Raw genomic sequence first — 1,104,078 nt, 5'->3', positions numbered from 1 at the left:
ACTCCTACTCTGCTCTAAAAGACAGAGCAGAACCCGGAGCCGGTCCCATTGATCAGCTGTGTGGTCTAAACAGATCACACGCTGATACACTGCAAAAAAAACAATAGTCAAAACAAAAATTTACTTACCTGACTCCAAGGACTGGTGGTCGGGGCTCCGGTGAGGACTCCCCTCCGGTCAGCTGGTCTCCCATGCTGTCATCAGGTGATTGGGTCCCAGTGCAGTATGGGATATCAGCTGACCGGAGGCATGGAAGACATCTCCGGAGCACCGATGACTGCAGGTAATTGCTATTAAAGGAGGGGGGTCGCGGGAGGGGGTCCGCGATCGCGGGGAGCGGGGCTTAGTGTTGGGGGCTGGGCTTAGTCCAGGGGGGTAGCAGCGGCGGCCAGTCGGCACATGCGCGGGGCATTAGTCACGGTATTTTTTTGCAAAAATATTGTGACTAGAGTGCGGAGGGGATTCGCAGGGACAGCGCTTTCTCGCAAGCTCTGTCCCTGCAAGGGATTTGTAGTAAATCCCTGTGATAGTGCCTAATAATATCACACTACAATCTGCATTACAAATGTGGATTGTAGTAAATAGAGCCCTAAATGACTTAGTGAACTGCAATGACAACTACCTGCCCTACCTACAAAAGGAAGTCCCTGGGAGTACTGGCTCCATTACCTTAATCCAGCGTTCCTGTGTATACCTCGTTACTTGTTCCTGACCTTGGCTTTGTTTGGGACTTCAATTTCGTCTGACCCCTGGTACTGCGTTTGGTAATCTGGTTCTGACCTTGGCTATCTTCTGTGACCTGCATACATCTGCCCCCTGGTACCGTCTTGTCCGTTTGGTTCTGACCCGACTGGTCGACTACGCTGAAAGTCTTCTCTGCTCTACCCAGAGTTCACCAGCACCCGTATAGGGAAACCTATTCTGAGGGTATGGATTTAGCTGCGCCCGACACACAGGTCATGGCGCAGCTAAATCCATACCTTCTTGCGAGGGTGAACACCGCCGGCACATTAGACTATGCGCCTCAGACATAGGTCACGCCAATCCCCAAATACGGGTTGCATCCATTATCTACCCGAGGGTTGATGTGGCAATGCTTTTTTTGCATTTGCTCAGGTCTTCCGTCACTTCTTCCTTCTTCTATAGTCTTCAGAAGCTCTTCACTCGTCACTGTCCTGTCTCCGCTGCTGAACTCCCTCCTGCTACCTCACGATGGCTAATATAAGTCAGCACCTGGGGGAGGGGTGATGACACAGCGAGCCGCAATTGGCCCCCCCATGGCCATCTTGGATTTGCAGTGAACGGCTCACTCATTGCTCCTTCTTAAAACTGCGGCTTTGTGATTGGCAGGGCCTGAATCATTTCAGAGTTGAGCCCGCCATTGGCCTCTTGAGACGATGTCAGAGAACCGTCGCCAATGAGCCCACGGCCACCGCCAAAACCCGTCAGTTCATCTGAGTCCATCCCAGCATGCCCTGCCACAGTTTTACCATCCCCTAATCAAAAAAATTGGGGCAGTGCATGCTGGGATTTGTAGTTCCACAACAGCTGAAGTGCCACATGTTGTCTACCCCTGCTTTAGATTGTTCATTATTTTCACAGCAGTAAATGCCATATTCTTGGTTGGCAAATCTCCGTGCTTTCTTGTGAAAACGGATACATCTACTCTATGCAAAAGTAGGTGCATGATGTGAAATTTGCATTGTGCCTTTGTACATTTGCATTTCGGTCAATGACCTTTACCCTCATTCTCCTGCCCCTTATGATGAATATTTAACTGATCCCGAATGTTTAAAGTCTTCTCTAGGCACATGAGCTTATTATTTTAATTTCAGAGCACACTGTTTTTCAGTAAACTACCTCCTGCCAATAGATTTAAATAACTAAACTTGCATTAAGTATAATTTACATAACAAATCTGGATTTTAGCCAGAGTAAACCATTTCTGCAAATAATGCAGATTAAAAGAAAGAAGTGTCTTAGAGTAGATGTTGGTTATACTCAAAATATAGTCATATAAAGAAAGAAATGACAAAAATATAGCACAAGAAGCATAAAAATAAAAAAGTTAAATAAATAAATAAATAAATAAATAAAAAGGAAATAAGAATAAAAAAATAAGAAAAAAGTTTATAGAAACAAGTACTCAATGTGTAACTCAATCTGTAAATAAAACATAGTTATTGTAATAATAAGCTGTTGTCCAGTAACTGAAGAAGCACAAGTCTCATGATTCCATGCCAGGCTACACTGGGCTGCTCTTGCTGGGACTTAGGGCCTGATTCAGACCTGGTCGCTAAGCCGCGATCGCACGCTATGGCCGATAATCGCCTGTCTGCGCATGCGTTGCAGTGCACGTGCGCGAGCCAGTCACTGCGATCGTGAATCGTGTACTTGTAGTACAAAGACTGAACGCTACTTTCAGTGACAGATAGCGCCGTTTGTGGGTGGTACCAGGAGAAGGTCCTGGAAAATGGGGGAGTTGATGCGTGAACGCAGGCGTGTCTGAGCGTCAAAACACCGTTCTTTGGGCGTGCATAATTAGCATGGAAGCGTCATTGTACACGTCACTTGGTTGTATTTCAGGCTGCAGTGATCGCAGTGCTTGCGGCGGGGTAGGATCTACCTCAAGGGCTGCGAGCAGTTCCGGTGGCTCTCGATGTTACTGATTAATCATACACTTCCTGGAGATGACGTGTGCTAAGAAAGAAGAGTGGGCGTCATTACATCGGCGTACGATCACTCTGCCGTCTCTCTCTAAGACATAGAGGGCATCCTTATGCCTGGCCGTGTGATCGCGGAATTTGCATACTCGGCCCCTGGCGGTTGCGAAAGTGCGCTGCGTTGCCTCCGGGTCTGAATCGGGCCCTTAGTTCCCCTCTGAGCACTATTTGGCTTATCCCTGCAAAATTACATTGGTTGCAGGGTAAAAGGAGGAGGCGGGTGGTGCAAAAAAACAGGGTCTTTTTAAAGGGTGGGGGGGTTGGTTTATAAAACAGGGATTTTTTTCTACTATGGGGGTGTAGGAGGGTACTGTTATTAGGATTTATGACCACTGGGGGGGTCTATTACAAATAGGAAGTGGTAAGTTATTTTATAATGGGGGAATGGGGGGGTACAAAACACCCCTTAGATATATGTTTATTTATATTATTTGACATAATTTTTATTGAAAATAAATATTATCTTTTAAGGATACAGAAAAAAGGAAAGGGAGAGGTAAACAGTGGCAAACGCAGGATTTCTAGAGAGGAGTTTCCAAATGTTTGATTTTAGAGTGAGTGTGGCCAGTCCATGAAGAGGGCATAATTATCACTTAACAAGCTTTAATATGCGTCACACAAAGTATATTGTGTGTCATAATTCCAGAATACACAGGACCAGCGATCATAATAAGCCATTAAATGCGGCAGTAGGGCCATCCTGCCTGAGCTGAATGTTTTTATTTTAGATGTGGTCACCATTCCAGAGTATTAAAGCAAGTCCAGGAGTCTGGGAGCAACCTAGCACTGCCCTGGACATATATGTACATATTGGGCTCTGTAGCAGCACATCCCTAACAGTAACAGTGAATGTTTTCCAGATCTCCTAGTTGATGCACAGGTTATTTATTACTAGCTGATACATGTTAAAATATCCACAGGTAGTGCTAATTATTTCATTTGTGATAGTGAGAATAACATGCAGCACTTGTAAAATTCTATTATATTACCATTTCTATTGTAGTCATGGTGTGGGCTGGGGAGGGGGTTTCCAGGCAGACGGAAACCCCCCCTGCATTTGCCTATGGTCATAGACATACAAAAAAAAAGTGTTTTGGAGGGTAACATGGCTTTTTACACTTAATAACCGTATTATATCATTTTATACATTCAAAATTCACAATATTTTACAAATTTCACATTATGGCCTCTGATAGCTATAAATCTGCCATCATTACCATTTCTTTATCAAGATATTCATACTTATATGACTATACATTTTCTCCATCAATTAACTATAACTTATTTTATTTATTATCAATGATACTGGAGGTGATATATCTTGTTTCTAATATTGTGCTATAGCATAGTTTTGGTAGCAATAAATATACAATTAAGACTGTATCTATGAGATATAGGTATATCTGATGGGTACAGTATATATTAGGGCCGTAGCTAGGGTAGTGCGGCCAGTGCCATGGCACAGGGCACCACAGGTTAGGGGGCGCTGTTTGGGCCTGTCAAATTTCTGTTTATTATCATTCTTGCTTGTAGCTTCCTCTTATTTCATCCCCAGCATCTCCTGTCCTCCCCTATCTCTTCCCTGGCCCTTCCCCATGAGGCCATGGCCCTTTTTTGGGTGCATTATGTCCCTTTGAAAAATGAGGGGGGCGCCAATGCTCTTTCTGGCACAGGGCACCAAAAAGTCTAGTTACGGCTCTGGTATATATGTAAGAGGGCCGTTTGCGGGGTTATATCTACCCTAATGCTAAGACCTGATATATTAAACTCTCTACCTCTTGCTACAAGATCAAATCCTTAAACATTGCCAATAAATATGTAAGATGTCTCCTTTTGCCACCTGAACATCTCCAAGAAATATCAATCTGGCATGGCCACATCCTGTGTATCCTATCTGAATTTAAATACCTACGAAAGAACATTGTTACATACAGATGTGTCCTCTTACACCTTTGCCGATCACGCTACAAATGAGCGCACACATCGCGCCATGCGATTACCCGCAGCAGTGTACACTACGGTACGCTATGGCACGCACTGCGATCGCACCATGCAAATCTATGGAGTCGCGGGTGCGAACGTAGTGTGCGTATCCGCTCGCGGGCGCAAGCCTCGCCCCATGCGTGGTGCGATATGTCGCGTACGCAGCAAAGGTGCAAGAGGACACATCTGTACTTCTCTATATTTCATGTTCATCTTGAGATATATTTTTTTTACATAAAATGTTTAAATGTATAATTAATAATACTTTTTAAACATTATTAAATCATTTTTTTGAAAAAACTATTTCTGATCAGTTTTGTGGGGAAGAAAATAGTCAGTTAAGTGGTTATGGGCTTGGAGAAGGTTTTTTTTAAGAAAACCGCCCCCAAACCCCTTCAATACCTTTAAGTGATGCTAAAATAATGTGAAAAGTTTGTGAAAACATCTGCGCCTGTGATCAGCCTTGTGTATCTAAATAGACCACAGGCTGATCACTGTAAAAAAATATATATATTTAAAGATAAAAATAAACACCTACCTGTACCCAGGGAGCGGTGATCGGTGATCCAGTGAGTTCCTGCTCTGTGACCCCGGTAAGCTGCTCTGTGTTGTAAACGTTGCGATGTATTCAAATATCACATTGCAATTTGGGGCAAAGCTATCACATCCCATCCAAATCTGAGCTGTGGATTGTGATAAATATGCGCCTATGTCACATTCTCATTCATGTAGTCCTACAGTACATCCAAATGTTATGCAAAATACTCTGCGCCTGATTCAGCATGGATCGCTATTGCGATTGCAGCTGCGATTACGTACGCAGGTCTGCTGCAAAAATAGGCTAATAGCTGCAATCGCAAAGCCATTACAAAGACACCCAAAGGTAGCATATAGAGAAGCCCACTACCGCATTCGCACATCCGTAATACCTTGCAATCCTGCGTATACATCGGGAACATTGAGTAACATCGGCCCCTCATGCACAATTACAACAGGTCTGACCTTACTCAGAAATTACTAACCTCGTCGCATACAGTGAGCACTCAAGCTGCGTATGCCGTAGCAGTTGCTAATTTATGTACGCCCATGTAACAGCGTTCAAACGGAAAGGCACGCCTGCGTTTCTCCGACCACTCCCCCGTCACCACCCCCAAACGCTGACGTCCCATCCCTCCATCTGCAATGGCTTTGTATCTGCATGAGTGATCGCAATGCTACAGTAAGTCACGCAGTAGGCAAAATTGGCTGTCTGCGTATGTTATCGCAATAGCGATCCCTGCTGAATCAGGCCCTCTATCCACTGATAAGGGTCCATTCCGCTAATGGGTTAATGTCTGCCTGTCAGAAACTTTCTCTATGAGAAATAGTACTCTAGCCCCACGTATGCCAGTTTAGTGCACGGAGGCCTTGGGAGCTCACATGCACACACATCCTGATGTACCGGCTTGCTTTATATGCAGAGATGATTTGTTGCAGCTCTTAATAAATCTGCACATCACTTCACCAAATTTCATGCCCGATTTGGAAAGCTCTAACCGTTTTGTTTATTTTAAAATCAATTCAACAAAATCAGAAGCACTCAACATCCCATCAACCTCTGTGATTCTAGCTACAACCAAAGGTAATTTCTCTTTTAAATGGCAATCACAAACTTTCAAGTAGGTGTTTTTATGCAAAAAGGAAATTCTCCACCATAATTACCTTAAACAACCTCCACCTGCAACTGTAGATAAGGTCTTGTGGGAGTTTGCAAATTGGAAGTTACTGCACATGAACCTCAAATGAATCTTTTTTTTTTTTTTTTTTTTTTTTTTTTTAATCTCATCAAAACCTTCCCCATACATGTGACTAGGTAACACCTAATGCTGTGGCAGAACATTATGATTGATTATTACTGATGTTGCTTAGCTTGACAAGAAAGGTTAAATTACTCTATAGTCTATACCCACATTACCTATATCATAAGGGGACAAGCAAGCACCTGACACATCAGTTCTCATATTAGCAGAATGTTAGAATGCATCATATAACAGCTCACCTTGAACAGAAGCTTCAGACAGACCCTGTTGAACCTTGACAGACTTGACCAAATGTGCTATACAGTCACCCAACCATAGAATACACTTTTTACATCTAGCCCATGTTTCCAGCAGATGATTCTCTGGTCCATGCACCCGTTGGTCAGCAGTTACTCAGCATCCAAAGACGTCCAGTATTTAAATGGGGCCCAGAGATCTAGACTATCCAGAGTCTAGAATGTTCGGAGGCAGGATGGCTGTGGAGTCAGTCAGCACAGCAGGAACATTGTTCACCCGGTGATGTAGTACGGATCCAAACCGTGGAAATGCAGATGGTCACAATACCAACAGCGGCATCCTGATGGTCACAATCCCTACAGATCCTGATGGTAAGTATTAGGGTCAGGGCTAGGCACTAGGGAGATGGTTGGGGTTAGGCATTAGGGGAGGGTTGGGGTTAGGCTGCAGGACGGGATGAATAGGGTTAGGCTGCAGTAGGGGTGGGTTAGAGTTAGGGGGAGGGTTGGGATAAGGGTAAAAATACTTTCCAAAAATCTGTCAAGATTTTGACCGTCGGAATGCTGCTTTCGGCATTCTGATCATTGCATTGTAACTGTCGGGATCCCTTACCCAACCCTGTGCATCTACATCATAGTGTCCTCGAGTGCAGAGTTGGCAGTGCCCACAGTAGTAACCCTGCATAAATTGCTACAAGGGATACATTCAGAATCCTGACAGCGGGGACTCTGGCATTCAGATTGCCGATGCCAGAATCCTGACACTTATCAGAATACCGGCACCGGCATCCCAACCAAAGGTAAGTAGCAGGAATTAAGGGGGGGTTAGGGGTTATGCACTAGGGGGAGGGTTATGGTTAGGAACTAGGAGGAGGGTTATGGTTATGAACTAGGGGGAGAATTATGGTTAGGAACTAGAGGGAGGGTTATGGTTAGGAACTAGGGGGAGGGTTATGGTTAGGAACTAAGGGGGGAGGGTGAGGTTAGGTTTAGGCGCTAGGGTGGGAGGTTAGGTTTATGCACCAGGGGGGGAGGGTTAGGGGTAGGTTTAGGGGTTAGGTTAGGGTTACTTACCTAGAGCTGTTAGGATTGTAACCTTGTCGGGATGCCGGCGTTGTGATTCTGACCGCCGGGATCCCGAGCGCTGGCATCCCGTACCCATCCCTGCTACAAAACATTGTCTTGCTCTTGTCAACAAGTGGACGGCATTTCTATCCATTTTCTACACTGAGAGTGTCAACTGTTATTGTAACCAGAGACCGTTCTTTTGGGATCACCCCGGGGATCCCTCCCAGCTGAGAGGCTCCACACACAACCAGAGATGTTGGATCAGGACTGTAAATCACTAACATACAAGGTTCATTAGGAATTGCTCCATACAGAATACTGAAGCACTCAGCACTTCCTGTCACATACCGCCACATCAGTACAGCTGCATCAGTCCCGGCGGCTGTTTTCTCCTTTAGAAGCTGGAACTTCTTCTTTTCTCGGCTGGGTCTGCGTTATACATCAGCCACTGCCAGTAGATACTGAAGGAAGATTGGGAAACAAGTGCACAGGTCCTGTCTGGACTTGGATCCTGTCCCCAGCTCTATAGAACGGAGTTCACACCAAGCAGTCTGGTATGATTTCAGAGTTTACAAAAACCAAATGCAGATCCCAGAAGTAGATGAAGGTGCATAAATGGCTTATTATATGAGTACAAAGCACACATGGAGACAGGGTATGCAGAACCCTTGAAGGCTGGAGAGTGAACCAATAAATGCAAAAACACAGTCAATGGCATGCAGGCAGAGAAATTCCAGAACTATATACTGACATGACTCAGCAGTAGGAAGACATATAAACAAATATCCCATTTACCAGCATACTGCACGGACAGGCTGCAGATAAATTGGTTCCAGAGCTCAGGCAGACAGCAACAGCAGACACAGGCAAACACAGGCACATCAGACAGGAAACTATCCAGGAACATTACAGAGAATACCTACTGGGAGTTCACAGCATACTTGCCTATCCTCCCGATTTGGTCGGGAGCCTCCCGAAAATCGGGTGCCGCTCCCGGGAAGGCAGGCAAACCTCCCGCAAGCTGCAACCCCTTCTGGCCCCCGCGTCATTTTGGCCCCACCCCCTGCTTCACAATGCTAGGAATATCGGCATTGTGTAGCAGGGGCAGGGACAAAAATTACGCGAACACTTGGTCACGCCCCCACTCCGCCCACACCTGCCGGCCATGCCCCGACGATTTTGCCGAACTGGAAGGGGCAGCCAGAATGTCGGCATCTCTTTTTTCACAGTTACTTGGAAAATGCAGGGCTTCAGAAAACACTTGGCAAATACCCTAGAAATATGCATACCCCGTTGTCCAGCTGTCCCTACCCTGTGCCCATCTATTAAAGTCAAGCCTTCCCTGCCCTGTGCCACCCCCCGCCATATCTTGCTATCCCTGTGCCCCCAACAGGTCCAGCCCTTCCTGTCCTGCACTTACCCTTAGTCTATCCTTCCCTGCCCTGTGCCATGCCCCATGTCTAGCCATCCCTGTGCCCCCAATGGGTTCAGCACTCCCTGTCCTGCACTTCCCCTTAGTCTAACCCTCCCTGCCCTATGCCCACCGTTTAAGGTCTAGCCCTCCCTACCCAGGTCCTGCCCTCCCTGCCTTGTGCCTCCCAATAAAGTCCAGCCTTCCCAGCTCTGTGCCCCCCCAGGTCCAGCCTTCCCAGACCTATGCCACCCTCCACCATGTCTATTCCTGTGCCCCCAATAGGTCCAGCACTCCCTGTACTGTACTTCCCCTTAGTCTATCTCTCCCTGCTCTGTGCCTCCCCTCCCATTAAGGTACGGCCTTCCCTGCTCTGTGCCACCCCCCATGTCTAGCCATCCCTGTGCCCCCAATGGGTTCAGCACTCCCTGTCCTGCACTTCCCCTTAGTCTAACCCTCCCTGCTATCAGCGCGCCAGGTATAGTCCTCCTGTCACGACCAAGGTTTCTTGGCATGGTGGTCGATGGGTATTACCTGTGAGGTCACTGTGGCGGGGGGCATCTGGCGGTGGTGCTGGTGTGTGGTGAGGGGCATTGGCTGTGCGTGGTTCTGTGATGGCATGCTGTCACATTGGGCTTGTGAGGCCTGGCCGTGCTTCCGTTCCGTTTGGCATGGGCGCCCCCATCTTGCCTTTGGCCATGTGATTTGCTCGCCCAATCCTGGTTTGTCACATGCTCTCTCTGGCCAGTCACGGCACAGCACTTAGGGAGGTTCAGAGCCTCACTTCATTGCCAGTGCAACGTGTTTCTCAGCATAGCTGAGAGTGTTCCCTGTGCTCACCACCTGTTACCTGTGAAACGCTACCTGCCTGCCTGCTCGTCTGCTCCAACCCCGCTGGACTACCCTGCATCCACCATTACCTTCCCCTTGCCTGAGTACCTGAGTCCTGCTGTTCACCCTGCACCTTGCCTCCACTGACACTTTGCTGGATATTTCTTCCTCAGTCTGCATTTCCATTAATCAGTCACCATCTGGACAGTTCCCCTTGTCTGCCACTACCTGGACATTTTCTATTTAACCAGTCACTACCTGGACATTTTCCATTGCCTGTCACTAACTGGACTTTTTCCTGTTTGCCTCACTACAGCTCCCAAGTGCACTTTAGTGCTATACCCTGACTTTCTGTTTTACCACATTCATGTCTGTTAAGCCACTCATTAAAAACTCCACATTTACTTTTAAACCTGCTTCAGTGTCTGCTCCTATTACCACCCCGGGTCCACAACAAAACCAGAACCTCACAGTTTGCACTGGCCCCATGGACCCGGCCGTGGAACAGGAGTCTGGAGTAGATTTATTTTGGTGCATTGCTGGCCGTCTGGAAAACCTGGAAACCATGCAGCACCAAATGGCTCAGTTTCTGCAAGAAATGTCTAAATGACAGGATAATCTGCAAACCTCCTTATCCACCTCTGGGGTACCAGCAACTACACCTGCTTCTATGTCCGGGAATACAGGAAGCAGGGCATCTCCCCGCTTACATCTCCCTATGCCAAGCAAGTTCGATGGCAACCCTAAGCTCTGTCGCGGATTCCGGAATCAGTGTGATATACATTTCACCCTACAGCATGACAATTTTCCCACTGTAAGAACCAAAGTGGCTTACATTGTCTCCCTGTTGTCCGGCTCGGCCTTGGATTGGGCTTCCCCACTCTGGGAGCATTCAGATCCTCTGGTGGATAACTATGCAGGCTTTGTGTCATCATTCAGGAGGATTTTTGACGAACCTGGACGTACTGTATCATGACTCTGAGACAAGGAATCCGTCCCGTCAGCCAATATGCTGTACAGTTTCAAATTTTGGCATCAGAGCTCAAGTGGAACGAGGAAGCCCTCACCTCAGCCTTTTGCCATGGACTTTCGGACCGACTAAAAGATGATCTGGTCAACCGTGAGCTCCCTACTAACCTAAATGACATGATTTCGCTAAGTAACAAGATCGAACAACGCTTCAGAGAACGTCAGGCTGAAAAGCATCGGTCTGACAGGAAAAGGTCATCTACCCTTCCCTTGCCTACCTGTCCAGCCCCTCCTCCTACAGACGAAGAGCCTATGCAGGTGAACCATACCCATCTCTCCAAAAAGGAACGTCAGAGAAGGATATTAAAAACCTCTGCCTATACTGTGGAGATTCGGATCACCTGGTGGCCTCCTGTTTCCGCAAGTCGGGAAACGCCCGTTCCGAACTGACACTGGGGACATCAAGTTAGGAGTAATGAGTCCGTCCTCAAATAATAAAGATGTCATCATAACTTTAGCTATAGATATCAAGCCTAAACCTGCCTTTGTTACTGCTCTGCTATATTCTGGAGCAGCCGGAAATTTTATAACCTCCAGCTTAGTGGACAAACTACAGATTTCTTGTTCATCCCTCCATCATGCGATTTCCTTGACTGCCGTAGATGGTCGGCCTCTGGCTAATAGAGTCGGCACCAAAGAGACTCAACCAGTACTAGTCAGTATCGGAGCACTCCATTCTGAGTCTTTAAAGTTCTTAGTGATACCTGAGGCGTCTCAAGGCATCATTTTAGGACTACCCTGGTCACGCCTGCACAATCCTAGGATAGACTTGTGTTCTATGCAAATTCTTTCGTGGGGAGCTGACTGTCAGAAATCCTGTCTTCCCAAGATACGACCTGTAAGGAAAACAGCTTCAGTAATATCTCCATCAATTCCTAAGGAGTATCAAATGTTTACTGATGTCTTCTCTGAACAACAAGTGTCTTACCTCCTCATAGAGAGTGGGATTGTCCAATTAATCTATTGCCAGACAAGATGCCGCCTTGTGGTCGCACCTATCCTCTGTCCTTACCAGAGACCAAAGCTATGTCTGAATACATTCAGGAGAATTTGGAGAAAGGATTTATTCGCCCCCTCGCCTCTCCTGCCGAAGCTGGGTTCTTCTTCATTGCCAAAAAGGACGGTAGCTTAAGACCTTGTATAGACTAATGAGGCTTGAATGATATAACGGTCAAGAATCGATATCCGCTTCCACTAATCACAGGCAGGCGGACAAGCTCAGGAACTCTCTCTCAGCTTGCGCTTAGAAACACGTTGCACTGGCAATGCAAGGGAGCTCTGAACTCCCTTAAATTCCCAGTGCTCAGCCGTGACTGATCAGAGAGGAGCATGTGACACACCAGGATAGGGCAACTAGGTCACATGACCGAAGGTAAGATGGCGGCACCCATGCCAGAGCGGAACGGAAGCACCACCAGGCCTAACCAGACCAGAGTGACAGTATGCCTGCACAGGACTACTCACAGCCAATGCACCCCACCAGGCACCAGCGCCACCACCAGACGCCCCTCGCCATAGCATCCTCACAGGTATCACCCGCCGACTGCCATGCCGAGAAAGCCTGGTCGTGACAGGCTCCCATTATGGCCCTACCCGTAAAGGTGCCAATCCTGCCCTATGGTCACCCAAAGCAGAGACAGCCTTCCAGCTTCTGAAACAAGCCATTATCACAGCTCCTGTCCTGAGACAACCGGACCTGGATAGACCTTTCTTATTAGAGGTGGATGCCTCATCAGAAGCAGTGGGAGCAGTTTTAACTCAGCGTTATGAAGACAACCGAGTTCATCCCTGTGGGTTTTTCTCCAAAAAGTTCTCTCCTGCCGAGAGGAACTATGCCATAGGTAAAAAAGAACTCTTGGCAGTGAAGTTGGCACTGAAGGAGTGGAGATACTTACTGGAAGGGGCCAAGTTTCCCTTCACTGTCTTCACTGACCATCGGAACCTCCTCTTTCTCAAAAATATCCAGTGTGTGAGTCCTCGTCTGGCCCGATAGGCCATCTTCTTTGCTCGTTTCCAGTTCACCCTGACCTTCCGATCTGGAGCTCTTAATCAAAGAGCGGATGCTCTGTCTAGATCTCTCCTCTGTAACGACAATTCGGAGACCCCATGTAGTGCCCCTGTGCTGGAGTCAAGAGTGTTTGCCACCGTACAAATACAACCCCCTACTGGGAAGACTTTTGTGGCCCCGGAGTTAAGGAAGCAGCTCCTCACCTGGGCTCATTCCTCTCGCTTTGAAGGTCACTCAGGTACTCGGAAGACTCTGGAACTTTTAAAAAGAAGTTACTGGTGGCCTTTCATGGAGGCTGATGTGCTGGAGTTTATTTCCTCATGTGCTCAGCATAAATCTTCGCATCAAGCCCCAGCTGGTGAATTGTTGCCCCTGCCAATTCCATCACGTCCATGGACGCATCTCTCCATGGACTTTGTAACGGATTTACCGAACTCTCAGGGTTACACCACTATCTGGGTTGTGGTAGACTGATTTTCGAAGATGGTCCATTATGTACCTCTAAAGAAACTGCCTACTGCTCCTGACTTGGCTCATCTGTTTATCCAGCACATATTCCGCCTCCATGGACTTCCTACCAAAATAATTTCTGATCATGGTACGCAATTTGTGGCAAAATTCTGGAGAGCCCTATGTTCTGTTCTACAAGTAAAGTTGAACTTTTCCATGGCATATCACCCTCAAAGCAATGGATCCACAGAGAGGGTCAATCAAGACCTTGAGACCTTCCTAAGGATCTTTATGTCACCATCCCAAGACAATTGGTCTGAGTTGCTACCATGGGCGGAATTTGCACATAATGCCTCCTACCATTCCTCTACTAATCAAACCCCATTTCTGATCATCTACGGTCTTCATCCTCGGATTCCTGAATTCCGAAGCCTGTCTGTCTTTGATGTGCCAGCCGTGGAGGATACCATACGAAGATTTGCATCTAATTGGTCACAAGTACGTATTGATTGGGGGAAGGCGTCCTCTCACTACAAACTTCAGATAGGAGACGTAGGAAGGTACCTTGCATGCAAGTTGGAGACCAAGTCTGGTTGTCCACCCGGAATCTCCGCCTTAGAGTACCTTTGATGAAATTTGCTCTCCGGTTCATCAGACCCTTCTCCATCACAGAAATCATCAACCCTATGGCGTATCGCCTTCAGTTGCCCGCTTACCTAAAAATTCCTAACTCATTCCACATCTCCTTCCTGAAGAAACCCCTAATCTTGAACAAATTTTGCAAGGTCCTTCCTGTGCCCACCCGCATCCAGACTGAGAGAGGCATGGAGTACGTGGCCTCCCAGGTCCTGGATTCTCGTATCCACAGGGGACGACTACAGTATCTTCTAGATTGGAGGGGTTACGGCCCAGAGGAGCGCTGTTGGACAGATGCCCGAGACATCCGTGCTCCCGCACTAGTCAGGAAATTCCACTCGGCTCATCCTGGAAGACCTGGTGAGTGTCCTGAGGCCACCCATAAGGGGGGGTACTGTCACGACCAGGTTTTCTCGGCATGGTGGTCGACAGGTATTACCTGTGAGGTCACTGTGGCGAGGGGCATTGGCTGTGCGTGGTTCTGTGATGGCATGCTGTCACGTTGGGCTGGTGAGGCCTGGCAGTGCTTCCGTTCCGTTTGGCATGGGCGCCGCCATCTTGCCTCCGGCCATGTGATTTGCTCGCCCAATCCTGGTTTGTCACATGCTCTCTCTGGCCAGTTACGGCACAGCACTTGGTATTTTGGGAGGTTCAGAGCCTCACTTCATTGCCAGTGCAACGTGTTTCTCAGCATAGCTGAGAGAGAGTGTTCCCTGTGCTCACCACCTGTTACCTGTGAAACGCTACCTGCCTGCCTGCTCGTCTGCTCCAACCCCGCTGGACTACCCTGCATCCACCATTACCTTCCCCTTGCCTGAGTACCTGAGTCCTGCTGTTCACCCTGCACCTTGCCTCCACTGACACTCTGCTGGATATTTCTTCCTCAGTCTGCATTTTCCATTAATCAGTCACCATCTGGACAGTTCCCCTTGTCTGCCACTACCTGGACATTTTCTATTTAACCAGTCACTACCTGGACATTTTCCATCGCCTGTCACTAACTGGACGTTCTCCTATTTGCCTCACTACAGCTCCCAAGTGCACTTTAGTGCTATACCCTGACTTTCTGATTTACCACATTCATGTCTGTTAAGCCACTCATTAAAAACTCCACATTTACTTTTAAACCTGCTTCAGTGTCTGCTCCTATTACCACCCCGGGTCCACAACAAAACCAGAACCTAACACCTCCCTGCTTTGCATCCCCTCTTGATCTAGCCCCCCTTCCCTTGGTCTAGCCATCCCTCCCTTGCATCCCCTCTTGGTCCAACCCTCCCTGCCCTGCATCCTCCAGGTCCAGTCTTCCCTGTCCTGTGACCCTCCAGTTACAGTTCTCCCATATCTAAACACCACTGGTCTCCCATATATTGCCCCACCACCTACCTATCCCCTGTGCCCTCACAACCCAACTATCCCCTGTGCCCCCACCACCCACCTTTCCCTTGTGCCTTTGACACACCACATTTCCTCTTGCCCTGCCCCTTATCCGACCACCCCCTTTCATCTTCCACTTCCCCATCTTCATCTCTTACCATCATCTTCCTCTTCTGCTGAATGAGTAGAAGCGATGTGGAGGAATCTGAGCATAGCAGATAAGCACAATCTCCTGATTCAATATTTTTTTCCCTCTAACACTGCTATTGCTGGCAAAAACGGTGATGGCAGTAAAATTTGCCAGTTTTTGCCAGTGAAAACTTCCCCATATGAACTGCACAAGTGTTAGGGTGATGCTTTATGTGGATCTGGCTTTTTCAATATTTTTTTATGTGGATCAGACTTTTTCAATATTTTTTAATTTAGATCTGGCTTTTTCAATATTGTTTTTTGTGAATCTGGCTTTTTATGTGGATCTTGCTTTTTCATTGGGTATATATACTGTATAGAAGGCTTGAGAAAGGGGGTCACACCCTGAAACTTTGCCTCTACTGAATACATTGTTATATAGATTCAAGTCTCTGTGTGCCGTTCTCCGAATGGATGAGTGGTTATCATGATATGAGCACTGGAGCACATTCCTTGCATTATGAAGTGCTGACAGAATAACAACTTATATACAGTATATATAGAGAGAGAGAGAGAGAGAGAGAGAGAGAGAGAGAGAGAGAGAGAGAGAGAATGCATGAATCAGCACCGATCTTCGATTCGTTTGGCATTCAAATCGGGGACTTCCGATAAACCTGTGGCGACTCATTTTCCTCCTTAAGAAGGACCACCAGATCTCCACTATGCGAAGTAGGGTCATCGATTGGATTCCACCGCCACGAAGAGGGGCTGACCGTGGTGCCATGCTCCTCAAGAAAAAGGCGATGTGGATTCATAAGTTAGACACTGTATCCCCAAAGGGGCTTAATGAATACAACTCCATCAGTATCTTTTTGCATTGAGGAATTAATAGCAGTGTGGTGGATTGATCAATTCTCGTTTATAAGTCTGTTCAACCTATGTCAAATAGGTGATTTTTTCTTTTTCGGATGTTTTTGACCTTTATTGTTTCGTGTATGTTTCTTTTGTGAGTGTTTTGATGTTCTTTGTATGAGTACCATATAATATCTGAGTGTTCCATGTGGTTACACCTACCCTACATACTAATATTGTCTTTTTGTTTTATGCATAGTTTTTATTTTAAATTTATTTAAATTGACTCATACTGTATATTTTCATTTATTCATTTTTTCAGTATTAATGTTTAGATGTGTAATTTTTCCTTTTATGTGTATACTCCTATTGGTGAAGGGTGCACAATATAGCTATATACTTGCCAGTGTCAATCCAACATGGGTTGGTCTTAGTAAAAAAAAAAATTTTGGTCTTGTTATGTCAGTATTTTGATTAATTGGATCTGGACTAGTAGTAGGACGGAACCTCCACTCAAAGATTTTTGTAGCTATTTATTTTTCCCCTATTTATGCTGTTATTTTTGCAAAAATGTTGCCATATTTTTTGTAAACCATGGCACCTATTTATTGCCATGACGATGTGATGCTGATTAACTATGGTCAGGAAGTGGTATGTGCACTGCTGAGTCAGATTGCTGCTCACCTGGTCACCATGATTCCTTCAAGGCCAGCTGGCCCTGATTGCTTGTTAGCTTTGTTGCCTTGGTGACAGATTCAGGTTTCCTACATTGCCAGACACGAGAGCATGTAAACAGGAAGTGACGCTATGGAGATGTTTAAGCAGTGGAACATTGAGACAGACTTGTGATGATGTCACTTCCTATGCAATCAGCTGTGGGTACTTCTGGCAAGTGGTTAGGGTATATATAGCAGTGGATTGTCACTGTGGTGGTTATACAGTCAGTGGACAGGTTGTCTTTGCCTGAAGAAGGTCTTTTCTAGACCAAAACGTTGCATCTTCATAAATCCCACCTTTTCTTTTTACAAGCTCTGGTGAGTGCGCTCTTCGGCATGCAGGTGGTCTGGAAACCAATGCTCCTATTACCGGCGCCGAAATCCCTACGCCGGTCAGAAGCCCGGCACCGTCATCCCGACCGCCGGGATACCCCAATACCTAAGTATTGGGGTGCTAGGTTTAGGGTGCAGGGTTAGGCACTAGGGGGGGGTTAGGGTTAGGCACTAAGGAGGGAGGGTTAGGGTTAGACACCGGGAAGGTGGAGGTTAGGTTCAGGCACAAAGGGGGGGCATCTAAGGTTAGGCACCAAAGAGGGGGGGTTAGGGAAGGGAGAGGGGAAGGGTTAGCATACTGACCAACAAGTGTCGGTATGTTAACCCTTTCTAGATACCGGCATTGGGATTCTAACAGCCGGGATGCCCATATATATAGAAATCACAGGGGCTCTGCACTCACCATAATAACTAACAATAATAATAATAAAGATAATAAACAATGGGGTTTTGGTTCATGAATTGATCAATGCATTTAAGCTTGCAGCCCCCGTCACGGGACCCCACTTTACTGCAAGTCCCTACTCTATTGCTCAGAATTATAACATGGACATAGCCATCACATTAGTGTTAAACTCAGGGTATGCTATCAAGGTTTAAAGCCCACAGCAACTTTGCTTTTCAACGTGAGACAGTTACCAAGCACACCTGATGCAAAGCACCTAGGAAAACAGCTGAACAGCATGAACCAAAACCCCATTGTTTATTATCTTTATTATTATTATTAGTATTGTTAGTTATTATGGTGAGTGCAGAGCCCCTGTGATTTCTATTTAAACAATGTGGTCACATACCATGTTGCACCCCAAATCTAGGAATGGTGAGTGCTGTGGATTAGTGCTTTTTGTTTATTTTAATTAATTTTTATATTTAATAATTTTTGTGATCACATTTTCTCATGCACCCCTTTTAACTGGTTTAATCTAACTTGTGTCAGCTGTTTTCCTAGGTGCTTTGCAACAGGTGTGCTTGGTAACTGTCTCACGTTTAAAAGCAAAGTTGCTGTGAGCTTTAAACCTTGATAGCATACCCTGAGTTTAACACTAATGTGATGGCTATGTCCATGTTATAATTCTGAGCAATAGAGTAGGGACTTGCAGTAAAGTGGGGTCCCGTGACAATGGGCTGCAAGCTTAAATGCATTGATCAATTCATGAAACAAAACCCCACTGTTTACCATTGTTGTTATTATGGTGAGTGCAGACCCCTGTGATTTCTATTTAAACAATGTGGTCACATACCATGTTGCACCCCAAATCTAGGAATGGTGAGTGCCGTGGATTAGTGCTTTATATATACTGTGTATATATCTATATATATATATATATATATATGTGTGTATATATATATATATATATATGTATATATATACACACACCAAGGTTGTAGCCTGGGATCACCATTGCTCCTTTGATGCAGATTTTATGTGGATCTGGCTTTTTCAATATTTTTATGTGGATATGGCTTTTTTAATATTATTTTAGATGGATCTGGCTTTTTATGTAGATCTGGCTTTTTCAATGTTTTTTTTTATGTGGCTCTCGCTTTTTTTAATATTTTTTTTTTTAATGTGGATCTGGATTTTGATTACATTTTTTTATATGGATCTGGCTTTTTCAGTTTATTATTATTATTAATATTATTATTCACCACAAAAGTTCTGCAGCGCCTTACAAAGTACATAAACAAGTTGTAGACAAGCGACTTACAGAACAAAACAATACAGGACCAGGACATGGATAATATATATTGCTACATTAGTGACCATAACACCCAGATAAGCAACAGAGCATAAGCAACCAAGTGTTAGGTGCCCTAGTGGTGAGTAAGAAGTAGATGAACCTAAAGTCGGGAAAAGCACAAGAGGGTAGAGGGCCCTGCTCGTAAGAGCTTACATTGTAAAAGGGAGGCGAAGACAAACAGGGGTGACACAGATGGGGTATATGGGGAGGAAGGAGCATGTAACAGGGAGTTAGAATGATAGCTGGAAGGCTTTGATGAAGTAGTGGGTCTTGAGAGCCCGTTTGAAGGATTGCAAAGAGGTGGAGAGTCTGATGGGGAGAGGGAGAGAGTTCCAGAGGTGGGGAGCAGTGCGGGCAAAATCTTGGAGGCGGGAGTGGGAGGAAGTAATAAGATCTGGCTTTTTCAATGTATTTTATGTGGATCTGGCTATTTCAATGTATTTTATGTGGATCCAGCCTATATATATATATATTAGGGATGTGCAGGCTCGGTTCTACTCGGTTCCGTTCGGTTCTTTTTACCGAATCTTATTGGCTATCCAAAACTCGTGACAGCTGAAACCCAATAAGATCCGGTAAAAAGAACCGAACGGAACCGAGTAGAACCGAGCCTGCACATCCCTAATATATATATGATAGAAGCACTGGTAAAGTGGTCAATGGCAGGTACATTTGTACTAGGTTTTTGGCCTATGTGTTCTAAAAACCCTTTCAAAGAATGATGGATAGGATTCTAAGACCCCATAGACAGTATGCTGCTGCTTATCTGGATGATGTGGTCATTCATAGTCCTGATTGGCAGTCTCACTTGCCCAGAGTACAAGCAGTGTTGGACTCCATCTATAAGGCAGGTTTGACAGCCAACCCAAAAAAGTATTGTCTGGGGATGGAAGAAGTAAAATATCTTGGGTACACCATTGGCAGAGGTTTGATAAAGCCACAGCTCAATAAGATTGAGGCAATCCAAAACTGGCCACGACCCCTGAATAAGAAGCAGGTGAGAGCCTTCTTAGGTATAACTGGGTATTATAGGAGGTTTATACCCAATTTTGCCACCATTGCAGTCCTACTGACTGACCTTACCAAAAGACAAACAGAAAGCCATGGTGGAATGGGGTCCTGATGCAGAGAAGGCTTTCCAGGATTTATAAATAGCGTTATGTACCCAAACAGTTCTGATGACCCCTGATTTTGACAGAGTTTGTTGTACAAACCGATGTGTCAGATGTAGGCATCGGAGCGGTCCTGTCTCAAAGCAAAGAGGGTGAAGAACACCCGATTTTTTTTTTCTTAAGCCGGAAATTAAATGTACATGAAAGAAATTATGTTACGGTTGAGAAAGAAGCATTGGCCATAAAGTGGGCGTTAGACTCTCATGTACTACTTGGTGGGAAGAAAGTTCAGATTGATCACTGACCATGCCCCTCTGAAATGGATGTCAGAAAACAAGGACAGTAATGCGAGAATAATGAGATGGTTCTTGGCATTACAAACCTTTAAATTTACGGTAGAACACAGGCCAGGAAGCCAGCTGGCCAATGCAGATGCTTTGTCATGTGTCCATTGTTTGGGGGCTGCGGTTGTTCCGCCCCACAGGTCGAAACAAAGGGGGCGGATATGTGATAGAAGCACTGGTAAAGTGGTCAATGGCAGGTACATTTTCCTAGGATTTTGGCATATGTGTTCTAAAACCCCCCAGGCGAAGTCTGTTTTGTAAGCAGACCAGAGTATCGGCTTTTGGAAAAGCCGGTTTGGGTCCTAGGGGTATGGTGAGGAGAGGGAGGGCTCCATCCACAGGCCACTACAGGTTTTGGGCCTTTCAGCTTGGTAGCAGGCTGGAACTGGCTGATATAAGCTGTGTTCAGTTGTAGCTGTGTGTCTCACACCTGGGGAAGTAGGCATGCAGGCTAGCATGTCCAGAGACACTGTTATGACAACCCTGTAAGTTCTGTGCACGTGCTGTTGTTGACGGTGTGGGCAGTAGGCCCTACCGTCCTGGTAGTGAGGTTACCTACTGTTTAGTTATTGCGCAGACGGACTAGGATTTTGGTTTATGATTTGTTATATTCATTTGGCACAATAAAGTCTGGCGCCGACCAGTTTGTACGAGAACCCCTGACTTGTGTCCTGTTTCTACAGCTGCTGTGTGTAAAGAGGGAGTCCATCTACCCCAGGAGAGGGACCCCTATCCCGACTGTGTCAATATATATATATAATTATACACACACCAAGGTTGTAGTCTGGTATCACCATCACGATCATTGCTCCTTTGGCCAGGCTGTTGAAGCTTAAGTGTACCGCATCCTGGCCAGTTCCTGGTCCTATGCGAGTTCCTGCGTCCACCGACGGAGACCCTGGCCTCGTCCCTCCCGGAAAATGTTGGGTGACAGGCCCCCATTTCTGGGTACGGTGACCAGACCCCGCTCCCTTCCCCAAACGCTGCAGCATTGGAGATGTACACTACATCTCTGATTGAATAAGGGAGACACTATGGGCAAAATTTACTAAGTGGCAGTTTCTATTCTATTCTAAACCCAGTCGGTTTGGTGGCGGTTTCTATTCTATTCTAAACCCCGGGGGTTTGGTGGTGGTTTTGCAGTGGTTTCTAAATGACAGACCTGTTCTATTCTATTCTAAAATATGTTGTGATGGCAGTTTTGCAGCAGTTTTGGCCTTAGTAAACTGCAGAAAGCAAAACTGCCGCCAAACCACAGTCAAAACACATTTTAGAATAGAATAGGACAGGGTTGTCATTTAGAAACCACTGCAAAACCACTAGAAAACCCCCGGGGATTAGAATAGAATAGAAACCGCCACCAAACCGCCGGGGTTTAGAATAGAATAGAATCCGCAGTCAAACCGCCGCTTAGTAAATTTTGCCCTATGACTGTTTGTATTACGTGTGTGTATGTGTATGTGTTTGTGCTTGTGTGTGGCAAGTACAACATGGAGGTGCAGAATGGGTCCCAATAACACTATTGGAAGCAATCTGAGGCCTCCCTACCCTGGTGCAAAATCTATTTATAGAATTTGAATTCACACAGCATGGAAAGAACTTGTACATTTTCCATCTCTTTATCTAAGTTTTTATTGATCTTATTAAAATCTTCTCTTTGCAATGCTCATTAAAACAAGGTGCAGTGGAGCGCCTGCTCTGTGCCTTCCGTCAGCCTGCGGAATCCAAGGACTCTGCACCTCGCAATTACTAAACTCACCACTGTAACTGAGCATTCTGGGCTATTGTAGCTCCATGTTACATTCCCCTATATCTTTTATTTGCTTTTGCAACATTACAGTTCTTGGTGACACTGTCAGTGTTTTTGTGACAAAGGCCGCTGTTGTGCGCACTTCATAGATACTTGTGTTTATTCAAACCCAAATGGGTGCATTGAGTGTTACTCACTGGACCATATTTGGAACTTTCTTTCTGGTCAGGGTAATAGAACAATACTGTGTGGGGGGTATCCAATTAGCCCCGGTAAATTACTGCGGCTAATTACCTCGACCGGGGCTATCCAATTAGCCCTGAAGCCGGAACTTATCAGAAATTTTGTTTCGCCTGGCCCAGGCAGGCGGAACCAAATCCCCGATAAGGTGTTTTTCTCCCGATTGCGGCAGAGAAAACACATAGGTTCGTGACTTTTCGCGGATCCTATGTATTTTTTCTCCGTCATAAACTGGGTTTAACTGGACAGCATGATAAAAAAAAAAAAAATCGGCGAAAAATACCCACATCAGCGAAAAAAATAATTTTTCTACGGGCGAAAATTTTTCGGTGCTAATTGGATACCCCCCTGTGTTTGTTATGCAAGATGACCAGTACATGACTTGTGTAGATGTCTCTAGTGACCATAATGTTAGATTGGGCAGCACATACAGTGTAATGGTTAGCATTACTGCCTCACAGCACTGAGGTCATGGGTTCGATACCCACTATGGCCCTATCCGTGTGGAGTTTGTATATTCTCCCTGTGCTTACGTGGGTTTCCTCCAGATACTCCGGTTTCCTCATACACTCCAAAAATATACTGGTAGGCTAATTGGCTCCCAACAAAATTTTCCCTAGTGTGTATGTGTGTGTGTGAATGTGATAGGGAATGTAGATTGTAAGATCCACTGGGGCAGGGACGGATGTGAATGGCTAAATATTCTCTGTAAAGCGCTGCGGAATATGTGTGCGCTATACAAATAACTGGTAATAATATTAATAATTTATGTTGTCTACTAGAGACTAGACAGTGCCCAAGGACTTACTTTAAAAAAAAAAAAGAACAAGATATTTTGAGAGCTAGAATAGTTGTTGGAATATTGACCAGTACCTCCAAGAATCCTGCTCTGCATGAGAACTGACTGGAATCATCGGGTAATATAAAGTAGACTTAAGCTCACACTCCCACATTGGAGGCATGTAGCGGCAGATTTAGAAGCACAGTCTTGTAACCTGACCTAGGCGTCTTCGGAATCTCTCCTCAGCTGGTCTCCAACTGTCACTACTGTCCTAGGATGACTCTCGCCCAATGCTAATCTGGCACTGTCTAACCTGCAAGCTATGTGCCTTGGAATCTTCCCAGTCACCAGTGGCTTACTGAACCCATGACATAGCCCTACATGTGACATCTTGTCAGACAAAAGCAACTTTAGTACGAGCGGTCATGGGATACCACACAAATACCTAGCGCATCAGGTAAGTTAGGTGATCCAGACATTGTCATGAACACATCTTTTAATAAGGACTGTCCTCAGAATTCAATTCAATTTAATTACTTAAGTAACTAAAGTATATATAATAATGAATACTCTGTAAAGGTCCCCATACACGGTGCTATATGCACCATGCGGCGCGACGGCCGATCCGACGGCCAGTCCCCACACATGGAGTGATCCGCTGCCCGACATGCTGGCATCTTCCTCCCCCTGCATAGCGCTGCATGGGATCGTACATCGCATCGCCAGATCTTATGTGCAGCATGTAATATCTGGAGGAGCAATTTACGATCCCACAGGAGAGCGCACTGGCCAATATCATGCCCGCTCACGGTACAATATAGCAGCAATATCGTACCAGTCCCTTGGATCGGCTGCTATATCACACCATGGGCCATGTTCAATTTGTTGCGAAAAGTCCATTGACGTCATTTTCGCCATTTTCACTTATCCCCATATTAAATTTCAAAGACTTTTTCGCAGGTGCGAAAAGTCTTTGTAAAAAAACGGGGATAAGTTTTCACCACTGGAGAGGTGGCGAAAAAAAGTGCAGAATTGGGGTTTTGGGGTTGTAGAATTAAAAAATGTAGCCTGCAGCCTGTGTAATGTCCCCTTAAATTAATCTGTGTCAAAACAAATTGAAAAATAAGCATTGTACACCCCAAAAAAAGTGGTTTCATTTTGGGGGGCAAAAAAAAAAAGTTGGGGGACAAACTTAAAAACTAGCGAACTTGACTCAGGGTCCCCAAGTATGCGGCAGGTGTTTTCTAGAATGCGGGTGGTTGCGGCATCTGGATTTTTGAAGAATTTTTAAAAGTCACTTTAGGGACTTAAAAATATGCTTGCACCTATTTTCATGTACCCGAAATTTGAGGGGACTAGTTATTTTTTCCATAAAAAAACCTAAGTGCTCTTCTTCACCACTTCTTCAAAGATGCATTTATGCACCTGCCGCGGCTGTTTAAAAACCCCAATTACCTTCAGCAGGCCAAATCGGGGGTACCCATAGTGATCCCCCATGTCAGACCATCTTTGGAGGGGAGACAGGCCGATTTTCCCAAAATTGACAGGACTTTCGATACTTACCTTTCCGTCGGGTCCCGTTTTCAAAGATTCCTAACTGAATAGGGGGATAAGCGGGCACGCGCCCGATACTTTATCCCAGAAATAAACGGCGATGATGGCGAAAAGTCTGACCTCTGATTTTTTGCCTCAAATGGAATATGGCCCCAAGTATGGGGGCCTTAGACTTGTAAATTATTGGATTTTTAGTCATACCAAAATTGTTATTTAAAGGGTCAAAAATTTTATTTAAAGGGTCATTAAATTCAAATATTTGCTTTTTCACATATGAATGATGAAGGTAAAATATATTTTTCACAAGAGAAGTAGGTAACATGTATTTAGGCGCTAATCAATTCAAATTTTGTTACTAATAGCAGCAGCCAACTAGTGAGTTGTGTAAACTCACTATAATCTCAAAAAGAGAAAAAAACTAAAAAACAGAAATTTGGTTGCACTTATCAATCCTTGTAATGGCAGAAAATAACCTCAAAACGCCATGAATATAATAATAAAGATACTTTATATCAAACAAATAAAACACTATAGTATATATATAGAATTAACAATGAACAATACAGAACAATGTAATTGATTTTCAGCCTTTGCGCCTATTATAAAACCCGTATTGCACACGCGCAGCGATTAGTTTGCGCTCGCACACAGGATTCAATCGCAAAGTGATTGACAGGTAGTGATTTGTGCCTAGATAAACACAGAGAGAAATTAGAATGTTCCTGCAAATAAAATGTTATTGTGGAACAGGCCATTTTGTTGGAGTGCAAGGTTTGCAGACAATCTTCAAGTTAACAGCCTCTAGTGCCTATTTCACTCTATTTGACCATTGGAATTTCACTGAATGTACTGTATGATCTATAGAGTTAGGAAAACAACCAGTGGCGTCCCTCCCTGCGGTGTCATCTGGTGCGGGGAGGGACATTGTGAGCGCGGCGCGGCCCGGAAATGGGGCGTGGCCTCGTACGAAGAGGCGTGGCCTCACATGATGGGGGAGTGGCCTCGTGGCACGATCCCTCTCATCCCGTTTTTTTAATATTGTTGGGAGGGGGTTCAGGGGGTGCTGACTGTATTGTGTTGCAGCGCCGGCTCCCTCACAGTGTCAGGAGCCGGGTGCTGCACCTAATACTACAGTGCAGCACCCGGCTCCTGTCACTGTGGGGGAGTGTCAGTCTGCACCTTGGTGTCACCCCTCGGCGTGTGACACCCGGGTGCGGCCCGCACCCCACTTGTGACGCCACTGACAACAACAGTCACTTCTTTCAACCCTGTGGTGTGGATGATGTAGTAGAAGCGATGGGGATAGCACAGGAGTACACCCAGGGGCAGGAGCCTGTGCGACACACACCGACCCCCTGCTCACCCTGCACCCATAGACTACACATATCATTCTACAGACACTACAGAAATCACTGGGAAATGACACAGGCACCATTTTCTCTGAGATATGCGCATGGGCAGCAGAGAAATCACCAGCAAAATGTCACCAATGCCATTTGTCTTGAGATATTCACATACACAATGCTAGAATCTACGTGGCACATGCACTGTAGCAAGAGGGGGAGGTCCGCATGGAGAATGCACATGGCGCCCTCTTTTCTTAAAGCACCTATGGATGCACTTTTAAAACATAATGGGGAAAGACACAAATACATGTGAGGGAGAACCGAGTGGGTTAGGTATGAAAGCCCGGCTGTCGGTATGCCGCTGGTCAGAATACAGATAGCGGCATCCCAACAGCCAGAATTCGGACACCCATAGAGAACAGCGGTAAGTGTTCATCTAACCCCTACCCTAACCATCCCTCCCCGGTGCCTAAACCTAACCTCCCCCCCTAGTGCCTAAACTTAACCTCCCTCTCCCCCTCCCCACACCCTAATCCTAACACTACCTCCCTGGTGCCAACCCTAATGGGACGATCGTCAACGATAACGATATTGTTGAACGATCTCCAGGGTGTGCTTGATGATTGATATCGATCAGCCAGCACACCACCAACCCACCAACGATGGCCAACAACCTGTGATCAACGATTGCGGGTCCCTATAGTAACCTGGTCGATTTCAACCAGGTTGGTCTGCATGCACGGGCGATGGACGATATTGTTATCGTCCATAAGTTCCCGCGCATCGCAGGTCATTGGTGGGTTGGAGGCACCGAAAAATGCACGATATGAACAATAACGATATGATCATATCGTGCATTTTAATCGAACCGTGTGTACGCACCATAACCCTTCCCCAAATACCTAACCCTAACCCCCCCTAACACAACAATACTTACCTTCGGGATGCCGCTGGTCGGCATACTGGTGCCTAAATCCTGACCTGTCAGGATTTCGGCGCCAGTCTTCTGACTGTCAGCATCCCGCACGCCGGAATGCCGACTACATCCCAAATCGAGTGTCACAGCAATAGAAACAGAGGGGTATATTTACTAAAGTGCAGGTTTTTAGAAGTGGAGTTGTTGCCCATAGCAACCAATCAGATTCTACTTCTCATTTATCTAGCACCTTCTAGAAGATAATAGCTAGAATCTGATTGGTTGCTATGGGCAACATCTCCACCTCTAAAAACCCGCACTTTAGTAAATCTACCCCAGAGTAGTAATTATTATGATGCCGTTAAGAAAGCCTGTTTAAAGCTTCAGAAGATAATGTTAGAAAATGTCATTAATTATTGGCTAAGTGCCAAGGCGCTGCATGTTACTTACACTATGCAGCACTGGACAATGGGACTCTGGAAGCCTTGTGCTGGAGCCACGTGCAATGCTCTTAAAAACAACATAAGATATCTTTCAAAAAAGAAAACCGGAAACAAGAAAACACATTCACAAAGAGAAGTCCATCTGCAGTAAATCAATAACAAAGTCATCTTTTTAATGGCACATTCTTTAAAGAAAGTCACCTTTTGTGTTCCTTCCACAGATTAAATTCAGAAGCATCAATGGAATTGTATGGCTGCATTTTTTTCCCCACGAAAATCGATAAAAATGTCCAGTGTATAAGCTTTGTCTGATAATTCATACTATGGATGCTTTCTATACCTAAGCATAAAAAGGGCAAAGTTTCACTTTATTTTCATAGACAGGACCATAGCTATGGACAGTATCCTCCCCCTCCCCTCACATTCTTTACATTGTGATTTGTTACACCTGGGAACAAAATTGTTTTTTCTCAGGAATTCTATGACTGAGTCAAAGTTGTCTATAATGTCACAGAAATGTGGCTGTAAAGGTTTATTTTTTATTAATTCATTAAAACGTGCATCTGGCGATGACGATAGTGAATCAGGTTCCTTTGTAATTCTGTCCCCATTTCCATGGCTTATTAATCTAATTTATCCTACCCAGAATGCAACACTTCAGGTAAGGCACAATTGACACCGCACCTGCAATAGTTTACAGTGAAGGTCTGCCCCAGATGAGATTCAATAAGCTTTAGATAGTCTTCTGTGGCTTCATGAATTTAAAAAAAAAGCAATCCACAGCTATGAAATTAAATATACTGTGCTGCTGACTATTAGATGCAAGAGAGAATATGCAGAAGGATTTTGGAAGTAGTTGGAACAAAAGGTTATGGGAAAGTAACAAAAACTATCACAAAGGAGGAATGGACAATTACAAAGGTGCATACACACGTAAAGATTTTCTGTCCAACCATCCAACTAGTTGATTGGTTGGAATGAAAATCTGGTAATGTATGAAAGCAAATGACAATCAGCAATTTGCTCCCAAATGCCAGAAGATGGACAAAAACTGTTGTTTGAACAAATTGTTTAGATCAAACATTCTAACAAACTTGTCTGACGACCATTTTCATCTGTTTCTGGCATGTAGGAGTAAATTGCTGATCATCAGTAAAGGCCCCCATACATCAGCAATCTGAAAACAACAATTGAACAATTTGAAGATTTATTGCCCGATCTTAGGATTTCCCAATCTAGCAATCTGCGCCCATACACTACAGATCTTTTTCAGTGATTTGCAGATCGATTGCAGCAAACACAGATCTGGCAATCTTGAAAGGCCCATCATTTTGCTAGAAACGGTCTGCAAATCTGCTGATCATGTCCATACACTAGCAATCTACAGCCCCAATCGATCTGTGAAATCCAACATGTTGAACAATCTGATGAAACAATTCCAATCACTTTTTGGTTGCAAACTGCGATCTGTGAAGCCCATACATTGCAGATTTTTATACACAATCGATTGCAAATTGCACGATTGCTGCAATCCATCTCTGATGTATGGGGACCTTTACTCCCATACGTTACCAGATTTTCATTCCAACCAATCAACTAGTTGGATGGTTGGACAGAAAATCTTTAGGTGTGTACCCAGCTTTAGAGATGTAACCCCCAACACAACCTTATAATGTGTGATACTCCGCTTACGATGATGATACAGATGATGTGGAGCAAGTTTGAGTTACCTCTCTGATAGATCCACTTCTGGCTCCTTTGTTTGGTGGCAACTTCCATCTCAGACCATGCTCCAGCAGAGAGGAAAGGGTTCTTCCCCCAGACACAGTAATTGCACAACCAGACTAGCATGGGCTAGAATGGAATATTTTACTGACCCCAGCTGAGAACTGGAATGGGGCAGTGATATAGTTGTAATAAATGAAAGGAGATTTACATGTACAGTTCATTAAGCTTACAATAAATTAAATGCAGTCTTACAATTACTGGTACCTATTCACTATTGACAGTGAATGAAAAATAAGCTGCAATAGTTATGGTCTATAAACCTATTAAATATCTCACAAAATATTACTATAATAAAAATAGACTGTTTCTTTAAGTTCTATAAACGTACACATAAACTATTCACATAAACCTAACATAATATGCATTCTGCTAGCACTCTACAAATGTCACTTTAAGTAATGGAGGGTCCTTTAACACAAACACCAATGTCCAGAACACTATGAAATCTGATTAAGACTATAAATGATGTGAATGCTAGTAATTAAGGACACATCTGAGCCTTTGTGTGCACATTGGAACCATTAAAGTGTGTACCACGGCAGATAAAAGACGCCATCCTACCGCCAGGCTGCGCCCCTAGTGGGTGCCATCCTGGTCAAAGGGTAAATACGCCCCTACATAATGGATCATCTGCAAAATAATTTGCATATATGCAAACTATTTTTCAGATTAACCATTATGATTGTAAATGATCTACTGTTTGCACTGTCTGCCTCTTGTTTTTTTTAATCAACTTTGTTTAAAATGGCACAGGCCTCCATGCCCTTTTCCTAAAGGAACTAATTTGAGTAGGATCTCACTGGCCACGAAATGGCTGTTGTCAGAATAACCTGTAAAGTAATAGTTATGATACCTCGCAGCTGCAGGGTATCACAATGTTCTGATGAATATGACACCCACATCCCAAACAGGAAATTAAACCTGCGGTGGCATGTATGTGCTAACTTGCAGTGACATACTAGTATCACCAAACCCATTATGAACTCTTCAAAGGTCGCAGGTGACAACTGTATCAGAGTGAAAAGTAAGACTAACAATGTACCGTAAATGGAGACTAATGTCAGCTAATGTGATTCTCAATCAGAAGAAGTTACAGTCTTGAGTTACAGGAACAGCAGGTTAAGACAGAAGCAACTTATAGAGTGTTTAATGAAGAAAAACAAGATGTGCCGCAGGCTGGTACATGTACAAATGCCAGTACAGAACAAAGTGTTGCACATCTGGATCCTGCACACTTTCAGACAACATTTATGGCACAAGCCATCATAATCTTAAGCGTGTACATAGCATTGTGCTTTGGTCAATCCATGGCAAGAGAAATTGCCTTGACTCCTACAGAGGTGCCCTCGTACATCTTTCCTTGGCACGACTTTGCCATGAGTATCGATTCCTGGACTTTCATGCTTTTTCCTGGTGTCTGATTTGCATTGTAGCCGCTTACAAAGTCACTTCCAGCGCCCTTGGGCACTTAGGATTAGTATTTTTGTTGCAAAACGATTTGGTATGAAGTCGCAGGTGAAGTACAATGATGCGTCACTCATGTCGGTCCACAGCCTTTTGCCTTTGTGCCCAGGTCAGTGTCTTAGTCACACACAGCAGTTGCATGCATGCAATGCTAGCACCAGTATCTTCACGCATTGTAATAGTGATGATGCATATTTTGTGAAAGAGTATGTTGCAGCACCCATGGCGCAGCTTAGTCACAAAATCCGTGGTGCACCAAATGGGGCTACTTGCCATGATGCGACAGTAGGTGTATGAGGACACATCTGGACTACCACTTACCATGCCTCGTAGGCCCTGTGTTTTCCATACTGTCGGGTGGTCCAGTGTCAACACATGGACACTGATGCCTTTGCCCACTACAGTGATTGGTAGGTAAGAGACGCACTTTAATTGTGGTACGGCAAGAGAGGTGCTGACTCTTATGTTGTTGGAGACAGATAAGCCTGGTGTCACGCTCTGGCTAAGATGATTCTCCGCCACGAGATTAGAAGACATGGACCCTGGTTGAGAAGGGAACAGGAGGCCAGGGGCCTGGAGTAGTGTCTTCCTCATCCACCAGTACCGAATGTTGGTGAGACCTGACCAAAGGCGCGGAGTCTAACCTACTGGGGAGGGGGTGACCTTTCCAAGCGGAATTTGGGTTTAAGCTGCACCCAGTAGGCAGGTTGCGGCCCTCTGGTCTGGTATCCGGCACAAGTGGGAAAAAAATGGAAGAACACTACCATAGGGCAAGCACAGGAGAAAGATATTGGAGGATTGTACTGAAGTGATGTACAGAGAACACACTTAGTGGTTTCAGTCGCAATGCTGGCACAGGAGATGGTATAATGAGTGGGTACTTGGATGATGTACTAAGCACACACACTGTGGCCTCAGACGCAGCACAGGAGAATGGAAATCATGACATGGTACTTGAATGATGAACTCAGTACATACATATGCTGAGGATTCAGCTGCGGTGCTAGCACAGAAGATGACTCTTAATAAATTGTACTCAGAAGACGTCCAGAGTACACACACTGTGGAAAACACTGGCAACAAGTCACTAGAAGGAACAGAACCTGGAACGCTGCAACAGCAAGGTAACACTGGAAGTAACGACGTTGTACAGGCAACTTCCTGTTGTCCAGAGCCCGGTTATATACCCTAAGGTAGCAGTCCATTGGAGCACACCGTCAGCTGACCGCAACCAACGCTACCATTGGGTAAAGGGTTAGTCAGGTGAAAACAGACTGTCATGTAACCGCAGAAACCACATCACGGAGTGAGCACATGGGTGTCCTAGCAGACTCCAGGTATAATCCGCAGAGCATCACTCACCACCGCACCTGGCGTCTGACCACTCTAGAGTTTAGGGGACGCCAGCGCTGAGGTGAGTAACGGATGATCCTAGGCCGCAACCTGACACCTGGCCTACCCGAGTATATTTGGTAGTCCTGTGCTTGGGAAAACTTCATAAGTACAAGCTTTCATTACAGCATTTGGGTTACACCATGGCTCATCAATAAGATCAATATGACACTTTTTCCAATGAAAAACAAAGGTTGTAGCTGTCGTATTACAGTTACTGTATCAAATGTCCTTTAGTTTCCATGGAAAGTTTGAAGTTTTAACAATCAGCTCTCTTTTTCAGAAGCCTCCCCAATGGTGGCAGAAACAGTGGGCCCTTTGGGTCTGGTGGACCACTGGCTGCAGGTAAGAAATATTCTGCATTTATATTTAGCCTATCAATCTCTAATACCCAATTTTGGCTGGTTACCCTGTAAGTGGCAAAACATTATAGCATTATTACATTGGATTACATTGTCAATATTTATAGACCTTTGAATCATTATCACGCTTATCTCATATTGCATGTAGGATTCTTATACAGTACAAGTGACTATTACAGAGCACGGCTGCAAGGTAATGCTTTGTAGATATGAGTCATATAAGCAGGTCAAATATAAACAAAAGCAAAGAAAAAAAGAGCAATTATAACAGTAAAATAATATTTGAAACCTGTGGGAATTAGCAAATAAGAAGGATACACTGGAAACAGCTGGACTTTAATCTTCAAAACATCAATTTCCTGAACAGCTGGAATCAAATATGTCTAAACAGGATCTGAAATGATACAACTCCTGGGGTACAAGGTGGTTCAGCCTACGTTGCTTGGAGAGCAGGATTATAGGACATAAATGATGGGGGAAAGAGTGACATCCAATGCAAATATTGATACAGTGAAGGTTATTTCTACTTTTCTCCACGGTACCGCACAAGAGAGAACTGTGTATTTAAAGGATTAGTCTAGTTTAAGAAAATACATTGTTAAGCCATATATTAGGATAATTCTCAACTAAAAGTCCCAGTTACACAGATGTTGAGTTCGTATTGGCGCTCGCTCTCTCTCTCTTCTCAGTGGCCAGGGTTATTTGGGGGGGAAATGGACATTTGCCCCAGGTCCATTAGGGCAGGGGTACCCTTCATTTGGAGTTATCTGTCTCTAAAAAAAAACATTAAGGGGCATGATTATCAAACAATATTTGCAGATCCTCAGGTTGTATGTACATATACTCTCATTATCAATCATAAAAGCAGATCCCTGAGGTTTCTATGGGGGCAGTTAAAATGCTGAATTTACCAAGCTCCGGGAATGCGAAGCATTTTTGATCTTTGCCACTGGTAGTTGGCACCTTCTTTCATTTTTCAAACACAGCCTGTGACATGGCAGTTAGGAGCTGATTGGCTGGTACTTTATCTCCATTCATTTTATCTCCATCCAAGGCTTAGTAAATAGACCCCAAAGTTTTCTGTGGGGCCAATGTGTTTTTGTTCTGTGAGGGGAATGTGTGTTTTTTTTCCTGTAAGGGCACCATCTGTTTTTTTTTTTACCTGTGAGGGGACAATGGCCCTGATTCAGAGCCAGACGCTCTGACAGAGCGCTCGCTCTGAATCAGGGCCGTCCCTCTGGATTTTTTTGAGCGGCCTCCAGGCCGCTCGCATAGCTGTGCATGACCACCCACAGCTATAGCGATCAGCCAAAAAGATGGTCGCGATGGTCTTAACCATCGCGACCATCGGGCTCATGATGAGACCCTTGTGGTAGGGTCTCATTGCCGCAAGCCCTGGAGTGCTTTCGGCTCTATCAGACTCACCATCGACAGCATGCCCCCTTTGTAGCGAGACCCATAGCGACGGCTTGGCGGGTCTCGCGCATGCACACGATGGAGCCGGCTCCCCCGTGCACATGCGCACTTGGCCAACATCGACCCGCTTGCGAGCGGGTCTGAATTAGGCCCAATTTTTTTTTGTTTTCTGTGTGTGTATTTTTTCCTGTGAGGGGCCAATGTGGGTTTTGTTTTCCTGTGGGGGACATTGTGTGGTTTTTTTCCTATGGGGAGCCAATGTGTTCTTTTTCCCTTGTTGGGGGGCCCATGTGTGTCTTTTTTTCTGTGGGGGTATATTTTCTTTGTCTGATAGAATTCATTATGAACATAGTTGGATTGGGAGGGGCGCTCCAAAAATTCTCAGGATGCGAGTAGAGAGTAGACCTGAAGCCGGGCCTGCACATGCAGTACGTACACAGAAGTACACACACACACAAACTTATACACAGATAAAAGGGGTCTATTCATTATGTTGATTATCAGCGCAGAGACATTCTGCAAATGTGTTTCGCTGGTTACCACACGGAGGCACAGAACGAATTTGGAGGCAAAAGCTGTGGGTTTCCCTGGGAAATAACAGGTGGTCTCCAATCAGATGCCTGCGTGTCGCTGACAGTGGCTGCGTTTAAAGACACAGTAGCTCTGACACAGGACGCCATGTTCAGACAGAGAAACTGCTCCTGCCATGGGCCTGGTGTAAGCTTCGATGGTGCAACCAATGGTGCGTTTATAGACACACCGAGATGATAATCGGCGCTGCAAGTGGGTGTCTCAGTATGATCAGAACCGGCTGCTGCATTAGCGCAAAGACGCAGATACGGCGGCGGTTGAGTCCACCCCGAAATCAGGTCCAATGTGCAGATGTGTCCTCAAACAGCTATCCTCAATATGCCACACAGCGTGACTTACCTGCCCTCAGGGGCATAGAGCCCGGCCGGGCCCAGGTGAAGGGGGCGTGGTCTAGTCGAGGAAGATGTGGCCACGCCCCCTTGAGCAAAAAAAAAACCCTTTTGCAGCGTTGGAGGGAGGTTTTGCAGCGCTACGGAGGGAGGTGCTGTAAGGCCCTCAGCCCGGTGAAAAACCAGGGGGGGGAGCAATCAGTGTGATCGCTCCCCCTCCCACAGGCATAGGAGGTTGCTGCGGCCGCCTGCAGTCCAGCACACGCTGTGTGCTGGTCTGCTGTGAGGGAGGGAGGAGGAGGCGGCACCGGGCCTCTCTAGCAAGCCCGGGCCCAGGTAAATAGTACCCGCTCACCCCCCTCTCGGCGCCCCTGTCTGGCCTGAGTGAGCCGCCAGGTCCCGCAGTACTCTGCTAGCCTCGGGCGTCTTTGTATGCCAAAAGTGTTGCCTATCAAATGAATCAGCATTTGAGTCAGATAACATTTTCCCCTCCCAAAAAACAGAAGCCCAGCGCTAGCACAGTCTCGCAGGACCTGGTGTGCCGAAAGGGGCTTTTTAGCGTGACTGCGGCAAAGATGTATAAGGACACCTCTGTACATAACTACAGGGATTAACATTTCTTTCGCAATTGCTTCTCATTTTATTTATCTATTTATAATATGTCACCTCTCTGGTCTCTCTTCCTCTCTGGGAGAACAGACTCAGGAGATCCTGTACAAATACTTTTTATAGATTCAGAATTGTTGTTAAGGTCCAAATAACATGGTTTAGAAACCATCTCTTCAAGCCAAACCCTGGATCACAAGGAAGGGGTTCAAAAATATTGAATGAATTATTGTTACAATTCATAAAACAATGAAATAACACAAGAAATAAAGGCAGCGATGCAGTTGGTAACCAGCCCCATTTATTAATTAATCTTGGTGATTAGAACTAATTGCTCTGTTTACGTTACTTGGTGAAGAGTGACCAAGCAGGGAATTACGTTATGAGGCTTAGACAGTGGAACATTTTCCTTGTCGTGTTCAGCTGTCCCTTAGAAAGCACATGTAATGCGACAAGTCATTCTCACCATGTATTTCTTGGATACATTCCCAGTAACTAATGTTGCAAACTTCTGCTGAAACCTATGAAGGGACACATTTTTGCACGCCTATAAAAATCCCTCTTTGGAAATACGTACTGGAATAACTTCTGATTTTCTTTTGACATTTAATAAAGTCTCTACCCTCAACTGAACATCACTGGAATATTATGTCTCTTTCTAACGCTTACTTAAATTTAACAGTCTTGTAATCCAGATTGTTGAGCGAGGAATTTAACACATTCGGTCGTTGCAAGCATGGAAATAATGAAAAAAAAAATCTGGCTGTCGTTTTTTTGACGGAACAATTTTGTGTCGTTGCTGTTATCCTCAGCTGGTTGCTGGATAAAGTCTTGCTTGGTCCCGTTTGGGTTATCTTACAAGTGATCTGGAAAAGCTTTTAGCTACTCCACTGTTGACTAACTTGGATCTCTCAACTTATAGATAGAGTTGCGGCTTTTAAAAACACAGGATGTCAACGGAAACATCAATCAAAAGTCAGACATGGAAATCCCATTTGGCTCCTCTGCCTTAAATTCCATACATTGAATATCGACAGAACCTTATAGACGGTTTCTATAGATAAAAATATTCTCCTCAGGAAAAAATGAAAGATTTTTTTATGTCAAAATATAAGTAACTATAATCAATGGTGTATCTACAATAGGGGCAGACCCTGCACTGGGCAGACCCTACCATGTCTTCTTAAACGATTAATCTCATGAGATTTAATCATCGACACTAAAAATCACCTGTGTATCCCTAGCCATACTATTATTGTTATTATTTTTATTACTTTTTTATTTATTTATAAAGCGATTACATATTATGCATCAGTGTATATTGAGGGGATCATGACATAAATAAAATATATACATTGACATGAAAGTCTAGGTAAAGACAAAGCTGCCCAAAGGAGCTTACAGTCTAAGAGGTGTGGGAAACACTTGATGCATTGACTGGAGAATTATTTGTGTCTACTGTGAGACAGTATTATTATTAGCCAATAATAAAAAAAATCATCAATACGAGACACTAGAAATAGAACTAAATCGCATTCACTAAGGGGCAGCTCAAAAGTCGCAGTAGTCGGGATGGGACATTTTTATTTTATTCCACTATACACAAATATATCTCGGGACACAGTCATGCAGATGGTCATGCAAAGAGTTTGCTTGAGGACAATTGTCCAAAGATGTAAGTGTACTGTGGGGTCTATTTACTAAGCCTTGGATGGAGATAAAGTGAACAGGTATAAAGTACCAACCAACCAACTGCTAAATGTCATTTTTCAAACACAGCCTGTGACATGTCAGTTAGGAGTTGACTGGCTGGTACTTTATCTCCGCGGCTTTATAACTAGAGCCCTGTATCTTTATATTCATGTATTGGCTGTCTAGGGTGCAGAGAGAGGGAGGGTGGGTATTAAATACCCAGGCCTCTTGGATGGACCCAGCGGGGGGGCCAAATCAGCTGCTGAGAAGGTAAATATCCCCCTTTGCATCATGTGGCCACTTTCGGTATTACACATATCATTTTCCTTTATTTGTTTCCAGAAGGGGCATGGCCATATGTACCGGGTTGTGGTCACGTTACCTTCAGTACCAGGACACCCGCGGCTGTCTCAGGTTCCATGTCTACAAACTTCCTAAATAGGGGTCATAGTGACAAGATTAGCCAAAGATGGGTGATCCACTGTAGACTCACAATGACTTTCACATGAAGACCACGGCACATGCAGAGGAGGACAGGCAGAGATGTAGGTTTATTTTAGGGATGTGCAGGCTCGGTTCTACTCGGTTCCGTTCGGTTTTTTTTCCCGAATCTTATTGGGTTTCAGCTGTCACGAGTTTTGGATAGCCAATAAGATTCGGTAAAAAAAACCGAACGGAACCGAGTAGAACCGAGCCTGCACATCCCTAGTTTATTTATTTTGTATATTTAATTAAAATAAAAATAGCATTTAGTACATTTTTCTATTATCCGTCTCCTTTCATCTTCCAGTTTCCACCTAAAGTCGGCGGCTTTCTTGCGTCAGATTCAGGAGGCGTTCTAGTGGTGTAATAAAGATGGTGCTTGTGAATTGGAGAGGGGAATTGCACAGTAAATATTTATAGTTTATAGCCATCATAACAAAACATTATTTATTTGATACATCGGACATTTATGTTAAGGTGAGAAGTCCATTTCAGTACTGCATTCTAATTTCTAATATACGAGGCTTATTGACATAAATATTGATGTACTGGAAAATAAATGTGTATGTATGTGTGTTTTCATATATGAATTTATTGTGTATAGCTGAAGTTTAACTGGTAGCAAACAAATGGTCCATCTGATTTATAATGTATATTAAGCAGTAAACATGTAACAGTGCAGCCTTACTTATGTTAAACAATATAATCAACAGTACTTACAGTAACAGTGAGTGTCATTGGGGAGCTGTATCAACCTTATGAAAATGACAAGTGGTAGTAACCATTCAGATTCTACATATAATTTTATCTATATAAATATTAATTTGTCCTTTATGCATGGCCAGAGTTTTGGACCTAGCTCCTCCAAATTTGGCATGGTGGTGTAGTTTGATCAGGATTATGTTTATGCCTAGGTTTGAACGTCGTCAGAGCCACACACTGTCACAGAATCGCTTAAAAATGGGGACACTCTTAAATTATACAGGTATCAGGGCTGGCTCCAGTGGAAATTGGCAGTCTGCCAAAAACCTTTGACAAAGCTACATAAGTATTGTTTTACCTTCAGTCTAAGCAAACTTGATGACTCATGCAAGTTCTTATTAAATCCAGAGCCTCTATGTTTGCATGCAAGGGATTAACTAGAACTTTGTGGGCCACATAGCGAGATCTTATAAGGGCCCCCCAGAGGTAAAAAAAAAAACCACATACATTTGCCCCCACACAGAGCCCATTCATGTTATGCCACACAGACCCCATTCAGGTTATGCCACACAATAGTACCCTTTATACCATGCAGTAGTAATGCCCCTAATACATTATGCCTCACAGTAATGCCCTTTACACATTAACCCACACAGTAATGCCCCTTATAGATTATGCCACATACTGTAGTAGTGCCCCATATAACACATTATTCCACACAGTAGTAGTGCCCCATACACAATATACTCACAGCAACTCACCTCCCTGTGTCCCTCCAGTAGCATCTCGCCTCCCCCTGTGTGCCATCAGCAGCCAGCAGGTGTGAATTGGGGCTGCGCTGCCAGCTAATTACAGTTGGCGCACCAGCAGGCAATGGCAGACATGGACAGATAGAGCGGGCACAATTTGAATTTGGCCATGGTCTCAGGCCAAAGGGAGCTCTCAGACCATCAACCAATTAGGAGCCACCACTGCTGATTGGCAGCCGGTCTGCGAGCTCTGATTGCCTCGCGACCGGCGCCACTGTCTCTCAATGACTGCCTGCCAGTGCAACAGCTGTAATTAGCTGGCGGGGTGGCACTAAGTCAACATTGCCGACACCCGGGCTACCCTCGACAGCTCTGACTGGACCGGCCACCTTGTGTGCATGACTGGGTGCAGGGGGAGCGGCGGGCATAGAGGCAGCTCGTGCACTATAGCAACTGCACCCCATGCACCCATAGTAGTTGTGCCACTGTTTGCAAGCATGTTAGCAAACAGGGTCCAGTCTTCAACCTAGGCAACACTGGGTATCCCAGCTAGTAGAACATAATGGATACATGATAGCTGGAAACTGATTAGTTGTTAGGACAAGTGTAGAATTTGCACATGTCCTATTTAGAAGGTTTGAATCATTTAGTAATTAGAGACTGGAGAATCAACTTGGCTGCTCCTGAAATGAGGCCAATCAGAGTGCATGGAATGTAAAGAAGCCAATCAGCAGCAACGCACAAATGTCACTGTCCCTCAGCCATATAAAAGGAGTTTAAAGCCTCTTGGACAGTCATTCAATTGTTGACAGTCAAAATGTCAACAGAGTCATTTTAACCATACAATGCGACATTTTAGTAATGTTATTGGAAGCATTTTGACTGTGTCGGCATTATAACTTTAAACATGATGCTTTACTATCATGTTTATAGCTATAATGCAGACAAGGTGAAAATTCTTTCAATGACATTACTGTTGTGTCGGCATTGTACAGTCGACATCACACTGTCACCATTTTGACTGTCAACAGCATAACTGTTGACTACCGCCCATACTAGAAAGAGTTTTTGATGCCTAATCATGAATGCGTATTTTGTAAACAAAATTATTGGTGAAAAACACGGGTTTAAATCTGTGTTACGTATATCTTGCATCCCACATGCACATATCCTGCACACATATTGCTCCTGTCATGCAATGCCTCAGCATTTGGGCGTAAATATGCTATTTTTATGTGTGGCTTTAATGATCCTAAATTATGCCCAATTTGTGACTATCAGCTCCTAGGAGCATGTGGGGTACCCAAAGCCAGATTTAGAGGGGGTACACAGGGCAAGTTACCCCAGGCCCCCCTCTTTCAGGTAGCCCCCAATCCTTTAATCAGCTGCAGTGCAGCGTAAGACTGCACTGGCATCTTTAGAAAAGGAGGGAGGTGGAGTCTGAGCAGGGGGCGGGGATACATTGCACAGTACATTCAGTGTCACCAGCAGCATTGCAGATGCGATCATTCATAAATTGGCCCCTATGTAAGTATGCATAACTATGTATGTATGCAGGTGCAAATGCAGGATTTTAAAGATGCAGTTTCTAATATATATATATATATACACACACACACACACACACTACTGTTCAAAAGTTTGGGGTCACTTAGAACTTTCCTTATTTTTGAAAGAAAAGCACTGTTTTTTTCAATGAAGATAACATTAAATTAATCAGAAATACACTCTATACATTGTTAATGTGGTAAATGACTATACTATCTGCAAACGTCTGTTTTTTAAAGGAATATCTACATAGGTGTATAGACGCCCATTTCCAGCAACCATCACTCCAGTGTTCTAATGGTACATTGTGTTTGCTAAGCGCTTTAGAAGACTAATGGATGATTAGAAAACCCTTGTGCAATTATGTTAGCACAGCTGAAAATGGGTTTGCTCTTTAGAGAAGCTATAAAACTGGCCTTCCTTTGAGCTAGTTGAGTATCTGGAGCATGACATTTGTGGGTTCGATTATACTCTCCAAATGGCCAGAAAAAGTGAACTTTCATGTGAAACTCGACAGTCTATTCTTATTCATAGAAATGAAGACTATTTCATGTGAGAAACTGCCAAGAAACTGAACATTTCCTACAACGGTGTGTACTACTCCCTTCAGGGAACAGCACAAACAAGCTCTAACCAGAGTAGAAAGAGAAGTGGGAGGCCCCTGTGCACAACTGTGCAAGAAGACAAGTACATTAGAGTCTCTAGTTTGAGAAATAGACGCCTCACAAGTCCTCAACTGGCAGCTTCATTAAATGGTACCCGCAAAACTTCAGTGTCAACGTCTACAGTGAAGAGGCGACTCCGGGATGCTGGCCTTCTAGGCAGAGTGGCAAAGAAAAAGCCATATCTGAGACTGGCCAATAAAAGGAAAAGATTAATATGGGCAAAAGAACACAGACATTGGACAGAAGAAGATTGGAAAAAAGTGCTATGGACAAATTAATCGAAGTTTGAGATGTTTGGATCACACAGAAGAACATTTGTGAGACGCAGAACAAGTGAAAAGATTCCGGAAGAGTGCCTGACGCCATCTGTCAAGCATGGTGTAGGTAATGTGATGGTCTGGGGCTGCTTTGGTGCTGGTAAAGTGGGAGATTTGTACAAGGTAAAAGGGATTTTGAATAAGGAAAGCTATCACTCCATTTTGCAATGTCATGCCATACCCTGTGGACAGCGCTTAATTAGAGCCAATTTTCACCTCCAACAGGACAATGACACTAAGCACACCTCCAAATTATGCAAGAACTATTTAGAGAAGAAGCAGGCAGCTGGTATTCTGTCTGTAATGGAGTGGCCAGCACAGTCACCAGATCTCAACCCCATTGAGCTGTTGTGGGAGCAGCTTGACCGTATGGTACGCAAGAAGGGCCCATCAAGCCAATCCAACTTGTGGGAGGTGCTTGAGGAAGCGTGGGGTGAAATTTCTTCAGGTTACCTCAACAAATTAACAGCTAGAATGCCAAAGGTCTGCAATGCTGTAATTGCTGCAAAAGGAGCATTCTATGACAAAAGCAAAGTTTGAAGGACAAAATTAATTTTTTCTAACCTTGCCAATGTCTTGACTATGGGTGGTATTCATTTAGGCTGCGAAAAGTCGGAATCGGCGATAATTTATCACCGATGACGTCATTTTCGCCTATTTCAATTATCCCCATATTCAGTTTCAAAGACTTTTCACAGGTTCATAAAGTCTTTGCAAAAAAGCGGGGATTACTTTTCACCATGTTTTACATCGCAAAAAAAAGTGCAGAATTGGGGTTTAGGGGTGCAAACTTAAAAAAATATCCTGCACCCCTGGGAATAGCCCCTAAAAACAAGCTGTGTCAATCCATGCACCAAAACCCCATTATTTATTTATACATTATTGTGAGTGATTTAACATGGTGAGTGCTGAGTATTCTGATTTTATTTATTTAAGCAATGTGGTCACAAGCCACTTGCACCCCATGCCTGGGAATGGCGAGTGCAGGTCTGCGCCCCAAATCTGGGACTGGCGAGTGCAGTGGATTTCTGACACATATATATATATATTATATATATATATATATATATATATATTATATATAGTGCTATTTTTCAGCAGGAATTCAGTTCCTGAACATGCATGCATATATAAATATACAGTACACACGCATGCATATATATATATGACAAGAATCACATAGACCGGGTAAAATCCATCAGTAACTTTTATTGCTCACCACAGGCAGGTACACAGGATATGGCAGTTTCGCAGGCAAGATGTCTTACAAAGTCTTCCAGTACAGCAATATTTCTTCAGTGGACTGGCGGATCCAGGAACCCTAACACTCAGTGGCGTAACTACAGCCCCCGCAGACCCCGCGGTGGCGTGGGGGCTCGGAGGCTTGTGGGCTGCAGATTCCATGCGGACTAGCTGTCCGCATGAAATTCTGCTGAAAACGGGCCCTCCAAAAATGGCCGCCGCATAGGAGACATACACTAGAGGTCCTACTGGACCTCTAGTGTCTGTTACTGTTAGACACCCAGTGGCTCCCCGCTGTACTGTGATGAGGAGACAGAGAGGTACAGACAGGCAGGGACAGACTGGATTCCGCAGCGCAACCTCCCTACCGGCAAACTGTCCGCTACTCCGCCTCCTTGCGACGCTGTCCTCAGCATCACCTCCCTCCAGTCAGTTTCCTCAGCTCCGCCTCCCTGCTGTCACTGTGTGTGTGCATGCATGCTCGGGGAAAGGAACGTTGAGGCAGCTCTGGCGTGTGCTCATGAGGACACCGCATGGGTACCATCCTCAGAAGCCAGCTCATAGTTTAAGCTGCCACTGTAGTCTGCCTTATTCACTATCCCAGCACTGAAGATGTATGCATGTGTTCCTGCTGGGCGCTGAGCCGCCGCGGAGAGCCCACTGCCTGCCTTGAGAGGGGGAGGAGAAGCAGCCAGTCTCAGGCAGCGCTGATCAAAGAAGTGCCCTGTTTGGTGCCGAGCCACCCACGGAGAGCGTTGGGGATGGGAAGGAGGAGATGCAGCCGGTCTCTGTCAGCAAAGGGGGACTGAGAGATACTGTAACTGGGACAAAGTAGTGTGAGCACTGTGAGGTGTAGGGAGTAGGATAGGGAAGAAGGTAGTGTAAAGCGCAGGGGGTGGGGGGAAGCAGGTAGTGTGAGGAGCAGGGGGTGGGGGGAAGCAAGTAGTGTGAGGCACAGGGGGTGGGGGGAAGCAGGTAGTGTGAGGTGCAGGGGGTGGGTGAGAGAAGCAGGTAGTTAAGGCACAGGGGTGTGGAATAATATGTAAGGGGCATTACAGTGTGTGGAATAATATGTAAGGGGCATTACTATAAGGAGGAAAAATATTGTAAACTGTCTAGGGGGGGTGGCGGCAAATTTTTAAACTTTTGCATTGGGAGCCGTATTGCGTATAAATGTCCCTGTAATTATTTTTGACAAAAAGCCATGGGGGGGGGGGGGGGCGTCTGAAACTTTTTTGGCAGGGGGGAGCAAAATTTATAGTTACGCCACTGCTAACACTAGTCACCCACAGACCTCTAAGCTGGGCGACTATTTCACCATCAGGCTCAGTTTCCCCAGTGTCTCTGCAGTTCTTAAACCAGCTTCTCTCAGGTGTCTGTAATCAGCTGCCTTTCCAGGCACTGATTGAGGCAACACCTGAACTGGACATTTACACAATCCTAATGCCTTTGCTCTGCCAAACCTGGGAGATCTGGATATTCCCCATTTACTTCATGTGGAATTATGCTGACCCTGTCTCAATCCTCCCCCCTTAACTTCAACCACCCTGGTGAAGCTAAAACACTTTAAGGCAAGCTGTCTGCCTCGCCCACATCTATTTGTGCCATCCGTCCGGGTACACTTCTCTCTGCCCTTTTCCACAGTTCGCCTTCCTCCTCCTCCTCTAGCTTTACCATAGGGTTGCTTGAAGGATCGGGCCCAACAAACTTCCTGGAGAGGGCATTAGCACTGAGGCGCTGTTTCCCCGGACGATGCTGCACCTCAAATTTAAATGGCTGCAAAGACAAAAACCAGCGGGTTACACCAGCATTCACTTCTTTGTTCGTGTGCATCCATTGTAAAGGGGCATGATCTGTAACCAACACAAACTCTTGCCCCAACAAATAATATTTTAACGGGTCTACTGCCCACTTGATTGCCAAGCACGCTTGCTCCACAGTGGAGTACTTGAGCTCCCTGGGCAGCAATTTCCGGCTAAGGTAGAGGATGGGTTTCTCTTCTCATTCTACCACTTGGGAAAGGACTGCCCCCAATCCCGTACCTGAGGCATCTGTCTGCAATATAAACTGCTTTTTAAAGGTAGGAGCCTGTAGAACAGGTTCTGCACACAAGGCGCACCTTAAATCCTGTCATGCAGCTTCTGCTGTTCTAGACCATAGTATCTTGTCTCCTGGTTTAAAAGGCCGATTAACCACGGTCACGTCATAGCGACGTTTTTGCCGCTGTAGTGCCCTATCCATGTGCTCGTTCACGAGTGGCGCAATTTTCCTTAAACGGCCATATAATTGGGTCACAAACTGAACGATGTTAGGCTCTTGGCATGAATGTTGTTCCCACCCTTCGTTCAACAGATCTAAAATCAGTCTAGATTGCCTCCCATAGAGGAGTTCAAAGGGACTCAATGATTGGGGTACCTCTGACATTGCAAACATTAAATAGGGTAGGAGTAAGTCCCAATCTCGCTTTTCCTCAGACACCGCCCTTTTTATCATTTGTTTAAGGGTCTGGTTAAAGTGTTCAACAAGCCCATCTGTTTGCGGGTGGTAAACTGAGGTAGTAATCCTATCCACCTTTAACAGTCGGCACATATCTTTCATTAGTTTAGAGACAAAAGGGGTACCTTGGTCCATAAAGACCTCCTTTGGTATTCCCAAGCGGGTATATACCATCAACAATTCCGGGCAATAGTGCTAGATTTCATGTTACGTAGCGTGATGGCCTCCGGGTACCTTGTGTCATAATCTACCACCACTAATATGTATTGATGCCCACAATGAAATTTTTCCACCGGCCCTATCAGATCCATAGCAATTCTCTGAAAAGGTACAGAAATGACAGGCGGGGACCCAAGGGTGCCCGAAACCCTGGCCGGGGTGCTGTCTTCTGACACCCTGGACATTCCTGACAATACTTTTTTCTGCTGCATGAATGCCAGGCCAGAAGAATCTTAACTGAATACGCTGCAGAGTTTTCTAATCCCCCAAATGACCACCCCACAGGTGTGCATGAGCCGCCCTTAACACCAACTGCTCGTGTTTACGGGGAACCAACAATTGGTTTATTCTCTTACCCTGCAAATAGGTTATACGATATAACAAATCATTTTTCAATGCAAAGTATGGTAAACCTTCTGCTGGTAAAACCATGATTACTCTACCATTTATCTCTACAACATTTTCAAATGCATTTATCTCGTTCCCATCATTCTGTTGATCCTGGCCAAAGTCCTGCAAGGACACTTCTAAGACAATGGGAACCCACTGTGTCTCGGTCTCACTCCCTTCCGGCTGTTCACTGGCCAAGGAGGGCGTTACAGCCACCAAACTTTGGGAAACAGCAGAGCTTGGCACCTGGGACACCTCAGATGTGAACCTTCTGCTGTCATCATGCCACATAACCACCTCTTGTAACAACGCAAAGTCCCAACCTAGGATCAATGGGTAGGGTGGCCTGGCGGCTACTGCAGATACCACCTTCAAGGACTGTGACAGTCCTGATGAATAGGTCGTAAGACCTTGAAACGTCGACCAGACGTTTTGTATATTTGATGACTTCAATATAATATTATTCTACAAAATCCAGGAGTGCCGCCTTTTCCTTTTTGTGTGTGGTTGCTACACCACACTATAGGAATGAACTTTATATACGTTTTAGGTGGGCACCCGGTGGTACTCCCTTTGTCCTGAGTGCCGAGCGACAAGTTGCATATATATATATATATATATATATATATATATATATATATATTCTGCTTTTGTGTGTGTGTGAATTTACAGCCATTTTTAAACTGGTTTATGCACCAATTGATGTCCCACCCCCCGGTGTAGCTCCGCCCACCTCTGTCCCATCTCCCAGGGGGGCCCTGCCTATGTTGTCAGTACTGGGCCCCACAATTTCTGATGGCAGCCCTGCCTGCACCTACAGTATGGCTTGGTGTGTCCTGGTGTAGACCAAATCAGTCACACCAAACCATAGGTGGGGTGGGGCTTAACTGACCAGGGGGGGTAATTTCCGGGTGACCGGGGAGGTGTAGCAAGACCAGGGGTCCAATAGCTCCCACACTGGTGACAGTGATGTATGACTGGGGGGCGGAGCTTACCACGATTAGTGAGCAGATCTTTGCGTGACAAAGGGGCTTCTACACTGGGGAACACAGTTTTGGATGGCCGGGAGCGGAGCTTAAGGCAACCAAGAGGCTGAGTTTATCATAATCAGGGTTCTCCATCTTCCACACTGGTGACAATGGCTTAAGGGGTTGGAGCTTCAGATGGCCTCGGTGGACAGTGCGGGGGGGCCGTAATGGATTTGGTTGGTGTTGAGTGGACGATGCTTCGGCCGCTCAGGAGGCTAATGGGCTGGCCTGTTGGTCGTGACAGTATTTTTTTATTTTTCCTGTCAACACTGTCACTGTGCACTGCAGGAGGTCCTGTGGGCCTATTTTCATGGGAGGCCTGGAGCTGGAGCTCCATCCGCCCCATTGTTAATCCGGCCCTGTCTACTCCCCTGGTAGTGATATGTGATCACGCTCCCTTTACATGTACACGCCAAGGGTTGCACACGAGAACCCATTTCCTGCGTCCCAAATTTCACTTTTAGGGCCCCCCCCCCCAGTCTTAAGTGCTACGGGCCCCCCCAAAGCCTTAATCCGGCTCTGGGGGTACCAAACCAACACAATGAATCTATGGCGTGAAATGGAACCATTTTTCAGCAAAAACATTGAAACTTGTGCCAGGTTACCAAATTTTTAATCCCCCATAACTCTGAAAATGACTTTAAAAAATCAGGTATGATTTGGTTGTCTTGTCTCTATTGACACCCAAAAATGTAAATGACTGTGAATGTCAATATAATTAATGTAAGATAATGCCTGGTGCTTGGTGTTCATGTGTGCATTAAGCTGTATTTTATATTTTATGATGTAGTTATGCTGTCATTTTGTAATTTGTATTGTGTCCTTAAGCTAGCCAAGGCTAAAGCATGTTTATTGGGAGAAGAAGATTTGTGCTAATTGTAAAGGGGAAACTCTGACTTCAGAGAAGTCTGCCTTCCAGCAGATTACTTACTATTATACTTACTATTATACTTACTATTATACTTACTATTGCTGCTTATAGATACAATCATTGCTGTGGCCATAATTATACTTCCCCTATTCAGAGTCGTCTCTAGCTGGATCTAACAATCAGAGGTATGTACTAAGCCTTGGACAGAGATAAAGTGGACAAACCACTCAACCAATGAGCTCCTAACTGTAAAGTGACAGTTAGGAGCTGATTGGTTGGTACTTTGGGGTCCATTTACTAAGCTGTGTTAGGAGATAAAGTGAATGGTGATAAGGTACCAGACAATCAGCTCAGATTTAGGATGGTGCCCCCTACAGGGGCAGAACTATGGGAGACAATGGAGACACTGCGGGGCTCCAGCTCTGAAGGGGCACCTCCTCATTTGTCCACAACATATTCACCCCACTTAGGGCTGTAATTATATACCCAGAGTGTACCGTCACAGCCACCCAATACATGGCACCCCTTCCCGGCACCTGAGAAGCCACCATACACTAGTGGAGAGCTCCATGTCAGACCATCAGCTGTTGCCTGTCAGCATGCGAATTGCTACATTACAGTGTCAGCGGCTGTGATGGAGGGGCACCAAATTATAACTTTCCTCCGGGCGTCTGGGATGAACTTACGCCACTGGCCCCCTAGCAGGTAATCCCACCATTAATACATATATACAATATATATAAGAAATCTAGCAATGCTCTGCCCAGGGCTACCATGCCTCTCCATTCCAGCAGTAGTACAGTCAGCACCCAGTCATTCCAGTAACATGGCACCCATGGCCAGCTGACTGTGGCCTCTATGCATGGTGAGTGCACCCCTTTCCCAATCCCAGGCCAACAGTGCACAGTCACTCAGCAGCATCCCAACACCACCTTTTAGACTCAGTTAAAGTCAGATCCATCCAACAGGCAGCACCCCTCTGTGCCCAGTGCCAATGCCCATCAGCACCCCAGGCAGCCAGCACCTCTCAGAGTCAGACTCAGATCTCATCCAGCAAGCAGCACCACCCATCTGCCCAGTGCCCGTCCCTCTCCCAGCTGAGCTAACTTACTAATACTGCTTTTACACCAAAGTCTCGGGTCTGACCCAGGATTTGGAACACGTTTCCAACCCGGATCAGACCTGGGACAGACCTCCTTTTACACTGTGATGCTGACCCGGGCAATTCCCTTGTCGGCACCGTTCACACCGGAGCCGAACCAGCACTGACCCGGCTCTCTTGTGCAGGTGAGCAGTGCTTCTTCCCCTCCCTCCCCCTCCACGACCCACTTACCTCTCTCCGCAGCAGTCCGGAGGCAGGGAGGGTGGGTGGGGTGCGCTGATCCGTTAAGTCAGTGTAAAAGGGTTATTAGAGACAGGGTGACTCTGGTCTACCTACCGTCTGTCTACCTGTCTTCTTCTGCCAGACCTGAAGGAGTGGGACCATCCCTGCTGTAGTGTAGTCGCTTCTCCTGGATGATGGACGTTGGACGGCGGTAGCTAATGGAGATGGAGCCATAAGTTGTCACTCCCAGCTCAGCTCCACAAAGACCTAGGGGAGGAATGGCCGTGGCTGGTTCATGTGCAGCATGCCCTCCCATGGCTATCTTACTAGGTAGCAAGAATGAGCTCCGATCGTGGTAGCGGCAGGTGGGGAGCCGATAGTCACTGTGCCAGGCTGGCAGTGCCATCATTATGGCGCAGACGCAGAGACGTGGGATGTGCTTAAGGTACTGGTTCTCAAACTCAGTCCTCAAGACCCCACACAGGTCATGTTTTGCAGGTCACCCAGCAGGTGCACAGGTGTATTCATTACTCACATATCCATTTGACATATTTTAAAAGATCCACAGGTGGAGCTGATTATTTCTCTTGTGATTCTGTGAGGAGACCTGGAAAACATGCACTGTTTGGGGTCCTAAGGATCAAGTTTGAGAACCTGTGCCTTAAGGCATTCCAGATGCCCTAGGCCAGTGGTTCTCAAACTTGGTCCTCAGGACCCCAAACAGTTCTTGTTTTCCAAATTACTCAACAGGTGCACAGGTGTATTCATTACTCACTGACACATTTGAAAATATCCACAGGTGGAGCTAATTATTTAATTTGTGAATCTGTGAGGAGACCTGGAAAACTGTTTGGGGGTTCTGAGGACCGAGTTTGAGAACCTGTGCCCTAGGCATTAGCTTAGAATGTCTATGCCTAGGGTCGGCTCTGCATTCATTACAGTTTAGTCTTGTTATTCATTTGTCCATTTCCACGCTGTTTTTACATTGTACATTGACATATTCCTCCTATTGGTGGACTTTTTGCACTTGGGGGGGTGGAGTTCTACTTCCCATGTGCTAATTAGTCTCCCTCCCAAATTGGATGGTAGTCTGTTGTTAGATCGAGCTACACAATTGATTGCTCTAAATAGGGGAAGTTTAATTATGGGCACCCTATGTATATACACGTGTATCCAATACACAGCCTTATACTTACCAGCCTTTATGTCCAAAGCAAGGGAACAATAATAAAACTAACCAGGATTTCTGTGATTCCCCTTTAATGTCCCTCTTTAACCATTTGAAATGTTAAAAGAGGCATTAAAATGAAGGGAACAGCTTGAAAACTGAGGCATTATAGCAACTTTTTCTTATTGTAAAAGTCCTAAACTTTTGCATAAGAACAAGCTGTATTCTTACTGTTCCTTTAATGAAAGCTACATGATACTTTTGCAAATGTGTTTGTCTTAGCTACAAGGACCCTCAAGAAACAAAAGGATTATTTGTAGGCATCCAAGTAAAATACAGTTTTGCCTCTTAAATAATACAGTTCTTTTTTTTTTTTTTTCCTCCTTCACATTGAACATGGCAATGCATTCACTTCACCACCGGCTGACACAACAGCTGAAAAGGAAACAAACAAGTATATATTACAGAGTGGGTGGAGATGTATATATAATGGCTGATGCAAGACTCACATGTATTATGAGCCCGATGAAGCGGGGGATTTACTTCTGGTCTACCATCGTCCCGATGACAAGGTGTTTGCTTGCAGAAGGTTTTCTCATTTACAATATGTCTACAGGTCAGGCTATTACAGTACAGTACAGAACCACTGTTTCTTGCAGCTAAAAAAAAAAACAGAGAGAACACTGAGGGGGCGATTCAGACCCGCTCGCTAGGCTGCGTTCACTCACAGCTGGCCGATCTTCGCTAACTGTGCGTACGTATGCATCGCAGTCGCCTGCGTGAACCAGTCACTGCGATCGGGAAAAGATCGCACGCAAGCCTTAATCTGCTCTTTAGTTTCAGTGACAGATAGCGCCGTTTGTGGGTGACGACAGGGGCTGGTCTTTGAAAACGGGGGAGTGGATGTGCGAACGCAGACGTGCCTGTGCGTTCTAATGGCATTTTATGGGCGTACATAATTAACATGGAAGCATCATTGTACACCTCGTTGTATTTCACAATGCAGTGATCGCAGTGCTTGCCGCGGGGTAGGGTCGACCTCAAGGGCTGCGAGCAGCTCCGATGGGTCTCAATGTTACTGATAAAGCATACACTTCCTGGAGATGATGTGTGCTGCGAAGGGAAAGGGGCATCTTTAGACTGGCGTGCGTTCACTCTGCCGTCTCTCGCTAAGACATAGTGGGCGTCCTCTTGCCTGGCCGTGCGATCGCTTCCTAGGCATATATTAGCAGCTGAGCGGCTGCGTGCGAACGCATCTAGCGTGCGGGTCTGAATTGGGCCCTGAGTTTCCAGTACAGATGGGCAAAGTTGCAGCAAAGTTTCACCCGCTTTCAATTCTGCGGAGGAAGAGGCTGTTTCGCTGACATGCAAAGTTACAGCAATACAAACTTCAATTTACTACTTTTTTTCTTTCACTACTCCAGGGAATGACAATCCCACAATGATTTTTTTTTTTGCATCCAGATTTTGTATAATTGTTAGCCTTTAGATGCAGCTGGGTAGACGATTGCCCATTTATTGTAGTCTGCTCTGTAACAGGGATCGGTATAAAATACCGCTGGACCTATGTCCCGACGCTGGAAAGACCAGCAGCAGTGAATATCCCAACAGCTCAAAAGGTAAGTACTTACTAACCCTACTCCCCCTCCCCTAACCCTCTTTTAGGGGTGCCTAACCCTAACCTCCCTCCCTAGTACCTAACCCTAACCTCCCTCCCTAGTACCTAACCCTAACCTCCCTGCCTAGTACCTAACCCTAACCTCCCTGCCTAGTACCTAACCCTAACCACCCTCTAAGTGCCTAAACCTAACCCTCTTTCCCCGCTCCCTAAACCTAAGTCTCCCGGGGGGGTGCCTATCCCTAACCTCCCCGCGGGGGTGCCTAACCCTAACCCCCCCTTCCCCTAGCCTAAACCTAACCCTCCGGGGGGGTGCCTAACCCTAAGTCCCCCCCGGGAGCCCTAAAACCTAACCCTCCCCCCCGCGCGGCTGTCCGCACCTTTTGTTCGGTATATGCCGGGCATCGGGCTCCTGCCGTAGGTTTAATGACAGGCATCAGGATTTCAACGGGACAGTCGGGAAGCCAGCGGTAGGCATTTCGACCATCAACTTCCTGACTGTATCCCCTGTGACATGATTAGGGAAGTAGATCACAGCAAAACATTGCAAGAGTATTACATGGCTTCCAGTCAAACGATAGACATTAAATATGTTGACAATGTCTAGGTACAGTAGACAAAAGATGTTAGCAGTGGCGGAACTCCCGGAGACAATGGAGTCATTTGCCGCCGGGCTCCAGCCCTTAAGGGGGCACCTGGCTCCATTGTCCCCCGGGCCGTTCCAGGCACTGCTATGGAGATGGAGTGCCGCTGATCGGCGCTCCACCTCCAGCGGTGTCAATGCCGGGCGCCCGCTGAGTGTGTTACCAGAAGCCCTGAGCTCCGCTTCCGGGTCCCGCAATGCGCTATGGGAGTGACGTCATGACGTCACTCCCATATTTCCGAGGACCGGGCACCGGGGACGGAAGGCAGCAGCACTGGAGCGGGGTTTCAGGTAAGTATTGTTTTTTGGGGGGGTTTTGTATGTGTGTGCGCTCACGGGGGGGCTCACTACAGGGGGCATTGTTGGGGGCTCACTGCGGTGGGCATTACTGGGGGCTCACTACAGGAGGCATTACTGGGGGCTCACTACAGCGGGCATTACTGAGGGCTTACTACAGGGGGCATTACTGAGGGCTTACTACAGGGGGCATTACTGGGGGCTTTCTACAGGGGGCTTACTACTGGAGGCACTACAGGTGCCCTTACTTCTGGGGCACTGCAAAGGGGGACCACTACTGGAGGTACTGCATAGGGGGACCATTACTGGGGGGCACTACATAGGCGGCACTGCATAGGGGAACCTCTACAGAAGGCACTGCATAGGGGGACCACTACTGGGGGAACTGCATACGGGGACGGCAGCTGGGTCTGGCATAGGTGCTGGGGGGGTGGTATATTTTAATTTGGGGGGGCACCAACATTTATCTTGCCTCTGGGCACCTGGGATGAAGTTACGCCACTGGATGTTAGACAGGCAATAGGTCGACTAGGATAAAAGATCGGCACAGAAAATGGCGACACGGGTGAAGGTCGACATGTACCAAAGGTTGGCAGGGTCAAAAGGTTGACACAATCATGGTTGACGCATTTTTTATATTTTTTTTTTAGGGTTAGCGTTAGGTTTAGGCACTAGAAGGGACGCTTAAGGTTAGACACTTAACAGTTAGGGTTAGACACCAGGAGGAAGAATTTGGGTTAGGCACCAAGGGGAGGTTTAGGGTTATAGTTACATTAGGGCTAGAAAAAAAAATGTTGATAATTTTGTGTCAACCATTTTTATGTTGACCTTTTGACCATCTCGACATTTTGTACCTGTCAACTTTCATCCATGGTGACCTATTCTGTGTTGACCTTTTGTATCTGTCGACCTATTGCCTGTCTAACATCTGTTGTGTACATTGGCCCTCATTCAGAGCCGCTCGTTAGCGGCAGTACGCTCGTTCCGAGCGATGTTTGCACATCTGCGCATGCGTACGGTTTTTAGTACGCATGCGCGAACCAGTCAGTGCGGCCGAAAATCGTTGGTACGCAATATAGCGAGGGCCTGCTATTTTGAGTGACAGAATGAGGCTTATGTGGGTGGTAACAGGGGAAGGAGCTTGAAAATGGGGAGTGGAGATCCGAACGCAGGCGTGCTTAAAGGTCAAAACGGGCGTTTTATGGGTGTGTATATTTAAAACAGCAGCGTCATTGACCACGTCACTGGGTTATTTTATAGCCAGAACTGCTCGCAAATTTGTGGTAGCAAACACCAACCACAAGAATAGCGAGCAGTTCATACGCTGGTCGATGTACTCGATTAATCTAATAAATAGCGGACATGACGTATGGTGCGAGCGGCCAGGGGGCGTTTTTAACAAATAAACGAGCGTATGTTTTGCTCGCTCGTTCAGACTTAGAGGTGTGAACAGACTGCAATGTGCGTACGGATCATTTGAATAGCCACCCCTTGTTTTTAAACGAACGACCACAAATAGCGAACGGCTCTGAATCAGGCCCATTGTCTATCTTGTTCTTGTCTTATCTTTTATACCAAACCCGTATTAGATACAGTAACCAAAATTCATACAATTCATCCTTCATGATCTGGTGTAAAAGAGCAATTATTGCTGGTTAATCATTTTTGCCCGCTGGCTAGCGGTGGCTATCATGGTTACTGTGATAATTCTTCTGTAAGGTAACAGTGACTCTATTTAATTGTTTTCACCAAATGTATAGAAGGTTATCTGTGATCAGTCGCACTGGTCAAACTCACTGTCCGCTCAGCATTCAGCAATTTAGTACTGCCAGTCCGTCCTGGACAGCAAGGGTACAGCTGCAGTCTGCAGAACAACCACACGGCACCTACAATTCATACAAGTGATCTGGATGAGTTGTGTGTTGGGGTATCACTGTTGTAGCACAATTAATAGTATTGCTAGTAATTATTTTTTGTCCCCCGACTAGTCGTAGATAAAAAGTCTATGGATCGATGTGACAACTGATCTCGTCTCTGGGCCTGGTTCAGTATGGCAATTGCACGCAATGCAGCTACGGAAATATGCTAATGCCTGCCAGCGCTCAGCCAGCATAGAGACGCCCACTGCTGCTTTCTCACATCCGTACTAAATCGCACTCCTGCGTATATATCGTTACCATCGAAGCACATCGGCCCGACACGCACAATTACAGCAGATCTGACCCGTCACAGAAATTGCACACAGGCCCTGATTCAGAGCCGTGACCACCCACAGCTTTTGCGAGCGGCCAGGTGATGGTCGCGACCATCAGGCTTGCGACGAGACCCTTGTGGTAGGGTCTTGTCCATCGCAAGCCCCAATAGAGCCGGAAGCTCACTACTGAGGCCGCCCCCAATCGGCAGGCGTTCCTTTGGGAATGCCTCCGTTTGGCCAGCCACCCCCCCTGCCCACCTCCAAAACAGGGCGAGCTGTCAATCAAAATCGACAGCCGCCCCCTTTTGGTGCGAGACCCGTAGTGAAGGAGCGCCTGTCGCTGGCCGGGTCTCACGCATGCGCAGTGAGGGACCATCGACCCGCTCGCGAACGGGTCTGAATCAGGCCCACAGCGAGTACTCAATCTACCTATGCAATCGCAGTGGCTAATTTATGCACGCCCCGGAAAACATTGGTCAAACGCACACATAACTTCATTTCTTCAACCACTCCCCCGTCAGCACCCCCAAATGCTTATGGCCTGTCACTCACTCTGCGATGGATTCACATGTGCGTGTGTAATCGCAGTGTGGTGCATATGCATGTGCACTGCTGAACGATCGGCCGATCTGAGTGCGTAGTTGCAATTGTGTAGGCTGCTGAATCAGGCCCTCTGTTGCATTTAGGCTGTATCTTTCCCAAACATAGAAAGGGAGTCAGTCTTACATACAAGTCATCAACACTGCTCCAGAGGGCACACTGCACATTCCTGCCGTACAGTATTACATCATGTTGCACATTTTTGTGTATCTCCGCCCCGGAGGGATCTGTGCCGGATGTGTATTTCTGCGAAATGGGCGTTTCTGGGTGGGATCTGGGATAGGACAATGCAATCGCACAGAGCTGTTGGTGATGTGGGAGTGTCATGGGCGTGTATAGCGTTAGCTCCATGCTATTCTGAGCTGTGTGTATGCAGACGTGGAGCCAATGTCAGGCGGATCTTCTCTTGCACCGAGCATGGGGCTGGTGCACGTACAGATATTACTGACGACGGCCGCGGATGGGAAAACATGGGCGGAGCGACTTCCCACTTGAAGCTGCACAGAATCTTGCATTAGCTCCTACAGTATTCATATTAGCGTAAAGTAGTAACTCTGGCTCCCGTGGCGTTGCACCAAAAAAGTCACTTGGCGCCCGGCTCGAAATCATCCCCTCTATTTTTACCATTCCTCTCTTCTCTCTCAGCCATCAGTAACAATTCCTAAAAAGCTCTCTAATTTAAAAAAATTGTTTTTGCTTAAAGGTACCTAGCACAAAAAAAAAATCTATGAGCTAGTTATAGAATGAAATGACCTCTTTATAAAGACATAGCAAACTCAGGGAGTTCTTGTATCCCACTTATTTGCCTGTTCCCTCATTTTCAGTCCAATCTGAAATTGACCGCACCCCTGATGATGTCATGCCACACCCCCGCAAACACGACAAGGCAGCCAAGCTTAGAGAAAAATAACAGTACAGTAGGGATGAATATCGGAAGCCCAGCATTCAATGGTTGCCGGGCTTCCTACTAGCCAACCATCACAATCATTTGATGGCATGCACACTTTAGCTGAGCTGCATACATCACTTCCGATGTCCACAGCTGAAAAAAAACAGCCAGACATTTTTTTTTGTGCTGTCCCATCTGCCAGAAGTCAGCCCTGCAGAGGTGACCACAAACTGAAAGCTGAGCTAACTGAGGGAGGGCACGCCGCATGGGGGAGAGACCTGACTCAGGGAGATTCCGGAAATCCCACTCAGGAGCATCAATAACTGGGATCCTACAGAGGAAGTGAGTAAGTTTTAGTTTTGTATGTGATCTATCTCTCTCTGGGGGGGGGGGGGGATTTCCAACAAGGTCCTTTGGACCTTGTTGGATGCGGCCATACTGTTGCTGGTTGCAAAGGGGCACCCATTACAGTTCAAGCTCAGGGCCCCAAACATGTAGATCCGCTACTGCCCATAGCAACCAATCAGATTCTAGCTATTATCTCAATAAGCGGCCGCCCAGCTCTTATAGAACTACGCGTAAAAAGAAGAAAAGGTGGTCCAAGCCCTGGATTTAATTATTGATAACAGTCGGGTTCGTGACCCCAATAAACAGAATAGCGTAGATTGTACACAAAACAAAAGGTGCTCCCAGAAGCAAAATTTTATTAGATAGAGAGGAGACAAGAAAGTACTTCTATATGGGGCACACTTTCTATGAAATTATCTTGGAGGTTTTGGCCAAAGGGGCAATTATCAACTTTTATAGTTGGACTCACTTATACAATACTTACACAAAAGAACATGTACTAGGATGGCGGAACTAAAGAGAATGAATAATTCTAATATTGGTTCCTTCTAATCCATATTCCCATTAATACGTGTTAATAAAAAACATATACACTGGACTTTTTAGAAAAGGCGAAAATATGTGAAATACATGAGGGTATTGAAAAAGACAACATATAAAGATTAAGACAATATATTGATAATTGCCCTTTTGGCCAAAACCTCAAAGATAATTTAATACTAAGGGCTCTATTTAGTAACATTATTTTTACTAAAATAAAGTGAAAAAGGGTGTTTTCACACCCTTTTCACATTATTTTAGTATCACCTATAGTTATTACAGGGCAATTGGAGTAGAATTCGTAAAATTCTACTCCAACCCCTAAGTATAATTTATTTTTAGTAAAGCAGATCGCATTTCCCGTAATTGTAATGGGAAATGTGATCCGACCAGAGTTACTAAAAATAAAATGTGAAAAAATATCGGGGAAAGCCCTGTGATAATAACGCCACCTGGAGGTGGCGTTATCCAGGGTCTCCCCCGGTTACCGGGCTCCTACTCTGCTCTAACCGGGAGAGCAGAGCCGGGAGTCGGTCACAGCAATCAGCTGTGTGGTCTAAACAGACCACATGCTGATTACTGTAAAAAAAAAGAAGAAAAAATAGGGGGCGGGGCTTAGCACAGGGGGGTAGCAGCGGCGAGCGGTCAGCACATGCGCGGGTATTTAATCAAGGTATTTGTTGCAAAAATACCGTGATAAGGCTCCGAAGGGGATTCGCAGGGACCGAGCTTTATCGCAAGCTGTGTCCCTGCAAGGGATTTGTAGTAAATCCCTGTGATATTACCTGAATTCGCAATGCGAATTCAGGGCCTGATTCAGACCCACTCGCGAGCGGCTGTCCGCTCGCAAGTGGGTCGATGGTGTGCACTGCGCATGCGCATGACGGAGGGAGCTCCATCGTGCGCATGCGCGAGACGCGACGAGCGAAGGACTTTCCTTCGCTTGTTGTGTCTGATCAAAGGGGGCGTGCTGTCGATGTTGATTGACAGCACGCCCCCTTTGGTGGGCGTGCCGGGGGCGTGCCTGCCAGACGGAGACGTTCCCAAGGGAACGCCTACCGTCAGAAGCCGGCCCCACTGACATCACTAGTGATGTCAGTGGGAGTGATTTTGGCTCTGATAGAGCCAAAATCACTCCTGGCCTTGCGGTTGAGAAACTCAACCGCAGGCTTCTGCTCGCACTGGCGATGGTCGCGATGGTCAAGACCATCGCGACCATCATCCTGCACGCTCGTATAGGCTGTGGGTGGTGACCCACAGCTATACGAGCGTCCAGGAGGACGCTCCATAGTTATGGAGGTGGGCCCTGATTCAGAGCGAGCGCTCTGGTCAGAGCATCCGGCTCTGAATCAGGGCCACAGTCATTAATATCACACTACAATCTGCATTCAATATGCAGATTGTAGTAAATAGAGCCCTAAGTGTGCCCCATATAGAAGTACTTTCTTGTGTCCTTGTGTCTTTCTAATAGAACTACACATTCCAACATGCCCTGCTACAGTTTTGCTATTTGGCCATGCTAAAACTGTTGCAAGGCATACTGGGATTTGTAGTTCATCAACATCTGGAGGGCCGCTTATTGCGGTGCTAGATAAATGTAAAATAGAGTCTGATTGGTTGCTATGGGCAACATCTCCACTTCTAAAAACTTGCAGTTTAGTAAATATACCCTGAAGCGCCTGTGTGCAGTGCATTTACTACATACAGTAGCTGTGTGAACAGTACTGCAAACTTGTCTGATTTAAGCATGCACAGCTGTTTCATTTCGTTACACATTCTTCACCCTGACTACTTAGCTCAATTGTCACAATATACTGTATAACACATTGTGAAACAACACATACCGTAAACTACACAGCGATATTGTCACTTCACACTGGGCTCCATTGGAGAATAATAGATTTTTTTCCCTCATTTTTCCCATTTTACAAATCGCCCTTATTTTCACAGTTTTAGCCTCGATAAAACTTTAGTGGATTATTTAGACTATCAACTGTGACATTTCTATTCTATTGGCAGCAGAGACCTTTATTTTTTTCTAAAATATAAACACTTTTTTTCAGCTATGGTTCCTGTAGCACTGTAAGAATTGTCAGTAAGTAGCGTTAACTCGTTGTTAGCTCTTCAAAGCCATTTTTTTATATACACAAAAAAATATTTTTAGTAATTGTAACATCAGTTAAAGGTGTGCGGTTCGGATTTCCTGAAATATGAACATACCCGCACATTGGGGTTCCAAGTCTAATTGAGTGCCAGCTCAGATCACTTTTGGGGTTCTGAGTAGAACAGAGGGTGGTAGGGTCTCGTCTGCCGCAAGCCCCAGTGATTTTTCGGCTCTAATAGAGCTGGAAGTTCACTACTGACATCACTCGTGATGTCAGTAGGGCCGCCCCCAAATGGCAGGCGTTCCTTCGGGAACGCCTCCATTTGGCCAGCCACCCTCCCTCCCCACCGACAAAACGGGGCGAGCTGTTGATCAACATCGACAGCTGCCCCGTTTGTAGCGAGCCCCGGAGCAAGAGAATTTCTCTCTCGCTCCGGGGCTTGCGCACGCGCAGTGTCCCACCATCGACCCGCTTGCGATCGCATATCGCTTGCGAGCGGGTCTGAATGAGGGCCAGAGTCCCTGAAGCTTGTTTCCACAATTTGAGACTTATGTAAGTAAGCAGCTTCTTGTTAGCGTTGCTGGTTCATTGAGCTTGTCACTATAAACCTGGGCTCTGCATCCTGCCCCTTCCTGGCTGCATTCTTGTGTTAAATCTCTGGCTTTCAGATGACTGTTGGCCACTGGCTCTAGGATGATTACCTCTCTAGCTTCTGACCCTTGTCTATCACATGGTAGGCAACATGTGGCACTCAAGCTGCTGTGGAACTACACGTCCCAGCATGCCCTGCCACAGTTCTGCTGTTAGGCCATGCTAAAACTGTGGCAAGGCATGCTGGGATATGTAGTTCCACAACAGATGGAGGTTGCCAACCCTTGGTCTATCTATCTTCTGAACCCTCTCTGGTCTTGTTACTAAAGGCACTTGAAGGTAGGCTATTATCTGAGCCTGTGCTTCACTGTGATGGTGCTGCCCTGCTGCACCCCAAAGTTTGTGGTTCAAGTACAGCAGTGCCAGATTCCACCTACGCATTGGTGGTGTCAGGTGGCACATCAAACACTAAGTCCGTAGAAACTACAGACAATGCTACAGATGAAGCCTGATCTCAAATATTGACCTCTCCATGTTAATAGGGAGGCTTTCAGGGCACATGGGACTCTGGCAACTGGAAAATTCAGGGATTGGACAAGAATAGGACCTGACAGATCCACCAAAGTACTATTTTTTAGAATACTGTTGCAATGGAATCGGTATGAAATACCGGCGGCTCAGCCGTCGGTTCTCATACCGACGCTGGAAGCATGATGATCTACAATCCCGACTGAGGCTGGTAAGTATGCTTACCCTCCCCTCTCCCCCCCTAACCTTCCTTTAGTGGTGCCTAACTCTAACCACCCACCGGTGGTGCCTAAGCCTAACCTCCCCCCGGTGGCGTCTAACCCTAACCCCACCTTCCCTCACCCTAAACCTCACCCTCCCTGAGGGGTGCCTAACGCTAACCTCCCCGCAGTGGTGCCTAACCCTAACCTCCCCTTCTTGCACCCTAAACCTCACCCTCCCTGAGGGGTGCCTAACGCTAACCTCCCCGCAGTGGTGCCTAACCCTAACCTCCCCTTCTTGCACCATAAACCTAACCCTCCCTGGGGGGTGCCTAACGCTAACCTCTCCTCAGTGGTGCCTAACTGCCTAACCATAATCTCCCCCCGGTGGGGCCTAACGCTAACCTCCCTCCAGTGGTACCTAACCCTAACCCCCACCTTCCCGCACCCTAAATATAACCCTCCCCCCAGTGGTGCCTAATGCAAACCTCCCCCCAGTGGTGCCTAATGCTAACCTCCCCCCAGTGGTGCCTAACACTAACCTCCCCCCAGTGGTACCAAACCCAAACCCCTACTTCCCGCACCCTAAACCTAGCCCTCCAGGGGGGGTGCTTAGCTGCCTAACCCTAATCAGCCCCGGGGGTGCCTAACCCCCAATTTCTGGGTAAACTATATACTTACCCGGCTGTGGACGATAAGGATGCCAACGCTGGTATCCTGATGTAATTCGGGATATCGGCATTAAGGCGGGAGGCGGGATTCCGGCGGCAGGATATAGACGTCCGAGATCCTGACCGCCGGGAAACTAACTACATTGTGTTGCAATGACAATGTTCCAAGACCATTAACGGTATATTCATTGTAAAATGAATGCGTATTATAATAGGCTTGTCATATCAATGCCTTTAATTCGATACACATATGAATGTAAAGGAGAGAGCGAGAAGAAGTCATTAGACGGACTAAACAGCGCGCTGAATTGAATAGCTCCGTGAGCTCCCTACCAGCGCTATTCAACTCCTGCTGAATTGAGTCGCCCCCATTATTCCCAGAAATTCACACACAAATAGAACTTCAAATAGACCATTGCTACTTCCCCATAGCCATCAGTAGAAAAAGCTTATTTACTAACAGGTGATTTGAATATTGACCCAAAATCGCCATTTTCAATAGAACCATGCGAAACAGATCTATTTGATTTAAAATCATGTGGAATTGTCTGAAAAATCAATATGATGGGAGAAAACATGGGAGAAAAGCAAGTGGGACACTCTAGCTATGTAAATCAGGCATTTAAAGGCATAGCAATGACTTTTAAAAAATCGTGGATATTCAAATTAGCACTGGGATGAAAGTGTTTGTGGGTAATAGAGTGCATGTGACATGTTTTGGCCAATAGGAATGCTTTTGTGTGATTAAGGGCAGATTTTGGGTTATATTGAGAGTGAATAGAACTCATTTAGATCTTCAAATTAGAACTCTAAACAGAAACCAATGCACCATCGAAATCAGAATGGAACCCAAAATCGACTGTTAGTAAATGATCTATTTAGAATAGAAACACTGTGGTCAATTTTGCAAGGATGTTGATTCTATTTTGGTTGATTTTAAATGGAACCGAAATCAACTTTTAGTAAATTTACCCCCTTAAATTCTTTAAACCTCATCAGTCTCTCTGTCATTGGGGTGCCAGCATTTTGGTCTCCTGTTTCTAAGTTCTCACTTTTATTATCTGAGTGTTGAGTATTCTCAGAACTCTTTTGAGTATTGCTTTTCTACCTTTTCTCTAAGATCAGATACAGATGCTTATGAACGCTGTGGGGTTTAAAGGCACCCGCAGTAGTCAATAGGTTGTCAATAGGTTGTCAATAGGTTGTCACCTGGTTCTCTGGCCAAGATGTCGGCTGCCTGAATCCTGTGGTGCTGTGTGATACCGGTGCCACCTGGGCCAGGGGTATTAGAAAATTCACTGGTGATTGCCTGCACCTATGTACAGAGCAAGGCTCTTTGCACGAAGCACTTTTAGCTTTCAGGTGACACTATTTTACTTTGCCCTAACTTTCTTGCCAGTACAAGGAGAATTTTTATGTTCCCAGGTGAAAGGTTGGTCCTTTATGGCACTATTTATATATTTATTACACTACACCTTACCCATCCGCTTTGATTTGTGTGTTTATTGTTTGTATTGTCTTTTGATGTTGTTCTGTGTTGACTCTTATTGGCTGCCCTCTCCCCAAGCTGTCAGCGGCTCCCTCCTTATGTTGAGAGCTAAAGAATTTATTTCCCCTTTGGCCAACCACGTGGAGAAGACCTCGTGGCAGCGGTAATCCTAAATACCCTTGGCTCCTAAGGGGCTGGTTAGTTCCAGATGTCGGGGTTGTCAAGATCCCCCTAGCTTAGGAAAAGTGGGACCTGAAAATTTCTTTCTTTACAGTACATTTTATAAAATGTAGAAGCTGATTGGTTGCTAAGGGTAACTTCTCCACTTATCCTCTGTTTTGAAGGCTTGATACATCTCCTCACTGGAGATGAGGGAAGCGTTGAAGTAAAGGAGACCTCAGCTAGCTGTACTCCTGTCCCAGCCATACTGAATATGGAGATTATTTCTCACCATGTGGAGGAGGCGGATGGAAACTGTAGGTGGATTAAGGTCAGAGAGAGTCACTGAAAAGCCCTGAGTGCAAAGAGGTCAGATACTAATATAATAAAAAGATACATTGCCATGCAGAGCTGGCCGCCGATGAAGTTGGAGCAAGTTGATCAGGAGGAGAACACCCTACCTAAGACTTCAGTTGCCTCACAAATGTTTATTTAAAGGGACACATTTTGATTGTGGGGGGAAGATTTATTTCCTATGTATAGCATACTTCCTGTCAGTAAGCATATTAATGGAACTTTAGTTGGGAATTAATCACAACCGCTTGCACTCGGCTGTACAGAAAAACTAAGTACAATGGGCGTGATTCATTGTGGATCGCAACTGCGAGTGCAATAGCAATTACGCACGCAGTTCAACTGCGATAGTAGGCTAATTCATTGCGATTGCTATGCCGCCGCAGCACTACATAAGGACGCCCACTTCACCTTACACACATCCGTAATGTTTAGCAAGACTGCGAAAACATCAGCACCATCGCAGATTGCTAACTTCAGCGCACGCTATCACTCTGTGTAGGGCATCGCAGTGGATAATTTACGCACGCCCGTGCTACTGCGTTCAAACGCACTGGCATGCCTGCATTTCCCCGACCACCCTCCCGTCACCACCCACACCACTCAAGGGCACTTCCCGTCAATCAATCTGCGATGGATCGGCGTAGCCGCTGTGATTGCAGTCACGATTGCAGTGGGCGGTTCGCGCACTGCGATGCATATGCAACAATAGCCCAATTGTGCGCATATTAGCAACTACGTTCCTTGCTTCATCAGGCCCCATGTGAAGCATTTAAGCCATTCAAAGCCAAGTTACCAAACCATTTTGGTGGAACTTGTTCATGTCTAAACTATACTTGCCGACAATCGGCTTCCGGGAGGGAGCTGATTGTCGGCTAACAGCGGAGGGCGTGTCCGGACAGTTTTGGGGCGGGGCCGCACAATCGTGTCATCGTAGCCCCGCCCCCTCTTCACAGTGCCATTATTTTCGGGATTGTGAAGCAGGGGGCGGGGCCACGATGATACGATTCAGTGTGAATCGCATCACCGCCCCCTCCCTGCTGTGGGGATTCCTAGTTTATTCTGGGGGAGGTCGGGGGGGTTGGTGGATGCCGGGGGGCTTGCCTGCCTTTCCGAGGGGCCAGGAGTGGCACCCGATATTCGGGAGGCTCCCGGCTAAATCGGGAGGGTAGGCAAGCCTGGTCTGAACAAGAGACAACTATTGAATAAAACAAATTGTAAACTTGGGCAAACATTTTTAGAATAAGCCCCGCTGCAGTAAAACGTCACTGTAAAAATCTGGGAGCAAGCGTGAAATGTTGTTGCTGAAGATTTTGACACAAGGTAAAACCTCAATCTCTCACCAGCTCTAGATTGCCGAATGTCTGCAGCTGCTCCATGTGTTTATGGATAATGTGATCATTTTGGGTGCATGCTGGTTAATCAGGCTACAAAAACACTAAATAACACAACAAACACGATAAAACTCGATTTGTTTTGTTTTCTGTAATGTAATCCTATTGCTCGCTCGGTAACTGCCTGGTTGCGAGCACAGACATCATTTTGCTTTTTAATAAAGACATACATATTAAAGATATTATTCACAGCACTTGCTAATGTGCATGTTTGCCCTCTGGAGGACAATGAGTGACGGGAATCTCAGCAGTGATCCTGCTTTTCATTGTACCACATACAGATCTGCTGTAGATCCTCAGCTGGGCACCAGATATGGCATGAAGAGTAAACAGACAGAGCAGCTATCTTGAGTGCCAGGAAGAATGGGGGGCACAGAAAATCCACCCAATTTATTTCCTATTGCAAATCCCTGCTTTCCTGTGGCTTACAATCTATTTTAAACTGCCATACGGTATACTGACTTCAGTGTATTGCTGTAGGGAGACATTTTTGTCTTGGGTGCTTCATTTTTTAGAAATTGTCACCTAATTTGATCAAATTTATATGTACCCAAAATATCTTACTTACTTACATACATATATACATACTGTGACAAGAATCACAGAGACCGGCTAAAATCCATCAGTAGCTTTTATTGCTCACCACAGGCAGGTACACAGGATATGGCAGTTTCACAGGCAAGATGTTACACAAAGTCGTCCAAACAGCAATACTTCTTCAGTGGACTCGCAGGTCCAGGATCCCTAACACTAGTCACCCCCGGGCCTATAAGCTGGGCGACTATCTCACCGTCAGGCTCAGTTTCCCCAGTGTCTCTGCAGCTCTTAAATCAACCTCACACAGGTGTCTGTAATCAGTGTCGAAGCCGGAAGATTGGCTGAGACCAGATCCTAAAATTAATATCTGTACGACGCCATATTGCGTTGCCATTTTGCGGCGCCTGCACGATACCTCTGTGTACGGCGCTATATTATGATTATTAGCATCGTGCGTCTGCCGCTGCCCTATGCCAAAAGTACTCATTACACAAATCCGTACATTTATTAATACATATAATATGAGCAACCCCACAAAGCATGTTTCATAATGTACTCCACAAACACGTAGACGCACAACGCATATTAGCGTCTTTATTTAATATCCCTTTACTTACACATTGCATACTTACACTGAAAAGTTCCCTAGCAATAAGCTTAATATTAGAGGTTTTATTTGTTATCAATTATGTTGTGAAATGAATATATTTAATATCTAAGGTTTAGTACATGATAAGCAGACCATGTTTGGTGCCATTCTAATCTAAACCACTGATTATTTGCAGATCTCCGCTTCCATCGGCAAGGAGATCACAACATGCTTCTGCAAGTTATGGATTATAGAGAGTTAGGCATTGAAATGTACTCTGTAATGTAATGTTTATTAGCCAGTTTAGACTTGTTCTTCGGCGGGAAAACACACACAAAGAGCCGTTGGAGGGCTGAACTACAACTGTACAAGCTGACCTTTGAACAGAAGAACCAAGAAGAAGAACCAATGGGATTATGCCAACCCTTTCTATTGTATTGCCCCCTCTCTAGACGGTATATATTCGGACGCTCTATGTCCAGTAGTTAGTCATCATATTCTTTCTTTTGACGGAGGCTTCACCTTTGATGCCGGAAATCTGGATCCAGAGCACCTGCGTATGTATCGACTGTACCTTGTTTATGTATAATCTTTTGCGCTAATTGTATTTAGATCACAGCGTGTAACTAACTGCTTTTTATGTGAATAATAACTTTTTGTGCTTTGGAACCACACTCAAAGTCTGGAAAGCAATTATATGTTGTGTGACTTACAACGCTAAATAGCGAAGTTTTGGGTATAAAGATCATTAGGTATTCATAGTTGGGGCTCGTAGAGTGAGGTCACGCTACCACAATTTACACGGTAACACACGGTTATCGATCTCTCACCAAAGGGTGGACAGCACCATACGCAGGAAAGGATGAACTGTGGGCCGGATTCAGAGCCGGACGCTATTTGCGGTCGTTCGTCCAGAAAATAGAGGTGGCTATTCAAATGAACCGTTCACTCTTTGCGGTCTGTTCACGCCTCTATGTCTGAACGAGCGAACAAAACTTGCGGTCGCTTTTTGAAAAATACGCCCCCTGGCCGCTCGCATCCTACGTCATGTCCGCTATTTATTAGATTAATCGAGTACATCGACCAGCATATGAACTGCTCGCTATTCTTGTGGTTGGTTTTTGCTACCACAATCCTGCGAGCATTTCTGGCTATAAAATAACCCAGTGACGTGGTCAATGACGCTGCTGTATTAATTATGCACACCCTTAAAACACTCGTTTTGACCTTTAAGCACGTCTGCGTTCGGATCTCCACTCCCCGTTTTCAAGCACCTTCCCCTGTTACCACCCACATACGCCTCATTCTGTCACTCAAAATAGCAGGCATTCGCTATTTAGCGAACAAACGATTTTCGGCCGCACTGACTGGTCCGCGCATGCGTATTACGATCCGTACGCATGCGCAGTTGGGCAAACATTGCTCGGAGCGAACAAGCGGCCGCTTACGAGTGGCTCTGAATCAGGCCCTGTGTCCGAAAACCTGCTACCACTTCATGTTGAGAGACCGATATCCATTATTGTGTGAGTTCAAGGAGCGCTGATTGGAATCCAGGGACAAGGAAGGAAAAGTTGTTTTCTTTCATTGATAAAAGTTTATGTTCGGGGGTAAGTCGCACAATAGCAAACGCATATTTCCTGTATTGCTGCCACGTGTTCAAACGGTCATTGTATTCATAGCGTGATTGCTTGGTAAACCTCTGAATTGCACTACTATATTTAAGGAAAAGGTTTAAAAAATTTTCTGCGCAGAAAAGGTGTATGTAATTGAAATGTGTGATTGTAAAGTGGAAGCTACTATCTGCTTAAGCCTAAAGTGGAGGCTACTGTCTGGTTAAGCCTAGGTTGAAACTCAGTAGGTGCCCGACGGGGCCGTACAAACTACAGGGCCAGTGTACAAAGCAGGTACATTGTGGTTATCGAGAAACTAAGGGGTTTCTTGGTCTGACACCCATTAATCGCAAAGTCCATTGATCAGTTAGGTTCTTTGGGTGATGCGATCAAACCACATGGTTATATAAACTGTGATTGTGAAGTGGGTTGTTGTGGGAGTGAAACTGCTGGCAAGGTTAGGAGTTATTGGAACTCCTAGATGCTACCAGCCAAGTGGCGAAGCCAAGTGGCGAAGCTGGAGGTGAATTCACCACAAGTAGAATAAACAGCTAGGCGGTTATTTTACTCCTCGTTTATGCACACGGACCATATCGCTTATCGGGAAAGTGGTGCATAACGGGATGAAGCGAGCGGCTGAAGCTTGTTTGAATTCGCCACAGGTGGAATAATTTACAATAGGTGATTATTTTGCTCCTCGTTGTGCAAGCCGACTGTAACGCCCTGCGGGCCGACTGTGTATAATGGGAGGGAGTGCGTGAACGTAGCTCTCTGAAAATCGTTCACCAATCGAAATTCCCTAGAAATTGCTAAGCGTTTTTTCAGATGGGTGTGAAGCAATCTCTAGTAATGGTCAATGATGTGCTGCTGATGGAAGGGCCGACTGGATCGGCCAGGTATATCATGTTTAAAAAGTATGGTGCGTACGCTACGGTGTACTGTAGCATATGGGTCAATGTGACCAAGGAATGTAGAAAACCTTTTCCTAAGATTGGTAGCTTTGATTCGGAGGTACTGAATAATGTTGGAGATAGTATATGTCTAGTGAAATCTCTAAAGAAAAGGATAAAGTTTAATGATTGTTTAAAGTTGTGGCAGCACGAGGGGAACATGTGGCTTAGCGGTGTGCACGCGACACAAACTAGCATCACGCTCACGCCGCAAGGGAGCACGTATGTGATGCAAAATAGCGTTGTGTGCATGCCGCTAAAGAGCGTGCACGCATGGCAAGATAGGGTTGCAGAGGGTAATGTTCGTAGCCCATACACACCACCTCCGCCCTATGCAGTTGGGGGTGAAGGTACAGTCAATCTCAAAAACCATAAAAATTTTACAAGTAACTTGTACCCTCTCCTGAGTAACTATAAGGAACATGTTTATAATGCAGATGATGAACCTGTTATAATGTCAGCTCTTTCCCATTTTGCCCAAATGTTAAATATACCATCACCGCAAGCACAGGTAACTGACCCACTAGTACCAGTAATGGAGGAAGCCCCACCAGTGCAGGAAGTATTAACACCCGCTGTAACAGTAGCGGAGCTTGTTAATACCATACGTAGTAGTAACAGGCTGAACCCTCAACCAGGTAGCAAGTCCAAAGGTAGCGGTGTGGCAGGCCTCCATTCCATCCGGACAATAACTGTTCCCAATGGGAATCTGGACGCAAATGGAATAGTGACCACAAGGGATGTAGCAATGCATTGTCCATGGACAAGAGCGGAGCTACATTCCATAATGACAGATTTCCCTGACCCTAGGAAAGAACTAGCAAAGTGCCTTAGATTTGTAAAGGATTTAGGTAATGCTCATGAGCCAACCAACAAAGATTGGCGAGTGGTATTACTGGCATGTCTTCCACACAATACCGACGTGAAAAAGTTTATCACGGCCTGTGTATTGGATGGAGATGGTCCCATAACTGATGAAGGTAATCAGGACTACATAACCCGCATTGTCACCCAATTGGCCGTTTATTTCCCAGTAGTAGTTAACTTGAGTAAAATTTTTACAATTAAGCAGAAAGAGAGTGAGTCTGCAGCAGATTATTCACCAGAGTGCTGCAGACTATTATCCAATACACAGGTATAGAAGATATAAAGGACAGCACACACCATAGGGAAATGACAATCACGGTGCTTATGGATGGTCTTAAAGACTCTCTAAAGGGTTCAGACCTCACTTCCTGGATGGAGGGGAGTTATGGTAGATACACTCAGAGAATCTGCAATTGAACATGATAAAAACATCTTCAGGAAGAGAGAAATGCAGAGCAAGAACCTAATGGCCATTAGTATTCAAGCTCTGGAAGGAATGCAAATATCACCGCAGCAGTCTTATCACACACAGCCACAATACACCCGTCCCACACAATCTCCAAACCCATATCCCCATATACAACCACAATCTTCCACACTCCCCAACCCACACAACAACAACCTTTAAATACACGTCAACCACAAAGGTGTTATATTTGTAACAAGGTGGGACACATAAGTAGGTTTTGTAAAGCTAGAAAGTGGGAACCGCCAAACCAGGGAACACCGGGATACCCACAAGCGGGCACCCACCACAGTCAGGACAGTTCCAGCAATCACCTGCTCACATTGTAGCAGTAAATGCTTTACTGGAGGAAGACAGTCAGCTCTAGGGGTCAGGTCACACCTGTAGTCTACAGCCAGTCAAGTTAACTGGGGATACTAGGGAAGAACCTGTAATGATAGTTGATATAGCTGGTAACAAACATTCTTTTCTTGTAAACACAGGGGCGACCAGTTCAGTGTTAAATTCTCCATCTAATTTACAGGTGACCAGCAAGACAGTACCAGCAATGGGTGTAATGGGTAAAGTGCAACATTATCCTTTAACCAAATCTGCAGAGGTTGTTATCGGACCATTGCATACCAGGCATTCCTTTCTCTTGGCAGCAGTGGCCCCTACTAGCCTACTGGGAAGGGATTTGTTATGTAAAATGGGATGTGTCATTTATTGTACCCCTGATGGTATATTTCTAGATATCCCAGAGAGAGTTGCACACGAGGTGAGGGATAAATTGGACTCTCCCCAAAGGTTAATGTTTCACTCTACCGTTTCAGATAAAAATCCATCTCAGGTAGAGCAGATGATATCTCAAATATCAGAGTCCCTCTGGACCAAAGATGGACAGGACAAGGACCGTTGAGAGTGCCGTCGGGCCCTGGTAAAGAGGGGGTGTGGCCCAATTGTGGGAGGCATGGCCACGCCCCCTCGAAGAAAAAAATACCAAAAAATATACATTTGCAGCAGCGCTGTGCGCCGGGGATTGGGCGCTGTGAGCCCCTCAGCCCAGTGCAAAGCCAGGGGGGGTGTGATCGCCCCCCCCTCAGGCATAGGAGATTGCTCGTGGCTGCTAAGCAGCAGCCACAGCAATCTTCCACTGCATCCCAACATACGCTGTGTGCTGGGCTTCTGGGAGATAGTGAGGAGGGAGGGGGGGCGTCGCCGGTCCTGGGCCCCCGCCGGGCCCCTCTAGAAGCCCGGGCCTGGGTAAATTGTACCCGCTCCCCCCCCGTCTCGGTGCCCCTGGACAGGACACTGGATTGATGGCAAATGTAGCTCCCATAATGGTAAATCTAAAAAGTGGTAGACAAGCTCCAAAAATTCCCCAGTACCTGTTAAAACCAGAAGTAGAGATAGGGGTTTATCCCATAATTGAGCGGTTACTACAACTGGGAATTTTAGTCCATACAGCAAGTGTAGCCAATTGTCCCATTTTTCCAGTGAAGAAGGCTGGGGGGAGGGACTATAGATTAGTACAGGACCTTAGAGGGGTTAATAAGGTAGTTGAGAGCCAATTCCCTGTAGTGCCAAAACCAGCTGTCATCCTCATGCAAATCCCACCATCTGCAACCCATTTTACTGTCATTGACCTTTGTTCTGCCTTCTCTGTCCCTCTTCATCCTGACTGTCAGTACCTATTTGCATTTACATACAGGGGTACAATACACATGGACACGATTGCCCCAGGGCTTCATGGACAGCCCCAGTATCTTCTCCCAGGCCTTACGTGACTTTTTGTTGTGTTCTGATTCGTTTATGTCATGTTTAAATGATACTAAATTACTGTTGTTTCATCTCTCACAGGACACAAGGTTGCTAAGGACAAATTACAGCCATGCCAGACCAGGGTTAAATACTTGGGACATTGCCTAACCCAGGGGCTACGACATCTAACTAATGACAGGATACAGGCCATACAGACCATGACACTGCCGCAGAACCAACAGCAAATCCGTACCTTCTTGGGAATGTGTGGATACTGCAGATCATGGATCCCAGTTCTTTCTATTTTAGCTTTACCATTGCAGGACTTAGGTACTCATTCAGAGGCGGTCGGAGGATGCAAGCGGTCGCTCAGAAACTGGGCGACCGCTTGCATCCTGACCGGCCGCCTCTGTTTCGGTCATTAGGCTGTGGGTTTACACCCACAGCTCTAATGACCGCTAGGGTGGTGGTCGTGATGGTCATAGACCATCGCGACCATCGGGGCTAACGACAAGACCCTAGGGTAGGGTCTCACTTGTCTCACTTGTCGTAAGCCCCGGAGAGCTTCTGGCTGTCAGAGCCGGAAGCTCTCCACTGACATCACTAGTGATGTCAGTGGGGCCTCCCCCAAACGGCAGGCATTCCCATGGGAGCGCTTCCATTTGGGCTGCCACCCCCCCGGCCCACCTTCCAAATGGGGCGAGCTGTCAATCAACATCAACAGCTCGCCCCCTTTGGAAAGAGACCCGCTATGACCGGCGCTGTCGGTCATAGCGGGGCTCACGCATGTGCACGAAGGAGCCGGCTCCCTTGTGTGCATGCGCACTGGCCAAATATCGTGGCGGCCGTGCGCTCGTAGAACGTACGGCCGCCTCTGAATGAAGCCCTTAGTCTCTTCCTCAAAGCCCAATCATGTCATGCACACAGAGGAAACAGAGCAGGCTTTCCTTAACCTTAAGGACCGTCTGACAAGAGCACCTGCATTGGGAATACCTGATTATGAAAAACCTTTTGATTTGTATTGTATGGAAGCTGATGGTTGCGCAGCAGGTGTCCTCACGCAAAAACATGGTGATGCCAGTAGGCCCAAAGCATACTACAGTGCACAATTGTACACTGTGGCAAGATCACTCCCAACGTGTTTAAGAAGTATAGCAGCGACTGCTCTATTGGTCAGTAAGAGTGAGGATGTAGTATTAGGCCACGATATGACTGTTTATACACCCCGTGCTGTATCTGCTTTGCTGAATTCTGCCCAAACCAGACATGTTTCCTCAGCTAGGTTCACGAAATGGGAACTAGCTCTAATAGCACCTGGAAACATCACCATTAAATGGTGCAGTACGTTAAACCCAGCAACGTATTTAACATATGTGCTTCAGGATGCACAAATGGAGGAGAGAGGTGAGTCGCTGGCGGAAGGTGAGTTCTGCAGGTATACTGATGGACATGATTGTATGGAGTATTTGAATCAGACCTTTACTGCAAGACCTAACGTACATGATACACCTTTAGAAAATGTAGATGTGACATTTTACACGGATGGGAGTTGTCATAGACAAACTGACACTGGAGAGTTATGTACAGGTTATGCTGTGGTAAATGACGAGGACGTTATAGAAGCCAAACCCCTTGGTCCACCTCACTCAGCCCAAGTGGCGGAGCTAGTGGCACTAAGAAGAGCGTGTGAATTAGCAAAGGCGAATCTGCTAATATCTACACTGACTCTAGGTATGCCTTCAGGGTAGTACATGATTTTGGTGCTCTATGGCATCCAAGAAATTTTATGACAGCAGCAGGCACACCAGTCGCACATTCAAAACATATAAAAGGACTATTGACAGCGATCCAAATGCCAAAGGCAGTGGCCGTCATTTAGTGTAAAGCCTATACATGTGAGGACGATCCGGTGTCACTGGGCAATAACAGGGCAGACAAAGCTGCCAAATGGGCAGCAGGTTTAAGAGTGAACATGCCAATTAATCAAATGATGGTTTTTCAAACTGTTGATATGCAGAAGTTAATTGAGATGCAAAATTTGTGTTCCATTCAGGAAAAGGCAGTCTGGAGATCAAAGGGATGTGGACAAGAGTCCTCTGGATTCTGGAGAGATGGACAGGGTAAGCCGGTAGCACTCAAGGCATACTACCCAAGCATGGCTGAGGCAGTGCATGGTCTGACTCACCTGGGAAAGCAAGGTATATGCAAGTTGGTCAGGATGTATTGGTGTGCACCAGGTTTCTTTTCCCAAGCTGAAAAGAGAACAATGTCCTGCTTGACATGCTTGAGGAAGAATGTTGGAAAAACAATACCAACCGAGCCATCTCATATCCCTCCGACAGACGGACCTTTTCAGGTAATACAAATTGATTTCATCCAATTACCACCCTGCAGGAATCTCAAGTATTTATTAGTTTGTACCGATATGTTTTCTAATTGGGTTGAGGCATATCCAGCTGCCACTAATACAGCTGCGTTTACTGCTAAAAAGATTGTTCAGGAGTTTGTATGCAGATACAGTATCCCTAGAATTATTGACAGTGATAGGGGTACTCATTTCACAGGTAATGTCTTCCAGAGCATGTGTAAGTTTATGGGTATTAATAGTAAACTTCACACCCCCTATCAACCACAGGCCAGTGTGAAGGTGGAGAGAATGAACGGTACTATTAAAAATAAACTGCGTAAGATCATGGCAGAAACTGGACTAGGATGGCCAGAAGCCTTACAGCTAGTCCTTCATAGCATCAGGACAACTCCCAGACCCCCTCTTAATCTGTCCCCCTTTGAAGTACTGTTTGGTAGACAACCTCATTTGATTATAAGTCTGCAGGAAGATTTGAAGAGTAATAACGAGGTAACTGTAAATTATCTTATAACAATGAGTAAACAGTTGAAGCAGCAGCAACAGAAATTGAAATTGTTGGCACCTGATATGCCTGAAACAAACTGTCATGATGTTGAACCTGGATAATTTGTTATAATCAGAAATTTCTTACGTTCAGGTTGTCTGACAGATCAGTGGGAAGGTCCGTATCTAGTGTTGCTGACGAGTACAACTTCCTTGAAAGTGGCAGAGAGAGATAACTGGGTCCATTCCACCATACTGCAGAAAGGTCAACCAACCGGTGGAGATACAAGGTGGAGTCGAGGCAGATAACGTAGACCTGTCAATTGCAAGCCTGTTCCAGGAGAGTTAAAAGTTGCAGTGAGACACCTGAGATAAAACAAATTTGTAGATCACTGTTCCAGCAATGGAATGGTGTGTTGGGGTTATGTCTGTGTCTTCTTCCAGAGTTTTTATCATCCTAGTTTGTTTCGGGATTTGTGGTTTCTGTGATGGAGGACAGATGACGGAGAGGGGAGCTGATGGTGATATCGATGGAGTGGAGTTGGGAGAAGGAGTGCTAAACCAATCGGGGGAGTATCTGACCAAACTCAGTACAGTAATTGCTAAGAGATCTGTTAGCCTGGAAACTCGTAGGCAGTGTGAAGGTTTATCATCTGAGAAATATTGTATTTGTGAGTTTTGTGGGTCCCTAATTGATGAGAGATGCACCCAATAGTGCCAACCTAAGTATAACCAGTATTGGGGTGGGTATCCTTTAGAGGATTATCATACCATGGTGGGCAAAGTTTTAAACCAGACTGACTGTTGGGTGTGCTCTCACGTGCCTCAGGGACAACATAATGTAGGGTTAGTGCCATTTCCATTAAATGTCTCCGAGGTCTTGGAATTGCAACAAGGGAAGACGCTGGATGGAAAATTTCTTATATCCAAACCACCTCATTTTAAAATCCACCAGTACCAAGTAGATAGATCACTTTTGTGTTTGATCATCACCAACTTCAACAAACCAGGAAGTTGGGAGGTGACTGGGAATAACCAGACGTTGACCTTCTCACTAAGAGCTGATAATGAACCTATAAATTTTGAACGTTTACGCACAATTAAATTAGGTGGGAGACACTTCCGGTATCGGTATACACGTAGTGACACCAAAGAAATGGTTGGTAGGGTACCAGAAGGGTACTGTGCCAGGGTTATATAACCGGAAACGTGTGTTAGTCACATGGGAGAACCTGAGAGAGAAACATTTGCTAGGGAAATGTGCTTAATGATTATAATGCATTCTATCCCTTACGTTCTCCCCGATGATGTGTTTTTTATATGTGGAAGGAAAGCGTATAAATGGCTCTCTCCGAGTTTAGAAGGTTTATGTTACCTGGGAACCCAGAGGTTATGATCCTTACACATGGTGAAATGCTTGGTATTCATAAAAACACACCATCACCATATCTTCACACACAGTATGAACACAGAGACAAAAGAAATATGATACTTGGTGATGTACATACAGCCACACAGTTGATTAGCAAAACAACTGGCTTTCAAGTTTTAATAGCATTGGATCCCACCAGGATCGCTTGGGGTACTTTAAATTTTAGATACATCCAAGACCATGCTAAATTAATAGATAATATAACCAAGATGTATGATGACACATTCAGATATACAGGTAAAGAGTTACGGGCTTATAAGAAAGAATTGGTGCAACATAGACTAGTATTAAATTATTTAACAGCTGTCACTGGAGGGTACTGTGTGACTTTAGCCAATTCGGTGCAAAAGTGTTGCAAGTACATCACAAATAATACTAGTGACCCCAAGGAGGTGATAGACCGGAAGATGGACGAAATTCTGCAGCTAAAATGGGAATTTCGGAAGAACCATAATGCTTCAGTGGCTGAAGTAGAGGAAAAGGTAGAAGAGTGGTTCTCTTGGTTGAACCCTGTAAAATGGTTCTCCGGTCTAGGAGAGTGGGTCCAGGAAATGGTTGCTAGTGTACGTAAATTGATCCTCATATTGGTTGTCATCTTAGTAATTGGCTTATGTGTCAGATGTGTTCCTGCTGTGTTGAGATGTGGAAAATGTAAATGCTAAGGTGAATCGAGAGAATGAAATTATGATGGTGGTTAGTAGTAATAACATGAATACTAAGGTGAATGAAGAATTGCATTACAATCCTGAACTAGAATGTAACATCAGATGATGTATAGATTTAGCCATGCATGAAATGTATTATTAAATGTTATTTTAAACATCCTAAATAATGTAAGTCCCTATCCCCTTCAAGACTTCCTTTATAGGTTAGATGCATCCCCACATCTTTCCCATGATCTCCCAAGATCCGCGGTGTGCATATAAGGGTACTTTTATGTCCCTCTCAGAGACACATTATTGATGGTTTAATGACCACATTGTTCCATCCCATAATATAACATTAATATTCCATAGTGTAAGACTAAAAATAAAAAGTAAGACCAGAGTGTGATAGCGTGTTGTTTGCTATCAAAGGGTGGACTTTCGAAGCCGGGTGAATGGCTGAGACCAGATCCTAAAATTAATATCTGCATGACACCGTTTTGCAGCGCCTGCACGATACCTCTGTGTACGGCGCTATATTATGATTATTAGCATCGTGCGTCTGCCACTGCCCTATGCCAATCGTCCTCATTACACAAATACGTACATTTATTAATACATATATGAGCAACCCCACAAAGTACATTTCATTATACTCCACAAAGACGTATACGCACGATGCATACTAGCGTCTTTATTTAATATCCCCATTGCACACTGAAAGATTCCCTAGCATTAAGGTTAATATTAGAGGTTTTATTCGTTATCAATTATTTTGTGAAATGAATGTATTTAATATCTAAGGTTTAGTACATGATAAGCAGACCATGTTTGGTGCCATTCTAAACCATTGTTTATTTACAGATCTCCAGTTCCATTGGCAAGGAGATCGCAACATGAGTCTGCAAGTTATGGATTATAGAGAGTTAGGCATTGAAATGTACTCTGTAATGTAATGTTTATTAGTCAGGTCAGACTTGTTCTTCGGCGAGAAAAGTTACACAAAGAGCCGTTGGAGGGCTGAACTACCACTGTACAAACTGACCTATGAACTGCATCGTAACAGAAGAACCAAGAAGAAGAACCAATGGGATTATGCCAACCCTTTCTATTGTATTGACCCCTCTCTAGACAGTATATATTCGGACGCTCTATGTCCAGTAGTTAGTCATCATATTCTTTCTTTTGACGGAGGCTTCACCTTTGATGCCGGAAATCTGGATCCAGAGCGCTTGCGTATGTATCGACTGTACCTTGTTTATGTATAATCTTTTGCGCTAATTGTATTTAGATCACAGCGTGTAAATAAATGCTTTTTATGTGAATAATAACTTTTTGTGCTTTGGAACCACACTCAAAGTCTGGAAAGCAATTATTCTTGTGCGACTTACAACACTAAATAGCGACATTTTGGGTATAAAGATCATTAGGTATTCATATCAGCTGTCTATCCAGACTCTGATTGAGGCAACACCTGAACTGGACATTACACATTCCTAATGCCTTTGCTCTGCCAAACCGGGGAGATCTTGATATTCCACATTTACTTCATGTGAAATTATGCTGACCATGTCACAATACATACAAACTGCTTCTAGAAGATAATAGGTAGTATCTGATTGGTTGCAATGGGCACCATCTCCATTTCTAAAAACCCACACTTTAGTCAATATACCCCCCAGAGGTGAATAGATTGGATTCATTAACTAAGGTAAACACTCAATGGTGCAAGAAAAATACATCTCTTTCCAGTACTCTGTGCACGCATCGAAGGCACATGTATGCAAATTAGGGGTGAGCGGGTTCGGATTTCTGAAATCCGAACCCCCTCGAGCCCCCCCGTTCCGAGTCCGATCCGAGTCAGGCTCGACTTTTCCCGCCTGACTCGGATTCTGAAATTGAGGCAAAACGTCATCATCCCGCCTTCCGAGTATCGCAGGTTTTGGATCCTATATAAGGTACCCACGTCGGCGCCATTTTCTCACTCGGCTGTGGACAGTGAAGAGGGAGGGTGGGAGTTAGGGCTGGCTGGGCTGTGTAGTGTAGTGTAGTGTAGTGCAGAGTAGTGTTGTGCTGTGCTGTGCTGTGCTGCGGTGTGCTGCTGTTGTCCATAGGGGCTGTGTCCACTACTTCAAAGTCCATAGGGGCTGGCTGTGTTGTGCTGTGCTGCTGTTGTTAATAGGGGCTGTGTCCACTACTTCAAAGTCCATAGGGGCTGGCTGGACTGTGTTGTGCAGTCAGTTGTCCATAGGGGCTGTGTCCACTCCAAAGTCCTGTGCAGTGTCCCAGTCCTAAAGGGGTGCTGTAGTGTTGTCCAGGGGGTGCTCTGTCCATCAGGGGTGCTCCCCCCAAGTGCTAAAAAAAAATATTTTTTCTGTGTTTGTGAATTGTGTGCGCAGTAGACGCACGTGCATCAACAAAGTAGTGCCAAGCGTGCGCCTGTGTCATAAGTAAAGGGCCGGCTGGCTTGACCATTAAAGGGTGCTGTAACCCCCAAAGTACACTCCAAACCAAATAAAAAAATAATTCTGTGTTTGTGAATTGTGTGCGCAGTAGCCGCACGTGCATCAACAAAGTAGTGCCAAGCGTGCGCCTGTGTCATTAGTAAAGGGCCGGCTGGCTTGACCGTTAAAGGGTGCTGTAACCCCCAAAGTACACTCCAAACCAAATAAAAAAAAATTTTCTTTGTTTGTGAATTGTGTGCGCAGTAGCCGCACGTGCATCAACAAAGTAGTGCCAAGCGTGCACCTGTGTCATAAGTAAAGGGCGCCTGGCTTGACCGTTAAAGGGTGCTGTAACCCCCAAAGTACACTCCAAACCAAATAAAAAAAAAATTTCTGTGTTTGTGAATTGTGTGCGCAGTAGCCGCACGTGCATCATCAAAGTAGTGCCAAGCGTGCGCCTGTGTCATAAGTAAAGGGCCGGCTGTCTTGACCGTTAAAGAGTGCTGTAACCCCCAAAGTACACTCCAAACCGAATAAAAAAATATTTTCTGTATTTGTGAATTGTGTGCGCAGTAGCCGCACGTGCATCAACAAAGTAGTGCCAAGCGTGCGCCTGTGTCATAAGTAAAGGGCCGCCTGGCTTGACCGTTAAAGGGTGCTGTAACCCCCAAAGTACACTCCAGTCCAAACCAAATAAAAAAATATTTTCTGTGTTTGTGAATTGTGTGCGCAGTAGCCGCACGTGCATCAACAAAGTAGTGCCAAGCGTGCGCCTGTGTCCCATAAGTAAAGGGCCGGCTGGCTCATTTCTTAAAGGGTGGTGTAACCCACAAAGTGCACTAGTCCCCAACAAAAATAAAAAATTATTTTCTGTGTTTGTGTGCGCCTTAGCCGCACGTATATATCAATATAACATAAATGGAGGACCAAACTTTCTCCGATTAAAATAAAATAGGGAAAGATCAAGAACCACTTCCTCCTAGTGCTGAAGCTGCTGCCACTAGTCATGACATAGACGATAACATGCCATCAACGTCGTCTGCCAAGGCCGATGCCCAATGTCATAGTAGAGGGCACATACAATCCCAAATGACAAAGTTCAGGAAAATGACCTTGAAAAAAACATTTAAATCATCTGAAGAGAAACGTAAACTTGCCAATAAGCCATTTACGACACGGAGTGGCAAGGAACGGCTAAGGTCTTTCCCTATGTTCATGACTAGTGGTTCAGCTTCACATGACGATGGAAGCCCTCCTCCCGCTAAAAAAATCAAACGAGTTAAGCTGGCAAAAGCACAGCGAAGAACTGTGCGTTCTAAGAAGATATCACAAATCCCCAAGGAGAGTCCAAGTGTGGTGGCGGTTGCGATGCCTGACCTTCCCAGCACTGGACGGGAAGAGGTGGCTCTTTCCACCATTTGCACGCCCCCTGCAAGTGCTGAAAGGAGCACCCACAGTCCACTTGCTGATATGCAAATTGAAGATGTCACTGTTGAAGTACAACAGGATGAGGATACTGGTGTAGCTGGCACTGAGGAGGAAGTTGGCGAGGAGGATTCTGATGGTGATGTGGTTTGTTTAAATCAGGCTCCGGGGGAGACAGTTGTTGTCCGTGGGATGAAAAAGCCCATCACGGTCATGCCTGGGCAGAAGACCAAACATTCCACCTCTTTGGTCTGGCAATATTTCTATCCAAATCCGGACAACAACTGTCTTGCCATATGTACCATATGTAAAGGTGAAATAAGTAGGGGTAGGGACGTTAACCACCTAGGAACATCCTCCCTTATACGGCACCTGCAGCGCGTTCATAAAAAGTTACTGTCAAGTTCAGAAACTTTGGCTCAGACCGTAAGCAGTCCAGGGTCACCTAAATCCCTTTTTCCTGTTTTATCCAAGGAATCGGTGGATGAGGAGGATGAGGACGACATCTTGCCTCCGTAGAACCAGTTTGTGCAGGGACACATTAATTGCCAGCTTGTTTTGTGGGGGCCCAAACGAACCAATCATTTCAGCCACAGTCATGTGGCAGACCTTGGCGCTGAAATGATTGGTTTGTTAAGTGTGCATGTCCTATTTATACAACATAAGGGAGGGTGGGAGGGCCCAAGGACAATTCCATCTTGCACCTCTTTTTTTTCTTTGCAGTATGTACTGTTTGGGGCCTAGTTTTTCAAACTGCCATCCTGTCTGCCACTGCAGTGTCACTCCTAGATGGGCCACGTGTTTGTGCCGCCCACTCGTGTCGCTTAGCATAGTCATCCAGCTACCTCGGTGCAACCTTTAGGCCATAAAAACAATATTGTGAGTTGTTCAGAATAGACTGGAAATGAGTGGAAATGAAGGTTATTGAGGTTAATAATAGCATAGGAGCAGAAAAACCCACAAATTCTGTGATTTTAGCTGTTTTTATGCTTTTTTTAAAAAAAATACAGATCCAAAACACAAAACCCAGAACACAAAACACGGAAGGGTGGTTTTGGCAAAACCAATCCAGATCCAAAACACGAAGAAAGATCCAGATCCAAAACCAAAACACAAAAAGTGGCCGGTGCACACCCCTAATGCAAATGTGCATGGTCATGTGTCCCTAAGGGAGTAGCCATGCGGCACAGGAGCAGGTCTACGTAACACCCAATCTCTCTGCACTCTGGGTCATATCCAGGAGCTTCTGGGCTGCCCCTGGTCACTCACAGGCTGGCCAGTGCACCGGGATCCTTATCGCCGCCAAGTGCGGAGACTCACCCGACGGCACAGGCGTGCAGCTATTGGCGGCGGTAATGTGGTCGGTTGGTACAACGTGCCAGCTACTAATATCTCAATGGTATGCCTTACCGGCCTGTGCCACCTTAGTTATACTACTGTATACACATTCAAGTTTCCATGCCAACTGGCCCTCTGCCATCTTTTATTTGTGATCTAATTTTATTTAAATATACATTTATTATAGAGCTGTTTTATTCAGAATTTAATATATTTTCATTCTTTACACATATGTAAGTTCTAATAATTTTGTACTGTTATTTCCTGTAGATTTGAGGTCAAATGCAAAAAGCAATGGTTCAATGTAAAAAAAGGACGCCAATGTGACGCCAGGCCAAAACCAAAACCCAGAGTAAATAGGGGAATAGCTCAACCCTATGCAACTAAATGCGGATATTCGCCCATATGCCGAGTTACATGTTTCTATGTGATTGTACCGCCCTGATCCATATGTTAGGTTTCATAGCAGTCATCATTATCAGTGAGCACCAGCTTTGTCCTTGAGGGATCCGTCAGATAAATCTCTGTACACATTTCTACATAGCCTACAATTCTGATTAAATGCCTGCAACATGCCCTCTCTGTAATAGGCTACGGGCAAACTCCTTGTTGCCACACCGTTGCGCCCGTTCATCCATTAGTGTAGATCCAGCTGAGGAACATGTGACTCTGACTCACCCGTAGAATTGCTCGACTCCAGAGCAAGCGCGGTGCTAAAAATGGCAAAGTTACATGCATATAATATAATCTAGCATAAAGATGTGCCTGGAGACATTACACTATTATAGCATCTGCTGCTGCATCCCCTTTTTTTGTACGGCATTTTCATGTCAACTCCCCTAATCCTCTTTTTGAAGACCAATGGGCCACAATTGTTAGTAATTTGCCCAGTTCATACCATACTTGCTGACTTTCTGGTTGACTCTACTGGTGTGAAGCAGCCAGGTTGATGCAGCAGGGTGTGTATATCAGCCACATAGGTAGGTGGTGCCGAGGTGTGGTGGTACGATGGCATCAATGTGGCCCCATTCCCCGCTATACAATACAGAGATTACTGGCATTGTAAAGCATTGGGTGGGGCAACTCCCTCAGACCACCCACTTTCGCCCATCCAGGAGACTTGCCCTCTGTTGCGGGCAGCCGGGTCTCCTCCTGTTTCATACTTACCTACATTAATTATCCCCTCTCCGGAAGAAGACCGTAGAGGAGATGTATCTGGCAATTTATGGGGGTGGGGCCGGGCTCTCCACATCATTATGCCCCACCCCGTCGTGGCAAAATGCTGCAATTCGTGGGTCCGCAAGGAGGGGGTGGGGCTATATTATGCGATTTGCATCTTTTAGCCACGCCCCTCCGTACAGACCTGTGAATTCCCCATATAATCTCCCCATTCTGCCAACTTCAATAAGAAAAGGGCCGTATACGGCCTGATCCGCCTCCTCTCTTGGGGGTGTGGGAGGCTACCTGAAAAATCAGGAGCCTCCTGCAACTTCCGGGAGTGTAGGCAAGTATGGCCCAGTTTTGCCCATGTGCAGTATGTTTTTTACAACGCTCTTTCTCCCCAAATCCATACTTAGTTGTTCTGGATATTAAATACTATACATGCCCTTTCTTACTTGCTCTATATTTGTGCTTAAAAATAAAATAAAACGCTTCACATTGTTTTACCTTTTAATGGAATAAAAAAACTATCTCCATAATTGCTGTACAGATTACACTGTTATCATACTCCTGGCTATTAGTACTGTTTCTCCTGCAACAATAACCTTTATTTGGATGGCCTTTAATATCTTCCATTCAATTTTGTTGTTTTTCATTATCTTTATCCTGTTTCTAAACTGTTACCGGTTCCGAAATGGTTTGAGTTCTTTGTTTTGTTTTTGTATTGCCCTGTGTTCCAAACTCTGCACTGTATAATCAAGGTGAGGCCTCATTAGTAGACGTAGTACATTTAGGGTCAAGACTAGAAGACCGCCGTGTATTTCTCATATCAGGCTTGCTTTGTGCTTCTGGCCACACTCAAATACCTTATATTATTTTAGTTCTCAGCTGCGTCAGAACAGTGAGAAGTACAAGGGGAATTGCCATCTTCTATGATTCTGTATGTATTGTTACCCCGCACTAAAGAAAATAGACAATGCAAAAATACATCGCTTTTCAACTGTTATTGTCTGCAGTGTGCATACGATGATTATGTATATTGTTGCTAAATTATAGCTGCAGACTGATACACTCTAATGAATCAATTGGAAGATGGAGACCATTCAGATTGTTAAATGGGCTCTGAGACAGCTAATAAGACTTAGAAGGTAGTTCAATTTAGAAAGAATAGCAGTACTCCTTTGAGCAGATGCACACCTCAATATATGCTTTTTATATTAAAATATAACTTTTAACTGGTTCATCTCATAAAATCAGAGACAGCACGGGGTCCTCTGGGTGCACTCACAGGGTACTAGGTGCGCACAGAGGACCCCTGCACCACCAGACCATTGCCGACTGGGAATCCAACACTAAGAAACTATCAAGTACTTTATCTCCCCTCCGCTGTTCTCTCACCATCCGCGGCTCTATGCTGACACCCTGTTATGCTCAGCAACACGGTTAGGCTCTGAGCCAGTGCAGGCAGCAGAAACAACACTATTGTTTTTTAACTGCAATAATATAAGGTGTGGCCGGAAGCACAAAGCAAGCCTGATATGAGAAATACACGGACTCTCATCCCCGGTCAGATGCTTCGCAAGACTGGGGAAAGCAGATCAAAGTGCATATAAATACACGGGTTGGGTATGAAATTCCGGCGGTTGAATAGCCTTCGGGTAAAATCTAGACACCGGAAGCCTGAAACAGCAGAATCCCAATGGGGCAGGTAAGTATGCTAACCCTACCCTTTCCCCCCCCCCTAACCCTCCCTTAGGGGTGCCTAACCCTAACAATCCTGGGGTGGTGCCTAACCCTAAGTCCCCCGGGGGTGCCAAAACGTAACTCCCCATTCCCACACACTAAACCTAACCCTCCTGTGGGGGTTGCCTAGCCCTAACCTCTCCCCGGTGGTGCCTAACCCTAACCGTCCATACCCCTAGCCTAGCCCTGACCTTCCCCGGGGGGTGCCAAACCCTAAATCCCACCGGGGGTACCTAAACCTAACCCCTCCGTGGCTAATAGTTAACCCTTCCTGCATACCTTCGTTCGGCAAGCCATCTGTTGGGATTCCGTCGTTGGGCTAAAGATAGGCATCGGTATTTAGGCGCCTATCTTTAGTACTTAGTCGGAATTTCTACGCCGGGATTCCATCAGATGGCTTCCCGTGCGTCGGGATTCTAAGTACATCCCAAATACACAGATACTGCATGTTCCTTTCTATTCTCTAACCATTTGGTTTCTATTGAAAGTATTTTACCTGAGAATACCTGCTACTGTATTATACTCCCAGTTATTTGAGGGACGCCTCATTAAATAATTATACATATCTATAGATGGGCATTTGGTCTGGTTGAAGTTGTAATTTTAAACTGTGTGTTTCTCACTATAATTGTTTATTTTCACCAATATGTTCACCGATATTTACCCAGGTGGTAAATATAATCACTAATTAGCACTGTGTCCATATGTAAGAATTCTATCATTTTTCATTTTTTCATTTTTATTCTTATTTTCATTTTTTCAGCATTTTTTTTTTTTCAATTATTGTGATATTTATCATCCTCTGATTTGGGAGGACACATACGAATGAATTGTTGAGCTCATACATGTTGTTTTAAGCTGTTTCTTTGATTTTATGAGATGAACCAAATACAAGTTATATTTTAATATAAAAAGCATATATTGAGGTGTGCCGCTGCACAAAGGAGTACTTCTATTCTTTCTAAATTGAACTACATTAGGTTTCCTGCTCCTGGGGTGCACCCTCAGTAGTATTACAATGTACAGCACCCCATTATTCCTCAAAAGTGAGATGTATACATTTTCTCAGTGCAGTGTATCATCGCCCCCCCTTTCCCCCTTTTCCCTACTGAACACTGTATCAAGACTCAGAAGGTGTCATTTACAATGGAACCTTGGATATTCCTCTTCTTGCTTCTTGTTCAGTACTATATTGATTGTTTTACTACCTGGTGCACAACAGCAGCAGCATCTGTGAGGTAACCTGGGCTGCAACCTACAGTCCAGTGTAAACCTGGACACAGAGTATCCTTAGGGGCACCGAGGGGGAGGGGGGGTACTTATTATTCCGGCTTGATGGAGGGGCCTGTCGAGAGCCCGGGTCCACTGCTGCCCTCTCTCCCTCCCTCCTTCCCTCCCTCTTATCAGTTAGCAGGATGTATCTTTGCAGCCTTGCTGTGTGCTGGGCTGCAGTTGGGACCAAGGAGGCTGCTGCCGCTGAGTAGCGGAAGCAGTCTCTTTTGCCTGCAGGGGGCAGCGATCACACTGACTGCACTCCCCCCAACCGGATTTACGCCCGGGATTAGACCACGCCTCCCGAAAGTACTGGAGCCTGGGGGGTGGCTCTCTGTGGGCCTGAGTATCCTAACCTATTTTTATATTTTGGGGGATTTATTACAAATGAAGGTGGGAAGGGCCCCAGTTCCCTTACCAACATGTTACTTGGAGACCCATAGGGTCTCAATATGACCTAAGAGTTGATTAAAAAACTTAAAGTAACACCCCCCTGTGACAGTAGATGGAGTGATACAGTGCTCTTTGTGTGATCTGTCTGTGAAGAGGGGGCGGAATGATACTGCTCTGTGTGATTTGCCCTGTCAGAGAAAGAGGGACAGAGTGAGACAGAGCTGTGGTGATTCCTATCAGGGGGAACAGTAGGGATATCTCAGCCAGGGGCCCCAGGGAGAAGGAAAGGAGTTCCTGGGGTCCCCCTGGTGCAATAAAATGTTGAAGAGAGGTACAATAACCCCCAATTATGTTGCAAAGAGACATACTGCACAAAGCAGGGGCAGGGGAGAGTTGCCCATGAAAAGTGGGTCTGATCCTAGTTATGGAGAGAAGGAGTAAGAGCCCCACATTGTGACTGTGGAAGGCTGTGCTGGGATCAATGGAAGAGATGGAGTACGCTGAAGAAGGAAATTGTCGCCTGCTGCAGGAGTCTGTGGAGAAGAGTCCAGATTCTTGTAAAATGTCGGCAGAGACCAGGGAAGAAGAGGATGCCCCGGAGGAAGTGACTATTGGGTGGTGGTTAGTGCCACACCCTGAATGCAGTGAAGATACCCCAGACAAGTTGGAAGAAGAGTGGGTGGCTGCGTCATCCTTAGAAGAAAATTCCCAATGGTGGCCCATCGTGAGTGGCACTTCCGAGTTGCCACTCCCACAGAGGATCCGCAGACTGAAGTCAGGAGGTACGAAGATGGAGAGCCCGGAGCCAGTGGAGAAGGAATGTGGGGTCATAGTCGGTCCCGGTTGGTCCCTCGAACAGATCCTCACTGGAGGGACCATAGAATACCCTGACCCGCGGACGATAGAGATGGAAGAAGACTTTGTAGGGACTACAAAGGAAAAAGGGGGAGGAAATGTGGAAGGCTGTGCTGGGATCAAGTGTTTGATCCCAGCTTCAGCAGAGTTCCAGGGGCAGGCAGAGGGGATGTGTCCTCTGCGGGACACATCCGTTGCCGGCGCTGGGACAGTGATGTCCCTAGCGTCGGTGCAGACGCCGCGGACACCTGGTGAAGGGAACCGCCTGGTCCCTTTCACCAGTGCCGGCGGTACTTTGGAGCCGGGAGAAGCTTGGCTCCGGGCGCAAACTCAGCGGAGCTTGGCGCCCGGCAGCCAAGAAGCGGTGGGTAGCCAGCGCTGGGAAAGAGTACCTGCTTCCAGCGCCAGTCAAGCGTTGTGCACGGCGTTCCATGCGACAGGTGTTTGGCTCTGGCCGCGAACCAAACCTGGCTCGCGGGCCAGCAGCCAATCGGAGGCGGACGCGACGAGCCAATCGCGCCTCGCCGCATCATAGCCCCGCCCACTCGCGCCATCTTGTATTAGACAGCGCCGAGCGGGAAGAGTTAGTTCGGCGGCGGAGAGGGAGGAGAGAAGACCTCCCGAAGAGCGGAAGATCGGCATGTCAACAGGGGCGCCGGCCGCGGAAGAGGCCAGAAGACGCCGCTGTCAAGAAAGAAGACAGGCGGCGACGACTGGAGGAAGAAAAGAGGCGGCACCGCTGGCCAGGACGTGCCAGCGGCCGAAGAATGCGGCTGGGGACCGGAGAGGACTGCAGGGGAGGGAATTAAAAGAGCGTCACGAAGTTCCCCCCCGCAGCCTCTTCCAACGTCGCAGGTAGGCCCTCCGTGAGGCCCACCATATATCCCCCTCCCTAGACCGCCAGGGTTGTCGGGCGCTAGGCCCGTGGAGCATTGTCGGGCATTAGGCCTGTGGGCAATTAGTCGGGCACAAGGCCCGGGGCACAGTAGCGGGCATTAGGCCCCATAAAAGGATTCCCCCTTAAGTAGGTGTAAGTGGCCTGGGTACTAGGCCCAGGTCACTATTCAATAAAGTAGGCTGGCACCAGGCCCGTGGCCATAAACCAGGCATAGGCCTGTACCCATACAGGAGGGCACTAGGCCCTATATATGAGCCCCACAGATAGGCAGGCAAATAGGCCTGAGCCCCATAAAAAGTGGTCTGGGCATTAGGCCCAGGCCACTACCAGAGCCCAATGTTTGGCAGGTACCTAGGCCTGAGCCGCAGGTAAGACCCTGGGCATCAGGCCCAGGGCCCTGAGCCCATTAGCTGCAGCGCTAATATAGATAGGCAGATGATTAGAGGTGTGAGCAGTGGTGGAGAGCTGTACGGCTCCCACCCATGAGGTAGTGGTTTCCCCAGTCACTGAGAAGAGGAGCTGGCCAGCTCTGGATAGGTAGGTAGCAGACATTTAAAGGGACAGCACCGTGTTTTGCTCTTGTGTATTTATAGTCTGTGATTGGTGTTCCGTGCAGGGCAAAAGTTTAGTTATTGCTATATCTGTCGCACTACACACACTGTAGGTTGAGGGTGATGCCGTTTTAGTATGTGTAGTTGCTTGACATAGGTTTAGGCCCTGCACGGCTGTGTTGTGTATCTCCTTACAGGGACCTGTAGGCGAGTGAGCGGACGAAGAGCAAGAGTGGACACGGTGAGAAATATCTGTGTGTACTGTCTCTCCCTGTTTGTTTGTCACTATCTATCTTTCCTTCCTTCTGGGCGGACAGTGAACCTTGCAACCCGGTGCAAGGACGGATCTTCACCTGGTGCGTGAGTACCGATAGGTGAAAATTCGGGATCTGAGGCCAAAAGTGCCAATGATGATCTTCACTTAAAACCTGAATTTATCCCCCAGTTCAGTAGGGCGCGTCGGTCGACGTGAGGAAGGACAGTACTCACCTCGTCTCCTTCCCCCTAGGTCATCGTGTCCGTGTTCTATTTGGTGGTTCCAGGACCGTCTGCTCAACACACGGCCTGAAGGTGAGAGGGTGCGATGCAAGGTAAGGAACAGACGTACACCTGCCCGGCAGCAGGCACTGCACCGCACCCACCTCTCACATAACGATGGGCAGAGTCCCCACATACAGCAGCCAGTAATGGGATAGGTAATTTCAGAGGCAAGTGCCCATAGTAATGGTGTAAAATCAGTGGGCACCACCATCCTCTGCATTAGCCCTATGGATTCCTGCAAGAGCATAAAGTAGCAAATCAGGTTTCTGTGGCCGATGGCAACTACAGCTGCTTTGTGTGTGACAGCCATTATATATAAAGAGGTGCAGAGCCATTATATATAAAGAGATGCAGAGCAGTGATATATAAAGAGATTCAGAGCAGTGATATATAAAGAGATTCAGAGCAGTGATATATAAAGAGATGCAGAGCAGTGATATATAAAGAGATGCAGAGCAGTGATATATAAAGAGATGCAGAGCAGTGATATATAAAGAGATGCAGAACAGTGATATATAAAGAGATGCAGAACAGTGATATATAAAGAGATGCAGGGCAGTGATATATAGAGATACAGAGCCATTATATATAAAGAGATGCAGAGCAGTGATATATAGAGATGCAGAGCACTGATATATTAAGAGATGCAGGACAGTGATATATAAAGAGATGCAGAGCCATTATACCTAAAGAGATGCAGAGCAGTGATATATAAAGAGATGCAGGGCAGTGATATATAAAGAGATGCAGGACAGTGATATATAAAGAGATGCAGAGCCATTATACCTAAAGAGATGCAGAGCAGTGATATATAAAGAGATGCAGAGCAGTGATATATAAAGATATGCAGAGCAGTGATATATAAAGAGACGCAGAGCAGTGATATATAAAGAGATGCAGAGCAGTGATACATAAAGAGAAGCAGAGCAGTGATATATAAAGAGATGCAGAGCAGTGATATATAAAGAGATGCAGAGCAGTGATATATAAAGAGATGCAGGGCAGTGATATATAGAGATGCAGAGCCATTATATATAAAGAGACGCAGAGCAGTGATATATAAAGAGACGCAGAGCAGGGATACATAAAGAGACGCAGAGCAGTGATATATAAAGAGACGCAGAGCAGTGATATATAAAGAGATGCAGAGCAGTGATATATAAAGTGATGCAGAGCCATTATATACAAAGAGATGCAGAGCAGTGATATATAAAGAGACGCAGAGCAGGGATACATAAAGAGACGCAGAGCAGTGATATATAAAGAGACGCAGAGCAGTGATATATAAAGAGACGCAGAGAAATTATATATAAAGAGATGCAGGGCAGTGATATATAAAGAGATGCAGAGCAGTGATATATAAAGAGAAGCAGAGCAGTGATATATAAAGAGATGCAGAGTCATTATATATAAAGAGATGCAGAGCAGTGATATATAAAGAGATGCAGAGCAATTATATATAAAGAGATGCAGAGCAATGATATATAAAGAGATGCAGGGCAGTGATATATAAAGAGATGCAGAGCCATTATATATAAAGAGATGCAGAGCCATTATATATAAAGAGATGCAGGGCAGTGATATATAAAGAGATGCAGAGCAGTGATATATAAAGAGATGCAGGGCAGTGTTTTATAAAGAAATGCAGAGCAGTGATAGATAAAGAGATGCAGAGCAGTGATATATAAAGAGATGCACATCAATTATAAACAAAGAGATGCAGGGAAGTGATATATAAAGAGATGCAGAGCAGTGATATATAAAGAGATGCACATCAATTATAAATAAAGAGATGCAGAGCCATTATGTATAAAGAGATGCAGAGCAGTGATATATAGAGATGCAGAGCAGTGATATATAAAGAGATGCAGAGCAGTGATATATAAAGAGATGCAGAGCAGTGATATATAAAGAGATGCAGAGCAGTGATATATAAAGAGATGCACATCAATTATAAATAAAGAGATGCAGGGAAGTGATATATAAAGAGATGCAGAGCATTGATATATAAAGAGATGCAGGGAAGTGATATATAAAGAGATGCAGAGCAGTGATATATAAAGAGATGCAGAGAAGTGATATATAAAGAGATGCAGTGCAGTGATATATAAAGAGATGCAGAGCCATTATATATAAAGAGATGCAGAGCAGTGATATATAAAGAGACACAGAGCAGTGATATATAAAGAGATGCAGAGCAGTGATATATGAAGAGACACACTGCAGTGATATATAAAGAAACGCAGAGCAGTGATATATAAAGAGACGCAGAACAGTGATATATAAAGAGATGCAGAGCAGTGATATATAAAGAGATGCAGGGCAGTGATATATGAAGAGATGCAGGGCAGTGATATATAAAGAGACACAGAGCAGTGATATATAAAGAGATGCAGAGCAGTGATATACTGTATAAAGAGATGCACAGCCATTATATATAAAGAGATGCAGAGCAGTGATATATAAAGAGATGCAGAGTCATTATATATAGAGATGCAGAGCCGTTATATATAAAGAGATGCAGAGCAGTGATATATAAAGAGATGCAGAGCCATTATATATAAAGAGATGCAGAGCAGTGATATATAAAGAGATGCAGAGCCATTATATATAAAGAGATGCAGAGCAGTGATATATAAAGAGATGCAGAGCAATTATATATAGAGATGCAAAGCAGTGGTTATAAAGAGTTGCAGAGTCATTATATATAAAGAGATGCAGAGCAGTGATATATAAAGAGATGCAGAGCAGTGATATATAAAGAGATGCAGAGCAGTGATATATAAAGAGATGCAGGGCAGTGATATATAAAAAGATGCAAATGCAGTGATATATAAAGAGATGCAGAGCAGTGATATATAAAGAGATACAGAGCCATTATATATAAAGAGATGCAGAGCAGTAATATATAAAGAGATGCAGAGCCATTATATATAAAGAGATGCAGAGCAGTAATATATAAAGAGATGCAGAGCCATTATATATAAAGAGATGCAGGGCATTGATATATAAAGAGATGCAAATGCAGTGATATATAGAGATGCAGAGCCATTATATATAAAGAGATGCACATCAATTATAAATAAAGAGATGCAGAGCATTGATATATAAAGAGATACAGGACAGTGATATATAAAGAGATGTAGAGCAGTGATATATAAAGAGATGCAAATGCGGTGATATATAGAGATGCAGAACAGTGATATATAAAGAGATGCAGAGCAATGATACAAAAAGAGATGCAGGGCAGTGATATGTAAAGAGATGCAGAGCAGTGATATATAAAGAGATGCACATCAATTATAAATAAAGAGATGCAGAGCAGTGATATATAAAGAGATGCAGAGCAGTGATATATAAAGAGATGTAGAGCACTGATATACAGTATAAAGAGATGCAGAGCAGTGATATATAAAGAGATGCAGAGCACTGATATACAGTATAAAGAGATGCAGAGCAGTGATATATAAAGAGATGCAGAGCACTGATATACAGTATAAATAGATGCAGAGCAGTGATATATACAATGGGGACCTGTGTTCATAGGTCCCATTGTAATATTACCTCCCATCTCCTCAGTAGAATCCACAGTGGCATTGCCCCCCCTGTCACCAGTGTCCGTGGATCCCCATTACGGCCCACCCAACCATAATGCCACAAGTCACCATTTATGTAGAGCAGCCCCCATCCCCCTGGGCCAATACTCCTTTATGTGACATTACCAAATTACCCCCCCCCCCCAATGCCAATGGTCAACCACCCAACAGCATCAGTATCCACCTCTCCAGTGGCACATACTTCCCGCCCTTGCAGAGTGTAGCAGAACATGTGTTAGGGGGGACTGATCATCAGGGTCAGGGTGATAGTGCTCAGCAGGGAATAGAAGTTCCCCTCCTCATACTTTTATACTGACACATGCACAGCATTCTGGGGCGCAAAATCGTTACACAACTATCTGACTCGCGTATATATGACATGACTGATTCTCTTTCCAAGCACTGACTCTTTTCTTAGTTTACACTATAGGGTAGATGTAGGGTAGATGTATGTCAGTCAAGACATATATTGTCTATCATCTTTTCAATGTAAGAACAGATTACTTTTTGTGGGGGGCAGGAGAAGCCACAGCTGCAATGGTGTAGGCAGCAGGCTTGCTTGGGCTCTCCTACATGCCAAAGCTCCTGGTGTCCGGAGATCGATTCTGCTGGGCTGACTTGCTCCGAAGCTCCCGGCCTTGGAGAGTTTTCTGTGCCTGTAGCATTTCCTTACTCTACAGCACTTAAGCCAATACTTCTGGATTTGAGAATACTTACTTTTATAAAGCTATAACAGGAGACTGGTGAATTCACTATTTAATTCACTATTTCTGGCTTTGGAGCACCTGAACTATTACCCTTGGATCGCATACAAGCCATTATTCCTGGACTTGTGAGAACTTACACTTACAAAGATATCACTTGGAGAATGGTGAATTCATTATTTGTGCTCCTTTGGAAAGACTCAGTAGCAAACTCCTGAGATTTATACTTAAAAGTTTTTTTTCATATGCTAAAGGGAATCAGTATGATATGCCGGCGTTCAAATCCTGACTCCAGAAGCCGAATCATTCAGGATCCCGACACGGGTGGTAAGGACCCCAACCCTCCCTTGGTGGTGCCTAACCCTAACCCCCTATTCCCACACCCTAAACTTAACCTCCTCCCAGTGGTGCCTAACCCTAACCCTCAGTTCCCACACCCTAAATCTAACCACCCCCCCCGGTGGTACCTAACCCCCCCTCTCCGCAGCCTATCCCTAACCCTCCCCAGGAGTCCGTAAACCTAACCCCCCCATCCCCGGAGAAATTCTAATACTTACCCTGATCCATACATTAGGGATCCGGCGTGTGGGATACCGACGCCAATATCCTGATCTTATTCGGGTTAGCGGCATTGACATATAACTTTATTATGCTCCCACTCACACATACTCACCTACAATCCCTGGACACGTCCCGACCCACAAACTTAAGTACCATTCCCTAAGGACGTTACTTCCTGAATGACAGCTCAGCCATGGCATTTCTCTTAGAAATGCCTGGGCCGAGCGCTCATCGGCTGCAAGAGGTGAGCCTCCACCTCTCTCAGCTCAGTTCCCACCTTGACTTTAATGAGAGCCGCTAGTAACCTTTAGAAATCTAGCGGTTCTCACCATTGCAGTCAATGAACATGAGACCGTAGGAGCAATGCCGAGGCTGAGCTGTGATTCGGGAAGTACCCTCCTTATAGGATGGTGCTAAGTTCGTGGGTTGGGACTTGCCATTTTTTTATTTTAAGAAGACGTGGATGCCTACATGGACAAGAGGACGTGTCCAGGGATTGTAGGTGAGTATGTGTGAGTGGGAGTGTAATAAAGTTATACTTTCACGGTGTGTGTGTCTTGTGTCTATTTAAATATTTATTTTACAGGTGAACTAGCGGTACCAGCGGGCCCTTAATGCCCTGCATGCTGTTACTTGTGGTTCTCCAAGTACCAGCATGCGGGGGAGGCTTGCATGAACCTCTAGTTCTCCAGCAAAAGACAATATTAGTACATCTATCTTTCACACCACACTATACACAATCAACCCGGGTATCCGTTTAAATAAAGTTATAACATCAGTGATACATCCTGACCAGTCTGGTTTTATGCCAGGTATGTCGACTGCAGTAAACACCCGTCGGTTATATACTCACTTGCAGATATCCCATGAGAAGGAGGCCTCCTCAGATATAGTGTCATTGGACGCAGCTAAGGCATCCGACTCTGTGGAGTTGTCCTTCCTGTGGGAGGTCATGCAACAATTTGGATTTGTCCCAATATACCGGAAATGGGTACAATTATTATACGACAGGCCGAGTGCCAGAATGTCTGTGAATGGTTCTATTTCTTCCCCTTTTTCATTGACCCTAGGCACGCGCCAGGGGTGCTCATTGTCTCCATCTTTATTTACTTTGGTGATGGAGCCACTGGCATGTATCCTACGGTCTCATTCAGGTATTATAGGGTTGAGAGTAGCTGGACGGGAAGATAGGGTGGCTTTATATGCTGACAATTTATTATTGTTTTTATCTTATGTAATTGGGCTACCAGCAGCTCGTCAAATCATAGATTTATTTAGGGCGAAATCTGGCCTAAAAATTAACTGGGATAAGTATTATGCAACTTAGAGGTAGCTGCTCGGTAAGCCCTTGGTCTCTCTTCCTCTTTGTTGGCTAGACCATTTTAAATATTTAGGTATTTGGAAAACAAACACACCTAGCAATTTTGTTTCCCTTAATATAAACTCTTTTTATATTTCTGTTAAGGATAAACTTAGGGTGTGGAGTTAACTCCCCCTTACAGTTATGGGTCGGGTCAATTTAATAAAAAATGGTCTTGCAACCCAAGCTGCTATATATACTTCAACATTCTCCTGTTTTTCTTTTTGCTGGTATATTTAGGAAACTAAATAGTCTCCTTTCTTCACTGGTTTGGGCGAATTATCATTCTCGTATTAGTTTAGGATCAGATCTGCCGGAGTCCTTGCATTGCCGAATTTTAAATACTATTGTTATGCAGCTCAAATGGTACATCTGCGGATATGGCTTCAGGACCTGTCTAGTGATGCTTTGAATGTTCTTTTAGTATCTCAGTCATACCCTGGGTTTACTCCTCTACAAATATTGTTAGAAGGTAGAATTATTGCATTTAGCCTGCTCTTATTAAAACAAGCAATTAACATTTGGAAGCAGGTCTCCAGCATGATAGAGGCTCCTGGATTAGACCCTGATACTTCCTTGAGTAGCTCGAGTATACTGACCGAACTGGCTGGTTTACAGCCTAACTTAGTCTGGCAGCCTGTGGACACTTTTACAATAGGTCAGTTGTACGATAACTCAGTTCTTTGTTCATTTGATCAGTTTAGACAAAAGTATTACTTATCATCAGAGTATTTCTATCGATATCTGCAGCTTAGACAGGCCTTGTTGACAAAGGTGTCAAATTCACCCTCTGTTTTAATGTATTCTTTATTAAAAAAACATTTTTGCTGACTCTCGGCCCCCATAAGCCTTTACATACTTTTATTCTTTCTTACTATCCCTTCACCTTACTGACTTAAATCTCAGTGGGAAGAGGATTTGGGTCCTATTAAAGATGAGACTTGGGCTGAGGCATTGAAGTTTACTAAGGTTTCTACAGCATCTATTAGATTTCAACAAATTCAATTGTTTTTTCTACATTGTATGTATCTTACTCCGGTCCGTTTAGATTGATATGGAGACCACTCTTCCGATCGTTGTCCTAAATGCCACACAGAGGAGGGGGCATTTATTGTGGGAATGTCAATTCGTTTGCCAATTGTGGGAGCGGTTTAAGTCTGTTTTAATCGAACTGGGAATTCCTAATGTAATACTGATCCCAGTAGCGTGTTGTTTGGGAACGACCGAGGGAAATCTTGTTAATAAAAATAGTAAACAGCTTATAATAAATATGTGTTTCTTAGCTAAAGTGTCTATTGCTCGTTTATGGATGGCTTCCTAGGGACCGGAAGTTGAAGCTTGGCTGTCTTTTATTCGCCTTACTGTTCGGCATGAAAGATATGTTTATATTACACGTAAGGCGGAAATTAAATTCAATCAGATTTGGGGTAGATGGCTGGAGTCCATATTTGCCTCATCATAAAGAAATAAGGAAGATTTCATAGTTGTTTATCTGTAGGAGAACATTTACCAACTGTTAGATATACATAATTGTGTATGGCTTTCTTGTGTATTTAAGTTATGATAAGAGAGCCAGTGCAGCTTTTGAGTTATTTAAAAAATAAATAAACAAAATTTCACTCCTCCTCTCTCTTTCCTTGTTTTTGTATATATACTGTAAGTGATGCTATGTATAGGCATAAAATGTATATTGTAAAATGAGATAGCTAGTATATTTTACATGGTAATAGTACATGGGAATAATATATATATGTTTTCATGAATTATATATTCTGGTTGTACAGTAATTGGGTAGTTTATAATTATTAAGCATATAAAGGTTGTATTTAATATATACTGTATGTAGTAATTTATATTTACAGACACAATATATATGGTTTAATAATGGTAATTAATAAGTTATTCATAGACAATATTATTGTCACTATATAATTATTTAGTAAAATGACAGATATTACACCTATACTTAATACAATTATAGTTATTCTAATTGTAGTAAACACATTTATAATCAATGCACTTATAATCAGTAAAGTACACTTTCATATTTGCGAACACTATATTTATAGTCATTAAGGTAGTGATTAGTATATTTGAGGTTAATAAATTTATAGTTGATGTCTTAGTAGTTTTGCTACCCATAATAACTATATAGATTTTCGCCATGGTTAATATTTATTTTGGTTAAGTTACTTGGAATTGTTATAATTATTGTTGCATTTAATTATAGTTGTTGTTATGTTTTAGTTCAGTCTATAGTATTTAGAACATTTATTTTGCTATAGCTATGGTGGTTCAATGTGGAAGTGTATTTCAATTTGCCTCTAGGCGCCATATATTGGGATTTTGGTTTTATTCATGGAATGTTGGAATTGTTATTGAATTTTAGATATGTTATTGTGTTATGCCGGTCAAGCATCACTCTGTTTTATTTTTTGTTGTATTATATGTTACATATTTTAAAGTGGCAATTTAATTAAATATTACTTGATGACTTTTACATGGAGTTTAAAAAAAAAAGAGTTTTCAGTTCTTGAGTTTAGCTCTACTTTAGCAGATTTCCATGGCGATGAGCATGTCATCTCACAGCTGCCAATAAGAATTATTTTAAGAACAAAAAAAAACGCGAGTTTGCTAAATTTTCATGACAATGTCTGAACCAAACTTTTCTCTAACTGTGAGAGTTGGAAAATGATAATGGTCGGGGTGATCTAACTCACTGCTACGGGTATCGCAGCACAAGCTTTGGATGTTAAAACCTGCAGAATAAATTATAACAAAAGTAAAAGTCTTAAAAGTAAAGTTAATACCGAAGTTGTAAACTCTGCCCTAATTCCCAAACTGGATGATGAATTACTCTGCATTCTCCTATAGGACTACTGAAATAAAGTTCACTTTCGGCCAAAATAAGCATAGAGCTTGTACTATGTCTACATCCGTGGCACTGAAAGAAGAGGGCTCACCGTGTGAGATGTTACCTTTGTTTTTATACAGTAGCCTCCAGAGTGTTACCTTACTGGAAACGGGGCTTAATCACATTAAATTAATATAGTGCTCTCTTTCATTACTGTTCTATATTTAATCGATGACTTGTAAATGTACAGTCAGAGCCATTTACAAAACGTGGCACAGCATAGACCACAAGAGCTGTAGTGATATCAGGAAAATCTATTTGCGGTCTGTGCACCTATTCCTGTAGAACTCAATGTGGGTTAAAGACTTAAGGCTCCATTTACTAATGAGCTTTAACTGTTTAAGACCCGTTAGATATGTTACTCCTGTTTCTGGTATTTATGAAGCATTGCTTTTCTGTCGAGTTCACTGTCTATGCAGTGGTGAGAAAAAATCCCCGTTAAGTGCTGCGCTTCGGGGCTAATCCCCATAAATAAAGTATTGCATACTTACTGTATTTATCAACAAGTGGAATTCGTAATTTACCGCTCGTTGGCTGATTTCACTTTCTCCGTGCTGCTGATGTTATTTTGCTCTGATGAGCGCAATGGTCCTGACGGGGAGGCTGCGGCATCCGGGTCCTTACCCAAAATGCACTGCTCATTTCTGTCCCTTCCCTCTCACTCTCCGCCCCTTTCCTCCCTCTCTCCATCCTTTTTCTCTATTCCCCGCCTCCAGCTCCCCCCCAGCTCTCCACCCCTCCCTCCAGCTCCCCTCCCAGCTCTCCACCCCTCCCTCCAGCTCTCTGGAGTCTGCCCTGCCCTTGGCAGCGACAGCTGGCACAGAAAAACACCGCTGCCTGCTTCACTAAAACCACCGCTCGCCGGCGAGCATGTTAGTGATGAATACAGGGTAAAAGAATTTAAATAGCGTAATGAGCGGCGGTGGTATATTGCGCAAAAAAATTTAACTCGTTAGTAAATGCAGCCCTTAGTATGTTTAGCTCAGAACTGGGCGGATATGGGGCATCCTGAAGTGCTGCAAGTTCAATGATACCAGATATGACTTCACCTATGTGCAAAACCTGCAGAAACGAGATTTGGCATTACAGTAGGAGTCTATTTACTAAGCAGTGTTAGGAGTGAAAAGTGATAAGGTGCCAGCCAATCAGCTCCCAACTGTCATCTCACAGGCTGTGTTTGAAAAATGACAGTTGGGAGCTGATTGGTTGGCACCTTATCACTTTTCACTCTGTCTCCTAACACTGCTTAGTAAATAGACCCCTCAAGCTGCATACACACGGTACGATCTGTACCTCCAACGACTTGAATGATATCTTTCACAGATTTATTTCAGTGAAGTCATCCTACCACATCTCTGAACAGGCAAAGATGACAATATTGTGCAAGTTGGCCTGCATGTACGGACGATTATAGATATTGTTATCGTTCATGCGAGAGCGCGCATGGTTTGTCGTATAAAATGAACGATATGAACGATATATCATTGAACGATATCGTTATTGTTCATGGATATCGTCCCGTGTGTACGCACCTTTAGGTGAGAGGGATGAAGATCATATGAGGAAGTGTTTCTGAGGTGCCTGGATCCTTTCTCACATAGAATGATCATATACTTACACCACCGTGGAGTTGCAGTAAAGCAGTAGCTTGCATGAAATTTTAATGAAGTGCCTTATGCCACAGAGGCACTAGTACACTACATGTAGAGGATGATGCATATATATATATATATATGTAATTAAATGTATTTATCCACTTAACTATTATTTTTCACAACACTTCATTAAAATTGTTTAAGAAAAATAGGTTTCAAACTTACTTTACACAATTTTAGTAAACAAAATCTTCAAAAAATAAAATTTTCGGTGTATTTTGAAACACGGCACAGCGCAAAGTCCATCATCACTGTAGAAGTACCTTGTTTGTTTATGAATTCTCTTGCTCCTTTAGGAGTTTATTCATCATCACTTAATTTATACAAATGCAGATAAAAATTACAAATTTTCACCTATTTTTTGTACGAGTGTGTAACAAAAAGTCAGAGTCCTGACGCTGTATTCATTTTCTGTACATCTTTATCGCCTGAGGCTATTCAATTAGGCTCCCTTTTTCACCCGATACCTTTGTTAATGCCTGTTAAATTAATGGGCATTAACACACAGAATCCGTGAAAAGTTCACGGATTTGTGCATTAACAGGGTCACGGCACCCGTTAACCACCTAGTTATCTGGGATTTTTTTTTGACTGTCTTTGCAGAGGTGAAAAAAATACATTTCGGGACTAAATGAATAGCGCCGGGGAATCAATTAGCCCACAGGAAATTACAGCTGATAATTGAATTCCCCCCTGAGTGCCTGCCACACTCACTCCTGGCTCCACTCCAGGACACAGGGCTGCCATCAGAAATTGTGGGGCCCACGACTGACAAAACAGGCAGCTCCCAACCCCTGGTGTTTATGCAGCTCCAGACCTGCAGTGTCTCTCCAGTACCAGCCAGCCCTCTTTCTATCTCTGCCAGCCAGCCCCTCCTTCTAACTCTGTCAGACAGCCACTCCCTTGTGTCTCTGCTAGCCAGCCCCCCCTTGTGTCTCTGCCAGCCAGCCCCCCCTTGTGTCTCTGCCAGCCAGCCCCCGCAGGACATGACACTTACCTTATCTTCTAGCTGGCATTTAAGCTCCTCACAAAGCACGGGCCGCGGCTCCTCCTCTTCCTTTTAGCAGCATGACACGTGCGTGTCGGCTTGCAAAGAAAAAAAACTTTATTGCACAGCAGTGGCCACAGGCAGTTGCACTGCAATTGCACGGGAGTACTAGTGCCTGGTGAGTGCTGTGGACAGGAGGGAGGGAGGGCGGGCATTAGGTACGGACGGGCCCTCCTTCTCTGACTGAGTGTACAGGCCCAGTACTAAAGTCCCGGCAGTCCCTGATGGCGGCCCTGCCAGGCCAGACCATGTTACAGGTGAGGACTGGGAGGGTCAGGGAGGTACAGTCAGGTGCATAAATATTGGGACATTGACAGAATTTTCATATTTTGGCCTCTATTCACCACCACAATGGCTTTCATATGAAACAAACAAGATGTGCTTTAACTGCAGACTTTCAGATTTAATTTGAGGTTAATTAAATCCAAATCAGGTGAACGGTGTAGGAATTACAACGGTTTCTATATGTGCCTCACACTTTTTAAGGGGCCAAAAGTAATGGGACTATCAACTCAAAAGCTATTTCATGAACAGGTGTGGGCTATTCCCTCGTTATTTCATTATCAATTAAGCAGGTAAAAGGTCTGGAGTTGATTCTAGGTGTGACATTTACATTTGGAATCAGTTGCTGTCGGCTCTCAATATGAGATCCAAAGAGCTGTCACTATCAGTGAAACAAGCCATCATTAGGCTGAAAAATCAAAACAAACCCATCAGAGAGATAGCAAAAACATTAGGTGTGGCCAAATCAACTGTTTGGAACATTCTTAAAAAGAAAGAACGCATCGGAGAGCTCAGCAACACCAAAAGACCCGGAAGACCACGGAAAACAACTGTGGTGGATGATGGAAGAATTATTTCCCTGGTGAAGAAAAACCCCTTCACGACAGTTGGCCAAATCAAGAACACTCTCCAGGAGGTAGGTGTATATGTGTCAAAGTCAACAATCAAGAGAAGACTTCACAAGAGTGAATATAGAGGGTTCACCACAAGATGTAAACCATTGGTGAGCCACAAAAACAGGAAGACCAGATTAGAGTTTGCCAAACAATATCTAAAAAAAACATTACAGTTCAGGAACAACATCCTATGGACAGATGAGACAAAGATCAACTTGTACCAGAGTGATGGGAAGAGAAGAGTATGGAGAAGGAAAGGAACTGCTCTTGATCCAAAACATACCACCTCATCAGTGAAGCATGGTGGTGGTAGTGTCATGGCGTGGGCATGTATGGCTGCCAGTGGAACTGGTTCCCTTGTATTTTGATGATGTGACTGCTGACAAAAGCAGCAGAATGAATTCTGAAGTGTTTCGGGCAATATTATATGCTCATATTCAGTCAAATGCTTCAGAACTCATTGGACGGCGCTTCACAGTGCAGATGGACAATGACCCGAAGCATACTGCAAAAGCAACCAAAGAGTTTTTTAAGGCTAAAAAGTGGAATGTTATGCAATGGCCAAGTCAATCCCCTGACCTGAATCCAATTGAGCATGCATTTCACTTGATGAAGACAAAACTGAAGGGAAAATGCCACAAGAACAAGCAGGAACTGAAGACATTTGCAGTAGAGGCCTGGCAGAGCATCACCAGGGATGAAACCCAGCGTTTGGTGATGTCTATGCATTCCAGACTGTAATTGCCTGCAAAGGATTTGCAACAAAGTATTAAAAAGTGAAAGTTAGATTTAGGATTGTTTAGTTTGTCCCATTACTTTTGGCCCCTTAAAAAGAGGGAGGCACATATAGAAACCATTGTAATTCCTACACTGTTCACCTGATTTGGATGTAATTACCCTCAAATTAAATCTGAAAGTCTGCAGTTAAAGCACATCTTGTTTGTTTCATTTCAAAGCTATTGTGGTGGTGTATAGAGGCAAAAATATGAAAATTATGGCAATGTCCCAATATTTATGCACCTGACTGTATATGATATGGTATTAATTGATACCAGCACAGACAGTGTAATGGTTAGCATTACTGCCTCACAGCACTGAGGTCATGGGTTCGATTCCCACGATGGCCCTAACTGTGTGGAGTTTGTATATTCTCCCTGTGCTTGCGCGGGTTTCCTCCCACACTCCAAAAATATACAGTAGGTTAATTGACTCCTAACAAAATTGACCATAATGTGTATGTTTGTGAGCATGTGGTAGGGAATATAGATTGTAAGCTCCACTGGGGCAGGGACAGATGTGAATGGTAAGATATTCTCTGTAAAGCGCTGCGGAATATGTGTGCGCTATATAAATAACTGGTAATAAATTGATAAATATATATATTATATATATATCGCTGGCTTACATATGCTGTGTCTTAGACGGTGTTTAGTTAAAAGAAAAAGTATTAATGTCAAATAAGTACAATAATGTCAAATAAGTACAATAATAAATAAATAAATAACACTTTAATCAGCTGTATGTGAAAACACAACAAGCCATTGGCATAATATGAGAATAGATATACTGTATATCGATTCCAATCTCTGTAGGACTCCTATCAATTCTCATACTATGCCTATGGCTTGCTGTGTTTTCACATTAGAGCTGATTAAAGTTTTTATTTATTTATTTTATGTCAAATTTGCATTTATTTGATATACTTTTTTTAACAGTGATTATTACATTTACAAAGCACAAGGCAAGATAGAAAAACACTAAAGCAGCAGAGCCATAACGGGGATGGCTAGCGCATGACATCATGTGGAAGGGGCGGGCTCGCAGTGTCCGTAAGAACAGCACTGCCTGGGGCATCCTCATGATGATACGGGGGGCTGTATACGCTGCAGTGTGCATGTCTGCAGCATCCAAAGGATGCTCAGGGCGGGACTGCAGTAGAGATTCTAAGTCCCGGGTGAAAATTTGCTGCGAAAAATAAACCTACACCATATGGACAAAAGTATTTGGCTACATCAGTTAATTATTGAATTAAGTAGTTTCAATCAGACCACGGGTGTATTAAGTCAAGCACCTAGCCATGTAGTCTCCATTTGTGTTACAAAATAGGGCGTTCTGAAGCAGGGCCGGATTAACAATGGGGCGGATGGAGCTGTAGCAGCAGGCCTTCCATGAAAATAGGCCCACGGGACCTCCTGCAGTGCACAGTGACAGTGTTGATAGGGAAAAAAAAAATCCTGTCGCAACCAACAGGCCAGCCCATTATCCTCCTGACCGGCCGAAGCATCGTCCACTCAACACCAATCAAACCCATTACTGCCTCCCCCGCACTGTCCACCGTGGTCATCCGAAGCTCCAACCCCTACTCGCACTAAGCCCCACCTTAAGCCTTCGTCACCAGTCGAAGATGGAGATCCCTGTTTACGATAAACTCAGCCTCTTGGTTGCCTTAAGCTCCGCTCCCGGCCATCCAAATCTGTGTTCTCCAGTGTAGAAGCCCCCTTGTCACGCAAAGCTCTGCCCACTGATCATGGTAAGCTCCGCTCCCCAGCCAAACGTCACTGTCACCAGTGTGGTAGCTCTTGGACCCCTGGTCTTGCTACACCCGGAAATGTGCCATTAGTGTGGGCGCCCCCTGGTCAGTTAAGCTCCACCCCACCTATGGTTTGGTGTGACTGATTTGGTCTACACCAGGACACACCAAGCCATACTGTATGTGCAGGCAGGGCTGCCATCAGAAATTGTGGTGCCCAGTACTGACAAAATAGACAGGGCCCCCCTAGGAGATGGGACAGAGGTGGGCGGAGCTACACCGGGGGGTGGGACATCATCAATTGGTACGTAAACCAGTTTAAAAATTGCTGTAATTTCACATACACAAAACCAGAATATATATATATATATATATATATATGTATATATATGCATATGTACTGTATATATAGGAAAATCAACATCGATTCTAATGTGTATATATATATATATATATATACCAGACCACATAAAATACACTGAAAAAGCCGGATCCACGTAAATAGACAGATGGAAGGGTAAGTCTAAAACACAGGGCAGGGAAGGCTGGCTGGACTAGGAGGGGGGCAGGGAAGGCTGGCTGGACTAGGAGGGGGGCAGGGTAGGTTGGCTGGACTGGAGGGGACAGTGAAGGCTAACTGGACTAGGGGGACAGGGCAGGGAAGGCTGGTTGGACTAGGGGGGAGGCACAGGGCAGAGAAGACTGGCTATACTGGGTGGGGGACTGGGAAGGGAAGACTGGCTGGTCTAGGGAGGAGGGCACGGGGCAGATAAGGTTGTAACAGAGGGGGTGGCGTAAAGCAGGGAAGGCTGACTGGACAAGGAGGGGAGGCATAAAACAGGGAAGGCTGACTGGACAAGGGGGAGGCATAAAGCAGTGAAGGCTGACTGGAATAGGGGTGGAGGCATAAGGCAGGAAAGGCTGACTGGACAAGGGGGAGGCATAAAGCAGGGAAGGCTGACTGGAATAGGGGTGGAGGCATAAGGCAGGGAAGGCTGACTGGAATATAGGTGGGGAGCACATGTGAAGGTTAGGGATTACCTTGTTTAGTGGTTTGTTCAGCTGGCTGTGCTGGTGCTGCCAGCCAGGTAGAATCACTGCTTTTCAAATATGGAGAGAGATGGGGGCCCGGGCAGCCAATGTCTTGGGATGGCAGGGAGAATTGATATAAAATGCTGGAAGGCATTTCAAATATGGCGCTGAGTCAATCACAGCTCGCAGACCGGCAGCTAATCAGGAGCGGTAACTAGCAATGCCCTCCATGGAGATAGTCACACCCCATGGGTAGACCACACCCACACAACACTGGTCATGCCCCCACATAATTAGTCACACCTCTGCAACGCTTGACACACCCCCTGCAGCGACACACAATAGGCCCTTCATAAATTTCAGCTCCAGGCCCATGTGGACAGTAATCTGGCACTGTTCTGAAGAGCTCAGTGACTCCAAGCGTGGTACTGTGGTAGGAAGCGTGGTACTGTGATAGGATGCCACCTTTGCAATAAGACGGTTCGTGAAATTTCATCCCTGCTGGATATTCCACATTCAACTGTAAGTGATATTATTAGAAAGTAGAAGCGTTTAGGAACAACAGCAACTCAGGCATGAAGCGGAAGACTATCTAAAATCATAGAGCGGGGTCAACGACTACTAAGGTGCACGGTGCGTAAAAGTAACCAACGCTCTGCTGATTCCATGGCTGAAGAGTTCCACACTTCCACTGGCATTAATGTAAGCACAAAAGCTGTGCAGCAGGAGCTTAATGGAATAGGTTACCATGGCCGAGCAGCTGCATTGAAATCCTCACATCACCAAGTCCAATGCCAAGCGTCGGATAGTGTGGTGTAAAGCACACCGACACTGGACTGTGGAAACGTGTTCTGTGGAGTGACGAATCACGCTTCACTGTTTGGAAGTCAGATGGGCGAGTCTGGGTTTGGCGGCTGCTGGGAGAACGTTACCTGCCTGACTGTATTGTGCCAACTGTGAAGTTTGGTGGAGGAGGGATAATGGTATGGGGCTGTTTTTCAGGGTTTGGGCTAGACCCCTTATCTCCAGTGAATGGCAATCTTAATGTTTCAGCATACGAAGACATTTTGGGCAATGCTATGCTTCCAACTGTGTGGCAACAGTTTGGGGAAGGTCCTTTTCTATTCTAAAATGACTGTGCCCCAGTGCACAAAGCAAGGACTATAAAGACATGGTTTGATGAGTTTGGTGTGGAAGAACTTGATTGGCCCGTACAGAGCCCTGACCTCAGCCTCATCAAGCACCTTTGAGATGAACTGGAACGGAGATTGCGAGCCAGGCCTTCTCGTCCAACATCAGTGCCTGACCTCATAAATACTCTACAGAATGAACAAGGGCAAAAATTCCCACAGAAACTCTCCAACATCTTGTGGAAAGCCTTCCAAAAAGAGTGGAAGCTGTTATAGCTGCAAAAGGGGGACCAACCCCATATTTCAGTATATGTATTAGAATACAATGTCATTGCATTCCCTGTTGGTGTAATGGTCAGGCGTCCGAATAATTTTGTCCATATAGTGGACCACTCCCCCCACCAGAGGCATCCCCGACCACCCCCCTTCATGACGCCCCCCCTTCATGGCACCCTCAACCACCCCCTCTCTCATTTCCCACCGAGTGTGAGCTCTGAGTGGAACCTCTCCCTTCGAAGGGAAGTCACTCAAATGTTACAGTCATATTTTAGGGACATCATTATTATATAACAGTTTCGTGGGGATATCCGCCTAATGTTAGTATAACCTGAATGTATTTCCCGATAGCTTTGGCGTCAGCCATTGTAGCCTATGGACTACATAATGCACAATCTACAGGGAAAAGGATCCTCTGGACCCCTCCCTGGTAACAGCCACTTGCGTATGCACTGTCTAATAACATGCACAGTAGGGGCCTGATTCAGCAAGGATCAAAGTTGCTAATACGCATTCAATTGGCCGATTGTTACGTACTGCGCGTGCGTATGCATCGCAGTGCGCTAACCAGCCACAGTGACTACACAGACCCATAGCAGAGTGATTGACAGGACGTACCATTTGTGAGTGGTGATGGGGGGGTTTCCAATGAATCCAGGGTTGCCAGTGCATTGCAACGCCATTGCAGGGGCGTGCATAAATTAGCAACTGCGATTCCATAAGCAGCCTGAGGACTCATAGCATGAGATGAGGTTATCAATTTCTGAGTAAGGTCTGACCTTGTGCAAGTGTGCGTGAGGCTGCGATGGAACTCGATTGTGGTTTCACAGTCTTGCTAAACATTACGGATGTGTGTAAGGTAAAGTGGGCATCCTCGTGTAGTGCTGCAGCGGCATAGTGATCACAATGGATTAGCATACTATCGCATATGAATTGCGTGCGTCATCGCAGCTGCGATCGCAATAGCGATCCGTAGCGAATCTTGCTCTAGGTCCGCAGCATAAAGTAAAGCGATCGCCGATAGGATCACTTTACTTTACACATAACAGGATCAGGCTCCTATCGGAGCGTCTGTCCCTGGATGTGAATTTGAATACATCTGGGTAGAAATTAGTTTCTTGTTGCCGTGAATATAGGGGCACCAAAATTATATTGCATCTTGGCCCCTACCAACCTAACAACATTAAGGCGCCCCTACTCGTATCTGACCTTTGCCTATTTTTTACCCGATTGCATATTTACTTGCATTTGCATCTTAATTCAATATATTGTACTAAGGGCCTTATTCAGCAGTGCACGCTAGTACATTGATGAATGCAGATTCCCGATGTTTGGGAATCTGCGCAGGCACCAAACCCGTTCTGCGCATATGCAAAACGGATATGCGATTCCGCTCACAGACTGGCAGCAGACTGGAAGTGATTGACAGTCTGCTGCCTTTTGTGGGCAGGGAGGGGGCAGCGATGGCCTCCGATTCCTGAAACGAAGGTGGGTCACCGCCATTCAGAGGGAGGGAAGAGGCCAGGATTTCCATCGGCTGATGGAGATTTCCTGGCCTCCTCCTCTCAACTGCGGCAGCCAGCTGCGTGACCCCATGGGTCACCTTAGCCGGCCGATGTTACGCAGATTATCCAATGCTACGTTGGACAAAGCAGCTCGGATAAGTAATGCACAGGAGGCATGATGCCTCCTGCTGCATTACCATGTCTGCAAGGATCACAATTACAAAGCTGCCTGAGTGCATACATCATATCTATAGCCTGCGTGCATACATCATATATCTGTAGCCTGCGTGCATACATCAAATCTATAGCCTGCGTGCATACATCATATATCTATAGCCTGCGTGCGTACATCATATCTATAGCCTGCGTGCATACATCATATCTATAGCCTGCGCGCATACATCATATCTATAGCCTGCATGCATACATCATATATCTATAGCCTGTTTGCAAACATCATATATCTATAGCCTGCGTGCATACATCAAATCTATAGCCTGCGTGCATACATCATATATCTATAGCCTGTGTGCAAACATCATATCTATAGCCTGCGTGCATACATCATATCTATAGCCTGCGTGCATACATCATATATCTGTAGCCTGCGTGCATACATCAAATCTATAGCCTGCGTGCATACATCATATTATATTTATAGCCTGTGTGCAAACATCATATCTATAGCCTGCGTGCATACATCATATATCTATAGCCTGCGTGCGTACATCATATCTATAGCCTGTGTGCATACATCATATCTATAGCCTGCGCGCATACATCATATCTATAGCCTGCATGCATACATCATATATCTATAGCCTGTTTGCAAACATCATATATCTATAGCCTGCGTGCATACATCAAATCTATAGCCTGCGTGCATACATCATATATCTATAGCCTGTGTGCAAACATCATATCTATAGCCTGCGTGCATACATCATATCTATAGCCTGCGTGCATACATCATATATCTATAGCCTGCGTGCGTACATCATATCTATAGCCTGCATGCGTACATCATATCTATAGCCTGCATGCATACATATCTATAGCCTGCGCGCATACATCATATCTATAGCCTGCATGCATACATCATATATCTATAGCCTGTTTGCAAACATCATATATCTATAGCCTGCATGCATACATCAAATCTATAGCCTGCGTGCATACATCATATATCTATAGCCTGTGTGCAAACATCATATCTATAGCCTGCGTGCATACATCATATCTATAGCCTGCGTGCATACATCATATATCTATAGCCTGCGTGCGTACATCATATCTATAGCCTGCGTGCATACATCATATCTATAGCCTGCGCGCATACATCATATCTATAGCCTGCGTGTATACATCATATATCAATAGCCTGCGTGCAAACATCAAATCTATAGCCTGCGTGCATACATCATATATCTATAGCCTGTGTGCAAACATCATATCTATAGCCTGCGTGCATACATCATATCAATAGCCTGCGTGCATACATCATATATCTATAGCCTGCGTGCGTACATCATATCTATAGCCTGCGTGCATACATCATATCTATAGCCTGCGTGCAGCTTTGCCATTGCGACCCTTACTGAATCAGGCCCTAAGTACTTGGGATCAGTATTTTTGTCACAAAGGAACTGGTATAAAGTTGCAGAGTAAGTACTGTAAGACAAAGTTTATTTTATCAGTCTCATGCTGCCCCTGTGTGTGAAGAAGCAAAAGGAGATTTGCCAGAGTGAAGCTGACAATTGATCTCAGTTCAGCACAGAGGCGTCACTAGGGTTGCTGTCACCCAGTGCTGTAATGCATGGTGACACCCCCCCCCCCCACACACACACACACACACACCAAAAAAAAAAAATCGGGACCAAGGTGCGCAGCTCCACAAACTCTTCCCCTTACCAGTCCAGCAGTCACACTGTGCCCCTCCCAGAATGCCGGGCGCACCCGGCGGACATTATGACGCCACGCCCGGTATTCTGGGTAGCAGTGCTTAAAAGTGTCCCCCTCTCCTGATGGCGGCCCTGGCAGGCAGAAGTGTGGCGGCGGGGGGTGCGGGCATGAGTGTGTGGATTTTGGTGTCACCCTCTTGTAGGGTGACACCAGGTGCGGCCCACACCCTCCGCACCCCCCTTGTGACGCCACTGGTTCAGCATGTATGTCTGTCTGTTAGGGTCCCCGGCAACAATATTCTAGAATCAAACATTAGAATACAAGCGAACAAGGAATATAACTTACACAGCATTTGGCATGTTGAGTGATTTGAGGTGCGATTTTCCTTTCGATTTGTATTCGATTTTCTTTTGGGTATTTACTAAAGGCCAAATCGAATGTAAACTCGGACTTCAAATCGAATATTGAGTCAAATCGGCCTCAAATCCACCATCGGAAAAGCATTGGTACTTTTTACATAGCCCAAAACCCTTATTTACTATCATTCGATTTGAAATCGAACTCAGAATGCGGCCTTGAGGGACAACGTGCAACCTTGAGGGTCGAGGTGCTGCACTGGTGCTGAGGTGCAGCCTTGAGGGCTGAGGTGCGGCACAGTTTTGCCTATTTTACTTAAACAAGTTTTCAACCACAAAAAATTTGCATGGGCTCGCATTTCTTTGACACTCGCACATTACAATTCGCAAGCTATTACATGGTGTGACTTTAACAAACTTTCATCAAACTTGCTGCAAAATGATGGTAGCACAAAAACTCGGACTCCCCCTATGTCTAGTGATATGCTATAATATATGAATGATTTATGTTTAATATGGTAGGAGTATATTGTGTTTTAGCTGTGCTGCAATGTAATGTCTAACGTCTGGTTATTTTTTTGCACACAGGTTTTATGCAAAAAAGAAAATGATGTTGCTATGGAGAAGAACTGCAAACTGAAACAACTGAAAACTTTTTGTTAGCTAGACAGAATGTAGAATGTTGCCTACTATAGTTACATGCACAGTAAGACTGGCAGACATTGCTAGACAGGAGCTTTAAGCCTATGACAATAAAACCCTCGGGCTGGGGGTACAGCCACACTTCAGTTATGTGGTGTTGGGCAGGGTAGTGCTTTTAATTGTCCACACATTTTAGGAGTGGCAGCCACTATCACTGTTATTACCTATCACATTGACCATTTAATAATTTGATTTTGCTCTGGACTACCAACCCGTGCCACCCCTGGGATGGTGAAGAGGACAGTGTGATGAAGAGAGACACAGTAATATAATTGACCTTGTTAACCAAAGGAGTTCTCTTTTTCCCGAATCCATCTGATTGGCAGGAAACACTGACGGAGGGATGCAGCAACCATTGCATTTTGCAGGCTATGTATCCCGTCACTGATCGCAAGCATAGCTACGTTTAGTAACGTCTTATGCGTGTACAATTGCAGCTAAAATCGCAAAGGACAGCTCTCAATAAGAGTCCTTCTGCGCATGTGCGGCTGTCGGACAGTGCATGCGCGATCAGTGGGGGACACTGGGATGGATCTAGTTGGATCCCTCTCAGGAACCTATATAGTAAGAATCCCATAAGCTTCTATTAGGCAACGCTGCTATGTATAGATGGAGTTGCCTATTGGGTCCAAACTCCAGAAAGTTTCGGTTTCCGAAAACTGCATTTTCAGAGGCTTAACCCTATTTTTGGTGTTGATGCATCCCACCCTGACACCGATCAGCAGAGGTCAAAAACCAAGCAGCACAGGCAGCCACCATCTTGGATGTGGCAGAATTCAGCAGGTTGGTTACTGAGCCTGGTTTTGTCACTGCAACGGACAGCTTCTTCTCTGACATATTTACAGTGTTGGTCTGAGGCATAAAGGGCCCACCTGGGAGTGCAGGGATAGGGGCCCATGCCTAAAGGGTGTGATCTTCCACCAGAGGGGGTGTGGCCAGCCACAACAGTGGCTTGGGTAACTATTAGGCAAATTTTGGTGTAGTTTCTATAGCAACAGACCAAGAAACAATGTTTATCAGTGGCCTGCTCCGCAAGGTAACTGACCCTCTAACAAAGTAACAATGTGCATTTCAGTGCTGAAACCTAGAGGAGTGGGTGGGACCCACCGGGGATTTCCCCTGTACCCTTGTGGGCCAGTCCAACCCTGCATATTTAGATATCAGCCTTCCCACAATTTCAGAACATTTATATAGATGAGATATCACCCCTGCCAACAAGGAAATGGCAGATGAGCTTAGAAGCTGGTACCACTTAACATTCTCATCTTAAGGTAGAGCCAGTTTGATCAAAATGGTCACCTTTCCTAGGCTTTTATATTTATGGAAAGCTTTGCCTATTTTACTTACCCAAAAAGAAAATAAATTGATTAATGCCCATTTTACATTTTTTACTTGAAATGAAAAGTGGCCACGCGTTAGTTTACATAAACTCTGTCAACTCAAATCGAATGAGGGCGTGACATTTCTAAATGTCACCAATTATAATCACGCGGCTTTTGCTGTGTTACTTGACTGATTGGCTCCATGGGCAAGATCTGTATGCTAATACTTCACTAGCGTCTTAGGATATATAAGTGCTAAGGCACACATCCACTAGGCGATATTAATGAGCGATTGAACGATAACGATATCATTATCGTTCAATCACTCATTAATCGTGTATGAATCGGGCACTAAAATGTTGGAAATGAACAACGATGTGCGCTCCCGCTGGTCGTTTCCGACATCACCCATCGCCTGAACATGGCAGTCAACCTGCCTATAATGACAGATTGACCATGTTCAGGGATGAGGGAGGGTGCCTAAACTTAACGATATATCGTTCAGTGTGGGCACTGCATAGTTTAATGAACGACTGAACGATAACAATATCGTTATCGTTCAGTCCTTCACTAGTCGCCTAGTGGATGTGCCCCTTTAGCTTTCTTCCACTTACAGGAACAAGAGCTATTGCAAGACCTGAGGGACAACCCTCTCCTTTCGTCTACAAGGAAATCATGATCTATCCTCCATCACAAATGGGTCTTAATGCACACAAATCCATCCAATCACCATTTGTTCACAAAATTAGATTTCCAACCCCATCACAGTTTGGTGTGTTGGGGGGGAAATGACAAAACATCACATTGTTAAGAAGACTACAAAACTAAACATGCATGTTCCCTGAGGTGACAGAGAAAATTGGGATTCTGTTGGCATTTTAGCAGATCCAACCACTATATAGACACGGCAGTGAGCATCTTTACGGCCAATGACTGAGATAATCCATTTCATAAATTACTTCTGCAGACACCCATTTCTAAAAAAATTTAGGGAACTCGTTAGCCTTTATGACATTATCACTGGTTTGAGACAATGTCTTGCCCATTTTCCAATCTCTCAACCCAGGACTTACTCCCTATACTTGACCTATCCTTTATCCTTTAAGACCATGACAACAAGTATGTACCAGGAACTTTTTTTTAATATAACCCTCAGAACTTACTTGTCCCCATACAGGGAGTTTCTCATGGGTATAAACAAATGCTTGTCCAGATTGTTATCATGCAGATACGAACTAGTAGCATTCACTTTAGTACTGTCCGGTGGTCAGGAGGTTTTGGTTGTAGGTGAAACAGGATGCAGAGCATTTTTTGACTAACTCTGTCCCAATCACTTCGGAGTGGCCGATATTTGGAATCCCAGACACACATCAACGTATACTTGTCTAATTTTTTATCTCCTCTGTGGGGTAACTACTTCGGAGGGTGGGGGCAGGATCTATCATCATTAGATCCCATCCCCATCGCAGAAAAATACAGTGATTTGTGGGTTCAATGGGGAGCGCGTAATTTAAACTCCGTCCTCTCCGTGCCGGCCGCGATTCTCGGTGTTATCTACCCATCCTGCCCACTTCACTAAAAAGTGGGCGGGATGTGGGAGATTGACATATTCATCCAGAGATGCTGAGGACTACCCAAAAAATCATGAACTAGCCGGGATAGTAGGTAAGTATGCATCAACGTGATACGAGAGGTTGTAAGGAGCTCATCACAGTGTTTAGCTCAGCAGAATTGTATCCACCCAAACCCATATACTGTATATAGGAATATCAGACACAGCCTAGAAAGCGGCCAGGAGGCCGGGCCGAAAAATAGATGCGGCCGCCCTCATTCAGAGCGAGCGCTCGCATTTTGCGAGTGCCTCTGAATAAGGTCCTCAGTTTGTTAGTGAGCGGGGAATTAAAGTTGGGTGGGAAAGAAAAAATCACTGTGTAATAACCATTAAATAATTCTCACTTCAGCAGGACCGTGTTTCTAACAGAGATTACATCTCAAGTGTAAAACCGAAAAAGGTTTCTCTTTCTCCTGGCATTGTCAGAAACGAGCATTTATGCTGATAAGTGCGCAATTTAACGCTAGAAGATAGTTTAGTGCGAGGAAGTAACAAAGTGATCTATTTATTTACAATTTATTTCTCTGTAAAAGCTTGTGACTTGGTGGCACTGAGCCTTATTCGCTCAAAATATGCACATTGTTCACATAAATAACAAACAAATAATAAACAACTTGGATCGACAAAACTACGTTGCTAGTGAGCGCTGATCGGTGGAGTGTGCGACACTCGTACATCTGTGTGCAACTGAGGGCCTGATTCAGTACGGAACAAATCCATTATGGAACGCAGCTGCTAAAATATGCAAATGCTTGCCGGCATAAAGACGCCCACTGCTGCTTTCTCATATCCGTCCAATCTCGCTCCTCTGCGTAAACATCGGTACCATCGACGCACAACGGCCACTCACGTAGCATTTACAGCAGGTCTGACCAGCCGTAGACACTGCACGTCTCCTCGCACGCAGAGCGCTCTCATGCTGCGTATGCAATCGCTGATTTATGCATGACCAGGAAATGGCGTTCAAATGGACAGGCACGCCTGCGTTTCTCCGACCACTCCCCCTTCACTACCCCCAAACGCTGACATCCTGTCACTCACTCTGCGACAGGTTCCTCTGTGCGTCCGTAATCGCAGTGCGATCGCTGTGCATGCGCAGTGCGGCTTATACGCATGTGCAATGGCAAACAATCCCTCGTTGTGCGTCCGTAATTGCACTTGCGATCAGTACTGAATCAGGCCCTGAGCCTGAATTTGTGTAAGAAGGGCGCCCATTCGAGTAACCACGGCTTTTCCTCACACGAGGTTCCGTGCTTCATCTGTGACTACAAATCCTGTGTAAAACCAATTCCTACTGTTTCTAGTGTACTGTACTGTACACACATTTCACCCACTGTAGCTACGCACATGGTCCGCCCAGCGCTATTCAAAGTGTGCACCTACCCCCCCCCCAGCCTAGAAGTGCACCTAGTTGTGTAAAGAGACATAAACATCTCCAGAAACGCACTGTGGAATATTGTAAATGCTAAAATGTAACCTCCTGCTCTCAATAAATCAGACTTTTGACTCTTCTTATAAATCACTGATCTATTTAGTCTCACTCTTTGGGCAAAATTTACTAAGCGGCGGGTTGTAAACCCCGGCGGTTTGATGGCGGTTTGACAGCGGGTCCTATTCTGTTCTAAACCCCGGGGGTTTGGTGGCGGCTTTGCAGCGGTTTCTAAATGACAGCCATATTCTACTCTTTTCTAAAATGTATTTTGACTGCGGTTTGGCGGCGGTTTTGCTATCTGCAGGTTTACTAAGGCCAAAACTGCCGTCAAAACACATTTTAGAATAGAATAGAGCAGGGCTGTCATTTAGAAACTGCTGCAAAACCACCACCAAACCCCCGGGGTTTAGAACAAAACAGAACCCGCCGTCAAACCGCCACCAAACCGCCGGGGTTTAGAACCCGCCGCTTAGTAAATTTTGCCCTCTGTTTCATTTATTTATGATAGTGGGGGGAGGGGAGAACCACAGGACTGCCTGTATTGCAGGTAGCAATTTTGGGCTTCACCACCGAAGTGCAAAGGAGCAAAATGCTCCAAATTAAAGTTATAAGACAAGACCTGAAGGCCAACACAGCTCTGAGCTGGCACGTTCCTTGTACGGAATGGAAATAACCAGAGAACACATCACTACGAAGTCTCTGCTATTACCTGCTACCGATAGGATCACCTTCACTCACCCCCAACTCATCCCTCTCAGCCTGTGCTAGCTTATTCTCCTCTATAAATGGTGTCATCTTGCTCCATTATCCAAAGCACCTGGAAGAAATCTAGGCGCCCTAGCACACTTCACCAAGAACACAGCGGTTTGAGAGATGATTTTGCATTTAGCATCCTGTAAATGACCGCCATTACAGAAGACTCCTCACTTGCTGGTTTTCCATATGACATGTGGCACAAGACACCCAGTGCAACTGAGATAGTAATTAAGTATTTTTTACCTCAAATTTTGCATCTTAGTCGCATCGCCGATGCAGCAAAAAGCCGCACACAGTGTACTAGAGATGCACACAAGAATTTGTTTTACAGTGTACACACGTACAAAGTCGCAGATCAAGCACAAGGAGTGACAAAAAGATTCAGACTCGGGGTGATTCAGTACTGGACAGAATTGCGCAGCTGCACGCAAGCAGCTTTGAAATTTCTTCCTTGCAAATATGCAAATGCAGCAGGAGGTGTATGACAACCCCTGCTGGATTTACGATGCCAGCACTGCGACCAATGGTCGCGATGGTGGACGGCGCTGGGCTGCTGGCCAGTTGAGTAGGCTGGCCAACTGGCGAGGCCAGGAAACTGCATCCATGGACGCAGCCACTGACCTCTGCCACTCCTAGAAAACGGGACCTGATCACGCAGACCCGTTCTGCACATGAGCAGAACAAGTCCTGCGCACGCACTGCGTTCAGCATTGCACGTAACTGTATCAGCCCCTCAGTTGCACACAGATGAACAAATGTTGCGCACCTCAAATTGATCAGTGCAAGTCAGCAATTTAGCTCTGTCGCTCCCAGGTGTTTTATTTATGCGAAGAAGACGCACATTTTGAGAGAGAAAGAGGCTCCTGCAGCCGAGTCCCATTGGATCTGGTGCACTAAGAGGAGCTACTTGGCACAACTGAAGCAACAGTAAGAAAGGACACATCTGTATGTTTGTTATAATATATAATGACATTAGTCATTGTTGTTATAAATTCAATTAGCCACGAGTTCGATACCATAGAAGTCGCAGGTTATATTACGTACAATGCACTTCACGGGCTATTTCCATCAAGAGCGTTCCCGTGAATCGCGCAATTCGATTGTAAAAGCCTACTTTCTGCCCTCATGGCAATGTCGCCTGGTAATTCTACATGGCGCGGCCATTGGGAAGTGCGTGGAAATGTGGGGAAATCACCCTGAACCCCAGAAAAGTGTCAAACAGAGGTATAGCATAAAGCCAATGGTGCCAAGAGCACATGCATGTGCCCGACAATACCCATTCCCCATACTTAACAAAGTGAAGTGTCATTGAGCTGGGTATATCAATGTACAAAATGTGTGCAAACCTCCAAAAACAAAATTTTTTGTAGGTTTACTGCAATAATATATAGATGCCCATGTGTATTACAAAGGGCAGCGGCACAGCAACCTTAGAATTCTATGGGGCTGCGACGTGTCCAGCTCCGGAGAGTGTGACTTTCTGATAGACAATGTCTATAGGTGACGTTTCCTATAGAAATATACTCCAAAAATATACAGGTAAGTTAATTGGCTCCCAACAAAAATTAACCCTAGTGTGTATGTGTGTGCGCATGTGATAGGGAACATAGATTGTAAGCTCCACTGGGGCAGGGACTGATGTGAATGGCCAACTATTCTCTGTAAAGCGCTGCGGAATAAGTGTGCGCTATATAAATAACTGGTAATAAATAATATAGAAGCCTATGGGCTTCTTACTGCAAAATGGCTCGGAGAGGGATCTGAAGGATCTACATATTGCACCGGGAAACCTTTGCTTGGTGAATCTTAATGGTATCGGTTTTATCGATGGCGGTAAGATTGTTCGGCTCTATTGGCAAAGAAAATCTTGAAATACTATTATTGCGCTTACCTGCCATCCTCAGGTTTGTCTATGAGGCTTCTGATCTGCTGCTGGCAGTACTACAGCGACATCAGTGGAGGAGGGAGGTAAGGGGGGAAGATGGCAGACAGGGCAGAAGAGGGTAGCGGATAAAGTTGCAGAGCAATGTGAAAGTTTGGCATGATGTACACAGGGGACAGACTGATAACAGGGGTAAGGGGTGACACATAGGGGTGTGGTATAAGAGATAGACAAAAATTAGTTAGACAATGTCTAGATCTACCCCAGTTGTTAGACAGTCAATAGATTGACAGGTACACAAGGTCGACAGGTACAAAAGGTCGACACACTAAAGGTCGACATGTAAGAAGGTCGACAGGTACAAATGGTCGACAGGGTCAAAAGGTCGACATGGAAAAGGTCGACACGGAAATGGTCGACACATTTTTTTTAAAAAAAATTTGTGTAAATACCATTCAGACCCTTGCGGGCTCGCTTCGCTCGCCATGCTGCGGGCACGGTGGCTCGCTTCGCTCGCCACATGGATTTATTCCCCCTCCATGCCCACTTGGATGGTAGGGAATGACGTTGGATGGTAGGGAATGACGTTGGATAGTAGGGAATGACGTTGGACACTGGCTCATCTTAAGTGCCTAACTCTAAACCTAAAAAAAAAAAAAAGTCGATCATTTTTGTGGCGACCATTTTCATGTCGACCTTTTGACCCTGTCGACCATTTCTACATGTCGACCTTCTTACATGTTGACCTTTAGTGTGTCGACCTTTTGTATCTGTCGACCTTTTGTACCTGTCGATCTATTGACTGTCTAACAACTGGGGTCCATCTAGACATTGTCTAACTAATTACAGTCTATCTACAGTCCGGCACCCGACACATAGAGGGGGAGGGAAAGACTTAGGTATTGATTAAACGAGACACGAGGGGGGTAACACAAACGCAGGGAGGAGGTAGAATTCAAACAGATTGGGACACATACAGTACACACAGGGAGGAGGGGGGGTGCACACAGATAATTAAACTAAAATAGGCTTATACAGTACATGATACATGAAGAACAACAAAAATAAAAATAAAAAGTCCAGAGACCACTGAAATAAATGCAATCAGTGTTGAATCTTAGTTGGCAGATGCTTCTATATTACAAACTATTCCAAAGTCTATATAATAATCTACACAGGGGCTGTGAACTAAGAGCCGTGTTAACTCCATTCATCAGCCACAATAACGTAGTAATGTGGATTTCTAATTGAATAGCAAAAAGTCATGGTGGCAACTTTTCAGTCACTTTAAGCAATTTGCAGTAAAGTCACGGTTAATTCAATAATTCATAATGTTTCTCCTTTAAGCGGCAGATTCAATTAGCCACAAGGTTTACCCCACGGCTAATTGCCAGCCCTGATCTATTAAATTGTCAGCCCACAGCAATAAGCCCAAGAGCGTGCACTTACTGCAGATTTCTTTCCTCGCAGCCTCAGGAGCTGTGAGGAACAATCCATGTTAAGTGCACCGCTGGAACTTAACGCGCAAGGTAAACCATAGATTACTACACTTAGCGCTAAATCTATGGTTTACCCACCAGTTTACCATGTAGAACTGCAGCAAAATTGAATAGCTCCGGCCATTCAACCCAAAGCTTTAACCACACAGGTAACACTGCGGGTAAATGAATCTGCCCAGAGGCATATTGACTCCCTAGTACGCTACACACGGGCCCCTTTCTCTGAGCAGCGACCCCCCTTCCTCCTCTGCCACACATCTTCCCTGTCCCTGTCATACTCCTGAGATTTGATATAAAATTATTAAAACAATACAAAGAAGATATTTATAACTTATAAACATCGTCTTTGTTTATTTTAATAATTTTTATAGTTAACACTCACCAGCTTTGTAGAGCTCCTTGGGACTGCAGGGAAATGAGTGCTGAGGCAGCAACAGATCAGCCTCACTTCTGTTTAGTCAGATACTGCTTGCAGAGCTGTTGGTGGGGCAATAAGCAGGGGCGTAGAGAGGCTGGCTGGGCCCAGGTGAAGGAGGTGTGGCCTAATCATGGGAGGTGTGGCCACGCCCCCTGAGCTACAGAAAAAAAGTTTTGCAGCGCGCTTTGTGGAGGGGGGTGCTGTGAGCCCTTCAGCCCAGCACAAAGCCAGGGAGGGTGCGATCAGTGTGATCTTTCTTCCCCACAGGCATAGGAGACTGCTGCGAGTAGCCTCTGGGCTGCTGTGATGGAGGGAGGAGTGAGGGAGGGCTTGGAGGGCCCTCCCTAGCAGGCCCGGGCTTGGATAAATAGTACCCGCCCCTTCTCCCCCCCTCTAGGCGTACCTGACAGTAAGCTGCACAGAAAGACAGCTAATAGAGGCATACTTCTGAGTATTGGGGGGTGTGCCTTGAGCACTGATGGACACCTTGGATGTATCATGTGCCCAGGAAGTGCACTGCAGTGTTTACAGTTCAGAACTCAGGGCCTGATTCAGACCCGCTCGCTAGATGCGGCTGTTCGCCCCAGCGTATGCAAATTCAGCTAAGTGACGTCAAGACAGGGGATCGCACTGCAAGGCATAAGCACGCCCACTATGTCTTGGCAAGCGATCACTATGTGTATGCTGACACCCACAAGCCATTCATAAGACGCCCACTTGCGCACGTCATCTCCAGGAAGTGTATTAAAACATTGGTAAATCGGGAACCATTGGATCAGGCTGCAGCGCTTGTGGTTGACTGTACCCTACCGCAAGCACTGCGAGCAGTTCTGTGTAAAAATCACCCAGGTGACATGTACTATGACGCTGCCTGTTAATTATGCACGCCTCTGAAACGGCGTAGAAACACTCAGGCATGCCTGCGTTCGCAACTCCACTTCCCCATTACTACTGCCCTGCCCCGGTTACCACCACAAATGGCCTCTCCTGTCACTCATTCCACTGGACTGTCTTTGCTGGGCGAGCGAGCACTACCCGATTGCTCAAACTAGTTTGCGCACGCGCACTGCGATGAATATGCATGCGCAAATGGATAACATCGGCCACGTACGAACGAGCGGCCGCTTGCGAATGGGTCTGAATCAGGCCCTCAGTCAGCAGCAGCAAGAGAAGACACAGTGATGCAGGTAGGAGAATTAATGGACACTGAAGCTTAGTGTAGTGAGGAGAGAGTTACAGTGAGTAGGGGGTGAGACAGGCTCCCAGCACTCAGACCCATCTCCATGTGTGCCTCCCTAGCCATTGACCTCACCGCACGTCACTGGTGCATACCACTACATTATCTTATTCCAAAATTGTGTGCTTAACAATAATAAACTTGATGCACCCGTTATTAATACACCTATGAATTGGCCTTAATAAGTTATTTTCTATAAAAAAAAAAAAAACAGTCACTGTACCATGACACTGATGATTGATATACACTTTAGTAAAACATTTGTAATATTTGATCTATATTTCCCTTATAAAGAGGTGTGGTCTTTCAGAAAGGGGAGGTGGTTTTGGGGTGTATCAGAATTGAGGGCAACTTCACTCCAAAGTTCCAATAGTGAATATATAGTAGATATGCAGATCTGTCTCAAGTTTAAAGCAGAACAAAATGCAAAAAGTAAAGTGTTATAATCAAACTCCATATAAAACCTATTTATGTCTTTAAAAAATGAGAAATGGGTAATGCATAGTGACTTACATCAGTTCTCCCTTCTGAGTTTCTGCTTTTGATAGCTGACATGATAATCTCTTTCAGGTTGGCTAGTGCTGTGATACATGAAGAAATTAAATACATTACCTTTGATAATTGAATTTATGACACAATGTTTTAAACCGTGACCTGTAACAAAAAAAAAAGTATTCCTGTCAGTGACTTTGGATGAGAAACTGAATTTTGTATAAAAATAGGGCAGCATCCTATAATCTACTCAGAAACTATTTGGGGGTAAACATATGTAGTACCTTACAAATGGGATATACCATTTATTGCTATCTAGTGGTTTTAACATACATATAAGGATATTTAAATGATAAGATAATAATTAAATATGTCTATGGGCTCTATTTACTACAATCCGTATTCGTAATGCAGATTGTAGTGTGATATTATCGACTGAATTCGCATTGCGAATTCAGGCAATATCACAGGGATTTACTACAAATCCCTTGCAGGGACAGAGCTTGCGATAAAGCTCTGTCCCTGCGAATCCCCTACAAACACCAGTCATGGTATTTTTGCAAAAAACACCGTGACAAAGTGCCTGCGCATGCGCCGACCGTCCGCTGCTACTACCCCCCCCCGGTGCTAAGCCCCGCCCCTGTCATTAAGCCCCCCCCATCGTGGACCCCCCCTCCCTTAATAGCAGTTACCTGCAGTCGTCGGTGCTCCGGTGATGTCTTCCATGCCTCCGGTAAGCTGATATCCCATACTGCACTGGGACCCGATCACCTGATGACTGGGCAGCAGTGCACCATGGGAGACCAGCTGACCGGAGGGAGAACATCATCGGAGCCCCGACCACCGGTCCATGGACTCAGGTAAGTACATTTTTTTCTTTTAGCAGAGATCAACTTGCGGTGTTTAGACCACACAGCTGATCACTGGGACCAGCTCTGGGCTCTGCTCTGCCTTTTAGAGCAGAGTAAGAGTCCGGTAACCAGGGGAGACCCTGGATAACGCCACCTCCAGGTGGCGTTATTATTACAGGGCTTTCCCCGGTATTTTTTTACAATTTATTTTTAGTAACTTTGGCCGGATCACATTTCCCATTACAATTATGGGAGATGCGAACTGCTTACTAAAAATAAGTGATACTTAGGGGTTGGAGTAGAATTTTACGAATTCTACTCCAATTGCCCTGTAATAACTATAGATGATACCAAAATAATGTGAAAAGGGTGTGAAAACACCCTTTTTCACTTTATTTTAGTAAAAATAATGTTAATAAATAGAGCCCTATGTAACAGTTACTGGTGTTATAGCTGATCCGTTCAGGAAGTGTTAACATTGTCAGGTATGTCAGCTGTTAGAATTTAAAATGTATTGTTTTGATAAAGTTGTGGTAGTTTGAAGCTTTGACAGTGTATGGGGAATCGGTATGAGATGCCAGCGATCCGGATCCCGGCTGCTAGAATCCAGAAGCCGGCATCCCGAAAGGGTTAACATACCAACACTTGTTGGTCGGTATGCTAACCCTCCCCCTCTCCCTACCCTAACCCCCCCCCCTCTGTGGTGCCTAACAATAACCTCCCCCTGCCCGGTGCCTAATTCTAACCCTCCCCCCTTAGTGCCTAACCCTAACCTTCCCTCTAGTGCCTAACCCTAAACCTAACACCCCGATAATTACCTACGGTATCCCGGCGGTCGGGATGCTGGTGCCGGGCTTCTGACCAGCGTTGGGTTTTCCGCGCTGGTAATAGGAGCGTCGGCATCGAGATCGCTGGGAAGCCGAACGCATACCATGTATGGTGGTACGTAGTAACATTGTACTGAACAATATACTGTAACAGTGTTACTATAGAAACACACTAAGGGGCAGATTTATCAAAGAGTGATATTCTTGTTATCGATCATTACTAATCTTACATGGAGCTCCAACCAATATTGCCCAAAGCAACCAATAAGCTTTGAGGTAGATAGCCTTTATGAAGTCCATTTTATAGAAATGATTGGTAGAAGATGATTGGTTGCTATTTATCTCTAGTGCGTAGAAGCAATGTTTTGTTAACAGTTTTTTATTTGGCACTATTGGAATTGCTCAAGTGAATGATTATTTTTTATTAATCCTCAATCTATATCAGAGTAAACCATTCTTCTCCACCCAGTCTCTTTGTCCATTCCCTATCCCCCAGGTTCTCAAACTTGGTGCTCAGGACTCCAAACAGTGCATGTTTTCCAGGTCTCCTCACAGAATCACAAGCTAAATCATTAGCTCCACCTGTGGGTCTTTTAAAATGTGTCATTGGGTAATGAGTACACCTGTGCACCTGCCGGGTGACCTGGAAAACGTGAACTGTGTGGTGTCCTGAGGACCGAGTTTGAGAACCACTGTGCCCCATCCACACAACTATTTACAATGTATGTAGATATTACTCAAAATATAAACATTATGTCTGGGTTGAGCTATGGATGTGAATGGGTGAAGTGGATCTATGCCTTTTTGTTTATACAATTTTTGTGGACAGAGTAATATCTAGTGTAGGACTGGCCTGAAGGGGAAGATTAACAAATATTGCAATGTAAGGAACTAATACAACTTGGACTATTAATGGTGTATATGGTGAGTGCTGAGTATCTACGGTATGTTTAAAAATGTGCTTCATTTGTCAGGATGACAGACCACTGTCACATACACAAGGCCATTTTGGCTTGGCAATCACTAGCACCTGGCTACTGTAACACAGTTCAACGGACTTAAGCTGGCCACACACTAGACCAACTTTCATCCAACCAGCCAACTAGTTGAAAATCTGGTAATGTATGGGAGTAACTGATGATCAGCAATTTGCTCCTAAATGCCAGAAAACAGATGAAAATGGTCGGTCAGACAAGTTTGTTAAATGTTTGATCTAAACAATTAGTTCAAACAACAGTTTTTTGTCCATTTTCCGGTGTTTGGGAGCAAATTGCTGATTGTCATTTGCTTTCATCCCTTACTAGATTTTCATTCCAACCAATCAATCAACTAGTTGGATGGTTGGATGTAAAGTGGTCTAGTGTGTGGCCAGCTTTACTGTAGCCCCTCCCTGCCAGCAGAAGTGAAAGTGATTTATTTGGCGGATTGCCGACCACCAAAATCTTGTCCATAGAGCTGACACCCACAAATTCTGGGAAGTGCATTTTGCTAGTTAAAATTGGGTATAATTATTACCACCAAAACACAAAGTCCATAGGTGTACAGGAACCTACTTGGCGCTGAAATCATCCATAATCTCTCTCTCTCTCTCTCTCTCTCTCTCTCTCACTCTCTCTCTCTCTCTCTATATATATAATGTATATATACTAAAAATATGGTAAGCCCCCTGCTTTGCCACAATACACCAAAACAGTAAATTGTAATTTTAAATTATTTATAACAGGCCTTAAATCTAGTGTAAAGTACCCATTGCGAGATTATATCATAACTGGAATACTTCTGTATTAGATGTGAAGTACAATATTTTACAATTTGGTTATTTTGGTTGTGATTTTGTGGGGGGGGGGTTATTTATTTTTTTACAAAATTTGACCTTTTATATCTCCATGTATCAATAGCTTCAATTGAATAATGGCATAGAGCAGATCTTCTATCCAACTTCTGCAGTGATAAGCTGAAACTCATTCTTTCATTTTGAATTCACTATCCAGATCTGTCACAGGTAAAGAACATTTGCCTAACTTAATTATGCTTAGCCTTCACTTCTTCCCATCTCCAACGAAGGTTTGACATTTCTCTGCTGAAGTGTTTAAGTCCCTTTCTCCTATTCATAGTGTTAGTATCATTAACAGGTAATATAACGTAGAAGCACTTGTCATTTTTGTAATAGGCTAACACTCCTCAGAAGGTTAATTGCTCGAAATTTCCATTTATTTATTTAAGATAAACCCTGATTTCAGGGAGATCCGGCTGTGTTGGTTCACGGCTGTGATTGTTCGGTATTCCAAGCTTTCATTCTAATTTACCTTTTTAAAGGGATATTACACTGGAATGTCACAGCTTTTTATCCTAATGTATTCTTTTCCATCTGAATGTAATAGGGCATATAAACTGGCTACATCGTTCAAAGATGATCGAATTAAATGAAATTGGTAATTGTAGGTACATGACAAATTGCCCACTGCATTGCATTAAGTCAGTAGATGAATTTTGGATTTTCTTTGTCTGATCAAGTTGCATGGCCACTATTATTAAAGTTAATGAATGCTGAAATACAAATAAAACAAACACCAAATGATCTATAGCGAGATGTTTTAGTGTAAATGTATTGCAACAAATTAATTCTTCTCATTAGTAAATCTTAATGTTAATAAATTGTGAATATTATATATTTTCTAGTGTGTTATATTTAGTGATGATCTAAATTGCAGTGAAATTTCAGACGGCCACCAACATAATCAAATCGACAAAGCAGACACACCTCACCTCTGCAAACCCCCCAAAACACAGTACACCGCCATTATTAATTCCCCAAAGCACAGTACACGCCCATCATTAAATCCCCAAAACATTGGAGACGCCGATCTTTAAATCCACAAAACACAGTACATGCCCATCATTAAATCCCCAAAACACAGTACACGCCCATCATTAAATCCACAAAACACTGTACACGCTCATCATTAAAACCACATAACATAGTACACGCCCATTATTTAATTCCCAAAACACAGTACACGCCCATTAGTAAATATCTAAAACACAGTATACCCCCATCATTAAATCCACACAACACAGTAAACGCCCATCATTACACCCCCAAAACACAGTACACACCCATCATTAAATCTACAAAACACAGTACACGCCCATCATTAAATCCCCAAAACATAGTACACGCCCATCATTAAATCCACAAAACACAGTACACGTCCATTATTTAATCCCCAAAACACAGTACACGCCCATTATTTAACCCCCAAAACATAGTACACGCCCATCATTAAATCACCAAAACACACTACACGCCCATCATTAATTCCACAAAACACAGTACACGTCCAATATTTAATCCTCAAAACACAGTACACGCCCATTATTAAATCCACAAAACACAGTACACGCCCATCATTAAATCCCCAAAACACAGTACACACCCATCATTAAATCCACAAAACACAGTACACGCCCATCATTAAATCCACAAAACACAGTATACGCCCATCATTAAATCCACACAACACAGTACACACACATCATTAAATCCCCAAAACATAGTACACACCCATCATTAAATCCCCAAAACATAGTACACATCCATCAATAAATCCACAAAACACAGTACACGCCCATTATTAAATCCCCAAAACACAGTACACACCCATCATTAAATCCACACAACACAGTACACGCCCATCATTAAATGCACAAAACACAGTACACGCCCATCATTAAATCCACAAAACACAGTACATGTCCATTATTTAATCCCCAAAACACAGTACACGCCCATTATTTAACCCCCAAAACACAGTACACTCCCATTACTAAATCACGGAAACACAGTACACGCCCATCAATAAATCCACAAAACACAGTACATGTCCATTATTTAATTCCCAAAACACAGTACACGCCCATCATTAAATCCACAAAACACAGTACACGCCCATCATTAAATCCCAAAACATAGTACACGCCCATCATTAAATCCCAAAACATAGTACACACCCATCATTAAATCCACAAAACACAGTACACGCCCATTATTTAATCCCCAAAACACAGTACACGCCCCTTATTTAACCCCCAAAACACAGTACACGCCCATCATTAAATCCCCAAAACACAGTAGCCCATCAATAAATCCACAAAACACTGTACACGTCCATTATTTAATCACCAAAACACAGTACACGCCCATCATTAAATCCACAAAACACAGTACACACCCATCATTAAATCCACAAAACACAGTACACGCCCATCATTAAATCCCAAAACATAGTACACGCCCATCATTAAATCCCAAAACATAGTACACGCCCATCATTAAATCCACAAACACAGTACACGCCCATTATTTAATCCCCAAAAACAGTACACGCCCCTTATTTAACCACTAAAACACAGTACACGCCCATCATTAAATCCCCAAAACACAGTACACGCCCATCAATAAATCCACAAAACACAGTACACGTCCATTATTTAATCACCAAAACACAGTACACGCCCATCATTAAATCCACAAAACACAGTACACACCCATCATTAAATCCCCAAAACACAGTACACACCCATCATTAAATCCAAAGAACACAGTACACGCCCATCATTAAATCCACAAAACACAGTACACGCCTATCATTAAATCCACAAAACACACTACACGCCCATCATTAAATCTACAAAACACAGTACACGCCCATAATTAAATCCCCAAAACATAGTACGGTGTGTACTATGTTTTGGGGATTTAATTATGGGCGTGTACTGTGTTTTGTAGATTTAATGATGGGCGTGTAGTGTGTTTTGTGGATCATAAATCCACAAAACACAGTACACACCCATCATTAAATCCCCAAAACACAGTACACGCCCATCATTAAATCCCCAAAACATAGTACATGCCCATAATTAAATTGACAAAACACAGTACACGCCCATTACTAAATCTACAAAACACAGTGCACACCCATCATTAAATACCTAAAACACAGTACAAGCCCATCATTAAATCCCTAAAACCCAGTACAAGCTCATAACTAAATCCACAAAACACAGTACACGCCCATAATTAAATCCACGAAACACAGTACACGCCCATCATTAAAACCACATAACATAGTACATGCCCATTATTTAATTCCCAAAACACAGTACACGCCCATTAGTAAATACCTAAAACACAGTACATGCCCATAATTAAATTGACAAAACACAGTACAAGCCCATCATTAAAACCACATAACATAGTACACGCCCATCATTAAATTCCCAAAGTACAATACATGCCCATCATTAAATCCCCAAAACACAGTACATGCCCATAATTTAATTGACAAAACACAGTACACACCCATTACTAAATCTACAAAACACAGTACAAGCCCATAATTAAATCCCTAAAACACAGTACAAGCCCATCATTAAATCCACAAAACACAGTACACACCCATCATTAAATCCCTAAAACACAGTACAAGCCCATAGTTAAATCCACAAAACACAGTACACACCAATCATTAAATCCCTAAAACACAATACAAGCCCATTATTAAAACCACATAACATAGTACACGCCCATTATTAAATCCCCAAAACACAAAACACGCCCATCATTAAATCCCCAAAACACAGTACATACCCATAATTAAATTGACAAAACAGAGTACACGCCCATTACTAAATCTACAAAACACAGTACAAGCCCATAATTAAATCCCTAAAACACAGTACAAGCCCATCATTAAATCCACAAAACACAGTACACGCCCATCATTAAATCCACAAAACACAGTACACGCCCATCATTAAATCTACAAAACACAGTACACGCCATCATTAAATCCCCAAAACATAGTACACACCCATCATAAATCCACAAAACACAGTAAACTCCCATTATTAAATCCCCAAAACACAGTACACGCCCATCATTAAATCCCCAAAACACTGTACATGCCCATCATTAAATCCCCAAAACACAGTACAAGCCCATCAGTAAATCCCCAAAACACAGTACATGCCCATAATTAAATTGACAAAACACAGTACACGCCCATTACTAAATCTACAAAACACAGTGCACACCCATCATTAAATCCCTAAAACACAGTACAAGCCCATAATTAAATCCACAAAACACAGTACACGCCCATCATTAAAACCACATAACATAGTACACGCCCATTATTTAATTCCCAAAACACAGTACACGCCCTTAGTAAATACCTAAAACACAGTACATGCCCATAATTAAATTGACAAAACACAGTACACGCCCATCATTAAAACCACATAACATAGTACACGCCCATCATTAAATCCCCAAAATACAATACACGCCCATCATTAAATCCCCAAAACACAGTACATGCCCATAATTAAATTGACAAAACACAGTACACGCCCATTACTAAATCTACAAAACACAGTACAAGCCCATAATTAAATCACTAAAACACAGTACAAGCCCATCATTAAATCCACAAAACACAGTACACGCTCATCATTAAATCCCTAAAACACAGTACAAGCCCATAGTTAAATCCACAAAACACAGTACACACCCATAATTAAATCCACGAAACACAGTACACACCCATCAATAAATCCCTAAAACACAGTATAGCCCTGCCCCCACTTCTTCCAGTAGAGACTGGCAACCCCACCCCAAGTAGAAACAACAAAATCTTTATATGAGTGTCCGCTGACATGATATCCAAGCATAGGCTGGAACCTGTGAGGGCCGTGGTTGTGTTTTTTCTCACACCAGAGTAAGCAGGTTTGTGATCAACTGCTGCCAGTGAATCACCAAGCTTGTCTACATTTCTCTTGATGAGAGAAGGATGAACTAGGTGGTGCATTTGTAGGGAGCAAGACTCAGCACCTAGCTTTCTTAATATGTGCACGCTTCTTGTCCAAACAGTGGACCCACCGACTATTTCATGAATAGCAGCACACACTGTTGCGAGGTGCAGGCAGAGCAGCTGGGAGAATACCATCTGACAACTTACAAATTGGTCTGTGTGTGAAGTCGCGGGGTAATTTGGACCACCATGAGTTGTTATTATTATTATTATTTGGAGTATAGATGTTATGTTTTATTGATTTTATATGGCACCACAAGGGTTTTGTAGCACTTTACAGGCTGGCAGTCTGGATGAAAGTCTAATTAGGTGAGGGAAAGCATTTCAGAGGTTAGGAGCAGCACAGGAGAAGTCCTGAAGAAGGGAGTGGCAGGAGGTGATCATTTAGGAGGTGACGTGTTAGTCATGGGCAGAACAAAGTGGGTGGGGGGAGTGTGTGTGGAAATGAGGCTGGAGATGAAGGGACAGGAAGAGTGGTTGCAGGCTTTGTAGGTGAATAAGAGTAGTTTGAACTTGGATCTGGATAGGACAGGGTGCTAGTGGAATGGCAGAGGAGAGCAGCAGAGGTGGAAAAACAAGATAAGAAAAAGAGACAGGGCAGCAAAGTTGAGGATAAGCTGACGAGAGGGCAGGCTGGTGATTGGAAGACCAGTGAGGAGAAGTTTGTATTAGACAAAAAATGATAAGTACTCAAATGAGAGCTAATGGCTTCCAGGTTGAGAAAAGGCCCGATCCCGGCAATGTTATGAAGGTGGAAGCAGCAAGATCGGCAAAGGAACTGGATGAGGCACTAGAAAGAGAAGGAAGAGTGTAGGATGACAACCAGGAAGTAAACTTGGGGGAAAGTGGAGAGGGGTTATTGTCACGTGAGGGATAGGGGAAAAGGGGAAGGGTGAGAATACAATGACTTACATGTTGCCCACTGAATCGTTGGATCTGCACAGCATGGTTATATGAATGTTTCCGTATGAAGTACTGATGTATGCAAGTCCACTGACACATTCTTGTCCAGTCCTCTGATGCGCAACCAATCCAATAATGCCATAACTAAAGGCTCCTTTCTTGCTATGTCAGATGGGGAAGTGATGTTGTAATAAATCAAACATACAGATAGGGGGTGGTTGCTGACAATGATCTGTTTAAGTCTGTATGCAGTCGAATATTCATATTTATTTCCATGCATACAATGCGGGAGCATTTACAGCCTATTTTCAAATAACTCAGCATCAGTCCCTACATGTTTATACACACTTGTGTTGGTGTGTACAGTACGTTGTTCCTGCACTTGGGCTCAATGAAGCATGCTGAAATATACACCTGGCATTCCCAAGTGTTATAATGTCCTGCTTCTGCATTATACCATTCATATTCAAAAATCAACAGCCTGGTTGAGTTAATTAATTAGGGTTCTATCATTTGCAACTCCACCACCTTTATAACACAAAGATTACACCAAGGGCTCCTTGTAAACCCATTGCCCTTGAGGCATTCTCTCTCTGCAAGGCCACTTCGAGTGATCTCGTTTCCATCCCATGGGCATGATAAATAGATGTAGCAGTGGCAGCTATGTCTTCACACGTAACAAGGAAAATAAATATAAATTGTTAATCCATTATTATATGGCCCCCACAAGATTACACACTATCTTCCCTTCCAGATCGAATTTCTATTGCCGTCATTGTGGTGCTCCCGGCCCTCTATCTCACATTTGCTGGCCCTTCCCTAAGTAGGTTTGAGGTCTCATTCTCTCTATCACCCAGGTGTTCCTCCCCTGCAATCTCTCCTTTCACTTTTAACCATGATTTATCCCTATAATGGACTTGGAAATTCGTTTACCGTATTCTCACTTGAGCACAAAGTTTGATAGCCTTCGTTGGAAAAGTTCTAACCCTCCCACGCTCTTGGCTCTCATTAAGAAAGTATTAATGGTGTAAAAGATGCAATATATAACCTGCATCCTTCATGATCATACTCTTCTTGTTTGGAGTCCACAGGTTGCCCATTTTGAGACATTATGTTTTTCCTTTATTTTTCTGAGCCATATTATCCTCCTCCTGTTGCTCCCCACCTCTACCAGCCCCATCCACTTTTCCTCTTAACCCACCCCTCCAGTTGCCCCCTCCCCTCCTTCACCCCTTATTAGCCCCTTCAACCTTTCCACTCCCGGTTCACAGAACTAGGTACTTTATGAGTTGCCCCTCCTTTATACAGTTGTCACAATACATTTTATACTTTTAAATAGCTCCAATGGCTTCCTCCGTGAAAATGTATTATAAACTACGCCTCCCTTCTCCCATTGTTTTCTGTTTTCCCCTGTCCCTTTTTGTTCCATTTTGTCAAAAAATCTCAATAAATCATAATTTAATAATAAAAAAAATAATAACTGGGGTTAAAAGTTTTTTCTTTTTTCTTTAAAACATCATTATTTAATAATAAATAAAAAAAATAACTGGGGTTAAAAGTTTTTTTTTTTTTTTTCTTTAAAACATCATTATTTAATAATAAATAAAAAAAATAACTGGGGTTAAAAGTTTTTTTTTTCTTTAAAACATCAATGAACTAATTTTGCGCAGGCTATCGCAACTGGAAAATTAGAGAGAAACCACAGGAGCAGAACAGGATCATCTCCCTGTACGTGGGTATATTTTGGACAGCCCAGACCAAACAATAACAAGGAGAATGAGATTTTCTCAAAGAGATGAGACTTATTTTGGAACACGGGAGCTGCATAGAGATCATCTGAAAGAAATAAGGGGAATTAATTATTTCTACAGACACGATTTGTTCCATTCATCGTTTGCATGGTCCTCTGGGACTGTGCTTGAGTTCTCCTTCCTCCCACACATAGACTGTGAGTCAGTAACGTACCCATTCATTACTTGATGATTATAATCAAAATATTTTTATTTAATAAGTCAAATTGATCATAACAACTTACATAATTGGAAATGGCTTTAGATTTCACTTTGTTTAGTGGGTAGTTGCAGAACTTTTTCTGTTTGTCGCTCACTCAAGTATCATTGTGCCCCATTAATTCACATTACTGATTGTTATGTCTGTGCTGTTTTACCGGATGGAAAAAACTGGGCTAGAATGGCAGAGACCGGTCTCCAGTACAGCGGTGGTAGGCACAGTGCAAGTTAACAAAAAACAAAGGTGCAATGAGAAATCAGTAAGTAATGATCAGACTGAAACACCTGACTGGCAGTAACATGACACCCGCCGAACAGACAACTGCCAGCTACACACGTTGCAATACTGCAGCGATACCGGGCAATCGGTCTCATCGAAGCGTAACCCGAACTCAACAAAGATGGATAATAATGATCGTTTGATGTCGAGGGCACGCAATAGATATTGCACTGTAGCATTGCGAAAATGTACCCTGAGTCCCCCCCCTGCCAGAGCCAGATTAACAACATGGAGACTGGGGCAGTACCCTTAGGCCCCATACATACTGAGGGACCCCACACCGAGCTACATCACCAACATGGGGGGGGGGGACTGTGACATATGTGAACTGGGGTTTCTGTGTGGCATAATTTGAACTGGGGCCACTACAGTGTCTTTTACAGATATGTGGCGATAGGAGTAGTTACACATTATGCTTTTTAATAACATCTCCAGCATATCTTATTGACAATTTTATTGGTATGGGCCCCCTCAAGTTATTTTCCCTAGGGCCCCCACAAACTTTAATTCGCCCTGCCCCCCACCCATGATATAATTATGACATCGTGGCCTGCCGCCAGAACCCAGAAGCCAAGCTCCTGGTACTTCCTAAGGACGTGCAGGGCGGCTCTCCAACAGATCTGCAGGCTGAAAGGTGCCATTCCGGGCACCCTGTAAGCCCCATACAGGTGCAATAGGGGACCGATGGTGCCACTCCCTTGACCTTGCACCCAGGGCAGAGAAAAGGCTCATCCGCTCTTAGTTGTGGCCCTGTGCTCGGGGCCTCACATTTGCAATGGGCAGAAAAACTGTGTAAAAATGATCCCAGTTCAGTGGGTTAAGGGATGTAGTCATTCTTATACCACATTCAGGCCTAAAATCCTGGGTTCAACCCGACTCGGACCCAGGACACCGTGCACAGGTGGAAGGCGAGCTACGCCATTTACACTTAAGGGGACGACCCTGGTCGTCACCCTTCACACCGGACCTAGAGTTTGCAGTGACCCGGGTCTTCCAGCATTCAGTGGGTGCTTGGAGATGATCTCATCTCCAAGCGCCACTGTACCCGGCCAAATAGTTTGTTTAGGAGTGACCAGGGTCATCAAGACCCGGGTTGTACCTTTCACACTTGAGCTAGGTCATCGACCCGGGTTGCAAGTCCCGGGAAAAACCCTGCCAGCGAGCAGGGTCGTGGACCTGGGACTGTCAACCTGGGTCGCATCTTTCAGACTTACACCAGATCCGGGTTGATGCGTGTTCACACGCAAAAATCCGGGTGTTAGGTTTGAGTCTGAAAGGGGTATTCGAGAGAGCAGCCGTAAGCAGGGGGTTAAAACCAGCAAATCACAGTTGGTATAAAATTCAATGCGATGCATAAAATTAAGTTCATCATGTAAGAGAGCATGTAAAACAGTTAGCTTTAGTTAACACAATATTAGAGGCTGAAGAGTGCATAGTGTAGAACAATACTGCTTAATATACTGTGAAACTGACATCTCCAAGACAATACTCACGATGTGTTTCTGGTGAAACATCTTGCAGTTTGTCAGGATGGCAAACAAGGCTCAAACACACATCCAATTCTCCCTTGGCGATACCTACAGAATAACTGATCCAACAGAGTTCACCGCTCTATTAGATTGCCCATTGTCCAGTAGCCTACGGACATTTTTAAATCAATGCAAAGATGCAAAAAATATAATAATATCCTATAATATACAATAATCTCAATTTGTGTGATTTGCTTTTTTTAAAGAGTCTTAATTGTCCAACTGTGGTTCCCATTGCCGAACTAAAAGCTTAAAAGTCTATTATAGGATGTAGTTAATTTACCGGCGCCCAGGATGCGGCTGGCGGAATCCCAACCCAGGACTAAAGATAGGCATTGAAATCCCGGCGCCTATCTTTAACCCGCCTACTAAATCCTGACAGCCGGCATTCCGAATAAAGGTAAGCGAGAGAGTATAGATACAGCAGAACTTTCTCCTGTGCTTGTCGCACAATTAATTAAACAGCTCTTCTGAACTGTTCTGATATTGTATAGAGCAAGCGATTTTCTTGGCATGACATGAAAATTCTCTGAAATATGAAGGTTTTTTTTTTTTCTACCTGGCTGTTTTCCTGCTGTGAAAACAGCTTGTGTGATACTACCATTTGCTAGTATTTAACAATAAGCTGAAGTAGAAAGGTTGCTAACACTGAACAATGCATGTTACCATTATGCAAAAATATATTCATTTTCCACTTTTGGGTTTAAAGTTGCAAAGTCATTAACAAAAAGGTGCTAGATTCGTTAATCTCCAAGGAAATTCACCCACCTGTTATTAAACCTTATTATAATATTAATTTTTAACAAGATGTTACCTGCTATCACAGTTCCACAAGTTAAAATGTTTATTCCAGCATAGGGATTAGCATTCTCTGAAGCTACCGTTCAACTTGTATTTAAGATGGTATAAAGTAATTTTTCTATACAGGTACAGTATGTTTCTCTTTCACGGACTGTTTCTACATTCCATAATGGAAGAATTTCTAAGATGTATTATCAGACTCTTGGGTATAGAGGATGTATAAAAAAAACAAAAGCAAAAAAATAATTTTTCTTCCCTTTGTGAAATACATTTAAATATGAATAGTTTTCCATTCGAAATTATATAAATAAAATAAAGTACTGTAATATAATATATTATTGTATATAAAATATAATTTGTATAATAATTGTGTAAGGTTTGTCCTGTCTCCAACATGCGCGCACTGGGAGCCAGGCAGTGCCTCCGAATGGCAGGGACAGGAGAAGCTGATAGCTAGGGGGTGAAGCCGGACAGAATGGGGGCAGGGCAGGCAGATTAGGGAGTAGGGCAGACTGAGGTGTCCCGGCATAGTACTCTTAGTAATATGGAATAAGTTATACTATTTAGCTGGCAGCTGACCAGTGGCATCACACTCATACCCACACACACACACCCCCACCGTCACACCCCTGCCCGACAGTCCGCTCCCCGCTACCACCCCCGCTGCGGACTGTCGGCAGCAGTATTTTGGTCCAGTCCGTCCTCTCTTCTCCACCCAGATTGCAGTTCCTGACGCCATCACGCTGGCCAGGTGCGCCCAGCGTTCTGGGAGGAGCACTGCAGTGCTGAGTACTGGACTGGTAAGGGGAGAGGGAGCGAGGAGCTGCGCACCTTGGTTCTGATTTTTTTTTTTTGTTTGAGTGGAGGGGGGGGGGGTGTCACCATGAGTTACAGCACCGGGTGACACCAACCCTAGTGATGTCTCTGCAGCTGACATCTATGAAAAACTTCTCTTTTATACCTTACATCAGTCTGTATGAATTTATAAGCATGAATCTGTGGAGCACATTTGCAGTTTCCTTGTGCACAAAAATGCTCTGTACGGACTTGTGGGCTCACAAACAGGTGCACCACCAGCAAGTGTGCTCACAAACAGGTGCACCACCAGCAATATTAAAGAGCAATTGACAAGTTTTGTTTTTAATATTTGAACTTTTGTAGCACGGGTCTAAAATTTTATATTATGTCTTTTGCAAAACAAGAGATGTCCCAAAAAATCCAGTCAGCGCCTTAACCTTCTCAAAATAATCTTGCGCAACAATAGGAAGTATTGACTTTTACATGCCTAACCTGCACTAAACAAGGAACAGTCTCTCTCTCTCAGTCCAATTCCTCCCCACAGACAGTATAAACTGTTGCACCAATGATTAAATAGCCATTTTGGCCAACAAATCCGTATGCTGACTCGTAAAAAGAGCTGTATTACGCAACAGGTGAATAAAATAGTAGAGCAGCATTTACACCATACGTTACAGTCTCCAGCAGGGGGCAGCCAGGTCAGCAGATTGGTGAGGGGGTGAGGCATAGCCAACTGGGCAGTGCGTGAGGAGTGATGCCGCGATTGCATAATCTTTGCCTTGCCCCGGCTATACAATGCCGGCAGTGCTGGGCCAGCGAGAATCATGTCATCCAGTTACCCATATCACCCACTTCACTTGGGAATTGGGGGGCAGCAGGCTGCCGAGGGGGCCTCCAGGAGACTTACTTACTTTTCTGCCCATCCAAGACATCCACCTGCAATTCGTAAGTCTCCCAGATATCCAGGAGGATATTGAAGTATTCAGCGACATATCTATAAGGGATGCAGGGTGTGCAGTGCACACAGGAGGGCACACACCGCATACCCAGCACCCACGTTTAATATTCACCTCTCTGGCATCCATTTTCCATGCGATTTGCACATGCGCAGTAGAAAAATCATGTTCCAGGAGATGTGCAAATGCGCTATAGACGCTGGTACAGTGACAGAATTTGCACCATTGGCCATGTTTTTCACCAACCTAAAAACTGTCTGATTGTGGCAGAGAAAGACAGAGCTGATATAGAGACAAAGGCGAGAGATACAGAGAGATAAACAGAGATAATATAGAGATATAGGCGAGAGTTACAAAGATATACAGTAGAGATGATACAGCATTGGATGTGGTATGTGATGTCGGCATTCAGATTGTCGACACTGGCATAATGCCAACAATGGGATTTTGCATTAAACCTAACTCTAAACCGTAACATAATCTATCCCGAACCTTAAATACAGCCTAACCCTGACTCTAACCTCAACCCTAAAATCACATAGTATGTTGACTTTCTGCAATTGTCAACACTATTCACAAAGTTTCTTCTGGCACAGGTTCTACTAATAGAAAGATATATGCCACTCCTTAAAATGAAGCTTCTAAGTTTATTTGCAGTTCATTGTAAATCCAATTACACAAACAATGTATAGGAAATCATCAATATAAGGCATTTACATAAACTTGTGACGCGTTTCACAGGCACACTGCCCATTTCTTCAGACTGTTTATGCCAGTATTTAGACAGAATTATAAATATGGTTTATGAATATACAATCCAAACATATTAATATTGATAATAAATTAGGACAATATATTTAAAACTCTGTAAAGATTAGTCATATGGAGTGGTACAAAAACAATCAAAATAATAGGAATAGTAATAAGAAAAGGCTTCATAAAAATAGATAATATGGAATAGTAAAGTGTAACAATACATTTTGTCATCTTAAAAAATTCATAATGGGCTATACCATGTTTCAGATAGTAGTGGAAGCTTAAAATAAAGTGTAAAACTAAAAAGTTAAATATGCTGGGTAGAATTGTGAGTCTTTATCATTAAAAATTTTATGTATTTGTCTATTTGTTGTAATTTGTTATTACTGTATGTATGTAATTGCACCTTGTACAACTGGTGTTTCAATAAAAAAAATTTAGACACTTAGATGACGGATCGGTCAGCAGATCGATCTGCCGTTAAAGCGGTCAATTGGTAAGCAATAATGGGCGGACATCACAACTGGGCGGGCATTTAAATTCGCCCACCCAGTTGTGATGTCAGTGTCGGCGGTACCCTGCAACAAGTATACAGGTGGTCGGCGGGTCGCCTGTGCACACATGCAGATGAACCGATATATCTTTCAGATAAATCGGCATGTGCTGTGCTGCAGGACCGACCTGATGTGATTGTGAACAATGTCGTTCACAGACGATGTCGTTCACAGACATATTGGATGTATGCACTCGCCGATGCACTCGAAATATATCGCTCGTAAATGAATGAGCGATATATCGCCAAGAGTGTACCCAGCATAAGACAAGAGCACTAGTGTTGATAAAAACATTTGTTGTCTTAAAGTCATTAATAATGGGAGGTTCAGATAGATAAAGAGAACCGTCAAGATATCAGTATTAAGATAGGTACACACCAGACAAATTTGCCAACGACTAGACAAATTCCAATGACTAAAACTATTCCGATAACACCAGGGGGTTTATTTACGAAGTGTCTTGCTAGTATCAGCACTGCCCTTTTAAATATCGGGCATAAACATGAACAGAAGTGTCGGGTTTTACGACCTGACGCTTCGTAAATAAACCCCCAGATGTGAAGCATAGAGAATACACAATAATTGCTTTGTTTCAAATGAACACTAGATTACTTTTTTCTATGCAAGATCAGGCCGATCTTCGTACACACTCAGGCGTGCCGTTAGCTGGCCCGGGGTAAAGAGGGCGTGGCCTAAATGTGAGAGGTGTGGCCACGACCCCTTAAGAGACAGAAAGAAAAAAATAGGAATTTTTGCAGCGCTGTGCGCTGTGGAGGGGGCTGCGGTGGGGGGCGCTGTGAGCCCCTCAGCCCCAGCGCATAGCCTCCTATCCCCCCACAGGCATAGGAGACTGCTGTGGCTGCTGCAGCAAAGCAATGTATTAATATAAGTAACCCTTAATGGAGAGCTAAAGGTGGTCACATGTTGATAAAGTTATACCCGCAAATATTTAGTATCACCCCAATGTATGAAGGAGGGACCGTACTCTGCTGCGGTCCCATAATATCTGACAGCAGCCGCAGCCCCCATAGGTTGTCGGATGGTGTTGTGCTGCTGAGCCGTCCTTGTCTGCATAGAACCTAGTAGTGCCTATAAGAGCCCTTGTAGCATGACATCACTTATAACGTCATGTGACGCACTGGGGATTCCGTGGGAGCCGCTTTGTGAGTATTGGGGTTTATGTAGCAGAGTTTGAAACCACTGATTCATATTGTACATGCAGCGCGATTTCAGACTCCCCATCATTAAATATAACACATGGATTAAGATGAAGATGTTGAAAATAAAGATGTTAAAAAAATAAAGATGCAAAACATAAAGAGTGTAGGGGGTAAATTTACTAAAGCGAGAGTTTTTAGAAGTGAGTTTTAAAAGAGATGTTGCCCATAGCAACCAATCAGATTCTACTTAACATTTAACTAGCACCTTCTAGAAGATAATAGTTAGAATCTGATTGGTTGCTATGGGCAACATCACTTCTAAAATTCACTTCTAAAAACTCACATTAGTGAATGTACCTCTAGTTGTATGTCCTTTGTTGTAATTGTGTTGTTTAAGTGTTGTACAAATGGGGATGTAGTCGGCATCCCGGCATGCGGGATGCCGACGGTCTTAATACCAGTGTTGAAAATTATTAATAATAATAATAATAATAATAATAACCTATACAAATAACAATAATAATAATGATAATAAGCGATACAAATAATAATAATAATAATAAGCGATACAAATAATAAAAATAATAATAATAAGCTAAAAAAATAATAATAATAATAATAATAATAATGATAAAAATTTTAATAAAAGCAAAAGTTTATATAGTTTGCTAAAATTAAATTAGAAGGGCACAGCTGAAACTAAGTCGCTCATTGTTCCATTTTAAATCATGGCGTGATGGCTGGGACAAGCCATGGTATGACAACACATTCAAATACATGCTGTTTTGGGTCAAAACAGGGATTGGCTAGATGTCACAACAAATAGATACAACTTTAAACTCAGTCAGGGTTAAACAATCAGTTTAATTTGGATCTTGGAATGTGGAGGGACTCAACACACCGATAAATAGGAAAAAAATAGCGCAACAACTGAAAAGGTTTAAACCAGACGTTGCGCTACTTCAAGAGTCACATTACAAAAATACAGATAATAATGTAATTCTAGCAAACTGGATAAAAAATTTCACTGCAGCCTCATATTCCACAAAAAATGAGAGGTGTAATTATTCTATTTAGTAAATCCATACAATATGAGATTATTGATACTCTTATAGATACACAAGGGCGTTACCTATTCATGAAACTACACATAGATGGTGAAAAAAAAAAATCACAATTGCCAATATCTATGGTCCAAACAATTCACAAGGCTCCTTTTTTCTCAGAAATCTTTACTAGTTTACAGGGCTGGATGGAAGATCCGTTAATCCAAGGAGGCGATTTTAATACAGTGTTATCCTCATCTCTAGACAGGTCTGGAGACTCAGGTGGGTCAGGGGGAAGCGCACCTCCTTCTCTGTTATACATGAAGGAATCACTGCAGCTAATAGACCCTTGGCGATACCAACACCAGCCACCAGGGAATACACCTTCTATTCCCATCCTCATGACACACTCTCCAGAATAGACTTTTGGTTACTATCCCCTTGTTTGCGCCATAGATTGATAGACTCTGGCATATATAATATTATGATTTCAGATCATGCCCCTATTTGGTTCACTCTTAAATTAAACACACCATTCTCCAGCTCATATAACTGGAGGTTCCCCGCTTATCTGGCAAAATTCAGAAGATTTAAAAAAAATACTAGAACATAACTTTACAAATTATGTTACAGATAAGTCACAACACATTCCTGACATTAACCTGTTCTGGAACGCCTCAAAACCTGTGATGAGAGGCCACAATATTTGCTACGTCACTCACCGCCGTCGAAACCTGTTTAATAAATTAAGAGAACTCAGTCAGACATTATCAGTGACATACTCTTGCTTCTTACAACACCCCACGGAAGACAACATAAGCAAATATAAAGAGGCCAAGTTGCTCTCTGACAATGCCTGTCCAGAGCAAACTTTATTAGACGTCACATTCCAAAAACAAAGGTATTTCAAATGGGGTAATAGATCTGGCAAATTGCTAGCTTCCATGCTTAAACAGCACACGAGTCCCAAACATATCACTAAAATCCATTCTGCCACCTCAAGAGGTCCTTATGGACCCCAATAAAATAGCCAAAGAATTTCTCCAATATTACCAACAATTTTATAAAACCCCCTACTACTGATCAAAACCTGGGAATGGAATTTTTTACGTCAGGCAGGGCTACCTACACTCAATGAGGATGAACGCTCTAGTTTAGATGACCCAGTAACCGAGGAGGAAATTAAATGCTTTATCAAATCCTTACCGGGAGGAAAAACCCCAGGCCCTGATAGATTGAGTGCAGAATATTACAAGATGCTGCTACCGCACATCACCCCCTATCTCAAAGATTTGTTCAACTCCATCCTGAATGGTAATGCAGCCCCACCACAATTTAATGCGGCTCGTATTATTGTTCTTCATAAGCCTAATCGTGACCCTACCTTAACTTCGTCCTATCGAATCATTTCCTTGTTAAACCAGGACCTAAAAATATTTTCTAAACTAATAGCACAAAGATTACAACCTATCCTTTCTAGAATTATACACCCATCCCAAACAGGCTTTATAAAAGGGAGGCACTCCGTACACAACATAAGAACCCTTATAGCGGCAATGACACACTCCCATCAGGCCAAAGAATCATCTAACATTATTGTCAGCTGTGACGCCGATAATGCGTTTGACAAGGTTTACTGGTCTCACCTGACAAGAATTTTTCATATACAGCATTTTGGCCCGCACTTTATACACATTTTTGAAATGTTATATGACTCCCCACCTGCCTTCTTAACAATAATCTGAACACTAGACATTTCTCTTTGCACAGAGGGACACGTCAAGGTTGCCCGTTGTCCCCCTTGCTGTTTAACCTAGCAATTGACCCATTAAAACGACACTTTATACACCAGAAGGGATGGAAAGGTATAACAATAGCTAATCAAGAACTTAAAGTCTCAGCCTTTGCCGATGACTTACTATTGTACTTCCAGAATCCCAGACAGGCAATTCTTCTACTTCAAAATGTACTTTATATATTTGAGCCCATAGCGGGTTTCCAGATCAACGCAGTTAAAACGGAGGCTTTAGCTTTTCACCCACAAGCACGTAGTAACTGGGGTGACAATTTCCCCTTTAAGTGGGCTTCCTCGCAGATACGCTACTTAGGCATCAATATACCAGCACACCCCTCCCAATTATACGCTGCTAATCATGGTGGAGCTCTAGCTCAAATGTTGAGGGATTTCAAGTTATGGTCCAACTTACCCTTATCGTACGTTGGGCGCTGTCATGTTATTAAAATGGTGAGCTTTCCTCGCATTCTATACATAATTCAAATGTTGCCTTTATTATTCAAGAGAAAGGATCTCCGTCTCTTGACCAAAGAGATGCGGAAATTAATCTGGGCAGGAAAGAGACCTAGAATCTCTCTTTTTAAACTTCAACAAACTACCGATTTAGGTGGGGTGAACTTACCATTCATTAAAACCTACTCTTTGGCGGGCAATTATCGGTTCGCTATGGACCGGATAGGGGGTCATAGTCATTATAGCAATTATGGTGTCGAACAGGCGTTTAGCCCTGGAACACATTTGGTAACCTTATTACATATGCACCCATCTTCTTTCCCGGCAGACATTAAAGAGAATATACTCTTGTCCGCCACATGTTCAGCCTGGAGACAAACTCGCTCAACATTAAAGGTATCTTGGTCCCACACCCTCTTTCTTCCACTGATAATCCCTCTTCCCTGGTGGTTGGACATCCCCCCACACAAAGGCTTGGTCCCTTCATGGTCTAAGATGTTTATCATATGATAGATACTGATACTCAGCAACCATACTCACATGGCCAGCTTCAACAGAGATTTCCTAATCTACTTATCCCTATTTTTCCTTATTTACAAGCATCTAGCTATTTACAAAGAACAATGAGAGTGTTCACAGAGACAGACAAGCAGTTTAAGCTTGACGATGTGCTCCGTCTTAGCGATCCCTTTTCTTCTTCCGATATATATTCACATATAAGACCCATAATGGATTTATCTAAAGTATCGGGAGGACTTGCCAAGTGGAGGAATGATTTTCCTGATCTAGATCTATCCTTCTTAACTCAAGCCACCTAGACGACTAAACAAAGATTTGATTTCCATTTCTTATGCAGAAATGAATTATAAAATCTTACATAGGGCATATTATATCCCTAGATTACAATACTTAACATGGAAATCTACAAACGCTAACTGCTCTAAATGCAAAGCACCAAACGCTGATATTTATCACTGCCTATGGTCATGCCTGTGTGTTTAACAATTTTGGGAACAGGTATATTTATATATTAAAAATACGTTACATATAGATTTTTTGATGACTCCAGAGTGGGCCTTTTGGAGCAGATATGAATCATCCCCAACGCACATCTTGAGCAAATCGGAGAAATTTCTTTTGACAAAAATAGCAGCTACAGCAAAAAAAAAACTATTTTATCCTGTTGGATAGAACCTAATGTACCCTCTCTTAACCTGATGTTGCCAAGAATACTTTATTTATTTAACATGGACTGGTCCTCTACATCTATAGATAAAGAAAAGTTGTCAGGGAGGTTTTTCTCAATATGGCTCCCATTCATACATACACTAACACCCGAACTGAAAACAGCTCTTAAACGTAGTTTTCAATGGACGACTTGGTACAATTTAGCAGTTATGGAAGGACAGGCACCTTTCTAATGCAAAGGAAATTACAAATGTTAATGGTTTAAACAGCTCTCTGTATGTATTTTCATTTATTGATTTATGGATATATGTTTATAAATAAGTTGCCGACTAGTTATAATTGCCAAATAAGACACTATTACTCCAGATGACAAGTGGAGTTGTTTAATTATAATACAACAGGTTTTCACAGCGTCCTATGTTTGTTTCTTTAATGAAAAATGTATGTAAAAAATGTATACTGTTCAAAAAGAATTTTGTAACAATGTAATACTTTGAATATATGTCAATAAATAAAAAGAAATTTAAAATAAAATTAGAAAGGCACTTAGGTCTATGTCAGTATTTAGTATTTTCGGGGCTAGTGTTCTTAGCTCATGTATGCAGTACAGTATGTCTCTTTTTGTGCGAGACCTAGTTCCCCTCCTTTCATGTTAGAATGGATGACTTCAATACCTATGTGCAGGGGCGGATTGGGATGGAAAACCAGCCTGGGAAATTTCTGGAAGCAGCCCTTATGGGGGCGGGTCTGTTGAGGGTGCGGGGTCTGTGGAGGAGGGCAGGATACTCCCTCATCTTAGGGTCTGGAGGGGCTTTTGCTAGCCACTGAGGGGAGCAGGGTCGGCAACAGAAATCTTGGTGAATGATACACTCTTTTTGGGGACCCCCATCCCTCTGCACTAGGTACAGGCCAGTCAGTTTGGAAGTCTTTTTTTCTTACCTACAGTATATGACGGTTTCTCTGAAGTATTTGAGCCTCACTGGGCAGCGTCTTCAGCTGGTATTCACTATTCATGTACAGTAGATCACACTGTCTGGAAGATGTCTGTTTACGTAGAAATATAACCAATGTCATCATCATAACCAGATAATGTATAGTAACAGAAGTGTTTGTGCAGGGCAAAATGTGAATTTCCCTGATCAAACAATTTCTGTGTCTTTCCAGGACTCCGTGTTACATCAGACCCCCTTACGTCTCTCCATCCTCAGGCCCCCTGTGGTTCTCCAGGCTCCATGTCTCTCTCCAGGACCCCATAAGTCTCTCCATACCCAGGCCCACCTGTAGCTCTCAGCCTCATTCCCCCAGCCCCAGTGTGTGTCAGCCTCATTCCCACCAGCCCGTGTGTCTCAGCAATCCATGTGTACCCCAGCCCCAATGTGTCAGCCTCATTCCCACCAGCCTGTGTCTCAGCAATCCATGTGTACCCCAGCCCCAATGTGTCAGCCTCATTCCCACCAGCCCGTATTTGTCTCAGCCGCGGCGTCACTATGTAGGCTGCTGTCTTGGAAGTAGGGACTCGGAGTCGAGCCGGGCCGCACTTTTGCAGTGCCGCGTAGCAGCGCTGGGCTGAGGGGCTCACAGCGCCCCCCTTTCCACTGCAAAAGTGTTGTTTATTTTTTAAAAAATTCTAAGCTCAAGGGAGCGTGGAAAGGGGGGCGTTGTGAGCCCCTCAGCCCAGTGCAAAGCCAGAGGGGGCGCAATCACTGTGATCGCTCCACCCCACAGGCATAGGAGACTGTTGCGCCTGCTGTGAGGGAGGGGGCGCGGCTCAGGACCCGGGCCCCCACCAGGCCCCTCTAGGAAGCCCGAGCCCAGGTAAACAGTACCTGCCCCCCCCTCTCTTGGCGCCCCCTGCTCGGTTGAGAGCAGCCCATAGGCTTCTATGGGTAACGCCATCAGGAAGGTGGCATTGCCCACAGCAGCCAAGCCTTGGAGTGCACTCTGGGCTTTGGTGCATAAGAAAAATGCGGTAAAACCCGCAATTTCGGGGTTTAACCGCATTTTTACCCTTGATGCATTTCGCCCATAAGGGCATATTCAATTAGGTACGAAAAGTCAGTTTCTGCGGAAAAGTATCGCCAGTGATGTCATTTCGCCAGGCGAAAACTTATCCCTGTATTCAATTCCAAAGACTTTTTGCAGGGGCGGAAAGTCAATGCATTGGAATAGACGAAAAAGATTTGCCTATTAAAGCTGTCGAAAAAAAGTGTAGAATTGGGGTTTTGGGGTGCAAACTTGCGGAAACCACCCTGCACCCTTGGGACAGCCCCCCAAAGGTAAACTGTGTCCAAAAAGTTTACAAAATACTTAAGAACACCCCAAAAAATTACTTTGAAAAAGGGGGCAAAAAAGTACAAAGTTGGGGGACAAACATAAAAACGAGCGAAATAGACTCCATGGGGGTCCCTAAGTATGCGCCAGGTGTTTTTAAAATTGCAGGTGCTTGCGGCAGGTGGATTTTTAATTTTTTTTTAAAACTTTAGCAACTTTAAAATATGCTAGCACCCATTTTCGTGTACCCCAAATTTGCTGGGGCTACTTATTTTCTGCAAAAAAAAGCTGCAAAATGCTATTCTTCACCACTTCTGCAAAGACGCTAATTAGCAGCTATTGAGATCATTTAAGTGTCCCAAATACCTTCAGCAGGACTATTCGGGGGCATCTATAATGATCCCCAATGTCAGAGCATCTTTTGGGGGGTGTCAGGCTGATTTCCCCAGATCTGAGAGGACTTTTCACCAGGTCCGAATTTGCCGGGTTCCATTTCCGCCGATTTCTAATTGAATACGGGGATAAGCGGGGACGAGCGCAATACTTTTCCACATGGAAAACCAGCGATGTCTGCGAAAAGTCCGGCATGCGAAAAGTATGGGTCTTTTCGCACCTAATTGAATATGCCCCTTAGTGACAGTGATACAAGGAGGGTCCATTTGCTAAGCCTTGCCTTGCTGATGTTCACGTAGTTGAGTGATTATGGGCAGGGCCGCCGACAGCCGCGCAGGGCCCAGGTGACAGGGGGCGTGGCCTAATTGTGGGAGGCGTGGCCTCGTCCCCTTAGAAAAAAAATAAACATAATTTTTGCAGCGCCGTGTGCCCCTCAGCCCAGTGCACAGCCAATGCAATCAGCGTGATCGCTCCCCCCTTAGGCATAGGAGACTGCTTTAGCAGCCTCAAGCAGTCTCCCAGTGCAGCCCAGCACACAGCAGCATGTGCAGGGCTGCTGTGACGTAAGAGGGAGGGGAAGTAGTGCTGGACCCGGGCCCCTTCAACAAGCCCGTGCCCGGGTAATTAGTACCCGCTCCCCCCCCTCTCGGCGCCCGATTATGTGGCGGTAAAGTGATGGGCGTTCCTGGACAGAGACTGATAGAGTGCATATTGTAGCGTGTCCCTGAACACCCGCGGTGCTACAGTGTGCAGCGCTTGCTCATTTAGATGCAGGCTACTACACCAGGTGAAGGCTGGCAGCATAATTTGCATATTATCGCAGCAACAGACGCAAGAGGGGATGCAACAGACAATGATACACAGTAACATTGATACAGATAGTGATATAGGCCCCCATTTATTAATAATCGCTATTGCAATGCGATCTGGGCATGACATTACCGCCCATGATTGCATTGCAATATGCAATCATAGCGCCAGGATGTGCAGGGAAACGGGCTCCCTGCGATGTGCCCAGGGAGAGCTGCACATGCACGGCCGCCATAGCCGGGGAGAGTTCTGGAGGCTAATTATGCGCTGTGTAGCCCATAGGCTACAGCGGCTAACGCCATATTCAGATGGCGTTATCTGCGGGGGGCAATATTTGGAGTGCATCGCATTCCGGATGTTGGTAAATTTGGCAGCATCGCATCCCCCATAGAAACCTATGGGGGATGCGGCTGCCATTGGTAATGGAGGTATCACAGCAGGTATCGAAGATAGTGATACCTGCTGCGGTACCTCCTTCATTATTGTACCTCAAATATACAATGATAACTGGGCTCCATACAGTGATACTGACAATGATCCAGATAGTGATACATATAGTGACATAGATACAGTGACAGACAGCAGGGTCAGCCCCTGGTGTCACTATAGTATCTGTGCCGTGTATCTCTCCCTCTCTCCCCCTCCCCCAGCCCTGCCCTCTCCCCCCCCACCACCCCGGGTGTGCCCAGCCAGCGCCCAGTGCCAGCAGGCTGACCCTCCGAGAGGCACCAAGCCCCCGAGCAGGAGAGACAGCCGGGGCTGGCAGCAGTGTCTGTGTGCCGCGCCCCCCGTGTGACGCTCCCGTAGCCGCCTCCCATCCAGCAAGTAGACGGCAGCGGCGGCAGCAGACTCGGAGAAGGAAGCAGGGAGCCAGGAGGGAGCATGGTCCGGATCCTGCAGCAGCAGCAGCAGCAGCACCTCAGCCCCAGACAGCAGCGCTGCTCCTCCTCCTGCACCCATACCCCCAGCCTGGCATCTCTCCTGGCACTGCCAGGGCACCCACCTGAATAAAGTCGGGACATTTTCTAGCTGTTGTCTGCACGGAGAAGCCAAGGACAAGGTCTGCTGCTGGCACAGCACAGGTAAGAGGCTATGTGATGTCTATGCCCTGAGCCAGGGGTGGGGGGGGGGGGAGTGCCAGGCTGCCATCACCCTCCCTGCCATGCCTGTGGGGTGTCCCTGTTGATGGCTACTGTTGGTGTTGGAGAAGTCAGCCTGCATCCTCCTGTGTATTATTAAGTGCATGTTAATGATGCTCTGCGCCTGCGCTGCTGCTGCCAGCTAGGAAAGAATAAGGAGGGTGGGTGGGGGGTAAGGTTATAAGGCAGAAAAGAGGAGGAAAAAAAAACTTCCTGCCTGTCAGATGAGGGGGGATAGGAAGGAGGCACCTGGAGGAGCACAGGTAGTAGAGGAAGCATTTAGTGGGCATGGTGCCATCTGCATGCATGGGTACCACACTTCGTGCAACCCTGCCTTTCAAATAACAATGCATCTCTGGCTGCCTTAGTATAAGGACAGAGGTATAAGGTGGAGCCTGGAGCCACACCAGAGGGGTATATTCTGGCAATGAAATGGGTTAACTATCAAATATAATATGACACTAGACACTAATATCTATCTAAGACACGAGAGGGCTTGGCAGGCTCATTGTAAGGCGATCCTGGGTATTTATCATCTGTGTCTTGGTATCTTAACCCTCCCCATCCTCCCCCCTCATTCATCTTGCGCCCAGATGCGCTGGCGTGTCTGCGCTCGCACGGAATGTGTCAGTGATGGCGCAGCGCTACCAGTGCGCCCCTGGTGGTGGTGGTGGAGGGGTGTGCTGTGCGTACCGGGCAGGGGTGCAGTCGGGGGTGGCCTGGCACACGGGGTTGCTGTGGTCTCTGTGACCTCCTTACTGAGAGTAACACACACACAGAGCCTCCTTGGCTTACACAGCATTGGTGTTTTTATGCCCTGCAGGTGACTGGCGCAGGGGTGGCAGAGGGTGCCCAGGTGTTTATGTAGATCAGCATGGGCTGCAGGGGTAAACTTTACAGCACTGCCACTTACAGTAGTGTTTTCAGGTCGCTGATGTTGTTTGTCATCGGTTATTTTCCAGACTTACATTAACTGTACTCTGTATTTTACAGTAATGTCATGCTGTCTATAAAGCACATGGTGATTTATGCTCATAAATAAGTACAAGGACATTAAACTCTATATAAGTTGTATATCTTTATGTGCAGGTAAATGTGTATATATATATATATATATACATATATTTATATATATATACATATATTTATATATTTATTTATTTATATTATTTATATAACTCTCCCTCTCTCTATAATTGTGTGATGTAATATGCTGGTGCTACCATAAATAAATACTATTAAATGTTATATATATATACACACACTTTGTTGTGGTTTTGGTTTGTTGGTATGTGGATTATTAGTTTTCAGTGTGTGCAGATGTTTCTGTAGCCCAGACTGCCAGCAGCTTGTGTTGTCATTGGTTTAATACTAGGTAGCATACAAAATGCGGCATTAAAGTCCATTCCACCTGGTGTAGGTAGATTGAGCGTACCTAACTATGGACTTGTCCTAGTGCTGAACTTGTCCTCAAACACGTGGAGGGTTGCAGGAATCCCAATCTGTAGTATTTGCTGTGTTTGGTAGAGCCATACCAAGTACCACTATACAGCTTCATTACTCTGTACCCAGCAGGCTACACTAACAGAAAAGTACACCGGACACTAACTGTTAACTAGTAGATCTCTACACGACTTTATACGACCACAATCCTGCTACTTGATCCCCACCGCCCAGCGTGTTTCAGTCATACGTACTGTACTATAATGACACTATTCTGCTTCATCAGTAAACTCCATCATCTGTTCAATTATGTGTGTTTGACTTTATGTTTATATTAGAGTTTTTTTTCCTCTTATTCAGATCTTACTTTGATCCTAGGTGCAGCAAGAGATTAATGTGTACACTCCTGGAAATCAGAGTGCTTGGTCTGTACATACCAGTTAAATCTCCAATTTATCAAGCAGAAATTATTTCTTTACCATTAACACATTGGCAGACATATATATTTAAAATAAAAAAATAAATATATATATATATATATCACAGGAGCTCTGCTCTCACAATAATAACAGTGGGGTTTTGGTTCATGAATGCTACTCATGAATTGGACGATGTGGTCACAAACCATGTTGCTCCTCAAATCTAGGAATGGTGAGTGCTGTGGATTAGTGCTTTATATATATTATATATATATATATATATATATACACATACATATATATTATGATTTTCTGACACACATAAAGCTTCTTTTAAACTCATAAGACATTGAGTGGTCTATGACATGTCTTTGATACTTTGATATGTCTATTATCTGTTTATTGATTTATTGTCTATTTGGTTATTATGCTTCCTGTAATGGAGGGTATACACGGTCAGACTTGGAGACGATCAGATAACGATAACGATCATTAACTGATCTTCCTGCATGTGTTAGATGTTCGATATCGAACATCCAACGCATGCATCAACCCCCCACCTACTATCCCTATAGTAAACAGGCTAACCTGGTCGTTCAACCAGGTTGGCCTGCATACATGGGCGATGGTCGATATCGATATCAACATCTGTGCCCGTGCATCGACCATCGTTTCGTCATTTGAAGGGGCCAGAAACTGGTCGATTTGAATAATAACAATGTGTATGCACCATAAGACTTTTGGATGAATCTGAGATTATTACCGGTACCATACTATACTGTATTTTTGGGCCTATATTACCCTTTCTGACTGTAATGACTGTCATTACATAGTATGATTGTCAGATCACGGAGCAGTATAGCAGTGTAACCTGTCAGCCTTATCCAATTACTGCACATTATTTCATCAATGTAAGTACAGCTACATGCAATCAGCAATGATTATAGTCAGAAGTCATCCTGCCGAGTTGCACCAATAACTAGTCATATACTTTTATACTATACAGGTCACTGTTCTACAGCACCAAGCTGTGTTCCGATTGATTATGCTGCTGAACAAGGGGTGAGAGCAGGGGAGGTGAACCTACCATATATTATATAACAATTAGCATGTTTTTATGCTGTTTTTTTTGTGGTTTTATATAAACCACAAGGAACAAGCAGGTTCAAGCAAATCCGCAAACGTACAGAGTCTGATTCTGAGTAAGGAGTAAAGCAAAAACAGCAAGTAGCTTTGTATATGGAGCAAACCATTTTGCACTGTAAGGAGTGCAAATACATTTATTCTTTGTGCATGCGGGGTAAACACTGGCTGCTTCTGCGTGTAGCCTACAAATGCCGGATAGTTTTATTTTTACACTGCAGTTTTGATATGAGTTTGGACACTCGGCTCCCAAATCGCTGTCCACTTTGTGCTGCATGGTTTTGCCAAGGTGCAAAGTTACTTCCTTGCTTTCCTTCCAACTCAGAAGCAGTAACAGAGTTTGTAGTTTCCATAATCGTGCTTCAAATATGTGGCCGTTTTGGAACAGCTCATTCCTGTCCACTGGAAGCCAAATGCTGCCTTAAATTCTACTCCATCTGTACTTTGTTATGTGTTTTTCACATTGCTTCTTTTCCGCTAGTTTTATTGTCTGTTGCAGCTGCCCATGAATTCTGCTTAGTTTTCTTGTGAGTGCTGGGAAGTTGCTTTGTTCCTCGTTAATTCTGAGAAAGGGAGTGTATCTAGATAGCAGTATAGATGAGATAAATATCACTCATTGCCGTGTGCATATATATCAGGATGGACAGTGGTAGGATGGGATCTGCTGAGTTGTGTGTTTCCATCACAGAGTGGTCTGGCAACATATTCCCCTGTTTGGCCAACCTTGCAGCTATAGCTCCACTATGCATATTAACAGGTATACAGTATATGGTATTATTTATTCACCAGCTTCTCCTGTATCATTTTCCCATTCTTATCCTTCCCTTGGACATGTTTTATTCTGTTTTTGTGTTCTGTTTATTTAAGCCCATCTCGTTCTGCCCTGTATACCCGAGCTGAATGCAATGCATAAATCGCCTGCGTTGGGTTTAATTAGTGCACAATAACATGAACCACAATTTGCTGTCAGTGATACCCTTCCTTGTGTTTCCTTAGGCTTCATTTCTCCCTAGACATTTCTGTAGCAGTGTACATGAGCGGCAGAAGTATTCAAACACTCCTCTCAGTATCTGTCATGTTTATTCCACAATGCTAATTATACATTCCTAAATCAGTGGTTCTGTGTACAATGTTTTGCAGATGTGTTATGCTTCACTTGACTCAGGAATGCTATAAATTAATAGCGATCCCCTTAATTTAATTTACATCTCTTTTTTATTTCTTTATTTTTTTTCCCTTTGTGATTTTACATTCCTATGCAGCCACTAATTTTATTAAATTGTACATGTGAACCCAAATTGTGGGTCTATCTATCTATCTATCTATCTATCTATCTATCTATCTATCTATCTATCTATCTATCTATCTATCTATCTATCTATCTATTATCTATCTATCTATCTCATATCTATCTATCTATCTATCTATCTATCTATCTATCTATCTATCTATCTATCTCTCTCATATCTATCTATCTATCTATCTATCTATCTATCTATCTATCTATCTATCTATCTATCTATCTATCTATCTATCTATCTATCTATCTATCTATCTACCCATATCTATCTATCTATCTATCTATCTATCTCATATCTATCTATCTATCTATCTATCTATCTATCTATCTATCTCTCTTTGCTGAATTTGTCTTTCCGCTGAATGGGTGTTTCGGAACAAGAACTGGATTGTATACTGAGGCATGTGGGGTGCACAGGGACCAATGTTCTAAGCCTTGGAGAGAGGTAAAGAGGACTGAGATAAAGTACCAACCAATCAGCTCTATCAGCTCTTAACTGTCATTTTTCAAACACAGCTTGTAACATGACAGCTAGGAGCTGATTGGTTGGTACTTTATATCCATCCACTCTATCTCTCTCAAAGGCTTAGTACATAGACTTCATGATTACTAATTTACTAACTTAGGGTTCATTCACAATGACCATCTATCCTATCTATGGCTCACAGTCACCCTACCAAAGTGTTATGCACTACGTTGTCCTCCAGAGATGACAGTACCTCCTGAATGCTCTTTCCTACCAATGATGCACATACTCTGTAACGGTAACTTTCATGAACACTCTGTCCTGTCTGTGGAATCAAATCTGTCCTTGTCGTTTAAGTCTCTTGTTTGTTTATTACCCCCCTTCAAAAACCCTCCACCTAGTAATGTCTGTATAAGTAAATTATAGTAACACGTAATCAGAACATTTGATGTACAGGACCCTGCTCTATTTACAGTATGTGTGTTTTTACTTAGGCCTATTTTTTTATATCTTAGGTCTAAGTCTTATGCTGGGCATACACTACCAGATAAATGACAGACATTTTATCTGGCCGGCTGCCAGCCGCAGAAGTCGCCGGCATACACTGTGAGATTTCTCTCACAGTGTATTCGGCAGACATCCGCGCTCCGCCCCCGGGGGAGGAGACATTTCCCTGTTCCTTCCGTAGGAAGGAACACAGGAAATGTCTGTCTGTCGGCCGCGCTGGGCATACACTGCCCGATGCGGCCGACAGTTTAACGGGAAATATCGCATCGGACGGGCATGCTGGACAATCCAGCATGCCCGACCGAGCAATCTTTAACCCTCGGTCGCCCCCCCACACGCTACAATTATCGCGGCGATCCACCGATATCGGGCGGATCGTCCCGATAATTGTAGCGTGTATGGCCAGCATTAGCAATAGAAGTATGTTTGTCCCACACATTCTGGAATTATTGTACTGTATGAAGTGACTGTACTTGCATGGAGCAGTATTTTAATGTCTCGTAAAATGCTGTAATTACCACTTTATAATGTAGCTTGTGGGATAGTATAAAACCCAATCATATTTCTGCCAGTACTAGCTTCGTTTATACGCCTGGACTGGAATACGACAAGACAATAACACCTTCTGGTAGGCCTGCTCAGTCTCATTGAATTGTTTAATTAAAAAAAGTTTCTGTCATAGTCAATTTCCCTGGGTAAAGTAACCCACAAGGTTCTAAGTATTGTGTCCTGAGCACCACGCGAGAATGCAGTTCGCTTGTAGCATTTAGAGTAATTACGAGTTACTGGAATTCCTCTGAGCCTAGGAAGGGGACGGGCTGGGGGAAAGTCTACATTTTATGCCACTTGTTAATTGCATTTATAATTAGCGCTGCCTGTAAGCCCCGCAACACTTCTGTAGTACAAAATAAATAGATTAATTCATGTGGAAGAAGACAAAAAGCAGAATTTTCCATTTCTGACATAGGATTAAAAAAAAAAAAAAAAAAGAGCTATTTTCACTTTTTCCAGCCATGTTGTAATCCATCTAAACGGGTGGTAGTCGGGAAAGCCGATGGACGTAATCCCGACCGCCGGCTTCCCGACTGTCTAATCCCGGCAAGGGTCTAAAGACAGGCGTCGAAATCCCGACGCCTGTCATTAGACATATGCCGGTAGACTGACGCCCGCCGTCCTGATCAAAGGGACGCCGGGCGCCGAGCGCGGATAGCCGCGGAGGGTTAGGTTTAGGGTCCCTGGGGGGGGACTTAGGGTTAGGCACCCCCCCGGGAGGTTAGAGTTAGGCTAGGGTAAGGGGGGGTTAGGTTTAGGCACTTAGAGGGGGATTAGGGTTAGCACTGGGGGGGAGGTTAGGGTTAGGCACCCCTAAGGGAGGGTTAGGGTTAGGGGGTAGAATAGGTCAGCAAATACTTACCTTAGGACGATCAGGATTTTCACTGCTGCCGGGATGCCGCTCTCGGGATTCCAACCACCGGCCATGCATCCGGCGGTAAATTATACCAATTCCATCTAAACTAAACCCTTTCCAGTTGTATACAATGTGCCTGGTTCTATAGTGTCTTGTGTATGGTTCATAAACTATCCTACATAAACTCAGCAAGGGTTCGTACAGTACACACTAAAGTAAACAAAACGCATTTTGCCTTTAGTACAGTTAGTCGCATCCACTGTGATGTAGCTAGAACATCGTAGAGTAGACGCGTTTGCCATAAAGATTTATGACCGACGTTCCACGTAGCATCCACAGTGACAAAGCTAGAATGCATAGGGACGATCCATACAGTAGACTCCTTTGCCGTAAAGATCTATGACCTATGTTCCAACTTCCATGTAGCATCCACTTTGACTGAACTAGAACACATAGGGACAATCCGTACAGTAGACACCGTTTGCTGTAAAGACCTATGACTGGCGTTCCATGTAGCATCCACTGTGACATCGCGTACAGTAGACGCGTTTGCCGTAGAGTCCTGTGACCGACGTTCCATGGCACACGCAGCACTGCACTGAAGGTATAATTTGATTGCTTTACCTACTGTCTAAATAGTTCTAAACATTGTGCTTTTTTATATTACACTGTAGCTGATTTTTTTTGTATCTTGTTATAACAACTGTTGTTGTTGTATCTTAGCATTGTCGATTTGTTCAATTAAAAACAAAAAAGACATTGTTGTTTTATATTATAATATACCAATGATCATCATCACTTCACCATCTCTATACTAGGTTAATGAAATCCGTCTGAAAACAAGCATATTTTTGCTACACAGCCGCAGTTCCGTTAACACGTCCTTAGTAAACAATGCTTACATGAGAAAGCCTGGTTACGGACCAGCTACCCCCCCCCTCCCCTCCCCTTGGTCGCAAGTGTAGACGGGACTGAGTTGAGTGCGTCTCCAAATTTACCATAGATGCGCACCCCTGGCTGCGGAGCATATTCAGTGCTAATAAAGGTTTGTCTGCTAAACCAGCCTTTGCGTGCAGCTCCACATCGCCGCCTCAATTGTCAAGGATGGAGCACGTGGAGTTAAGAAGTCAGTATTTTCAGTCTGCTCATGCGTCCGCGTCGCACTGCACATGCGCCCCAGAGGTTACCCCCAGAAGGCGCAGCACGAATTTGGATCCAATCACTTAATCGCACAAGGAAAGTTTTCCACTGTCTGTAAGGGATGAAATACCGCGGTTCAAATTCCGACGCCGGAAGACCGGCAACTGAAGATCCCGACAGGTAAGTATTTTAACTATAACTAACCTTGCCCCCCCTCAACCCTAATCCTCCCTTAACCTCCCCCCAAGTGCCTAACCCAACCCCCCCCCCATGTAAGTGCCTAGACCTAACCCTCCTTCCCCGCAGCCTAACCCTAATCTCCCCCCGGGGGTGCCTAACCCTAACCTCCCCCCGGGGGTGCCTAACCCTAATCCCCCCTTTCCGTAGCCTAACCCTCCTGGGGGGGTATCTAACCCTCAGTCCACCCTGGGAGCCCCTAACCTAACCCTCCCCCCCTGCAGCTGTCCACGGCCGCTGCCCTGCTTACCTGCGTTCGGTATGCTGGGCATCGGGCTCCCGGCGTAGGTAAAATTACATGCGTTGGGATCCCGACACCTGTCGTTACACCCCTGCCGGGATTAGACTGTCGGGACGCCGGCGGTCTGCATTTCGATCGTCGGCTTCCTGACTGCATCCCATCTGTAATGATGTTCGTTTTTGATATGTAGGGTGTTTCGATCATCTTTGGCGTGACCTCTCTCATTTTATTGTTTTGTTCTTGTTTGCTCAGAGCGGATGATCTAATATCTTTTTTTGTTTTTTTTACGTGATTTTGTATTGTGAGTTGCAACTGCTGCTGTGCGAGATTTTCTAGAGATGGCACTACAGGCCCTTCTAACTGACCTTTTTTATTTATTTTTCTTGAAATAATAAGCTATCTGGTATTGTATTATTACGCCGGTACTGCGGTGATTTATGCTTTTCCGTGTACAATTTACTGCTCTTTATTATTTTAGCAGATCAGCTCCCTACAGCTAACACACTCCAGTTGTTTGTATTCCGAGCGTACCGTTAGACTGTATCAGTCCCAATGCAGGGAGCTCTGCTGGGTTGGTTGCTGGAGTATTTAGCTCCTCCACTCAATTTATCAGGTATATAAGCACGGGGAGTGTATAATCTTTCTTCTAGGAAGCGAACCCTATTGTTATTTATGGCTGTATTGATGAATGCAGCTTCATTGATCTCAAACAGGCCGCTGTTCAGGCGTAAGGATACTGGTGCGGCGTTTAACCCAGGGTCTTAGTCAATAAAACAGTTTACCTGTATATAAAGAAATATTGTAAACATGTATCCTGCTGTCACCTGAAAGACATTGTCATTTAATATTGTGATGTGATTCATCCTCCGTAAGACCTTGCGGAATAGAATATCTGTGAAAAGCAAATATTAAGGCAAATATTAAATACTGAAACAAGGCGACGATTATCTATGTACTCGTACTGTTATATGTACTTTTGGAATGGGATTCGCTGCATAACATTATTTTTGGAAGTTTAACAGTCAATCACAGGTCTGGTAGAATGTGGCGCAATCGTTTCTATGCCGTATATATCCTATGTAAAATCCATGATGGGCCATACGCACTAAGGTTTACTATTATTAAGCTTTACTTTGAGTAAAGGTAGCGGTATCCACTATGACCCAGCTTAAGGCTGACTAAGCCAGCCGTTGAGGTTCCGCCAGCCCTGCCTAATGATGGCTTGCTTCACTGATAGTGACAGCTCTTTGGATCTCATATTGAGAGTCGACAGCAACTGACTCCAAATGCAAATGTCACACCTAGAATCAACTCCGGACATTTTACCTGCTTAATTGATAATGAAATAACGAGGGAATAGCCCACAACTGTCCATGAAATATCTTTTGAGTTGATAGTCCCATTACTTTTGGCCCCTTAAAAAGTGGGAGACACATATAGAAACCGTTGTAATTCCTACACCATTCACCTGATTTGGATGTAATTACCATCAAATTAAATCTGAAAGTCTGCAGTTAAAGCACATCTTGTTTGTTTCATCTCAAAGCCATTGTGGTGGTGAATAGAGGCAAAAATATGAAAATTCTGTCAATGTCCCAATATTTATGCACCTGAGTTTAGCTCCGGTAGTTTACACCATCTTCAGATGGTGTAAACTACTGTAAGCCTATGGAGGCTCCAGGGGCAGGAGAGAGATCTTTCGATCTCTGGTTGGCCCGGAAGCTGACACTGTGCTCATGCACATCGTCAGCTTCCCCTGGGGATGTCTTTCACTTCTGTGAAAGATTTCTCCTAAATGCCGGGGATATAACTCACAGGGCCGCATCGAGGAGAAGCCGCTCCCTGTGCAGAGAGGGCCTTTGACGCCCCCTTACCCTGCGCGTGGTGAAAAGGGTGCGTAGCCTATTAAGCATAGACCACGCCCCCTAAATGATGCTAATTTGGGGCGTGTCTGTATGGCACGCCTCCCATTTAACATCAGGCCAGCCCAGCACTCCTTCAGTAGCTGAGCTGCCCCCCGCCCTCTCCTTGCACTGAATGCGCACGGCATCCATTCCTCTTCTCTGGGGTCGCCGCCGCACACGGTTGCTCAACCTCCCGACCAGCGGGGCAGTGCCCAAAAATCTAGACTACCCCACTGAAAATCGGGATGGTTGGGATGGGTGCGCTCTCACTGGTCGAACGTGCCTCGAGCCAGCCTGATAACTCAGTTACCACAGCCGCTGTCCCTGAGAGTTCCCCTTGATACATAGCGGGGATATTTTCATTAAAAATGAAAATATTTTCTGGCAAGATGGATATATGATAATCGCAGCAGTGTGGCGATTATTAGTACATAGACCCCTTCTATTTAAGTAGCAGGTGTGGTTATGTACTGTACAAATATACACACAACAGTTAAGTAGTATGAAGCAGCCAGGTAATTATGCCCCCCTCTGAACTGTCCCTAAATTATTAGACGCCGGGAAAGTGTATAGTTTAAGAAGAAGGGTGAAAGGTGACAATCGGAGCCGGCGAAGTCTTCTTAACTTGTTCAATAGGTGGCAGCGTCTCCGGGCTTCAAAGGATTATAATGGATTTATGCGCTCAGTACATTGTGTAAGGAATTTTAGACTCTCACCGTGTATTGTTTCCTCTCGCTGACTTTCCACTACTGCCTGCTTCTCGCTGAAGCCTGTCATCTGCAATCTCGCAGGATTATCAGCATTTCAGAGTGTGAAGCAGACATCGCCTGATGTTTTAAAAGCAGCCACAAACTGTTAAGATATTAGAAAGCAATAAACTTCGGAAGGGTGAAAATATAAATCTACGTTAATGGCCATGAGCTGGGGAGCTGTGTCTAAGACATATGAGCTGGGAAAGAGCAGGAAAGAGGCACAGCTCAGTGTACTTTTGCGCAAGCACTGTCAGTGTTCTCCCAAGAGATTTTTTGATGCCGGGGCGACAGCATTGTGAGGTAGCTGGGGAAGAGGGGGGAGTGCAGACCAAAGGGGGGGCCTGAACCTCTAGATAAAGTATGAGAAGAGCGCAGCCTGCAATTACCTAACCTCTGTCCTCAGCATCCCCCTGCCTCTTGGGACAGGCTCTGTCTGCCCGTGTGCTGTGAACTCTCTGCTGGCCGGGGTTGAGGTGGAGGGGCCGTGTGCTGTGAACTCCTCTCGGCCATCGGGACCCCCAGGAAAAATATAGATGTTATTTTTATACTCGTATAGTTGCAATAAGATCATATTCAGCAGGTGTGTCATAGTAGGTACATGTAGTGTCCTATATCTGTATAAAGGTGATAATGATATTATCCAATCTTTCCGAATTGCTTACTCTCCCAGATCGTCTGAGAGGCTTTTGAAAATCGGGATGTAGTGTTCTATGTCTGTATAGAGTGTAATAGAAGTGTATTATGGTCATGTACAGTGGTCAGGTCATGTTGGGGGTGTAGTGTCCTATGTCTGTATATAGTGTAATAGATGTGTATTATGATCATGTATAGCGGTCAGGTCATGTTGGGGTGTAGTGTCCTATGTCTGTATATAGTGTAACAAATGTGTATTATGATCATGTACAGTGGTCAGGTCATGTTGGGGTGTAGTGTCCTATGTCTGTATAGAGTGTAATAGAAGTGTATTATGATGATGTACAGTGGTCAGGACATGTTGGGGGTGTAGTGTCCTATGTCTGTATATAGTGTAATAGATGTGTATTATGATCATGTACAGTGGTCAGGTCATGTTGGGGGTGTAGTGTCCTATGTCTGAATATAGTGTAATAGATGTGTATTATGATCATGTACAGTGGTCAGGTCATGTTGGGGGTGTAGTGTCCTATGTCTGTATATAGTGTAATAGATGTGTATTATGGTCATGTACAGTGGTCAGGTCATGTTGGGGGTGTAGTGTCCTATGTCTGTATCGACTGTAATAGATGTGTATTATGATCATGTGCAGTGGTCAGGTCATGTTTGGGGTGTAGTGTCCTATGTCTGTATATAGTGTAATAGATGTGTATTATGATCAAGTACAGTGGTCAGGTCATGTTGGGGGTGGGGTGTCCTATGTCTGTATATAGTGTAATAGAAGTGTATTATGATCAAGTACAGTGGTCAGGTCATGTTCGGGGTGTAGTGTCCTATGTTTGTATATAGTGTAATAGAAGTGTATTATGATCATGTACAGTGGTCAGGTCATGTTGGGGGTTTAGTGTCCTATGTCTGTATATAGTGTATTAGATGTGTATTATGATCATGTACAGTGGTCAGGTCATGTTGGGGGTTTAGTGTCCTATGTCTGTATATAGTGTAATAGAAGTATATTATGATCATGCACATAGATCAGGTCATGTTGCAGGTGTAGTGTCCTATGTCTGTATATAGTGTAATAGATGTGTATTATGATCATGTACAGTGGTCAGGTCATGTTGGGGTGTAGTGTCCTATGTCTGTATAGAGTGTAACAGAAGTGTATTATGGTCATGTACAGTGGTCAGGTCATGTTGGGGGTGTAGTGTCCTATGTCTGTAAAGAGTGTAATGTGTCTTATGGTCATGTACAGTGGTCAGGTCATGTTGGGGGTGTAGTGTCCTATGTCTGTATATAGTGTAATAGATGTGTATTATGATCATGTGCAGTGGTCAGGTCATGTTGGGGGTGTAGTGTCCTATGTCTGTATAGAGTGTAATAGATGTGTATTGTGATCATGTACAGTGGTCAGGTCATGTTGGGGGTGTAGTGTCCTATGTCTGTATAGAGTGTAATTGATGTGTCTTATGGTCATGTACAGTGGTCAGGTCATGTTGGGGATGTAGTGTCCTATGTCTGTATATAGTGTAATAGATGTGTATTATGATCATGTACAGTGGTCAGGTCATGTTGGGGGTGTAGTGTCCTATGTCTGTATATAGTGTAATAGATGTGTATTATGATCATGTGCAGTGGTCAGGTCATGTTGGGGGTGTAGTGTCCTATGTCTGTATATAGTGTAACAGAAGTGTATTATGGTCATGTACAGTGGTCAGGTCATGTTGGGGATGTAGTGTTCTATTTCTGTATATAGTGTAATAGATGTGTATTATGATCATGTGCAGTGGTCAGGTCATGTTGGGGCTGTAGTGTCCTATGTCTGTATAGAGTGTAATAGAAGTGTATTATGGTCATGTACAGTGGTCAGGTCATGTTGGGGATGTAGTGTTCTATTTCTGTATATAGTTTTATAGATGTGTATTATGATCATGTGCAGTGGTCAGGTCATGTTGGGGGTGTAGTGTCCTATGTCTGTATAGAGTGAAATGTGTCTTATGGTCATGTACAGTGGTCAGGTCATGTTGGGGATGTAGTGTTCTATTTCTGTATATAGTGTAATAGATGTGTATTATGATCATGTGCAGTGGTCAGGTCATGTTGGGGCTGTAGTGTCCTATGTCTGTATAGAGTGTAACTGAAGTGTATTATGATCATATACAGTGGTCAGGACATGTTGGAGGTGTAATGTCCTATGTCTGTATACAGTGTAATAGAAGTGTATTATGTCATGGCCAGTGGTCAGGTCATGTTGGGGGTGTAGTGTCCTATGTCTGTATAGAGTGTAATAGAAGTGTATTATGGTCATGTACAGTGGTCAGGTCATGTTGGGGATGTAGTGTTATATTTCTGTATATAGTGTAATAGATGTGTATTATGATCATGGGCAGTGGTCAGGTCATGTTGGGGTGTAGTGTCCTATGTCTGTATAGAGTGTAATAGATGTGTATTGTGATCATGTACAGTGGTCAGGTCATTTTGGGGGTATAGTGTTCTATGTCTGTATATAGTGTAATAGATGTGTCTTATGGTCATGTACAGTGGTCAGGTCATGTTGGGGGTGTAGTGTTCTATTTCTGTATACAGTGTAATAGATGTGTATTATGATCATGTGCAGTGGTCAGGTCATGTTGGGGGTGTAGTGTCCTATGTCTGTATACAGTGTAATAGATGTGTATTATGATCATGTACAGTGGTCAGGTCATGTTGGGGATGCAGTGTCCTATGTCTGTATAGAGTGTAATAGATGTGTACTATGATCATGTACAGTGGTCAGGTCATGTTGGGGGTGTAGTGTCCTATGTCTGTATAGAGTGTAATACATGTGTATTATGATCATGTACAGTGGTCAGGTCATGTTGGGGGTGTAGTGTCCTATGTCTGTATAGAGTGTAATAGGAGTGTATTATGATCATGTACAGTGGTCAGGTCATGTTGGGGGTGTAGTGTCCTATGTCTGTATAGAGTGTAATAGGAGTGTATTATGATCATGTACAGTGGTCAGGTCATGTTGGGGGTGTAGTGTCCTATGTCTGTATAGAGTGTAATAGATGTGTACTATGATCATGTACAGTGGTCAGGTCATGTTGGGGTGTAGTGTTCTATGTCTGTATATAGTGTAATAGATGTGTACTATGATCATGTACAGAGGTCAGGTCATGTTGGGGGTTTAGTGTCCTATGTCTGTATATAGTGTAATAGATGTGTATTATGGTCATGTACAATGGTCAGGTCATGTTGGGGGTGTAGAGTCCTATGTCTGTATATAGTGTAATAGAAGTGTATTATGATCATGTACAGTGGTCAGGTCATGTTGGGGGTGTAGTGTCCTATGTCTGTATACAGTGTAATAGATGTGTATTATGATCATGTACAGTGGTCAGGTCATGTTGGGGGTGTAGTGTCCTATGTCTGTATATAGTGTAATAGATGTGTATTATGATCATGTACAGTGGTCAGGTCATGTTGGGGATGTAGTGTTCTATTTCTGTATATAGTGTAATAGATGTGTGTTATCATCATGTACAGTGGTCAGGTCATGTTGGGGATGTAGTGTCCTATGTCTGGATATAGTGTAATAGAGGTGTGTTATGATCATGTACAGTGGTCAGGTCATGTTGGGGATGTAGTGTTCTATTTCTGTATATAGTGTAATAGATGTGTATTATGATCATGTGCAGTGGTCAGGTCATGTTGGGGGTGTAGTGTCCTATGTCTGTATAGAGTGTAATAGATGTGTATTGTGATCATGTACAGGGGTCAGGTCATTTTGTGGGTATAGTGTCCTATGTCTGTATAGAGTGTAATAGATGTGTCTTATGGTCATGTACAGTGGTCAGGTCATGTTGGGGATGTAGTGTTCTATGTCTGTATATAGTGTAATAGATGTGTACTATGATCATGTACAGTGGTCAGGTCATGTTGGGGGTGTAGTGTCCTATGTCTGTATATAGTGTAATACATGTGTATTATGATCATGTACAGTGGTCAGGTCATGTTGGGGGTGTAGTGACCTATGTCTGTATAGAGTGTAATAGGAGTGTATTATGATAATGTACAGTGGTCAGGTCATGTTGGGGGTGTAGTGTCCTATGTCTGTATACAGTGTAATAGATGTGTATTATGGTCATGTACAATGGTTAGGTCATGTTGGGGGTGTAGTGTAATATGTCTGTATATAGTGTAATAGAAGTGTATTATGATCATGTACAGTGGTCAGGTCATGTTGGGGATGTAGTGTTCTATGTCTGTATATAGTGTAATAGATGTGTACTATGATCATGTACAGTGGTCAGGTCATGTTGGGGGTGTAGTGTCCTATGTCTATATAGAGTGTAATAGAAGTGTATTGTGATCATGTACAGTGGTCAGGTCATGTTGGGGGTATAGTGTCCTATGTCTGTATAGAGTGTAATAGATGTGTCTTATGGTCATGTGCAGTGGTCAGGTCATGTTGGGGGTGTAGTGTCCTATGTCTGTATAGAGTGTAATAGATGTGTACTATGATCATGTACAGTGGTCAGGTCATGTTGGGGTGTAGTGTTCTATGTCTGTATATAGTGTAATAGATGTGTACTATGATCATGTACAGAGGTCAGGTCATGTTGGGGGTGTAGTGTCCTATGTCTGTATATAGTGTAATACATGTGTATTATGATCATGTACAGTGGTCAGGTCATGTTGAGGGTGTAGTGACCTATGTCTGTATAGAGTGTAATAGATGTGTATTATGATAATGTACAGTGGTCAGGACATGTTGGGGCTGTAGTGTCCTATGTCTGTATACAGTGTAATAGATGTGTATTATGGTAATGTACAATGGTCAGGTCATGTTGGGGGTGTAGTGTCCTATGTCTGTATATAGTGTAATAGATGTGTATTATGATCATGTACAGTGGTCAGGTCATGTTGGGGATGTAGTGCCCTATATCTGTATACAGTGTAATAGATGTGTATTATGGTCTTGTACAGTGGTCAGGTCAATTTCGAGGTGTAGTGTCCTATGGGCCTGATTCAGAGTTGGGAATAGAGTGAGATATCTCTCTCAACTGATCATCTTGGTGACACCATGCTGCACTGCAGGTGGGGCAGATTTAAAATGTGCAGAGAGATTTAGATTTGGGAGGGAGGTTTCCAAACTGACATCTAAATTATAGACCAATAATAAAGCTGTGCAGTATTTGTGGGCTACATGTAAAAGCAGCCAGTATTTACCCTACATGCAAAAAAAAAAATTATGTATTTACCCCCCTTGCATTGCAACATGGTTTGTCCAAGCACACTGAATCAGGCCCTATGTCGGTATAGAGCATACTTGCTGACGTTTTTTATTTCCTCCCCGGAGAAGCCCAGGGAGGAGAAGCAGGTGGGTGGCGATGGGGGGATCTGACAGTCTGTGTCATTAGGCCCCGTCCCCTCACAGCAAAATTGCTGCGAGCAGCAGCAAGCAGTCTTCCATTGCAGCCCGGTACACAGCAGGGAGGGGGGCTGGCGTCAGACATGGGCCCTCACCGGGCCCCTCCAACATGCCCAGCTGTGGGTAATTAGTACCTGCTCCCCACATTCTCGGCGCTCCCGGGTGTAACTAGAACTTTGTGGCCACATAGCAAGATTTTAAAAGGGCCCCCCAGAGGTAAAAAAAACACATACATTTGCCCACACAGACACCATTCAGATTATGACATACAGAGCCCATTCAGGTTATTCCACACAGTTATACCCCTTGTACACATTAAGCCATGCAGTAGTAGTGTCTCTTATACATTATGCCACACAGTAACGCCCCTTAGACCACACAGCAATGCCCCTTACACATTATACCACACTGTAATGCCCTTTACAGATTATGCCACATAGTAGTAGTGCCCAATATAACACATTACTTCACACAATAGTAGTGCCCCTTACACATTATACCCCCCCAGCTACTCACCTCCCCGTGTCCCTCCAGCAGCCTCTTACCTCCCCCTGTGTGCCATCAATAGCCAGCATGTATGGATTTGGGGCTGGGCCGCCAGCTAATTACAGCTGGTGCACCGGTAACCAGCAGCAGACATGGACAGACAGCACCAGCGCAGTTTGAATCTGGCGCCGGTCGGGAGCCAATTGGAGCCCGTGGACCGGCAACCAATCAGGAGCCGCCACTGCTGATTGGCTGCCAGTCCGGGAGCTCTGATTGTCTCGCGACTGGCGGCACTGTCTCCCCATGATTGCCTGCCAGTGCGCCAGCCGCAATCAGCTGGTGAGCTTGAACCAAATCAACACTGCTGACGCCCTGGCCCCACTCGACGGCACCTTGTGTGCGTGACTGTGTGCAGGGGGAGTAGCAAGCCACAAAGGCAGCTCGTGCACCATAACAGCCGCACCCCTTGCACTTACGGTAGTTACGCCACTGTTTGCATACATGTTAGCAAACAGTGGGGTCTTTTTCAGGATAGGCAAGGACAATGTAAACAAATAAAGCCTACAGGTGTACTTCAGAGTCCAGTCTACAACCCGGGCAATGCCAGGTGTCTTAGCTAGTTCTTATATTTCTATTTTTTTTTCGTATCGTTTTTTTTTTCTTTTGCAGTGGACCTGACAGATCAAAGTTGGGCTTCCAGTTCTATGTGGCTAGTAGTCACGCATTCGCAAATCTGAGAACTTGAGACTAGCCCAGCAAAGTTGACCCTTACCGCCCCAGACTAGTAACTCCCAAGCATCTGAGTATTGCTCAGCTGCCTAAGCTAGATTTTACTTTTAAATTGCATCAATAACAGATTTGTTTTTAGTTGTTACTTGTTAGCAAATAGGCCCCTACAGTATATCAGCCAAGGGCCGGGATGTACTAAGGTTGCGGTGACCATTCCGCCAGTCACCGCAACCTTACTAATCGCATATGTACTAACACATACCTCCCAACTTTTCATAATGGGGAGGAGGCAAAAAAGGGGCGTGGCTTCCGAGAAGGGCCAGAGCCAACTGAAAACCGGGCGGAGCCTCGCGGCTTCCCCCCATTTTCGTCACTATAGGGGGCGTGCCCAGCACTCTCAGGCTCTCCCTGCGCACGGCATCTGTTCACCTTCTGCACACCCGCTGCTCTGCTAGGCAGAGCAGCGGGTGTGCTCTCCCCAACTTCCCCCCCACCGCGGGACACTGCGGCCCGCGGGCGGGACAGCGGGACAGTCCCAGAAAAACGGGACTTGCGGGACAGTTGGGAGGTATGCTAACATATGCGATTGCCCTTTGCGGAGCAGCCGACGCTGGGTGACCCCGCCCCTTCCGAGCCCCGGGAGCATCCTGCTGGTCACCTGTGAAAGAAGCCCTGGGCTCCTCCTCCCTGCATCCGGAAGAAGAATAGGAGGAGGCGGAGAACCCAGGAGGAGCGCGGACTGGCGGCCATGGAGAGCAGCGTCGGTGAAGCGTTGGGAGCGGGGTGCGGTAAGGTTTCTCTGGCGTTACCCTCTGCACCGAAAAATGGGTGGCCGGGGCTGTGTACATATGGAAATGCGGTAAAAAATCCCGAAAACTGGGTTTTTATCACATTTTTCCTTTAGTACATCCCGGCCAGGGTGTCCTGTGACTATATAGAGAGCACTAGAAATATGCTGTGATCCCGCCTGTAATATTCAGTTTCCCCCGCAATATTTGTATCAGTATAGATGAAAGGTAATTGTTTTTAAAGACACAATAATAAAATATAACAGTTTACGCCTCTGTGATATGGACAATATAAATAGGTCCTGGAATGTTTTTCATTGCAAAGATGAGTAGAGATGGATTGAAATATAAATTAAAGATACACCTCCCAGAGTGCTCATTGCTAGAACTCACTGATACTCTTAGTTGCCAAGTAACATAAGAGATACTGACACTAATAAGATACAGAAACACTTTTATTTACCCAAAAAAATGAAGCTTCATAGACTTCAAACTCAAAATGTATAGTCTTTTATCTTTCATACAATAGTGGATGTTCCAGGGGAGCTATAGTCACATAACTGGTGATTAAGCCATTATTTCCTGCCGGGATACTTTTGTTCCACTCCCAAATAGACATGGAACCACAAAGTTTGTATAAAAATGATGGATGTGGCAACCTTTGTGGTTATGTGTGCAAAATATACCCAAGTGGTCTATTATGCAAATACATTTCCTGTCCTATAGCTAAGCGTTCATTAGATTTACATTCTAGCCTTATATGCTACCCATTGGTACTGAGTATGTAGTCCTGCAGCGATAAGTGTTACAGTAGATTCACTTTCCTACACAAAGTTTTGTGACAATTTCAGGCATGGTGGTGCATGTTCGTGAAGTTTGGGTTCATCCCTAGCAGCATGGAAAAGTTCTTGACCACAAGAATCAACAGCCCAGTGGGGAGTTGAGTAGGCAGTTTAGTGTGGAGTTGAGTAGACAGCTCAGTGGGGAGTTGAGTAGACAGCTTAGTGTGGAGTTGAGTAGACAGCTCAGTGTGGAGTTTAGTATAGAGCTCAGTGTGGAGTTGAGTAGACAGCTTAGTGTGGAGTTGAGTAGACATCTCAGTGTGGAGTGAGTTGAGTAACACAGTCAGAGTTGAGTAGACAGCTCAGTGTAGAGTTGAGTAGGTAGCTCAGTTTAGAGTTCAGTAGACAGCTCAGTGTAGAGTTGAGTAGACAGCTCAGTGGAGAGTTCAGTAGACAGCTCAGTGTGGAGTTGAGTAGACAGCTCAGTGTGGAGTTGAGTAGACAGCTCAGTGGGGAGTTGAGCAAACAGCTCAGTGGGGAGTTGAGCAAACAGCTCAGTGGGGAGTTGAGTAGACAGCTCAGTGGACAGTTGAGTAGACAGCTCAGTGGAGAGTTGAGTAGACAGCTCAGAGGGAAGTTGAGTAGACATCCCAGTAGAGAGTTGAATAGACAACTCAGTGGAGAGCTGCAGCTTTCAGTGGAGAGTTCAGTAAAGAGTGAGTAGACAGCTCAGTGGAGAGCTGCAACTCTCAGTGGAGAGTGGAGTAAACAGCTCAGTAAAGAGTTTGTGTAGACGGCAAAGTAGAAAGTTGAGTAGACAGCTCAGTAGAGAGCTTCACAAATTTAACGGTTCCTTTTTTTAGAAGGTTTGATAACTGTCCTCCTAAATCACAAAGTTTCTCATCACTTAATGATGCCAACCGCTGAATTTTGAGGACTAGAATTTATATCATTTCATTATTTACTAGATTCTAGTAGTGAAGTGTTATAATGAACACTGGTCCACTCTACAAAATGGACGCCTCTGCATGACAGACAGACAGACTCCAATCTTAAGGCCCTAATACACAGTGCGATATAGCAGCCGATCCGACGGATTGGTACAATATCGCTGCTATATCGTACCGTGTGTGGGCATGATATAGGTCAGCCGTACAACGCACCACCAGATCTTACCGCATGTTCACTTGATCTGGGGATGCGATGTACGATCCCATGCATCGCTTTACGGCTGGTTTGGAGGGTGCTGGCATATCGGGCGGTCGGGCAGTGGATCGCTCCGTGTGTGGGGACCGCCCGATATGTCGGCCATCGGATCGGCCGTCGCCTCGCAAGATGCATATCGCACTGTGTATGACGGCCTTTAGACTTCCAGTTTTTGTTCTATGTTGAACACAATTTTAATATTCAAAGAAACGTATGGGCTTTTTGATTTGTATTTTTTTAATTCTAGACTTATTTTTTGTATTACAGAATATTTTCAATCTTCTTGTTTTTTAGATAATTATGCCTGTCTTATCTTGTAGATTCCGAACACATATCCTCCAAAAGAATATTTGCATGTGTAATGTTGGCGTCTGTTGGCGCCTGAATTTTTATTTCCTTCTTTTAAGATGTTTGACCTTTTCACGTGTTGTGTAGGAGTCAAAAAAAGCTGTTGCCATTTTATTTTTCTGAGCAGATATTTTTGAAAGCACTTTATTTTAAAGCATTAATCCGCATAAAAAAAGATAAAATAGCCTGACATGACATGAACAGCTCATCCGTCTGTCCTGAAATCTAATCAGAAGGCAACAAGCCTTTATATGACTAGAGAACACCTGGGTACAAGCCACATCTTAAGAGGACATTTATTTTACATGTGTCCTACAAATTCAATTTTTTTTTTTAAACGGCATCGATAAACGGAGCACTTGCTAGAGTTGTGTGTTTATTGTGGTTTTTTTGTTTAGTTTTTTTTGTTGGAAGGGAAGAGGTTTAATACATATGAACTTGTAAAAATATTTAATTTCCCCAAATATGTGTCGTTTCATAGCTATAGAATTTACTCCACACTACACTTTTATGATCGTTTTCAGAGCGTGAAGAAATTTGTTTAGTTATAGTGCACCAGGTATAACAGCCGTAAATGATGATGCTAAACTAACTTTATTAGGTACAAACCTGTCTTGTGAGCGCAACAACGAAAATACATGCGAGTTGCTCTATATTTTGTAAATTTCATTTTTGTTTTCAGTGCTAAAATAGTGCTTACTTAATTTTCGTACTTTCCTTCTGGCAGAAGATAAGGTAGGTGGGCATGGGCGGGGCTTGATTGCATCAAGTAGGCGGGGCACGCAGGCGGGTGGGTTTCATGATGCAATTTGTGTAATTGAAATGTCCTCCGCCCACTTCGCAGTCTGGTGAGTGGCCTTCGGGGAGGGTGCAAACAGTGGCTTAACACATAGGTCCAGGAACTTTTCCTGGATTCTGTGTCAACACCCGATAACATAATTTATCGGGCAAGAAAAAAAGACTGTAACTGAATCTCCCAAGGCTACCACCTTTTTTCGGGGTTAATTGCATTCCCACTTTGAGTAGCAGACATGTCATGCCTCCGACATTGGGTTTAATGGTTAGGCTGTTCCTAGGCCACCCTTCAATTTTATTATTTTCTTTATTCTCTTATAAGTTCTAATTTGGTTATTTAATATAATATAAATTTAAAAATAATAATAATAATAATAATAAAATGAGCCGTCAGCTATGACCTTTCATACGTTATGTACACCAATTGCTGAGTGCATGGTGGCAATCAGACAATTGTTATATTACTGTCACTGACAATAATAAAACAAGCTGATGCCTGGTAACTGGTTGGGTATGGGATGCCCCCCTTAGTGCCTAACCCTAATCCTCCTTCTAGTGCCTAACTCCTAACCCCCCCTCCCCCAACCCCGCTACTGACCTTCGGGAATCCGGCAGTCGGGATGCCAGTTGTATTCCGATAAGTAACGGGATTCCGGCGTTGCCATTCTGACCGCCAGAATCCCCGCTGTCTGGATATTGAACGTATCCCCTGATAACAGTCTGTCAATCTGAAATATCCCACTGCATCTGCAACACAGCCAGAGAGATGCCTCTGATAACTTGGCCCGCACCTGCCAGTTCCGCCTGCCGAATCGGCTAGCCCCCAGGCCCAGACGCATGCTGATTGGTCCTTATTTCAGGTATTTGTAAAGTTAATTCTCAGCCCTGCCCAAGTGGTGACTATGTTGTTAATATTGCTGACCGTTTGTCCGAATCACCTAAATCAGTACATGTGAATGTACATTAATAAGAAGGGATTGCGAGGAAGGAAGCGTTCAGAGATGTCAAAACCTCTAGAAACAACCAATATAGATTTAAACATTGTTTATGTCATTAAACATCCAATGCTTTTTAGGAGATGAATGGGTGTTTTGAGGTGGCTGCATTGCTGTTACTGTCTAGTAGGTTGATGAGTTTTACAATGTAACAAAGTCATTGGCTATCGTATATACACTATATTGACAAAAGTATTTGGCCACACCTGTTAATTATTAAATAGAGGTGTTTCAATCAGACCCGTTGCCACAGGTGTATAAAAACAAGCACCTATCCATGTAGTCTCCATTTGCAAACATTTGTTAAACAAAATTGGTCGTTCTGAAAAGCTCAGTGACTTCAAGCGTGGTACTGTTATAGGAAGTGTGGTACTGTGATAGGAAGCGTGGTACTGTGATAAGAAGCGTGGTACCGTAATAGGATTCCACCTTTGCAATAAAACAGTTTGTGAAATTTCATCCCTGCTGGATATTCCACGGTCAACTGTAAGTGATATTATTAGAAAGTGGAATCGTTTAGGAACAACAGCAACTCAGCCTCGAAGCGGAAGACCAGGGCCGTAGCTAGGGTAGTGCGGCCGGTGCCTTCGCAGGGCACTGTTTGGACCTGTCAAATTTCTGTTTATTATCATTATTGCTTGTAGCTTCCTCTTATTTCATACCCAGCATCTCCTGGTGTCCTCTATCTCTTCCCTGGCCCTTCCCCATGAAGCCATGGCTCTTTTTTGGGTGCATTATGTCCCTTTGAAAAATGAGGGGGGCACCAATGCTCTTTCTGGCACAAGGCACCAAAAAGTCTAGTTACGGCTCTGCGGAAGACCATGTAAAATCACAGAGCGGGGTCAATGACTGCTAAGGCGCATGGTGCGTAAAAGTCGCCAACGCTTTGCTGATTCCATAGCTGAAGAGTTCCAAACTTCCACTGGCACTAATGTAAGCACAAAAACTGTGCGACATGTGCTTTATGGAATGAGTTTCCATGGCCGAGCAGCTGCATGCAAGCCTGACATCACCAAGTCCAATGCCAAGCGTCGGATAGTGTAGTGTAAAGCACACCGATACTGGACTGTGGAGCAGTGGAAACATTTTCTGTGGAGTGACTTCTCTGTTTGGCAGTTAGATGGGCGAGTTTGGGTTTGGCGGTGCCAGGAGAACGTGACCTGTCTGACTGATTGTGCCAACTGTGAAGTTTTATGGAGGAGGGATAATGGTATGGGGCTGTTTTTCAGGGTTTGGGATAAGTACCTTATCTCCAGTGAAGGGCAATCTTAATGCTTCAGCATACCAAGACATTTTGGACAATGCTAAGCTTCCAACTTTCTGGCAACAGTTTGGGGAAGGCCCTTTTCTATTCCAACATGACTGTGCCGCAGTGCACAAAGCAAGGACTATAAAGACATGGTTTGATGAGTTTGGTGTGGAAGAACTTGACTGGCCCACTCAGAGCCCCGACCTCAACCCCCTTCGAACACCTTTGGGATGAATTGGAATGGAGATTGTGAGCCAGGCCTTCTCGTCCAACATCAGTGCCTGACCTCATAAATGCTCTACAGAATAAACGGGCACAAATTCCCACAGGTACCCTCCAAAATCTTGTGAAGAGCATTCCATGAAGAGTGGAAGCTGTTATAGCTGCAAAAGGGGGACCAACTCCATATTAAAGTATATGTATTAGTATACAATGTCATTACAGTCCCTGTTGGTGTAATGGTCAGGAATCCGAACAGAGGCGTATTAAGACAGGAGGGCACCAGTGTTCACTCCCCGTCCGGGGCCCCCTCCTGTCTCTCCGATGGCTGCCAGGCACTGACAGCCTCAGTAGACTCCGGTCACTAGTCTGTGCCCAGAGTCTACTGCGCATACGCAGGTCACCGTGAAATTGGCGCAGCAGCCATTTTCCCTGCAGCTTCCCTACTGCGCATGCGCAGAACGCCGGGAAAATCAATGCAGCGCCCATTTTCAAGGTGTTTTGTGTTGCGCTTATAAGTATTAATAAGTATGGTGCAGGGTGTGCGGTGAGGGCCCTCCCTGGACCCACACCCTGCACCCATTATAGACACGCCCTTGCGTCCGAATACTTTGTCTGTATAGTGTATCTTGGAGCCTTGTTAACTTCTATACAGATAAAAAAGTCACGGTTTCTAACCAGTTTTGACATAAAAAGACCAAAATACCAAAACAAAAGAAAGCCACGCAGTGTTTCATAATTCATGTATAGTTGCTTAAATACAGTTTGGCCTTCACTTCAAAAGAGTAATTCTATTCTTACGGCTAAGCACGGAGCTCTGCTTGATCCACAGATACAATATAATTTCATTTTAATTCAAAAGCCAATTAAAATAAACCTGTTCGTTTTTCGGCATGCCCTTTGTGCTCTGTGAATGATGTTTTCTAACCAAAGGTTAAAGAATTCCTTAAAGTCAATTATGCTTTGTGGGTAAGACAGAGTGAGGCATGAAACCTGTGTCTCTGTGCTGGCGTAGCGAGCAGGCTGATTTTATGCATCAGAAATGAGCTTTACCTGAGTCCGTTCAATCTTGCAGAATTCGGAAGAATGTGATGACGCGTATTAAAATAAATAAAGTCTCTGACAAGACACACTAGCTATTGAGATAAATGCTGGGATTTGTAGTTCCTGATCATCTCCTGCTCCTGCAGTACAAATAAACACTTAAAATATGTCCTTAAGAGTAGAAATTTCACTTCCATTCAAAAGATTAAATATTGATGCAAGATTTGTAAGCCGCAAAGTTTCCTGGTAATAATTTGCAACAGTGGACAGATTGTCTGGCATGTGTGTGATGTTTGATGAGTGATGTTGTGAGTGACAAGCGATGACGATGGACCTATGCGGTATTTCATTATACAAAGCCACAACAATGTTTTGGTAGCGGCACACTGGTAGAAGAACCTGGGCCATTTGCTTGTGTTTGCCCTTGTAGGCTCCATGCAGCCAAATTTCCCCAGAGCTCTGTGTTTAGACCGTACTTGCCGACTTCTTTAGTCTCTCGGTGTGGAGATGCGGCTTGGCCTTTTTTTGGGAGGGGGCGGAGCCGGGCTTCTATGTCATTAGGCCCCGCCTCTGTCACAGTAAACTGATGCGAATCGGGGGGGGGGGACCGTGGCTAAATGTCACGCTTTCACGTCATTTAACCTCGTACCCTTAATAAGGAGCCGCGATTCCCATCAATTATTTCCCCATCCTGGGAGTGGATGGTATGTGGGAAATCCGGACTCTCTTCTGGAGGTGGTGGGGGGCTAAACGAAAATTCGTGAGAGTCGGTAAGTATTTTTCAGACTTCTGATTGCCCCCCCTCTTCAACCCCTATTTTACAACCATTTTAAAGTTGTGAACAACAGTATTTGCCACTTTAAGTGGTGATGCAGCTTTTAAAATATGATTAATTTACAATAGAGGGTACCTACTATGTAAGCTATTTTTACAGTCTTCAACTTCATACTGAGGATAATCAGAGAACACCTGACTGCTCAAGAAGGGTCATTTATGTATTGCAATTGGAATACAGTCATTTATCCTTCATCAATTCCTGGTCCACATTATAGAAAGTGATCATGTAACTTCCAGTAATGTGTAAGTGTATCTCCCAATGGTATCTAGTGAAGTGGTCAGGAGGGAAAGATAATACAGCGAATCACAGGTCTGTAGGGAGGGGGCGAGGCAAAAGTGACGCAAACGGCATCATTTTAGTCCCATCCATTCCACAACGGCCCCGAGATTCATGGCAATTTGCCACAATGGGGGTGGGGCCTATTGACGTGAGAGCCCGGCCACGCCCCCCTTAGTGGTCAGCTGTATCTCCTCTCCGGGCTTCTCCCAGGCAGGAGATACCTAAAGATAGCAAGTATGAGATAGATAGATAGATAGATAGATAGATAGATAGATAGAGAGATGGTATACAACTATTATAATGGATAACTACCTAACTTGTGCAGTATATAGGAGGTCCACACCGGGGAATCCCACTTGGTTACCTATAGGTTGAAGCCTGTTTGTGTTATACTGCACTCATAGTTAGTGCAAAACGCAGCCAGGTGTTGCCGTCTGTGAAGTTCTACAGGTATTACAGTGGATTGGAGGGACAGCGTCTTTGACAGAATGAGCTTCTGCTTGATCCGGCTCACGACTCCAGGTAACGGGAGATTTTGTGGGGTGGATCCCCCTATTCTCTACAAAGGGGGGTAGGTCAGGCTATTTTAACAGAGGTCTTGCAAAAGTGGACAACCCGTTTAAGCAAATTAATTAATTACAGATCTGTATGTATGTAGCTTTTCATCTATTGCGTACATTTTATTGGCAGACAAAACTAGAATCTTATTAAACATTACTGCTTTAAGGTCGTTAAATTAAAATCTTTATTTTATTTTTTGCTTTTATGAAATCCGATCGATGCTAAACCACTCTGTTCTTCCCATTTTTTTTTTTTTACCATTTTAATGATTACAGTACCCTTCAGCTTCAGAAATATTAATGCAATTTCCATTTATAAGGGGCTATTAAAATGACCACCACTGAGTCTCTTTCTTACAATTGCTCCATAACTTTCTATTAATCACCCCAATTTTTTTTTTTTTATTGTGCCCATTTCTCGCTGATTGCAATAAAAGGCAGCACGATGGTATTTTCTTCTGACATCTATAAGAAGGTGTTAAGTAATCTCTTAAAGTGGAATCAAAGAAAAGATTGTAACACTTCTTATTTTTAAAGTTTTACCCTGGTTTAAATAAAAATTTGGTTAAGAAAAAAAAATAAAAAATTTCAGAATTCCGCGGAGGCCTCTAATTACGCGGATGATGAATAGGTCATTCTGCAACAACTGAAATCAGCTCTATGGGTGCATCGCAGTGGTACCAGTACTGTCGCAATCCTTTATCTATTTTCGCCAGCTCCGTATGGCGATAATAGGACGTAAGGAATAAAAAAAAAATATGCCTTATTTAAATAAAGTATTTTTAACTGGTTAATTAAGTATGTTCTTTCACATACCCCCAATTGTCAAGCTTTGAGCTGACTGTCCTGCTGTCCAGGGACTGTCCCGCCATCCCACCCACGGATGGCATCTATTCTACGCAGTGCGGGGGGGAGCCTGGGGCCAGCCCAGCATTCAGGGAGTGCTGAGCACGTCCCTGCAGTCACAAAAATTAGGGTGTGTCGCAACGCCGTGCTCCCTTCACATGAGGCCACTCCCCTTTTTCAGACGTTCTGACCAGCAATGAATTGCTGGCGTATAAAGTCTTTCACAGAAAGAAACAGTGATAAGAAATTATTCTTATCACCACATATTGAAAAATAATCCTGTGATTGTATCTGGTGCTAGATATTATATATGTTGCTGACGGCCAAAATTAATGTTCTGCAAGTTAATACAATATAATAATAAAAATAGTGCATTGTATAGACCAGAGGTTCCCAAACGCGGTCCTCAAGGCTCCCCAACAGTTCATGTTTTAGAGATATCCATGGTTAAGCACAGGTGGTTAAATCAAATTGACTGTGGTACTAATTAAGTCACCTGTGCTCAAACATGGATATCTCTAAAACCTGAACTGTTGGGGAGCCTTAAGGACCGTGATTGGGAACCTCTTGTATAGACCATGCATGCTCCCTACTTTCTCGGTGTCCCAAATTAGTAAAGCCTGTGGCGCGCTCTTGTTGGACCCCCCTAAGCACACCCCTTCAATGCTGCGAACACTCGATGCTGGCATACCTGGCATAAAGGATCGTTCATTATGTCCCAACTGTCTCAACACCAAAGTCATAGGACAATAAGGGACTCCCCTCATATACGGACTGTCCTGCCTAACGCGTGGCAGTTGGGAGGCCCGTTGTGATCCCTGGACACTGCAACAGTCTCTCTCCTCTCCGAAATACGCAGAGTCAGTGCCCCTCCTCAAAAGCTGGGAAAGCTGGTAGAGAGTCTTATTGGGGCGAGGGAGTGAGTTCCAGAGGATGAGGGGCAAAATCATGGACGTGAGCGAGGTGGCGGAGAGGTGGCGGAGGAGAAGTGTTGGTTCAGAAGGACGGAAGCGGCGTGAGGGAGTGTGGAGAGAGATGAGGCTAGAGATGTAGGTGTGCGTGTGGTCAGTTTTTTGCCATTCATACACAGATGATATTGATTTGATCTGTTTCATAGCATAGCCCAGCATTTAGGGACATTTGGGCTACCATACTATCTAATCAAAAGCCGACACAAAAGGATCAAAGCTAGTTTCACATGATGGAAAATCCAGTCGTCTTATGGTGAACATTGCACCTATGGCATGGACAACCAACTGGACTTGTGTTCATGTCAGATTCAGTTGTTTGGAGCAACTATCCTTTCACTAGATATGTGGCATACAGTATATCTGGCTGCCCAGCAATCAGGCCCAACGACTGTATCATACTTTGTTCTGTGTTCAGTCCCTATAATGCCCGTATGTGACTACACAAAGTGATAGCAGACCAGGTAGCACAGTCATTGCTCAATCTCAGGATCGGTGACTTAACAAAGTCCATTGACCTCTTTAGTGGTCAAACACATAGGGGCCAATGATGTTAGAACACTTGTAGTTTCCGATCATTGTGACCACAGTATGGCCCGTTTTTTCCGTAGGGCTGCACAAGAATGTGAGCACTGTTGCTCTAAAGTAATTCTGACCAATGGGCGCAGCCGTACATTGCAAACTGCACATTGCTCGGAATTGAATTGGCCCCTTAGGGTCTATAGGGATATAGTGTTCACTCTAGGGCTGGAGTGGGGCAGGGTGCCTGTGGGTTAAAAGAGCACTCTTGCGTGCACTGAAGGGGGCGTGGCCCTTAAAAAAGGGGGCGAGTCCTTAAGACACGCTGTGCATCACTGGAGGCGCTGTGGCCAGCACTCACGGGGATGTTGGGCAGCCCCAAAGCTCCCCCTGCAGCGTGAACAGATGCGCGTGCATTGCGCGGCATCTCTTCACCCGATGGTTATTGTTTCACTGCAACCCATGTTCTGCTGTTGGGTTCAGGAGTTAGTCTGCCATGGATTATTATTATTAATATTAGCTGTTATATATATATATATATATATATATATATATATATATATACAGTATATATATATATAATTACAGTCCACAATTTACATAATTACGTGAAAATTTGCAGATTTTGCCTGTACAACTTTAAACTGAGAACCGTCTGCAGTTACTGCAATTTATGTTGTTACTTTTATCCTAGCTATTTATTAACAGCTAACTCGTTAATATGTCTTAGGGGTCTATTTACTAAGCAGTGTTAGGAGAAGTGAAAAGTGAAGAGTGAAAAGCGATAAGGTGGCAGCCAATCAGCTCCTAACTGCCATGTCACAGGCTGTGTTTGAAAAATGACAGTTGGGAGCTGATTGGCTGGCACCTTATCACTATTTAACTCTTCACTTTTCACTTCTCCTAACACTGCTTAGTAAATAGACCCCTCTGTCTCCTAGCACTGCTTAGTAAATAGACCCCTCTGTCTCCTAGCACTGCTTAGTAAATAGACACCATAATCAGTTATGTAACTGTATGGAACTATGGGGAGATGTTTGAAAGCTTGGAAAGAGATAAAGTGGAGAGAGATAAAGTGCTAACCAATCAGCTTCTAACTGTCATGTAACAGGCTGTGTTTGCAAAATGACAGTTGGGAGCTGATTGGCTGGCACCTTATCACTCTTCACTTTTCACTTTTCCTAACACTGCTTAGTAAATAGACCCCTTAATGTTTTATTTTAGCTGCATGGTTAAATAAACAAATATATTAATATGCATGGATTTCTGAAACCTGGAAGAAGATGTATCGGACTTAAGGACTCCTGTACAATTTCTTCATTAATGGGCCTTAAAAACCAGAAAAGAATCCACTTGTCTTCGATATCATCTGAATCAACTCTTATGATAATTAATGAGGCACTCGAGCTTCATAATTAAGCTAAATTAATGCAGTAGGAAGATGCAAATACACAGTCCATGGCAATCCTCCTAGGATATATATTATGAGTTAAATCTATTGTTGTAAATAACATTTAGAAACATTATTTTGCACTTATTTTTGGTGCATTGGTTAATTTGGATGGGAACGTCACCTCTCATTTACTCATCAATTGGGGGAAAGGGGGTGGGGGGGAAAGGGGGTGGGGGGGACCCTAAGCACTGGCACCAAGTACTTCAATAATGTTAATAAGTCATAGCAGGTAGAAATACTTCCACAATCATACTTGCATCAAGATAAGTACAGTACCAGTCAAAAGTTTGGACACACCTTCTCATTCAATGGTTTTTTTTAATTTAAATTACTATCAACATAGTAGATTAATACTGAAGACATCAAAACTATGAAAGAACACATATAGAATTATGTTGTAAACAAAAAAGTGTTAAAAAAATCAAAATATGTTTTATATTTTAGATTCCTCAAAGTAGCCCCCTTTTGCTTGGATGACAGCTTTGCACACTCTTGGTATTCTCTCAATCAGCTTCATGAGGTAGTCTCCTTTAATGGTTTTGAATTAACAGGTGTGCCTCGTCAAGAGTCAGTCTGTGGAATTACCTTCTTAATGTGTTTGAGACCATCAGTTGTGTTGTGCAGAGGTAGGGTAAGTACACAGTGGACACCACTATTTGACTACTGTTGTAATGCCCTATACTTATCATACCCTCATAGTATATGCAGCAGGTCCGCTCTTGCCTCATTCACTACATCGTACATGAGACACAGCAGCCACCTATCCCCTTGCTATTAGTGCAGGGATGGGGAACCTCAGGCCCGGGGGCCGTATAAGGCCCCCGGAATCATTTGGTCTGGCCCTCTGAGCTTTTTTCTGCTAGCCTCATCTGGCTAGCAGGGTGCCTAGAACGGCACCCTGCAGCCAGAATCTATGCAGCAGTGCCACCTGGAGCATCCTTGGGACTCTTCAGATGGTCACACCGCTGCCCTTACAGCTCCCCGGAGCATCCTCAGGATGCTCTGGGCATTGCTGTAATCACCGGCAATTATGGCCCCGCCCTCGTGTGAAGTCACACGGGGGGGACATGGCCTGCACCCAGCCCGCAAATAATGTTATATATATCAAAATGGCCCACTGTAGCAAAAAGTTTCCCCACCCCTGTATTAGTGAGTGGTATCTTATTTTCGCAATCTTTATATATATAGACAATTTACACTGAAGTGACCACTAAAGAATAGAATACAGCGGTGGTTTGCTATATTATAGCCTGGGTGTGTCCAGGTTATATGAAGAGACTATATCCCTCTCATTAATTTATTTTAGTTTAACTTATTTCACCTCTGCCGATACTTGTATTACAATTGCCTAAACCCAATTAGAGCTTTGATATTTGAGGTCGTTATTGCCTCATCATTTATGTGTTAATGTTGTCTGTCTTTGTTTAAATCCTTTATATATTTTTTTTTAATGAACATAATAAAAGTTATATTTTAAAACTAATCAGGTAGAACTTGTGCCCCAAACAAAAAGAGAGTACTTTCTTTTTACACATTTACCTCTCATTTATTCCAAGAGTGGCTAGATTTCCAACAAGCCCTCTTCAGACTGACCTACATAGAACAAGTAGAATCACCGGTGAGAAGATTTAATCTTTAAGAGGCCTTTATCTAAATGTGTTTTGTTCACCTGTATGACCTATGTTCAGCGATGGAGAAGTCCATGCAGGCAGTCCAGAGTCTGGTAGACTTGAGTTCAGATTAAGGCAGACAAATAGGAGGAAAAGGCAGTCCAAGTTCAGGTTGAAAGGGATTTGTTCGCAGGGATTGAATAGGGACAGCAAAAGGCAGAGTCAGTCTGAGGTTAAGAGGGCAATCACCTAGCAGTGACTGTTAGGTACAATCCCAGTTTATGGCACTAGGGGGCTAGGATCAGAGCTAAGAAGACAGCCGGGTTCCTGTGCATGTGTGCCTTAGATTCCTTTGATCCCAAAGACTGCTTTATTTCCTGCCGCTACCAGGAATGGCACTGAACACGGAATGGGTATGTAATGCCGGTTGTCGGGATGCCTCCTGTCACAATACCGACAGCGGCATCCCAGTGGTTGGTATCCCGACAGGGGTCGAGTAAGTATACTTACCTTCCCCTATTCTCCCCCTAACCCTCCCTTCTTGTAGCCTAACCCTCCCCACCCCGCACCCTATCCCTCGACTTTAGTGCATAAACCTAACCCCCCCTTCCAGCCTAAACCTAACCCTCCCCCCTTAGTGCCTACCCCCCCAGTAGTGCCTGACTCTAACCCTCCCACCTAAGTGTACCTAACCCTAACCCCCCCCCAAAGAAAAACTAACGCTAACCCCCGCTAATTTACCTAAACCTAACCCTCTCCCCCCGCGGCTAACACTTGGACGCCCCGGGTTACCTTCGTACGGGCACGCGTCCTCCTGGATTTGTTTCAGGATTAAGATAGCCTATTTTAACTCCCTTGTCGGGATTCCAGCATCGGGATTGAGCGAGGCTGCCGGTCACATAACTACATCCCACTGAATGGAACACCCGTGACCTGTAGCACTTGGCCATGCTCCTAAAATAAGTGACCCAGATCTGAAAACAGCACTGGGGCATTGTAGCAAATGCCACTAAGCCTGACAAATAATGTTTTAATGGGCACTGGTGTTAGTAAGATTCTAAAATATCCAGGGCCATAACCAAGATTAGCTCCTGACACATGTAAACTCACCACTAATTGTTACACTATTAAATTCACATTTCTCTTTACTATTACTGTATTAGTTGTATGTATATTATGGAGCACCTATACATGTGTGTAAAAGTAGAACATCAGGAAGTTACCTGCACGAAGAAATGTGCAGTCTAATTAGATATTACACAAATAAATATAGTAGGAGATAATTTACTGTAAATATCAATGTGGACCACGGGGGTCTGAGTGCGTAATGGGGGTCAAGTCGTCATGGGGACCAATTACCGCTTCACTGGTGTGAACAGAGGATGAGCATTAGATATTTGAAGCAAAGTAAGTGCCAGATATTGGCAACTGCATTGGAAAAAGGTTTCAGCACAGAAAAGGCCATTTTTGTATATGGAATAACAGGTCAATCACAGAGAAGCTTAGGGCATATTTGCTGACAATTTAATAATGCCCACCTGGTACAAAAGTATGGCAGGTAGGGTGTGTGTAGCATGGTGAAGCGCCTCATTTGGCAGCTGTGGTTGGGCCACGAGGTCACAGTTCAACGGGAATTGTATCATCAAGCCCCTGGATCTGTGACGCTAGTCTACCTTCTTGGGAGTGCCTAAGAACTCCCCAAAATGCAGGAGTCTCCCGGATAATTAGGGAGAATAGGCAAGTATATCATAGAAAACCTGGGTAAGTGGTGTAAATAATGTACAGGTGTTGTATATGAAATCAGAAATCCATTAAATATGTTTGCTAGAATCAAGAGTAAATTTAAAAAAAAAAATTCTTTAAAAAGATCCACGGCCCCATGTTGGAGACTGGTGTTAGAACAAAGTAGCCCTAATAATACGGAGAATGTACGAACATCCACAGATCGTATTGGTTTTATTACAATATTTTCTTTCTGTAAAAGTAGCCTTTTTCTTTTAGTAAACAGGAAATGTTATCAGGGGGCCTGGGAATATTTCACAGCTTACAGACTGATTTTACATTGTGGGCGATCACTCGGGAAATCGGGACGGAGTTTGTTTATGTCAGGTCATCGTGACAGTTGTTTTTGTTTTTTTTTGTAAAGATTCAGGATGTTTAGCTGTAAAATTGATGATTACCATAGTGTGATGCTATTACTGACCCTGGCACGGAGCGGAGCAAATGGATTCTCCCTTCCAGGCCATGTTAATGACTTTCGGCTGGAGATCTTTAGCTGTGGAAGGTTCCTCTCTCGCCATCTGAGCCCATCAGATTAAACGAAAACATCTGGGCACGTTAAAGCTATTACATTAACACATAATAAGATTACCTTGTTAATGTCATACCTACGTTAGGAAGAGAAAAAGGTATGGCATTTCGGTTGCAAACCTTTAATTATCCTCCTATTATCACCTCCAGATGTGGCTGCTCCGCCATTCCCCAGGCACACAGTCTTCGTTGCAGTCGGTGGTAGCTCATCGCATTCCGTTTGGGAAAGCATTCTGTCATATTACGGATGAATGGATAGGGCGCAGCTATCAATGTAACCGGATATTTGGTGGATGGGGAACTTTGGCTTTCTGCCCTAAATTTTCCTCTTCATTAGCAGTGAGATGATTGAGGGGCACGTAGAAAATGAAAGACATTCCCGGATAGTATTTAATAATGTTTTACATTCTTAAAAACAGCTGCAGCACCACTGTGCACAAACAGCTGTGGTGGGACTACAAGTACCAGCATTTTCTTGCAACCTGTAGTCACCCCCCCCCCCCACACACACACACACTTATTTTGGCATCTCCAACAAGAGGTAGTTCAGGCATGCTAAAGCTTGTAGTTCTTCAACTGATGTTTTAGTGAATCACTGTTTTCCCAAGCCTGCTTCAAAGGGATTTTCATATTTAGGTCATGCAGTCTAGCATTATATAGAACACTGTTTAATTATTATAGTCATAATAAGCAGTAAAATAAAAATACCTTTTTTCGTTTCGGTGAGGCGGCTGATGGTAAGTAGATCCCATATTGTGCTGAAGCGTTATTCCCTATACCAGTGGTTCTCAAACTTTTTGGAATGACGGCGCCCTCGAGTATCAGCATTGTTGTCACGATACCCCTAAGCAAAACGTTTGTTATTGAGAAATTCAGAAAAATGTAGTGAAGTAGTAAAGTGAAGTAAATTGTGCTGACCTGTCATCCTGAAGGTCCCCACACACATAGCGATATTTTACACGATCTGGCCGATTCCGACGCATTGGAATGACAGATTGTGTAAAACATGGCCAAATGGTGAGTAAATCGTGAGTCCCCACTCACGATGCGATGTGCGTCCCCGCTGGTTGCACATCGCATCGTCAGATCTGCCGTGCAGTAGGGCAGATCTGACAATCTAGGACGCGATGCACTGTGAAAAGTCTGAATGCAGGAGAGATCGTATAAAGATTGGACACCAAATTGTGCGCAGATCGTGTGGAGAGCTGCCGGGGAGAGTTTCAAGGGAAATCGTACACATCGGCTGATCGTGAGAACATCGCTATGTGTGGGCACCTTTAGGTTCAGTTATGTGGTGGTGGACAAGTTTGAGTTTCTGTTTATCCACATATTTACATTACATTGACCATAAATAATTTGATTTGGTGCTGGACCACCAACCTGAGGCACCCCTGCAAGTGTCCCGAGGCACCCCAGGGTGCCACGGTGCACAGTTTGGGAACCTCTGCTCTATACAAATTTTATTTACTGAAATCTATAAAGACACCTGGAGCCAAATGTAATAGGGTGAGAGTTTAGAAAATGTGATAGTTTACCAGCAAACTCTCACATTAGTTGAGTTTTATCTTCAAAATGGGAAAACATCTGGATGAGTTTAAATCTTGAGAGTTTTTTCAGTCTAATTACATGCGAGTTTGCTCTCGGACTCTTATTACATTGGGCGAGTTTAAAAGGTGTGATAGATTACTGCTAGACTCTCACATTTTCTACTCTCTCACCCTATTACATTTGGCCTCTGGTCTCCCAAGTTCCATGGGTTGTATAAAAACAAGTTTCAACCTTCCTGGTGAGAGAAATCTTCAGCCACCAGTAATTACCATATACGTTAGGATTGTTTCATGTATAACTTTAAACTAGAGATGAGCGGGTTGGTTTTAACGCGTTTCTTTTCACCAAGTTCGGATTTATCTTATTGGCTATCCAAAACATTTGAAGGCCGGATAACCAATAGATGGCGTCTTTGAGATCCGAACATAACCGAGTAAAACCGAACCGCTCATCGCTACTTTGAACTACTGTAAACAGCTACATACTGTATGAATAGTTTAATAGTGCAGAACTTTTCGTTAGCTTTTAGAGATGTGCAACATTTTTCAACCGCTTAGCTATTTGATGGAAGACCCTGAAGTACAATCGGCAAATGACCCAGACTCAAGCTGTGCATTAAAAATTTGCGGCTCGCATTATTAGTTCAATTTCGAGGTTCGCAATTAATGTTCGAGATTTACCAGTCAAGTTCGATGTTCACATACAAAGCTTGTACTTGAGTTTCCCATATTGTTGTCGGCATTAAAACTAGTGTTTTAACTTTGTTTTAAAAACACAACTTATATAACATTTTAACTAATAAAATCATATTAGTTTTTTGCTGTTCACGGTTTTCAATAAAAAAAAATTATATATTTTTTTTTTTACATTTAACTCAAAATCGCGCAAACCGGCTCAAACGCTTGTGAACTGGCTCGCACTCTGTGCAAACAGGCTCAAACATCCTGGAACCATCTTAAACGTGGTTAAACATGCTTTACTGTTTAATTTACTTTAAATAATTTAAAATTCAAGAAATTCTGGCAAATTTTCCAACTGATTTTTGGAACTGATTTGAAAAACTAAACACGGCCGGTTCGTGCATTTCTGTTAGCTGGAGTCAGGTTGTAGCGTGCTGCATCTTACTTACAGATTGTAGCAATAATTACTTTGCGAGTGTCTCGATATAATATTATTTCCCCGTGCTACACAGATACTAGCAAACGATACATCTCTGGTTTCTGTTTTTAGCAGAACTCGCAATATTAATGTTTCACTGGAGCCAGCTAGCCATTTAAATTGTAAGGCAATATCTGATTTATTCGCAGAAGCAGATCTTACAGTACTAATATTTCCCCAGCCTTATCAAGACCAACCAGAGTAAGTAGATTTGTAAGTAATTGCCAGGGGAATAAATAAAATAATTCACTGGTGCTATCCAAATTGTTCCTCGTGCCATATGTATAATTGAGAATCTTTTATGTTTCCCTTGAGTTACCTCCTCCTTAATTACACTTTCCTTTTAAAACCCTTATTAATTACAGAATAATATACAGTAGGACCAATTTATAGCCCGATAATCTCCCAGAATCCTCCAGCTTTTGCAATGCTAATAGTGGGATTGTGGGAAAAGTTCATTTTTTTTTTTAAATAAATGGCATTGGGGGTGATATATCAAGCAATGAAAAGAGTGAGGAAGTGGACAAGTTGCCCATAGCAACCTATCAGCTTTAAGGTAGCATTTATTGAGTGCATTGTATAATATGATAGGTAGTAGCTGATTGGTTGCTGTGGGCATCCTTTCCATTGGTTAACTTCTCTACTCTGTTCACTGCTTGATAAATCACCCCTATTGTCTAAGGCATACAATCTATAAATTCCCAGCTAGTTGCCAGTATTGCACTGAATAACTGATTCTGGCCCTCATTCAGAGCCGTACGCTCTGAGCAGAGCGCACGCTCTGAATGAGGGCCGGCCTCCATGAAAATGGAGCGTCCTCCTGGACGCTCGTATAGCTGTGGGTCACCACCCACAGGCTATACGAGCGTGCATTTTGATGGCCGCGATGGTCGTGACCATCGCGACCATCGAATCTGCGAGCCGGAGCCTGCGGTTGATGTTTTCAACCGCAAGCTCCGGAGTGATTTTGGCTCTATCAGAGCCAAAATCACTCCCACTGACATCACTAGTGATGTCAGTGGGCCGGCTTCTGACGGGAGGCGTTCCCGTGGGAACGCCCCCGTCAGGGAGGCATGCCCCCGGCACGCCTACCAAAGGGGGCGTGCTGTCAATCAACATCGAAAGCACGCCCCCCTTGATCAGAGACAAAGAGCGAAGGACTTTCCTTCGCTCGTCGTGTCTGGCGCATGCGCACGACGGAGCTCCCTCCGTCGTGCGCATGCTCAGTCCAGAACATCGACCCACTTGCGAGCGGACAGCCGCTCGCGAGTGGGTCTGAATCAGGCCCTCTCTGTTCTGATTCAGCATTTCCATAAAAAGCTTCACTGGTGCAGGGCTGTCCTCTCTGTTGCTACCATTTGCTTGTCTCAATCAGCCTACAGTGTTGTCGAAGCACGTCCCCTGTGGATTGCCCATTCTTGTTGTCATTGCCCCTCCCATTCTCTGTTTTTGAAACCAGCCCACCATGGACACAGAGATAAGAGCAATACTGGATTGATGGCATATTCAGGAAACCCATTGGATTAGAGACACAATCAACTTCCCAGATTCTTCATTAATAGCAAGATAATGACACAGACATCTTGATGCAGAAACATCTTGAAGGGATTAGCCAGGTTTATCCCTATTTCTCTTTACTGTCCTCGGATACAAACCCTTTGTGCCAAGCACTCGCAATGGATGCAGTTTTATGCCTAGGTTTCTGTCGTATCCAAGGAGGATAGGGCCTGATTCAGACCCACTCGCAAGCGGCTCTCTGCTCGCAAGTGGGTCGATGGTGTGCACTGCGCATGCGCACGACGGCGGGAGCTCCGTCGTGCGCATGCGCCAGATGCGACGAGCGAAGGACTTTCCTTCGCTCGTTGTGTCTGATCAAAGGGGGCGTGCTGTCGATGTTGATTGACAGCACGCCCCCTTTGGTGGGCGTGCCTCCCTGACGGGGGCATTCCCAAGGGAACGCCTACCGTCAGAAGCCGGCCCACTGACATCACTAGTGATGTCAGTGGGAGTGATTTTGGCTCTGATAGAGCCAAAATCACTCCGGGTCTTGCGGTTGAGAAACTCAACCGCAGGCTCCGGCTCGCAGTGGCGATGGTCGCGATTGTCAATGGTCGCGATGGTCAAGACCATCGCGGCCATCAACCTGCACGCTCGTATAGGCTGTGGGTGGTGACCCACAGCTATACGAGCGTCCAGGAGGACGCTCCATAATTATGGAGGACGGCCCTCATTCGGAGCGTGCGCTCTGCTCAGAGCGTACGGCTCTGAATGAGGGCCATAATGACTAATAATTCTGTTTCGCTTATAGACATGGCTGAAGATCAAAAAAGGATTCGAAAATGCAGAAATTAAGTAGTAAAGGTTACAGAAGGGCAAGCACAACTATATCAGCAAAAGTCATCTAAAGGTCAGTCCCCCATCACGTGTGGTAGGGCCCTTCGTAATGGAGATAATTGTGAGAAGAGCCTACTGGAGTGAGGATCAACACACAAACAGCTCAGCTGCATCTGGAAGAATAAAGTTGGCCCCATACCTGCAATATGGTACGATACATGAAAAAAGAAAAGCCACTTTGATGTCTGCAGATGTGCTCACATCTTTCTACTGAAGCATTTGCCATTTGCGTTGAACTGTTAAGATGGCAAAATAACATACAGAAGCTCTTAAGAGATGGGAGTTGCTGACTTTGATAAATGTGATGAATATGAAAGCAATTAAGCTCAGGACACGGGAGCAGTCTTGTTGCAGGAATCTGTGAATAACATACACTACCAGAACCGTTCCGTCAGCATATTTTACACTCTTCCAGTACGCAGAGAAGCGCGTATTGTGTGTGCCAGCACAGCAAGCTGTTTCGGTTGCATTAATTGTTTCCTATTTGCTATCAAAGTTTTTTTTTTTGTTTTTTTATTTAGCATGAAATTACTGTAAAGAGTGTATTTCTATGTTGTAGGTTTTTATGTATTTTTTACCCGTCGTTCCCCGGGTTGCTAACTAGGTTGGCCGTCATTTCCCTGCCAATCCGGACATTAATATATGGGGAGATGCACTAAGCCTTGCAGAGTGATAAAGTACCAACCAATCAGCTCCTGTCATTTTATAAATACAGCCTGCAACATGACAGGAGCTGATTGGTTGGAACTTTATCACTCCCCACTTTCTCACTCCTCAAGGCTTAGTGCATCTAATTTTGTGGCTTGTACCTTTGTGCAGTTTTTGCTACCCTGATTTACTGTTCTTACTTTATGTGCTTTCCAGAAAGGATGGTATATCCACAAAGCAGAGCTGCTTATATTTCCTACCAGTAGATAAGACACAGGGCTGTTATAAGCATAACATACTGCTGTATCCAATCCATGCAGCATTTCCGTTTCATGATGCTGATTCAGCAGAGGACAGAGTTGCAGAGCGCACACAAGCTGCTTTGCAATTCCGTCCTGCTAAAAGTCTAGTGCTGCAGGAGACGTCTGAAGTGAAGAGACGCCTCCTGTCAGCATCTGCGATCCCAGCGCTGGGACGTATGTTGCAGCTTGGGATCACCATCGCGACCATCGGTTGTGCGGCACCTGCCAGCTGAGTAAGCCTCAGCTTACGCAGACTGGCCGGCTTGCGAGGGCAGGAAGTCTGCATCCATGGACGCAAACCATGGCCTTGTCCCTCTTGGAAAACGTGTGACACCCCCCTTCCTGTTTTTTGGGAACGCAGGCCGTCACCTCCCCGTAAACGCCTCTGCCTGTCAATCAGGCATAAGGGGCCTGTGTGTGATATCGCAGGACCCATTCTGCTCATGCACAGATCAGGTCCTGCACATGTGCAGATTCGCGGTTATTGGGAGTCTGCGTGAGGATACCAATCTGTGTCCTCTGCAGCATCAGCCCCAATGTCCAACATTTCTGATGTGAAAATAGTTACTTCTAATTGATTTCAGCATGCAAAGAATGAATATGACAATTAAAACTCTCAGTTAGCTCCCAGTTCCGAGATATAGCCCATTTATGACGATGTAGGGGTATTCCTAGTGAAGTGGGCAGAATGGAGAGAATCTTACCAGCAATTTGCGTTCCGCGCAGAGGGGGCGGGGCCTAATGACCCAATTAAATGAATCAGTTATTTGTCCCCTCTACTATTCAAATATATGCGATTCACGGGATTACCCACACAAGATAACTGTGGTGCACTGAGTGACAGGCATAGTGAGCGATTCCACCAAGACATTTCAGCAATGGAACAAAGATATCAGGGTAGGTGATCACTACTGTGGGACAGTGACAAGAGATGCCCCAGAAGAGGAGTACAAGCGACAAGCAAAGAGAAAGCACCCCCATCAATAGGCCACTATATTACATAGTACATTTGTATGCTGTATGTTTGTTTCGTATGCTGTATGTTTGTTTCCTATGCTGTATGTTTGTTTCATATGCTGTATGTTTGTTTTGTTTTGTGTTCTTATTTGTGATTCATTGAATTAAAATAACTTATTTATTTTATATCAAGAAAATATCAGATTATTTATAAATAGCTTTTCACTATGACTATATTACTAATGTACATACAGTATAGTGCAAGTAGTGTAGCTCAAAAAATAGAGCTAGTAAAAACATTCTGAAATCATTTTAGTTTTTCTTGACCTCAAATTAGTAATGTATGACTATTTTTAGAAGGGAAACAAATTAAAAGTATTAATTTGTTGTACAGTGTTATGACTTAAGCTGCATACACACACAACGATTATGTTACCAACGATTTTATGAACGGTTTTATGAAAGATTTTCTGTCAGATTATCTGTCAGATTTTTTAAAGTGTCATGAACGATTTTTTTGAACTACAAACGATTTTTGCATATTAACTTAATGAAAATCGTTGAGTTGACAAGTCTGACTGAACTACAACTACAAACGTGAACGTGCATGAACGATAATCGTTCATCATTTGACTCAGAAAGTGAACGATTTTTTCAAACGATTATCGTTAAACGATATTGTTTAACAATAATCGTTCAAAAAATCGTTGTGTGTGTATGCAGCTTTGCTGTTAAAACAGCATTCGTCTAGTATGTTACTGGTACCTAAAGTAGATTTAAAAGTATAAATAAAATACTGTTTCAATCCAAAACCATGGACCTGGTCATTTTTCTTTCAAATCAGCTAGAGTGCTCGCTCAACCTGTCTGTTTCCTTAGTTGCTTTATAGACATGAAATGGGGTGGGGGGAGCAGTTACGCATCAGAGCCCTATATTTGTTTCTCATCTCCTGAGTGTCTGTAGTTAGAAATGGGAGGAGGAAGAATGACATTTAGCCAATAAGATTAGCAGAATCCTCAAAGAATTGCGATATATTCCGGGAGCGGAGTGTGGCATCCTGTGGGGGGTAGTGACCTGTCGTTCATGTGATTCTGTTAGTGAGGACAGAGCTGCTTGAGTCAGTATATATGTAATTAAATCTATACCTGGTGTGTATGGTTAGTGAATATATACTAAGTGAACACTTAGCATGCACGCTATGATTAAAATGAAACATGTTCATATTTAATGGGTGCAGAATGACAAAACAAATACCATATACATCAGACACAACTTTTTCTTAAAATGCCTCCATGTACCTTCAGACTAAGCCAAAGTGTGAGCCCATAGACATTGTACCTCCTTGTGTCCTTGCCAGCAGCCACATAGCCAGTATATTATGAATCATATAGGTGGGTGCACTGCTTATGACTGTAAGGTGACTCGGCTTGGCCTAGTGGTTGTAGGACCCTCATATTTCACTGTGAAATGGTCACAAACCATAGATCATGGGGGAGATGTACTAAGTCTTGGAGAGATTGGTTGGTACTTTACCTCCATACACTTTATTTATCTCCAAAGTTTAGTACATGGGCCCCAAAGCACCAACCAGTCAGCTCCTAACTGTCATTTTTCAAACACAGCCTGTAAAGTGACAGGAGCTGATTGGTTGATACTTTATCTCTGTCCACTTTATCTCTCTGCAAGACTTAGTACATCTACCCCCATGAGAGATAATGGGAGGACATAACGGGAGCAGAGTGTGGCCTCTGGGTCCAGGGGACCTCCACACCACACACCCTGCACTCTTGAGTATACCTACCTGATGCCGGCAATCGGGTAGCACCTCCGCCGTGGCGCCATCTACCCAGTGACAGCTGCAGAAAGATGTCACTGTGCCAGAGCCTTTGCTATTATGTGCACAAGCGCCATCTTCCTGAATATCACTGAGAATGTGGTGCCGTGGGGGGGAGGGAGCCGATTGCTGGCACCAGGTAAGATGACTGTGATGACTGAGGTCCAACCTTTTCATGCAATTGATTCAGAAAACAAGTTATTGATGGTCAGAAGATTCCCCAATATTATTATTATTATTATTATTATTATTATTATTACTGTATATATGGTGCCATTCATAATAGTCCCTGTCCCATTGGAGCTCACAGTATAAGAGGTCTATGGGCCTGATTCAGACCCGGACGCTAAGAAACGTTCGCTCGTAGCTGGCCGATGTTCGCATTCTGCGCATGCATCGCAGTGTGCGTGCGCAAACCACTGCGAAAGATCGGGAAGCGTTCGCTCGCCCAGCATAGACTGCCCAGCTGAATGAGTGACAGGAGAAGCCGTTTGTGGGTGGTAACAGGGGCAGGCCACTAGAAACGGGGGAGTGGAGGTATGAACGCAGGCGTGCCTGAGCGTCTTGATGCCGTTTCAGAGGCGTGCATAATTAGCAGGCAGCGTCATAGTACACGTCACCTGGCTGGTCTTTACACTGAAGTGCTCGCAGCGCTTGCGGTTGGGTAAAGTCAATCTCAAGCGATGTGAATGCTCCCGATGGTACATGATGTACCGATGGTTGCATACATTTCCTGGAGATGACGTGCGCAAGTGGGTGTCTTAAAACAGGCTGGTGGGCATCTGCATACGCAAAGTGAACGCACGCCAAGACATAGTGGGCGTGCTAATGCTTTGCCGTGCGATCGCCTGCCTTGCTGGGTGTGTTTCGAATTTGCATGCGCTGAGAACGAGCGTACGCATCTAGCGAGCAGGTCTGAATCAGGTCCTTAATCTCTCTTCACTTTATCTCTCTCCAAGTACATCTGCCGCAAACTTCCCTGACAATACAGAAAGCCCACACAAACATTAAACTACAGTATGTTTTTGGATTGTACCTGGAAGAGACCCACATAACTATGGGGAGAGAACACAAACTGCACACAGATAGGACCTTGGTTAGGAATTGAACTTGAGACCCAAAGAACACAATGGTATATTTGAGCCCAGTATGGTTCAGGTGTTCTCATGATTTACATATGGAACCAGTGAAAGTAATATGTATGAACATAATATGCTTAGTTTCTGAATAACATATTGATTTGTTGTATTATTATAGCAGATTTAGCGAATCGCCCTTTGTTTTGCTATGATGTAACCGCCTCTGCTTTGTGCGTCACTGAGGCACTGCTGGACTGTCTCCAATTTAACGTACACATTAGCTTTAAAATTGAGTGTAGGTTTGGAATATGAGTTTCCTGGGAATCTAATGTTTCCAGTCACATAGCAGAACATGTATACATCTGTGCCGTTACACTGATTAGTCCCACTAGGGTAATATAGTTTTGTTAGCACAAGTAAAAATATTCAAAACATCTGTTGGAGACCCATACTTGATGTTACCTATATTTTTGGACCTAGCCCTGATAACCGTACATTACCTATAAATAACAACACAACCATGCATTACCACTAGGGACTGAGCCCTAGGATAGCCATGCATTACCACTAGGGACCGAGCCCTAGGATAGCCATGCATTACCACTAGGGACCGAGCCCTAGGATAGCCATGCATTACCACTAGGGACCGAGCCCTAGGATAGCCATGCATTACCACTAGGGACCGAGCCCTAGGATAGCCATGCATTACCACTAGGGACCGAGCCCTAGGATAGCCATGCATTACCTCTAGGGACTGAGCCCTAGGATAGCCATGCATTACCTTTAGGGACCGAGCCTTAGGATAGACATGCATTACCTCTAGGGGCCGAGCCCTAGGATAGCCATGCATTACCACTAGGGAACGAGCCCTAGGATAGCCATGCATTACCACTAGGGACCGAGCCCTAGGATAGACATGCATTACCACTAGGGACCGACCCATAGGATAGCCATACATTACCACTAGGGACTGAGCCCTAGGATAGCCATTCATTACCTCTAGGGACCAAGCCCTAGGATAGCCATGCATTACCTCTAGGGACCAAGCCCTAGGATAGCCATGCATTACCTCTAGGGACCAAGCCCTTTGATAACCATGCATTACCTCTAGGGACCAAGCCCTAGGATAGCTTAGCATTACTTTTAGGGACCAAGTCAGGCTAAGATAGCCATGCATTGTCTATAGCGACCAAGTACTTACCAAGTGCTTAATAAGGGATCATGCCCTAGTTAAAACAATGCATTTCCTTTATTGACCAAACCATAGATATAACCATTAACTTCCTGTAGGGACTAAAGCTGGCCATACACTGTATAAGAAAGATGCAGCGCAGCTCCAAAGTGTATGGTACTGAATGATGATCATTCATAGCCTGAAAATGGCTGAAGAATGGTCTGAATCATTTTGGTTTTCAAACCTGCCCGATCCACCTGATGTTCAGCTGTGAATGGAGATTGCCTCATACAACATGTAGTGTGTGAAGGCGCTCCAGCTATCAGGCAGTTATCTCCTCCCCTATCCCTATCCAATGGTTGACTGCACAATCACACAGTGTATGGCCAGCATAATCCAGCCATTCCTTACTAGGCACCTACCTCTACTATTCACTATACAGTATTTGCAGTGACCAAACACTAGTGTTCACTAGCCATAAACTGTAGGCACCAGAGATAACCACCTGTAAGGTTATATGCCCAGAGGTGACCACACTCCAACTTTACAGACCAAGCCCTAATAAGCTGATTAATGTTGTGAAAACATAATGGTGCCACTAAGCGTGGTGACATCCAGAGCAGCATAATGTACTTACACGCAAAAGGGGGTGTGGCCTTCTGTCAGCAAACCTGCACTGCCTGGTTGTACTGTTTGTGACCATGAGTCATGCTCCTGTTCTCATCATACTGGGGGCTTGTCCAGCTCTCCTGGAGCAGCTGGCCAGCTCCCAGCCTCTCCAGGCACAGTAATCCATCACTACTGATCGGTGACACCACCACCATGAACTCAATATCTAAAAAAAACCAATAACCTGCAAACTGTGGGCCTGATTCAGAAATGGACGGATTTGCAGAGCCGTACACAAGCGGCTGTGTAATTCCGTCCATCTCAGATGTAAATACAGAAGGAAGTGTCAGCCTCCTCCTTGCTGCATTGGCAATCCCAGCACTGTGACGTCGCAGGTTGGGATCACCATTGCGACAGATGCTCGCTGCGTTGGCCAGGCTTTAGTCGGAAGATTCCCGTAGCCTGACTGGGTGCTGGTCACGTAAGAGGCCAGGAATCTGCGCCCGCCGACGCAGACCCTGGTCTCGTCACTCCCGGAAAACGGGGACGACACGCCCCCCAAACTCACCACCATTTCAACCATGCTGCGGCTTGGGGGAGTCTACGAGCGTAATCGCAGGACCTGCTCTGCACATGAGCAGAGTGGGTTCTGCGCAAGCGCAGACCCGGAAACATCGGAGATGTATGTTCATCGTCGATCGAACATACATCTTTGAATCAGGCCCTGTGTCTTTAAAAGTAATGGTATTTTTATAGCCTATGACTATGGGGTATATTTACTACAGTGAGAGTTTTTAGAAGTGGAGATGTTGCCCATAGCAACCAATCAGACTCTACTTAACATTTGACTAGCACATTCTAGAAGATAATAGCTAGAATCTGATTGGTTGCTATGGGCAACATCTCCACTTCTAAAAACTCTCACTTTAGTAAATTTCCCCCTATGAGTGTGTTTTATCTGGCTTTTCAGGACTAGTTAACTCCACTTTCGGCTTCATGCAGTTTTATAGAATTCCTTCTATATACTGTTACATGAAATGAAGATTTGCTCTCTTCCCCAGCCATGTAATGGCTGTATTCTCAGTGGTGAAGGTAGAGAATCTGATACGCTAGTGAAATATTTTGTTTTCTGCGGGCTTACTTCTCGCTGACGCATTTTGGCCTGTTCCCCTTCCCTGCTATCTGTAGGTGTCTGTATTAAATGGAGTTTACGTGACCTTTAAGTAACACAAGATTTCCTTATGCTGCAGACATATAACAGCCACTCGCAGCTTTCCCGTCAGTACAGGGGAAATCTTTTTCTCCTGTCACTCTGTCTGTTCTGCCATTCCTGACATGTTTTATAGCACAGTGTTGTTGGAAACCCCAAATTAACCTGTGGACACCAGTCTGCGTAGGCATGACATCCGGATAAAGCAATCGCAGGTAACGCTAATAGAAAGAAACAATCAATCAGCCGGTATATACACTGTTGACACCATATACTAGTTATTCTGGGGAAAAAATGCAGCCTTGTTCTGTTTCCTGTACGTGGATTGTTTACAATGAATAATAGGTATATGGGGCCTGTTTCAGAGATGTACGCTATGCAGACGCCTCCTGCAAAGCTGCCCAGTGACACCCCCTCCCCACCACCAAACGCCCGCTGCCTGTCAGTCAGTCTGCAGCAATGATGCTGGATCCGCTTTGCACATGCGCAGATCAGGTTCTGCGCATATGCGTCTTACAAATTATGGGGTCTATGTACTAAGCCTTGGGGAGAGATAAGGCGGACGGAGATAAAGTACCAACCAATCAGTTCCTAACTGTCATTTTTCAAGCACAGCCTGTAACGTGACAGTTAGGAGCTGATTGGTTGGTACTTTATCTCCGTCTGCCTTATCGCTTTCCGAGGCTTAGTACATGGGGACTGATTCAGCAGCGATTGCTAATGTGATCGCAGCTGCTATTTTGCACAGAACGCAGCGGCGAAAATATGCTAATGCTTTCAGAAGCTCAGCCGGCATAAAGATGCCCGTTACTGCTTTCTCACATCCGTCCAATGTCACTCTTCTGTGTAAAATTTGTAACCATCAGCGCAAATCGCACAGGTATGCAACATTTACACCAAGTCTGACCCGCCGCTGAAACTGCATGTATCCTCGCACGCAGAGGGCTCTCATGCTGCGTATGCAATCACAGTGGCTAATTTATGCGCACCCAAGCAACGGCGTTCAAACGGACAGACACGTCTGCGTTTTCCCGACCACTCCCCCGTCACCACCCCTAAACACTCACAGCCTGTCACTCACTCTGCGATGGATTCCTCTGTGCGTCCGCAGTCACATTGACATCGAAGCGCACACGCAATGTGGCTTATACGCATGCGTAATGGCTAACAATCGCTCGTCCGCCGTACGTAGTTTCATTTGCCATCGCTGCTGATCAGGCCCATAGAGTCCTAAGTGTTCAGACACGCACACAATCCATTTATTCTTGGAAGAACCATGTTTATGTGTATAGGAGTACATTAAAGCAGAGCTGGATTAACTTCAAGGCGGCTGGGGCAGTTGCCCAGGGGCCCCACAAACTCACATAGTTACATCACAAGCATCCGGGCTGACCTGTGGGAAGTCAGGGCGCAGGTTGCAACAAATGACAACAGCAGTTAGGATGCATAATATTGAACTGGGGGCACTGTGTGGCATAGTGTGAATGGGGACACTGTGGCAAGATGTGAACTGGGGACACTGTGACATAATGTGAACTGGGGACACTGTGTGGCACAGTGTGAATGGGGACACTATGTGGCATGATGTGAACTGGGGACACTGACATAATATGAACTGGGGCACTGTGTGACATAGTGTGAATGGGGACACTATGTGGCGTGATGTGAACTGGGGACACTGACATAATGTGAACTGGGGGCACTGTGTTGCATAGTGTGAATAGGGACACTCTGTGGCATGATATGAACTGGGGACACTGTGACATAATGTGAACTGGTGGCATGGTGTGACATAATGTGAACTGGTGGCATGGTGTGACATAATGTGAACTGGTGGCATGGTGTGGCATAATGTGAACTGGGGACACTGTGACATAATGTGAACTGGTGGTATGGTGTGGCATAATGTGAACTGGGTACACTGTGTGGCATAATGTGAATTGGGGCCACTACAGTGTGTCCCACACATTTGTGGCACTGGTAAAAATGACACATACGTTTTAATGACATCACCTGTACTGTATATCATTTTGACAATTTTCTTGGTAGGACCACAAGTTTGTTGCTCTAAGGCCCCCACAAGTCTTAATCTGGCCCTGCACTAAAGTTCCACGCATCTCGTTCTTCATGACTGAATGGAATCTTATAAAGATGCTGCCGTTATCTGTTAATAGCAATACATTGAAAATATATTTTATATATAGCGTCTTCGGTTGCAAATGAGAAACATTTTTCGCAATTCTGAATTGTCTTGTTTATGAAGCAACATCCGCCTACAGTACCTGTTATCCCATTTTTTCTCTATTCTTTAGGGTATGGACACACATTTTTACAGAGAATGTGTGTGTGTGTTAAGTTCTAAGGGTATGGCGTTGGTGATACGTGATATCACGGTGATAAAATAGACTATTGATCTCTGGTATCGGTGCTGCATGCAATGTATTATCCCTGAAACCATTTTTTTATGTAAAATGTTCAGAGAGATTGAGATTTGGGAGTGGCGTGTCCAAACTTAAATCTAAATTGCAGTGTAAAGGCCCGTATCCACTAGACGATATGCTCGATGAGCGATATCATCTAGTGCTTTCCCTGCAGTTCCGGGCTCAATGTCGTTAACGATATCGTTCAGTGACGTCATCCTCCCTCATCTCCGTACTTGCAGACCCTGATGATATCATCAGTTTGCCCTGCAAGTACGGGCCATGAAAGATGTCATCAATGACCAGCGGAAGCGCGTATTGGTGGGCGTTGACGACATACACACTGAACGATATAGCGGATAATAACGATATCGTTATCGTTCAAATCGTCCAATTTATTGTCTAGTAACTACGCGCCCTAAGAATAAAGCTGTCCAGCATTTGTGGGCTACATGCAAATGCAGCCAGTATTTACCCTGCATGCAAAAATAATACATGTATTTGCCCCCCCCCTTGAATTGCAATGTGGTTTGCCCAGGTGCCCAGTTACTTCCTTTTTATGCTTGCCTCCAACTCAGAATAAACCCCTAAATGTCTCTGCCCCAAATTTGAGGCAGCTACGTTGAGGTCTGAACTGATATTCATGAGTATTCGATCTCCCACTACACTAGGAATTAGTGACATCGCTCGGGCGTAAGACACATAGGGGTCTATTTACTAAGCAGTGTTAGGAGACAGAGTGAAAAGTGATAAGGTGCCAGCCAATCAGCTCCCAACTATCATTTTTCAAACACAGCCTGTGACATGGCAGTTAGGAGCGGATTGGCTGGCACCTTATCTCATTTCACTCTGTCTCCTTGGGGGAGGCCTGCTGCTGAGAGGAGCACAAAGCCCCCTCGGGCGTTAATGCGCCCCTGTGTTGAGGTTCCAAGTGAGCCCTGCTTTTTTTTTTAGCTTACTACTTGTACAAAGGGAACGCGGCAATACTTGAACTTGTAGTGGGGTAAACAATTTTGTTTTATGAGAGCAATTTAATTAGCAGCGAGAGGTAACCGGCGTTCTGACCGCGTCACCAGCGCCTCTTGGGTCACCAACCTCAGATTTTTCCTAACAGACCTTAGAAATGTGCAAGTACCTTTCTGTAGTTCTCGAGGGTGAGAGCATTTGATCATCGCGACCGCTCATCGCTAGGTAATGAATACGTCCCTAACTGTATTTAGTTGTACAGAATGACGTCTCTTTATAACTGTAACTCTCGGGGACACTTCACCATCCCAGCCCTCGCAGGTCACCCTGAACCGCTGATTTTGAGTGAACAATTTTACTTTTGGAGATAATTGGAGCTTCTTTTGTGTGAAACTAACCACTGACTTGAGATTCATATTCCGCTTGTCAACTACTTTGCAGCTTCCAAAATCTTGCCCCATGTGGTGTTTTTCCATCTTCTTCTTTTTTTCTTTTTTCTTTTTTTAAGTTGCTCATTTGTGTGAGACGCATCCATAATGGAGCTGGGGGAAAACGTAATGCATTCAATGCACCTCTAGCAGCAAGAGAGCTAAATATAGTGGGGGACGTGCGCTCCATATTAATCGGAGAGAACTTCCTCAAGAAATAGCAATCAGTCATTTCCTGACAAGCTGTTTGGCACTCTGATTGCACAGTTACAAGAGCATTGCTATAAATAGGATTTCATTTTTACAAATGAGGTCCCTCAGATTTGCTGCGTCCTCAGTTGGATGGAGAGTGGCTTCGGCAAGCCAAGTGTAGAGCTGCATGTTAGCTCTAATAGGCAAATCATATCAATTTATACTGATACAGTCTGTGGATAACTATTTTGCCTCCGGCAATGGCAGTCTTTGCTTCTTCTATTTTTTTAAAGACCGTAGACCTTAAGTAAACATCTTATTTTCAAGGCGATAAAGAGTCCCGGGCTGTTTGTGGCAATGATTTCATAACCTGATCGTATCACTGAGAATCCTTTCTGAATGATTGGATTTTGAAGGGTTGGGTCATTAGGGTGGTGCAGGATGCCCCTGCAGGGCCGAAACTAGGATATCTGTCACCCGGTGCAAGGTAGCAATTTTGCGACCCCTCCCTTCCCGTACTTGGATTTTGTCCTTGCTCCTCCATAAGGCACTAGTCAAACGTCCCTGGTATAGCAACTTACATTATTCCCCACACAATAATGCCCATTACATATTATGCCACACACTGTAATGCCTATTACCAAAGTGCCACTTACATATTTGCCCGTCACCACTTTATGCCCCACAGTAAGGCTTCTAATTACTTTAAAATTACCTGTCTTTGTCAGGGGTTTTATGCTCATTGCCAGGGGGTTCCATGCTCGTTGCCAGGGGGGTTTATGCTCGTTGCCAGGGGGATTCATGCTCTTTGCTATGGGGTTTATGATCATTGCCAAGGGTTACATGCTCGTTGTCATGGGGTTTATGCTCGTTGCCAGGGGGTTTCACGAGAGAAGATGCAGCTTTCAGCATCTTCTCCCGGCACTTGCGCTGGCCTAACAGACACTAGAGGTCGAGTAAGGACCTCTAGCATCTGTATTCTCCTTGGCGGCGGCCATTTTTGGATGGCCGGTTTCTGACTCTCCAGCCCCCAAGCCACCGTGAGTCATCCCTTTTTCACCCCCTGCATTCCGGCACCCGATGCACGTGCACCTCTAGCCCCCCCCCTAGTTGCGGCCCTGCCCCTGGCCATAGTATACCATTCTTCCGTCAACAAGATTTAGGAGTCTATTTAATAAGCAGTGTTAGGAGACAGGTTGAACAGAGATAAGTCAGTGATAAGGTGCCAGCCAATCAGCTCACAACTTTCATCTCACAGGCTGTGTTTGAAAAATGACAGGAGCTGATTGGCTCGCACCTTATCACAGACTTATCACTTTTCACTCTGTCTCCTAACACTGCTTAGTAAATAGACCCCTCAAGTGTGTTCACACAACTGTTCCTATTATTAAATCTTTAGGGACACTCAAAAACCCGGATTGGGTCGAAATTTGGTAATATTTGACCATCTTGGCGACCACAAAACTGTTCGTTGGTACAGCCATTGATCGAGCTCGAATCATATTTGAATTTGAAAATTTGTAGCTTGCGCTTAGTCTGTGACCGCAATTATCGGTCACCGATTTCATGCGGATTTGGCAGTTTGCGTTCAAGGTTCACGCTTGCATTGCTTTCAATGTTTTACTTTTTTTTTTTTTTAAACCACTCTTTAAATAATGTTTTGATTAATGAAAAAAGAACCTCAACATCTTTTTTTAAATCGAAACGTGAATACTAGGATGTTAAAAGGTTCGCCGCAATTAAAAACCGCCAAAACGTATCATTTTTAGCCTGATGGTATGCGATCAGACACCAACATGCTGGAATATCATCGTACTTAATCAACTTTGCCTAATTGAGCTCAAGTTTTTTAATCAAGCGAACGTTGGAGAAATTACAGCGAAATTTCCAATTTTAGCACCGATACGGCAAGCCGCATTGAGAAAGATTATGCGGCAACTCTACTGAGAGGTACCACTTCTTCCATAATTAATATGAGAACTAAAGTTTAATTACAGTAGTCCTGGGAAAAAAAATATTTAAAATTATTGTATGTCTTTTTTTATTTTGATTTGTTATATGTTTAATATGTGGTATAGGAGGATTACCGTAGCTATATTTTCTTTCCTTTAGAACATGAAGTGTATATTGGGACTATTGCATACACCTGTATACACATTAGGTGCCCACGCACTATGCAGTGTTAGCTCATTTTGGTAGCAAATAACGGATCTAAAGGTTTCAGTTTGGCCAATACAAACTTATTTCTAAATTGCTTAGTGGGTTAGATACACTGTAACTAATGTATCTGGCCTTTAATGGATGTTTGCTGTCTTTTTACACATTCGCAGTTTTAAAATCATTAGCATGGATTAAAAATAAAACAATAGCAAGATTCGGTGGAGGGGTGGGACATATACAGAGATTTGCATGATTTAAATCCCAAGGGAAGGAAATATAAGATTGAGATTATTCACATGCAGGTACATTTGGATACACTCTGATAGATAATGTATCTAACATAAAATGAAACCAGTTAGGCAGGGACCATTAGCCACAATATCTGCCCACCTAAGGGTGACATGACAGGTTCTTCACTGTCTCCCTATTGCCACATTGGTGGTTTTCCGCCAGATCTGCTAGCTAATCCTATTTTCCTGGAAAGAAGCAAACTTGCAGGTCATAGGGCCTGATTCAGAGCCACTCGTAAGTGGCAGCTTGTTCGCTCCGAGCGATGTTTGCCCAACTGCGCATGTGTACGGATCGTTATACGCATGCGTGAACCAGTCAGTGAGGCCGAAATTCATGTGCTCGCAAAATAGCGAATGCCTGCTAATTTGAGTGACAGGATGAGGCGTATGTGGGTGGTAACGGGAAGGTGCTTGAAAACGGGGAGTGGAGATCCGATCACAGGCGTGCTTAAAGGTCTAAACGGGCGTTTTATGGGTGTGCATATTTAAAACAGCAGCGTCATTGACCACGTCACTGGGTTATTTTATAGCCAGAACTGCTCGCAAAATTGTGGTAGCAAAAACCAACCACAAGAATAGCGAGCAGCTCATACCCTGTTCGATGTACTCGATTAATCTAATAAATAGCGGACATGACGTAGGATGCGAGCGGACAGGGGGCGTAGTTTCCCAAAAAACGACCGCAAGTTTTGTACGCTCGTTCAGACCTAGAGGCGTGAACAGACCGCAAACAGCGAACAGTTCATTTGAATAGCCACCCCTATTTTCTGGACGAGCGAGCGCAAACAGCGACCGGCTCTGAATCAGGCCCATAGATTCCTGCAAACTTGTATCTGAGCCAGATAAACAAAGAAAGTAAATGGAATTTAGAAAGCAACCTGCAGTGCCTTCACACACTTATAAGGGGATCTGTATGTCCGGCGGTTCAAATCCTAACGCCGGAAGACTGGCAGCAGTGAAGATCCTGACAGCTAAAAAGGTATTACTAACCCTACTCCTCCCCTATCCGTCCTTTAGGGATGCCTAACCCTAACTTCCCCCCCCCAGTGCCTAACCCTAACCCCCCCTAAGTACCTAAGCCAAACCCCCCATCCCCGCAGCCTAAACTTAAGTCTCCCGGTGGAATGCCTAACCCTAACCTCCCCCCCCCCCCCCCGGGGTGACTAACCCTAACCCCCCTTCCCCTAGCCTAACTCTCCGGGGGTGGGTGTGCCTAACCCTAAGTCCCCCTCACCCCCGTGCTGCTGTCCGCACCCGCCGCCCGGCTTACTTTCGTTCGGTATGCCGGGCGTTGGGCTTCCGGCATAGGTATAATGACAGGTGTCGGGATTTCGACGCCTGTCATTAGTACCCTGCCGGAATTTGACAGTCGGGAAGCCGGCGGTCGGCATTTCGACCGTCGGCTTCCAGACTGCATCCCCTTATAAGGGATGGTAACCCTCCTATGTGGCTCTGATGCAGCATTGTAATTAAATCAACTGTATGTTGCTTCAGAACTGCACGTATGGAAAGAATGCATTTGTACACTCTTATATGTATAGTTTTCCGCATTGCACAAAGCACCATTTCCCTATCTGTATGCTTGGTTGGCTACTAGTGATCCTCATCAGAGCGCGGTACCTAGGCACGCCTCTTCAGTTGTAGGTGTAGATGTGATTGATATGCGTATGACGCAGCTTCGCATGTAATTGCATGCGCTCGGTTCCGGGAACGCACTCCGCAAACAGACATTCGTTCAGCTCCGTATCACCTCCATAATGGAGGGAGATGTACTGAACCTTGGAGAGTGATAAAGTGGAGAGAGATAAAGTACCAACCAATCAGCTCCTAACTGTCAGTGTACGGGCTGTGTTTGAAAAATGACAGTTAGATTGATTGGTACTTTAGTTCTATCCACTTTGTCACTCTCTAAAGCTTAGTACATCTCACCCTATGGGCCGTATTCAATTAGGTGCGAAAAGGCGTTTTCGCGGAAAAAGTTTTGCCGGTGATGTAATTTCGCCACGCGAAAACTTATCCCCGTATTCAATTCCAAAGACTTTTCGCCGGTGTGGAAAGTCAATGCATTCGAATCGGCGAAAAAGATTTGCCTCTGAAAGCAGGTGGAAAAAAGTGCAGAATTGGGGTTTTGGGGTGCAAACTTGCGGGAACCACCCTGCACCCTTGGGACAAGCCCCCTAAAGGTAAACTGGGTCAAAAAAAAAGTTTAAAAAAACTTAAGAACACCCAAAAAAGGTACTTTCATTTTGGGGGCGAAAAAAAAAAAACTAAGTTGGGGGACAAACTTAAAAACCAGATTGCAGGTGCTTGCGGCAGGTGGATTCTTTTTAAAACTTCACATTAGCAAAATCAAAATATGCTAGAACCCATTTTCACGTACCCCAAATTTGCTGGGACTAGTTATTTTGATGAAAACATTTTGCTTAACCACTTATGCGAAGACGCTAATAGCAAGCTTTTGGAGGAAAAAACAACAACAAAATAGCTTTATTAGGGGTACTAGAACACCCCTATAGTGGTTTGTGCTGCTTTCTTTTCTGGGGGTACAGAGTGTTTTCCCCATTTTTGACAGTACTTTTTGCCAGGTCCGAATTCGCCAGGTGCTGTTCTCGCCGATTTCTAATTGAATACGGGGATAAGCGGGGACGCGTGCGATACTTTTTCACATGGAAAACCAGCGATGATGGCGAAAACCTCGCCAGGCGAAAAGTTCTCGACTTTTCACACCTAATTGAATATGCCCCTATGTGAGAATACGCTTTGGTGCGGGTTTATATATATGTATTAGTCAACTGTGTGGCAGTCTCTCCTCACCTGTAGTCACACGCTCCTGCATCAATCATCGTGACAAGGTGCCCCGTTGGTGGGTTGTCCGCTTAAAACGAAATAGAATTAAATGGCTCCCATTCCCTATGAATACTGTGATCCTGCCGCTGTGCAAGTCATTTTAGCATAAATATTGCTGACCTGAGCAAGTGAGCAAGATTTATTCCCCCGTCCAGTGTAGCCTGAACAGAGCTCTAGGAATAGAGAGTGTGTGTGATAAGGATCTGTCCCCTGCAGCAGCCGAGGGTTAATCTGTATTGCTATTGAAATGAGCTGGAGTATTGCATGAGCTGACATCTTTCTGGAATGTTTAAGGTGGTTGTGTCCTAAACACCACAAAAGCTTCTTGTTCCGTCGGATTATTTCGAATTTTTTTTTTACTTGTACAACAAAAACCTTGTTATTCATTTTCAGAGGACAGTAACAATTAGTCTGTAACTTGCCTGCTCAATAGCCAGAGGACATGCTTGTCCCTCCTAAACTTCCATGTAACTGCACAACTTGGTTTCCCCAAGCTTATTAATGATACCGGCTACAGAAGTATAGTCTGCGAGCGTCATACTCTGAAGATTTGTTATCTGGAAGCTATAGAGGTAAAAGCGTGGCTTGTCTGTCATAGGCCGCCGGGTAGCACTGTGCAGCGGATTCCCAGTGCAGTTTTTTATGCTGGTGTTACTAGCAGATTTAGCTTTCAACTGTTTCAATTCATTTATATACGTACTGCTGGGGCTGATTGCAGAAATGTACATTTGTTTATGTTTTTCTTCCTCCGCAATCATAATTCCTCCTTGGGATGAGTCATTGAGCTGCGATTCAAAAATATGCGAATGCCTGCACCTGCAAGGAGATGTACTGAGAGGCCCACCTGCGGCATTACAAATACAAGCATTGGTGTAAAATTCGGCAGCATCTGCATGCAATGACGCAGCATTTGTCACAGATCGTTCGATTGTCGCAGTCCTGAGTATGGTTCCGCAGAATGGTCACGGGATCTGAGATGCTGGAGCCACATTTGTTGCCTAGGGGACCGCAGACGCATGATGTGACACGCCCCCCAGAGCGGCACGCCTGCATTCTTTGCTGACACTCCCTGTTGCCTCCCTCAATCGCTTCCTGACTGTCGCTCACACTGCAAATAAAAAGTAGCTGCGAGCGACTACGGTAATGTACCTTGGCGCATGTGCGTTGCGCGGTTTACTGAGAATTGCTCAACTCCGTAAACATCAGAATAGCGTACAATGCTGAATCAGGCCTTTAGATAAGAGACAAAGGGGTCTATTTATCAAGAAGTGAAAAGCGTGGAGAAGTGAATCATTGTAGAAGTTGCCCATAGCAACCAACCAGCTACTACCTATTATTTTATAGACTGTACTTGATAAATGCTACTTCAAAGCTGATTGGTTGCTATGGGCAACTTCTCTCTCCACTGCTCCACTTCTCCACACTTTTCATTGCTTGATAAATAGACCCCATACTAATTAGCTAAATGGGATGGGACGGGATGAACAACCAAATTTGTTCTTTCATGAACTGTTTAAAGCAAATGTCGATCTCTCTATTATTAAATGTCTCCTAACCCCACCAGTGTTTCCTATGTATTAACAAGTATTTTGAAATTAAAAACTCTCCATTGTATACAAGTTATAATGTTGTTTAAGTGTGTTACTGTTATTATTATCATCACTTATTTAAACACTTGCCGACCTAGAATGGCTGGGAGGTTCCCGAAAATCATGTGGCGTTCCCAGCCGCCCGCAAGTGAGGGCAAATGTCCCGGTCCAGCCAAAACCAACGAAAAATTATTTCCATCTTTCCCGCAGCCCCTCACTTAATGAGTGAAATCTCTGCATTGTACAGGAGGGGTGGGGCAGAGATGACGCAATCGCGCCGCAAACACCCCCTATTGCTAGCATCAACCTGGCTGCCCTTTTCCGGGGGGTAGCCAGAAAGTTGATAGGTATGTTTATTTATAAGGCGTCACAATCAGTGGGAATACAATGTGCGCACACATCACTTTATTACTTTATTTAAATATATATTTTTTATTATAAGTAATACCCATGGCGCATGCGCGAGCCACTAACACATTCACAGAATGACGAAGGCGCCAGTTACTGTGAATACCCTGGGCCTGGCAATAACTGGCAATAACCAAGCAATTACAGTTATCACTGTGACTTCTTAAACTTGTATCAATAATCTCCTTAGTCCTCTTTATTTATGTCTCTTTGTCTACAGATGTGTCCACATACATCTATCCTCCATGCGCTACAAGTCGCGCTACACATAACACGGGAGCTCTGTGAGTTTTTCGTGCAACTTTTTACCTTCGAATGCATCTTATTCACACAGTGATGTGAATAGTTAGCACAAGCAGCTTCTGCTGATTAAAATGATTGCAGCATGCCTATGTTCTGTGTGTGACTGCCGATGTATCTGCATGCGATACACTATGTTAAAGTGTCAGCGGTTGTAACACTTTAATGCATACTTGCCTGCCCTCCCGATTCGGCCAGGAGCCTCCCGAAAATCGGGTGCCACTCCCGGCCCCCCCGGAAAGGCAGGCAAGCCTTCCCGGTGGCCGCGTGATTGCCTGAGAAAACCCCTGCATCGGGGGGAGGCCGGTGATGCGATTCACGCTGAATCGGAAAATTACGCGATCGCGTGGCTCCACAATTGTCAATCTGGCTGCTCCCTCCCGGAAGTTGGCAAACATGCTGTAACTTAGCGTTTAGCATGCAGATACAGCCGCAGATGTACACAGAATATAGACATGCTGCATATCATTTTAATCAGCAGAAACTGCTTGTGCTAACTATTTGCATCACTGGGGGAATAAGACGCATTTAAAGGTAAAAAATTGCACAAAATGGCGCTCTGCACTACCGAGTCATGCCGCGGCATGTCACGATTAGAAAGGCTACTTAACGCGCAAGGAGGCTAGATGTATGAGGACACATCTGTATATAGAATACAGACAACATATTCCACAGTGCTGTAAAACCAAATAAGCGCATTAAGGTACATCAACCTCTGCTCCAATGGAGCTTTTAATCTGATTTCCCTACCACAGGCAGAACACACATAAACCAATTAACCTGCCCGTTTATTGGACCAAGAGAGAAGTTAAAAACTTAATGCAGTGAGCGGAGGTCAGACTCAAACCCAATGTGTAATCCGGATCATAGGGTTTATTCTGAAATTAGTACCCACCCAAGCAAAAACGTATTCATATTGCAGGGTGTTAACCTGCGCAGGGTTCAGAGACTGCATCTTGTGATAAAAATCAATAACTCCTCTATTTTCTTCTATTGTAACTTTGCTGCTAGTTTATGCTGCTGCCGGTTATGAGAGACACACAGCAATAATGTATATTTATAGGAACTGACTTGTAGCCTAGGGTCTTCTACACTTGTCTTCTATTATACAAATCATTGTGAACAGTACGATTGGTATTAAAGTATTTATATTGCAACACGGTGTAGAAATGAGGATTCAGACAGGCAGGTACTCGGTAAAGCAGTGTCTTTTAATGGCAGCAGACACTGTACTTTAGCCTAGGCCTGGACACACAGGCACATAAAAGAAAATAAGCAACTGAACATAGGTTCCAGCACTCCTTGTCAGCAATGGCTTGCAGCCTCAATTGGCCATGCTCTCCCAGTATAGCCCTTGGACCCTGGCACTACAACGCTAAGGGGTCTATTTACTAAGCAGTGTTAGGAGACAGAGTGAAAAGTGATAAGGTGCCAGCCAATCAGCTCCCAACTGTCATCTCACAGGCTGTGTTTGAAAAATGACAGTTGGGAGCTGATTGGCTGGCACCTTATCACTTTTCACTCTGTCTCCTAACACTGTTTAGTAAATAGACCTCTTAAGTTGGCCACACATCTAAAGATTATCTGGTCAACCAGCCAACTAGTTGATTGTTTGGAATGAAAGCAAATGACAATCAGCAATTTGCTCCCAAACGCCGGAAAAAGGACAAAAACTGTTGTTTGAACAAATTGTTTAGATCAAACATTTAACAAACTTGTCTGACGACCATTTTCATCTGTTTTCTGGCATTTAGGGGCAAATTGCTGATCATCAGTTACTCCCATACGTTACCAGATTTTCATTCCAACCAATCAACTAGTTGGCTGGTTGGAGAGATAATCTTTAGGTGTGTGGCCAGCTTAAGGCCTACTACCTGTCCGCTACTTAAAAATAAATGTATTTGTACAAACATTATGCAATGTGTACCTGGGCCCACATCTATGCTTATCGTGTTCCAGTGATTGTACTTGGGAAAGATTAGACCTTCAAAGACCTCTAAAGATGGCATGAACCGTACCCGCACTGTGCAGCGCCCTGGAGCCTGGCCAGATAAGGCTTAGCTTAAAGTCCTCACACGGTTTATGCTCAAAACAAAGACGACTACATCATTGAAAATATAGAAGATAATCATAGTCCATGGCAGGAATCCTGCTTTACTCCCTGCTTTTATGTATTTCACATAATATTGTGAGGTATACTCTAAGCAGGAGTACATAGTTACCAACGTTATAGAATAGTTCCTGTTACTGCACCCTCGCTGGTTACTTACTACAGTCCCCATCATGTCACAGAGGGTTATGTAGTGTCATAGGGGAGATGTATCAAACCTAGGAGAGCGATTCAGGGGTCTATTTACCCAGCTGTGTTAGGAGATAAAGTGAACGTTGATAAGGTACCAGCCAATCAGCTCCTAACTGCCATGTCACTGTCCATGCCATGAACGATGTATCGTACACATGGTATAGTGTGTACACCCGATCTGTCGTTCACGGCATTGGTTCGTCGCATTGCCCCATCCGCTGTTCTGCACGGTACATGAGATGATGCAATGTACTATACGGTGCAGTTACATGCGGTATGTAATGATACATTGTGCCACAGAACACCGGATTGTGCAGTGTGAATGGCGCACGCGATGTATCGTTACATCGCATCGCATCATTACTGGGTCGCACCATCTCATAGTGTGTACCCAGCTTAAGTTCACCTTATCTCAAAATTAATCTATGTTCTGTCATAACCCTTTACTTTCCATGGTCATTCCTTCCCGACCTCTTTCCCCAGATGTCTCTAACATTCTGACGCGCTCTCTCACACTCCTCCAGTTGAGCATCATTCCCGCTTGGACACTATTACATTATGATCTAGCTGGCCAAAGCAAGTTTTTAGTCAGTGACTAAACTCTTCTAGAAATAAAACACCTCCAGGGATATTTCTGCTACAAGGTGAGAGGAGTAACTCACCTCAGACTCTGGGGAACGAGGACAATGGGAGGCAGTAGGGAGAGAGTATCTACTGTATATGCCAGTGTGTTCCCATTCAAACTTAGTGGTGGTGCACGTATTATCTTGACTAGAGATAAAATGGGAGTTGTTGTACTTGTTGAAATGGTCTTACTGTGTTTTAGCTTGGATCGAGACAAAACGCCATCATTCACTGTCAAAACATCATCTTTGCCCGTGAAAGATGACCTTTCGCCTCGATCCGAACTTGGCGGGAAGATCCGAACTAAAACCCGACCGCTCATCTCTACCGGGAATATTTTGCTCTGGTTTTCTAATTTTTTTTTCTAGAGTATTTCCTTTCACATACTAACACATTATATTTTTTTTTATAAAGCTTAGAACTCCCACGTTGCAATACTGGCTATGGAGAAACCGTGAAGACAATTGTAAGCGTCCTGTCAGGAAAACAACACAAATGAGAGCCTGACTTGGCTCTTTACAGCCTCCAGTTTCCTAACAATTCCGAGAGCTGGTAATTTCAACTGCATGTATACGGAGAACTGAATAACGACCCTGCCACTCCAGGAAAGTGATAAATGACAATTCTCACATGTACTGCAGATTTCAGTCATTGCTGTTTTCATAAATGGCATAATAAATAGCACCCAGCCTCGCGAGTGGCTGGTGATTTATTGCCAGGCATTGTGCTCTGCAGTTCTCTGTCAGAGCATGATCCAGGAGGGCAGTTTTATCATCCTACCCAAGCAGGCCGCCTCAGATGCCTTTAGTCATTTTTTTTCCCCCCCGCCAGCACCCTTAAGAGTGAAAGTAATGTTCTGTAGCCTGGATTTAATGTGCAGTAATATAACAAGATTTACATTTCACAGAACAGTTGAAGACTCCGGCTGATGTTCCATATGAAAGTTTTAGACTATGTCTCAAGAAAAACCCTCCAAGCTCCTTAGAAAAGCTTTGTGCCAGCGTTACGCTCATCCCCCCCCCTCCCCTCCCACTGCCATAACCTTCCTGCGTATACTGTATTAAGGTTTTCCTGCCTCTGCTCTCCCACATATGGCTCTTCACTGTACCTGGAGAAGCCACAGTCACTGTATTACAGTCCTGCTTCAGGCCTATTACCAGGATCCGATTTAGGGGAAATCTATAGCCCTAGTCTACGTTACTGCTTTATGAGTAGCACTCAGATACTTTTCGCCGCACATAGCAGTAATGCAGTTGTTCCTACCAACGGGTGCGATACCTGCTTGCTGACGCTTTAAATCTTCTCCTCAGGAGAAGCCTGGAGAGGAGACGCAGCTGGCCACTTCGTGGGCCGGGCTCCTATGTTATTAGGCTCCGCCCCCGTCATGGTAAACTGTTACGAATCGCGGTACCGTGAGGGGTGGGAATAAATTACATAATTTAGCCCCACCCCCTCCATACGGAGCCGTGATTCCCACCAAATTATCTCCCCATTCTGCCCACTTCACTAGGAAGCGGGAGATCCGAACACTCTTCCGGGTGTGCAGGGGGGCTACCCAAAACTTTGTGAGCCTCCCGCAACTTCCGGAAGAGTAGGTAAGTGTGGTGCAATAGCATGATTTCCGCTCTCACCCTCTTGGTTTTGGGCACCCAAACTACTGTTTGGACGCTTTGACTAGGACTTCAGTTCAGACGGGGGGGGGGATTAGGCGTGATCGGGCGGTCAAAAACAATTTAATTCCCCCTATGAGTGGGCGATCTGTGCCATTCACAAAAACAGGCCCAATGCTGTGAGTTTAACGCAAATCAGCTGTAGATGCTCCCACTATAAGACATTGCACGAATTTTGTCATTTTCCTAGTGTGTAATAAATATATATTAAATGGTAAGGTTCTGTTGGTTGCTATGGGTTGCGGCACTATTTTTTTCCCGATCTACCTGCAGCTATTAATGTCCTTGTGGTAACTATTCTCAGATGCAATGTACTACATGACCTGATACTACAGAATAGTCTGCTACAGTCCAGTAACTGCTTGCTTTTGTTCTTTATGATCTATATAGCATCCCTCTAATATGTTCCCACTTCCAAATTAGGAATATTGAGAGGCCGGCCCCAGTCCTCCCAGAGATATGGACTAATCTGCCAAAACCATTCCTTCAAATCAAGAATATCAGCCTAAGACACCATGGGGTCCATACGTCAAAGGGACAAAGGCCCTGATTCAGAGCCGGACGCTCTGACCAGAGCGCTCGCTCTGAATCAGGGCCCTCCTCCATTAAAATGGAGCGTCCTCCTGGACGCTCGTATAGCTGTGGGTCACCACCCACAGCATATACGAGCGTGCAAAAAGATGGTCGCGATGGTCTTGACCAGCACGGGGGCTCTGCAGCCTTATCCTCCCAATGGAGAAGGTATTTACTGCATAATTAAGAAGGACAGCAGTGATATGCGGTGATAGAGAATGAGACCTTTTCTAAGCCCCTTAGAATTGTAGGTACTAATTCTGCATACAGTCATACTGCTTACATTTTGGAGCAGATGGCATTGTAATATTGAGTTGTTACATATAAAACAGGCCTGGGCAAAAACAGCGCACATACCATTGCTCCTCCCAAACTTTTCCTCCAGTCACGCCGCCCAACGCTTAGCTGAGTAAAATGACCGTCCAAAGGTATATATGTAGAAAAGAGAGATAATGGCCCCCTTTTCATCCATGTTTGTACTGAAACGTAGATCGCCTGCATTTTAGAGCTCATAAACCATAAACAGCACCGATATTTCACTTCAATGTATCTTGTGCTTGATTAAATCTAAGATCAGGTACAGTGAGTGATAGGCCACGTTTCTGCGATTGATGCTCTTTTGGTAAATAAGTATGGATATATATTTATCAAGTCCCTAAAAATCAGCACAAACCACTTTAGTAGAACGTTTACTTTACTGGGCTGTGACATCAAAGTCCAGTGCCCCACTGCCAACCTATCACCGACCCAGGGCATCAGGGAGATTGTGAAAGCAACACCTATGAGGGCGGCGATAAAGTGGGCGTGTCCTGCTACATCTGAGGGGCGTGTCATAAACCTGACTTACATCCAAATGTAAATGAGCCTCAAAGCAGTAAGTAAGATCTATTTGTTGCTGAAAACACACTGATACTGTTCAGAAAATGCCTGTAGATACTAATGATACTACTGATCCCATTTGAATGTATGGGAAACAGTCGGGAATCCGACGGACGTAATCCCGACCGCCGGCTTTCCTACTGTCTAATCCCGGCAAGTGTCTAATGACAGGAGTTGAAATCCCGACGCCTGTCATTAGACCTACGCCGAGAGCCCAACACCCGGCTTACCGATCGAAGGGGGTGGGAGGGTCAGGTTAGGGGCTCCTGGGGGGGGTACTTAGGGTTAGACACCCCTCCGGGAGGTTCGATTTAGGCTAGGGGAAGGGGGGGTTAGTGTTAGGCACCCCCGGGCGTAGGTTAGGGTTAGGCACCCCCTTCGGGGATTTAGGTTTAGGCTGCGGGGAAGGGTTTAGGCACTTGGGGAGGCACTTGGGGAGGAGGCACTTGGGGAGGGGGAATTAGGGTTAGTCACTGGGGGCGAGGTTAGGGTTAGGCACCCCTAAGGGAGGGTTAGGGTTAGGGGGTAGTTTAGGGTTAGTGAATACTTACCTTTTGACGATCGGGATTTTCACCACTGCCGGCCTGCCGGTGTCGAGATTTGCGACCGGTGGTAAATCATACTGGTTCCGAATGTATATATCTGTTTGTTTTTTTTTTATATAACAGCTTCATAGTGGGAGTAAGGTGCAATCGGGGAGATTGCTGGACTCTTCAGGGAGTCAGGGAGATTTCTACTACTTCATGGAGTCTCTCTGACAATCAGGGAGAGTTAGCAAGTATGCTATGGAGGGACAGTAAAACGCATTGCTTCATTTGTGTGTAGGCTACTGGTACACTGTTACTGTATGTACTTTTATTGGGTCAAGCAATGACCTTGTAAACAGTTCTATGTTGTATTTGCTTCTGATACAAGGCCAAAGCAGATGATGTATTACAACAGAATCTCACATCTCCAAAACCAGAAACAAGAGACTTGCATGCTTGTGCTAACATCTTTTTTATCCAGAGCCCAAGATGGATTTATCCTCTTTTTTTTTCTTTCTTTGTGGCTTCAAAAGACTCCTTTTATCATGTAAGGGGTGTTTTATCAAACAACAAAAACCCTTGGAAAGTCTTGCAACCCACTCTATAAAATGCGGTGCAAAAAAATCCCCACTGCTTTATAAATATATAACCTTCTATTGGAAATTAATAAATACCAATCTATAAGTATTACTAAACCATATAATAAACCTGAAATATATTACTGCTGTACGTATGCATACTAAAGTCTGTCCAGGAAGATGTTGTATTATGCCTTTACGGACTGCGACTCTGAGTTGTTTTGCACTGGAAAAAAAATAAAACCTAGTTAACAGAAATTATCACTCTGGTTTTGTGACCAGTGAATCTAAAACAAGTTTGAAAGGTGATAACTGGCACGCTATGCTTGGATTCTTAAGCTTTTTGTCCTGTATAAGAAGCGTATGAGGTATATTAAATGGCCAAGATAAATGACAATAAAAAAAAATATATTTGTTGATAAATAGGATGCTATGTTGCTTGCACCTCTGGAAATGAGAGCAAAAGTTAGCATAATTAAGCCCTATTCCCAGGTGCAATGCTGATCGTGGGACTAGCTATCTTGGTCACGGCACTTTACCAGCGTTAAAAGCATGTGCGAGTTAAATTACACATAATTGAATCGCTTTTATAGCATATAAAGTGTAGAATGCATTCCCTATAAATTGTAAGCTCTTACCTCTATGTCTGTTATTATCCAGTCTTGTTTTATTCCTGTTTTGTTCTCAATTGTAAAGCACAAAATATGCCGGTACTATATATAAGTAAATGCTATTATTAATAATAATAATAATAATAATAATAATAATAATTGTACCCTCTTTCATACTGTATGACAAGAAGATATACGACATTATATCAGTGTTGTAATTGATTATTTGTAGGCCCTCTAGGAAGGAAACATTGTATAGGTTAAAGGTGAAATTGTATAAAAACTGAGAACCATAAAACGGGCAGTAAATGGACTGACTAAGATAAATTTGCTTTCATGGCATTTATATATTATGTGGTGCTCATAAATAGGGAATTAACTGTGTATTACTTGTTATCTCCATATTAAATCACAATGAGACCTTTAAAACATCCAGTAATATTAGTTTAGCTGACCGCCAAGGTTATAATCTTGAATGTGGTGCATTAGTTTGGTTTCACGTGTTTTACAAAATTGACACTACACTTTGGGGTGAATCCAATTAGGTGGGAATTGCGAGGAGCGAGTTGTTTCTCAAAACAGTAGACTTCGCATCGAAGCGCGCTCGTGAGGATTCTTCAATTCGCACTACTTGCAGCGTAGGGGTGAGAATTGACTGCCAAATGAGATTTGAGAGAAGTGCATGAAAAGGTGGGGAGACCATTCTGGACCCCCCAAAATTGATATTTTCATTAGCTGGACCCTATAGAAGGCTGTTTGTGGGCATAAGGAAGGTACTGCAGGTTTTTAAATGATGTCAAACGGCTGATTTTTTTTTTTTAAATACAAGAAAATGATAAAAAACAAACTTCGTTTACTCTCGAACGAATTAACAGAAAAATGCAAAAAAAAAAAAGTGATTTTGGGGTACTTTGTGGGCATAAGGAAGGTACTGTAGGTTTTTAAATGATGTCAAACGGCTGATTTATTTTTTTTTTAAATGCAAGAAAATGATAAAAAACAAACTTTGTTTACTCTCGAACGAATTAACCGAAAAATGCTAAAAAAAAAAAAGGTGATTTTGGGGTACTTTGAGGGCACCTTGAAAAATTAAAAAAATAACGATATATATATTTTCAATAAAGAAAAATTGTAATTAAATTTGGGGTGCCTAAACTAACGAAAAAGTTGATTTTGGGGTAATTTGGGGACAATTTTTTTTTTCCACCCCAAAATAATGACATTTAATTATTGGACTAAATAAGCTAATTGGAAACTTCCAATTGCCTAATTAGTCATTAGGGGGGTGTCCAAGGGTTTGAGCACAGTGGCCTGACATTTTAACCTTAGAATAAAGTTTTTCCTTTCCATCTCTCACCCTCAGGGAGGTGCGAATGGAAAGATATGAATTCATTCTGACTGGTTCAGTGCGAGTTGCTAATTGGATTGCAAAATTAATTCACTAGAGAAAATAGCAATTCGCACCTCGCAATTCGCACCTAATTGGATTGACCCCTTTGAAGTTATTGCACTTAAATAATCACATACACCTTATTTCCACATTTAAGCATTTTCATTTTGCTCTGATGTGGTTCCCTGTGTGTTTCCCTAAAACACACTGTAAAGAGCATTTTATGTTATAATTGTATTCTTTTTTTATACTGTTTATTACACTATACATCTGATATTCCTATAGTGGAGTGTCCGGGTCACATCTATTCAGACAATAGGAGGAATATGTAACGGAATTGCCTCCGAGTATACCTATTCATAAATGCAATATTTCAGTTTCTGTAGCTATGACTTAGATCGGTCCAGTGTTAGTCCCAAAGAAGCATTCTGGCGCGTTTTGTTGCCGACTAGCCCACAGCTTCATCAGATGAAGTTGTGGGTAATTCCATAATGAAATGTGTCAGAATACATTGGGCCAATCTTTACAAAACCTCCCAGCTTATACATTACCCTGGTAACATTTAAAGTATTCTCACTGCATGCAGATGACTGCCTTATACCACTAACATCCACAATAATGACAAAACAAGACAGATAGCATTAGAGGGTTGCCAGCGGTGATAGCATAATTATCACCAGTGATTGCTCCAATGACATTAAGTACTGTATCTGTAGATTTCACTGGTGAAGGCCTATTTATCATTTATCTTGTATGGGTTTTTTTTAAACTGTTTTATTATCATTACAGTAGTGCATATATTGTTTGGGTTTGATATAAAAGATCTACATTAAAAAAAATAGACAATGTTTAGATAGACTCCACATGTCAGACACTCAATAGGTAGACAGGTACAAAAGGTCGTCGGGAACAAAAGGTCGACATGGATGAAGATAGATAGGTACAAAAGGTCAACAGGGCTGAAATGTCGACACAGAAATGGTTGACACTTTTTTTTTTCATTTTCTAAACCTAATCTTCACCCTAACCCTTCCCTTTGTGCCTAACCATCCCTCCTGATGCCTAACCCTAACCGTTGGGGTAAGTGCCCAAACCTTAAAAAAATAAAATATGTCGACCATTTTTGTGGCAACCATTTCAATGTCGACATTTTGACCATGTTGACCTTTTGTACCTGTCGACCTTTTGTATGATGACCTTTTGTCTGGCTAAGGAAATACATGTCTAACTGGTGATCTAACCTCAGATATTTAACGCTTACCCACCCTAGTCCAGTGTGATTATAAAAAGGTGCTTATATAATCATCAAACCTAATTAAGTATTCAGATACTTAAGTTTAAAATAAACGTGTTCCATTCTATAACTAATTTGCTGGATATTGGTAAAACATTGACCAAGTAAAAGTTTACTTGCTGTTTTATTTGCCCTACCAATTACTAGTACAATTAAACATTACAAGATTAACACATTTATTTATTTATTTATTACCAGTTATTTATATAGCGCACACATATTCCGCAGCGCTTTACAGAGATTATTTGGCCATTCACATCAGTCCCTGCCCCAGTGGAGCTTACAATCTATATTCCCTATCACATGCGCACACACATACACACTAGGGTTAATTTGTGTTGGGAGTCAATTAACCTACCAGTATATTTTTGGACTGTGGGAGGAAACCGGAGTACCCAGAGGAAACCCACGCAAGCCCAGGGAGAATATACAAACTCCGCACAGGTAGAGCCCTGGTGGGAATCGAACCCACGACCTCAGTGCTGTGAGGCAGTAACGCTAACCATTACACCGTCTGTGCTGCCCACATGCATTATAAAACCCATAGCAACCAATCAGATATTAGCTTTCACTAGTCTGACAAAAACAGATAACTTAAATCACGATGAAATTCCAGACTAAAGTTCTGGCAATAGCATCTCCAAGTTCGGATTTTGCTCTGGTACATCCCCGAACACCCCTCCTTGCTGTATTTGTACATTTTCATTTTGCAGTTTTAAAATTTTCACTCATCTCTGGTTAAAGCCCACCACACCTCTGTGCGCTGTGTATTATTAAAATAAACTTAATAGATCTACATGAAAAAGGTAGACAATGTCTAGATAGACATCAAATGTTAGACAGACAGATAGGTGGATAGGGATAAAATGTCAACACACTAAAGTTCAACAATGTCAAAAGCTCGACACAAAAATAATCGCCACAAAAATATCCAACACATGTTTTTCTTTTATTTCTAACCCTTCCCTTTGTGCCTAACCCGCTCCCCTGGTGCCTAACCCTAACCGTAGGGGTAGGTGCCTGACCCTAACCGTCCCTTCTAGTGCCCAACCCTAACCCTCCCTCCTGGTGCCTAACCTTCTCTTATGGTGCCTAAATCGGGGTAAGTGCCTAAATCTAACCCACCGGTAAGTGCCTAACCCTAAAAAAAACACAAGGTGTTGACCATTTGCGTGCCAACCATTTTCATGTCGACCATTTGTATCTGTTGACCTTCTTCCATGTTGACCTTTGTGTGTCGACCTTTTGTCCCTGTCGACCTTTGTCCCTGTCGACCTATTGTCTGTCTAACATCTGGTGTCTATCTAGACATTGTCTTCCTTTTTCATGTAGATCTATAGTCCGGCATCCCTTAATTAAGCACCTATGATTTCTTATGGCTACAGTATTAAGTCCATTTCTTTTTTTTTGTTGTGAGAGAAGCAAAAAGACTAGACAAATATTGGCTTTTTGGGCCACACTTCATACAATAAATGATAATTATGTTTGATAAAACGCAACTTTTAATAGATATTAACCCTTAAAAAATGAACTAAGGGTTCACAAATGGGGTATCTCAGTACATTTATTTATTTAAAATCGTATTAAATATTATCGGGTTCTGCGAGAATAAAAAAAAATTCCCCTTTGGGTATCGATACTCATTTGTGAACCCTTAGTTCTTTTTTTTAGGGGTTAATATCTATAAAAAATCAAGTTTTATCATACTTAACAATTATCATTTATTGTATTAAGTGTGCCCCCCCAAAAAAATATATTTTTTCGTCTTGTCTTTGTGAATACTTAATATTTGGGAGCAAAGCTGTGTAAGATTTTTTCACTGAAAACGTCTGTCATGTTGGTCTATTTATAATTAGTATATCGACTAATTTTCTGTCTAGTGCGGATTCAATCCTTTTATTTTTTGTACAGTATAAGTCCCCCAGCTATTTTCTTTATTTTTACACCAATATACAGTATAACACAGTTTAGTCAAATTTTATTCAAAGCAGAGCTGAAGTTATGCATTCTAAATGATGTTTTAGCTCTGAGTGTCCTCAGCCATAGATTTGTGTGAAAGTGTGGGTGTTCCTATGTGTGATGAAGTGGAAACAAAGATATTTTTACCCCAGGAACCTATTTCTATACCAACACACTTCTAGTCCTGAGCAAATATTTCTAAAATATGAGTTAAGGTGCATACACACACAACGATTTTTTGAACGATTATCGTTAAACGATATCGTTTAACGATAATTGTTTGAAAAAATCGTTCACTTTCTGAGTCAAATGATGAACGATTATTGTTCATGCGCGTTCACGTTTGTAGTTTGTAGTTCAGTCAGACTTGTCAACTCAACGATTTTCATTAAGTTAATATGCAAAAATCGTTTGTAGTTCATAAAAATCGTTCATTACATTTAAATGAACATAGTAAATGAACAACTTTAGTAAACGATTTTAGTTCATTTTTTCAAGGTAGAAAACCGATTACTAAAATCGTTCATTAACTCAATCGTTGTGTGTGTATGCAGCTTTACTCCTGGACACATCTAAAGAGGACTGTTTCCTCTCTGACAAAGCCTCTTTTGGTCCTGTTCCTTCCCGTGTATGCTCCGTAATTCCAGTCCTTAGCCTGCTAACCTGTTTAACATGCTAATGAGTATGACTAGCATGCAAATCAGAGCAGGCAGCATGCAGATAGCAGCTATTCGCCCCTAGCCTGCAAAGAGAGGGGAGTACAACGGCAGGCTAAGGCCACCTCGCTGACCAAGCTCTTGAAGCCTCGCTATTATTATGCCTCCTCACAACCCTGCTCCCTGTGAATGACATGCTGCTATAGAAAAGGCATTAGCTGCAAGGCGAAAGGGATTTTTTTGACTGATACATTTATGAGTTTTTGATTTCAAAGGATATTGTGTTCCAGCTGGCTCTGAATTTTGAAATAAAGTACATGGACAGTTGTCGCCTAGTGCAGATAAAGATTACTACTGCTCTGATAGAAGAAAAAAAAATTAAGTTCAAACGCAATATAAACAGTAGCACTTTGTGCCTTTTTATCTACAACGGACACATCAGAATTTTCCATTAAATGTGTTCCAGCTGTGACAGAGTTTTCATCGTTATGGCCAGTGGCTTAAGGCCCCCATACATCAGCGACGGATTGCCGCGATGTTGCGATCCTATAACCCAGCTTTGAAGGATCGCTGAAATCCAACATGTTGGATTGCACAGATATGCCCATCACGATCAAAAAATAATCGTGATTGGCAGATCGGTGAAGTTTAACATGAGATTTAACATGCAGAATTTCACCGATCCTGCGACTTATCGCGGAACATCGATGGCCGCCGGTCGGCTTTTCCGACCGGCGGATCGGCATTTCCGATCGCAGGATCGCGCAACACCCATTCAGATGTATGGGGGCCTTTAGGCTAGGTGCCAATTAGCAAGTTTGGATTAATTTTTGCTAAGCAGTGTACAATATGTAACCACAGTGAAAGTATATATTTCTCTTGCTTAAAAGGTTTGTCTACAGGGGAAAAGGAGCATCAGCCTAAACCATTGTTTTTCACATCCGGTCCTAAAGGATCCCTTACAGTGCATGTTTTCCATATCAACACGCTGGAGAACAGGTGTGTTAAATATTGACCACCCAATTGAATTTGTCTTGCTCACAGATCCTACATGATCGGATTAAACATTTTTGGTCACCAACTAAAATCAACAATTATTATTTATTACTAAGTTATTTTTGTTCCTTGGTTATGTCACCTTAAGCGGTTCCTATTTAGTTATACCTGGCTGTTCTTTTATTTTTCAGCAGGATGCTTTGATTTACTTTGAATTTCAACAAATCAGAAGTCACCTTCTCCGGCAGATATACGAGAAGGTTAAAGTGCGCATTTAATTCACAGAACTCGGACTTAGGTTATGTCACATGACCCCCTCTGTGTCCCCCCTCCCGCACACACACACACACTCACACACAAGCACCCACCCATTGCAGACTCCATATCAAAGCCATAATAGGATTTGTGTGATTACAGCTGGAGATGAGACAGGCTCTATATTCCTGCTGAAGAATCTCCAATAAGTCAGGTACAGCAGAAATCTCCTGCAATAGGTTTATTGCTAATTCAAAAACACCTTTCTGCACTGCCATTCCAAGCTGCTTGAGGCAGGGGGTGATTAATCTTCTGCTCTCTGTCCCTGTGTACAGGTGTGTTAAGAAATACTGAGATCAGATCAAGTGCGAGTTATCAATTGAAAATAAATATATTATTAAGTGTATGGGGTTGGAGTTATTAAGTAGTTCAATGCTGTGGGCCTCATTTATAAGGAGCCAAGTGGCCGAGGCACAGGAGGAAAGCCTCTATAGAGATGTTGTGCCCCAAGATTTTTACATGTACACCTCGATTTCTGAATAAAGGTTTGCACAGCAAGATGGTGGTATATGCAGACAAAGCTGAAGTTTGACAACCAGTTGAAGGAGTTGAGTACATTCCTTGCAGAGTAAGGAGGTGGCATAGCACCAAAGATCACAGGGATGGTGGCATTCACAGTGCATGGTACGGGGCCCCAGTGCCTCTAGGATTGTGCAAAAAGAAGACTTCAGCTTGTGGAACAAGATTATAGAAATATTTGGAGTGCAGAGGGAGCATGTTTGGTATTGTGCCTTGTTGTGCACTAATCTGAGCTGGCAGGGGTTGGATCTCATCCTACACATATAGGGCCATATTCATCATCGGAGGCCGAGTAACCAACCGTCGCGAGTTGCGTTGCAAGAACAGTGGCTCTGAAAAGCAATTGCCCCCATGATCCCCTAACACTGCTACCGAACTAGCAATGTTAATTACCGGTGCTGTGCCGGCTTTCTGCGCACGTGTGACCTGTGGTCATGCAAGCACACGGCAGCAGGGTCACTGTGCGAAGATGGCGGAGAAATCCGATTGGATCCCTCTTCACATGGGAAGATGGCATTGTTTCCCGCAAGCAAACGTCAAAAACTTTGGGTTTTTAGAGTTTGCTGAATATTAGGCGGCTTCGATCGAGCCCCATATAATGAATGGGTCTGTTACTACACAAACATGTGTTTCCGCATGTGTAACCTGCCCATTAGTGATCATTAATATACCCTATAATGAGACCCATCTTGCATCTTCGGGTATATCAAAGCAGATAAACGTGATGACAGGTGGGAGTCCAGAGTCTGTGAGAGTAGGTCACCCTCGCAAATACTACCCACTCTCCTAACGGGGGCATTGAATCTCATTACCGTGGTTCTGCCCCAAACGTGGTGACACAAATCACACTTGTGTCTTGCACCACCGAAGGTTCAAAACTTAGGCAAGTATGGGTATAAGGTGCTACTAGTGCCAAAAGGTGAGAAAGCTGACAAAATACGGGGGTCCCCGGCTTCGAATCTCCGTGGTTCTAGTGTGTAATAGGTGCATGGATAACATTTCCTTTTATGGTGGAATTCTCCTTTAAAAAGTGTTTCGGTATTGTCCCTACTTCCATTTATATCATTATTTAATGTTTTTTTTTTTTTTTTTTGCATAGTGGTAATGGGAGCGTGGGTATTAAGATTAATGAAGACCCCCTTCCCCCCCCCTCTCAGTTATGCATTTGCCTTGAAATATGAAAAAGTATCTGATGCTAACGAGACCATCCATCACAATCACTGAGCAGATGCTTGGCTTGTTGAGCAGCCTGTGTAGTAGGTTTGCTCGCAGCAAAAAAGAGGAGAAAAAAAAAAAAAAAACTAAATTAAATAACCATTTCCCATATGAAACAAATCTCGCACACATAACGAAAAGTCACTTAGGATGACATAATTGTCACTTTAGAACTTTCAGATACTGTACACAGAATGCATTGTGCCCAACAGCCAGTCCTCACCGGCAAACCTTGGACTATATGTTGGTGGTAGCGAGGTTTTTAGAATAGGTAAAAAAAAGCCATTTAAAAATACCATGACTATTTAAAACACACACCCTAGGGGGTATACTTACTAAAGTGCAGGATTTTAGAAGGGGAGATGTTGCCCATAGCAACCAATCAGATTCTAGCTATTATCTTCTAGAAGGTGCTAGATAAATGTTCAGTACAGTCTGATTGGTTGCTATGGGTAACATCTCCACTTCTAAAGACCCGCAGATTAGTAAGTATACCCCCTAGTCTGTAGCAATGGGCCTAATTTTATGTTCCCCCAGTGCATATTCCATATATCCCGTCTTTCCCAATTTAGGTGCACCAGTCCTAGTTGGGGGAGGAGAACGTCATTCTGGGAACAGCCTTGTCCCATGTGCCGGAAAGTTGAGAGATTTTACTTCCATTTGCGGTTGTGTGCATCACGTGTAAAGGGTGTTTTTGGGGAGGGGATGGAGAGTTGCTGCAGCACATTAGAAATACTGTCCATGCCCGTGGGGAATGCGGCCACGCCTGTGATGTGTGACCACTCCCCATTCTAGTGCATGTAGGTATGGGATGGACGAGGTATGATACGTTCTCTTCCTCTAAGATCACATACTTATATCATGCAGTACATATCTTCATTTCCATAAGCCTCTTTGCACAGTGGGCCCAATTTAGATCTGCACACAAACGCCATCGTCGCTGCGATCTCTCATGGCGATGACTCACCCACCATTCAGGGCTTAGAGACGCCCACTGAAAGCATCTCACATCCGATGCTCATGCACAAGACCAGAAACATCGGACACAGATCAGGCGGCCATCATCAGCCTTCTGAGTAAGTCTAAGCTGTCGCAGACACAGTGGGGTCTCCAGACACACAGAGGGCTCTCCTGCTGCGAGCAAGGACGCAGCGGCTAATTTATGCACGCCCAGAAAACAACACTACCAACACGCTTGCGTTTTTCTAACCACCCCCCGGTTTTACTTCCCCCCCAAACGATGACTACCTGTCACTTACTGTGCGGGTGAATCCTGTACGTGCGTGACTACCAAACAACTGCTGCATGTGTGCAAGGGATCGCAGACGCAGGCTGTGACAGGCCCCAAAAGTGCCTGCAGTCTTTGTCGCCACTCCCCATTACCTACCTCAAGCGCTCCCTGACTGCCAATCACACTGCGAGCAGAAAATCACAGCATACACCTACGATAATGTAACTTAGATGCGGTTTGCTGATAATCGCTTAACTCCGTAAACATCGCCATAGTGTACAACTCTGAATCAGGCCCACAGTTAAGCAAAAAAAATAAAAAATAAACTAAAATGGACAAACACTGAATGCAAGAACTGCTCCATTTAAAATATTGGTATGCAATCGGGAAGCCGACTGCCTAAATACCAGCAGCCGGCTTCCCGACTGTCATATCCCGGCAAGGGTGAAATGCCGGGCGTCTAGATGTAGACGCCCGGCATTTCCCAGATGCCGGGAGACCGGCGCCCGGCATCCCAATCGTAGTGATGCCGGGTGCCGCGAGCGGACAGCCGTGGGGGGGAGGGTTAGGTTTAGGGCTCCCGGGGGGGACTTAGGGTTAGGCACCCCCCCGGGAGGTTAGGGTTAGGCACCCCCGGGGGGGACTTAGGGTTAGGCACCCCCCCGGGGGACTTAGGTTTAGGCAGCAGGGAAGGGGGTGGTTAGGGTTAGGCACTTAGAGGGGGGCACCCCTAAGGAGGGTTAGGGGGGTTAGGTTAGGTTAGTAAATACTCACCTATCCACGATCGGGATTTCCAGCGCTGTCGGGCTTCCGCTGCTCGGAACTCTGCTGATGTCGGGCTGCCGCGGCCGGCGTTATTTCATACCAATTCCAAAATATTTTTTCCTCTACAATTACCATGTATACCCTATTCATGCTTGTGGGTCTTTAGTTAGAATTGTACATTACATATTTTGTTATTTTACATACCTACTACCCCTGTCAGTGATGGATTAAGGGCCACAAGGGCCTGGGGCTGATAATGTTCAAGGGAGGTTATGAAAAACTGTGGCCAGTACCATGTGGGTGTGGCCAGTGCTGTGTGGGTGTGGCTAGTACAATGTGGGCAGGTACACCCTCTACACTATCAGCCCCAGGGTCTCCTAAATATATAAAAGTATAAAAATTGCATAATTTTGAGAGGAAAATAGAAATACAATTTATGATTTATGTTGGCTAGCTGGTGGTTGTTCATCATCACGCTGTCCTGATGATGGGCCTATTTTTATGTGGGGGCCTGGAGCTGTAGTCCCATTCACCCCATTGTTAATTTGGCCCTGACCCCTGAGTTCCTGCCTCAATACTCTACTAGAGGTATTACAGTAGCTTGCATAGCAACACAACCTTCCTAATGTGCCTGAACCCCTGTATGTGCATAACATGGCAGGAATACATGAATGCCATATATAGGCCCCCATTTATTAACGAGTTTCATCACCAAAACATGTGATACATTTCACTGTGTATGATAAATGGGGCTCCAGCCAATCAGCTCCCAACTGTTATTTTTCTAACAGTTGACAGTTGGGAGCTGATTGGCTGGAGCACCATGTATCATACACAGTGACATTTATCGCTCGTTTTGGTCATTAAACTCGTTAGTAAATGAGGCCCATAGTATAAACAAGGCACTAGGTCAACAAATGTCTGTCCACCCAGATCCTGTTCATCGTTACATCCATCTTAAGAAGACATATGGGGCTTTCCCACCTTGTGGGCAGGAAGTGTATGCAGTCCTAGTGCCAACTCTCTGTGAACTAAGAAATCAGTGCCATTGTCTTAATCATGTGTGAAAACATGGGGAAAAATAATTTAAAAAGTGGGGTTCTTCCAGCTGTTTATGCCTTTGTCTCTGGGTATAATACACATAAAATAAAAATAAAGTTATTCCAATGTGCTATAAAACTAATTATTCTTCATTTAGGTATAAATAAATCATTTGTGAATGACTGAGCATGTTACCTTCAGTCTCAAAGTAAATAATGTGCCTTAAAATAGTATAAACCCCAAATACAAACTTTTCCATCAAAGTCATCATCATCCTATATTACTTATGACGTTAGACCAACAGGGACAGCTAGCAGCCATGAAAAGGTGGATAATACGTAAATACGTGTGCCTAAAACCCACTGACCCCCGTAGCACTTGGTGGTGGTGGAATACGGTATTCCCAAGTTTCCTTTCAGCAGCCCTGAGTGGAAACCTAAGGTTACCTAACGTATGGGGTATATTTACAAACCTGCGACAGTTGATTTCAACCTAATATTTAGGGCCTCATTTATCAACGAATTTTATCATTCACAATGAGCGATAAAAGTTGTTGCGTATGATAACAGTGCTCCAGCGAATCACCTCCCAACTGCCATCTGTTTGAAAAAAGTGACAGTTGGGGGCTGATTGGCTGGAGCACCATTTGTCATACGCAACAAACGTTTCATCACTCATTGTGAATGATAAACCTCATTGATAAATGAGGCCCAAAAGGGTCTATTTACTGTAGGCGGGTATCCGCTAGACGATATGCTCCATGAGCAATATCGTCTAGCGTTTGCCCTGCAGTGCCGGGCTCAATGTCGTAAACCACATTGGGCATTCACACTGAACGATATCGTTCACGATATCGTTCAGTGACATCACCCTCCCTCATCCCGGTACTTGCAGAACCTGACAATATCGTCAGGTTGCCCTGCAAGTACGGGCGATGAAAGATGTCGTCAACGACCAGCGGGAGGGCGCTGAACGATATTGCGGACGTTGGACGATAACAATATCATTATCGTTCAATTCGTATAATTTATCTTGTAGTGGATACGCGTCTTAAGTCTTGGATGGAGATAAAATGAACGCAGATAAAGTTCCTGCCAATCAGCTCCTAACTGCCATGTCACAGGCTGTGTTTGAAAGATGACAGGTAGGAGCTGGTTGGTTGCCAGTTTATCTCCATCCAAGGCAAACCTTGTTGCATGTGTGTGTGTGTTTACGCTGGACTCTGAGGTGGCGGAATCCAACTCCCTCGTGCTTTATGGAGAGGTTATAATAATGCAGTGTAGAAAAACAATATAATCACAGGGACCTCTCTTCACCTCTTTGCCAGCCGTCGTGTTGGATTTTGGCGGTGCATTTGTCAAATCCAAAAAGCACCATTACATTTCTGCCATGCAGGAGAAGTTTCAAATAAATGGAACGGGGAAGAACATGAGCTCTGTCAAATGGACTCCTGTGGTTTATATTAGCCGAAAATTGTTCTGCCAGTTTGGTTTAGCATTTGCTGTCCCGATAAATGCAGGCAAGTCTCCACTTCATGTACTACAGAGTTCATTAGAAGAATTGTTATTTTTAATGAATTACCTACATTTATTCCATTCCGTTCAATTCCCTTGCTTTGCCTTTTCTGCGTGTGTGTTTTTTTTCCCCCCTCGGCTAACGTCTGTTATTGGTTAATCTACCTGCACAGAAGTTTGCAGGCTGGAGGTTTATATTCAGGCGCTGTGGTGAATTGTTAATTTTAAATTCATGTCTCGCAGCAGCGAGAAGCCCTCTTGCAAAATTAATTTTTTATTTTTTTTCTCCATGTTTTTGATACAGGGAGGAAACAGATTTCTGTATCTCTGCCATATTAGCCTGTATACAAAATCGAACATACTGTACCAGATAGCTGTGTTCTCCTAAGCCGTGTTTACTTTTATTTCAAGAACTGTCTTGTTCTGCGGGAACTGTGGAGAAAAAAAAAAAGAAAAAAAAAAGTGATATTCTACCGGGCTTACTTTTCAATTATTGGACAATCCAACTGGGATTTCTGCAGCAGCTGCTAATGTATAGTATAGGTTGGTCTATCCTTGTAGCGTGCTAATGTGTCAGTCCATGCAGCTGAATTAAAATCAGCCGGAGAGCCCTTGCCAAGGAAAATACACTAACATGTAAGGGTTTGTTCGCAAGTTACTATACCCATGTGTGGATTTGCCACAGGGATGTTAAACCAAAATAGATCAAAATATAAGGCTCTTACATAGAAATATATTTTTTTTCAGTTTAATCATCTTATAAATTCTTCCCCTTACGGTAACAAGATTGTACAGTTATTATCAAATATCTTCCAGTTGTTTTGTTGTTAGGAAAGTCCTGATTTTCTGACCTACAGTCAGGTGCATAAATATTGGGACATTGACAGAATTTTCATATTTTGGCCTCTATTCACCACCACAATGGCTCTGAAATGAAACAAACAAGATGTGCTTTAACTGCAGACTTTCAGATTTAATTTGAGGGTAATTACATCCAAATAAGGTGAACGGTGTAGGAATTACAACGGTTTCTATATATGCCTCCCACTTTTTAAGGGGCCAAAAGTAATGGGACAAACTAAACAATCCTAAATCTAACTTTCACTTTTTAATACTTTGTTGCAAATCCTTTGCAGGCAATTACAGCCTGAAGTCTGGAAAGCATAGACATCACCAGACGCTGGGTTTCATCCCTGGTGATGCTCTGCCAGGCCTCTACTGCAAATGTCTTCAGTTCCTGCTTGTTCTTGGGGCATTTTCCCTTCAGTTTTGTCTTCATCAAGTGAACTGAATGCTCAATCGGATTCACGTCAGGGGATTGACTTGGCCATTGCATAACATTCCACTTTTTAACCTTAAAAAACTCTGGTTGCTTTTGCAGTATGCTTCAGGTCATTGTCCATCTGCACTGTGAAGCGCCGTCCAATGAGTTCTGAAGCATTTTCCTTCTCCATACTCTTCTCTTCCCATCACTCTGGTACAAGTTGATCTTTGTCTCATCTGAACATAGGATGTTGTTCCAGAACTGTAATGGCTTTTTTAGTTGTTGTTTGGCAAACTCTAATGTAGTCTTCCTGTTTTTGTGGCTCACCAATGGTTTACATCTTGTGGTGAACCGTCTATATTCACTCTTGTGAAGTCTTCTCTTGATTGTTGACTTTGACACATATACACCTACCTCCTGAAGAGTGTTCTTGATTTGGCCAATTGTTGTGTAGGGGTTTTTCTTCACCAGGGAAATAATTCTTCTGTCATCCACCACAGTTGTTTTCCGTGGTCTTCCGGGTCTTTTGGTGTTGCTGAGCTCTCCGGTGCGTTATTTCTTTTTAAGAATGTTCCAAACAGTTGATTTGGCCACACCTAGGGGGTCATTCAGACCCGGTCGTTAGCGCCGATGCGCTCGGACCGGGTCGATGGCCCCCCACAGAGCATGCGCACGACGGCGCCGGCGAGCTGTCGATGTTGATTGACAGCTCGCCCCGTTTGGAAGGCGGGCCGGGGGTGTGGAAGCCCAAACGGAGGCGTTCCCATGGGAACGCCTACCGTTTGGGGGCGGCCCCACTGACATCACTAGTGATGTCAGTGGAGAGCTTCCGGCTTTGACAGAGCCAGAAGCTCTCCGGGGCTTACGACAAGGTAGACCCTACCCTAGGGTCTCGTCGTAAGCCCCGATGGTCGCGATGGTCTCTAACCATCGCGACCATCACCGGAGCGGTCGTTAGAGCTGTGGGTGTTAACCCACAGCCTAACGACCGCAGCAGAGACGGGCGGTCAGGATGCAAGTGGCCGCCCAGTTTCTGAGCGACCGCTTGCATCCTCCGACCGCCTCTGAATGAGGCCCCTAATGTTTTTGCTATCTCTCTGATGGGTTTGTTTTGATTTTTCAGCCTAATGATGGCTTGCTTCACTGATAGTGACAGCTCTTTGGATCTCATATTGAGAGTCGACAGCAACTGATTCCAAATGCAAATGCACCTAGAATCAACTCCAGACCTATTACCTACTTAATTAATAATGAAATAACGAGGGAATAGCCCACACCTGTCCATGAAATAGCTTTTAAGTTGATAGTCCCATTACTTACGGCCCCTTAAAAAGTGGGAGGCACATATAGAAAACGTTGTAGTTCCTACACCGTTCACCTGATTTGGATGTAATTACCCTCAAATTAAATCTGAAAGTCTGCAGTTAAAGCACATCTTGTTTATTTAATTTCAAAGCCATTGTGGTGGTGAATAGAGGCTAAAATATGAAAATTCTGTCAATGTCCCAATATTTATACACCTGACTGTATATGGGTGCGCCTTATCTCAATAGCGTTGTAAGTTACTGTAGAACTACTGTTGAACAAATAAAGTATAGGACCCACTGGGGGCAATTCAAACCTCTGCAAAATGCCATGGAGTGCCGCTGCAACGGTAACACTATGTATCAGCTTTAATTTTTTCTCGCAGACCAGGGGATGTGCTGAATAATCAGTGAAAATTCCTTACTGCAATAAGCGCGAATGTGCACAGGCCGAAAATCGCAGCTATGTCTAGTGCACATCACAGAGATTTGTAACCTCCCATTTTGTCCAGATTTTGGGCTTTTAAAAATATTGGAAGCTATATTTTGGAAGAGGACAAGTAAGTAAAAGAGTTTGAAAAGATACTAGACGAGGCTCCCACATCCTCCTTCCTTCACCATTGGCTAAAATTGAACACATTTTTACTTTGTTGTAACCATGTTGATGCACTTTTCCAAACAGTTAAACTGTAGTGATTCAGGGGCCTATTCACCATCGATAAATGGCCCATAGGACTGGCACAAGCTTTCTGACTGATGATGGTAATAATGGCATTTTAGCACTGTTTGGGTCTGATTGGGAGTAGGAAAAGGGAACGGATCTCGCAGATTTCAGCATGCGCAAAAGAAAGAAATCGATGACTGCATGTGCGCCGGATCAGGTTACCCAATGGAGACCGTTCCTGCAAACGGATTGATCTGTTGATGGGGGATGTAGTGGGCGCCGGTCTCAATGCCGACAGCGGAATCCCGGCAAGGGATGTAACATAGGCGGAAAAATACAGACACCTATGTTAATCGGAAGGCCGAGGACGCCAGCCCGAACGAAGGTAAGTCCAGGGAGCCCTTAGCATTATCTGCGGGGGGGGGAGGGGTTACTATTAGGGAGTTTAGTGGGGTTAGCATTAGGTTGGGGGGGGATTAGGGTTAGGCACCCCTAGGAGGGAGGGTTAGGGTTAGGCACCACCAGGGGGAGGTTAGGTTTAGGCCCCCCCCCAGGAGTGTTAGGTTTAGACACCCCTGAGGGGTAGGTTAGGGTTAAGCACTAAAGCTGCATACACACACAACGATTTAGTAAATGAACGATTTTAGTTTACGATTTTCAAGGGAAAATTGAATGAAAATCGTTTACTAAAATCGTTTATTTACTAAATGCAATGAACTATTTTTTTGAACTACAAACGATTTTTGCATATTCTCTTACTGAAAATCGTTGAGTTGGTCAGTCTGACTGAACTCCAAACTACAAACGTAAACGCGCATGAACGATAATCGTTCATCGTTTTAACTCAGAAAGTGAACGATTTTTTCAACGATTGAATGATAAACAATATCGTTATATATAATCATTCAAAAAATCATTGTGTGTGTGTGCACCTAAAGGGGGAGGCTAGGATTAGGCACCACTAAGGGAGGGTTAGGGTTAGGGGGGGGGACAGGTAGGGTTAGTATACTTTCCTACCCCAGTCGGGATCTCCTCATGTCGGGCATCCGCTGTCAGGGATTTGAACAGCCGCTGGCATTTCAATCCCATTCCGTTGATGGAGCACACTTTTTATATGATATGGGTTTTTATGACAAGTATCTGGCTGGTAACAAGAATGCGTTCACAAGAAACAGCCCCATTTCATGGGAGTGCCATGGCCGTGTAGTGGGCGGGTAATCTAACTTCCATGCATAATCGCAGTGTTCGGATGGAGATAGAACGTCTGTTTCTGATTAAACTTTTGCATTTAGCATATAGCTATGCAAGTCCAGATACAGCACTAATAACAAAGGTTGCATTTGCAGGCGGAAGCCCAGTGGGTGGGATAAGCTTCCACTTTCCGTTGCATGGATTTTCTCTACACTTTGGGCCTGATTCAGAGCCGCTCGTAAACGGCCTCTTGTTCGCTCCGAGCGATGTTTGCCCAACTGCGCATGCGTACGGATCGTTATACGCATGCGCGAACCAGTCAGTGCGGTCGAAATTCATGTGCTCGCAAAATAGCGAATGCCTGCTATTTTGAGTGACATGAGGAGGCGTATGTGGGTGGTAACAGGGGAAGGTGCTTGAAAACGGGGGAGTGGAGATCCGAACGCAGGCGTGCTTAAAGGTCAAAACGGGCGTTTTATGGGTGTGTATAATTAAAACAGCAGCGTCATTGACCACGTCACTGGGTTATTTTATAGCCAGAACTGCTCGCAAGATTGTGGTAGCAAAAACCAACCACAAGAATAGCGAACAGTTCATACGCTGGTCGATGTACTCGATTAATCTAATAAATAGCGGACATGACGTAGGATGCGAGCGGCCAGGGGGCGTATTTTTCCAAAAAACGACCGCAAGTTTTGTTCGCTCGTTCAGACCTAGAGGCGTGAACAGACCGCAAAGAGCGAACGGTTCATTTGAATAGCCACCCCTATTTTCTGGACGAGCGAGCGCTAATTGCGTCCGGCTCTGAATCAGGCCCTTTGGCGGATTCTCGCACTAACATAAGAAAGTAAGTAACGTTCTATGGGCGTACGAAATAGCAGTCGCTGATACATACGACTCATAATCAGGCCTATAGTACCTAGGCGCTAGATTTAAAATACCACGTATCTTAAAACACATGCAGCTCAAAATGCATCCACAGATTTGCGCGGATGCATTTTCTCATGGACACAAAAGTTCCAATCTTACATTTCACTCTGCGTAAGGCCGAATGATTACGCAAAGCTCCGGAGAGTGCTTCATATTCTAGATGAGCGAATGCTTCCACTTCCTGTATTTATATCCATTGTGACATATAGTAGTTTTTCTCAGTTATACGATTCTACAGTTGTTACTTAAAACTCAATGTTCTCATTCTGCTAACTGTCCATTGAGCTCTGCCAAAGTACCTAAAAAAGAATAGTAATACCTTCATGTGCTACAAACCGTTTCCAATTATTCCATTATCGTCAGCCAGTGTGGGTTTATCTGATTTCTGTATTTTGGCTCGGCAAACATATGCTTGATGAGTTTTAAGTTTGCTAATGTAACTTTCTTGGATGGCATACCGAGCTCTGAAACAGAATGAGTTCCCAGTAGCGTTAGATTACAAGGTGAAAATATTGCTGCCATGTACATTAATTACTTAGTCGTTGTAAATTTTTTTTTTTTTAATGAAAGAACATTTATGTTAATTAAGTGTTGAGTTGGTACATTTTAAGGTAGTCATTTTCTGAATCCTTGTGTCTATAAACAATACCATCTGGAGTTGTTGGTAGCTACTGCACGGGCAAATTAAAGATGTTATATTTTTTTTGTAATTAGTAATATAACTTCACATTCAGCACCCATAAAGTTCAGTATATGTGAATTTTTATTATCTTGCATAATTGCACAAACAGAGACCCAGCGCACTCCTAATACTGAGAGAAGCTCTATGTACTAAAGCAATCCAATCAGTGATTCTGAATCCAGTGTCGGCTTAGCTCTTCCGCACTGGAGAACCCTGTCTTTCCTGACTGTCAAACACTGACATCCACAGATTTGATGTATGTGAATATTGATGATGCATGAGAGAAGAGGAAAATAGAACGATAGATAGAAGCTTCTATTGGGGTTAAAATATGAAGAATACCCTCACTTTTATTTATTTTGTTGACTTTTATTAGTTATTTTCTGGGTAAAATTCATACATTGCAAACATTGCTGTTCATTTTTCCATTATCTTATGGATGAAGATGAGCATGTCGTATGCCAGCTAGTAAAGCACTGTCATTCAGAGTGCTATAATCATGTTAGAATGAGACAACAGCTACAGGCTAAGTATTTTTAGAAGCTGTACTGGAGGGACAGTAGGTGGCGCTGTGTGTTCATTTGTCTCTCTTTAACCATTTGCCTGGCATGGTCGCATCAGATGTGGCCAGGCTGGCCTTTCCCTGACATGGTTGCTTCTGATGTGACCAGTCAGAAACGCCCACTGGGCGGTTGCTGGAAGATGAACTTCCAGAAGCCACCAATCTCAGAGGGACCTCCCGGGCTCTTTGCACCTTCGGATCCTCCCCCAGTGCGCACACATTGATAATGTACTGCCACAGGTAAATCCAGCCCCCAGACAGTGTGCATACCCAGCGGCTGAGAGGAGCAGCCTTCGAGGACATATAATCAGCATATACACATTTAAACAGCAAACCTGCAGAGCTACAGCACCGTTCCCAATATTCGGTGTATCGGGGGGAAATATATATTTTTTTAAACAATTTTTTTTTTTTTTTTTAAGTTTCGGGGGAGAATTCAATTAATTACTGTGTTAATTAATTAATTGAAGTAATGTGGCTATTTAATAAGAGCCGCAGCCTGCAGATTTTGTTTTTAGAGCCGGAGCTAGCTCAAAAAATAAATCTGCGTTAAATAGCTTGTTTGCGAGTGCCATGACCATGTTAACCCGTAGGTTTGGGAACTTATCCCGGATGGGTCAACATTCGTCAACACAGTATTTTGTCGGGTGAGAAAAAGGGTCTTGAAATGAATAGCCCCGGGCATTAAATCCTGAGGCTACCAGCCTTTTACACCTGCGGTAATTTACCGCTGCTAATTGAATTCACCCCCATAAATATCTTTATTATTATGAAAGCTAATTTCATGGATCATTTTGATTATGGCAATCCCGTGTCGATCAAGAATATTGATATGGGACCTCCATATGAGTCCGCAAGGAGCAATTGGAGCGCTTTGAATGCTACCTGTTTTCTTGCAGGGAGGCGACTGTGTGACACCAGCTGTTTTGCAGAGAACAGCAACCTTGTTTCAACAAACTGAAAACAAAAGTTCGCATTAGTCCTGGCTGCCGCCAAGTTTTATTGCAGCGAGTAGTAATTACAAACTGATGTGAAAGTTCCACCTACTATTTTCAGATTTAGGCCCGTATTCAATATGTTTCGCACCCGCAATACTTTTCCGCCTGGCGGACTTTTCGCCTATATCGCGTGTTTTGAGTGCGGAAACTTCCCCACGATTCCCCGTATTCAATATGAAAGTATGCGGAAACGGCACCCGGCGATACTTGGACAGGCGGAAAGTCCTCTCCAAAATATTTAGCTAGTTTTTAACTTTGTCCCCCATATTTGTTTTTTTTCGTCCCCCAAAATGAAAGTAATTTTTGGGGGTGTCCTTAAGTCTTTTATATGAATTTTTTTATGCAGTTTACCTTTGGGGAAGTGTATTAAGGCTGCATGGGGGTTCCTGCAAAGTTACACCCCAAAACCCCAATTCTGCACTTTTTTCCTCCTGCTATTTATTTATAGGCGAAACTTTTCCGCCGGGTACATTGAAATGACTTTCCGCCTATGCGAAAAGTCACTGAAATTGAATACGGCGAAAAGTTTCCGCCTGGCGAAATGACGTCACCCGCGATACTTTTTTCGCCGAAACGGACTTCTCGCCTCAAATTGATTACGGGCCTTAATTGGAACATAAATGGGTTAGGTATCATTTTAATATGTGCTTCTTTCTCTTATGCAAGAAAGCAAAATGTTCTTATGCTAGTGTATATGGATTTTTGAAACAAAGAACAATGTTTCGAGCCTCCCTTTTACATTTTTGTTAAGATCACCGCAGTATAAAGTCATGCCACAAAGTTCTTTGGCCCTAAAGGGAATGTTCAATTGTTTTAAGTTTTAGGAACTTTTGAAGTTATGCGGCTCCGTGATCTTCTTCCTGCTAACTGGCAAACTCCCTCAGCGTAGCCGAACAGTTGCACATACACTGAACCTAACTTCCCAGCTGCCTACTGCTAAATACGCTCACTGCCTTATTTTTGTGGCTCTATGGACGCGGGGGTTGCTCTCTGCTTCCTGCCATACTTTTCCTCAGGGCTTCACCTGCTTGCTGATTACCATGACGTTTGCTTGTGTCCTGCCATCTATCCTGTTTGCTTTTCCAATTCTGCTTGTTCAACTTTATACCTGTGGATGGAAACTAGCAGTCATCCAACTCTGTAATGAGCAAAGGTTGTTGGTAAAAATGACTAAATATCTAATACAAAACATGAAAATTGTTTAGATTTGAGTTATGTTTCGGCTATGTATCGTCATGTCTAAATGTCACGCTCTGGGGTTCTCTCATGTTGTGCAAAATTTACATTCTACCGATGCCATGTTCTGGGTCTACAGTGTATTAGGTACAACAATTGTAATGTATTTCAATTTCTAGGTGAAAATTTACTTTTTTGGCCACTGACATATTTTTGATTGAATTGTTCGCCTTTGTGCAAGCCTCCCCCCCTGTGTAGTTCTAATGTCTTAAACCAGTGTTTATTTTCTGACGGTAGGCAGCGGCCCCCAGTGTCTGCACCTGTTGCAGAGAAATCCGACCGTGCGCTATAGTAATAGACAATCACCACTGGTATATTTTAACACCTCGCTCTGGCCTGACGTGGCTTGGTGACATGTCCTCTCTGATGCGTTGTGTTATAAGCTGTACCATATCTGCCCACGGCATTGGCATGTGGCTTGCAGGGTGCCTGGAACAGCACCCTGCAGCTTCTAGCAGAGCTGCAAACCCACCCGTAGTATCCAAGGGACGCATTAGACAGGCACTTTACTTACCGGAGCCGGCAACCTCGACCCCTAGGCACGACATTGAGACGTCACGGGTTTAGGGGGCAGGGCTAGCACAGGCATAGGGCCTTGTTACGGCACTGACCACATCTAGCCCGTATTCAATTTGAGCCGAGCCGCGATACTTTTTCGCCTCCCGGACTTTTCGACTACATCGCGTGTTTTGCAGGCGGAAAAGTATCGCGCGTGTGGCGAAGACGGGACCCGGCGAAACTTAAACAAGTGGAAAGTACTGTCAGATTTGGGTAAATCAGCCTGACACCCCCCAAAAGATGCTCTGACATGGGGGTTCCCTATGGTACCCCTCCCGATTTGGCTTGCTGAAGGTGTTTGGTGTATTTAAACGGGCTCAATAGCTGCTAAATAGCGTTTTTCTATACGTGATGCAGAATAGTATTCAGGAGGTTTTTTTTGCAGAAAATAACTTATCCCAGCAAATTTGGGGTACATGAAAATGGGGGACAGCATGTTTTAAAGTTGCTAAAGTTAAGTTTAAAAAATCGTGAAAAATCCACCTTCTGCAAGCCCCTGCAATGAAAAAAACACCTGGGGCATACTTGGGGACCCCCCCAGAGTCACGTTTGCTAGTTTTTATGTTTGTCCCCCAACAATCTTTTTTTCGCCCCCAAATTTAAAGTGATTTTTGAGGTGTCCTTAAGTGTTTTTTGTTTTGTTTTTTTGACACAGTTTACCTTTGGGGGCCTGTCTGAAGGCTGCACGGGGGTTCCCGCAACGTTGCACCCCAAAATCCCAGTGCTGCACTTTTTTTCCGCCTGCTATTCATAGGTGAAACTTTTCCGCCTAGTACATTGCATTGACTTTCTGCCTAGGAGGAAAGTCTTCCAAATTGAATACGGAGTAAAACCAAAACAGGCGAAAATTACGTCATCGGGGGAAAAGTTTTCGCCAAAAACACGCGAAAACGGCTTTTCTCTCCAAATTGAATACGGGCCATAGGCTGCATGTAGATGACCCCTTTAAGTCTTTACATGAATTCACACAGAGCCTAAAATGGCCGATTACAAAGAATGAATCTTGTACTGTGCTACATGCTGAGAGCGTATGCAATATACCTTAGGTTCTGTAGGGACAGATTAACATTCACACATAAGTGTCTACTTATATTTAATACTTTTTTTTTAAAATGTAGACGTTACGCTAGATTACTGCGGGATTAGTCTGCACTGGACACACAGGAAAATACTGAGGAGGATTCATTTTAAGTTCATCCTTGAATCCCTGTTTGAAGTGACGGCAGAGGGAAAAGCTCTCTCACGCTTGTATTTTTAAATATAAGTTGTGTGAAAGGATAACTATTACTGCAACGCTTTCCTTAAATTTCCTCTTATTATTTGCAAAACTGCAGTTGAACAGGTATATTTACCACAAGCTAATAAGGGATCAGAAGGGATCACGTTATGATGCTGCTGAAAATGTATTTCTATCACAGTGCAAGCAAAACAAGCGCTATTGATTTCCTTTTTTACCAGTTGTAGTATACTTCTGCCTGCCTAAGCCAGATATTTTATTTTTTGTTATATAAAATAAATGCAATGGTTGGGGGGGGAGCAGTTGGTGCTCGGTATAAGTGGAAATCCCTCAATCCCTTAATCACATTACCAGGCCACACACAGGCTGCACAAGGCTGTCTGCATCAGGCCAAGATGATGCTGTAATATTGGTGTCCTGTACAGGCATTGGCGGGACCCCCTGCAAAGATGTGAAGGAAGCCGACCCATCCCTCACACAAGCATAGGAGCAAGGCCTCGCAGCTACTGCCAAGTGCAAAGTCCCTTGCCCGGTGTGTGGTTGCCAATGTTTTGAATCCATCCCAGCTCCATTCTACTTCCAGGTCATAAACTGTAACATGGAAGACATTTCCTGGGGTTGGCCGAGTAACCTTGGTGCAAATAATATTACTCCAAAAATAATGTTTATATCGCAGCACTCTGCAACCATAAATGTAAGGTTACATGGGTTGGATTGTTGTTCCAGGTCCAACGCTACATCTTGGTGAACCTAGGCCTAAAATACTGAACGAGTTTTATAATGTCATCAATCAGTGTCTCTTTATTTTTATGATGGTGCCACCTCAATATGCATCAGCTGCTGACATGGAAGGGTAACATGTCAGCTGCCAGATGCTGTTCCTCCATGTTGGTAATGGGCTGGGAATATGGCGCTGGGCTGTGATGTCATAACCCAGCCTCAGACTCTGAAGAGGATAACAGGCTAATCTTCGCCAGCTCCACCACACAAAGTAAGAATCGAGGGTGGCGATGCTTGTGGAGCATCTGTCCACAGGAGGGGTTGCCTAGAGCCCATTTTCCTGCCATGGGCATCCCCACAGTTTTAGTACTAATCAGGGCTGGCCGGAGACATTTTGTGGTCTGAACCAATATTCATGAGAGTTTGGGCAGGAAATATTCATATTACTGAGGTGTAAAGGAAGAAAATATGAGATACTAGATGATAAGTAGTCACATGGGGAGATGTATCAAACCATGGGTAGAGATAAAGTGGAGAGCGGTGAAGTACCAACCAATCAGCTCCTAACTGCCATTTTTCAAACACAGCCTGTAAAATGACAGTTAAAAGCGGATTGGTCAGTACTTTGGGGTATATTTACTAAGCCTTGAATGGAGATAAAGTACAAGCCAATCAGCTCCTAACTGTAATATTTCAAACACAGCCTGTGACATGGCAGTTAGGAACTGATTGGCTGGTACTTTTTCTCTGTTTACTTTATCTCCATCCAAGGCTTAGTAAATAAACCCCTTTATCTCTCTCCAAGGTTTGATAAATCTCCCCCTCTCACAAATAATGGCTCAGTATACAAAATGGCTTCTTTCCTAGCACATCCCGTCGCCCGAGCAACCAACCCTTTAAGGGCACAACGAGTCTCATTGACTTTCACAGCATTTTTGGTCTTTATTGGTCCCCAAAGTGTTAAATAAAACCACTTGACTGTTTCTTATACCAGAAAGAAAATACAATCCTGGAGTATGCATGTAAAATGCTTATTAAGTTACAAAAGCATATTAATTATAAATGATAAAGGAAGATTCGCTGCATCTATTTACCAGAAGACGACGCATCTTCTCTAGAGCGGAGTGTATCTATAATCATATTAATTCTGGACAATATAGAGGACAGATGCCGGTTCAAGATGTCACAGAGACACAGCATCATTCCAGAAATAAGAAAATGGAACACAGTGAGGCATATAATTGAAGTGTAAACCTCCCTTATATTACATTCTGAGTAATAGAAATAAAGAGAATGATTAAAGTAAAACAAATGACATCCGGGAACATTTTGTCTCTCTCCATTCTCCAGCTCCGCAAAATACAAAGCCAAAACCATGAACAATTCTTTTTTTACAGTAGCTATATCCACCTGTGTGCAGGCTAGATGGACGTGCCATCTTCAGAGTAATTGGAAGGCTCAGGAGAAAATCCAAGTATTCAATGCGCCTGGGAACTGAAATAAACTTATTTACCAAGAAGTGCCATCTTTAAATAGATTCTGCTTGCGGCAATAGCTTTGGTCTGATTGCTGGGCTGTATATGGTTGGTGATACTTGTCATACAGGCAACACACCAGTGACGTTATACCAAATCTCCAGTGATTTGGCTCACAGAACAATTGCCTGATCTGGCCGATAGATTTTTTTTTTTTCCCATTCTCTTTATTTATAATAGTAGAATACAGACTAGTAACATTAGTCATTGGAGACCGTATAACACCTACAAATATCTGTGAACTAGTTATATTTTTTTCTACAGACAAACATTTTATTAGTGGCGTGACACTTGGGGGAGAATATGAGGCTAGAGAGGTGAATTTGGAATTTACCTGAATGAGACCTCAGGTACGGAGTTCCTCCTTCCCTAGTGTCCACTCTCCAATACCCCAGGTTCACAACTTCTTTCTTATAGCAGAGAGGTGAGGACTCACAACCCCAGACACAGGATGATCACGCAGTGGGTTTCAAACGCAACACTGTTTTCATTGTGACAGCACCTATGAGGAAAAAGGCACTTGTTGCATAGAGGAAGGTCTGGGTGTAGAAAAGACTTTGGGCCTGATTCAGAGCCGTTCGCTATTTGCGGTCGTTCGTTCAAAAACAAGGGGTGGCTATTCAAATGATCCGTTCGCAAATTGCAGTCTGTTCACACCTCTAAGTCTGAACGAGCGAGCAAAACATACGCTCGTTTATTTGATAAAAACGCCCCCTGGCCGCACGCACCATACATCATGTCCGCTATTTATTAGATTAATCGAGTACATCGTACAGCGTATGAACTGCTCGCTATTCTTGTGGTTGGTGTTTTCAACCGCTATTTTGCGAGCAGTTCTGGCTATAAAATAACCCAGTGACGTGGTCAATGACGCTGCTGTATTAATTATGCACACCCATAAAACGCCCATTTTGACCTTTAAGCACGCCTGCGTTCGGATCTCCACTCCCCATTTTCAAGCACCTTCCCCTGTTACCACCCACATACGCCTCATTCTGTCACTCAAAATAGCAGGCATTCGCTATATTGCGAGCACATGAATTTCGGCCGCACTGACTGGTTCGCGCATGCGTATAACGATCCGTACGCATGCGCAGATGTGCGAACATCGCTCGGAAAGAGCGTACTGCCGCTAGCGAGTGGCTCTGAATGAGGGCCTTTGGCCCTGATTCAGAGCCGGACGCTCTGACCAGAGCGCTCGCTCTGAATCAGGGCCCACCTCCATTAATATGGAGCGTCCTCCTGGACGCTCGTATAGCTGTGGGTCACCACCCACAGCATATACGAGCGTGCAAAATGATGGTCGCGATAGTCTTGACCATCACGACCATCGGAACTGCGAGTAAAAGCCTGCGGTTGGGTTTCTCAACCGCAAGGCCAGGAGTGATTTTGGCTCTATCAGAGCCAAAATCACTCCCACTGACATCACTAGTGATGTCAGTGGGGCCGGCTTCAGACGGTAGGCGTTCCCTTGGGAACGCCTCCGTCTGGCAGGCACGCCCCCGGCACGCCCACCAAAGGGGGTGTGCTGTCAGTCACCATCGACAGCACGCCCCCTTTGATGAGACACTCCGAGCGAAGGAAAGTCCTTCGCTTGTCGGGTCTCACGCATGCGCACGACGGAGCTCCCTCCGTCGTGCGCATGCGCAGTGGGGACCATCGACCCACTTGCGAGTTGGACTACCAACTTTGATCACTCTAGTGTCCTGTACAAGCACGTAGAGAGATGGGCTGGGCCCTTGTACTTTTCAGGGTGTGTGGCCGAATTGTGGGAGGCATGACCATACTGGGGACGGGGCCACACCACAGCCAGTAATACTAACCAGAAAGAGAGCCAAAAGAGCAATGCCTCAATGTGGGGGAGGGATTGCCTTGAGCACTGATGGACACCTTGGATGCGTCATGTGGAAATGAACTGTTCAGAGACCCACCAGAGCTCAGTCAGCAGCAGCAGCACGGGGAGGAAGAGAAGAGACACAGTTTGTGATACAGGTAGGAGAATCAATATACACTGAAGCTCGGTGTTTTGAGGGGAGAGTTACAGTGAGTAGGGGGTGAGACAGGCTCATGGCACTCAGACTCACTCCCATGTGTGCCTCCTCAGCCTTTGACCTCATCGCACGTCACTGTAGTCAACTGGATATAAGTGATAACGGAGTTCAGCAGACAACTTTAAAAAATAAAAACAATACTTCTATTACTTTTAACTCTTGCTAGTACTTATACCAAGTCTATAAGTGGTGGCAAAGATGCAGCAGTGATGTGAGTTGCATCTATCTTCGAATCAGGCTGTGTGTTTGGCTACCGACATCAATTTACAATTATACATTTGTAACCAATGTGGCCCAAACACACCAGAATTTAATTAAAACACTAAAGGGTCTATTTACTAAGCAGTGTTAGGAGACAGAGTGAAAAGTGATAAGAAAGTGATAAGGTGCCAGCCAATCAGCTCCCAACTGTCATTTTTCAAACACAGCCTGTGAGATGACAGTTGGGAGCTGATTGGCTGGCACCTTATCTCATTTCACTCTGTCTCCTAACACTGCTTAGTAACTAGACCCCTAAAAACCACCATATCCTGACAAATGGCAAAAGTTATTTAGTTGACATTGTGATAGAAATACACCAATTTACATCATGGCATGTCACTCAATACAATACATGACATATGTATTTATTTATTAACTGTTATTTATATAGCACATACATATTCCACAGAGCTTTACAGAGAGTATTTCAGTCCCTGCTCCAGTGGAGCTTACAATCTATATTGCCTATCACATGGACACACACTACAGGTAGTTTATTTGACAGCAGCCAATTAACCTACCAGTGGAATCCAGATCACCTGGACAAAACCCACACAATCACATGGAGAACATACAAACTCCACACATATCAACCATGTATGGTAATTGGTCTCATGACCTCAGTGCTGTGAGGCAGAAATGTTATCACAATGACAACCATGCTGTCCTGTTCTGTATAAAACAAACACTCAATATTCCTTATATTCCTCTTATATATTTAGTGTGCCCTATGCTACACACAATGCAACCAATATTCATGAATATTCAGTTTATCAGGTCACTTGGAACAAGTGACATCAACAAGGCACTTTGGACCTCATTCAGAGGCAGTCGTTAGATGCAAGCGGTCGCTCTGAATGAGGGCGGCCGCTTGCACTTTGTATTGCCGCCTCTTGGTCGATCGCTACGCTGTGGGTTACCCGACCAGGGTGTTGGTCGCGATGGTCAAGACCATCGTGACCATCGGGGCTTGCGACGAGACCCTAAGGTTGGGTCTCAGCACTCGCAAGCCCCAGGGAGCTTCCTGCTCTGATCGAGCAGGAAGCTCCCCACTGACATCACTGCTAATGTCAGTGGGGCGGCCCCCAAACGGCAGGTGTTCCTTTGGGAATGCCTCCGTTTGGCCGGCCACGCTCCCTACCCGGCTACCAAAAGGGGCGAGCTGTCACTCACCATCGACAGCTCGCCCCCTTTGGTGCAAGACCCCTAGCGACGGAGTGCCCATCGCTAGCCGGGTCTCGCGCAAGCATATGTCAGAGCCGACTCCGACGTGCGCATGCCCAGTGGGGGAACATCGACCCGGTTGCGAGCTATCAACGCTTGCGACCGGGTCTGAATGACCCCCTTCGTGTGGGCAGTGGGTATACTTAAATTAGCTCCTGCTAGAATTAAAGAGATGCTGGAATTTATAAATATATATATATATATTCTTTGACTGACATTCAAAGCTCCAAGAATAATCATTTCATCTCATTCACTTTCACAGCCTCTGTCGTTTTTATCAGATCTGTTTGAAACGCACTGGAAAATGCCGAATAGCCGTTTGCAAATTCACCAAACTGGCCTTTAATGCAATATTTATTTGAGTCCATTGATTTTATTTCAGTATAGATTATTTTGCATGCTGTTCATGCAGGATTTCATATATCACCCGACGTTAATTAAAAGTCAAGTTGTTGCCTTGCACCTTAATGAGAAATGAGATTTACAGGTAATGATTCAGAAATTAGAGCATTGACCCTTAAAAGAGATTTCTGCAAAAGCTTCAAGTCTTATATTCAGCTGCTATGAAGAATTCACATTGTCTCTGTTTCCGCTGTCCGGCCTATACCAGACCAACACTTCTTAGAGGCAATTTAGCGTGTGAAATATCATAATGAACACTGTGTTATTGGTGTGTCATTATGTAGAGAGAGAGACGGCTGAATGTGTGCAAGGAATTTCAATATTCAACATTTTCTAAGCTGTAAAAAACGGATGCAGTCAGAATGCCGACGGTCGCAACACCGGCAGCGGCATCCCGACAGATTCCGACTGTGAGTATTAGGGTAAGGTTTAGGATAAGGCTATGGTTAGACTGTGGGAGGGGACGGTTAGGGTTAGGCACTAAGGGGACAGTTAGGGTTAGGATGTGGGAGGGGACGGTTAGGGTTAGGCTGTGAGAGGGAACGATTAGGGTTAGGATGTGGGAGGGGACGGTTAGGGTTAGGATGTGGGAGGGGACGGTTAGGGTTAGGATGTGGGAGGGGACGGTTAGGGTTAGGATGTGGGAGGGGACATTTAGGGTTAGGCTGTGAGAGGGGACGATTAGGGTTAGGCACTAAGAGGACGGTTAGGGTTAGGATGTGGGAGGGGACGGTTAGGGTTAGGCACTAAGGGGACAGTTAGGGTTAGGATGTGGGAGGGGACGGTTAGGGTTAGGCACTAAGAGGGGACGATTAGGGTTAGGCACTAAGGGGACAGTTAGGGTTAGGATGTGGGAGGGGACGGTTAGGGTTAGGCACTAAGGGGACAGTTAGGGTTAGGATGTGGGAGGGGACGGTTAGGGTTAGGCATTAAGGGCACGGTTAGGGTTAGGCTGTGAGAGGGGACGATTAGGGTTAGGCACTAAGGGGACGGTTAGGGTTAGGATGTGGGAGGGGACAGTTAGGGTTAGACACTAAGGGGAGAGTTAGGGTTAGGATGTGGGAGGGGACGGTTAGGGTTAGGTTGTGGAATGGGACGGTTAGGGTTAGGCACTAAGGGGACAGTTAGGGTTAGACTGGGAGAGGACAGTTAGGGTTAGACTGTGGGAGGGGACGGTTAGGGTTAGGCACTAAGGGTACGGTTAGGGTTAGGCTGTGAGAGGGGACGATTAGGGTTAGGCACTAAGGGGACGGTTAGGGTTAGGATGTGGGAGGAGACGGTTAGGGTTAGGCACTAAGGGGATAGTTAGGGTTAGACTGGGAGAGGACAGTTAGGGTTAGACTGTGGGAGGGGACGGTTAGGGTTAGGCACTAAGGGGACGGTTAGGGTTAGGCCGTGAGATGGGACGATTAGGGTTAGGATGTGGGAGGGGATGGTTAGGGTTAGGCACTGAGGGGTCAGTTAGGGTTAGGCTGTGGGAGGGGACGGTTAGGGCCATGAGATGGGACGATTAGGATGTGGGAGGGGATGGTCAGAGTTAGGCATTAAGGGGACAGTTAGGGTTAGGCTGTGGGAGGGGACGGTTAGGGCCGTGAGATGGGACGATTAGGATGTTAGGATGTGGGAGGGGACGTTTAGGGTTAGGCAGTAAGGGGATGGTTAGGGTTAGGCTGTGGGAGGGGACGGTTAGGGTTAGGCACTAAGGGGACGATTAGGGTTAGGCTGTGGGAGGGGACGGTTAGGGTTAGGCACTAAGGGGACAGTTAGGGTTAGGCTGTGGGAGGGTTAGGCTGCGGGAGGGGACACTTAGGGTTAGGCTGTGAGAGGGGACGATTAGGGTTAGGTACTAAGGGGACAGTTAGGGTTAGGATGTGGGAGGGGACATTTAGGGTTAGGCTGTGAGAGGGGACGATTAGGGTTAGACACTAAGGGGACGGTTAGGGTTAGGATGTGGGAGGGGACGGTTAGGGTTAGGCACTAAGGGGACAGTTAGGGTTGGAATGTGGGAGGGGACGGTTAGGGTTAGGCACTAAGAGGGGACGATTAGGGTTAGGCACTAAGGGAACAGTTAGGGTTAGGATGTGGGAGGGGGCGGTTAGGGTTAGGCACTAAGGGGACAGTTAGGGTTAGGATGTGGGAGGGGACGGTTAGGGTTAGGCATTAAGGGCACGGTTAGGGTTAGGCTGTGAGAGAGGACGATTAGGGTTAGGCACTAAGGGGACGGTTAGGGTTAGGATGTGGGAGGGGACAGTTAGGGTTAGACACTAAGGGGAGAGTTAGGGTTAGGATGTGGGAGGGGACGGTTAGGGTTAGGTTGTGGAAGGGGACGGTTAGGGTTAGGCACTAAGGGGACAGTTAGGGTTAGACTGGGAGAGGACAGTTAGGGTTAGACTGTGGGAGGGGACGGTTAGGGTTAGGCACTAAGGGTACGGTTAGGGTTAGGCTGTGAGAGGGGACGATTAGGGTTAGGCACTAAGGGGACGGTTAGGGTTAGGATGTGGGAGGAGACGGTTAGGGTTAGGCACTAAGGGGATAGTTAGGATTAGACTGGGAGAGGACAGTTAGGGTTAGACTGTGGGAGGGGATGGTTAGGGTTAGGCACTAAGGGGTCAGTTAGGGTTAGGCTGTGGGAGGGGACGGTTAGGGCCATGAGATGGGACGATTAGGATGTGGGAGGGGATGGTCAGAGATAGGCATTAAGGGGACAGTTAGGGTTAGGCTGTGGGAGGGGACGGTTAGGGCCGTGAGATGGGACGATTAGGATGTTAGGATGTGGGAGGGGACGTTTAGGGTTAGGCAGTAAGGGGATGGTTAGGGTTAGGCTGTGGGAGGGGACGGTTAGGGTTAGGCACTAAGGGGACGATTAGGGTTAGGCTGTGGGAGGGGACGGTTAGGGTTAGGCACTAAGGGGACAGTTAGGGTTAGGCTGTGGGAGGGTTAGGCTGCTGGAGGGGACACTTAGGGTTAGGCTGTGAGAGGGGACGATTAGGGTTAGGTACTAAGGGGACAGTTAGGGTTAGGATGTGGGAGGGGACATTTAGGGTTAGGCTGTGAGAGGGGACGATTAGGGTTAGACACTATGGGGACGGTTAGGGTTAGGATGTGGGAGGGGACAGTTAGGGTTAGGCACTAAGGGGACAGTTAGGGTTAGGATGTGGGAGGGGACAGTTAGGGTTAGGCACTAAGAGGGGACGATTAGGGTTAGGCACTAAGGGGACAGTTAGGGTTAGGATGTGGGAGGGGACGGTTAGGGTTAGGCACTAAGGGGACAGTTAGGGTTAGGATGTGGGAGGGGACGGTTAGGGTTAGGCATTAAGGGCACGGTTAGGGTTAGGCTGTGAGAGAGGACGATTAGGGTTAGGCACTAAGGGGACGGTTAGGGTTAGGATGTGGGAGGGGACAGTTAGGGTTAGACACTAAGGGGAGAGTTAGGGTTAGGATGTGGGAGGGGACGGTTAGGGTTAGGTTGTGGAAGGGGACGGTTAGGGTTAGGCACTAAGGGGACGGTTAGGGTTAGACTGGGAGAGGACAGTTAGGGTTAGACTGTGGGAGGGGACGGTTAGGGTTAGGCACTAAGGGTACGGTTAGGGTTAGGCTGTGAGAGGGGACGATTAGGGTTAGGCACTAAGGGGACGGTTAGGGTTAGGATGTGGGAGGAGACGGTTAGGGTTAGGCACTAAGGGGATAGTTAGGATTAGACTGGGAGAGGACAGTTAGGGTTAGACTGTGGGAGGGGACGGTTAGGGTTAGGCACTAAGGGGACGGTTAGGGTTAGGCCGTGAGATGGGACGATTAGGGTTAGGATGTGGGAGGGGATGGTTAGGGTTAGGCACTAAGGGGTCAGTTAGGGTTAGGCTGTGGGAGGGGACGGTTAGGGCCATGAGATGGGACGATTAGGATGTGGGAGGGGATGGTCAGAGTTAGGCATTAAGGGGACAGTTAGGGTTAGGCTGTGGGAGGGGACGGTTAGGGCCGTGAGAGGGGACGATTAGGATGTTAGGATGTGGGAGGGGACGGTTAGGGTTAGGCAGTAAGGGGATGGTTAGGGTTAGGCTGTGGGAGGGGACGGTTAGGGTTAGGCACTAAGGGGACAGTTAGGGTTAGGCTGTGGGAGGGGACGGTTAGGGTTAGGCACTAAGGGGACGGTTAGGGTTAGGATGTGGGAGGAGACGATTAGGGTTAGGCACTAAGGGGACAGTTAGGGTTAGGCTGTGGGAGGGTTAGGCTGCAGGAGGGGACAGTTAGGGTTAGGCTACTCGAGGGATGTGTTCGGGTTAAGCTAAGGGAGGAGAAGGTTAGGGTTTGGCTGCAGGAGGAGTGGGTTAGGATTTTGGTTAGAATACTTACCAAAATCCATCAGGATTTTGCCAGTCAGGAGGCCACTGTTGGTATTGTGACCAACGGGATCCCGTACCCATACCCAATCCGTAAAAAATGTAAAAATAAAAAGTTTACATTTGATGAAATGATGAGCATTTATCTAGCCATTAGTCCTCATTACATTACCCGAAATTCAGATGCTCCTCTCTTCTCTGTTCTAACTTGAACACTAAAACTATTGTATCCACACCAACTTTCTCATCCTCTTCCGCTATTCTCATTCATACTTTAACTGTGCTCCACTATCTTATCCGCATCCAAAATGTAATTACACATCCTCACTACTCCATCCTCATCCACACTTGTCTTTTGTCTTACATGCCCAGTTACTGGCCAGCACACCCACCTTCATCTACTTTCTTCGCCCACATTTTACCTTACACTTCGCCCCTATTTGCTTCTGCCTCATCCCTCACAATTCTGTCCTTGCCAATCTTCCATTAAAGACCCTTTGTTTCCTCAACCTCCGTACCTGTGCCACAAACATGTGACCACGGTTCACCTCACCTTCCAATCACTTCCTTGGGGCAAGTCGATGAATACACATCAGCTGCACACTGTTGTATTTAGTCGTAAGACAGCAGGAAAACAAGTTCTTGGAAAGTAATAGTCCTTGGGAAAAGAAATGTGAAATGCTACAAGTGCGGTAACGTTACACATCTTTCATATGCAGCGTAATATGAAACTTAGTATGACTTTGTAAGGTGACAGTAAAGGCTCATACACACGGTACGATGTGCGGTATGAACGTTAATGGTGAGAGATCTCCCTGGCTTTCTTTAGTACAGGACAAACGATATTGGGTGTACACACTGGGAGATATCTTTTACTGAAGTCATCCTGCCACATCTCTGAACAGGCAATTCTTGATATCGTCAGATTGGTCTGCATGTATGGACAACAAGAGACATTGTTAACGACCCGCGGGAGCGCGCATCGTTGGTCGTTCACTGCATACACACTAAACGATATGAACGATATCATTGTCGTCCATATCGTTCATAAGAATCGTCTAGTGTGTATGCAGCTTAAATAAATGATTAATCATTGTAGGAGCCCGATAACGAAAATGCAATATAAAATCTATTCTTCCAATCTACACCGATGCACAAGACTGACACAAACATGAAAGTATAAACATGAAAGTATAATCAGGAAAGTATAAATATATCTTTGTTGAAGTTAAACTCTTTACATTGTAAAGGCCCTCTCACATTGATGGGCATCCATTAAGCCAATTGGCAAAATCACAGTAACGATCCAATCAGCTTTGCCATAAGAGGTGTATGCATTTAAACTTCTTCATACAGTACATCTGCAGGGTGTAGGCATAGGTGCAAGTTTCTATGGATATGTGGGGATCCTGAGCATTTCCCTCTTCTGGCAAAGTAATGATACAATACAACATAGTGGATCCAGCTAGCGTTATCCCATGTTTGCGCTAAGTGTACAATGGGTGTTTTAGCCACTTACATCTTTTCAAACCCTGTAACTAACCATACAGCCTACAATATCAGCCAATTAGCAGAATGGGAGTTTTTTTAAACTAAATGATCATTCATGTTCGTAAAAGTGGTCAGAACCGGACGACGACTGATCTGCGCGCCTTCATTTACTGACCGCACTAATAGGTAAAGGTGGTTGCTTGACTTGAGCACCAAACAGCCAGGTATTGCCAAACAGTGCACCTACTTACTGTACATGGCAGGATCGCTCTGCCAATTAAATATACTGAATCTATGATTAATACATATTTACAAAGGAAGAAATACTAGGCGAAGGCAGTTGACTATTTGAACTAATTCAGTCCAGAAGGCAAGCTCTTCAGCCAAACTTCATATTCCTGCCATAGTATGGGTCGTTTACATTTTACGTTTCCAGTTTTTATCCACTGGTAAATCCTATCCAATTATTCACAGCCATGATACAGGATACAGGCCCATATTCAGAGTCGGTCGCAAGCGCCGATGCGCTCGTAACCGACTGGAGTCGGGATTGTGCACCGCGCGTGCGCAAGCCCCGGAGCGACAGAGAAACTCTGTCGCTCCGGAGATCGTTACCAAAGGGGCGGCTGTCAATGTTGATCGACAGCTAGCCCTGCTGGGTAGGCGTGCCGGGGGGGTGGTTTCCAAAATGGAGGCGTTCCTTAACGAACGCCTACCGTTTTGTGGGCGGCCGCACTGACATCATCAGTGATGTCAGTGGGGAGCTTCCTGCTCCATCAGAGCAGAAAGCTCCCTGGGGCTTACGAGTGCCCGGACCCAACCTTTGGGTCTGGTCGTAAGCCCCGATGGTCGCGATGGTGATCACCATCGCGACCATCAACCTGGTTGGTCGTTAAGCTGTGGGTGGTAACCCACAGCTTAACTAACGATCAGGAGGCGGTCGTTCAGGATGCAAGCGGCCGCCCTGATTCAGTGCGACCGCTTGCAACTATCGACCGCCTCTGAATGAGGTCCACAGTTCCTAGCAGCCTGCTACTGCCAATGGTGATCCCAGACACCTTATTCCCGGTGTCTCCACACAAAGGATCTGTGACAGCAGATAAACTGATAAACACTCTCCAGGCAGTGCGTGATGCTATTGTGTTTATCACCCTCACCCTACAATGCTATCCCAATGTTGTGGGCGGTTGTTTAATGGTGAACCAGGGCTCTTGGAATTCAATTTTCACCCGGTGTATGTTTCTCTGTTGAGATAGGGTTGCTGAAATATCCCTTTAATCAGGGTCACACATGAATTACACAGGTTCTGTGGCTAAGTCTGCATTTCACCTGGCTTCAATCAGCCAGCCACAGATCCCGTGTAACTGTATGTGTCCCTGATTAAAGGGACACTACCGCAACCCAATGTGGAGAGTCCCCTAAGACCTGACTAATATCCTCTGTAACAGATTGTGACAGCACTCCTTGTAGGCTCATTTTATATATGTTTGTGGTCATGTGTCTTGTTGTAGGCATACGGGCTGGAAACCATCAGTTCTCCTTACAGTTGTTCCTTATAATGATATATTACCTATCCATCTCCCCAGCCATGTATAGTGCTGTGTCGGCAACACGTGTGTGCGTGCTTACATAGATAGTTTAGTCTCTCTGCCTTATCCAGTTGGACAAACGTGATTAGAGTTAATGATTAACAGGGGGTTATCGAAGGTCCATTTGTAACCATTATCCTCAGCTCATGAATGGCTCCATGCCACCAATGATTTTCATTAATCTTGAGTTGTCTACTGATATCATTGGGTTTTTACATGCTAATTTGTCTGCGTTAAAGGGAAAATCTTGATTTTGCATTTAGTCGTTCAATAAATAATTTGTAAAACTTATGTTCATTCAGCAGTTCAGCGTACATATAAAATATATATGTACGCTAGCAGAAGGTGCCTGCTTATATTGGACAGAGGGCCTGATTCAGAGCCGCTCGTAAGCGGCCACTCGTTCGCTCCGAGCGATGTTCGCACATCTGTGCATGCGTATGGGTTGTAATGCGCATGCGTCAACCAGTCAGTGCGGTCGGAAATCGTGTGTTCGCAAAATAGCGAGTGCCTGCTAATTTGAGTGACAGAATGATGCGTTTGTGGGTGGTAACAGGGGAAGGTGCTTGAAAACGGGGAGTGGTGATCCGAATGCAGGTGTGCCAAACAGTCAAAACGGGCGTTTTAAGGGTGTGCATAATTAACAGAGCAGCGTCATCGGCCACGTCACTTGGTTGTCTCTTAGCCTGAACTGTTCGCATGATTGCGGTAGGAAAATCCAACCACAAGCACTGCGAGCAGTTCAGATGCCTTTCGATGTACTCGATTAATCTAAAAAATAGCGGAGATGACGTAGGATGCGAACGGCCAGGGGGTGTCTTTACAAAATAGCGAGCGCATGTTTCGTTCGCTCGCTCAGACATAGAGGCGTCAACAGACTGCAACGAGCGAGCGCTCAATTTAAATAGCCAGCCCCTTTTTCTGAACGAGCGAGCACAAATAGCGTCCGGCTCTGAATCAGGCCCAGAATCCGGTACCTGCGGAAAAACGCTAGGTATGCCTTGGTTCGGGGGGCTTCCACTGTTTAGGTTGTTCTTGACACCCGCCTGTTCATATAATGCATATATATCATGGATGTACTGCATTGTATATGCATCTTTATCTCTTGTTGTCTGGTCCTCCAATGTGCAGTGTTATTATGCGTCCCCTTGGCCTCTGTCTCAGGGACTTGTGGTCTAAGTAGCACATTTTTTTGTTGATGTCTATATTGTTTGTTCTTTATTGTTTAGTCGCCTGTAGTTGTATACACTGGGTCCCGCAGCATGTGCAGTGCAAACAAACACAGGATGCACTGTATTCAACTCAGGCTGTGTTTTAGTGCTTTGTGGTTACTTATGCTTTGTTTAATAGGTTTTGTGCTTTATGCTCCTTTGTGCATGTACTGAGTCTGTCTGTCTATATTAACCTTGTCATTTCATACACTGGGATATTTGACTTCTTTTCAATCGATATGCAACCAGTAGCGTCAGTAAAGTAGTCTCATCACAACTGGGACGAGCTGCCAACAACAATTCATATTATGCATTAAATTGATCCTTATTTAATAACATGACATCACACTCTTTTTCTGATTGTCATTTTACATTTCTGCTGCCCAGCCAAACAAAACCCCATTGTGCGTTGCTTATGGTTTGTATGACATTCCTGCTTAGACATGTTCCCCGCAGTGTACTGACATGTTCCCTGCACTTAGACATGTTCCCTGCAGGTCTGCACACGTGAGACCTGTGTCATGTTATTCTAGTCATATCAGCCTCTGATAGAGGAAAATGAAGTTGAGTGGTAGCCGTATGTCTTTTTAGAGTCTTTAGATGGAATACCTTAGACATTGTGTACCCAGCTTGACATCGCCGGCGACAGGACCTGGCATGCGTCACGTGCATACACATTTGCCGATGCCCGGTCCAATGAGAGGGAGGGACGTGACATGCTGCATACTGCCGGTAGCCCGATGGTCATTATCGGGCAATCCAATTCAAGCCCATTTATGAAAAATGTCCCATTTTCGTGAGAGAACACAAAGGGTCCGTGAAACTTGTGTGTTTTCGTGATCACCAAGGCCAATTGGATGGTCGGAGCACTCATCAAAAAGGCCCCGTGGAGAACGCTGGTGTTACCTGGATTGTCAGGGTACTATCAGTATAAATATAAATACAGTATGTAACAGCAGCTTTCAATAACCAGTAAATAAAACACTCAAGAAAAGACCATTATAATGATCACAATGATTGTTTTCTAGCAGCTTGTGTGCGCAGCCTGGTGAGTTATTAGAGCAATGGTCTGCTAGCATTTATTGAATGACCTGCTATACTGAATAGGTTAAATTCATTTATATAGTAGATGTCAATATTTCCTATCATGATGTATTCACTGTATAAACAGCTCTTTATTTGTGTGATTGAATATCCCATTAGTGCTTTCAATATGAGCATCATTATGTTTGCACACACTATATTGCAGTGTTAATACATTAGTATATATAGACACGAGGGGCCAGTTGGGATGAGTGAGAAATGGTCACGCCAGGCTGGCTCCAGAGTGCCCATAATCTGCCAGTGCTGGCTATAGAGGAAAGATAAGAGTCACTCAATAAAAAAGTTTCTAGGCCCTATCCCATAACTATATCGCACAGACGATATATGTGGCATTCTTTTATCTGGAAGGACTGTCAGATTCATTGTTGGGGTAACTTTTTGGGGTTGCACTAATTCAGTTTTAAATAACCATGAAGGAGAATTATCAAGCTTCCAGCTATCGTTTATCAGGATGTAGTTGACATCCCGGGGCATAGGCAAACGCAGGTGGAGTTTCCGTCTGCCTGGAAACCCCCCTCCCCAGCCCACACCTTGACCACAATAGAGATAGTAATATAATAGATTGTTACTAGTGCTGCATGTTCTTCTCCGTATCACAAAATAATTAGCACCACCTGTGGATCTTTTAACATGTATCAACCAGTAATAAATAACCTGTGCACCAACTAGAAGATCTGGAAAACATGCACTGTTAGAGATGCACTGCTATAGAGCCCAATATGTACATATACAGTATGTCCAGGGCAGTGCTAGGTTCTTCTGCTGCTCCTCCAGGCTCCCGGACTTGCTCCAATGGTCTGGAATGGTGCCCACATCTAAAATAAATATGTTCAGCTCACTGGCGCATCTAATTGCTTACTGTGATCGCTGGTCCTGTATATGCTGGAATTATTACACACAATATACTTTGTATGACGCTTCTTAAAGCTGGTTAAGTACTAATTCTGCTCTAAAATTAAGCATTTGGAAACCCCCCTCTGGAAATCCTGCGTTTGCCACTGCGGGGGTTCGGGATGCCGGCACTCAAAATTCCAGCACCGGAATCCGGACAGCATTTGAAATACCGGCGCAAGAATTCCGGCTGCCGGTATCGCAACAGTAAGTATTATGGTTAGGGGGAGGGTTAGGGGTTAGGCACTAGGGGGAGGGTTGGGGATAGGCTGCCGACTGGGGGAGGGTTAGGCTGCGGGGGGGGGGGGGTTAGGGGGAAAAGTGGGTTAGGGGGAGGGTTAGGGTTAGGCTACTTACCTTTGGGTGTCAGGATTCTGACTGTCGGGATGCTGCTGTCGGTGTTCTGAGCACCGTGATCTCGTACCCAACCCCATTTATCAAGAACATTTAGCAAAATGATAAGTGGAATCTGATTGGTTGCTATGGGTAACTCCTCCATTTGTCCTGTTGGAAGGTTTATACATTTTCCTCCCTGTGTGTTTTTTTCTATTTTTGCCAATTCTCTTTCATAATAATATTAAAATATAAATTATTGTACTTCCACATACTACTAAGAGAAAGCTCTGCTGGAAATATGCAATTGTTATCGTTCCCGTAGCTCCGGTGTAAAGTGACTGGGAGCTATTCGGCTGTTTTGGACGACCAACCACGAGGCTGCACTTATCTTGGATTTCTGCCTACACCCTCCAGAGATGGGTGTAGGGCGTAAAGTAGGGCTTTGTGCTGGGTGTGCCTTGACTGCAATTATTTCTCACTGACCCCTCCCCCCTCCATTTAATTGCATAACTGACGGCATAAAGAAAGAACCTGGCTATTTTTATTTTATTCTGGCATACCACATACAAACGTGAGATCCGCTGCTGAGAGCGTCTACAACTGCAGCAACTTCTAGCCTCTCACGTCGAGTCTCCATTACAGAAGATGACGCTTTTCGTCAATTCCTTCCACAGTGATTGATAGAAAACGTATTTTGTAAACATAGACCACTTCCCTTTTATGAAGTGCCTTAACTTCCTCCTAATAAGTGCTGAGACCGTCGGCCGCGCTTCTAATGCATTAATCCAATAACATTCGGGATGCATAAACATGAGACATTATAAACCACTCAAACTAATAACCTATATCTCATGCATTCTGTACAATAAACCCTAGGGGATTTCCCCCCCCCCCACTCTGAAAAATGTCATGTAAAAACGTTGCTATTCATAGCATGATGCATTGGGTGACTTTTTGTTTTCTTCTTTTATCCTCTTATTATTTATATGTAATTTGTTTGGAGCAGAATTCCTTTGATCTTGCGTTTAGATTCATTCTTCCCCTTGTTGTTCTGCCTGCCAATGGCTGAAGCAGGTGATGTGTTGTAATGCACAGAGTGTGCCTCCATGGCCCCTAGAGATCTTCAAGTGCACTTGTTCCAAAGCCATTAAACTGGATAACCTCGGTGTCGCCGGCTGCATGAGGAAACCGGGAGGATAAAAAAAATAAAAGAAAGTTACTGTTAAAGGCAAATAGAATAGAAAACAATTTGAAGTCTTTTGGTGAGCTTTCAAACTTTTCTTTTACGGTTTTAAATTGACAAGTGCTCCGAACCCTGGTCCGTTCTGTCAGAGAATAAGATAAATGAATCTTGTTTTTTTATATATATTGTGGAAGTTCTCAGATGTCAGTGTTCCAGAGCTCAGAGTTGTGCAATGTTTTAATTGTTCTCTGTTACAGTACATTGTACTGCAGGGAGTGTGTTGCCCAAGTGAATGCATCTTGCTGCCTTGTCCAAGGTGCTGATTCTCTGGGCCAGTTTAGCAGCAATCTATAGACCATGCTGCAATACATTTAACCATCGGCAGCTCAACTTCATTAAAGGGAACTTATATATCAAGGGTTCTCTGACAGATGAGCTAAATTGACATGTGCATACGCTGGTGCAGAGTGAGGACATACAGTATATGCGCGATTGCAGAACTCTAGGAATCTGGCCCTTGCGGCTCCTTACGGATGGCGAAGCGTGATAAGGGCAGGGAAGGGGCAATATGACATAGGCCAAATACAGTAAGGAAGTGTTCATGCCAAGGCGGCTCATTCAGATCTACATGTGGGCCGGTTTGGAGGCATCCATTTTTGTTTCTGCTACAGGGCAGAGACAAATGCACACTTTTTAATGATGACTTGCCGAACACAAGGTGCATGTTCTGCTATCTCTGAATATGGGTTAGAATATGCCATTTTGTGTGTATTTAATTTACGAATATTCTGCAAATTGCTCTGCGTCAGTGTGATGGCTCAAGGTGGCGAGGGGCCATAGGTGAACGTAACGCACACATAAACTCAGTATCCTCACAATCAGGTCCCACTTTCTTTGCACATTTCCACTGTTACATATAAGCAATGCAATGTTTAGCAGGTTTCTACTATCCATATACAGAAATAAAACAGTAAAAACAACCACCTAGATGGTCTTATCTCTGAATCTGCTGACCACCCATGTGCAGATAGTTGGTTTATGGAAGGACCAAACACTAATTTTACATTATGCAGTATAGAATTGGATTATTAGTATAAAGTCACTACAAAGTAGTTTGATCAGCCATGGACTGGTTTAAGGAAAATGCATCTGCCAGGGCTGAACTTATCGCATTACAGTGACATTGATTTTTGTGCTGTTTCCCTGATAACACAATCAGCATACTGTGGGGAACATGGCATAGGATTACCATGAGGAGCATTGTATGGCACCCACCAAGGAACTAGGAACCGAATCCCAAGCATTGTGTCCCAGGCCATTTTTATTCATTGATTTCTTCACGTTTATATAGCAAATAATGTTGTATATTAAAACTGTCGTCTGACTCCAAGACTAATACGACTGTAATAAACTGAAATGACTACCTTTTGGTGTAATATTTATCGTTATACCGTTTGCACGGTGAGAGCGATATTGAGTGTGTTTATCTTCCCGTTTGAGGGGTATATTTACTAAAGTGCGGGTTTATAGAAGTGGAGGTGTTGCCCATAGCAACCACTCTAGTAAATATATCCCTGAGAATTTAGCAGCAACCTTAATATACATGGGCAAATTAACAAATGACTATTTAGTCACTTAGGGGGAGATGTACTTAGCTCTGAAAAGTGGAGAGTGATAACTGACTAGCCAATCGGCATCCATCTGTCATGTCACAGGTTGTGTTTGAAAAATGACAGTTGGGAGCTGATTGGCTGGTGATTTATCACTCTCCAGTTTATCACTTTTCAGAGCTTAGTACATCTGTCCCTTACTATGGAAACTCTGTAGCATTATTTCATTCAAGAGGTAATTATAGATCTGGCAACCAGTACTTGTTTATATTAATGGCAAGGATTTGGGTGTACCCCTATCATGACATATTATATTTTTCCATTCTCTTAAGTATCCAATTGAATTGTATTCTTTTGTCAATAAGCAGGTTTACACGTGATCACATGATATCTGCAGCAAACCACAATATCTTCCCGTGTCGCTATGACCTATAGTTACTATGGAAACCATGCACTACCCTCCAGCCCTATTTACCTGCGCACGACTTCATCTACTTTATCTTCAGCCATCTTTAAAAGGTTAGGGAACAGCTCCAGGCATTGACTAATGGCCTTATTTCATAGAAGGACTTGAGAGATATCACTGGCATCTTCAATTTGTGTTAATGTACGTTAATGCATAACAGTAGCCAGATCTAATTACGTTTGATGAACTCATATAATGTTAGATAACTTGCAGGTTTTTCCACTTAAAATGAAAGGGACAGAAGGCCGACTGTAAGAGTAGGTGTGGGTGTATAAATGATATTCCTGCTAATAACTTTCAGAACGTACAGTAAATAGGGAAATCGTGTTTCGGGTTTGATTTGATTGCATTTTTGTGCAAAGATACACTTTCCATCCAAGGCTTAGTAAATAGATACCTTATCTTGAACAGAGATAAAGTAGACAGAGATAAAATACCAACCAATCATTTCCTAACTGTCATTTTTCAAACACAGCCTGTAAAGTGACAGTTAGGAGCTGATTGGTTGGAACTTTATCTCCGTCCACTTTCTCTTTCTCCAAGGCTAAGTACACAGACACCTATATTTGACACTAAACATTTACTCTATTGTCTAATTAGAACATTGGAGGACTTCAGATTAACTCGCCAGGCATTGCTCAGTGCAGCCCAAAAGTGTGTCTACACTGTATAATGCAGGGGTCTTCAACCTTGGCCCTCCAGCTGCTGTGGAACTACACATCCCAGCATGCACTGCCACCTTTTTGATATAACAGCATGCTAAAACTATAGCAGTGCATGCTGGGATGCGTAGTTCCACAGCAGCTGGAGGGCCAAGGTTGAAGATCCCTGGTATAATGGGTGCAGGGTGTGCAGTGCACACAGGCCCCTGGGTCCAGGCGGGAACCACACCTCATACCCTGCACCCATATATAGTTATACTTACCTCTCTTGCGTCTGCCGGCGCTGAGGAGCAGCAAAAAAACACAGGGAAATTGGAGCAGCAGCCATTTCTCCGGTGATTGGCTCATGCGCAGTAGTGATGTCCCTGGGAATAAGGCATGGTCACCATTTTCCCGGAGACCTATGCATGTGCAGTAGACTCTGCCACCAGGCCAGAATCTACTGCGCTGCCAGAGAGGAGGGTGGCCCACACAGAGTCTGCACCCGGGCCCCTTCCTCCCTTAAACCGCCCCTGGTCCAGCTGCTGATCTTGTGTATCTGCCTTAATTTCAAGGACTCCAGATCCTTTTTTGTGTGTGTGTGTGTGTGTCTTGCTATCAGTATGCCTCAGTTGGTAGCATAGTAGATCCATGTTCGGTCATTATGGGCATGCTGCTACTGATCTAGTTCAACATGTGTGATATATTCCATATAAGTGTTCAGGGATGAACAGTCTCCCTTTAATGTATTTTGCAAGATGAGCTAACGCTTTTGTGTGCGGGCTGTGTTCAGATTCATAAATTACAGGAATAAATATGCCCCGCGGCCTCCAGTTGCAAGATAACTTTGGAATGGCTGTAGGTGACAATTTAATAGGTTTAGGAGAAGCGGAGAGAAAAATAAGTATAAAGTTGTATTAATATCTGGGATGTGTTAGAGATAGCCATTTGCGGAATTATTGTAAAGCGCAATTGGAATATGCGAACGCTCTATAAAATATGTTAATTATAATATGTAAATATTATTGAATTGTTCTGCTGCTAAGTGTATTCTACAGCTTTGCGTTAAAGTGAAAAAAAAAAAACAATCAGGAAGCTAGAATGTTTAGTAGAGCCTTCGGCGATGTGCGTTCTACATGTGCTACACCTAATGCATTATTTGGCCCCACTTACCTGGAACCAACGGGGTAGAGCCTTGTCATCCACACACACACAGCGAACATTAATGACTTGCAAACATCAAATAGTGCCACGATTAATGGTAAGGGAAAAATGGGTCAAGAAGACATTGGCCCTCATTCAGAGCCGTACGCTCTGAGCAGAGCGCACCCTCTGAATGAGGGCCGGGCTCCATTTTCATGGAGCGTCCTCCTGGACGCTCGTATAGCTGTGGGTCACCACCCACAGGCTATACGAGCGTGCATTTTGATGGCCGCGATGGTCGTGACCATCGCGACCATCGAAATTGCGAGCCGGAGCCTGCGGTTGAGGTTTTCAACCGCAAGTTCCGGAGTGATTTTGGCTCTATCAGAGCCAAAAAGCGTGCTGTCAATCAACATTGACAGCACGCCCCCTTTGATCGGACACAACGAGCGAAGGAAAGTCCTTCGCTCGTCGTGTCTGGCGCATGCGCACGACGGAGCTCCCTCCGTCGTGCGCATGCTCAGTGCAGACCATCGACCCACTTGCGAGCGGACAGCCGCTCGCGAGTGGGTCTGAATCAGGCCCATTATCTATAAATAAACGACACTAAAAGTATTTTAAAAGCTCCTTGCTGATATAATAATAAAAAAAATAACATTAACTCACAAGCCCAAAATATTGGGTCTAGTCCTCACTTAGGACCTGATTCAGCGGTGGACCGAATGCCGTCGCGGCTGTGATCCCCTACACAGCGGCTGTGGAAAAATATGCAAATGTCGCTGGTATTTGTATGGAGACGGCCACTAGCGGAGTCTCAAGATGCACATATAGGCCATTGGTCGCATAGCGGTCGCACTAGCCATCCTCTGACCAACCCTTTGATCGCTCAGAATGTCCGTCGGATGTAAGCCGCCAGAGCATTAACCACTGCGTACGAATCCACAGCGGAAGGCACAGACACTCCCACAAAGCAGTCGCCACCTCCCACAAACGCTCCTCAGCTGTCAATCACTCTGCGTCCAGGTCCTCACTGCGACCGCCGTCGGTAATGAAACTTGGCGCATGCTCTGTGCAGCTCATATGCATGCGCGGTACAAAAATGATCGCTCAGTATTGCAAACACCGGCATTATGTCCGCGTCTGAATCAGGCCCTTATGGATTTGTGGGCGGAGACATGAAATTCACTTGCTCCATGTTCCACTTTGGTTTAATAATATAACGGGACCCAGAATCTGGGCGCACAGAGGCTTCAATGCTGCCATCTGCCTGGAGTTTATAAATAAGGGTGATAATATATAGAACTATATGAGTATCTGGGGTATATTTACTAAAGTGCGGGTTTTTAGAAGTGGAGATGTTGCCCATAGCAACCAATCAGATTGTACTTAACATTTAACTAGCAGCTTCTAGAAGATAATAGCTAGAATCTGATTGGTTGCTATGTGCAACATCTCCACTTCTAAAAACTCACACATATACCTCCTAGTCTCTATATGGTATTAATGCAGCTGTCTTATATGCAGTTAGCTAAACAAAAGAATGATTTGAATGTCCGTGGCACTTTTTCCTGTAAGTGAGCAAGGCTTTGTTATAACGGGCTCCTGTGAATACCTTGCTTTTAAAATTTCTTTACAGTATTTATTAACTTCCAATTGCTTAAAAAACAAAGAAAAGAAAATGAATTGTGTGTGATAATGGTTTCATTGCTCTCACTAAAGCTAACATAGAGAGTACGCACACATAGGGATATCTATCACTTACTGTACATATAATGCTCCATTTATTTTGCTGCCCATAAACCCTGTCATATCAGAGCTGACTCCATATTGCAGCATGAATGGCTTGAAAACAATAATTGATTGAATTATTATCAAGGATGTGTGGAAATGCGTTTCGGAAGGTACAGTAACTGCCCCTGGCCGCTATTGACTCGTGTGCGTGGTCATCTTGCGACCCCACTGACATGTTCCAGGGACATCGGCAAAGAATCAGCTCCTCTCCCCAAACACTGAATGCCCGTGTTAGAAATCAGAATGCAGTGCATTCTAACTGCACTGTCTCCTCACCGTGCATACGTGCTGGGCACTAGGACCCAGAGTCTTCAGGAAGGTCTGACCTTCAACCTGAATCACATATTTACTAACAGACAATTTTTGATTTGTTTTTTTTTAAGTGTTAGTAAATGTGTGATTTAGCCTCAGAAACACAACGTCGCTTTAGATCAATTTAACATTGATCAAAAATCGATTTAAATCCACCTTTAATAAATATAACCCTAAGTGTCGGCCGATGAGGGGAGCCAGCAAGAGAGTGGAGGGAAGGAAGAGAGAGGGAGAACTAGGTATACATCTTTAAACGAAGGAAATCAGTTTCCACATAAATTCCCAGTTATTCAAAGAGCTTTCAGGATTCTAAGCTTGTCTTTACTCAGCACAAGATAGTAACAGTTTTATGCTTCTAAAGATACCATTTATTGCATGATTAGTTCTATATAATAATGCAATCACAATGGTAATATATTCTCGGTTTCATCAATCACTGTTATTTAAGTATACATTTGTGTCAGCAGTTAAAATACATTAGCTTGCCTGGAGACTGTAATTGGCAGAGTTACATTATGAGGTAACAATGTCTTGCCGTGGCAGATAAGGGATTGTTAGGAATTATCAGCCCACCTTGTCTCTGCCCCCCTCTCTGGTTATTGGGAAAATAGCAGATTGGTGAAAATTTCATCTGGCAATTTACTGATAAAGCCCCACGCTGCGTTGATTCAGGATCACTAGCCCCGGCTCTGTCATTTATAGATCCATTTCCATGAAGTATCGCCACGGCTTGATGACTTCCAATGCATTCATGAGGACAATATCAGTTCTGGCAGATTGTATCATTTGTCGTCTTACAACGGTCTTGTCCCAAAGGACTGAAAATGAGGCTGTGGAATACTCGTGTCTTCTTCTGATGAAAGTGCTTGCAGTGTAGGTATTCTGGCTTTGCATAGTATGTAGGCTCCAGAGATTTTCCCTTACAAAGGATCATTTACAAGGCGAGCAAATGCCGGACGCGCGGAACGTGTTTTATGTGCAAATGCATTTATTAGTGCCGGTGTACAGATGTTCACATAGGAGGGAGAGTAATCACTTGTGCTTAGTCTTTTTATTTCACTCAGGGCTTGATTCAGCAACTGGGATTACGCACGTAATCGTCCGATTGTTGCGTTCCGCGTAGGCATTGCAGTGCGCAAACTGACCACTGCGAACGGGACTGCGATCGCAGAGACTACGCAGACCCATCGCAGAGTGATTGACAGGAAGTGCCGTTTGTAGGAGATGACGGGGGTGGTCGGCAAAACGCAGGCGTGTCAGTGCGTTCGAAAGCTATTGCAGGGGCGTGCATAAATTATCCACTGCGTGGCCATACGCAGCTCATGTACACAGTGCGTGTGATGAGGTTAGCAATTCCTGAGTAAGGTCAGGGCTTGTGCAAGTGTACGTGAGGCTGCGATGGTACTCGTTGTTACCGATGGTTTCGCAGTCTTGATAAACATTACGGATGTGTATAACGTAAGGTGGGCGTCCTTGTGTAGTGCTGCGACAGCATAGCGATCGCAATGGATTAGCATATCATCGCAGCCAGACTGCGTGCGTAATCGCAGCCGCAATCTCAGTTGCGATCCGTAGTGAATCAGGACCTCAGTTTGGACATGATGAGCCTAAAGTGTGTAATTCGCTGGTATATGTACAGTTTATTCTTTCGTACTCTTAGGGCCTAATTGCACGCCTAACCCTAATCTCCCCCCGGGGGTGCCTAAACCTAACCCCACTTCCCTGGGGACGTTCCGGATTCCGGCGGTTTAGGATGTCGACGCCGGTATCCTGATCTCATTCGTGATATCGGAGTCGGCATTATGCCATGCGGCGGGATTCTGGCGTCAGTATATATACGGCGTCCTCCGGCAATATCACTACATCCCATTATATCAGTTTTTACCAAGTTTGTGACAATAGACAGTTTAATTGCACCGTGCAGTTCTAACACCAATTACCTGATCTCTCTTTAGGCTTTTCTTTGGCCTGGTACATCCCAAATACAATGTATCAGATCATCGCATCTACCTCCTAACAATATATCCTTATTTGCCTGGCGTTGCATAATGAGGCGTAAACCAAATTGTGGTTTCCTGGACCTATTTAAATGAGAGAAAAAAAAAAATATGCCACTGGCAGTGCTACTAATCTGTGTTTTTGGATATGCTCAGGGGGAGGGTAAATTTAGCCGTTTGTCCCTGATCACCCCTGAGATTAACCGTATTATGAGAGCCCAGTGACTGCTTGAGCAACAGTGATTTGGAAAAGCTGCTTTAATGAGCGGGTGGGTGATAGAGGCACAAGTAGATTTGCATATCGAGTACATGGTTTTCTCACGCACAGAGGGCCGTAGCGACTGTGATTTAGTTCTGCAAAAGCAAGCAAATACCGCAGCCGTCAGAATTTGTGCAGAGACACCTATCGGCAGAGTCTCTGATCTCTGATTCGCCGCTTGCATACAAAGACGCACCTTTTTTCGCACCATCGATGCTCTGAGCAACTCTATGGTCGCTCAGAATATCTGACGGAAAGTCAGCCGCCGGAGCCGTTGTAACTGTGTAATCAGACGCAGTCACAGGCTGAGGCATGCCCCCGAAACGGTCGCAACAGGCCTGCATTAGACTCGCCACCCCCCACCCATTACCTCCCACAAACGCTCACTGACTGTCAATCACTCAAATCTTCACTGCGACACCGTTGGTTATGCCATCAGGACGCATGTGCAGCGAGACTCAGAAACGCATGCGCAGTACAAAAATAATCGCTCAAGTTTGCAAACATCGTCAATGCGTCCACCTCTGAACCAGGGCCCGGAGGCCCCAACAGCTTCTCACACCAGCTGTACCCTGCAGGCACATTGTAGGCACCTTGCATAGAAGGGACACACTTGTAGTGTAGTTTGTTTTTGCCTTTTGTAAATGACCCAAAGGGCAAAATTTACTAAGCGGCGGGTTCTAAACCTCGGCGGTTTGGTGGCGGTTTGACAGCGGGTTCTATTCTGTTCTAAAGCCCAGGGGTTTGGTGGTGGCTTTGCCCTGTTCTATTCTATTCTAAAATGTGTTTTGATGGCAGTTTTGCAGCGGTTTTGGCCTTAGTAAGTCTGCAGATAGCAAAACCGCCACCAAATCACCAGGGTTTAGAACCCACCGCTTAGTACATTTTTCCCAAACTCTTTTCAAACCCCCCCCACAAAATATTGTAAACAAAAGTACAATTAGATTTTTAAATATCATTAAAAATAAATATCGAAGCCATCATGCTTTACCAAAGACTTTTTTTTATTTTTGCAAGACTGAGTCTTCCCTTTTAAAAGTCAGTGGAATTTCAGCAGACACCGCCATGGCTCCCCTCTGTGCTGATTTGCCATTTAGGTGAGATAAGATAGGTAGACAGTTGACGGATTAGAGAAATGATCAAAGAGAACATCCGACTTCCAGTGTACGCACTACTCAATTATTATTCCTATTGGAAGGATAAAAGTCCCTTAAGATCGCCGAGGGGATGTTTTTGGGACCAACGAATTAGGTTTAGACACCACAGGGGGGGTTAGGGTCAAGCTACGGGGGAGGGAGGTTAGGTTAGTGAGCACTCTAAGTGGGCAGGGATGTAGTGACGAAATCATCCCACCCTGCCCACTTCATAGCGCCAACCTCAGCATCAACCCACCAGTGGGCAAAGTTGTTTTGTTTGATTTTGTCAAAATGTTCAACTTCACCAACAATTTCTTACTGAAAACCACCCGCGCTATAGTAAGCAGGAGTTTAGCAGCGTTAACGCAGGGCGGCCTTACTGCTCGCTAAGCTGCCAGTTCTGTAGCAAGTTGCGCCCGAGCACAAAGCAAACCCACGGTTTGAGACACAGCGCTGTTTAAGTTGAGCATTTCTCCTTGATAAATCACCCTGAAAATTGTTCCATGTTTCCTGTCATATAAATAAATTGTAGCCTTCGCTTAAAACTCCATTTCCTGTCACAGAAGGGCTGGTGCGCAGGGAGTCGTTTCTTTTCAATATTTTTATTATTACAACCTCCAGACACAATTCCACCATCGTATATATTCCGAATTAGACACTAAATTAAGCATAGTACAAGGTGCATTATACAAGCGATAGAAAATAAGAGTAACATAACGAAACACAAGTTCACAATCCCATTTCTTTTATGTTTCTATTTTACATTTGTTACTATTTGGTAAGGTTTTAGTTATATTTATAATGCAAACGATTGTCTTTTATGTTTCTATTTTATATTGGTGTAGCCGTACATTTGTTACTATTTGGTAAGGTTTTAGTTATATTTATAATGCAAACGATCGTCTTTTATGACTTGCATTATAAGAGGCATACACATTACAAAGCTTTATTTGGGGTAATCCTAATGTTGTTTTTTTGGGTAGGGGGTGTTGTTTTGTTTCTTTTGAAGGGGGGTAACCATAGAAACAGTTTTGGCTGTGGTGCTGAGTATTAGTACCCTCCATTTTATGGGCCTGATTCATGACGGATTGCTATTGCGATCGCAGCTGCAAATACGCACGCAGTCCCACTGCGATAAAATGCTAACGTTTGCAATTACAACGGCCTCGTAGCCCAACCTTAAGGACGGCCCATTTCCCCTTACTCACATCCATAATACTTTGCAAGTCTGTGAAACCATCGGTAACATCGAGTACCATCGGAGCCTCACGCACAATTGCTAACCTCATTGCCTGCAGTGGGAGCTCAAGCTGCATATGCCATCGCAGCGGCTAATTTATGCATGCCCCTGTAACGGCGTTAAAACGCACTGACACGCCTGCGTTTCCCCCGACCGTCCCCCCTTCACCACCCTCAACAGCTCACTTCTTGTCAATCGCTCTGCGATGGGTCTGCGCATTCTCTGCTTTCACATACACGCACTGTGGTGCATGCGCAGTAGGCATCAATCGGCCGCCTGCGTGCGTCAGCGCAGTAGCGATCCTTCCTGAATCAGGCCCCATGTCCTCCCATTTTGTTGTGAAACATGCTGAGTGCCGAATTGTTATGAGCTCTCTTAAGAGCCCTCTATGGCCTCACGTTGGGGAACTGAAAGGGCTTCCGCTGTTAAATCAGCCTCATCTTGGTTCAGTCTTTTTAGTAACTTGTCAAATTCTCTCAATACGGTTCATAGTCACAGATCCACTCAGGTCTAATACTTGTAATTAATCCAACTCCTGTTCGAGGAACCGTAGTGTGACCGTCCCTGTGGGCAGAGTTCAGAGACGCTGGTTTATAGAAGTGGAACTTAATTAGTTATCCTGATTGACACACCTGAGCTAATAACGTGACCACATGAGGTCTAGTAGGGAGATTCTGCTGCAGGATTTCCAATCCCAACCAGGTTCCAGGCGACTTGGTAACATTACAAAATAGGAGAAGAATGTAATAGCTGTAACTGAAGCTTTACGTCATTTTAGAAACCTTATATAAATTATGAAACGTATTAACAAAGTTACCTTTTAGATTTTTTTCATATGCCATCTGCGTTTACATTGCACATGTTGCTCTTGGAATTATGTACACATTTACAGTATATTTATATTGCAATGCATGTTGTTAACCGCGGTGCACCAGTAGCGTTTGCAGCTAGGACAGTGCCCAGCTGTGACCCCCTACTGCTTCTGGCTCTGTAGAGAGCCGCTAGGTGGCAAGTCATGCTGGGACTTGTATCTACACATCAGTCGGCCAGTGATCGGTCATAGATGGCAGCAGGGCCCCAGCTGAGGTTCTGCTCAGGGGTCATTAGTTACAACAATGGTTCTCAAAGTTGAATTATAACCTGGAGCTAATTAACTAACACAGAGCCCCAGGAGATGCTCCATGCAGCAGTTTTTCCAGAGGCTCTGTGGTTCCTCTCACATCCTCAGCCAAAATCTGGGCACTGTGTGGCTCTGTGGAGGAGCGAGAGGACCAATCAGAAGCCTCAGTCTGAACATTATGGCTTCTAACTGGACTTCTCTCTTCCACCTCCCCTTTCACAGTCTTTTCATAATGGAGGATAAAATGGTGGTTGCGTTAAGTTGTACATTTTAAAACTAGCTAACATGTTTCTCTGTATGGTTGGAGTTCTCATTTATTGCAGCGTTATCTGTATTTCAACCTTAAATATGAACTAGAAGTCAGGATGAGTTTAGTTCTTGGATGGAATCTTTTCTAAAAAATAAACCCAAAATGAAGCAATGTTAGCATATTTATAGGCAATCGTGTTACTAGAATGTCTCCAATATTGCCTTTATAAAGGGAAAAATGTATAATTCAAGCTCTTATTTAGGTTGGTCCTAGTCGTTTTTGCATCAAATTTTTGTGCGTTTGAGAGAAATACGACAGTAAAAAAGCAACATTCCAACAGTGCACGCTAGTCTGTGGCACAGTACATACATGAGGGCTGGACAGCAAAAAAACAGGACAAAACTATGTGGGTTGTGACAAATTAGGAACTAATATAGAGTAGATTCTCCAGTGCATAGTGGTATAGAATGGTCAGGTTTATACTCATCACCAGGTAAGCATAAGTCTCAATTTAAATGACACCGTTATACATCACTTTTATATCTAGGCCTATTTATATACTATGTCATGTAGAGTTTCAGTCTGGGGAAGATGCCTTCATGGGCGATCGTACCAGACAGACACACGGATATATTATTCACAGTCCCCAGGTTATAGATAACAGCACTGCAGATCTTCATTCTTCTTAACGTTCCAGATAAATAGAAAGTCTGATGAAATTGTACCAAGCTGCCAAATGACACCCCATTTTTTTAGAAGCCACACACCCAATTCAGTAGACCTTGCTCCTTTTGGATACCGGCATTTGGCACTGTTGAGTTTATGGGGTTTTTCAGCTAAGAATATAGCGATTAGGAAACAACAGAAGTTATACTTTTCTCCTCTGTAATAGACGTTAAATTAATTGGTGCTGTCTGAGAGTGGGAAATGTTTCAGATGTTCACATAGACCAACTTGAAACCAACAATGTAAAAAAAAAAAAAATACAAAATTACAAATGTTAATTCCCCAGAATGGAGAGGTTAGATCAGTGGTAGAATGAATGAATAGTCAGGCAGATAACTAGACTGCATACGTTACATAATGCATCATAACACGGTAGCATTGATGCTGGAGGATTCCTATGGATTAACAAGAAATTGTGTTGAAAGCCCAGCGAGCTCGGAGACTGCAGTGTCTTTGGTGTAACTCCACACTCTTAATCCCATGCCAGGAGAAGACCAAAATAGGCTGTTGGTAAGAGGTGTAGTTGTTTATTTTATGGCAGAATACCATGTTTGAAATTGGAGCACACTACAAACATATATGTTTCCCTGTCTATCTTGTCAGATTTCTTGTCTTCATAATTGTTCTACTGCTTGTGAGGATCTCTTTCTACAAAGAAATTCTCATAACAAAGGAGTAGAATTGTTAGTGCACGAGCTGAGGAAATGTCACATCTAAGAATGAAGACTATCCATCCTTTTGGTTCTAGCATGGTATGGTTCTGTATGGTAGATGGCCTGGTATGGTTCTGTATGGTAGATGGCCTGGTATGGTTCTGTATGGTAGATGGTATGGTATGGTTCTGTATGGTTCTGTATGGTAGATGGCATGGTATGGTTCTGTATGGTAGATGGCCTGGTAGAGATAGAACAAGCAAACCCTGATTTTTTTAAAGGGCCAATCATACAGTAAGTAATTTAACAAAAAAAAGAGTCCACTTTGTATTTTATTACCAACTCACCTTCAATTGAAGTGGTAGCCCTACTGTGATAGAGATCGACATTGATATGGTAAGGTATATCGATAGGTAAAGCCCTATTTCCAATCGATACAGGCTAGGCAGTATATCGGTCAGATCGATAATTGCCCTGTTTGCACTGGTAGAGAAGTGTTGTGCTTCGTTCTGTGACCAAAGAGGGTCTCCTATGCACATACGTGAAATAGCCATATTAGAAAATATAACAAAAATATTATCCCCCTAATGGTAATCACATCGTATTGGTAATCCAGTAATGATCCCATAACGATCCACATTGCAGTGCAATGGGACCGGTAATCACCATCTGTGTCGATTGGTTCTGTAGAAACCCTTAGGCACAGGCTGGCTGTGGAACTGGGCAGCATTAGCCTGGTTATACATGGTATGTACACTCTATGATAGGACCAGACACCAATTTGGCCATACAGGTAAGTGGCCAATCAGAATGTTTTCAGTGCTTGGGCTGACCAGCTGGATTTCTCTTGGTGTCTCTGGGCCCTGTTAGTGCATAATGTACAGTCATCTTCTGACAGCAATTGCCAAAATGCCTGATAATGATACAGCTTATATCAGCTGCCAGCAGTACCATAATATCCATGGGGGTAGATGTACTAAGGCCCTCATTCAGAGCCGGACGCTCTGAGCAGAGCGCACGCTCTGAATGAGGGCCGTCCTCCATAATTATGGAGCGTCCTCCTGGACGCTCGTATAGCTGTGGGTCACCACCCACAGCCTATACGAGCGTGCAGGTTGATGGACGCGATGGTCTTGACCATCGCGACCATCGCCACTGCGAGCCGGAGCCTGCGGTTGAGTTTCTCAACTGCAAGGCCCGGAGTGATTTTGGCTCTATTAGAGCCAAAATCACTCCCACTGACATCACTAGTGATGTCAGTGGGCCGGCTTCTGACGGCAGGCGTTCCCTTGGGAACGCCCCCGTCTGGGAGGCATGCCCCCGGCACGCCCACCAAAGGGGGCATGCTGTCAATCAACATCGACAGCACGCCCCCTTTGATCAGACACAACGAGCGAAGGAAAGTCCTTCGCTCGTCGCGTCTGGCGCATGTGCACGACGGAGCTCCTGCCGTCGTGCGCATGCGCAGTGCACACCATCGACCCACTTGCGAGCGGACAGCTGCTTGCGAGTGGGTCTGAATCAGGCCCAAAGACCTGAAAAGTTGTAAAGTGGAAAGTAATAAAGTACCAATCAGTCAGCTCCTAACTGCCATTTTTCAAACAAAGGGCCTCATTTATCAACGAGTTTTATCATTCACAACGAGTGATAAAGCTTGTTGTGTATGATAAATGGTGCTCCATCCAATCACCTCCATTTTTCAAACAGATGACAGTTAGGAGCTGATTGGTTGGTACTTTATTACTCTCCACTTTATCATTTTTCAAGGCTTAGTACATAGTCCTCATTTGCAGCAATATTTCAGCAGCCCCATAATAGCCTGTTTCAGTAATGACCAAAACATGAGCATCAGAGCGCAATCTGCTGCTGCTTCCGCCTTGTCTTTTGCTCCTGATGTAGCCCATCCTTGATGTAGCATATTGCCCATCTGGGGACAATTTGACCACTTGAGCCTGACATTGAGTTGGGAGCAAAACCCCTCACCCCCCCCCCCCTCCTAAAAACAGCAAGTAATTGTGCACCTGGGTAAAATTTAGGGGTATATTTACTAAAGTGAGAGTTTTTGGAAATAGAGATGTTGCCGATAGCAACCAATCAAATTCTACTTAATATTTAACTAGCATTTTCTTGAAGATAATAGCAAGAATCTGATTGGTTTCTATGGGCAACATCTCCACTTCTAAAAACTCTCACTTTAGTAAATACACCCCTTAAAGTTGTGAGAGGCATATCCAAACTCACATATAAACTACTGTGTACTGTAAAAATAAAGCCGTCCAGCATGTGTGGGCTACATGCATAAGCAGCCAGTGTTTACCCTGCATGCAAAAATAATAACTTGGAAGATGTGACTATTTCTTGCATTTTGTATTTTCATGGGAATTCATGTGTACTTTATTATATAACGAATCACACTAACAATGCCACTTTATTAAAAAAAGATCATTTGCCGGAAAAAGAAAAAAAAAACAAACCCAGAACATCTTCAGTGAGTATAAGAGCATTCAACTCCAAATGACTAATCTAATTTATCTACTTCACAATGTCTCCAGCTCTGTTATTCTAAACCCAGCAGCCGAACTCTGCCAACATACTGTCCGCCCGTCTCAGGTCTGCCAAGACCATGTCTAATCCCAAGATATCCCAATTATTACTCTGGATAGAAGCCTTAAAACACAGCTTAACCCCCAAGTCAACAGCACTGCAAGAGAGAAACACCTAAATCAGATGAACTTACACTATAGATGGAAATATCCTGCTTCCTTCCTGTGTCTCTGTAAGTTTCTGCTTTGGAAATGAGCTCTGAAAGGGTTTTTTTAATTAGCGTATCCATGGTTAATCAATGACACTGCCCATGGTATTAACCCAACATATGTATATTCCTGTGCCAGGTAAAATGGTCATGATTTTATCAACTGGCCAGCCACTAAGGGACTGCTTTCGTGTCGCACAGTATGTCAATGTCGGAGGCTTTTTTTTCTTTATTTTACTGCATATCCGTCTAGTTCGCACAGCGCATGCATCCCAAATGTGCGCCTAATTAAGCAGAGGACGGAATTGCAGAACCGCACACAAGTGGCTGTGCTGTTCCGTCCTGCAAAAACACAAATGCAGCAGAAGGTGTCTGACACCTCATTGCTGCATCTGCGATCCCAGCACTGCTACCAAGGTCGCAACCTGGATTCACCATTGCGCCAATCGGTCGCGATAGTTGACCTTTTGGTCAGGCAGTGGCAGCTGAAGCTTACAGTAGCCTAGCTGGGTTATGTCAGCCTGTAAGGTCAGGAAGCCTGCGCCCATGGACGCAGATCCCGGGCCTTGCCACTCCCAGAAAACGAGGACGACACGCAGGACGTCCCTGCCCCCGCGCCGCCCCGCAAACGCCTCTGCCTGTCAGTCAGACAGAGGAATGCTGGACCATGCGTGCTATATCGCAGTACCCATTCTGCACAGACGCAGAAGGAGTCTTGTGCATGCGCAGATTCCTGATAAGCGCGATAAACTAGCGTGCATTGCTGAATCAGGCCCTGTATTTGTGTAGAGTTGCAGTTGAGATTTTAGACGCACACATGGAGAAGCACTTTGAAAATGTTTTGGGTGTTCCTAAGTGGTGACTGGGAGGTGACAGGGGGGTTGCATTAAGACGTACAGATATGGTCCATGTCATGGCAGTGTCTTGGACATGTCGCTCAAGTGTTTGTGTACTCCGGCGCTTAATTGCTCACATAGGACGGAAAATCTGCACTTGCCATTGGGTGCGATCGTGGCGTCCGAAGCTGCACCATGCGCTATTTCAGGCATATGGATGCTGACGGCGGGCATTTCAATCCTTGCACATTGGGACGCACGGATGTACATCATTGTAGCAGACGCGCGATCGGCAAAAAGCACAAAAACAGAAGCAGCCGCGTCCAACTTAGAATCAGGCCTTAAGAAATCCCGATACGACTTTGATCCATATTTAATTCAGAGAGACCACAAGATACACCTGCTTGACTGACACGTTGCGCTCGGCGGATTAGACTCTGCGAGTTTCGCTGGGCAAGGTACAGTTGTGCCATACCAGGTGAAGACGGAGAGAACAAGTAATAAAGATAGCTCCGCGTAATGCTGTAGTTCATTATGTGTAAATCAATGTTTTTTCATTAGTGCAACAAAGACGAACAATAGCCGCTGCCTGCATCTTGGGCCGAGCACATTGCGGTCTTCACAAAGAAGTGTTCTCCGTGTACTGTACGCCTGAAAAGGAACCTCAAGTGTTCATTTAATTCTTTCATTTTATTTGTACATTTTTCTTGAAAGTTTCTTTTTTCTGTCGATGTGATATTGAAAGCCTGCGAGCAAGATGGCTGGATTGCGGTTCATTAAGAGAACAAAATAAAATAAAAAAACGTACAAACTTACAATGAAAGATTTAAATGTTGCTACAATACAATGTCATTTTTTTTTTCTTGTCTGCCCTAAAGACAAACAGTGACAAAGAATTCTTTTGTGTCTATTACCATTTAGACAATCTTATTAGGTTCTTCGAGGGGCTGCGTTCGAAAATACCGTAATTGTTCGTGAAGCTGGAAAATGCAGGACCCGTTGGAACCAGTTTGCAGAAGTACAAACATTTCAGCAAAATGACAAGATAATTTACAATATAGCAACGGGGGTAGGGGCTCAAACTTAAGGGGTCTGGCCAGCCACCCCAGAGGGATTTGGTCAAGCATGCAAAGAGCAGGGCCCCTTTATAAAGGAGGGAACACAGGCGTGTCAGGACTACCCACTTTGATTGGCATGAGGGCTAATCTTGTTGTAGTTTCCATAGAAACAAACCAAGAACTCAAGTTCAACCATAATCCTGATCCACCAAGTTACTGACTCCTAAAGGTAGGGGGTGGAGCCCTCCGGGGATTTCCCCTGTACACTTGTGGGCCAGTCCTGCTCCCACTGCTCCGTCCGCAAGAGCAACTGTCATTGTTATCATCGGCACCTAGACCTACACCATGCTCGGTGCAAGAGGACCATCTGAAGTTGGTATGGTGATGAATTTAATTCCCCTTCTTACCTGAAGCTGAGAGGGTGGTCACTTAGAATCATGCTATTTTTTAATGCAGAGCTAGGAATGGAGGTAGAGTTGTAGCATGTGAGGTTCTCGGCTGTGGATAACAGAGGGATTCTGGGGGAGGGGGGCTGTTAGTTACACATGGGGGCACGTTTAATTATCAACAACTCTGCTACAGGTGGATTTGTCCTTTAATCTTATTATGTCTGTCATAATCTCTCTTCATTTGTCAGGAAGAGAGCAGCATCACAGATGCAGGACAATGCATGCCATACTGTTTATGTGCAGACAGAAAAGCCTTACTGATTGTAGAGCTACTAACATTGATTAATGGGACACAATCATCACTATCAAGCTCCTGAAAGTTTTGCTTTCCCAATAGGGAACATCTTCTATAGTCCTATGGGCTTCTTTTCGCATCATTGCCCAAGAGGGATCCAATAGTATCCCTCCCCGGAAGTCCTCACACCGCATAGGAAGAGCTGTCCTTCGCGGTTTGAAATGCGGCTATGCATGCAGTAAATGGCGGGATGTTTCGTATTCAAAATGTGATGCTTTATACATTCCACAATATGGGAAGAGAATGGAGGCAACAAGAAGTCACAGACTGAGACTTATATAAGTGGAAGGAACAGGGTCCCACAGCAGCACAGAGTATATCAGATGAATGATGTGTCAGTAAGAACAGGGCTGCATGAGACGGGGCAGTGACATGATGAGAGGTGGGAAATAGAGGCAGCAGGAAGCCACAGACTGAGAGTTATATAGTGGGAGGAGCATGGTCCCCAGCAGCACATACACACCTGTGATTCCTGGTATTCTCTCCCCATCCTGCCCACTTCATAAGGAAGCGGCCGGAACGTGAGAGATCCACTCACTCTTATGGGTGTCCAGGGCACTACCTGAAAACTTGTGAGTCTCCCACACCTTTTGGGAGACTTGGTAAGTACGGCACGTAGTGTATCAGAGAATGAGCATTGTGTTAATGAGGACAGGGATGCACGTAACAGGGAACAGTGATGCGATGTGAGAGGGGGAATAGGGGAAGCAGGAAGTCACAAACTCTTGAGGGTTGAAGGAGCACAGGGCCAGATTCAGAGCCGAACGCTCTGACCAGAGCGCTCGCTCTGAATCAGGGCCCTCCTCCATGAAAATGGAGCGGCCTCCTGGCCGCTCGCATAGCTGTGGGTGACCACCCACAGCATATGCAAGCGTCCATGATGATGGTCGCGATGGTCTTGACCATCGTGACCATCGGGCTTGCGACGGAGACCCTGTGGTAGGGTCTCCCTGCTGCAAGCCGTGGAGTGATTTTGGCTCTATCAGAGCCAAAATCACTCCCACTGACATCACTAGTGATGTCAGTGGGGCCGGCTTCAGACGGTAGGCGTTCCCATGGGAACGCCTCCGTCTGGCAGGCATGCCCCCGGCACGCCCACCAAAGGGGGCGTGCTGTCAATCAACATCGACAGCACGCCCCCTTTGGTGCGAGACCCGGAGCGATGGAGAGCCCGTCGCTTGCCGGGTCTCACGCATGCGCACGACGGAGCTCCCTCCGTCGTGCGCATGCGCAGTGGGGGAACATCGACCCACTTGCGAGCGTCCTGCGCTCGCGAGCGGGTCTGAATGACCCCCACAGTCTCCAAAAACGCTTAAAGAGGCACTCATCAGACTTTATAAGGATATACCTTTAATCGATCATCAGTGAAGACATATTATACATAAAGCATAGTAATCCCCTCCCAATGTTCCCATCCCCTCTGGGATCTTAGTCATGAGAATCAGAGAGCAGTTAGTCGGCAAGTGCCATTGGTTCATGGTGCAGTGGTGACTACATATCTTCCAATGCCTTGAGTTCAGGAATCAGGACAGTATAGACAATGCTCCTGATCCACCTGGGCCCTGCTTCAAATTATAATTATTGTGCTCTGCTCATAATTGATGAAACCTTACCCTCTATCTGTTTTGAAAATCAGGACTGTCTTCTCATAGATAGGAGAATTGGGCTAATGTTAATTCCGCTCTCATATTTATATTGTCTTTCTCTCCAGATCGACTCTTTTGTTTAAATGGCCCCACCGCCATTCACTGCAGTTCCAGGTACACAACTTCCACCATCCCTCATACTGTATGTATAAATTAGACATTTTTTCTATGAGCAATTCACTGTGTGATCCTAACCCTAATACTTACTGTCAAGATGTCAGCGGTCGGGACTCCAGCGCCGGGATTCTGACCGCCAACATCCTGACTGTCGGGATGCCGACTACATCCCCTTCAAGCTGGCTACGTAGGCCTGCTCAATGTTGTATATGCAGGCGCCCCCTCAAGTGTATATATCAGCGGTGCCCCAGAGCCAGTGTTTCCCTGGCCACAGTTGCCCTAGTACACCCCAGTGTCCCGTTGACCATCCCACCTACCCTGGCGACAAGGTGTTATGAGAGGCAGCTATTCGTCTGCTGCACCTGTCAGGTATACAACTGATAGTCACATCATTGCACGCGTGTCGCACGTGTTACACGCTTCTTCAGGAAACTAGTAGAATGTCACATCTTCACGGTAACCTTGGCAACCAGTTATCAGACCGGGACATAATCAAAACCCCTCACAACTCTTCTGCATAGAGATTCAATTACACAATACCCTCTAGAGAGGCTTCAACTCTGAATTCTCTCCGTGCACACAGTCTATAGCTCTCTCATTAATTGGTTCAATCAATACTCATACTTTCATCCCCAAGAAGGTCAATAGAATATTCAACTTGTCCGATAAGAAAATGAAGCATTTGTTTTGCATTACCTGTGTCAGAGCCATTATCTTCCAGCTCCTTTTTCTTGCTGAATTCATTCCGAGTTTCCATAACCTAACATCGTGTTTAAAAATAGGCTTTTTTTTCTCCCCTTCCAGTCGCTCCTCGCTTATAAACATGCTGCCGCGCGACGAGAACGGGCGCCAGGAGCAGGCACAACGCACCCACTTTAATTAATGATTACGATACTTCGTTTTGGTTTTTTTTCTTTCTCAACATTACTGTTGAAATCATAAGCTCTTGGTGCACCATAAATTATAATTAAAGGTTCTCGGTAGTTAATGTACTCTCTGTAGCATACATCTCATTAACTGTATTTATCTGAAATTACTGCTTTGCCAAATTGATATTGGCAGTCAAGTGGATTCTTGAAAGCCGTGTTTTTTTGGTTTTTTTTTTGTTTTTTTTTGCTTCTACACATCCATGCGCAAACGCTGGGTACCACATGTATTCCTTCTTCCCAGCCACAGAAAGCAGCCAATGGAATTCCTCTGCTTACAGCTTATGTGTGCTTAGCATAGAAACAGAGGGCCTGATTCAGAGGCGCTCGCAAAAAGCGAGCGCTCGTTCTGAATCAGGGCGGGCGAGCGTCCAGGATGATGGTCGCGATGGTCAAGACCACCGTGCTTGCGATGAGACCCTTGTGGTAGGGTCTCGTGGCCGCAAGCCGCAGAGAGCTTCTGGCTCTAATAGAGCAGGAAGCTCTCTCACTGACATCGCTGGTGATGTCAGTGGGGCCGCCCACAAACGGCAGGCGGTCACTTGGGAACGCCTCAGTTTGTGAAGCCACCCCCCGGCCACGCCTACAAAATGGGGCGAGCTGTCGATCAACATCGACAGCCGCCCCTTTTGTAGTGAGCCACGGAGTGAGTGCTTTTTGCGCTCGCTCCGGGGCTCGCGCACGCCGATCATTGTGCACTGGGCCACCCACTCTTCCGGGAGCCTCACCAAAATTCAGGAGTCTCCCGCAGGCTCCGGGATTAGTAGGTAAGTATACGCTTACGCTAGTTTGGGTGACTTTTATACATGCATGCGCAATGGAACTGAAAGCCTGAACTTTGTAAATTACGTTAAACACACACACACACACACACACACAAAAAATATATATATATATTTATATGTTTGTATAAAGAGTTTTCCGTTCCTTAAAAAAATGCTTTCATGCTCTTTACCGCCATCAGCAATAAGAGGATTGCATTGGTATACGCAACCATGAACCTTCGTAAATAGGCTTCCCCTGACCATTTTAGCCATAGATAGGCTGCTATACATTGGACTTTTGTAGTACTAGAAATAACATTTGTAAGTCCTGCTCACAGTATTTTGTATATACTGTACAGACACTTTATCATCTGAGGAAGCCGCTGACTGATACTAGAGGCGGAGAAACGCGTAATCCTGTGCGCCCTACTTCTGGTTAGATACGCTGAATACCGTGGTGATCTGGCTGCATGCTGGAAACTGTGACTAAGGTACCGGTACCTGTAAATGCAAGTCTGCCACGCTTAGGAACGTGTCTTATATGTAGCATTTAACCAACAATTAGCTGCTCACTATAAATGTAAAGCGGGGATGCTTTGTAAAACGAGCCTAAATATATGATGCAATTGATCATGTACTAATTAAGCATATTGGATGAAGTCCTACTACTAATATTACTAACGGACTTTTTATTGATCCAACTCCGGATTTAACGGGTTTTCCACAACACCAAGAATCAGTGGAACATGTTTTAATAACGATTACCAGACCTTGCTACATAGTACTAACATTACAGTAACTAACAACTGCTGTACATTTCTGAATTTACAGTACTAATATATGCTAGACTTATGGACTATGCTATGTAACACTAATGCATGCCAGACCGTAGTTGTTACTCATTTTTACACAGACGGTTCATTTGTTATTGTCCCAAAGGGACTAAAATAGGTAATTTTTTTTTTATTTTATTTTTTTTATACTGTGGATCCACAATAATACTGTTATGTGAATGTTTTAAATTATATATGTGCCCCTTCTTATTTGATTAAAAATATTGATTGAGCAGCGCTACCTCGGTAGAAGGATTTATTTCTTTCTGAACTGTGTTGTTATCAATAAGACACAGTGACAGCGATCACCTCTGAGACAGATAGACAGATACCTTTGTTATGCCCCGTTTGGATTTTTGTTATTTGGATGAATTAAGTTACACTGAGCTAGTAATAGATCAGGTAACCAGAGGGGAGTATTGTGGTTTGCGCGCAGCTGAGATACAGTATACTCGGACTTGCACAGGATTAGATGCATTGGCTGAAGCTTCTTCTTGCCTTTTATCTTAAAATACACAATAATATTAGTATGTTGTCAACAGAATGTGAGTAAATAAGCAAGTATTGTAGATATGAAAAATGGCTCTATTGTGCCTTTGGGGCTAATTCATTATCGGGAATCTGCGCATGTGCTTGTTCATTCTGTGAGTGTGCAGAATGGGTCCTGCTAACACGCACGCACGCTAGCCCTTGAATGCCTCTGCCTGATTGAAGGGGCGGTGTCAGGACGGCCATCATTTCCGTTTTCCGTGAGGGGCCTGCCCAGAGACTGCATGCACGTACGCAGTCTTCTAGGTTCGCAAGCCGCCAGCCTGAGCAAGCTGAGGCTTACTCACCTGGTGCCGTCCACCATCGCGACCATCGACCACCGATGCAGTGGTGATCGAAGTCGCAGTTGGGATCACAAATGCAACAGGGGGTGTCATACACCCTCCTGCTGAATTTGCATAATAGCAAGGATCACATTGCAAAGCTGCCTGCGTGCATACATCATATCTATAGCCTGCGTACATACATCATATCTATATCTATAGCCTGCGTGCATACATCATATCTATATCTATAGCCTGCGTGCATACATCATATCTATAGCCTGCGTGCATACATCATATCTATATCTATAGCCTGCGTGCATACATCATATCTATATCTATAGCCTGCGTGCATACATCATATCTATAGCCTGCGTGCATACATCATATCTATATCTATAGCCTGCGTGCATACATCATATCTATATCTATAGCCTGCGTGCATACATCATATCTATAGCCTGCGTGCATACATCATATCTATAGCCTGCGTGCAGCTTTGCAATAGCGATCTTTGCTGAATCAGGTCCTGTGTTCACAAGACACAAATCTCTTGTTAAAGGGCTTGATTAATGAAGGATCGCTATTGCGATCGCAGCTTCGTAATCGCACGCAGGTCTGCTGCGAAAATATGCTAATGATTGCAATCGCAATGCCGTCGCACTGCCAGCATAGAGACTCCCACTGCCTCCCTCTACCTCTATCGCACATCCGCAATACCTCGCAGTCCTGCGTATACATCAGGAACATTGAGTAACATCGGCCCCACACACAGAATTACAGCAGCCCTGACCTTACTTTGAAACTGCTAACAGTGAATACTCAAGCTGCGTATGCCGTCGCAGTGGCCAATTTATGCACACTCATGCAACGGTGTTCAAACGGACAGGCACGCCTGCGTTTCTCAGACCACCCCTCCGTCACAACCCCCAAACGCTCATTACCTGTCAATCACTCTGTGGTGGATCTCTGTGATCGCAGTGCGATCGCAGTGGCGCCTTCGTGCACGCATGTTGCAATGCATTCGCATGCGAAGTATGCAACAATCAGCCAACTGCGTACACTTTACCAGTTGTGATCCTTAATGAATCAGGCCCAAAGCGCGATAAACACCGCGGTTCAGCCGTATTGTATGCTGTCACCATCATAAATAATAATAAAAACAATTAGTGACAATTCTAAATCAATTTAGTGACGACCACCAGCTTTTATTGATTATATAACAGGAGTACGCATACAACAATGGAAATAGAATTAGGGACAGTTTTGAGGGCAATCATGCTCAGAATTTATCAATAAGGGGTTATCAGGTCCATTAAGGATCAGACTACAGTCCTCGGGTAATATGAATCTCATTCTTCATGTACTGTCAGGTGGAAACCTTATTCTTTATAAAGTCATACAATATACTATTGATATACCTCAACACTTCATTTACTAATATTGGTGATGTTGGCTCTTCCTGTGTTGACAAGTTTGCTGGGACCTGTAGTTACACAGCTGGTGAGTGAAGAGTGGAATCCCCCTGGCTCTCTAGCTGAGTCATTAACACTGAGGCATAAACGTGCGGAAGGTAGATTTTGGTCAATTTTGCATTTTTGAGCGATTTACGTCCTGACCTTAGAACATCAGACAAACAATCAATACGTTCACATAGAAACAATAGACCCGATTGCCCAGGGTCACTTGTAGTCTCAGGAGCACAAGCATAATGCCCGCCTATCAGTGTCACAGGACTAAGGCCTGATTACCCCATGGGCCTAGTGCCCAACAACCTGGTGGTCTAGGGAGGGGTTAATGACGGGAAGGCCTGTCCGGTGGGAGAGGCTGCAGTGGAGGAGCTTCATTAGCTCTTTTACATTCCCACCACTGCAGCACTCCCAGGTCCTCAGCCGCATTCTTCTGCCGCTGGCCCGTCCTGGCCAGCGCCTACGCCAATTGAGCCCTTCTCTCTTGAGCTCGGTGTCTTCTGGCCTCTTCTGCAGGCGCCAGAGCTCTTTGCGCCACATCCACGTGCTTCGCCCACTCCCGGCGAACTGGATCTTCCGCCTGGCGATATCTAATGTCAGACACAGCGGGCGAACGGGCAAGCGATGATGCGGCAAGCCACGATTCGCTCGCCATGCTCTCTTTCTATTGGCTCCTGGTCCACGAACCTTATTTGGCGTGTGGCCGGCGCCAAATATCACCTGCAGCTGCTCCATGACCAGCGCTGGGATCACACGCTCCACACTGTACATTGTCTTGATCAGCGGTGCTCCCCTCTGCTGGGCCGGTCATAGCGCCCAGGGCAAGGTGCCCCACACAAACCCTGCTCGTTACGCCAATTCTTCTGTCAGTTTCTGTCATGTTGGGTGTGATATTTGACAATTAATCTGTAATGATTTCATGTGAATAAAGTAAAGATTGTAATTTATACCGCATTGCTTTTTTCTAATCAAACTTCCCTATAGATGATTTCCCCTATGACATTCTTGACTGCGATAAGTGTTATTTGATACTGTACATTCGATCAGCCGCAAGTATTGAAAAAGTCAATGGTGCTTTTAGCATCAAACACTATGCCGAATGCGACAGTGGCTTCTAAATGTGGCATTGACCAAACTGATGAATGTTTGGATTACAGATCAGCTTCGGGAGGGCACTCAACCCTTAGCTTCAGCTCTGCATGAGCGAGTGACTATTGGCCAAAAATTGAACGCTCAAATTGACTTAAGGTGCCTACACACTTAGTGATATTTTACACGATTTGCCCGATACCAACGAATCGTGACGACAAATCGTGTAAAATATGTCCTAATCGTGAGTGTCTACTCACGATGCGATGCACGTACCCGCTGGTCGTACATCGCATCTTCAGATCTGCCGTGCTGTAGGGCAGATTTGCCAATCTCAGTCACGATGCACTGGAATAGTTAGGAGGCACGATAGATCGTTTGTCACATTGGACAGTTTTTAACACCAAATCGTGCCCACGACTGCCTGGGGAGAGTTCAAGGGGAAATCGGACGGTGTGTAGGCACCGTAACACACAGGACTCTAAAAGATCTTGCCTGTGATTCTCTTCCCTGCCTGGCACGAGAGGTCAGACACCCACATACTTCAGATCGGTAACCTAGAGGCAAGTCTCCTAAATATTTCATTTGGAAATGTATGTTGTGCCTGGTGTAAATGTGTACTCTGCAAGACCCGTACGGGATGTGTTCTGTGCTGGCCGCCATCCAGGTCAGTAAAAGGCAGAATCTTTCTCATGTTACCCAAGCACTAGCTGCTGAAAGGTGAAGTCATCCATGGAATGAAAACTCCAGTCTCCAGAAATATACACGTCTTCCTTGTACCTCTGCAGCTCGATGATTAACCACTTAACTGGCAAATGTTGTTTCCAAAAAAACGCTCAGAAATTGTCATTTTTTTTTTTATGATTGAATTAGGTAAAAAATGTCTATTTATAACTTATCCAACTCAATTTTATTTAAAAAAAAAAAAAAGTTTGTTTTTTTTAATACATAACATTAATATCGAATTATAACATATCGGTTGATCGATATATGACCATCAATGATCGGGCACTAGAGGGGGAGGTTAGGTTCAGGCACTGGGGAGAGAGGGTTAGGGGTAAAGGTTAGCGTTAGGGAATTTACCTGTTAGTGACGGGATTGTAACTGTCGGGATGCTGACAGCTGGGATCCCATACCCAACGCGTGCTCCATGTTCCCCCGAAATTATTCTACTGCGCATGGGCAGGTCTCCGGAAAGATGGCGCGGACTCCACGTTCCCGGAGACTATTCTACTGCCTATGCGCAGGTCTCCGGAAAGATGGCGCGGACTCCATGTTCCCAGAGATTATTCTACTGCGCATGTCTCCTGAAAAATGATGCCTTTGTCATTCTCCCGGTGATTTATGCAGCATGGACGCGGGACCCTGTAGAGGTGACTATAATATATGGTTGCACACCCTGCACCTATTATAGATAAGCCTCTGAGCCTCTACTTTCAGTCACACGGATTTTCTGCACACGCCAGCGGATTCCTGCATTAGCATAAGAAAGTAAGTAGAACACCAAAGGCGTATAGAAAAGCAGCCGCAGATGTGTACGTCTCAGGGCCGGGCCCTAAACGTGCAAAAAAACCAGTGATAAAATAACGGTAAACAAGTCCTATCTATTGAATACTATCCTGCTTGCATTATCCTCATACTCTCATGCTTGTTGTTGAATGTGAACTGAATATGCCCTCACCCTCTGCCAATAGAGAGCCACGTGGATGTGTAACCATTGTGTGAGACACTAAACTGGCAGGCACCTTGGCACAGAGGCAACGGCTCGATACAGCCACAGAGAGGGGTTAGGAAGACAGTTTAAAGCCCTGTGCGTGGTACTATTCTTTGTGTGCTGTACAGAATGTGACCCGACGCACTGCATTATCCAGCAAATCCAGCAGACAAAAGACAACCGCTTGGTCTGTGTTTATACAAAGGCTGTGGGAAGCTTGTCCGCTGTGTAGGCATTAGAGTGACACAAAAGACCAGGAATGTTGCAAACATGCACTCTGTGGCGTTCCTACAAACAGCCAGGGGCTCCTATTAGCTGTAATATATGCACTCAGATGGGAGTAGCTGCCTTGTCAGCGGAAGCTTCTACACTTGCAGACCATAGCTTTTCAGTACCACGTAATAGTCCTTACCTTACTCCAGCACTTAAATGATTATTTCACAGTTCACTACAGGCCGGATCCAAGGCTCTACGTAACACCAATGGTTTTGCAGTTGAGCAACTGCGGCAGCGCAAAGCACAGAGGAGAGAGATTACAATCTATAAATGAAGGAGTATAAACTGTCTGCTTGGTGCGTCAGCAATTATATATTATAGTATAATTACTATAACAGCCGTGTGAAGTTTTTGTGGTGCTGGCTGCGTTAGTTGCAGAGCAGTGTGATCGATCTTGAGCCAGCTGGTAAACTGGAATATATAGTACAGGTGTGATTGCAAGCTACTAGTGATCGCTACACATGTAACCTGATTTTATTATCCGATGATGAATAAGCCAAATAAATCTGCGCCCGCTATGCAGCTTTCTTACTACGGAAAGCATTTTTCTGAAAGAATTCTATATTTATGGAGAGAAAGGATAATCTCCCTACTGAGAGGGACCCTCCACAGACCAGTCCAGTGTTATTTCAGGGGTTACACTTGAACAAGTCGTTTCATGAATTTATGGTTCTCGTGTTCAGTTCAGTGTCAGGTCATGTCAGAAGACAGTAAGCAATGAGTTTCCCAGTTGTCTTGGCATTAACGTCTCAGCGATGAAGAGAGAAATGTGAAACCCTGCAGCTCACATCATAAAAGTAACACTGGATTTCTGCAAGCAGATTTCTAAGTAAAAAAAAAATAAATAGTCTGTATCTAATAGTTTTGACCTGACACTTGTACTTTAGGACTGGATTACACCGGTTGAGTTCTGCCTATTTGAGGTCTGTTTTAGAATGTACACCTAGCATTTCTATCTTAGCGTAGGGATGACTGGGCCAGATTCATCGCAGAGTGAGTGACAGGCTGTGAGCATTTGTGTATGGTCAGAAAAACGCAGGCTTGCCTATCCGTTTGAACGCCGTTGCATGGCCGTGCGTAAATTAGCCACTGCGACTGCATGCACAGCTTGAGTATTCACCGCATGCGACGGGACTTGCAATTTCTGCGACTGGTCAGACCTGCTGTAATTGTGTGTGACCGGCTGATGTGCTTCGATGGTACTGATATATATGCAGGACTGCGAGGTATTACGGATGGGCGTTTGGCAGGCATTAGCCTATTTTCGAAGCTTCATTGAGTGCGATTACGCAGCTGCGAACGCGATTGCCATGCTCACTGATCCCTATGATAATAATAAACATGCTGTTCCAACAATCCTATATGCAAATAGTTTAAAAAAGTTGCATGCTTATTTTTGGTGTGTTTGCTGATTCATTTTCTTTGCTTGTTAGCTTAGGGGTCAGTGATCGCTATTACGGCAGGCTATTGGTGTTCATTTCATGCATTTTATTTCTCGCAGGCAAACTCCCAGAACTTTAAGTTTTCTGAGTTTGTTGAATATCCTATCAGACCAGAGCCGGCCCTGACCAATGTGGTGCCCTAGGCAAGAATTTCTCTGGTGCCCCCAGCAGAAAATCCCAGGTTCTCCCCTCGCAGCACACTGCTGTAACTAAAGAATAGGGACAGGTTTTAGGGGAAAGTTCCTTATACCCCCACCGCAGAAGGCATTCTATAGGGGAAATTCTCCCCTTACAGCACTCCTCTTCCCTCACTGCACAGCACCCGCCACCGAACACAGCACCCGTCACCCAGCACAGTACCCCCCACAGCACAGATTACAGCACAGCATCCCTCACCAAGCACAGTACCCCCCACAGCACAGATTACAGCACAGATTACAGCACAGCATCCCTCACCTAGCACAGTACCCCCCACAGCACAGATTACAGCACAGCATCCCTCACATCACCCAGTACAGTACCCCTCACAGCACCCCTCACCCAGTACAGTACCCCTCACAGCACAGATTACAGCACAGCATCCCTCACCCAGCACCCCTCACAGCACAGATTATAGTACAGCACCCTTCACCCAGCACAGTACCCCCCACAGCACAGATTATAGTACAGCACCCCTCACCCAGCACAGTACCCCCCACAGCACAGATTACAGCACAGCATCCCTCACATCACCCAGTACAGTACCCCTCACAGCACAGATTATAGTACAGCACCCCTTACCCAGCACAGTACCCCCCACAGCACAGATTATAGCACAGCACCCCTCACCCAGCACAGTACCCCCACAGCACAGATTACAGCACAGCATCCCTCACCCAGCACAGTACCCCCCACAGCACAGAATACAGCACAGCATCCCTCACATCACCCAGTACAGTACCCCTCACTGCATCCCTCACCCAGTACAGTACCCCTCACAGCACAGATTACAGCACAGCATCCCTCACCCAGCACCCCTCACAGCACAAATTATAGTACAGCACCCCTCACATCACCCAGTACAGTACCCCTCACAGCACCCCTCACCCAGTACAGTACCCCCCACAGCACAGATTACAGCACAGCATCCCTCACCCAGCACACCACCCCTCACAGCACAGATTATAGTACAGCACCCATCACATCACCCAGTACAGTACCCCTCTCCCAGAACCTCTCACAGCACCCCTCACCCAGTACAGTACCCCTCACAGCACAGATTACAGCACAGCATCCCTCACCCAGCACAGCACCCCTCACAGCATAGATTATAGTACAGCACCCCTTACATCACCCAGTACAGTACCCCTCTCCCAGCACCCCTCACAGCACCCATCACCCAGCACAGTACCCCCACAGCACAGATTACAGCACAGCATCCCTCACCCAGCACAGCACCCCTCACAGCACAGATTATAGTACAGCACCCCTCACATCACCCAGTACAGTACCCCTCACAGCAGCCCTCACCCAGTACAGTACCCCTCACAGCACAGATTACAGCACAGCATCCCTCACCCAGCACAGCACCCCTCACAGCACAGATTATAGTACAGCACCCCTCACATCACCCAGTACAGTACCCCTCTACCAGCACCCCTCACAGCACCCGTCACCCAGCACAGTACCCCCACAGCACAGATTACAGCACAGCATCCCTCACCCAGCACAGCACCCCTCACAGCATAGATTATAGTACAGCACCCATCACATCACCCAGTACAGTACCCCTCTCCCAGAACCTCTCACAGCACCCCTCACCCAGTACAGTACCCCTCACAGCACAGATCACAGCACAGCATCCCTCACCCAGCTCAGCACCCCTCACAGCACAGATTATAGTACAGCACCCCTCACATCACCCAGTACAGTACCCCTCTCCCAGCACCCCTCACAGCGTCCGTCACCCAGCACAGTACCCCCACAGCACAGATTACAGCACAGCATCCCTCACCCAGCACAGTACCCCTCACAGCATAGATTATAGTACAGCACCCCTTACATCACCCAGTACAGTACCCCTCTCCCAGCACCCCTCACAGCACCCGTCACCCAGCACAGTACCCCCACAGCACAGATTACAGCACAGCATCCCTCACCCAGCACAGCACAGATTATAGGACAGCACCCATCACATCACCCAGTACAGTACCCCTCTCCCAGAACCTCTCACAGCACCCCTCACCCAGTACAGTACCCCTCACAGCACAGATTACAGCACAGCATCCCTCACCCAGCTCAGCACCCCTCACAGCACAGATTATAGTACAGCACCCCTCACATCACCCAGTACAGTACCCCTCTCCCAGCACCCCTCACAGCGCCCGTCACCCAGCACAGTACCCCCACAGCACAGATTGCAGCACAGCATCCCTCACCCAGCACAGCACCCCTCACAGTACAGATTATAGGACAGCACCCCTCACAGCAGAGCACCCATCACCCAGCACAGTACCCCTCTCCCAGCACCCGTCACCCAGCACAGTACCCCCACAGCACAGATTACAGCACAGCATCCCTCACCCAGCACAGTACCCCTCTCCCAGCACAGATTACAGTACAGCACCCATCACCCCTCACCCAGTAGAGCACCCCTCGCCCAGAACCCCTCACACAGCACAGGTCACAACACCCACCACCACTCACCCATCACCCCTCTCTCAGCAAAGCAACCCTCTCCCAGTACAGCACCCCTCACCCAGCACAGATCACAGCACAGCACCCAAAACCACTCTCCCAGCACAGTACCCCTCAGCACAGCACCATAACCCCTCCCCAACACCTCTCCCAGCACATCACCCATTACCCTTCGCCCAGCAACACACCACAGCACCCCTCAGCCAGCACAGAACAGTCTGCACCCATCACTCACAGTACAGGCATACCCCCATACCCCACCTGTTGCATATAAGTTTACAGGGCACCCATGTAGGCTGTTGTAGCACATCTCAGTAGAATGGTAGTCGATGGTTGCACCTTGTTGTTACTTCCTACCCCCTTCTATGCTGGCGACATCAGCATCACTAGTGCACACACTGGGTCCCTTATTATAAAAGTGGATGATGGAGTCCACCTGAGCCGTGTTCTATCCCCCTGGGCCCCACTCCCAATATCTCTCCCCCTTTCCCCCAAAGCAGCGTCATAAACACCCTGAGACCCCACCCCCAAGTGTTTCTGCCTTCAGCCCGCCCCCCAATAGCAGTGTCCTCAGCCCTGACCTCCCTTGTCTCTGCCTCCCCCCCATAAAAGTGTCATCAGCCCCCACATATATCTGCCTCCTCCTCCCCCCATATCAGTATCATCAGCTCCCTGAGCCCCTACTCCCCATATGTCTTTGTCTCCCTCTCCCATAGTATTGCCATCAGACCCCACTCCTCGAATGTATCTGCCTCCCCTCATCCGGCTCTTACCTTTATCCTGTGTGGTGGAGCCGGGTCTGTCAGCAGCTCTGCGGGTGTTGCCTGGCTTCTCCTCTGCACTGTGCAGTAGCTCAGATCAGCCTCACAGGCAGAAAGTGAAAGTGAAACCAAAAGCGCTTCCTGCCTGTGTGAGTCCCTTGCTAGTGCTGCTACTGCAGCTTCCTGATCTCTCCTCCTTATCTGCTTCGGCTTGCCGCACCCGAGCCGCTCAAAGAGAAAAAAAAATGCCCCTAGGCAATCCAGTTGCCCCATGGCATTCGCCTTTAGTGCCTAGGGCCGGCCCTGATGATGAATGGCCCGTTGACTTAAATATGCGGAAACTAGCGGTTTTATTTTAGTGTTGAATAGGTGCCTGAGTTTGAATATGAAAACACCTCTCCCTGGGGCTGCCTGTCCTGTGTGTGATTGGCAGGTAGCGCTTCCAATGGGAGTAAAATCAGCCACTGGTCGTAGTGATAGTAGTTTGTAAAGATTTCACTGTGTTAAAGAGGACAGATGTTGCCCATAGCAACCAATCAGATTGTACCTATAATTTTATAACATGTACCAGATAAATGAAAGCTATAATCTGATTGGTTGCTATGGACATCTACATTTCTCCTCTTTAGAAAGTGTGAGAACTCTTCCCCCATTGTGCTTTATAGTGTTCATAGGGGAATGTAACAAACCTTTGAGAGAGATTTGGAAAAGTTCCAAATAGCAACCAATCAGCTTCTGGCTGTCATTCATCTAGCACAGTCTGTTAAATGACAGCTGGGAGCTGATTGGTTGCTATTAGTAACTTCTCCAGTTTATCTCTCTTTGGAAGGTTTGATACATCTCACTCATGAGATATAGAGATGTTGCTATGCAGTTAGCAAGTCAATGTTCACTATGTCGACCGTTGCGTCGACATGGCTAGAGTGGCAACATTGTAAATGTTGACAATGTGCAAAATGTCGACTTGAGACATGTCAGCATGGAATCAGTATGATTTACCGCCGCCCGGCAAGGGTGAAGATCTCGAATGTCCAAAGGTAAGTATAAACTAGCCTAATTCTACCCCCTTACCCTAACCCTCTTTTAGGGGTGACTAACCCTAACCTCCCCCCAAGTGCCTAACCCCCCTCTAAGTGCCTAAACCTAACCCCCCTTCCCCGCAGCCTAACCCTAAGTCTCCCGGGGGGGGTGCCTAACCCTAACCTCTCTTTCCCCCAGCCTAACCCTAACCTCCCGGGGAGGGGTGCCTAACCCTAAATCCCTTCCCCCCGGGAGCCTCGCGGCTGTCGGTGCCCGGCTTACCTTCGATTGGTGAGCCGGGTGTCGGGCTCCCGGCGTAGGTCTAATGACAGGTGTCGTGATTTTGACGCCTGTCAGACACTTGCCGGTATTAGACAGTCGGGAAGCCAGCGGTCGGGATTACGTCCGTCGGCTTCCCGACTGCTTCCCGTCGGCATTGGGGTTGGGTGTAGAGTTAGGGACACTTTACTACAGCAGTGTCGACATTGTGGCCATGTCGACAGTTCATCAGAGTCGACAAGCTAAATCCGAGAGGTGTCCAGTGTACAGTGCTGTATCAATGCACTCCATCCAGCTGGAGACAGGCGCTGTAGTTACAGGGAGGTGTAGGGAAGAGCACTGAGTGCAAGGTGTGACAATGTGAAGCATGCAGCCTGGTGTCATTAGTAGGAAATATTCCACACACACAGATTTCCTTCCTACGCCCACTGTGCATTCCTGAGCTCCTCGCTTCTCACTACACGATTTTCCAGCATGTTTTCTAGGGGGAACACGCAGGGAAAGTACCAGAAGAAAGTTACAGAGTTTGACAATGAGGCTGTGTTCTCTTGGACTCGCATCGGTGAGAATGGAAGGGGTGCAACTTCATTAGCGGCGGCTGCACATCGGCGCTAATTGCATTGTCTCCGAAGATGAGATGTTATACTGTTGTTTTTGTTTTTAAGTGCAATGGCACAGTGCGTTAGCCCTATATAGTTGTTTTCTATTTTGTATTTGACGTAAAATATTGAGGGATTCAATCTAGTTTTTATTATGGCTTTAATCATCTTGTAGTTCTTCTACAATTGCATTGCTTGCTTTCATTTCATGGCCTTTTGCATGGAGTAAAAGTTTGTGCGTCCTCTTGCCAAACAGAGGCCAGCTCTGAGAATGCACCCGCTCCAGCTCATTATCCCATTACGCCAAACAAATGGCAAGTGTGTCCTAATTCTGCACATATAGACAAATGCACAGTAGCTGTTATGTGCACATCCCTTTGGTTGTATATTCTGGGTGTTGTTTTTTTATTTAGTTTTACAGCATGCTTGGTATATGGCCTGCGCACTTTCTATTGCCAAGCCAGCTACAGCTACTTGTTTTCATGCTCTGACAGTGTTCTCCACCTCATTCCCACTTTCACGCAGTCATGTCCCGGCACGCCCCCTGAACATGTGATATCAGATCGAGGAGGCAGGGTCGCTGGGAACAAGGAGAAGACAAAGCACCCAGAGCATCCTAAGAATAGGGATAGCCATCGATAATTGACCATAAGTCGGTTAACCATTGGTGGTTAACCTTGAATGCATGAAATTATTGACAGGGAACAAACGATGGTCTTGCCCCACCGGTGGTCATTCACGCTCTATTAGTCACGAAGCAACGAGTCATTCAGAGTTAGGGGCGTGTGCTTCGCGGCAGGCTGAAAAAAAAGTGCTATCAATTGTGGAGAACCATTGGATCTCCACCATTGATGGACTTTGGCCATCCCTACCTAAAGGTGCCTACACACATAGCGATGTGCTCACGATCCGACATCCTGCACGATTTCCCTTGAAAACTCTCCTCGGCAGCTCTGCACACGATTTGGTGTTTGCAGTGTCCAATCTTCAGACGATCTATCGTGCAGCCAGACTTTTCTCCAGTGCATTGTGTCCCAGACTGGCAGATCTGCCCTACAGCACGGCAGATCTGATGATGCGATGTACGACCAGCGGGGACACGCATCACATCGTGATCGTTAGTGGGGAATCACGATTTACTCACGATTTGGGCATATTTTACACAATCTGTCGTTCCAATGCGCCTGAATGGGCCAGATCGTATAAAATATTGCTATGTGTGTAGGCACCTTAAGAACGCTTACCGCCAGTACTAGGGAGAAGAGGAACGTACTAAGGATGCTCCAGGCAGCGGCTTTCTAATCTGCAGGGTGTCTTTCCAAGCACCTTGCATGCCAAATGCATATATGAGTGGGGGGCCCTGGTCAACCACTGCTTGCCGCTCTATTGTTATTCCGATACTGTACATGAATAGCAATCGGAACTATGTTTCATAATTGCCACATATCTATTGTATGGCGCTATTTGAATTGAATCATCGACATTACACTTTGGGAGCTGGGGTCCCCACCATGCGCCACGGTCCTGCATGGTTCCTATTGCTCCAGCTGGTAAAATGTCAGCTTCCAATGGACACGAGGGACAGGTGCACTTTATACGGACAAGGTCATTGCTCAACAGGCAGGATAAATGTCCGTCCGTATTATCCAAGATTACAGAACGGTTACACCGTCTCTGTCCATTGAGATACATATACTTGCTTATTCCTTAAATTATTAGCGCAATAAATGTTCGTCTTCATCCTTATGATTGAAATTCTCAGCAGGTGTATGTTGAACGTGGCGTGCAAGAGCGAGGATGTGGGTAATTTACAGATACGCATATGTTTTCATTAGCAGAAAGGTCACCTTCAAGGTGATAGTCAATGTAACTTATTTTATTCCTCTTAAATGAAGTTAGCAGTTTCACGGTTCACTTACTGTCCCCTCTCAGCTATCCAGCATCACTCTTTTCAAGTACATGAATGACGAGACAATGAAGGATGTTTGGTCGGTGGAAAAACGGAGACAAGTTGGTAAATGGAGACAGCGGGACTTAATCTACAAAATTGGGGTTGTGAGAAATGATACTGGAAAAAATAATGTCAGAATCTTTGCTACTGTACGAATGTTAAACTCTAACTAACGGAAAATCTCTGTCCTAGGAAATGTTATTAGGGTGTCACAATGGTAGATTGTTAATAGCATGGCACCTTTTGAAGCAGTAACAGGCAACTTGACGCATTTCAGGGGCCGTATTGGGCGGCCCTGTGACCTTCAAAAAGACCACACATTAATCTTAGTCTCAGTTATAACTTAAATGAATACACATAATCAATTGAAGAGACACCTATCTGCAATGGAAGCAGGACCTGATTCAGACCCGGTCGCTAAGAAGCGTTCGCTTATAGCTGCCTGATTTTCGCATTCTGCGTATGCATCGCAGTGCAGGCTGCGCGAAGCAGTGCGAGAGATCGGGAAGTGTTCGCTCACTGCGCATAGACTGCCCAGCAGAGTTAGTGACAGGAGAAGCCGTTTGTGGGTGGTGACAGGGGCGGGACATTGTAAACGGGGGAGTGGAAGTGCGAACGCAGGCGTGCCTGAGCGCCTTAACGTGGTTCCAGAGGCGTGCATAATTAAGAGGAAGCATCATAGTACACGTCACCTTGCTGTTTTTTACACTGAAGTGCTCGCAGTGCTTGCGGTAGGGTATGGTCTGCCTCAAGCGCTGCGTTCACTTCCGATGGTACCCGATGTACCGATTATTGCACACTCTTCCTGGAGATGACGTGCGCAAGTGGGCGTCTTAAGACAGGCTGGTGGGTGTCTACATACACAAAGCGATCGCACGCCAAGACATAGTGGGCGTGCCTATGCCTTGCCGTGCGATCGCCTGCTTTGCTGGGTGTGTGCCGAATTTGCACATTCTGGGTGTGAGCGTAAGCATCTAGCGAGCGGGTCTGAATCGAGCCCTCATTCTCCTGTTTCACCTGGCATTACTATCTTGGGGAGGTAGGAGTTCAATGTTTGGTTACGCACATCCCGAGAAATTACGGTAGCCCAACATCACTAATTTTCATACACATTTCTACGGGGCACGAGTGAGAATTGGTGATGATGGTGGTTGTAAGGTGCCGGTGTTCCGACTGTTCTGACGGCTCTTTGTAGACATTGAATTTCTCCTCTGAAATGAATGAGGGCCCTGCTCATGGCAGCTTATAATAGTGGTTGGAGGATGAATTCACTTTAAAAACAAGTAAGCCTCAGGACCTCATTCAGAGCCGCTCGCAAAATGCGAGCGCTCGCTCTGAATGAGGGCGGACGCTTTTCTTTTGAAAGTCGGCCTCCTGGCCGCTCGCTAAGCGAACCCACAGCTTTAGCGAGTGACTAGGTGATGGTCGCGATGGTCGAGACCATCGCGACCATCGGGGCTTGCGATGAGACCCTTGTGGTAGGGTCTCGTCTACCGCAAGCCCCAGGCAGCTTCCTGCTCTAACAGAGCAGGAAGCTCACTACTGACATCACTGGTGATGTCAGTAGGGCCGCCTACAAACGGCAGGCGTTCCTTCAGGAACGCCTCCGTTTGTCTGGACACCCCCCCCTCGCCATGCCTACAAAACAGATTGAGCTGTCGATCAACATAATAAAACCTGTCATAATAATAATATATTTGGGAAGATATCTCCTTTAAAGACCAAAGAAGGGGCTCTATTACATGTTGGGTTATAGCCCTGTGAACATTCTAATACTCCGGCATGACTATACAGTAGGTTGTTCTAGCTCTGTGAACGCTCTAATTTTATGATAGGCGACAGGTTGTTCTAGTCCTGTGAACATTCTAATGCTCTTTTTGGCTTCAGGTGATTGATGTACCGCTACGAACATTCTAATATTTTGATTGGCTACATATTGATATAGCTCTTTGAACATTCTAAGGATCTAATTGGCTACAGATTGTTTTAGCTCCGTGGACATATTTATAATACTAGGATTGGCTACAGGCTAGTCTAGTCCTTATTGGCCATGGTGTGCTCTACCTAGGCACTATTCCCATTGGAATTTTATTTACCAGTCAGAATCATGGTTCAGTATGTTTCTCTAATCATCTATAGAACAAAAGTAGTATCTATGAATCCTGCTTATAAACAATCTGTACAGTGCCGTAGCTAGGGCTGTGCGACATGTGTCATCACTCAGGGAAGAAGGCTCTGGAGGCGGCACCGTCGCTGCCCTGCGGCCCCTGTCACTGGCTAGCAGGGTGCCTGGAATCTGTACTATTGCTCAGTGGACGCTGCCATATTGAAGTTTATGTCCATAACACGTTGCGAGACGTTAACTTGGATGAATAGACAGTCTATGCTGTCACAAGTAATGAGTAATACATCGTACTTTGGGCCTGATTCAGGTTGGTTCGCCAGGCTGCGTTCGCACGCAGCCAGCCGATGTTTGTATTTTGCGCATACGTATAAAACACCATGCGCGTGAGCGCACCGGCCACATCGATCGGGAAGCAATCGCAGTGAGCATGCAGAGTCTTCTCACAGTGATTGACAGGAAGTGACCGTTTGACGGTGGTGATGGGGGGGGGGTGGATAGAGAAACACAGGCGTGCCTGGGCGTTTGCACGCCATTACAGGGGCGTGCATAATTAAGCCCCTGCGATAGCATACTCTGGCAGAAGTCTAGATGGCGACAGGAAGTTTAGCAGTTTCTGCGGTAGGGTCAGGTCAACCACAACTGTGCAGATGGTTTCCGATGTTACTCGATGGCACCGATGTTTTCGCTGACTTGCGGATGCATGCCATGGGAAGTGGGTAGCTTTATACAGTGATGGGCGTCTTGGTATAGTGCTGCGGTTGCCGTGCGATTGCATTCATTAGCATATTTTCACAGCGAGCGGGGTGCGTGCGAACGCAGCCTTGCGGACCAACCTGAATCAGGCCCTTTGTTTCTATACACACTCCATCAGACCAGACCGCATTACTGTTACTGATTGTGTGCTCTAGAACAGCGGGAGACAATGTGTGGCTCTCCAGTCATTGTGGAACTGCAAGTCTCAAATGCTGCCCACCCAGCGATTCACTGTCATGGCAACACACAAACAGCTAATGCTATAGAAGTAATTGAAATCATTCTGAAAGTTGCAGAACTATGGTCTCTTACATAAAGTCATATACAGTAACTGGATGTTGTTTTCATTGCTTGTGTTTTGTTCCATTTACCCTTTTGCTATAAGCTTGCATGCTACACTCGAGATGCATTATTACTATAGATTCTTAGTACAATGCCATCCAGGCTGTCCACTTCTCTGACTGTATACCCTGAAATAGCTAATTCTTCCTCATTTGTAAATGTATTTCAGAGCACTTAATCATTCTGTAAAATCCAGAGTTCTAACTCATAATAGTCCTCTGTGAAGGATTTTTGCAGACTTTGAACTGATCATATTGGAATGTTTCCATTTAATGCCAGATAGAGAGATGAATATTGTAGAATCTACAGACACTTTGGGCTCTATTTATTAACATTATTTTTACTAAAATAAAGTGAAAAAGGGTGTTTTCACACCCTTTTCACATTATTTTAGTATCACCTGTAGTTATTACAGGGCAATTGGAGTAGAATTAGTAAAATTCTACTCACTTATTTTTAGTAAAGCAGATCGCATTTCTCATAATTGTAATGGGAAATGTGATCCAACCAGAGTTACTAAAAATAAATTGTAAAAAAATATCGGGGGAAGCCCTGTGATAATAACGCCACCTGGAGGTGGCGTTATCCAGGGTCTCCCCCGGTTACCGGGCTCCCACTCTGCTCTAACGGGGAGAGCAGAGGCGGGAGCTGGTACCAGTAATCAGCTATGTGGTCTAAACAGACCGCAAGCTGATTTACTGTAAAAAAAAGAAAAAAAAAATTGAAACATTTTTTTTTACTTACCTGAATCCAGGGACCGGTGATCGGGCCTCCGGTGATGGCTCCTCTCCGGTCAGCTGGTCTCCCATAGTGCACTGCGGCCCGGTCATCAGGTGATCGGGTCCCAGTGCAGTATGGGAGATCACCTGATCGGGAAGCCCGGAGAAGATCACCGGAGGCCAGGAGGATGCAGGTAAGTGTAATGAAGGGAGGGGGTGGTGCGGGGAGGGAGGGGGGAGTCGCGGGGGTACGCGATCGCAGGGGGGCGGGGCTTAGCGTTGGTGGGGGGGTAGCAGCGACGGTGGGTCGGCGCATGCGCGGGCTCTTAGTCTCGGTATTTTTTCCGAAAATACCGCGACTAGAGTGCGGATGGGATCCGCAGGGACAGAGCTTTATCGCAAGCTCTGTCCCTCCAAGGGATTTATAGTAAATCCCTGTGATATTGCCTGAATTCGCAATGCGAATTCACTCGGTAATATCACACTACAATCCGCATTCAATATGCGGATTGTAGTAAATAGAGCCCTTTGGGGTAGATGTACTAAGCCTTGGAGAGATATAAAGTACCAACCAACCAGACCTGGGTTTTTACAGATCCTTGTCTTTGTGAGAAATGGGTATAATTTTCTGGCATATTTCCATGTTGTAAAGGTTTGCCCCTGGAATTTTATACCCTTGGAAATTTGGTACCCCTGTGTAATGGGTGCAGGGTGTGGACATGGGCCCCTGGGTCCAAGGGTGCCCACACACCGCACACCCTGCACCCATTTATTCAATACTTACCTCTCCGGAGTCCCGTGTCCGCAGTCGCAGTGCTGTGCACATTACCGGCAAAATGACACGGCAGCCATTTTCCTGCCTTTTTTTGTGCATGCGCAGTAGGGAAATCACCAGGAAAATGGCTGCTGTCCCACTTCCCCAGTGACCGGCGCATGCGCAGTAGACTCTGGCACTGCACTAGAGTCTACACTAGTGCCCAGAGTCAGGAAGCTGCTCGCCGCCCGGTAGAGAGGAAGGGGCCCCAGACGGAGACTGTACACCGCCCCCCTCCTCTCTTAAAACGCTCCTGCCTGAAAACATCCCTTATTTTCAATTATCGTATATTCAATTTAATTTAATGCTCACTCTGCAGTTATTCACTGGGATGTAAATTCTTGTTTTATTTGAAGATGACATTTAAAATGTAAAAACAAAATACCTAATGTATAGCCGAGATTGGTAAACATGTTATGACTGGAAATGTTAGTGCATTAAGGTCTTCCTCTAAGTATTTATTGTGCAGACTTGATTAGGTGACAAAACTCAGCCACAAAGTGAGCCTGGAAATCATTTTCAAAACTTGGTAACTATGACAATCCCATTTTTCAATAGAAATTTTTACATGTTCCTCTGCCTTCAATAGGTCAGAGCAGCGCAGAATGGACATGTGCTATAAATATAATATATACAAGATTATGTGCATCTAGTTGACAATCAGCCTGAGGGTAGTAGCACACTGGCATATAAGCACCCAGGTATATTAGCCTCAAGACCATACAGTAGAGTTTATCTGCTCCTCGTGTAAACACCGGGTTCCAAGTACACAGGACCCAATAAATTCTACAAAACCAGTGACCTATAGTCATTTTGTCCTGGGCAGCAGAGAAAATAAATGCAGAGCTGGGAGTGCTGTGGGTGTTGGCACATTGTGCATAAATTGCTACATTATTAAATAAATCCAAATTATGTACTTTGTCAGGCTCTAAAAATTCGTTCTCACCTCTAACACAACAAAACCATGCCTCCGCCAACCTATGCCAACCTATGCCATGTCCATCTCTATCCATGCCACGCCAACCTATGCCATGTCCATCTCTGACCATGCCACGCCAACCTATACCATGTCCATCTCTAACCATGCCACGCCAACCTATGCCATGTCCATCACTAGCCATGCCAACCTATACCATGCCACACCAACCTATGCCATGTCCGTCTTTAATCATGCCACGCCAACCTGTAAGGCATCACAGTGGCTAATTTATGCCAGTCATTTTATAACCCACTGGCAGGCCCGCGTTTTATACCGTCACCTCCCACAAACGGCACTTTCTGTCAATCACTCTGCGATGGGACTGCGTAGTCACTGCAATCGCAGTCCCGATCGCAGTGGCTGGCACGCGCGCAGTACGCAACAATGCATGCGCAGTACGCAACAATCGTCCGATTGCGTGTGCATTAGCAATTGCGACCCCTAATGAATCAGGCCTTTAGTTATCACATCCGCACTTGGAATTTAGCAGAACTCAGTGACTGCGTTGCTGAAGATGGATGTATTGCACAGCGTCACAGACATGTTTATTTTTCCAGCCTCCAGTAATAATATCACAATGGAAACGATAACACGGTATACGAGACCTGGGTAATTATACATTGCACTTTAGTCACTTTGCGTTCCCAGTAATGGGCAGTGAGCAGACTGAGATATTAATGCAACCTTTGAAAACTAAATTAGGTTCAGTAAAATAGTTGCTGAACTAACCTATTTGTGTCATCTTCTCAATTAAAATTCAGCTTTTTAAGCTACTGTATGATTTTGTGTTTGTGACTATAGCTTAATTATTAGTCGTAATTAATGGGCTTGCAGTAATGATCTTCACAAACATGTCAGGTTATTTATATTTATAAACCAGGCATGCAGTAAGCTGTCCCCATTACATTTCATCTCTTCTCCTCTCTTATTCATTTCATGTTTTGTGCTGATCTCATGTAAATCTGAGATATTTAATGTATGATTCATTTAAATACATGACGTCCTTGCCAAGAAAGAGACACAATAGTGCTCATTTACTTACATTAGGTGCGACATTTACGTTGCATAACTTGCGCGAGACAGTAAAGGCTAACAGCTAATTGGTTGAAGTAGTCCGATGGGAATTTTGCACCCCAATGCAGTATTAGTAGTGCCGCTTTTAGACCTAAATTCCGGGTCTGACCCGGAGGTTCCAAACCGGATCAGACCCGGAATTTAGCCGGCGCCGATCCAGTATATTCCCGAGTCGGCGCCGTTCACACCGAAGTCGGGTCCGCAGTGACCCGGCATGGAAGTGGACGCTTGGAGATGACGTCATCTCCAAGAGCCACTGAAGCCGAACCAATCGGCCGGCATGCGGCGCGCTCCAGGTCATCGTGACCTGGATCACACCGTTTACACTGCAGGGTTTCACGAGTTATTCCCGTATTAAACCCTGCAAGTTACCTGGGTTGGATTGTCGGGTCACTCGACCCGGGAAGCCAGCCCTGTCCCCTTTTACACCAAGGAGCTACCCGGGTTATCCCTGCAATAACTCGGGTTTTAGCTCTGGTGTAAAAGGGGTATAAATGAACACTCCTGACCCATATTCTGAAAACAGAAGTACAGAAAACATGGGGAGAGATTTATCAAAGTGTGGAGAGAGATAAAGTGCCAACCAATCAGCTCCTAACTGTCATGTTACCGGTTGTGTTTGAAAAATGAGTTAGGCTCTGATTGGTTGGTACTTTATCTCTCTCCACTTTATCTCTCTCCAAGCTTTGATACATCTCCTCCATGATGGTTTTAAATTGTAGAAGACAGAAAGGTTCTAAAATAAAATTCTAAATCAATGAGTTACCGGTAATCAAATTCTACATTAATGAGTTATTGAGTTGACCTGTTTTATCAGATTTGCGGTTTTAACCTTTTTTTATTTTTTATATGTGTTTATCAGCATATTCATTATTTTTTTTTTTCTTACAAAATTGGTACAGCCCCATTAATGAACGCGAAAATGCAATGGTCCCATTGTTCCACGTTTACTCTCAAGTAGGGATGTGCGCCGGACCATTTTTGCCGGATTTGGATTTGGTTCTAATTCGTCGTCCAGCTTTGGATTTGGATTTGCCAAACTGCGGTGACTGGCTTTGGATTTGGATTTGGATTTTTTTTTAAAAATTGACAAAAAAAGCTAAAATCACATAAATTGGTCTTTTTTTTCTTCCTAGAGTATTATTAACCTCAATAACATTAATTTCCAGTCAATTTAGACCATATCACAGCTTATAATATTGTTTTCAACATTATTGGCCAAAGGTTGCAGTGAGCTGACTGGTTACTAAGCGACAAAGCAGCGGCACAACGACACAGACACCACAGTATAAAGCACATCTATGACACATTGCCACACAGCAGTGGCAGAAATGAAAAGTAGTGCACCCACCCAGTGGGGTACGGCCAGCAGAATCACAGTACTTGTTTACATAGTGCTACGTTGTGACTCCTAGGGCTACGGCCCTAGGAGTCACAATCTTATTCACATTACACCACACATAGTGCCCCTGATTCACATTACACCATAAAGTAGTGTCTCTTATTTATGTTATGACACACAGTAGTGCCCCTTTTACACAATGCCCACAGTAGTGACCCTTTTACACAATGCCCACAGTAGTGCCCCTTTTACACAATGCCCACAGTAGCGGTGTCCCTTACACAATGCCCCCAGCAGTGGTGCCCCCTATGCAGTCCCCTTAGTAGTAGGGTCCCCTATGCAATGCCCCCAGTAGAATGCCCCCCAGTAGTATGCCCCCCATTAGCAGGCCCCCCCAGTAGTATGCCCCCATTAGCATGCCACCATTAGCAGGCCCCCCCAGTAGTATGCCCCCCATTAGCAGCCCCACCAGTAGTATGGCCCCTGGCCCTCCCAGTAGTAGGCTGCCCCAGTAGCAGGCCCCCCCAGTAGTAGCCCCCCTGTAGTATGGCCCCCCAGTAGTAGTAAGCCCCCCCAGTAGTATGCCCCCCCAGTAGTAGTAAGCCCCCCCAGTAGCAGGCCCTCAGTAGTATGGCCCCCCCAGTAGCAGACCCCCCTCAGTAGTATAGCCCCCCCCCAGTAGTATGGACCCCCAGTAGCAGACCCCCCCCAGTAGTATAGCCCCCCCCAGTAGCAGACCCCCCCAGTAGTATAGCCCCCCCCCAGTAGCAGGCCCCCAAAGTAGTATGGCCCCCCCGCACCACCAGTAGCAGACCCCCCCAGTAGCGCCCCCGGCCCTTGCACAAGTAAAAAATAAATAAATAAAAACTTTCCTGTATCCCCGCTCCCGCGCCGTCCGCTCTGCTGTCGCACGCTGAGGAGGGAGCCGGAAGACGGAGCTCATGTGTGAGCTCCAGCCGGCTCCCTCCGTGCAGCAGCCAATGAGAGTCTGTGTGACTCTCATTGGCTGCTGTAACAAACACACAGGTGCCGCTGGCGGCTGTGTGTTTGTGTCTGTGTAGGGCAGACCGCTATCACAGCGCTCTGCCCTACACAATAGGAGCCCTGATGTCGGATTCTCTAGTGAGAATCCGACATCAGGCGGCCGCCGTTCGGCCCGAACGGGGATCCGAGTCAGGCGGTGAGCACCCGAGCAGGGTTCGGGTGGACTCGGATCCCCAATGTTCGGAGCGGTTCGGATTCCACAGAATCCGAACCGCTCATCTCTACTCTCAAGCAAAAACTTTTAAGTCATGATGCACAGCGCAAGATCCATAAATAAACAATAGTCTTTACCTGTCCCATAAGTCTGGCTGGAAGGCTCAGCACACGTACGAGAAACCGAAAGATTGCATAAGAAAAGAGGTGTTTTACACCTCTAGGATGGGGGCCGGCATGTATGCAAATTACTTGTTGGAGTTAGCCTATGGCAATCAGGGGCGGGTTTCTAACAGGAACATTATATAAAGGGCTAGAAGTGTGGGCCAAAGCCTCTTTGTTCCAGATTCCCCACCCTCCCTCCCCTATAAATTTTGGTATGTTGTGGGTTTGGTTTTGGGTGGCGGGAAAGAACGGCAGGTCGCCAGTCCGGGTGCAATTATGATTTAAGGGCGCTCCCTTCGTTGACTGGTAGTTGGCTGTACCAACCTAACGGGGGGCAGTATCACCACCTAAACGGGTGGGAAGTCAAGATAGAGGCTGAGCATAACCTTTTGTTGTTGACATGATTTACATGGTTATGTGTATGCACTCTGGGCGATCTACGCCTGCTATGCCTTTTGTTGTTTGTGTGTGGGCATAGCAGATTTGGCTGATTTCTGGCCGTCCTTTCTTTGCCACCATACATCCTTAAATAAATAATAAATAATAATATTTTATTTTGCTCCAATAAATCGCCATCAAGTTATCTGCCAAATCCACGTCTCAGTGTCTTTATTTTATGTTAGTATGATAAGTGGTTTGCACACATGACAACACCTCATCCGATAGAAGGTTTATGTAATTTCAAAGTGAAAAATCTCATTTATTAGTAAATATAAAAAAATACAGCAAGTCCGACCACTGTTTCAATCATGTCGATTTACTGCAGGGGCATTGAGACAATTGAGTACAATATACAGTAGGTGGAAAAATGACACCTAATTCCGTTGGTTTAAACAGACCCACACAATAACACAATAATACAATAACACAATAACACATTAAACAACCCCTTAGCACTATGGAGCTCATTCAGACCCGGACGCTAAGCTGCGCTCTCACGCAGCTAAAAGGGGGCTGGGTATGCAAATGCCGCGATCGCACTGTCTGGTGGAAGGACGCCCTCTATGCCTTAGAGAGTGACGGCAGAGCGAACGCACGCCGGAGTATAGAGCCGCCCACCTTTCTTAACACACATCATCTCCAGGAAGTGTGTGATTAATCGGTAACATCGAGAGCCATCGGAGCAGCACGCAGCGCTTGAGCCCGCCGCAAGCACTGCGATCACTGCAGGCTGAAATACAACCATGTGACGTGTACAATGACGCTTCTTTGCTAATTATACACACCCATAAAACGCCGTTTAGATGCCCAGACACGGCTGCGTTCACACATCCACTCCCCCATTCACAAGCACCTTCCCCTGTTACCACCCACAATCGGCGCTGTCACTCACATTAGCGTCCAGTCTGTGTACTACAAGCGCACAATTCCAGAGCGCAATGAGTGATTCACGGATGCACATATTGCCGCATACGCATGCGCAAATTGTGATTATCGGCCATAGCGTGCGTTCGCAGCTTAGCGTCCAGGTCTGAATCAGGCCCTATGTACATTTATATCTATGCAGAAAATGCACAATAAAAACTTGGCAAAAGCAATGAAAATGACAATGACGAAAGAGAGTGACACAGTCATACAGCTGGGTGTCAGTAATGGCTACATTAGCTCGGAGACAGCTGAAGTTCTTACACAAACCTTTGTAAACCACCAATAATTTATACTCTTCCCAAAGTCCACAAAAGCTGGATTGATTCCTCCGGCAGACCAACCATGTCAGCAAGGGGATCACTTTGTCATCCTCTATCTCAGGGGTTCCCAAACTGGATGCTGTGGTACCCTGGGTACTAGGGGCACTTGCGGGGATGCAATTATTTATGGTCCATGTGATAGGCAAAATCAGAGCTGGTGGCTGCCAACCCTGCCCACCACCACATAACTGAGCCTTATAATGACCGGTAATCACAAATGACTTAATGTAATAATTTTTTGCTGAGTTTCTCAGTAATAAACTTCTGGCCTAGAGGTGCCATGAAAAAATGTCTTAATACTCTAGGGCGCCGTGATTCAAATAAAAAAAAAATTTGGGAACCACTGCTCTATCTTAATATGTGGACTTCTACTTGCAACCTGTCGTGCAAAACACTAATATGGGGTCTACTGTATGTACTAAGCTGTGGAGAGAGATAAAGTTGAAACCAATCAGCTCCTAACTGTCATTTTGCAAACACAGGGCCTGATTCAGAGCCGGACGCTCTGACAGAGCGCTCACTCTGAATCAGGGCCGGCCTTCTTGTTTTTTAGAGTGGCCTCCTGACCGCTCGCATAGCTGTGGTCAAGACCATCGCGACCATCGGGCTTGCGACGAGACCCTTGTGGTAGGGTCTCGTTGCCGCAAGCCCCAGAGAGCTTTCGGCTCTAACAGAGCCGAAATCTCTCCCACTGATATCACTCGTGATGTCAGTGGGGCCGCCCCCAAACGGAGGCGTTCACATGGGAACGCCTCCGTCTGGGCAGCCACTCCCACGTCCCGCCCACCAAAGGGGGCGTGCTGTCACTCAACATCGACAGCACGCCCCCTTTGGTACGAGACCCGGATCGACGGTTTGCCCATCGCTATCCGGGTCTCGCGCATGTGCACGACGGAGACGGCTCCGTCGTGCGCATTCGCACTGGGCCACCATCGACCCGCTTGCGAGCGCACAGCGCTCGCGAGCGGGTCTGAATCAGGCCCACAGTCTGTAACATGAGCGTTAGGAGCTGATTGATTGGTAATTTATATCCATCCACTTTATCTCTCTCCAAGGCTTAGTACATAGACTCCCCAAGAGTTACATCAAAGATACTACTGCTTTTTTAACATGCATCTCCAAGATTAACAATTTGCAACCAGACACTGTTGGTGACATTGGATGTGTCAAGTCTGTACACAAGTATAATATAATATTTTTCCATCTTTTAATTAGATTTTAATCTAGGTGCAGCTAAGTATCCTAATGCTGGGTACACAGTGGCCGATATATTGGCTGATCAATTGATCGGCCAATATATCGTGCCTCCTTCAGCCAGTGTGTACAGATGATATGTCTGTCGTTCACAGACATACCGCATTGGCTGTGCTGCACAGCCGATGAACAGATATGTCTGCAGACATATCTGTCCATCGGCAACTGTGTACGGGCGATCAGCCGATCGCCCGTACACAGCGGCGCCGAGAGGGGGGGGAGCGGGCACTAATTACCCGGGTCCGGCACCGCACACCCTCCCTCTTAGGTCACAGCAGCCCAGCACACGCTGCTGTGTGCTGGGCTGCACTTGGAGACTGTCTGAGGCAGCAGCCTGAGCAGTCTCTATGCCAAAGGGGGGGAGCGATCACGCTGATCGTGCCCCCCCATTGGCTGTGCCCCGGGCTGAGGGACACACAGCGCCCCCCTCCCCAGCAAGCAACACAGTGACGCAATTTTTTCTTTCTTTGTCTTTTTTTCGAAGGGGACGTGGCCACGCCTCCCACTATTAGGCCACGCCCTCCTACCCGCACCCAGGCCGGCCTGACCCGCTGCTTCATGCAGATGATGGTTGTTCAGTGCGTATGAACGACCATCATCTGCAGATCACTCGATCTGCAGATATATCGATATAGTGTGTATGTACCCACCTTAAGGCAAAGATTTCAGTGGCAAAACGCATGGCTGCTCTAGAAATTGCTGTACACATAGAACCCAAGCAGCAAAGACCCGTGGGTCACTCTTTAATGATATATTAAAAAAATTATTTAAGTTTGTTCCAATTTATTTTGCAGGTTGCAGAAGTAAAATATTTCCCAATGTTTTCCCGAATGACAGCAGCCCTCCTACTTGGTTTAAACATGTTTCTACTTGCAAGGAAATAGGAATGCAGTTAATCCTACAGTTAGTTCTGGCATTAGGATTTTTCATTAGAGAGGAGACCATATTTCTGTATTGCATAAATAAACAGTCATGCTATTTATATAGCTTTTTATAAAGTATACATTGAATAATTAAGTCACTTTTACACTGGTTTGTGTTTTTAAATTGCTTCAAGGCTACAACAGGGCCCAATTATGCTCAGAGGGCCAATTCAGCTGATCGCAGAATCCCGATTATCGAGAATCTGCGTGTGCGCAGGATCCATTCTGCGAGTGTGCATTATGGGTCCTGCCTGATTGACAGGCAGAGGCATTTAAGCGGCGGTGCGGGGCAGAGTCAGCCGCATTCCCGGAAACGAGGGCATGTCCACCTCGTTTTCCGGGAGAGGCAAGCCCAGGGACTGCGTCGACCGACACAGTGTCCTGGGCTCGCAAGCCGGCCAGCCTGAGTAAGCTGAGGCGTACTCAGCTGGCTGACAGCCTGGCGCCGTCCACCATCGATCACCGATGGTCACAATGGTGATCCCAGCCTGCGACCTCCATCGCAGTGCTTGGATCGCAAATGCAGCAGGGGGTGTCATATGCCTCCTGCCGCATTTGCATAATAGCAAAGACGTATTTGCACAGCTGCCTGCGTGCATACATCATATCTATAGCCTGCATGTATACATCATATCTATAGCCTGCGTGCATACATCATATATCTATAGCCTGCGTACATACATCATATCTATAGCCTGCGTGCATACATCATATCTATAGCCTGCGTACATACATCATATCTATAGCCTGCGTGCATACATCATATCTATAGCCTGCGTGCATACATCATATCTATAGCCTGCATGCATACATCATATATCTATAGCCTGCGTACATACATCATATCTATAGCCTGCGTGCATACATCATATATCTATTGCCTGCGTGCATACTTCATATATCTATAACCTGCGTGCATACATCATATATCTATAGCCTGCGTGCAGCTTTGCAATTGCTGAATCACCCAGAGAGCCCGGTAACGGATTCTCTAGAAACCTTACTGGCTAATCTGAATTTGGAACCATGAGCCATTCACATCATACTCGCCTACTTTCCCGGAACCTGCGGGAGGCTCCCTATTGAAGTGAGCAGAATGGGGAGAATTTTGCAGGGGATCGCCGGTCCGCGAGTAGGGGGCGGAGCATAATGACGCAATTCTATAAGGATCGCATAGTTTGGTCCCGCCCCTATTTAAATATACGGTATGGCAGCAATTTTCCATGAGGGGGTGGTGCTTAATGACGTGAAAAGCCCGGCCCTGCCCCCAGTCACTGCCCACCTGTATGATTCAAATTTGTCAAAATACCTGTCTCACCGGCTCTATTTATTAACATTATTTTTACTAAAATAAAGTAAAAAGGGTGTTTTCACACCCTTTTCACATTATTTTAGTATCACCTAAAGTTATTAAAGGGCAATTGGAGTAGAATTAGTAAAATTCTACTCCAACCCCTAAGTACCACTTATTTTTAGTAAGCAGATCGCATTTCCCATAATTGTAATGGGAAATGTGATCCGCCCAAAGTTACTAAAAATAAATTGTAAAAAAAATACCGGAGAAAGCCTTGTGATAACGGCACCTGGAGGTGGCGTTATCCAGGGTCTTCCCCGGTTACCGGACTCCTGCTCCGCTCTAACAGGCCACACTCTGATACAGTGTAAAAAAGTAGTAAAAAAAATTAACTTACCTGACTCCAGGGACTGGTGGATGGGGCTCCGGTGATGTCTCCCCTCCGGTCAGCTGGTCTCCCCTGCTGCACTGTGGCCCGGTCATCAGGTGATCGGGTCCCAGGGCAGTATGGGATATCACCTGATCGGAGGACATGGAAGACATCACCGGAGCCCGGATCATGCAGGTAAGTGTAATTAAGGGAGTGGGGGAGTCGCGGGGGGGGGTCCGCGATGTCGGGAAGCGTGGCTTAACGACAGGGGCGGGGCTTAGCCCCGGGGGGTAGCAGCGGCGGTCAGTCGTTGCATGCGTGGGACACTAGTAATGGTATTTTTCTGCGAAAATACCGTGACTAGTGTGCGTAGGGGATTCGCAGGGACAGAGCTCTCTCGCCAACTCTGTCCCTGCAAGGGATTTGTAGTAAATCCCTCTGATATTGGCTGAATTTGCAATGCGGATTCAGTCGGTAATATCACACTACAATCTGCATTACCAATGCGGTTTGTAGTAAATAGCTATAGTTCTTTTCTGCTTCGCCTCTTATTCCACAGGAGTGGGGGTGAGAAAAAGGCATCTTGCCTCCTGGCCGGTCCCAATGCACGCGCGCGAGATCTCGAAAACATCGCCGTCCGCTGCTGTATGGAACATCGACGGTGAAATCGTTAGATGTTTGCAGGTACCATAGATTTCAGCTTCCATACATGTGAAGGTTCGATGTAAGTGTCAAATAGCGCTGGTTATAAGACATTTGACGCTTAACCACTTTTTCCTACATCTCCCCCTATATTAGTAAAAAGGCTAGTCTGAGATCAAGGGGGACGTCTGAGAAGAATCTAGTTTTAACCTTAACTCCCACCCTTCAGCTCTCTTTAAGTTGCATCTGTCTCCTGCACACGGTGGTAGCGGCCATTTTGTGGTTTGAACTAGTAGTCAGGCTGTGATATCAATAAGTTCTTAGTGAATTAATAATAACAACATGACTGCTTCCATTGTGAAGGGTAACTGCATATCTCCCGACTGTCCCAATTTGTGGGCTATGTCCTGCCGCCTCGTTTTGTGGACATGTGTGTCCCACTGTGGAAAAGTTGGGTGTTATATCCTGTCCTTGCCTGCTATGCCTGCTACTGGTGCGTGTGGTAACAACCGGCTGCAATCTAGAAGTGTGATCTCTCCTTGTAGTAGGTCTATTTTTCTTCATAATAGACGCTGCTGTTGCCAAAGTTTGTATGTGTGCTTATTATCAAGATTGTATACTCTTTCCACAGGCGGGATCTAAATTGAAGGCAAAACAGTTATGCGGAAGATTGTCCAATTTCTAAAGCCGCGTATCCACTACACTGTATAATTAACGATTGAACGATATCGATATCGTTCAATCGTTCATTATACTGTGCAGTGGATATTGGGTCTCATTCAGTCCCGCTCGCAAGCGCTATGTGCTCGCAAACGGGTCGATGTCTGTGCATTGCGCACGACCGGCATGCGCGTGCGCAAGCCCCGGAGCGAGTGAGAAATTCACTCGCTCCGGGGCTCGCTACAAACGGGGCGGCTGTCGATGTTGATCGACAGCTCGCCCCGTTTTGTAGGCGGGGAGGGGGGGTGGCTGGACAAACGGAGGTGTTCCTGAAGGAACGCCTGCCGTTTGTGGGTGGCCCTACTGACATCACCAGTGATGTCAGTAGTGAGCTTCCGGCTCTATTAGAGCCGAAAGCTCACTGGGGCTTGTCGCAAGCCCGATGGTCGCGACCAACAAGACCATCACCTGGCCGCTCGCTAAAGCTGTGGGTGGTCACCCACAGCTTAGCAAGCGGCCAGGAGGCCGAAACAAAAAAAAACTAAACGTCCGCCCTGATTGAGAGCGCGCGCTCGCTTTTTGCGAGCGGCTCTGAATGAGGGCCATTGTGCCCACAGTGAATGATATATATTGTTCAGTGCAGGCACCCTCCCTCATCCCCGAACCTGCACAACCTGACGATATCGTCAGGTTAGACAGCAGGTTCGGGCGATGAGCGACGGCAGCAACGACCAGCAGGAGTGCACATCGCTTGTCATTGACGGCATATCCACTGCACGATATTGCGGACGATGAACGATAACGATATCGTTCAAATCGTCCAATTTATCGTGTAGTGGATATGCTCCTTAAGACTGCCCCACTGTGACTCCTGTTTGTCTATTTATGTCTATAATGGGATTGGCGTTGTCATCTTGTGGCGGTTATAGCAGAATCAGATTGTATGCAGCAACGTTAGAACCCAGCAAATAATCGCATTATGTGAAGCTAACGTGACTGGAGGCCCTGGTGTCTTGTGTCTTCTGTTTGTATTTAAAGTGGAGAAATGAAGCAGAGATGGGCTTACTAAAAATAGATGTTGAAAATGAGCTGTGTATAGAGTAAAGAACTGTAATGCCCAGTGGATTGGTTTTCTCCACTCTAATGGATTAACCTTCTGATACGTTCTAGCCAGGTGCACCATTTTGGGAAAAATGATAACATATTGGCAGTGCTTATATGCCAAGCTGACATTTGCTCTGATAAACAGGTGTGTCTTGTATTAAGACCCTCAGCATTTTCAAGGGATGTTCTTTTTTTTCTTTTTTTATAACGCCCCACCCATGGATTTAGCAACGGTTTGAGATATTGTATATCACAAGATCATTTTCGTGCGCACTGAGAGGATAATTTGCTTCAAAAACAACTTTACACCAGAACGGCTGATCCATGCCCGCCCTAGAGATGCTCGAACCAGCCGCATATAATGTCTCAAACCGTTATGTCTGTCACCGGAATTTCTGGAATTTTAGATTTAATAAAAAGTCAAATTAAATTCCAGCAAGTCGGACAAATTTTAACATGTAACTATGCCCTTCTTTTTTTCCCCAGATGACAAGTGAACTTGTACCCGCTGTGTTTGCAAAAATTATGCGCTTTTCCAAACTATCTTCTGTAACTTTTCAAAGGATGACTGTGTTCTGTACATTCTCATGGTATTCCAAATTCCAAGCTTTTTATTTTAAGGCAGGAGAAGAAATGTGCTCTCGGGGTCTTATTTCGCAGCTAGCGTTAATGCGATCGCAGCTGCGTTTTCGCACGCATAACACAGCTACGAAAATATGCTAATGCCTGCCCAGGCACAACTAGCATAAAGACGCCCACTGCTGCTTTCTCTTATCTGTACAAATGTGTCCGTCCGGGACCGCCTCCTCTCTCTCCGGTGGCTGGCAGCGCACTGAGCACATTGCCGCATCAGTAGACTCTGGGCACTGGTCTGTGCCCAGAGCCTACTTTGCAAGCGCAGATCACCAGAAAAATGGCGCAGCCACCATTTTCCTGCTGATTTCCCCACTGCGCATACGCAAAGAGCTGGGAAAATGGCCACGTCGGCCATTTCCCAGGCGTTTTGTGCAGGGCTGCGATACCCGACGCGGAGTTCGGAGAGGTAAGTATTAGAAAATGTGTTAGGACGCTTCAGACGGTGACACCGCTGCCCTTACATTGCTGTAATCACCGGTGATTGAGGCCCCATTCCTGTGTGATATCACATGGAGAGGGCGTGGCCTGCACCGGGCCCGCAAATAATGTTATATATATCAAAATGGCCCTCTGCAGAAAAAAGGTTCATCACCCCTGATTTAGGGGTAAAGTGCTGCACAAGTCTGGGAATAAAAACAAAAATGCTGATGGTGTGACAAGAGTACATAGGGACTAATTCAGAGTTGGGAGCAAAGCAAAAAAAAAAAAGCAAGTAACTTTGCACTTGGAACACACCATGTTGCGGTTGGGGGGCAAATACATTTATTTTATTTGCATGCAGGTAAAACACTGGCTGCATTTGCATGTAGCCTGCAAATGCCGGACAGCTTTGTTTCTACTGTGCAATTCAGATTTGAGTTTGGACACCCCCCCCCCCCAATCTAAATTTCTCTGCACATTTTACATTGGCCGCACCTGCAGTGCAACATGGTTTTACCAAAATGCAAAGTTACAGTACTTACTCTTTTTTGCTTTGCACCCATCTCAGTATTAGCTCCATGATGTCATGGTAAACAGCAAAGGACAACCTCTTCAACATGGACTAGCCTTGGTCTATACACCCTACCAGCCCCCCAACTGCAGCGCTCCCCATACTGGTGGCCAGGATTGGACTGGCGCACAAGGGTACAGGGGATATCCCCGGTGGGCCCCACCCTCTCCTCTAGGGGTTATGATCCAGATGGAATCGGTATGGAATCCCGGCTGCCGCATGGCCGGCAGTTCGATTCGCGGCAGCCCGACAGATCAGCAGAGCCCGGCAGCGGAAGGCCGACAGCGCTGGAAATCCCGATCGTCCCTAAGGTAACCTAACCCCCTAACCCTCCTTAGGGGTACCTAACCCTAACCTCCCCCCCAAGTGCCTAACCCCAATCCCCCCTCTAAGTGCCTAACCCCCCCCTTCCCCACTGCCTAAACCTAAGTCCCCCGGGGGGTGCCTAACCCTAATCTCCCCCCGGGGGTGCCTTACCCTAACCCCCCCTTCCCCTAGCCTAACCCTCCCGGGGGGGTCCATAACCCTGTCTCCCCCCCCCCCGGGTGCCTTAAACCTATCCCCCCCCGCGGCTGTCCGCTCGTGGCGCCCGGCATCCAGTCTCCCGGCGTCAGGTAAATGACAGGCGTCTAGATATGTTTGTACTAAGGCAGCCGGTTTCCCGACTGCATACTGTTCCAGACTGTGCACTGAATTGTACACTGTTACTCTATTAGGAGGTCAGTTACCTCGTGGAGCAGGACCACTGAAAAACATTGGTTCTTGTTATTCTTCTATAGAACCGATACCAATATTTGCCTAATGGTTAGCCAAGCAACTGTGGTGGCTGGCCACACCCCCTCTGGCCACACCCCCTCTGGTGAATGACCACACCCCCTCTGGCCACACCCCTTAAGCATGGGCCTCTACTACTGCATTCCCCCAATGGGCCCTTTATATCCCAGTCGGACACTGCCGGTGGTAGACCACAATTTGTCTCAGGAACACATTGTCATTTTGGCGGGGTTCTATCCAGCTGATACATAATACAGAATGTACAGATTTATTTTGTTGCTTACCAATTGTTACTTATTAGTCACATAAGACAAGTATGGGTGTGTTTTTATGACATACATTTTCTTTGAGTAAAATAATTTGATGTCCTTCAGGCAGAGGAACAAAGAGAATCATCCAAGCGCAATCTGTCATTCATTCGGTGAGAGAGGGAACCGCAGATGCACAGTATATGGGATAGTCAATAAATATATAGGTTATTAATATTGATCTTGTAAGATTTACTACAATGCACATTAAAAGGAATACAGATTTATTTAAAGGTAACTTTTATGTTATTGGACATTGTGAAATGCACCTTGCACTTTTATTGGATTCTGGAGTAATATATGTAATACTTAGGAGAGCTGAGTCTTCGTATCAAGGTGACATACAGTACACATCGTGTTTCGGATGATGAATTGGGCATTTTTAGATTTGCTTGGCTGCCAATCACAGACTGTATGTTCGCAAAAAGAAGGCTGATCTGCAATCTGGTGGAGAATAGATGGTAGATGTGGTCAGATGAATGACCACATATGACCATATCCTGAACATTCCACACAATCTATGAATTTGGCCATGCACCCCTATGCATGTAAATGGACAAACCTGACAGAGATTCAGGTGGTCAGCTGGCAAGCAGAGCGGCTGGATTGGCCAGTGTATGGTTTGATTGATTCATGTACGGTAATCCTCTCACTGTATAATATTTTGGTGGCTTGGCCTGGCGGCAAGGGGCAGTGATGGCATAATAGGGGTTGAGTTACTGCATTACATCACTGGGTTACTGTCAGATCTCCAAAGTGCCAATTATATGAGAGAGAACAGGGAAAGAGTTGACCCATCGTTTTTAAAATGAAAATACTTTAAATAGAATGTAAGCTCTCACGAGCAGGGCCCTCTTCCCTTATGTGCTTTTCCTTCCCTCAGTCATACAATCATTACTCAAAACTCTTCACAAGGGCACTTAACACTTGGTAGCTGACGTCCTGCTGCTTTTTTGAGTGTTCGGATTTGTTTTGTACTGTAAGTCGCTGTTTTACGAGTTTACTCATTTGTTAATGTACTTTGGCCATGATTCAGACCCATTTGCTATCTGCGTACGCTCGCTGGATGCGTATGCAAATTTGTCAAAGTGACGCCACGGGAAGCGAACGCTCGCTAAGGCATAAGCACGCCCACCATGTCTTAGCGAGCGGCCACTCTGTGTATATGTACACCCAATCACACAGGCAGAGCCGCCCACCAGCACACGTCATCTCCAGGAAGTGTATTAAAACATTGGTACATTGAGCACCATCGGATGTGAACGCAGTGCTTGAGGTAGCTTTACCCTAACTCAAGCAGTGCGAGGAAATCAGTGTAAAAAAAAGGCAAGTGACGTGTACTATGACGCTGCCTGTTAATTATGCACGCCTCTAAAACGGCGTCGAAACACTCTGGCAAGCCTGCGTTCGCATCTCCAACCCCCCGTTATTAGTGTCCTGCCCCTGTTACCACCCACAAACGGCCTCTCCTGTCACTCATTACCCTGGGCTGCCTTTGCTCATTACCCTGGGCTGCCTTTGCGATCGCATTGTGTATTTCGCGCACGCGCAGAAAGAAGCGCGCGCATACGCAGAACATCGCGAGCGAGTGGCTCATGAATCAGGCCCTTTTTGAGGTGCTGCTGAACCCTTGTGGCACCATATAAATAAAGGTTAATAATACTAATTAAAAAAAAAATTATCCCACTTTACACTGAAGTTGTCCCTTTTTAATATACTTTGGACATAGGGCCCGATTCTCGCTAGGAAGCGTTCCCACGTAGACTGCCGATGTTTGCATTGTGCGCATTCATACGAATCGCAGTGCGCAAACAAGTCTAAACGATCAGGAATCGTTCACTTGCTGCGCATAGACAGCCCGGCTGAATGAGTGACAGGTCAAGCTGTTTGTGGGTGGTGACAGGGGGAGTGGAGGTGCGAACGCAGGCGTGCCACAGCGTCTCAACGCCGCTTCAGAGGCGTGCATAATTAAGACGCAGAGTCATAGTACACATCACATGGCTGAATTTTAAACTGAAGCACTCGCAGTGCTTGCGGTAGGATATGCTCAACCACAAGCGCTGCGATAGCAACCGATGGTACCCGATGTACCGATGGTTCATGCACATCCTGGAGATGACGTGCATAAGTGGGCATCTTAAGACAGACTGGTTGGCGTCTGCACACACAGTGCGATTGCACGCTAAAACTGGCCACACACATGGCGATGTGCACACGATCAGCCGATGTGTACGATTTCCCTTGAAACTCTCCCCGGTAGCTCCGCACATGACCTGCACACGATTTGTACATTTGGTGTCCAATCTTCATACGATCTCTCCTGCAGTCAGACTGTCACAGTGCATCGCCTCCTAGATTGTCAGATCTGCCCTACTGCACGGCAGATCTGACGATGCGATGTGCGACCAGCGGGAACGCTGATTGTGAGTGGGGACTCACGATTTACTCAGCATCTGGTCATATTTTACACGATTTGTCGTTCCAATGTGTCGGAATCGGCCAAATCGGGTAAAATATCGCTGTGTGTGTGGCCGGCATAAGACACAGTGGGCGTGCTAATGCCTTGCCGTGCGATCGCCTGCCTTGCTGTGGGTTTGCCAGATTTGCATACGCTGGGTGCCTGCGAATGCATCTAACGAGCGGGTCTGAATCGAGCCCATAGTCCTATGGAAAAGAGAACTTTATGACTAAGGACCTTTAATCTGGTGCTAAAAATTATTAGTGGAGTTGGCCCCAAGAGTTAACCCTTCATCTGCATCGGTCTGATGAGTAGCTGGATTAAAAGTATTGAGTGTGACAGGTGAAGCTAACCTACCTTTACTGCGCTTTTTCCAACCCACACTTTAATATACGACTTTTATATAGCACAACAAAGGATTTCAGATGAATAAATCATCCACACCTTGGTTGGCAAAATTAATTTTCAATATTGAGGAAATAGTTCTGGCAGGAGTATCCCCCCTACGCAGAGCAGCAGGGAACGGGGGCACGCCACCCAACCTTCCGATAGTTAAGTTCCGCGGTGATGTCACTAGTCCCAAGGGAAACAGTCTCCTTTCCAGTGCTCCAACGCATGCAGGCGACAGGTGCACTTTAAGAAACCCAGTTGGTGCGTGATTAAACCCTGCATATGTTTCCCACTTTCAGGCGCCTCTGATCACAACCCCTCCGTTTCAGCTCTGTGTAGTAGATGTTAATTAGGACTGCATGGTAGCGTACTTTTAGCAGGTCATGGATATTTCTGTTCAGATCCGACAGTTTTTTTTTTTTAAAGCATTCTCCTATTAAAAAAAAAAAAAAAAAGTGACAACAGAGGAATATATCTCAGGAAAAGGGATTGATTACAGGCATAATGATATTCCGAGGAGGACAGCAATAGAGCCTCGGCACAGAGAGAGGCATAAATTGCACAGTTGTCCTACTTCTCAGGAGACATGAATTCAAATTAGCCCCGGTCCCCACAAAATCAATCTATTTGGTCGTCAGAGCTTAGTCTCTCAGGGACATTTACCCAAATCAAAAACGCTGGGCAATTTATCATCACACAAGGTGTTTTTTTTTTTTCTTATATTTTTTATTTTTTTTTGCATGTATAATTGGAAATTAGAATCCCTGTGGGTCTGTGATAATGTATAGGTTAGGGTCAGCCCTTTATTCATTTGCTTGCTGCTTATTAATTGCCACCATGTAGCTGCTGTAGGTTTAAGGGATCGCCTGCATATTGTATACTGTGCTGTATAATGTACAATATAGTAGCTGAGTATAAGCCCATCTGCCCTTGTAATATTTCTGTGGTAAATTGCGGTGATAAACTCCCCCCCCCCCCCCCAAAAAAAAAAACAACAACCCATAAACCATTGGCGATGGGGAGCCAATTTATCAATGGGATGTAGTCGGGATGCCGGCAGTCAATCCCGGCTCCAGAATCCCGACCGCTGACATATAAATATTCTGTTTCGCTTTTGGGGAGGAGCCGTCCCTGCGACGTGTAAGAAGTGTAGTGATCGATAGTGCAATCATATCGCTTCTGTATCGGGGTGCTGCTGCACATGGCCAACCTGTGGCTCTCAAGCTCTTGTGGAACTACAAGTCCCAGCATTCCTTCCCACAGATCAGCTGGTAAAGCATGCAGGGGGCTTGTAGTTTCACAACAGCTGGAGAGACACAAGTCGGCCCACACTTCCACACGGCCTACCACAAGATGTAGATTATACAGATGATTCAAAACACATTATAATTGTGCAGCAAAGGCTATTTTAAAGGGATTTGCAACATTTGGATGACTTTGGCTTGTCCTTGCCCTCATGGACTTTGTACCCGATATATTGCTTGTCCTCTTTATCTCCCCCTTGTGATTTGTGACCATGCGGTTATACAAGAGACACAGTAGTATAATTCCAATGCTCTCCAATACAACACGGAGCTGCTCCGTAATAATAATTACATCCAATACATACAGATCAGCAGAAGTGTGATGATCCCAGTCATTGGTGGAACTACTACCGTTGCAGGGGCTTTTATGTTTGACGTGGGGTCCAGCTGCTGCCGTACACCCAAAGGTGAGATCCACAAATTAGGCAAATATGGTATAAAATAGGGGTGGCCATTGACCATTGATGTTTAGCAACCGTCCATGGTTTCCTCCAACTGGTTCTTGTCTTTACCATCGATGGGGGAGGTCCGATGGACTGTGCAGTCTGTACTCTGCAAGCACGCCAGTAGCCGTTGTCCGTGTGCGATTGCTCAAACCTGAACCGTCGATGATTTACCCCCCATGGTTAAAAAAACATTGACTATTGATAGTTAACCCATATAGTATAAAATGCTTTTCATTTGTTTATACACTAGGTACAAACAATGGGCCTGATTCAGAGTCGGACGCTATTTGCGCTCGCTCGTCCAGAAAAAGGGGCTGGCTATTTAAATTGACCGTTCGCTCTTTGCGGTCTGTTGACGCCTCTATGTCTGAACGAGCGAACAAAACATGCGGACGTTTTTTTGTAAAAAACGCCCCCTGGCCGCTCGCATCATACGTCATCTCCGCTATTTATTAGATTAATCGAGTACATCGAAAGGCGTCTGAACTGCTCGCAGTGCTTGTGGTTGGATTTTCCTACTGCAATCATGCGAACAGTTCAGGCTAAGAAACAACCAAGTGACGTGGTCGATGACGCTGCTTTGTTAATTATGCACACCCTTAAAACGCCCGATTTGACCGTTTGGCACGCCTGCGTTCGGATCTCCACTTCCCGTTTTCAAGCACCTTCCCCTGTTACCACCCACAAACGCCTCATCCTGTCACTCAAATTAGCAAGCATTCGCTATTTTGCGAGCACACGATTTTCGACCGCACTGACTGGTTCGCGCATGCGTACTAAAACCCATACGCATGCGCAGATGTGCGAACATCGCTCGGTGCGAACGAGCGGCCGCTTACGAGCGGCTCTGAATCAGGCCCAATATCCACTGGCTGCTTCTGTGTTTCAGTAATGTCTCCCTCCATCAAATTTACCTCAGGTAGCCATTACAGTGGTCACAACAGACATCATTCATATTCATTTAATATATAGTCATCTGTTTGTCCTAAAAAGACTATTCAGGTATTATAAAGAATATTGCTCTCTTTACTGTGCAATATGTGGGATAATGTTCCCCCTATTTTGTATAGAGATATAAGCAGTCACAGAGGTTATCCTTTATATGGTCACTGAATCTGAGGTGACTTGTAATATCCATAATAATGTGACACAGGGGGTGCATTATAGCTTATAGTTTGCTGTTTTTTCAAGTGAACAATGAAGCAGTGCCTCTGAATTCACCATTTGAACAGATATTGTTTACAGGACATATATATATTAGCATCACTTGTGTATTATATGTGGATGATGCAAGTCACCTTGTAGTCCCATATCCTACTTATATATGGTCACAGAATGGAGTCAGTGAGGCGTTAGGTCCGTATGTTTCACAGAAGAAGGTGTTTTGTCGTTTCTCTATTATCCCTATATTTTTGACTACCCTGTGATTAGCACATTATATTGTCAGGGATACAATCCACAGTGTTGTGATGGATTATAGGTTACACAGCCATCAGTTGATAATTGAAATTCTAAGGACCAGCATTGTCTAGGTGCTCTAAAATAAAGAAATACTTTTTTCTTCCATAATCCTTCTCCTTTACTGACGTTGTCCCAGCCTGGTAAGAAATAAAGGTTATGCATCAATTACCTCATGAGATGGCTTCCATCTTGCCGTGGCCTTTATGGGGCATCACACTGTTCCTATCAACATGACAACACATCCATACATCCATAGGGCAGCACAGACGGTGTAATGGTAGCATTACTGCCTCACAGCACTGAGGTCGTTGGTTTGATACCCACTATGGCCCTAACTGTGTGGAGTTTGTATATTCTCCCTGTGCTTGCGTGGGTTTCCCCCGGGTACTCCGGTTTCCTCCCACACTCCAAAAATATACTGGTAGGTTAATTGGCTCCTAACAAAAATTACCCCTAGTGTGTATGTGTGTGTGCGCATGTGGTAGGGAATATAGATTGTAAGCTCCACTGGGGCAGGGACGGATGTGAATGGCCGAATATTCTCTGTAAAGCGCTGCGGAATATGTGTGTGCTATATAAATAACTGGTAATAATAATAATAATAATAATAATCAGTGCAATGCACATTATGTCACTAAGCATTAGAGAGCATCGGGGCCATCTCACCGAGGCAGTATGCTGCCCATGTCATCAAGGAACACTTGAATAATGCATAACTGTATTTTCTTTCAAAATGTCAGGTTCCTGGGACTGAACGTTCTAAACCAGAGACGGAATTATAATCATTCTCCCTTATCAGAAACATGCATTTAGCCATGAGAGTTAAATACAGCTCCAGCATTCACGCTCTCCACCATACCTAAAATTACTTAAAATAATTAAAAGCCTCCCCCCCCCCCCCCCAAGTCCGCCCCTTCTGTGTTCCCTCCCGATCCCCATGTTATACCTCCATTAAATGTCAGTATCTTGGTAATTAGCTGTATTGCACAGCTGTGATCTGGAAGAAAGAGAAGTGTTAGAGTATAATCTACCCTAGCCTGTTGTTAGTCTTTGTACTGCTTACAACTCTTTGAAGTAACTAAAGCCGGCCGTCCTTTCATCACTTCCCAATGGGAGACCAGTGATAACAACAAGGGCTACATCTTAGCAAATTTGTACCTGTGAAGATTAAGTAGTATTCTGTCAAGACCGGTGACTTGTCTCTAGGGTTCATTTGGCGCCATTTTACTTTTCCTGTCGAGCTCTTTCTAGGCTCAATATGAGCCGTTGAACGGGGATATTTTTTGTTGTTGTAGCTAATTGCCTGCTGAGTACATCAGTGTGTGCCATTCCCATTGTTCAATAGCCATCACTAGCAATAATTTCAGTCCCTTCAGGTCGGCGAGTCACGTGTAGGCCCATTACATTGAATTACATGGTTCTTTGATTTGTGTGGCCTGACGTCTTTGTTTGGCTGCCTATTGATTAATGGGAACTGTAGATGTATATACTGTGGGTACACAAAAGCTTTATCAGTTTGTCGTGTATTTTTAAACCAGGTTTCACTATCTAGTTTTACAAGGGTCTAATTACCATACCAAGCGATGGAGCTAAGGTAACTAACATTCTGCTTTGCTGCTTACCGCAACCAAATGACACACCACCATTTACCATTGTTCCCCCATGCCGTCCCACTCCCATCCCGGAAGATCTCCTGCTAAAAAAAGGTACCCCCACCTTGATATTTGTAATCCTTCCAAGGGCAGTCTGACTGATGCTTCTGAAAGGAGGTGCTATATTAAATGATAGATAATAGGGCTCTATTGGAAACTATTTTCTTGCCTGTGCATGTGCGTCGTGGGCTGTTACATGAACCCAGTAATAAGGCCCGGTGAAGGGAGGGATACAAAGGGTACTCATGTCCCGGACCCCAAGGTTTAGTGGGGCCCGAGGTTGAAACGGGGCTATAGTGCCGCCATCATGGGTAACCCATCTAGTCACAGTGTGGATGGAAAGGATGTTGTCCTGATTACGCCCCAAAATCTGACGTCCCTGCCGGGTGATTCTTACCAACTTAGAGCTGCCGTGCACACTGCCGGGATGGAGAGCTGGCGGCTGGACATTGTGAGGTTTCAGAACCTCCCATTCAAGCTTACTGGCTGCAGTAGGTACAGAACACACACACACATGGGTTGGGAATGAAATCCTGGCTGTTGGGATACCACTGGTCAGAATATCGACAGCGGCACCCTGACAGTCAGAATCCCGACACCCATAGGAACGTATGGTAAGTGTTTTCCCAACTCCTACTCTAACCCCTGTGGTTAGGCCAGGACTGGGAATACTTAGCACATTTTATGCCAACAAAATGCGTAAACATTTGTAGCCAAATGCGGTAAATATTCCGATTGGGAAAGTTTGCTCATCCCTAATTGAAACTCACAAGGACTACTTATCTCTCCTAAATGCAGACAAGGCTTATGTTTATAGGGCCTGATTCAGACACGCTCGCAAGCGGGTCGAAGGCCGGCGCACTGCGCGTGCGCGAGCCCCGCAGCGAGTGAGAAATTCACTCGCTCCGGGGCTCGCTACAAACGAGGCGGCTGTCGATGTTGATTGACAGCTCGCCCCATTTTGTAGGCGGGGAGGGCAGGTGGCTGGACAAACGGAGGCGTTCCTGAAGGAACGCCTGCCATTTGTGGGCGGCCCTACTGACATCACTCGTGATGTCAGTAGTGAGCTTCCTGCTCTATTTGAGCAGGAAGCTCACTGGGGCTTGCGGCAAACGAGACCCTACCACAAGGGTCTCGTCGCAAGCCCGATGGCCGCGATAATCGCGACCATCACCTGGCTGCTCGCAAAAGCCATGTATGGTCACCCACAGATTAGCGAGCGGCCACGAGGACGGACCCCAAAAAAAAAAAAGCCCATCGGGCCTGCGAGCTGCCTCCTGCAGCAAGCGGGTCTCAATCAGGGCCATAGTTCAGTCAGATAACTCTACATTACAGATCCAATTTTTGCAAAGTCTTCTTATTTATTTTCATTCAGTTCCTATTCTTTTGTGTCAATGTATATTATACAATATATGATTTATCTTCCGCCTTCTGTAAAATATCATGGTTTAAGGGACTCAGCAAGGAGTTACGTGACCGTATAAAGCACAAGGCAGGCTGTGAGTTTGTTATACACGTCAAGGAACTCCAATACAGTTTACAGTTCACGGAAATCCAATTATTGAAATAAAACAAGTGACTTGTACAAGGTGATCCTTTCCGCACGGTTATACATTCCATCACAGAACACTCTCGTAAGAGGGGAGGAGAGACAAAGCCAATGATCCAGCAGAATATTAACGTTTTCCCAAATGGATGATACTGATGGTCATGCTTAATCCTCTGAACAGAGCACAAAATAGTATATAGTGCCTTGTAAAAGTATTCAGACACATGCCCAATTGTGTAGTTTTAATTACAAATTCTTCACTGATATTTTAGCTATATATGTGGTATTTCAATTTCAAAGCACTGAAGCTCAAAATGAGTTGCTGTTTTTTGCTTAATGTGACATTGTTGATCCCTCAAGCAGAAACACGATTGAATCGCTGTAGCGTTTGGGGGGGGCAGAGCGGGGATGTGCTTGACCGTGTCATCCCCCATTTTCTGGGGGGGGGGGGGCCAGGACGAGCTCTGCGTCGGCGGACGCAGATTTCCTGGCTTCGCAAGCTGCCAGCCTGAGTCAGCTGAAGCTCACTCAGAGTGCAGAGTCGACGGACGCTTCACTCGGGTCGCTATTGCTGTCAGGAAGCGTCTGCAGCCCAGCACACACTGCAGGAGGCGTCTGTCAGCATCCGAGCACGTGCTGCTGTGTGCTGGGCTGCAGTGTGAGACCAGGGAGAATGCTGCCGCTGTGCAGAAGCAGCATACTCCCCTGGGGAAGCAATCGGGAAGCCGACTGCCTAAATACCGGCAGCCGGCTTCCCGACTGTCATATCCCGGCAAGGGTGAAATGCCGGGCGTCTAGATGTAGACGCCCGCATTTCCCCGACGCCGGGAGACCGGTGCCCGGCATCACTACGATAGGCATCACTACGATAGGCGCCGCGAGCGGACAGCCGCGGGGGGGGAGGGTTAGGTTTAGGGCTGCCGGGGGGGACTTAGGGTTAGGCTAGGGGGAGGGAGGGTTAGGGTTAGGCACCCCCCCGGGGGACTTAGGTTTAGGCAGCGGGGAAGGGGGTGGTTAGGGTTAGGCACTCAGAGGGGGGATTAGGGTTAGGCACTTGGGGGGGAAGTTAGGGTTAGGCACCCCTAAGGAGGGTTAGGGTTAGGGGGGTTAGGTTAGGTTAGTAGATACTTACCTATCCACGATCGGGATTTCCACCGCTGCTTCAAACTCTGCTCTTGTCGGGCTGCCGCTGACGGGAATCGAACGGTATTTCATACCCATTCCCTCCCCTGCCTGTGGGTAGAGCAATCAAACTGAACGCGTCCCCCCTCTTGATTTGTGCCGGGCTGAGGGGCTCACAGCGCCCCCCTCCCCAACGCGCAGAGCCAAGTAGTTTTTTTGTTTCCTAAGGGGGTGTGGTCACTCCTCCCACGATTAGGCCACGCCACCGATAGTAATGGGGCCTGCTTCCTATAGACACCTTTTACAGTATTTAATTATTTGCTTTACGGTTGCACAGCGTACCATCCACATCTGAATCAGACCCTCTCTCTATAAACAAGATGGAGACTGGTGTATGTGAGAGTCAGCAATCACATAGAGGTCAGTGGCTGAAACCGCAGTAAATTTATAAGAGTCCATCTCCTGTATTGGAGAGATTGACCCACAATTGAGCTGTGGTTAAAGGGTTTGTGGCCAGAGAAGACCAAGCTAGAACATTTCATCCATAGTACAAAACAGTACGTTGTGTGGTGAAAATTTAAAATTGCCAACACCTCCTAAAAACACCATGCTTATAGTAAAGTATTGTGGAGGAAGCATTTACCAGATATCAGCAGGGACTGGTCATTTTGTTACTGGGAAGAATGGTTCAAACAAAATATATAGGGGTATACAGCCAGGGAACTTGTCTCAGGGGTCTATTTACTAAGCAGTGTTAGGAGACAGAGTGAAAAGTGATAAGGTACCAGCCAATCAGCTCCCAACTGTCATTTTTCAAACACAGCCTGTGAGATGGCAGTTGGGAGCTGATTGGCTGGCACCTTATCACTTTTCACTCTGTCTCCTAACACTGCTTAGTAAATAGACCCCTCAGTGTCCTAATAAAAGGAAAGCTAAGGCCGAAAGTTCATATTTCACCAGGGTCGGTTATCCCAGACACACAGCCAAAGTAACAATGGAATGGCTCAAGAAGAAATCAATCTGGAGGACCTGGAGCAAATCGGCCTGGAAGCCAAAATCACCCCCTTTTTGCAGTGAACAAAGCGACTTAAAGCTGTCAGTGCTGCAAAATTGTGTCTCTACAGAATATTAAAGTGTGGGGATTAAATACTTATACCAACAGCATATTACAGTTTTAATTTCCTTATTTTTTAACATAAAAATGTATCGCATAAAAAAAAATGTGTATAAACAGAGCTTTGAACTATAATTTAGCAGATAACTAAGTTTCAGGATAGTATTTGTTATTCCGTGTAGTTAGACTGTTGGTAAAGGGTCTAAATACTTAATCCATGAACTGTACCCACCCAATATTTAATGTTAACATGAGCCACGTAAACCCTGTACAAGATTTGCTCTGCAGTGCACCCAGCAGTGCTCCTACCCTGGGCCTGAGTATTAGGACTGGTGGGAGTCACAGGACAATGTACCTTTTAATTAAATAAGAAGTACCATTAAAAAGACACACACATATATAAACATTTATTTATATAGCGCACACATATGACGCATCATTTTACAGGGAATATTATAGTCCAGTGATTCTCAAACTCGGTTCTCAGGACCCCACACAGGTCACTTTTTCCAGGTCACCCAGCCGGAGCACAGGTGTGTTCATTACTCACTGACACATTTTAAAAGATCCACAGGTGGATCTAATAATCTCACTTGTGATTCTGTGAGGAGACATGGAAAACATGCACTGTTTGGGGTCCTGAAGACCGAGTTTGAGAACCTGTGTTATAGTGACATCAGTCCCGTCCCCAGTGGAGCTTACAGTCTACATTCCCTATCACATGGGCACACATACTCACTAAGGTTAATTTTTACCAGAAGCCAATTAACCTGCCAGTATGTTTTTCCATTGCGAGAGGAAAGTGGAGCACGAACATGGAGAGTACATACAAACTCTACACAGATAGGACCCTGGTTGGAATGAAACCAATGGCCTCTCCCCACTGCTGTGAGGCAGAAAAGCGCATTTCACTTAATCGCCCGGCTGGGTGCGGTGGCCATGTTGATGCCTTTCATGCATTCATAACAAAATTAAGTGTGATCCAGGATAGTGGGTGCACTTCTGTGCTGGGAGAACTCCCCAAAAGTTTTCCAGACATTCAGGAGAACAGACAAGTAAATGAAACAGACCCCATCCCCCTGCGTAGCACTGGCCTGATAAATGTGCTTACAGTATATCTTGGCTTTCCCTGTAAACATAACATTACTCCTCTCTATCTCAGTTTCTCTTTCTGGAGACATAAACACGGCTTACAGTAGATGTATTTTTCCAGCCTGCCCAGTAAAGCTGATGCGTCTCATCCCTGTACATGGCAATGCCCATCTATATGCTGAGCACACAGGAGTGGGGGATTTTCAGAGTAATTAGTGCTAGTGTTCCCTTAGCAGATCTTGATGTATAGGCCTGCAAGGATAATGTGCATTGTTTGTGACGCCAGACACCAGAATATATTCTGTCCTTTATTTATTATTTTAATTTTGGTACCTGACATAGAAGCAGCAGCAGCAGTGGAACGCATGGCGTGAGTCTGGCAAAGCAGCCGCGAATCTAGCACATATATTGGGCTTATTTATCTTATGTTATAGAGGGGCTGCCCACATGCTCCCGATTGTTTGCTGTTCCAGTGTTACACCAACAGTAACTTTGCGCCAGCTTGGAGAGAGATAAAGTGGAGAGAGGTAAAGTACCAACCACTCAGCTCCTGTCATTTTTTTAAACACAGCCTCTAATGTGACAGTTAGGAGCTCCAGTCTTTGATAAATCTCCCTGGTACACTGATGGAATGTATTTTGCACGTACCTACCTATCAGCACCAGGCTGTACGGTCTGCAGGGTACCTGCCCGGTGCATCCAAAGGACAGTCTGGGCAGGTGTGCCGTTCCGAGCACACAGTAAGCCAAATGCAGGGGCGGTGGGGCAGCGACAGTGCCTCCCCTAGGAAGGCAATGGTACTGCTCTCACACCCCTCCCTACAGTCCTGTGACCAAAGAAAAAAAATTCTAACACACAAAGTGCCAGGTCTAATAATAACTTCACTTTTAAGATTGTAGGGTGTCCATGTGCAGTTGTACCCCCCTGGAAGAAAAAATAGTGGCAGCACATTCACAGGAGCCACTAAAGCTCTGCGCATGCACAATAATCTGATACCATCTTTGTAAGTATGGTACCGATGCCAAATTTCTGGTGATTACTTCAGAAATATGGCGCCATCAACAATTTTCCGAAGATATCAATGTATGCGCGGCAGCGGAACGGGAAAAAGGTAAGTAGCTGAAATCGGGCAGGCTATGCATATAGGACTTATTATAGAAGATGAATGGAAACATTTTATCTATAAATGATGTCCATTGTTGGAGTTTGTTATCGCATAAGCTGCATACACACGTAAAGATTTTCTGTCCAGCCATCCAACTAGCTGAATGGTTGGAATGAAAATCTGGTATGTATGGGAGTAAATGATGATCAGCAATTTGCTCCTAAATGCCAGAAAACAGATGAAAATGGTCGGTCAGACAAGTTTGTTAAATGTTTGATCTTAACAATTTGGTCAAACAACAGTTTTTGTCCATTTTCTGGCATTTGGGAGCAAATTGCTGATTGTCATTTGCTTTCATACCTTACCAGATTTTCATTCCAATCAATCAACTAGTTGGGTGGTTGGACAGAAAATCTTTACGTGTGTATTCAGCTTTAGAGACTAGCAAGGAGAAAATGGTTACAGGTTGAGTCTCCCATATCCAAAATGCTTGGGACCAGATTTCCATTTTTTGGGCTCCTAGACCACTTTACAGCAATAGCCTGTCAACTATTGCACCCACCACCCTCCCAATTATTCTACAAGGCCCTAACTCTTACCGTGATCCATTTCTATAGAAGATGCTTTACAGACGTACATACACAAATTATCTCACCCTGTATAATAATGAAGGACTAAAGCCTCCCCTACAAGGTGCGATATGCACCTTGCGACGCGACGGCGGTCCCCACACACGGTGCGATTGGGTGGCCAACTGCCCGATATGCCAGCATCCCCCACCCGCATAGTGCTGCATGGGATCGTACATCAAATCAAATGAACCTGCAGTAAGATCTGGAGGTGCGATGTACGACCTCACGGGAGCGCACTTTGGGCCTGATTCAGAGCCGGACGCTATTTGCGGACGCTCGTTCTAAAAAAGGGGCCAGATATTTAAATTGAGCGCTCGCTCTTTGCGGTGTGTTGACGCCTCTATGTCTGAGCGAGCATTCGAAAAATGTGCTCGGTATTTTGTAAAGACGCCCCTTTGCCGTTCGCATCACACGTCATCTCCGGTATTTATTAGATTAATCGGGAACATCGAAAGGCATCTGAACTGCTCGCAGTGCTTGTGGTAGAATTTTCTTACCGCTATCACTGTGAGCAGTTCAGGCTAAAAGACAACCTAGTGACATGGTCGATGACGCTCCTTTACTAATTATGCACTCCCATTAAACGCCCTTTTGACCATTAGGCACGCCTGCGTTCGGATCTCCACTCCCCCGTTTTCAATCACCTTCCCCTGTTACCACCCACAAACGGTACATTCTGTCACTCAAATTAGCAGCCCCTCGCTGTTTTGCGAGTGCACGATTTCCGACCGCAATGACTGGTTTGCGCATGCGCATTACGACCCATACGCATGCGGAGTTGTGCGAACATCTCTCAGAGCGAAGGAGCGGCCGCTTACGAGCGGCTCTGAATCAGGCCCTCTGTCCGATATCATGCCCATACATGGTACGATATAGCAGCAATATCGTACCAACCGTCAGATCGGCTGCTATATCGCACCGTGTATGGGCAGCTTCACTCTTCTGCCTCTGCAATTCTGCTAATCTGGTCATAGCGTGGCCTTTCCAGCAAGCCGGACCCATCCCTGCTCAGAGATAACCAAGCAATGTGGGGTAATGCGTATAAGCAGTGTCCTCATGACATTAAAGGAAAAGTCTGATGTAAGGAGGGCTCCGTCCTGAGGAACTCCAGTAAGAATATCCAAAAGGATCCATTTTTGCAACGCAACGAAGGAGCGGGTTGCGGCAGCAAGCGCCATCTGAAGATGGTGAAATCTCCCGCAATCAATCTCTGAAAAGATTGTTTTTTCAGAGTTTGATGAATTTAGGTTCCCATACTAGTGTATGGGGACAGCGGGTCACATCGGGAGAGAAATGTAAGCAGGAGATACCTGTGGTATCTCCTGCGTTACCTTTATGATAAATGGTCTCTACAAAAGCAGATGAAAATGTTAATTTTTACTTGCTTTTGTAGAAATTAAGCGATAATGAATAGACCCCTATATGAGAAAGCTAAACTTGGAGCGAAAAGTCAGTTTCGGCGACAATTTTTTGCCGATGACGTCATTTTCGCCGATACTTTGTCGCCGATGATGTAAATTTTTGCCGATTTCATTTATCCCCATATTCAGTTTCAGCGTCTTTTCACCGGCGCAATAACGCAATGCAGTGTAAAAGGCAAAAAGTTTTGCTTATGAATACCTGGCGGAAAAAAGTGCAGAATCGGGGTTTTGGGGTGCAAAATTGCGGCAAGCCCCCTAATCCCTTTTTACACCCCCCTTAATTGCATCAAAAACCACACAAAAAAACCCCACAAAGGACACCCCAAAAAAGGACTTAAAAAATGGGTGGGAAAAGAAAATGGGGGTACAAATTAAAAAACTAGCGAAATAGCTTTTGGCGGTGTCTGGTAGTATGAAGGGGGCGTATTTTGGATTGCAGGTGTTTGCTGAAGGTGCATTTTTGGTGCTATTTAATGCTTGACTTTAGGAACTTCAAAATATGCTAGCACCCATTTTCATGTACCCCAAATTTGATGGGACTACTTATTTTCCCCCAAAAAAGTAGCAAACTGCTGTTCTTCACCACTAAATAGCGCCTATTAAGCCCATTCAAAGACCCCAAATACATTTATCAGGGCTAATCGGGGGTACCCATAGTGAACTCCCATGTCAGAGCATCTTTTGGGGGGTGACAGGCTGATTTCCCCAAAACCGACAGAACTTTTCACCGATTTCGCTTTTGCCGGGTGCCGTTTTTGCTGCTTTGTAATTGAATATGGGGATAAGTGGGGACGAGCGCGATACTTTTTCGCACCCGAAACCCGCGATGACGCTCCAAATTGAATACGGGCAATAGTGTGTGTGTATATATATATATATATATATATATATAATTTATTTTTTTTGCCCCCTTATTTATTATTTTGCTATACTTCATATTTCACTATGTTGTTGAATTCTCTGTGTGCTGATCTGAAGAAGAGATTGTCTGGATTCCGCGGCTCTGCCTAATTGGTACAATACCTCTACACAGATGAGCCTGTACTGACGGTCTTAGAATAGCTGGCACTTGGAGACAGATAAGAGTTCCCTTACTTATACACTATACATGCACTTGCAGAAAGCCTCCTTTGATGTTTTTCATTGCTAAAGCAAATGTATTCAGATACCTTTTTTTCTCTCCTGAAGTATAAATGCAGTTGTTGTAACAATATTGATTTTGAAGGGGAAAAAAAAGAAAAAGATCATTTCCCTCTGTATCTAGTCCACTCAATCTCTTTGTAATATCCGGATTTACAACCATGGAGCCAGGATGCAAACAAATTAAACTTTTTTTTTTTTATTATTTCCTCTCCGCTTTTTATTTATAATGCAAAACTGATCTGGCGACATTGGTTGCGCTCATTGTTCAGGTTTGTCGTTAAGCAGCGACTGCGGTCAGCGTTGTCAGATGTGATGTTTTCTGCTGAATATTCTAAGCAGGTGCCAGGATCTCCCAGCATTCCGAAGCTTGGTAAACTCGGCGATAAAGCAGCCCCCATAGAAACCTATGAGGGTTGCTTTTGGGCACGAAAATGGGGGGGGGTCACAGCAGATATCTCCCATATGTGCTGTGGTTCCTCCATAGATACATTCGGAGGACACTTAATAATTTGCTGGTGATATCTTGCAAAATGTTAATAGATCAAAAGTTCCCTAAAAGTGGCATTACTATGGGGTATGGGCTGCACCATGTGTTACCAACCATGGGGGTGACCACAAACTAGAAGAGCTAGTTTATATTGGTGTCACTCCCTCGGATGGTGTCACCGAATAGCGATGCAACTGTGATGGACGTCATCCACTGTGCTGGGAGAGGCTGCTTCCAGAGCGCTGGGCAGGCCCCCAGCATAACAAGAATGTGTCACACCCCCAAAATGTCACACATCAGGGGCGTGGCCTTTCAGGCACCCCCTTGCATGCGAGGAGTACCTAAGTGCTGCACGGGGTGGCACCACCTAGACATTGGGGCTGATAGTGTAGGGGCGTGTACACGCCCACGCGGCACTGGCCACACCCACAGCACTGGTCACAGCTCCTCTGCTTCTCATGATAGGCCCTTATTCATTTTCAGCCCCAGGCCCATGTGGTCCTTAACCGAACCTGATTAAAGTACCATACACTTGGGAGCTTTTCATGCAGCTGTGGTACATCCCATCTCAGGCTCATGCTTGATTAATTTCCCGGAAATTGCGGGAGGCTCCTTATATTTCGGGTAGCTGTCCACGCCCCCAGAAGAGTGGGTGGATTTCCCGCATAATGGGGAATTTGCGGGTCTGTACAGAGGCCCGGGGCTATAATGGCGCATTTTATGTAATTTAGCCCCGCCCGTCCAAACGGGCCCTCGAATTGCTGCATTTTGCTGTGGTCGGGCGGGGCCTAACAATGTTGAGAGAGCCCAGCCCCACCCCCGAAGCTGTCAGCTCCAATCTCCTCTCCAGGTTTCTCCCGGAGAGGAGTTATGTAAAATATGGTGTATTGATGCTCATAAGTGTTCTATAAAGTGCCAGTTAAGCTGCACTTGGTGAGCCGGGTAAGGGGGTTAATAGTCTTGTAGGGTTGCTACAGGTAACCAGATTATGGCGCCAGGCAGCAAGACTGTGGGGATTATTCATTATCAATTTTCGATTGGCCCGCTCAATTTAAAAGAGCTTACTTGCCATTGCAGCAATTCAGTATTCTGCTCCGAAAGGCAGATGCCCCGCAAAGCCCTACTCGCTATTATTTTAGCTGCTATTTAGTTGCAGTGAAAGTTTACACTGCAGAGTTCCACATGCGAAACACTATGTTTGAGGCCCCCCTGTAGCAAAAAAAAAAAAAAAAGCGAAACAATAAAATGCTTATCTAAAGTAACCCACGCTATTACTGTACAACGCCACAGAAAGGGTAAAAGGGCTTTAGGACTTGGGTTAATGATGTTTTTCATTAAGCTTTGAGTATCCGCAGTGACAAAATGGCCCCCTCCTGAACACAGGGCCCCAGCAGATGTGTGAAATAAAGCTTGGTGTTCGTACGGGACTCAAAGTAGGTCATACTCTACCAACACTGCTTCATTATAAGTTGAAAATCGCTTCCCAAGTTGTAATTACAATGGGGGTAACCATTACACCGTCTCCTATTGTGAGGGCTTCCCAGACAGCGGAATCCAGGCTAAGGCAGAGTCTGTCAGACTGTAATGAGCGGGAAAAGATAAGGAATGTTAATTTTATTGATGCTCCTATTACTGTTAATGGTAAGCGGCGCAGCCTCACTTCCTAAGTATTGTTATTACTGATTTCCTATTCAATGGGCCCTGTCTTGATTGATAATCCACAACGATGAGCTCTGCGCAGCAACTTTTTTTTCTGACGCCCCATCGCTGTTCATGCCTTTTTATTGCGAGAGACAGCTCTAAAAATGTAATTGCTTTTCAAGCTATCAAATGCTTCTTTTGTCAAGTGCCTGTAATTGGTTTATGACGCCCATTAGGAAGAGGTGAGCGCAGATCGTTTACACAGCACCTATCCGAGAGAGACGTTTGGTAATCTCTGAAAATGCTGTTTCTTCACAGTCTGCTAATGGCTCTGACACATGAAGGGGATGGAGGGAAAACCAAGACGAGCACGAACTGTCAAATCTATGCCTATGAATTGGGGTAGTGTAGATGGAGGGATAGACTTCTGCACTGTGACAGTTCTTAATTATTATTGGGCTGATTCAGAGTTGCACGCTAATCTCGGCGCTGCCGCGTATGTTGTACGGACTTGCTATGTGAAAATAATGCAATATGGCAGCTAAGGAGATGTATTGCGACACCCACCTGCGGCTTTGCAAATCCAAACATCTGCGTAAAAAACGTTGCAGCATCTGTGTGCAAAGACGCAGGCAGCATCGGTGGCAGATCATTCGATGGTCGCAGTCCTGAGTGATTCTGTGGCCGTGGGAAGTGAGACGCCAGAGCTATATTTCAGGCGTACAGGAGCGCAGTTGAAGGCTATGACGCACCTGAGTTCTTCGTCGCCACTCCCCGTTACCTCCCCTAAAAGCTCCTCAACTGTCTAACCACACTGTAAGTAATGTACCTTGACGCATAGGCAGTGCGGCTTAGACGCTTGTGCAAATTGCCCTCCGTCATTTATTATCACTTATTTACTGTATATAGCGCCTCCAATTATGCAGCGCTGTACAGAGAATATTTGTCATTCACATCGGTTCCCTCCCCTTACAGCCTAAATTCCCTGGCACACAAGCATGCACACACATTTGGGTAAATTTTTAGTTTTTAGCTGCTAATCAACCTACACAGAAGTTTTTGGAGTGTGGGAAGAAACCAGTGCACCGGGGCGAAACCCATGCAAACACGGGGAGAACTTACAAACTCCACACAGATAGGGTACAAGTTGGGAATTGTACTCATGACTCTAGTGCTGTGAGGCAGCAATGCTAACTTCAGTTCCACTGTGCTGCCCCAGTCTTTGTTATATTTCCCTCCCCAGAGTTCTCAACCCGCCAGTGTTAATGAAAACAAAACAATTTGGTGAAAGGTTCTGCAAATATGTATCCCAAATAGTAATCTTTATTTTTGTAATGTTATTTACAAGCCCTCCACCCCCACCCTTGTGATTCAGTATCTCACCTGCTGGTTTTGTATAACATGGCCGTGTGCAACCTTCGTGCACAAACCCACTCCCCCACCCCACCCGTTTTCACCGGCACTGTTGCAGAGTAGATGGAGTCACTGCGCCAGTATTAGTACAGCCCCACAAATGGCTGCTCTCACACTGAGTAGTGCGCTTTAACCCCTTGCAGAACCAGTCCACCTTTTCATTTTTTCATGACTATTTAACACATTAATATCTCACCAGGCAAAACAAGTGAGTATATAATTTTATATGCACAAATCAGGGTCTCCTCCATGGATGGCCCAACAGCCAGATTAAAAACCTATACATTAGACCAATCAATTTAATATCGGTTGTTACAGGTTAAAGCCAAGGTTCCCAAACTCCGCCATTACAGTCCACATTTTAAGGATATCCCTGCTTGAGCACAGGTGACACCTTAATTAGTACCTCAGTCAATTTGATTTAACCATCTGGATTCAAGCATGGATATCCCTAAAACCTGGACTGTAATGACGGCTTTTTGGACCTATGCACCATTACTGAACAAGCTTTTCCTTCAGATTTGAAAACCCAGTTTCTGGTTTGCAAATAGTGTATTTAGTTGCTCCACAGTATCAAATTCTGAGCATATTATATTAGAGGAAAACTTTGCAGAACTTGCCAGAGTTTAATAAGAAAATCATTACAGTGTTGTTTGTGTAACGGGAGACACAGAACCTTCATGGCCCCCTCTCATACTGGGAATAGAATTTCTCCCCTGCTCTTCAGTGTGTGGCACAGATAAAACTTGATTTATAGGAAACATTATCCCTCGTAATGACAAACTGCAGTAAATACTCCTCTTCTATTAACATCATTCAATTTTATTTTTTAACTGCAGTCCTAACATATCTGGAAGTCTGGGCTGTGTATAGTAATAGATGTGCCAACCAAAGTCATTAAGTACAGGAGTTTGATCCTTGCTTGCAGGCAGACTTGTAGAATATAAACCCTTATCCAAACTCTATACCAGAGGTATTCAACATTGGCCCTCCTCCTGTGGAACTACACATCCCAGCATGCCCTGTGCCACAGTTCTGCTATTAGGGCATTATACAGTAAAACAATGACAGAGCATGCTGGGATGTGTAGTTTCACAGAAGCTCAACGGCAGCATGATGAAAACGGATTGGGTACGCGATCCCGGCGCACAGAATGTCAGCCGTCGCAATACGCCTGCGGGTAAGTAAACTAACCCTTACACACCTTGCCTGCAGCTTAACCCTCCGCTCTTGCAGCCTAACCCTAACACTCCCCCTAGCGCCTAATCCTAACTTCGGGATCGCGGACACCAGGATTGACGAGCCGGGCTTCTGACCCTTGTTGGAATTCCGGCGTCGGTATTGGAACCGCCGGCATTGTGTGCGCTTGGGATCAGAACTACATCCCGTTAAATACGCCTGATGTAGAACTTATCTAGACATCGAATAAAATAAAGCGGTCATCGGCATCATTATCATGGCCACACACAGCACTTTTTAAACGATTGGTCGTTCCAATCGGTCGAAAACGGACAAATCGTTTAAAAAATTGTACCGCGCCTTAAGTTTGAAAAGAGGCGGGAAACTCAGAAGAAGTGCATTATGTATATTTTAGATCAGAGGTTCCCGAACGTGGTCCTCAAGGCTCCCCAACATTTCAGGTTTTAGAGAGATCCATGGTTAAGCACAGGTGATCTAATTAGCACATCAGCCAATTTGATTTAACCATCTGTACTCAGCCATGGATATCTCTAAAACCTGAACTGTTGAGAACCGCGTTTGGGAAGCTCTGTGTTAGATCAAAGTCCAACTTCCGGGCTAATTCAGGATCTTTAATTTCATTAAATTAAACTTTGCCATTTTTCTCCAAAAATACAATTGGCTGATATATCCATTGGCTGATATTGCAACAATGTATTTATCCTATACAGAAACAATTGCTGGTTGATTCTTTGAAAACAGTCAGTGATCATTAATAAATTAGCAGCTTAATGCTGAATAGGCAAGTTGTGTTTTACAATAGTTACTATTAATAATCTCATCCATAATTTCATCCTACTTATCGCCGCTGGCCGCAGTTGCATTATTAAGCAGAGGTCATTATGGGAATTAAACAGAAAACAGAAGTGGTACTGCGCAGGCTATAAGGCGAGGATTTCCTCTGTATGGCAGGGGAAGCTTTGGCCACCGCGTTCCGTTACGTATACTGGACGTGTTGTTCTGGAATAAACTCAATGGGCCTGATTCACGGCCGCTCATTCGTTCCGAGCGATGTTTGCACAACTGCGCATGCATACGGATCGTAATACGCATGCACGAACCAGTCAGTGCGGCCGAAAATCGTTTGTTCGCTAAATAGCGAATGCCTGCTATTTTGAGTGACAGGAGGAGGTGTATGTGGGTGGTAACAGGGGAAGGTGCTTGAAAACGGGGAGTGGAGATCCGAACGCAGGCGTGCTTAAAGGTCAAAACGGACGTTTTATGGGTGTGCATAATTAATACAGCAGCGTCATTGACCACTTATTTTATAGTCAGAACTGCTCGCAAGATTGTGGTAGGAAAAACCAACCACAAGAATAGCGAGCAGTTCATACGCTGGTCGATGTACTCGATTAATCTAATAAATAGCGGACATGACGTAGGATGCGAGCGGCCAGGGGGCGTAGTTTTCAAAAAAACTACCGCATGTTTGGTTCGCTGGTTCAGGCCTAGAGGCGTGAACAGACCGCAAAGAGCGAACGGTTAATTTAAATAGCCAGCCCCTTTTTCTGGACGAGCGAGCGCAAATAGCGTCTGGCTCTGAATCAGGCCCAATGTTCCCACTCTAGTGACAGTTTTGTTGTTTTTTAACAGAAATAAACTAAAGTGTCAAATAATATATATACAGTATATAGTATTATATATATATATATATATATATATATATATATATATACATTGCATTTAAAAATGACAATTGGACTGCAAATTAGATCACTGTATGTTGACAACTATGCTGATGTAGCCGTAACAACTGATAAATATATAGATAGATATATATATATATATATATATATATATATGTGGTGAAAGATCTATTAACAGCGACTATTTTAATATCCTGTAACAGTCAGAGAGGGAGAAATGATCACCTGTTGTGTGGCGTGGAAAGCGTTATCCTGTTTCTTTCCCTCATCATGTGGAACTGTGAATAAGTTGTTGATTTTCTAGTGTTATGGGAAACCTGGAACAGCCAGAGGGAAACTATTCTATTTCAATTCAGTATAATGTATGCTGTATCCCAACCTCGCTGAAAATAAGTCACCCTTGGAAACAGGGATGATTGTGCGGCAAAGACAACTCTTCATTCAAAAGTCATGCACAGTTCTATTAAAGTTTTATGTGAGAGAGGGCGGGGACCTTTTTTTGACCTGCAAGTGTTACTGCTTTTGTCACCTAAAAGAGTGGCGGGAGACCGGAACTTCCCCGTATTAAGTATCACAAATACATTGCGATAAATCCCGCTCCTATTCACCTGCATACCGGCATGTTTTATCGCCAGTATGCAGCAATACTTAACCGCCAGGGTAGCTCTTCCGATATAGATCTGTCTCCCGGCGATGAAGAGACTTCCAAATCTATTACCTGATAGATCCAAATTAGCATGCCCAAATTGCAGGGAACGGAGAGGGATCCTTAGGATGGGCTGGGTACGGGAGCCCGGCAGTCGTGATGCCAGCAGTCAGCATACTGACAGCGGCTTCCCGACAGAATCCCGACAGGATTAGGTAAGTATCCTAACCCCTAACCCTCCCCCTAATCCACCTTTTCCGAAGTCTAACCCTAACCCACCTTTCCTGCAGCCTAAAGGTGACCGTACACGGTGAGATTCCAGAGTTGGTCAGATCAGTTGTACGATTTCCCTTGAAAATTCCTCCCTTCAGATACAGGACGATTTGTATTTAAAATGCAACTATTTCACATAAGACCATACGATTTGATCAATCACATCACATAATGTGTGTCAATTCCTACACGATCAGTTGAGATCTCTCTGCAAAACCATCTGATCTGCGATCCAACTAGACGACGGCGGCGACGCGCATCAGAAGACTCAAAATACAACTATTTTCAAATGATTGGTCTGTCCAACCTGTAGAAACTGCCCAAATCGTGTGATCAATTGTCCCGTGTATGGCCAGCATAACTCTTAACACCCCCTGCCGCCACCTAACCCTAACCCCCCCCACGCAGCCTAACCCTCCCCCCCACAGCCTAACCCTCCCCATAGTGCCTAACCCTAAACATAACCCTCCCCCTAATACTTTCGGGATGTTAGCGGTTGGGATTCCGGCATCGGTATTCTGATCTCCAGTATCCCAACTGCCTGGATGCAGGCTACATCTCCATAGGATCTTAGGCTTCTGTAGGCAAGGCCATCTCTTAATGGTATTGTCTATCGGGCACATGCCCCAAAAGGTTACACTTTCTAGATCTTGCTGCATGCGGTAGTACCCAATGTGGACCGCTGCGCCGAAAATCAAAAGTAGATTTCTCTAATATCTGCTGCAGACCTTTTTCATGCCTATGGGGATCCATGTGTATTGCAGTAAACCTCCGAAAATAAAAGTTTTCAGAGGGTTTACCGCATTTTAAGGCTTGATACATCCCGCCCTGGGTGGCAGCTCCAATGGTGGCCTGTGCAGATTGCATTTAGCTTCTGCACAATGTTTTGAAGGGGAAGGGCACCACAACAAATCAATAATGGGTACATGACAACAACAAAAATGAGAGCAGCCATTTTGTCTTCTTATTGAAATATATTTTTGTGTTAATTATATTTTAGGGCTGTGGGGAAAATTATGTTTGCTGTCTAGCTATAAATCAAATGTTTCCACCATTTGTTCCCTGGTCCGAACAGTATGTGTTTGTGGAGTTATCACACAAGGCTATATGGATGAACCATCTGTAAGAACATCCTGTTAAATTGTTTTCTCAGCTGCTCTACAGGACTAGAGGGGCGAAGCCATTTTCTAAAGGCCTTTGACATGACTCAGTGCCATGAAATGCATTAAGATACTTCAAGTTGTGCTACTTATCGGCAGACCATTTCTCCCTTCAAGGACTCTATCAAACCATCTCATCTTCAGACATATTGTAAGGATGACTGTCCTTCAGACATATTGTAAGGATGGCTGTCCTTCAGACATATTGTAAGGATGCTGCTGTCCTTACTCTGGAGCTTCCCACCCATAATCATTGAGAACTCTTGCGTGTGAACATTTTTGCTTGACTTAATGGCACAGGGCAGGCTGCCGTCCTGTCATAGGCTTTCCACTGGAGTTATGTTCTCCAGAAAAGACTGGACGCCAGCCAGAGGGAGGGTCTGCTTGATTGCCTCTGAGTGAATTGTATGTCAGTCGGTGCAAAGACATTTCCCTTCAAACCGAGTAAAACTTTTTCAAAGTTAATGTAGTCTGTCCAAGATCTCTTCTCTAGATATATGACACGGGGTCTTGAGAACAGATATTATGACACACCTCGACAAATCTCTCTTCTTCCAGGAGACATCTCTCAGCATGAAGCAGATTTTACAAAGTCATTCTGGTTTACAGTATCTTACCTCCTTGTGTCATATGTACAAAATGACCACCAGGTCAGATGGAGTTCAACACTACTGAGGTAGCATTTCTTAAATCGAGTCTTAAAATCGTAATCATTGCCAGATTGTCTCTACTTTTACTATCTTTAAATAAATCAGCATGTTTTGAAACATAAAATAGAATCAGTTCAGAAAAATATTTTGTCCTAACTTTTGTATTATTATTATTTTTTTTTTTATCAAACTGGTGCTCCATGCACAAATGCATGCCCCTCAACCGCCCACATTTCAGCAGGATCAGTCCCTATTTCAGGGCTTTGTCCTATCACAATCAGGACAGCAGGAAGTTAAGAGGCATTTCCGTTCCCTGCTGCTCCACACATAGTGTAAGGGTGCGTGCAGCAGTTAAAGGATGGTAGGATGCAGGGGCGCAAAGAGGTGGAGGGAGTGGGTACTGATTACCCGGGCCTGGCAGAGTAGCCCGGCAAGCTGTGGAGGAGGAACAGTATCCCCCTCCGCAGTGTGCGTGCTGCAGAGGGGACCATTCTGCCTCTCCCAGCTCACAGGAGCTGTTTTCTAGTACTTTTCACTGCATTTTTTACTGAAGGGGCCGGAGCACACTCACAGCATTTGGCCGCAGCCCCTTCTCTCCCAGCCAGCAGTTTGTCTTGGTGGCTCTGGTAGGAGGGTCGCTGGAGAGGGATCAGCACTAGGCATGCCCTGCGGGTGTGGCCACAACACAGCCATGTGCCCTTCATTTCATGATTTCCTGTCCTGATCTGCATAAATCCAATATAGTGAGGTATAGTTATATGCAGTGTGGAGAGGCGAGCGTACCACGATCCCTTTCAGGCACTCCCCGGCTATCCCTATAGTGGATGCTGGGGCAAGTACGCTTGTCTCCTTTGATGCATCCTGCCCTATGTCTGTGTCGGGAGACAGGAGCTCCGCAAGGCTGTGCAGGTGCTCCACACCAGCCTCCATTGGAAGCCCCGGATCGTATGCACTGTTGTTGTTGTGTAGTGCTCACCTCACTGCTGCGGTCATCGCCGACAAGGATCTTGCCGGCGGGACAGGCTGCAAGTGTCCCTACTGTCCGGGGGATCTGGTGACTCCATTGCGCCGGGCTCCGTCGTGACATCCTCTCACCCATGCTCTGCCCCATCACATCCGAGGAAGCAATGGGGAATCCGGGGATTTTATTTAACTTTCCGGGGCAGCAGAAGACTCCACAGTGAACCTGGAGTCTCCCGCACGATCCGGGAGGGTAGACACCTAAGTTGTAGCTCCACTCTCCGCTATGTAATGCATTGTGAAGCTGGGATAGGGCCACGGTGACACGATTCAACGTAAATTGCTTCATCGGCCGCCTGTGTCCCAGCCTCCGGGAGACTTGTCCACCTTTCAGATTGGTTGGTACTTTGGGGATCATTCAGACCCGGTCGTTAGCGCCGATGCGCGAGACCCGCTACGACCGACAGCGCCGGTCGTAGCGGGTCTCGATCCAAAGGGGGCGAGCTGTCGATGTTGATTGACAGCTCGCCCCGTTTGGAAGGCGGACCGTGGGGGTGGCAGCCCAAACGGAGGCGTTCCCATGGGAACGCCTACCGTTTGGGGGCGGCCCCACTGACATCACTAGTGATGTCAGTGGAGAGCTTCCGGCTCTGACAGAGCCAGAAGCTCTCCGGGGCTTACGACAAGGGAGACCCTACCCTAGGGTCTCGTCGTAAGCCCCGATGGTTGCGATGGTCTCGGACCATCGCGACCATCGCCGGAGCGGTCGTTACAGCTGTGGGTGTTAACCCACAGCCTCACGACCGCAACAGAGGCGGGCGGTCAGGATGCAAGTGGCCGCCCAGTTTCTGAGCGACCGCTTGCATCCTCCAACTGCCTCTGAATGAGGGCCTTTGTCTCTCTCCACTTTATCACTCTCCAAGGCTTAGCACATAGACCCCGTTCTGTGAAAGTAGTCAAGTACGATACAGCGCTCAGATCATGTTAGCCATGCAGTCTTGGACTCACCCAAGTTTGTCAGGAATGATTTTATGTTCTATGGTCAGTACAGTACACAGTGGAGGAAGGCAAGTTACACTGTATAAATCCTGCCAACAAGCACCACAGTTTGAGGTACAATAAACTCGTTTGAGAACCATTATAATAACATGATGAGATTTGATGTTATAATTATATACTATTACAAAACACTGACTTTTGTTATATTCATATCTAGAAATGATTTTCTTCATATTTATGTTCCAAGAAAAAAACTAGTAAAGCATGTTTTATGTTTTTTTTTACATTTTATGGACGGACTCACTCACTCTATATTGGTCCCTTGTGTACAATTACAGCTGTTCAGTTTTATATATCACATTTATGAGAATGTATAAAAGGACATAAATGACTTTATGGTATTGTAACAGAGATACATTTGTACATCGGTGGCGGGTTATGTATCACTGAAACGTTGCGTTGCTTTCTCTTTTTATGTTGTGCCTGATTGCTCCCCCTTTTGTGACTTGCCCGCATACCTTCTATGTGGTTATGTATCATTGCACATCCTAAGTGTAGTGTACTGTGTCAAAGTCACGCTGACTTCCTGACCTCAGCATCCGACTCCCCCTCCTCCTTATTAATTGATTTGACTATCACGAACATGGAAAGTAAAAATCGCATTTATATTTTTATGTCAAATGTTCTTTACTTTGTAATATTAAATTTATTGTTTTTTGTTTTTTTTTTCCTTTTTTTTTTTTTTGCACTTTGTTGCTTTCCGTGTAGACTCTGCAAACAGCTTTCTATTGAAAATATTGTTAAACATCAACCGATCAGGAGTTAAAAGCTTTGCACAAGGGATACATAGTAGGTAACTCTATCAAGTTTGCCCCAAATACTGTATATACCCCAACCTCTTGTCGGTCTACACAGGTCATAGGCTTGAAACCTGGATTCATTTTCATTCCAAATTTCTAGTTGAATAGACTGGAATATCTTGGGAAAACGAAGATACCATCCATCAGCACATTTGTCTGCTCTCCCATAATGTCCTGGAGAATACTGAATTTTGAGGAGGGGGCTCCAGAATCCCAGGAGAATAGATAACCATCCCTCACTCTATCCACCTCTGCAGTGAAGTGGGCGGGGCATGATAATACACTGTGCTGTGAATTGCGTCATTGTGGTAACGCATCCCGCAGCACAGTGCCCAGCAGTCTTTATAAAGGCAGAACTGTCCCGATTCACAGACTCAGGAAGGGATATGACTATGTGAGAATGTGGATGTGACTTGGGCGCAACATATGATGTGGTGTCCCAACTTTGGCTATTAAAATGTAGAAAGGCATGCCATTAGCATCACTGCATGCTGCCTAACATTAAGTAGAGATGGTGGAATTATTTAACATGGTAAGATTCACATATTATAGGTGCGGCATCAGCAAAAAACGATCTTTGTATGAGTAACATTAGTATTTAGATCACCGTAATTCCGAACAAGTGCCAGGCGTTTCCAGCAAGGGTATTTTTAGGGCATTGTCATATAAATCACTTACTGTAGCCTAGCTCTTTGTAATGGTCAGTGCAGGGATTGATGGATGGTGATGCGAGAAAAATATTAGCGCAAAAATGTTCTGTTATGTTAATAAAGCATGCTTTCGATTGGAGTGATGTGTGAAACATGTAACTGTGTTAGGCATGTGTAGATTCCCCAAGACTGGCCCCAGAATGCAGTAATTTATCCTTACCACTACGGACCTGATACCTTGGGGAGCTCTATTAGTAAGTGATTTATTGCAGTGATAGAAAACCACCCTTGTTGTGGTCCTTTCTTATTAAACTCAGTTTACATGAAGTTTTGCAGCATTTTGGGACTCGATCATACATATCACAGCATTGCGCCGCGTGGGAGAGGACGTGATGATGCGAAACGCATAGTCACGCCCCCTGTGTTTGCCCCTTGGACCTATACTCTAGGGGGTTTTGAAATATATACAGTAAAGTAACAAAGAACAGTCCGCTCTACTGCAGTGAATGGGGGTGTAGATTCACACCAAAATGCTGGTGTGAAAAGAAATAGCAGGGTTACGTAATATGCTATCTATATTAGAGATAAAATTGCCAGGGCAGCTTGGCTTTACTGAGTTCCCCAACGATACTGACCAGCAGCAGTAAGAAGTGACTTACCGCATCACCAGCCAGACGGGGTCATTACTACACCCGAGTGACCCGGCATTGCTGGTCACCTAGAGCCCAGATCAGTGCCAGGTGCAGATTTGTTCAATAGTAAAAAGATAGAAATGAATAATTGTCAAAAAAGTTTAAAAACACATCGCTTTTTTCCTCTCTACTGCATCTGCATTCGCCGGCATGAAATGGCAATAGCATAGGACACTAACTGGCAGTACAGGTAACACTGCTGTCCTTACATATGCTATAGCAAAGCATGGGTAGGCCATGGCATCAGAGGAGCTGCAATGGTCCTTGCCGGCGATATCCGGCGATGAGCTTTGCATCCTGAAAGACATTGGTAAAAAGGGATGATCTTTACAATTTTGGTTTTGCCAAAATTAGGGACTTTCTCCCTTTGATAAATAGGCCCCAATGCCTGCAATGTGGTGACCAGCCCAATACCTCTTCTAGCTTCTCTACAACGCTTGTGCCACAGATTTACTCTAGAACATCTAATGATTGCATCTCGTTATCCTATGTACAGTGATTTCCAATGCTGAGCTATTTTTAATCAACGTATGTTTCCTCACTTTCAATTAATTTGCAACCCCCAGAGGACATATTGTTATCGCATCTATTTTTAGCATAAACCGTGTTTGGAGTTTATGTAAAGAAACAAAGGAACAGCTGGTCCCGCCCAGTCCTTGGGTATTGTCGTGTTTTCCGCTTAATAATCTCATTTTCTGCGTTACTTGTTTCTATCTGAGGGAAGTTTCCTCATAAGTACTCATTAAAAGTTCAGTGTATATAAACTTTTGGCTTAATTTTACGCTTTGCTCTGGAACAATAGAACTCATTGTAAGTATCAGTGAGACAGCTGAGCTCCAGGAAAAGCGAAATCCAATTCATCACACCATGGCCACTGCTTGCACAATGCAGTACGTTACACTAAATGCGTTTTCCATCCAAAATGCCTATTTTCTCTCTTGGCCTTTTTTTTTTTTTTTTTTTTTTTTAGAGCAGCTTATTTTAGACCCTGGGGGTCCTGTCATTAAAAGAGTTTCCAGGGTCTGTCTTCCAAGCGGTTTCCTGCCACCTAAAACTCATTCTAATGTGCTATATTATGAATGAAATTATTATAATCAGCTCTATTATGAAAGCAAATTATGATATAAACTATACTGTTTTTCCTACTCCCCAGAGAAGCAGTGATTGCACTTTGCAGGACAGCTGAGGGGTGTGATTGAGTCATTTTTTTATTCCTGCATACGTGCCGATTCAATTGACTGCAGCTGGCGCTGCGCTAGTAAGTGCAATCACGGGATCTGATTTCTGCTCGGACCTCCATAGGCTATGAGCACCCAGTGAGATACACGTTCAGTCAAAGGTTCGCAGTTAATTAAATCGGCTACTTCCGTGTAAGTTGGCCCTACCGTACGTGATTTATTTTAAAAGCCATAAATAGGGTAAACAAGCAGTATTTTAGGAGAAAAATGGGAATGTTTATTTGTCTGATATAGGTGGTACTAAGGGGTATATTTACTAAACTCCGGGTGGAGATGTTGCCCATAGCAACCAATCAGATTCTAGATATTGTCTTCTAGAAGGTGCTAGGTAAATGAAAAGTAGACTTTGGTTGCTATGGGCAACATCTCCACTTCTAAAAACTCACACTTTAGTAAATATACCCCTAAAGGTGTAAGGGACCGGTTCAGACTTGTAGAAAAAACCGATGGTCTGCGTACAAATCCGATGATTGATGTCGGAAATGACCAGCGGGAGCTGCTCATTGCTGGTCGTTTCCGACATTTAGTGCACGATTAATGAGCGATTGAACGTTTCCGACATTTAGTGCACGATTAATGAGCGATTGAACGATTACGCGGCTTGAGACTGATGCTGCAACCATCGATGCTCGTGATGGTGATGCAATGCAGTGTCATCAGATGCAGCACTGGGATCTTTTGTCCTTAGATGCCTTCTGTAGCATTAGCGTATTTGCACACAGCAGCTGCGACCAAAGACACAGATTCTGTGTACATAGCGCACGACTCTAAATCAGAGCGTGGGAGCAATTGAACAACACCTCCCAACTGTCCCAATTTTTCTGGGACAGTCCTGATTTTTAGATTGGTTGTTTTGCAACCATCATCACTAGATGTATCATTACTAAGCTTTGCTAAATTTACACAAAATGACCCCTCTTTCTGGTACCACAGTACTTATTGGAGTCAGTGATGCACCATGTTATAGGCTGTTGGTAATGTGCCTGTTTGTCAATCATGATGCAACATGAGGCCTCCATGGCCGATGGTAGCTCCCTTTACCAAATTTTGCCTCACTCTCTAATACCTTTACTTACAATGTTCTGCTTTCCCTATTGAATTGTTTTCACCCTGTCATCTATCTCCTGACTGTACATTTTAGTTGTGTACTTGAATAATAATTGGTCTAGGAGAGAAATGAAAACAAACTAAATGAAGTCCTACTTTTTTTTTTGCTGTGGTATCAAGTCTTTTTTTTTTTACCTCAAATATTTGACCTCTATTTGTTGTGTTGAATTCAGCATTAAATTTCCTTTCATTTCATACATAAATCATTGCACTGCATGAAATGTAACAGTTTTTATAAGCATTCAAAGTTGAAAAACATATATATATACAGTATATTTATAGATAAAGATAGAGATATAGATAGATATATAATACAGTATAGACTGAGAGAGAGGGGAGGGGGAAGAGGGGGAGAGGGAGAAAGGGACAGGGAGGGGGAGAGAGAGAGGGGGAAGGGAGGAGATAGACAGAGAGGGAGGAAGGGGAGAGAGAGAAAGAGGAAGGGACAGGGAGGGAGAGGGGAGGAGAAAGGGAAAGAGAGGGGGAGGGAGTGAGACAGAGAGGGATGGCGAGGAAGACAGAGAAGAAGAGAGAAAGAGGGGGAGAGCGAGAGAAGGTGAGAGAGAGACGAAGGAAAGGAGCGCACACACAAACCTGTTGCAGCAGCCATCAGCCTTCTGAAGGGGGCGGGCACTTCACGGCATTAGGCCCGCCCCCTTCCCATGCATCTGCTAATCACAGCATTATGTCAACAAGGGGGCGGGACTACCATAGGCAGCCACTGTCGGGTCTGTCAATCAGTGGCAGTGATAGTGCGCTGTGATGCTGCCGGGAGCCGGCCAGGGTAAGTGGCCAGGTTCAAGTCAATATATGTGGCGGTGTGGGGGCCCCTGGGCGACTGCCCCATACGTCCTTCCTATAATCTGGCCCTGGTTGCCATGTCTACCTATGGGACAGAAAAACAGGCAGTCTCATTACTTTTCAGTCACCCATTGTGTTAGTATGTATGTATTTATACTGTGTATATATACATATAAATACAAGAAGCAGTGGCAGCACTCGTCTGCAACAGAATTAATTAATCACACACAGTGTATGTGATTAATATGTTGCACACGAGTGCTGCCACCGCTGTATTTGTACCTATATTCTGGACGGCACTGTTTAATTTCATGGATTAAGAACGTGCCGGTCTATTTATACTATATATATATATATATATATATATGTTTATTTATATACCGCCTTTCTCCAGAAAAGCTCAAGGCACTTTATAAGCAAAACATGAACAAATTTCAAAATGAGAAATAAATTATGCGGTGCTGTACAAATATATCTGGAATAAGAGAGCCAGACTCGTTAAGAAATACTTAATGATGTCTAGATCTTCTGGGGGCTTGGCGTATCCCAATCTAGCACTCTATCAAACGGCATGCTTTTTTGATCATCTTAGTGACTGGTCGAATGTTCTTAACCCTAAACCCTGGGTCAGGCTAGAGAGCGATATGTTAGGCAAATTCCCCCTTTGTGACTTACTCTGGATTCCAACCAATTTTAGAGTTTCTTTCAAATCTATGTCCAGGGCAACAATAGCTTCTCTCAAAGCGTGGGATAGCCTGTCTCTCCTTCTACAATTTAACCTGCCTTCTCTCCACCTCTCTATTCATGGTTTATCTTTTTTAATCCCAAATTTAAACCTGTCTTCCTAGTACCTAAGGGGTATCCGTACTCTCTCCGAGACTTCTTTTTGAATAATAACCTTCTTTCCTTCGCTCAATTACAAGTTAGCTTTTCCATTCCCTCTAAAGATTTCTATAAGTTTCTTCAAGTCAGACATTGGATACAGTCTTTTCCGCATTTAGCAGGCTCGTCGAAAATGATTCCTCCCCATGTATTTTCACGCATACTTTCAATTTCACGCAAAGGATGTATATCTTTTTGGAACTCTCTTCTACTTACAGCGGAAGAGCCGGACAAGATACCGGCCATTATTAAATGGGAATATCACCTAAATATATGTCTGGACTCACATGAATGGGCTACCCTTTTCTTTTCTGTACTTAAAATGTCTCGATATATTTCGCATATTGAAATGTATGTGAAATTGCTCTACCGCATTTATTTGACCCCCGATAGATTACACAAAATTTGGCCTGCTCAATCTAATTTGTGTTGGCGTGCATGTGGCCAAGTTGGCGAGATATTCCACATTTTCTGGAGTTACCCTGCTATACGCCCCCTTTGGTTGGAGGTGGAAGATTTGATCCTGAAGGTCACGGGTATGCAGCTATCTCTGACCCCATCTACTGCTCTTTTACATTTATTTCAGGATGATGTTCCTACCCACCATAGATATTTTATTAGCCATGTATTTATTGCTACCAACGCAGCTATTGCTTAGTTTTGGAAGCAGGATAAGCCCCCTCCCCTATCCTTGATAAAGTCCAAAATAAATTATAGTTTCCGGATGGAAACTTTACATTGCTCTTACTCTTCTTCTGCTAACTCACCAATGATTAAGTGGTCCAGCCGGCAGGAATTTATAATGACGAACTCATGTCTTTCAATAACCACACATTGATATGTCAAAGTTTGGATGTGTTCTATATTTTGGTTTGTATAATGGGAGTTCTGGAGTGTTTTTTACTGTCTGTGTAGGTCATCCACTGACTTTGTTTTGATTTTTAGTTATATGTGATATTTTGATTGACAATTGCCTGTTTTTCCCCCCTTGTTATATTTTTCCCCTTTCTCTTTTTTCTGTACCCTCCCTTTTTTATTTTCTATGTCTTTACAAAAACAAAATTGAAAATTCAATAAAAATTATTGTTTAAAAAAAAAAAGAGAAATAAAACATAAATATACATATATATATATATATATATATATATATATATATTATAAGCACATGTAATCTATATTTATTCTCTAGTAGCTGGCTGTATCACTGTGAGTTGTCATCTGAATTTTTTGCCAGGAAGAGTTCAAAGGACGTTGCAGTCATAAATCCCTCATAAAAACTTTTAATGTTGTAGAAATTAAGGTTACACCAGGAGAGCTCTTGAAAAATAAGAAAGTGCTGCGATGTTTATTGATCTCTCAGAGGTCTCTGATGTGTTTGACCACAATCCAGTCATAAATCGCCTTTCCGTCATGAAGCACAGACAGTCTGTGATGGGGTTTGGAGCTATCTTTTTAGTGCTGGGCCATATATTATGCAAGGGAATATATTATCCCCTGTGTCATCCATATTGATTAAACTATCTACAGCAGGCTGTATAGGTAGTAATTAATTGTTGCATCAAACAGTTTAAATTACAGTGTATAGTATGAATGTGAAACACTTCTAAAGACTTATACGAATTATTGTTTTTACTGGAAATAGCCCCCCCTCCCCCAGGAGGGTTAGGGTTAGGCACCACTGGGGGGAGGTTAGGGTTAGGCATCCCCCAGGAGGGTTAGGTTTAGGGTGCAGGGAGTAAGGGTTAGGTTTAGGCATTTACAGGGGGAGGTTAGGCTTAGGAACTGGGAGGGGGGGAGATTAGGGTTAGGCCCCCCTATGGGAGGGTTAGGAGGGGGAGGGGTAGGTTAGAGTACTTACCTACCGCTGTCGGCAATCTGTACCATGCGGGCTTCCACTGTCGTGATTTCAGCCGGCGGCTATTCAGCCGCCAGCATATCATACCGATTCCTCCCAATACAACTGTTCTGATTTAGGCATTATATACCTAATTTGGAAGCTCTCTATGTCTGGGCTTGAAGTTGGGAGGTATTTGAATGTGTGCGACATAAAAATGATCCTTATCGAATGGGTAGGTGGAAGTCTAGTGCATCATAACTTGAATCCATGGACACACGTGGCCACTCCCCCTTGTCACAGCTCCCACATCACAAAGCTGGGAGCAATGATAATTAGGAACCATTTCATGGACAGTAAATCCTCTAACCATGGAGAAACTACTGCATTGTATATTAATCAATGCAGTGCAGAGGTTCCCCAACACTTTCATTGAACATTCTCCACTCTCCTGAGACCCTCTCCCCTTTCTTAGCACCTTCTCCACTGTCCTGGGTCCCTCTCCTCCCTCCTGGGACGCTCTCCACTTTCCTTGGACCCTTTCGTCTGTCCTGGATCCATTTCTTCTGTCCTTGGACTCTCTCCACTCATCTCTCCTGGCATCTTATCTTCTATGCTGGGACTCTCTCCCCTTTCTTAGCACCTTCTCCACTGTCCTGGGTCCCTCTTCTCTCTCCTGGGACGCTCTCCACTTTCCTTGGACCCTTTCTTCTGTCCAGGGTCCATTTCTTCTGTCCTTGGACTCTCTCCACTCATCTCTCCTGGAATCTTATACTCTGTACTGGGACTCTCTCCACTTTACTGGGACTCTGCTCTCCTTTCTCCTGGGACCTTCTTTTCTCTCTTGGGACCCTCTCTCTCCTGGGACCCTCTCCTCGCTCCAGGGACCCTCTCCTCGCTCCAGAGACACTCTCCTGTGACATTTTCCACTCTACTGTGACCCTCTCTTCTCTCCTCATCCCATAGTATTTGGAAATTATCCTAATCTCTTGCTTGATTGTGTTAAATCTTATTTAATATAACTGGCATATTTATTTCATTAACACTGAAACCCTTGATTCTTGCATTTAAAGAAGGAAAAAGTAAAAAAATTGTAATAAAAATAGGCATAGAATTCTCAAAGAACAAGCTGAAATCCGCAACTCCATAAAATTAAAAACCACCTGTGTGCTACTGTGTATATCTCCCCCCCGTGCTGCCAAAAGAGCTGTGACCTATTCTGAGGCCATTCATGTGTGGGGTTGCTTCTCAGCCAAGGGAGTGGGATGACTCACAATTTTGCCTAAGAACACAGCCATGAATAAAGAATGCTACCAAAACATCCTTGAAGAGCAACTTCTCCCAACCATCCAAGAACAGTTTAGTGATGAACAATGCCTTTTCCAGCATGATGGAGCACCTTGCCATAAGGTAACAGTGATAACTAAGTGGCTCAGGGAACAAAACATCAACATTTTGGGTCCATGGCCAGGAAACTCCCCAGACGTTAATCCCATTGAGAACTTGTGGTCAATCCTCAAGAGGCGGGTGGACAAACAAAAATCCACAAATTCTGCCAGACTCCAAGCATTGATTAGGCAAGAATGGGCGGCCATCAGTCAGTATGTGGACCAGAATCTGATTGGCAGCATGCCAGGGCGAATTGCAGAGGTCTTGAAAAAGAAGGGTCAATACTGAAAATATTGACTCTTTGCATAAACTTTATGTAATTGTCAATAAAAGCCTTTGACACTTATTAAATGCTTGTAATGTTACTTTAGTATACCATGGTGACATCTGACAAAAAGGTCTAAAAACATTGAAGCAGCAAACTTTGAGAAAACCTATACTTGTGTCATTCTCAAAACTTTTGGCCAAGGCTGTATACCCAATATCGTTTGTCTTGTACAACAGAAAAGTTCAAGGAAAATCGTTCAGCGATATAGTTGGATGTGCAGATCGTACCATGTGTACCCAACATAAGACTTTAGCAGCAGATCCTTTAAGTCCTGCAATTTGCATTATTGGGCCTCTGTGGCTCAGACTTGTTTTTCCAGCACATCCCACAGATTCTCGATCGGATTCACATCTTGGGAATTTGGAGGCCATGTTCCTCAAACCATTCCTGAACAATTATTGCAGAGTGGCAGGCAACATTATCCTGCTGAAAGAGGCCACTGCCATTAAGGAATACCGTTGCCATTAAGTGGTGTACTTGGTCTGCAACAATGGTTAGGTAGGTGAAACGTGTCATAGTAACAACCACATGAATGGTAGGAACCAAAGTTTTCCAGCAGAACAATGCCCAGAGCATCACACTGCCTTGACCTGCTTTCTTCCCATAGTGCATCCTGGTGCCATCTCTTCCCCAGGTAAATGATGCACCCGCATCCAGCCGTCCACATGATGTACTGTAAAAAACAAAGTGATTCATCGGACCAAGCCATCTTCTTCCATTGTTCCATGGTCCAGTTCTGATGCTCACATACCCATTGTAGGCACTTTCGGCACTGGACAGGGGTCAGCATGGGTACTCTGACTGGTCTGTGGCTACACAGCAACATACAGCAGCAGGCTGCGATGCACTGTGTGTTCTGGCACCTTTGTATCATTTATTTTATTTTATTTATTACCAGTTATTTATATAGCGCACACATATTCCGCAGCGCTTTACAGAGAAGAATATTTGGCCATTCACATCAGTCCCTGCCCCAGTGGAGCTTACACTCTATATTCCCTACCACATGTACATGCACACACATACAAACTAGGGTTTATTTTTGGTGGGAGCCAATTAGCCTACCAATATATTTTTGGAGTGTGGGAGGAAACCGGAGCACCCGGAGAAAACCCACGCAAGCACAGGGAGAATATACAAACTCCGCACAGTTAGGGCCATGGTGGGAATCGAACCCACGACCTCAGTGCTGTGAGGCAGTAATGCTAACCATTACACCATCTGTGCTGCCCTATCATAACCAGCATTCATTTATTAAGCAGTTTGTGATACTGGAGCTCTTCTGTGGGATCAGACCAGGTGTGCTAGCCTTCGCTCCCCACACACATCAATAAGTCTTAGCCACCCATGTCCAGTGGAGTATCTATAATGGGTGCAGGGTGTGCGATGCGATGTCCACAATGCACACCTTGCACCCATCTCTTCAATACTTACCTCTCCGAAATCCCAGCTCAGCTACACCAGCAGTGGACAAATCACCGGGAAAATGGTTCGGCAGTCATTTTCCTTCTCGTTTTGCACACGCAAAGTAGACAAATCACTGGGAAAATGGCTGCCGCCCCATTTCCCTGAAGACCTGCGCTTTGTACAGTAGACTCTGGCACAGTCCCAGTGTCTACTAGTGCTCTCTAATGCATTGCAGTGTAATGCCGAATAGAGAGGAGGGGGCCAGGACGGAGAGCCCCTTCCTCCCTTAATATGCCCTTGCCCATGACCCTGTCGCCGGTTCTCCGGTTGTCCTTCTTTGGACCACTTTTGGTATGTACTAACCACTGCAAACCGGGAACACCCCACAAGAGCTGCCATTTTGGAGATGCTCTGACCCAGTCGCTCAGATCCTTACGCCTGCCCATTTTTACTGCTTACAACACATCAACTTCAAGAACTAAGTGCTCACTTGCTGCCTAATACTGTATATCCCACCCCTTAATGGGTGTCACTGTAAGGAGACAATCACTGTTATTCACTTCTCCTGTCAGTGGTATGCCGACGGTGTAAATACCGGCACGGAAAACCCGACAGGTCGGGTTCCCGACCGTCGGCATTCCAGAAGGTACTGTAAGTATCGCGGTGTTAGGGGGAGGTTAGGGTTAGGCACCGGTGATGGAGTGTTAGGATTAGTGTGTGGAGAGGGGGAGGTTAGGCTTAGGCACTAGGGTAGGTTAGGTTTAGGCACCGGGGAGGGGGTGTTAGGTTTAGGGTGCGGGGAGTGGGAGGTTAGGCTTAGGCACTAGGGGGAGGTTAGGTTTAGGCACCGGGGAGGGGGTGTTAGGTTTAGGGTGCGGGGAGGGGGAGGTTAGGCTTAGGCACCGGGGAGAGAGGGTTAGGGTAGGGGTTAGGAAAATACTTACCATTCGTTCCTATGGGTGTCGGGATTTTGGCTGTCGAAATGCCGCTTTCGGTATTCTGACCAGCGGCATCCCAAGAGCCAGGATTTCTTACCCAACCCGTTTCAATGTTATGGCTGATGAGTGTATGTAACACTTACTCTGTTTGTTACAGCTGCAAAACGTTTTCTGTTTTCCACCTTTTACCTGGCAGCATGCAGCCACCCTGCTTCTGGGCAGGCATAAGTGCTACAACTAGATAAGCCCTTATTACATTCTTTCCATTGAAGTGAATGAGGATTAGGTGCGACATATGCACCAGGGTGCAATCACATCTAATGAGTCTCTACACTGCAGGTTCCAGGCGAGTCCATTGTATAACTAATATATGCTCTACGCGTGCTAACACCTCCGGCTGCCGTAACATGTACCCAATCTGAGCAAACACTACACACGTCAGCCTCCGAACGCAGAACTGGAGGGGAGATCAAACGCATTCTTGTGTATCTCCACGTGTGGGCAACACTGACAAGTGCTCCAATTAGCTTCAATCAATAAAACCTGTCATGGCATCTTTTTTCTATATATATATATCTTCATGGTTTAAAATAAAACAAAATCTGCAAACTGTCATAAGGGAGCATTGATCATCTACTGTCTCTGTTTACCATGTTAACAGCGGCAGATCAAAGGGGGCGTCAGGCAAGCGCAAGAAACAGGAGTTTTCAAGCATGTTCGTAGCCGTCATTAGATGAGAATCCACCGACTTCTCCAGATCTCGTGTCAGCCATTCTCTCAGTCTTCTCTGACTGCAAGTTCTATTGTCTTCAGATTGGTTCTGCGGATAAAGGGCCTGATTCAGAGCCGGGCGCTCTGACCAGAGCGCTCGCTCTGAATCAGGGCCCTCCTCCATGAAAATGGAGCGGCCAACTGGCCGCTCGTATAGCTGTGGGTGACCACCCACAGCATATGCGAGCGGCCAAAAAGATGGTCGCGATGGTCTTGACCATCATGACCATCGGACTTGCGACGGAGACCCTGTGGTAGGGTCTCCCTGCCACAAGCCCTGGAGTGATTTTGGCTCTATCAGAGCCAAAATCACTCCCACTGACATCACTAGTGATGTCAGTGGGGCCGGCTTCAGACGGTAGGCGTTCCCATGGGAACGCCTCCGTCTGGCAGGCACGCCCACCAAAGGGGGCGTGCTGTCAGTCAACATCGACAGCACGCCCCCTTTGGTGCGAGACCCGGAGCGATGGAAAGCCCGTCGCTCCCCGGGTCTCGCGCATGCGCACGACGGAGCTCCCTCAGTCGTGCGCATGCGCAGTAGGGAACATCGACCCGCTTGCGAGCGTACTGCTGCTCGCGAGCGGGTCTGAATGACCCCAAAGCTGCTCTCGGTGACCACAGATACATGATATAAGTTACTGATAACTGAAGTTCTTCCATATCATTCATTTCTCCTCCATGCGTTTCTTTGAAGAGCATCTATCGCCCCTCCCCGGTTTGCGAATGGAACCAATTGGCGAGATATCTGCCCATCGGTTCATTTTGCGCCTGACACTTTATTTTGAAATGTGGTTTATTTTATGCTATTGTGAATCTACATATTAAAAGGGGTGATGTAGTGGGAAGAGATTAGTGAACCATTCGAGAAGTTGCCCAAAGCAACCAATCAGCTTCTACCTATCATTTTGTAGAATGTACTTAATAAATGCTACCTCAGCGCTGATTGGTTGCTATGGACAACTTCTCCACTGATTCACTTCTTCCTACTTTTCACTGCTTAATACATCACCCTCTAAATCACTTACTGCAGCCCTTGACTGGAAGGGCATTCTGGTACTTATGGTCCAACAAAAACCAGTATGACCTCGACAAGGGCTGCCAGTGCACTTTAGTGACAGCAGTTCCTCCTAAGTTTAGCTACAGCTGGGGAATCATTGCTGCTCAAAGATTGCTTTGTGACACTTTCAGTGATCAAGCCAATTGACCTCGAGGCAGCTCGCCTCACGGTTAATTCCGGTACATGTGCTACACTAACGGTAGCACCGAATTCGAGGCCTTTTGTTCGGGGCAACATACAAAAAAACACGAGTTCGGAGCGAGATCGGGCCACAAGGGCGCTAAGTAACTTGACCCCTTACTTTTGTGTCCAAACCCTCAACTTTCACAAGAGGTCTGGTGATTAACCTTTTTATTTCTGCATGTGAAACTGAAGGCGCGATAAGTGGAACTTAGCGCTCAAGAAAGTATCCTAACCACTTATTGTACCAGGCAAAATTGGACCCCAAGGATCTATGTTAAAGGTATAACCTATATTCTCTCTTTTGGGAGAAGATGTACTAAGCCTAGTGGATCAGGACTGTACATTATAATGGAAATGCAGGAGATATCACAGATATCTCCTGCTTACCTTTCAGCCCCGATCTGTCCCGCTGTCCCCATACACTAGTATGGGGACCTAGATTCATCAAGCTCCGAAATACAATATTTTAGCAACATGACTGCGGGAACTTTGTCCATCTTCAGATGGCGTTTGCTCCCACACACCCGGAAGGAGTCCCAGGTTGCAAAGCGGGATCCTTTCGGATCCCTTCGCCCCTATCTGGCTCCTTACATCGGAGCTTTGTGCGCCTACGTGACCTCTAGTTCATGCAGGCGCACTAGTACTGCCAAGTCAAAACATTTGACTTTTGAGTTGGTATGTTAATTAATTAATTATGTTGAGCACCTAACTGTCATTTTTCAAACACAGCCTGTAACATGACAGGAGCTGATTGGTTGGTCGTTTATCACTCTCCATTGTATCACTTTCCAGAGCATATTACATCTGCCCCTTAAAGTTTGTTTTCACTTATCAGTTGAAACTCGATGACATCAGATCTGTGATGTGCTGGAGGGGACAGTCATAAGCCAGGTACACTATGCCCAGTGCATAACGGTGGGTTTCGTTCACACACACATGTACACACACACGACCATTTGAGTGAGTACAAATGAACACACTTTATTTACAAGTAACATACAATTAACATACAACATACAAAGTATACAGTATACTCAAATTTTGTCTATATATTCAGCTGACACCAGTAGTTCATCATCTTCCATATAAGATGTAGTTCTGAACTCTTGTTTCATATCTAACGCTCTACATTATATTCCTTTATATCATGTGAATACACTAATAAAACAATGAATAATACATATGATGATATCAAATATATCAGTTACTTATAAGATAATTAATATCAGTAAAATAAAGTTCAGTCAGGTCAATGAAATGTTGAAAAAGTCTTGAGAATGTTGGTGAGTGTGGATCCAACCAATATAAGGCACAAATTCAGTTTTGCAGAATACACATAGATGTATGTAATGGCTGTGCTGTCAGATCTTATATCTCTGTTGTCCTCCTGGACTCTCTCCTGTATAAGAAATCACTCTCTGGTAATCGCCATCTCAGGCACATCTCCAGTGACGTTCTTTCACCTCCTGTTCCAACCATCAACCTATTGGCTAAGACAAATAAACAGTGTGAGATAAACCATAACAACAAAATAAAATAAGCATTTACTTACACTGCTGCAAATATATATTCTACTTGTCTCTACTTCTCTTCCCTACTATACATTTCTTCACAACAACCTTATCATAAGTGTTTGTGTCTGTGCACCAGATATCCTACTTTATAGTTCCAACTCCGGTTAACAAAATATATATATACTGTATACAGCCTGCCTTAAAAACCCCAACATTGTGTGTATATATATATACATATATATATATATATATATATATATATATATATATAAACATTCCTGTTTCCTAAACAACACATCCATTCATTCAATCATACTGATGTCAGTTTGTGAATGGTATGAAGCATAGAAAACCCAATATAATCCATGTTGTTTCTGTAAAATTGGTATCTTTGTTTCTTGAATCCTCTCGGACATCCCATTATATCAACAAATCAGTCTGTGTAACATATTCAGGAAAGTCTCTTATCTTGTATCACTGCTTGAGACAACTTCACTCCTGAATGACAGTGCTTTGTAGCTGTTCAGTACAACACTCCTCCTCCATCTTATTGGTGGCAAACAATGAATTCAAATTGCCAGACTTATGCATTCATTTCACAATATATGAGGCCTTTATCAGTAGCAAGCAAGGTAGGCCACATTTCCAGCTGTTGGCAAACGTAACAGGTTTTTGCAATGTCTCTGACCATGGCTTGGATATAAGGAATCCCATTGACATGAGCTTGCTTGAATGCAGCATCAGCTCCGTCATGGCTTAACAGTTCTCCTAGCACCATCAGTGCTGTATTTGCTGTGAATTGCACCACTATTGAAGCTGTAGGTGTGTTTATCAGCATGTCCCACGTCGATCTTCCAGCTTTGGACAGCAGTCCATATAGACTTTGTGTCAAATATCCATTTCTCAGTGTGAAGACTTACAGGGCCTTTAGTCTTGTCAGTGACTTGGAAAAAGTCATAGATGCAACAAGTTCGCTAGCCCCTTCTGTCTGTCGGCTGTCAGCTTGTAAAGATAGCTGCTTTGCTTCAGCAAAGGTCCACAACAGTCCTGTATGGGTGCAGGTAGCACCATAGTCTATGAACCAATAATGCTCTCTGTCTTGGAAATCTTCCCACCACTGTGGAGCTGTTTTCATAAAGAAATCCAATATGGACAGTTCAAACATTGGTTTAAATTTCACACGGCCAGCAAGTAGCGCTTTGATCTCCTCAATCAACATGAGAGTTTCTGCCGTTGTCGTTGGCAACTGTGTGTCTTTCAGCTGCTTCAAAACCTTTGGCTGATAAGGCTTTGTAAGGAAATACACTGGGATGCAAATTTCATTACCAAACACAAAATCTGCACCTTTGTCACAAAATGTTCCTGCAGTCAGTGTGTCTGTAATGCATGTATGCCCCTTTTGGTTAGTCAGTGTGTATCAACCCCTCCTTCACAATTACCGTGTTTCCCCGATAATAAGACACTGTCTTATTTTTTGGGGGGGTCAAAAAAACACCATAGGGCTTATTTTCGGGGTAGGGCTTATTTTAATTAACATTGACAGCAATTTGTTGAATGCAGCCTGTGCCTCTCCCTCCCCCCGTTGTTGAATGCAGCCTGTGCCTCTCCCTCCCCCCCGTTGTTGAATACAGCCTGTGCCTCTCCAGCCCCCCTCCCCCCACGTTGGTGTTGAATGCAGCCTGTCCCTCTCCCTGTTGAATGCAGCCATTTCCCCACTTACATTTACAATAAGAAGTATCCAGAGTCGATGTCCACCTTCAGAGTCGTGCCTTCCTCCATGATCCGCAGCTCCTCCGTTCTCCACCTTCAGAGTCGCGCTTTCCTCCACGATCGGCGGCTCCTCCGATGTCCACCTTCAGAGTCGCGCTGTGACGTCATGACGGCACACGCGCTGACTCCAAAACAAGCTTTATTGAAAGCTTGTTTTGGAGTCTGACTAGGGTACTGTAAGCTGGTGGAGGAGTGGCCCGAGCGGGCTGGGCAGCCTCCTCCAGATCTTTCATTTACAGTAGTATTTCATGCTGGGGGCAGAGCTGGGGGCATATTAGTGTATTGCAGGGACCGGGAAAAATTTTGATTTTATTAGGTCTTACTTTCGGGGTAGGGCTTATTTTGGGCCATTCATCAAAAGTAAAGAAAAGTAAGGCAGGTCTTATTTTCGGGGTAGTTCTAATTATCGGGGAAACATGGTAGCAAGTAACTTGAACATCATTGGCAATGTATCTTTCATCAGAAAACACATCTTATTCACTTTTTGCACTTTTAAACTCAACAATGACATGCTGATGTTCATGCCATGTAAAAGTAATGTTGTCACGGGGGGAGTCTTCAGTCTCAGGGGCCTGGACTTTTACTGAAATCCTGCCTATATTCCACCCCCTGGCTTTGGGTAACTCCCATGTCTCATTGGGCAAGGCAAAAGGCATCATCACCACCCCTTTACTTAGCGACACCTCTTTTAATTGGTACTCAGACACTTCCTGGTTTTCATTAATTACAAAATGTATGGCAAACGGGACAGTGACTGGTAATTCAGGCATACCATCATTCCCCACACTAATGGCATGTTATCAGAAACCTCATTTGCATTCAATTTTGACTTTAATTTCAGGACATATACTTTGCATTCATGGATTTCAACATTTTGTTCACATTTCAAAATCATTTCAAATTATCAGACATTTTCATCACACAATCACTTCTCTGGTCAAACACATTTTCTGTAGTGTGAATACATTGCTTAATCTCTGTCTGACATTGTATCTGTGTAACTTCACACACTTCTCTGTGTATCTCAAGCTCATTAATTTCTGAACTAGCTGTGTAAATCAGCACATGAAATTGCAACTTTTACTTGTAAGGACTTTAAGCTAAATCACAATCCTTTCTCATAGTAATGAGACAGATGAAACACAATACAGTATACAGGACAGCAAGAGAAAAAGCAAAACATCATATTGCTTTTTTTTTTACAGAATCAGTCAATTGGTCACAGACTATTTAACCCTTTCGATCCCACTTCTCGACACCAAGTGCATAATGATGGGTTTCGTTCTGAACGAAACGTGACACACGTGACCATTTGAATGAGTACAAATGAACACACTTTATTTACAAGTAACAAACAAGCAATTAACATACAACATACAAAGTATACAATATACTCAACTTTTGTCTATATATTCAGATGACACCGGTAGTTCATCATCTTCCACATAAGATGTAGTTCATCTTCATCTGGGGAGCCCTCATTTCATTAACGCCCAGGTAGTTCAATTATACATTGCAGGCACCCTACTGCCGTCTCAGGTCCATGCACGAGCCAAAGTGCCTTTGTCTATAGCCTGATTTATATACCATAATATGGGTGTTGGCCTTCCGGATATTAAGCCCATATTAGTTACATACTGGTTATCAAGCACTGTTTGGTACAACATAGCATGGACCATTCTTACCTCTTGCACATGCTCTGTAAGCATTAACATATACTACCAGACAAAGAAATACAGTGATGACATGTCCTAATGTCTGGAAATAAACTCTTTCAAAGATCCTTTATGTAGAATATGGACATCACTATCAGTTACCCATAATGCTTAGCGTCTCTACACATCTTACAATGGTCAACCCACTGGAATGTGCTCACTGTTTACTGATAACACCATATAAGCTATGAATGGCTCATTACACATCTCTAATAGTGACAGGTACAAGTTAGGGCCTCTCAATTTATGTCTTGTTTGACACTAAAAGGTGAATCTGACCAGTCTGAACATAGACTTCATGAATACAATCTCTTTTCAAACCTCAGTGGGGCCTAGCACCTGGTATATGTTACAACTTATATGCCTATGTAGAAATTAATGATTTAACCCACTGGTTACACCCTCTGACCTCCCTCCCACGAAGATAGTGGGAGATTGAGTGTATATAGGAAATAGTTAACTATAGAATAGTAAAGGAAATGGAGTCATCCTTAAATTACCTCTACTAATGCTGATATTATTTTAACTAAGGAAATGGCACTAAGTATCTTTGACTTTATGGGTACATTTTTATTTTAGTTTATATTTAGGAGTAAGCTATAAAGAGATAATTTCATCTTCCAAAGGGACGTTAGTTAATAATAGAATCAACACAATCAAGGGAGCAGTCTATTTACACACGTTGGGGTATATTTACTAAAGTGTGAGTTTATAGAAGTGGATATGTTGCCCATAGCAACCAATCAGATCTACTTAATATTTCACTAACACCTTCTAGAAGATAATTGCTAGAATCTGATTGGTTGCTAACCCTTAGTAAATATACCCCTTAGAGTCTATTGGCAGATTCACTGCAGGGCAGTATGTTTTTTTTTTTAGCACTTGATTCTAGAGGTCCATTACCACCCAATCATGGCAAATTCACTGCAGCTCAGTAGGATTTTTTAGGCACTTGAATACGGGTACTAACAGGCTTTGGTCAGCCGGTAAGTTGGAAGCAAGAATAATGGAGGGTACACACGGTCAGATTTTCTGGAAGATATGAACAATAACGATTGTAAAAATCTTTATATCGTTGACAAGCATCGACGTCAGATAACGGTATCTGATATCTACTGTGTTTGCAGTCAGATTTGGACGATTTCATTCATTTATATACTGTCAGAAATCGTTCATCGTTCATGAGATCATTGGTAAAATCGTTCATCGTCCATCGTTGATCTAGCAAGTCTGACCGTATGTACTGTATGCACCATAAGTTTGGCTTTACAATTTGTGCAACTCCAGCTCTTCTCTACATTTGTGACTGCACTAATTGTGGGATTCATGTTTAAATTTACCTGACTCTCAATGTAAATCTATATAAATAAATAAATTAAAATCCTCTGGAAGGCAGCCTGGGGGACTGACTGCTTTACCAGTCCATGGCTGGTGACCACATGGCTGGTGACCCAAGGTGATGAGAATGCCAATTCATCAATCAGCCAATCACAAGCTCTCATCATTGGCCGATGACCAATGGGGTGTGTACAAAACAACTTTGACTTTCCTATAGCTAGAATATAGAATGAGTAGGTGCCATCCTGATAAGAAATTAAAATGATTGGGCCAGGCATGGAATTTCCCTGCTCTGTTATCCTCCTACAAATGGACATAGCATCAGGGGTGCTGAATGTCTACTCAGATTAAGGGACGTATTCAATTAGAAGCGAAAAGCCGTTTTCCGCGGAAAAGAATCGCGGATCGGGGCTTTTCACGTGGTTAGAATTTATCTCCAAATTCAATTCCAGCCAGTTTTCACCTACATGGAAAGTCAGTGCAATGTAATAAGCAAAAAGATTCGACTCTGAATAGCAGGAGATAAGAAGTGTACATTTTTATTTGGGGTGCAAACGTGGGGAAACCACTCAGAACCCTTGGGACAGCCCCCAAAGGACAACTGTGTCATAAAAATCCAGTGGAAAAACATAGGAACACCCCAAACAAGTACTTTCATTTGGGGGGCAAAAAAGTACAAAGTGGGAGGACAAGCATAAAAACTAGCGAAACAGACTTCTTGGGGTACTGTAAGGAGGGGCCAAGTGTTTTTGGGATTGCAGGTGCATGTATGAGGGTGGTTTTTCATGTTTTTAAAAAGTTCACTTTAGAAACTTAAAAAGATGCTTGCACCCATTTTCAAGTGCCCCAAATTTGACCGGACTACTTATTTTCACCCCAAAATACTGCTTAATGCCATTCTTCACCACTTGTGCAAATATGCTAATAAGAAGCAAATGAAACAACTTAAGTACCCCAAATAGCTTTATTAGGACTATTCGGGTACATCTACATTGATCCCCAATGTTAGTACATCTTTTTGGGGGGGGTTCAGGCTGATTTCCCCAATTCAATAAGTTTCTGCCTCCAAAACACGCAATGTCGGCAAAAAGTCTGGCAGGCGAAACTTTTCCGCCGGTGCAAAACTAATTGAATACCGCCCTAAATCAGCACCCACATACCGAGAGATGTAATGTACAGTATATGTATCTACATGTATATTAAATTAGGTGTTTTTGTACCTACCCCATACTTTTGTTTAGGGAACCTATATGGGCGCAAAAGCGACTTTATTGGATAAAGAGAGAACAAATTTTATTGAATGGAGTTTAGCAAAACAAACAATTGAACCAACGCACCCTGGACATTAATGGTTTCAGGTGAATTGATTGTATATTTGACTAGGCTATTAGATTGGCTGGCCGCACTTAGGGCCTGATTCAGACCCAGACGCTATTTGCGTCCGCTCACTGGCTAAAAGGGGCCTGCTATTTAAATCATGTGCTCGCACTGCGTAACGTAAAGCCGCCCACTAAGTAATAGCGAGCGGCCGCACTATGCGCTCGCACCTGTATAAAGATGCCCCTTTGCCACTCGCAACACACGTCATCTCCGGCAGTTGTAGGATTAATCGGGAACATCGAGAGCCATCGGAGCTGCTCGCAACGCTTGTGATAGCCTTTTCCCACCACAACATTGCGAGCAGTTCTGGCTAAAATACAACCCATTCACGTGTGTAATGATGCTACTTTGCTAATTATGCACACCCATTAAACGCCGTTCTGACGGTCGGGCACGCCTGCGTTCGCACATCCACACCCCTGTTTACAAGCAGCTTCCCCTGTTACCACCCACAAACGGCGCTATATGTCACTCAATATAGCGGCCCGACTGCGGGCTACGGGCGAGCACTTTCCCATCACAATGACTGGTTCGCGCACGCGCATTGCGACTCATACGCATGCGCAGATTGCGAAAAATCGCTCAATGCGAGCGAGCGCAGCATAGCGCCCGGGTCTGAATCTGGCCCTTGGTGCTGATGACAGGAGCATGTTCAGCTTGCGGATAGAATTCAGTTTTTCTTCTGCAGGAACAGTCTAAATGAACAGCAAAATTCATTTATGTATCACCAGGAGCGTGAATACAGTAACAGCGATACGTCTTCGCCCACGGGTCCATGATTTTCATATGATTTTTATTTCCTCCATGCTTTACATTTTCATTCATATTTACCCGTCTTCTGCCCAGACTTTACATTGAAGGCATTTCCGGAACATAAATCCTGCTTTATTTCTATGTAAATCGTGTCTGTACCAGATGTTTCTTTATTGTAATTTTTTTATTTTTTTTGTAGATTTTTCTTTGACACGTAAACAGGGCATCTGAGCGTAGAAATCCTTACTGTCAGTGCTTATTTCCTCATTCTCTGAGCGACAAAGAACCTGGGGTGAGCAGAATAGATTTCTAATATCAACAGTGCCTGGCGCCAAGCTTTTTTATTTTTATTTTTGTTATTGCTATCATGCTAGGGTTCAACCTAAACAAGAACACTTTTCATTCTGAAAGGCTGGACGTATTTACATATAGAGTATAAGCCCTTCTTATGCATTTATTTTTTTTTCTGCAGCATCATTTCAAATACAGACTTTATTTAAAAAAAAAAAAATTGACACATGAAGATTTGATATAATTATTTTTAATGTTGATTGGCTGACTCTTTCAGGGCCAGTGATGTCACAGCAGCTCAAATAGCTGCAGACTCATGGTGCGTTCACACGTAGCGATCTCCCCGCAATACGATATCGGTGGCAGATCGTTATGCACCCTCCCTGGTATGCTGGATGATCGATATCGATCATCCAGCACACCAACTACTTACCGACGGCTATAGCGACACGCGAGCAAGTTGACCGGCATGCATGGTCGATGGACGATATAGCTATCATCCATACGTGGCCGCGCATCTGGTACGTTGGTAGGGTCCCACTAAAAGAGCGATTTGAAAGATAACGATATCGCTATCATTATCATTCTTTTAAATCGCTACGTGTGTACGCACCATTAGAGCAGCTCAAAGGACTGCGGGCTTACAGGGGTATTCAATATGGAGCGAAATCTCCATTTTTGCGATGTTTTTGCACCGATGACGTCATTTTCGCAGGTTTTGGTTTTACACCATATTCAATTTCAAAGACTTTTCGCAGGTTCGAAAAGTCTTTGAAAAAAAAGGGGATAACTTTTCACCACTGAATAGGTGGCAAAAAAAAGTGCAGAATTGGGTTTAGGGGTGCAGGCTTAAAAAAATAGACTGCATCCATGGGAATGTAATTTTAAAATAAACTGTGTCAAAAAAAGTTTTAAAAAAAATAGGGACACCCCAAAAAATTAATTTAAAAATTGGGGTGAAAAAAAAAAAAAGGAAAAAAGTGTTTAAAAATAGGGAAATAGGTTTATGGCTATTCTGCAAGTATGCGGCAGGTGTTTTGTAGAATAGGCTATTAGCGGCAGGTGCATAGTTGCAGAATTTTTAAAAACTTACTTTAGGGACATAAAAATATGTTAGCACCCATTTTCATGTACCCCAAATTTGATGGGACCACTTAAAAAAACAGAAAAAAAACCTAAGTGCTCTTCTGCAACACTTCTTCAATGTTGGGAAAAAAACACCTGCTGCAGGCTATTTAAATCCCCGACTTTCATTTGCAGGCTAAAACGGGGGTACCCATAGTGATCCCCGATGTTTTTACAGTTTTAGGGGGGTCCTACAATTTATTTCAGGAAAATTTTGTTTTTTTTCGTAGATCCCACTTCGCAGGTTCCCGTTTTCGTAGGTTTTATATTGAATACGGGGATAAAGCGGGCACGCGCCCAATACTTTATCCCAGGAAAATCTCTGATGTGGAGCGAAAAGTCCAGCACAGACTTTTCGCTCCCATATTGAATACCCCTGGTAGAGCAGCTCAAAGGACTGCAGACTTAACTTTTTGACATGCACTGGGTTCCAAATCTAGTAGTTTGTTAGAGGACAAAAAAAAAAAAGTAATTAAATAGTAAAAAAAAAAAAAGAACATTTTGTCAAAGACCCTGGTAATTAAAGTGTTAAAAAACCAAGAGCAGAAAAGCACCACAAATTGGATTTTTTTTTCCCCCACAATATTTCTTACTTGCTTTTAAGTTTTCGAGCACAGCGGAAGTGCGCAGATTCGATCCTTCCAAGTCCCTGCTGTGAGAAAAGGTTACATGAGCTGTGGCAGATCTCAGCTTGTTACGCTGAGAAGGCCAGCGATACAGCGAGCCTGAGACTTATTTTCCTTTGTACTCCTATAATGCACCAAACATGGCATAGCTGAATTTAGAGGCCAAGAAGGTCAGGGATTATACTGTATCTACAGGGGTTGTGGCCCTTTTCACGCACACATGCCGATAGTGTGGTACATACAGCGGGCCTCATTTACCAAGCACAGTGGGTGACTGCGCAGCACAACGGCTGCCTTTTACCATTGCACCGTGAAACTTTTTTCTTTTACTCTTGTCGGTAAATTTACAGAAGGCTGGCAAATATACAGAAAAGGTCATTTAGCTCAATACAGCATTTACACCCAGAAATGGGAACTATTTTTGGTGGAGTTAAATCCAGTACAACATAGTTCTACTTATACCTCTTTTCCACCAAAAACCCGGGTCTGACCTGGGGTTTTGGACATGCTTCCAACCCAGGTCAGACCCCATTTACACTGCTCCTTCGATCTGGGTTACTCCCAGGTCAGCCCTGTTCACACTGAACTCAGGTCTGCCCTGCTAAACCTGTGAGGTCATAAAAAGTGGGAGGTGAATGCTCCACAACCACCAATCAGCTAATTTTAGGCATGACCCAGGTCGGATAACCCGGGTTGCACTGTTTACACTGCACCATTACCCTGGTCCATCCTGGGTCAAACCCTGGAAGCTACCTGGGTTGGATTGCTGGGTCACTTGACCCGGGTTATTTTTCAAGGACCCTTTTACACTGAGCTGCGACCCGGGTAGACCCAGCAAATACTCAGGTTTTTGCTCTGGTGTAAAAGGGGTATTACTTAGCTCCTGCCAAATACCCCCGACCCTACAGGTCCTCCAAGGGCTCCCACAGCCCAGCACTGATCTCCTCTGTCCTATTCTGGCTGTTATACGTGTCCTGTGATAGTGTGGTAATGAATTCGTGAATTATTTCAGCCACTTAATCATGAATTAAGAATAGTCTAAAATATTTTATTCTCCATTTCATTGTGCTGTTTACGAACTAATGAGCTGCCAGCGTGTTTTATGTGCATTCATAAATTGTACACAGTAACGGGAGCCGCCTTTACCGAGGCATAGTTGCTCGGTTTTGGAACGTCCGGTGGCCAGAAGGGGTTAAACCGCAATGCAGTATATAGGCTCCATACGGCTAATGTTTAGGCCAAAGTAATTCACTGTAGAATAATAGTTTATATTGGAAAAAAATGTATCTTATTTGCTGCTCATTCCCCAAAGTAGCAATTACAGCATAAACACTCACGTTTATATCACATTAGACCAGTTAGAAGATTTGTATGTTGTCTCTGGGAAAACGCTTTATACCGTTGTAGTAAGATATAAAATGGGATTTAAATATAAATGTACTCGTGTAGCGCCTGGTCATTTTCTTTAAATTCGATTTTTAAATTGTTTACAAACCCCGTGGGTGTTATGTTCTTCACTTTCATTTCCTTCCGCTCTCTCCTCTTTTTGAATTCTTCAACTACTCTTTCTCTCTATTCCCATCTTTTCCTTCCCCTCTTTGCATTCCTTCTCATGTAGGGGGAGATGCACTAAGTCTTGGAGATAGATAAAGTGGATGGAGATAATGGGCCTGATTCAGACTCGCTTGCGAGCGCATAGCGCTCGCAAGCAGGTCGATGGCACGCGCGAGCGAGAAATGACTCGCTCCGGCGCTCGCTACAAGACGGAGTGGCTGTCAATGTTCATGTTGATCGACAGCTCGCCCAGTTTTTGTAGGCGGGTCGGGGGTGTGGCTGTACAAATGGAGGCGTTCCCTTAGGAACGCCTGCCGTTTGTGGGCGGCCCTACTGACATCACACGTGATGTCAGTAGTGAACTTCCTGCTCTATTAGAGCAGGAAGTTCACTGGGGCTTGCGATGGACGAGACCCTACCACAAGGGTCTCGTCACAAGCCCGATGGTCATGATAATCGCGACCATCGCCAGGCCGCCCGCTAAAGCTATGGGTGGTCACCCACAGCTTAGCGAGCCGCCTGGAGGCCGAGGTTAAAAAAAACCCGCCCCGCCCTGATTCAGAGTGAGCGCTCGCAAATAGCGAGCGGCTCTTAATCAGGGCCAATGTATCAACCAATCAGCTCCTAACTCTCACTTTACAGGCTGTGCTTGAAAAATGACAGGAGCTGATTGGTTGGTACTTTATCTCTCTCTAAGGCTTAAGACATCTACCCCGTACTCTCTCCTTTCCTAGCACACAGGTGCGGCTTTTGCAGTGACCCGGGGTTTGGTATCCCCAGTCAATTAAATGTCTACAGCTGTGACCTTGGACTAGTGAAAGGTGGCCTCTTTAACCCCTCATATACCGCTACTGTATAAGCCGACTATTGGTTGTGGATTTTACTAACGTAACAAATTAGCCTAATAAAAAAACACACAGGGGAAATTCAATTAGGTGTAGGGTTCACCCCGCAACTGCCCGATTCCATTAGCTCTGGGCACCCTCCATGCTAAGCCCCAGAGGGTGGATTTTGTCCTTGCCTCAGGAGCTGCGAGGAATAGTCTGCATTAATATGCAGACACTGCATTATAACAAGCTGGAAAACCCTTAGACCCCAGCGCTTTGCACGGAATCTATGGTTTATGTGACCCATGGTTTTTGAACGTGGGGAAAATGCTGATTCATTGAATAACGCTGGGCTTGAAACCCGGAGATATTGCCCGCACGACAAGCCCTGCACCTAATTGAATTCCCTTCACAGTGGTGCATTGATTAGCATTATTGCCTCACATCACTGAGGTCTTGGGTTCTATTCCCACTAAGGGCCTATCTGTGTGGAGTTTTAATGTCCTAGGTTTGCAAACATTTCTCCCAGGTGCTTCTGTCTCCTCCCAAAAACTTACTGGTAGGTTAATTGGCTTCTGACAGTAAAATTATAACCCTAGCTTGTGTGTACATTTTTTAGGGAATATAGGGCCTGATTCAGAGCCGGACGCTATTTGCGCTCGCTCGTCCAGAAAAAGGGGCTGGCTATTTAAATTAACCGTTCGCTCTTTGCGGTCCGTTCACTCCTCTATGTCTGAACGAGCGAACAAAACATGCGAACGTAATTTTGAAAAAAACGTCCCCTGGCCGCTCGCATCATACGTCATGTCCGCTATTTATTAGATTAATCGAGTACATCGGACGGCGTATGAACTGCTCGCTATTCTTGTGGTTGGTTTTTCCTACCACAATCATGCGAGCAGTTCTGACTTAAAAACAACCCAGTGACGTGGTCGATGACGCTGCTTTAGTAATTATGCACACCCTTAAAACGCCCGTTTTGACCGTTTGGCACGCCTGCGTTCGGATCACCACTCCCCGTTTTCAAGCACCTTCCCCTGTTACCACCCACATACGCCTCCTCCTGTCACTCAAAATAGCAGGCATTCGCTATTTAGCGAGCACACGATTTTCGGCCGCACTGACTGGTTCGCGCATGCGTATAAAAATCCGTACGCATGCGCAGTTGTGCGAACATCGGTCGGAACGAATGAGCGGCCGCTTACGAGCGGCTCTGAATCAGGCCCATAGATTGTAAGCTGGAATCCACTAGGACATTGGCTGATGTGAATGACTAAATATCCTCTGTAAAGCGGCGTGGAACATATATACGCTAAATAAGTAACTGGAGTAATAAATAAACACGTATTTGGCGATAACAGTTGATTTTAAATAAATTGAAAACTGGGAGCTATAGGGAAATAAGGGGGCAATAAAAGCATTTATCTGTCAGCTGCGCTATCCAGTGTTCATAAGACACTACCCACAGTCTGAGTTGTGCAAGTAAGTCCCACTCGCTAGGTCCCCAACTCCTGTGCTATTTGTATCAGCCGATGATGATGCTTTTCCAGCCAAAAAATAACGAGCGCATTAGGCAGCTAACACCCTCCAGTTACAGGGATGGGTGTGTGGGAAAACCAAACTGCACCAGGATCAGAGAAGAAGAACACTGCCAGGCTCCCTTTTACTTCTGGAAAAACACCTCCCTTAAATGATCCTATTGGTCATCAGCACAAAGAAAACTTTATTCTTCTCCCACAAAGTTGCACAAGCCAAACACAAGCTCCCAGAACTCAAAGCCGACACCGTCACCAAAAATTCCAACCCGTGGCAATTACGGTCCTCGGTTATAGAGGGTCAATTATGGTCTGTAACAGCCAGCAAGAAAGGCTAATTCAGCTTATGCAGTTATAGGGGGATATCAATACCTCTAGATTGGAAAGTGAGGGCAGGGATTTATTAGAATAACGTTTAGCTAAATGAGATGGCTATAATACAAAATACAAATAAAAAACAAATTTAAGGTAGTATAGTCTTTAATAGTGTAATGGGAAGAATGGAATTGAAACAACGTCTCATTTAAAGCTTGTGCCACACAACATTAATGGATCTCTGCTACGTGTCATTAATTGTCTATTTCAGTTCATTTTCTTTGCATTGCTCGTTTAGCAGGGATGAATAACGAGGCTGGATCCGTTAAATATAAGCATATGTTGATGCCTTTATTTTCTGTCTTACTGTATCATGTGCGATGGATGGTATGTGCTATACTGTATACGATTGATGATTTATGACCTATACATATCTGACTGGGTGGAATAAATGTAAATTGTGTGTTCCCTCCAGAATGCACAAAATCAATTCCCCGCCTGGCTGAATCTCAGTATATGGCTGTGCTATATCACTGTGCTTTACCAGGGCCCAGATCACAACGCAATTTATTAGTAAAATAAAAGAAGAGAAGTTTTGGCGATGTTATTAAAAAGACTGTATTGTAGTCTATTTCTTTGATTAAATGTATTGTTTTCACATATTACTAAGAATATCAACCAATCCGCTTCTGGCTATCATTTATCAAGTACATTCTATACAATGATAGCTAGGAGCTGAATGGTTGCTATGGAAACTTCTCTTGTCCTCTTGAGGTTTGATACATCTGTCGCTAAGAGTAATCTGAGGCCCTTTTGAAGTTTAGGGGACTGACCAGGCGGCTCCTGAAGTCCATCAGGCTGCCCATCACTTTAGCACTCTCCGCAGAAAGTACCACTGTACCAGGACATGGGGTGTATCTATAATACATGGGCCCCTGGGTCCAGGCGGGACCCACATCGCACACCCTGCACCCATATTTTTTAATACTTACCCCTGAGATGGCTGTATTGATGCACAAAACAGAAGGAAAACGGCCTCCCGGTGTTTTCTGTGCATGCGCAGTAGGGAAATCCCCCGGGAAAATGGCAGCCGTGCGATAAGCAGGAATGTCCTGCACCTAATGGGGACATCAAAATCTCTCATTCTCTATACACACTGGCCGATGTGCACACGATATTTCGGCCGTTTAATTGAACAGTCGATATGTCGGCGAGTGTGTACCCAGCATAAGTCAGTGTTTTTAGGGATAGTACCAAGAGTTGTAGGCAATGCCAGCTCCCAGCACCCTGTTATTTTATATAGACAGTAGGAGTAGGATTTAGTGCAGGATAGAAGTGTTTCCTAGGGATGGAAATCGGAAGCCGATGGTTAGCAACCATCGATGTTTCCGATTCAACGGAAATACTTTTTCCATCGAATACCGGGAATTCGATGGTTGCCAGCCATCGAATTCAGCTTTACGATGCCCATCCGATGGTTAGCTGTGAGGGGGGAGCAGCAAGAGAATATATACTCTATTCTAAGTATAGGGGGAGCCTGGGGGCAGCCCAGCATCTCGGAGATGTGATCCTGTGAAGAGACCTAGAAAACTTTTACTGCTAGAGTTTCCTGAGCACTGGATTTGGGAAACACTAGCGATGGACATCGGAAGCCCGGCATCAAATGGTTGCTGGGGCTCCCGACATATAATCAAGCAATGCGATAGCAACAAACCAGAGCAACCATTAAGTAATATAACCATCGCGCTAGTGTTTCCCAAATCCAGTGCTCAGGGACCTCTAGCAGTAAAAGTTTTCTAGGTCTCTTCACAGAATCACATGAGGAAATAAAAAGCTCCACCTGTGGACCTTTTTAATTGTGTCGGTCAGTAATGAATACATTTGTGCTCCAGCAAGGAGATATGGAAAACATGCACTGTCATAAGAACTTATGTTGGGAAATACTGGTTTAGATGAGGAGTAGGCAGTGTGTGGCAATCCAGCTGCTTTGGAACTACAGGTCCCAGCATACCCTGCTACAGTTTTGCTGTTAGATTGAGCATGCTAAAACTCTGGCAGGGCATGCTGGGATGTCTAGTTTCACAGCAGCTGGAGCCCCGGACGTTGCCTACATCTGGTTTAGACCACTGATGACCGATTCTCTGGACATAATAACCAGGATAACAGTCAAAATACACAGGATGCACTCAATGGTTGTCAACGCAATTCATTAGATAGTCTCTTAACGCAATTCATAAGGTAGCTTGATGTGTCCGCCGTGTGAACTACTGGGCAGCTTGTTGGGGAGTAGGGGATTTGTTTGCAAATGGTATTTTTCCTGCTTCAATTTTTGCAGACTTGTTATTGTACACATTTAAAGAGACGCTGTCACTGACGCTTTTTGTGTGCTGATCTAAAATTTTACTCATTGCCTTACACCAGGGGTGGGGAACCTTTTTTCTGCCGAGGGCCATTTTGATATATAGAACATTATTTGCGGGCCTGGTGCAGGCCACACCCCCTCCGTGTGACATCACACGGGACAGGGGCCACAATCGCCGGGGATTACTGCAATGCCTGGAGCATCCTCAGGATGCTCCTGGGAGCTGTCAGGGCAGCGGTGTGACCGTCTGACGCATCCTAAGGATGCTCCAGGCGGCACTGCTGCATAGATTCTGGCTGCAGTTTGCCATTCTAGGCCCCCTGCTAGCCAGATGAGTCTAGCAAAAAAAGCTCCAAGGGGCAGACCAAATGATTCCGTGGACCTTATACGGCCCCCGGACATGAGGTTCCCCATCCCTGCCTAACACCGTAGCCAGACTTAACAGCAGCCCTTTAGTCATGAGAGACAGGTCCTTTGTGTACCTTCTTGTGATAAATGGCTGATATTCCCTTACCTCTGCTGCCTCTGCTGCACTTAGCATGAGGGTTTCTGCTGAATATAACATTACCCGGCCTTCTAAATGAAAGCTGCAGTAATTACATGCAGTAATGGAGCTTTGATGTGCACTTGGCCATTACTGGTTTGCCACAATAAACCTGTAATAGTTTGTTACAATTTATTGCACGTTAATTGCTACTGCTTGTGTGATCTGCAGAGGTAACACTAATTTACAGAGTCTTCAGGGGTCTCCGATGGTGGCTTTGCTCTTCTCCTACACAAACCACCATAAACATTTCTATATCAGCAGTATGCACTGTAACGTGCAAATATTAAAGAGTCAGTTCTCATCCGTTTGCTTGTTTGTATGCTTGTTTTGATACTGTACCAGGCATAACCATCAGCGTGCACTTACTGACACTATGGCCCTCATTCAGAGCCGCTCGTTAGCGGCAGTACGCTCGTTCCGAGCGATGTTTGCACATCTGCGCATGCGTACGTTTTTTAGTACGCATGCGCGAACCAGTCAGTGCGGACAAAAATCGTTTGTACGCTATATAGCGAGTGCCTGCTATTTTGAGTGACAGAATGAGGCGTATGTGGGTGGTAACAGGGGAAGGTGCTTGAAAATGGGGAGTGGAGATCCGAACGCAGGCGTGCTTAAAGGTCAAAACGGGCGTATTATGGGTGTGCATAATTAATACAGCAGCGTCATTGACCACGTCACTGGGTTATTTTATAGCCAGAACTGCTCGCAAATTTGTGGTAGCAAACATGAACCACAAGAATAGCGAGCAGTTCATACGCTGGTCGATGTACTCGATTAATCTAATAAATAGCGGACATGACGTATGGTGCGAGCGGCCAGGGGGCGTTTTTAACAAATAAACGAGCGTATGTTTTGCTCGCTCGTTCAGACTTAGAGGTGTGAACAGACTGCAATTTGCGAACGGATCATTTGAATAGCCACCCCTTGTTTTTGAACGAACGACCGCAAATAGCGAACGGCTCTGAATCAGGGCCTATGTACGGGATGCAGCAAACCTCCCACCACTGATCACATGCATAGCGGCGTTTATTAGCGCCGTCCGAGTATGCATGGCTACTTCTGTAAGGGTAAGGTATATTTCCCCTTCAGACACTGTACCTGGAAGTGACGTGGATTGGGGGCGGAAGTGCAGTTTCCTGCCCACACAGTCCAGCAAAAATAGAAAGTTGGCCACTCGCCACAGGATTATGGGCCTGATTCAGACCTGCTCGCGAGCGCTGTGCGCTCACAAGCGGGTCGATGGTGGCCTAGTGCGCATGTGCACGACGGAGCCGGCTCCGTCGTGCGCATTCGCGAGACCCAGATAGCGACGGGCAAACCGTCGCTCCAGGTCTCGTACCAAAGGGGGCGTGCTGTCGATGTTGAGTGACAGCACGCCCCCTTTGGTGGGCGGGCCGGGGGAGTGGCTGCCCAAATGGAGGCCTTCCCATGTGAACGCCTCTGTTTGGGACCGGCGATTTCGGCTCTGTGAGAGCCGAAATCTGTCTGGGGCTTGCGGCAACGAGACCCTACCACAAGGGTCTCATCGCAAGCCCGATAGTCGCGATGGTCTTGACCAACGCGACCATCTTCCTGGCCGCTCGCTATAGCTGTGGGTGGTCACCCACAGCTATGCGAGCGGCCAGCAGGCCGCTCTAAAATACCAGAAGGCCGGCCCTGATTCAGAGCGTCTGGCTGTGAATCAGGGCCTATATTCCCCCTCTATGTCCACTGGGATGGCAGTGAATGACGTTGGACACTGGCTGATGACGTCAGGGTACAGAAACTGAAGGGGATCTATCTACTCCCCTTATTTCAAGGGACAGCTCTTCAGATAAGAGCTGTCCCTTGTGAAGAGAGGGCTTCTGGGTTTATGACCCAGGAATCCTTCTGCACAAGGGAGGAATCCTATTGAATCCCTCTCAGGAAGTCCCGGTAAGAAACCCATAGGCTTCTGTCTGGAACAAGCTCTGGGAAGTTTTGCTGTTACCCCTTCCCCTGGAAAAGTTGACAAGCCTGATGTACGTGAACAATGCATAATGGGAAAAGAAGACAGGAGAAAATAAGGCAAAATAAATACAAAAACAAAACTGGCTCATGGCCAGGCCCAATTAGGATGATAGAAAGTTGCTGCACTACCGTTTCCCACGTTACCAAAGCACTAGGGCAGCTACGTACCTGGCTGCTCAGGGAATCTTGATTGAATTCTGTTTTCTGGTTTCTCTCTCTGCATACATTTGCCACGATGAGTAAGGCATGTTTGTACACCTAGCACATATTACCTGGAATTCCTCTGAGGATCATCATCACATCAGTGATCAGTGAGAAGACTGAGGACCTGATTCAGTACGGATCGCAGCTGCGATTGCAATAAGGGTTACGCACGCAGTCTCATTGCGAAAATATGCTAATCCTCTGCAATCGCTATGCCGTCGCAGCACTACATAAGGACGCCCACCTAACCTTACACACATCCGTAATACTTAGCAAGACTGCGCAACTATCGGTAACATCGAGTACCATCGCAGCCTCAGGCGCAGAACGCAACAATCGGGCGATTGCATGTGTAATCGCAGTTGCAATTGTTGCAGAACCAGGCCCTGAGTTCTATGTACAGACAGATGTGTAGCATCATCTTTAGCTGGTGCAGAAAGAATGTGCGACGTCAGTCATCTTATAAATCGGAGAGTCCTGCCATTTCACCAGTATGAACTGGGACGTGCAGTCAGGGGAGGCAGAACTTCCCGTCATACTCCTGAGATTTGATATAAAATGATTAGAATAATACAAAGAAGATATTTATAACTTATGAACGTCTTCTTTGATTTATTGTAATCATTTTTATACTTAACGCGCACCACCTTTGAGGAGCTCCCTGGGACTGCAGAGATGAGGCAGCAACAGCACAGCCTCGCTTCTGTATAGTCAGACACTGCTTGCAGAGCTGGGGGCGGGGCCACATCATGAGTAGTAAGCTGCACAGAAAGAGAGCTAATAGAGGCATGCCTCTGAGTATGGGTGTGTGTGCTTTGAGCACTGATGGACACCTTGGATGTATCATGTGACCAGGAAGTGCACTGCAGTGTTTAGATACCGGAGCTCAGTCAGCAGCAGCAAGAGAAGACACAGTGATGCAGGTAAGAGAATCAATGGACACCAAAGCTTAGTGTAGTGAGAGGAGATTTACAGTGAGTAGGGGGTGAGACAGACTCCCAGCACTCAGACCCATCTCCATGTGTGCCTCCCCAGCCATTGACCTCACCGCACATCGCCAGTATGAAGTGTCATCGTGCTGTCAGTTGCTTGCTCACAGAACAGAATGGTTTGCCTACTAATTTCATTATGGGATCCAGGAATAGAAAGCGGCATTCTGCTGCAGAAAGAGAATGACAGGGGGGACCTTTAATTGCAGATTGGGAAATGAGGTCTTCTTATTAATAGTTGACCTACACCAATAATTAGAAAATGCTATGTGCTGAGATACAACACCTGGCTTACAGTATACAGTATATATTGTCTATTTTCATTACGTATGGGAAATTCACCTTTTTTTTTTACAAACTTATATGTACTCATAGAGCCAAGTTTTTTTTTTTTCGCATCCAGACTGTATACTGAGTACAGATACCTTATTACCAAAACTAGCCAGAAGTTTTATAAAATAAAGACTCGATAGTCTTTTGCAGTGGCAACGAGCAAGGGTGCAATGGTATTATGCAAATAATACAATTATTTATACAGAACAGTGGAACGCAAAGGAGTCAATTTTCTAAGCTGTTAAACCCCCAAATTTTAAATGGCAATTGTGTTTTGCTTTAAAACATGACTGGCGCTTTAAATTTCGGGGTTAAATACCCCTGAGAAGCGATGACTAGCAAAAAGGCACTGCTTTGTACATTTACCCCAAAGCACATTACAGACTTTTGCAGAAGGTGAGGCAGCCAGCTGTGCAAAATATGAGGAATACATGCAAACTCCACACATGTAGGGTCCTGCTGGAATCATACCAATGACCCCAGGACTGTGAGGCAGACATTCTAACGACTGTGCTCCCAATATGTGTGTGAGTGAGCTGCTACTGTAGTCTACCAACAGCCTTTCAATGTGCAAGCCCACTTTACTGCCTTTGGAAACACCCCCGTAAAAACAATCTGCGGCTCTTTTCGCGGGTTGGCACATTCTCCTGATAATGCTGTTGGTGGAAACAATAAAAACGTCACATTAAAGTCCATCTTGCTTCAATCTTCTCACTATCCCCATCATTCATTCCAACTTTTTTTTTTAAAATGCTGCTTAGTTTATCTTGATTTATGACTTTGGCGTCTATTTACTAAGCCTTGGGTGGAGATAAAGTGGACGGAGATAAAGTACCTATCAACCAGCTCCTAACTCATTTTTCAAACACTGCCAGTGACATGGCAGTTAGGAGCTGATTGGCTGGTACTTTATCTCTGTTCACGTTATTTCCATCCAAGGCTTAGTAAATAGACCAGCGGTTTTCAACCGGTGTGCCGCGGCACACTAGTGTGCCGTGGCCGGTTGTGAAGTGTGCCGCGGGGCTGTCAGAGCCACCGGGCACATTTCACTGTACTTCAGCATCCCGGGCCGCTGAGCTCCTCTGGGAGACTCAGGCGCGACCGGGTAGTGACCTGCAAAGATGCGGCGGCGTGACATCACAGGTCACGCACGCCGCGTTGTCCACTGCCCTCCAGCCCGCTCTGCCAGCCAACGCCCTGCGCCAATCAGCCAGCCCGCGCTCTGTCCAGGCAGGCTCTGCAGCCTGCCTGGAAGCCCGCCCGCACGCGATCCTGCTGCAGTGTGAGTGACAAGGGGGGAAGAAAGGTGGGTTTTGTGGGGACCAGACATTTCTTTCTTCTTCGTGGGTACCAGCCATAGTTTATTTTTTCTTGTACCAGTCATATGTTATCCAGCCATATATTTGCCTATTTAGTGGGGAACAATGTGTTTTTTTTTGTTTCTGTGGGGCCAGCCATAGGTTTCTTTTTCTGTGGGGAGCAATTCTGTGGGGCGCAATGTGGTATGGTTGTTTTTTTTGTGGGGAGCAATGTGGTTTTTTTTTTCTGTTAGGCCAGCCAATGGGATTGTTTTATTCTTGTGGGAGCCAATGTAGTGTGTTTTGTTCCTGTGGGAACTAATGTAGTGTGTTTTTTCATAGTCCGCGCACACCGCATCGCCGGATAGTGTGCCTTGGCAATTTTAAAATCTTGTGTAGTGTGCCGCGAGTTAAAAAAGGTTGAAAATCACTGAAATAGACCCCTAGAATTGCTCAGGAGGCAGTGGGACTTCATTTGTGTCATTTTGTGTGTTTGAAGCTTTTTGCCTACATTGAGCCGAGTGGGTCCATAAGTATTCTGCTCTGCCATAGTACAAATGGATGGTGCAAAGGCCTGGAAATGAGACGTAATCTCCGGGACCTGAGGGGCAGCAGAGACTTCAGAATGTTTTGCAGGCGGAAAAATGAACCTGTCTCCTTCATGCAAACCGGGAACAGCGCTGTAAATGCGGCCAGTCTGCCATCCTTTTATCGCCTGTAAATAATCCCTTTGCCCCTTCCATAGCAGAGACAGGTACCTCGTGCACCTAATCTGCAGTTAGCGAGAATGGCCTTTATCCGCACAAGTCCCACATCATAGCCTAGATGTGCGCTATTCTTCATGACAGTGCTGCCGAGTTGCCTCTATGATGGAACCTCCATGTCAGCAGTAGCCTAGACTCCTGGTGTCATGTCGGTAGATGTTATGGGCCACGTCCATTTTCAAACAGATTGGCCGAAAAAGCGTGTCCCTGGTCAGTACTTTCTCATCTGCATTACGCTCATTAGTGTTCATCCCAGGCACACGTTATGGATGCAACAGCTCTATCTTCCGTTTAATGTGAGTTTCCTTCATTTCTGTCAGTGTCATTTTATCGCAGCTGAGCCAGACTAACAAAACAACAATTACACAAAAAAAGAACGATCTTCCTTATTGCTTATCATGTTTATGTTGGAAATAAGGCCCTCATTCAGAGCCGCTCGTAAGCGACCGTTCGCTCGTTCCGAGCGATGTTCGCACATCTGCACATGCGTACGGTTTGTAATACGCATGCGCGAACCAGTCAGGGCGGCCGAAAAACGTTTGTTCGCTATATAGCGAATGCCTGCTATTTTGAGTGACAGGAGGAGGCGTATATGGGTGGTAACAGGGGAAGGTGCTTGAAAACGGGGAGTGGAGTTCAGAACGTAGGCGTGCCAAAAGGTCAAAACGGGCGTTTTATGGGTGTGCATAATTAATACAGTAGCGTCATTGACCACGTCACTTGGTTGTTTTAAAGTCTGAACTGCTCGCAAAATAGCGGTAGGAAAAACCAGCCACAAGAATAGCGAGCAGTTCATACGCTGTTCGATGTACTCGATTAATCAAATAAATAGCGGACATGACGTATGGTGCGAGCGGCCAGGGGCGTCTTTTTCAAAATTACGACCGCAAGTTTTGTTCGCTCGTTCAGACTTATAGGCGTGAACAGACCGCAAAGAGCGAACGGTTCATTTGAATAGCCACCCCTTTTTTGTGAACGAACGACCGCAAATAGCGTCCGGCTCTGAATCAGAGCCTAAGGAAGGTAGTATCTGACAATTGATACTTTCACCAATAACAAGATATACACTGCAGTCTAGCCTTAACCGTCCTCTCCTGCAGCCTAACCAAAACCCTCCCCCTAGTGCCTAACCCTAATACTCACCATCTTCTTGCTGTCGGTATTGTGATCATGGACATTCTGACTAGCATACTTACCGACCGTGTATAAATTCTTGCCGGGAGCAGCCCGCAAAGCTGCTGCTGCTGGAGGCCGGATCAGGGGGCGGGGCCGGAAGGTTGACAATTAAGCCCCGCCTCTTTCCTGAAAAAGTCCACGTTTCGCAGGTTCCGCGAGGAGGGGGCCGGATTAAATAATGCAAATCACATAGTTTAACCCCGCCCCCTTCTCCGAGGACCCACAAATCCTCCATTAATTCTCCCCATCATGCCCGATTCACTAGGAAGTGGGCAGGATGCTGGGGATCTGCCTACACTTCCGGGGGTGCAGGAGGCTACCCGAAATACCGTCAGCCTCCCGCGACTTCCAGGAGTGTAGGCAAGTGTGCCCTGTAGCCATATTCAACTTGTTATTCAGTTGTATGTATGGGGTTTCTGTATCAGTGGGGGTTCTGATGGCAATTTTGCTGTCTATAGCAGCAAAAATGCTTCAGGTAGCATTGATCAAGTACGTTCTATACAATGGTAGGTAAACGCTGATGGGTTGCTATAGGCAACTTCTCCACTCTTTAGAAGCCTTGATACATCTCCCCCTACTGTATGCTTTGCATAGACATGGTTATTGGAAGAATGGAGTACAATCCCTTGCATCTTGTATATTAAATGCAATGTTCAATATATATTCTACTGTATATATATTACTCTTAGTACATAGTTCATATTCCTTAGAGGCATGATTAATATTTATGCTACAATGCAGAAACCTTTACATTACAGCCGATAGGGCAGTAAAGACAACATGATGTAGAACACAAATTCCCATCTATTCTGTCCAGTGCTTGCTAGGCTCCAGCTAAGCAGCACCGTGTCCCTGGGTAAGCTGGCGAGTATGTATCAGTAGCTCTGTCATATAATCCAACTTGTATTTTAGGTTTATTAGTCCTGCAGCATTCTGTCCCCATTGTCTTCTGCTCCAGTGACAAAGGCAATCCGATAACAGGCTTCTCTCTGGAAGATGATACAGCCCTGGAAGCATTCGTGATTCATCATATCATATTTGTGTAAAATTATGTGCACTGATAGGGAAAAGGAACGAGTCCTTCAGGGGACATCTAATGTGTGTAGCACACTCCGGCACGGGGGATTCAGCGGCTGCGGGCAGGCGGAGATTCAGAATGGCGTAAAAAGCAGCTTTTATTTTACAGCAGGATTTATGAGAGTGATCATTTACAGAGAAGCAAAAGCAGCACAGTGACTGCAGTGTGACGGGAGACTACAGGCGGCCTCTCCAGCGTTAGACTCTCAATAGCCCAGCACTTTACATGGTGCTTATTTTTACTGTGACAGTGTTAGCCTCTACTTGCTTTCCAATCTCATGTAGAAAAACACAGCTCTACATAATTAAACATTAGTAATGATAATAACGGGGCTGTTTGAAAAGTGAACGCAAGTCGCTATCATTTCTGAGTCATTTCGTAGCGGCTGAATTGCATGTCTGCGATTGGGCCACCCCTATCCGCACACTTGGTTTTACATTGGGCCCATCCCCACCATGCGCTTTTATAACTAGTCTAATGATGTTACCCCATCCATTGTCAAGCAAACAAACCCTCGTGTGCTTGGACAAAATGGGCGTTATTCATAGGTGGACACAATTCCAGCGCAATGCCGAAGTTCACGTAGTTGAGTGATTCATACTCACCTACTCTCCCGGAAGTTGTGGGAGGCTCACAAATATTCGGGGAGCCCCCCCCACCACACCACCAGAAGAGTATAAACGGGCGTGTCCGTGCTCCCAGACGCACAGACGCAGGCATAGGAGACCGTGGTCAGAGGCCGAAACTACACCTGCCATAGGGTTGGTGTGCAAGTTTCGATGCTGCGACCGCTGGTGCACCAATCGTTACCACAGCATGCATTGATGCGGAAACTGGGCGTCTCAGTCCTTCCACATTCGGGCGCACGCATGTACACAAGGCGTTTGTAGCAGCATTTGCATAAAGTCACAGAGGCGAGGCCGCCAATAGGCGCTGCTGCGTGCGACTCAAAATCAGGGGCAATATGTAGATATATGCATGGTTGCTTATTCCCTCTTATTGCCTTTAATTAATAAAATATCACTGGGGCAGCTGAGCGGTCTGGCCCCCGGAGCAGTAAGGGTTAACTTTCCGTGTCGCTGGTACAGTCTCTGTAGATTTCTGCATGCGTGAGGTGAGTAGCCGGCTCACAGTATAACACTCTGGTCTGTATGCCCACAGTTTGTTGTTCCAGCTTAGGGCCGTATTCAATTTGTGGCGAAAACTGTCGTTTTTTCGACAAAAAAAGGCGATATTTTAGACCATAAAACAGGCAAAACCGCAATTAGCGGAAAAAAAAATGGAGAAAAGTTTTCTCCATTCCAGACCAGGCGAAAAAAAATGTGAAATCGCTATTTTTGGCTAAAAATGTGGGAATTTCTTTCAGAACCTTTTGGACACCCCACCCCTAATGATAAATGACCCCCCAAAAATTCATAAGTTGCGCACTTTTGCGAATGACGACCTCGCAAATTTTGGGTACAAAAAAAAAAAATCGTTGAAAATAGTTTTAATGTGTTGCGTCTGATTTTTCGGGAGCAGTTATGGATGTGTGAAGTATTTTAAACTTCCCACGCAGTCGCAGCAGGTGGTTTTTTACGGTTTTTAAAATTTAGTTTATACGACACAAAAATATACTTGCACCCATTTTAACGTACCCCCAATTTACATGGAACAGTAATTTCTTGGTAAAAAAAATTGCTTCCTATCATTTTCAAAGTTTTTTTTTCACCCAAAAGTGCGCAACTCATGAATTTTTTTGGGGGTAATTTATCATTAGGGGGGGGGGGTGTCCAAAGGGTTCTGAAATAAATCCTCACATTATTAGGCAAAAATAGGGATTTTGCATTTTTTTCCGCCTGGTCTGGGATGGAGAAAACTTATCTCCAGTTTTTTTTTCGCCAACTGCGTTTTCGCCTATTTTATAGTGAAAATGTCGCCTTTTTTGTCGAAAAACTGCCATTTTTTGCTAATTGAATACAGCCCTTAGTGTGCTAGAAGCACCAGAACAGAGAGCGACACCCCAGGCAGGCAAGTGGAACTGCACGGGTTGTGTCATCTGCAGGGTGCTAAACAGAACACTATACTATCCAGATAGAACTGGGATCTATCTTATAACTTTTTGACATGAGTTTTGATTGACTATAAAAACCACCCTCACATTGGACAAACAGGACCTACACCATTTTCATCTCTCGCATCTCTCCATTGTGGGCCACTGGCAAAGGAGCCTGGGTCACTTGCTTGTGTTTGCCCCGATGCCAAATGTTGCAGATGCCAGATGTTGTGCCTGGTTCACTGGGCAAGCAAAACGGCTGCTTAAGGCCATTCAATGTGCGTTGGCGACAAGTAGTGCATATCAATACATATAAATGTGTTTTTTAGTAATGTATAATTTCTGTCTTTTTTTGCTAACTACATGTAAAATGTTAAAAGATATATATTGTGTTTTGTGAAACCAAATGTTCCGCAGGCAAACATTACTGCAAACGATGGCCTTACGGTTCCCAGGGAATGTAGCAGAATATGAGCAATGGAAAAATCGGACTAAGGCCCTCATTCAGAGCCGGACGCTATTTGCGGTCGTTCGTTTAAAAACAAGGGGTGGCTATTTAAATGATCCGTACGCACATTGCAGTGTGTTCACACCTCTAAGTCTGAACGAACGAGCAAAACATACGCTCGTTTATTTGTTAAAAACGCCCCCTGGCCGCACGCATCCTACGTCATGTCCGCTATTTATTAGATTAATCGAGTACATCGACCAGCGTATGAACTGCTCGCTATTCTTGTGGTTGGTGTTTGCTACCACAAATTTGCGTGCAGTTCTGGCTATAAAATAACCCAGTGACGTGGTCAATGACGCTGCTGTTTTAAATATACACACCCATAAAACGCCCGTTTTGACCTTTAAGCACGCCTGCGTTCGGATCTCCACTCCCCATTTTCAAGCACCTTCCCCTGTTACCACCCACATACGCCTCATTCTGTCACTCAAAATAGCAGGCACTCGCTATATAGCGTACAAAGGATTTTCAGCCGCACTGACTGGTTCGCGCATGCGTACTAAAAAGCGTACGCATGCGCAGATGTGCAAACATCGCTCGGAACGAGCGTACTGCCGCTAACGAGCGGCTCTGAATGAGGGCCTAAGTGACCTAATTCTCACTTATGTCCCAAAGCTATTCTCCCAGTTTATGTGCATGTAGCTCACGTGAGCACAGAACGGACAGAATGAGGACTGCGCGTACAGTAACAACATAACTTTACTAACTCTACATTACAATGCTACAAATGTTACCATCTACAAAGCATAAAATACATCACATTAGAACAGCACAGTAGTTTGTATAATACAATATATGTGTTACCATCTAGGTGGGATTACTGCTTTTACTGTTAAAATAAAATGTTGGTGAATTCTTCTTTGTATACTTTTGTTTCCCTACTTAAACCAGTCTCCATATTTGTCACCAGTGAACTTATCCAATAAAATTCTTTATTTAATGAGAAAAAGTATACATACAATATCATCATCTCTCTGTATTGATTTTAACTTTCTCAAGTGCTATTAACCTCAGATTTGAACTATACCTATTGTGTTCTTCAGCAGAATGGTAAAAGAATATTGAAATCGATACCATATTGTGGTCAGTTTAACTTATTTTAATATAAAAAAATCATTTTATTGGACAAATTTGTTGAGGGCAAGCCTGGAAACTTAGGCCCTGATTCAGAGCCGGACACTCTGACCAGAGCGCTCGCTCTGAATCAGGGCCCACCTCCATAAATATGGAGCGTCCTCCTGGACGCTCGTATAGCTGTGGGTCACCACCCTCAGCATATACGAGCGTGCAGGATGATGGTCGCGATGGTCTTGACCATCGAAACTGCGAGCAGAAGCCTGCGGTTGAGTTTCTCAACCGCAAGGCCAGGAGTGATTTTGGCTCTATCAGAGCCAAAATCACTCCCACTGACATCACTAGTGATGTCAGTGGGGCCGACTTCAGACGGTAGGCGTTCCCTTGGGAACGCCTCCATCTGGCAGGCACGCCCCCGGCACGCCCACCAAAGGGGGCGTGCTGTCAGTCAACATCGACAGCAAGCCCCCTTTGATGAGACACTATGAGCGAAGGAAAGTCCTTCGCTCGTCGCGTCTCGCGCATGGGCACGACGGAGCTCCCTCCGTCGTGCGCATGCGCAGTGCAGACCATCGACCCACTTGCGAGCGGACAGCCGCTCGCGAGTGGGTCTGAATGAGGGCCTTAATATGTTCTCTCTAGGATTCTTTATTGGTTTAATCTACTAGTTAATACAGATATTTTTTTTATTGTAGACATTATCTTTTGTTGTCATGATTGTAATGTATTTTATAAATAACTTACCAACATTGTATCATTTTATTGTAACAGTTTCTGATACATTGATCTTTGAAGTACATGGGTATCGTGTATCAGATAATATAAATGGTTGTATTCACGTGATGTATTTTATGTCTTTAGAGATGACATATGAAAGCCCAAAATCGGCCACATTTTAATGTATCATGAATTACACTTGCAGTCTGTAATTGGAATTCTACGGGGCATATTTATCATTTATCGAGTTTTAGACCTGATAATTGTAATTTCTTAATTACGTTATTTCCGGCAATAAGAAATTGCATAGCACCCGAATGTATCATGAGTGATTTCTTCACTGCTCTATCAGGACTCCAGTGCATGTGCAGTCTACTGACCACACCTGTGTGGCGGCCATTGCCGGCGAGGATTCCGGAGGAACCCTCTCCCGCTAATATTTGCAAAATGTACTGTATTACCTATGGGGGCCAAATTCAGCAATGCAAATAATTCCGGAGCTTGGTAAATATGTCAGCTTTGCAGCCCAATAGAAACCTATGGGAGCTGCGTTTGCTGTCGGAGATGGAAGGACCGCGGCAGATATTGGAGATATCAGCTGCTGTCCCTCCATGGTACATTCTGGTTATATATAAAATTAGTAGGTTACCCCCGAAAACAGCTGTTTTCAGAGAGGCCTATAGCTGCAAATATTATGTGATAAATAGGTCCCTATGTGAATTAACATCTGTCGGTTTAACTAAGTGAAGTTAGAACATATGATTATTGTACAGTATTTTATTGTTGTAGAAAGTTTTTTTTAGTAGGACACTGCATAATTCCTCCAAATATATATTCAGTCTGACGTCAGCATTTGGGACCATGATTTCAGGAAACTCCCATTGACCTCAGTTGTATTTATTTGGTCAATGACAAGGAAAACATCTGGTTTCACTTTTAATGGAAAAACACCATCACTTTGTGTGTTTACTGGATTAACTTCATTATAATCTGGCTACATCGGACATTTGTAGTACAATTACGTCTCAAGAAAATTAGTAATATGCGCGTAATATCCAACACTCATAGATTACTGTATCTGCCCAAGTCAGCTTTTAGACAACACTCTGATATGGCAATGTTAGTAAGTTCTGGACTAGTCTCATAGGAGAATGTTTGTATTTGTTATTATTTAGGGGCCATGGCATAAATAATGAAATTTTTTCCTAGCAATTTTTCAAGATACTTGTTGCCAGTTCAAGAGCTGGGGTTAACGGCTGTACCGGCTGTACCGGCAAAGAGCTTACTGCCTGTTCTCACCCGCCTATGAGGCGCCAGGCTTGGACAGGGGTACAGGGGAAACCCCAGGTCTTTACTCGGTGCTTGAGCTCACATGCAATGAGTTAATATTAAAAACAAAATTGTATTTTCCTCGAATGCTCAGAATCTCTGCATAGAGAGGTCCCATACGCTTCTCTTACCGTTCAAACTGGATTCTAGCCGGGGGGATTGTGTATTAGTACCCCTTCCCTGAGAATGTTCATTAGCTAACTTGGGGTTGATGGTACTCGCCAGAGACACTGATCGTAGGGGAGAGCCGCCCAGCTCAACCACCCAAAAATGTTAACCCCTGGGGGGGATTATTGTTGCTCGACGCCGTGGAAGGCTCTCAGAAAATTACCCCAGCCTTGCCTTTTCCTCCAAACACCTGGCTTTGGTCTCCATCCCGAAGCCTGCATGAGTTTGTGGCCCACAAGTGTGTATGTGATGTCATGCTGACATGATGACATCACAGCTGAGTAGAAGTTTTAGTTAGCCAAGTACTTCTCTTTGCCAGGAGCGCCCAGACACCTAGATAGGATCCTGAACTGCTGCTTGGCCCTTCCACCATAGGTACCGATGTCACATGCTGCACTCCACTCTCCTGTTAAAGCTCAGCCTATTTGAAATAAGCCAAGCAGACGCCTATGTCCTCCGAACTTGTCATTGAGCAGATCTGTCAATAAAGGGCCTGATTAAGGCATGTACGCTTTTCCAATGTTCACGCAGTTGAGTGATTAGCAGCCATCTGCACGTGTGTCTGAGACGCACTGCGCATGCGTCAAGGTACGTCAACGTAGTCACTCCCAGCGACTTTTCATTGGCAAAGTGATTGACAGTTGTGGGAGGTGTTTTGGGGAGGTAACGAGGAATGGCGGCAGGTAAAGAGGTTCCGACGTCTCAGTTCAGTTCTGCGCGATCACAGGGCTGCTCTGATGGACGATCATTGAATGATCTGCGAAGGCTGCTGCGTATTTGTAAGGAGTTGCTTGGATTTGCGATGGCACCGGTGGACGTCTCAATACATTTCCCGGCGTACGAGATCAAAGCTGCGATTGCATTTGCATACAACTTTGCGTCAGGGCCAGAGCGTGTAAGCAGTTTTTATAATAACTGATCTACAATACTAGTAGGGGATTGTTTGAATATCCAGCATGTTATTTATTTATCATTAACACGGGTGTGCTATGTCATATTCAACAAGACGTGTTTGCAACCAATATAGGGCCTGATGCAGAGTTGGGAATAGAGGCCCTGGTTCGCATAGCTGTGGGTGACCTACAGTGCAGCATGGTTTCACCAAGATGATCAGTTGAGAGAGATATCTCACTCTATTCCCAAGTCTGAATCAGGCCCATAGCTTGTTTTTGTTATACTTAATGCATGGACATTTATATATATTTTTCCTGCAATTCACAGGCTCCGCAGCAGAAGCATAGCGAATTATCAAGGAAATGTAACGTCCTAAAGACGGGCTGTGCTGACGTGCAAAAATAAAACATCTGTAGGTAAGGACCAATTCATTTTCATATCAGACATAATGCAATACTAGAAGATAACTAACTGCTATGCAGGAGTCACTAATACGTTTCCTATAATCAGACCGAAGGTTTGCAGTAAAGCTTTGCACCTGCATTCTGCTGTTTCATATGAAAATCCTCTTTGAAATCAATAGAACTTTTTGTCCAGTACCCTTAGCGTGGTCCAGTGGTGATTGTATTTTGGTCGAATTTCTAAAGAGAAATTAAATAATGACTTTGCAGTACGGTACTTTACTTCATAAAAGTTGGATTGCTTTTACCAGAAGGGATTCTGGGCCATACTTGGCTGCTTTTGAAAAAGCATTTCAGGGAGATTGTGAAAGCAACACCTATGAGCGCGGTGGTAAAGTGGGCGTGTACTGCTATATCTGAGGGGCGTGTCATACATGTAATGGGGGTGTACTGCTACATCTGAGGGGCGTGTCATACATGTAATGGGCGTGTACTGCTATATCTGAGGGGCGTGTCATACATGTAATGGGGGTGTACTGCTACATCTGAGGGGCGTGTCATACATGTAATGGGCGTGTACTGCTACATCTGAGGGGCGTGTCATACATGTAATGGGCGTGTACTGCTAGCTTTTGCTGCAAATCGTTCACTTCAGCTGCCGGAGAGAGTTCAAGAGCGATTGCATACGAGATCGCATCGTGTGCAAATCGCACCGTGTATGGGCACCTTCAGTCTTACCGCGGTATAAGGTAAAGAATAAGATATGGAGCCGACAGGGCACAAAGCACAGATAAGTCCCAATAGGGCATAAAGCAGGAATGAGCTGGGACCGCCTGTTGGCAAACACTGCACTAGACAGACAGGATTGCGAGTTGTGATTTAAATGCATTGTCGGACCACTTTCCTCTGCGCTATCTCTCATAAGCAAAATTGTCAATTAGTGTCGTAAAGTTTACTGGGCACTCCTGCTCCCCGGCTGCTTCTGAGATGATTCATTACCTAGGAAGGAGTGTTCCTTTTAATTAAGTTTAATAAAAATCAATTTGGATTTCCCTATATTTAGAGTACTGCTTTGAGAACCATTGAAACTAAACATAAATAAAATGAAAATATCTACTTTTAAACTGCATCTATCCATTCTTTTAGAATCAGGTCATCGCCTCTCAGACTTATTCTCCAGGACATACTAACAGTCCAGGTTTTATGGATACCTGTGCTCAAGCACAGAGGTACTAATTAAGTCACCTGAGCTCAAACATGGATATTCTTAACACCTGGTCTGTTGGTGGGTCTTGAGGATGAAATTTGAAAAGCAGTGCTTTAGATGTGCTGCACTGTATCTGCCTATTGTACGTCTGCCAGCCCTGGCATCTCACACTGTGGGTCTGATTCAGAGATAGCCGCAGATGACACAGCCACTGGGGCGGGTGTGGATTAACAGATAGAAAGGTTGACAGTGTCTAGATAGACACCAGATGTTAGACAGTCAATAGGTCGATTGGGACAAAAGGTTGACAGGGACAAAAGTTCGAAACACTAAAGGTCGACAGGTACAAATGGAAGACGTGGCCAAGAAGGTCGACACTCACAAAAGTGGTCAACACATGATTTTTTATTTTTTTAAGGGTTAGGGTTTAAGGTTAGGCACTTACCCCGGCTGTTAGGGTTAGGCACCAGGAAAAAAAAACGGTCAACACATGATACTTTTTTTTTTTTTTTAGCCCTAATGTTCTCCCTAAGTCTAACCCTCCCCTTGGTTCCTAACCCTCCCTCCTGGTGCCTAATCCTAACAGTCCCTTCTAGTGCCTAACCCTAACCCTCCGGTAAGTGCCTAACCCCAACCCTTCCTCCTGGTGCCTACGGGGAGGGAATGTTAGGTTTAGGGGTAGGGTTAGGATACTTACCACCAGGGCTCTTCTGGCATATACCGGCTCAAGGAGGGGGAAAGGAAAAGTCACCCGCCCTCCACCCCAAAGGCTCCGGAATCACTATAATATCACGGAGACGGAGGGGGTGGAGGCATGGATGGGCCGGCGGCTGCTGTGCTGGGCCGGGGAGAGACGGGGGTGTTCCGCAAGGCCAGCCCCTGTGACTTGTGGCACGCCCCCTTGATCTAACCACACCCCCTTCACACGTGAGTGCAGGGCGGACTGCCAGGGCAGAAATACAGCCCCAGTCCGTCCTTGTTTACCATCAGGTGTTGGTATCCTAACCCTGATGGGATGCCGGCATCAGGATTCTGACCACCGGGATCTCGAGCGCCAACACCTAACAATTTCTAGTACCCAATCAGTACCCAACACCTAACAATTTCTAGAATTGCAGTTAATTTACAATAAATCTTTTTAACCTTTGAGAATGCAAGTTTTTATCTGTATTCTTTGCAGCAAAAGTTTTAGTTGAAAATTAAATGGACCTTTTAAGTAAATGTAAATTATTATTTGAATGGTGACGGGATTTCTGTGATGTCTCCAGCTCTGCTGTGCACCCTTGTTGTGTATATGCTGCACTCCCCTAATGTTACTAACATATTGTGGAGGGTCAGTGATGTCGGGTATTGACATCATCATCTTCCCCCCGGCCAGTACAGAACAAAACCCCCAGGGCCCGCAGTGTTTGTCTGCATTGTTACCTCTCATTTTATCCTGCCACTGTGGATGTGACGGGCCCATAGCTTGCTGTCCGCAGCTGTTTGGATCAGAAGATTGTATACACAGAAGGAAATGTCAGGGACCTGGAAATTTGGACCAGAGGCAGAACTGCGTACTGGGCAGACATGGAGCTAAACAACAAGCAGTTATAACAGGCATCAGCATTTGTTTTTATGGCCTGTCTGTAATTTCTAGGGACAGTCCCAGGCTCTAATGATTTGTCCTTGGAAGCGTTAGCTCCTGGCAATATCTCTATATTAGTGTATTAGCCAGATGTGCCGTACGGCTTTTTTAGTATCTTTTCCTATACTAGTATCGAAAATGTAATTCATTTGTTGTTTTTTGGGGGGAGAGGGAGTGTAGTAGTACCCCTGCTGTATGTCTGTCCGGGTACTGAATAACATGAGATTCATCTGACCGGCAGATAATGCCTGAAAAGAAAAAAAAAGAAAAAAAAAAATATATATATATATATATATATATATATATATATATATATATATATATTTGTTTATTCTGACATTGACCACTGCGACAATATTATTATTTTTTATTATTATTATTTATTAATATTTACGTATATACCGTAGTGCTTTACAATTGTAACAAATAGAGTAATAAAGCAAGACAGGATTTTATCACATACAAAGGAACAATTATTCTTCTTCTACAAATATTTTCTTCGATTTTGTTTTTTGGCTGAGATGTCAGTCCCCCGTCTAGATTTCTCTTGGGCTTATACCTGACCAAATGCATACATTTAAAGAAAGTTCTGTATTGATGCATCACTATGGTGGCAGATAAGTGTTGTACAAATCGAATGGCTTTTATATTGCTTATATCTGAAGACTTGCCTGAGTTTCTGAAACGCATTTTAGATCTGCAAACGGTACTGTCAAATATGCCTTCAGAAAACTTGTGCAAGTCCTATTGGCATTATAGGTGTAAGTAACCAAGAGGAGAAAATACACCAATACACTCCATTTCATACTGTTTAAGCCACAGTGTTACTTACTGTCACGAGTTAGACTAGTTAGTTAAAATTTGGTGAAATGCGTGGTCTTTTAGGAGAAAATGGTTAAGTTAAAACTAAGGAGGAAGGTCAGCCTGATAATTACAAATGCTGAAATTGGTCCCGGTTTCAAATCAGTTTTAAATTGTGCCTGGAATTTCTCAACTTTAGAACCAATTAAAAACAAATCGTGAAAATGGAACAAGCTCAACCACGTTTGAGGCTGTTTGGCAGAGTTTTGGCTATTTTAGTACTGACATTGATCCTTGAATTTGAGTGGCAAACCTCCAACTACACAGGCAGTTGTGTTTGCAGTTCATTATTTTATTAAACATTGTTATAATACTTTTATATTATTTTGATTGTGTAAAAAAATAAATAAATATATAAATAAATAAATGAAAAACTTTTTTACAGACAGAAAGTTGCCTTCCTTGTAGTGACAACTTTTCTTCACTGTTCTTAACTTCAGTTAGTTCTATGGATATCCCTGTAGCCAAATGTTATGGTTCTTTGCTTTTTTATTGTATATAGCCTGTTCTGCAAGGGCTACAATTCTACTTCTTTTGGACCAAGTTTTATCAGCTCTTTGCACACGTTTGTTCTATAGGGAATAGGTAGATAAAAGGTGTAGCTTTTCCCAAGGCTGAAACTTTCTCTTAGATACATTTTAAGAACATGAAAAGAAAGTAAAAGATCATTGCTTTGATTGGGTTACATTGCCGCTTTTTCCGAAATCCTTGTTCAGTCTGCACAGATAAGGGATTCTATTCACTGGCGGTACACTGTATGTGGAGAGGAGAGAACACAAGGCTGAGCGGTGCGCGGTTCGGCAGAGCCACAAAGATCTCTTTTGTGTCTATTGGGTCCCCAGAGAAATTCCTTTTTTCCCTGACAGTGATAAACGACGCGTCCAAGTCATCGCTTTTATAAATAGCTTGTAGAGTCCCCCTCAGCTCTTTTTCTCAGGGATGAACTCTTTAGTTGCAGAGGTAGTCAGACATGCTTATCGTCTTTTCACAGTGGAAGCAGCCATATTGTGGGTCAATCCAATATTCAGCCTATCAATTCACTAGGAACTTGTGACATCACTGAGTCATGAGGCTGAGTCAACACTTCTGATCAATCAATGGGGTTGTGGGGTGGGATCACATGATGATGCGGGAGTGGCCACGCCCCTTGGGGAGTGACTCACCCTTGTGAAGCGCTAGCCTGTCCCATAGTCCCCTCCAGTACAATCACTCAGCGGTAGGTGCACGCTGCACTTGTTCACCGCTAATCTGCTCTGCAGCGCAGAACTGAGCAGGACTCACCTTCCAACTCTCCCACTGCAAGGGACAGACATGTTCTCTGGTGGGACTACCGAACCTCAAAGCAGGACTGTCCTACTTAAATTAGGACAGTTTTGGGGGTATGACTTAGTGATGTCACTGGTTCATGTGGTGCATTCAGCGTTTCCACCTGTCTTAGACAACCGGTACACACTAATTAAAAAAGTTTTACATTTCATTTGTTTAAAATTGCAAGGCAGTCTAGAGAGAGGCTTCTGATAAGTGTCAGCGAGCTACATTTTTGTCCTCTAAATATCCAGGTCTGCAGTCATTATAATCTTCCCTCTCACATCTCTGGGATAAAAAGCAGTCATTTCATTTGCAGTGCAGAAGCCGGGCTCTGCGTTCTGTTCTGGGAGTCGTGCTAGGCTCCAGCTGTGTGAAGTTAAATGTAAAAATGAGTACATTGCCTCTGGGCGTGTAAAAACTTGGAGCACACACCACGAATATAAAGTATAATCTGCAAACTCAGCTCAACTTAAATACGTTTCCGCAGAAAATATTAGCAATCGCTGCACAAACCTCTACATTGCATTGCTGGCTGGTGAATGACGGAACGGTGGTACGTTCAGCTGCCTGCGCAGATGGTGCATAGTAAGAAGAGAGCTAGTTTCTGGACCTATTCAGTTTTGCAATGTACGTAAGTTGCCACGAGCAGGGCCCTCTGTACTCTTTGGGGTCTATTCATCATTAGATAATTATCAATTGTGATAATTATGTTTTAATCTTGCTGCAAGTTTAAAAAACTGTTTGGAGGCCATTCATCATGCCTCATTAACAAATGTATCACTTCCGAAAGGCTGCTCTTTTTGCGGAGTCCACTATTTCAGATAAGTGCTACAATTCCCTCTGCACCTGCCATGTCCCTATGGATTTCCCCGCACCCGCAGGTGTCTGTGCTCCCCCCTGCCCACAGTTGCAGCCCCCACCCCGCAGCTGCTGATGTCTGTAGCTCCTCACTGCTCTCTGGATCATCTCTCCTCCCCCTGCATCCTTTCCCCGATGTCCACTCTGTCCCCCCATCTCCCCTCCCCCTGCTGCTGTGTCCCAACCCCAACAACGTTCCCCGGTGCACGCTCTGTCCCCTCTCATCCCCCCCATCCCTTCCCCAGGGTGCACTTTGACCCCCCCCATTATGCCTCAAGTGTCAAAGTTTCGAGTTACAGCTTTGTGCGAAATTAGAAGTCCCGACATGTCCTAATACTCCTAATACTCCATTACTCCATAATCTTTGAAGACCCCAAATAACCATTTGTTGTTGGGGATGTGAAGTGATCTTTAACTTCAGGTGGGTTAGGAAGCACATTAACATAACAGTAATCTCATATGTAGTCTTTAAGTATACACCAGGCTTGTACACACCACGGTTGGGTCTGCGATTGCCAAGGTTTGCGTGATCTTGGCCTGATTTCTCCTGTAGCTAGCTTATCGTGCTCCTCATATACAGTAGCAAAAGCAGGATGAAGCATCTGGTGATATGTGTCTATGTGCTTCATCCTGCACTCGCTGTAGGTGAGCGATGGTAGCTCTGACTATGGTGGGAGGTGGATCCCAAACAGGGACTATGAGGCGAGGTTAGAACCTCATCTCTGCCACTTCTGGATTAAGTTTCACAGAGTGGATTCAACAGAATATCGCCCATAGTTGTAAGACACATATCCCATAGTTGTCTGCCTCAGTCGTCTGATTCCAAGGTGGGTAGAATATTGCACTATGATTCAATAAAAGCGTTTCTACAGTCTTACGTCATCGATGTCCTTGGTTTAGCTTGGAAAAGCCAGAAGTAGGCAGCATAGCAGACACAGTAACAAAAATGTTCCTTTAGACGTGACAACCTGGCGGCATTCTTCATGGCATACGAAGGAGCGAAAAGTGACCCACTGAGGGCGCCTTGTTAGGGCTGCACCAGCAATGTTAGGACCTGCTTAACTCATAATTGCAGCCATCAGTGGACAAAGCGAAGCTGTAATTGAAGAGGTCATTGTACTCCATTTTGCTTAATTATCTTTGGCAGAAGAATTGTGTCTTACACCAAATCAATCTATTAGCCCCAGCAGAGGTGAGTCAGTAAGAAGTGCCCCCTATGTCAAGTTATTCCCGTTATATTATTTGTGATGGAAAATGGAGCCTACCTGGAGCTGGCGGCACCAAGTGTGTAATACAGGAGAGAGTTAAAGGTACATGATACAGAAACATGAATTACTATAAAGAAGACAGGGTGTTTTGTGGGGCTCTTGATGCCAGTGCCAGGCAAGCTCTTTACCATCTTTTTCTGATGATATAACCTGGCCGTCTCATGGGCATGTCACGGGTGCCTCAGGCTACATTCCCAAACTGCAGGGCTGCAGCCACAAACTCCATGTTTAGACACTGCGCCAGCCATAGGCGATGGTGCCCCAATGTTGGAGTGATCAGAAGCACGGACAGAGTTACACTCTACACGGACATTAAAGGTGGGCGTCTCAGGGCTTGCGCAGTCCGGCGCACACTAGGGCACAAGAGAAAGTCTGAAACTAGCATTTGCATATTACCAACGCTGCTTCTCCGCAAGAAATCGCAACAGTGGCTGCAACTGTGTACATCTCTGAATCTGTACCTACTCTATTACGTTTTTTATTGCAACCTAATGACATAAGTGCAAGTTATGTATGCCTGGCAATAAATCGGGTGTATATTCTGTTGGTGATGACCAGGGTGCATCATGTTATTTCTGCAATTTAGCATATGCACACAGATGCGTTTGTTTTTATTATACACACTGTACATATGCAAACTTGGGCGGCTTCACATTTTCAGGACCCCAGCAGATCCTAGAAACTGCATTTTACGTCTGCACTTAACAGTACTCGGCTCAACTTTGACAGAGCTGATTGGACGGCACTGCAGGTATCCAATCAGAACTAGTGACACATAACTATACCTCAAGTCACTAGTTCCTAATGGATTAATAGGGTGAATGCTGGCTTAGCCCAGAACATGGCTCCCTCCGCTGTACTTTACAAGTACTTTACCATATTGTTTGCTCACAATTCTGAAAAGGAGACAAGTTAAATATTTTATTCAGTTAAGTAAATGCCAGAAAATGCCAGAAAACCAATGCTGTTTTCTTTCTAAATTGAGAAAGTGTTGTAAAGGTTAGAAACTGTACAGTTCTCCTCGTTACTCCGTTACAGAACTCGGTATGACCGTAGGAAAGTAAATTACTGCTCACACCGTTTTTCTGTAATCTTTAAATTGTTAGAGTTGTTGTAGGGGAACTTCTGGTACTGACTGGAGAACATCATTTTATGCCAATGAGCTGCGTGCTCGGGTCCTGCATTTCTGCCAGACCTATATCACTACCTGTATTAAATGTCTGGTAAGTGGCATCCACTAGCACGGCATCACTACTGTAAAGGCGCGTATCCACTACACAATATATAAATGGCAGATTAAATGATAACAACGTCCGCCGCCGCAGAGAGAGGAGGGGGCCTGGATAGTGAGTGCACACGGGCCCCCTCCTCTGTAGAAACACCCCTGGTTTAGCTTCTATGCACAGAGAGGAGATGCACACTGCTCTCTAAGGGGCCTATTCATCATCACTTAATTTCAACAAAAGCAGGTGAAAGGGAACATTTTCACCTGCAATTGTAGAAATGTTGTTATCGGGCTATTCATTACTGTAAGATGGTAAAGCAGGAGATATCACCTCACGCAGAATGGCCCGCTGTCCCCATACACTGGTATGAGGACAGAATTCATCAAGCTCCGAAAACACAATATTTTCAGAGCTTGATTGCGGGAGCATTCGTCATCTTCAGATGATGCGTGCTCCTGCAGCCGGAGTCCCGGGTTTGCGAAGAGGGATCCGAAACCTGTTCAGCTCCTTCCGCCAGACGTCGAGGCTCTTGTGCGCATGTGTGACCTGTAGGTTACGCATGCGCACTAGTGTCACTGTTCCGAAAGGAGCAGTGAAACACTTCGGGGAAACGGCTGATTTTCGGATCAGCTGCCTCCACGTCGAAGCAATGATGAATTGCTCCGGCGCTCGCATCGTGTTAGAATGTTAATTATCAGTCCCCGATATTTAACATCATGAATAGACCCCTAACAGTTAATAGTTTTGTTCACTCAGAACCCACCAGTGGATGCACCAGCCCTCATCTATTGATGTCTTCTTTGACTGTAGTTTAGGGTTTTTTTTTACTGTTATTTTGACTGAATCAAAAAGATAAGTTCTAAAATATTTATACTGAATATTATAGATTTTTATTCTTGCAGTAACTGAATGCATTGATCCAGCAATGTGTTGTTCCTTTCATGGAAATCCCTCCGTGCTTCCTGTACTTACAATGTGCAAGCTATTATACACGTATTTAGCTGGTATATTTTGTGGAAGATTTTGTATTTAGCAATCCAGAATAGCCCCCTGGCTAATTGTAACTTTTTCTTATCTGTTTTCGATGAAAAGAAGAGATGTATCAAAAAGCTGAAAACACTAATGGCAAAGTACTCATGTGTTATGCTGGGTACACACTGGTCTATGTATCGTTTGTATAGCCGATAAATGCTATATTGCCATCAACCAGTGTGTACACACGATATACACTACAGCCGTGGCCAAAAGTTTTGAGAATGACACAAGTATTGGTTTTCACAAAGTTTTCTGCTTCAGTGTTTTTAGACCTTTGTGTCAGATGTTACTATGGTATAGTGAAGTAACATTACAAGCATTTCATAAGTGTCACAGGCTTTTATTGACAATTACGTTAAGTTTATGCAAAGAGTCAATATTTGCAGTGTTGACCCTTCTTTTTCAGGACCTCTGCAATTCACCCTGGCATGCCATCAATCAACTTCTGGGCCACATACTGACTGATGGCCGCCCATTCTTGCCTGCTTGGGGTTTGTTAGAATTTGTGGGTTTGTGTTTGTCCACCCGCCACTGCAAATATTGACTCTTTGCATAAACTTAATGTAATTGTCAATAAAAGCCTTTGACACTTATGAAAGGTATGCAGTCGGGAAGCCGGCAGACCTAATCCCGACAGCCGGCTTCCCGACTGCTTAAGCCCGGCGAGGGTTAAATGACATCTAGACGCCTGTCATTTTACCGACGCCGGGAGACCGGCGCCCGGCAACCCAAACGAAGGGACGCCGGGCGCCGATAGCCCGGCGGGGATGGGAGGGTTAGGTGTAGGGTTCCCAGGGAGGACTTAGGGTTAGGCACCCCCCCCCCCCCATGAAAGTTAGGTTTAGGCTAGGGAAAGGGTGGGGGGGTTAGGCACCCCCGGGGGGAAGGTTAGGGTTAGGTAGCAGGGAAGGGGGGGTTAGGTTTTTGCACTTAGAGGGGGGATTAGGGTTAGGCACTGGGGGGGGGGAGGTTAGGGTTAGGCACCCCTAAGGGAGGGTTAGGGTTAGGTTAGACAATATGATCGGGATTTCCCGATAAATAAATAAATAAATGTAAGACATAAAAATCACCCAGTACTCTTATTGCCCGGACTCTATATTATTGAAATCACTTTTCTTCTGTCCTGAAGTATTCCAATAGAAAAAAAACAAGCTGGAAAAAAAAAAAACGTTTTTAAGGGACGAACACTTACGCCTAAATGTAAATGAATGAATGTAAGGGGCCAGTAATATAATATCAAACTGCTCTGAATACCCTTTATTCCTTCACGTAAGCTTAAACTGTTATAAAGTCACTGTATAAGGATATTTTATTTATTACACTTACTCACAAATAACCACAGGTGTGATCTATAGACACCGCTATATTGTGTCCCATGACTGCGAAAGGACAATTGTCACTTGGGCATAGTAGGGTACTAAAGCCACTTCTGGCATTATTCCTGCAGGATCTCATAGGAATATCTACCAGCAAGTGCTGATCAAATGAAATTATGTTTTTATATATCCAAAAAGATTTAAAAGGTAGGAGAGTTTTGAACCTATTCATCATCACAAATTGCAGCGGTGGTTACTTCATTTCTGGAGACAATCAGTATTGCTCCCCGCAATTCCTAACACTGAAGTAGCAGTGTTACTTACCCCTCCTGAGCCGGTCGACTGTGCACTTGTTATTTGAATACTTGGGTCCCTCTTCGCAACCCAACACCTCCTTCCCATAGGGGTTCCGGGATCAACATTTCCCATAAGCAAATGCCGACACCTTTCAGTTTTTAGCGTACAGGATAGCAGCTGCGATGGCATTAGCATACAGGATAGCAGCTGCGATGGCATTAGCGTACAGGATAGCAGCTGCGATGGCATTAGCGTACAGGATAGAAGCTGCGATGGCATTAGCGTACAGGATAGCAGCTGTGATGGCATTAGCTTACAGGATAGCAGCTGCGACGGCATTAGCGTACAGGATAGCATCTGCGATGGCATTAGCGTACAGGACAGAAGCTGCGATGGCATTAGCGTACAGGATAGCAGCTGCGATGGCATTAGCGTACAGGATAGAAGCTGCAATGGCATTAGCGTACAGGATAGCAGCTGCGATGGCATTAGCATACAGGATAGCAGCTGCGACGGTATTAGCTTACAGGATAGCAGCTGCGACAGCATTAGCGTACAGGATAGAAGCTGCGATGGCATTAGCGTACAGGATAGCAGCTGCGATGGCATTAGCGTACAGGATAGAAGCTGCGATGGCATTAGCGTACAGGATAGCAGCTGCAATGGCATTAGCTTACAGGATAGCAGCTGTGACGGCATTAGAGTCCAGGATAGCAGCTGCAATGACATTAGCGTCCAGGATAGCAGCTGCAATGGCATTAGCGTCCAGGACAGCAGCTGCGATGGCATTAGCAGACATCTGAATCAGGCCCTCAATTTTATGATACGCCTTTCAGGCAGCTCAGTACACACCCTATTCAGTGCTGCGCACTAGGCGTGGTTTACACAACCACCCTGAAATGCTTTTTCAAAAGTGAGCAAGTATGACTTGTCTGGGTGATTTAGCACCTACAGTGGTGTAACAGACTGTTGTGTAAGGCTGACTATAGCGGGTTGGGTACGATTGGTCGATATTTATCATGGATGATGTGCATACCTCCCAACATGACCCTCTCCAGGAGGGACACAATGCTCTGGTCCTGGACTTCCCTGGTAATTTATGATTGGTGGAGGCTCCAGAGGTGGGGCTGCTGTATAGTCCAAACTTCAAATAGGGGAGTCACACCAACTGCCAGTGAGTCCCAGCCAGTGATGTTTGGCAGTGTGTGAAATGACAGTTGGTGTGACTCCCCTATTTGAATTTTGAACTGTGCTGCAGCCCCGCCTCTTACCAGGGAAGTCCAGGACCAGAGCATTGTGTCCCTCCTGGAGACGGTCATGTTGGGAGGTATGGATGTGTCTTACCCGGCGGCTTCAGCGGCTTCTTCTAGGTCCCGGCAGTCATGTGTGGAGAAGTTCAGGCAGCAAGGTTTCGGCATTCCGGGGAGTAGCAAACCCTTTATCTCTAACCCTAATCCTCCCCCTAGTGCCTAAGCCTAACCCCCCTCCATGCCAGTCAGCCTAACCATAAACTCTCCCCGCAGCCAGACCCCATCCCTCCTAACGGCGCCTTACCGTAACCGACGGCATCCTCAGACTATCGACATTGCACATGGCAACAGTTCCGATGTCGACCTTCTTGAGCATGTCTACATACTGACAATGCCGACATGGTGTCTGTTGACAGAACCTTTTTGACATTCTAATGTCGATTTTGTGGTGTTGTCATTTTGACAGTCACCATGGTTGCCCATGTTCTTTGTACTACACATGCTTCTGAGTCGCATGGCGCATGTGTCGCGATGGTTTACCGACGACGCCCGTAGTGAGTATTTGGACGCAGAGTGACTGGCAGTCAGTGTGCATTTATGAGAAGTAACGAAGGGTGGCTAGTCAAATGTGGGCATGTCGTAAGCGTTTTGTGGGCGTGACGCAGCCAGCGACTGGGTCTTTGTAGGCAGTTTCACGTGCCCTGCTGGCTTACATTCTGAATAGCCTTGTGGTTGCTCAGAAGTTTGATGGCGCGAGTGAAGTCCAACCAATGGTACATCTTTGTATGCAAGTGACAGGCCTTTTACACATGGACAAACCATATAGTGATGCAAAGGGTGCAAATACATTTATTGTTGTTGCATGCAGGGTTTGGACACCCCCCTCCCAAATATAAATCTCTCTGGGGAGAGGGGGGTGATGGGTGTCTGCAGTGCATCACATACTCATACCTCCCAACATGACCCTCTCCAGGAGGGACACAATGCTCTGGTCCTGGACTTCCCTGGTAAGAGGCGGGGCTGCAGTGCAGTTCAAAATTCAAATAGGGGAGTGACACCAACTGTCATTTCACACACTGCCCAACATCTCTGGCTGGGACTCACTGGCAGTTGGTGTGACTCCCCTATTTGAATTTTGGACTGTACTGCAGCCCCACCCCTAGGGGCCGCCAACAATCATAAATTACCAGGGAAGTCCAGGACCAGAGCATTGTGTCCCTCCTGGAGAGGGTCATGTTGGGAGGTATGCATACTTGCCTTCTCTCCCGGAACGGCTCCCGAAAACGGGGAAGAGGGGTGCTTCCAGCCGCCCGAAAGAGTGTACAAATCTCCAGAGGCGATGGCCATCCACCTGCAAGCCGCTTAGCAAAAATAGGCCGACGCCGCGATTCGCATCATTGTGCCCCTGCCCCCAGCTTCACAATGCTGGTAAACCTGGCATTGTGGTGGGGCAACAATGATGCAATCATGCCCAACGGTCGCCCACCTTTCGGAGACATGCCCCCCCCCCCTGCTCAGATGACCTCGCTGCGCTTTCCCAGAGGGAGCAGCCAGGAAGTTGCCAAGTATTGGTGTAACATGGTTTTATGAAGCTGCAGTCACTAGCTATTTTTTGCCCCAAGAATCAGCTTTTATCTTCACATGAATTACATCAGAATAGAAAAAGTGATTCCATATGTATTTGGGTAGTTTGCTGAAGTGGATAGTGATTTGCACTGTGTCCTGCCTACCGTGCAGCAAGTAGGAGCTCTCTGGAAGAGTTGCCCGCTGTCCGAAGATTGGGAGGTATTACCTTTATTCCGTGATCTCATAGACATATTATGCATCTATGGCTTTTATCAGGTTAGAGATTACGCTGAGTATTTCAGACTCAGGCCTGTGCTTCCTGAGCAGGGTTACCATAGTAACCGAGTTGAAGCCTGCCACTGCACCAACATTACTTAAGACGCCAATACAATATGTTTGTAATTGCAGCTCTGCTTTATATGATTGTAATTATATTAATCACCCTTTGTTCTCAACACATGACCATCTATAATCTTTATTTGACATTTTTACGGTTTTTCCTTTAGGCTTTTGCTGTGGGGCCTGGCGCTGTAGTGTTCCATTACTGACTCTGCATCCAGGGTTGTCATGAGAGATTTCAGGCTACGAAACTTAGGGGGCGTGGCCAAGTGTGTGGGAGGTCCCATTACCAATACATGCAGCTGATTGGGCATGATCACACTATCTTGGGGGCAGGCTCCCAGACTTGCCTGGGCCCAGGTGCTTTGTACCTGCAGCACCCATCTTGGCACCCTTGTCAGGTTCTCCTGCACTGCCAGCTAGAAGACGAAATACTTGTATACAATGAAAACCTATCTTTAGTAGATACTAGGGGGTATATTTACTAAGGTGTTTAGAATTGGAGATGTTGCCCATAGCAACCAATCAGATTCTACTTAACATTTATCTAGGACCTTCTAGAAGATAATAGCTAGAATCTGATTGGTTGCTATGGGCAAGATCTCCACTTCTAAAAACCCGCACCTTAGTAAATATACCCCTAAATAGTTTAGTTAACTGATACCCACCACTGTGTGGATGCACCATCTTGTAAAATGCTTTGTAGCTCTCATCGATACATGAATATATTTTTTTTTATCTTTGTCTTTAACTCTAGTTTATGTTTTATTTAACTATGGTCTTTTACTGAATCCAACAGATAGGTCGTAAAATATTTATTCTGAAAATTATAGATTTTTATTCTTACAGTAACAGAATGCATTGATCCAGCAATGAATAGCTCCCTTCAGAGAAATCCCTCTGTGCTTTAGTACTTACAACATGCAAGCCAGTTTACACTTATTTAACTGATATATTTTTTTAGAGGATTTAATACGTTGGAATCAAGCATAGCCCCTTAACTTAATGTTGATTTATATTTGTCTGTTTAGGATAAAAGGGAGAGACGCTTAAAAAAAGCAGAATACTTTCAGGGGCAGATTCAATTAAGCATGGAAGCCGCTCGAACGACTGATTCTGCTCGCAATCTATGGAGGTGCAAGCAGAATCACTGGTCACAACACTCACGGTGCGAGCAGACAACAGCAACTTGGGTGTAATTATATCTGCCCTCGGGCTCTGCTAGCAAAGTGCTCCTCTGTTAGAGAAAATATGGTACATGTGACTTAAGGGGCCCATACACCAGTGACGGATCGCCGCATTCCTGCGATCCTCAGATGCTGGGATGCAGGATCGGTGAAATCCAACAGGTCCCAACCTAGGTATTATAATCGTTTATATAGTGCTAAATTGCACAGCGCAGTACATGTATATATCATTCACATCAGTACCTGCCGAACTGGAGTTTGCACTCTGAATTAGCTAGACTTTGTTTCTAAATATCTTCCTTGTGGGAATCCCTGTCCCGTAGGAACGAAACTGTTGATACAAGGGGGTGATACCTTTTGGGGAACGTTTATACCCAGGTGAGTCTATTCCCAGAAGGGAACAAGTCCTGAATAGCATCAATATAGTTGTGATCAGAATAGAGGAATTCATAAAGATACCTTTATGTGAACGTATCTCACCTGCTTTAGGTGAGTGGTTCCTAGTTCTATGATTGACCATTTGAAAAACCATTTATATCTGGAGTATAACTACATATTATCTTTTCTCCCTATTGGAGATCATTGAGTCATCCGGGAGAGAATAGGAGAAGACGAGTTGTATATGTGGACAGCGCTCTTTGGACCACTCACATTGTGTTTTTTCTGTATATTTGAAGGAGTGTGGACTGAGCTGTAGTCCTTGGGGTGCAGGTTGTTTTTAGATTTTGTTTTTTGTCTATGATACAATTCCCAGTGTGAGAGTTGTCCTCTGTCTGAAGCGGGATCCGGACTTAGATTGACAGTAATTAGATAGTCAATGTCTTGATAGACACCAGATGCTAGACAGTCAATCGGGCGACATGGTCAAAAGGTCGACATAAAAATGGTTGACAAAAATGGTCGATTCGTGAATTATTATTTTTTTTGGGTTAGGCACTTACTGGAGGGATAGGGTTAGGCACTTACTGGAGGGATAGGGTTAGGCACCAGGAGGGAGGGTTAGAGTTAAGCACTTACTGGAAGGTTAGGAGTAGGCACTAGAAGGGACAGTTAGGGTTAGGCAGGAGGAAGAAGGGCTAGGGTTAGGCACCAAGGGGAGGGTTAGGGTGAAGATTAGGGCTTTTGACCCTGGCGACCACTTATACATGCCAATCTTCTTACATGTTGACATTTAGTGTGTCGACCTTTTGACCATGTCAACCTATTGTCTGTCTAACATCTGGTGTCTACCTAAATTACTGCCTATCTCTTACACCACACCTGTCTGAAGCCTGGGTGGTATTGCCCTTATTCCGTAGTCTCACTCACATCTTGGCAGAGTAAGCAACTATGGGCCTCATTTACTGTATGAACCTACCTTATTACCAGCGGTATATTTAGTTTAGTATCGCAGTGATACTGATTAATATGCCACTGGTATTTATCATTACTGACCTCCCCAGCGAGGCCCAGCGACTATTCCCCTCCTCAGCGATATCTTCTGCTCTGTTGCTGGCAGCCTATCGCTGCTAGGGACAAGGTTGCTGTGTCATGCACATGACACTTTCACCGGCGAGGATCCAGCAGTACCTGGAAGGCTTCTCTTAAACCGGAAAGGCTGCTGCCGGGTCCCCATTACTCGCAATAGGGCCCATACCTATACGGAATGGGATTGAAATGACAGCAGGAAATCCCGACAGCGACAGGTAAGTGATCTAACCCTCCCCTCTCCCCCCTAGCCCTCCCTTAGGAGTGCCTAACCCTAAACTCCCGGGGTGGTGCCTAACCTCCCCCCAGGGGTGCCTAACCCCCCCATTACTGCTGCCTAAACCTAACCCTTCCGGTGGGGGGGGGTGCCTAACCCTAACCTCTCTCCTAGGAAACCTAACCTTAACCTCCCCTCACCGCTCCCTAAACCTGACCCTCCCGGGGGGGGGTGCCTAACCCTAACCTCTCCCTGGGGGTTCCTATCCCTAACCCTCCCCCCTAGGGGTGCCTACCCCCCCCCACTAACAACCCAAGGCTAACCCCGCTAAGTTCCCTAAAACTAACCCTTTCCCGCTTGGCTAACAGGACGGGTGCCCCAGACTTACCTCGTTCCGGCAAGCGTCACCCTGGATTCCGGCGTCAGTATTATGATAGGCGTCAGTATTTCGACGCCTTTCATAAATCCTTTGCCGGCATTCTGCAGTCGGGATTGTGCCCGGCCGTCACATAACTAAGAAGCTATACCTATATAGCTATACCTAGAAGCTATACCTATATAGCTATAGCTATACCTAGCTATACAGTACAGTGATAAACTATACCTAGAAGCTATACCTACAGTATATAGCTATAGCTATACCTAGCTATACAGTACAGTGATAAACTATGGTAATCTTAGATTACGTCTGTTTGTTACATTTTGAAACGAGGGCGTAACCCCTTTAGCGAAGTGGTGCCCTATGGCTTTTATCAGGTATGGTTGGAGAGTATGCCGAGTATTTCAGACTCAGTGTTACCCTAGTAACAGACTTGTAGCCTGCAACTGCACCAACATTACTTAGCAAGATGTCAGGACAATATGTTTGGAATTTCGCCTCTGCTTTACTCTAATGTTTTTATTGATCCCTCTTTGTTCTCAACTAAATCTCCATGATACACATGCAACTTCTGGAAAACAGAAAATCGAATTTGATTAAAAGACCATCTATAAACTTGGTTAATTAGACTTTTTGGGGGGATTTTTTTTACTCTTTCCTCATTACTATTCCCAGATATGGTTCTTCTAGATAATATTTAGTGGGTTTTTTTGTGTATGTATAACTGCATAGATAAATTACTCATATGAAATAACATCGGCTTTCTGCATATCTTATTAGTTATTATAACTGACTTCAAATAGTTTTTTTGAACAAATATCTAAACTCTTACTACATACTTGCCTACTTTTGAAAAAGCATTTCAGGCAGTTTTGGAAAGCGACCCCTGCTGATGGCGTTTGCAACGTGATATAAATTATGTACCCTTATTATGGCACCCTGATATAGATATATATAGACAATGTAACAAACCCTCAATGCGCTATTGATCATACACTTATAGAAGAAATAACACTCAAATAAATATATCGCTGCTCCTCGATCCTTGCCAGTCAATGGATCTAAGAAAGATTCAAACAACAAGACAAGAAGGCGCTGATAGTGTAGTATTTTCAAAAACTGTTTGGCTATTATGGTAAGTATTGTGCGTACATTAAATAAGAATATTTAAGCTTATCTCAATTCCACTGATCGATGGTATGATGAATCAAGACCCAATGCTTCTTTAAAGCCTCCAATATCAGAATGCATCCCAGCACCAAAAACAAGATCAGAAAAAACTCATAGGGTAGTATGTATCGACTTTATCAAAATAGTACGGATTAAAAACACCTACATGAAAACCACTTGACACAATGCATGTAATCAAATTTGAATCACCCAACCCGGGATCTGGATGGTCCAACCAAAATGGTACCGAATTCTGGGAACTCCAGACAGCCCTGGTATTTCTTCAGTGGGTGCAAGCTTTGGAGAACCGTGAGCAGGAACCCCCAACGCGTTTCGTTTGAACCAAACTTCCTCAGGGATCTTGTTTTCTGATCTTTCTGATCTTGTTTTTGGTGCTGGGCTGCATTCCGATATTGGAGGCTTTAAAGAAGCATTGGGTCTTGATTCATCATACCATCGATCAAAGTGGAATTGAGATAAGCTTAAATATTCTTATTTAATGTACGCACAATACTTACCATAATAGCCAAACAAGTTTTGAAAATACTACACTATCAGCGCCTTCTTGTCTTGTTTATATATATATATATATATATATATATATATACTGTATATTTAATGTTCTGCATGTTTTGTCGACATTCAGCATGTGGGTCCCAGCGCAATGCGTTACCCACTTCTCCATTCAGCTCCGGCGGTGCATCGGTGTCTTCCAGCTCCAGCGGCGCCAGGTGATGCGGAGTTCCGGCTGTGTCATTTCATACAGCGGTTTCCGCGGTGAGTACGTTAACCCCAATCCCTAACCATAAGCCTAATGCTTCCCGACCAGCCTAACCCTAGGCCACCCCGGCAGCCCAACCCATAACGCTGCCCCCCCCCCTTGCAGCCTAACCCTAATGTCGGCATTGTGCAGAAAATCGGCATTTCAGATGTCGATAAGGTGACCGCATTCCATACAATGTGTCCATAATGAAACCTTTCCTATTCAGAGCTGTCTATAACTAATAGGTTGAATGTCAATAAATTAAGTGTACTATTAATTCAAGGCATGGGAAGAAGAATTTGGTGAAAAATTTAGATCTAAAATCTGCCGACACAAGAAAATATGGCGCTGTACCTAAATTAATAAAAGATAAGAATAATATTATACAAGTTTGTTTTTTTATTGATCATGTTATGTTTTTTCTGCCTTCTGAAATGTAATATCTATGTACATTTTATCATTGATTTATTATTAATCTATTCACTACTGATGCAATACAATAGCAGGGCCAGCGAGTCACCGCGCAATCCATTCCCTTTTTCTTTTTCGCACATGTGGACTGATTCAGAAGTGCGCGCTAACTGCACGCAATGCCGACATGCAAGTAGTTGGCCAATGTTGGACGCACTGTGCATGCGCCCCCCGGTGGTTACCACACAGAAGCACAGAACGAATTTGGACGCAAGATCTGTGGATATCGGTGGGCGTTTCTGGGAGGTAATATGAGGCTTGGCTAGCCAGATGCGGGAATGACGCTGACAGTGGCTGCGTCTAAAGACACAGGACGCCATCGGCCTGGTGCAAGCTTCGATGGTGCACCGAAACAAGTGGGCGTCTCAACGTGGGGACGTCAGCGTAAAGAGGCGGCTGCGTCAGAAGGCTCGGCACCAAAGAGAAAGCAAAAACATGAACCCTCCAGGAATTGTTGTTCTGTGGTTTAATATCCTACATAACCTCCCACTGTCAGGCATAAAGGCTGAAATAAATGTGGATCATATTTATTGCCTCACAGCTTCTGTAAAATCCTATCTTCACATCCCCGGTGAGTTTGCAGTGTGTGGTGCCAGCCTTGAGATTGGCAATAAAAGCATCCTACTTGTTCCGTAACTTGTGTAGCCTTAAACCGTGTACATCTTTTACAGCTCTGGTGTTGTTCCTTTGGATGTAATACACAGGGAGAGAATGAGTCCGTGACCAGATAAATAACTTATGATGGGGTGACTCCCTTCGCTCATTAATCTTAATTGTGGAGCATTTACAGTAGTGTCCGCCGAGGACTGGGAATCATGGCTGTTATTACCTGTCGCAGGCTGCCGTACTTTAATAAAAGCATATCATTCAGACGGAAGGTTTGAATGTCTCTTAATTGTATTCAGGCAGCGGGCGATTGTCGGGAATTCTTAACAGAAGTGCTTTGGAGAATTGCAGTTGAGGAGCAGCGCCTCGAGCTACAGTCACTCACACAAAGGGCTTTGGGCAGGGAAGTGTTGTGCTTATTTACATTCAGGTCAGCCCTGTCACAGAAACATTTGTCTTAAATACTAATAATGTGTCTACTATAGCACTTGTTCCCCCAAAGGATCTGAAAAGCAGCCTTAAGAATCATTGCTAGTTTCTCAAAAGAGCGAGGCCTGGTGCCGCAATCACGCTGCCCCACGTTACTAGCTTGTTATACCTTCCACGCAGTATAAAGTTACAAATGACACTAATGATAGGGGAGATTTCTGTTTGATACTTGGGTTTTAGAAGTGGAGATTTTGCCCATAACAACCAATCAGATTCTACTTATCATTTATCTAGCACCTTCCAGAGTAGATAATAGCTAGAATCTGATTGGTTGCTATGGGCAACATCTGCACTTCTAAAAACCTGCACTTCATACAGGCTCACGATTTTTCTTGTAACCCCCCCGGTAGAGTAGGCAGTTATCCCGCATTCCTGCCCACTTCCTAGCGAAGGGGGCAGAATGGGGAGAATTTTCACGGATATCAGGGGTCCCTGAGTAGGGGGCGGGCTTAATGACGTGATTCTTCAAGAATCACGTTATTTGACCCCGCCCCTTGTTTAAAGAAGCACTATTGGCGACAATTTGCCACGAGAGGCGAGGCTTAATGACAGGAACAGCAAACAGTACTCCTCAGCAGTCCTACCCTTGAATTACGGCTGGCTCTGGACTGGTCTTCATTTGGGCGCTGTGAATCTCCCATTCCAACACACCGGTGCTCTATGGGACTGAGGCCCTGATTCAGAGCCACTCGCAAAAAGCGAGTGCTCGCTCTGAATCAGGGCGGCCGTTTTTTTTCAAATAAAAACGGCCTCCTGGCCACTCGCTAAGCTGACCATCGCGACCATTGGGCTTGCGACGAGACCCTTGTGGTAGGGTCTCGTCTGCCGCAAGCCCCAGTGAGCTTCCGGCTCTAATAGGGCACCCTCAAAAGGCAGGCTTTCCTTTGGGAACACCTCCGTTTGGCCAGCCACCCCCCCTCCCCGCCTACAAAACGGTGCGAGCTGTCAATCAACATCGACAGCCGCCCCGTTTTGCTGCGAGCCCCGGAGTTAACCCGCCCCACTATACTAACGATCGGGATGCCGGCTTTCTGGATTCCGACATCAGCGTCTCCACTTGGTCTTCTGGCCGCGGTTCGGGAAACAGGAGTCGGAATGCCGGCTGTAGGCTTATTAACTACATATCGTTTTTTATACAAAGATTCTTAACCCATAAATCAGGATCCAAAAGCTTGTTCGGCCAAAGCCATTTAGAATGGGCCCCACGACTCTCTTTATGCAAACGTATCACGTCTTGCCCACAAATATACTATTTATTAATCATGTTTCAATATCGTTACTCTTTTATATGTTCTCATTACATTTTAACAATACCGATAGCAGTAAAGTAAAAAAAAAAAGGAAGTGCATTATTAATGAGAGACTGAGCCACGGGTCACTAAGCTAATTCACTGATATCATTTGGATCGCAGCCGAAAAAGGTTAGGAACCCCTGGTTTAATGTTTCTTACCAAGCTGTCTCGTATTATGATTCTTTTTATATATTACCTGGTATCTGGGCCTTAGAGACACATTTATCTTTGTTTTCCTAACAAATTTATAAAGCCAGAAAGACAGTGATGCTGTTGTAAAATGACATAAAGATAGTCTCATCTGTGCTGTATAACATAAACAGCTTTAGTTTATCTATGGGAAATGTAACTGGCTTGTTACCTTCATCCATCCTGTAGCAACAATAAGTTACTGATGTCCAGGGCATAGCACCTAAGTACACACCTATACAATCATCTGTACACACCTATACAATCATTGGTACACACCTATACAATCATCTGTACACACCTATACAATCATCGGTACACACCTACACAATCATCTGTACACACCTATACAATTATCGGTACACATCTATACAATCATCGGTACACACCTATACAATCATCTGTACACACCTATACAATCATCGGTACACACCTACACAATCATCTGTACACACCTATACAATCATCTGTACACACCTATACAATCATTGGTACACACCTATACAATCATCTGTACACACCTATACAATCATCGGTACACACCTACACAATCATCTGTACACACCTATACAATTATCGGTACACATCTATACAATCATCGGTACACACCTATACAATCATCTGTACACACCTATACAATCATCGGTACACACCTACACAATCATCTGTACACACCTATACAATCATCTGTACACACCTATACAATCATTGGTACACACCTATACAATCATCTGTACACACCTATACAATCATCGGTACACACCTACACAATCATCTGTACACACCTATACAATTATCGGTACACATCTATACAATCATCGGTACACACCTATACAATCATCTGTACACACCTATACAATCATCGGTACACACCTACACAATCATCTGTACACACCTATACAATCATCTGTACACACCTATACAATCATTGGTACACACCTATACAATCATCTGTACACACCTATGCAATCATCTGTACACACCTATACAATCATTGGTACACACCTATACAATCATCTGTACACACCTATGCAATCATCTGTACACACCTATACAATCATCGGTACACACCTATACAATCATTGGTAAACACCTATACAATCATCTGTACACACCTATACAATCATCGGTACACACCTATACAATCATTGGTACACACCTATACAATCATCTGTACACACCTATGCAATCATCTGTACACACCTATACAATCATTGGTACACACCTATACAATCATCTGTACACACCTATACAATCATCGGTACACACCTACACAATCATCTGTACACACCTATACAATTATCGGTACACATCTATACAATCATCGGTACACACCTACACAATCATCTGTACACACCTATACAATCATCTGTACACACCTATACAATCATTGGTACACACCTATACAATCATCTGTACACACCTATACAATCATCGGTACACACCTACACAATCATCTGTACACACCTATACAATTATCGGTACACATCTATACAATCATCGGTACACACCTATACAATCATCTGTACACACCTATACAATCATCGGTACACACCTACACAATCATCTGTACACACCTATACAATCATCTGTACACACCTATACAATCATTGGTACACACCTATACAATCATCTGTACACACCTATACAATCATCGGTACACACCTACACAATCATCTGTACACACCTATACAATTATCGGTACACATCTATACAATCATCGGTACACACCTACACAATCATCTGTACACACCTATACAATCATCTGTACACACCTATACAATCATTGGTACACACCTATACAATCATCTGTACACACCTATACAATCATCTGTACACACCTATACAATCATCGGTACACACCTATACAATCATTGGTAAACACCTATACAATCATCTGTACACACCTATACAATCATCGGTACACACCTATACAATCATTGGTACACACCTATACAATCATCTGTACACACCTATACAATCATCTGTACACACCTATACAATCATTGGTACACACCTATACAATCATCTGTACACACCTATACAATCATCGGTACACACCTACACAATCATCGGTACACACCTATACAATTATCGGTACACATCTATACAATCATCGGTACACACCTACACAATCATCTGTACACACCTATACAATCATCTGTACACACCTATACAATCATTGGTACACACCTATACAATCATCTGTACACACCTATACAATCATCGGTACACACCTACACAATCATCTGTACACACCTATACAATTATCGGTACACATCTATACAATCATCGGTACACACCTATACAATCATCTGTACACACCTATACAATCATCGGTACACACCTACACAATCATCTGTACACACCTATACAATCATCTGTACACACCTATACAATCATTGGTACACACCTATACAATCATCTGTACACACCTATGCAATCATCTGTACACACCTATACAATCATTGGTACACACCTATACAATCATCTGTACACACCTATGCAATCATCTGTACACACCTATACAATCATCGGTACACACCTATACAATCATTGGTAAACACCTATACAATCATCTGTACACACCTATACAATCATCGGTACACACCTATACAATCATTGGTACACACCTATACAATCATCTGTACACACCTATGCAATCATCTGTACACACCTATACAATCATTGGTACACACCTATACAATCATCTGTACACACCTATACAATCATCGGTACACACCTACACAATCATCTGTACACACCTATACAATTATCGGTACACATCTATACAATCATCGGTACACACCTACACAATCATCTGTACACACCTATACAATCATCTGTACACACCTATACAATCATTGGTACACACCTATACAATCATCTGTACACACCTATACAATCATCGGTACACACCTACACAATCATCTGTACACACCTATACAATTATCGGTACACATCTATACAATCATCGGTACACACCTATACAATCATCTGTACACACCTATACAATCATCGGTACACACCTACACAATCATCTGTACACACCTATACAATCATCTGTACACACCTATACAATCATTGGTACACACCTATACAATCATCTGTACACACCTATGCAATCATCTGTACACACCTATACAATCATCGGTACACACCTATACAATCATTGGTAAACACCTATACAATCATCTGTACACACCTATACAATCATCGGTACACACCTATACAATCATTGGTACACACCTATACAATCATCTGTACACACCTATACAATCATCTGTACACACCTATACAATCATTGGTACACACCTATACAATCATCTGTACACACCTATACAATCATCGGTACACACCTATACAATCATTGGTACACACATATACAATCATCTGTACACACCTATACAATTATCGGTACACATCTATACAATCATCGGTACACACCTATACAATCATTGGTACACACCTATACAATCATCTGTACACACCTATACAATCATCGGTACACACCTATACAATCATTGGTACATACCTATACAATCATCTGTACACACCTATACAATCATCGGTACACACCTATACAATCATTGGTACACACCTATACAATCATCTGTACACACCTATACAATCATTGGTACACACCTATACAATCATCTGTACACACCTATACAATCATCGGTACACACCTATACAATCATCGGTACACACCTATACAATAGATTTTGACCCGTTCATGCGATATCGCAAGAGTGTGTACGCACCTTCGATCGTGTTTTCTCGGAAGAAAACTGGTCGAATCGGAGGATCGCATCTTATGCGCAGTTTAATATTCATTCAATTTCGACCGGGCAAGATCCGACCAAACGCGCAGTCTGCACGCACTTTCCACCGTTCTTGCGATTCTACACCAGCAGCAGCACTGCCTCTGTGGGTGGTACAATCATTTTCTTTCGATATTTTGCCAGTCAGGGATCTAAGGGCCTGATTCAGACCTGTTCGCTGGGCTGCGTTTGTACGTAGCCTCCCGATGTTTGCAATTTGCGCACGCATACAAGACGCAGTGCGCGTACGCGAACTAGTCCATGCGATCGGGAAGCGTTTGACCCTGTACACAGACATGAGTGACAGGACGTGCCGTTTGTGAGTGGTGACGGGTTGGTTGATGGTAACGGGGGTGTGGTGGTGCAAACGCAGGCGTGTCTGTGCATCTGAACGCCGTTTCAGGGGCATGCATAATTAAGACGCAGCATCAGCATACACGTCACATGGCTGAATTACACACAGCAGCACTCGCAGGGCTTGCGGTAGGGTATGGTCAGCCACAAGTGCTGCGTATGGTTCCGATGTTACTCAATGTTACCGATTGTTTAATACACTTCCTGGAGATGACGTATGTTACTAAGGGAAAGTGGGCGTCTTGTGGCAGGCTGGCGGGCGTCTAAATACATATTGCGATCGCACGGCAAGACATAGTGGGCGTGCTAATGTTTTGATAGCGATCGCGGGATTTGCATACTCTGGCTGCTGACGGCTGTGTGCGAACGCATCCTAGCGAACGGGTCTGAGTCAGGCCCTAAGTTCGGCAGTATGGTAGTATAGGTGTGTACATGTGTATTGGTACTATGGGCCTGATTCAGGGCCTGATTCAGAGCCGCTCGTAAACGGCCGCTCGTTTGCTCCGAGCGATGTTCGCACAACTGCGCATGCGTATGGGTTGTAATACGCATGCGCGAACCGGTCATTGCGGTCGGAAATTGTGTGCTCACAAAATAGCGAATGCCTGCTAATTTGAGTGACAGGATGAGGCGTTTGTGGGTGGTAACAGGGGAAGGTGCTTGAAAACGGGGAGTGGAGATCCGAACGCAGGCGTGCCAAACGGTCAAAACGGGCGTATTAAGGGTGTGCATAATTAACAAAGCAGCGTCATCGACCACGTCACTTGGTTGTCTTTTAGCCTGAACTGCTCGCATGATTGCGGTAGGAAAATCCTACCACAAGCACTGCGAGCAGTTCATACGCCTTTCGATGTACTCGATTAATCTAATAAATAGCGGAGATGACGTAGGATGCGAGCGGCCAGGGGGCGTTTTTTTAAAAATAGCGAGCACATGTTTTGTTTGCTCGTTCAGACATAGAGGCGTCAACAGACCGCAAAGAGCGAGCGCTCTATTTAAATATCCGGCCCCTTTTTCTGAACGAGCGAGCGCAAATAGCGTCCAGCTCTGAATCAGGCCCTCAGAGCCGCTCGTAAGCGGCCGCTCGTTCGCTCCAAGCGATGTTCGCACAACTGCGCATGCGTATGGGTTGTAATACGCATGCGCCAACCAGTCATTGCGGTCGGAAATCGAGCGCTCGCAAAATAGCGAGTGCCTGCTAATTTGAGTGACAGGATGAGGTGTTTGTGGGTGGTAACAGGGGAAGGTGCTTGAAAACGGGGAGTGGTGATCCGAACGCAGGCGTGCCTAACGGTCAAAACGGGCGTTTTAAGGGTGTGCATAATTAACAAAGCAGCGTCATCGACCACGTCACTTGGTTGTCTCTTAGCCTGAACTGTTCGCATGATTGCGGTAGGATGTACTCGATTAATCTAATAAATAGCGGAGATTACGTAGGATGCGAGCGGCCAGGGGGCGTCTTTACAAAATAGCGAGTGCATGTTTTGTTCGCTCGCTCAGACACAGAGGCATCAACAGACCGCAAAGAGCGAGCGCTCAATTTAAATAGCCGGCCCCTTTTTCTGACCGAGCGAGCGCAAATAGCGTCCGGCTCTGAATCAGGCCCTATGGTCGATCAAATTATGGTACAGAAAGAGTAACTGTAAAAATGTGTTGACAGCTTAAATATGACAATTCCCTACTCCGCTATTGCTAGCAGCTATAGAATCTGATCCCAGGATCTGGAGGAAAACTGCAGCTGAAAAGTATATTAAAGTTACTCTAACTGTACTGTATTTACATGTATCTTTATCTAATGGAAATACAGTATGTAGTGATGCATCATGCACTTATAATAATACTAGCATATTGGATCCTCCTTCCCCCTCCCTAGACATACCCGGCTGCACCTTCCCACTGTCCCCTCTCTCTGTGCCTGTCTGCCTCAGGACAGACCTTGTAGAATTGAGGCTTAGGATTGGTCTTCAGGGCTCACCTTTCAATGAACTATCTTCTTCTGTGTCCCGTAATCCCTTCAACTGGTCACCGTGCCCTTTTGTCACTCTGATTTATGTGTGATGGTCCTTTAACACCCATGTGGGAGTGGCCTAGTGTCAAGAAGGTAATGATTAGAGGTTGAGCATTATGTAATTTTGGGGTGGTACCAGAGATCCAAGAACACGAGGTAGGGATGGCCATCGGTGGGGTGTCCATCGATAAACCCATCAGTGATTACCATCGATGATACAAAAACCATCTATGGTGAACCATCAACGGTTTGCATCCCCTTGATGATGACCATCGCTGCTGCCCCCCGGCTGGCCAATCAAAAAATGGGGGCGAGGCTTAGCGGCTGCCAGGGGTGGGACTAAGCTTTGTCCTGTCAAAGAAAAAAAAATATCGTCTCCCACTCATCCATCGATGGCGGAGAACCATTGGTTCTCTGCCATTTATGGCAAAACTATGTAACACTGAGCTGCCACCATTGATGTTTTGAAATCATCGTTGGCCGATCACCATCCCTATCATGAGGAAACAGGGAAAGAACTCTCTGTTAGCTCACAGTCTATAAAAAGAAATTGCAAAGTCCTGTGAACATTCTATTGCCCTGAATGGCTACAGATTTTCTAGCGCTGTGAACACTCTAATGATCTGATTGGCTCCAGATTGGTCTAGTCCTGGGGACGTTATAATGTGCGTACTTGACTAATTTGTCTCCCAATTAGTACCTGCTGTCTATGTAATATGGGTTTCGCTATAGTCAACCAAACAAACTGCAAAGTTTGGCCTTGATTGAACTGTGCCAGCCCTGACCTTTGCTTTGTTGCTGATCATTGATTCCTTCTACCGTCCCTGACCTTATTGCCATTTTGGACTTCAATATTTTTGCCCACTTTAATTGTTATATTAAGGGATAGAAGTAAGTTGACATCACAGAAGTATTTTCCTGTCGTAGAACCCGGTCAATAAAAATATTCTTCGACTGGATCATTGTGCATTTTGGCTGTAAACATGTGTGACAAAACTGTGCAGATATTGTCAGGCTTTGTACCCGCCCGCCCCCTGGGCGGAACTGACAACTGCATCACGTAGACTGTTATCGAAAGATATCACAGCTGAAATCAGACAAAGCTACAGTTGGGTGGACATCCCATTTAGTTTCAATTACATCTACAAATTTTCACTACAGTCTGGAAACATTTTCAATCCACTTGAGGTTGTGGGAATTGTAATTACAAATCTCCAGAAACCTGTAAAACAAATTAGTACAGCTCGTGTAGTGAAATTATGCTTATAATACGTACATGCCCCCCTTGAGACACACAAGTAATTCCTTCAGTGATCGTTCATTGTAGTCAGCATTCAAACTGATATTCATAAGGCTATATTAGAAAAACATGCTTTGGCGTTTGATGCTAGAGATTTGTATTCAGTTGAGAACTAGTTATTCAAATCACAAGAAAGGAGTCATTTGTATTGGCTGGCCACACACACAGATACGTTTATAAGTAGATTTCAGTTTCTTACCTTGTATCTGTTTATACGGGAAGCAATCGGGAAGCCGACTGCCTAAATACCGGCAGCCGGCTTCCCGACTGTCATATCCCGGCAAGGGTGAAATGCCGGGCGTCTAGATGTAGACGCCCGCATTTCCCCGATGCCGGGAGCCCGGCGCCCGGCATCCCGATCGTAGCGATGCCGGGCGCCGCGAGCGGACAGCCGCGGGGGGGAAGGTTAGGTTTAGGGCTCCCGGGGGGGACTTAGGGTTAGGCCCCCCCCCGGGAGGGTTAGGGTTAGGCTAGGGGGAGGGAGGGTTAGGGTTAGGCACCCCCGGGGGGGACTTAGGGTAGGCACCCCCCCGGGGGACTTAAGTTTAGGCAGCGGGGAAGGGGGTGGTTAGGGTTAGGCACTTAGAGGGGGGATTAGGGTTAGGCACTTGGGGAAGTTAGGGTTAGGCACCCCTAAGGAGGGTTAGGGTTAGGGGGGTTAGGTTAGTCTATACTTACCTATCCACGATCGGGATTTCCAGCGCTGTCGGGCTTCCGCTGCTTCGAACTCTGCTCCTGTCGGGCTGCCGCTGACGGGAATCGAACCGCCGGTATATCATACCCATTCCGACCCGATACCTCTTGCTGGTTCAGAAGCATTTAGGAAAACAGGAACCACTGATAGAAAGAAGCCCCCTTTCAATCATGATCCAGTTTCCAAAGTGGTGAGGTTCCAGATTGGGGGCCTGCTGAGGGGTTATCAGCATACCTCCCCCTCTTTGGTACTCTCAGTCCCACTTTTGTATTTGCCCCAGGAGAGTCTGAGGGACATCAGGCAGGTCAAAGGGGAAGCCCTGTCTCAAAACAAATGGCAGTAAATGATATAAGAAGCTGGACCACTTAGACCCTGACCCAGTATTAGTTATCTTTTCTGGGGAGAATGGTCCAAGAGCTGACCAGTATTTCTGGCACAACATTATTATTATTATTCTTTATATGGTGCCACAAAGGCTTCCGCAGCACCTTATAAACATACCTGCCTACACTTCACGGAATGGTCGTCAAGCTCCCAAAAATCGTGTGGCACTACCGGTCTCCCAAAAAAGTAGGCAAGTCTGCTCGGAACTCTGCTGATGTCGGCCTGCGGCCGGCGGTATTTCATACCCATTCCGTTTATACTGTAGGTAGAAATAACGAGGCAACGGAGCAATGCTTTAGTCAGTCATGCTTAGTTTTGTGTTATCTCTAAAATTAAAAGAACCTCACACTTTTTACCTGGGCCCAGCTGGGAGGAGACGGGGGCAAATCTGCTTGAATCATGGCCCCGCTGCCCATTGTACAATGATGCAGAGCCACATTGGCGCGATTTGTTGTCAAGCCCCCAGACCACGCACTTCTCTGGAGCAGAGGACAGTTTCGGGAGGCTTGAGTCACGGCAAATAGGGATTGAGGGGAGCACTACAATATTCTGAAGTCTCCCAACCATTTAAGAAGAGTAGGCAAGTGTGAGGCCAACCTGCGGATATCTTTTCCATCCTAATTAAGCAGAGGAAAATGCAAAGTATTACTTCATTTGTAAAGAATGTTAAGGCTTCCTTTTCCAGGAATGTTCTTAAAAACATTTTTTCTGGGGCGGAATATGCTTTTTATTTCACTCTCTCCCTGATCCTCTGCAAACCATCGCTAGCCCTTACACGTAGACGGCTGCAACTATGCATCATACACACACATATATATATATATATGTGTATATATAAATATATATAAGGGTGGTTCAATAAGGTAACAAGACCTCTCACTGGTGTAATGTTCTCCCTTTCATTCTAATTTCTTGCCAGACCAGAGCAGTTAGACCACTGCCCTCACGGCCATTAGACTGTGCCTCCTATCAGTCATACTGTTCCAACATCAGCTGTAAGATGGCGGTGCTGGTAGAAACATGGTCAGACATTGAGGTATGTAGTGTGATCAGTTTTCTGTGTCTAAAGGGCACACCAGCGGCTGAAATTCATCACCAGCTTACTAAGGTGTACGGTGACAACGCCATGTGATGGGAACAGGTTTGGGTGTGGTGCACTGCCTTTGATACCGGCAGGACAGACGTTCAAGATGAGCAGCGATCGGGCCGGTCAAGCACGTAGACCACAAATGATAATTTGCGCCGCATTGAAGGTCTGATTCAGGAGGACAGACGCATTGCTGACGAACTGAACATCTCAGTGAGTGCTGAGCACAATACCGTTCATGATCAACTGGGGTACAGGAAAAAGTGTTCATGCTGGGTACTGAAGCAACTGACAGAAGTTCACAAACCCAACAGGATGGGATTATGTCCTGTGCACTTGATACGGTACCATGAGGAGGGAGTACAGTTCCTGCAGCGTATTGTTACAAGCTATGAAACGTGGGTGACACCGGAGATGAAGCATCCATAACATAGAAACACGCATCGTTCCCACCTTCAAAACAACTCCATCAGCAAATAAGTGATTTCCTTACCAAGGGAGATACTGCGAATGCCGCCCACTATTGTGATACATTGAGTCAGAAGGCATTTTGTTGAAAACGTCCTGGGTTGTTGCGAACAGACAATTTATTGCTGCTTGATAACGCCAGGCCATACTCAGCCAACGACGCTATCAATGGGAGGTATTGGACCATCCTCCTTACAGCCCTGACCTGGCTCCGAGTGATTTCCATCTCTTTGGACCATGGAAGAAGCACCTGGATGGAAGACAATTTGCAACTGTCAGTGAAGTTCAGCAAGCCGGCCTGTCCTGGCTTCAGGCACATGACACTGATTTCTTGTACAGTATGCTGGGGTAGATGCCTTGGTGTACCATTAGAACAAATGCTTAGACAAGGATGGGAAGTACAGTATGTGGAAAAATAATCTGTGCCAAGGCCATACTATTGATTATATGTATATACAGTATGTCATTGGGTGTCATTGGGAGTCATCTTATCATGTCTGCCATATCTTCAGTCTACAATCCACAGCTTCTGCACTTTGATGATTCATCTCAGAAGGCGGTCACTGATTTTTGGGGTGGAAGATAATGTTGAAAGACTTTGCCTTTGCATTGGGAACTATTAGTATATAAGCATTGTGGTAGTATTTGTACCGTGCCAACACCTCTTCTGCTAATGGTCCAACCAGGGTTTAGTAAACATCGATGGTCTGATGGCGAGGATTCTACCATCGATGTAAGACATCAATGGCTAAGCCACATTCCGAATCCTCTGCCACGGTATACGCTTGTGCCGGTGCCAAAGGCACAGACTCACAAGCATTGCTCAACCATTGATGGTTTCCTACCCATGCTTTCAAAACCATCGACCATCGATGGTGTAGCCATTGATGGTCAACTCTAATGAGCCCTAACAAGGTTGAAACAGTTCACCTGGATAAATATACAGTAAGGTGACAGCCATGCTGTATGTTTAGCCAGGTACAGTGAATGCTGTAAAGAGCAGGTAGCATTCTAACCTGATGTTCATCAATGTAATGTAAAGTTTGTTTTTGACTTTTTTTTTTCTAGTTGTTTATAATGCTGTATATATCACTATTTTTCTGCTGAGTGGATGAAGATTAGTCTCAGTGTGAGCGGATAAATGTGACAATCACAACATGTGAAGCTGGGAATGTTAGCATTTATTTCATAATCTGTTCTGACATTGCACATAATCATTTGAACCTAATTCAGCAAATCTGAGTGTCCTCCCAGTAATCACTATTGTGAAACAGATCTGAGCGTCTTGCTCTACGCTACTGTGTTTGCTTAGCTAGTAGTCTGATTATGTACAGACAAATATACTCTACCACTTCAATGTGGAGTATGAGCCAGTGTCATCAAAATAATACTCTTACCCGTCATTCTTCTCCATGCAACAGTCATGGCTCCTGCGATATATCCTGCTTCACTAACACCTTTGTGTGTATAATTATACCAATCACTGCAGTAGAAATGTAGTCGCAATAGGGAAAACCCAAGTGAATGCCGTCTGATAATTATAGCAGTAGGAAAAGTGGCAGTATGGCGTACCGCCGTATACACGCCCACTGCGACCACTGAATGATCTGCCATCCAAACTGTTATGCCATGGTTACTACTAGGATACATGTCAGTGTCGTCGGTGAGTATATCTAGCTGTAAAGTAAATAAGTTTATTTGTTTTTTTTATTGACACAATCAACGGCGATAAAAATGTTCTTTTCACCGTAATACATCATTCTATAATAAATAGGCTCCAAACACAGCAAATTGAACTCTCTTCTCTAAGGCTCTTATGATCTCACTGCCCCAAACTTTTTTTTCTTTGGGTTTTGGGACGTAATAATAAATATGACAATGGGTGTGGATTGTGGATTGATAGACAGTCTCTAGATAGACAGTCAATAGATGGACACCCGAAATTAGACAGACAATAGGTCGACAGGGTTAAAAGGTTGGCAGAGTCAAAAGGTCGACATGGTCAAAAAGGTCAACATGCAAATGGTCGAAGGTCAACACATATGTTTTTGTTATATTAACCCTAACCCTGGCCCTGGTGCCTAACCCTCCCACCTGGTGTCTAACCCTCTACCCCTATTGCCTAATCCTAACCGTTCCCTTTTGCAGGCTAACTCTAACCCTCTGCCAAATCCTAAACCTAACTCTATCCCTAACTATAACCCTAACCCTAAAAATAATGAAAAATCGTGTGTCAACTTTTTTTCCCCAAAACATTTGCATGTTGACCTTTTGACCATGTCAACCTTTTAGCACCTGTCAAACTTATGCACAGTCGACCTTTTAACCCTGTCGACCTGTTCACTCTCTACCTTCGGGTGTCTATCTATTGACTGTCTATCTAGTTACTGTCTATGTACCATCCATATGTACCTAAGAAAATGACCGGCTATTTTTGCAAAGGACAAGCGCAAAAACACAGATTTTTCCAAGGACGTCACAATGTATCACAGTGATTGAAAGCTGATACGCTCTCTTTAAGCTGCAAAGTCTACTCCGGTTGTTAGTTGTTAAAGAAGATTTTCCTGCAGAAGAGAAAGAGATCAGCCGAATGGACGGGGGTGCCAGCATCAATAGAGAGGCGAGGGGGGATGTTTACAGAAGGAAATAGCACTTTGCTGTCCCCTAAATCCTACTTTGTGCCTCGTAAATCACAGGCTCCCCGCAGTTAGGATATCACTAGACGGCACAGGGCTGTGTGTGACTGCACACAACCCTTTCTTTATATTCATAAGATCTTATATCATAGTTCAGAATCAGACATGACAATGTTACTGTTTACAAGAGTGAGCATTAAACACAATCCCCTATCTATAAAATGTTCCACTGTGCTAGGGATGAAGGACTATAAGCTAACCTATAAATTAAAGGGAGGGGGGGTGTAGACATATTTTCACATTTATCACAATTCTTCCATGTGCCTGCATTAAGCCTGGACTCTCTGTTCCTTTTTCTCTGTGAGATGATGGCTTGCAGCCTAGGGATGTACTAAAGCATGCCTTTTCCAAAGCGCAGTTTGATGTGACTTATTTGGAGCCATTTATCAAAATAAAAACTGCGTTTTTCACACCGACAGATGGCAAATCGCAATGCCTGGGATCCCTGCATATAGTACAATGTATCAGTCCCTGGTTTACCTAACTGTACGGAAAACTGCACACAAAGATTCACTAATTTACACGTGGTTCCCACTGGTGAGCAATGGTCAAACGGCGTGTATTTTGGGCATGATGCCTTCAATAATTTATTTTTTAACATCGTATCACAATATACCATACTTGCCTACTTTAAATTTTTCCTCCCCGGAAGAAGCCCAGGGAGAAGAAGCAAGTGGGCGACGGGGCCTAACATTTTGCGTCATTAAGCCTGCCCCATTGCAGTAAATCGCCGCTAATAGAGCATATTTAAGTAGGAGTGGGGCCAAATTACAAGATTCTTGTAAAATTGTAGCATTAAGCCCCACCCCTTATTCAGGGACCCCCGACCTCTGTGAAAATTCTCCCCATTCTGCGGAGGTTGGATTCAGGATGTTCTGTTCCTTTCACAGTGGTGCAGTCCTGAATTAAAGTACTTGTCCATAACAATGGAAATATTCAGCCACCGGTTCCTATCCACCTCACTAACAGAGCAATGGGAGTCCCATATTGGTGTCAAGCACAATTCTTGTGTACTCCCCCTACCTGCGCTAAATCCTCATCCTGCATCTTTTGGCCTCAGCAGGCTGTGAGGGTCCCCCGAGGTTGAACATGAAAGCAGCCTTGTGCGCTGGCTGAGGAGACCCGATGGGAAGCAATCGGGAAGCCGACTGCCTAAATACCGGCAGCCGGCTTCCCGACTGTCTTATTCCGGCATGGGTGAAATGCCGGGCGTCTAGATGTAGACGCCCGCATTTCCCCGACGCCGGGAGACCGGTGCCCGGCATCACGATCGTAGTGATGCCGGGCGCCGCGAGTGGACAGCCGCGGGGGGGGGGAGGGTTAGGTTTAGGGCTCCCGGGGGGGACTTAGGGTTAGGCACCTCCCCGGGAGGGTTAGGGTTAGGCTAGGGGGAGGGAGGGTTAGGATTAGGCACCCCCGGGGGGGATAGGGTTAGGCACCCCCCCCGGGGGACTTAGGTTTAGGCAGTGGGGAAGGGGGTGGTTAGGATTAGGCACTTAGAGGGGGGATTAGGGTTAGGCACTTGGTGGGGAAGTTAAGGTTAGGCACCCCTAAGGAGGGTTAGGGTTAGGGGGGTTAGGTTAGTAAATACTTACCTATCCACGATCGGGATTTCCAGCGCTGTCTGGCTTCCGCTGCTTCAAACTCTGTTCCTGTCGTGCTGCCGCTGACGGGAATCGAATGCGGCCGGCGGTATATCATACCCATTCCGACCCGATACCTCTTGCTGGTTCAGAAGCATTTAGAAAAACAGGAAGCACTGATAGAAAGAAGCCCCCTTTCAACCCTGATCCAGTTCCCATAGTGGTGAGGTTCCAGATTGGGGGCCTGCTGAGGGGTTATCAGCATACCTCCCCCTCTTTGGTACTCTCAGTCCCACTTTTGTATTTGCCCCAGGAGAGTCTGAGGGACATCAGGCAGGTCAAAGGGGAAGCCCTGTCTCAAAACAAATGGCAGTAAATGATATAAGAAGCTGGACCACTTAGACCCTGACCCAGTATTAGTTATCTTTTCTGGGGAGAATGGTCCAAGAGCTGACCAGTATTTCTGGCACAACATTATTATTATTATTATTCTTTATATGGTGCCACAAAGGGTTCCGCAGCACCTTATAAACATACTTGCCTATACTTCACGGAATGGTCATCAAGCTCCCAAAAATCGTGTGGCACTACCGGTCACCCAAAAAAGTAGGCAAGTCTCCCGTATCTCCCTCCACCTGCTCGCAACCCCCTGCGGCCACCCACTTATAGTAGCACAAGTGGGTGGTCCGGGGGGGGGCGATGACACGACTTGCGGTGAATCACGTCATCGTAGTCCCACCCCCCCGCTATACAATGCCTTTATTCTCTGCACTGCATAGCGGGGGAGCGGGGCCACGATGACACAATCGTGCCACCACGCCCCTGAACCGCCCACTTTCTGGACCACCACGCCCACTCCCTTCCATCCTGACAAAGTAGGCAAGTATTCTTATAAAGTACTTAGAAAACAGTGACTTACAGTACAAAACATTGCAGGATAAAGACGTGATTTATAAACTTTGCTGCAACAGCGGTCATAATACTCAAATAAGCTTGAGGACGACAGAAATCAAGGGTTAGGTGCCGTTACAGGGAATAATGAGTAGATGATGGTATAAGTAAGGGAAGAAAAAGCATATGAGGGCAGAGGGCCCTGCTCGTGAGAGCGTACATTGTATAGGCCGGACACTTGCTTAGGTAGTCCTACAAAGTGTTTAGCCAGTGGCTTGAACAACTTGATGAGATGCCTCTAGTTGGCTGGGTATCCTGGTAGCCACAGGAGATGACAGCTCTCGCACAGGGCACATTAGGGAGATTATTGAAGAAGTGTGTTATGTTTTTTTTCCACTGTTGCACAAATGACGTGACTGTTGGGTGTAGCACAGATGGTCAGAATGGAGGCCTCTACTGGCCTAGGTAGTGTGTGTTCTTCCATTGTCACCCATTGATCAGTTGGAACGCGACTGCACCAAAAATTCTATTAAGATGTACAACCTGAAAATGCACTAAAAACTTTAGAAGTTGCAGGACCCCTTTGCTTATGTCTAAATAATATTTCATGCATAAGCTGAGGTTTACTTGAACCTCAGGCATAGTCCTTGTTGGACCTAGGAGCACTACGTTCCCCATAATGGTGTGGTTACTAAATGCGATAATGATGTACTATTTGCAATCACTGGGTGTTGAGTGCTGGGACTGCTGTGGATTGGAGACCTGCTTCTCGTTTTGTGTCTCCTCTCCCCCTGGTCACATTTGATATTTTTGGTGATATGGGCATTGTCCCTTATTGCCTGTTTATTATAACGATTCCACATCAGCCTTTGTTATTGGACTCATTCTTGAATACGTGTAACTTACAGTATTCAGTGAACTCTCAGGATGCTGTGCATTTTTGGATAATATCTTTTAAAAAGAAAACAAAGTCTACAGCATGAAACATTAGATTAGAATTTGATCTAATCATTTTTCTTTGTCAGTATTGGAAAACAGACAGTTCCAGGAACAAATATTTAAAAACTGGGACTGTCCCTGGGAATTACGGTTAGTGACAAATATACCAAAACCGAATGGTGAGTGGAATTATCCTTTAATGTGACCAACACGTGAGGACATTTTTATTCAACTCGATTGAGGTCAAAAGTCAGGATTTAATACATCATTCTGTCCAGAGGGCATGGACAATAAACTTGTGGAGTTTGATGATTCTGATTTGGATTGAAACCTTCAAAAGTTGATAAAAGGGGTCTATGTACTAAGCCTTGGAGAGAGATAAAGTGGACAGAGACAAAGGGCTCTGTTTACTACAATCCGCATATTGAATGCGGATTGTAGTGTGATATTACCGAGTGAATTCGCATTGCGAATTCAGGCAATATCACAGGGATTTACTATAAATCGCTTGCAGGGACAAAGCTTGTGATAAGCTCTGTCCCTGCGGATCCCATCCGCACTCTAGTCGCGGTATTTTCGGAAAAAATACCGCGACTAAGAGCCCGCGCATGCAACGACCCACCATCGCTGCTACCCTCCACCGATGCTAAGCCCCACCCCCCGCGATCGCGGACCCCCACGCCCCCCCCTTCCCCCCCGCGACCTCCCCCTCCCTTCATTACACTTACCTGCATCCTCCTGGCCTCCGGTGATCTTCTCCGGGCTTCCTGATCAGGTGATCTCCCATACTGCACTGGGACCCGATCACCTGATGACCGGCCGCAGTGCTCTATGGGAGACCAGCTGCTGACCGGAGAGGAGCCATCACCGGAGGCCCGATCACCGGTCCCTGGATTCAGGTAAGTAAAAAAAAAAGTTTCAATTTTTTTTTTCTTTTTTTTACAGCAATCAGCTTGCGGTCTGTTTAGACCACATAGCTGATTACTGGTACCAGCTCCCGCCTCTGCTCTCCCCGTTAGAGCAGAGTGGGAGCCCGGTAACCGGGGGAGACCCTGATAACGCCACCTCCAGGTGGCGTTATTATCACAGGGCTTCCCCCGGTATTTTTTTACAATTCATTTTTAGTAACTCTGGTCAGATCACATTTCCCATTACAATTATGGGAAATGCGATCTGCTTTACTAAAAATAAGTAATACTAGGGGTTGGAGTAGAATTTTACTAATTCTACTCCAATTGCCCTTTAATAACTACAGGTGAAACTAAAATAATGTGAAAAGGGTGTGAAAACACCCTTTTTCACTTTATTTTAGTAAAAATAATGTTAATAAATAGAGCCCAAAGTACCAACCAATCAGTACCTAACTGTCATAGGGTGTGTTTAAAAAATTACAGGAGCTGATTGACTGGCACTATATATACAGGGATTCCCAACCACGGTCCTCAAGGCACACTAACAGTCCAGGTTTTAAGGATAGCCACACTTGAGCACAAGTGACTTAGTGCCTGATTCAGAGCCGTTCGCTATTTGCGGTCGTTCGTTCAAAAACAAGGGGTGGCTATTCAAATGATCCGTTCGCAAATTGCAGTCTGTTCACACCTCTAAGTCTGAACGAGCGAGCAAAACATACGCTCGTTTATTTGTTAAAAACGCCCCCTGGCCGCTCGCACCATACGTCATGTCCGCTATTTATCAGATTAATCGAGTACATCGTACAGGATATGAACTTCTTGCTATTCTTGTGGTTGGTTTTTTCAACCGCTATTTTGCGAGCAGTTCTGAGTTAATAAAAACCAAGTGACGTGGTCAATGACGCTCCAGTATTAATTATGCACTCCCTTAAAACGCCCGTTTTGACCTTTAAGCACGCCTGCGTTCGGATCTCCACTCCCCATTTTCAAGCACCTTCCCCTGTTACCACCCACATACGCCTCATCCTGTCACTCAAAATAGCAGGCATTCGCTATATTGCGAGCACATGAATTTCGGCCGCACTGACTGGTTCGCGCATGCGTATAACGATCCGTACGCATGCGCAGATGTGCGAACATCGCTCGGAACGAGCGTACTGCCGCTAGCGAGTGGCTCTGAATGAGGGCCTTAATTAGTACCTCAGTTATTTTGATTTTACTACCTGTGCTCAAGCCTGGATATCATTAACACCAGGAATGTTAGTGTGCCTTGAGGACTGAGGTTGGGAATCACTGGCTTAGTACATAGACCCCTAAGCACGGTTGTCGCTTTACTAGGGAATGCTGTCTTCCCCCGTCAGCACTCCCTCTTTTGTGTTTGTTTCTTTGCGGTTTGACCATGACACAAATCCAGCCAGTCATTACTCCGGGACATCTCCCTTATTAGTCTCTGTGCTAGTAACCCAGGCAAGAGGAGAGTTGGTGCTGTAACTGGACAGCTAATATACTTACATTACAGGTCCGCCGGGCTGTTAATGGACGCAGATGAGACCACGTTCTATGCAGGAAAAGCTGTTAGTCATTTATAAGAGAAACTAATGACACTATTCATTTTTCTTTTTTTTTTGCTACTCAGGAGGATCTTCAGTTTCAGGCTAATTAGTTTGCTTGAATATCATTATTGACCTATTTATATAATATACAAATTGAACTAATAAATCATTTATGTAAATGATATTCTTAGAATCAGTTCTTTGTGACATCACCAATCAATATTACTTGGTTCGCGGACACTGGGTCTGATGTAAGGATAAACGTACGGCCAGTCTAGATCAGGACAGCTCACATTTTTTTCCTTTGTTAATAGTTACAGATGTTGCTTAAGAAGGTCACATGTTCACACAGCCTACATGCCGGCAGCAGTGTGTTTCTGATGTCTGAACAGTTGATTTCAGACAGATGTCCTGCTTTAAGTATGACGAGTTATTCTACTGATTTTAAAAACTCGCTTAATCATTTTTAGGAACCCCCGTGTTTAGTGTCCTGAATAAAGTCACTTAGCCTGTGTTCCTTATTGGGGATGTAGATTTCCATTATTTAAAATGTATCCAAACTAATATGGCTTTGGTTAAATTACATTTTCTGATCTTTACACTGCAGTCACCTACCTGCCTACAATACCTGAATAATTCAAACACCAGGGCAGGGCTGGATTACACTTTAGGGGGGAGGGGGGCATTTAAGGCCCCTTATGGCCTGATTCAGATTTGGGAACAGAGTTATACCTCTTTTCCACCAAAAACCCGGGTCCGACCTGGGTTTTCAGACATGGGTCCAACCCAGGTCAGACACCATTTACACAGCACCATCGATCTGGGTTATTCTCAGGTCAGCCTCGTTCACACTCACTGAACCTGGGTCCTCCTTTCTAAACTTGTGAGGTCAGAAAAATGGGAGGTGACTGCTCCACAAGCACCAATCAGCTAATTTTAGGCATGACCCAGGTCGGATAACTTGGGTTGCGCCATTTATACTGCACCATTAACCCAGGTCCATCCTGGGTCAGACCGTGGTAGCTACCTGGGTTGGATTGCCGGGTCACTTGACCTGGGTTATTTTTCAGGGACCCTTTTACACTGAGCTGCGACATGAGTAGACCCAGCAAAAATCCAGGTTTTTGCTCTGATGTAAAAGGGGTATAAGAAGGAGCAAGTAACTTTGCACATTGGTAAATCTAGGCTGCACTGCAGGTGGGGCAAATGTAACATGTGAAGAGAGAGTTAGATGTGGGAGGGGGTTTGTCCAAACTGACATCTAAATTGCAGTGTAATAATAAAGCTGTCCAGCATTTTTGGGCTACATGCAAAAGCAGCCAGTATTTACCCAGCATGCAAAACAAATGGAAGTATTTGCACCCCTTGTTACTTGTTCTATCTTACTCTATTCCCAAAGCTGAATCAGGCCCTCAAATAAGAACATTGTGTAATCATTCACACCAAAGAGCCAGTTACGAATAGTTGGTAAATATTAATGAGGTTGTCAAACCAATTCCTTCACAAAATAAATGTTTATTTAACATGTTTCCAAATACTATAGTGTAAAAGTCACCTTCTTTCACCTTTGTGAGTGTGCGCTCATATATAAATCGCCCTGACAGATTGACAGAGACGGACATGCAGAAGAATCAAGCTGGTTAGATGCCAACAGTCAGGTTTAGGAACTGCCGACAGTAATGGGAGTATCTAGTCCAGAGGTTGGCTGGTAACTTTATCCAAGAGCAAAAAGACCTCCCAAGTTGCCCAGTATGTGCCACCAGAATAAGTATAGCCAACACTTGGAGGGGGCATACCTAGAACTCAACCACATTCCAACACGCCATTCTTCATAGTGGTAGTGCTACTAATAGTTACAGGAGGTCGGGGCATGACTTTAAAATGGGAGATGTCCAGAACTTGATAACCCCTTTATATAAAGTTTTGAGGGGCCTGAATGAACTCCTATAAAATGCACATATACGAAGCTGCTTTTATTGCCCTTACTCACCTAAATAATAGTTCAGTACAACACATTTTCTATTGCACAACAATGTTTGTACCTTGGGGACGAGCAAGATGAATGTCACAGCACCGCTGGAGGACTGGAACAGAATTTTTTGAGTTTTCATTTGCCATAATGGTATTTTGTGCTGTTTTCTTGTACATTCACATTTTGCAGGAAAGAACAATGGTTGATTAATTTAGCTGGTTGGTTGGGGTAGGCCTGTGGTTCTGACGATAAACCGTGCAGCATCTCACAGCCAAATGCGGATCGAGGCAAACATTCCCAAGAACACTTTTGAAAATAACGTCTGACATTCTGCGATTTGTGGGTTACCGCAGATCCTGCAATAAGTTCTACTCCATCTGTAAAGCATGCTTTGCCCAGAAAAAACTTTTTCTTTTTTTTGTTACTATACCATGTACTGCCAATGGGTTTTTTTGCCGTATGAATACACTTCTTTGTTGAGTAAATCCGCTTTCAAGCAGAATGCCAGAAAAACGTTAACATTTTGTTAATACATTGTTCTAACATTTGACTGTAACCACTCCGGCCTACCCATCCATAGGGCACGGTATGCAGAGAGCTGTCACCTCATGGGCCTGTGAGATACATGTTTTGTATGCAGTCTCAGTGCTGGTGGGCTGCCAAGTAGCCTTTTTTTTTTTGTCACGTAATTGTATGTTTCACACGGACAAGTCTTGTTAGGAGAAAATAGCAGTTGTGTCCAATTCTGTGTAATGCTGTTTGCAGAGAGAATTTCGCCTTCTTCCTTATTGCTCCGCCGATATGACAGCCTATCATTTGCAAACACACAAACCAGATCTTAATTTTCTGGATGAATTAACTCGTTCACGGCCAAGTCAAGTAAATGTATGGTCTAGTCGTCAGGAGTTAGCCTAGTTTGGTTAGGGCTTAATGTGGAAGTGCATGGGAAAAAAAAAAAAAGATTAAAACCCATATTGAGGGGCTTACTAATTATCAAGCTACGACAACAGTGCGCAATTTAAAAAGTCTGATATCGCCGTAATTTATCAACAACCCAGGCAGCCTCCTCCCTCTCCTCTAGGGGTTGCGTTATCAGTGATACATATGGCGGGCCCAGATGCTAGGGCTGGCATGGCCAAACACGGGCATAGCCGCACCAAGTTGCTAAAACCTTGACTTAAAATACCGTGCTTTTTCAGTGATGTGCTCATTCCACCTCATCCATGGTTGGGATCACCCTCTAGGCTACCAGACGAGCCTGGGCCTGGAGAATCAGTAGCTTTCCCACCAGGGCCGTAGCTAGGGTAGTGCGGCCGGTGCCATCGCACAGGGCACCACAGGTCAGGGGGCGCTGTTTGGGCCTGTCACATTTCTGTTTATTATCATTCTTGCTTGTAGCTTTCTCTTATTTCATCCTCAGTATCTCCTGGCCTCTCCTATCTCTTCCCTGGCCCTTCCCCATGAAGCCATGGCCCTTTTTTGGGTGCATTATGTTCCTTTGAAAAATGAGGGGGGCACCAATGCTCTTTCTGGCACAGGGGACCAAAAAGTCTAGTTACGGCTCCATAGTTCTTGCGACATTGGTATTATTTTTTGTTAATACTTGCACCAGGAGGCGCCTATGTATTTTTTGTTTTTATTTAGATTGACATACTCGGTAATAGCGAGGTCTGCCCCTCTGAAAGTGGAGGGTTGGTGCACATATAAATATATCACGACCATCTCTCTTTTGTTATGGTTTTGTTTTCGTTGTATAGATTGATTTAGCTGATTAGGAGACATTTCCAGCTTAGCCTGCCATTGATTTGCATTATTTGTCAGCATTTAGGTAATTAGAGTGCTTATGTTTTCCTTGGCGCAGCTTCCAGTATCATTGTACAAGTATATAATCGGCATTTTCCTACTCTTCCATTAGTTCGGCGATGTTGTTCTGCAGAGAACAGGGGGTCTGTTTTTATCCGGTGTGTTTGCATCTCCTCTTAAATCTCCTTGAATTCCCGGAACAATGTATTTAAAAGTAGGTTTACGTACAACTCCGAAGTTTGAAGATCAGCACATGCGCGTGATCTGTACTGCGCATTTGTGCAGATCTCCTTCTTCGTGCCCGGACGCCGCAGCACGATTGACAGCGCTGCGGGCGTTTTAGGGGATGGAGCACACACACAAAAAAAAAAAAATCTAATTTTTTTAGATGGGAAGTACACAAACCATTAATTTGTGCACTGAAATGTGGCATTCTTTTTTTTCTGACATGGCATTCACTAAAGAGATTGTTCATACCGCATGCAGTGTGACCTATCTTGTCAGTCTCTATGTTCAGAAATAAATAAATACATACAGAATCTTATAGAATAATTCTTCCTCCTCTTCTCCCAAAGCACGGGCTACTCATACTGCCTGTTCCCTAGGGGGCGGCCCAAACAAACAATCAGGTATCACCCATCTAGAAATAAGTGATACCATCAGAAGGGGTGGGGGTCATCAAATTGTTGCGGCACTGCCTCCATGGCAGCATACCTCTAGCCATTGCCTGTGAACCATTTAATGGTTTAACCATCAATGGAAAAAGGGTGGGTCAGGTGTGCGCTCTCAGTGCATAGGATAGGGCTGTGTGTGTACTGTGTGGTGCTTGTGTGGAATAACGGACGAAAAACCTGGTAAGGGGCCAAACCGTTTATTGGGAAGGCACAGTGCTGCTCGGGATTGGTCCCAGGATGGGGTGTGGGGTGGTGTGACTGGCTCGGGGGAAAGGTGGGTGGACCCTTTCGGGGGGCTCCTGGAAGGTGGGTGGACCCTTTCAGGGGGCTCTTTACCGTGCGGTTCTAGACTGCCACGTCTTCCCTGCTGGACATTTGGTCTACAGTCTTGGTAGCCGTCAGTAGGATGGTGTGATAAGGGGCATGTATGCTGCTGTGGCGGTGTCCCGCATGGTGTAGCATGCATGCAACCACCCTCCACCACACACCCGACAGCCCATAATATCCTACCTCACCCAACAACCCACCCCGACCTTTCCAACCTCCTTCCGCCCACACCCCCAGCAACCCACGACCTTCCTATTCCAAAGTCATCCCCACCCCGCCCACCACAGACACACTGTATGAGCGCGGTTCACAAACCATTGTCCTCAACCATCAATGGTATGGTAGGCCGGTGCCCATGTGCAGTGGACGGCTGAAGTTTTGCGCATGGGCAAAAGTGCTCAGCTGCGGGCACAGTTTCTCCTCCCTGGTGTATACAGCAGGAGTGACGTCGGCAGGCATGGGCAATTCTGGAATTGAATGGGAAAAGCGGCTCCATCGGATCAGAAACATTGAGGATTGATAACCATCAGTTTCCGACTTACAACCATCTGTTTTCCCATCGACATCCCTATTAGTAGCACTGAGCATTGACTGGTTTTCCTGGCTGGTGGGCACCATAAAAATAATGATGAATATAGTGCATGGCTTTGTGGCACCACTATATGTGTGGCACTACTATAGTGCCACACATATTGCTTGCTTGCACTTGTAGAACTACAAACAAGTGTGCAGTACAAGGGCTGGCCCCCTTAATCAATTCCTGTTTTCACTTATAGTATCAATCATATATTTGTGTGCTCCCTTAGTATAATATATAAATAATAGCGCTCCCCTAATCAATAAATAATGCCCCCTTAGTATAATAAATAAATTATTATGCCTTCTTACGCTAATGAATAATTGTGCCTCCTTAGCATAATCAGTTCATTACTGTTGCCCCTTAGTATAATAAGTAAATGACTGTGCCCCCTTAGTATAATAAATAAATTACTGTGCCTCCTTAGTGTCATTAATAAATTATTATGCCTCCTTACTGTGATATACGATTGTGCCTCCTTAGTATAATCAATAATTAATTATGGGTTCTTACAATAATAAATAATTCAAGAATTTGTCTGCACTATTATTGCACCCAAATTTGTTCTCTGATGTTGTGTCCCTGATAAATACTTCTCTTCTCTTCTTAATCTAACATAATCCATATGAAAAGTAACAAAAAAATGAGAGAAAGTCGGGGAGGAGCGAGGGCGCACTTGCACGGTAATGAGACATTTATGCGGCATTTTACGCCACTCTCTACCTGCTCTGTGCGCCGAAGCTTCCTTCACCTCTCTTCCATTTCTGAACGGAGTTGTGTTATAGATGATCACACTTACCTACTCTCATGGAATGTCAGTGAGACTCCCGAATTTGGGGGAATGCTCCCAGGCTCCTTGGAGATTGTGCCACTTTCCCGGATCCTGGCCATTTTCCTAGTGGAGTGGGCAATGACTTGATATCTTTATCGCCCTGCTCCCTCCTGCAGCACAAGGTGAGTTGTGGCTTTGTCTGTAGGGTCCGTGATGACGTGAATCGCGTTGTCACACTTCTGTTGACACTTGGACATACGTATACTGAATTTTACATATGGTGCCTTTAAGTAGGATCACCGAACATTGGCCAGGCCTGCATTCTACAGTGTGTACCAGGGCCGGACTGACCAGCTGGCACTACTGGCAAATGCCAGGAGGGCCGATGGCCAGATGGGCCAGTCCGGCTGCAAATCCTGGCTGAGCAGCTCCACCTCTCTGCTCAGCCAGAGCACTGAACGATGGGAGCATGCAGCAAGGCCACGCCCCCGTGAGGAGTGGCCACACCTATTTTGTAGCATTGTCACAGCCCTCTCCCAGAGGGGGCGGGGGGGCTTCCAGGGTTGCTGAACAGCCCCAGTTCCTCCCAGAGCTGCTGTAGCAATTGAGGCGCACGTTCTAAGAATTGTATTGGAATGTATTGGGCGCACCTGGGCAGTGGCTATTCTGACGCACGGAGATAGGCGTGTTATGGAAGTGTTGCATAACTGGTTGCAAACTCAGGGCCTGATTCAGAGACAGACGCAATGGCGATATTTTCGCAGAACGAGCAGTTGTTTGCTATTGTGCAGGCATGAATGCTGAACTGCGCACGCACATCGATTGCATCGCGATTATTCTCGTACAGAAGAACCACTCGCAAAGTGACTGACAGGTAGTCAGAGTTTGAGGGATGTAAACTAGGAAAACGCAGGCGTGTCTGACCGTTTCATGGGCGTGCAAAAATTAGCCATTGCGACTGCCTTCGAAGCATGAGAGCCCTCTGCGCACATCGGCGGACGGATATGAGAAGACGGTGGGCGTCCCTATGCTCGGCCATGCTTTGGAAGGCATTAATATATTTTAGCAACTGCGATCCGTGAGAAAATGTTGTAGCGATTGCATTAGCATAAAGGATCAAGCCCTTAGTCGCTTTGCACATTGTAGACCATACGCTGACGGAGATTCTGCACCTAGTATAGTGGCAGAGTCTTGGCAGTTCGTCTGATGGTAGTGTTTAAATATGCACGTAGCGGGCGCGCCTCTGTAAATAAGCCCCTTTGTGTTCCCGGCAGCAATACTAGACTTCTAGCTCAACGCAACAGTACACGACCTGTATAGTTTGGGGTGTTACAGTACCGGTTTTATGTGCTTATATTATTCCTCAAAGCATGCGCTTGGGAAAACATTTTGTCCTCATGTTCCCCAGCATACGCTGCTCTCCCAATATACACTGAGCTTCTGCTGTGTGCGAGCTCAATTTAGTAATGAGCCCAGAGCTTGCTATGAAAAGTGTTCATTATTATTGTTTTAAGGGGAAAAAACTGCCAGTTGGTAAGCTGTACAGTGCGCTTTCATGTGGCGCCTGAACAATATGAAGTTATTAAAGCTGACCCTGACGTGAAGGGCAGGAATAATGTTAGTGGTTAGAGTGAATGACTGGCAACTTTGTTATTAACAGGTTGGGAAGCTTCATAAGTTGGTGAATATAAAAGTATTTGAAGTTCAGGAATTGTTACTAAAGATGAGTAAATATAAATCTATCCTCAGTGCGCTACAAATCACGTTAAACATAATGCGTGAGTGCTGTGCAATTCTGTAGTGTCGAGCGTCTTTTTTTGCGCGACAGTGCCTTATTCACAAAGCGATGCAAATAAGACCCACAAGCGGCTTCTGCTGATTAAAATGATATGCGGCATGCCTATATTCTGTGTGCGACTGCGGGTGTATCTGCATGTAAAATGCTACGTTACAGTGTCAGCGGCTGTGACACTGTAACGTAGCATTTTGCACGCAGATACAGCCGGTCGCACACAGAATATAGGCATGCCGCATATCATTTTAATCAGCAGAAGCCGCTTGTGTGTCCTACTTGCATCACTTTGCAGACGCATTTGACGGTAAAATGTCGCATGAAAAGACGCTCAGCGCTACTGAGTCCCGTCACAGCCTGGCGCGACTAGAAGGGCAGTTTAACACACAAGGAAGTAAGATGTATGTGGGCACATCTGTATCTGAGATCTATTGCGTTTGCCAACATTGCATTCTATATACTGTAATTACACTCTATGCACACAAGTTATACTTACCTACTTTCTTGTACCTGTCCTTCAGACTGGGAGAGGGGGTTGAGCCATAATGATACAATTAACATTCTGGCTCCACCCACTGATGCACAATGACAGCAGGTGTGCCCTCCTCAGCAGGGGTGGGGTCTGATGATATGAATCACATATTATATCTATATTCACCTACTTTTTATGACTCAAAGGCAGGGCGGGCATTGCATTGCAGAAGTAGACAGGATCCAGGAGGCGGGTCCAGGAGAAGTCTCCGAAATTTGGTAGTTACTCAAACGTACCAGTAGATTACACAAGTATACACATCACCATGGCCCTGCCTATGAAAGAGAAGTAGGGTATCTGTGTCTGCATGCTCCGGGAGAGTACGCAGGTTTGACGTACGTCAATCTGCCGCAGTGCCATAGCAGGGCACCGAGCCAGCAACTGCCGCCCCACCCCAGAACATGTGAAGTCATGACTCCACAGAAGAGGGGTCCAGGAGCAGGAAGCTGGATGCTGGGCACCTCTCCATGCAACAAGAAGAGAGGTTACTGGCATGTGAGGTGCCTGGAAGGGCACAACGGTGCCCTTCCAGGTACAGCACCCCACATGCCAGGGACAGGTTGCAGCAGTGGTGCCCCACTTTGGCCTTGCACACTAGGCGGTAGCACAGTCCCCCACTCCTCGTTACAGCCCTGTCTACCACCTACACACAGTAGAGATATCCACCCTATGGAGACTAGTATCTCCATACCTCTCAACATTTAGGGGTCTATTTACTAAGCAGTGTTAGGAGACAGAGTGAAAAGTTTTAAGAAAGTGATAAGGTGCCAGCCAATCAGCTCCCAACTGTCATCTCACAGGCTGTGTTTGAAAAATGACAGTTGGGAGCTGATTGGCTGGCACCTTATCACTTTCTTAAAACTTTTCACTCTGTCTCCTAACACTGCTTAGTAAACAGACCCCTTAGTTTTGTCTTGCTGGGACTGAGGGCCTAATTCAGACCCGCTCTGAATTAGGCAGGTCGATGTTGGCCCAGTGCACATGCGCACGATGGACCTGGCTCCGTCGTGCGCATGCGCGAGACCCGGATAGCGACGGCTTGGGTCTCGCTACAAAGGGGGCATGTTGTCGATGGTGAGTGACAGCACGCCCCCTTTGGTGGGCGTGCCGGGGGCGTGGCTGGCCAGGCGGAGGTGTTCCCATGGGAACGCCTACCGTCTGGGGCCGGCCCCACTGACATCACAAGTGATGTCAGTGGGAGTGCTTTCGGCTCTGATAGAGCCAAAACCACTCCAGGGCTTGTGGCAACGAGACCCTACCACAAGGGTCTCGTCGCAAGCCCAATGGTCACGATGGTCTTGACCATCGCGACCATCTTCCTGGCCGCTCGCTATAGCTATGGGTGGTCACCCACAGCTATACGAGCGGCCAGGAGGCCGCTCTAAAATTAGGAAGGACGGCCCTGATTCAGAGCGAGCGCTCTGTCAGAGCGTCCGGCTCTGAATCAGGGCCTATGGGCCTGATTCAGAGCCGCTCGTAAGCGGCCGCTCGTTCGCTCCGAGCGATGTTCGCACAACTGCGCATGCGTCGTAATGCGCATGCGCCAACCAGTCAGTGCGGTCGGAAATCGAGCGCTCGCAAAATAGCGAGTGCCTGCTAATTTGAGTGACAGGATGAGGCGTTTGTGGGTGGTAACAGGGGAAGGTGCTTGAAAACGGGGAGTGGAGATCCGAACGCAGGTGTGCCAAACGGTCAAAATGGGCGTTTTAAGGGTGTGCATAATTAATAAAGCAGCGTCATCGGCCACGTCACTTGGTTGTCTCTTAGCCTGAACTGTTCACATGATTGCGGTAGGAAAATCCAACCACAAGCACTGCGAGCAGTTCAGACGCCTTTCGATGTACTCGATTAATATAATAGCGGAGATTTGCAAATAGCGTCCGGCTCTGAATCGGGCCCTGAGTATGCACAAAGCCAAAAAGGGGCACTTGGCCATATCTCACTGGGGTGTGGCTACGGCTCACATGGGCTTGTCATGAGTCATACGGGCGTGTCCTCTAGGCACACCCTATTTCTCTGCATGCCGACCGAGCAACATTTTTCCTTCCCGTTTTTCCCTTAAGACCATCTTGTATCACGGCGGGACCTTGGTAAATAATCTTTGCTAGTAAATGGCAGTAAGTACAGGCTTACATGTGTAGGGCGAAGCGAAAAAATGTCATCCCTTCATTGTATCTATCCTTAAAGTTCTACCGTAGCAACATTATTTGTAATAATGCACGACTGAGCAGAGCTTGCCACCACAGCTGTTGCAGAACATCTCAGCTGAGCATCATGGTAGATTCAGGAACAGCAGGAGTGCAATTAATTGCCCAACCATGCCAAGACACATTATAACGCCACCAATAAGAGCCTGCACCTCCAGCTATATAACTGCGATCTGCTACTGCCAGGCAATGCATTACCCTACACACTGAAAGGCTGAAATATATACTCAGTGGCCCGGGAGTGCCTTTCATTTCTAGTACATGTGAATTACTGTAACACCATTAGATTGTGTTGTATCTCCCACTGGAGTGTGGGCTGTTTCTAATTCCATCTACTTACTGCAATGAATAGAGAATTGCACTGATTTAGGAGTGCCGATAATAAATAACAGACAGAAGCTAGTTTGGGCAGGCGGTCGAAGTATTACCGTGCATACAACACGTGTCCGTCTGTTAGGGGATTGCATGTTAACTGAATATAAATAAGATAAATAGCTATTTTCTATTAGTATTTTATTTTAAAATTACTGTTAGGGTACTTGTTAAATAGATTTCTTCATCGAAGGGAAGCGGATCGTACCTCCGGTGTAACCACCAGCAGTAACTTTTTCATGAATAGAGCAAAATTAGAAAAAAAAACCTCTTATCGCTGATGACTAAAATCGCCCCAGCGCCTTTGTGCATGCACACTGTGTAACGCATGCTCTGTACGAGTTTTTAGGGTTCTTCACACATGCGCAGTAGCAAAATAATATCGCTCAACTCCGTGATCATTGGCATTGTGTGAAGCTCTGGAGTCAAGGCCGCCGTCTCTTCTCTCCCCTGTATAAAGTGGTGTCACTATATAAATTGCTACATAGATATTCAAATAAACAATATATACACATATGATGGGTACGTTCAAAATCCCAATGCCGGCATCCTGACAGGGTTAGGATACCGACATCTGTCGATCGGTATCCTAACCCTCCCCCTTTCCCTGCCCTAACCCTTCCTCCTTGCTACCTAAACCTAACCTCCCCCTTCCCACACCCTACACCTAACCCTCCCCCCCCAGTGCCTTACCCTAACCCTCCCCCTAGTGCCTAACCCATAACCCTAACCCACCCCCTAGTCCCGCTACTTACCTTCGGGATTCCAGCGCTCGAGATTCCAGCGCAGGCATTCTGACCGCCAAAATCCTATTTGCCGTGATATTAAACGTACCCCATGAGAGAGATGCATGTTTGGGGGTAATAGATTTAACGTGTAAAGCTGGCTGCACACTGGAGCGATGTTGGGCCGATTTGCTGTCTAGTAACGTCAAAATCTCTTACAATGCTCAGTGTGTACCGGCGATTCTGCGCTCCCTCGATTGCTAGCGACTGTCCCTAGGTTTGATGTGCACAGGGGCGTATCTATAATGGGTGCAGGGTGTGCGGGAAACATGGGCCCCCTGGACCCAGGGGGCCCCGCACCGCACACTCTCCGGAGTCCCACGTCGGCGCGGGGGTCTGGCGCTGTAAAACAACTGGAAAATGGCCGTAGTGGTCGGACACTGCACACGGGCCCTCTCCTCTCTAGAAACGCCCCTGGATGTGCAGCACATCAAACCTAGCGATATCGCTAGCGAACGGTAGTAAGTTAATGAAGGACGGAACAGTGATCGTTCCGTCGCTCATCAACTTGTTCCAGTATGTACGGCATACTCGCCTACTTTCCCGTACCAGCCAGTTGGGTGGCGTCCCCAGCGCCCCGGAAGAGCAGGCAAGTCTCCCGGCCAGCCGCCTACCCCCCCCACCCCAAAACTCCACACAAACCCCCCCTTAGGCGATGACGCGATTCCCGCTGAATCACATCATCATGCCCCCACCCACTGCTTCAGAGTCCTGCTTCACAATGCTGGTAGTATCGTCATTCTGTAGTCGGGGGCGGGACCAAAATTACAAAATCGCGTGGTCTCGCCCCCCCCCCACCCCTAATGCAGGGTAATATTCCCTGCCGTGCGTCCCTATGCCCGCGCTACACTCCCTGCTATGCCGACATGGCTGCCCCCTCCCGGAGAATGTCGGCAAGCATGATGTATGGGCAATCCCGTTCAAGGGCATTTGTTCTGATGTCGGAATGAATGCCCATCACCCCAGTGTGTACCCAGCTTCAGCCTTTTTTTTGTATCCATTGTAGACCATCTGGATCATTGTCAGACACAGGGAAATGCATCATGAATTATGACAGCCCAGGCTCCATGTGTGTTGCCTGTGCTGTGTTATTGTAACATTTCGCCTTCCTCTTGCCTGGAGTGTAGTGTTGCTGGGCTATGTTATCCTCTTGCCTGGAGTGCAGTGTTGCTGGGCTGTGTTATTCTCTTGCCTGGAGTGTAGTGTTGCCTGTGCTGTGTTATCCTCTTGGCTGGAGTGCAGAGTTGCTGGGCTGTGTTATCCTCTTGCCTGGAGTGTAGTGTTGCTGGGCTCTATTATCCTCTTGCCTGGAGTGTAGTGTTGCTGGGCTGTGTTATCCTCTTGCCTGGAGTGCAGTGTTGCTGGGCTGTGTTATCCTCTTGCCTGGAGTGTAATGTTGCCTGTTCTGTGTTATCCTCCTGTCTGGAGTGTAGTGTTGCTGGGCTGTGTTATCCTCTTGCCTGGAGTGTAGTGTTGCTGGGCTGTGTTATCCTCTTGCCTGGAGTGCAGTGTTGCTGGGCTGTGTTATCCTCTTGCCTGGAGTGTAGTGTTGCCTGTGCTGTCTTATCCTCTTGCCTGGAGTGCAGTGTTGCTGGGCTGTGTTATCCTCTTGCCTGGAGTGTAGTGTTGCTGGGCTGTGTTATCCTCTTGTCTGGAGTGCAGTGTTGCTGGGCTGTGTTATTCTCTTGCCTGGAGTGTAGTGTTGCCTGTGCTGTGTTATCCTCTTGCCTGGAGTGCAGTGTTGCTGGGCTGTGTTATCCTCTTGCCTGGAGTGCAGTGTTGCTGGGCTGTGTTATCCTCTTGCCTGGAGTGTAGTGTTGCTGGGCTGTGTTATCCTCTTGCCTGGAGTGCAGTGTTTCTGGACTGTGTTATTCTCTAGCCTGGAATGTAGTGTTGCCTGTGCTGTGTTATCCTCTTGCCTGGAGTGCAGTGTTGCTGGGCTGTGTTATCCTCTTGCCTGGAGTGCAGTGTTGCTGGGCTGTGTTATCCTCTTGCCTGGAGTGTAGTGTTGCCTGTGCTGTATTATCCTCTTGCCTGGAGTGTAGTGTTGCTGGACTGTGTTATCCTCTTGCCTGGAGTGTAGTGTTGCTGGACTGTGTTATCCTCTTGCCTGGAGTGTAGTGTTGCTGGGCTGTGTTATCCTCTTGCCTGGAGTGTAGTGTTGCCTGTGCTGTGTTATCCTCTTGCCTGGAGTGTAGTGTTGCTGGACTGTGTTATCCTCTTGCCTGGAGTGTAGTGTTGCTGGACTGTGTTATCCTCTTGCCTGGAGTGTAGTGTTGCTGGGCTGTGTTATCCTCTTGCCTGGAGTGTAGTGTTGCCTGTGCTGTGTTATCCTCTTGCCTGGAGTGTAGTGTTGCTGGACTGTGTTATCCTCTTGCCTGGAGTGTAGTGTTGCTGGACTGTGTTATCCTCTTGCCTGGAGTGTAGTGTTGCTGGACTGTGTTATCCTCTTGCCTGGAGTGTAGTGTTGCTGGGCTGTGTTATCCTCTTGCCTGGAGTGCAGTGTTGCTGGACTGTGTTATTCTCTTGCCTGGAGTGTAGTGTTGCCTGTGCTGTGTTATCCTCTTGCCTGGAGTGTAGTGTTGCTGGACTGTGTTATCCTCTTACCTGGAGTGTAGTGTTGCTGGACTGTGTTATCCTCTTGCCTGGAGTGCAGTGTTGCTGGGCTGTGTTATCCTCTTGCCTGGAGTGTAGTGTTGCCTGTGCTGTGTTATCCTCTTGCCTAGAGTGCAGTGTTGCTGGGCTGTGTTATCCTCTTGCCTGGAGTGTAGTGTTGCTGGGCTGTGTTATCCTCTTGCCTGGAGTGCAGTGTTGCTGGGCTGTGTTATCCTCTTGTCTGGAGTGTAGTGTTGCTGGGCTGTGTTATCCTCTTGCCTGGAGTGCAGTGTTGCTGGGCTGTGTTATCCTCATGCCTGGAGTGCAGTGTTGCTGGGCTGTGTTATCCTCATGCCTGGAGTGCAGTGTTGCTGGGCTGTGTTATCCTCTTGCCTGGAGTGCAGTGTTGCTGGGCTGACTAACACCTATGTAGGTCAGAGTACACTAATCAATTTATCAACATTTTCACGGTTTAGTGCTCTCCAGAAATAAGATTCTGCTCCTCTCCGCAGGGTTCCTTGTTTCTTTCTCGCCGACTCTTTTAACTAAACCAGTATGAAGTTGTGTTTATCATACAATTGTGCTGTTATAACTCTCCAGGACAAATTGCTTAAAAATGAAGGAAAAATAAGTAGTGTCTGCAGTCCTTTGCTGTCATGTTTGTACTCCTGCCTCATGCCGCATGGTAAGAGGAAGTATAGAGAAGAACTCTTAATAGGGGCTGCATGGTGTAATGTGGAGCTGTTAGTGCGCTATCAATATGAAAAGACTTATTGCATTGAGACGGACTTTGATTCAAAGGGGCTCTTAATCCTTTGGTTTTTTTGTTATTTTTCTTTTGTATTTGTGTAATGTCAGTATAATGGGAATATGTATTAGGTATAATATTATTCTTTTGATAGAATTTTTAATTACTTTACATCTAATTGTGGTGCCCATGAATCAGTAGACAGGCATTTCCCTTGTCCTCTCTATAATTCCTTCCATTGTATTCCGGAGCACAGATGCCGATCTTGCGGAGGTGATATAATTAAAGTTTGCCGTTTTCTGTGTGTTTTTTTTTTCTTTTGCAGAAATCCGCGTTTATTATTTTAAATGTATAATAATATATTTATGTAGAAATTTTAAAAAAAATTCTAGCGTTAATGAAATAAATATAGGAAATCTATATTTTACATGTACTTTAGTCAATTTGTGCTCAACCATGGATATCCATAAAACCTGGACTGCTAGGGTGCCTTCAGGATCGAAGGGTCTATGGGCCCTATTCAGCAAGGAACGTACGCAATTGGTTGATGGTTTTGCTCTGCGCATGCGTATGAACCTGCCAGTGCGATGGAGTATGCGTACGTAGGGAGTCCGCTGTCCCAGGGACAAGTGATTGACAGGAAATGTCGTTTGTGGGTGGTGACGGGGGAGTGGTCGGGCAAACGCAGGCGTGCCTGTGCGTTTGGACGGCGTTTCAGGGGCATGCATAATTAAGCCCTTGCGGCGGCGGACACAGCCTGAGGTCTAGTTGCACGCAGGAAGTCTCGCTATGTCTGCGGTAGGGTCAGGTCAACCACTGTTGTGCGTATGGGTCTCGATGTTACCGATGTTTCCGCTGTCTTGCCAGGTATAGAGGCCGCAAGTAAAGGGAAGTGGGTGGTATTATGTAGTGCTGGGCGTCTGCTTATTCTGCTGCGATTGCCGTGCGTATGCATTCATCAGCATATTCTCGCAGCGTCGGGATGCGTGCGTCTGCATCCGTGCGTTCTTTGCTGAATCAGGTCCTATGTACTGTACTAAGCCGTGGAAGGAGCTAAAGTACCAACCAAACAGCTCCCAACTGTCACTTTACAGCCTTGAAAAATGACAGGAACTGTTTGGTTGGTGCTTTATCTTCTCCAAGGCAGGGGCGTATCTATAATCGGTGCAGGGTGTGCTGAGCACACGGGCCCATATTACTTAAAACTTACCTCTCCGAGGTCCCGCGCTGGGTATCAGCGCTGTACTAAAAGCTAGAAAAATGGCCGCAGCGCCATTTTTCCTGCATTTTGCACATGCGCAATAGACTCCAGGCACACTCCAGTGCCCAGAGTCTACTAATGCTCCGGTGGCTGGTCAGTGGCGTTAGTCAGCTGCCGGCCGCCAGGAAGAGAGGAGGGGGGCTCCCCGACAGGGAATGCACACAGGCCTCCTCCTCTCTAAAGATGCCCCTGACTCCAAGGCTTAGTACATAAACCCTTTGGAATTTGGGAACCACTGACTTAAGATGTTTTTTTTTTTTTTATAGAGCACTGCATTTCTTGTAACAGTAACTGGGATGTAGCGATGGCACAAGTGCAGCCATTTTCAGTTAATTTAGAGGTTTGTTTCCTTTGCTTTATACACGAGTGGAAAGGCGTATTGATTTTTGTTTTCTTATCATCTATAAATAATGCATATAAAAGCCGTTCTATCAATGTAGTATCCCTAATGTAGTGTACAAACACTTTGCAGCCTCTATGACCTAAGCCGAGTTTCCCTGCAATACACTTTGCAGCAGAGAAATGCAGAGATATCTGTCACTTTCAAATGAACCCTTTCAGCGTGATCGACTTCAAATTATACCTTAATGTTATCCAGATTTCACTGCACAGCAGAAATGATTATTTACCGCATACGGTAACAAAATCCCTGTAGTTTTCTTATTGAGTGGAAATTACAAGTAACAGAAAAGTTACTCTCATTTGAAAATAGCTGTATGTATCATTCATAGAACTATAAGTGCAAATACCTAATGCTGTGACAGGACTTTCTGTGAGCCTTTATGTGCTTTGTGAGGACAAAATGGAAAGAAGCAAAATTCTGCTGGCTGCACAATGGCTGTTTCATTAATCCACTGTTCCTGTTGCCTATGCGAGGTGAAGTCGGCCATTTTGTGTTATGCATCAATATTTGATTTGCTTTGGAATAGTGACTATTTGTGCTATATTGGGAGTCTTGATTCTATGTTAAAAATGTTCACTGAGAATCTCCATGGCAGGAGACACCGTGGAAGGGTGATAATACCTCCCCTCATGTGAACATATGATGTCTTGACATGGCAATGAGAGGGCAGGGTTCCCAGGATGAAGAAGAAGGCTGTGCCGGGTGGCTCTATGGCAACTGTCCAGGCTGCCGGGTGCCATTCCCAGAATCCTGCAAGGCAAATACAGGTGTCAATGGGACAGTGGCATGGCTTAAGCTGGGTACACACTGCGCAATGTGTCCCAGACGATATGTTGTCACCAACATATCGTACCATGGGTACACATTTGAGCAAGGTGATGAACGACGACACGAAACTGATGAGCGTCGTCAGGTTGACGGCCATGTTGAGTAGATAGAATTGGAAGAAAGCTGCCGGGGTCTGCAGTGAAACTTAAAGTGTATATTTTATTAGTTGGGCATCACGGCATAAAAGACATTGGAGTACTGTAGATTGAGGGCAGCGCATCATCTTTGGCAAAGGATTCTCCCACGCAGCACGATGCTCGAGTCCGGCACCCTAATTGCAGAACAAGGAATGTGGTCAATTATTAACCTAGTACCTACTGCCCGGGAAATGACTGCAGCAGTAAAACACACCCGGGCAGATGGCAGACTTGGCTCTGATGCTGGGGGATAAAACCCATCAGATCTCTTTCTTGCTGATTTTGCACCTTCCCATACTGAGTATTACAAGGCGTGATACTTTGATAGATGTTTTGAAACGTCTTTTCAGATTTTCATACGGAAGGAATGTGTATCTGGAGTACAGAAGAAGTGTGTAATCCCTTCAAAGGTTTTCTTATGTTTGTATTAGTCAACTATGCAGAAAAATATCCCAGAGGGATGTGAATCCGTGTGTATGTATGTTGCGCAGCTGTTGTGAGATAAAAGCCTGACAACCCAAGTGAACACAAACGTTTTACCGTCGCTGGTACAGGAATGTTGTTAGGGTCTTGTTGCTGTGGACGGTATTTGTGATTTTAGCATCCTGTGGTGACAGCAGCTTTGGGGTCTATTTACTAAGCAGTGTTAGGAGACAGAGTGAAAAGTGATAAGGTGCCAGCCAATCAGCTGCCAACTGTCATCTCACAGGCTGTATTTGAAATATGATAGTTGGGAGCTGATTGGCTGGCACCTTATCACTTTCTTATCACTTTTCACCCTGTCTCCTAACACTGCTTAGTAAATAGACCCCTTTATCTTGATGTAGGCCGCTGTTTGGAAGTTTCTGATTGGTCAAGAAATAATTAATTTTAACGCACATAATTGGTGGGGGAAACTGGCGTTTCAGGATGGCGATAACAGATTGAGAGGCCCCATTTAATTACCACATATCGCAGTAATTCGATTTTTTTTTTTCTGTGCCTGCCTTTCCAAAACCTCCTGCAGGGACAGCAGCTCCATTTTAGAGCCAGTCCCGTCAAAGAGAGTATTATAAAGTGATAGCAGCCGTCAGGTGACAGAAGAGAGGGGAGGAGCATAGAGCTTGTCGGGGAAGGGTCAGGAGATCCCTCTCCTGCCAAGCCCCCCGCCCATTGGGACAGAACGGATATGCTTTTCCGAGCTTTGCGTATTGACCCAAACCGCAGTCCCCATTGAGACTAACGGGGATGTTGGTATTCTGCAGTTCTTAGCTGAACTCAGGAGATATCTCTGACCTCTGTGTTCAGTTTATAGAAAATTGCAAGGTCACTAAGTAAGTGCCTTAGGGGTCTATTTACTAAGCAGTGTTAGGAGAAGTGAAAAGTGATAAGGTGCCAGCCAATCAGCTCCCAACTATCATTTTTCAAACACAGCCTGTGAGATGACAGTTGAGATCTGATTGGCTGGCACCTTATAACTTTTCACTCTGTCTCCTAACACTGCTTAGTAAATAGACCCCTTAATCACGTGGAAACGGCAGTTTTTTGCACGATTTTGGCTTGATAATAAGTATTAAAAAATTGCTTTATTTGCAGACATGGTGATAGTCACAATCGCGCCACAAATATTTGTCAAATAGGCTTTTCCAAATCATATAGCTGGTGGCGGTCCCCGGTATTGCCGGCTTTCAGGGCTATTGAGACATCTGGTGGGCCCCATGCTAGAAAGGGGAGACAACCTAGCATTAAGATACGGCATGGGAGAGACTTTCCGAAAATGTCATGAGTACGTCAGACGTGGATTGGACCATTGGCAAACATAGGAACATGTTACTGTACCTGCTTGTAGATGTACGGTACCTGAGGATCATTGTCCAGCTCTGACCTTTATTTACTGACACGCCGGCCTGTAAATATCCCTTCCCACAGTCTGCAATGTAAACTATTATTTTGCTATTTTGGTCTCTCTGTCAACCTTTAGCAAGAACCTTTAGCAAGAACAACGAGGGAACACGGGCCCTGCAGACACAGGACTGTTTCCCTACGCACAGCCAACGGCTCTGGAATACGGGCATCACTCATATCTCTAACCGTTCTCCCCCCTGATTAATGACAACATTTTCCTGAGGAGAACACTTCTTGAAAGACTGACTGTAATGTAAAATCCAATAAGTTTGTATTGGTTAGTGACAGGGTGCAGATTGGAAAAGTCCTTGAATAAAGTAGAATTTGACTTGCCAGAGGCAGTACAGGAACGTTATCACGGTGACATGCTGCAGAAATTAAATGCAGATTTTTTTTATATATATATATTTTGTTTTGTACTGTCTCAGAGGCAGGGATTAAAGCAAATGAGGTCTGAAAAGAGATATGAAAACTATATATCTTGGTGACATGTGGGGTTGGTGTCCGTAGCCTCCTGTCAGTGAACAGCGAGGCTTCTATCCTGTCCTCTCCGTCCACCAGCTCTAACCTTTATGACATTCCTTAAGGGGTCTGGCTAGTGGCTCATTTCTGTATAGATTTGCGGTGCTTTCAGCTATTACAGAAGGTCTTTTAGATGAAACTGAGGTGAAACCAGAGTACTGTGGCCATTGGGACAATATAAATTTTTTTTCTTATAAACCGTTAAATAATTAATCTGCCTTCTTCAGTGCATCGCTATAGCAGCAAACTAGAAAAGCCAAAAGAACACAATAGAACGGACGTAATAATAATCATCATCATCATCATCATCATTTTAATGTGTTAGTTTACGCAGGAATTGATAAAGTCAAGTGTGATGATCTTTGTTATTTTTTAAAATATACAGTATTTTTGTGGGGAAAAAAATTGCAAATAAAATACAAACAAAACACCACAATACTTGCCCCACTCTATACTGTCACACTCTAATAAAACAACATAACGGGATACGTTCAGTATGTCGGCGTTAAGAATGCTGGCGCCGGAATCCCGACACCTGTCAGAATGTCGACTCCGGCATCCTGAAGGTAAGTAGCGGGGTTGGGGGAAGGGTTACGTTAGGCACTAGGGGGAGAGTAAAAAACTAAGGGGCTAGGGTTAGGTTTAGGGTGCGGGGAGTTGGAGGTTAGGTTTAGGCACTAGGGGGGAGGTTAGGTTCGGGGAGGGAGGGTAGGAAGAGGGTGAGGCGTCGGGATGCACTGTCGGGATGCAGGCGTCGGGATTTTGACCACCGGCATCCCGAGTTCCGGCATCCCGTACCCAACCCCAACATAACCGGACATAAAGAGTAACAAATAGGTTTTCATACCATTCAGAGTAGTAGTAATTTTGTTTAACCCTATAGTATAACATGGCTAGGCATATACGGAGTGTGGTATATTTTATCCGCATTTATCATGTTGACATTCATAGGAGGGAATTCAATTGTATTGGACACCCTCTGTTGGGCATCTATACGATTGGGCGCCTGACCGGACGCCAAAAGCTGCGGGGGGGGGACACATTTCTTCCTGCAGCTTCCTGAGGTGCGAGAAGAAATTTGTGCAAAGTCCGTTGTTTTGAGTGCTCTAATGTTGGATAGGGCGCCCTGACCACTTTTTTAGACAGGTTTAGCCACTTTGCACTGCTAAACCCGATCCTTTAGGCGCAGTAATTGCTATAGGGTGCCCGGATGGAGGAATAATTGAATTGCTCCGTCGAGTGCCTATTTGTATAGACGCCCAGTGGGGGGCATCCAAAACAATTGAATTCCCCCCATAATGTCGACATGGGAATGTCAACATGGTCAAAAGGTTTACATGCTTGGCATGTCGACAATGACCACATCGTCATTCATCATGTCGACACTGATGAAATGTCGCCATGATTAGAATATCCACAAAACATCCTGCTGGTCTAGTGGTGACTTACCTGGTATGGTGGGTCCGGTGGTTCCAGCAGTGTCTGCCAGATCCGGCGGTGACGTCCTGATGACGTCCGACTGATCGTGCGCTACTTCCAGCAGTGAGTATATCCCTAACTCCTATCCCCAACTCCCTAGTGCCTGTCAGCTGTGCGTGTATATGGGCAGTCAGCCGGCCGCCCTTACACTTGCTGCAGAGGCTGCTGGTGACTGACATCACAACAGGGCGGGCACATGTAAATGCCCTCCAGTTGTAACGTCAGGCGCGACACATCAGGCCAACGATTGGTCAATGTGTATGCACTTACCAATCATCAGATAGGACGGGCGATCCGTTGTCCTAGTGTGTACCCAGCTTAACCCTATTCTCTTGTAACAAAACCCTAACACTCCCCTGCCTTAGCCTAGCCCTCCCCTCTTGTAGCGTAACCCTAACCTCCCCTCCACAGCCTAACCCTCCCCTCCCATAACCTACCCCTAACTCTCCGCTGCTGCAGTCTAACCCTAACCCTAACCCTTCAGTCCCTGCAGAATGACGACATTTCACATGTTGACATTCCGCAGTTTCCAAAATGTTTAATGTTGACATTTTCAACAATGTCGACATCACATCTGTTGAAGCTTGTAGAGCTAGAGATTGTCATATGTTCATGGTACATGTTTATAGGCTGAAGTGTTCATTTCCCGTATGATCAACGCACTTTTATTTTTATTTCATTTCTCTATTTAATTAGGAATAACATTAATGTGACAATGAAATGCTGTCAGTATCAGGGGCGACGGTGATGTACAGTATGGCGGTGTCGGCTCACTATGATTACTGCATGATTTAGAGCTGGTTGTTATATTGTGCTCAGCATCTGGCAAGTGAGTCCAATGATGTTGCCTTAATTGATACAGATACTCACATATGTTTAACAGACAGTTTTCTGTCATGTCCCACATGTTACAGTGTTATTTCAACCTTCTCACTGAATAGAAAGTCAGGAGAGGAACAATTACACAGTACCAGCAAGCTAGTAAGCGTGCGGACTCCGGATTAGCTATCGTAGGACTGCAGGCACAAACACTGATACATTCATTGAAGTTAGTAAAAATATAACATCAGCCCCCTCCCCAATATCCCAGTTGGAGGGGACTAACCCGCAGATGCCAGTGACAGTTGCCCACAGCATTGATGGGGTATTTTGGGGGCAGACCCTGTCAGGACGTTCACCATCGGGATGCTGCTGTCGGTCTTCTGTCCACCGGCATCCCGTCTGCCGGTAAATCATACCAATTCCATATTGTGAGGTATAATTGTAAGTTCGTATGAACAGGCCCCTCATCGCTTCATCATCTCTATATTATTATGCTAACTGCGTACTGTAATTCTGTATCAATGTGAATTCATATACTGTCTTTATTTGTCTGTACTTATGTATCCTCAGGGGCGTTTCTAGAGAGGAGAGGGTCCCCTCCTCTCCGCCCGGCGGACGGAAGCGCCGTGAGCAGCCAGCGCCGAAGTTATAGACTCTGGGCATTAGAGTGTGCCCAGAGTCTATAGTGTATGCACAGGGCACCGGGAAAATGGCCGTGGCGGCCATTTTCCCTGTACTGCGCATGCACAAACAACGGGAAAATGGCCGCCGTGGCCATTTTCCAGTCATTTTACAGCTCCGGGCACCCACACCGACGTGGGACTCCGGAGAGGTAAGTAACATTATGGGTGCAGGGTGTGCGGTGCGGGGCCCCCCTGTTCCCCGCACACCCTGCACCCATTATAGATACGCCCCTGTGTATCCTGTTGTCAGTTGTATCCGCTTGTTTGGCTCCACCGAACAGTTGTGGCACCTTATAACTAAAGGCTAATAATTGTAGTAATGATAATACCAATCACAATAATATTTGTTGTATTTAGAGAACCTAGCACAACAGGGTTACTGGCAGGAAGTCCGGCATGCATGGAAAAATATCCTGCCTCACGATCAAACCTTTTATCTCAAATACACTTGGGGCCTGATTCAGAGCCGCTCGTAGGCGGCCGATGGTAAGCGACCGCGCATGCGCACGCATCGTTCTGCGCGTGCGCGAACTTCCCTGTGCGATCGCAGGCCGCTCGCTCGCCCAGCAACCACAGCCCAGTGTAATGAGTGACAGGAGAGGCCGTTTGTGGGTGGTAACAGGGGCAGGACACTAAAAACGGGGGAGTGGAGGTGTGAACGCAGGCGCGCCTGAGTGTTTAAACGCCGTTTGTAAGGTGTGCATAATTAACAGGCAGCGTCATAGTACACGTCACCTGCCTGTTATTTACACTGAAGTCCTCGCAGTGCTTGCGGTAAGGTAAGGCAACCACAAGCGCTGCGTTCGCTTCCGATGGTCCTCGTTGCACCAATGTTTTAATACACTTCCTGAAGATGACGGGCGCTAGTGGGCGTCTCTACATACGCTAATGGGTGTCTGCATACACAAAGCGATCGCTCGCACAGACAAAGTGGGCGTGCTTATGCCTTTCAGAGCGAGCGCCTGCCATGCCGTCACTTAGATGAATTTGCATACGCAGGGTGCGAGCGATCGCATCTAGCGAGCGGCTCTGAATCGTGTCCTAGGTTTCCGACACGCTACTGAAATTTTTAAATACAGTATATGTCTGTGACTATTACTAGAAGGTCTTTTATATAGCAAATTGCATATATTGTAGGCTTAATGCCTGTTTAAAAGAAGAAGTTATGTCCCTGGGATGTATTGATATAGAACGTCGCTTTAAATATAAGCGATGTGACACCTGCAATTTTTAAAGTCGCTAATTAAAACAGAGTTTCACTAGAAAGCTGATAAAAGTCGAAGTTTCATTCACTGGAATAAAAGGGATGTGTCCGTCTATATATTCCTGCCATAAGCTGATCATAGTAACCGGGGCTCCCCACTGAGCTTCTGAAGCCCCGACAATCATTATAATACAGCTATTATGGTGATCAGTAGGAAGGTCTGTGAAATAAAATTGTAATTGTTGTCGACACTCGTGGTGTTAATTCGCAGAACTATCGCTGGCTATGAATGGCTCTTGAGTACGTTAAGCACGTCGACACAAGGCCCAGTGATTGCCGTAGCCGGCGAAAGAAGCCCACTCAAGGGTTTAATAATTGATTGTTTCAAGTGGTTTATAAGTCATTGATTTATGGCCGTTACTTTCATATGCATTAATTATTTTTGCGGAGGGCTGTAAAGTTTAGAGTAAATGAAGGATTAACACTTCTATGTGCGGCAAGTATTTCAGTTTCGGACATTCAATAAACGTATTATTGTTATAAAAATAAAAAATAATGAGTTGATAAATGTCTGACTGTAGCTGCTGGTTAATTGCACTATGTCAGCATTATACATGTAGTTCTGTCCGTGCAAGCAAACCCTCTTTATAAATTGTGAGTTAGGGCCCCATTTACCAGTGTTACAAAAAACCAGGTGCAATATAGCGCCCACTTTTTCTGCTGCTCGTGGCGATATTTTCCTAACAGCTGCTGGTATTTAGTGCACGAGGGGATGTAGTTGGCATCCAGGATCTCAACCGCTGACATCCCAATGGTAAGTATTAGGGTTAGACAGGGGCGTAACCAGAGGTATAGGGGCACCATAGCAAAATTTCCTCTGGGCCTCCCCCCAGCCCCGTAATATGTACACCCAGCTCCGTAATACTTACACCCCCCAGCCCGATAATGCTCACCTCCTCCTGAGCCCGGCGCACCGCTCCATCTCTCCTCACTGATGCTGGGAGGAGGCGTGGCCGTGGTCCGGGGATGTCATCATAGCCACGCCTCCTCCCAGCTTCTAAGAGAACTGATGTAATTTTTAATCAGGTGCCAGTCGTGACGCTGCTGATTGGTTGCTGGTCTGCAAGTTCCTATTGGCTCGCGACTGGCTCCTGATTAAAAAAGACATCGGCGCTGGCTGTACTTGGCAGGGGGTTACAACATGGGCCGGAGGGCCCCCTAATGCTTCTGAGTCTCATAGCAAGTGCACCCCTTGTGCCCTCTATAGTTAGTTGGGTTAGGCACTGGGGGCGGGACAGGGTTAGGATGCGGGAGGGGGGGGGGCGTTAGAGTTAGGCTGCAGGGGGGAGTTTGGTTTACGGTTAGGGTTAGGAGTAGGGTTAGAGTACATACCTACAGGTGACGGTATTTCAAATCAGTCAAGATTCTGAGCTCCGTTATCGTGTGCGCCGGGATACCGTACCCAACCCGCGTGCGAGCGGTTGTGTTAGTTTACCTAGCAGCGTTTTTGTTTTCTGCCACCTGGCGAGTAAATAGAATTAGTGCGGCGAGTAGGAGGGAGGGCCGGAGGTCAGGACCAGGAAACAGAGTTGCAGAAGTGCATTGTGGGTCATGTCCCGGATGCCGGCTTCCCACCAGAACATTACCACCCGCCGGCGCAGCTGGATGTCAGGATTACCTGGGAAGTTTGAAACTTCTCAGCTAGCGGTAAGTCTCAGACATCACTCATTAGGCCTGATTCAAAGATGTACGTTCATCCTATGTTGAACGAACTTTTCCGATGGTTAGGGAAACCATGCCATGCCTGCGCATGTGCGGAACAGGTTCTGCGATTACGCATGATTGACATGCTGCAGCATTTTGGGAGCGGAGCGGGCTGTGGCTGCTCACCTTTTCCGGAAACGGGGACGTATCGCCCCCATTTTTTAGGCAGGGGCAAGGCCACGGTCTGCGTCAGCGGATGCAGATTCCTGGCCTCTGAAGTGACCAGCACCCGCTCAGGCTGCAGGATGCTTCAGCTCCCGCAGCCTGACCAAAGGAGCAGCCATCACGACCATCGGTCTCAATGGTTGCGATGGTGCTCGCTATAGCAGCAAGGTGGTGACTGACACCTCCTTCTGCATTTGCATTAGGAAGGACTGAATTGCACAGCTGCTTGTGTGCGGCTCTGTCATTCCGTCCATCTCTGAATCAGACCCTATGTTAAATACAAATCCCATACAGTTTCTTTGGGCAGGAGAAAGCAGCCGAGTGCTGCTCACATAATTAGTCACGCCGCGGTATCTGCCTTCATAGATACCAAAAAAGGTGCTTAAGAACGGCGTTGTTAAATGAGGCCCTTAGTTCCAGGACGTGCCCCTTAGGACAGAAGTTGCAAATTTTCAAAAGAGTTCCATTTAAAATGATCCTGCGCAGTACAGCGTTCCCACGTTAACATACGGCACGGAGGTGTGCAAAAACACAAACGCACAGCAATTTTGAGGCACAAAGCTATTGTTAGGGATGGCTGGGAGTTGCCGGCGTTTCTTTTGCGGCCATACAACGGCACAGGAAAATCTGCAACGCCGCTGTACCGTAAGATTTGCCAATGAGTGCATTTGCGCACATCGCCGAGAATTGAATTGCGGTGTTAAAGTCTCTCAGAGCCAGTTTTACTCTGAAGCCTATTAATCTTGGTGCATTCTGGGCAATGAAAGGTATGTGACATGGGCACAGAGGGAACATACAAACTCCATGTGGATAGTGCCGTGACCACTTCCCGGTGTGTTTTCTGCTTAGTTGCAGGAGGCTGACAGCGGCACTTGACATGAGTTCATGGAAACATTCATTTTTTTCCAGATTTGCGTCCTTTAGAAATATTAATCTTTTATTAACCTATTTAATCCCTTTTTTTATTGAATTCACTACCTCATGTCAGCCTCATTTCCATGTAAATCAGTCGGAGCACATACTGTACATGCTACAGGCATAACGTTTCTTTAAAAAGTAATATACCCAATGTTTCTTTAGATACCAGTCACATAGGTTGGACCTCCAGCTGTTGGTAGGGAATTCTGGGACTTGTAGTTGCACAAAAGCTTACCTCCCTTCAGTGGTCCCCTTTCGTTGAGTGATCTGAATAAGAAAGCGTTAAAGATGTTTTTCTCAAACTTATGTTATCCCCCTTATTGGTGGACATATGCAAAATAGGGGCCCCACTTAAGAACGTACTGTACCTAATTGCCAGTAGCATATTTTGTTTAGTGATACTAATGAATATGCCACTGGTATTTAGTATTACTCACCCCTCCAGCGAGGTCCAGCGTTGTTCCCCCTCATCAGTGGCGTCTTCTGCACTTTTGCTGGCAGCCTATCGCTGCTAGCGACAGGTTGCTGCGTCACGACCATGACACTTTCACCCGGCGGAGACTCGGCAGTACCTGGGAGGCTTCACTGAAGCCAGAAAGGCTGCTGACGGGTTCCCATTGCCGGGAAATAGGAACTGTACCGGTCTCGTCATGGTGATACAGTGACAAACAGCGGTAAAATTAGATTCGATTATCGTACCGTGTATATGCAGCTTTGCTCTAGCTAGATGACCTGGAAAACATGCACTACTTACCATTAGTAAAGCATCCTGAGACCATTCATGTGTGGGGTTGCTTCTCAGCCAAGGGAGTGGGATCACTCACAATTTTGCCTAAGAGCACAGACATGAATAAAGAATGCTACCAAAACATCCTCCAAGAGCAACTTCTCCCACCATCCAAGAATAGTTTGGTGAGGAACAATGCCTTTTCCAGCATGATGGAGCACCTTGCCATAAGGCAAAAGTGATAACTAAGTGGCTCGGGGAACAAAACATTGAAATTTTGGTTCCATGGCCAGGAAACTCCCCAGACATTAATCCCATTGAGAACTTGTGGTCAATCCTCAATAGGCGGATGGACAAACAAAACCCCCCAAATTCTGACAAATTCCAAGCATGGATTAGGCAAGAATGGGCGGCCATCAGTCAGTATGTGGCCCAGAAGTTGAGTGACAGCATGCCAGGGCGAATTGCAGAGGTCTTGAAAAAGAAAGGTCAACACTGCAAATATTGACACTTTGCATAAACTTAATGTACTTGTCAATAAAAGCCTGTGACACTTATGAAATGCTTGTAATGTTACTTCACTATACCATAGTAATATCTGACAAAAAGGTCTAAGAACACTGAAGCAGCAAACTTTGTGAAAACCAATACTTGTGTCATTCTCAAAACTTTTGGCCACGGCTGTATATGTACTAACTAAACAGCTTCCTCCTGCTTGATTTCTACTTGATAAACTGACATTATAGGCAAGCCAGGCAACTAGTACCTAAAAGAGAATAAAATGCACCATGAACATATACTCAATCTCTGCTATTCCAGATAAATACTGTATGGTTGACGTTGATCACCATCCATGTACGATAAATTCTTCTGCAGGGCGTGTTCCTTGTTATATTCTCTCCGTGCAGTCTTGTCGACCCATTTCCATCGCTGTGTTATCATGTACTTGATGACACCAAAATGACGCACTTTCTTGTTCATACAGTACTTGGCAAGTAGGAGATTCTCTGCAGACAATCAGGCAGGGCATACAGTATGTCTAACAGAGGCTCTGCCTCCCCTCCATTCAGTTTCCATGCCCCTTGCTACTGTACTCTAGTGACAGTACCTGCTTGGCGGATAGAGAGCACTAGTGAAAGTTTGTTACTTTCAATCAGTTACAGATATCCTTCATTACAAGTCGGTTGTTTAAATGTTGAAAAGCCCAGACCTCTCTCAGCGGTGCATGGATAGAATTACAGCTCTGATAGATTTGGATTGGCTTCTGACACCGCTCGGCAGAAAGTGATGAGATTTTATAGCTAGATGAAACATGGAATTCATTGAATAAGGCAGAAATACATAGATCTTTTCAAGTTTCACTAGTTTTCAAAATGAGCCCTCCTGGCTGTTTTTAATGACTTTCTGCCTTGCTACTGCACAGTATCGCTCCAAATCATCCCTTACTTTCCCCCTCACCATTCCCTGGGCTACTCCTCTGCTAAATCAAAGGTATATACCGCAATCATTTTCTCAAATTCTAGAGAGAGAGAGGAGAGAGAGAGGGGGGGAGAGAGAGGGAGGGGGAGAGAGGAGAGAGAGAGACAGAGAGAGGGGGGAGAGAGAGAGGGGTGGGAGAGAGAGAGGGGGGGGGGGAGAGAGAGGGAGGGGGAGAGAGAGAGGGGGGGAGAGAGAGACGGGGGAGGGGGAGAGAGGAGAGAGAGAGAGGAATGATAGAGAGGGAGGAGAGAGGGGAGAGAGGAGAGAGAGGGGGGGAGAGAGAGAGGGAGGGGGAGAGAGGGAGGGGGAGAGAGAGGGAGGGGGAGAGAGGAGAGAGAGGGGGGGGGAGAGATGGGGAGAGAGAGGGGGGGGGAGAGAGGGGGGAGAGAGAGGGAGGGGGAGAGAGATGGGGGGAGAGAGAGATGGGGGAGGGGGAGAGAGGAGAGAGAGAGGAACGAGAGAGAGTAGAGAGAGAGGGGGGGGGAGAGAGGGAGGGGGAGAGAGGAGAGAGAGAGGGGGCAGAGAGAGATGGGGGAGGGGGAGAGAGGAGAGAGAGGAACGAGAGAGAGAGAGAGGGGGAAGAGGGAGAGAGAAAATATAGCAACAGAGATATCAATTTGTTACTTAACACTGGAGGACCTGATTCAGAGATGGACGCAAATCCCGTCGCTTCTGCGTCTTTGAGTGCAGCAGAATTGAGAAGATATGCTAATGTTGAGGCCGTCAGGATTGGTACAGAAACGCCCGTCGCCAGCGTGTCTGACCCACTGTAAGCGTACAAAGACGCACCATCAGTTGCGTATCGTCAGAAACACCCCTCCATTACTGCCCACAAATGCTCACTATCAATCATTATGCGTCTAAATCCACTGTCGTCTTAACTCCATTGCGACACAAGCGCAGTGCGACTCAGACGCATGCGCGGGAGAAAAAACATCGAACAACTGCGAAAACTTCGTCATTGTGCCCACCTCTGAATCAGGCCTTGATTCTTTTAAGCAACAGGTTTGCATTATTATTATTATTGTTATTGTTATTATCTTTTATTTATATGGCGCCACAAGGGGTTTGCAGCGACGCACGCAGTACATAAACAGAGCACAACAAGAAACAGCGACTCACACAGTACATAAACAGAAGGAGCACAACAAGAAAACAGCGACTCACACAGTACATAAACAGAAAGAGCACAACAAGAAAACAGCGCCTCACACAGTACATAAACAGAAGGAGCACAACAAGAAAACAGAGACTCACACAGTACATAAACAGAAAGAGCACAACAAGAAAACAGCGCCTCACACAGTACATAAACAGAAAGAGCACAACTAGAAAACAGCGCCTCACACAGTACATAAACAGAAGGAGCACAACAAGAAAACAGCGACTCACACAGTACATAAACAGAAAGAGCACAACAAGAAAACGGCGACTCACACAGTACATAAACAGAAAGAGCACAACTAGAAAACAGAGACTCACACAGTACATAAACAGAAGGAGCACAACAAGAAAACAGTGACTCACACAGTACATAAACAGAAAGAGCACAACAAGAAAACAGCGACTCACACAGTACATAAACAGAAAGAGCACAACAAGAAATCAGCGCCTCACACAGTACATAAACAGAAAGAGCACAACAAGAAATCAGCGCCTCACACAGTACATAAACAGAAAGATCACAACAAGAAAACAGTGCCTCACACAGTACATAAACAGAAAGAGCACAACAAGAAATCAGCGCCTCACACAGTACATAAACAGAAAGAGCACAACAAGAAATCAGCACCTCACACAGTACATAAACAGAAAGAGCACAGCAAGAAAACAGCACCTCACACAGTACATAAACAGAAAGATCACAACAAGAAAACAGTGCCTCACACAGTACATAAACAGAAAAAGCACAACAAGAAAACAGCGCCTCACACAGTACATAAACAGAAAGATCACAACAAGAAAACAGTGCCTCACACAGTACATAAACAGAAAGAGCACAACAAGAAAACAGCGCCTCACACAGTACATAAACAGAAAGATCACAACAAGAAAACAGCGACTCACACAGCACATAAACAGAAAGAGCACAACAAGAAAACAGCGACTCACACAGTACATAAACAGAAAGAGCACAACAAGAAAACAGAGAATCACACAGTACATAAACAGAAGGAGCACAACAAGAAAACAGAGAATCACACAGTACATAAACAGAAAGAGCACAACAAGAAATCAGTGCCTCACACAGTACATAAACAGAAAGAGCACAACAAGAAAACAGAGAATCACACAGTACATAAACAGAAGGAGCACAACAAGAAAACAGAGAATCACACAGTACATAAACAGAAAGAGCACAACAAAAAATCAGCGCCTTACACAGTACATAAACAGAAGGAGCACAACAAGAAAACAGCGCCTCACACAGTACATAAACAGAAAGAGCACAACAAGAAAACAGCGACTCACACAGTACATATATAGAAAGAGCACAACAAGAAAACAGAGAATCACACAGTACATAAACAGAAAGAGCACAACAAGAAAGCAGCGCCTCACACAGTACATAAACAGAAAGAGCACAACAAGAAAACAGCGACTCACACAGTACATAAACAGAAAGAGCACAACAAGAAAACAGAGAATCACACAGTACATAAACAGAAAGAGCACAACAAGAAAACAGAGAATCACACAGTACATAAACAGAAAGAGCACAACAAGAAAACAGCGCCTCACACAGTACATAAACAGAAAGAGCACAACAAGAAAACAGAGAATCACACAGTACATAAACAGAAAGAGCACAACAAGAAAACAGAGACTCACACAGTACATAAACAGAAAGAGCACAACAAGAAAACAGAGAATCACACAGTACATAAACAGAAAGAGCACAACAAGAAAACAGAGACTCACACAGTACATAAACAGAAGGAGCACAACAAGAAAACAGAGAATCACACAGTACATAAACAGAAAGAGCACAACAAGAAATCAGTGCCTCACACAGTACATAAACAGAAAGAGCACAAGAAAACAGCGCCTCACACAGTACATAAACAGAGCACAACAAGAAAACAGCGACTCACACAGTACATAAACAGAAAGAGCACAACAAGAAAACAGCGCCTCACACAGTACATAAACAGAAAGAGCACAAGAAAACAGCGACTCACACAGTACATAAACAGAAAGAGCACAAGAAAACAGCGACTCACACAGTACATAAACAGAAAGAGCACAAGAAAACAGCGACTCACACAGTATTTAAACAGAGCACAACAAGAAAACAGCGCCTCACACAGTACATAAACCGAGCACAACAAGAAAACAGCGACTCACACAGTACATAAACAGAAAGAGCACAACAAGAAAACAGCGCCTCACACAGTACATAAACAGAAAGAGCACAACAAGAAAACAGCGACTCACACAGTACATAAACAGAAAGATCACAACAAGAAAACAGCGACTCACACAGTACATAAACAGAAAGATCACAACAAGAAAACAGCGCCTCACACAGTACATAAACAGAAACATCACAACAAGAAAACAGCGCCTCACACAGTACATAAACAGAAAGAGCACAACAAGAAAACAGCGCCTCACACAGTACATAAACAGAAAGATCACAACAAGAAAACAGCGACTCACACAGTACATAAACAGAAAGATCACAACAAGAAAACAGCGCCTCACACAGTACATAAACAGAAAGAGCACAACAAGAAAACAGCGCCTCACACAGTACATAAACAGAAAGATAACATCAAGAAAACAGCGCCTCACACAGTACATAAACAGAGCACAACAAGAAAACAGCGACTCACACAGTACATAAACAGAAGGAGCACAACAAGAAAACAGCGCCTCACACAGTGCATAAACAGAAAGATCACAACAAGAAAACAGCGACTCACACAGTACATAAACAGAAAGAGCACAACAAGAAAACAGTGACTCACACAGTACATAAACAGAAAGAGCACAACAAGAAAACAGTGACTCACACAGTACATAAACAGAAAGAGCACAACAAGAAAACAGCGACTTGTTACTGCAGCTGTCTTTTTTTAAATAGCTTATAGCAATATTTGTAAATATCAAAAACGCTGGAGATGGAGCTTGTCAGGCTTTATAGATAGGCCCCTATACCTAACAGTGTAAGCTATTGCTTTCTGTAATCAGCCCATGTGAGGCTTGCCGGTGTCTCCTTCTGTGGGATTGGAGACAGAAAGTCTGCTAAAAACATTCCCCCCACTCCCATACACACACAATCATAGCATAAGTTCTGATAGAAAGTTTTACATGTATATCTGTGACCTTTAGTAGGAGATCTTTAGTGAAAATCAGCTCATACATTAGATTCAAAAATCTTTTTTAAAATGTGATGACAAGTAGACATATTTGCCTACTTTTGAAAAAGCATTTCAGAGAGAGTGTGAAAGCTGCACCTATGAGCGCGGCGGTAAAGTGGGCGTGTACTGCTACATCTGAGGGGCGTGTCATAAACCTGACTTACATCCAAATATATATGAGCCCCAAAGCAGTTTCTAAGATCTATTGGTTGATGAAAACACACTGATACTGTTCAGGGCTCGCTCATGTATTGTGTTCTACAAGGAGTTCCATATAAGCGTTCATGAGAAACTAGGGATGGACATCGGAAGCCTGGCATCTAATAGTTGCCGGGCTTCCAACATCAAATCATGAGATGCGATGACAACTAGCCATCGCATCGCAACAATTTGATGCTATAACCATCGCAATGGTTATAACATTGACTAAAAATGGGGTGTGGCCTGTGGAAAAGGGGGCGGAGCCTCGCTGCACCCCCACCGCGTCACTGTGGGCCGTGTCCAGCACAATCTGAGATGCTGGGCTGCCCCCAGGCTCCTCCTATACAGAGAATAGATGCCATGCGTAGGCGTGCGGCAGAGCCGTAGCTAGCGCTCTGAGCGCCATGTGCCAGCCCCGCCCCTTTTGCGTGTGACGTCATGACGTCGCGCACAAGGGGACGGGGCCGGCGGCAACTGATGCTCAAGCAGTGCCTGGAGCGTCTTCAAGACGCACGGGCAGCTGTAATTAAGGCAGGGTGAAGACTGTAGCGATGCTGGCTGCAGGTCGCCGTTACAGGCACCCTGCAGTCAGAAGCAGGGGCCGTGGTATGTCGACGGTGCCTCCCACAGAGCACTGCGCTCTGTACGGCCGCACCGGCCGCACACCCCTAGCTACGGCCCTGGCGTGCGGCATCTATTCTCCTGCTGCCCACCCACTGCTCTGCTATGCAGTGTGCACTCCACCTCCACAGCCAGCCATCGGATGGGCATCGGAAACCTGCATCCAATGGCTGGCTACCATCAAATCTCCGCTATTCGATGTAAAAAGTTCTTCCATCAAATCGGAAACATTGATGGTTGATAACCATCGGCTTCCGATGTCCATGCCTACGAGAAACCTTATATGAAATTGCATGTAGCCATAGGGATCATTGTGCCTTATAACCAAATCAGCGAAATGGCACTGATTATACCATTTGACTGTAAACATCTCTGATTTCTTTGATTCCAAGGCCCATATTCAATTTGAGGCGAAAAGTCCACGACTTTTCGCCTGCTGGACTTTTCGCCTCCTTCTCCTGTTTTTCAGGCGGAAAAGTATCGCGCTCGTGCCCGCTATTCCCCGTATTCAATTCCAAAGTACGCAAAAACGGAACCTGCGAATCTTGGATCGTCGTAAAAATACGGGAATTTTCGGGAACAATTCATAGGACCCCCCCTAAAGATGTTCAGACATGGGGGATCACTATGGGTACCCCCGTTTCTGCCTGCAGAGGAAAGTCGGGTTTTTAAATTGCCGCGGCAGATGCATAAATGCGGCTTTGAAGAAGGTGATGCAGAAGAACATTTAGAAGTTTTGTTTGGAAAAAATAACTATGGCCATCAAATTTGGGGTATATGAAGATGAGTGCAAGCATATTTTTAAGTCCCATAAATGATTTTTTTAAATTCTGCAAAAATGCACCTGCCGCTACTACCCGCAATGAAGAAAACACCTGCCGCATATAAGGGAACCCCTCTGGACTCCATTCCGCTAATTTACAAGTGTGTTCTCTATTTGTTTATTTTTTAACTTGACTCATTTTTTTGGGGTGTCCCTATTTTTTTTAAAACTTTTTATTGACACAGCTCGTTTTAAGGGGGCATTCCCAAGGGTGCAGGCTAATTTTTTTAAACCTGCACCCCTAAACCCCAATCCTGCACTTTTTTCGCCAACAAGAGGCTGGTGAAGAGTCAATGTAATTGAATACGGGGATAATTGAAATAGGCGAAAATGAAGTCATTGCCGATTCCGACATTTCGCCTCAAATTGAATAAGGACCGAAGTATGTAATAGCTACATAATAGGGGTTAGGTGCAATGAGGGAGATTGCTAGACTCTGCAGGGAGACAGGGAGATTGCTGCTATTTCAGGGAGTCTCCCCGACAATCAGGGAGAGTTGTCACGTATGCAAGTAGCACTACATGCTGCAGACATCTTGTGTTTGGTAAATAAAAAAAAATTGATGATTGAATAACCCCCTCTTTATCTCTCCCACTATCTGAGTTGCCTAGTGGGGATAGGCTATATAATCTACGGTGAATCGGTATGATTTACCACCGGACCCATGCCCGGCGGTTGGAATCCCGACAGCGGCATCCCGGCAGAGGAGGAAATCCTGATCATCAAAGGTAAGTATATTCTAACCTATTTCTACCCCCTAACCCTAACCCTCCCTAAGGGATGCCTAACCCTAACCTTCCCCCCCCCCCAGTGCCTAACCCTAATCCCCCCTCTTAAGTGCTTAAACATAACCCCCCTTCCGCCGCCTAAACCTAAGTCCCCCTTGGGGGTGCCTAACGCTAACCCCCCCATCCCCTAGCCTAAACCTAACCTCCTGGGGGGTGCCTAACCCTAAATCCCCCCCAGGAACCCTAAACCTAACGTGGCTATTCGTAGTCGGCGCCCGGCGTCCCTTCAATCGGGATGCTGGGCGTCGGGCTCCCAGTGTATGTCTAATGACAGGCATATCGACGCCTGTCTTTAGACCCTTGCCGGGATATGACAGTCGGGAAGCCGGCTTAGGTCCGCCGGCATATGGTAGCATACCATTCTACAGAAGAGAGTACAATAACAAGGGAACAGCAAAGAGTAATCGTATATGTTGAAAATAAAAGTTAGCTGCACATGAGGTCGGGCGCAAGTGTAAAGGTTTCCAGCTCTCACAGATGCCTGAATAGTGCACCGGTTTTGTTCTCACCCTGTTGGGATAATAAAGCAAAACTTGAAAAAAAAAAAAAGTGTATTTTTTATTTTTTTTGTACATGTTTTCCGTTACTCTTTAAACATTTTGATGGATTTTGTCCCTTTATTATAGGAACTGAAAGTCCAAATCTGGGATCTCGGGACCTCATTCAGAGCCGGACGCTATTAGCGCTCGCTCGTTCAGAAAATAGGGGTGGCTATTCAAATGAACCGTTCGCTCTTTGCGGTCTGTTCACGCCTCTAGGTCTGAACGAGCGAACCAAACATGCGGTCGATTTTTGGAGAACTACGCCCCCTGGCCGCTCGCATCCTACGTCATGTCCACTATTTATTAGATTAATCGAGTAGGGTATGAACTGCTCGCTATTCTTGTGGTTGGTTTTTCCTACAGCAATCTTGCGAGCAGTTCTGACTATAAAATAACCCAGTGATGTGGTCAATGACGCTGCTGTATTAATTATGCACACTCATAAAACGCCCGTTTTGACCTTTAAGCACGCCTGCGTTCTGATCTCCACTCCCCGTTTTCAAGCACCTTCCCCTGTTACCACCCACATACGCCTCCTCCTGTCACCCAAAATAGCAGGCATTCGCTATATAGCGAACAAACGATTTTCGGCCGCACTGACTGGTTCACACATGCGTATTACGATCCGTACGCATGCGCAGTTGTGCAAACATCGCTCGGAACGAACGAGCGGCCGCTTACGAGCGGCTCTGAATCGGGCTCTCGGTTCCACTGCACATAAGCAGTAAATTGTATGCGGCCATCTCACTGTAGAAAGGTCCTGGTTGTCTCTCATTTCCAGTTTTGGTTCAGATGTATTATAGTAGATCACAGAGCGCTCATAAGGCATTGTTAGGATACAGCATAACTGTACCTGGATCTTGAAAAATAACATAAGCCTTTGAAGTTAACCATATGGAAGTGTAAATAAATTCCTCTCTGATCCCTTTAGCAGAGTACAGTGTAGTGAAGTATGAATGCCTGTTCCATTATACAGAATTCCTGGAGCAAGAGGAGACAGATAATACTACTGTATGTGACTGCGGCCAGGTCCCTATTTTATCCAGAATCCCCATTCGCAGCAATTTGAACTGTGTGTGGTCACCTGGTAAATATTTTATAGATGATTTTGTGCAGCGTTTGTGGCAGGATGCAATGTCTGTGTTATAGATATACTGGGCAGCATTTAGGTCAGTAAATGGTTTTCTTACTGTAGTGAAGGAATATTTATTTACAGACGGTCATAAGCCGTCTCTGCTCTATGAGCTTAGTTACTGTATGTACTGACATGTATTTGCAGCTTAAATAATTATTAAAATGTAAATAATAATGGCCCTCATTCAGAGCCACTCGCTAGCGGCAGTACGCTCGTTCCGAGCGATGTTCGCACATCTGCGCATGCGTACGGTTTTTAGTACGCATGCGCGAACCAGTCAGTGCGGCCGAAAATCGTTGGTACGCAATATAGCGAATGCCTGCTATTTTGAGTGACAGAATGAGGCGTATGTGGGTGGTAACAGGGGAAGGTGCTTGAAAACGGGGAGTGGAGATCCGAACGCAGGCGTGCTTAAAGGTCAAAACAGGCGTTTTAAGGGTGTGCATAATTAATACAGCAGCGTCATTGACCACGTCACTGGGTTTTTTTAAACTCAGAACTGCTCGCAAAATAGCGGTTGAAAACACCAACCACAAGAATAGCGAGCAGTTCATACGCTGTACGATGTACTCGATTAATCTAATAAATAGCGGACATGACGTATGGTGCGTGCGGCCAGGGGGCGTTTTTATCAAAAAAACGAGCGTATGTTTTGCTCGCTCGTTCAGACTTAGAGGTGGGAACAGACTGCAATTTGCGAACGGATCATTTGAATAGCCACCCCTTGTTTTTGAACGAACGACCACAAATAGCGAACGGCTCTGAATCAGGCCCAATGTCAGTAGAGAAATTCTATTTGTACAAATTTTTATTTTGCTTTCTTTTGTGTACATTTACACTTTTACAGGTTGAGTCTCCCATATACAAATATTCCCAAATACGGATTTTCTTTTAACATGACTAAAGTTAGTGACCCCTTTTTACTTTTTTTACCTGAAGGCTGTGTGTATAAGGTGTATATGAAACATAAATGCATTCTGGGCCTAATTCAGACCCGCTCGCGAGTGCTGAGCGCTCGCAAGCGGGTCGATGTTGGCCCAGTGCGCATGCTCACTACGGAGGCGGCTCCGTCGTGCGCATGCGCAAGACCCGGATAGCGACGGACAAGCCGTCGCTTCGGGTCTCGCTACAAAGGGGGCGTGCTGTCGATGGTGAGTGACAGCAAGCCCCCTTTGGTGGGCGTGCCGGGGGCGTGGCTGCCCAGACGGAGGCGTTCCCATGGGAGCGCCTACCGTCTGGGCCGGCTCCACTGACATCACAAGTGATGTCAGTGGGAGTGCTCTCAGCTCTGATTGAGCCGAAAGCACTCCAGGGCTTGCAGCAACGAGACCCTATCACAAGGGTCTCGTCGCAAGCACGATGGTCGTGATGGTCTTGACCATCGCGACCATCTTCCTGGCCGCTCGCTATAGCTGTGGGTGGTCACCCACAGCTATATGAGCGGCCAGGAGGCCGCTCTAAAAATGAAGAGGGACGGCCCTGATTCAGAGCGAGCGCTCTGTCAGAGCGTCCGGCTCTGAATCAGGGCCTCTGTGTGTAGGTTAGTGTTGCCTAAGAGTACAATTCATGTACAGTATTTACATGAACAAGATCACACTTACGTTAGAACTATTTAATACATTAGAATTTCTTGATGTTGCCAGGGAACATAAGGGCTACCCTGAAACCCCGGAGGGCCGTATTGGCCTTACAAAACAGTCACAGACATTATAGTCTTCCGCTCAGGAGATGTAGATGGTAGCCCCCGGGACGTTGAGCGGCTTAGTGATAGGTTTCATATCTTTCTATAAAGTGGAGAGGAGGTAAAGGCGGTTCTGATACCTTGAAGCACACTGTAAGAACACCCACCCTACAGATATTACTACAACTTTATTGATGGGACTATCCAAGGACAATTTTTAGCATTATTTCCTATACAGTATCTACTCCGGATAGGGGTATACATCGTAGACTATCCAATGACTTAATCTTAACAACGTTTTTTAAAGAACACCCTGCCTACAGTTTGACAGATTCTCAGCCGTATAGTTGGGACTTTGGAATCTATTTACAGGACATTGCACAAACCCGAACCACTAATACATTGACACTTTCATTGAGTTACATTTATTTATTGTCCCAGAGCGCACCACTACTATTTACTTTATTACGATTCAGTGGGGGAGGGATACCTCTATTGGTGGCGCAGCTAAGGACAAATTATAAAAGAGACCCAGAGCGCTGTAAAACCCTACTTGTTTGTACTATTTTCATATCTTTCTATGCCCACTGCAGAATCACGGTGAAGAAAATCTATACTTGCCGACTTTTCAATGGTCGCCTCCATTGGATCCTGAAAGGAGAGATCCAGGTGAGAGTTGCCGTCGCGTTGGTGTTGTGAAACGCGTCATAGCGTCCCCAATGTACAATGCTGTGATTTGTGGCATTATGCAGTAAATCCCGTCACCAAACCTCCGGAACTCCCACTCACCCACTTGTATACTTCTATTGGCATGTGGGATAACTCCCTGAAATTTGCGATACTCTTGGCAATTGCTGGAGGTCATCCGCTATTTTGGAAGTCTCCTGGACAATCTGCGAGAGTCGGGAAGTATGACTAATACGTAATATTTGTTTTCACCACCAGCTCCAAGGGGTAGACTTCATACTTATTGGTTTTTACTAGGATCAGACAATAAATAGTAGAAAATCCATATAAGGCTGGTCTGTGGAGATATGTAATTGCTGGTAGAATGTAGGAGCCATATGATTGATAATAATAATAGGGAATCCTCGCTTAGAATTGCAGTATTGTCACGTGATAATAATATTATATTACATTCCAGCATTAGCTACAATACCTGGCTGCGGTGCACTTTGTGCTTATGGCATTGATTTCAGCCGTCAATTCCTTGTACGGATGAAGGTTGGTTATTTTAGCCTTATTGTAGACATCGTACTTTTTATCTTCCCTTCGCTTATCATAACGTATTTGGTGATCTCAAATTAACTTGTAATTAATCAATTAATCAAGATGTAATTAACAGCTAAGTAATTCTCTCAAGTAAATATATCGCTAAAAAGCTTTCCTCTTGATTCCTCTTGAGAAATGAGCACGGTCCATCCTGCAGAAAAGTACATAGATCATAATCAGAGCAAATATGTCATTAGAATTCATTATACAGCCTTGAAATAGCGATCGTCTAATGTTGGTATTTCTCTCTGTAAGATTGCTTATTAATTCATCCAATCTCACATTTTATCAGATAAGACTTTCAGACGTTAGTTGTACAGAGAATATTCTGCTAACTTCTCCAGCAAGCCCTTGCTCCTCACGACCGTGCTAAGCTCCTTCTCCTAGTGTACCGTACACTCTTCTGATCAACCTGCTGCTGCAACACTCATCTACACACCATGACCACTTCCCTACCCTAAACCCAAGCCTCCCATCCTGGTGCCTAACCATAACCCCCCCCTAGAGCTTATATCTAACCTCCCCGCACGCTAAACCCAACCCCTCCTCTTAGTCCTTAACCCTAAAACCTAACTCTATCCCTCCTCCTAACCCTACTACTTACCTTTGGAATGCCGGCACCAGGATTCTGACAGGTGTCAGGATTAGGGCGCAGTCATTATGACCGCCGGAACCTCCTCCGTCTGTATTTTAACCGAATCCTGCTTCCACATCACCCATACTTGCCCTACGTTCCCATTCTCATCCAAAGTTACTTTCTTACCACAAGTTGATGCTCGCACTTTACTCACCTGTAGATGATACAATTGTCTCAAGTCTTTCTCCTAAAAGCTGACTTTTTACAGAGGTCTATCCTACATGTATTCATCTACTATGCTGCACACTATTTTTTTTTTCATGTTTATTGATAGTCTTCTGACGTGAGGTCTACAGAACAGAGCACGACAATGTAACTGAAGCTTCAGAAGCATCCTCGCAATAATGATCAAAACCACTATCTTTCTGCTTTATAGATAGGGACCATGGGGCTCATTTATCAATGAGTTTTGTCATACACAAAACTTGTTGCGTATGATAAATGGGGCTCAAGCCAATCAGCTCCCAACTGTCCTTTTTCAAACAGATGACAGTTAGGAGCTGATTGGCTGGAGCACCATTATCATACATTTTAAAACTCGTTGCGTATGATAAAACTTGTTGATAAACAAGGTCCCCAAATGCAGCGAAGTAGTGCTAGGCTAATTGGTTGACCATTTACATCAGCGGTTCTCAACTAGGGGTATTAGCTGTGATGTTCAGTGGTCAACGTGTTGCTGCAAACAAATTTCATGGCTGGAGGTGTGGGACAGTCATCGATAGCAGACGTGCGTCCATGCTCAGTTACCGTACCGCTCTACCGCACCTAGCCAGTCGCCACTACTTCCTCCCCATTTCGGAGGCTCAGACCTTGGAACCGGAGGCTAGCGGCTGGTGCAGGGAGACCCGACTCTTGAGTCTCTTACTGAACTGGCCTGAAATTTTAATTGCAAAATCTGTAAAGTGTGCACCTTTGATCTACAGTATGTACATTTTTGTGCTGTCTGCAATGTTTTTATGATCTAGGGATATCAGGTCAGTTCAGTTTCTTTTTCAAAAAATTGCAATTTAGTTATTCCATCACTGGTACCAGTCAACATGCCAACATTCTCAGACTGTCGACATGTGAAATGTCAACATTGTCAGAATGCTGACATTAAAATTAGGCTGCGGGGCTGGAGGGTTTGGCACTGGGGAAGTCAGGGTTAAGCTACGGTGGGGGGGGTAGGTTTAGGTACCACTCTCTTGGCCGGAGGTCACTCACATGTCCACCAGGACCTGGAAGACACTGCTGCAGCCCTCGGGAGCAGGTACGTCACTGCTGGGCCACCTGGGACCTTATGTCGACATTATGACTATGTCAGCATTCTCATGTTGACATTGACTGCCGACATATCATACCACACTGGTAAACCTTAGTTAGGGCCAGATTATAATATGTATATATATATATATATATATATATATATACATACACAAACACTTGTATTTTTTTAATTGGGTTTGCAGCTTTGCCCTCTGCGTTGGTTTACAATCATAAGCCTATTGTATGTCTCCATGGTTTTTCTTCTCTAGAGATGTATTCAGCTCATTATAAATACTTTCTTAGTAGAATGTTTATTGTGTGTACACAGTGAGCATTAGTATTGATTGCAATATCTTCTGGTCAAGGATTTCTTACGGCCAAATGCCTGCAATGCCTGTCTAGAGATCACTCTGATATTGACTTTCCTATCCTTGTCCTGATTTACTTTTCTCTATTTAGATTGCAAAGCATTTGGGCCGTGCCATCATTAATCCTCACTTAAGAATTAAAAAAAAAAAACGACTTTAATGATTAACATAGTTCCTCTCGCTGGTGATGTGTAGGGCACTTAAATAGCAGTAATCATTACTGACGTACGGCAGATACTGGGCTATCTTAGCATAATGTTGTTTTCAGGGGCAAACACTAGGTGCCCCTAAGTCTCACCGTACAATGCAATACAGTACAATACAGTACAATACAGTGCAATACAGTACAATACAGTACAATACAGTGCAATACAGTACAATACAGTACAATAGATCTGCTTCTAAACCTCCATATTTGCTGGAAGAAGTATAAGAAAGAAAGCTCCCTTAGAAACCTTTCATATTTCTTTTCTATGGACACTAATTTGATCTAATTTACATCAAAATTCGCAAAGCAATTAGTAATTAATCTAATTGAATTTCATTGGAGATCTAATAAAGCAAGGACATAATACTCTGATTTTACAGTGGAGGGGAATATGCTAATCAATAGTGGTGGGGAATAATAATCAATAGTAATAATTAACTGTCCGTCTGTGAATTGGAATGTACTCAGGGCCTGATTCAGAGCCGCTCGTAAGCGGCCGCTCGTTCGCTCCGTGCGATGTTTGCCCAACTGCGCATGCGTACGGATCGTAATACGCATGCGCGAACCAGTCAGTGCGGCCGAAAATCGTTTGTTCACTAAATAGCGAATGCCTGCTATTTTGAGTGACAGAATGAGGCGTATGTGGGTGGTAACAGGGGAAAGTGCTTGAAAACGGGGAGTGGAGATCCGAACGCAGGCGTGCTTAAAGGTCAAAACGGCCGTTTTATGGATGTGCATAATTAATACTGCAGCGTCACTGACCACGTCACTGGGTTATCTTATAGCCAGAACTGCTCGCAAGATTGTGGTAGCAAAAACCAACCACAAGAATAGCGAGCAGTTCATACGCTGGTCGATGTACTCGATTAATCTAATAAATAGCGGACATGATGTAGGATGCGAGCGGCCAGGGGGCGTATTTTTTCAAAAAACGACCGCAAGTTTTGTTCGCTCGTTCAGACATAGAGGCGTGAACAGACCGCAAAGAGCGAATGGTTCATTTGAATAGCCACCCCTATTTTCTGAACGAACGACCGCAAATAGCGTCCGGCTCTGAATCAGGCCCTCAGTGCCTTTTGGAAAATAAACACCTGGCTGACTGTGGTACTGTATAATCTTTTACCATATATTGTTTTCTTGTAATGTTGCTGCTCACTGTACTGTGATGACATTTGCTGCTCTGTGTCGTGATATACACTGTGGCATGGTAGTGCAGTATAGTCACTAATGGGATTTAATTTTTTTTTTATTTAAATCATACATTCATTCTCATGACTACTTTTATTATTCGTCATTTTATTAAGTTATTTATATAATCCACACATTATGCAGCGCTGTACAGAGAATATTTCACTCATTCACATCAGTCCCTGCCCCAGTGGAGCTTACAATCTATGGGCCTGATTCAGACCTACTCGCGAGCGGCTGTCCGCTCGCAAGTGGGTCGATGTTATGGACTGAGCATGCGCACGACGGAGGGAGCTCCGTCGTGCGCATGCGCCAGACGCGACGAGCGAAGGAAAGTCCTTCGCTCGTTGTGTCCGATCAAAGGGGGCGTGCTGTCAATGTTGATTGACAGCACGCCCCCTTTGGTGGGCGTGCCGGGGGCGTGCCTCCCTGACGGGGGCGTTCCCACGGGAACGCCTCCCGTCAAAAGCCGGCCCACTGATATCACTAGTGATGTCAGTGGGAGTGATTTTGGCTCTGATAGAGCCAAAATCACTCCGGAGCTTGCGGTTGAAAACCTCAACCGCAGGCTCCGGCTCGCAAATTCGATGGTCGCGATGGTCTCGACCATCGTGACCATCACAATGCACGCTCGTATAGCCTGTGGGTGGTGACCCACAGCTATACGAGCGTCCAGGAGGACGCTCCATGAAAATGGAGCCCGGCCCTCATTCAGAGCGTGCGCTCTGCTCAGAGCGTACGGCTCTGAATGAGGGCCTATATTCCTTATCACATGCACACACCATAGTTGCCTACCCTCCCAGATCCTACGGGAGAGTCCCGTTTCAAGCCGGAATCTACTGCTCACCTGCATTGTAAATCAAATGCCCCGGATTCTTTGGATATTTCACTGCAGCCAGAAGACCACCAAGGAATTTCTGGGCAAGGACAGTGATTTGCTGTAGTCACTAAGACTGCTGTCCGGGCTCATCAGTCTCTGCTGTCAACTGTCAGCAAATCCCTGTTGGACCCCCATAGCTTGCCTGATCCCTCTGATCAGTGTCTTCTTATCTCAGCATCTGATGCTTGGATAAAGTGTGTGAGCCGAGGCTGACGGTGAGAATGTTTTATTAGTAATCTTTAGTTAAACACACAAACAGGACAATACATCAAAAAGTTTTAAAATCACTTTTTTACCAAGAGATGATTATTAGTAATGGTGCGTACACACTGGGTGATTAAAGTGGACGACTGAACGATAACAATATCGTTATCGTTCAGTCGTCCACTTTATCGTCCATTTTTAACACAAAAACGATGAACGATAATGACGACGCGTGTTCCCGCAGGTCGTTCGTCATCATCGTTCATCGGGTTAAAATGCAGGCCAACCTGACGATGTCGTCAGGTTGCTGCATGTTGGGGAATGGGGGAGAGAGCCCGGCGCTGAACGATATCGTTAATGATATCGTTCAGCGGGTTTGCTCAATGTCAGGAACGACATTGAGCACACCCTGCCGGCGACACACTAGACGATATCGCTCAGGAAGCATATCGTCTAGTGTGTACGCACCATAAGTCTGTAATTCCCTATCATATGGCAAATTAACGGTGTTTAGGCAAAATTTAGGCTCAAAAGAAGTTGCATAGGCAAGAGTGAGAAGAAAAAAAATATCACAGTGAATAGCTGAAAACAAGAAATGGAGTATTGCAGGCAGCAATGTTAGTATCAATACTTGCAAAATTTCCCAAAATGTATTGCCACTTATGTTATATAACAATATCTCACAACAATTATTTAAGCACAAACACTCCCATATGTGGAGCTAGACGCGCCTTTGAGTGGACCATGTGCAGCACATTCCACTACCAACTAGTATCTCCCTGAAACTAGTTTTCAAAAGTAGAAATGTTCATGGACCCATGTGTTTTGGTTTTGATTATAATTCATCATCATGTTTTGGTTTTGGCAAACCACCCTCGAGTGTTTTGTGTCGCATTCAGTTTTTTTTATTCCTTTAAAATTGATTATAAAATCTATAAAAACAGCTAAAAACTAGAGATGTGCAGTTCGGTTTTACTCGGATATGTTGGGTTCTCATAAACTGAATCATGTTGGCTACCTGGCTCTCACGTGTTTTGGATAGCCATTAAGATAAATCCGAACTAATTCGAACTTGCACTAATTTGGCGATAAGAACTGAATAAACTTGAACCCGCACATCTCTACTAAAAACATTTTGGACCAGTTTACATTCACAAAAGCAGAATCTGTTTTTTAAATCCGAATTCTGAGCATACAGGAGACCCGAGCTGGGACTCTGGGCCTGATTCAGACCAAGCGGGTCGATGTTGCCCAAGTGCGCATGTGCACGACGGAGGCGGCTCCGTCACGCGCATGCGCGAGACCCGAATAACGAGGGCCAAGCCGTCGTTATGGATCTCGCACCAAAGGGGGCGTGCTGTCGATGGTGATTGAAAGCACGCCCCCTTTGGTGGGCGTGCCGGGAGCGTGGCTGCCCAGACTGAGGCGTTCCCATGGGAACACATACCGTCTGGGGCCGGCCCCACTGACATCACTAGTGATGTCAGTGGGAGTGCTTTTGGCTCTGATAGAGCCAAAAGCACTCCAGGGCTTGCGGCAGACGAGACCCTACCACAAGGGTCTCATCGCAAGCCCGATGGTCGCGATGGTCTTGACCATCGTGACCATCATTTTGGCCGCTCGCTATAGCTGTGGGTGGTCACCCACAGCTATGCGAGCGGCCAGGAGGCCGCTCCAAAAAGTAAGGGGGACGGCCCTGATTCAGAGCGAGCGCTCTGTCAGAGCGTCCGGTTCTGAATCAGGGCCCCTGGGCCTGATTCATAGCCGCTCATAAGCGGCCGCTCGTTCGCTCCGGGCGATGTTCGCACATCTGCGCATGCATATGGGTCGTAATGCGCTTGCGCCAACCAGTCAGTGCGGTCGCAAATCGTGTGTTCGCAAAATAGCGAGTGCCTGCTAATTTGAGTGACAGGATGAGGCGTTTGTGGGTGGTAACAGGGGAAGATGCTTGAAAACAGGGAGTGGTGATCCGAACGCAGGCGTGCCAAACAGTCAAAACGGGCGTTTTGAGGGTGTGCATAATTAACAAAGCAGCGTCATCGGCCACGTCACTTGGTTGTCTTTTAGCCTGAACTGTTTGCATGATTGCGGTAGGAAAATCCAACCACAAGCACTGCGAGCAGTTCAGACACCTTTCGATGTACTCGATTAATCTAATAAATAGCGGAGATGACGTATGATGCGAACGGCCAGGGGACGTCTTTACAAAATAGCGAGCGCATGTTTCGTTCGCTCGCTCAGACATAGAGGCGTCAACAGACCGCAAAGAGCGAACGCTCAATTTAAATAGCCGGCCCCTTTTTCTGAACGAGCGAGCGCAAATAGCGTCCGGCTCTGAATCAGGCCCACTGTTCCACTCAGAACCCCAAAGTGATCCGAGCTGGTACTTGACTCGACTCGGAACCCCTAAGATCAAGGGTATTTGTTTTACAGGGAAATCGAACTATACATCTCTATTCAAAGTAGACAAGTATGATATACACTAGGATTCAGTTTTATGTCACAAGCCAATTAAACTACCAGTATGTTTTTGGAGAGTGGGAGGAAAACCGGAGCACCTGGAGGTAACCTACAGAAACATGGGGAGGACATGCAAACTCCACACAGATTGTGCCTTGTCCAGGAACTGAAACCACCCCACTGCAGTGAGGCAGTAATGCTATTTATTGTGTCACCACGCTTCCCACTTCTAAATACATATGAAGAGCATACACAGGCCCTCATCTATAGAGAGTGTCTTGTGCTTCTTAAACTTTTCTCTCCTTTGTGTTATGCGCCTCCTCCACCTTCGTAGTGCAAGAATTACATCTATCCCCCGTTATCTCTCCTCGTCTTCGCCATAAAATGTCAGGGGACTTAGTACTGTAGAACACCCATGCTGTGCATAAAAGAAACCAGAAAATACCTTATTTCTGCATTTGGAATGACTTTGAATTTAATCGCACAGATTAATCCCTCTAAAACCGCTGCATGAATACACTTCAAGGAATTAAAATTTTAAATTTCATATTTCGTTACGTTGATACTTGAATGTGTATAGTTCCCCCCCTTCAGTATTGTATAACGTTTCCGGAGTTTATAATACTGTTTTATTGAGGAGACGGAGGAAATACAGAATATATTATGCTGTTTTATTTAAGAGTACACTTATATTGTGAAAGAGTTTCCAAAGTTTTAGTTAGTTCCTTCTTCTAAACATTAAGGGCCGAACGAAAAAAGTCTCGTTTGGCAAAAAAAAGTTCACCGATGCAATCTTTTCGCGCATACTAGCGTATTGCGCTATCCAATTCCTGGAGTTTTTGCACATGCGAAAACTCCATAGGCAGAAACCAGCAAAAACTTTTCACCACCTCAGAGGCAGGTGATAAAATATGCAAAATCCCTATTTTTGTCTAAAAATGTGGGGACTTGGGGCCTGATTCAGATCCGCTGGTCCCCCACTGCGCATGCGCACGCCGGAGCCGGCGTGCGCATGCGCGAGACCCGGCCAGCGACGGGCGCTCCATCGATACGGGTCCCGCAGCAAAACAGGACGGCTGTCGATTATGATTGACAGCTCGCCCCGTTTTAGAGGCGGGCAGGGGGGGTGGCTACACAAACGGAGGCATTCCCGAAGGAACGCCTGCCGTTTGTGGGAGGCACCACTGACATCACCAGTGATGTCAGCGGTGAGCTTCCGGCTCTATTTACAGCCGGAAGCTCACTGGGGCTTGCGGGAACGAGACCCTACCACAAGGGTCTCATTGCAAGCCCCGATGGTTGCGATGGTCGCAACCATCGCGACCATCATCTGGCCGCTCGCAAAAGCTGTGGGTGGTCACCCACAGCTATGCAAGCGGCCAGGAGAGCCGAAACAAAACAAAAAAAAAATGCCCTGATTCAGAGCGAGCGCTCTGAATCAGGGCCTTGGTTCAGAACCCTTTGGACACCCCCTATTGACTAATTAGCCAAAAAAATAATAATCTGGGGTGAAAATATAAAAAGTGTTGGAGAATGAGTATAAAGTACTGGGTCAGGTATTTTAGGGGCTGTATTGATGGGACAGGTGTTTTTAGGATTGCAGGTGTATTTTTAACATTTTTTAAAACTGCACCCCCAATTTAACTACAACTATTATTTTTTGACCCAAAAAAATTGCTTTGTATAATTTTTCCACACTTATGCAAATATGCATATAACAGCCAATTTAAGAACCCCAAATACTTCTATTAGGGCTCTTAATACACTTCTGTACTGATTTCCCCAAAATATGCTGTACTTTTCGCTAGATTAGCCATTCGCAGTTTTCGCACATATGCGTTTCCGCGTGTTTTGCATTTGAATAGACTAACCATAACCCTTCCCCTAGTGCCTAACCCGAACCATAGGCTGATGGAAAAACATAATTTTATCCCAAGCAGACAGTCGGACCGGCCCATCAGGCCATCAACTCTTCTGACTTTTGTCAGAATTGTGAAATGGCCAGTTCGGCCGTGACTATAGAAATGGTTAGTGTCCCAGTGGGCAAACACAAATATTAGTTTATGGTGAGTTTTTGTATACAATGTGAGACAGGTTTTATTTAGTTCTCTTACAACAAGCCTTAACTTAAAATTATTTTCTCATTCAAGAAAGCATATGAAGAAGTATATAATAAATGCATTCAGGTTGGATTAGAATTGACACATTATAGGGTGAAGTATGGGTGATATGTGCCTGAAATCCCCTTTAATACTTATTGGGAAGTTTTTGGGAAAAGTACAGCTTCTGCAGAGCCTCAAGCAGCCAGCAGGTGTCAGTCAGACCATTCTTCCAATAGTTTCTTGCAGGCTCTTGTAATGAGTTGCAAACTATTTTAGACCAGAGTGAGATAGACTTTGAACTTGTTTTCGCCATTCATGTATGAGACTGTGTTATGTGAATAATATACATGTATGACAGCAACTGAGAAGTTGGTGGTTAATAATTAGTGTGGAATAAGACGCATCCTCCATAAAAATAGACATTGTTGCATTTGTCTGTGCACGTGGACAATGGAGGCATATCCTGTGCGTTACTGCCATGCAATCAATATAATATGTTTTACCTAACCCCAGCAGCCCTAGTTTCCAGTGGGCATAAAGACATTGGGGTCATTCAGACCCGGTCGTTAGCGAAGATGCGCTCGGACCGGGTCGATGGCCCCCCACAGAGCATGCGCACGACGGTGCCGGCGCCGTCGTGCGCATGCGTGAGACCCGCTACGACCGACAGCTACGGTCGTAGCGGGTCTCGATCCAAAGGGGGCGAGCTGTCGATGTTGATTGACAGCTCGCCCCGTTTGGAAGGTGGGCCGGGGGGGTGGCAGGCCAAACGGGGGCGTTCCCATGGGAACGCCTACCGTTTGGGGGCGGCCCCACTGACATCACTAGTGATGTCAGTGGAGAGCTTCTGGCTCAGACAGAGCCGAAAGCTCTCCGGGGCTTATGACAAGGGAGACCCTACCCTAGGGTCTCGTCGTAAGCCCCGAGACCATCGCGACCATCACCTTAGGCGGTCGTAAGGCTGTGGGTATTAACCCACAGCCTTACCACCGCAAAGGAGGACGTCTTGAAAATTCAAGGCGTCCTCCCCTCATTCACACCGACCGCACGCTCTGTGCGACCGGCTCTGAATGAGGTCCATAGTCTCATCATGGAATGGGTGCTTGGCTACACTAAATTGGGGATATGGGTCAACAGATCAGGGTGCGGCTTTTGCAGATTTTGCCGGGAAAAGGCATGGCCAATATTATCCTGTTTTATATACTCTTATAACCATAAATACAGCGCTATGATCACATATGATCTCAGAGGGTTCCCGTTACTTCATATTGAAGCTATGAATCAGAATAGGATTTATACACCAAAGTCTGCAGAAATGACCGCAAGCCGTTACTTGTTTTACAAACACCGGGCCTGATTCAGGGAGACGGACGATAATGCAATGGCATCCGCGATTTCGTACGGAACGCAGCTGGGAAAATATGCCAATGTTTGCTTACCCGAGCATAGGGACGCTCACTGCTGCCTTCTCATATCCGTCCGATAACTTGCCACATCTCAAACATCGGTACCATCGACGCAGATAAGGCAGTCACTCAGTTTGTAAGTCAAGTCTGACCAACCGCTAAAAAACGCTACTGCTCTCCCGACACGCAGAGAGCTCTCAGGCTGCCAGGGAGATCGCAGTGGCTAATTTATGCACGCCCACGAAACAGCGTTGAAACGGTCAGACACTTCGGCGTTAGCCTACCAACCCCCCCCCTGTTACCTCCCACAAATACTGACTACCTGTCCCCCACTTTGCGAGTAAATGCTCTCTGCAAGCGCAATTGCAAATCAATCGCTCGATCTCCATGGCAGGCCCATAGTGCATTTTGTACAGTACTTGTCACACTAAAATAGCTTCCCCATGTGTGTGTATACAATTTGAATTACCTATATATGGAATTACAGAAAGAAATGGGGGGACATCTGGTTTAAAAGAGAGACACTTTATGGCCTTAACTTAAGCAGCTAAGGAACCATGAAAACAATATAGAAAGGTAACTATACACTCAGAAATGATGTTGCTTCATTAAATGGAATGACGACTTCTGCAGTGCCTGAAATTATGTCTCAGGCACACACACGCTGCTGGCATTTGACAGTTTCAATTAAGTAAATCTGACCTTCCTTAGCAACACTGGGACTGATTCAGTCATTTACAAATGGACCTGATTCTTCCCACTGCGCATGCGTTTGAATCGCACTGCGCTTGTGTCGGGGAAGATTACTGTAGTTGCACGCTGCAAGTCTTTATTTGCAGTGCGATTGACAGGCAGAAAGCGTTTGGGTGTTGTCAGCTAAAAACGCAGGTGTGACTCGACCGTTTCGTGGTAGTCACATCCTGCGTCTGCGGTCCCGCTCAGGTGGGCGTGTCAGTACAAGTCCCTGCCGCTGTGGCATTAGCATATTTTCGCACAAAATAAATCACAGCTGCGGCAGCAAAAGCGCTCCACTCCGAGCTAGGCGCCTGATTCAGACCCGTTCGCTAAGCTGCAGACGCACGCTATGGGCGATTATCGCACGTCTGCGCATGCATATGCGCCATTGTACGTATGCGCGAACCAGTCACTGTGACCGGGAATCGTGCGCTCGCAGTACACAGACTGAGCGCTACTTTGAGTGACAGATTGTGCCATTTGTGAGGAAGGTGCTTGTGAACGGGGGGAGTGGATGTGCGAACGCAGGCGTGTCTGGGCGTCAAAACTGAGTTTTATGGGTGTGCAAAATTAGCAAAGATCCGTCATTGTACACTTGGTTGTACGGTATTTCAGCCTACAGTGATCGCAGTGATAGCGGCAGGGTAGAGTCTACCTCAAGCGCTGCGTGCGGCTCCGATTTCTCTTGATGGTTCCGATTTTCCATACAGTTCCTGGAGATGACGTGTGTTAAGAGAGAGAAGTGGGCGTCTTTATACCGCCGTGCGTTCGCTCAGCCGTCACTCTCTAAGACATAGAGAGCGTCCATTCTCCAGACAGCGCGATCACAGCATTTGCATACCCGGCCCCTTTTAGCTGCGTGAGAGCGCAGCTTAGTGTCCGTGTCTGAATAAGCTCCTAGGCTCATTGCTAGCCTTGGGCACATACTTAAAATTTCACTGATTGTGTTTATGGCGTTGCTGAGAGAGTTACACCTTATTAGTGTAATGGCAGCTACAGTGTATACCTGAGTTTTCAACGTGTGATTTCAGACAGAAATCCTATTTCAAATCTGATGGGTTTTTCCTAGTCCGATGCTTCTAATTAGGATTTTAATTAGACAAAGTCGTTATTAAGGACGTATCCTTTAAAATTTGCGGCATTTTAAGGATGTTCTACACATGCATCACAAAGTCTCCCATTTCTGCTCAGATTCCCGTTGTCTATTGTGCTGTGGATATGAATGTTTTATCTCCTGATATAGCATATGCACTGCCTATGAACACTGCACATCTCATTAGCAGATCCTGTGACAGAATCTCAGCCTTCCGAACGTTAGCGAGCGGCTGAAATAACGGCTTCTATTTCCTAAGAGTAAATGTAAAATTGTGTTGACTGATATAGAAAATCCTGAGAAGTGAGAATGGAGTAAAGCTGTGCTGTACATACAATGAGAGATAATGGACGAGCTAGGAGGAGGCCGCGAGTGTTCCGCGCTCTGCGTTCGGCTGTCAGGATACGTTACATGATAAACAGTGGATTTTAATTAAGTGGGCTGCTGTTTACTGAGCGGCCTATTTAGTATGCTACAGGGGGGTTTTACCTGCTCCACGCTTTCCTTCACCTCGGTCACACTCCAAGGATTGTTCTATATCGGATAGGTGACCTAAAGTAAAATGCAAAGAATCCATTCTACATATGACTGGGTGTTTAAATGTACATTTCCCCCCACACGTAACTTCTTATTGTAGCTTTAAACACAGATTAGAACAGTCTTTGGGTCTGTTTCAAGTATCCGCGAGCTCTGGCGGATTTGCAAAATGTGTCTCTGCTGATTTCTGCTCGTAGCCTATAGAGGTGCAGGCTGAGATCAGACTTCTGTAATAAGGCTTATGAGTGGCAGTTGGCGTCTATTTTCATCTTTCCCATTACATCCCCTATTAATATGTGGCAATAACAATAAATGTCTATATTCAGCTGTCTTATAGTCAAAGCTTTCCCAGTTCACTCATGCGAAGTGGAATTGGAAGTCCGGACTTGTGATTCTAGTTTCATTTTCATCAACTAAGTAAATACAAAGGGGCAAATGTACTAAGCTCTGGAAAGTGATGAACTGGAGAGTGATAAACTACCAGAGAATGAGCTCCTAAAGCCGCATACACACTACACGATAAGTTGGACGATAACGATATCGTTCATCATGTTCCATATCGTCCAGTGTGAATGCAAGACATCGTTAACGATGCGTGCTCCCGTGGATCGTTAACGATGTCTTTCAACGCCCCTTCTTGCAGGGTAACCTGACGATATCGTTAAGTGGATATGCCCACTTTCGTTGACGAAATTGAGCCCGGCACTGCAGGGGAAACACTTAATGATATCGCTCATGGAGCATATCGATAAGTGTGTATGCGTCTAAACTGTCACTTTTCAAACACAGACTGCAAGTTAGGAGCTGAGTGGCTGGTCGTTTATCACTTTCCAATATATCACTTTCCAGAGCTTAGTACATCTCCCCCAAAATCTGAGAAAGGCTGTATTTGTTATTACAAAAAATATTATTATTTTTTCAAATAATGTAAAAAAAAAAAATGATGGGTAGTCCTGCTATAGGCATCCTGAGATAGCAATAGTGATAAGAAGTTTGTGACCGCAATCCTTTGTAAATAGTCAGCTTTTGATTTTCATCAGGGGAGGTTTTCTGACAGATGAAACGCGTGGGGTCTGAACTTCATACTCAGACTACCATTAGTAGCATCCTATATAGTGTTGGTGATGCGGTTTGTTGAAACTACTCGTATCATAATGCCTCATCGTGCCGCAGAATGTAACCATAAAGGTGGAGGGAAAGTGTTGCGCATTTCTTGATGGTGACTGGGAGGTGGCTTGTCGCGCACGCAAAAATGGGCCCTGTGGGCTTGTCAATGCAAGCGGCTGCTTTTCCAGATGCAAAGCCATAGGCTTTGGAGGCCGTTGGTCAGATGGAGACATAGGCCTTATGGAAGTTTTATAGGCGCTACCAATGGTGGCGTATAAGACACACCAATCGGTATTACAGGTCGCTAAAAGTGGACATTTGGCCAAACGGATATACACCATAGGAGAAGTTTGTATCGCAATTTATATAAACTCCCAGACAGGCAGGCGCCAATAGACACTGCGCCGTGCGCTTTTGGTGCGACTCACAATATGGGGGCATATTTACTAAAGTGCAGCACCTTCCAGAAGATAATCGCTAGGATCTGATTGGTTGCTATGGGCAACATCTCCACTTCTAAAACCCACACTTTAGTCAATATACCCCCTTGTGCGCTATTGGATATTACTAGAAATATAAAATGAAGATAAACATTTCACAATACATTGAAATGATGGATTATTAACTTTATAGATACATCATTTTGTGCTTTGCATTATCAAGCGGCCCCTTGTGGTTATTGTAACATTGTATTTCAGATCACTATTCTTTTTTCTTATTATTACTGTTTCAGACACTTTATGTTGGTTGAGCCTGCACAGAAAAGCTGGTGTTTGCTTGCACAGAGCAAAATGAATATTAAAAAAAAAAAAAAGTTAGCAAAAAGAATTATGTGACATAAATCCCTCAGATTACACCGCACTGTTTCCTCACACACATGCTGGGGTCATAAAACACACACCTCGTACACACAGCTCTTATTAATCTGCCTGCGGGAGAGTCAGACGCTTCTCGCAGGCTCCTCCGTGCTGGGGGATCACAGAACCGATTGTTCCAAGTACTAGTGTAGAACAGAGAGAGGCTTGATGCTCCCTAGTCCAGTGGTTACACATTACACTGATACCACAGATACGTGTCCAAGAACAACTATTCTATAGACACCAATAACCACCATCGGACACCTCTAGGAATCTAGTTTATTTTCCAGCCTCAGTCATCTGGAGTGAAGATGGAAAGCTCACACTGGCTGTTACTGTGCTTTATACAGTATGCGCCATACAGCATGACATTATACATTCATTCACTGTAAGGCTACATGCGAGCTATTGTTCTCTGTTATCAAGGGTCAGTTAGTAGGCATGGCCTATATTTATTTATACAGTATTATTAGCATTTGTGTATATAAGGCCTAATTCAGAGATGTACGCAGATGCCATATTTACGTACTTCTCCGATATTTGCAGATCTGCGCTAAACTGAAGCCGCACTGCCCATGTGCAGATCTGTCTCCGACTCGTCGCACTCTGTGCCCCAAACGCCGCAGCATGTTTTGTGGCGGTGCAGGGGAGCGTTCCAGAAAACAGAGGGGGGGTGTTGACCCCATTTTCTGGGCGTGCCAAAGTCAGTGGCTTCACTGGCCTCGGCAGAGTGATTTCACAGGACATTCTGAGTAGATGCTCAGACATCTAATGTCCACGCTGTTGATCTGAGGGCTTTGTCTTCAGTGGATCACAGAAAATGCCTCCTGCAGCTGTTGCATATTTTAGCACAGCCGCTGCGTGCTAAGATTCAGCGGCTGTTGCTGTAGCGTCCATCTCTGAACCAGGACCATAGAGCCACCATCTCATGCAAACATGGGGAGAACAGGGTCCTGATCGGTCAAGGATTGTACTCATGACCCAAGTGCATATATATATATATACAGCACATACAAGGTGGCACTTTCAGGAATTTGCACAAAAAGGAGAGTCAAGACACCACTAGTGTTTAGAGTTCAAGGTTTCAAAACTTTAAAAGTCCGGGAGGACTGGAACGTTGAACTCTAAACACTAGTGGTGTCTTGACTCTCCCTTTTGTGCAAATTCCCGAGGGTACCGCCTTGTATTTGCTGTATATACTTGGGCAAATGAGTGGCCCCAGGAGGTCACCAGGGTAGTAATTTTAGGGTTCAGAGAGGCGTGCCAGTTCATATTGTTCTTTATATATATACAGTCAGGTCCATAAATATTGGGACATTGACAGAATTTTCATATTTTGGCCTCTATTCACCACCACAATGGCTTTTAAATGAAACAAACAAGATGTGCTTTAACTGCATACTTTCAGATTTAATTTGAGGGTAATTACATCCAAATCAGGAGAACGGTGTAGGAATTACAACGGTTTCTATATGTGCCTCCCACTTTTTAAGGGGCCAAAAGTAATGGGACAAACTAAACAATCCTAAATCTAACTTTCACTTTTTAATACTTTGTTGCAGATCCTTTGCAGGCAATTACAGCCTGAAGTCTGGAACGCATAGACATCACCAGACGCTGGGTTTCATCCCTGGTGATGCTCTGCCAGGCCTCTACTGCAAATGTCTTCAGTTCCTGCTTGTTCTTGGGGCATTTTCCCTTCAGTTTTGTCTTCATCAAGTGAAATGCATGCTCAATCGGATTCAGGTCAGGGGATTGACTTAGCCATTGCATAACATTCCACTTTTTAGCCTTAAAAAGCTCTTTGGTTGCTTTTGCAGTATGCTTCGGGTCATTGTCCATCTGCAATTTTTGTATGTATGTATTTGTTATTGTTGTTTTTAATCAGTGTAAGTAGAAGTGGTATGTTTTTTAAAAAAATTTCCACATTCGGGAGCTGACAGCGTGGTCATGTGACTGGTTTCCATGGTTACATGTACACAGACTATGATCCGGGTTGTGATTGTCCTCTCCCGATCTATTGTTTATAGACTCAGCGTCACTTCACTTCCTGTGCGACGTTGATGCTGAGACCGGATGTGTGGCGCTGGACACCAGTGATCAGCGGGAGACGGGACAGGTGAGTATTCTGTGGGTATTTAAGTTGATATTAAGTTATCATTCACTGTGTGTGTCCTGACGAAGGGGGCTGGACCCCGAAACGTAGCAATAAAGCACCATTGTTGATTAAGCTACAAGCCTTGGAGTGCCACCTCAATTTTTGACTTCTGCATTAGAGGGGTGTATCCCACTCGGGAAAGGCACCCAAGCAAGGAGATATTGGCCGACTGAGTGCCGGATATTTGGATTTATATATATATATATACACACAGTATAGTTGGAAACATTATAAATTCTGCGTGCCAAAAAAAAAATCACTTCTGCAGTTATCTACAGTGCTACAGCATAGCATACAAGTATTCTTCGGCAGTATTTGTAGAGCGTAGAGAAAACATTAACAACATATAGTGCAGAGTGTCACCTTTTTGAGGTGTATACATAAAGTCCTTGTGCTTACTGGATAATAGTTGTACAAATGAAAATGCGTACCAGAAATATCTGGTGATCTTTTGGGTACACGGTGACTTCTGTAGTATGGTAACTCCAACCCAATACATGAAACAACAGAAAGATCAACAGCAAACATGGTGTAATACTTCTTTACAAATGTAGATTTAAGAGACAAACAAAAACATACAGTACGTGCAATTAAAGGTGGGGGAGGTGTAAAATGTGCAGAGAGGTTTAGATTTAGGAGGGGAGAATCCAAATTCAATTAAATTCTGAACTGCAGTGCAAAATGACAGCGGTCCAGCATGTGTGGGCTACATGCAAAAGCAGCCAGTACTTACCCTGCAGGGTTTGTCCAGACACAAAGTTACTGGCTTTTTTTTTTTTGCTTTGCTCCCAGCTCAGAAAGATTTTATTTCTTTAAGAATCAGGACATTTTCCAACCGTTTTTTAAAGAGATACTGGACTAAGGGCCTGATTCACTACCGTTTGCAACTGCGGTTACGCACGCAAGCACCCGATTCTTGCGTACTGCGCATGCATCGCAGTGTGCGAACCGGCCACTGGGATTGGGACTGCGATCGCAGTGACTATGCAGACCCATCGCAGAAAGTGCCAATGGCAGGAAGTGCCATTGTGGGTGGTGATGGAGGGGGGGGGGGGGTCGGCGGAACGCAGGTGTGTCAGTGCGTTTGAACACCGTTGCATGGGCATGCATAAATTAACCACTGTGATGCCGTACGCAGCCTGAGGACATATAGCGTGCGATGAGGGTAGCAATTTCTGAGTAAGGTCAGGGCTTGTGCAAGTGTGCGTGAGGCTGCGATGGTACTCGATGTTACCGATGGCTTCGCAGTCTTGCTAAGGATTAAGGTTGTATGTAAGGTAAAGTGGGCACCCTTGTGTTGTGCTGTGGCGGCATGGCGATCACAACGAATTAACATATTATCGCAGTGAGACTGCGGGCATAATCGCTATTGCAATCGCAGTTGCGATACGTAATGAATCAGGCCCAAAGTTCAGCAACAAAAGAGTCCTTCTCAACGTGTTTTAACCATTCTTTAGACTTTAATTAAATTACACCATAAATGCTGATTTGCCTGGAATATCCAGGAGTCTCCTTAAATATTGATTTGCCAAGAGACTCTGGGCCTGATTCAGACCCGCTCGCAAGCGCTATGCGCTCGCAAGCGGGTCGATGGTGGCCCAGTGCGTACGCGCGGTGTGCACACTGCGCGTGCGCGAGTTTTTGCACTCGCTCCGGCACTCGCATCCAAAGGGGCAGCTGTCGATGTTGATTGACAGCTGCCCCGTTTGGAAGGTGGGGAAGGGGGGTGACTGAGCAAACGGAGGCGTTCCTGCAGGAACGCCTGCCGTTTGTGGGCAGCCCTACTGACATCACTAGTGATGTCAGTAGGTGGACTTCCTGCTCTAATAGTGCAGGAAGTCCACTGGGGCTTGCGGCAACGAGACCCTACTACACACACACACACACTTTTGACTTCAGAAATGCAGAGTCAAGGTACCTACACACTTGGCGATTTTTTTTACACGATTTGCCCAATTCCGACGAATCGTGACGAATAAATCATGTAAAATATGCCCAAATCGTGAGTTTCCACTCACAGTCACGATGCCGATGCGCGTACCCGCTGGTCGTACATCGCATCTTCAGATCTGCCGTGCTGTAGGGCAGATCTGACAATCTCAGTCAGGATGCACTGGAATAGTTAGGAGGCACGATAGATCGTTTGTCACATTGGACAGTTTTTTTTAACACCAAATCGTGCCCACGACTGCCGAGGAGCTGCCGGGGAGAGTTCAAGGGATAATCGGACACATCGTCGGATCGTGAGCACATCGCCAAGTGTGTAGGCACCTTTAGACTTTTAAATGTTATTGTGTTGAAATAAACAGAAAAACAAAGTGAAAACAAATAGTGCCCTATTATAGGTATATTTGACCTTTAATCTGGTTATGGTTAAATATTAGATTTGCATGTGTCAATATTCTCCTCTGAATTTCTATACTTAGCTAAAACCCAGCTCAGGTATAGCCTAAAAACATACTGATCAGCAGACCTTATTTCCTAGTGACAAGCATTTTCCATATTAAAATATACACAGTATTGAAAAACAACCCAGTACACACATCTTTCACTTCTCCCCGACTTTCCCTGCCAACGTAAAAGAAATACGCTCATATTTGTCTTGGGCTGTGAAACACGTCGGATTCTCCTGCAATTTATTGGTTCCTATGATTGTTCCTGGAAGGTGTGAATTTTGCCACATAAACCTAAATTCAGAGACGTAAACAAAGGAAGTACATAAATAATAATTAAAATAGTTTAACACATAAAATATCCTGACAAAAGACCTTTCTGCATGCGGGATTATGCTGATTTGCTGTTCAGCCACAGATCAATCGCTCGCATGTTGTTGCTCATAATGAAACATCTGTCACTTCGCCCTTTACCATCTCAGCGAATAAAGTGGCTGATATTTGTTTTGCGTTTTAACCTCACAAATGGTTCTTGATCTGGACTGTTAGGGGTATATTTAGGGTGGGTTTTTAGAAGTGGAGATGTTGCCCATAGCAACCAATCTAAACTTAGCACATAGCAGTTAGTGATAGTAAGTATGGATGCTCTTATTGTTTCAAAATAACTCAGAAAGGGTTTGGTATAAAAGATAGATAATGTCTAGATAGACAACAGATGTTAGACAGGCAAAAGGTCGACAAGGACAAAAAATCGACACACAGGGTTGAAAGGACAACACAAAAATGGTCGACACTGTTTTTTTTCTAGCCCTAATCTTCAACCTAACCCACCTCTTGGTGCCTAACCCTAACCTTCCCTCCTGGTGCCTAACCCTGACTGTCGTGATAAGTGCCTAACCCTAACTGTCCCTTCTAGTGCCTAATCCTCCAGTAAGTGCCTATTCCTAACCCTTAAAAAAAAAAGGTTGACCATTTTTGTGTCAACCATTATTTTGACCCTGTTGACCTTTTGTTCCTCGCAACCTTCAACCACGTTGACTTTTTCTGGGTCGACATTGTGTCCCTGTTGACCTATTGCCTGTCTAAAATGTGTTGTCTATGTAGACATTGTCTATCTTTTAATGTCTATCTATTGACTGGAACCACTCGGAAACTGGTTGCTCGAATTAGCTTTAAAGTTTGAAAATTTGCAAGAACTTCTTAAACTTTAGATAGACTAAAAAAAATTTAGCAAAATTTTTGAAAATGCTCAAGCTTGTAGCTACATTTCAGGAACATAATTATAATGGGTGTGCGGTGGCCCTATTTCTGGGCCCAGGGGGGCCCTTTACCTCCTACCCTGCACCCGTAATATACACCATTTTTGTATCCACCACTACTGGTCGTAGTGAGTTGGATACCTAATTATCATGAGCCCCTGATATTTGGCATAATGAATGGACCCTTATGTGACGAATACACATATATGAATGTAGGAGAAATAAAAAATATATATATTCACGAGAAAATGGCACAGCAACACTTTTACAGCCCATCTCTTAAAACATTAAATATTACCAGTATAAGCATTTAAGTGAAAGGCAAAAGTATACTGAGTGATTATACGGGTGAGGGAACACAGTAAATTGATTTTTACGGTATGTTCCAAAGAGTGAATGTTACTTAAAAAATAGAAATGTGGAATTTTTGTTTTTCAAGCGAATAAAGATAAGCAAAATGTTTAACCTTTTGAAGTCCTCTAATCCATTTTCTAAACTAGCATTTATTTGGAAAACAACATCATATACTACCTAAATGTCTGCAGCAACACTCATCTTATCACATAATATATTTATATAATATGTGATATTTATATTATTGTACACTTAGAGTTGAGCAGGATTTAAACAGGAGAACATTCTACTTTGAAGCTCTATTAACAAGCAGGTGGGATGTAGTTACAATCCTGGCACATAGGATGAGCCAGAATCCTTACACCTGTCAGAATTCCAACTGTCGGCATCCCGAAGGTAAGTAGTGGGGGGGGGCAGGGAGGGTTAGGGACAAGGGTTAGGCACTAGGGGGTTTAGGGCTAGGCACTAGGCAGGGAGGGTTAGGGTTAGGTACTAGGCAGGGAGGGTTTGGCACTGGGGGGAGGGTTAGGGCTAGGCACTAGGCAGGGAGGGTTAGGCACTGGGGGGAGGGTTAGGGCTAGGCACTAGACAGAGAGGGCTAGGGTTAGGCACTAGGCACGGAGGGTTAGGCACTTGGGGGAGGGTTAGGGCTAGGCACTAGGCAGGGAGGGTTAGGCACTAGGCAGGGAGGGTTAGACACTGGGGAGAGGGATAGGACTAGGCAGGGAAGGTTAGGGTTAGGCACTAGGCAGGGAGGGTTAGGGTTAGGCACTAGGCAGGGAGGGTTAGGCACTGGGGGGAGGGTTAGGGATATGCACTAGGCAGGGAGGGTTAGGCACTAGGCAGGGAGGGTTAGGGCTAGGCACTAGACAGGGAGGGTTAGGCACTAGGCAGGGAGGGTTAGGCACTGGGGGAGGGTTAGGGCTAGGCACTAGGCAGGGAGGGTTAGGGCTAGGCACTAGGCAGGGAGGGTTAGGCACTGGGGGAGGGTTAGGGCTAGGCACTAGGCAGGGAGGGTTAGGCACTGGGGCGAAGGTTAGGGTTAGGCACTAGGCAGGGAGGGTTAGGCACTAGGCAGGGAGGGTTAGGCACTTGGGGGAGGGTTAGGGCTAGGCACTAGGCAGGGAGGGTTAGGCACTAGGCACGGAGCGTTAGGCACTGGGGGGAGGGTTAGGGCTAGGCACTAGGCAGGCAGGGAGGGTTAGGGTTAGGCACTTGGGGGAGGGTTAGGGCTAGGCACTAGGCAGGGAGGGTTAGGCACTGGGGGGAGGGTTAAGGCTAGGCACTAGGCAGGGAGGGTTAGGGTTAGGCACTAGGCAGGGAGGGTTAGGGCTAGGCACTAGGCAGGGAGGGTTAGGCACTGGGGGGAGGGTTAGGGCTAGGCACTAGGCAGAGAGGGTTAGGGTTAGGCACTTGGCAGGGAGGGTTAGGCACTTGGGGGAGGGTTAGGGCTAGGCACTAGGCAGGGAGGGTTAGGGTTAGGCACTAGACAGGGAGGGTTAGGCACTTGGGGGAGGGTTAGGGCTAGGCACTAGGCAGGGAGGGTTAGGCATTAGGCACGGAGGTTTAGGCACTTGGGAGAGGGTTAAGGCTAGGCACTAGGCAGGCAGGGAGGGTTAGGCACTAGGCAGGGAGGGTTAGGCACTGGGGGGAGGGTTAGGGCTAGGCAGGCAGGGAGGGTTTGGTTTAGGCACTAGGCAGGGAGGGTTAGGCACTAGGCAGGGAGGGTTAGGGCTAGGCACTAGGCAGGGAGGGTTAGGCACTGGGGGGAGGGTTAAGGCTAGGCACTAGGCAGGGAGGGTTAGGCACTAGGCAGGGAGGGTTAGGGCTAGGCACTAGGCAGGGAGGGTTAGGCACTGAGGGGAGGGTTAGGGCTAGGCACTAGGCAGGGAGGGTTAGGCACTGGGGGGAGGGTTAGGGCTAGGTACTAGGCAGAGAGGGTTAGGGTTAGGCACTTGGCAGGGAGGGTTAGGCACTTGGGGGAGGGTTAGGGCTAGGCACTAGGCAGGGAGGGTTAGGCACTAGGCAGGGAGGGTTAGGCACTTGGGGGAGGGTTAGGGCTAGGCACTAGGCAGGCAGGGAGGGTTAGGCACTAGGCAGGGAGGGTTAGGCACTGGGGGGAGGGTTAGGGCTAGGCACTAGGCAGGGAGGGTTAGGGTTAGGCACTAGGCAGGGAGGGTTAGGCACTGGGGGGAGAGTTAGGGCTAGGCACTAGGCAGGGAGGGTTAGGCACTGGGGGGAGGGTTAAGGCTAGGCACTAGGCAGGGAGGGTTAGGGTTAGGCACTAGGCAGGGAAGGGTTAGGCACTAGGCAGGGAGGGTTAGGCACTGGGGGGAGGGTTAGGGCTAGGCACTAGGCAGGCAGGGAGGGTTAGGCACTAGGCAGGGAAGGGTTAGGCACTAGGCAGGGAGGGTTAGGGCTAGGCACTAGGCAGGGAGGGTTAGGGTTAGGCACTAGGCAGGGAGGGTTAGGCACTTGGGGGAGGGTTAGGGCTAGGCACTAGGCAGGGAGGGTTAGGCACTAGGCAGGGAGGGTTAGGCACTGGGGGGAGGGTTAGGGATAGGCACTAGGCAGACAGGGAGGGTTAGGGTTAGGCACTTGGGGGAGGGTTAGGGCTAGGCACTAGGCAGGGAGGGTTAGGCAGGGAGGGTTAGGGCTAGGCACTAGGCAGGGAGGATTAGACAGTGGGGAGAGGGATAGGACTAAGCAGGGAAGGATAGGGGTAGGCACTAGGCAGGGAGGGTTAGGGTTAGGCACTAGGCAGGGAGGGTTAGGCACTGGGAGGAGGTTTAGGGATATGCACTAGGCAGGGAGGGTTAGGGTTAGGCACTAGGCAGGGAGGGTTAGGGCTAGGCACTAGGCAGAGAGGGTTAGACACTAGGCAGGGAGGGTTAGGCACTGGGGGGAGGGTTAGGGCTAGGCACTAGGCAGGGAGGGTTAGGGTTAGGCACTAGGCAGGGAGGGTTAGGGCTAGGCACTAGGCAGGGAGGGTTAGGCACTGGGGGGAGGGTTAGGGCTAGGCACTAGGCAGGGAGGGTTAGGGTTAGGCACTAGGCAGGGAGGGTTAGGCAGTGGGGGTAAATTAGGTTCAGGGTGCGGGGAGGGAGGGTTAGCGGTAAGGGAAGGGTTAACCCTGTCGGAATGCCAGCATCAGGATTTTGACCACTGGAATTTCAAGCGCCGGCATCCCGTACCCAACCCGAAGCAGACATAACCCAACACTCTCCTTGGAGTTCCTTCCATCTAATTCACCTGAATTGTGCACTACACAAGAATCCATGTATCCTCTCAGGGTTGCTCATAGGGGTGGACACATGTCTGGGGCCCAGCAGGTCAGGGGGCCATGCTCAGTCCAAAGACACTGGCGCCACTTCCCGGACTGGAATCTATTTAAAGTGTAGCCCCTGTGGCTCTTACTTCACTGAGGCTCTACCCAGCATGTTGACATTATACTGGGATTGGCAATGGTTTCGTATGTGAGACAGTCTGGGGTTGAGACAGTAAAAGGAGCACATCAGTGTTTATAGCCAGGGTATAACTTATATATTCCATAGTGAAGCTGGCACTAACCCTCATGGCATCCCCACTGATGTTCACCATCAGTAAGTTCCCATTGATGGTGAAAAAACGCCCCAACGGCGACAGACCATTGATGGCTGCCAACCCATGATGGTCAATGGTCAACTCTATCTTGGCCCAAATGGTTATTGGCGGCCTTTGTCCTCTTCTGTGTGGAAGACTGCAATGGGTAACTTAGAGGAGATTTATTTGCTTAGCAATAGTAAAATAAATTATTTTTAAATGTTTCAGTTACTTTACTTTCACATATACAACTCATGTAAACACAGGGAGTGACAATAAGATACAACGCCACAAAAATTAGTAACATACACTCGCCGTCAAAAGTTTTAGAACGCCCCCGTTTGTTCAGTTTTTATTGGGGTTTATGTAGTTCAAGTCCAGTGAATAACCTGAAATGGGACAAAAGGTGCTAAAGGTTTATTAGCAACAATGACAAAAAAGTTTAGGTTAGCAAAAACTTAATTTTTTTTTTTTTCAATTTCAAAGTTATAAAAAAAATAAAGTATTTTTCAGGGTACAAGCAATGGGTTAAGAACTTACAGCTGTACTGCAGCAATGAGCAACAGTCTTGCCTGGGCCAGTGGTCTACTGAAGACTGGTAGAAGAAGCTTTTATGATATTTAAGCCCCATATATAAATGTCAATGCTTTTAATAGCGAAACACCCCATGTTTACTTTACAGTTTGGGTAGAGTCATATCGGAACAGGGTTGGGAAGGGGTATTCTTAATTCAGTAAGGGCGTGTTACTGCAAATGCGGATGTTACATATCAGCAAGACAGCAACAGTCCATACAGTACACCTGTGAGGGGGCGTGTTGTTTGTGACTACTACAGGGCAGGTGCAATTACTCGCTGATGTTGGCGGCTTGTGATAAACTAGGTGCATACTCCTCTGATTCAGAGGCATACTGTACGTGTCTTGAGATGTGTACGGCCCTGCTTACACCATGGGCCTGATTCAGAAATGGACACAATTGTCATCGCACCTGCGATCTCTCACGGATTGCAATTGCGAAGATCTGCTAATGACACACTCGCCGCCATGTGCTTAGAGACGGCCACTGAAAGCATCTCACATCTGCCGCTGACACACAAATTTAAACATCAGGAGCATCGGACGCAGAGCCAGCGGCGTAGCTGGACGGCAGTGCACCCTGTGCACTCTCTGCCCCCCTCCTTTCCCTGAGCGCTTATCTTTCCTTACAGGGGGAGGAGGGCAGGCGGGATCCTGTGCCGACGTTCTTGTACGCCGCGCACCACTGCCGGAGCTCTCTCTTCCTGCAGACCTCCGGCACCGAGAAGTGTGTAGCCGGTGCCGCTGGAGGATTCCGCCCTGTGTGGAGGCACCGGCCGCACCACCCTCCCTACGGCCCTGCGCAGAGCTCTCCTGCTGCAAGCAAGGACGCAGTGACTAATTTATGGACGCCCAGAATACAGTGTTTAAACGGTACAACACACCTATGTTTTTCTAGCCCTCCCCCCTCTCCCCCTCGTTACCTCCCCCAAACGCTGACTACCTGTCATTGACTTTGTGTGTGGATCCTCTGTGTGAGCGTAATCGCAATTCAATCACTGCTTATGCGCAATCTGCGCATTGCGTACATCTCAGAATCATGCCCCGTGTGGAAGTACGCTCATTTCCTAGGCACTTTTCTTTGGAGTAACTTACATTTTTCTAGCAATTCTGCACCAGCCACAGTAGGTTTCAGCTTTATGTTTGTGCTGTTTTATTAGAAATTGCCACTTTTACTTATTTTTTGTTTCTGCCCCACAATCTTCCTGGGGGGGGCAGAAACAATACAATACATACAATACAATAATTGCATTGTTTGACATTAACATTCATTAGCATAAGAATTGTGTGAGGCCTGGCTGCCCGATGCTTTTATTCTTCTGTGCGCAGTTTGATGTTTTAGCCGTTATGCAGATATCTGGTATCTCTGGCACAATGTACGGGAGCTGTGGCATGTTTACTCCCAATATTTATACTCCAGTTATATGTTCTTAGATAAAAAAGAGAAACAGCGTAACATATGGCATAATATAGAGAGAGGACCGTATCTCCTTCCTACTTCTTCCCTTCTGTTGTGTGCGCCTCCTGCTATATTACATCTTGGATTACATTTCAGCTTGGTTCATTTTATTTCTTCTTGTCTATAAATAACACTCATCTCACCTGCAATGTGTTATGTATACAGAAATACTATATTTTTTCGTGGGTTATTTTGCTTAGGGGCAAATTCAAGGGAGAGATTTGGTGGTCTATTTACTAAGCCCTGGATGGAGATAAAGTGAATTGAGATAATGTACCAGCCAATCAGCTCCTAACAGCCATGTCACAGGCTGTGTTTGAAAAATGACAGAAGCTGATTGGCTGGTACTATGGGGCCTATTCATCATACCTTAAAATTCGATGGAGGTTTAGAACTCACATGGAGTTCTACCTAATTACCGGAGGAATTCATCATTCCTCCTCCCCATAACTATCTATTCCGAAAAGCTGTAATTTTTGCGATGACAGCTTATCGGGAAATAGGTACTTTTCCCTGCCTGCTCTACCTTACAGCAGCTGGAATCCGTGCTGCGCATGCGCTGTTACATTCGTAAACCCAGTGCATGCGCAGCACTACTTACAGCTGCGGTACTTTTGTGTACCCCACCAGCCCCCCCCCCCACCCTCCTCCCCCCGCTCACCTTCCCCCACTCACCTCCCCCTCGTCCCCGCACTTACCTTCCCGCGCAGCAGCCTCCGGCTCCGTCCTGCTAGTCCCTGTCTCTGGGCAGTTGGTGATTGCAGGCCCTGTGCTAGTTCCTGCCTCTGGGCAGTTGGTGATTATAGGCACTATGCTTGTTCCTGTCTCTGGGCAGTTGGTGATTATAGGTCCTGTGCTAGTCCCTGTCTCTGGGCGGTTGGTGATTATAGGCATTGTGCTAGTTCCTGTCTCTGGGCAGTTGGTGATTATAGACACTGTGCTATTTCCTGTCTCTGGGCGGTTGGTGATTACAGGCCCTGTGCTAGTTCCTGTCTCTGGGCAGTTGGTGATTATACATACTGTGCTATTCCCTGTCTCTGGGCAGTTGGTGATTATACATACTGTGCTATTCCCTGTCTCTGGGCAGTTGGTGATTACAGGCCCTGTGCTAGTTCCTGTCTCTGGGCAGTTGGTGATTACAGGCCCTGTGCTAGTTCCTGTCTCTGGGCAGTTGGTGATTACTAGCACTGTCTTAGTTCCTGTCTCTGGGCTGAAGTCCCGCACACTAGAAAAGGGAGTGTGTTTCTCGCACCCGCTAGGTCACACTCCCTGTGGGTGATGTTTTAGGGGCATAATTATGTGTTTCTCATCATTGCTGAGTCCAATACTCTGGAAGCTGCTGGACTGCCCCCAGCCTCCTCCCTGCACTAAATGGACATTGCGCGCCTGTGCCACAATGTGTCCCCCAGCCTCCTGACCACCTGTGGGACACTGAGGCCAGCGGGAGGGACTGTGCCAAAAAAAAAACGGGACTGTCCTGCTGAAATCAGGAGGGTAGGGAGTTATGATTTGGGTGTTACTGGCACTGCATTAGTTCCTAATTCCAGGCAATGTTTTACTAACAAATAGCCTTCAAGTGACAGACCTGCTCGCTCCTCGTATACTCAGCTGGAAGCACATCCCAACTTTCACAGGTTCTCATCCAACAAGCCAAGTTCTGTTGTACGTGTGCAGCGACCTTCCTGTCCATTAGTGCTGTGTAAGAGCTACCTTACATTAGACATAGTATTAAGCACACACAGAATTGTTGCCTATAGTCCTCATGTGCGTAACTCGTGCAGTGTGTGTACCGATTGATATTGCAGAGCGGATTCTGGGTTCTCTGAAGCCCGTAGACTGATACCTTTGGAGAGATACTTCTGCTCTTATTGCCTCATAATCTCAGTTAAGCATTGAAATATAACTAAGACCCCTGAGGCGTTTTTTAATAAAGGAACTTTATCTGTTTATTTCCTCCCAGTGGTCCCACTTGACATCAGTGTATGCTTTGAAGTCTCTTCTACAGTACATTTGCAGCATTACGTGACAAGGACAGCCTAAGTACTGAATTACAGGTCTTACTTGCCTGCAATCGTTTCTGATTGACAATATACTCCTAGGTTATTTAGTTGTCATTAATAACTATGTCGTTCAGGATTATAAATGCTTAATGTTATTTATAATTTTGTAACTGCGTTCTATTTTGTAGATATACCTTACATCCCAGGGGGTTATACACTCTTCCCATGTTTGGTGCATCTTAGAGTAACCCCATGGTTGAAGCCAATTTGTAATACAGATTTAAAAAGTAGGTGCATGTGTTTTCTATATACAGATGTTTAGTGAATTATTACTGCTGCAAATGGTGCCTTAATTACCCTTCAGTGTATCACTTTCTTATTATGAAGTAATAGAAGTGTAGATTGTACATAGTGAAAGAATAGAAGTGTCGATTGTACATACTGTATCTGCCTAGCAGTGCTCAGAATTCTGCAGCTAGATTGACATATTGGTGGATATACATATATAAAGAGTACTTTTTAGACACATATATCTTTGTATACTTACTCTGCACCTGATTCAGGCCCTGATTCAGAGCCGGACGCTATTTGCGGTCGTTCGTTTAAAAAAAAGGGGTGGCTATTCAAATGAACCGTTCGCTCTTTGCGGTCTGTTCACGCCTCTATGTCTGAACGAGCGAACAAAACTTGCGGTCGTTTTTTGGATAACTACGCCCCCTGGCCGCTCGCATCCTACGTCATGTCCGCTATTTATTAGATTAATCGAGTACATCGACCAGGGTATGAACTGCTCGCTATTCTTGTGGTTGGTTTTTCCTACCGCTATCTTGCGAGCAGTTCTGACTATAAAATAACCCAGTGACGTGGTCAATGACGCTGCTGTATTAATTATGCACACCCATAAAACGCCCGTTTTGACCTTTAAGCACGCCTGCGTTCGGATCTCCACTCCACGTCTTCAAGCACCTTCCCCTGTTACCACCCACATACGCGTCCTCCTGTCACTCATATTAGCAGGCATTCGCTATTTAGCGAACACACGATTTTCGGCCGCACTGACTGGATCGCGCATGCGTATTACGATCCGTACGCATGCGCAGTTGGGCAAACATCGCTCGGAACGAACGAGCGACCGCTTACGAGCGGCTCTGAATCAGGCCCTCAGTACGGAACGCCTATGTGATCGCAGCTCCATAATCGCTAACAGTCTCACTGCGAAAATATGCTAATGATTGCAATCGCAATGCTGTCTCGGCCAAACATAAGGACGCACACCTTACCTTACACACATCCGTAATACTTAGCAAGACTGCGAAAGCATCTGTAACATCGAGTACCATCGCAGCCTCACGCACACTTGCACAAGCTCTGACCTATCTCAGGAATTGCTAACCTCATCGCACGCAGTGAAAGACCAAGCTGCGTACAGCATCGCAGTGCCTAATTTATGCACGCCCCTGTAACAGCCTTCAAATGCACTGACACGCCTGCGTTTCACTGATCACCCCCCTGTCACCACCCCCATATGGTCACTTCCTGTCAATCACTTTGCGATCGGTCTGCGTAGTCACTGCGATCGCAGTGAGGCCTTCGCGCATGCGCATTGCGATGCATGCACAGAACGCAGCAATTGGACGACTGCGTGCGTAATCGCAGTTGCGATCAGTAAATCAGATAGATAGATATGAGAAAAATATTTAGATATGAGATAGATAGATAGATAGATAGACAGATAGATATGAGATAGGTAGGTAGATAGATATTAGATAGATAGACAGACAGATAGATATGAGATAGGTAGGTAGATAGATATTAGATAGATAGATAGCTATGAGATAGATAGATAAATAGATATGAGATAGATTGATAGATAGATAGATAGATAGATAGATAGATAGGTAGGTAGATATGAGATAGATAGATAGATAGATAGATAGATAGTTATGAGATAGAGAGATAGATAGATAGATATGAGATAGGTAGGTAGATAGATATTAGATAAATAGATAGATATGAGATAGATAGATAGATAGATAGATAGATAGATAGATAGATGTGAGATAGATATGAGAAAAATATTTAGATATGAGATAGATAGATAGATAGATAGATAGATATATATGAGATAGGTAGGTAGATAGATATTAGTTAGATAGATAGATAAATAGATATGAGATAGATAGATAGATAGATAGATAGATAGATAGATAGATAGGTAGATATGAGATAGATAGATAGTTATGAGATAGATAGATAGATAGATATGAGATAGGTAGGTAGATAGATATTAGATAAGTAGATATATAGATAGATATTAGATAGATATATAGATATGAGGTAGGTAGATAGATGTGAGATAGATAGATATGAGATAGATAGATAGATAGATAGATATGAGATAGGTAGGTAGATAGATATTAGATAGATAGATAGATAGGGAGATATGAGATAGGTAGATAGATATGAGATAGATAGGTAGGTAGATATGAGATAGGTAGATAGATAAATACTATAGATAGATACATAGATAGATAGGTAGGTAGATATGAGATAGGTAGATAGATAAATACTATAGATAGATAGATAGATAGATAGATAGATAGATAGATAGATAGATAGATAGATGGATAGATAGAAGCGCTGGTAAAGTGATGGCAGATATGTTTGTCCAAGGTTTCTGGCCTATGTTTTTTAAACCACCAGGAAAAGTCTGTTTCTCCTAAACAGATTAGAGTCTTGGGGTGTGGGTGTGAGAGAGAAGGGAGGGCTCCTTCCTCAAGGCTGTTTCGGGTCTTTAGGTCTTCAGCCTGAGAACAGGCTAATTAGTGACTGCACCTGTAAGATGCTGATATAAGCTGTGTCAGGGTTTGGCTCAGTGTCTCACTACCCGGGGAGAGCAGGCTTGTTCAGAGAGACTGTGATGTACTGATTGTAAGTACTGTGCATATGCCTATGTTTGTGGTGGGACATTAGGTCCTGCCATGTTGAGAGAGGGAATCTTTTGTTTAGTTAGTGCTCAGACGGGCTAGGATTCATTGTTATGTTTTCTATTTTAAACTGCACAATAAAAACTAGCTACGGCTAGCTTGCATGAAAACCCTGGACTGGTTGTGCTGTTCCGGGCTGCTAGGTGTTTGGAGGTGTCCATCTACCCCAGGAGAGGGACCTTCTACCCCGATCATATTACAATAGAAATATATGAGATAGAGAGAGAGAGAGAGAGAGAGAGAGAGAGAGAGAAAGATGCCTCACCAGTCCTAGGCTTCTAATATCATCACTAGGTTCTGCCACTTGACAAATTGTACATATTACTAAAATGTTCCCCATGCTATTATGGACCTGAGAACGTCTGGAGCTCCTTTGGGGAGTGACTAATTTCTTCTCCCTTTTGACCATCTGTCCCGTAGTTCCCTTAGCTGTTTATGGCCCAGTGGGGGGGGGGCCAATTTTAAAGGTATTTATCTTAGACACTTCCATATGGTCAACTACAGTATTGATTAGGGAATTTACAGTCCTAAAACTACACACTACACATGTATCCCCCTCCATCAGTCCTCTAATAGGATTGTCTTTTTAAATGAACACTCGCGCCCAGTGCTGTTCACCAGTAATACAGTAGGCTCTATGTGCATTTGGGCGATGTTCCTGTCCCTCTCATCCTAGAGGCTCCATTAAATGTGCACAATTCCACGGTCTTGGCTAATAAATTTGACTTCATTTCAAGACATGGAGGTGAAAAATGTGACAACACGGGCAATAACGCCAAATGTTGCGACAAACATTCCCACTGATACCGCTACACCTGTCATATGGGCCCATAAATGTATTATATGTGGTTAACTAATTAGTCTTGGCACAATATGTAAGAAGGATAGGGAAATTAAATGTAACTCGCTGACAAGACGTTAGAGAAAGCACAACAATTTACAAAATGACTTTGGCCTCAGAGCATTTCCAAATCATTGCTCCTGCCAAATACACGTATCTGTATGGAAACAAACTTTTCATGAATGCTGCAAATTGCACGCCCTGGAGGATGTAGCACAAGCATTTATGAATTACAGTAGTTACTCGATTAGACAGTCAGAGACACATCTTTGCACAGTCCTGCTTCCGCATGAGGGTAGAGAGGGACTAGAAATCCTACTGACTACACAAGAATTAACAGAGGCTATTTCTTAGGTGCCTCCCAGTAAATGCTTTGAGCCAAGGGCGAAACTACAGTAGGTGCAAAGAGTGCGGATGCTACGGGGCCTGGGATGCCTCTGGGGCCCGGCCACTTCCCTGCATCGAGTTACACTGCCATCTCCTGAGCCCACGGCTTTTCTATTCTCACCAGAGTGCTGCTGTAGGGCATCTGGGCCCAGAGCTAATCTAAGCCATCTCTAGCTGCTGCCTGCATGCACTGTGATGTCACAATGCAGGTCACAGCCCTATATAAAGGATGCCCAGCTACTGGCAGCCATTTTGTGGTGACATTCTCTCCTAAACTGATACGTCAAATAAGGTCCTGAACAACAACATCTTCAGAAAAAGAATCTGAATAACATCTTCAGGCAGGTAAGGACTATAAAACTAATTTTGGCCTGTCTCCCTTATCTCTTCAGACCATACCAGCTCTCCCTCATTGTCAGGGAGACTCCCTGAGATAGAAGTAATCTCCCTGAAAACCCTGCCGATCTCCCTGATTGCACCTTACACCCATTATGAAGCATTTATTTAAAAAAATGAAATAAATAAATCAGAAATATATACATTCAAATGGGATCATAAGTATCATTTCCCTGCATTGGTTATAACTTAAGGCGCAATGATCCCTATGCGTTTTCTGAAAAGCATCGGTGTGTTTTCATCAACAAATAGATCTTACTAACTGCTTTGGGGCTCATTTACAATTGGATGTTAGTCAGTATTATGACAGATGTAACAGTACACGCCCACTTTACCGCCACGCTCATAGGTGCTGCTTACACAATCTCTCTGATATGCTTTTTCAAAAGTAGGCAAGTATGCTTCAGTCACCTCCCTCTGTTTTTAATTTAGAAACAATGGATAAAGCAAATTATTCATCTGATATGACACGGCGTGACTTAACATGGGTATACACTTGTCCAATCCTCCGGGAATCGAACTCCAGACCAGACTGATGACATAATCCTACTGGAGACCTGGTCACAGATTCAATACCCAATATTATGATTACACAGCTGTCCAGTTTCTCAGATTGGTATCTACTGAAAGGATTCTGTCACCATACACACTCTTCCAATCTTTGGCAGACCAGTTGCCATTCACAGACAAGGGCGTAGATACAGTAGGTGCAGAGAATGGGGCTGCTATGGGTCTCAGGCCGCCTGTGGGGCCCTGCCCACTACCTGCAATGAGTTACACTGCCATCTCAGGCTTCTCTAGTCTCACCTGAGTGCTGCAGCAAGGCATCTGCTGTCATTGGCCAAGCCGCCTCTTCTCTTCTCACTGACTGACTTATTAGTGAATCATAGCCTTCTTAGATGCCAAGGGTGAGATGTACTAAGCATCGCTTCCGCAATGCGGCACATCCCGCCGTATGTACCAAGAATATCGCAAAGGACAGCTCTGCCGATATGAGCTGTCCTTTGCGATGCTGCCTTCTGTGCATGCGCAGTAGGACGCGGGCCGCAGGGGGTGATGCGAGGGATCCAATTGGATCCATCCCAGCCTGGTGCGTCCCGATAAGAAGCCCATAGGCTTCTATTGGGTAATGCCCAATTACTTAGCACATTTGCGGACTGTAGTAAAACCAGCGAAAACAGCACTTTCAGGGATTTTATCGCATTTTCGCCGTTAGTACATCCCGGGCCTAAGTGATATCATGAACATTTAGAATTAGGGAGACTATATATATATTTTTGAAAATATTTTATTTTCGTTGATAATGCTATATGCTAATCACCATTCATTTAATCCTGCATGTCAGCTAAGTAGACAGTGCAAATAGGCAGTGCAGATAGTGCAAATATTAGATCATTTACAATCAAAATAGATAAACTGCTAAATTATTTGCACAGGGGGGGCCTGTGGAAATTTTGTTATGGGGCCCCCCCATAGGTATTGCTACGTCCCTGCTTTGGGTTCAATGACTTCAGGTCAGTTATATGGGACATTATTTCAATATCTTTGGGCATCATCACCGAGGATTATTCTCTTCCTTGCCAGGCAACGATGGCCCGTCATGACTGTAATATACGAGCAGGGGAAAGGCACACATGTGCAAGATCTCATCTAATCTTCTTATTAAATATTAACGTAAAATGATATGCAGAGATACCAGGATATTGATGATAACAATTCCACCCTGGAATCATTCACCGTGATTAATCAGGTTTTGTAAAGTTCCAAGAGAATACGATAAATGTTGTGAAGCTCCTTTACTTCACCAGGACCAACATAAACCATCTTTCATGTTGTCAGTAGACATAAGAAAGGCCCTTTATGGGTCAATCTGCCTTTTCCTCAAGCTCTCTGGTCTGGATTTAGAGGCTGACATAATGAAATGGATACTGGCGCAATGCAGGGTCTCAGTGAGCAGGTTTTGATTCCCACCATTTGACATAGAGAATACGGCTGAGCTGGACTGTCCACTATCTTCCTTTATCTCTCTGACTGCGCCAAACTTAATGAAGGAATTATTTCACCACCTCTCTGTCTGTAAAATACATTTAGGAAAGTCAGAGGGGATGAGTTTCCATTAGCTCTACAGTCAGTTACTCTACGGCAATCTACATACTTCTTCTTCTAGTGGTCAATGCGCTGGTCAATGCGCTGGTCAATGCGCTGGTCAATCTCATCAATTAGATGCTTGGGAACTCAGTGAGCTTTGACTACTGGTAACCTTTATTCAATAAACCAATTACCTTTTCCATGACCATTTAACATGATCTCCAGAGGTGAGATAGACGGAACTTTTACGATCTGGAAGGATTCGCATAATGAGAATGAACGTTATCAGAAACTTCTCTCAGACAATCTTGATAGCCATTTGCAGGAAGTGCTTATTCACAACATGTATCAGGGGCATAGGCTGTATAACTGAGACAGAAGGGATGCAACCTCCCAAAATTAAGGATTATTACTATGAGTAGAATATTTGATTGCTGTGATGAATCATCTCATAAATTATGGGTGGCGGGTGAACAATCATTTATTAAATACCTTCTCTCCAGACTTCCATTGGCCCCCGAACCTCTGTCCTAAAACTCATGCATTATTGTACCCTACAGAATACTTATGGTATAAGAAGCATGGGATTTCCTCCTTTCCTTCACCCCTATACACTACCTTTTGTTACAGGCATTGGGAGGATAGCCATGGGCCTCAGCCTCGCTAATGGTATAGATAGAAGGGGATGTAGTCAGCATCCCGGCGGGATACTCAAGGTTGAAATACCGGCGCCAGAATCCTGATAGAGTTGGGATCCTGGCTTTAGAATCCTGACCGCCGTTATCCCGATGGTAAATATCGGGGGTTAGGTACTAGGGAGGGGTTAGGGTTAGGCACTATGAGGGGAGGGTCAGGTTCAGGCACTAGGGGGTTTAGGGTTAGGCACTATGAGGGGAGGGTTAGGTTCATGCACTTGGGGGGTTATGGTTAGGCACTATGAGGGGAGGTTAGGTTCAGGCACTAGGGGGGTTAGGGTTAGGTTCAGGCACTAGGGGGGTTAGGGTTAGGCACTATGAGGGGAGGGTTAGGTTCCTGCACTTTGGGGGTTTATGGTTAGTCACTGTGAGGGGAGGTTAGGTTCAGGCACTAGGGGGGTTAGGATTAGGCACTATAAGGGGAGGGTTAGTTTCAGGCACTAGGGGTTGTTAGGGTTAGGCACTATGAGGGGAGGGTTAGGTTTAGTCACTAGGGGGGTTAGGGTTAGGTTCAGGCACTAGGGAGGGGTTAGGGTTAAGCTCTATGAGGGGAGGGTTAGGTTCAGGCACTAGGGGGGTTAGGGTTAAGCACTATGAGGGGAGGGTAAGGTTCAGACACTAGGGGGGTTAGGGTTAGGCACTATGAGGGGAGGGTTAGGTTCAGACACTAGGGGGGTTAGGGTTAGGCACTATGAGGGGAGGGATAGGTTCAGGCACTAGGGGGGTTAGGATTAGGCACTATGAGGGGAGGGTTAGGTTCAGGCACTAGGGTGGTTAGGGTTAAGCACTATGATGGGAGGGTTAGGTTCAGGCACTAGGGGTTGTTAAGGTTAGGCACTATGAGGGGAGGGTTAGGTTCAGGCACTAGGGGGGTTAGGGTTAGGCACTATGAGGGGAGGTTAGGTTCAGGCACTAGGGGGTTTTAGGGTTAGGCACTATGAGGGGAGGGTTAGGTTCAGGCACTAGGGGTGTTAGGGTTAGACACTATGATGGGAGGGTTAGGTTCAGGCACTAGGGGGTGTTAGAGTTAGGCACTATTAGGGGAGGGTTAGGTTCAGGCACTAGGGGGGTTAGGGTTAGACACTATGAGGGGAGGGTTAGGTTCAGGCACTAGGGGGGAGGTTAGGGTTAGGCACCAAAGAAGGAGGTTTAGGTTAAGGATAGGGGGAGGGTTAGGGTACTTACCTTAAGGGAGTCGGGACTCTCACTGTAGGGATGCCGCTGTTGGTATTCTAACCGGCGGCATCCCGACCACCGGGATCCTATACCCAACCCGATAGAAGGGCTAGATTCCTCTGCAAAAATGAATAATGGGCCTGATTCAGAGCCGGACGCAATTAGCGCTCGCTCGTCCAGAAAATAGGGGTGGCTATTCAAATGAACCGTCGCTGTTTGCGGTCTGTTCACGCCTCTAGGTCTGAACGAGCGTACAAAACTTGCGGTCGTTTTTTAGGAAACTACGCCCCCTGGCTGCTCGCATCATACGTCATGTCCGCTATTTATTAGATTAATCGAGTACATCGAACAGGGTATGAACTGCTCGCTATTCTTGTGGTTGGTTTTTCCTACCACAATTTTGCGAGCAGTTCTGGCTATAAAATAACCCAGTGACGTGGTCAATGACGCTGCTGTTTTAAATATGCACACCCATAAAACGCCCGTTTTGACCTTTAAGCACGCCTGCAATCGAATCTCCACTCCCCGTTTTCAAGCACCTTCCCCTGTTACCACCCACATACGCCTCTTTCTGCCACTCAAATTAGCAGGCATTCGCTATTTTGCGAGCACATGAATTTCGGCCGCACTGACTGGTTCGCGCATGCGTATAACGATCCGTACGCATGCGCAGTTGGGCAAACATCGCTCAGAGCGAACGAGCTGCCGCTTACGAGTGGCTCTGAATCAGGCCCAATGTTCATTAATTAAACAGTTCTGATATGCACTGTCTACTAAGCAATTGCAGAGATAAATAACCCTTTATACAGTCAGTAATGTATGGACACAGGACATATGCGACATGCAGGTTCACAAATACAGCATATACTGTACATTATTACAACTCCCCACAGATTTTGCCCATTCTCATAATGAAAGAAGTAAGTGGAGTTTTGCTCTGTTGCTATAAAGCAGTGCAGCTACACGTTCCTCTACACACATAAAGGCTTCTACTTGCAGCACAATCAGAGAGGCTGTATGTAAATTGCTGCCAGGGTGGTCCAAGGCATAGGCCCTGATTCAGACCCACTCGCGAGCGGCTGTCCACTCGCAAGTGGGTCGATGTTCTGCACTGAGCATGCGCACGACGGAGGGAGCTCCGTCGTGCGCATGCGCCAGACGCGACGAGCGAAGGAAAGTCCTTCGCTCGTTGTGTCTGATCAAAGGGGGCGTGCTGTCGATGTTGATTGACAGCACGCCCCCTTTGGTGGGCGTGCCGGGGGCGTGCCTCCCTGACGGGGGTGTTCCCACGGGAACGCCTCCCGTCAGAAGCCGGCCCACTGACATCACTAGTGATGTCAGTGGCAGTGATTTTGGCTCTGATAGAGCCAAAATCACTCCGGAGCTTGCGGTTGAAAACCTCAACTGCAGGCTCCGGCTCGCAGTTTCGATGGTCGCGATGGTCAAGACGCGGCCATCAAACTGCACGCTCGTATAGACTGTGGGTGGTGACCCACAGCTATACGAGCGTCCAGGAGGACGCTCCATTTTTTAGGAGGGCGGCCCTCATTCAGAGCGTGCGCTCTGCTCAGAGCGTACGGCTCTGAATGAGGGCCATAATCCTCCCCACAGTCCCAATTTTGGCAGTAGGGGTCCCAAGACTTGAGGGCTTTGTCCAGCCTTCCCGTTTGGTACTCATTGTACCGGTAGGCTGGGTAGTGACAGTGCCATTCACAGCTGCTTTGCATAGCAGACCGGTGGTGAACGGGTGTCGTGCGCACTTGCCATGGCGTTTCCATCTTTCAAAGGGAAGGAAATGTATCCTAAGTTCTGTATGATAACTGACAGGATGTCTGCTGAGCATAGGTCTATTTCTCCTCACCTGTGGGGAAGATGCACTAAAAGCCTTGGAGAGATATAAAGTGCAGGGTGATAAAGTAACAACCAATCAGCTCCTAACTGGCATGTTACAGGTTGTGTTTGAAAAATAACAGGAGCTGATTGGTTGGTACTTTATAACTCCACATTATCATTCAAGGCTTACCGCACTATCACAATTGTATCTGCCATTGGAGTACAGTGAATTGTGCTCATTATCATGTTCATGGAACAAGCTTAATAAATACTTACCTACTCTTTTGGAAGGTGTGGGAGGCTCCTGATTGTTAGAGTTGTCCACCTCACCCCTGTGAAGAGTGGCCGTATCTCCCACATCCCACCCACTCCCTAGTGGACAATTGCGGGTCCATAGGGAGGGGGCGGGGCTAAAATGACATAATCGTATCATTTTTAGCTCCGCCCCATCTCCACAGATGTGAGCGTTGCTGCGTTTTGCATGCCAGGGGCAGGGCCTAATGATGTGCAGTCCGGCCCCGCCCCCTAAAGTGGCCAGCTGCATCCCCTCTCCTGGCTTCTCACGGAGAGGAAACATTCAGAGTAGTTAAGCATGGCTTGAAGTGATGTGTGCTGTGTGACATGGCACGTTATCCTGTGACTGTAGGGCGATTCACATGGTCAGCAGTAATACTCGGGTGGGCATTGGCATTTGAACCAGTCTGGCCATTTTCATCTGACATCACTCATTATTAGCAAGGTATCTCCGCCAACAAATCTGCCACACACTGAATATTTGATTGTTTTGCACACCATTCTTTCTAAACTCTACAAATCATCAATTTCTGTAACACTTAAATCGCCCTGGCTGCCACCAACAATCATTCTATGGTCACATTTCTTCCCCTTCTGGTGTTTGGCCTGAACAACAACTGAGCCTATTTACCAGGTCTGCAAGCCTTAATCCATTTTCATGCATTGAGTTGCTGACACATAAATGGCTGAAATTTCCAGTACCGCAGCTATACCTATTAAAGTGACAACTGTGTGTATGTATGTGTGTGTGTATATATATATATATATATATATATATATATATATACACACACTAGTAGATGAACCTATATATAGTCTTCCAAAATCAAACGGCACTCCATGTACAAACAACAACTGACATGCGGCGTATGTAGTCAATGTTTCAAAGCCTTTATTATGGCTTTTTCATCAGGTACCTTGACAAAAGAGCCTTTGGCGCTCTGAAACGTTGGTGTAATACAAGCTATTTTTGCAAGTCCTGGAGTGCCGCCTATGTCTGTCCTAGGATCGACTGTTTGCTTGTGTACCCATTCATTTGGGAAGGCACCAGGGCAGCTTACTGGAGACATTTTGACTGAGTGTCGGTTCTTCTTTGCATTTGCATTTGTATATATATATATATATATATATATGTATATGTCCTGAGGAAAATGTTTGCCGAAATCATTGAAACGTTGGTGTACTTGGTCTCCTGTTAAATTATTGCAATGAGTGCCACCTGTTGTCTTGCTGTATGTCGTAATCCACCTGCTTGGAGGCTTATGTGAGGAAGGCACCTGCACTTTCAAATATACTGGCTTGGAGAGGAGTGCTGCTTGAGTGATTCATTCGTAGATATATATATATATATATATATATATATTTATTAATAAATGCGAATTAGTAGACAAATAAGGTTCTCTGTGCAGAATTTCCCCTTATTGTTTTTTTTGTGTAAAGTATTACAAAGAAAAATCTGAATTCTACATTTTGTCTATATTTTCTTCTCTATTCATTTTTTTTATTTAAATATTGTTATATATTAGAGACTGACGACATCTTGCTAACAAGTGATGTGTGATTTATTTTCAGTTAAGTGTTCTGTTCCCTTTAATATACAGTAGTTCCAATTTCTGGTTTTCTTTTTTTTTCTGTTACAAATTAGTTAAAGTAAACCAGATGCCTTGTTACACAATTAATTCTAAATGAATGTCACAGTGGCTGTAGAAGGTGATTAAGTATATACTGTACTGTGCCTGCTGCTAATGACCACTTTACAGTGATAACACAATAGAGCTATTATTGTATGAATGTACCGAATGCCCCTTCATTATATTAAGGAATACAATCCATCTAGTAATTGTATTTACTAAATTTAACCAGGCCCCTATCACAGGCTCCTTTGTCTCCTGACACAGCTAAGAGGTTAGTCTAGCGGTTTACAATTTCGTGATAGAATACAGCTAAGCATAAATTGGTCTCGGATTTATTATTTTCTAAATGAAAACAGCGTGAGCTGCTCAAAGTTCCTTTCTCAACTTTCTTTTACTTTTTTTTTTTTAGAATGAACTTTCATTTCTAATAATTACCCAGTTATACATTTGCGGAAATAAGACTTTTTCCCCCCCCTCATTATACTCAGCGGGCTTGCTGAGATTTCACATCAATTATCATATACAACTCACCTATAAATAATGTTTCTCGTTTAGCAGATCCGGGTATTTATAATATTCCTTTTAACATTTCAGGCACTCTTTTGTAGAAGAAGAATTGAAGAGGAAGGCAGCTGCTCGCACAATACGCTGCAGAATGTCGCGGCACAGCCGTTTTGAGAGGGATTTCTGCGGAGGGTGGGAGAGATGGGAGTGGAGCCCGAGTGGCAACCATATGAACACGAGTAATGTGAACAGTACGGTCAATGGGAATGGCAACAACAGGCCTGGACTGCTACCCTTGCCCATCGTACCGTCCCGGCTTCCTACACCAACATCAACCACCTCTACAACGGTCGGCAGTGATGCTGTGACGAGCATCGCCAGCAATCCATCTGCAGCGTCTGCGTCCAAAGTAAGAACGCCATTTTATTGGATTTCTGTGTGATAATGTGCATCTTAGTGTTTCGACACTCTTGTGAGAGTTGGGGAGGCGGCCATTTTGAGGGCTAATCCTATGATTGAGCATGTACAGTAGATTAGCAATTCAGGACAACGCAAACTGACTTGTGGGCTGTGGCTATATTTATGAGAATGCAGATGGCCCGTGACTTTGTGGCTCTATGATGTCCCTTATTCATAGTCATTTGGTAGTTTATATGAATGCTTGTCAAGGCCACAAAATGGCTGCCTCCTCTTTTTGAATTTGACAGGTGGACATTATTGGACAAAAGTTGGTGATGACGACTAAATTTATGAGAATGCAAGTGGCCCGTTCACAAAAACTAGTGACTTTGTGGCATTTTGATGTCCCTTATTCATAGTCATTTGGTAGCTTGTATTCTCATGCATATTTGTTAATACCACAAATTGGCTGCCTCCTGCTTCAAAAGTTGGTGATTACGTTCACGCTGGTTTGATCGTAGTGCTGGTTTGACAGGTGTTGCCACCAAAAAAATATGGTAGTTGCGCAAATCAGCTTAATTGCATACCACAGGTGCTTGTAAAGGGCGAGGTTTACACTGAACACAGAAAAAAAGAGATTTGATTCAGAGGTATTAGTTACATACCGGTACATTTGCAAATATATGAATAAGCGCCAGGCCAATCGTCAAGGCTCCTCTATACTGGCGTCCCTAACATTAAGGGGTTCACGTCCGAGAAGCAAGGCACCCCAAAAAAAAATTTCAGCCAAGGACCATCCCCAGGGCATCACACGAAAAAGGGAAAAAAGGTGATAGTGAAGTGTAAAGAAAAGATGTGTAAGGATAAATCAATAAGTGTTAATGAAATGAGAAAGAATTAAAATGACATAAATAATATACAAGCAAATAGAGAAGTGATAAAAATATTCTATGTGAATTAAGTGGTGATGCCATGAGAAAGGTCCAGCCAGAACCCCCCCGGGGGCCCCACTCCCAAAAGCTCACCCCAAAATAATTATTGCTACATAATGGTAGCACCCACTCTGGGTCATATAATTACAATTGGTGTACTGCATGATAACAGCACATATATAAGCTGCTTCAAAAGTCGGTGATTACGTTCACGCTGGTTTGATCGTAGTGCTGGTTTGACAGGTGTTGCCACCAATGCAACTGCGTTATAGGAAACATAAATGTGTAATAGTTTTCCTCTAAGCTTCTCCAAACATTTGAAATTAATTCCTCTCGAAAAAGGATAAACATAAACTTAACCTCTCTACAGTATGAGTCTGTCCATCTTTCTTTGTGGTTGCTGAAATCTTCAGCCAGTGGGGACGGCAACTTTTCTAAAAAAAAGCTATTTGTATATATATATATATGAGAAATCATTAAATATTCAATAGGGGTATACAGTTTTTTTCTAGTGAGTGGGAACTGGCTAAATGGGATAGACATACTAAATCCTATATAATGCAAAAGTTAAGGTACTGTACCAATCAATTCCTAGCTATCATGTATCTAGTACATTCTACAAAACGATAGCTAGGGGTAAATTTACTAAAGTGAGAGTTTTTAGAAGTGGAGATGTTGCCCATAGCAACCAATCAGATTCTACTTAACATCTAACTAGCACCTTCAAGAAGATAATATTATTATTATAATTTATTTATATGGCGCCACAAATTTTCCGCAGCGCCTTACAAAGTACATAAACAAATCAGTTGACCAGCGACTTACAGAACAATACAATACAGGACCAGGACATGGATAATATACATTGCTACATTAGCGACCATAACACCCAGATAAGCAACAGAACAAAGCAACCAAGTGTTAGGTGCCCTAGTGGTGAGTAAGAAGTAGATGAAAGTAGAGAACGGAGAAGCACAAGAGGGTAGAGGGCCCTGCTCGCAAGAGCTTACATTCTAAAGCTAATCACTAGAATCTGATTGGTTGCTATGGGCAACATCTTCATTTCTAAAATCTCTCACTTTAGTGAATGGGACAGGAGAGTCTATATACCACTGGCATTAGGGAGAGGGCTAACCAAAAATGTATCTCCCAATCAGGGCCGTAACTAGGGTGGTGCGACCAGTGCCATGGCACAGGGCACCGCAGGGCAGGGGGCACTGTTTGGACCTGTCAATTTTCCTTATCATTCTCACTTGTAGCTTCCTCTTCTTTTATCCCCAGCATCTCCTGGCCTCCCCTATCTCTTCCCTGGTCCTTCCCCATGAGGCCATGGCCCTTTTTCAGGTGCATCTCATGTCCCTATTTAAAAAATGTTGGGGGGGGCGACAATGCTCTCTCTGGCACAGGGCACCGAAAAGTCTAGTTACGGCTCTGCTCCCAATGACTTCTATGACAACTAACTCAGACGTCGACCAACTAAATACATAAAGTAAATTAATTCAGTCTGAAAATAAATCATATACCGTGTATCCCCGATAATAAGATTTACCCCGAAAATAAGCCCTACCCTTAATTTTGTAACCCGGTCCAAATTAAGCCCTACCCCGAAAATAAGACCTACCTGAATCTCATTTTGAGCTGGGAATGCTGCAGAGAGCAGCGTTCCCAGTCATGCAGTTCGCGGGTGACGTCATGACGTCACCCGCGCGCTGAGGATCCTGTGCGGCCGCGCCTGCTGGATCATGTTAGATCCAGTCAGCGTGCAAGTGAGAGCGACATCCCAGACGGCGGCGAGTCAGGTAAGTGCACTGCAATAAGGGACACTGCTACAGGGGGGCCTGCATAAGGGGCACTTCTACAAGGGGGTCTGCAAGGGGGTGGCCTGCATAAGGGGCACTTCTACAAGGTGGTCTGCAAGGGGGTGGCCTGCATAAGGGGCACTTCTACAAGGGGGTGCCCTACATAAGGGGCACTTCTACAAGGGAGCCTGCATAAGGGGCACTGCTGTCAATGATAATTAATATAAGACCTACCCCGAAAATAAGCCCTATGGTGTTTTTTTGAACAAAAAAAAAATAAGACAGTGTCTTATTATCGGGGAAACACGGTACTATTAACAACCATAACTGCGAGTTTCCGCAAGAATATTTACTACAGTGGGAGACATTTATAAAAATGACTTCACATGTAGATGTGCAGATAAAGACACTGTAAATTATAGCAACCAATCACATGTTTGCTTTTATTTTCTACACGGCGCTAGAAGCTGGATGAAATCTGACTGGTTGTTTCTTTTTTTACTTATGTGTAACAGCGTTCCTTAATCATCCCCTTTGTGTCAGAATCATCTTCATGTTAAATTGTTTCATAATATATTATAAATTCAATATCATAGTTAGGCGGTCAGTGACTATCAGGGGTCATGGAACTAACAGTCACAGCATGCTCTCCCAGACACAAAGACCGGCCACAGCAGCTGGACACATTATATGTATGTTGCTATTTTTAGTGGGTATGTAGTAAGCTTATAATCATATGCTCATTACACAGCATATAACTGAGTCCTGGCTCACTCTGCCTAACTTTGGTACGGAATTGTGAGGGTCAGCGCACATCTCTAATAGAAATAAAACATGCGGCACTATAAGTTACTAGGCACCAACTGTGGTAACGATGGACTTTATTTTATACCATGTAGATATTGATACTTATTATCCAGTATCTCCAGGAAATTGATGTAAGCCCTGTTTCAGTTCTTTAATTTCATACAAGTCTAATTTCCAGTAAGAGTTTGCTTTGGCGTGACAGTAAGTAAAGCACTGGGACAGACACTTAACGTGGCTGAAGTTGGCCTAAGTGGAGACTGTTATTCTCATGGGCAACTTTACGTGGCCTTTTTGTTTTTTGTCACGTGCAAAATTTACTAAGCGGCGGGTTCTAAACCCGGCGGTTGGGTGGTGGTTTGACAGCGAGTTCTGTTCTGTTCTAAACCACGGGGGATTGGTGGCGGTTTTGCAGCAGTTTCTAAATGACAGACCTGTTCTATTCTATTCTAAAATGTGTTTTGATTACGGTTTGGCGGCGGTTTTGCGACCTGCAGATTTACTAAGGCCAAAACCGCTGCAAAACTGCCGTCAAAACACATTTTAGAATAGAATAGAATAGAACAGGGCTGTCATTTAGAAACCGCTGCAAAACCGCCACCAAACCCCCGGGGTTTAGAACAGAATTGAACCCGCTGTCAAACCGCCACCAAACCGCCGGGGTTTAGAACCTGCCGCTTAGTAAATTTTTGCCCTTAATCTTTTCGTGTTGACGTCAGGAGGAAAAACGACTAATGTCGTCTACAAGGCAATCTTATAAGACTTCGAGTTAAAAAAGACTATCGCCGTAAATTTGAAATTGCTCCTGTGTGAAACCAGGGCGGGTCGCTAGTGCTATTATAATTAAAGACTCCAGGGGGCAATGCGGAGTGCGGCATGTTCCCTGAACGCCTGTGAGAGCAAGCTGTGATCATAGATATGACATACACATTCCTGAGGTCACTAGTAAGTTGATATGTGATACAGCATTAAGTTAGGCCCGTCTGCTATGCATGGAGAGGCTGCCATTTTGTGGGTTGCTCCAGCCTTCGGCCTACCAACTCACAAGGAACCAGCAACACCACAAACTGAGTCATGCCTCGTGGTATCACTAGTTGTCTGTACATGACTGATTGCCTGAACGAGGACCAGTCCACTTTAAAAGATATACCAGCAATATATGCATTGCATCCACAGCTGCTTTCTTCACAGTATTTCATTGTTTTGTTTTTTTAAACCTCAGTCTGAAAGAAAAAAATGGCTCAGCGCAATGTACAGTAAGTAACACCCCAGAACAGTTCATAAAGGGCATTTTACTAGACTAAATTATATCTAAACGGATGCATTTTGCAGCAATCAACCTGTCAATCACTCGGCCAATCCTTTTTGGTGTTCTCCCAAAGTGATGACACATCTCCGTTCTTTCTACAACTTACTGAGACATAAATGTTATTTCCAACCTCCTGGCTCCATCTGGGTACATTATGCCTGTCAAGGCCACACTCTGATTGCAAATAAACATGTGAGGTCTGCCAATAAAACAGTCAAGACGGGCTTGCAAATATTGCATGTGTCAATGAAATGCCTCTTTCTCTCACTGGCCAGGATTTGAGGCATTCTATTGTACATATTGCTGTTCCTTATTGCTGATATAAATGGTCTTACTGAATACACGCAGGGGGAGATTAACCAAAATTTTCTAAAGAGGAGGAGTGAAAGGGGTTGCCAATAGCAACCAGAGTCTAGCGATCGTCTATCTAGTACATTCCATAAAATGATAACCAATATCTGTCTCGTTTACTATGAGTAACACTTTCACTTGTCCTCTTTCGAAAGTTTGAAAAATCTCCCCCTTAATATTCTGGTACTTGATCCAGCTACCGTGGAAATGTTATATGCATGTTAAACACAATTTATCCCTCTATGTTTTTTTTTGTGTTATATAATGTTTAACAATGATCCTGTTGCAGGGATTTCCTTAACTGATATATTGGTGTTTCTGTTATCTTGAAGAGCTTAAGTTTCATGCAGAGACACATAAGTCCTGTCAGTCTTATTCATGTGTGAGACAAAAGCCATCCTGTCAGTCTTATTCATGTGTGATGCAAAGCCCTCCTGTCAGTCTTATTCATGTGTGATGCAAAGCCATCCTGTCAGTCTTATTCATGTGTGATGCAAAGCCATCCTGTCAGTCTTATTCATGTGTGATGCAAAGCCCTCCTGTCAGTCTTATTCATGTGTGAAACAAAGCCCTCCTCTTAAGCTGGGTTCACAGTTAGAGATACTTTGAACAATGTGCCCGATTAAGACGGTTCGGAAAGGTAAATCACCAAAATCGTTAGGTGTGTACCCACAATGCCGGGCAGTGGGTGCTTCCGTGGGGTCGTCAGCTGCATCGTCTGGTTGGCCCTATGTGCAGCTCAACGATGTGGCTGATGACCCCATGCAGCGGGATGCGGCAGGGGCCGACATATCGGACGGGCACAGCATCATCTAATGTGTACCAGCCTCCTGATATGTTGACCCCTCGGTGGGTGGGGGGGTCGGCATTTGCATCAATGGGCACACACATCGTTTAGTTTGAACCCAGCTTTAGTCTTATGTGTGATACAAAAGCCCTCCTGTCAGTCTTATTTATGGGTGATACAGATGCCCTCCTGTTAATCTTATTCATGTATGAAACAAAAGCCCTCCTGTCAGTCTTATTTATGTGTGATACAGAGGCCCTCCTGTCAGTCTTTATTCGTGTATGAAACAAAAGCCCTTCTGTCAGTCTTATTTGTGTGTAATACAGAAGCCCTCCTGTCAGTCTTATTTATGTGTAATACAGAAGCCTTCCTGTTAGTCTTATTTATGGGTGATACAGAAGCCCTCCTGTCAGTCTTATTTATGTGTAATACAGAAGCCTTCCTGTCAGTCTTATTTATGTGTAATACAGAAGCCTTCCTGTTAGTCTTATTCATGTATGAAACAAAAGCCCTTCTATCTGTCTTATTTATGTGTGATACAAAAGCCCTCCTGTCAGTCTTATTCATGTGTGATACAAAAGCCCTCCTGTCAGTCTTATTTTTTAGTGATACAAAAGCCCTCCTGTCAGTCTTATTCATGTATGAAACAAAAGCCCTTCTGGCAGTCTTATTTATGTGTGATACAAAAGCCCTCCTGTCAGTCTTATTCCTGTGTGATACAAAAGCCCTCCTGTCAGTCTTATTTCTGTGTGATACAAAAGCCCTCCTGTCAGTCTTATTTCTGTGTGATTACAAAAGCCCTCCTGTCAGTCTTATTCATGTGTGATACAAAAGCCCTCCTGTCAGTCTTATTTATGTGTGATACAAAAGCCCTCCTGTCAGTCTTATTTATGGTGATACAAAAGCCCTCCTGTCAGTCTTATTCATGTGTGATACCCTTTTACCAAACATAACAGCCTGTAGAGCAGCTTAGTGGCAGGACATATGACATATTATTGGGAACTGGTTTGACATAATTGGGGGTGTTGCATGAAGAGCCTTCCATCCACCCATCTCAGCTAGTTTACCAACATACCCACAACCATCCCCATTTTTACAGGACAGTCTCAATTTTCAGAGGCAAAAAAGGGAATGATTTCCCAAATTGGAGGTATGGCCAGTCCCATATTGGGGGGATATCTCTATCTGGGATTGTAATTGGAAGGATCAGAGGTGTGGATTACATTACCACCATTTTCCCATAGGAAATGGTGACAATTTATCAATGCATTATATATATATATATATATATTAAAAATAGTTGAACAGAAGTAAAATAAAAGGCAGACGGAGAAATGTATCATGTATCACCTATCCTATGCCGCCGGCCTGCGCATGCGCAATCTGCATGAGGGACGGAGCAGGATCTTACGGATCCCTCCGCGGGGATTTCCGCGAAAACACCATCTATAGACAGATTTGCCTATTGGGCACAAGCTCCGGAATGTTTTGCTCTGCGCAGCTTGATACATATGGGGATCGCAGAAAACCTCCAAAAACTGCACATTTTACTGCTTAGTACATCCTGCCCTTAGTGATGTGTACAGTAGTTATTACTGTACGTCATGGACAGTAATGGTACACCTGATGGTCCAATGGATAATGCTGTGAGTGACACTGCTGCATACATCCTATCATTCCCTCTCAGCTCCCCCGTATTGCTTTTACAGTCCATCTCTTGGCTTAAGCCACATTGTGACCACTTCTCTCCCTTTTCCCACCTCCTACCCTCCTCTTCCCATACATCTCATGGTTGAGCCACATTTTGGGGAGGTTTTACAGTTCCTAACCCTAAAAAAAATAACCATTTCCATGTCGACAGTTTGCCCTGTCGACCTTTTGCACATGACAACATTCTTACATGTTGACCATTAGTGTGTCGACATTTTGTCCCTGTCGACATTTTGTCCCAGTCGACCTATTGACTGTCTAACATCTGGTGCCTATCTAGACATTGTCGACCTGTTTACTGTCTATCTATAGTCCGGAACTCTTAGAAAGTATTGCTGCTGTCAGGCAGATACACATCCCCAGGGTGCTTTCTGCGGATGATTTTGTTGAAGCAGAGGCTGTATGCTGAAACTCTCTGTGTGTGCCTGTGCACAGACATCCCTTCCGACTCAGTATGCGACCTGTATTCCGCAGCGTTTTACCGACAATAACTTCTCAGTCATTCACATTAATCCTTGCCTCAGTGGAGCTTTCAGTCTATAGTCCTGATCCAGCAAGGATCGCTATTGCTAATACGTACGCAGTTGGCCAATTGTCACATACTGCGCATCCGTATGCATGGCAGTACGTGGCCACGAAGACGCCACTGCGATTGCGGAGATCCATCGCAGAGTGATTGACAGGCAGTGAGCGTTTGGGGGTGGTGGCGGGGGAGTGGTCGGAGAAACGCAGGCATGTGTGTCCTTTTGAACGCCGTTGCGTGAATAAATTAGCCAGAGTGATGGCATACGCAGCCTGAGTGCTCACAGTGTGCAACGAGGTTAGCAATTCCTGAGTAAGGTCAGGGCTGCTGTAATTCTGCGTGTGGGGCCGATGTTACTCGATGTTCCCGATGTATACGCAGGACTGCAAGGTATTACCGATGTGAGATAGCTGTAGTGAGAGGCAGTGTGCGTCTCTATGCTGGCAGTGCGACGGCATTGCGATTGCATTCATTAGCATATTTTCGCAGCAGACCTGTGTGCAATTACGGAGCTGCGATCCTTACTGAACCAGGCCCAATATTCCCTACCACATGGACACACTAGCGTTATTTTTTTTCATCAGCAGCCAATTAACCTACCAGTTTGCTTTTCACACATGGATGGAAACCGGGTCACCCGGAGGAAACCCCCGCAGACATGGGGAAAACATGCAAACTCCACACAGAATTGTTATGGACTGAAATTGAACTCATGACATCAGTGCTGTGCAATGCTAACCTCTATGCCAGCCGCAGCTTCTGTTGTCCTCTTATATTACGAATTGATATTTCACAGCAGGTTTAAGCACTCCTGCAGTGTGCAGCCTCGTAGTGTATTTTTAATTTTACAGTAGATTTCACTATTTGTGACTGCAAATAATCATTTCTCGTCTACACCTCCGTCTTGTTAATATAGAAATATGAGAGAAAGAAAGCACAGCCTAGCCTATGACAATATATATTAATAATATATTTACAGATGACATATGTTATATTACCTACGTGCTGTATAGCCTATTTAGGACAATGCTTTTAGAATTGCTTTTGTTGCAAGAAAAATTATTCATTACTCTCATAAAAAAAAAATCAGTACGAAGGAAATTGACCACATATGTGATCACGTTACCTCTAGGTTAGGACCCTGGCCAGGCAGCTGCAGATGCACATACTGTATACAATGTGAACATCCCGCAATTGGCAACATGGTGACCTCCAGCCCACTGAAAAGGGATTGCAGTATCCTTTTCCGGCAGGACTACCCCTTTGACGTTACAGTCTGTGCACAGGGCACACAGTGACATTGGTGTGAGTGGTGGGTGAATAGGATAGGTTACATAGCAGTCTGTGCACAGGGCACACAGTGACATAGGTGTGAGAGGTGGGTGAATAGGATAGGTTACATATCAGTCTGGGCACAGGGCACACAGTGACATTGGTGTGAGTGGTGGGTGAATAGGATAGGTTACATAGCAGACTGTGCACAGGGCACACAGTGACATTGGTGTGAGAGGTGGGTGAATAGGATAAGGCTACATAGCAGTCTGTGCACAGGGCACACAGTGACATTGGTGTGAGTGGTAGGTGAATAGGATAGGTTACATAGCAGCCTGTGCACAGGGCACTCAGTGACATTGGTGTGAGAGGTGGGTGAATAGGAGAGGTTACATAGCAGTCTGTGCACAGGGCACACAGTGACATTGGTGTGAGAGGTGGGTGAGTAGGATAGGTTACATAGCAGTCTGTGCACAGGGCACACAGTGACATTGGTGTGAGGTGGGTGAATAGGAGAGGTTACATAGCAGTCTGTGCACAGGGCACACAGTGACATTGGTGTGAGTGGTGGGTGAATAGGAGAGGTTACATAGCAGTCTGTGCACAGGGCACACAGTGACATTGGTGTGAGTGGTGGGTGAATAGGATAGGTTACATATCAGTCTGGGCACAGGGCACACAGTGACATTGGTGTGAGTGGTGGGTGAATAGGAGAGGTTACATAGCAGTCTATGCACAGGGCACACAGTGACATAGGTGTGAGAGGTGGGTGAGTAGGATAGGTTACATAGCAGTCTGTGCACAGGGTACACAGTGACATTGGTGTGAGTGGTGGGTGAGTAGGATAGGTTACATAGCAGTCTGTGCACAGGGCACACAGTGACATTGGTGTGAGTGGTGGGTGAATAGGATAGGCTACATAGGAGTCTGTGCACAGGGCACACAGTGACATAGGTGTGAGTGGTGGGTGAATAGGATAGGCTACATATCAGTCTGTGCACAGGGCACACAGTGACATTGGTGTGAGTGGTGGGTGAATAGGATAGGCTACATAGCAGTCTGTGCACAGGGCACACAGTGACATAGGTGTGAGTGGTGGGTGAATAGGATAGGTTACATAGCAGTCTGTGCACAGGGCACACAGTGACATTGGTGTGAGTGGTGGGTGAATAGGATAGGTTACATAGCAGTCTGTGCACAGAGCACACAGTGACATTGGTGTGAGAGGTGGGTGAATATGATAGGTTACATAGCAGTCTGTGCACAGGGCACACAGTGACATTGGTGTGAGTGGTGGGTGAATAGGAGAGGTTACATAGCAGTCTGTGCACAGGGCACACTGTGACATTGGTGTGAGTGGTGGGTGAATAGGATAGGTTACATAGCAGTCTGTGCACAGGGCACACAGTGACATAGGTGTGAGAGGTGGGTGAGTAGGATAGACTACATAGCAGTCTGTGCACAGGGCACACAGTGACATTGGTGTGAGTGGTGGGTGAATAGGAGAGGTTACATAGCAGTCTGTGCACAGGGCACACAGTGACATTGGTGTGAGTGGTGGGTGAATAGGAGAGGTTACATAGCAGTCTGTGCACAGGGCACACAGTGACATTGGTGTGAGTGGTGGGTGAATAGGAGAGGTTACATAGCAGTCTGTGCACAGGGCACACAGTGACATAGGTGTGAGAGGTGGGTGAGTAGGATAAGGTTACATAGCAGTCTGTGCACAGGGCACACAGTGACATTGGTGTGAGTGGTGGGTGAATAGGATAGGTTACATAGCAGTCTGTGCACAGGGCACACAGTGACATTGGTGTGAGTGGTGGGTGAATAGGATAGGTTACATAGCAGTCTGTGCACAGGGCACATAGTGACATTGGTGTGAGAGGTGGGTGAATAGGAGAGGTTACATAGCAGTCTGTGCACAGGGCACACAGTGACATTGGTGTGAGAGGTGGGTGAGTAGGATAGGTTACATAGCAGTCTGTGCACAGGGCACACAGTGACATTGGTGTGAGTGGTGGGTGAATAGGAGAGGTTACATAGCAGTCTGTGCACAGGACACACAGTGACATTGGTGTGAGTGATGGGGGAAGGTGCTGTTGCCACCAGTCTGTATAGCGCTGCTGGTCACTTGGGCCACTCCCGCAACAGGGCTCTTATGTGAAGCAATACAACTAAAGCACCTCAAATAAAAAAATGTAAAAATGTTGGCAGAAGCGATTTCATCGTGGGCAAAGCCGCGTCCAACAGCTGGTTCTCAATAAATCTGTGCAGAGCGTCTTTTCGTGGGACTTTTTAACTTCAAATTTGTCTTATTTGCACCGCTGATTAAAATGATACGCTGCATGCCTATATTCTGTGTGCGACTGCAGGTGTATCGGTAGGTGAAATGCTACGTTACTGCTGACACTGTGACGTAGCATTTCGCATGCAGATCCAGACGCAGTCGCACACAGAACATAGACATGCCGCCTATCATTTTAATCAGCAGAAGCTGCTTGTCCTATATCGTTGTGTGAATAAGACGCATTTAAAGGGAAAAGTTGCAAGAAAAGACGCTCGGCTCTACCGAGTCACGCCACGGCATGGCGCGACGACTAGAAGGGCTATTTAATGCACAAGGAAGTAAAATGTATATGGACACATTCTGTACAGAAGCAATAAAGGAAACGTACTGTTTTGGCTTTGAAATACCTGTATCTCTGGGAAGTATACGGCAGCTGGCTATGAGTCTTTTTGTGTGTCTGTAGTTTCAGGGAGCCTGGGTGACCCGAAGCATATGTTCTTACTGCAACAAGGGAATGCAAAGTGCTCCATTACCTCTTAGCTCTGTGTTGTGACCAACATGCAGTGCTTCTACCATACACTTGTAGTTAGGTGACCTTCAGGGAGGAAACATTACCAGGGCAGTTGCTGTGAATGTGTTTTTAAAAATGAAAATAAACAGTGCTCAATGTAATAATAAATTCAACAGGGATCTTGGTCCCAAAGAACTCACCGGAATGGGATTGAAATACCGACGCTGGCTGATAAGTACCCTAACCATCCCTCCCCTCCCCTCCCCCCTAACCCTCTCCTAGTGGTGCCCAACCCTAAGTTCACCCAGGGGTGTCCAAACCTAACCCCCCCTTCCCGCACCCTAAACCTAACCCTCCGGGGGGGGGGGCCTAACCCTAACCTCCCCCTAGTGGCGCCTAACCCTAGCCCCCCCTTCACTTGTCTAACCCTAACCTTCCTCAGGGGGTGCCTAACCCTAAGTGCCCCGGGGGCCTTAAACCTAACCCCACCATCCCCGGGCTAAGTAGTATACCTACCCGGCTCTTGACGATAGGGATGGCGGGGGTCGGGCTTATGGCGTCGGTATTAAGATAGGTGTAGGAATTTCGACGACTATCTTAAGTACCGTGTCGGGCATGTATAGTCGGTATTTAGACTATTAACTACATCCCGAACTCGCCACCTAAATGTAGCCAATTTGGAGACGAGACGATTGTTAGAGAGTAAAGCCCATTAGGTTGATCCCATGCTCTCCCCTGAGGCACTCGGCTGTAAGAGAGTGTCTTCAATATGTAGAGGTACCCGATACTTATGGGGGAATTCATTTAAGGGCGAAACAGTTTGCCCGGCCTAGCTGTCACATAGTAAACCTGCAGTCACTGACATGAGTCCAGATCAGCGGCTGTATCCCGGAGCCGCGCACGACTGACAGATGTGACTCGCGATTCAGTTTACTGAGGACTCCAAACTATTAGTGGTGAACAGAGACAGGGAACCGTGCTGGACATAATTCACATTTGTGGTTGCAGAGCAAATAAATTTTCAGCTCCCCTCTCCTTCCATTCCAAATTCTCCAATGTGGATTCAATGTAAAGGTCTCTCGGTGAGCTTTGCATTTGAGAGACAGGAATATGGAGATAGTAGAACCCTGTAACGTTAGGATTTTTGTGGTACAAGAGAATTACTTCAGACACCCACGGGGGGGGTGGTGATTGGTTACCAGGGGGGCAGGACGCAGGGGGGCAGGGTTGAAATACACCGTGGAATAGAGAGGGGGGAGACATGGCAGCAGTAACAAAATCCGCCGGGAACTCCCTGTGAAGTTTAATGCTGAGTAGCTGGGGAAAAAATGGAGAAAAAAATATATATTGTGTCGTTGTTGTACAAAAATATTCAGGATAGTATTGATACTAGGGATGTGCGCCGAACATTTTTGCCGGATTTGGATTTGGTTCTAATTCGTCGTCCGGATTTGGATTTGGATTTGCCAAACTGCGGTGACTGGATTTGGATTTGGATTTGGATTTTTTTACAAAAATTGACAAAAAAAAGTTAAAATCACATAAATTGGTCTTTTTTTTCTTCCTAGAGTATTATTAACCTCAATAACATTAATTTCCAGTCAATTTAGACCATATCACAGCTTATAATATTGTTTTCAACATTATTGGCCAAAGGTTGCAGTGAGCTGACTAGTTACTAAGCGACAAAGCAGCGGCACAACGACACAGACACCACAGTATAAAGCACATCTATGACACATTGCCACACAGCAGTGGCAGAAATGAAAAGTAGTGCACCCACCCAGTGGGGTCCGGCCAGCAGAATCACAGTACTTGTTACATAGTGGGCTACGGCCCAAGGAGTCACAGTGCACAATCTTATTCACATTACACCGCACATAGCGCCCCTGATTCACATTACACCATAAAGTAGTGTCCCTTATTTATGTTATGACACACAGTAGTGCCCCTTTTACACAATGCCCACAGTAGTGACCCCTTTTACACAATGCCCACAGTAGTGACTCTTTTACACAATGCCCACAGTAGTGACCCTTATACACAAAGGCCCTCATTCAGAGCCGTACGCTCTGAGCAGAGCGCACGCTCTGAATGAGGGCCGCCCTCCATAATTATGGAGCGTCCTCCTGGACGCTCGTATAGCTGTGGGTCACCACCCACAGCCTATACGAGCGCGCAGTTTGATGGCCGCGATGGTCTTGACCATCGCGACCATCGCCACTGCGAGCCGGAGCCTGCGGTTGAGTTTTTCAACCGCAAGGCCCGGAGTGATTTTGGCTCTATCAGAGCCAAAATCACTCCCACTGACATCACTAGTGATGTCAGTGGGCCGGCTTCTGACGGTAGGCGTTCCCTTGGGAACGCCCCCGTCAGGGAGGCACGCCCACCAAAGGGGGCGTGCTGTCAATCAACATCGACAGCACGCCCCCTATGATCAGACACAACGAGCGAACGAAAGTCCTTCGCTCGTCGCGTCTGGCGCATGCGCACGACGGAGCTCCCGCCGTCGTGCGCATGCGCAGTGCACAACATCGACCCACTTGCGAGTGGACAGCCGCTTGCGAGTGGGTCTGAATCAGGCCCAAAGTCCACAGTAGTAATGCCCCTTATACAATGCCCACAGTAGTAGTGCCACTTATACAATCCCCACAGCAATAGTGTCCCTTACACAATGCCCCCAGCAGTGGTGTCCCTTACACAATGCCCCCAGTAGTGTGCCCCCTATGCAGTCCCCTTAGTAGTAGGGCCCCCTAAGCAGTGCCCCCAGTAGTAGTATGCCCCCCATTAGCAGGCCCCCAGTAGTATGCCCTCCCCAGTAGTATGCCCCCCATTAGCTGGCCCCCAGTAGTATGACCCCCCAGTAGTATGCCCCCCCAGTAGTATGCCCCCATAAGCAGGCCCCCAGCAGTATGCCCCCCCAGTAGTATGCCCCCCATTAGCTGGCCCCCAGTAGTATGCCCCCCAGTAGTATTCCCACATAAGCAGGCCCCCAGTAGTATGCCCCCCATTAGCTGGCCCCCAGTAGTATGACCCCATAAGCAGGCCCCCAGTAGTATGCCCCCCCAGTAGTATGCCCCCATAAGCAGGCCCCCAGTAGTATGCCTCCCCAGTAGTATGCCCCCCATTAGCTGGCCCCCAGTAGTATGCCCCCCCAGTAGTATGCCCCCATAAGCAGGCCCCCAGTAGTATGCCCCCCCATTAGCAGGCCCCCAGTAGTATGCCCCCCCAGTAGCAGGCCCCCTGTAGTATGCCCCCCAGTAGTAGGCCCCCCAGTAGCAGGCTCCATGTAGTATGCTCCCCCAGTAGCAGGCCCCCTGTAGTATGCCCCCCAGTAGTAGGCCCACCAGTAGCAGGCTCCCTGTAGTATGCCCCCCCTGTAGTATGCCCCCCCAGTAGTAGGCCCCCCAGTAGCAGGCCCCCTGTAGTATGCTCCCCCAGTAGTAGGCCCCCCAGTAGCAGGCCCCCTGTAGTATGCTCCCCCAGTAGTAGGCCCCCCAGTAGCAGGCCCCCTGTAGTATGCCCCCCCCAGTAGTAGGATCCCCAGTAGCAGGCCCCCTGTAGTATGCCCTCTCTGTAGTATGCCCCCATAAGCAGGCCCCCTGTAGTATGCCCCCCAGTAGCAGGCCCTCTGTAGTATGCCCCCCCAGTACTAGGCCCCCCAGTAGCAGGCCCCTTGTAGTATGCCCCCCCTGTAGTATGCCCCTCCAGTAGCAGGCCCCCTGTAGTATGCCCCCCCCCAGTAGTAGGCCCCTCCATTAGCAGACCCCCATACACACATAAAAAAAAAAAAACTTACCTGTATCACCGCTCCAGCCGCCGTCCGCTCTCTTGCCACGCGACGGGAGGGAGCCGGAAGACGGAGCTCATGAGTGAGCTGCAGCCAGCTCCCTCCGTGCAGCAGCCAATGAGAGTCTGTGTGACTCTCATTGGCTGTTGTGACAAACACACAGCTGCCGCTGGCGGCTGTGTGTTTGTGTCTGTGTAGGGCAGACCACTATCACAGCGCTCTACCCTACACTCGAGGAGCCCTGATGCCGGATTCTCTAGTGAGAATCCGACATCAGGCGGCCCCCGTTCGGCCCCGAACGGGGTCCGAGTCAGGCGGGGAACACCCGAACAGGGTTCGGGTGGACTCGGATCCCCTATGTCCGGAACAGTTCGGATTCCACAGAATCCGAACCGCTCATCTCTAATTGACACTATTGTTGAATAGAGCCCCAAATGTGTATACGTACATATATATTATATATATATATATATATATATATATATATATATATATATAGCGAGAGTGGGAGAGTGAGAGAGACTAAGCTTAAGGGTGGATGTTATTTTAATGTCGGAATCGAGACGTAAGAGAAGTTTTGCAATATGTGTGGCTTAAATCTGGAGATGAGCCACACATATTGCCACTGTGTGGCAATGTGTCATAGATGTGCTTTATACTGTGGTGTCTGTGTCGTTGTGCCGCTGCATTGTCGCTTAGTAACCAGTCAGCTCACTGCAACCTTTGGCCAATAATGTTGAAAACAATATTATAAGCTGTGAGGTGGTCTAAATTGACTGTAAATTAATGTTATTGAGGTTAATAATACTCTAGGAAGAAAAAAAAAGACCAATTTATGTGATTTTAGCTGTTTTTGTAAATTTTTATAAAAAAATCCAAATCCAAAGCCGGACGACGAATGAGAACCAAATCCAAATGCGGCAAAAATGTTCCGGCGCACATCCCTACTTAAATCCTCATTATCTCACACCAGGAAATGTGATGCTCTGAGACACTCGGTTTATACACTGAGCATTGTGCACCTTGCTGAGGTAAAATAAACAAGCTCAGCACTGTCCATACCAGTCTAGTTACCGTTACGTGGTGTGTTGCTTTAATATAGGAAGAGCATGCAATGGAAGAAGAGAGTGACGTGGAAATAATAGGCCTAGAAGACGTAGATTTGTGCAGAGCCGGTTTATCCATTTGGGCACCTAGACTGTGCATTAAGGGTATAGGTGTATATAGGTGTAGACTGTGCATTAGGGGTATAGGTCTATATAGGTGTAGACTGTGCATTAGGGGTATAGGTGTATATAAGTGTAGACTGTGCATTAAGGGTATAGGTGTATATAGGTGTAGACTGTGCATTAGGGGTATAGGTCTATATAGGTGTAGACTGTGCATTAGGGGTATAGGTGTATATAAGTGTAGACTGTGCATTAAGGGTATAGGTGTATATAGGTGTAGACTGTGCATTAGGGGTATAGGTGTATATAGGTGTAGACTGTGCATTAGGGGTATAGGTGTATATAGGTGTAGACTGTGCATTAGGGATATAGGTGTAGACTGTGCATTAGGGGTATATGTGTATATAGGTGTAGACTGTGCATTAGGGGTATAGGTGTATATAGGTGTAGACTGTGCATTGGGGTATAGGTGTATATAGGTGTAGACTGCATTAAGGGTATAGGTGTATATAGGTGTAGACTGTGCATTAGGGGTATAGGTGTATATAGGTGTAGACTGTGCATTAGGGGTATAGGTGTATATAGGTGTAGTCTGTGCATTAGGGGTATAGGTGTATATAGGTGTAGTCTGCATTAGGGGTATAGGTGTATATAGGTGTAGACTGCATTAGGGGTATAGGTGTATATAGGTGTAGACTGTGCATTAGGGGTATAGGTGTATATAAGTGTAGTCTGTGCATTAGGGGTATAGGTGTATATAGGTGTAGTCTGTGCATTAGGGGTATAGGTGTATATAGGTGTAGTCTGTGCATTAGGGGTATAGGTGTATATAAGTGTAGTCTGTGCATTAGGGGTACAGGTGTATATAGGTGCACACGCTATGTCATTGCTGCTTCAGGTCACTGTACAGTACTGGCTGCTACAGTATTTAGCAGACCAGCGTACAGGGTTACACAGGGCAGAAGCTGTTGATTTGTTTTGTGCTGTGCTCCCTGGTCCCTGCCCTTCTGCTTTCTCCACTTACCACAATGTGTGCTGCAGTATCAGTCCCTAAGGAAATGTATGAACCTGCAAATGCTGAGAAGATAGCTGTGCAGCAGGGAATCCTATGGGGACCCCAGCTTAGATGGTTATGGTGCTCCCACAGGCACGCAGGTACCTTACAACGCTACAAGTAGCCGGCTATAGGAGTGCCTATATATTATGTACTATCATCGTCAGGGCTATTTTTCTGCAGAACTTAGTTCCTGAACCTCTCATTAACTATGACGTAATATCCTAGGCCAAAATGTATTTTCCATAAGATAAGTTGTATTTTAAAGTCCATTCTGAGTGCCTTTGTTTCTAAATACTATATATATTTCCTGAACCTATTTTTCCAGAAAAATAGCCCTGACTATCTGTGATACAGGTCTTCTTGTTCATTAGTAAGTGGCAGATTATCTGTGCATTGTGTTCAGTGTCACCCACATGTATCCACACACCAGACATACTGTATACTGAGAATGTGGTCACCAAGGGCCTGATTCAGACCCGCTCGCTAAATGTGATCACTCGCTTGTAGAAAGGGGGAGGATATGTAAATTAAGCGCTCGCACTGCGTCGCATAAGGACGCCTACTGTGATAGCGAGCTACGGCAAAGTGCGGTCGCAACTGCTTGAAGATGCCCTCTTGCCACTCGCAACACACGTCATCTCCGGGAATTGTTTAATTAATCGGGACCATCGTGAGGTATCGGAGCTGCTCGCAGCCCTTGGGGTTGCCTTAACCTGCTGCCGGCACAGCGATCAGTGCCGGCTGAAATACATGTAGGTGACGTGTACAATGACGCTACTTTGCTAATTGTGCAACGCCATTTTGGCAGGCAGACACGCCTGCGTTCGCAACACCACTCCCCCGTTCACATGCACCTTCCCCTGTTACCTACCACAAACGGTGCTATCTGTCACTCCAAGCAGCGACCTGATAGTGGCTACCAAAAGCAGATCGCAACGAATGGCTTGCGCACGCGCACTGCGAATTATATGCATGCGCAGATGGGGGAAAATCGCTCAGAGCGAGTGAACTCCCCTTAGCGAGCGGGTCTGAATCAGGCCCCAAGTGTTTATTCCTCTTATTTTATGTCTGTGACTCTTTTTGAACAACGTTTACGCTATATACTCCTTTTATTAAAGCTATATCTTAAGGTGCGTATCCACTACACGAGAAAAATGAGCGGTTGAATGATTACGTCATCGTTATCGTTCATTCGCTCATTAATCGTGCAGTAATTATGCCGGCAACGACCAGCGATACGCGCTGCCGCCGGTCGTTGTCGGCATGTGTCATCGTCTGAACATGCACGCACGCCAACCTGACTAAATCGTCAGGTTGTGCATGTTCGGGGATGAGGGATCGACATATCGGTCAGTGTGGGCGCATTATCCAGTGCACAGGATGATGAACGATTACAATGTTGTAATCGTACAGTCGTTCCACTCTCGTGTAGTGGATACGCACCTTTACACTGGCAAAGCTACAGTATAAGGGGCAGATGTACTAAGCGCTGGAAAGTGATAAATTGGAGAGTGATAAACTACCAAACAATAAGCTCCTAACTGTCATTTTTCAAACACAGCCTGTTACATGGCAGTTAGGAGCTGAGTTAGGCGTTGAGGGGTATATTTACTAAGCCTTGGATGGAGATAAAGTGTACGGTGATAAAGCACCAGCCAATCAGCTCCTAACTGCCATGTCACAGGCTGTGTTTAAAAAATGACAGGAACTGGTTGGTTGGTACTTTATCTTTGCCCACTTTATCTCCATCCAAGGCTTAGTAAAAAGACCCCTAAGTTTGTTCAGTGGAGTTATTGGACTTGTAGCTCCACTAGACTATTGGGAATCGTTGCCACCCCAGTTGTCCCATTTGAATGGAGTGATAATGCTAATAGAGTATAAATAAAAAAATATACTCAAACATAATTTTAAAATAAACATTAACAAACTATGTAAACTCGAATGGATAACATCATGATTTATACATACATACATACATATATGTATATATATACATATATATATATATATATATATACAGTATATATATATATATATATATATATATATATATATGTATATATATATATATATATATATATAAATATAATGTTCCTGCTTTCTTTTTCCTTGTTTAGAAAAACCCTTCTCCCCACCTGTTCACACAGTAATAGGCCCAGGGAACGAGATTAATTTGGATTCTCCTACGCCACCAGCCAATGGCATTTTATTTCCCAGTGGTCATTCGTTACTAGTGACCAGTTGAAATTAGTTTTATGGTGAATTTTTCTGCTTTATCATTGGATGAAGATGGACGACAGTATTGTATTATTCATTTAATAAGCAGTTTGTACAGTTATTGTGTGTGTTCATTTTTATCACTCTCTTGGTATAATGGGCAGGGGTCTTAGAGATAACCCATCCATTATGCAGGAAACATTGAGGTGGTAAATTTGCTATTCCATAGGTGTCAGCCTTGTTAGCCATTTTAAGACCCTGGGGTATATTTACTAAAATGAGAGGTTTTAGAAATGGAGTTGTTGCCCATAGCAACCAATCAAATTCTACTTGACATTTAACTAGCACCTTGTAGAAGATAATAGCTAAGATCTGATTGGTTGCTATGGGCAACCTCTCCACTTCTAAAAAACTCTCACTTTAGTGATACCCCTTAGAGTGGAGGTGATTTATGAGGGGAGGGGGCTCATGTTCAGTCTCTGTGTGTGTCTGTCCTTTCTTTTGCCAGCGTAGTCATCGTTGTGGTTCCCCTAGAGCAGGGATGGGGAACCTCAGGCTCGGGGGCCGTATAAGGCCTGCAGAATCATTTGGTCTGGCCCTCTGAGCATTTTTCTACTAGCCTCATCTGGCTATCAGGGCGCCATTCTAGAATACGCAATGCGCCCATACAGCGGAGTGCATGCACTGCCCCAGCAATACTGTCTGCTGCACCCTGCTAGCCAGAAGTAAGAGCAGAGGAGCACCAATGGTGCCGCCCACAGAGTCCTGTGCTGTGTACACAAGCACCGCGGTGCTCACACACCCCTAGTTTCGGCCTGGGGGGGTGTGTGAGGTTCATGTATAATTGCCGCTGTATTGCTTATTTTTAGCTGGCAGTGCCTTTTTTTTTTTTTTAAAACTTGTGTTTTGTGTTTAAAACTGACACTACATTTCGGGTGTAAATTAACACATGACAACACAACCAAAACAATAATTATTAAGTAGCTGATCATAATTTAAAATATCTAATTTATACTAAGGCAAAACATGTTTTCAACACCAGTAAAACACGACACAATGTTCTAAGCTACCTCACTTGGGAGCAATGTTCTGCCTAATTTATTAACTGGCATTCACTGTATCCAAATATTATCGTGGTAATTATTATGATTTATGTATGAAGTTCCCACATACAATAACTACTACTAGATAAAACTTCCAGTCAATAAGAATACTGCCCAGTGTTACCCAATCTGTGCCTTGTGGCATCGACCAATCAGAATACTATCTCAAAAATCCAGGAATAATCTTGACGATGCATTATAATAATCTATAAATTAACAACATTTACAAAAGCCACACACTGAAATACCTGACTGATCGAATGGGACAGATTGGCAAATTCAATATCTAATTTCTATGATATCTTGCTTAAAATAGCAAGATATGTAACTTTATAAACTGTTATTACGCTTTCACAATATTCCCTGGAGGGAGCACCAGTATGGCTGCCAGTGAGTCACACAATCTACTAACGCTCAGCATGTCATGTGAAGGCAGAGGGGGGATAAGGTGTGGCATGATTTCATTATGCAGACTGAGGTCAGATGGGTGTTCCTAAGCCTCTCTGCTCAGTACAGTATGTGACATGTGAATGCAGTTGCCATAGTAGTCAGAGCCGTAACTAGACTTTTTGGTGCCCTGTGCCAGAAATAGCATTGGCGCCCCCCTCATTTTTCAAAGGGACATAATGCACCCTAAAAAGGGCCATTGCTTCATGGGGAAGGGCCAGAGAAGATATAGGAGAGACCAGGAGATGCTGGGGATGAAATAAGAGGAAGCTACAAGCAAGAATGATAATAAACAGAAATATGACTGGCCCAAACAGCGCCCCCTGACCTGTGGTGCCCTGTGCGATGGCACCGGCCGCACTACCCTAGCTACGGCCCTGATAGTAGTCATACAGTATAACACTGCACAGAATTATAAATTAATTAATAGAGGTCTGAAGAAACAAACCAAGGAAAATGTTAATTACCAAGGTTCTTGGCAAAGCCTGCTACAGTGTTTTATGTTAACAAAAAAAAAAAAACACAGCAAAGTGCACATCTCATATTTTTTTTATGGTTTTGCTGCTTTGTTTTAATCTGTTTGTTTTTTTCTGTGTATTTTCCAGGAATTGTACAGCTAACTCATTCTATTCATTCATTCATTCTATTTATTCATTCATTCATTTATTTTCGAGTGACAATCAGTTTATGTCCTTGTGCAACTTTGGCCCTCATTCAGAGCCGTACGCTCTGAGCAGAGCGCACGCTCTGAATGAGGGCCGCCCTCCATAATTATGGAGCGTCCTCCTGGACGCTCGTATAGCTGTGGGTCACCACCCACAGCCTATACGAGCGTGCAGTTTGATGGCCGCGATGGTCTTGACCATCGCGACCATCACCACTGCGAGCCGGAGCCTGCGGTTGAGTTTTTCAACCGCAAGGCCCAGAGTGATTTTGGCTCTATCAGAGCCAAAATCACTCCCACTGACATCACTAGTGATGTCAGTGGGCCGGCTTCTGACGGTAGGCGTTCCCTTGGGAATGCCCCCGTCAGGGAGGCACGCCCCCGGCACGCCCACCAAAGGGGGCGTGCTGTCAATCAACATCGACAGCACGCCCCCTTTGATCAGACACAACGAGCGAAGGAAAGTCCTTCGCTCGTCGCGTCTGGCGCATGCGCACGACGGAGCTCCTGCCGTCGTGCGCATGCGCAGTGCACAACATCGACCCACTTGCGAGCGGACAGCCGCTTGCGAGTGGGTCTGAATCAGGCCCTTTGTCTTTATGTCTCTCTGATTTGATATGAAATTGGAAGTCACCAATTGTTGCATACAGGACAGGTTTTCCAGTCCCCCAAATTTATGAGACCACACTTTGTTCCACAGTACCATGCCCATTTACCACTAGCCGCGCAGGCGTTACAGGCTGTAGGCGCACCCGAATGTGCCAACGATTCAGAGTCTGACGTATCTCAGCTATTTCTCTGCAACCGCTAAATGGGCCCTTCTGGGTGGCATCTGGCCGGTAACAATGTGAATACGTGCAGGAGAGCCATTTTGTGGGTGTAACTGTGTGGGTCATACTCAGTATTAGTGCGTATGCATGGAGGATGCCATTCAGTGGTATGTTCTGCACCGTACATGCGTTAGGTATAAGTGCTGATGATAATGGCTGCTCTTGTGTACGGAAGAGTGGGGCGGTACGATCACACAGCTGCGTACGCATATAGTCGCATAAGCATTCCGCGTGCATGGCATAAGCATTCCGGTCGCAGCGGGCGTACAGAGTTGCGTTCACATTACATACAACTGGATCATCTTATCCCGTCATGGACTATGCCCTCTGGTTAAACCGAAATCATTGTAACCACAGCATAACTCAATCATCACGTAATTGAAATGTATTTTAAATACTAACCATTCATTAGTCTTAATTCATACTGTATACAGGAGAAGGAAGAACTAAGAACTGCATGCACAAATAATAGGGGGATTGGTACTGTGTGTACCTGTTACCAGGGCCGAAACTAGGATATCGGTCACCTGGTGCAAGATAGCAATTTTGCGCCCCCTCCCTTCTTGTACCTGGATTTTGTCATTGCTCCTCCATAAGGCAGTGCACTAGTCAAACGTCCCTGGTATAGTGACTTACATTATTCCACACACAATAATGCCCATTACACAAAATACCACACACTATAATGCTTATTACCAAAGTGCCACTTACATATTTGCCCAACACCATTTTATGCCCCACAGTAAGGCTTCTAATTACTTTAAAATTACCTGCTCATTGTCAGGGGTTTTTTGCTCGTTGCCAGGGGTTTCATGCTCGTTGCCAGGGGATTTCATGCTCTTTGCCAGGAGGTTTCATGCTCGTTCCCAGGGGGATTCATGCTCGTTGCTATGGGGTTTATGCTCGTTGTCAGGGGTTACATGCTCGTTGCCATGGGGTTTCATGCTCGTCGCCATGGGGTTTCATGCTCATTGCTATGGGGTTTATGCTCGTTGCTATGGGGTTTATGCTCATTGCCAGGGGTTACATGCTCGTTTCCATGGGGTTTATGCTCGTTGCCATGGGGTTTATGCTCATTGCCAGGGGGTTTCATGGGAGAACATGCAGCTTTCAGCATCTTCTCCCGGCACTTGCGCTGGCCTAACAGACACTAGAGGTCCAGTAGGACCTCTAGTGCCTGTCTCCTCCTCGACGGCGACCATTTTTGGATGGCCAATTTCAGCAGAGCGCATGCGGATGGGCTAGTTCGCATGGAATCTGCTGAAAATGACCATCCAAAAATGGCCGCCGCCAAGGAGGAGACAGACACTAGAGGACCAGTAAGGACCTCTAGCATTTTTGGATGGCCGTTTTCTGACTCTGCAGCCCTCAAGCCACTGTGAGTCATCCTTTTTTCACCCCCTGCATTCCGGCACCCGGTGCACCTGCACCTCTAGCCCCCCCCCTAGTTGCGGCCCTGCTGTTACTTTATTATGCAGATGACAATTACTTTCAGAGAAGTGGTGCTGTGCATTTGTTCATACACATACTGTATAATAAGAACAGACACTAGGGGGTAAATTTACTAAAGTGAGAGTTTTTAGAAGTGAGTTTTAGAAGAGATGTTGCCCATAGCAACCAATCAGATTCTGCTTAACATTTAACTAGCACCTTCTAGAAGATAATAGCTAGAATCTGATTGGTTGCTATGGGCAACATCTCTTCTAAAACTCACTTCTAAAAACTCTCACTTTAGTAAATTTACCCCCTAGGAATGAACTTTAGTAGACAGGAGAAGATGCGCACTACGTAGATTATACTTGCCGACCTTTTGGTGCCTCTTCCGTGCGTGATGGCGCGATTGTAGCTCAGCCCCCCGCTATGTAATGCCACGATTACCGGCATTGTGGGGGCGGAGCCTCAACAGTGCAATTCTACGTGAATTGCGTCATCGGTCTCCTGTGTCACCTACTTCACGGGGACGTGGGAGGCCGCGGCTTGATGGTCGCAAAACCCAGCTATAAGGGCAGCGCGTATGTCAGCACTTTCAAATCGGGACAGGGCACGGTGCCCCACTAAAACAGCCTAGCGGGAACACTATAATAAGAACAGATACTTATACCCCTTTTACACCGGAGCTAAAACCCGGGTTATTGCAGGGTTAACCCGGGCAGCTCCTTGGTGTAAAAGGGGAGAGGGTTGGATCGCTAGGTCGAGTGACCCGGCAATCCAACCCAGGTAACTAGCATGGTTTAACATGGGCATAGCCCGTGAAACCCTGCTGTGAGAACAGCGCACTCTGGGTCACGATGACCTGGAGTGCGCTGCAAGCCGGCCGATTGGTCCGGCTTCAGTGGCGCTTGGAGATGACGTCACCTCCAAGCGACCACTGTATCCCGAGTCGGCGCCGGCAAAATTCCGGGTCTGATCCGGATAGGAACCCTGTTCCAACTCCGGGTCAGACCCGGAATTTTGGTGGAAAAGGGGTATTAGGGGTAAATTTACTAAAGTGAGAGTTTTTAGAAGTGAGTTTTAAAAGTGATGTTCCCCATAGCAACCAATCAGATTCTAGCTATTATCTTCTAGAAGGTGCTAGCTAAATGTTAAGTATAATCTGATTGGTGGCTATGAGCAACATCACTTTTAAAACTCACTTCTAAAAACTCTCACTTTAGTAAATTTACCCCTTAGAATTACACCCAACAGTAATCTTAAGTGATTTGTAAAAGTATAGATACAGCTGGTTTCTTTTAGGCAAAGAAAGCAATTGAGCAACTGCCATTCGGAGAGTCGTTCATGTCGTTCTCCCCTATCCACACTGCGCGTCCATTGCGAGAAAAAAAAAAGATCAGGAACAATTACCAGTACAGATGTACAGTACTATAGCATATGGTACAATCACACGCATACTATGCAATTAAGAGGCTATCAGTCCACAGGTGTCAATGAAACATGCTCCGCTTGTACATTTGACAAGATACAAAATTGCCGGGTGAATCCGGATAACAGCTCTGTACCGGGAAATCGTGCACAGTATTACAGAACAGCTAGTCATTTATTAATGCCCTATAATACTCCTGCTTTGCCTTGTAGCAAGATTATTACAGCCGGAGAGGTCACAGCATCGCTCCTTTAAAATGCACCAAACAAATGTACAATATAAATGCAAAACGAAGCAGGAACAAAGCTAAGGTCAAAAACAGTGTCCCGTTGTTATCAGAAGCAGCTAAATTACAATGACTCTTAATGTCCCGTGTTTCACGAATGTGCTGACTGCTTCAACACCTTCAGAAATAATGTTAGCCTCTGGGCAGATGATATTGGGTGAAATATATTGTAGCAATAATTCATAGTAATGGGAATTCAATAACGGCCATGTGTTGCTCTCCTAGATTAGAAGTGGGCGAAAATGTTGTCTTCTAAATGCATTAAAAAGACATTAGCAAATTAGATTCAATTGCACCTCGCTGTGGATTTTCAGCTAAATAATTTAGGAAATAAGCCGACTCTCTTTGTCCGTCCTGTAGCGGCCTGACAGTCGCCTCTCTACCGCTGACTCTGCGTCATTGATCTGACTTATGGCTTTCATAAATGCAATCGTCTGCTAAATTAATGAGCTTATTACTACACTATGACTTTTTAAACAGCGCTCTTGACAAATGGCTTTCCTTCAAACAGTAATGAACTCTTATACATTTTAAACATTAGATTTTAATAACTTTCTTCTGCTATTCATCCTAACGACTTCCTGTTTGTAATATTTTTCTTTCGGTGGACGGTGATACATGGCAGGGCAATTTATTTCCCCACTACATTATGCTCCTCTGCTAATTTAGAATGCAGCCATTAGATGACTATTCGTGCAGACCTCTTTTGTCTTAACTATGTCTTCACTATGGCGCAGACATTGCAGAGCCGTGTACCGTGACTGCCTGTGTCATGGTATGGAAGGTATTCCGTATAAGTGGCTTATATCTACAGAGTGCTTCTTCATAGATAGCCTTTGTTTTGTTTTTTTCAGCCGAGAGGTTGCAGTTCAGGTGCGTTTCAAGGTGATTTTTCTTTAATGGCACTTTTGCAGAAACAACAAGGTTCTGGAGAGCATTTATTCAGCTTTTCCTGCTAATTGAAATTGTTTAAATCCAACTCCATTAACTACAAGGGGATCGGTAGTACAAAGATGATTGCAAACAATTAAGCTGTCCAAATCAAAAAGTAATTAGTTGGAAAGGCTACAAACTGAAATCATTGTGTCGCTGGTGAGTAGTCTACTAGGGCGTTTTTGATCCCCAGGCCGGGATGTACTAAGGTGGCGGTGACCATTCCGCCAGTCACCGCAACCTTACTAATCGCATATGTACTAAGATATGCGATTAGTATCGCAAAGGACAGCTCTTGCGATAAGAGCTGCCCTTTGCGAAGCAGCCGATGCCTGGTGACGGGGTCCCCGTGGGACCCCGTCCCCTCTGAGCCTCGGGAGCTTACTGCTGGTCACCTGAGCAGGAAGCCCCGGGCTCCTCCTCCTCCTCCCTGCACCCGGAAGAAGATTAGGAGGAGGAGGAGGTGGAGGACCCAGGAGGAGCGCGGGCCGGCGACCAGGGACAGCAGGTGAGTGGGGGCCAGCGCTGGGCGACGGCGGGGCGGCAAGGTGGTGGCGAAGTGTCATGTGCGGGGTCCGGCAAGAAGCCCATAGGCTTCTATAGGGTAACACCAGGTTTTTCTGGCGTTACCCTCCGCGCTGAAAAAAGGGTGGGCGGGGCTTAGTACATATGGAAATGCGGTAAAACCCCCGAAAATGGGGTTTTGACCGCATTTTTCCTTTAGTACATCCCGCCCCCAGTCAGTTACACGCAACTTCAGGTACAAAATGTGAAATCAGTCATTTTATAATATAACACATGATCCTGCTTACACCTTTAGACCGGGGACAATGCAGGGTGCTGGGGCGTGGGCACGGATTCTCAGCGCGCCCTGAAAGGACGCTCCCAAATAGAGGATGTGGCTGACTTGGGGGCGTTCCCGGCACTTACGGATGAGCTAGGCTTCCCCCAAGCTCTCTCCTCACTGTGAATAGAAGTGCATGAGCACGGCATCTATTCTCCTGGCGGCGTCCAGTAAACACAACTTTTGCCACCCGTGGGACTCTGCAGCCCGCGGGTGGGGAAGGCACATAGCAGGCTGATTTAGCAGGGCGCCAGTATAAGGGCAGGGTGCATTTTGCCACTTTAAAATCGGGCAGGGTGCGGCACACCACTAATACAGCCTAGCGGGAACACTATACTTGTAGCATGGCAATATTACTTCATCAAAGTGTACATGTAATAACAACAATATATGGTCATACTGTACCATCCAGCTGTCCCGATTTGTCGACCTTGGAAAAGGTAGGTCCTAAATGGAAATGGTGAGGTGCTTCAAACAAAAGGAAGAAGGGTTATTTTGTCCCAATTCTCATGTCTAAATATCGGAATGTACGTATGAGATCTGGTAAATCTGCAGCATAGAGACTGCTGTTCAATATAAGGATTATTATAATCTGGAGAAAATGCCACCCTCAAGGAAAGTGCATACTTCCCTAGGAGGCAGGGTAACACAATGCAGCGATTTGCATAATTGCACTGTGGGGTATGGGGCTGTAGCAACACGATTTGCAGCAAATTGCAATATCCTCCACAATGACAAAAAGATCTGTTTCCCGCCGATACGCACAACCGGTATGGGCCATTTGTAACATCGGACAGGCATCGGGCAGCTCGCCACGACATCAGTAGAGATGGAAGACGGGAGACTTTAAGTCCCTTTATCTCCCCCACCTCAGCGCCTATAGAGATGGGGGCACCCTACTTTGAAAGAGAGGACTCCCCTATTTTAAACTTGCCCAAAGAGAAGTTATTGCCTGGTGGTCAGTGTGATCACAATGCAATATCCCCTACACTATACAAGTCCAAGGATGGTGGAAGTTCTCCCCCAACCTGGCTCCCATAAATGCACATCTAAAATATGGGGGATCTGCATTTCAAATTATGTGGTCCCCTAGTAGCAGTTGTCTGGTGCTTTCCAGCACATGACTGAGAAAACCGTCAGCAGGGAAGGGGTATCAAAGAGGACTCGATTTAACTGGGAAGGTCTGCAATGATTGACTGAGCCTCATCATTCAGTAGAATGTCTATTTGGCATGTAAGGCTCTACACTCCATTTGTCTAAATACAACTTATTCCTTCCCATGTTTATATGGTTTATATGGCTACAGTTGAGAGTACTCCCTAACTCAGGGGTCAGGGAACTTTTTTACCTTTTACCCCAACATATATTTAGATACGCCGACGTTACCCCCTTGATTTGAAAGGAAGGAAATCATATATTAGTGCCCCCATATAATTCCCCTGCAGTAGTGCCCCCATACAATGCCCCTGTAGTAGTGCCCCCATACAATGCCCCTGTAGTAGTGCCCCCATATAATGCCCCTGTAGTAGTGCCCCCATATAATGCCCCTGTATTAGTGCCCCCATATAATGCCCATGTATTAGTGCCCCCATACAATGCCCCTGTAGTAGTGCCCCCATACAATGCCCCTGTAGTAGTGCCCCCATAGTTATGCCCCTGTAGTAGTGCCCCCATATAATGCCCCTGTAGTAGTGCCCCCATAGTTATGCCCCTGTAGTAGTGCCCCCATATAATGCCCCTGTAGTAGTGCCCCCATAGTTGTGCCCCCATATAATGCCCCCATAGTTATGCTCCTGTAGTAGTGCCCCCATATAATGCCCCTGTAGTGCCGCTTGTACAAAAAGAAAAAACACTTACCTTAATCCCCGCTCCTGCATCTGCCGCCGTCCTGTCCGCCCGGCTGCTCCTCAGAACTATGGTAGAGACGTCACGACGTCTCTCCCATAGTGCGCATGGAGAGAGGCGGAAGCTGGAATTCAGAAGAGAACTCCAGCCTCCGGCTAACGTGGCGCTGCAGGGAAGGAGCTGGGCGCCCGCTGGTAATAACATCTCAGCAGGCGTCCGGCTTAGAGCCTCCCTGCGGCACAGCCGGGCATGCATATGAATCATTCTATATTATGGAATGATTCATATGCATGCCCGGCTGTCCGTCCATTACCCCCAGGAATTTCATTTTTACCCCATGTGGGGTAATTTACCTTTGTTCCCCGACCACTGCCCTAACTAGAAGACATAGCATGTATCACTATTAGGAATCAAGGATATGGATTCCAATCTGTATTTAGAGCGACATTCAAAATTTGTACAAAATAAGCCCCAATTTGCCCAAACCCCGCACATCTCTGGGGGGTATTCAATTAGCGGGGCGTACCCCATGCACAAGTCCCCACAGTCATACTGAACCTTTAGGAAAAGTCCGTGGAAAAACACAAAATCGGGTTCACGTTTGGGGAAAAACCCATTTACCCAGTATCAGTGGGTTTTCGGGCATGCGTCCTGATTTTTCAAAGCGGGAATAAGGCTATTTAAATGAGAAGCCTTTCCCCGCACCATGGAGATTTTTGCCGGCAATTAGTCGCGGGGTAAACCCTGCGGCTTCTTGAATACCCCCCTCTGTGGGTATTGAGGAGAGATGTGAGCAGACCCCCCTGTGTTTTGGTTTTGTCAAAACCACCCTCAAATGTTATGGTTATGGTTTTGACAGAACCATCTTGGATTGTTTGGATTCGGTTTTTTCTTTTTAGAATTCTTAAAAATTGATAGTTTTAGATGTTTTTATGTCATTTGGACCTATTCACATGCAGTTCAAAACCCAAGATTCCTTTTATAAATCCGGGTTCCGAACTTACAGCAGACCCGAGCCAGGACTGGATTCGACTTGGAATGCCCTAAGAGCCTGATTCAGACCCGCTCTCTAGCGCATAGCGCTCGCAAGCGGGTCGATGGTGGGCCATTGCGCACGCACGAGCCCCGGAGTGAGTGAGAAATCACTTGCTCCGGGGCTCGCTACAAGACGGGGCAGCTGTCGATGTTGATCGACAGCTCGCCCCATTTTGTTGGCGGGAAGGGGGGGTGGCTGCACAAACAGAGGCGTTCCCAAAGGATGCCTGCCGTTTGTGGGCGGCCCTGCTCAGACTTCCTGCTCTATTAGAGCAGGAAGTCCACTCGGGCTTGCGAGACCTGAGACCCTACCACAGGGTCTCCTTGCAAGCCCGATGGTCGCGATAATCGCGACCATCGCCAAGCCGCACGCACATGCTGTGGGTGGTCACCCACAGCTGTGCGAGCGGCCTGGAGGCCGGTCAAAGAAAAAAATAGGGACGCCCTGATTCAGAGCGAGCGCACGCAAATAGCGCGCGCCTCTGAATCAGACCCTAAGTTCGGGTGTGTTTGGGTTTTTTTCAGGAAAACCGAACCGGACATCTCTAGTATTGTGCACCCCTTTATGCAAACCAGTTTAAATGCTTGTGTTTGTGTACAGAATCAGCATCTAAACTACTAGGGGTATTCAATATGGGAGCGAAAACATAGTTTTTGCGTTAATATCGCACCTATGACGTCATTATCGCAGGTTTTACTTTTACACCATATTCAATTTCAAAGACTTATCGCAGGTTCGAAAAGTCTTTGATAAAAAACGGGGATAACTTTTAACCATTGAATAGGTGTCGAAAAAAAGTGCAGAATTGGGGTTTAGGGGTGCAGGCTTAAAAAAAATAGTCTGCACCCCTGGGAATGACATTTAAAAAAGAACTGTGTCAAAAAAAGTTTTTAAAAAAAATAGGGACACCCCAAAAAATGTATATAAAAATTGGGGTAAAAAAAAAAAATGGGAAAAAATTGTTTAAAACTAGGGAAATAGGTTCAGGGCTATTCTGCAAGTATGCGGCAGATGTTTTCTAGAATAGAATTATAGCGGCAGGTGCACAAATGCAGAATTTTAAAAAACTTACTTTAGGGACTTAAAAATATGCTAGTACCCATTTTCATGTACCCCAAATTTGATGGGAACACTTAAAAAAACTAAATAAATAACCTAAGTGCTCTTCTGCATCACTTCTTCAATGTCGGGAAAAAACACCTGCTGCGGCTATTTAAATCCCCGACTTTCATTTAAAGGCTAAAACGGGGGTACCCATAGTGATCCCCCATGTTTTTACAACTTTAGGGGGATTTTACAATTTTTTAAAGGAAAAATTCATAACTTTATGCAAATCCAACTTCGCAGACTCCCGTTTTCATTAATTTCATATTGAATACGGGGATAAGCGGGCACGCGCCCGATACTTTAACGCAGGTAAAAACTCAATATGAAACTTACGTTTCATATTGAGTACCCCTCTATGTGTTAATCGATATAAAATAACACCCATGTACCAGGACCTAAAAATCTACTTATCATATGAAACTAAAAGCATTAACACTGAATTCGCTCAGAACCATTGCTATGAATTTTATACTGGATGAGGGTATGCTGAATGTTTAATGTGCCGCTGCGTTCCCACTGATGAAAATGAAATGCGTATTAATTATTCCATTAACGAACTCTAAAGCTTGAGTTGATTAAGGTGAACAGTACGGCAGTAAATTACAGGCCATCGGCCAGCTCCGTATTTATATCCTCTCCCTGCGTTGCGCATTTAAATATCATTTGAATTTTTGCAGCTGTCAGAGAAGTATAGAACTCGCCCCGGCTCCCTGTGTATACAAAGTGACCCATTGGTTTGTTTTTTTTATATCAGATGCAGTTGCCATGACATTATAGGCTCATAAAGAGGATTAAAAACATCAATAAAAATAACAACATATAAAGTGAAATATAGGACATATGGGGCAAGTCAGCTCCCGCATCAGTGGAGGCAATTACTCCAAATTATTACTGCGCTATTGAGATATTTCAGTAGCTTGTGTCATATGGAAACATTATTTACTATTTGTTCCCAAAGAGATTAGCGATCACCTCTGGAAAACGCATTTGTGATAGAGTGTTCTTATCTTCGCGGTGTACAAACATAGGCGCAGCAAACTGGAAGACGGAAAGAGAGCATAAAGAATGACGAGAGGGGAGGGAGTAATGAAACGAGAGCCTCGCAGAATACACAGGAAACGTCTGCTTTTCGGGCAGAACCTCCCTGTCTTTTATGGAATAGAAATAAATGATCTAATTGCGATGGCACAGGAAAAACAAACCGTATATCGGAACAGCCGCGGATATAATACTGGTGCTTATTAAAGCGCTGTTAATTACAGGAGAAATATAAAGAACTGCATCATTGGCAATGTACTAAAAAAATAATTGGCAATATGTCTTCCACTCGCAGAGTTCTAGTTATTTACTTGGTTTGATTAATTGACATTTTATAAAAAAAAAAAAAAGGAAAATATTTAAAAATAGGGACACTTGGGTTATGTCTATTGACATCCGGGGACAGTCACAACAGCCACAAGAAATTATTATTAGCTGTTATTTGGGGATGTCGCTTATATCCCAGCGGTCGGGATGCCGATGCACAAAATGGCGGCGCCGGAATCCCGTCACCAGTCAGAATCCTGAGTTTAGTCTGCGGGGATGGAGGGTTAGGTTTAGGGGTAGGTTTTAGGATACTTACCGACGCAAGCCGGTATCTGTAAGGTGCCGCAAAGTGGCCCTGATTCAGAGCCGGACGCTCTTTCAGAGCGCTTGCTCTGAATCAGGACGTTTTTTTATTTTTTTGGAGCCGGCCTCCTGGCCGCTCACATAACTGTGGGTGACCACCCACAGCTTTTGCGAGCGGCCAGGTGATGGTCGCGATGGTCGCGTCCAACGGGCTTGCAACGAGACTCTTGTGGTAGAGTCTCGTTCCCGCAAGCCCCAGTGAGCTTCCTGCTCTAATAGAGCAGGAAGCTCAACTACTGACATCACGAGTGATGTCAGTGGGGCCGCCCTCATACGGCAGGCGTTCCTTCGGCAAGGCCTCCGTTTGGCCAGCCACCCCCCCTCCCCGCCTACAAAACGGGGCAAGCTGTCGATCAACATCGACAGCCGTCCCGCTTTGTTGCGAGCCCTGGAGCGAGTGATTTCTTGCTCGCTCTGGGGCTAGCGCACGCCATCGACCCACTTGCGAGCGCATAGCGCTTGCGAGCAGGTCTGAATCAGGCCCAGTGTCCGCAGTGCAGTAATGCAGTAATAAGCAATAGGGTAAACACTGTAGTGAATATGAATAAAACATAGATAGGACTTCGGGTACTTATGTGGAGTAGGGCGTAAAAGCATTTTGCTGGTGCAAATTGCACTTTTTTGTTCTGCGTAAGTGCACCAAGTAATGAGTACAAATCTTTGCCCAAATGCCTCCTTTTACTTAGAGGGGCAAAACGGAGGAGGTGTGCAGCAATTTGCCGAAAAGACAAGTTTATTCAAATGTACCCCATGCAGATCACATCAAAGGCATATATGCGCCTGTAAGGGAGCCCTATGTATTGGGGGAGCACGGCTGATGGTGCAAAATACGCACTGATGATAATAATGATTGGCTGATATTCCACAGCTCAAACCTTCATTGTGTCCCATTGGTAGTAAAACATTAGATGGATCCTATTAGTACTTAGGAGGATAATCATCAGCATTTTCTGTAATTATAGCCATGCTTCCCTACACTCCCGGAAAGGTCTGGGAGACTCACGATTTTTTGGGGTTAGTCCCCCGGACCGCCAGAAAAGTGGGTGGATATCCAACTTCCTGCCCACTTCCTAGTCGGGCAACTATGATGTCATTCGAGATCCTTTGTCCCAAAAAATAAATCTGTAAAATATAAATATATCCTATCTCCCTGTAATGTCACTGGCTCCTTATAATGATGACTCAGATCACAACGTAAGTACCATCAATATTGTGTGCAGTAGGCGACACGTGCGCTATAAGCAGTAGAAAATTAATTATAATCTGGAAAAATAACATCATTATTTTCAGACACACATTATAAATGTTTGCAAAGGTTTTAATCCGCTCACCCCCCCTCCCATCCACGTTTACTCATAGAACCACTTCATAGACAGAATTAAAGGCGCTGACCTGGATACTTATTCAGAGGTTGCACACATTGGCGCAACAGCTCAATTAAAAATTGCCATAGAGATGGATTTCCAAGAAGCAGTTAAGGCTGTGATAGAGAGGGCAAGTCAGTCTGAACTCCAGCTCCTACCTCCGCTCTGAGATAATGCCTGCTAGGAGAGTCAAACCAGGCGAATAAACTGATTATCAAAAGCCCCTCTCCAGCTCTGATAGATAACACGGCGAGCACAGCCGCGCTGCCACCGTATCACAAGGTCGGCCAGCAATACAGCTCCTGCACGGTTTGTTTTTACTGCTGCTGCTTCTGTTGTTATTTCTCTCTCTCTCTTTCACACGACTTCTATTTACAGAGGAGAAAAAAATTGTCCTACCGGAGAGAACAGCTGCAGCTCGTTATAATAGTCAAAAGAAAAAGCTGATAGCAGCGATGATAACTGAAGGAACATAACCGTATAGTACGGGGTAAAATCAGATTGCAACAATAGAATACATAAAGCAGTGATTGGGAAATGCCTATCTGAGGCGTACAATACAGTAAGGGGGCGATGTATAAAGCAGTGATTGGGAAAGGCCTATCTGAGGCGTACAATACAGTAAGGGGGCCATGTATAAAGCAGTGATTGGGAAAGGCCCATCTGAGGCGTACAATACAGTAAGGGGGCGATGTTTAAAGCAGGATTGGGAAAGGCCTCTCTGAGGCGTATAATACAGTAAGGGGGCGATGTATAAAGCAGTGATTGGGAAAACCCCTATCTGAGGCGTACAATACAGTAAGGGGGCCATGTATAAAGCAGTGATTGGGAAAGGCCTATCTGAGGCGTATAATACAGTAATGGGGCGATGTATAAAGCAGTGATTGGGAAAACCCCTATCTGAGGCGTACAATACAGTAAGGGGGCGATGTATAAAGCAGTGATTGGGAAAGGCCTATCTGAGGCGTACAAACAGTAAGGGGGCCATGTATAAAGCAGTGATTGGGAAAGGCCCATCTGAGGCGTACAATACAGTAAGGGGGCGATGTATAAAGCAGAGATTGGGAAAGGCCTATCTGAGGCGTATAATACAGTAAGGGGGCGATGTATAAAGCAGTGATTGGGAAAACCCCTATCTGAGGCGTACAATACAGTAAGGGGGCCATGTATAAAGCAGTGATTGGGAAAACCCCTATCTGAGGCGTACAATACAGTAAGGGGGCGATGTATAAAGCAGTGATTGGGGAAGGCCTATCTGAGGCGTACAAACAGTAAGGGGGCCATGTATAAAGCAGTGATTGGGAAAGGCCCATCTGAGGCGTACAATAGAGTAAGGGGGCGATGTATAAAGCAGAGATTGGGAAAGGCCTATCTGAGGCGTATAATACAGTAAGGGGGCGATGTATAAAGCAGTGATTGGGAAAACCCCTATCTGAGGCGTACAATACAGTAAGGGGGCCATGTATAAAGCAGTGATTGGGAAAACCCCTATCTGAGGCGTACAATACAGTAAGGGGGCCATGTATAAAGCAGTGATTGGGAAAGGCCCATCTGAAGCGTACAATAGAGTAAGGGGGCGATGTATAAAGCAGTGATTGGGAAAGGCCTATCTGAGGCGTATAATACAGTAAGGGGGCGATGTATAAAGCAGTGATTGGGAAAGGCCTATCTGAGGCGTATAATACAGTAAGGGGGCGATGTATAAAGCAGTGATTGGGAAAGCCCTATCTGAGGCGTACAATACAGTAAGGGGGCGATGTATAAAGCAGTGATTGGGAAAGGCCTATCTGAGGCGTACAATACAGTAAGGGGGCGAAGTATAAAGCAGTGATTGGGAAAGGCCTATCTGAGGCGTATAATACAGTAAGGGGGCGAAGTATAAAGCAGTGATTGGGAAAGGCCTATCTCAGGCATACAATACAGTAAGGGGGCGATGTATAAAGCAGTGATTGGGAAAGGCCTATCTGAGGCGTACAATACAGTAAGGGGGCGATGTATAAAGCAGTGATTGGGAAAGGCCTATCTGAGGCGTATAATACAGTAATGGGGCGATGTATAAAGCAGTGATTGGGAAAGGCCTATCTGAGGCGTATAATACAGTAAGAGGGCGATGTATAAAGCAGTGATTGGGAAAGGCCTATCTGAGGCGTTAAATACAGTAAGGGGGCGATGTACAAGCAGTGATTGGGAAAGGCCTATCTGAGGTCTACAATACAGTAAGGGGGCGATGTATAAAGCAGTAATTGGGAAAGGCCCATCTGAGGCGTACAATACAGTAAGGGAGCGATGTATAAAGCAGTGATTGGGAAAGGCCTATCTGAGGCGTACAGTACAGTAAGGGGGTGATGTATAGGGCAATGATTGGGAAAGGCTTAATTGAGGTGTACAATAGTGTAACTGCATGCTTTTAACCAACCTGTAGCCAATCCGAGTACTGGAATGTTCAGAGGCATAGTGTAAGCTGTAGCATGGTAACTTGTAGCGAATCTGAGCTTTTAGGATGTTCACAGGGTTAAACCAACATGTGTGAGCGTATTAGACCGGGACCACGCAACTGTCATAATTACGGCTGTTTGCCGGAATTGTATTATTTAAAAATATTTTGAAAGGGCTGAAAAATAATTGACTGCCAGCGTATGTGATTACCTTGGCAATGTTGAGCAATAGGTGAATGTTACACAAAACCAGTGGAGGCTCCAGAAGTGGGGCTGCAGCATAGTCCCAAAGTCAAATAGGGGAGCCACACTCCAACTGCCAGTGAGTTCCGTCCGGCGATGTTTGGCAGCGGTTGAAGTGGCAGTTGGTGTAGCTCTCCTATTTGAATTTTGCCCACTGCACAAAACTCACTATCACATTGCAGCTTTGGTCTAGGTGGGTTGTGGGGCAAGAGGGAGTGGCACGGTTTATCCCGAAACCCCTCCCCAATGTCATGGAAAATGAGTATATTGGCCTGAAATCCATTCAGACAGTCAGAATGTTGACAGCAGAATGTCAGCAGGTTCTAAATGTCGATAGAATGTCGCCATGGACATAAAAAATGTTGACGTTTACAAACATTAGGGTTAGGTTTGGGGTTAGATTCACTGTAAGATTAGGTTAGGGTTAAGTTTACGGTTAGGCAGACTTATGCTAAAAATGGTGTTGACAGGTTAAATGTCTTCATTATGAACCTGTTGTGAATGTCAACCTATTGCTTGTCGTCCTGATAACTATGTCGATATTCTGGTGACTTTTCACACCACACTCATTGGACTGGATGTAAAGTTCCAGCAAATAAGATCCCATTAGTTAAGATCCCATAAGATCTCATTAGTTTTCTCCTGACTGGGAATTTAACAATAGACTAATTTACCGATCCAGCTGTCCCAATTGTTTGTCATGTACGTATGTCCCCAAGTGTCTCCTGTGTGAACCTGTTCTACCATAAATCAATGTCATTGTGATAGGAAACTGTACCTGAGAGGCATCAGCGATGTATCATCATCTCTTCCCCTCATAGTGATTGCTAGCCGCGACAAATGAAATCCAGGACTGGCTATGTGCCAGACCTGCAAACTTACGTAGTCCTACCGTGTAACAGATGGCCTGATTCAGACCCGCTCGTGAGCGCTCGCAAGCGGGTCGACGTTGGCCCAGTGCGCATGTGCACGACTGAGGCGGCTCCGTCGTGCGCATGCGCGAGACCCGGATAGCAACGGGCAAGCCGTCGCTCCGGGTCTCGCTACAAGGGGGGCGTGCTGTCGATGGTGAGTGATAGCACGCCCCCTTCGGTGGGCGTGCCGGGGGCGTGGCTGCCCAGACGGAGGTATTCCCATGGGAACGCCTACCGTCTGGGGCCGTCCCCACTGACATCACAAGTGATGTCAGTGGGAGTGCTCTCGGCTCTGATAGAGCCAAAAGCACTCCAGGGCTTGTGGCAGCGAGACCCTACCACAAGGGTCTCGTCGCACGCTCGATGGTCGCGATGGTCTTGACCATCGCGACCATCTTCCTGGCCGCTCGCTATAGCTGTGGGTGGTCCCGAAAATCGTGAGCCGCTCCCGGCCCCCCGTTATCGTTCAGTCTTGCACTATATCATCCAGTGTATATGCCGTCAATGACCAGCGATGCGCGCTCCCGCTGGTCGCTGATGACGTTGATGATCGCCCAAAGCTGCTGTCTAACCTGAAGATATCGGTGGGGGAGGGTGCCGGCACTGAATTATATCGTTAATGATATCGTTCAGTGTGTATGCTCAATGTTGTTAATGACATTGAGCCCAGCACTGCCGGGGACACACTAAAGCGATATTGCTCATGGAACAAATTGTTTAGTGGATACGTGGCATTACTATATAAGATCCTGCCTTGTAACTCAGTGGGGGCGATTCAATTGTTTTTTGGGGGCGTGATAATTAATGAGTGCCCAGATTGCTATCAAATTGTTCTGGGCGCTCATAATTATTGCCCTCTTCGCCGCCTAAAAGACTTGGTTTAGCCGTCTAAAACTATATGATTCTACCATGTAACGCAGTATGTTATACTTATATGATTTGTCCATGTAACGCAGTATGTTATACTTATATGATTCGTCCATGTAACGCGGTATGTTATATGATCCTACCACGTAATGCATTGTGATATATGATCCTACCATGTAATGCATTGTGTTATACCTACTGTATATGATTCTTCCATGTAACGCAGTATGTTATACCTATATGATTCGTCTAGGTAACGCAGTATGTTATATGATCCTACCATGTAATAGAGTATGTTATACTTATATGGTTCTACTACATAACGCAGCATGTGATATGTTACTCCCATGTAATTCATTGTATTTTACCTATATGACTATGTAATACAATATATTATACTTACATGCACTTACCATGTAACTCATTATTTTATGCTTATATGTTCCAACAATGGAGGAGTGAACAAGTGGAAAAGTTATTTACCCATTGCAGCTGTTAGCTAGCATTTGTCTAGTATATTTTATTTATTTATTATTTATTTATTAGCAGTTATTTATATAACCCACACATATTCCGCAGCGCTTTACAGAGAGAATATGTGGCCATTCACATCAGTCCCTGCCCCAGTGGAGCTTACAATTTATATTCCCTATCACATGCTCACATACACACTAGGGTTAATTAATTTTTGTTGGGAACCAATTAACCTACCAGTATATTTTTGGAGTGTGGGAGGAAACCGGAGTACCTGGAGGAAACCCACGCAAGCACAGGGAGAATATACAAACTCCACACAGTTAGGGCCATGGTAGGAATTGAACCCATGACCTCATTGCTGTGAGGCAGTAACGTTAACCATTACACCTTCTGTGCTGCCCATTATAAAATAATAGGTAGAAGCTGATTGGCTGCTATGGGTAACTTTTTCACTCTTTCGAAGGCTTGATACATGTCCCCCCGAGTTGCACAATCAGTTAAAGCGCATGTTTGCTTATACACTTTGAATTTTAAACCTTAATTTTTGATGATGTGGAATCTCCTTACCAGTCGGTTGAACAACTGCCTGTGAAAAGAGGCAGCATTTTTTTTTGCGTGTGTGTTACTATTGTAACTCTGTTGTTGGGTTGGGTACGGGATTCCGACGGTCAGGGTGCTGACGGTCACAATACCAGCAACGGCATCACAGATTTTTGTAAGTATTATAAACCTTACCCTAACTCTCCCCTCCCGCAGCCTAACCCTAACCCTTACATCCTGCAGCCACCCTAACCCTCCAGTCCCACAGTCTAACCCTAACCATCCTCTCCCACAGCATACCTCCCAACTGTCCCGCATTTAGCGGGACAGTCCCGTTTTTCTGGGACTGTCCCGCCCGCGGGCCGCAGTATCCCGAGGAGGGGGGGAAGTTGGAGGAAGCATACACGCTGCTCTGCTATGCAGAGTACGGGGGGAAGCCCCATTAATGATGTAAATGGGGGCGTGTCATCAGACCACGCCCCCTTTACATCAGACCACGCCCCAAATGTTGGGAGGTATGCCCACAGCCTAACCATAACCATCCTCTCCCATAGCCTAACCCTTCCCTCCCACAGTCTAACCCTAACCATCCTCTCCCACAGCCTAACCCTAACCCTACAGTCCCACAGTCTAACCCTAACCATCCTCTCCCACACCATAACCCTAACCATCCTCTCCCACAGCCTAACCCTAACCCTCCCCTCCCACAGTCTAACCCTAACCATCCTCTCCCACAGCCTAACCCTCCAGTCCCACAGTCTAACCCTAACCATCCTCTCCCACAGCATAACCCTAACCCTCCAGTCCCACAGCCTAACCCTAACCATCCTCTCCCACAGCCTAACCCTAACCCTCCAGTCCCACAGCCTAACCCTCCAGTCCCACAATCTAACCCTAACCATCCTCTCCCACAGTCTAACCCTAACCATCCTCTCCCACAGCCTAACCCTAACCATCCTCTCCCACAGCCTAACCCTAACCCTACAGTCCCACAGTCTAACCCTAACCATCCTCTCCCACAGTCTAACCCTAACCATCCTCTCCCACAGTCTAACCCTAACCATCCTCTCCCACAGCATAACCCTAACCCTCCAGTCCCACAGTCTAACCCTAACCATCCTCTCCCACAGTCTAACCCTAACCATCCTCTCCCACAGCATAACCCTAACCCTCCAGTCCCACAGTCTAACCCTAACCATCCTCTCCCACAGCCTAACCCTAACCATCCTCTCCCACAGCCTAACCCTAACCCTACAGTCCCACAGTCTAACCCTAACCATCCTCTCCCACAGTCTAACCCTAACCATCCTCTCCCACAGTCTAACCCTAACCATCCTCTCCCACAGTCCAACCCTAACCCTCCAGTCCCACAGTCCAACCGTAACCATCCTCTCCCACAGTCTAACCCTAACCATCCTCTCCCACAGCCTAACCCTAACTCTACAGTCCCACAGTCTAACCCTAGCCCTTCCATCCTGCAGCCACCCTAACCCTCCCATCCCCAACTTAACCCTAACCCTACACAAACCCTCAGCCTAAGCCTGATGCTTACCGTCAGAATTCCAGAGCCAGTATTCTGATGACCGTCGGGATTCTGGAGCCGGTACTCTGACTGTCGGGATGCTGACTGCATCTCCTATTGTTGTATCACAGAAGGCAAAGAGACTCGGAAACTATGGCAAATAAATCTGCCAAGCATTATTTGTCTAACTTCATACAAAATATATAGTTATTAAAAACAAACCAGTTTAAGTCAAATTGACCGAAATAAAATGCATCAAGCATTTCATTAACGGCAATGGGCAAAACTGCCATTGGGATTTTCACCTATTTTTACAATTGTCTCCCTGTGTATCCAATTGCAAATTTTAAAACGCAGCCCCTCCCTTTGAATGAGCTGAGAAGCGAGTGACCCGACTGGACGCAGATTTATCCTCTCTAATTCACATTCAAATATGTTTCCAAAGGGCAGAATCACAGGCATAATTGGTGCAAGCCTAACAAATATCCCATCACTGTCCTCCCCTAGCTCTTGTCTAAACAAGCAGGAACTTGTTTATCACAGCGCCTGATTTTTTAATAAGTTTGTTGCACTCCAGAGACAGGCTCAGATGGTTTTATGAGGAGCCTACTCCATCAGTAAGTTTGTATCTCGGTGACAGCTCTTAAGATCTGACAAATTCAATTGCAAATCAGATGAAATTGTGTCATGTAATAGTGTGTAAGAGATAAGGGCTGTGAACATACAGGGTTATCAGCGTCCTTTGGCAGGCTGACACAATACGACTATCTCAAGCATTATCAGTGGATCTCGTCTGAGCTCTTCTGATGTTCAGTGATAAGATGACATAGCGGTATGGAGAATGGCGGCAGGTCAAAACTAAATGGATACAGTGGGTCGGAATTTTCATTTGTATGGTAATGAACTAGGCAAACATTTCATGATTTATGGGAGAGGGGATCATGGGAACTGAGAGGGAGAAATGCTAGACCCTTCAGGTGTGGTATTAAGTAAATTGCCATTCCGCGGAGTAAAGTAGAACACATGCCGGTAAATCTATTTATTTAGATTCTTGCACAAGGGTACGCAGCCCTGGATTAGAAAAATGTATTGCTTTATAACTCTGGACTGCCTTTGTATAATAAAGTGTCACTATTGCCTACAGTATGTGCAGTGGAAGCAGCCATTTTGTGGGCTGGTGTATGTAGACATTACAGGGGTGTCAATTTGCTCATGTAAACAAAAATTCACTACGATATTAGGTGATACAAAGATTTCCTTACACTCGGCCCGGCTTGAAGCGTCCAGTGATGGGGCCCATTTTGTTGTTACCGCTTAGATCATTCAGACAGTCACCAGTGATGTCATCAATACCCTTCCTGTGATCTCATGGTGAACGTTTTTGACAGCATTGTTATTAGTTTGCAAAAGAACCCGATTAATAGCAGTCTGGGAAGATTATAGCATGGATAAAACTGAATAATGATTGGAGAATGTGTGGGGACCTATGTGCTGGGGGGTAACACCAGTCTAAAATGTTGTATTTTAGAATTAAAGTTTCATTTCGCATTTAGTATTAACGTAGGCCGGGTATCCTTACACAGGGTGTCTATGGAAAAACAAAGATTTACATTTTCCCCTCCAAAGAGCCAATGGTAGAAATCTCGTTTATTTATAAATGATTAGAATGATTGCTGATTCTATAGGAACTAAATTGCACATATGGGCAACCAGCAATGAAGGAGGCATACTGTATCGAAGAGTTAAAACACATGACATGTACTGTAGTTTAGGAAGAACCCCATTGGAATTGGATGACAGGATAAGCAGGAAATAGTCATGACTGAGAGTGAAGCAGTATTGTAGAACTGGTAAAGGTACCCGGCATATGCTGGGTCTCTGGGTCACCTCACTGTCTGACACCGCTGAGATCGTGGATGTTGATTTTGAGCCTAAGCACATAGGGGAAGTTGTATCAAATCTCTTAAAGAGGACAGATGGGGAAGTTGCCCCTAGCAACCAATCAGCTACTAGCTGTCATCTTATAGAATGTGCTTGATAAATGATATGCAGGTGCTGATTGGTTGCTTCAGGCAAGTTCTCCACCTGTCCTCTTAATAAGGTTTAAAACCTCTCCATAGTCTCACAGGGATGGTAAATGCTGGTATCTACAGATGTATCTGGTTACATCTTTGCCGATCGCGCTACAAACGTGCGCACGCATCGCGCCATGCAATTGCCCGCAGCGGCATACGCTATGGCGCTCACTGTGATCGCACCATTCATACCTATGGAGGCGTAGATTTCGAACGCAGTGCTCGTATCCGCTGGCGGGCACACGCCTCGCGCCATGCGTGGCTCGGTTTGCTGTGTACACAGCAAAGATGTAGCAGGACACATATATACCTAAGGACCTATGGGCAGATGTATGAAGGGGAGATAACTCTTTTTTTCACTGAAACAAAAGGTGTTTTTAATATTAGTGAAAATGTAACAAGAGGCGTTTTTTTATTACTGGAGGGAATCAGAGATCTCTCCAGCAGCACCTAACATTGCATGGCATTGTGCCTCCGCCATAGAGATTTTGGGACATATTTATTTAAGAATGTTGCCATGTACATACCACACCCTTACCAGGATTGATGCTGCCCAGTGTTGTAACTGTAGGTGACAGATAAAGTTACATTTGTATAATAATAACATTACTCGGTTCAGCTGGGACTGTCTGCAAACATCAGTTCCTGACAAACATAAATTCTTAATATTGAAATTCCACGCTGTACTGTTAATTGCCAAAAATAATTGGCAATCAGAAGAAGTTTTCACTTGCCGTTCATTCGTCTCTCTCTCACCTGCTCTGAGATGGCGTCTCCTTAGGTATAAACACTAATTTTAGCATGAGGCACTTGGGTGCTGCTTAATCAGGAGATATGAATATTAAAGAGACACCTGGCCCTGAAAAAAACGGAATTTCTAGACTATTTTAATAGAAAAGGTGGCTCATATCATTAGTTCCCCCACAAAATATATTAACACGTTACTGTCCGTCTCGGTAATAGGGCTTATGGGGATGTTTGAATTGAAAAAACAGTGTCTGCGATGAGGCCGGAGAGATGTAATTACAGAGCTTCTATAATTAGCCGCGTTAGGCTGCTGAGACCATGTAAATGTTGAGCCTTGTGCTTCAGTGTAATCGAATATATAGCAAGAGATCAGTCTGTGCCATTGTATATCTGTTAAAATAAGCCTTATTAAAAAAATAAAGTATTGAGAAATCATAACTTTAGGGACTGAGAACTGGATGGGAAAATATTGATTCTTTATTTTCATACTTATTACCTGTCACATATGAACAGTCTGATCCTTTATTCTGCGCCGGGTAAGATGATGCGCTTTTATCTAACAAACGTTACTGTTAGAGAACTTTGCAGCCTGCACTTAACAATTGCTTGTTCCAAGGATGCAAGAATGGATCAGTGATTGCATTTACGTTATTATTCTTCCCAGAGACGTCGGCTGATTGCTTCATGCTCTAGAGTTCCATTATGGAAATATGCTAAATAAAGATGTATAATAAACTCACTGTATGTATGCGAGAGCCAGAGACAAAGGAGCGTACAGTACCGTGATGAGATGTTAGGCCCTGCGGGCTTAATGATGGTTAATCTCTGGAGACCGTAGTGCAGGGGAAATATACTACAGTCGGCGGATGGGCACTCGGCTCTCATCTTTTTATTGTAGAATTGTAGCATCAACTAGTTTTGGAATTTTTTAACCTGTTTGATTTATATGGCCAATAATTAAAGGGATCTTGGGTACACTATGGGCCTGATTCAGAGCCGGACGCAATTAGCGCTTGCTCGTCCAGAAAATAGGGGTGGCTATTCAAATGAACCGTTCGCTCTTTGCGGTCTGTTCACGCATCTAGGTCTGAACGAGCGAACAAAACTTGCGGTCGTTTTTTGAAAAAATACGCCCCCTGGCCGCTCGCATCCTACGTCATGTCCGCTATTTATTAGATTAATCGAGTACATCGACCAGGGTATGAACTGCTCGCTATTCTTGTGGTTGGTTTTTGCTACCACAATTTTGCGAGCAGTTCTGGCTATAAAATAACCCAGTGACGTGGTCAATGACGCTGCTGTTTTAATTATGCACACCCATAAAACGCCCGTTTTGACCTTTAAGCACGTCTGCGTTCGGATCTCCACTCCCCGTTTTCAAGCACCTTCCCCTGTTACCACCCACATATGCCTCTTTCTGTCACTCAAATTATCAGGCATTCGCTATTTTGCGAGCACATGAATTTCGACCGCACTGACTGGTTCGCGCATGCGTATAACGATCCGTACGCATGCGCAGTTGGGCAAACATCGCTCGGAGCGAACGAGCGGCCGCTTACGAGCGGCTCTGAATCAGGCCCAATGTAAACATACACACATGATATCGCTAAGAATGCGGTGGCTCCACCTTCGGGGCTCTTGCGTATCTGTACTGAAGCTCCAGTGGAGACTTTACATCCACCAGGATTCTGCATCCACAGAAAAGGCCTCTGCTCATTTCCTTTAAGCAGAACATTGGTCCCAAGGAGCTAGAGATGGGACCTTAATTGTGCACGGGGGCCTGTTCCACCTTTTCTTTATTGTTTATTGATCAGACATTAATTGAATGTGTACAGTGCGTGTGTGTGTGTAGGTGTGGTTACAGAGTCTCCTCCCTCTCATTTGCATGCTGTGCCACTGGCAAAGAACATCTGCACGGGTTGGGTACGGAATTCTGCCGGTTAGGGATGCCGGCAGTCAGAATACCGACAGCAGCATCCCAACAGTCAGAATCCCTATGCCTGAATGTAATACCCCTTTTACACCGACTGAAATATCCCGGGTTGATGCACGTGAACGCGCATAATCCCGGGAATTTCGTCGGTGTGAACGGATCAACCCGGGTCCAGTGACCCGGGGATCCGACCCTGCTCCATTGCAGGGTTGAGCGCGGGTTATTCCCGTGTCACCCTGCAATGTAAACGGCGCGGCCCGGCTCACGATGACCCGGGTCGCGCCATATGCCGCCTGATTGGTCGGCTTCAGTGGCGCTTGGAGATGACATCATCTCCAAGCGGCCACTGCAAGCAGAGCACCCCACCCGCTCTCCCTGCCTCCGGACCGCTGCAGGATAAGGTAAGTAGGTTGCGGAGGGGGGAGGGAGGGGAAAAGCGCTGCTCACCGTCGCCGGGCAGCCGGGTCAGTTCTGACCCGGGCCAGGTGTGAACGGTACCGACTCGGGCATAGCCCGGGTCGGCGCCGCAGTGTAAAAGGGGTTTGCCCCGGGTCTGATCCGGGTTGGAAACGTGTTCCAAATCCCGGGTCAGACCTGGGGATTTTGGTGTAAAAGGGGTATAAGTAACCTAACCCATAATCCTCCCCCTAACCCACCTTTCCCACAACCTAACCTTAACCCTCCCCTCCTACAGCCTAACCCTAACCCTCCACCTAGTTCCTACCTGTAACCATAAACTTAACCTTCCCCCTAACCCTAATACTTACAGTCGGGATGCCGATGGTCAGGTTTCAAGAGCCGGGATTCCAGCACTGGTATTCTGAGCGGCGGGATTATTTATTTATTAACAGTTTCTTATATAGCGCAGCATATTCCGTTGCGCTTTACATTTGTAAACATTTATAGAACAAAACTGGGTAATAACAGACAGATATATAGGTAGGAAGGCCCCGCTCATAAGTTTACAATCTATAGGGAAATAGGCATTGCTACACAAGGATAGGTCCAGCCAGAATGCAGAATTTCTTGGTGGGCTGCATGATCCAGTCACACAGGAATGTCGGCCAAATATCAGGAGGATGTGAAAGAAAGACAATGTGTGAGGTTATGTGTGTACTGTGAAAGGGGATGTACAGTAATTAGACATGGAATTTATGAAGGTTATGTGGGCGGTTCTGGAATCTGATAAGCTTGCCTGAAGAGGTGAGTTTTCAGGGAACGTCTGAAGGATTGGAGACTAGAGGTAAGTCTTATTGTGCGTAGTATCTTCTTCCCATCTACACAACTAATAAAAATACTAAAACAATTATATTTGCAAACAGTTATTTAATTTCAGCATAATTTAAAAGTAATTGAATCAGGAATTGTAAATTCATGGCGACGGGTTCACGTTAATAGATGACGCATGTCAGGTATCCAGGCAAACTTTCTATATTTCGGGGCCCAGACTTTATACATTGTTAAGCTCCTCTGCACATTCTTACTTCTCTGTGCAATTTTCTCGCCTTTGAAGAACCTGGAAATTCATCACTGTTTTATAACACTCACCTCTGATAATGTCTGCACAGTCTGCTGCTGTGATTCCAGTAACAATGTATACGCTCATCATCAGCAGGTCTAATGGAGATGAGACCGCTTCTAGTAATCTGTAACCTCTCTAATTGTGCTCTGTGTATGAGAGCCTCTGTTCCCTCAGGCAGAGTAGTACGGCCTGGAAGTGGCGCATGAACGCATTAGGAAAAGCAGATGGCTGACTCCGCGCTCACCTTGATGTTGAACGTGTTGCTGTATAATTTATGTGAGATAACTTTTTTTTTTTTTTTTGCATTTTATAAATTTTAATCTTTTTCTTAGTGTGAAACCTTCCAGTCACTAAGGGGGTCTATTCACTAAGCCTTGGAGAGAGATAAAGTGAACGAAAATAAAGTACCAACCAATCAGCTCTAACAGTCACTTTATAGGCTGTGTTTGAAAAATGACAGGAACCGATTGGTTGGTACTTCATCTCTCTCCACTTTATCTCTCTCCAAGGCTTAGTGAATAGACCCCTAAATTAGAAGGAAACTAACAGATTTAAAAGGGTTAGGTATGAAATGTTGACATTCGGAATGACGACATGGACATTATGTTGACATGGGGGATATATCACCATGTCGACACTATGCTTGTCAACTATCGGCATGTCCACATAGCATTTTTACAGTATTTTACCCCTAAATTAACCCTGAGCCTAACACTGACATGTACTGTTGACATTTACTGTACAATGTTGACATAACGACGTGTCGACATTCATGTATTTAAATTCTATATGTCGACATAAGGACTACAGAGCATGTACAGTGGATACGAACCTGAATAATTTTCTACAAGTCTATATATCTGCTTGTCTGTCTGATTGTGATAAACTCTGGAGCCCCTGAGCCGATTGTGATGCGGTTTTCACCATTGTGTAGTGAAGTAAATTGTGCCGACCTGTTATTCTTAGGCTCAGTGATGTGGTGGGGGACAGTTTTGCGTTTCTGTTTCTCTACATAATTACATTACACTGACCATAAAGAATTTATTTTTGTGCTGGACCACCAACCTGAGGCACCCCTGCAAGTGTTCCGAGGCACCCCAGGGTACCGCGGCGCACAGTTTGGGAACCAATGGTGTAGGTCATTTTCCCAGGCAGGTTTTAGGCTAAGAATCATCGCAATCGGTCGTCAGGGGGGCTGTGGGCGGGGGCTCCACGGGGAGGGGTCTCCTGCACTGCTCTCTTCAAGTCTAAAGTATTTTCAGCCCTCTGCTCCGAAGAGGAGCTATTGCTGTGAGCAGGGAGAGGGGTCCAGAGCCTGCAGTAATGAGGGCAGCTGCCCCCTGAGGAGACCCATTACACAAGCCCTGGTGTACCTGCTGCTCAGGGAGCCGTTATGTGTGGTGATGGGCGGAGCTTCCTGTCATCTGGGGAGGCTGCAGCTCTGTCCTCAGTGACAATAATACCGGAGGGCAGTCACTGAAGAGAGCAGAGGGGCCGGCTCAGTCCCTAAAGGTGGTTCCTTTGCAGGAGGTGCTGCTTAGTACAAGGAGCTGGTGGCAAAGATCACCAGAGTGCAGCCCCCTGAGGAAGGGAGCCGGCTGCCTAGGGAAACGTAGAGCCTGATTCAGCAAGGAACGCACGCTAGCAGACGCACGCACCCGGCCGCTGCGAGGATATGCTAAGACAGCAGCATAAGATGCAGGCGCCCAGCCCTATATTAAGCCGCCCATCTCCCTTTACTGACAGCCTGATGAGTATGCCAGTCAGCGTAAACATCGGTAACATCGAGAACCATCGACCTCATTTGCATAATAGCGATTGACCAGACCTCGAGCAGGATCTTGGCTACTTTCCTGTGTGCACGGAGTCTCATCACGGCACCGCAGTGGCTAATTTATGCACGCCACCTAAAACGGCGTCCCAACGCACAGGCACGCCTGCATTCGCCTGACAACCCCCCATCACCACCCACAAATGGCACTTCCTGTCAATCAATATCGGAAGGGGTCTGCGTGCACGCTGCGTGTAGTCTGTGTACGCTTACCCCACCGCACCGGCTAGTTCGCGCACACGCTGTGCAGTGCATAGGCATGCGCAGTACAAAACCATCGGCCAAGTGCGTGCGTTCTCTCCTGTGCGTTGCTTGCTGAATCAGGCCCACAGATCACTGACTTCCACCTGAGCGGAGCCGGGTGCTCCAGCTAGTAAGTAATACAAAAGAAAAGTTTCAGAATATGTGACAATGCCAGCAAATCCCCCAAACAGTACCTGAAACAAAACATGTAACAATATAGCAATAGTTTTACTCTACCCATTAACAATTTAAATGGAATACACCTTAAATGTAACTTGTAACAATGAAATAAAGCAATGAATAATGTAACGGTGTTATAACAGACCTCAGCTATAAATCACAGCTCCAGCTCCTGCCCGCGTTCAGTGGAGAGGGGACATCTTCTTAAAGAAAACTTTTCATCCCATTAGAGATAAATACAACTTCAAAACGGTTGTTAGCACTTTTCGCTGTTGGAATTTGTCTTCATGTGTTCCCATTGCTACCCCAGTCGCACCACAGCGCAGACTGCATTGTGCATTAGCCATCGTCATCCCAGCTCTGTGCGTAGACTGTAAACCCTGTGAAATACGAATTTATTAATACAGTGTAAAAATTAGAGATGTGCTGTTCGGTTCTCTAGACATCCAAACCCAACTGAGTTTCATGATCCCAGTCGCGGTTCTAATCTCAGGAGATCTGGATAAATCGGAGTCACGGTCTTGATCTTCCCGCGGTTTGGAATTCGGATTTTAAACCCGAATTTCAGGTTTTGGAATGCAAAAATTTCACGATTTTAGCTGTTTTTAAAAACGTCTCTTTTTTTTTTTAAATCCCAATCCAAAACAAAAACCAAACACTTGAGAGTGCTTTTACAAAACCAAAACACGAAGATGAATCCAAAACATCTCTAGTAAAAATGCCATCCCGTAGAATGATGACGGCAAAGTGCGTCGAAGATTCTATCGCTGCTCCTTCTCCCATCTACTCCATGGTAAAAATTAGATATCTGAGACATTTTTGCTGCAGATTCTGTCATCTCTGCATCTTACTGCGCTTATATGATTATGACAGTACAAACAGAGTGGTCGCCTATTGAAAACTTTATATATATATACTGACAATTTTATTAAAATTGACTGATGGTCAATATTATTTTTGCCTGTTTTTTTTTCGCATAGTTCTAAAATGTATAAAGAAGACTAAGGGGCCTATTCATTATCACTTAATTTCTACAAAAGCAGGTGAAAATCAACATTTTCACCTGCAATTGTAGAAATTAAGTTATTGGGCATCAAGAAGGTAAAGCAGGAGATATCTCCTGCTTACCTTCCTCTGGCAGAATGGCCCGCTGTCCCCATACACTAGTATCACAGATATCTCCTACTTATATTCCTCTGGCAGAATGGCTCGCTGTCCCCATACACTAGTATCACAGATGTCTCCTACTTACCTTCCTCTGGTGGAATGGCCTGCTGTCCCCATACACTAGTATCACAGATATCTCCTGCTTACCTTCCTCTGGCGGAATGGCCCGCTGGCCCCATACACTAGTATCACAGATATCTCCTGCTTACCTTCCTCTGGTGGAATGGCCCGCTGTCCCCATACACTAGTATCACAGATATCTCCTGCTTACCTTTCTCTGGCAGAATGGCCCGCTGTCCCCATACACTAGTATCACAGATATCTTCTGCTTACCTTCCTCTGGCAGAATGGCCCGCTGTCCCCATACACTTGTATCACAGATATCTCCTGCTTACCTTCCTCTGGTGGAATGGCCCGCTGTCCTCATACACTAGTATCACAGATATCTCCTGCTTACCTTCCTCTGGCGGAATGGTCCGCTGTCCCCATACACTAGTATCACAGATATCTCCTGCTTACCTTCCTCTCCCGGTATGGCCCGCTGTCCCCATACACTTGTATCACAGATATCTCCTGCTTACCTGTCTCTCACAGAATGGCCCGCCGTCAACATACACTAGTATCACAGATATATCCTGCTTACCTTTCTCTTGTGGATTGGCCCGCTGTCCCCATAGCATGGAGACAGAATTCATCAAGCTCCAAAAATACAATATTTTCGGAGCTTGATTGCGGGAGCATTCGCCATCTTCGGGTGGTGAGTGCTTCCTCTACCCTTCACTATGGATAGGTCTCGGGTTATGAAGAGGGATCCTTTTGGCTTCCGGCTCCTTCTGCCGAACATCAGGGCTCTTGTGCGCATGCGTAACTTGTAGGTTACGCATGCACACTTGTCTCACTCCAAAAGGAGCAGTGAAAAAACTTGGGGAGACAGCTGATCTTCAGTTCAGCTGTCTCCGCGCCGGAGTACTGATGAATTGCTCCAGCGCTCGTGGCGAGTTAGTATGTTAATTATCGGGGTCCCCGATAATTAACATCATGAATAGACCCCTAAGAGTGAAAAAAAAATTGCATCCACAAGCAAAAAGGATTTGAGAAAGCAAAAAATAGGATAGGGGCTTATTAACATATTAAGAACCAGATAATACTTTTTTTTTCTTACTAGTGTTAATCTTAGAGAAAACAACACATAATAGATTGATTCTGTACCTTCAATAAGAATCCAGGATTATTTCTCATATTACATCTTCATCTTTTATTTCACCCTTGTAACCTGTATTAAATTGATGTGAGACAGAAATATATATTATTTTTTTGCATTTTCAATCGTCTTTGCAGAAACACCGGCCTTTTTATACCCAGTTTTATCCAATTACTTTCAAGCTTCTATCAAAACCTTACCAGTCATTTGCGATATGGATCATTTCTGACATGCCTTCCTCCCCTCTGCCGGGCTCTCGTGCTTCCAGCCTCCTTTCTATTTAAGCTTTTGCTTGTTTCAACCCGTCAACATCTAAACGTTCCTGAATTTTAAATAGCACAATTTCTCACGTTGAATTCTTGCCTTTATTTTATGTGTTACTCATTGTCACGTAGATCTGTTTTGCACTTTGTGGAAATAATATGATTGAAAAAAAACTTCTTTATAAAAAGCTGGAGTCTTAAGTTTCCAGAGTGTTAAAGGTCCAAATACTAATATAACTTGTATTGTTGAATCACACGCAGTAACTACTGAACATGGAGAACAACACTTAGTGCAGGATCTTTGTTATTTTTAGGAATAAATGAGGAAAGCAAGGGGCAATATTAGAATGGCTCTGATAGAGTAGCTTGGGAGGGGGGGTGGAATTTGGATGTCCCTGATGAAGCCCTCCCTGCTGTGAATGAAACTCACAGGGATTGGACTTTGCACCCCAACCCTTTGAAACAGTATTGCCTGGACAATATAACTGCTCAGCTATCCTGTCTCGGATCTTACATATGGATCAATCACGTTTTCCTTATTGTACATTTTTCTTTTGATTTTGATGATTTGTGTTGTCTAATGAATATATTTTCTATGAATATATTACACTATATGGACATATTTCTTAAGCTGTTGTGAAGTCTACTCATCTACATTTGATAATGAAAAAACAAACATCAGATGAGCTGTAGACATTGTTTTACGGAATGGCTATGTAATACCTGGGGATGAAATCCCGATGCCGGAAGGCCGGCAGATGAAGATCCCGACTTACACTCCGGTCTCCCACCCTAACCCTCCATTAGTGGTGCCTAACCCTAACCTCCCCCCCTAGTGCCTAACCCTAACCTCCCCCCAGGGGTGCCTTAACCTAATCCCCCCTCTCCGCACCCTAAACCTTATCCTTCCGAGGGAGTGCCTATTCCTAACCTCCCCCGGTGGTGCCTATTCCTAACCCCCCCTACCCCTAGCCTTACACTCCCGAGGGGATGCTTAACCCTAAGTCCCCCCTTGGAGTCCCTAAACCTATATGTGGATAAGAGCTCCCGACGCCCGGCTTACCTACGTTCTGTATGCCAGGCATTGGTCTTTCGGCGTGGGGCTAATGATATGCGTCAGTATTTAGACGCCTATCTTTAGTCCCATGCCAGGCTTTCAGTTGCAGGATTTCGACCACCGGCATCCTGACTACATCCCTGTTTTACTGGTATGCACAGTTGTACTCTAAAAGCACGTTGGACACTGTACGTTGTCTTTGCACATCCTACCCCCTTGCCCAAAAAGTGTATTTTGTGTTTTTTCCTGTTTATTGGGATATAATCATCTTGGGGTCAACAAGAGAATGCAATGCTCTCCAAGTGGAGGAAACACATGAGGTTTGGATATTTTCTGACTGATCCTTGGGAAGAAAAAGCCCCAAACTTATTTACATGTATTTCTGGTACGCACACATATTTTGCACCTTTTTTATATATAACCACTAACTGAGGATACTACACTATCGGGTGCATGCTTCATCTTTACCCTCTCATATATATATATATATATATATATATATATATATATAGCTATTCCGCAGATAATGCTGACTTAGGATGTTGAATCAGTGACGGTATGCAGAGACTAATGACGTTCATCACTCATCAAATAATTGTTAAATGACGTGATCTGATGGACTTTGACCGTGGAATGGTTGTTGGCGCTCGCAGCAACAGCGCTCGCATTAGTAAAACGGTAGAACTGGTGAATTGGTTTGGGACGGCAGTGTAGTATTGATAGAGTGGACTAGCAGAAAATTGGGTATATGCTTAAGGGCTGTGGTCGTAAATGGCTATTGGATGCTCCAGTGGAACGGAGAAATGGCAGACTTGTTCAGCCCCACATATGGGCATCAAATTACAGATAATCTGTATCAGGGACCGATTTATATGGGTTGGGATGTTGGCAATCAGAGTACCGACAGCGGTATCACGACAGTCAGAATCCTGACAGATTTAGGTAAGTAACATAGCTCCTAACCCATCTTTCCCACAGCCTAAACCTAACCGTCCCCTCTCGCAGCCTATCTCTAACCTTCCCTCCCCCGCAGCCTAATTATAATCCTCCCTCTAGTGCCTTACCCTTAACCTAAGTCTCCCACTAACCATAATACTTAACGTCGGGATGTCAGTGGTCAGGGTTCTGTAGCCAAGATGCCGACTACAACCCATTCATATGGCCTCTATGCGAACAGTATGCTGCACATTGCATCGTATGGGCTACTGAAGCAGAAGTCCTGTCCATACACCATTGCTGCAAACAGGGTAAAACGCCTCTAGTTTGCTCAGGAACACAGGAATTTGGTAGTAAATTATTGGAAACGGGTCATGTCATAGGATGAATATAGTTTTATATTACACCCAACAGATGGGTAGGGTGAGGATATGGAGGTCTATCTATATATCATCTATCTTTATTGCACAGTTGTCGCTGTATACTGGTCCTCCTTAAGCTCCAGAGTGACTATAGCTGATCCTGCTGCTGCTGCTGCTGAAAGCACGCATTAGGTACCGTTGCTCTGTCAGAGAGCGAAAGTTGAATATTCAGTAGATAATAAACATTTTTCTATTGTCCGCCTACAATAATGAAACATATGTTCCTTTTTCTAGGCTTTAGCATTTCATAAATTTCTCTGTGTCTTTACAAACATTTTTGCTCTGCCATTAAATGAGAGTAAGACAGAATAAAGTTCCTTAAACTGGTCCCTTGGTGACTTAACACAAGATGTTTGTGGGGATTTTCAATGGATATGATTAAGTTGCCTGATTTCTTTTAAGTTGAAATCCATGTAGCACATTCTGTAAGTACATGCTTTGAGTTATAACCATATATTACTGTAATTGCTTCAACCTACACAATGATATTTACATTTATAGTGTTATGATTATGAGGTCTATAATAGCTGAGTTTTAGGAACACGCCATGTATTCCTTGATGCATTATGTGTGTTTAGAGATTGAAATGCTGTTTAAATAAGTGTTGTACAGTATGAGTGTTTCCATAGAGTGCTGTTTTTTTTTCTTCATTTATTTTTATCTTTTGCATTTATTAAAGAGTCATATTGGGCATAAACAGAACATTTAATAGAAAATCTTTGTACACGCTAAGATGATTTAGAAGCAGAACAAAAGTATAACTGCAGCAAATGTGTTTTGTGCATGTGCTATTTATCTACTGCGAACAAACACAAACCCTGGCCCCACATTTGTAGGTTATCTGTATCTGTGCAGGCGCTAGGCACACACATTTGTAGTGTATCTGTGCAGGCGCTAGGCACACACATTTGTAGTGTATCTGTGCAGGCGCTAGGCACACACATTTGTAGGTTATCTGTATCTGTGCAGGCGCTAGGCACACACATTTGTAGTGTATCTGTGCAGGCGCTAGGCACACACATTTGTAGTGTATCTGTGCAGGCGCTAGGCACACACATTTGTAGTGTATCTGTGCAGGCGCTAGGCACACACATTTGTAGTGTATCTGTGCAGGAGCTCGGCACACACATTTGTAGTGTATCTGTGCAGGCGCTAGGCACACACATTTGTAGTGTATCTGTGCAGGAGCTCGGCACACACATTTGTAGTGTATCTGTGCAGGCGCTAGGCACACACATTTGTAGTGTATCTGTGCAGGCGCTAGGCACACACATTTGTAGTGTATCTGTGCAGGCGCTAGGCACACACATTTGTATTGTATCTGTGCAGGCGCTAGGCACACACATTTGTAGTGTATCTGTGCAGGCGCTAGGCACACACATTTGTAGTGTATCTGTGCAGGAGCTCGGCACACACATTTGTAGTGTATCTGTGCAGGCGCTAGGCACACACATTTGTAGTGTATCTGTGCAGGAGCTCGGCACACACATTTGTAGTGTATCTGTGCAGGCGCTAGGCACACACATTTGTAGTGTATCTGTGCAGGCGCTAGGCACACACATTTGTAGTGTATCTGTGCAGGCGCTAGGCACACACATTTGTAGTGTATCTGTGCAGGCGCTAGGCACACACATTTGTAGTGTATCTGTGCAGGCGCTAGGCACACACATTTGTAGTGTATCTGTGCAGGCGCTAGGCACACACATTTGTAGAGGACTGTGCAGACACTAGGCACATACATTTGTAGTGTATCTGTGCAGGCGCTAGGCACACACATTTGTAGTGTATCTGTGCAGGCGCTAGGCACACACATTTGTAGTGTATCTGTGCAGACACTAGGCACACACATTTGTAGTGTATCTGTGCAGACACTAGGCACACACATTTGTAGTGTATCTGTGCAGGCGCTAGGCACACACATTTGTAGTGTATCTGTGCAGACACTAGGCACACACATTTGTAGTGTATCTGTGCAGGCGCTAGGCACACACATTTGTAGTGTATCTGTGCAGGCGCTAGGCACACACATTTGTAGAGGACTGTGCAGACACTAGGCACATACATTTGTAGTGTATCTGTGCAGACACTAGGCACACACATTTGTAGTGTATCTGTGCAGACACTAGGCACACACATTTGTAGTGTATCTGTGCAGACACTAGGCACACACATTTGTAGTGTATCTGTGCAGGCGCTAGGCACACACATTTGTAGAGGACCGTGCAGACACTAGGCACACACATTTCTAGTGTACTTTATCTGTGAAGATACTAGACACTAGGAAAACACCTGTTAGCACTTGGAGCTTACCCACCCCACACACAATGCTTTTTTTTAAAAATTGCACCATCAGTAAAATAACATCAGGCATAAAATCAAAAAACAAAGCATAAAAATTTTTTTATTCAAAATAGCTCACTTAAAAGAGTAAGGCAGAGGCGTTTCACGGCACCTGGCCGCTTCCTCAGGCAGCCCTTACTGTGTTGGTTAAGCTGATGCAGGCGTATAGTTGGCATATCACTGACAGTGATTGCAGACACCGCATGCCACGGTCAGAGAGATCACACATGCCATAGGGCTAGTGCAAGCTTGACGCCACCGCAGATTTGTCGAAAGACGCAGAATTCATTCATTGATCGCAACACAACTATTGATGGCTATTGATGTCACATTGAATGCAAATTATTGATTACTGGCAGCCTAGCGTTGTGGCGCTCAACCTTTTAACACAGTAGGACCAGTTCCAACTTTAACAGAAACAAATATAGGTTGCAGGCAGGGGCGTTTCTAGAGAGGAGGGGGCCCGTGTGCAGTCTCGGGCCCCTTCCTCTCCTTCCGGCGGCCGGCAGCCATTTTCCAGACATTTTTTACAGCGCAGATACTGGCGCCGACGTGGGATTCCAGAGAGGAAAGTAATACTATGTGTGCAGGGTGTGCAGTGCGGGCCCCCCTGGACCCAGAGGCCCGTGTGCCCCACACACCCTGCACCCATTATAAATCCGCCCCTGGTTGCAGGGTAGTTCTTCTCCACCTAACTTTCTCTCCAACTTATGAGCAGTAACAAAACTTACACAACTATTCCTAAACTAGCTCTAGTAGGCTATTAACTAAGAGAGAAAGTCATACCTTTTGAGGTCACATAAACAAGTGCTAGATTCCAAAATCAGAAATTTTTATTTACAAAGAAATATTTTTAAAACCACACAAACTTACACTGAAATAAATTAAAAGAGAAGATATACTGTATATATTTAGTAGATCCAATGAGAAACATGATACTTTTGTTTTTGTTTTTTTTAATAATTAGTCTTGTTAATATTGGGTTTTTTGTTTGGGTCTACTTTAAGATTATTTTTATGTATTGTGTACATACCCTCCTGCAACATTTGCTTGCTGTATAATGTTATTTTCCTGGCTTCTTCTTGTGAATGTCCCTAACGTGTTTTCCCTCAGACCCAGGATTCCCATCAGGAACACTGCAGGTAGCCCATTAGTGCCTAAAATGTCTCATAACAGAGAATAAAGCAAACAGTGGGGTAACTTGGAGTAACACGGCAACATACATATCAAAAATTCAACTTACGTCATGTCACATTTGTTTTGAAGTTGCTTTTACTTACTGAAAACAACGTACATTTTAGATTTAGCATCCCTATAGTGTTATTATTATCATTAACATTATTTTATACAGTGCTACTTTACAATTGGGAAGAAGCAGTGATAATATAAGTCTGGGTATTATCAGACAGAGAGGCAAGAGGACTCTGGGCCTGATTCAGAGCCGGACGCTATTTGCGCTCGCTCGTTCAGAAAAAGGGGCCGGCTATTTAAATCGAGCGCTCGCTCTTTGCGGTCTGTTGACGCCTCTGTCTAAACGAGCGAACGAAATATGCGCACGCTATTTTAAAAAAAAACGCCCCCTGGCCGCTCGCATCCTACGTCATCTCCGCTATTTATTAGATTAATCGAGTACATCGAAAGGCGTATGAACTGCTCGCAGTGCTTGTGGTAGCATTTTCCTACCGCAATCATGCGAGCAGTTCAAGCTAAGAGACATCCAAGTGACGTGGTCGATGACGCTGCTTTGTTAATTATGCACACCCTTAAAACGCCCATTTTGACCGTTTGGCACGCCTGCGTTCGGATCTCCACTCCCCGTTTTCAAGCACCTTCCCCTGTTACCACTCACAAACGCCTCATTCTGTCACTCAAATTAGCAGGCATTCGCTATTTTGCGAGCACACAATTTCCGACCGCAATGACTGGTTCGTGCATGCGTATTACAACGCATGCGCAGTTGTGCGAACATCGCTCGGAGCGAACGAGCGGCCGCTTACGAGCGGCTCTGAATCAGGCCCTCTGCTCACAAGCTTACACTCTAAAGGACAATGGGGCAGATGTGTGAAGCTCTGGGAAGTGATAAATGACCAACCAATCAGCTCCCAACTGTCATGTTACAGGCTGCGTTTGAAAAATGACAGTTGGGAGCTGATTGGTTGGTCATTTATCACTCTCCACTTCATCACTTCCCAGAGCTTCATACTGTACATCTGCCCCCATTAGGAGCTAGATACATGTGCACCCAATGCAACTATATACATATTGGTTAGCAGAGGAAGTGGGAGCATTAATGGGCGCTGGAAAGGACGCTAAACACCCCTGTGTTTAGCGTCCATTCCAGCAATTACACAGTGATGTGTTTTGTTGTGTATATTGATGTTATCTTCCACTTATTCCTCATCTTATAGAATTTCTTGAATGAAGGTCACTTATCATTGTGTTACAGTAACTGAAGTCAATTAGCTGGCAATTAGGGCCCTTTCTAACCTCGCCGAGCCCTTTGTTGACGGCAGGGTCTGAAGTGCAGCCCATGGTAAGGAACTGGAACTGCTCTGTATGCAAATCCAGTCGTCACGCATCAGCGTTTAATGTTTATAAAGCTGTTCAGAAAACTATCATCTGCTCCGTGTCACATTCCTCTGCCACAGGACGCAATCCCACATCGCTGCGCCCTCCTTTACTTCCGTCCCCCCGGAAAGGATAAATAAACGATATAGCCTGCATTAATCTGCCAGCCTGATTTGTGATACGCTCCTCGCGATCCCAGTCAGCTCAACGCTGAGGTGAAACCTTTTTTTCCTGGAAGAAGGAGCAGTTTGAACCCTGGAGAGTGGATCCAGCGGAATGCAAAGTGCGGGACAATAGATTTCCCTTCCTTTTACAGGCAAATTCAATATCAGGCTTTTGTAGTTAAAATTGGTAGTATAAACGCGGCGATGAAGAGTCTTGTAATCCGTATGCTGCATGCAATCCCAGATATATTAAAGACGTCGTCTATGAAATAACAACCTAGGATGTAAACACCATAGGCAATGCAGCAGGAGGGGAAATTTTCTCTGCGTTGCTTATGTGGACAAACACACCTAGCTGTTAATGAAGTCTTAAAACTAAGCAATCCATAAATTAAGTCCGCTTCGCGTTGTCAAAGAGATTCCAGTCAGTATGTCGAAAGTCAGAACATGGAAAAAATGTCGACGTGTTCGTAATGTTTTCAGCTGTCGACACCAGAATGTTGACATACAGTTGTATACTTATTTTTATTGTTAGGTTTAGAGAAGGTCTAACATAAGCAAATAACTGTATGTCAATATTCTGGCGTTGGCATGTGTGATAAATTGGGGTAATTTAGCTCGGTAGATTGGTCAATGGTGCAGTATCTAGGTGTATAATAAGGGTCCACACACAGCTTTCAGGTTAAATGAAATAAATGGTGCTTTACTGTCAGCATGCAGGAACAAAATAATAAACGACCTAGTCCCCATTCAGGGCACTACCTCACTTCTTGGCCCCTCTCTATTATGGGCAGCTAGTCTGCAAATGTAATGCAGTCTCAGTCTTTTGTCCTGTCCCTCACAGGTACAGACACGGCCTCCTGGCTTGGCTTGGCTTGTCTGCCGCAAAGTCACACAGTCTCTCTCTCGTAGTCCTCCCTGCAGGTTTGGAATTGGCCTCCCACTGGCTAGGTTTGGCAGATTGGGCTCTATAACTGCCACAGTCCCACTTAAACTGCCTCCACATGCAGTCCGACTGGTCTGCTTCAGTCCTCCCTGGACTGATTCCACTCGGCAGCAATTAGGTGTGGTCAAACCTCCTTTTTCTTCCCCTGTGTGGGAAGTCCCTCCAGCCCCACACAGAATTAATGGCTCATTATAACCCTCTATCTTTATCTTGCCACAGGAGTGGAGGATAGGGTTAGGCACTAGGGGTAGGGTTGGGCTGCAGGAGGGGAGGGTTAGGCACTAACAATAAGGTTAGGGTTGGACTGCAAGAGGGGAGGGTTAGGCATTAGGGTTAGGCTGCAGGAGGTGAGGGATAGACACTAGGAGGAGGGTTAGGCGTTAGGAGGAGGGTTAGGCGCTAGGGGGAGGGTTACGGTTGGGCTGCAGGAGGGGAGGGTTAGGCAGTAGGGGGAGGCTTAGAGTTAGGCTGCAGGAAGGGAGGGTTAGGCACTAGGGGGAGGGTTACGGTTGGGCTGCAGGAGGGGAGGGTTAGGCACTAGGGGGAGGGTTAGAGTTAGGCTGCAGGAAGGGAGGGTTAGGCACTAGGGGGAGGGTTACGGTTGGGCTGCAGGAGGGGAGGGTTAGGCACTAGGGGGAGGGTTAGAGTTAGGCTGCAGGAAGGGAGGGTTAGGCACTAGGGGGAGGGTTAGGCTGCAGGAGGGGAAGATTATGGTTTGGCACTGCGGGGAGAGTTACAGTTGGGCTGCAGGAGGGGAGGGTTAGGTACAAGGGGGAGAGTTAGGGTCAGGCTGCAGGAGGTGAGGGTTAGGGATTAGGCACTAGGGGGAGGGTTAGGCGGTAAGAGAGGTTAGGGTTAGGCATTTGGGGGAGGGTAGGTGTTTAGTCACTGCCGGATCTTCCGCAGGATCAACCGGAAGTCAACGCCAGCTGATCATAGGACCCATCAAACCAGGTAAGTCGCCTATAGACCACCAGGAATGTTTTGTCGACATTCATTAGTGATGACATGATGAATGTCGACGTGATCAGTGTCGATATGCTGTACAGCTACATTATCATGTCGACACTAAAGGTTTGTTGAATATATATCGGGGGGAACTATTCCTTCTTATCTGGACTCAAGCAGAGTTTCCTTCTATGATCCATGTAGATTGATACACAGTTCACTTCAATCGAATAATAGGGAGAAAACTGTGAGCCAATAGATCGTTTAAATTGTGAGCAGCCCTCTAATGTATTCTTTATAAAGTTTCCAGGGAGACACTTTGTTCCGTTGCTCGAACTGAACTAATCTAATGAATCAACTGCTCGATGAGAGGACGGAAATGTTCACACACCGTAAGTTGTTCATGAACGGTTTTTGTATCTCAGCTGCTCTTGTTATATATTCCTGTTTGGAACATTTATTTTTTTCAACACAATGATGCCGTTGGGCGTGCCAGTCCGGCAAACCCTGTAACACCCGTTCCCTAACAACTGCAGCTTCTCCCACATATATATGACTACAGTGTGTTTAGCATATGCCATGGAATCAAATCACTGGAGCGAAAAACATTCATTGCCACCGGCGTCTTATAATTTGATTTATCAGCGACAGCGATTTAATGATCACGTCCTTCTCGGATGATGTTGTATGTGGTGTCTCCCGTAGTACACTGCTCCATCACGTCAGTCTTACAGGTTCTAGGGACAGACAAACTCCCTCAGCGTACTGCGGTACAGCCGCATTATTGCACTTACTGGGAAATGATGTCTGTGTGTTAAAGATGAATGTAATTACAGATACTTCCTCCTCGGTAATGGTGTGAGCAAATTGGTGTCGCCAATTAAGTGTGAATGGTCCAGATTTATTCCCAGCACACAGCTCCTATCGTCTCAACGATTTTCTTCCCTGACAACGACCTTTTTAAGCTTCTTCAACTTTCCACAAATAATTGCTAACAGGCTGTTTATTCTTCATGCATTTTGTAATGTAAACTCCGCGGGCTCTATCCATGAAAGGGTCGAAGCCTTATTGCCAGCAAGAGCAAACATTTACTTAAAAGCGGTTGGCGCTAGCGGTAAGGCTTCTGCCAGTAAATGTAACCGTTTACGCTGGCAATAGGGTTTGAAATTGTAATGCCCGATACATCAAATGGGGTGCTGCTGAGGATACGCCCGCTGGCTGTAATTTTCTCCGCTGGCGAAGGCATTCACATGCTTACCCATACCAGCGGCACTTGTGTCATTGACATAGGTGATTTGTTAACGCCATGCTCAGGCTTGCAGAATGTAAGCATGAAAAATTAAAATGCGTTATTACTGGATTAAAGCAATTTTCCTAATGCAGCAATTTCTAACGACATTCATTTAATTATTAAAATACATTAGTTATCGGCTCATTTATGCTATGGAGACTAGCATACAGCTATGGAGACTAGCATACAGCTATGGAGACTAGCATACAGCTATGGAGACTGTCATACAGCTATGGAGACTGTCATACAGCTATGGAGACTGTCATACAGCTATGGAGACTGTCATACAGCTATGGAGACTAGCATACAGCTATGGAGACTAGCATACAGCTATGGAGACTAGCATACAGCTATGGAGACTAGCATACAGCTATGGAGACTATCATACAGCTATGGAGACTAGCATACAGCTATGGAGACTAGCATACAGCTATGGAGACTAGCATACAGCTAAGGAGACTATCATACAGCTATGGAGACTATCATACAGCTATGGAGACTAGCAGAGTTAAGGGGTAATATATAACTTACAGCTCCAAATCAGTATTGCTAGGGCAGCTTTAGTAAAATGACTTTGCTCATTCTTCCCTACATATAATGCTAGGAAATTGTACAAGCAAACAAAATAGTGGTGAGTGACCAGTGTGGATTGGTTTATTCATGCAGAGCCAGTGAACAGTGTGGATTGACTGATTCGTACAGAGGAGCGGAGCTAGTTCACAGTGTGGATTGGTTGATTCATACAGAGGAGCGGAGCCAGTGCACAGTGCGGATTGGTTGATTCATACATAGGACTAAGGGCCTCATTCAGAGGCGGTCGTAGGATGCAAGCGGTCGTTCTGAAACAGGACGACTGCTTGCATCCTGAACGGTCGCTTCCATGTCGGTCGTTAGGCTGTGGGTCAAGACCATCGCGACCAACGATGAGACCCTAAGGTAGGGTCTCGTCAACCTTAAGCCCCAGGGAGCTTCCTGCTCTGTTTGAGCAGGAAGCTCCCCACTGACATCACTGCTGATGTCAGTGGGGCCGCCCCCTGGCCCGCCCAGCAAACGGAACGAGCTGTTACTCAACATCAACAGCTCGCCCCGTCTGCTACGAGACCCCTAACGACGGATCACCCGTCGTTAGCCGGGTCTCGCGCATGCGCACGACTGAGCCGGCTCCGTCGTTCGCATGCGCACTGAGCAACATCGACCGGGTCTGAATAAGCTCCTAAGTTTTTATCCCATCAGGCCAGTCTTGCCAAGATATGTTGACCTCAATGGTCATATCTGAACATTTCACCATTGGGATTTAGCGGTCCTTTCACCCAGTCATCAGAAGCGAAGCTTCTCGTAAATAGCAGTGTTATAGGAAAAACCCATGTGACCTGAATTTGCTGAGGCCATACAACCAACATCAATGTACAGCATGCTGAAACAGTGACAGAAATACATTTCACCATGTTACTGGAGCGATGTCGGGCCGATATGCCGCTTCGTAATGACATCGTTCCGTCTTTCCTTAAAGTCGTCCAGTGTGGACGCACAATCACCGTTCACGGGCATTCGTTCTGATGTTGGAGCGAATGCCCGTCGCTCCAGTGTGTACCCAGTCTAAGTTATCAGAAGATCAGTATTGCCCAAAGGATTTTATCTGGGGAAAAAAAAACAACAGGATAATAGTGAAAGAAAAAAAAAAAATGTTACACATATTCACAAAGCCCTTGTCTGAGTGACAGTATGCTTCTAGATGAATGATTAGAAATGATAATGTATTATTACAAGCTAGTTGTAGCTTGTAATAACCTTATATGGACAGCTATTTGCTAGGTATACAATCGGAAGCCGGCTGCCTTAATACCGGCAGCCGGCTTCCCGACTGTCATATCCCGGGGAGGGTGAAATGCCGGGCGTCTAGATGTAGACGCCTGGCATTTCCCCGTCGCCGGGCGCCGCGACAGACAGCCTCGGGGGGGAGGGGTAGGTTTGGGGCACCCGGGGGGGACTTAGGGTTAGGCACCCCCCTGGGAGGATTAGGGTTAGGCAAGGGGGAGGGATGGTTAGGGTTAGGCACCCCCAGGGGGGACTTAGGGTTAGGCACCCCCCCGGGGGACTTAGGTTTAGGCAGCGGGGAAGGGGGGGGTTAGGGTTAGGCTCTTAGAGGGGGGATTAGGGTTAGGTACTTGTGGGGGGGAGGTTAGGGATAGACACCCCTAAGGAGGGTTAGGGGGTTAGGTTAGTCAATACTAACCTATCGACGATCGGGATTTCCAGCGCTGTCGGGCTTTCGCTGCTGGGAACTCTGCTTTGGTCGGCCAGGTGCTGCCTGGAATCGAACCGTGCGGCCGGCGGTATTTCATACCGATTCCATTTGCTAACCTTTATTATGCATAAGTGGTGGACGCAATGATGTCAAAAATTTTGCAATTATAACAGTATTATGTACAGCAGTCTACAGTAGTATTTTATCCCATTTACTACAGTAGGTTATGAATTAAAATATAACAGTATAAACACTAACAATAAACTACTGCGCCTATTGAAAGGTTGTTTTTATCAGCTAACAGAGAACATAATATTTAAAAAGAACACTTTTAATCACTTATAACCTTACGGAACACTTAGAGGAGAGGTAATACTCTGCATGTTGTATGACAGATGTAGCAGGATTTACTTACAGTACCACACTCAGTTTATCTGTCTCATTATGAACTTATCATTAAGTGGTCACAGGATTTAGCTCTTAGTTTTGCATAAATTGTCATTAGGGGGTCATTTATAAAGATGTGTTTACCAGTACAGAACTGCCAGGCTCCATTGTCAAACTCCAGATTTAATTAGTATCTGATGTGGCGCGCTGCTGACTTTCATCACTTTCTGCGCAAAAGGTCATTTTCCAGTTTCCATAGTAGATAAAACTGTTTATAAAACAATTGCAGCAACTGAATTGCAGCCGAGAAGAGCGAAGAATGAAGCCCAAAGTATTGTTTAAAGGATAATTTCATCTTTAAATAATGTTTTCTGGCTTTGTATAGTTGAATGTATTCCTACTGGGAGGAAGTCTTCAGTGATATCGAAGCTCGTTGTGGGAGTACATTCCCATCAGCCATTCATATGTCACCTAGCAGTAATCTGTCTCTCCCCGTGGCACCATTACCCAGCTGCCCGTGGCCTAATCATGCAAGGTGTGGCCAAGCCCCCTAGAAAAATGTAAAACAATAATAATAATGGCGCCGCAAAGCGTCGCTGCTCACCGCCTGGGGGGTCTCCGTGCTCCCCTCAGCCAGGGGCAGATCCAGGGAGACGGGGCGCGATTAGTGTGATCGGTCTCCCCCCCCTGCACATCAAGTGCCGGCAGATGAGACTGAGCTTAGGGGCAGCAGCCTCCCTGGACCCACTGCAGCTGGGGGGGTGGGAGGGAGGTGAACCACGTCCCCTACTGGGTCCCTCCCCAGGTATTTAGTACCTAAACCTTCCCCTTCTAGGCACCCCTGTGTGTGTGTGTTGGGGGGTATGATGAGTGTCCCACCTATGTCGGGACAGCTGAGATGTATGGTACTCCGCACTAATAGTTGAGATCACCCATACTCCCCGGGGAGTAGGCAATTCTCCTGGAACAGCACTTACCTGCCTGCAAAGAGGGCGGGGCTATGCCGAGGTGACAACAATTGTTTCACCAAGCACCTCCCACTTCAGTCAACAATGCTGACATACTCTGTATGACTGTACACATTCTAAAGCTCTGATTGGCTTCAGGTTGCTGTACCTACACTTCCATGTCTCATCGGTTTATAAGAATGATAGGGTGTAATATGTATCACCGCCGCAGCATGGTCTCCCGGTGGGGTTTAACCTCCCCCGGGGGTGCCTATCCCTAACCCACCCTTCCCCTAGCTTAAACCTAACCCTCCCGGGGGGGTGCCTAACCCTAAATCCCCCCGGAGCCCTAAAACCTAACCCTCCCCCCGCTGCTGTCCGTGCCCAGCATACCTTCTTTCGATATGCCGGGCGTCGGGCTCCCGGCGTAGATCTAATGACAGGCGTCGGGATTTCGACGCCTGTCATTAGTACCTAGCCGGGATTAGAAAGTTGGGAAGCTGGCGGTCGGTATTTAGACCGTCGGCTTCCTGGCTACATCCCGAATGATACAATAGGAGCTCTGACCGAAACAGCAAAAATGAAAGAAAGGAAAAAAAAACAACTAAAATATTCATCTTAAGCGAAATATATAAAACATATTACAGTGTCTCCCTGCCAGACAGATATATGAAAGGTTTTAAGTATTGTAAAGATTATGCAAATAGGGATTTACCATAAGCACACGAAATGTTGAAAAACATTATTCATGTAACAAAGACGGGAACATGCAGAGAATATTATTCAACTGAAATGAAGATATAGCTGGCAATGCGCTGGTTAATTAACAACCAACAACTTTTACATCACCCTAGGGAGGGAAGAGCCGTTTTACCAATTATAACACTATTCATTTACTGGATTATTCAGACTATCAAACACGGTTTCAGATCGAACAGAGCATGACTTGAGATCAAATAGATCATGTCAGATTAGCCTCGTTTTTCTTCATGTTAGATCAGAAACTTTATATAACCTGTAAGCATGAAGTCCTGCTCGCCTCCAGGATGAAATCTGCAATTCTCACTTTACCTGTCATGGGTTTCAGAAACTCAATTTTCCATGGTTCCCATGACAATATCCATTAAATCTCGACCTATGTTCAAACACTAAATAAGATATTGGCTGACGTACGTCTGAATTTCAGGGCGCGCAATGTAACAGCTCGTGGCTCTGTTTACAAGATTAGGCCGCTTTAAGATCACATCAATCACTTGCTGATACTGTTTGTTCAGAAACAAATAAAATAAAGATAGGGGATGTTTCCATTTCAGATTGAACCTGAAATCCCTGTCTCTCTTTTAATATCTATATTTCCCGTAGATCAGTCTTGATCATTGAAGTAGCTGAACAAATAGTATGTAGGCCACATAAAAATAAATTTTAAGGTCCCCCCATGTACTGTCCATGGCGGGTGGAAAACACATCTGGCTATGATAGGTACAGTGAAACCCCCATAGCAGCTGCACCCACTACTATTATGGTAGTTATTATAGCGTTTGATACCAACCCTTGTTGGCTGGGTTTTAAACACATAGTTACATAGAAAAGTTGCTAAACTGAAAAGTATAATAAACAATACGTTGTGTCATTTTTTTTTCTACAAAATGAATTAGGATAGCCAGCAATAGAATATGGGCGTGATTCACTACTGTACGCAACTGCGTATGCAATAGCGATTACGCACGCAGTTTAACTGCGATAGTATGTTAATATATTGCGATCGCTATTCCCTCACAGCACTACACAAGGACGCCCACTTTACTTACCACACATCTGTACTGTTTAGCAAGACCGTGAAACAATCGAGTACCATCGCAGCCTCATGCACACTTGCACAAGCTCTGACCTTACTCAGGAATTGCTAACAACCACGCACGCTATCAGGCCTCAGGCTGCGTAGGCCATTGCAGTGGATAATTTATGCATACCCCTTCCTCGGCGTTGAAAAGCACTGGCACACCTGCGTTAGCCCGACCACCCATAAACGGCACTTCCTGTCAATCACTCTGCAATGGGTCTGTATAGTCACTGCGATCGCAATAGCTAGTTCCCGCATGCACAGAACGCAACAATCGGCTGATTGGCTATTTGCGACTTTATATCAAATTCATTGCAACAAAAATACTAAACCTAAGGGGTCTATGTACAAAGGCCCTGATTCAGACCCACTCGCAGGTCTGAAGGGCGTTTTTTTTTTACCGGCTTTCTGGCCACTCGCTAAGCTGTGGGTGACCACCCACATCTTTAGCGAGCGGCCAAGTGATGGTCGCGACCATCGGGCTTGCGACGAGACCCTTGTGGTAGGGTCTTGTCTGCCGCAAGCCACAGTGAGCTTCCGGAAGCTCACTACTGACATCACTGGTGATGTCAGTAGGGCCGCCTACAAACAGCAGGCATTCCTTTAGGAACGCCTCCTTTGGTCAAGCCACCCCCCCCGCCCCGCCTACAAAACGGGGCGAGCTGTCGATCAACATCGACAGCCGCCCCGTTTGTAGCAAGTCCCGGAGCGAGTGAATTTCTCACTTGCTCCGGGGCTAGCGCACTGCCCGGCCATCGACCCGTTTGCAAGCGCTATGCGCTCGTGAGCGAGTCTAAATCAGGCCCTAAGTCTTGGAGAGAGATAAAGTTTTTAAACAGTTGGCGGGATACATGGCGGCGATCACCGCAAAGGACTGCTCTGTCGGTAAGAGCGCCCCTTTGCGGTGGAGGGACTTCCGGTTCCATGACCCAGAAGCCCTTCTGGCGTCCTTCTGAGCATGCATGCCGGGGCTCGGTGCTTATGAGAAATGTGGTCAAACCCGCATTTTCGGGATTTGACCGCATTTTTCTCATTGAGGCATCTCGCCCACAGTCTGTAATGTGACAGTTAGGAGCTGATTGGTTGGTACTTTATCTCCATCCACTTTATCTCTCTCCAAGGCTTAGTACATAGACCCCCTAAGTGCTCAGGACACTATAAACAACTTTGGATGCAGCTATGATGCAAATAAGACTCAAAATTCAGATATAAGTATGAAAGTTACGGTTATCAATACCCGTGGCAAAAGGTCTACATTGCGCCATATAGCACAAACGCAATGTGCGTATGAGGACACATCCTGTACAACTATAAAACAGCACCTTTTATTAGATGCTCAATTATGTCATCACCTAACATTTACTGTGTTACCTATTACCGCCAGTATTGTGATACCTAGCTGTACACTAGCTGATGCAACAGGCCACGGGCAGCTGGGTAATGGTGCCACGGGGAGAGACAGATTACTGCTAGGTGACATATGAATGGCTGATGGGAATGTACTCCCACAACGAGCTTCGATATCACTGAAGACTTCCTCCCAGTAGGAATACATTCAACTATACAAAGCCAGAAAACATTATTTAAAGATGAAATTATCCTTTAAACAATACTTTGGGCTTCATTCTTCGCTCTTCTCGGCTGCAATTCAGTTGCTGCAATTGTTTTATAAACAGTTTTATCTACTATGGAAACTGGAAAATGAGTACTTTATCTCCATCCACTTTATCTCTCTCCAAGGCTTAGTACATAGACCCCCTAAGTGCTCAGGACACTATAAACAACTTTGGATGCAGCTATGATGCAAATAAGACTCAAAATTCAGATATAAGTATGAAAGTTACGGTTATCAATACCCGTGGCCGCCCCTTGCTGAGCCCAGGACTGCCACACACAGTGGCGTCCCTCATTGCGGTAACAACCGGTGCGGGTAGGGTTGTCGTGCGCACGGCGAAGCCGCACACAGGGGAAAAGGGACTTGGCCTGGCGGGTAGGGGACGTGGCCTCACGGGCCGAAACCTCCATTTTAGTCACTCTGGGGGACCTGGAGGTGCAGACTGCCCCCTGGCGACCACTCTGTGTGCTGTGCCGGCTCCCTCACTGTGTCAGGAGCCGAGCGCTGCACTTAAAGCTACATTGCAGCACCCGGCTGCTGTCACTGAGGAGGATCCGGCACTTTGGTGTCACCCCTCGACGAAGGCCCTTTGGTGTCACCCCTTGTGACGCCACTGCACGCACACACACACACACTTGCTCCTTTGACCTTTTGGGCTATCCCAGAGAGGAAGCCCAAAGAGTAAGCAAACGTACTAAATATTCCTGGTCACCTATCACAGAGTTGATAGGCTGCACTCTCATGAATGTTGTTTCGCTTTTTCATTGTGCTCAAACATCTGTGACAACGCTTTTTTTTCTTTCTAATTAGTTCATTCATTTTTGAATATTCTACAAACATAATTTCACCGTGCTTGATGTTTCATTCTTCTGGAGAGTCATGTCTCAGTACACGTCAAGGTAATCTCTTCATGTACCTCAATAGAGTAGTTAGAACGCCCGAAAACATCATCTGTTTTGTCAGTGTGCAATTTATGTTTTTGAGTTATTGGCGGACCATAAAACCAAACTGCAGTAGGGATCCCGTTTGTTTGTTTCCCTTTATGCTCGTGCTGTGTGTGGCATACAGCTCCTCATTGTCTTATAGAAGAGCTGGCTAATGAAAGATTGATCAAAGGGCCTGATTCAGAGCCGCTCGTAAGCGGCCGCTCGTTCGCTCCGAGCGATGTTTGCCCAACTGCGCATGCGTACGGATCGTTATACGCATGCGTGAACCAGTCAGTGATGTCGAAATTCATGTGCTCGCAAAATAGCGAATGCCTGATAATTTGAGTGACAGAAAGAGGCGTATGTGGGTGGTAACGGGGGAAGGTGCTTGAAAACGGGGAGTGGAGATCCGAACGCAGGCGTGCTTAAAGGTCAAAACGGGCGTTTTATGTGTGTGCATAATTAAAACAGCAGCGTCACTGACCACGTCACTGGGTTATTTTATAGTCAGAACTGCTCGCAACATTGTGGTAGGAAAAACCAACCCCAAGAATAGCGAGCAGTTCATACCCTGGTCGATGTACTCGATTAATCTAATAAATAGCGGACATGACGTAGGATGCGAGCGGCCAGGGGCCGTATTTTTTCAAAAAACGACCGCAAGTTTGGTTCGCTCGTTCAGACCTAGAGGCGTGAACAGACCGCAAAGAGCGAACGGTTGATTTGAATAGCCACCCCTATTTTCTGGACGAGCGAGCGCTAATTGCGTCCGGCTCAGAATCAGGCCCAAAATCCCTAGGAATTAAAAAAAAAATGTAAAAAAGAAAAATCCTGTGCTCCTGGCTGAGTTACTGATCAAGTTGGTAGTAAATCAGATATGTAAGGAGGAACCCTGGCCAATCTTTAACAAAAAAAAAATGTTAACACATATTTTCCCCCAATTAGTCAATACTACTGGATGGTTCGGCAATGGGATACCAGTCAATTGGTCAACAATAATAAAAAGGTTGACACATTCTGAATGTCGACCGTAAAACAGTCAACATGCTCATTAAATTGACTCTCATTCTGTAGACATGCATTTAGGTCAATAGGATTAAATGGGCGACAGTCATGAGGTTAATATTTAACATGTTGATACTAAAATGACCCACATGATTTTTTCATAATTTTTAAGGTAAGTGCTTGGGATTAGGGTTAGGTGTAGGTTTAGGGTAGGGGTGTGCACCGGCCACTTTTCGTGTTTTGTGTTTTGGTTAGCACGCGCAGCAGCTCCTATTTCGGCCATCTTGACAATGACACTGCAGTGCTGATCATTGAATAATGGCCCACGGTGCACTGGTACTTCTTAAACTGCACTGCAGAAGTCAACAAGTACTGTATTCAGGTTGCAGCAGCAGCCCGCGCGGCCGGCCAGGGAGCCATGCTGATGGGCCTATTTCTGTACAGAGGCCTGCGGCTGCAGTCCCGTCAGCCCCATAATTAACCTGGCCCTGCGTCTAGCATAATCGGAACTACGCTGTCCCAATCAAGATAGAGGGCCTGATACAGAGATATATACGCTGATGTATTCTGAGCTGCGATCCCCCACACAGCGGCTGTGCGAAAATATGCTAATGCTGTGGACTGCTTCGCAGCTCAAAGCAAGTGCGTACAAATACCAACCGCCGTCGCCAATCGCCCATCTGAGTCACGCAGAAGGATCGCCTGAACTGAGCTGTCGGAACCCCTTTATCTGCATACGACACGCCCCGGAAATGTCTTGAACACTCCAGTGCTTTCTGCCGCCCCAAAATGGCTCCTGGCTGTCAATCACTTTGCTAAGCAATCTTCTCTGAGACTAGCAACACAAAGGTATCCTGGCGAGTGTGCAGTACGACCATGACATATGCGCAGGGGACCGCTGCGAAAATATTGGAATAGCGGGCTTGATTCAGAGATGTACGCTATTCCAATATTTACGCAGTTGAGCGATTATCGGTCGGCTGTGCATGTGTCACGGTCGTACTGCACACTCGCGTTGGGACTGTGTATCCTAAATCGGTATTATTGGTGTATTGGTTAGAGCGGCTGTCTGGATGCCTCCTCTCACAATACCGACAGCGGCATTCCAATGGTTGGCATCCCGACAGGGGTCAGGTATGTATACTTACGCTTCTCCCCCTAACCCTAACTTCTTGTAGCCTAACCCTAACACTCCTATACTTACCCTCCCCCCTTCTCCCCTCTAACCCGCAGCTAACACTAAGAACGCCCTGGACTTACCTGGCTCGGGCTGGCGTCCTTCGGTGTTATTTCGACGCCTAACATAAGTCCCGTGTCTGACTTTAGCGTTGAGATTGTGGCCCTCATTCAGAGGCGCTCGCAAGAAGCGTGCGCTTGTTCTGAATGAGGGTGGCCGCTTCTATTTTTTAAGTGCGGCCTCCTGATCGCTTGCTAAGCTGTGGGTTACCACCCACAGCTTAGCGACCTACCAGGGTGATGGTCTCGATGGTCAAGACCATCGCGACCATCGGGGCTTGCGACGAGACCCTAAGGTTAGGTCTCGGCAGCCGCAAGCCCCAGGGAGCTTCCTGCTCTGATCGAGCAGGAAACTCCCCACTGACATCACTGCTGATGTCAGTGCGGCCGCCCACAAAACGGTAGGCGTTCCTTAAGGAACGCCTCCGTTTGTGAAACCACCCCTCCGCCCCGCCTACAAAACGGGCCGAGCTGTCGATCAACATTGACAGCCGGCCCTTTTGTAGTGAGCTCCAGGGTGAGAGAGTTTCTCTCCCGCTCCGGGGCTTGCGCACGCGCAGTGCGGCCGCTGCGCGTGCGCAGGGCCTAACCACCGACCCGGTCGCGAGTGCTCAGCGCTTGCGACCAGGTCTGAATAAGACCCTGTGACCGGTCGCCGGTCTCATAGCTACATCCTGTTAGAGCGTGCGAGACCCAATGTCACCGACCTCCTGGACCCTCACAGTTTGGGCACTTTAGAGCTCCGAAATTGCAAATGGAACCCGGAGAAGGAACAAGAATAAAAAGAGACCAGCGAAAAAAGAGTTATTATGGAGACATAAGTTGTTTTTTTTTTTTCAATTAAAGTTGAAAGTGGAGTTCTCCTTTAATTGCCATTCAATTACATCGGGCCAAGTATTTGTGTCTGTGAGCTTGTGGTAGAGAAATTAGATTATAAACTCCACTGAGGCAGAGACTGATATAAATGAATAAGGTTTATCTGTACTGGATAACAATAATACTCCTCCCTGCATTCTCAGTAGCAAAGCTGAGTTATATTCTGTCCCTGGCATTAAGATAACAACTGCGGTTTTTATTTATGGGGTGGATTTGATTTAGTTCAAGCCAAAAAAAAAAAAAAAATGAAATAAAAGAAACCGATTTCATTAAAGCCAATCTCTTTCGCTGCCAAGGCCTGGATTGTGTAGAGAGAGGGGAAAAAAAGGGAGAAAATAAATAAATAAATGTGTTGCATATTTAATTTGATAGAAATGTATTGGTTACCTAAAATAGATCTGCTAAGGGCTTTTTAATTGAATGTTAAATTAGCATGACCTTTTCATATTAATTACTGAGCATTACATGTCCCAAACTGGCAATGCGTTAAGCAGTGAGAAAAATCTGACTGGTAGAACAACAGGGAGCTCGGATTTTGCATACGGGAGAGAGGGCACTGACAGTGGTGCGGAACGTAGCACTGCAGCCTGGCAATGTCCGGCGCTCAGCATGTGACACGTCTCTCGGCTTATTTGATTTTATGGTACAAAGAGCAGTGATGGGCTGTAAGTGATCTTATGTACTTACATACCACTGGGGAACTAGCTGTGAGCTATTAACAATAGCAACCAATCAGGTGTCAGCTTATAGCAGTATGCTGTATTCAGTAAAAAGCTAATATAAGATTGGTTACTCAGAGCTAAGATAACCGCCAATGAGACAGTCCTGCTGCCCAGTGAGACCCTGGCCTGTTAGTGTGGTCAACCTGTGAATCATAGAACAACATTTAGGAATGACCTATTGATTTTGATAAGCTCATAGTCACGCATTACTTTTTTAAATTTAGGGTGGGGGCATTTATGTTGCCATCTTGGACAAGGTGTCGGATATCATAGCTAGTGTAGCATTGCAGCACTTGTTCTGTTTAAAATAGTTTATTTGTATACGGAATGGTGGTTGCTCAAATCAATGTTTTGGTCCATGACAGATGCCATGTAAGGGAAGGGTAGATCTAGACTAGAAAAAATATTCCCCCAGCACACCATAATGGACCAGTAAAAAAAGATTTACATCCTACATGATAATAGTAATGCAGTGATCTCAGTTATATACATTTGCATACACATGGAAAGCTGCCAGCCAAGGCAAAGCGTCTCTGCTCTGGTGGTCCTACATGATAATAGCTCCACTTTGGGTTATACATTTATGTATTTCTAAACTGAGAGCAAACTCACCTGGAGGATCCACAAGTTCCTCCAATATGGCACTACAAGGATCAGCATACCTTCCAGCTACTGATCCCATTCCTGCCTCTCAGCACAATGATACACTGAATGGCAAGTTGCTCAAGTTAACTTATGGGATGTAGTCAGCATCCCAGCATGCGGGATGTCGACGGTCTAAATATCGGCGCCGGAGTGCCAACAGTGTCGGGATCCAGTATGCCGACCGCCGGCATCCCGAAGGGAAGTATCAGGGGTTAGGGTTAGGCACTAGGGGGAGGGTTAGTGTTAAGCACTAAGGGGGGAGGATTAGGTTTAGGGTGCGGATAGGGGGAGGCTAGGTTTAGGGTTTGGGTAGGGGGAGATTAGGTTTAGGCACTAGGGGGGGGGAGGTTAGGTTTAGGCACCTGGGGAGGGAGGGTAAGGGTTAGAGTTAGAGTTAGTGGTACTATACTTACCTATGGGTGTCGGGATTTTGTCTGTCGGGATGCCTCTGTTGGTATTCTGACCCGCGGCATTCCAACCACCGGGAACACATACCCAACCCCAATTTATTGGTGCATGTAATCTAGGCTAGAAAATCAAGTTTATTGTCATATTACACAGGTGCTTTTGTCAGACACTGATTGGGCAATTTGTTGTGAGCGTGGTGCGACTCCCAGGTTTCACTGCCGAGATGCCTACAGCTGTATAACATATGTTATTAATAAAAGATTATATACAATACATAGCTACTGATTTATGTATTTTTGTACACAGTAGTAGTTCTATTTTTCTGTAAATGTAATGTTTTGTCATGTCAGGTTTTGTCATCTGTATACATATACATGGGATCAAATCTCTTGTCTGGAGGCAAGTCTTACAGCATTTATGTGCATTTAAATATACACTTCACTGCTCTTCCTGCCGGAGATTCAAACACCAGACCACCTGTACCATAGTCAGACATTTATTTGGTGAGCTATCCATTTTCATTTAGTATATGTTTGCGCCATATTAATAATAGCTTTCAATGGTTTATGCCCCCACGTATTCTAATGCACAGCACTCTCAAGTAAGGGGTTTGAACACCAAACATCCTGTATCATAGGTCAAACATTTTACTTGTGAGCTATATCTAATAATGTATTAAATGTTTGCACCTTTTTAATAATAACTTTTAGCTTAATCCTCCTATATTAAAACACACAATGAACAGCACTCAATGAAGGGGAATAGAACACGAGACTTCAAGTATCATAGTCAAACACTTAACACATAAGCTATTTGCTACATTGTGACAAGGCAATCCGTCGCTCCGGGTCTCGTACCAAAGGGGGCGTGCTGTCGATGTTGGTGGGCGGGCCAGGGGGGTGGCTGCCCAAACGTAGGCGTTCCCAAGTGAACTCCTCCGTTTAGGGGTGGCCCCACTGACATCACGAGTGATGTCAGTGGGAGAGATTTCGGCTCTGTTAGAGCCGAAATCTCTCTGGGGCTTGCGGCAACGAGACCCTACCACAAGGGTCTCGTGGCAAGCCCGATGGTTTTGACCATCGCGGCTATCTTCCTGGCCGCTCGCTATAGCTGTGGGTGGTCACCCACAGCTGTGCGAGCGGCCAGGAGGCCGTTCTAAAAAAAAAAAAAAGACGGATGCGCCTCCATCGTGCACATGCGCGAGACCCGAATAACGACGGCCAAGGTTTCGTTATGGGCCTCGCACCAAAGGGGGCGTGCTGTCGATGTTGATTGACAGCACGCCCCCTTTGGTGGGCGTGCCGGGGACGTGGCTGCCCAGACGGAGGCGTTCTGATAAAAAGCACTCCTGGGTTTGCGGCAGCGAGACCCTACCCCAGGGTCTCGTGGCAAGCCCGACGGTCGCGATGGTCTTGACCATCACGACCATCTTTTTGGCCGCTCGCATAAGCTGTGGGTGGTCACCCACAGCTATGCGAGCGGCCAGGAGGCCGCTCCAATTTTAGGTAGGAGGGCCCTGATTCAGAGCGAGCGCTCTTGTCAGAGCGTCCGGCACTGAATCAGGCCCTGACTGCGATACTCACTACCAATAGGAAGTGACTATAAAATTGTGTGATGCAGTTTAAATGAGAGCACTTCTACACAGGGTGCACAGAAATTCCATTTCCTGGACATGGGTTAATCATAGTACTAGCTGCTAGCCACGGCGAGCAGTTAGCTATTGGTCAGGAAAGCGTTAATTGGCGGAGGGCTGTGTCTTGCAGAGGTCATATTCCCCTGAGCTTAGACTAAAGAGGTGAGGAATGAGGGTAATGAAGCAAACCAGGGGCATCCTCCAGAGGAATATCCTGCCTAAGCCGTCCTTTCTCAGGTGAAAGAATGAGATATGATTACAGCTGACATCTCATGTTTAAGTATCAAACCACAAAGACAACACTGGGATGGCGCAGAAATTCACAAGTGGGGATTTATCCAGCCTACAGCCAGTCAGAGAATTCTTTGTTCTCGTTCAGCTTTAACGGCGGCCAGAACATTATAATTGCCCTCTGGATTTATTTTGCTAATTCAACTCAGGAATGTAAAACATCCTTTATGAAATGAAGTACATACATTTTCAGTGGTTTTTTTTTATAAAGAGGACTTGTCTAGTCAATAATTATTATTATTATTATTATTATTATTATGATTATGATAATAGTAATGGTATTTATATGGAGTCGGTATGCTTTACCGCCGGGAATGGAATCCCGACAGCGGCATCCCGACAGAGGAGGAAATCCCGATCGTCAAAGGTAAGTATATACTAACCTATTTCTACCCCCTATCCCTCCCTTAGGGGTGCCTAACCCTAACCTTCCCACCCAGTGCCTAACCCTAATCCCCCCTCTAAGTTCCTAAATTTAACCCCCCTTCCCCGCTGCCTAAACCTAAGTCCCCCCGGGGGTGCCTAACGCTAACTCCCCCTTCCCCTAGCCTAAACCTAACCTCCCGGTGGGGTGCCTAACCCTAAGTCCCCCCCGGGAACCCTAAACCTAACCCTCACCCCTCGCGGCTATCCGTGCCTGGCGTCCCTTCGATCGGGATGCCGGGCGTCAGTCTCCCGGCGTATGTCTAATGGCAGGCGTCGGCATATCGACGCCTGCCTTTAGACCCTTGCCAGGATATGACAGTCGGGAAGCCGGTTGTAGGGATTAGGTCCGCTGGCTTCCCGACTGCATACCATTTATATATATATCTATTCCTTGTATAGGTCCTTAAATGATTGCAACAAAAAATAGGGGAATACAATTTTTTCAGTTCCTCCTCCGCCTCTATCGGCTGTCAGCACTACCTTGATGATGCAACTCAGATGCCGGAATATTGACGTACCCAGCAGTAGCGCCATCAGTCTGTCGCCCGTGAGCACTGTTACTTTCTCAGGTGAGCTGTGTGAATTTTCATTCAGCTGGAATAGAGACAGAAGATCATCCCACAATGACCCCATAGCTTCGAAAGCTGCCGAGTCATCTTATTATACAACACAGCATGAGATCTTCACATAGTCCCAGCTCAAATCCAGATCTGCAAAATAAAACAAAGAGGGGCAGATGGACTAAGCTCTGGAAAGTGATAAACTGCCAACCAATCAGCTCCTGTCATTTTTTCAAACTGACCGTCAGGAGCTGATTGGTTGGTACTTTATCATGCTCCAAGGCTTAGTACATTCTCCCCACGGTGAGCTATTAATATAATGCTGCACAAGTACACATGAAAATGTGACAGGTTATTAAATGGCCCGATAAGTCACTTTTATTCATTTGTTAAGGGGTAGTTAATATAGAGCAATGCCTTTGTCCGCGTGCTACCTAGTTTATTGGTGTATTGCTTTCTGTTGTTTTAAAGATATGTCATTTTAAAGCTACTGTAGTGTTGATGCCTCAGTTTCTCTGTTACCTGGTTTAAGTCTTGTATGTCTATGCCAAAATTGAGCCTCATTCAGTGACAGACGCAGTTCCGATGTTTATGCAGTTGAGCGATTATCGGTAACCTGTCCCTGCATCAAGTTTCATTTGTGGCATCGCTCACAGTGAGCATTTGTTCGCTGATTGACAGGCTAGGGACCTTTAGCAACCGGGTAAGGGTAGGACTCAAACGCAGACGTGTCGCGACCATTTTCGGGGCACGTCTCTGCACACAATAAAATTGGCTCCGCCGTCTCATCATAGTATGTATATAAAGAACAAAACTAGGATCCATGGGTTTCTGTATTATATCAGTTTATGTAAATATACTCATATGTTTGGTTCCCATAAGATAAATACTTTTAACTTATTTAATTGGCAATTTTCTGCCCTGTGGCAGACCTGCACCACATCACATGACGTCAGGCCAAAGGGGCAGGGCCACCAGCTCCCGGAATAAGGGCACTGCCGGGAGATTCCTTAGGACACTTAAGGCGGCTCTGCAGGGTGCCGTTCCAGGCATCAATTCAGGTGCCATGGGGCATCGACAGCACCAACCCTCAAGGCCTTGCCCCCTGGGCGATGGCACCACTCGTCCCCTGGGCGACGGCACCACCTTATTACGGCCCTGACGGGAAAGAATAACCAGTGAGTAGCAAAGTACAAATGGCTACAGGCAGGGTCACAAATTCCCATACACAGTATACATAATTACAATGCACAGATGACATAATTATGTAGAGATAACAATGGGTAGAGGGACCCACACAGGGGAGCTTATAGTACATGTTAGAGAAAACTTTATAGTTTGTCATTACAAAGTGATTTAATTATAAATCACATATTAACATTCCCACCTTCAGAGATCAAATCCTTTTTGATACATTTTTATGGTACAAGCAAAACACTATTGTACAAGCAAAACACTATTGTACATGCAAAACACTATTGTACAAGCAAAACACTATTGTACATGCAAAACACTATTGTACAAGCAAAACACTATTGTACATGCAAAACACTATTGTACAAGCAAAACACTATTGTACATGCAAAACACTATTGTACATGCAAAACACTATTGTACAAGCAAAACACTATTGTACATGCAAAACACTATTGTACATGCAAAACACTATTGTACAAGCAAAACACTATTGTACAAGCAAAACACTATTGTACATGCAAAACACTATTGTACAAGCAAAACACTATTGTACATGCAAAACACTATTGTACACGCAAAACACTATTGTACACGCAAAACACTATTGTACATGCAAAACACTATTGTACAAGCAAAACACTATTGTACATGCAAAACACTATTGTACAAGCAAAACACTATTGTACATGCAAAACACTATTGTACAAGCAAAACACTATTGTACAAGCAAAACACTATTGTACATGCAAAACACTATTGTACATGCAAAACACTATTGTACAAGCAAAACACTATTGTACATGCAAAACACTATTGTACAAGCAAAACACTATAGTACATGCAAAACACTATAGTACATGCAAAACACTATTGTACAAGCAAAACACTATTGTACAAGCAAAACACTATAGTACATGCAAAACACTATAGTACATGCAAAACACTATTGTACAAGCAAAACACTATTGTACATGCAAAACACTATTGTACATGCAAAACACTATTGTACATGCAAAACACTATTGTACAAGCAAAACACTATTGTACAAGCAAAACACTATTGTACATGCAAAACACTATTGTACAAGCAAAACACTATTGTACATGCAAAACACTATTGTACAAGCAAAACACTATTGTACATGCAAAACACTATTGCTTATATGTCTGTCTTTCGAAACTTGTACTTTCTCACGTACAATCTCCTAGAAAAGAAACTGGAATCTTCACACTTTTCCTTCGCCTCCCGTTTCTGCGCAGGGTGCTGATTGCCAATTTCCATTACACGTCTGCAGCTTGATTTTATGTCTCTATATGACATGACCAGCGAGACAGCCAGTTCTCATAACATCACCCTTTCCGATTTATCTTTTGCATTCGTTTCATCTCAGGCCTGGACTGGCAAGAAGGCAATTCAGGCATTTGCCAGACCGGTCGATGCGAGTGAGGATAGCAGTGGGCTTGTCAGTCTCTCATGTCTACTTATCTGATATCACACAGAGGGGTCTATTTACTAAGCAGTGTTAGGAGAGTGAAAAGTGATAAGGTGCCAGCCAATCAGCTCCCAACTGTCATCTCACAGGCTGCGTTTGAAAAATGACAGTTGGAAGCTGATTGGCTGGCACCTTATCACTTTTCACTCTGTCTCCTAACACTGCTTAGTAAATGGACCCCAGAGTGAAAAGTGATAAGAAAGTGATAAGGTGCCAGCCAATCAGCTCCCAACTGTCATCTCACAAGCTGTGTTTGAAAAATGACAGTTGGGAACTGATTGGCTGGCACCTTATCACTTTCTTATCACTTTTCACTCTGTCTCCTAACACTGCTTAGTAAATAGACCCCTTATTGCCCTACATATATGCACAAAAGTATACATAGAGATGTGTCCACATACATCTTACCTCCGTGCGCTACAAGTCGCATTAAACATAACGTGAGAGTGCCGTGTGACTCGGTAGCACCGAGCATCTTTTTGTGAGACTTTTAACCTTCAAATGCATCTCATTCACAAAGCGAATAGGACGCACAAGCAGCTTCTGCTGATTAAAATGATATGCGGTATGCCTATATTCTGTGTGCGTCTGCAAGTGCATCTGTACTCAAAATACCACGTTACAATGTCAGCGGCTGCGTCACTGTAGCGCGCGGTGGTAAGATGTATGGGGACACATCTCTATACTTTTGTGCATATATGTAGGGCAATAAGTGTGATATCAGATAAGTAGACATGAGAGACTGACTGAGACCAGCCCACTGCTATTCTCAATTGCATCGACCGGTCTGGCAAATGCCTGAATTGCCTGCTTGCCAGCCTAGTGTAATAAGACACATTTGAAGGTAAAAAGTCACACGAAAAGATGCTCGGTGCTACTGTGTCACGCCATGGCCTGGTGTGACGAGACGGGCTGGTTAACGCGCAGGGAAGTAAGATGTATCTGTATTTATGTGTAATGCCTCATAGCAAAAGAAAAGAAAAATAAGTAACATGTTTTAAAGTTACCAGACTGCAAGAACAATTAAGATCTTTAATACACATTCTTGCTGCCTGAAGGCTGCCTCAAGTCTTAACAGAAGAGTCACTGAGCTTCCAGACCACATATTACCCTCCTTTTAAATTGGACTAAATTAAAACTGGGAACGACAAGGATTTTTAAACTAGTACTGAGTCTCTGGCTACACAACTTGTGTAATCAGATATTCTGAGCCCAGGCTGTGATTAATCCAAGTTGCTCTACATTTTTACAACAACCATATGTTCTTTTGTTTAAGACAGTTTGCAATATTATGTAAGCTGTATCCAAGTCTTATCCAACTGACCCAAAAGTATTTCAGTTCTTGACATGGTGTTATAATCTAGGTGTGAAAAGGCTGGTGTCTGAGTTTAATGAACAGGGCTGTTCCTATTATGAGGCAACAGCCTCAGCATGTTCTGGGGGAAAGCAAAATGTGGGGCATGTTAATTTAAAGCCGCAATCACATGACAAAATCAGGTGTTTTTCACATAAATCACTGGCAGTCTATAAGAAGAATATTGGAAGTCACCATCTCCTTCTATAATTCTCTATTCAGACTGATTTCATTATATGTTATTATGGACTACCACGGCAACTGCAGTCACATAGCACATGAGCTGAGAGGCTTTGGAATGGTTTTCTGAGCTCTGTCTGCCCCATGACAACCTTCTCCCCTCCCCCCCACCACCACATGACATGCTAAGAGCAGTGTCCGCCATCTTTGTTTGCCAACCAGATAGCTTTTGAAAAGGAGATAACGATTTCTAGACGATAGATAAGAAAAAATTACAAATAGATGTATGCTTCAAAGGTACTTACCTTGCCGTACTGTAAGGGAAGGGGAAAAAAATCATCCATGTGGGATTGCTGCTTTAACATGTAAATGTTCTTGATTCAAAAGCTATACTATTTCACAGCTAGGCCACACATTTCAGTTACACAGACAGCTTAACAACCAATGCTGGGCATACACTATACAATTATCTGTCAGATATCTGTCCAATCTGGCTGGTTGGAATGAAAATCTGGTAATGTATGGGAGCAAATGACAATCAACCACATGATCTTAAACACTGGAGAATGGACAAAAATGTTTGTTCCAATTGGTTAAATTCGTTTGATTTAATCAATTTGTTTGAGAACGACCATTTTTGTCTGTTTACCAGTATTTGTCAGCAGATGGTAGATTGTCATTTGCTCCCATACACTACCAGATTTTCATTCCAACCAGCCAGATTGGACAGATATCTGACAGATAATTGTATAGTGCATGCCCAGCATAAGTAGTCATCTGCTAATGCAGGCCATACACGCTACAATTATCGGGGCGACCTGCCCAATATCCGCGGATCGCCCTAATAATTGTAGCGTGTGTGCGGGCGACCGAGGGTTAAATATTGCTTGGTTGGGCGTGCCGGATTGTCCAGCATGCTTGTCCAATGCGATATTTATGAGGTAAACTGTCGGCCGCATTGGGCAGTATATGCCCAGCCGCGGCAAAACGACAGACATTTCCTGTGTTCCTTCCCATGGAAGGAACATGGAAATGTCTCCTCCCCCGGGGGCGGAGCACAGATTTCGGGCAAATACACTGTGAGTAATCTCACAGTGTATGCCGCAGACCTCTGCGGGCTGGCAAGCTGCCAGATAAAATGTCCGTCGGTCTGACAGGCATTTATCTGGACATGTATGCCCAGCTTTAGGAGGAAAGCTTCCCCAACCATGACCTTTTACTAGTCTCACTTTGTGAAGTATTTAAAATCAGGAGCATTAATTCCTTTTTGAATAAGCGTCTTGGCAAAGCCGTTTATCGGCGACTATTTCCAAGGACACTTTAAAAAAAGAAAAAAAAATGACATACCGTAACTTACTTTGCAGTATTTCATTATCACAGCGGATAAAACGAAGTACTAGAGCACTTAGCACATTCTGGCTACTCAGCCAAGGGGTAGGTGCGATAGTGAAGTGAGGATGAAGGCAGAGTTGGTGGAGGCTTCGAGGTTGCAGGGGATGAAAATGAAGGAACTTGGGAAAAACGAGAAAGGAGTTTGACAGTCGGCAGCGATGGTTCATGAAAGGTTATGGATAAAGTAGGCTGCAATGACAGTGCCTCAGCGGCAGCCTCCAGAAGGGAACTCAGAACAGGCAGCTTGTGTAACATAAGCTTCTTTACAAAAGCATGTCAGGGAGAGAATGGGGGAGGGGTCCTTATTAGAATGTGTTTAAAGGGAAAAAAAAAGCAGCATTGTTAAGAGTTGACAGGGAAATGTTGATGTCCTCTTCTGTGTACACAGGAGCACCGAGAAAAAGGAAAAACGGGGATTAAAGCGAGTGACATAGAACAAAAATATCAAGCAGTGGTTTAGACCCTGACAGACTAGATGTAATCGTTTGGGGTTTATATATATATATATATATATATATATATATATATATAATTTTATTTTTATTTTTTATTATTATTTTTTTTTTAACGTCTTGTTCCTTTTTTAGTTTTAATAAATACAACAACGTCGCCTTATGAGTACACAGGCTGGGCACGTTTGTCCGTCAGCTGTTGTCAAACGCATGAAAAGTGAAATACTTGGCAGAACTTTTAAGGAGCTGGCAGCCTGAGCCACAGAGGAGGGTGAGGGCAGAGACGCACAGTAGGAACCAGAGGGACTGCGCACTTTGCTTGTTTGGAGTTTACATTGACTTAGCGTATAAATGTAAGAGCTCTTCATGTCAAGTAATTGGATTTGCTTATGTAATGACTGCGGCATCCCGCATGTAGGTAAATGGCTTCGGTAGATAGATACAGACTAGTGAAACAAGGGAATGTGGGCTCTTACAGATAAGACGTGTACTTTGCATGTAGACCTGTGGGGACATTTTATAGAAATCCGGGGGATTTTACATGGAAATCCGCTGGGCTTGGCACATTAACATATGGCACATTACAATGCATGTGGATTTGGGATAAACCCTGAATGCACTTTACAACCAACTCAAGGAGTCTTTACGTATAAGCTTTAAGCTACCTGTGTTACTTTGTATAAGCTACAAGGAGGTATACGTCTTTTCTACTGTAGTGTATGTTCTAAGGAAAACATGGACGCCCGTTTTCTAAAGCAGCCTGCGTGTCTTTGTTCTTAAAGGACATTTGCACTTTTGGAGATATGCTCCTCCCAGTGTCTGACTGGAGTATGAAGGGCCCACCGGGGACATGCAGTGGCAGGGGCCCATGCTTTAGGCCAGGGCCGTAACTAGGGTAGTGCGGCCGGTGCCATGGCGCAGGGCAGGGGGCGCTGTTTGGGCCTAAATTTTCCTGTTTATTATCATTCTCACTTGTAGCTTCCTCTTATTTTATCCCCAGCATCTCCTGGCCTCTCCTATCTCTTCCCTGGCCCTTCACCATGATGCCATGAACCTTTTTCAGGTCTTATGTCCCTATTTGAAAAATAGGGGGGCGCCAATGCTCTTTCTGGCCCAGGGCACCAAAAAGTCTAGTTACGGCTCAGCTTTAGGCATACATCCTGAAATGCTTGTGAGTCTCCCGAAAATCGGGTGTTGCTCCCGGCCTCCCGGAAGAATGGGCAAGTCTCCCAGCTGGCGCCATCCGCCCGCAACCCCCGCCGGCATCTGCTGTTACCTTTGAAATTTGGCCGGTCTGGGGGCAGCTGATGACGCCATTGACGCTGAATTGCGTCATCGTGGCCCCACCTCCCGGCAACACAATGCCGGTAATCTCGGCATTGTGTACCAGGGGGGCGGGGCCGCGATGACATGTTTGCACGTCAGGCAACTTGCCCCGCCGTCAAAATCATGACACCCCCCCCCAGCTGTGCCGTGCTGGCTGTCTCTCCCGGAAGAGACAGCCAGATTGTCGGCAAATCTGGCTTTAGGGGTGTGGCCAGCCACCAGAGAGGGTGTGGCCAGCCAACACAGAGGCTTGGTTAACTATTATAGAGAGCTAAATTGATATAATGTGTTAATATTAGGGATGTTAGGGACCCATCTGATGGGGATCACCTTGACGTGTTAAAATGTGCTAAGAACCTCATTTGTACTCCATGTTTATTTTTGAGTTTGTCACAATTATTTGGACTATCAGTATTCTTACGGGCATATTTATCAATATTATTTTTACTAAAATTAAGTTAAAACAGGGGTATTCACATGCTTTTCACATTAGTTTAGTATCATTTAAATGTATTTTGGAGCAGTTTTCGTAAAAAAATACCCCATGGCCTTAAATTTGCATTATTTTAGTAAGCAAATTGCATTTCCAATACAGGAAATGTGATGTTCACAAATTTACCAAAACTATAGAAAAAATTATTAAAACTGTAAAAAAATAATTCTAGAATCCTCCAATCTGAAATCAGGAAACTTAGGGCCTGATTCAGAGTTGGGAATAGAGAGAGATAGCACTTAACTGTGAACCTGGGCAAACCATGTTGCAATGCAAGGGGTGTAAATACATAATTTTTATTGCATGTAGTGTAAATACTGGCTGCTTTTGCATGTAGCTCACAAATACTGCACAGCTTTATTATTACACTGCACTTTAGATGTCAGTTTGGACACCTCCCTCCCAAATCTAAATCTCTCTGCACATTTTATATCTGCCCCACCTGCAGTGCAGCATGGTTTCACCAAGATGATCTGTTGAGAGAGATCTCTCTCTATTCCCAACTCTGAATCAGGTCCTTAGACAGGTCAGAGGTGATCTCTGCACTGGCAGGCTTGCCGATAACGGGTAGGGCAGCCAGGCCATGACACCCTTGGGCCCTCCAAACCGAAATCTGGGGTCACATAGAGGTCTATAAAAGGTATAAGAAATAAGGCCCCCAGATCATATGGGGATAAGCCAATAGTAATTCTGAGAGAACAATGGATACGGTGGAAATGCCAATAACATAGTGAAACATGTATCATACAGTAGCAACCTGTTTAGCTCATCAGTGCCATACAGAAACACATGTTCTTTAAAACTGTACGAGCTACAAAACAAGTGGGTACATCGGAGAACGTCCCTCTGCTCTGCTTACCGTTAGTATAATAGACCTCTGTGGATCCTTATTTATTTTCTGTCCTATGAAAAATGAATTTGCCATCTCCTTCTAGGATCCTCTTCCCCTGCACCAGAGGGGAACCAATCGGGAAGCCGACTGTCTATATACCGGCAGCCGGCTTCCCGACTGTCTTATCCCGGCAAGGGTGAAATGCCGGGCGTCTAGATGTAGACGCCCGCATTTCCCCGACGCCGGGAGACCGGCGCCCGGCATCACGATCGTAGTGATGCCGGGCGCCGCGAGTGGACAGCCGCGGGGAGGGAGGGTTAGGTTTAGGGCTCCCGGGGGGGACTTAGGGTTAGGCACCCCCCCGGGGGACTTAGGTTTAGGTAGCGGGGAAGGGGGTGGTTAGGGTTAGGCACTTAGAGGGAGGATTAGGGTTAGGCACTTGGGGAGGAAGCCAGGGTTAGGCACCCCTAAGGAGGGTTAGGGGGGTTTGGTTAGGTTAGTGGATACTCACCTATCCACGATCGAGATTTCCAGCTGCGTCGCACTCTGCTCCTGTCGGGCTGTCGCTGACGGGAATCAAACCGCCGGCCGCATTTCATACCCATTCCCACCAGAGGAGCCCCTACAACCCCTACAGATGTCCACTATGGAGGGCGGCTTGTATAGGGGGGGCTGCAGTGATACGTTTTCTTGGACCAACCTCATGACAACGCTTCACTTTGCCAACATAATCTGAAGTGGATTAATAAAATGATGACCAGGCCGACAGTGCGCTCTGCTGCGACCAGCCCTTACGTCTGGCCTTATATAAAGACGCAGGGGTCCAGGGGATGGGACTAATAGAGAGACCTCCACTATACAGTTCTAATACAAGTGGGAAAGATACAGTATTGTTTTATACAGTATTTTGTGTTGGGTCAGTCCTTGGTGAATACTGTTAAGCTATCAACATGACACATTCTAGGTAAAATGTGAGAGAAAACGAAACAGGATTAATGTGAAAGCCGTGAAGCAGATGAAGCATTATTTATTGCAACATTTAACTCACACGGATCACTAATTAGTGCCCATTACACCGATTACTATCACACTTTCTAGATTGAAGTGAAAGGGGATTACCATTTGTACTGATTTGAGCATCTGTCTTTGTTTAGCTGCATAAGGTCTATTTAACAGGACAGACAAACAGGATTATTTTAATTTACTGTCTCCTGTATTTCAAGTCAATGTAAGTACAGCAGATACAGAAGTTACACTATATGGGCTTATCAGTATATTTCAGCAGATATAGCATGACGACTAAACTGAAAAAGTGACACTTGCTGGTACAGTGGGGGTCATTCAGACCCGCTCACGAGCGGCAGTACGCTCGCAAGCGGGTTGATGTTCCCCACTGCGCTTGCGCACGACGGAGGGAGCTCCGTCGTGCGCATGCGCGAGACCCGGACTGCGACAGCCAAGCTGTCGCTCCGGGTCTCGCACCAAAGGGGGCGTGCTGTCGATGTTGATTAACAGCACGCCCCCTTTGGTGGGCGTGCCTGCCAGACGGAGGCGTTCCCAAGGGAACGCCTACCGTCTGAAGCCGGCCCCACTGACATCACTAGTGATGTCAGTGGGAGTGATTTTGGCTCTGATAGAGCCAAAATCACTCCAGGGCTTGCAGCAGCAAGACCCTACCGCAGGGTCTCCGTCGCAAGCTCGATGGTCGCGATGGTCAAGACCATCGCGACCATCATCATGGACGCTCGCTATAGCTGTGGGTGGTAACCCACAGCTATGCGAGCGTCCATGAGGACGCTCCAAAAAAAAGGTAGGAGGGCCCTGATTCAGAGCGAGCGCTCTGGTCAGAGCGTTCAGCTCTGAATCAATCCCTGTGTGTTACATTAAGGTAAAATATAGTAACTAGCTTTACCCCAACTTTTGCTGTTATTTCTTTGTTTAAAAGTATTTGTTGTCGTTAATCTAAAACCTGTATATCCATAGCAGCTGGAAGGCCAAGGTTGATAACCACTTAAAGCTTTGTGCATCGCCTATTGCTCCCTATTGTAGAGTGATACAAAGATATAGAAGACCCTCCCTTGCCCCCAACATGCCCTAACTGGTATATATCCTCCTTCTTGCTTTACATACCTTTATTTTTACTAATGTATCAAAATCTTTATATCGCAGAGTCATAACTATTTCTTTTCACTGTCCTTGGATACAGCACTATGCATACAACGGTATCCAACAGAGATGACACATTAAGTCTATAACATATCATATGAGCAACAAAAATCATTCTTTTTATCAGACTGATTATGAAGAGTTTGTTGGAATACATAGAATGCAGTAATACTATTATTATTATTATTATTATTATTATTATTATTATTACTGGAACAAATGTACATATAAATAAATTTGTGTGATATAAAGGTGGAACTACAAACACTTATTTCAGGTATATAATTTGCATTATTGCGATGCTTTATTCAGTGGTTGGTTTCCTTGGGTTTGTGACCCATAGCCTGAGGACTGATCACTGTGGGTCAATCAGAAACACAGAGATATGTACTACGCTGTACTTATAGGTTGTAGGTAGAATAGGGGTATATATATTATTTATTATTATTATTTAATACCAGTTATTTATATAGCGCACACATATTCCGCAGCGCTTTTACAGAGAATATTCGGCCATTCACATCAGTCCCTGCCCCAGTGGAGCTTACAATCTATATTCCCTACCACATGTACACGCACATGCACACAATAGGGGTAATTTTGTTAGGAGCCAATTAACCTACCAGTATATTTTTGGTGTGTGGGAGGAAACCGGAGAACCCGGAGGAAACCCACGCAAGCACAGGGAGAATATACAAACTCCACACAGTTAGGGCCGTAGTGGGTATCGAACCAACGACCTCAGTGCTGTGAGGCAGTAATGCTACCATTACACCATTTGTGCTGCCCATATATATTTCAGACACATTTCTCGGCACACTGTGTAAATAGACTCATGAGAGCAAAACCAAATAAAGCTGAAACGTATCATAGCAACAGTTAAACACCTCGGCTGTTTCGCCGGCTCTGGTGTCTTATATCTTTCCGGGACCAAAATGAACTGTGTGCAGATTTCAGTAGGGACAGGATGCAGATGTATTATTTATGTATGACAAGATGGGAGCATTCACTCGGAAGATTAGCATCTTCTGTTCCCATGTACGGAGTGTCACTTTTGGAAATGTCTTGCTGTTGGCAGGTTCCCGTGAATGACAGTCCCATCTGTGAATTAGATGTGAGGCCAAATGGCTCGTGCTACCTGCAACCTGTACAGCATGGTCTGCGAGAGAAATGTTCTGTTTGGTCCAAATTAGTGACTTTGATCAGTTATTATTTCCAAGCATCTTGTCTATTGAGACTAGGACCACCACAGCGTCAGTGATAGAGCCCCTCACCACCAGGCTTAGGGAATGTGTCATTGTACTGTTCACATAAGTAGCATCACTGGATGTGTGTTTGTTTCCTGTTACTGTACATTCACAAAATAGTGAACTAAGGCCCTGATTCAGAGCCGCTCCTAAGCGGCTGCTCGTTCGTTCTGACCGATGTTCTCACATCTACGCATGCGTACGGATTTTAATACGCATGCGAGAACCAGTCAGTGCGGCCGAAAATCGTTTGTTCGCTATATAGCGAATGCCTGCTATTTTGAGTGACAGAAAGAGGCGTATGTGGGTGGTAACAGGGGAAGGTGCTTGAAAACGGGGGTGTGGAATTCGAACGCAGGCGTGCTTAAAGGTCAAAACAGGCGTTTTAAGGGTGTGCATAATTAATACAGCAGCGTCATTGACCACGTCACTTGGTTTTTTTTTACTCAGAACTGCTCGCAAAATAGCGGTTGAAGAAACCAGCCACAAGAATAGCGAGCAGTTCATACGCTGTTCGATGTACTCGATTAATCTAATAAATAGCGGACATGACGTATGCTGCGACCGGCAAGGGGGCGTATTTTTCAAAATTACAACCGCAAGTTTTGCTCACTCGTTCAGACTTAGAGGCGTGAACAGACCGCAATTAGCGAACGGTTCATTTGAATAGCCACCCCTTGTTTTAGAACGAACGACCGCATATAGCGAGCAGCTCCGAATGAGGGCCTAAATACATATTTTACTTAGTCGATTAGCGACAAATAGCTGATTATAATTGTAATACATAACATTTTTTGAGGGGGGAGATGAGATCGCCAATAAGCCCCGTGTCCTTAATCTCTCATCTAGTACTGAAAGATCAGGAGAAAATGCCCTAAGGATTATACATTCGCTGTCTGTGTGGATTATGATCCTGTAACACTAATCTTGTGTTACTATTCACAGTCATTGTGCTGAATATGGCAGGGGTCCTTCACCAGCACACTGAGCAATGCTCCTGCACGTTATGGGATAGTCACCCACTGGTGGCTAAGGGGTCTACTTACTAAGCAGTGTTAGGAGACAGAGGGCCTGATTCAGAGCCGGACGCTATTTGCGAACGGTCGTTCAGAAAAAAGGGGCCGGCTATTTAAATTGAGCGCTCGCTCTTTGCGGTCTGTTGACGCCTCTATGTCTGAGCGAGTGAACGAAACATGCGCTTGCTATTTTGTAAAGACGCCCCCTGGCCGTTCGCATCCTACGTCATCTCCACTATTTATTTGATTAATCGAGTACATCGAAAGGTGTCTGAACTGCTCGCAGTGCTTGTGGTTGGATTTTCCTACCGCAATCATGCGAACAGTTCAGGCTAAGAAACAACCAAGTGATGTGGCCAATGATGCTGCTTTGTTAATTATGCATACCCTTAAAAAGCTCGTTTTGACCGTTTGGCACGCCTGCGTTCGGATCTCCACTCCCCGTTTTAAAGCACCTTCCCCTGTTACCTCCCACTAACGCCTCATCCTGTCACTCAAATTAGCAGGCACTCTTTATTTTGCGAACACACGATTTCTGACTGCACTGACTGGTTGGCGCATGCGCATTACGACCCATACGCATGCGCAGATTTGCGAACATCGCTCGGAGCGAACGAGCGGTCGCTTACGAGCGGCTCTGAATCAGGCCCTGAGTGAAAAGTGATAAGGTGCCAGCCAATCAGCTCCCAACTGTCATCTCACAGGCTGTGTTTGAAAAATGACAGTTGGGAGCTGATTGGCTGGCACCTTATCACTTTCTTATCACTTTTCACTCTGTCTCCTAACACTGCTTAGTACATAGACCCCTAAAAGCGCCAAGAAAGGTACCCAAGTAATCCTGGCATCCATTTTCCCTTATCTGGTTAGTTTACAGGTAGGACATCAATGTTGTCTTTCACCGCACCCTCAGGGCAGTGTTACGAAGCCTATGAGAACTCCTTAGTGCCCATTGACTCTATGTACCTCATGCCTCAGTGGTGTCATTGGTTGCTGATGATGATCTGCATCTCACAAATACTAAAGGCTGATATTAACACGGTTATACCCCTTAATGACAGGGAAGCAGCTAGATCCCCTTCCGTAGATTGACCATGACGTCATCAGCCAGTGTCCAACGTCATTCCCTACCATTCAAGTGGGTATAGAGGGGGAATATAATCATGTGGCGAGCGTAGCGAGCCACCGTGCCCGAAGCGTGGCGAGTGAACTGAGCCCGCGAGGGGTTAACTTTCTTTTTTCGGCTGGACTGTGTGGGCAGGAAACTGCACTTCCGCACTCAGTGCATGTCACTTCCAGGTACAATGGACCTCATTTAGAGTCGGTCGAAGCGGCTGCACGGTCGTACGGAAAAAGGGGCCGGATATTCAAATGATTCCCTCGCAAGTTGCGTCCCTAAGTTCGGATCAGTAGTTGACCGGCCAAGGGGAGGAAGCAGTCGGAAGACAAAAATATACGCCCCCTTCTCGTACGCATTGCACGTCATCTCCGGGCATATAAGGATTAATCGAGACCATCGGGAGCCATCGGCACTGGTCGTAGAGCTTAAGGTTGACCATACCCTCTCTTAAGCTCCACGATCATGTCAGTGTAAAAACTTCCCATGTCACGTGTGCTATGACACTACTTTGTTAATTATGCACTCCCATAAAACGCCGTTCGCATAATGAGGCACGCCTGCGTTCGGATCTCCACTCCCCCGTTCACAAGCACCTTCCCCTGTTACCACCCACAAACGCCTCAATCTGTCACTCAAACTACCGACCTGGCTGTGTTCAAGGAGAGAGAAATTTCTGATCGTAGCGGCTAGTTTGCGCACGCGCATTGCGAACTTTATGCATGCGCAGTATAGCGAACATCGGTGGCGTACGACCGTGCGGCCGCTTCGACCGACTCTGAATGAGGTCCAATATCTGAAGTGGAAATAGTCTCTACCTTAAAGATAGGCAACATACAGTAGTTGCATTGTGTTTAGCAGAGCTGTAACAGGGCACGGTTGCGGCCTGTGCTGGCCTCGCCCACTAAGTGTGCGCGCATGACGTCATTATGTCGCGCAGAAGGGGGTATGACCGACTGCTCCGGTAAGTGCAGCGCTGACCGGGCGTCCTCAGCTGCATACGAGTATACTGTGCAGGGTGCCCATCTGGAGCGTCCACAGAACGGCACCCAGGAGCAAGGGCAGGGAGGCGACTGTACTGCTTACAGAACTTCTGTGCTCTGTGTGATGGCAGCGGTCACCCATAGCAAGTTATGGCCCTGGTGTTTACATAAAGGTGCACTTTACATCAATACTTTACCCACTGGTTACTCTGAGCATGGCATTGCCAAGACCTGAGACAGAATCTCACCTACAGGCAGCTATTTTGACCAGTTTGGGGATTGTAATGTAACTCGGGGTACTCTCCCTAGCTTGCAAGGTGCTATAAAGATAAGTGAACAAGGCCATGATGTATAATGCTCCTACATAGTAACGATGTATTGCCATTACAGGTGTAAAGTGGCATCCTTTATTGGCTATTCAGATTATGACACCGGTCAGTGCTGAGCCAGTATTGTGCCCGGTGTGGGTTGGTAGAACCATTAGAGTTTATCTGTTTCAAGTCTGCAACGACACAGGCACAATGATTTTTCTGCCATTGAAACAAGTTTGCTGCTGTCACCTTTAGGCCGTTTCCCCACCATGTTAGAGGTCCGGACTCGCGGGGGTCAGGGCTGTAGCTAGGGTAGCGCGACTGGTGCCATGGCACAGGGCACCACAGGTCAGGGGGCGCTGTTTGGGCCTGTCAAATTTCTGTTTATTATCATTCTTGCTTGTAGCTTCCTCTTATTTCATCCCCAGCATCTCCTGGCCTCTCCTATCTCTTCCCTGGCCCTTCCCCATGAGGCCATGGTACTTTTTTGGGTGCATTATGTCCCTTTGAAAAATGAGGGGGGTGCCAATGCTCTTTCTGGCACAGGGCACCAAAAAGTCTAGTTACAGCTCTGGCAGGGGTCTCGTATGGGGATGGGGGGAGCGTCTAGAAATTGTTGCTGTCTACAACCTATGATATAAATCATTGCAAAATACCTGCAACATTTCACGTCCTTTTTCTTTAGCGGCAATTGTGAAACAACAAATAAAGATTAATGCACACGGCAGCAGAGGGTATATACGTCTTATATTTCCTCATCCCCTGCCCTTATTACGGGGCCCTGATACACCAGTGTGTCTCCATAACGTGACTTATCGCATGTCCTTTTGGATTTGCAGTGTCTTAAAATGTCAATGGCAAAATGCCATCTCCCTGTAACAAGTTTATGTATTTACATTGTCCTTCGTGAAGTAGAATCACAACCACATTTATTAAATAGCTTCAAGGCTTAACATGATGTTATAATTGTATGCATGTGTACCACCAGAATACCTGACCCCAGGACTGACGCCATGCCAGTCCTGTTCTGCATTTTATACATTCAGCATCTGAGGGTGTTATTACAATCTGAAATTACAGGTTGGGTTTCGCAGTTCTTCTAATAAATCATCAACAGACTTTATACTGGAAACTGTGAGGACGTCTTTTTTATGACACTGTTTTTTAGCTGTATAGTTGGATTTGGTTGCATTAATAATAACCAAACGATTGGAGAGCGGTGTTTAGCATAATGTTAATTTAGGGCCTGGTTCACACGCATCGGTGATGTCGGACGCAGTGGAGAAAATAGTTTGATTTTTTCTAGTGCATGCGTCTAATTCGCACCGTGCACGTATCCAGATAGCAGGAACACATCGCCGGAGTTGCGATTGAGGCGCACGGGAGAAAAATCGGTATTTCAGCGTATTATGGATGTTGAAAGTGGGCATCTCAGTCCTTACGCATTTGGATGCAGAGATGTACACCAGGGAAGAGCTTTGTGGTGACATTTGCATAAAGTCGCAGGCGTGTTACCGCTAACAGACACGGACGCATGCCCATACTGAGGTGCTTTCTGGTGTCCTGTTTATTAGTAGACACAAGGGTATTTCATGGCTAGGAGTCTTTCCCGTAATTTAGTGTATTGTAACTGGGGCTAAAGGGTATATTGACAAATGTTCCTGTGCAATATATGAAGTATTACTGTGTGTAAATCCCCAAGGCATAATGTTGATTTTATTTAACTTGGTAATAGGTCAATAAACAATGATCAATTTGAAGGGACAACTAATGAGCCGTGTCCTCAGCCTGTAACATCACATACTCCATATTTAAAGTGTCACTTTGTGTTGCAGAGCAGTTCCTGACATATTCAGAATAATGACCAATAGAGGGCGGTAGGGTCATTTACAGTAATACACGGTGGGACAGGAACGAGGTCATTGCCGTTTTGTAATGTCAGCGGTTTGGGTTTAGGAGTAAGTTTAGGACAAAATAGCAATTGATTAAAATCCATAATGTTGCCATGAAGTGGTCTCCTTTATGCCCCAAACAGAGGAGAAAATGGACACTGAATCAGTATCTTGCCTAGGACCCCTTGAGGTTGTAATCAGGCTGTGCAATGAGGACAAGTGTGCTATAATTCAAGCTTGGCTACTGTTCATACATACCCTATTGGGGGAGAGGTTTAAATAGAGGTGGGAGTGGCATGGTGTTTGTATCATAAAGTGGGTGAGGCTATTTGTACACGCTCCACTACCCACTCAGTTAATGTTGGTGGGTGTGAGTTATTGATGAGGTTTGTCATATGCGTTATCAGATAGTGTACAGGCAACCCACTGTGTAAGAGAATTGCCTGCTCTTCCAAGGAGGTCTCCCTCTAACCTGTGAGTTTCCCACACCTTCGGGGAGAATAAGCAACTATGCTATAATCCATAACACCCTGTCCGAATTCATCCTTCATTTTCTAAAGTGTGCATTTCAAATGACTTACTAAATGACCGGTTGTGATGGATTTCCGTCAATTTTATCCCATTGCATCATAACAACCAAGTTGCCATAATGATCTCGCACATCTGCTCAGCTCTAGAGGACGGCCTGTTCTAGGCAAATTTACAATTGAGCCAAAATCTTGTCATTTCTTTGAGATGGACTTGACAGTGCTCCAGTTTATATTAAAAACCTAGTAAATTTTATTTTAGTCATCTCCTCTGGTTTCTTTAAATATCCCTTTTCTTGGATTTACTTTGGATTGTGGTTGATCTTCATGATGAAGCTCTTTTTTTTTTTAATCCAGTAACCCAGTGGTTCCCAAACTTTTTTGAATCATGGTGCCCTAGAGTATAAGCAATGATTTCATGGCACCCCTAAGTTTAAGTTGGTTATTGAGAAATTCAGAAACAAATGTAGTAAAGTGAAGTAAATTGTGGTTTCCTGTTATGCTTAGGCTTAGTTATGTGGTTGTTTAACGCATAAGGAGATGTATGTGGTCACATCTGTATACGAATAATTTTTTGTGTTTTTTTTTTATTTTTTTCTTGTAAGTCAGGACTCGGTCCTCATGGTAGCCTAACAGTGTACAGTGGGCCTGATTCAGAGCTGGACGCTCTGACCAGAGTGCTCGCTCTGAATCAGGGCCCTCCTACCTCAACTTGGAGCGGCCTCTTGGACGCTCGCATAGCTGTGGGTTACCACCCACAGCTTATGCGAGCGTCCATGATGATGGTCGTGATGGTCAAGACCATCGCGACCATCGGGCTTGCGACGAGACCCTGCGGTAGGGTCTCGCTGCCGCAAGCCCTGGAGTGCTTTTGACTCTATCAGAGCCAAAATCACATCCTACTGACATCACTACTGATGTCAGTGGGGCCGGACCCAGACGGTAGGCGTTCCATTGGGAACGCCTCCGTCTGAAAGCCATGCCCCCGGCACGCCCACCAAAGGGGGCGTGCTGTCAGTCACCATCGACAGCACGCCCCCTTTGGTGCGAGACCCTGAGCGACGGCTACACCGTCGCTCACCGGGTCTCGCGCATGCGCACGACGGAGCTCCCTCCGTCGTGCGCGTGCGCACTAGGGCACCATCGACCCGCTTGCGAGCGCCCTGCGCTCGCGAGCGGGTCTGAATTAGGCCCAGTATGTGTTCCAGAGCACAAAAGCACAAAAGATTTCCAGGTAGCACTAATTATTCCTGAGGATACCTTGAAAACACGCACTGTTACAGATCCATGAGGACCGAGTTTGAGAAACACTTTTGTGTCAAGTAAAAAAAATAAATAAATAACATTATGTATCTATGTGTCTTCTGATGATGTGTTAACATTTCTTATTATTCATTTAATGCATAAGAAAATAAAATGTGAAACGTCAATCACATTGAATGTTTTTGGGTTGTTTTTTTTTTTTAAATAGCCACCTAAATTTTTTCATTTTTTATTCCAGCTGCAAATTATTAGCCAAAATATTGAAATGTTTAAGTTAATCATATTGTAGCAATAAAATAAAATAATATATACATGTTGCTTTGTCCTTTGAAAACATTCGTCCGTGTTTCCCGAGATAAATGCTGTTCCAGATTTCCTTCTTAGATCTTTTTAATTTCCCTGCTTTCATAAAGATAGGAAGAATATGGAATAATTACAAGACGCGTCTTTGAGCAAAGCGCTAGTCAATTTACGGATCTGAGTAAAATTACCAGAATGCTGTTTATTGTATAAAATGAATACTGACAAGGAATTGGATTCATTCTTCTAGCTCCGGGCCACAGAATTCTGTTCAACAGTTAAGTCTTAAAGCGGCAATCCCACATAGACAGTCTTTTATGTTTGCTTTTTCACAGCAGGAGTCGCACCTCTTTTAACATGAAGCTGTCTGTTTTTAGGAGGCTTTCCAATAATCCAGTGTCCAATTTTCAAAATAAGATTTATGGCTATGGCCCATATTCAATTTGAGGCGAAAAGCGTGTTCTTGGCGGAAACTTTTCGGCGATGACGTCATTTTCGCCTGTTTTGATTTTACTCCATATTCAATTTGGAAGACTTTTCGCCTAGGCGGAAAGTCAATGCAATGTACTAGGCGGAAAAGTTTCGCCTATGAATGGGAGGCGTAAAAAAGTGCAGAATTGATGCTTTGGGGTGCAACGTTACGGGAACCCCCCTGCAGCCTTCAGACAGTCCCCCAAAGGTAAACTGTGTCAATAATAAAAAAAAAAAACTAATTAAGAACACCCCAAAAAAATCACTTTGAATTTGGGGGCGAAAAAAAAAATGTTGGGGGACAAAGTTAAAAACTAGCGAACTTGACTCTGGGGGGTCCCCAAATATGCCGCTGGTGTTTTTTTCATTGCAGGGGCTTGCGGCAGGTGCATTTTTCACATTTTTTTAAACTTAACTTTAGCAACTTTAAAACATGCTGTCCCCCATTTTCAAGTACCCCAAATTTGCTGGGATAAGTTATTTTCTGCAAAAAAACCTCCTGAATACTATTCTGCACCACGTATACAAAAACGCTATTTAGCAGCTATTGAGCCCGTTTAAAAACACCAAATACCTTCAGCAAGCCAAATCAGGGGCACCATAGGGAACCCCCATGTCAGAGCATCTTTTGGGGGGTGTCAGGCTGATTTCCCCAAATCTGACAGGACTTTCCGCTTGTTTGAGTTTCGCCGGGTCCCGTTTTTGCCTACTTTCAAATTGAATACAGGGATACGCGGGCACGTGCACAATACTTTTCCGCCTGCAAAACAGGCGAAAAGTCCGGGGAGGCGAAAAAGTATCGCGGGTGTGCTCAAATTCAGTACGGCGGTATATCGGGGTACTGTACCTCTATGCGCATGTCACCAAAGAGGGGCTTTCCAAAGCTTCTATGTTCACTACATGAGGGCACCGATCAAACAGTAAATAATTTCTTTTAGCATCTTGACTCACAACTAATATAATTAAAAAGAAAGCAATTTCTGAAGAATAAACCTTATTTTTAGAGGTGATTGTAGCTTGCAAAAGAAAATGCGCCAGGGTTCCTTTGAATATGTTCACCGTTAAATAAAGGTACAATATAGATTTAAAAAATGTATGTACTTATATATTTTTTCCCTTTCCAGTGATGATTATAAATTACCTTAATCAATAATTCAGTTTGTGAGTTTTTCTTATGAAGGCGATACTTTGTATATACTAAAGTGAGACACTTATTGAATGCGGAGATGTAGTTGAAGTCCCCGATGTCGGGATCCCGACGCTGGCATCCTGACACCAATCAGATTCTCTAAGCCGGCATCCTGACGATAAGTAGTGGGGTTAGGGTTAGGTACTAGGGGGAGGGTTAGGGATAGGCACTAGGGGGGAGGGTTAGTGTTAGGCACTAGGGGGAGGGTTAGGGATAGGCACTAGGGGGAGGGTTAGGGTTAGGCACTAGGGGGAGGGTTAGGATTAGGCACTAGGGGAGAGGGTTAGGCACTAGGGGGAGAGTCTGGGATAGGCACAGGGGGAGGGTTAGGCACTAGGGGGAGGGTCAGGGATAGGCACTAGGGGGAGGGTCAGGGATAGGCACTAGGGGGACGGTCAGGGATAGGCACTAGGGGGAGGGTTAGGGATAAGCACTAGGGGGAGGGTCAGGGATAGACACTAGGGGAGGGTTAGGGATAGGTACTAGGGGAGGGTTAGGGATAGGTACTAGGGGGAGGGTCAGGGATAGGTACTAGGGGGAGGGTCAGGGATAAGTACTATGGGGAGGGTTAGGGATAGGCACTATAGGGAGGGTCAGGGATAGGCACTAGGGGGAGGGTTAGGGATAGGTACTAGGGGGAGGGTCAGTGATATTGGAACAGTTTTCGGCAGTCTCATCATTGGTTATGCCAGAAATCCTTCCTTGAAGCAGCAGCTGATCTCCTATACCATCTTGGGGTTTGCACTGTCTGAAGCTATGGGTCTGTTTTGTTTGATGGTTGCTTTCCTAGGGGGAGGGTCAGGGACTAGGGGGAGGGTCATGGATAGACACTAGGGGGACGGTCAGGGATAAGCACTAGGGGGAGGGTTAGGGTTAGGCACTGGGGGAGGGTCAGGGATAGGCACTAGGGATAGGGTTAGGGATAAGCCCTGGGGGGTCGGTTAGGATTAGGCACTAGGGAGGAAGGATTAGGGGTAGGATACTTATCGACAGGCGTCGGTATCCTAACCTTGTCGGGATGCCGGTGTCAGGATTCTGACTGCTGGGATACCAAACGCCGGCATCCTGTACCCAACCCATTGAATGATGATGGGGCTTATGTAATGGCCTGCGAGATGCAAAGCACGGGTGCGATTCTAGGGACTTTGCCTATATTTTTAAAGTGGCAATCATTTAAAAGATAAAATTCTGTTTTGCCTTTTAAATGATTGGCAATTTAAAAACAAGTGCAGAATGGTGCCCGGCTGTTGCATAAATTCCGATATTCTTTGTATGAGTTTATGGCATACTACCATCTTTGTATTTGGTATCTATCTATCTATCTATCTATCTATCTATCTATCTATCTATCTATCTATCTCTCTGTCAGCCTATCCATCTATATTTTGAATGATCGATCGATTGATAGATACTGTAGATAGGAGAGACATGCATATAATATAATTTAGTTTAGTTGTTTTAATGTTGAAATTGTCACAATTCCAAAGGAGGTTTGAGCAGTATTTTAGCACCTGGTACTGTAGTTGTTACCTAATAAGTGTTTTATACATTTAACATTCTGAAATACTAAGGTAATTGTGAATGAAAAATATATACACCGTAAAATGAACCATTTAATTTGGAAAATGGGCGTGCAACATGCAGCAGGGTGCTGGTGTAGAACGTGACTGCACAGTCACGGCGTGCTATAGGTGAATACGCAGTAGTCCTATGGTGCACCAGGGGGCGTCCGCTTCCCATTCTGTCCTGTTCCTTGCCATTAGAATAAAAAATGAAACCCACCAGAAATGAAAGAGTATAATAAGTAATGTTCCCAGCTAAAGAGGTCTGCATTATCGAAACAGCCGACAAATTGCTCCCTTTTTTCATTTCCTCCCTTCATCAAAAAGAATCAATTGAGCCTCCTAGATTAAAGGAGGGCTTCCTTTTGTCCGGGAGATGCTCCTACTGAAAGGCCTACCAGTTATTCAAGGCAATGAGTTGTCGAAGGTACTTTGATTCATTATGTGCCAGAGTACCACAAGCCTGAAACATCCAGCACGTTCTGCAGAGGACTAAACTGAGTCACTGCAAGCAAATCGCTGTAAGAGCAGGGAATCGCGTTCTCCCGTGAAACAAAATAGGAACCCGAGAGCTAATATCACCAGATTTTTGTTTAATAGAGACTACATGAGATCCGTATCAGACCTTGTAATGTACTTGATTGTGCAGATGGATAAAGTACCTCTCTGACGAGAGTACACTGAATATTTGCATTGATTTTTAATGTAAAGAACAGGAGAAATATACGTTTTGTTGTTTGCTTTGCAAAAGCGCCCTACAGTGCCTCCAATCAGTGCAGAACAGAAGGGTCATTAATATCATTCAATACAGTAACAGATGTTATTACAAATACAGGGAACGATTCAGACGCGGACGCCGCTGCGCCCGTTATAGCGCCCGTTGCCAGAGTCACAGCTGCAATAATGTGCAAGTGCTAGTATCAGCCCTTACCCTGGTGTACTAGTGTGCGTCTGATTGTGTAAGCTGGTGGTGCTAGAAAATGCGCCATCGCCACCATTGTGTGCGCCATAGACACTGGCACCTGCCCTATAACCGCCCACGAGATGGACTTTTTTTTTTTAGTTCACTTCATGCCGCCGCCCAGGAACGCCCTTCGTGTTACCACTCCATTTGTGATCCCATCTGAGCCGTATGCCACAGTGCTTTTATACCAACACTCAGGGTAATGCATTCGCCGTCGAGGTATTCTTGCGCAGTAGCACATAATCGCTCAACTGCGTGAACAGCGTCATTGCGCACAGTTTGCGTCCTACTCAGAATGAGGCCCAGAGTGTACACTGTGTGTATTTGTCTATACTGTATGTGTGTCAAAAAGTTACAGTAGATTAACTGTAACTAATAAGATACTGGGAGCATTGGGGGAACTACTTAATACTTTATGGGTCAATATATGAGTCAGACAGACTCTCATTGGCTGCTGCGCCCACTGCTGGAGCCGGGCTGGAGCTCACTCATGAGCTCTACCTTCCAGTGCCCGCAGTGGGTGATGGGAGAGACGTCATGACGTATCTCCCGTGGTGCAGAGCTGCTCGGGAGGACGGAGGAGCGGACAGCGGTGGGCGCAGGAGTAGGAGCAGGGATTCAGGTAAGTTCTTTTTTTGTGTGTCTTTGTCCTTATATAAGTAATTGGCACTGGTACTGCATGGGAGGGGCACTACTGGGGGCACAGCATAGGGGGGACGGACTACTATTGTGGGCACTATACAAGGGGCACTGCTTAGAGGGGACCACTACTGGGGGCATTGCATAGGGGGGACTACTAGGGGGCACTGCATAGGTAGAACCACTACTGGGAGCATGGAATAGGGGGGACTACTACTGGGGGCACTATATAGGGGGCACTGCATAGGGCAGACCACTACTGGGGGCACTGCATAGGGGGGACTACTACTGGGGGTACTATATAAGGGGCACTACTGGAGGAACTGCATAGGGGGGACTACTACTGGAGGCACTATATAAGGGGCACTGCATAGAGGGGACTACTACTCTACATCTCGCGGGCACAATAGAAGGGGCACTACTGGGGGCACTGCATAGGGAGGACCACTACTGGGGGCACTATATAAGGGGCACTACTGGGGGCACTGCATATTGGGGACGACTACTAGGTCACTGTATGAGGGGCACTACTGGAAGCACCGCATAGGGGGGACCACTACTGGGGGCACTGTATAAGGGGCACTGCATAGGGGGGGCACTACAGGGGGCACTACTACTGGGGCCACTGCATAGGGGGACCACTAATAGCGGCACTGTATAAGAGGCATTACTGGGGGCACTGTTTAAGTGGTACTACTGTGGGCACTGTATAAGAGGCACTGCATAAGGGGCACTGTATATGTGGCACTACTGGTGGCACTGTATAAGGGTGCATTACTGGGGGCACTGTATAAGGGTGTACTTCTGGTGGCACTGCATAAGAGCCACTGCTACTGGGGACATTGCATAAGGGGCACTACTACAGTGGGCATTGCAAGAGGGACAGTACTACTTAGGGCATTAAGGTGCATATGGAAAGGAATGTTCCCAGAGTGACGAGAAACAGTGGTGTGTCATGTTGACACGCCCCCATTTTCCAGTGACCACGCCCCTTGTGGCATGTAATCACACCCACCTTTTTGGCACGTGCCGAACTTGCCTTGGGCTCAAAATACCCTAGTTATGCCACTGACTGTGACATCTAATAATGTTTTCCATAAACATCTTGCATTATTTCTCTTAATTTGCTATTATTTCAGCATGTGCTCTGTTCATTAATAATGTGTAAATATAAATACCAGTGTTGAATTTTTTAGTTAAGAAATACCTTGGCATTAGATCATAGGCATTCTAGACCCAGTTCCTTTTGTATTGTGTTGCCTGGCTTAGGAACCGTGATGGCATTAGGGGTGGTTTCTACTAAAGAATAGATTTTCATATAAAACCAGCAAAGCCGAAACATTTTTATTTTATTTTTTTCAACTTTTTCTCACTTTTTTTCTAAGTTTGCAAAAACACTTTTTATTGCAGCATACTATCTGCCAACAACGGTCGCCATTGTGCTGTGAGGATGCGCTCAACCAGCAGTCTTGCTTGAACTATTTACTTAATCAGAAAGGAACAGACATCACTGCAGATGTGTTTTGCTTTTTGTGTGCGTGGAATCATTTACTTGGTTCTGGCAGCCATGGCGGGGGAAGGTGCTTTATTTAGGCCTGTTATAAAATGTATTTACTTAAATGACAATACCTATATATGCTGACTCATATAAATCATTGTCAGACGTGCTGTACAACAGTGCATAGAATGTACATCATCAGCATAATATTTAACTAAGCTATAATAGTTCCTAATAATTAATAATATTTTTGACATCAACCTTTTCTCGGTATGCTCTAATACTTCCTGCCAAAATACAGATGTCATGCATGGATTTGTTCTCAATTCTAGTAACTGCTGGGCAGCAAATTATCTTTTTCACAGTACAGTGTCTGTTATAACAGGCAAGAATTATGCTTTTCATCTTTATATGCAATAACAGGCAGACAGCATAGTCATCTCCCCAACCTATAACAGCCAGGCAACACAAGCTAGCCACTGAGTTATCTGCGTTATACAGCTAGGCAGCCTAAACTCCTCCCAACATACCTTCCAGATACAGCTAGGCAGCCTAAGCTTCTCCCAACATACCTTCTGGATACAGCTAGGCAGCCTAAGCTTCTCCCAACATCCCTTCTGGATACAGCTAGACAGTCTAAGCTCCTCCCAACATCCCTTCTGGATACAGCTAGACAGCCTAAGCTCCTCCCAACATCCCTTCTGGAAACAACTAGACAGTCTAAGCTCCTTCCTACATACCTTGTGGATACAGCTAGACAGCCTAAGCTCCTCCCAACATCACTTCTGGATACAGCTAGACAGTCTAAGCTCCTTCCTACATACCTTCTGGATACAGCTAGACAGCCTAAGCTACTCCCAACATCCCTTCTGCACACAGCTAGACAGTCTAAAGCTGGCCACACACATAGCGATATTTTACCCGATCTGGCCGATTCCGACAACATTGTAATGACAGATCGTGTAAAATATGGCCAAATTGAGAGTAAATCGTGAGTCCCCACTCACGATCACGATGCGATGCGTGTCCCCGCTGGTCGCACATCGCATCATCAGATCTGCCGTGCAGTAGGGCAGATCTGACAATCTAGAAGGCGATGCATTGTGAAAGTCTGAATGCAGGAGAGATCGTTTGAAGATTGGACACCAAATCGAAGCTCCTCCCAACATACCTTCTGGATACAGCTAGACAGCCTAAGCTCCTCCCAACATCCTTTCTGGATATAGCTAGACAGCCTAAGCTCCACCCAACATCCCTTCTGGAAACTGCTAGATAGCCTAAACTCCTCCCAACTTACCTTCTGGATACAGCTAGACAGTCTAAGCTCCTCCCCACATGCCTTCTGGATACAGATATGTAGCCTAAGCTCCTCCCAACATCCCTTCTGGAAACTGCTAGATAGCCTAAACTCCTCCCAACTTACCTTCTGGATACAGCTAGACAGTCTAAGCTCCTCCCCACATGCCTTCTGGATACAGATATGTAGCCTAAGCTCCTCCCAACATCCCTTCTGGATATAGTTATGCAGCCTAAGCTCCTCCCAACATCCCTTCTGGATACAGCTATGCAGCCTAAGCTCCTCCCAACATCCCTTCTGGATACAGCCAGACAGCCCCCCTACTTCACATCTTAAAACAGCTAGACAGACCACTTTTCTCCCTATTTCACTCCTGGAAACAGCTCCTTCCCACTTCACTTCTGAAAAAAAGTCAGACAACCCATGATACTCCCCATTTCCTCTCTGATAACGGTCATGCACTACAAATGCTCTTATCTTATGGTGATTTAGTTGACTTAAACTCATCTGAATTTATACAGTTTCTTTTTCATCAAGCTCAAGTCCATGATTATTACATTGCACCCAAACGTACAGCAGGGTACATTACCACTAGCTGACACTCTAATAGTTTTTTTGTTTCTTTTAAATTGACATGATTCCTTACCATAAGCACGCATGCCAGCGTCATTATTACGTATATATGTTTTTTGTCATAATACCATTAATAATGCAATTACCATTTCATAAAACAGTTGGTATCAAAAAGGAAATATGTTTGCCCTATATTCTCTGCCTAGGAATACAAGGCGCTGTTCAGTCTAATAAACTTTAACAGGAGACTGTTTATTATTTTGTAATACAGTTTTGTTTTATCCTTTGCAAGATTTGCTACATTGAAGCAAAAACACATCCTGCATTTTAAGAGGGAGAAATAAAGTTAGAATTAAGTTGTTTTGTTTTTTTTTTCCCACACTGGAAAAGACAAACTGCAGAGAAAGCCGAGAATCCCCACTGTGTCTATATCCAGGGCCTAGAGAAGAGAAGCCGGTTGTTTTATAGAAACAGGGTAGATTATATCTGTTCTAGAGGATGATAAGCCGCATTGAAGATGTCTGTCATAAATAAAACATGTACCCCTCTTGCAGCCACATGATATTCATTAGATTTTCTTTTGCCTTTTGATAGTAGAGATTTACTCTCTCTTTTTTTTTTTCTTTCCTCCCCATTAATCCTGGAGGAATTTTCCATCTTGTTGTTATATCTTTAGTACTCTGCAAGATGCTAGCGTTTGCATTGTTTAGTATGCATTTATGTGTAAGCAGAAGTAAGAAATGAAACGCAGTTGCAGGTGTTATCTCTGTCGTTTTTCACAGCCAGCTTCAGTGCCTCGTTGCTTGTCACTTTGCTGGAAACAGCAGATAGCTTTGTCAACACTAATTAGTTAATGGTGATTCCTATAGCTTAGCGAGGACTGCAGTGCTGGAGTCTTGTAAACAGACCGCAGACCTGTGCAAATCGCTGCTCCACATCGGCAGACAGGAACGCTCGAACATTTGTTACTGTGACTTTAAAAAGGCATTTAAAAAAAATGGCAATATTAGCAAATAATGATGAAGATAATACCCCATTGTCCAAGTTATTTAAAGCTGTCTATTAATGTAATACCCCCAAACTTACTATAACTTCCTTTAAAGAAATATTGAACGGCCACTTTACTATTTTTCGGCAATTGAGAGTTGTCTCTCTCTCACAAAAAATCTACCAATACAGATTTTTTTCCGGGAGGGGGAAGCCAGGCTAGCACAGCAGGGGGCGTGGCGGCAGCATAGGTGGGCGGTGCGGGGGTGCGGTTGCATAATCGAGGCCCCACCCCTATTATACAGTGCAGCGATCACAGGCATTGTAAAGCAGGGGGGGTGCTACGTTGCCACAATTTAGAGCAGTAAATAAGCGGCTGCAGGAAGGATTTGGGGTACACAAGATAAAATTCTCACAATTCTAATACATATCTCAGTTATTATTTATCGGGTCCGTAACTAGGGTGGTGCGACCTGTGACATGGCACAGGGCACCGCAGGGCAGGGGGAGCTGTTTGGGCTTGTCAATTTTCCTGTTTATTATCATCCTCACTTGTAGCTTCCTCTAATTTATCCCCAGCATCTACTGGCCGCCCCTATATCTTCCCTGGCCCTTCCCCATGAGGCCATGGCCCTTTTTCAGGTGCACTATCTTATGTCCCTATTTAAAAAACATGGGGGGGGACACCAATGCTCTCTCTGGCACAGGACACCAAAAAGTCTAGTTACGGCTCTGTTATTTATATATGTATCACCAATGCGGTTACATAACACTGTGCTGATGTAATCGCTCACAAGACAGTCCCTATGAACCCCTTTCATCAATTACATTAATAATTGCATTTACCCTACAGTCTTAGGCCCTGATTCAGAGCCGCCCGCAAAAAGCGAACGCTCGCTCTGAATCAGGGCGGCCGCTTTTTTTTTTAAAACCAGCCTCCTGGCCGCTCGCTAAGCTGTGGGTAACCACCCACAGCTTTTGCGAGCGGCCAGGTGATGGTCGCGACCATCAGGCTTGCGACGAGGCCCTTGTGGTAGGGTCTCGTCTGCCGCAAGCCCCAGTGAGCTTCCGGCTCTAATAGAGCCGGAAGCTCACTACTGACATCACTGGTGATGTCAGTGGGGCCGCCCACAAACGGCAGGCATTCCTTCAGGAACGCCTCCGTTTGTCCAGCCACCCCCCCATCCCCGCCTACAAAACGCCCCCCCCCCCATCCCCGCCCCGTTTGTAGCGAGCCCCGCAGCGAGTGAACTTCTCACTCGCTCCGGGGCTTGTGCACTCCACGGGTGCGCAATGCCCCACCATCAACCCGCTTGCGAGCGCATAGCGCTTGCGAGCGGGTCTGAATCAGGCCCTTAGTTCATGCATTTCCAGCAATATTTTCCAGGACTCCGTAACTTCTCGTTTTGCTGCAAAAACAAGCAAAAGAAAACGGCGTTCGCTTATTCTGCACGGTTGTTGGATATCCCAGGCATTATATTTACTATGTTACACACTTGCAAATTGACTGACAAGTATTGACAAAGACATTCTTCACAGTAGCACTTAACAATAATCACAGGTTTTCCAGGGGTTATGTTTTCTCCAACATTTTCTGTTTTTCCTTCCCCAAAAATTCAATTTACTTCAGAGACACCAAAGTAGAGAAATCTATGGTTACCATCACTGAGCAGATGGCAGGACCTACACTGGAGATGTATTGTTAATTGTGTTAGTGGTCTTCAAATCATAACACGAGCAGATTGGTGCGTGTAATTCCGGAGCCCTATACCAAACACGGTTCTTGTTATTTGTTGGGATTTTTATTTTATTTTTCACCCTTCTTCCTTCTGACTCATTGCGAGCGGCCTGCCAGCGTTTCATTACATCCGCCAGTCTTTCCAGAGAAGATTCATTTGTGTGGCTGGTGAAGTGTTTGCGTCTGTTACAGTCTTTTCCCTTTCTTCAGTTCGATAGCTTGGCCATCTGGCCTTCTAAATAAGAATTGTGCTGGAACACTGGTGCTGACTATTATATGTTGTGGAGATGTTGATGCGACATTTAAAAGGACAGTAACCTCCATTTTATCTCAAATTTAATTGAGTTTAGGACGTTTGATATGATGTTACAGTGCATGGTAATTGTGTGTATATATCTTGTGCTGTCTACTGTGTCTGTGTGTTCTTCTGCTTCCATTGTACATGTTCTGGGCGGGATGTACTATGGGCAGAAATGCGTTAAAAGTCCCAAAAATAACACGTTTTCGGGGGTTTTACCGCATTTCTCAAATGTACTTTGGGCCTGATTCAGAGCCGCTCGCTCGCGCTGTGCGTTAGCAAGCGGCCCGATGTTCTGCCTACGCGCACGCTTCGTTCTGCACGTGTGCGAACAACACACTGCGATCGCAACCCTCTCGCTCGCCCAGCAAAGGCAGCCCAGGGTAATGAGTGACAGGAGAGGCCGTTTGTGGGTGGTAACAGGGGCAGGAAACTAATAACGGGGGTTGGAGATGCGAACGCAGGCTTGCCTGAGTGTTTCAACGCCGTTTTAGAGGCGTGCATAATTAACAGGCAGCGTCATAGTTCACGTCACTTGCCTTGTTTTTACACTGATTTCCTCGCAATGCTTGCGGTAGGGTAAAGCCAGAGCTGTAACTAGACTTTTTGGTGCCCTGTGCCAGAAAGAGCATTGGCGCCCCCTCATTTTGCAAAGGGACATAATGCACCCAAAAAAGGGCAATGGCTTCATGGGGAAGGGCCAGGGAAGAGCTAGGAGAGGCCAGGAGATGCTGGGGATGAAATAAGAGGAAGCTACAAGCAAGAATGATAATAAACAGAAATTTGACAGGCCCAAACAGCGCCCCCTGACCTGTGGTGCCCTGTGCGATGGCACCGGCCGCACTACCCTAGCTACGGCCCTGGTTAAAGCTACCTCAAGCACTGCGTTCACATCAGATGGTGCTTGATGTACCAATGTTTTAATACACTTCCTGGAGATGACGTGTGCTGGTGGGCGGCTCTGCCTGTGCGATTGGGCTTATGGTCAGACAAAGTGGCCGCTCGCTAAGACACGGTGGGCGTGCTTATGCCTTGGCGAGCGTTCGCTTCCCGTGGCGTTATTTGACAAATTTGCATACGCATCCAGCAAGCGTACACAGATAGTGAGCGGGTCTGAATCAGGCCCTTTGTCCTTTTCTCAAATGTACTTTGTGCCTATAGGCGCAGAAGCCCCGCCGGCATCCTTCTGCGCATGCACAGAAGGACGCGCGCCACGGGGGGATCCGATTCCTGTTTTACTGAATATGGTCTCTAATCTAATCACCCCAGCCCCGGATCCATGGTTAAAAGAGCAACACAATGGCTGCTACACGGGGCCCTACATTAAAGATTAAGACCCAGTGGCATCACTAGGGGGGTGCTGGCTGTATCGGGTGACATAATCTGATGGGGTGACACCAAAATAGCACAGCCGCTCTGCTCACCCTCTCGGATGGTGCAAAGAGTAGCGCTGCAGTGGTCATGGATGACACACGCATGTACTTTATTAAGGAGAGGCCAGGGGCTGATTAGTAGATCCCAGAGCTCTGGGCAAGCCCCTAGAATAACTAGAATGGGCAAATGACACGTGGTCAATCCCCCAAAACTACACACATCAGGGGGCCCATAGTGACGCCACTGTTAAGACCCATGGGGTCCTAGGCAACATAATGGTTCGGGCACCATTACGCATTCCATTTTTAAATGATGCCCAAAGCATAATAGAATTTATTATTACTTTGCTCGTTGTTTATTGTCTTGGATGACTGCCTGGGTGCAGGGTGGGGAGGGTTAGGGTTAGGTTACAAGAAGGGAGGGTTATGGGGAGAAGGGGGAGAGTAAGTATACTTACCCGACCCCTGTCGGGATGCCAACTATCGGGATGCCGCTGTTGGTATTGTGACAGAAGGCGTCCCGACAGTCATCATTTCATACCCATTCCATTAGTACAATAACACAACAGCAAACATGACAATAATAAAGGCAGCAATAAAGCACAACAAATGACAAAGTGAATAAGAAATCTGAGCATGTGGGCAGTGCATTCCCAGCGCTCTACAAATAAAGGGGAGGGGCATGGGGAGGGCAGTAAAACTACACTGGAGGGGGGTTGGAAATGGGGATGAACTGCAGGATAAATAGGGAAAGGTAAAATATTAATGTACTGTACAATACATATGCAGTGAAAGGCTCACACAGAATATATTATGAGGACATTTTATAGCACAAAGAAAGTTATTACAGACATTGCCAAGTCATTGCCTCAAGTTCAGTAGAGAGTAAGGTAAGCTGTCTAGTGGATTTATTCACCGCAGCTGAGGTTGGGACACTGAAGTCTGCAGGTACATATGAAGCAAAGGATATTGTCAGAAAGTTAATAGACAAAATGGAGCTGTTGACCCACTTTTCACAGGTGATTAATGCATTCTTAATACAGACTGCACCTGCTAACAATCTGAGTGCATCCCAATGACATGCACCAGTTATTTTCCCGCATTACACCAGTTATTTTCCCGCATTGGTACAGTCTGAGGCAGCAAATATATTGTATTCTCTGCATAAGAGGTGGAGGTACTGTATAGGATGTATAGGATGGTAGAATGATATTTCATTTGCTTGTACACAGCAAATTAGTTTTGGAATCAGTCAATCAAATCTAAGGGGTAAGTTTACTAAAGTGAGAGTTTTTAGAAGTGAGTTCTAAAAGAGATGTTGCCCATAGCAACCAATCAGATTCTACTTAACATTTAACTAGCACCTTCTAGAAGATGATAACTAGAATCTGATTGGTAGCTATCGCCAACATCCCTTCTAAAACTGTGGGGGAGATGTATCATCGGCAAAATGCGGTAAAACCCCTGAAAATGCAGTTTTTGGGGATTTTACCGCATTCCCCGTATGTATTAAGCAACATTCTGCTGCACCGCGTTGCTAGGTAACGCCACCCTTAGGTGGCGTTGCCCAATAGAAGCCTATGGGCTTCTTAGCGCGACGCTCGGGGCTGGGAGGGATCCGAACGGATCCCTCCCATGAGCCCCCGCGGCCCTCTGCGCATGTGCAGAAGGACTTCTGGGTGTTAAACCCGGAAGTTCCTCTGCCCGGCAGCATCGCAAAGGACAGCTCTCATCGAGAGAGCTGTTCTTTGCGATATTCTTGGTACATACCATGGTAATTAACCGCGGTATGTACGCGAAGTCGGGGGGGATGTACCGCATCGGCGATGTTGCCGATGATACATCTCCCCCTCACTTCTAAAAACTCTCACTTTAGTAAATTTACCCCAAAGAGCCAACACCATCATTTAAGTAGTAGGGCAGTGATTCCCAACCTCGGTCCTCAAGGCACACTAACAGTCCTGGTTTTAGTGATATCCTTGGCTAAGCTTGGATAGTTAAATCAAAATAACTGAGGTACTAATTAAGTCAGCTGTGTTCAAGTATGGTTATCTTTAAAACCTGGACTGTTAGTGTGCCTTGAGGACCGTGGTTGGGAACCCCTGAGCTAGGGAAATGTGCACACAGAAACATTTAGATCAGGGTTTCCCAATCTCGGCCCCAAGGCACCGCAACAGTCCAGGATATCCAATCTTAAATACAGGCGACTTAATTAATAGCTCAGTTGGTTTGATTATACTATATGTGCATCTGGGGATCGCAACATCGCAACAATCCGTCGCTGGTGAATGGGGACCTCTAGCCAATCTCCTGTTAGTGCTTACCTGTTGCCGGGTGTACCTGTGTACAGTACAGTGGTGTAATGTTGCATCATCACCCCTGCCCATCTCATCTTTTGCTAACTAGCCCTTGGATCTTCTTAAATGTAAAAAGTATGCAAGAACTTTTATAACTAATATAATCTAATCTAATGTCCAAAAAACACTGCTGATCACACAAGATTCCTAGTTCAACCTACCATAATTGTTTACACTTAAACTATTTTTTGTTTTGTTTAAGGTTTAAATGTAGTAATCCATTTTAGGGTGTACAACATGCTGTACTACAATAGGGGCATATGGCCCCTGAAAAGCAGATTAATTGATGACCGTAGGAGCCCAGGCTTCTCCCTTATACTACATGAAGGCACCGCTTATACCTATCAATGTGGTGAAGTCACTTTGCATTAGGGATGTGCAGGCTCGGATTAGTTCGGATTTTCCCACCAAATTAGGTTTTTTTACCCGCCAAAAATTGGGTCTCAGAAATAGGCAAAACGTCATCTTTCATGGACAAACATCATCATTCCTGGACAGAAGTCCATGAAAGATGATGCTTGTCCATGAAAGATGACGTTTTTGCCTCTTTCTGAGACCTGATTTTTTTGGCGGGAAAATCCGAACTAATCCGAGCCTGCACATCCCTACTTTGCATGGTCGCAATGAATATATTTACAGCATATAAATGTATTCCAGTGCACATAGGTGTCTATTCCTCTACCCTCTTGTGCTTCTCCCTTCTTTACTTTCATCTACTTCTTTCTCTCCACTAGGGCACCTAACACTTGGTTGCTTAAGCTCTGCTGCTTATGTGGGTGTTATGGTTGCTAATGTGGCAATGTATATTATCCATGCCCTGGTCCTGTATTGTATTGTATTATAAGTCTTTTGTCACCTGTTTGTTTTCATACATTGTAAGGCGCTGCGGAACACTTGTGGCGCCATATAAATAAATGATAATAATAATATTCATACCTATATAATGTATTTATACAGTGTGTGTATTTACAGCAAATGTTTGTATGTGTACTGTCTGTTCTGGATGTTCAGCCCCACACTCTAGACTGCAACTACCACTAGATGGACATAAGCAGTAGCTTACAGGGCCAAGGTGTACGGGGGTTCCTAAAACACTGAGTCCGGTATGTACTAAGGTTGCGGTGATCATTCCGCCAATCACTGCAACCTTACTAATCACATATGTACTAACATATGCGATTAGTATCGCAAAGGACAGCTCTTGCGATAAGAGCTGCCCTTTGCGAAGCAGCCGACGCCGGGTGACGGGGTCTCCGTGGGACCCAGCCCCCTCCGAGCTCCGGGAGCTTCCTGCTGGTCAACTGTGCAAGAAGCCCCGGTCTCCTCCTCCCTGCATCCGGAAGAAGATTAGGAGAAGGCGGAGGACCCAGGAGGAGCGCGGGCCGGCGACCATGGAGAACAGGTGAGTGGGGCGACGGTGACGCGTCGGGAGCGGGGTGCGGTAAGAAGCCCATAGGCTTCTATAGGGTAACACCAGGTTTTTCTGGTGTTACTCTCTGCACTGATAAAAGTGCGGCCGGGGCTTAGTACATATGGCATACGGAAATGTGGTAAAAACCCCGAAAACTGTTTTTTTACCGCATTTTTCTTTAGTACATCCCGACCTGAATGACTGACATATTGTCTCTCATTCTGTGTCTTCATTGACACTTCCCCACACTAAGCTCCAGTCTTTGACATAAAGGAGCAATGCTGGCAGCTTCTTACCTGTGAAGCTGCTGGTTGCTTTTCATCCATTTTGAAATGGACTGTGGGTGTGGTACTGGGCTATGATGTCACATCATGATGCCTGAGGGGGGGTGCCCAGGTAGCCCAGAAACAGTATCGGATTAACAACAGGGGTGGTCGTCCAGGGGCCTTCCCACACACAGGGGTCCCCACACATAGCGACATACAGAGATGGATTGGTCAGAAGACTAATACTAAAGGGGGTATCCACTAGACGATAAAGTTGAACGATTGACCGATAACGATAAAATCGTTCGATAATCGTTTGGAAATCGTTTGAAAATTTGGTCTTTTAGACATCTATCATCGTTCAAACATGCTGGTCAACCTGACGATATCGGCAGGTTCAGCATGTTTGCAGATGATTGATTGTGCCTGCACTGAACGACATATCGTTCAGTGTGGGCACCCTGCAGTGTAGTGAACGACTGAATGATAACGATATCGTTCAGTCTTTTCACTGTCGGGTAGTGGATACCCTCCTTAAACTCAAATTTAAATACCCAAGCAGTTGTGGTGTCTGGCCAGATATACAGAGCAACCGATTGGTAAGTGTGTACGCCTACCTAATCGGTTGCTCGGATTGCGGGATCCAGCTTCCTGGGAGGAACCAGGCTTATCATAAGAATGTCATTCCCTTTTCTGTATATAGGGGCCCCAACAAGTTAGTTGGCCTGGTGGCCCCCACAAAGCTTAATCCTGTCCCTGAAAGCTCTCCAGTCTTATTCTATCGCTGGGTATGTATCTAGTGATCTTTTACTTTAGATCTTCCTGTGATTTATCTCCACATTGACACAGTGCCAGCTATGACCTGTGAAACAGTATTTTTAACATGAAGTGCACAATTCATCTTTAATATTCATAAAATGTAGCAAGAATTGACCGCTCTGCATCCTAAGAGATTCTGCAGCAGATGAAGCCGTTGGACATGACAAAGCCTAGTGACTAGCAAACACGTTAAAGGTGAAGCTGCTGCCTCTGTCACCTTGTTCCTGATAAACGAAGACCCAGCCCCAGTCTGTCTGCTGTTTATAACAGTATTCTTAGGTGACACTTGGCAGCACCAGCCGGTATATTATTCATCATAAATAAAAAATGCTTGATAAAATATTGAAGCCTCTTTACCATTGATACTCTCGGTTGTGAATATTTTTAGTGTCCTGTCTATCTGCCCTGTCTATTATATAAGTATACTGCGCATCCGTTACAGAAATAAGCTGCCATGGCGTCCGTCAGGTTTTTTCGTTTTCAAGCTTTCTCTAGAAAGCAACTGCTGCTCTCTATCCCCGCTCGGGCATTCTGTGCGTCACAGGCAAGCGCATATATGGCGTAGTCGGCGGAACATCAGAGGTGAAAATCCAGCACGGCTCTGATGGGCCTTGTGCTCGCTATCTAATCAGCACATCAGTAACCGATGGTGCTACGCCTTTCAGTTTGCATACAGCAGATGGGCCTGATTCAGAGCCGGACGCTATTTGCGCTCGCTCGTTCAGAAAAAAGGGGGTGGCTATTCAAATGAACCGTTCGCTCTTTGCGGTCTGTTCAAGCCTCTAGGTCTGAACGAGCGTACAAAACATGCGGTCATTTTTTGGAAAACTACGCCCCCTGGCCGCTCGCATCCTACGTCATGTCCGCTATTTATTAGATTAATCGAGTACATCGACCAGCGTATGAACTGCTCGCTATTCTTGTGGTTGGTTTTTCCTACCGCAATCATGCGAGCAGTTCTGGCTATAAAATAACCAAGTGACGTGGTCAATGACGCTGCTGTATTAATTATGCACACCCATAAAACGCCCGTTTTGACCTTTAAGCACGCCTGCGTTCGGATCTCCACTCCCCGTTTTCAAGCACCTTCCCCTGTTACCATCCACATACGCCTCATTCTGTCACTCAAAATAGCAGGCATTCGCTATTTAGCGAACAAACGATTTTCGGCCGCACTGACTGGTTCGCGCATGCGTATTACGATCCGTACGCATGCGCAGTTGTGCAAACATCGCTCGGAACAAACGAGCGGCCGCTTACGAGCGGCTCTGAATCAGGCCCAATGCTCAGATTTGTTTCACCAAATGCAGATTGCTAATGACGGTTATTTATTTCTTTTTTTTTTTTTCTATATACGTTTCTCGGAGACAATCAAAAAAGAACCCTGCAAAAAATGTTCTTACAGTTGCAGTAAATTAGTCCCATTATTTGGATTTCCCATTGTTCACACGCCTATGTACTCCCACAGCTGCAGACTGTTCAGAGATTTTTATTACTAGGGTAAAGTGCACCTGAATATCCCTACTTGAATAGACACTTTATTATATGGGGGGTGTTAGCATGCATAATTGTGCTGGCACAAAGAACAAGGCATAATAACAATAATAATAATACTTAGTAAAAAAAAAAAAACACTGCTTGAATAGGATTATTGTACTAAAATAAGCTTACCCTCCTGTAATCCTACATGGTCTCTGAACCGCAAAACATTATGTCCCGATAATAATAATAATATATTTTTTTTTCATTCTCCGAGCGCAGAGTGGCTGCTTACATGTTTATTTTCTCACATTGAAACAGTTCCGGCTTATTCATCTCTGACAGCAGCGTGGTGCAACTGTATTATCGTTAGGGCGCTGTGCGATGATCACGTCTTACTCACAATGCTCGGCCTGCTTCCAGCTGCCTAACAATTTATATGCCACCAGGCCGCATCATTATTGGGCAGAATCAACACATTTAAAATGCAGATAGGACACATGCAGGCAGACAGCTGACCTGGACGGAGCGGGGAGAGAAAGAGATGGTGTTTAAGGATATTGCTACACACTGCCAGAGCCCCAAACAAAGAGGGACAACTTCCTGCGCCTGGCAGAAAATCAATGAACAGCATAGGGCCTGGATAATGACATCTTGATTATAAAGTGCTCAGAATAGCTTTAACCCTGGAACAAAAAACAGAAGGGAGAACAAACCAACACGCATTCAGCCTGACACGTACAAGATTCATTTTAAGTTGCTGCTGTATGTTCAGAGTGTTTTTTTTTTGTTTTGTTTGTTATCTGTTATTTTGTGACAGTGCAGCACAATATGGAGAGAATATTTAACTTGGCTAAACTTTCTGTATCTAGGGAAGGCCATCGACCATCCATGGTTAGCATTTATGGTGGAGATGCGGCAATGTTTTTTTTTGTGTGTGCATGGCACATAGATCCGCCCCCTGTTGCCGCTCCCTTCCCTGATTGGCCCGTTACATTCATGTGACCCACCCCAGTCACAGTAGTGATGCCCGTCATTGGTTTCCCGCCATCAGTGTAAAAGGCCTGATTCAGTACGGATCGCTATTGCTATCGCGGCTGTGTAATCGCACGCAGTTCTGGTGCGAAATATACTAATGTTTGCAGCCGCTCAGCCAGCCTAGAGACGGCCACTACCATGTTCTCACATCCGTAATACCTCGCCGTCCTGCGTTTACATCGGTAACATTGAGTAACATCGGACCCTCACGCACAAATACAGCAGCTCTGACCTGTCTCAGAAATTGCAAGTCTCATTGTGCGCAGTGAGTACTCAAGCTGTGTATGACGTCGCAGTGGCTAATTTATGCATGCCCATGCAACGGCGTTCAAACGGACTGGCACGCCTGCATTTCTCCGACCACTCCCCCCGTCACCACCCCCAAACGCTGACGTCCCGTCGCACACTCTGCGATGATTTTCTATGTGCGTGCGTGATCACAGTGCAATCGCAATGCTATCCTGCGCACTGCGGTGCACACACATGTGCAGTACGCACCATCGGCCGATCTGTGTACGCTGTTGCAATTGCGATCCATGCTGAATCTGGCCCAGAGTATCAATGATGCCACCAATGAAGACCATCGATGGCCATCCCTATCTGTGGGCCTGATTCCGAGTCACATGCTATGCCGATATGAGCGCAGTTGGCCGATGTTTTAAATACTGCGATTGCATCTGAGACATACGGCGCATGCATCCCGATTGTTACCACACGGAGACGCAGAATTGAGTTGGACGCAGGGACTGTGGATTGTGGTGGCTGTTCCTAGGAGGTGGCAGAACAGGTGGTTGCCATCAATGGTAAATCTCCATAAGGATGTATTTAATGTGAGATAATGAGAAAAAGTAAATACAGTGTGGTATATAAATGTTACAGGCTGATATAATATGGTTGTAAGCCCACCCTTTATAGTGCGGTAGTAGACATTGGACTTCCTACGGTCGTTTCATATGTAACAGGACGGTAATGATTAATGTTGGAATCCCGTGTCCCAAGGAATCTATAGAGAAGGATCCTTCTCCCACAAAGCCTGTGGGTATTGTACCGGGTTGGGTACGGGATGCTGGTGCTCGGGGATCCCGGTGGCCAGAATCCAGGCAGGGTTAAGATACCGACACCTGTCAGTAGGTATCCAAGCCCTTCTCCTAACCCTCCCTCCCCGCGCTTTGAACCTAACCCTCCCTGCCTAGTGCCTAACCTCTAGCCCTCCCCCTAGTGCCTAAACTCTAACCCTCCACCTAGTGCCTAACCTCTAGCCCTCCCCCTAGTGCCTAAACTCTAGCCCTCCCCCTAGTGCCTAACCTCTAACCCTCCACCTAGTGCCTATCCTCTAACCCTCCACCTAGTGCCTAACCTCTAACCCTCCCCCTAGTGCCTAACCTCTAACCCTCCACCTAATGCCTAACCTCTAACCCTCCACCTAGTGCCTAACCTCTAACCCTCCCCCTAGTGCCTAACCTCTAACCCTCCACCTAATGCCTAACCTCTAACCCTCCACCTAGTGCCTAACCTCTAACCCTCCACCTAGTGCCTAACCCCAAACCCTTCCCCTAACACCGCTGCTTACCTTCCGAATGCCGGAGGTTGGGATGTCGGCGCCGGGATTCTAATCGCCGGTATCCCACTTGCCTGGATTTTGATTGGATCCAATTGTATCGTCGTACAGAAGATTGCCTTTTATATATTGAACATTCATTTGTATAGCCCTATGCATGTCGGTGTATTAGTTGGCAAACTTTTTGAATTGATATTAGTTCTGAATATAATTATGCATTTTGTACGCAGAAATGTTGCTAAAAATATGACATTTTTTATTCTAATTTTATATACAATGTTAAATGACAAAGAGAAATAAAAAAAAGCAAGGACTATAGCTAGTTCAGCAGTATAAAAGAACCAATAGAATAAAAGACCAAACTGGATAAAAACAGCTACCTGTTTCTCGGAAGTCCTATTCGCTTCTTAAGGGTTGTGTTCCTGGGAAGTAACAGGGGGTGGTTAGGTTGTGCCACTGACAGACGCACAGCCGCCCGCACAGGAGGCCATGTTCAACCAGAGAAACTGCACCTGCCATAGAGCTGGTGCAAGTTTCGATGGTGCACTGATGATGCATCCGATGGTACCCTGGTGGTGCACTGATGGTGTGTCCGATGGTTCACTAATGTTGCGTCTGATGGAGCACTGGTGGTGCGTCAGATGGAATCACCATTAGTATATCGCCATATTAGTAATTACTTATAATACTGGAGTACCGCCGCTGTTCTTGTTAAATATGCAGTAGGTACAGTAGCGTCGCCATGCTTTGCAATGCGTGGGGATGGTCAGTGCCCAATGTACAGCATGCTTGCTAAATTATTCTTACAGGATTTAGGGCTATCTGCCATGATAGATAAGACCCTATAGTCTGGGGCGTAACTAGGTATTTGAAGGCCCCATAGCAAAAGTTGTAAGGGCATCCTAGGTACCACCCCATGGTGAAAAATGTATATAACACATGTAACTTTGACAAGGATGATAAGCCCCCCATAGCAGCTGCACCCCTTGCACCAAGGATGATAAGCCCCCCATAGCAGCTGCACCCCTTGCACCAAGGATGATAAGCCCCCCATAGCAGCTGCACCCCTTGCACCAAAGATAAGCCCCCCATAGCAGCTTCACCCCTTGCACCAAGGATGATAAGCCCCCATAGAAGCTGCACCCCTTGCACCTATGGTAGTTACACCCATGCCTATAGAATTATATATAACTGTAATAAGCAGATCACAGACCAGAGAGTCTACTTTAAGCAAAATGTCAGCTTTGCATTTCATGTTCCTTTGCAGGTGTAAATGTAAAGTGAGTGCCATTCATATAGCGCAAATGTACAAATGTCCTTTTAATGCAAATTCAGTGTTAGAAAATATAAAAATCAGGTCGGCATATTGCACCTCGCACCAGGCCAATCAGCCTTTATTTATGTCAATAAGACAGATTTGTTCTTGTAATAAGTAAGGAAATGTCACTTTCTATCCTCAACAAATTGCACTTGTGGCCGTGTTTCTGCAGAGGAGCTGGGGGAAATTCTCTGCCTAAATCCTCATCTCGCTTTTCTGCAGAATTACTCATTTTCTTTCAGAGCAGGGTCTAATACTTCAGCTATTCAATTCTCCTGTGTGGCCGTATTCAGAAGCCCCGTCTAAGCCCCAGCACTAAGTACTAGTTATAGATTACACTCTTTGTTGCACCTCAACTCAGAAAAATAGTACGAGGTGGTTATTTTATTATATGTCATAGCAGTGGTGCAACATCTAGCATCTTCTGACAAGCTGGGTGGATCAGCGCCTACGTTGCTGAATGCGGGCTAGGCATATTAATGCTCCAAGGGGTGGAGAGAGGGCACTTACCAGGTTTTCCTTGTCATTGCATAGTCACAGAGATATTTTCATCTAAACAAAATTGTTTTGGTTTTAAACATGGTGACGAAGACTGGCCCATGCCTTCAATTTATCGCAGAAAGTACATTCTAGGCAAAGTCATGCCAACATACCTCCCAACATGACCCTCTCCAGGAGGGACACAATGCTCTGGTCCTGGACTTCCCTGGTAAGAGGCGGGGCTGCAGCACAGTTCAAAATTCAAATAGGGGAGTCACACCAACTGTCATTTCACACACTGCCAAACATCACTGGCTGGGACTCACTGGCAGTTGGTGCGACTCCCCTTTTTGAATTTTGGACTGTACTGCAGCCCCACCCCTAGGGGCCGCCACCAATCATAAATTACCAGGGAAGTCCAGGACCAGAGCATTGTGTCCCTCCTGGAGAGGGTCATGTTGGGAGGTATGCGCCAATGTAATAAAAAAATTCAGATAGTCATTGCCACACATAGTAAAGTCAGTCTCAAAGTCCCCCTAACTCTTTTGTTCTATGGAAGATACAAATCATACTTGCTAAATTTTTTTCCTCTTCAGAGAGTGCCTGGAGGTGAGATGCAGCTGATAACTGATGGGGCGGGGCAGGTAGTGTCTCATCAATAGGCCCCACCCCCTCCCATTATAATGCTACGAATCAATTATCTATGACGGGTTGAGACCAGAATTATGTGATTGACATAGAATTGTCTCATATTGACCCCGCCCTTCCTCATGGGCCCATCATTTGCCCCATTATGCTGCCCGTACTGCCCATTTCAATAGGAAATGAGCGGGATGCAGGAGGATCACCTACCCTTTAGGGAGTCTGTAGAACACCCCAAAAATTCTGGAGTCTCTCAGACTTTCCGGGAGAGTAGGTAATGATAATATAAATGAGGCTCAAGCAGCAGTTTTTGGGAAGGCCAATGTAAAAATTTAAATTAATGTAAGTAGTTGCCTTAAAGTGACAGGACTTGAGATGACCTTATAATTTCTCCCAAGATTTAGTCACCTGACATTGGAACAAATTAAGCCCCACCTCCAATCTGTCCCAAACCCTTCTCCATCTGAACAGACATTGCCACTTTTTGTGGCCGTTGAGGCATGGCATTTCCATTGGACTAGAAACCATGCAAAAGGAAGCATTTTTACAGACAATTGTAACAGAGCCACAGTGGGAACTATGTAAGTGTAAAGCTGGGTACATACTGGGCCATACTTGCCAACTTTCCCTGATTGTCAGGGAGTCTCCGTGACATAGTAGCAATCTCCCTGTAGAGTCTAGCAATCTCCCTAATTGCACCTTACCCCCATTATGTAGCTGTTATATATATATATATATATATATATATATATATATTAGACATATATACATTCAAGTGGGATCATTAGTATCATTTCCCTGCATTGGTTATAAGGCACAATGATCCCTATGGTTACCTGCATTTCTGAAAAATATCAATGTGTTTTCATCAATAAGTAGATTGTATTGAAAACTGTTTTGGGGCTCATTTACATTTGTTTGTAAATCAATTTTATGACACACCCCTCAGATGTAGCAGTACACGCCCACTTTACCGCCGCGCTCATAGGTGCTGCTTTCATAATCTCCCTGAAATGCATTTTTAAAAGTATGCACTGGGCCTGGTTCAGATTTGGGACTAGAGTAAGAAAGAGTAAGTAACTGTGCATCTTGGTAAAACCATGCTGCACTGCAGGTGGGGGGCAAATGAAAACTGTGCAGAGAGATTTCGGTGTCTACAAACTGACATCTAAATCCAGTATATACACCACATACAAAAAACTGTATGTATTTTCACCCCTTGCAGTGCAACATTGCTTGTCCATATACACAGTTACCTGCTATCTATTCCCAAATCTGAATCAGGCCCACTATACGATATATTGACCAATCTTGCGTTCTGTGTTGGATCTCAATGACCATTATATAGTATGTACACCCAATTCCACCCAATATATTGTTTCATTCATTGTGTGGTCGCATCTTCCCCTTTGATATGCTGCACATCAGATGGGACGTTGCGACTTACAATGTAGTTTGCTAATCATAAGACCGTTGTGATTTATATTGTTCCGTTGTATGGCAGATCGTGCAGTGTGTATGCGGGCACGAAATATCGTTACATGTATCGGCCCGTCACAAGATCGCCGTATCATTCAGGTGGTTATCCAGCATTAGACAAATAGGATCATTATTATTAATAATTAACTGTCCTATAGGGTCTGGGTCATCAGTAGCCCTTATTAACTCCAATAGAAAGGGCTCTAGCAGCCTGGGGGCCTCATTTGTCAACGAGTTTTATCATTCACAACGAGTAATAAAACTCGCTGCATATGATAAATGGTGCTCCAGCCAATCCACTCCCAACTGTCACTTTTCTAACAGATGACAGTTGGGAGCTGATTGGCTGGAGCACCATTATTATCACACGCAACACGTTTTATCACTCATTGTGAATGATAAAACTCTTTGATCGATAAGGCCAAGAATGTTATGGGGAATGGTACAGTACAATACAAATTTGTGCTAATTCCACTGACATGGTAACACAGCTCTACATTGCATGTAATAGATGAAATACATAATACTCCAGTACAGTAATTCCATGTAAGAGCTGCGTCTGAGCCGGAATATCCTCTGATTGGCACACACAGTATTTTTCAACATCATTTCAAAAGACATATTAACCCTGGGTATTTGAACACAATTTTCTGCCTAATAATTTTTATTATACACTAATGTTTACGAGCAAATGAAAGCTATATAGTTGAATTATAGCCAGAAAAATAACAGCTAATAGCTTAGGCAAAAGAAGAAAAAAAAGCATATTTTTCTCAACGTTATTTCCATTTACAAAAATTAATTTTACAGCCCTGTTAGACCACATGAAACATAAACAGTTTAATTAGACTACATGCATTGCAAAATATGGTATTAATCTGCATAGAAAATATTTGCATTGTACTTTACTGAAGTATGAGGAGAGCTCTGTGTCTATGAGTAAATCAGGATTCTGCAGACAAATTGGGGAAGGATGGGTTATGGCATATTGATAGTTATTAGATGTTAGATCTCTCAAGGTTAGAAATACTTATTGCCTTGTCTGATCCATACAGTATATTGTATGCAAATTTTAATGACATTACTCCAGAATACTTTCCATTCCGGAGCTTGGTAAATTCGGCTTTAAAGCAGTGCCCATAGTTGTCTATGGGGTCTTCTTTTGTGGTCAAAAATGGATACAAGCTTGGGAATACTTAATATTTGAGGGTATCCCGCAAATATTAATTTATAAATAGGCCCTGTAGTATTTATATGGTCTGTATCATTTTTTTTTTTTTAAAAAGCTATTTGATGTGTTGATTTAAATTTCCATGTCAACCTTACGAAAAATGTCTTACGTTTAATTGTTTTTGTTTTTCTCTACTCCATGTTGTCTCTACTGCGGCAAATGTTCCACCCTGCTCTCTATGCCAATCAAGGGTCATAGCTACAGTAGGTGCAAGGAGTGCAGCTGCTATGAGGCCCAGGCCGCCTCTGGGGCCCAGCTCTCTCCCTGCAGCGGGTTACACTGCCATCTCCATTTTTCTATCTTGGGAAACATATAAGCTCTTTCATAATTCAGTATTATAATTTATCTGTATGTGGCTTGTCCTGAGTTTCCCTTCTGCTATCCATTTGTGTAACAGACCCAACGTGATGTTAAGTCTTTGTACCTGCACCAGCACAACAGATCTGGAGGCACGGCACAGGGATACAGCCTTCCATCTGCAAAGCCCAAATCCCCATGCAGGGGTCACTGGTGAAGATCAGAGAGTCACCAAGGAAGCACCAACCTTCACACACATTTACTGATGTTATATAAATGTGCCAGGTGGGGCCCAGAGCTGATCTAAGCTACATTCATCTCTAGCTGCTGAATGCATGCATTGTGATGTCACAATACAGGTCACAGGCCTATATAAGGGATGCCCAGCTACTGGCAGCCATTTTGTGGTGGCATTGTGTCCTACATTGATACCCTCAGAGTAGTTCCTGCTTTACTTAAGTGACTTTGGATAATGACTACTGATAAGGACTTTGGATTAAATTTTCCAATAAGGTTCTAAGCAGCAACATCATCAGAAAAAGAATCTGAATAACATCTTCTGGTAAGGACTATATAATGAATGCATGCCTACCAACTGTCCCTATTTCAGCGGGACAGTCCCGTTTTAGAGGCACTGTCCCGCTGTTCCACCCGCGGGTCGCAGTGTCCCGCGGACGGGGAGGAAGTTGGGGAGGACCCGCTAACACCGCTACTCTGCATAGCCTGCGCTCGTCATCCATATACACAGCGCCGGCTCTTGAAGAGGCTGGGGGCCTGTCCAGCAGCTTCCGGAGCGGCATTTATTGCGAGGCCACGCCCCTTAGAGATAGACCACGCCAACTATTTCCGGTTGTCCCTACAAACCAATATGAAAATGTTGGGAGGTATGCAAATGTTGGCCTGTCATCCTTACCCTCTCAGACACCTCCCTCCATTTTATCTGCAGTGTCTAGGTTAGAAACAATGGATAGAGCAAATTATTAATCTGCTATGATGCAGAATTAGTTAAGACGGGTACATTCTTGTCAAATCCTCCATGGATCCAACTCCAGACCAGACTATTGACACAATCCTACTGGAGACCTGGATGCCTCCACAATATATGCCTCCACAATTTTTCAACAGATCTGCATCTGCTGAAAAGATTGTATCACCGTACACACTCTTCCAATCTTTTGCAGACCAGCTGCCACCCACACGCAAGAGCCTAGCTACAGTAGGTGCAGGGAGAGCATCTGTTACGGGGCTCGGCCCGACTCTAAGGTCCGGTCCTCTCCCTGCACCGATTTTCACTGCCATCTCCTGAGCCCCAACTTTTCTATTCTCACCAAGAGTGATGATGACAGGCATCAGCTGTCACTGGCCCAGCTGGCTCCACCTCCCTCTGCTCAGTGACTGATTTATTAGTGAATCATAGCCTTCTTATATACCCTGTTATATCATAAACAATTAGGATTAGGGAGACTATATAATTTTTTTTTGAAATATATATTTTTTTATTTATAATACTATATGATAATCACCATTCATTTAAATCCTGTATACCAGCTAAGTGGGCAATCAAAACGGATAAACTGCGGCTGTTTTCCCCGTGATTTGTGCATTCCCAATAGGTATGGCCCGGAAAAAGGGCGTGGGCGCCATGTTCCCGTAGACTTGTATCTGCGCAATTGTGTCTACTGCGCTGGTGGAGAGGAGTGTGCCCACACGGAGGCTGCATGCGGGGCCCCTCCTTTCTTAAAGCGCCCCTGCATGGCACATTTGTCACTTGAAGTGGCACTTGTGAGCCTGTTGTTTTTATCAAATGCTTCTGGCATGGGACATATACGGGTTTATGGGGTCTATTTATCAATCAGTGAAAAGTGTGGAGAAGTGGACAAGTGGAGGAGTTGCCCATAGCAACCAATCAGCTCCTAACTATTATTTTATACACTGTACTTGATAAATGCTACTTCAAATCTGATTGGTTGCTACAGTATGGGCAACTTCTCCACACTGTTCACTGCTTGATAAATAGACCCCTAAGTCTCTGTGAGAGAAAATTGTGAAAAAAGAAAAAAAAAAATCCTTCCTTTTTAAAAGGGCACCAAAGAGTTAGCTGTGTGTTTCCGTGTGTCATTAATATACATATACTGGTGCTGACGATCTGTACTGTAGATGTTATTTCTATCTATGTGCTGCACTCACAGCTAACATCCAATGTCAACGTAGCTTTAATTTCACATCAATCCAGGTTTGTTTGCTCCTGTGTGAAATCATGTAACGTCTTCTTAAGCCGCCTACAAATCATTTACCGGGCGAATTCTAGGTGTATTTTCATTATGTACTATAAGCCGAACGCTGTCGTGTATGCGCTGTGCAGTAACCAGCATGAATACTTTATACCCATTACAAAGCGAATGTAACAGCAGCTGCTTTTATTGTAGTTATATAGTTTCTTTAGTTTGTTATTCTTGTTGATGTAAATAGGATATGTGCAATTGTTATGGCTAATATACAATATGCGGAATGCGTTTTTACATCATCCATAATGATGGGATTTACTTCTTTGGATGTTATTGTTGGCCAGCTTGTATTTTAGTACGATAACCGTGTGCCCAGTTGCCTGCCAGAACGGCGGCAAGGTTTGGCGATGGTTGCGGTGAGTATAGTCTACATAGGAGTTTTGGAAAGGGGGAGGGGGCTTGGACTGCATACCCTAATTTTAAACTTAATAAGAGGTGCTACCATGCTGAGACTTGTAGTACAATACAGGGGACAAAGAACACAGTTGCATACTCTGAGCACTAAGAACAATGATAGTCCAAAAAAACCCTGATAAACTCTACAATTAAAATGGAGTATAAGTGAGATTCTTAGTACGTTTGGCCATCCACCATGTCAAGGTGAACCCCATAAGATGGATCTCTAACGTCCCTAATACTAACACATTATGGCCCTCATTCAGACCCACTCGCAAGCGGGCGCACGTACGTTAGGCGTACGTACAAAAATATTTAAATTCAATGGCTCGCTCGTATTTTCGTTCGCATCTAAAATTCCTCCCTAAACTCAGACGACCCCTCCTCTAACTAACGAGCGTGCGAAATAGCGAGCGTACATCCCCGAAATGGCTTGAAAGGAACGCACGCACAAGTATAAACAGGAAGTGGCCTTGTCAGATGTCGATTACCTGCTCCTTTATTCTGCCTACCTCCATCAATCGTATCATGCCAATCAATGTATCAATTAGCTTAATGGTTTTTTTTTTTTTCAACACAATGCAAGAAACTTTACTCTTGTCCGTGTTTGTGTTTACCCGCAGAATACGTACGGATGGAACATTCGCTTTTATTGTTCAAAAAACATGTGAACCACAATTAAACAATTGTTCTATTGCTGTGGATCCCCGCATATTTCCCGGGGTTCATTTCTTTATTTAAATTTGCAAACGCATGTCACTGCATCAAGCCTATCATAACTCTCCAGAGATTTCTGGCCCTGTTGAACACATGACTCATACACTAACCAATAAAATTGCTCCTGTTAATTTCCAAAATACATTAGCCAATCAGAAATTTATTGCACACTTTATCAAAAATGTTTTGTATGAAAAACTCCATTGCCATCATGAGAGCCTCCGCATTCACCAGGCACGAGCTGCTGGTGCTTACGGAGGTGATGGATCGCCGTATCACCAGCCAGCCTCCACCCATCACCAACCGGCAGAAGCGCTCCGCGTATGCGGAGGCACGGTCCCGCCTGCGGTCCTTAGGTTCACGCCGCAACATCGGGCAGCTGGAGCGCAGGTGGTCAGACCTGCAACGGCGAACGCCCCGCTTGCTGGCATGCTTTCACATGCAGATCCTGGAAAGTAAGTGTTATGTATTGTGGTTTTCATGTTTGTGTTTGTGGGGCAAACTGCGTGTGCATGTTTTCCTGTCTGTCCTATTTATTATTTGTCCTCATATCTGCGTGTGCATGTTTTCCTGTCTGTCCTATTTATTATTTGTCCTCATATCTGCGTGTGCATGTTTTCCTGTCTGTCCTATTTATTATTTGTCCTCATATCTGCGTGTGCATGTTTTCCCTCTATTTCTGTTTTTTTCATTCTACTCCTATTTGCATGTTTTTTGTTGGTGGTTTTTTTTTTTTTATTTGGGCCCCGGATTTGCCCAGAAACTAACCTCAATTTGTTTGACATATTTTAGGAGGACAGCCAAGACTACGCCGTCACCGTCCGGCCAGACGGCGTTCCCGGCCACTATCCCCAACCCCCAGCCAACACTCCACCCCAAATATTTCCCCTATACCCCACTCCTCCCCAGCCTTCCAAGACCCTCTCCCGGAACTGTCGGGCCTCCTTCCCCTCCGTCCCACTTCCCCCTCTCCTCCAACCACCCCTCTTCCAATTACCCCCTCCCCAGAGTCCGTCATTACCCCTCCCCGTTCTTTGGGGAATGAAGGCTCCTCCGAGGAAGAACATGGAGGGACTTCCGGAGCTCCCGTTTTGGCTCCCGGTATGTTTTTCTTTCTCATTTTTTTTAACCACAAACTGTTTGTATGTAATCATGTGTCGTGCCTTTATTCGTGCTTGTTTGGTTTACTTTTGGTGATTTAGCAGTTTGCCTTTACCTCTTCCTGCTGATTTCAACATACACATATCACACCTGTGGGAATTTGTACATAGGCCTTGTATTTTTGGCAGCACCCCCTTTTTGTTTTGGTGTTTTTTTTTTAGGTTTAGGAGTGATTTCGTTGTGTTTTTGTTTTTTTAATGTGGATTCCCTATTGTTTTATTAATCCACACACTTTTCTCACCCACAGAGGAACAGAGGCGTCGACAAGAGGTGGACGAATGTGTTGGCCAGATGCGCCAAAATGTCATTGGCATTCTTGTGGGCCTTGACCGGCTGTCTGGCATCCTTCGCCAGTAGTTTTTTTTGTTTATTTTCGTTTTCTAAATAAATTTTTTTGTTCTAATATACGTTCTGGCTCATTCTTTTTTTCCAAAACAAAAATAGTTTTCCCTGACATAAGTAGACTGTTCCTGCAAGGATTTCCCTTTTTTAAAAGTTAGATTGTGTTTTGTATTTGTATGTTAAACAGCCACAAGAAACACATAACAGTAACAATGTCATTTCCCTTTTTGGGTGTAGTGTCAATTAGATATTTCGACATTTTACAGGTTCCTAGTTGGTGTGCAAGCTGCTTAGGCCAATCTTCAAAATCCAAAGGTTTGGACAGGCTTCCTTTTGGTGTGGGTTGGGAACCTGAAAACATATTTCAGTTTACATCAACTGGTGTCAGTACTGGATTACCCCTTAGTCAAATGTAAGGTGTGTTAACCTGGTTACACTTGCTGTTAACGTCCAAAAAAAGGAAGACCATTTCACTCTCCAAACATTTATTCACAACATAAATGAGAAATCAAAGTGGTCACTCCCAAAAAAAAAAACCAGTGATAATCTCAAATACAACACATACAAATAAAATATTTAAATAAAAAAAACAATCAAGAACTGGTTGACGAAGGACCATGCCAACATGATTCCACAAACATGGCGTTGCGATATGGGTTCCAGAATATATGCCCAAAATCACCAGATCCAGGTTTGGTAAGGGTAGCAGGAAGTAGTGAGCGTTGGAGTGGCAAAGATTATGTGAACAAACAGAAGATGGTGAAAAAAATAAAAATAAATTAGATGTTCGCAAACAAACACAAACACATTAGGTATAAACACTGTAGTTTTGGTCAAACTTACCTAAAAAATCTGGCCACCACATCATCGCGTATGGCCCCCCCACATACTGACCTCCGACCAACCTCGGGGGGGCCATCCTCAGGTAAGGCATCCTCTGGCTGCATTGGGACACCACTCCTTATGGTGATGTTGTGAAATATCCCACACAGGACCACAATTTTCGACACCATATCCGGCAAATACATGAGCTCGCCACCAGAGTGGTGGAGGCATCTGAATCGGCCTTTTAAAAGGCCGATACAGCGCTCCACCACTTGCCTGGTGGCTGTAAGTGCGGAATTATACTCACTTTGTGGCCCTGGTGTGGGACCCAAATAAGGAGTGAGCAGCCAGGACATGCAAGGGTATCCACTGTCTCCTGTGAAAAATAAGAGACAACATCAGGAACACTGTGTATCAAGCTTAACATTGTTATGTACTAAAGGTCTCCACTTACCCAGAAGCCACGCATCACCAGCTTGTAGGTTGGTTAATTTCTGCCATATCCCTGATTGCCGGATGACGAAGGAGTCATGTGCACTTCCTGGTAATTTAGCATTCAGGGACAGGATCTGGAGGGAGGCATCACATACCACCATTACATTCAGGGAGTGATAGTGTTTCCTGTTTCTAAATATTGGCTCCAGCCGTGCTGGAGGCTGAAGTGGTATGTGAGTACCATCCACAACCCCTATGATGTGTGGGAAGCCAGCTATTTGGTAAAAATTGGCCTTGGCCACACTAAGGGCACCCATATCCAAAGGCATTTGAATAAAATGATGGAGGTGGTTGAAAAGTGCCTCCATCGCTGCCCTCAGGATCCGGGAAAAGGAGGATTGGGAGATGCCCGCCACTATTCCCACCGTTGTTTGAAACGATCCTGAGGCACAGAAATGTAACACCGCCATAAATTGCGTCAGTGGTGGTATTGCTGTTGGACTGTCAATTTGCCGCTCAAGATCACTTTCTATTAATGAGAGAGTGTCTATGATGATTTTGGGAGGTAGACGGTAACGTCTTAAAACCTCATCATCGGGCATTCCAAAAAGGGTGACACGTGTTCGAAATATCTGGGGCCTTGCATGCCTACGATGCCTACGCCTGGGATGAGATTGAGGTTGGTCGGCTTCCGGGAGCATGGCCAGAACAATCCGCCTCAGATCAACCTGAAATTCAAAGATTTCAAAGTAAGGCTTTTGACCCACCCCAAAACTATATTAAAACAACTTAGCTTGATGATACCATCCATTGCTGCTTACATGCCGGGGTATTGTCATGATACGTCCAAACTGAAAATAAACACCAAAATTACTTGACACATTTCACTCTGTGCATTTTTGTTTAAAAATTTTGTGCTAGACCAAAGTTAAAATATGCCAAACACCCATTTAGCAAAACCGCAAAGCGACATTTAACACAGTACATCAAAACGGGTCGAAATGTTGGCTCAAAAAGCGAAAGATAAACCACCAAAAAGTTAGAATGATTATTAAGCTGTTTAAAATGCGCTAATTAGTTCGCTAATACAAGTCACAAGAGTAACTACTAAAAATGCGCTAATTAGTTCGCTAATACAAGTCACAAGAGTAACTACTAAAAATGCGCTAATTAGTTCGCTAATACAAGATAAAAAATGGACTTACCAAGAGCAAATATCTAAGATGCAAAATCAAAAGGTCTTTGGGGTCGAAAATAAACAAAATCTAAAATAGAAAAAATTAGGGATCCAAAAATTACAAAATATACGAAACACAATGAAACAACAACTGAACAAAAGTTAGACTTCACAAAACTTACCAAATCAAGAAACGAGGTCCCAAAAATATAAACCAACAAAGATAACGGAAAAAAAAACGCAAATCTAACCAACAAACGAATCTCCAACCGCATACTCCTTTCTACGCAATCAATAAACTCCAGCCAAGATAACCTCCAACAATCCAAAAACGCCACCTCGACTTGAGACACACCAAGCCATAAATAGTGTTTCGTTTCCCGCACAAATTAAGGAGGGATCATAGGGCCGCACAATCAATGATGCGGCCGCAAAATAAGGACGCATGTATAAATACGTCACGAAAACACATTCAAATTCTGGTGTATTTCTTGTTTGGACCTCAGACTTGGCGACAGACCAGGGTAAAAATGGCCAAGAGTCAGGCGGTAAGTCTTTCATGCATTTTCTATCAACGATTAATTTGAAACATAAGATTAGGCAAGTTGTGATTTTGTGAATTCTGTAAATTTACACAAATAGGTGAGGAGGATGACATGGAAGAGGCTGCTGGGCCCAGTATTCCGGCCAAAGCGGGCAAAAAAAAAAGGCAGCCACATTTCACAAGAAAGGAGATGGAGGTTTTGATCCAGAAGTGTGTGGACATCCTGCCACAGGCAGACAGGAATATGAGTCTAAGCCAGAAGTGGAGAATGTGGGAAGAGGTAGCCGTTGCTGTCAATAGAGTGGGTGATTATGTCCGTCTAGCCCGGGATGTCAAACGGCGGTAAGTAAACCCTTGCCCCCCCTAAAAACAAACCCCATTTTAAACCAAAGGATAATGGCTTCCATTTTTCCCCACAGATGGGGCGACTTCAAATATCGCCTAAAGCAAAAACTCGCGGACAGGGCTAGGCATGCAAGGGGGACAGGTGGGGGTCCCACCCCTGTGTCATTGGAGTTGACGGATTTAGAAGAGCTGGCACAGGGGTGTGTGCAGCCTGTGGAGGTGTTTGGCGTGTCCAACATGGATACGGACATGCCAGACTTTGCGGCTCCTCATGTTGGCCCAGGTAAGTATTGTGATGTCACCAACTCTGAAATGCTATTGTGCCAATATGTAGATTCTAATGTGACTCTTTTCTCATTTTTCCAACAGAGACACAGGCGGATGAGTCTGCTCCAGAGGGAAGCCTTGGCCGCAGAATTTCTGCTGGCTCTGCAGGGGAGGAACCAGTACATCCGGCTGAGGACCCTGCAGAAGCCAGTCAAGGGCGTGCCCCTTCGCAGGCAGTGGGCCTCCTCACAGAACTCAATTTAAAAGCGGATTTCCATACGGAGATTCTGCAGAGGATGGACGCCAGTCTGATACGGGTGGCTGAGGCCCTGGAGCAAAATGCTGCGGCCAACGTGACCATTGGTCAGGCCCTGGCGGAAAATACCAGGGCCAACATCCACATCGCCGATGCCCTGGAGCAGCTCGTTCGCCAGCACATGGTGGAGCCGACCTCCCTTCCTGCCGGAACATCAGGATCCTCCACCTCTGGCACAACATCAGCCAATCCTCCAAATGTGCCTAGCCCTGTGCCTAGTCCAGAGGCCACAACATCTGCCTCTGGACAGGCCAGCCCGATGGCATCCCGGACCCGGTCTGGCGCCCACCCTCCCCCATCCAAACGGGCGAAAAAACGGTGACAGCAATGGCGACTTTTCCCACACTCCTTCTGTGCTTGGCTCATATTCCTTTCTGGTCAAAACTTCCCTCTCCTTTCTTGTGAAATGTTTTTAATTTATTTTTGTACGTTTATGTTAGCAGTTATTGATTATTTATTTTTGATAAAAAGTATCTTTGCCAGAAAAAAACAAAACAAAATATTATGCCAATTGGTTTGTGTTTAAACAATAAATTTATGTTAAAAATCTGACATTGTATTGTGACATTATTGTACAAATGGGTTACATTTAATCCTGGCCCTAAAGGCAAAAAAGAACACCAAAAACCATTTCATTTTTTTAAAAAAAAGGCCTCTTGAAGGAACGTTTAAAAAATCACATAACGATGCAAATTCCACATTAATAAAAAAAAGGGGAGCTAATTAAAACATGATGACATTATTGTCACAATAGGCCATAAACAACAAATTGAGGCCAAAAAAACCCCCAAAAAATGTACGCCAATTGATTGTGTAATCCTGACATTAGCAGGTATGATTTCCACCTGCGCACGGTTTTGTGCTATCCCAATAAACTGCTTTCCAAACACATACCAAGCCGGTTTTCAATACAACACTAATTGCTTTTGTGACCACCCGCGATTAATCGCTGCAACATCATGGAGTCCCGGGACGGAGGAGAAGGCCATCGCCAATGTGGTCGAGTAATCCAGACCCTAAACTGTGCGAGCATTTTGAAGGGAAAGAGGATGTTCCAGTGACGTATGTGACGGTCCGAACACATTTGACGTTCGCATCTGCTAATGTATGTACGCCCCAAAAACGCCTCGCCACGCCTGCGTTTTTCCATCTCCACCCCCGTCAACACCCAAAAACGCCCTGTTCTGTCAATCACATTTGACATGTCACTTCCTGTACGCTATTTTAGGAACGAGAGAAAAAAAACTCGCAATCTGCCGTACGCACATGCGCAGTGTAACACCGACGCATGCGAGGTTAGTCAACATCGGAACGCAACGAGCGTACTGTTGGTAACGTGCGGCTCTGAATGAGGGCCTATGTCAATTTATCCAGGACTTACCTCTCATAGTGCCCATTATAATCATACATGCCTATCCTTGCGGAAATCTCACAATTTTTCGGGTAACCCCCCGCACCCCCGGAAGGGCAGGCACTTCTCTCGCATTCTGACCACTTCCTAGTGAAGTAGGCCGAATGGGAAGACTCTTAGCGGCGATTGACGGGTCCATGCGTTGGGTGCGGGGCCTAATGACGCTATTATATGAGAATGGCATCATTTAGCCCCGCCCCCTAATTAAAATATGCGTCGCTGGGGTAAATTTCGGGAAGGACATATTCTAAGTCGGTAAGTATGATTCTAATATGTAGACAGCAATGCAGGAACCTAAGCGCAGATGGATGGGGTGCAAATACCAAGCAAAAGGAGTCTCGGCCTCCAAGTGTACAAAATACACAAATATAGTGGAAAGGGGGAGGGGCCTCATTTTAAACATAATAAGAGAGGTAGTCTCAGGTACCATGCTGAGACTTGTAGTACAATACAGGAGACAAAGGGCCTGATTCAGCAAGGAACGCAGTGGCTTATCGCACAAACTAGCCACTGCGATCGGGACAGTGATCACAGAGGATACGCAGACCCATGTCAGTGTTTGTGGGTGGTGACGGGGGGTGGTCGGGCGAACGCAGGCGTGCCAGTGTATTTTAACGTTGTTGCAGGGGCGTGCATAAATTAGCCACTGCGATACCAGACGCCACCTGAGGCCTCATAGCGTGCGCTGAAGTCAGCAATTCCTGAGTGAGGTCTGACCTGCCTTAACTGTGCATATGGGTCCGATGGTACTCAATGTTACCGATTATTTCACTATGTTGGCCAAGTATACGGATGTGAGTAAGGGGAAGTGGGCGTCCTAATATTTACATGTCACCGCTGATATTAGCAACTGCGTTGCATTCGCATCAGCAGAATAGCGATCTGTAGTGAATCAGGCCCAAAGAACACAGATGCACGCTCTGAGTACTAAGAACAATGACAGTCAGAAAACTCCTGATGTGCACCTGTGTCCTTTGGGCCTGATTCAGACCCGGTCGCAAGCGATGAGCGCTTGCAACCGGGTCGATGGTGGCCCACAGCGCATGCGCACAACGGAGCTGGCTCCGTCGTGCGCATGCGCGAGACCCAGCTAGCGACGAGCAATCCGACGCTCCGGGTCTCGCACCAATGGGGGCGAGCTGTCGATGTTGAGTGACAGCTCGCCCTCTTTGGTGGGGGCGGGCCGGGGGGGTGGCTGCCCAAACGGAGGCGTTCCCATGAGAACGCCTGCCATTTTGGGGCTGCCCCACTCACATCACGAGTGATGTCAGTGGAGAGATTCCGGCTCTGTTAGAGCCGAAATCTCTCTGGGGCTTGCGGCCACGAGACCCTACTACAAGGGTCTCATCGCAAGCCCGATGGTCGCAATGGTCTTGACCCTCGCGACCATCATCATGGCCGCTCGCAATAGCTGTGGGTGGTCACCCACAGCTATGCGAGCGGCCAAGAGGCCAATCCACAAAATAAAAAGCCCGGCCCTGATTCAGAGCGAGTGCTCTATCAGAGCGAGCGGCTCTGAATCAGGCCCTTTGTCCCCTGTACATAGCAGTTTTGTAAGATCAAAGGCAACCGCAAATTGGCTATAATTGGTCCCACATTGCGTTCACGGAAATGAATGCATATATTCGCACGCATCAGATTTGTAAGCATAGCCTCCAGTTCCGGCAGCACCGCCTCACTGACGTTACACTATGCCCCGTGACAGCCCACTTACACTCCTTCACTCACCCCTGTTTGTCTGATCCTCCCCTCAGAATGTAAGCTCTCACGAGCAGGGCCCTCTTTCCTCACGTGCTTCTTCTTGCCTTACTTTTACTTTCATTTACAATGGTGCCTAAAACTGCTTACTGAGACCCTGCTTCTTATTTAGGTGTTATGCAGCATTGTTTATAAATCATGTACTTGTCCTGTATTGTCTGTACTGTTAATAACTGTTGTCTTGTGTGCTTGTTTGTTTTTGTACTTTGTAAGGCGCTGCGGAACCTTTGTGGCGCCATATAAATAAAGGATAATAATAAATAAATAATAATAAGTGCAACGGAATCCAATATAATCACAATCATGAGTCCGGTCTGTACATAACCGCTATCTACGTGTATACATAGGGCCTGATTCTGAGATTTACACTAATGCAATCGCAACAGCGATCTCTCACGGATCTCAATTGCTAAAATATGCTAATGACTTCCAAAGCTCCCCCGAGCATAGGCCCACTGCTACCTTCTCATTGCTGCTTTCTCATATCCGTCTGACGACGACGTGCCACAGTGTAAAAATCGGGAAAATCAGCGCACATCGGGTAGCTACGCAGCTTCTGAGCGAAGTCTAAACTGTCTCAGTCAACAGGGTTAGGATGCCGACAGCTGTGGATGAGGACACCCTCCCTCCCGGGGCCCTAAACCTGCCTCATAGTGCCTTAAACTAACCCCCCCCCCCCCCGCAGCTTATAACTAATCCTCACCCCCTAGTGCCTAAGCCTAACCCTCCCCCTAATGCCTAACACCTAACCCTCTCCCTAACCCCACTAGATACCGTCGGGATGCCCGCCGTCGGGATGCCAGGATTCTGATTGGTGTTGGGATTCCGGTGCTGGCATTCTAAACACCATCATTCCACACGCCAGGATTTAAACTACCTCCCGTCCCGGGTATTGGAAGTCTGTCCTTTAAATGTTTGTCCATATGTCCTTATTTTTGGGAATTGACCAAGCGCATGGTTTTAATTAATCTTTTTCTGATTCAATTTTTTTTAGATTTTGAAATTGACAAAAAAATTTGAAATTCAATGTTTATAGTTCATGATTATTTTTTCTGTTGTATTTATTACATTTTCAATACTCCATAACAAAAACTTAATTGCATATCAGTTTCTGTATTACCTTATTTTTATTTTCAGGAGGGGAGAAAGGTGAGTATAAAGAGGACAGGGTCCATGGGAGAGTTCATGAGGACAGTGTCAGGGAAGGGGGTCGCATGGAACATGGGGCCTGATTCAGACCCGCTCGCGAACGCATAGGGTTCGCAAGCAGGTCGATGGTGGGGTACTGCGCATGCACGGCGCTCGCTTGCGCAAGCCCCGGAGCGAGAGATAAATTATCTTGCCCCGGGACTCATTACTAAAGGGGCGCTTTTTAGGAGGGGCGTGGGTGTGGCTTCACAAACGGAGGCGTTCCTGAAGGAACGCCTGCCATTTGTGGGAAGCACCACTGACATTACCAGTGATGTCAGTGGAGAGCTTCCTGCTCTGTTAGAGCAGGAAGCTCTCTGTGGCTTGCGACAGACGAGACCCTACCACAAGAGTCTCATCACAAGCCCCGATGGTCGCTACCATCACCAGGCTGCCCGCAAAAGCTGTGGGTGGTCACCCACAGCTTAGCGAGCGGCCAGGAGGCAGAAACAAGAAATAAAAAATAACATCCTGATTCAGAGCGAGCACTCTTAAAGAGCGTCCAGCTCTGAATCAGGCCCATGGTGCCATGAGAATTTGAAGAGGGTTCAAGGGCAAAGGAATCAGAAGACAGGGTACCATTAGATTGTTGCCAGGATGCGTGACACAAGATCTGTGGGATAGGATGCCAGAAGAGAGGGGAGGCTGTCAGGTGGAGAGAGGACATTGTACCATGAAAGACAGTGGAAGGGAGATATTGAGGGCAGTGTTCCAGGAGAGAGGTGAAGTTGTCAGGGTAGCGGGGAAAAGGTGCCGGGAATAGGGTTGTCAGGTTGCCATGGCACAATATCTGAAGGACAGGTTGCCAGGAGAAAAGGGAAGGTGACAGGGGGAGAGGGACATAGGGTCTCATTCAGACCTGGTCGCAAGCGCTGAGCGCTTGCAACCGGGTCGATGTTAAGGCCCTGCGCACGCGCAGCAGCCGCACCGCGTGCGCAAGCCCCAGAGCAAGAGAGCTCTCTACAAAAGGGGCGGCTGTCGATGTTGATCGACAGCTCGCCCCGTTTTGTAGGCGGGGTGCTTTCACAAACGGAGGCGTTCCTTAAGGAACGCCTGCCGTTTTGTGGATGGCCGCCCTGACATCAGCAGTGATGTCAGTGGGGAGCTTCCTGCTCGATCAGAGCAGGAAGCTCCCTGGAGCTTGCGGTTGCCGACACCCAACCTTAGGGTCTCGTCGCAAGCCCCGATTGTCACGATGGTCTTGACCATCACGACCATCAACCTGGCGGTCGCTAATGCTGTGGGTGGTAACCCACAGCTTAGCTAGCGACCAGGAGGCCGCACTTGAAAACTGAAGCGGCCGCCCTCATTCAGAACGAGCAGTCGCTTCTTGTGACCGTCTCTGAATGCGGGCCATAGTACCACAGGAGAGAAGAGAGAGCACCATGGTACAGGTTCTGGAGGACAGGATGCCAGGGGATAAGGGAGAGTGACGAGAGGAGAGGGCATAGTACCACGGGAGAGAAGACAGATCACCATAGTACAGGATCTGTAGGACAGGATGCCAGGAGATAGAGTAGTGTGACATGGAAAGAGAGGACATTGGCCCTGATTCAGAGCCGGACGCTCTGACCAGAGTGCTCGCTCTGAATCAGGGCCCACCTCCATAATTATGGAGCGTCCTCCTGGACACTCGTATAGCTGTGGGTCACCACCCACAGCCTATACGAGCGTGCAGGTTGATGGTCGCGATGGTCTTGACCATCGCGACCATCGCCACTGCAAGCCGAAGCCTGCGGTTGAGTTTCTCAACCGCAAGGCCCAGAGTGATTTTGGCTCTATCAGAGCCAAAATCACTCCCACTGACATCACTAGTGATGTCAGTGGGGCCGGCTTCTGACGGTAGGCGTTCCCTTGGGAACGCCCCCGTCTGAGAGGCACGCCCACCAAAGGGGGCGTGCTGTCGATGTTGATTGACAGCACGCCCCCTTTGATCAGACACAACGAGCGAAGGAAAGTCCTTCGCTCGTCGTGTCTCGCGCATGCGCACGACGGAGCTCCCTCCGTCGTGCGCATGCGCAGTGCACACCATCGACCCACTTGCGAGCGGACAGCCGCTCGCGAGTGGGTCTGAATCAGGCCCATAGTACCATGGGAGAGAAGAGAGATCACCATTGTACAGGATCTGGAGCACAGGATACCAGGGGAGAGGGTAGGAGATGTAAAGGGCAGTTTTAGAGCTTTGCTTTTGTATATATTATTATGGTACCATTCTTATAAACTGTTTATTACATATAGCATATTATTTGCATGTGTATTCGTAGATACTCTAAATTGAAATCCTCACCACGTAACATAGTCATTTACTTTGCAAATAGCTAGATTAATAGCTCCAGCAGTCTCTTTATGGCTGTGTAGAGATGTTTAGGTAATTTCCAGCGAGTTGTAGAGACAGATTTGCTCCAGTACAAACCATTAGTCATTGTTAGACTGGAGATTTCGTAGTTCTCTCTCTAGGGGGGGGGGGGCCTGAAAAATGAAGCAGTAAGTAACGATAGGGGCAGCAGTCCACTTATAAATTACTGTTTCATAAGAAATGTTCCATGGCTTCTCGTTTTAATAGGTTCCAGGCTCCCAGTATTAATCTGTACTGTGATGTGGAATTGTGTATAGTAGCAAACTTTGGTCTGCATTTACTAGCGTGAATTAACAGGGGATCTGACATTTATCTTTGCTATTTCTTTGTATTTAATTTTGACATTAACGGAGGTCATGAAAAATGTATCAATATTATGCAGTAGAGAGAAGTTATGCTTCGCCTGTGTACGTTGCTACACATTGCCACCTGGCCGCTGGAAATGGCACTCGGCATCAGTGGCACTAATAGGGCAATGGCATCAGTACAGAAGGCTGCTATTTTCTAGCTATCTATTTATCTATCATTATTATTTTATTTATTTGAAAAGCGCTGACATATCACGCAGCGCTACAAGTAGGAGGGACCTATTTTTTTTTATTACATGCAGACATTATTTTTATTACCTACTTACATAAGGTGTACGCATAGATTACTATTATTATTATTTATTTATATGGCGCCACAAGTGTTCCGCAGCGTCTTACAAAGTACATAAACAGTTGCTAAATAGTGAAATATACCAACTACTGATTCAGGGGTGCTTCTAGAGAGGAGGGGGCCCGTGTGCAGTCTCCGTCTCAGGCCCCCTCCTCTCCATCCGGCGGCCGGCAGTGCACTGAGCGGTGTGCGGCCAGCGCCGCACTTATAGACTCTAGGCACTAGATTGTGGCCAGAGTCTATTGCGCATGCGCAGGTCACCGGGAAAATGGCCATGGCAGACAATTTCCCTGTACTGCGCATGCGCAGATGACGGGAAAATGGACGCAGCAGCCATCTTCCAGGCGTTTTCTACAACGCAGACACTGGCGCCGACGTGGGACTCCGGAGAGGTAAGTATAATATGAGTGAAGGGTGTGCGGTCCGGGTAATCCCTGGACCCAGTGGCCCGTGTGACCCGCACACCCTACACCCATTATAAATACGCCCCTGTACGGAATGCAAAGCTGCCCGTAGCTTGGCCTCAGGTAGCTGACACCGTCTTCAGGTGACGTTAGCCCATAGTAGCCTTTGGAGCCAATGGGCTACAGTTCCACTACGGAGAGGTATCCTTGGAGCTCCCTCCCCATTAGCCCATACTGACACATGCACAATCCAATGTCCGCGCCTGGGCTGTAGAGAGCCCGGCTGGGCCCCGGTAAAGGAGAGGACGTGGCCTAATCGCTGGAGGCGTGGCCACACCCCCTTGCCAAAAAATAAATAAACAAATCACTTTTGCGCTGCAGGATGTCACAATTACTGTATGCCTCTGAAAGAGAAATATAGGAAGCTTCAAAAATGTATAAGACGACTGATTTAAATTCAAAAACAGGAGAGAAAAATAGTATTTGATGCCAGAAAGAATGCCCCTGAGAATAGGTAATGTATGCATCACATAATGGTGCTATATTTCTGTTATTACCATCATGCAGGAACCGAAGCCCATGTGAGCCGTGTGCATGAAAGCATAACACAAGTCTATAATGATCAAGAATAAAAAAAATAATACATGTGTAATGTAGCCTTTTATAGTAAAGTCTTAATTTGCACCTTGCTTCTAGCATTCATTGTGCATTTCACTTTACATCACACCGAGCTTCGCTTTTACGCCTGACATCCTTTTCCTTTCACGCTCCCATGGAGAAGTCAGTGACAATGCTATTGTTATTAGACCAGCAATACAGGAACGGTACAAGGGTTTGGAGCAAATCGGGAAACCTCCGGATCTCGGACACATTGTGGAACTATATATTCCAGAATGCACTTCCCATTCTTCCCTGTACTATAAAACTGTCTGATTCCACGTCTCTATTCATAATGGGGCTGGGGCTGGTGCAGGAGAAGTGGTATATATAGGTCGTGTTAGCAAACAGAGCAAGTTCTCTACACTCACCAGCCAATCACCTGCCTAAGGGTTGGGCAGTGAGGGAGAGAGGACCTCATTCAGACCCGGTCGCAAGCGCTGAGCACTCGCAACCGGGTCGATGTTTAGGCCCTTTACATTCTCTCGCTCCGAAGCTCACTACAAAAGGGGCGGCTGTCGATGGTGATCGACAGCTCAACCCGTTTTGTAGGCGTGGCGGGGAAGGTGGCTTCACAAACGGAGGCCTGCCGTTTTGTGGGCGGCCGCACTGACATCAGCAGTGATGTCAGTGGGGAGCTTCCTGCTCGATCAGAGCAGGAAGCTCCCTGGGGCTTGCGGTTGCCGAGACCCAACCTTAGGGTCTCGTCGCAAGCCCCGGTGTTCGCGATGGTCTTGACCATCGCGACCATCAACCTGGTCGGTCGCTAAAGCTGTGGGTGGTAACCCACAGCTTAGCTAGCGACCAGGAGGCCGCACTTGAAAAGGCAAGCGGCCACCCTCATTCAGAGCGGGCACTCGCTTCTTGCGACCGTCTCTGAATGAGGGCCAGAGACCAATATACTATCATGCCTTACTTGTGTAACCAGAGACTAGTGACAGTGGGGTACAATGATGTAAATCGCGTCCTCACTCAGCAGAAATGGGGCCTTGTTACTTAAATCCCGCCTATAGAGCCCCGCTCAATTCACCAATGATCATTTTCACCATGGTCAAAGCCATATACAAATCACTTAACACCATAATATCATCATTTTCTCACAAATCCAATTCAGTCATTTAAAAAGCTCCTTTTTTGTGTGGTTTTTTTTTTTAATGTATTTTAGTTTTTCCCATGTTTTTGTTCAAATAATTAGTAGCATGGTAACGGAAGTGTTACACGTGTGATACATATTGCACCCAATGTTCATTTCATTTGTATGAGCAATTATTATCAGCCATCTCCCCAGCTCCAATTATATAAATTTATCTAACACTCGGTGCAGACCTGTGCGCTCGGAAAATACGTTTCTCGCCTCCTCATTGTTTCGGATGCTATTAAAATATTACATAATTCTTTTAATTCAAGGGCACGATCAAGAAAGACTCAACTGATTTTGCTTCTGTATGCATTTGAAGATAGTGGTTTATATGTTTAGTCACATTTTGCAGATAATGCACTCCCTAGATACAGTTATTTGGAGGAATAATTTAGCTATCTAGAGGGTGGATTAGAAAAAAAAAGATTTATTTTTTTTTGGCCAAAGAAATCGCATTGAATAAGGGAGATACTACAAACACAAAAGAGGATTTACTTTCTTCACTTTTTAAGGTATTTTTTTTTTTCTTTTTCGTTTCATTTATTCTGTTATCAAAACAAAGTTTCCTTTTATTAGCTTTCTTTTCTATGAAAGAGTCAGAAATGTTCTGTTATTTGTATGTGAAGTGCAGCAATTACATATTATAAAGTTCTACAGACAGGCAGGTTAAGAGAGAAGGGGGCAGTTTAAGAGACAAGGAGACTGCCCGTTTGCAGTCTCTTTGCCCCCACCCCCCTTCTCACAATGTGCCAGAGTCTACTGGGCATGCCCAGGTCTCCAGGAAAATGGTGATTTCTCTGTTACACATGTGCAGATCTCAGGCAACATTCACAGGCATCATTTTCTCTGTGATTTCTGCCACCGCCAGCTAAGAAGTTAGTATAGTCTATTGGTACAGTGTAAGCCCCCTGGACTCAGGGGCCGGTGTGCACCATACACCCTGCACCCATTATAGATACAGCCATATTTACAGAGCCCATTCTCCAGTGATCACAGCCAAGAGATGGGTTTTCTATTCCAATCCATTAAAAGCTACCACGTTATGATCTGTAATAGACGTCTCCAGTGATATCTTCCCTGTGCTTTGCAAATCCTGTCTGTCGCCTAATTAACAAGGACAGCAGTGGTTCTCTGATCAATATCGCCATCTCCGGATGTGGATAGAGGAAAAAAATGCTGTATTAGTAAAATTATGCGTTTTTTTTTCTTTTGTTATATAAATTAAAATAATGTTTTTGTTTTTTTTTACTAATTATCTCTTTATGGTGTTTTATAAACTGCAACTGGAAGCCCAGTGCAGTCCCTTCTTACCGCTGACATCCACTATTGTGATCATATAGATGCATGAGCTTTAGGGTGTGAGTGTAGTCACATTAGCATTCAGTTTGCAATTATTGGCATGCCGTTCATAGCTAAGTATGGGGGAGGGGGGGGCACTGCGGCACATTATGTATGACTAGTTTTACTACCTTTTCATTTTTTTTGGTGTTGTGACCAAAACTGCAGTCGTTTAATAACCATATTTATCAGATTTCAGGCTATTTTCTACCCACTCTAATAAAGTGCCCCTCATGCCATTTTGATATGCCTCAAAGGCCCCTTATGCTCCTAAATATGTCTCAGGGCACCTAATGTCCTTACATGCCAGCCCAGAGCCCTCTCATGCCCCTTCATATGCCTCAAAGCCCCCTGTGTTGCTTCACATCCATGTCTCTTCAACTCCACCCCCTCCTGCATCTTTCTATCTCCAGTACCCAATGGATGTCTCCATCTCCAGCCCCCCCCCCTGCGTCTCTTCAGCTCCAGCTCATTTCTCAATTTCCAGGCCCCCTGTGTCTCTCCATCTCCAACCCCCTTGTGTCTCTCCATCTCGTCCCCCTGCATCTCTCCAGCTCCAGCCTCCTGTTTCCACCAACTCTAGCCCCCCTTTGCGTCTCTACATCTCCAGCCCAACCTCTTTGTGTTTTCCATCTTCAGCCCCCCTTGTGTATCTCCAGCTCCAGTCTGCCTGTACCTCTCCAGCTCCCCTGCATCCCTCCAGCTCCAGCCCATACTTACCTATGATGTTTTATAGCTACTCCTCTTTGCGGCTCCTCTGCCCACTTTGAGTCCTCTGCCACTCAGTGGTACAACGCAATATCATGATGTGATGCACGCTGAACCCTCAAAACAGAGGAGGAGGCTGGTCACAAAGTTGGCTGAATCAACGAGTTCCGGCCGCTAACATTACTGTGAGCGCGTTCGCAACCAGCCCTCTGTGTTGATCCAGCCATGCCCGCCGTGGGAATTCCGGACACCACCTGGATTGGGGAGCTTCTTGACTCCGGACCATGCTGCTGATTTCTTGACCGGTCAGGAGGAATACCAGATGGGTGGTAACCCTACGTTGAACACAGAATCAGATCCTGCTGGTTGTCTCGCTAGTTAATGGAGTGAAATGCATTTCTATAGGTGCCAGTCCCTTTATTAACAGAGGTCTAAATGCTCATGCGAATTTCAGTGACAATAAATAGTCTTGAGACTAAACCAATAATTGCAAGATGACATGTTGGACAACTCACTGGCATTACACCGCAGCTCCTGTTCGCGATTTGTTCGATGCCCAAAGATCCATCCTTAGACAATTCAAAAGTAAATTTTTATAATACAATTTTCAGGATGGGGGGAACGTGTTGAACTCATAAATTACGAGCGTATTATATTTTTTTTGTCATTTAAAACATAATCATGTCATAATTTCACTGTACGTGGCTACGATGTTTTCATGTAGTCTTGGTAATGAAAACAGCGTGTAACACAAAGGAATAATGACAGTAAGGGAGCTTTCCTGCCCACGGGTAAAACTGATTACATTGTCTGCTCTACCACATGGGACCTGGCACCTTGTCTTTTATATTGCAGACCGTGCCATTATCAATCTACCACCTGTTCACCAGCTATATATAGTGAGAGGAAATTTAGGGCAAACTGTCAAGTTCACGCGTCCGCGACCGTGGGTGCCAATGATAATCAGTCACTGCCACGAGCAGATGACTGAAATTCTGATATTTCATGATTAATAGTTAATTATAAATCTAATCAGGACTCTCGTTAAATGACGGCTACAGTGAGGGGCATAAAGCTTGTCCGATGTCACAGTTACACAAGCTCATGTTTAGGACGAAAGTCATTAGACTTTAGCTCATACTTGCCGACATGCTGACTGCCCCCCCCCCCTCCGGGAGAAGGCAGCCAGGTCGGCAGAGGTGAGTGGTGCTGGGAGCACCCCAGTCTTCGTGATCGCACCCTCGCCATACAATGCCTACATTAACAGCATTGTAAAACGTGGAGCCGGGCTACATTGACACGATTCAGCGCAGATCGCCTCTTCGGTCTCACCAGATCACCCAATAGTGCCACCCGATTTGCGGGAGATAACGATTATCTTTCAGTGTATGGTGCTGGATGATGATCGTTCACAACCTGCGAATTTGAGAAATGGCCTGTATCATTCGGTTCCCACGACCGCCATTCAGTCGACTTCATGCAGTGAATGCAGCCAGCCTCTATACATCGTGTAGTGTGTGGAGGCGCTCCGATTTTCGGGCAGTAGTTCCTGCTCTCTTCCCTGTCGGATGGTCAGCTGCACTGCTGTGCAGAACAAGAACAGCTTTATCGAATGCCCAATCTAAGCAATATGTCAAATATTGTTTATTGCAAAGGGGGTTGCAGATTGGAAATTTAAGCCAGTGACATTGACCAAGATAGACATCAAGACTTCAGATGATTACAGATGTTTATTAATAGCTTGTAGTGATGTACTGATGCATGTATGAGGTTTGGACGCCTGGTGATTGATTTATAGTTAAAGAATTATTGCAAGTCAAAACTGAAATATTCAGATATGAACCATGAAGGCAAAATATATTGTTCACTGGTAACCTGACATTGTACTTGGGGCCTGATTCAGAGCCGCTCGCAAAAAGCGAGCGCTCGCTCTGAATCAGGGCGGCAGCATGTTTTTGTTAAAACGGCCTCCTGGCCGCTCGTATAGCTGTGGGTGACCACCCACAGCTTTTGCGAGCGGCCAGGTGATGGTCGTGACCATCTGGCTTGCGACGAGACCCTTGTGGTAGAGCCGGAAGCTCACCACTGACATCACTCGTGATGTCAGTGGGGCCGCCCCCAAACGGCAGGTGTTCCTTCGGGAACGCCTCCGATTGGCAAGCCCCTGCCCGCCTACCAAACGGGGCGAGCTGTCGATCAACATCGACAGCCGCCCCTTTTGGATGTGAGCGCCGGAGCAAGTGATTTCTCGCTCGCTCCGGGATTCACGCACGTGTAGTCGTGCGCACTGCACGGCCATCGACCCACTTGCAAGCACATAGCCATTGCGAGCGGGTCTGAATCAGGTCCTTAGTCTCAGCTTGGGATCACCATTGATAATCGATGGATTTGACATCAATGACAGAGGTTCGATGGTGTTCTGCCATCAGATTTGTATTCCTCCCCTGGTGAAGGGGGAACGACATTAAAGGGGCCTATCCATTACATGACTTTTTGAACAGGCCGACAAAAAACAGGAGGTTTTGGTCGCATTGTTCACAAAGTGGTGTAATGGATTGCTGGCAAGGACCAGCGATGCACGTGCACGCTGGGTCCTTGCCGACCCCGACTATCTACGGAACATGCCCATCAACCTGACGACGCTCGTCAGGTTCCCCATGTTCAGAGATAGGAGGTTGGGATCCTGCACTGAAAGACGTCCAGTGAACGCCATGCGGGCACCTCACCCGGCGACCTGAAGGTCTGAACGCTAGATGTTCAGTCTTTCAGGTCACCTAATGGATAGGCACCTTTAGTTTTTCTTTTTGGTAGGCCGCTCAGACATCCCCCCTGAACTGATTGACCCATCTTGTAGCCCAGCCCCCCATGTTGCACTGCTCAATATGCTAACCCCGTTTCCCTGATTGGCCAGGCGCTCATTAAGAGCAGGGATAATTATCAATGGACCCTTAACCCTACAATGGCCGTACCTAATCCCTGTTAAATATTAACATTACAGACAGCTGAAGCTTTTACCACATATTGGGATAATGACCTCAACAGTGTTCACTGGAACATTCAGAAGTTTAGAAATCCTTCTGTAAACAATGCCATCAGTATGTTTTGCAACAATAAGGTTGCAAAGGTCTTGAGAGAGCTCTTTGCTTTTACCCATCATGAAATGTGTCTTGTGTGACACCTTGGTAATGAGACACCTTTTTATAGGCCATCAGTTGGGACTGAACCAGCTTATATTAATTTGCACTGACATGGGGCAGAATTGCTTTCTAATTACTGATAGATTTTAGCTGGTGTCTTGGCTTTCCATGCCTTTTTGCACCTCCCTTTCTTCATGTGTTCAATACCTTTTCCCTGTGTCATTTCACATTATTACACATAACTTAATTTATGGACATCTATGGTTTGATTTCTTTGCATACGTGGATTGTATGGGTTGTTGCTGACATTTGGTGAAAATTTCATTAGAATAGCCCCATTACAAATATATTTACTGAGAAAAATGTTGATGCATTAAATACTTAGTTTACCCACTGTATATACAGTATATATATATTAGGGATGTTCAGGCTCGGATAGGTCCGAGTTTGCACGTTGAGTTCGGATTTTTACCTCCAAAAAAACGGAACTCAGAAAGAGGCTAAACGTCATCTTACATGGACGAACATCATCATTCCTGGACTTTTAGGAGGACAGCAATAACCGATAAAAACGCCATTATTCCTGGTGAAAAGTGGGTTTACCACCGCCGGTAACAACCCTGACTATATAGCGCAAAATGAAAACAATGACTATGCCTGCTGCTGTTGGCCCTGTGATAAATGGGCCCCTACAATGTGATGTTTATAAAGAATCTGCAGAAATGCGCTGAATTTGCAAACAATGTCATCGGGAAGGTGACTGACTGGGTGTTTGTCCTACTTACGTTTCCTTTAATATACAGGATTGTAACAGCTGGAGTCATATTTCGGCACGTATAGGGAATTATATCTGGGAAGGTTTGTGGGTGAGAATGCTGGTTCACCGGACTTTTAATACATGGTTGTAGTACTTTATCATCCAATTATAACTGGCTTATGTTTTCCCACAGGGAAAGCTGGTTGTAATTTGCTGTTATAAGCAGCTGGTTTCTTTTTTTCCCGAAGAGAAATGTATCAGCCTCATACTGGCCCAGACTTCACAGTGCTTCCTGCATGTGACTAGCACACTGGCTTGTGTCGTTGTGGAGCCATGAGTACATCAAAGCATTTGTGTGCTATTTGGGAAACAAGCAGTAATTAGGATGGGAATAATTGTATTATATGAAGGATGCTGCGCTGCTGCCTATATGGTGTTAATTAGAAGAAGGAGAATTCAATACAGATGTGTCAGATTATAACTCACTATTGACATGTATGTACAATATCTACATCAGTATTGTGCAACCTGCGCTTTCCAGCTGCTGTGGAACTACAAGTTTCAGCATGCTCTACCAGGATACTTGCCTACGCTCCCTGAATGTCCATGACAAGCCTGAATTACAGGGAATTCTACCCAGAGAATAGACCACCCTCCACCGCCCACATGTATTTGCCTGTGAGAAGCAGGGGTACACTTTTGCACAGTATTGTATATGTATATATATAGTCATATTTTCCTACTTTTGAAAAAGCATTTCAGGGAGATTATGGATGTACCACCTATGAGCTCAGCGGTAAATTGGGCGTGTACTGCTACATCTGAGGGGCGTGTCATACATGTGATGGGCGTGTACTGCTACATCTGAGGGGCGTGTCATACATGTGATGGGCGTGTACTGCTACATCTGAGGGGCGTGTCATACATGTGATGGGCGTGTACTGCTACATCTGAGGGGCGTGTCATAAAATTGATTTACATCCAGATATAAATGAGACCCAAAGCAGTTAGTAAGATCTATTTGTTGATGAAAACACACTGATACTCTTTTCACAAAATGCATGTAGCCATAGGGATCATTGTGCCTTATAACCAATGCAGGGAAATTACACTAATGATCCCAATTGAATGTATATATATTTTTTTATATTTATAAGAGCTTCATAATGGTGGTAAGGTGCAATCAGGGAGATTGAGAGACTCTTCAGGGAGTCAGGGACATTGCTACTATTTCAGGGAGTCTCCCTGACAATGAGGGAGAGTTGGCAAGTATGTATATTATACCACTCTTACACCTAAATTCCGGGTCTGACCCGGAGTTGGAACAGGGTTCCAATCTGGATCAGACCCGGAATTTAGCCGGCGCCGACCCAGGATATTACCGAGTTGGCGCTGTTCACACCGGAGCCGGGTCTGCATAGACCTGGCTTTTCCGGCGTTAAAGTGGACGCTTGGAGATGACATCACCTCCAAGCGCCACTGAAGCCGGACCAATCGGCTGGCATGCGGCGCGCTCCAGGTCATCGTGACCTGGAGCGCGCCGTTCACACTGCAGGGTTTCACGGGTTACTCCCGTGTTAAACGCTGCAAGTTACCTGGGTTGGATTGCTGGGTCACTCGACCCGGCGATCCAACCCTCTCCCCTTTTACACCAAGAAGCTACCCGGGTTATCCCTACAATAACCCAGGTTTTAGTTCCGGTGTAAAATGGGTATAAGTCTCCTTATGCACTGGATAACAGCATTCATAATTAACCCTATAGATGGTCTATAGCAGTGCAAACCTAACAATGTTTCTTTTCTACTGTAGATCTCCTAATAGGTACACAGGTGCATTCATTACCGACTGACACATGTCAAAAGATCCACAGGTGGTGCTAATTATTTCATTTGTGATATTGAGGAGAACATTTAGCACTAGTAAAATTGTTATATATATATATATAACTTCTATTGTGGTCATGGTGTGGCCTGGGGGGGGGGGGTTTCCAGGCCACCAGAACACCCCCCCCAGCGATTGCCTGTGAGAAGTGCCGCAGTATGCACAGCCACAACCCTGCAAGTCCTACTTAGATCTCTACTCCAAGTAGAAAAGTGTGACTGTCATCCTTTGTACATGATGTAGTTACTTAACAGATGGATAGACAAGGTTGACTTAAGCCAGGTACACACACAGGTCTTCAACCTTTAAGACAGTGTGGCCACATTACAAAATTCAACGAAGCCCGAGGGTCACTAAGCTATACTATGGTATTTAGACTCTGCCCCCTCCTCACATAATTATGTCCCATAACTGCCCTCTCCTACAATTTTAATTAGGTCCCAGAATTACTCTCCTCCTCCCACAATTACAATTATACCCTATAACTGTCCCCTCCTCCTCCATTTATTATGTCAGACAGTTGCCCCATCCTCAAACCATTATGTCCCATAACTGCCCCCTCTGCAGTGCCCCTTATATAATGTCCCCAGTAGTAGTCCCTCCTATCCAGTGCCCCCAGTATTAGTCTCCCCTATGCAGTGCCCCCAGTAGTGGTCCCCCCTATGCACAATCCCCATAAAGTGCCCCCAGTAGTGGTCCCCCCTATGCAGTTCCCCCAGTATTAGTCCCCCCTATGCAGTGCCTCCAGTAGTTTCCTCCCCTATGCAGTACCCCCAGTAGTGCCCCTTATATAGTACCCCAAGTAGTGGTCCCCCCTATGCAGTGCCCCCAGTAGTATCCCTTATATAGTGCTCTCAGTAGTAGTTTCCCCTATGCAGTGCCCCCCCATGCAGTGCCAGTGCCCCTTACATATATAGGACAAAGACACACACACACAAAAAAAAAAAACACTTACCTGAATCCCCGTTCCTGCTGCCGTCCGCTCCTCTGTACTCCTGGCCCGCTCTGCACTATCGGAGAGAGGTAATGACATCTCTCCCATCACCCACTGCGGGAGCCGGAAGGTGGAGCTCATGAGTGAACTCCAGCCCGGCTCCGGCCGTGGGTGCAGCAGCCAATGAGAGTCTGTCTTGCTCTCATTGGCTGCTGAAACAAACACACCACCGCCAGGTAGTACGAGTGTAGTGCGGACCTCAGTGGGCACTATCCATCGGCGGGCCACGTGGAACAGCTCAACGGGCCACGGGTTGAAGACCCTTGCACTTGGTGATATGTTGTCCGATCCAGCCGGATCAGACGACAAATCGGCAACATCATCTAATGTGTATACTAAATGTTGATGACCTGCATGCATGTCTGATGGGTGACATCATCAGCGAGGGCCCCCGCCATCGCAATGTCGCTCCCAACATTCTGCAAGAGTGTATGCACTTGTCTATGCCAGGATCCCCTCCAGGTCCGTCGCACGACAGGTCGGCTGGGTACACATCGTTAAATGTGTACCCAGCTTTAGTCTCACCTATGCTGTTGGCAACTTCAGGTGATTTTTATTCATTGACTTGAGCATGTCTTCCTGTAGTTTTTGGGAAAGAAAAACATTGCTTCATCTTTCTACTGTAGCTTACTTATGTGCTTTTCAGCCATGTCTTTATATCCCCTAGAATATGACAAACGTCTGTGCTCACTGTAATGGTTTTAACGTTCTGCAGTGTTCCAGAGCAACACAATAAATGTGAATGCACATTAATGATGATATAAACACCTGGCTGAAAAAATCTGTAAAGCCAAAAAGAAATAACATTTAACTTCGTAAACTCTGCAGGAGGGGTAGACACAAGTCAGTACATTAAAGCCATCAGATGGGGGATAACTTCTTTGTGGGCCTGAGTCATACGTGCAATGCTAAATGCAGATTCCCGATTATCGGGAATCTGAGCGTGTGCAGGACCTGTTCTGCACAAGTGATTGCACACAGGCCCCTGTATGCCTCTGCCTGTTTAAAAGGCAGAGGCATTTACGGGGCGGGGATGGGCGGTGACCAAGAGCGTGTCAGCCTCCTGGAGTGGCTTGGCCAGGGGTTGCATCCACGGACGCAGTGTCCTGGCCTCGCAAGCCAGCCTGAGTATGTAACCGATGATCGCGATGGTTATCCTAGCCTGCGACCTTTACGTATTTGCAAGGACAGAATTACAAAGCTGCTTGAGTTCAGCGTTGCAATTCCGTCCTGTGCTGAATCATCCCCTGCGTTGAGACATAAAAAGTTAAATAAAAACCCATAGTAAACCAATTATTTACTTTCACTGTTGTCATACATCCGAAATTCGGAAAAGCCACATTGTTGTGAATGAGCCCTAGTGCAAACAAATCTTTTGAACATCACATTTTAACATGTTTATGGGTGAAACCTAATGTTGGGTACACACTGGCAGATATATTGGCCGATCAAACAAAATAATATATCGGGTGCCCGTCGGCCAGTGTGTACCAGCAATATGTCTGTGAATGACGTTGTTCATAGACATATCGCGTCGGCTCTGCTGCATAGCCGATGGCAGATATATCTGCAGATACTGTATATCTGTCCATCGTGCTGTGTGTACGGGTGGTCTACCAACCACCCGCACACTTGCTGCAGAGGCCGCGGGGTGGGGGGCATGACATGCCCCGATGGCAAGCAGGACCCATGGACAGATGACAGATGGTGGTTGTTCCGTGTGTATGAACAACTATCATCTGCAGATATATCTGTAAGGTGTGTACCCAGCTTAAGGCATACATGCCTACTCTCCCGGAAGTCGCGGGAGGCTCCCGTTTTTTTTCAAGTAACCCCCCCCGCCCCACCAATAAAGTAGACATTGCTACCACATTCTGCCAACATCCTAGTGAAGTGGGCAGAATGGGGAGAATTCCTGCGGCGATCGCGGGTCCCCGTGTAGGGTGCCGGGCTTAATGATGTGATTCTTCATTTAGCCCCACCCCCTATTTAAAATTTTGCCAATAGCGGCAATTTACCATCTACCCGGGGGGAGGGGGGGCGGAAAAAAAAAAGTAGGCAAGTATGGCTTAAGGACAGTTTCATAATCTAAAAAAGAAAGACAAAATGATAAACATTAAATAATTACCAACATCAAACCACAAACAGGCAATCGGTCAGCGGGCTGGTAAATAATTTTCTGCTATAAACTTTGAAATTAATATATTTCATGGAATATTTAAGGGTAACAAGAGAAGTGAATTGTTATCGCTATATTGTTCATAGCAGAACATTATATGCAGCACATTTTAGACATGAGAACACAGCGTAAAATGACAGATAAATTGATAGATAAATCCTATTACTCCGCCATTCATTAAGAAATCTAAAAATTGTTGTTCAGCGAAAGGACTTAAACATTAAAAATAAAATGGCAACTGGAAAGTTCATAAATAAATTTGCATTAATCACGAGTTCGCTCTGTCTTTTTGTTTGAATGCCAAGATTTAATGCAGACAACACAAAACAAAAAAAAAAAAAAAAAAAAGATTTTCATGCGGAGCATATGGTTGTATAAAGACACAAATACATTTCACATGCGTCTCTCCGTTGTCCAAGTGGCACTATGGCATGTGTTATTCTGCATGCTGTTAAAGAAGTAAAAATTAATAGCAGCCTAAATAAAATGAAATAATAAAAAATAAAAAAAACAAACAAACAAGAAATGGCGAAACTGGAAGCTTTTAACGTTCGCTTTGCAGGCAGTTTCCTAAATCGTTTTTTACGTTATACAAATTTCAACAGTGAAAAACAAAAACTACAAAAACAAAACAAAAAAAATCCAGATGGTACCCATTATAGTGACAATAATACCAGCGAAATATAATAGCTTAGGGCAGAGCTCTGTGTGCCATTATATCTAAACTGTTCAGTTTTAACTGACACGCACACTATACAGTGGGTATTTCTAGTAAGGAAAAGAGGTTGATTTCTTTTACCACTTGCATATTAAAAATCTGTGTTTTTTTATTATTTATTTAGTAAATACGCAGTGGACGATTGAATTTCTTGTAAATTAAATTGCTTCATTGAGGATTATTTCCCACTATTTATGGCCAAATACATTTTTTGATGGCAAAAGACAGAAAAAAAAACTCATCACTTCTTGGATTGTGTCCGCAACTGTTGTTTTTGTGGATTTTTCTTACACCCTCCCTCATTATAACTGTCCCCCAGCTGCTTATGCCAACTCAGTGGCCCTTATGTTTTTTTTTTTGTTTTTTTTTTATTACCCAGTGTACTGTATATATTGATCCTGGCAGACATAAAATAAAAAGTGCACAGACCCTTATTTCCATTGCTGTGCTGCCTGCATATTTACTGTACTTTACTAAGCAAAGCTGGAAAAGGGTTATCACTATTTTATGCAGCTTAATAAATGCATTTCCGATGAGAAATCATAGATTTAGCATGCAGTCCTGACAGTATAACAGTTTACCGCTTCCCAGTAGGAAATTATGGGCATGGCGGACTTAAGTCAATTTAATAAAGTTTGAAAAATCTTCGTTTTTCTCTATAATAAGCTGGCGATATGGCCACACTGTGCTGGAGAGGGAAACAGTGGACAGTTTCATTGGCTTCCCTGCCACGATGCAGCTGATGATGCTCAGCACCAGTTCATGGTATAAGTGGCAATTGGTGGCAATTTTGAGTAGTGCATATATGTATTAATATTGGTAGTTAACATGCATGCATAGAAGAAGGAATGATTCAAGAAAGATTACAATATAATGATTTATTTTGTATGATTGGTTTTAAATAAGTATTTCAATATTGCTTTCCTTCATTTCCAATACACTGTAATGCAGTGACAGACAGGGGCCGATTAACGGGCAAGGCATTGATAACACGTGTGAGCATGTGAAAAATGGGAGTGACCATATATCATTGGGAGTGAGGCCACGCCTCACGGGGCGTTTCACAAGTCGCAGGGGTGTGGCCTCACAACACACCTAGGGTTATATATTTACTAAAGTACGGATTTTAGAAGTGGAGATATTGCCCATAGCAACCAATCAAATCTAGCTATTATCTTCTAGAAGGGGCTTGATGAATGTTATGTAGAATCTGATAGGTTGATATGGGCAACATCTCCACTTCTAAAATCCCACACTTTAGTAAATATACCCCCTAGTCTCTGCATGCCGGCCAAGCAGCTCTAGTGATTGCCCAGGCTGTCAAACAGCCAGACCGGTCCAACTGGCCATCACCCCTTCTGGCATTTGCCAAAACTGCCAGATGGCCAGTCCTACCTTGCTGTAATGTGATATACTTCTTCATAGCAGAAAGGAAAAGCGGCTATCACCATATTGTGCTTTGAAATGTCTACATCATTGTACATTAGAAATTCAGGAGAGATACATGGAAACACAGGTCTGCAGACCCGTTTAGTGGTTACCATGCAGCCAGGGAGCAAAAAAGCTGGCTGGTATACAGTGTATCCAAACCACATCATCAACAATAAATTTGTCAGGTGGGTTAAGACTACTTAAATAGGCGAGTGAGGGAATTATTGATTGGCAGGCCCCTTTAATCCACAGTGCCCTATAAAGTGAACTTTCATCATAAACAACCTTTTTTTACAGCAGGAGGCACCACACCACAGTGACATACATGCAAATACATTAACTCATTCATATAAATATATTAACACATTAAGCATCATAACAAATACATAAATATAAACACTGTAAGTAGAAATAATAACATACATGACAACAATTAAACATTATAACAGATATATGGCACAAACCTGTATGAGCGATGCTTAAACAGTTTCTTGTCCTTGGAAAGCCGCCTTCATACAGTATGTCAGTATAGTAGTACATACAGTATGTCTGTATAGTAGTACGGTACATACAGTATGTCAGTATAGTAGTACATACAGTATGTCAGTATAGTAGTACATACAGTATGTCAGTATAGTAGTACATACAGTATGTCTGTATAGTAGCACATACAGTATGTCAGTATAGTAGTATGGTACATACAGTATGTCAGTATAGTAGCACATACAGTATGTCAGTATAGTAGTACGGTACATACAGTATGTCAGTATAGTAGTACATACAGTATGTCAGTATAGTAGTACATACAGTATGTCAGTATAGTAGTACATACAGTATGTCTGTATAGTAGCACATACAGTATGTCTGTATAGTAGCACATACAGCATGTCAGTATAGTAGTACATACAGTATGTCAGTATAGTAGTACATACAGTATGTCTGTATAGTAGTACATACAGTATGTCAGTATAGTAGTACATACAGTATGTCAGTATAGTAGTACATACAGTATGTCTGTATAGTAGTACATACAGTATGTCTGTATAGTAGTACATATAGTTTGTCAGTATAGTAGTACATACAGTATGTCAGTATAGTAGTACGGTACATACAGTATGTCAGTATAGTAGCACATACAGTATGTCAGTATAGTAGTACATACAGTATGTCTGTATAGTAGTACATACAGTATGTCAGTATAGTAGTACATACAGTGTGTCTGTATAGTAGTACATACAGTATGTCTGTATAGTAGTACATACAGTATGTCTGTCTAGTAGTACGGTACATATAGTTTGTCAGTATAGTAGTACATACAGTATGTCAGTATAGTAGTACTTACAGTTTGTCAGTATAGTAGTACATACAGTTTGTCAGTAAAGTAGCACATATAGTTTGTCAGTATAGTAGTACATACAGTATGTCTGTCTAGTAGTACGGTACATATAGTTTGTCAGTATAGTAGTACATACAGTATGTCAGTATAGTAGTACTTACAGTTTGTCAGTATAGTAGTACATACAGTTTGTCAGTATAGTAGTACATACAGTATGTCTGTATAGTAGTACTTACAGTATGTCAGTATAGTAGTACATACAGTTTGTCAGTAAAGTAGTACATACAGTATGTCAGTATAGTAGTACATACAGTGTGTCTGTATAGTAGTACATACAGTATGTCTGTATAGTAGTACATACAGTTTGTCAGTAAAGTAGCACATATAGTTTGTCAGTATAGTAGTACATACAGTATGTCAGTATAGTAGTACATACAGTATGTCAGTATAGTAGTACATACAGTATGTCTGTATAGTAGCACATACAGTATGTCAGTATAGTAGTACGGTACATACAGTATGTCAGTATAGTAGTACATACAGTATGTCTGTATAGTAGCACATACAGTATGTCAGTATAGTAGTACGGTACATACAGTATGTCAGTATAGTAGTACATACAGTATGTCAGTATAGTAGTACATACAGTATGTCAGTATAGTAGTACATACAGTATGTCAGTATAGTAGTACATACAGTGTGTCTGTATAGTAGTACATACAGTATGTCTGTATAGTAGTACATACAGTATGTCTGTCTAGTAGTACTTACAGTTTGTCAGTAAAGTAGCACATATAGTTTGTCAGTATAGTAGTACATACAGTATGTCAGTATAGTAGTACATACAGTATGTCAGTATAGTAGTACATACAGTATGTCAGTATAGTAGTACATACAGTATGTCTGTATAGTAGCACATACAGTATGTCAGTATAGTAGTACGGTACATACAGTATGTCAGTATAGTAGTACATACAGTATGTCAGTATAGTAGTACATACAGTATGTCTGTATAGTAGCACATACAGTATGTCAGTATAGTAGTACGGTACATACAGTATGTCAGTATAGTAGTACATACAGTATGTCTGTATAGTAGCACATACAGTATGTCTGTATAGTAGCACATACAGCATGTCAGTATAGTAGTACATACAGTATGTCAGTATAGTAGTACATACAGTATGTCAGTATAGTAGTACATACAGTATGTCTGTATAGTAGCACATACAGTATGTCTGTATAGTAGCACATACAGTATGTCAGTATAGTAGTACGGTACATACAGTATGTCAGTATAGTAGTACATACAGTATGTCTGTATAGTAGCACATACAGTATGTCTGTATAGTAGCACATACAGTATGTCTGTATAGTAGCACATACAGCATGTCAGTATAGTAGTACATACAGTATGTCAGTATAGTAGTACATACAGTATAGTATAGTAGTACATACAGTATGTCTGTATAGTAGTACATACAGTATGTCTGTATAGTAGTACATACAGTATGTCAGTATAGTAGTACATACAGTATGTCAGTATAGTAGTACATACAGTATGTCTGTATAGTAGTACATACAGTATGTCAGTATAGTAGTACATACAGTATGTCAGTATAGTAGTACATACAGTATGTCTGTATAGTAGTACATACAGTATGTCTGTATAGTAGTACATATAGTTTGTCAGTATAGTAGTACATACAGTATGTCAGTATAGTAGTACATACACATTGTCAGTAAAGTAGTACATACAGATTGTCAGTATAGTAGCACATATAGTTTGTCAGTATAGTAGTACATACAGTATGTCTGTATAGTAGTACATACAGTATGTCAGTATAGTAGTACATACAGTATGTCAGTATAGTAGTACATACAGTATGTCAGTATAGTAGTACATACAGTATGTCTGTATAGTAGTACATACAGTATGTCAGTATAGTAGTACGGTACATACAGTATGTCTGTATAGTAGTACATACAGTATGTCTGTATAGTAGTACATACAGTATGTCAGTATAGTAGTACATACAGTATGTCAGTATAGTAGTACATACAGTATGTCTGTATAGTAGTACTTACAGTTTGTCAGTAAAGTAGTACATACAGTATAGTATAGTAGCACATATAGTTTGTCAGTATAGTAGTACATACAGTATAGTATAGTAGCACATATAGTTTGTCAGTATAGTAGTACATACAGTGTATCTGTATAGTAGTACATACAGTATGTCTGTATAGTAGTACATACAGTATGTCTGTATAGTAGTACATACAGTTTGTCAGTATAGTAGTACATACAGTTTGTCAGTAAAGTAGTACATACAGATTGTCAGTATAGTAGCACATACAGTATGTCAGTATAGTAGTACATACAGTATGTCTGTATAGTAGTACATACAGTATGTCAGTATAGTAGTACATACAGTGTGTCTGTATAGTAGTACATACAGTATGTCTGTATAGTAGTACATACAGTATGTCAGTATAGTAGTACATACAGATTGTCAGTATAGTAGCACATATAGTTTGTCAGTATAGTAGTACATACAGTATGTCAGTATAGTAGTACATACAGTATGTCTGTATAGTAGTACATACAGTATGTCTGTCTAGTAGTACTTACAGTTTGTCAGTATAGTAGTACATACAGTTTGTCAGTAAAGTAGTACATACAGATTGTCAGTATAGTAGCACATATAGTTTGTCAGTATAGTAGTACATACAGTATGTCAGTATAGTAGTACATACAGTATGTCTGTATAGTAGCACATACAGTATGTCAGTATAGTAGTACGTTACATACAGTATGTCAGTATAGTAGTACATACAGTATGTCAGTATAGTAGTACATACAGTATGTCTGTATAGTAGCACATACAGTATGTCTGTATAGTAGTACGGTACATACAGTATGTCAGTATAGTAGTACATACAGTATGTCAGTATAGTAGTACATACAGTATGTCAGTATAGTAGTACATACAGTATGTCTGTATAGTAGTACATACAGTATGTCTGTATAGTAGTACATACAGTATGTCAGTATAGTAGTACATACAGTATGTCTGTATAGTAGTACATACAGTATGTCTGTATAGTAGTACATATAGTTTGTCAGTATAGTAGTACATACAGTATGTCAGTATAGTAGTACGGTACATACAGTATGTCAGTATAGTAGCACATACAGTATGTCAGTATAGTAGTACATACAGTATGTCTGTATAGTAGTACATACAGTATGTCAGTATAGTAGTACATACAGTATGTCTGTATAGTAGTACATACAGTATGTCTGTATAGTAGCACATACAGTATGTCAGTATAGTAGTACATACAGTATGTCTGTATAGTAGTACATACAGTATGTCAGTATAGTAGTACATACAGTATGTCTGTATAGTAGTACATACAGTATGTCAGTATAGTAGTACATACAGTGTGTCTGTATAGTAGTACATACAGTGTGTCTGTATAGTAGTACATACAGTGTGTCTGTATAGTAGTACATACAGTGTGTCAGTATAGTAGTACATACAGTATGTCAGTATAGTAGTACATACAGTGTGTCTGTATAGTAGTACATACAGTGTGTCTGTATAGTAGTACATACAGTATGTCTGTCTAGTAGTACTTACAGTTTGTCAGTATAGTAGTACATACAGTATGTCAGTATAGTAGTACATACACATTGTCAGTATAGTAGCCCATATAGTTTGTCAGTATAGTAGTACATACAGTATGTCAGTATAGTAGTACATACAGTATGTCAGTATAGTAGTACATACAGTATGTCTGTATAGTAGCACATACAGTATGTCAGTATAGTAGTACGGTACATACAGTATGTCAGTATAGTAGTACATACAGTATGTCAGTATAGTAGTACATACAGTATGTCTGTATAGTAGCACATACAGTATGTCAGTATAGTAGTACGGTACATACAGTATGTCAGTATAGTAGTACATACAGTATGTCTGTATAGTAGCACATACAGTATGTCTGTATAGTAGCACATACAGCATGTCAGTATAGTAGTACATACAGTATGTCAGTATAGTAGTACATACAGTATGTCAGTATAGTAGTACATACAGTATAGTATAGTAGCACATATAGTTTGTCAGTATAGTAGTACATACAGTATAGTATAGTAGCACATACAGTATGTCAGTATAGTAGTACATACAGTATGTCAGTATAGTAGTACATACAGTATGTCAGTATAGTAGTACATACAGATTGTCAGTATAGTAGTACATACAGTGTGTCTGTATAGTAGCACATACAGTATGTCAGTATAGTAGCACATACAGTATGTCTGTATAGTAGCACATACAGTATGTCAGTATAGTAGTACATACAGTATGTCTGTATAGTAGTACATACAGTATGTCAGTATAGTAGTACATACAGTATGTCTGTATAGTAGTACATACAGTATGTCAGTATAGTAGTACATACAGTGTGTCTGTATAGTAGTACATACAGTATGTCAGTATAGTAGTACATACAGTATGTCAGTATAGTAGTACATACACATTGTCAGTATAGTAGCCCATATAGTTTGTCAGTATAGTAGTACATACAGTATGTCAGTATAGTAGTACATACAGTATGTCAGTATAGTAGTACATACAGTATGTCTGTATAGTAGCACATACAGTATGTCAGTATAGTAGTACGGTACATACAGTATGTCAGTATAGTAGTACATACAGTATGTCAGTATAGTAGTACATACAGTATGTCTGTATAGTAGCACATACAGTATGTCAGTATAGTAGTACGGTACATACAGTATGTCAGTATAGTAGTACATACAGTATGTCTGTATAGTAGCACATACAGTATGTCTGTATAGTAGCACATACAGCATGTCAGTATAGTAGTACATACAGTATGTCAGTATAGTAGTACATACAGTATGTCAGTATAGTAGTACATACAGTATAGTATAGTAGCACATATAGTTTGTCAGTATAGTAGTACATACAGTATAGTATAGTAGCACATACAGTATGTCAGTATAGTAGTACATACAGTATGTCAGTATAGTAGTACATACAGTATGTCAGTATAGTAGTACATACAGATTGTCAGTATAGTAGTACATACAGTGTGTCTGTATAGTAGTACATACAGTATGTCAGTATAGTAGCACATACAGTATGTCTGTATAGTAGCACATACAGTATGTCAGTATAGTAGTACATACAGTATGTCTGTATAGTAGTACATACAGTATGTCAGTATAGTAGTACATACAGTATGTCTGTATAGTAGTACATACAGTATGTCAGTATAGTAGTACATACAGTGTGTCTGTATAGTAGTACATACAGTATGTCAGTATAGTAGTACATACAGTATGTCAGTATAGTAGTACATACAGTGTGTCTGTATAGTAGTACATACAGTGTGTCTGTATAGTAGTACATACAGTATGTCTGTATAGTAGTACATACAGTATGTCTGTCTAGTAGTACTTACAGTTTGTCAGTATAGTAGTACATACACATTGTCAGTATAGTAGCACATATAGTTTGTCAGTATAGTAGTACATACAGTATGTCAGTATAGTAGTACATACAGTATGTCAGTATAGTAGTACATACAGTATGTCTGTATAGTAGCACATACAGTATGTCAGTATAGTAGTACGGTACATACAGTATGTCAGTATAGTAGTACATACAGTATGTCTGTATAGTAGCACATACAGTATGTCTGTATAGTAGCACATACAGCATGTCAGTATAGTAGTACATACAGTATGTCAGTATAGTAGTACATACAGTATGTCAGTATAGTAGTACATACAGTATGTCTGTATAGTAGTACGGTACATACAGTATGTCTGTATAGTAGTACATACAGTATGTCTGTATAGTAGTACATACAGTATAGTATAGTAGCACATATAGTTTGTCAGTATAGTAGTACATACAGTATAGTATAGTAGCACATACAGTATGTCAGTATAGTAGTACATACAGTATGTCAGTATAGTAGTACATACAGTATGTCAGTATAGTAGTACATACAGATTGTCAGTATAGTAGTACATACAGTGTGTCTGTATAGTAGTACATACAGTATGTCTGTATAGTAGTACATACAGTTTGTCAGTATAGTAGTACATACAGTTTGTCAGTATAGTAGTACATACAGTTTGTCAGTAAAGTAGTACATACAGATTGTCAGTATAGTAGTACATACAGTATGTCTGTATAGTAGTACATATAGTTTGTCAGTATAGTAGTACATACAGTATGTCAGTATAGTAGTACGGTACATACAGTATGTCAGTATAGTAGTACATACAGTATGTCAGTATAGTAGTACATACAGTATGTCAGTATAGTAGTACATACAGTATGTCAGTATAGTAGTACATACAGTATGTCAGTATAGTAGTACATACAGTATGTCTGTATAGTAGTACATACAGTATGTCTGTATAGTAGTACGGTACATACAGTATGTCTGTATAGTAGTACATACAGTATGTCTGTATAGTAGTACATACAGTATGTCAGTATAGTAGTACATACAGTATGTCAGTATAGTAGTACATACAGTATGTCAGTATAGTAGTACATACAGTATGTCTGTATAGTAGCACATACAGTATGTCAGTATAGTAGTACGGTACATACAGTATGTCAGTATAGTAGTACATACAGTATGTCTGTATAGTAGCACATACAGTATGTCAGTATAGTAGTACGGTACATACAGTATGTCAGTATAGTAGTACATACAGTATGTCTGTATAGTAGCACATACAGTATGTCTGTATAGTAGCACATACAGCATGTCAGTATAGTAGTACATACAGTATGTCAGTATAGTAGTACATACAGTATGTCAGTATAGTAGTACATACAGTATGTCAGTATAGTAGTACATACAGTATGTCTGTATAGTAGTACGGTACATACAGTATGTCTGTATAGTAGTACATACAGTATGTCTGTATAGTAGTACATACAGTATAGTATAGTAGCACATATAGTTTGTCAGTATAGTAGTACATACAGTATAGTATAGTAGCACATACAGTATGTCAGTATAGTAGTACATACAGTATGTCAGTATAGTAGTACATACAGATTGTCAGTATAGTAGTACATACAGTGTGTCTGTATAGTAGTACATACAGTGTGTCTGTATAGTAGTACATACAGTTTGTCAGTATAGTAGTACATACAGTTTGTCAGTATAGTAGTACATACAGTTTGTCAGTAAAGTAGTACATACAGATTGTCAGTATAGTAGTACATACAGTATGTCTGTATAGTAGCACATATAGTTTGTCAGTATAGTAGTACATACAGTATGTCAGTATAGTAGTACATACAGTATGTCAGTATAGTAGTACATACAGTATGTCTGTATAGTAGCACATACAGTATGTCAGTATAGTAGTACGGTACATACAGTATGTCAGTATAGTAGTACATACAGTATGTCTGTATAGTAGCACATACAGTATGTCAGTATAGTAGTACGGTACATACAGTATGTCAGTATAGTAGTACATACAGTATGTCTGTATAGTAGCACATACAGTATGTCTGTATAGTAGCACATACAGCATGTCAGTATAGTAGTACATACAGTATGTCAGTATAGTAGTACATACAGTATGTCAGTATAGTAGTACATACAGTATGTCAGTATAGTAGTACATACAGTATGTCAGTATAGTAGTACATACAGTATGTCAGTATAGTAGTACATACAGTATGTCTGTATAGTAGTACGGTACATACAGTATGTCTGTATAGTAGTACATACAGTATGTCTGTATAGTAGTACATACAGTATAGTATAGTAGCACATATAGTTTGTCAGTATAGTAGTACATACAGTATAGTATAGTAGCACATACAGTATGTCAGTATAGTAGTACATACAGTATGTCAGTATAGTAGTACATACAGATTGTCAGTATAGTAGTACATACAGTGTGTCTGTATAGTAGTACATACAGTATGTCTGTATAGTAGTACATACAGTTTGTCAGTATAGTAGTACATACAGTTTGTCAGTATAGTAGTACATACAGTTTGTCAGTAAAGTAGTACATACAGTATGTCAGTATAGTAGTACATACAGTATGTCTGTATAGTAGCACATACAGTATGTCTGTATAGTAGCACATACAGCATGTCAGTATAGTAGTACATACAGTATGTCAGTATAGTAGTACATACAGTATGTCAGTATAGTAGTACATACAGTATGTCAGTATAGTAGTACATACAGTATGTCAGTATAGTAGCACATACAGCATGTCAGTATAGTAGTACATACAGTATGTCAGTATAGTAGTACATACAGTATGTCAGTATAGTAGTACATACAGTATGTCTGTATAGTAGTACGGTACATACAGTATGTCTGTATAGTAGTACATACAGTATGTCTGTATAGTAGTACATACAGTATAGTATAGTAGCACATATAGTTTGTCAGTATAGTAGTACATACAGTATAGTATAGTAGCACATACAGTATGTCAGTATAGTAGTACATACAGTATGTCAGTATAGTAGTACATACAGTATGTCAGTATAGTAGTACATACAGATTGTCAGTATAGTAGTACATACAGTGTGTCTGTATAGTAGTACATACAGTATGTCTGTATAGTAGTACATACAGTTTGTCAGTATAGTAGTACATACAGTTTGTCAGTATAGTAGTACATACAGATTGTCAGTATAGTAGTACATACAGTATGTCTGTATAGTAGTACATATAGTTTGTCAGTATAGTAGTACATACAGTATGTCAGTATAGTAGTACGGTACATACAGTATGTCAGTATAGTAGTACATACAGTATGTCAGTATAGTAGTACATACAGTATGTCAGTATAGTAGCACATACAGCATGTCAGTATAGTAGTACATACAGTATGTCAGTATAGTAGTACATACAGTATGTCAGTATAGTAGTACATACAGTATGTCTGTATAGTAGTACGGTACATACAGTATGTCTGTATAGTAGTACATACAGTATGTCTGTATAGTAGTACATACAGTATAGTATAGTAGCACATATAGTTTGTCAGTATAGTAGTACATACAGTATAGTATAGTAGCACATACAGTATGTCAGTATAGTAGTACATACAGTATGTCAGTATAGTAGTACATACAGTATGTCAGTATAGTAGTACATACAGATTGTCAGTATAGTAGTACATACAGTGTGTCTGTATAGTAGTACATACAGTATGTCTGTATAGTAGTACATACAGTTTGTCAGTATAGTAGTACATACAGTTTGTCAGTATAGTAGTACATACAGATTGTCAGTATAGTAGTACATACAGTATGTCTGTATAGTAGTACATATAGTTTGTCAGTATAGTAGTACATACAGTATGTCAGTATAGTAGTACGGTACATACAGTATGTCAGTATAGTAGTACATACAGTATGTCAGTATAGTAGTACATACAGTATGTCAGTATAGTAGTACATACAGTATGTCAGTATAGTAGTACATACAGTATGTCAGTATAGTAGTACATACAGTATGTCATGCAACTTAAATATCAATTCTGAAAACAACAGTAAAGTTTTAGTACTAAAAAGCCTAATTGAGATAGACAGCGATTACCGCACCATGCATTCATTTCATGTTTGTGAAAATCAGCTGTAAAACTGCCACGGATACATAGGGCTCTATTTACTACAATCCGCATATTGAATGCGGATTGTAGTGTGATATTACCGAGTGAATTCGCATTGCGAATTCAGGTAATATCAAAGGGATTTACTATAAATCCCTTGCAGGGACAGAGCTTGCGATAAACCTCTGTCCCTGCGGATCCCATCCGCACTCTAGTCGCGGTATTTTCGGAAAAAATACCGCGGCTAAGAGCCCGCGCATGCGCCGACCGACCACCGCTACTACCCCCCCCACCGACGCTAAGCCCCGCCCCCCCGGCGCTAAGCCCCGCCCCCCGCGATCGCGGACCCCGCGACCCCCCCCTCCCTTCATTACACTTACCTGCATCCTCCTGGCCTCCGGTGGTCTTCTCCGGGGCTTCCGGATCAGGTGATCTCCCATACTGCACTGGGGCCCGATCACCTGATGACCGGGCCCCAGTGCACTGTGGGAGACCAGCTGACCGGAGAGGAGCCATCACCGGAGCCCCGATCACCGGTCCCTGGATTCAGGTAAGTGAAAAAAAAAATGTTTAATTTTTTTTTTCTTTTTTTTTACAGTAATCAGCTTGCGGTCTCTTTAGACCACATAGCTGATTACTGGTACCCGGCTCCCGCCTCTGCTCTCCCCGTTAGAGCAGAGTGGGAGCCCGGTAACCGGGGGAGACCCTGGATAACGCCACCCCCAGGTGGCGTTATTATCACAGGGCTTCCCCCGGTATTTTTTTTACAATTTATTTTTAGTAACTTGCACACAGATCACATTTCCCATTACAATTATGGGAAATGCGATCTGCTTTACTAAAAATAAGTGATACTGGGGGTTGGAGTAGAATTTTACTAATTCTACTCCAATTGCCCTGTAATAAATACAGGTGAAACTAAAATAATGTGAAAAGGGTGTGAAAACACCCTTTTTCACTTTATTTTAGTAAAAATAATGTTAATAAATAGAGCCCATAGAGAGGTGAATACATCAGTAATACATGGCGAATGCAGTACAGGGTGAGTCTCCCATATTCAAATATTCCGAAATACGCAATATTGCGAAATACGGAATATTTTTAGCATGACTGAGATAGTAAAACCTTTGCTTTCTGATGGTTCAATGTACATAAACTTTGTTTGAGGCACAAAATTATTGTATAAAATTACGTTCAGGCTGTGTGTATAAGGTGTATATAAAACATAAAGGCATTCTGTGTTTAGATTTGGGTCCCATTCCCAAGATATTTCATTATGGTATGCACATATTCCAAAATACGGAATATTCCGATATCCAAAATACCCCTGGTCCCAAGCATTTTGGATATGGGAGACTCAATCTGTATATGTTTATCAGTGAAAATTATATTTGTTGAAGCGTGAAACGCGTAAGTTTCTGTTTTGTTTCATTCCATGCTACGTGAGGGAAACCTAAGTATTATATATACTATATTGCTTATCGTTAAATGCAAAACTTTGTAGCATCTATTTTTCGGTAATTTGAAGTTATGGATTTTGACAGCTCCACTCTAAGTAAATCAGCAACGTTTAGATTATGTATATGCTAACTTAAATTTCCACTGTTCCTACTGAAATGAGGTTCTTATAGCCACTAAGGATACTCCTGGAAACCTGATGTAAGGGAGCGGAGACAGTCACTTGAGAAAATAAATTCTATCTCTGTATACCATGTGTAATGCTGTATCTTGTCAGATTGTGATAAGCCATGAGAAAGATCTCTGGGATGAGAGCGACAGGTATTAACAACGTACGTTCTGCTTATTAATATCTGCCAGCATCGCACGTTATGTCTTTCCTTCTATTGATCTGACAGTGGCTGTGAAGAACCATATAGCCCAAAGCAAGATTCAATTAAATGGGTTTATAATTGATAATGCGTCTTTCTCGGGCCTTCGTTCCCTGGAACATTGGGAAGGGGGCGCTGCCTACCTTGCAGAGATGTCCTTTGTTTTTCCGTGGGGCAGACGATGGAATACAGCTCAATATATTCTATGCCGCGACTGCGTTATTAACCTCTGTGGGGTCAAGTTATTATTAAAAAGTGAGAAAAACTTCCATCCTGCTGTCAGTGGGGATCATCAATTTGCCAGAGTGAGAACGCGTTTTAAAAAGAAAAAATATATATATATTAATCAGAGACTTGTGTAATAATCCGTAAAAGCAGAACAGCGTGAAGGTGTATTTATAGGATGCGCTTGCTATTAATTTGTCTGGCTGTTGTCCAATTTGTAACCTTATTACCGCTTGAGATTTTTATAATGAAATATTTATTGTATACTGTCGTGTATACTGTATGCACTTAGCTTTAACAACAGATGATTATTATTATGTTATATTATGGCAAGTAATTATCTATTATTTTTTTTTTACATTTTGTTGTGTACATTACATTATATTATTTTTTTTTTAAGTATTAGATGGATACTTTACTAGTTTTATTAGATTGTCTCTTTTTTTTACATTTTGTTATGTAGATTACATTATATTATTTTTTTTTTAGAATTATTAGATGGATACGTTGCTAGCTTTATTAGATTGTCTATCTTTTCACAACAGCTCTGATGTATTATTGTGGAAATTCTAGCATTACAGGAGAGTTCGTTCATGCACTGTTACATCATTATATCAGATGTGATCATTTTATGCCACCTGTAATCTTTAAGCTACATTCAGGACCTTATTCAGAGGTGGCCGTACGGTCTATGACCGCACGGCCGCCTCGATGTTTTGCCAGTGTGCATGCGCACGAGGGAGCCGGTTCCTTCGTGCGCATGCGTGAGACCCGCTACGACCGACAGTGCCGGTCGTAGCGGGTCTCTTTCCAAAGGGGGCGAGCTGTCGATGTTGATTGACAGCTCGCCCCGTTTGGAAGGCGGGCCAGGGGGGGTGGCAGCCCAAACGGAGGCGTTCCCATGGGAACGTCTGCCGTTTGGGGGAGGCCTCACTGACATCACTAGTGATGTCAGTGGAGAGCTTCCGGCTCTGACAGAACCAGAAGCACTCCGGGGCTTACGACAAGTGAGACCCTACCCTAGGGTCTCGTCGTAAGCCCCGATGGTCGCGATGGTCTCTGACCATCGCAACCATCACCCGAGCGGTCGTTAGGCTGTAGGTTAACTGCCACAGCTCTAACGACCGCAACAGAGGCGGGCGGTCAGGATGCAAGTGGCCGCCCAGTTTCTGAGCGACCGCTTGCATCCTCCGACCGAATCTGAATGAGGCCCGAACAAAGTATTTAAGACTTGGACACCGGAAAACAATAAAAAATAAATTGTGGTATAGAAACAGTTCACGTACTTGAATGTATGTACTGTAAATGTTCCGTGCGTCACACACAGAATCACCCTGGTGATTACCCTTTGGCACCGCACACCGAAGGTAAAAATATTAGCTAGAGAGATGCACAGTGGCCTCAGCTGGTACCAAGGAGACGTCACCAATGGCTTACGACACAGGTGTCTAATGACATAGGGGCTCCCCTGACTGTAACCTGCTTGTCTACTAATACGGAATATGAAGTTAAGCATAAATAGGTGTGTGCTGTTATTACTGTTTCTGTTTGTTCATTCATTATCATACATTATATCCCCTCGGAAAGAAAAGAACAAAATACCCCAGGTAACAGGGGCGTATCTATAATGGGGGCAGGGTGTGCGGGCCCACACAGCACACTCTGCACCCATTTAATAATTACTTACCTCTCCGGTGTCCCTCATCGGTGTACCATGGCGGTACAAATCACCTGGAAAATGGCCGCTGCAGCTATTCAGGTTTAGTAGGGAAATCACTGGAAAAATGGCTGCCGTGCCATTTCCCCGGTGACCTGATCATGCTCACAGTGCTAAACTCTACTAGTGCCCGGAGTCTACTGCGCTCAGTGCCGGTCGCCGGGCAGAGAGGAGGGGGCCCTGGGCGACATGGCCCTCCTCCTCTCTTAATACGCCCCCTGCCAGGTAACACCGCTGAGCTTCATAGATATACTCCCAGTTCCAAACAGGAAGATAGCTGTTGTTCTGTTACTTCACAAAGTTTTAGAAAAACAACTGGTTACCGTTATTAGGACCTTTTCCAGAATACTTTGTGAAGAAAGTAGAACACAACAACGGTATTCCTTCTGCTGTAAGCCTTTATAAGTCAGAGGAAAAAAAATAATTTTTTTTTTTAATATTATTACTTTGCTGTCTGAGTTTTTATGCCAGCAATTGTTTAAATTACTTAATCACATAATAACGAGAAAGTCAATGACAACCCGTGAAGCTGATTGACTAAACGGCACTAAATGTGTCAGCGCTGAATGCTAACAAAAGAGAGCTATATAATTTTATTTTGCATTATTTTTATTTTTTTTTATTATTCCATTTTTTTTTTTTCCCCTGAAAGATCTCTTCAACATTTTTAAATGATCTGACATGGTTGGAAAATGTAATTTGAGGGAAAGAGAGGCAAATGCAATAAGATTACCGGTAATGGCGGATGCAAATGAAAAAGATACACTTGCTTGTCAAGTCTAGTTAGCGTTCGATTACCAGATTTTTAGGGATAGGATCAGTGTGTCCAATCTGACAGGTTTCATTTCAAATATATCTCAATTCTTTTATTGCTCATTCCTTATAGTCTGATTTATGTCCTACAGGAATGGAAAATGAGCTCTTAATCTCAAATTGTATCGACACCATATCAAAGCGATATATTTTTATTTTTTTTATTTTTTTTTAAATTTATCTACATGGAAAACATTAGGCGACGTGAGTCGGGGGTTCTGACAGTGGCGCGCTACATTTAATACACGGCGCATGCGGCTCCTATAGAGGATTTTTTTTTTTCTAATAAAAGATCTGTTTTACGTAGGAATTAATGATCCCTATGTTGTAGCAAGCCGTGGAGGCAGGCTGCTTGTTTACTATGGGGGAGATTTATCTTCTAAATGGGTCAGGTGGAGGCCCAGTCAGCTTCTGCCTGTCATTTATCTAGTACATTCTATAAAATGATAACTGGTATCAGATTAGTTGCTTTGAATAACACCTCTTGTCCTCTTTAGAAGGTTGTATACATAAATCTCATTCTATACATGCTTTCGAGCTCCTGGGTTGGTTGTTTAAACTGTGGTCACATGGAAGTGATACAGCTGGATTTTCTGACTGTAGCTTATTTCTAAGGAGCATTCTGATTGGCTGACTGCAGCGCATGCAGCTGCACTTCATGACTACCCGTACACACTATAAGAACCAGGGCTGTCTTAACAGCAGCTTGGGCCCTGGGCACAGCAATGCACTGGGGCCCCTACCCACCCATTCACGGGAAAAAAATTTACAGTAAATGGTCAATAAAATAAAATCTTTAGATTTAGTTTACTTTCAACAAAATCAGTTTAAATATAAAAATGTATTTTAAATAATTGGCAAACCAATAATTATTTCATATTAATCAACACAAATGTTCTTAAAACAAGTACCATAAGAAACAGGACATTGCTGGGCTACAGCACTGCTCATATACACAGCTAGAAAATTGCAGACTACAATGCTATTCTGTAATAGTAATATTCCTGGACAGTGAACCATTTTTTCAGTTGTGCATGTTTTACATATAATTACGGTGAGGGATTGGTCTATTATTTCCAAATCCCAAACTTAATGAAGGACGCAATAATGCCCATTGCCCAGTCAGACCCTGTCATGGAAAACAGGGCCAGGGGGCACTTACCTAAGATAGCCCTGGCCGAGTCACCCGGTCGGGACGTGGTGGTGACTCACCTAGCAGAGGAGAGGAGTCTCCTGTCCTGACTCCTGAGGAGCTGAGAGAGACCGGAACGGACGACGACGGACCCTCGTGTGACCAGTCTGGCAGCGGTTCCAGTCTCCAGACACTGCACGGCAGGCGGAAGCGGCACACTAGGAGCCAGCTGGCCTGGGCGGAGCTGTCTGACTGGCGCAGGCGGACAACGGCGGCGACGGGTCGTTGGTGAGTACTAGTCAAGCGTGGGGGGGACACACAGTGGCGCTTAAAAAATAAAAAAAACTGACCGCGGCTGCAGTGGGGCTGGCGGGCCCCTTCATGCTTCAGGCCCTTGGGCAACTGCCCAAAAGGCCCAATGGTAGAGACGGCCCTGATAAGAACATCTGTCCAATCTGGTTGGAATGGAAATCTGGTAATGTATGGGAGCAAATGATGATCGACCTTTTGTTCCCAAATGATGGTCAAATCAAACGACCACTTTTTTTCCAGTGTTTGGGAACAAAAGTTTGATTGTCATTTGCTCCCAATCATTACCAGATTTTCATTTCAGCCAGTCAGATTGGACAGATACTCTGATGCCGCACATCCACTAGGCGATGGGGTAACGACAGTATGATTACAACATTGTAATCGTACCGTCGTTCCCCATCCCCTGTTAGTCCGATTAGTCGTTCAGTGCAGACACCCTCCCTCATCCCCGAACATGGTCAATCTGTCGTTATCGGCAGATTGACCGGCATGTTCCGTCGATGATTGATGTCTGAAACGACTAGCGGGTGCATGCATATCTGGTTGTTTCCGACATTATAGTGCACGATTTGTGCCCAATTAATGAGCGATTGCACGATTACTATGTGCGCCTTTAAGCCGCGAACACAGTAGCTGATATTATGAGCGATTTAACAATATCATTAACCTTCAATCGTTCACAATATCGCCCAGTGGGTATCCCGTCAACGACCAGCGATGCACGCTCCCACTGGTCGTTGACATTGTTCATCGCCCGGACCTGCTATCCATCCTGAAAATAACGTCAGGTTGTGCAGGTTCGGGGATGAGGGATGGTGCCGGCACTGAATGATACCGTTAATGATATTGCTGAGTGTGTGCTCAATGTCGTTAACGACACTGAGCACACCAGTGAGGAGAGGATATGAGTGAGAATATCGTTTAGTGTGTACGCAGCTATATAGTGTGTATCTAGATTAAGGTGCAGCTGTTGTAGACTGGTTTGCCTTTTGTTTTGTTTCTGGTTTTACTGACCTCCCTCTAGAACCTGCCCATTTTGTGGTTAGCTACCTGCCTTGACCACTTTGGAATGCCCCCTGCCCTGAGTCTGCCTGGACCCTGACCACTCTTGGATTGGCGCTTAAACCGTCCTTAGCCTGGACTGTGTTTACCCAACTATAGCTCTATTATCTCCCTTGATTATAATTTTTTTCTATTTATTTTTTCTGTTAGCTTTATTTATTATGCAAACACTGTGCCCTATTTTAATATCAGCACTGCTATACCTATTGATTATAAAAACATTACTCCCGTTGATCAGGGTCGGTGCTACCATTAGGCAGCTTTCGACGGCTGCCTAGGGGCTCCGGCCACTGGAGGGCACCGCTGAGTTCACAAAAAGTGTGTGTGTGTGTTAAAATTTGTGACACATGTGTAGCATATTTATTAGGGGCATTTTATAGCCTAATTCATAGCTATGTGGCATACAATACATTTGGTGCACAGCTGCAGGGCCGGCTCTAGGGGTGTTCGACCAGTGTGGTCGCACAGGGGCGCCACCCGTAGAGGGCGGCACCCCTCCCCAGCATCCCGAAGTGGCCCGCAGGTGGTCAAATCGGGAGGCTGGGACCCCCACTGCCGCAGCTGTGCGGCGGTGCTGGACCCCCGGAGTGTGGATGGACGCGCGGCATCCATTCACTGATGGGAGAGGGCTGGGGGAAGCCTAGCCAGTGACAAAGTGCTGGGCTTTACCCCCAGCCTGACGTTATTTGGAGGCGTGTCCATGCATGTCTATGGTAATTAGGCCACACCCCCAAATTCGGCGCAAGGTTAAGGCGCTCTCTCAAGAGCCGGCACAGGGTGCTCAGAACCTTGGAGCCAGCCCTGTACAGCTGTCTGGCATATTATGTATTGGAGGTATTGATGTGTAGCATAATTATGAATTGGGGATACAGCTGTGTGGTATATAATGAATTTGGCACAGATATATGGCATATAATGAATTGGGGGCAGTGTTATGAAGCACAGTATGATTTCGGAGCTCTGCTCTGCAGCTTATTAGTTGGGGCATATCTATATAGTATATTATGAATTTGGGACACTGCTGTGTGGCATATTATAAATTGACATCACTACTATGTGGCATAGCACGGCATAGTATTGGAGGGAGCAGGGGCGGTGGATGAAATGTTGCCTAGGGCACCTAGACAGCTTGCATCGACCCTGCCGTTGATTTTGCCAGCATCCCCCTTCTCCTCTATGAAAAGCCTCCCCCCCCCCCCCGTTATTATTAGAAATATAAATAATTATTGTCTTTGGAATCCCAGTCTTTTACTGTTCTCATTGGTTATTCCCACTGTGAAAATATTCCTTGTGCGTGATTGCAGGAGATAATACATGGTGTAATACACACTTTCCAACAGTGCAGCTCATAAGTCTTTCTGTAGCCATCCGTCGTGTAGGCAGAGATCATACTGGTATCGCTCAGAGGAGCAGAGGTAATCATGCCAGCCTCGGGCATTATAAATAAAGCATCTTTGTGGTTTGTTTAATGATATGAAGCAAAGCGCAATTATTATGTGTAGCTGAATGGCAATCAAATAGTGCACCAGCTATCAGTGGTTTATTATTACTATTATTATTATTGTTATAATTGTTCATTTATTTATCATGTAGCACTTTCCATTTATGGCCATTGCAGCACCTCATCTTTCTAACTGTTCCAATTTCATACTTACCTTACTCTCCCGGATGACTCAGTTTAATGCCCGACCAATGTGCCACAATCACAGCTTTGTACAGCAGGAGAGAAGGGGGGCAGAGCCACTAGGATGCAGTAGCGGCACCGTGAACCCTCCGGGTTCCAGTCAATAGATCTACATTAAAAAGGTCGATAATGTCTAGATAGACACCACGTGATAGACAGTCAATAGGTAGACAGGGGCAAAAGGTCGACATGGACGAAGAAAGGTACAAAAGTTTGACAGGGTCAAAAGGTCGACATAAAAATGGTCAACACATTTTTTTTTTTGTTAGGGTTAGGCACTTGCCGGAGGGTTAGGGTTACGCTCTATTAGGGACAGTTGGGGTTAGGCACTTACCGGAGGGTTATTCTCAGGCTCTAGGGGGGACAGTTAGGGTTAGGCACTTACTGGAGGGTTAGGGTTACGCTCTATTAGGGACAGTTGGGGTTAAGCACTTACCGGAGGGTTAGGCTCAGGCTCTAGGAGGGACAGTTAGGGTTAGGCACTTACCGGAGGGTTAGGGTTAGGCTCTAGGAGGGACAGTTAGGGTTAGGCACTTACCGGAGGGTTAGAGTTACGCTCTAGGAGGGACAGTTAGGGTTAGGTACTTACCGGAGGGTTAGGGTTAGGCTCTAGGAGGAACGGTTAGGGTAAGGCAGTTGCCGGAGTGTTAGGGTTAGGCTCTAGGAGGGACAGTTAGGGTTAGGCACTTACCGGTGGGTTACAGTTACGCTCTAGGAGGGACAGTTAGGGTTAGGCACTTACCGGAGGGTTATAGTTACACTCTAGGAGGGACAGTTAGGGTTAGGCACTTACCGGAGGGTTAGGGTTAGGCTCTAGGTTAAGGTACGTACACACTAGACGATTAAAATGAGCGATTTCATCGATTACGATATTGTTATTGTTCAATTGATCATTAATCGTTCATAGATCATCCAGTAAAATGTCAAACACGACCAGTGATGTGATCTCCCGCTGGTCGTTTTTGACATCTATCATCGCCTGAACATGCTGTTAAATCTACCGATAATGACAGAGTGGGCATGTTCGGGGATGAGGGAGGGTGCCTGCACTGAACGACATATCGTTTAGTGTGGGCACATTATCCACTGCACAAGATGATGAACAATTGCACGATTACAATGTTGTAATAGTGAAGTCGTCCCACTCTCGTCTAGTGTGTACGCATAGGCACTTGGAGGGATGGTTAGGGTTAGGCACCAGGAGGGAGGGTTAGGGTGAAGATTAGGGTTAGAAAACAAAAAAATGTACATATGTCGTTCATATTTGTGTCAACCATTTTGTGTCAACGTTTTGTCCCTGTCTATATATTGTATATTCTGTTTTTATTGACTGTCTACCATGTGGGGTCTATGTACCTCATTCAGAGCCGGTCGCACAGAGCGTGCGGTCGGTCGGAATGAGGGGAGGACCTCTTGAATTTCCAAGACGTCCTCCTTTGCGGTGGTAAGGCTGTGGGTTAACACCCACAGCCTTACGACCGCCTAAGGTGATGGTCGTGATGGTCAAGACCATCGCGACCATCGGGGCTTACGACGAGACCCTAGGGTAGGGTCTCCCTTGTCGTAAGCCCCGGAGAGCTTTCGGCTCTGTCTGAGCCGGAAGCTCTCCACTGACATTACTAGTGATGTCAGTGGGGCCGCCCCCAAAAGGTAGGCGTTCCCACCACCCACAGCCTATACGAGCGTGCAGGATGATGGTCGCGATGGTCTTGACCATCAGAACCATCGCCAGTGCGAGCAGAAGCCTGCGGTTGAGTTTCTCAACCGCAAGGCCAGGAGTGATTTTGGCTCTATCAGAGCCAAAATCACTCCCACTGACTTCACTAGTGATGTCAGTGGAGCCGACTTCTGACGGTAGGCGTTCCCTTGGGAACGCCTCCGTCTGGCAGGCACGCCCCCGGCACGCCCACCAAAGCGGGCGTGCTGTCAATCAACATCGACAGCACGCCCCCTTTGATCAGACACTACGAGCGAAGGAAAGTCCTTCGCTCGTCGCGTCTCGCGCATGCACACGACGGAGCTCCCTCCGTCGTGCGCATGCGCAGTGCACACCATCGACCCACTTGCGAGCGGACAGCCGCTCGCGAGTGGGTCTGAATCAGGCCCGATATGTGGAAAATGTTTATTTTCTATTTATACTTTGTACATTATTTCATATTCACTTTTAGTTTTTTTTCTGAACCATTAAAATAATTTTAGGTGACCAATGTACAAAATGTCATCATTCACCTCTAGGACTTTCAAAGGATCCCATGGAAACTAAATCATTGCATTGTATAGATTACATGCACACACTCGTTTTTAATTATATTCCACTTTAGGCTGTAATTGTATAAACGCGAGTATAATATTTACCTCTTCAAGAGCCCTTTTAAGATTGAGTAATTCATGTAGTAATGAACATTACTGACCAATGAAGGTAAAGCTTACTAAAGAATTGTCTTCTTTATCTATAGGAATGTTATGACAACATGACTGGGGAAAGCTGTATGTGTGTGAGTCTATAATGAGGGTAGGGATTAACGTGTTCCGGCTACAATACTGCTGTGTAGTGAATACAAACATATGACATTCCCTTCACCGTAAGTCACGGGCGCTGCCAGTAAAGTCTCTGCTGCATTATTGTATACACCACCTGTTTTCATTTTTTTTTTTTTTTAATGTTTGCCGTGTGGTTAACCCATCTCCACCGTGGTCCATATTTGCCCTTGGTTGACTTACACGGGTTATCCAGCTGTGTGCAGCCCTAACTTTGTCATAGAGAGGAGCAGGAAAATTAACAGCGTCTTAATGAAACTAATGGTAATAGTCATGCAATTATAATACATTTGCATACATTTTACTTTTAACCTTGATGATAGCCCCAGCTGGAGACGGGAGGTATAAAATATATCAGTTTAAAATAAAATTCTGATGTGTTCACATAGTCCTGTAGCTGAAACTTATCAGGCACTTGTCAGAAGCAGAAGAGGTGTGGCCAGTGCTGTGTGGGTGTGGCCAGTGCCATGTGGGCGTGTACATCCCCTACACGATCAGCCACATTGTCTCTCTAAATACTTAGAAGTAGGAACATTGCATAATTTTGTGAGGAAAATAGAAATACAATTGTAATACTTTATGGCTAGCGGGGTGGCTGGTCTTCATCATGCTGCTATGATGATGGACCTATTTAAATGTGGAGGCCTGGAGCTGTAGTCCCATCTGCTCCATTGCTATTCTGGCCCTGCTAGTTCACATTATGACACACAGACACCCCAGTTGACATATGCCACGGTGTCCTCCATGCTGGTGATGTAGCTATGTGGGGGGGGGTCCTGGGCGGCCGCCCCAGCTGCCCTGCTGTTAATCTGGCACTGTTGCAGAGTTTGTGGTTGGACGAGGCTTTGTTAGTTTTATAATCCTGCCTGGTGGATGGTTGCGGTCCCTCTAACTGGAACCTTCAATGTCTTAAATTCACGATTAAATAACCTGTAGACCAGGGGTCTTCAACCTTGGCCCTCCAGCTGCTGTGGAACTACACATCCCAGCATGCACTGCCACCTTTTTGATATAACAGCATGCTAAAACTATGGTAGTGCATGCTGGGATGTGTAGTTCCACAGCAGCTGGAGGGCCAAGGTTGAAGACCCCTGCTATAGACCTATGTAGATGTAGAACTACATGTTCCAGCATGCTCTGACAGAGAGGTGTTAACCTTATCCTTGCAACCTATGATGTTGTTCTTACCTCACCCACACACACCTATACACACACACATACTCGTATTTACATGCAAATAGGTATTTTTATTTGAAGTATCTTGAAACAAAGCTGTAATAGGTTTCGAAACATTGCTGCTTCACTGTTGTTGTGTAAATATATTCCCGGGGGCCCTCTGATTTTTAGTGAGGTGATATTGGCACCAGAGTGCCCAAATGTTCTTGTAAATACATATAAGCACACACATATGTTTATACTGTATATCACAAAGCTGATTTCTTTCCTGTCTAAGCACAGTGGCCCTCAAGACCTCATTTATCTGCCATGGAAAATACCAAACTATCCATAACCTCACAGTCTCCCTACAGAGGGCTTAGAGAAATGACAGCGAGTGGTGTTAACAACAAGGTGAAGTAGAATAATATCGTCTCCCAAAATGGTTTCCATCCGTCATGCCTGCAGCCAGCTGGGCATTTATTCTCTCCCCTCGCCTAGTCCTCTGCATGATTCACTTTCCGTGGAGATCTTTCATTTGCCCAGCCTTATGAGGCCCCCGGAACACCGGTGTGTAATGATTCCGTAACTTCTAGCTCCACGCTCTGGGGGAATCACGCCAGGCCGCCCTGTCGTCTCCAGGACCTAATAACTGTTCCATGGTAATCTCATTTCTCTAACCTCTATTGTATGGGCGGCTGTCCGTGTAGCCTTACTGTTAACTCCCCATTTCCTTTCATTTAGGCACAATAGGAGTCCTGCGTTAAATGGCCTGTGTCATGCTGCTACACACTGACATGATTTCAAGCTGTTGGTAAAAGGAAACAGCCAAGTGCTGCTGTGGACTCAGGGACTTCTGCGAAGCAAACAAGCATCCTCCTAATAAGGACGGCAGTCACAGGGGCAGCAAGTTAAAGATAGGTTTAGCACAAAATACATCTACTTTGCCATTGCAGGGGGTGCTAACAGGATGGCTACACCCGGAGGAGTGCTTTAACTCTTTCCCTCCCAGACTATTTATCATCATTGGCTTATAATCTTAATTAAATGTGCTAGCACCTCCTGGTGTGTGTATATTCATGCAAAGTACCCTCTATAATCGGTGTCACATTATAACAAGCCTTATGCAATCAGGTGTCTTACAATAACCTTCCGCCTAGTAGGTTTGATATATTATTTTAAATAATACATTTAAACCTGTGATTATTATGTATTCATGGGCTGATTCAGCTGCGGACGCTGAGACTATCGCAGCTGCTAACATGGTAGCAGCTGCGATATTACTAAATGGTAATGCAGCACAAGGCGTCACGCCTTATTCATGCATTACTGATCCGAGCTGTGTCCTTGGACGCATTGAATCATCTGCGCTACCATCGCCCAGGCTGAGCGACCATGGGGTCACGCAAGCCGGCCTCCGCAGATGAGCACATGCGTGGAGCAGGTCCTACGCACGCGCAGATTCCCGAACATCGGACTTAGGGCCTGATTCTGATTTGGACACAAGCCCAGAAAAGGACGCATCATCAGCAGACTGCGCATACGTACGCTGAACCATGCATACAACTTTAACAGAGGATACAAGAGAGGCCAGTTTTCTCCGTATGCAGCAGGATCTTTCCCTCCGTGATAATGGCGTTTCTGGGAGGTAACTGGGGGAGGGGTGACATTTGCCAATGCACAGAAAAGGTCCGTCTCACAGGAGTAACGTGGGCTTGTTGCTACCCTTCTGTGGTAGTTTGAGGCATGCTCACAGAGATGGGACGTCTGTTCCTGATGGATCTATTGCTGTTCAGGACGCACAACGAATGCGTCCCGAAGGTTACCGCATGGAAACTCAGAACAGATTTGGACCCAGGGTCTGTAGAACTCAGTGGGCGTTTCTGGGAGGCGACTAAGCAGACGAGCGCGTCATAGGTGTGTCAGGGTAAGCATTCTGCATCCAAATACGCACAGCCGCTCACCCAGAAGCCAATGGTCAGGCAGAGATTTAGTGCAAGTTTCGATGTTGCATCCGATGGTGGTATCTAAAGGCGTTCCCAGACGTTGCAAGTAGGACTCTTAGTATTAAGTATACTGGCTATGGCATCAGCATAAGACGAGGGTGCAGCTGCGGCAAAATACTTTGGTAGATCTGGCTGCAGCGGATGTCCGCACTGGTGGGTGCTTTCCATTTCCATCTGCCTGAAAACAGCGCTATGTTCAAGTGGCCTCTGGTTGATTTCATGTATATTTAGCAAAGTATCTCGTACTTAACTGAGAACAAGGGGTGTATTTACTAAAGTGAGAGTTTTTAGAGGTGGAGATGTTGCCCATAGCAATCAATCAGCTTCTACTTAACATTTATCTAGCACCTTCTAGAAGAAAATAGCGAGAATCTAGTTGCTATGGGCAACATCTCCCCTTCTAAAAACCCGCACTTTACAGTATGTAAATATACCCCTTAAACTGGCCACATACTAGACGATATTATGCCTGATTTGGCGGATTATGATGCATCGCAACAACAAATCGTGCCTAATATGTGCAAATCGCGAGTGTCCACTAAAGATAACTATACCGATGCGCGTACCTGCGAGTCGTCCGATATATCCTCAGATCTTACCTACAGCAGGTAAGATCTGACAATCTAGCGCACGATCCACGGCATATCGTTCAGTGTTTATGCCTGTGAGATGTCAGTGAGATCCGTCCCTGCATCTGTGTTAAAAAAAATATTAAAAAGTGTAAAAAAAACCAAAAATTATGTGCCCCTCTCCCCCGCTAAAGCACAACCAGCCTTGGGCTTTTCAGAGCCAGTCCTGTTTGTGAAAATGCAATGGACAAAACACGTATCGTCCCCCTGAATTTAGCACAACCAGCACTGGGCTAAACGAGCTGGTCCTGGTTTTGGAAATACAGGAGACAAAAAGAGTAAGTGTCCACTGTATTGTCCATAACCAGCACCCGGACTCTTTCTAGTGGGGGATTGACAAGCAGAGGCATTTAAGGGGCGGTGTGGGGGCAGGGGGGGTTTTCCGCAAGTGGCTAGCCCACTGCGTTGAGCAGTATTCTGGGCTCGCAAGCCGGTCAGCCTGAGTATTCTGAGGCTTACTCCTGCTGGCCGGAGACCCGGCGCCGTCCACCATCGCGTCCATCGACCACCGATGGTCGCGATGGTGATCCCAGCCTGCGACCTCCGTTGCAGTGCTGGGATCGCACATGCAGCAGGGGGTGTCATACACTCCTGCTGCATTTGCATTATTGCAAGGATCGCACTTGCAAAGCTGCCTGCGTGCATACATCATATCTATAGCCTGCATGCAGCTTTGCAATTGCGATCCTTGCTGAATCAGACTCTTAGTATTTAGTGCATGCTATTACAGTGCTATGTTATACTACATTATACTTGGTGTTTTATCCTACAGACGTCTTTCATATTCTGATTTTCTCTCAATTTATTTTGATAATCACGAATTCTGGAATGAAAATTGATTTCAGCACCGTGGACAGCGCTGAAACTTATCCTGTACCTATTATTTTCTGTGCATGACTTAGAAATGAGCTGATAAGATTTAAGAGTTGAGCCCTGGTGCAGAAGATTCATATATTGTTCTACTTAGTTGTCCTCACTTTTTTTCATTAATAATTAATCATTTGGGGGTGGGGTTATTTTATTTTTTAAATTAAAATTAAATTCTCCCATCATTTCCAGTGCTTTCCATTGCGGGATACCAATACCCTGTCCTCCTTATAGCTGATCTATTCCCTCTCCGAGTTGGTCTTCTTACCTCATAGACCTTCATGCGCTCATGCAGCAAAGGGCCTGAATAGAGGAAACCGCTTGGGAGTAAGCAGAGATCAGTATGCGATTCGCCTCTGAAGCTGTGTGAGGCTATTTGCATACCGTGCACTGTTTTTCTTGCTCTCCCCCGGGTAAAGGAGCAGAGAAAAACTATTTTACTTTTCTTATACACCTACACAGGAGACACTATGTAAAGTGATTTTAATCTAAACTGACAGGTTCTCATTAAAGGAGAAATATCGAAGAAAAGAATATGCACACCGCATCTTCATTTAAATGCTGAAGTTTATTGCAGGTCACAAAATTGTAGCATTTAAATCAAGAGTGTATGTATAGCCCTTTCTCCAGTAATATAAGGGCGTTGCTGCCTGTTGTTGGTTATATGCACCTGTTCTCAGCCCGGGAATGTCCTGTGATATCACTTTGTCCGACTTTAAGTGGGGACCAGTCAGGTTTATTTATTTTGATTTAACAGATTTAATTCTGTTTTGAAAGCAAACTTTATTAGGTCAGTTTTGTGTTTGACACATACCTTCTTTAGTCTCCTTGCAGCCTGCCCATCAGCCAGGGCGTCATGGGGCATCATGTGTGGCCATGTTAATGGTGGGCGACTGTTTCATATGTATATTTAGATACCGTCCCAGCGTTAATGTCAGTATTGCATAATCCCTGGGATCCCATAATTACTCTGCAACTATGCTAACTCAGTAGATACACCAAGTGAATGCATTTTATCAGGTGGGGGGTCTCTTTGCATATACAGTACTTGTATGGAAATTGTCCATCAAAATAAAAGAACAGCTGCAAAAATTAATCCAATATATCGACCAACAGGTGTTTTACGTTTAGGGGTCTGTTTATGAAAATCAGCATTGAATCCGGTGAACACTGCTGTTTTTGCTGGAGATAGAGCTTCTCCACACTTGAGAAGATCTACGGCCGGCAATAGCTTTGCATGGGGAAGCCTATTTAAGAACTATTGTGGTGCTACATTTCGTAGCATTCAATAACTCAGTGTCATGTTTTGGGTTTTTAGATCTGAGTCATGACCCGTGGATTAGGCTGACGGGCTGTAGCAGAATAGTGGTGGTGTAATCAGAGGTCTACTCATGGGTGAGACCCATGTGGTAAATGCATGGGGCCTTTGGAGAGGTCATTGACACCGGCAAGGCTCACAGTCTGCCCCTGGAACCAACTGAGTGGAACTCAACCCCTTACCCTGGATTTAGGGATATGGGACTGGAACTCAGGGGACAGCACAGCGAGTAACTCAGGTAATCGGTAGCACGCCTAAAATCTGATCAGATTATCAGAGCTGGGTCACTGGAGCCTAAATCCTCAAAGAGACAGCACCTAGTCGCCAACAACTGGAATGAACGTTTGTAGCAGAGACTCAGCATGAACCCCAACACTCTAGGAGAGGACCCACAGGCAACAACCTCCATCTATAGAGGTAGCGAATGTATGGTGAGTATTGAGTCCCAGAGTATGTCAGGATCTGCAATGCTGAGTAACAGCATTATAATAAAGGTCAGTAGTTAGCTGATGTACAATGAGGTTAAAGTCCACCTGAACCTGCGATGAACACGAGAGATACACTCAGAGAACCTGCTAGTAGCTGAGGTTACTGTGGCAGAAGACGGCACTGGAAGCATTAGAGTATTAAGATGCTCAGGAGACTTCAGGATACATGCAGTCTGGAATTGAAGAATAACTTGCAGACTTGTACTGTACATGAACTGGAGGTTGCAGACGTGGGCAGCACATACGGTGTAATGGTTAGCGTTACTGCCTCACAGCAATAAGGTCATGGGCTCAATTCCCACCATGGCCCTAACTGTGCGGAGTTTGTATATTCTCCCTGTGCTTGCGTGGGTTTCCTCCGGGTGCTCCGGTTTCCTCCCACACTCCAAAAATATACTGGTAGGTTAATGGGCTCCCAACAAAATTAACCCTAGTGTCTATGTGTGACTGCAGGCTTGGACCAGAGTGTGACCAGTGAGAGTATCAGTAGTAGAGCCAGACTGTTAGCTGGTAGGTGCAGGCTTGGAAGCAGCATGCAGCACAGGACTGCAGAGTTAATGTACAAACTCAGAGGCAGCAGCTTGTAGAGATGCAGCAGTGTAGGTTCAGGTAGTGGACCGGAGGTAGCACTTGCTCACTAGGAGATCACTGGGAGGAAAAGAACCATATTGTTTCAACAAGGTGCTTGTGTCAGGTGCTTAAATAGGGTACTCTTGTCAGATATAGGATGAGGTGGTCCTGTGAGGATACAGGTAGAGACTTAATACTGTTGCTCACCTGATCAGAGTCAATATGGCGGCCCCCATGAACCTCAGGAAATGGGACAGTATAACACACCTTGGTAAACACTGCCAGAGAGGGTAAGAGTGACTAAGTCCCGGTGTTGTGACACTCAGGTTGGCACTAGCAGGAATGGCAGAGGGGCAGATGCTATAATTAATTAAATAAAGCAGTTTTGGGGGGAAAAAAATAATTGCAGGTTGCTATTTTTTTATCATTTAAACTAATATTAAACAAAAAATGTACTCAAAAGTGGCATTGGAAGCTTGAGTCTAGGCTTCCAATCCGCTTGCACATGTGTGCGGGCCACGCATGTACATTCACATCCACACTGACCTTGCTGAACAGTAAGCTCAGCTTGACTTGTCAGCACGGTATCTGAGGGCACAGAGTGTAACACAGTGCAGGAATTCACCAGTGACTCCGTAAGGGAATATGGACTTCCCTGCTACACAGGTCACGGCCGCCTGGGTAAGTCCTGGAAGTGGCTGGAAGATTTGAGCGGGATACCATAGAGACAATAGGCAGGGAAAAAGTCAGAGGTAGACAGGGTCTGGGCAGGCGGCAATCAAGAATTGGAGAATGCAGAAAGGATGTTCGAGACAGACAGATATCTCAGAAGAGTCCAAGGTCACAGTAGGAGAAGTTAGAGCAAGTCAAGAAACAATCCGGGGTCGGCAATAGAGATTCAGGCAGGTCAGATAACAGAGAGCAGGTGTCACACAGGAAGCAGGCAAAATTACCACCACAGAATAGCTTGACTTCCAGTCTTATATACCCACAGCCTGTAGGAGATTGGCTGTGGTCAGGAAGTGGGCGGAGATCAGGGACAGGTGAGAGGTTACAAGTATGTCCACAACAGGAGTATGGACAAAGTCAGCCACTGCCATGGCTCAACCGGCAGCAACACAAGCTCATAGTGCGCAAGGTTCTGGGTTCAAATCCTGCTGACCACGCCAGTGTTTTTGTGGGACCTTGACTCCATGATTCTACCACTGTTTGTTTTTTTTAACCCTGGGCAGCATCGCCAGAGAGCTGAGCAACGCGCAGCTGACCTGCCAAAGTTGCAATGGTAAATTGCAGCGATCGAAAAACTTTACTATCGCCAATAGTTGTTAAATAGACCCCTTAAAGTGTACTGGTCACCTGCAAAAGAGGCAGACTTTATCAAAGGTACTCACTATGGCCCTCATTCAGAGTCGCTCGCAAGATGCGAGCGGTCGCTCCAAATGATGGCGGCCGCTTTGGTTTTGAAGTGCGGCCTCCTGGTCGCTAGCTAAGCTGTGGGTTACCACCCACAGCTTTAGCGACCGACCAGGTTGATGGTCGCGTTAGTCAAGACCATCGCGACTATCGGGGCTTGCGACTAGACCCTAAGGTTGGGTCTCGGCAACCGCAAGCCCCAGGGAGCTTCGTGCTCTGATCGAGCATGAAGCTCCCAACTGACATCACTGCTGATGTCAGTGCGGCCACCCACAAAACAGCAGGCGTTCCTTAAGGAACGCCTCCGTTTGTGAAACCACCCCCCCGCCACGCCTACAAAATGGGTCAAGCTGTCGGTCAACATCAACAGCCGCCCCTTTTATAGTGAGCTCTGGAGCGAGAGAATTTCTCTCTCGCTCCGGGGCTTGCGCACACGCAGTGCGGCCGCTGCACGTGCGCAGGGCCTAAACATTGACCCACTTGCAAGCGGGTCTGAATGAGGTCCTATGTCTCTGTGACAGTATGAAATCTCCAGTTTTGTAACACAAAAGGTTGTTGGGTTATATTTCTTTGTTGTTTTTATTTTATTTTACGATCCCTCTTTTTTCCTGATAAAAGATGATGCCTGCCATGACGCTGACCTTTTTCCACCTACTAAATAAATAAGCATCATGCATCAAATATAAAAACGACAAAAAATAGCCCATGCATAATTCAAGATCAATTGACTAGAAGAAGAAAGAGCATGTTTAGGTATTTAGGTGCACAGCCAAACACAATTCTCAGAAAGTGATACCTGCCAGATGAAGAGACTTCACGAGTCACACAGCTCAGACGTGTGAGGCGCTCAGTGAAGCTGACATAGGTCTCTATATGGAAGCGTTAGCGAGCAGTAGGGATTTTAGTCTTTGCAAACATTCCACTTGATACTGAATTCCCATAGGGAGTTTCTGCCTTAGCCAGTTACAAAAGGGAGATTTTATTTCGGCATAGCCCCTAATGCTTCTTTAGCAAGGTTTCTCTCCACTCGCAGTTCTAATTTTCTTTCCCAAACGAGATAAAAAGCCAGCAGTGAAATCAAAACCAGCTACTTGAATCACTCGGAGTTGACAGCCGAATGTCAAATCACCAAGAAGGCAACTGGTTCTTGACTCCGTATCATTTATAATTCCCTTCGAGGAGCAAGGTAACAAGAACTGGAGGAGACATACGAATTTGTCAAGGTTCAGACACAGAAGCCAAAGTGCTTAAAGATGTAGCAAAAAAAAAAAAAAAAGTTAAGGGATGAGGAACGTTGTTTAGAAAAAAGACTTAAAGGAATTCGGAGAGTCCAAGGAGCCTTTGTTGGGGGAAACAAATGATTCTGTTGGCAGCGTAGCTCCTAGGACCATGAATGGTAATGTTTGTATATATTGAAACTATTAATTAAATGTAAGATGTTGTTTTTAGTGGAATTCATTAAGATAATGGGAAAAAAAAACCCACAGAATATTACTTAACTTTGTAGCAGTGTTTTTCGACTGTAAACCCAAAGTATCCAGTAGTCCAGATCTTTCTCTTCCCTGCCTGATTCAGACACATACCCCTTTCCAGGGGCGTCTTAAGAGAGGAGGGGGCATGTGTGCACACCCGGGGGTGGGCTCGTCCTCTCTTCCCGGTGGCCGGCAGCTGACTGATGCGGCTGGCCAGCCACCGGAGCATTAGTAGACTCCGGGCACTAGAGTGTGCCCGGAGTCTACTGCGCGTGCGCAGAACACCAGATAAATGGCCACGGCGGCCATTTTCCGGTGTTCTTAGCAGCGCTGACACCCGCTGCTGGACCACGGACAGATACGTTTAAAACAATATGGGTGCAGGGTGTGGGGTGCGGGGCCCCCCTGGATCCGGGGGCCTGTGTGCCCCGTACACACTGAACTCATTATAGATACGCCACTGCCCCACTCAGATATAAGACCCAGGAAAAACATTGGTCTATCAACCTGGCAATTTCTCAGGTCTCACTCTGACACTGGTACAGAGCAGGGTCATGGACCCGGGACTTAGACATGGGTACTTTCTATTCACATACAGTAAAAACCCGGGTCGATGCACGTTGACGGCAATACACCTGTGTTTTTGCTGTATGTGTGTGTGAAAGGGGTATTAGTAACGTTATTTTATAAATGTGTAGTTCAAAGTGGAGGGGACACATGCAGAATTGGAGGGAATGTGCAGCAGAGATAACCTAACTGGAATTGGTTTTACCTTCAAGCCACTGTCAAAATTACATTGTACAATATGGGTGAAGGTCTGCTTTGTTGCTAATAGTGGGCCTGAATCAGCTTCAGACGGAACTGCAAAGCTGCTTGCAAGCAGCTTAGCTATTCCGTCTGTGCTGATATGGTAATGCAGCGGGAGGCATCACGCCTCCTGCTGCACTACATATCCGAACTGCGTTGTCTACGGTAATCCATGGGGTCACGCAGCCGGCCACCGCAGATCATACTTGCCGACAATCAGCTCCAGCCTTCCGGGAGGGAGCTGATTGTCGGCTAATAGCAGGGGGCGGGGCCGGCCATTGTGGGCGGACTCGGGGGTGGGGGCGGCCATTTGGTGGCACACTGGGGACGGGGGCGGGGACGCACGATCGCATCATCGTGACTCCGCCCCCTCTTCACAATGCTGTTATTTTCAACATTGTGAAGCAGGGGGCGGGGCCACGATGACTCGATTCTGCGTGAATCACGTCACCGGGCCCCCCGCTGCGGGGGTTTCCGTTTTTTTCAGGGGGAAGGTCGGAGGGGTCGCAAGCTCCCGGGAGGCTTGCCTGCCTTTCCAGGGGGGCCGGGAGCAGCACCCGAAAATCGGGAGGCTCCCGACCAAATCAGGAGGGTAGGCAAGCCTGCCGCAGATGAGAGGAAGAAGCCAGGAAATCTCCGACGGAGATCCTGGCTTCTTCCCTCCCCCCCGCCAACGGCGACGACACGCCTCCATTCTTCCCTCCTCCCCGCCCACACACGGCAGCAGACTGTCAATCACTGCCAGTCTGCTGCCAGTCTCCGTGTGGGATTGCAGAATGGGTCATGTGCCTGCGCAGATTCACGGTCATCGGGAATCTGCGTTCAGCAATGCACTAGCGTGTAACGCTGAATAAGGCCCGGAACCACATATAGCTGTGATGGTTCGTGGCAAAAAGGGATGAAAATATTTCCAGCAGTTTTGTTTCTCTGTATATCGCTTTATAAATCTTTAATAGTTTATGAAAATAAAGTTGTGCTAAGAGTAATATAATGACTTCTTACTGCATATTTATAAATATTCAATTCGGTGGAGAAGTGACAAGCACGAGATTGAAACAAAAATATTTCTCCCAATATTTAATTTTGAATAGTCCCCGTTTATATGTGTAGAAAATAGGTTGTTCCACGGTTGACCCAAGGCCACGATGGTGGTAAACTCATGGCAGTGATAGAATACATCGATTTATTTTTTGCTTTTTATTTGTGAAATAAAAGAAAATGCAGGTTTAGCAATACCGGGGCAACAACAGCAAGAAGTAACTTACCATGTCGTCGACATGTCGGGACCCCTTGTGACCCATTGCCGGGTCACGCGTGTACATTGTACTCCTGGCTCGGACTTCCAGGTGCAGATTCTAAAAACATGTAAAAAAAATATTAAAAATAACAATAGAAAATACAAATAAATGTTACAAAATAGGAGGAAAAATTATTTAAGTATAATTGGAAATTGTATATATACATATATAAAGAACGGTAGTATAATAAAATGCATAAAGTTGTAACCGAGGAATGCTATACCTTATGATACAAATGGTGTAATGAATCTAAAGGGTGAAAGCATAGGCATTAGGGTTTATTGGTAGTTGATTGTACTAAGGCGAAGAAGTAAATGAAACCAATAGGATGTGAGGTAGACAGTGAGTGAAGGGTAGTGTGGAAGGGAGACTAGGAGAGATGAGGTGGGGGTGTATGGGGGGTAGAGCATGGGTTACAATTGCTGAGCCCCTGGAATGGTAAATAACTTGTGCAGGCCTGTTCTGCGTATTCTTTGCTTGCTAGCTACCAGCAGGATACGTAACCATGCCATGGTTGTCTTTATCATTAAGCTGTTACATCTGTATTATTTGTACAGTACTTATATGACCCTGCCCTCCCTCTGCCATCTTTAAGGCTTTGATAAAAAATCACACTGTCGTCATTAGGATTTGACATGCTGCAGGCTTATGATTCTGAAAGGTCATGCTCACTTGGTGCCTCATGCCTCATTTGTGCCACTATTTCCTTGTGAGTCAGGCAGAATATTGTCTCTCCCTACATAATGGCTGCCTACGCTGTGTGTAAGCAATATGAGTTACTTCATGGCCTGTCTAAACCTGACGGTGACTGAGTTTATAGAACTTTTCTTTGTACAGTACGTTACATCATTTCATTAATAGAAGAACATTTTGTAGCAAACCTTTGCAGTTTACACAGGGGGGAGAGGGTAGCCCAAGTGGCGTGTTACAGAAATACCATGTGAGGTGCCAATTAAATACTGGACCTTGCACCACCTTTATACTTACCTCATAAAAACGACATGGGACATTTGCTCTGATAATAGAAGGTCAGACGACGCTTAGTGACCACGACATCAGGGCGGGTGAGGATTAGAAAAGAGTTCACGGCCACTTGTAGCTCAGGGTAATTGGTTGGCAGCCTGGCGTGAGCTTCATCTCGCAGTTTACACGTGAGATTTAGTGCCCAGAGCTACTGCCGAGACGGACTCCGACGTCACAAGTTCTTGCCTTCAGACAATTTAAAATGTCCCCTCTGCTTCTTAGCGAAAATAATGAGGACTAAGATCATGGCGGGCATTGAAACAGGACGGCTATGGCATTTTTTGTAGTTTTTTTTTTTTTATTATTAGACTAACTGCAGGTTTACCTGGCACTTAGAAACTGTTAGTGGATGTGAGAAATGGTGATGAAACAAAAGCAAACATTGATTGAACTACTATAAAGGAGCTTCAGGGGGAAAGAAAAGAGAGCGATATCGTATGCTGCAGTCAATGCAAATAATGGCTTTCAGGATGCCGGGTTTTATGATCTGTTTTCTTTCAAAGAGTCTTTGATTTTATTTATATTTTTCTTACTTCGGCTCATCTGGAAACAAACTAGAAAATCTAACATTAAAAGATTGGTGGGCTGAGTGAAAGGGTATTATAGAAGATGAGGCGTAAGCTGAATTTTTTTTTGCTTTCATACCGGTCTTTTGCATGCCAATGAGTACTTTCCAGCCTTGATGTAAATGTAAAATCTCATCCAAGTTGGCATTGGAAAGCATTTTACTAATGTAAACCCCTATACTATGTACAGTCATTAGCTGGATACGCTCTTTAATGTAGTATTTTGCACTGACTTTTTCTGTAGACACTTCTACTTAAGGGATCATATGCAGTCCGCTCCCAGACCCCTCCGCCAAGTCTGTATACGCCCATGGGGGGAGGTGGTGGTGTTCAGAGAGATGACGTGGAGGGGAGGCGATGGTGTGGCTGAGAGACGACGCGGAGGGAGGTGATGGTGTGGCTGAGAGATGATGCATGGGGGGAGGTGATGGTGTGGCTGAGGGGGGAGAGATGACGCAGTGGGGTGGCGATGGTGTGCTGAGAGAAGCCGCAGGAGAGTAGGCGATGGTGTGGCTGAGAGACGATGCAGGGGGAGATTGTATGGCTGAGAGACGATGCAGGGGGAGATGATGGTGTGCTAAGAGATGATGCAGGGGGGAGGTGATGGTGTGCTAAGAGATGACGCAGTGGGAAAACGATGGTGTGGCTGAGAGACGATGCAGGGGGGAGGTGATGGTGTGCTGAGAGATGATGCAGGGGTGATGCGATTGTGTGGCTGAAAGATGACTCAGGGGAGGGGGGGTGATAGTGTGCTAAGAGACTACGCAGGGGGGAGCCAATGGTGTGTAGAGAGATGATGCAGGGGAGAGGCAATGGTGTGACTGAGAGTTGACGCAGGGGGGGAGGCGATGGTGTACTGAGAGATGATGCAGGGGGAGATTGTGTGGCTGAGAGACGCAGGGGGAAGGAAGTTACACAGGGAGCACGAGTCTGGTTGATCCACAGTTGTATGATGATGACCTTTTTAATATTCCTACACAAACAGGCATCTTCCGGGCGATGTGACCCACATGAATAGTGAATACCGTCTGAAGACACCGTCTTCCCAGGGAGGATACATTTTGTGAGAAACTACCATATAGGTAAAGTGCATATGGAATGGAAGGGAATGTTCCCATTTTTAGTGGCCATGTCCTTTCGGTATATGACCACGCCCTTTTTTTTTTGCTGCGCACCTTCAGTTCACAAATATTTATTTCTACGTGTTTGTGGGTGGTGGCGCCATTCTTCAACTTGTCTTGGGCTCCAAAGACCCTAGTTACGCCATTGCTTATTACTATTTTGTTCCCAATTGTTAAGCACAATTAATTATGCTCCCTCTTTGTAAGTGAATGTTAATTAATAAATAATAAGTAATAATTTTTAAATTGGACCCTTTCGCTTGGTTTTGCACATTTAACTGTTTCCACACAAAAAAAAAAAAAAAAATCACTCAAGTAGACTTGCGGCCATATTTATTAAGCACCATTTTTTTCAAAGATTATCTGCAGTTTTGCCCTCAGGATTTCAAATGGCAATAATATTAGCATTTTAAGTCCCACTGCCAAAACTGCGGAAAATGTAAAAAACGCGTCGCTTTGACAATGTGCCACTTAGCAAATATAGCCATTATGTTTAGAGATAGCATTGTATCATCCAATACATGCACAATCTATATAAAGAGATGGAATGAGTTTCATTGTTGATAAGTACAGTATTTATTTAGGCTAAGCTAGTAAGTATTACTCGCCCAGGGGCGGATTGGGCCGCTGGGAAACTTGAGTACTTCCCTCTGGGCCGGACATCTCTGACATTAGCAGCCCCGTCAGGGCCTTCACTGCTGTGGCCGTGCATGTTAGGAGCGGCGGCGGTGGAGAAGCCGAAGATGTCAGGCGGCTGGGCTGTGCAGGTCTCTCAGGGCTGCCAGTAACACTGCCTTGCAGTTACCTCTCCCCACCACCAGGTGTCTCACTCCATTGTGGCCTCCTCATTAAACAACACAGTTTGCGCATTGTCACTGGCTCAACTGCTCTTCAATCTGAACACGGCTAGTGGAGCAGTGAGACCAGGATTGGATAAAGGCTGGTAAGGTAAGTGACCCTCTGGGGGGGCTGAACACAGCTGCCAGCACACACACACTGATATGTGACATTGCTATTATACAGGGGAGAGGGAACAGTACAGTGACATAAAAGGAGGAATAATACAGCCCCCAGCACACACTGATATGTGGTATTATTATATAGGGGAGAGGGGACTGTACAGTGATATATGAGGGGAAATAACACCGCTCCCAGCACACACTGATATGTGGTATTATTATTATTATATATTATATAGGAGAGAGGGGCAGTCCACTGATATATGAGGGGAAATAACACCGCTCCCAGCACACACTGATATGTGGTATTGTTATTATTATATATTATATAGGAGAGAGGGGCAGTCCACTGATATATGAGGGGAAATAACACCGCTCCCAGCACACACTGATATGTGGTATTGTTATTAATATATAGGGAAGAGGGGACTGTACAGTGATATATGAAAGGGGGGACACAGCTCCCAGAGCACACTGATATGTGGTATTATTATATAAGGGAGAGGGAACTGTACAGTGATATATGAGGGGGAATAATACAGCTCCCATCACACACTGATATGTGGAATTATTATTATATAAGGAAGAGGGGGCTGTACAGTGATATATGAGGGGGAATAATACAGCTCCTAGCATACTGATATGTGGTACTATTATTTTATAGGTGACATGGGACAGTACAGTGATATAGAATGGGGAATAACACAGCCACCAGCACACACTGATGTGTGATATTAATATTATATTGAGGTGAAGGCACTATACAGTGATGTGAGGGGGAATAAAACAGCCCCCATCATACACTGATATGTGGCATTATTATTATTATTATCATTATTATTATTATTATTATATAGAGGAGATGGGATTGTACATTGATAAATGATGAAGAAAAAAACAGCTTTCCTCTCTCTCTTTCTGTCTTTCTCGTTTGTTTCTCTCCCCCCCCCATCTCTCTCTGAGATTTCTTGCTGTCTCTCCTCCACTTGCCCCCTATATACCATCCGATCCATTTAGATATGTCATCAGATCCCGTCCCCTTCACAGACTCCACCTCCTCCCATTTAGGGCTGCTGCAGCAATTTCCCGGGCTGGTTTTCCATCCCAATCCGTCCCTGTACTCGCCTCATGTTAAAAGAGGCATTTTGATAAAAGCACATAAAGTGCAGCGATAACCTTGAATCCAGAGTTCAGTTCATTTAATGTGTAAAGTGTTTGTGAGTTGAGGCCCTGATGCTGTTACCGCGCGGGCATTCCGAGGAGGAGAGCCCGCAACCTGGTAACGTCTCCATGTATCCTCATAGTTCAAGACCCACTTTATTTGTCCAATGTGAATAGTAACATTGACAACTTTCATTGGTATATCTATCTGTCTGTCTGTATCTATCTACCTCATATCTATCGGTCTGTCTGTCTGTATCTATCTACCTCATATCTATCTATCTATATCTATCTATCTGTCGGTCGGTCTGTCTGTCTGTCTGTATCTATCTATCTCATATCTATCTATCTATCTATCGGTCTGTATCTATCTATCTCATATCTATCTATCTATCTATCTATCTATCTATCTATCTATCTATCGGTCTGTCTGTCTGTCTGTATCTATCTATCTCATATCTATCTATCTATCTATCTATCTATCTATCTATCTTTCTATCTATCTATCGGTCTGTCTATATCTATCTATCTATCTATCGCTGGTCTGTGTAATCAAAGTAGCTAAATCAAACTTGCCTAATCTCCCGATTTGGTCGGGAGCCTCACGAAAATCATGTGCCGCTCCCGGCCCCCCAGAAAAGTAGGTAAACCTCCTGGCCATCTCCCTCCCCTGGGCGCCCCAGACAAACCCCGCAGCAGGGTGGCCGACGGCGCGTTTTGCATCATCGGCATTGTGCAGCGGGGGCGGGCCAAATTTAGAATCCTAGTGTCACTTTCAGCCTTCAATGAATGTGGTCAGGAAGTGTCATTTGCGGTTCCTGGCCGCCCAGTCATTGTACATGGCATTTATAACTGGATAATAGTGATTATGGATAGAAAACGGATTTATTTATTTTTCTTCTCCCATATATATATATATATATAGCGCCTTATCCGTTCTGTAAATAATATGTGCATTTATTAAGATACACAAGACATTTACAAGGTTTAACCAACATATAGCAGAACTATAAAAAGTGCTCTGGTCACAAAGGCATAAAATAGAAGCAGTCATGAAGAGGTTAAGCGATGAATGTTTAATATCGTTACTGTTGCAGGAACTTTTCTACTATTTTCAGTAACTCACAAATTCTGTATACAAGGACGGGCTTAGAGAGCTCTTTACAGCCGCTGCTCCTGTTTTTTGCTGCAAAGCTCTGTCATAAATTCACTCGCAGTCTCGCACAAGAATATATATTTTCTATTTGTCATTATAATGTTTTTTTAGAGCCTGCCCTGTACATAGACCGTCCATACTGAAGCTGTGTACACCAGATGTATAGTATAAACTTTTGTGTTTTGGTAGATAAGAGAACATTGGAATTGTGTGTCAGCTCTTGTTATTGATTCAGGGCCTCACTAATCCCTCCAGTCCTCAGGAAGTTACTGATGTGATGTTTTTCACAGCAAAGTTACCCAACTGGGAACGTAGGTTTATAAATGTGTCCTTACAAACTGTTTCTCCTGCCTCAGTCTCTACCAGTGGAATCAGCAGTTAGACATGGCTAATGAACAAAGGCAATTGCAAAATAGGAATTTTATATTGTCCTACGGGGAACCTGGCGGAGGGACCTTAAATTGTAGGAGTTTTTGATGCAAATAAAGAGCCGGCAGGTCTCTGATTAGATCAGTTTGAGACTTTCTGTACCAACTCGCCTATATTACCGGTTTGGTACAAGAATTTTTGATTTTATGGTTCATATTCTTTGTTCTTCTCTAAAAGTGCATTTTGCGCCTGCACACAGTTTATCACAAGGGAGTAGTAATATCTTAGGGGCATGTGGCACAATGTGCCTCATGTCTCTGTGATGTCGCCAGTTTCTTGTTAATTGATAGGCTGCTTTCTGGAAATTGCTGATTTAGCCCACAAAATGGCTGACATTGCTCTCTACATAGGTATCAGGCAGTGAGGCGAGGCAGAGCCTTCCTGTCATAGTTTTGACTATGAAAAATTAAAAGAAAATGTTATAAATATCTTATTATTATTCTAATAATTTTTATAGTCAAAACTCTGGAGAAACAAGTGTATGGTAGGTGAGGCACTGCCTCCCCTGTCTACCTTTTCCACACATCCCTGATCAAAACACACCAAATTTCCAGCAGTATATACTGCTGAACCTTTGTATAATGCCCACATGAACCTTCAAGACAGAGGATTTTGCTAATGAAACTGTTCATTTGTTGGCCAGATGGACTGCTAAGAGTCTATCTAACCTGCCAGAAGGGTAGAAAAATTCATACCCTTCTTCATTGAGGCAGGGGCGCCGAGAGGGGGGGGAGTGGGTACAGATTACCTGGGCCCGGGGCATGGCAGTGGGCCTGGGCCGCTGGAAGCACACTGCCGATTTTTTTCTTCAACTTTTTTTTTTCTTTTTACTAGCCACTTCTCAAACTATTGCTGGCAGCGGGCGGCGGCGGGGGTTTGACGGGTCTCCGCATGATCACACGCTGTGTGTCAATTGTACACAGACAGCGTGTCACACGCACCGTCATCATCTCACAAAGCTCTCATTACCATTAGGCAGCGCGGCTCCGTGCGGCAGCGGCGGGCGGGACCTGAGGAATCACAGACAGCAGTGATGCAAAAGGGATGTGCTGCTAGGCTATGCCCCTTTACATATAGGCCACACCCCTCTTCAGGGCGTTCGGCGTGCGGATATCCTGAATGCAGTTCATCCAATGGTTGGGAGGTATCTTAATAAATATATATATATATATATATTTATATGTGCAGCGCTGCCCCTAACATGATGTGACCACACCCCCTCCATTGGGGGGGCTGGAAAGTTACTGTACCAGGGCCCAGGACTTCTCTTGGCAGCCCTGCATTGAGGGGGTTGAATGCTTTATCGGATGAGCGTATGCTACATCACAGCATTATTGGCAAGTGGCCATTACATTGTACACAGCGACTGTCGATGCAGATATATTTCCTTAATTTTGCAGAACAGATCATGTTGTCTATTACACATGTGGACCCATCATTTTTCATTTTCTGTTATTTCTGGGTGCTTTTTTTGTTTGTTTTGCAGAACAGGTTTTAGCTGATGATAGAAGAATTTTTATGGGGTATTTAAAAGTGTTTAGGGAAAGAGACAGCTCTTGTGTGAACGCAGCTAATGGCATGGAGAAGATTCTTCAGAAATATGTCATCCAGTCTCTGGTGGTCCTCACATTCCAGCTACAAGTCGTGTGAATCCAGGCGCTGATTACATTTGCAAACCGTGAGGGAGAGTGAGCCACACAAACAGCCCTTTACCTCATTACTTGAGATTTGACAGCTGCTGCAATCCTCTGTATCTCATTGGCTCCCCAGACTTTCTGTGCATGTGTTGGGAATATGAGTGGGTAAAAAAAAGAGATGCTCAAACTCTTCTGAGCTGAACTGATGTAATACCTCGTCAACTGGGATAAACACTGAACAGCGCAGTGTCAGTTGGTGCATAAATAAAATGGGCAATAAATAAATACATATAAAAGAGATGTATTTTGGCCACTTATAGGTATCTGTGACAGGATTGAAGTGTAGAGCACATAAAAAAAAAAAAAAAACTTAGGTAGGGGGTGATGTTTATACAGTAAGTTTGTCTGTAGGGTCGTAATGTGTCTTACGCAAAAACTACGAATACGGTAAGTGGGATGCATGAACTTTTATATAGAGGGGCATTTAATAACAATATTTGTCCATCACTTTGACAGGAGTTGCCGTTTTGACCCTATTACTTTTATTAACTAACTTTTAGTCAGTGATTTCTCTCGATACTCCCTCACATGCAGGTACGTTGATATGGGGGGGGGGGGGTACGGATTACCTGGGCCCAAGCCTCTGTGGGGTCTCGGAAGTGAAGGGGAGGTATAACCACACCCCTTGATGCAATGGAAACACCCCATTCACAGCTACGTACTTAACAATGGGGTGTGGCCATTGCCCTTCCTATGTCCACGCCAACTGAGCGTTCAGGCCCCCTTTGGTTTAGACTAGAGGTTGTTCTATCTCCTCCTGCTTCAAAACTGTTGACACACAAAAGTTGATGGCTAAAGATGGCGAGATCGATGCAGTGATCTTAGATTGGCACTGTTTCTTGAAAAAGAAAGGATGACATAACTCCTTTAGTGAGTGCTAAAGGGGCAATGCATCGTTGATAAATGGGGCCCGGAGTGGAGGTGTCTTGGTCACAGTTCACATCGTCTTGTTCTGCTGTGTAAGATGGGTATTGTATATTTTTTATTTTTTATAACAAATGGATCTGGGGATGCAGTTTGTAGCTCTAGGTTTTATATTCCAGATACTGTTATTTGATTATGTATTTATGTATATATATAATTTATTTTTATTTATTTATTTTTTTATTTTGTTTGGTTATTTATCAATGTATTTCTATAAACTAATAAAAATGCACTCAATTAAAAAAAAAAAAAAAAAATGGGTATTTCCTGTATGATGTTGCCAACATTATCAACTTCTAACACTTTTGGGCATATTTGTAATATTTTCACTAAAACGTGAAAATGGTCATTCTCAGACCCTTTACACATTATTTTAGTATCACTTAAAAATTATTGAAGGACTTTGGGGACTTTTTGTTCTAAATAAAAAAAACCTCCTCCATGCCCTTTCATTCGCAGTTTTTTTTTCTATAAGCAGTTTCAAATTGACTAAAATAAATTGAGAAAAAATACCTGGAGGGAGCCCTGCGATAATAACGCTATCTGATAGACCACAGGCTGATTACAAAAAAAATAAAATAAAAAATAATAAAAACACTTACCTGCACCAGGGGCTGGCGATTAGTGACTCTGGTCAGCTGATCGCTGAGCTCCTGTTCTGTGACCCCCCCCCGGCCAGCTGCTCTGTGCTGTAAACTGAGATGCCAATTCACAGCACAGCTATCTGGGGTCACGGAGCAGGTGCTTGGCGTTCAGATGACCTTTCAGGGAAGTGTTAGCTAATAGGGGGGGATCGCGGGGTGGGGGGTGCAATTATGGATCATTGGTGGTTATAAATAAATCTATTCTGGATTGTTATAGAGTAGTTACTGTGAGAGATTATTGTAGCTACTTATATAATATATATATATTTTTTTTTTTTAGAATTGCTCCGCCACTAGGGTAATCAGGGCATTCGCTGTCTTACCTTAGTAAATATGCCTTTTAAATTTCCCTGCACTTTTCAACCTGGCACATACCGTACTTGACAGATGATAATAACTGTTGGATTTAAACTTTCAAATGGAAAGATAATTAAATATTGAATTAGACAAGAGGTTAATGCAGTCAACTTGAGGTGGAGTGCGGCAGTTAGGAGTGGAAAAAAAATGCAGAAATTAATATTTCAGAGCAAAGTGTAACTTTGACTTTTAATACTAACTAAAGGAGACGGGGCTATGGGTTTGCGCAGATTTCCTGCAAGTTCCTGGGCTGTGCACTGCAGTGACCTACAGAGACCTGAGGGGTGATGAAAATTCATAATAATTCTGTAATTCCTTATTCTGCCTTTCATAGCAATACCCAGAGATTAGTTTATGCCACTGCTACTCTGCTTTAAAGTCATAAGGCCATACTGCTACTTAAGTGTAAAGTGAAGTCTCTCCATGCTGGCTACTTATATCTAAAGTCCATTCCCACCAAAGGGTGCCCACAGTCTGAAACCAGTGCTGCTTGGGATGTACCTAAGTTCTGCCACCTTTATCAGATCATACGCCATGTGCTCTGTGTCAGCAGCAAAGGAATTAAGGGGGTCATTCAGACCCGGTCGTTAGCGCCGATGCGCTCGGACCGGGTCGATGGCCCCCCACAGAGCATGCGCATGCCGGCGCCGTCGTGCGCATGCGTGAGACCCGCTACGACCGACGGCGCCAGTCGTAGCGGGTCTCGATCCAAAGGGGGCGAGCTGTCGATGTTGATTGACAGCTCGCCCCATTTGGAAGGCGGGCCGGGGGGGTGGCATCCCAAACGGGGGCGTTCCCATGGGAACGCCTACCGTTTGGGGGCGGCCCAACTGACATCACTAGTGATGTCAGTGGAGAGCTTCCGGCTCAGATAGAGCCGAAAGCTCTCCGGGGCTTACGACAAGGGAGACCCTACCCTAGGGTTTCGTCGTAAGCCCCGATGGTCTTGCCCATCGCGACCATCACCTTAGGCGGTCGTAAGGCTGTGGGTGTTAACCCACAGCCTTACCACCGCAAAGGAGGACGTCTTGAAAATTCAAGAGGTCCTCCCCTCATTCAGACCGACCGCACGCTCTGTGCGACCGGCTCTGAATGAGGTCCTAAGAGCTGATGAGCTTTTTACGGGCTCCTGGGTACAGTCTTTCCCTAATGACAGGGATCCCAGGCATATAATATTTCCCCTCGTCTGTACTATACAGAGCCTGGTTAAAGCTCCATGGGTAATAGACTAAATATTTATTTGGGCCCCCTTTCACCTCGGGTGTAAAACCCCTAAAATAAAACCGTGTTAGTGTAATATGGACCGTTTGGTGCCTACTGGGCCCGAGCTGGGAGCCTAGTCTGCCTACTGGATGACCCGGCAATTATTCTATAGTTGGGGTTACAGGAACATACTATTAGTTATTTTATATTGGTGGACACCTCTTCTTATTATAATGAACAACAAAAAATGACGGCACACTTACAGTACCTACTCTCCCGGAATGTCCAGAATGACTCCTGGGAAAGCAGGGAACTAAGGAAATGGGCAGGTGACATAATTATGGGTACACCTCTCCCCTATAACACCCCCTCCCCACTGTGTGATGCCATGGTCCCCTGCTAAGAAAAGCTGGGGGGCATGGTTAAGTAATTCACATTCCCCACAATCCCCTATCATTGACACCAGTTCCTCCCCACTGGGAGAACCCAAAGGTTGGCAAGTATGTATTTGGGGTGGCAACTTGCAGTCTTGGCACCAGACACAGGGCTACTGTAGGTGACCTACCTTGTATACATACCAGGAAATGTACAGTATGAATTCATATGCTATGCAAAATACTGTATCAAATATTTGTTTAGAAACTTTAAACAATATAATTTCTTCTTGCAATTACCATATACCATACCATATACTACTTTGCTTCATGCCAAACTTGAATGAAAGCGTACCCAGAAAAATAAATGTCAAAGATTGTCAGGATCTAAATTACAGTATAGACGCGATACCGGGTCTGGAAAAGAAGAGAGGGGCACAAAAACAACAGTACCCTTATTATAAATAATATCTGTCTCCCAAAATGACCATAATAAAGTTGTATTATCATTCAGTGCTTTCAGGTTATGGTTGAGACTCGACACAGAACTCGGAAACCCATTACAGGCTGGTAATAATGCCCATTTGCTGTGTCATTAAACGCCATGTCATGCAAATCATTTAGAATGACTTGTTTTCATTAGTGTAGACCTGGGGAAAGTAAGGTATTTGCTCCTGTTAAAATTGGTATTTTGTTAATTATGTAAACATAGTCCGGTGGGTTTGTTTTGTCACCGCAAACAGGAATTATAATCATATTCCCATTTAGGCTAAAACGATCACAGTTCTCTACTGAATGTGTTTTCTAACATTCTAAACTTCTTTCGGGGCATAGAAAATACCATCACTTCATGTATCTAGTTGTGGTGGACTCTCATGAGAATACCACTGTTACTGAAACAGTCCCGCCAGCAGACAGTATAGTAAATTAATATTATATGATGTGTGCAGTCAGATCTGTAATTATAAGGGACGTTACAGTACATCGCAGAGCAGGGCATCGCCAGGCTACATACTGTAGCAAAGTGACGACAGGGCAGATGAACGATACTTGGCCAAAGAGATAAGTTGCATAACTTTTCACCAGGCAGTTTACATCATTGCGTGTAACATGGGTATTCAGTTCCATTAATACCAGGGAAAACATAAAGTTTACATAAAGTATTTGAAAAAGAAATAAATAAACAAACACTGTTGTATGGAATACTGTACATAATGTATATAACATTGGGGTTTTTTTTAATAAACTTAAGTTAATTAAATTCAATTATATTTAAAAAAAATAACCTCTCAGTACAGCAAAAAAAAAACAGAATAAAGAAGTTTTTAATACTTTGGTTCCAGGACCGCCATCCTGAGATGAACTATTTTTTTGTGTCCAAAGTTTTTTTTGCCAATTAACAAACGCTACCTCCCATTGTACTGTATCTACAGAGACTGTAATAATAACCCAGTTACCATATAGGGAGAAGTGAAAAAAAACAAAAACCTATTGTCGGAGAGAACTAGGCTTTTCTCCCGTACATGAATAGGCCTCTTTCTGTAGATAATAGATTAACACTACCCAGAGTCTGCCTAATTAAAGCATTTTCCCTGTGCCATGGCTGATTCTCGTTGCATCGCTCATCTTTTCCCAGTGCTACCTCTGGAACATTTTACATGCTCCCCAAGTTCATAAAAATAAACAGCAACTCATGTACCTCAAGTTTATTCTAGCACGCAGCATGACTCACTGCCACGGTTATCACTGTACACAGTTGGTCCATGAGCGAGATGTATCAAGCCTTCTAAAGAGTGGGGAAGTGGGCAAGATGGAAGTTACCCATAGCAACCAATCAGCTTCTACTTCTCATTTTATAGAATGTACTTGATACTGTAAATGCTACCTCAAAGCAGATTGGTTGCTATGGGCAACTTCACCTCTTCCCCACTCTTTAGAAGGCTTAATACATTTCCCGTCATCACTTTTCCTACAGTATGTGGCAGTCCGTAACGCTCCCCCAAAGATCATTACTTAGCAAAACCCGATCCTCTCCCTACTGTATCCTTTATCTTAGAAAATATAACAAGACCATCAATTAAATTCATTACATAGCAAAGCATGGGGCCTTGACCAATTTCATTTTGGAAAATAGCGACATTGCAGATTGCTTGTAATAAAAGTCACACATACAGAACCTTATCACTAAGATTATAATTACTGTATATTTTACAATCCCTTCATACAGTATCATAATGTTCATTGTCTATACCCCAGGAGTATCTCTTGCTTTCCAACTGGTTGGGTACGGGAACCTAGAGGTCAGAATCCCAACTCCGGCATCCTCGACAGGGTTAGGTTTCCGACACCAGTCGGTAAGTACCCTAACCCTCCCTCCCCGCAGCCTAAACTTAACCCTCCCTCCCCCGCAGTGTAAACCTAACCTCCCCCCCTGCAGTCTAAACCTAACCCTCCTCCCCAGTGCCTGACGTTAACCCTCCCCCTAACACCATTACTTGCCGTCGGGATGCTGGTGCCGGGATTCTGACTGGTGTCGGGATTCCAGAGCTGGCGTTCTGAGCGACAGGCATCCCGTTGGGAAGGGATGTAGTTTAAATCTCGGCTGTCGGGATGCCGTACCTCAGAATGCCTGCACCGGAATCACGACATAAGTTAGACTCCCGGTGCAAGCATACCGACCACAGGCATCCTGACAGTAAGTAGTGAGGTTAGGGGGAGCGTTAGGGTTAGGGACTTGGGGGAGAGGGTAAGGTTTAGGCTGCGGGGATGGAGGGTTAGGTATAGGAGTAGGGTTAGGATCCTAACCCTGCGGGGATTCTGAAATTAGGAATGTACATACAGAAAAAACTGTAATAGCTGAAGTGAAGTGTGGAAGGAGTGTCTGGTGTTTAGTGTGAGTAATCAAATAAACATTAATGTAAGAGGTTACTATAATGGTAATATAGTTCTGAGAGGAGCACCTAAAAGCCTTCAGCAGCGCACGATTTTCATGCTTTCAGGGCTACATCTACCTATGCTAATTAACCTCATTTCAGCTAGAAAATTCATGCATTTCATGCAAATTACTTATTCATATTCATTAGCGGGACTGAGGAAATCAGGTTTGTTTGTGGTCCTCTGAATCTGCAATTATTTGATTACCTGACAAACTGCAGGAAATTATTAAATATTAATTAGGAGATTAAAGGTAATTAGAAGTGGCTGGATTTGGCTTCATGTGGTTATCTGCGCGGGTATCAAACACTCAAGAGCGCTAACATGAGTAACGAGGCTAGGGGTGGCTCAGCCCCCCGGGAAACCGAAATTGCTCCATTATTGGGCTCATTTCTACAAGGCAATTAACAAGTTGCGCATTACAATCAAACTGCACATTATAGACTTAAGTAAAAAGTAACTTTACCTGCTGCTAACAAGGTATGTCATTATGTTTATTTCCGAAAGGTTATTGTATTAGCTTAAGCTTCGTAAGTTTTTATTTAGTAATAAAGACATTTTATTTGTCCAAATTGGATGCTAACGTCGTACAATTTAACTCCTTGATTACTGGGCGCTGTTCTCCCTCATCATAATCAGACCAAGTTTCACAATTTGGCGATCTCTCAGGAATTTGTTTTCATCCCATAGATAAATAAACCCCTTTCTCTAGAAATAAGGCTGTATTTATTTTATTTTTTTTTGTTTTATTGCAGCAATTTATCTTTATTGTTGCAATATATATAAAAAAAAAAAAAAAAATTATTGCTGCACTCAGCTGACCCAGCAATAGTGGCCGGGAATAGCAAAAGGTGAACTTACCGCTTCCCCAGGCCGATCCCTACAGATATGAATATGTATGGGCCATCGCACACATGCGCGTCGGAACTGAAAGCCCAAACGTTTGCAAAAAAGGGGAAGAAAATTGTGTTAACCCTTTGTAGTAATGGGTGAAGTGAGGACGAAAAGCCCTATTTCATTATAGTGTCAAAAATTAGGCAAAACTTACCCATTAATGGAGCCATTTCTGTTTCTGTGGAGGAGGGGGGAGAGGGAGAGCCTGTTTGTCGTCAGATTTTGAGTTAGCATTGCATTTGCTCTGTAGGCTAACCAAGCATAGAAAGTTTGATGGCAGATAGGAACCATTTGGCCCATCAAATCTGCCCCTTTTGGGTTAGATTATTAGGGTAAGGGTTGTTTCAGCATTAGTGTTAAGGTTAGAGGTTAGTGTTAGGGTATTAAAGTTAGGGGTTATGGTATTATTGTTAGGGTTGGGTTAGAGGCTTAGTTAGGGTTGGTGATTAAGTTATTAGGGGGTTAGGGTTATTTGTGTATTAGTGTTAGAGTTTTATGGTTAGTGGTGGGTATTAGGGTTAGGGGTTAAGGTTGATAGGGGATTTGAGTTGTTTTAGGGTTAGGGGATAGTGATATGGTATTGTTAGTGATTAGGGATAGGGTATTAGGGTGGGGGTTAGGGTAGGTGGACAGATACTCACAGCCAGGTCAGCGAAGTCCAGCTGGGGAGAGTATGCAGGAGCCATGGGGTGTTTAGTAAGTAGTGGTCAGGATGTGGAGAATGCAGATATTTAATTTGGATAGAGGCCAAAGTGCATTTTTTTCAAAGTAGTTTAAACCTACTGTTTTCCTCCTGTATAACTACTGTTTTCCTCCTGTATAACTTCTATATTACTTCTGTATAACACTGTATAACTCCTGTATAACCCTGTATAAACCCTGTATAACTCCTGTATAACTTCTGTATAACTCCTGTATAACTCGTTCGCACCTACATACAGACCTGCGGCTGAATATGAGTAACTGGGTGGTATGGGGCCTTTCGCCTTTACGCTAAGTTAAATGGGGGTTGCACCTTACCCCCATTATGTAGCTGTTGTATAAAAAGAAAAGCCAGAGATATATGCATTCAAATGGGATCATTACTATAATTTTTCTGCATTGGTTATAGGGCACAATGATCCCTATGGCTACATGCATTTTCTGAAAAGTATTGGTGTGTTTTCTTCAACAAGTAGATCTTACTAACAGCTTTTGGGCTCATTTACATTTTTATGTAAGTCAGGTTTATGACGCGCCTCTCAGATGTAGCTGTACACGCCCATTACATGTATGACACGCCCCTCAGATGTAGCAGTACACGCCCACTTTACCACCGCACTCATAAGTGTTACTTTCACAATCTCCCTAAAATGCTTTTTCATAAGTAGGCAAGTATGAATATATATATATCTGGCTCAGAAATGTGTGGGTTAAAGCTGTCCTTCCCTGCATGAAACAAAGACATTTTCTATATTTTATTTTTTTGAATTACAAATTACTATAAAATGATTCCATGTAATTTTAAAAAAATGACATTTTGGAAATTACAACTAAAAGCAATAAGCTGACACTAAATAGATAGACTAAAGTAAGCTCAGACCTTAAATCCATTGTGAAGCTTCTAGTATTCAGGCTGGAAGTATCTCAATTTAACACACCATTGCATACTATTATTAGAAATTTCATTGTGTTGTGGAGCGTATTATAGTTATACTCCAAAATTTAAAGTACCTCGGCTCAGGGTGTTCCTAAGCAGAGTCACTAAGACACGGGGCTCCTGAAGCGCCATTTATTCCCTCTCTCAATCTGGGTTTACAAGTTTTTTTAAATTTCCTTTTTTTTTTTCTTTTCCTGAGACGAAAACTCATTTGTTTGTAAATGTATGAAGCGTTTTGTTTTACACTCATAAGGGAATACCACCTCATACTTGCCTACTCTCCCGGAAGCTTACGATTAGCCCCTCGCACCCCCAGATGAGTGGATGGCAAGAATGGGGGAGATAAAATGGGAATCGGCAGTCTGTATGGAGGGGGCGGGGCTAAAATGCTGCAAAAACGCGTAATTAGCCCGCCCCTCTCCAGGGACCCACAAATCACGCCATTTTGCCAACACTGAATGGAGCCTTATGACGTTTAGAACCATGAGATTAGAACCACGCTGCCGGCGGTAAATATATACTGCTTCCTACTATTGGTGTAGAACAATAGGCACTAGCAGAAGGAGGTTAGTCCAGACAATTGTTCCTTAAGTTGGTTTGGAGGTTTATTCAGGATAATAGCGGTTGTCAATGGTAACAGCAGTAACAGTATACAACACAGAGTAAGCACGTATTTACATTTACATTGGGAACGTATTTACTTACGTTCTCAAATGTTTGTGATCCAACATCTCCCTCATAGCATGAGATGGAATGTGTCCATATATGGTGGAGTGTGGAAATGAATGAGTACCAGTCACTGTGTTCAATTTCTTTTTTAAATTAGAGATGTGTGCGGACCCCCGTGCTTTGGCTTTGGAATCTAAGGGAGAGATGTACCAAGCCTTCTGAAGAGTGGGGAAGATGCCCATAGTAACCAAACAGCTTCCAGCTAGCATTTATCAAGTCCATTCTATAAAATGATAGGGGAAAGTTGATTGGTTGCTATGGGCAACTTCTCCACTTTTTAGAAAGCTCCCCCTATATTCCTTATCACATGGACACACAGGTTCTCTAATGTCATTATTTTGTCGAAAGTACCTGTTTTTGGATTGTGGAAGGAAACCAGAGCACATGGAGGTAACACACGCAAACATGGTTTCTACACAAGCCCTGGTTGGTATTGAACCCATGACCCCAGTTATGTGATGCAAAATCTAAACAATGAGCCACTGAGTTGGACTTAATTATTTATACAACTGCTGCCACCAAGTCAGCCCCTATCTTGGAAGTTATACCTCCCGTGACTATTAACACACTTTCTACATTGGCTTAAAGCTAACTAGTATCTAATAACATAACGCAGCAGTGATGGAACTACAAGGGTCCATACGCCCTAAACCAAGGCCCCTGCTCTCAATTGAGCATAGCAGAGTGCACGTGAGGGGGGAGCGGCATTGCCCGGCTCCTACCCAAATGTTGCCATGTGGCCTAACAATCCGCTATTCTGCCCTTGCAGCACAGAATTGGATAAACAAACTCATAAGTGGAGCACATCTAATTTTCGCCAAACCAGAATGTCTCAAGCAGCCAAACCCCAAATACAATTTATTTTAATATCAAATTTATACAACCTTCATTAACTTCACATGAGTGGGCTGCATGAGAATTCAAAGGACGATAGGCGGTGGAGGTTGGGTGATGGAACTCTGCGGCTGTCTGGCGGGGTACAGGGGGTGATGCAGCATAAAGTAAGGGAACAACATTGTAACCCCAGACCTGCCCATTACAATCTATGCAGCATAAAGTAAGGGAACAACATTGTAACCCCAGACCTGCCCTTTACAATCTATATTGTGTCTGTTTCCACTCACACCGTAAACCTCTGAAACGTGGCCGGTTACAGGGCATTGCGTCTGTAAGCAACGCCGGGTCTATTTTCAGCCGCACAATTTTCCGTTGAAGATTCATGTTGTGCAGACACCATATGGCAAATATCCTGACCTCAATCTGGAAGTAATTTTAAGCTGCAGTACAATATTGTAGAGGTGGAATATGGTATATCCATTGGTTTCAATGAGCACATTTCTAAAAATAGCAGACTGATTTTTTTTTTATAGACCTGAACAATATTCGCAGATGGCAGCTCTGTGCATGTCAGAAAGGTCAGCATACAAGATGGGACTCGAAGCACAGCGTGATACATTAGCACTGGAAAGGAAATCTTCTCCTATAGACTATGGTGGGATATTTATTAAAGCATAAATCCTGCAATATCATCTAAATATGGATTCCTATTTATTATTGCAATAACGAAAAAAGATATTAGACATCTCTGGCGTTTACCAAACCATCACCAAATACGATCTCCCCTTAAATAACTATATGCCAGACTATGGGTCCGGCGCGGCTACAGCTGATCCGAAAATTAGCTGTCTCCCCGAAGCGCTTAACTGTTCCTTTCAGAGCAGTGAGACAAGTGCGCATGCATGACCTACAGGTCAAGCATGTGTACAAGAGTCCCGACATCCGGCAAAAGGTAGGGGCGGAGGGATCTGAGAGGATCCCTCTTCGCGACCCGGGACGACTTGACATAGGGAAGAAGCGGGTTCCCGCCTTCAAGCTCCAAAAATATTGTATTTTCGGAGCTTGATGAATTCTGTCCCCATACTAGTGTATGGGGACAGTGGGCCATTCCGCCAGAGGAAGGTAAGCAGGAGATATCTGTGACACTAGTGTATGGGGACAGCTGGCCATTCCGCCAGAGGAAGGTAAGCAGGAGATATCTGTGATACTAGTGTATGGGGACAGTGGGCCATTCCGCCAGAGGAAGGTAAGCAGGAGATATCTGTGACACTAGTGTATGGGGACAGTTGTCCATTCCGGGAAAGAAAGGTAAGTAGGAGATATCTGTGATACTAGTGTATGAGGACAGCGGGCCATTCCGGGAAAGAAAGGTAAGTAGGAGATATCTGTGATACTAGTGTATGGGGACAGCAGGCCATTCCACCAGAGGAAGGTAAGCAGGAGATATCTGTGATACTAGTGTATGGGGACAGCGGGCCATTCCTCCAGAGGAAGGTAAGTAGGAGATATATGTGATACTAGTGTAAAAGGACAGTGAACCATTCCGCCAGAGGAAGGTAAGCAGGAGATATATGTGATACTAGTGTATGAGGACAGGGAGCCATTCCGCCAGAGGAAGGTAAGCAGGAGATATATGTGATACTAGTGTATGAGGACAGGGAGCCATTCCGCCAGAGGAAGGTAAGCAGGAGATATCTGTGATACTAGTGTATGGGAACAGCGGGCCATTCCGCCAGAGGAAGGTAAGCAGGAGATATCTGTGATACTAGTTTATGGGGACAGCAGGCCATTCCGCCAGAGGAAGGTAAGCAGGAGATATCTGTGATACTAGTGTATGGGGACAGCGGGCCATTCCGCCAGAGGAAGGTAAGCAGGAGATATCTGTGATAGTGTATAAGGACAGTGAACCATTCCGCCAGAGGAAGGTAAGCAGGAGATATATGTGATACTAGTGGATGGGGACAGCTGACCATTCCGCCAGAGGAAGGTAAGCAGGAGATATTTGTGATAATAGTGTATGGGGACAGCGGGCCATTCCGCCAGAGGAAGGTAAGCAGGAGATATCTGTGATACTAGTGTATGGGGACAGCAGGCCATTCTGCCAGAGGAAGGTAAGCAGGAGATAGCTGTGATACTACTGTATGGGGACAGCGGGTCATTCCACCAGAGGAAGGCAAGTAGGAGATATCTGTGATACTAGTGTATGGGGACAGCGGGCCATTCCGCCAGAGGAAGGCAAGTAGGAGATATCTGTGATACTAGTGTATGGGGACAGCGGGCCATTCCGCCAGAGGAAGGCAAGTAGGAGATATCTGTGATACTAGTGTATGGGGGCAGCGGGCCAATCCGCCAGAGGAAGGCAAGTAGGAGATATCTGTGATACTAGTGTATGGGGACAGCGGGCCAATCCGCCAGAGGAAGGCAAGTAGGAGATATCTGTGATACTAGTGTATGGGGACAGCGGGCCATTCCGCCAGAGGAAGGTAAGCAGGAGATATCTGTGATATCTCCTGTTTTACCTTCTTGATGAATGGCCCGATAACTTAATTTTACAATTGCAGGTGAAAATGAACATGATGAATAGGGCCCTACTGTATATATCACGCTGCTCTCCGTTAGCTGACACCATCTGAAGATGGAGACAGCTGGCTATCCCTGTTGTGAAAGCCCTGGCACAGAGGGAGCCATATGTATCCCTAGTGGTCTGGAGCTCCTCCTCTCCCTCTTCGTGGAGGCTTTGATGCATGTGCAGCCTCATGACCAGTGTCTCGGCTGTATAGTGATAGTGATTGCTATGCTTATACTGCTTTCAGTTCACCAAGATAGCAACTCCGAAGCTTCATCTCTAATCATTGTGAATAGCGGCCATGACAGATTATATTTAACTTGGCAAATTTTGATTTGTACATCATGTTTGGTCGGCCCCTTTGTCCCAGCTGCCATAGTTGGTAGGGAGGTGGAAGGGACATAGGGGCGACCTAGCACTTCAGAACCGCTATAACCCCAATAACAAGGCATAACCACAAGTCGCCCTTAGCAGCTGACCCAGGCCCCTCTAGCTTGCCCGAGTAATTAGTACCCCCCCACACAAACACACCTCTGCGCTCCTCTGGTAGTTGCTCTACATAGCAGCAGCAATGAAGGCGTGATTAGAGGGGAGTACAGCTAGGGGCATTTTAGAAGTGGTAGTGCCTGTGTGCCAAACCCATTATAGATATGCCAATGAGTACAGGGCGGTCTAGCACTTAGGGGTCAATCCTATTAGGTGCGAATTGCGAGGTACGAGTTTCTATTGTCACTACGAATTCGCATAGCGAAATAATTTTGCAATTCAATCAGCATCTCGCACTGAACCAGCCAGACTGGATTCGCAACTTTCCACTCGCACCTCCCTGACGGTGAGAGATGGAAAGGAAAATCTTTATTTTAAGGTTAAAATGTGGGGACACCGTGCTGAACCACATTGGACACCCCCCTAATGACTAATCAGGCATTTGGAAGTTCCCAATTATCTTAGGGCCTGATTCAGACCCGCTCGCAAGCGGGTCGATGGCCGGGCAATGCACACTGCGCATGCACGAGCTAGAAATCACTCGCTCCTGCGCTCGCATCCAAAAGGGGTGGGTGTCGATGTTGATCGACAGCTCGCCCCGTTTGGTAGGCGTGTCGGGGGGGTGGCTGGCCAAATGGAAGCGTTCCCAAAGGAACGGCTGCCGTTTGGGGGCGGCCCCACTGACATCACGAGTGATGTCAGTGGTGAGCTTCCAGCTCTATTAGAGCCGGAAGCTCACTGGGGCTTGCGATGGATGAGACCCTACCACAAGGGTCTCGTTGCAAGCCCGATGGTCGCGAACATTGCGACCATCATCTGGCCACCCGCTAAAGCTGTGGGTCACCCACAGCTAAGCGAGCTGCCAGGAGGCTGAACAAAAAAAAAACATGCGGCAGCCCTGATTCAGCGCGAGCGCTCACTTTTTGTGAGCGGCTCTGAATCAGGCCCTTAATTAGTCCAATAATTACATGTCATTTTTTGGGGGGTAAAAAATAAAATGTCCTCGAATTACCCAAAAATCCACTTTTTCGTTAGTTTGGACACCCCAAAGTTAATTACAAAAAAAATTTTAGTTGAAAAATAATTGTTTTTGTAAAAAAAAAAAAAAAAATTCAATTATGCAAGGTGCCCTCAAAGTACCCCCAAATCACCCTTTTTCCTACTTTTTTTTTTTTTGGCATTTTTCCGTTTAATTGTTTGAGATTAAACGAAAATTTGTATTTTTTTTTACATTTTCTTGCATTAAAAAAAAAACACAAATCAGCCATTTGACACCATATAAGAAACCTACAGTACCTTCCTAATGCCCACAAACAGCCTTCTTTCCAGTCCTGCAAACAAAATTATATATTAATTTTGTGGGGTCCAGGATGATACATTTCTCGCAAATCTCATTTGGCAGTCAATTCGCACTCCTCCGCTGCAAGTAGTGCGAATAGGTATTTTTAATTGGATTGGAGAGTTCTCAGGAGCGCGCTTCACTGCGAAGTGTGCGAGTTTTAAGAAACATTTTTGCTACTCGCCATTCCCACCTAATTGGATTGAGCCCTTAAAAAGCACCACACTTGGGACCTGATTCAGACCCGCTCACTAACATACGTTCGCTTATAGCTGCCAATGGATCGCATTGTGCGCATATGTACGCATCGCAGTGCATGTGAACGAACCACTGCGAGAGATCGGGAAGAGTTCGCACACTGCGCATAGACTGCCCAGCAGATTGAGTGACAGGAGAAGCTATTTGTGGGTGGTGACAGGGGCAGGCAATAAAAAACGTGGGGAATGGAGGTGTGAGCGTTTTAACGCCGTTTCAGAGGCGTGCATATTTAACAGTTGTATTTCACACTGAAGTGCTCGCAGTGCTTGCGGTAGGGTATAGTCAACCTCAAGCGATGCGTTCGCTTCCGATGGTACCCGATGTACGGTTGGTTGCATACACTTCCTGGAGATGATGTGTGCAAGTGGGTGTCTTAAGACAGGCTGGTGGGCATCTGCATACACAAAGTGATCGCACGCCAAGACATAGTGGACGTGCTTATGCCTTGCCATGCGATCGCCCTGCCTTGCTGTGGGTTGGCCGGATTTGCATACGCTGGGTGTGAGCGAACGCATCTAGTGAGCGGGTCTGAATGAGCTCCACGGTCCTTATCCCGATTCACGGATCAGAAGATTTGGGAGGTATGTAGGATTTAAAGGTAATAAACACTTATATTTTCCAAATGGGTTAGGTATGCTATATCGGCATTTATAATGTAGATATGAGAAAGTCGACAAGGCCATAATGTTGACATTGACCATGTAGGCATTCATAATCTGGTCACTGATGAAATGTAGACATGATAGAATGTGTACATATCGTCCCTGGTGGCCCAGTGGTCACTTACCTGGTCCCAGCGGCAGCTTCCGAGTCGGTTCCGGTGGAGTCATCTGGTGTGCCAGCATTCCTATACGTACAGTGCCCCTAACCCCTACCTCTCTCTATAGTGCCTAACCTCCCTTACTCCCCTGCCCCATAGCCTAACCCTAACCTCCCTTACTCCCCTGCCCCATAGCCTAACCCTAACCTCCCTTACTCCCCTGCCCCCTAACCTAACCCCCTAGTGCCTAACCCTAACCTCCATCACTACTCTGCCCTGTAGCCTAACCCTAACCCCCTAGTGCCTTACCCTAACCTCCATCACGCCCCTGCCCTGTAGCCTAACCTCCCTCACCACCCTGCCGGTAGCCTAACCACCCCAGTGCCTAACCTCCATCACCCCCCTACCCATAGCCTAACCCTAACCTCCCTCACCCCTGCCCCATAGCCTAACCCTAACCCCCTTGTGCCTAACCCTAACCTCCATCACTATCCTGCCCTGTAGCCTAACCCCCTAGTGCCTAACCCTAACCTCCATCACTATCCTGCCCTGTAGCCTAACCCTAACCCCCTAGTGCCTAACCCTAAACTCCATAACGCCCCTGCCCTGTAGCCTAACCCTAACCTCCCTCACCACCCTGCAGGTAGCCTAACCACCCCAGTGCCTAACCTCCATCACTCCCCTGCCCCGTAGCCTGACCCTAACTCCACTAGTCCCTAACCTCCATCACCCCCCTGCCCCATACCTTAACCCCCCCTAGTGCCTAACCTCCTTCTGTTCCCTTTCCAGATAGCCTAACGCAACTCCCCACCTATGTATGTCAACATATTTCCTCGACATTTTAACAAGGATGAATGTCGACAATGTTTTTGCCGACCTAATGACTACATCCCGTTTCAAATGTGCTCCACATACAGAAAGTGAAAGTATTTAATTTAGTTTTGCACCTTGTTGCTTGCAAACGAGCCGTCCTAATATGACTCTAAGACATTGCAGTCACGTACAAGCCCGCACTTGCAGCATGTGATGTGGGATGCTCCTGTTTTTCGCTATTTAAATGCATCTTACATCTGTTGTTAAATATTGAATATGTAATTAAATTCTTCTTGGCTTCCAAGATCTGATCCTTTGGAGATTTATAAGCAGTAATGAAAAAGAAAATTGTATTTATAATCCCTCACATTGCATATGTGCACTAACAGCGACATGAGAGGTTTTACTGTTGTCCACATTTCTCTGCACAGCCAACTGCGCTATCCATAATTTAAATTTATGACTTGCAATGTGCACACATTAATTTAAGCACTGTTACTGCATGGTAATGGCAGTCCAGTATTGCTGTGCCCGCGTCAAAACTTTATTTAAGAATGATGGAACCAGGGGTCTGGTGGAGGAAAGACAAATACACAGATCACTGACCTTTTCTATACCACATTTTGCCAATGCATGCTTCCCAGCTGTCCTGTTTTATGTGGGACAGTCCAGATTTCAGGGGTTTGTGTCTCCGGAATGTTGGGAGATACAGCACATCCCCTTCTTGTGCACGGTTCAACAGGATGTAGTTAATAGACCGGCAGACTAAATGCCACAGGCCCACCAGTCTATATCCCGACTGCAAAAGCCCGACGGGGAAATCCAAACGCCTGAAGGTTAGGCTAGGGGAAGAAGGGGTTAGGGTTAGGTGCCACTGGGGGAAGGTTAGGTTTAGGGGAGGGGTAGGTTTAGGCACCACTAAAGGAGGGGGACGGGATGGTTAGGGTACTTACCAGAGTTAGTCAGCATCCTGTCCTGTGGGGATTTGAGCTGCCGGTATTTAATACCCATTCCGGTTCAACAACCTAAAAAGTTGTGAGGTACAGTATGCCAACTAGTTTAAGATAGAGAATGCAAATCTGTAGGAAACCATATATACCAGGGCACTTTTAAAGCTATGACACATGATTGACATGGAAGGTTGGCATACTTTCTTGTAGGGTTGCCAAACTTTGATATAAGTGGATTGTTTTGTCCAATGCAATAACTAAACAGCACTGTTACTGATTATAGTCACATGGTTCCCCTGCCTGTAGTCTGTATTCAATTCTACTGTACAAATGTATAAAACTCGCGCATATATGCCAAAAATATGTAGGGCTCCATTTATTAACCTACCTAAATACCAGCAGCATGTTTAGTATTGCAGTGATACTAATGAATATGCCACTGGTATTCATCCTTACCTCGTCGGCAAGGTCCAGCGACATCCTCCTCATAGTCTGCGTCCTCCGCTCTAATGATGCCATCGACGGGCTTCTATGTCAAGCACATGTGCGATGGTCAGTCTGTGTATGCGCAGGACTGTTTAACCCGGCAGAGACTCGGCAGTGCCTGGATCCCCATTTCCGCTGGTGAGATGGCCAGAGCGGTGCATTGACAAACATCTTAGATTACCGCTATTTGTTATATCCTGAAATGATGACATAACCCCTTTAGTGAGTGCTAAAGGGGTTTTGTATCATTGTTAAATGGGGCCCTACATTTGATTAAATATTTTCTGTTTTTATATATACAAATGGTCTCGGTTCACATGCGGTCTTAACCAGTGGTTTCCAAACTGTGCGCTATGGATCCCTGGGGTGCCACGGCGCTGACACCAGGGTGCCGCGTTGGGTAGTGGCCTAAAGAGGTTGTCCAGTGTATTTTTTCTTTTCTATAAAGTTTTTTTGGTGCATTTGTGGGAGTGGGTTTGGTGGTGTGGAGTAGAGCAGAGCAGTGCAGGGGGGTTGTGATTAGCGGGGGGGGGAGCTGTCACTGTAAAGCAACAGGCAGTGAATCCTGAGGCTGCCTGTTGCTGATTGGGGTTCTGATCTGATGAGAGATGCTACAGAGTGGCGTTGATGATCACAACTAAAGGGAGGGGGCATGGAGTGGAGCAAATGGAGAGATATGGAGGAGGGCAAAGGGAGAGACATGGAGGGGCAATGGGAGAGATATGGAGGAGGGCAAAGGGAGAGACATGGAGGGGCAAAGGGAGAGACATGGAGGAGGGCAAAGGGAGAGACATGGAGAGGGCAAAGGGAGAGACATGAAGGAGGGCAAAGGGAGAGACATGGATGGGGCAAAGCGAGAGACATGAAGGAGGGCAAAGGGAGAGACATGGAGGGGGCAAAGCGAGAGACATGAAGGAGGGCAAAGGGAGAGACATGGAGGGGGCAAAGGGAGAGACATGGAGGGGGCAAAGGAAGAGACATGAAGGAGGGCAAAGAGAGAGACATGAAGGAGGGCAAAGGGAGAGACATGGAGGGGGCAAAGTGAGAGACATAGAGGGGGCAAAGGAAGAGACATGGAGGAGGGCAAAGGGAGAGACATGGAGGGGGCAAAGGGAGACACATAGAGGGGGCAAAGGTCGAGATATGGAGGAGGGCAAAGGGAGAGGCATGGAGGGGCAATGGGAGTGACATAGAGGAGGGCAAAGGAAGAGACATGGAGAGGGCAAAGGGAGAGACATGGAGAGGGCAAAGGGAGTAACATAGAGTGGGCAAAGGGAGAGACATGGAGAGGGCAAAGGGAGAGACATGGAGGGGGCAAAGGGAGAGACATGGAGAGGGCAAAGGGAGAGACATGGAGGAGGGCAAAGGGAGAGACATGGAGGGGGCAAAGGGAGAGACATGGAGGGGGCAAAGGGAGAGACATAGAATGGGCAAAGGGAGAGACATGGAGAGGGCAAAGGGAGAGACATGGAGAGGGCAAAGGGAGAGACATGGAGGAGGGCAAAGGGAGAGACATGGAGGAGGGCAAAGGGAGAGACATGAGCAGGGCAAAGGGAGCGACATGGAGGGGCAAAGGGAGACACATAGTGGGGGCAAAGGTCGAGATATGGAGGAGGGCAAAGGGAGAGGCATGGAGGGGCAATGGGAGCGACATAGAGGAGGGCAAAGGGAGAGACATGGAGAGGGCAAAGGGAGAGACATGGAGAGGGCAAAGGGAGTAACAGAGTGGGCAAAGGGAGAGACATTGAGAGGGCAAAGGGAGAGACATTGAGAGGGCAAAGGGAGAGACATTGAGAGGGAAAAGGGAGAGACATGGAGAGGGCAAAGGGAGAGACATGGAGGAGGGCAAAGGGAGGGACATGGAGGAGGGCAAAGGGAGAGACATGGAGGAGGGCAAAGGGAGAGACATGAAGCAGGGCAAAGGGAGACACATAGAGGGGGCAAAGGTCGAGATATGGAGGAGGGCAAAGGGAGAGGCTTGGAGGGGCAATGGGAGCGACATAGAGGAGGGCAAAGGGAGAGACATGGAGAGGGCAAAGGGAGAGACATGGAGAGGGCAAAGGGAGTAACAGAGTGGGCAAAGGGAGAGACATTGAGAGGGCAAAGGGAGAGACATGGAGCGGGCAAAGGGAGAGACATGGAGGATGGCAAAGTGAGAGACATGGAGGAGGGCAAAGTGAGAGACATGGAGAGGGCAAAGGGAGAGACATGGAGAGGGCAAAGGGAGCGACATGGAGTGGGCAAAGGGAGAGACATGGAGGAGGGCAAAGGGAGAGACATGGAGGAGGGCAAAGGGAGAGACATGGAGGAGGGCAAAGGGAGAGACATGGATGGGCCAAAGGGAGAGACATGGAGGGGGCAAAGGGAGAGACATGGAGCGGGCAAAGGGAGAGACATGGAGCGGGCAAAGGGAGAGACATGGAGGGGGCAAAGGGAGAGACATGGAGGGGGCAAAGGGAAAGACATGGAGGGGGGTAAAGGGAAAGACATGGAGGGGACAAAGGGAGAGACATAGAGGGGGCAAAAGGGAGAGACATGGAGGGGGCAAATGGAGAAACATGGAGGGTTAAAGGGTAAGAGACGGAGGGGCAATGGAAAAGAATAGCACAGTTTTTCTCTTTTTTAAATACTTTTTTTTTACCCAACTACTGCTCCTTAATTATTTTGGCTTATGGGTGCCTTGAAAAACTTATGGAGACCCTAAGGGTGCCTTGAGGAGAGAAAGTTTGGGAACCACTGGTCTTAACACTCTGCTGCCTATATCATGTACCATATATATTTATATGGGTCTTATTGCGCCCGCTAGCTTTTTGTTCTTCTACATTTACTAGAAATTGCCAGTGCTTCATTGTGAGGTCGTATCCTAGACTTATTCCTATGTGACATATAATATATAAATATATAATGATGCTATAGCCTGTAGCCCCTTTGGTAACATGGGTGAATCAAAATTAGTCCCTATGATTGGCAAAAATATAACCAATGCCAGCATCAGGGATTGTGACTGTTTCATAAGCAGGCATAGTACACAAATCAGTGGCTTGTATTAATTGGAAATAAATCTGTATGTGTTAAACACTGGGCTCGGCTGTACATGAATTAGGGCTTTCTATGTGGGCTACTGTGGGCCTGATTCACTACCGATCGCAACTGCGAATACGCACACCAAATCAGCTGATCGTTGTGTTCTGCTCATGCGTATGCGCAGAATGTAACGTTTGGGGGTGGTGACGGGGGGCGGTCGGTGAAACGCAGCAGTTCCAGGGAGTTGGAACGCCGTTGCATGGGCGTACATAAATTATCCACTGCGATGCGGTACGCAGCCTGAGGACTCATAGCGTGCGATGAGGTTAGCAATTCCTGAGTAAGGTCAGAGCTTGTGCAAGTGTGTGTGAGGCTACGATGATACTCCATGTTACCGATGGTTTCGCAGTTGTGCTAAGGGTTACGGATGTGTGTAAGGTAAGGTGGACGTCGTTATGTAGTGCAGCGGCGGCATAGCGATCGCAATGGATTAGCATACTATCGCAGTGAGACTGCGTGTGTAATTGCTAATGCAATCGCAGTTGCGATCCGTAATGAATCAGGTCCTGTATGCGGTGGATCTATATGTTGGACGTGGGGCTATATATTATGCTGTACAATTATCTCTGCAGCATGAGATGGACTTAATCCTGTTTACAAACCTTTACTATTTATATAACATCTTGCCGGGCTCTGCGTGGTAAGTATTTATTATTTTGCCAAATGGCACGCCATGGCTGCATTTATTTTCAGCAGGGATCACGCTGCGGAACAAACTTTCCCTTTGGCAGCTTCCTCCAAATTAAACGATTCTTCAAGACGTTTCTGCGCAGGCAGGCGAAGAGAATCTCCCCAGACGGGCACATTTTGGCCGAGCGCTGCGGCCGAGCTCTCCAGCTGCGTAAAATGAAACGCTGCTTAATTTGGAATATCAGATCAGTAATAAACATTTTCTTATTTAAAATTCTTTTTGGTTTCAAACGTTCTCTTGAAAATGTAGTTTGGAAATATAGGGCCTGATTCAGAGCCACTCGTAAGCGGCAGCTCGTTCGCTCCGAGCGATGTTTGGCCAACTGCGCATGCGTACGGATTGTTATACGCATGCGCGTACCAGTCAGTGCGGTCCAAATTCATGTGCTCGCAAAATAGCGAATGCCTGATAATTTGAGTGACAGAATGAGGCGTATGTGGGTGGTAACAGGGGAAGGTGCTTGAAAACGGGGAGTGGAAATCAGAACGCAGGCATGCTTAAAGGTCAAAACGGGCGTTTTATGGGTGTGCATTATTAAACCAGCAGCGTCATTGACCACGTCACTGGGTTATTTTATAGCCAGAACTGCTCGCAAAATTGTGATAGCAAAAACCGACCACAAGAATAGCGAGCAGTTCATACGCTGTTCGATGTACTCGATTAATCTAATAAATAGCGGACATGACGTAGGATGCGAGCGGCCAGGGGGCGTAGTTTCACAAAAAACGACCGCAAGTTTGGTTCGCTCGTTCAGACCTAGAGGCGTGAACAGACCGCAAACAGCGAACGGTTCATTTGAATAGCCACCCCTATTTTCAGGACGAGCGAGCGCGAATTGCGTCCGGCTCTGAATGAGGGCCATAATCTATAATGTTTTTTCATCCAGAAATAATGCTCCATCCCATACGGGCACTGTAGATGTTTGAAGCACCATATTGTAGTTGTGATAATACATGTTTTATTTCTCATCTCCGTCCAGTCCACCTAGACCAGAAAATGTTTTGGAAATGAAGGGAGATATCAGGAGGTGGAAGGGAGATATCAGGAGGTGGAAGGGAGATATCAGGAGGTGGAAGGGAGATATTAGGAGGTGGAAGGGAGATGTCCTGTATCTGCCAGTATGATCTATTACCCGTTAAGCTTGCAGACGGCGAACAGACTTCCCGTTATAGGTTCTTCCAACTGTTCCCTGGTCAGGATGGGAGCATGACGCCTATTTGTCTTTATAACACACAGTGACATTGTCAGCCTTTATTAAACTAGCGATTAGGCCGACTCACTTCACCGGTGTGCGGCGCGGTTTTTCTGGACGCAGCCGTGTCCCAGATGCTTTGTCTGGTAACGTAGACCTGGCTTGTACGCCTGATGATAACAAAATGACCAATTTACCAGAGATGAGTGGAACTGGCCAGAAATTTGTACCTCTACAAAACATCCGGTTGAGCTGGGAAACTTGTGTGTAGTGTTGGGTCGACTTTGCCGACTCTACCAGAAGAAAAATATCACATCGAGCGATTCTCTTATTCTGCCTGTTATTACCCAGTCTTTGCTGTATTACTGCTTTCTTTCCAATTGTAAAGTGCAACGGAATCTGCTGGCGCTGTATTATACACAGAGTAAATCATACTTTCCCGGAACAGCAAGGAGGCTCCCGAAATTCGAGTAGCACTCCCGGCAGCACGGAAAATTGGGCAAGTCTCACGCACCCCCTCTGGTCGCCCGCAACCCTCCCCACCTCGCTCAGCCTCTCGCAAGCTTCCCTCACGGTCACCCACTTACAGAGCACGCCCCCTATGTGCCGACCTAACTGCTGGCAAAGTTGGCAAGCATGGAGTAAATGCTACAAATAAATCTTATTTATTTATCTATCATCCCTCTACATCTATCTATCTACGGTATCTATCTATCTATCTATCTATCTATCTATCTATATCTCATATCTACCTATCTATCTATCTCGTATGTATCTATCTCATATCTATATATCTATCTATCTATCTATCTCATATATATCTATCTCATATATATCTATCTACCTATCTATCTATCTTATATCTATCTATCTCATATCTACCTATCTATCTATCTCGTATGTATCTATCTCATATCTATCTATCTATCTCATATATATCTATCTACCTATCTATCTATCTATCTTATATCTATCTATCTACCTATCTATCTATCTCATATCTATCTATCTATCTATCTATCTATCTATCTCATATCTATCATCTATCTATCTATCTCATATCTATCTATCTATTTATCTTATATCTATCTATCTCATATCTATCTCATATCTATCTATCATCTATCTATCTATCTATCATCTATCTATCTATTTATCTATCTATCTCATATCTATCTATCTATCTCATATCTATCTATCTATCTATTTGTCTGTCTGTCTCTATTTATTTATCTATCTGTCTTCTAATTCTATTTTCCATCTGTCTATTTGTCTGTCTGTGTCCCGTTTCCTGTGCATTTGTAGCATACGAGTCTGTGTATTCATTGCACCGAGACCTAAATATTTGGAAGTTGCGACTGTCTTCATGTGATCGGTTCCTCCAACAGCTGCAGGGTTAAAAGCAGGATAGTGTACAGGCTTTGCTCAGTTTGCTTCAAACATGTCAATTTATCTCTCCATGCTGGAGGTGTTAAAATTAGTCTGCATGCTCTTTGGGGAAGAAGTGAGTTTTGGGGGCTCAGCATGAGCTGTCATAATGCAGCATAGATTGTAAACATTATTTTTATCTTGCAATCAACAGCTCAAACTACACCAACCCCGCTGCCGTGCTGATGGCTTCTGACTAATTTCGCCTTATTATGGAGATCTGAACTCCTATACACATTTTATTTTTTTTTCTGTAAAATTTTGTTTTGGTGCAATCTAGATCGTGTGGTATTAGCATCAGGCTGCGTCTTGCTAGACTGGCTTCTAAGACTGTTTTGATCCACCTCTAAATAAAAGAAGACCGTAATCCGTTTATAAGATCATGGCATAGAAATATGTAGCGGGCGTAGTGTGTTCTTCACATCTTTCCAGCTTTTATCAAAGTGTTTTTTACATTACACAAGGGAACGCGACACAAAAAATCTGTGATTCTTAGTTAGGTGGAGATTTAGGATCACAGCAATTGGTAAGAGACCTCTGTCCCTGAGCTCTGCAGACAGACTGCTGAACAACTCCTGCCCCACTGCATCTAATGTGACCGCAGACTAGTATCTGTAGTTCTGCACAGGTTTTACACTAAGGGGCATATTTATCATAATCCGTATTTATAATGCGTATGCGATAAACAGTTTAATTGTAAATTCCCAAAGTCAAAATTAATTTTTACTATTGTTCTCTTACCAGAAGAGCCCGTCTTGGTGAAGAGCTGGAGACAGTGTGATAACGTAAAGCAGGGATGGGGAACCTCAGGCCCGGGGGCCGTATAAGGCCCGCAGAATCATTTGGATTCTCCAGATCCCTCTCCAGAAGAATTTGTGATAAAGTAGCCCACAGGCCACTAAGTGGCCTATTTATTATAAAAAGTGGTGTTCCCCCGTATATTAGGGGTCCTTCTCGCCGCAATTCACTTGAATATATGAATTTGAATTGCCGGTACACGGGTTTCAGGAAGAGCCCACCCTGACAATCAGGAAGACGCAAAGCGATCACATCCGAGATCACTTTACTCTTACTTACAGGACAATTTGTGGCTACTGGGCATCATTCAGACCCGGTCGCAAGCGCTGAGCGCTCGCAACTGGGTCGATGGAGGCCCACAGCGCATGCGCACGACGGAGCCGGCTCCGTCACGCGCATGCGCAAGACCCGGCTAGTGACGGGCAATCCGTCGCTCCGAGTCTCGCACCAAAGGGGGCGAGCTGTCGATCTTGAGTGACAGCTTGCCCCCTTTGGTGGGCGGGCCGGGGGGGTGGCTGCCCAAACACAGGCGTTCCCATGAGAACGGGGCGGCCCCACTGACATCACGAGTGATGTCAGTGGAGAGATTCTGGCTCTGTTAGAGCCGAAATCTCTCTGGGGCTTGCGGCCACGAGACCCTAGCACAAGGGTCTCGTCGCAAGCCCGATGGTCGCGATGGTCTTAACCATCGCGACCATCATCATGGCCGCTTGCAATAGCTGTGGGTGGTCACCCACCGCTATGCGAGTGGCCAAGAGGCCGATCCAAAAAAAAAAAAGCCCGGCCTTGATTCAGAGCGAGCGGCTCTGAATCAGGCCCGCTGTGCATGCGTGGCTCTCAACAGGCGAGATATGCAGGGGGACTTCCTGCAGCCCAATAGGGAGGGATTGCAGCCATTGTACTAAGTAACACAGACACGTCCACGTAGGCAAAATCCACAAAGCTTTGCGGATCTTGTTAAATGCCATCTCCATAGAAAACTATGGGAACAGCTGCTGCAGAAGACAGTGTACGGAAAGCAGGAGACATCTCCCATATATCCCCGGCTTTTTTTCTTATTACATTCTAGGGATACTTAATCCTGCCCTTAAACATGTGGAAACAGCAGCTTAAGCGTATTTTAAATGATGAATAAATATGCCCCTAAAGATGACATTTGGGCTGCCGCTAGTATTAGTAGCTCTATCTACGTAAAAGACTGTGCTAGGCCGTGCTGTTTCTCTCTGGTATCACTGAGATTATAATAGTGAGGAAAATATACTAATATGACTGTTTAATAAATATATCTTTTTTAACTAATATCATAACGCAACCACTCGCAAAGATAAGTTAACACATCATTTTCTTATGATAAAAATTGCATACAAGATGGGGTGGACAGATTATGCTGGTTAAATTTAAATGTTCTGGAGGGGAGTTTTGTTCCACTGTGGGAGCTGAATTATGTGCCACATTCTAACATCCTTTATGAGCGAGTGATTGTATTTTCCATAACTGTCCCTAATGAGCCCTGTAAATGTGTGTAGCTGTTAGTCTGTAACAAGCTGCACCGTGCCACCCGCGTAACTTTTCCTGCAATTTCCCCAGGCCTGGAGCAGACTGGGAGGGCCAGACGTACTCCTCATGTTAGACACGACCACTGGTGCCGCTGTAACAGAGCTGTTGTCTCGACAGTTAAGAATAAAGCAATTAGTTATTGCTTTATGTATGCTGGGGCCTGGCTTTTGTGTCAGGCCCGAATCTTCTTTACCACTGGCAGGAAAGTATAGTCCGGGGAGATTATTACAAGGCTAGAAATTTGTATATTTTGACGGAGTTGATTTGCATAATGACTAAATTGGATTTCATGTATTACTACAGCAACACAGGCGGGCCTCACTGATGTTTCCTTTCAAAGGTTCGCTGTAGCCTGTGTGCCGAGATGACTGGAGGAGCCCCATATTCTGCGCTAGGTTTGGTGTTGGTGGTGCAAACGGGCAGTAGAGGCGGCCATCTTGCATTAGAATAGAAATGCATAGGGCAGGTGACTAATTCAGGGCGGCGTGCGCAAGAGTGACATAAAATGCATCATCTCAACCTGCACAATGACCGATGGACAGAACGACCCCCCCCCGCGCGATGATTCCTTTTGGCAGTGCTGGTGGGTCCTGACGACATGATGAACAGAAATGTGTCCTCAACCCCACACCACTCTCTCAGTAGCACTCCTACAATTCCAGGTGCCTCCCCAACATTCCGGGTAAGTCGGCGTTAGGATATAGACCGCCAATTCGGGAACTGGTGCCACCTTTTGTACCTTAGTGATGTAATTTGTTAGTACTTGAAGTACAGACAGAGTTTTGATTCATCCCAGAAAATGGCGGCATCCAGTGAGGCCAAGGCAGTGTTGTAAGCAAAAAGAAATGAGCATGGGAAAAAAAAAATATTTACACACATATGGAGTGCTGGGCCCATCTTGCGTTGCGTCAGAAACATATGCGCCTGATTTACGGCAAGCCACCATCACCATCATCAGGGTGTACTGACCCATGCCTTTAGTGCCGTAACTAGGATGGTGCGGCTGGTGTCGCCACACAGCGCAACAGCCTTGAGGGCGGAACAGGCCACCGACAGCAATCACTATACGCTGGGCGCCCCTTGCTATATATATAAATAACTGCGTGCAGCGCCCGGCTCAACCACTAAAGCAGCAGCCGGCATGTCACTCATGCACTGTACAGCTCCGCCTCCCGACCCGGTTTGTCTGTTGGGACGGGAGGGACATCATGACATCTCTCCTCCCACAGTTCCTAGGGTGAGGAGCTGTTGGGTCAGGGGCGCGCGCAGTAGGCGGCGGCGGTGTGGCGCCCAGCAGCGACCACTGCAGCAGGTCACAGCGACAGGTCCGGCGGAGGCATCCAGCACCAGCAGGGTCCCATTTACATGTCCGGCGGCGACGGGCAGCAGCAGGTGTGTGTCAGTACGGAGTCAGGTTGGTCCACGGCCGTCAGAATCATTATCAGTGGCGCTGTTCTAATGCTGCAGGCCGTGCATTTACTAACAATACATGTACAATAAAGAGCCTTGGGGGGGGGCACCAAAGCACGATGGGGGGGCACCAAAGCACTGTATCGCACAGGGCACCAAAATGTCTAGTTACGCCTCTGCCTGTCTTATACTAGGCGCATAAGATAGGGCTACAAACACATGTACATACGCTGACGTACTGGTCTGCATGGGCTGTGTTTGCATAATCACGGCCCTACTGAACTTTGTTTGCATGGGCATGCCCCATTTTCTGAGCACGGACATTCTGAATACATACAAGATACGCTACTCAAACCAGCGTACACTCAGCTCTCTCCGCACAAGCCCCACTGTGTGTAACGACACGAACTTGGCAACAAAGCTAAGATGCAATAAATGGACAATAAATCCTGTGGAAAGGCTGTTCCTGGATATCTGGAGAAGACTGCATCTGTGCCTCTTGTTTCTCTCCCTTGTTCTTTTTTATTTCCAGCTACCAGCCGGCGTCCTGATCAGCAGCAGCCAAAACTTAACCTTGGCAAGTCGTGCAACGAACTTCAGAACGAACTGGGGATTGTGCTCCAACCACAGGATCTCCCTACTGACTGCATCTGTGAGATCTCTTTTTGGCAGCTACAGTATCTTTTACGTGCTAAAAAGGCAGCTTTATTAGTTGCTGTGCAGAGCGCGGGTTATATAGACACGGTGTGCACGCTACGGACACACAGCTTCTACATGTGATGTGCACGTGTGTGTTACAGGGCTTGATTGATCTAGATCAATGACAGGCACTGCATATGGTTGTGTGTTTGGACACAGCTTGATTAAAGGGATGTCGACATTGGGATTATCCCTTCGTATAAGTGCTGCCTTCCTAAATGTTGTACAGCTGTCAGGGCACCTCCGTAGTACCCCCACTGACACATGATCCCAGCTGATGCTAAGCACCGATACAGATGGAGAGAAGCTACAACTCTGCCACTTGCACTTTTGGGCTTTCTCAGGTCTCAGGCGTCGTTCCACTGACATCTCGTATACTCAGGCCTGGACTGGCAGTCTGCCCACTGTGGCATTTTGCCAGGCGGACTAATGTGCCAGATTAGTATTAGGCTGGCCTGGACTCCTGTACATTTGTTAAACGGCTTCCTAGTCCTAGCGTTATTAGGGCATCAGCCAGTGCATAATCTACACTTATAACCGCCCACGGCTGTAACAGGCTGGCGATGGCCCCAATAGATTTTACGTTTCCTCTAAAGTACAGTCATGTGACCGTTATTTAGGAGTCATTGTATTTGGCATATTTAATACCATGGTTTAATTTGTATAACTTCCAACATCCCAGGAACACTAGCCATACCCCAAAATCCCATAGTCCATATTCACTCTGCCCAAACCCCATTTGTGATGCCACACCCATAAAATGCTCAAGCCCCACCTAAAAAATCAAGACGGTCCTATGGAATCCTGTCCTTTCGGTAGGTATGGCCACCGCCATAACAGGATGACCCCGCCCCCTAAACCCGTGGCATCATGGTGTCACCACTAGGGGGGCAGAGCCTCCGACTCTGGGTAGTAGAACACTGCTCTACAGGCTGCCTGCCCGTAGTGTCTAATGGCTGCAGGGTGCCATTCCAGGAACACTGCAAGCCACAAGCAGGTGCCGTGGGGCAGCGATGGTGATGCCCCTAGGTCCCTGTCCAACAGTACAGACCGCACACCTCTAGTTTCGGCCCTGGGTATGGCAATGTACACAATATGCTGTAACCCATAGCAACCAATCTGATGCTAATTGTCATTTTGCACAGTTTTTAAAATGACAGCTATTATCTGATTGGCTGCTGTGGATAATAGCATGTTTCTGCACCTTGCACTACGTTATTATATACTGTAGGTCCATCATTGTGCTAGCTATATAAATGATTGATAATGATAATTATAATAATATATTTAACGTGCACACATTTTTTATTATTATTATTCGTATACATTTCAAGGCAGCACAGATGTGTAATGGTCAGCATTACACCATCTGTGCACTGAGGTCAAGGGTTAAGCACTGAGGTCATGGGTTCTTTTCTCACTGCGGCCCTAACTGTGTGGAGTTTGCATATTCTCCCCGTGCTTGTGTGGGTTTCCTCAGGGTACTCCGGTTTCCTCCCACAATCCAAAAATATACTGGTAGCTTAATTGGCTCCCAAACAAAAATGAACCCATGTGTGTATGTGATAGGGAATATTGGCCCTCATTCAGAGCCGCTCGTTAGCGGCAGTACGCTCGTTCCGAGCGATGTTTGCACATCTGCGCATGCGTACGGTTTTTAGTACGCATGCGCGAACCAGTCAGTGCGGCCGAAAATCGTTGGTACGCAATATAGCGAGTGCCTGCTATTTTGAGTGACAGAATGAGGCGTATGTGGGTGGTAACAGGGGAAGGTGCTTGAAAATGGGGAGTGGAGATCCGAACGCAGGCGTGCTTAAAGGTCAAAACGGGCGTTTTATGGGTGTGCATATTTAAAACAGCAGCGTCAGTGACCACGTCACTGGGTTATTTTTTAGCCAGAACTGCTCGCAAATTTGTGGTAGCAAACACCAACCACAAGAATAGCGAGCAGTTCATACGCTGGTCGATGTACTCGATTAATCTAATAAATAGCGGACATGACGTAGGATGCGAGCGGCCAGGGGGCGTTTTTAACAAATAAACGAGCGTATGTTTTGCTCGCTCGTTCAGACTTAGAGGTGTGAACAGACTACAATGTGCGTACGGATCATTTGAATAGCCACCCCTTGTTTTTAAACGAGCGACCACAAATAGCGAACGGCTCTGAATGAGGGCCATTGATTGTAAGCTCCACTGGGGCAGGGACTGATGTGAATGGCCAAATATTCTCTGTAATGCGCTGCGTAATATGTGTGCGTTATATAAATAACTGGTAATAAATACATTTTATTATTATTGGGTTTTTTTTACAATAAACAATAATATTGTAATGCTTTAAAGGTATACTAGGAAAATCTATTTAACAGTTCTGAAAAAGTTGTATTTGGGAATGATTATTAGATTTTGGTTCCCTCCGGTGAAATATGACATGCTTTGTTCCATAGTTTCCCTATTTATAGCCGCTCTCTGTATGACAGCTGTGCTCTCATCCTATGACGCTCCAATGTTGGACAGCTCATCACAGATTAACTGCAGAAGATGATGATTGTATTTCAGCCAGCAGAGCTATATGATCATAATCATATTTACCACAATCTATTAAGTTACTAAAGCAGCACAATTGGACGGGGCGGCTGCCTGTCTTCTACAATATCTCAGGAGTAAAATAAACATAGAAGCTATATATATATATCTGTATACAATGCAGGCTGTACATCACATTCGCATTAAAATGCAAGCGTGTGGCAAATGCCTGTTACATGATTTCTGAAACCCTGCGGGTCAAGGCGCTGTCAGTCTCTCGGCTTCTGTCAAGAGGTATTTGTGGTTCTCAAATCAGCGTAAGATTGCGAACAGCGCGGTCCTGCCTGTCAGGTATTGTGTTCCTATGTAAGGCTACAGTAATGTGTTTACTGTAACAATGACTTATACATACATTTATTTATCTATCTGCCTGGTGTCAAAAGCAGAATGTGTTACGCGAACAGAGTCACTTGGCAGCACAAGGCGTGATCCAGCTGCCTGGGGATTAAAACCTTGCTCTGTGAGACTGTGAGTGACAAGGCTCGTTCCAATGTACTTGCAGCTCTGCGAAGGAGCCTTGGATAGAGGAAATTTACTGGGGAGGCAAATTTCCTGTGAGTCAACACGGTATACAGTAGGGCAGGGCTGGGCAACCTGTCATTCAGCAGGTGTGGTGCGACTACAAGTCCCAGCATACCCTGCCAGCTGTTAGCTAGCAGAACATGCTAGGAATCGCAGTTTCCCAATAGCTGGAGTGCAGTAGATTGTCCAAGCTGGCAGTGATCTACCTAAGCAATGGCAGAACTCTACATCGCCAGGCTCTATAGCAAAATATTGGGTGGGGCCCGGCTTCCCGGAGGTAGGGCCCGGGTGTTGGTGGGGCACTACCTCAGGAAGGGGTACAGTTACTCCCTATCATTCAGTACTTCATACCGCATACTTACCTACAGTATTCTCCCGAAACTGCCGGGAGACTCAGGAATTTGTGGAGACTCCAGAAAGAGTAGGCAGAGCTCCGGCATCCTGAACACTTCCTATTGAGTTGGGCAAGACGGGGAGGATGATGCGGGGAATTACTGGTCCGTGGGTAGGGGATGGGGCCGATATGACGTGATTCTCATAGAATGACATCATATTGCCTTCCCCCATATAGACCTGTGATTAGTGTCATTTTTCCGTGAGAGGGCTCGACTTATCCCATCTGAATCTCCTCTCTGGGCTTCCCCCGGACAGGAGTCTACAAATGGGGGCAATTATGATATACTGGTCATGGTATTACACATCGAGGCCCCTACAGCTGCCCGAGCCCGGTTAATCTGTACTAGCTTCCCACCTACTTGTAGCCCCTGCCCACAAGCCCAGATCTGATCTTCTGAGAATGGTGTAGTTATTATTCAACTAAGGCTTGGGGGTATATTTACTAAAGTGCATGTGTTTAGAAGAGAAGATGTTGCCCATAGCAACCAATCAGATTCTAGCTATTTTCTAGAAGGTGCTAGATGAATGTTAAGTAGAATCTGATTGGTTGCTATGGGCAACATCTCCACTTCTATAAACCCACACTTTTAGTAAATATACCCCTTGTTCTCAGTTAAGTACGAGATACTTTGCTAAATATACATGAAATCAACCAGAGGCCACTTGAACATAGCGGTGTTAAGCAAATAAAACAAATTAAATTCCCCCGATTGATTCTATATCAGTATGTAAAGGTGCTAAAAGAAAATACAAAGAGTAATTTAACAAGGAGAGAATTTAAATGCACAACTCGAATACCATGCAGGATTTCAAGGTTGTTAAATACAAAAGATAGTAGGTTGACAACTCTGTGCTTAAGCTATATTACCGCATTAACCTGTCAATCATAAACTCCACAGGATAATTGAAAATGAGAGAAGATACTGCTCAACATAGCGCGTTAACGGAATGAACTTCCAATAAAATAGTTTTGCAGTTGAGAACAAAAGAATAAATTAAATTTATGGGTGACTTTCTGTCTAACTGCTGTTGTTTATAAAGTTTACGAGGCTGTGACCCTTTGCCGTCCTCCTTGGTTTATTGACGATTTTCTTATTGGGCACTTTTTTCATTACCACATCCAGAACCCGGAGTTCTTTTGATTTGTTGAGATTGAGAGGAGTTTAAGCCAAAGAATGAAAGTGAATTCTTACACTCACCCATGCAGCGCTATCAAAACGTATTGCTGATAAATGTTAATATGCAATTTTTCTAAATATGGACTAACTATTATACTTAATTTGAGCTGCTGATGCGGGTATTTTTTATTTATTTTTTTCTAACATTTTTGAATTTTTTTCACCATTTTAAATATATTTGTAATACACATGCTCTATACACACACTTCTATACACATACTTACCGACTGTGAGACTCTCCTCTGCGGAGAGGAGATGCAGATGGCAGCTAGTGAGGACGGGGGCCGGACTATTTGCATCATTAGATTCTGCCATATTGGGGCAAAATACAGTAATTCTATAAAGAGGGGGAGGGAGCAAAATTGTGTCATTATCATAGAATCACACCAGTAATTCCCAGCATTACTCTCCCCATCCTGCCCATTTCACTAGGAAGTAGGCGGGATATGAGAGTACCACCCACTCTTCCGGGAGCCTCCCCCAAAATTCAGGAGTTCCGGGAGAGTAGGTAAGTATGTGTAAGGGTAAATGCAGAATTTCTAGAGGGGGATTGTGTTTCCAAAAGCTTGATTTTAGAGCGAGTGTGGCCAGCCCATGAAGGGGACATTACTAGCACAAGTTGTTAGGGTCCCCTGAAGACCAATTTTGGGAAACACTGTTTCATAATGAATTAATATTTTTACTTGTTTTTTATTTAAATATGGCTGCATCCAATAAATATGTATTATTTATTAATGTATTTTTTTGTTAATAAACATAGTTGTTATGGCACAAAAGGAAGCAAAACAAAAAGTTCACACACTAAGGGGTAAATTTACTAAGCGGTAACTTCTTGGCGCGATTAGGCAGAACATTTAAACCGTAAAGCAAAACAGAACACTGAGCATTTTACTTTGAAAAGTATTGTTGTTTTAAATATCCTGGTTAATTAAGCACGCCGAAAAGCCACAGCGTTTGCAAGCCACTGCTTAGTAAATTTACCCCTAAGGCAACATACAGTATATAAAAAAAGATGTTTTTATTTAAACTGAGACATTACCTTTATATTCTAATGTACTGCTGAACCTACAGTATACGTATTATGTGTAACGCGACTTGTAGCACACGGAGGATAGATGTATGTGGACACATCTGCTGGGTTTTAAGTTAGTTATTGGGACCCTGGCACTTGGTATTTCATGGACTCAAAGGGATATTCTTACGAATCGGCGGAAACTGACACCTCTTGGTGTGTTTTTTTACCCAGCGCGTTTTGCACTTAATATTAGTGACGCTTTACATTTTTAAGTCATTCCGCCAAGGAGCAGCAGCTTCATTAATATATCCCAAAATTTTAAATCTTATAAAAGACTGCAAATAAAATGTAACAGATAAGACAAACTACTGTATAAAACCTTCTAGAAGACAAAGTGTCATCCAGAAAAAAATATATTTTTGCGCATTTATACAACACATGTATCAATACAATAGAAATAAACCTGATAAGGATCTGACTATTGTGTATATTATCCCCAGAAGAAGAATTGACAGAACACACTGGAGGAAATTAATAGGTAATAATGTTCTCTCCGGATGTATAGAACCAGATTGGTTACGTATTGTCCGGAACATTGCTTTACCATTGTTGTCGGTGTAGAAGTGTGGAGAAGCATTTATCTCACAGTGTGGCGTTCCAGCCTCAGCTGTTTATATAATAAGAGAGCGGGTAAACTTATTAATCTCTGACTGATGTAATACTGCCTTATGCTCCAAGCCCTAACCAGCGTCTTTTCTTCCTCAGAAATCTAAGCGTATGCGCTAATGCAATATTAAAAGTGCAATGTTCATGTTTAGCTTTATTAAATCATAGGGGTGAGTGATAAATCCCAATACAAAAGACAGACATCTTAATTATATTAAGTTAAATGACATTTACATGACATTTCCACATTTCTCTACAGGCAGTATATAAAAACATACGTACTCGCTTAATCACGTTTTTCTAAATCAGTTTATTGAACAACAAAAGACATGTATACATTGTACAATCCAAGAAATGAGTACAATAAAACCATCAAAAATACATCTGGTCTGTTTCTTGAAACTAACAATATACAAAGTTACTGTTATTGGTTTTTTTTTCAATTTTTTAAGACTTAGAGCAAACTGGATTTGAAATGATTTCAGAGTACAGAAAAAGAGTACCCGAAAATACAATAACATATTAGAAAAACAGAAACTGCATAAATTGTAGATAAATCAATACATTATACCGCAGCATAAGGTCTATAAAATCTGTAACTAAAAAAGAGAAATAAAAAATTCTATTACAACATATAATCAGTATCAGTCAAACTGCATAAAGTTACTAAACTACTATATTATTATATTATATTATATTATAGCCCGTGTCGTCATAAGAATGTAACAAAAGGAGAGAAGAGAATAAGATAACCGTGAAAATAAGTGGGGGGGAAAAAAAGACAGTTTAGCAAGGTGAAGTCTATGAAAAGAAGTACGTATAAAAGAACAGAAATTATTCTAAGTAATGCGTCTTAGTATGAACCATTCCGTATGTTCAAAAACTTTCCATATATTATTCTGAGTTTGAGTTGGTAAGCACTGTACTGTATGTAAGGTTCCCATTTTTGGGAGAAAATCTGCACTCCCTTTTCAATGTTCAGAATAGCCATTCATCTTTCACCATAAAGAACCTCCAGCGGTGCAGTTTTCCATTCAGTTAATGTGGGTGCTGATCGTACGATCCAATATTTAAGAATGAGTTGTTTGGCCACTGTAACCATGACTCTCAAAGAGGGTTTCCATAAATCCAAAAAGGATTCTGTCTCCCATATCGCGAATTCAGCAAATAGAAGGGCTGCGGCATTTTTAGATGGCTGAAGAGGTAGAGTAAAGTTAAAATAATATAACATTTTATTCCAGAATCTATGGATCTTTCTGCAGTACCAGAGATTATGTGAAAGAGAGGCATTGGAACAATTAAATTTTACGCAATTTCCTTCCTCTAGTGTTACAAAATGGTGCCTTTGAGCCGGGGATATATATACTTGCGATTAAGAATCCTGAGATGTATCTCTTGTAATCGTGCTGATTTAAGGCAAGGTATAACACAGTCGTAAGTTTACAATAATGGATTCAAAATCACACACCTCCAGGTATTTCTGTATGCCATGCTTCTGCTATTGTTGACCAGGCATGTATAGATACTTCAATTAAGCAACTATAAAGGTACCGTATATACTCGAGTATAAGCCGACCCGAATATAAGCCGAGGTACCTACTTTTATCCCCAAAAACTGGGAAAACTTATTGACTCGAGTATAAGCCTAGTGTGGGAAATGGCAGCAGCTGGTAGTGCCCCCAGTAGTAATTCCCCCTGGTTGTGCCCCCAGTAGTAATCCCTCCTGGTAGTGCCCCCAGTGGTAATCCCCCCTTTCAGTGCCTCCAGTGGTAATCCCCCCTTTCAGTGCCCCCAGTAGTAATCCCTCCTGGTAGTGCATAGAGATGAGCGGTTCGGATTCTGTGGAATCCGAACCGCTCCGAACATTGGGGATCCGAGTCCACCCGAACCCTGTTCGGGTGTTCACCGCCTGACTCGGATCCCCGTTCGGGGCCGAACGGCGGCCGCCTGATGTCGGATTCTCACTAGAGAATCCGACATCAGGTCTCCTCGCGTGTAGGGCAGAGCGCAGTGATAGCGCTCTGCCCTACACAGACACAGACACACAGCCGCCAGCGGCAGCTGTGTGTTTGTTACAGCAGCCAATGAGAGTCACACAGACTCTCATTGGCTGCTGCACGGAGGGAGCCGGCTGGAGCTCACACATGAGCTCCGTCTTCCGGCTCCCTCCTCAGCGTGTGACAGAGCGGACGGTGCGGGAGCGGGGATACAGGTAAGTTTTATTTTTTTTATTTTTTTACTTGTCAAAGGTCCGGGGGCGCTACTGGGGGGGGGGGGTCTGCACTACTGGGGGGGTCTGCTACTGGGGGGGGCTATACTACTGGGGGGGCCATACTACAGAGGGGCCTGCTACTGGGGGGGCTATACTACTGGGGGGGGTCTGCACTACTGGGGGGGGGTCTGCTACTGGGGGAGGCAATACTACTGGGGGGGCCATACTACAGAGGGGCCTGCTACTGGGGGGCGCTATACTACTGGGGGGGGTCTGCTACTGGGGGGGCCATACTACTGGGGGGGATCTGCACTATTGGGGGGCCATACTACAGAGGGGCCTGCTACTGGGGGGGGCTATACTACTGGGGGGGTCTGCACTACTGGGGGGGGTCTGCTACTGGGCAGGGCTATACTACTGGGGGGGCCATACTACAGAGGGGCCTGCTACTGGGGGGGGTTATACTACTGGGGGGGGTCTGCTACTGGGGGGGCCATACTACTGAGGGGCCTGCTACTGGGGGGGGCCATACTACTGGGGGGCCTACTACAGGGGGGGCCATACTACAGGGGGGGGCCCATACTACAGGGGGGGCTACTACTGGAGCAGCCTACTACTGGGGGGGCCTGCTACTGGGGCAGCCTACTACTGGGGGAGCCATACTACTGGGGGGGCATACTACTGGGTGGCATGCTAATGGGGGGCATACTACTGGGGGGGGCCTGCTAATGGGGGACATACTACTGGGGGGGCCTGCTAATGGGGGGCATACTACTGGGGAGCATTCAACTGGGGGCACTGCATAGTGGACGGTACTACTAAGGGGACTGCATAGGGGGCACCACTGCTGGGGGACATTGTGTAAGGGACACCGCTACTGTGGGCATTGTGTAAAAGGGTCACTACTGTGGGCATTGTGTAAAAGGGGCACTACTGTGTGTCGTAACATAAATAAGAGACACTACTTTATGGTGTAATGTGAATCAGGCCCTATGTGCGGTGTAATGCTAATAAGATTGTGCACTGTGACTCCTAGGGCCGTAGCCCACTTTGTAAACAAGTACTGTGACTCTGCTGGCCGTACCCCACTGGGTGGGTGCACTACTTTTCATTTCTGCCACTGCTGTGTGGCAATGTGTCATAGATGTGCTTTATACTGTGGTGTCTGTGTCGTTGTGCCGCTGCTTTGTCGCTTAGTAACCAGTCAGCTCACTGCAACCTTTGGCCAATAATGTTGAAAACAATATTATAAGCTGTGATATGGTCTAAATTGACTGGAAATTAATGTTATTGAGGTTAATAATACTCTAGGAAGAAAAAAAAGACCAATTTATGTGATTTTAGCTTTTTTTGTCAATTTTTGTAAAAAAATCCAAATCCAAATCCAAATCCAAAGCCAGTCACCGCAGTTTGGCAAATCCAAATCCAAATCCAAAGCCGGACGACGAATTAGAACCAAATCCAAATCCAAATCCGGCAAAAATGGTCCGGCGCACATCCCTAGTAGTGCACCCAGTAGTAATCCCCCCTTTCAGTGCCTCCAGTGGTAATTCCCCCCCTTTTAGTGCCCCCAGTAGTAATCCCCCCCTGGTAGTACCCCCAGTGGTAATCACCCCTTATAGTGCCCCCTGTAGTAATCCCCCCTGGTAGTGCCCCCTGTAGTAATCCCCCCCTGGTAGTTCACCCAGTGGTAATCCCCCCTTTTAGTGCCCCCTGTAGTAATCGCCCCCTGGTAGTGCCCCCTGTAGTAATCGCCCCCTGGTAGTGCCTCCTGTAGTCCCCCCCCCCCCCAGTAGAGAGAGACGTGATAAGAATAAAAAAAAAAATTACTTACCTGAAACTCCCGCTCCTGGTCCTGCCGCTATCCGCTCCTCCGGCCGCTTTGCATAGGAGAGACGTCGTCATGACGACGTGTCTCCCATCACCCACTGCGGGAGCCGGAAGATAGCTCCCGCAGTGGGAGCAGCGGCAGCCGATAGAGTCTGACAGACTCTCAGCGGCTGCTGATTACACCAAACACGCAGCTGCCGGCTCCGGCGGCTGTGTGTTTGGCAGTGTGTAGCGCTGACCGAACTCCGTCCGGTCAGCGCTGCACTTCACTCGAGTATAAGCCGAGGGGGTGCTTTTTCAGCACAAAAAATGTGCTGAAAAAGTCGGCTTATACTCGAGTATATACGGTAAATTATTCTAATCTTGGTTGAGCAACATAAAGCGAAAATGTGAGACCTTGTATCTATGGTATCTGATTTTCACCAAGGATTATTCAATGATTGAAGGTAATGGCGTGTTTGCAAAAACATAAAGAATTGTGAATGAGGGATGTCATATTTGTCTTGTAACTGTGTAAAAGAAAGTAAAGTGCCGTCTGGGTCATATACGTCCTTAATGTTCATTATACCTTTCTGACTCCACTGTCTGACAAGAGGATTATCAAGAGAGGGGAGAAAAACTGGGTTACCCCACAAAGGGATATAGGGAGATGAGAAGGGGTTTTACTTTAAATGTGCGTTAACCTTCAACCATGCATAATAAGTATCCCAAAACAATATGTTGGTGCGGAACCTCTCAGGGATGTTTGCTTTTGGTGAGTGCAGCAAAGCTGCTGGGGCATAAGGGTAGAATAAAGCTTCCTCCAGGGCCGATTTAGTATAGTGTTCGGTGCGTAATAACCAGTCTGTTATATATCGGAATAAAATGGATTTTGCGAAGGCATCAATATTTGGAGCGCCTAGCCCTCCTTTTTTCTTCGGTAGATAAGCTCGAGAGCGTGTCATCCTAGGTTTCTGATACTTCCAAATAAATTTGAAAATATTTGTGTATGTTTCAATATATCTGCTTTCGTTAGTGTAATGGGTAAAGTCTGTAGGAGATATGTTAATTTCGGGAATATCACACTCTTTATCACAGTCACTCGTCCAAGAAGAGAGAGTTTAAGGTCTTTCCAATGCAGAAGTTGGGAGTTTAATCTATTCAGCAACGGAGAGAAGTTGACAGCATAAAGGGAGGATAGTTGAGCAAGTATACAATCGGGAAACCGGCTGCCTTAATACTGGCAGCCGGTTTCCCGACTGTCATATCCCGGCGAGGGTGAAATGCCGGGTGTCTAGATGTAGACGCCTGACATTTCCCCAACGCCGGGAGATCGCCGCCCGGCATCCCGATCGAAGGGATGCCGGGCGCCACGAGCTGAGAGCCGCTGGGGGGGAGGGTTAGGTTTAGAGCACCCGGGGGGAACTTAGGGTTAGACACCCCCCGGGAGGGTTAGGCTAGGGGGAGGGAGGGTTAGGGTTAGGCACCCCCCCGGGGGACTTAGGCATAGGCAGCGGGGAAGGAGGGGGTTAGGGTTAGGCACTTAGAGGGGGGATTAGGGTTAGGCACTTGGGGTGGAGGTTAGGGTTAGGCACCCCTAAGGAGGGTTATGGGGTTTGGTTAGGTTAGTTTATACTTACCTTAGGGACCATCGGGATTTCCAGCACTGTCGGGCTTCCGCTGCCGGGCTCTGCTCATCTGTCGGGCAGGGGCTGCCGAGAATTGATACCGATTCCGTTGAGCAGGTATAAATATGCCTAGATATTTGAGTTTATGTGTTGCAGTTGTAAAAAGAGAAGCCATGTGAGGGTGTGAGGATAGGAAGGTAGACTCATTAATGAGAAGCAATTCAGATTTATCCACATTAGTGCGATAACCTGCGAAGGAGCTAAACATGTCAATTATACCCAGAAGTGCAGGGATAGAGCATAAGGGGTCCGATATAAAGAGCATCATATCGTCTGCAAATAAAGATAGTTTACAGGTTTGGTCTCTACCATCAATACCCCTTATCTCCGTATTTTGCCTTATTGCTATCGCCAATGGCTAAAGCGCAATTGCAAACAGGTGTGGGGAAAGCGGACAACCCTGCCTCGTCCTTCTCTGTATGCAAAATGGTGGGGATAAATATTTGTTGGTGAGAATCTGGGTAGTGGGGGAAGTATACAAGGACATAATTTCAGTGAAAAGGGTGGGTATGCCGAAACGACGCAAAGATTCAAACAGGTGATCCCAGGTTACCAGATCAAACACTTTTTCCACATCTAAAGATAACAGGAACCTGGGATCACCCACCCCGTCTTCTTGTAAAAACTGTAAAACCGAGAGGACCTTTCTAATATTCGTAACTGAGTTTCTTCCCCAAATAAACCCAGTTTGGGCAGGGTGTATGATTGATGGGAGGATCATCTTAAGTCTTTTTGCTAATGTTTTTGTCAGCAGTTTATAGTCTATGTTAAGTAGAGAAATAGGTCTATACGAAGTAGGTAAAATAGGGGGTCTCTACCTGACTTTTACAGTGGCTGAGTTAAAATATTGGGGAGCAGATCTATATTCTATTATGGAATTGAATACATTAGTTAACATCTCTACGATTTGGGGGAGCAGTGTTTTAAAGAATTCCCCACTGAAACCGTCTGGGCAAGGGGCTTTAAATGTTTTGAGAGATCTGATAGCTTCATCAACTTCCGTGTGAGTAATTTTATTAGTCAGGTTCTCTGCTTGAAGAAATCTGTGGCAAAGTTTGTGACTTCCAAAAAGCGTCCTTCTGGTGAGTGTCTATTGATTCCTGGGAATAGAGTTTTTGGTGGTAGCGAAAAAAGATATTTGCTATATCTTCACCTTTGAAATGTGTGGTGGAGTGTTTTCATCTTTGAGTGCTGCAATATTATTATGCGACTTATTTCCCCGTAACATGTTTGAAAGGAGCCTGCTAGGTTTATTGCCATGTCTGAAGAAGTGGAGTTTACCTGAATAGATGTATTTGTCATCCATTTGGGTAAGGGTTTGGTCAAAAATTAGTTTGCACTCGTTATACGTAGCTCTAGTCAGCGTTGAAGGAGAAGCTTTTAGGGCTTGAAAGGCAGACGTTAAAGAGGTTTGTGCAGATCTGTAAGCAGCATCTTGCTCAATCCTATATTTTTTCATAAAAGAAATGATGTCACCTCTTATCACCGCCTTAGCAGTTTGCCAGTATAAGCATGGATTACCTTTATGTGCCTGGTTATTCATTTCATATTTGGCCCAGGCGGACTCCAGCATTGATTTAAATTTGAGTGAAGAGGCAAGTTTTGCTGGAAGTCGCCATTGGGTATGTGGTCCTAAAAGAAATTTTCCTTGAATATCTATCCAAACTGGGGCGTGGTCAGATATGGATATCGTCTCAATAGATGTATCAATAACCAGTGAAGACATTGAATTGGATAAATAAAAATAGTCAAGCCTGGAGAACATGTTATGAGTAGTACAGGTTGAGTCTCCCATATCCAAAATGATTGGGACCAGGGGTATTTTGGATAATGGAATATTTTGTATTTTGGAATATTTGCATATCATAATGAAATATCTTGGGATTGGGGCCCAAATATACATACAGAATGCATGTATGTGTTATATACACCTTATACACAAAGCCTGCAGGTCATTTTATACAATATTTTTAATAATATTGTGCATCAAAAAAAGTTTGTGTACATAAATTAAATTATGTTTCCTCTCTACCATTATACACACAGCCTGAAGGTTATTTTATACTATATTTTTCATAATTTTGTGCTGTAAACAAAGTTTGTGTACATTGAACCATCAGAAATCAAAGGTTTCACTATCTCAGTCACGCTAAAAATATTCCGTGTTTCAGAATATTCCGTATTTCGGAATATTTGGATATGGGAGACTCAACCTGTATGTATATTCTAGTTCGGTGGGGTGTCTCTTTCTCCACATGTCTAATAGGTGAAATTCTGTGGCCATATAAGTTAAGCCTATTTTTGGTTGTTGAAGAGAGGAACGAGATGAGGTTTTCCTGTCTAGAACCGGAGAAGCTACCAACTTGAAGTCACCCCCTAATATAATCTTGGAGTCAGCAAAGGAGTATAACTTATTAATAAATCCTAAGAAAAAAGATTTATCATATATTTTAGGGCCATATACATTACATAAACAGTATCTAGTGCCATCTAAAGTGATGTCCATGAGAATGTACCGACCATTTTGATCTATATCCGTGGAATGGATATTATATTGAATACCCTTTCGTAGTAATATTACCACACAACGTGATCTAGAACCATAAGTTGAGGCTAACACCTGGTGATGTAGTGTGTTCAGTTTAGCATGTTCTGTGGGAGTTAAATGGGTTTCCTGTAAATAGGTAACATCAGATTTAAGTTTTTTTAAGATATTTCAATATGCGTCTTCTCTTCACCGGGGTGTGTATCCCCCTAACATTCCATGTGCAAAATCTAAGGTGGGAAGACATCACACAATGTTGAAATTAGATAATGTAGATACAGGTCTCCCATATCCGTTATTCCAAAAACCAAAATATTCCAAAAACGGGAATATTTTGGTGCATATGTAACGTCACGATGTGACCTGACGTCATGACGTCACTAGTATCAGCAACCAATGACTAGCGGCGTGGGCGTGATCCACACACCAGGCCACCCCACCGCATCACCCACCGAACCCCTCGTGACAGCCGCAGCACCCGCCGGACCCCTAGTCACAGCCACAGCACCCACCGGACCCTTCCACCTTACCTGCCGGACCCTTCCGCATCAGTCGCCGGACCCCTCACGACACCCGCCGGACCCCTGCAGCACCCGCCGGACCACTGCAACACCCGCCAGACCCCTGTAGCACCCGCCGGACCACTGCAACACCCCCGCCGGACACCTGTAGCACCCGCCGGACCACCGCAACACTTTCCGGACCCACCCGCAGCACACGGCGGGGCCTCCCGTGACACCTGCTGGGCCCCCCCCAGGTATTCCGAAAACCGGAATAATCCGAAATGCTCGTGGTCCCGAGCATTTCGGATATGGGAGACTGAACCTGTAGTAAAAAATTAGAAAATGGGTAAGTACATTCTCTCCATAATACCAGTAGGTGTTACGTATGGCCAGGACGACACAGGCATTCAAATCCTTAGACATAGCAGACGGGTAACTTAAGCTAGGGCATCTATGATTCATAAGATACTGAGCAACGAATGTAAATATCAAAGAAAAATCAAACAAGGACAAATATATATATGAATAAGTCGTAGGTCAGAAATGAACATATTACAAGAAATAAAAGAATCAATACCATAACCACAGCCATTTTGACAAATAGTAAAATCTGTAACTATGAAGCAACAACTCAAATAAAAGATTTAGAAACCTGAATCAAGATTCAAACACATCTCAGATATATAAAGAAAACCTGATAAGAGTATCAAGGTAGATGAAGGACCTCATCACAGGATCAGTCATTATGGTCCATCGTAGAGAATCCAGAGGCTTAATTTTCTTCATTAAGAAAAGCTTATGCATCAGCGACTTCTGTGAAATCTATAGGCCCTTGGGGAGAATATATATGCGAAGTCTAGCTGGGAACATGAGAGCGAAACGAGTTCCTAGTTTGACGAGTTGTGAGCAAACAGAGGACATGTTTCTAAGTGCTCTGGCGACCTCCGCAGAACAGTCCTGGAATAGGAGGAATCGCTGGCCTTCCCATTGGGTAGGCCCTTTTTGCTTAACCACGATTTTATTTTTATTGCATATTTGAAACGCCGATTGCTCTGATAAGAGTTTTATACGCTGCTAATCCCGAAACAAAAATATACATGGAGGGGGAGGATAGTTGAGCAGAATTCTAGAGGGGTTTTTCAATGCCACACAGAAGAGTGGCATAACTAGCCTTCAAGTTTCAGTTGAACGTCCCTGTAAAGGAGAAGCCATGGCATCTATGTACCATACTTGCCAACTCTCCCTCATTGTCAGGGAGGCTCCCTGAAATAGCAGTAATCTCCCTGTCTCCCTGAAGAGTCTATCAATCTCCCTGATTGCAACTTACCCCCATTATGAAGCTGTTATATGAAAATAAAACAGAGATATATACATTTAAATGGGATGATTAGTGTAACTTCCCAGCATTGGATATAGGGCACCATGATCCCTATGGCTACATGCCTTTTCTGAAAAGTATCAGTGTGTTTTCATCAACGAATAGATCTTACTAACTGCTTTTGGGCTCATTTACATTTGGATGTAAGTCAGTGTTATGACACGCCCCTCAGATGTAACAGTACACGCCCAACACATGTATGACACGCCCCCCACAGATGTAGCAGTACACACCAATCACATGTATGACACGCCACCTGAGATGTAACAGTACACTCCCAACACATGTATGACACGCCCCTCAGATGTAGCAGTACACACCCATCACATGTATGACACGCCCCTCAGATGTAGCAGTACACACCCATCACATGTATGACACGCCCCTCAGATGTAGCAGTACATGCCCATCACATGTATGACTCGCCTCTCAGATGTAGCAGTACACGCCCATTACATATATGACACGCCTCTCAGATGTAGCAGTACACACCAATTACATGTATGACACGCTTCTCAGATGTAGCAGTACACTCCCACTTTATCGCCGCGCTCATAGGTGCTGCTTTCACAATCTCCCTGAAATGCTTTTTCAAAATGTACGTAAATGTGTAACAATACCTTATTTGAACTAATGTTACAGAAATAGGGAATCTCGTGCTGGAGAGACAGTTATGTTTTAAATGGTCCATAATACCAGCCTGCCAACTTAATGCCACACGTCAAGGTCAGCTTCCCGCTGTGATAAGGAGGGGGCTTGCCAGTTTTGGTACAATTTCAGCAGTACAGAAATGCGTTCGGCAGACAATAGAGAATTCACTTAAGTCTTTGCTATTTTCTTTCTGTTTAATGTAAAGAGAAATGAAAAGAGACAATTGTTTAACAAAATTTTGTGTCATTTGTTTCACTTTTGTAGTGTAGCAGCATTATGGTGTCATTGTGATGATGTGGTGCTTGCGTTTTATTGTTAGATACTAAATTGCAGCACTGATTTCTCTAATAGCCCCCAGCCCCATGTATTAGAACGATCGCCACCTGCGGCACATGAGAATTGAGAATTCCTCCTTTAAGCCACATAGCGTACTTAGGGCCTGATTTGGAGTTGCACACTAATGTTCCCGCAGCTACCATTTCCGCAGCTGTGGATGTGTAACAATACGCTAATGCAAAGGCGGCCGGGACTTGTCCTGAAACGCCCACCGGAGCTATCGCAGCTGTTCGCATCTGCGTACACATACACCGCATCGGATGCAGATCATGCAAACATCGTCCTCCTGAGTGAGTCTATAGACGCCATGACTGAGAAGTCGGGGCCGTGTTTCCAGCATATGAGATCGCAGACGTAGGATGTGACACGCCCCCCCCCTTCTGAAACGGTTGAGACCCGGCTGCGTTTTTTGCCCGCACCCCTTTTTGCCTGCTACAAATGCTCCCAGCCTGTCAGTCACATTGCGATTAAAGATTCACAGCGTGCGGCTACGGTAATGTACCTTGACGCAGTGGCAAAAAAAATGGCTCCATTTGCTTCTTATTTGTTATTGTGTTGTTATTTATATAGCACTTATTTGTATATTTTGCAGCACTTTATGGGAAATATTTAGGGGGGGAATTTATCAAGCCTTGGAGACAGATAAGAGGAGTTGTTACCCATGGCAACCAATTTGCTTCTGACATTTTATGGACAGTGCTAGATAAATGATAGCTAGAAGCTGATTGGTTGCTTTGGATAACATCTCCACTTTAATCATATACAGCAGCCCCTGCCCCAGTGCACCCTTACCGACTTTTATCTCCCTCCTTCTGGGAGGGTGCTGTCGGGCTTCCACAGCAGGAGGGGGGGGCGTGGGGGCGTGGCAGCGCAATCACGTCTCCATGGCCCCGTCCCCTCTTCACAATAACGATATTAATGGCAATGTGAAGCAGGTGGCGGGGCCACAATGACACAATTCAGCGCAGGGGGGTAATAGTGTAACCACGGTGGGGGGGCACCGGGGGCCGGGAGGCTTGCGTGCCTTCCCGGGGGGCCTGGAGTGGCACCCGATTTTCAGGTGGGCAGGCAAGTATGTCTGAGTGATATTTACACTCTAGGCTCATTTCATTGGAAGCTACAGTAGGCATTAGATGGGCAATGTAGTTGGGGCAGACCCAACTTGAGGACTTTTGTGGAATGCTCTGTAAATACTGTCTATGCTGCACTAATGCACTACTTATGTGTTCAGTATTACGGGGTGTTTTGGGAGAGAGGTTGGGGTGGGGTGGCTTTTTGCTAGAAATCACCCCCAGGGGACACATGAAAGTGATTAGACCATGCCCTTTCCATCATCTTCATTCCAGCAGTGGCAATGTTGTCAGATACGGGATAATATTAAGGAACTGATTCGAGAGCAAAATATGTTTTTCACTAAACATGATGATGTCATATCTGCCGGTTCTCCAGAACGCATAATCTTACACTCCATGTAGAATGGGGACACCAGAACGCAGGGTAATGTTTTAAGAAGGGGCATTGCTTACCACAACATTTATTGAATATATTGTGTATTTATTTTTCATGATATTTTGAAAAAAAAAAAAAAAAACACATTATTATTATTATTATTGATATGATTCAGTTACATTGATGGATTAAATACAAGACAACAGCACCACCGAGTGCCCAAATGTCCATCAATAATTCTGCAGGTTCTACAAAGGCGCAGGAGTGCAACATAGGACAGATATGAGAAGGCAGCAGCGGGCATCTTTATGTCGGCGTCTTTATGTCGACTGCGCTTTGGCAGGCATTAGCATATTTTAGCATTTGCACTTGTGATTGCATTTGTCTCGGCTACCGACTCAGGTCCTGAGAACTAAGTATCTGGGACATTTTAACTAAACAGGTGATTTAGGATAACGCTCACTCACAGAGCTTTTCAGTGTCCATTGCATTTGGGAACTGCCAAGTATCATATTTACTGTACGGGTTCTGTTTACTAAAATGGAGAGAAAACCCCATTGCCGCAATGTACCAAGAAACTGTACTTTCCCCTTTGCCAAACCAATGTGGAGGACTTTACATATGCGTGACCCAGGGGCCAGTTCATACATAGGCAGTTGGCTGATCCGAAGACCACCCTCCCTGTTCCACCTACACCAAAAGTTTACAAACAAACAGTTTTTGTCTTAAAAAAAAAAAATTGTAGTTTTCAAATAATTAAAAACTAAATGTTTACATAATACGGCAGTTTCCCATTAATTATCCTGTTATTGGCATCCTAAGATGACTATAGTAAAGTCATACACCGGCAGGCCGGAGGTAGCTGGTGAAGGTTCTCACCAGACAGGGCGAGCGCAATTTAAGGCTTATCTGCCTGTAAAATATATACACCTCAATCTGTGCTCACTTTGGGCCTGATTCTGCATCTATGTACTAAGCCTCGGATGGCGATAAAGTACCAACTAGTGGCAGATTTTACCTTGGGACTGCCAAGCCCCCCTCCCAGTAAAATCAGCCACTTCCGAGAGCCAGTGCAGTTCGGCACTACAGTATGTGCATTTCCGTCTGGGCATTGAAACAGTAGTAATTAGTCACTTCCAAGTCCATCCTACGTACATCCACTTTCCATTTACAAACACCTCACTCGTTATTATCAATATGAAATACTGCTTGGTTTAGCTTATTTTATGTCTGAAATAAATAGGAGCCATGGAGACTATCTATATTACACGTTAATAGCAGGAACTTCCTTCCGAATGCGCTTTCTCTCATCCTGCATGTGGCAGCTGCTGCTACTACTACTGTAGGTGCTATCAGGTACCTAGTCCACACTCAGCAAGGAGCAGCAGCAATCTGATCTACTCAGCTCCTCTCATACAAAGGGCGGTATTCAATCAGGTTCTCACCCGCGATAAAGTTTCGCATGCCAGACTTTTCGCCTGTTCACCTTATTCAATTCCAAAAGACGCGAAAACGGCGACATGCGAAGTAATTACAGGCGAAGAGTGGTGTCAGAGTCGGGGTAAATCAGCCTGAACCCCCCAAAAAGATGCATAAACATTGGGGATCAATGTCGTAAGTGCCCGATTAGTCCCAATAAAACTGTTTGGGGTACTTAAGTTGGTACAATAGCCTCTAATTAGCGTCTTTGATGAAGAATGGCATAAAGCTGTATTTTTGGGAGAAAATAAGTAATCCTGGCAAATTTGGGGTACCTGAAAATGGGTGCTAGCATATTTTAATGTCTCTAAAGTGTAGTTTTAATAAAAGTGAAAATCCTCCCTCATAAAAGCACCTGCAACCCCAAAACACTTGTCCCCTACTTAGAGCACCCCCAGAACCTTATTTCGCTAGTTTCCGAACTTGTTCCCCCACTTTGCGCTTTTTTGGCCCCAAATTCATTGTACTTTTTGGGGTGTTCTTAAGCTTTTTCCAGGAATTTTTTCCCAAGGGTTCTGAGTGGTTTCCCCACCTTTGCCCCCCAAAATAAAAAAAATTGTACTTCTTCTCTCCTGCTATTCGGAGGCGAATCTTTTTCATCTATTACATTGCATTGACTTTCCACGTACGCGAAAAGCTGATGGAATTGAATACGGACATAATTTTCCGACAGGTGAAAGGTCGCAATCGGTGATTTTTTTTCGCGGATCTCGGCTTTTCGCTTCTAATTGAATATGGCCCAAAGATGCAAAATGTATTATACTGTACCTGTCCACATAGCTATTCCCATGTTCATAGACTATGCGCATATTGTTAACCCTTCACTAGCAAAGCAGCATGCAATGTGACATACAGTACTTTCCTACTGTAACTGCACAGGACATTCCCCCCAATAATGAGAGAGATGCCAGGGTCGTAGCAGGTAACTTTCTGTGCCCTGTGCCGACGCTCCCCAGATCGTGTGACGAAGAGGGGGCCAGGAGCAAATAACTCAGCGCTGCCCTCACTTACTAAGGACGCATCACGCACTTCTGCAGGCTGTCATTCCAGGCAGCCCACAATCTGGAGAAATGCCTCGGCTCTGCGCCTGGGAGGCCGCGGCAGCACCAGCCGACACAACCCACCTTATGGCTCTGGAGTTGGCTGTCTCGCTTCTCTCTTCTATGTACTCTGGTAGCTTCACCTACCTGCTGTCTGAAGGTCAGTTGCTGTTTGGAAAACACAAATACTAGTCACCTCCTGGAAGTAAAGTGTACCACTTGGACCTGCCACTTGCTCCAATATAGCCCATATGCTGTCAGACCCAGGGACGTGCAGTCAGGGGAGGCAGAGCCTCCCCTGTCATACTCCCTCCCCTATCATGGTCCCTGTCATGCTGTGTTTTTATACATGTGTGCCTCCCCAGCCACTGACACTGGTCAGACTCCCACTTGCCGCAAAATGCTCCGACATGCTCTCAGACCACCACAACCACTGAGATCTAACATGCCCCCATGACACTCACACCTCCTCCATACATGCCCCTCGGACCTCCTCACATGTCCCCTACTTAGACCTCCCTGTATGTAGTGTGCACTACTGACAGTTATCCGGATAAAGGTGGGTGAACCGCGCTCACTGGTGTGACTGTAAGAGAGGAGTGGGGGGGGGGGGAGGAGGGAGGGGGGTTTCAGGAGAGGAAGTGTTCGTGTATGTGAAGGGATGGGGGTGGGGAGTGTGAGAGTGCTGCACCTATGGTAGGAGTACCTGATCCTACCTGAGATAAAGACTGGTAGAAGTTGGGTAAGGTGCGCTCTCTAGTGGGTGAGGGAGTGTGTAGTGTTTGTGTATAATCAGTGAGATGTGTAACAGAGAGACTGAAGCAATGGTGCTGGGTCAAAGGCTTTATTAAGTAGGCACAATGCTGCTTGAGAACAAATGACCCAAGGGCAATGGGGTAGATCAGAGTGGTGGCACGGGGGGGAAGGTGGGTGGACCCTTTTAGGGGGCTCCTTGCCGTGCGGTTCTGGACCAGCACGTTGTCCCTGCTGGACCTTTGGTCCAACAGTCTTGACACCCGGCAGTGTGGTGGTGGAAGTCCTTGGGGTGGATGGGGTAGCAGCGTCCCGCAAATGTACAACTTACCTACTGGTAGGTGCCTGGGTAGGCGTTGCGATATGGGAGGATGGGAGTGATGATCGGCAGTCTTTTGTAGTTCTGAACGCCAGGTGACTGTGTTCGCTGGCTGCTCCTCGTATGCTGCGGCTCCTGGTGTGGATGTGCCCGTGCTAATGAATCTGGCACTCCGTTGGTTGTGCTGGCAGACTGGTGGTGTCTGGGTCAGTGATGTAGCCGGACCCGGGCTGGGTCTGCGGATCAGAAGGCTGCAGTGGGCTGGCGGCTCCGTGTTGTGGGATGCGCGTCTAATTCCCCTGTGCGTGTGCCGCGTGGGAAAGCGGGACGGCCGGGGGTGTGTGTCCGGATCGGGGAAGCCGCTTGCTGGAGGTGTTGAGCGGCTCCTCGTGACTCTCCTGCGTGTGAGGTCACCGGATCTGGGCGGGAGGAAGTGGGCTGGGTGCCGGGAGTGCTGTGGTCACAGGTTGGGGATGCCGCTCGCCAGAGGTGCTGGCGGCTCCTTGTGGCAGGCAGTCACTGCTGACGCAGGGGGGGATCTCTGGCGATCACGTGGGGTTCCGGATCGCGGTTCTGTGACGGTGGCTGGTGTGGGTCTCCAACGCGTTTCGGCTGTGCCTTAATCATGATTAATGATTGTATGGCTATATTCTGTCACATTAGGGATTATTGATCCCTATAAGGATGACACAGCGCCTATCCATAGACTTTTCATTCACACATGACGGATGACTGATGAATTTATGCCCAGTTTCCCCGGTGTTATATACAGACGTAGGAGTGCACGAACAATGCTTTTCTCATAGTGAATTCAGATTCCCCTGACAGCACAGTGTGCATCATCGCCAAAGAGAATGGAATTTATAAGTTTAAATAAATCCTCAGAAATGCATCTGTCTGAAGTGAGTTCGGTGCATAAGGCACTAGACCTGTGAAGTTCCATGTATTATTTGGTTTTATCTTCTCTGCGCTCAGGGCTAAGTGTCTTTGATGGAGTTGAATAGAAAGAAAGAAAAATGGCCGCCACAAGCTGTTTTCTGACTGGCATTTTCATGTAGTTTAATTTCTTAAGGTCTCCGTCACTCCTTCCCCCAAAACACTTGAAACACTGCAGAAACAATGTACAGTAAGTGATATCATGTGGTATTTTGCATGTTTCCATTCACACTGTTCTTGATCCGTTTCAGAAAATGTACTTGATGTACTTGACATGACTGGAATGCTCGCCACATGTGTCTGTGACACATCATGCAGGAGAAAGCATGTTCTCATCTTACTCAAAGATGGAGAGAAAGCTGCAATATAAGGGGACATTTACTACGGCGCAATGGACTTGACGTGCCTCTGGATAGACAGTTGACAGTCAATGGGTTGACACCAAATGGTCAACCTACAATAGGTCGACATGTTCAAAAGGTTGACACAGTTAAAAGGTAGACAGGTTCAAATGATCAACGCACAAATAGTTGACACAAACAAAATTAGTCGACACATTTTTTATGATTTTTCAACATTTTTAGGGTTAGGGCTTAAGGTTTGGATGAGGGTTAAACACTTGGGGGAGGGTTAGGCTGCCGGAGAGGGTGGGTAGAGCTAGGTACTAGGGGAGGCTTAGGTTTGGGTTAGGCACTAGGGGAAGGGTTAGGGTTTGGCACTAGGGGAGGCTTAGTCTTGGGTTAGGTTTAGGCACCAGTGGGAAGGTTAGGCACTAGGGGAGGATTAGGGAAAAATGTGTTAATCATTTTCGTTTCGACCATTTTAACCTGTCGACCTTTTAACCCTGTTGACAATCTGTGCATTCGGTCTTTTGCAACTGTTGAACTTTTGTCCGTGTCAACCATTTGGTGCCGACCCATTGACTGTTGGCTTTTACATTGTTTTATACCACACCTGCCTCCAGAACGGTCAGACGAAGGCGCTTTGCCACCAGTATCCTCGCTAATATCCCTTGCACCTTATAGTAGGGTACGGGAACATTAGTGAAAACTATCTAGCATAATAAACAGTAATGTGCGCAGCTGGACGCGGTGATGTCTGGCGGCACGTCACTAGGAAATGTATTCTCCCCAGGAAGTGCAGATACTGCTGGAAAAGTCCTTACATTAAGATAAGTGTATAATGATTATACATACTGTATATACTGTGTGTGCATACAGGGCCGGCCCTAACCCAAACTTTTTGGTAAGCGAGTATATTTTTTGGCGCCCCCCCTATGCAGTGCCCCTTTTACAGTGCCCCCGGTAGTGGTCCCCCCTGTGCAGTGCCCCTTGTGCCCCCAGTAGTAAGCCCCTTATATAGTGCCCCCAGTAGTAGTCCCCCCTGTGCAGTGCCCCTTGTGCCCCCAGTAGTAAGCCCCTTCTATAGTGCCCCCAGTAGTACTCCCCCCTATGCAGTGCCCCCAGTAGTGGTACCCCCTATGCAGTGCCCCTTATATAGTGCACCCAGTAGTAGTCCCCCCATGCAATGCCCCCAGTAGTGGTACCCGTTATGCAGTGCCCTTTAAACAGTGGCCCCAGTTGTAGTTCCCCCCCCCATACAGTACCCCCAATATTGCCCTTAATATAGTGCACCAGTAGTGGTCCCTCGATGCAGTGCCCCCAGTGGTAGTCCCCCCCCTATGCTGTGCCCCAGTAGTAGCCAACCCCTTGTAGTAGTCCCCCCCTTGTTGTGCCCCCAGTGGAGGTTCCCCCCCATATGCACTGCCCCAGTGGTAGCCAACCCCTTTGTTATAGTCGCCCCCCCTTACCTGAATCCCCAATCCGGCCACCGCCATCCGCTCCTCAGTCCGGGCCGCTCTGCATTATGGGAGAGACGTCATGACGTCTCCCCCATTACCCACTGCGGGAGCCGGAAAGCTCCAGTCCGGCTCCGGCAATGGGTGCAGTAGCCAATGAGAGTCTGACAGACTGCTGTGTCACAGAGACACAGTCTGCCCGCATGGTCGCAGCTGAGGCGCCCTCCACTATGTGGCGCCCTACTCAGCTGCATACCATGAGTAATGGTAGAACCGGCCCTGTGTGTGTATATGTATATATATATATATATATATATATATATTATGAATAAAATATCACATGCTACTTGATGTGCTATTCATATTTATTACATTGGCTGTTGCAAAAGAAATTCTTGTAAAGCACAGCAGAATAGGCTTGCACTATATACATAACTGTCAGATAAATGACATACTGTATATTATTTATTTATTCAGTGAGCAATAATTTCTCAAGCGATTTCAGCGTAAAATGAGGCATCTTTGTAGTTGGCTGTGATGTTTAAATAATCCCCTTTGTTACTTCGTAAATGTAAAGGTTACCTTCAAGGCACCAGTGTCAATTAAAGAAAGAAAGAGGCTTCACGTTTATTGACAACCTCTCGTAGTTGTGGAGATTTGTGTTAGTCTTGTCTTTTTATATGCAAGACTGCCGGCTAGTCCTAGAGTAGCAGGGGACTCTAGACAGTCAATAAATGTGCTACATTTTATGAGTTCAAGTAATGTATTATAAATGAGTGTGTTATTAACATGATACAGTATCTATTTTTCTGCTATACTCTTTGAATAATTATTTTCTTTTACTTGAGTCTTTAAGATATGTATGACTTCTTGTAAATGTGTACATAAAAGTTTATGATTTTGGTTATCAGGCCAAAGATGTTTCTGATAGATTTAGATTCCCCCTACCTACAGCCCTGTGGGAAATTTACTGAATGGCGGCTTTCATTGGCCAGAGGCACTGGGGAAAAAAAAAAACAGCTACATAGCCACAGAAATTCTGTTTTGTATTGATTCGCCTGAATTCAAACTCAGAATTAGCAAATGTTCACGAGTTATATATATATATTTTTTTGCTAGTAATTTTTTTATTTTCTCCATTCACTTGCTCAAATTGGGGAATCCCGGTTTGCATTCCGGATACTGTGCATTAGGATATCCCAAAATCTCTGGTAGTTTTGGAGATTTTTTGGGGGTGCACTGATTGCTATATATTCCATTTGGAAAATTTATTTTGGGTTCCCATAACAATGCCACACACTGCCACTTGGGTCCCCAGAATAATAGAACACTGGGGCTTGGGGATTCAAAAACAATGTCACACTTCCATTTTCAGTTACAGAACAATGGCATACTAACATCTAGTGCCCCAAACCAGTGCCATCCTGACAACTAGTGCCCTAAACCAATGCCATCCTGACATGGCGCTTTAGAAAAATACCATACCATCGGGGTCCATGAACGATACCACACTGACAGAGCTAATCATGAATACAGAGCTAATCATGAATTATTTAAAAGTTTTGTACACGGCCACCTATTGTTTCGTCATAAGTCGCAACTCGCCAGCAATAGTAATTATTTATTCACCATTGGGTGCTCCTTATTTATATTTTATTAATGACACACTGACGTACGGTGTACCAGCACAATGCCATGCTGACTGTTGGGGTTTTAGAACAATGGCACATTAATGTTTGAGGTTCCAGAAAAATGGCACAGTGACTGTTGTAGTTATCTTCCTCCCCCAAAAACTGTCTGAGCACCACTAATGCACAATAACATTACACTGCCTATAGTCTCAGCACTGAAGAAAGCTCCGCCTCTTCGCTCTGTTCCAGCCCTCTTTTTTAAACGTGGCTAATTAATGGGAAAGTCCTGCTCATGGCTTTAAGCCATAGCAAACAATCAGCATTCAGCTTTTACACAGTCTAGTACAGAATAAGGCCCCCATACATCAGCGACAGATTACCACGATGTTGCGATCCTACAACCCGGCGTTGCAGGATCGCTGAAATCCAACATGTTGGATTTCACAGATATGCCGATCACGATCAAAAAAATGATCATGATTGGCAGATCGGTGAAATTTAACATGTAGAATTTCACAGATCCTGCGACGAATCGCGGACACATCGATGGCGTATCCGATGGCAGGATCACGCAATCCTCCTTCAGATGTATGGGGGCCTTTAGTCTAATGAAATTAAGTGTAGTCTAAATGGCAGCTGTGGGTTACTATCAGTGGGAGCTCCCACCATATTGTTTGGGGGGGTTGCCTGCGCTACAGTTCGGTAGGAGGTCCGGACTGCTGCGGCGTCTGCCAGGTGCATTGTGTGACTGGCGCATTGCATGCACACAAACACCGACTTCTAAGGACTGCGGCAGGGGAGTGAGGGCCTGATTCAGAGCCGGACGCTCTGACCAGAGCGCTCGCTCTGAATCAGGGGCCTCCTACATGAAAATGGAGCGGCCTCTTGGGCGCTCGCATAGCTGTGGGTGACCACCCACAGCTATAGCGAGCGTCCATGATGATGGTCACGATGGTCAAGACCATCGGGCTTGCGACGGAGTCCCTGCAGTAGGGTCTCGCTGCCGCAAGCCCTGGAGTGATTTTGGCTCTATAAGTAGTGATGTCAGTGGGGCCGGCTTCAGACGGTAGGCGTTCCCATGGGAACGCCTCCGTCCGGCAGCCACGCCCCCGGCACGTCCACCAAAGGGGGCGTGCTATCAATCAACATCGACAGCACGCCCCCTTTGGTGCGAGACCCGGAGCGACGGCTACCCCGTCGCTAGCCGGGTCTCGCGCATGCGCACGACGGAGCTCCCTCCGTCATGCGCAGTAGGGCACCATCGACCTGCTTGCGAGCGTCCTGCGCTCGCGAGCGGGTCTGAATCAGGCCCTGTCTTCCCAATAGAAGCAGTCTCTCTGCTAATCGCGGTCCGGAATGGCGGTCCCAGAGGGAGAAAACACCTCCCACTGCGACTGCCTGACTGGCGTTTGATTAGCAGGTAGCGTTTCCAATAAGAAACCATTGACAGGGAAGACACCCAGGGCACCGACTCACTGCTTAACTTCCTTGGGGCTAGCGGATTTTGCTGCATCCCTGAGGTAAAATCCACCTCTTGTATACATATGCTCCTCTTATGCAGGTTATAAAAGCTTGTCAATGTATTTAGGGTCTCATTTCAAATCTGATCATGTTCACTGGAATAAAAGCCACACAGAAACGTTTTGTTCTTGAATATAAAGTGGTTTTAGTTACCTTGGGTATGAATGAACAGGCTTAATTCAGCCTCTAACCTTTTGACTTGAAGATGAAAGTGATTTACAAAGAATAATATTACCAGTGAAATATTCTGATTCAATAAAGGGCCAGCTGAACAATGTATGTGCATTTGCTTTTGTTGCAGAAGAAACAAAAATAAATTAAATTGATTGCAATTTTTGGATGCCCTATTAATCCCTCTTTTCCAATAAAAATTAAAAAAAATACATTATATAGGATGCTAATATTGACCACTAAATGCACGGCCCAAAGCGAAGCAACAAGCATAACCCAGTTATTTAGCTATAAATTAAATACTAAATCATTATACAGGAGAGGAAAAGGATCACGTGGGCTGTGTAATCTCTCCCTGCGCTACAGGCTGTCTTTATCTGACTCACACTCATTGTCCTTTAACACATTATCCAGTCCAGAGCCTCATTGATTTTATATGTGGCCTCTGATTATGTGCTATGAGCATTATCCATCCACTCTGACAGTCTGATTGTAATGAAATCCCTCCAGATATTTCAGGAAGAAAAAACATCATTTCAATCAATCCCGTGCAGACTGTCATGTCTCGACAATCCCAGATATACTTATCAAACTCATTACTGCCAAATACATATTCTGGGTTTTTCATTTTTTTTTTCCTTTTCTGCAGAATTCTTCCTCTTCCCGTGCGACACTCACGTAGATACCGCACTCCATCTGTAATTATGTGCCGCATTTTACTGAGTGAGAACCTCCCGTGTCTGTCCTACAAAAGGTTCTTAGTGTCACAGTATTTAACTGTTCTTTTTTTTTTTGTCCCATAAATTGCTTTATTTTTTTCTTTTCCTAGTATTAAGCTCACCGGTTAAAACGGAAAAAAATAAATATGTATTTTCAGTTAGAAATCTGCCAGGCATTATGTGGAATTATTATATGCATAAATGCATTGGTGCAAAAGTGACATTGTTAGAAATGTCCCCTACTGGAATACCTAATGTACTGGCAATGTTACTGAGCCCCAAAGATCACCACCAATTTCAGTAATATGACCATATTTTAACAAATGGTATATTTAATGTGTCTTATACAGGGCCATATTAACCCATGGCCGGGCCCCTAGGCCTTCAGGTATGTCAGGCCCCCTCTGGCACTTCAGTCTTTCACCCCATTACAGCCGACAGCCTGACCCAGGTACTGTAGGTATTAGACCACAGTGCATAGTCCTTTATCCTGAATAATTATTTTTGCTAATTTTTCTTAATTTTTTTTTTGCGCGAGTAGAACTTTTCAGGAAAGCCCATTTTGGGGGTATAATTGTTCAGTACTGGAATATTTTGAATTGAATAAAACCCACATTATGTGTCTTGGCGGCGTCTTTCACTATGGACTTACAACATACATGCCTGCTCTCCCGGGAATCACGGGAGGCTCCCGATTTTTCGGGTAACCCTCCACACCCCTGGAAGAGTAGGCATATCTCCCGCATCCCGCCCACTTCCTAGTGAAGTGGGCAGGATGGGGAGATTTTGCCTGGAATTTTCGGGTCCGTAGCCAAGCATCGGGCTAAATGATGCAAATCGAGTCATTTAGCCCCGCCCCTCCTCACAAAGCCGCGAATCGCGGGTGTTTCTGTAAAGGGGGTGAGGCCTAATGCCGTCTATCATCTGGCCCCGCCCCCCGAAGAGGAGAGCAGCAGGTCCCCATTCTGCTGCGTCCGGAAAGCTGCCCAGGAATGGAGGCAAGTATGACTTACCAGCAGGCTGCAGCGTCCGTCCTGGTGTGTGCACTCCGGATCTTCATCCAGTTGGCTCTACCCCTATGCTGGGTATCCTTGCTCTGCACTCAGTGGTGGTTCTCTAGTGGGCGGCCGGAGTCCCTGCAGAATCTCCTGTCCCTGTGTGGGCTGAGGTCTGGAGGAGAGAGAACTTCCTCCAAGTACCGGTGGGTGACAACAGCGGTGATATCGGCGGTCACGTCTCCTCTCATGGAGGTGTAACAACCCTGACGCTAGTGTGCTATTGGTCCACTGTTTCTCCCGCCTCCCCCATTGTCTCACAGCAAACCTCAGCTGACTACGAGTGTGCCTTCAAAGTTCTCCCTGCGGAGCCCCTAGACCTGCTGGGCCCCTAGGCTTCAGCCTAGTCACCCTTATGAACAATACGGCCCTGCTCTTATAGATAACCTGTCAGCAGGGGGTAGGTTTTCTTTTTAATCAATTTGATAATACTAGTAACTTACTGTAGTGCAATTTATAAAAATATTTATTTCATACAATTATAGAACCACTAGTATTATAACCATCTTGTTCATTCCCATCTCCTCAAGGTGTGCCTCTTTGGAATTACTTCTTGTATGTTTTATATTATGCCTTAGGTTGAATTTTTGACTGTTTGCTTAGTATGGTATTTTGCTAGCTGTTCAACGACGTTTATCTACAAAATGTAATACCCCCCCCCCCAATCATGCGGCTGTGGAATATTGTGGTGCCCTATATATAAGCACTATAGTAACCCCTTCCTGAGCAGTGTTCTGTTAGTTCAGCACCGTTCCCCTGTCTCTCCTTGGTCTATGTCAGTGTCCTCATCACTCTACACCGGTGTGAAGCATTAGTGAGTGAGAACTGGCCAGTAATGTATTAGTACATATACAGGGGCAAACAGAGGATTTATAGTAGGGGACAGGGGGCTTGGTTTCCGTATATGTAATTCATATATAACTCCAATAATAAACACTCTCTTAGAACTTGAAATAGTATATAAAATGCATTCCTAGCACTAAACAGTCCAACGTTTCAGTTGTATTAACTTTCCTTAGGGACACCGATAGTGATAGTGTATGCTGATAGCACTGATTTAAAAATGTAGTCCTTCTGGGGGTTGTGGGGGTTCTGTGTACACAGAATTCTCCCTCTGAGTGCGCCACTGATTTAGACACCCAAAATCAGGACAAATGAAGCCTTTCCCCGATCTGCCCAAACCCCAGCCCAATCAGCACAGATATTACTTTTACAACAAACGCCCCCCCGCTTTCGTGTAAGATCCGCCCGTTTGGAAGTCCATGAATTGGGACTGAATCGACAAAATCGGGACAGCTCAAAGGTATACTACTAGGAGGGCTATTTATAATTTATAATCCCGCTATCTGCCAAAGCCAGGGGAAAGGTAGCTCTAATTAATGAAATACTAAAAATGACCCTTTAGTGAGAGTTCCTGTATATTTTTCTTTAGCAAAATGAGATGATTGGATGAGATGCGTCAGACACCTGGTTATACAATGTGGATATAGACATTTTTATGATTTACTTTTGCAGTCAGTTTTTTTTGCTGTGACACTCAATGACCTTTAGTGACATTTGCCCCTGACGGATGTTCCATAGGGGAGCTGTTTGCTTTCAGACTTCACGTCTAGTTTAAATGTGACAGTAATAACGGCACATTTCATTCAGCAGGAGGCTTGGTCCATAGCCGGAATATTATAATTTATTTTTTTTATTCTCTCTCTCTCTGTACATCGCTGGCCTGCATGCCATTCTCTTTTCACTAATTATTTCCCCAGTGAGTTTAACAATTGTGATGAATTACCAACACATTCAGTTAGCAGTGGATAAACAACATTCTGCTTTTTATTCCTGCTGAGGGGAAAGTGTCAGGAACAAAATGTTATCATTACCTTTCCGGTGCTGTTCAGAATGTATTTCTTTAAAGCGAATAAAATTGGGAGCAGGACCAGCACGGGAAAGTGGGGAACGGTATTTTGATGGCAAGTGAAAATGTTTTCAAAACATGGATCTGATTAATTGTCGGCTCCGAGTTTGCCGGATTTCCCCTTGGTGAATTGGGAATCTTGTTTTATATGGATTCTTATATCACCTGCTTAAGTTTAATGTACGTATTATTTTCTCATAAGGCCTTGAGAAGTATTATAGTCTGTAATAAATTCAAGCTGTGACAAGTGTAATGTTTCGCTCCGCTGTGCTCATGCACTGTATTAAGCCAACACGTCTCTCATTCAAATATTGTTTTGGCTTTTAAAATTCAATACAATTTGGCAGATACGGGATGGATACTGCGCCAGTCCCCTGTTAGAATAGCTGTTTAATCGCTCGCCCTGAAATGCGAGGGAACATTGTGTAAGGAAGTAGCCACCTTCCCCAGCAGCTGTTGAATCCACTTTTTCATTATTATTTCGCATTCTGGCCCATTTTTCGGTTCTATGACGATCTCTGTAATTTTAGCAATTGAATAGAAATGATTAATGTGTGCTTATAATACGGAGTTTATAAATTTCACTTTATTGGAACCCTACTAGCTGTTGTGACCACCCAGTGTACTCTCCTTTGTGTGCAGCTGACTATGTTTATTGTATTTCTTCTTTAAAACTTGGGAGGGGAGTAGGGGATGGTTGCACAGATGTACAGGAGTTGAGGTGGGTGAACTACCGTATATGTAGCCAATCAGAGCTTCAGAGGTATTATCAGCAGTACAGATTATTTCAGCTCAGCCAACTCCTGAGTGTCCAGGTTTTATGCAAGTTTGGAGTGGGAGGGACTAAACCAATAGCCAAACCATCTAGATTAAGGGTAGGTCCAGAGTTGGATTCTAAGGGTTTGGTCCCTTTCATCCTCTCTGTTTGTCAACCCTAAACATAAAAGCAGGTTAGGCAACCCAGGCCCCTCAGTGCCTACTGGGCCTTAGGCGAGAGTCATGGTGGCCTAATAGATGATTTGCGTACTCCTCACACACGCACACCGACACACTTCCCATAGGAAGTGGGTGTGGGGCCATGACTCGATGAGAATTGCACCATAGTTCTTCCTGTTCTGCCACTTTCAGGGATGTGGGCGAAATGCGTAAGGGTGAGCTGCTCTCCGTGGAGTCCATGGGGACTCCCCAAAATCTGGGAGTTCCCAGGACATTCCGGCGAGTAGACAAGTGTGCATAAAAATAAAACAAATAATATTCAGATGCAAAAAGAAAATTAATACTATAATAATTAACACCACAATCCTGATAATATCCCTGAATACTGTGCTGCTCCCAAAAAGTAACTCTGAATTACAACAGTTTCCAAACAGCAAGTTGAACTTGTATAATTATATATGCACTCTCTTATCAAGGGTTAGCCTTAGTATGCATAAACTCTAATTGTGTTTTACTGATTTTTCCTGTTGCAAGAACTTTTCTAGCTTCAGTAAACAATGTGCGGCTAAATCTGCTGGCAGAGGGTCATTTACCTGCATAGACATTGTTATTCCCTCTGTCCCATAATCCTTTTATTGTTCCCCAAATCTTTCTTGATAATAATCTAACAATACAACCAACTGGTCTGATGTCTTTGAGCCCTGCAGGGCTGTAACTATGGATGTGCGACCTGTGCTGCCAGCCAGTGCCCGTCGCTGCCATATGGCATCTGTATTTGGCTTGCCTGGAGCACCACCCCACAGATCCACCAGTCAGCCACCCTGCGCGTTCTTAGGATGTGCCAGGAGCTCAGCCTCCTCGTCCCAGAGGTGGCATGGGTACCCCCAGTACCCTTATACTGAACAGAACAAAATGTGAGGTTAGGCCGGCTGGGTACTTCCTCATGTTTGACGATGCTAGCCAGTCTTGCTCTAGAGATGCATTGAGTAATAAAACTTTTTCTAGGTGGTGTTACCTCTTTACCACTATATAAGCCTGATCCCATCCAGCGAGATCACAGTCCACAATAAACAAATCTTCATGCTGTAAAGGTCTTAGCGGAGATAAAAAAAAATACAAACATAAAAAAAACAGAATTGAAAATTCACAAAGCAGCCTTTGTTCCACAACTAAAATTATTATTTAAACAGATATTTCAGCTAAAGTACTCAGAAGGCTTTTTAATGTCGATCGTACTTTTCAAGCGGGTATGATAGCAATTCAGTAATATTTTTTTTATCCTTTTTATTTTATTGATACTGACGCTTTTCTGTAGAGTTTATTACCGTTCGCTCCAATAACCCATTGTCTGTGAGTGATGAGAGAAACAATTGTGTACTTGCTAATGTATAATTCCATATTTGTTTTAAAGGTGCACAGTCCAATGCACTTCTAGCACTTCAATCAATAAAGCGGGTGTATGGATTTCGAGGTGTTTTTCATGCAACAGTTATGTTTCACTATACGACGCTAGGTCTGAGGCATACTGCAGGGTGCCTGTCTGGAGAGACTAAAAGACACTCCAGCTGCGCTGCAGGGTACAGTACTGATGGCGCCATCTTTGGAGATCATCAATGGTGATCTATTCAGTGGCCACCCATAAGTGAGAATGTCTTTCTGAACACGACCACCTGATGCAGGATGGGAACAGGGGGCGGAGCCATAAAGCCGCGCTAATACGGTAAAGACAAGGAGACAAAATGAAATACTCTGGCAGCAGTATGGAGCTCTGGGTATCATTATAGCATTTAAATTTCAACATTGATCTTTTTTTATTTTATTGTGTATTATTTATTTTATTTTGCTGGGGAACTACAGAGAACTAGGGGGATTTAAACTAGGCGTGACATTTGTTATTTATGAGTAGGGTCTACTACCACTGTAATATCCTATAACAGTAGTCAGAGAAAGGGGTAAATTACCCCACATGGGGTAGAAATGAAATTCCTGGGGTAATGGACGGACAGCCGGGCATGCATATGAATCATTCTATAATATAGAATGATTCATATGCATGCCTGGCTGTGCCACAGGGAGGCTCTAAGCCAGACGCCCACTGAGATGTTATTACCAGCGGGCATCCGGCTCCTTCCCTGTAGCGCCGCGTTAGCCGGAGGCTGGAGTTCTCTTCTGAACTCCAGCTTCCGTCTCTCCCCTTGCGCGCTATGGTTGAGACGTCATGACGTCTCTCCCATAGTTACGAGGAGCAGCCGGGCGGACAGGACGGTGGCGGATGCAGGAGCAAAATTAAGGTGTGTTCTATTTTTTTGTACAAGCGGCACTACAGGGGCATTATATGGGGGCACTACTACAGGGGCATTATATGGGGGCACTACTGCAGGTGCATTATATGGGGGCACTACTACAGTGGCATTATATGGGAGCACTACTACAGGGGCATTATATGGGGGCACTACTACAGTGGCATTATATGGGAGCACTACTACAGGGGCATTATGTGGGGGCACTACTACAGGGGTATAACTATGGGGGCACTACTACAGGGGCATTATATGGGGGCACTATTATGTGATTTCCTTCCTTTCAAATCAAGGGGGTAACGTCGGCGTATCTAAATATATTTTCGGGTAAAAGATAAAAAAGTTCCCTGATCCCTGTCCTATAATGTCTACTACCACTGTAATATCCTATAATGTCTACTACCACTGTAATATCCTATAATGTCTACTACCACTGTAATATCCTATCATGTCTACCACCACTGTAATATCCTGTAATGTCTACTACCACTGTAATATCCTATCATGTCTACTACCATTGTAATATCCTATCATGTCTACCACCACTGTAATATCCTGTAATGTCTACTACCACTGTAATATCCTATCATGTCTACTACCATTGTAATATCCTATCATGTCTACCACCCCTGTAATATCCTGTAATGTCTACTACCACTGTAATATCCTATCATGTCTGCTACCATTGTAATATCCTATCATGTCTACCACCACTGTAATATCCTGTAATGTTCCCATGAATAAAAGGTGCAAATGGCAAAATGCAGCATTTTTTTATGCGTCTCAGTCTCTACATATTTGTATTCAGTAGAATAGTGTGGTAACTAGTAACTACCATACGGTTTCCACAGCACTTCATATGCTGAGCAGCTGAACAGGAAAGCCACATTCTGCACTAATGAGCCCCACAGAAGGTGAATGAGTCTGTCTGTAGGTGGAAATCCTGTATCTGTACGGCCCTGGGTCCTGTTCTGTAGACTCAGTGGGTGAAATATTGATTGTACGCCGTCATGTATACAGTATTTCCCATAAGCCTGTTCTGCTCAACAGGAACAAAGTGTTTTCAGGTTTACCACTATAATTGTTTACTGAACCAGAAGAAATCTATGAATACATATCATATTCAAATAGTATGACTTGTCAGTATACAGTAATAAAGCTTTAGTTCACGTGTAGCTTCTCCAGTCTTTTATCCTGCGCACAGTTGCAATTTTCTGATATTTATTACCACAATCACAGAAATAATAATAATAAAAAAAATAAATACACATTTTTAAATGGAATCGTTATGATTTAGCCAGACAGCGGCAGCCCGGCAGAGGTGAAAATCCCAATCGTTCTTTTTCTTAAGTATCGCTAACCTAATTCCCCCCCCTAACCCTCCCTTAGGTGTGCCTATCCCTAACCTTCCCCCCAAGTGCCTGACCCTAACCCCCCTCTAAGTACCTAAACCTAACCCCCTCTTCCCCACAGCCTAACCCTAAGTCTCCCGGGGGGTGTCTAACCCTAACCTCCCCCCGGGGGTGCCTAACCCCCCCTTCTCCTAGCCTAACCCTAATCCTTCCGGGGGGTGCCTAACCCTAAGTCCCCCCCTGGGAGCCCCTAACCTAACCCTCTCCCCCACGGCTGTCCGCGCCCGGCACCCGGCTTACCTTCGATCGGCATGCCGGGTGTCGGGCTCCCGGCGTAGGTCTAATGACAGGCGTCGGGATTGGATTTCGATGCCTGTCATTAGTACCTTGCCGGGATTAGACAGTTGGGAAGCCGGCGGTCGGGATTTCGTCCGTCGGCTTCCCTTTTAAATATAGGAGATTGACTTCTATCTAAGTAACTATCTTGAAATTTTTTGTAATCTTTTCAATTGACCCTTTCTCCATCAACTTACTAGGGGTATGCCAGCTGTGCTGCCGCACATGGTGCAGAGTCTGGGGGTGACACCATTGCTCCCTTGCGTCATGTGACTTTCAGGGTACTGTACCTGGAACCATGTCCTACCGAGTGAGTGGGGCGGCTCTAGTTCCACTGGAACTAGAGGCGCCCCACTCCCTCGGCGGGATATGGTGACATCATATGTTCAGGGATCGGCACAGGGCAGGCAATTGCGCTGTTCTCCTTAAATAAAATGATTTCTTTATAAATATAAAAACATGGCAAGAAAAACAAAAAACCCTTTTGTATTGTGTGTAACTTACTACAAAACATAAAAATACAAAATATTTATAATAATAGCCACACATATTGGTATCACGGGTATATATCCTATTCCTGCCTGTAAGCCAATTGGATAACAATGCAGAGAAGCTGTATCAGGCTGAAATGGCTGGTAAGTATGGACAATCGCTAGGTATGAGACAGTTTACGAAAGAATTACACCATGATATGCATATATTTAAATACATTAATATGTATAAATGTTCAAAGGCCACTTTTCATATGAGACCAACTTGATTTATGTTGAGCTGACTTTTCTTTATTATCTGATTGTTGTTTTCTGCAAAACTTCGTCAGGTATTTTGGCTCCCGACAGTTATACAATGTTTGCTTTCATTGTCCAACTCGCACTAGACCAATGAAAGCTCATTCTGCACATTGGCCACTGAAGTGATTGGTTAGAAAATGAGTCCTGACCGTGTTTAATTGCTGTTGCTCCATTTATGTGTTTTAGACGCCTGTACTTTCCAAGGCTGAGAAACAAACACAAGGACAATTGCTGGCAACCAGCGTGAGGTGGGGACAGACTCCGATCAACCAGTCCACGCCCTGGGATACTGAAGAGCCCCCATCTAAGCAGACGAGGAAAGGAGAAAACCCTGGTGAGAGACCACGTTTTGTTGTTAGTTACAAATCCACCAAACCTTGACGGCAAGGGGGTATATTTACTAAAGTGCGGATTTTTAGAAGTGGGGATGTTGCCCATAGCAACCAATCAGATTCTACTTAACATTTATCTAGCACCTTATAGAAGATACTAGGTAGAATCTGATTGGTTGCTATGGGCAACATCTCCACTTCTAAACACCTGCACTTTAGTAAATATACCCCCTAGAATCTGCTAGGTTGCTATGGGTTACAGAACATCGGTATATATTTCTCCATGTTATGGAATAAGCCTCACAGGGAAATGGAAAACACTATAATGACATAAATATTGGTGAGGCTCAGTTTATTGGTCGTGTTGAACCTTGTAATGTTCTGCCTTAGCATTCTGGTTACGTAACAGATCAATGAAAGGTCCCCATGTCATTCTATAGGATTTATTTCGAATAAATGATTACACCGATAAAGATCTCATCTCATCTCAACATTGTCAATTCACCAGGAGCAAGAAAGGATGGCAACGTGCACATATATAATTATATAGGCTAGCAATTATAATAGTGCATTATTAACGAGCGCTCCTATTCTTCCAGTGACACCCATTCCCAGAAATAGCAATTCAGTGGTTGTGAGTGACATGACCAGAAGACCCCCCCTCCCATTACTTGTGATGAACACAATGTGTTCCTATTGTGGATTTCAAAGGTTTGCACGAAGACATAAAGCCCCGGATCCTAAATCCGTAGTAATGAGCAGGGAGCAGTGCGTTATGGCACGGATCCCCTATTGCTGAGGCTTGGCTCGTGTCATTCCCCTGTCACCGTGCAGGCAGTTCAGCTCCGTAATGTCCCATCCTCATGGCTGCCGCACAATCTGATACTTCTTCTAATTAAAGGTTCGGATACTGTCAGTGCACAGTAACATCTCCAGAGTGACATACTGTATATACCATGTACATCTCATCACCCTATATTGTGTCATGCATTAGTGTCTTATATTCATTATTTATTTCATGGAAGAATGTGTCCTTTACAAATAGAAGGCATACCGTAATCCCTTAATCATTACCGATGGCGGTGGGCTTGGAATGGTTATAACAGAGAAACTCTACGTACGGAGAAATTTACCTGTCAAGCAGATTTGTGTACGAGCAATGCTCTTAGAGATAACAATAGATCTGCTGCGTAGGTGCAATTTTTCCCAATGCACGGACCTACCATTACCTCTTATTGTATCCGAGGGCAATAATGAATAATCCTCGGAGTGCGCTAGCTGGAGAAAATGGTCTGCAAAACGTTGAGCGCACGTTTATTATAGTCAAAGTAAAGTGTTACAAGCACTTACACGGGGGATTTCAAACTTTGGACGTCTACATGTGCCTTGGTTGTACTGCAGACTAGAAAACAGGTTCCCCAGGTCAGAGGGGGTTGGTGGATCCTTTAAAGGTCACTCTAAAAACCCACAAAGTGGCAGTTGCCAAGCTATGTTTACTGTATACATTGATCTAAAAAAAGAATTTCAACTGATCCTTATTGCGTGCAATGTGCTGAATACAATCTATTAACCAGCCCGATAGGAAAGAAAAAGAAATGAATAAAACAAACACATTCATATATAGATAATAAGTAGTTAATAATGAATTACTCCAGATAATCATTAAAATCAAATGAATTATTAAAACCATAAGGAGGCAGCACGAACAGAGTCAAATTCAAATACAGTAGGTTTCCCTTGTTCTTTAAGGAGACCTGGCAGTCACAATTATTATTATCAGGCTTAACCATTTCTATGCCTCGGCATGTTAAAAATGAAGGTGGTGTTGCCGAAAATGCCTGTAAATAGGACGTTTAGTAGCCTTTATTCTTATATGCCTTTGTATAGGAGCACATGTAGGCCCATATGCAATAGCCTGCAAACAGGGGCTCTTTGGGGGCCCCATGGCAAAGGTGCATACAGGCCCCCCCCCATGGTGGGGTTCAGCCGACATAGCCAGGCGAACAAAAAAAAATATTTAAAAACAATTATGTATATACACATGTATACAGTATATATATATATATACATATAAATGTGTATATATACTGTATATGTATATACATATAAATATGTATATACATATTTTTTTTTTAAAGATGAGCATATTATATATGACGACTTGAGCCTTGCCCCTGACTGCTGCTGCACTACAGCACATCCCACCCCGTCCCACGCCCGGAGCCTAATGAAGACGATGTCATCATCTCGCGAGATGAGTCAGTAGCTCTCCAGCAACGCGGCTGGGTGAAGCACAGTGATCAATAAGTGACCACACAGTCCTGGCGACCCCCCATACCCATATCATGTCCGCCCACCGTCCGCTGCTGCCCGGAAGTTTTAATAAAGGATAACAGAGACAATTTAAAAAGTAAATGTAAAAAAAGTTTGCACCTTGCAGTGGGTTGGTTGCTGAGCCAGTGGGCCACCTAAGACGCTGGGCCCCATAGCAAGCGCACCCCTTGCACCCTATACAGTTACGCCAGTGCCTGCTAGTCGCACGACTCTGTGGAATAGCCCATAGATACTGTATAAAGGGACTGAGTGGCAGGCAAAATGGCCTGATTTACTATTGTATGTTAATGCGAGAATCCGTAGGGCCAATGCAGGGGTCCGCGCTTGTGCAAGCGGAAACTCGTGCCGGCCAAATGCCGTCCGACTCAGAATACGATGGACATACGCAAAAACTCATTTACACAGAGATCCGTTCAACTCAGAATCAGGCCTAATAATCTATAAGGCAAAACCAAATTGGACCGACAACTAATGAACCAGACATGTACAGTGAGGTGTCAGGGCAGCGTACCTTCCAAGAAGCGCTGGGCACTGCGGGATTATATACTGACAGTATGGTGCAGCCTGTTATATGTATAAGGGCATATTTTTAGCACGTCCATAAACGTTTTTTCTGAATAATAGGCGACCAGTTCCGGCCTCATGCCTCAATGATGTAATCGGGCTTCTAGTGAATCGATAGGCTGCTTGCTCATTCTGCCATTGGCTGCCTCCAATACCTGATGACACTTAATGATTCAAACGTAAGAATAAGCTTGTAAAGTGTTTCCAGGAAAAGCAATAGTATTATTACCATCATTACTGAATGTCTCTACAGCTGTAACTCTGCCCTCACTACACTAATCTTCAGTGTCCATTGATTCTCATACCTACATCACTGCGTCTTCTCTTGCTGCTGCTGACTGACCTTCGATCTCTAAACACTGCAGTGCACTTCCTGGTTACATGACACATCCAAGGTGTCCATCAGTGCTCAAGGCAAGCCCCCATACTTAGAGGCATGCCTCTATTAGCTCTCTTTCTGTGCAGCTTACTGCCCGTGGTGTGGCCCCGCCCCAGCTCTGCACGCAGTGTCTGACTATACAGAAGCGAGGCTGAGCTGTTGCTGCCACATCTCTTGTCTCCCTGCAGTCCCAGGGAGCTCCACAAAGCTGGTGAGTGATTACAATAAACAAAGAAGATGTTTATAAGTTATAAATATCTTCTATGTATTATTCTAGTAATTTTTATATTAAATCTCAGGAGTATGACAGGGGAGGCTCTGCCTCCCCTACTTACTCTGACTGGACGTCCCTGACAGCTGTTCCAATATTGAAACTTCTGGGCCGATTCAGCTAATCCCATTGCAACAAAGTCGTCGGGGCAAGTAAAGCTACGACAGGCTCGCAAAATGCTCACAAGGAAGTAGGATTCATTGTGCGCTGTATACAAGGGAGTCAGAAACTAATCAGATGTAATGATGCAGGGTGCTGTGTTCTGGGTAGTAGACAGAAGTTTTGGCTGCAATTTTAGGTGTCAGGGTCACTATACAGTGTATACAGTGTGTACATGATTATACCATAAGTAGTGACATCACTATAAACGCTACACAGCCAGCTGAGCACTCCCGTTAAGGTGATGATTAGCATTAGATGTTCATCATTGGAACCTGTAGCACATAGCTACAACATAGGGTCTGATTCGGAGGTGCGCGCTATGTCAGTGCCGCTCGCAAGCGGACAAAGCTTTCACTGCGCGCATGGGTCCGGGTCGCACTGGGCATGTGTCCCGATGGTTACCAGCAAAAGCTACAGAATTCATTTGGACGCAGAGAGAGGTAATTTCAGTGGACATTTCTGGGTGGTAACAGGAGGGTGGGTAGCCAGGCGCGGATGCGATGCGGTCTGCGATTGCAGCTTTAGGTGCAGTTCAGATGGAGATTCTGCGCCTCCACAGGGCTGGTGCAATGTTCCACGGTGTGACCGATGCATCCTAATACGCACAGCGGTGTATTGGTGCCGCAGCCAGCGGGCGCCTCTGTACAAATAACATCATCTGCGTCATTAGCGTAAATAAAGACGCAGCAAAGGACACAATTGCGGCTGCCATAGGGTGCACCTATGAATAAGACCCAGAATTTTTTGTAGCTAGGGACAAGGGGGAAGGTGTGGCAAAAAGTACCCAGCCTCAGACGTCACTGGCAGTCCTGGGGCTTCCTCGACCCCCAAATGATGTTGCCACGTCCACTTCTCAGCAGAGTGCAGCTTCCACAGCGGGCCCCTCAGAATTCTCAATGAGTACAGCCAGGGCCCCCTTGCTTGGCCATGCACCCCGATCCAGGGGCCCGACAGAACAGGCCGTGTTTGTACTGTAGTTTTGGCGATCTTGTCAAAGAACTATCTAAAGTATAATTCAACTATTTCATCCACCACCTTAATTTTACTTTTTGGAACACAGTGAAACGTGAGTTAGGTGACTTATCCTGTTGTCTTGCTGGAGAAAGAAGGACAGAATTAAAAAGTTTGACCAACGTATAGTTAAGGGGAAAAGCCGTCTCTAGGTGTCTGCTGCCATAGATACTAACATACGTGTAGTGGATGGAAAATGGCGGCTCTAGGTGTCTCTCGGTGCTGCCATAGACACTAACTTACGTGTAGTGGATGGAAAATGGCGGCTCTAGGTGTCTGCTGCCATAGATACTAACATACGTGTAGTGGATGGAAAATGGCGGCTCTAGGTGTCTCTCGGTGCTGCCATAGACACTAACTTACGTGTAGTGGATGGAAAATGGCGGCTCTAGGTGTCTCTCGGTGCTGCCATAGACACTAACATACGTGTAGTGGATGGAAAATGGCGGCTCTAGGTGTCTCTCGGTGTCTGCTGCCATAGACACTAACGTTTACTGGAGGGAAAGAGACGTTTCTTGGTGTCTGCCGCCTAGCTAACATATGTATTGTGGATGGAAAATTCCGGCTCTTGGAGGTCTATTTACTAAGTCTTGGATGGAGATAAAGTGGATGGAGATAAGGTACCAGCCAACCAGCTCCTAACTGTCATTTTTCAAACAGCCTGTAAAGTGACAGTTGGGAGCTGATTGGCTGGTACTTTACTTCCGTTCACCTTATCTTAATCCAAGGCTTAGTAAATAGACCCCCAGTGTCTGCCGCACTGACGTACTTATAGTGGAGGAAACATGCCGGCTCTTGGTGTCTGCCGCCTTAGGTACTGACATAATTATAGTGGAGGGAACATGCCGGCTCTTGGTGTCTGCCGCCTAGGCACTGACATACTTATAGTGGATGGAAAATGCCGGCTCTAGGTGTCTACCGCATTAGGCACTGATACATTTATAGTGGAGGGAACATGCCGGCTCTAGGTGTCTGCCGCCTTAGGCACTGACATACTTATAGTGGAGGGAAAATGCCAGCTCTAGGTGACTGCCGCCTTAGGCACTGACACTTATAGTGGATGGAAAATGCCGGCTCTAGGTGTCTGCCGCCTTAGGCACTGACATACTTATAGTGGATGGAAAATGCCAGCTCTAGGTGTCTGCCGCCTTAGGCACTGATACACTTATAGTGGATGGAAAATGCCAGCTCTAGGTGTCTGCCGCCTTTGGCACTGATACTTATAGTGGATGGAAAATGCCGGCTCTAGGTGTCTGCCGCCTTAGGCACTGACATACTTATAGTGGATGGAAAATGCCAGCTCTAGGTGTCTGCCGCCTTTGGCACTGATACTTATAGTCGATGGAAAATGCCAGCTCTAGGTGTCTGCCGCCTTAGGCACTGATACACTTATAGTGGATGGAAAATGCCAGCTCTAGGTGTCTGCCGCCTTTGGCACTGATACTTATAGTGGATGGAAAATGCCGGCTCTAGGTGTCTGCCGCCTTAGGCACTGACTTATATATAGTGGCTAGAAAAAGCCGGCCTCTAGGTGTCTGCCGCCTTAGGCACTGACAGTTGTATAGTGGAGGGAAAATACCGGTTCTAGATATCTTCTGCCTTAGTCACTGACGTACTATGGTGGTATTTCTTAGGTATAGGCGGCCTGGTGTCTGCTTTTGATTCCGGTCTGGCCGTCACTCACATGTGCAGTTATACCCAGCATTAAACACAAAAAAACCCCAACAAATCCTAATAATATGAAGCATTTTCTAATCTCATACTAACTTTACCTATTTCTATTTCTCTTCCAGCCACTCCTCCATGGTTAACATCAGTCTCTGCCGCTACCCAGGCATCCCTTATAGCCCATTCATACGGAATGACTCAGCCACCTATATACAGCCAAGCAGCCAATGTCCAAGCTCCCGTTATAGGAGTCACGCCCACAATTCCCCCTCATGTCGCCCCACAGCTCCCACTAATGACAGCTCACTACCAACTACAACAGCACCAGCAGCCGGCGCAACCTCTGAACAACATGGTGGTGAATTTACAGAGCCAGACAATGTACAGGCACAGTCAGCCGATGGCTATGTCCTCCCTGACCGGCGTCGGTCAGGTCCCTCACCCTGGACATACCGCTATAGGCAACGGTCACATGACTTGTCCCATCCTGCCTCCACCGCCGCCTGCCCTACCTTCTGCGGCCCTACCGAACAGCGTGCCAGCTACAAACGGCCAGGCTGCCCCGCAGCACCCTCACAGCCAGCCCTTCAACCCAGACAACACAAACGGCGTTCAGATGCTACGGACAATTGGCATGGGAAAGTATGAGTTCACAGACCCTTGGTATCCTAAAGGTAAGCCATCCTACTATTTGCTTTCTATCTCCTTTTGATCGAAAAACATGGTCGAACACCCTGTAATAAGCGGTTGACTTAAAGTTGCAGGCTCAGCCGAAGGTCAGGACAGAAGATCTTTTATCATTGATGCATGTTTACTCTCACTAGGAGTCCTGCACAAGTTTCCTCTACATGCCCCGCAGAAGCATTTATGAATTAAATATGAACAAAAAAAAAAAAAGAAAAGCAATTCTCCAGACTAGACCAAAAAAAAATAAAAAAATCAGATTTCTTTTCATGCCAAACGACACCTACTGAGTTCTGCCAGAATAAGTGGAATTCCTCCAGTCTGATTTATGTAGCAGGAGTTGATGCGCACACTCCCAGCATCCCGCTGAAATACATACATTAAAAGCAAGGCCCCATTTTTTTGACCGGTTTTCATCTAAAGCGCAGAGTACGTCCCCTAGCTGCTGCCTATTTTTTTAATAATGCATGATCTGCAAACGTGCCTTTTCCAGAACAAGCGTGTGAACCAGGGCCTCAGACTCGCTGTGATGCTATCGCGTCCACGGTCCAAATACATAATACAGAAGGCTCTTATTTTTAACATGACTCAACAGTTTCTTGTAGAATTAAATTTACAGTAACAAGGAACCTTATCGCCCCTGATTTATGACTCCCAGCACGGTGGGTAACGTTCTATGGCGGCAAATGGAAATATGCAAAGGCTTTGGAATGTAGATCACATTTTATTTTCACTGTAAGATGCTCCTGGCTGGGGCTGCCAGTAAGAGTTCTCCACCCCGGGGTTTATTTTATTTACGACTACGTTGCGATTCTAAAGGCGCACAGTTATATCATGGATCTTCAGGCTGCTTTGTTGCTGTAGAGAAACAAAATGAAGCTAAATTTATTGGGATAAGGACAAATACACCCATGAATCAAACTCCATGCACACCCCTATGAATGTAAATACACTTGCTGGGTGATAAGAGAACTATCTCGATGAAGGCAGGACAAGGCACTGAAATGTTGGTGTGAACAACAAACAAAACTACACAATAAGGGAAACTGCAGCAGCTACAATGTACAATACCACACTAACTACATCAGCTACAATGTACAATACCACACTAACTGTACCGGCTACAATGTAGAATACCACACTCACTGTACCGGCTACAATGTAGAATACCACACTCACTGTACCGGCTACAATGTAGAATACCACACTAACTGTACCGGCTACAATGTACAATACCACACTAACTGCATCGGCTACAATGTACAATACCACACTAACTGCACCGGCTACAATGTACAATACCACACTAACTGTGCCGGCTACAATGTACAATACCACACTAACTGCACCAGCTACAATGTACAATACCACACTAACTGCACCGGCTACAATGTACAATACCACACTCACTGTACCGGCTACAATGTACATTACCACACCAACTGCATCGGCTACAATGTACATTACCACACTAACTGCATCAGCTACAATGTACAATACCACACTAACTGTACCGGCTACAATGTACAATACCACATTAACTGCACCGGCTACAATGTACAATACCACACTAACTGCACCGGCTACAATGTACAATACCACACTAACTGTACCGGCTACAATGTACAATACCACACTAACTGCACCGGCTACAATGTACAATACCACACTCACTGTACCGGCTACAATGTACATTACCACACCAACTGCATCGGCTACAATGTACATTACCACACTAACTGCATCAGCTACAATGTACAATACCACACTAACTACATCAGCTACAATGTACAATACCACACTAACTGTACCGGCTACAATGTACAATACCACACTCACTGTACCGGCTACAATGTACAATACCACACTAACTGTACCGGCTACAATGTACAATACCACACTAACTGCACCGGCTACAATGTACAATACCACACTAACTGCACCGGCTACAATGTACAATACCACACTAACTGTGCCGGCTACAATGTACAATACCACACTAACTGCACTGGCTACAATGTACAATACCACACTAACTGCACCGGCTACAATGTACAATACCACACTAACTGCACCGGCTACAATGTACAATACCACACTCACTGTACCGGCTACAATGTACATTACCACACTAACTGCACCGGCTACAATGTACAATACCACACTAACTGCACCGGCTACAATGTACAATACCACACTCACTGTACCGGCTACAATGTACATTACCACACCAACTGCATCGGCTACAATGTACATTACCACACTAACTGCATCAGCTACAATGTACAATACCACACTAACTGTACCGGCTACAATGTACAATACCACACTAACTGCACCGGCTACAATGTACAATACCACACTAACTGCATTGGCTACAATGTACAATACCACACTAACTGCACCGGCTACAATGTACAATACCACACTAACTGCACCCGCTACAATGTACAATACCACACTCACTGTACCGGCTACAATGTACATTACAACACCAACTGCATCGGCTACAATGTATAATACCACACTAACTGCATCAGCTACAATGTACAATACCACACTAACTGCACCGGCTACACTGTACAATACCACACTAACTGCACCGGCTACAATGTACAATACCACACTCACTGTACCGGCTACAATGTACATTACCACACCAACTGCATCGGCTACAATGTACAATGCCACACTAACTGCATCAGCTACAATGTACAATACCACACTAACTGTACCGGCTACAATGTACAATACCACACTAACTGCATCGGCTACGATGTACAATACCACACTAACTGTACCGGCTACAATGTACAATACCACACTAACTGTACCGGCTACCATGTACAATACCACACTAACTGTACCGGCTACAATGTACAGTACCACACTAACTGCATCAGCTACAATGTACAATACCACACTAACTGCATCAGCTACAATGTACAATACCACACCAACTGCATCAGCTACAATGTACAATACCACACCAACTGCATCAGCTACAATGTACAATACCACACTAACTGCATCAACTACAATGTACAATACCACACTAACTGTACTGGATACAATGTACAATACCACACCAACTGCATCGGCTACAATGTACAATACCACACTAACTGCACCGGCTACAATGTACAATACCACACCAACTGCATCAGCTACAATGTACAATACCACAGTAACTTCACCAGCTACGATGTACAATACCACACCAACCACATTGGCTACAATGTGCAATACCACACTAACTGCATCAGCTACAATGTACAATACCACACTAACTGCATCAGCTACAATGTACAATACCACACTAACTGCACCAGCTACAATGTACAATACTGTACCACACCAACCGCATCGGCTACAATGTGCAATACCACACTAACTGCATCAGCTACAATGTATAATATCACACTAACTGCATCGGCTACAATGTACAATACCACACTAACTGCACCGGCTACAATGTACAATACAACACTAACTGCACCAGCTACAATGTACAATGCCACACTAACTGCATCAGCTACAATGTACAATACAACACTAACTGCATCGGCTACAATGTACAATGCCACACTAACTACACCGGCTCGGCTACAATTTACAATACCACACTATCTGTACCGGCTACAATGTACATTACCACACTAACTGTACCGGCTACAATGTACATTACCACACTAACTGCACCGGCTATAATGTACTATACTGTACCACACCAACTGCACCAGCTACAATGTACAATACCACACTCACTGTACAATACCGCACTAACTGCACCGGCTACAATGTACAATACCACACTAACTGCATCAGCTACAATGTATAATACCACTAACTGCATCGGCTACAATGTACAATACCACACTAACTGCATCGGCTACAATGTACAATACCACACCAACTGCACCAGCTACAATGTAGAATACCACACTAACTGCATCGGTTACAATGTACATTACCACACTAACTGCATCAGCTACAATGTACAATACCACACTAACTGCACCGGCTACAATGTACAATACAACACTAACTGCATCGGCTACAATGTACAATACCACACTAACTACATCGGCTCGGCTACAATGTACAATACCACACTATCTGTACCGGCTACAATGTACATTACCACACTAACTGCACCGGCTACAATATACAATACCACACTAACTGTACTGGCTACAATGTACATTACCACACTAACTGCACCTGCTATAATGTACAATAACTCACTACAGCAATTATACAAAACACATAGGGCCTGATTCAGACCCACTCGCGAGCGGCTGTCCGCTCGCAAGTGGGTCGATGTTCTGCACTGAGCATGCGCACGACGGAGGGAGCTCCGTCGTGCGCATGCGCCAGACGCGATGAGCCAAGGAAAGTCCTTCGCTCGTTGTGTCTGATCAAAGGGGGCGTGCTGTCGATGTTGATTGACAGCATGCCCCCTTTGGCAGGCGTGCCGGGGGCGTGCATCCCTGACGGGGGCGTTCCCACGGGAACGCCTCCCGTCAGAAGCCGGCCCACTGACATCACTAGTGATAGTGATAGTGAAAACCTCAACCGCAGGCTCCGGCTCGCAGTTTCGATGGTCGCGATGGTCAAGACCATCGCGGCCATCAAACTGCACGCTCGTATAGCCTGTGGGTGGTGACCCACAGCTATACGAGCGTCCAGGAGGACGCTCCATTTTCATGGAGGGCGGCCCTCATTCAGAGCGTGCGCTCTGCTCAGAGCGTACGGCTCTGAATGAGGGCCTTATACTGTACGTAAATACCATGCACCCTGCACTGCACACTATGGTAATTATACTAGGCACATGTAATACCATACACCCTGCACTGTACACTACGGTAATTATACTAGGCACATGTAATACCATACACCCTGCCCTGCACACTACGGTAATTATACTAGGCACATGTAATACCATACACCCTGCACTGCACACTACGGTAATTATACTAGGCACGTGTAATACCATACACCCTGCACTGCACACTACGGTAATTATACTAGGCACGTGTAATACCATACATCCTGCACTGCACACTACGGTAATTATACTAGGCACATGTAATACCTTACACCCTGCCCTGCACACTACGGTAATTATACTAGGCACATGTAATACCATACACCCTGCACTGCACACTACGGTAATTATACTAGGCACGTGTAATACCATACACCCTGCACTGCACACTACGGTAATTATACTAGGCACGTGTAATACCATACATCCTGCACTGCACACTACGGTAATTATACTAGGCACGTGTAATACCAAACACCCTGCACTGCACACTATGGTAATTATACTAGGCACGTGTAATACCAAACACCCTGCACTGTACACTATGGTATTTATACTAGGCACGTGTAATACCATACACCCTGCACTGCACACTACGCTAATTATACTAGGCACGTGTAATACCATACACCCTGCACTGTACACTATGGTATTTATACTAGGCACGTGTAATACCATACACCCTGCACTGCACACTACGGTAATTATACTAGGCACGTGTAATACCATACACCCTGCACTGCACACTGCGGAAGTTGTACTAGGCACATGTAATACCATACACCCTGCACTGCACACCACAGTAATTATACTAGGCACATGTAATACCATACACCTTGCACTGCACACTGCAGTAATTATACTAGGCACATGTAATACCATACACCTTGCACTGCACACTGCAGTAATTATACTAGGCACATGTAATACTATACACCATGCACTGCACACTACGGTAATTATACTAGGCACATGTAATACCATACACCCTGCACTGTACACTACGGTAATTATACTAGGCACATGTAATACCATACACCCTGCACTGTACACTATAGTAATTTTACTGGGCACATGTAATACCATACACCCTGCACTGCACACTATGGTAATTATACTAGGCACATGTAATACCATACATCCTGCACTGCACACTACGGAAGTTGTACTAGGCACATGTAATACCATACACCCTGCGTTGTACACTACGGTAATTATACTAGGCACATGTAATACCATGCACCCTGCACTGCACACTGCAGTAATTATACTAGGCACATGTAATACTATACACCATGCACTGCACACTACGGTAATTATACTAGGCACATGTAATACCATACACCCTGCACTGTACACTACGGTAATTATACTAGGCACATGTAATACCATACACCTTGCACTGTACACTATAGTAATTATACTGGGCACATGTAATACCATACACCCTGCACTGCACACTATGGTAATTATACTAGGCACATGTAATACCATACATCCTGCACTGCACACTACGGAAGTTGTACTAGGCACATGTAATACCATACACCCTGCGTTGTACACTACGGTAATTATACTAGGCACATGTAATACCATACACCCTGCACTGCACACTACGGTAATTATACTAGGCACATGTAATACCATACACCCTGCACTGTACACTATGGTAATTATACTAGGCACATGTAATACCATACACCCTGCACTGTACACTATGGTAATTATACTAGGCACATGTAATACCATGCACCCTGCACTGTACACTATGGTAATTATACTAGGCACATGTAATACCATACACCCTGCACTGCACACTACGGAAGTTGTACTAGGCACATGTAATACCATACACCCTGCACTGTACACTACGGTAATTATACTAGGCACATATAATACCATACACCCTGCACTGTACACTTCGGTAATTATACTAGGCACATGTAATACCATACACCCTGCACTGTACAATATGGTAATTATATTAGGCACATGTAATACCATACACTACACCCTGCACTGCACACTATGGTAATTATACTAGGCACATGTAATACCATACATCCTGCACTGCACACTACGGAAGTTGTACTAGGCACATGTAATACCATACACCCTGCACTGTACACTATGGTAATTATACTAGGCACATGTAATACCATGCACCCTGCACTGCACACTACGGTAATTATACTAGGCACATGTAATACCATACACTACACCCTGCACTGCACACTACGGAAGTTGTACTAGGCACATGTAATACCATACACCCTGCATTGCACACTACGGAAGTTGTACTAGGCACATGTAATACCATACACCCTGCACTGTACACTACGGTAATTATACTAGGCACATGTAATACCATACACCCTGCACTGTACACTATGGTAATTATACTAGGCACATGTAATACAATATACCCTGCACTGCACACAACGGTAATCATACTAGGCACATGTAATACAATATACCCTGCACTGCACACAACGGTAATCATACTAGGCACATGTAATTCCATACACCCTGCACTGCACACTACTGTAATTATACTAGGCACATGTAATACCATACACCCTGCACTGCACACTACGGTAATTATACTAGGCACATGTAATACCATACACCCTGCACTGTACACTACGGTAATTATACTAGGCACATGTAATACCATAGACCCTGCACTGTACACTATGGTAATTATACTAGGCACATGTAATACCATACACCCTGCACTGCACATATGGTAATTATAGTAGGCACATGTAATACCATACACCCTACACTGCACACTATGGAAGTTGTACTAGGCACATGTAATACCATGCATCCATGCATGTCACCCTGCCCACTGTTTTATAATGCCGGAAATCTCAGCATTGTATAACGGGGCTGTGATGATGCAATCATGTTGCCACGCCCCCGAACCACCCACCATTGCCACCATCATGCCCCTTGTAGCTCAGGGGCGTGCTACAATATCGGCGCATGTATGATGATAAATCCTCCATCCCAAACTCAATGAACAATTTACCATTAAATATTTCCAACACCACATTGCACACATTACACTGCGACAACACAATTTACACTGTAAGTGTACTGTACCGTACACATGGGACCATCAGACAACGATCAGACATTGTTGTCTGATCGTCCTGCATATCGAACATCCAGCACATGCACCAACCCCCTAACGACTATAACGACCCGCGATTAACGATCGCGGTTCCCTATAGTAAACCGGCTAACCTGGCCTATATCGACCAGGTTGGCCTGTATGCACGGGCGATGGTCAATATTGACCATCCTTGCCCGTGCATCGATGGTTGTTTGGTCGTTGGAGGGGGCTAAAAAAAAGGACGATATAAACGATCAAACGATATCGTTATCGTTTATATCATCCTTTTTATCTGAGTGTGTATGCATCATAACTTTGCCTTAATACAACGCTTATACCACCACATCTCCACACTGTAAATCCTGACAACACCAAAGTATAAAAGCAACATATGACAACAAAACGCGTTCTAGTACCAGTGTTGGTACAGAACACATATTGTAGAAATTACATGTATGGAATCAAGTGGCTTGTCTCATGTCCTCAGCTTGACACATTTTGTACCCCAGTCTGTGCAGTTACCCCTGGTTAATAACCCCTCACTTAGGGGTATATTTACTAAGCATTGGATTTTAATACCTCATATGTTCTTCAGATTTGCCTGCCGGATCTAAAAGGGCAATAATATGAAATGCAAAACAATCTAATAAACCTGGAAGGCAAAAGCACCAACATACTGGGGTTCTGAAAACCCTCCATGTAGTAAGTAGGGGTCTAGAGTATGTACTAAGCCTTGAGGAGAGATAAAGTGGACAGAGATAAATGATCAACCAATCAGCTCTTAACTGTCACTTTACAGGCTGTATTTGAAAAATGACAGTTAGGAGCTGATTGATTGTTACTCTGTTATCTCTGTCCACTTTATCTCTCTCCAAGGCTTAATACATACACCCCTATATCCCTTAATGTCCTGTACACAAACATACACACACATATACATGCAGAAATGTACACGCGCCTGTACACATACACTCAAGTTATTACTTTACTGCAGGTTTTATTGGGGTAATGTTGTATCCACTCATTCTCAGCAGCCCCAGGCTGTGCCGTCACCCGTGCTGATTGCCTTGCAGGCTGCTCCTTCTGTGAATAGGCACAGCGACGGCACAATCTTACCGTAAGCTCTTGAATACAGAATGGCATCACTTGTGTGATAGTTCTGCCACTTCCTCTGACTGCCTTCCTTTATTTCCTCAAGAGCTCACCTTGAATTATAATAAGATCTTTTGAAAAGGACCTGAGGTTCCATCTCATTAAATCGCTGAGACTTTCCATCCCATTGTCTGACATAACACGCAAGTCTCGCCAAAGTTCACGAGCAATTATTGTATGATGTCCGGCGAGGAGAGGCAGGTTATGCCTATCAGTGCAGGAGTAAGAACAGAAAGCTTTCCAGTTCATTAGTGGACTTATTTAAATTCCGCGTTTGTTTTTTTTTAATTACAGAACTACTGTCCGCTCCAAAGGAAATTATGTTCATTTGCATGTGAAAACGTACCGTGTGTTCATCATTAACCTTTGCTTGCTCCCCAGGTACAGTACATGAACATATTCCGAAATTTTTCATTTGCAACAGGTCATATTGTCTTTTCCTCTGGGTGACTGTTCATTCAGTGCAGGGTGCAATCGCCAATATTGTTTTAGCATCATACTGTTGTATGTGTGTCTGGGTTATTGGGTTCCAGGTGTACTGCCTGATTATTATTGCTTATTTTGCATGTCACGTTTGGCAGACATATGTGCAGCTCAGCCAGGCGTAACGTAGGTGTAGGCAAGGTAGAAAGTACACGAAGGCACGGCACTCATGTAGTTAAAAATGTAGTTAAAAATTAACCACCCATGTGCCCGGCGCACTCGCTAATATAGAAATATACAGCACAACGGTGCGTCGCTCGGGTCCAATAAATGCAACAGCAGGCAGTATTAACTGCTCAACGTTTCAGTGCTATTTATTACACTGTCTTCAGGATCACAAGAAAACTATAAAAGAATCTTACAGTATATCCCATACAGACCACCACATGTGCTCAGCGTTGCCGGAAGCGGGACCTGGCATCCGTCCGACGTTGGAGAAAAGCGACGTCATTGCACGTGCGCAGGGAGCGTCACCATAGAAACCAGTGTACAAAGTATATACAAAGCAGAATAAGCAATGCTGAAATGGAAATATAGTGATAAAGGTTTCTAAAAAGGATTGCTAAATTTAAGTATAAAGATACATATACAGTATTGGATGATCAAGAACATAGTAAAAAGCAAATAAATGGCGATGCCCAGATAAAGGCACATATTAAGAGCACATCTTATAAATAGCACATATTGCATAATAAATGAGAAGAGAAAAATATATAGTTAGAAATACAAGAGAGAGGGAGAGATAATCATTAAGGCCAGGGGGGGCTAATAACATCAAGCCGATGTATCCAACGGGCCATTTGGATCCTAAAGGAGGGCAGCAGAGCAGGATCACAGTGACGCATTTCAGCGAGTGCCATAAGTACTGACTGCAGTGTAATATATATGTTATATGTGTGTGTATGTATATATATATATATAGATAGATCACTTGCTAACCGGCACTCCATGTGAATACAAAAAACAGCTCCGGTGTCCTTCCCCAGAAAATGCAACATATAGATCAGGAATGGGAGGCACTCAACGAGACTTGCAACTGAAATGAATCACGGCAATACGGTGCGTCCTTTGGTCGACCAAAGGAAGCACCGTATTGCCGTGATTCATTTCAGTTGCAAGTCTCGTTGAGTGCCTCCCATTCCTGATCTATATATATATATATATATATATATATACCGATCATATAGACCTGTCAATAAATATGGATTTCAAGCCTCTGAGTGCCACCTTTTGTGTTGAAACATTTATATATATATATATATATATATATATACATACAGTATATATACATATATATATATATCTTGCCTACTGGAGGCGGTGGGACTTGTGGCTTGATGATGTATTCGCATTTCTACCTCCTTGTTGACAATACCGGTTATCCCGGCATTGTATACCAGGGAAGGGGGCAGGTCACTATGATGCGATCGAGGCCCCACCCCACCCACACCTGCCGTATTATATTAGTACCTCCACTAGCAAAAGAAAAATGTTGGGCATAGTGGAAAATGTGGTCATGTAAGACCTCTAGAAGCCTGTGTACAGCCGTTCTGCAATGTCACCAACACGCTGTAATTAAGCCGAATATGATCCAGGCACTCACCCCAAACAATGCATCTTGTTGGATTTCACCACTGTTGTGTGCGGCAAAGTTGAATAGTGATCCTGTGGCTCGGCAGGTGATAGACCGCCCTGCCAATGACGTGCTTTGTCCTTAGTTCTGTCAGCTTCTGCGTGAATTACACGGGTAGCCGTGCTTTCATTGTTATGCTGAGAAGAAGTGTGTAAAACCTACGCATTTATATGACTGGTATTAATAAATGCTGCCCAGTTATGTGATTGTGGGTAATAAGTATTTCCTGATGGGTGCTATTGGGACACGTGTTCCCTGTTGCTGTGATGTAGGTGACAGTAATTGTCGAGTTGTTGTAGGTCCTTCATGTCAGAAGATTTTCTTTTGCATTATTAGGAAAGCTTTTATAGTAGTTTTGGCCATAATTGTTGCCGGTACACCTGTGCCTCAATGCTCATCACCTATAGTCATTCCAGTCATCAGTGCTCTTATACCCTTTTTTTCTGACAACTCATTCCTTCCAGTTGCAAATGCTTAACACCAATAAAAGCAGTGTTATTGCCAACGGTAACCGCTTATGAGTATGGATTGAAGCAAGAAAAGTCCTATCACCACCAAAGACTCTCCCACCCTTTAATAATTATACCAGGTATTGCCTGGACTTGGCAGTACTGAGTTGTATTTGCATTCCATGGAAATCTCAAAATAAATGTAAACATTTTCAGTTGCAATTTTTCACCAACATACAAATAAATATTTATTGATCCCAATAGCATTACAATATGTATTACAGAGTAGCATGTTAGGAAAGTGATTAATTTTATTTATAAGGGAAGTGGCTAATTTGTAAGAACAAACAGTAGACGGCAAAGATAAATTCCTGCATAATCCCCAACATCTTGTTACCATAGGCCCAGACTTCATTAATAAAGTCCATTTATCAAACAGCCTGGACCATTACCATAATTGACTTTACCTATGTGTGTCTTATGTCAGCATATAGAGCGGGCATGTCATCTCCCCGTGCTGGGCTTGAATTATTTATTATAGACTGTTTAGCATATCTAATCTTTTATATGAAGTGAATAGGCCATTAGTAATAGATTTTTCGACACTATTTGATAACTGATTTTTCTTTATAGTTTTCATAATGTAGTGAGCTTGATAAGCTTAATATAACGTAGGTACATTATATATATATATATATATATATATATATATATATATATATATATATATATCTTTCAGTCCTGGGTCATTTGACCTTCTGACTTATTGAATCTACACTATTTACCAAGTAATATACAAAATAATATAAGAAAGTATATGTAACTTTAATTATGGACACCAGAACAAAACCTTTTGTTCTTGAAAAGGGAGCTATCATCGTAATATATGAAATTGTGTATAAAGCTGTATGTGATTGCACATTGGTAGCCATTACACTGGAAAACAAGTTTAATCTGTATTACATTGCTAATGCACGTTCCTGGATTGGGGGATAAGATGTGCAATTGAGTTGCAGTTTGGGAACTCAGAATAAGGATTACGGGTTTCACATCTGTTCTATCAGACAGCAGTCCCAGTAGCAGTGGAGCTGCCTCCTCTGATAATATCATTAAGACTCTTTAGATTAGCTTCACCTCCGTCTCCCTGTACCTTAGCCTGAAAGCCCATTTCTTACCTGGTACTGTGTAATGATAATAGTGTTGTCAAGCTCTTATTTTGTGGCTACTGGAACTCCATGTTAGCCTCTGTTCTTGTCTTTTAAGTGATAAATTCTCTTTGTTATGTAGTTGAAAACGAGATGTAAACAGTGAGGGTACATGGGATCGGTGCCATCACGTGAGCTAGTATCACAGCTTCTGTCCCAATAGGCAAATGTGACACAGATTTAGCATTATCATGGCCCAAACCCCGCTGCTAAATGATGCATTCAGAGATGTCACACATAGGGGGACAGGGGTATATTTACTCAATTTAATGCAAATCGCTTCATTACTGTACATCCCTGTCCTGCCCACTTCACTGATTGGGCAGGACAGGGACCGGGTGGCCGTGTCCTGGCTGGTGGACCAATGTCCCAGGAGTATGGGGGAACTTACTGAAATTCCTGAGTCTCCTGGAAATTTTAGGAAAGTAGCCAAGTATGGATAAAGTTTTTCTGGGATGATGCCCTTTTTATGTAATGTACTGTGCACTGTGTATGACCGAAAAAAAAAAGTGACCCTCTTGTCCCTCTACCCCCACTTGTTACTTTATCCGGAAAGAGAGCATGTAATGCATCCTTGCCCTATAGGCAGACGCGGAATGTTAGCGGTGGAGGCGATCATATGCTCGGCTCTCCGGGTGACACTGCTGGGACTGAACATGAGACTCCACAGCCAATATTTAAGCGCCATATTCAACTATGGCCCTGATTCAGAGCCGGACGCTCTGACCAGAGCTCTCGCTCTGAATCAGGGCCCACCTCCATAATTATGGAGCGTCCTCCTGGACGCTCGTATAGCTGTGGGTCACCACCCACAGCCTATACGAGCGTGCAGGATGATGGTCGCGATGGTCTTGACCATCGCCACTGCGAGCAGAAGCCTGCGGTTGAGTTTCTCAACCGCAAGGCCCGGAGTGATTTTGGCTCTATCAGAGCCAAAATCACTCCCACTGACATCACTAGTGATGTCAGTGGGGCCGGCTTCTGACGGTAGGCGTTCCCTTGGGAGCGCCCCCGTCTGGGAGGCATGCCCCCGGCACGCCCACCAAAGGGGGCGTGCTGTCAATCAACATCGACAGCACGCCCCCTTTGATCAGACACAACGAGCGAAGGAAAGTCCTTCGCTCGTCGCGTCTCGCGCATGCGCACGACGGAGCTCCCTCCGTCGTGCGCATGCGCAGTGCACACCATCGACCCACTTGCGAGCGGACAGCCGCTCGCGAGTGGGTCTGAATGAGGCCCTATGTTCACAGTTTAGCCCCAATAATTATCATGTCTTATTGTTGCATAAAGAAGTTGTAGCCCGCCCCTGCGTATGCCATCACTTTACTTCCTTGTTCTGAGCCGCCATTCTTACTGCTCTAGTGCAGTCAATGTTCCGCGCATGTGCAACCACCAGTTAACGGTGAGGGAAACTTTGGCGTACATAAAGCCCATAGGTTACAAGGGCTAACACCATTCAAATATGGTGGTAGCTATCGGGGCTAAGCATCCGAAAAAGAGTAGATGGTGCATTTCATATGGGGGATGCTTTTCAGATCGAAAATGTAGGACAGCAGTTGATATCTCTGATATCTGCAGCCGTCGATCCTTCATACTTACTGTACTGGGGATAGTTATTATTTTGTGTTTCATGGTGTATGGCATGATTTGTCGACAGTTATCATGCCTATCACTCACCCGGTCGACTTGAGAATGTCAGCATAGTCGACCCGTGACAGTTTGGCATTCATCATGTTTACACAGATGATCTGTCAACATGATGAACTGTTGAGAAACCGTCCGCGTTGGCCCAGTGGTCACTTACCTTCTCCCGACAGCAGCTTCGCCTCCGGCATCTTCTTCCGTGTCCCGGCGGCCATGTTACAGTCAACCCTAACCTCCCCCTGCAGCCTTACCCTAACCTCCCCCCAGAACCTTACCCTAACCTCCCCCCAGAACCTTACCCTATTCTCCCCTGCAGAGATACCCTAACCTCCCCCTGCATCATTACCCTAACCTCCCCCGGGAGCCTTACCCTATCCTCCCCCTGCATCCTTACCCTAACCTCCCCCGGAGCCTTACCATATCCTCCCCCAGCATCCTTACCCTAACCTCCCCCCGGAGCCTTACCCTATCCTCCCCCTGCAGCCTTACCCTATCCTCCCCCTGCAGAGATACCCTATCCTCCCCCTGCAGCCTTACCCTAACCTCCCCCTGCAGCCTTACCCTATCCTCCCCCTGCAGAGATACCCTAACCTCCCCCTGCAGCTTTACCCTAACCTCCCCCCGGGGCCTTACCCTAACCTCCCCCGGAGCCTTACCCTATCCTCCCCCTGCAGCCTTACCCTAACCTCTCCCTGCAGCCTAACCCTAACCTCCCTGCAGCCTAACCCTAATCTCCTCTGCAGCCTAAGCCTAACCTCCCCCTGCAGCCTTACCCTAACCTCCCCCTGCAGAGATACCCTAACCTCCCCCTGCAGCCTTACCCTAACCTCCCCCTGCAGCCTTACCCTATCCTCCCCCTGCAGCATTACCCTAATCTCCCCCTGCAGCCTTACCCTAACTTCCCCCTGCAGCCTTACCCTAACCTCCCCATGCAGCCTAAGCCTAACCTCTCCCAGCAGCCTAACCCTAACCTCCCCCTGCAGCCTAACCCTAATCTCCCCCTGCAGCCTTACCCTAACCTCCCCCTGCAGCCTTACCCTTACCTCCCCCTGCAGCCTAACCCTAATCTCCCCCTGCAGCATTACCCTAGTCTCCTCCTGCAGCCTAACCCTAATCTCCCCTGCAGCCTAAGCCTAACCTCTTCCTGCAGCCTAACCCTAATCTCCCCCTGCAGCCTTACCCTAACCTCCCCCTGCAGAGATACCCTAACCTCGCCCTGCAGCCTTACCCTAACCTCCCCCTGCAGCCTTACCCTATCCTCCCCCTGCAGCATTACCCTAATCTCCCCCTGCAGCCTTACCCTAACTTCCCCCTGCAGCCTTACCCTAACCTCCCCATGCAGCCTAAGCCTAACCTCTCCCAGCAGCCTAACCCTAACCTCCCCCTGCAGCCTAACCCTAATCTCCCCCTGCAGCCTTACCCTAACCTCCCCCTGCAGCCTTACCCTTACCTCCCCCTGCAGCCTAACCCTAATCTCCCCCTGCAGCATTACCCTAGTCTCCTCCTGCAGCCTAACCCTAATCTCCCCTGCAGCCTAAGCCTAACCTCTTCCTGCAGCCTAACCCTAATCTCCCCCTGCAGCCTTACCCTAACCTCCCCCTGCAGAGATACCCTAACCTCGCCCTGCAGCCTTACCCTAACCTCCCCCTGCAGCCTAACCCTAACCTCCCCTGCAGCCTAACCCTAATCTCCCCCTGCAGAGATACCCTAACCTCCCCCTGCAGCCTTACCCTAACCTCCCCCTGCAGCCTTACCCTAACCTCCCCCTGCAGAGATACCCTAACCTCCCCCTGCAGCCTTACCCTAACCTCCCCCAGCAGTCTTACCCTATCCTCCCACTTCAGAGATACCCTAACCTCCCCCTGCAGCCTAACCCTAATCTCCCCCTGCAGCCTTACCCTAACCTCCCCCTGCAGCCTAACCCTAATCTCCCCTGCAGCCTAAGCCTAACCTCTCCTTGCAGCCTTACCCTATCCTCCCCCTGCAGCCTTACCCTATCCTCCCCCTGCAGAGATACCCTAACCTCCCCCTGCAGCCTTACCCTAACCTTCCCCTGCAGCCTAAGCCTAACCTCTCCCTGCAGACTAACCCTAATCTCCCCTGCAGCGTAAGACTAACCTCTCCCTGCAGCCTTACCCTAATCTCCCCCTGCAGCCTTACCCTAACCTCCCCCTGCAGAGATACCCTAACCTCCTCCTGCAGCCTTACCCTAACCTCCCCCTGCAGCCTTACCCTATCCTCCCCCTGCAGCGATACCCTAATCTCCCCCTGCAGCATTACCCTAATCTCCCCCTGCAGCCTTACCCTATCCTCCCCCTGCAGCCTAAACCTAACCTCTACCTGCAGCCTAACCCTAACCTCCCGCTGCAGCCTAACCCTAATCTTCCCCTGCAGCCTAACCCTAATCTCCCCCTGCAGCCTTACTCTAACCTCCCCCTGCAGCCTTACCCTAACCTCCCCCTGCAGCCTAAGCCTAACCTCTCCCTGCAGCCTAACCCTAATCTCCCCCTGCAGCATTACCCTAATCTCCTCCTGCAGCATTACCCTACTCTCCTCCTGCAGTCTAACCCTAATCTCCCCTGCAGCCTAAGCCTAGTTTCTCCCTGCAGCCTAACCCTAATCTCCCCCTGCAGCCTTACCCTAATCTCCACCTGCAGCCTTACCCTAACCTCCCCCTGCAGCCTTACCCTAACCTCCCCCCAGAACCTTACCCTATCCTCCGCCTGCAGAGATACCCTAACCTCCCCCTGCAGCCCTACCCTAATCTGCCCCTGAAGCCTTACCCTATCCTCCCCATACAGCCTTACCCTATCCTCCCCGTGCAGAGATACCCTAACCTCCACCTGCAGCCTTACCCTAACCTTTCCCTGCAGCCTAACCCTAATCTCCCCCTGCAGCCTAACCCTAACCTCCCCTGCAGCCTAACCCTTATCTCCCCTGCAGCCTAAGACTAACCTCTCCCTGCAGCCTAACCCTAATCTCCCCCTGCAGCCTAAACCTAATCTCCCCCTGCAGCCTAACCCTAACCTCCCCTGCAACCTAAACCTAACCTCTCCCTGCAGCCTAACCCTAACCTCCCCCTGCAGCCTAACCCTAACCTCCCCCTGCAGCCTAAGCCTAACCTCCCCCTGCAGCCTAACCCTAATCTCCCCCTGCAGCCTAAGCCTTCCAGCGGCGACTATCTCTAACCGTCTGCATCCACAGCATGTTGACATTTCACATGGCGACGGTTATGCTGTCGACATTATGAACATGCCGACATTCAGAGGATGTTGACATGTAACCTGACGACAGTTTGAACATTCAACTGTCGACTTTTTGGTGTCGACATTGTGACTGTTGACATGGTTACCGTTTTTTGACCGAATACCGTTTATAAATCGGCTCCTAAGAGTTTATATGTATTTTTTTTTTCTTTCTTTATCAATTATCATTTCCCTGGAAGAGTTGTAACCATTATGAATGGACTTCTGTGTCTTACCATGTACAGTTAGACTGGTGATAGAACTAGCGGCGTGCCGGAGACAGAGACTGTCACAGAACAGAGCAGCGTGACAGCACTGGCACATCAGTGTGATTTCAATAGGAAGGCCCCTAGGTACAGAGACACGGAGGCTCCTGAAACAAAGGTTGGAAACTTCTGCTTTAGATGATATTTTAGAGCACGGCGGAGTAATGAGACTGTCTGCTTGTCTGTTCTCTGCTTCCAGGGCGTTAATTATTTGTGAAGCAGGCCGCCTCAATCCTGAAGGGAAGGGAACATCATGAAGTAATGATGTGAACTCATAAAATACAATAACATATATTTCCATCTTTGGGGAAAACCACTAAAATGAGCTTCAGATTCGCCTCCTCGATAATGTATACGCCACAATCCAACCACAGCAATTATTCTGTATGTGACAATAAATTAATTGTGTCACTTGTGTTGTTGCAGACGTGGCTTACGTTCCATTGCCTGTGGTAAACAATAAGCCGCAGAGTTAAACGTGTCGATGGCAGAACAATGGTTTTATTTTTCTGTTACTTATTCAGTGTTAATCTCTGTGCACAGTGGAATTGAACGGTTATAGGGACCTATTCATCGAAGGTTCCACGTCGCCGCGGGGGATACTTACAGTATCACCGGAGCAACCAGCTGTCCCCGCGATTAGTAGCGCAGCGACAGAAGTAGCAGGGTTACTTAGCCTCTCCTCCTTCGCCATTTCTGCACATGTAGGACCTGAGGTCACGCAAACGCAAAGCCGCCGGGGAGTCAGTGAGGAGGTGGCGGAGGGGTCCACTCGGATCCCTCTACGCATCCACGGAAATCCTTCCCATAGGAAGGAGCGGGGCTACAAGAACAAGCTCTGTCTGAACATGGCGATTGTTCTCACAGGCAAACTCTGAAAACTTTAAGAGCCGTATTCAATTAGAGCGGATCCGCGACACTTTTCCACCTCCCAGACTTTTCGCCTACATCGTGTCTTTTGTAGGCGGAAAAGTATCGCGCGCGTGCCCGCTTTACCGCGTATTTAATATTGAAGTACGCGAAAACGGGACCCGGCGAAACTTGAACAGGGCGGAAAGTCCTGTCAGATTTTGGGAAATCAGCCTGACACCCCCCCAAAAGATGCTCTGACATGGGGGTTAGCTATGGTACCCCCCGATTTGGCTTGCTGAAGGTATTTGGTGTTTTTAAACGGGCTCAATAGCTGCTAAATAGCGTTTTTGTATAAGTGGTGCAGAATAGTATTCAGGAGTTTTTTTTGCTGGAAATAACTTATCCCAGCAAATTTGGGGTACTTGAAAATGGGGGACAGCATGTTTTAAAGTTGCTAAAGTTAAGTTGAAAAAATCGTGAAAAATCCACCTGCCGCAAGCACCTGCAATGAAAAAAACACCTGGGGCATTCTTGGGGACCCCCCCAGAGTCAAGTTCGCTAGTTTTTATCTTTGTCCCCCAACATTTATTTTTTTCACCCCCAAATTAAAATCCATTTTTTTCCCCACAACATTGCACCCCAAAACCCCAATTCTGCACTTTTTTCCACCTGCTATTCATAGGCGAAACTTTTTCATCTATTACATTGCATTGACTTTCCGCCTAAGCGGAAAGTCTTCCAAATTGAATACGGAGTAAAATCAAAACAGGCGAAAATGACGTCATCGGCGAAAAGTTTTTTCCAAAAACACGCGAAATCGGCTTTTCGCTTCAAATTGAATATGGGCCTAAGATTTTGGAGTTTGCTGAATATCAGATGGTCATAGGGGCATATTGGGCCACCGGGACAGTGGGTAATTTCCCGCTATTACTTAAGGCGCCTCCTGTTTGCTTTTGGATATTGTAGCACAGCTGCTGTGTACAAAGCGGCGCCCAGGATCCCGGAGGTCAGATTCCCGATGCCGGCGAGGGCCACAATGACGCGATTCAGCACGGATCGCGGCACCGGCCCCCCCCCTCGCAGCTGGGATTTTTATAGTAAGTGCAGGGGGGCGGACGGGTCGCTGGTGCCCGGGAGGCTTCCCTGCCTTCCCGGGAGGTCGGGAGCGGCACCCGATCTTCGAAAGGGCTCCCGACCAAGTCGGGAGGGTAGGCAAGTATGACCTAACCCCCTCCCTAGTGCCTAAACCAAGCCCCCCTTTTCCCCCCCTGCACTGCAAACCTAACCCTCTCCCCTTAGTGACTAACCCTCCTCCTAGTGACTAACCCTGACCCCAGTACTTACCGGCGGGATGCCAGAGGGTGTCGGCAACGGGTTTCTGACAGGTGTTGGGATTCTGGCACCAATATTCTAAGCTCCGCCATCCAGGCTGTCGGTATTATGACCGTATCTCGCTACAGCGCTCAACTGTGAATCAGAACCTGCTGCATGTTCATTATTCAGCATATGACCAAAATCACAGTCATTAGCCAAAGGCTGCAGATAGGGAGAATGAATTTTGAATAGCAAATAGTCACCAGGTACGGTAGTTATACCCCTTTAAACTATCTGTGTTCTCACTTACCATGACCATGTGATAAACCGAGGCGAGCACTATGGTTACCTTCAATTGTTCCCAGTATATTATTTAGCTCTTTACTCTAAAGAGCTTTAGCTGCTTACACTAAGGCGGCCATTCTCTTCCCTTCCCTGCTGCATAGGAGATATTCCCAGGTACACATTTCAGTTGCTTATATCTTCCATCTGACAGCTAAAATTGCCTGGAGAATGGAAAAAGATTATCTTGTAGCAAATTTCAGAGCAAGCTAATCCTTTAGTACTGCAGTAGGTGGAATCTGTGATATACAGTTCATATACAATTTGTGTTCTTCCATTTAAAAAAAACCCCAAAAACCTCCAGTTCACAGTCTGCACAATAATGTTTCCTCGCAGATTTTTATATTCATCCTTTATAATACAGTATGTAGTTATCTCTTTCTTCAGTAAAGAAAATGGCAGAATATACAGTAGATTGAATAGAGGATTTTAAGTTGCAGCACTTGTGCATTTTACACTGAGAGACTGTGGGACGTATTTATTAATTATTGGGTTCTACAGCCGATAAATTCGAATGTATTATTGCAGCAATAACAAATGAAGTGCCCCCTGGATGTATTAATAAACACATGCAGGGACGGGGGCTATGAAGAAAAGTGATCGCTAATGCTCTGAGGGGCCTATTCATCATTACTAAAAAGTCGATGGAGGTAATTAGGTTTAGAGCTCGCATGGAGTTCTACCTAATTACCGGAGGAATTCATCATTCCTCCTCTCCATAAGTATCTATTCCGAAAAGCTGTAATTTTTGCGATAACAGCTTTTCGGGAAATAGATAGTTTTCCCTGCCTGCTCTAACTTACCGCAGCTGTAATCTGTGCTGCGCATGCGCCGTTACATCCTATAGCTGCGGTAATTCTGTTCCCCCAACCTCCCCCCTCCGCTCACCTCCCTGTCCCCCACTTACCTGGCTGCTCCAGCCGCCTCCGGCTCCGTCTGCTGTGCTGACACTGTGTTCTCCCGGCAGAACACAGTAAAGTTTGGAAAAAGAAAAAAAATATATATTTTTTTTTTTCTTCTAAAACTTTACTGTGTTCTGCCGGGAGAACACAGTGTCAGCACAGCAGACGGAGCCGGAGGAGCGACCAGAGTGGCGGAGGGAGCCGGCGGAGGACCTGCCCAGCTGACAGCAGGTAAGTGTAACCCGCTATATGCCACCTGAGAGTAGTGTATAGTAACACCATCAAATTCCAAAAATACATAATTTTTCGGAATTTGATGAATAGCCTAATTTCCATATCCCCATACTAAAGTACTTCTGTATGGGAAGTGTGGAAATTAACGCAGGCAGACTTAACCAGGAGGTATCAGTGATATCTCCTGTGTTACGTGTCTTCATGAATACTAAAATAAGAGTAATTAAGGAAAATGGGTTCCGCTTTTGCAATGCCTTTCCATACTGTGGGCCTGATTCACTACCAATCGCAACTGCGAATGCAATAGTCTCACTGCGATAGTATGCTAATCCACTGCGATCGCTATCGCGTCGCAGCACTACATAAGGACGCCCACTTTACAATACACACATCTGTAATCCCTAGCAAGACTGCGAAACCATCGGTAACATCGCAGCCTCACACACACTCGCACAAGCTCTGACCTTACTCAGGAATTGCTCACCTCAGCGCACGCAGTACACAAGCTGCGTAGGGCATCGCAGTGGATAATTTATGCACGCCCCTGCAGCAGCATTCAAATGCACTGACACGCCTGCGTTTCTCCGTCCACCCCCAAACGGTACTTCCTGTCAATCTCTCTGCGATGGGTCTGCGTAGTCACTGCGCAGAGGGTGGTGTCGGTAACAGGCAGGGTAAATAAATATGCCACTCAACAGATTTTCGTTTTTTGTGCATCACTATTGTCAGGCAATCATGTGACTTTGACCTTATATAAAAAAATACCATAGCGTCAGTTTAAAAGTCATTCTTCTATAGTTCTAGGAAAGGCGGCACAATCACCGGAAATGCGGCATGACAATCCGACACAATACCTATCAGGCGCTGATGGATTACGTTGGATCAGATAGAAGAAAAGTGCAGGCAGGGGACAATTTAGCAGTTTACATTATATATTTACATTCTACACCCTGGAAGGTTTTTATTTCGTTATGCAGATGCTCAGATCTTTATCACTGAGCTATTTACCACAGTAGGTGTTGTTCCATGTTATATTTCATCCTTTCGGAGCTAGAACATTGCCCGTTGTCATATATAAAACAGGTAATATCTTTCTCTGAAAGGATTATTATAGTAGTATACTGTACGTGTTAATAAATGATAAAAATACATTTATTTTTGACTTTAGAACCCCCAAAAAATGGCAATCATAAACATCTATTTTTCACTTAAATAAATAAATAATGCTTTGTGTGGTTGCAGATTATACAGCCAAATAATCAACTGCATATTAACACCAGACTTTCACTCAAGTGAATAATGCAGTTAGGACCTCATTCAGAGCCAGACGCTATTTGCGGTCGTTCGTTCTGAAAAAAGGGGTGGCTATTCAAATGAACCGTTCGCTCTTTGCGGTCTGTTCACGCCTCTAGGTCTGAACGAGCGAACAAAACTTGCGGTCGTTTTTTGGATAACTACGCCCCCTGGCTGCTCGCATCCTACGTCATGTCCGCTATTTATTAGATTAATCGAGTACATCGACCAGCGTATGAACTGCTCGCTATTCTTGTGGTTGGTTTTTCCTACCGCAATCTTGCGAGCAGTTCTGACTATAAAATAACCCAGTGACGTGGTCAATGACGCTGCTGTATTTATTATGCACACCCTTAAAACGCCTGTTTTGACCTTTAAGCGTTCGGATCTCCACTCCCCGTATTCAAGCACCTTCCCCTGTTACCACCCACATACGCCTCCTCCTGTCACTCAAAATAGCAGGCATTCGCTATTTAGCGAACAAACGATTTTCGGCCGCACTGACTGGTTCGCGCATGCGTATTACGATCCGTACGCATGCGCAGTTGGGCAAACATCGCTCGGAACGAACGAGCGGCCGCTTACGAGCGGCTCTGAATCAGGCCCTTAGTGCGGCCATAGATACAGGGAATATAACTTATACTACCAGAAAGTTTTATTATTTAGCTAGACTTTAATATGCCCATTTTAATTCTAGAACTACAACGTACAACTAAGGGGCACAGCATACTTCTCCAAAATGTGACTGCATTTGTAGGGGCCCATTTATCATTAATCGTATTTACAATGCAATCTGGGCGCGAAATTAGCGTCCATGATCTAATTGCAGAATGTGATAACATCATCGGGATGTATTATAGAGCCCGTCCCTGCGATGTACTGCCGGGGGCGCTGTGCATGCACCATCCCGCTGACCATACATGCACAGAACCCTTTTCCGGGCAGGGTTCCGGGGGAACCCTCTGCCGGCTGAATTCGCGATGTAGACAAATATGCAGGAAAATTAGGCATGGACATAAAAAGTGCTCTATCTAACTCAAACTGGCACCGGGATATGTTCAATATCCCGGCGCAGGAGATGCCAGTGCTTAGAATACCGGCGTTGGAATCCCAACACCTGCCAGAATCCCAGTGCCGGCACCTCGAAGGTAAGTAGCAGGGTTGGGGGGGAGGGATAGTGTTAAGATTAGGCACTAGGGTATGCGTTAGGCACTAGGGAGGGTGGGGTTAGGTTTAGGCACTAGGGGGGTGGTTAGGTTCTAGCACCGGGAGGGAGGGTTAGGGTAGGGAGAGGGGGAGGGCTAGGATACCTACAGACAGGTGTGTCAGGATGCTGGCATTGGGATTATGACCGCGGGGTCCTGAGTACCGGCATCCCGTACCCATCCCTTGGCACCTACAGACTTGGGGGGGGGCACTTACAATATTATTGCTTGGTGCTCAGTGTGATCACTCTGCACTACACAAATCATTATAAAGCCAGATACAGGGGAGGCTCTCCCATTCTAGTTTCCATAAACTCAGAGGCACCTTGATTTGAAGAGAGGGGTCCCTTCTTTCAAATTTTATGGCCCCTTAGTAGATATTATTTGGAGATCTCATGTGATCACCTGCCATTAAGACCCAACACTTCAGAAATAAGTAATCCTACTACTTATACAGTAACCTCAATGTTGTGGGCTAAATAATTACTCATGCGAATGCAGTTTATCATTTCAGCAGAAACCAATGGCTTCACTAATTATATGGAATTAACAACTGGGTTTTTTTTAGACAATGGGGCAGGTGTACTAAGCTCTGGAAAGTGATCCAGCTACCCATCACACACCACGTAGAGTTAGACGTCAACCGTGGCATTCTAACTTAACAAGGCATCTACAAAAACTCTCACGTAAAGTAGAATGTCAGTGGCGAAAGTCTCGTACTCCATGTGACTTCCTCACATATAAGACTATCTACAACTCTTATCATACTGCTCTGGACACTGCCAAACAAACATATTTCCAATCTCTAATCTCTGCTCAAGCCTCTAACCCCAAGCGACTTTTTAATACATTTAAACTGCTTCTTACCCCTCCCTCACCCAAACCACCTGCTACTATCTGTGCGCAAGATTTTGCTGCCTATTTTAGAGACAAGATTGATGAGATCCGAAATGAAATGGTATGCTCTTCCTCAGCTAGTGACCTGCTCAATTCCCTACCTGAACCCTCTGGCACATTCTCTTCATTTGATCTCACAAACGAAGATGAAGTATCTTCCCTCTTCTCATCCTCCTACTCTATTACCTCTCCTCTAGATCCTATACCCTCACAAATCAGTAAAGCTCTGTCTCCTGTGCGTATCCCAACCCTAACTAAAATCTGTAATCTCTCTCTCTCTACTGACAACTTTCCATCACTGTTCAAGCATGCAGTGATTACTCCTATTCTGAAAAAACAACAAAATTCTGACTCCAACACTCTCTCAAATTACTGTCCTATCTCCCAGCTCCCATGCCAACTCCAAGCTACTTGAGAGACTTGTCTACACTCGCCTCACACACTTTCTTAACTCACACAACTTATTGGACCCACTTCAGTCCGGCTTCTGTTCCCAACACTCCACAGAGACCGCACTGACTAAGGTAGTAAATGATCTGGTCACTGCCAAGGCTAAAGGCCATTACTCACTCCTAATTCTTCTAGATCTCTCTGCTGCTTTTGACACTGTTGACCACTCTCTTCTCATACAAACACTACAATCCCTAGGTCTTAAGGACACGGCTCTTTCTTGGTTCTCTTCTTACCTATCTGATCGCTCTTTTACTGTTTGTTTTTCTGATTCTGCCTCCTCTTCACTACCTCTATCAGTTGGAGTACCACAAGGCTCTGTCTTAGGTCCTCTGTTATTCTCAATCTATACCTCCTCTCTTGGAAAACTAATCAGCTCTTTTGGATTTCAGTACCATCTGTATGCGGATGATACTCAAATCTACCTATCTTCCCCAGATTTATCACCAACTGTATTGGTCTGTGTCACTGAATGTCTCTCTGCCATTTCATCTTGGATGTCATCTCGCCACCTGAAACTTAATATTTCTAAAACAGAATTAATTATATTTCCACCAGCCAATAACAGTTACCAACCTGATCTCTCTATCACTGTTGATAACTCGACAATCCACCCCGCCCCACAAGCTCGCTGCCTTGGTGTCATCCTTGACTCTGAACTGTCCTTGGTTCCCCACATTCAATCTGTCTCAAAATCATGTTAAATACATCTAAAAAACATATCCAAAATTCGACCATGTCTCACACAAGACACTGCAAAAACTCTAATCCATGCACTTATTATTTCCTGCATTGACTATTGCAATAGTCTCCTTACTGGTCTTCCCAAAAACAGGCTATTGCCATTACAATCAATTATGAATGCAGCTGCAAGGCTTATCTTCCTTGCCAAATGTTCATTGTCTGCTGCCCCACTCTGTCAGTCCCTCCATTGGTTGCCGGTTTTCTACCGTATTCAAAACAAAATACTCTTAACCACACCAACATACATCTCTTCACTCATCTCAAAATATCTCCCTACCTGACCTCTCCGCTCAGCACAAGATCTGCGTCTCTCATCCCCACGCATTACTTGCTCCCACTCACAGTTACAGGACTTTCTTCGGGCTGCACCCACTCTATGGAATGCCTTACCACGCACAATACGACTTTCCTCTAGTCTCCAATCCTTCTAGCGATCCCTGAAAACTCACCTCTTCAGGCAAGCTTATCAGATCTCAGAAACGCCCACATAACCTTCATAGCTTCCATATCTAATTACATCCCCTTTCACAGTCCACACACAACCTCACACAACGTCTTTCTCTCACATCCTCATGACATTTGGCCGACATTCCGGTGTGAATGGATCATGCAGCCCACCAAGAAACTGTGCATTCTGGCTGGACCAAAATGCAATATATAGCACCTATCCTTGTGTATCAATGCCTATTTCCCTATAGATTGTAAGCTTGCGAGCAGGGCCTTCCTACCTATATATCTGTGTGTTATTACCCAGTTTTGTTCTATTAATGTTCACAATTGTAAAGCGCAACGGAATATGCTGCGCTATATAAGAAACTGTTAATAAATAATAATAAATAAAGTGATAAATTGGAGAGTTGTAAACTACCAGCCACTCAGCTCTAATCTGTCATCTTACAGGCTGCGTTTGAAAAATGTCAGTTAGGAACTGATTGGTTGGTCGTTTATCACTCTCCAATTTATCACTTTTCAGATATTCAATTTTGTTTTATTATTTTTTTAACAGTGGGAAATGTTTCAAGGTCTTTTTTTTTGTAACCAGTTTGTCTAGCAAACAAAAATAGTTTTGTGTAGTGAGCACAGAATCCAGATGACATCGGAATGTCGGCTTCGCAAAACGCGCATCTGATCTTCAGCTTGATAACTTTATTGTTGCCTATACAATCATTATAATTGCTATTTCATGACAACGTTCTCTGCACAATAACACTTTATGACTTAATAATAAGTGCTGCCTACCTGTCAAGTTTGCTTTTTTTTTCAGAAATGCCATTTTTCTTTTCATTTTTAAACGATTTCTCAGAAAATCGCCGTTTTATACAATATCATCCCCCTCTGTACGCACATCTTATAAATATTAGCTGAGATGGTGGTGAGAGCAGGTGACAGTGTAAACTGTGACGTGATGTGCATGCTGGGAGCAGTAGTTCACCGGATGAATGGATACAGTATAATGTAACTGCCCCATTTGTGAGCGATGTTGATTAGATGTATAACGCAGAGGTTGGCGCTGGTGGCGGCTAGTCCACACTTGGTATACTTAACCAGTTCTTAGATTTATTTTATCTCAGGTAGAACAACAGGCAAATACACAAGTGTAACAGTGGTAGAAATATAGATATGCCCAGCTATATCCTTGGCTGGCACAGCAAATCGCAACACGCATAGTGTGAGATGCGTGCCCACGACGTGACCGTGCCTCTATAGGAATATATGGTGCGATCGCAGTACGCGCCATAGTGTACCGTAGCCTATGCAGGTGCGGGGAATCGAATGGCGTGCGCACATTTGTGGCGCGATCAGCCACAATGTAACTGGGTGCATCTGTAATACACTGTTTGTGGCAGCCTGGAGCTCAGGGTATTGCTGGACGTTATTGTGCGCTGGGGGCGATCGCGGTTCTGAGACCAGCAGATAGTAGCACGGGTGTTCTAGTTTACATGCAGACATACAGCAGGGCACTGTAGGGCTCTTTGGTAGTGAGAGTCACTTGGTCCGACTTGTCCTCATGGACGCCGGGGAGTAAAGACGCGCGGAGGCGCCACGCATGCGCAGTAACACATGTCCGAGGTCAGTCCGAGGTCCTAGGAACCGCCAGCTCTCTCCTACCTGGATAGTGCTGGTGGGAGGCATCACACTCCTTCCAACAATAAATGGCACTTACTGTAGGAAGAGGACCACTTTTTATATAGAATTATGGGGGAGATGTATCAAACCTTCTAAAGAGGATAGGTGGAGGTGTTGTCTAGAGTAGAGGTGGACAATAAGCGGCCCCCTAGATGTTGTAAAACGACACATGCCAGCATGCCCTGCCACAGTTTTGCTATTTGGCCATGCTAAAAATTTTGCAATGCATGCTGGGATTTGTAGTTGAACAACAACTTGAGGGACGGTTATTGCCCACCCATGGCCCCGCCCCCTTGTTGTAAAACTCTGATTCACGGGTCAATCGGGAGGAGGCGGAGCCAATATAACGTGATTCCAATAGAATCACATCATTTGGCTTCGACTCCTCCTGATTGACCCGCGAATCGCGGCATTTTGATGCTAGGGGGAGGGGCCTAATGACATGGCGCCAGCCTGCCAGGTCCCATCCTCATCACAGATCTACACCCCGTAGCTGCTGCAAGGTAAGTGTGTGTGTGTAATGTATGTGTGACATACAGTAGGTGTGTGTGTGTAAGGTATGTGCGATATATGTGTGTGTGTATATGTATGTGTGTGTATATCTGTATGCGTGTATATATATATATATATATATATATATATATATAGTGTGTGTGTGTGTATGAGTGTGTGTGTAAAACCCCCTGTAAAAATCCTGCGTTTGCCCCTGGCTAGCATTATAGTTAATCTAGGCGACACCTCAAATTCTCCTCTTTAGAAGGTCTGATAAATCTCCCCATATATGTTTGTTATATTTCATCTCCACTCAGATTTCATAGCTATCGGTGTCTGAGTGCTCAACCTCTACATGCGATCTCAGTGTGCCCAAGGTAGCTGCCTCTTTAGCCTCATCTGGAGACTGGCCTAAAGATGGTTCTTCTAGTGTGTACAGGAGCAACGATACATCTCATACGATCAAACAACACGTTAAATTGTTCCGCTCCAAGTATTGTACAGTGTGTATGCTCAGTATCTTTTGTTCTGGCCTCAAGGGAAATTGAGACAGCCATCGTGCCAATTGCCCATCACTATGATGTGTACCCGGCCTAATAGAATTAATATCAGAAATGCATAGTAACCCAAATCTGGCTATTGGGCCTGACTCAGAGTCACACATATATCTAGCCTCCTTGTGCGTTAAACAGCCCTTGTAGTTGACTCGGTAGTGCTGAGCATCTTTTCGTGCAACTTTTTCCATTAAAATGTGTCTTATTCACAAAGTGATGCGAATAGGACAAACAAGCAGCTTCTGCTGATTAAAATGATATGCAGCATGTCTATATTCTGTGTGCATCTGTGGCTGTGTCTGCATTGCGAAATGCTACATCACAGTGTCACAGCCACTAACACTGTAACGTAGCATTTTGTATGCAGATATGCAGATACAGTCGCACACAGAGTACAGACATGCTGCATGTCATTTTAATCAGCAGAAGCTGCTTATGCTTCCTATTCACATCACTTTACAAATAAGACGCACTTTAAGGGAAAAGCTCGCACGAAAAGACATAAGCTTAACGCAGCTTGACCGGGTCCCGGTGGTCTCTGAGGCCAGGATGTCTGACCCTGGCCTCCGCACTCCCAGAAAAGGGGGGTGACACGCATGTGACATGTCAAACTCGTTTCCGGTAACGCAGTCTGTCCCGGCCACCCCTCAAACACTTCTGTCTGTCAATCAGGCAGAGGCTTGGGGGAAGTCCATGCGGTTTTGCAGGACCCGTTCTGCACGTAATAAACCAAACACATTTACGTCTACACTGAAAATAAACGTAGTAATTGTTGAACGCAACTGCAGAATAATAAAAAAAAAGAGAAGAAATTAACAAATAATCCTAATAAGACACGTACAGTACACTGGTATGACGTGCTGATGGGGAGGGAAAACAAGCTTCAAAGTAAGAAAATTCCCAGCAGGAGCCGCGATCTCAGTTTGCCTCGGTAATGACAAACTAAACCAACTGAAGGCATTTAAAGTTGTGACAGCGAGTACCGCCATGTGGCTCTTCCTGGATGGAGTTTATGGAATCACTGACGAGATACAAACCCCAGTGGGTCTTTCAGCAGTCACTACTATGCCGTTGCCGATCTAATGCGAAGAATTATAATGCACACTGTATGAGGAATTTTAGTACAGATCACATAGCTATCAAATTATATGGAAGCTTTTATAGTAAACCTGTCATCTGAAAAGATCTGGTTACAGGTTAAATAAACTGTTGTGGAAATTCGTGTTATGCTTTCTGGATTACAATGAACTTTATAGCTGCTCACATGCAGGAATACATTATTACTTCTAGGCAGGTGTGTATGTCAGCAGCACGCTGCACCCTGTAGGTGCACATAGGGTACTACAAGCCAACATCACATAAGAATTATGTACTTGTGTTATTTTACAGCAGCAATACCACACAACTGGAGAAGATGTGCTAAGCCTTGGAGAGAGATAAAGTACCAACCAATCAGCTCCTAACTCATTTTTCAATCGCAGCCTGTAAACTGACAGTTAGGCGCTGATTGGTTGGCACTTTGGGGCATATTCAATTGGATGCGTGAATTGCAAAAATTCCACACCTGCAAGGTTTTTCCTGTAGGTGCGGGATTTTTGCAATTTAACTAGGTGCTGGGTTTTTTCTTTTTTTACTGTTGGGAGTTTTTTTTTTTCACGCAACCCCAGAGCAAGTGTGATTTTTCCTAAAATCGTTATTTTTAGGAAAAATCAGTGGGACTTGCTCTGGGCCCCCGGCGGAAACCCCCCTTAGGACTAATTATGCAATTGGAAGTTTCCAATTAGCTTAATTAGTCCTTAATTACTAACTTTCTGCAGCGCTGTCTTCTGCATTTTCTTCTGTATCCAGCGTCGGAAGCCGGATCCTCTGCTGCAGGGTGAGTATGTCAGTGTGTGTGTGAGTGTTTGTAAGTGTGTATGAGCGAGTGTGTGTGTGACCCCTGGCGTATGTACCCCCCGGAATGGGTGCTGGGAGAGCCAAAAGGTTGGTACGATATTGGGTTAAAGGTGTCGTACCCTTCTGTCCCACGTCAGGTTTCCACCTATGAGCTCACACCCTTTGAGGTGAATGGTGGTGTACATCTACCTCACTAAGACGTTGGTCATCTGTCACCATGGTATTCTGATGTAAGAAATTGTTTCTAAATCATTTTTAATAAAAACAAAAGATAAATTCTTGTATCAGTTTCTAATTAGGCCTATTGGCCCTTTTTTTCTTGGGTGACATTTTTGGTGTGAGGGTATATTTCAGGACATTCATTCCCATTGTAACAGTTCGTCCGCATCTTATGAAGAAAAAGTTTAATGAATAATTTTCCTGAACTGCTTTGATTTTTCCTAAATTGGAACAAGCATCATTTCATACAAAGTTCTGGACTGTTAAAATTTTATTCAAATTTATTGCTATCATTTTTGATTAGCTTCCTTGGGTCCTTTATTGTATCTATCTATCTATATATATATAGATATATATATGAAGAAAAATGGGGACAAGGACAAGCGCCTGATAGTGTAGTAGTTAGTGTTAACTTAAATTAGATACAAATATATTCATATGCGCGTACCATGAATATACTTGTATATTAAGCATATAAGGAACCAATCCTCAGATCATACACGACCGGTTTCCGCAGCAGTCTTAACCTTCAGCCAAATTTCACCCAGGGAATAGCTGACCAGATAGCTACAATCTTTTTGGAGCAGAAAAATTTGCTTCCATAGTGTGGTATGTTTTATACATATATAGTTTTTAATATACACAAATATACATGTCCCACAAAAACAAACATGAGAACGTAGCATATCTTATAGGTCGCAGCGGTCAGTTCCAGTAGTGGTACCTCCAGGTACATCTAATGAAAGTCCATATAAGTCCCTTTAGGGTAGGTCTGGATGGTTTGTAGAGTTGGTGTAGCTTTTCCAACGCGTTTCGCCTTTAACAAGTCTTCCTCAGGGGTCTTACATTATAAATTTACAGGGGGCTTTTTATACCTGTTTGTCCTCCAAGATTTGGCCATTTTTGGCACCAAAAATGGCAAAAAAAGTAACTTCTGGTGCGCGAGCACCTGAAGTCGGAAGTGTGCGCACGCTCATGTGTCCCCCTCCCCCCAAAAAAATGGTATCCACAACCTTTCCCGGAAGTGTACATCACTTTCGGTTCGTGGCTGCTGCCGGAGGTGATCAAGACAACTCCAACTAAGGGATCCCCTACATTAGTATAGGATTACCTGCTAGTCCACGTGCAATCGACTCCATTTTTTTGGAGTCCTTACAGTAGCTCCAGACGCCATTTTGTTGGAGCTCAACCTCCTATATAAACAATTAATAAGAGGATTATTTTTGTATTGATTGCACTTGCCCAAGTACAGTACTTTCAGGAGTCGAGGGGACCCAACACAATACCAAATCTTTCAGACTAGGATAAAAAAGGAGAGGGAAGGGGACTACAGTACAAATCAGTAATAAAACCATTAATGTTAAAAATTCACATAAAACTGTATACAAATACTTAAAAATTTTATTTATATATATATATCTATATATATATATATATATATAAAGATCCAGATTTCAACCAACATATAAATGTACAACACCAGTAACGATCTTACCTGTACATAATTCAGGGATTTATACTAGAATACAAGAATTTATAACTACATTAGAAATTAATGAGTTAGCTTATTTTATGGAGTCATTAAAGAAACGGGGCTATTTCATATCCCCCGTTATGACCATGTGGTATCAGTGTATTGAGTTCATGAATCCAAAACATCTCTCTCTGAGCCAATAGTTTCATTAAATCACCTCCTCTTGGGCCCAAGGTTACATGTTCTATCGCTTTAAATGAAAAACTGTCTACAGATGAGTTATGTATCTCTGAAAAGTATCTAGAGAGCGGGTGGCTTTCAACTTTATTCTTGATATTACGCAGGTGTTCTTGGATCCTTAGCTTAAGAGGTCCTTCTCCAAGGTGGTTGTACTGTTTTGATGCTGTGTCTTGACAAAGGTCCTGAGCGACCGAAACGTCGACTGGACTTTGGACTTACCAATATGTGAGCTACAATAAACTTTTCTACTGTTTTGCATTTGAGAGTGCCCATTCCTCTGTTGGAGCACCTCCCTGTTACACATTGCAAGCTGGATGTGCAGTATTTCTATATATCTATATATCTATGTATATATAATTCATAGGGGGCGATTCAGTTGTCAGTGCCGGTGGCTGTCAGTGCTGGGTGCCCGACGGAGCAATTCAATTCAGCCACCGTCACCCAGGACCGAAACTAGGATATCTGTCACCCGGTGCAAGGCAGCAATTTTGCGCCCCCTCCCTTCCCGTACCTGGATTTTGTCCTTGCTCCTCCGTAAGGCAGTGCCACACACCAGAATGCCCATTACGCCACACACTGTAATGCCCATTACCAAAGTGCCACTTACATATTTGCCCGACACCATTTTATTCCCCACAGTAAGGCTTCTAATGACTTTAAAATTACCTGCTCGTTGCCATGGGGTTTCATGCTCGTTGCCATGGAGGTTTATGCTCGTTGCCAGGGGTTACATCATGCTCATTGTCAGGGGGTTTCATTCCTGTTGTCAGGGGATTTATGCTCATTACCAGGGGTTTCATGCTCGTTGCCAGGGGGTTTATGCTCGTTGCCAGGGGTTACATGCTCATTGCCATGGGGTTACATGCTCGTTGCCATGGGGTTACGTGCTCGTTGCCAGGGGATTTCATGCTTGTTGTCAGGGGATTTATGCTCGTTGCCGGCACTTCCAGGAACGCTGTGTGCATTGCGCTCTGCTAACAGAAACTAGAGGTCCAGTAGGACCTCTAGCATCTGTCTCCTCCTTGGCGGCGGCCAGTTTTGGATGGCCGTTTTCAGCAGAGTGCATGCGGACGGCTAGTCCGCATGGAATATGCTGAAAATGGCCATCCAAAAATGGCCGCCGCCAAGGAAGAGACATACACTAGAGGTCCAGTAAGGATTTCTAGCATTTGTCTCCTCTTTGGCGGTGGCCATTTTTGGATGGCTGTTTTCTGAATCTGCAGCTCCCAAGCCACCGCGAGCAAGCTTTTTTCACCCCCCGCAATCCGGCACCCGGTGCACGTGCACCTCTAGCCCCCCCCTAGTTGCGGCCCTGCCGTCACCAGTGTTTGTGCTCACCCCTCCTGAGGAGCTACGTGCAGTAACGTGCGAAAAGAACATGGTTTGGGCCAGGACTTTAGATAGTTTTAGCTGTTTCACGCTGCTAAACCCGGTCTAATTTGACGCGATAAGCGTCAAAAAAATTTAATTGCAACATTGAGCTCCCATGAATTAGCGCACCTTTAAAAAAAATTGAATGGCCCGAATAATGTGTCTAATAGAAGCAAGCTCAGGCTGTGGCGGGTTCCTGTTTGAAAACCCTGAGCCGCCCATTGCAAAGAGACGGATATGCAATATTTAGTTTTCTTTTACTTTTGCGGTATTTTACATTTGTGTGTTTTATTCTCTACTTCTTGTGCTCTAATTTAGTAGCAGCAACACCAGTAATGAGGACCAGACCTCTGATTTTCTGTTTTGTTTACACTTTCTAAATCAAGTCAGGAGAAGAAGGAAAGGTTAATGGATTTAATAGGGTTCCGTATTTGACCTGGATTCTGGGGAGTTGCATTACCTCCAGGCAGACACTCTCTTAAAAAGTGTATTGATTGTCAGGTCTAATCATGGCACACAGCAAATTACATTACTTTCTACAGATTTGTTTCCTCATACTCAGGGCACTGACCGCATCTATTTCATTCAGTCTCAGAAATGAGGGAAACAAAAAAAAAAGATTATTTGCTGTGATTATTCCGTTCCGTCACTTTATATTTACGGTAATATATTTACAATTTATTTTAATTTAGGGAAAGTGCATTCTATTTGTGCGATTTATATGTAAAGGGGGAGTCTAATTGCTGCTGTCTGTATAGTGCCAACATGTTCTATGCTGGGGAAAATAGGTGAGGTAGGTTCAGACCGTGAGGCATATTTACAGTATACAGGGTGTGAATTGCACTCAGGGCCTGATTCAGAGCCGCTCGCTCTGACAGAACGCTCGCTCTGGATCAGGGCCGGGCTTTTTTTTTTTGGAGCGGCCCCCCGGCCGCTTGCGTAGCTGTTGCGAGCTATTGCGAGCGGCCAGGATGATGGTCGCGATGGTTAAGACCATCGCAACCATCAGGCTTGCGACGAGACCCTTGTGGTAGGGTCTCGCCCATCGCAAGCCCCAGAGAGCTTTCGGCTCTAGCAAAGCCGGAAGCTCTCCACTGACATCACTTGTGATGTCAGTGGGGCCGCCCCCAAACGGCAGGCGTTCTCATGGGAACGCCTCTGTTTGGGCAGCCACCCCCCCAGCCCGCCCACCAAACGGAGCGAGCTGTCACTCAACATTGACAGCTCGCCCCCTTTGGTGCGAGACCCGGAGTGACGGAGCACCCGTCGCTAGCCGGGTCTCGCGCATGCGCACGACGGAGCCGGCTCCGTTGTGCGCATGCCCAGTGGGCAAACATAAACCCGGTTGCGAGCGCTCAGCTGAATCAGGCCCTCAGGCCCCTGAATGCAGGGGGGGCCCAAACTGCACAACCTGCACCTATTCAGTAAACTTTCCTCTGCGGAATCATTGCCCACCATTTTCCCTAATGCGCAGTACAGTAATCACCAGGAACATGGCGCTGAAGCCATGTTCCCGGAGACCCGCACATGTGCAGTAGTCTACTCGCCTCTGCGCCTCAGGGGGGGAATGGGACCTGGCTGCACACGGGCCCTCTCCTATCTTATTCTGCCCCTGTGTAGGTACCATAGAGGAATAGAATAAAATAGAATGCAATTTTGAGATATTTATTATCTAGAAAGGTGCGTGGAGGGAAATTCACTCGCTTTTCCAGCTATCATTTCTATGCATCTGTCGTCTGTAACCTGCATTAGCCGGACCCTGTGTGATCCAGCACTTGGGAATAGGTCATGTGTATGGCCAACATTAGTTCTGCAGAGAAGCTGAGGTCCCAGCCCAAATCATTTAGGATCCGCAGACGGATAGAATACTGTATATGCATCTTTTATGACTACAATAATGGCATTATAATATCTCTGATTTTCATTCTGCCATTCTGTCTGCTGACAGGGGGCCTGATGTATTACGGGTCGCAACTGTGAATGCAATAGCGATTACGAACGCAGTTCGATAGTGTACTAATTCATTGCGATCGCTATGCCACCGCAGCACTATATAAGGACGCCCACCTTACACACATCCGTGATGTTTAGCAAGACTGCAAATACATCGGTACAATGGAGCACCATCGCAGCCTCACGCGCACTTGCACAAGCTCTGACCTTACTTCATCACAGTGGCTAATTTATGCACATCTCTGAAACGGCGCTCAAAAGCACTGGCATGCCTACGTTTCCCTGTCCAACCCCCCTGTCACCACCCTTAAACGGCACATCCTGTCAATCACTCTGCAATGGGTCTGCTTAGTCACTGCGATTGCGGTCCTGATCGCAGTGGCCGGGTCACGCACGCGCACTGTGATGCATGCGCAGAACGCAACAATCAGCCGGTTGCGTGCGTATTAGTAACTGCAATCCTTGCTGAATCAGGCCCAGGGTATTGGTCGACACCTAATGGTCGACAGGCAATAGGTCAACAAAATCAAATAGACGACAGTGACAAATGGTCGACACATTATATAGTCGACACTTTTTTTTATTTTAAGCTTAACCCTCCCCTTAGTGCCTAACCCTCCACCTGGTGCCTAACCCTCCCCTCCGACAGCCTAAACCAAACAAATCACCAAGTGCCTAACCTTAACCTTAAAAGTGTTGAAAAAAATAAATACAAATGTGTCAACCATTGTTTTGTGTTGACCATTGGCGTATCTACCATTTATCCCTGTCAACCTTTTGTACGATCGGGATGTCGGTTGACGGAACACCGGCACTAGAATCCCAACATGACTGGGGATGTTGACGCCGAAGTTAGGGTTAGGCTCCAGTTGGGGGGGGTTAGGTTCAGGGACCACCAGGGGAAGGTTAGGGTTATGCACTAAGGGAGAAGGGTTAGTGTTAAGCACTAAGGGGGGTGGGTTAGGTTTAGGCACTTACCGGGAGGGTTAGGGTGCGGAGTAGGGAGGGTTAGTGTTAGGGTGCAGGAAAGGAGTGTTAATTACTTTCCGTTCTCCTGTCAGGATTCGAACCATCGGGATGCCGCTGTCAGTGTACTGACAGCTGGCATCTCCTCTGTTGGTATTTCATACCGATTCCTTGTGTACCTGTCGACCTTTTGTCAGTTGAACTTTTGTACCTGTTGACATTTTGTCCCTGTCAACTTATTACATGTCGACCACTCAGTGTCGACCTATTCTTTATCGACCTGTCATCCAAATAACGGCTGACGCTGACCCCATAATGAATACGTTGACGATGTCTACTGTCTAGTTCTCATGCTCCATCAAATGTTGAGATGAAGTGGAGGTTAAGGGTTAGGGTAGGGGTACAGAGAATTACATTTAGGCACTAGAGGAAGGGTTAGGCTATAGGACGGGAGGGTTAGGCTACGGGAATGGAGGATTATGTTTAGACACTAGGGAAAGTGTTAGGCTATAGGACGGGAGGATTAGGGTTAGGCACTAGGATTAGGGTTAGGCACTAGGGAGAGGGTTAGAGTTAGGCACTAGGGGAATGGTTAGGCTATAGGATGGGAGGATTAGCGTTAGGCACTAGGGAGAGGGTTAGGCTATAGGATGGGAGGGTTAGGCACTAGGGGAAGGGGTAGGCTATAGAACAGGAGAGTTAGGGTTAGGCACTAGGGAGAGGGTTAGAGTTAGGCACTAGGGGAATGGTTAGGCTATAGGATGGGAGGATTAGCGTTAGGCACTAGGGAGAGGGTTAGGCTATAGGATGGGAGGGATAGGCACTAGGGGAAGGGGTAGGCTATAGAACAGGAGAGTTAGACTCTAGGACGGGAGGGTTAGGCACAAGAAGGAGGGTTAGGCTATAGGACTGGAGGGTTAGGTTTAGGCACTAGGGGAAGGGTTAGGCTACAGGACGGGAGGGTTAGGCACTAGATGGAGGGTTAGGCTATAGGACTGGAGGGTTAGACACTAGGGGAAGGGTTAGGCACTAGATGGAGGGTTAGGCTATAGGACTGGAGGGTTAGACACTAGGGGAAGGGTTAGGCTAAAGGATGGGAGGATTAGGCACTAGGGGAAGGGTTAGGCTATTGGATGGGAGGGTTAGGGTTAGGCACTAGGCGGAGGGTTATGGCTTACTGCTACTTACACTCCACTCCATAGTAGCTGCCGCCAAAGGTACGCTACAAGTGAGCACCACACCGGGACAAACTGTTTTGTTAACATTCTAATCATGTAGACATTTCATCAGTTGATGATGTCGACATGGTCAATGCTGCTTGTAGACAGTACGTCAATGTCTACATTATGAATGTTGACAAAATATACCAGATATAAGGCTACATTTTACCCAAATGTCACAATTTACAGAAAAAGAGAAAACAAAAAAACTTTTACTGTATTTTATTCCCAATTGGGGAACATCTGTTATTTTGCAGTAACATTGGTTCCGATTTCACGGTCTCTACTCTCAAGGAGACAGCTTTTATGACCTAATGACTCTATTCCTTTGAGGAACCCCCAGTAATGATGTCTCCAGGGTTCAACCGGAACCCAGAAGAAGCTCCAGACATTCAGAGATTTATGTCCTTTTGTAAAACAGCTAAACCCTTCCTGCAAGTGATTCCAATTCCCCCCCCCCCCACCCGAATTACTGATGGTCTTAATTCACCATCATCAACCAGGAAAATGTTTGGTTCCTGCGTTCCTCCAAGATGGAGGCTCCATCCGCCCCTTTAATTTGTCTTCCCTAATCTTCCCTTGTGCATCCTGGACCTAATTAAAAGACCATGCAAATATTTCACAGCTGACTATTTCTATAGCGTACGTTGATTAAGATCAGATAAGTGTTGCTGGGAATTGTGCACTTTTGCGTTGAGCATAAAGACTGTGAATTATTATGTTCTTGCATAGTTTTGATTTGATAAAATTCTCCTTTCGTACTGTCATGTTGTATATATTACATCTTAGATCTTCCTGTGCTCCTGAAGCCATTAGCCTATCATACCTTGGAGCTCTAGACATTATCTCTGACATGTTTTAGGAAAGAGTTCAGTCATTCTTTCTTCCTTTTTAATTAATAATCAACCGCCTTTGGAAACCGTGCAAAGGAAAAGTCTCAGGCGTCAGTGCTGTAGAAAAGCAGAAGTGAAAGGAATATTTTATGCAGTGTTGAGGCGGACTGCTAAAGCCTGTTTCTTTACTTATTAGGGGGTCTATGTACTAAGCCGTGGATGGAGATAAAGAGCCAACTGCCAACCAATCAGCTCCTAACTGTCACTTTACAGACTGTGGAGGAGATGTGCTAAGCCTTGGAGAGATATAAAGTGGACGGATGTAAAGTACCAACCAATCAGCTCCTAACTGTCATTTTTTTCAAACACATCCTGCAAAGTGACAGGAGCTGATTGGTCTGTACTTTATCTCTCTCCACTGTATCACTCTCCAAGGCTTAGGGCCTGATTCAGACCCGCTCGCGAGCGCATTACGCTCACAAGCAGGTCGATGGTCGGGCAGTCCGCACACGCGGCGTGCGCACTGCACATGCGCGAGCCCCTGAGCGAGTGAGAGCATCACTCGTTCGGGGCTCGTAGCGAAATGGGGCGGCTGTCGATGTTGATCGACAGCTCGCCCCGTTTTGTAGCCGGGTCGGGGGGGTGGCTGCACAAACGGAGGTGTTCCCGAAGGAACGCCTGCTGTTTGTGGGCCACCCTACTGACATCACTCGTGGTGTCAGTAGTGAACTTCCTGCTCTATTAGAGCAGGAAGTTCACTGGGGCTTGCGGTGGATGAGACCCTACCACAAGGGTCTCGTCGCAAACCCGATGGTCGCGATAATCACGACCATCGCCAGGCTGCCCGCACAAGCTGTGGGTGGTCACCCACAGCTATGTGAGCGGCCTGGAGGCGGATTTTTTTTTTTTAAATCCGCCCCGATTCAGAGCGAGCACCTCTAAATCAGGACCTTAGTACATATCCCCCCCTAGTTTGAAAAATGACAGTTAGGAGCTGATAGGTTGGTACTTTATCTCCATCCACTTTATCTCTTTCCAAGGCTTAGTACATAGGTCCCTTAAGAAGCAGATGTACCAAAGACGATGACAGTGGGTTGTTTTCAAGGGTTTGGTATATTTTGTCGATATTCATCAAGTCGACCAGTGTTGACACTGCTGAAATCTCGACATGCTCAGAATGTCAACAGAACATTGTGTCCTACTGGTGCAGTGGTCACTTACCTCTGTTCAGCTCGGCGGAGCCGCGTTAACTCCCAGGTCCAGCGGTGACAGGTGATGTGGAGTTCCAGTACGCTATCCCCTACCACCCCCCGCCCCCCCCCATCCCGCAGCCTAACCCTGAAGTTAGCATTCTGCAGACTGTCAGCATTTCACATGTTGACATGGGGAACATGTCAAGATTCTGCATATGTCCCATGACGACATAGCAACAATATCGACATCATAACGGACAATTTCCTGGTGTCGACATTGTGACTGTTGACATTTTGAATGCAGCCATGGTGACTGAATCTCGTTTTCAATTGCACTTTTTTCCAATTCACCCAATACATATACAGTAGTGTGTTATTGCCAGACTTTGCATGAGCAAACGTACAGAGCAGTGGCTGGCTGGGCCGGGGGGCAGGGTGCCATGTGCCCCCCGGGTCGCAGCGTCATGCGGGCCGCAGGCCGGTGCAGTCTGTGTCACTGTGACACAGACTGCACCGCGTGTGTAGCGCTGACCGGACGGAGGGCCTGATTCAGAGCCGCTCGTAAGCGTCCGCTGGTTCGCTCCGAGCGATGTTCGCACAACTGCGCATGCTTATGGGTCGTAATGCGCATGCGCCAACCAGTCATTGCGGTCAGAAATCGAGCGCTCGCAAAACAGCGAGTGCTTGCTAATTTGAGTGACAGGATGAGGCGTTTGTGGGTGGTAACAGGGGAAGGTGCTTGAAAACGGGGAGTGGAGATCCGAACGCAGGCGTGCCAAAATGTCAAAACGGGCGTTTTAAGGGTGTGCATAATTAACAAAGCAGCGTCATCGACCACGTCACTTGGTTGTTCCTCTGCCTGAACTGTTCGCATGATTGTGGTAGGAAAGTCCAACCACAAGCACTGCGAGCAGTTCAGACGCCTTTTGATGTACTCGATTAATCTAATAAATAGCGGAGATGACGTATGATGCGAGCGGCCAGGGGTCGTCTTTACAAAATAGCGAGCGCATGTTTCGTTCGCTCGCTCAGACATAGAGGCGTCAACAGACCGCAAAGAGCGAGCGCTCAATTTAAATAGCCGGCACCCTTTTTCTGACCGAGCGAGCGCAAATAGCGTCCAGCTCTGAATCAGGCCCGGAGTTCGGTCAGCGCTACACTGACAAACACACAGCCGCCGGCTCCGGCAGCTGTGTGTTTGTTGTAAGCAGCAGCCAATGAGAGTCTGTCAGACTCTCATTAGCTGCTGCTGCGCCCACTGCAGGAGCCGCTCCATCTTCCGGGCTCCCGCAGTGGGCAATGGGAGAGGCGTCATGATGTCATATGACGTCTCTCCCATAATGCAGAGCGGCCCGGCCCGGGAGGACAGACGGAGGAGCAGATGGCGGCGGCGGGAGCGGAGATTCAGGTAAGTGTTTTTTTTTATTTTGTTTTTTATATTACGTGTGTCTACTGGGGGGGGGGTGTCTGGCACTACTGGGGGCACTACAAAGGGGGGACTACTACTAATGGGGGCATTACAAGGGGGGTGGGGGACTACAACTACTGGGGGCACTACAAGGGGGGGACTACTACTACTGGGGGCACTACAAGTGGGGACTACTGCTGGGGGCACTACAATGGGGAGGGGACTACTACTACTGGGGACTACTACTACTGGGGGCACTGTAAGGGAACTACTACTACTACTGGGGGCACTACAAGGGGGGTGGGGGACTACTACTGGGGACTACTACTACTGGGGACACTACAAGGGGGGGACACTACAAAGGGGGGACTACTACTGGGGGCACTACAGGGGGGGACTACTACTACTGGGGGCACTACAAGGGGGGGACTACTACTAATGGGGGCACTGCAAATGGGGGGACTACTACTACTGGGGGCACTACAAAGGGGGGGGACTACTACTACTGGGGGCACTACAAGGGGGGACTACTACTGGGGGCACTACTGGAGGCCTGCATAAGGGTGTTCTCTCCTGTGGCACACGGGGGCACTGCATATGGGCACTACGACAGGGGCCTGCCCTAATCTTTATTTTTACCTTACATTAATCCCATATGGACCCGCCTCCTCCCTGGAACAATGGAGGGGGGGGGGGGGCGCCGTAGCATGCATATTCTTCGGACACACACGCTACTCCTCTGCCAGGACCATCTGCATGCATTTGCCCCCCAGGCTAAAAGTTGCCAGCCAGCCCCTGGTACAGAGGTGCCCTCATACACTGTGACTTCAGCTTGTCAAACAGCCCCTCTCTGCACACCAGGCCCTGGGCCACGTGGCCACGCCGAGGGTCTTTCTCGCTCTAAAAGTGCGCCTTATTTGCATAAATAATACACCTGGGTGCGACAAAACGACATTGCTATATTACACTGATCAGCTTGATGTGCGACATTTGTACATCTGTGTGCGAATGCGTCTGTATAGGAAGTTCTGCGTTGCAGCGGCTACAGGTTATTTTCTACTCCAAGGTCTGTTGCACTTCATCTGCGACTTTGTACATGTTTTCTTGTGCGGTTAATGTCGCAGCCCAGCGTCTCCGGTACACTGTGAGTGGCGCATTTGCGATGCGAATAAGCTGCAAAACTTAAAGACAAACATGATGCGCTACACCTCTCATTCGCGCAATATGGCGTATAGGCGCTAGGCGTACAAGGACACATTTTTATTTATCAGTCATTGTAGCCATAATTGTACCGCCACTTTACCTGTTCTGTGATACACGGATGTAGCTTTCGACTTGCGGGATATGACCCCTTCTTTTTACATACAAATCCCTGGAGAACAGCATGTCACATGCATAGGGGCTGATGCACGGTTGAATGCAAGTCCTTTTACAGAGGATATCTGCTTTCTCTCTGCGCATGCTCCGGTACCAATAGTACGCAAGTACGGGTGATGCAGAGCAGATGAGTAGGTGGTATTGGGCTGCAATGGGCCGTCCTCACGTAGGTGAAGTTCAGTGAGGGCGTGGGCAATGCAGAGTTGTGAGTACACGTAAATACGCCTGTTTTCAGACACATATTTTGCATCTAGCATAGGGTGGGGATGGTCGATGATCTTCGTTGATAGTGCCATCAGTGCTTAACATCGTCAGAATGAAACCATTGATGGACGTCCCTGCTGTGTGATATGGTGGGCCAATCAGGGAAGGGGGTGAGGCTACAGGGCACAATGGCGGCGGTGCTAAGGGGAAAGAAAAAAAAAACATTGCTGTCTATCTGGCATTGAAAGCATCCTGAGACCATTCATGTGTGGGGTAGCTTCCCAGCCAAGGGATTGGGATCACTCACAATTTTGCCTAAGAATACAGCCATGAATAAAGAGTGGTACCAAACATCCTCCAAGAGCAACTTCTCCCAACCATCCAAGAACAGTTTGGGGAGGAACAATGCCTTTTCCAGCATGATGGAGCACCTTGCCATAAGGCAAAAGTGATAACTGAGTGACACGGGGATCAAAACATCGACATTTTGGGTCCATGGCCAGGAAACTGCCAAGACCTTAATCCCATTGAGAACTTGTGGTCAATCCTCAAGAGGGCGGGTGGACAAACAACAGCCCACAAATTCTGACAAACTCCAAGCATTGATTAGCAAAGAATGGGCGGCCATCAGTCAGTATGTGGCCCAGAAGTTGATTGACAGCATGCCAGGGCGAATTGCAGAGGTCTTGAAAAAGTAGGGTCAACACTGCAAATATTGACTCTTTCCATAAACTTAATGTAATTGTCAATAAAAGCCTTTGACACTTATGAAATGCTTGTAATATTACTTCAGTATACCATAGTAACATCTGACAAACAGGTCTAAAAACAATGAAGCAGCAAACTGTGAAAATCAATACATGTGTCATTCTCAAAACTTTTGGCCATGGCTGTACACTGATAATGATGACAGCTATGGCGCAAAGCGTACGGACAGGAACGGTCCACCCGCAAATGGCTGAATATTCACATTTAGGCCCTGATTCAGAGCCGGACGCTCTGACCAGAGCGCTCGCTCTGAATCAGGGCCCACCTCCATAATTATGGAGCGTCCTCCTGGACGCTCGTATAGCTGTGGGTCACCAGTTGAGTTTCTCAACCGCAAGGCCCGGAGTGATTTTGGCTCTATCAGAGCCAAAATCACTCCCACTGACATCACTAGTGATGTCAGTGGGGCCGGCTTCTGACTTCGGCTTCTGACGGTAGGCGTTCCCTTGGGAACGCCTCCGTCTGGGAGGCACGCCCACCAAAGGGGGCGTGCTGTCAATCAACATCGACAGCACGCCCCCTTTGATCAGACACAACGAGCGAAGGAAAGTCCTTCGCTCGTCGCGTCTCGCGCATGCGCACGACGGAGCTCCCTCCGTCATGCGCAGTGCACACCATCGCCCCACTTGCAAGCGGACAGCCTCTTGCGAGTGGGTCTGAATCAGGCCCTTAGTTCTGTGGGAGCAGTGTGGGAGCAGTTGCAATGGACTTGCGTTGAACTCAGGCCCTGATTCAGAGCCGGACGCTCTGACAGAGCGCTTGCTCTGAATCAGGGCCATCCCTCCTTCATTTTGGAGCGGCCTCCTGGCCGCTCACATAGCTGTGGGTGACCACCCACGGCTATAGCGAGCGGCCATGATGATGGTCGCGATGGTCATGACCATCGCGACCATCGGGCTTGCGACGAGACCCTGCGGTAGGGTCTCGCTGCCGCAAGCCCAGGAGTGCTTTTGGCTCTATCAGAGCCAAAAGCACTCCCACTGACATGGGAACGGCTCCGTCTGGGCAGCCACACCCCCGGCACGCCCACCAAAGGGGGCGTGCTGTCAATCACCATCGACAGCACGCCCCCCTTGGTGCGAGACCCTTAACGACGGCTTGGCCATCGTTATTCGGGTCTCGCGCATGCGACGTCGTGCACATGCGCACTTGGGCACCATCGACCCGCTTGTGAGCGCTCAGCGCTCGCGAGCGGGTCTGAATCAGGCCCTCTGTTCCAGCCCATTAGCCTTCAAATTAACATAGCAAATGCCGAATCCATATACAGGTATTTGGCTGCACGGTTTAGGATTATACTGCTGTGGAATCAGAAACACTGATTGGAACCAGAGTAAAGAAATAAATCAAAGGACTCCGCCACCTGCTAAACACTGTGAATGTAAAATAAATATATGAAACCAAACGCATATGGTATTGCAGGACACAGATTGGAGACTGTTCCAAAGGGTTTACTTGCGACAGAAGATGAAGCCAAGACGATCGCAGGTTCTTTTGATGATATTTCAGATTTCTGGATGGACCCTATGAGAATCCAAGAGGTCTGACAACACGCCCCGGGGCAGCTTAGAACAGATGCAGGTACTTGACCCCCGTTAATCAGGAATACACTTCAAATCAAATTAGTTTTTTTTTAAATTTATTGCTACATCAGAGAGGAGACGCCAAACTTTTTAACGTCAAAGCATATTTCAGAGCCCGGAAACGCTACGCATATATTGCCTTTGACTATATCAATATGCAGCACTCCAAACAGACACGTCTGTTTGTACTCTGTAGCTCGTTCTCTTCTCAGCTTTAAATATATGAAAGATGAGGTCACACAAGCCCGAAGTCTGTTATGATGTTGACTTCACCTGTCTCTTAGTGATTGACTTTCAGTTGAGGTTTTCGGCATGTAACAAAATCTCCAGCATTCGCTATAAACACAGCCAATTTTTCTTTATACGCAGCGGCTGTGCTAAAATAGGCAAATGTCGCAGTAGGCGTCTTGCGTAAAAAGACGCCTCCTGCAGGCTTCTCTGTTCCATTGCTGCGGCCATTCCCCAGCTCTGCCCCCTGATGTGACCTGTGAATCCCCATCCCCACCTCTGGCCCGTTGACCTGTGAGTTACAGAGCAGGAATGACCATCAGTGAGACGAAACCATCGATGGTTCCCTGTCTATGTTATCATCAATGGTTATCATCGAAAGTTAACCCACCGATGGCCATCCCAAGCTGCTGGTGGAAGCAGGAAGTTATTCTTTACTTCCTTGTTTGCACTGTGAGCATTCGTGGCTAATGTTGGTGCATGTAATGCAGTGCAGGATCCATCCAGGGCAACCACCCAAGGGACACTAGATCCCATATTTAAAGCCATCCAAAATTGCTGTAAAATGCTGAATTCACTATCCCCATTGAAATATTTTGGGACCTCGGGAAGCACAGGTTAATCTCTGTCGTTAATTCTTTAATAAATTGCAGAAAGTGCTGCAAAAGTTATTCTATGGAGAGAACTGATGTTATCGCTGGAGTTTTGGCTGATGCATGATGTTTCCCGTTGCCTGTTACACCAGTCTCTATCCTCATTTAGTGGACACTTTCTGTTTTTAATTTTTTTTGTGTGTGTGTTTCACAAAGGTTTAGCTTTTGTCACGATCAATAGGTGCCCTGTCAGCTCTTGTTTAGTAAGTGGGGTTTTTTTATGTTTCCATGGGTCTGTGATGTCACAAGACAATTTTACTGGGCTAGTCGCGAGCAGCTGAACCAATTTTGAAGGTGTGTGATGTGTTGGGCTCTGAGCCTCGCTGGGCGTGCCGGGACAGATACAGCCGCAAACTGAAAATTACAAGGAGCAACACATCCTGCTGATCAAATCTATTTCCTACCCGAGGCCATCTTCAGTGACGGCTTGTCTATGTCCTAAACATCCCCATCTCCATGCAAGCCATTTCAACCAATATTTTCTGTCCTTCTATATACTCGAGTTACTGAAAATGAAGTAAGAAAACCTTTTAAAATATATAATTATATTCGAAGAGTAGTATTTCACAATAATTATGTCACTCTGATAAATACACCTTTAGGCATCCATGATGGAATCCATAACCTTTAATTGCAATACAGCATACTTAGATATGACAGATCCTTAGTACAATGTTTTAGTTTTATTTTTGTTTCAAATGGAAACTTGCGTGCTATAAGAAATGATGGGGTAGATGTATGAAGAGGTGTTATGAGGGTTTAGCGGTATCAGCGCACGGTATTTAGTACAGGTTTAATGTGCTGGCCAATGCATTAACGTTACCTGGCACATTAATTGATTAGTTGGCTATGATATATCGTCATTATGGTCATAATATCGACGTTGACCATTTCAACATCATGTAGACAGTGATTAAATGTCGACATGTTAGAATGCCGACATATTGTCTCAGGTGGCCTAGCAGTGACTTGCCTGCTCCCGACAGCTGCGGTGGCGTCTTCTGGGTTCCTGCAGTCGGGTCAGACCTCTGGGGGTCATTCAGACCCGCTCGCGAACGCAGGACGCTCGCAAGCGGGTCGATGTTACCCCAATGCGGACGACGGAGGGAGCTCCGTCGTGCGCATGCGCGAGACCCGGACAGCGACAGCCAAGCTGTCGCTCCGGGTCTCGCACCAAAGGGGGCGTGCTGTCGATGGTGACTGACAGCACGCCCCCTTTGGTGGGCGTGCTGGGGGCGTGGCTGCCAGACGGAGGCGTTCCCATGGGAACGCCTACCATCTGGGTCCGGCCCCACTGACATCACTAGTGATGTCAGTGGGAGTGATTTTGGCTCTGATAGAGCCAAAATCACTCCAGGGCTTGCGGTTACCGAGACCCTACCGCAGGGTCTCGTCGCAAGCCCGATGGTTGCGATGGTCTTGACCATCGCGACCATCTTTTTGGCCGCTCGCATATGCTGTGGGTGGTCACCCACAGCTATGCGAGCAGCCAGGAGGCCGCTCCATTTTTAGGTAGGAGGGCACTGATTCAGAGCGAGCGCTCTGGTCTGAGCGTCCGGCTCTGAATCAGGCCCTTTGACCCTAATGTCGACATTCTGCCAATATCGACATTTCACCATTCTGAAAATGTCGACATGTTGCTTTCAGACAGTTTTTTGTTTACAAAAGCAACATAATATCTGTCGACATTGTGGTGCCGACATGCATTTCGACATTTCCATTGTCGACCTTTTGACTACATCCGGAAACAGTCACTTCATGTTCGTCCCTTTGCTATTAAAAGTTTTTTAGTATTACAGTGATGGTTTAATAGTAAGGCCGTGGTGATATATTGCAGGGGATGGGATGACGTGACAAAGGTAAGTAGTGTTTGGCCTCGAGTTTGCGCACATTTAACTCATCATCGTGCTGTGCTATCTCTGAGGTCATTGATCAAATTTAAAGATTGAAAAAAAAAAAAATTGGTCCAGACTCGGGTCACAAAAATAGAAGCATTTTTTTTTTTTTTGCATTGTTCTGCACTTAATAAATGACATCCCGGCTCCGTGTTTGTTTCATGTGACCTGTAGTTTTCAGAAAGTCAATAAAAAGATTCAATATTTTACGGTTCCTCTCAAAAATCAGCAAAGTAAGGAGTATTGTTCCCTAGCGTGTAATTAATTTATTTGTGGTCTGGATGATGTTACATATGCGTTAGGTGCTATTTTGTTTTTTATTTTTCATAGGCTGCGTGATTGATGTATCCCGAATGTGCTGACTTAGAAAACCTGTAAAATAAATACTTTTCTACCACTGACTGCACAAACAATAGAAGGAAAGCAAAAAAAAAAAAAAGAGAATGGATTATATGCCTTGACTTAAATTCCTTGGCAAACGCGGCTTGAACTGCTGCGTCTGAATTTTATGCTGCTGATTCAGGTGGAGGAGAAATGACCTGACACAATGGCTGTATGATATATGTAACAGAACGTCAACATTCACTACTGAACATTATTACTTAAGACATTCCAAATCAATTACTAAAAATAGGGGCCTGCTAAGGTGGCGTTATATGTTATGGATGGATAATAGAAAAGTTTAGTTATAAAATCCGATCCGGGGTTACTGTACAAAAGAGCCAGTACACCCACTTGTGGACACTTGGGTATGTATCAAAGGTTTAGTAAGGGATTGTAACAGAAGTGTTTCTACTTAACTAAAGGGCACCATACACCTGATTCATGATTCCCGTTCTGCTGGCACTGATTCGATCCACCGAACGGTGACCAAAACCACCGTTCCGTAGCATATCGGGGTAATTCAGCATGTTAAAAATTTACGACTTGCTGATTCCAACCATTCTTAGGATAGGATCGGAGAATCAAGATTTTTTAACATGTTGAATATTTTTGATTCCCTGGCTCTGATGTCGGCAGAACGGGAAATTGCGGCAATGCATCGCAGTTGTATGGGCCCCTTTCATTTTTTAAACAATCTATCTTTCCCATTCATTGGCAGAAAGTTGCTATGCTTAGTGTCGTCTAGAGAGTGGGGCTTCTCTATCATGCAACACCCTGGAGTGGAAATAAAGGGCAAGTAAAAGACACCTACAGCTATATAAGTCCTAGGCGGCCATATATTCTAGTTGGTGACAGAAATACTCCGATCGGTTGAGTCACAAACTAGGACATGTTTGCTGTAAAATTACTGATGTTGTTTTTTACTATTGGAGAGGCTTAGGGCCATATTCAATTAGCTGCGGTAAATTACTGCGGCTAATTAGCTCGCTCGGGGCTATCCAATTAGCCCCGAAGTTAGCCTGACAACGGCACTTATCAGGGTTTTTTTTTCAGGACCTGATGTGTCCCGAAAAATAATCCACAATAAGTGCCGTTTTTTTAGCACAAAAATAGCCGAGAACACATATGTGTTAACGGGCGAACTATCCTATTATTTCGCCCGAATTAATAGGATAGGGAGAAAAAAAATATTGGCGAAAATCGGGGCTAAACGGGGAAAAATCCCCGTTTTTCGCCGATCGCGGGGATCAATTGTTCGGGCGGTAATTGGATATGGCCCATAGCCTTAATCAGCCTCGGTTGAAGAGCACACACCAGCTAAACAACACTCAGTTTGTACCAGGCACTCCGGTATGCGACTTTAACCGCAGAGGAATTCGTTTTGAATATGTACAACTCTTGCGTGAAAACAGCTGCGGCAGCTACATTGCAGCACTTTGTATACAGATTCAGGCTCATTCGCACACAGATGTACAGGTGTCGCATATCGAATTAATCACTGCAGTCTCATTAAGTGGTTTGGTCGCATCTACAGTAATTGTTTAACTTGTGCGACTAAGATGCACATTCAAGCAAAAGAGACGCTTGGCGTAAGCTGAGTTGCACGTGACCTCACTAGCGCACGGAGGGGGGATTTCTAAGTACCCAGAAACCCCCCCTGACCAACCAATATTTTTTTTATTCAGAGATGGAGACAGCCTTGTCTCCATCTCTGCACCATCCCCGGTCCCCGGGCCACCCACGATCGGCTGCGCGGCGCTGCCCGGCCAGGCCCCTGCCAGTTCAGATGTCAGCGCTTCCGCGTCATGTGGCTTTCATACCACCTGACGCGGAAGCGCTGACAGCTGAATCGGCAGTGGACGGGCTGTGCGCCATGCACACAGCCCTCCCAGAGGGAGCTAGACAGAGGGAAGCATTGCCAGAGCCGGGCTCCACCATCCGGCTCACGGACGGAGGCGGGCACAGGAGCGGGGATTCGGGTAAGTGTTTTTTTTTGTTTGTGTATTTTTCGTTGTATATGTAAGGGGCACTGCTGGGGGGAGGCACTACTGGAGGGCACTATATTGGGGGCACTTCAAGGGGGGACCACTAGTGGAGGCACTGGCACTCCTGCTGGGGGTCACTGCTGGGGGGAAGCACTACTGGGGGCACTGGCACTGCTGGGGGGAGGCACTACTGGGGGCACTGGCACTGCTGGGGGGTACTATCTATTGGGCACTACTGGGGGCACTAAATAAGGGGCACTGCATAGGGGGGAATACTACTGGGGGTACAATATAAGTGGCACTGCATATGGGGGACCACTACTGGGGGCTCTGGCACTGCTGGGGGGGGCACTACTGAGGCACTATATAAGGGGCATTGCATGGGGGGGACCACCACATAAGGCACTACATAGGTGGGTCTACTACTGGGGGCAGTATATAAGGGCCACTACATAGGGAGGACTACTACTGGGGGCCTCTGTCGCGCGCACCTACTTATATGTGTGTGTGTGTGTGTGTGTGTGTGTGTGTGTGTGTGTGTGTGTGTGTGTGTGTGTGTGTGTGTGTGTGTGTGTGTGTGTGTAGACATCTCTAATGGAAACCCCTCCCTGAGAATCCTGCGTTTGCCCCTGTGACCTGGCTCATCAACAATGGCAGTTTGGCGCGTCAGCCGCGGTATTGTATGAGGATACATCTGCAGCTTTAAATATGCCGTTTTTGATACATGATTAAAGTTCTAATGCCCACACTGTAGAAAGGCTTTAAATAGCATTTTTACTCTGTCGCGGGCATTCTACTGTCGATCTCGCCACTGTTGAGAAAGTGACCATAAATCTAAGGCATGTATCCCATCTTCCCTTGTACGCCTACAACCTTCTATAAATATTGTATTGTGTTATGTAACAAGCATTGTCACTGCTGTCTATAAAGCATAACTGCATACAGGAATTATAATGAAGAAAGGGTGAGTCCCTAATCGGGAAACGGTATTCTTTCCCAGCAATGATATAATAGATCACTCAGAATAAGTAGCAACACATATAGAAATCTGAGTATATTTTTCCTAATGGGCTTAGAACTATATTAACTCCCATCAATGATCTAAACCATGTTTGATTTTTTTATTTTTCTGGCTTCCTAGTGTCTGCTGCTGTCTGCAGCCGAATTAATTCATACTGCGCGGCACAGATCAATGCCGGTTCAGACGGTTTTGTAGTAGTCTGGAGTATTAAGGCAGCAGTCTTGCTTCTTCTGGATTCTGATCTGCTTATATGATACAGAACAGATTATGGTTTCATAATTCAGTGCATATTGACATATTGGGGTTTATGTAAAAGCCTGCGAAATGAAGGCTCTGGCGAGATTCCGGCAAGTCTAGCTTTATTTTTATAGCGGCAATCATTTAAAAGGCAAGACCAGGTTGGTGTTGCCTTTTAAATGATTGCCGCTTTAAAAATGCGACCAGACTTGCTGAAGTCTCGCCAGAGCCTTCATCTCGCGGGCTTTTACATAACTCCATGTAATAAACAAAAACAGTTACAACAGTGGCACTTAGGATGTCCAATAAAGACAAACATAACTTGATTTTAAAGTGTGTAATACATCATTATCCTCTTGGTAAATACTGCAAAGGCTCCTGCTCCTGATCTTGTGTATTATATGAAATAAAATAGTCTTGTAGTGCAGTAATTCTACACATCATTTTATTAGCCAAAATAATTTAAAAAAGCACAGTAAAATTACATAAAAAAGTAGGATACACTTTACACCAGATCCCAGTTGGTATTGGGCATATCAGAGTGCCGTTCCTGACGTCTTTCAAGTAGTGGATAGTGTTGAAAGCATCGGTATAAATATCTTGAAACTGGAAATAGACAATTCCCTAAAGGTAAGCAATTTGTTTGTGAACTTTAGAACAATAAAGTTTATTTATAATTGCAGCCATGGAAACGGATTGGCTGCAATCATTATGTTTATGGTTGCTAGGTCACACTATCTGTAATCTCCTTGTTGATAAAGTCACGTGACCGTTGGCAGGAGAAAGTTGATTGGTTATTCTTCTGTTGTTACTCAGTAACTTTTAAAGCTATCTTTTAAATAATCGTATAATCGGACATATATAATACTCCCAACAAACGTTACTACATTGACTGTGTGTCTCAATGATATGTATATATTTTTGTTTATTACTTTGGTTTATGGAGTTGATTGTCTTTTTTTTATCCATACTAGGCTGCTGGTATTGGTTACGCCTCTGTTTGTCTTTTGCTTTTACATAAATCCCATTGCCATAAAGCTTGAAGGTTATGCCCATGTGGGCCATTTTAGTGCATAGTTGCCTACTACAAATGGGATGTAGTTTGGAACCCGACGGTCTAAATGCCGACCGCCGGCTTCCAGACTCTCTAATCCCGGCGTGGTACTAATGACAGGCGTCGAAAACTCGACGCCTGTCATTAACCATACGCTGGAAGACCGATGCCCGGCATACCGAACGAAGGTAAGCCGGGCGCGGACAGCCGTGCGGGGGGGAGGTTAGGTTTAGGGCTCCCGGGTGGACTCAGGGTTAGGCACACCCCCAGGAGGGTTAGGTATAGGCTAGGGGAAGGGGGCTTAGGGTTAGGCACCCCCGGGGGGAGGTTAGGGTTAGGCACCACCCCGGGGGACTTAGGTTTAGGCTGCGGGGAAGGGGGGGTTAGGTTTAGGCACTTAGAGGGGGGATTAGGGTTAGGCACTTTGGGGGGAGGATAGGGTTAGGCACCCCTAAGGGAGGGTTAGGGGGGGGAATTAGGTTAGCAATACTTACCTTAGGGACGATCGGGATCTTCACCCTTGTCGGGCTGCTGCTGTTGGAATTTGAACTGCCGGCCATGCGGGCGGCTGTAATACCTACTATACCCCTACAAATGCCTGATAGGCTCCAGGACTTGGGTAAGACCTCCTGGACTCCCGAGATAGCAGGCACTTTTCCCACAAGATCACTTACCTGCACGCTAGGTGAATCTGAATCTGCTGCGGTGATGCAAATTGTGTTTTAGGTCGCATGTTGCTCTGGGCAAGGGCATGCCCACCTCTACCAAAACACAGAGGTTTCAGAGCAAGATCGCTATATTAGCCGGACTAGCAGTACTTAGATGGCATCTGCTGAGCATAAGGAGATTTCACTATATTTAGAGAGATTACTGAAGCACACATCGTCATATATGTATGTAGTTTTTACATTCTCCCCGTTTGCATGGGTTACCTCCCACAATCCAAAAACACACTGCTAGGTAATTGGTAGTCAATTATTGCTAGTGTGTATGTAAGTCCATGTGATAGGAGTGACACCAGTTCTTGCGGTATGCCGTTGGGAAGTCGGTGGACATAATCCCGACAGCCGGCTTCCCGACTGCTTAATCCCGGCAAGGCACTAATGACAGTGCTAAACTGCCCGATACCCGGCTTGCCGATTGAAGGGGGAGGGTTAGGTCTAGGGCTCCCGGGGGGGATTTAAGGTTAGGCATCCCCACGGGGGGTTAGGTTTAGGCTAAGGGAAGGGGGGGTTAGGGTTAGGCACCCCCGGGGGGAGGTTAGGGTTAGGCACTCCCCGGGGGACTTAGGTTTAGGCTGTCAGGAAGGGGGGGTTAGGTTTAGGCACTTAGAGGGGGGTTAAGGTTAGGCACTTGGGGGGGAGGTTAGGGTTAGGCACTCCTAAGGGAGGGTTAGGGGAGAGAATTAGGGGCCTGATTCAGACCCGGACGCTATTTGTGGACGCTCGTTCTTAAAAAGGGGCCGGATATTTAAATTGAGCGCTCGCTCTTTGCGGTGTGTTGACGCCTCTATGTCTGAGCGAACGTCCGAAAAATGCGCTCGCTATTTTGTAAAGACGCCCCTTTGCCGTTCGCATCACACGTCATCTCCGTTATTTATTAGATTAATCGGGAACATCGAAAGGCATCTGAACTGCTCGCAGTGCTTGTGGTAGGATTTACTTCCCGCTATCACAGGCTAAAAGACAACCAAGTGACGTGGTCGATGACGGTCCTTTACTAATTATGCACTCCCATTAAACGCCCTTTTGACCGTTAGGCACGCCTGCGTTCGGATCTCCACTCCCCCGTTTTCAAGCACCTTCTCCTGTTACCACCCACAAACGGTACACTCTGTCACTCAAATTAGCAGCCCCTCGTTGTTTTACAAGCGCAAGATTTACGGCCGCAGTGACTGGTTTGCGCATGCGCATTGCGAACCATATGCTTGTGCAGTTGTGCGAACATCGCTCAGAGCGAACGAGCGGCCGCTTACGAGCGGCTCTGAATCAGGCCCTAGGTTAGTTAGTACTTACCTAGGACGATCGGGATTTCCTCCTGTGTCAGGTAGCCGCTGCGGCGGTAAATCATACTGATTCCGTTCTTGCAACTCGCTGACTATTACACATGGGCCCATAATCATAATTTCATGTTTTCATAAGCCAGCTCCAATGTGTTATCGGGTAATGAAATTCCTCACGGTATACTGTTGGCTGCAGAATTAATACCCCTCTATCCATTTGTACTTCAAAGTGAGACTGTTTTCCAGCTGTAGTCAAGACAGGTAATATTCACAGGTTCTGTTTAAATCTCACAGAGTACAATAGCAAATGTGTTCACATCAATGCCTTCGCTAATTTCCCTGGATGGACATAAAGGAGCCATGATGGATTAGTTAACCTGTAATCAATGCTCGGATTAATCAGAAGCCGGGTAGTGTATTGTATTTGAAAGTAGTATGAAACCATCCCGTTAGTGATGGCGCAGAGGTCTGCACTACAGGTCTTTAGCACACAGTAATACATTAGGAAAAATAGAAGACAGGTTAATGATCGGAATAACCATCCTATTTTGGGCAGTCTTGTGCCACTAAAAATGTCTACCGGCAGCTGCTTAAGACGTTTATATCAGCCAGAGACAAAGCAGTTACAGTAAGGTCATTGTTTTTGTTTTAGCATCGTAAGAGAACGTTTAGCACGATGCAAGTTGTGGGCATCATTATAAGGCAATAAATAAGACATCATTTTTTAAATTGGGTTACAGCAAAGAGCTTACAGCTTTAGATGACTTTCATTTATTTGCTTGTACATGCATTTCTGTACCTACCTGCATATTGAATACATAGGGATCCATGTATTAAGGTAATATGTATGAACTGTGCATTTCTGTGCTTCCCTCCATACCTGGTTTCTCTTGGCAGCTTTGAACGGCTGTCCGCAGGGCGAGGGCATCACTGCAGGAGGAATCTGGGTGAAGCTAGGGCATGCTTGTTTAGTAATTACATTGTTCATTACCATGTGGTGTGTGTATGTGTCACGCCTGCCACCATGTGCCATAATCCTCCATCGCCTGTTCTCCGCTCTTGAGCAGAGCAGTATTATATGTAACTAGTTAGTACTTCAAAATGACTGGACATTGTTGCGCCAACGAAAAGTCCCGTTGGAGCGCTGAAAGGGGGTCACTTTTCGGTAATTTCTGCTCGGCAGCTCGGGGGGGGGGGGGGGGCTGAGAGTAGAAATGTCAGCGCAGGAGGCCGTGTGAGCCCGAATGCAGCAACAATTGAATTGCTCTGTTGGGCGCCATCTTGTGGCTGGCGGCACGCAACACACTTGAATTCCCCCCAGTGAGGTGAGGAGCAGCGTTAGCCTTTTATGTATATATATATATATATCTATATATATATATATATCTATATATATATATATATTACTGCAGCTTTATGGGAGAGATACGTCAAACATTGTATAGAGGAAGAGTGGAGATGCTGTCTGGTACAATTTATAAAAAGATAGCTTGAAGTGGAGTGGTTGCTATGGGTATCATCCAACTGTCCTCTTTTATTCAACAGCAATGACAATAAGCAACTCCGCCTCATAATATTGTGTATGGCTAAAAAGGAGCAATAAACGCAAAGGGGGACATAATTATTATTATTAATTTTTTATTAAAGACCTGTTAAAGCAAAATTGAACAAAATCCTGTTTTTGTTATTTTCTGTTTTGTTGTTTTTTTTGTACGACTATATGTACAGTAAGTATATTACCCACACCTCAACCTATATAACCCAGTGTTCTGCTGCTTTCATCTTTCTTCTACCCAAGAGCTCCTTTTCCACCATTGCCAGATAAGTACCAACCTGAGGTTATTTGACCCTTTGCCATAGTCATGCACAAACCTAACAAGCTTGAAAACTATAGTATAGGTGAAACTGGCTAGATGTAACTATTTTGCACTCGTAATGATAACATTATATGGGGTATACATTGCTGGTGTCCTCTCATTGAGCACACCCCCTGCTTGTTACATGCAATTTTACACTTCCACTGTATCAATGATAATTATATGTCTGATACATTTTAGCAAATATTTAATTGAAATATCCCTCCCATGTTTCCGTCATAATAATGCAGAATATAACATCCAAGAGGTTCTGGGTCAGCATTGCTGCTTTTATCACTTCTGCATCTGTTATATTTAAAGTACCAACTCCTACATGAGCTTATTATCCTATTCAGACCCAATACATTGGTGTGAATGTACTGCCAGACTTTGCTATGTGATTTTACTGTTCTTTATTTTCTTTATCACTGCCAAGTCTTACTTTTGTCACAGTCAGTCAGTACAGTTATTAACGGGATGGGTACAGGATACCGGCACTTGGGATCCCGGCGGTCAAAATCCTGACGCTGGCATCACGACAGGGTTAGGATACCGACATGTATGCCTCTGGATTTGGACCAATTCATGTACACCCAGATCATTTACTAATGGAGAGATGTATCAACCCTTGAAGAGAGAGAAAGTGGGGACTTTTTGCAAAGCAACCAATCAGCTTCTGTCATTTATGTAGTCTGTGAAAGGACAGTTAGCAGCTGATTGGTTGTATTATCCCTACATCTGTCACTCATCCTGTACATATACAGCTGTTTCCATACAACCCAACTGTACCAAATTGAAGGCCCTGTCCTGCTATCTTGTCTGGGTTCAGAATGTTTGTGAGGTACGAGTTGAATGTCCCGTTTACTGATGCTGCGTACAGTAATGAGTTTGTCGCCTGGATAGAAAAGGTTGGGACAACTTGCAGAGCGCTAGGCATTCTCTCAGGGATGTGACCACATAATATAGTATTATAATATAATAGGGATGTGCAGGCTTAGATTAGTTCAGATTTTCCCGCCAAATTTTTAGTTTTCCCGCCAAAAATCAGGTCTCAGAAAGAGGCAAAACGTCATCTTTCATGGACAAACATCTTCATTCCTAGACAAAAGTCCATGAAAGATGATGTTTGTCCATGAAAGATGACGGTTTGCCTCTCTATGAGACCCGATTTTTGGCTGGAAAAATCTGAATTTGACGGGAAAATCCAAATTAATCTTTGCCTGCACATCCCTATAATATAGTACTTTAATAATGTAGTATTATATACATAAGAAAGCCTATGCCTGATCAGTATTATTAAAAAATAATGGAGGCACATTTACCATGTAAGCTACATTTGAATTAGTCGACTGAATAAGGACTGGCTCCGCCTACAAAATCTCTGCCTCCAGCGTGCGCAGGTTAATTCTATGTATAAATGTATGGGCGAGAATCTCTCTGATAAAGCGGTTTTGAAAAAAATAAATATATATTTTTTTCAGGAAACTCATTTATAAAGAAAGCCAGGAGAAGATAGTTGTACAGAACTATGGTATAATTAGTTTCTTTTGCAATTCCCATTGCTCTTGGTGTAAGGTAGCCGGGAAAAAATAAATAAGCCTTGTTGTGTTCATGGCGTAGATACAAATCCGTAGAGATTTAAGCCGTTGACGGGAACAAAAAAGTTGCTGTTGAAAATAATTTTAGACTTGGTTTTGTTTGTACTGTTGTTGCCATGTATATAGGTCTTAACCGTGTATGTTCAGCATTAGCATCTAACAGGGGAAATGTGGTCAAATACTGTGTATTGTGCATTTATCTAGCGATTAGGGAATGAGGTTCAAATGCAGGCTATGCTTAGAGGTCTATAGCTAAGTCATTTGCATAAATTACCATACACAATAGGGCAAATTGGATTAGGGGCAAATTTGCGGGTGAATTCTCTCCGTGGATTGTCTGACCATCCTTCTATACCTCCTGCCAGCCTGACTTTACCCTGTGTCTTTCATAGGGTTGCCTCCCCTCCCGATTTGGCCGGGAGCCTCCCGATAATCGGGTGCAGCTCCCGGCCCCCCTGGAAAGGCAGGCAAGCAGGCTCCCGTCGCAAGCCCGAAGGTCGCGATAGTCGATAATCGCGACCATCGCCAGGCCGTTCGCTAAAGCTGTGGGTGGTCACCCACAGCTTAGCAAGTGGCCTGGAGGTGGGGGGAGGGGGGGTAAAAAAATAAAAAAACGCCCTGATTCAGAGCGAGCGCTCACAAAGAGTGTCTGGCTCTGAATCAGGGCCTATGTTCTCCCGGCAGAACACAGTAAAAAAAAATTTTTCCTAAACTTTACTGTGTTCTGCCGGAGAACACAGTGTCAGTGCAGCCACCGAAGCCGGGGGAGGGACCAGGGTGCGCCGGAGGGAGCCGGGGAGGACCTGCCCAGCTGACAGTGGGTAAGTATAACCCGCTATACGATACCTCAGAGTGGCTAAAGGTAACACCATCAAATTCCGGAAATACATAATTTTCGGAATTTGATGAATAGTCTAATTTCCATATCCCCATACTAATGTATAATACAATGTATGGGGAGTGTGGAAATTAACGCAGACAGACTTAACCAAGAGATATCAGTGATATCTCCTGTGTTAAGTGTAATCATGAATACTAAAATAACAGTAACTAAGAAAAATGTCCTTAAAAACGTTATTTTAGTGTTGATGAATAGGCCCCAGACAGGTAAGAGGGCACTGCTCACAAGCTTACAATCTTTAGGCTTTCGCTTACTTTGTTATTGCTGTTGTGTGAACCAAAACCCCTGTACAGATGGGTCCACATACATCAAGCCTCATTGTGCGTTAAACAGCCCTGCCAGTTGCGCTATGCTGTGGTGCGACTCGATAGCGGCGAGCATCTGTTAGTGTGACTCTTTCCCTTGAAATGCGTCGTATAGGCACAGCGATGGGTATAGAACGGACGAGCAGCTTCTGCTGATTAAAATGATATGAGGCATGTCCTTATTCTGTGTGCGACTGCAGGTGTATCTGCATGCAAAATGCTACGTTACAGTGTCAGTGGCCACTTATCATTTTAATCAGCAGAAGCTGATTTTGCATCGCTGTCCGAATAAGATGCATTTGAAGGGGAAAAGTCTGCACGAAAGATGCTCGGCGCTACCGAGTCACGTGGCACTCACACGTTACGTGTTATGCTACTTGTAGTGCACGGAGGATAGATGTATGTGGAAACATCTGTACTGTAAGATACATAGGGGTCTACAATATTTAACAATGATTGCGGTTATTCCCTGAAACATTACTTATCACAGCGATTCACTAAGGGGCTGTCTCTTACGCTGTCACTTTCCTTCCAGGTTTTGACCCAACGCCTATGCATACCTCCCATCTGTCCTAACTTTGGCTGGACTGTCCTGTTTTTCAGGTGCTGTCCTGGCGTCCCACCTGCATCCCACATTGAGGGGTGAGGTTGGGAGGTTCCCTGTTACCCGCTGCTCTGAATGCTGTGCGCATGAGCGTGGCGTCTGCTCATGGGACAGAGGGATTGGGGGCGTGCCCAGCAGCTCTCGGAGCATGACGAAAACAAGGGCTTGGTTCGCGGTCACGGCATGTCTCATGAGGCCATGGACCCCCTAATTTCGTGCAAGCCCCGTTGGTGCTCGCAAAAAGGTCCCAAACTAGACCAGAAGTTGGGAGCTATACTTTTTATTTTTTTTATTTTTTTATAAACATTTTATTGAAACATCTGAAGAATTCACAAGGTTATTAGTGACAAGATAAATATGAATATATTCAAAACAGATATAACCTCATATATACTATCAAAATAAGGTGAATTTTGATGTTATTTTTTTTTTAAACTTGTTCCCTACATAATACAATACAATATTATCAGCTGAGCTGAGCTTACCAAATAAATTGAAAATAGGAACAAAGTAAGAGGGAGGTCAGTCTGAGGGGAGAGAGAAAAATAATAACCGGGGTAAAAATGAAAAAAAAAAAAAATGTGAGCTATGCTTATGTGCTATATGAAGTTTTCGCGATGGGTATCTTATCACAATAACCGCAGAGGAATAAAAAAAGCCCTCTACAGACGGGCTGCTCCCTAGAGGTGAGCAGGATAACCCTGGTCACATGGCTTTACCCCACTCAGACTCCAATAGTTTTTGTTTTGGGGAGCTTGTTAAAATGCACCACTGCAAAATCACCGTGCAGCGTACATGGAGGCAGCGTTACTGGTGCATTCACACGGTCAGATTTTTCTTCAGGTCTGAACGATAACGATTTAAAAAATCGTTCAATCGTTCATATCTGAAGGAAAATCTGACATGTGTGCAACGATGAACGATGCACGTTCCTGATGGTCAGATAACGATATCTGACATCTGATGTGTTTGCAGTCAGTTTTTGGACAATTTCCATTCATTTTAATGCAGTCAAAAATCGTTCAATTGTTCAATCATTTGCAAATCGTTCAGTCGTTCAATCGTTCATCTGACATATCTGACCGTGTATGCACCTGTTTGCTGTAATTGTTGTGTTATATGCTGGAGGTACTGTAGTGATGATTTCCCACGCATTAGCCACTTGATAAGTAGTTACTGTAAATCATTCGGAAACTAATGAGTTATGGGGCCAGTGACCTGGTAAATAGGCCCCTGAGTGTAATATGTATACTGGAAGGCTGGGGGAGGAGAGGTCCAACAGTTTTTACCATTCCTATTATCAAACATCAATTACAATGACTTAAATATTACAGACAGGGCCTGGATACCAGTTGTAAAATAAACAGTTTGCCATTTAGTTGATTATAATTATTTTATATTTTTTACACTTCAGCAGAAAGATAAACGTACTTCTATCCAATGAATATTTTATCTGCGATAACCACAGCTGCCTGCTATAAACATCACTTTCAGATTTACCACCCCCCCCCCCCCACCCATTAAAATATAAATAACTGAATTTAGTCATGCTTAATTTAGTTAAGTTTAAATATAGATTATGTCTCTGCAGACCTGAGCTATTTGCAGGCAGGGCTGTCAGAGTCTGCAGAATCCTTACAGTAAAATGTTGCTTTTCTACTTATATTTATTAAAATGGAGATTCTCCCTTTTTTTTAAAAAGACCCTGTCAGTTGGGTATCACTAGCGCTCCATATAAAGCCATTTCAAGGTGGTGATGACCCTTACAAGAAAAGAAAAACTGTTTCACTATACGGTATACCTAAAGCAGTTTTTTGTAAAGTAAAAATGTTAAATACAATTTTTTTATTTTTTTTTAACTCTATTGCTTTGAATTCCACAAAAGTGTAAATGGAATCCAATGTTATGTCTTCCTCCACTGTATGCAAGCGCAGAAGGCCCCAAGACTGGTGAAGCGGTAAACTTCCCTACTCGCCCAGGAGAGTGAGCAAGTTTAACGGCTGGCTGCCACCCGCCAGCATACCCCCTGCAGCTCCCACACACATACACCTCCGCAGGGAGGAGTAGGAATGTCAGGGACAAACATAGAATTTTTAATATACATATTTACACACACACACACACACACACACATATATGGCACACATACATTACACACACACCATGCTGCAGGTTGGAGATGGGACCAGGCACCATGTCAATAAGCCCCACCCCGTGGGTCAATTGGGAGGGGGCGGAGCCAAATGTTGCAATTCTATCGCATCATATTGGCTCCGCCTCCTCCCCATTGACCCATGAAACGCGGAATTTTGCCACAAGTGGCCGGGGCTTAATAACATGGAGGTGCTAGCTCTCCCCTCTGTCATTTGGGGGGGTTTCTGGGTACTCATAAACCCACCCTGCGTGCGCTACTGAATGCCGCAATTCGTGCTGAATTGCCTCATCGTGGCCCCGCTCCTGCTTTACAATGCCGGTAATCTCAGCATTTGTGATGACCGCGCTCCGTCCACAATGACGCATCTTTTCCTGCCCCCCATGCCACACCACGCCCCCGCTGACCGGGCTGCCACCTCCGCTGCCTACCGGGTACAAGCTCCGGAAAGTTTTGCTTTTCAGGAGCTTGGCACATATGGGGAAAACGGCAAACCTCAGGAAACTGCAGTTTTCGCTGTTCTGACCGCATTTTACACACAATAAATGCACATTATACAATTACTTTTCTCATTTCAGCTTTTCTTCCTTTTTCCTTTAAAATCTCGAGTCCAATCTGATATTTATTTCACTCTCAGATACAGTAAAAGCCAAGATCTCCAAATACTGTAATATTATGGCACAGTCTGGGCCTAGTTATTTCTCACCACTGCCATGTTCGCTGTGCAGTAGCCATTGTAAATGTCCCCTTATCAGCACTTCGCTTTCTACCCAGTATTCATTATACCCTTATCTTCCCGCCATGTCTGTCTCTGGCTCTGTATTCAGGTTATGGGCTGGCTCCTCGCAGTGCAGTACAGGTTACCGTGTAAAGCTAATTCTCTTCTCCCCGCTATAGAGGATTCATCACAGATTTTTTTTTTTTTTTATATTCCTCTACTGAAATATGATATCTTGTCAAAATTATAAGCAGAATAAAGTATTTAAAGCAGCATTCCCATGAAAGAATGAGGGGTGTTTTTACTACAGATGTGCGCGGACCCCCCCATGTTTTGGTTTTGGAAAAACCACCCCCTCAAGTATTTTGGTTTGGTTTTGGTTTCGGATTTCTTTAAAATTCATAAACAGCTAAAATCATGTCATTTGGGCCTGTCTACATGCAACCCAAAACCGAGATCCGTTTTTTAAATCTGGGTTCCAAACGTACGGGTAGAGTTGATTCGCCCACTGGTGGTTTCCTGAGATACAGCATCAGATCAGCTGGGTGAACATCAGGCATCTGAGTAACCCTCAGCCTACCTCCCACGATGTCCGGTGAAATCACACGCTGTGTCCAAAGGGCTTCGGGACGCCCAGAAAACAGGGGTCGACACACTACCGTTTTCTGGAGTACATCGCCCCCACCCAGCTGCCAGCAGCATGCCAATCATGCTGCGGCTTTTGTGGCACTGCGGGCGACATCGCTGACACAGATCTGGACATGCGCAAAGCGGCACCTGCACAAGCGCAGATCTGCAAACATCGGAGACGTACGGAACATCTCTGACTTACAGTCAGGCCATAAGAAGAAGCATGGTAATTACCATTGTCCTTGTTTAGAAAGAAACGGGTAACCCTACTTGTCTACCCTCCTGAGAGAGTTTGAAAAGGAGATAATGATTAGGGATATATGATGAAGTAAGGTACTGCTGTTATTGGCTCTACAAATGCTCAAAACTGATTGAGTATTACGTGGACATTACTTAAATGATCAGCCTGATTCAGAAGAGCCACTTGCAATGCCGATGTTTGCTAATGTGCATGCGCGGGAAACCCTAAAAACTCCTACGGAGAATGCGTTACACAGAGTGTACACACAGAGGCGCTGTTGCGATTGAGATGAATGGCATCAGGAGTGCCTCAGAGAAAAGTGCTGGGGGTTCCTGGACTGTGACTGGGAGGTGGCTAAACAGATGTATGAAAATGGTCCATCTAATGCAGGGATGGGGAACCTCAGGCCCCCGGAATCATTTGGTCTGGCCCTCTGAGCTTTTATTCTACTAGCCTCATCTGGCTATCAGGGTGCCTATAATACCACGCTGCAGCCAGGAATCTATGCAGCAGTGCCACCAGGAGCATCCTTGGGACGCTTCAGACGGGCACACCGCTGCCCTTACAGCTCCCCGGATATCCGGGCATTGCTGTAATCACCAGCGATTGTGGTCCCATCCCCTTGTGACATCACATGGAGGGGCGTGGCCTGCACCAGGCCCACCAATAATATTATAAATATCAAAATGGCCCTCACCAGAAAAAAGGTTCCCCACCCCTGATCTGATGGGAGTGTCGTGGGCGTGTCGCTGAAGTGTTGGCATACACAGATGCTTCATTGTTCACTTTGGGGCACACTTGCCGACCTTTTGGCTGGGCTGCCTCCTCCGAGAAGAAGCAGCCAGGTGGGCACTGCGGAGGGTAAGGCCGCGTCAAAAGTGGGCAGATCTGGGGCATGACAACGCATTTGCGTCATCGTAGACCTACCGCCGCTTTGCAGAGCTGACATTACCGGCATTGTAAAGTGGGGGTGGAGCCACAATGACGTGATTCAGCGCGAATTGCGTCATAGGCTGCCTGCACCCCACCCCCAACTTCACCCTAGTGACTCACCCACCTTTCCGGGCGGCCAGGAGCACCACCCGATTGTTTTGGAGGATCCCGGTCGTTCCGGGAGGGTAGGCTCAGATTGGGGCACAGCACTACCTCGCTCTGCTGCACTGGTGTGTGATCATCAGCCCCCCCCACCAAGTGCAGAACTCAGCTCCGCTTGTGCAGCAGGGACATGTGGCCAGGGGATGCAGAGCCTCCCTTATCATACTCCCTGTCATGCTCCAGAGTTTTAATTTTGTGCGTGCCTCCCCAGCCATTGACCTCACCGCACGTCCCTGCTGTGCAGTAACTACATCCTGCTCACAGGAGACTGAACGGTCCCTACCTGCTGTGCATATATGGGATAGGATGGGGGCATGTGCTTTCAGGTGGGATGATGCTACTGACATGAATAATTAATTATAGGGGCATAAGATTATAATTAGGATAATGACACATAACGAAGAAAGATGAAGGAGAATAATGCTACAAGGGGAATAACGATAATATGGGATGACTAACACATAGGGGGTGGATAAAGGGTTTAAGCTTTGTAAGGGCTAGTGAGTGAGGCATATGGATGAGAGAAGGGGAAGAGAATCCCGAATCTCTGGCGGCTCTCCTGGACGCGCAGAAAAATAGGCAAGTCTCTCGGAGCCCCTTCGTGGCCGCCCACTGACGCTCACTTCCAGGGAGATGTGGGCGGTCTGGGAGGCAGGATGACACAATTTGTGCTGAATCACTTCACTGTGGCCCTTCTTTACCATGCCGGTAATAGCTGCCACCGCCCCGGTGCCCCGCCTCTACTCGCCCACTCCCTCCAATAGCTGCTAATGTGTTAGCGCTTTCATTTCCATCCTCTTGTCGTTGAGGTCTCTTAAATTTGAAGTAACGCCATAGTGCTACCTAAACAGGAGTTAAGGCTACCTTATTTATTTTACAGCATAAGTTCTTAGGTGGTCATTCAGACCCGCTCGCCAGATGCGTTCTCTCGCACCCAGAGTAAGTGACGGCACGGCAGGCGATCGCACGGCAAGGCATAAGCACGCCCACTATGTCTTGGCGAGTGATCGCTCTGTGTATGCAGACACCACCAGCCTGTCTTTAGACGCCCACTGATGCACGTCATCTCCAGGAAGTGTATGCAACCATCGGTACATCGGATACCATCGGAAGTGAACACAGCGCTTGAGGTAGACTATACCCTACCTCAAGCACTGCGATCACTTGAGTGTGAAATACAGCCAGGTGACATGTACAATGACGCTTCCTTTTAATTATGAACGTCTCTGAAACAGCATCGAGACTCTCAGGCACGCCTGCGTTCGCACCTCCACTCCCCCGTTCCTAGTGGCCTGCCCCTGTCACCACCCACAAATGGCATGTCCTGTCACTCACTCTGCTGGGCAGTCTATGTTCAGCGAGCGAATGCTTCCCGATCTTTCGCACTGGTTTGCGCACGCGCACTTTGATGCATACGCAGAATGAGAACATCGGCCAGCTACGAGCGAATGCTTCTTACCGTCTGTGTCTGAATCAGGTCCTTAGTACTAAGACCTGAAATACATTATTAGCTTGTTACGTTACCTTTAAAATCAGTAAAAAAATATATATATATTTTGAATTTTTATATATCTTGAGTTGACACACATAAGCAATCACAGCGCACACAATCAGGTTCTTCGTTACCTTCCTCGCCGCAGTGCAGTCATCTCTTCAAATATGTGGATTTATATTATGTGCTGCAAATACAGAGGAGACAAGTGATGATATCTTAATTACATGACTTGTAGGTTTACGCCGCTTGTAAATAAACAAAAAGATAATTTTCAGCCCCAGCTTCCGCTGGTCTTTTATTTTCCTTCATTATTCTCTTCTACCACTAATGAATTGGATGATACAGCTTTCATGCGAAAGATGGATATTTTTATTAGACGGTAATTCAATAGAAGAAGGAGAGTTTCCATTTTTATTGAGATGGGTAGCCGTGTATCCTGTCAGTGAGCGTAGGAAAGTGTTTGTATTCTAGGGGGTAAAAGTGATGTTGCCCATAGCAACCAATCAGCTTCTAGCTATTATCTTCTAGAAGGTGCTAGTTAAATGTTAAGTAGAATCTGATTGGTTGCTATGGGCAACATCACTTCTAAAACTCACTTCTAAAAACTCTCACTTTAGTAAATTTACCCCTAGGTCTGACAGTACCTACTCACAAGCACAAGTGTTCTCTCGCCAAAACGCATTGTGAACAGTTTGGGACCTTAAATTCAAGAGGCATCTCCACCCATTAAATTCAATGTAGATGTAAGGGGTTTCCTCATAAACATTAGGGCAGGTTTCCCAAACTCTGTCCTCAAGCTACCCTAACAGTCCAGGTTCTAAGGCTATCTGTGCTTGAGCACAGATGGTTAAAGCAAACTGACTGAAGTACTAATTAATAGAAATGAGCGGCTCGGTTTTGACTAGTTTCTTTTCACCAAATTAGTTCAGATTTATCTTATTGGCTATCTAAAACACATGAGAGCAGATAGCCAATAAGATGCCGTTTTTGAGATCCAAACACAACCGAGTAAAACCGAGCCGCTCATTTGCACCACTTAAGTCACCTTTGCATATGCATAGATAGCCTTAAAGCTGGAATGTTAGGGTACCTTGAGGAACCGCTGCATTAGGGAGTAGTTGCATGGGTACACAGGGATAATTTGACGCAAAATAGGGGTATTTTTTGTTGTTGTTATATTTTACATACAACACACATATTACAAAGCACTTTACAGTGAATATTTAGTTGTTCAAATCAGTCCCTTGTCCATGTGGAGCTTACAATCTATATTACCTACCACGTGTACACACACATAGAGACTGGGGTTCATTTTTGTCAGAAGCCAATTAACCAACCTGTATGTTTTGGATTGTGAGTGGAAATCGGAGTACCCTTGAGAACCTGACACAAACAGAAGGAGGTCATACAAACTCCACACATATAGTGCCATGGTGGGAATTGAACCCAAGACCTCAGCACTGTTAGGTAGCAAGCCACCATGCATCAAACTCCTATATTATAGACATTCATTATATATCAGCTAAAATGGTAATATAACATAACATCCCGACAGCAAGGAAATCCTATTACAGAATGTAATATGACAGCGGTGAAGAGTTACACTTGTGTCAAGAAGACAGCGATGAAAAGAGATACACTTGTGTCAGCGTAATATAGTGTGTGGTTGGGGGTTATTGCAGCTAATAATTATGATCATTGTCAATGGAACCCTGTTGGTAAAACATTTCTAGCAATTGGTAGAGACCGCCGTAGCGAGTCCTGGTTGTTAATATTCTCTGCTTAATGAGCTCTCCGAGGTAACACATTGCAGAGTTTAACAGTGACATTAATGGCCTCTTATTACCATACTTTGTTTCTATCCAATTAAACTTTCTTAGAACTTTAGATGCATGTTGAAAAAGTTACAGAGAAAGTGAATTGATCAGTTTAATGGGACAAAACTTTAAGGAGTTGATGGGCTCCGAGGCACCGCAGACGTATTTCACTGGTATAAAACAAGGGGACGATTTAAGAAAAGATCTTGAAATTAATTAAAGTTACATCAACTGAAACACGGTCTTCCTCTGGTAGGTGTCTGGGGTTTGATGTTGCCTGAAATGCTGAAAGGATAGGTTTACGGTGACCGTTTACCTTAAGTAGGCATGATGGGAGCCTTTGGCGTCATACTGAGCCCCTTTGTCCCTCTTTGTAAAAAAAATAAAAATACATATAAAAGGTTAGAGTAATCCAGACCCTTTGGCGCTCACTAGACCCAAGCAGGGAAGCAAAGAGCTCAGCCAAGCCCCCATGCTGGGGGGCCACGTCCTGCTGGTTTACATACAGAAAAGGTATGTACCACCAGGAGGAGGCAGCAGGCACTAAGGGGGCATTGGCTACGCCATTTTGGGAGGCATGGTTATTATTCCCTTCTGGAGATTGCTGGGCCTGGAGATGGCCGGGCCTGGGAACTTTGTACCCATCCAGCCCCTGTCAGCACCTATGGTAATATCAAACAACCCCCCTTTAATTTAACTGGTTTTATGAGCTCTGACTTTTACATCAAATAAGTTATAAAATGTCATCAATCAGTCTAAGAAGCCTCCTATTTATTTATTGTGTGAATATTGCCTAACATTTTACTACCATTCAATGTGTGTTTATATGAATAATTTTTACTGTTTACTTTGGTGTTTTTTATACTGATAATAAATTGTGAAAAATCTATTTGAGAAATATTTTGGTGTTTTCTGCGCAGTCAATATTTATTTTGTTTATAATTGGAGAACTTTTACCATTTATTAGTTTAGTGCTACAAGTGTGATTTTTGCTACTGCTGGTATATTAGCTGTAAATTAAAAAAAAAAAACATGAATATATGGCTCAATATTGGGATTCTCATTGACAGCCTTTTTATTGGTTTATAGCAGTTTGTTGTAGGAATCTTTTTGTGTTGTCTAGATAACATCTCCTTTTCTAGGGCCGGCTTCCCCTTATCCATTGATTTAAGCAGCTTCCATTTTGTGTATCCTATTCTGTACTAGGATCACCATCCTCTATCACTTCTGGTCTTCCTCAGCAAACCTCAAATCCTCAACAGATGTATAAATATTGCTGCTGCTGTAAATCTAGATGCACTTAGGCAAATCAAAACTGATGGCCCATACAAAGCTGCTTTTCCACTGCAGAGCGGCCATTTTGAACTTTGTAAATGATCTCATCTGTCTGTAGATATGAATTCACCTCAGCATTTCCTAGAGATCTGTTCTCCTGGATAGGAGTGTTTTATTTGATCTAGAAACATATTTAAGTTATCTATATACTTCTGTATATCTATACATGGGGCTCGATCAATTAGGAGCGAAAGGAGGGCAAGTTGCCATTGTAACGGCGTACAATTTGCCACCCTCGTGGCCCGATCTCACCCCTGGCTCGCGCATTTTTCTAAGCCCATGGTGTACCTATCATCCTGTTTAGACAGAAGCTTATTAATGCCTTTAATCGCAGACTTAATACAGTATACAAGGTGTTATCTAATTACAATTTGCATGTGCTATAAAATCCTGAAAACTAGTCTAAATATTAAATAAATATTAAAAGGGATTTCCCAATTTTCCTCACTTTGGGTCCCATTTAGGAACAAACCAATACACCAGCGGAATATTTCGGTTTGGTATCGCAGTGATACAAATGAATATGCCACTGGTATTCAGGATTACTTACCACGCCAGCGAGGTCCAGCAATGTCCCCCTTGTCCCTGTCGTTCTCCGCTCAGCTGCTGGCCGCCTATCACTGCCAGCGACGGGCTCCTAAGTCATGCGCGACGGTCAGTGTGCACATGTGCATGACAGTTTCACCCGGTGGGGACCCGGCAGTACCTGGAAGGCTTCGCTGAATTGTATTGCTCTCGCCATCTAGATATGGAGAGAGTGATACAGTGACAAATGGCGGTTGTTAAATATTGAAAGGATGATATAACTACTTTAGCACGCATACAAAACGGCAGTGGTGGGCTGGGCCGGGGGGCAGGGTGCCATGTGCTCCCCGGGCCGCAGCGTCATGCGGGCCGCGGGCAGTCTGTGTCACTGTGACACAGACTGCACCGCGTGTGTAGCGCTGACCGGACGGAGTTCGGTCAGCGCTACAGAAGTGACAAACACACAGCCGCCGGCTCCGGCAGCTGTGTGTTTGTTGTAAGCAGCAGCCAATGAGAGTCTGTCAGACTCTCATTAGCTGCTGCTGCGCCCACTGCAGGAGCCGCTCCATCTTCCGGGCTCCCGCAGTGGGCAATGGGAGAGGCGTCATGATGTCATATGACGTCTCTCCCATAATGCCCGGGAAGGACAGACGGAGGAGTGGATGGCGACGGCGGGAGCGGAGATTCAGGTAAGTGTTTTGTTTTTTTTTACTACGTGTGTGTACTGGGGGGGAGGCTGGCCCTACAAGGGGGAGACCACTACTGGGGGCACCACAAGGGGGGGACCACTACTGGAGGCACTGCAAGGGGGGGACTACTACTAATGAGGGCAATACAAGGGGGGGGGACTACTACTACTGGGGGCACTACAAGGGTGGGGACTACTGGTGGCACTACAAAGGGGGAACCACTACTGGACTGGGGGCACTACAAGAGGGAGGGACTACTACTGGGGGTACTACAAGGGGGAGATCACTACTGGGAGCACTACAGGGGGGGCACTACAAGGGGGGACCACTACTGGGGATTATAACTGGGGGCACTTCAAGGGGGGGACTACAACTGGGGGGACTACTACTGGGGGCACTACAAGGGGGGGACTACTATTACAAGGGGGGACTACTACTATGGGCACTACAAGGGGAGGGGACAACTACAAGGGGCACTGCATAGGGGGGAGGGGAGTACTACTAGGGGCACTGCATAAGGGGGAGGGGACTACCACTGGGGGCACTGCATCGAGGGACCACTGCTGGGGGCTCTATAAAGGCAATACTGGGGGGTACTGCATAGGGGGGAGACTACAACTGGGGCCACTATTTAAGGGGCACTGCATAAGGGTTACCACTTTTGGGGGTACTGCATGGGGTGTGGACTGCTTCTGGGGGCACTATATAAGGAGCACTGCATAGGGGGTACCACTAATGGGGGCACTATATAAGGGGCTTACTACTGGGGGCACAAGGGGCACTGCACAGGGGGGACCACTACTGGGGGCACTGTATAAGGGGCACTGCATAGGGGGATCACTACTGGGGGCACTACTGGAGGCCTGCATAAGGGGATCCTCTCCTGGGGCACAGGAGGGCACTGCATATGGGCACCACGACGGGGTTGTTCCTAATCTTTATTTTTACTTTACATTAATCCCATATGGACCCGCCTTCTCCCTGGAACACTTGAGGGGGCGGCGCCGTAGCACGCATGTTCTTCGGGCACCCTGGCTACACGCTACTCCTCTGCCAGGGCTGTCTGCATGCATTTGCCCCCCAGGCTAAAAGTTGCCAGCCAGCCCCTGCAAAACGGGGTGACGCCCTCAATTTGTACAATAGCCCTGGTCGCCTCCACGGCTCCACCCCTCAAACGCTGCAGCATGTCAGTCACCGTGGCAGCAATGACCACGCAGGAACCGTTCTGCACATGCGCAGACCCACAAAAATCAGATATGTACATAAACCAGGCCAAGTGTTTAGTGTTGTGAACATCCTATTAACACCATTTAATTTCCCACAGTATCTGTTAGGAATCGGTATGAATCCCGACACCAGCATCCCGGCAGCAGTGGAAACCCCGATCATCCTCAGCTAAGTATTAGCTAACCTAATTCTACCCCCTAACCCTCCCTTAGGGGTGCCTAACCCTAACCTCCCCTCCCAGTACCTAACCTAACCCCCCCTTCTCCGCTGCCTAAACCTAAGTCCCCAGGGGGGGATCCTAAACCTAACCTCCCGGGGGGGTGCCTAACCCTAAGTACCCCCCGGGAACCCTAAACCTAACCCTCCCCCCTGCTGCTATCCGCGCTCAGCGCCTGGCGTCCCTTCAATCGGGGTGCCGGGCGTCGGTCTCCCGGCGTATGCCTAATGACAAGCGTCGTCATATCGACGCCTGTCTTTAAACCCTTGCCGGGATATGACAGTCGGGAAGCCGGCTGACGGGATTAGGTTCCCGACTGCATACCCTCTGTCATTACAATGTATTTATCATAGACCTAATACAGTATCCCCAGCAGTCATTATAATATGCTTATTTCTACTTCAGGGTCCATAGGGTATCCACAGGATACCTTGGGGTATAGGTGTGACGTCAATCGCAGGGCACCAAAGAGTTAAGCTTTCAGCCTCCCAGGATGCACTAGGTCCCCCTCCTATACCCCGCCCCCGGGCCAAGGCACCTCAGTTTAGTTTGGTGCCCGGCCGGCGTCGGGTGCACCTGTCGGAGTGGGGGCTAGAAGAGCCCCTGAAGCTTTCTTCAGTGCAGCTGTTGCTGCACATCTGGATGTACAGCATGGACAGTCAGTCCTGACGTCCATGCTGTCTTCCCTACACCCCCGCCGGTACCAGAACGCCGGTACCGATCCGGGGATGCTGGTGAGCATCTGGGGTCACAGCTAGCGGTGACCCCAGATGTTCCGGACCATGGCCGGATCCAAGGGGGACAAAGGTAAGCAGCGGGGTCCCGCGGTGGGTCCCCGCTGGTCACATGGTCCTAAGTCCCCAGGCAGGGGGCTCCCTGGGGACTGGCTGCAGCGTGGAGCCAGGTACTGAACCTGCGCTTTCCACTACCCCCTGGGACAGCGGACCGCAGCAGAGCGGTAGCGCTGTGGCGTCCCAGGGGTTAAATGCATGCCAGGGGAGCCTTCCCTGTCTCACAGCCGGCGCCTCCCCCGCTGCACACAGCCCTCTCTGCACTGTGCTGACTGGTCCTGTGTCAGCGCTCCTCCCCCAGGCCAGCTTCTCTCTGCTCCTCGGCGGCCATCTTCTCTGCAACGCATGGTGAACGCTGCTGGAAGCCTGGAAGGAAGCATCGTGGTCTGGGTCCCCCCGCATACCTCTCCTTCGCTGTGGCTCAGGTCTGTGTATGCAGCGCTGTGTCCTACCAGGCCCTGTGTCTGTGTAGTTGAGTGATCAGCGCTGTTAGTGCAGGAATTGTTATTTCTCTGCATTGTATGTGACTGTGCTAGCGCTGCTGCCTGTAACTTTATCTTCTCAAAACTGTCAGCTTTATTACTGTCCCTGTTCTTTCTGCTAAAGCCCTTGCGGTGCGGTGCTGCAGGGTGATCTCTCGCCTATTTAATACTTAATTGGTGAGAGAGGTCACATACGTGGTGCCATCATGTCTGAAAGTGATTTTCCCCTCCGGCTACAGTGTACCACGTGCAAAGTACCGTTAGCGGAGGGGGAGGGTAGCGCGGAGGACCTTTGCCGGCAGTGTTTGTCCATGGCGCGGCCTATTACGGTTACAGCACCGGTACAGGAGCCGCCCTGGGCTTGTTTCGCTCAGGCGTTAACAGCTTTAGTGGGCCAGTTAGCTCCGCAGCCCGCGTTTACTCCGATGGGTTTGTCCCAGCAGTCTGTGGTGTCGTCACCCATGCAGGGGTTCCCACGACAATTGGTGGTACCCCACAGTCTCCCTATTTCCCCGCTCCCGGGTTCTCAGGAGCCAGCGTGGGTTAACTCCCTGACGAGTTCTGTACAGCACTTGTCGGATATGTTGCAAGGGGTGTCTGTGATGCGGCCTCATAAAAGGCCAGTGGCGTCTCTGTCCGCTCCTTATGAGGATGACGAAGGGACGTCTGATGATGGGGAGATTCTGGATCCTTACGATCAGGAACCTCTCCATACTAAGGACGCTGATGCTAAGTCCAAAGTATATATTCCTGGACTTATTCGGGCGGTCCGCACAGCCTTGGTGATTGAGGACGAAGTTCCCCCAGCGGCTAAATCTAAGTATGCCTTTTTCAAAGATGTGAAGGGCGATGCCACAGTCTTTCCTCTTTCGGGTCAGTTGGTGGACCATTTAGAGGAGGCGTGGAAACAACCTGGCAAAAGATACCAGCCGCAGAGACGCCTGGCGGTGGCTTATCCGTTTGCGGATAATTATTTTGCTAAGTGGGAATCCCCTCCACAGGTGGATTCTCATGTGACCCGTCTTGTCCGTAGTGCCACATTGCCGATGCCATCCATGTCCTCCCTTAAGGATGCTACGGACCGCAAGGTAGAAATCTGCCTGAAGTCCGCTTATTCCCTTGCAGGGGGAGCAGCACGGCCGGCTATGGCCATTTGCTGGGTTGCCAGAGCGATGGAGCGCTGGCCGAACAGGCGGAGTTGATTGGCAATCTCCGTGATTCGGCCACCTACATCAACGAGGCGGCTCTAGACATTAGTACTCTGGTGTCTAGAATTTCTTCTGCAGCGGTAGCTGCTCGTCGCACCTTGTGGCTGCGATCCTGGAAGGCGGACGCAGATTCCAAGAAAGGTCTGGAAGCGTTGCTGTTTACCGGAGAAGTTCTCTTTGGTCCGGATCTGGATAAGATTGTGGCCACGCTGGCGGCAGCCAAATCTGCTTGTCTCCCGTCGGCCGCTGCTCCTTCTGGTTCTGGACCATCGTCCTTTCGGTCATCTAGGGCCCAGGGCAGACCCAAACCACAGTCGTTTCCTCGACAGGCTGGCCCTAAGAAATTGGTCAAGCCCCGGAAACAGGCATGGAGTACCAGACGTCCGGCCCCCAAGCTAGATGACAAGCCTGCGGCCTGACGGTCCGGGCCTCCCTTTGGAGGATCCCAGGGTGGGAGGCCGCCTGCTGCAGTTCTCCCGGTGTTGGTCGTTCACTACGACAGACACTTGGGTTCTGGAGGTGGTCTCCCACGGGTACGCCCTCTCCTTCCGGCACAGAACCCCGGCTCGATTCTTCACCACGGGTCTACCATCAGACCGGAACAAGGCTACGGAGCTGCGGAAGGTATTGCACACTATGCTCCAGGCTGGAGTTATAGTGCCTGTTCCATTCTCCCAGAGGGGCCAGGGTTTCTATTCAAATCTATTTTTGGTACAGAAACCCAATGGGTCATATCGTCCGATTCTCAACCTCAAAGCACTCAACAAGTCTTTGCGGGTCCCGAAGTTTCGGATGGAGACCCTACGGTCCATCATTCTGGCGCTGGAACCTGGGGACTACATGGTGTCATTTTACATACAGGACGCTTACCTGCATGTCCCTATTCTTTTGCGCCATCAAGAGTTCCTTCGGTTTGCAATCCGCAGCGACCACTTCCAGTTTCGGGCGTTACCTTTTGGCCTGGTGACAGCACCACGTGTTTTCACCAAGGTGATGGCAGTCATGGCGGCTTCTCTGCGGCTGCAAGGAGTCCGCATGTTGCCGTACTTGGACGACCTGTTATTGGTGGCAGGATCTCCAGAGCTCCTGTTACACCACTTGGACCTGACCATTACACTGCTGCAACGGCACGGCTGGCTAATCAACTGGCAGAAGTCCACTCTAATTCCGTCTCAGAGGATTCTGCATCTTGGAGCCTTATTGGACTCGGGACAGCAAAGGATCTTCGTGACGGAGGACAAGATCTCTGCTTTACAGTCAAGGGTGCGCAGTTGTCTGCACAGCCGCCGGGTGTCCTTACACTCGGCGATGAGGTTACTGGGCTCCATGGTGTCGGTGTTCGACATGGTGGAATACGCCCAGTTTCACTCCAGACCTCTGCAGCACCTGATCCTGTCCAAGTGGAACGGGCTGCCTCAGTCTCTGAAGTTCCAGATGATTGTGCTCACCCCGGAGGTTCGCCTGTCCTTTGCGTGGTGGTTAAAGACGACCCACCACAACAAGGGACGTCCGTTCTGGGTTCCAAATTGGGTCCTGTTGACAACGGACGCCAGTCTTCGGGGCTGGGGAGCAGTTTCGGGTCCACACTTGTTCCAGGGCAGGTGGACGCCGACAGAAGCGGAGCTTCCAATCAATATCTTGGAACTCCGTGCGATCTTCAATGCTCTCCTGCAGGCACAGCGGTTTCTCCAGGGTCACCCGGTGCAGGTCCAGCCGGACAACGCTACCACCGTGGCCTACATAAACAGGCAAGGAGGAACTCGCAGTCGGGCGGCTCTCATAGAGGTCTCTCGGATCCTGGTTTGGGCGGAGCGCAATCTTCCGGCCATATCAGCGGTCTTCATCCCGGGAGTGTTAAATTGGGAGGCGGACTTTCTAAGTCGCCAGGACGTTCATCCAGGGGAATGGTCCCTGCACCCGGACGTTTTTCAACTACTGGTGGACAGGTGGGGTCTTCCAGAAATCGACCTCATGGCGTCCCGGCACAACAACAAGTTGCCGGTGTACGGGTCTCGCACAAGAGACGAAGGGGCGTCTCTGGTGGATGCTCTGTCCGTCCGGTGGACGTTCCGGTTCGCATACCTGTTCCCTCCGGTCTCCCTTCTTCCACGGGTAATCCGGAAATTCAAACAGGAAGGAGGGACGCTCCTGTTGATAGCTCCCGCGTAGCCCAGACGGCACTGGTTCTCAGACCTTCAGGGTCTGTCCGTGGACAGTCCTCTGCGGTTGCCGCTACGACCGGACCATCTGTCTCAGGGTCCTTGCCTTCACCCGGACCTGACTCGGCTGTCTTTGACGGCGTGGCTGTTGAGACGGCCATGCTGAGGTCCCGGGGGTTTTCCAGCTCTGTGGTGCGTACCATGTTACGAGCTCGGAAACCGTCTTCCGCGAGAATATACCATCGCGTGTGGCATACGTTCTTCCAGTGGTGTCGACCGAGAGGTTATGCACCGCGGGAGTTTCGTCTGTTTCGGATTCTCGCCTTCCTGCAAGCGGGACTAGATCATGGGCTTCGCCTTGCTTCTTTGAAGGTACAGGTTTCGGCCCTATCTGTCTGGTTTCACCGTAGGATTGCTACAATCCCGGATGTGCGCACCTTTATGCAAGGTGTTCTCCGTATTCAGCCGCCCTTTGTTCCACCTGTGGCGCCTTGGGATTTGGCTGTGGTCCTGAGGGCTCTCCAAGGACCGCCGTTTGAACCACTGGGCTCAGTGGATATTAAATGGCTAACAGCTAAGACTGTTTTCCTTCTGGCCATTGCTTCGGCCAGACGTGTTTCTGAGTTAGGGGCTCTTTCTTGTAGACCCCCTTTCTTGGTTTTTCATGGGAACAGGGCAGTGCTCCGCACTCGGCCCGAGTTTCTTCCCAAAGTTGTTTCCCAGTTTCATGTTAATGAGGATATAGTTGTTCCGGCCTTTAACTCACCGGGTCTTTCCGTGGGTGAGGCCTCTTTGGATGTTGTGCGGGCCTTAAGGACTTATGTTGACCGCACTTCTTCGTTTAGGTAGTCGGACGCTTTGTTTGTCCTCTATGGCTTCCGTAAAAAGGGTTGGCCTGCTTCAAAGCAAACTTTGGCAGCCTGGATCCGTATGGCTATTTCTGAAGCTTATCTTCATGAAGGCCTACCGGTCCCTCCTTCTCTGAAGGCTCATTCCACTAGGTCTGTGGGTCCTTCGTGGGCAGCTCGACGTGGTGCCTCGGCAGTTCAGATCTGCAAGGCTGCTACGTGGTCTTCTGTCCATACCTTCGTGAGGTATTACAGGTTTGACACCTTCGCCTCTCAGGATGCTTCCTTCGGGCGGCGGATTCTCCTTTCTGCACAGGAGCGTCCCCACCCTTAAAGGATACTGCTTTGGGACATCCCCAAGGTATCCTGTGGATACCCTATGGACCCTGAAGTAGAAAATATGAGATATGGTAAGAACTTACCCTTGTTATCTCTATTTCTACGAAGTCCATAGGGTACCACAGGACTCCCGCCCTGTCGCACCTGTGCTGCAGATGGGCTTTGCTCTGGTCACCGGTTTTCCGTCTCCCTCTGGTGAGAATGTGATTCTTGTATGTCTCCAGATCTTTGTTCTCTCTCTTCCTTCTCCTCCTCCGGCCTATGGCTTGGTAACTGAGGTGCCTTGGCCCGGGGGCGGGGTATAGGAGGGGGACCTAGTGCATCCTGGGAGGCTGAAAGCTTAACTCTTTGGTGCCCTGCGACTGACGTCACACCTATACCCCAAGGTATCCTGTGGAACCCTATGGACTTCGTAGAAATAGAGATAGCAAGGGTAAGTTCTTACCATATCTCATATTTTTGTACTAGTCCTGACATTTTACTCAAGTAGACGTTAAATGAAGGTTCTTTGGATCTTGGAGACTTTGTATAACTTGTATGCAAATTACTGTAAATCCATACATAGGAAAAAAAAAATTAAATATGCCATTTGATTCCTTGGTCATAATTAGTATTATTGATTATGTCTATAATTTATTTTAATGTACTTTTTTTTATAGACCTAATACAGTATCCCCAGCAGTCATTATAATATGCTTATTTTTTACTAGTCTTGACATTTTACTCAAGTAGACGTTAAATGAAGGCTCTTTGGATCTAGGAGACTTTGTATAACTCGTATGCAAATTACTGTAAATCCATACATAGAAAAAAAAATTATTAAATATGCCATTTGATTCCTTGTTCATAATTAGTATTATTGATTATGTCTATAATTTATTTTAATTTACTTTTATTTTCCACTGTTATATTTTAGACAGTAGCCCCATTAAGATTTAGCTTCTCGCACTTTTTTATCTCCCGTTCTCTTAGTGCAGCGCCAGACGGTCGTGTATCTCTTGATTATCTTGCTCAAGATGTTCCTGAGCCTCTTGAAAGATATTACTCTTCCCTATTCTTTATAACCTTTATATTCTGCTTTAAAACGTGGCATACTCAAAATATGCACCGGGGAAGGCTTATGCTATCTATCAGCGGGAATGTTGTAAAGGAAATTGAATAGGCAAAATGAAATGCTTTTAAATCATTTTAAGGGCCATCATTTCTTATCTTCCTATCATCATCATTGCTTAGACTTTTTTTATATCTTTTTTTTTTTTTTTTTTTTCAGATGTTTGCCATTCATAATATTTTACATGTTGGCCAGTCTATAAATAAAACATAGATAGTGCTAAAAAAGGGTATTAAATTGGTTTGCCATCTTCAAATCATTTTAATTAATTTGCATTTTCTTGCTACTTTTACTGAATGAATTGCTTTATCTTACGGATTTCATTCTATATTGCATCAAGCCTTTCTTATAATTTTTATTTGCGGCGCTCTTGGACATGGCACAAAAGTGCTTTGTGGGTACAGATGTAGGCAAATCGACGGAGCTGAACAGTGTCATACTCAAGGGCCATTAAATAAACAACTCTGCCTAGGTCATGTAAAAGCTTTGATGAAGCACACAAATGAGAAACACATAAAGCAGTAGAATTAGAAAAAATAAGAATTAAGAATATGTGCAAAAAAATAAATTAATTTAAATATATTCAAGTTGTATAAAGAGGGAGAAAATAATTATTTTACACATTTGATTACATTAGTATTAGAATAGGGCATGAGTATAAAATATTAAAATTAGCATATTTTTAATCTGACAAAACAAATTGTTTTGAAATATTTGTGAAAAGTAATAAAAAAAAATAGACAAATATATACAGAAATGTGCTGATTTAATGTAAGCTCAATTCCTATTATATATTTGCAGCACAGACTTCACTGACTGATCTTATTCAGGACAGTTTATAATTTTCACCAACTTTTATCAGGAGATAAAGCTTTTCTGTGATTCAGTGGGATCGGTATGATTTGCCGACGGCCGCATGGTAAAAAAAAACTTTATGTATTATGTTGACATATTCTATTTTAATATTTTGATGATTGTGTTTGTTATAATTCAGAGCAGGGGCAGATTAAGAGATGAAGGGGTCTCCGTGCAGCCTACGTGTGGGCCTCCCCTCTCTTGGCGGCGCACGCACTGAGTTGACACTGGCACTGTCCCAGAGTCTACTGTGCATGTGCTGATCTCCGGGAACATGGCACCCGCACCATATTGGTGCAGCAGATCTCCGGGAAAATGGCACCAGCACCATTTTCCCAGTGATTTTTCCAGTGGACAGGTACCGGTGCTGTGTGGGCCCAGGGCCAGTGTGCACCACATACCCTGCAACCATTATAGGTACGCCCATGGTTTAGAGATATTACTGTCACTACTGCTGTCAAGAGGGGTTTTTTTGAACACTGAAATAATGAAAAAGAGAAAGTTAAAAGTTTTTTGTTTGTTTGTTTGTTTTGTAGAATATAAATCTTGTAGAATGAAATCAGCATCACTGAATAATCCAGCAAAATGGTTAAAAGAAAAAAGCAATTAGAGTGCAAGTTCTATGTATAGTTAATTGTTTATGCTTGGTGTGAGAAAGTATAATTTTTCAGTATACAGTAGTTTTCAGCAAAGTTGTAATTAAGGGGTCCATTCATCATCACTAAGTTTCTACAAAAGCAGGTGAAAAATAAAATGTTCACCTACTTTTGTGTAAATTAAGTGTCAGGGCTATTCATTACAAAAGTAATATCTCCTGCTTATCTTGCAGCCCCACTGTGGCCCGCTGACCTCATACATTCGTATGGGAACAGAAATTCATCAAGCTCTGAAAATAATATATTTTTAGAGTTTGATTGCGAATACGTACGCCATCTTTAGATGGCGTTTGTTCCCGGACTGCAGCTCCTTCCTATGGGAAAGAGTCCCGGGTTTGCGAAGAGGGATCCGTTCGGATCCCTACGCCCCTGTCCTTCTGCCGGAGGTTGCACATGTGTGAACCGATGTTCATGCATGCGCAATAGCACTAATTTTCACTACTGCGGGAAGTAGTAGTGAAGGACATCACTGGGACAGCTGCTCGCAGTGAGTTGGATACCTAATAATCTGGGCTGCCTGATAGCCCAATAATTAGCATAATGAATGGACCCCTTAGATTTATAGGTAGACAGGGTCGGGGGGGTATCCACAGTTTACTCCAGCTTTGCCTTTTGGTTTGATCTTCTGGCTCTGGGCTCCGTCATGGGGCACCCATGATGTTGTGTCCAATAGTGCAGCGTGCGCAACTTCAAGATGTCACAAAGCAGCTAAACAAATCCTTTACTTTGCAAGCGGCACCCAGACCGTTAGATACGGTACTGGTGAGACTTGTAGTTTTACAACAACGTTAGAGCCACAAATTATCATTCTCACTTGTAGCTTCCCCTTCCTTTATCCCCAGCATCTCCTGGCCTCCCCTATCTCTTCCCTGGCCCTTCCCCACGAGGCCATGGTCCTTTTTCAGGTGCACTATCTTATGTCCCTATTTGAAAAATGATGGCACAGGGCACCAAAAAGTCTAGTTACGGCTCTGCTCGACAGCGCTAATTATCTCTGCAACTAGAAGCAGTGATAGGGGATGTGGGGACAGCTGATCTTCATGTCAGCTCTCACCACACCAGAGAAATGTTTAATTGCTCTAGTGTTTTAGTATCCACGGCTGCTACTCGCAGTGAGTTGGATACTAAAGGAGCACTGTATTAATGAATAGGCCCCTACCTACAATCGATTGTTTTCAATTAAATAAATGATACCTATTTTAATACATATTTTTTTTCCAGTGACCAAAAAAAAAAATTACTTACTGGGGGAGATGTTTCAAGCCTTGGAGAGTTAACGTGGAGAAGTTAACTATAGCAGCCAATCAATGTCTTTTCAAAGACTGTGCTAGATGACAGAATCTGATTGCTTGCTTTCGGGAAACTTCTCCATTTTATCTCCCTCCGAGACTTGCTACATCCCGCCCTTGGCATAAGAGATAGTTTACGCGTTTTGGAACTCGACATATTGCTCGCTGATCCTACCACGTGCGCCAAGCAGCAAGACACTCATACACAGCTGTGTGACTGGGTGGAGCAACTACAGCACCATTCAGCACTCTAACACCACAACATTGTGCTCCGGACCTCACTGTCAATGTTAAAGCCGCCCAATCTGTACACACATAATCCATTTTCTGATTGCAGTGATGGTAAAAGCATTGACTCTCTTCTTCAGCAAATTGATTTAGGCCTCTGCCTTTCATGCATTCGGCTCGGATGTCAAGTCTTTGGAAAAGCACAAGTCTCTCTCTTGAAATCTAGACGTGTAGCCGTGTTATTAGGGAATTAGCGAATAGCAAAACAATAGGACTCCCTGCTGCAAATAACAATTAGGCACGTGCAGAATTTCCTCATTCACAGATCAGCCCCAGTGAATTGATACATTTGCCTTATCATGATTCATTAATCTTTTTTCGGGAATTTGGTTTAGAAGAATCCCCTTTTGCCTAGAGTTTGTGAATAAATAATTTCAGATGCATTATAGTGGAGAGATTTAATCCATGTAAGAAGTGGCTTCTTTGGATCTCACAGTACAGCTGCTCTCAGCGATTGACCTTCACGGTACAAATGATGCGCAGTCTACAGTAGCATACAATAGGACACCGGTTCAATAGATACAGTAGATAGATAGAGAGATCACTGTAACTGGACATTTTAGTGTCCTGTGCAAGAGGACGCTGGTGCCTCCCTTGTATGCCATGAAGATTTGCCAGAGGATCCATGGCCGACCTGTGGGGGGTGCCTACAAGTGGGGCAGCGCCCTCCTACTCCCCTCCATGCCTAGACCCTGTCCATTCTCTTCCTCGTGGTTTCTTCTAAATCTTAGTGCCGGTATGATCAGGCATGGCTCTCTCTATGCACGGCTGACCCCCAAACCCCTACACCTGTAAACACACTGGAAATACAGCGCTTATAAGTGGACCTTATTGAAAGTTGTACACTACGTCGACATTTACGCAGTTGGACAATGTTTTTATTACAGCGCATGAGTCTAAGTTGCATGGCGCTTGTGTCCCGTTGCCTCCGAGATGTCGGTCGCAGGGAGGATTTAGACGCAGAGTGATGGACGGTTATGGGCCGTTCGCGGGTAGTAACGGAGGGGAGGATAGAAACACACAAACATGTTGCAGCCGTTTTATTGGAGTCTCTGCTCCAGGAACTGCAGATTTGTTTGCAGTTTTAATGGTGCCAGTTTCCTCCACCATTCTGAGTAGCCCTAAAGTTTTCAGTAGACCCATGATCGACTGATCTGCCGGTGGGCATCTCACTACATCTCCCGGTGGATGCGACATTGGCATATTTTCACATAGCAGCTGCGTAAAAAAAAGTTGCAGTCGTGACTCGTGATAGGATTAGCGTACAGCTCTGAATTCAGGCCCAGTGTTAGGTGTAAGTGGTTACCTCTAGCAGAGAAGCCTGAAGTGGGACAGTCAAGACAAAATCCTGGCAGCAGGGGAGGAACTCCTGACTTTACACCAGTTGGTAGTTTATGTTACTGTCTCCTACCTGGTCTCCAAGCTTTAGCTGCCCAGTGCTGCTGCTGCCGCTGCTGGTGTCTTAAGTTCGGTTGTTGCTGGGCAGGATCCTAACATATCAACTTGTTTGGATAGGAGATAAGTAACCAACGAACCAACCAACCATCTCAACAGTAAATACATAGGCCTCATTCCCCCTATCCAGCCCCTAAAATAGCATTCACATTCAGTATAAATGTTTTACCCCCAAACCAGCCTCTACATTAAGTTAATACAAGTCACAATTGCTAAGCAGGACCCATTTCCGGGAGAGGAGGCCAGCCACAGAGACACCGCTACGGATGTGGAAAAGAAAAAGGGAGTGAAAATAATGATTCAGGCAGCTGCCATACTTCGTCCAGCAGCACCGGCACGATCTCAGTGAGGGGTTGGCGCAAAGCCGCTGTCAATGCCGGTACTCAGGAGCTGATTCAGACCAGCTCGTTAGGATGCGATCGCTCGTAGCTGGCCAATATTTGCAAAGATCGGGAAGCACTCGCTCGCCCAGCATAGATAGCCCAGTTGAATGAGTGACAGGAGAGGCCCTTTTGTGGGTGGTAACAAGGGCAGGGCATTAGAAACGGGGGAGTGGAGGTATGAACGCAGTGTTTTAACGCCGTTTCAGAGGCGTGCATAATTAACAGGCAGCGTCATAGCACACGTCACCTGGTTGTATTTCACACTGAAGTGATCGCAGTGCTTGCGGCAAGGTATAGTCAACCTCAAGCGCTGCGAGCACATCCGATGGTGCTCGATGTACCAATGTTTTCATGCACTTCCAGGAGATGACGTGCACAAGTGGGCGTCTTATGAATGGCTAAGATATAGTGGGCATGCAAATGCCTTGTCGTATGATCGCCTGCCTTGCTGGGTGTGCATTAGATTTGCATACGCTGGTAGCGAGCGAATGCATCTAGCGAGCGGGTCTGAATGAGCTCCTCACTGCCATCAGAATGGCCCTGAGTCACTCTTCAATCACATCTGAGCCACCTCCCCCTTTCTTAATTATGGTTTCGTGTGTATATATATATATATATATCAGAGTTGCCTACCTTTGTAAATCTATTTCCTGGGAGAAGCCCGGGTAAGAGAGCAGGAGGGGGACGATGGGGGCGGGGCCTGACGAGTCGCGCCATTAAGCCCCGCCCCCTCGCTGGGAAATTTCTGCGAATGGCTAGAATTTGCATAGGGGGTGGGGCCAAATGACGTGATCCATGTAGAATCACGGTTTAAGCCCCCGCCCCCTACACAGAGATCCACGATCGCCGCAGGTATTCTCATTCTGCCCACTTCACTAGGAAGTGGGCAGAATGAGGGAGAAATGCCTACCCTTTCCGGGGGTGCGGGGGGGTTACCTGAAAAATCGGGAGCCTCCCGCGAAAACCGGGAGGGTAGGCATGTATGATATATATATAAGTACTTTTTATGTTGGAATATTGCGTATATGTAAGATACAAACTAGATATATAACCCAGAACTGTCCAATATTTTTAGGAGCAGCATTTTTTCACGGGTAGTGTGCTCTGAGAATTTGCCGCAAAAACAAGCAGATCGGGGTGTAGTCTAAAAATACAGTAGTGCGGGCAAATACTGTATGCCAAATTGTTTACATTGGAAATCTTGGGAGGTACTGTATGGAATTACCGTATAACCATTTAAAGTACAGATTTAGCATACATCATTACAATTCATATACCAACAGGGCAAACACACTATGTGGTCACAGGAGTGTGTATGCTCGTCAGTAGCACACTTCAGATGCAAAGGATCCTAAAATGCGTGAAACACTAATGGAGCATACACACGGTCAGATTTGTCAGACTTGTCAGATTTGTCAGATGAACGATTGAACGATTTTACCAAAGTTTTGAACGATTTTTGACTGATGGAATCGTCCAAGTCTGACTGCAAACACATCAGATGTCAGATATCGTTATCTGACAAACGGGAACGCGCATTGTAGATCGTCCATCGTTCAGGCATGTCAGATATGTCAGATTTTCCTTCAGATATGAACGACTGAACGATTTTTAAATCGTTATCGTTCATATCTGAAGGAAAAATCTGACCGTGTGTATGCACCTTAAGATGCTGCAAGTTGGATGCAATTGACAGCTAAGCAGACTCTTTACAAAACCAGTGGAAGAATTTATTCATACAGTTCAACGCATATAGGTTTTTGGGCTCCCGTGGAGAATTAGGGTTAGGCACCCCCCCTGGGAGACTTAGGTTCAGGCTGCGGGGAAGGAGGGGTTAGAGTTAGGCACTTGGGGGAGGTTAGGGTTAGGCAGCCCTAAGGGAGGGTTAGGGTAAGGAATAGGGTTAGCCGTACTTACCTTATTTAGCGTTCGGGATCTTCACCTCTGCCGGGCTTCCGCTGTCGGGTTTTAAACCGCCGGCCGCACCCAGAGGGACCCCATCTCTCCTAAACAGCCCCTAGTATATGCTGTAAGGGAGAGTGTCTAAAACATGTGTCTCATATAAATAACATAAGTGTTAGGATAAAGTTAGACGTTCCATAATGCTGGCAGATGCTGCCTGGTCCGCACATGCACCTTTTAGCCAATACTTGGGCGAATGGACCCTAACGGATATTTACAGTACTGTCTCCAATTTAAAGTAATCCTACACTGGAATTGGTAATCTTGTTCCTACGCTCTGATGGTACAAAGATGATAGAATAATATTGAGTTGAGTAGAACTACGGACAATTCTAACAGCAAATATATATGAATGGAATTTGTAGATTTCAGAAAAGCCATTAGCAGCCATGCCTTACTGGTGTAATGAATGCATTGTGCTGTATGTAAGATCTGAGAAGACAGACGGAATGACATGTTTGCGAATCACATGATTAGCGAGGTGCTGACACCAAAGGAGGAATTTTAAATATTTGTCAATTAACCTTTAATTCTTCACTCGTAAAGTCTGAAGAATGTGTATGCAGCTGCTGTTCATTGTTCATGGAACTGACAGTTTAGCAAAATTATTTTGGGCGCAAATAAAGGACCCCTTAAATTCTGCTGGAGTATTGTAAGAGGCTTTTCTTCTAGGAAATGTAACTTCTAACGCTACGGATATATTGCATGTATACACACACTGCGCGCTGACATACTCAAAGTCCTTGAAACATTCCAGATCATCTGTCAGCACTGTGTTCTTGATGTTCAGGCTGTACTCCTCACACCAGCGTGGGAGAAGACATATTCAGTTTGACATCTAGATTTGCTCAAAGAATTTTATGGTTACTTTCTCACATTGAATATACAATGGTGTGAATGAGACTCAGGTAAACACAGAGCTGGAGATAAGAGTGAAAACATATATATTTTTTTTTTATTACTGCTCATCTTTGTTGCACTCAGTGCAATTAACGGGTTTCCTCTGGCTATAAATTTGCCGTCATTAAGATGCCTATGCTTGGAGAAGCCTTTGGGCAGCACATTTGGCATTGGGGGGGGGGCACCTTGTGACATATAAGGAGGGGGCACTGTGGGGCAAGCTAAGTGGCAGGGTGTCAGTGTTATTGGAGGGGGCCCCTACAAATTTATTTGCCCCAGGGCCGCTATAAACCTTAATCTGGCCCTGTATCTAACCCTAGCCCTCCTGGAGGGGTGCCTAACCCTGTCCCCCCCCGGGAGCCCTAACCCTCCCCCCCAAGTGCCTAACCCTAATCCCCCCTTTAAGTGCCTAAACCTAACCCCCCCTTCCCCGCTGCCTAAACCTAAGGGGGGGTGCCTAACCCTAACCTCCCCCTGGGGGTGCCTAACCCTAACCCCCCCTTGCCCTAGCCTAACCCTCCCGGGGCGTGCCTAACCCTAAGTCCGATCGGGATGCCGGGTGCCGGTCTCGCGCCGTAGGTGTAATGACAGGTGTCTAGATTTTAGACACCTGTCATTTAACCCTTGCCGGGATTGAGGAGTCGGGAAGCCGGCGGTCAGTATTGTGGCCACCGGCATCGTAAATGTATACCGTTTGGAACACATATACAATTTGACAAACCTGCATTGGTGTTCAGGCTCTCCTCACTTAGATGTGCCCAGACCAATACTAAATAGCAGTTGACCCCTTCTGGTACTCCTGGCCAGTTTGTTTCAAATAATAGGAAATACTGTAAAAAAAAAAATTACTTAATAGTAAAGAAATAAAACATTATTATTATTATTTGAATTAAATGGCGCTACAAAGTGTCAATAGCACTGTACATGAAAATTACAATGATACGTAACAATACAATGCATCAAGTTTCAACAAACAGTACACGGAGAGGAAACAAAATCACACAGTGAGATTTTTATACAATAGAGTGATAGAAAATAACAGTAGCAGTCAGTGACCCAGTTTCTTGGGATGGGAGACAGACAGGATCAGAGCTGCTGAGTGAATGGGGGTGCACTGGAGAACTGAATAGTGCACAGTGAAAAACAAGTAAGCGGAGGGCCCTGCCACAGTGCTCCCATTACTAAATGCATCTATAATAGTGCCCCCCCCACCCCATTTAATTAAGAAATAAGGAATTGTGGGCCTGATTCAGAGCCGCTCGTAAGCGGCCGCTCGTTCGCTCCGAGCGATGTTCGCACAACTGCGCATGCGTATGGGTTGTAATGCGTATGCGCCAACCAGTCATTGCGGTCGGAAATCGTGCGCTCGCAAAATAACGAGTGCATGCTAATTTGAGTGACAGGATGAGGCGTTTGTGGGTGGTAACAGGGGAAGGTGCTTGAAAACGGGGAGTGGAGATCCGAACGCAGACGTGCCAAACGGTCAAAACGGGCGTTTTAAGGGTGTGCATAATTAACATAGCAGTGTCATCGACCACGTCACTTGGTTGTCTCTTAGCCTGAACTGTTCGCATGATTGCGGTAGGATAAACCTACCACAAGCACTGCGAGCAGTTCAGATGCCTTTCGATGTACTCGATTAATCAAATAAATAGCGGAGATGACGTAGGATGCGAGCGGCCAGGGGGCATCTTTACAAAATAGCGAGCGCATGTTTCGTTCGCTCGCTCGCTCAGACATAGAGGCGTCAACAGACCGCAAAGAGCGAGCGCTCAATTTAAATAGCCGGCCCCTTTTTGTGACCGAGCGAGCGCAAATAGTGTCCGGCTCTGAATCAGGCCCTGTGTCCCCAATTTAATAAATAATAGTGCCCTAATTGAAGTAATTCATGCACAGTAGAGCACCCTATTTGAATAAAAAATAATAGTGCCCTAAGTGTACCAGTTGAATTAATAAAAATAAACAATCATTCTGCCATTTACTAAATAGTTCACAGTTTATATTTATTATAAATAATAGTGGGCCCAATAAATGAATAAATAAATAATAGTCACCCCCCCATCATTGAATTAATAAATAAATAATAGTTATCACATTGAATAAATAATTAAGTAGTGATTCAGTTAAATTAATAATAAATAATAGTGCTCCCACATAATATATAAATAATGGTGCCCTTCCCCATTTAATTCATGAATAAATAATAGTTTTCCCATTGAATAACTACATAGTGCCCTCAATGAATCAATAAAATAATCATGTCCCCCATTGAATTAATAAATAAATCATAGTGCCCCCTTGTAAAAATAAGTATATAATAGTGTTCCTATTGACTAAACAAATAATACAAATTTTCCCTATTTTATCTCAGGATGGCGATAACAGAAGAGAATTAAAACTGCTTTACTCTTTGAATACAGCACTGCTTTATTAGGGGATAGTTTTTAAATATATTTTAATCTATTTTATACATTTATTTATTTATTATTATACAAAGTGAAACCGAAGTCTAGGTTTTCAGTTCCACTGAGCATGCGTAATCTATATAGACTGGCCCAGCGATGCGGTAAGATAGCCCTTACCCCTCCAGTCAACTGTCTCTGGGCAGTTTGTTTTGCTCAGTTTGTCCCGGTAATATATTAAAGATAGACCGCCACGCTAGGTGATTATTGCACCGACAGAAAACCAGTCTTATCTGCGGCTTATAGTAAATAAACCCTATCATTTTCCATCATGTTAAAGGATTATTTTTCAGTCTTCCTCTCTGTGAAGTGAGGATATGATATCATCATAGTTACAGTATGTCACAGTTTATCCAATCTAAAGGAATCTAGGGCTGGTAAATGAAGTGTAATTATTCTTGCACTTACCCGCTAGTACTTAGTAAGTAGCCTTTATCACAAGCCAACAGGACGATGCTCTTAATAAAAGTCATTTCCTAGCTCACCAGAAACCCACTGTGATCACTGTGGGATGAATTATCTATGATATTCCATATGTAGCTCAATGTATGTACAAAAAGGGTCTATTGAAGCGGTATGTTGTACGTGTGCATGCTGGAATTAATTAGACAAGGCTGCAGTGCTTTGATTTCTAGAGCCAGCAGGAAAAGAGAATCCTAAGAATGGTCTTGGCAACTGGAAAGTGTTCACAAAGAAACCTGGTTCTCCCAACAGATGAGGTAAATACAGTATATCAGCCGCATAAGCAATACGCTGCCTGACAGCTGCAGAACCACTGGTGCAAGCATGCCTTCCACCTTTCTGCTTTTAAAACCACCACTCACCACCTATGATGCAGTATTTTAGGTGAAAAGATTATTTTAATGAAAAGGGTAGGCTGGAACAGTGCACCCCATAGAGAATTTGAAGCCTATCTGCCCACTTAAATGCCCTACTAGATTTGCCAAGGATAACTTGGTGTATGTACAAGAGGCCTGGATTATCCACCTTTGATAGAAAACCAAGATAATTTGCAGTATGCCTCTACTGTGCTTCATGAATGACCACCCATAGTGAAAACATACCTCGGCATTTACTCCTATGAAATCAGAACACAATTTTCCCAATGTTAACCCACCAAAATCCCATCCTGATCTGTACAGAAACACCCACTTTTTGGTGAAACTCCATATTCTGAGGTCCAATGATTGGGACAGTCTAGCCAAAACCGGAGCAGTAGGGCGGGCGGTATAGTGAGAATACTTGTATGAATATTAAGATTCCTATCCCGTCCTATCTTATCTCTTTAGGGGACAAGGAGCTGTATATTATATAGCGATTAAGGGCTGTATTATATATTACAGACTGAAAACCTAAATCGTAGTTAACCATGTCTTAAAAAATAATCTGCAGGACACTTTGATGATGTTCAAGTGCCTCTAAGCAGGGATGGATTAAGGGCCACATGGGCCTGGGGCTGAACATGATGTAGGGCCTATTGTGAGAAGCGGAGGGGGCGTGACCAGTGCCAGGTGGGTGTGGCCATCCCTACACTATCAGCCCTAATGTCTCCCTAAGTACAAAAAAGTAGAAAATTAGCATCATATGGGGCTCTATTAATTACGTGAATTATCATGGTCCAAACGGCCCCCGGTGATTAACATTCCAACTCACTGTGAGCACTGGAGCAATTCATCTTTGCTCCTGCGCAGAGACAGCTGATCCGAAATTCAACCTTCTCCACAAGTTTTTTCACTGCTCCGAGCTTGAGTGACCTGTAGGAAGGAAGAAGCCGGACAGGGGAGGAGGATCCAAAAGGGTCCCTCTTCACAACCCGAGACTCCTTCTCATAGGGAAGGAGCTTTCACCGTCTGAAGTCAAGCTCCGAAAATATTGTATTTTTGGAGCTTGATGAATTTTGTCCCCTTACTAGTGTATGGGGACAGCGGACCATTTCGGGAAAGAAAGGTAATTAGGAGATATCTGTGATACTAGTGTATGGGGACAGCGGGCCATTCCGGGAGAGAGGGTAAGTAGGCGATATCTGTGATAGTATTGTATGAGGACAGCGGGCCATTCCGGGAGAGAAGGTAAGTAGGAGATATCTGTGATACTAGTGTATGAGGACAGCGGGCCATTCCGGGAAGGAAAGGTAAGTAGGAGATATATGTGATACTAGTGTATATGGACAGCGGGCCATTCCGGGAAGGAAAGGTAAGGAGGAGATATCTGATACTAGTGTATGGGGACAGCGGGCCATTCCGGGAGAGAGGGTAAGTAGGCGATATCTGTAATACTAGTGTATGGGGACAGCGGGCCATTCCGGGAGAGAAGGTAAGTAGGAGATATCTGTGATACTAGTATATGGGGACAGCGGGCCATTCCGGGAGAGAAGGTAAGTAGGAGATATCTGTGATACTAGTGTATAAGGACAGCGGGCCATTCCGCGAGAGGATGGTAAGCAGGAGATATCTGTGATGTCTCCTGCTTTACCTACTTGATGAATGACCCGAAGACTTAATTTCTACAATTGCAGGTGAAAATTTGCATTTTCACCTGCTTTTGTAGACATTACGTGATGATGAATGGACCCTATTGTGAGTAAAACAAAAATACAATTTTCAAAGTAAAAATTTTAAGCTGACAACAAGGTGGCTGATCATTATCATGATGTCATGATGATGGGCCTATTTTTATTTGGAGGCCCGGGGCTGTAGTCCCATTCGCCTCATTAATCTGTTTCTAAGGATGTCACATGTGGTTATGACCAGGCTGGGGAGATCTGGAATAGCAATTTACTTCACCTCTCAATGGGGACTTCAAATATGAACAAAAAAAATCCATCTAAAATCTCCATGTGCGACACAGAACAAGAAGATTTGGTCTATGAGGATGGTTCTGATGAAAACTTTGAGTTGTTTAATAAACAAAAAAAACTGTCCCTGGATAATACAAATTCCAGGCAACAAATAGGAGGCTGTAATGTGCAGTGGGTATTTTGCGCTGTAATATATGCTAGTCATTGGTTAGTTATTATTCCAGAGCCATCTGGATTAAGGACCTCATTCAGAGCCGGACGCTATTTGCGCTGTAATATATGCTAGTCATTGGTTAGTTATTATTCCAGAGCCATCTGGATTAAATCTCCTTTACAAAAGTTACACAGACAGCTACTTTCCTCCTATCATGTATGGAGTTTTAAGCTGGGTTTACACTAGACGATATGTCGTCCGATCCCGCGTCGGCAAGTGTGTATGCACTTGTCGCATGCCGGGTCCCATCGTCCGCGACGTCGGGCTGGGTACACATCATGTGATGGCTACCTAGCTTTACTGTAAACGAAATGGTAAATAAATAGACTTGCTTTGCGCCCGCTGTTTTTCTTCTTTTTTCGTTGCATTTAGGATTCAATTCTGTCCACACTCAGATTAGAAAATATTAATAGACTGTGAACTAACTCAGCCGAGACTTTCTTTTTTGCCGTTCCTGTGAGGATTCGCTTGCTCCTTTTCGTTTCTTTTTTTTTTTTTTGGCAGAGGCTCCATTTTACTTAAAGAGAAAATCTTAAGGATTCCGTTTAAAGCGCAGGTCGTCTTTGTTAGTAAAGTGCAGCCTTTTTGCAGAGTTTTTTTTTTCTTTGTTCATTTCCACACAAATTCTTCTTTATTTGACCCTGAGTTAAATCCAATCACTGTAAACTTGTGGTGCTGAGAGAAGGAACATCTTGAATCAACAAAACCTACTCCCGGCTCCACAGAGGAAGGTCTCCTAATGCTCTGAGACATTAGCAGCCGTGAATTAACTTTCCTCGTCCCTACAAGAAAAGCATAGTGAGAAAAGCTTAGAGGAAATAACAGGGGAGTCTTCAAATTGCTTTTAGCAAAAATGCACAAACACAATGCAAAAGAAACCTGTGACGGATGACAGAGCCAGTGTTTGAATATCCATATGCTGCCATTAAACAGATTTGCAATAAATCACAGTGCTTAGTTCAGTGAACCGGTAGCGGGAAGCAACAGTGCCATGCATACTGACGAAACAGAATATTACTGCTCTTCAGGGCAAGTTCATCACGTCAGGGGAACAATGTATTAAAGTACATTTGTGGTCAATCCTCTGAAAGTGGCAGTAGGGATGACCATCAATGTTTTCAAAACACTGATGGTTGCTGGCCGATGTTAACTACTTTTGCCATCAATGGCAGAGATAATAGTTATCTGACATCGATGGATGAGCAGTAGCTGATGTGTTTTTTTTTTAGTGGCAGGACAGAGCTTAGCCCCGCCCCTGGTGTCCGCTAAGCCCTCCCCAATTTTTGATTGGCCCGAGGTCTGGCGTGCCCGCAGCAGATGAGTCCATCGAGGGGGTGCAAACCTCAGATGGTTCACCATAGATGGTTTGTGTCCATTGATGGTAATCAACGATAGGCCCATCGATGTTAACCATCGATGGACATCTCACTGAAGGCCATCCCTAAGGGGCAGTTTTCTGAGCATTGCCATAATACTTCATTCATACGTGCCGATTTCTGGGAGGGGGCGCAGCCAGATCAGCAAGGCGGGGGATGTGGCTTAGTAAAAGTGGGTGGCGCGTCATCTTGGTCCTGCCCACTGATATACAATGACGTGATTACTGTTATTGTAAAATAGGAGGCAGGGCCGCGGTTACACAGTTCATCGGGAATCGTGCCATCAGCTGACCCAGACCATCTACTTCACATGGGAAAGGGACCGGTGGTGGGTGGCCGCAAGCAGCCTCAGGGAAACTTGGTTTCTCTTTTAGAAGACCGGGAGATTTGGTAGCCTCCTTGTAGGTTCTGGAACAGAGGGCAAGTATGATTCAAGTATCGGGGCCAAACAAAAGATAACCAACTTAGACACCAGAGATATTGTATCTGCAGAGGTCTCTCTGTTTTTAATTGCAAAAGCGTTCTCCATGGCTTTCTATGTGGACTGCAAAACTGCCCTATTTACTAAACTCAGAAAAGCGTCGTTTTTCAAGCTTTTCCTCGCAATCTATAAATGGTTTCAGCCATTGCAGCCTATAGGCCTGCATGATCCAGGAATGCTTAGTAGGTAAGCCAGGTCCGAACCCGGCAGTAAAGTGATAGCATAAGCTGTCAACTATTTACTAGGACAGTCTCTTACTGGAGCCACAGGGGCCTATTCACTATTCACTAAAATGGCCTGTTACACATACGGAAACACATATTTAAGGTAATGGGCGCTTCATCATCGGGATCGGATCAGATGGCGCTTGTCCTTGGAGCCCCACCCCTTCCTATGGGAAAGAGTTCCAGTGATGCGAAGAGGGATCCCTCCGCCACCTCACTGCCTCCACAGCGGCTTTGCCAGGTCACACATGCGCAAAAGCCGGCCACAGGGACAGGTAAGTAACGCTGCTACTTCTGTAGCAGTGTTACTAAGCGCAGGGACAGTTGCTTTTCGGAGCAACACAAAATCATAGTTAATTGTTTAAATGATAAATCAGCCTCCTAGGGGAGAGATCAAGCCTTCTAAAGAGGACAAGTGGAGAAGTTGCCCATAGTAACTAAAAAGCTTCAAGGCTGTCAAGTATAATATATAAAATGATACCTCAAAGTTGCTTGGTTGCTATGCGCAACTTCTCCCAGAAGGATAGGTATGTCTCCCTAGTGCGATAACTAGCCTCCCAACTCAGGGGCGGTTTAAGAGAGGAGCGGACCAGAGTCTACTGCGTATGCACAGGTCTCCAGGAACATGGTGCCTGCACTATGTTTCCGGAGACCTCTCTATTGTGCAAATCTACAGGAAGATGGCTAATGCACCCACCTCATGTTGCCACAGTCAGACACCCAGGTTGAAGAACTTGTACAGACATCAGCAGGATGTTCCAGGAAGATAGGGCTCCATTAATCAGAATGGTTACAATTGATCTTCACAAGTGTTGTAGGGATTCACCTTTTAGCCACTTCATTAGGGACGATGTAGTAGGTGGTGGTAGGTGGTAGCTTCCCCAGAATGTATTCAGGCTATAGCATACATACATTAATGCTCTACTTTTATTAGCAGCAGGGGACAGTATTGTTTAATGTTTTAGGAGTGTAAATAAAGTATAATACTTAGCTTACACAGCTGAATATGGGACAAGGGTCACACTAACCTTCGTGTCGTAACAGGTCTTTATGTCACCCTGCGCTGCCCCCACCCTTTAAACCTACGACGTTATGATAGCATGCCTAGAGGGCAGTGTCGCATGCTCTGCCATTGGCTGGCCAAGTAGAGCACTGGCGGAGTGTTCTCAGGACGTTCAGGGCAGCTCCACAGGCTTCAGGACGCCTGTCTGGGGCATCCCTTGAATGCTCCAGGTGGCTTTGCAGTAGCGCTAGGCACACAGGTCACTGCGCTCCGTGCAGTGGCACCACTCGCACACCTCTAGTTACAGCCCTGCTAACATTAACCCTGCTGGTCACATTATGTCATGATATGGAGTTCCTCAGCTATGGTAAGGATTGTCCAACCCCTATGGTACCAATTTAATGCCATAATCCTTTTTAGATAGGGACAAAAACATTGCAAATATTATTTTATGGTTAATTACTAGATTTCACAGAAAATATAAAAAAACGTTGCAAATATAATTTCAATCTTGTTGTTAGATCTTACACTGTGAGAATAAGCAGCAGATATTATTTAAAGTTACACTCTAGAAATCTCGCGTTTGCCCCAAGTCCTATATCCTCCGTAGAGGTCAAGGTAAAAATATCTGTATAATAATCGTGGATCTCACATCGTAAAATTGACATGCACAGTAAGAGAACGGGGGGCCTGCCGCAGGTGCGCTAACTGCTGCCAGTGTGGGGGAAGGAGAGAAGGGAGGAGCGGCCGGGGTAAGTGTAGTGTGTGCCAGGTTTAAATACTAGTATCATATAAAACAATAACTATATCTAGAACGTTACTTACTACATGTCAGACAGTAATATGTATTTGTAGAACGGGGGGGGGTGAACACTGGAAATGCAGAGAAGACAGAAATGTTACATACTGCACGGAAGACTTTTATACTTCTCTTATGGCTGGGTTGATAGATTCATGGAACATTTTATATTCCAAATATATAATAATTTAAAAAAACAGAACATAATGTAAGAAACCCTACGTTTTCTTGGCCTCTCTGAGACCGGGGGGTGTATTTGCTAAAGGTCGATTTTAATTGATTTCAAAATCAATCAACGTCGATGTCGTGTTTCTGGGGCTAAATCACAAATTTAAGAACAGACAGTTTTCGATTTTTTTTTTTTTTTTTAAGTGTTAGCAAATGCGTGATTTAGCCCCCGGAAAAACACATTTATGTTGATCGATTTAGAGTGATTTGAGATTGATTAATTGTGAACAACCTTTAGTAAATATACCCCCCAGGACTCTACACAAATGGTTTTGTTGTTGATATACATTTTTGCATTGCAAAGTTCCCCCTAACAGAAGTGTTGGGCTCCTGCAGATGAATTTGTTGGGGTTACAGGGGATTATTAGGCAAAAAAAATATTTGAAAGTTTAAGTCTGCTTTATACACAAGCCACGGGCACAACTTTGCTCTCCGAGCAGCGTGTAAATGCGTCCGCCATTGTTCCTGTGCTCTGCTGCACCCGTATGTCACTGTGCTGACACTGATAATGACCGGTTGTTGGGGGGGGGGGGGTTGTTTTGTCTTTGACTGGCAATAGAAGGGCATTTAGCTTTTATTTCTGTACAGCAATTCATTTAAGATTAATGCAGAATAAGGAGCCTATAAGTGGTTGTTTCACAATCCAAAATAGATGAAGTCTTGGGGAAAATGTGACAGCTGACGAGGGTATTCCGTGGGCGACCTCCTCTCGGCATGTATCATTATACACTTGGAGGAAAGTCAATAACTGCAGGGATCTGGCTCCTGCTACTTTTGGCAGCTCCTTTGGGGGGGGTCACGCTTTAACCCTTGACACAGCTCATTTATTCTTTGCAAAGTTCTGTTCCCTAAACTCCTTTCTACATATTGATTTCCTCTCCTGCTACAGCTATCAACTCTACCACAGCCTGAGGCTTTCCTCCTGGCAAACACTGAGCACCGTACCTCCATTCCCCGTACCTATATATTACTCTATGTCTGCCCATCACTCCATATACACCAGCTCCAAGGTAGACTATATGTGGCAGTGTAGAATATTACAGCTTTTTCTTACTTTGTTGCTTGTATTATATGTATATAACGTTTTGATATATCCTCTTTCATCACAGCCGCTTACGTGGCAAATCGAGCCACACATGGAGCGAGTCGCACACCCGCCAATGGCTATGCGCGCTGCGTTTGCTCCTGCAACTCCATAGGATTGCATGGTGCGAGCGCAGCTCACGGCATGGCGTACCGTGGCTTGCGCAGCCGCTGATAATCGCATGGCGCGAGGCACGCGCACGTTTGCAGCGCGAGCAGTGTAGATGCATGCAGACACACCTGTATTATACAGTATGTATATATACTTATATATATATATGTGTCAAAATAATTGGTTTTTTACCCCCGTCCGCTGTTTTTCTGTTTCGCTTCAAAGTGTAATTAAAAACGCTGATTCTGCGTTGGACGTAGACACGGCCGCGCCTGCGTCTGAAATACCATTTGGTGTGTCTTTAGATGCACCATCGGTCCTGCCATCAGTACTTGCACCAGCACTATGGTAGGTCAGGCTTGCCGACATTCTGGCAGCCGCCTCCGGGAGGGGGGCAGCCAGGTCAGACAAGCAGAAAGGAGTGTCGCGTTAGAGGGGGCGTGACCGTGGATACTACCCTGCAAGGGGGCGTGGCATCAAAATTGCGTCATTTTGGCCCCGTTTCCGATTCACAATGCCAAGCTTTTCGGCGCGAATCGAGTCATCGCCCCCCCTGCTGCGGGGGGATTCGCGGAGGGGTCTGGCGTTTCAGCGGCTGGCCGGGAGACTTACTTTCTTTTCCGGGGGGTCTGGAGTGGCACCCGATTTTCAGTAGGTAAGTATGTGGTAGGTGCAGTTTCTCCCTTCGACGTGAGCGGTTTCAGCTCATTTGTAAGCAAACGCGAATGGCGCGCAGAACTCCCATAAGGCACAACATCTCCATCCGTCTTTGTAGCCAACCTCCTGTTACCTCCAGTCACCACTCGGGAACGCCTTGTGCATTTCTGCTACTGTAGATCTGAATTTGATCTGTGCCCCTGTAGGAACATATGCGGTGCGACCTAGATGCATGCGTAGAAGAAAAAACATTGGCCGTCTGTGTGTGTATCGGCATAACGTGTGCCTCTGAATGAGGCACTCAGTGAGGTTAACTTACTTTACCTAGCTGGAGACCACTACATTCCAAAACTTTCATTCATTTCCATTTTAAAATATATATTTTAATATCACATCCCATTTATTGTTAATATTAACTCCCCATTACATCAGAAAGCTGTAGCCACATTTCACAACAATCTGAAATTTCAGTCAGTTAAGCTGCTGGAATGTGACTGCCCCATATAGAAAGCCACCACCATTTCCACTATTATGCCGGTGTCTCTGCTTCAACATATGCTTTGCAGTGGAGCATGCTTGAGAGACATCCTGTGGTCTTAACATCACCCATGAACCTCAAGCATGGCGCTCTTATGTGCTCTACAGTATATTGTTTATTTTCCTGATGGGGGAGATGTATTAAATCTTGGAGACAGTGGTAATGTGGAGAGAGATGCAGTACCAACCAGTCAGCTCCTAACTGTCATTTTTCTAGCACAGCCTGTAGAATGACAGAAGCTGAGTGGTCGGTACTTATCTCTTTCCACTTCTATCTCTCTCCACGATTTGATAAATCTCCCCCTTAGTGTTGAGAGCTGCCATGTGCCCTAACAGGACCGACATATTGTTCTTATTGTGCTGGTCGTCGTAGTACAAATATGCTTTGTATATAGGAGCTAATCCAGAGATGTGCGCTAACCCGATGGTTAGCGCATATCTCCGGTTGCGACAGTGTGCAGTATGGGTCCTGCGTGAGCGGCAGCAGACTGACAATGATTGACATTCTGCTGCCGTTTCTGGGCGGGGAGGTGGCGGTAACAGCCTCCTTTTCCCCAAACAGAAGCGTGTCGCCGCCGTTGGGAGGGAGGGAAGAGGCCATTTCCTGGCCTTTTTTGACCAACTGAGTTCGCCAGCTTGAGTGACCCCATGGTCACTCAGCTGGCCGATGATCACGCAGATGTTCCAATGCTGTGTCGCAGCTCGACCATGGTAGCAGCAGCGTTACCAATAGCATCGGACCTTGAATCACCCCGATAATCCTCAGTAATCCAAGCAAATCTTTCACTGTACCGTGCGTGTTGTCTTGCTGTGGCTTTGTATAGTCATCATGAAAAATTTATTTTTCAACCGTCTAATATATATAGAGATATATATAATTGCCTCAAGCTCTGGCACAGAATTTATTTATTTTCATCAATTCAAAGGTAGCTGTAGGTTTACTGGGACTAAACTGTGATATTATTGTTCTTATACTGTCTAGACTGAAAATGATTTTTGTAAAATCGTTGTCCCTATCCCCCAAACATGCAGGTCAGGAGGAAGCACAAGGTGATCCATACATTAATCACATGCACTTCCTCCTGCAGGCTCTCTTATAGGAACACAGGGGGTCATTCAGACCCGCTCGTGAGCAGCAGGACGCTCGCAGGCGGGTCTATGTTTCCCCACTGCGCATGCGCACGACGGAGGGAGCTCCGTCGTGCGCATGTGCGAGACCCGGCGAGCGACGGGCTCTCCATCGCTCCGGTTCTCGCACCAAAGGGGGCGTGCTGTCGATGTTGATTGACAGCACACCCCCTTTGGTGGGCGTGCCGGGGGCGTGCCTGCCAGACGGAGGCGTTCCCATGGGAATGCCTACCATCTCAAGCCGGCCCCACTGACATCACTAGTGATGTCAGTGGGAGTGATTTTGGCTCTGATAGAGCCAAAATCACTCCAGGGCTTGCGGCAGCGAGACCCTACCGCAGGGTCTCCATCGCAAGCCCGATGGTCGCGATGGTCAAGACCATCGCGACCATCATCATGGACGCTCGCTATAGCTGTGGGTAACCCACAGCTATGCGAGCGTCCATGAGGACGCTCCAAAAAAAGGTAGGAGGGCCCTGATTCAGAGCGAGCGCTCTAGTCAGAGCGTTCAGCTCTGAATCAGGCCCACAGTGACAGGCAGCAAGAATAAGAGGGAGAATACTGATGATAACCCAGTATCTGTGCTCACAATATGGGAATAAGGGGTACAGTCGGTGAGCTGAGATTGGAGGAAAACTTCTCTCTGCTACTCCTAAAACAGTTTCTGTCATGGCCCCTAAATTTCCCTCATAATTTGTGAAAATAAACCTTACAGTATGTTAGAGACACGCGTAGGAATTTGTCAGGGTAAACTGTATGTGTAATATGTACTGTATGTCTGAGTGCAGATCAGAGCAATGACAGGATTTCCACACATACCATTACTTTCCTAACCTTGGGCAAATGCTACATCCCATTTTTGATTGTACTATACACATATAATAGGTACAGTACATACAGTATACAGGTACACATCGGTACAGTATATGCAGTATGCATCCTATCCTTAAATGGACTACTAGGGGCTATTCCATTTAGCTGCGATAAGCCACGGCTGTGCGAAAAGTTTACAAGCTTTTGGTCAAAAATGCGTTTCACGCTATCCTATTAGACGCGCCTTTTTGCACGTGCACATTCTACATCGTCAAAAGCAGCAGAAAGATTTCACCATCTCAGAGTAGGTGAAAAGTTGTGCAAAAACCTCTAATTTAGGGCAAATATGTGGGGACTTGGTTCAGAACCCCTTGGATACCACCCTAATGACTAAGTAGACAAAAATAATTTATTTTGTTACAGTAGCTTCATTCGGCCAATAATGACGTCATCTTTGGGGTGAAAACCTAAAAAGAGTTGGGAAATGGGTATAAAGTAGTACTATTGGTATTTTGGGGGGCTGTATGGATGTGGCAGGTGTTTATAGGATTGCAGGTGCATGTAAAACAGGTGTATTTTTAAAATGGTTTCAAAAAAGCACTTTTATGTCACAAAAACATAATTACATTCATTTTAATGTACCCCCAATTTAACTACAACGTTTATTTAAAACAAAAAATAATAATATTGCTTTCTAACATTTTTTCTAAAATGTTTCACTCTTAGGGGATATATTTAGTAAAGTGAGAGTTTTTAGAAGTGGAGATGTTGCCCATAGCAACCAATCAGATTCTACTGAACATTTATCTAGCAACTTCTAGAAGATAATAGCTAGAATCTGATTGGTTGCTATGGGCAACATCTCTACTTCTAAAGACTCTCACTTCAGTAAATACACCCCTTAGAGCAGGGGTGGGGAACCTTTTTTCTGCCGAGGGCCATTTTGATATGTATAACATTATTGGTGGGCCTGGTGCAGGCCATGCCCCCTCCATGTGATGTCAAATGGGGCAGGGCCACAATCACTGGTGATTACAGCAATGCCCGCAGTATCCTGAGGATGTAAGGGCAGCAGTGTGACTGTCTGAAGCATCCTAAGGATGCCCCAGGCGGCACTGCTGCATAGATTCTGGCTGAGGGGGCCTTTCTAGGCACCCTGCTGGCCAGATGAGGCTAGCAGAAAAAAGCTCAAAGGGCCAGACCAAATGATTCCGGGGACCTTATACGAGGTTCCCCATCCCTGCCTTAGAGTAAAGTGCACATAATAACAGCTATATGACACAATTTGAGAACCCCATCTCTTTTATTATGGCCCCTAACAGGCTTCTACAATGTTACCCTGTCTTAGTTTACTTTTTTTTGGGGGGTACAGGCAAATTTCCCCCATATTCAGCTATACTTTTCGCCACTAACGCCAAGGTATTTTTCAGGCAAACGCCACATCGCAGATGTTACAATAGGATTGCGCGAATAACGGCAGACGCGGTAGATGCAAAAAATTTTTTTCAAGATTTTTTTGCGTGTAATTGGATACGGCCGTAAATGCTTTGTAAAATAATAATACAGTACAGCATATATCTGGCTTGAGTGGAAGGAATCTCTAGTGGTCATAACAGGTACTGCAGGTCTTATTTTTCTTTTTTTAATTTAGCATATTACACCTCGTAATATGCCAGATGGAAATACAAGCCACAGCCAATTCCAGCCAAGAGAGGAAAGTAAAATGGTTCTTGTTAAGCAGAAAAAATGCAACTAATCAATTTATTTTCTTGTTCATACTAATGCTCACAGGGTAGAATGAAACTTGTTCAGAATTTATTATCATTCAGTTTGCTGATCTCTCTGCTGTTCTATAGGAAAATGACACTAGAAATGGTAACTTTTAGCATCTACCCATTTATCGAGCACAAGTGAATTTCTTGCATCTTACATACAATATTAATACTTCAGGTCATCTCTTCTTACAAAGAAACTAGAGCAATCACTCCAATCGCCCATCTTGATCACTGTCAGTGGACCATTATATATAGGAGAATTATATATTTCCACTGGGGGGGAGGGGGATGCCCACCAAAAAGTCTTATTGACCCTTGGGGGGGGGGGGGGAGTGTTATACACATAAATAGTGAAACATGGGAGGGTTCTAACACAATGAGAGCCTATGAACACTGGTGGGTGGGGGGATGTGCCTATGGGGATCTGTCAACCTTAGAGGAGTGGGGGGTAACACTACCTGTGTTCTGTTGCTGTTGGGGGATCTATAAAGACTGGGTAATTGTAGGTCATTTTACAATGGCGGCCTCTGAACACGGGAGGTCCGAGACACTTAGCGTTTAAAAAAAAAAAAAAAAAGAATCAGCCCGTTAAGTGGTCAGTGCTGGAGAAATAGGTGCGTTTTTAAATTTAAGAATGCCACGTTAACATTTTATAATACAATGGTTTGAACGGCAAACAATGACCCATCTACACTGTGACCCTTACTTGTTTATTAATGTAAACACTATGACAGCGGGTGTGAACATGCCCTTAGCGATAGAGTTCTATCTGACGCTGTACATGCCGACATAACTGTGTCGCCAGAGCACTCATACATAAGCTGCGCGCATTATTTACTGAGTGGAGACACTGAGGTATCTGCTGTGATGCCATAACAAAATGTGAATGATTAATCCCAAGCAGCCTCCGATTACACGCCAGGATTCAAGATGATTTGCATTTCTTTCAAAGCAAAAGGATTTCAAAAGTAAGAAAATTGCGCAGAGCCCATAGGATAGAATAGGCGGCCGGCTCCATTCTGAGCATGACAAAAGCTGATGTTTTTTTTTTCACAAGTGCTCCTAATCATCTCCTCATTCTCCTGAGTACACTGACCCATTTCAGAGCAGAATAATTAGCCTTTCAGGCACTGCCGTGTTTCCATTAAATATATATAAGCTTTGCAGGGTGACATTTACTTACCTAGTCTTTGTAATAATATACTGGGAGATTTCTGTTGCTTCTTCCCTTTGTTTTTTTTCTTTCTCTCTCTGCGCACAAGCGAAGTAAAAAATGTTTACTCGCTTCCTGCAAATAACCCTGTGCTGTCTGCCGCAGGTGGCGTTGCCGTTTACTCTCTATAAATACCTGTAAATTTACAGATCTTGACTGATTTTCATTGGCGAATAAGGATAAATTTGTTTATTTAGGTGTTTTGTTTTTTTTACTGACATTTACTTGTGGGTTTTTTTATGAGATAGGTTTTATATGGTTTTTGTTGGCTGTGGCAACTGAAAATAGGTGGCTTCATATATTACAGTCTCCAGGATTTTATTTATGCCTGGAGCCTTAGTCAAATAAACTGAAAATACTTAAAACCCATCTCATTTATAACCACTGGTATTTATTGTAGAATATATATATATATTTGCATTTATTTACTGATACAAGATATGGCTCTGTTTGCTATGTTCTGAGAATTATGCTCATAATGTCAGTTATAATACAAATTGTTCACTTAAGCTGTATGTTGACAAATCATATATATTTATATGTGTGCTGACTAATTTATCGAAAGTATAGTTACGCCCACAAATATTATATTTAGTGCTGAGGGTCTTAGGGACCTACTTTGTGATTAGCAACCATCAGTGGTTTGATGGTGATGTTAGATGGTTTTACCATTGTGGGGAAGCACCGGTGGTGCACATAGGTTTTGAGGTTCCTATGGCAGATGTGTAACTGTGAACCATCAGTGGTTCAACCATTGATTGTTTTCCAATGATGGTCAGAAACAACCGCTCATTGATGGTACAACTGTCGATGGACCACCGTACTCCCACCTCAGTAAATACTGTAATTACATGGTCTATGACATCCATACTCACCTGGAATGTTCATGGACGTATGGGACGTTCTTCTGTACTCCCGGGAGAATCCCGAGCCCTCATGCATTAGTAAAGTGAGATGGGTGGGGGTCTGATAAAACAATTCACTGTGAATCATGATCACGGCAATTGCATCTTCAATGTGATTCCTCAATTTGCAGCAGTACAGACAACTTGGCCCAGTAGCCTTATTAGCCTAATGAGACATACCAGGGAGAATTTGTCCATTACTATTCATCGCCGGTGCTCTGTGATATTTTTTTATTTCCACTCATTAACAGCACATTTTCCTCAGGTCAAGTTATGGCACTTCACAATGGATACAAATAACTAAAGAAAAGTGCAAACCAAGATAACAGCATGAAACTAAAAATATAATAGCAGTTATTAAACAAAACAAAACGATTCAGGGCAGAGGTGAGGTTGAAGACAGCTGTCGTCAGATTTTCAGCGGCCGGTAGAGACAGCAAAATGTGCTGAAAATGGTGCATTTTTGATGCTGTAACTGTTTCAATTGTAAGTAGCTGTCATAAGAATTAACAAAGCATCATTTTCTTTTATAGAATACATCACATCTTAAATGTGTGTGCCGCTCGCAGACTACAGATTATGTCATCAGTGACAAAAATAACACAAATGGAAATTTTAAACTTTTTATAAACCTTAAAATGGCCTTTTTTTATGACATTTTATGAACCAGTCCTGCATGAATGATTTATGAATCAGTTAGCCAAAAATAGATCTACTGGCCAAATATTGTGAATCATCATGAGAGCCACTGGAGACTCGCTCAATTCAACTCATGTTTTTTGTTTTTTTTTACATTTTAAGGTGATAGTCTTATTTTTCCAAGAGATTGCTCTTTTTTTCTTTAGCAACATCTCTTGTTGGCTTTAAATTTGCTTGTCTTTAGCACTCTCAAAATATATATTTCATATGATTTATTTAGAGTATTATGTGTGTAAACATAATTGCATTTAGGTGTCCGATTTTAATATTGCTAAATTTGCTATAGTTGTCTGGATGATTTTATAGGGCATATTATACCCAATCCGCATTTTTTAATGCTGATGTGATGAATATTTTTTTTTTTTTTTGTAAATTCGCAACCTGAAAATTAATAGTTTAATTCGAATTTACTAAGTTTCTCTAGCCAGGAGATGGGCTCCGATAAGAGCCCATCATGGTGAAGAGCTGGAAGCATTGTGATAGAGTAACGCAATCACACTGCTTCCTGGTTGGAGTCCTCGGCAGAAAATGTGCATGTGCAGACATCAGCCTACCCATGCGCCAACGGGGTCAAACGAAGAGGAGGCTCCCTCTCCAGAAAAATATGCAAAAAGGCTAGCCCATAGGCTACTATTGGAGATGACGTTATCCTATTGGGGCCAAGCTGGTAAATCCGGCAGCACTGTAGCCTCCATAGAAACAGGGGCTGCATTTACAGAGGAAAAATGGAGACAACCACGGCAGATATCGGAGTTATCTGTTATGTTCTTTCCATAGTAAATCTGGGGGATTCTTAATATTTTCGTGTGTCCCCCCTAAGAAGGCTGTACTCCGGGAATGACAAATAGGCTCTATGGGCGGAATTCAATTGTTTCCGCGGCCCGCATCTCCCGTCTAAAGTGACAGGAGATCGCGGGCCGCTATTCAACTGTGCCAGCTTTTCACGCTGATCGCACCCAAAGTGGTCGGGTTTAGCCGCGTAAATCGGCTAACCCCGACCAAAGTGCTGGGCGCGATCGCGAAAAGTGATGTTTGGGCGCCCAAACATGTCACTTTTCGCACATTTCAGCTCTCATCCCCCAGGGGCTGCGAGCTGAAATGTAGCGCTTGGCAGCTGATCGCGCCCGACAGGAGCAAGAATAGAATAGCTCCGTCGGGCGCGATAGGGGATGAAAAGAATTGAATTCCGCCCTATATGTCACATTTGCAAGTAATTTCAGTACAATTAGGAAAGTACTTCACCCTATACATCAATGAGTCACTGCGCGAGTCCTGAGATTCGCTAGGTCTCACTGTCATTAGCTTTCCCACGCAATGTATCCTTCTTCTGTTTTCACTATCTCAATAACACAAGAAAATCTGTGAAAAAATGCTTTATCATAATAAAGTTCTTTCTTTGCTGAACAAATTATTATTTTTAATCTATTTTTTACTATTTTATTTAAATTTTTTGTCTTGAATTAGTTCAACTAAGAGATCAGTTTCACATTGCATGCGTGGGACACATAGCCAGATTGGCTGATGAATTGGTAATTTAACTCTTGCAACTCTAAGCCGGTATCGCCAAGGCAGCTAAGTATCGCTCAGGTGCCTAGTGAGATTTTATTGATTGAATACCTATCACCATGTATTATAATAATAATAATAATAATAAATACAGTAAAATTGTAAATTTACATCAGCTCTGTTGACCTTAAACTGTCCACATAAAGGTTGAAGCTGGATGAACTTAATGCAGTTGCATCCTATTTCTGATCAGTTATTCCACTGTATAGTTAGTGTTTTATGCCGCCTGTAGCCTTAGAGGTAATATATGAACAATTTAATGATTTACAGGCATAATGTATATGTTCATTGATGGAACTTGCCTGCGGATATAACTGAGGCTACTTGGTGTCTCGGCCAATGTCACTATCTAATGAGTCTTTTTGAATCTTGCTCACAACATGGCTGCATGCATCCACTGAATACTTGATTACATTGAATAAGTGATCAGGAATAATGGTCTGGGTCACAAAATAGCTGCCTCCATGATCTGTGTAAAACTGGTAAAATCATTCTGCTAGGAAAGTAATGTACAATGAGGGAAGGTCTTTAGTAAGCATCCAATCCATATTCACTCATTCATGTTGGTATTGTCTCACCTATGAGGAAGACTATGACCTATTGCAAAGAAAAAAAAGAAAGAAAACCACAACAAATGAAACAACTAACTACAAAGTTTTGTTTGTTTGTTTTTTGCTTGCATTTTTTCTCCCCAATATTTCTCTGCTGGACAATTCATACAATATGACCTCTGTGTTACTGCTGCAAGCTACCACCACAAGCTGGTTTTGGAACCTTACCATTTCATTACCTAAAATTTCCGTAAGAAAACTGCATTCATTAGTCCTTATTCCCAAACAACCATATCAGCCAAATATTGGCCAGACTGAACTATCTGGCCATGTGGTGGTTAGGTAAGATGACCCATGAAAGACCACAGCACAATGAAGGAACCAGTGTATTTTGGGAGGATATTCACCCCGTACCTGGTGGTCATCAGACAACCAATATTTCCATTTTGCTTGATGATCTACAGAGCACACAATAAAAGCCACCAAGCTGGACTGACGCATTTCACTGTATACAACAATATTCCCTATCAGGTGAAGATAATGGAAATGTGTCAATCCTTGGCCAACGCCGAGGGCCTAATGTAGAGTTGGAAGTAAATTAGCGTACATTACTCAAAATAAGCATGCATGTAAAAATGACATAGATTCACTCACATGTAGATCTATAGGCATCCGTGTCTGTAGCCTATATGCCTGTTTTTTCTGCTCTTCATCATTGTCAGCAATGAACTTGCACCTGCCCTACACAAGGTGCAAACGAACTCCTGTAAAAAGGCATATCCAGGTCTGAGTAGGACGCATTTGCGTAAACATTGCTACGCTGAAATTGCCTGCGTGAAAATGTCCAGTCACAGCCCAGTTCAGTCCCTTCCATTGCCCGTGTAGATGCGATAAAAAATGCGTACGACCCTTCGTTGCCTGTACTTGTATAAGCCCATTTTCTGAGCACGTGTATGCTCTGCGTATGAGCCTTCATTTAAGGGATTAGGTGAAAGCCGGACCGGACAAGGTTTCGGAACGCCGGACTGGGACAGCTCCCTGCAGCGACCTCTGCTGCTGAGGAGCTGTCAGCTGTATAATGAGTCCCCGTCCGGGGGGTGTGTCAGTGACAGGCAGGGATCGATCATTACAGTGACTCCCTTCATTTAATGCTACATAATACTCTTGAATGTTCTTCCCCTGTAGAGAGTAAGAGGAAGGATGAAATAAGTTGTATATGATGGCTGTGTGGTTTCCATGACAAGTTGATGCTTTAATAAAAACAAAGTGGGGAAAAGCAGAAGCTGCAACCAATGAGGCAACTGAAAGATATATTTGTGTAAAATCAAAGTCTGAACATTGCTGTTACTATTACCATTCACTAGTCTGGTGACAGCTGTCACACTGCCCATTGCCCGGCCATGAAGACAGGGTGACGCCTGGCAGGTAAGTCCCCCTGCTGGGTGGTATGATACTGCATCGCCAATTGACAATTTTTATTGACCGCTGTCAGGTTGTCCGTTGGCTGGAATCACCTGTATTGGCGGGGTTTACTTGGGTGATGTACTGTACCCTTTATTGTGTTGTTAACAAAGCCCTATATCTCATGGTTCTCTTGTGACATGTTTATCTAATTTGTATTGGGGGGGGCATTGTTTGTTCCATGAAAATAATGAAAGGAACTGTAATTAATTTGTTTATAAATGATTGTTTCCATTATTTATAATTGCTTGCTTTGACGCACGCTGATTTTGAACTTTTCTGCAAATGTAGACAGGGCAAGATCAATTGTTTCCACAGGTCTTTAATCCTTTTGAATCACAACCTGTTCGCATTGTGCCTCATAATGTAACGTTTATGTGGTAAGACCCAAATGCATAGAATGTAAAAGTGTATACGTTATTTGAAAGAATTGCATTGTTTCCTTGTATTTTTTCCCCCCTACACCTATTAATAATATCATAATTACGCACTCAATATAATGATAATGTGTTTATATTCCGACGGCATATATTGTGTTACGCTTTTATTACTGTTCTGCTTTGTGTTTTACTGCCCTCTCTGTTTTATACTCTTGTTGAATTATTATAATACGTACATGGTGTCTGTGACCTCTTTTACTGTCAGTGTTCAATCAGTCATGCCAAATAAAAATTAGAAATATATATGTATGTATATATGTGTATACGTATATATATATATATATATATATATATATATATATATATATTTGTTTATTACATTTTTTTTTTCATGGGGATGTTTATGAAAACGGCACGCAGGATATAATGTGATATAGTCCATAGAAACCAAATTCTGCCTGTCTACTTTCTAGCGCAGTTTGCAAAATAAGACGAACATCTGAAAGGATGCTACGGGTTACAGCTTCTACGTGGTGTCCACCAGTTTTCAAAAATGCCCCTGATTGTGTTTTCTTCGTTTTCAACTTGACAAGAGACAAAAAAACAAAACAAACAAAACAAAACAAATTTCTTAATTGGAACTCTGGCAATGTCTGTCTTCTCTGTTCTGCAGAAATGTTGAAGGAACTGAACCAGCAGCGCAGATCGAAAGAGTTTACAGACCTGAAAATTATTGTTGAAGGCAAAGAGTTTGAAGTCCATCAAAATGTTCTAGCTTCCTGCAGCTTGTATTTCAAGGACCTGATTAAAAGGTTTGCCTCCCTTCCAGCTGTGATCTGGCCTGTTCTTTTGTAGGGCGCATATGTGTGGCTTTTATTTATTTCTTTTTGATTTATTTCTTTTTTTTTTTCCTCCCCTTTCTTGCAGGTCCGTGAAGACTTGAATCTCCTCTGTCACAGAGCCAGTAGCCATTCTTTCCAGTTTTCTTGAATGTACTTTACAAATCATACCCTGAAATACATTAACACACATGTCAGACCGGTGGCCAGGTTTAGAGTCTCTAACACCCACACATGGGACTCTTGTTTTCTGTTTTTAGGCTATGACAAAACATTCAACTGTTTTGAGGTCAAACACAGGCCAAGTATTAATGTTATTAAAAGAGCCATTTGACTTTGTCAGCATTAAGCTAATAAATATATATATATATATATAAAAAAAAAAAAAAAAGCTAAAGAACAAAAAAAAACAGTTAAAGAACATAAACAGATAAAGAACAAAAACGTCCATGTTAACCTGTAGCTTCATCTACATTGTTATTTCTTAGGTTCCCAGGTAATTGTCTTCATAGCCAATTTATAAATTAACTCAGCCGTCAGTCTCTCAGTGCGGAGCTTAGGGGAGCCCGTACACATCACGCTAAATTGTGGTTTGCAAAAATACAGACAGCATGTTCCCTTAATTAAATGTAATATCTACCTAAAAAGAGCTGTTTCTAACTGAAGAATCTGTTCGGCAGTCACTCAGTTCCGACGCCATCTCTTATATCATGTGTGCGTGTTTTTTTTTTTTTGTAATCCATCTAGGAAGTCTTTTTTTTTTTGTTTACGTGTGACTTTTCTTTATATATTTAATTTTCCTCCTCATCTTGATTTCTTTTATTTTCCTTCTTTCAAGTTTGTTTTCTCCCATACTGCCAAGAGAAAAATTCATAGCGTTTTCATTGAGCCACACAGTAGCAAAGAGTGAGTTAGACAGATAAGTGTAACCAATAATAATATTACGGATAACCCCTATTTCTCTCAATCATCAACAAATTAATCCTTGTGCATTCTTTGCTTTGCAGCGTGCCCCCGAGTCCCAGAGCAGGAGTGCATTCGCGGTTTGCCGTGAAGACGTCATTTGCTTGCTATCAGAAATACTCAATTTCACAAACTAACACTGTAGCAGTGATGTTTGCCTTTCAGGAAATTGATGGGGCTGGTCCTTTTTTTTTTTTTTTTGTTTTGTTTCTTGCTTTTGTTTCTAACTTTATATTGCTACGAGTGATCTTGAGAGAGCTGTGTATATTATTCCCTTGCTTGGTGTAAATTTCCACTTACTGCATTGTTGGCTATCAATAGTAATACTTATCATAGACCCTGGTGCTGTGTGTGCGTGTCAAGGATTACAAAGCCCATGACGGTGTAGCCTGTTTGGTTTGTGTGCGTGTTTCCCCCCCCCCCTCTATTTATTTTGATGGTTCCCTGTGACCCTGTGTTATCTTTGATATACTGCGGCTTAGTATTCACAGCAGCTCCTGATGGTTGTTATCCATTATAAGTATAGAGGCTACTTATTTCTTAGATAATAGCGATGGATGGAGCCCTCTAGCCTTTTCTGTAAAAAGTGTTTCCGCTGTTCTGTGTTTATGCTTTTGAAATTCAATTTATTTTATCACTTAGTGGAAGAAATTCTTCATTTTTTTTCCCTTTCCCGTCTTCCCAGTAGTGCAGAGTTGGAAAACATTTTGCTAGGTTAAAAAGTTGCAAGGTTCCTCAGAGAGGAGCAATGTCAAATGTTTTCCTTATGCAGAAACAAATCCCCCGCTGTCTCCAACTCGTGGCCCCCCATTCCCGTCATCACCACAGACCTCACTGGCAACTGTCACAGCACATCTCTGTTTATTTAGTCTACCAGCAATTAAAATGATTATTGATTATTCCATAACTAAAAAAGGGGGGGTCAAATGCTGTCCCTGAAAATTACACATCCCCTGCACTTCTGAGCCCATATAAAGAGCCAACCTGATAATCCGTAATCACTCCTTTCCACCCTCCCCCCCTCATACTTGCCTGTCCTTCAAGAAAAACAAGAGGCTTCCTAAAATCGGATGGTGCTCTGGGCTGTCCTGAAGAGTGGGCAAGTCTCCCAGCCGACTACCCAACCCCCACCCCCCCGCACCACCACCCAAGCCGCTTACTTATCCAATACAAGTAGGCGGTCCGGGGGTAGCCGATGACACTGAATCACGCCATCGTGGCATCGCCCCCTGCTGCATTATGCTGGTAATCTCACCATAGTGGGGGGCGGGGCCACTATGACGTGATCGCACAGCCAAGTGCCCCCGCTCCGCCCCCTAATGTGTGTAATGCCCCCTCGTTACACCCCCACGCTGTGCCAACCTCACTGCCTCCTCCAGGGGAGGCCAGCCAAATTGTCCCCATTCCCCTCCCCCCTCGGGGCTTCTGCTCCTAGTAATGAGATAGGAACCGCAGGAGAGAATTGTATGAGCCTGATTCACAGTTGGGATCAATTAAAAAATAGAGGAGCACCTTTGGCAATAAAAAAAAATTGCAGCGAAGGTGGAACAAACTTAAGATGTGCAGAGACATTTAGAGTCGGGAATAGGTGTATCCTAGCTATAGTCTAGGTTTTTTGTATAAAACCAGAGCAGCCCAGTGCGCTACATACAAAAGCAGCCAGTATTTACCTTGTATACAAATAAATGCAACTGCACCACTTGCATTGCGATATTGTGTGTTCCAGGAGCAAATTGCTCAGCGTTTCCTATTTTTTTTTATTAGCTCCGAATTCGGATGAACCTCACCCTGTGTCTGTTTTACCTGAGAATATAGATATCATATAAGCCATTTTATTTCATGCTCAAATATATCTAATTACACTAATCTCTGTTAGGTGGATTTACTGTAATAACTTTATTTTATTTATGATTTTCACTCATGCACATCATTTTACTATTAAATATATCACATAGTTCAAACAGCTCTTGGGAGCGATAGCGGTTTCCAGATGGAAAATAAGTTTATTTAAGAGAATGTGCGACGGTAAACTTTAGCATATTGAGAAAGCTGTCACATCCGTCTTCTCAGTAAAGTACTTTTATAAAATGAAATAAAAAAAAAATGGAAATTTTGAATTTGAGTTTTTAAATAGCTCAAAAAGAGATAAGGAAAGAGAGACATCTTTTGATGTATAATGAAATATTGATAGCAGGTGCCTACAAAGTATACTTACACTGATCTTTTTTATTTTTATTTTTTTTCCCATTCTTTACCTTTAACATTTATCTTGTCTCTGGAAGGATAAAAAGAAACGTTCTCGTGAATAAAGTAAGGGATCCAGAAGTTTTGAAGAAAGTTAATACCCTATGCGCTCTCTAAACTGGCCGATGACGTTGGAGAAATTAGGCGCTGAGTGATAGACATTGCATGACGCCACCGTGCAGGGCTATAACTAGGGTGGTACGACCAGTGCCATAGCACAGGGCAGGGGGGCGCTGTTCGGGCTGTCAATTTTGCTGTTTATTATCATTTTCACTTGTAGCTTCCTCTTCTTTTATCCCCAGCATCTCTGGGACTCCCCTATCTCTTCCCTGGCCCTTCCCCATGAGACCATAGCCCTTTTACAGGTGCGCTCTCTTATGTCCCTATTTAAAAAATGGGGAGTTGGGTGGGGGGCGTCAATGCTCTGTCTGGCAGAGGGCAACAAAAAGTCTAGTTACGGCTCTGCCATCGTGCAATCCACTTAGCACAAATAATCATATAAAAATGTTTTATTTATCTATTCAGAATGGTAAATTCTAGCCCGCTTGGGCAATAGCTAAACAACAGATTCCCTCTCTCCAAAATGGCAGAGCCTATTGCCCTCACCACAAACATAGGCATATGCACAGTACTTACAATAAGTATAACACAGTGTCTCTGAACAAGCCTGCCTGCTTGCTCTCCCAAGGTGTGAGACCCTGAGCCATACCCTGACATAGCTTATATGAGTCTCTTCCAGGTGCAATTACTAATCAGTCTCCTCTCAGGCTGAAAAGGCCCAAACACCTGAAATGGCCCTGTGGATGGAGCCCTCCCTTCTCTTATCACATGCATACCCCCAGGACCCTTTATCCGGCTTTTACTAAAAGCCCAAAATTCCAACAACAAGCACAAACATCTCCTGGGGGTTTCAAAACACATATGTAAAGAATCTGGGACACACTTATATGCCATCCAGCACTTCTCCAGTGCTTCTATCACAAATATATATATAGTGTATTTTAGATTTTTTTCATGTGGAAAATGGAACTGTATGACATTAGTTACTGCTACCAGCAAGTAATCCTAGGGAGCTGAGTATCACTAACCAGCTCTGACAATATTTTCTGCTGCAAAATAAGATTTTATGTGGCATATTTACCAATTATCAGGTTTTGACTCAATACTTCATATTAAAGCTATCTACGGCGAACAGATATTATGAATCACCGTGACAACGTAGGTAATTTCAGCAGTAAGAGCCTATATTCTACAGCAGCTAATTTATTTATTTTATTTTTTAACAGTTTCTTATATAGCGCAGCATATTCCGTTGCGCTTTACAATTGTGAACATTAATAGAACAAAACTGGGTAATAACAGATAGATATATAGGTAGGAAGGCCCTGCTCGCAAGCTTACAATCTATAGGGAAATAGGCATTGATACACAAGGATAGGTGCTATATATATTGCAATTTTGGTCCAACCAGAATGCACAGTTTCTTGGTGGGCTGCATGATCCAGTCACACCGGAATGTCGGCCAAATGTCAGGAGGATGTGAGAGAAAGACGATGTGTGAGGTTATTTGTGGACTGTGAAAGGGGATGTAATTAGATATGGAAGCTATGAAGCTAATGCCATTTACATTCCGGAGCTTGGTAAATCCGACTTCCTAGGCTGCGGTCCCTCCATATTACATTAGGTGGATGCTTAATATTTTTGGGTACCCCACGGAATTAGCTGTTTTCTGTGAATTTCCCGTAAATAGTATTTGATAAATAAGCTGCAATAAACGGTTATATCAAGAAAAGAAAACCTGTTTTTCGCCGCAAATCTCTGCAATAAACGGTTATATCAAGAAAAGAAAACCTGTTTTTCGCCGCATATTAGAAAATAGTGTTCCACCAGATGTATTTCATAACATGGGGAACAAAGTACACACATGTGTCAACCAACCAGATAATTACGTTAATTAAGCCAGCCTCGTAACGACCAATCACGGGTGTTGCAGTATCGATTGAGAGGGATGTTCCGATCCCTCTCTCTGGTAGCTGCGGGGATCCAGTAAGTGATGTCTGAGGGAACAATGGTGACAGTGCTTCACCAGGACAGCGTCTTATCGGAAACATAGTCCCGGCAAGCAACCATTGTTAAATAGTCCTGTTAAATAATGTATGATAGAATTTGCAGGTTCTACTTTTCTAAAGTACAGAATATTCCAGGCCGCTTTAGTGCTTTTAGGATTTTTTTTTCTATTTTTGAAAAGTGAAATATTAGACGCTTCGAGTAGCACAACCTTATTATTATTTTTCCTTTAATGTCAAGTTTGTATTTAAAACAAGGAGAGTCTCAGAGGTCCACAGACAGTTATTAAGGGCTGAGCACAGAGCGGCCTCCGTGTGTTTACATTACAGGAGGACAAATAGTAGCTGAAATGAAAGGAATACACTCTTGTGGCCTTTTTTTATCCATTGAAAAACTTTCTCCCCATGCTGTCTCTGTAGATTCTGCGGCGAGCTCTGTGCGAGGGATCTGGCAGCAACTGTAATCACGCTTCTGTCTCTTCATTTGTTTATCAATTTAATTTAAGATAACAAAGACAGCATTTCAGCACGGAGCTCGTATGCTCTGAGCCACAAAAAAAGCTACTTGATAAACAATTAATTTAATTTTATAGCTGGCTTGGAATAGCAGAATGGAAGTGATCCATGTTGGAAGACACCGAACGGGTTGTTTCATTTCAACCCATTAGAGTTTTATTTTACTCTAAGGGGGGATTTCAATAGTTTTGCGCTACCCGCAGTGCCCATCTCAATTGAAGGGAGCAATTCAATTGTTTGTGCCGACGGGCGCGAGTGTCGTGTACACGCATTACTTCTGCTCGCATCCTCCTGAGGTGACGAGCAGAATTCCATGAAAAGTCTGGCACATGGGCACCGATATGCAGTGTGCTCAGTACGCTGCACGGGTTTAGACGCTTTGCATGTCTAAACCCGGTACATTTGTGTGCGACATGCACAATACGTAATAGACTTCATTAAATCGCACCCGCCGGCACAAACAGTTGAATATCGCCCCATCACTTTTGACAGGAGTCAGGGCACAAGAAAACAATTGAATTCCTTCCTAAATGCCTCTTACCTCAGAGAAATCATTTGTTCCCAGTGAATTTATAGGCTGCATTCTGATAAATATCATCTCAGTTCACAAAATGGCCGCCTCCACTGTTTGAGGGCTGTCATAACTGTAGTTGTCTAGGAAACGAAGGGCACTAAAGATCTTGCTTTGTTCAGAATATATCACTATGGAGCAGACGGGTTGAGTATGAAATCACGGCTGTCGGGATGCCGCTGGTCAGAATACCGACAGCGGCATCCCGTCAGCCAGAATCCCGACACTCATAGGAACGAACGGTAAGTACTTTCCTAACCCCTACCCTAACCTCTCCCCCCCAGTGCCTAAGCCTAACCTCCTCCTCTCTGCACCCTAAACCTAACACCCCTCCCCAGTACCGAAACCTAACCTCCCCCCTAGTGCCTAAACCTAACCTCCCCCTACCCTAATCCTAACACTCGCTCTCTGGTGCCTAACCCTCCCCTAGTGCCTAACCCCGCACCCTAACCTCCCCCTAACACCCCGATACTTACCTCCGAGATGCCGAAGGTCGGGATATTGGTGCTGGGATCCCGACCTGTCGGGATTTGGGCGCCGGTATTTAGACCTTTGGCATCCTGCACGCCGGGATGCAGACTTGTCAAAGGGTAAATAGCAATGTTGCCATTGGATGGTGTTTTCTATGGTGACAAGGCCTATTTTCGCTTCGTCCGATGCAAGAAAGTTGTTATTCCCATCAAAAACAGTTTTGTTACTGTTCCACCCCACCAGCAATAATGTTCTCCATTAACACTTACTACCCCGAGCCAGTATCTATGGGTCAACTGAGTACCAGTGGCATGGCCTGTAATTTACCACTCCCAATGCTATCAATAGGACAGAAACTAAACACATAATAAAGCTGGTATTTTTTCACAGAAAAAATGTGGTAATGCCGCACCGCAGCCCTGTTGGGACCCCATTTGTGTGAGGGCTCCTGGGCGAACTTGCTGCCTTGCTCATAATCCAGCTCTATTTGTTCCCTTTGTGACCCTGTCAACCAAACAGATTCTAGCTGTATGTTTACTTATTCAATTCAGAAGATGAAAGCAAACATCTGATTGGATGCTACGGATGATACCACTTTTCTGCTTTCAATCCAGTGGGGTGTTGGGAAATGGTGCACAGAACACTTTAAATTGATGTTTAACGCATACCATGCCTGCATGACTATGGCATGTGATGCAGTAAATGCAGGAGCACAGAGGGGGGTGCAGTACTAAGTCCCCTGGTCCGGGCTATTGGAGGGGCTCAATTGGGGCCTGGGCCAGCCACTGAGGGGGGACACTTTTTTTTTTTTTAAGGGTACTGACCACACCTCCCAGATCTGACCAAGCCCCCAGTACCCGGGCCCAGAGGCCCTGAGTGAATGAAAATCTCGGGAATCCACTCTCACTCCATCCCAGGACAAGAAAGTAGCGGCTCATTTGCTTGTGCTGACAGAAATAAATTCAGAAAGGCTTGTAATTAGTGGCGCTAAAGTGTCTGTAACCCGATTAATGCTAAAATATTCTCTTCTCAGGGGGGCATTTCAATTATTTTTCATGAAGTATACTTTCCCGTAGCTGCTTTCTGACAATACAGGATCTCTGACGAACTCTGACCCCTTAAAAGCTTGATGCTCCTGGCAAAACCAGAATAATGCATTTATCGCTGTTGATCTGAAAGCAGGGAGATGTGTCAAGTTACAAGAAAATCAACTGCTAGGAAAAAAAGATGATGTGGTTTCCTGTAAGCAGCGCTTCAAAAAAAATATATACATTATCGAGTGTTCTGACGTTATCTGAAGACACGAGCATCCAGCCCGTGCCGCTCTAACCGCAGCGGGTCGGAATGACCAATTGCAGTGTCAGGGAGCAGTTGTGTCAGATGTTTGCAGAGTAATAGGTCAACGTTCAGAAATGAGAGCCGCGGTGATTGAGTATCTGCATTGTGCATGGATTTGTACTGAAGTGAAGGCTTATGGGAAGTAAATAATTTCACGTCAAGCTGGCTTCTGACCAGGACACACCATTCATTAAACAAGTTTCAAGAGAGCCCATTCCCTGCAGCCAGCAAGGACAACCTCAGGGATAGTTTGTGGGAAATTGATAGCTTTCTCCCTAATGGACCCAGTTACCCATGTTGGATGTGCAAGACTGCTGAATATGAATCAGACCTCCCAAGGCTTTCACTAATCACGTCCATCTGTAAAAGCGTGCCAAGTGCCTTATAAAGACTTGACATGATTAGTTAAACTCCTCTATTATTATTATTGGTAAATATTCTCTAATATCTATTATTTCTTAATAGAAAAAAAAACCCCACCAATGATCTTTTTTTTATATATATATATTATTCTTGAAATATAGAGACAACTGTTATTTTTTAATGAAAATGGATTTTCCGCAGTCAATGCTGGGTTTGTATCCACCCCCCTCCATTTTGCATGTAATTTAGTTGATACTTTACAATTAATGGGGACCTTTACTAGTTAGGGGTCTATTTACTAAGCAGTGTTAGGAGACAGAGTGAAAAGTGATAAGGTGCCAGCCAATCAGCTCCCAACTGTCATCTCACAGGCTGTGTTTGAAAAATGACAGTTAGGACCTGATTGGCTGGCACCTTATCACTTTCTTATCACTTTTCACTCTGTCTCCTAACACTGCTTAGTGAATAGACCCCTTAGCCTCCATAATGATCTCCCAGCACCAGCGGGGGGCCTGTGAGACTGATGTAAACAGCACTTAGGGCAATCCAATCATGAGACAACTATGATTTCCAGTGCTGAGAGATCACCAGAGGCTGATCAGGAGATATTGCCACTAACCACAGGTACAAAAGCAGCACTGAAGTGAGCAAATAAAATAGTTCAGTTGGAAACTTACTTATAGTGGCAGAGTTATTTTTATTTTTTTTTACTTATATACGGCCATCTAATTTAGCAGTGCTGTACAATATCATATCAATATTCTCTATCACATACTAAGGTCCATTGCTGTCAGCTGCCAATTAACCTACTGGACCAGTATATTTTTGTTGGTGTGTGGGAGGAAACTGGAATACCTGGGGGAAACCCACGCAAACACAGGCAGCAATGCTAACCACTGTGCCACACGGTTGCCTACTCTCCTGAAAAGTCTGCAAATTTTCAGGGAGTTCTCTCAGGCTGCCATGATGGTAGACCACCCTCCTGACGGGCTGGGGTCGTGATGCGGTTAACTGCAAAATTGCGTCAACGTGGCCTCACCCATTGCTTTACGATGCCATGAAATTGGTGCATTTTGTGGCAGGGCCACGAGGACGCAAATTGCCACGCCCCCTGTAGCTGCCAATTGGAAAATCCAAGAGGGTAGACATTAATAGTTGGCAAGTATTTTAAACAAACTGATCCACAATTTAAGTCCATAATGATGGCAGTTATTTGAAAGAGTATCATTAAAACAATAATAATATTAATAATAATAACAAAAAAAACAGCTGTAACCCAACAGTAGATATGCATGGTTCAGGGGTACCTGGGTGCACACTCCGTCCGGGCCCCCCGGGAACTGAAACCTAAGTCAGTTCCACTGTGCATACATTAACCAGCTAGCAGGGTCCTGCATCATCAGGACAGTATCGCCAAGGAAGATGAGTATCGCAATACATGGGTGTCATATTAATGATAATTGACATGACCGGATGTTAATAAATACATCCCTGAATTTTGCAGGCAGTTAGGAACACAGTGTAAATCAGCATGCCCCATGATACACAAACCAGTGGCTGCCATCTGCCTGGGCATGCTGGTGTTAGTAGTTCCACGTCAGCTGACAAGTACAGCTTCCCAATGTCTGCTTTAACCACATCCTCAACTTGTTCCGTGTTTAGCTGATAGGAAAATAATATCACATCCTATTGATAAGCATCAGCACAAGGGTTCCATTAGATATGACAGCAATGAATTTGTTAAGCAGGTGCCATCTGTCATATTAAGGTGTCTGCTGCCAACCCAGCGATCTGGAGGGACATTGACCTGTACAGCGTGTTTAATGTAAATAACTAACTAGATTTCAGCTTTAGCCTGCATTTAGCAGACATTTACTGCTGACCTGGAGAGATGCAGAACACTGCACATTTTCATGTCTACACGCAGATACATGAAGAAACAATATGGAAAAATCAACACCATGGGTGTCCCCAGGGCAAGGATAGTTCAGTGAGCAGACAGTGACAGTGGGTTGGCTGCTGGCATTCGGTTCTGAGGACACCGAAAGCAATATAAGGTTACCACCTGTTTGGTTTTCATCCAGACCACCAGCGTTTGTGTTGTCCTCCCCTATTTTCCATTAGCTATTTTGGATTTTGTGGTCTTGCAGACCAGACACTTTATCCAGGACCCGTCACTTTTTAGATAAGTTGATATTTAGGTAGCGGCTTCTGTACAAGGTACCAGAAGTATCATAGCCAAAACATCATATAATGGATCAAAGATAAGAGAGAAAATCCTAAATCCAATTCAACTCTGCTTAAATTATACCTAACAACACGATAAAGAGATATCGAGATGGCGGATTTATTGTAACATTCAAATATATACATTTTTTTTGTTTATCCGTGGGTTTTTTTCGTTCAATTTGCTGCATTACATTAAAGTGTCCTAACTTAAGACAGAGTCATAATTTAACCTCAAAGAGCCGCCATTGGCGTTATAGATGGGTTAAGACCAAAACAAGGCTTAATTTGATTTAAATTTTAAAGCCCAAGTTTAGTTCCTCCTATTACCTGGAAATAGAGTAAGCTAGAAAACGTGAATGATGACATACGAAGTTTCATAACGTACATTAATACACACTGAAGTCAGCGTTTTTTATTCCATGTGTATAAATAAAGTTGTTGAAGTTAATATACACTTTTTTTTTAAATAACGTTGTTTTTATCCCCTCTTGTTTTCGTTCTTCTCTTCATTACCAAACTATTTTAATATTTGTTTACTCTTTCAGGCATTATCTGATGGTGAGAGTCACACACTGAGGCTTTAATGGCTCATTAGTTCACAGAGCACTAATTCACACTTCCCAATGCAGGCAATATCTTGATTTCAAATGATTTAGCACTTTATGCAGGAAAACAGACTTGAAAACTCCTTAAGGATGGCTGCTGGCTTCGTGTGGGAGATCCGGATGGCTCCCTCCCTCTCCCCTCTCCTCCGCTCTAACCATTTTGTCTGTCTATCTTGTCTCATATTCAGTTTTCAAAGCTGTGCCACTAAGGTCTTCCTTTTAGTGCCTGAAGGGAACAATATATTTTTAGAACAAAAAACGCTTTTATTATTTTTTATTTTATTTTTTTAACATATAACCTTGGAAAAAAAGATCAAATAGCCCGATGAAAGGACAACGTTTTTTATATATATATTTCTTCATGGTATATCAGAGCCTGTTTAAAGATCACAGGTCAAAGTGAGTGGAATCTAAAAGAAAAAAAAGCTAAAAGTATATTACTTTCTCTTCAAATCGTACAGCCCAGTGCGGCAGCGGCCCTTCATGTGCCTTACGGGGCTTAGGAGCTGTTAGAATAGCACAGCTTTGCTGCTCGTTTGATTGATTTGTTATCTTTTATTCTATCTTTGTGTTTCCCACAGCAGTGGAGGGTTCTTATATATTTTAAATATATATGTATTTTATTTTTCTTCTTTCAAACTCCAGTTTGGTCAAACTTTAAGCTAGTATATTATTCATTCATTTACATGCAGCTAAAAAAATGTAGGTTGGCACTAAAATGGACATTAAACAAAATAAACAAGAACACTAACTTATTTATGAATCAATTTACAATAAATTCAGTAATTAATGTATGTTTTTGACCCTTTTTTTTGCTTGGTAATATTTTATTTTTTAATGTTTTACTGGTCAGTGGTATAGAAACCACAAAACTAAATGCTGAAGGGAAAACCATTAATAAAACATGCATCTATTGGAATAAGCCTATAGGATTCCCTTTAAAGAAAAACAAAATAAGTAAAACAGCTAATAGCAATCATTGAAAGAGGCCAGCTGGTAGTCTCCATTTTATGTGACTTTAAATTTTAACTTTTTTTTTTTTTTCAAAAGTATTTTTAATCAACTTTGGTTTGTTATTCACAGTTATGACATCATTTTATATGCCTTTGAAATCTTGAGTACAATTGAATGACATGGAGGTTATTTTGAAATAAAAACAAAACACAATTTAGATTATTTTAATCCATTTTTTCACCCATGCAGATATTTTGTTATGTTCACTTAAGTAGAACAACATGTGCAATTAAAAAAAAATAATAATAATAATTTGAAGTCTGTAAAATAGCCATATTACTTTACAATTAACACAAATATTAAAAGTTAATTGATATGTATGTTTCTTCCTGAAGACAAAGGGAATTTTATAGATGACAAAAGCTTTGGGACTTAAATGTCAACTTTTTTTGTGGGTGGGTGGGGAGAAACTTTCTGAAAGAAAAGTTTCTGAAGTGGTGCTTCAGCTCTTGTTTCTCGTTACAAATACATATTCAAATACATCAACAATCTGCTTCAGTTGAGCAATTTTTAAAGCCTTTCTCTCTCTCTGTAATTAATGATCTCATTAAAATGTATTGTTTCCCTTTGAAAACTAACATTGTATCCCATTTTCATTAACGTTGCCTCATACTCCTTACGTTTGCAACCTTTAATGCATGAAAATGTAGATAACCATAGCAATAAAATGTTTTGGTTGGTTTATTTTTTTATTTTATTATTTTTTTTTTATCTGTGTTTGTTTCCAATTATTTATTTATTTATTTATTTATCTTTAATGAATTTAAAGACCCTTCTCTTTCAGATCCAGTAAGAAATCATTAGTTTTAATGTGACATATCATTTTCAATCTGCCTACGAATGAAGGCGTTTATGAAATGCAGGATGTAACTGTAGATCTGGTTTGTTGAGTTACTGGACAGAGCTTTAAAAATATTATTGTATTTGCCAGGTCATCGCGGGAGCAAGCTAAGAACGGAGAAAAACTGGAGCTGGCAATGTCCAATATCAATGCGGAAGTCTTAGAACTATTACTGGAATTTGTCTATACAGGTTCCCTAATCATAGATTCGGCCAATGCAAAAATTCTCTTGGAAGCGGCGAGCAAATTCCAGTTCCACACTTTCTGTAAAGTCTGCGTGTCGTTCTTAGGTAGGAGCATTGACACAAGAAAGAGTTGGGCACCACCTAATTCTAATTGTTTTTATATATGCATTACATTAAGGGGTCAATTCAATTACCCGCAAATTTCTTGTGCTGCAGATTTTTTGTGCACAGCTTCATAGGCCTATCCAGAGCAAGTCCAGGCCACGAGGGGCACTAGTTGCTGTTCCAGCAGTAATGTGGAAACATTGGTGAAAGGACAACTCTCGTCTTCCGTGGGTAATTGAATCCATCCCTTAAAGTGATATTTGTTAAATGATAAAGTGAATGTAAGTGAATTTTTTTGAAATGCAAAATATTGATAAATCAATTTGTTATAAAATTTGCAACTTAAATATAAATAGTACAGTATCAAAAAAATCTAAATAAACTAAAGAAAAATACAGTTAGTATTAGAGCTTTGTCAGGGGCAATAGAGACTTATGCTGGGTTCACCCTAGACGATGTGTGTACCCAGTGAGGCCAGATGCGACTAGACGATATATCCCATCTGATGCACGACATGTCATTCCCCCGCCATATCCAGAACCATGGTGTCGGGCGCCAGATCTTTGGATTGGCCTGCACTAAAGTCAGATCTGGAGATATGATGCACGGGAGCGCTTGATAGTGCATGCACACTAGACAATGTGGACGATTTGTCGTTCCGATTCGTTCCAGCGCGACAAATCGTCCAATATTTCGTCTAGTGTGCACCCATCTTTAGGGACCTTTTCTTTGCTATATTTGTCTAAGGCGTTATATTATATGAATCATATAAGAGCTGCAAAAAAAAAACAAAGGAATCAACTAAAATTGCCTTTTTGTTGTTGTTGTTGGAAAAGTCTACAAGAGTACTTCCTGTTACTGTGATTAGATTAATACTATAACTGCGAGGGCCCGGTCACACCTACCCACTGATGATGTGCTGTTCATGCACCAGAAAATGCATGATATCCCATTCTTGCCATTGCGTTCTCAATTTGTAATTCCACTTTGAACATGTTAGAATGTTGGCACAATGGGCCTGTTGCTGAGATGTACGCGATGCTGATATTTTTACAGATGAGCGATTATCAGTAAACTGTGCATGCGTCTACGTGGCACGGCGCATGCTTCAAGGTACATTACCGTAATCACCCGCATCGACCTTTTTATTCACAGTGTGACTGACAGTCAGGGGGCATTTGGGGGAGGTGACGGGGAGTGGTGGGCAAAGAACGCAGGCGTGTCACGATCATTCCGGGGACGGGGTCACATCCCACATCTGCAATCCCATACGCAAGAAAAAATGGCTCCGGCGTCTCAATTCCCGCAGCCATTCTGCATGACCACCGGGCTACTCAGAATACCGATAATAGAAGGAACTACCACCGATGCTGCGTCTTTCTACGGAGATGCTTGGATTTCCAAAAGCCGCCGGTGGGCCTCTCAATAACCTCGGCATCTATGACATTTGCCTATTGTAGCACAGCAGCTGTGTACGGGATCGCAGTGGCGTTAGTGTACATCTCTGAATCCCAATGTCATCATTTAAAGCGCACTACCAGTAACCGCAATGCATTGAAAGGTGCATTAATGATTCATTAAAAACTCATTGCTAAAACACGTATTTTTGTGAGTTTAGCCTATTTTACCAAGACTTACAGTATGTGTGACATAGCCCTCACAGGGACAGTATTTATATTTTACGGTCTACCCTCTGGTATGGATTTATAGTACTGGGATGTATAGGCATGAAGCCAATAATACTGTACACAATTCATCCTTTCACTGGTTTCCAGCTGGATGACTCAACATCTTCACACAAGGAGACTCTTTTTATGTGTCTTTCTTTTTATATGCACCTTCCAACTTTAAATTAGACCCTCTATATGGCAAAGGGTGGGCCAATAGGGTTTCAAAACCTAAGGAAGCAATAGCTTTTATATAGGTAGTATAATATATATATATATATATATATATATATACACACAAATAAGCAAACACCATGAAAGCACTTATGGTGTAGTAACTTCAATAGAACATTAATGATGTCTGCCTTTCTTTCACAATGTATATTTGTGAGCTTAGTGGGACTCTTATTCCTTTAAGGATACCCCTTCCAACGAATGCAGCCAAGTAACAAGGCCCACGGCCAATCATTGAATAGTATATCCGTTATTTCATGTAAAATGCTTTCACACCACACTGAACTTGTGCAGCAGCCCGAGATGTTATAAGTCCACTGGGAAACCTTTTGGGGATTAGACCTTTCGGCTGTATGCATGAATCAGTCACCTGTATTACCCAACGCGTTTCATTGTGTCAGCGATTTCTACAGGGTGTAGTTTAGCAAGGGGTGTCTGCACAATGTTCAAACAAAGAACTCCTTTTTCATGCAAACCTGCTTCCTAATGCTTAGTGAAACATCATTCATGTTTTATTGAAGTTACTACGCCACAAGCGCCCTCTTGGTGTTTGTGTATGTGACCTACAGTATTGTAGGTCCGAACTAGCAGGGGCCTAACAAGAAGTGCAGCTACATTGTTGAAAATAAATCAGCTCCCACAAACAAGGACAATTTTCGATTTTGGCTCAGGATAATGGCTTTGTGAACAAAAAAAAAATAATTATATATATATATATATCTATGGTACATGTTAATCCTCAACTTTCATATCACAAAAAAAAATATATTAGTGTTTTTCTCTAAAGAGAATCAAATAGAACAGAACGCACAACGCTGGTTAGAATTAAGAATTTTAGTACGTAAATACATTCCATAAAAGAGAGTCATTTTTGGTGTTGTTTTTATGCAGAAAAACAGCTGACTGCCAACAACTGCCTGGGCATACTGGCCATGGCGGAAGCCATGCAGTGCGTGGAGCTCTATAACATGGCCAAAGCCTACGCCCTGCAGAATTTCCCAGAGGTGGCCAACCAGGACGAGATCCTGAATATATCCAGAGACGACTTTGTCTCCTACATTTCCAACGACAGCCTGAACACTAAGGCCGAGGAGCTGGTGTACGAGACAGTGATCAAATGGATAAAGAAGGAGCCGACAAGGAGAGCACAGGTAGGGCTGATGCGTTACTTCCTAACTCTCAGACTGTCTGTAGAACAGATACAGTGCATCCTCGTGCCAAATGACTTCCGTTATTATCATCATCATAAGTAACAGTACATAGCTAGTGATGACTTGCTGGAGCGGTGTGCGCGGGTAATCATAAAGATAGAAAACAAGCCTGGTCCCCATTATTCAGCTCAAATATAGAGAGCGATATTAAGGATGACTCCATTTTTGGGAAGACCTCTGTTTTTCCTATTACTGGTTACATAGTAGGAACATCTCTCCAGGATGCAAGTCATGTCTGACATATTTATTTCTGGCGCATGCGCTCTGCCTTAACGGAGCATTGGTGGTTGCTAGTGATCGGAATGCAGCTCGTCCAACACAGCGCAGTGCATTCCGCGCAACTGGCTTGAGTATGAGTATATTACGCTGAAGGGTCCAAAACTACTGGGTCTTAATGGAACCGGAGCAGTTTTTGTCCCCAAAGATTGCAAGGAGATTTGACCTTTTCATTTACAATATAATAATATTGGTTATAATAATATAATAATAAAACGGTATTCAGATATATATTATAAAGCAAAAATGCCCTAACAGTCTGGACGACCTTCTTCAAATGCACCCTCCGCCCTAACAAAAACACGGACCATGGTCGTCGGAGTGGGAGGGCCTGCCCCGCCCCAAGCATCTGAAATGCGCAGCGGCCGCGGGCGGTCAGGGGCTGTGCTTTATAGCATTAGGCAGCACCACACGGAGGAGGAGATGTTATGTGCGGTCTTTAAGTTAAAACACTGCACAGGGTATCGGTGAAAGCCGGACCGGACAAGATTCCAGAACGCGGGACTGGGACAGCTCCCTGCAGCGACCTCTTCTGCTGAGGAGCTGTCAGCTGCATAATGCGAGTCCCCGTCCGGGGGGTGTGTCAGTGACAGGCAGGGTGCATTCATTATAGCAGCTCCTTGCCGGACCAGATGCCGGGACGCCGGAACGGACCAGCTCTGCTGCTAAGAAGCTGTGTCCGGGGATTGTGTAGTGACAGCCTGTCACCGGGGGGGAGGGAGAGATTACAGCCGGCTCCCTCGGACAGACAACGCGTTCTGGCGTCCTGGCATCTGGTCCGGCAGGGAGCACTGTAATGATCGATCCCTGCCTGTCACTGACACACCCCCCGGACGGGGACTCATTATACAGCTGACAGCTCCTCAGCAGCAGAGGTCGCTGCAGGGAGCTGTCCCAGTCCGGCGTTCTGGAATCTTGTCCGGTCCGGCTTTCACCTAATCCCCACTGCACATTACACCTCCTCCTGCATGCGATGCAGGGTCTGAGCAACCTAATGCTATAATGCACAGCCCCTGACCACCCAGCGCATTGTACATACAAAAACATATTCTTTTTTTCAGCAAAGCTACTGAGAGAAGCTGACTGGCGCGTGTGCAAAATGTAAGCAAGCGCAGGTTACACAGCTGAATGAAGGAGAGGGCGATTTGACAGATAGGTGAATTAACACTCTCTCTCTTGGGAAAAATCAGATTATGATACATGTGGGTGGTGTCAGGACCTGTTTCGCCTCGATAATGGGCAAAGCAGGTCCAGACAATTACCGATCGTTACCCGCATTATCATACATCTCCCCCAGAGTTGGTTTCATATGATAAGTATTGTAGCTTAACTGCAATCAGTTACACACTATGGGCCTGATTCAGAGCCGGACGCTCTGACCAGAGCGCTCGCTCTGAATCAGGGCCCTCCTCCATGAAAATGGAGCGGCCTCCTGGCCGCTCGCATAGCTGTGGGTGACCACCCACAGCATATGCGAGCGGCCAAAAAGATGGTCGCGATGGTTTTGACCATCGCGACCATCGGACTTGAGACGGAGACCCTGCGGTAGGGTCTCCCTGCCACAAGCCCTGGAGTGATTTTGGCTCTATCAGAGCCAAAATCACTCCCACTGACATCACTAGTGATGTCAGTGGGGCCGGCTTCAGACGGTAGGCGTTCCCATGGGAGCATTGACAGCACGCCCCCTTTGGTGCGAGACCCGGAGCGATGGAAAGCCCGTCGCTCCCCGGGTCTCGCGCATGCTCAGTGGGGAACATCGACCCGCTTGCGAGCGTACTGCCGCTCGCGAGCATGTCTGAATGACCCCCAATGCTTCTCCCCATGTCCTAGTTCATGCAGTACATGTCATCTATTACCGAACAAATATCACTGTATCAATATTATACTTCCTGACGTCCATCACCCGGACCGGTCATACCCAAACTTTTTTTTTAGACTTCTTTTCTTTGAACTAAAGAATCCGGGGGAAAATCGAATGACTTGTAATTTCTTTCATCCTTCTAAACTTTCCTTCATTGCAAAATATATCCGTCATTTTTTTCCTGAGCGGCGCTATAACTCTATCTTTATTGTAGTGTTATAAAAATCGCTGCTCGGCTCCTGACTCAGTAACTCACGGCTCCCCGGTAAAAAGACATTATAAATTGTATATTCCCCAGCATCTGTCATTATGCCTTCTGTAGGCAACTTCTCCTGGAGTCCTGTGGACTGTGTGTGACGTGTGTGATCCTTCGTTGTGTCACATCCCTTTCCCCACGGCTGGGTTTGGTAATTAATACATTTGGTTGGAAAGTCTGTAAGATTTAGCTTATTGCGCAACTTTGAATTTCAGCAAATCATTTAATAACATGGTGCACATATATTCTTTGTCGTTTTTGCCCTAGTTAAGCAACATATAGACAGACAGGTAAATTGGATAAGACATCCTTCTCCACTGGGCCTATATAGTGAGGGCAGTCCTGATTTCAGGACAGCTTTGTAGGAAGTGGGAGCCATGGGATTGATTCAGAGATGGGCGCTTTTGCACAGCTCTGCGATAACATGCTAATGCCGCAAGAGGCGCCTTGTGTAATGAGACGCCTCCTGCCGGCTTATGTGATCCGCAACTACGTCGGAAGATGCAGTCTCGGATGATTCAGTGGGTCATCTGAGTGACCTTCATGTTACTCAGTATGGCCTGGGGTTTCACGCAGCTGAACACAGTGAAGCTGTGTACAAGGATGCAGCCACTGGCTTCAGCATGCCCAGAAAACGCCCCCGTTATCCAGGATGCTGCCTGACGCTGCCCCCAAACGGCCGCAGCTTGTCAATCAGGCTGCGGCGTCCGATCCTTGCAACCAATCTCGCAGAAGGAGATTGGCGCAGATCTCCAAACATCCGAGTTCTAGGTACACCATTGGGTTTGCGTAAAACTTTGAATTAGCCCCTGTGTCCCGCCCACTCACGAGAAAGAATAAGCGCTGAGTAACTATATAAATGTTCTCATTTGCTGTTACTGTTGTTTCTGACAAAGATAAATTGTCAAATTTCTTCATAGAAAACAATCAAGCTGTGGTGAATGGGTGTTTTGAGGGGTGGGGGCAGGGCCGTAATGAAGGGGTGAAGCCAATGCCATCCAGGACACAAGGAGGCGGCATGGTCGCTGCCCCGATGTCATCCTTTTCCAGATTGTGGGGTGTCTGGAATCTGGATAGGCACCATGCTACATAGGGTGCAGCCTTAGGATGCACCCAGCAGCCATCTTTCTGCTCCCACCTTTTGTACTGTAATGTGCGTTGGACCGGGGGGTCGGGGAGAGGGGAATTTGGTTTATGGGACATATGCTATGGCAATGGAGTTGGATAAGGGCTAGCCTACCATCTCAAAAGTGCCAGACACTCCCCTGAGGCTGTGGCCACACCTCCATTGCAATGTGGCCATGCCCCCTGTCCTGATTGCCAGCACTCTTAAATTGGGAGGTATGATAAAGTTCTGTAGCCATAGCAACCAGACTGTGGGGGAGATTTATCAAAGCTTGGAGAGCGATAAAGTGGATGGAGAATGGACATAAAGCACAGCCTGTAAGGTGACAGAAGCTCATTAGTTAGTACTTCTCTCTCTCAACTTTATCTTTCTCCAACCTTTGATAAACCTCCCCCTCTGTCTTTTTTTTTTTCAATTGCAGTCAAGAAAAATTTAAAAAGCATCTGTTTGCTAGAAACAACACTACATTTCTATTTGCACTGGTTATTTACTAATCCGATACCTGTCTTTATTGTCTGACTTGCACTAGACAAGATAAAAGCTAATTGCGATTTGGGCAATGTTAGTAGATAGCCCTCTTTGTGTTGACGGCATGGAACGAGTGCGGCGGAGGAAATTAAGTTTAAACCAAACCCGTGGCTGTACGTGTGTGTCAGTCATGCTGATGCACAGACATATTGTCAGTAATATCTACAATCTTGTATTCAGTGCCCCACAGAGTTCCCCCTTCAAAGGTGCACGGAGGTGGACACGTCGCACTCTAATCCCTAAATGATATTTAATGCTGTTTGAATGAACAGAAGAATAAAAATGCACATTATAATGCTGTAATTACCAGATGTACCTATCCCAGCATTGTTAAAATAAAATAAAAAAACATGCTTTAAACACCGTTATTACCCACAAACCAGTTATTATTTTCTCAGAACTTTTGCCATGTTCCCATGGTAACCAGGTTATTTAATTTCCTATTATTGGATTACCCCTTTAAACATACCGTTAATGACATCGGCAACACCATAGTAACCCATGTGGTTCATTTATAGGAGAAGTCATCAGTTAGTCATTCACAGAATAAAAGATCTCAAGTTCTGCAACACGATTGTACTGACTGTCAGATGTCATTACTAATAATTACTAGCTGTTCCTAATGTGTTTTATACCATATGTATGTTACACCACAAAATAGTAAGACAGCGGTGATGACCAGCAAACATTGAAACTAGGAATCATGTTTAGCAAATCTATTCTTTGTCATATGTTGTTGATATACTGTATATATATATATATATATATATATATATATATATAAATATATATATATATATACAACCATGGCCAAAAGTTTTGAGAATGACACAAGTATTGGTTTTCACAAAGTTCGCTGCTTCAGTGTTTTTAGACATTTTTGTCAGATGTCACTATGATATACTGAAGTAACATTACAAGCATTTCATAAGTGTCAAAGGCTTTTATTGACAATTACATTAAGTTTATGCAAAGAGTCAATATTTGCAGCAGTGGCGTAACTTCATCCCAGGTGCCCGGAGGCAAGATTAATGTTGGTGCCCCCCCCCCCAAATTAAAATGTACCACCCCACCAGCACCTATGCCAGCTCCAGCTGCCGCCCCCCTATGCAGTTCCCCCAGTAGTGGTCCCCCTGTGCAGTGCCCTCTGTAGAGGTCCCCCTATGCAGTGCCACCTATGTAGTGCCCCCCAGTAATGGTCCCCCTTTGCAGTGCCCCAGTAGTAAGGGCCCCTGTAGTGCCCCCAGTAGTAAGCCCCCTGTAGTGCCCCCTGTAGTAAGCCTCAATAATGCCCCCTGTAGTAAGCCCCCATAATGCCCCCTGTAGTAAGCCCCCTGTAATGCCCCCTGTAGAAAGCCCCCTGTAGTAAGCCCCCTGTAGTAAGCCCCCATAATACCCCCTGTAGTAAGCCCCCTGTAATAAGCCGCCGTAATGCCCCCTGTAGTGCTCCCAGTAATGCCCCCTGTAGTGAGCCCCCAGTAATGCCCCCTGTAGTGAGCCACTAATAATGCCCCCTGTAGTGAGCTCCCTCCGCGAGCACACACACATACAAAAAAAACCCCAAAACAATACTTACCTGAAACCCCGCTCCAGTGCTGCTGCCTTCCGTCTCCGGCGCCCGCTCCTCTGAACTATGGGAGTGGTGTCATGACATCACTCCCAAAGTGCATTGTGGGACCTGGAAGCGGAGCTCAGGAGTGAGCTCCGTTCCTCCGGCTGCCGCCGGGGGGAAAGATGGAGCCGGGCGCCCGCTGGTAACACACTCAGCGGGCGCCCGGCAAATAGGGGGTGTGACCGCACCCCCGTATTGACGCCGCTGGAGGTGGAGCGCCGATCAGCGGTGCTCCATCTTCATAGCAGTGCCCGGAACGGCTTGGGGGTCAATGGAGCCAGGTACCCCCTTAAGGGCTGGAGCCTGGCGGCAAATGACTCCATTGTCTCCGGGAGTTCCGCCACTGATTTGCAGTGTTGACCCTTCTTTTTCGAGACCTCTAAAATGCGCCCTGGCATGCTGTCAATCAACTTCTGGGCCACATACTGACTGATGGCCACCCATTTTTGTCTAATTTTTTCAGAATTTGTGGGTTTTTGTTTGCTTTACTGTTGGATGACACAGGACTGATGGTAGTGCTCACCTTTCCTTCCCTGGACAAGCGTTTTTCCAGATGCCCCAAACAATTTGAAAGGGGATTCATCAGAGAAAATAACTTTACCCCAGTCCTCAGCAGTCCAATCCCTGTACCTTTTGCAGAATATCAGTCTGTCCCTGATGTTTTTCCTGGAGAGAAGTGGCTTCTTTGCTGCCCTTCTTGACACCGGGCCATCCTCCAAAAGTCTTCGTCCTGTGCCATGCCAACAGTAAAGCATTCATGTGTGGGGTAGCTTCTCACCCAAGGGAGTGGAATCACTCACAATTTTGCCTATGAACACAGCCATGAATAAAGAATGGTACCAAAACATCCTCCAAGAGCAACTTCTCCAAACCATCCAAGAACAGTTTGGTGATGAACAATACCTTTTCCAGCATGATGGAGCACCTTGCCATAAGGCAAAAGTGATAACTAAGTGGCTCGTGGAACAAAACATCGAAGTTTTGGGTCCATACCCAGGAAACTCCCCAGACCTTAATCCCATTGAGAACTTGTGGTCAGCCCTCAAGAGGCGGGTGGACAAACAAAACCCCACAAATTCTGACAAACTTCAAGCATTGGTTAGGCAAGAATGGGCGGCCATCAGTCAGTATGTGGACCAGAATCTGATTGACAGCATGCCAGGGCGAATTGCAGAGGTTTTGAAAAAGAAGGGTCAACACTGCAAATATTGACTCTTTGCATAAACCTAATGTAATTGTCAATAAAAGCCTTTGACACTTATGAACTGCTTGTAATTTTACTTCAGTATACCATAGTAACATCTGCCAAAAAGTTCTAAAAACACTGAAGCAGCAAACTTTATGAAAACCAATACTTGTGTCATTCTCACAACTTTTGGCCAAGGCCATATATATATATATATATATATTTATTTATTTATTTATATATTTATATGCATATACTGTGTCTACTATATATATAAATGATAAGTTTGTTTGTTGGCAAATATCTTCCACAGTTTTCAAGTTACAGCTGCCAAATCTTACATAGTTATTTAGTATAAAAAAGTAAGCTATTAGACCACATAGCGACAACACGGCAATGCGACAAAGCAACAGAGCGACAAATCTTATATAGAAAATTCATTGGTCTGTTTGTTTGTTTGTCTCTCTGTCCAGTTATGCATTCAGACACCCCTGCACTGATTGGGATGAAACCAATGTGAGATGCTCCTGTTGGTTCCTGGCCAGGTTTTAAGGGGGTTAGGGTTCCGGTCGGACCTCTCGTTGGTGTATGCTGGGCAGAACTTTGACCCGGGGAGCCTGTTCTGAGCCTTCCACTGTATGAATTTTTTATGAAAACTTCACAGAGTAGTAACATTGGATCCCAGAAGACATACTAGGGGGTTGCTAGTGTTTGCAGGAAAGAGCTTTGACCCGGGGAGCCTGTTCTGGGCCTTCCATTGGATGGATTTGGATGAAATCTTCACAGAGGGCTGGCATTTGGTCTGGGATGTCTAATGGAGTAGTTGTGGTCCGTGTTGAACATAACGGCAGAGTCCGCAGGGCAGAACTTTGACCCAGGGAGCCGGTTTTGGGCCTTCTTTGAACGACATCACATAATAAAATGTAATAACTTGAAGATGCACCCCTGCACTGATTGGGATGAAACCAACGTGAGGTGTCCATTTGGATCCTGGCCAGGTTCTAGGTGGTTGAGGACCCAGTTGGACCTCCCGTTGGTGTACGCTGGGCAGAACTTTGACCCAGGGAGCCTGTTCTGATCCAGTGGAAGGCCTAGAACAGGCTCCCCGGGTCAAAGTACTGCCCACTGTTGTACACCAACGGTAATTTTTATTTAATCAAATCTTATACATATATAAATCCTCCTAGCCCAGTAACCAGGGGCGTAGAGAGCCGCGCCTGGCCCAGGGAAGGGGTGTGGTCTATTCATGAGAGGCGCAGCTATGCCCCCTATCGATAAAATGTTTTGTTTTTTTTAAAAAATCTTTGCGGTGCTGGCAAGGGGGCACCATGAGCTCCTCAGCGCAAAGCCAGAGGGGGGCACGATCAGTGTGATCGCTCCCCCTCACAGGCATAGGAGACTGCTGCACGTGCTGGGCTGCTGTGAGGTAAGAGGAAGGGGGGGGCAGCCCCGGGCCCCTCCAGCAAGCCCAGTCCAGGGGTAATTAGTACCCACTCCCCATGTGGAAAAAAAAAATTTTTTTACTTTACTACATTTTATCAGGAGAATATTAAATATATACTTTTTTATTCATTCATGTAATAACGTTTATTTCACTTATATATCAAAATGCTAATTGGTAGAGTACACCATTTGTGCGCCCTATAAGACCCAACCTACAATTATCAATTTCTTTCATTATCTATTATTGGAGATAATTTCCTATGTATTACTTTTAGATCTATGCTATAGCGCTTATCTATATTGGTGTTTAGAAAATCACTTTCAGACCTGAACTACGCAATTTGCAGGAAGCCAAATAAAAAGAAATTAAAAATGTTTTGTTACACTTCTGACGTTACATGTCGGTGTCACATGGCACAGGAGGGGTTAATTCTTGAGCATTTTGTGTAAGATAGCTAAATGCACAGCAAAGATCGGGATTCCCCAGCTGGGGTAAAGCCAACGTGAGGCGGTGTAACCTATAACCAGCTGCAGCACAGCAACAGAAATAAAGCACCTTAGCACTGTTTTGACTCGAGGTACATACACACAATGATTTTTTGAACGATTATCGATAACGATATTGTTGATCGTTCAATCATTGAAAAATCGTTCACTTTCTGAGTTAAAACGACGAACGATTATCGTTCATGCGTGTTCATGTTTGTAGTTCAGTCAGACTGACCAACTCAACGATTTTCAGTAAGGGAATATGCAAAAATCATTTGTAGTTCAAAAAAATCGTTCATTACATTTAGTAAATGAACAATTTTAGTAAACGATTTTCGTTAATTTTTCCCTTGAAAAAATGAACTAAAATCGTTCATTTACTAAATCGTTGTGTGTGTGTGTGCAGCTGTACAGTTTAAACCGTTTCCTGTTTTAGGCTATGCTGTCAGAAGATTGAAGGGCTTTAGTTTATCGGTTCCAAGATGTTGTTTTGGAAGCTCCTGGCAAGTACCGTTATGGCTGCCGAAATGTTACGTAAGCCTCTTACATGCTCCTTTACTGAACCAGAGGAACAAATTTAAAAACCTTAAGATGCTGGCCAAGAGAAATTAGTTTTCTGGTCTTCGGGCATTTTAAGAAACTTTTCCTGCAAACGTGTTACTTTAGTTTGAGCACATACATTTAGCATTATAAGATTCATTGGCTGCAAGATGTCATTAATCCTTTTTTTTGTAAAGCCATGAATTTTATATATTATACAATATTGGGGTTTTTTTCAGAATATTTTATTATAGAACTGCAGATAAAATACAAACTTTCAAAGGTTGTAACACAATCCAAAATTACAAAAGTTTGTGTTTTGTCAAAGAAACAAAGTAATATACATTCTGTCACGAAATCAATAGTCCTATAACAACTAATTTGTGCACGCCCATGCAACAGCGTTACAACGGACAGACACTCCTGCGTTTCCACGACCACACCCAGCATACAGTAGGAGGCTACTACAAGCCATATAATCATTACTGCATTTATAGTGATCATACCCACTAATGTAGGGGACATAGGGTGACACACAGGGGTGGGTTAGGATCACAGTTAGAAGGCTTTAATAAAGAGCCCATAGTAAGCTTTGGATAGAGGTGGAGTGTCTGGTTGGGGGAGGTAGAGAGTTCCAGTGAACAGATTAAATCCTCCAGGCAGCAGTGGGATGAGTTACCAGTTAGGAAAAGAGGAAGGGGAAGGGGGGAGATGACTGGGTGAGCGCTTTTATAGGTGAGAGTGAAGAGTTTGAATTGGGTTATGTAGGGGAGGGCAAGGTAGTGTAGGGCCTGGCAGAGAGGGGCGGCAGAAGCAGTTCAGTTGGAGCCAGGTGAAAATCCGGAAGTCCAGGTAAGGGGAGGTTGCAATAAATAGCATGTGACAAGGGTAGTGTCATGATGTGAGGAGCGATGCAACAGAAAGCCACAGACAGAGTGTAACGGGGGAGGGTTCTATTAGTGGTGATGTTTAGTCCCGGGGCTAGATCGATGAGTAGCAAAAATGCAGTCAGAGCTCATAAAAAACCCTGTTTTCGGAGTTTTGGCAGCATTTCTCATATGCACCAAGCTCCAGAAAAGCAGAACTTTCAGGAGTTTGGTCCCGGTAGACAATCTACAGATGGCGTTGCCTAATTGAAGCCTATGGGCTTCTTTTTGGAGGATTCGCTGAGAGAGGTCCAATAGGATTCCCCCCATGGTCCCCCGTGGCTTGCTCGTGCACTGGCCAACATCCGCGTATGCACAGAAGGACACCAGAGTGACTTCTGGGTAATAAATCCGGAAGTCCCCACACTGCAAAGCACAGCTCTAATCGGAAGAGCTGTCCTTTACTTAAATGTTCACGCATACAGCGTTACTAAATGCCGGTATGCATGCGATCAGCGGTGGAATGCATCGTATCCAAAATGTGATGCTTGATGCATTCAGGGCCATTGAGAGCCTGACCGGGCCCGGGTAATGGAGGGGGCGTGGCCTAATCGTGGGAGGCGTGGCCACGCCCCCGTGAGAAAAAAAATCATTACTTTTTCGGCGCTGCGCGCTGGAGAGGGGGGCGCTGTAAGTCCCCCAGCCCGGTGCTAAGCAGGGGGGGGGCGCGATCAGTGTGATCGCTCCCCCCCGCAACCATAGGAGACTGCTCCGGCTGCTGCAGCAGCCGCGAGCAGTCTGACACAGCAGCCCAGCAAAAGCTGTGTGCCCATGGATGCATTCCAATCCCAATGTGAAGCTGCGCACATCACCGCTTATTACTGTACCTCTCTATTCCGTGCAAAGAATAATCTGCGCCCTTGGTGGCCACACGGTCAGAATGCAGACATCGAGCGGCCATCGCTGCTAACTGAATTGCTCCCATATAGTGAAACGAGCAGGGTCCTCCAGCAGCACAAAGGAGAGATGTGAGGCTCAGGGTAAACTCATGTATAGGTATTGCAGTGTTAAAGACAAACCTATATGGGATGAGTTTTATGCATTCATCTGGGTATTGTTAGGCAATGGGCCTGATTCAGAGCCGCTCGTAAGCGGCCGCTCGTTCGTTCCGAGCGATGTTTGCCCAACTGCGCATGCGTACGGATCGTAATACGCATGCGCGAACCAGTCAGTGCGGCCGAAAATCATTTGTTCGCTAAATAGCGAATGCCTGCTAATTTCAGTGACAGGAGGAGGCGTATGTGGGTGGTAACAGGGGAAGGTGCTTGAAAACGGGGAGTGGAGATCAGAACGCAGGCGTGCTTAAAGGTCAAAACAGGCGTTTTATGGGTGTGCATAATTAATACAGCAGCGTCATTGACCACGTCACTTGTTTTTTTTTTACTCAGAACTGTGCACAAAATAGCGGTTGAAAAAAACAGCCACAAGAATAGCGAGCAGTTCATACGCTGTTCGATGTACTCGATTAATCTAATAAATAGCGGACATGACGTATGGTGCGAGCGGTCAGGGGGCGTATTTTTCAAAATTACAACCGCAAGTTTTGCTCGCTCGTTCAGACTTAGAGGCGTGAACAGACCGCAATTAGCGAACGGTTCATTTGAATAGCCACCCCTTGTTTTAGAACGAACGACTGCAAATAGCGAGCGGCTCTGAATGAGGGCAATGTTCCTTAAATGACACCCTAAAACTTTAAAAAGTTCCTTTGCAGGCAGTGGGCCTGATTCTAAGTGGCACGTAATGCTAATGCCATTCTAAACACCTGCTACAAGCAGAACACTAATTCAACTATACGCCTGTATTCTGAGTCCTAAGCATATATGCGATGGCACCACGCCATCCTCCGTCTGCGAGAGCAGCTGACATCGCTATGACAGAATCAGGGCCAATAGCAGCTACACATTCAGCACCTTGGACAGAGGCACCAATTATTTGTTATTGTCAGAATTCTTTTGTCACCATGCAAATAATAATGGAGCGTACACACGGTCAGATTTGTCAGACTTGTCAGATTTGTCAGATGAACGATTGAACGATTAAACGATCTGAACGATTTGAACGATTTTAACAAAGTTTTGAACGATTTGAACGATTTGAACGATTGAACGATTTTTGACTGCATTAAAATGAATGGAATCGTCCAAGTCTGACTGCAAACCCATCAGATGACAGAAATCGTTATCTGACCATCGGGAACGCGCATCGTTGATCGTCCATCGTTCAGGCATGTCAGATATGAACGATTTTCCTTCAGATATGAACGACTGAACGATTTTTAAATCGTTATCGTTCATATCTGAAGGAAAAATCTGATCGTGTGTATGCACCATAGTTTTAAATCAAAAGCAACAAAATATCATTTCGGTATCGTAATGAACAATCTCCATTGATTTCCTTTTAACAGAACAATAAAACAAAATGGCAAACTATTATAATTACGTCGCTCTAAGCTGAATAGAAGTGATCATTTTAAATATATCAGTATTTATTCACATAAGGGCATTGGAAAAAAAATATATATATGCATATTAAAATAAATTAGAAAACATCTTCTGTTATTATGAGCGAGAGTTGGTCCTTACGGTAAGGTTCTCCTAACTCGCTGCGGGTACGGACTCTTTATCAGAGATGGACGGATTGGCAGAGCCGCACTCAAGCATATCCGTCCATCTCTGCTAATGCAGAAGGATGTGTCCGACACCACCTTGCTGCCCTACCCGGAGGCCGCAGTTGTACCTGTAGGTTATTAGCTATACAGGCCTGAAGTAAATATTGTCTATATAAATTGAAGATTGTGAGATATATAATTACAAATAAGTTATAAAGATACTAGGTGCAGGGACATTCTAGGAATGTATTGTGTGCCATAATAGTGCTTCAGCCCCTCTCTCACAAATGCCTCTCCACCATTCTACCTTTGTCACATGACCAAAGCCCCTTCCCCGAGAGGCTCCTACTAGCTGAGGTGTCCATTGGAGCATCCTTTCCCCAGCACTGTCTATGAAGTATCAGACCACACTTTTAATAGACTTAATTAAGAAACTCCATGACATTATTATTTTCACATTTCAGTTAATAAAGTGAGGCCACACTTGATGATACATTAACTAATTAGCCCTCACATTATGTAAGTAGCCCCCACTGGTAGTCCTCATTATATTATACTTAGCCCCCACTAGATTACATTATTCATACCTCCCAATATTCTTAATGTTATTACCCCCTCATGCCAAAGGCGTGCGCACTGCAAAGGGGCGTGGCCTATATGTAAAAGGGGCGTGGTCTTACAATACGCCCCCATTTTCAGCACTCTGGGGTCAAACTCAGCACTCCCAGAGATGCATGGCTGCCCCATGTCTCTCCCCGCACAGTGGAGATATGCCGTGTTGCATTACAGAGCAGCGGTGAGAGGGATTTCTCACAACTTCCCCCCACCGCAGTTTGCGGTTGGGGCGGCAGGACAGTCCCTGAATAACGGGACAGTTGGGAGGATTGCATTATTACCAATATGAATATAGCCTACACCTATTATATTATATTAAGAGCCCCACCTTACCCCACTATATTACATGAAATCACCCCACACATTACATTAATGCATCTACCCCCTAAACATACACACACCAGTGGCGACACAAGGGGGGTGCGGGCCGCACCCGGGTGTCACCCGCCAAGGGGTGACATCAAGGTGCAGACTGACACTCCCCCACAGTGACAGGAGCCGGGTGCTGCCCTGTAGTATTAAGTGCGGCTCCCGGCTCCTGACACTGTGAGGAGCCGTCACTGCAACACAATACAGTCACCCCCTGCAACCCCTCCCAGTAATATAAAAAAAATGGGACAAGAGGGAATCGGGTCGCGAGGCCACGCCCATTTGCACGAGGCCACTGCCCCTTTTCGGGGAGCACGTGGCTATCCACGCTCACAATGTCCCTCCCCGCATCGGGTGACACCACAGGGAGGGACACCACTGACACACACTACTTCTATTAACAAATGACACTAACAAACAAAATACACGTTACATGAATATCACATATATATTACATTACTATCACATATATATTACATTAATATCACATATATATTACATTACTATCACATATATATTACATGAATATCACATATATATTACATTACTATCACATATATATTACATTAATATCACAAGCACACATACATTACATTAAGGACCTCATTCAGAGTCGGTCACGAGTGCTCTTAACCGACCCGATGGTTTGGCCTGCGCACGCGTATCGGCCGCACTGCGCGTGCGCAAGCCCCGGAGCGACAGAGAAACTCTGTCGCTTCGGAGCTCATTACCAAAGAGGCGGCTGTCAATGTTGATCGACAGCTGCCCCTGTTTGGTAGGCAGGCCGGGGGGGGTGGTTTCCAAAACGGAGGCGTTCCTTAACGAACGCCTACCATTTTGTGGGCGGCCGCACTGACATCATCAGTGGGGAGCTTCCTGCTCCATCAGAGCAGGAAGCTCCCTGGGGCTTACGTGTGCCCAGACCCAACCTTAGGGTTTGGTCGTAAGCCCCGATGGTCGCGATGGTGATCACCATCACGACCATCAACCTGGTCGGACGTTAAGCTGTGGGTGGTAACCCACAGCTTAACGATCGACAAGGAGGCGGCCGTTCAGGATGCAAGCGGCCTCCCTGATTCAGTGCGACCGCTTGCAACTAACGACCGCCTCTGAATGAGGTCCTAAGTTACATGTGCTGAAGACTGAAAACACAGGGGCAGGTGTGTGCGTGCATGTGTGTGTTGTGTGCGTACAACACTATTTTGATACTGCTAATTGAGCTGCTTATACTCTATATAGTTGTCAAAGGAAGTTTAAAATACTCTATTATATTATTTTATTCAAAGTAACCCCCCCCCCTCTCCATCTCTTAAGCTTTGTGCTGTTGTTTATTCTGTCTCCGCGTGGCCTCTGAATAGCTCTGACTGGCCACGTGTGACACTAGAATGGTTACAGCCTCCTCTGCAAGTTTTCTGGGTTTTATTGCTGCTCTGAAGATCACCAACTAGAAAGTAACGTCCCATTTAGGCTTTCAATGGCCGCACTGGTGATACAAGCCACCTACTTAATATTTTGTGGAGAACATTTGTGCTGGTGGTGTAGTTTTACAGTACGGGAGTACAGATGTTTCCAATTAGAAGAATATGTCAGTAGCATCACTAACGGCTGCATGAAATCAACCGATTGAAAGAAAAAAAAATGAAAGAAAGAGGCAAGCAACGCAGGGTAAGTGAATGATTAGGTAATATTCTGCAGCAATAAAGACTAACTACTGAGCTGGAAGCCCTGAGCAATATGTCACATCTGGAAAACTTTCATTTGCTTTGCAATATTCTGGCTAGCGGGGTGCTGAGTGATTGACAGTACACTCCGATTGGATCACTGGATTTTGAACTATACCAATTATAAATGAGTTTAGAACACTGGATAGCGTGGTGCAATAAAAACAACAAATGCAGGACAAAAGTGGATGAGCTTGGAACTATGGGTTGTGTATTTCCCTGGGACAAATAGATGGTTGGACGATGCGTTCTGGTTCTGCTTATGAATTTGTAGATATGAAATCTCAAAATGTCATTACTTAATTTTCAAGATAATGAGGAAAAAATTAAATTAATGCTTTGGAACTTGCTGCAGTGTTTTTTTTTTTAATTATTATTATTATCCTTCATTTATATAGAGCCACAAAGGTTCCACAGCGCCTTACACAGTACATAAATGAGCACACAAGAAAAAACACCAAGCGTTAGGTACTAATTGGGGAGTTGGGAGTAAATAATAGTATAAGTAGGGGAAGGAGAAGCACGTGAGGGACGAGGGCCCTGCTTGTGAGAGCTTACATACTAAAGGGGAGGGGCAGACAGACAGGTGACACAGATGGGGTGGATAGTGAGGAAGGAGCATGGAGTTAGGATAGATGCTGCTGGGTTAGGATAGATGCTGCGGAATGTTTGTGTTTTAAAATGACCCTATGTTATGTCAAAATAAAGTTCTTCATTCATCTATCTCTATAACAAAAAATAGATAAATAGATTTTATTTATGTGCTATTTACATGAGAAATGTACAAAATAAAGTTGTTGCACTTTTATGTTGTCTGTTACACTATAACATCTAAATACGTCCAGCTAAATTTGCAGGTTTTATGTAATGTGCAAGGAATTAGCAAAATGGCAGCATCTGCAGGGGTCCAGACATACGTTTGTGCTCTCCCGGAATGTCCAGCAGTCTCCCGATTTTTCAGGAAGACTTTATAGACAACAAGAAGGGCAGATGGACTCCCTTGTCCCACCAAATTCTCTAGTGTAGTTCCTACCATCAAAGTGCAGCCTAATATTATATAAATTGCTATCTGCTACCCAAGGGCTGCCTTCTTTCAAAGTGATCCCTACTATTAAAGTACTGACTACTGTCAAAGTGCTACCTTCTGTCAACGTACTGCCTATCATTGTATTTAATCACTGTCTCCTAAAAAATCCTTCTTACTACTGTATCAATATACTCCCTGCTATCAAAGTGCTCTGTACTAATAAAGTACTGCCTACTATCAAAGTGCTCCGTACTAATTAAGTACTGCCTTCTATCAAAGTGCTCCGTACTAATAAAGTACTGCCTGCTATCAAAGTGCTCTGTACTAATAAAGTACTGCCTTCTATCAAAGTGCTCAGTACTAATAAAGTACTGCCTGCTATAAAAGTGCTCTGTACTAATAAAGTACTGCCTGCTATCAAAGTGCTCCGTACTAATAAAGTACTGCCTGCTATCAAAGTGCTCTGTACTAATAAAGTACTGCCTGCTATCAAAGCGCCCCGTATTAATAAAGTACTGCCTTCTATCAAAGTTCTCTGTACTAATAAAGTACTGCCTACTATCAAAGCGCTCCGTACTAATAAAGTACTGCCTTCTATCAAAGTGCTCTGTACTAATAAAGTACTGCCTGCTATCAAAGCGCTCTGTACTAATAAAGTACTGCCTGCTATCAAAGTGCTCCGTACTAATAAAGTACTGCCTGCTATCAAAGTGCTCTGTACTAATAAAGTACTGCCTACTATCAAAGTGCTCCGTACTAATAAAGTACTGCCTTCTATCAAAGTGCTCTGTACTAATAAAGTACTGCCTACTATCAAAGTGATCTCTGCTATTAAAAAACTTGCTACTATCAATGAGCTTCTTCCTAATAAAACCCATGTTACTATTGTATGAAAGTATTGCATGTTATTAAAGTACTCCCTACTATTAAAGTACGTGACTACTATCAAAGTGATCCCTACTTTTAAAGTACATCACTACTATCAAAGTGCTCCCTACTATTAAAGTACATGGCTACTATCAAAGTGCTCCCTAGTATTAAAGTACATCACTACTATCAAAGTGCTCCCTACTATTAAAGTACATGGCTACTATCAAAGTGCTCCCTACTATTAAAGTACATGACTACTATCAAAGTGCTCCATACTATTAAAGTAGATGACTATTATCAAAGTGTTCCCTACTATTAAAGTACTGCCTTCTATCAAAGTACTGCCTACTATTGTATCTAAGTACTGCCTACTAATAAAAACATTCTTACTATTGTACCAAAGTACTGCCTACTATTAAAGGGCTCCCTGAAGTTAAAGTATTTTATCCTAACAAAGTGATCCCTACTATTAAAGTACTGCCCACTAACAAAGTACTGCTTTCAAATGTGTCAAAGTACTGCCTCCTGTCAAAGAGCTGCCTTCTATTAAAGTACTGCCTTTTACATATCTCCCAATGCAGGACAGTCCCGTTTTTCTGGGACTGTCCCACTGTCCCGCCCGCGGGCCGCATTGTCCCGCAGTGGGGGGGAAGTTGGGGAAAGCATACATGCTGCTCTGTTATGCAGAGCAGCGTGTATGTAGAGCTAGAATAGACGCTGTACGCATGCACAGAGCATCTATTCAGAGTACAGGGGGGGAAGCCCGGGGGCTGCCCAGCATCTCGGAGATGCTGGGCACGCCCCATTAGTGATGTGAACGGGGGGGTGTCATCAGACCACGCCCCCTTTACGGTTAGACCACGCCCCCTTTTCAGCTTTATTTTTAAACTGGAATTAAGATTTCAGTTTGGACACACCCCTCCCAAATCTAAATTTCTATTCACATTTTAAATCTGCCCCCACCTGCAGTGCAGCTCGGTTTTAGCAAGATTCACAGTTAATTGCTCTTTCTTAAGGCCCCCATACATCAGAGATTGATTGCAGCAATCGTGCAATTTGCAATCGATTGTGTATAAAAATCTTTCCCTTTTTCAATCGATTGCAGAATTGCCGCAATTGATTGAAAAAGGGAAAGATTTTTATACACAATCGATTGCAAATTGCACGATTGCTGCAATCAATCTCTGATGTATGGGGGCCTTAACTCTATCCCCAAATCTGAATCAGTCCCTCTGTCTGCTTCAGACCTGATCCTGCTCCAGTCCCTGCCTCCCTCCCCTCTCTAGGCTGCTGCTAAGCAACAGGGCGCATGCTAGCTCTGATTGGCTCTTTGTTGTTTCAGCACTATGGACAGCTACTGAACTTTTCTCTCACAGCTGTAGTTACTTAGGACCTCATTCAGAGTTGGCCGTTGTGGCCGCTCAGTCGTACGCCACCGATGTTCGCTAAACTGCGAATGCGTAAAATTCGCAATGCGCGTGCGCAAACTAGCTATTATGATCAGAAATTGCTTTCTCCTTGAACACAGCCAGGTCGTTAGTTTGAGTGACAGGATGAGGCGTTTGTGGGTGGTAACAGGGGAAGGTGCTTGTGAACGGGGGAGTGGAGATCCAAACGCAGGCGTGCCTGACTATGCAAACGGCGTTTTATAGGAGTGCATAATTAACTAAGTAGTGTCATGGCACATGTGACATGGGAGGTTTTTACACTGACTAGATCGTAGTGCTTAAGAGAGGGTATGGTCAACCTTAAGCTCTACGAGCAGTTCCGATGGTTCCCGATGGTCTTGATTAATCCTTATATGCCCGGAGATGATGTGTAATGCGAACGAGAAGGGGGCGTATTTTTAGTCTTACGACCACATCTTCCCCTCGCTCGTCCAGCTAACGATCCCATCTTAACGACGCAACTTGCGAGCGCTTCACTTGCATATCCGGCCCCTTTTACCTTACGACCGTGTGGCCGCAACGACCGACTTTGAATGAGGTCCTTATCCCCCACCCTCACCTCTGGAATAACATATTCCCCTCCCTCCTCCTTCCCTACCTTCACCCCATAGCAACACATTAGACATTCCTCTCCCTAACCTGTGTAGTAACACATTTTCATCTGTCACTTCCATAGTAACACAGAGTGTCCCTAACACTACACTTCATACTGTACACTTACCCCGTAACCCTAAACCCACTACTATATGCACCCAATACTGTGTCCGTATCCCCCGAACCCTGCACCCAATACTGTGTCCTTATTCCTTAACCCAATATGTACCCTTATCCCCTATCCCTGCTACCAATACTCTTCCCTTAACCTTGCACCTAATATTCTATCTTTACACCCACCCTTTCCTCACTATACAAATAGGGGAGCCACACCAACTGCCAGTGATGTTTGGCAGCACTTCGGGTGACAGTTGGTGTTTGAATACTGAACTGTGCTACAGCCAGGATGAGTCAGTCAGTCAGGACACTGCACAGGGGGAGGAAACATTTTAGCCCTTTTCAGCCCTTTAGGAGTCGAATTTCGAAAATCCCTTCCTAGTGGGCACCTACATCATGGAAGGAATATACTCCTTGATTTTCATATTTCTAGGTACAGGGGTTTGGGCTTCATTTGCTTTTTTTTGTAGTGCAACTGAAAGCCCATGCCTGATCTTTCAGTACCACCGAGCATGTGTGAATTGGTTCGTCGGAGCATGTATGCACATAGGGCCTGATTCAGACCCGGTCGCAAGCGCTGAGCGCTCGCAACCGGGTCGATGGTGGCCCACAGCGCATGCGCACGACAGAGCCGGCTCCATCGTGTGCATGCACGAGACCCGGCTAGCGATGGGCAATCCGCACCAAAGGGGGCGAGCTGTTGATGTTGAGTGACAACTCGCCCCCTTTGGTGAGCGGGCCGGGGGGGTGGCTGCCCAAACAGAGGCGTTCCCATGTGAACGCCTGCCGTTTGGGGGAGGCCCCACTGACATCACGAGTGATGTCAGTGGAGAGCTTTCGGCTCTGTTAGAGCTGAAATCTCTCTGGGGCTTGCGGCCACGAGACCCTACCACAAGGGTCTCGTCGCAAGCCCGACGGTCGCGATGGTATTAACCGTCGCGACCATCATCATGGCCGCTCTCTATAGCTGTGGGTGGTCACCCACAGCTATGCGAGCGGCCAAGAAAAAAAAAAAAAGCCTGGCCCTGATTCAGAGCGAGCGCTCTGTCAGAGCGAGCGGCTCTGAATCAGGCCCATACTGTGTACAGTACGGTAAAGCAATAGATTAAGCTTTACTGCTTACAACCAATATCACGAGCACGGCTGTCCAGATGATATTTTAGTAATAAATTGCAGCGATAATTTTTGTGGGCTGGACTCATTCAATCATTCCTTCATGCAGCTTATCAATCACTAAGGACTAGTGACGTCACACAGTGCCTCGTGCCTCTATTCTGCAGTGACTTAATAGTTTACTCAACAGAATGGCTGAATTTGTTGTGTGAAAGTGACAGGTCCAGTTTAAGTGTTCCAGATAATCAGCAGCTGGAGAGCGGCAAGCCGCCTGTTGCTCTGGTAAAGGTGCCCGTGACTGGCTCGTGTCGTGGCGTGACACCAGTTTGTGAAGAGGCGTGCTTCTGCTCTATTAAATTCAAACTGAGAGGCTCAAAATTGCCATTTGCAAATATGCTTGAATATCTAGTGGTGACATGATATATTGCGAGAGAAATGGGATTTACAAAGTGCAATGAAGGATGAAGTGATACTTCATTTTCCAGTGCTCTGAATTTACATTTCTATCACTTCACATTGTGTTGTACTTCAGAATATCTCCCTCTGCAAACAGGTTATTTCAATTTCTTAGCAGAGGCTTTATTGAAATCCTCTCCTCTGAAATATCCTGCTAATAAAATGATAGCTGAGAAAAGACATACGACGCCCATCACTTGTTGCATGGCGTCTGTGTGAATAGGAGTACAACACATAACCACTTGTGAGAGGCCGTCTCCATTCAGCAGAGCGGCCATTTTGTTGCTTTGGCTCTGCCTGCCGATGTCCTCTTCATACCTGCTTTTACTGGCCTCAGATGTGTCATGCAGAAAAAGTGTTTTCTTTCAAGTAGATTCAGCATTATCGGAGTTTAATAGGGCAAATCGAGTCTAGTTTCAGTCCATGCTTTATGCACAGTTTTCTTCAGCAGCTATCTGTCTTTGTATCTATGGAGTACAAAAAAGCGCTTTTTAAAATCCCATTTGCTATTCATTGACTCACTCGTATGACTAAAAGGGCAATAGCATTAGCTGGGATGTTTTCATACAGCTGCCGCATCTGATGGAATTGTTAGACTGTTGATATGTGTAACATAGGACCTGATTCAGACCCGCTCGCTAGATGCGGCCACTCGCTCCCAGCCTATGGTAATTCAGTGACGTCAAGGCTGCTGCTCGCACGGCAAGGCATAAGCACGCCCACTATGTTTTGGCGAACGATCACTTTGTGTTTATAGACGCCCACCAGCCTGTCTTTAGCCGCCCACTAGCGTACGTCATCTCCAGGAAGTATATGCATCCATCGGAACATCGGGAACCATCGGATCGGACCGCAGCACTTGCGGCTGACTGTACTGCGAGCAGTTCTGTGTAAAAATCAACCAGGTGACGCATACTAATATGCTGGCAGCATAAATATATTAAAATGTTAGCGGTTGTGTGAAATTAAATTTTCATGTATTGTGTCCTATATTTTATGGAATCATCCTGTTGTCTCATTCAAAAGTACACAGGGTTGTACTAGTGCAGGTTCACAGAACAATCACCTAGCACTGAGGGCCTGATTCAGAGCCGCTCGCTAGATGCGATCGCTCACACGATGTGTATGCAAAGTGCGTAGGCAGTAATATCGCACAGCACTGCATTAGAACGCCCAGTATTTCTTAGAGAGCGATTACATAGTGTATGCAGACACCCACCGACCTATCTTAAGACGCCCACTTGTGCACATCATGTCCAGGAAGTGTATGCAACCATCAGTACGTCGGGTAACATCGAATGCGATCGCAGCGCTTGAGGTTGACCATAGCCTGCCGCAAGCACTGCGAGCACTTCAGTGTAAAAACCAGCCAGATGACGTGTACTATGATGCTGTCTTATAATTATGCACACCTCTAACACGCCGTTGAGATGCTCAGGCACGCCTGCGTTTGCACCTCCACTCCCCCGTTTTTAATGGCCAGCCCCTGTTACCACCTACAAACGGCTACACATGTCACTCACTCTGTCTATGCGCAGCGAGCGAATGCATTGTGAACTTTCACTAAGGTATGCACATGCACACAATGCATGCCATCGGCAGCAGCGAGCGTTTGCATCTTAGCGAGCGGGTCTGGATGAGCTCCTAAGTGCCAGGTGAGGTCTCATTATCCCTGTTAAAGGCTGGAGCGCCAATCTCCAAACACCTTAAAGCCATATCGCCCAGCTAGCCTATTGAACTGGCACAAACTTTAAATGAGTGCTGAGACAGCGTAACATATATCTCTATCAGTCACATACAGCTTCTTGGCTTCATTCCGCCTCTGCACCAAGGCTAATTCAGCTGTGAAACTTGATTTGCTCAAAGTGAAACTGCAATTTTGAGCAAAATGCGCCATGTTGAATTCTACAAATTAATTTGAGACAACGGGGTATATTTACTAAGGTGCAGGGTTTTTTTGAAGTGGTTTTGTTGCCCATAGCAACCAATCAGATTCTCCTTATCATTTATCTAGCACCTTCTAGAAGGTAATAGCTAGAATCTGATTGGTTGCTATGGGCAACAAAACCACTTCTAAAAACCCGCACCTTAGTAAATATACCCCAACATGACTCACCCAAAATAAAAACCAAAGTTGAATGTAAATCACCCAATTATCATTACCGCGGCTATTTGTGCGTCTTAGGAGTGATTCACCATTCCTGTTTTGTTTTTATATTTCATATGCCGAGGAAGCTGCCTTCATCACCTGCATCTAGTTACGTAGCTTAGCTGCCGGCAGAGCTGAGGGAAAGTTATTATTCCTGTTTACGGTGGAGCTGGCCCACCATTATCTCTCGCGCCCCCTTCACCGGTATTTCTGCATGTTACTGATCGCATAAGTAAGGAGCGAAACAGCTTCTGTTACTAAACACCAGCTATCGAGAGACTGTATTATTTACGGAGTGCTATGTTTGACTGATGGATACAGGGCTTAGCAGTTCCAACACAGGGGGAATTAAAATCTAAAAGCTGATACGATTTCAGACTTGTTTCCAGCATTCCTGCTAATACTATTTACTCTGCAGCGGTTTCTTGACATGGCACCTAAAATAGCTTTCATTTTCAGCTACGCAGGAAATCCCCTGAAACTATGAAGGGAGGAATAAAACCGGAGAATTATTTAGGTTTTTTTATGGGTCACTTAGAGGTAAATTTCTTGAGTGCAGAAATGACGTAAAACTTTGAAATAAAACGAGGCTTATTTGTTAACGTATCTGAGCCATGTGGGGGGGGCCCTTGCTGATTTACGCCATTGTTTTTCCCTCTCTTGTTGTTCTGATTTCAGTTTGTACACTTGTTTCTTTTACCTGGTCCCATAATGTGCGAGGGACGGGCTGTCTCTTAAATAAAAGGGTGTATTTTGTCTAATGGATAACACGGTTTGAAGCTACGAGGCTCTTTTTTATTAGCATTATTTCTTAGAATGCACCTGGATGGTTTACTGACATTTTGCGCACAAATGCTTACAATCTGAATGTCTCTGGAGTTTCGAAAAAAAAAGATTTGTCTTACACTGTAGAATGGAAAAGGCTTCTGTAGAGGAGAGTTTGTTTTTACTCCTAAGGGGGCATGACAGATATTTGTTATTTTATGCGATATGGAGTGTCTTTGGCGTTAATGCTTCTGTTTTATTAGTTAGTGACATGATAAACAGTTTAATAACTCCGGCAAGCTGGCTGGGTGCGAGGCATTATTAGATCATTCCGTGCAGTGATCCGTTAGTGTCACAGGACAGTTCTCCTCCCCGGCGGCTGCTGCTGCTGCTAGGCCCTTAAACGTTGGCCTTTGTTACATTTATATTTCTGGATGTATTCGCTCTTTTTACCTAGTGCCGCAAAGCTTTTCTGCAAGGCTGGGTATGATGTGTCAACATTCAGCATGTCTACATGTTCAAAATGTCAACAGATGATATATACAGTATATCGACATCCACAATGTCAACACTGACATATTGTCAACATTTTCAGAATGTAGACAGTCAGAATATCGACAGTACTATTTTTGCTTAAAACTAACCCTAACCCTGATTGCGGCCTAACCCTAACCCTTATTGTTGCCTGACCCTAGCTGCAGCCTAAGCCTAACCCTAATTGCAGCCTAACCCTAATCCTAACCCTTATTGTTGCCAAGCCTAGCTGCAGCCTAACTTTAATTCTGGGCCGGCTGAGTGAGACACACTCTGTCAGTGCGCCCGCTCAAGGACACCAGGACCGTTACCTGACCGGCTTCAGGAGAACCCCATCCTCCACCCGTATCCCCCCATCACAATGCACCATCAGTCAGTGCTATCGCCCCATCACAATGCACCATCAGTCAGTGCTATCCCCCCATCACAATGCACCATCAGTCAGTGCTATCCCCCATCACAATGCACCATAAGTCAGTGCTATCCCCATCACATTCCACCATCAGTCAGTGCTATCCCCATCACATTCCACCATCAGTCAGTGCTATCCCCATCACATTGCACCATCAGTCAGTGCTATCCCCCATCACAATGCTCCATCAGTCAGTGCTATCCCCCATCACAATGCACCATCAATCAGTGCTATCCCCCCATCACATTGCACCATCAGTCACTGCTATCCCCCCATCACATTGCACCATCAGTCAGTGCTATCCCCCATCACAATGCACCATCAGTCAGTGCAATCCCCCCATCACAATGCACCATCAGTCAGTGCTATCCCCCATCACAATGCTCCATCAGTCAGTGCTATCCCCCATCACAATGCACCATCAGTCAGTGCTATCCCCCATCACAATGCACCATCAATCAGTGCTATCCCCCCATCACATTGCACCATCAGTCAGTGCTATCCCCCATCACAATGCACCATCAGTCAGTGCTTTCCCCCATAACAATGCACCATCAGTCAGTGCTACCCCCCATCACATTGCACCATCAGTCAGTGCTATCCCCCATCACAATGCACCATCAGTCAGTGCCATCCCCCATCACAATGCACCATCAGTCAGTGCTATCCCCCCATCACAATGCACCATCAGTCAGTGCTATCCCCCATCACAATGCACCATCAGTCAGTGCCATCCCCCATCACAATGCACCCTCAGTCAGTGCTATCCCCCATCACATTGCACCATCAGTCAGTGCCATCCCCCATCACAATGCACCATCAGTCAGTGCTATCCCCCATCACATTGCACCATTAGTCAGTGCTATCCCCCATCACATTGCACCATCAGTCAGTGCTATCCCCCCATCACATTGCACCATCAGTCAGTGCTATCCCCCATCACAATGCACCATCAGTCAGTGCTATCCCCCATCACAATGCATCATCAGTCAGTGCTATCCCCCATCACATTGCACCATCAGTCAGTGCTATCCCCCCATCACATTGCACCATCAGTCAGTGCTATCCTCCATCACAATGCACCATCAGTCAGTGCTATCCCCCATCACAATGCACAATCAGTCAGTGCAATCCCCCCATCACAATGCACCATCAGTCAGTGCTATCCCCCATCACAATGCACCATAAGTCAGTGCTATCCCCCATCACATTGCACCATCAGTCAGTGCTATCCCCCCATCACATTGCACCATCAGTCAGTGCAATCCCCCCATCACAATGCTCCATCAGTCAGTGCTATCCCCCATCACAATGCACCATAAGTCAGTGCTATCCCCCATCACATTGCACCATCAGTCAGTGCTATCCCCCATCACAATGCACCATCAGTCAGTGCTATCCCCCATCACAATGCATCATCAGTCAGTGCTATCCCCCATCACATTGCACCATCAGTCAGTGCTATCCCCCATCACAATGCTCCATCAGTCAGTGCTATCCCCCATCACAATGCACCATCAGTCAGTGCTATCCCCCATCACAATGCTCCATCAGTCAGTGCTATCCCCCATCACAATGTACCATCAGTCAGTGCTATCCCCATCACAATGCACCATCAGTCAGTGCTTTCCCCCATAACAATGCACCATCAGTCAGTGCCATCCCCCATCACAATGCACCATCAGTCAGTGCTATCCCCCAATCACATTGCACCATCAGTCAGTGCTATCCCCCCATCACAATGCACCATCAGTCAGTGCTATCCCCCATCACATTGCACCATCAGTCAGTGATATCCCCCCATCTCATTGCACCATCAGTCAGTGCTATCCCCATCACAATGCTCCATCAGTCAGTGCTATCCCCCATCACAATGCTCCATCAGTCAGTGCTATCCCCCCATCACATTGCACCATCAGTCAGTGCTATCCCCATCACAATGCTCCATCAGTCAGTGCTATCCCCCCATCACATTGCACCATCAGTCAGTGCTATCCCCCATCACAATGCTCCATCAGTCAGTGCTATCCCCCCATCAGAATGCAGTTGAGCGCTTATCGGCCGAGTGCGTATGCATCTTCGCCGCAATGCGCATGCACGTCGATTGAATTGCAAATCAAATGTGACTATAGCTGTAGTGAGGAGTTATTCACAAGTGATTGACAGACAGAGGCCATTTTGTGGGAGATGACTGGGAGTGGCAGCAAAAAACGCAGGTGCATCTTGACCATTTTTGGGGCGTGTATCTGCCTCCATCTGCCATCCTGTGCGTAGAAAGAACTGCGACCACCGCTGAGTGTTTGTACCCACTTGCCTGGATCTGCGAGGCCACCGGTGGGCGTCTCAATACATTTCCAGGCGGCTGCACCCATTAGCATATTTTTGGCCAGCAGCTGCGAGTGCATTAGTGTACACACCTGAACCAGGCCCAATAATCCAGTATTTCCCTACATGTTAGTAAGGAAATAAAAATATCCAGATATTGATTTAATCATTATCCATTTAATTCAATAGCTGTGCAAATAAAAAATGGTCACATCACATGACCACAAAAACAGTTCAAATAATATCTATCCATCTGCCTTACGGGTGTAGTATGTTATGGAGACACTCAGAATGTCAAAGTTGTCAGAATGTAGACATGGATGTTATGTCGACATGTGGACACGCACAATGTTGACATGATCTTATTGTCTACATTATGCATGCCAACAGTCGACATGTAGATATTAAGTTTTTCTAGTATTAGAGCCTTAACCCTAACCCTAATGGCAGCCTAAATCTAACTCTAATCCTAACCATAACTCCAGCCTAGACCTAACTCTAACCCTGCCCTAACCCTAACGGCAGCCTAAATCTAATCCTAACCCTAACTGCAGTCTAAACCTAACCCTACCCTAACCCTAACTCCAGCCTAGACCTAACTCTAACCCCACCCTAACCCTAATGGCAGCCTAAACCTGACTCTAATCCTACCCTTACTCTAACCCTGACTGCGGCCTAAACCTAACCCTACCCTAACCCTATCTCCAGCCTAGACCTAACTCTAACTCCAGCCTAGACCTAACTGTAACCCTGCCCTAACCCTAACGGCACCTAAACCTAACCCTAACTCCAGCCTAGAACTAACCCTACACTAACCCTAACTCTAGCCTAGACCTAACTCTAACCCCACCCTAACCCTAACGGCAGCCTAAACCTGACTCTAATCCTAACCCTACCCTAACCCTAACAGCAGCCTAAACCTGACTCTAATCCTAACCCTACCCTAGCCCTAACTGCAGCCTAAACCTAACTCTAATCCTAACCATACCCTAACCCTAACTGCAGCCTAGACCTAACTCTAACCATACCCTAACCCTAACTCCAGCCTAGACCTAACTAACCCTACCCTAACGCCCGCCTAGACCTAACACTAACCCTACCCTAACCCTAACTGCAGCCTAAATCTAACTATAATCCTTGACCTAACCCTAAACCTAAATCTGTGATGTCGACATAATGTCCATGTTGAAATACTGAATGTCAACATAATGACCACATACCCTGCTTACTACAGCTAACACCATATAGGAAAAATGCATGGCTATGTTACTAATAACAGATCTGGGAGTATCTGCCCAAAGACATGACACACACACACACACACACACACACACTCACACACGATTGTGTTACACATGTTCCAGCAGTGACACAACTTACAGTGCACTTTCATTAATCCTTTGTTACCAGTGTAGTTAGCGAACCAGTAACCCTTATGTTACCTTCTCAATGAATACTAAACAGAGGAAGCCCCAAGTTGGCACGTCATGGGGTTCTGAGGGAGGTAATCCTGAGTACTTGGTGCCTTTTTGGCCTGCTCTCCCTTCTTGTACTGCTCTGTTAAGTTTTCTTATTCTTCCTAAAGGGTGCAATATATCTAATTAAACTCTAATTACATGCCTAGAGGATATCCTGTGGCCAGAATTCGTGATTGTGTTTTATAAATATGCATTTAGGTGGTACTGAATCCATAATTAATTTATGGCTACTGGCAAGCATGTATGTGAGCTGCAATAAAACTATGATACTGTTATTTAGTGTGAGCTTTGAGACTAACCTGACAGACTAAAGGGGTCTTTCTCACATAAGGCAAACCAGCAGGATAGGGCAGAGCTTCTCCACTAGTATGGTATCCGTTTGTTAATCTACATTAGAAATAAGGCATTACCACTATATTTACTAATATTTTTTTCTTCATTTCTTAGTCACTAGCTAGTATGGACGCCATATAACCTTATCCCATGCACCTCTACAGCCCCATCCCTCAATATTTTGTTCAGTCTCCTCCTGTGTCTCTCCAGCTTCATGCCACTGCTGTCTCTCCAGCCTCATGCTGCCCCATGTCTCCCCAGCCTCATGCTACCACGTCTCCCCAACCTCATGCCAACCCGTGTCTCTCCAGCCTCTTGCACCCCTGTATCTTTTCAGTCTCATGCCACCCCAGTGCCTCTCCAGCCTCATGCCCGGGTGTGTCTTTTCAGCCTCTTGTTACCCCCTGTGACTCTCCAACGTTATGCTACTTGTGTCTCTCTCAAGCATATGCCACCCTCTACAGGGGAATAGAGGGGATTACGTGTGTGTGTATGTGTGTGTGTGTGTGTGTGTGTGTGTGTGTGTGTGTAATGCCAGCTCCAAGCGCTGACATTTTCCCCCACCTGTGCCCCCATGTCTGTCTCATTCATCTATATCCCTCCTTTTTCCCCTCCCCCATCTGCTTATCTCTTTCATACCTGTCCCCCTCCCATCCTCTCCCTTTCACCTCTGTCCCTCTCTTTTACCCGTTCTCTATCATATCTGCGCCCATTAGGTTGGGGCACTCGTGTGTGCGTCTGTGGGGGCAATTGCGGGCGAGGGGGCTAGTGAGAGCTGAGAGTGGAGGGTGGGGGCCGTGCCTCCCTGCAGCTCTCTACTGAGCCTGTGTTAGACACATGCCTCACAGAATTCTATAATAGATAATAATGTTAGATTCTTCATGCCTGTATTACATGTACTGTACAATGTCACTGACTAGAACTATTTACACCTAACAGGTAAATAGCTAATCATAGGCAGGTTTAAGAATTGATGGGCTCCCCCAGCAGACGAGTATGGGTTTCATATATGTATTAAGACCCTATCGTGTTCTCTGCGTCATGCTGGTTTGGACTCCTTCTCTCCATTTGTCAAATGAACAAAGTATAAAGATTGTTTACGATAATATCTGGGACCCTCAGTGAAGGCTTGGTTCTACCTACTACTGTATCACTTTTGGACTCTACCGGTCCCAATTACAGCTTTAGAAATGCTCTCCTGTTACGTTTTCTGTGCTGTATCTCAGGGTGAATTTAATCAAAATCATCTCTATGCTAAACGTGCCTGGCTGCACTGTATTGACCTCCTTCCATAAAATTAGTGCAATCAGTCTAATTTCATCCAAGAGGAATGCTTCACCGAAACCCGGGGGCTTTAATCACGTACATCTGATCTTTTCTGTCCACTCGTGAGGTAGTATTTCAGGAGTCAATTTCGTAAATGAAGCAATCTGAATCTTATTTCCAACTGATGTACACAAATTGATATCTAAATAGTTTATTGACCAAGAACGAATTCCATCACACACCTCGTCCTGATGAGATTCATTGTCATTCCACCAGTGACCAAGACGCGTTAGAAAAAAATCTTATCCCGCAGTTTCTGCTCATGTACTATGCAGTTATAAAAGTGCGATGGTGCTAGAAACAGCTGATTTCCATGTATAAAGTGTACATGGTGTTTAAGTATAGAACATAAGGGCCAGCTCACAACTGTCCTGATATTGGGGGGACAGACCCTATTAGAGGGGAACAGTCCCACAATCCTGACACATTTAGTGTAGGGTAGTTTGTAGGGAAGAGGAGGGTGGCTGGGACAAACACTAGGCCTGCGATGCGACCATGAACTTACTCACTCTACTTCAAATATTTAACGCAGCATATTAAATGGTAGCGTAACTAAGGAAACCAACCTGGAAAACTGTATATATATTTTTTTGCCTGCTTCCCCGTAGGTAAAATAAAAAGTTATTTATTCCATTTTGTTACCTAAAAAAAAATAATAAAATAAATAAATTTAAAAAAATAATAAAATATATATATATATATATATATATATATATATATATATATATATATATACCTTCTCTGTCCCAGTAAAAAATCTAAAACTTTTTTTCGGTAGACTTAAGAAATTAAAGAATATTATTTCCATTTAAACTATATTCCTCAACATTTAAATCTGCACAAAATAAGCCCCTCCTCCAATATGTCTAAATGCCCACTTTTGGACTTTTGGGCAAACTCTTGGCCTGATTCACATGTAGATGTTAATGCAACCGCGGCTTCCATCCTGCATGCAGCAGCTGTGCGAAAACATGCAAATGTCACAGGCACCGGGATATGTATTGAGAAGCCTCCAGGGGCCATCGCAAATCCGAGCAACTGGGTACATATACGCAGCCGCCATCGCAGATCATTTGATAATCGCCCATTTGCGTAGCCCTATGGTCGCGCAGAATGGCCGCCTGAACTGAGACGCCGGAACCACTTTATCTGTGTACGGGATCGCAGTTGTAGCCTGAGATATGCCCCGAAAATGTTTGCGACACGTCTGCTTTTTTCGGCTCCCCGTAACTGCCCCTAAGCAGGCCCTGAATGTTAATCACTTTGCAAACAAAGACTCACTAAGGTACCTTGGCACGTGCGCTGCGAGATCATGACGCATGCGCGGTCGGCCAATAAACGCTCAACTGCGTAAATATTTACATTTCGTACTAATCTGAATTAAGCCCTTTGTCCCTTTCTAAGTCTGCTAAATGGGGCCAGCCACCCTAGAATTGAGACACTTGGGAGTGATGGTTGAACTGAAGCATCACAAATAGTTAAATCTGGTCTGCGCATGAAAGAGCCATCAACTGGTTAAGCCGCTAAAACCGCGGCATGCCACAAAATAACTCCCTGTAGAGTCCTATGACTATAGCCCATTAAGCTCTGGACCATCCAGAACGGTTTATTCAATGTTCTCTGATTTTATATACAGGGAACCTCCAATAAATCACATCTTGCATGTGAGGGCGCCTGAGCCTGTTTTCGCTGCAAATTGCGCGGCTGACGGGGATCACAGTCTTTTACGAGCATCAAGAACATTTCATTAGCGTGAATGTCAAAATGTGGTTTTGTTAGATTTTCCTCCTTAAGTCTTCCTGACAGGATTACTGTAAATCCGCTGTGCTTTTAAAGTTAACTATCCAGAAGTATGTGTGTTAAAATAAACGTGTGATGTATTCAGTTTATGTTGTATTACTAACCCAACAGTGATGAATTCTGCCCAGTACATCACCTACAGACTTTTTTTTCTTTCCATTTTGTATTACTTTGAAGCCTAATCGCTCAAAAAAATAAAAACTTTATAATTACATTTCTTTTAATAAGTATGATTATGGGGTTTTTTGTCACTGACATAAAATTGATCTTATGCAGCTAATAGGCATAGTTTTATAAGGCAAATAAAATATACAGGAACAATAACATTTGGGCTGCAGCGAAATGATAATAAACCTCTGTAACTGCTCTTTTTTTATTTTCCACCATAAAAAAATATATAATAGGAAAACTAGAATCAGTAGCATAAACATTTCCAGTCATGCAAGTACTCTATCTATCTATCTATCTATCTATCTATCTATCTATCTATCTATCTATCTATCTATCTCACATCTATTTATCTCATATCTATTTATCTATCTATCTCATATCTATCTATTTCATATCTATTTATTTATCTATCTATCTATCTATCTATCTATCTATCTATCTATCTATCTATCTATCTATCTATCTGTATCTATCTCATATCTATATGTCTGTCTATCTCATATCTATCTATTTATCTTTCCATCTATCTATGTATCTATCTACCTACATATATAAATATCTATCTCATATCTATCTATCTATCTATCTCATATCTATCTCACATCAATTTATCTATCTCATATCTAGTTATCTATCTATCTCATATCTATTTATCTCATATCTATCTATCTATTTCCTATCTATTTATTTATCTATGTATCTCATATCTATCTATCAATCTATATCATATCTATCTATCTGTCTATCTCATATCTATTTATTTATCTATCTATCCAACTATCTATGTATCTATCTACCTACATATATATCTATCTATCTCATATCTATCTATCTATTCATCTATCTATGTCTCTATCTCATATCTATCTGTCTGTCTTTCTGTCTGTCTGTCTATCTATCTATCTATCTATGTCTCTATCTCATATCTGTCTATCTGTCTATCTATCTATCTGTCTATCTATCTCATATCTTTCTATCTATCTATCTATCTATCTATCTATCTCATATCTTTCTATCTATCTATCTATCTATCTATCTCATATCTATCTGTCTATCTATGTCTCTATCTCATATCTATCTATCTATCTATCTATCTATCTCATATCTATCCTTGGCTACCAGCTGTCTCTTTTATTGCCATATATACAGTTGTTGCCAAAAATATTGGCACCCTTGTGCTATTTACAAATAACCTCTGAAAGTAAGTTGAAATGTACAACAGTATTTGATCTCACAATCCTCTATCTGTTGATATTATGGAGCTATTGTTTGTTATACAGAAATGAATAGGTTATATCATTTTATATCAGAAAATGAATGGAAATTACACTGGCACCTTAGGGTGCATACACACCAAGATGATATCGGCACGATTTGGTTTATTTGGCCAAATCGAAACGACAAATCGGGCATATCATGCAGTGTATGCCCAAATTGCGCGCTCCTGCAGTCACATGCGATATCGTGTGATTGGCCGTGCTGCATAGTCAATCACATGATATCACATGTGAGGCTGTACATATTAATGAAGGCCGGAACAGTGATTGTTCCGTCGTTCATTAAATCTTTTGAGTCTGTACCGGTAATCATGGTGTAGGCAAATCGTCCCGAACATCGGCACGATTGCCTATCGTTTAGGTGTGTGTACCGGCAATTATGCGATGTTCAGGGTGAAGGCAAATCGCCCTGAACATCGGAACAATTGCCTGTCATTTAGGTGTGTGTACTGGCAATTATGCGATGTTCAGGGTGAAGGCAAATCGTCCTGAACATCGGCACGATTGCCGATCGTTTAGGTGTGTACCCAGCCTTAGACTTGGCCAAATAACTGCAATCAACTGCCTTCTATAGCCATGGTTGAGCGTTACGCACCTCTCTCCTGGTAGTTTGAGTCACTTAAGAAATATAAGTTGTCACTGGTGCTTGACCTTTGCTACAGTACTGCACAGCCGCTGTTAATTATAAGGTGTGCAAACCTTTGCAATCCGCAATACTAGAGGAATATCAACTGTGCTAGTGCAAATTTGTATCTTATTAAAAACAATTATCTAGACCCTCCACTTATACATGTGAATAAACAGTAAAATCTTGATGAAGCAAAGTATAGAAGTATTGATGCAGCAGATACAGTAATTGGTGGGAAAAAAAAACAATGAAATGAAGAACAGTTTTCAAGTCCCAGTTGGCATATTCTTTGATTTGTTACTTTGTAAAAACAGATCTTTAAATTTGTTTTTAAGTTGGAATCACGAGAAACAATGTATTGTCCTATTTGGCAATACCGTCTGAAAACACCGCTCTCCTTCACTCAGGCCCTGAATCAGAGCCGGACGCTCTGATAGAGCGCTCGCTCTGAATCAGGGCCGGCCTTCTTGTTTTTTAGAGCGGCCTCCTGGCCGCTCGCATAGCTGTGGGTGACCACCCACAGCTATAGCGAGCGGCCAGGAAGATGGTCGTGATGGTCAAGACCATCGCGACCATCGGGCTTGCGACGAGACCCTTGTGGTAGGGTCTCGTTGCCGCAAGCCCTGGAGTGCTTTCGGCTCTGTCAGAGCCGAGAGCACTGTGCTGTCACTCAACATATACAGCACGCCCCCTTTGGTACGAGAACCGGAGCAACGGTTTTCCCGTCGCTATCCGGGTCTCGTGCACTGGGCCACCATCGACCCGCATAGCGCTCGCGAGCGTGTCTGAATCAGGCCCTCAGTACTAATCAGTTTGTACCTGCATTCTCCCCCTAACCCCAGTACCCGGGATACTGACAGGTTTGGGGATTCCGGCGTCGGCATTCTAAGTGACTGTATCCCCCACTATGACACCAAACAATAGTGCCCATTTATCTCTGCAAAGTCATTTAATGATTCGGGGCCTGATTCAGCAAAGGTCGCTATTGCCATCGCAATAACGATTACGCACACAGTCTCACTGCGGTGATATGCTAATCCTTTGCGATCGCTATGCCATCGCAGCACTACATAAGGATGCCCACGTTACCTTACATACATCCGTAATACTGTGCAAGTCTGCAAAACCATCGGTAACACGGAGTACCATCGCAGCCTCACGAACAAGTGCACAAGGTCTGACCTTACTCAGGAATTGCTAACCTCATCGCACGCAGTGAAAGCCCAGGCTACGTATGGCATTGCAGTGGCTAATGTATGCACGCCCCTGTAACGGTGTTGAAACGCACTGGCACGCTTGCATTTCGCCGACCACCACTCCCCCAAACAGTACTTCCTGTCAATCAAAATCTGCGATGGGTCTGTGTAGTCACTGCAATCGCAGTCCCGATCAGGGGGGAGTGTTCACGCACTGCAATGCATGCGGATGCGCGGAACGCAACAATCAGCCCATTGCATGCGGAATCGCCGTTGCGATCGCGGCGGAATCAGGCCCTCGTCTTATAATGCAGGCACCTGCACAGGTAAGGTAATTCACAATGTGAAGAAGAATAACCTATAATTATTTATAACTACTTCTAAAAGGTTCCAATCATTTTGTATGGGCTATTTAAAGAGTTGTGTTGGGAATAAACTAAGGCCTTATTCTTTTTTGTGTGTTTTATTCCACTGTAAACCAATTCAATATATACAGTATGTGGACACCAAAATATATGTTGATTTTAATTGCAAGAAATTTCTGGAAGGAATGGTACTTTACTTTACATTGAGGGTGCCAACATTTTTGGCCACCACTGTATGTGAATTAGGGTTAACATTACAGTCATCTTAAACTGGAATCATTAAAGCCAATAGTATTTTATAAAATCCTATGGCAGTTCTGCTGAGATGGTCACCCACCTTATAAGTACATACAGTATATGCAGTGTTCATTGTATACTACAGAGGGATTCTGTTATGTCTGGTCCCTAATATAAGGTTCAGTGTGCCGTGGTGGGCTGGGAAGTGGGAACTGGGAGCATTTTCTGCAGATAAAATACATCACGAAGATATATGAAAATTAGGAGCTTATTTGGCATTTACCAGGGTGAGTTCCCCCCCCCCCCCCCCCCCCCAAGCGTGTACCCATCAAGGCCCTGGATTCATTGATATAATATAGCAAACTTTAATCAACTTGCAAGGAATTTATTGTCTGATGTAAATTTGGTTTATTTCAAAACTGATTCTCTATTTTACTGACTGACACGTCTGATGTAAATTTTCCATTCTGTATCCTCTCAAGATAAAAAAACCTAAACAAGCGAGAATTCCACAAAACTGCAGTATACGGCGCATTTCCCAACGCGGAGCCGCCAGACGTCATGGATTGTGATTGCATAGGAACGTCCGATGTAATAAGTCCGGTTTTGCACAATTTAGTAAGCGAGTGATCTCCCAAATGTCTGTTCCAAAATACTCAGTTTAAGGAAGCAAATAAAAAAATAGAAATGACCAATATGAATTGTAAATGAGATCCTGATGGCTTTTTATAGAGGTTCAAATGTTAAAGCTAGAAACCATTGAAATGCTAATTTGGCCATTTAAAGTAGAAGTGTGTAACGCAGGTGCCGTTTGTAACACTAGAAGATCTAACTGAATAAATGCGACATTCGGGGCTGATAGTAAAGTCTCCGGGTGCGTACCTACAGTGTCTTCTCTCTCAATCCATGCCAATATGCTATCAATAGGCTGCTTCCATTTTGGACATCCCCTCCTCTTTACTCAGACCCCTTGTGTACATGTGTGGTGGGGTTGTACACTGCCAATCCGGAACATCTGCAAATGAGGCCTAATGATACAATTGTCATCTTTCAGCAAATATGGATCATACTATATTATGTGCACTATAGGAACTATCATTGGGCAAACATAGGCTCACTTGTTCATGTACTTTGTAAGACGCTGCAGAACCCTTGTGGCGCTATATAAATATAGGATAATAATAATAGGCAATTACCTATAAAACACTGAATGAGTGACATGCGGCCTGATTCTGAGATAGGAGTAAAGTCAAAAAGAGCAAGTTTCTGTGCACCTGGACAGGGCTGTCAAGAGCTCTGACGGGCCCGGGGGGGCCAATTCCGGGAGACGTGGCCACACCCCCCCTAAAGTATGAAAAAAAATAACTACTGTGCACAGTGGCTGCTCCAGGGGAAAGGAGGGCGGCTCGGGCGCAGGGACACGTCTCTCTGCCCACTACCGCTGCGGAGGCATCTGTATAGCAGCCCAGCCACAGCAGCACATTGGACATTGAGCGGAGACTTCTGCATTCTCCTCTCACTCACTGCCTGGTGTACTGCTGCAGCTAGGTTGCCTTGCAGAGGGGGAGGTTGCTGACCCAGGCCCCTCTAACCTGTCTGAGCCCGGATAAGTAGTACCCGCTCTTTCACCCTCTTGGCATCCCTGCACCTGAACAACCCATGTTGCAATGTAAGGAGTGCAAATACATTTATTGTTTTTGCATTCAAAAACTTCTCTGCATATTTTATATCGGCCCCGCCTGCAGTGCAACATGGTTCTAACAAGTTACAAAGTTACTGGCTCTTTCTGGCTTTCTTCCTATCTCAGATTCAGGCACGTAATGTCGCTCATCCAGTGTTATTAATACTTGCGCAGAGTGCCGGGCTTGTATGAGAAGAACGTTGCAAAGATGTTTTAGATGACAAAATTTATATTTTATATTTTTCCTCCAATGTATATAATAACGTGGGAATTCTGTAAAACAAGATGAAACCTATGGAAGCATACACTTGGGGTCCTGTCCATAGCTCAGAATGGCCACTAGGCAGCGCAAATTCAGCTTTTAATCCGCTGTGCGGTTTTATTTGCAGAAATGCAGCTAGATTTCAGCTGGTGCGCCTAGGTTTGCTGGTGAGCAGCATTTATCACAGGCAGACGGACAGAGGGAAGGCGATCCTAGAGAAGCATGGCGTAGGTACACTGACGCACCTCATTTGGAAGATCAAAGCAGTAACATGGTGTTATTGTCTCATTGTATATGACTGATCCCATCTCCAGCTGCTCTTGGCATAGTAAGAGCGGATGACCCAGCGTAGAACACCAATGAAAACACACCCCCTTGTGTCTGCACTCTTCTGCGAAAATCTGCTAAAGCGGACAAGTGGAGACGTTGCACTATACGATTGGGAGAATAATCACAATATGTGTCCTAGATTACAATCTGCAGAGACCTCTGGTTCATAGGCAAATGCAGGGGGGTGGGGGGTTCCAGTTGCCTGGAAACCCCCCCTCCAGACCAGTGGATCAAATCAAGGCCACAATAATACAAATTTACTAGAGCTGCAGTCATAACAGGCAGTATACAGAACTGTGTGTTTCTGAGCACTCCATTAACACACCAGACCAGAATATATCCTGTTTAATGCTAATTTTGCCCCCTACATGGGCTGCCCACACTCTAAAATTAAGTATATGGAAACCCCCCCTCTAGAAAACCAGCGTTTGCCCCTGTGATCGATATTTAGTCTCACATACACATTGCACAAGGAGGGCGACATGAACGGGTTAACGCTTTGTAGCTTGAGAGCAATTTTTGGAATGGAGGAATGAGTGGCAGTGACATTGATTTAATAGCCTGGATTGTATAAGAGATAGTTAGATCTCTTCAGTTATTAGCTTCCACAATGAGCTACTGTACCAGCTCATGAGGAGCAGGCGATCTAGAAATATAATTATATTTCCTTACTAATCTAATAAGGAGAGATAGTGGGAACAAGCTTGGTTAGTCTCCCAGCTTGCAGCGAGAGCTGTTGTACAGTGCTCTTGCTGGGAATAAAGGCAAGGGAAGGTATGGTGGGGAAGTATTATAATTGTAACCTTGCTTTGCTAGCCAGCCAGAAATATCTCTCTCCTGCAGACTGGAGGTAAGTAATTCCATATCGGTGGGAGGAATGGCAGAACTTTCTGTCACTCCAGACAGTGCTTCTTCAGTGCAGGAGAGTGCAGCGGATTGCACTGCACCCGATTAAGCTCTGATCTGCTAAGTATGGGCAGGAGAAGGGCTCTTGGAATGGTTCAGTGAAACCACAATTACTTAGTACACTTATTTTTATAGAGGAACACAACACCGCCATAATAACAACCCTCGAGCAGAGAACATGCTGCACAGAGAAGCCTCATATACATATTTGCATGTATTAATATAAGAGCAGTTTGGCACCAATACATTTTAGTATATGGGGTAAGTGTACTAAAACTTCTCAACAGAAAAAGTGTAGGTCACGGTGTTGTCCGATGAATTACCATTATGCAATTATCGTCCCCATCCGCTGCGACCAATCAGCGTTAATTGGACAGTCGGGCATGAAAGATCTTACAACTAATCCGATAAATGGTCGGCCGCATCTGGCGGTGTATGTGCTGCGGTGTAAGCGTCCGACACTTCCCCTGTTCCTTCACAGGGGAGGAAGCAAGATATTGTGGCCATACACTGAAATATCTCACAGTGTATGACCGCGATATGTGACGGGTCTCAGCTTGTCAGATAAAATGTCTGCGGTTCTGACAGACATTTTATCTGACAATGTATGCCCAGCAAAAGTCATAGACTCTGATGAAACAGTGCCCCCGGCGGTTCACAGAAAATAGCGTCACCCAACTTTATCTTTAGGAGACAGTGTGGTCTATTTAACAATTTGTAGCTATTCGGCTGATTTTCTATTAGTTATCACCGTAATTTAACAAATAAAGTCAGCTGGCATCTAAGCATTACTGGGCTCCTCTGTGATACTAGCTGGCATCTGAAAGAGGACATTTACCGGCCAAACCTGCTCCCGTCTGTGCATACATGACCAAGCTTTGCCACTTCATACATGCACACTGCTCTGGATCCCCAGACTTAGGGGGAGATTTAATAAAGCTTGGAGAGAAATAAAATTGAAGGTAAGTAACACCAACCAATCAGCTTCTGTCATTTTTCAAACACAGCCTGTAAAATGACAGATCGGAGCTGATTGGTTGGTGCTATTTACCTCCAATTTTATCTCTCTCCAAGCTTTATTAAATCTCCCCTTTAGGCTTACAGGTACAGGGGCACCGAGAAGGGAGCAGGTACTAATTACCCAAACCCAGGCTTGCTGGGGGGTCTTGGTGGAGGCCCGGGTCCAATGCCGCCCCCGCCCTCTTACCTGTCAGCAGCCTAGCACACACTTCTGTGTGCTGGGCTGCAGTGGGAAACTGCTCGCTTCTGCTGGATTTGCCACGGGCTGAGGGGCACACAGCGCCCTTTAAGGGCAGCATGGCCACACCTCCCGCAATTAGGCCAAGCCCCTTTACCTTGGACCCAGGCCAGCTCTCTACAGCCCTGTACAGGTCCTAATACATTAACAAATTAAATAAATAAATAACAATGCATGCCCATCGTAGATTTTCCTCTTTTTCTGGGAAAAAAGCCTTCCCCTTTTCTTACGGCAGTCTTCCGAATGGAGCCAGTTGTACGTCTGGCGAATGATCTACAAAAGGTATGTGGAAGATTCTCCCTGTAGGTGTAGTCATTTAAAGATTCAAAGTGAACATACTCTTAAATATGAAGGTAGATTTGTTCTAGATGTGAATAAAATATAGGTTTATCTGTGTATATCTCTTTGGATACTTAGATGTCCTTTTCCTCCCATCAAGTTATTTGCATTAGCAATATCTCCACACTTACAGGCATATTTATCAATATTATTTTTACTAAAATATTATTTTCACACCATTTTCACATTATTTCAATTTCACCTAAATGTACTAAAGGGCAAATGTAGGAGAATTCACTAAATTCTTCTACAAGTCTAAATATCTGATTTTTCTTTTTGTAAACAGATCGCATTTCCCATAATTGTAAAGGGACATGCGATCTGCTCAGATTTATTCAGTTTGAATTGTAGTAAAATAACGGGGGATGCCTTGCAATAATAATGCCACCTGTAGATGGCGTTATTGGGGCTTTCTCCCATTTCACCGCAAAGCCGAGAGCCGGCGCCTGTGATCAGCCTTGTGTGTCTGAATAGACCACAGGCTGATTACAGTAAGAAAAAAACTTACAGTACCTGCACCCAGGGACCGGTGATCCGGTGAGCTCCTCTGTGACTCCGGTCAGCTGATCGCCGAGCTCCTGCTCTATGTCCCTGCCATCTGATGTGTGCATCTCAGCTTACTGCACACATAAGCTGACCGGAGTCATAGAGGAGCTCACCGGATCACCGGTCACCGAGGTAAGTGCAAGAGGAGGGACAGGGGTAGGAGGGGGTAGCAGTAGCCGGTGGCAACACAGAGGATTCGCAGAGACAGAGTTTTCTCCAAAGCTCTATCCCTGCATGCCATAATTGATCCATCCTTCAAATATCATATAGTCAAATATCGCAATGCAAATATGGGCGATATTATCACATCCGCATCTGATATACTGATTGTGATAAATATGCCCCATAATGAGAAATAAGCATAGATCATAGTGTAATATGTTTTAAAAAAAGAAATGTATTACATAATTAAAGCACACATATGCCAATATGCCTGCATCAAACAAAACAGCTTATCTGGCAAAAATATGGGGGCGCCAGTTCTAGGATGCGATGAAGGTGTCTGAACAGAGCAAGTTCCAGTGCGTTTTGCCTTTCTAGACTTCTTCAGGGGGATTGATCATATGTAAAGGTTAATGTCCCGTCTCTCAAGTTCCATACACCTTTTAGGGAGGTTCCCCTACACTTACCCCACATGCTTTTCTAACACAAGTAAGCGGCTGGACCACATTTAATCAGACTTCTGTTCGCCACACTCCCCAGAGTGTCTGATTTTATTATTAAAACAGGATGTGACTGGTTGGAATAATATTCCTCGAAGTGGTTGCTTATGTTATCCGACGGTGTTTGTATACATGTTATCGGTACCTATCTGGGCACCATCAATTACTATTGCTGCGGAGAGAGCCAATTATTGGAATAATATATATATATATAGTGCATACATACTCCGCAACGCTTTATATCGAATATTTGGCCGTGCACATCAGTCCCTCCCCCAGTGGAGCTTGCAATCTATATTCCCTACCACACCCTCACACACAACCACTAGGTTTAATTTTTGTTGGGAGCCAATTAACCTACCAGTATACTTTTGGAGTGTGGGAGGAAACTGGAGCACCCGGAGGAAACTCACGCAAGCACAGGGAGAATATACAAACTCCACACAGTTGGGGTCATAGTGGAAATCAAACCGACGACCTCAGTGCTGTGAGGTAGTAATGCTAACCATTACACCGTCTGGGCTGCCAACCATTGCACACTAGAGTGCTAGAAGTTGGTCAACATTTTATGCTGCTATAGAACCTTGACTAGCTGAGGTATTGCTAGCTATTCCTTGCAATAGCATTCATAATGAAGTGTGGGTGCATCCACATGTTATTCCCACCCTGAGTTTTAGCAAAGACAATTGGAAATTGGCAGTCCCAACACCAGGGGGCGCCCATCACCCTGTTCCACTGTCCGCCAGCAGCAGTAAGCTGTGAGAAGAGGCCCGCCTGACCTGGAGATCTAGCTTCTCTTTTCAAAAACACTTAAACAGCATGACAACTTTTGCCGGGAGGTTTTCAGACGTGCAGAAGGAAAACGATCATTTTTGTAGTGTGCGGTGTGAATTTCTCATCCGTAAAACGCTGCTCCTTTCAGCCTAGGAGGGATATTCAGCAGCCATTTAGTTAACCCCTCAAGCCTCTGTCTCACCAGTCATGTTCCATCAACTGAACGCATGGATGGCCATTGCAATATAGCATAACTTGCGTCTTCTAATAGGGTAAAGCATGCCTGGAATTTAAGATACCGGTTGAGTCTCCCATATCCAAAATGCTTGGGAACAGGGGTATTTCTGATAACTGAGTATTCCGTATTTTGGAATATTTGCATACCATAATGATATATCTTGTGAATGGGACCCAAATATACACACAGGATGCATTTATGTGTTATATACACCTTAAACACACAGCCTGCAGGTCATTTTATACAATATTTTCAATAATTTTGTGGCTCAAGCAAAGTTTGTGTACAGATGTGAAATTCATTTATGTTTCATATACACCTTATACACGGTATGCAGTCGGGAAGCCGGCGGACGTTATTCATACCGATTCCCTTATACAAACAGCCTGAAGGTAATTTTATACAATACTTTTAATAATTTGTGCCTTAGACAAAGTTTGTGTACATTGCACCATCAAAAATCAAAGGTTTCATTATATCAGTCATGCCAAAATAAGTCCATATTTCGGAATATTTGGATATGGGAGACTCAACCTGTATAATGCTAGTCATTACAAAAATAGGCAACATTCACAAGACAATTTTATAAAAACAGAGTGTGTCTGCACTGTATGTAATGTATACATAACAATCCAGCACTTGTTTGGCAGTTTCCCTCCGAATTTTAACGTGTAATGATTATTAATCGTTTTAAAAATTTGTACAGTATTTGTAAAAGTTTATGTTTATAGAAACTGCCTGTCTTTTGGCCATGAGTCCAGTCTACGTCAGCCTGATTCATGTCTCCGGAGTTGCCTGTAATCTCAATACAGTATGTTGAATTACTGGCATGGTAATCTGAGCGTATTTAATTTAAAAAATTGCACTGGCTTTGAATATTTTACACAATTTCAGGGTTTTTTTATGACAGTATTTGAATATAGTTTTGTAAAAAAAAAAAAAAATGAAATAGAGAAGCTTGGAAATCACTGTTATACAGATTACCAGTGCCATAACGGGGGGGACAGTGCATCCTGGGCCGGCCTCACGCCCTAAACCCTCTGGAACCCCCGTCAGCAATGGCCGCGCATGCACAGAAGGGCGCTGGGGTTCCCGATATAGTAATAAAGTAACCGCTAATGAGGCAGATAATGGGCAGCACAGACGGTGTAATGGTTAGCATTACTACCTCACAGCACTAAGGTCAATTCCCACTACGGCCCTAACTGTGTGGAGTTTGTATATTCTCCCTGTGCTTGCGTGGGTTTCTTCCGGGTGCTCCCTGGTTTTCTCCCATACTCCAAAAATAATTAGGCAGATAATGGTCAGCACAGATGGTGTAATGGTTAGCATTACTACCTCACAGCACTGAGGTCGTGGTTTCGATGCTCACTACGGCCCTGTGTGGAGTTTGTATATTCTCCCTGTGCTTGCTTGGGTTTCTTCCGGGTGCTCCGGTTTTCTCCCACACTCCAAAAATATACTGGTAGGTTAATTGGCTCTCAACAAAAATTAACCCTAGTGTGTAAGTATGTGTGTGAGCATGTGATAGGGAATATAGATTGTAAGCTCCACTAGGGCAGGGACTGATGCGAAAGGCCAAATATTCTCTGTAAAGCGCTGCGCAATGTGTATGCGCTATATAAATAACTGGTAAATAATAATGCAATCACTTCACTACTAACACATGGCAGGGACAGGCTCTGAATGTGTTTTTGATACATTAGGATGGTACATCATTTCTTATTGCTGTGGTAAATTTTTTTTACAATTATCGTGTTTAAAACCTGTGAACTAGGGGCGCTGTGGTGGCCTAATGTCAACTGGGGGCACTATGTGACATAATGTGAACTGGGTGCCCGGTTCAGACCCACTCGCTAGGCTGCGTTCGCATGCAGCCAGCCGAAATTTGCAATCTGCGCATACGTATTCATCGCAGTGTGCGTGCGCGAACTAGTCCATGCTATTGGGAAGCGGTCGCTCGCTGCGCATAGACAGCTCGCTAGTTACAGTGACAGGACAAGCCATTTGTGGGTTGTGACACGGGACTGTCCATGAAAATGGGGGAGTGGTGGTGCGAACGCAGGCGTGCCTGAGCGTCTCAACGCTGTTGCAGAGGCGTGCATACTTAAAGACGCAGCGTCATAGTACACGTCACCTGGCTGCATTTTACACTGAAGCACTCGCAGTGCTTGTGGTAGGGTATGGTCTTCCACAACTGCTGCGATCGCTTCCAATGGTACACAATGGGTACCGATGGTTGCATACACTTCCTGGATATGACGTGGGAGAGTGGGCGTCCTAAGACTGGCTGGTGGGCGTCTGCATACACAGAGCGATCGCACGCTAAGACATAGTGGGCATGCTAACGCCTTGCCGTGCAATCGCCTGCCTTTGCCGGATTTGCATACGCTGGGTGTGTGCGAACGCATCTTGCGAGCGGGTCTGAATCGGGTCCTGGGTCCACTATGGCATATCTGAAGTAGGGCATTTCTATGGGGCATAAAATGTTATGGTGCATACAAAGTTCTAGTTACACCCATGATTAAAACTGTCATACCTCCAACTTAATATATTTTCTTCATTTAATTTTTTTTCTTTGCTAAAATATAGCTAATAATTATTAGTTGGAAGTACAAAATAGGTTTACAGGGACCTGCCTTAAATGGCTTGGCAAGTAAACAACGGCATATGGTCCATATTAGTAAATACGCTCTTCCTGAAATAAAGAGAGTGAATACGCATTTTTGATCCTGTTGCTATACCACAATCATTCTTATGTAGTATATATTTCTTGTTCAATATTATTGTTGCGATGTATCTATACTGAGAACGTATTAATCAGCGGATGTAGGTTGCACTGACTGTTTCTATAAAATGACAGATGTTATTTATATATGTATACCATCCCCTCTCTCCTTTACATAAACATAAAACTAGATACTTAGGAAACCTCTAATGTAAAGACTTAAATGTCATTATACTTTAGTATACATACACTCACCCCTTCACAAACACAACTTAGTGCTGCGCATATTACATTATTTATGTTTATTTCATTTTTAGATATCTTATTCTACCCAATGATATTTAGATTAGATGTTTCAGCCCACACTTACCAGACAGTTAATAAAACTAAAATAATGACACAGAGGTAAAGATTGGCAGGGCAGCTTTAGTTTACATTTTATGTTCATTATTATTTAAGATAAGTATGGGATAAGGGAGGCCAGGAGATGCTGGGGATAAAAGAAGAGGAAGCTACAAGTGAGAATGACAATAAACAGGAAAATTGACAGGCACAAACAGCGCCCCCTGCCTTGCGGTGCCCTGTGCCATGGCGCTGGTCGCACCACCCTAGTTTCAACCCTGCCGTCAGGCATATTAAATGCCTTCTATTACTCTTCTGGCATCAGAGCGTTTGAGGAATACATACAATGCATTGTTCTTTTTATAGAGCAACTAGTGAATCTTGTCTTGGCATCATGGTTATGGCAGAGATGGATCTCTCACCAAAACTCCTGGCCCCAGTCAGCTCCTGCTTCTCCAGCCTACGACTTCTGACTGAGCTCCTGTCCAATCAGGTTGACACCTACGCTACATGCCTACAGTGCAGAGACTATTAACTGGCCCCCTCGGCAGCACTCTCTGCTATCCGTCATTAGGTCATTATACAGTTATGCCGGGTACACAGCCGGATGGGATGACATAACGGGCACATCGTCTAGTGTGTACCGGCTTACGATAGGCGCCACCGTGCGTTGTCAGCAACATCCCCCGTCGGACCTGCATGCCAATCTGATGGGCGACATCGTCAGCCGTATACAGCATGGCCCCCGCCGTCGCTACCGGCATCGGCAAGTGTGTATGCACTTGCTGATGCCGGGACCCGTCACTTACAAGGTCGGAACACTAGTCATTGTCTAGTGTGTACCGGCTGCTGGTGTTGGTAGTCTGTTAGACAACCAATTGGCTGGCTCCTAACAGTAACAAGTGGTGTTCAACTAAACTTTAAAATGATTGCTGCTGCTGTTATTATTATCATACAACACCTTATACAGTGAACTGGGTGACATGAAGGAATTATTATGTGGCTGGAGTTCCAATTTACCATAATACAAAATATTTCTAAGACGTAATAGCTGTTATACTATAGCTCTCTTTTCACTACTCTAGCCTTGACACTGAATGTTTCTTTAATGTGCGAGCAATTATTATGCTGGAATAGATAATCGTTAGTGTATTCCTTTTTTTTTTCCTTTCTGTTTAATTCTTTTTTTATATACAAGTGTATTTTTTTATGGTCTTCTTTGCAGATTTACATTCATCACTCAACACTTTATAATGTCTTTTGTGACTTGATGATTTTTTCTTTTTTTTTTTTCAAACTTTTACTGTGTAGTGAAATAGACAGTCTCCCCGAAGCAAAGGTTATCTGTGTCTTTTTATTACAAAATAAGCCTTAGAGATTGCCATATGCTCCCTAGGGTTGTGGAAGTGCATTTTAAATAGAGAGAATATTCTTCTTTTCAAGAAATGCGTCCTCGCTGTAATGGTTCTGCCTGTGAAATTAGATTAATTTGCATCTTGTTGTAGCTATTATTATATTGGATACAAAGTGATTGTTCAGAATAATAAACTACAGCAAAAATATATTCTAAAGGAAAACTTTTTTCCCAGAAGTTTGATACAGCTATTTGTTTGATACGTTGCAAGTTTTTAGATTTTTTTTTTCTGGTTTTTTTTTTTAACAGTTTTATTTTGAACTATTTGAATCATTGTATAATCGGGGGTTCTGAGGTTTGTATATGCAGAGTTATAGTATATTTTCTGTAATGACGTGAATAAAAAAAAAGTTGTCAAAATTTATAGGTGAGTTTCACGTTGCTTTACTTTTTAAATGGAAAATTTGTATTTCCCTATTGATGAAACTGATTTGCAAAACAACGTTAATACTTTCTTATCTAATGATGTAAGATTAACTCTCAAACAAATATGTCAGCTGCAAGAACCATTTTTCAAAATGATCTAACGTACACAGATCAGCCGATTGTTGTGTACTACACATGCATATATACCACATTGCGATTACGCACGCAGACAGGAATCCATCGCAGAGTGAATGACAGGCCGTGAGCGTTTGAGGGTGGTGACAGGGGAGTGGTTGCAGAAACGCAGGCATGCCTGTCCGCTTGAACGCCATTGCACGAGCGTGCATAAATTAGCCACTGCGATTACCAAGCAGCTTGAGTACCCCCTTGCTGCAGAATACCATAAATTGTGCCACTGTGAGGAAGTGGGTTATGATGATCACACTGTCAAGCTCTTTCCACTTGCCCCTGGACTTCCCCTCCAGGATCTATAGAGTGTTATGAGCCACTGTGATGGCTCATTGCAGAAGCGGGTGCCAACTGTTGCTAGTTATCTGGGATGCCGCATCTCCTCAGCCACAAGGGCAGATGGTCCCGCTGGTTGCTATGCAATCAGGAGACGCAGGACGGGCGCAAAGGATTGTGGTTCCGGCCAGAGCAGATAGCCGGTACACCGGGTGCATGCAGCTCAGCAGCTGCACAGAATGATCATTTAGGAGGCTGGGCTCACAGGAGACCTGCTATGGGTGCAGGTTCTTTTTAAAAGTTAACCAGCTCTGCAATCCAATTCCGATGATAGTTTTGCACTCCTGTGTAAAGCTCTGGTCTGATCCCGGTTCCTGTGTCCTTGTGATTTTCCTGCATGTGCCTCTATCTGGAGACCCCCAGTCTGCTTAGAACCTTCTCTCTGCACCCATGAGCCATTGTATATGTAGCTTTTTAATTTATATACATTATTGCCATCTGCAAGCTTTATATCTTGCTCCAAAAGGTTTATTACACTGCTCTTATATATTATAGCAAGTTATCTTGATTATCCACCTCTGCTGTGTTACCATCTGTTAGTAATATGTATTACCAGCACTGCTCTGTGGTTACCCTGTAGGTGCTTTCAGCATCTATGTCCTATTTTTGTCTGTATATTGTCTTATTTATACTACCCCAGCCAACTGTCCTGTGATCACTAGAATATTACATAAGTTTCTCCTGTCCTGAGTTTTAAAACCTGGCGGCATCCTAAGTACCAGTGAGTGTACTTTACTCTAAGGGAACAACGGGGGGCTGTTATAGTCAGAAGACCTTTGTAGCATGGCTCTAGGAATCTTATACAAATATTCTGGTGTTTCATAACACTGGGAAGTATGATTTTGAGCCATATATTTATTTAATTTGTATAGTGTTTTTATTACGCCATACAACACAAGAGAATCAAATTGAAAAGAAAATTCTGCAGACTTGCAAACACATCTGTATGTGCCACATGCATCTACTTGTGTACCCTATGCATTTCCAAGTTCTTTTAAAACATCAATATAAAATCAACCTACATATATTACAGATTGGTAGATGCTATGGAAAAAGTGCATGATCGAAAAATCAATGCGAACGTCATATCAAAGTCCAAAAAACACCCTTCCATTTAAGACCTCCCATGTAATTATGTACTAATTTAATCAAAAAGCTAAGGGGACTTCCAGATTGTCGTTACTTCATGTGTGGACTATGAGGGGTAAATTTACTAAAGTGAGAGTTTTTAGAAGTGGAGATGTTGCCGATAGCAACCAATTAGATTCTACTTAACATCCAAATAGCACCTTCTAGAAGATAATAATTAGAATCTGATTGGTTGCTATGGGCAACATCTTCACATCTAAAAACTCTCACTTTAGTAAATTTACCCCTGAGAGTTATTTACTAAAGATGCAACTCTGCATTCAAATCATACCAGCCAGTCACACATTAGCTTTCAGTGTCCAACCTGCACTAACCAGATAAAAGGTAATTGCTGATTAGTCGATATTTTTTAGTGCAGGTCTGTACCTACTGTATGAGCAATATCATTGAATAACCCTGTCTAGCGAAATAGAACATGTCTAAATAGCACAGCTGTCCTCTAAAAAGAACCCTGTAACAATTTAAAGAGACATAGCCGAATATTACTAGCTAAAAACTGAAGCAACATAATGAGACTTTTTGTAATATTCACAAATATACATATAAGCACCCATGACTTGACTGAACTTTGAACTTTGCTCCCTGCAGCAGTTTCTGAAACAGGAAGTCTGATGTACTTGGAAAAAATGCTTCCTCCATGATTTCAGACTTAGGATAAATCTTTTTAGTGATAGCGGTTCGGTGATTCTAAAAGGTTCTTTGTTATAAAATAAACATAGTATCTTCAGTAGTTTTTTTATTTTCCATGCATTTTTTCAATCAAATTGGCATCTGTAAATTTGAAAGATAGCATACATTTTCTGTGGGTTTATATGTACATATTAAATTAAGCATTGCTATACCAGTTGCTCTGCCAAGGTAATATAAACTGGAGATGGCAATAGAACAGTGCCACCTAGTGTCCAAATTGTTTGACAAACTTTATGTTCTTGGGGCCCATCAAATTGTACATATTAGTTTAAAAAGCATAATATCTCTATATATTTGTTTGACAAAATTGTATTATAAACCCCCTTTTTTCCGTATTTTAAAATATTCTTGGAAATGTTAATTTGAACACAAGAGTTGACTTTTGACTGTCGAAATGTCTGTTCTTCTGCACTTCTCTCAGGATTACACCATCCAGTTACTATCTTCTCTTGCATTTCATTGACCCTTTTGTTAAAATTGAATGTAATTGCCGTTGTAATGTGAATTACATGAGATTCCCTTCCTCTCTGAATGCAACTTGGTAAACCTGCTGTGCAGTTCTTGCTTTCAGAGGCCATTCAAATTTGAGTCCTTTGTAACTGAACAGATTCTTTGTTGCAGGACGAAAAGAGGACAGGAGCTGCTATCTCAGATAACGTTTAACACTCTACGCGTTTTGTGTCCTCTTTTGCAGCATTCCGCTGAATTGTTGGCCGTCGTCCGCCTCCCCTTCATCCATCCAAGTTATCTGCTGAATATTGTTGACAATGAGGAGCTGATAAAGTCATCAGAGGCTTGTCGGGATTTAGTCAATGAGGCAAAGAGATATCACATGCTTCCTCACGCCCGGCAAGAGATGCAAACACCACGCACAAGGCCAAGACTATCAGCAGGTACAGAAAATGGTCATACTCACAGTCCCTTATCATACTCATTGTCCCAGTTTTGGAAGAATGAGTCAAGTGAAGTAAAACCCAGACTTCTGCTTTGGGAGAGGCAGAGGAGTTGAACGACAGATTTAAGTCAAGATGTGTTTTATATTAAAATGTACCAGTGGTCTACACTTAGTGAAGGATGCCATGCAGAACTATTGATGAAGGAGGGACTCAGGGGCCGGTTGCTGGCTCGACCGATGCCTACCTGCCATGTGTAGAGAGGACTCCACTCAGGGAAGCCACAGTATCAACCGGGTGATGGCCAGCTCAATAAATTATGTGGCCGGCTCTTCCGGCTGTCGTAATTACTCATTCTCATCAGGCACCTTGGCCCACCTCTTGGTCCGCCATTGAGTATACTAAATTTCGCACTTACAAATGCTAATGGCTCTAAACATAACAAGCGCTATTTATTTTTAGTATGAATTGATTTTCTAGGCAGATCAGCATCACTAACACTAGAGTGCCTGGAAGGACTATGCAGAGTGGGGGGGATGGTAGTGGCTTGATAATTAGGCTGTATGGGGCCCTTAGATTACTGATAATTGTCTTTCTGGGTGGCCCCCTGAGTTGATCCTCTAATTGGTCATTCTGCCCATTTATAATGGTGCCGTCAGTATTTTGCCCATTTGTGGTATATTGCTAAGCCTGCAGATTTCCAGAGAGATTGCCAAATACAATTTATGGTTGGGGGAAAGAGAGTTCTGCAATCAGTTGTGTGACAGAGCTTCTTTTATAGTTTTCAAATGGCGAAAATGGGTTTAAATGACAATTCAATCATTTTGTTGCTGTGAATGTGTATAAAAACAGGATCTAATAGGCCACTTGACTTCCTATAATATTTGCTCTGTGTGTTTTGCCCCCTGCTTGTAGGTGTGGCAGAAGTGATCGTCCTAGTGGGGGGCCGGCAAATGACAGGAATGAACCAGAGGACGTTGACAGCTGTCACTTGTTTAAATCCACAAATCAATAAGTGGTACCCGCTGGCCAGCCTGCCCTTCTATGACCGTGAATTCTTCAGCGTTGTGAGTGCCGGTGACAACATCTATCTGTCAGGTAAAGACCAAGTCAATCCCTTGAAAAGATTATATTCCGTACCCTGTCCTTTGTTTCCAAATCACTTTCTTCAGAATTCCTAAAATGTAATTCACACAAGACAGTCAGGTTCCAAACGCACTGGATAAGGGAAACCCCCAAATCTCTGCAGACCCCCAAATCTCTGCAGCCTTTACAGTGTAGTCCACCAATCTGATCTCTGGGGCACTACAATGTTGACTCCTAAATCTCTGGTGACTTTGTAATGCAGACGTCCAAATTGCCAAGATCAGTTTTCTATACTGTTTGACCTGATCCACTTATAATTGGACATTTCTAACCTTGGACACTGTAGACCTCATGTACGGAGTTCACTGTATTTGCAGCCAAAAAGTCCAACTTTCTCTCACTTTAGTAACAACCCTTTCATTAGATCTGTTTTCAGTTTTGCCAAATTTAGCCTTAGCTATGCCTTAAATTACTCTTCAGTGAGGCAGCATTGTGGATGTCTAAAGATTTATTTTCTGCTGTGCAAAGTGTGCCTGGGAACAAGCTGTTCTGCCAGTGTGTAACTGGAAGGAGCAGAATGTGTCCACATCTATATAATAAGCGAAAAACTGTGTGTGGATGTCTGTTTGTCCTTTATGTACGACCAGAGTTTTGTACCTAGCTACAGCAAATTTGTCATGGTGCTGTAGTTTTGACCAGGATTAGGTTTTTTTGGCTATGTTTGAAGTTCGTCTACATGGTGCCCACCAAGTAGGCCGTGGAATCTCTGATTTGAAATTTTGGTTTAAGCAAGTTTGCTCAGGATGTCTTCCAGTGCCTAAAGCTGCACTGACCTGAAGGCACAGGCTGATATGTACCAGTTGGGGGCAGGCAGAGCTTCAACAAAAGAGCAGTGAGTCAGAGGATCAACTGTCACACTGCACCTGCACTGACAGATACTTATTTCCTCCAAGCACATTTTTATACGCCATGGTCTCCAATGTTGGTTTGCAGTGTAAAAAATGAAGGCTGCAGATGTACTTCAAAGTCCATTCTTCAACCAGAAGGTGGAAACATCTACTACTCTGAAAATGCCCCCATCTTACTTCGCAGATCTATGCGCGTATGTGGAAACGCTGCACCATCAAAGCTTATTTTGCCCTGTGCCATTTTGTGTTTTGTGAACAACACCCATTGGAATAACAGATCACATGGAGCTTTCAAATTAAATTAAACGGTTATTGTGATTTCCAAAGAAAGAAGCCCAAACACCCTAATTTTGCCGAATGGCACCCAGAAAGTTCCTCAATATATTTTTGCATCATAGACAATTTCAGTTTTATAACTTTAACCCTATCATGTCAAATGTGTCAGCTGCCAAGATCACTGCCACATTAAAGGATGACTTGAAATTCTGCCACATCTCGGTTAAAGTCCACCTACAAACTGTGCGATGCGAAATACATCTCATTATAAGGCCAAGGTGGCTGAGATTTCAATTCCTGTTCCAGGGGGACATATTCTGTGCATCTTCCCTTAAAGCAGTGACAAACAAGTCTTATTTACCTGTGAAATAACTGAACAGATTACTTCCTGTCTCTGGAACTAGTTATAAGTAGGGATGGACATTGGAAGCCCGCCATTGAATGGTTGCCATGCTTCCGACATCAAATCATGCAATGCAATGGCAACTAGCCATCGCATCAACAAGTCAATAGTATAAACCATTGCGATGGTTATATTGCCTTCTGAAAAAGGGGAGGAGCTTGAGTGAATGGGGCTGAGCCTTAATGCAACCCCTGTCCACATCATTGTGGGGGTGTGTCCCAGGCTCCCCCTACACGAGAATAAATGCCGTGCGCATGCACACGGCATCTATTCTCCTGCTGCTCACCCGCTATGCAGAGCAGCGGTGTGTATTCCCAGAAATCTGCATCCGATGGCTATCAACCATTGAATTTCCAGTATTCGATGGAAAAAGTACTTTCATCGAATCAGAAACATTGATGGTTGCTAACCATCGGCTTCCAATGTCCATCCCTATTTATAAGATCTAAAAGTCATACAAAAGTAATGTGCCAGTGCTGCGTACCCCTGGATGCAATCAGACAAAAAAAACACTGACAATAATAACGGTAATAATAAAATTAGTATCTGTATCACAATTATCCCGGTGCGGTGCCAGCTTGGTAGGGGGTTTCATCATGAAACGTGTATGTTTAACTGCCTGATAAAAGTCTTATTACGTTATTGTATTTATCAGGATCGCTTCAATACTAGGCTGCACAGTTTGATGAATAAACCCCATAAGCTAACAAAGAAAGATGTCTAGTTTGTCTTGTGTGAGATGAATCTCAGCCCTTGATGAACAAGCTTTTTAAATCTTAATTTTTTCCCAATGTAGGTCAATGGGGACCAGGGTGCAGATGGTATCAAATCGAGCCTGGTTTTAAGATGCGTGGCCAGGCAGGGGGATACAGTCATTACATTGCATTATTTATTCTCTGATCTGTCAGCCTCCTGTAGTTCATCTATTTCAGTTTCTCTGCCGCTTGGTCAGCTGGCCGCTGCACGTAGTAGCCGAGCAGGAAATGCGCACTCCTGATAACAGGCAGGCTTGCTTGGGACGTGTTTGTGTTTATTTGTCTGCAGGCTAATTAAATTGTATTGCTCTGGCTTCCTTAATGAGGAGCTGCCCACACCAATTCTAAGCATTAGAGGCAGCTCAGACAACAAGGAAACATTTGTAAAATAAGAAATGCTAATCAGAACCGCAGGACCCGACGCTGGCGAGAGAAAGCTCGGGGCAGACTTATCCTCGGCGGAATCGTGTCGGAGGCATTCATGGCTTGCTCCAGGCAGGCTGCGCTCAGGGGCCTGGCTTCATTTTTTTGTATAAGTACATTTTCCTAAGTAGTGAATCCTTAGATGAAGTAAAAGCGTAACCCTTCGCACTGCTGAGGATGGAGAATTATTTCTTTCTCACGGCCATTTAGATTTTAATTACTCAGACGATGTAATAGCATACAGACGGATAAAGGATAATGTCTATTTTTGGCACCGTTTACAGGCAAACACTTGTCCGCCAAACGAGTGAATCTATACATCCATTAACTGTGTGCGCACGGACATGACCTCAATGCATTTGTCATTGACATGAAAAGGTGGATTGTTAGATACAGAAGGTGGTCGTCATGCCGCCGGTTACCATCTGTAAGGTTTGGCTTCCGTTAAAACGTGCTATAAGCTTAACCCTTGTTAGCTGTTACTAACTCAGGTTCTTGGTATAAAGTCTATGGGGGAGATGTTTGCCTACTGTCCAGGAATGGCCAGACAGCTTCCGAAAAAAGGAGCCCCCCGCACCCCTACACACACAACCCCGAAGTGGGGAGGGGCATGACGCTCTTTGCACTGAATCGCATCATCCTGGCCCCGCCTCCTGTTTCACAATGCCGGTTATCTCAGTATTGTGTGAAGTGGGGAAGGGGCCACTATGATGCAATCACGTAGTCACGCCCCCAATCACTGGACATGTCCCAGCCACACGCTCCCCCCCCACATGTCCCCCTGCTGTGCTGACCTGGAGGGGACAGCCAGAATGTCAGCAAGTACTGTATGAAGGAACGATTAGCGTCATTTGAAGACGTGCTTAGAGCCCTATGGGGTAAGGGCGCTGGGACAGGTATTGGAGGGGGGATACTTACACATGGTCAAAGAACAGTAAGTTCGTGTTGATGCAAATTGCACTTAAAGATGGCTGGAAACAAAAAGCAAATTTACCTTTTTGGAAGAGCATGACTTGTGGGTACTCAATTCCTGGTGCAAGTTGCGAGCTGTTGAGAAACTGGTGGTGTTTAATGCATTGAATGTGACCAATGCACACCCATTCATGCTAATTATGTTAAACTTCAACTGTGATTTAAAAGCAAGATTACAGTATGCTGAATACTCCTTTTACAACAATAAAGCAAGTGTACTACTCTGAGAAGGAGAAAGTTGCCTATACAATGTGCTTAGTAGGGTTGACTTTAAAAAAAAAAAAAAAAAATGTAAATTTGCAACTTGCTCGATTAGCATTTCACATGTTCCAGGCAACTTGAATACTTTGGAGGGTATTTACTAAGGGACAATTTAAATCGATCAAAATTGATGTTGTGTTTCTGGGGCTAAATCACACATTTACTAACAAACTTTTTTTTTTAAGTGATTTAGTTTTTGATTGATTTTGATCGATTTTCACCAATTGTAAGTTGATCAAAATAATAATAATGATAAATATACCTCCTACTATCTGTACTCTCCAGCCACTTACTTTGTATGATCTCTGTACTGTATTTGAGCATCAGTAGCGCTCACAGAGAAGCCACGCCTCCTGTAGTATTCCCGATGCATCTGCTCTGGTTATTTGCGTTGGTGGGAGAGGCCGTCGCTGGTCGCATTTCACGGTTGAGACCACATCATTATCTGTAGCAAAATGCAACTTTTTATTTTATTTTTTTTGCATTTGTGTCTGACTCTGAATGAGGTTCAGAGAATCTCTAAATGTGTTTGTATCGATTAAATCCAACCTGGGTCTCCACAAATACCCATATGTATCATATGCATCCCCAAATGGTGGAGTTGCTCTTTAAATAGGCAGTCTTAAGAAACCACTGTACCACCGGGGGGGTGTACGCTGTGCCGTGATATATTAGAATCTCAGAGTTCACTAAATGTATGAATACAGGTGTTTTATAATCATCTATTGCTGTAGGGGAGTCCGAAACTGGAGTGTGACCAGATACTTTTATGAGGAAAGATTAATAAGGTCGTTAACAAATGTATGGACCTCACTCCATAAGGGGTAACTAAGGAGGAAAGGACCACTATTCTGTATATTCATAATGGAACAATCCGTTACCTAAACAGCGGCCAATGAAGGGATAGATGGTGACTGATACCAACTCATGGACCCTTTAAAGGTCATTTCCTTGACTTTGATGTTTCTGGAACTAATCATAATATAATTGAAGATATTTCGCCATTGTTAATCAGATATATCCAGGCTCATTTCCGCAGCCTACCACAGATGGTAAGAAGCCAATTGTGGATGGTTTGCTACGTGAAATTGTATATCAAAGAAATGACCTGACTGGGAGTATGGTCATGAGGAGGGAGGGGGTAGCGGATGGTTGAGAAAGTGAACAATGAGATGTATGTACCAGTTAGATGTTTTCTGCAATATCCCGAACAGTTCCATGCTCTGAATGACCCCACAAGAAGACCTGCCATAAGTCCAGATTGTGTGTAAGAAGAAGGCTGAGTAGGGAGGTGACAACCATCTGAGAGTACAGAGCTATCCACACATTGTGTCTGATTCTGAATTGCACACAAATCCCGATTGTGGACGGATGCAGCTATTTTTGCACATGTTTTGCAGGCTGCATGTACATCGTATAAGACTTACCAGCTATTCTCAGGCAACTTGGTGGCGATTCTCACTTGCTGCTGAATGGACATTACAGCATGGTAACCGCATGTTGGGTGGGTGTTGACAGAGTTGCCTATTATTCTAAGTTGGGTGTAAACAGAGGGCCTGATTCAGAGCCGCTCGCTCTGAATCAGGGCCGGGCTTTTATTTTTTTGGAGCGGCCTCTTGGCCGCTCGCATAGCTGTGGGTAACCACCCACAGCTATAGCGAGCGGCCATGATGATGGTCGCGATGGTCAAGACCATTGCGACCATCGGGCTTGCGACGAGACCCTTGTGGTAGGGTCTTGTTCATCGCAAGCCCCAGAGAGCTTTCGGCTCTAACAGAGCCGGAAGCTCTCCACTGACATCACTTGTGATGTCAGTGGGGCCGCCCCCAAACGGCTGGCGTTCTCATGGGAACGCCTCCATTTGGGCCGCCACTCCCCCCCCTGGCCCGCCCACCAAAGGGGGCGAGCTGTCACTCAACATCAACAGTTCGCCCCCTTTGGTGCGAGACCCGGAGCGACGGATTGCCCATTGCTAGCCGGGTCTCGCGCATGCTCACAATGGAGCATGCACTGTGGGTCACCATCGACCCGGTTGCGAGCGCTCAACGCCTGCGACCGGGACTGAATCAGGCCCACAGATCGGTGTGACTTCAGTCGGGTCTCTTTCACCCAGAATGGGGCTGGTGCATATGCTGATGATAGTGATGATGGCCTCTCTCCTAAGCGGAGGACTGAAGGCATTGCGGTCGCATTGATGCGTTTGACTCAGACTATAGAACGGAGGCTCATTGAGTGTAGGTGACATGAGAAGACGGACATATCCATTTGAGAAGACGGAGTGTTGTGCGGGTAAAGGACTGTTCCATTACAACCCATATTGTGATGCCGGTCTAGAATGCTGATGCCGGTATGAGCCACGAGGTAGCACAAGTGTGTGCCGCAAGCTTGTACACTTACTGTAACCGCTTCAGTGCTAAGGATGAATGAGACTCATCCCTGCTTGAAAGCGCCACTCAGGGTTCTAGAGTCCATTAGGTTGGTGTCACTTACCCTCACTGCTCGCTAGTCCCATCACCTGCTCGGTGCAACTGAAGTAACAATCGTGCGTTGCCAGGTGTGACGGATGTTTCATGCACTACAATCCGCCTAGGATATCCTGCCCTGTAGAGTTCTCTTTGGACTTTTAATTAACCTGGAGTTCTGGCCTCTTTTAGCCTTGCGCTGCCAATTAATGCACAATCTTGAGATATGTGCTTCCAACCACTGTTGCCCTCCTTTGCTGTTATTATAGAGATTAATTCCATAGAAATATAATGATTACAGGTCATAACCATGCACTCCCTATGATTAAGTGATACCAAAACTGTGTTCTAAGACTAAACACAAATAACTAAAAAAAAAAATCTTATTATTTTCTATTCTTGTTGTTATTTCCTTGTACAATACACATCAAGTAAAACAGTCTTTCTAATGCTGGGCATACACTACCAGATACAATGTCTGTCAGACCGACAGACATTTTATCTGGCCGGCTGCCAGCCGCAGAAGTCGCCGGCATACACTGTGAGATTTCTCTCACAGTGTATTCGGCAGACATCTGCGCTCCGCCCCCGGGGGAGGAGACATTTCCCTGTTCCTTCCGTAGGAAGGAACACAGGAAATGTCTGTCTGTCGGCTGCGCTGGGCATACACTGCCCGATGCGGCCGACAGTTTAACGGGAAATATCGCATCGGACGGGCATGCTGGACAATCCAGCATGCCTGACCGAGCAATATTTAACCCTCGGTCGCCCCCCTACACGCTACAATTATCGCGTCGATCCGCCGATATCGGGCGGATCGTCCCGATAATTGTAGCGTGTATGGCCAGCATAAGTAAATTCCTTTTGTTTATTAAAAATGGGGGTGGCAGCACAGACGGTGTAATGGTTAGCGTTACTACCTCACAGCACTGAGGTCGTCGGTGCAATTCCCACCACAGCCCTAACTGTGTGGAGTTTGTATATTCTCCCTGTGCTTGCGTGGGTTTCCTCCGGGTACTGCGGTTTCCTCCCACACTTCAAAAATATACAGGTAGGTTAATTGGCTCCCACCAAAAAATTTACCCTAGTTTGTATGTGAATTTGTGTACATGTGGTAGGGAATATAGGGCCTGATTCAGACCCGCTCGCAAGCGGGTCGATGGTCCCACACTGCGCATGCTGGAGCCGGCTCCGGCTTGCGCATGCACGGGACCCGGCCAGCGACGGGCGCTCCGTCGCTATGGGTCTCGCACCAAAACGGGGTGGCTGTCGATTGTGATTGACAGCTCGCCCCGTTTTGGAGGCGGGCAGGGGGGGTGGCTGGCCAAACGGAGGCGTTCCTGAAGGACTGCCTGCCGTTTGGGGGCGGCCTCTGTAGTGAGCTTCTGGCTCTATTAGAGCCAGAAGCTCACTGGGGCTTGTGATGGACAAAACCCTACCACAAGGGTCTCGTCGCAAGCCCGGTGGTCACCCACAACTTAGCGAGCGGCCAGGAGGCCGGTTCAAAAGAAAAAAAATGCCGCCCTGATTCAGAGCGAGCACTCTGAAAGAGCGTCCGGCTCTGAATCAGGGCAATAGATTGTAAGCTCCACTGGGGCAGGGACTGATGTGAGTGTCCAAATATTCTCTGTAAAGCGCTGCGGAATATGTGTGCGCTATATAAATAACTGGTAATAAATAAATAAATACATTTTCTCTTCCATTACCGATATACTGTGAACTGTAGTGCTAACCACAGACAGCAATAGAACTGCTCCATCTAGTGGCCAGAATATGGTATAACATTGGCATGCACTTGCCTGTCAATGAAATGTCTTTTTTTTTTTCTTTACCAGTCCCTACAAGCAGTAGAAATTATACATGACACTTCATGTTTTTCATGCTTGACATCACCCAGGACAGATATTTCAACCCAGTGCACAAAAGTCTCTGGATATATCCAGTGATGTGACCCTTGTAAGTGACTGTGCAGAAACCTGTGTTTCCTTTCACAAGGAAAAGTTCAAAGGAGGAGAAAATGACAGAGTTTACATAGCAACGATCTTGACAAGGACAAAACCATCTTTGTAATAAAAGACGTTTAAACCTAGATAACACAACAAAGCGGTCAGATAATATAGAGGCACCTGCAGCAAGATTACATGTACACAGACCTCCATGGTGGCTCTCCTCCATTCATTTACCACAAATACAAGGAGAATGCTTCCTTTAAAAGAGAATATTCCATTTTTCTACCTCACCACAACACGGAACTGCTCAACCTAGGATAGAAATTGCTCATATAAAGAGCGACATTAACAGATATAGATACAATTGTTTATGGAGCCTATCAGAATTGAAAATAATGAAGGTCTTGTCACGGGGGACGATTTTTTCCATGTGTATGGCAGACTGTCAGTGTGATGGGCACGTCAGTCAGCCTCAGAAAATGGCTGATAATAGTTTACACCCAATAGCACAGCAAATGTAAATGTAGTTCTATCTATATAATAAGCGAGAAAGCATGTATGTCTGTCTGTCCTTTTTTGTTTATTTATTACCAGTTATTTATATAGCGCACACATATTCCGCAGCGCTTTACAGATGATGTTTGGCCATTCACTTCAATCCCTGCCCCAGTGGAGATAACAAACTATGGGCTCGATTCAGACCCGCTCGTGAGGATGCGTTCGCCCGTAGCTGCCGATGGTTCGCATTGTGCGCATCGCAGTGCGCGTGCGCAAACCAGTCTGAGCAGTCGGGAAGAGTACACTCGCTGCGCATAGACTGCTCAGCCGAGTGAGTGACAGGAGAAGCCGTTTGTGGGTGGTCAACCACAAGCGCTGCGTTTGCTTCCGATGCTACCGATGGTTGCCTACACATCCTGGAGATGACGTGCGCAAGTGCCGTCTTGGTTGCTATGGGCAACATCACTTTTAAAACTCTCTTCTAAAAACTCTCACTTTAGTAAATTTACCCCCTAATCTTACAGCCACAAGTACAAATTGCTAGGCCACGATCCATCAACCCTAGGGCATGACTCTTTTGCTGTGAATACCAGGACTATCTCAATCAAAATCGGGACTGTTGGTGGGGAATATGCTCACTGAATAATAGACTGCTATGTAACACATGACAGCTGCTGTAACGGCACTTTCTCACTGTCCCACTCTCCTATGTTTTAGGGGGCATGGAGGCTGGGGTCACCCTTGCGGATGTCTGGTGCTACATGTCCTTACTTGATAACTGGAATCTGGTCTCCAGGATGATCGTTCCGAGGTGTCGGCACAACAGCCTGGTGTATGACGGCAAAATCTACACAATAGGTGGCCTTGGAGTAGCTGGCAATGTCGACCATGTTGAAAGGTACGTCCTGCGTTTGTAGCATGGCACAAAGCCTACAAGGGTCATTTTTTTGGTAGATATTATAGAGGCTTATTAACTTCTGCCGGCCCGTCTGAAATATGGAACTCCAAAACCTTGGCAGCATTTTTGGCTTGACTTTCCATGACCCTTATTTATTGTTTCCTGTCCATGGACATGTATTTGGGTCAGGGATTGGGAACCTCAGGCCCGGGGGCCATGTAAGGCCCGCAGAATCATTTCCTCTGGCCCTCAGAGCTTTTTTCTGCTAGCCTCACCTGGCTAGCAGGGAGCCGAGAATGGCACCGTGCAGCCAGAATCTATGCAGCAGTGCCGCCTGGAGCATCCTTAAGATGCGTCAGATGGTCACACCGCTGCCCTTACAGCTCCCTGGAGCATCCTCAGGATGCTCCGGGCATTGCAGTAATCACTGGCGATTGTGGCCCCACCCCCTTGTGACATCACACGGAGGGGGCGTGGCCTGCACCAGGCCCGTGAATAATATTATAAATATCAAAATGGCCCTCGGCAGAAAAAAATGTTCTCCACCCCTGATTTAGATAAATGTCCCCTCTTTGCGTAGAGGCTTACTACTTTCCTAACACTGAAATCAGAGTCGGTTCAATGTAGAAATATTGTGAATGAATCACACTGACCAAACTATATCATTTTGCAGTTTTATCTGATATTTCCAAACTCACTGGAGCTGTAGTACATCAGACTCGTCAGGGCATGCAGCCTAATTCCCCTACCACACAAGCACAAACTGGGAAGCAGTTTTGCAGAAGCCAATTAACCTATCAGTACGTTTTTGGATAATGGGAATTAACCTGAACACTGGCAGTAAATTCACTCCAAACTTACCACAAAGAAGGTCCTGCTCCTCTAGGGTATCACTGCACTGGCCCTCACATATGCACAGAAGAGTAGAGCGGGGCCTTGGCAGAGTGGGTCCTCGGTAGTGGATGGAACAACATTCCCGGCCCTCCCTCTTCGCATAGGCTGCTCTGGCAGTACGGTAGTTCCGCCACTGTCCAGTGACCACATGGCCGCCAGGCCTGGTTTTGTGGAAAGGCCCCACTGGCTAGGACACCAGATTGACAATGGTTGGATCACCAACTTGCCGTAATTGTTTCTTATCAATGACTGCCTGCAAGACAACACTTAGAGGGGAATTCAATTAGAGGCAAAGTTTTTGCCTGTCCGACTTTTCGCTTCATTCGCCTATTTCAGAGGCGAATTTATTCCGTGCTCGTCCCCGCTTTTCGTCTAATTCAATTGCAAAACAGGAGAAAACGGAATTAGGCGAAAATTACTGAAAGAATTGGGGAAATCAGTCTGTACCCCAGAAAAAGATACATTAACATAGGGAATCACTATAGATGTGTACTAATAGCCCTAATAACATAGGGAATCACTATAGATGTGTACTAATAGCTCTAATAACATAGGGAATCACTATAGATGTGTACTAATAGCCCTAATAACATAGGGAATCACTATAGATGTGTACTAATAGCCCTAATAACATAGGGAATCACTATAGATGTGTACTAATAGCCCTAATAACATAGGGAATCACTATAGATGTGTACTAATAGCCCTAATAACATAGGGAATCACTATAGATGTGTACTAATAGCCCTAATAACATAGGGAATCACTATAGATGTGTACTAATAGCCCTAATAACATAGGGAATCACTATAGATGTGTACTAATAGCCCTAATAACATAGGGAATCACTATAGATGTGTACTAATAGCCCTAATAACATAGGGAATCACTATAGATGTGTACTAATAGCCCTAATAAGTCTATTTTGGGTACTTAAGTTGTGTAAATTGCTTGCTATTAGTGTCTTTGTAAAAGTGGTGAAGAATGGCATGAAGCTGTATTTTTTGGTGAAAATAAGTAGTCCTGTCAAATTTGGGGTGCTTGAAAATGGGTGCTAGCATGTTTTTATGTCTCTAAAGTGAACTTTTTAAAAACGTGAAAAATCCACCCTCAATCCCAAAAACACCTGACCCATACTTGGGGACCCCCAAGAAGTCTATTTCACTACTTTTTATGTTTAGTCCCCCCACTTTTAAAATTTTTACCCCAAAAATTACATGGGGTGTTCTTAGGTTGTTGTTTTTTTGCAGATTTGTCCTTTGGGGGACTGTCCCAAGGGGTCTGAGTTGTTTCCCCTCGTTTACACCCCAAAATAAAGATTTAGCATTTCTTTTCACCAGCTATTGATTGGAGAATCTTTTTTGGAGAATTGTTTCCGCTTAGGCGAAATTGTCCTGGAATTGAATTTGCCCAAAAAAATTTTAGGCGAAAATTTCTCAAAATAACAGGCGAAAAAGGCTTTTCTCCTCTAATGGAATATGGGCCATAATCCTTCTATTCAGTTGATGCATGGGGCATTTAGGGACAAGCAGCTTTATGTCAATGAGAAAGGAATGAAGGTACTGTAGGAAAGAAATGTATGTTAGTGGGGCAAAGAGATAAAACCTTGGACTTGATGCATCAAGAGACGTCCTGACAAATGAGCACTACAGGAAGAAAGTTATTTTATATGATGTTGAAAGGACTCTCCAATTGCCCCTTTGGCAGCTGATAGTTAATAGATGGCTTCTTTTTGACAGATTTAGGATATCCATAAATATCTTATCCAGCCGCAGTATTTTATTTCTGGAGAGTCGGCGAATGTAGATCTTCCATCTGTGCAGTAATAAACATTTTAATTAGTTAATATCAAAACTTTAGGTTACTGTGTGAATTTGTTCCTATGATCTCCCATTGCGTACTCAAGGCCCGGTAAGAGGCTGCAAAGGAGTTAAAGTCTCTCCAATTAGGGCGTTTTTTACATAATATCCCACCGAGCCCCGGTTTCTATATCTTTGCATTACTCAACGGGGACACTGTAAACCTTTCTGATGGGATTTGCAAGGCTTGAAGTTATAATTAATCTGCAGTTATCTGTGCAGTGATTTATGAGCGGAGACAGCAGAGGAAAAAAACAGTCTAATATTATACGTCCCATCTGGTTTATTCTTTGAGATCAAATATTTTTACAGAGAGAAAAAAAAAAGGCGGGGGTAATTGGATTTTCTAATCTGACTTTTTTGATGTGCCCATGGCCATAAAATTGACATTCTGAACAAAATGATGCCACAAGGCAATTAGTGGAGGAAATTCATACATAACCTGCCTACTCGTTAGAGTTTGTTATTATTTTAAGATTGTAAAGTGGATGCTAAAACGGTTAGCGCTAAGGAAGCACAATATCGGTCCTTTGGGACGGAAAAGATGAAAGGTGATCATGATAGAGGCGTTTTAGGAACGGAATGGGCCTGTGGGCATCAGGGGCAGGGTCCGAATTAGATGGGGGTCCTAGGGGAGATACAGTTTTGGGCTGCCTTTCTCCCTCGCTTGTCAAAAAAAACGTACACCTGTACAGTATAATTGGTTAAACTAGACCGAGCCCTTCAGAGTCGGCTAGGCCCCTTGTAGATGATCCAGCTCTGAGCCAGTATTAAGGACGGAAAAATTACATACAGAAGATACTGCTAAAGTGATTTGGGGTTCCTGGAACCAAAACTGATTGGCGTTATGCCAGCCTGCCTGTATCACTGTGGGCACAGGACTGCCACAAGGAAAGGAGATGGCACGTGGTGGGCTCCCACACCTTGCATTAATGCAGATGCACTAGAGTATCGTGACATTTTAAAGGGACACAAGTTGCAGACATGTTATTCCAATGTATGTCGAGACAGGGTTGTTTTAATACAGAGGCATTTGTCCTGGGCCCACTAGTCCGGGGGGCTCACACCAACATTTCTAATATTGGATCCTGGATAGGAGAACTAAAATGATCTCTATCACAGTACCCTGAGACCATTGACAAGAATCTCATCTTTTTGTTAAGGTCTTTGTCTAAAGCTGGGTACACACTAGGACAACGGATAGGCTGTCCGGCTGACCTGCCGTCCTCTCTGACGATTGGCAAGTGCATACACACTTACCAATCGTCAGCCGGATGTGTCATGCCTGACGTCACTGCTAGACGGACATTTACATGTGCCCACACAGTTGTGATGTCATTCTCTGCAGCAAGTCTACGGGCGGTGGGCTGGACAACTGTACACACAGAACAATGTGCCAATATATCTGCAGATATGTCGGCCATCGGCTGTGCTGCACAGCCGACATGATATGTCTGTGAATGACCTAGTTCACGCGCATATCGGCTGGTACACACCCGCCAAAGCGTCCATGATATATCAGCCATTCAATCGAATGGCCGATATCTCAGCCAGTGTGTACCCAGCATAAGGCTCCAGGGTAAAATGAGAATGACTGTAGCCTAATAGCCATAATGCCTAACCTATAATAAAGCGTAATGCTGTATAAAGGCAGGCCCTATATGTGAGCCTGAAATTATCCCAGGGGTGAAACTAACACGGTAGAAGGGTGCCAGGGTGCTTTGGGTTCTGCAGCTGACAGTGGCCCTTGTCATACTGATCAAAAGGAATTTTGTGATTGGTTAACAATGTGGAATGCTTCCTATTGGTTATAATTACAGCATTCACCAAGTGATCACTAGAGGCTGCTTGAGTAATCCGGGGGAGAGGAGAATGTGTCTGTTTATGCTTCTAGACCACATATTTCCCCTTTATTGCAAAGTATCAGTTAAGCCTTGGGAGCCAATCTATTAATAATCACGGCAGTCCTGGTATCAGTGGGAATAATATGTTTTAACATGATTATTATCCCTTGCTATGTACTGGGACAGCGCTATCGTAAAGACGCCGCCTCTGTGAATTTATTGCTGGCAATCCCTCCACAATATCTGACACTGCAAATGCGGATCGATAGGATCAATGCAATGCCGAACGCAGATTCCCGATTATCGGGAATCTGCGCATGCGCAGGATCCATTCTGCGAGTGTCATACGCGTATTTGCAAGGACGGAATTGCAAAGCTGTCTGCGTGCTCTGTATCACCCTCAAATAACTCATCATAAGAAAGTGATAATACATAGAGGACATGCATCTGATTTATTATTTAGAGAGCTGTTACAAGGAAAATAGTTAACACGCTTTTTGTATAAAACTAAAACCGTCCTTGGATTCTGTAGCAGCTCCCGGAATAAAGAGGAAAATAACATTATCTGACAATTACAGTCTGAAGTTATTTTTTTTTTTTTTGTAAGATCAGCTTGACTTTTTCACTAAAAACAATTGGCAATTCTATCCTGACAGCTGTGTCCTATCATGGGTGAAATCTCATTCTAGATGGTAAATCGAGCAGCCACTGCTTGTCCCACTGACATTGTTCCTCTCTACAAGGTCCAAGTGACACCTACTGGTGAGGACGCTAGATCAGCTTCTGCCTGGCTCTCAGAAACAAGCTTGGCTGCTGGCTCTGTTCTTGCTTGGCCCCCGTTCGATAGTGAATATTGAAATGAGCCAACCTAAAGAAAACATGCCGTAATAAAAGGCTTGGCTGTCCATCCGCGGATGAGAAAAACACAATCTGTGGCATTCATTTCCTTTAAACTTGCATTTTATAAGATGGAGGTCAAGAGTCTGTACTACTTCCAATACCTCAAGAGCTAGACGGCCAGCGTCAGCCATCTTGTTCTTGGCGTCTGTATCCTTTTGGAAGCATTGTTGAATATTCCACCTTCTGAAGCTTTAGTCAGCTCTTGAGGTGAAAACAGTGTTGTGCAAAACCAAGACAATATTTGGTACATTTTGTACCGGTGATATACATTTTCCTTTCTGATTTCTTTCTCAGTGGAAACAAAATGAGGTTTTTATTTTTAGGCAGCATAGAAATAGGTAATGTGTTTGCGGATTTATAGTTTGTTGTTTTGGTTTATACAGTCAGTTTTAAACCCGTGTGGTGGTATATTTACTAAAGTGCGGCTTTTTAGAAGTGGAGATGTTGCCCATAGCAACCAATCAGATTCTCGCTATCATCTTCTAGAAGGTGCTAGATAAATGTTAAGTAGAATCTGATTGGTTGCTATGGGCAACATCTCCATTTCTAAAAACCCACAGTTTAGTAAATATACCCCCTGGACTAACAAAAATAGAATAAAATATATTATTTTATTCTGCGCTTTCTAAGTGCTCCAAATATAAGACTATGGTGCCTATTCATTAATAGTCTAAGCAAACGGTGGTATCTTACATTTTGTTTCGCTGCTTCTCGCCGTGATACCAGCGTGGATACTATCGGTATTCATCAATACTCACCCTCCTCTGGACACTCGACTGCGTCTTTCTCTTCTGCGCTCTTTTGTTCCCATTAACCGGCAGTGTAACGTAGCCAGCAAAAGGTAAACAAGAAATGCGCACGTCCACGCATGTAAACCGTTGTATCTAGCAATGCCGCAGAGGCTTCGCTGGTCCCCATTGCCAACTATAGACACGGTAGAGGTAATGCCATCTCGGGATGGTGTAACCCAGTGGCGAAAAGCAAGACTTTCCACTGCTTGATAAATAGAGCTTGGCCACCGTGGGCACAGAGGCTAATTTCTCCGGCGTTAACCCTTTCTTAGAAGTGGTGATAGAGCTTTTAGCCAGTGTTTACAAAATTGGCTCTTCATCGCTTGATAAATCCTTTGTGACATTGTGACAGGGTATTTCTAGGCCATGGAGGGAGCCACGCCTTATCAGCAGAGGGTGTACATAGGCCCTCATTCAGAGCCGGACGCTCTGAGCAGAGCGCACGCTCTGAATGAGGGCCGTCCTCCATAAAAATGGAGCGTCCTCCTGGACGCTCGTATAGCTGTGGGTCACCACCCACAGCCTATACGAGCGTGCAGGTTGCGATGGTCAAGACCATCGCGACCATCGCCACTGCGAGCCGGAGTGATTTTGGCTCTATCAGAGCCAAAATCACTCCCACTGACATCACTAGTGATGTCAGTGGGCTGGCTTCTGACGGTAGGCGTTCCCTTGGGAACGCCCCCATCTGGGAGGCACGCCCACCAAAGGGGGCGTGCTGTCAATCAACATCGACAGCACGCCCCCTTTGATCAGACACAACGAGCGAAGGAAAGTCCTTCGCTCGTCGCGTCTGGAGCATGCGCACGACGGAGCTCCCTCCGTCGTGCGCATGCTCAGTGCACACCATCGACCCACTTGCGAGCGGACAGCCGCTCTCGAGTGGGTCTGAATCAGGCCCATAGTGCTTTGGAAGCCACACACTGATGAAAAGAAACAGAATCATGAGCTTTTAATTACTAGAAAACACCTGTAAGTCACTAACACTTTCAAACAGGCACAAAGATATGGCTGAGTCATGGTACCCTTGCCAATTGCTCTTAGGTTACATGGGAACTCCCAGTTTCAGGCCTCAGCAGCTGAAAGACCGATAATTGACTAATGCTCAAACTAGAACATTGTATATCCAGCCCAGTGATTTATATAATGACATACCGTATGTCCATAAATGCAGTGCGTGGAGAGGGCTGCTCCTGCTCTTCCTCTCCCCTCTGAGACATTTGGTGCCGGGGATGGTCTAGAGATCGTAACGTCAGATCCCCGGCACCAGTGGCAAGCTCAGCCTCAGAGAGGGCCTGGATAGGGAGGAATAAGGAGAAGAAATGAGGGGAGATGTGGAGGAGGCCACCCACCACCTCCCCTCTGGCCGGATCGCATCCACAGCTTCCGTGCCCATTCTATTACTGGCGGCCCAAGGCACGGTGGCATATAATGAGTCATTCTGACTCATCATATTGCCGCCGGCTGCAGACCCCTTCACAGCAGCGGGCACTGGTGCACTGCCCCGGCGGCTGCACCGCCACTAGTTCTGCAACTGGAGAAAGCACTAACAGGCATAGCCAGACCCACCTCCAGCTTCTACAGCGTGTGATTGGTGGGAGAGGTCCAGCCCACACAGTCGCGCTGTCACAGCACTGACAACCCAGGCTTACTGCCACTGATTTTACCCCATGGCCGCAGGTGGCACCGCTGACGGCACCCCTGGCAAGTGACATCCTGGCCAATGGGTCGATACACCTCTCTGGTATCCCATATGTGTATGTATTTACTCTTGCATACATAATGTACAGTACGTCTGAACATTAATGATTGGAAAGTTATGGCACGCGATGTCCCGCCCTGGCTGTTCCACACAAACCACAATCCAGTATGCTCATCATGCCCCGCCTATTTCCCATGAGGCCATACCCCTATTGCCCACTGGTAATCAGGGCTTCTGCCTATCTCTGTATATATACAGAACATGTACTGTATAAATGTCTACGTATGGCTGTGTAAAACATGTCCTCATAAGTAGTAACTTAACTCATTTAGGGGTCTATTTACTAAGCAGTGTTAGGAGTAGTGAAAAGTGATAAGGTGCCAGGCAATCAGCTCCCAACTGTCATTTTTCAAACACAGAGATGGCAGTTAGGAGCTGATTGTCTGGCACCTTATCACTTTTCACTACTCCTAACACTGCTTAGTAAATAGACCCCTTAACTTGAATGCTTAGCAAAACAGGATTTCAGTTGTTAAAACACAATCCCAGCCAATGGATAATTGGGTAATGATAAAAATAAAAAATAAATTATCAGCAAACTCAATATTGAAGAAAATGCGACAGGATCATGTGAGGGCGAGAGCGGTGATTGAAGAAAAATATTCTGCCTCATTAATCGGTCTCGTGGCTAAAAACGTGCTATAAAAATAATACGAGCTGTGAAATTAGCGCAGGAGCAGCTGAGGAAGAAACGCATTGAATTCTTATTATTTCCCAACCTGTACCAGTCCATCTGTAACAATTACAATAAATAATTTAGTTTCCACAATGCTATGGAAAAATGATATATCCTGCTCAGCGGATGGCGACGTTTCTGGGCAAGAGTTTTTAATAATAAAAGAAATGACGTTAGACTTAGATTCAACTTGTAAATCCCTATAGAACAAATACACTTACAAAATACATTACTTGTAATGTTATTTAAGTTACGCTACATGAAGCCCCCTAAATTACATTATACAATTTTCAAAGCAATTCTTCAGTGTCATAGCTGACCATGATGCGTCAAGTTAGAAATGAGTTAAGTATTTTTTTGTTGTCTTTGCAAGCTTGTTGGGGCTCATGCAGAGTTATAGACGCGCCCGTTTACGTAGTGTGAATCGCACTTTAGTTGTCTCTGCGAGCTTGTTGGGGCTCATGCAGAGTTATAGACGCGCCCGTTTACGTAGTGTGAATCGCACTTTAGTTGTCTCTGCAAGCCTGTTGGGGCTCATGCAGAGTTATAGACATGCCCGTTTACATAGCGTGAATCGCACTTTAGTTGTCTCTGCCAGCCTATTGGGGCTCATGCAGAGTTATAGACGCGCCCGTTTACGTAGCGTGAATCGCACTTTAGTTGTCTTTGCGAGCTTGTTGGGGCTCATGCAGAGTTATAGACGTGCCCATTTACGTAGCGTGAATCGCACTTTAGTTGTCTCTGCGAACCTATTGGGGCTCATGCAGCGTTATAGAGGCGCCCGTTTATGTAGCGTGAATCGCACTTTAGTTGTCTCTGCGAGCCTATTGGGGCTCATGCAGAGTTATAGACGTGCCCGTTTACGTAGCGTGAATCGCACTTTAGTTGTCTCTGCGAGCCTATTGGGGCTCATGCAGAGTTATAGACGTGCCCGTTTACGTAGCGTGAATCGCACTTTAGTTGTCTCTGTGAGCCTATTGGGGCTCATGCAGAGTTATAGACGTGCCCGTTTACGTAGCGTGAATCGCACTTTAGTTGTCTTTGCCAGCCTATTGGGGCTCATGCAGAGTTATAGACGCGCCCGTTTACGTAGTGTGAATCGCACTTTAGTTGTCTTTGCGAGCTTGTTGGGGCTCATGCAGAGTTATAGACGTGCCCGTTTACGTAGCGTGAATCGCACTTTAGTTGTCTTTGCGAGCTTGTTGGGGCTCATGCAGAGTTATAGATGCGCCCGTTTACGTAGCGTGAATCGCACTTTAGTTGTCTTTGCGAGCTTGTTGGGGCTCATGCAGAGTTATAGAGGCGCCCGTTTATGTAGCGTGAATCGCACTTTAGTTGTCTCTGTGAGCCTATTGGGGCTCATGCAGAGTTATAGACGTGCCCGTTTACGTAGCGTGAATCGCACTTTAGTTGTCTCTGCGAGCTTGTTGGGTTCATGCAGAGTTATAGAGGCGCCCGTTTATGTAGCGTGAATCGCACTTTAGTTGTCTTTGCCAGCCTATTGGGGCTCATGCAGAGTTATAGAGGCGCCCGTTTACGTAGTGTGAATCGCACTTTAGTTGTCTTTGCGAGCTTGTTGGGGCTCATGCAGAGTTATAGAGGCGCCCGTTTACGTAGCGTGAATCGCACTTTAGTTGTCTCTGCGAGCCTATTGGGGCTCATGCAGAGTTATAAACGCGCCCGTTTACGTAGTGTGAATCGCACTTTAGTTGTCTTTGCGAGCTTGTTGGGGCTCATGCAGAGTTATAGAGGCGCCCGTTTACTTAGCGTGAATCGCACTTTAGTTGTCTCTGCGAGCTTGTTGGGGCTCATGCAGAGTTATAGAGGCGCCCGTTTACGTAGCGTGAATCGCACTTTAGTTGTCTCTGCGAGCCTATTGGGGCTCATGCAGAGTTATAGAGGCGCCTGTTTACGTAGCGTGAATCGCACTTTAGTTGTCTCTGCGAGCCTATTGGGGCTCATGCAGAGTTATAGACGCGCCCGTTTACGTAGTGTGAATCGCACTTTAGTTGTCTCTGCAAGCCTATTGGGGCTCATGCAGAGTTATAGAGGCGCCCGTTTACGTAGCGTGAATCGCACTTTAGTTGTCTCTGCAAGCCTATTGGGGCTCATGCAGAGTTATAGACATGCCCGTTTACGTAGCGTGAATCGCACTTTAGTTGTCTCTGCGAGCCTATTGGGGCTCATGCAGAGTTATAGATGCGCCCGTTTACGTAGCGTGAATCGCACTTTAGTTGTCTTTGCGAGCTTGTTGGGGCTCATGCAGAGTTATAGACGTGCCCATTTACGTAGCGTGAATCGCACTTTAGTTGTCTCTGCGAGCCTATTGGGGCTCATGCAGCGTTATAGAGGCGCCCGTTTATGTAGCGTGAATCGCACTTTAGTTGTCTCTGCGAGCCTATTGGGGCTCATGCAGAGTTATAGACGTGCCCGTTTACGTAGCGTGAATCGCACTTTAGTTGTCTCTGCGAGCCTATTGGGGCTCATGCAGAGTTATAGACGTGCCCGTTTACGTAGCGTGAATCGCACTTTAGTTGTCTCTGTGAGCCTATTGGGGCTCATGCAGAGTTATAGACGTGCCCGTTTACATAGCGTGAATCGCACTTTAGTTGTCTTTGCGAGCTTGTTGGGGCTCATGCAGAGTTATAGACGCGCCCGTTTACGTAGTGTGAATCGCACTTTAGTTGTCTTTGCGAGCTTGTTGGGGCTCATGCAGAGTTATAGAGGCGCCCGTTTATGTAGCGTGAATCGCACTTTAGTTGTCTCTGTGAGCCTATTGGGGCTCATGCAGAGTTATAGACGTGCCCGTTTACGTAGCGTGAATCGCACTTTAGTTGTCTCTGCGAGCCTATTGGGGCTCATGCAGAGTTATAGACGTGCCCGTTTACGTAGCGTGAATCGCACTTTAGTTGTCTCTGCGAGCTTGTTGGGGCTCATGCAGAGTTATAGACGTGCCCGTTTATGTAGCGTGAATCGCACTTTAGTTGTCTTTGCCAGCCTATTGGGGCTCATGCAGAGTTATAGACGCGCCCGTTTACGTAGTGTGAATCGCACTTTAGTTGTCTTTGCGAGCTTATTGGGGCTCATGCAGAGTTATAGACGTGCCCGTTTACGTAGCGTGAATCGCACTTTAGTTGTCTTTGCGAGCTTGTTGGGGCTCATGCAGAGTTATAGACGCGCCCGTTTACGTAGTGTGAATCGCACTTTAGTTGTCTTTGCGAGCTTGTTGGGGCTCATGCAAAGTTATAGATGCGCCCGTTTACGTAGCGTGAATCGCACTTTAGTTGTCTCTGCGAGCCTATTGGGGCTCATGCAGAGTTATAGAGGCGCCCGTTTACGTAGCGTGAATCACACTTTAGTTGTCTTTGCGAGCCTATTGGGGCTCATGCAGAGTTATAGACGTGCCCGTTTACGTAGCGTGAATCGCACCTTAGTTGTCTCTGCGAGCCTATTGGGGCTCATGCAGAGTTATAGAGGCGCCCGTTTACGTAGCGTGAATCGCACTTTAGTTGTCTCTGCGAGCCTATTGGGGCTCATGCATAGTTATAGAGGCTCCCGTTTACGTAGCGTGAATCGCACTTTAGTTGTCTTTGCGAGGCTATTGGGGCTCATGCAGAGTTATAGACGTGCCCGTTTACGTAGTGTGAATCGCACTTTAGTTGTCTTTGCGAGCTTGTTGGGGCTCATGCAGAGTTATAGACGCGCCCAGAGCCAGATTAACAATGGGGCGGATGGAGCTACAGCTCCAGGCCTTAACATAAAAATAGGCCCATTGTCATGACAACATGATGTTGACTGGCCATTTGCTCTCCACACGGTCAGCCATAAATCATAATTAGTAAAATAGTTTTTCTATTTACCTCACAAAATGAAGGATTTTTTTTCCTTTTACATATTTAGGGAGACATTGGAGCAGAGAGTATAGGAGGTACACCCACATGGTACTGGCCACACCCACACATCACTGGTCACGCCTCCTCTGCTTCTCATAATAGGCCCTTTGGTCATTTTCAGCTCCAGGCCCATGTGGCCATCAATCCGGCCCTGGACGCGCCCGTTTACGTAGTGTGAATCGCACTTTAGTTGTCTCTGCGAGCTTGTTGGGGCCCATGCAGAGTTATAGAGGCGCCCGTTTATGTAGCGTGAATCGCACTTTAGTTGTCTTTGCGAGCTTGTTGGGGCTCATGCAGAGTTATAGAGGCGCCCGTTTACGTAGTGTGAATCGCACTTTAGTTGTCTCTGCGAGGCTATTGGGGCTCATGCAGACTTATAGACGTGCCCGTTTACGTAGTGTAAATCGCACTTTAGTTGTCTTTGCGAGCTTGTTGGGGCTCATGCAGAGTTATAGACGCGCCCGTTTACGTAGTGTGAATCGCACTTTAGTTGTCTCTGCGAGCCTATTGGGGCTCATGCAGAGTTATAGACGTGCCCGTTTACGTAGTGTGAATCGCACTTTAGTTGTCTTTGCGAGCTTGTTGGGGCTCATGCAGAGTTATAGACGTGCCCGTTTACGTAGCGTGAATCGCACTTTAGTTGTCTCTGCGAGCCTATTGGGGCTCATGCAGAGTTATAAACGCGCCCGTTTACTTACCATATCCTGCGTGAATCGCACGGCGCTTTCTCAGGAGATGAGCGCACAGGAATGCTAAATGGCAGAGTAAAACGCATTCCGGGAGTCGCTATACGTAGGGCCATAGAGGCAGAAAGGGGGTGGGAAAGGGGGCTCTGATGTTAGCAAAGTTCAGTAAGGGCACATGTGTACAAACATACAGACCGAAATATATACCTGGGTAAGCTGTATTAAATGTGGGCCTCATTCAGAGATAGGCGCAGTTAGTACCGCCGCTGCGTCCTCAGTGGCTGCGCCGAAATATGCGAAAGCTGCAGGAGGCATCTTGAGTTAAAAGACTCCCTCTGCTGGCTTGTGTGAGCCGCTGCCGCATCCGTGGACACATCATCGGATCAAATGTGTGCAGTCAGTTGGTTCCTCTTCAATGCTGGGCACACCACGCCACTGACAGAGGTGGCACCCGTTCACCACTGCTCTGCAGAGGAACGGTGAGTGAGACATGCATGCCAACTGCCCAACCAATCAGGACAATGCAGTCCCAATTTTTAACGGCAGGTTAAAGCCTTCAAACCATGACTGTCCTACTGAAATCGGCACAGATGAGAGGTTATGCATTTAATTATGTTTCCAATTGCTTTGGAAGTGCTGGTTATGCCAACAAGGGATAGAAGATGACTTGGGCATAACCCTTTGTCTTGCTCCTGCTAACAAAAGATAGGAAGGCAGTGATCGGCTCTATCCATTGGAGAACAGAAACAGCCGCTGCCTTGAAGCAGCTCCCACAATTACCTGCAACAAGAAAATCATTTAACTCATGTGAATGGTTAAAAATCACTTTAGCAATATAAATCCTTCCAAAGAACAGTTTATGCCAGTCTTAAATCAGTAATTATATTTAACTAGGAATGATATCAGCGCTTATGAGAACTCCATCCCAAATATTCTCTCTCTGCTTTGTGGATTTTCAATTTCGGAGAAACAATCAAGACATTATTGAGGAACGAGACAGCTAATGCCACCGAGATGAGAATCATTAGTAAGCGTTAAACTGCTGATGTGTATTACTCAATGAGGCCCTCGGCGTGCAGGAAGGACCCGAGTTGTTTCAGCAATATAAATAAATAAATACATCTTTCTACTTTCACCATAATGGGATTTGCAGGCTGTTTTGTTCCCTTTTCCAGTGGATATTACAAGCATTCTGGCAAATTCCTGCTGGAAATTGCTTAAAAAAAATAAATAATTGGGCCGTCCAGTCTGGCGTTACGCCTTATCTGTTTTATAGTGTTTGGTGCCATGGAAAGACAGTGTGTATTAAAAAACAAAACAAAAAGAAAAAACAAAAACAAATCCATTCAGACTGTTCAGTGTTTCTTTTTTCATTACAAACCATTTTATTTTATTTGACTGCGTCGAGGAGGATGGTTCCCCAGTGTTCGCAGGTAGCAGTTTCTCTAAAGGTGTTTTTGGGAGATGAGACAGAACGTGGTATCCATGTACTTCTGTGTTAAAACAGATGGACCGGCTTGGTCGTAAGTTTACCGACACCCGGGGATCTACTTATAAAACGATAAACTCTGCTTTTACCTATATATTATAAACCTTTGTCTGCTGCCCTTCATTTCTGCCGAACACCGACGCTAAAAATAGCGCAGAGTCTTTTCACGCCACATTAATGCAGAGTAAAAATAAAATTTTCACCTTCTCAGAGCCGATGTTGAAGTCGGTAAAGCGGTTGAAAAAGGAAAGTAATTTCAATTCACGTTGTTCTTTGGTTCTTTTTTATTTTATTTTTTTCAATGCGTTTATTTTTGTCAATATATTCTTAAGCAGTGCAGGCAGTTTTCTTTTCCTTTTATGTACAAATGGTTTCTAGCCTTATTACTTCCTTTCTGCCTTTTTTTTTTTGCTTGTCTTATGTCAGAAGCTCACTATACTCCAGCAGGAGTTGAAAAGAAATTTTATGCAAAACTCTGTTTTGTCATTTATCTGCATACTCAATATGACAATTTAAATCTATAAAAGTAAAAATAAACCGTTAGACTCTTTAAATAGCAAGCAGGGAGGTCCAAGTCGGATGTCCAGGGGACGTGGTATTCCTCATTCTGTTAAACCTTCTATCGGATGAGGTGTTGTCATGTGTGCAAACCACTTATCATACTAACATAAAATAAAGACACTGAGACGTGGATTTGGCAGATAACTTGATGGCGATTTATTGGAGCAATAATAATTATTATTTATTATTTATTTAAGGATGTATGGTGGCAAAGAAAGGAAGGCCAGAAATCAGCCAAATCTGCTATGCCCACACACAAACAACAAAAGGCATAGCAGGCGTAGATCGCCCAGAGTGCATACACATAACCATGTAAATCATGTCAACAACAAAAGGTAACGCTCACCCGCATCTTGACTTCCCACCCGTTTAGGTGGTGATACTGCCCCCCGTTAGGTTGGTACAGCCAACTACCAGTCAACGAAGGGAGCGCCCTTAAATCATAATTGCACCCGGACTGGCGACCTGCCGTTCTTTCCCGCCACCCAAAACCAAACCCACAACATACCAAAATTTATAGGGGAGGGAGGGTGGGGAATCTGGAACAAAGAGGCTTTGGCCCACACTTCTAGCCCTTTATATAATGTTCCTGTTACAAACCCGCCCCTGCTTGCCATAGGCTAACTCCAACAAGTAATTTGCATACATGCCGGCTCCTATCCTAGAGGTATAAAACACCTCTTTTCTTATGTAATCTTTCGGTTTCTCTATCTGCAAATTGTGCCTTTGCGTTGCGAGGAAGAAGCTATTATAAATCGCATCAACAAACCCCCAGACACCGATTTCACTGGGGAAGTGGCTGACAGCCGGGAGGCTGATCGGAATAAGGGAGGCTGGTCTACTTTCTACTCTGATTTCTGCAGTTTCCTGGACTGTCCAAGAAACTTGGCAAGTACGGTACAGTAGCAAGGCAAGATCACCGCTGCAAACCACAGCAATCTGGTGTAGGTTCTGGGAAACAGAAAACTGCCGAGTACAAACATCTCAGTGTTACCTCCATTGATTTATGAACTGGTGATGATCACTGAGTAATTAGAAAACCCTGGAATTAATCTCTTAACCCCTGCAGCTCACAAAACAACTATCTCATCAGCAGATAAGTAATGCCACAAGGACCAGCCAGACAGAATCCATGGTGCAAAGCCCCAGCAGCTATACTGATGGATCAATTGGGCTAACATTGGTGCCAAGGCCAAGGTTCTGGGGGCAACTGACACGCCAGCAGCCGACATGTGAGTGCAGCAGACGGCAGCTTATTGCTGATTATTATAGGAGATCCATAATTCCTTTTAACCAGTTCAATTTCAGCTGCATTTCTGTGCTGGAAAAGTAGCTTGGCTGAAGTGGTCCGGGCAATGCAGGCTGAGCACCCGTCTGCATACAGTACAAGCCAAAATAATAGTAGTGCCCTGCACTGTATGAGCTGTATAAATATGAGGCTTCTTTATATTACATTGCTCTTCGTGATAAATATACCCAGCTGCCGCTGAAGGAAGTCTCCACTCTACAGATCGATCCGCCAGTCACTATTCATCTGGTAGTATGCCTCCTATACACAGTATTAATGCACAGATCAATACAGCGGGCAGTGGAGGATATAGCTCAGCTTTCGCTGCAGAATCCAGACTTTTGAGTCTTTCCTCGCTCTGACCATCAATAACATGGTATCGTCGTTGTGTCGTTGCTGACATTTTATAGAAAATTGGAATTTAGGTGAGGTCTATATAGGCCACCTGAGTATATGTGGATTGTAAGCTTTTGAGACTATTTAGGTCCCTTTGTCAGGGATGCTGCTAATAATAATATAAGGTACTAGTTAAACTTGAATTGTCTCCTTGCATGTAGCGCAGACACTTGGCGCGTCTGGTCCCGTGAGACACTGCGTTGATACGACTAGGAGGCGCCAGCAGACTGTGCAGCTGATTCATTTGATATGTGACACTTGTATGTCTGTCTGTGACTGAATCTCTCAATCAGCATGAGAAGTGCGACCGTGCAGCGGCCGGAGCTTTTTTTTCCCACGCCAAGTTCCGTTTACAGTCTTGATCGAACACAGATATACAAGTGTCACATATCAAATGAATCAGCAAAGTCTCCCGGTGCGTCCTAGTGCCAACACTAGTGGAGTCGCACAGGGACCTGACGGATCACTCACGCCTGTCATATCGCGCTGCATGGCGTGTTGAGGCCAGATGAGGAAGGACACATCTGTACATAGCGCCACAGATTGGGACGGTTAGATGGGCTCAGAGGTTGGTGTAACCCATGGCGACCAGTCATGTTATGATATATTTACTACAGTTTAGAAAATAGAGGTAAACATGTTTTGGTTGCTGTAGATGGAATGTTACTGATTAACGGACCTATTTATGAATATGTGGCTATAGGGCACACTGTCCAGAAAGTTACTTTATAGAAAACCAGTATTCACCGTTCTTTCCTGACTGATAGCTTGCATGCAGTACTGGCCGGCAGAGGTCATGCTTTCCTGTCCAGTCTGGTTGGCAGAGGTCATGCTTTCCTGTCCAGTCTGGTTGGCAGAGGTCATGCTTTCCTGTCCAGTCTGGTTGGCAGAGGTCATGCTTTCCTGTCCAGTCTGGTTGGCAGAGGTCATGCTTTCCTGTCCAGTCTGGTTGGCAGCGGTCATGCTTTCCTGTCCAGTCTGGTTGGCAGCGGTCATGCTTTCCTGTCCAGTCTGGTTGGCAGAGGTCATGCTTTCCTGTCCAGTCTGGTTGGCAGCGGTCATGCTTTCCTGTCCAGTCTGGTTGGCAGCGGTCATGCTTTCCTGTCCAGTCTGGTTGGCAGCGGTCATGCTTTCCTGTCCAGTCTGGACGCATATACACAGAATTGTCAGCTCACACTTGTAGTGTTGGATTAACAACAGGGCAACTAGGGTGGTCACACACCGCAGTATGGCATAATGTGAACTGGGGTTTCTGTGCGACATGTGAACTGGGGGGCACTACAGCAGGGGTAGCCAACCTCGGTCCTCGAGAACTACCAACACTTCACGTTTTCCAGATCACCCAGCAGGTGCACAGGTGTAGTCATTACTCACTGACACATTTGAAAAGATCCTCAGGTGGAGCTAATTATTTCACTGGCGCTTCTGTGAAGAGACCTGGATAACATGCACTGTTGGTAGCTCACGAGGACCAGGGTTGGTTACCCCTGCACTACAGTGTGTTGAACAATTTTTTTTGTGCTGGGAGTATTTACACATTATAATTTTTAGTAATATTATATTACAGTGTATCCTTTTGACAATTTTATTCTTAAGGGGGACCCAGAAGTTGCCCCGGGACCCCCAAAAAACGTTATCCAGCCCTGCGCACATGCCCAACGTACTAAAAGCTCGGCTTGGCATTCCAGTTATAGGTTAAACTTAACCTCTCATTTGTAAAAAAATAAATAAAAAAAAATTATTTAAATAAATAAATCATTGCTTCTGCTGGCTGTCCTTGCTTCCACCATCCTGAGCTGGCCATACGTGATAAAAGGATTACAGCGTTATTTATACCACCAAGATCCTTGTGCACTGCAAGTAGTTTCTTCCTTCAGTAGCTCGCCAGAAGCCCTATCTCCTGCGGAAAAACACCCAAAAGGGATTATGGGGCTCATTTATCAATGAGTTTGATCATACCCAATGGGTTTTAAAACTCGTTGCATAGGATAAATGATGCTCCAGCCAATCAGCTCCCAGCTGTCATCTGTTTGAAAAAATTACAGTTGGGAGCTGATTGGCTGGAGCACCATTTATCAAATGCATCGAGCTTTAGCACTCGTTGCGTATGATAAAACTCCTTGATAAGTGGGCCCCTATGTCCTCCTGTTTCATCCCCTTTTTCCTGTAAATCCTAAACTTGCATCTGATAACAGCTAAATCAGGAACTATTCACTTTGTTACTTAGACACATACACAGTAGCAAAAAAAATTGCGACATCGTCTGTGTGTCCCCCTCTGAACCAAGGGCCTGTCTGAGCCACATATATAGAATTCAGAGGCAGAGAGAACACTGAGAATAACGTTTCTGTGTAAAGCTGCTATTTCCGCCTTTTGCAGTCGCTTTAAAATCCAACGTTGGCAACGAAATGATCACAATTCAGCACACATACAGTTTGACCATGAAGGTAACCTTAGCAGGGCTGTTTTTGGTGATCCATCAGTGAATTAAGCCCCAGACATTACAACCAATTTATGTCTAAACTACGTCCCTGTGTGCGCAGACATCTGCGGTATTTAAAGTAGATCAGAGCTGAAGCACAATCTGTTTCCAATGGACAGATCATTTTGTCACATTTGGGAAATGCATATAGGAACATTCCCACACCTTGGCGGAGACGGTGGATGTACCAGGACTACACACACTTATTGTAACCGCAGGTTATGTGATGCCTGAAATAGAGATAAATCATTGTCAGACCTTTCTCTTAATATGACCTTCAAACCATCGAAATGCTAGTGAACAACAGACAAATATTAGGGGAAAGAAGTAAAACACAAACCCTATGATACCATGGTATAATACTTTATGGATGAACCTTTTGAGTTTATTATAACAGTGAGTCCCAGTGCAGTAACAAGGCTCAACTGCGCCCTGTGCCGCCCCTTGCCCATTGAGCGCATGATGTAATTATGTTACGCGCACGACGTCATTACGTCGCGCAGAGTGGGCGACGTCCTGAGGACACTCCGTCTGGTCAGGCTGCCTCCCTGGAGCGTCCAAAGAACCCAGCAGCAATCCTGGCTGTAGGGTGCCATTTCAGGCACCCTGCTAGCCAGAAGCAAGGGCCGTGGGGTGGATACGGTGCTGCGTCACTGCTTGCACATCCATCCCTAGTTACGGTCCTGAGGAGTCCACTTGATTCAGTCTCTATCAATTTCGCACATCTAGATAATAATACAAAGCACTAAACTGATCAAGGCGCGTTTTGTTAGACCTCCGGAAAAAACGTCATAAATCCTGTCTGGAAATAAAGAGGTAGTTGTGATAGGCAAGATAGCTCCAACCGCATTTGCGCGGCCATGAAGCAGGAGACCTCTCCTGATTGGCTGACTGTGTATTAAGTAGACGGGCTTACTGCACGTCATCTGCATCTGGGGCAGTCTGTGTCCTCAATGAGCCCCCTTTTTTTTATTCATAGAGATTACATTGGATTAGCGATAGAAGTAGATTCCAGGTTAGTATATATGAATAGAACTACACTGCAGTACGGGTCACTATTATTTTTATTTATGTTGAGGTGTAATGTTAGTTAATAACTGACTATTTATAAGCGGCAAACATTTTTTATTTACTTATTAATTTTATGGGACTTCAATTATTTATTAAATAGGGTCAAATATATATATTTAATAAACAGGAGGAAAATTGCCTCTTTATTTAGCTCATTCCACAGGTCTTCAATGGAGTAGAGTTCTGGGCCCTGAACAGGCCATTCCAAGATTCTGATCATCTTTTCTGACGCCATTCCATGGCTGACTTGGATGTAGGCTCGATATGGATATCATGGAAGGTGAAATTGTTTTCATCTTTGACTTTCTGAGAGAGACCGTCAGGTTTCGTACCAGTACATCTATTTGGATCTACTCATCTATTCATTTTGCCCTTTATCCTGACCCAGAGGAGCAACCCTAAAGCATGATGTTTCCACCACCATGCGTCACAGTAGGTATGGTACTATGGTTTTCTTCAGGCGATGGGCTGTATTGTCATTACGTCAAACATGTCTATCAGATTTAAGAACAAAAAGTTCAATCTTGGTCTTAAAATACTGTGAGACAATTCCCACATGGTTTATGCTGAGTCTATTACGTTCTAAAATTCAGACGGACTTAGATGGGTTTTTTTCTGTCAGAAATGTCTTCCATATTGTCACCCACTCATTTCACTAGGAAGTGGGCAGGAAGCGCCAGGTCCAGATTATCAATGGGACGGATGGAGCTACAGCCCCTGGCCTCCACATAAAAATACTGTAGGCCCATCATCATGACAGCCTGACTATGACCAGCTGGCCAAACAGGCGGCCATAAATCAGAATTATTAAAATTACATTTCTAGTTTCCTCACTATTGGTGCATTCATCATAACTTAATTTCTACAAACTTCACATTTTCACCTACTTTTGTATAAAGTAATTGTCATGGGTATTCATTATAAAGGTAACACAGGAGAGTTCACGGATATATCTCCTGCTTACTTTTCATCCCTGATGTGGCCCGCCATCCCCATACACTAGTATGGGGACCTAAATTCATCAAGCTCTAAAAATAATATATTTATCGGAGTTTGACTGCGGGAATTTACGTCATCTTTAGATGGCGTTTGTTCCCAGACCACAGCTCCTTCCTATGGGAAGGAGTCCCGGGTTGCGAAGAGGGATCCATTCTGATCCCGCCGCCTCTGTACGGCTCCTTCCGCCGGAGGTCGCGCATGCGTGGACTGACGTATATGCAGTAGACCTGCCGAGTCTGGCCCCCGATATTTAGCATAATGAACGGACCCCTAAATGTTTACATTTTTATATTTTTACATATTTAGGGAGACATTGGGGCTGACAGTGTAGGAGGTGGACACACCCACATGGCACTGGCCACACCCACAAAGCTTCCCTGCTTGAACATATTCAGTCCCAGGCCCACCTAGCCCTTAATCCGGCTCTGAGAAGCACAAGTGAGGAGGGGTATCCTGCTCTCCAGGAAGTTTGGCAACTCTCCAAAATTAAGGAGTCTCCTGGACATACTGGGAGAGTAGGCATTAATGTGTTCTTTGCTGTCCTGCCAACCTGCCTTATTTCACCCGCCCCTGCCAGCATTTAGCGTCTCTCTGCTACCTCCACCACTTTTCTGATTAGCGCTAAGACAGAGCAGCTGCACTGTAGGGAGCGCCAACATTTATGTGCAAGTCCTTAAGAGAGTGCAGAGTCATTGTACAGGAGCTTCTAGAGTCCTTGGCATTTATTATTCCAGAAGCAAAAAAAATACCACTGAATTCATGACATTGTGTCTAAAATGATGCTCTGTGTACAGTTCATTAACTGTACGTACATGTTTATTATAGTCACCAACTTAATTAAGTCAAATCAAATACCATTGATCATGAAACTAATTTACAACTCTAATTGTGTAGCCGCTGTCCAGACCTGAAACTGCTGCTGTCTTGTAAGCATTTGCGCGGTGACGACGCATCCCGGCGAAAACGCATCCCGGCGAAACTCAACAGGTGAAAAGTGCTGTCAAATATGGGGAAATCAGCCTGACACCCCCCAAAAGATGCACTGACATTGGGGATGAATATTCATGTCCCCGAATAGCCCTATTGAAGCTATTTGGGGTACTTAAGTGCTGTCAATTGCTTCTAATTAGCATCTTTACACAAGTGGTGAAGAATAGCATTAAGCAGGTTTTTTTTATGGAAATAAGTAGTCCTGTCAAATTTGGGGTACTTGAAAATGGGTGCAAGCATGGTTTAAAATCGCTAAAGTGAAGTTTTAAAAACCGTAAAAAACTCATCTTTTGCATGCACCTGCAATCAACAAAATTCCTCCCCCTTACTTGCAGACCCCCCAAAAGTCTATTTCGCTAGTATAAAAGTTTGTACCCCCACTTTGCACTTTTTCGCTGTGGGCAGGGACGGATGTTTTTTTGGGGCCCCAGGGCAACTAGCTTGTGGGGGCTCCTACCGATAAAATTATGAATAAGATATAAGGTGATGCTATTAAAAAATATATATTCTGTGAATACTCACCATAAATGTGTTAAACACACTGTAGTGCCCCCAGTTCACATTATGACACACAGAAACCCCAGTACACATATGCCACAGTGCCCCTGCACTGGTGATATAGCTATGTGTGCCCCCACCCACCCCCACTCTGTGTGGAGGCCTCTGGGCAACTGCCCAAGCTGCCCCGTTGTCAATCCGACTCTGTGGGCAACCACTGGGATTCTTGGAACTTGTAGCAGGCCTGTTCGGTCACACATGCAGTGGTTCCCCATATGAAAGTTGATTTGTATTGAGCACCTGTATCTCCAATGTCCATGTAGGAGTCTCCTGGATGCAACCCTAGAGTACGTTTCTGCACAGTAGTTTTCTCCAGGACAATCCTAGCTTTATTGCTGACCAAGAGCAATTGTCTAGCAGATTGGACGTGTATACGAGGTCAGTCTGCCTTAACCTTTTTGGGGAGTAGGGTAATATTTCCTGCTTTATAAATGTCTATGAGGTAAGTAGACAACTCAGTTGCAAATTTTCCCTAGTAACCTTCCCCTGGAAGCACTATGGACCTCCTTCAGACCCGGTCGCAACCGCTGAGCGCTCGCAACTGGGTCGATGTTTAGGTCCTGCGCACACGCAGCGGCCGCACTGCGCGTGCGCAAGCCCCGGAGCGAGAGAGAAATTCTCTTGCTCCGGAGCTCACTACAAAAGGGGCGGCTGTAGATGGTGATCGACAGCTCGACCCGTTTTGTAGGCGTGGCAGGGGGGGTGGTTTTGTGGGCGGCCGCACTGACATCAGCAGTGATGTCAGTGGGGAGCTTCCTGCTCGATCAGAGCAGGAAGCTTCCTGGGGCTTGTGGCTGCCCAGACCCAACCTTAGGGTCTCGTCGCAAGCCTCTATGGTCGCGATGGTCTTGACCATTGCAACCATCAACCTGGTCAGTCGCTAAAGCGCTTAGCTAGCGACCAGGAGGCCGCACTTGAAAAGGCAAGCGTCCACCCTCCTTCAGAGTGAGCGCTCGCTTCTTGCAACCGCCTCTGAATGAGGGCCTATGTGCTAATCACACACAGGACATACAGTGCCAGGAAAAGGGGTTTTCTCCCCTTGCGACTTTCAGTCCGAGCCAATAGAAAGCCACGGCTCTGCCTTTCCAACAGTCCTAACTGAATTCTAGGCGGCGCAGTCCCGAGAAGCCAATGTTTGCCCACTTGTGCCGGTCCCAACTCTATTCGTGCACAGATGATAGAAAAGACGATTTATCTTTTTACCAGAAAATAATTTACATACATTAACATACTGTACATCCTTATTTAAGAGCATCGGTATAGTTTGAAGCCAGATATAACTAGCATGAGATAGATGACAGGGTAACAAAAGACCAGCAATTATCGTTGATGTTTCCCAGAGACAGACACACACAGGGGCTTATTTAATGACATGGTGCAAAGAGCAATTACGTGCTGTAACCCCTAGTAACCAATCAGCTATCAGATCTTAGCAGATTAGTGTCACAGGACTAATGATACCGAAGTCAGCTACAGTATGTGTCTGACTCAGGCAGTTTTATTTCTTTAAATAAGCCCTTTTGTCAGCTCCAGAACATGAGAGAGGTTCATTTACTGCAAATGCAGCTTCAGTCGCGTCACGTGATTGGAAATACACTATTCACCCTGTTAGTAAGACCAAAGGCTCCGTCTAAGCAAGATGGCTTAAGCAAACCAATTAACGGATGGATAAGAGAGACATCATGTTGTACTATAGTATCTTAATGGATCTGATCAGTTCCACTGAATAAAATGTTTAAGCAAAATAACAGTTTATCCCTGTATAGTTGCCGCTAGATAGCTACCTTATTGATTTACAAGATGAAAGGTCACAAGCATTCATACAGCGACCGTGGACAGAGTGAAGACGTGCCTCGAATGCTCTTCGCTGGCTAATTTCTGAAATCGTCTTTGGGCTTGTGTTAGATGGAGAATAGATTACTCTGAACAGGTGACTCGGCATGGCGGGAAATCTCTGTGACTGATAAGGTGTAATGGAGTTGATGTCACCTTCAGTACATAATACAGCCCCACACCTAGGGGTACATTTACTAAGATGTGAGTTCTATTTAAGAAGTGAAGTTGCCCATAGCAACCAATCAGATTCTACTTCTCATTTATCTAGCACCTTCTAGAAGAAAATACCTGAAATCTGATTGGTTGCTATGGGCAACATCACTTCTTAATAGAACTCCCAGCTTAGTAAATTTACCCTCTACAGTAGATCAGAATTACATGTAATAACCCACTCAGTGAAAAGAATCCACTTCTGAAACCAAATCAGTAAGAATCTCCTCTCTGGCTAAATGTTACCGCGGCATCTAAAGTACTGAAGTAACTTACAGAGGAATTATCACAAAATGGAAAAACTAATTATAGATTTCTTACTACTAAGGGCCATATCCAAATAGCCGCGGTAAATTACCGCGGCTAATTAGCTCGCTTGGGGCTATCCAATTATCCACGTAGTCGGCATGACGACAGCACTTATCAGGGGGGGGTTTTCGGGAATTGATGTGTCCCGAAAAATAATCCGCGATAAGTGCTGTTTTTTCGCCCAGAAAAAGGGCGAGAACACATAGGGCCGCGAGCTTATCGCGGCTCCTATGTGTTAACGGGCGAACTATCCTATTAATTCGCCCGAATTAATAGGATAGGGATGAAAAAAATATAGGCGAAAATCGGGGATCAATTAGCGCCCGCACAGTATCCGGGGCTAATTGGATATGGCTCTGTATAATGTATTGTTCAATGCTGTTATTGTTTATTATCACAAATGGGGGGAGAAGACCAGATAACAACTTTGCGTTTTTCCCATAGGCATTATTTACCTAGAATGAGCAATCTGACGAGGCGGTTGCTAGTTTCTGATGTCATATAAGATGACATCAGCAAACGCCTCATCGTGGCACTCAGTAGGTGCACTATGGGGCGTCATTATTTCAGGACTACTTTTTTTTTTTCGCCCAATGTAAAAAGGTTGTCCCTAGCCTGCCAATGCCTTTCTTTGTATTTTGATTAAAATAGCTATAATAGTGCGAGACTGTTCAGCAATAAGATCACAGGGATATATCTAACATTCATGGTTAAAAACAAGACAAGCTTTGAAGTCAATTATTTTTACAGCAGAAATTAAATATATCCACTTCTGTACATGGAGACACCTTGCAAGCCTAATCGCCCCCTATTATTTTCCATGACAAGCCCATTCGGAGTCTGTTGGCGCACTCGTCATATCAATGACCTCTAACAAGTCCCGATTTTCTCCTCCTTAGGTACGATACAATTATCAACCAGTGGGAGACAGTTGCCCCTCTTCCCAAACCGGTACATTCCGCGGCAGCGACAGTGTGCGGAGGGAAGATCTACGTGTTCGGAGGAGTGAATGAAGCGGGCAGAGCGGCCGGGGTGCTGCAGTCTTATGTGCCGCAGACCAACACGTGGAGCTTCATCGAATCGCCAATGATTGGTAAGAATCCCCAGTTGAGCTTTTCTTCCTCAGAATAATAAACGCAGAGCTGAGAAGAAAGGGTAGGGAGGGCCCTTCACACAAGAAAATTTTACAATTTAAGTGGTAAAACGGAAGAACAGGACACAAGAGGGAGGGAGAGTGGAGATGGGGAAAGTTGTGAGAGGGCATCAGTAGTGTAGGTGTAAGTAATGATGTTCCTTTGAATGGAGTGAACACCTCTGTGTGTAAGAACATCGTACATAACATGCCATTGTGCCAGCCCTGTCCCGAAGAGCAAAATGGCAGCCGCCTAGGGGTTCTAATGAGACATTATTCTCCCGAGCATTATCACGCTATAATAAACAATCATCCTGAGATGTGCTCAATGCAAGACAAATCACAGTTAAGCATCCTGCAAACACTCTTCTGGATTCATTTTACCTGGAACCAAAAATGGCATTTAAGGATTTCCATAACAAAAGCTCAGTTAGTTCGATGAAGACACAGATAATGTGTTTTGTCAGAATTGGAACAAAAAAAAAAAAAAACGGGATAAATTTGCCTCAAACCACTTAGAAAAATACCCAAGACAGATAAAAAATGGCTTTATTGTAAATATAGGAACACCATTATGCATCACAATATTGTGTAGGCTTAAAATGAATCTTGGTCCCAGAGGCCCATATTTGGTTAACAGAAGCTTGTAATCAGACATCAGTGACTGCGTAAATGTGCACACAGTGAATGGCCACAAACATAATAGTCATCCAGATAAGACAAGGTGGTAATGGTATTATAAAGCTGATGATTATAAATACACTGAATTATAAAAGGAGATGAAAAGTGGAGTTCAAAAGGGAATTCAAAAAGAAAACATTTAAAAGTAAAACTTAAAGGACAACTCCAGCCAGTAAAACCTGTGTCCCATATCTGCAAATGGTGCTGTCTAGATGTACAGAAGCTCCACGTACAGCTGGGAGAAGTCTGAGCGTAAACTCAGGGCACAGGGCTGTCCAAGCAGCAGACTAGCCGGATGCTCTAGTGTGTCTCTTCCAATACTATTAATAGTTTGGGGAAAGGCGACATTGGGAAAGTCTTCAGCTTATCCAGCGTTCCTCATTAAAAAATGTGCTGAAACACAACGTTAGAGGCACATATTTGTGTGACTGAGAACTGCCCATCAATCTCTATATTTTTGGACAGTTCTTCAGCTGGTGCTGAGCAGCACATTATAATGAGATCCAAGCTGTTCCCATGACAGATTTCCGCAGATATTGAAAAATTGGGAGCTGTCAGCTTTTTTTTTTTTGTCAAGCTGTTTGACAGATAAGAGGGGGAGGGCAGGAGCTTGACCCGAGAGAATGGATCTTTGTCTGGTTTGGCAATATTTGGTGATCTGGTAGTTCAGTCCGATACAGGGGTGTAATTCATAAACAGCGTGCCTATTAGCAAAGTTTGGAGCTTACTTATCAAGTATTGTGGCCATATCAGCTCTTGTAACTCCGTCTTTGGGTGGCATTAACAGAAACAGAGGACTGGAATTCAATTATTTTTTTTTTTTATCAGTCTGGATCTTCTTAAAATGAATTGGGATACTGTCCTGCAATTGGGCGCTGCCGCCGGGCTCCAGCTCTGAAGGGGCACCTCCTCCATTGTCCACAACATATTCACCCCACTTAGGGCTGTAACTATGTACCTGAGAAGTCACCATACACTAGTGGAGAGCTCCATGTCAGACCATCAGCTGCTGCCTTCATCTATCTATAGCCTGTTTGCATGCAAATTGCTAAATTACAGCATCAGTGGTTGTGTGACTGGAGGGTACACTTGCCTCCGGTCGTCTGAGATGGTCCTGCACCCAAATAAATATAATTTCCTGGAGGTGAAATTAGTTGGCAGATATTATGGAGCCTATTTAATAATGGGAAATAGGGCCTCCCCCAGCGTAAGCTTTTATTTAGGAAGGACCACGGCGGTATAAGTACAATCCTCACATCTGTAATATAGCAGCAAATGATAGCAGAAAAAAAAACTTTGTTTCTTTAAATAAACTTTTTTTTGTGATAGAAAATGCACAGGACTTTTCTTTAATTATATATACATATTTTTATTTATATATGTATTTTAACAATTTGAACTTGAAGCCCAAATCAGGACACACGTGCGCAGATGCTGTGAAGACTGGCTGGCAAACCAGTAAGTTCATGCTTACCGCTGAGAGCCGGTATCGTCGGGCAGCTGAGTATACATCACCTGCCCCTGCCACATTTTCATAGTAAATTGCATTATTAATGGATATCGGTGAGAGAAACTGCACCTGCCATAAGGCTGATGCAAGTTTTGATGGTGCATCTAAAGACGCACCAAGACGGAAATGTACCATCGCAAGTCGGCATCTCCGTATTAAGAAACTCGCCAACGGCATTAGCATAAGGCGCTGCTGTGTCTGCCTGCAACTTTGAATCAGGCTCATTATGTCTACAGTATATTTGTATAACTAACTGTTTTTTTGATTTTATATACAGTATGTTTATTTTGTTGGTACTAAGAGGGGATCTGGAGGGGGTCCTTAGGGGATGCAGTCAGGAAGCCGACGGTCGAACTGCCAACTGCCGGCTTCCCGACTGTCAAATCCCAGCGAGGTCCTGATGACAGGCGTCGAAATCCCGACGCCTGTCATTAGACCTATGACGGGAGCCCGACATTCCGAACGAAGGTAAGCCGGGCGCGGACAGCCGTTTTAGGTTTTATTGCTCCCGGGGGGACTTAGGGTTAGGCACCCCCCTGGGAGAGTTAGGTTTTAGTCTAGGGGAAGGGGGAGGTTAGGGTTAGGCACCCTCGGGGGGAGGTTAGGGTTAGGCACCCGCCGGGAGACAGGTTTAGGCTGCGGGGAAGGGGGGGTTAGGTTTAGGCACTTAGGGGGGTTTAGGATTAGGCCTAGGGGGGAAGGTTAGGGTTAGGCACCCCTAAAGGAGGGTTAGGGTAGGGAGTAGGTTTAGGGGTACTTACCTAAATTAGCGATCGGGATCTTCACCCCTGCCGGGCTTCCGCTGTCGGGATTAGAACCATGCGGCCGGCGGTAATACATGCTGATTCCGTCAATGGGCCCTGTCCATGAACCCTCAGAAGAGCAGGAGGGTTCTCCAGAGAAATATGCAAAAGCAAAATAATACAGAGTATGCAACACTTTTGTGTATTGAAAACACTAAGTTGCATTTGGATGCATACACAGTTTACAAAGTAGTTACAGAAACACTGTACATTCAAATATAAAATATCATGGGAAGTAAGTTCTTATTTCAGTTTTTATTAGTTTCCATCCATTTGGAGCATCAGATAAATTGACTTTAATTCCTACCAACTTTTTTTTTATCTGTGGAAACGGATCATTCAGCTAAAATGTGATGGTGGTGTACACTGGTCATGTACCCCAGGGTCGTCTGCAGGATTCCCAGGGACTCCATACCTCTTCCCCAATAGTGACAACACCCCTTCAATGTCACGCACACCTGCTGATTGTACATGTGGCATTGCAGGGTCACTTACCAGCAGGGCATACCTCCCAAATGCCCTTGATTAGGCACAAAAGTCCTGATTGCAAAGTGGTGGAACTGTCTTCTTAAATCAGGATCTGTGTTGCCTAAATCAGGACAGTTGCAAATGCATCTTTAATCACAGGAAAACACATGTCACCGTATCACTTAGTATTTCTCTAGTCAGCCCATGCCTTAAAGAACTATACAAAATAGATAACCTGGGCTTCTTGAAGCTTTAGAGCCATATTCAATTTCAGCGGACCCGCGATACTTTTCCGCCTCCCGGACTTTTCGCCTACTTCGCCTGTTTTGCAGGCGGAAAAGTATTGCGCGCGTGCCCACGTATCCCCGTATTCAATTTGAAAGTACGCGAAAACGGGACCCTGCAAAACTTAAACAAGCGGAAAGTACTGTCAGATTTGGGGTAATCAGCCTGACACCCCCCAAAAGATGCTCTGACATGGGGGTTAGCTATGGTTACCCCCGATTTGGATTTCTGAAGGAATTTGGTGTTTTTAAACGGGCACAATAGCTGCTAAATAGCGTTTTTTGATAAGTGGTGCAGAATATTATTCAGGAGTTTTTTTTCAGAAAATAACTTATCCCAGCAAATTTGGGGTACGTGAAATGAGGGTCAGCATATTTTTAAGTTGCTAAAGTTAAGATTAAAAAATTGTGAAAAATCCAAATGCCGCAAGCCCATGCAATTAAAAAAAACACATGGGGAATACTTGGGGACCCCCCCAGAGTCTAGTTCGCTAGTTTTTATCTTTGTTCCCCAACTTTTTTATTTTCACCCCCAAATTGAAAGTGATTTTTTTGGGGGTGTTCTTAAGTCTTTTTTTTTTTTTTTTACGCAGTTTACCTTTAGGGGACTGTCTTAAGGCTGCACGGGGGTTCCTGCAATGTTGTACCCCAAAATTCTGCACTTTTTTCCGCCTGCTATTCATTGCATTGACTACAGCGATACTTTTCCGCCTGGCGAAATGATGTCATCGGCGAAACTTTTTCGCCGATTCCGGCTTTTCGCTCCAAATTGAATACGGCCTTAGATTTAAAGGTACACTATAGTGCACTGATTCCCAACCTCGGTCCTCAAGGCACACTAACAGTCCTGGTTTTAGTGATATCCATGCTTGAGCACAGCTGGTTAAATCAAAATAACTGAGGTACTAATTATGTCACCTGTGCTCAAGTATGGCTATCCTTAAAACCTGGACTGTTAGTGTGCCTTGAGGACCGTGGTTGGGAACCCCTGCTATAGTGACTATATGAACACTAGCTATCGACTGTCCCTAGAACATAGGCTTGATCAATAACAAAGCCTCATGCAATGTACGACTTTCTGTTTTACAGCTGCACATCCCAGCATCCCTTGCTGGCAGGGCATGCTGGGACGTGTAGTAACACTGCAGCAGGAGAGCCACGCATTGCCCATCTATGCGCTACCTTTTTCAACTAGAGGCACACTACACAAGATTTTAAAATTGCAAAGGCACACCATCCGGCGATATGGCGTGTGCGACCTATGAAAAAACACCCCCGCAGGAACAAAAACACACTACATTGGCCCCCGCAGGAACAAAAACATGCTACATTGGCCCCCGCAGGAACAAAAGCATGCTACATTGGCCCCCGCAGGAACAAAAACACGCTATATTGGCCCCCGCAGGAACAAAAACACGCTACATTGGCCCCCGCAGGAACAAAAACACTCTACATTGGCCCCCGCAGGAACAAAAACATGCTACATTGGCCCCCGCAGGAACAAAAACATGCTACATTGGCCCCCGCAGGAACAAAAACACGCTACATTGGCCCCCGCAGGAACAAAAACACGCTACATTGGCCCCCGCAGGAACAAAGACATGCTACATTGGCCCCCGCAGGAACAAAAACACGCTACATTGGCCCCCGCAGGAACAAAGACATGCTACATTGGCCCCCGCAGGAACAAAAACACGCTACATTGGCCCCCGCAGGAACAAAACACCCTACATTGGCCCCCGCAGGAACAAAAACATGCTACATTGGCCCCCGCAGGAACAAAAACACGCTACATTGGCCCCCGCAGGAACAAAAACATGTTACATTGGCCCCCGCAGGAACAAAAACACACTACATTGGCCCCAGAGGAATAAAACACACTACATTGGCCTCCACAGGAACAAAAACATGCTACATTGGCCCCCGCAGGAACAAAAACACGCTACATTGGCCCCCGCAGGAACAAAAACATGCTACATTGGCCCCCGCAGGAACAAAAACACCCTACATTGGCCCCCGCAGGAACAAAAATCACTACATTGGCCCCAGAGGAATAAAACATCACATTTGCTGACCCCACAGAAATAAACCACATTGCTCTCCACAAAGAAAAACCACATTGGACCCCACAGAAAAAAAAAAAAAAAACAATTACTCTCCACAAATAAAAATATGCAGATTTGCTCACACCACAGGGCTGGCTGGCCGCGAGCAGAAAGGGATGGCTGGGTCACTGGCCCTCGGCAAGAGCTGGCTGGGTAACTGCTGCTGGGTCACTGGCGGGACGGGTAGAGCTGGCTGAGTTATGGGCGCGCAACGCGGCGTGTGTGACCTGTGCTGTCACGCCATCGCGTCTAGGCAGGTCACGGCCCTGGCGCGTCGGAACCTCCCAGAGGAGTTCAGGGGCAACCCGGACCACAGTACTGTATATTGTGCTATAATAATTAATAATAATAATAATTTTATTTATATAGCGCTTTTCTCCTAAAGGACTCAAAGTGCTATGACCACCGCGGCACACTTCACAACCGGTTGAAAACTGCTGTTCTAGAAGATAATAGCTAGAATGTGATTGGTTGCTATCGACAACATCTCCACTTCTAAAAACCCGCATTTTAGTAAATATACCCCCTACAGCAGTGGTTTCCAAACCTTTTTGAATCACGGCACTCTAGAGCAGTGATTTTCAACTCAAGGCACACTACACAAGATTTTATAATTGCCAACGCACACTATCTGGCTATGTAGTGCCCAATGAAAACATTGGCTCCCACATAAAAATATACACACATACTGGCCTTCACAGGAATAAAACACACTACACTGGCCTCCACAGGAATAAAACACACTACATTGGCCTCCATAGGAATAAAACACTACATTGGCCTCCACAGGAATAAAACACACTACATTGGCCTCCATAGGAATAAAACACACTACATTGGCCTCCACAGGAATAAAACACACTACATTGGCCTCCTCAGGAATAAAACACACTACATTGGCCTCCTCAGGAATAAAACACACTACATTGGCCTCCATAGGAATAAAACACACTACATTGGCTTCCTCAGGAATAAAACACACTACACTGGCCTCCACAGGAATAAAACACACTACATTGGCCTCCACAGGAATAAAACACACTACATTGGCCTCCTCTGGAATAAAACACACTACACCGGCCTCCACAGGAATAAAACACACTACATTGGCCTCCACAGGAATAAAACACACTACATTGGCCTCCACAGGAATAAAACACACTACATTGGCTTCCTCAGGAATAAAACACACTACACTGGCCTTCACAGGAATAAAACACACTACATTGGCCTCCACAGGAATAAAATACACTACATTGGCCTCCACAGGAATAAAACACACTACATTGGCCTCCACAGGAATAAAACACTCTACAGTATAAGTGCCCTGAGCTGACCACCGCGGCACACTTGACAACCGCTCGTGGCACACTAGTTGAAAAACGCTGCTCTAATCCATAAACAGTTCAATCGTATCTGATCTATTGTAGAAAAGACAAATAATTCTCATGTAGCCTGAATTCCCTGTTGGACTTCAGAACACCAATGATGTGGCCTGATATTCGGGAACCTCTTATCCATGTAGGGAAATGACAGATAACCACAGGGAACACTCACAGTGACGTATAACTCAGCATCAGACAGTAGGACATCAGAGTGCAATCATTATCTCCGTAGGCTTCGGGGGGGGTTTCATGCTTCATTAGGCAATGTCTGAGCGTAACATTGCAGCACCCAGGTAGCAGGTAGGTGGCGTGTAACGTGTGACGGCTACTGATAGTCACTGCACACGGCTGGATCTCATGTAGGTCATTATCCGGAGTTGGAAATATGCAAATATCGGACACTTGCCGGTACACACAGTCGGAGGGAAACTTGCTAATCCCCCAAATACGGAGAAAAAATAATTGGCAGGAATTAGTATCGTGTTCTCGTAATTAAACACAGTTTTGACCTTTGTGAATAGATGTCATTCTATTAAACTGTAACTTTGTTAATATTCCCCAACAGAGAAAAGCGATGACATATACAGTATAATCTACACCTCTCTCTCATTTGTACATATGCTCCTCATGCTTGTCACGTATGAACAACAGTGCCATCATGAGTGTAGGCTTCATCCCAACAGGGGCCATTGTAGAAGCTGCATCAGTGGGTGGCTGCTATTGTGCCCCCAGAAGAAAGGCTCCAGGGTCCATCGATGGTCGATAGTTATAAGGTATAGACTAGAAACCATCGATGGTTCCATCATCAGTGGTTTAACTTTGCTCATACACACACGATCAGCCACACATGCGCAGACCTCTGCCAACACTAACCTTTGTGGCCTTCCATGATTAACATGCTGCAGCCGTTTTGGGGTGGGGAGGGTGCGGTGACGGGCTGCATTCTTGAAAAACGGGGGCGTGCGGACCTATTTTCAAGGCTTGCCGAGTCCAGTGTCTGTGTGTTCTGGTGCAGATTTCCTGGTCCCGGCAGCGTGATTACACCGGACATCTTGAGGGTGACTCAGATGTCCGTAGGTCACGCAAGTGATACAAAGCTGCACCTACAGTTGCAGCAGCAAAGCACAGAAGCTGGCAGGAGGTGCAAAGACACAGCGGCTGTTACTATAATAGTAATTATCAGGCCCAGAATCCCTTTACCAGAGTGAAAAGGACTAAACTGGTGCCCTTAGGTTTCCATGTTAAAACAACAGACATAAGTATATTTTTTAATGGGGACTATACATTTGAAGCCTCCAGAACATCACGGTTCCTTCATTCCTGTGACTTGTAGTGAGATTTTGGGCTTTGTTTGTTGGCAATTCTCCAACGGGTTCTAATCACCATTGCTCCTTTACACGCCGGCATAAATAACTGTACCTGTGATAATCAGGGGACGCTCACTCTGCTCGTCAGTTCTTAGGAGAACTTAGGGCCTGATTCAGCTCTGGACGGAATTGCAAAGCTGCGCGCCTCCTGCATGCATTACTTATCCAAGCTGTGTTGTACAACGCGGCATTGGATAATCTACGGGAACATCAGCCGGCTAAGTGACCCATGGGGTTATGCAAGCCGGCCTCTGCAGGTGAGATAAAGAGGCCAGGAAACCTCCGTCAGGCGCCTGAGATCCCGGCCTCTTCCCTCCCCCCACAAACGTCAGCTGCCAGTCTGCGTGCGGGATCGCAGAACAGGTCAGGCGCCTGCGCTGATTCCAGACCATCGATGGAGGTAATTAGTTTTAGAACTCGCATGGAGTTCTACCTAATTACCTCAGGAATCCATCATTCCTCCTCTCCATCAGTATCTATTCTGCAAAGCTGTCATTTTTGTGATGACAGCTTTTCGGGAAATAGATACTTTTCCCTCTCTGCTCTACCTTACCGCAGCTGGAATCAGTGCTGCGCATGTGCCGTTACGTTCACAGAAGCGGCGCATGCGTAGCACTGCCTACAGCTGCGGTAATTGTGTGTCCCACCCTCCCTCCCCTATTTCGCACAGCTCCCTGTCCCCCAGTTACCTGGCCGCTGCAGCCGCCTCCGGCTCTGGTTGCTGCTCTGACACTGTGTGCTCCCGGCAGAACACAGTAAAGTTAAAAAAAATATATATCTATACAGTGTCAGAGCAGCAGCCAGAGGAGGGACCAGGGAGCGACTGAGGGAGCCGTCAGAGGACCTGCTCACGCTGGCAGCATACTAATGTACTAATGTATGGGGAGTGTGGAAATTAACGCAGGCGGACTTACACAGGAGATATCAGTGATATCTCCTGTGCTAAGTGTGTTCATGAATACTAAAATAACGGTAATTAAGGAAAATGTCCTTAAAACCGTTACTTTAGTGTTGATGAATAGGCCCCAATGTCATAAAAACAGCAATATAACTCACGATCTAGTGACTGCGTGTCTTATCTTAGTGACATCACTTATTTAGAATGCACTCTAGGAATATTGTATTTGGACCTTGTCAGACAAAGAAACACGTCAGGAGGTTCCCGCAGATGTGCTGAAATGCCACCAGGAAGCCCGCCCGGATGGGATGATGATGAGTAACCCCAACGAAATCCTGATCTGTTGGCTAGTTCCTCTGCCTATTTTTATATACGGTATTTACTAGCAATCATATGTCAGACGTCTATCATACCGTGCTCACAAGTAATATGCTGCCTATTCCACTTCTGGACAAATAAACGTAACAGTCGCTCTAACTCGCCAGCTATTATTCTGCAAATCGCTGTTATAGCGGGGATTGTTACCTGCATATCTCAGGTATATTTTCAAAACCATATTTGCGCTCTGGGGTATAATTGTAAGTAGAGTGGTCAGTGGTGCAGTATTTGGGTCCTGGAATAACGGTCACCATACAGCTTGTCCAATAAAATGATGCTTCAATATTGTTGTATATAGCAACAGAAAAGAAGAAACTACCTAGCCCCCATTCAGGGCACTACTTCACTTCTTCTGCAAGGGCAGCTAGTCTGCACGTACAGTCTGAGTCCTTCCTGCCTCTTGCAGGTATGGCCCACTGACCTTCTGGTCTCCTGCCATACTGGCCTCCTGGCCTGAAAAGCCCCACCTTTTTTGGGGAAGACCACAATTGAGGACCGTAGAGACGAGAGAAATAGGGCTAGCACACGTTTTGATGGTGCAACCTATAGTGGCATCTAAGGACACACCAGTCGGCTCCCAGTTTTCGCGGGAGGCACCCGATATTTGACCCCCCGCACCCCCAGAAAGTGTAGGCACTTCTCCCACATTCAGCACACTTCCTAGTGAAGTGGGCAGAATGGGGATAATTTCCGCGGCAATTGTGGGTCCCCGTGTAGAGGGTGGAGCTTAATAACGTAATTCCCAGTGAATCGCGTCATTTAGCCCCGCCCCCTATTTAAATTTAAACCACTCGTGGCAATTTGCCATGAAGGGGGTGCGGCTTACTTACACGAACCGTCAGGCCCCTCCCCGTCACAGCCCACTTGCTTCTCCTACCAAGGCTTCTCCTGGGGAGGAGAAGCCAAAGGTAGACAACTATGGTATTACTACGTGTACGGACACTGACAGCGGGCGTCTCCGTCCTTGCACATTCTGGGGCACGGATGTACACCAATGAGGGACTTTGTATCCTCATTAGCATAAACTCACAGATGTGTGACCACCAATAGACACAGCTGCAGGAGGTTCTGCATCCACCAATGAATTAGGGTCCATTACAGTGTCCCTGTCTCCTACACATAACAGAGTCCAATATTTCTGGTAAGAAACAATGGGCCTGATTCAGAGCCGCATGCTATTTGCGCTCGCTCGGTCAGAAAAAGGGGCCGGCTATTTAAATTGAGCGCTCGCTCTTTGCGGTCCGTTGATGCCTCTATGTCTGAGCGAGCGAACGAAACATGCGCTCGCTATTTTGTAAAGACGCCCCCTGGCCGCTCGCATCCTATGTCATCTCCGCTATTTATTTGATTAATCGAGTACATCGAAAGGCATCTGAACTGCTCGCAGTGCTTGTGGTAGGTTTATCCTACCACAATCATGCGAACAGATCAGGCTAAGAGACAACCAAGTGACGTGGTCGATGACGCTGCTTTGTTAATTATGCACATCCTTAAAACGACCGTTTTGACCGTTTGGCACGCCTGCGTTCGGATCTCCACTCCCCGTTTTCAAGCACCTTCCCCTGTTACCACCCACAAACGCCTCATCCTGTCACTCAAATTAGCAGGCACTCGCTATTTGGCGAGCGCTTGATTTCCGATCACACTGACTGGTTGGCGCATGCGCATTACGACCCAGACGCATGCGCAGTTGTGCGAACATCGCTCGGAGCGAACGAGCGGCTCTGAATCAGGCCATCTATTCACAGATATAGAAACATTCATATCCCAAAGTTCATATCAGTGCATTTGCATGAGAATGGTTCAGCCGACACAATGGCAGGTTGCATAAAGGATAGGCAAAAGGTCTGCTTTAAGGGCACAGTGCATTCTTAGGGGTGTATTTACAGTACTAAAGTGCGGGGTTTTTAGAAGTGGAGATAACATTTATCTAGCACCTTCTAGAAGGTAATAGCTAGGATCTGATTGGTTGCTATGGGCAACATTTCCACTTCTAAAAACCCACACCTTAGTAAATATACCCCTTACTTTCTGTTCCCTTGTTTAGAAAGTCAGTCCACTATTTAATCTATAATCCTCTCCACCTTCCAAAGTGCCGTGCTTTATTTCTGGAGCATATTACTGTTTTGACAATTCAAACTACTGGCACCCAAACTGTTTATTTGGCAGCTAAATAATGTACCACAGCGACGGCGTCCAGCCCTATGCTATGAGGTGTTTGCTTGCTTTGTGCTTTTAGATATGTCTAGAGCAGTGGTCAGGGAACAGGGGTAAATTACCACACATGGGGTAAAAATGAAATTCCTGGGGGTAATGGATGGACAGCTGGGCATGCATATGAATCCTTCTATAATATAGAATGATTCATATGCATGCCCGGCTGTGCCACAGGGAGGCTCTAAGCTGGACGCCCGCTGGGATGTTATTACCAGCGGGCGCCCGGCTCCGTCCCTGCAGCGCCGCGTTAGCCGGAGGCTGGAGTTCTCTTCTGAACTCCAGCTTCCGGCTCTCTCCATGCGCACTATGGGAGAGACGTCATGACGTCTCTCCCATAGTACCGAGGAACAGCCGGCCGGAGAGGGCGGCGGCGGATGCAGGAGCGGGGATTAAGGTAAGTGTTTTTTTTTTCCTACAAGCGGCACTACAGGGGCACTATATGGGGGCACTACTACAGGGGCATTATATGGGGGCACTACTACAGGTGCACTATATGGGGGCACTACTACAGGGGCATTATATGGGGCACTACTACAGGGGCATTATATTGGGGCACTACTACAGGGGCATAACTATGGGGGCACTACTACAGGGGCATTATATGGGGGCACAACTATATGATTTCCTTCCTTTCAAATCAAGAGGGTAACGTCGGCGTATCTAAATATACTTTGGGGTAAAAGGTAAAAAAGTTCCCTGTCCCCTGGTCTACAGGTTCATGGCAAGCAGTGTTATATTGACATTTTTCTCCAAAGTCCCTCTTTTCCATGTTTTTGTTACTTGTTTTTGTCTCTACCCCATCCCCCCCCATCTAGTGGCTGCCCATTGTAGGTATTTTTCTCCCATGTTCCCTATACTCTATTTTTGATGGATTTGTTTTGCTTCCAGTTTCATATATTTTTACGGCTTATGTATCCATCGGTAATGTCCACGTGGAACCGTCTGTAATTTTACTGGCAAATTTATCAATAAAAACTGTTTGATTTAAAAAAAAATAAAAAAAATAATCTCCAAAATTCTATATATTACAGAGCTTGGTCCCAATAGCCAAAGCCACCTTCAAATGGTGTTAGTTTGTTGTGGCCCGTAGGCTACAGTTTTGCTGGATCCCTCCCCAATAGCCAAGAACAATGGCCGCGCAAGAGCAGTAGTTAAGCCGAGTCAGAACTCGGAAGTGAGGTCATATCGACGGCTATCACCTATTGTACACACTTGCCCGGGATGGGCTCTTGTCAATGCAAGAGTTTTTTTTGTAAATTGCTCTGGAAAACCATTTCTCATTTCTGCTACAGTATTCCTGAGATCTCTGATTTTGCCCCTTCCTTCTTCCTCCAGGTTGAAAACAATGTAAAAAATAGCACACAGAATAGACAGTACAACTATTTTTGTTGCATGTTTTATGTCTTGCTTTTTTTTATGTCTCGTTTTCCGGATACAATGTCAAATTACACTGTACAACAAATGAAAACTTTTAATTTTGTTTCCTTTGTAAAAATAGTCATCCATTACTCATTTGAGGTCAAGAAAAACTAAAATGATTTCAGAATGTTTTTACTAGCTCTATTTTTTGAGCTACACTACTTGCACTATACTGTATGTACATTAGTAATATAGTCATAGTGAAAAGCTATTTATAAATAATTTGATATTTTCTTCATAGAAAATAAATAACAGTTGCTTTAATTCAAACAATCACAAATAAGAACACAAAACGAAACAAACATACAGCATACGAAACAAACATACAGCATACGAAACAAACATACAGCATACAAAACCAACATACAGCATACAAAACCAACATACAGCATACGAAACAAGCATACAGCATACGAAACAAACATACAGCATACAAAACCAACATACAGCATACGAAACAAACATACAGCATACGTAACAAACATACAGCATACGAAACAAACATACAGCATACGAAACCAACATACAGCATACGAAACAAACAGCATACGTAACAAACATACAGCATATGAAACAAACATACAGCATACGAGACAAACATACAGCATACGAAACAAACATACAGCATACAAAACAAACATACAGCATATGAAACAAACATACAGCATATGAAACAAACATACAGCATACAAAACAAACATACAGCATATGAAACAAACATACAGCATAGGAAACAAACATACAGCATAGGAAAGTACTCTGTAATATAGTGGCCTATTCATGGGGGTGCTTTCTCTTTGCTTGTCGCTTGTACTCCTCTTCTGGGGCATCTCTTGTCACTGTCCAACAGTAGTGATCACCTACCCTGATATCTTTGTTCCATTGCTGAGATGTCTTGGTGGAATCGCTCACTATGCTTGTCACTCAGTGCACCACAGTTATCTTGTGTGGGTAATCCCGTGAATCGCATATATTTGAATAGGGGAGGGGACAAATAACTGATTAATTTAATTGGGTCATTAGGCCCCGCCCCCTATGCGCGGAACGCAGATTGCTGGTAAGATTCTCTCCATTCTGCCCACTTCACTAGGAATACCCCTACATCGTCATAAATGGGCTATATCTCGGAACTCAGAGCTAACTGAGAGTTTTAAATGTCATATTCATTGTTTGCATGTTGAAATCAATTAGAAGTAACTATTTTCACATCGGAAACATTTTCATTGTTGTGCAGTGTTACCACTCAGGCTTTTCAAAAGTGCGTGGGGGTCCACTAATGCGATCCTTGCTCTGGATCCACTAATGATTACAATTATCAGGGGTGTAACGTCTGACAGTTATCCCACAGTCCTCTGCAGACAGCAGCTTTCATAGTGTAGTGTTCCTGGGATGAAACTTGCTGATTTCATCTGGCTTCTTGAGAACCACTGAGTAGTATTGGCAGGCTAATTATATGTCAGCCCTACTTGCTCAATCAGAGCTTAAGGTATTAGAAGTGTAATGAACCCACAATGAAGACAAAATTAACAGCCTCAGCGTGGTCTTGTTGTGGCAGGGCGCCTTTTACAGATCCCTCATTCCTGGCCAAGCCGTGTAACGTTTCTGCAATCTGTGCGTGTGCCGAGAGGGAGAGGGCTGATTAGGGGACTGCAGAAGGTGCAGCTGGTAATGAGGAAATACTGCACGTTACACAGCAGCACATCAGTCTTAATATCTATTTATTTACTTTATTTAATGCAAACCTATTACCGGCAGGGTGACAGGTAGCACATTTCAGCGCAGTCTTGGTGGTTAACACTACAAGGGAAAATTAAGTTGATTTATGGGACTACATGTCTTCAGTTTGTAAAGGGTAAAGTGGACATTACTGTAAGAACTACTGAGGAGAAATGACCAGAAATTATCTCTCTTACAGTACTTATATAGCTGTTCACTGGAGTTGCCCATTTACTGCCAGGCAAAAACTATTTAGGGGCACGTTCATAAACATAAAATCAATTATACATTACAAAAAAGCTTTATGCACAAAGAAAATGCTTTATTCAAAGAATAGCATATGGCTATATTTCGAAGCCCGTCTAGATCCCGACGATGGAATCTCGACAGACAGTTTCCCGAACGAATGTAAGCCGGCACGACTTACAATCGCTTTTAGCCGCGGGGGGGAGGGTATGGTTTGGGCACCCCCCAGGGAGGGTTAGGCTGCGGGGAGGGTAGGTTAGGCACCACAGGGGGGAGGTTAGGGTTACCCCCCGGGGAGGGTTAGGTTTAGGGTGCAGAGAGGAGGGGTTAGGCACCACCGAGGGAAGGGTTAGGCACATCGGGACGGGATCTCATGAGTGGGCTTCCGGTGTCGGTATTTCACCCGGGGGCTATTCAGCCATCAGGATATCATACCCAACCCGTTACAAGAACCTCTACTTGTTAAATAGGATAGACCATGCAAAGGATCTGTGATGCCTTTGCTGATGAAACTTGCTGCAGGTCGTTACCCATTTTGGGGGAGATGTACTAAGCCGTGGAGAGATATAAAGTACCAACCAATCTGCTCCTGTCATGTTACAGGCTGTGTTTGAAAAATAAGATTCATGCAAGGAAGAGAAAGGGAGCACCGCCGACTACTGAAAATTGGCGCAGGTTACCTGCTTTGGTACTGTATGTAGTTGGTCTCCTGTAATAAATATCCCTGTGCCTAATATTGGCTTACATATCCTAGGGCTCTCTATCACTAGTCCCTATAGTGCGGATTCAATCTCTTGTTGTGTTTGAAAAATGACAGTTAGGAGCTGATTGGTTGGTGCTTTATCACTCTCCGCTTTACCACTCTCCAAGGCTTAGTACATCTCGCCATTTATGTATTGGGAAAGCGGAAATAAGTCCTAGTACCGGTTAACGGCCTGAATCCGAGTCCCACCCTGCTGCGATCACTTTAGCGTCCGTTGCCGTAGTCGCGTCTGCGACTTTAAGCTAATGCTAATACCAGCCCTATCCCTGGTGTACAGCCGTGCGTATGCCTGTGCAAGGACTTTGAGCTTCTATAGACGCTGTAATACCGCTTGGTGCATAATTAGACGCCACCATTGCACCAATGAAACTTGCACCAGCCCTATGGTAGGTGCTGATTTTCCGCCTGAGTATATGGCCTTCTACATGGGCGAATAAGCATTTCTGTATGCAACCACTTCAGCGACTCGCCCGCGCCACTCCTATAACACGCCCATAATACGGACCTTTATTTATGCTTCTGAATAGCCACCTCCCAGTCACCGCCCAGCACATTTCCAATACATTCCTGATACCGTGCTTCCCAATTGCATCAGCGCCTCTCTGCGTACACTCAACGTAACACATGCGCCGTACGGGATTTTAGGGATGCTCGCAAACGAACGGTAGCAAAAAAAAAAACGATCGAATCCGTGAACATCAGCATCGCCCCTATTTATCATCAGACGAAAAGTTTACTGGCATTTAACAAAACTTACCCCTCCGGCGAGGTCCCGTGAAGTCATCATCCTCGTAGGGGTCCTGCGCTGGGCTGCTGGGAGCCTAACGCTGCCAGCGACGGGGCTCGGTGTAGTGCGCATAGGCGACGGTCCGTCTGCGCATGTGCATGACACGGCACCCAGCAGTGACTAGGAAGTATTTGCTGAAGCCGGAAAGGTCTCCATTGCCGGCAAAGGGCCCGCATCGCTCTCGCCCTCTAAAAGAGGGCGAGAGCGATGCCTGACCAACAGCTGTAATCTTAGATTACCACTGTTTGTTAAATGCATAAACCTGGCATAACCCCTTTAGCGGGCGATAAAGAGGTTATGCTTCGATCAGGGGCGTTTCTAGAGAGGAGGGGGCCCGTGTGCAGTCTCCGACACGGGCCCCCTACTCTGCCCGGCGGCCGGCAGCGCACTGAGCTGTGTGCGGCCAGCGCCGGAGTTATAGACTCTGGGCACTAGAGTGTGCCCAGAGTCTATAATGTATGCACAGGTCACCGGGAAAATGGCCGCGGCTGCCATTTTCCCTCTACTGCGCATGTGCGGCCATTTTCCAGTCGTTTTACAGTGCCAGACCCCCGCGCCGACGTGGGACTCCGTAGAGGTAAGTAATATTATGGGTGCAGGGTGTGCGGTGCGGTGACCGTGTTCCCCGCACATGGTGCACCCATTATAGATACATCCCTGGCTTCGATGATAAATGGGGGTATAAGGGGCCTATTCATCATACCTAAACTTTCCCTGGAGGTAATTAGGTTTAGAACTGGCATGGAGTTCTACCTAATTACCGGAGGAATCCATCATTCCTCCTCTCCATAACTATTCCGAAAAGCTGTCATTTTTGTGATGACAGCTTTTCAGGAAATAGATATCCCTGTCTACACGAACTTACCGCAGCTGGAAACAGTGCTGCACATGCGCTGATAAATTCGTTAGCCCAGCGCATGCGCAGCACTGCCTACACATGCGGTAAGTTTGTGTCCCCCCCTCCGCTCACCTGCTGCTCAGTGATATCTCCTGTGCTAAGTGGCTTCATGAATACTAAAATAACGTTATTTAAGGAAAATGTCCTTAAAAACTTTAATTTAGTGTTGATGTATAGGCCCCTCTGTCTCTTATTTTACCTGCAATAGGACTTTTGTCCATTCAGTCCTAGTTGGTTCAAGCAAGCACAGTGGAACTGAAAGCAATAATTCACTAATTCACAATAATAATAATAATAATAATATACATACATATATGCATACATACATACATATATGCATATATACATACATACATACATATATGCAATGCAAAGAAGGCAAAATTACAGCTCTTTACAAAAGAGGTATTAGCTAGATGTATAATGGTGTAATGGTATAACCACATATAGGCTATAGGACAGGGATTGTATGGTATATGCAGATTAGCCCCTTCCAGTCTGTTTTGCAGTTTGCAGCTGTGTCCTTATTCTATATAGTAAAATACATAAAGTATAAGGCTTGCTGTGTATAGTAACAGCTTTCGGGTATATACAGGTTGCTGTGCCATCTAATGAAAATGTAAGCTCAGGGTGGTGGCTATTAGAGTATTATAGATGTGTCTGCATACATCTATCCTCCGTGCGCTACAAGTCGAGCCACACATAATACGGGAGCTCCATGTTACTCGGTAGCGCCGAGTGTCTTTTCGTGCAACTTTTTACCTTGAAATGCGTTGTATTCGCACAACGATGCATATCAGTAGCACACGCAGCTTCTGCTGATTAAAATGATATGCGGCATGTCTATATTCTGTGTGCGACTGCGGGTGTATCAGCATGTGAAACGCTACGTTACAGTGTTACAGCCGCTGACAGTGTAACTTAGCATTTCGCATGCAGATACACCCGCAGCCGGAAGCTGCCTGTGCTACCTATTCACATCGCTGTGCGAAAAGACGAATTTCAAGGTAAAAAGTCGCACAAAAAGATGCTCGGCGCTACCGAGCGTCTCACCACGGCATGGCGCCACTAGAAGGGCTGTTTATCGCACAAGGAGGCTAGATGTATGAGGGCCCATCTGTATGAGTTTTTCCATGGCTGATTAGGCTTGAACAAGGTCAGTGGAGTTGGGTCAATGACCTGAGCATTTGCCAAGGGCTTCAACATATTTCTAATTCATCTCCGGTCCCAGGACTCCTGGTGGTGCTATGTAATTAGAGTAACCCCCAGGACCCCTATAAAAAACATACAAAAAATAATTACAATACTAGCTGACATTCAGTATGCGCCTAAAATTGTGAATAGGCACCAGCAGCCGATGTAGCAGTTCCTTCCGTTCAATCAGCCGTACCCTTGGGGGCTTTTTTATTGGGGGGGGGGGGAATAGCTTCCTATAGTTCTCAATTCTCCAAGGAGACAGACTCACCGGTTGAGTAACATGGTGACAGTGGAGCAGAGCCTTCCGTGACCTTGCAGAGCCGCATTACGCTTGTGAGGACAAGAAGCCACTGGTACGCTCTTGTGACCCCTTGATCCTTATGCAAAAGAAATACATTTTAATTGCACTGCAGGAACTTGTGCCAGTAAAATCCCATCCCTGATAAAGAAAAGACATTACTAGAGTACGGAGGAGATTATTTTTTTTCCCCCCCTCTTATTAGATGTATGAGATTTTCTCATCCGCAGTCTCATTCTAGGACAGGGGCCCATTGTCCAGACACCCCCCCGCCCCAGCTTCGAAAAATAATAAGAACAATTTGATTGTGGGGAAACTGCGGCAGGATATGTAATAAGAAAATGAGGAGTGGAGGGAAATGATTGAGTTAGGAGGTAAACATTGGGGACCTGGAGATGTTATTGTATCTAATAAAAAACCCTTTTTGGCTGCTTTCTTTCTTACCTGCCTCTAGGGCATATGTGTGCTGCTCGAGTCTCTGCTTATGAAAACTCCTCATCAGGGATTTAGAGCTACTGTATCTGAAAACAAAAAGTTTTTTTTTTCCCTCTTATTTAAAAAAAATAAATAAATGAAAAAAAATGTTCGAGGTGAACTTTCCATCAGGTTGTTTATCTCTCGTATTTGTAAGGTTCATTAATTCACATTGATTTCAGGAGTTTCTAGGTGGTTCCAAAAACAATTCTGCACATTATTAGCAGAAAATATTATTGTACATTGTAGTCTTTTATTATCCCCATGTCAATATAAGCACACTCACACCACCAAATGGGGCGAGAAATATACAGGGCAATGAGCTAGGAAATACAGTATGCTGTGCCTAGAACTCTATACGGTATTTCTGACATGGGGCTGTGTGTGCTGGACATGGGGCTATGTAGGGTGCTGGTCAGGGGCTTTATAATTGGCTTTACATGTGTGTGCTGGACATGGGGCTGTGTACGTTGCTGGACATGGGGCAGCATGAGTTATTAGACAGAGGGCTATGTAATATGCTGTACATAGAGCTCTATATTTCAGACATGGTGCTGTGCACTGGACATGGGGCTATGTAGAGTGCTGGACAGAGGCTTTATAATATGCTTTATATAGAGCTCTATATTTCAGACATGGGGCTGTGTTTGCTGGACATGGGGCAGCGTTAGTTACTAGACAGAGGGCTATGTAATATGCTGTACTTAGAGCTCTATATTTCAGAAATGGGGCTTTGTGTGCTGGACATGGGGCTATGTAGGTTGCTGGACAGAGGCTTTATAATATGCTTTACATGTGTGTGCTGGACATGGGGCTGTGTACGGTGCTGGACATGGGGCAGCGTAAGTTATTAGACGGGGCTATGTAATATGCTGTACATAGAGCTCTATATTTCAGACATGGGGCTGTGTGTGCTGTACATGGGGCTGTGTGTTCTGTACATGGGGCTGTGTGTGCTGGTCATGGGGCTGTGTATGTTGCTGGACATGGGGCTGTGTGAGATGCTGGACATGGGGCTGTGTGAGATGCTGGACATGGGGCTGTGTGAGATGCTGGACATGGGGCTGTGTGAGATGCTGGACATGGGGCTGTGTGAGATGCTGGACATGGGGCTGTGTGAGATGCTGGACATGGGGCTGTGTGAGATGCTGGACATGGGGCTGTGTGAGATGCTGGACATGGAGCTGTGTGAGAAGCTGGACATGGGGCTCTGTGAGATGCTGGACATGGGGCTGTGTGAGATGCTGGACATGGGGCTGTGTGAGATGCTGGACATGGGGCTGTGTGAGATGCTGGACATGGGGCTGTGTGAGATGCTGGACATGGGGCTGTGTGAGATGCTGGACATGGAGCTGTGTGAGATGCTGGACATGGGGCTGTGTGAGATGCTGGACATGGGGCTGTGTGAGATGCTGGACATGGGGCTGTGTTAGATGCTGGACATGGGGCTGTGTGAGATGCTGGACATGGGGCTGTGTTAGATGCTGGACACATGCCTCTATATACTGGACATATGGCTTTAGAATATGTTGGGTAAAGCACAAAATAATATACTGAACAACTAACTGATATTTACTTTTTAGTTAAATTCTACACAGCACACATAGGGGCCAATTTATTAATAGTCAGGCTTTTGTCCTGATAATTATAATTCCTTATCACCGCTCTTTGCTGCAATTAGAAATTGAGTACCGCAGGCATGTATCATTGTTCACATGTAAAGGTAAAGTGATCACTTCACTTTCATTTGCTGAGGGTCACCACGGTACTGCGCATGTGTGGTCTGCTGACAGCGCAGGTGGTGAGTGCCAGTCCCTCTTTCTGTACTCTTTGCAGACTAGTCTATAGGCTACAATGGCCGCTATCGGGACCAAGCTCCAGAATGCTTCACATTCCGCAACTTGGTCAATTCAGCAAGAAAGCAGCCCCCTTAGGTTTCATTGGTGGCTGCTCTTGCAGAGTCTGCTGCACATGTGGAGGTCTCCAGAAACATGGCGCCCACACTATGTTCCCTGAGAATTCTGTACTGCTCATACGCAGGTCTCCGGAAACATGGCGCCCACCCTATGTTCCCTGAGATTTCTCTACTGCTCATGCGCAGCAGGTACACGGGGTGCAATGAACATGAGAGGGGATGGCTATAAATGAAAATATGTATTGTCCTAAAATATAAATATACTTATATATATCAGCAGATGGCATCTCATAGTAACTGCACTATCTGCCTCCCTGATATCCCCGACAACAAGCTGCCTGTGTCCCTGATATCCCCGAGAACAAGCTGCCTGTGTCCCTGATATCCCCGACAACAAGCTGCCTGTGTCCCTGATATCCCCGACAACAAGCTGCCTGTGTCCCTGACATCTCCTACAACAAGCTGCCTGTGTCCCTGATATCCCTGACAACAAGCTGCCTGTGTCCCTGATATCCCCGACAACAAGCTGCCTGTGTCCCTGATATCCCCGACAACATGCTGCCTGTGTCCCTGATATCCCCGACAACTAGCTGCCTGTGTCCCTGATATCCCAGACAACAAGCTGCCTGTGTCCCTCATATCCCCGACAACTAGCTGCCTGTGTCCCTGACATCCCCGACAACAAGCTGCCTGTGTCCCTGACATCCCGACAACAAGCTGCCTGTGTCCCTGATATCCCCGACAACAAGCTGCCTGTGTCCCTGATATCCCAGACGACAACAAGCTGCCTGTGTCCCTGATATCCCCGACAACAAGCTGCCTGTGTCCCTGATATCCCCGACAACAAGCTGCCTGTGTCCCTGATATCCCCGACAACAAGCTGCCTGTGTCCCTGATATCCCCGACAACAAGCTGCCTGTGTCCCTGATATCCCCGACAACTAGCTGCCTGTGTCCCTGATATCCCAGACAACAAGCTGCCTGTGTCCCTCATATCCCCGACAACTAGCTGCCTGTGTCCCTGACATCCCCGACAACAAGCTGCCTGTGTCCCTGACATCCCGACAACAAGCTGCCTGTGTCCCTGATATTTCCGACAACTAGCTGCCTCTGGCCCTGATATCCCCGACAACTAGCTGCCTGTGTCCCTAACATCCACGACAACAAGCTGCCTGTATCCCTGACATCCCCGACAACAAGTTGCCTGTGTCCCTGACATCCCGACAACAAGCTGCCTGTGCCCCTGACATCCCCGACAACAAGCTGCCTGTGTCCCTGACATCCCCGACAACAAGCTGCCTGTGTCCCTGACATCCCCGACAACAAGCTGCCTGTGTCCCTGACATCCCCGACAACAAGCTGCCTGTGTCCCTGATATCCCAGACAACAAGCTGCCTGTGTCCCTGACATCCCTGACAACAAGCTGCCTGTGTCCCTGACATCCCCGACAACAAGCTGCCTGTGTCCCTGACATCCCCGAGAACAAGCTGCCTGTGTCCCTGACACCCCCGACAACAAGCTGCCTGTGTCCCTGATATCCCAGACAACAAGCTGCCTGTGTCCCTGAATCCCCGACAACAAGCTGCCTGTGTCCGATATCCCAGACGACAACAAGCTGCCTGTGTCCCTGATATTCCCTACAACAAGCTGCCTGTGTCCCTGACATCTCCTACAACTAGCTGCCTGTGGCCCTGATATCCCCGACAACTAGCTGCCTGTGTCCCTGACATCCCCGACAACAATCTGCCTGTATCCCTGACATCCCCGACAACAAGCTGCCTGTGTCCCTGACATCCCGACAACAAGCTGCCTGTGACCCTGACATCCCCGACAACAAGCTGCCTGTGTCCCTGATATCCCCGACAACAAGCTGCCTGTGTCCCTGATATCCCCGACAACAAGCTGCCCGTGTCCTTGACATCCCCGACAACAAGCTGTCTGTGTCCCTGATATCCCAGACAACAAGCTGCCTGTGTCCCTGATATCCCCGACAACAAGCTGCCTGTGTCCGATATCCCAGACGACAACAAGCTGCCTGTGTCCCTGATATCCCAGACGACAACAAGCTGCCTGTGTCCCTGATATCCCCGACAACAAGCTGCCTGTGTCTCTGATATCCCCGACAACAAGCTGCCTGTGTCCCTGATATCCCCGACAACAAGCTGCCTGTGTCCCTGATATCCCCGACAACTAGCTGCCTTTGTCCCTGATATCCCAGACAACAAGCTGCCTGTGTCCCTCATATCCCCGACAACTAGCTGCCTGTGTCCCTGACATCCCCGACAACAAGCTGCCTGTGTCCCTGACATCCCGACAACAAGCTGCCTGTGTCCCTGATATTTCCGACAACTAGCTGCCTCTGGCCCTGATATCCCCGACAACTAGCTGCCTGTGTCCCTAACATCCACGACAACAAGCTGCCTGTATCCCTGACATCCCCGACAACAAGCTGCCTGTGTCCCTGACATCCCGACAACAAGCTGCCTGTGCCCCTGACATCCCCGACAACAAGCTGCCTGTGTCCCTGACATCCCCGACAACAAGCTGCCTGTGTCCCTGACATCCCCGACAACAAGCTGCCTGTGTCCCTGACATCCCCGACAACAAGCTGCCTGTGTCCCTGATATCCCAGACAACAAGCTGCCTGTGTCCCTGATATCCCCGACAACAAGCTGCCTGTGTCCCTGACATCCCCGACAACAAGCTGCCTGTGTCCCTGACATCCCCGAGAACAAGCTGCCTGTGTCCCTGACACCCCCGACAACAAGCTGCCTGTGTCCCTGATATCCCAGACAACAAGCTGCCTGTGTCCCTGAATCCCCGACAACAAGCTGCCTGTGTCCGATATCCCAGACGACAACAAGCTGCCTGTGTCCCTGATATTCCCTACAACAAGCTGCCTGTGTCCCTGACATCTCCTACAACTAGCTGCCTGTGGCCCTGACATCCCCGACAACTAGCTGCCTGTGTCCCTGACATCCCCGACAACAATCTGCCTGTATCTCTGACATCCCCGACAACAAGCTGCCTGTGTCCCTGACATCCCGACAACAAGCTGCCTGTGTCCCTGACATCCCCGACAACAAGCTGCCTGTGTCCCTGATATCCCCGACAACAAGCTGCCTGTGTCCCTGATATCCCCGACAACAAGCTGCCTGTGTCCCTGATATCCCCGACAACAAGCTGCCTGTGTCCCTGATATCCCCGACAACAAGCTGCCTGTGTCCCTGACATCCCCGAGAACAAGCTGCCTGTGTCCCTGACATCTCTGACAACAAGCTGCCTGTGTCCTTGACATCCCCGACAACAAGCTGCCTGTGTCCCTGATATCCCAGACAACAAGCTGCCTGTGTCCCTGATATCCCAGACAACAAGCTGCCTGTGTCCCTGATATCCCCGACAACAAGCTGCCTGTGTCCGATATCCCAGATGACAACAAGCTGCCTGTGTCCCCGATATCCCAGACGACAACAAGCTGCCTGTGTCCCTGACATCTCCTACAACAAGCTGCCTGTGTCCCTGACATCTCCGACAACAAGCTGCCTGTGTCCTTGACATCCCCGACAACAAGCTGCCTGTGTCCCTGATATCCCAGACAACAAGCTGCCTGTGTCCCTGATATCCCCGACAACAAGCTGCCTGTGTCCCTGATATCCCCGACTACAAGCTGCCTGTGTCCGATATCCCAGACGACAACAAGCTGCCTGTGTCCCTGATATCCCCGACAACAAGCTGCCTGTGTCCCTGACATCCCCGACAACAATCTGCCTGTATCCCTGACATCCCCGACAACAAGCTGCCTGTGTCCCTGACATCCCGACAACAAGCTGCCTGTGTCCCTGACATCCCCGACAACAAGCTGCCTGTGTCCCTGATATCCCCGACAACAAGCTGCCTGTGTCCCTGATATCCCCGACAACAAGCTGCCTGTGTCCCTGATATCCCCGACAACAAGCTGCCTGTGTCCCTGATATCCCCGACAACAAGCTGCCTGTGTCCCTGACATCCCCGAGAACAAGCTGCCTGTGTCCCTGACATCTCTGACAACAAGCTGCCTGTGTCCTTGACATCCCCGACAACAAGCTGCCTGTGTCCCTGATATCCCAGACAACAAGCTGCCTGTGTCCCTGATATCCCAGACAACAAGCTGCCTGTGTCCCTGATATCCCCGACAACAAGCTGCCTGTGTCCGATATCCCAGATGACAACAAGCTGCCTGTGTCCCCGATATCCCAGACGACAACAAGCTGCCTGTGTCCCTGACATCTCCTACAACAAGCTGCCTGTGTCCCTGACATCTCCGACAACAAGCTGCCTGTGTCCTTGACATCCCCGACAACAAGCTGCCTGTGTCCCTGATATCCCAGACAACAAGCTGCCTGTGTCCCTGATATCCCCGACAACAAGCTGCCTGTGTCCCTGATATCCCCGACTACAAGCTGCCTGTGTCCGATATCCCAGACGACAACAAGCTGCCTGTGTCCCTGATATCCCCGACAACAAGCTGCCTGTGTCCCTGACATCTCGTACAACAAGCTGCCTGTGTCCCTGATATCCCTGACAACAAGCTGCCTGTGTCCCTGATATCCCCGACAACAAGCTGCCTGTGACCCTCTTATCCCCGACAACTAGCTGCCTGTGTCCCTGACATCCCCAGCAACAAGCTGCCTGTGTCCCTGACATCCCCGACAACAAGCTGCCTGTGTCCCTGACATCCCCGACAACAAGCTGCCTGTGTCCCTTATATCCCCGACAACAAGCTGTCTGTGTCCCTGATATACCCGACAACAAGCTGCCTGTGTCGTATTCAGTGTGAGCAGAGATCAGTTAATGACATGGATTTACAATTCACCAGTATTTCAGCTGCAGGGACTGCGGAAGCCAGCTAAGCATGATATTAAATGGTCTTGTTCTGCATATTTAGGTAAAACCTGTTTATTTTTTAAGAGGGAAAAACCAGCAAGCACAAATCTTTATCTTGTTTAATTACATGGATCTGTTTACATAGTCTTGTCTGCTTTCTATGCTAAAGCTGCCTCATTAACTTCCAATCTCAAGCAGCTCTGCAAGTTTCCTGTTTAATGTACAGCCATGACTGATATATACATATACATACACACATATATATATATATATATATATATATATATATATATATATATACAGTGCTTAAAGTGGTGCCCCCAGTAGTGTTGCCCCTTACGCAGTTCCCCCAGTAGTGATAGTGCCCCTAATTCAGTGCCCCCAGTAGTGGTGCCTCTTATGCAGTGCCCCCAGGAGTGGTTCCCTTTGTAGTACTGCCCCCTGTAGAAGTAATGCCCCAGAGTACATGTCCCCTGTAGTAATGCCAATAGTAATGCCCCTGAGTAAATGCCCCCAGTAGTAGTGCCCCCAGTAGTAGTTTTGCTTTTTTATCAAATGAATTGTTCTTATGTATTGTCTTTTATCTAATTAAATATACATTTTTATTTGGATACACCTGTATATGTTATTCATTAATTGAATGATTTTCCAATCGTTATGTAGGTATTGCCACTTTTGTGTACTTTTTGCACTTTGTTGGAATCCTATAATAAGCACACGTAGCACTTTGGCCTCAATGGGTATCAAGTTTACGTTACATAGGCATTATGCACTTTTTTCCATTTTATATACCTCTTTTTTTTTTTTTAAAGTGTTGCACAAATTTTAAACGATTTTATATTTGACCGCACATATGTACACTTTTTATTCATTTTACTTACAACTAAGATTATCTTTTATGCATGGAAGGCGCTTATTGTCAACCCTATATATTGTCTGATATATATTATAGTGGGAGGATATAAACGCTTCAGTTATAGAAAAATACAGATGTGCGTTTCTATAGCCATGCCATTATACATTCAAGTACAAAGGGTAAGTTGTCGCTGCCTTAAAATGTACAGGAGATATATATCATATTTGCCTTCTATAGAGATCTCCCATCCTGCCCATTTCAATAGGGTAGCGGGTAGGATCTGGGTGGGTGCACTGCTCTCCTGGCAGTCTGGAGAGCAAATTCCCCAAAATGTGTGAGTCTCCTCGGGGGCGGTTTTAGAGAGGAGAGGGTCCGCGGGCAAACTCAGTGCAGGCCCCGTCCTCTCTGACAGTGCAGTGTACTATGTCTCTGTGCCAGTGTCTACTGCGCATGTGCAGGTCTCCGGGAAAATGTCCGCAGCTCCATTTCCCTGGTGATTTCTGCAGCGTCGGCCATCTTGAGACTCTGGGTAGATGCAGAGTATAATGTAAGTATGATTATATGGGTGCAGGGTGTGCGGTGTGGGCCCCACTGGTGTGCACCCATTATACACTGACGTGCCAAAAGTAATGGGATAGCAGTATGTAAAGGTAATGGTAGGTGGCATCACCATACTGTGACATCTTGAAAATACCCAGACCTGCAGCAGTTGCAATCTAACATCTCGTGAGTTTGTTTGAACACTGGCTAGGCTGTTCATGGCAAGGCGATGTGAATTATCGGAGTTATAACGGGGCATGATAGTGGGTGCCCGACTGATGGGACATTCCATTTCCGAAGTTGTGCAGACATTCAACATTCCTTGGTCTACAGTGTCACGTGTGTACCAGGAATTGGACCCTGGGAGACTGGTAACTTGTGAGGTGGTCCGATGAGCCTCGGTTCCAGTTGTTTTGGGGTGATGGTAAAGTGCCGCACACCCCATGAGGACATGGACCCGAGTTGTATACATGGCACCGTGCAGGCTTATGGTGGTTCTATAATGGCCTGGGATGTGTTCATTTGGCATGGGTTGGGTCAGCTGGTCCGCCTGAACACGTCATTGACCAGTAACCGCTATTTTGCATTGCTTATGGACTTCACAATGATGGAATATTCCAGCAGGATAATGTACTGTGGCATTGGCCCCAAGTGGTCCAGAATTGGCTCGAGGAGCATTCTGGGGAGTTACAACGAATGGTGTGGCCACCACATTCACCCTACATGAACCCAATCGAGCATTTATGGAACGTGGTAGAGAGGTCACACCCAAGATCCTGCACCTACAAATATTGGAGCTGTGGGAAGTTATCCAGATGGCATGGGTCACCATCTCTCCAGGGCTCTTCCGTCCACTTGTGGAATCAATGCCACATCAAGTTGCTTCACATTGCCGGGCTAGAGGGGGTCCTACACGATATTTGGCATTTATCCCATAACTTTTGGCACTTCAATGTAGATACGCTACTGAGTCTCCTACACATTCTGGCAGAGTAGACATTTATTCTGTATATGAGAATGGGACACACCCGTGCACTATGCTGGAAGACCAGACTTCTAGGAGCAGATTCTACAAGAAACAATAAATAAAAACATAGGAGAAAAATATTATTTTACTATAATTAGCAAAAGAAAAAATGCTTCATTTTAATATTATTTTTTATCTGTGTATCATCTCTGCTGTTGCCACCCAGAGATGGTGCTAGCGATAAGAGAACAGCAGTACATATGATTCATTATCAAACGTGTTCGATCGTCCCAGCCTTTGTGCTGCCGATCCCATGCAGTGAGCTGGGCATTGTGCCCATACATCGCTCAGCTGGCTTTATTCAGCTTGGATGGCAGTTTCTAATACGCACGCAAACGGCTGATTATTACATTTTGCGCATGCGTACGCATCGTAGTGCGCTTGCGTGAGCCGGCCACTGCGATCGCTGAGTGATTGACAGGAAGTACCGTTTGTGGGTGGTGATGGGGGATGGTCAGCCGAAAGCATGGCGTGCCATTAGCATTTTCTGAGTGAGGTCAGGGCTTGCGCAAGTGTGTGTATGGGTCCGATGGTACTCGATTGTACCGATGGTTTCACTATTCTGGTAAGTAATACGGATGCGCGTATGGTAAAGTGGCAGTCCTTATGTGGTGCTGAGTTTGTATTGCGATCGCAGTGGTTTGGCTTTGCTATCGCAGTTGAACTGCTTGCGTACGCAATATTGCGATCCGTAGTGAATCAGGCCTTGTGTATAAAGGCGCGGCCATTGTCAGGTTACAGCTCGGCCCCTCCTCCGTTTGGTCGGACGCGTGTGCTTTGTCATGTAGCGTTTGCACCAGCATTAGGTCACTGGGCTGGGATATAGTGTCACTGAGGCCAGTAGCAGGCACAGTGCTTCTACACCAGGGGTCTTCAACCTTGGCCTTACAGCTGCTGTGGAACTACACATCCCAGCATGCACTGCCACCTTTTTGACATAACATCATGCTAAATCTATGGCAGTGCATGCTGGGATGTGTAGTTCCACATCAGCTGGACGGCCAAGGTTGAAGACCCCTGTACTACACAGTGCTTACTAAGCTGCTTGGCACATGCTTTCCTTAGTATTAATCACTATTAGGCAAAGAAAACGTTGAGCTGTGCGTGCCTGCAGAGACAACTTATATCTAATATTATTTTACTTCAGACCAAGTTCATTTATTGACAAACCGGATCAGACCATGAGATCAGTCAGGCTGGAGGTTCTGTATATATCATTTAGTATAGTATATAACTGGCTATAGTAGCCCTTAACATCAGATGTTAATGTACATGCCTGCATTATTCAGTGGGTACACAATTCCAGGCTGGCATAAGGACACCTCGGCCCGCCAGCCCCTTTCTCCTCTACTCATCCTCTTACGATTACACTGGTTGTGTAAAGAACAAGCGAGGGAATTAGCCTTTATCAGATCCCATTGTACCAAAGTGCGGCTGTCTCTTGGCCAGTGACTAATGATGTGCCGGACCTGTCTCCTGACCTTGGATAGAGGGGAGAAAAGAGATATGAGCTGTGGCTGCTACATTTCACTCAGGGGTTGCAGGTTTATCCTTTTAAAGGGAGCTGACAACAGATCTACAAAGAGGCAGATTCTTTTCTCACAGTCACTAATTCATAGAAAAGAAGGTGCTTGTTCTCTGGTCTCTTCCCATAGTGAGCTAAAGGTGGCAAACGCCTCATAGCATTAAACCGAGGCTTTGTTTAGGCTATCCCAAGAGATCTGGTCATTCGCTGTGTTTATAAACCAGCACACGGGGTACAATATACAGTATGGAGCCCATGTGGATAGCTGAAGGTAAATTTTGCTGACTTATACGCTCCACTTTTAAATATATACTGTATATATGATTAGAAATGGAAAGGTATCAGTCGTGGATGGGACTGTCGCTACTGGTGTTGCTTAATACACCAGGAGTTGCAGTGTTAGGGGTGTGGCCAACCACCAGAGGGGGTGCGGCCAGTCACCACAGAGGGACTTGGCCAACTATTAAATAAGACATGCACTGAACAGGGTCCCTTTATAAAGGAGGGGGTATAAGGATTGGCAGGAGGGCATATCTTGGTGTAGTTTCCATAGAAACAAACCAGCACCCAAGTTCATCCATGAATCTGCTCCACCAAGTTGCTGACCTGCTAGAGGGGAGGGCCCCACCGGGGATTTCCCCTGTACTCCGGTAGGCCAGTCCGAGCCTGATCACCCCTGTTGCTAATTGTTTCCAAGGCACCACCCCCGTCCCAGTTTGCATCTGCCACAGTTAGAGCTTCAGCCGCAGATGCTGCCCGAATGAAGGGGGTGTGGCCACAAGCTCCTCCCCTCCTGGTGCCCAGGATGGGCAAAGCCACAGTGGCAGACCCCTTTTATATGGTCCATCGAAGGAGTAAGACTCCTCATACAACTGCCAGCCAGTACTGCCAGGTGACTTTTATTCAGGCTGTATGCACGACACCAACGGTTTATGCGCATCCCAAGGGATGTTGCCATATGCACCAATAGGAAGCCACGCTTTGTTTATAATGCCCTGAACAGCTACCAGATTGCAGCTGCAGGACTATGCAGATGCTAATCTCAGCCTTCCCTTTGTGCTTCATGGTGCAATGAGACTGCACGAGCGGTGAGACACCCACTTTCAGGCGTGGTCTGTGCATTTGCGATGGAGATTGTAAGCACTCCAACAACGACGGTCGCACCATCGACATGTGTGGTAGCCTAGGGTCCAGAGCCGTAACGGACCTTAAAGGCACCCTGTACCGGCAATGCCCCTCCCCCTCAGAGTCATAATGTCTTGCTGAGGAGGCAGGTCCGCCAGCGTTGGTAAGGACAGCAGTACCACCAGGGAATCCTCAGGATGCTGCAGGGTGCTGCACATGTCTAGAGTGTTTAATGGATGCTTTGAAGGCACTGCAGTAGTTACACTGGCTGCTGGGTGCCGTTCCAGGCACCCTGCTAGCCAGTTACAGGGACCGTGGGGCAGCTTCGGTGCCCAGGGGATGTCTGAACAATCCCACTTAATGCTTGGGATATAAGCATTACGTGGGTATTGTTCAGACACCCCCTGAGCAGGAAATATTTTTTATACAAGTATTTGGAGTAAGTATTGTGATAGGATCACTGGTAAAGTGGTCTGTGGCAGGGACATTTATCCCAGATTCCTGTCCTGTGTGTTTAAAATCCCCAGGAGAAAGTCTGCAGTGTAGCAGGCTTGAGTCTCGGCTTTTTGAAAAGCCGGTTTGGGACCTGGGGGTTGTGGGTGAGAGGAGAGGGAGGGCTCCACCCACGGCCACTCCAGGTTTTGGTTCTCGCAGCCTGGTAACAGGCTTGATTGGGTTCCCACCTGAGGGTGGCCAATATAAGCCTAGTGTGTTGAGGGCTGATTGTCTCACCTGGGAGAGCAGACAGGGAGTTTGCTCAGAGACACTGGAAAAACCTAACTGTAAGTGTTGTGCTGTGCTTTTGTTGCTGGCGAGGGCATTAGGCCCTGCCAGGTTCTGGTAGTGAGGGAACTACCTGTGAAGTTAGTGCCCCGACAGGGCTAGGATTTATGTTTATGTTTTCTTTATGTTATTTCTGACATTGTACAATAAAGACTGGCGCCGACCAGCTTGTACTTGCATCCAGACTGGTGTGCTGCTTCCCTGCTGCTGTGGGTGTGTGTAAGAAAGGAGTCCTTCTACCCAGGAGAGGGAACCCCTAATCTGACTGTGTCACGGTATAAAAGTATTTGCTAATATTTCGATTTATTGGTAGCTGCCCCGGACGTGATTGCATTGAACAATCTCCATGGAAAATACCATAGTACAACTTTTCCCTGTAATGCTGAGATCACAAACCACACAGAGACCTACACATTGATTCATCATGTAATGTCTTTATTTCATTGTGTGATAAATGATACAGAGCACTCTGGTGCTTCGTCCTATGTAATATAATGAGACATGTCTCTATAGGGAGGCAGGGGAGAGTAAGTCACAGGTACAATATTCCGGATGCCCATTATACAGTCAGCGCTTTATTCATTCCTGTCTGGGAGAGGACACGAATGGTCGGGATGAATGATGGCGTGTGAGGAAATACTGCGCTTTGATATCTAGGGCTACTTACAGACTTTGCTTCAGGCGCCTCTGATTAGCTGTTACGTGCGCAGCAATGGAAATCCAATATAAACAGCTTGTTTTACATTGCTAGCGGTACATTAATGATAATGTCACCATAACTAATAACTGGTACTCTTACAGTTCCCATGTATTTTCATGTGTATTAGAGGCTGCCAGTAAAAGTTAGTCTCAATAAAATAAAGAGAAATGATCATAAAATGTTGAAGCATAAAATTCAGGTTTGGATGCACCACAGCGAGCACACTGGCGTCAGTATTAGGGCGAAACGGAAAGGACTGCCAGGGAGCTGTCACACTCCTGGGCATTACAAAGGGAGGTCACAGGTCTTATCATGGAGAAGTGCTTTAGAGATACACACAGCAATACATCGGGCTGGTCAGCTCCGTGCACAAGTATTCTCTGCTCCCAGGGAAGTAAAAGTGCGCCTAGGAGTGCAAACAGGCAGAATCTTAAAGGGTGCACTGCGCAAGACTGTAAGCGTGGAATGTATCAAACCTTGGAGAGATAAAGTGGAGCAATTGCCCAAAACAACCAATCAGCTTCAAACTTGTCATTTCAAAGACTGTGCGAGATAAATGACAGAAGCTGGCTGGTTGCTGTGGGCAACTCCTCCACTTTTTCTCTCTCTAAAGCTTGATAGAAACCCCCCCCCCCAAAAAAAAATATCATATGAAAGCCCCACCTCCTCCATTGTAAAGACCACTACGAAGTGGGGGTGTGACTGCTGAATCGCATCATTGTGGCCTCGCGTCCTGCTACACAATGCCGAGATTACTGGGGCCAAGATGACGCGATTCAGTGGGGGGGCTGGCGGTCGGCCGGGAGACTCGCCCACTTTTCCCGGGCGACCAGGGCACCACTCGATTTTCAGGAGCCTCCAGGTCGTTCCGGGAGAATTAGCAAGTATGGTATTACTAAAACCATCAACTACCCCTTATCAAATTTACCCCCCATCTAAAATAAAACATGGACCCAGTGTTGGCAGTGTAAGGTCACAGCTTGTTTTAATTAGACAGGTAAATCAGGAAACGGGTGGCTGAGAATGCATTGCAGGCAATCAGCTACAGTACAACTGTATGATGGGGGCAGATGTACGCCTCATTATAACCTGGAGAACACCCCACAACTTTACTGGTATTGTACTGGGCTTACCTTAAGGACGCCCAGGCCCCCCTCAGGAGCAGGACAACTCACCTCAATTCAAAGGAGATGTGCCCCATAATCACGACTTATGTCCTCTTGTGGCCACTGTAGAGCATTGCTTTTATGCCGAGCTCTGCCTCATCTGCAAAAGGAAAATGCTTAAAACATCAGCAGCAAACACAAGAAAGAATAGCCACTGGAAAATGGCACCTAACGGAGGCAGGACAGGAACTTCAAAAAGGAAAAGAGGGAGAGACCTCCCCCAACCAGCTATTTATCTTGTTCCCAATACCCACCCCTATGCATCCCATAAGATGACAAGTGACCACAAGCCATCCTGACCTGACATCCACTATTACACAGCCTCACAGCGCTGAGAGATATTTAACATATACAGTAAGGCAGTGGTTTCCAAACTCAGTCCTCAAGGCACCTTAGCAGTACAGGTTTTAAGGATATCCATGTTTGTGCATAGATGGTATAATAAAAGTGACCCAAGGTACTACTTAAGGGCCTAATTCATTGCGTGCACTGCTGAACGCAGATTCCCGATGATCGAACCCGCACGAAGACTGTCAGTGATTGACAGTCTGCTGGCAATTGTGGGTGGGGAGGGCGGGCGATGGCCTCCATTTCCCGAAACGGAGGCGTGTTGTCACCGTTGGGGGGAGGGAAGAGGCCAGGATCTACATTGGCTAACAGATTTCCTGGCCTCTTACGCTAATCTGCGGTGACGACGGTCCGCAGAGTATCCGATGCTGCGTTGGACAACGCAGCTCGGTTACATAATGCAGCAGGAAGCGTGATGCCTCCTGCTGCGTTACCATAATTGCAAAGATCGCAATTGCAAAGCTGCCTGCGTGCAGCTTTGCAATTGCGGTCCTTGCTGAATCAGGCCCTAAGTCACCTGTGCTTAAGTATGGATATCCTGAAAACCTGGACTGTTAGGATGCCTTGAGAACCGAGTTTGGGACCAGTGATATAGGGCTTGATTCAGAGGTGCATGCAATGCCGATATGCACTTAGTTGGCCGATGTTGGAAGTACTGCGCATGCATCCTATTCGCACTGTGCATGCGTCCTGCTGGTTACCGCCGGGATACGCAGAACGAACTTGGACGCACGAGCCGTGGATTTCAGTGGGTGTTTCTGGGAGGTAATGGGGGTGGCTAGCCAACCTCACTACAGCTTATACGGTTCTATTAATGATGGCAGTGAAGGGACATCAGGACTGATTAGTACATGTGGTGCTTGTGTTTTACCATGGGCAAAGTGCACCAGAAAATGTGCTTCATTATATGTACTGTATATAACAATCTCTGCCAGCTCTGGGCTGTAGCAAAGACCTAGGGCCTGATTCAGACATGCATGAAATACCCTTGCGGTTGCGTCTTTGTACGCGGCAGTACCGCTAAAGTACGCTAATGTCGCAGCTGCCAGAATGTGTACAGAGACGCCCTCCACTGGCGCCTGAAATCCGCTGCTTGCCTACAAAGACGCAGCATCGGTCGCACCGTCGAACGTCTACGCAAGCCTAATGGCGCAGTCGCTGGCTGCGACACGCCCACAAAACGGTCGCAACGCGCGTGCATTTGATCTCACCACCCCCATACCGCCCACAAACTCTCACTGACTGTCAATCAATCTCTCGTCCAAATCCTCACTGCAACTGCCTCCTGTAAGCCATCGGGGCCCCAAGTCCTCTTGCATAGTGGAAATGTATGTGCTCCCCCTCCACACAAGTAGTACCCTGCCCCTTCTACACCACTTTAGCTCAATTTATTTACTTACGTCACTACTGTGCCAACGAGTAACCTTCCACTGGCTGGTGCAGAGTCCTGCTTTTCTGTCAACGCTGGGATCTTGCTACACAAGCGTATGCGCTTTGGCAGATATCTAGGTGCATCTGCGACAATGAGAATTCTGTGCTTTTCTTGTACTGTACTGTAAACGGGATGCAGTCAGGAAGCCGACGGCCGAAATGCCGTCCGCCGCCCGCCCGACTGTCTAATCCCGGCAGGGGTGTAGTGACAGGCGTCCAAATCCCGACCCCTGTCATTTTAGCTACGCCGGGAGCCCGACATACCGATCCGCGCAGGGGGGGGTGTGGGGTGTGGACAGTCGCAGGGGGGAGGGAGACTTAGGCTGCGGGGAAGGGGGGGTTAGGCTTAGGCACTTAGAGGGGGGTTAGGGACTAGGGTTAGGCACCCCTAAAGGAGGGTTAGGGGGGGTTAGCTTAGTTAGTACTTACCTTTTCAGCTGTTGGGATCTTCACTGGTGCCGGTCTTCTGGCGTCGGGATTTGAACTGCCTGACCTATGTCTATTTCATCCCGATCCCCTTTAAACAGTAAAGGGCAGGTAATTTATTATAAATGTTTATCATCTTATTAGAAAAATACATCTTGAATTTATTTTACTCTCCTATTTTAGTAAATATCAGTTTCCAAAAAAAAATAAAATCCTCTTGTCTGCTTCCTTCTCAATGTCCCTGTCCTCTTCTATCTGCACGTATACCACCTTAGTAAGAAGGGGTTTTACACATGTACTCTTACTGCAGAGGGTGAGACCACACCATGGCAGGGTACATGCATGATAACACAGCAGGCAGTGAAAGGTCAGCTTCATTAGGAGACAAGTGCTGCTTTATACAAAGGACCGCTGTACCATAACCAAGTCTGCTTCTGACTTGCAGTGACACCTACTGGCAGCAGGGGAGAATACACATGAGACCCCTGCAATTTTCTGCTCAGTGGTGCTCTAAAAGCGTGAAATGGGATAACTGTTCAGCCCAAACTGTTCAGTTTCTGTCTTATGTTAAAGGGAGAGCAAGTTCGGTTGTTTAAGAAGATAGTGTGGAGTTGTAGGACTTTATTGTGTCTAGTAGAGTTGTAGCAAATTGTTCTAATAAATATTTTTGCTGAAGGAGTGTATATTTATCAAGCAGTTGAGCATAGCATAGGGTTATCAAGGAATCATCACTGTGCCCTCATATTTACTTACTGTGTCTGCTAAATTTATCTTGGGATTGCGATCATCTATTCCCGGCAATAGGGACCCGTGAACCTTAGGGTCTAATGTTTATGTGAGTCGCACATATGTATTTTACTAGTGTTTACTTGCTTGTGAGAGGGAGAAAAAAAAAACCGTAACGACCGGTGTCATTGTAATGAATCTCGCCGTCAAAAATATGGGAATAAAGTGTCAAAAGTTAATTATTGACAGATAAACCAATAAAATCACTTTTGATATGATATGTGGCGATTTCTGGGGAGGGTGCAAATATTCATCAAGAGATTAATAATAGATTCTCTATTTTTCTACATTGATCACCTGACCTGAATCCTGAAAAATGCATTTTATTAAATGACAGAGTAATAAATAATATTGGCTTGTGTTTGTACCAAGCTTGTGCACCCCAGATGCTGTGGAACTACAGGTCATACATACTTGCCTACTTTTAAAAAAGCATTTCAGGGAGTTTGTGAAAGCAGCACCTATGAGGGCGGCGGTAAAGTGGGCGTGTACTGCTGTATCTGAGGCAGGGTTGCCTACCCTCCCGATTTGGGCGGGAGCCTCCCGATAATCGGGTGCAGCTCCCGCCCCCCCGGAAAGGCAGGCAAGCCTCCCGGCAGCCGCCGATCCCCCCGACATCCCCCGCAATTTACTCTTAACGCGATTCACGTCATTTTGGCCCCGCTCCCTGCCTCACAATGCCTGTATTATCGGCATTGTGTAGCGGGGGCGGGGACAAAATTTTGCGATCGCGTGACCCGGCCCCCGTGACGCCTACAAACGTCAGGCACCCGTCCGGACACACCCCCTTTTTCGGCCATGCCCCCGCTGCCCTGCCGATCTGGTTGCTCCCTCCCGGAAGGAGCAGCCAGAAAGTCGGCAACTATGATCTGAGGGGCGTCATAACACTGATTTACATCCTAATGCAAACGAGCCCCAAAGCGGTTAGTACAGTAAGAGCTACTTATTGATGAGAACTTTACTTTTCAGAAAATGCATGTAACCATAGGGATCATTGTTCCTTATAACCAATGCAGGGAAATGGCACTGATTATACCATTTGAATGTATATATCTCTGATTTATTTTTTTTCCCAAGTATATAACAGCCACATAATGGGGGTAATGTGCAATCAGGGAGATTGCTAGACTCTTCAGGGAGTCAGGGAAACTCCCTGAAATAGTAGCAATCAGGGAGGGTTGGCAAGTACCGTATGCTACAGGTTTCAGCATGCCCTAAAATGGATAATATATTAATGGACAAAAATATGGAAACTCCTGAGTAAATGAGGTATACCAAGTATACAGAGAGCAATGGCTTCCACACAGTTGTGTTCCATGTGCTAATTAGGTATCTGTCGGTCTGTCCTGGTTGTCTATATTCATAACTAGCATGGCTACAATAGTAAATGGTAAAGGCTTGACTGCTGGCAGGGCCATCGAGACTCTGGGTGGGCCTGGGTACTGGTGGGATGTGGCTCCCGGAAGGGGGCGCAGCCATCCATGCCACGTTGGGATGTATATTCTTATCCTGCATGCACAATGGAGGGCCTGAATACACCTCTGCTGAGCCCAGGGCCCGTAAAGAGGCCTGGGTCTGGGTAATTTGTACCAGCACCCCACCCGTCAGCGCAGCTGATTGCTGGGGGGCATTTGGGGGGGGGGCACTCTAGTGCTAGTGGCTAGGTTATGGCAGCATGGAACTCAATCGCAGAGTTTTGGGGAAAGTTTATACATAGAGATTTAGGAGGTCCCAAGTGACAGCTTGGATGGAGTGACAAGGATTCTATTTATAACAGATCACAGAGACCCACGTACGTATATCCCATTCAGATGGAGAGGAAGTGTCTTATTGTGTGTTGTGTCTGTATAATTGGGATGAGAAGAGGTTTCACAGACACCGACTGCTATTTCTGCTGTCTATGAAATCCTCCTTAATTGTAGCAAATTTGTCAATCACTGTAGCGTCACGCATGAACTACTTCAGAATTGTTAGCGAAAATTTAAATGTTGCTCCTCTTTAGGCTATTCATAGTCACTTCTTCTGTCTATTTATATATTAAATTATTAATGTGTTTTCCACTGAGTCTGTTAATGAATCCCTTGTGTCTAGTTATAGTCTGTTGGTCTTTTATTACATATTCTAACAACATGTGTCTTTAGTTAAACTTCCAGTAAACTGTTTTCATTACAACCATGTAGGTTTTGAATTTTTATTTTTACAAAAGAATGATGATACCATTACATCTATATACCATTACTACTTACAAGCCCTTAGACATAATGGCAGGATACATGATGCATCCCGCCATTCATCGCTGGCATAATGGCGCTTACTAACGCCGTATGCTTGAAGAAAATCACAAAAGCTGCTTCTCCGGTAACAACTGTCCTTTGCGATGGAAGAATTTCCAAGTGTAGGACCTGGAAGCCCTTCCGCACATGCGTTGAGTGAGGCAAGCACCACTATCCGAGGAGGGGGGAGGGGTTAGTGCTGGGAGGGATCCGATTGGATCCTTCCTAGGAGAAATATGAATAGAAGCCCATAGGCATTGCCCGCTGCATCCAAGCTCCGAAATGTATCTCATTTTTGGAGGTTTGACCGCAAGATATGCATTGATGCATCCCACCCTACATAATATATTGATCATATGCTATCACCAATCTAGTAACGGGTTTATCCATAGAGTTTTATGCCTCAGTTTAGGTATTTATATGTTGGTGGTATTTCGTCCCTCCACCCCCCCCAGGATGTCACTATTTTCCAGTTTAAGCAGTTATTAACCATATAATTAAATCTGTAAAGGTAACCAGGAGTCAGATTAAGAGATGGACTGTGCTCTGTCTTAAAAAAAATAAAAACGCTCCATTGCGTCCACCATCGACATTGCGTCCATCTCTGAATCAGGACCTAAGACTGTGTGCTGGAACTGCGACCATGTGCTGCAACAAAGCCGCCTGTTTCCAAGGCCTGGCCTGGGTGGCTGATGTGGATCGATGGCTTGTCAACCCGAGGTCACTGTTCTCAGCAGCGTTCTAGTACAAACCATTACATAGGCCAAGCGGCAGCAGACACATGTAATATCTGCTCTGTAAAATGTACCTTGCCGACGTTTGCCGGCGCTGACTGATGGATTTAAATCGGCGACAGAAATAAACTATAAACCAGCCAGGTTTTGGATTTACTTCCGTTGCTGTTTTAGATCAAACATCGGCGGCTTCGTCAAACCGACGTTTATTAAATCTGCCCCTTTGTCTCTCTGCCAAAAGTTTAGCCAAATATAATCATACACAAAGCAAGAACCTACAGTAGAATCAGAAACTGCCATGAATTTAAAGCCGGGTACGCATTACCCGACCCCCCCGAGCCAACGCCCGATGGAGCAATATATACCGTTCACCTGCACCATTCACCTTCCTGGTGTCGGCAGGTGGGTCGCTCCATTTACATTTACGGCCGATGGATCGACCTTGATGTCGCCGGCGTGGGAGCGCGCATAGCGCTTACACACTAGACGGTCCGGACAATATGTCAGCCCAATTTGCCATATCGTCCAAGAAATCGTCTAGTGTGCACCCAGCATTGGGTTTGAGGTATTACCCTCCCAGCACTATACTGTACTGCACCAGTGCTTATTGCAGTCACTCCGCACTGCATACGATCTGTCACAGATGACATTACCAAAAGAGACAACACCAACACAGTGATGACTAAAACGATTTAGAAGGGGCTCCCAGGTGAATGGGCGCATATAAACCTGTAATCCAAGGCCCTTTGTGTCTCCCTATCCTAATTACAATAGCTCTGCCATTAGGTGACAATGGTTAGGGTTCACCTAAAACACTAAATAAGTGACGCTCATCCACTGATTTTAATTGTACATTGAGCGCTGATTGCTGACTTTAAGGAGAAGCAGAAGGGAGTTTGTTACCAGTTTACCACTCTCAATGTGAGGAGACTGAGGTTGCCACTCAGGGTGCCCGCAGAGCTAGCGCTGGCTTTCTAACTCGATATATCCCAAATGGGAAAACTGGGTGAGATTCTGTCGCAGAAAAGGCATTTATGATGATCTGCCATGTAAGTTAACACACGTGCTATATAACAACTGTGGAATATGGGTGCGTTTCGTGGAACTTTTTACCTTCAAATATGTCTTATTCGCCCAGCGATGAGAGAACTGCGACGTTACACTGTTAGCGGCTGTGACACTGTAACGTAGCGTTTCGCTTGCTGATACACCGGCAGACGCACACAGAACATAGGCACGCTGCATATCACTTTAACCAGCAGAAGTTGCTTGTGCTACCTACTCACATCGCTCTGCGAATAAGACTCATTTGAAGGTGAAAAGACGGCGCTACAGAGTCACACGGAGCTCCCGCGTTACGTGCAGCGCGACTTGTAGCGCACGGAGGATAGATGTATGTGGACACATCTGTATATAAAAAACTGTTAATAAATAAATAGGACCATCTTCTTCAAGGAATTTGCTTACTGTAGTTACTTATATATTACAAGTGCCATAAAATGATGCCCTCCAAATGTGTTCCTTAAAGGGAATAAGTTATTCGTTAGCGTTAATTAGGCAGGCGTCTCCGTGTCACAGTATGCAGGCAGAGGCTAAAGTGTTTATTAAGCAGTATTCTCTGTATCAGGGTCAGCAGATATAGGCCCAGTGGGAATATTATAAAATTGTTATGCAGTCATATGTTTGATCAGCTCTCAGTAACCTTAATAGTGGAAGCAAAATGTAACTAGCAGTCTCCTCATGGTGACAGCGGATGTCAGCAACACTGCACACTTCCAGAGCACACATTTCAGTGCTGACAGAAAATGGCCGCCGCAAGTCATGTGATCTGGAATACGGCGGTATGTAAGGCTTTCTGAGTGCTGCGCTAATTGCAGTCCCCAGGATGTAATCCACCACATACACATTGGGTGTTATTTGCCACACGGGCAAACATTGCACTTATTATACTCTGCCACGTGCCCTCACAGCCAACCAGCATGTTCATAACACCGACTCCTCGCTTTGCTCATTGCAATAGAAAATCACTATTGAATTTCTGTGGTCGTGGACTTAGGAAATGAAAACGTAGCTGCCAGGGGTCTCTGTTGATGGTAAGGATGTCAGCTAGAAAAATAGAAGTGTTTCCTAAATCCACAGGCCCTCCCTCCTCATGTTTTCAGGATTTATGTCTATGGAAATGATAATTAGTGACAAGTAGACTAAGGATACCTTCTAACCATTCCGCTTACCAGTGGTGTATCCATAATAGGGTCCCCAAACCGCACACACTGCATCCATATATTATACTCCCCTCCCTGGAGTCCAGCGTCAGCGCTGCAGAAATCACAACGGCCATTTCCCCGAAGTAGAGAGGGATGGCCTTGCGGCCATGTTCCCGGAGACCTGCACAGTAACTCTTGGCACAGTGCCTTAGGACCTCATTCAGAGCCGCTTGCAAGCGGCCCGATGGTTTGCGAACGCGCGTGCGCATGCTTCATTCTGCGCGTGCGCGAACTACTCGGACCGATCAGAATCCGCTCGCCCAGCAAAGACAGCCCAGTGTAAAGAGCGACAGGAGAGGCCGTTTGTGGGTGGTAACAGGGGCAGGACACTAATAACGGGGGAGTTGAGGTGCGAACGCAGGCGTGCCTGGGTGTTTCAACGGCGTTTTTAAGGCGTGCATAATTAACAGGCAGCGTCATAGTACACGTCACATGCCTGTTTTTTTCACTGAAGTCCTCACAGTGCTTGCAGCAGGGTAAGGCAACCACAAGCACTGCGATCACTACCGATGGTCCTCAATGTACCAATGTTTTAATACACTTCCTGGAGATGTCATGCGCTAGTGGGCGTCTCTACATACGCTAATGGGTGTCTGCATACACAGAGCGATCACTCGCACAGCCAAAGTGGGTGTGCTTGTACCTTGGCGAGCGATTGCTTCCCATGGCGTCACTTTGACAATTTCGCATACGCTGGATGCGAGCGGGTCTGAATGAGGTCCTTAGTCTGCTGCACTGTGAGAGAAGAGGAGGCCCACACAGAGTCTTTACACTGGCCCCCTCCTCTCATAAACCACCCCTGACACTTACGGTGGTGCACCGTCCTGCTGCACAGCAATCAGGACATTACGATTTGCAGAGGTGGCTCCACAGAACGCAGCAGAAAACTAAAACATCTCCCTAGGCCGTGGCTACCCCTGCCCATGACGGGGCCACCACCCACCCCCTAATGTGCTGCAAACAAGACCCTGTTGTGCTTTGGAGACTTCCCGATGCTGGAAGTTATGGAGTAAGGGCCAGAGATGGACGCAGTGCAGATGTTTCCGCAGGGTTGGGTATGATATCCTGACACTGGGGATGCTGGCTGTCAATAGACTGATAGCGGCATCCCGATGGCTAGAATCCCGACAGGGGAACGGTAAGTACTGTTTCCCTGTCCTATTCACCCCCTAACCCTCCTTTCCAGCATCCTAACATTAGTACCTAACCCGCCCCCCTTAGTGACTAACCCTCCCCCTCCCCCCTTAGTGCCTAACCTCCTCCCAGTGGTGCATAACCCTCCATCTCTGGAGCCTAACCCTAACCTCCCCCCTCCCGCAGCCTAACCCTAACTCCCCCCTGGGTGTCTAAACCCAGGCCCCCCCCCCTCCCCCTCCCCCCCTGCGGCTAACACCACTATACTTATGATCGGGATTCCGGCGTCTGCATCTCCACTACCGTCGGGATTCCAGCGCCGGTGTTCTCGCCAGCAGTAGGGATACTGGCGCCAGGATCGCGAGAGCCGGCATCCCGAGTGTAGGCATAGTAACTACATCCCGTTTCCGCACCTGAATGATTATCGGTAATCTGCGCATGCGTCTGAGTTGCGTTACCGATGTCGCTCAAAGTGAGGATGTGTCTGCAAGTGATTGATAGGCAGGGACTGTTTGTGGACAGTAACGGTGGGGTGGCAGCTCAATCACAGGAGTGTGGTGACCGTTTTCGTGACGTGTGTCTGCCTGCGACTGCGATCCCTCCCGCAGTAAAAATGGCTACAGCTCCTCGGGTTTCAGCAGCCATTCTGTACGACCATAGGGTTTACTCAGAACTCCGATAATCAAATGACCTGTGACCAAACTGCGTCTTTGTAAGCCGTCGCTTGGATTGGGGCGTCTCTATACAAATCCCAACAGCTGCGACATTTGCATACTTTCACACAGCCGCCGCGTACAAATTCGCAGCTGCGACGGCATTACCGTACATTTCTGAATTAGGCCCTAAGTCATGTGGATGATTAAAGAAATCCTGAAAACATGAGCTGCTGGAAGTGTCTGAGGACCAGATTTAGGATACACTGACCTAGAAGATTCATCGATCTGGAACAGGGTCCTGGCGCTAAGCTGCCGTCTTCATCTACATAAGAAAATCAGCATAACGATGTCACGTGGCGCTCAACATTTTCTGTGGGTGTTGAAAAATAAAATGACCTTTGACTTGTGCAGGCTAGCTACTGGCAGTGTTGGACTGGGGCATGAAGGGCCCACCAGGGTAATGCAGTGATAGGGGCCCATACTTAGGGGTGAGGCCAACCTCTAGAGGGAATGTGGCCAGCCTCCACAGAGGCTTGGCTAACCATTAGAGAGTGCATGGACTGGGACCCTTTGTTAGTGCATGCATGATAATGTTCCAGATTAATAACTACAATGCATTGTAGAAAATACACCATAGTCCTGTGCAGTATAACGTAGCACATGTATAAGATATAGTACAAGGGCAAAGTCTTGAACCTGATCCTTAGAAGAGTGGGTAGTCCCTCGGCAGTGGGGCCCACCGGCGGTTTCCCCTGTTCCCCTATGGGCCAGTCCAACCCTGGCTACTGGTATGAAGACGTTAGGTGGGAATTTGGAGGCTCTGGGGCCTATTCATCAAACGATAAATGGCCCGGTAACCATGCGGAAACGCCAGTTTCCGTATTTCGAAGTTACCGGGCCATTCATCATTAGGGGTCCTGTCGGACCCCCCATACGGCCTTCGATTATGAATAGGCCCCTCTGTGAGAATTGCTAGTTAGGTTTTGGTGATTAATCACCCGCAAGTGTAAAAAAAAAAATGGAGTTGGCTTTAAATGAAATTATACAAAGGCGTTAGGTCAGATCGATGGCAAATGAAATACGGCTGGATAATGAGTCATTAAGACTGATTTCTGTATAGTATATAATAGCTGCTTACTTCAGCTAAACACTACAAAATGCGCGCTAGGAAAATAGGTAGTTTTATAATGAGATCTTGATAAATCAGGTCTAACCGTACTTAGACATAGATAATAGGACTGAGCTTTTATTCTAAAGCCGCAGACTTCAGAGAAAAGGCACTTTGTGCACTATTACAGGATGAGAAAGGAGTATGGCAAAGATCACAGCAAGTGTGTACCGTGGAATCAAGGACAGATGAAATTTAAATGTGTGGAAAAAGAGGAGCGAGAAGCGTGGGGGTGAATTACAAATCCTCATTTCTGCCTTTATTCCTGTAAGACGGCACATCAGGAACACACTGCGTGGAGGGAATCTAAAGCTGCTCCCAGCTCGGTTCTGCCTGACCCCGGCAAAATAATGTACGATGAAAGGGAAATTCTACTAAGACTTGTGCCGTCTTTCTTTTTCATCAGTGGCGGGGGCCATTTATAGAGCATGATATTGGCAGTGTGCGACTTCTATATACTAGGGGTGATTGCTTATTGAAGTCTATTAGATTGTTATTAGGCATGGCTTGGGCACATGTAGTGCCATCAGGGGTCAGCATTTGATATCTTTTTATTATGAGATATTTCAGTTATTTGTCGAAAACATTGTGGAGTCTATTTACTAAGCAGTGTTAGGAGAAGTGAAAAGTGAAGAGAGAATAGTGATAAGGTGGCAGCCAATCAGCTCCTAACTGCCATCTCACAGGCTGTGTTTGAAAAATGACAGTTGGGAGCTGATTGGCTGGCACCTTATCACTTTTTACTTCTCCTAACACTGCTTAGTAAATAGACCCGTATGCACCCTTGGCGCCCTATTCACTGCTACAGACTCTGCCGCATCTGTGACTGCAGCACCGCGCATGCACACGCGCCATATGCGCCTATTGCTATTTCCTCTAGGTGACGCAGCTTTGCTCTCTTTTATTTTTCTAACTATATATATTTATTTTGTTTCACCAACTGTTTTTTTCTTCTTCCCGTAACCTAACAGATAACAAGTACGCCCCAGCGGTCACCCTGAATGGCTTCATCTTCATTCTCGGAGGAGCTTATGCCAGAGCCACTACGATCTACGACCCTGAGAAAGGGAACATTAAGGCGGGGCCCAACATGAATCACTCCAGGCAGTTCTGCAGGTGAGTAACACATAGGTACAGAAGACGTGATGGGACAGAGCTCTGTGCACAGACGCAAACAGCGAGATTTTGTACACGGCACAAGCACGAAGGCGATTTTATGTATTTTTGCATATGTCCGTCCTATTCTGAGTGGCGTGGAACGCGGACGGATTTGGCTTTCCGTGAAATTGGGGGTTTCAGGGCAGGAACTTGGAGGCGACATTGGCATCACATGGAACCACCCTGACTTTACGGAGTGCCATAGGAGTATCGTGGGCGTATAGCTAAAGCTCCGTGTGATTCTGGGTGGTGCGTACGGGGAAGGGACCACCTTCCACTTTTCTATCATTTATTTCGCACCCCACAACCTTTCCCTATGTATTTAATTTTATCTACACGGTAAGTCATATTCCCCTGTTTAAGCCTCTCAGTAGTTCATACTCCCTTCTATCATCTATAATGTATTCGCCCTCACCCTCCCCGTCATTTATTTCCCACTAGGGATGGATATTGGAAGCCTGGCATTGAATGGTTGCCGGGCTTCCAACATCAAATCCAGAATGCTGCATCAGATGGCTGGCAACCATCGAATACCCGCAATTTGATGGAAAAAGTACTTCCATCGAATCAGCAACATCGATGGTTGCTAACCATCGGCTTCCAATGTCCAACCTTATTTCCCCTCCTCAGCCTCCCCTGACTAGCAACCTGGCGTTGTGCAGTGATGTCACCGCACAGTACCATGTTACCTACCTATCACTGAGAAGCAGTAGTCAGGTGCACAGTTAGCCGAGTCGGGCCCAGGTAAAGGGATGTGGCATAATCGTGGAGGTGTGGCCACGCCCATTGGAGGAAGAAAAAAAAAGGAGGGGGGCGCTGTGAGCCCCTCAGCACGGCGCCTAGCCAGTGGGCGGCGCGATCAATGTGAGCGCTCCCTCCACAGGCATAGGAGACTACTGCCACAAGCAGCCTCCCAGTGCAGCCCAGCACACAGCAGCGTGTGCTGGGCTGCTGTGATGTAAGGGGGGGGGGGTTCGGGCCCTCACCAGACCACTCCAGCAAGCCCAGGCCCGGGTAATTAGTACCCGCTCCTTCCCCCTCTTGTCGACCCTGCCAATAGCATCACATGTATAATCACATGACCGCATAGGCCTGACAGCACTATTATGCTGTCAGGCCTATGGTGAAATTGACAGAGCAGAACAGCAGACAATGAACGTTTGGCGAGGAAAATCAGCCTCGCAGCTACATTCAAAATGGATTGTAGTGGTGAGAGTCTGTTTTGGGGAAGACCAGTAAGGAGACTATAGCAATAGTCAATGCTGGAAATAATAAGTGCATGGATTAGAGTTTTTGCAGTGTCTGGTGTAAGATATGGGCGTATTCTGGATATGTTTTTTAGATGTATGTAACATGATGTTGAGACAGATTGAATGTGGGGAACACAGGACAGTTCAGAGTCAAGGATGACACCAAGGCAGCGAGCTGGTGGGGTGGGGTGGGGTGGATTGTCAAGCTATCAACAGTGACAGAGAGATCAGGTTGGTAACTGTTATTGGCCGGTGGAAATATAATTAATTCTGTTTTGGAAATGTTACGTTTTAGGTGGCGAGATGACATCCAGGATGAAATAGCAGAGAGACATGGACCAATACAGATGGTGATAAATCTGGGGAGGATAGGTAGATTTGAGTATCGTCCGTGTACAGAGTATGCTGAATTCCGAAGGAGCTGATTTAGTTTGCCAGGAGAGGTGGTATAGATTGAGAAGAGCAGAGGACCTAAGATTGAGCCTGCGGTACTCCAACCGATAGAGGTAGCAAAGAGGAGGCAGAATCAGAAAGACGAACACTGAAATAGCGATTAGATAGGTAGGATGAGAACTGTGGGGGTCATTCAGACCCACTCGCGAGCGCAGGACGCTCGCAATCGGGTCGATGTTGCCCCACTGCGCATGCGCACGATGGAGGGAGCTCCGTCGTGCGCATGCACGAGACCCGGATAGCGACGTGCTCTCCGTCGCTCCGGGTCTCGCACCAAAGGGGGCGTTCTGTCGATGTTGATTGACAGCACGCCCCCTTTGGTGGGCGTGCCGGGGGCGTGGCTGCCAGACGGAGGCGTTCCCATGGGAACGCCTACCGACTGAAGCCGGCCCCACTGACATCACTAGTGAGATCAGTGGGAGTGATTTTGGCTCTGATAGAGCCAAAATCACTCCAGGGCTTGCGGCAGCGAGATCCTACCGCAGGGTCTCCAGCGCAAGCCCGATGGTCTTGACCATCGCGACCATCATCATGGACGCTCGCATAAGCTGTGGGTGGTTACCCACAGCTATGTGAGCGTCCAGGAGGACGCTCCATTTTCATGGAGGTGGGCCCTGATTCAGAGCGAGCGCTCTGGTCAGAGCGTTCGGCTCTGAATCAGGCCCTGTGTCCTGAAGACCTAGGGATTGTAGTGTTTGTATGAGAAGAGAGTGGTCAGCAGTGTCAAAAGCAGCAGCGAGATCTAGAAGAATAAGGAGTGAGTAATGGCCTTTAGCCTTGGCAGTGACCAGATCATTCACTACCTTAGTCAGTGCTGTCTCTGTGGAGTGCTGGGAACGAAAGCCAGACTGAAGTGGTGAAAGTGTATGAGGCAGGTGTAGGGAAGTCTCTCAAGTAGCTTGGAGGGGCAAGAGAGCTGAGAGACGGGACTGTAATTTGAGAGAGAAGTAGGGTCAGAGGGTTTTTTTACAATAGTAGTAATCGTTGCATGCTCGAATACTGACAGATAGATACCAGAAATATAGTTTATTGGTACTGCAATAAGTTATATTCACTAACACTATCAGGTAACGAGTTTTGCAGAAAAGAAAAGCTGCTGCCCAATTCTCTCAGTAGCCGTCACAATCTGGCAACACTGCCCTGATCAAACATGGCCTGCACCTTAAACCTGTCTCTCTGATTGGCTGTGAGCTCCAGGTTCTTGTTGGGTTCTAACCTGTCCGATTGGCCAGCTCTTTCCCTGCTCTATATACTGTACCTGCAATTGTAATTACTGAGAGCCATCAATCTCCCTGACTGGCAGACTCCATCTGCTGCTGTGTAGCCCGGTGCCAGCTGCGTGCGAATTCACAGCTGTTCTCATGATAATTTACAAGACAGTGTTTTCTCTAAATATTTATCTTCTCATTCTGTCCCTCCTAAGTGTGGGAGAGGTAAGATAAATGGAAAGTGCACCGGTTCCTGATAGCACCAACCTTCATACAGTATCTGAAAGTGTTATGTTTCCGGAGCGTTGGGGCTGGCTGGGGAGCTTGATGTGTTTACGTGTCATGGGTGCTTGGCTGACATGTGCAAATGATTGTCAGTACGGCCCCCTGTGATTTCTCCAACTCGCGCACACCTCATTTTAGGTGTTAATATATACTGTGTTCTGTGTCCGTAGCAGCTTCTCAGCGCGCTGATAGCAGATTGACAGCCACATTTATCTTCCTCATGATGAATTAGAAACGCTCGTTAGCAGACTATTGGCGCCCCGACTACCCAGCTCTGAATAGATCTTTCCAACTTCTGCAAAGCGAGAGCAACCAGTGTACAGCGAGATCTGATGCAACACAGACCAACAAGCCAGAGCTTATTTACTTTACTGTCTGCTTATTTGTGTAATATTTATCAACCTTTATCTACGTCAGGTCCATAAATATTGGGACATTGACAGAATTTTTAAAATTTGGCCTCTATTCACCACCACAATGGCTTTGAAATGAAACAAACAAGATGTGCTTTAACTGCAGACTTTCAGATTTAATTTGAGGGTAATTACATCCAAATTTCTATATGTGCCACCCACTTTTTAAGGGGCCAAAAGTAATGGGACGATCAACTCAAAAGCTATTTCCTGGACAGGTGTGGGCAATTCCCTCATTATTTCATTATCAATTAAGCAGGTAAAAGGTCTGGAGTTGATTCTAGGTGTGACATTTGCATTTGGAATCAGTTGCTGTCGACTCTCAATATGAGATCCAAAGAGCTGTCACTATCAGTGAAGCAAGCCATCATTAGGCTGAAAAATTAAAACAAACCCATCAGGGAGATAGCAAAAACATTAGGTGTGGCCAAATCAACTGTTTGGAACATTCTTAAAAAGAAAGAACGCATCGGAGAGCTCAGCAACGCCAAAAGACCCGGAAGACCACGGAAAACAACTGTGGTGGATGACAGAAGAATTATTTCCCTGGTGAAGAAAAACCCCTTCACAACAGTTGGCCAAATCAAGAACACTCTCCAGGAGGTAGGTGTATATGTGTCAAAGTCAACAATCAAGAGAAGACTTCACAAGAGTGAATATAGAGGGTTCACCACTAGATGTAAACCATTGGTGAGCCACAAAAACAGGAAGACCAGATTAGAGTTTGCCAAACAACATCTAAAAAAGCCATTACAGTTCTGGAACAGCATCCTATGGACAGATGAGACAAAGATCAACTTGTACCAGAGTGATGGGAAGAGAAGAGTATGGAGAAGGAAAGGAACTGCTCATGATCCAAAACATACCACCTCATCAGTGAAACATGGTGGTGGTAGTGTCATGGTGTGTACATGTATGGCTGCCAATGGAACTGGTTCTCTTGTATTTATTGATGATGTGACTACTGACAAAAGCAGCAGAATGAATTCTGAAGTGTTTCAGGCAATATTATATGCTCATATTCAGTCAAATACTTCAGAACTCATTGGATGGTGCTTCACAGTGCAGATGGACAATGACCCGAAGCATACTGCAAAAGCAACCAAAGAGTTTTTTAAGGCTAAAAAGTGGAATGTTATGCAATGGCCAAGTCAATCCCCTGACCTGAATCCGATTGAGCATGCATTTCACTTGATGAAGACAAAACTGAAGGGAAAATGACCTAAGAACAAGCAGGAACTGAAGACATTTGCAGTAGAGGCCTGGCAGAGCATCACCAGGGATGAAATCCAGCGTCTGATGATGTCTATGCGTTCCATACTTCAGGCTGTAATTGCCTGCAAAGGTTTTGCAACAAAGTATTAAAAAGTGAAAGTTAGATTTAGGATTGTTTAGTTTGTCCCATTACTTTTGGCCCCTTAAAAAGTGGGAGGCACATATAGAAACCGTTGTAATTCCTACACCGTTCACCTGATTTGGATGTAATTACCCTCAAATTAAATCTGAAAGTCTGCAGTTAAATCACATCTTGTTTGTTTCATTTCAAAGCCATTGTGGTGGTGAATAGAGGCCAAAATATGAAAATTCTGTCAATGTCCCAATATTTATGGACCTGACTGTACATAGCATCTATGTATCACACAGTACCTTAATATTATCCTTTATTTATATGGCCTCACAAGGGGTCCGCAGCGCCTAACAACATACATAAAAAGAATGAGCAAAAGAATAAAACAGTGACTTTGTAAAAAAAAACATTGCAGGACAAGGACACGGTTTATAAACATGGCTGCATAATACTCAAATAAGCAGCCGGGCACATGAGGGAAGAGGTCTTATCCTGGTGGGATTTGCCATTTATAATCCCTACCACACACAGGGTTAATTTCACAAGAAGCCAAGAAGAATACTGTGGGAGGAAACTGGAGTGCCTCCAAGGCAAACATGGGGAGAACATATAAACTTAGTACCTAATATAGGGAGTTTGGAAAGACCCTCCTCAGTGACTGTGTGCTAAGTGTGTGACAGTCCAAATTTCAAATAGGGGAGCCACACCAACTGCCAGTGAGTCCCGGGCCGGCGATGTTTGGCAGCGGTTGGGGTGGCAGTTGGTGTGGCTTCCCTAGTTGAATTTTGGGCTGTACTAAAGAGTAATCAAGTGTAAGTACGCTGTTCATGCAGGTAAGTACTCTCAGCTTTCAGTCACTACAGAGAAAGGATCAAAGTCTATGGGGCCTAGTCATCATCACTTATTTTTCACAAAAGCATGTGAAAATTACAATTTTCACAAACTTTTGTAAAAAAAAATAGGTGTCAGTGGCGGTTCTATGGCGACTGGGCTTAGGTGAGACGTTCTTGCAAAAAGATTCTCGCTCTATATCGAGATCCATCAGCACAGGTTAGAGTAAATGGAATACTATCCGATAGTATAAAAATCTCGAATGGCACACGCCAAGGTTGCCCTCTCTCGCCACTGGTATTTATACTGTGTATGCAGGTTCTGGCACGGGCCACTAGACGTAGTCCGAACATTACTGGGTTGAGCGTGGGTACGAAGGATTATCGTTTAGCTCTTTCTGTTGACGATTTGTTGGCAATTGTTACTAATCCGGTTGCGTTCCTGCCCAGTCTTATGGTGGAATTCGCTCGTTTTGGGCAGTCATCTCATTTTAAAATTAACTTCACGAAATCTTCGGCTTTGAATGTCATGGCCTCAGTGGAAACTATCTCTGCTTTGACCTCGTCTTTTTCTTGGCATCCCCCTCACACCAAATATTTGGGTATAGTTATCCCTAAGATTCTTCACACTACTGTCACACAGAACATTACTCCTCTTCTGAATAAAATTCGACTCAAGATGTTGCAGTGGCTCAAGCAGAAGTTCTCTTGGCTGGGGCGAATGAATATAATCAAAATGAATGTTCTTCCCAGGTTCCTGTACCTCTTCCAGGCAGTGCCCCAGAGACTCACCCCTCATTTTTTATAGGAAGCCCATAAGGTCCTACGTACCTTTATCTGGGGAGGAAGGTAACCTAGATTTAAGCCCCTCCACCTGTTTAGACGAAAAGCTCAGGGTAGACAGCAATTAGTCATGATTTCCGCTTACTACCAGGCTTCTGTACTACGCAGGATTCTAGACTGGTCCAGGGGATCGAGAGAGAAACAATGGGTAGAACTGGAGTCTATTTCTACAAAGTTAAATCTATATAGTGTGCCCTGGTGCAAGATAATCAGCTCGGTTCATCCAACAGTTGGCCCTACTCTGTTGTTGTGGAGGAAATTACGCGTTAGGCCGAGATCTCTCCACTCACTCCCATCATAGATACTGTAACCCCCTGTTCCCTCCTGGGACTTCGGCTAGGACAGCTTCCCTTTGGAGGGGGGCGGGCATCACTAGATTGAGTCACCTAGTTACTAATGGGGTATTTAGATCCTTCTCTGGTACGTCTGTTATTATTGGTTCTATTTTCAAGTATGACATTTTGTTATGTTCCCGGGGGGGGGGGGGGGGGGGGGGCTGGGCTCCTACACCATTTGAGCACATGTGTTCCCATCCTTCGGAGCCTATACATGTTATTTCAGCTATTTATCAAATATTAATACATGGCCACTTCCCGTATACCCCCTCCTTTTGTGCCGCATGGGACAGTGACTTAACACATCCTGGCATACAAATAAATTGGGAAAAAGCATGTCAAATCACCTCTGCCTGTTCTAATAGCTTAGAGATTCTTGAGACCTAGTATAAACTCCTGACGAGGTGGTACAGGTGTCCAGTCATGCTTCATAAGTTTTTCCCGTCAGTGTGCTCCTTGGCTGGTGCTGTGGGAAAGATAATGGCACTCTTATTCACATTTGGTGGGACTGTCCCCAGATTACCCCCTTCTGGGCGAAAATTATTGATTTATCCTCTCAAATTTTGGGTTATCAGGTTCCTAGTGGACCGGATTTTGGGCTCCTCTCTTACTCCAATATTCCTTCATCAAAATACAAAAAAGTATCTCCTTAAACATTTGACTAATGCAGCAAGGGCTGTTGTCCCAGTCCATTGGCTTTCGGTAGTAGGCCGCTCAATTTGGTAGTGGTGCCAGCGCTTAGACTTCTGCATGAACATGGAAGATGTCTTTCATTCCGTCCCGGAGAAGCACTCTGATTTTGTTGCTACGTGGTTTAGCTGGATCGAATTTAAGACATCTCCTGCATATAAGGCCCTGGTCCCCCTACATCGTATATACAGTGCCTTGCAAAAGTATTCACCCCCCTTTGCATTTTTCATGTTTTGTTGCCTCACAACCTGGAATTAAAATGGATTGTTTGAAGGTGTGCATCATTTGATTCACAGAACATGCCTACAACTGTGAAGTTGTGTTTTTTTTACATTGTGAATCAACATTTAGGACAACATAACAGAAAACGTCAGCGTGCATAACTATTCACCCCCATAAAGTCAGTACTTTGTTGAGCCACCTTTTGCAGCAATTACAGCTGCAAGTCACTTTGGATAAGTCTCTATGAGCTTGCCACATCTTGCCCCTGGGAATTTTGCCCATTCCTCAAGGCAAAACTGCTCCAGCTCCTTCATGGTGGATGGTTTCCGCATGTGAACAGCAATCTTCAAGTCTGACCACAGATTCTCAACTGGATTGAGATCTGGGCTTTGACTAGGCCATTCCAACACATTTAAATGTTTCCCCTTAAACCACTTCAGTGTAGCTTTAGCAGTATGCTTCGGGTCATTGTCCTGCTGGAATGGTGAACCTCCGTCCCAGTCTCAAATCACAGGCAGACTGACACAGGTTTTGCTGAAGAATATCCCTGTATTTAGCACCATCCATCTTTCCCTCGACTAAAATCAGTTCCCCAGTCCCTGCTGCTGAATAACATCCCCACAGCATGATGCTGCCACCACCATGTTTCACTGTGGGAATGGTGTTCTTGGGGTAATGGGATGTGTTGGGTTTGCGCCAGACATAGCGTTTTCCTTGGTGGCCGAAAAGTTCAATTATAGGGGTATATTCAATTGGGCGCGAGGTTTAGCGGGGCTAAATCCTCGCGCCCAAGTTCGGAATCCCGCGGGTATGCGCGCTCCCGATACCCGCGGGATTCAATTTATAAAAGTAGTGTATGCGGGGTTTTCATCATTGAAAACCATGTGCCGCGTAAATTTATTATAAAAAAGAAAAACACCTGCGCGGGGTACTCCACGGCTCCCGGGGGCTTCCCCTCTCTCTTCTTACTGGAGAGGGGGCTGCTGGGAGTCCCGAGCGATGGTGGGAGGGGCATGGGCTGCTGGGAGATATAGTTCTCCCAGCGCCCATTCCGGGGGGACCACAGTGAGACTGGGGGGGGCACACTGACACCGGGACACCGCACACAACACTCATACAGCACACACACTGACATACAGCACACACACTGACATACTCACCGCTGCTGCAGAAGAGCCGGCTTCCGACGCTGGATGAAGAAAAAGATGCAGAAGACACCGCTGCCGAAGGTAAGTAATTAAGGACTAATTAAGCTAATTGGATACTTCCAATTGCTTAATTAGTCCTCAGGGGGGGTGCCGCCGGGGTGTCAGAGCAAGTTATTTTAGGAAAACTCACGCTTGCTCAGGAGGTGCGCAAAAAAATACTCCCGGCGCGTGTTTTAAATCAAAACACTCACCTAAAAGAATAGCAAAAAATCCGCACCTGCAGGAAAAAACCTCGCAGGTGCGCGTTTTTTGCTTTTCTCGCAGCATGTTCAATATGCCCCTTTGTCTCATCTGACATACATTTTGGGGAGCCGCCCACATGCCTTTTGGCAAACTCAAATAATGTCTTTTTTTTTATCACTAAGTAATGTTTTTTTTCTGGCCACTCTTCCATAAAGCCCAGCTCTATGGAGTGTACGGCTTATTGTGGTCACAGGCACAGGTACAACAGTCTCTGCTGTGGAACTCTGCAGCTCCTTCAGGGTTACCTTTGGTCTCTGTGCTGCGTCTCTGATTAATGCCCTTCTTGCTCGGTCTGAGTTTTGGTGGGTGGTCCTCTCTTGGCAGGTTTGTTGTGGTACCGTGTTCTTTCCATTTGATGATGATGGATTTGATGGTGCTCCGGGGGATCATCAAAGATTTGGATATTTTTTTATAACCCACCCAACCCAGAATTGTACTTCTCAACAACTTTGTCCCTGACTTGTTTGGAGAGCTCCTTGGTCTTCATGGTGTGATGCCTCTTGCATAGTGGTGTTGCAGCCTCTGGGGCCTTTCAGAAAAGGTGTGTTTATACTGACAGATCATGTGACACTTAAGGTGCATATACACGTAAAGATTTTCTGTCCAACTATCCAACTAGTTGATTGGTTGGAATGAAAATCTGGTAAGGTATGACAGCAAATGACAATCAGCAATTTGCTCCCAAACGCCGAAAAATGGACAAAAACTGTTGTTTGAACAAATTGTTTAGATCAAACATTTAACAAACTTGTCTGAACGACCATTTCATATGTTTTCTGGCATTTAGGAGCAAATTGCTGATCATCAGTTACTCCCATACGTTACCAGATTTTCATTCCAACCAATCAACTAGTTGAATGGTTGGACAAAAAATCTTTACGTGTGTACACAGCTTTAGATTTCACACAGGTGGACTTCATTTCACTAATTATGTGACTTCTGAAGGTAATTGGTTGCACCAGAACTTTTGAGGGGCTTCATAGCAAAGGGGGTGATTACATATGCACATGCCAATTTTCAGAGATTTATTTATAAATATTCTTTTTTATATATATTTTCTCATTGCACTTCACCAAATTACACTATTTTGTGCAGATCAATCACATAGAATTCAGATTTAAAAAATAAATAAATTACAGGTTGTAAAATAATTAAAAATGTAAAAAGCCAAAGGGGGTGAATACTTTTCCAAGGCACTGTAGATACTCTTAGACCCATTTAGCCAAGTCCTCTTACACACTCATGCTTTCTCACTTTTCTCTTCTACCTGCATCCTATATGATCTTCCTGATTTTTCCATCTTCCTTCTCCCTCTCTCCTTTGTCTCATCTGCTCCCTCCCCTTTTATAAGTAGTCTCTTTTATTTGATGGTAGGTGGCATAGGCACATGCAGGGGGGTTTCCGGTTGCCTGGAAACCCCCCTCCCCAGCCCATAACCACAATAGAAATTGTAAAATAATAGAATTTTACTGCATGTTCTTCTCAGAATCACAAATGAAATAAATAGCACCCCCTGTTGATCTTTTAATATGTGTCAGCCAGTATTAAATACACCTGTGCACCAACTAGGAGATCTGGAAAACATGCAGTTAGGGGTGCAATGCTATAGACCACCAATAGGGTAAATTATTAATATAGTATAATACACTATTCAGTGCATAAGAAGACCAATATGTACATATATGCCCAGGGTAGTGCTAGGTTCTTCTGCTGCACCCCCAGACTCCCAGACTTGCTCCAATGCTCTGGAATGGAGCCCCCATCTGAAATAAAAACATTTAGCTCAGGCAGTATGGCCCTACTGCCACATTTAATGGCTTACTGGGATCGCTGGTCTTGGATATGCTGGAATTATGATGCACATTACACTTTGTATGACACATATTAAAGATGGTTAAGTGCTAATTATTCATGGACTGGCCACACTCACTCTAAAATCAAGCATTTGGAAACTCCCCTCTAAAAATCCTGCGTTTGCCACTGGGTGGTCTAACTCTGAAAGATATGTAAAGGTATATTGTGTCCGTGTTTGGCACATTCCTGCTGTACAATGGCATTGTTGTATTATTTCTACTTCAGGGTCCATAGGGTATCCACAGGATACCTTGGGGTATAGGTGATGACGTCAGGCATCGGGCACCTTAGAGTTAAGTTTTCAGCCTCCCAGGAGGCACTAAGGTCCCCCTCCTATACCACGCCCCCGAGCCAAGGCATCTCAGTTTCGTTGGTGCCCGGCTCAGAGTCGGATGCACCTGTTTAGAGGGGGGCTAAGGATAGCCCCTGAAGTTTTCTACAAGGCAGCTGTGGCTGCACATCTGGAGGTACAGCATGGACAGTCATTCTTGACGTCCATGCTGTCTTCCCTACACCCCCGCCGGTACCAGAACGCCGGTACTGATCTGGGGATGCTGGTAGGCATCTGGGGTCACTGCTAGCGGTGACCCCAGATGTTTGGGACCATGGCTGGATTTAACGGGGACAGCAGGTAAGCAGCGGGGTCCCGCGGTGGGTCCCCGCTGGAACATGGTCCGGAGTCCCCAGGCAGGGGGCTCCCTGGGGACTGGCTGCAGCGTGGAGCCAGGTTTCGGACCTGCGTTTCCACTACCCCCCTGGGACAGCGGACCGCAGCTGAGCGGTAGCGCTGCGGCGTCCCAGGGGTTAATTGCATGCCAGGGGAGCACGCCTTCCCTGTACACAGCCGGCGCCTCCCCCGCTGCACACAGCCCTCTCTGCACCTGCCGATTGGCCCTGTGGCAGCGCTCCTCCCCCAGGCCGGCCTCCTCTCTGCTCCTCGGTGGCCATCTTTATGGAAGCATGGTGAACGCTGCTGGAAGCTTGCAACGAAGGCATCGCGGTCTGGGTCCCCCGGCATACCTCTCCTCCGCTTGGTCAGGTCTGTGTATGCAGCGCAGAGTCCTACCAGGCCCTGTGTCTGTGTAGTTGAGGATCAGCGCTGATAGTGTAGGGATTGATTTCTTTGCATTGTATGTGACTGCTGCTAGCGTCTGCTGCCTGTACTTTCACTTTCTACTGTCAGCCTTTTCACTGTCCCTGCTCTTCTTCTGCTAAAGCCCTTGCGGTGCAGTGATTGCAGGGCGGTTCTCCCACTATACTAACACGTATCAGTGAGAGGGGTCACATACTTGCCATCATGTCTGAAAGTGATTTTCCTTTCCAGCTTCTGAGTACTACATGTAAGGTACCTATAGCGGAGGGGGAGGGTAGCGCGGAGGGACTATGTCGGCAGTGTTGTTTATTGACGCGGCCAATTACTGTCACGGCTCCGGTACAGGAACCGCCCTGGGCTTGTTTCGCTAAAGCGCTTACAACCCTAGTGGGCCAGTTAGCTCCGCAACCTGCGTTCCCTCAGATGGGATTGTCCCAGCAGTCAGTGGTGTCGTCACCCATGCAGGGGTTCCCGAGACAACTGATGGTACCCCACAGTCTCCCTATTTCCCTCCTCAGGTCTCTCAGGAGCCTGCGTGGGTTAATTCTGACAAGTTCTGTGCAGCATTTGTCAGACGTGTTACAAGGGGAGTCTGTGTTGCGGCCTCACAAGCGGCCGGTGGCGTCTCTGTCCACTCCTTATGAGGATGACGAGGGGACAACCGATGATGGGGAGATTCTGGATCTATCGGACCAAGAACCTCTCCGTACTAAAGAGTCGGACACTAAGTCTAAGGTTTATATACCTGGCCTTATTCGTGCAGTCCGCACAGCTTTAGTTATTGAGGATGATGAACCTCCGGTATCAAAATCCAAATATGCATTTTTCAAAGATGTTAAGGGTGACGCCACAGTGTTTCCTCTTTCGGGTCAATTGGTGGACCACTTAGAGGAAGCGTGGAAACATCCTGGCTGACGGTATCAGCCTCAAAAACGTTTGGCAGTGGCTTATCTGTTTGCAGACAATTATTTTGCCCCACCACAGCTGGATTCTCATGTGACACGCCTGGTCCGAAGTGCCACGTTGCCCATGCCCTCCATGTCCTCCTTAAAGGATGCCACGGACCGTAAGGTGGAAATCTGCCTGAAGTCCGTTTATTCCCTCGCAGGGGGGGGGGGCAGCCAGGCCGGCAATGGCCATTTGTTGGGTAGCCAGAGCTATGGAGCGCTGGGCTGATAGTTTGGAGGCGTCTTTCAATTCCGACTGTTCGGCTGAACAGACCGAGTTGATAGGCAATCTCCGGGATTCGGCCACTTACGTTAACGAAGCGGCTTTAGATATCAGTACCCTGACTTCTTGGGTTTCTTCGGCAGCTGTGGCGGCTCATCGCACCTTATGGTTGCGATCTTGGAAGGCGGACGCTGATTCCAAAAAGAGTTTGGAAGCTTTGCCTTTTAATGGAGAAGTCCTATTTGGTCCGGATCTGGACAAAATTGTAGCCACGCTGGCGGCAGCCAAATCGGCATGTCTCCCGTCTGCTGCAGTTCCTTCCAGTTCAGGTACGTCATCCTTTCGGCCTTACAGGGCCCAGGGTAGGTCTAAAGCTCAGTCCTTTCCCCGTCAGGCTGGCCCCAAAAAATCGGCCAAGCCCCGGAAGCAGGCCTGGAGTACCAGACGTCCGGCCCCTAAGTCCAATGACAAACCTGCGGCCTGACGGTCCGGGCCTCCCTTTGGGGGATCCTAGAGTGGGAGGCCGCCTGCTACGGTTCGCCCAGTGTTGGTCGGTAACCACGACAGACAGTTGGGTTCACGAGGTGGTTTCTCACGGGTATGCCCTCTCCTTTCGGCACAGGCCCCCATCCCGATTCTTCACCACGGGTCTTCCATCAGACCGGAACAAAGCCTCAGAACTGCGGAAGGTTTTGCACACTATGCTCCAGGCTGGAGTTATAGTGCCTGTTCCTTTCTCCCAGAGGGGCCGGGGTTTCTATCCCAATCTGTTTTTGGTGCAGAAACCCAATGGGTCGTACTGTCCGATCCTCAACCTAAAAGCACTCAACAAGTCCTTGCGGATGCCGAGGTTTCGGATGGAGACCCTACGGTCCATCATTCTGGCGCTGGAACCTGGGGATTACATGGTGTCGTTGGACATACAGGACGCTTACCTGCATGTCACTATTCTTTCGCGCCATCAACAGTTCCTCAGGTTTGCAATCCGCAATGATCACTTCCAGTTCCGGGCGTTACCTTTTGGCCTGGCGACAGCACCACGTGTGTTCACCAAGGTTATGGCGGTCATGGCGGCTTCCCTGCGGCTGCAGGGAGTCCGCATGTTGCCGTACCTAGACGACCTTCTGTTGGTGGCAGGATCTCCGGAGCTCCTTCTACACAATTTGGATCTGACGATTGCAGTACTGCAACGGCACGGCTGGTTGATAAACTGGCAAAAGTCCACCCTGATCCCGTCTCAGAGGATTCTGCACCTCGGAGCCTTGTTGGACTCCAGTCAGCAGAGGATCTTTGTGACGGGGGAAAAGATCTCTGCCTTGCAGTTGAGGGTGCGCAGTTGTCTGCAGAGTCGCCGTGTGTCTCTTCACTCGGCAATGAGGTTACTGGGCTCCATGGTGTCCGTATTCGACATGGTGGAATATGCCCAGTTTCACTCCAGACCTCTGCAGCAATTGATCCTGTCCAAATGGAATGGACTGCCTCAGAGTCTCAAGTCCCTGACGATGGTGCTCACTCCGGAGGTTCGCCTGTCCCTTGCCTGGTGGTTGCAGACGACCCATCTCAACAAATGTCTTCCGTTTTGGGTGGCGAACTGGGTCCTATTGACGATGGACGCCAGTCTTCGGGGCTGGGGAGCGGTCTCGGGTCCACACTTGTTCCAGGGCAGATGGACTCAGGCGGAAAAGGAGCTTCCGATAAACATCTTGGAACTCCACGCCGTTTTGATAGCACCCGCGTGGCCCAGACGGCACTGGTTCTCAGACCTTCAGGGTCTGTCCGTGGACATCCCTCTGCGGTTGCCGCTACGACCGGACCTACTGTCACAGGGTCCTTGTCTTCACCCGGACCTGACTTGGCTGTCTTTGACGGCGTGGCTGTTGTACGGCCATGTTAAGGTTCAGGGGGTTTTCCAGCTCTGTAGTACACACTATGCTGAGAGCTCGGAAACCGTCTTCTGCAAGAATATACCATCGTGTGTGGCATACGTTCTTCCAATTTTGTCGACCGAGAGGCTATGCACCTCGGGAGTTCCGTCTGTCTAGAGTGCTAGCCTTCCTACAGGCGGGACTAGACCATGGGCTTCGCCTTGCTTCTTTGAAGGTACAGGTGTCTGCCCTGTCTGTCTGGTTCCATTGTAGGATTGCTACAATCCCTGATGTGCGCACCTTTATGCAAGGTGTTCTTAGAATTCAGCCGCCATTTGTTCTACCGGAGGCGCCTTGGGATTTAGCTGTGGTCCTGAGGGCTCTCCAGGGACCGCCGTTTGAACCACTGGGCTCAGTGGATCTTAAATGGCTGACAGCTAAAACAATTTTCCTTCTGGCCATCGCTTCAGCCAGACGTGTTGATTTTTCATGGGAACAGGGCGGTGCTGCGCTCTCGTCCTGATTTTCTACCCAAAGTTGTTTCCCGTTTTCATATCAACGAGGAAATAGTTGTGCCGGCTTTTAACTCACCTGACCTGTCGGTGGGTGAGGCCACTTTGGACGTTGTGCAGGCCTTAAGGATTTTCTTCGTTTAGGAAGTCGGACGCCTTGTTTGTCCTCTATGGCTTCCGTAAAAAGGGTTGGCCTGCTTTGAAGCAAACTTTGGCAGCTTGGATCCGTATGGCCATTTCAGAAGCTTATCTTCATGAAGGCCTGTCGGTTCCATCCTCTGTGAGGGCTCATTCCACTAGGTCTGTGGGTCCTTCGTGGGCAGCTCGACGTGGTGCCTCTGCAGTCCAGATCTGCAAGGCTGCCACGTGGTCCTCGGTCCATACATTTGTGAGGTATTACGAGTTTGACACCTTTGCCTCTCAGGATGCTTCCTTCGGGCGGCGGATTCTCCTTTCAGCACAGGAGCGTCCCCACCCTTGAAGGACACTGCTTTGGGACATCCCCAAGGTATTTCTGTGGATACCCTATGGACCCTGAAGTAGAAAATATGAGATATGGTAAGAACTTACCTTTGTTATCTCTTCTCTCTACGAAGTCCATAGGGTTCCACAGGACTCCCGCCCTGTTGCACCTGTGCTGCAGATGGGCTTTACTCTGGTCACCGGTTTTTCTCTCTCCCTCTGGTGAGAATGTGATTCTTGTGTGTGTCCAGATCTTTTTTCTCTCTCTTCCTTCTCCTTCTCCGGCCTATGGCTTGGTACGTAACTGAGATGCCTTGGCTCGGGGGCGGGGTATAGGAGGGGGACCCTAGTGCATCCTGGGAGGCTGAGAACTTAACTCTATGGTGCCCGATATCTGACGTCATCACCTATACCCCAAGGTATCCTGTGGAACCCTATGGACTTCGTAGAAATAGAGATAACAAAGGTAAGTTCTTACCATATCTCATATTATTTGAGCGAAGTACCACTGTTTTTTCTGTATTCTATGTGATGTGTATTTTTTTTTTTTTTTTTAAAAGAAAAAATCTTTAGAAAATAAAAAATGTATGAAAAAAAAAAAATAAGTGTCAGGGTTATTCATCAAGTTCTGAAAAAGCATTTTTTTCGGAACTTGATGGTGTTTCTGAACGCCAGTTTCAGATGGCGATCAGCCCCCGATAATCTTCACAGGCTGCTGTGAAATCTGGGCCTGATTCAGACCAGCTCGCAAGCGCTGAACGCTCGCAAGCAGGTCGATGTTGGCCAAGTGCGCATGCGCACGACGGAGGCGGCTCCGTCGTGCACATGCGCGAGACCCGAATAACGATGGCCAAGCCGTCGTTATGGGTCTCGCACCAAAGGGGGTGTGCTGCCGATGGTGATTGACAGCACGCCCCCTTTGGTGGGTGTGCCGGGGGCGTGGCTGCCCAGATGGAGGCATTCCCATGGGAATGCCTACCGTCTGGGGCCGGCCCCACTGACATCACTAGTGATGTCAGTGGGAGTGCTTTTGGCTCTGATAGAGCCAAAAGCACTCCAGGGCTTGCGGCAGACGAGACCCTACCACAAGGGTCTTGTCGCAAGCCCCATCATTTTGTCCGCTCGCTATAGCTGTGGGTGGTCTACCACAGCTATGCAAGCGGCCAGGAGGCCGCTCTTAAATTCAGTGGGTTGGCCCTGATTCAGAGCGAGTGCTCTGTCAGAGCGTGCGGCTCTGAATCAGGGCCTCTGTGAAGATTTACATGGCAGCTACAGTACAGGGTTCTATTGAGATCCCTCCCTGCTGTGTCTGTACTGCCGAGCCTCAGACACCCGCAGGGGGGGTCCGGATTGTACACCCGCGGGAGGGGGGTTTGGACACCCGTGGGGGGGGGGCAGTGAAGTCCGCAGCCGTCTTCAGTCTGTAGACATGCAGTGAAAACTAGATGAAAAGTCTTTCACTTCCGAAAAACTGCTTCGTAGAAACAGCATTTTTTTTCGGAAGTGATAGTTTAGGGCAGGAGGCATGATGAATGTCTCCTAAACTGTGTTTGAACTCGCAGCGAGTTCAAACAACGTGATAATTATGTTTAGATGACTAGGCCCCCATGTCATTTAATCATACTTACCTACCCAAGCCATGTCAAACTACCCTCTGAGAAATCTCCTGGCGGGGAACCGGTAACTCTTGACAATTACACCTTCAAAGTAAGGAAACCGCTGTGCATCGGGTAAAAATCTTATTCTAAAATCACAACTTCATCTCCTCAAATTTTGCCATGCTCCTGAAACTTTTACATGTATGTTTGTCAATGTTATTATAGTAGATCTATTATATAGGAAAACCTGTTTTTCAGGTATTAGTGATCCACTGGTCCAGTAATATTTGTTGTGGCCCTGTACACACCCATGTACAGCAGACACGAAGCCGAACACTGACTCCAACTCTCTCTCTCTTTCTCTTGCATTCTTTACAGCGCCGTGGTCCTGGATGGAAAGATATACGCGACAGGTGGGATTGTCAGCAGCGAAGGCCCCGCGCTTGGAAATATGGAATTTTACGACCCCAAATCAAACACATGGACATTATTACCCAACATGCCTTGCCCCCTCTTCCGCCATGGGTGTGTAGTGATAAAGAAATACATTCAAAGTGCTTGACAAAACAAAAAGAAGAAGAAAAACAAACTGTGTCCTCATCTGGAGGCATTTTATTTTTTTAATTTTTTTATTATTATTATGATTTGTTTGGTTTGGACCATTTCAATGGCGGGCGGGCCAGATATGAAGCGGTTACTCATTTATTTCTCTGATTCTGCAGCATTTGTTTTGGGTTTTTTTTAAGCATCGCAAGAAAAACACAGAGAACATTTTTGTTTTTGTTTTGTTTTTGCTTTTCACTGCAGGTTTTTGAATAAACTCTACATTGAATGTAGAAGATCATCCTCACCTTTGGGTGATGCCGGAGCATTGGGCTCTGAAATATGTATAATATGTAAGTTAACAAGGCAAATGTGTCACTAGGTGGCGTAGTGGCACTTGTTGTCACCCTAGGTGCAATAGATTCCCATATTTTTTACATGGGTTCAAGGAAATAAAGTTGGGGGGGGGAACTGTATTTTAGTTATTGGTGTGAGGCTGGGATTTTTTTTTTTTTTTTTTTTTTTAGACGACTGTTCGATAGTACTAATGAGCATCTCTTCCTGAGAAATTTTAAAAGAGGGTGTTCTTTTGGAGTGGATTTTGCCTATTCACTCACAGTGTAGTGTTAGCTGGGCCTGCACACAGAGAAAAAAAAAACAGTTTGTCAAAACAAACGGGCATATTTAGTAACCTAATGTGTAATGGGATGCGATGATGCAAATTGTGACATAATATATCAAAGGTCACAAAAATTAGGCATTTATGATTTACAGGAACACAAGCTATCAATCCACTATAAACTAGTTGACACCCAGATCACTGGGTCCAAGCGAATGATGAACTGCATTCTAATAATGACTTTGCTTTACATCATTGCCGAGGATGAGGCAGCCATCTTGGGTGCGCACAGTTGTTGGTCTATGTAATCATAAACATTGATTCATCACACAAAATGGCGACTCTGATAATGTGTCACCACGGTTTTTCTTTTTACCCCTCAAGCCTTGCTGACTAGCTCTCTGTATTATAAACATGTTTATTACAAGCCATATAAATGATAACTAATATCTCCAGTAGCAAAAGCTGTTTTCCAAACACTTAATGAACACTTATTTTAGTGTAAATTGTTATGACAAACTGTTTTTTTGTTTTGTTTTTTTTCATTAACAATTGAAGAATTATAGATAAAATTAATGGATAGACCTCAGAATTTACAGTAAAATATTAGTCTTCCCACAGATCTTAATAAAATGACATTTTCTGCTACTATATTAGTAAATTATAACAAAAAAAAAATACATATATAATATATTTATAATTAAAATATGTTTCGTATCAAAGTGAGTTTTTGGAGGATTTTACAGACAAGCTTGAGTGTGTTCAACAACAACTTAAAATATTACCACCAGCTTTGGGACGTTTTTGATTTTACTTTTTGAAGTCTGAAATGATTTGTCTTAGGACATGCGGTGTTGGTATTGAATTCAAATACCTGCCATAAAATGGACGGACAATTGGATTGCATTCCTTTTTACTGAACGTTAATGTAACATGACAATGCATCTATAAGATACTGTTTAATAAGGCCTACATTTTTTTTTTTTTTTGTAATTCCACAAGGTTAAGCCTGCATATTTTTTATGTGCAGCAATATAATGTTTTGCCTAAAAGATTGGTGTACAAATTCTATTTCCAAATACCATGCACATACTCTACAACAGTCCCGATTTTTGTGGGTCAAGCCTAATGTTTTGTGTTGCCATAGCTCAAAGGGGCGTGGCAGGATGGATCAGGGTGTGGCCTATTTTCTCTGGAATGTTGGGAAGTATGTATTTGGTTAACTTCTACCAGATATTTTCCACAAAATGATAATGCATCAGAAAAATAATTATTGACCTGGTCAAAACGTTTGGCAACATTTTTTCGCTGACTTTTTTTTTTATTAATTTTTTTTTTATTTTTATCTTTCTAAAGACCCTTACAATTTGATAAATTGCTTATAATCATCCTGCATACTGTTAAAGAGGATTGGGAACTTGAAATTAAGTTCGGTAATAAATATCATGTACTATCTTAATATATTTTACTTAGGTGGTTGAAATTTTTCTTTTAATAATTCAATTCAATAATTTGTTTGCAATGATGAACCTAGTATGTCCAATGTTACATTGTCAGATTTTTTTTTTTTACTAGTTAAATTAATAACTATTTTCTGTTCTACAAGTATGTTGAATTTATGATTTTGAAATGTGTATAATAATATTGCCTTGGTTTATGCTATAGAGGAACTCCTAACTTTAATTCACCCTCAAGTGAAAAAAACAGTAATCACAAGATATGAAAATCTGCTTTAAATCTTGTCAAAAGAAGGACTTAAATTCAAAGGTTCCTGTATAATTCACTCACCTGCATCATACATGTTTAGGTTTTTTCAGAGGTTGTTCCATAAAAGGTTTCCATACAGGGGAATACCACACCTAACTTGCAATAACATCATTTTTATTTACTAGAAACACTGAAACATATTTGTACTTTAGGAAAAGACATTTTCATGTAAAAATAAAAATCTCCTTATTATAACCCCAAATACATAAATGTGTTCCTAAAAAAAAAACATTGCTCATTTCACTTACAAAAAAAAATGTGTTTGATTAGCTTTTTTTATAACTTTCCAATCAAACCACTGGGTGCAGATATGTAATAATCATTGACCTCTTGATTGGTTGGTCCTCGATTAGAGTAGGTTCTTCACCTGCAGACATTGGAGGTGGCCTTTTTGTGAGCTTAGCCAAAGTTCATGACAACACAGACGGGGCCAAACTGGGTAAAAAAAAGTAGCAGTGGCATACAATGTTCACCAGCTCACGTTTATATGTGTCTGAAAACAAATACATATATTCAGCTTAACTCCGTCCCAGAAAACAACTGATAGCACACAACGTGTTTTTGACACCACCAACCACCAAGTGGGAGCCAAGTACAGAGTAAAGATTGCAACAAAGGTCGTAACTACCGCTCTGGCTGCCCATGAGGCTGCTATGGTGCCTGGAGTTGAGTGGAGGCCTACAGAGGGATGGGGGATATGCACCTCCGAGCCCTCCCCCAAAAGAAAATATTTTCTATGGGCTACAGTTCTATTTATTCCCCTGGTTGCAGCCCATGGGTATTTTATTAAAAATGAGTTTGGGAGGCTGGCAGAGGCTAAGGAACGCATTCTAATAAGAGTCTGGAACCCGAGAGCATCCCACTGATATACTCAGGCACTGTGGCCCTTTTGTCAAATGTAGCCAGCCTGCAAATCTGGGTCTGAATATTAACTTACTTGGAACAAATAATATATTTGAGACATGAATCACTTCCTTGAATCTTTCCTGCAGATGTGTATCTTCAGGGAATTATTACTGTGTATCTGCTGCTATGCACAGTGGCGGCAGACATCTTGTGGACTTCTGCTATGCACAGTGGTGGCAGACATCTTGTGGACTTCCGCTATGCACAGTGGAGGTAGCCATCTTATGGGCTGTCACTATGTACAGTGGAGGCAGCCATCTTGTGCACTGTACCTATTGCAGTGGAGGCAGCCATCTTATGGAATATCACGATATACAGTGGAGGCAGCCATCTTATGGGATATCACTATGTACAGTGGACACAGCCATCTTGTGGGCTGAATAAATATTCATAAGATTACAGCCTATTAAATCACCTGAAGGCCAGTGCCTCATAATGTTAGTTAGGCCTGAAGAATATTAATCATAGTTTGTATCAATGATGTCATAAATAGATGGGTTTTACTCTCATGAATATTGTTTCGGCTCACAGAATTGTCAGACCTCACTAGTCATTAAGTACAGGTGACGGGTTCACATTAAGATAGATTCCCAGACTGATATCTGCTGTATAGGAGCTCTGAATGTGATGGATATTTATCATTATGCATTTTTCTCTGAATATTTATTCTTTCAATGGAAAAAAAAGCACAATTCTCTTACGTATCTTCTGCGTCCTGCCAAGGGCGACTTTATAGCCAGGAGCTTCAATCTGCCTGGTGCAATTTCTCAAGTCGGTGTGTCTCTTACCTCCAAAGGAGGTGCTAGCATACATGGATGGACTCGCGCACACAATTCAAGTCAGCGCACACAATTCAAGTCAGCATAACACATTTATTCACACTGAAGCAAATCTATTTCTGTGAATAATATATAAAAAAGAAAAAAACAGGGTTATCTGTAATGGTACTGTACATAGTTTACGTTACTGGTTAAGATCTTGTTATATTATAATAAATATATTTATAGATCTAGACTGATGTCTTTTTTTTTCTCCATTTATTCCTCATTTGATTATTGGGGTGATTTGTGTTGCTGGCTGCTGCAATGTATAAATATGCAAATTAAGTTGTAATCTGTTTGTTTATTGTTCTACACTAGACATATTGTATATTATTAAAAGAGGTAAACAGCTAATTGTGCTAAAAAAAGTACTATGATCTACAGGAGATGGTCACGTTCTAACTGAGATGTGGTTTTCATTTACAACAATCGTGCATCATGGTAAATTAGCAAATTACGCTGAAATTAAGTTCTGTGTAAATATGGGAGTTGATCAGCTTCGTGGTAGCATTTATCAAGTACATTGTATAAAATGATAGGTAGAAGCTGATTGGTTGCTATGGGCAACTTCTCCACTGGTCCACCTTTCACTGCTTGATACATCTCCCCCATGGTCAGTTAGAAGGGCAAATCAATGCCTTTTTGCATAAGAGTATAGCGGTGTATGTATCTATTGTTTAAATGGGTTGTTAACTATTAGGCAATGTCCTCTTGGTAGCTCACCACCTTCATGCAGCTCTTCACTGTGAAAAGAGAGCAGCACTGTGAAGCCAAACACCTTCTGAAAGTAGTGAAGTACAATACTGTGTTCCCAGCTCTCTGTCTGGTGCCACCAGTCACCTTGTCTAATCCATGATGTAAATTAGCAGCTGGTGAGACCCATCCTGTGGACTGAAGAACCTTTTGACAATGTGAACATACTCAGGGAGGACTTCTTACAGCCAGGGAAGCTACTACAGTATATTGGTGAATATTTAGAACCAGACCAGCATTTCAAATTGGCAGATGGCTGCTGAAAAGCTGGGTACACACTATATGATATACAGATGTGTCAAACTGCATACGGCGAGCACATTTTCCAAAAATCTCATGCCAGAGGGCTTTTACCGCAGGTACAAGATTTTTGGTATACAATTGGGTGCAAGGATTTAATTTTTGATGGAGGCACGCAATTTTTTTTTGAGCACCTTCAGAGCAAATAAAATATTTCCTTAATTTATCTATAACATTTTTTTAATTTGTCAGGACTTGATTCACAAACCCTAAGACACCCTCCCCTAATAACTAATTATGCAATTGGAAGCTTCAAATTAGCTTACTTAGGCCCTCATTCAGAGTCGTACGCTCTGAGCAGAGCGCACGCTCTGAATGAGGGCCAGGCTCCATTTTCATGGAGCGTCCTCCTGGACGCTCGTATAGCTGTGGGTCACCACCCACAGGCTATACGAGCGTGCTTTGTGATGGCCGCGATGGTCGAGACCATCGCGACCATCGAAATTGCGAGCCGGAGCCTGCGGTTGAGGTTTTCAACCGCAAGCTCCGAAGTGATTTTGGCTCTATCAGAGCCAAAATCACTCCCACTGACATCACTAGTGATGTCAGTGGGCCGGCTTCTGACGGGAGGCGTTCCCGTGGGAACGCCCCCGGCACGCCCACCAAAGGGGGCGTGCTGTCAATCAACATTGACAGCACGCCCCCTTTGATCGGACACAACGAGCGAAGGACTTTCCTTCGCTCGTCGCGTCTGGCGCATGCGCACGACGGAGCTCCCTCCGTCGTGCGCATGCTCAGTCCATAACATCGACCCACTTGCGAGCGGACAGCCGCTCGCGAGTGGGTCTGAATCAGGCCCTTAGTCCAATAATTACATGTCATTGTTGGTTGTTAAAACTAATAATGACTTTAAATTACCCCCAAATCATTATTATTATTATTTTTTAAATGCTCTATATTTTTCTTTATATTTTTTATTGACTTAAAATTACTTCAAAATCGCCTTGTTTCTAATTCTTTTTTTTTTTTTTTCATTTGAAACAAAAAAAAATATTTTTATATGTTTAAAAAAATTAATTTGTTGACCTAAAATTACCTCAATATAACATTTGTTTCTATTTTTTATTTTTTTTAAATTTGCCACCAAATTTTGACTATTGGATACAGCGGATATGGTAGTGCTCATACCCAGTGTAATATAAGATTGGTTGTTATGGTTGTAATCATTTTTTGTTAGGGGAAAACATTGCGGCCATTTGGATATGCCCCTAAGTGTTGTTTTTCTGAGATATGTGCAGCTTTCATTTGAGAGAATATATATAGATAGATAGATATATATATATATATATATATAATCAAGTGTCCTGACTGACTAACTCACTGTCAATTCTCTCACTGCTGACTTTGGGATTTTTCGAAATTCGACTCCTAAAGGGGTGAAAAGGGCTACATTGTTTCCTCCCTCTGTGCAATGTACTGCCTGACTAACTCATCCTGGCTGTAGCACAGTTCATATTCAAACACCAACTGTCATCCCAAGTGCTGCCAAACCTCACTGGCAGTTGGTGTGGCTATTGAATATGAGTGAAGGGTTGGGGGTAAAGATACAATATTGGGTGCAGGGATATGGGGTAAGGGTACAGTACTGGTAGCAGGGTTAGGGGGATAAGGGTACAGTATTGGGTTAAGTGTTGAGGAATAAGGACACAGTATTGGGTGCATGCGTAAGGGAATAAAGACACATTATTGGGTGCAGGAATAGGAGTAAGCATAAAGTGGGTTCAGGGTTACAGGGTAAGTGTACAGTATGGAGTGTAGTGTTAGGGACACTATGTTACTACAGATGTGAAAGAGGCATATGTGTAACTACACAGGTGAGGGAGGGGAATGTCAAATGTGTTACTAGGTGAGATGAAAATGCAAACAGTATAACTCTAAGTTCTACCCGGGTGAAACCAGGAACATCTGCTAGTTAATAAATATGGCTTGTTTGTTTTTTCAAATGAATGAAATGAATTGATTTTACACATAAACATAAAAATAACTAGTGCTACTGGATAGACATACCTAAAAATATAATCTCTCACTTAGACTATCCCGATTACCGGTACATATCCATCAAAGATGCTGAATGATATTTATAATATCTCCAGCCTGGAGGCAACAACATTCTCATACGGCCACTGGTCATCTCTCAAATGCACTACTGTAACCTCCTCTTATCTGGCCTCCCTGTCTCTCTCCACTCCATCCTTAATGTTGCTTCTGCCACACCTTTCTCTCCAACCACTCTGCATCTACCACCTTCTCCCTCTGCCAGGCATTACTCCGGCTCCCCTACCCATACAGTCTCCATGCAAAGGGTGTGAGTTGCCGTGGCAACGACGTTAAAACAGCAGCAACGTCACCGCATCTTGCACCCTTCGCGGGTCGCTCCGAGCCCGAATTCGAATATTTTTTGTTGTTTTTTTTTTCATGTAAGTTGCAAACTAAAACAAATATAGTTTGTTGCATTCAATAAACGTAAAATAACTGAGAAAGTACGGTAGATAAGGTACAAATACATCGGGCATAATTTACAGATTTTCTTAGATGTTGCAGCATAGCTTCCAAGTTACAACGAATGCTGAAATACTCTGCTAATTATTATCCTGAAAATTATGTCAATGTGTGAAAATCTCTAAACATTGTGGCATGTTATGTTATGCTGTTAAACTTCTGTAAGTATTTGATAACATTGCTGATTTTATGGTTTTTACTGTGTTGATTCTTCTCAAAATAAGTTATATCTATATAACTAGTCTTTCAATTACAATTGTTAAATTGTGCAGCTGTCTGCTGTAAGGGCCTGATTCAGAGCCGCTCGTAAGCGGCCGCTCGTTCGTTCCGAGCGATGTTTGCCCAACTGCGCATGCGTACGGATCGTAATACGCATGCGCGAACCAGTCAGTGCGGCCGAAAAATCGTTTGTTCGCTAAATAGCGAATGCCTGCTATTTTGAGTGACATGAGGAGGCGTATGTGGGTGGTAACAGGGGAAGGTGCTTGAAAACGGGGAGTGGAGATCCGAACGCAGGCGTGCTTAAAGGTCAAAACGAGAATTTTATGGGTGTGCATAATTAATACAGCCGCGTCAATGACCACGTCACTGGGTTATTTTATAGTCAGAACTAATCGCAAGATTGCGGTAGGAAAAACCAACCACAAGAATAGCGAGCAGTTCATACGCTGGTCGATGTACTCGATTAATCTAATAAATAGCGGACATGACATAGGATGCGAGCAGCCAGGGGGCGTAGTTATCCAAAAAACGACCGCAAGTTTTGTTCGCTCGTTCAGACCTAGAGGCGTGAACAGACCGCAAAGAGCGAACGGTTCATTTGAATAGCCACCCCTTTTTTCTGAACGAACGACCGCAAATAGCGTCCGGCTCTGAATGAGGTCCTAAGTCCTTTGCAAACAATTTCTTCGAGGGTGATCTTCTCTAAATCATATTACAGAATATACATACAAATCAGGGGTGGAATTAAGCTCTCTGTAACCTGGGGCAAAGCTTGCAACCCCTTCCCTTCTTGACATGTTTGTTCTTAAAGGGTATAGTACACAGAGCAATGCAATGACCACCATAAACTACATAGAGCATCCCAGGGATTTTAATATAGTACACAAAGTATCGCAGTGACTGCCCTACAATACAGGGAGCATCCCAGTGATCACCAAACAATGCACTGAGTATTGCATTGACCACCATACAATACAGAAAACATCACACTGATCATATAATATAAGGAGCATCACAGTGACCTCCATATAATACAGAAAGCATCACTGTGACTGCTATATAATACAGAGAGCATTATAGTAATCACTATATAATACAAGAAGCATCACAGTAACCGCCATATAATAAAGAGAGCAACACATTGACTGCCTTATATAACAGAGAGCATCACAGTGGCCACCACATAATAAGAAGAACATCACAGTGACCAGACAGAAAGCATCACTGTGACTGCTATATAATACAGAGAGCATTATAGTAATCACTATATAATACAAGAAGCATCACAGTAACCGCCATATAATAAAGAGAGCAACACATTGACTGCCTTATATAACAGAGCATCACAGTGGCCACCACATAATAAGGAGAACATCACAGTGACCAGACAGAGAGCATCACAGTGACTGCCATATAATACAGAAAGTATCAGTGGGCGTGATAAAATACAGAGACCATTAGTGACCGCCAGACTATACAGTGAGCAACAGTGAGTGCTATACAATACAGAGAGCATCATTGACTTCCATACAATACAGAGAGCATCACATGCGCAGTCCAACTTTCCATCAGCTGCCCTCATATCGGGTATTTTGCACCTCAGTTTCGTTAGGTGTCTGGCCAGAGTCAGGTCACTGCTTACGCAAGGGGGGCTGTTTCAGCCCCTGAAGATTTCTTTTGAAGATTACTGCAGAGTGGGCAGTCCAGCAGGACACCTGAGCTGTCGCTCCACCACCCCGCCGGAGTCGAGACACTGGTATAGATCCGGGGATCTTGGCGGGACCTCTGGGGTCATGGCTAGCAGGGACCCCGGAGGATCCCTGGACTGTGGCCGGGCGCGACGGGGAGCAGGTAAGCGGCGGGTTACCACGGGGGTGACCCGCTGAACAGCAGTCCATTCCCTCAGGGCTGGGGATGACAGCGGTGGAGCCAGGCACTGAGACCTGCGCTTCCACAGGCCACCAGGGGACACAGGCTGGACAGGGGTAGATTCACTGTAGGAGCTCCAGCGTCCCAGGGGTTAAACTCTGGCCAGGGGAGGCATCCTTCCCTGTCTAACAGGCGGCTCCTCCACGCTGCACAGCACGCCATTCCACTGCGGTCTGCCTGGCTGTGGCAGCTCTCCTTCAGCTCCAGCCTCTCAGTGTTCTCCGGTGGCCATTTTCTTCTGGCTGAGAGTTGCAGTTCACAGACAGGCGGTGCGGAGCCCAGGTCCCCCTACATACCTCTCCTCCTGGTGGTCATGGTCAGTGTATGTAGCACTAAGTCCTACCAGGCGCCGAGTCTGTGTAGTTGATTGGTCGTGCCATTAGTGCAGGTGGATTCATTCTGCATTGTATGTGACTTATGCTAGCGCTGTTTGCCTGTGTTTCATTTTTCTGTCTGTCAACCATTTTAAGCTTTCCCTGTACTTATTCTTTTTAATAGCCCTTGCAGTGCCAGTGCTGTCAAGGGGGGGATTTACCTCACAGTAGCTTGTTTTCTGTGTGGAGGGTCACATACAGTGTGCACGCTATCCTGTACCATGTCTGGTAATGATGAGTCTGTGCTAAATAGTGCTCCTGTCCTGCTTTCATGCTCTAAATGTAAGGCAGGGATAGAGGATGGGGACGTGCTGCATAAGGGCTTATGTGCATCATGTTTTGCCCTCCCTGGTCCTTCTACTGCCTCTAATGTGGCTCAGGAACCCCCTTGGGTTGTTTTGCTCAGGCATTAACAGCGCTCCCCCTGTGTATCCACAGTTAGGGTTCACACAGCAAATGGTGGCCCCATCTCCCATACAGGGATTCCCCAGGCAGATGGTGGTGGTGCAGTGCCCTCCCCAGCAGGTGCACCTCCTCAGATTTCTCCGGAGCCTGTTTGGGTAAACTCACTCTTTATGTTGGTACAAAACAAATCTCCACTAAGGCCGGCTAAGAGACCTTTGCAGTCCACGCATTATGATGATGATGATGACCTGACGTCTGATGACGGAGAGCTTTCAGACTTATCTGACCCTGAGCCCTCTCCTCGGGAGGTAGAAACCAGGTCTAAGATATATATATATATATATATATATATATATATATTGTGACACAGTTAGGTTAGGGGGTCCCTCTCCTGGGTAGAGGACTCCTTCCTTACACACACACACAGCAGCAGGGAAGCAGCACACCAGTCTGGATGCAAGTACAAGCTGGTCGGCGCCAGTCTTTATTGTACAATCTCAGAAACATAAAGAAAACATAAATATAAATCCTAGCCCTGTCGGGGCACTAACTTCACAGGTAGTTCCCTCACTACCAGAACCTGGCAGGGCCTAATGCCCTCGCCAGCAACAAAAGCACAGCACAACACTCACGGTTAGGTTTCCAAGTGTCTCTGAGCAAACTCCCTGCCTGCTCTCCCAGGTGAGACAATCAGCCCTAAACAAACTAGGCTTATATTGGCCACTCTCAGGTGGAAAACGAACAATCCTGTTACCAGGCTGCGAGAACCAAAACCTGGAGTGGCCGTGGGTGGAGCCCTCCCTCTCCTCTCACCCACAACCCCCAGGTCCCAAACCGGCTTTTCAAAAAGCCGAAACTCAAGCCTGCTACACTGCAGACTTTCTCCTGGGGGTTTAAAACACAAAAGACAGGAATCTGGGACAAATGTACCTGCCACAGACCACTTTACCAGTGATCCTATCACAATATATATATATATATATATATATATACCAGGCCTGATATGGGCGGTCCATGAGGCCATGGTTATAGAGGACGAGGAACCTCCAGCAACTAAGTCTGAACATGCCTACTTCAAGGACGTGAAGGGTACCGCGGCCATCTTTCTTTTGCCTGATCAGCTGGTGAATCAAGGGGAGAAGGCCTGGAAATTTCCTGGTAAGCGTTTTCAACCTCAAAGATGTCTGGCTTATAGCTACCCCTTTGCGGAAGACTATTTTCCCACGTGAGAAACCCCTCCTCAAGTGGATTCTCATGTGATGCGCTTGATAAAGAGTGCGACTCTACCTATGCCGTCCAAGTCCTCATTGAAAGATGTTACAGACCGCAAAGTGGAAATTTGCAAAGTTTCAGGAGCGGCCTCCAGACTGGCCATGGCTATCTGCTTGGTGGCCAGGGCAATGGAATGCTGGGCAGACTCCCTGGAGTCGTGGTCTTCGGATGCTACCAGAGAGCAAGTGACTCTAGAGGGTAACCTCCAAGACTCAGCTACGTATATTAATGAGGCCGCTTTGGATGTCAGCCTTTTAACCTTAATGATTTCGGCTGCGTCAATTTCAGCTCTACGCTCCTTGTGGTTACGCTCTTGGAGGGCTGATGCAGACTCTAAAAAGGGTTTGGAGTCTTTACCTTACAATGGCCAAGTCTTGTTTGGTCCTGACTTGGATAAAATTGTGGATACGTTGGCAGCAGCTAAATCTGCGTCTCTTCCTTCTGCTCCTGCTCCCTCGGGGTCTCAGCCCTCATCCTTTCAGCCCTATCGACCCCAAGGTAAGCCTAAGGCATCAAAAAGAGTCACTAAGCCCAAGAAGCAGGCTTGGAGTACAAGACCGCCGGCTGCCAAGCCTGACGATAACTCCTCAACCTGACGGGACGGGCCTCCCCTTATGGTGTCAAGCTACCACAGACACCTGCATGAGAGAAGTGGTCTCTCGGGGGTACGCCCTCTCCTTCTGCAGGAGGCCTCCCCATCAGTTCTTCAGCACAGGACTCCAGTCACACCAGGGCAAGGCCTTACAAATCCAGGAAGTGGTGCACTCTATGCTGCAGAGTTACGGCTGGCTGATCAACTGGAAAAAGTCTTCAGTAACTCCTTCAGAGAGGATACTCCATCTCTGGGTGCTGTTGGATTCTCAACAGCAGAGGATCTTTCTAACTTCAGAAAAGATCTCCATTTTGCAGAGGTGGGTACGCAAATGCCTCCACAGTCGCTGAGTGTCCATTAACTCAGCAATGCAGTTACTTGGCTCCATGGTGTCCACATTCGACATGGAGGATTATGCCCATTCTCATTCCAGGCCTCTACGGAGGTTAAGCCTCTCCAGGTGGAAAAGTTTGCCAACATCGGATAAAGACACAGTCGATGGTTCTCTCTCCGGAGGTGCATCTGTCCCTGGCCTGGTGGCTGCAGACGACTCATCTCAACAAGGGGAGACCCTATTGGATACCAAATTGGGTCCTCCTGACGACGGACGCCAGTCTCCGGGGTTGGGACGTTGTGACAGGTCCACACTCTTTTCAGGGTTGGTGGACGGTGGAGGAGTCAGCTCTTCCAATCAACATGTACGAATTTCAGGCAGTCTTCTGGGCCCTACAATAAGCCGGACTCGTACTTCACGGCAGACCCGTGCAAGTCGAGTCAGACAATGCCACAACCGTGGCTTAGGAGGAACTCGAAGTCAGGCGGCAATGACAGAGGTGTCACGCATTCTGACATGGGGGAAAGGCATCTCCCAGCCATATCAGCAGTGTTCATTCTAGGAGCTCTCAATTGGGAATGCAGGCGGGTTTAGATCTTGGTCTCCACCTTGCCTCATTGAAGGTGCATGTTTCTACTCTATCAGTGTGGTTCCAGAGAAGGATTGCTCCTCTCCCTGATGTCTGCACTTTCCTGCAAGGGGTTCTTCACATTCAGCCTCTCTTTGTCCCTCTGGTGGCTCCTTGAGATTTGGCTGTGGTCTTGAGGGCTCTCCAGGGTCCTCCATTCGATCCCTTGGGCGCAGTGGATCTCAAATGGCTTACAGCTAAGGCTGTTCTTATGGCTATTGCTTCCACCAGAAGGGTATCAGACTTGGGGGCTCTCTCTTGTTGCCCTCCATTCCTGATTTTTCACCAAGACAGGGCAGTGCTTCGGACCCGCCATGGGTTCCTCCCTAAGGTGGAGTCCAGTTTCCACATTAATTAACTCTCCTGACCTCTCGACAGGTGAGGCCTCATTGGATGTGGTACGTGCCCTCAGGGTTTATGTGGACTATACCAGCTCCCTTCGGAAGTCTGATTCCTTATTTGTGCTCTATGGATGCCACAAGAAGGGATGGCCAGCCAATATACACATTTTTGCTGTGTGGATTCGCATGACGATATCTGAGTCTTACACTCTTGAGGGTCTTCCAGTACCGCCCTCTGTTACTGCTCATTCTACTCGGTCTGTGGGTCCTTCGTGGGCAGCTCACCGTAGCGCCTTGACTGTTCAGCTTTGTAAGGTGGCCACGTGGTCCTCTTCGGCTCTGGTCACTGGTTTTCTGTCTCCTTTTTATGTGAGAATGACATTCTTGTGTGTTCCAGACTTTCTTCTTTCTCTTTTTTCTCCGGCCTATGGCTTGTTACGTAACTGAGGTGCCTTGGCCTGGGGGCGGGGTATAAAGGAAGGTCCGGTGCATCCTGGGAGGTCAAAGTTTACTGCATAAAGGTGCCCGGATGACCTCACCATCGCCTATACCCCAAGGTATCCTGTGGACCCTAGGGACATCGTAGAAAGAGAGATAACAAAGGTAAGTTCTTCTTACCATATCTCTTCTTTTTTTTTCCACATACTGTTAGCTTAAACAAAGGTAGATTCTTTTTTTTATTTACCAGAATGGAGATTCATTCTGTCTAATGGTGTCAAAATATATTACCTGTAAGCAAGATATATTGTCTCTCTGACTTACAATGCACTTGATGATTACGTGACTTTACAACCAAAAAATGCTCTGAGTTCTTTTTCTCTTGGTGTTTGGTCTAATGAAAGGTTTGTAGTACCTCTCATGTGGAGCTGCATTTATATGTTTTCAGCTGTCGGTTTGTACTTTTTTACTGAGAGTTGCTAATAATTATATGTGCACATGATTATTTTAAATTTTTCTTGTCGATCAACCAAATAGCCTCAAGACTAACTGTGCCGGAGGAGCAGAGACACCTCTCACGAAGCTGCCTCAGTGGCAAAATACAAATATCAAAAACTACGTCTCATACGTCAGATAAATATATAAAGTATTCACCCTGGGTCCAGTTGACTGATAGCGGCATATTTATCAAAGAGTATTTGCGGGGAACCCCTTGAAAATATCCAGGTTTTTTTCGGGGGGGGGGGGGATCCTGCGAATATTAAGGATCCCTGAATCTGAATGTATGTATGGGGGGCCACTGCAGATTTCTATCACAATAGAAGCCCACATAGGTTTCTTTGGGGGGCTGCTTAAATGCCAAATTTAACAAGCTCCAGAATGCAAAACTTTCCTGAGCTTGGCCCCAGCAGCTAACGCCATCTGCAGTATCGGCTACATTCCACAGAGATTACTTAGAGAGCGATCACTGTACTTTTATCCACCACTTGGACAGGCTACTATTTCAGCACTTGTCCCGACAGCTGATTCTTAGTAAATGTTGGCAATACTTAATTTCTTATTGCCGCGTTGGTGATAAGAAATTATAAATATCGGGTCTAAAACCCACTAAATATGCCCCATTATCTCCACGTAGTATTTATTATTCATGTAATATTACTTAATATGCACCAAAGTATCCTGGTTAACTCCCCCCCTGCTTATCCCAACTCCCCTCTCCTCCCCCTATCCCAGTGTTATTATAACTCTTTATTTATTTGGTGTTACAAGGGGTCAACACAGCACCTTACATAGTACATATGTAGAGACGGTGCAAACAAAACAATAAAAAACAAAAGTCTGTAACAGAAATTGTTGCCGAGCGATTTATTGACAAAGGATTTCATATATATATGGAAAGAGGGACAGAGTAACGTCTGAATTATTTTCTTCATAAGCAAAGCTTTTCTGGTTGTAAAGGGTTTAGCTCACAGTAAAGGATATACATACCTGTATAGGGCTAGGCCTACTGCAGTTTTTGTGGTATTTTCATATACGCATGTGCACCAGAATATCATTTTATTTAGATTTGGCTGCTGTGCACTTGCGTTATCTTACACCAGGGGTGGGGAACCTTTTTTCTGCCAAGGGCCGTTTTGATATATATAACACTATTTGCGGGTCTGGTGCAGGCCACGCCCCCTCCATGTGATGTCACACAAGTGCGAGGCCACAATCTCCGGTGATTACAGCAATGCCTGGAGCATCCTGAGGATGCTCCGGGGAGCTGTAATGGCAGCGGTGTAACTGTCTGAAGTGTCCTAAGGACGCTCCAGGCGGCCCTGCTGCATACATTTTGGCTGCAAGGTGTCATACTAAGCACCCTGCTAGCCAGATGAGGCTAGCAGAAAAAAGCTCAGAGGGCCAGACCAAATGATTCCGGGGGCATTATACAGCCCCCAGGCCTGAGCTTCCCCATCCCTGTCTTACACAGACATGGAGAGAGGGGGGCAGTGGTTTTTGGGAGGCACATCTCTTTAATGGCAGGCTGGCGCAAATAGACACAATCATGGTGATGGAGAGCTCCCATCTTAATCAATAATTCCTCATTCTCACCAGCTCTGCAGACGGAGAGCTGCCCTGTGTCCACTATTTATCATGGCAGCCACTCATGTGGTGTCATCAGCGTCCCTGAGCTTGACGTACGCTGATGACACTAAGGCTGCTACATTGTGGCCGGGAATGTAATAATCCACAAGCCTGCTGAATACATGGTGTGCTCCATTTTTATGTACGTGTCTTCAAGCACAGTTACTATACAGATTAACAGCGGGTCATTCTTCAACCTAGCTGCCCAAATTCCACCGTCAGCCATTGTGTTTCAGCCTATCACTTTAGCTGTGAAGAATTGGGAAATGTTCTTACCTGCTTCAGGTGGGCTGCAGTGGCTCCAGTGCTGCTCTGGGGTCCCAGGTAGTCATGTGACCATCACTTCCAGGTCAAAGCTACGATTCTCCAGTGTTCGGATAAGTAACCATAATCCCTACTCCTACCCCTAACTCTCCTTCAAGTGCCTAATGCTGGGTACACGCTATCAAGATGGATCAGTCAATAGACTGCTTCGCCTTCCGAGTGGCCCGTTGATAAGTTATGTCTGGGTTGTCTGGGTTAACATCACAACTGGGGCGGCAATGGCATTTAAATTTGCCCGTCTAGATGAGTTGTCAGTGTGGGCGGTCCCTGTAGCCAGTGTACAGGTTTGGCCAGCGGGTCGCCCGTATACACATGCAGATGCACCATTATATATATTTCAGATATATCGGCATCGGCTGTACTGCAGGGCCGACCTGATATGTGTGTGATCGACGTTACAATTTATTGTTCGTTGATTGGTCAAACGATATATCGACAAGTGTATACCCAGCATAACCCTAACACCCCACACATCCTAACCCTAACCTCCTGCCACAGCCTGACCCTCACGCTGCAACCTAACCCTCCCGACACAACCTACCCCTCCTGCTGCAGCCTGACTCTCCCGCTGCAGCCTAACACCCCCCCACACACACACACAGCCTAACTCTAACCTCCTGTCATAGCCTAACCCTCCCGCCGTAACCTAACTCTCCCACCGCAGCCTGCTCCCTCCTGCTGCAGCCTGACCCTCCCGCTGCAACCTAACCCTCCCGCCACAACCTACCCCTCCTGCTGCAGCCTTACCCTCCCGCCGCAGCCTAACACCCCACACACACGCACAGCCTAACCTCCTGCCACAGCCTAACCCTCCCGCTGCAACCTAACCCTCCCACCGTAGCCTGCTCCCTCCCGCCGCAGCCTAACACCCCACACACACACACAGCCTAACCTCCTGCCGCAGCCTAACCCTCCCGCCGCATCCTGACACTAAAGACGACATTCTAACAATGTTGATACTGTGAGTGTAGCAACACATTGCCTGTCGACATGTGACAATATCGGCATCATTATTGTCGACATTGTGGTGTCGACATTGTCATTGATGACCTTTTGACTACATCCCATGTAACCGACGGAAGCCAGTCCAATGATTTGTTTTGTTTTTACTTGACATCGCTATGAAATGAAACGACGGTACAGTAACATAAAATTAAAATTTCAGTTAAATAAAAAAGCAAAAAGGTCTAGTAAGTAGTAAATACAATTCCAGAGTCTGCGGAAGGAGGGGAGAGGAAAATATGAGTTGTGAGTGCCAAACGCCCCTCCGTCACCACAGGCTGCATTCACATACACCCCCATACTGCCAGAGGAAGAAATCCAGCAGCAGTTCTTGGGATCAAGAGGTAACCCTAAAATAAGTGGTCCCAATACGGAGCCTGATTGAGAGCTGGACCCAGTGCCGATGTTTAGGCAGTGTAGCGATTAATGGTGATCTGCGCACGTGTCTGAGTCGCACAGCGCATGCATCAAGTTTCTTTTTCGTTGTCGCTCGCAGTGAGGATTTATTTGCAGAGTGATTGACAGACAAGGACCATGCCCTAATAGTAAAAAGTGCACCAGCGCATGCTGGGATGTGTAGTTCCACAAGAGCATGTACCCCTCCTCTACATCTTCCCCCCATTTCCAACCGCAAGGAGAAGACATGTTTATTATTAACCGAGACCAAAGGCCATACACAAAGTGAGTATTTAACACTGGAGTATGGGAGGTTAACATCACGTGATTTGATTTTATACATCACTGACTGAGCAATTCTTGTAATCATATGCATTAAGACAATACAATAAACTGTGTCCATTTTTTGAAATAACACAAGAGTATCTCAAAGACCAGTGAATTGATACTTTCTTGTCTCCTCAGAGACATACCCATAATGTAACAGTCTGATATCAGGCCAATAACACTGTATGATCAGACAGTCATAGTATTCCCATAAATATTGCTAGGCTAGATTGTATCTAGTATACTCTGCCTTTTATTAATAACTTGATACAGGGTCAGATAGGAGGCATGACTGAACTGTATTACCACACACTGGAATATATAAATAGGTTTATGATGACTATATGATGCTAAATATCTATTGATAAACCACGATATTAATACTGTCTTTGTATCTCTCTGTTAACCGCTGGTAATCTCAGGGTGAGTAATTCTCTCATTGAGGGTCCAATGCTGAAATGTAAGACCTCCAACAGCAGAAATGAAAACCTGAGCAACATCATTGTTACTCTGTTGTTTCTAAGGGCAACCTGCTTTTTAGAGCTCTCTCACTCCTCATAGATAGCTTAGATGCACAGGTGAGGAGCAGCAGAATCCAGTTTAGCAGTTTCTCTGCCCTGACCATCCTCTTCAGACTATCACTAATATTGACTATGGGGACAAACGTTTATTAGCTATACAGGCATTATTTATTATTATATCTGTTTGAATACTTCGCCTTGGGTGTTTAAATAACAGGGAACTTATGCCTTTCAATAATGTTTGACTACTTTTTTATGTTAATTGAGGATACTATATAGACACATCTTGATTATTTTCTCTTGAGAACACTCAATTGTTATTCATTATACTAATGGTCAGATGATCATTGTTTTTCTTTTTTGTTTGTATCCCTGTTTAGAATAAGAGAGTACTATCTAAGGGCCTGATTCAGAGCCGAACGCTCTGACCAGAGCGCTCGCTCTGAATCAGGGCCCTCCTCCATGAAAATGGAGCGTCCTCCTGGATGCTCGCATAGCTGTGGGTGACCACCCACAGCTTATGCGAGCGTCCATGATGATGGTCGTGATGGTCAAGACCATCGCTACCATCGGGCTTGCGACGGAGACCCTGCGGTAGGGTCTCGCTGCCGCAAGCCCTGGAGTGATTTTGGCTCTATCAGAGCCAAAATCACTCCCACTGACATCACTAGTGATGTCAGTGGGGCCGGCTTCAGACGGTAGGCGTTCCCATGGGAACGCCTCCGCCTGGCAGCCACGCCCACCAAAGGGGGCGTGCTGTCAATCAACATCGACAGCACGCCCCATTTGGTGCGAGACCCGGAGCGACGGAGAGCCCGTCACTATCCGGGTCTCGCACATGCGCACGACGGAGCTCTCTCCGTCGTGCGCGTGCACAGTGGGGCAACATCGACCCGCTTGTGAGCATCCTGCGCTCGCGAGCGGGTCTGAATGACCCCCTAAATCCTATATATTTACATATTCATACAATGGGAATAGTGTGTCTTTTATATACTACTAATTATTTTGCCTTATGTGATAGAATTTATATTAAAATTTATATATTAAAAGTTACATTTTAGAAAAACATGTATATTTAATTTTTTTGAGTGCTCACATCACAGAGTTTCTTTTTTCTCTTATTTTGATACCTCTATACTTTAACTCCAGCGCTTCCCAGATATATATCTAGCAATTGCTTTACATTAAGGGATAAGCAGATTTATATATTTTTTGTTCTATTTCTTCATTTATTAAATTTTTTGACAACTGATATGACCAGTGCGACGATTCTCTCCATTGTTCCCCTTCCCCTTTTTTCTATCCCATAGTCTACAAGAAGAAGACTCTGTTGGTATCTCAGATAGCTTTTCGGGCACTTGAAAGCTGGTGATTATACAATCTCATCCATTTGCATGGGGTGGTAGCATCACTGTTTAATCAGAACTCAAAGGCAGCTGAGGGCGGAAATCCAAACGTTGTACAAATGGTTTCACTCAGGCACATCAGAAAGTGCTGGTCCTCCCAGTCACAATCATTTGTCTGCCAGTCAGTGGCATAGCCAGCCTATGACATCAGGGGGAGCAAACGTAGAGAATAGGCGACGCAGTCCCAGATGTTTCAAAATGTAAATCTCTACATGTAAATAAAAGTGGTTGCAGCTGCATGTCACAGCACCGCGCCGAAGTCTGCGCTCAGATACGCCAACCTGACGCAGATGGCCGGTTGTGACGTGGGTTTCACTCGAGATGCCACCACGAAGAGTATTAGAATAGCGCTCTTGCGTTCGCCAGACACTTAAATCACACCTAACAATTCCAAATTATTACACAAATGTAGCATGGGCCTCTCTAGGAACGTGAATTCATAGAGCACAAAGGTACGCTGATACATTTTTAGGATTTATTGAGAAAATATCTCCAGGGTCAGTTTCAAGGAAAAAAACAGGTAAATAAACAGGACATACAGATATAAGATACAGAGATTGATTTCAAACAAAAGAAAAGGATAAAAACCCTAAATTGTCTTACTATGAGATTTAGGAGATCTGTGTGGAGGGAGACCACAGGAGACAGAAGATGGGAAACACTCCTAGCACGAAGCTACTCCCTTGTAGAGTGAACTCCGAGTACCGTGTTTCCCCGATAATAAGACACTGTCTTACACCATAGGGCTTATTTTCAGGGTAGGTCTTATATTAATTATCATTGACAGCAGTGCCCCTTATGCACGCCCCCTTGTAGAAGTGCCCCTTATGCAGGCCACCCCCTTGCAGGCCCCCTTGTAGAAGAGCCCCTTATGCAGGCCCCCCCTTGCAGACCCCCTTGCAGGCCCCCTTCTAGAAGTGCCCCTTATGCAGGCCCCCCCCTTGCAGGCCCCCCTGTAGCAGTGTCCCTTATTGCAGTGCACTTACCTGACTCGCCGCCGTCCGGGATGTTGCTCTCACTTGCACGCTGACTGGATCTACATGATCCAGCAGGCACGGCCGCACAGGATCCTCAGCACGTGGGTGACGTCATGACATCACCCGCGCACTGCATGACTGGGAACGCTGGTCTCTGCAGTGTTCCCAGCTCAAAATGAGATTCAGGTAGTTCTTATTTTCTGGGTAGGGCTTAATTTGGACCGGGTTACAAAATTAAGGGTAGGTCTTATTTTCGGGGAAACACGGTAGTGTGGGATGCTGGTCCTTATAGTTCCACAACTTCCCTCTCCCCCAGCAGTTTCCACCCTTTCCAGGCTCATAAGGACTGGCCCTTTGTTCTACCTAGGTCTGTGTATATGTAAATTAGAACGGAACAGGAACCCATGCCTCATATAACTCTCTGGGTTTTAAAGATATTTTATTGTAGGAAAGCTGATAAGCTAATGTGATAAAATGACACTCTAGCATCTGGTTGGTCTGTGTGTAGGGTTTGCACAAGGGCCCCCTACGGTGAAGCGCAAACACTATTTCCATTCATTAAACTTTTGTCTTCAAAGACTTAGGGGCCCATTTATTAATGATCACATTTTGCAATGCGATCAGGGCATCCAGTACCGCCCATGATCGCATTGCAAAATGCGATCATACCGGCTGAATGTACTATCCAGCACATGTAGGGAGACGGGCTCTGAAAGGAGCCCTTCCCCGCGATGTGGCCGGAGTGCATGCGGGACTGCTGCGCATGCGCAGTCCCGCGGACTGCACATGAGCGGCAACCATTGCCGGCGGAGGGATCTGTAATTCCTGCTAGTGCCGTCCAGCCCCCGCTTACTCTATTCAAGTTGCCAGAAGGCCATGCATAGTTTCTAAGCGCCCTAAGCAAAGCTTCACCCCCTGCTCCTCCAATACTCTCTTCCGTTATTTCATTAACAATAATGCATATGCTAATACTTCACCTGGCTCTGCAGTTACACACACGTGCAATGAAATGTAAACCCAAGCTTGGGGGCTTATGTAATAGGGTGCGACTTGTAGCCGCTACGGGAACTCCTGCAAGTCTTCCCTGAGCAATTCAGCCTTTTCTTTATCATATGTGTATGCATTGTGCTACCCCACTGTTCTCCATACCTCAGCGTAGCTGTCCCTAGTATTGGTAGTTATACCTACCCTAGGCTGGGTGCAAGAGATCTGTCTGGAGTCTTGGAATACGCATAACCATAAAAAGGATGCAATCCTGGCTATATGCCCACAACACTGACATGACACTACCTCAAAAAAGCTTTATTCTGTGCATACATCTTGTTGCTGCCCAATTGCCACCATTTCACGTACAGAACGAAACATCTGAGGTGTCCAAGATTCCAAGGTTTTTCCCCTACCCTCAATTCCGAGGTAATCAGTGAAAATCTCGCTGAAATGTTTAAATGCCTTTAAAATGATGACCATCAGTCACACATAGCTGGTCATATTCTGTCTCTGCTCAGTAAAAAAATATTCTTAACAGATATATCTATTAATGTATCGGCAGAGCCACTAAGGTATTTGTTACTGCACAATAATAGGCCCCAAGGTCAATGTTTGCTGTTGTAGTGCACATTGTAGGATGTACTGTAGATCTCCGTGAGAGCACTTAGTAAAACGTTGCCCATCAAGGCTGCATGTGTCAGCATTACGGGGGGGTAAGGAGTCACGAATGGAATTTACAACAATGCCCAGGCAAACATGTTTTCTCAATAATATTTCTCCAGGCTCACCAAAGCATCTGAAAATGAAAGGAGAGATCAGGATGGAATGAAGGAACGTCAAAGGCAGGAACGTGTAAGATAAATACAAACACACAACAGCCTGAGCGGGGTGGAAGCCATGATAAAGATTCACCACAGTTCAGATGGAAAGGATATTAAAGAAATGGTTATGTAAGTAATATACTTTTCTATAGCCGGGGAAATGACTTTCATTTATCAATACTGTGCTTCAATGAAAGGAGACAATTTTGTGATAAGTAAATGAACTGATATTAGCAATAATTAAACAAGAGCTGAAATGAAGCCGAGATGACAAAGCTTGAAATATTATGGGGAAGCACTGGTGCCAGGTAAGGTGTCACAGAGGTGGTAGGTAGGCCAAACTCCCATGAAGCAGTACTCTGGAACTTCTACAGCAGGCCTGTCCAACCTATCGCCCCACAAATCCCAGCATAGAATGGTGTATCTATAATGGGTGCAGGGTGTGCAATGCACATGGGCCCCTAGGTCCACACCGGTAAGTATAACTATATATGGATGCATGGTGTGCCCATGTGCATCATTCACCCTGCATCCATATATAGTTATACTTACCTCTCTGCAGTCTCCGGAGTCCTGCGTCTGCCGGCGGCCCGGTGTTGCAGAGCAGCACAAATCACAGGGAAAATGGCGCGGAACCCGTTATCCCAGTATTTGGCGTACGCACGGGAGAGATGGCCCTGGGAATAAGGCACGGACACCATTTTCCAGGAGACCTGTACATGCACAGTAGATTCTGGTCCCTGCCAGTATACCCTCCCATCGATCAGCTGGTAAAGCATGCTGGGACTTGTAGTTTCACAACAGCTAGGGAGCCGCGTGTTGGCCAGGCCTGTTCTACAGTATGACATAATAAAGCAGGATTGCAGCGAAGCGCTGTCATTGTGCCAATCTATCACATGGTCTAATCATCATCACTTCATTTTTAGAAAATCAGGTGAAAATCAGGTGAAAATTAAAAATGACAAGTACTTTTGTGTAAATGAAGTGTAAATGAAGTGTCGGTACTATTCATTATAAAGGTAATGCAGGAGATATCACTGCCCACTGTACCCATACACTAATATGGGGACCTAAATTCTTCAGTTCACGCAGAAAAACCCTAATTCACGCAGGCGCACTAGCACTGCCCAATCACATGCAGCAGTGCTAATTTTCACGGCTATGGAAGAAGAAGTTCAAAGGTTTGTGAATCCAGCTGATTTTCGTATCAGCTGTCTCTGCGCCGGAGCAATGAAGAATTGCTCACGGTGATATAGAATGTTAATTATAATGAACTTAATAAATAGCCCCTTTGTTCCATAATTGTCAGAAAGGGGGCAGAGCACCAGGGCCCGGGATTATGACCTGCGTTTGGGCCCAGTCTCCCAGTGATATGCCACACGGAGTTTACCTCAGTATATTCCTCATCGCCAGGACTGCAGGGAAGAAGGATTTCTGTGTGCTCAAAGCATCATATATCGTAGAAAAGTGCAGGTTCCGTCTCCCTCTCAGGCAGGATTTCTTCGTTATTTGTCTGCTTCATTACCCCATGCTGTGACCTTCAATTATTTTAAGTGAACAATGGCAGTAGCATGTCACACGGTGAATATACATCACTCATCCTGTCACAGTACAGGGATTGCGGTTTGCCTCCTATGATGAATTACGAAGAGCAGATTTTTTTTTCCCACAGGCTCCTGTTTGGCAGAGAGATAAAAGCAGATTTTTATTTTTATTCACCCTAGTAAATGCAAAGCAAGAAAGATATGGAGTATATTTACTAACAGAGTGGAGATGTTGTCCATAGCAACCTATTAGATTGTACCGATTATTTATCTAGTATATTCTAAAAATTGATATTTAAAATCTGATTTGTTCCTGTGAGTAAGCCACACAGACAGAGCCGTTGAGAGGTTCTGATTTAGTAGATGGTCAACAACCATCGATGAATAACCCCCAATGGTCAATGGTTTTGCCATCGATGGCGGAGATCCAATGATTGTCCGCCATTGATGGCACATAGCCAAGAAATGTTTTTTTTTCCCTATGTGCTGGGAAATGGAGCCTAGCACCACCCCCTGACACAACCCACGATGCCCCGTCCCCACTCCCTGATTAGCCCGCTGCCCAGCATTTATTGCAGCAGAGATGACCATCGGTGGATGAAACCTCGGTGGTTCCCAGCCAATAGTTGCATACCATTTATGTTAACCACCATCGATGGTGACCATTGATTGATAACCTACCGATGGCCATCCCTATTTCGCAGGCACGGGTGTTACAAGGGGTGTGGCCAAATCAGGAAGGCATGGTGACGCCCCTTTACAATTTAAGTGCCAGGCCCCTGAGACCACATTGGGCTCGGGTAATTAGTATACTAGGTGCAAAATATACACCTTTGACTAGATGTATTTTTACTTACGTTCAGGTCCAGATCTTTGGCTATACGGGAGCTCATCATCATAACCCAGTTCTATCTCTATGGTTGTAAGTATAGGTGCGATGGAAATGTGTACAACTCACTTGTGTGCACCCATTTCTAGTGCATATGCAGTTCAAATTCACACAACATATGGTATGTGTGTGTTACATTCTGCATTAGTCCATTAATGAGGAACATCTTCAAACCGTGGTGAATTTAATGGTGGAAGAAAAAAGAACCAGTTAGCCTAGATTGGTGCTCTTAAATTGGGTACACACGTAAAGATTTTCTTTCCAATCATCCAACTAGTTGATTGGTTGGAATGAAAATCTGGTAATGTATGGGAGTAACTGATGATCAGCAATTTGCTTCTAAATGCCAGAAAACAGATGAAAATGGTCGGTCAGACAAGTTCGTTAAATGTTTGATCTAAACAATTTGTTCAAACAACAGTTTTTGTCCATTTTTCGGCGTTCGGGAGCAAATTGCTGATTGTCATTTACTTTCATCCCTTACCAGATTTTCATTCCAACCAATCAACTAGTTGGATGGTTGGACAGAAAATCTTTACGTGTGTATGCAGCTTTACACTGAGCCTCTCCTAACAGATCTATGGTTTTGGCTTCCTTTCTTGATTATACGTCATATGCTGGAAACATGGTGGCTAAAATCTTATCCCATCTGCGCTGAGCAAATAATGCAGATTTTAAGTCTCATATTAATAAGTGCAAATATACAGAGAAATTGTGTTCTCTCTGCCGAATTACATAATTTCCTACTCAGTACAGAAACCTAAAGGTGAAAATGGCCTTTCTGTAACTGCGAGTCTATCATGCCATCGCCCTAATTAAAAGGTTCCCAGGAACAGCACGAGAACACACTGTGAGCGGATATTGAGCATTGACTTTAAGTTCTAGGGTCCTGGGAGGGAAAATCCTTATAATGTGATCAGGTGCTTGTGAGGCCATCACCGTAAACAGTGATTATTGGACACAAGTTCCTTCCGGAACAGGCTAATTAGTCTCTCGTATTCCCATCTCTTTCTGTTGGTAACTTGAATGAATTTGTGAATAACAATTTTAAAAAAAGTTGTTAGATTAAAATAAACTAGTATGAAAATTGGCTGCATACATATGAGGGTGAACGGTAGAAAACAAGTTAGTGCTGAATCCGCAGATCCTTGCCCTTCCCCCGCAAAGCACGCAATATGTTCCCCCCAGGAGCGTTTGTGTCACTACGCATTCCGTTTCTTAATGTGGCGGTTTCACCTATGTGGCCTGGTGTTCTGTTACCTTCGGCATTGGACGAGACGTGGGTGTGTTGCCATAACTGGGGGTGTACGAGTTCAGGGTCCTCTGGGTGAAACAAGATAAGATCATTATGATTTTCTTACAGCTGTACTGCTCCCAGCTATCCATATGTAAAGTAAAACCAAGCTATTAACATATTTTGAAGTCTTGGGTGTATATTTACTAAAGTGTGAGCTTTTAAAAGTTGAGATGTTGCCCATATTAACCTATCAGATTCTACTTAACATTTAACTAGCACTAGATAATAGCTAGAATCTGATTGGTTGCTATGGGCAACATCTCCACTTCTAAAAACTCTCACTTTAGTAAATTTACCCCTTACTGGTACCTGATAGGACTGGTGGCGAGGATGAAGGTGGGGTGATGATGATGATAATTTTGACAGTCTGGCAATGGGAGTATGGGGACATATTGGGCAATCTATTAAACAATGACTGGTAACACATCTATTAAAATGGACACACAGGTGGTTAATGGCGCCAATGGACAAAGAGGATACAACCTTACATTCAAGATAGAGAAGACATCTCAGCCTTTCTCCTATAGGAAATCTAATATGGAAGGTGTCCTGGTGCGTTTGGAACCTCAGTTGGAGATCTCCTAACATATTTATAATCTCCACCCAATGTTCTAAGTGAGCCATAATGTTAATCATTCAAGCCTATTATTAGTCTGCAGTGATGGACTGGGGGCAAGAAAATCGTCCCTGGCAGTTTTTGTGTGCGCGTACAGGGGAAGGGGTGTGGCCTCACATCATGGGGGTGTGGTCAAATGTTACAGGGATAGGGATGGCCATCAGTGGGCTGGCCTTTGGTGGTCACCATCCATGGTTCCATCAGTGATTACCGTCGCTGGCACCAAACCATCCATAGTTTTCACTCCATCGATAGCCATCACTGCTGGGGGGGGGCACGGCAGGCCATGGGTCAATCAGAATAGGGGGCAGGGCTTAGTGGGCTGCCAGGGGACCGGGCTAAGCTTCGTGCTGCCGGGGGGAAAAAAAGCTCATCAGGCCCTAGTTTGCCATCAATGAAGAAACTTTGGATCTCTGCTATCAATGGCAAAACCATCTACCATGAGTAGTTAACCATCAATGTTTAATTATCGATGGTCGATGGCCATCCCTACACAGGGGCATGGCCTCGCAGCATGTCCCGTCTCAACGTGCCGGCCGAGCAGAGACTCTGATGGTTAGAATCACAGAACAAACATGAATGTCTTCAGGCAGCTCTGGGCTTGACTCAGCAATGTACGTTAATCCGATGATTAGTGTACATCTCCGATGGTTAGCGGTCTGCACCTGTGCAAAACAGGTCCTGCGATTGCAGATTCCTGGTCTCTTAAGTGACCAGCACCCAGTCAGGCTGCGGAAAGCTTCAGCTCCCGCAGCCTCACCAAAGGTCGGTCGCAGTGCTGAGATCGCAAATGCAGCAAGGGTGTGTCTGACACTTCCTTCTGCATTTGCATCTGAGATAGACGGAATTACACAGCCACGTGTGTACGGCTCTGCAAATCTGTCCATCTCTAAATCAGACCCTGTGCTCCCACCTGCTCACCCTTACTTACACATACAGTATATACACACTTGTGCTCTAGAGGTATTTGAAACACCAAAAAAAATCTATATGCGCTGATTTGTCTGCCTTCGGATACAACATCACAAATTTGGTGGCACACCTCATCTCTGTTTCCAAAATTCAAGTGTTGTTGCAGAATGGAAATAGCTGTGTACCCTTCTGTGTGGTATGTCTCCAGAAATACACACGGTGCATCCCTTTATCTCATCTTACTAATATCACTCAGCAAAATTAAAACACAGGTGTTTGCACAGGTCCTGGTCCACACTTATGAAGGAAAGCCCTTACTCTGCCAAGCTACTCCCACTGGCCGGTGCAAATGCACATTTCTAGCTCTATATGTAACACATCACTGCTGGCCTAAAAAACTAAGCAGGCTGCTGATCAGTGGCGTAATTAGGGTATTTGGAGCCCAGGGCAAGTTAAAAACTGGAGCCCTCACTCAAGTATGCCGAAAAAGTGGGCATGGCCACATGCCTCAAGGGGCATGACCACTGAAAAATGGGAGCGTGTCAACATGACACACCACCCTTTCTCGTCACTCTGCGGACATTCCTTTCCAATCCATATGTACCTTAATGCCCCCAGTAGCTGTGCCCCTCTTGCAATGCCCCCAGTAGTAGTGCCCCTTATTCAGTGCCCCCAGTAGTGCACCCTTATACAGTGCCCACAGTAGTAGCCCCCATATGCAGTCCCCCTTATACAGTGCCCCTTGTGCAGTGCCCCCAGTAGTGCCACTTATAAAATGCCCTTTTATGCAGTTCCCCTTATACAGTGCCCCCTTGTACAGTTCCCCTTATACAGTGCTCCCAGACTGTAGTGCATCCATATACAGTGTCCCCAGTAGTGAACCCTTATACAGTGCCCACAGTTAGGGATGGATCTAGGGGCGGGCTAACAGGGCCATAGCCCGGAGCACCGGCCCCTAGAGAGCGCCGCTGAGTCCCCCTGTCATTTGCAGGATTTTTTACATTTCATTAAAATTGCTGGCTACCGGGCTGCTGCAGCTACTGGCAGCCGGATTTATATAGCAGCAGCATATACGGAGGCTGAGACTTAGAAGCTCCGCCTCCTCTGCTCTCAGTCAGTCAGTTCACTGCTCTGCGAGCTTCCCGCCTGGGCATGGCTGCTTACAATGAGTGTGTGGGAGGATGACAGCAAACTACAGAGCCAACTCGGACCGGAAGACCAGCATCAGGTAAGGATTAAAACTAGTGTACTGTTGTAAGTGATGATGGGGTGTTGGTAAGGGGGGGGGTGTGCTGCTGGGGTGTTGGTAAGGGAGGGAAATGTGCTGCTGGGGTGTTGGTAAAGGGGGGAGTGTGCTGCTGGGGTGTTAAGCGGGGGGAGTGTGCTGCTGGGGCATTGGTAAGAGGGGAGAGTGTGCTGCTGGAATGTTAAGGGGGGAGTGTGCTGCTAGGGTGTTGGTAAGGTGGGATAGTGTGCTGCTGTGGTGAAGGTAAGGGGTGGGAACAGTGCTGCTGGGTGTTGGTTAGTGGGGGGGGAGTGTGCTGCTAGGGTGTTGGTAAGGGGAGGATAGTGTGTTGCTGTGGTGTTGGTAAGGAGGGAGAGTGCTGCTGGGGTGTTGGTTAGTGAGGGGGGGAGTGTGCTGCTAGGGTGTTGGTAAGGGGGTGGAGAGTGCTGCTGGGGTGTTGGTATGTGGGGGGGAGAGTGCTGCTTGGGTGTTGGTTAGTGGGGGGAGTGTGCTGCTAGGGTGTTGGTAAGGGGGGGATAGTGTGCTGTTGGGGTGTTGGTAAGGGGGGGGAGTGCTGCTGGGGTGTTGGTTAGTGAGGGGGAAAGTATGCTGCTGGGGTGTTGGTTAGTGAGAGGGGACTGTGCTGCTGGGGTGTTGGTTTGTGGGGGGGAGTGTGGTGCTGGGGTGTTGGTTAGTGGGGGGGGAGTGTACTGCAGGTGCTGAGGTGTTGGTTAGTGAGGGGGAGGAGTGTGCTGCTGGGGTGTTGGTTAGAGGAGGGTGTGTGCTGCTGGGGTGTTGGTTAGTGGGGGGGAGTGTGCTGCAGGTGCTGGGGTGTTGGTTAGTGAGGGGCAGGTGTGTGCTGCTGGGGTGTTGGTTAGTGAGGGGGGGAGTGTGGTGCTGGGGTGTTGGTTAGAAGGGGTTTGTGCTGCTGGGGTGTTGGTTAGAGGGGGTGTGTGCTGCTGGGGTATTGGTTAGTGGGGCGGAGTGTGCTGCAGGTGCTGGGGTGTTGGTAAGGGGGCGGAGTGTGTAACTGCTGCTTGTGTATAGGAGGGGGGTGTTGCTCCTGGTGTAAGGGAAGGGGAATGTAACTGCTGCTGGTATTAGGGTGGCGGTCAAGGGGGGAGCTCAGAAACATACCCAGGCAGGTACCCCTTACCGCTGAGAGGCATCCATATACACCTGTAACCCTTATCACTGGGGGGACAACATAACCAAGTTACACCTTTCCACGGAGGCAGTAGGCTCCTCCACATACCCAGGTACCACTTGCCCCTAGAGACAGGCTCCTACACACACCCAGGTACCACTCGCCACTAGAGACAGGCTCCTCCACACACCCAGGTACCACTCGCCACTAGAGGCAGGCTCCCCCACACACCCAGATACCACTAGCCACTAGAGGCAGGCTCCTCCACACACCCAGATACCACTAGCCACTAGAGGCAGGCTCCTCCACTCACCACTAGAGGCAGGCTCTCCACACACCCAGGTACCACTTGCCACTAAAGGCAGGCTCCTCCACTCACCCAGGTACCACTCACTACTAGAGGCAGGCTCCGCCACACACCCAGGTGGAAGCTTGAGCAGAGGAACGCAGTCTGTAAGAATTTTTTTTTTGAGGGGACGCAAATGGATTCTTTCGCCCTGAGCTCCACAATTTCTAGGACTGGCCCTGCCCACAGTAGTAGCCCCCTTATGCAGTCCCCTCAGTAGTGCATCCTTATACAGTGCCCCTTATGTTGTGCCCCCAGCAGTGCACCCTATATCATGTGTCCCTTATACAGTGCCCCCAGTAGTAGCCCCCCTATGCAGTGCCCCTTACATATATAATACAAAGACATATATAATACAAAGACACACCAAAAAAAACCACTTACCTGAATCCCCGCTCCTACGCCAGCCGCCATCTGCTCCTCAGTCCTCCCGCTCAGCACTATGATAGAGACATCATGACGTCTCTCCCATCAACCACTGCGGGAGCCGGAAGGCGGAGCTCATGAGTGAGCTCCAGGCCTGCTCCCGCAGTGGGCGCAGCAGCCAATGAGAGTCTGTCTGTCTCTCATTGGCTGCCAAAACAAACACACTGCCGCCAGGTAGTACGGTGTAGGTGGTTATGCGTTTGTTACTGTGTAGTGCGGTGAGTATTACATTGACTTGAAACCACTATCCTCCTCGTTTATATTCATCAGGGATATCCCTGAAAGATAAATTGTTTTTTCTTGTAATATGGATCCTTTTACTTGGTTTTAACTTCACGGATTCATTTGGGGCTTTTCCAGGTCCTATTACAGTATTGGCAATGTTTTAAAACTATGGTTAAAGATGTTTACCAGTATATATCGTCTTTATATGATCAGCTGCTGCCTTTAGCTCTGTAACAGTTTCTCCATGCTGTATCTCCCTCAGGAGTCTATTTACTAAGCACTGTTAGGAGACAGAGTGAAAAGTGATAAGTAAGTGATAAGGTGCTAGCCAATCAGCTCCCAACTGTCATTTTTCAAACAGAGCCTGTGAGATGACAGTTGAGAGCTGATTGGCTGGTACCTTATCACTCTGTCTCCTAACACTGCTTAGTAAATAGACCCCTTAGTCTTATTTTAAAACACATAAATGTTTTTTAATTCATGAACGTGGTTATATTTGAATGAATATTTTCTGTTAAATACTTGTGTGACAGGAGTCGGTTCTCCGCAGTGCATATAAATTCTTCCATACACATATTTATCCCTGTTTCCTCACTTTTACATCCACACACAGCTGCGCTGCTCTTTTCCCTGTTTTTCTGTTATGTCTGTGTGAAGGGATTTTGGCAAACATCCCTGAACTACAGTAGCTGCTATCTGCGTGGGTTATCTTTAGCTAGTTGATACTATTTTTACCTTTATTTACATATA

At 45.1% G+C, this 1,104,078-nt stretch overlaps 1 protein-coding gene across 1 annotated transcript; it reads left to right on the top strand.

Annotated features, from left to right (window-relative positions):
• Window positions 1–149,528: 149,528 nt before the first annotated feature.
• Window positions 149,529–1,075,868, top strand: KLHL29 (kelch like family member 29). Its single transcript, XM_088467301.1, has 14 exons — window positions 149,529–149,731; window positions 390,892–390,980; window positions 514,640–514,958; window positions 782,746–782,893; window positions 789,406–789,954; window positions 900,832–900,970; window positions 914,309–914,508; window positions 917,301–917,560; window positions 968,702–968,900; window positions 969,816–969,998; window positions 979,611–979,791; window positions 1,006,185–1,006,378; window positions 1,053,002–1,053,146; window positions 1,071,449–1,075,868. The coding sequence occupies exons 3-14, from the start codon at window positions 514,701–514,703 to the stop codon at window positions 1,071,630–1,071,632; spliced, it is 2,640 nt and encodes an 879-aa protein (XP_088323427.1). The 5' UTR covers window positions 149,529–149,731; window positions 390,892–390,980; window positions 514,640–514,700; the 3' UTR covers window positions 1,071,633–1,075,868.
• The last annotated feature ends 28,210 nt before the right edge of the window (window positions 1,075,869–1,104,078 follow it).

The sequence above is a fragment of the Taudactylus pleione genome, unplaced genomic scaffold, assembly GCF_031769625.1.
Source record: "Taudactylus pleione unplaced genomic scaffold, aTauple2 ptg000070l, whole genome shotgun sequence".
NCBI classification, from domain to species: Eukaryota; Metazoa; Chordata; class Amphibia; order Anura; family Myobatrachidae; genus Taudactylus; species Taudactylus pleione.
The sequence above is the reverse complement of the archived record's forward strand: the minus strand, read 5'-3'. Positions and strand labels throughout refer to the sequence as shown.

Excerpts from the sequence above, each read along its gene's own strand:
- KLHL29 (XM_088467301.1), top strand. The coding sequence starts at position 514,701 with ATGTCGCGGCACAGCCGTTTTGAGAGGGATTTCTGCGGAGGGTGGGAG. Across the intron at positions 968,901-969,815 it reads AAGGCCAAGACTATCAGCAG|GTGTGGCAGAAGTGATCGTC; the intron begins GTACAGAAAATG and ends CCCTGCTTGTAG. Across the intron at positions 979,792-1,006,184 it reads AATGTCGACCATGTTGAAAG|GTACGATACAATTATCAACC; the intron begins GTACGTCCTGCG and ends TCTCCTCCTTAG.